This window comes from Pleurodeles waltl, chromosome 3_1 (genome assembly GCF_031143425.1).
Source record: "Pleurodeles waltl isolate 20211129_DDA chromosome 3_1, aPleWal1.hap1.20221129, whole genome shotgun sequence".
In the NCBI taxonomy this organism is placed as follows: Eukaryota; Metazoa; Chordata; class Amphibia; order Caudata; family Salamandridae; genus Pleurodeles; species Pleurodeles waltl.
The window spans coordinates 1,923,215,984-1,924,369,416 of record NC_090440.1 but is presented as its reverse complement, the minus strand read 5'-3'; the positions used below and the strand labels follow the sequence as shown (position 1 = coordinate 1,924,369,416).

General features: G+C 46.6%; 5 protein-coding genes across 5 annotated transcripts; 2 read left to right on the top strand and 3 right to left on the bottom strand.

Annotated features, from left to right (window-relative positions):
* The first annotated feature begins 80,391 nt into the window (after nucleotides 1-80,391).
* SLC46A1 (solute carrier family 46 member 1) lies at nucleotides 80,392-105,761 on the top strand. Its single transcript, XM_069226165.1, has 5 exons — nucleotides 80,392-81,084; nucleotides 90,864-91,716; nucleotides 93,960-94,043; nucleotides 103,626-103,782; nucleotides 105,279-105,761. Exons 1-5 carry the CDS (start codon nucleotides 80,833-80,835, stop codon nucleotides 105,334-105,336), a joined length of 1,404 nt encoding a protein of 467 aa, XP_069082266.1. The 5' UTR covers nucleotides 80,392-80,832; the 3' UTR covers nucleotides 105,337-105,761.
* A 70,411-nt stretch (nucleotides 105,762-176,172) lies between these two features.
* On the bottom strand, nucleotides 176,173-330,979 carry SARM1 (sterile alpha and TIR motif containing 1). Its single transcript, XM_069226164.1, has 9 exons — nucleotides 329,723-330,979; nucleotides 258,200-258,818; nucleotides 247,921-248,133; nucleotides 227,927-228,018; nucleotides 225,509-225,744; nucleotides 223,361-223,463; nucleotides 195,125-195,314; nucleotides 186,471-186,592; nucleotides 176,173-179,927 (listed from the first exon to the last, which is right to left on the bottom strand). The coding sequence occupies exons 1-9, from the start codon at nucleotides 330,175-330,177 to the stop codon at nucleotides 179,798-179,800; spliced, it is 2,160 nt and encodes a 719-aa protein (XP_069082265.1). The 5' UTR covers nucleotides 330,178-330,979; the 3' UTR covers nucleotides 176,173-179,797.
* A 240,386-nt stretch (nucleotides 330,980-571,365) lies between these two features.
* Nucleotides 571,366-627,163, top strand: VTN (vitronectin). The gene is made up of 8 exons (XM_069226163.1): nucleotides 571,366-571,550; nucleotides 583,932-584,051; nucleotides 592,239-592,703; nucleotides 593,801-593,940; nucleotides 604,762-604,918; nucleotides 611,715-611,870; nucleotides 619,722-620,021; nucleotides 625,753-627,163. The coding sequence occupies exons 1-8, from the start codon at nucleotides 571,487-571,489 to the stop codon at nucleotides 625,866-625,868; spliced, it is 1,518 nt and encodes a 505-aa protein (XP_069082264.1). The 5' UTR covers nucleotides 571,366-571,486; the 3' UTR covers nucleotides 625,869-627,163.
* A 20,749-nt stretch (nucleotides 627,164-647,912) lies between these two features.
* LOC138283645 (kinesin-like protein KIF12) lies at nucleotides 647,913-716,141 on the bottom strand. The gene is made up of 8 exons (XM_069221582.1): nucleotides 716,090-716,141; nucleotides 711,935-712,064; nucleotides 701,601-701,708; nucleotides 701,111-701,210; nucleotides 683,096-683,176; nucleotides 675,476-675,624; nucleotides 649,331-649,436; nucleotides 647,913-647,966 (listed from the first exon to the last, which is right to left on the bottom strand). The coding sequence occupies exons 1-8, from the start codon at nucleotides 716,139-716,141 to the stop codon at nucleotides 647,913-647,915; spliced, it is 780 nt and encodes a 259-aa protein (XP_069077683.1).
* Nucleotides 716,142-716,665: 524 nt separating this feature from the next.
* LOC138283644 (kinesin-like protein KIF12) lies at nucleotides 716,666-1,086,042 on the bottom strand. Its single transcript, XM_069221580.1, has 12 exons — nucleotides 1,085,905-1,086,042; nucleotides 1,021,191-1,021,256; nucleotides 976,243-976,321; nucleotides 903,281-903,402; nucleotides 820,488-820,563; nucleotides 819,362-819,496; nucleotides 818,663-818,798; nucleotides 771,277-771,368; nucleotides 769,209-769,359; nucleotides 768,026-768,144; nucleotides 720,115-720,219; nucleotides 716,666-716,863 (listed from the first exon to the last, which is right to left on the bottom strand). The coding sequence occupies exons 1-12, from the start codon at nucleotides 1,085,922-1,085,924 to the stop codon at nucleotides 716,666-716,668; spliced, it is 1,299 nt and encodes a 432-aa protein (XP_069077681.1). The 5' UTR covers nucleotides 1,085,925-1,086,042.
* Between the last annotated feature and the right edge of the window lie 67,391 nt (nucleotides 1,086,043-1,153,433).

The window sequence follows — 1,153,433 nt, the reverse complement described above, 5'->3', positions numbered from 1 at the left end:
ATGTGTTTCCGGTGTGTGTATTTCGATTTGTCCAATGTGGTTGTGTTTTGTAAGTGTGTGTGTATTTTGTGCGCGCCGGTGTGTACCGCCAATGGAATACCGCGGTTGAAAAACCACTGCATGGATTTGTGGGTCGTGATAGTGTGGGCGTATTCCTGTTGGCGTGACAGTGGAGGTTTTATTATCGGCAGTTTATCACTGACCTTTGGTGTGGCGGACTTGTGTGGGTGTCTGGATTTTGGCGGATTCCGAGTTGTGGGTTGTAATAGCTGTTGCAGAATTTTGCCGCCGCAGCGTTGTAATGAGGCCCCAAGACTGTTTATTCTATGGTGATAAAGGTCCAGTTTTTGCATGACTGCCCCAAGAATCCAAAAAAGAAAAATGAGGTGGGAAACTAAAATATCCGCCCTCTGAAGAAGCAAGTGTTTGGAGTGTACAGACTAGTTTAGCTTTTAAGTTTTTAGCACAAATGTCCTGTATCCAAAACTACCATCATTATTATGTCACAGCTCAGTTGTCATGGAATGGGGTATCTATTACCTTTCAGTTATTAGTAGATTCAGGAGCCACTGAAAATTTCATGGATCACACTCTTGCTTCATTATATGGTATTCCTTGTGAACCAAAGGAACAAGCCGATGAGGTGAGGATTAATGATGGCAGTGCCCTACAATCCGGTCCTATAACTCATGCCACTATTGACTTGGGGCTTAGTATTCAGGGAATCCCCTCAGAGAAGATACAATTTGATTTAATACAAGTGCCATGATGCCAAGCTATCCTAGGTATACCATGGTTGGAGACCAATAATCCTGCTTTAGATTGGAAAAGGCATGAAATTACATTTTGGTCCTCCTATTGTGAAGAACGCTGTTTACATCCTCCCTCGAAGCCAGATAGGAGGACAGCATTATTTATTAATACAGAGAATTCTCAGTTTCCTTCATTCTATCATGATCTAGCAGATGTATTTGACTAAAAAAGCCACCACCCTTCCTCCACATCGCCCTTATAATTGTCAAATTGATCTGATCCCTGGGCCATGCATACCATGTAGCAGAATATATGCGGTCATAGAAAAAGAAAACATCTATTTGAGGGAATATCTAGGTGAAATGTTAAAAATAGGGTTCATCAAGCCACCCCGTTCTCCAGCCTCTTACATTTTATTTTTCATCCCCGAGAAGGGAGGGGGGAGGTGACTTGTGCACCTGCATCAACTACAGAGCACTTAATGATGTTACTATTTAAAAAATCACTATCCTTTGTCTCTCATTTCCAGTCTCCTAGAACAAGAACGCCCAGGTGTTTACCAAATTAGACCTGAGAGGAGCTTATCATCTGGTGAGAGCGAGAGAAGGAAATGAGAGGAAAATTGCATTTTGTACTAAACTGGGACTATATTAGTATCATGTGATGCTTTTTGGGTAATGCACAGCCACTGCTGACTTCCAGTTCTTTATAAATGAGGTTTTGAAAGATTTTTTGGATGTGTGCTTGGTGGTCTATTTGAATGATATCTTGGTATATTCACCTACTATTGTCATGTTGGGTCATTATAATAATGAGACTGCTGGATTCGGGCAGCAGCCCTACAGTATTTTGGGGAACAATCCCACACTGTGCAACATCTGTCAGCCTAACCCTTCCGGCCAGCTAGCAGTACCTCACCAGTACCCAAGAGTAGAGGTGATTTGTGGCAGCCATGCACATAACATTCTGATTTCTCAGGGGAATTGTGGTGGAACAGATCTTACATTTGTCTCACACATGCAAAGAGAAAAAGAAGCAGGACTTGGCTCAATTAATTTTATTGAATTAACTGTATCCTAGTTAAAAAGGCATGTACTGCAATAATAAGGATATTGAAACATAATAATAGAGCAGTGACAAAGAAAGTGAAACATAAGAAAAGCCCACCATAGTGTCACAATGCTAAGTGTCAGAATTCCTAACTACTCAACTAAGGTTCTATACTAGAGCACAGCAGTGCCCCATACTTGAATATGGTAGTAGCGAAGAGGGGTGTTGGTCTACCAAAAGTCTTCTCCCATGTAGGCGGAAAAATATTTAGTCTCAGCAGACAGCTGCAATGAAACAACAGCATGTTGTGGAAACTTGTGGAAACTTCTGGCTGGAATTTCCCTATAACCTACTGGGGGCAGAGAGATGTTTTATATTAAAACAACTGATGTTCTAAGAAATCTGCAGTAAAGTAAAAACATGTATGTTTCCCTGAAATGACAGGGAATGTGATATTCTACTTTGTACCGACAACATTATTGTGTACAGCTTTGAGCAAGCACAGAGTGAAGATGTCATGCTAAGAAATAAAAACAGTTTCTAGGCTCAAAGTGTACTAGATAAGAGAATAAAAAACATCACCGCAAAATGAAGCTTCTGCTAAAATAATGAAATTAATTTTTCTAGGCTAAAGGGCAGAGAAGCAGGCCTATGGCTAAAGTAACGCACCCAGAAAATGATGCTAAACTAATGTCCAAGTTGACAGGCAAAACACACTGAAGCAGGCCAAATTAAAATGGTCAATTTAGCAATCTGGTCAATATAAGCAGAATGTCAGCATTACCTCAAAAGTCATTGTCATTATCAAAATCGCCAATTGTATCCATGACAATTGAATCAAGGAAAGATCACGCTTTGGCCGCATTCCATGTAGTGCCAGGTGTTAAAGTACCAAAAGCCACTTGATCCACAATCCATTTAGGAGGCTTCCCGTAGCAAATCCACCCTCAACGCGAATGTCTGGAAATGAGCCATCAGCAACAGATCAGCATCCAATGAAAGTAAGAGCTACATAGAAAGACACAATGTCAGTGCACATTCAAAAAGGCACCAAAGGCAAGGAAACACAGGCGGCACACAGTCCAGGGCTGGTCTAAACAACATAGACCAGTTGCACTCCAGTTCTACTAGAAGTGGTGCTCCGAAATACTGCCTCATGCATTCATAACACAGTTGTGCTGGTGGAAGCGCCATCAGTCCTGCTTGCAGAGAGGGGGCAGCTATTGAGAATAAAAAATAAAACAGCAAAATGCCACCAATTATGGCTAAAGTAATTGGAAATCCCCCCAAAAAGCCAAAAAATATAGTACGGCTGAGGGTATTGTACCAAATATAGATGAAAAGGTGCTGACGAACCCAGAACCAACAGCCTTAAAGAAATGTACAATCTTGGCAGTATTGGACGCATTAAAAATCCATCCCACAAGTTCACCAAAGTTTCTTGGAAAGCTTGTATTTAAAAGGGACTGTAGCTCTGCCCATGACCTTGCTACTTGGAGCACATAGGTCTCAGGGACAAATGTCAGCGCTACATGTTTCTGAAACAATAGAGCTTTTAGTTAGGGGTGTGCGGTGAGCTCTGCTCCACTGGTGGAGCTAACAGAGTTTTTGGAAATCCACGCTCCGCTTGGAGTGCAGAGTCGTCCAAAAACTTTGCTAGCCCTGCCAGCGGAGTGCAGCTCACCCGGTGCACACTTCAGCCGAGTTATGGGCTACACAGTGTAAGCGCGGACAGTCTGCGCTTGTGCTGTGTAACCCATAACTTGGCTGCAGTGCGCACTGGAGCACAGGACAGGGGCTAGAGGCCAGAGGGAGGCAGAGAGCCAGGCGGCTGCGAACTCGGAGCAGACAACAAGGAGAGGAGGACCACCCGGAAGACCCCTCGGGTAATTCCTCATCTCTTCTTTTTCATTCTTTGTGCACACTGGTGTAAAAACGGACTGAAACAGCAGCTTCACTGCCTAGGGCCCTGGCCTGAATTCAGGCCAGGGCTGTAGGCAGTGAAAGCTGCTGTTTCAGGCCTCTTGTGCACTGTCCTGTCCTGTGTGCACTGCACACAGGGGCAGGCCAGTGCACAAGAGGCCTCGCAGCTTTTGCTGCCTATTGTTGAATTCAGGCCAGGGCCATCGCAGCAAAAGAAAGCTGCTGTTTCAGGACAGGCCGGTGCACAAGAGGGCTGAAATGGCACTGCGTACAGCCCTCTCCTGAATACGCCCAATCTCAGAAGCGCTAAGCAGGGTCAGACTACCCTGCTTAGCGCTTCTGAGATTGGGCGCATTCAGGACTCCGTGGGTCACGGAACTCTGCCTCTGCGGAATTCCACTGAGTTTTTAATCAACTCCACAGAATTGTGCAGAGTGGAACTCCATGAACATTGCCCAGGCCTACTTTTAGTCTGCTTAATTTGTCAAAATTTACATTAAAAGTAGCAATATGAGGCCCAATGTCTGTTACTTTAGCCTGTTGTGTGTGGGGAGAGCACACTACCGCAACAAGTAACAATCTTGGAGACAAAACTACATAGTCAATTCTGGCTTGCATTCCACAACAGCTCTCACTGTTTAGAAGCACAAAACTTCCATTTGAGGGCACTTGGAGCGCCGGTCGAATCAAGGGGGGCAGCAAATTCCTTCAGATAACAAGCTAAATTAGCTGCAGAAGCATTACATGCTCCGTGCAAGGACAGCTGTTTCCAAACCATTGAATTGTTCATAGAGGTCTGACATTTGCAGCAGCAAAGAAAGACCTCTTTCATGCCATTGACACATTTGTACGAGAAGGGTAGCTCCCACACCTCATGAATGTAACTGTCTCCTAGTCTTTCATATCTGCCTACACAAATGTATTTCAAGCAAGATGTGAATTGGAGTGTTGAAATAGGCAAATTGATAACCCCTATAAATTAACCAGACTGCAGATAGAATTTCTACCACAGTAAAAGGCAACTTTTCTAAGTTTTCAATGTTCAACATAACATAAGTTGCTTCTAACTTAGCCATTATTTGTTGCTGTTGCGTCACATTTAATCCAGCAAACAGGTCTTTTGCGCTAATGTATTGCCATGAAACATAACCACTTTTCAATGTCTGTAGTGTTCAACCCAAATGCAAAATGGACCTAAATTGACTTTGCCCATGTTGTAAAGATGACATGTCAATTGCAGAAGAAATGATGCTGTTAAGAATATATATACAGTCAGACAAGGTGTTAATCCCATTATCTACAACGGCTAATGCTTTCTGTAAGTTTTCCTGGTCTATTATCCTTAACCAGGCTGCAGCTTCTTGTTGTGAAAGTTTCCAAATTTAATTGTAAATTACATATAAGAAGCGCTTTTTATGTTGTCTTTTGAGGGCTAACAGGAAATCTTTTAAATCTGTGTTACTTGACAGGTGACTGAGGAATTATTTTACTGTCTAGTGAGGAACTTTTTAACCATTGCTGACATAATTTTCCTACATTGTATGTTGTTACAATATCCAAATGTTCTGATAACACATAACAAGGGTCTGGTCTGCTCACTCTAAAACCCTCGTGGAGTTTACAAAACACGTATGACAACTATTTGTGTGTATTGGCCACAATAACCATCCGCCAGGACTTGAAAGTGTTGTGTTAAATGTTAAATTCTGGGCCCACCCATTGAGTTGTTCTTCAGTTGCATTAGTGTATTTTTGCCATTGTAAAATGTTGCTGGAGTAGGGATACTGGGCACATTCAATTCCTTAATTTTTGCCAAGCTTAGACAAATTGTCTGCTGACTGTATCATTAAAAAATATCATTTGCAAAGGATTCAGGCATACTCTAAATAAAGCTTCCTTTCCCTGCATTTACCAATGTTTAGTTCCCCAAACACTCTTTAAGTAAATCAACTTCATCCAATATTCATAGCCTTCTCTAGCCAACCGGGAAACAAAGGAATCAGAATAAATCAATTTTGTGTCTGCTAACAGTACATTGTGCATTTCCCTTAGAAGCAATTTAAAATATTAGGACGCAGCATTTTTAACATTATGCCCAGAAAAATATCTAAACCTTTCCAGATATGTTTTAGAAATCCCCACTTGTGCTGCATGCATGATTTACGGGCCTCTCGGTGACCCTGGTGATTTGTCAGGCGCTGGAGGTGTTGTGGTGTGTGCAGTCGCCGCGTAAACTCATTACTAAGCTGTGTGGGTGTTTGCAGGGACAGCAGAGTGACATTGCCATGTCTGCTAAAGCTAAATGGGAAACGGATGTCGGAGAGGCAATTTCTGAAGAAGTATGGAAGAAATGTTGTGCGCATATGAGAGTACTGTCACCGAATTATCGGCTGCGGCTTATTCATTTTAAATGCTTATATCGCTTATATTACACCCCTAGAGGTCTCTACACCATGGGGCTGTGCGCGGATGCTACTTGTGAGAGGTGCTGGGTCCCTGATGTTGATTTTTTGCACTTGGCGTGGTATTGCGGGGAGGTGCGCGACTTTTGGCTGGAAGTGATGCCTGGAGGAGATGACTGGCTTGGATCTGCCCCTTTCTCCTACGCTGGTGCTGGTTGGAATGGTGGACACAGTGCCGTCAGCTTTGTGGGGACTGGTGGGCCTGCTGCTGCTTTTGGCCAACCGCAGGGTGGCGATGTGCTGGGGGCGAGGATGGGCCCCTCATGGGTCTGACTGGCTGCGAGATGCTGCGTTCTGTCAGGAGCAATTAACAACCTTTTGGGAACTGGTCCCTGAGGGCTCTCGCCCGAGAGACATTTGGGCACCTCTGCGCTCCTTTTTGGAGTCTCGTTAATTCAATGCTGTGTGTTTATTCCAATTGGCCACGCGCATGGAGGATCAGTTTTGAGTTGCCGCTCGTCTGTGCCATGAATGATTGCTGTGATGGATGACTGTGCTGCCCGTGTTCCTCTCTGCCGCCCCCTTTTTCTCTTCTTCTGGTTGCAGATATGTTCTTTTCAGCCCTGTGAGCACGGTAGCAATATACCTCTATCTCTGAGGCGTGTTTCTAATGTTAATCCCAATGGCTAGTACATGTTGTTTCTTATGGAACCTGAAGCATTGAGAACTAGGGGGGATTTTCCCCTACTATATTTCTTCGTTGGCTGGCTGAGAGACATTTGATGATTGGGCACAGTTGGGATTATTTGTGTACGTATTTGCACTGCTCACGGGGCTCTGTTGTTGTATGTTTATCTAAAATTGAATAAACAAATAAAAAAGAATAAAAAATCCCCACTGGTGGGGTGGGATATTGTTCCCATTGTGTATGATTAAAAGCAGTTTTTTGGGTGCTTGCTCTATGAATGAAATGATGTCCATAATAAATATGACAAAACATATCTCCATAATTTTCTTTTGTTTGGTAAATATCTTCACTTTCAAATACAGTAAAATACTCTAGCTCTGAGAGCATAGAATTACCATTCATCAGAAACAACCCCAGGTGTTATCACATCATTCAATCAAAATGTAAAAACGTGTGAAATTTGAAGAAACTCCATCGGGCCAAATATATCAAAACATACTTCATCGGGGACAAGTCTTGACAGGCCTTATTTGGGGAAAGATGCGGTTTTAGGAGCTCATCCACCAGTTCAACTGCGGAGCATTCAGGAAGGTAAATACCATGTATCAGTAAGAAAAAGATGATGACAAACCCAAAGGAGAAAGGCAAGTACAGCTAGTAAGAGCCATAAATAGTTCCATGGAAAAATAAAATAGTTAACTTTGAGCCAATTTATCAGCTTATGTGGTCTTGACAGTTGTGTCGCAGAAGAAGTAGAAGAGTCTGTGAAAGACTCATTGATGTCAGCAAGACATCCAGAAGCAGTTTGTGCAAAGGTTGGAGCTGTGTAAGGAAGTGGGGAACTGTCAGAAGTCTCCCTTGGTGGTTCGTAGTAAACAATCTCATCACATTGAGGTGAATTTAAGTAGTATTGCCCGTTGTTTTGGACATTTCTTGTCGCAGATGAAGATAGTGGTACTAAAGAAAGAAAATTTTCCACCCTCCCCAAGCTCAGGAAAGTGTCAGCATCGCTGCTCAAAACCTGTAACTTCCTGGTCTGCTGGTCTGTAGTGAGAGGGATTTGGGACTACCCCGGAGCCCTCTCGGTCTGATGTGTACAATAAGCCACATGGTGTAACTTGACATTATCAATGGAGACAAAGCGTTTTTCTTTTGAACCAGGCAACAGTGGTAGAATAACAGTTTTCGTACCTTGTATTCCCAGGACTGGAACTGATGCATGATATGAAGGACCAAACTCCTTTTTCATAGCAATCTTTTCTCACATAGGTCCCTAACTTTCAGAATCCAGCTGGTAGATGTTATTGGTGCATCCCTTATTTCCAAGGAGGGAGCCCAGACAGATGTTCTTTCATCATGGAACTGTTATAATTCTCGCAAGACAGCGACACGCTCATTTATGTCAAAAGGTGTGTCTGCCCCATCAGCACCAGAGCCATCAAGTTCTGGAACATAGATTTGTGACCTGATCAGCACCTCATTGGGGGTGCGCCCTCCGAGTGACCTTCTGAGCAGATTATTAAGTGCTCTCTGGACTCCATACAGGTGCTTAAGCCAACCTCGACCCCTGCCTAATACTCTAGCTGTTAAAGATTGTTTTGAGTCTCTGTTAGACCTGGCATCGTTGGTGTGGTTTCCCCTGTCTTTTTGCCTCTGCTTCCTGTATTTTTGACTGTGTGCTGGACTTCATTTTTACAGGTTTTTGGTACTCTGGGCACTTTACCATGGCTGACCAGTGCTAAAGTGCAAGTGCTCCCTGTATAAATTGTGATTATGATTGGTTATCCCTGACTGGCATATTTGATGTAATAGTAAGTCCCTAGTAAAGTGCACTAGAGGTGCCCAGGGCCTGTAAATCAAATGCTACCAGTGGGCCTCCAGCATTTACTGTGCCACTTACATGAGTAGCCCTGTAAACATGTCTCAGACCTCCCACTGCAGTGTCTGTGTGTGCAGTTTTGCACTGCCAATTCAACCTGGCAAGTGTACCTACTTGCCAGGCCCAACCCTTCCCTTTTACTATATCTAGGTCACTACTAAGGTAAGCCCTAGGTAGCCCCATGGGGAGGGTACAGTGTATTTAAGACGTAGGACATGTAATTTATATGTCCTGATAGTGAAATACTGCCAAATTCATTTTTCACTATTGCAAGGCCTATTTCTCCCATAGGTTAACACAGGAACTGCCTTTAAATATCTGTAGGTGCAGTTTCCCATTGGGAGCAGATCGAGATGTGGAGTTTGGGGTCTCTAAACTCACAATTTAAAAATACATCTTTTGGTAGAGTTGTTTTTTAGATTGTCTGTTTGAAAATGCCACTTTTAGAACGGGGGCATTTTCTTGCTTAACCATTCTGTGCCTCTGCCTGCCTGTGGAATCCACATCTATGTTAGACTGACAGTTGGGCTGCTTGTGAATTCCCTCTAGACAGTCACACAAAGGGAGCTGAGGTGTGTCTTGCATATTCTGATGAGTCTCCTGAGCTAGAGTGGGGAGGGAGGAGCTGACACTTGCACATGAAAGGGATGTGCCTGTCCTCACAGAATGCAGGCTCCAACCCCCTGGTGTGTGTCTGGGGCCAGGCCTGTGGAAGGCAGGATCTTGTAAACAACAGAGACTTTCCTTTGAGGTTTGCCTACTTCAAAGGCAGAAATTAGTATAAGTAATGGACCCATAACCCCTGACTTTTAGAATACTTCTGGATCAAGAGGAACCTCTGCCAAGGAGAAGAGCTGGAAGAGGAGTACTGACCCTTTGCTGTGTGTTCTTTGCTGGGCTGGCCTGCAGTTGCTGTGTCTGCATTAAAGAGGACAAAGACTGGACTTTGCTGTGTATCCTGCTTGTGAAGATTCTTCAAGGGCTTGGACTTAGCTTGCCCCCTGTTCTGAAGTCTCAGGGCCATCAAAGACTTCATTAGCAGGCTCCTGGGCTCTCTTGCTGAAACTCCTACCTTGCCAATGGTGCCACATCCAGTCCCTGGGCCCCTGAAAGGAGAAGCTGGTGAACCCAAGGTGAAAATCCACGCACTGGAGCTGAGAGGCAGAAAAATCCACGCATAGCCCCACTTGCAAGTAAGGTATCAACGGATCGCTTGCTTTTCCGAAGCACACTTGCCTGTGCAGCTTTATTTTTGATGCATACCAGGTACTTTGTGCTAAAACAAAACATCCATTAATTTCTATGGATTAAGACTCTTTTTACTTTAGAAATTCATATCTTTGTTTGTGTATGTTGGATGTTTGTCGTTTTGGTCTTGTTTGATTTAGATAAATATTAGCAATTTTTTTAAACTGGTGTGAAGTCCGTCTGTGGTGTTTTCACTGTGTTACTACTGAGTGTGTTGGTACAAATACTTTACACATTGCCTCTGAGATAAGCTTGACTGCTTTTACCAAGCTACCAAGGGGGTGAGCAGTGGTTATTATAGGCGTGTATCTCCCTTGCCCTGTCTAGAGTGAGGGTCCCTGCTTGTACAGAGTGCAAACTGACTGTCAACCAGAGACCCTATTTCTAACAGTCTCAATTCTTCCTCTTCCACTACACTGTTACCCTCGGGATGGTAGGGGGAGGAGAAATGTAGTTGAACCCCTAATGTGAGCTGCTTAAAATTATTACGGAAACCTATTCAAGTATAGTGTGGGATAGTTTGGGAGCCAGAACTAGTAAACCACAATTACAAGGTAAATCCAATAAGGATTCTACCAAGCAAGCAGCTGAGGATTTAAAAAATGCTAGGTTAAACAAAAACAAACATCTAATAAAGACAGGGGAGAATCTCTACATTTAGAGACCCCTGAGAAACACTTAAGAAATAGGGATCATATCAAAACTCCTGATATCAATATATTTTTGATACATGCCAATCTTGTTCCTTTCAGAGTTCACCGGAAAAGCTTTTGAGAAGTGGCGTCATTATTTGATGGGCACTTTGCACACCATCACAGACATTACTGATCACAGAAATCTTACATTTCTCAAATCAGTTAAAGCTTTATCTATAACACAGTTGCATTGGACCCACATTTTTACAGCTAATGATTTTGTTATTCAGTTCCAAGCAGGCTGACAGCATGGGAAAGCGGATGCTTTATCAAGTTTGGGTCATGAAATCATGGAACAGGAATCTGAAGGTCCTTTCATTATTCCTAAATCACAAATGAGAGTACGGGGGTTCTTGTAACGTAAGTAGGTCAATAGTGTATCAATTGTGACACTAGACCACTCGTATACCTCGACTAGAGGTGAAAAGTGGGTGAGCTGCGAAGTGGTGTATGGTCTTAGGGGGGGGATTTCCTTTACGGACTAGGTGGTCTCACACACTATATAGTGTCATGCTTCATCATATGACCACCTAGCCCCACCCGGGTAGGACAGGAACAGGAGGGAGTGCGTAAATTAGTTTAATTTCTGGAAAATGGGATCCAGCTATGCTAGGGAAATAAAAACACCTACTCAGATACCCGGGTAAGTTTAATAGAGGGTTCTGTGTGGTGTGATTAAAAAGGAATGGGGAACCGGTGTGAGAGCAATGACTCACATGGTCACCTATCTAAAAGGAGTAGCCGACATGTCTCTGCCCTTGTAATTGAGCTATGGAGGGTCTCTGGGCGTTCATCAGGGCGTTGGATCCCTGTTGCATATGCTTCTTAAGCGCTGCAGAAATAATCACATTTGAAAAGGGGAAGGGCCTACCTTAACCAAGGGATTACCTGGGGAGGACCCTAACACTTGAGGCTAGTAGCCTCTGGTATCCTGGAGAGGGAGCGTCCCCTTATAGTCAGACTTGCATCAAAGGTAGGCGCTCTCTGTGCGCCTATACCGACTTCTCCTTCAGGACCGCTTTCATTATTCCCTCTGATCGTATTTTAGGGTTGGTGATCTGTGAGAAATCATTTTTGGCAGATGTAGCTGCTACCCAGTACAGTAAAGTAGCACAAGAAATTTTACAACAACAAAAGAATAAGATTGTGAACAATTTGCATCATGTACAGGATAGATTATTTATTCCTAATTCAGTTTTACAGCAACAAGCTTTGTACAGGTGTCATAATCACATAATGGCAGGTCATCCAGGAGAAAAGAAGATCTTACAGTTGGTTAGGTGGTATTGTTGGTGGTCTACCTTGGTAAATGACACAAAAAAGTTTATACAAAGGTGTGCTATTTGCGCTCAGAATACAAATCTCCATCAGGCTCCTTTTGGGTTGTTACATCCTTCACCCACTTCTCCACACCATGGCATACACATTCTTTGGATTATATAGTAGAACTACCCAAAACTGATCAAGGATATAGTACAGTTATGGCTGTAGTAGACATGTTTTTTTTTAAATGGCTCATTTTGTACCTTTATCAGGTTTGCCCACACCTAAAATATTTGCAGATATATTTTTACAGTTCATTGTATGTTTACATGGCTTGCCCTCTATTGTTGTGTCCTGTCGAGGACCTCAGTTGGTCTCTAATTTTTGGAGGGCCTGGTGTAAAATGTTACAAGTAGAAATCCATTTGTCACCCGGCTATCACCCACAGTCAGATGGTAAGACAGAAAGAGTAAATCAGGTTCGGAGCCTTATATCAGGTGCCTAGTTTTGAGTGACTCTGCGGAATGGGGTTCCTATATTTGGGCTCTGGAGTTTGCTTACAATAATGTGCAACACAGCTGTAATAAAGTAACTCCGTTCAAATGTAAATATGGTCTGCATCCTTGTTTTTTGTCAATGCCTTTTACATCCAGTACTGATGTTCCAGCTGTTCAAGAGTATATGAATCATATACGAAGTATTCAACTAACAGCATAGGACAATTTGAATCAGGCCAAGTGGATATATAAAGGGAATGCGGAAGCACATCGCAGAGCAAATCCTGAATATTGGGTAGGAGATCAAGTATGATTATCCACAAAACATCTCAGGTTCAAGGGGCGATACATAGGCCCTTATCCGATTCGCAAACATAATAATGATGTTGCTATGATGGTGGAATTACTATCACAGTTGCGTTTACATCGGCCTTTTCATGTGTCCCTTTCGAAACCTGTTTCCCCTTGAACTCCCGGCAGTGTTGATTGATGACAAACCAGAATTGGAGGTAGAGGCGATTCTGGATTCCAAGCGAGTACGACACAGACTGTATTATTTGATTCATTGGAAGGGATAGGGGCCTGAGGATCACACCTGGGAGCCCACATGTCAAGTACACGCCCTAGTCTTCTGCCCCTTTTTCATCAAAGATACCCTGGCAAACACAAACCAGTGGATGGTGGCTTGGGGGGCGAATTGTCAGGTGGTGCATGCCTAGTGCGCTTCACCTTTAAGATGGAGCGTGTGACGACTGCTCATCACCAGTTCCCCTTACTGTACCCACCTGTTCCTGACTCAGTGTCCCGTGTCGCGTCTTCCAACCGCTCAGCAGAATTCAGCACACATAGAAATGAGGAGAAATAAAGTTATTTCTCCTTCTTATGCCTCCCCTGGAGAGGCATAGGCTTTTGTTAATGTTGGATTAATTGATGTTAATGTACACAGCACTACGTTCATATACACGAACAAAGTAGTATCAGCATTATTAGATTTTCCCACAGTGAACTCTCCGTCAACCCTGTCACAAAGGTACATGGTCATCCCTGTGATCTAGGCCAGAGGTTAATGACTGACAGTTCACAGGTGGGGTAACACTTAGCCCGCAGCCAAACGCACAAACATGAAACTTGGATCAGATCCCACAGATAGGCAGTGATACCACAATGTTCCCCAGAGATTGGCCCTAACAAAACACACATGGCTAGAGGGAGGCGTGCGTTCCCAAGAACACTGTAAAGGTAGATTAGCACATAGCCAATCAGGACACAGCACACACAGCACATGAAGCAACCAATCACCCTTCATGCCGGACATTTGGACACATACTCGCTGACCCATATTGTGTCCACGCCAGGTTGAGGACCACTTGTGTTTACTATCTGGATGCATATTTATGAATACATGACAACTGTTCAAATTTTGTGCCAAGAAAACAATGTCTTTTATGGTCTTATGGCACCCAGAGAAATGTATAAAAACCTGCTTCAATCCATTGTACAATGAGAGACAGTCCTCAGACTCCAGTTCTGTAACTGATCATCCCGCTGTAATGTTTAATTAAATGAACCTGTTGGAGGGTGGGCCATTAGTTGGGTGGTCTGCACAAGTAATGGTTCTGCACTAAACCACCACTGGGAACCAAACACCCCATTCTAGCGCTTGACTCACATAAGGTAGCGTTGTCGAGCAGTCCAAGGCTTAGTCAAGGGAGGTGGTATGGGCTAGTAATCACCATTTACAAGCACACAAGAATAACTCTCAATAAAAGATTGTGTTGTGCCACTGCCCGCCGCAAGCTGAGCGTTCGGCTCCGGAAGCGGCCGCGGTTCATGTTTCTGGCGGCCGGGCGTGCTGCACCCCTTCTGTTTTGTATTTCCTCGCACGAGGCCCCAAAATGGGAATGGGGCCTTGGTGAGTTCTGGGCACGGCGCGCCCTCGATATTAGGCATGGGCATCCCCTCCCCCTCACTTACCTGGTGTAGCCTGTTCCTTTCTTCTTTTCTTCTTTTTCTCTTCTTTCTCCTTTTCTTCTTTCCTTATTTTACACTTATCAGCCATGTTCTTCTTTATCCCAGCATGCTTTTCTTTTTCCCTGCATGCCTTAGGACCCTTTTTCCAAAATGGCGCCTTTCTCTATATTCTCCTATGATTCTTTCCCAATCCAATGTGGTGTCTTTCTTCTTCCTGTTGGTCATTTCCTGTTTTAGGAATATAAGGAGTGTGATTCTCCTTGCACTACAACACTTCCTTTGGTGGTGATCTTCGCTCCTATTGTTTTTGCTCCAGTATTTTCCCTCGGTTGTTCCAGTTTCTTCCAGTATTGTTTTCTTGTTCCAAGACTGACCTTTTTGCTTATTTTTGTTCAAGGGACTTCCTGCTATAGAGGTTTTTCCCTTTGGTGCTTTTTCCTCTGGGACTCCTTCTGGAGGGCACGGGCTGCCTTTTGGAAATCCATTGTCAGCAGCACCGTGGCTACCAGAAAGGGCCGCCCTTACGTTGGTCAAGGCAGAACCTACAAGGATCAAGACCACTCTGCAGTTCCAGTTGGCCAGAGTCATAAATGACGAGTAGTCCGAGACAGATTGCTGCGCCAAACAAACCAGACTTCATCGAGCAGTATGGAGAATACCTCAATGGCTGCTGCAGAGCCCAACCAGTTGTTACTCTTAACCATTCAACAGCAAGCCCAGGAACTGCAACAATTATGAAATAAAAATGCTGCTTTACGACAAGCCTTGGTGTCCCGAACCACAGATGTTCCCATTGTCTCTGATACTACGCCACGTTTTTCAGGAGATCCAAATAAGCTATGAGAATTCCTTGATGCTCTGATAGTCTATTTTTCCTTCCAACCAATGCAATTTGCGCAAGATAAAATGAAAGTGGGTTATCTAATCAGTGCCTTTTCTGGTCCTGCATTGGCCTGGGCGTCTCCGTTAGTAGCTTCCAGTGACCCTGTGCTGTCTGACTATTCAGCTTTTGTCACTGCGTTTAAACAAATGTTTAAACGCCTGGGATTGGAGTCGTCAGCGGAGGAAGCTTTATGTGATATTCATCAAGGTACCCAAGATGTTCTCCAATATATAACACGCTTTAGACAACTGGCAGCAGAGACGACATAGGTAGAACGTACTCTTGTGACTCTGTTTGTTAGAGGTCTTCGAGATGAAATAAAAGACAAACTAATACATTCAGCTAGAGTGGAAGATTTATGAGGACTGATGGATTTAGTGCTCTCCATAGAGTATCGTCTACAGGAACGCCATCTAGAAAAGAGGAAAAGTTGTGGACCTTCTCATGCAGGAAACCCACGTACAATCGTCCATTGTTCCGAAGAGTCTCGACCTGAATTAAGAGAAGCAACAGAAGGGGAACCAATGCAAGTAGACACAGCTCCTGGCACTCTCACTTCAAGTGAGCGTGAAAATAGACAAAGAAAAGGATTATGTCTATATTGTGGAGCTGCTGGCCACTTGCTTCGTACTTGCCCAGTCCGTCCTGTGAAGTCCTTGGGAAACACCAATTCCCGTCCTCTTTGAGAAGGGAGGGGACGGGATTCTCTGAGATACCTTCAATCTGTTCTTCTAAAGAAGATGCAACTGCCCTGTTTTTGTTACTTGTTACCCTGCAGTTGCCAGAAGGTCGGGAAGAAAGAGCATTGACATTATTAGACTATGGAGCCAGTGGAATTTATCTGGAGGAGACCTGGGCCAAGAAACAAAATATTCCACGACTACCGAAGGACTTTCCAGAACAGGTTCATACTGTAGATGGATCCTTATTAGCGTCCGGTCCTGTCATCAGTACTACTCCTACCCTATGTCTACACTTTGGAAAGCATCAGGAACATGTCTCCTTTGATTTGATCCCCTCTCCTAATCATACAATAATCTTAGGAATACCCTAGTTTGCACAGCACAATCCTTATATCAATTGGGAAACCAGAACTATTTCTCTGTCTTCCAAATTCTGTCAAGACCATTGTTATGCCTCCAAAACCTATTGGTCCCCAAAGAAGATGTTATCCACAGAACCCGAATTAGGGTGTTCAATAAACTCTATTCAAGGGGTACCTAGCCACTATCTGGATTATATAGACGTGTTCCAAAAACCCACGAAACCAGTACTACCTCCACATAGAGACTACAATTGTACCATTCTCCTGGAACTTGGAGTGGTTGTCGCCTTTAATAGAATGTATTCTCTTAAGGAACCTGAAAAGAAGATACTCAAGGAATACCTGCAAGAAAATCTACAGAGTGGTCTCATTGTACCATCTTCTTCTCCCGTGGCGGCTCCCCTCTTCTTCGTGCCCAAAAAGACGATGGATCTATGTCCCTGTATAGACTTTCGTGGATTAAATAAAATCACTAGAAAAGACCAATATACACTATCTCTCATCAAAGACATATTGGAAGCAGTTAGAGGGGCACAGATCATTTCAAAGTTAGACCTTCGGGGAGCATACCATATTTTAAGAATTAAGGAAGGTGATGAGTGGAAGACCGCTTTTTGTACGCCTTTTGGTCATTACGAATATAGGGTAATGCCCTTTGGTTCAACCAATGCCCCCTCTATTTTTCGAAGATTCATGGATTCAGTATTTTCTGATCTGTTAAATCACACCGTCGTGATCTATTTAGATGATATCGTAATATATTCCAGACACCAGGAACTACACCCCATACACGTAAAGCAAGTACTAGACAGACTTAGACAACATCAACCCTAATGTAAACCAGAGAAATGTGAATTTGACAAGACAGAGGTAAAATATTTAGAATATCACATTAGTCAGGTCGGTATCTCCATGATTCCAGAGAAAGTTCAGGCCATCTTAGATTAGCCATCCCCCTCGTCCATCAAAGAAACCCAGTGTTTTTTAGGAATGGCCAACTTTTATCGCCAATTCATTTCGGACTTTGCTCAACAAACTAGCCAAATCACACAGATTCTTCAAAAAGAGAGTTTACGAAATGCTTTCATCTGGATGGATGGATGTGGCTGAAAACGCTTTCCAAAACCTAAAATGAGCTTTCACCTAAGCGCCTATACTACAGCATCCGGACACCAGCAAACAATTTATTGTAGTCACTGATGCTTCAGAAAGAGCTATTGGGGCAGCATTATTACAAAGACAGGACGACGGCGAATTAGAACATCCGATATTTTATCTGTCCCATGTGCTCTCTGATTCTGAGCAAAATTATTCAGTGTTGGAAAGAGAACTTCTAGCTCTAAAAAAAGCTTGTCAAGAGTGAAGACAATTCCTTATGGGTTCTAAGGAACCATTTGAAGTGAGAGCAGACCATCGCAATTTACAATGCCTACAAAACTTTCAGTGCCGGAACAGTTGCCAAGCCCGTTGGGCTTTCTTCTTTAGCCAATTCGATTTTTATGTTACCTATATTCCAGGTTCTCAAACTATCTTAGTGGACAGTCTGTCTCAATGCTACCCTGAAAGTACTAACACCCCTTCACAACAGCTCATTGAACCAGACAAAAAATATTGATCTAGTCCAGTCTTTCCTCGATAAAGTACGGTCTGAGTACTCAACCCTCTCAGAACAAGAGCTGAAGGAGCTGCGTCCAAAATTACACAAGAGTAAAGGGTACTACTACCATAAAGACGCATTATTCCTACCTTCTAAGATAGTGCAAAGAAAAGCACTACAAATGTGTCACGACACCCCTGCGACTGGTAATCGTGGTATCAAAGCCACGCAGGAATTACTCCTTCGTTCTTTTTGGTGGCCTACACTTAAGCAAGATACTGAGAGTTACGTGGTATCTTGTCCCATCTGCGCCCAAGCAAAATTACCCCATACAAGGCCTGCAGGACTACTTCAACCTTTACCGGTTCCACCAGTCCCTTGGCATACTATATCAACGGATTTTATGTGTTTAGTACCACTCTCAGCAGGAAACCAAGTTATAATGGTGACTGTAGACTCATTTACAAAGATGGCTCATTTTACTGCCTTGAAGAAGCTACCCACATCTAAAGAATTAAGCCACGTTTTCATACAAGAGATCTTTCGTCTCCATGGTCTCCCTCAAGTTATTGTTTCAGATCGTGGCCCTCAATACATATCACATTTTTGGAAGCATTTCTGTAAAACCCTAAATATCAAGGTAGCCTTATCTTCTGGATTCCATCCTCAAACGAATGGGCAGACGGAACGCCTGAATCAAGGACTCGAGCAATATCTCCGCTGTTTTTGCAATACCACCCAGAGTAACTGGTCCATGTATTTACCTATTCCTGAATTTTCCTATAATAATACCGTACATAGTGCTTTAAAAGCAACTCCTTTTTCTGCTCATATGGATTTTATCCCAGATCTTTTCCTGCTAATCCTAAAACCTCTTCTACACTTCCTGCAATCACCTCCTTTTCCCACAAAATTACATAGAATTCAAAGCCTTAAAAGGTCTAATCTTTTGTTTACTAAAAGACACATGAAAAGAATGGCTGGTAAGAAATGATTTGAGGCTCCATCTTATCAAATCCAAGACAAAGGGGCTCATTCCGACCCTGGTGGTCGGTGTTAAAGCGGCGGCCAACCCGCCAACAGGCAGGCGGTCAAAAAAATGGAATTCTGACCCTGGCGGGAACCGCCAGCACAGCCCGCCACTTTAACACTCCGACCGCCACGGCGGGCCAAACAAACAGCGCGGCGGTCACCGCCAACAGACATGCGGCAGACAATGTACCGCCCACCCTATCACGACCCACCAATCCGCCACCCTTTCCGGGGCGGGAGCCCCGCCGATAAAAACACGGCGGAAACAGATCACGAACGGGAAAACGCTCATCTCTATACACTCCACGAGGAATCTGGACAGCATGGAACCCGAATTAAACATCCTACCAGCGATTGTCTACCTGCTCCTCTACCAGGAGCACGTACGCCGCCGCAGGAGACAACGGTGAGTACTGCACCTACGACACAGGGGAGGGGGGAGGAGAAAAGATTACGGGCACACACATACGCGACACCCCCCCCCCCAAATCCCCACCCACCAATGCAGAGCAACAAGTCAGATTTACACCCCCCAAACCCCCCGGAATAATTTAAAGACAAAATAAAATGATCATTAAAATAGAAGTATATTAAAGCATATTTGAACTTAAGTGAAATATTAGATTATTTAAACAAATAAATCACAACATGAAGAATATGAACATAGTCCAAAAGTCCGGCACATATTGGCTACATGCCATTGTCCGTGGGCCAATGTGCATAAACACATGGGCAGAGCCCACACACGAATCCCGATTCCATTGGAGAGAACACTGCTGGGGCATCAGATAATAAAACCACAGGCACCTCAGGGGGAAGGGAAGGGGGGCCACCTCAGCCACATGAGTCCACGACGCCAGATCCACGAGGGGCCTCCATGCCCACTGTACCATCCTGGGGAGTGCAAAGCCACAGTCTCACAAGTCTCTAAAGTGGGTGGATTGCCCACTGTACCATCCTGGGGAGTGCAAAGCCACAGTCTATCTGGTGGATTACAGACTCCACTGGTTATGGAGGAGGCATGGTGCCCAGAGTGCTTCGTGAAGCCCTGCCCGACACAGATCCGGCCCTGCCAATGGGCCAGCGGTGCTTGAGATGAAGGCCCCAGCGGAGCGGTGCTTGAGAGGAAGGGCCCAGCGGAGCGGTGCTTGACAGGAAGGGCCCAGCGGAGCGGTGCTTGAGATGAAGGGCCCAGCGGAGCGGTGCTTGACAGGAAGGGCCCAGCGGAGCGGTGCTTGAGAGGAAGGGCCCAGCGGAGCGGTGCTAGACAGGAAGGGCCCAGCGGAGCGGTGCAGAGACGGCGGGGCCCAGCGGAGCGGTGCTTGAGATGAAGGGCCCAGTGGAGCGGTGCTTGAGAGGAAGGGCCCAGCGGAGCGGTGCAGAGACGGCGGGGCCCAGCGGAGCGGTGCTTGAGATGAAGGGCCCAGTGGAGCGGTGCTTGAGAGGAAGGGCCCAGCGGAGCGGTGCTTGAGATGAAGGGCCCAGCGGAGCGGTGCTTGACAGGAAGGGCCCAGCGGAGCGGTGCTTGAGAGGAAGGGCCCAGCGGAGCGGTGCTAGACAGGAAGGGCCCAGCAGAGCGGTGCAGAGACGGCGGGGCCCAGCGGAGCGGTGCTTGAGATGAAGGGCCCAGCGGAGCGGTGCTTCACAGGAAGGGCCCAGCGGAGCGGTGCTTGAGATGAAGGGCCCAGCGGAGCGGTGCTTCACAGGAAGGGCCCAGCGGAGCGGTGCTTGAGATGAAGGGCCCAGCAGAGCGGTGCTTGACAGGAAGGGCCCAGCGGAGCAGTGCTTGAGAGGAAGGGCCCAGCGGAGCGGTGCTTGACAGGAAGGGCCCAGCGGAGCGGTGCAGAGACGGCGGGGCCCAGCAGAGCGGTGCTTGAGATGAAGGGCCCAGCGGAGCGGTGCTTGAGAGGAAGGGCCCAGCGGAGCGGTGCTTGAGAGGAAGGGCCCAGCGGAGCGGTACAGAGACGGCGGGGCCCAGCGGAGCGGTGCTTGAGATGAAGGGCACAGCGGAGCGGTGCAGAGACGGCGGGGCCCAGCGGAGCGGTGCTTGATATGAAGGGCCCAGTGGAGCGGTGCTTGAGATGAAGGGCCCAGCAGAGCGGTGCTTGAGATGAAGGGCCCAGTTCAGCGGTTCTTGAGACGGCGGTGCCCAGCGGAGCGGTGCTTGAGATGAAGGGCCCAGTTCAGCGGTGCTTGAGATGAAGGGCCCAGCGGAGCGGTGCTTGAGAGGAAGGGCCCAGCGGAGCGGTGCAGAGACAGCGGGGCCCAGCGGAGCGGTGCTTGAGATGAAGGGCCCAGCGGAGCGGTGCAGAGACGGGGGGGCCCAGCGGAGCGGTGCTTGAGATGAAGGGCCCAGCGGAGCGGTGCTTGAGATGAAGGGCCCAGCGGAGCGGTGCTTGACAGGAAGGGCCCAGCGGAGCGGTGCAGAGACGGCGGGGCCCAGCGGAGCGGTGCTTGAGATGAAGGGCCCAGCGGAGCGGTGCAGAGACGGGGGGCCCAGCGGAGCGGTGCTTGACAGGAAGGGCCCAGCGGAGCGGTGCTTGAGATGAAGGGCCCAGCGGAGCGGTGCTTGACAGGAAGGGCCCAGCGGAGCGGTGCAGAGACGGCGGGGCCCAGCGGAGCGGTGCTTGAGATGAAGGGCCCAGCGGAGCGGTGCAGAGACGGCGGGGCCCAGCGGAGCGGTGCTTGACAGGAAGGGCCCAGCGGAGCGGTGCAGAGACGGCGGGGCCCAGCGGAGCGGTGCTTAAGATGAAGGGCCCAGCGGAGCGGTGCTTGACAGGAAGGGCCCAGCGGAGCGGTGCAGAGACGGCGGGGCCCAGCGGAGCGGTGCTTCTCACGGCAGAGCCCTGTTCAGCGGTTCTTCTCAGGGCGGGGCCCTGTTCAGCAGTTCTTCTCACACCGGGGCCCTGTTCAGCGGTTCTTCTCACGGCGGGGCCCTGTTCAGCGGTTCTTCTCACGGCGGGGCCCTGTTCAGCGGTTCTTCTCACGGCGGGGCCCTGTTCAGCGGTTCTTCTCACGGCGGGGCCCTGTTCAGCGGTTCTACTCACGGCGGGGCCCTGTTCAGCGGTTCTTCTCACGGCGGGGCCCAGCGGAGCGGTGCTTCTGACAGCGGGGCCCTGTTCAGCGGTTCTTCTCACGGCGGGGCCCAGCGGAGCGGTGCTTCTCACGGCGGGGCCCAGCGGAGCGGTGCTTCTCACGGCGGGGCCCTGTTCAGCGGTGCTTGTCTTGTGTTCCTAGGGAACCAGATCTGGGCAATCATTCCTGCTCAGTCGCCATCCGACCTATCGCTTGCGGGGCCCTCCTGTGTTGGACTCCTGGGCCCGTGGGTGTCCTCCGTCACACCCCAAATGGGGCTGGTGTGGCCCTCCTGGGCAGCTCGCCTGCTGCCGGACTTCTTCGCCCTGCTGTCCTTGCCCTCCTTGGACGAATCTCTGGGGCCCTTGCCTCCCTTGGAAGTATCTCTGGGGCCCTTGCCCTCCTTGGACGAATCTCTGGGGCCCTTGCCCTCCTTGGACGAATCTCTGGGGCCCTTGCCTCCCTTGGAAGTATCTCTGGGGCCCTTGCCCTCCTTGGAAGAAACTCTGGGGCCCTTGCCTCCCTTGGTGGATGGGCCAGGTGACGGTGCAAGGCTGGTGTCCTTGGGGGCAGCCGTCTCAGGCCTGTGGCGCCGGCCCTTCACTTTTTTGCTTCTTTTCCCAGGGGGTGGGCTGGCTGTCCCCTTGCTGCTGGCCGATGTTCCTGCCCTAGGAGCTGGTGGACTCCAATAGCCCTGAACGATGGTCCTAGTAGGTGCAGGGCTTGTGGTGGCTGAGGTGCTGGTTGGACTCTTACGAGATGGAGGGGGTGGGTCAGTTGTTGGAAAGAGGTCAAGGTTGGAAAGGAAAATCAATTTCGAAAGACAGGGACGGGTAGTTGTAGTGGGTATGGGAGTGGAGGAAGAGGATGTGGTTGTAGGAGAGTCAAGTGTGCTGTCTTTGGGTGCAGGTGCTTGTGACGGAGGCTGTCGTGAGGTGGATGGCTGTTGGGTGGGTGGCTGCCTGCGTTTGTGTGGTTTGGAAGAGGGGGTGACAGACACACTGGAAGAGGACACAGGGGACGTGTAAATGGTAGTGGGGGTGGTGACTGTTCTGGTGGGTGTGGTGGTGATGGACGTACTGGCTGATGGTGGTGTGCATGCAGGTGTGAGTGGAGACGTCACAGGGAGGGAGGAGGGCGACGAGGAGGAGGGGGACACAGTGGAGGCAGTGGGTGTTGCTGTGTCTGCATGTGGATGTTGCTTGGGTGAATGCTTGTGTGATCTGTGGTGCTTATGTCTGGATGAGCTGTTCTTGGGTGTTGATGTGTGTGCAGGCTGGTCTGTAGGTGTGTCTGGGATAGGCAGAGGAACAGGGGAGTGGGACTGGGTTGAGGAAGTTGGAGGGGGGAGGCTGGACACAGGGACAATTGCTGCCGTCAGTGCTGAGGCCAGAGCGTTGAACGATCGCTGATGGGCAGCCTGACCCGAATGAATGCCCTCCAGGTATGCATTGCTCCGATGCACCTCCCTTTCCACCCCCTGGATGGCATTCAAAAGGGTGGACTGCCCAACAATGAGCGTCCGGAGGAGGTCAATGACCTCCTCACTGAGGGCAGCAGGGGTAACTGGGGCAGGACCTGAGGTGCCGAAAGCTGAGGGGCTGCTGGGAGGGCGGAGCTGGTGCGCTGGGTGGCGGCTGTACCTGTTTTTGCGGTGGGCACGGATGGTGCCGCCACCACAAGGGAGCTCCCTTCCGAGGACGTGTCGATGTCGCTGATGTCTCCACGGGTCCCCGTTGTGGAGCCCCCCTCACCCTCCGTCTCACTGGTTAAGTCCGAGTCGGTTGCAGGGCCCTCCGGGCCCATGTGAGATGCAGCTCCCTCGTGCGCCGATGCCACTTCTCCTCCGCCTGATGATGCTAATGCACACATGAGCAGGAAAACCAAAAAATAAGGGGGGGAGTGAAGAAAGAAAGACATGTTGAGTGCATGCATTGGCGGCACCGTTGGCGGAGAGGACAGACACAGAAGCCCCCTGCACTACGCCACGCACTCGGGGTACACTACTCAATTATTGTGACTTGGCCTACATGTCTATGGACGACAAATGCACACATAGGTGAGCCCGGCCCATGGATAGCTGTACTTAGCACCCTACAGAGGTGGGGGCACAGGGCCATGTCTAACGGAGGGGCCTAGCCTACAGAAACCGCCCTGGCCTAGAGATAGCCACAGCCCTCCTACCCCACCCAGGCGCCTCCACTGTGCGCGAATATAGCAGAATGTGCTGATACTCACCCCCTTGTGTCTGCTGTGATGTCCTCACGTGCCCATCCAAATCGGGGTAGGCCACCGCCAGGATCCGGGACATCAGGGGGGTCAATTGACGACTGGCACCCCTCCTACGTTGGGAGGCCATCCCCAGCAGAGCCTCGGCGGTCTTTCTGCTCCCGCGGCGGATGTCCTCCCACCTCTTGCAGCAGTGGGTGCCCCGTCTGTTGTGGACCCCCAGGGCCCGGACGTCCTTGGCGATGGCACGCCAAATGTCGATCTGATGGGCGCTGACCTATGTGACATGGACAGGGTGGAAAAAGAAATATCATCACTTTTCTGCATGGTCGATGTGAGTGGCCCCCCCTCCCCAACCTTGCCATGTGGCACATGCTCTCATCTGTCGTGCGTTGCTATCCTCATACGCTCCCCTCCCCACCATCTTACATCCACCCCACTCAACACAGGCATAGCCCATACTACGTGCTCCCAGGGTACTTACCTGTTGGTCTGGAGGACCGTAGAGTAGCGCATACTGGGGGAGGACCCCATCAACGAGTTTATCCAATTCCTCAGATGGGAAGGCAGGGGCCCTTTCCCCAGTCGCAGCAGCCATTGTCTCTTCCAGACCAGTTCACAGCAGCACTTGCAGTATAGGTCCTCTCCTGTGGATGATCAGGTCTCGAGTGATTAAGCAGTTAGAAAATGGCGGTCACGCCCGCGGCGGTGCGTCCCGCGACCACAGGCGCACATCGTCATTGGCTCCTGAGACCCATAGGGTTCTATGTTAACCAATGCTGCTTTGCGCCGCGGTCTTCGACCGCCTACCGCCACGGTGTGCCACGCCAGCGCATTGACCTCACATCCCATTGTCACACTTCACTGGTCAGGCAGCCGCCATTTCAAGGGCCCACATGGCTGAATTTGTATGGCGTCACACAGGCCTAGGCCTTGCCACTCATACAAGCCATTCACTGCATAGCGAATCGTGTACTGTGTAAGCTGTGGTTACGTACCTGTGGGTTGCTTGACTCTGTGCTCCATGTTGTCCTTCCTAGGCACCGTCCGCTGGGACTTGCGAGGAGATGGAGGAATCCTCCCATGTACAGACCGCTGGTGGACCTGTCGACAATGGAAGAACGACATGTCATACTGACATACAGACTTGACCGAGCCACTATACATGAACTGTGTGCCCAGCTGGAGCCAGACCTGATGTCCCCCATTCGCCAACCCACAGGGATTCCCCCTCTGGTGCAGGTTCTGTCAGTACTCCATTTTTTGGCAAGTGGATCATTCCAAACAACAGTGGCCATATCATCAGGGATGTCTCAGCCTATGTTTTCAAAGATTTTGTCCAGAGTGTTGTCTGCCCTGATGAAACACATGCGGAGCTACATTGTTTTCCCTGAGGTGGGCGATTTGGCTACAGTGAAGGGTGATTTCTATGCCCTTGGACATATCCCCAACATCATTGGGGCCATTGATGGGACACATGTGGCCTTGGTTCCCCCCAGCGGCAGTGAGCAGGTGTACAGGAACAGAAAAAGTTATCATTCTATGAATGTCCAGGTGGTCTGTTTGGCTGACCAGTACATCTCCCATGTAAATGCCAAGTTCCCTGGGTCAGTGCATGACACGTACATCATGCGAAATAGCAGCATCCCTTATGTGATGGAACAGCTACAGAGACACCGTGTGTGGCTAATAGGTGACTCTGGTTACCCCAACCTGTCGTGGCTACTTACCCCAGTGAGGAATCCCAGGACAAGGGCAGAGGAACGCTACAATGAGGCCATGGGCTAACTAGGAGGATTATAGAAAGAACCTTCGGCCTCCTGAAGGCCAGGTTTAGGTGCCTGCATATGACAGGGGGATCCCTAATGTACTCACCAAAGAAGGTGTGCCATATCATCGCGGCCTGCTGTATGCTTCACAACCTGGCTTTGCGACGCCAGGTGCCTTAACTGCAGGAGGATGGTCCAGATGGTGGTGTTGTAGCAGCTGTGGAGCCTGTGGAGAGTGAAGAGGAGGAGGACGACGGGGACGACACAGACAACAGGGACACAGTGATACAACAGTATTTTCAGTAGCACACAGGTACGAATCAACCACGCCATTTTACATTTACTTAAAGTCTCCTGCCTCTCTACTGTCTGAGTTCCCCCCCAGGTCCTGTTAACTGAGTTGTGACTTTCCCTTCCGTTTTCAGAGCTGTGGGCCCAACTGCGTGACCTCTGCTCTGTTTGCCCATGTACTACAGCTGTGTGACAGTGGTATGTTGTCATCACAATGTAACTGAACATTTTGGCACCGTTATGTCTAATACATTTGTTCAAATTACAAGCAGACTCAAGATTTTTTTAGTGCAAAGAGTGATTTAATTCAAGTGCTACATTTTTGGAACATGATTGTAAAACGGTGATGGGTGATGGTGGAGTAATGTCCATGGCAGAGTCCAGTTCTCAGTCGCACAGGTGCATTGTCCATATTCCTGTGGAAGGATGGAACAGGGGCAGTTCAAGGTTGAACAGGGTGACAATGTGGGACAGTGGGATGACATCAGGGGATATCGTTTGCTGGCGGGGGTCTTGCAATCCTACTCTGTCTTCTTGTGAGATCTCAGGTTCCGCTTGCGGGGTGGTTCTTCTTCTGCAGGAGGTGGGGTTCTGGTGGCCCGTCGTTGTGTGGGGGCCTCCTGTCCACTAGCGCCGGCGGAGGTGGTAGGCTGTTCCTGGTCCAGGCTAGTGACAGGGGCCCTTTGTGGTGCCACATGGTCCCACAATGTGGTGACTATCTGGGTTAGGGCCACGACGATGGTCCCCAGTGTGGAACTTATGTTCCTCAGTTCCTCTCTGAACCCCATGTACTGTTCCTCCTGCATGACCTGGATCTCCTGGAACCTGGCCAGTACCGTAGCCATCGTCTCCTGGGAGCGGTGGTATGCTCCCATGATGGAGGAGAGGGCCTCTTGGAGAGTCGGTTCCCTGGGCCTGTCCCCCCCTGTCGCACAGCAGCCCTCCCAGTTCCCCTGTTTCCCTGGGCCTCTGTCCCCTGGACGGTGTGCCCACTACCACTTCCCGCAGGTCCCTGTTGTTGTTGGGGTGGTGGTTCAACCTGGGTGCCCTGTAGTGGTGGACACACCGCTGATTGACGTGTCCTGGAGACAGAGGCATGGGCCCGCTGGGTGGGAGCTGTGCTGGTGTTCCCAGAGGGGGTTAGGTCTGGTGTAGCCTGTGGCTGTCTGTGGGGAACCGACTGTCCCGAGGTCCCCGATGGGCCGGGCTGGTCATCAGGGTCCAGGGAGACAGAGCTGCTGTCGTCACTGGGGGCCTCTTATGGGGGTGGGATGGACATCTCTGGACCCTCCGTGGCGGTGTGGTGGCGTTCGGGTCCTGCAGGGGTATAAGATTATGGTTATTGCTTCTGTGTGTGGCATTTCGTGTAATGGGTGGGTGGCCGTGTCCCCCAGTGCTGGCATTCCCTTGTGGGGGCTTTTGTGACGGTGGCTTGTGGGGGTGATGGGTGTGTGCAGTGGGCATGCTTTGGGGATGGGTGTCCATGCTTTGGGGAGGCATGCAGGGCTGGGTTTTGGGATGGGTGGGTTGTGATGGTGAGCCATTAGCAAGGAGTTGGTGTGATGGGGGTTGGGGTGAGGGTGGGGGTATGATTTGGCATGCAGGTGGGGTGGGGAGAATGAAGTAGTGAAGATTTGCCTTACCAGAGTCCATTCCTCCGCCTACTCCTGCGAGGCCCTCAGGATGCAGGATGTGCAAGACTTCCTCCTCCCATGCTGTGAGTTCTGGGGGAGTAGGTGGGGGTCCTCCGCCAGTCCGCTGTACCGCGATGTTGTGCCTTGATACCATGGAACGCACCTTCCCCAGTAGGTCGTTCCACCGCTTCCTGATGTCGTCCCGATTGCGTGGATGCTGTCCCACAGCGTTGACCCTGTCCACTATTCTGCTCCATAGCTCCATCTTCCTGGCAATGGTGGTGTGCTGCACCTGTGCCCTGAAGAGCTGGGGCTCTACACGTACTATTTCCTCCACCATGACCCTGAGTTCTGCGTCAGAGAACCTGGGGTGTCTTTGGGGTGCCATGGGGTGGTGTGCATGAGGTGAGGGGCGGTGTATGTGTTGTAGAGTATGGTGAGTGTGGTGGTGTATGGTGTTTTGTGCGTGGAAAGTGTGTGGGTGATGTTGTGATTTGCCTCTGTGTGATGGTGTAGTCTATGCTGTGCTCTCTCTCTCTGTCCTTCACTCGCAATTGTGGTCGTAGGGGTTTGTGGGTGATGTGGGTGTGTGTTTTATACTGGATTGGGTGTGTGGGAGTGGTGTGTGTATGTGTCTCAGGTGTGTGTATTTTGAATTAGCCAATGTGGCTGTGTTTTGTAAAGGTGTGTGTATTTTGAGCGTGGCGGTGTGTACCGCCAATGGAATACCGCAGTTGAAAGACCGCTGCGGGAATTTGTGGGTCGGAATTGTATGGGCGTATTTCTGTTGGCGTGACGGTGGAGGTTTGGTCATCGCCAGTTTCCCACTGACCTTTGGTGTGGCGGAATGTTGAGGATGTCGGGTTTTTGGCAGTTTGCCAGTTGCGGGTCAGAATGACCGTGGCGGTTTGCCGCGGCCGCAGCGGTGTTATGGCAGCCTTCTGGCCGGCGGTAAGCAACTTTTACCGCCGAGGTCAGAATGACCCCCAAAGTCTGGCTTTCTTCCAGATTTTTGCCCCTCTGTCTATCACAAAATAAGTTTAAACCCAGCTATTATGGACCCTTTTCAATTCTTCAGAAGATTAATCCAGTGTCCTTCCGTCTTCGTTTGCATCGAACATGGAAAATCCATCCAGTATTTCACGTCTCTCAACTGAAGCCCTATATGCCTGACCCTTTTCATAGGCGATTCACCTGTCCTCCCCCTTTGTTAGTGAATGTCGAACCCGAATATGAAGTCCAAGAAATATGTGATTCTCGCATAGTCCAAAACCATCTCCAATATTTTATCTATTGGAAGGGCAATCCTCTTAGTGATTGTTCTTGGGACGATACTTCTTCTGTTTATGCCCCACTTTTGATCCATTGGTTTTTTCGCTTGTATCCACACAAACCCGGGCTCTGGGAGGGACCTACTGTTGCGCCGTTGCCCACCGCAGCGCAAGCTGTGCGTTCGGCTCAGGGTGCGGTTCATGTTTCTGGTGGCCGGGCGTGCCGCACCCCTTCTGTTTTGTATTTCCTCACACGAGGCCTCAAAATGGGCATGGGGCCTCGGCGAGCTCTGGGTGCGGCGCGCCCTCGATATTAGGCATGGGCACCCCCTTCCCCTGAACCCTCACTTACGTGGTGCAGCCTGTTCCTTTCTTCTTTTCTTCTGTTTCTCTTCTTTCTCCTTTTCTTCTTTCCTTATTTTTACACTTAGCAGCCATGTTCTTCTTTATCCCAGCATGCCTTTCTTTTTCCCTGCATGCCTTAGGACCTTTTTTCAAAATGGCGAAAATGGCTCCTTGGGATTCTTTCCCAATACAGTATGGTGTCTTTCTTCTTCCTGTTGGTCATTTCCTGTTTTAGGGTCTATAAAGAGTGTGATTCTTGTTCTCCTTGCGCTGCAACACTTCCTTTGGTGGTGATCTTCGCTCCTGTTGTTTTTTCTCAATTTTTTTCCCTCACTTCCAGTATTGTTTTCTTGTTCCAAGACTTACCTTTTTAATTATTTTTGTTCCAGGGAGTTCCTTCTATAGAGGTTTTTCCCTTTGGGGTTTTTTCCTCTGAGACTCCTTCTGGAGGGCACCGGCTGCCATTTGGCGTTCCATCGTCAGCAGCACTGTGTCTACCAGAAAGGACCGCGCTTACCCTGGTCAAGGCAGAACCTACAAGGATCAAGACCACTCTCCAGTTCCAGTTGGCCAGAGTAAATGACGAGTAGCCTGTGACAGATTGTCCAGACTGTGCTTTTTCTTTTGAAAAAGTAAAAGTACATTTATTACACACACACTACTCAATACTACACAACAATTTACAAATATACACAAGTTGACGGAATTACTTTTGGATGACGTTGCATAATGATTCTTGTCTCTTCCAAGGAGAGATATAAACCAACAACCTACATGGCAGAACATTCACTTGTGGTCAAATGCAATATTTGACTGGAATTTGGGAGTGAGAGCACCTGATACTGGCAATAGAATACATCTATTATGATTACTGGTGGTTGTCAGACTCATTACTCAAATAAGCATCAACAAGGAACAAGTCTAAACAGGCTGGAGTGGTTGGCGTTGCTAGGATCACTCTCAACATGATCTACACAATCTACCCAAAGGGTGTGGACCAAGGTCCATCCTAACCGACAATATTCAACATAAAATTGATGCACAGTTGACACAGTCCCTAGAGGACATCTTTTGTTTGTTAATTAGAATGTAATACCATATTTCACACCTAGAGGGTGTCTTTACATTTTAAAACACATTTAACATAACATGCTACCTTTTAAGCTATAATCCCTAACGGACTTCAGTACTGTAAAAACACCTGTAATTACAGTGTTTTATCCCTGGAGTGTGTTCACCATTATAACAATCCTGTTGTTATTCACCATTCAAGCCACATGGACTGAAGCCATGATCTTCACCCCTAGAGGGCGCAGTTCCATCTCCCTGAAACTAAAGTTCCAGCTGGGACTTGTTGATAAACACATTAGAACTCTGGAGGGTTATCATTTTCAAGTCCCAACCAGTCTACGATGGGGACACAAAACTGCCTGTTGGGAGGTGGCTGAGCTGCTCCCAAAGCTCCCCCTATGCATTTGCTTTCCATTGGTGGTGACTCCATCTTCCTGGGGCCACCACAAGCTGAAAACAAGCACTTTTTGGTTGGCAAACACATGGTGCTCACAAGGCATTATGGAGTGCTCCTCGCTAGAGAATGCATACTGATGAGCGGCTCTCCCGCTGTGCTGAGGAGAGCCGCTTTGCCTTTTTCTGTGTGGTTCCACTTGCGACCTTGCACTGCCTTGTCAATGTAACTCATGCCCTAAGGTAACTATATTGCCCAGTTTTTTCATCAAAAATGTTCCTGCAAATATTACATTGATATTATCAATGATGTTATCAAAGATGTCATGTGTACCGTAATTTGTGGGGTAATTAGTGGTGCATGATGAGGGTGCAAGTTATAGTTACCTTAGGGGATGAGATATAGTCCCTCATTACGAGTCTAGCGGACACAGGCCCAGTAGGCCGGCAGTGGCGATCCGACCACCAACAGGCGGGCCGTGCAGACCGCCATAATACGACTGTGGCGGTAAATAGGCCTGAACACACCCAGTACGCTGCCTGTACCGCCAGGGCGGGCCGACCGCCGCCGACAGCAGATGCCATCTACAGGGTGGCAGGAAGGACCTTACCGCCCACCGTATTAGGGATCAGCACACCGCCACAGTTTCCGGGGCGAGCCAACCTCCACTCAAAGCCTGGCAGAAAGGAACAGTATATAAGGAAACACTCACCGTAGGGACACAGAGGAGGCCAACGACAACATGGAGCATGAACTGGAGATCTTCCTGATGCTGGTACTTGCAATCCACCTCCAGGACATACAGCGTCGACGAAGACAACAACGATGAGTACCCCACCTGCCACGCAAGGGAGGGAAGGGACAATTACACACCCACATGCCACACATACCTGACACCAACTGCCACACCCACACACAAACACACCCACAGCAATGCCCCTACCCAGCTACATACACACATGCACACACCCATGCACACCCACAATACACTCACGCACAACCAGAACACACACCATGCCCTACACACATGACACTCACACACCAAACAACACCAACCATAAACACGTCACAACACTCATACCCAGCCACACACAAACTGATCCCAAAATCACGGCCGACACAGACACCAGGCAGAAGACGGCATACCAGACACACATACGGCACACGACCATACACATACACTGGTACCATACCATGATGCCATCGTCCATACCACTCACTCCATTCACAACAACTGAACATACATCACAATCACTTACCCACACACATACCCTCCACACCAACTTCCAAAACCATCACGACATAAACACCATTGCACACACAAATACAGACAGGGGCAAAAGTGAAAAATAGAAGTGATGGACCCACACAAGCACAGTACACATGCACAGATGGGTACAACGATGCACATACCTGTGCACACGGGGCAGCCATAGTGAAACACAGGACAACTTGATCAAAGTGCACCAACTGTGCAGGTTGGCCAGATATATTAAATGTAAAATATGAAAGGGGAATCCTGAACTATTTTCAAATGGGCCTATTGGCCAATTCTGAAGTCCATGACCAAGCATCCAAACAGTCATGACAAGGCCCCATATTGACTCCTGACACGACCATGGTCTCCACATGGCAGGGGCATCAATGGGGCAGGCACCTCAGGGAGCAGGGGGAGGAGTTGGTGGTGGGGACTCAGGTCACAAAGGGGGGGACTTAGGGCTTCGGCTTTGGAGGGGGTGGCTTTGGGTTCAGCTTGGGAGAGGGGGCTTAAACTTAGATCTTGATGGAGAACGGTGGGTGGTAGTGGGATCAGGCCTCTTGACAGGTGTTTTCTTGGAGGGGGAAGGGACATGGGAACTGGATGGAAGGTCCACAGAGGAACCTGAAGCGGGGGTATGGGTTTAGGGAGACCACGAGAACGTGCAGGGACAAGACGGGGTGGGCCAGGAGGTTTAAACAGGCCAACACAGGAAAGGAAATGTTTTTTAGGAGCACGGGTAGGGGCTGTGGAAACAGGCGTGGGAGTATAGGTAGAGGTAGTGGTCGTACGACGTGTAGATGTACTGGATGTGGATGCAGGTGGGTGCTCAGTCTGTGTGTAGTGGATGAATGTGGGGTGCCTGAGTGGGTGCGTTTACATGTGTTTGGAAGAGGTGGGTGAAAAAAGGTGGGAGAGGACAAACCGGTCATGTGAATGTCAGTTGTAGTGGTGTCTGCATGTCTGGTGTGTGTGCTGCAGGTGTCTGTTATGGCTGTTGTGGTGAGTGCGGGTGTAGTGTCTGGGGTGTATGTCTGGGTGACTGCAGTTGTGGTGACTGTGTAAATGGGGGCAGGATCTGGAAGTGAGGATGCAGTGCTTGCAAGTGTGTGTGGCAAGGTTACTATGAGGAAGGACGGGGTGGGGAGACAGTGAAGGACGTGGCTGTTGTTGTGTTTGCATCTGTATCTTGAGTGTGTGCATGGCTCTGGTGTGACTTATGGTGCCTGTGTGTGTCCTTGTGTGGTGTGTGTGTTGTTCTGTGTGCATGCTGTTTGGCTTGTGTGCTTCGGATGGATGAGGGAAGAGGGGTGCTGGATGGGGCACAGGTGGTTGGAGGGGGGGCAGAGGTACAAGGGACACTGGCTGCCGTCAAATAGGAGGCAGAGCCCACATTGAGGGCAGCAAGGCTGATTGAGGCAGCGGCTGAGGTGCCTGTGGCGAAGGAGACACCCACCCTCCTGGGTGAGCAGGCATAGGCAACTTGACTCTGTGAGGAGCTAAGGGAGGGCGGTGCCAGTAGGGGGGGTGGCGGACGAAGATGTCTTTGGGGTGGTCCCAGAGGGGTCCGCCACCACCAGGGTGCTGCCATTGGAGGCGGAATCAGAGTCTGATGTTCCAGTGGTAGTAGGCTCCCCTGTGGTGCGCCGATCACCCTCCAACCCACTGGTTTCCTCGGCATCGGTGAGCTGTGCCTCCTGGGTCCCATAGACTGTAGCATCGCCACTCGCTGGTGCTTCTGCTCCTTCGCCTGATGATGCTGATACACGCAAGGACGCGAGAAAACAGAGAGGGAGGGGAGTAGACAGAGAAAAGGATGCAGGCTGTGAGCAACTCAACTATGATGCAGGTAGGCACACATGCAGTACACTTCAGTCTCAGAGCTCACCTTACCATAGCCTTTGCACTACAGGAATGTACCACTGATAGGGATTACACCTGCCTCTTTGGAGTACACTACACTGACAGTGGTGCCCTACAGATTCAATGCACATGTCCTGCAACTCCAACTGAGGTATCCATTTAATGCTCAGATGTATTGAGGACCACTACGTCACTTAGCAAGACAACAGGAACACTACCTGACTGACTGTAGTACCCAATTTCCACCTTACCTGAGTACACATGCCCCCTACACAACAAAGTAACGTAACCCGGTCAAGAAGCTGAACACCTGCATACCCTGACAACAATGAGTCACTGTAACAGCAACCTTTCCCCACATTGCCTACTATCCCTTCAAATCAGTTGGCATGCAGGACAGTGTTAGAACTCACCCCCTTGTGGCTGCTATGATGCCTTTAAGTGCCCATCCAAGGCTGGGTAGGCCACCACCAGTATGAGGGCCATATTGGGGGTCAAGGTCTGACAAGCACCCCTCCCTCGTTGGGAGGCCATCCCCAGCTGGGCCTTCGCGGTGTTCCAGGACCAGCGTCTCATGTCCTCCCACCGTTTCCTGCAGTGGGTGCTCCGCCGGCTATAGACCCCCAGGGTCCGCATGCCCTTGGCACTGACTCACCATAACCCCTTCTTCTGATGGGCGCTGACCTGCATGGGAGAAATATAGGAATACACATTAATGTAGGCTGACCACATGCATGCTGACATAGGGTACAATCACACTGACAGTAGACAACCATACATTCTATCATCTTCCTACAGGTACACATTGATGGCCTACTCCACTACTCCTACATGCTTGGTAAGCCTACATTCACACACACACATGCACCCAAGCAATCACACTCACTGCTAGGACACTGTTAATCCACTCACCTGCTCCTCTGGTCGCCAATACAACTTGGCATACAGGGGTAGGACCCCATCCACAACCCTCGTCAGCTCCTCCTGAATGAAGGCTGGTGCCCTCTCCCCTGTAGCATGTGCCATCTTCACGAACAGATTCGTGGTCGTGGTGAGTGCAGGAGTCAAGTAGCTAAGGGAAATCAAAATGGCGGTGAAGACGGCAACGGTCTTCATCATGCAGCATACAGCAGGCCACGATAATCCTGTTCCCCAATGTTATCCTGTTACCCCAATGTTCCCCAATGTGATCCTGTTCCCCAATGTTAACCAATGGGGAAATGCACAGCTGTACAGACCGCCTAACGCAATGACAACTTACAACAGCGGAGTCATGTCACTTCCATCTGTCCTCAGCATTTAGGACAGACAACCACCATTTGAAGTGTAAAATGTAATGGAATGCAATCTCTACGCACCCTCCATGCTGTCATATCTTCCTGTGCATGTCAGGCACACCAGTCATACACAACAATACATGCCATATGTGATGTGTGGCATGAGTTAGCTGCATTTGTAGGTTGCATAACACCATGTTCACACTTCGATTGTCACAATGTTAGCTGCATACAACCCTTCCATAATGTGTTGGTGGGGTGAAATATGTTTGTTGTCTCTCCCTAGGGACCGACCCCTGCAGAGACTGAGGAATGCACCCATGTATCGGCCCCTAGTTCACCTGGCAACCATGGAGGAACGACACATCATACTGATCTTCTGTCTGAACCTGATGACCATATGTGAACTGTGTGCCCAATTGGAGCCAGATCTACTGCCAACTCTATGTAATCCCTATGCTATTCCTCCTACTGTGCAGGTACTATCTGTGCTACATTTTTTGGCCACTGGGTCATTTCAGGCAACAGTCACCTTGGCAGCAGGTGTGTCACAGCCAATGTTCAGTAACATCTTGAGGGATGCCCTGACTGCCTTGTTGAAACATCCACAGCAACATAAAATTTTCCCAAACTGCTGACTTGTCCACTGTGAAATCTGATTTCTATACCATTGCACATATTCCACATGTGATTGGGGCCATAGATATCACCCATATTCCCTTGATTCCTCCCAGGGTAAATGAACATGAGAAATGAGGAATAGGAAAAGTTATCACTCCATTAATGTACAGGTGGTGTCTTGCAGACCAGTACATCTCCCAAGTGATTGCCAAATTCCCTGGATCTGTGCATGACTCTTACATTTTTAGGAACAGCAGTGTCCCACACCTGATGGCACAGCTACAAAGAGAGAGAGCCTGACTTGTGGCTGAGTGAGATGTGACAGTGCAGTAGCTAACAACTTGCCTTTCTTACTCTTTACCCTCTGCACAATGCTGACATGTGCTATGTATTCCCACCCCACAGGTGATTCTGGCTACCGAAACCTGTCCTGGCTGTTGACAACAGGGAGGTATCCAAGGTCAGGGGGTGACATTCGCTACAATGAGGCACATGGCAGGACAAGAAGAGTTATTGAAAGGACCTTTGGCCTACTGAATTCAAGATTCCGGTGCCTGCATTTGTCAGGCAGGTCCCTGTGCTACTACCCAAACAAGGTTTAGCAGATCACTGTGGCCTGCTGTATGCTGCACAACTTGGCACTAAGGAGACATGTACCCCTACTGGAAGAGGAGAAATAACCTGATCTACCGGTGGCAGCTGAGGGGACAGAGGACAGTGATGAAGCAGGGGAGGATGATATGGAATCCAGAATTCAGCTCATTCAGAGTTGAAAGTACATTTTGACAAATTTTTCCCACAACATTTCCTACGTAGAGCTGTGTACAATTGTAAGAATGTACAACCAGTGCTGGAGACAGAATAGTGTGTGTGCGGTGCAATGTGTGTACTGTCACATACTCCTTACTGCTTCATGTGTTTGATGACTCCCAAAAGTAGTTCACAAACAGAAGTTTTATTTTCCTAGACTTGTTCCCTGCCTTCACATGTATGGACTGTTTGGACATGCTGCGTGGATAGAGGGTGTGGACCAGTTTTGCTGATAGTACTTATGACACCACATCTTCTCAGTACTTGCACACCAACTTAGTATCCCTCACAATGTGGGTGAGGTCACCTCAGCTGAAGATGTCCCTACAGTTGTACTAATCTACAAAGCTGCATATATGAGTGCATAACTGGTGTGTAGTGCAACTGAGAAGAGGTAATTCTGGTCAGTCAAGAAGTGACAGTACTCTGGCAACGATGTCCAACTTTGGACACAAAGCAGGTACATGTGTCATTGAACAAACTGTACCTAAATGTATGCTACATATCTGTTCCTCACAGGTCTTACTATGGTGGGATACCCTTTGCCATGCTGTGTACAAGGAGGAATAGGGCATTCCTGGTGCAAGTGTCAGAAAGCCATTTCTCAGATTTTGAATGTTACATGCCAGCAGACATTTGTCCTGGCCGATTTCTGCTACTATTTTAAAATTTGACATTGAGAAAGTAATACATCACATGCATGCATTATGAATAAAGCACAGATACATTGGTTGTGAATGTAAATTGTTCATTAAGTGCAGCAAAATAAGGGATGGGGAAGTAAAAGGGAGTGGGCAGATGGTGGACGAAATAATCAGTTTGGTGTTCACAGCTGTTGGTAGCACAGGTCCTGAGTCCATGGGGCCATTGGGAAATGGAGCACGGACAGTAGATGGTCAACAAGGTTTGTCAGTGGCACACACGGGAGACAGTTCAAGAAGGGAACAATTCCTGGGTTTGGTCATGGCTGCAGTGCATGTGTTATGTCTGGTTGGACGGCCACGTTTGCAAGGGGGTTCTTGGGCAGCAGAGGAATGGGTGCTGGTGTCCTGTGAGTCCCCTGACAAGGCCACCAGTCCACTACAAGGAGCAGATGTGGAGGGCTGGAGTGTCTCCTGTCTTGTGGATGGGGCCTGCATGTGGGTGGAGATCTCACGCAGGACTCCAGTCATGTCCTGCAGCAACCTTTGGTGGAGGCCATGGTGGCATTGTAGGCCTCCTGAAGGTGTTCACTCTGCAGCCTCTGAATCTCCTGCAAAGTGGAAAGGATCTGGCCATCCTGTCCTGGGTGTGCTGGTATGGGAAATGGCCTCCTGGACAGTCACTACCTTGGTTTGGCTCCCCCCTTGTCTCACAGATGGCCTCCCACTGGCCCGGGACCCCTGTATCTGTGACCCTTTTATAGTCACCTAACTCCCACTCCCACTTGCACCAGGATCTTCATCGTCTTGCCTGGTGACAGGTGGTGACTCCGGTCCCTGTATAGATGGGCACACAGTGGCTGAGCCAGGGACACTGGTTTGGGGGCATTGGGCCATAGCTGTTGGTGGTAGCTGTGTAGTGGTGGTCTGTCTGGTGGGATGGGTGATTGACCAGAGGTTCCCAATGGGCCAGGCTGCTCATCCGGATCCAGACATCCTGCTGTACTTTCATCACTGGGGCCTTCTTCTGCTGTGCGACTGGCACTTCCTGACACCTCCTGGTGGCTGCCATGAGCAGTGTCACCTGTGGAGTAAAACAAATCAAATTGATTGTGTGTCCTGCAGAGTGTTTGACTGTGCATTAGCTGGGTGGCAGTAGTGTTCAACAGCTTCAGGGATATGGCATTGACAGTCAGTTAGTTGTCGATGGTGGACATTGCACATGGGCATTGCTTGCAGCCATTAGCAGTGGCATGTGTTTCCTTCTGTTTCTGTCCTCTGTCCTGTCATTGCCATTTTCCTGACAGCATCTGCCCCCATTTGCTTGTGCTTACATCCCCATACATCTACATGCAGGACTCCCATTGGGATGGGTGCAGTGCATGGAATTAGTGGGATGGGTGATGCATTGTGGGACTTGTGTTTCAAGCATTACATGCACGGACTGGTGGTTGGGTAGGTGTTAGTGGGCATGCAGGGGATGGGTGTGGGTGGTTGGTGGGGTAGGATGGATATGGGATAGTGTGTCTTAGGTTCAGTACAGGGGGGGTGACATGCCTTTGAGGTGCAGGTGGTGGGAGGGGTGTGTCCTTGACTTACCAGAGTCCAGTCCTCCAGTGAGTCCAGTGAGGCCCTCAGGGTGCAAGATAGCCATGACCTTCTCCTCCCACTCGGTCAACTCTGTGAGAGGTGGTGGGGGACCACCGACGGTCCTCTGGATGCAATCTGGTGTTGTGATGCCATTGCCTGGACCTTCCCACGCAGGTCGTTCTACCTCTTCCTGATGTCATCCCTTGTGCGTGGATGGTTTCCCACTGCATTCACCATGTTGACGATCCTCTACCATAGCTCCATCTTCCTGGCTATAGATGTCTGCTGGATGTGTACACCAAACAGTTGTGGCTCTACCAGGATTATTTTGTCCACCATGGTCATCAACTCCCTGTCAGTGCAACAGGGCTTCTTAGGGGATGCCATAGTGGGTTGTGTGGGGAGATGTGTGCTGTGATGTGGTGGTGTTGTTTGTGGTAGTGGAGTGTGTGAGTGAGTTGGTGGCAGGTGTGGTGATATTTGAAGGTGCAGTTGTGGGATGTGTGGTTGTGTGTTTGTGAGTTATATGTGACGTGGGGTGTGCAAAAACATGACTTGAGTTTGTGGTGTCCCTTTCCAGTTGGCCGGTAGTTGTGTGGCAGCAGGTAGGAATAGCTAGGGATTGTGGGTATTGTGGGTGGGTGTTTTATAGTGGGGTGTGTGAAGTGTATGTATGTGTCTCAGGTGTGGAGTTTTCAAATTGACGAAGGCGAGGGAGCAAATTATAGTTACCTTAAGGCACGAGTTATAGTTACTTGAGTTGAGAAAACTCTAACTATAACTGGCAAATTTCTAAGGTTTTGTATGTTTAAAATGTGAGCCTGTCTATAACGTCCCTGTAACCTTTGTTTTTTTCAGTGACTTTCTGTGGTTGTTTAAAATTCTATTTCCTAACTATTACTTCCCTGTAATCTTAGTTTTTTTACAGTGAATTTCTGTTTTTTTTTACGTATAATAATTTTCAATACTATGGGCCTCATTACGAGGCTGCCAGTCTTAAGACTGCCAGCCTCGCAATGGCGGTAGGACCGCCGCAGACAGGGCAGTCTGACCACCCCATTATGATGTGGCAGAGCTGCCACAGTCAAACCGCCGACATCGCCAGGCTGCAGCCAGTCTGCAGCCTGGCAGTCCCAGCGGTTGTAATCCTCCAGGGCAGTGCTGCAATCAGCGCTGCCCTGGGGATTACGAGTCCCCATCCGCCAGCCTTTCCATGGTGGTAAACACCGCCATGGAAAGGCTGGCAGAATGGGTGTGTTGGGGGACCCCCATGCACAGCCCCATCGTGCATTTCACTGCCCGGATTACAGGCAGTGAAATGCGCGACAGGTGCTGTCACACCTGACGCACCACAACATTGCCGCCGGCTCAATTACGAGCCGGCGTCAATGTTGTGGTGAGTGTTCCGCTTGCCCGCTGGCCCAGCAGAACACTCCTAATATGGCAGGCACCGGACCTCCAGAAATGGCAGTCTTTTTCCTGCTGCGGCTTAGCGGTCCTGTGAAAGGGCCACTGAAGTCGTAATGAGGCCCTATATGTTAATCCAACCACCGCCGCGCATGTATGCAGACCTGTGGTCAACCCCCTATAACCACCCAACCTTACACCATGCACGGCTTTCATCCATGTGCAGAGGAGGTTACCCACAAGACCTGGCCTGCAGCCAGACCCTGCGCCCAACCTCGCTAACCACCCAACCCCATGCTGCACATTGACTTTTGGCAGTACGCAACAGGAGTTGTCCGCGGCTTCTCTGGGTGCGAGAATAGGTGTGAGAGGGTGTATCTGGGGTGAGAATGGTTGTCAGATTGTCTGTGTGTGAGAGTGCTCATATCAGTGTTTTAGTGAGTGCATCAGTGTGTGAGCAGGTCTGTGAGTGGGTGCATGAGGGTGTCACTGGTCTGTGAGTGGGTGTGTGAGTAGGTGCGTAACTGTCTGAGTGTGTCTGTGGGTGGGTAACTGAGGGTCTAACTGGGGCTGTGAGTGAGTGCATGATGGTCTGAGTGGGTCTGTGAGTGTCTGAGTGGGTCTGTGAGTGGGTGCATAAGTGTCTGAGTGGGTGCGTGAGTGGGAGAAACTGATTGAAATAGAGACCAAAAGAAAGAAAGTGAGGGAGAGAGACAGAATCTTTTTAGGGTTTGATGTCTGATATACTTAGAATGAGACATTTGTGTAAAATTAAAACTAAAAAATATGGTTTTTTTTTTTTTTTTTTTTTTTTTTAAATAAAAGAGTCCAGCTGGACTCAAACCCTTAATGCTCAGTGTGAACGTCTGCGACCTTCACACTGAGTTATGGGTTTTGTAAATTTTTCTAATTTCTTTTAGCCCTTTATGGGCTATCTGTGGCCGCAAGTGAGCCTGGAAGGTCTCCCCTGCGGTCCCTATTTATTTATTATTATTTTTTATTTATTTATTTTCTTGAAAAAAACTGAAAAGCCCTTTAAAGACTATCTGGGAACAAGAGGGAGCCCTCAAGGGTTCCCCCACAGTACTTATATATTGATTTTTTTTTTTTTTTTAATAAAAAAGTCCTTATGGGCTTTCTGGCTGCTCAGGGGAAGCATCAAGGCTTCCCTTGCGCTGCCAATGCTTCAGCAAGCAGGGAGCTCCTTTGATAGCAGCTCCCTTCTTGCTGAACCATTTAGGTCCATATTTATACTTTTTTAGTGCCACATTTGCCCCGCTTTTTTACACAAAAGCTGAGCAAACTTACAAAATACGATTGTATTTTGTAAGTTTGTGCCGCTTTTGTGTAAAAAAATGACACAAATGCGGCACTCAAAAAGTATAAATATGGGCCTTAATCTCTGTCCCCTGCATGCATTCAGGGGACAGAATTGAAACTTAGGATTTTGACAGCGGGACCCGTTTTAAAGGTCCCATGGTCAAAACCCGAAGTGTTTGCTGTGGCTTGGCTGCAGCTACAAAACTGCAGCCAAGCTACAACAAACAGCTATGTCCTGGGGGTGGGCACCCTGGGATATAGCAGGAGCCGGCCCTTGGGGTGGCGGTCCCAGGGCCATCAGTGGCTCCAAAAGGGGGGGCTAAACAGGGGGTGGGCCACAGGCCGCCCGCATTAATTAAATGAATAGCGCTGGGGAGGTTGTGGTCCCCGGGGCCGTGGTGAGGCCACCGTGCTTCCCCCACTTAAAAATATTTTTGCCCTGGGGGTGGTGGTCCCTGGGGCATGGGGGAAGGCGCTGTGGACCCCCACTCTTATTTGCAAATTCGGCCTTGGGGAGGTGGTGGTCACCTGGACTTATTAAAGCCCAAGGAGGCAGGCCCATGCAGCCCTCTCCTCCATCATGCCTCGGAGACCTGGCCCACTTGGGGGCAAACAAACAAAAAAAGCGTGGGAGACTGCGTTTTTTAAAAACAAAGCTCAGAAAAATCTGCGAATCCATTAGCAGATTTTTCAGATTTATTTTTTTTAATGCTTTTTAGCCCTGGCCGGGTCCCTCAGGGACCCCAGCACCAGGGCTAAGAGATCAGGGTGACTCTATCCTGGCCCCTTTTCTTTTTTATTGTCTTTTTTTTCTGGGACTCGGCTGAAGCCCAAGATGGCTGACAACACTTCCTTGCTGAAGTGTCGGCAGCCAATCAGTTATCAGCACGGGGACAGTTGGATCTGCGGAGGATCCACGTCCCTATATATCTATATTTTTTGGCCTTCAATTTCTCCAAAACTACTGAACGGATTTGCACCACATCACAAAAAGTGTGATCTGTGGAATAGAAACTAGCTTTGTGTCAATTTTGGTGTAAATCCATTCAGTGGTTCGGGCTGTAGGTGTGTCTAAAGGTCCTTTGGAAAAAAGAATGGGGAAAATGCATTTGGGACCCCCCTTTATTCTCGTCCCCCACTTGACAGATCATCCCAAACCTTTCAAGACAGAAGCTGAACTTAGCAAAGTACAAGTGTAGAAATTTCAGGAAGATTCCTCAAATGGCGCCAAACTTATTAGCAAAACAAAATATGCTCTTTCTATAGAAATTAGGTCCTAACTATACCTACCTAGTCGCGACTGCCACTAGGTAATATAAATATATATATATATATATATATATACATTCATATATATATATATATATATATATATATATATATATATGCGAACACTCGAACGGCGTTGCAGGTCAATTGCCAGATCGTGTGCGGTGCCCTTCGTGACACCATGCCACCTGTCTCCAAATCCAAACATTCCCGCCACAGTTAAAGGAAGGCAGGCACTTTGTGGTACAGTGCGTGGATATGTTTTATTCAATTCCAAACAGGACGAGAATGCTTTTCGGCACGATCCTTTGCCGTTATCAACTTGTGCCGCAATTTTGTTTAAACTTTTATACAAACATTTGTGCATACATCATCCCAAGTGCAATTAAGTGAAAACTAAAAACTATTTTTGAACACAAACACCTTTGCTAATCACATTATGACTGTGATTATCAGAAAAGGCCAGTATAAACAAAAGTTATAATTCATTAAAACTTTTCAGCAATACGCTCACCGGCTATACAACAACATTGTTGGACTAAACACTTCTCACCATCCAATCATAATATGATTATACTCATAATACAACATACGCTATTAATGACAACATGTCAAAATATAATCTTTCTAGGTCTGCTTCTTAGTATCATTAACAAGCATCATTGGAATGAAATGCTTATACATACCAAGAAACAGTGGACTTGGAAAGATTATATTTTGACATGTTGTCATTAATAGTGTATGTTGTATTATGAGTATAATCAGATGGATGCTTAAGCTTTTTACTTTGTGTGACAATGTAGGAATATATTACGACAATAGTGCTCTTTTTCGGTTAGCTCTTTCGTGGAAAGTTTTGGGGTGATCCGTAAAGCAGGGACTGAGAAAAGTTGCGGGGGGGGGGTGGGGGGTCCTGAAAAACAAATCTCCATGCATCTTCTGTAGACTTTTTTGGAACCTGATAGTGCAAAAACTGCTGAACTGAATTACAACAAATTTAGCAGGAAGCTAGATCTTGGTCTCAAAAGTGTGATGTTTTGTGATTTTTGGGGGAGTTCAGTATTTTTTGTGAAATGAAGGTAAAAAATGTGTTGTAGATCTGGACAGTTCGGTTTCAGGGACTCTTGTGAGAGTCCTCCAAACTCATCTTCAAAAAATAAAGTGCTCCAAAAGGCTTGCCACATTATAAACAAAAATGTTAGGGCGATCATTACATTTCTCTGGGGACTTACTTCCATGTACTGAAAACATTTAAAAAAATATATATATACATATCAGGGGCAGAGTAGGATTTGTTGGTGGGGGGGCTCCCACAGGGACCCCTGCAGGGCCAAAAAAAATGTTTTTCTTTCAGCAATCCTGCGGTACTCCTGCGTCTTCGCAAAACAAACAAATAAAACCAATAAACTATAAATTTCTATGAGCCCAGGGTAGGCAATGGGGTAAAGATATAAAATGATTTGGAGAGAGAGGCATGCATCGGGCCCCTTTCCCTGTGCTAATTTCAGCCCCATGGACCCATCCCCTGGGGCACACCATGTAAAGCAAAAAGGTGGGGCACACTTGGCCCCCCCTTCCTGAGCCTCACAGGGCTCTTGGGACCCCAACCCACCAGGGCAGATCTTTCAAATAAGGGAAAGGGAATGTGTATCTCCCCTCTTAGAGCCTTTATTGGCCCCAGACCCCCAAAGACCCCCTCTATTAAAAGGGGAGGGGTGCGCACACAGTCCTCTCCCTTTGCTGATCACAGCCTCGGGGACCACATCCCCATGGTACATTATTCAAAATTAAAGGGGAGTGGGAATTGTGCCCCCCATCCACAAGCCAATCACAGTTCCAGGGACCTCATCCTCTGGGGTCTGGCATTAAAATTAAAGAAGAGGGGATGCCAACCACCCCAAGCCTTTTATGGCCCTGGATCCTATCCCCCAACGCCAGTTTAATGACTGTGTCCTAGGATGCCTACGAGTCACTGTTTACCTGCCTGCAAGAGCACCAGCAGGGAAAACATGTCTTATCCCACCTGCAGGAGCTTTAAAAATTCTCCTGCCAGGTGGTGGCAGACATCTGTTTCCCTTCATGTGCTCTTGTGGGCAGGGAAACTCAGACTGATCCTGCCCCGTGGTAGCAGTGAAAAATATCTGCTCCCGCCAGACTGGAGCAATGCTGGCTCCTGATGCACCCAGGATGGGTGCATGTGGGGAGCCGGAAGGGGCGCAGGGGCCCTGAGCCTCCCCTCATACCCCCAGCATAGTGTTTTGTGAGTTCCCAAGGTGGGCACTGGGGCACCCACCAAAGGCCCTCGCAGATGAGGTCCCCGGGGCCACTGTTGGCTCTGGAAGGGGGGCCACCGGCTCATCTACCCTATAAAAAAAGAAATCCCAAGGGGATGGGACCCCTGGGCTCTGAAGGCTCAGGGAGGGGGGCTTTGCAACCCCTCCCTTTAATAGTAGCAAACAGCCCCAGGCAATCGGGCCCATGGGGGCCTGTAAAGGCTGTGGGAGGGGGGCCGGCACCCACTCCCCTTTAAAAATAAAACAGCCCTGGGGGGTGGAATTCCTGTGACCTGTAAATGTGTGTGGAATGTGCATGGATGAGTACCATATGCCCCCTCCATTATAATCATAAAAAAGGGTGTACCAGGTGGGCACCAGGATACAAAAATGAATACAAATGAGCACAGGAGCTGCTCATTTATTATTTATTGCTCCTTGAAGGAGCGCCCCATAATGCCCTGCAAGGTCTTTTTTGTTTACATTTTTTTTAGCTTGATGGACCCCTAGAATGGAAAGGGGCATCATCAAGCCTCTTTTTATGTTTTGGGAGGCCAAAGGGAGTGCAGCATCCCCCCCAGAAACATTAAAAAACACAATACGTCTCCTTGGTCATCAAATCCATAACTCAAGGATAGTTTACTATATTTTTAAAGCACTTCAAGCTGGAGCTTGTGTGGTTTTCATCTCGAGTGCAAGGCTCTCTTGTGGTTGTTTTTATGATTGGAAATTGTGGGTTGGAAAATGTTAAAAGAAAGCCCCAGAGACATGTTGGTTTCATTTTTTTTTAAACAGTATGTCTAAGTCTTTCTTTCAACATTTTTGAGAACACAGAATGCAATAACAAAATGTATGTTGAAGGAAATACTCATAGACGTTTTTGTTATTAAAACTTGATTAAATATTCTTATAATAATAACTTTTATTAAACATTATATTTATTTCAAGTAACTATAACTCGTTACCTAAGGTAACTATAACTGGTGCCCTCACCATGCACTGCTAATTGCCTCACATATTACATCACTCATGACATGATCTATGATCTTATTGATAGCATGACTGCAACATCTGAAATTACATCATTGATGACAACACTGTGCATGGCAAGAATGCGAGTTATAGTTCCTTGGTGAACAAGTTATAGTTTCTTGAGATAACTATAACTGGTGATTTTCAGTGTTTCTTTACGTTGTCACTGAATTTCTCACCTAACTATAACATTACTTTAACGTTTGTTTTTTCTGTGAATATATATATTAATACATATTTCTCTCTCTCTCTCTCTCTCTATGTATATATATATATATATATACATATATATATATATATAAATATTTATATATTTTTTATTTTTCACTGATAAAAAAAAAAGGTTGTGAAGACGTTATAATTAGGAAATAGAATTAAAAAAACCTTAGAAATTCACTAAAAACCCAAAGGTTAAAGGGACGTTATAGTTACAAGCAGAAAACCATAGACATTCAACAGTTATAGTTATAGTTATCTCAAGAAACTATAACTCATGCCCTAAGGTAACTATAACTCGCATCCTGCCTTGCACAGTTTTCTCATCAATAATTTTATTGCAAATGTTGCAGTTATATTATAAATGAAGATGTCATTATTGATATAATATGTGGGGTAAGTAGCAGTGCATGGCAAGCGCACAAGTTATAGTTACCTTATAACGTCCTTGTAACCTTTGTTTTTGACAGTGAATTTCTAGTTTTTTTTTTTCACATTAAGTAATATTTAATTACCTCACATAAATCCAACCAGGCCTTGCGGCCAACCTCCCATAAGCACCCAGTGCCACGCATGGCCTTCAGGCATGTGAGGCAACGGTTGAAACAGACCTGGCCCTATACCCAGGCCCTGCGGCCACCCCCCCCCACAGGCACCTAATCCCGTTCCACACACAGCCTTGACCATGCACGGAGGTAGGTCAGCTGCAGGGCCTGGCCAACTCCATAGTAGGCACCCACCTCCATGCCTCACATGGCCTTCACCCATACTCTGAGAGGGTCAACCGCAGGGCCTGGCCATGGCCCACCCCTCATATGTAGGCCACCCAGGAAGGGGGCATGCAGCCCCCTCCCCACGCCAATTATGGCCCCGGTGACCCCATTCCCCAGGTCCCACCCAATTACTAAAAGGGGAGGAGGTGCTGTGTGGCTCCTTCCCCAATTTTGGTCCTCAGGACCCCATCCCCCGGTGTCCGGCTAATTATTACAAGTGAAGGGGGCCGTGTGGCTCCCCTCCTCAGGCTGATTTTTGCCCCAGGGACGCTTTACCCCATGACCCAGGCAATTACTAAAAGGGGAGGGTGCTGTGTGGCCCCCCTTCCATGATGAATTTTGGCCCTGCGGACCCATACACTGGAGCTTGGCCACTGCATGCTGGCTGCCTTGGTGCCACCCAGGGAACTCAGTTGTGCACTGGTGGGGGGCCGTTGGGGGAGCCTCAGTGGCACCACAGCCCCTTCAGGCTCTCTGCCTTCAGTGGCAGCCGCCATTCATCCTACACGCAGGGAGCAGCAAAAAATGCTGATCCCTGTGCGGGAGAATGTTTTTCATCTGTTTTCCTGCCATCCTGACAGGGGTGCAGGAAAACAGATGAAAAGTCTGCTCCCAGTGGATAGGAGCAGTTTCCCTGCAAACTTACTATTTGCTCTTGCTTAGTGGGAGCTGTCAAAGATCACGCCAAGCGAAAGCAAACATCTATGTCCCGAGGTGGGCAACCTGTGACATAGGGTGGGGGGAGGGGAAGTCCCCAGGCCATTAACGGCACCAGGAGGGGGGGTCACGGAGCCCCCTCCATTTGAGTTACACAGGCTGCCTGGGGAGGTGGTGGTACCTGGGCCATTTAGCCCACCCTCACCATTTTAAAATTAGCCTGGTCCCAGGAAAGTGGTGGTCCCTGGAGCGAAAAGGGCCTGGGAGGGGTCAGTGTGGCCCCTCTTGCCTTTGGAAATATAAGCCTTGCCCCAGGGAAGTGGTGGTCCCCGAGCCAAAATCGGCCATGGGGAGGTGCGCATGCACCCCTCTCCCCAATATACTAATTTAAATTTACCATCGGAGTGCTGGGCCACACGAAGGCTGAAGTAAAAACAAGCACACAGGCCTCAGTGGTCACGGCATTCCTACCCTGCGCCCTTCTATTTTTTTTAACTTTTCTTTTGGGACTCGGCTGAATCCAAGTCCCAAAATGGCTGACAACCCTTTCTAGTTGAAGTGTTGGCACCCAATAAGATCTCAGCATGAGGTCTGTTGAATGATCTGCGGAGGATCCGCATCCCTAGACATATAAATTTGTTTTTTTTTTACTAACTTGAAAACTACTGAACGGATTCAAATCAAATAACAAAATGGGCTCTTTCTGAACCAAGACATAGGCCCTCATTACGACCCTGGCGGTGGGTGATAAAGTGGCGGTAATACCGCCAACAGGCTGGCAGTAAGTACCGCCAAATTATGAACATGGCGGTGATATCTCCGATAGACAGCCAATGTACCAAACCGGCCGGCAGGGTGGAAACAACAGCCACCACGGCTGTAGCCGCCTACAGCTAGGCAGAAGTCAAAGTTCCGCCCACCATATTAAGACCCTGCAAACCGCCACCTTTTCCAGGGAGGTACCAACACCATCAAAAGCCTGGTGGAAACAGAGCACAAAAGTCAAAGGACTTACCATTGGAGACACAGGGAAGAACCACGCCGCCATGGAACCCGAACTGCAAGTATTCCCGATGATCTTCTACGTTATGCTCCACCTGGAACACCAACACCGACGAAGACGACGATGGTGAGTACAGCCGGCTAGCACACAAAGGAGGGTGGGAGGAAAACGAGAGTGACACACACACGCACAACAAACACCCGACACACACACACCACACACACAACCAGCTGCAATACAAAAACAATTTGACCCCGAAAATCTGCAAAATAATGCAAGGACAACAGGAATTGACGAAAGTGATTGTAATCAGTTCAACATCAAAATTAATAATCCGATTTGGCCATGAAACAGATATGTACAATTGTATAGAAAAGGGACACTGTCCAGTCAAAAGTTCAAAGGGCCCACATGGACGCAGTCACAGTCCAAGGGCTAACTCAAAACCTGCCACTAGCCTGGCTGATGAAGGGTGATACCCTGAAACCCGTCCCAGGATGCTTGTTTCCGGTCCAGGGAGGACCTGGCTTGGCAGTTCGGGCTGGACTGTTCCCATGAGGAACAGGGTCAAGACTGATTTGCATATGGCTGGGTCCAAACTGGGGAGGCATGGTGAGCAAAAGAACGATGGATTAAACCCAGATCTGTGACTGGGGGTGAGTGTCTGCATTGTTCAGCACTCCGTCCATCATCTTTTTGTGTTGCAACTTGAAACCTGAGCACATCCAGATAGAACACTGCAGGGGCATCATTTTGCAAATAGGCAGGCACCTTGGGGGAGGAAGGGCACCTCAGCCGGATGCGGGAACATGCCCTTTGCTCTTTGTCCTGGGGAGTGCAAGGCCACAGTCTCTCAAGTGGGTGACTTGCTCACTGGTTCTGGAGGGGGCAACATGCCCATTGCTTTGTCCTGGGGAGTGCAAGGCCACAGTCTCTCAAGTGGGTGACTTGCCCGCTGGTTCTGGAGGGGGCAACATGCCAATTGCTCTGTCCTGGGGAGTGCAAGGCCACTGTCTCTCAAGTGGGTGACTTGCCCACTGGTTCTGGAGGGAGCAACATGCCCGTTGCTCTTTGTCCTGGGGAGTGCAAGGCCACAGTCTCTCAAGTGGGTGACTTGCCCACTGGTTCTGGAGGGGGCAACATGCCAATGTTTTGCCCTGGGGAGTGCAAGGTCACAGTCTCTCAAGTGGGTGACTTGCCCACTTGTTCTGGAGGGGGCAACATGCCCATTGCTCTGTCCTGGGGAGTGCAAGGCCACAGTTTCTCATGTGGGTGACTACCCCACTCGTTCTGGAGGGGGCAGCCCACACAGTAGCTCCAGAAGGGTGGACTACATGGAGTCCACTGGTGGTGATAGATACATGCTGGTGGTGGTTAGGGGAGGCTCCTGGGCAGCCCATGCAGTCTGTGATGGCTGCATGCTGGTGGTGGATGGGGGAGGCTCCTGGGCAGCCCCTGCACTCTGTGATGGCTGTATGCTGGTGGTGGTTGGGGCAGGCTCCTGGACAGCCCCTGCACTCTGTGATGACAGCACATCCACCGCTGGTGGTGGGGGCCCTGTGACAGCTGCTGCTGGTGGTGGTGTTTGCCTTACAGCTTCCTCTGGTGTAGAGTGCCTCTTCTCCTCCTGGTCATGGGTTGGAGATGCCTTACCCTTCCTGGCAGGGGTGGATGGGCTTTTCCCCTCTCTGCCTGGTGGTGCAGCTCCTTCCCCTTCTTCCCAGCTGGTGCCGGACTCTTCCTTTTCATCCCAGGTTGTGCTTCCTCCTTCCCCTTCAGTGTTGTTGTTCTGGTATTCCTACCACCACGAGTAGGTGGTGCTGCCACTGTCCCCGTGGAGTGTTTGGCTGAGGTGCTGGGCTCTGCCTTTGCTACCCTACTCATACGTGCAGGACAGGGGAGGTGTAGCGAAGAGGTCAATCTGGGAAAGGAAAAGCTTTTTAGGGAGGTTGGGGCAGGAGGAGGGAGGAGTAATGGGAGTGGAGGATGAGGGAGTGTTAGTTGGAGGTGTATGTCTGCTGGATTTGGGTGCAGTTGCATGGGCTGTATGCTGTTGTGAGGTGGATGGCTGTTGGGTGTCTGAGTGCTTGCGTTTGTGTCCTTTAGGCGGGGGGACAGACACGGTGGGAGAGGACACAGGGGACACGTGCATGGATGTTGTGGAGGTGTCTGCCAGTGAGGTGTGTGTTCTGCTGGGTGATGATGCTGGTAGTGGAAATTGATGTAGTGCATGCAGGTGTGAGTGTGGACGTAACTGGGAAGGAGGTGGAGGAGGAGGAGGAGGAGGGGGAGACAGTGGAGGCAGTGGATGTTGTTGTGTCTGCAACTGTATGGTGTTTGTGTGAGTGCCTGTGGGATAAAGTGTGGTGCTTGTGTTTGCCTGTGCCACTCTTGTGTGTTGTCTTGTGTGCATGCTCGTATGTGTGCTTGGGATGGGTTGGGATTGGGGAGAATGGGACTGGTAAGTGGAAGTTGGAGGGGGGACAGTAGAAACAGGGACAATGGCTCCCATCAGAGAGGAGGCCATAGCCTGAATCGATCTCTGTTGGGCCACCGTAAATGCCCTCCAGGAATGCATTGCATTGCTGCATCTGGGATGCCAGCTCCTGGAAAGCAACCACAATGGTTGATTGCCCTACAGAGATGGATCTCAGGAGGTCAATAGCCTCCTCACTCAGGGCAGCAGGGCTCACTGGGGCAGGGCCTGAGGTGCCTGGGGAGAAGGAGATGCCCACCCTTCTGGGTGAGCGGGCATGGGCAACTCGCTGAGGGTCTACTGGGAGGGCGCTGCTGGTACGGGGGTGTCCACTGTACCTCCAGCTGGTGTGGTCACAGAGGTGTTCGCCACCACCAGGGAGCTCACATCGGAGGAGGTATCTGAGTCTGTGTTGTCCCCTCCAGTATCTGCTGTGGTGCTCCCCTCGCCCTCCATCCCACTGGTTCCCTCTGCGTCGTTGGACTATGCCTCCAGGGTCCTGTGGGATGCAGCTTCCTCTGTCACCGGTGCCTCTGCTCTTCCGGCAGATGATGCTAATGCACATAATGACAGGATGACAAAACAAGAAATGGGGGGAGACAAAGGATACACTGGGTCAGTAACCTCACCAACACCACCGTTGGCATACACATCTCCCTCACACACAGGGAACAGGCCTACGCACTATGCATTGCACTACCAGTGAAATGGCTAGTCACCAAGGCATGACGAGGGGCACACAACGCCAACTGCAGCATACCTGGGACCCACTCAGCCCTGCCCAGAAGTGAATACTAACAAGCTATGTAAGCAGTATTTTCCATTCAAAACCTTAGCCTCCAGAGGACATACTTTGCAATGTCTGGACTGGCCTAGGGGCACCCACTGACACACAACCACCACCCGGATGCTACCCGACCAGCCGTAAGTTGTAATGATAGCCACTGTACTCACCCCCTTGTGACTGCTGTGATGCCTTTAAGTGCCAATTCAGAGCTCAGGGTAAGCCACCGCCAGAATGCGGCCCATCAGGTGGAGTCAGGGTCCGACGGGCACCCGTTCCTCATTGGGAGGCCATCCCCAGCTGGGCCTCCGCTGTCTTTCGGGCCCAGCGTCTCAGGTCCTCCCACCATTTCCGACAATGGGTGCTCCACCTTCCATAGACCCCCAGGGTCCGCACGTCCTTGACGATGATACGCCATAATCCCTTCTTTTGATGGGCGCTGACCTGCAGAGGTAATACAAACAGGAGAACTCCATTAAACAAACAGTCCAGCCTGTCACACACATGGCCCACCATACCCGATCCCATCACCGTTGGCACACACATAGGCCAGCTCACAACATGTACACCACCAACAGACAATCCCCCACTCCCCACCCACCCTTACACAATGCCTTCACACACATCTCCATGCCTTCATGCCACATGCATCCTGCCCACACTGTACTCACCTGTTGGTCTGGAGCCCCATAGAGCAGTCCGTACTGGGGTAGGACCCCATCCACCAGTCGCTCCAACTCCTCAGAAGTGAAAGCTAAGGCCCTTTCCCCGGTCACACGGGTCATGGTAGGTTCCAGACACAGGTCACAGCAGCACATGCAGTGTAGGTCCTCTCCTGTGGAAGGTCAGGAAACAAGTGAGTATTGTGAAATAAGATGGTGGTCACGTCCGCGGTGGTGCATACCGTCACTGCCGGCATAGATCCCCATTGGCCACTGTACACCATAGGGCCCAATATTATCCAATGAGGAATGGCACGGCGGTTCACGACCTCCTACCACCACAGCGCCCAACATCAGGGGCATTACCTCACTTCCACCTGTCCCTCCACACAGGACAGGCAGTCACCATTTCAGGGGGGGGGTGAACAGGCCTACCGATAATTGCTGCGTCACAGGATAAATGGGCACATACTTTGAGATTACACTGTCCCAAAACATGATTGCTCGATGTGGACTGCTGTTGTGGTATAGTTGTTCAAATTGTGACAGCCTACCCTCTCTTGTGTCCCTTAGATATCTACTGCTGTGGATAAATAGGAGATAGAGACATACCCCGTGTACAGACCCCTGGTGGACTTGGCTATCCTGGAGGACAGGCTCATTATCCTCACCTATAGACTGGTCAGGGCCACAATCAAAGAGCTGTGTGCCCAATTGGAACCTGACCTGATCTCAGCTATCCGTCATGCAACTGGGATCCCCCCTCTTGTGCAGGTACTATCAGTGCTCCATTTCCTGGCAACTGGTTCTTTCCAAGTGGTTTGGCAGCAGGAATGTCACAGTCAATGTTCTCAATCGTACTGGCAAGAGTCTTGTCTGCCCTGATAAAACACATGTGCAGCTACATTGCTTTCCCCCAGGTGGAGGATTTGGCCACTGTGAAGGCCAGGTTTTATGCAATGGGACATATCCCCAATATAATTGGGGCAATTGACGGAACATACATTGCGTTCCCCCTGCAGCAAAATGAACAGGTGTTCAGGAATCATAAGAGTTTCCACTTCATGAATGTGCAAATGGTGTGCCTGGTGGACCAGTACATCTCCCACGTCAATGCTAAATATCCTGGGTCGGTGCATGATGCCTTCGTCCTGAGGAATAGCAGCATCCTAAATGTGATGTCCCAACTACAGGGGCACAGGGTGTGGCCAATGGGTGAGCCTTGGTTCCCACCCAGTATATGTTGGTGTATGCCTATGCTGGTGGCCACATAGGAGAGTGTGTGGCTAAATGTTGTCCCTCAATATTTGCAGGTGACTCTGGTTACCCAAACCTATGTTATAATGAGGCACATGGGCAAACCAGAAGGATCATTGAGAGGACCTTTGGCCTTCTGAAGGCCAGGTTCAGCTGCCTCGATTTAATAGGTGGATCCCTGCGCTACTCACCCAAGAAGGGCTGCCAGATAGTAGTGGCATGCTGCATGTTTCACAATCTGGCCCTCATACGCCATGTATCTTCTCTGCAGGAGGAGGAGACTGGAGATGCCCCTGTGGCAGCAGTAGATCCTGAGGACAGTGAGGATGAGGAGGCAGAGGATGGGGATGTGGACAACAGAACATTGGTGATATGTCACTACTTTCAATGATACACAGGTGAGACAGTGCAACATCACATTTCTATGACTATTGGTGTATTCTGTGTGGCATTGGCATTCTAGCATTAAACACTTCTCTCCCCTACTTACTGTTACCTCTGGATATTCATTTTACAGATGTTAGTGATATGACAACATTGTCACAACAGCCAGCAACAGGTCATTAATTCTATCTATGCTCATACTATTTACAGTTCATTTGAAATGGTTGTAGCTGTTTCCAACAATACAAATTTGCAAAACATGAAATGCAAGTAATTGAGTTTTATCCAAGGGTGTTTATTGTTGTGCTAAAATATAGAGGGGAAAGTGCAATGGAATGGGGTGATGATGGAGGAAAGTCCAAGGTATTGTTCCAGTCTGTTCGTAGGACAGGTGCATTGTCCATGGGGATATAGGAAGGGGAGCAATGGCAGTTCAAGGTGGACAAGGTGACAGAGTGGGACACAAAGTGGACAGCAAGGAGAGTCTCATTTCCTGGTGGTGGTCTTGGCAAGTGTCTCTGGCTTCTGTCTGGTTCGCAGGGATCGTTTGTGGGGCAGTTCACCTTCTGCAGGGGAGGGGTGCTGGTGGCCTGTTGGTCCTGTGGCAGGGCCTCCTGGCCACTACTGGCAGCAGAAGTGGAGGGCTGTTGAGATGACTGGCTAGTGGCAGGGTGTGCTGTTACCTCCCTCATGATGTGGCCATGTCTGCCAGCACCCCTGCTATGGAGATCAGGGTGGTGTTGATGGCCTGAAAGTCCTCCCTGATCCCCTGACACTGTCCCTCCTGCAGCCGCCTGTTCTCCTGCACGTTATCTAGGATCTGGCCCATTGTGTCCTGGGAATGTTGGTAGGCTCCCAGGATCTCGGAGAGTGCCTCCTGGAGAGTCGGTTCCCTGCTCCTGTCCTCCCCCTGGTGCACGGCAGTCCTCCCAGTTTCCCTGTTGGCCTGTGCCTCTGTCCCCTGAGCAGTGTGCCCACTGCCACTGACCCCAGGTCCCTGATTGTCTTGTGGGTGAGATGAGGCCTGTGGTCCCTGTACAGGTGGGCACACTGCTGATTGACGTGTCCTGGGGACAGAGGAGTGGGTACGCTGGGTGGGTGCTGTGGTGTTGGTTCCTGATGGGGGAGGCTCTGTAGAGGTCTGTGAGTGGCCCATCAGGGCTGTCCAGTGGTCCCTGATGGGCCAGGTAGGTCGTCCAGATCCTGATGTCCAGAGTTACTGTCATCACTGTGGGCCTCTTCTGTTGAGGGACTGGATATTGGTGGCACCTCCTCTCCAGTGACATTGACTAAGGTACCTGTGGGGATGTAAATGATGTATTATGCTTCAAGTGTATGACATTTGTACTTCTGTAGATTCCCCTCTATGGTTGTTGTTACCCTGCCAGCGTTTGCTTGTGTGTGTTGGTGTATTGTGGGATTGTTAGTTTCCCTATGCTGTGCATGCTTTAGTGATGAGTGCCCATGCAGGACTGGGAGGGGTGTCTATGCATTGGTACAGCATGCAGGGCCTGGCATTGGGATTAGTGAGATGTGTTGGTGGAGTGTGTGGGATGTGGTGAAGTGATGGGAGTGAGGGTGAGGGTGTGTGATGGCATGCTGGTATGGGGGTGATAGTTGTTAAAAGTTGACTTACCAGTGTCCAGTCCTCTGCCAACTCCGGAGAGTCCCTCAGGATGCAGTATTGCCAGTACCTGCTCCTCCCGTGCTGTGAGTTGTGGGGGAGGAGGTGGGGGTCCACCACCAGTCCTCTATATGGCGAGCTGGTGTCTTGCCGCTATGGAACGTACCTTCCCCATAGGTCTTTCCACCTCTTCCTGATGTCGTCACTTTGTCTTGGGTGCTGTCCCACGGCGTTGACCCTGTCCACAATTCTCCACCTTAGCTCCATCTTCCTTGCTATTGACATCTGCTGCACCTGTGCTCCAAAGAACTGCGGCTCTACCCTGACGATTTCCTCCACCATGACCCTCAACTCCTCCTAAGTAAAACGCGGGTGCCTTTGTGGTGCCATGGTTGTTGTGGGATGTGTGTTGGTGAGGGCGCGTGGGGTAATGTGGTGGGGTATGTGATGTGGAGTGAGTGAGGGATGTATGGGTGTATGTGGTGTGTGTGTCTAGTTGTCTCTGTGCTCTTCTTCTCAGTCTCCTGGTGGCAATTACTGTTGGTAAAGGGTTGTGGGTAAAGAGGGTGTGTGTTTTATACTGGTGTGGGTGTAGTGTGTCTATGGTTGTCAGGTGTGAGTTTTTGGTATAGGCCAATGTGGTGTTGTTTTGTATGTGGGTGTCCATTCTGAGCGCGGTGGTATGTACCGCCAATGGTTTACCGCTATTGAATGTCTGCTGTGGTGATTCGTGGGTCACAATGTGATGGGCGTTGTTCTGTTGGCATAACGGTGTGGGTTTTGGGACTGCCACTTTATTACTGACCTTGGGGCTGGCGGATTTGTGTATGTGGCTGTAATCAGTCGGATTGGTGTGTGTGTGTCATTATATGGTGAAAGGATATTCGTCAGTGCAGCAGTAAGTTGGCGGCTGTCAGCGCGGTGGTAAGCAGGATTTACCGCCAATGTCATAATGAGGGCCATAGTTTTCTGCCACATTTGGTATAATTCTGTAAAGCGCTTCAGGCTGTAGTCATGAAGATTCATCAAATGGTGCCAAGGGTATTGGCAAAACAAAAAACGCTTTTCCTATGGACACTAGGTCCTTACTATAACTACACTGCTTGACGTATCTTCACAAAATTTTCAAAACTTATACTTTAGTCAGTTCAGCTGCTGTCTTGAAAGGTTTCTGGTGATCTGTCAAGCAGGGGCTGAGACAAAGGGGGGGTGTTCTCAAAATACATTTTTCCCATGCATTTTTGCGGTGGTCCCTGGGGCAGTGGGGTGGCCCGGGCAGCCCCCGCACTTAATGTTAGTAAAGCCCTGGGGAAATAGTGGTTATTATTGCCCCAGGGAGGTGGTGGTCCACGAAAGAAATGGTTAATGAAAGAAATAGGATGGGGTGTCCGCCCCCCCAGCCTTAGAAACCACCACCTCTCGAAGGGCTGTGCTAATATTAAGTGCAGGGGCCGCCAGGGCTCCCCCGCTGCCCCGGAGAACACCACCTCCCCAGGGAAAAGAGTTAAAAACGTAAAGGGGGTTGATTTCAGACCACCTGTTGCCCCAGAGACCACCACCTCCCTGGGGCCATAGTTGTTGGAGGCACTGATGGCCCTGGGGACCGCCACCCCGCAGAGCTGGCTCCTCCTACGTCACGGAGTGTTCACCCCTGGGACATAGCTGTTTGCTGTAGCTTGGTTGCAGCATTAAAGCTGCAGCCAAGCCACAGCAAACACTCCTGTTTCCGACAGCAGGACCTGTCAAGCAGAGATGAAAGGTTTGCTTCAGCAACCACAGAGCTGCTACTTAAAGCAGCTCCTTGGTTGCTGAAGCAATGGAATCATAGGGAGGCCTTGAGACTTTCCCCGTGGTCCAAGATAGCCCGTAAAAGGCTTTTTCTAAAAGAAAAAAAAATCATGTAGAGACCGCAGGGGAACCCTTGAGGGAGCCCCCGTGCTCCCATGTTGCCCATAAAGGGCTAAGAAAAAAAAAGAACCAAAAAAATAAAGAAAATCTCAGTGTGAAGGTCACAGACCTTCACACTGAACGTTGGGGGCTCGAGTCCAGACAGACTCGTTTCCCTCCTTTTGTTTTCTAACTACAAAAGATGAAGCCTCATACAGAAAGGTGATCTTACACTTTTAAAATGACAAATATATTTTTCATTTCAATTTGTCTGGAAATATCTCATTCTCAGTATATCATACTTCAAAGACGAAAAACTCTCTATCTCTCTCACTCTCTTTATCTCTCTCTCTCTCTCTCTTTCTGTATCTCTTTTAATCTTTCTCCCACTCACACACCCACATTTATGCACCCACTCACAGACCAACTTAGACCTTTGAGCACCCAATCACAGCCCCAGTCAGACCCTCATGCACACACTCACAGACCACTTAGATAGTTATGCACCCACTCAGACTCTCACACACCCACTCACAGACCCACGCACATACTGATGCACCCACTAAAACACTGATGTACGCACTCTCACACTCAAACAGACACTCTCACGGCCACTCTCACCCCCAGTTACGTCCTCTCACACTTATTCTCACACCCATAGAGGCGCCGCCAACTCCTGTTGTGCACGGACAAACGTCTGTGCGCAGCATGGGGTTGGGTGGTTAGGTGGGTTGACCACAGGGTCTGGCTGCAGACCAGGTCTTGCGGGCAAACACCGTTGTGCAAAAGTGAATGCCGTGCAAGGTGCATGTTGGGTGCTTACAGAGAGTTGGCCTAAAGGCCTGGCTCTGTTGCCAACCACCGCTGCACACAGCCAAAAGCAGTACTCGGCGGTGGTTCGATTAACGTATAGTAATGAAAATTACTATACGTAAAAAGAAAACATAGAAATTCACTGAAAAAAAACAAAGGTTACAGGGACGGTATAGTTAGAAAATAGAATTTAAGAAAAACATAGAAATTCACTTAAAAATACAAAGGTTACAAGCATGTTATAGTTAGGCTCACATTTTAAATGTACAAAGCCATAGGAATTCACCAGTTATAGTTGGAGTTACTTGCAGTAACTATAACTCGTGCCCTAAGGTAACTATAATTTGCGCCCTCACCATGCACTGCTAATTACCCCACTAATTACAGCACACATGGCATCTTTGATAACATCATTGGTAATATCACTGTAATATTTGCAGTAACATTTATGACAAGAAATCTGTGCATGGTGGGAGTGTGAGTAATAGTTGCCTTAGGACACGAGTTAAAGTTACATGAGGTAACTCTAACTATAACTGGTGACTTTCAATGCTTTTTTACGTTTAAATTGTGAGCCTACCTATAACGACCCTGTAACATTCATTTTGAATGTTTTTTAAAAATACTGTTTCCTAACAGTAACGCCCCTATAACCTTTTTATTTTTTTTAGTGAACATGCATATATATATGTATATATATATATATATATGTGTGTATATATATATATAATTATATATATATGTATATATATATGTATATATATATATATTTGTATTTTATTTTATTTTTTTATTTTTTGTTTTCACTGAAAAGGTCACAGGGAAGTTATTGTTAGGTTCTGAATTTACTTGCAAAACACCATACAAATTCAGCAGTTCTAGGTATGGTTATCTCAAGTAACTATAACTTGCGTCATCGCCATGCACTGCTAATTACTCCAAATATTACATCAGTCATGACATCTTTTATGACATCATTGATAATATTACTACAACATTTAACAAAAATGTTAATGATGAGAAAACTGTGCATGTTGGGGGCGTGAGTTATAGCTACCTTAGGGCAAGAGTTATAGTTACTTGAGTTAACCATAACTATAACTGCTGAATTTCTATGATTTTGTGTGAGTAAATTCAGAACCTAACTATAACATCCCTGTAACCTTAGTTTTTCAGTGAATGTCTGTTTTTTTAACATGCGCATTAATATAACCAGCACTGTTCATGGTCGAAGGCCTTGCGTGTAGGCCAGGCTCTGTGGCCAACCCCCAACCCCTCCCCACATACACCCAAATCCAAGTTGCACATGACCTTCAGCCATGCGCAGAATGAGATTGCATGCAGTGGGTGTTTTTTCCCTTCTATCTCTGGATCTGCGTATCCACTGCAAATCTTAACAAGTGGCTATGCTCAGCCCCACACTGGATCTGCAGATCAAACAAAAGAAATTGGCAATTTTTTGCCCTTCAGGGGGTATGTGCATCCTCCATCCTGTCTGTAGGAAAGTACCATCTTGCCTGGCATGTTACCCCCATATTTCACTGTATATATGTTGTTTTAGTCTATGTGTCACTGGGACCCTGCCAGGCAGGGCCCCAGTGCTCATAAGTATGTGCCCTGTATGTGTTCCCTGTGTGATGCCTAACTGTCTCACTGAGGCTCTGCTAACCAGAACCTCAGTGGTTATGCTCTCTCTGCTTTCCAAATTTGTCACTAACAGGCTAGTGACTAAATTTACCAATTCACATTGCCATACTGGTACACCCATATAATTCCCTAGGATATGGTACTGAGGTACCCAGGGTATTGGGGTTCCAAGAGATCCCTATGGGCTGCAGCATTTATTTTGCCACCCATAGGGAGCTCTGACAATTCTTACACAGGCCTGCCAGTGCGGCCTGCGTGAAATAACGTCCACGTTATTTCACAGCCATTTACCACTGCACTTAAGTAACTTATAAGTCACCTATATGTCTAACCTTCACCTGGTGAAGGTTGGGTGCAAAGTTACTTAGTGTGTGGGCACCCTGGCACTAGCCAAGGTGCCCCCACATTGTTCAGGGCAAATTCCCCGGACTTTGTGAGTGCGGGGACACCATTACACGTGTGCACTATACATAGGTCACTACCTATGTATAGGGTCAAAATGGTAACTCCGAACATGGCCATGTAACATGTCTAAGATCATGGAATTGTCACCCCAATGCCGACAATTCCATGATCCCCCGGGTCTCTAGCACAGAACCCGGGTACTGCCAAACTGCCTTTCCGGGGTCTCCACTGCAGCTGCTGCTGCCAACCCCTCAGACAGGTTTCTGCCCTCCTGGGGTCCAGGCAGCCCTGGCCCAGGAAGGCAGAACAAAGGACTTCCTCTGAGAGAGGGTGTAACACCCTCTCCCTTTGGAAATAGGTGTGAAGGCTAGGGAGGAGTAGCCTCCCCCAGCCTCTGGAAATGCTTTGATGGGCACAGATGGTGCCCATCTCTGCATAAGCCAGTCTACACCGGTTCAGGGATCCCCCAGCCCTGCTCTGGTGCGAAACTGGACAAAGGAAAGGGGAGTGACCACTCCCCAGACCTGCACCTCCCAGGGGAGGTGCCCAGAGCTCCTCCAGTGTGTCCCAGACCTCTGCCATCTTGGAAACAGAGGTGTTTGTGGCACACTGGACTGCTCTGAGTGGCCAGTGCCAGCAGGTGACGTCAGAGGCTCCTTCTGATAGGCTCTTACCGCTCTTGGTAGCCAATCCTCCTTCCTCGGTAGCCAACACTCCTTTTCTGGCTATTTAGGGTCTCAGCTTTGGGAATCTCACCAGATAACGAATGCAAGAGCTCACCAGAGTTCCTCTGCATCTCCCTCTTCACTTTCTACCAAAGGATCGACCGCTGACTGCTCAGGACGCCTGCAAAACCGCAACAAAGTAGCAAGACGACTACTAGCAACCTTGTATCGCCTCATCCTGCCGGCTTTCTCGACTGTTTCCAGGTGGTGCATGCTCTGGGGGTAGCCTGCCTCCTCCCTGCACCAGGTGCTTTGAAGAAATCTCCCGTGGGTCGACGGAATCTTCCCCCTGCAACCGCAGGCACCAAAAGACTGCATCACTGGTCCTCTGGGTCCCCTCTCAGCATGACGAGCGTGGTCCCTGGAACTCAGCATATCTGTCCAAGTGACTCCCACAGTCCAGTGACTCTTCAGTCCAAGTTTGGTGGAAGTAAGTCCTTGCTTCCCCACGCTAGACTGCATTGCTGGATACCGCGTGATTTGCAGCTGCTCCGGCTCCTGTGCACTCCCCAACACTCCTTCCTGCAGTAAACAACCTTCTGAGTTGTCCTCTGGCGTCGTGGGACTCCCTTTTGTGACTTCGGGTGGACTCTGGTTCACTTTCCTTCCAAGTGCCTGTTCAGGTACTTCTGCGGGTGCTGCCTGCTTCTGTGAGGGCTCCCTGACTTGCTGGGCGCCCCCTCTGTCTCCTCCTCCAAGTGGTGATATCCTGGTCCCTCCTGGGCCACAGCAGCACCCAAAAACCTCTACTGCAACCCTTGCAGCTAGCAAGGCTTGTTTGCAGTCTTTCTGCGTGGGAACACCTCTGCAAGCTTCATCGCGACGTGGGGCATCCGTCTCCCAAAGGAGAAGTCCCTAGCTCTCTTCTTTCTTGCAGAACTCCAAGCTTCTTCCAACTGGTGGCAGCTTCCTTGCACCCTCAGCTGGCATTTCCTGGGCTCCTGCCCACTCTCAACACTGTCGCGACTATTGGACTTGGTCCCCTTGTCTTACAGGTACTCAGGTCCAGAAATCCACTATTGTTGCATTGCTGGTGTCTGTTCTTCCTGCAGAATCCCCTTATCACGACTTCTGTGCTCTCTGGGGGTAGTAGGTGCACTTTACACCTACCTTCCAGGGTCTTGGGGTAGGCTATTTTTCTAACCCTCACTGTTTTCTTACAGTCCCAGCGACCCTCTACAAGCTCACATAGGTTTGGGGTCCATTCGTGGTTCGCATTCATCTTTTGGAGTATAAGGTTTGTGTTGCCCCTATACCTATCTGCTCCTATTGCAATCTACTGTACTTTTACACTGCTTGCATTACTTTTCTTGCTATTACTTACCTAATTTTGGTTTGTGTACATATATCTTGTGTATATATCTTATCCTCCTACTGAGGGTACTCACTGAGATACTTTTGGCATATTGTCATAAAAATAAAGTACCTTTATTTTTAGTACTTCTGTGTATTGTGTTTTCTTATGATATTGTGCATATGACACCAGTGGTATAGTAGGAGCTTTACATGTCTCCTAGTTCAGCCTAAGCTGATTTGCCATAGCTACCTTCTATCAGCCTAAGCTGCTAGAAACACCTCTTCTACACTAATAACGGATAACTGGACCTGGCACAAGGTGTAAGTACCTCTGGTACCCACTACAAGCCAGGCCAGCCTCCTACATTGGTTGTGCAGCGGTGGGATAAGTGCATGTAACTACTTACCACTTTGTCATTGTGTACTTTTCATAAGAGAATAATATACAAAACAAGTTCAGTGTATGTACACCTAACCAAAAACTTTTGCTTTTCTCCTCTTAAACTTTTTACAAAGTACTGAAAAGTATTCTAAGACTTCTAAAAGTTTCTAAAAAGTTTTTTCTCTGTTCTTTAAAAAGTTCTGAAACTTTTTCTTCCTTCTCACTATTTCTAAACCTTTTACTATCATGTCTGTAGAAGACTCTACTCTTGAAATGGTCAATACTACTTATGAAAATTTAAATTACAAGAGCCTAAGGAGTCTCTGCTTAGATAGAGGTTTAGTGATAGGAAAGAACCCTACAAAATAGTTTCTATATAACATGCTTATTGTGAATGATGAGTCCCAAGCAGACACATCAAATGACAGGTTAATAGAAGGTTCCCATTCTGACTCAGGGGATCTCCTTGAGGGAGGTGGGGAGGGTTCTGAACCAGATCTGCCCCCTAGCAGGACACCCAGTAATGTTGGTAGTAATGGAGGTTCCCATCATAGTAGAGGAGTCTTTATTCCTGGAGGCCAAGTTGCTAGGGTTCAGTCAGTTAGGGACAGATCCCCCTCTGTTGTTTCCAATTACTCTTCTGTGTCCAAGCATTCCCAACCCACCCACCCTGAGGATAACTTGTTAGAAAGGGAACTCAAAAAGTTGAGGGTTGAAGAGACCAGACTGAAGCTTAAACAGCAACAGCTGGCCTTAGATATGGAATCCCTAGACCTGGAGAAGGAGAGACAGAGATTGGGGTTTGGACCCCATGGTGGCAGCAGCAGTATTCCTGATAGTAATCCTGTTAGAGAGCATGATTCCAGGAATCTGCACAAGATAGTCCTCCCTTACAAGGAGGGGGATGACATCAACAAGTGGTTTGCTGCACTTGAGAGGGCCTGTATGGTACAGGGGGTCCCTCAAAGGCAGTGGGCTGCTATATTGTGGCTATCTTTCAATGGAAAGGATAGGGATAAGCTCCTTACTGTTAGAGAAAGTGATGCTAACAATTTTGCAGTTTTGAAGGATGCACTCTTGGATGGATTTGGCTTAACCACTGAACAATACAGGATTAAGTTCAGAGACACCAGAAAAGAGTCCTCACAAGACTGGATAGGCTTTGTTGACTGTTCAGTGAAGGCCTTGGAAGGGAGGTTACATGGCAGTAAAGTTTCTGACTATGAAAGCCTGTATAATCTTATTCTGAGAGAGCATATTCTGAATAACTGCGTGTCTGACTTGTTACACCAATATCTAGTGGACTCAGATCTGACCTCTCCCCAAGAATTGGGAAAAGCAGACAAATGGGTCAGAACAAGAGTGAACAGAAAAGTTAATACAGGGGGTGACAAGGATGGCAAGAAGAAGAATGGTAAGTCTTCTGACAAGGGTGGGGACAAAAGTAAAACTGAGTCTTCATCAGGCCCACAAAAATCCTCTGGTGGGGGTGGTGGGTCCAAATCCTCTTCCAATAATCAACCTAAAAAGCCTTGGTGTTATTTGTGTAAAGTCAAAGGCCATTGGACAACTGATGCCAGTTGTCCAAAGAAAAACACCAACACCACTACCACAACCCCTACTGCAAATTCTAGTGCCCCTAGTATTAGCAGTGGTGGTGGGAGCAAACCTACTAATAGCCAATCCAAGGGAGTAGCTGGGCTCATTTTTGGTAATTTAGTTGGGGTGTTCTTGTTAGGGAGACCACAGAGGCTGTGTTAGTCTTTGAAGGTGCCATTGATTTGGCCACCTTGGTTGCTTGTCCCCTTAATATGGATAAGTACAAGCAACTTCCAAATGCCTACAGGGACACAGGTGCCAGTGTTACCATGGTGATAGAGAAACTGGTGCACCCTGAACAACACCTACTTGGTCAGCAGTACCAAGTGACAGACGCTCATACCAACACTCTTAGCCACCCCATGGCTGTTGTGAATCTCAACTGGGGGGGGGGGAGACTACTGGTCCAAAGAAAGTTGTGGTTGCCTCAGATTTACCTGTAGACTGTCTACTAGGGAACGTTTTAGAGACATCAGCTTGGGCAGAAGTGGAGTTGGAGGCTCATGCAGCAATGCTGGGGATTCCTGTTCATATTTTTGCTTTGACAAGGGCTCAGGCCATAAAGCAAAAAGGACAGGGTAACTTGGATCCTGGAACAATGGACCAAGTGCTCCATAAAGCTAGGGGTAGCAAGGGTAAATCCCTACTCACTATCCCTCCCTCTACAGATGATTCTCCTTCTGAAAAAGAAGAATTTCCTCCCTGTGCAAAACCTTCACCAGATGAGCTGGCAGCAGCACTGCTGAGCTTTTGGGTGGAGGGGGGCCTACCAGGGAAGAGCTGAGTGTGGCACAGCAATCCTGTCCCACATTAGAGGGTCTCAGACAGCAAGCTGTCAAACAGCAAAATGGGGATGTCAGTGACTCACATAGAGTTTACTGGGAGGACAACCTCTTGTACACCGAGGCAAGGGACCCAAAACCTGGAGCAGCCAGGAGATTGGTCATTCCACTGCAGTACAGAGAGTTCCTCCTAACTCTGGCACATGACATTCCTTTGGCTGGGCATTCGGGCCAGATCAAAACATGGGAAAGGCTTGTCCCCCTGTTTCACTGGCTTAGGATGTCAGAGGACACTAAAGATTTTTGCAAGTCTTGTGTGACCTGCCAAGCCACTGGCAAGACTGGTGGCACACCAAAGGCTCCCCTTCTTCCACTACCTGTGGTTGGGGTCCCCTTTGAAAGGGTAGGGGTTGACATAGTTGGCCCCCTTGACCCTCCTACTGCTTCAGGCAATAGGTTTATCTTGGTGGTTGTGGACCATGCCACAAGATATCCTGAAGCAATTCCTCTAAGGACCACTACAGCACCTGCTGGGGCAAAAGCCCTCCTGGGAATCTTTTCCAGGGTGGGTTTCTCTAAAGAGGTTGTATCAGACAGGGGTAGCAACTGTATGTCTGCATACTTGAAAGCAATGTGGAAGGAATGTGGTGTAACCTACAAATTCACCACTCCTTATCATCCACAGACCAATGGACTGGTAGAGAGGTTTAATAAAACTCTCAAAGGTATGATAATGGGACTCCCTGAAAAACTCAGGAGGAGATAGGATGTCCTGTTACCTTGCCTCCTTTTTGCTTACAGGGAGGTACCCCAGAAAGGAGTGGGCTTCAGCCCCTTTGAACTCCTCTTTGGGCACCCTGTAAGAGGTCCACTAACACTTGTGAAGGAGGGTTAGGAACAACCTTTAAAAGCTCCCAAACAGGACATAGTGGACTATGTACTTGGCCTAAGATCCAGAATGGCCGAGTACATGAAAAAGGCCAGTAAAAACCTTCAGGCCAGCCAAGAGCTCCAGAAGCAATGGCATGACCAGAAGGCTGTTCTGATCTAGTACCAACCAGGACCGAAGGTGTGGGTATTGGAGCCTGTGGCCCCAAGAGCACTCCAGGACAAATCAAGTGGACCCCATCTCATTGTTGAAAAGAAGGGTGAGGTTACCTATCTGGTAGACCTGGGCACTGCCAGAAGTCCCCTTAGGGTGATTCATGTCAACCACCTAAAACCCTACTATGACAGCGCTGATCTCACCCTGCTCATAGCAACAGATGAGGGACAGGAAGAAGAGAGTGACCCTCTCCCTGATCTCTTTTCCACCACTGAAAATGATGCTTTAGTAGAGGGAGTGGTTTTGGCAGATTGTTTGATTGCAGAACAGAAAGACAACTGCATAAATCTCCTTGAACAATTTTCTGAACTCTTTTCAACTGTGCCAGGCACCACATCTTGGTATGAACACACAGTTGATACTGGAGACAGCATGCCTGTCAAAAGTAAAATCTATAGGCAGCCTGACCATGTCAGGGACTGCATAAAACAAGAGGTTCAGAAAATGCTTGATCTAGGAGTGGTTGAACCTTCTGAAAGCCCATGGGCGAGTCCTGTGGTGCTTGTACCAAAGCCTCACTCAAAAGATGGAAAAAGGGAGATGAGGTTTTGTGTAGACTACAGAGTTCTCAATCAGGTAACTAAAACTGATGCACACCCTACACCCAGGGCAGATGAGCTCATAGATACACTGGCATCTGCCAAGTATCTAAGCACCTTTGATTTGACTGCAGGGTATTGGCAGATCAAATTGGCTGAGGATGCTAAACCTAAAACTGCATTTTCAACTATTGGAGGGCACTACCAATTTATAGTGATGCCCTTTGGTTTGAAAAATGCACCTGCCACTTTTCAGAGGTTGGTGAACACAGTCCTGCAAGGGTTGGAGGCTTTTAGTGCAGCATATCTAGATGATATAGCTGTCTTTAGCTCCACCTGGGATGAGCACCTGGTCCACCTTTGGAAAGTTTTGGAGGCCCTACAAAAGGAAGGCCTCACTATCAAGGCCTCAAAGTGCCAGATAGGGCAGGGAAAGGTGGTTTATCTGGGACACCTGGTAGGTGGAGAACAGATTGCACCACTTCAGGGGAAAATCCAGACAATCATGGATTGGGTTCCCCCACACCTCAGACCCAGGTGAGAGCCTTCTTAGGTCTCACTGAGTATTACAGGAGATTCATTAAAAACTATGGCTCCATAGCAGCCCCTCTTAATGATCTCACTAGTAAGAAGATGCCTAAAAAGGTATTGTGGACAGCTAGCTGTCAGAAAGCTTTTGAGGAGCTCATACAGTCCATGTGCTCTGCACCTGTCCTAAAAAGCCCATGTTACTACAAGAAATTCATTGTTCAAACTTATGCATCTGAATTAGGGGTAGGGGCAGTCTTATCACAACTGAATTCTGAGGGCCAGGATCAACCAGTTGCTTTTATCAGCAGAAGGTTGACCCCTAGAGAAAAGCGTTGGTCTGCCATTGAGAGGGAAGCCTTTGCTGTGGTGTGGGCACTGAAAAAGTTGAGCCCATACCTGTTTGGCACTCACTTTATTGTTCAGACTGACCACAAACCTCTACTTTGGCTAAAACAAATGAAATGTGAAAATCCTAAATTGTTGAGGTGGTCCATATCTCTGCAGGGAATGGATTATACAGTGGAACATAGACCTGGGAGTACCCACTCCAATGCAGATGGACTCTCCAGATATTTCCACTTAGACAATGAAGACTCGTCAGGTCATGGCTAGTCTTATTGTCCTTCGTTTGGGGGGGGGGGGGTTGTGTAGGAAAGTACCATCTTGCCTGGCATGTTACCCCCATATTTCACTGTATATATGATGTTTTAGTCTATGTGTCACTGGGACCCTGCCAGGCAGGGCCCCAGTGTTCATAAGTATGTGCCCTGTATGTGTTCCCTGTGTGATGCCTAACTGTCTCACTGAGGCTTGCTAACCAGAAACTCAGTGGTTATGCTCTCTCTGCTTTCCAAATTTGTCACTAACAGGCTAGTGACTAAATTTACCAATTCACATTGGCATACTGGTACACCCATATAATTCCCTAGTATATGGTACTGAGGTACCCAGGGTATTGGGGTTCCAGGAGATCCCTATGGGCTGCAGCATTTCTTTTGCCACCCATAGGGAGCTCTGACAATTCTTACACAGGCCTGCCAGTGCAGCCTGCGTGAAATAACGTCCACGTTATTTCACAGCCATTTACCACTGCACTTAAGTAACTTATAAGTCACCTATATGTCTAACCTTCACCTGGTGAAGGTTGGGTGCAAAGTTACTTAGTGTGTGGGCACCCTGGCACTAGCCAAGGTGCCCCCACATCGTTCAGGTCAAATTCCCCGGACTTTGTGAGTGCAGGGACACCATTACACGCGTGCACTATACATAGGTCACTACCTATGTATAGCGTCACAATGGAAACTCCGAACATGGCCATGTAACATGTCTAAGATCATGGAATTGTTACCCCAATGCCATTCTGGCACTGGGGTGACAATTCCATGATCCTCCGGGGTCTCTAGCACAGAACCCGGGTACTGCCAAACTGCCTTTCCAGGGTCTCCACTGCAGCTGCTGCTGCTGCCAACCCCTCAGACAGGTTTCTGCCCTCCTGGGGTCCAGGCAGCCCTGGCCCAGGAAGGCAGAACAAAGGACTTCCTCTGAGAGAGGGTGTAACACCCTCTCCCTTTGGAAATAGGAGTGAAGGCTAGGGAGGAGTAGCCTCCCCCAGCCTCTGGAAATGCTTTGATGGGCATAGATGGTGTCCATCTCTGCATAAGCCAGTCTACACCGGTTCAGGGATCCCCCAGTCCTGCTCTGGCGCGAAACTGGACAAAGGAAAGGGGAGTGACCACTCCCCAGACCTGCACCTCCAGGGGAGGTGCCCCGAGCTCCTCCAGTGTGTCCCAGACCTCTGCCACCTTGGAAACAGAGGTGTTTGTGGCACACTGGACTGCTCTGAGTGGCCAGTGCCAGCAGGTGACGTCAGAGGCTCCTTCTGATAGGCTCTTACCTCTCTTTGTAGCCACTCCTCCTTCCTAGGTAGCCAAACCTCCTTTTCTGGCTATTTAGGGTCTCAGCTTTGGGAATCTCACCAGATAACGAATGCAAGAGTTCACCAGAGTTCCTCTGCATCTCCCTCTTCACCTTCTACCAAAGGATCGACCGCTGACTGCTCAGGACGCCTGCAAAACCGCAACAAAGTAGCAAGACGACTACTAGCAACCTTGTATCGCCTCATCCTGCCGGCTTTCTCGACTGTTTCCAGGTGGTGCATGCTCTGGGGGTAGCCTGCCTCCTCCCTGCACCAGGAGCTCTGAAGAAATCTCCTGTGGGTCGACGGAATCTTCCCCCTGCAACCGCAGGCACCAAAAGACTGCATCACTGGTCCTCTGGGTCCCCTCTCAGCATGACGAGGGTGGTCCCTGGAACTCAGCAACTCTGTCCAAGTGACTCCCACAGTCCAGTGACTCTTCAGTCCAAGTTTGGTGGAGGTAAGTCCTTGCCTCCCCACGCTAGACTGCATTGCTGGATACCGCGTGATTTGCAGCTGCTCCGGCTCCTGTGCACTCTTCCAGGATTTCCTTCATGCACTGCCAAGCCTGGGTCCCTGACACTCCTTCCTGCAGTGAACAACCTTCTGAGTTGTCCTCGTGGGACTCCCTTTTGTGACTTCGGGTGGACTCCGGTTCACTTTCCTTCCAAGTGCCTGTTCAGGTACTTCTGCGGGTGCTGCCTGCTTCTGTGAGGGCTCCCTGACTTGCAGGGCGCCTACTCTGTCTCCTCCTCCAAGTGGCGACATCCTGGTCCCTCCTGGGCCACAGCAGCACCCAAAAACCTCTACGTCGACCCTTGCAGCTAGCAAGGCTTGTTTGTGGTTTTTCTGCGTAGGAACACCTCTGCAAGCTTCATCGCAACGTGGGACATCCGTCTTCCAAAGGAGAAGTCCCTAGCTCTCTTCTTTCTTGCAGAACTCCAAGCTTCTTCCAACCGGTGGCAGCTTCCTTGCACCCTCAGCTGGCATTTCCTGGGCTCCTGCCCACTCTCGACACTGTCGCGACTATTGGACTTGGTCGCCTTGTCTTACAGGTACTCGGTCCGGAAATCCACTGTTGTTGCATTGCTGGTGTCTGTTCTTCCAGCAGAATCCCCCTATCACGACTTTTGTGCTCTCTGGGGGTAGTAGGTGCACTTTACACCTACCTTTCAGGGTCTTGGGGTGGGCTATTTTTCTAAACCTCACTGTTTTCTTACAGTCCCAGTGACCCTCTACAAGCTCACATAGGTTTGGGGTCCATTCGTGGTTCGCATTCCACTTTTGGAGTGTATGGTTTGTGTTGCCCCTATACCTATGTGCTCCTATTGCAATCTACTGTAATTTTACACTGCTTGCATTACTTTTCTTGCTATTACTTACCTAATTTTGGTTTGTGTACATATATCTTGTGTATATATCTTATCCTCCTACTGAGGGTACTCACTGAGATACTTTTGGCATATTGTCATAAAAATAAAGTACCTTTATTTTTAGTACTTCTGTGTATTGTGTTTTCTTATGATATTGTGCATATGACACCAGTGTTATAGTAGGAGCTTTACATGTCTCCTAGTTCAGCCTAAGCTGCTTTGCAAAAGCTACCTTCTATCAGCCTAAGCTGCTAGAAACACCTCTTCTACACTAATAAGGGATAACTGGACCTGGCACAAGGTGTAAGTACCTCTGGTACCCACTACAAGCCAGGCCAGCCTCCTACACTGACCCCTTATGTGTTTTTGCCCTGTTCCCCCCACCTCAGCTGATGCGGCAAACTAAACTGCAGCTGCAACTTTTCTGTCAGGGTGCGGCCAGCCAATCAGGGCCTTGCTTTTTCCCCAAATCCGTGGATCCACGCGCGTGGATCCACATGTGGTTCCTCATCCCTACATATCTATATTTTTTAACCTTGAATAACTCCAAATCTACTGAATGGATTTACACCAAATTACAAACAGCACAATCTGCAAACCAAGATCTAGCTTCCGGACAAATTTAATGTAATTCCGTTCAGCGCTTCGGGCTGTAGCTGTGTCTACAAATGCAAAATCCGCAGAGAGGCAGAATGGGAAAAAGTGTTTTAAGACCCTCCTTTTTCTCGGTCCCCGCTTGATGGATCACTTTGAAACTTTCAAGGCACCAGCTAAAGTGAGTGTCATATTAGTTTTGAAACTTTTGTGAAGATTCGTCAAACAGCGTCAAAGTTCTTAGCACAACAAAAAATGCTCTGTCTATGGAAAAAGTTGTATGTTTATATGTATTTATGGCTTGCAATGCAGTTCATTCAGCAGTTATGGTGCACTCAGAAGCAGGTGCTAGTGTTGGAGTCAAACTGAATCTTTCACCAATCTCCAACAACAAAAAAACAGTTGCTCTACTCCAAGAACTTCACTATAGACTATGTCAACAACAATATTAATGCATTTTGACCCTACCCAAAAAATTACAGAAAATGTAATACACATAAAAAACTAAACCTACATACATAACATACCTGTTAAACAATAAACAATTTGCAAATTACGTATAATCAAAACATAATTTTACATTATGAAATTAATTAACTAAAATTAAATTAATTATAATTTACTTCCCACCCTATCCCCTTACAAACTAAACAACTCGCTACAACATTATAAAACACTAATTTAATTAAAAAAAAAAAATAAACATTATTACATTTTAAACTTTAATTTTAAAAAATAGTAACAATCATACTAACAATATGAACAATCTAACATATATTAAAATAATGTAAAAAATATTTTTTTACCTGCTATATTTAGGTAAACTATATTAAAGAAAATGGTATTATTTAAAATGATACTAAATACCTAAAAAACAATGGCCCTCATTTCGACCTCGGCACAAGGTACTGCCTGCTGAAGACCGCCAGTGCAGGTGGTTTTCCGCGCAGCGTATTATGACTGCTGGCAGCCCTTCGTCCTTTTTCGGACAGAGAGCCGCCAGCAGCCATACTGGCAGTCGGCGGGGAAGTGGAGGTTGCTCCACCGCCCATCATCAGAACACCACCCACCGAATCACGTCGGTGTGGCAGTGTTCTGGTGACGGGGTGCTGGCGGCAGAACAGCCCCCATGGATCCCGTCCCCTCCCGGAGGATCAGCGGACAAGGTAAGTTGATCGTCCGTTAGGGGAGGGGGTGATGGGGTGTTGTGTGCGTGCATGAAGGTGTGCGTGTGAGTATGAAGAGGAGGTGTGTGAGTGCGTGTATGCATGCAGGGGGTGTGTTGTGTGTATGGGAAATGTGTGCGGGTCGGTCTGTGTGCATGTCTGTTTGTACGTGTGCAGGTATGTGTTGTTGTAGTGTATGTGTGCGTGTGGGGGTGTGTGTATGTGCATTTTGGGGGTGGGGGTGGGGAGGGGGTCCTGCCACCTTTGGGGGATGGCAGGGGGGTGAGGGGTGTGGGGGAGGACTCGGGTGGGGGAGGGTGTTGGGGGAGACCCCTATCAGTGCCAGGGAAGGAATTCCCTGGCACTGATAGTGCCTACCGCCATGGACTTCGTGGCGGTTCCAAACCACCCGAAATCCATGGCGGTATGCAGGGTCCTGATACCGGCGGCGGTCTGGTGACGGCCGCCGGGCTGGATACCGAAGTCTCCAGCCCAGCGGTCGTCACTGCCCTGGCGGTCGGAGTGAAGAAGTGGCGGATGACCATGGGAGTAACCGCCATGGTCATAATTCCATTTTATGTTCCACCGGCCTGTTGGTGGTATTACCGCCACTTCTCCCCCGTCCGCCAGGGTTTTAATGAGGGCCAATATTCTTAGCAGTGATATTCTGTTATGCAATATTTGTGGTTTCATTATAGTCTTGACACAATATTACGGCGTTACCATATTTGCAACTCAATATTTTATCCAATCACTGCACAGCCTAACTCGCTGTGGTACCACAATTTGAATTCACATTTTTGCTCATCCAATGTTTCTGATTCTGTCTGAGTGAATAATTTGACAACTAAAACCCTATTTTTAGGTCTTGGCTAGACAGGGCATGCACTTTCTCTTTGAGATATCTTGTTTGCAGTTCGCAGACTACAGCCTTCCTACAAGCTTACCATTTGTTTGCTGCAGTGTCGCTCCCATATCCTTCATTGCAGTTTGCCATGGCATGCATGTGTCATACCTCTTGTGTTTGGTCCTCCCTTACAGCATAGACCAAGTACTTGTGTCCATCCACTGGGCAACTGTCTGGTTTGCTAAAGACATCTTGGAGACTTTCAAAAAGTTGACCTAGGAATGCATTCCCCACCTTGATTACCATTGGCGCTGTGGCTTGCAATTCACAATTTCTGTCTTTCCATTTGATGGCTGTATTTGCTGTGGGCTGTCCAGGTTGAGTTTGTCCCTTCTGTTGCCTAAACTGTGTTTCCTGTATCCTTCCACAAACTTGCATCCATAGGCCTTTAAATCTTGTTCTTATTTCGTCACATTTGTTGTGCATTCAAAGACCGAGGTCAAATGTCAGGCTCTGTCTTTCAAGAGCGCTTGTTTACTTTTCTTTCTCTGACTTCAAAGTAAAAGGATTTATGTGACAATCTTGCTATGAATGAAAAGGTTTTTTTTTGGCACACAACAACATTTAAATATATGTAAATGAACTATGCAGATATTTCATAATAATTCAGAATTAGGAAATCACAGAAGAAGCACATTTTTACACTTCTGAACTGGGTTAGAAACAAATATTTTAATATGAGCGAAAAAATCAATACAGTAGGTAATTACATTTCCACATGTTATGACTTGTGTGCTGTATATGTTTATCATTAAAACTTTTTGTCTGTGCAATGTAATTCTCATTTTCAGAGGAAAATGTTTTGTCTGTAATGGTAGTGAGCTACCACACCATGAGTGAGAGGATTTATGTGACAATCTTGCTGGATACTGGGGGTAGGAAAGAGGTTTTTTCCTAGCACACAACAACGTTTAAATGAACTGCTTCAGAATATATCAGAATAGTGAATGCACAAATGAAGCACGCTTTTTGTTATTTCTGAAATGTGTTGAAAACAAGTGCATTAATATGTCCAAAACAAATCATTTAACTAGGTGATGCAATTTTCACACATTTTTGTCTGCGCACTGTATTGTTTTATTAGTAAAACTATATGTCTATGCAAAAGTAACGGTTTCTTCAGTTGAAAATGTGTTGTCTGTAATGGCAGTGTGCCACCACACCACTCCACTCTACTCTGCACCACACCACACCACTGCACTATGCACCACTGAACTCTATGCCACTGCACTCCACGCCACTTCAAGCTACACCTCTCTACTCAACCATGTAACACTCTACTGTATGTCAATGCACTCTTCGCCACTCTACTCTACACCACTTCATTCTTCACCACTGCACTCTACACCACTCCAATCTAGGTCACACCAATCTACTCTGCACAACTCCACTCTATTCCATTGTACTCTACCCAACTCTGCAAAAGTGCACTTTATACCACTGTACTCTATGCCAATACACTCTGCGCCAATACACTTTAATTTGTAGCACTCAATTCTATGCCCCTGCACTCTACAACAATCCACTGTATGCCACTCTAATCTAATCTGCACCACTGCACTCTATGCCATTGCCCTCTACACCATTTCATGCCATTATTCTATGCCACTCTACACAACTGCATTCTACCCTCCACCACTCACCTCTACACCACTTCATTCTACTCTGTGCCACTCTATTCCTCTCTGTGACACTTCACTCTATGCCACTGCACTCTACTCCATTCTACAGTTAACCATTGCATTCTACACGAGTGCTCTCTACAGAACTGAAATTCTTTGTCACTGCACTCTACGCCACTGCACTCTACTCTGGATCACGGTACTGTATGCCACTGCTCTCTATACCACTCTACACCACTGCACTCTACTCTGCTTCACTCTATGCTACTCTGCTCTCTTGGATGAGTCAAAGGTGAGATAAATAAGGGAGAATTTAGTAGGGTTGTTTGGGAGATCATGGTATTAAACTGAGGTTTGGGTGAGTTACATGTGGAAGAGGAGGAAAGAGCTTAGGCAGGGTTATTTAGGAGATGGAAGTAGTAGAATAGGTTTGGGATGAGTCAGAGCGGGGATGGAGGATAGAGTGATAGAGACATAACATATAGTGATGGGTAGACAAAGTAAAGCTTACAATAGAGTAAAAATATAATATTTTTTTATTTATAATTTTATATATATATATATATATATATATATATATATATATATATATATATATATACATGTTTGATCATTATTTTTGTTTAATTCATTTATTCATTATTATTATTAATAAAAAATTAATTTACTTATTTATACTTTGAATTTTATTTATAGATTTTATTTTATTCTTATTTAATTTTCTCTAGTACAGTAGGACTAGAGTAATAAATAAATAGATATGTAAATACATAGTAAGGGAATATATGTTCAAGGAATATAATAATGGGTATAATATGAGAAGAAAAGTAGTATTGTATATACACAGACTTTCAAGATTTGTAATATTTGAAGTTAATTAATAAGTGTACTTTTCTAACATGTCTTTACTCAATTTCTGAATAGCCAAATGCTTATGATAATAAAACATTTGATCAATGTGATAATAAAACATTTGATCAGTGTGATATAAAATGAGAGCAGGGATTTATAAGTATCTAACAACTTATCTAGGAGCTTATCTAGGAGCTAATCAATGACCTATGAACATGTTAAGCACAGAATAACATATGTATGTATATATATATATATATTTATACACACACACACACACATACATACACAGATATACATATTCATATATATATATATATATATATATATATATATATATTTATATATATATACATACACATATTTAAACCGTGAGAAAATATACATTAGTTAAACAGGTTTAAAGAGTTTGTGTGTGACTTATTGTTATGACATAGTAGCGATACATATTTCCTAAAGAACTATACATAACTAGAATATACACATAATCAGATTAAAAATATTTATCAACACAGGCATATGCAATCCATAGCTGTTTGAATATGGTGGTTATGAAGGAAAGAGTCAACTCTTGAGTAGTCTTCTAAAGACAAGATAGTTATCTGTGGATCTTACATTTGGGGGTAATCAGGTCCATATTTTGGCTGCTTGAACGGAGAAGGATGTACCACCTATAGTCTTTTTTTTGTACGGTGGTGTTCTAAGGCGGGTGCCAATCTTGAGCGGAGATTTCTTTGTTGAATGTATTTGGTTATTTTGTTTCTGATAAAGAGCGGTCCTGTTCCATGTATAGCTTTGTGGGTGATACAAATCAGCTTGAAGGTGCATCTTCTGGCAACGGGTAACCAGTGTAGTGCTCTCAAGGCAGGTGAGATGTGTGCTTGTGGCTTTACATGTAATAGTAGCCTGGCAGCGGAGTTCTGAATACATTGTAGCTTTTTCATATTAGATAGAGATGATCCATGGTAAAGGCCATTGGCATAATCCAGTTTGGATAATACAAGAGAGATAGTAGCCTGCACCTTGTGAGGAAATCCGAGGTGGGGGAAGATGCGTCGTAGAGTCTTCAAGGTGATGAAGCTTATTCGTGCTAATTTGTCCACTTGGGCATTAATTGTTAACTTGGAGTCTATGGTAATTCCAAGGTTTTTAACTTGCTCAGATAATTCAAGAAGTGGTCCCAGGTCGTCAGGCCAGGCGCAGAGTGGGTCATAATTTTTCCAGTCACCACATATGAGTATTTCTGTCTTGAAGGCATTTCGTTTGAGATGGCTCCAACTCACCCACTGATCAACGACTCTGAGGCAACTGAAGATTTGTGAGTTTTCAATGTTTTTGGGACATTCTTATTTAAGTAGTATTTGTGTGTCATCTGCATAGTTGTAGCATGTGAGTTGAAAATTATTGATCAGTTCTGGTAATGATATCATGTAGATGTTGAAAAGCAAAGGTGAGATGATTGATCCTTGGGTGACCCCTGCTTTTGAGAGTTAGGGTTTGGACGAGAAGGGGAGAGAATAGATTATATTAGTTGTATTTTGAAGGCAGGATATAATCCAGTCGAGAGCAGTCCCTTCTATGCCGGCTTCGTGGAGTCTTTGAATTAGGGTGTCATGTTCAACCGTATCAAAGGCAATCGAGAGGTCCAAGAGAAGTAGTGCAGCAACTCCATTGCGGTCGACTGTGTTTTTAAGATCATCCCAGATTGCTATGAGTGCTGATTTAGTGCCTCTTCCAGGGCGGAATCCAGTTTGGTAGTCTGAAAGTATGGAATTGTCTTCAATGAATTGTGACATCTGGGTGAATGCTGCTCTTTCTATCAGTTTGCCCAGGAAAGGTCCATTTGTGATTGGTCTGTAGTTGTTGGGGTCCTGCAGGTCTAGGTTTGTTTTCTATAATAACGGTCGTATGTATGCTTTTTTCATGTCTACAGGAAAAGTTCCTGTAGTTAAAGAGTTGTTGATGATTCTTCTTATAGGTGTGCCATCAGAAGTAGATAAAATAATGTTTTTTAAGATGTGTGGTGGGCAAGGGTCTGAAGGGCAACCAGAAGGTCTGCTTGCTTTGACCAAATCCATAAATTCACCTTGTGATATTTGTTTGAAGGACTGTAGAGGCTGGGTTGTTTTATTCTTAGAGGGTATTTTAGGAAAGGGATTGATGCAGATGGTTTTCTTCCTTTTTAAATAGGAGTCCAATGTGTCTGCCTTGGTTGTGTAATGAGTTGCCAGTTTGTTTGTGAAATCTTAAGTAGTGGGATGACTTCCTTCCGTGCATTTAGGTTTTCGAAATTCATTGAGAATTTTATAAAATTCTTTGATTGCAGATTTTGCATTTTGAATTCTGTCAGAGTAGTACCCTTTTTAGCTTTTTTGATTGATTTGTATGTTCTGTTAAGTTTGTGTAGCTGCAGTTTGTCTTGACTGTTGTTTGTTTTGAGCCAGGTCTGCTGCAACTTTCCGATTTGTTGCTTTATCTTTTTAAGTTCTGTGTTTCTCCAAGGTGTTGGTTTTCTTTTGTCCTGTTTAGTTTCTCTGAGTGGTATTAGGATATCAAAAGCCTCCTGTAGCCACTCAAAGTTTTGGAACAGAATTAATTGTATCTAGATCTGTGTTGGCTGTTAGTTGTGTTTCTAAGTCATCCAAATTGAGTTTGCTCCAAGGTCGATAGGTGCATGTATGTAAGTAGTTGTGGGGTGTGTTGATTTGTGGAGTTTTATATCAGAAAGTTATCAAATGGTGGTCTGACCATGTGATTGGTATGATGCTATGAACGTTAACTAGTTCAGGCTTAGCAAAACTGACATCTAGGATGTGTCCATCGATGTGTGTGGGATTGTGTACAATGTGATGTAGGTTCAATGCGACTAGGCCAGTGGTGAGAGCTTTTGGATGGGGCATATTGGGTTTGTCAAACTAAATGTTTAGGTCCCCAAGAATGCATAGGTTTGAGTATAATGTAATAAGGTTTGAGACTGTATCTAGAAAAGCATCTAGGAATGTTGAGTTGTTAGGTGGAGGTCTGTAAAGGGGGAGAGAGTTACAGGAGGAAGTTGGAGTAGGGTGGCATCTGGTGAGGAGGGATTCACAACATTGAATGGAAATGTTATCTGTTTTACTGAGATTTATTGCTTGTTTGAATATAATAGCTAGTCCACCTCCTCTCTTGCCTATACTGTTTTGTGTGATGGTTTGATAGTCTGGAGGAAGTGCTTCATGCAACACTGGGGCTATGTCGTCTCCCAACCATGATTCTGTTATGAATAGTAAGTCAGGATATATGTCTGTGAGCAGGTCATAGATGTGGTGCTTGTTTTTTAAGAGGGACCGAGCATTTATGAGTGTGATAATGAAATAAAAGGAGGGAAAGTGAGATTAAGCAATTGCCTAGGACCACGCAATTTGGAAAAGTGGGGAAGCCAGAAATAAAGCCAGGTTTTCTGGTTTCCTATTGTTCAATTCAATCACTAGGGGTATACTCACCTACCCCTACCTTAATGCTAATCTCCCCTACTCTCTCGCTTGACAAAAACCCTGCTGGCTTCAGTGCGGCCTTTGGGCACATCACCGACCAAACTTTTTGTTATTTCAACAAACAAGCAACTGCCACTATCTCGGTATTCTATGTTGCTTCCCACAACCCCTCCTTCTCAATAGCTACCGTTGCTTCCCCTTCGCACTTGGAAGCGGGAGAAGCGCAATGTTTTGAGGGCAGAATCGTACATAACAGTATATATGATGGGCCAGGAGCAGTCTGAAAAGCCATTCTATATAGCCCTCTCTTACGTACCCCATCCCCATGTATTCCCAGTTTGGCAATACTTTTCCATATCGCAATGCCAAAAACATAATCGTGTAGTTTTGAATTGTACTGTATTTCCAGTTTGGCCATTTCTGTCTGACTCGCGGAGCCATAAAAGTATCACTGCCTCGTTTTTTTAGCAGCATTGCCGGGCGACCTCGTCTTAGTAAGATGGGCGCCACTGATCTAAATTTAGCGCTCTAGCTTTCCTGGTTCCCACGGCATCACATGACCCGATGGTGTCAGCCACTTCTGCAGATATTGGTTTTCCTTTCGCCCGCAAGAGATGCCGGCGCTGCTCTTTTGCCTCTTTCTCTTACTTCCTCTTCTGCAGTACAATGCCAGTCACTTGCAGCACCGCTGTGACCCTTATTCATCCAGAATTGGCCCCTTGAGCCCAGTGGCTGCTCCCCACTGCAGTAGGGTAATGTCCATTATTTAGAGCCGCCTGCCCCTCCCGATCTTAGTGTTGCTGTGGGCGACCCTGGCTACTGCTGCAGTGCCGTGCCCGCACCCTACAGCAGCCCCACTTGTCTGTCCATCAGAGTATCCCAGTAAAGCGATCCCGCCTCTCACGATCCCCTCCTCTCACGATCCCCTCTGCTGTCAGGTCTGTCCCTGCAAAACCTTATCATTAGCCCGGTGTCTGCCCGATCTTTCTTTACCTTTCCCTGCGATCTTTCTCCGGTATGGCAGACTCTCCCACCCTGGATCCGGGTCTGGACTCTCCTACCCTCCCGGACTCCCCAGAGGTGGTGGTCCGCCGGTGTCCCCGGCTCCGGGTGTCTGTGGAGCCGGTGCTCTTCCTGGCTATGTTCTCCGTGGCCCTGCAGGGTCCTCTCTACACACAGTACCTCTGGGAGAGGCTGAGCGAGGACGTGGGCTACAATGGAACCAGGGAAAGGGGCTGCGGGAACCAGAGCCGAGACTCTCTGGAGGAGGTGAGAACCTGTTGAAAGGGGTTTCTTTCGCCCCCTCATGCAGAATGTTATGGGAGCCCATCACGGGATTGTGCCACGGGGAGGATAAGGAACGCAAGGTTAACGGGTACCAAGCCCGTTTCAGGCTGTAAGCACTTAGAGATGATGGGACCGTGCCAAAAGAGAGGGGAGGGGAACCCACCGAAGCATGTGTTACCTGGGAGAGTGTATAGCAGGGGAGAACACTTTGGCCCTCATTCTGACCCTGGCGGTCTTTGACCGCCAGGGCGGAGGACCGCGGGAGCACCGCCGACAAGCCGGCGGTGCTTCAATGGGGATTCCGACCGCGGCGGTAAAGCCGCGGTCGGACCGGCACCACTGGCGGGGTCCCGCCAGTGTACCGCGGCCCCATTGAATCCTCCGCGGCGGCGCAGCTTGCTGCACCGCCGCGGGGATTCTGACCCCCCCTACCGCCATCCAGATCCCGGCGGTCGGACCGCCGAGATCCGGATGGCGGTAGGGGGGGTCGCGGGGCCCCTGGGGGCCCCTGCAGTGCCCATGCCACTGGCATGGGCATTGCAGGGGCCCCCGTAAGAGGGCCCCTACATGTATTTCACTGTCTGCTGCGCAGACAGTGAAATACGCGACGGGTGCAACTGCACCCGTCGCACAGCTTCCACTCCGCCGGCTCGATTCCGAGCCGGCTTCATCGTGGAAGCGTCTTTCCCGCTGGGCTGGCTGGCGGTCTGAACGAGACCGCCCGCCAGCCCAGCGGGAAAGTCAGAATTACCGCCGCGGTCTTTCGACCGCGGAACGGTAACCTGACGGCGGGACTTTGGCGGGCGGCCTCCGCCGCCCGCCAAGGTCAGAATGAGGGCCTTTATGTTCTAACATTTGTGACATGAAAAACAACACATGATGGTGGAGCAGCGAGAATACCACACACCAGCCTCAACTGCGTCCACGGCTCTCTCTGCAGATGTGACTGGTGTGGACGGAGTGGAGGAGAGCTAGAACAGCCATGGGGCATGCCAGCAGAGTGTAGAAGCTGGGGAGTTTTCAGTCAGAAATAGAGGCAGTTGTGTCTATTGGGCTTTATTCCTGCTGCTGTATTCTAATGGCTAAGAAACCCTTAATGTTTACTTTAGATCTGTTTGAGCTCCATCATTGTCCTCACTAATGAGGTGGAGCACAAATGAGTATGTGAGATTATGGTGCATATGGCACATGTGAAAGATACAAGAGCGACTGTGGGTGACAGGAAATTCAACCTAGCAGTGTTATTGCGACTGTTGGCAGCACGGAGCAGTCTGTGCAAGGGGGTGGCCAAAGAAAAGTTGAGCTTGTGGTGTAGTAGTGAGTGGGGGTGTGTAGTGTAAAAGGTGTTAGAAGGCTGTGTTGGCCAGATATTTAAACCTCAATGACAACCCACATCCTTTGTAAGGTATTGAAAAAGGTTATAATTTAAGGAAATTAATGTAAGAACAAGAGTGTGTCTAGCAGAGAATGGAGTGTCAATAATAGGGTGAATAGATAAAGGGAGCCTAAAAGTTGTTTGATCCTCTGGCCTGCAGGAGGATGTGAGTTTAAGAGAGTCAGATGAGATGGATGTAATTGGACGCTGTGCTGATGTTTTCATTAAAAAGTTGCATTAGGTGTCTGTAGCTCCTAGTGAACTTTTTTTTTCTTTTTTTGAGCTACTTGTGTTGTGAATGAGCATCTTGCCTTTTGGGCTTTTTTATTATGTTGTGATTGGGTGTTGCGAGAAATGGGGATGTTACCCTGCTGGTTGAAGGGTAGCAAGCTGGAGTGCAAAAGTAGTTGTCTTGAGTATTATCTAACACATACACCCCCTCAATCTGTGGGGCTGGAGGAAGGAGAGAGATATATAGGGCAGACGTCCATTCTCTCCGAATATAATAACCATAATAATCGCCCTAAACGATCCTCCAGTCTTTGATGATGAGCTTTCTCATCATTAGAGTATGCTTTGGCGAGCGTGGGATGGTCGATGATGAAGCATGACACGCAGGGTGTGTGTGATGCCATCCTCTTTTTTTTTTTTCTTCGGAAAAAGTCCTTTTGGACCTCTTCGGTGGTGAGCCAGGACACATGATCTACCTAGAATAGAGGAATGCCTCACTGGGTAAGCTGGTATAGCCGTAAATTAGGGCTTTTTGTGTTTGGTTCTTGAGTATTACGCATAAATTGGCAACTGCACACCGGCCTTCCCTTCAATGCTCAGGTAAGACAGGATCTTTCTCAGCCTATCACACCACTTCACATCTTACTTTATCAAGGTGACAGTCGGCTATCTTTTCTTTCTGACTTGTCAACTGAGTTGATTAAGGATCAGCTGGAGTGTATATGAAAATAAACCAGATTAAAAGCATACCTCCCCTATGAAGAAAGCCAGATAGACAACACTGGTCTACTGCAGACCACTGGACAAATACATGTGCGCATGGAATCAGCCATTTTTTCCCTTCAATATGCCTTTATAAATGAGAATAGGAGGAAAGAGTAGACACAAACAACCTATCGGACAGGAAGGCAGAATTAACCAGACCAGTTAGAAAGTAAAAGGTCGCTTTTTTAGGACAGGTAAGCAGACAATCAACCAAATTTACATAACTAATCAAAACCCCATCTCACTAATACAGATATCAAAACCTAACACCCACCCAAACAATGAAAATTGTTGCCTCATCCACCACTCAAACATTCATTCCTCGCCATCCCCTTTCTTTCCATTCACTGTCATTTTCACTCAACCCAACCGTCTTTCGCCTGCCTTCCCTCTGCCATACCTATCCTGCAAGGCCACTAACCCTTCCAGTCTGGCAGTCTGTCTTCTCTTTCTGCCACCTCTCACCTGCCCTAAGCGATGAACTAACTGTCTGCCTACCTTACCCAAAAACTTTCCCACAACATGCCAGAAAAAAACTAATTTTATATGTTAGGGGAGGGACAAAAAACCTCTAGCCTAACTACCAGGACCACATCAATCGAATTGGGACATCACGAAGGTGACAGGGACCTAACTGCCACTAAAACCCCCACCCCTGCCCTAAACTAACCAATCGGGGATCTCCCTGATCTGGAACACAGCACCTTCCCATAGTACCCCGAGGTGGACACCTTTGGGTGCCACCACCGGGACCCCCCTTGGGCAGGAAGGTGCAATCAACCAGACCTGTTAGAGAGTAAAAGGCTGCTTTATTAGGACAGGTAAGCAGATCATCAAACAATTTACATAACATCATTCAGAACCCCACCTCACTAATACATATACCGGAACCTAACACCATAGCCCATAAACATTACCCCAGACAATGAAAACCGTTGCCCCATCCACCATTCAAACATTCATTCTTCGCCATCCCCTATCTTTCCATTCACTGTCATTCTCACTCAACCCAGCCATCTTTCCCCCGCTTTCCACTGCTTTCCCTCTGCCATGCCTGCCATGCCAGGCCCCCAGCTCTTCTGGCCTGTCTGTCTCTCCTCCCTTTCTGCCACCAGGAAAAACCCTGCCTGGGTGTTTTTCTTGTCCCCCAAATTCTTCACCAGCAGTCTGGCGCTTAAAACAAATGTAAGAAACAAGGCTGTCGCCACAACAGCCGCACAGCAGTAACCAAAGAAAACCCAAAGAACAAATAGGGCTATTGCTCCAATGGCCACTAACACCAACCTCTATAGGCTAAAATCCTAGATAGACTTTCCCTGCACTCCAATAAAAAGAGCTCATTCCCCAGATTTGAAAGATTAACCCCGCCCTGCCTAAAAAAAACTCAAAAACATCTTTCTTGATATGAGTGTGTTCAATCCACCCAAAACCCCTGGCCTTTCAAAAACGCATCATGTCTCTGTTAAGTTTCCTCCTGGCCTTTTCTATTGCTTAATATCTAAAGGCGCCCTTCCAAACTTTACAAGGAACCAAAGCAGTCCAGACCACCCTTGTACACGCCCTAGATTTACCGATCACATGTAGATCATGCTTAATCACTTTCAACAAACCTAACCCTGACTCCTCAACCAGATCATGTTCCCCTAAATGTAGTACCAAAACATCCAGACACTGTCTCACCAAAATCAGATCAGACATCAAGGAAGCAACTGACCCCATTTCATTCCACCCTTCTCCCACCAAGAAACATTAAAGTCCTCGAAACGAAAACCCGAATTCTTCCCATATGGTCTCTGGTCTGCATCTTTTGCTGCCCATGTTATTAAAAAATGGCCCACGATCCATCTGGAAAACTCCACGACAAGGGGCCCTGCCACACAACATGAAATGAGAAAAGGATATTAAGCACCATGATCATGAGTGCCCAACTCCTTCCCAACTTTTGCACTTCTTGTAGTGAAAAACCCAACGTGGCTGCCTGAGATGCTGCCTCAATTCCAAAGGAATGTGGTCAAAAACACCTGGGGTCCTCTCCTTTTTCTGCCAGCACCTTCTTAATAATTACCAGTACCTGTCCTGCAGTCAACCGTGACCCATCTTAATGCCTGAAAACAAAAATTCCTTCAACTCCCCCCACAACTTAAAATTGAGCCAAGTGCCTACCAGACATATTGCGCCCCTGATCCTGTGAAACAGAATCCTGGTACCTTTACCCACCAGATCTGTCTTTGACCTTGCAAGAAAGGTATTCACCATAGAGCCTTTGTCCACCACATGCTCGACCCACAACTCCCCAATAACTGCACTGCCCAGGAACTCAGAGATCCTGAAAGCCCCCAAAAAATGCCCACAAACTACACAGTTAGAACAATAAAACCTCAAGGTAGAATAACCAAAATCATCCAAACCCCTGACTAACAACATCAAACGCTTCATTGTTATTGGCTCCTTGATGAAATGCTTCCTCCTACATTCCTCTGACCAACCCGCTAAAAGTTTCCTAGCAATTTCACTTGCCGATGGCTCATATCCCCAGAAGCACTTACCGTAGAAACTAATCCCTGCCAGCTTTCCTGCAATGGTTGGAGGCAAAACATTCTTATCTGTGTTAGCCATAATGAAATGCACCACATCCTCCTGCCTTGCTGCAATACCTACATCATCCTGGCCCCTCCATCAGGCCCCACTTCATAAAAACTCTTCCCATGTTCTTCTATATGCAGTCTTTATGATCAATGCAATGACATTTTCAACCAACTCCATACCTCTCACTTTGCTAATTCCCACACTTCTGGTGGAACTTGAGTCTTCAACAAATCTGCCCTGGGCGGCAAACCACGGAATCTCTGCCACTGCGAATGAGACGAAGTATCCGCAATGTTATCGTCCACGCATATGTTTGGCCCTAAAGATGATGTTAAAAATAAAAAAAACTTAAGATGAATCATTGTAACAATTTTAACAATCTACTATCCTTTGCTTTCTGACCATTCACCAAATCCACAGCATCCTGTTATCAATGTGAAATGCAACAGTTTTGTTCTCCAGCAACTTATCCTAGACAGATAAAGCTACCAGCAGTGGAAAAAACCTCAAAAAAGGAATGCGTCTCAACTCTTGCTTCCAGTGCAGTGGCCATTTTTCTGTGCACTGCCTGCCATCCCAGAAAAGGCCAAATCCTTCAAAGCCCACTGCATCCGAGTAAATTTGCACCATCCAATGAAAATCCTCATTCAGGGACCACAACAAGACTCCATTAAAACCATAGAGAAACATCAACCTTACCGCCAAATCTGAACTCAAAACTGCTGTGATTCTAATACTGTGGTGTGCCAAATGTGCACCTGCCTTCTCAAAACCCAGCCGCTGACAAGATGGGCGACCAGCTCTTACCACTCAACATGTGAAATTAAGATGACCCATCAATTGTTTTATTTGCCTCAACTGCAACTTGTTAGCCAGCACTACCCTCTCCAGCAATTGCACCAATTCATGCACTTTCTGCTGGGGTAAATGGGCTTTCCCATCTCATGCACCAAGTATGAACATTTGAGTAATGTGGCCTGACATATATCTACACCCCTACACCAATGAGCAAGATATCATCTACATAATGCATAACTAGTTCATGTCCTGTCCTGAAAATGAAACACCATTGCAAAACAGAACTGTAAGTCTGGAATCACCAACATAAAATAGAAAATCCCATGGAGAGCAGTTTGTCCACGTACAAACTGTTTTGGAATTGAATACCCAACAGAGAAAAGTCAGCAGGATGAACAGGAAGAAGTCAAAAAGCAGATTTGACATCACATTTTGCCAGTCCAGCAGCCACACCTACCTTCCTTACCAAACGAATTGCTATGTCCAGTGATGCAAATTGAATTGCTGAATCCTCTAGAGCAATGAAATCATAAACAGATGGCCCCTCTGGCAAGGAAAGATGATGAATCAACCTAATTTCAGCTGCATTCTTTTTGGGCACCACCTCTAGTGGGGAAGCATCAAGTCTGGCAGTGGCCCCACTCGAAGGGCCCACCATCCTACCTTCTTTCACCTCTTTATTCAACTTCTCCCCTACTCCCTATGGATATTCTTTGGCGGAATTTAGGTTGTCAGCAAATTTCCTGACCCTTGGTCCCTAATAGCCCAATCAAAAACATGTCTCAAGTCCCCATTTTAAAACCAGTTCCTCTTCCCTTCTAAGGTAAAATTCCAACTAAAAATTAAAAACTTCCAATTTAATTGGCGTAGAAGCCCTTTTGTCCTGGTATAGGTGTTCCCCTTCCTCTACACCAGTGGTCTTCAAACTTTTTTATGCCGCGCCCCCCCCAGTTGAAAAATAAAAATCATTGGGCCCCCCCTCAGAAATTTTCACAATTATTTTGGAAAGATGGCAATGTTTAAATAGGTCTAAACCTATTTAAACATTGCACTTAAGTACTGTTACCTTTTTAAAACTGCAATAACATGCTTCTGCTTAAAACAAAGGCATGTTATCTGCATAATATTTCTTTTGGCCAGAGTTTGGCGCCCCCCCTGGGATCACTTGAGGCCCCCCAGTTTGAAGACCTCTGCTCTACACTGACCACTGCCACTGAAGTAAGCCTGTTCCCTGAAACGTTGCAATACTACATGCCTTCGGACGCATTTGGAGCACTCATGTTTGTATTTGGTAGGGTTTCTGGGGCAGAAACCCATGTTGAAACCCCCATCTCGCTCCATGATTGGACGTACACCCTCTGCCCCAGCTTTCCGCCCCCCCGACCCCACCTGGGTGGGTTGCGCCTGAAAAGGCTGATATGATACTGCCACCCAAATAGCTGGATGCATAGAAAGTGGGGTCTCCGGGGTACATCCACTGTACCCATAGCTCATTGTCCACCTCACCTGAAAGCTTGTCAGACCTCAACACGATTCTTGCTCTTAACTCCACAAAATAGCGAAGCCACCCAAAACCTCCAAACTCTGCACCTGCTTTCCGTATGGTATCCATGTATTTGAATATAGATACTGATCTGTCAGGTAAATTGTTACAGTAAACACTGGCATATATAAAGAATGCTTATGTCCATGTATCAGTGTTAGTGGGCACACAAGGTCTCTTTTCCAGTTTCCACGCTGCTTCCCTCAAATCTTCTTTTGACTGCAATTCCCTATGTAATAACTTAAAAACATCCATAAAATCCCCTTTCCACATCTTCTTAGTCGAATTAGAAAGATGCGCCCCAATGGCTTTGGTAATCCTATATACAGTAACCTCTTAAAAACCTTAATTCGTATTTTGACAGTATCCTCTCCGTTACTCTCTACCTTTTTCAGATTTCTCCTTATTTTCAGATTTGTTTTCAGTGTTTGTCTCCCCCTTGTTCCCCTTTGTCCCCAAGACCTCACTATCAGAGTCACTTATCTCAGAGCAACTGGAATCCATCCCGACTCCTTTTTCAACCTGAGATGTCTATGTCCCTATATCCATGTGACAGTATCCCTAGCACTCTTCAAATCCCAACTATGCCACCAGTGTTTTTCACCTTGCTGCAACCTCTGGCTCTTTAAGTCCGACTGCCTCCTTCCTCCTCTCACCTCAGGGTGCTTCCATTGCCTCCTGGACTCTGCAAAGACTGCTGTTCCCCAATATTTCCTGTTATACAGCACTAGTACGAACAACATTATCATGCCTCCTCTTCCCCTACTTGTCAGTGACCACACCACATTGCTCACACCAGTGAGGCATCTCCCGCTCTTCCAATTATTCTTCATCCTCTTCATAGTCCAACTCAAGCTCAATATCCATACCAACATCAAGGCCACTTACACTCGGACGTTCCCCATCCCCCCAACCACATCAAACGTTTTCCAGTCAATGCCTGATGTTCCAGGATCATTCATGCCACCCAGAGCAACTTCCTCCAAAGAGTCTGTGACCTTCTGGAGAGCGTGGGCTGTCAAGGAGGACCCCAGGATGAAAATCCACCAGGAAAAGATTACAGGAATATGGGATACATAAAAAAACTTTGCACAACGGTAAGCAGTGTTGTGCAGTGAGCAAAGTTTTGAATTGGTGCAGGGGCCCAAAGGTTCTGGCCATCACATAAAATGTGGGTCCCCCCAGATACATGAGACCCGGGTAACAAATGGGCACTGATGGGGCGAATGCAAAAGAAAATGCAGTGCTTACAGATGAGTATGTGCGTTGTGTGTTTGGGTGGTGGTGAAGTGAAAGAGGTATGAGGAAGTGCATTCAGAAGAGAGTGGAAAGATGGTGCTGAAGAGGAAGCAGATATAGTTAGTGTAAGATATGCAGATGGAGGAAATGTGTAGAGAAAAAGAGCCTACTTGTCTAACAGAGTGAACATAACGGGAGCGATTAAGACACTCTGAAGACGACTTCTCGTTCCACAGACCTCTATAATGTTTTATTCACAGTCTCACGGTTTCAGGATCGAAACGTTTCCAATATTTCAATATTGTTTATAATAACATCAATTATGTAACTCATTTATCTTAAACAGCTAACAACCATTGACAAAGCCCATAGTCCTGGTTGGTTTTAGGTGTATGTCTGTTATTGTGTTATACATCTGGGCCTGTATTACATATAAGATGCACTTTCCTTGTTTGTGTCACAGCGCACCTCTAAGCAGGCGCACCAGGTACCAACAGGAAACGTGCACCACCCTATCACAATGAGTGCAGCCGTGAACTCGCACTGCCCTGGGGCCAGTGCATTTAGTGAAACAGCAACAGTTGCTTCAAATTCTCTTCGTGTTTCTCTGTGCATGCACTTTGAAGAGGGTTAGAGATCCCCTCCAGGCAGGTGTAGTGAGACACTGTACCCTCCTACAGGGGGATAACTGGAGGGGTCATTGGGACTTCCTTTGCCCCCCTCCAGAGATGCTGCCCGGGGGCACACTAACAGTGTACCACTTTTTTCCACTGCGGTTCTTTAGTTTGAAAGGGAGTTTCTGCACTTCTCAGCACTGTTGCAATACATTTAATGGGAGAGTACTGCCACTTCTCAGGTGCAAGCAAGTACTCTAAAAAGTGAGCACCTACACTTCTATATTTCTGTTTAGTACACTGATTTTAAGAGTATGCCACAAAATTCTAGCCTACCTATAATCGTCATGCAAAGTACTTCACAAATGACTTCAAAAATCATTTAATCTTCCTTTATGTTCATTCCTTCATGATAAGCCAATAAACAATAAAGCTAAGTAGAAAGATCTGTGCTTACCACATGACAGTTTGTTTTGTATTCTGTGACAGCAAGTTTATTATGGACAATTTAGCTTGAATCTGGACAGATGCAAGCAGTAGTAAAAGTATTCTGCACATGTTGTTAATATCTCTGGCTCTCATTCTTACTCTGCTTTTCTTCTTTCTTCAGGAGGTGCAAACGCTGACCTCTCACTGGAGCCTCTACATCAACCTGGGTGGGTTCCTGGTTGGCCTTTTCTCTGTGATGCTGCTGGGGCCATGGAGTGACAGCGTGGGGCGACGGCCAGTGCTTATCCTCCCAGCTTTTGGCATGGCTGTTCAGGCCGCAGTCTACCTAACGGTCATGTACCAGAAACTGCATGTGGGCTACTTCCTGCTTGGGCGACTGCTAAGTGGACTGACTGGAGACTTCAATATGATCCTGGCTGGTTGTTTCTCCTACATTGCAGACATCAGTGACAGACGCTCACGCACCTTCCGCGTCGCCATCTTGGAGGCCTGCCTGGGTATATCTGGGATGTTTGCCAGCATCATCGGAGGGCAATGGTCCAAGGCACAGGGCTACATCAATCCCTTCTGGTTGGTTTTTACTGTAAATCTTGCAACAGTGGCCTATATTACCATCTGTGTCCCAGAATCTGTGAAAGAGAAGAAACCAGCCAAGCTCTTCACCCTCTGCCATTACAAGTCAGTGTATCAGTTATTCACTGTGCCTGCTGTCAATAGGCGCCGCTGCAAACTTTTCCTTTATTTACTCACTTTGTTCTTGGTGGTGTCTGTGCACATGGGTGCCAAAGACCTCTTCGTCATATATGAGCTGGGCTCTCCCCTGTGCTGGGGCTCAGAACTCATTGGCTACGGTTCAGCAGCAGAACACTTAACCTACCTGAGCAGCCTCGTTGGACTGCGCCTGTTGCAAATATGCCTGCAAGACACCTGGGTGGCTGAACTTGGACTTCTCTCGAACATCTCTGGGTTGATTGTGATTTCATTTGCCGTAACAACTCCCATAATGTTTTCAGGTGACCATGGGAATTCAGAGTTTTATATACGGAATGCTTTTACTAGAAAAAGTCTAGCAGAAAATGCTTTTGTCATTTGATTGTCAGATTCTCAGTGGCCAGTACAAATCACACAAACATGGTTAATTCTGATAATCAGGGAAGGATTGCATCATGTGTGCATGGTGCATATCTTGTTTAGACCCTTGAGTCTGCAAGACTTGATACATTTTGGGTTGGGTTTTTTTTGGGGGGGGGGAAATCAGAGATTGGTCAAAAAAGTGACTGCTTCACCTTAACACAAAAGGTAATCAATATTCATACTTAATAATCTCGAAATATTTGCCTAAAGTATTGTCATTTGTTGTTCTGTTAGGTTAAAGTCGATTAGCTGAACAATACTGTGGCATCCGCTGTGCAGAGACATAAATTGTATCACTTGAGATGTCATATGAATATGATATTGGGTGATTGATGGTTCAAAGTTGCAACAGTGTAGAAATATCAGGTGTCCACATTTTGACTATGGTTCATCAAATTGTATTAATTGATACTGTGTCTTATTTATGGCAGCAGTGCTTGACTCTCCTTCGTTTCCTGGAAAAGGGATGGAGACTCTACCACCCCCTTACTCACAATATGAAGCAGGCTGAGAGATAGCACGAGCATTGAACTTGTGCTTGGGTTACTATCGAATCATCCTGCCAGGTATATCAGTAGATCTTCAAGTAATTTGAGGAGCAGCAGGACCGCTTGGCAGAGCTTGCTTACTGTTTTGGGAAAGTGCTCTTAAAATGAATGTGGGATTGAACTGCTCAGATCAATTAATCAGCATTTGTAAAGCTCAGCACTGTCACCTCTAGGGGTATCTGGGCGCTGAGGGTGCCAAGTCTTGTCTAACAGCCAGATCTTGAGTTTCTTTCTGATGTCTGCCAAGGAGGGAGCTGTTTGGAGGTGGGGGTAGGTCGTTCCAGGTCTTAGCAGCGATGTAGGAGAAGGAGTGGTCTACGCTGCAGCTACGACGACAAGGGGGGTGTGCATGAGGGCAAGAGAGGAGTAGGGCAGGTGTTTTGCTGGTAGATGAAAGTTTAGTCGATGTAGGACGGTCCTTGCATAAGAAAAGGGCCAATCATAGAATTATCACTGTTGGAAAAGCAAATTAGGCTAAGTACACCTACGGAACTGTTTTCTCTGTCTTATTTCTCCTCTGCAGAATGTTAACAAAGCTACATCTAACTAAATAACTTTCTGGGAAGATTTATATACAGGAAATTAGTTGTTCATTACTACGCATGCTTTTTCAACTAATGCAATACAACGCATTGACTTTTACAACACGTTATATCATATTATTGTACTTGTACTTTACCACACATTGTTTGTGGTAACAACTGAGATATATATATTAATATAGGTATAGGTAATCCACTTTTTTAAGTCTCTCCTGAGACAGTGCATGCACTGTTGATTGCGCTCGTTACTTAAAGAAAAACCTGCTAGTTACCTGCTATTGGCTGGGTTCACTGTCACTCTTATTTTCTCTCTTCTCTTTGGTGAGCGCATGTCTGCTTCACTTTGTCTTTGTATGTCTGTTCTCTGGAACATGGACAAACTATTGATTATCTTCACCCATTCTTGAACCCTAAACTCACCATTACCTCCTTTTACCTCTTTGATAACTCCAGGGCAGTTAAAGTAGATTGCAGCCTTCACAGCCATTTATGTATGGCACTTATCTCACATTACCTGCTCCCCCATTAAAAAGGAGTGATGCATGCATGTGTACTTTAATTTCTTGCCTGTTTAAGCTTGCTGACAAGGTGTTAGTGTTTTTTCCTGAAAAAATATTTTTTTTGTAAAGGCGGACAATAATCTCATTCTAAGAAATGTGATCACTGCCCCTCGCGATCAGCAGTGGCTTTTTTCCTAACGTTCAGTCATGCTGCTGTACACCAAGGGCAAAAGACGCCAGTAGCTCTTGTATAGGCGTAACATAGTAAAGTAGTAAACGTTACATACCAGATATAAATGCTCTTTCTGGAACTGGAGTTTCTCTCAATCTGAAGCGTAAGTACCTGGGCTAAAAGTAGAATTCATAATGTGAGGGAATAAGCAAAAGTAATCATCTTTTTACTTTTTCCCCCCTAACTGATAACGGAAAACACTTAACGGGGATGCTTGTGTTTTATAATGATTTATATAAATTCTTCTGAGATGGCTTTTTCTTCTCCTTGATTAGGACACATGATTATTTTGTATCCTAGGGTACGGATTCCGTTTCTTTGCGATGGCGACCACTCCTGTAGTGCGGTCCAAGCTGTCCAAGCTGGTGGATGAGACCGAGCAAGGTAAGAAGGCCCTTTGTTCAGGGAATGTTGATGAGTGGTCGGTCTGAGGTAGTGGTTGTGCGTCATGACGTAGTGTGGATCAACCTTAACTTTTTTCTGCATGCTCACGGGACAAGGAATCAAAATCTTATTCTAGTCTGTTTCATTTTGAACTTGCCAGCCGCAGATAAAATACCTCTCTGATCATAGTGAATACATTGCAAGTAGCAAGAATGATTGCCTTTTCTTGAACAGTGTGAAATAAAACTGTAGTTTGTCCATTAACCTTTTTCAATTCCATAAGTGCAAATTGCTAGCTTAGGAGGCTGCAATGTGAAAATTGCTTTTTATGTAGAGTTAGAAAAAAGTGGTTCTGGGGATTTTTCTCGTAAAACTCGTTTTGACAGATTTTTCTTCAGGAATGCCTTCCATCGGGTTGACGAAAACAACCTGGTTAAAGTCTTTCTTAAAGAAAAATGTATTTCTTCTCTTGTTTTTCATGTAGATTTTTTTAAAGGGGGCCTCCCTTAGCTTTCCCAAAGAACTCTCTGTTTGTTTTTTTTCCTTTAAGGGGCTCTACCCGACCTTCTCCCTTCCTGCCCTCAACATGGTTTTTCCATGGATCCCCTTCCATTGAAGCTCCTTGCACTGCTCCTTTTCATTTTTTCTCACCTCTTATGTTTTTTAAACCCTATAAGTATTCACCTTACCCCTCTATTCTATCCCCCATCCTGTCTTCCCACTCCCTTTTCTGTTCATAACTGAGTGACATTCTCCTTATATTATGTAAAAAATGTTTAAAAAAAAATACTGGTTTACCCCGTCAGCGGGGCATTTTTGTATTTTGGCATTCGTTTTGGAAAATTATCGTAATGACGGAATACGAGAAGGTTTATCTCACTTTAATGAATCAGCAAAAACCATCATCATGCCAGTATGCCCAATGTAGGTGGGAGACTCACAGTATTCGTAGCTGATTATATTTTATATTCTCCCCCCCTACCAACGTGTGTTAAAAGGAAAGGAACATTCTTTTAATCTGTGTACCTAATCTTCCTTCTTATGTTCCTAAATGTTGACATGTACGAAGAGATGTCCCCAGTAATGACTAAGGTTGGGTCACAGATTCTTGGTCGGAGGAGCAGCATCTTCTAATGCTACAAGTGCATTTCTCTCTTCCCACTTTAACAGTTTCTGGTCTTGAGACCCTTTTCATATCCCTGCAGTGTAAGATATTGTATAAAATAATTTGACACTTTGAGATGAATAGTAAAAGAAAATATTTTTCTTAATCCTACATTAATAACAGTTCCAATTTCTGAATGGCCAAATTTTTGACATCTGGCTCAGTGTTGAGACCTCGGCACATTTCTGATATGTCATTATCTGCTCTTATTGGACTTCTAACAACACATTCCACCCATCAATACTCTATATACAATACCTTTAAAATTGCAGGTATAATTTGCCTTGCTGAAACAACATATTAGACAGACACTCGTACATAGATACACACAACACAGCCTTATTGTTGGAAATCACTGCTAACTCAAGAGCACTCCACGCACATCATATATCTTAGAACCATTTGGAAAAGTTTGGTCAAATAAAGCACACCCGCATTCATATATTGCCTCATAGCTATTTAGCCAGTAAGAGATGTCTCCCTAGAAAACAAACTTCAGAGACCATCCAATGGACAACCTATCAATCAGTTGAATGAGAAATAGCACAGTAATTCAGTATACCCATAAACACGCAGATCCAGGTCAATGCACCTTCATTAGTGAAACGTGGTCAAAGTCTCGGACTTAATTACTCAATACAATTTAAATGTGTTTTTTATCACAGAGGCTTGGACATTAGATTCTGATTACGTGTTAGCTTGTTCACCTGGTTTTAAAATCAAGAACCCGCCTCAGCCAAATACGAAAGGCAGTGGCTTGGCAATTATTTTAAACAGCAGTTTAAACTTTCTAACCTCAAGTTAAGTTCTTTTACTAATGCTGAGGTAATGGGAATCCATATCTGTGCCACCTTAAACGATTAAGGGTGTTTCATGTTACTGCTCCCTCAGGTCCTTGCCCTATATTTTGTGATCTTTTAGTTGATCTGTTCACACATTAATCTTTAGTCATTTAAAGGTTCCTTATAGTGGGAGATTTCATTATTTGGGCTGATTTTCAAAGAGCCCTCACATAAAGATAGGCACTGCTTAGACCTCATTTTTACAAACTCTGATTTACTAAATCTTGTCTTTAGTCTGGTCAGATCGCTTTTAATTGGATTTCATATTTTTGTGCCCTACACCTGCAAACAACTGGGTGGTAGTGGCTCTTAAGCGTCAGTGGACAACGTTTTCTGCTATTATTGTCGCTGCTACAGATGCAGCACAGGCTTTTCCAACAATGGTTTCTATGGTCTATTCAGATTATGACTTAATGGTCACATGAATATAAGCAGTTATAGAACAGACTCTTCCAATCACATTCGTTCATTTGCAGAGAAGTCAACCTACAGGGCCCTGGTACCATTCTTAACTCAAAGAGGCTAGGCTCCGCTACGGTGTTCCAACTATAATCTGGAGACACAGCTAGCCGTGAAAGACGCACTCAAATCCTACAAAAAAAGTCCTGATGGAACAGGCTGACTACTACACACAACAGAATTCTTAGTGAGTGGAATGCTTCAAAAGAAGTTTTTAACACAGTCAACTCCTTATCATCTTCCTCTTCTCTTGTCCTTGTCAGTCGATTGACCATTCTGTCTGCCTAATCTTTTCCGGTATAAGTCTCTAGAATTTGTGGTGCTTTTGTACAACTTAGAAGCAACATGATACGACAGGATGCAACTGGTATGTGCTCTAACAATTTTGACCATCTTTCCCTGGAAGGGTTGGCTTAACTTCTTTCATTAATCAAATTAGGCTCGCCACTTGATTGTATCCTGCCTAGAATCTGGAGATTAGCAGGTACTACGGTTACCTATATATTTCTATATATCTATAATATAATTAATAATGATGGCAGGGGTACCAGAGATATTGAAAACATATTTGATCACTCCTCTCCTATTTATCTGTCATCCAATATTATCCTTACATTTTCTAGTGAAAATATTAGAAAAGTTTATCAGTAAACAGTGCGTTCATTATTTGCAGGAGCTCGCATTTTTGGACATTGCCGAGTCTGTTTTCAGGCCCTCTTTTAGGACTGATCTCTATCTTTGACCTGTCTGTTCAGATAGACCGGGGCTGGTCTTCAATCCTGATGCTACTGGAATGGTCGTCCACTTTTTGTACTATCTCACATTAAAACCCAATCCTCAGGTTATCAAGACAGGAGTTGGACCTTGGCGTTTAGAGTGGCTGACTACATAGCTGCCAAATTCTGCCCAGGTACTTCATCTGGCCCCTTTGTGGTCTGAATGTAAGCCTCTAAATCGGTGATTCTCTCAGGGCCCATCCTTAAGCCCAACTCATTTTAATTTGTATGTTTACCTGCTGGCCATGCTGATCCATTCCTTTGGATTCAGATTCATGTGCTACGTGGATGATGTGTATTTTAATGATGATTCTTTCCCTCAAACAGACCATCTTTCATGACTGTTGCTAATTGGTTGGAGGTTAATTCACTACAGTTCAACTCAGACGAGGCAAAGGTGCTTCATGTATATGGACAGCAGGCTATACATATTTTACCCAATAATTTGTGGGCAAAACAACTTGGCAACTCTCCTTCTCCAGTGGCCATAGTTCACAGTCTGGTGTTCCAGATTGAGGCTGACCTCTTTAAACAGTTGAGTGGGTTTGTTTAAAACATTTTGCGTAAACTTCTGCTAACTTTCCCACTCCAAGTACACTCACTGGTTGCACAGTCCCTAATTTAGAATTGACTGAATGACTGTAACTTCCTCTTGCTGGGAGCAAGATCTGATTGGTTGGTTGTCCCCAGTGGATCTAGAAGGCGACAGCAGCAAGGCTTGCTCTTCCATGGCCACACAATTATTCTTTGACATCCGCTCCTCATGCTTTGCATTGGCTGCAGGTATCTAAAAGGGCCAGGTTCAAATCAATATGCATGTGTTTTGAGTTTGCCAACAAATCAGCTTACCATGTTTGAAACAGGATTTTGTTGAATATGTTAGTCACCTTCTGTCAATTTCTTGATAGTATCCCAATTCTGCTGTTCTAGAATTGGCAGCCCCGCCTTTTCAGTCAGCACAGTAGCATTGATCCTGACTTCCCCAATTGACCAAAATTTGTGATTACTGAAAATCACTTTTTCTTCTTATTGAACAGTTCCTTTATCAAAGAAATTTGGGAGCACTTAGAATTAGATTGTGTAGTCCTGGTTTTCCAGCAGGTGCAACCCTCCTCGAATGGCACCCATTGGGTCTGTTTGGACTGACCTGCATAACCTGTACAGGTGTCGCAACACTTCCTAGTTCATGTGTTACGTATACTTTAGGGGCATTTTATTCACCCCACATAGTGCCTGCCATCTGGTTGTTCAGCTGTCAAACAAATAACTCAAAAATGTGCTGGGTGCCATATTCCGTAGGTATATTTATAGCATGTGATGTTGCAAGGCCAAATATGTGACAACCATGGCTGTCTGAAAAACCAATAATTTATTGCCATTATAGCACTAAATCTGTCCTTCAATCTGTTGGGTCTAGTGTCTCACATACACTGATCAATCCAGTTCGTTGTGAGCATAGGTGTTTCAACCCTCCTTAAGGTACTTCTTCCCAGGAGGGTTCTTCAACTTATCCGCTCAGTGGATTAGTAAACCGTGACGCACAATTTATCTTGTGAGCTGTTGTGGGGATGATTCTCCTTACTGTCCCTCTAAATATCAGACATGCCTATGCCTACTAACCAAGATATACAAGACGTCTGGCAATGGCTTAGTGCCAATGTCAGGAACTTCTTCAAGAACTCAAGCTCTATCCCATGCCCAGTAACTCACCCTTTGTGTTGGTAGCTCTTAGTGGCACGTCTTCGGACATTGCTACCTAACTGCCCACCATGGAGCTGTAGGTCAAGGCCAGCAGTTCTGCCGATTTTCTGCGTCTCATAAAGGTGGGTTGCTTACTTAGAGCCGCTGGGATCCGAACTGCTAGCAACTCGATGAAGTCTATTTTACATGGGCATCTAGCCCTTGGGTCTTCAAAATTCTGGTTCTTCCTGGCAGACTTGGAGGCCGTGGATTTACAAAGGCTCCAGATAATATAAGAATTCCATGCCGGTCCTGGCCAGGTAAAGGACTCATGAGCAGCATTTACAAGTACCACCTCGCTGTAAGTCCAGCTCTCCACCTTACTGAGCCCAAACTGAATTAACTACTCACATTTTTAACTCTTCATACAAGGTCAGCTTATCGGATGACTCATTGATCTCCAGCAATACAAGAAATCTTTAGCTCCTTAGCTTGCATCCTCCTTCTGCACTCAAGAAGATACATATTAGGTTCCTCCAAGAACTCCAAACACATGACCTGCCTGGATTCTGCTAACAATACTGCTGCCGCTGACCTCGAGCTCCCATATCCCCATGCACACATTCTTGTACTGAAAGTAGCCCTACAGCTGAACTCATGGTTTAAGACTATATTAGAAAAGTATGGTCTGGGAGTAGTGAAAGTTGGTGAAGGCTCATTTTAGTTATAGAAAAATCCTTACTTTCAATTGGATCATCTTCATGAATGGCTTTCTGAGTACATAGGTGGAGGCAGTTTATGCAGTTGGTTTTAGGATTTCAAGTCATACAGGTAGGAGAACAGGGAAGTCTCTTGTTATTAGTTCAGCTTAACTTCTTCGGTATGTTGTACAAATCACCACGTGATCTCTGACACCTAGGTAGCTCCAACTATTTAGATAACCTGATGTCTTATGCACCATCTTCTGTTGCTTTGGAAGTCAATCGAGTGCCGATATGTGCACCTGAAGTCTTGATGCCCCTTCAAGTGGACCAATGTAGTGCGACCACAGGCATTATAACCATCTCACCCCATCCACTCGCCCCCCCTTCAGCAGCTTGAGCCAGGAGGCATGGCACTGAGCAGTTCTATGTAACATAAAGCATTTAAATATGCATTTACAGTTTTTATGACTTTAATTGCAGATGCTCATAAATGTGGATGCAAGAGAATAGTATGATGGAGCTATGAGATGGGATTGCAGGAACAAATGGAACTAGAGAGCACAAAAGGAAGGGAGATAGTGGATGGATGGAAGCAGAGAAAGGTGGATGGACAGAAGGATGAGGTATAGGTGCGTGGAATGAGAGAAGGATGGATGTAGAGATGGATAAATAGATATGCTTGATTAGATTGAATGGATGAATGCAGAGATGGGTGAGTAGATGAGAGGACGGTGGTTGGAAGGAAGGTAAAACCATAGAGAAATAAATGGAGCAAAGGATGGAGAGAATGATGGATAATGAAAATAAGGATGGATATGATGATGGATGGGAGAGTAAGTTGGATAGATGGAGGGAAGAATGGAGAGATGGATAGAGGTAGAAAGAGAATGATGGATCACGGTTGGATGGACAGGCAAAATGAAGGTGGAAAAATAGGAAAAAATGGGTGGATGGATTGAAAAAGAAATAACGTTGGAGAGAATAAAATAATGATGCAATAGAATATGTCTCTCTTACATTGCACAGTTGGTTGCTGGATTTATCGTTTCACCTCCTATGTTTGGCTTGTATTGCAGTGCATGAAGGGCTATTTTATACTCTAAACATACACTGAGTCATTATACATTACTTTTTTTAATCTCCTATATGCATTGTACTCATTCTGCCTACAACAGAATGCTTGCATTGCAGTGCATGAAGAACTATTCAAAAGTACATTGAATCATCACGCACTAAATTATTTATATCATACATTCATTGTAGAAAGCAATACTTTTTTTCACTGCAGAGGGTCCATTTTAATATTGTAGTTTGGAATCACGCCGTCACACATTTACACATGCATGTTTACACTCATGTTTCCATGAAGATGCATGATTCAGCTATTTAATACAAAACCCACATTGGCAAATACAGTAGGTCTGGCTTTGTGTTTTTTGGAAAATATGTTTCCTAGCTTTTAAAGGAATAAACATAAAGCAAACCGTCAGTCATTCACCATTTGGCAGCCCTGCACCCTATCCCTCCACAAGCAAGTCCATGTGAGTACAAATGCAATCTGCAGTATACAGAAAGATCCAATGCCCGCCTCATGATAATCACCTGCCTCCCTCCCCTCTTGTCATGGCCCACCATTCCCTCCCACCCCATTCCTTGCCCGTAGAGGCTTCCTGGCTACCCTCGGGGTGTCATCAAGTGTTTCAGTGATTTTGCCAAGAATAGTACCCTCCACCAGTAGGTCCTCCAGCACCCTCTCAACCCCACTGCGTGTTTTGTATATATGCTGGTCATCTGCGACAGCTCACTCCAAGAGAACCAAGACCCACTGTTTAATCCCCGGGGCCGTTGTCGACAACCAGTGAATTATGATGTGCCCTCGTGCCATAAGCAAGCCCAGTCCCATCATTCGGGTCTGCATTGTAGAATGTCTGCGGCACGGCCGCACCCCAAGTAGGCAAACCAGTGTCTTGTGTTGGGAGACATCATCTTTACTTGCTCGCAAGGTCTCTTCCAGTCAGAATCCGACAAGCCTGTCTCAAGATCCACTCACTATCTGTCCCCAGCTTGTTCCACTGTGCCCCCCGTCCCACCCCATCTGACAACCGAGCTACGTGTAAATGGGTGATCAGAGTTGCAGGCAGCCAGCCAGGTCCAGAAGCTGGCGCACACTAATGTGCCCCAGTGACTTGTCCGGAAAGGTCGGCCGTATCGCACGGGTGGTGTGTGCAATGCAGGCATAGTGCAGGCACTGCCCAGCACCCAGGGCAAAGTGCTCTTATGCCTGTTCGAAGGAGATACATTTCCTATTTAAGTAAAATGCGCCCACCGTCAGGCAGCTGCCTGCCAGCCATGCCATGCAGCACATGTCCCGCCGCAAGATGTTGAGAGCCTAACAGATTGGTTTATCAATTGAACCAAGCATAGGGAGTCCATGGTGACTCATCTCCCCCATCAAGAAGAGTTCCTACAGAGTGTGATCCCCTGGGATCCAGCCAGCAGGGCCTTCTCCAAGTTGGGACCCTCTTCAAACCAGCTCACTGCGTGCTGGAACTGTGCTGCAGCGTAATGAAGGAACAAATCTGTCAATCCCAGTCTTCCCTCCAGCCACGGGAGCTTCAAAGTGTCAAGTTTGACTTCATTTTCCAGCCCACACCAGCACTCTCAAAGCATATCTAGGTGCGCAAAAGTGACCTTCAGGACTGGGCACAATTTCTCCAGTGCAAAGCTGCCCATCATGGACAGTGGGAGGGCAGTCCAAAATCCACTGACAGGACAGGGGACAGGACTTTCCCCACCTTTAAGTCATAATGAACTTTGGGATCAAGCGTCGCCAAAACTCCCAGGTAGCGGAACCTGTGTGCCTCCCACGGCAACCCCAACTTTTGTGGTGGGGCCACCCCAGAGTGTCCAAGGCAAGCCAGCCCAATGGAAACAGCTTAGATTTTGCTCTGTTCGTATGCAATCCTGACATTTGGGCAAAGACACCCATTCCCTTCTAAAGGGGGAGGGCTGTTGAGTGCTTAGTTTCAACTTAAATACACTAGGGTGTCATACCACATGTGTTGTAAGGTCAGGCTTTTAAAATGATAATGCTTGGGGCCACGACATGCACAAATGCAGCTTGCTTGAGTTTGCATATTAAAGCCAGACCATTGGGCTTTGTTGATGCTCGAGTCTTCAGGTGCAACTTGTGCAATCTAAAATAATGTTATAATCAATCTTTAACGCCTTTCGGTTTGCATCAATGAGAGACCAATTCCGAATCCTCTTTTGCTGTTCCTTAGATTGCGTCATTCATTTGACCCAAACCAGAGTCTATTAACCTGTCTTCACGCTTGTGTATGGTCTCCGAGTCAACAGCACAATCCCCATTCTCTACCTGAACTGGAACAGCCTCCCTGTGTCGGGCGGTAAAATAAATGTTTTCACCTAAATGTTTCTAAATTTGACTTCCGATTCCACATCTTCACTCTTAACAGTCCCTACCTCCACCAAGTTTCCCTTTTTGGAATGGTTCTACTCAGCACTCACTGCTACAGTGGTACATTTTCACTGTGCTGAACAGCTTCTTTCATACTCCTATACAGTTGCCCTTTTGGATTACCCACCAATGGTTTAGCAGCTGGTTTCCACCGGTTACTGCAATCCACCCTCTATTTTGGGCTCTCTATCTTGTGTCATAGTCGAGAAATTCTGTGATCCACAGATTAGTCTTGCTCATTTGGGTATTCTTAAGAACTACTGTGAAACCGCAGTGGCTGAATTACGCTGCGGCACCAGTTTACGTTTATATCCAGCTTCCCCATCACTGTGGGAATTCAGTATGGCACAAATCGGCCCCTGCTCTAGGCTTAGTTGCGGAGCAATTGCAGGTAAGTAATGTCTTTCTTCTAGCCTGCTTGTCACCAAGTATGCAGCAAGAATGTAATCCACTGTTTGACCTCTTTTACCCCAAGGATCTCTCTTTGCCTCTGTGGCCTGCGTAGAAGGTCTATCGTCACTGGTGGCTACAGGCCTGTTCAACGCCCTCTATCCGGCAACCTTAAGCTTTATGAGAGGATTCCCCTTTCTCTTTGGGGCAATGGTGCTGCTCATTCCGGCTGCAATTATTGGGTACGTACACTCTCTCTTTCTCTCGCTTTGTGTCTTTGTGTGTGTCTCGTTTGTATTTTAAGGCTCTATATAAAGTTTTGCACTTATATCTACATAGATATTGAGTCTCTGTAGCTGCCAAATGTGTGTGTTAGTGGTGTACTTGCAGGGGCAAGTATGGGGAACATTTTCCAACTGTACTTGTACAAACTATTCTCCAAGTATTTAATAATAAAAAGGTGTCGCCATTGATTCCAGCCTCATCTTCTATAATTTTCTTCAAAGCCCATCTGAGCTACACTCACCGACTAGATGCTGATAGTTTAAGTTGCCCCAAGTTGTTTATTTTTGGAGATGTGATCACATTTTCACGTACATATCAGGGAACTGCTGTGATTGCATTTCCCTTGCATGTGCGACTTCCACTGCACCAAAGCTAGTCTAGGGTGAGGGCAGCTACATTCCCCTCTCACGAACACCTTGTACTCCTTCCATCCTAAACTGTGGAATTCTTTGTGTGCAAGCAATGGTTAATGTGACATCTGCTCTCTGGGGATTTATTTCCACACTTGAGGAATTTCCAGTGCCTGAGAATGGCTACTTCCTGATGTTGTATGTATATGCTATTCATTGGGTGAGGTATTTAATGCACACGCTAAATAACATATTCAGTATTTACCCTATACCGTAAACAACACATTTTTTATTTAACACGTGCACACCAGATAACGATTCCATGTTACACTGTAAAAACTCATAATCAGTGCTACTTAGCACGTGCTGTTTACCGAACCCCATTAGTATCGCTATTTACCCTACCTGCAGCTCTGGTGGTATTTACTGCCAAACGTGTAATCAAGGCCCTAGTGTAGTTTTTGATCAAAGCAAATAAGAGGTCTTTAGAACAGGTGTCATATGATCAAACCTCTGTATGCCAAGCATGAGCCAGGCAACATGGCTTTAGATTTTCTGAAGCTTTGTAGTGTTCCTTTTGGCAGACTAGTGTTTTGAATGTAACAGTAGTCCAGTTGTGATATATTACTGGTAGCATCAGTCATAAACCATGCTTTACTGTGAACAGTTGCACACCACCCCTCACAGCTAGTGCTCACTGACGGTCCTATATATTTCCTATAAAAAGTGCTCTTAAATGGTGTCATATAGCCTTTGCCTCTCTGGGGGTATCCACAGTGAGATATTCTACACAACTGGCAGACAGTGTTTTGGACTGTTCCATGCACCATCCCTCGGAGCTTATACCCCACCCAACATTTACCTTTGTAATGCGTTTTTCTGCCTCTGTCATGTTTGGTAAGAAGCGCAGAGGGCCTGGCTGTAGGCTGTTGGTGTTTGCTCAAATCCTCCTCTTGTGCTAGCTGAAGTAGTGTTCACTGTTCTTTCTTTGTGCAAATCGTCCTGTGCCCTCCATCCCCCCATCGGGACTCTCCTTTGCAGCACACAACAGCTGCAGAGGAAATTCAGCCTTTACTGAAGTGCCTCATGTTTTTGTCTCTCAGGTTGATAGAGCTGTGTGAAACTCACCGTCAATACAGCAACTTTGCTGAGGATTCCTGACAGCTGTCAAAACATCAAACTGAAACTAGAAGAAGGGAACCCTGGTGACCCAGAAGCACCCGGTACACCCTGCCTATCGCCTCCTCCTGTCTCAGTTCAAGGAGGTAGTGGATTGTTCAGACTGCAGGAATGAGGGGCTGTTGAAAGTTATGTGAATCAGAATCATAAGCACTTCGATTTGCGATTTTTACATATGAGAACAATAGTGACTGACTCCGTGATTTGAAGCGCAGACCTCTATCAGTGTTTGCATTTTTATTTGATTTTTTTATGATTGACATGACAGAAATGAGAATGATGCAATTGCTTTTAATCAGCTTAGAATGCAGCTGATCAGTGAACTTGAAGCGGACTCTGCTGTGCAGAGCAGCCCTCCTCTGGTCATGAAGTGTATCGTGTCAATAAACATGCAAAACATATCTCCACTTCACTTCTCAGGTAAATGGTGTTCCCCACCAATGTGACTCACTTTGGGGCTTGTTTGGTGTGCAATGTGTTTTGTATGAAGTGCGATTGCTTCGTTCTCTGTAAAAGAATTTGGGCCCGCAGAGGTTGCTTTCTCTTTCTCCTTCTCACGTTTGTGACTGTGTCTGAAGTGTGTCAGAATAGGCCACCCCTCCTTAGCCTAATAAGGTCTCCATGCTGTGACTTGCATCCATATCCGAGGGTGCAGTGTCAATGTGAGGAGAGTTCAAAAGCTCCTTTAGAATCTCCGGGTTTGATGATCCTATGGTGGGGCAAAGTGACAGAAGAGACTAATCTCTAGATGATGATCCCGTCTATCTGCAGGTGATAGGGTGCCATGGATTTGTCGATCTTTGAATGTGCTGTTTTGTCATAAGTGAGGACAGCCAGCACCTGTGTCTGCCACGTGCAGTCCCCTGCTTCTAGCCCATCTAGATGATGGGTGACTGTATCAAGTGCATGTCTGTAGGTCTCTCCCCTCTGGACTCCTGTTAAGTCCCTTCTATATCCCTCTTGGGTGGCCCCTTGAATGCATTTATCTTGGCTGTCTGTAAGGAGTCCATGCATAGGATACTCCTCTTTTTCCCCTGGCATGCCCCTAAGAGCATTACTATGACTGTGTTCTTCTGCCCGTAGTTGTTGGTTGCTCCTCGGCATTAGATTTATTCAGTGCTTACCTGCAAGCCTCTAACCTGTTGGTCTGGGGGAATATATATAGCATCTGCTATAACTGCATTTATTCAGTGTATACCATTGGCTGGTACTTTGTCACCCAGTGATGGATTCTATATGTACTTGCTCAAGCACCACCACAGTTCATTGATGTAAGCTCCATTCTCTCCCTCATGCCTCTCCCCATCATCACAATCTAGGCGCTGCAGTCTAGGACAAGACAAGAGAACCTCTTTGGTCACCTATGCTTGACACCAAAGTCCATCCCACACAGTCCACACTGCTATTCAACACTATTCCAAGAAAACACTCCTCATGGTGTAGTGTGCAGTCCATTCAGTAATGTGCTATGGTGCCTCGTCGTTGATAGAAGTGTTATGAACACAACTACAATACAATGGAATTACCAGTGGCTTAACAGTGTCTCCTGTGGGGGATTCCTCTGTTGCTTCTGAAACAGCACTTCCTTAGGGTTTAGCAGTGCCTCCCACTAGTTGCCCTAATGTAGTTTATGGATGAAAGGTGTACAGGACTCCTTCTTATTTTTAGTAATGCATGCCTGTAATGGTTTGCCTGTTTGTCTCTTTAGAATGACTACCACACTGTAACAATGGAATTGATTGTGTCATCATGCAGTAGGTTAGTATGCATGTATGCATGTGATAATAAGTATGACCAACAGTACCAAATGCATGGCGGATGTCATGTCAGAACTGGACTCCACTTTCACTGTGTATTGGTGCGAGTCCATGATAGTCTTTCATTACCTGTTCCAAGGTAATGCATTGTGAACTATATGCAGATGCTACTCATAATTGGCATTTTAAAAAAAAAGTAAACATCTACAACCAAGTTTATCTTTGAGTATCATGAACACCGACAATGAGCGGGGGGATTATTTTTTCCAGTTATTTGCTATCTAAAGTACATTGATTGGCATTGTGTGGCTGGCCCATGAGTGACAGTAGCCCTCCTTGACCAGAATTTAGTAGGGTTAATTTACCATGTTTGTATCTTCAATGCAAGCGTTAGATCCGGGATCCTGTTTCAAGAAGGTGTGCTGAATAAATCTAAACATTTCCGGTAATTAATAATAATAACATGTGTCTGTTGTTGCTCATTATTTGGATCCCCGCAGATTGTAGTCCCATTATTGATGAACTCGTCCCTGCAGGCTTCAGAATGTTATGACAACATTGCCCACATAAGTGTGAAGGTGGGGTAGCTGCTAAATATAAGGATTCCGTAAAAAAAAAAAAAAAAGTCTTCCATGCTCCCATTATCCAGGAGGAGACACCTTATACTTAGAACTAAAACAAAAAAAAAACTATTGGGTTCCTCTCAGTTTATCATTCAGCCACTTTCACTCCTGATTATTTTGCTTGGCTACATTAATTAATTTTACAGTCCCTGACCTTCCATGTTCATCTAATGATTTTAGAAGATTTTTTAATGTTTGAGGGGTCTTCTGACTCCAGCTCCAAATCCTTGATTCAAGGACTAATTCAAATGTGGCCCAATAGGTTTCAGGCCATACACATAAAGCTGATCATTGGTCGGAATGTAAATCTGCATGGAAACTCCTTGGTCAGACCACCTTTATATTACCCTCTCCACTCTGGTTATAAAAGCCAATAATTCTTTAAATTTGGGATGAATAATAACATCTCTAAAATAGCACATCAATTAGCAGATTCCCGTGGCTCCCTTTCCCAAATTAAAACCTTCCAACATGGCTAACCTCTTTTACAACCATGTTTACCACATCCGTGGGCGCTGTTGCTCAAAGCTGACAAAAAATACATTGGAATCAAGTAACCTGAAACTGGTATACCCCTAGCCTTAACAAAGAAATAATATTTTGAGGAAACTGGAAAAACAAAGGCAAAAAACCTACAGTCTCATGGATGGAGGTAACTCTTGCCCCAAATTATGTTTTTTAAACAAGGGCAGCTAAAAGATGTTACTATTCCCACAAGAATATTTCCTTAAAAAACTGTGCTATTGAATTAGTCCAAACTATTAAGTCCCTGGCGTTTCCCGGTGCTGCAAGTAGCACTAGCCCCTTTTAACAATTAGACATGTTACCAGATTTTTTTCTCTGATAAAATCCAAAAGCTGGATCCGGTATTGGCACCCAATTTGTGGTCATCACCTCAATTTTAGATGACGTAAGAACGAGCGTAGATTGGGGCGAGGGAGGTGTCCTGATACGTTGGGATCTCTCCACTGCCTTGGCCACCATCAATCAATCAACCCTGCTATAATGCTTATCCACAATCAGTGGCATTGTTTTAGTGTGGCAGTCCTCTTATCTTGCTAGAATAATTCAACTTGGCCCTTTTTGTTGTATGCCAAAAACTATTTTATGGGGCATCCCACAGAGTGACATAATTTCACCACTGCTGTTCAACTGGACTTACCCGTTTGGTTTCTCTGTTACAAAGATTCAAGGTAAAATCGTATTGTTATGCAGACGATACACAGGTCATCTACCGACTCCCCAACAATTCTTCAGATGACGCTTGATATCTCTCATTTTTGTTAGAAACCACTCAGAAATGGATGAAGATTAACTTCTTAAAATTAAATCTCAGCAAATTGGAAATATTATCGAAAAAGCAATAGAGGGGATCAATATCTTTTGCCTATCTCATTAGCCATGTGTCAAGAACCAGTGTCCTCAGCAAATAAACTAGTCGCCATCTTAGATACAACACTCTCTTTAGAACTATATTTATCTGCTTTCATTAAATCCTGCCTCTTTCACCTGAAACTGTTGTGAAGAATGTTTATTTTTCTGTTATTCCACCACAGAGGTAAAGGAGATTATGCCTTCATCCAGTCTCAATTGGATTTTGGCAGTTCTGCATATCCAGCACTTTCCAAGAAGAGCCTTGACCACTTGTAGAGGCCCCAGAATGTGACCTTGTGACATCACTGGCTTAATATCAATAATTAAATTCAATTTAAATATGCTTAATGCACAAGCGGCTGTATGGATCTCCTCCTTTTCTATCTAAAGAAGTTAGCAAATCTATTCCTTCCCGCCATCTGAGATCATCTTGTAACTTTCCCATTACACTGAAGAAGTGTAAACCTGAAGCTGTGGAGGGTGCGTCCTTCAGATGTTATGGCCCACTGTTTAGAACCCCATTGCCTTTATCTTTGGCTCCGGATCCGTTCTTCTTAAATTTCCTAAACGTCTTAAAACCTGATTGTTATCCTCTTAATGTTTATGTCGATTCAGAGTTCTTCCTCCTCTGCTAACCATATACAGCTCGACGCCAAGAGAAATAATAAGTGTAAGAACGTTTTGCAAGAACACTCTGTTAATGATAACCACCCATCACTCATGCTTTCTAATGTTTGAACTGCAGACAGTGACGGAGTGGGGGTGGGGTCCTACTTGTCTTCCAGAATGAGCAGTAACAGACCTTGAAAGTGGTCTTTTGCCTTTGTTGTGGCAGAAGTTTGTGCATGACAAAATCCATCTTGCAACCTCCTATGTAAGCAGTGCTTGACATTTATTGGCATGAAAAAGTTGGTTGATTATTTGAATTATCTTGCCTTTTTTTAATTAGAATTTGAGGCAACATTTAATGTTGACAGAATATAGAGATTTACCTGTGGGTTTGGCAGCCTTTGGGGAAAGGTATAAGCCCCACTGGGTTGATTGTTATATTCCGCTGGTTCCTGTTGGAACCTGAAGAAAGCAAGCATTAGGATGGAAAGGACAAAGTTAAGGTCTCAAGCTGGAGGAGGATTTGGCACTGGAGGGAGAGTGCAACATCCTCCACCTGGACTAATTTACTACTCAGTGACAAAACAACTTAGAACACCTTTTGAATTTGGGAATAGCCATGGGGTTGACGTTTATCAGGGACTGTGAGGTATCAGCTGCAGACAAGAAGAAAGAGGGTCTACAACAACCAACTCGGAGAGTTAGCATAGTTCTGTCTGCCTCAATGATACACCTGGAATTGCACTTTGTTGGGCCGCATGGAGTCAACTGCATGATTGCCAAGCTCCAGTTAGCTACTGAGGCCCATTAAAACATAATCCTGCTTCCCCTGTGTGACAGTGAGAGGAGGAGCAGGCTGTGAGGGAAATGAGTGGATGACCACAGACTACGAGGCGCCTACAGACTGTAGAATTATGGCGTACCAGAGTCAAGGCAGTGCAGCTTCTACCATATTGTGGCAGGCGTGAGGAGTGTGGAGTTCAGTGGAGAGCACGGCAGGATGGCTGAGCTGGCTTGAGGTAACACTGACAGGTGAATCCGGGACCCACATTACCACGACAACAGGAGAGGTGGCCCACAGGTTGAGCGGCCTGAGTGACACGGGCTGCCAGCTGAGGTCTAAGTGGCTTGTTCAGATCCGAGGGTCCTTCCGCAAACCTGGAGGCCTTAGTGGCAGCCATCCTGGGCAGAATAGGCCCAGAGAGGCGATAACACTGAAGGAGATTGGCAGGTGACCGAGATTGGCACAAAATAAACATAAGAGCAAGGAGTAGGGAATCACGCAGCCTAACAGACAAGCCCTGAAATATACTTTGGCAATCCAGAAGCTGGTGCCATGGTGGATTGATCCCTTGAAACCCTTTAAATTTTTTGACCTGCAGCTTGTAGGTGGAATGATATAGATTAGTGAGGGTATCAACGGCCCTACCAGACAATAAATGGGCAGGGGAGATCTATACCACCTTTCAGGGGCACCCGGTTACCGGCACGCTGTTTCCCCTGGGGCCCCACCCCTTTTTGCTTGAACATAAGAGCCATAGGCTGAGAGCCACCACGGGGAGGCAGGAGTAACACAATTTCCAGACTTTGGAACTATGGAGGAGCCTGTAAATCATACAACTGACATTGTACCACAAAGAATCTTCGGGGGGCCCACCTGTGGAGGTGTAAACAAATCGTGGGGGTGCTCGTGTCTGGGGTGCTATGATTGGGAAGCGAGGGGGGAGGGCCTGAGGACCCACATAGTGGCCAGCCTCACCCTGTCTACTGAGGCTAGAAGGAGGACAGGTGAAGGAGAACCCAGTTATGGGTGGAGCATGGTACCCATCTTGTGGTGGCCCGAATGATCAGTGTGCCCATTATTTGTCCCTCCAGTGAAACAGGCACACAGTGAAGCCCCTTGCCCCCCACAGATGAATGGTGGGGCGGTGAGGGTGTGGGAAACATACTACATATTGGAAAGCTGGGTCCATCCCAAGCCTGTCAAACCTCCCCAGGCGGGGGGTGTTGCCAGAATGGAGAGCGATGGAAATGAGTGGAAGGCTGCAACGGTAGAGGCACACACTATGACCATATTAACAGCTATTAAAGAGACTAAGGTGCCCCTGGAGCTAAAATCAACACAGTGGCCAAGAGGTGAATCTACTACGAATTGCCCAAAGGAAGCAAATGGACAGAGTCTCGGAAGTGGAGTCTACTCTTGCACAGGTTTGACCCACAGTGTCTGAGGGTGCAACCCGAATTAGAGCATTTGGAGAAGGTGGTGGCCAGCCCAACTGAAAAATGGATTATGCTGAGCATCGATCCTGCTGCAATAACATCTGAATAGTAGGCATCCCAGAGAAACCAAAAGGCCACAGCATGGAATTGTTACTAGTTGACTGGCTATCAGCAACAATGATAAGGGACAAAATCTCAAAGTTGTTCACAGTGGAACGGGTGCACAGAGTCCCTGTGAGACCGCCGCCCCCTGGTGGCCCTTCCAAGGGCTATAATGGATAGACTGCTGATCTTCAGAGACAGGTATGCTATCCTGCAAGCTGCGCAAACATGGGGACAATGGAGAATGGAAGGGATAACTTTAAATATCTACCCAGATTATTCTACCATAGTGCAGTGCCAAAGGGGAGCCTTCTTGGGAGTAAAAAGACACGTGAGAAAATTAGACCTCGCTATGCACTGCTCCCCCCTGCCAAGCTTAACATAGTAGCCCAGTGGTAGGCACACTTCCCCCTAACAGTGGAGGCTGGCTGGAAAGACATGGCTAACCAACCCGAGGTCAAGAACTTGATACAGACAGATGGCTGGCAAAAGCTTAGGAACCACCACAAGCCAAGACAATGGTTTTGACTGGATCCAACAAAGGATCAGATGGAGACAGAAAGCGCCAAACTGGTGGCAGACATCCAACAACAATGAGCCCTGGAAATCACCAACAAATGGGACATACTGACAGAGGACACAGAGGGATCCGGCAAAGATAACATGGACCAGGAGGAAGATGAGGATGACATAACTGCCCAGGTGGTCACTCCAGTGACAGCTGAGGTGATTATTTGATATTGGCCTTGAGAACTATAGGAGAATGGGGTAGTGGGAGGACCTCAATGCATACTGCAGAGGGAGTAGATAACAAATGCTAATTATTACTTGTGGGCAGCACCTCCCACGAGATACTGATTTCAATGTGGAACACATGGAACTCTCAATATTGTTGATATTACATAAAAATAGACAATTAGGGCAACAGACATACCATGCACTGGGGTAGTGCCAGTTTGAAGACTGCAGCATGTTAAAGTGGGTGGGGAAGGAGTTGGGATAGAGTTAAACAGGCAGCAGTGGCACAGGTGTTCAGGGAACAGGTAAGGGAAATGCACGTCCCATGAGGGAAGGATACAAAATGGGAGTGTCAGAAATGGCAAATGCAAAGATACAGGCTCCTAAGAACCTAACGTGGAATGTTAATGGCTTGGGGAGCCAAATTAGCGAAGCCTAGTGACCAAATCCCTAATGAGATATGCAGCGGATGTGGTGTTTCTGCAGCAGATGTACCTGAAAGGCTCTAACTGTGGATTCTTTGGCAGCGGGGAAGTACACAGTGGCCAGTCACTGTCTATACCTCTGGTTCAAGAAGAGAATGCAATCCTAATAAAACAGTAGTGTTTCACGTAACATAATGATGTCCTGGGACAATACAGCAGTTCTGGGAAGCTGGGAGGGGGAAACCCTAGCACTAGTAAATGTCTATGCCTCACCAGGGTTACAAGTTAATACCTTGCAGCAGCTGGGACTCTTCTCCTAGAACTGCCACAAGCCACAACCAATCTGGATGGAAACTTCAACATGACACTACACTCACAAATGGACAGATCCCACACATCATAGACATGTAGCCCGCTAGCAGGTAAACTAAATAGCTTTGCATGAGCCCCAGGACTGAGTGACATTTGGAGACACCTGCACAAGCCTCGTAAGGAGTACTCATATTATTTGGGAGCCCACAACACCTCCTCCAGGATAAATTATTTCTTTACACCACAGGCATTTTTACATAGACTCCCAGATACTGAATATAAAGCAATGAGTATCTCAACCCATTCACCTTTAAGCATTTCCTTAGCAACGTCACACAAAAAGGGGAAAGTGGATTGTAGAATGGCAGTGTGGAGACTCATTAATAGATCAGTGGTGAAGCACCTTAGAAAGGTCGTGGAACACTTTTTCAAAGGGAACGCCCTCACAGATACCAACGCTATAATACACTCGGAAGCCTATAGGGCCACATTAAGAGGGGTGCTATATCAGATGAAATAGGGGAAAAAAGACAGAAAACTAAAGATTTCTAACACTGGAAAAAGAGGTAACCAACTTTGAAAGTGCTTCACAACACTCAGCCTCAAACAACTTGTCAACGTCCCCACCCACACCACCGGACACACACTCTACCCCGTCTTCTCAACAGTGAACAGCATCACCATTTCTCACATTGCCGAGCACCATTAGACTGACCACAAGTGCTTACACTTCACCTTCACGAAGAACACTGCATGTCACTTTGCCCCCCACCCCTTTGGCAGATGCTGGGGTAAAGTCACAGAAGCACAACTCGCCTATGCACTCAGCCACTCCTCACCACCAGACACAGCAAAAGCAAATTAATCTGCATGTAATCTACACCTATGGATATCGGAATGCACTAACAGTGTAGCCCCCCCTCAGAAAATCCGCAGGAAACCAACAAAGCAAAACACCTAGATGGTCCACAACAGACCTTCAGGAGTCCAAACGCTCCTGCAGGCGATGGGACCGAAATGGAGGAGCAGCAAATCAGCTGAAGATCACATAGCCTACAAGAACGCAGTCTCCACGCACCATCAGAACATCGGAGACTCCAAAAAAGCTACCATTCAAGAATGCCTCAACACTAGGGCTCACAACAGCAAGGAGCTCTTCTCCATCATCAAAAAGTTCACGAACCTGGGGACAGACACCTCATCCATCCCTCCCTCAAGACCACTGCGACAACCTCACCACCTTCTTCCACCAGAAAATCCAGGACATATACAAAGGCTTCAAGAACCAAAACCTGCCCGCACTGCCCACAAACACCACCATGGACCTCACAGCACACCAGATCCTGAACCCTGTGGACCCCCATCACCACAGAGGTTCCCCAAAAACTCATGAACTCCATCCACTCGGGAGCACTCTCGGATCTGTGCCATCATCACATCTTCAGCCTGGCCAGCGCCACCATACCACCTGAGCTCTGCCGGACTATCAACCTATCCTTTCAAACCACCACATTACCATCAGACTGGAAGCACTCCGAGGTCAACCCACTACTCAAGAAACCCACCAACGACCCAAGGGAGCTGAAAAATTACAGACCCATCTCTCTGCTACCTTTCCTGGCCAAAGTAACAGAGAAGGCTGTCAACCAGCAACTCCCTGAATTCCTCCAGGCACACCAGATCCTAGGCCCATCCCAATCCGGATTCAGGAGCAACCACAGCACCGAAACAGCACTCCTAGAAGCCATCGATGGCAAATGCGCCATACTAGACCATGGAGACACAGCCGCACTCATCCTGCTCGACCTCTCCGCTGAACTCAACACCATCTCCCACTCCACCCTTTGCATCAGACTCCACGACGCCAGCATCTGCAATGAAACACTGGAATGGATCAGATCCTTCCTCACCAGAAAAACACAAGTGTCACACTACTGCCATTCACATCAGGACCCAAAGAAACATGCTTCGGAGTGCCCCAAGGATCATCTCTCAGCCTGATGCTCTTCAACATCTACATGGCCCCGCTCGCCAAGATCATCAAACAACATGGGCTAAACAGCATCTCCTACGTCGACGATACCCAACTGATCCTCTCCCTGTCCAATGACCCTGTAAAAGCCAAGAGTATTTTCAACAATGGGATGAGAGCAGTCGCTGCCTGAATGGCAGCCAGCTGCCTCAAACTCAACCCAGACAAGATGGAAATCCTCGTAATAGTCTCCACCCTCTCTCCCTGGAACAACTCCTGGTGGCCTACCACACAGGGAAACTCTCCCGCTCCCACTAACCATGCTCTTAATTTGGGCATCACCCTGGACTCCTCTCGGTCCATGACCCACCAAGTCAATGCTGTCTCGTCATGCTTCAACTCCCTCGAAAGATCTTCAAGTGGGTCTCCACCAACACAAGGACAGTCACCCATGCACTCATCAGTAGCAAACTGGACTACCGCAACACACTCTATGGCATCATCACCAAGAAACTGCAATCAAGACTACAAATAATCCAGAATGCAGATGCCAGGCTCATCCTGGACATCCCCCTACACAGCTACATCTCCTCCGACCTCAGAGACCTACCCTGGCTCCTAGTCAACAAGCGCATCACATACAAACTTCTGATTCACACCTACAAGGCAAATCAAATCATTAACATTTATAAAGCGCGCTACTCACCCATGCGGGTCTCAAGGCGCTAGGGGGAAGGGTGGGTTACTGCTGCTCGAAAAGCCAGGTCTTGAGGAGTCTCCGGAATGCGGAGTGGTCCTGGGTGGTCCTGAGGCTGGTGGGGAGGGTGTTCCAGGTCTTGGCTGCCAGGAAGGAGAAGGACCTCCCACCCGCCGTGGAGCGGCGGATGCGCGGGACGGCAGCGAGCGCGAGGCCAGAGGAACGGAGGAGACGGGCGGGGGCGTAGAAGCTGAGGCGACGGTTGAGGTATTCCGGTCCCTTGTTGTGGAGGGCTTTGTGTGCGTGGGTGAGAAGTCGGAAGGTGATCCTTTTGCTGACTGGGAGCCAAAGCAGGTGTCTCAGGTGTGCGGAGATGTGGTTGTTGCGGGGTACGTCGAGGATGAGGCGGGCTGAGGCGTTTTGAATACATTGCAGGCGTTTTTGGAGTTTAGCGGTGGTCCCAGCAGAGAGGGTGTTGCCGTAGTCCAGGCGGCTCGTGACGAGGGCGTGGGTCACGGTTTTTCTAGTGTCGGCGGGGATCCAGCGGAAGATCTTGCGGAGCATGCAGAGGGTGAGGAAGCAGGCGGAGGACACGGCGTTGACTTGCTTGGTCATGGTGAGAAGAGGGTCCAAGATGAAGCCGAGGTTGCGGGCGTGGTCTGAGGGGGTTGGTGCGGTGCCGAGGGCCGTGGGCCACCAGGAGTCATCCCAAGCGGACGGGGTGTTGCCAAGGATGAGGACTTCCGTTTTGTCAGAGTTCAGCTTCCGTCTGAGCCTCATCCAATCTGCGACGTCCTTCATGCTCTCTTGTAGGTTGGTCTTGGCGCTGGCGGGGTCCTTAGTGAGGGAGAGTATAAGTTGTGTGTCGTTGGCGTAGGAGGTGATGATGATGTTGTGCTTGCGTACGATGTCGGCGAGGGGGCTCATGTAGACATTGAAGAGTGTCGGGCTGAACGATGAGCCTTGAGGTACGCCGCAGATGATCTCGGTGGGGTCTGAGCGAAACGGTGGGAGGTAAACTCTTTGAGAGCGGTTTGAGAGGAAGGAGGCAATCCAGTCCAGGGCCTGGCCTTGGATCCCGGTGGAGGGGAGGCGGGTTATTAGGGTGCGGTGACAGACGGTGTCGAAGGCAGCCGAGAGGTCGAGGAGGATGAGGGCGACTGTTTCACCGTTGTCCATCAGGGTTCTGATGTCGTCTGTGACTAAGATGAGGGCGGTTTCAGTGCTGTGTTTGGTTCGGAATCCGGTTTGTGAAGGGTCGAGCAGGTTGTTGTCTTCCAGGAAGGTGGTAAGCTGTTTGTTGACGGTCTTCTCTATTACCTTGGCAGGGAAGGGGAGGAGCGAGATGGGGCGGAAGTTTTTCAGGTCGCTAGGGTCAGCCGTAGGTTTCTTTAGTAGGGCGTTGACTTCGGCGTGTTTCCAGCTTTCGGGGAAGGTAGCAGAAGAAAATGAAGAGTTGATGACGGCCTGGAGGTGCGGGGCGATGATGTCGTCGGCTTTATTGAAGATGAAGTGAGGGCAGGGGTCCAATGGGGCGTCGGAGTGGATAGAGTTCATGGTGGTTTTGGTTTCTTCAGGCGTTGAGGGTGATGGCCGGGGGTGTGGGTTCGGTGATGCTTGGTAGGGTCTGGTGTCCGAAGCTGTCGTGGAGGTCGCTGATCTTGCGATGGAAGAAGGTGGCGAGGGAGTTGCACAAGTCTTGTCAGGGCGTGACGGCGTTGGCGTTGGGGTTGGAGAACTCTTTGACGATGCTGAAAAGTTCTCTGCTGTTGTGGCTGTTTTTGTCCAGTCTGTCGGTGAAAAAGTTCCTTTTGGCTGCGCGGATCAGGTGGTGGTGTTCGCGGGTTGCGTTTTTGAGGGCGGTCATGTTGTCGGCGGTGTGGTCCTTGCGCCAGGCCTTCTCGAGGGCGCTACATGTTTTCTTCGATTCTTTGAGGGTGTCAGAGAGGTTTTTTGGTGATGGCCTGTTGATGCGTGCGTCTGAGGGGAGCAAGGTTGTCTGCGCAGTTGGAGATCCAGTTCGAGAGGCTGAGGGCTGCGTCGTTGGGGTCGGTGGTGAGGGTAGGTTGGTTGACGGCGAGTGTAGAGAAGAGTTGCTCTTCAGGGATTTTGTTCCACTGTCGACGAGGGATGGGTTGAGTGCGGAGGTGGCGGGTCTCGCGTCTGAATGTGAAATGGACACAGCTGTGGTCGGTCCAGTGTAGAGCAGAGGTGTGGCTGAAGGAGACGTGTTTGCTGGCGGAGAAGATAGGGTCAAGCGTGTGTCCGTCGATGTGGGTGGCGGTGTTCACCAGTTGCTTGAGGCCGAGGTTGGCGAGGTTGTTGAGCAGGGCGGTGGTGTTGGGGTCGTTGTTTTGTTCCAGATGGAAGTTGAGGTCGCCTAGGAGGATGTAGTCCGGCGAGGCGAGGGCGTGCGGGGAGACGAAGTCGGCGATGGAGTCGCTGAAAGGGGCGCGCAGTCCGGGGGGACGGTAGACGAGGAATCCTCTGAGGGTGGTCCTGGGGTCGGTGCGAATCTGAAAATGCAGATGTTCAGCGGCGAGAGGGGTGTCTTCGTTGGAGGTGGTGACGCTGATGGAGTCTTTGAAGACGATGGCGATACCTCCTCCTACTTGGTTGGTGCGGTCTTTTCTGGAAATCTTGTAGCCTTTGGGGATGGCAGTGGCGATGTCTAGGCCGAGGAGGCGTTCAACCAGGTCTCCGTGATGAAGGCGATGTCCGGTGCTGTGGAGTCCAGGAGGTCCCAGAGTTCAACGGCGTGCTTGTGGACAGATCGAGCGTTGACCAGGATGCACTTGAGGTGGTTGATGGCGCGTGGGCTGGTGGTCGTGGTAGTTGCGAGGTGGAAGATGCGTTTGCAGGAGTTGCAGGCGAATGGTCCATGGGTGCGTTTGGGGTGAGCTTGGAAGCAGGTGTTGGAGCGCCCTGGGTTGAGGGCGTGGAGGGTGGTGGGGTCGTAGCGGAGCAGCGGGGTTTGGGAGAGCTGGGGACCAGGGGTCGTGGCGCTGGGCACCGGCCAGGCGCGGACGGGCGCAGCGGCCGCCATAAGAGGGAGGAGGGGGGGGAGGGGTCAGCTGGGGGCGAATGGGAGCTGGGGGGCGGGGGCGTTCAGGAGGTCGCGGCGGGAAAGCAGGAGGGAGGGGGGACAGGTAGAGTGAGAAGAGCTGGGGGAGGGAGGTTTAAGGGTGGAGGGAGGTGAGTGTTAGGAAGTTTAGGAGATTAGGGAGAGAGATAGGAGTAGGGTTGGGAAGATAGGGGAGGGGGGGTTGTAGAGGTGGGTGAGGGTGAGGGTGAGAGGTAGAGTGAGAGGATAGGAAGATAGGTAACAGAGGGGGTGGCGGGAGGGGGGAGAGGTAGAGAAATAGGTGGAGAGATAGAGAAATAGGTAGATAGGTGGTGAGTGAGGGAGATAGATAGTGAGATAGAGAGATAGGTAGATTGGTAGATAGGAGGAGTGAGGGAGGCAGATAGCAAACGGGGTAGATAGGGGTGATAGAGAGGGGGAGGCGAGTGAGGGAGAGAGATGAGACAGGAGCAGGAGGGCAGGCGCGGGAAGAACAGAAGACGGAGGACGAAGAAAACAGAAGAACAGAAGACAGAAGAACAGAGCAGGAGACAGAAGAGCAGAAGAACAGAAGACAGAAGATGAAGAACAGAAGAGAGAAGACAGAGGACGAAGAAGCAGAAGACAGAAGATCACAGAAGAAGATACAGAAGACGAAGAACAGAAGGCAGAAGACCACAGAAGAAGATGAAGAAGAAGAGAGGCGACAGGAGAGGCTGAGAAGCACACAGATGAAGAGAGAAAACGGGGGAAAGAAGAGTACAGAAGGAGATTACAGAAGAGGAGCGAGGAGGAAGAACAGAGAGGAAGAAAAGAAGCAGGAGAGAGGGTGAGTAGCGCGGGGCAGGGCGAGGGGCTGGGAGGTGGGGGGTACTTACTGCGAGGTAGCTGGGCGGTCTCAGGAACCTGGAGGAGCTGGAGGAGCTGCAGGGGGAGCGACCTACCCTTGGGTCAAGGGTCGCTACCACTGTCGCACAGCGGCCGCCATAAGAGGGAGGAGGGGGGAAGGGGTCAGCTGGGGGTGAATGGGAGCTGGGGGGCGGGGGCGTGCAGGAGGTCGCGGCGGGAAAGCGGGAGGGAGGGGGGACAGGTAGAGTGAGAAGAGCTGGGGGAGGGGGGTTTAAGGGTGGAGGGGCGTGAGTGTTAGGAAGTTTAGGAGATTAGCGAGAGAGATAGGAGTAGGGTTGGGAAGATAGGGGAGGGGGGGTTGTAGAGGTGGGTGAGTGTGAGAGGTAGAGTGAGAGGATAGGAAGATAGGTAACAGAGGGGGTGGCGGGAGGGGGGAGTGGTAGAGAAATAGGTGGAGAGATAGAGAAATAGGTAGATAGGTGGTGAGTGAGGGAGATAGATAGTGAGATAGAGAGATAGGTAGATTGGTAGCTAGGAGGAGTGAGGGAGGCAGATAGCGAACGGGGTAGATAGGGGTGATAGAGAGGGGGAGGCGAGTGAGGGAGAGAGATGAGACAGGAGCAGGAGGGCAGGCGCGGGAAGAACAGAAGACGGAGGACGAAGAAAACAAGACAGAAGAACAGAAGAGCAGGAGACAGAAGAGCAGAAGAACAGAAGACAGAAGATGAAGAACAGAAGACAGAAGACAGAGGACGAAGAAGCAGAAGACAGAAGATCACAGAAGAAGATACAGAAGACGAAGAACAGAAGGCAGAAGACCACAGAAGAAGATGAAGAAGAAGAGAGGCGACAGGAGAGGCCGAGAAGTACACAGATGAAGAGAGAAGACGGGGGAAAGAAGAGTACAGAAGGAGATTACAGAAGAGGAGCAAGGAGGAAGAACAGAGAGGAAGAAAAGAAGCAGGAGAGAGGGTGAGTAGCGCGGGGCAGGGCGAGGGGCTGGGAGGTGGGGGGTACTTACTGCGAGGTAGCTGGGCGGTCTCAGGAACCTGGAGGAGCTGGAGGAGCGGCAGGGGGAGCGACCTACCCTTGGGTCAAGGGTCGCTACCACTGTCGCACAGCGGCCGCCATAAGAGGGAGGAGGGGGGGAGGGGTCAGCTGGGGGTGAATGGGAGCTGGGGGGCGGGGGCGTGCAGGAGGTCGCGGCGGGAAAGCGGGAGGGAGGGGGGGACAGGTAGAGTGAGAAGAGCTGGGGGAGCGGGGTTTAAGGGTGGAGGGGGGTGAGTGTTAGGAAGTTTAGGAGATTAGGGAGAGAGATAGGAGTAGGGTTGGGAAGATAGGGGGGGGTTGTAGAGGTGGGTGAGGTTGAGAGGTAGAGTGAGAGGATAGGAATATAGGTAACAGAGGGGGTGGCGGGAGGGGGGAGAGGTAGAGAAATAGGTGGAGGGATAGAGAAATAGGTAGATAGGTGGTGAGTGAGGGAGATAGATAGTGAGATAGAGAGATAGGTAGATTGGTAGCTAGGAGGAGTGAGGGAGGCAGATAGCGAACGGGGTAGATAGGGGTGATAGAGAGGGGGAGGCGAGTGAGGGAGAGAGATGAGACAGGAGCAGGAGGGCAGGCGCGGGAAGAACAGAAGACGGAGGACGAAGAAAACAAGACAGAAGAACAGAAGAGCAGGAGACAGAAGAGCAGAAGAACAGAAGACAGAAGATGAAGAACAGAAGACAGAAGACAGAGGACGAAGAAGCAGAAGACAGAAGATCACAGAAGACGAAGAACAGAAGGCAGAAGACCACAGAAGAAGATGAAGAAGAAGAGAGGCGACAGGAGAGGCTGAGAAGCACACAGATGAAGAGAGAAGACGGGGGAAAGAAGAGTACAGAAGGAGATTACAGAAGAGGAGCGAGGAGGAAGAACAGAGAGGAAGAAAAGAAGCAGGAGCAGGAGAGAGGGTGAGTAGCGCGGGGCAGGGCGAGGGGCTGGGCGGTGGGGGGTACTTACTGCGAGGTAGCTGGGTGGTCTCAGGAACCTGGAGGAGCTGCAGCGGCAGGGGGAGCGACCTACCCTTGGGCACTACAAGGCACTACATAACATAGGACCAGTCTACCTTAATCACCGCCTCACCTTTTACGTACCCAACAGACAACTCCGTTCTTCCCAGCTCGCCCTCGCGGCCATTCCCAGGATCTGAAAAAGCACAGCAGGAGGAAGATCCTTCTCCAACCTCGCAGCCTGGGCATGGAACACACTACCTCTCAAACTCAAGACAGACCGCATCAGTAAAGCAATTCATGAAGGACCACAAGACCTGGCTTTTTGATTGAGCAGCATGCCTGCAAACAGCGCCTTGAGACCCTTTGGGTGATTAGTTCCACTCTAGAAGTACTGACAGATTGGTTGGGCCCAGTAACCATCACAGGAAATGCGGGCCTGCTTCTTCCTTAAAACAAAAGAGTACTGCACAGTGGCCACGAATGAAATCAAAACAACATACCTGTCCAAACAGAAGTGACTATACAAGGTGGGAGACAAGGCCGGGAAAATCCTGGTATGGCTTCACACCAGAGAATTTGACAGGAGCCTTGTCAGGGACATTATAGCCCTAGATTGCTCAAGAATCGTGGGTAGTGAAGAGATAGCATCAATTGTGGCCAAATATATGCAGAGTTTCTCTGACACCTCCACAGGCAGGCTGTACAGCCCTTCATATAAGACTGCCCATTTAGATGACTAGATAGAGACAAAACCGAGGAATTAGCGGAGTATGTGGCGAAAGAGGAAATACTCCTGGCCCTTTGACAGATCCACTCTGGGAAACCTCCAAGTCCAAATGGGCCACCAGTGGAATTGCCAAGCAAGGTAGCAAACCTTCTGCCTGAGATGTATCTGGAGGTATACCGATAGGGGAGAACTCCTGAGGAACTTAACGCACACTGACAATTGTTCTTATCCCAGGGGAGGGAAGGCCCAGAGAAAGATGAGGCTCAGATCAGCCAATATCGCTCCTAAAAGTGGACACCAAAATACTGGCTAAAGCATTAGCATGCAGACTTCGTGGGGTAATCCCCGATCTGGTCCATCCCGACCATACCCCAACGATTGAGTAGACTAAATCTTTGACTCCTGTACAATAAATCACAACGGCAGAGGAGCTCAGGATCCCATCGGTGGTGTCTTTGGATGCCCAAAAAGCATTTTACTCATTAGATTGCCCCTTAATGTTTGCTATCATGCTGAAAATGGCATTTGGACCCAAATTTGTGAAATGAGCAAAGCTCCTCTACACAAATACTAGCGCTAGCATTAAAGAATTAGAATTAAAGTGAATGGGATCCTTGCCAAGGAGTTTACTATCCAGAGTGGCACAAGACAAGGTTACCCCCAGTCACCAATGCTTTTTACCCTGACAATAGAAGCCCTGGCTCAATGGATCCAGACAGACACACAGGTGCGGGGCTGGCAATAAGGAGAACCCTTGTAGGAACGGAAATCATTATACGCTGATGATATCCTGTTATGCCTGGCAGAACCAGAAACCTCCTTATACGGCTTAAAAATATTTTCACTATAGACAGAAAATACAGCGGCGTAGGTATAAACTGGGAAAAATCAATTTTCCCAATAGGCAGTTGGGAACCTACGGATACGCTGCCCTTACCACTAAAAGTAGAAACACAGCATTTCAAATACTTGGCATTATGAATCTCCAGAGATGACCACACACACTACAATTAATGTTTCTTTAAATATTTCTTTATTGGGTTTTAACAACACGAAAGAAACAATCAGATGTCATACAACGTTACAGTAATTTTGTCCAAGTACAATATATCCAATTGCATGCAAAGTGCCAAGCATATTGAGTCAGTTATCCTCGTAATGGTAGGTTTAATTAGCCTCTCACTAACCCTTCATGGAATTTGGCTATTTATGATGGTTTAATACTATTAAAACAACAACAAGAAAACCTACTCTTAGCAATAGATATGTAAAGACCAATAGTGCAGAACATTGCACCTTGATGTCATAGGTGCGTAGAGTGTGTCATTTGGGAGGGGACTCCTCCAGTGCGATAGGAGAGGAAAGGTACAGAACGGGGAAGTGGACATATAACTGAGATGGGTAGGATCTACACGAGTGCAACTTTGGTGTTACATGTATGCCACAAGTCTTAGTGAGGAAGTGACGTGTACAGGGGGTGATTACACCTGAGGTACGGGGGTGCGTGCTGGGTGTATATATCCTTGCCATAGAAAGATATTCCCAGAAGTTCACATCATACCTGACTAGTGTTCAAGGGAACTACCGTCTGATTTGGCCTCCACATTTTCTAAGTCGTTTTTACAGTCCGGGGGGCTAGCACAGGTCGTGCGACCCAGGCCCTGTAGACACAAAGCCTGCTGCTCCGCTAGGATGCCAGCAACCAAGTCCCTGAGCCACTTATCGATGGGTGGAGACATTGTGGATTTCCAGCACATGGAAATCCTCTGTTGGCCAGATCAATAAATGTGTTATTTCACTTGCTAGCAGCTGAGCAAGAGGTAATTACCAATAGACAGTGTATCCCATCCCTGTAGATGGAGGTGCCCACGTGTTCGAGATAAATTGTGTCACCTCCTCCAGATAGCCCGTCAGGTTGGGGCAAAAACAAACCATGTGCATAAAATATGCAACAGTTGTCAGCGTATCCAAGATACATTCTCGTCAGGTGTTCTGGTGTGAGATAGGTATGATGTAGGTAATTAAATTGCGCTGCAAAAACAAACCATGTGCATAAAATATGCAACAGTTGTCAGCATATCCAAGATACATTCTCGCCAGGTGTTCCGGTGTGAGATAGGTATGATGTAGGTAATTAAATTGCATGTATTAGAGTTTAGTGTTTATGGAGATCCGTTTTGGTACCTCTATACATTGTACCCATTGTTTGTCTTTCAGCGAAATAGCCAGGGTCTCATCCCAGTAGGCATGCAGTGGAAGTAATGGGGTCTCCCTGTCTGCACGTATGGCTCCGTAAAAGTGTGTGATCACCGTTGATGTTGTACTTCCAAGGTATAACAAGAGAAAATGTTAACCTGAGCGTTCTCCACTGTACGTGGGTCCCGTGCTAGGGAGACCTGGAGGATATGGTCTCTATCTCTGAAATTTAACAGGTTGCCTAAGATGGTCTCCCTCCTCTTGTAAAGCCTTGCTACGTGCTGTCATATCAGGCACTGTTGGCCGGAGTGAAGCAAGTGTGGATTCTGTCGACTTTACGCGTTCTTTCAGTTTTTTGTGGTCTTCTCTTATATAAACCATGTCTATTTGCAGGGCGTCTGTCTTGGGCTTGAGTGTGGTCTTGATGTCAAGAACTGCTGCCAGAATCTCGTCAAATCTGTGTGAATGTATAGCCAGCATTGCCTCAAGTATGCCTCCATAACTGCGCTGGGGGTCTTCACTAGATGACCTTCCCATGGGACCTGTGGCCTGGGTGCTCTCCTTTTTGTTGCAGACCATGGGGACAATTATACGTGCCAACTAGGGGTGGTAAGTTTGAGGAGCAACTCATGGATGCTGGGCAACTGATTCACAATGCTTAGTGTCTAGTGAGCCGGATAGCAGTGTGTAAGCAAGGTTATGAGTATAACTTGATGTGCCTCCACTCCAATATTATCCTTAAGAAGCGGTCTCCCACTTATACTGTTAGTCTTCTCTCTGCTGTCCATCCAGTAACGAAGAAGGAAAATGGCAGTGGGGCCCATCAGCAATGTCCCCTCGGTAGTTCAATTGTATTGTGTGAGTGGCCCCAGCCTTAACCGGTTCTGTGCCGAGGACGTAGTGGTTACGTCCTGCGGCAAACAGCCCAGAGGGAGCGCTCTCGCTCCCTCTGTGTGCTTCCCCCCACCCCCCCAAAGGCAGGGATGGAAGGGGAAGCCCTTCCCCTTCCACCCCCGATCCCCCCCACACCCCCCTGTGACGTCAGTGCGCAATTTGTCACAGGGCCTCCCCCATTGGGCTGGAAGCTCAGCTTCCAGCACGATCGACGTGGGGGAGGCCCGGAGAGGCTTCAAAGGGAAGGAAATGTATTTCCTTCCCTTTGAAGTCTCTCCAAGCGTTTCAAAAGCCGGATTGCTTGCAATCCGGCTTTTGAAACGCCCACTAGACACCAGGGATGTTTTTTTTTAAAAAATTGTCATAAAGGGAGCAACCCCTTGGGCAAGGGTCGCTCCCAGGGGGGGCATTTTTTGGAAGGCCTTTGGGGCAGAAACCTCTAGGCACCAGGGATCATTTATTATTATTTTTTTGTTTTTTTTTTGTTTACTTTTTTGTTTTAGGTGTAGGGAGCGACCCCTTAGGCAAGGGTCGCTCCCCTAGGGGGCAAATTATATTTAGGCCATTTCTGCCCCCCTTGGGGGCAGATTGGCCTATTTTGATGAGGCCAATCTGCCCCTAAAGGGGACAGAAACCACTAGACACCAGGGAGTTTTCTTTTTTTATGTGAATTTCACGCAAGGGGAGCGACCCCTTAGGCAAGGGTCGTTCCCCTTGGGGGAGAAATTATTTTAGGCCATTTCTGCCCCCCCTGGGGGGTAGATCAGCCTGAAACCACTAGGCACCAGGGATTTTTTGTTTTTTTTTGTTTTACAGATGGGGAGCGACCCCTTGGACAAGGGTCGCTCCCCTGGAGGGGAAAATTGTATTCAGGCCATTCTGCCCCCAAGGGGGGCAGAAACCACTAGGCACCAGGATTTTTTTTTTGGGGCGCCAATGTCACGCAGGATGAGCGACCCCGTAGGCAAGGGTCGCTCCCAGTGGGGGGGGGACAAATTTATTTTAGGCCATTTCTGCCCCCCCTGGGGCCAGCTGAGCTGGAGGCCAAAATCCACAGGTAGGCACTGTTTTCTATAAAAAAATGTGATGTGTCCACGTTGTGTTTTGGGCCATATCCTGTTGCCGGTGCTCAGCCTACCCACACAACTGAGGTATCATTTTTATCGGGAGACTTGGGGGAACGCTGGGTGGAAGGAAGTTTGTGGCTCCTCTCAGATTCCAGAACTTTCTGTCACCGAAATGTGAGGAAAACTTGTTTTTTTAGCCAAATTTTGAGGTTTGCAAAGGATTCTGGGTAACAGAACCTGGTCAGAGCCCCACAAGTCACCCCATCTTGGATTCCCCTGGGTTTCTAGTTTTCAAAAATGCACTGGTTTGCTATGTTTCCCCAGGTGCCGGCTGAGCTAGAGGCCAAAATCCACAGGTAGGCACTGTTTTATATGAAAAAATGTGATGTGTCCACGTTGTGTTTTGGGCCATTTCCTGTCGCGGGCGCTAGGCCTACCAACACAAGTGAGGTATCATTTTTATCAGGAGACTTGGGGGAACGCTGGGTGGAAGGACATTTTTGGCTCCTCTCAGATTCCAGAACTTTCTGTCACCGAAATGTGAGGACAATGTGTTTTTTTAGCCAAAGTTTGAGGTTTGCAAAGGATTCTGGGTAACAGAACCTGGCCAGAGCCCCACAAGTCACCCCATCTTGGATTGCCCTTGCTCTCTAGTTTTCACAAATGCACAGGTTTGGTAGGTTTCCATAGGTGCCGGCTGAGCTAGAGGCCAAAATCTACAGGTAGGCACTTTGCAAAAAACACCTCTGTTTTCTTTCAAAAAATGTGATGTGTCCACGTTGTGTTTTGGGGCATTTCCTGTCGCGGGCGCTAGGCCTACCCACACAAGTGAGGTATCATTTTTATCGGGAGACTAGGTGGAACGTTGGGTGGAAGGAAGTTTGTGGCTCCTCTCAGATTCCAGAACTTTCTGTCACCGAAATGTGAGGAAAACGTGTTTTTTTAGCCACATTTTGAGGTTTGCAAAGGATTCTGGGTAACAGAACCTGGTCAGAGCCCCACAAGTCACCCCATCTTGGATTCCCCTAGGTCTCTAGCTTTCAAAAAAGCACAGGTTTGGTAGGTTTCCCTAGGTGCCGGCTGAGCTAGAGGCCAAAATCTACAGGTAGGCACTTTGCAAAAAACACCTCTGTTTTCTTTCAAAAAATGTGATGTGTCCACGTTGTGTTTTGGGGCATTTCCTGTCGCGGGCGCTAGGCCTACCCACACAAGTGAGGTATCATTTTTATCGGGAGACTAGGGGGAACATAGATTAGCAAAACAAGCTTTATTGCCTTTCTCTACATTTTTTCCTTCCAAATATCAGAGAGTGTGTAAAAAAAGACATCTATTTGAGAAATGCCCTGTAATTCACATGCTAGTATGGTCACCCAGTAATTCAGAGATGTGCAAATAACCACTGCTCCTCAACACCTTATCTTGTGCCCATTTTGGAAATACAAAGGTTTTCTTGATAACTATTTTTCACTCTTTATATTTCAGCAAATGAATTGCCGTATGCCCGATATAGAATGAAAACGCACTGCAGGGTGCAGCTCATTTATTGGCTCTGGGTACCTAGGGTTCTTAATGAACCTACAAGCCCTATATATCCCCGCAACCAGAGGAGTCCAGCAGATGTGACGGCATATTGCTTTCGAAAATCTGTCATTGCAGGAAAAAGTTCCAGAGTAAAACGTAGAGAAAAATTTATGTTTTTTTCACCTCAATTTCAATATATTTCTTTTTCAGTTGTTATTATCTGTAGGAAACCCTTGTAGGATCTACACAATGACCCCTTGCTGAATTCAGAATTTTGTCTACTTTTCAGAAATGTTTAGGGTTCTGGGATCCAGCATCGGTTTCACACCCATTTCTGTCACTGACTGGAAGGAGGCTGAAAGCACAAAAAATTGTAAAAATGGGGTATGTCCCAGTAAAATGCCAAATTTGTGTTGAAAAATTGGGTTTTCTGATCCAAGTCTGCCTGTTCCTGAAAGCTGGGAAGCTTGTGATTTTAGCCCTGCAAACCCTTTGTTGATGCCATTTTCAGGGAAAAAACCACAAGCCTTCTTCTGCAGCCACTCTTTCCCATTTTTTGGAAAAAAAACTAAATTTTCACTGTATTTTGGCTAATTTCTTGGCCTCCTTCAGGGGAACCCACAAAGTCTGGGTACCTCTAGAATCCATAGGATGTTGGAAAAAAAGGACGCAAATTTGGCTTGGCTAGCTTATGTGGACAAAAAGTTATGAGGGCCTAAACATGAACTGCCCCAAATAGCCAAAAAAAGGCTCTGCACAGGAGGGGGAAAAGGCCTGGCAGCGAAGGGGTTAAGTATCCCTGCTGTTTACTCACAGTGGAGGTTTTGATTCCCATGGGGAGGGGGACTAGTGGTGACCAGTAGGCTCCTTAGGTATTTGTGGATTCTGATGTCTGAATTCAGTTCCATGCAAGAAGCCCAAGTTAAGTGCAGGATTTCAGCTTATTTACCAGCCAGGGTCTTCCAGATAGCGGTAATCTCCTACCTGTTGGTAGTTGAGGGCAGAAGAGGGGTGATATATCGTGAGTGCAGTGCGGGGCACCTATCTACTCTTGGCTCCGCTGCACGGCCAGTTAGGTGTCCAGCCGTTACATGTGACTCACTGTAGGTGTCTGCCAAGCCGCTGGCATCATTCAGTGCCAGTGCTATCCTGCTTTGGAGCCCTGGTTGTTTCAATAAGGGTGGGGATGGAGCACCACAAGCAGCCCCAGCGCGACCACATCCGTGGTGTGTAGACCATACTGAGAGGCAGGTGGCCCCACACGTTGAGTAACATCCAGTAGCCAGTGCTGCTGCACAATCAGGTTTCCCTGCCCAGCACGAGTGTCCACAAGGGCTATTATGCGGCCAACGTGGCAGAGATCAGTCAGCAAGAGTGGGGTGAGGGGACCATGAAGTTCAAGGGCACAGCACTCCCCAGTAAATCGTGAGCTAGCTAAAGAATTACACTACCCTGATTTACTTAGGCTGACACAATCCAAGCTATGGCAGAGCAGCCCACCACAAATCCCCTTAATCATCCTTCAAAGATCGGTGTTTGAGGTGTTTCATAGCATTGCCAGACGTACAGAAATATAATGAGGTGGTCCTGGTTGGCATAGTTAATGAATGGGCATATGCCTCACTAGACAAGCCCACATTTAGGATGGACCGGGATGTGCTAGAAAAGAGGGGCTATATGCAACAATTGTACAGGGAAAATGGCAAAAGATACTCCACTGGTGACTGTAATGGTCGTAGACATCTGCCATAAAATGAATAGAGAAATGGGCTGGCAAAATGACTAACAACATAAAACCCTCTCTGACTGGGCACAATACTCAGCCCTCGGACAGAGCTATCAGACTTTAAAAATGGGACATCATTGGACTATCAGCACTACATGATCTTGGGATACAAATGGCGTGGGATCATTGGCACCCCACTGAACAGAATACAGCATGGCTGTGGTGCAGGTGTTTAAATATTTACAACTGCATCACGCACTCCAAACAAGGATCCCTAGCTGGGGGAGACAATGGAAGAATCCACACTGGAAAGGAGACTGTTATATGGGCACATGCCCAAAAGAGCTATCTCCCTCACATATGCCACACTGATGAGGAACACACAGGGAACCTTGAACAGTTAAAGACCCACTGGCAGAGAGACATGAGGAGCTAGGGGATGAGGATTGAACCAAAGCACTACAATTTCCAAGGATGGTAGCAATAAAGGCGAGTTTCCACCTAATCTTGTTGAAAGTCCTACACACAATATAGTACACCTAATCATTATTATACTAAATGGGTAGACAATGTGGCCAAAAGGGCACCTTCCTTCATACGGTATTGGAATGTCCCAAACTATAACCAGGGGTTATTCATGTCACCCTCTTGCTGCGAGCGCAGCAGACAAACACAAATAAATAAAATAGTATAATAACGCCATCTTATTTTGCCACCAGCTCACACTGTGTACAGCACACGTGTGAGGGCAGGTGGTAGGCTGAACCCTGCAATTGCAGGATGACTTCTGACCCTTTCAGTGCACGTCAGGTTGGCTGGCTGTCTAGCTACAGCCAGCCCACATGTACACTGTAGACCCAGCAATCCCAGGGCTATCAAACAGCTGGGAGATTGCTGGCACAGGCCCCCAGCCTCAAAATGACCGCTGGGTTAGCCTGCTTCCACCAATCCTGTAGCTGCTCTCTTGCTGAAAACAGCATGGCAGCAGCACCAGGATTTGTGTTACCACAGAGGAGGAATGAATTCCTTCCATTTCCGCTCGTGGACGCCAGGGAAGAAGTGCAGCACCTGGGGGAGCCACAAATTTGGTGAGTTTGGCTCATTGCGCCTCACCATATATTTGACCTGCAGGTCGCCACTGACTATAACCTGTGTCGAGGAGTGTAACCCACAGACTAGCAGAGGCCACAGGACTAACATTTAATGCGACTACCATCCTGGCATTACTGAGCATATGGAATAACTCCAAAGTGTAATCTTACAACAGACTATTGATTAGCTTGGGGTGCATAGTGATGAAGGAGAAATGGGGCCGCAAAATAGGCCCAAAACTACATGAAGGGGAACTAGGAATGAAGCTGGGTAGGGTATGGAGAAATCTGGTGTATGAAGGCAGAGGATTCTCCTACAAATATGAAAAGATGTGGGGTGGATGGGATAAGGGAATAGTAAAACGATATAGAGACCAGGAGGTGGACTGTCGGCCACGGACTGAGGGGGGCCGGTTTGTAAGGCAGTCAAGAAATAGGAACAACAGAGGATATAGGAAATAAAACCCAATTCCTGAACAGTTAAACTTCGAAGGGAATTCAGTGATAATCTGATTGTCATATTGTAGGCTGTATGGGAGGGTGATGGTGGGTGGAATATGCATCACTGCTGCATTTGTTTTATACTGTTGCTCACTTTTGGGTACATAGCAGTCAGGCTTATCACAGAGGCAATGTGTAAAGCAAAAGCATAGCACTTCCCCGCCACAACCACGCTGTGCGGCTCAAAAGAGACTTCACACGCAGTGTGTATAAAAATGTTTTCAACACACACCTTGTCAACACAGTACAGGTATAATGTAACTCTGGGCCTATGACCCAATTTGCAGTGGAAGTCATGATATGAGGCCCAGCTGTGTTAAACACTAGTACTGCATGTACAAATGAAGGAAATGGTACATTCCCTCCCTGCACTCACAAAAGGTGCCAAAAGTTGTCAGCACAATACCCACCTTAAAATTCCCCACAATCAGTGTAACACATAATTTCAGGGGACTACCCAGATCTCAACGTTAGCATTAAAATGTACACACAAGGTTTACAACACTTTCGCGTAGCACTGTGGCCAAAGCCACACTAGAAAGATGTAAAGCTAACCGTAGAACTCCCTGACAGGATAAACGTGGCTAGAAGCACCACAGTACTGCCTTCACATTCACCCGCACCCACTGCCAAACATCCACTCTGCATCGCCTTGCAGTGCACGGGTATCAGCCGGAATGTACACACATTCACTCGTATGCACTCACTCCAGGCACCCTCATGCGGTGCCCTGACATACTGAAAGTTGACGCCACTGTTTTTTGCAAGCACCCTGGATCCCGAACCGCCCCGCCCCTCACCCACCAACCAACTTCAGCTATCCCACCTTTCCACAAATTAAAGATTGCATCAACCTTTCCCTGGTTACTGGGCCGCTCGCAGCTAAGTCACAAGTCACAGGGTTCTGGGGTCAAAATGGGGGAAAGGAAAGACAACAGCCAGTAAACAATTAAGGAGGAGATGTCCAGGATCCCTGCAGGAGGTTCACTCAGAGGTCTACAAAACACAAGTGGAGTGTTACTGGGGCCACTGTTAGACACCGGGGTGCCCAGCCAAGCCAGACAGTTCAATGTTACCAAATAGTTACAAATTTCAGCACCTTTGGAATGGAGAAGCTCCATGGGGGCTTGTTGACATGAGTTATCCTTAATACTTCCAGTTGCACACGTTACTAGGCCCGCACATCCTGTACCAGGTGATGCTGCGTCTGGGGCACAAATGCTCATGTGACCCCAGACGGTAACAATTCCATGTGACAAGTGTTCAGTGCTGTACCTCCACAAAAGGGGTCCACTAATCAGAGTCGCACTGGCCATACATTCATTCACAAACCAATTCCCAAGATGATACTTCCTCGGACAGAGGCACCAGTCTGGTACATGATTACTTGAACTGCACTAGACCCTCCCATACTCTCCCACTAAATATGTAAATCATGCACCCCTCTGGGATGCACAATGTCTAGCACATGATGACTTATAGTCACACCAGACTCCCCGGTCACACACTTCAACGCAAGTTCAGTCGTGCCATACAAGGCCAAGTACAGCACAACTCAGATTGCACCCCCACCTCCGAGGGTTGCAACCAATGAACAGAGCACCACACACAATGAGCATTCAGCCGAGGCTCACACAAGAGAAATGTGGCACACTCGACAATACCAAGCCCTCAGGGTCCCACACCTGAAGTGTGGGCAGTCCTTGGCAAGCTCCACACCAGGCAATTCTGGTCTCCAAACACAATACATAGGCCGCTGTTGCCTGGTGAAATCCAGCATACAATGTAGATGCAGGAGAGGGCACAGCTCTCCAGATAATACCGGTCGTCAATGTAAGTCCCTTTGATCATGAGTGTTCTAGGAATCAGAAGTCCTGACTGGGACCAAGAAAGGATTTAGTTAGTGAGAACCTAAATTGTTGTAATAAATGTAGTGTCGCCAATGCGATTTCAGTAGTACAAGTACTGGAAGATTTGTCTGCTCAGGCATATGAGGTGCAATGCTAAGGTAGCAGTACCAGACTTGACAAGTTTGAGATAATTTTCCTGATTGTTCAGAGAAATGAGTGTGGCCTTGGCAAGGGAGCAGGGGCATGGTGAGTGGGACTTTGGATGCCTGATTCTTCCTAAACACCCTGCGGATGGAGAACGCGGAGGAATGTGGGGGGTTAATAATAAAAAGAATAAAACTTAGCTGGTGCTGCCGGCCGCCTTGTGCTCCTCTTCCTGATCCAAGCAGTCCCAGCAGCTTTGGAGACTTCCTGTGCAATCCCTGTGCTACTCTCATGCTAATATCAAGCATGAGAGCAGTGCAAGGATTTGCCTGAGCAGGCTGGTTTACCGCTCGCTCAGGAACAGGGAGTCTGTGCTGTTTCTCCAACCAGGCTGTCAGATACAGCTGGGTTGGTGAAACCTAAGTGTGCATGTCTGTTTGGCTGGCCGTAGATGGCCAGCCAAACTCACATGCACACTTAAGTGCACTCCACTCCACTCTTCCTTCCACCTCCCATGGCCCAGCCTAGCCCCTCCCTGTACATGCTGGCTCATCCAGCAGCTGAAAAATAAAACAATAGTAAAATATTGTTTTATGTTTCAGCTGCTGGTTCTGAGCCTGTGGGGCGACGCATCTGCTCTTCTGTCTTGTGGAGGCAGAAAATGGAGCCACGTTGTGCAAAGCAGTCACACCTCAGCTGAAAATGTAGTCCATGAAATTGTTTCTAGCATGTGTATGAGAGTGCCTCTTCACTTGGTCGCTGTGAGAATGACGCGTGAAACCGTGTGTCACACGGAAGCACCGTGTGAGACTTGGCAGCCTTGTAGTATGTTTGGTAAAATTCCTTGGTGGTGACTAGAGGTCGCAATGCAGCATTTTTAAATGATAATGCAGTTTGTTTATAACAATTTCTAATGAGATGGGTGGATGGAAAATGGGCATATTGAAGTTTAATAAAGACAAAGTATTATTGAAGGAGTGCAATAATATCCAGAAGAATTATTTCTGAGATACTTTTGAGCTCTACAGTGGGTTTCATACCGCCCTACTTCTTTTTGAACAGGAAGTATCTCAAACCTATTTGTTATCCTTTGTCTATTGCACACCTTCTTCATCTTTCCTTTTAGCAACATGAAAAGGATCCTATCTTCTTGTTCCTTGTATTGCGGACTTCCTTCTTGGGTAAGTTTGGATGGTGCTTTTCAATAAATGCTAGTCATCAGTCAGATGTTACCTTCCTCCATGCTTTGAAATAATGGGTTATCCTTCCCTCTACTTTGATACCAAAGCATTACTGAAGAGAAAGTCTTACCCTCTAAGGCATGTTTTGTGGCCTCTTCATCGACCATCTTGGCAATGTGCACACACAGTATTGGTTGCAGGAGCCCTGATGATTGGAAAGAGGATTATACTGCTGCTATTAGTAGTTTCCCCTGAAAATGAGACCAGACAAAGTTTAAAACAACCAACATATGATCACAATTTCAACAGATGCAGCACTTTAAAAAAAAATCACACCTCAGATGCCAGTGCTCTACTTTTCGGGTCAAAGACTGGATCTTCCAGTTAAAAGGTTTTAGAATTATCAAGAAATTGTCATGAAATATGGATGTTATAGCTTACAATAGACAAGCACAATACAAGTCAATTTACATCGAATTCACAGATGGACATCTGAAACCTTTTACAGCAGCTGAAACAGGAATAACTTCTCCCCGCTTCAGGGGATGCTAATGCTCTGATGGTCTCTGTCTGCTTTTATTGCTTGCTAGTCATTATCGATGTCTGTCAAAAGGGCTAGTTTTTTTTATGGTGTGTTGAGTATCATAATCCACAGAGCTGGTCTAAAAGAGATATGTCACAGCCATCCTTACATGTGCAGGACTATAGCATTAACCATCTGCCTCAAACCTAAGCTGAAGACACCCATTTCCACACACATGATTGCTATGAGAGGAGGTTGGAGCGTGGCTGTGTCCAGCATCCTATTGTCCTGTGGTTTTGTGGCCCTGTTATCGAAGGCAGGAGACAAGCAGGGCATAGCCAGCGTTTGGTGCATGAAGCCAGGTTCCGCGAACGTCTAGGATGCAGTAAGGAGGCGCTGGCACTGGTGCTGCCGGTGCTGGAGGTGATGGTGCTGGTGTTGCCCAGTCCAGTCTCCAGGGATCCAGGAGCTTAAAAGGAAAATACAGCAAGAAAGGCAAGCAAAGCAAGTAAGCATTAACTCCTATTCTGACCAGTATCACTGACCTAACTGAGAGTTGCATGGAGGTACAAGTTAGCAGGAAGTAACTGCAGGATACCAACCACCACAAGCTACGAGATAGCAAGTGGGTACCTGGTGCTTGAGGCTTGAGGGTGCGAGTTCTTCCAGGGTAGTAGGCCGCAGCCTACCCTATTTGCATGGAAGCGGCCAGTATTAGACCGGTGTGGCTTGTGCCTAAAGGGAAGCTGCCACAGCACCACAAGTACTGGTATAAGCAGCCCAGCACTGGTTGATCAATCCTGATACCTCCAGTAAGAGGAGTAAGGATGACACTAACTCAGGGGAGGAAAAAGGCAGTGAAGAGGCAAAGGCAGTGCTCCCCGGGATCTACGGGGAAAGTTCCGTTCGAGCGACAGACTGAACCTACCGGGAGGAAATCCCCATTAAAATCACCAGTCTCTAAGAAAACCACTAAAATCATTCATATTTTAGTTGGCCACGATAAGAAAGAGGGGTACAAAATCACGGACTTTTCGATAACTAAGATAGCAGATAATCCCTTTGCTGCTCCCGGACACCGACATTGAGAAAACTCCAGCAGCGGCTGTGAAGTCCCCCCAGGCCAAGGACAGCTCACGAGTTGACCCGGTGGTAAATAGCTTACTGAATCCGCACCTCAGTAACCCAAGCATGTTGATTATGGCGGAAGTGCACAACTGCAATCAATTTTATTCTTTCTTCACTTTAAATCTTAGTCACTGGGATAATTGGAGTCAGAACTCTCCCTTACAAACTTCACAAGCACTGCAGGGGGCAAGTGACAGCGGCTGTATAATGATGCAGGACCCACCCTTAATGGATCTTTCAGATACTTGTTCAGATGCATTTATAGATAAGCACGTCATCCGTGAGGGTCTGATAAAAATGGGTCAGCGATTGAAGACCCACGCCATGCAAGGAGAGGAGGGGTGTTTGGAATCCCTAAAAGACATTTTGACCCAGCACACAGCCTGCAGGATAATGCAAAGGACACTACATTGGTCCGCCCAGAGGTAACTAACGTTCAAGCAGCCCCACCATTGGAAGTCAAGTATAAGGCGGAATTACCAACATCGGGAGAGTCACAGGCATCGGGGTGGGCCCTTTTTTCGAACATGGATGCAATGTCTGCGGCTATTCATTATCAAGCCGATAAACAGGAAACTCAGGGAGATCTACTCAATATCTTGGCAGTGCACATAGTGAATGTTGATAAGAAGCTCCAGGCATTGAATGAGTTGATAAGAAAGGCCCAAAATCATTCTTATACTCAGCAAGTGTCATGTCAATGTGCCTCCATAGGCGATAACTCAAACAAAGCTACAGAAATTTTAAATAACATCTTGATTGAATTAAGGGCCCAGGCCCTTAGAACCAAGGACAGGCCCTGTAGCCGGGAAGAAATGGTGTATGAAAACTCGGCAGACAAGAAAGGGGTCGACTGTGAAGTGATCCAACCTCAAGAAAGTAATAACTCAGAGTCTATTTATTTCCCCCGACAGGAGAAGAGCTTCAGCACACAAGGAACAAGTCTTGCCGGGGGGTCTGTAAGAGAAGTTTCTAATGAGCCCGTCGTGAACAAGCCCTTGCTTACCCCGCTTACTAAAAGGGAAAAGAAACGACAAAGGAAAGCATGGAAGAAGGTTAAGGTGGGCCAGAAAAACAGCATATGAAAGTTACTTGCTAAAACCTTTGGCATGAAGGGCAAGGACATAGAGAGGATAGCCAAGGGAGATAAGGTGGAAAGTAGCACAAATAATGGAAATACAGCAAGATAGCCAAGATAACTTCAAGCTAGCAGCTTCTAGTGTAGAAATCAAACAAAACAGCAAAACCAGTTGCTCAAGAAAAAAAGTCCGATAGCTAATGGCTGTTGGGAAGAAAGCACTGTACAGTGGGAGGGTGCGGTAAACAAGCCCATAGAGGAGGAACCTAACAAATGCCAGAGTACAGACCAAGGGAATAAATGGGACAATGCCGGGTTGGAAGCAGGTAAATATTGGGAAAACAACTACAATCCTGCAGTAACTCAAAAATGCCCGAAATCACAATATCACCTTGAGTAAAACAACATGCTGACCATTGGTAAGGATCAACACCAAAGGTTAGCCAACTATTTAAAATCACCGGCAATAATAAGACCGCCAGGATGCCAGATATTCCAAGAGGATTTGGGTGATAACAAACTTCTTCTAATCCCTTGCTATCATTCGAAGGGGCCTTTTGACATTTTAAATAGAGGAACAATCATGAAACTTATAAAAGAAATTCTGTCTCTGGCCCATATCACTACGACAGAGCTTCGATCAGTGGAGTTTATCCCCCATCCGAATAACAGGGATAAGGAGGCTACATTAACTTGCTGGTCTTCTCCAGCCATTGTTGCTCAAATCCTCGAACAGCAAGACACCTTTAGTTCATGGGGCATTGTGTTACAAAGACTTGAACCTCTTCAATACCCCAGGCCCCTTGCTCATGGGAAAAGAGAAGGGGGGCTCAGTGTTAAAAGGAGCTGTTGGAGTTGAAATCATCCCAAGTAGTCGAGAAAATCTAGCAATAGTAAAGCACCAAAATATGCTCCATCAGGGCATGAGCCAACAAGTATATATTGGCAGGCCTCGGATCCACAAACAGATAGAATGTCAATCTTCAAGCGATTGTAGTATCAAGTGGACCTGATGGAAAAACTAGATGGCAAACAGCAGCAGACGATAGTATTTATATATGCTCCTGGAACTTCCATGGTCTGAAACATATGACAATAGATGTGGAGGCATTGAAGTTCCTTCTGCAGTTTTACATTATTATGTTCCAGGAAACCTGGTGTATGGAATCATTTCAAATCTCAGGCTATGTGAGGACGCACGACTCTGCAATAAAGTTTCAAAAATGTGGACATTCTAAAGACAGCCTTACAATGTTTTGTTCAACCAAAGTTAATTGGGTTTTCAAACATATCGACCTTGGAATCGACTGGCTGCTGCCAATTAAGTTAGAACTTCAGGCTCAATCTGGTGCTTACACAGTATTGTTGTTGATTAATGTATACATCCACTCGAACAAGGATCAAAACGGAAAACATGGAAGGAGGTCATCCTCATTGTGTCTGGTGACTTCAAAACTGACTTGAGTAAAGCAGAATTGAGCCCATGAGAAAAGGTGAAGGCATGGAAGCAACTGTGACTCATTATTGAATACATTTCCCATAAAAAACATCTCACAATTACAGCATTTGAGGCAAACAATAAAGTTAAGGGTGGTATTGAAGGCACCCATGGTACAACAGAACGCTGTGCAAACTAAAGAACCAAGTCTCACGAGAAACAAAAAAAGTGGCAAAAGATAAACGATGGGGTAAGAAACCTGACATATCAAGGCTCCTTAAACTAAGATTACAATAGAAGAAAGACTGCTTGGTGGAAAAACAGTGGTATTATGAAGACCTGTGGTCCAAGCTACTGATGTACAATAAGCAGAATAATAATAAAAAGTTTTGGCGATTGGTAAATGGGTTAGTCCAGGAAAACAAATGACATTCAAATGCAGGTATAGATGCTGCTACTTGGGAAGCCCATGTTTTAGCAATGTATTCATCCCCAGACCAAAAGATGATGGGTGAGGACTCTCTAGCTATGAATCACAGTACATCAGGTTTGGCCAACTTTGCATTAGAGTGAAGCTGAAACAGACGCCTCCCCACCCGAGCTTGATAAAGACTATGTTCTCATGGATATTGAACAGCTGATAGGCATTATAAAGAAGTTCAAATTGGAAGGAGCCGCTGGACAGAGTGGAATTCCAAACGTCCTTTTTAGAGGAGATGCAACATATTAGGCTTACTGTTTGGCACTTCTTTTTAACGATTTTCACTGTATAAAGTGGATACCAGATGCATGGAAAGGCAATATCTTTCATCCAATTTATAAGACGGGTGATCCCGCTTATCCATTAAACTACAGGATAATAGCCTTGATTGATGTTGAAGCAAAGCTTTATGCATCTTGTCTGTTGCAACAACTATCGGTATGGATACATGAGAAACAGCTTATACCACAAAGTCAGACAGGCTTTAGTGTAGAGATGGGAACTTCAACCAATTCGGCAGTGCTGGCTCTGCTTGGTACAAAAGCCAGAATGAAGAAAAGTCGATTTTATGCATGTTTTATCGATCTTAAGTCGGCCTTTGATCGTGTTCAAAGGACCCGCCTATAGGAAAATTGAAAGGTTGGGATCTCCCTAGCCGCTTATTGAGTGCAATGATGGAATTATACTTGGGCACTTGGGCGCAAGTCAAAATTGGAGAAGGTTGGCAAGTCACCAATAGAATACAAACTGCTGATGGTCTAAAGCATGGATGTGTCCCGGCCCCTTCTGTTTAACTTATATCTTGCAGACTTGGCCAGTGCTCTTGACCCTGTAAATAGTCATCCGCCCATTCTGGCCCTGGAAGCAATAGCATGGTTACATTACGCAGATAACATAGTATTACTCAGTCAAACTCAGATTGGTTTACTGCGCAGCATTGATGCATTCATTGGTTATATAGTCAAGCAAGGTCTGGAATTTAATTTGAGCAAAACTAAAGTAGTCCGATTGGTGGACCCAAAATTTAAAACGTTTGCATGGTTTATTAACGGAACTCAGGTGGAGGTTGTGCCTTCATATAAATACTTGGGGTTCATAGTGGATCAACATCTGACCTTTAAATCTCAGATTGCTGGTGCTCATGCAGAGGCACAATCCTTGATCTATGGATTGAAGATCTCAAACAAAAACGGAGTTGCCTTTCATATAATCATCTGCTCTCTGATATGTCAGCACGGCTAATGCCAACAGTCACATATGGGGCTGAGATAATGCTGGGCAAGGAAACAGTCTATTTTAACCGAATTCATACGAAGGCCTACAAAACAGTGTTCCATATTCCAAATTCAGTATCATTAGCTCAGGTATGCTATGAATTTGGGCTGAAAAACCATAAATATCAGAACAAATGCTTGTATATAAAATTTTGTTGGAGGCTATGAGCAGCAGAGATTGGTATCATCAGCAATCTATGCTGGATTGAAATTGAGGAACAACAGTGCTGTAATACCAAAGGCTTATGGTGTCATTACCTTAATAATACTATAAAGGAATTAGGTTTGCAAGACGTATGGAGCATGAGCTTGTGTAAAGCAGAGTTTTACCGGATGGCAAATGTTGCGACTCGGTCACAGTCCCTAATTACAGATAAAACATGCTTGTTTCAAGACGACACACCTGGACCGTATTATCATCTTACAAAACATTATAGGTTCAGGAATATCTATCAGTGTCCTGTACCCAAGCTCTGAAACATCAATTTATGCTAATGCGTTTTTGTATGATGGAAACCAGAGACATGGTCTCTTCTTGGAAACAGCAGTTCCAGGCTCAATTTTGTCGCCTCTGTGGTAATAAACAAGAGTCACTTGTTCATGTTTTCTGTGTGTGTCCATTGCTGGCAGCACAAAGGAAAATGTATCTGAAACATATGTTTAGGACTGTGGGCTTATGCTCATGCAGGCCAGTTGTAATTAGTTGGTTAAGTAACACCTCAGTTTCTTTTGCTTGCCGGGGGACCAAATTCATGGTGCAGTCCTTTAAAAAAATGTTGAAATTATTGATTTAGTTTTCACCCTGCCACTCTGATGCCGAACCCACTTTATATTTAGCATACTAGGTTGCACCAACACTATCTATTCATGGTCACTAGTGAGTGCTTGGTTTTAACATCCCGCTTTTAGTTTAGCATTTTAGGAACGTTTTTAGCACCTTGAAACTTAAGTGGGGGCAGCATTTATATATATAGTCTTAATCAAATGGTAATTCAATTAATACAAATAACCAAGGACTGTATTTATTGTAATTGTGTGCTTTTAAATCCAATTTGAGAGCACGTGTGAGTGCTCATCCAGTGCGATTTTGTGAAGAGTTTCTAATTTGGCATTGGTTTTAATTAACTATGCTAATAAAATGTACTTACTTACTTACAATGCTTCTGGAGGGCCCTGTGTGCCTGGACGGTGTTAGCGTAATGCAACGGTTGCACATTATTCCATTTGAATTCAAGTATCACATGTGCGGGGTTCATACATCATTCACAAGTCAGTCATTGCTTTGTTGAGAAGCACAATATGTGCCTACATCAGTACAGGGACACATGCCATGTGTCAAGCAAGAGCCCCAATGAGGGCATGAGGCCTAATCATATTTGAGGAGGACAGTGCACAGTCTGTAAGAGCATTCCACATATTTTATGGTGCCCAGTGTGGTGTGACCAAAGGCAATGGCATGGCTTATGATAGCACTGCAGATAGCGTGATGGACAGAGATCACCTGGTAAATGAAGACTACTTTCTGGTGTGAGTCAGTTGGTGCTGGAAGATGATTATGTGGTCTTTGGGGGCATAGCAGTGCAACATGCTTGTGAGAGAGCCTCACCAATGTTTTGGATTCCAGACCTCAGTGCCAGCGTTTCTGGATGGCTATGTACACTTTGGGATCACAAAGGAGAGTTTTAAGTTAATGTGTGTTTGGGACAGGTCTATGGAAGTTAAAGAAAGGCTACCTATTTTCCCCTGGTTAGTAAATGAAATAGCACTATCTACAAGGACATTGAAGATGCAAATGAGACTCTTTTGCTTGATCTTAACATCACCTACCTGGCCTGACATTTGTCCATTTGTGAATATGACATTTGTTAATTAATCTCTGGGGTAGTATGGCATTCATTGGGTTCATATTATCTATTTGCTCTTGTTAAAAATGTGTCTTCTCTTCCACTAACTGTGAGGTTTATTAGGTTGAGGAAGAGTTTAGTTGGTGATTCTTTCCTTGTAAATTTAGTTCTGTTGTTTCGGAGTTGCAGTTTTATGTTCATGGTTGTGGTGTGCTGAATGCTGAGTACTGCAAAAGAGGTTCGGAAGTTTAAATTATCGAGCTGCAGGTTGTTTTAGGAGTACTGTGTGAGCATTTTCTTTCAACTCTTATGGAGTCTAGTCATCAGTTTGGAGAAGAGGGTAAATTCCCCACCAGTGTGTTGTTGTATAGCTATGTGCTGGTGTGTGTGTCCAAATGTCATGCAACTGTGGAAGAGTAGAACCTTGTTGAGAGAGGTCTAAGTGTAGTACACTGGCGTGTATTGATTTGAAATTGGGAAGAGCAGTACCTTATTGCTAATGGTTCTATAGGGGAACACCCCAAGGTTTGCAAAGTTGGTGTAGTGCTGCACCCTGTTGTTTGAAGTTGCAATGGATACAATGGGAAAAGAGAAGTACTATGTCACGTGAGACTGCAAAGGTAAGTCTCCTGTGGAGTGAAAATATGGGAGAAGGGTAGTATTCTGAGATGTTGTGGGTGATAGCCACCCATTTCGTCTCAGTGCGGTCTGGAACCAATCGTCTTTCTGTGCAAATGGGAACATTTCTTAAGAGTGTGATACAGGAGGCAGAGTATGTTTGTGATTATGTTGTGGTGCATTTTGTTTGTATATAGTGGAGATAGTGACAATGTTGTGTTTGATGTAGCTCCAGTGTGTTGTAGGTGAGGTACTTTACCTTCTGATGTGATCTGGTTTTATTGGTTGTATTGCTGGACTCCTCTACTCTTTGATTGTTGTGTTATGTCAATAATTTTTCAAGATATTTGTACTAGAGACTGTTAATTGTGTTTGGAAGATGTCTCAACATCTTCTGGTACAGTTTCCAAAAGGTGCGATACTAGATGCTGATTAATCGCTTTCATTGGCCTGGCACTTGCTCATGTTGGTTTGGCCAACTAGAGTCACTGAGTGCAGGGCATGCTGGTGTAATGGACTGCACTTTCATGTATAAGTGTGTGGTGCAGTGTGTTGTCCACGTGGGTATGTATGTGGTGCTTGTGGGAGATAGAGAAGGTGTGAGAGCTTGTTATTCTATGTAGTTTAGTAAAGTGTGGTGGATGTGGAGAATGTGTATGAGTGTAGTTTTGATGACAGATTTTGTGTTGGAGTCTGGTCAAGGGAAGATCCAGTTGAGGTGATATATGGTTAAACATTGTGTTTTGCTCTTTGCTTTGAATGTGTAGATTTAGGGATGAAGAGAAACCCTTTGTCAAAGGAAGCCTGTGGGTTCCGTACCCTAGCTATTGCATGACTCGGCAGCCATGACTACATGCCCTGCATGCATAAATGTATGGTGTTATTGTGAGTGTGTAGACACACAGTGGTAGGGCATCATGACTGAGGAGGTCGAAAGACTTGCACGTCTTAAATGTTTTCACCTGTTGTAGTTTGACTCTTGCTCTAGGCAAGACTGCTGGTTTAAGGATGACAGTACTTATGTTTGTAGGTGACTAGGCCAATCCTACAAGTCACAACTGTCATCCCAACCCTCCCAGATAACAAGCAGTACCTCACCAAAAACTCAAACAGTAAAAGGTGATTTGTGGCAGCCTTTACGCATGGGCTCAAGAGTGTGACATCTCAGGGAGGTCGTGGTTAAACGGAGATTACCCCTTTCTCACATGAACAACATGTCTCAGTCAACCACTGGCAATGAAAGGAGATGCAGTAAAGTTTCAATAGGCTTTATTGACAGGACTGCAATCTACGATAAATTGGATGGGATGCAATTATTAGGATAATGAATAATGCAAGGAACAGAATGGTAAAAACAAGAGTCATGAATACAAAGACCTCTGCCATTTTGCTATAACATGAATGTGAAATTATGTAAAATAGGCCCTACTACCCTTGCATGATGAACCTGATCTCTAACCTAAAGAGAGCTAGGTGTGTTAAACCTAATCTGCCAGTACCATGTCCATGAGATGAGCCCCCGTCCCTTGTTATCTTGGAATGAGGTCTCGAGATCAGACTCCATGGGGACACGAAGACTGGGTCAGCATCAAGGGGATGTGTAGCATAGATAGCGTCAATGGCATCTAGTAGGAATCCCTCTGATTATCTTGTCTGTGTGAGATGCATTTATACAGATCTGGTAGGACCCCTGATGCAGGTATGTTCCCAGACAATAGATAAGAAAGAATGCTTGGGGCGGCAATTACATAAACAATTCCCTGAAAAGGTACATATTGTTACTGGCACACGAAAGTGGGAAAGTGCATAATGGGACAACCTATGTAGCTCATTTATCCAGTGACACCTTTACGGAATGGCACGGATAACGTGAAACTAAAGCAACTTCCTAACTATAAACATGGCAGCCATCTTGGAAGAGTTAATTAAATAAATGTGCTAAAACAGAGCAAGCTAAGTACGTTAAAAGTCACTGGGTGACAGGGGCATAGGCATGTAAATCAGAAGGCTAAGCTAACTCCTGATTCCCATTAAAACTAAATAGGATCCACTGCACACCATCTGTCCCTAGGATGTCAACTTTAGCACATGTCCTGCTTTTCACAGAGGATCTTATGACTACAGAGAGAGGCGCATTTTCATGTGTAGAAGTGCAGAATTAGTTGTTAGTCCCTAGCAGAAAGCAATTTCATGAACACAGCATGTTGCATTTAATTCCCCTTGGAACAATGATTTCTGTGTTTTTTATGTTTAGTGAGTGCTGGTATGAAAGTCACACTGTGCCGCTGAGTAGAATTTAGTCGTGGTTCTATGTTTGTGGAATGTCCTAGTTTTGGTATCAAAAACTGACCATATGGCTCATTTACACCATTGTGCAGGAGGTAAATGCATAGCAAAGACTAGCATACATATTTATACTCCAGTTATCACTGGCTTTCCCTGGGAGTGATGTAGGGTACCTGTCGCATGATATTTAGGCAAGCCTTGACATATCACATCTCCCCCTGCAGTTGCAAAAAATATTCATTGAGATCTAGGCTAGTCATTGCAAATCACAATGTCCCTTTGAAATTGTAGAACTTCTCAAGGTCTGAAGCTGTTTTGAGTCAGTTGTCAGTGAGCACGTTTTTACCTCTTCAATGTGTGTTTGTTTTTCATGTGCGAAGAAAGAATCAAATCACTTTAATGGATGTAAGCAAAGTAATGACATGAGCAAAGTTGCATTTGCATATCATTTTAGTAACCCTTGTTTTAACTTTTGCAATACTTGTCTGACTTTCTTTGCAAATACCATATCCTGTATTGTATCATGTGTGTATCTCTCCCTCGCCAACCTTTCAACACCTGGTAGGGCTGGGAAGCAATCAGTCGCATGTGTACTTAGTGGCTTTATTTCAAGAATTTAAGCCAGCGGGTATTGTGGCTAATTAGTAAACAGAATTTCAATGCCTACATATGGGAGCCCTTACTCATAAAGACAAAAAACAAAAGTACAAGCTGCTGGCTAAAATGCCGGGATTGACTGTAGGTATCACATGATTTGGGGCAGTGTAGAATATCTGCAGTCATCTGTTAGGACGCTCTTTAAAAGGCGAGCGGAGTCTTTCACATCAAAGCATTACCATTGGCGACTGGCAAAACCGAGGAATCATAAGTCATATGCCAGGAACGTGTGTAAAAGGCCACTAATAAAAGGTAAGCGTCAGGCACGTGACAGATTTGCTTCTGAAAGGTTTGTAGTGCAGAGTCAAATTCACATGTGAATGAAAGATTGGTAGAACTGGACCCACGGCCAAGTCAGTCACATGTCAGGATTATCTCTGAAAGGCCAGCTGGGCTGCAGCAAAATCCGTGATGTATAAGTCTTACACCAGAAGGAACGATCGAACTGGGGCAGTGTCAGTCACACCCCAGCACCCCCACACATCGGACTGACTCCAGTACAATTGCATCACACAAAGAAAATGAAGTAAACACAGAAACATACAATATTTATGGGTAGAGCATTTACCTCAGAGGGTCTTTTGGAGCTAGTAACAGATAACCAATGTTTGCTACCCAGCACCTTGGCACTCATTTAATCTACCTCGCAAAGATGAAAAACTGAGTGGTCCAACCGGTGTTTGAAACTATAACTGTGGGGTCAAAAACGGATCTCCGCAGTGGCTAATTTAGTAGACTCAGCCAACACCCCATGCTTAAAGCAATAATTTTGACAAATTAAGAAACCAGTAATGCACATATGCATTTTGACCCTTATCAAAAGAAGGTGAATTGGACACCTGTTGTGTCTAATACCAGTACTGGTAATCTAGGGTGAGGGTTCACCAGCCCTTTTTTAGCGGGCCGCTTGCAACGAGGCCCTTAATATTTTAGTTGAAACCGTCGATCACTCTATTGGCCGCAGGTATTAAGGCCAAGGGCATACAGAGACGCAGTTTTTCTCAAAAGTATCACTAATTGTTATTTTGGGCTGTTTACATCAAAGAAATGCAGTACCAGCAGATCAAGGTGCACAGGAACTCTTGAGAAAACTGCTGGGGTGTGAAGTACAATAGCATCAAGTGGGGGGGGGGGGGGTCCTCTCACGCATGTTGAACCTCAAAACAATGCAGTACAGTAGAGTGCAAGTGAACCATACACTCTGACGAGACGTGTGTGTGGGGGGCGGATTCACTACAAGTTGTACAGTATTTGAGAGCCACAAAGTGCAGGATCGTGTACTCACAGATAAAGTCCTGGATATGTTAAACCAGGGGGTCACGGTCCTAGTTCTTTGTACACCTGGCCTCTCAGCAGAATGCCTTGTGCCAAGTAGCACTTATCTGCTGCCAGTGCTTAATCTGAGCCGGTGGTTGCCAGTGGGGGTCACCCTGAGCTCATTTTTGGGGACGGCACTTATTTTTCCTTAAGGGCCATTTCCCCCGAGGAAGAAAGGAAAAAACATACAAAGGTGAAAGACAGAGGAAGACAAAGATGGAAAAATCGTCACTAAGGCACAAGCAGGAACATTCAAGAGTGAGATAAACGGACTGAGTGTAGATTAAAGAGCCCTGAGTTGGATTTCAGACTACGCAGCCTTGGAATTCGGGGCGCCGGCACTCAGTCGCACCAGCACCAGGCTTCTGAGCAGTGCTCTCTGGCACTCTTTCTTTTACAAATTACTTCCTGCCTTCTGTGTTTTTACTTCCAAGGAGCCAGTGTCAGGTTTTAGCGGGAGCTGGCCTTGTACTATGTGGGAAAAAGACCAAATATGGTGTTCACCCCTTTATTATAGCAGGATATTGCACTAGAACTTTAATTATTACCTTCAAGGGGAAGGATTTCACTTTCAGGAACAAGTTCTTCCGGATACTAGGTTGTTTGCAGAAACTTTGGTTCACTTCTATGACCAACACTGCCTGGTTTCTAGGCCTACTCCCCCGTGGTTAAAGGCTCTTCAACTGTCACTATTGTGCTCGCTCCCTCCATGTGGTACCAGGTATTGAACCACAGCTACCTATCGATTACTTAAATAGTAGTTGCCCCTAATCCTGTTAAACTCATCCTACAACTACAATAATCCTTACAGGCGGCTCTTTGCTGCCTTCCAAATGCAAAGTCAACTGTACCCTTGCTGGTTCCATGCTCACACTTACTATCTATGGAGTTATACAAACCACTTTCATTGCAACTCATGCCAGCTGACTCAGGGAATGACGCCACACTACGCTGTCCAGTGTGTTGAGCGGTTACTTCTGTTTACAAAAGCATGTCACTTGTAAACCCCTATAGAGGGCTGTTTAGGTCATCTTATCAAACCTAATAGTGAGAAGATCCCTCCTGTGTTCAGCAACAAGACAAACATAACTGTTGAACTGTGTAGCCTTCTACCACTCAAAGCAGTTGGTAGTTTGCACACCATGGTAGGGGAAACACAATTACTCTTCTCTGACCTCCATAATATCGCACAGTGGGTGTCACAAACTCCTTACAGCAAGTATTAAAACAAGTATTAAATAACGTCCATCTCAATAGCATGTTTGTACTAATAATGTTACAATGCTTAAACAACAAGATATGTTGTATTACTGCAATGTCTTTATTTTTTTGTGTGCTTTACTAGTCACACTAGTAATGGGCTTCACTATGTAAATCATTTGTTTGTGCTAACTCTTATGACTCATTAATTGTTTCCCTATGGTAGCAGGTTTCAGTTCTGGAACATGTTCAAATGACCTGCTGACCTTAATGACTCTGATGACTTCATTGCTGTTTCCCTTTGGCTGTGTAATTAAATTCTGGAATATGCGTGCAGGCACCACCTTCAGAGACTGCATCTCTATTTAAATAGGTTGTGCTCTTTCACCTGCACTTATATTCGTGTTTAGTTTTGAAAGGCACTGCCACATCAAGGCGCCAAACACCCAAGAAGGTTTCTCGTTTTCAGAGAGCTGTTCTCGTCTTCTTGCCGATCGGTTCTGCACTTGTTTCCTGACACAACACTCTCTAGCTGTGTGCTTTCAGCCCGACTCACCTTCTTCATGTGTTTGGAGGAGGCTCCGCCTTCTGGCTCTCAAGCAGAAATTATTTTGATAAATTGGGAAAAGACAGAACTCCAGTAAGGTGGCGATTTGGGGGACACCTTTAGGTCTGCACTAGTAGTTGGTGAAGATAGATCAACCAAACAGCATGAGAGACACATTGGGAACTAACTCCTAGTTCCCTCTCCGTAGGGAGTTGTCTGTGAATAGACTTGTTTTGTGAACTCTCAATGAACCTTGAAAAGAACTGTTACAGCTTTTGATTCAGGAATATCAAGAACTTTGTGTTACTTAACGTAAGGAACGGTAATTCTAGACTTTGCTCTCTTAGTGGAAATAACTAGCGTTTTCTTGTGTGAAATGTTATAACAATTCTTTGTGAAAGTAGAACTAAGAATTGTTCATACCCTTTTTCCTTCCAGGACTCCTTCGCTGCAGTACCCACCCTAACTTCCCTTCCCGATGTTTGGCTACTTCAATACTCTGGGTGAAATATAAAACTCAGTCAATGCTGCCATAAGGAGGGCATCTTTAGAGCATTGCTTCGGAGGAACTGGGCCTGACAGAATAGCAAACCCAACAATATTTGTTCCTCCTCAGCGGGCTTTTCTAGACGTCATCCATGGAGCATTTGTGTAGAATGTTTGCAAACATGCAGAAAGATCTGGCGGTGCCCCGCACAGAAACTTAAGCTCTTTCAACACAAGTGGCTGGAGCCTCCTGGGAACTCCTGTATCAATAGCTGTGGCATCAACTCCCCAGACTGTCTAAGTTACCGTTCCCGCTGCAGTACTTTTGGTTTCACCAGAGAGGTTTTCAGGTGACCCAATTTAAACCAAGACCTTCCTTACCCAGGTACAACTAAATTTTATGGTTCAACCAACAGCCTTTCCAGATGCACAGTCATATATAGACTTCATGATCTCTTACCTGAGTTGGGTTGCTGCTCCTTGGGCTGTACCTTGGTGAATTCAGACGTCCCTCTTCTTTACAACTGGAGTGATTTTAAAAGGCAATTTGAGGATATGGTTGATCAACGTATTGCCACAGGATCAGCAGAGATAAAGGCCCATATTTATACTTTTTTAGCGCCGCATTTGCGCCACTTTTTGACGCAAAAGCGGCGCAAACTTACAAAATACATATGTATTTTGTAAGTTTGCGCCGTTTTTCGTCAAAAAACGGCGCAAATGCGGCGCTAAAAAAGTATAAATATGGGCCAAAGTTGTTAGATTTAAGACAAGGAGATAAGGAACTGATGACATATATTGCACAGTTTAACCACCTGATTGCTGAAACCAACTGGCCGGAAGCTAAAAGATTTGCAATGTTCCATTGTGGACTTAGAGACGAGCTAAAGGACACCATAGCTCAGAAAAATCCTCAACCACAGAATTGTAGTGATATGGTTATCTTTGCCCTACGCTTAGACAGTAGGCTATACATTCAGAAACGTGAGAGGAGGCAGCCTTAAACTTGAGTCTTTCTTCGCTCCAGGGACAGGCTAGACTGATTCTTCCAATAATGAAAATACCGAACCCATGGAAGCCGGGGTTGCCTGTGGCACTCCTACTGTGGAAGAAAAAGATTTATGACGTAAGAGCAGCGAGTGTCTGTATTGTGGAAAGAAAGGTCACTTTGATCAGGAGTATTCAGCCAAACTAAAGGCTTGAGCAATCTCGAAGCAGAATGTTTGCATCACTGAGTCCAAAGAGGTGGAAAACTCACCAGATTGAAGGATAAGCAGTAGGACCCTTCAAGCTTGATTGAAACACCTCCCGATCAATCTGCAGCTAACACTCTACAGAGCTCAGTACCACATCTCATCTTGAACGCCACTCTAAAGTTCAAACACGAAGAAGTTGCTGTAGTGGTCATTCTAGACTCTGGGGCCACAGACATTTTCATAGATACTGCCTATGGCTCAAAATTGGGGATTCCTTCCCGCATTTCTTGTATGCACTCCATAACACCCCCAATCTGGTCCCAGATTCCTATTTCACGCAAATAGAGCACGAGGTACAACTGCTACTCTGGGTCAGTGCCGTGCCCAACATTGCTTACCAGACATTGACACGCTCTTGTTACAATGGAGGCATTACCCTTCCCGAAATCTGGAAATATTATTGGGCTGTGCAACTGACTGTGGTACATTATTGGATGCATCTCCCGCTTAACAAGCCTGCTTACCAGATGAACATTGCTGTGACACTTAAATGTTGGCACACAATGCTTAAGGCATTAGGTTGGACCAATAAGATCACATGGGCTACATGTCTCTGGGATACAGCCAGCTTAGGAACTCTTGGTGCCCAGTGGGTTTTTGCCAAGTGTGATTTGATTGGTCTGTTGAAAGTGGGTGACCTCTGGGGACGGGGCGGGGTGGGGAGTCAGTTTGTTTCACAACCTGCAAAAATACTACAAACTAGCACCAACAGAACACTATCGATACTTGCAAATCTGTCATGCATTGTTGACTGCTCTCCCAAAAGGTGAAGTGCTCTTGGAGGCTTCCTCACTGGAAGACAGACTCCTTGACACATATATGCCCTCAGGGTGATCTCCCTCACTTATCAAAAAATTCTTAACTCCCCCAATGTTCTGACTCATTTGAGGATGCCATAGGAGCGCAGCATAGTTACGATGAATGGCAGGAAGTGCAAGCATCCCACAGGAAGGTGGCCATATGGGCCAGCTTCTGATTGGAACAGCTGAAGGTCCTACACAGGGCATATCTCTCATGTACCACATTGGCAAAAATAGGCGGAGCTGTAGATGACCAGTGTCAGAGGAGGCGAGGCCAGTCGGGCTCTTTCCTCCATATTGTGTGGAGTTCTCCAGTGTTACAGGAGTATTGGGAAGTAGTACTTGATTGTATGAATGTTGTGTGTGGGCAAACTATGATATTTGGCCCTAAATGGTGCCTCCTTAGTAATTGAGATGAATCTGATCTGGGTCACATGGACCGTAATTGGGTCACTCTGGGTCTGATGGTGGCTAAGCGTAATATTGTTAGGCTCTGGGGGGCTGAGTCACCACCACACCTTAATGACTGGAAATCCGATCTAGACTGGCATATGTTGGCAGAAAAAGTGGTGTATGAAGGAAGGGGATGCTCTTGTAAATGGATGAAGATCTGGGGCAACTGGAACAATTATATGTATGATGGGGCTACCGCCAGGCCTTGATCCTACCTTGGGGGAGGGTGTGACCTTGTGGAGGGGGGAGTGGGCAACCACGGGGAGGAGGACCTGGAAATGTTTAGGGGGTTATGGAGTGTACAATCCTTTATTGGAATATTTCCACCATGGTATTGCACTATGAAATGCTAAATTCTGCTTTCTGGGTTACTGCTGTACTGACAACTTACTTAATGAAAATAATTGTTAAAAAAAAGAGGGGATCCCTACCATAAAGAAAAAGAGATCCGGAACAGTCAGAGCTGGAGACGGTTCTTTGTTGACTTCCGATCCAATCACCTGCCGACTCAACTGGTTCATATGAAGTGTGACCACAAATCTCAAAATCGTGAGGCAGTTTGGGAGTGAAGGGAGTGGGTTTGGTTGTGAGGTGTGTATGTGTAGGTGCCTTGGGTGCAGGTGTGTGAATGGATTAAATGTGTGTGCTGAGGGACTGTTGGGTGGGTGAGTGCGGGCATTTAGATGTACTAGGAGGAGGTGGGGAAGAGATGCAGGGAGATGGCAGGGGGGACGTGTGAGTGTATGTTGGGGTGGTGTCTGCACGTAGGGTGGATGTGCTGCATGTGGGTGTGTTGACAGTCGTGGTGTCTGCGCCAGTGGTGTATCGGGTGCATGAATGGGGGTCGGAGAAGTGATGGCGGTGGCAGTGAGGGCACATGTGGCAGGATCAGTGACTGATGTGGTGCTGACTGCAGGTGTGAGTAGTGTACTGACTTTGAGGGGGGAGGTGGCGGGGGAGTCGGTGCAGGGTGTGGATGTTGTAATGTCTGCATGTGTCTGTTCTGTGTGTGCATGGCAGTGGTGGCGTTTGTGGTGGTTATGTCTGTCCTTGTGTACTGTGTCTGTTGATGTGGGTGCATGTAGGTCAGTAGGTGTGCCTTGGATGGGTGAGGGGAGATGGATGTGGGTATGGTAACAGGTAGCTGGAGGGAGGACGGAAGTAGAAGGGACAGTGGCTGCCGTCATGGAGGAGGCCAGAGCCTGAAACGATCTCTGTAGGCTAGACAAGGCACAGTGAATGCCTTCCAGGAATGCATTGCACTGTTGCATCTGAAATGCCAGTCCCTGGATGGCATTCACAATAGTTGTCTGCCCCACAGAGATGGACCTCAGAAGGTCAATAGCCTCTTCATTTAGGGCAGCAGGGCTGACTGGGGCAGGGGCAGAAGTGCCTGCCGCAAAGGAGATGCCCACCCTTTTGGGTGAGGGGCACGGGCAACTGGGTGGAGAGCTACAGGGAGGGCGGTGCTGGTAAGGGTAGTGGCGGATGGCAGATGATGCTGGGATGGTCCCAGATGGGTCCACCACAACCAGGTAGCGCCCATCGGAGGAGGAATCAGAATATGTAGTGGTCGATCCGGTCTCCCCTGTGGTACTCCCCTCACCCTCCATCCCACTGGTTCCCTCTGGTCCGCTGGTGTCAGCCTCTTGGGTCCCATGGGCAGCAGCTTCCCCACTCGCTGGTGCCCCTTCTCCTTTGCCAGATGATGCTGATGTACTCAAAGACAGAGGAGGACAGGAAGGGACGGAGAGAGAGAGAAACAGGGTGCAATTGGTCAATGCCAGCACAACAGTGACACAGGATAGAACATCAGAATTTGATGCCATGGCACAATACGCTATGTCCACCCCTGGACATCCTACAACTTGGGAACACATGGGGGAAACCACAACAATGCACTTGTCAACCACTGATGGTCTGACGGATGCAAACATGTATATGAGAAGTGACATACCCGCCACACCTGTCCAGTACCTGTCGACTACCCATGGCCGTTGAGACAGGCATGTAAAGGACTGCACACCCAACAGAATCATGCACGGCTAGTTGGCAGGCCTACTTATCTATTGTCAAGCAGCATTGTGATCACTTGGCGCATTCCGCCCCACTACACTTGCAGTGCCTGCCAGCTGATTGAGGTCCCTAGATACACCCTTGGCACAGTGGTTGGCAAGGACCAATCACAATGGCCTGACACCCCAGGTCCAATCATCCTGTTGCCATGAGCTGGCAAGCACCTCTAGCTAGTAGGTGGCCACACAGTTTCAACATTGGAGGAGTCTGCCCTGCTAACACTGACTGCATGGCATTACCCACACCTGTGATGCCAATCCTGCCCAGATGGACACTACCCATAATGGACATCATTGTCCCAAGCACCCATGCCACAACTACCCAGTGGTGCCCACCCAGAGCCACCACGGCAACACATGTTGCAAGTGAGAATGAGTACTTATTCCCATGTGGCTGCTGTGCTGCCCTCAAGCGCCCATCCACCGCAGGGAAGGCCACTTCCAATGTGCAGGCCATTAGAGAGGTCAGGGTCCGACAGGCACCTCTCCCTCATTGGGAGGACGTCCCCAGCTAAGCCTCCGTGGTCTTCCGGGCCAGGTCCTCCCACCGCTTTCTTCAGTGGGCGCTCCGCTGGGCATGGACCCCCAGGGTCCGAACTTGCTTGGCAATGGCATGCCGAATCCCCTTCTTCTGATGGGCGCTGACTTGCATGGGTGACACATACAGAAGGACACAGTCATGTAGAGTGGCATCCCTGGGACAGCAGTGGACAGCACACATCACACTTCCACACCCACACGACGACACCCAACGTAGCCTTAGGCCCCTCACCCATGTCCATGCTCCATACACACTGCCACCTACCAAGGCCCACATCCCCATGCGCCCAAATCACATACAGGACAATGAAATTGGGCTCGCCTGCTGCTCAGGTGCCCCATACAACTGTCCATACAGGGGCAGGACCCTGTCCACGAGCCGCTCCAACTCTTCTTAGGTGAAGGCTGTGGCCCTATCTCCTGCAGGACGTGGCATCTTGGCTACCAGAGCCAGAACACAGCACCAGACGCAGTGGAGGTCTTCCGTGCATAAGGTTTAGGAGTCAACTGAGCAATGACACATGAAATGGCGGTCACGGCCACCGTGGACATCACCGTTACCACTGGCACGATCACCATTGGCTCCAGCCTCCCATTGGCTATAGTGTTAACCAATGGTGAGTTGCACAGCGGTCATGACCGCCTACTGCCATGATGTGTGTTATGCTGGTGGGATGATCTCATTTCCACCTGTCCCATGCATGCAAACAGGCGGCTGCCATTGTACATGCCCAATGTATAATGTGTGTAAAAGTTAGTGCGTCATGGGTGACATTTGCTGACCTGTGGCCACATCAACACCGTCGACACAGTCTATGGTGCACAACGTAATTCCAACTCTCTCCTGTTACCAGGAACGATGTAAGGTTGAGGGTGAGGAATGCTCCAGTGTACAGACCCCTAGTCATCCTTACCACCCTGGAGAAGCGTCACGTCATTCAGACCTGTCGTCTGAACATGTGACCATCATGGAACTGTCGGCCCAGTTGGAGCCAGATCTGTTGCCTGCCATTCGCCATCCCAATGCCATCCCTCCCACAGTGCAGGTGTTGTCAGTCCTCCACTACCTTGCCTCATGCACCTTCCAGGTCACAGTGGGCATGTCAGCAGGGATGTTGCAGCCCATGTTTAGCAACGTCCTGAGGGACGTACTATGTGCCTTGCTCAAACATCTGGGCAGCTACATCCGGTTCCCCCAACGTGCAGAATTGCCCACTGTCAAGGCTGAGCTCTTCAGAGTGGCACACGTCCCTCATGTGATTTGGGCAATTGATAGCACCCAAATTGCCCTGGTGCCACCCAGGAAGAGTGACCAGGTCTATAGGAACCACAAAAACTTTCATTCGGTTAATGTGTAGGTGGTGTGTCTCGCAGACCAGTATATCTCCAAGGTGATGGCCAGGTACCCAGGCTCTATACATGATTCCTTCATCCTGTGGAACAGCAGCGTCCCACACATGATGGCACCACTCCAGAGGGTCCGGGCCTGGCTCATCGGTATGCACCCCTGCATATGTGTGCCCCTCAGCTCTCTGCACTCTTGTGTCCCTGTCCTATCACCCTCCCAGTCTTGACATGCCTCTTACCTCTGTGCACACAGGTGACTCTGGCTTTCCCAATCTGCTGTGGCTCCTGACACCTGTGAGGCATCCAACTTCAGCTGCAGAGGACCATTCCAATTAGGCCCACGGTCATACCAGACGGGTCATTAAGAGGTGCTTCGGCCTGCTGAACGCCAGGTTCTGGTGTCTGCATGTCTCCCGGGGTGCCCTGCTCTACAAACCACAGAATGTGTGCCATATCATTGTGGCCTCCTGCATGCAGAACAATCTGGCCCTTGGGCATCACATCCCATTGCTGGATGCAGAGGAGGGGGTAGTTGTACCAGTGGCTGATGAAGGGGTCATGGGGAGTGATGAAGAGGATGATGATGAGGATGCAGCTGACTCCAGGGCAGAGCTGGTTCAACATTACTTTGGCTGAGATGCAGGTCTGTGTAAACTGTCTGGTATGTGTCCTCTACAACTGTCTGCCGTGTCCCTTCTACCACCTGTTGTCTGTGACCACTGATGGTATTGGTTGCAGCTCTGCTTGTGGGTGGGTTGGAGGGGTCATGACTCAGGTAGTCATAGTGTACAGGTCAGGCCTATAGAAGGCAGCTGTTTTGTGTACTAATGCTATAAACATGTATGAACAATGTTCCCTGAGCTATCAGTTTCAAGTCCTATGTGTGTGCCACACAGGGTTGTTGTATCTGTGCAGTATCTATTCTGGGAGTCGACATTGGGTGGCAGTGCTACATTGTTATTGGTGGCAGTGGGTATGGGGTCAGGTCTGGTGCTGTGTGCTAGGCGGGTGGGACCATTTGATTGGTATGTGTTGTTTTTGTGTGTTGGTACTGGACATATGGTTGTGGACTTGACTGGCATATCTACCTTGGATATGTGTTCCTACAGTGCATTTGTGTTAGTTGACATTGGCTGACTCTTACAGTGATTGTAGTCCCTGTCTTGCTCTACTTTCAGGACATAGTAGTTGTGTACTCTGGTCCCTGCCTGGCCTGTTGCCTCCATTGACACATATATCCAGCCACTGGCTGCTCTATGATCAACCTCCCTGTATTTTGCTCCCCCCTCTGTCACCCTCCCATGCATTTTATTGGGCGATGGATTGCCAGTTGCACATGTATTGTCAGTTCCATTCGTACTCATGACAAATAAAGATGTAGGCATTAACTGTGCTCAATTGGTGTTTATTTGGGATGGACAAGTGCAAGGGATGATGAGTGGGGTAATGGCGGCTGAGATCATCAGAGTGGTGAGGCCAGCTGTGGGTAGTCAAGGTCCAGTCTGCTGGAAATGGGGAAACAGAGATATAAGAGTGGACAGTCAACAGGGTGTCTCAGCCACATACAAGGGAGAATGTTCAGGGGAGGGTCACTTCCTGGCTGTGATCATGGTCTGGGCAGCATGCCCGGCTATACGTCCTCACTTGCGTGGGGGTTCCTCAGCTACAGGGGTAGGGGCGCTGGCGTCCTGCGAGTCCTGTGGTGGGGCCTCCATGCTATCGGCTGTCGCTGACATGGAGGGCTCTAATGGGATGTGGACAGTGGTAGGGGCCTGCTGGTGGGTATTGGACTCTCGCATGATGGTGGTCAGGTTTTTGAGCACCCCTGCTATAGAGGCCATGGTGGTATTGTGGGCCTGCCACTGTTGCATGGCATCCTGATGGTATCCCCCGTGCAGCCACTGGGTCTCCTGCACGGTAGCAAGGATCTGGGCTACTGTGTCCTTGGTCTGCTGGTATACACCCAGGACTTGGTTGAGGGCCTCCTGGGCAGTCAGTTGGTGTGGCTGCCCCGAGCCTTGGACCACAGTTCCCCTCCCACAGCATGCCTACTCCCAGTAGCAGCAGGGCCGTCCCTGTCTGGGGTGTGCGCCCTTGACACTGGCCCCTGTACAGTGGGGCACACCTCTGATTGTGAGGTCCCTGGGGTACAGGTTTGAGGATCATGGGCTGGCTGTGGTGTTGTTGCCACATGGGTGTGGGCGTCTGGTGTGTCCAGGGTGGGTCTGCTGTTTGTGGACTGTCCAGTGGCCCCAAACTGCCCAGGCAAGTCTTCCCCATCCAGACATCCAGTGGGCCTCCATCATGGGGAGGGCTGTCTGAGCCTGGCATCCACTGCAGGGTGTCAGTGACCAGGGTATCTGTGGACGGAAACAGTAGATATTAGTTGTGTAACTGTAGTTGTTATGTCCCTGTTGTGATGCATGCAGTGGCTCAACTTGCTTCCCATTGATGGGAATGACAGCTGCTGCAATGCAGACATTGATTTGGTGTAGGGGTTTGTGGCATGGTTTCCATGTGGCATGGGGGGTTGTGGATGGTGGTTTGCATTGCTGTGGTTGCCATGTGTTGGGACAAAGTCGTGGCAGCCAGTAGATGTGGGCCGTGGTATGGTTGTCCATGCAGATGTTCCACTGTGTAGTGGGTCTGTGGTGTGTTGCTGTGTGGGTTGTGCTGGATTGTGGGAGCTGTGGTTCTTCACATTGTGGTTGTCATCCGTGCATTAGGAGTGTTTGAGTAGGGATGGTGGGGTGGTGTGGCATGCAGAGGAGGGGTATGGGGTGTTTGAGACAGGTGCAGTGGGCCAGGTTGTAGTAGGTTGGAGAGTGGTGGGGAGGCAGGCTGGGCAGAGGTGGTTGGTGCTTGGGGGTATTGATGACTTACCAGAGTCGAGCCCTCCGCTGATGCCAGTCAGGCCCTCGGGTTGTATGATGTCCTGGACCTTCTCCTCCCAGGATGTCAACTGAAGGGGAGGAGGTGGGGGCCCACCGCCGGTCTTCTTGATGACTATCTGATGCCTGGATGCCGTGGAACAGACCTTCCCCCTGAAGTCTTTTCACCTCTTCCTAATGTCATTCCTTGTGCGTGGGTAGTTGCCGACTGTGTTGACCCTGTCGACAATCCTCTGCCATAACTCCATCTTTTTGGCTATCGATGTTTGCTGTAATGGGACTCCCATGAGCTGTGGCTCTGCTCTGATGATCTCATCCACCATGACCCACAACTCATTGTCAGTGAATCGTGCTTCTGGCGTGACGTGGGGTGAGTATGTGGTGTGCGTGTTGGGTGCAATGCGGGGTGTGTGGTGATGTGGGGGTGTTTGGCTGTGGGTGCTGGTGGGCTGAAGTGTTGATTTGTGCAGTGTGTGCGGTGTGATATTTTTTTGTTGTGTTTGGGGTGTGCTTTGTGTCGAGTCTGTCTGTGGCTGCTCGTAGTTGTCGCAAGGGATTGTGGGTGTGTTATATGGTGGCGTGTGCAGGTGTGCATGGTGTGTGTATGAGTTTCAGGTGTGGGATATTTGAACTGGCCAATGTGGTGTTGACTACTTCAGGCGGTGCCTTTTTGGTCCACCGCAGTGCGAACCACCAACGGTTCCCGCAGTGCATGCTCCCTGTGTTGGAGGTTGCCTCTAAATATGATGGTCAGAATGGTCGCAGCGGGGCCGCCGGTTGAACAGTCACTCTTTCGCCATGGTTTGGCCTGGCGGTGTTGGTTTTGTGTCTGTTTTTGGTCAGTTTGTGTTTTGTGACTCGTAATCCTGCGGTCGCTGTACCACCACCACTGGCAGTATAGTGGCACCATTTCACAGGGCGGTCTTGCCTGAAGACCGCTGAACTCGTTATGAGGCCCAAAGTGTGTCTGTCTACAAAAAACTTCAAACACCGTCATCGTTTTCACACACGTTTCATTGGGTCATTTGAAATGCACTCTCCGATTAATCCAGTTACCGCTAAGCTTAAACTGTCCCAGTCTATGAAGATTAATCCTGTTTTTCATGCTTCCTTGTTAAAACCAGCTATGTACAAATCTCACTCCTGATCACCCTGAGTATGAGGTTAGTGTTATAAAGGGCATGAAAATGCCACATGGTAACCAATGCTATCTTGTTGCCTGGAAAGGGTATGGTCCAGCAGGAGACTCCTGGGAGCCAGTGACTGCCATTCATGCTCCCTTGCTGTTATGCCTCTTCCATGCTCTCCACTGCCAGTGAGATGGACTTTCGGGGGGGAGTGATGTCACAAACTACTTGCTGCAAGTATTAAGAAGTCCATTTCATCAGCATGTTTGTACCAATAATGTTCCAATGCTTAACAAGATATGTTGTAATACTGTAATATCTTTATTGTTATTGTTTTGTGAGCTTTAGTACTCATACCAGTAATGGGCTTCACTCTGTGAGTCATTTGTTTGTGGTGACTCTGATGACTCCTGTTGTTTCCCTTTGGCAGCAGGTGTCAGTTCTGTAACCTGCTCAAATGACCTGCTAACCATTATGACTCATCTGTTTGTGCTGCTGACTCTGATGACTTTATTGCTGTTTCCATTTGGCAGCAGATGTAAGTTCTGGAGCACGCTTGAGGGCACCACCTTTTGAGATTGCACCTCTGTTTAAGGAGGTTGTGTCCTTTCAGTCGTCCTTGCTATTTGTGTCTGGTTTTGAAGGGAGCTGCCACATCGAGGAGCCAAAAACCCTCAAGCTTTTCTCAATTTCAAAGAGCTGTTCCGGTCTTCCTGCAGATCAAGGGTGCACGTTTTTCCTGATACCGTGCTCTCAAACTGCATGTTTTTAGTCCCCACTCACTTTCTTCAGATGATTGGACGAGGTACTTCAGAAATGCTCCTGGTGAATTGGGAAAAAGAGCACTTCAGTAAGGTGGTGCCCCCAGCAGGTTTAGGTCTGCACTAGTTGTTTGTGAAGGGAGTTCAACCAACCATAGCACAAGAGACACATTGCGAACAAACTCTTAGTTCCTCCACAGTAGAGATTTTTCTTTGCATATATAGATTTGTTTTGGAAACTCTCAATTAACCTTGAAAAGAACTGTTACATCTTTTGATTCAGGAATATCAAGAAATTTGAGTAAATTCAACATAAGGAACTGTAATTCTGGGCTTTGTTCTCATTGTGGAAACAACCAGCATTTTCTTGTGTGAAATGTAAAAATTGTTTGTGAGAGTAGAACTAAGAATTGTTGACTAACCTTTGTCCTTAAAGGTCTTCTTCCCTGCAGTAACCACCCTAACTTCCCTTCCCCCCGTTTGGCCACATCAATACGCTGATGAAATATATAACTCAGGCCCATATTTATATTTTTTGACGCAAACCTGCGTTAGCGCAGGTTTCCATCAAAAAGTATAGCGCTGGCTAGCGCCATTCCAAAACGTCAGCCGGGCACCATACTTAAGAAATGGCGCAAGCCGGTGATAAGGCCCGGATAACGTAAAAATACATGACACTAACTGTGTAGGGGAGGCGTAGGGAAAACTGGAGGTTGTACGGGAAAGAATGGCACTAGTCAGTAAAACAAATGACTCTAACCTGACTAGCGTCATTTTTTTGATGCACAACCCCATGGACATGACTCCTGTCTTAATAAAGACAGGAGTCATGCCCCCCCAGCCCAATGTCCATGCCCAGAGGACCTTTGTCCCCTGGGCATGGCCATTGGGCACAGTGCCATGTAGGGGGGGCCAAGTTAGGCCTCCAATGGCACTTTAAAAAAAACTAAAAATATTTACCTGGATTTACCTGGGATGGTTCCCCCCATCCTTAAGTGTCCTCCAGGTGTGGGTGGGGGGGGGGGTGTCCCTGGGGGCAGGGAAGGGCACCTGTGGGGTGTTTCCATGGTCTCTTATCATGGAAAAAGGCTCACAGGTCCCCTCAAGCCTGCCCATACCCAGGCATTAAATAATGGCGCTAAGCAGGCTTAGAGCCATTATTTAAGGCCCTCCTCCTCCCGTGCGTGATTTTTGCACATGAGGATAAATAAGGCGCTAGGGCCTTTGAGTCATTTTTTCCCCGGGAATGCCTACCTTGCATCTAATTGACACAAGGTCGTTTTCCGCAGGCAAAAAATGACATTAACTCCAATATTTTGGCACATGTCTAGCGCAAAAATATATATATGGAGTTAAGTTTGCGCCGGATTTGCGTAACAAAAATGATGCAAATCCAGTGCAAACAGAGTATAACTATGCCCCTCAGATTCAGTGCTGCCAGAAGGAAGGTATCTTGAGAGCAACGCTTTCGAGGAAGAGGGCCTGAAAGTGAGATGTAACTGGCAGAAGACAGAAGTTAGGGCCAGATGTAGGAAGAGAGCAATTTGCGACTTGCAAATTGCGAGTCCCTGCGACTCGCAATTTGCAAGTCGCAAATTGCTATGCAGTACGGTGTCTCAGACACCGTCTGCAACTTGCAATGGGGTCGCAATGACCCACCTCATGAATATTCATGAGGTGGGTCGCAAATTGCGGCCCCATTGCGAGTATAGGCACTCGCTAACATGGAGGCCTGCTGACGTCAGCAGGCCTCCATGTTAGCGACCTGCCTTTTCAATAAAGCATTTTTTTTTTTTTTAAATGTAGCCCATTTTTCCTAAGGGAAAACGAGCTGCATTTAAAAAAAATCCGAAACCTTTTGTTTCGGTTTTTTCAGGGCAGGGAGTGGTCCCTTGGACCACTCCCTGCCCTGAAAAAATGTTTTGGGGTCCAGTCTCAAACTGGAAGGGGTCCCATGGGGACCCCTTCCAATTTGCGAGTGGGTTACCATCCATTTGAAGTGGATGGTAACTGCGACTCCATTTGCGACCGCGTACGCGGTCGCAAATGGAGTTGCATACCACTGCGACTCGCAAATAGGAAGGGAACACCCCTTCCTATTTGCGATTCGGAAATGCATTTTGCGAGTCGGTAACGACTCGCAAAATGCATTTCTGCATAGGAAACACGCATTTGCGAGTCGCAAACGGCAGATTTTGCCGTTTGCGACTCGCAAAGTGTTTCCTACATCTGGCCCTTAGTTCTTACTGGCATTCCATTCCGGCCGAACTATAGGCTTAATGGCATGTCTGGCGAGCCCCATTGCAACCTATTTTACTAATTTTGCAAATAGCTGCATTTGAAGACTGGCGTACTATGTGATGAAAAAGAAAGGGGCATGACGTGGCGATTTAGGTTGGCATACTCCTTTCTGAGCCATTTAACATATTCTAAACCCCATTTATCACATGGAATGATCTATCTCAAGATCGAAAGAAATGCCTGCTGGTGTGACAGTGGTTGGCCTTTCTGTCTAGAAGTCTGCCATTTTGTACATTGTTTGCATATTTCTAGGAGTCATAATGACTGAAATGTAAGAAAAGCAGCATCCTATAATAACCAAATCTTTAATTATGACCACCTGTGCAAGGGGATAATATGGGCAGCCCTAGAGGGGATTAGCCAGTGGTCTACAAAAACTTTATGTAACATTGGCAGAATACACTAATGCTGCCCTGCAATCACAGAACAGAAACACAAGTATCAAAAGAGCAGCCTTCAAACAGAAGTCAGTGTCTTCTACTAACCACATTTTGTTCAGGCGTGAAATCACCCACAGCCAAGTATGCCTACATGATATGGCAGCACAGAAATTCCTATTAAACTACTGCATACCAAACCGTGGAAAAATCGAGAATCACAGCTACCCGCGTGCCAAAGGCACGTACTGAAACTACTGACCATGTGTGAGACAGGTGAAGCCTTTATTTTGAGAAAATGAAGGCTGCAGCCATAGGAACTTTCCAATTAATATGTAGCCGGTAGATTGATGCACTCTGTACAATCCTGGTACTGACTTCCAGTTTTGGTAATTTAACGCTATCCTACCTTCTAAAATAATCAAACATCAAAGCTGCATGATGTCTCATTAAGTGGCCATGGAATAATGTAAAATTCACTTAGACAATAAGGCACACGTTTATCAATATATAATGCAACGCAGCAAGCCACCTTGCCGCACTGAGCTGCGTGAAAGGGAGATGGCAGGAATGCGCTGTATTTAAAATTCTGATGCATTCCCATGTCGACCAGTGTTGTTAAATCTGGGAATGTGTCAGAATGCATGGAACACCCACGCGCTACCTATGACACGCTTCCCTTCTGCAGAGTAATGCAAGGCAGCAATTTGCACTTGCCTTGAGTTACTCTAAATTTCTCAAACCACACAAAGCTACGTAAGGTGGCCTTGCGTGGCTTGGTAAATCTCATTTTGGTTTTGTGTCATCCTTGCATTCCCTTGTGTGGCGTAAGGGTGAGCAAAACCTTGATAAATATGGGGCCAAATCTGTGAGGTCCATGGCTTCCCCAGCGCTGTCTAAATTGCTAGCCATAGAGGTCCTGTAACAGATGGATAACATGTTACATGGCCAGATATTCACGAAGTGGCATGAGTACCAAGAGCTTAGGGGCATATTTATAATGCCCTAGTGCCACCTGGTGCCACATTAACGTCCTTATTTTTTACGTTAATGTGGCCCAACGAGGCCGAAATCCCTGCGCCGTATTTACAGGGTAGCGCAATGCATGCGTTACGCCACTCTGTAACCCTTTGCGCTGCATTATGCCTGCGCCAAGCATAATGTATGCAAAGGGGGCGTTCCCCAGTTAGGGGAGCCGGATAAATGGCGTGAGGAAATCTATGAGATTTCCTTGCAGCATTTTTTACAGCACTTTTAACACCTGCTCAAGAGCAGGCGTTAAAAGGGGGCTTCCATTCTTTAGAATGGGGCCCTATGTACTCTGCAGGAGTAGTGCCAATATTTTGTTGCTACTCCGGCAGAGTACATCAATAGCGTCATAAGAAATTATGCTATTGTCCCCTACCCTGCACCATGGTGCACCGTATTTTAAATACGACGCACACATGGTGGAGGCAGGGGGGGTGCTAAGGGGCGCAGGTAAAGTGCTGCTGCACTCAGTGCAGCGCCACTTTCCATAAATCTGCCCCTTACTTTTTTCTTCACTGTTTGGCTTCAAACCCATTTGATTCAAGCTAATCAATGGTATGATGTCAAGTGATATTTGCTGTGGACTTTCTACATATTGTCGATCATGAGCATATAATTATTGATGGGTGTAATGCCAAAGTTACCACCCAAAAAGAGAATTAGTTTTGGGTATGGGTCCAGTTATAAGGTAACTGGAACCATCCCCTTTCAATGTATCACAGGCCTCAGAGAAGAAATTGAGTCAGCCTCCTACTGGGCCTGGCAGCGGAAACCAAGAAATGACCATCTGCTGAAATCATCAACTAAAGTGGTTCGCCTGCCAATCAGTCAGGAAAGGGTGCCCTCTGCATTAATGCAACAACAATCTCAAGCGTTTACCACTGGCCCCAAGACCGGTCCTCTGCAACTTTATTTACGCCTACGAAACACAAAGTTTTCTGCTGCAGGGCAGAAGCGTTGCTCAGCAGTGAAGAACAATTAGCTTACACAAAAACTGCCTCACAATAAGCTGTGAAAGCGTTGACTGTGCCACTGAAGGAATAGCTAAGGACTTTGCTCAGATAAGATCACTCAGCTCAGGTGCACTTCACCCTCTCAAGCTGCAGTCCCTGGATGTAGGAGCCAGAAAGTGCTGACTCTTGCTGGGTTTTCTCACGCCCTGCTAATCACAGGAATGATGGGGTATTGCTTCCTGGAAGACTTTTACCCTCATCTGAGAAAGTCCTTACAAAGTATACTTACAGCAAGACATGTTATCAGAAACTCATTCACCTTCATAAAACGTATGGACACGAGAGGTCAGGACCCAATTATGTCACCTAGCAGACACACCTTAGCGCTGTCATGTATGCTTACATACATGTAGGAGGAATAGAGAAAGGAAGGAGGCTAGAGTTTTTGGGAGGAGATAAAGGGGAATTGGTGTAATTAACTGCTCAATTTAATGCTATCTGGTTAGTTCCTCTGCTGAAATGGGGGCAGTGGTTTAGGAGAATTAGAGGGGATAATACGGGCCGAACAGCACTCGTTCACAATGATCCCTGTCTGGCTGCCTGAGTAGTCTTGACCAAATCCCCTTCTGCAATTGTCATAATTTCATCAAATGTTTCCTTACAGATTTGGGGCCAGATATACTATGATTTTGCATTGGGGTTGCATCATTTTTTTTGGCGCTGTCGTGATACAAAATGATTTTTGGAATTTACTAAGGGACAGATGTACGACCCTGAGTTTTGCGACTCGCAATTTGCAACTCATTTGTGAGACGCAAATTGCAGGTTGCAAAACCATATGCACAACAGTGTACTTCACACTGTTTGGGATTGCCAATGGGGTCGCAAATGACCTACCTCATTAATATTCATGAGGTTGGTCGCAATTTGCGACCCCATTGTGAATGGCTGCATTCACAAGAATGGTGGTCTGCTGTGACTGCTTTTAATGAAAGCATTTTTTTTTAAATGCAGCCCGTTTTACTTAAAGGAAACGAGATGCATCTAAAAAACAAACATGAAAAGATTTCTTTTCATTTAAAAAAATCTTTTTGCTACCATTCGCAAAGGGGAAGAGTCCATTGGGAACTCCTTCCCGTTTGCAAATGGGTTTGCACCAATTTGAAATTGGTGCTAACTGCAATTGTTTTGTGACCGCATTCACGGTCACAAAACAATCTTACATCGCACTGCGACTCGCAATTAGGAAGGGAACGCCCCTTCCTAATTGCGACTCGCAAACCTATTTTGTGATTTGATAAACGGATTACTGATTCACAAAATAGGGTCTGTACATACCAAAAAGCTTTTTTCTTCTGGCAAACGGCCCAATTCTGCAAATTGGGCCATTTGCGACAAGAAAAAAGCTATGTACATGTGGCCCCTAAGTCATGCAAAGCTACTTTGTGTCGGGTAGGTGTTGCAAGATGGAGCATGGGCATTCTCATGCATCCACCCATGTATTTACATGCAAAACCAGATTTACAAAGACTTGTAAACCTGGGCTTGCACCAAAATGGTGCTCCTATCCTTCAGCGGTGTAATAAAGAGAAATATCATTATTTCTCCTTGTTATTTCCTCTTTCCATGTGTGCTGCAGTATGTAATGTGGGCAGCCCCGCCAACTTACCGCCGTCTCCGCCAGGATCTTCGATCCCGATGGGATGACTGTGGCGGAGGTCAGAATCAGCCAGGGTGGCGCTGAACTCACTACCATGAAAAGGCTGGTGGCGAACAGGTGCAGAGGGCCACAGGGGGGACACTGCACTGCCTGTGCACTACCATTGGACCACAGAGGTCCCCATGCCCAGCACCCTCGCAATGCTCACTGTTTGCTTTGCAGACAGTGAGCATTGCGAGGGTGCTGGTGCAACCTTTGGGTGGCAGCATTGCTGCTGGCTCAGTTACAAGCCAGCGACAATGTTGCTGACAGTTTCCTGCTTGGCTGACACACGGAAACCTTGGTTTCCATCCATCAGCGCGAAAGTTGCAATGGGCCCGACGGGGAGGTAGCAAGTATGGTGGCAGCCACCCCGTCTGAAGTTCTGAGGACGGGTCAATCTGTCTGCCGAACTCAAAATCAGGCCCATAGTGTGGGGTCAGTACGATGGATCCAGTGGCGGACACTGCATTGTTTACATAAAAGGTGTAATTGGGATTTGTAAAGAAAATGTCGAGTGGGCTGGTAGTAACCCTCAGGTCAGGAAATAGTTTCACATTATTAATTTTACATTGTATAGACGGCACAAAACTAGACCCCTTTTGTTCAATTTAAAACAAATAAATGATGTCTGAAGACCACACAAATGAGTAACGAACAAGCAAGCGTAGGCAGCACCTATATCTTTGGGCATGCCAAAAAGACTTATTGTATCTTACTAATTCAACCAGCACTGCCCTTCTATGGAGAACGTTCCGAACCCATCTGATTGTGGTCAGCTTTTTTTTTTAAGAGAAGCTGAGATGTCTAGTTCAGGGTGGGCTGGCTATTTTACCACAGTTTCACGGTAGACTGCAGAAAAGGTGTGCTTTCTGAGATGGATGGCTGCCATGACCATACCAAGAATGACTCAATAGCCACAGTTTAATTGTTGCCTCATTCAGCGGAGGCTGGTTTGAACCATTTTTATTCGCCCTGTTTTTGGTTTCCAGTCCAGCTCTAATATAGTTACTTATGGTGAGGAATATGAATTAAATTTTTAAATGAACAATGATCACATTTATTACTATTGAGTTCCATTTAAGGCATCAAAGCCTCTTATTCAGACTTGGTCAATAGTAATAAATGCTTGCCAAAGGAAAATGTATTTGCAGTGTTTCCATCGTTCAAAATACTCACTCAACTGTATCTGTGTACTGAGGACGTTTGATGAGTGATGAGTCAAATCCTCAGGTAAAGAAGGTTCAGGTAAAGCTACCGAGAGCCCAGCCTCCAATGCCCTCCAAATGTAGACAGAACCATGGGGTATAAATCCCAGCAGCCCTATGTGTAACACCTTGTGATCTTGGAAGAGGGGTAGGTAGTGAGACTCAGTAACCAAAGAGCACAAGTACCTTAAGCAACTAGTTGATGCTATGGAGACTATGGATAATATTTTACAGGTTAGGAGATGAAAAGAGATTTGTCAGAGGCTCAAAGTGAGCCCTTTGAAGGGCAGCCACAAACTGTCAAATCTTAAACCAGAAAAAGTGGCAGCAAGGCCAAACATTAGATGGGAAACTGCAGAAGGTGGGTACAGGCAAATAAAGCGTCAAAGCTCCGCCTCCACATGCAAGGTAGATACATCTATAATAAAGCCATACTCAGTGAACTGCATTACAGTTACCATTGATCACTAGGAGGCTTAGACGTAAATGGTAGAGAATGCCACCCATGCATCATGCTCTATTATATGGGAACTTAGAGCAAAACCCAGCAAGTAGAGCATCCACCAGAGAAACATAAAGACCCAAGAACCCTTATAACAGCCAGAAGAACTGGGGGATTACGAAAACTCAGCATAGTCTGTCTACCTTCATATTGTCCACTCTTCTGATGTGGAAAGCAGACAATAAGTATAGGTGTTGCTCAGCACAATGTCCATTCTCAAAGGCTAACTTTGACAACCAGTCAGACCTTGGTAGGAACTATGAATCCCTAGAAGGCGGAAATGGCCATCAGCATTTCTTTTCAATTTGATAACTGCATCCTGACTGGTATGGACCCTGACACTGAATTAACAAGTCCCCATGGACCCACGCCCCAGCCATAATATGGTGCATCAATCACCAATATCACAAGAGCAGGAACACCCTACACAACATGTGCTGTAAGCAACCACTTCCACATTGCTTTTGTGATTTTCTGCAGAAACTAAAATCCGCACCTCATGTCTTTGTGATGTTTAAATACTGCTGCTGCCTGTTGTGACCGAGAAGATCATCCTCTGATACAGGCTGCCAATCTACTTATGGAATCCTTGCCTCGATAGGCCGCTCCACCACAGCCTTAAATGGATATGCCTTACAGGTGTTCTCATAACCACCCTCAAACCCTATATACCCTGCTGATTCCTGGCACCTCTGTACTAAGTAAATTGTTATATCGAGAATATAAATCAGACACAATGCATACCGAATTAAAAGTATGTTTCAGCAATTATTTGTGAAACCCAGATTTGTTCAATGTGGACGGGCAAAAGCCATGCAGGGCACCAAAGACAATACATAACTAGTGTGGAAGTGCAATGCTTTAAGTATTGTGGGATAATCAGTCACAGTTACATTGGTACAAATTTAATGGATCTCAAGGGGGATGTGGTTAAACCTGTGAATTATCTAGATTCAAGGTTCTGGACTGGTATGTATGTAGGACTGAATAAAGTACAGGGCAATCAGGGAGCCTTTGGGAGCAATGGTATGGATTGGGTCTAGGAATTGTTCAAAAATTGCGGGTGCTTTTTTGGGTCTTTGTCAGGAGTGATCCAGAGTTCTGCAGAGTAGAGAGGTAAGTGAATGCGAAGTGGTGTTGAGCATCACTACTATGAGTAGCTTCTTAAGTACTCATTTACACTGCTTTGGTACAAATATCTGGGGTTTCGAGTTTTCTGTGGGCAGGAGGGAAAGTGGATACGTCAGGTGGCACGGTGGGCACGCCACTTCAGTATGGGGAAGCTTGTGGTTCTCACTTGTATATGAGCCTGAGAAACTGGGTTACTGAGCGAAAACAGACTTGGTTAACAGCCTGACGAGATCTTGATGGTATTAAGATACATCGTGGATGGACGCGTACTTTACATTACTTTATACTACTTCTGATATCACTGCCAGCCGATATCTTCAAAGTAAGTAAAGAATGTATTTTAAACATTGATCTGACCTCGCACGCTAAGGGTTCTTAAATCACTCAATGGCTGCGTAGAACAACTATATACCAAGAAATCTAGCATCAAAGTTAAGGCTCATCACCATTCATTTTTTAATGGTTGTTACACTGTCTAAGTAGAAGCAATATATAACACAAAATGCATCAGAGAAGGGTGCAGTGGCAGCCAAGAGAAGTTTGAGTCCGTAAATTGGGTTATTATTTTAGGGCAATGAAACAGGCAGCTCTGTTTCGGAAGCGTAACAGAATAAATTAATCGACACAAATCGAGCAGTCAACTTTAATTTGTTACAGTCTCGTGGACACTAGCACTTGTGTGTCAGACAGTGGGCCATGCAGGGTGGTTGTTCATTGACTGATTCATAATCTAAACTTTAAAAAAAGTATTAAAGAGTATATACCATATGTTACACATTTAAACCTATGGTTTCAAGTATTCCCAAAAGAACAGAATTTATCCACAAAATCAGTCTTTTCCTGGCTATAGAACAACAGTATGCTTCCACCTCCACTCTGCTTTAGAAAAACTAACTCTTGAAACACCATTTTAACGAAAGTGGAATAAATAATTAGGGAATTGTGGAGTACCTCTGTTCAGATGATGATACTTGCTTGATCACTCCTATGCCCTTTCGGTTGAGGATTACCTCTTACAAAAATGTTTAATAAATACAATTGTGAGATTTCAAATAGTTATTCAAAGCATACACAGAAATGAAATGTATATGGCTTTCACTGGCGCCCACTCTCAACAATACCAGGTTTGAAACCCAGTTGTTTATTTACTGCTTGAAAGCAGCAGTAGAGAGAGAGCCGAGGGCAGAGCTTGGGTGGGCGCTGATCTGTTATCTTCCCCGGGTACTCTAGGAATCCGAGGAGGTGGTGAACGAACATGACTGTATGCCATTTCCACATCTCCCCGCACCCGCCAGGTCTCTGCAAACCCGGCGGGGGCAGTGGGAGGCCTGTGACGCTCTGGTCTGTGGAAAGTTGCAGCTGATTGGTAGTAAGTGCTATTTAACTATAATTACTATTTCTCCCCATACTTTGAGCATCTCCAAAAGAGCTGTTGTCTGAACGGCGACTGAGCGCTCCGAGTGATGATGAGAGTCCCTCGGTGGTGCAGGGGTGACGGACGGCAGTGCTACATTTGAAAAGTAGGGCCCAATGCTTTTTCCAGATGGCAGCAGCCGGCACTGACGAATGCTGGGATGAGTGATCTGGAATGCACCCCATGCCTCTTTCCTCAACCACCATACGCTCCCTGCAGTTTTATCATCCTTGTCACTCTTCTTCTGTGTTTTTCATCCCGCTCCTTTCCTTCCTTTGTGTTTTTCTTTCTTGCTCTGTTCCCATGTCTGTTGAGATCAAATAAGTGCCGGTGGACCCCACCTTCAACCACTGGTTCAGATGATGCACTGACTGAGGATACGGTGGTGGAAGATGGCAGAAAACTAATTGCCATTGTCCATTTTTGTGGGAGGGTGGCAGGTTGCCAGGCAATCACTTTGGTTGAGGTAAGGGTCATTGGGAGGTGGAAGAAGTTCGCAGGATGGCAGGTAATTGTTTAGTCACTTGTGGAAGAAAGACAAGCACCTCAGAGGAGCGTAAGGTGCTAAACTCCATGTGTATTCTCTTAGCACATAGGATGGGGCGGAGGAGAAGAGGAGGGTAAGGACTGGCAGGTTGATCTCGGCTCTCCATCATTCCTCCTCCCTGCACCACTGATCACCCATTCAATTCAGAGGGGCCTGTTCACATTGGAGCATACACAACATAGAGCGGCTGACAGCAGGACGTCTGGGTTGCAACTGACATCATAGACAACACTCTTTATTCTTCTCTAGGATGTTATTTGGAACGTCTTATTGGAAAACAGCTGCATTACTGACAGCTAAGGTTCTATAACTCTAACTATGATTTTGATCCGGCTAATGACTGCTCTTGGGTACAAACATTCCCCTAAACTATGAAGTCCAGCATGCCCAGAATCCTACCCCATGCCTCCTAAACCCTCACAAGTAAACACAGGACACACACATTTTGTACAGTTTACAGTTAGGCTTTTACGTTCATAAGGCAGTCTTGGACATCAGTTTGTCAGGTTATTAAAAGTGACACAAACGTTCTCTACCATTTATAATATAATATATCATATACTTTAAAGGCAACTAGGAAGGTTTTGTCCACCTGCTACATAATGAGTCTGTAGAGCAGTACCAAGCGAGAAAGGTAGAAGACGACATGATAAGAGCACTGACTGATTCAGTAGGAGAAGAGCACTATCTGGTGCAGGATTAGCAAGTTAAGAGCACAGCTTGGTGTACTTGCAGAACAGTGGGATAGGAACCCAGTCTGATTACAGGCAGGATAAGGGCACCGTCTGGTAATGTACAGAGTAGGCTTTAAAAAAGCTTAATTGATTTGCACTAACACAGACAGTTTATTATTACAAGATAAAAAAGACTCTGCATGCAGATTCTTTAGCATTTAATACTTTTCTGGACCTGAAAACAGGTAGAGCGCAACATTGCTTCTCCCTCACCTGAGCATTGCCCAAGGTCACTGGGAGTGGAGTAGTTAGCAGCTCTGTAAATTCCTTACATGGGAGTGTGACTTTCTCAGCGATATCTGAACAAGATACATTTCAATTACCTAGTTTACATAACGCATAGTCCCAAAACAGTGGCCAAGTTCATATCAAGCAGTAAACAAGGATATATATATATATATATATATATATATATATATATATATAGATATATATATTAGGTTCCAAAATCTTCCAGAAGTTTTCGGTACCTTAATTCTGTGGTGCTATAATTTTTTTCCATTGTTCCTAACATTATTTTGCCCTGAAACTCATTTTGTGAATAGTCTTGTCTGACTAAAAGGCAGAGGTTAGGTTAAATAAACTTCACTTATTGATGCTGATCTCTATTTACACCCTGAAGTTATTGTCAGGCAGGACCTTTTTAAGCTTTGCATTTTATATGCCAATGAAATATAAAAATTATCCCTGCATGCTTATGCACCGAACCATGGCAAGTGAACTCTAGTTACTCCCATTGTAATGAGTATTTCTGGAAACAACACTCTTTTCCAGAGCCCAGCCGTTCCGATTAAAGTAGAGGGTGGAAATGGAGAGAGATCTTCTGTTAATTTTGGAGAGGTTTATGTAATTGGAGGCAAACTGTCCCAGGAAATGCATGAAGATGCAGACTTCCAAGTCATCAGTATTGTGACAGAGAACAGTAATACTGACTACCAAAAGACACATAAAGAAACAAGCCAGTCAATGTATATATCTGTCATTTCTTAGGACCTACTTGACCTCAACTAGAATGAAGACTTCTAGACTCAGATCTTGTTTAGTAAGACAAAGGTTGAAACTATAAATAAATCACTGAGGACCTTGCACACATTGGGCCTGATTCACAAAGGTAACATACACTTTTCAGTAAGGTATTCTTTTGATTAAGATTACGTTTATTGCTTTTTAAAAGTCACAAAATCTGAGTTTATATTGCTACTAACAAAATTAGTAAGACTAGAACCACACATGGACAACCAAAGGACAACCAAAGGCACTACAACACTCTCTGATTCTAAATAATGGAGATAGGGAATTAAAATAAAAACCTGTATGAAATAATGTTAAATTAAACTATTTCAAATTGTCAAACATAAATATGAGTTAATATAAAAATATATAAAAACAGTATTTATTTATACAATATGTTAATATCCTATTTTGGGCTTAAAAATTAGAAATTATTGGAAAAAAATACTCAAAAGTGTAAATTGTTCAAAAGTGTAAGTTATATTTGTGAACCAGGCTTGATTCAAAAAGGTAACTTATTCTTTTGAGTAATTTACATTTTTGAGTAAATTTACTACTTTTTGCTTATTCACAAAATCCGAGTGTAAGTTACTTCTAAAAGCCAAACACCAGTATTTCAACAACCTCTTAAAGAATATACTGGAGGTCAGAAATGTTAAATTAAATTAAATTATTTTAGATTGTTACAAATATAAATACATATTTTTTCAATATTTAAAAGAAATACATAATTAATATTTAATTCTAAAATATTTTAATACGTTCTTAAATGTAAATATTGATAATACAAAAATGTTTTTAAAAATATACCTTAATTAATTTTAATTGATTCTAATAATCAGCCCCTCATAATTATTAATGCATAGTAAAAATATTTTTTTATCAAGTGCAAATTTATTTTTTAATTTAAACTTTAAAAAAAATAATGTAATTTATTTCCATTTATTAAAGATTTAACAATCCAGAGATTTCCTCCCTGACTCTGCAGTCTCATTATCATAAAGTATATAGAAAAATAAAAAGTTTATTTAACTGGAAACTAAATATTAAGCATGTTTTAATGATACATATTATTTCCAATTAATTTTATATATATTTATTTTAAATATAGAACAAAATACAAAAATGATACAGCACTATTAACTTAATTTTGAAATGAATCTTCAACTCATGGAAATATATTAAATTAAATTAAAATTATTTTTCTGAGTTTAAAATAAAAAAATGCATTTCCACCTGAAGAAAAACAAATAATTTGTATAGTGCATTAATAATTACTATAAGTGATGTATCGGATTGGTAGAAATAATTACAATTAATTCAGGTATATTGTAATAAAAATATTGTCACATTCATTTTAAAAGTGAAAAATGGTATAGAATATTGTAGATTTCAATAAATATGTAATGTTTTTATATAGTTAACAGTGAATTATATTTATATTTAATTATTTTAAATAATTTAATTAATTTAACGTTATTTCCTATTGAAGTTTATTTTAGTTCCCTACTTCTGTTTTTTCGATAAGAGGGTGTTGCAGTAACAGTGGCTGGTCAAGGTGTTGTGCTAGATGTACTACTGTTTTTTCTTTTAAAATAACTTACACTCGGATCTTGTTAATACCCAAAAAGTGATAAACTTACTCAAAAATGTAAATTACCTTTGTGAATCAGGCCCTTAATTCTGATATGTCAGTTCTACCAATGTGGGTTCATATCTACAAAAAATAATCAATGCACAGCTAAATACAGAGTAAGCCACCACGATTCTATGCATTTCGGCACCTGATTCCCTAAGCTATAAATATCTCACTTTATTTCAATGAACAGACTATTTGGACAAAAAAAAACCTTAAACACATTTGCCCATTGTTATCCCATCTTCATTTACTATGCTGGGATATATCTCTGAATCATGGACACCAGATGTGGTGTAACAGTGATGTCTGTTTCTATTACTCTTACCTACACTTCTCTGTTACTGGTTTTCCTTGGTTTAGTTGAGAAATTTCTTTATGAATATTGTATGTTATGTGTGACCATGTTGTTAATTATATGTGCACAACTACCTCAGATCTGAAAATCAGAAATATTTTGTTGTTCAATGATTTCTTGTTTTGCTGCCTATACTTGCATATTAAAAGCATACCACAATACACAATGTTTATTTTTATTTCATCTGTATGGTTTATATTTGGTTTGCCTAAACTTCAATAAAGCCACTTCATTACAAAAAGGATAACTTTAGTGCTCAGCATTGGAATGCAGTTTTAGTGACTCCCTAGTGTAGATAAACATTGTTGCCACATTATTTAATCATAATTTTGATCTGGCTACTAGACATTTCACAGACACGCTCAAAGATAAATGTGGCTTCCATTTCGATGAAATATGTATCTGAGGAACTTCCTGTGTTTGCCTGTGTTGGGTAGGTACAGACTGTCCCTGAGGTTAGAACTGTGTCTCTGAGGATTCCTCAGGCACCAAGGTAAGTTGTGAAACATGGGACATGTATAAGGACAGTTTCTTAACTGGAGTGCTTAGCTTGTCTTCAAACATAAGTGCTGAGGCCCAAACTTTTGCTCAGAAGCACACAACCGGTGCTACAGAATGTCAGCGTTACTAATTCTGAGGCTGCAGAGTCTTAATGCCTCTTTAATCCAGCATCAGACTATCCTTGCTCCATTATCTCACTCTTCGATATTTCTGCTTTCTGTCTTTGACACATTTTTCCCATCTTTCTCTTCCTCCTATTTTCCCCTTTGTGTGTTTTTCACTCTGTTCCCCTTGGTCAAAGTCTGGTTAGGAAAAATAAGTGCTGGTTCGCAAAATTGAGTTCCCCTGGACCCCATCTGCAGCTACTGTTTGAGACCAAGTGGCAGATGTAGAAGTGTTTCTGTGAATTCTCTGTGAATTGAGTAGATGAGTATAAATTAAAGTGTGAATCTAGATAGTTTTTGATCCTTGATATGTCTGAGGTTTTTCCTAGCACCAAGGTGAGTTGCGGAAAAGGATCACTATCTCTGTTTTTTTTTTGTTCTGTGGCAAGGTAAGTTGAGTGTGTCTGAAGATTGTCTGAAAACCGAGTAAATGCATAGAAAAGGAAAGGGTAATATTGGGAGTTTCTGGACTAAATGGCAGAAGTGGGTGAAGTTGTGTCTGGGCATTCTCCAAGTATTTATGTGAGCCAGGTAAGAGGATAAGTTTATCTAGTGAGAGTCTGAACAGATGGTATAGTGGTAGTCATGGATATATAAGTGGATTCACCAAGTATTTAGGTGAGTTGTGATACGGCATGAGTATCATGGGGGAGTGTTTGAACTAAGGACAGGTGGTAGAGAGTGTATAGAAATTCCCTGAAGGCTAAGTAGAAATGTACAATAGGAGAGGAGAATCTGTGGAGCTTGTGAATTGAGTAGTAGACCTGGAGGATTGTTTGGGCACCTCTAAGTATTCAGGTGAGTGGTGGAAAAAGAAGCGTATGTCAGGAGTTTTTAAACAGAGGGTAAAGTGGTAGACCTGGATGTGTGTCTGAACATTTGCTACATGTTTAGGTAAGCTGTTACACATGTTGAGTCTATCTGAGGAGTTACTGGAGTGAAGCTAGAGCAATAGACGTGGGGGAGTGTCCATGGATTCTCCGAACATTGAGTTGAGTTGTGGAAAAGGATGGGTATATCTAATGAGCTTATGGACTGTGGATTGAGTGGTAGATGTGGAGGTGAGCAAAGGGATTCTCCATGTGCTAAGGCAATAATTAACTGGGGAGACTGTACAGATGACAGAGATGCAAGGAGGTGAGTTGTGAAAGCAAAGGAGTGTATCTAGGAAGTGTCTAAACTGAGTGCCTATCATCGATTAACATTTGCCAGATAATCTAGGGTCTCAGGACCGCCAGCCTCGCTGTGGCAGTCAGGACCGCTGCTGCTGTGGCGGTCCAACCGCCACATTATGACGGTACCGCCTTCTCCATGGGATCTGACAGTGGCGTAGGTCAGAATCAGCCAGGGCGGCAGTGAATGCAGCGCTGCCCTGCTGATCATGACCTGGTTCTTTGCCAGCCTTTTCATGGCGGTATCACCGCCATGAAAAAGCTAGAGGAGAACAGGTGCACGGTATCGACACCATGAAAAGGCTAGAGGAGAACAGGTGCAGGGAGCCACAGGGGGGCCCCTACACTGCACATGCACTTGGCATGTGCATTGCAGGGGTCCCCCTGCCCAGCACCCTCACATGCTCACTGTCTGATGTGCAAACAGTGAGCATTGCAAGGATGCTGGTGCTCCTTACGAGCCAGCAACAATGCTGCTGCCACTTTCCCACTTGGCTGACAGGTGGAAACCTTGGTTTCCGCCCGTCAGCCCAGCGAGAAAGTTATAATGGGCCCAGAGGCAAGGTAGTTAGCATGGCGGCAACCTCCCAATTGGAAGTTTTGTGGACAGGTTATCCAGTCTGCCTAACTCGTAATGAGGCCCCTAATGGCACTTGATTCCCACTTCAAATGACAGGCGGTGCTTACACTCTCAACAACTAAAAGAGAACAGGTAACTCCTACCTAAGTAAGGACAGTGAGCAATGCCGAGGGCACCTAATATAGAGGTGAAGTTTTGCCTTCGTGGCTTAGATGGTTGTCTCTGTCCTTACTCATAACGTTGCTTTTTAGAATGAGTCCTACTCCAGTCATGTACTGGTAGGAGCACAGGAATTAAATACTTTTTAGCTGAAGCACGAACAAAGGGTCAATAATACAGTTTTTTTTAAATCAAGGTAACCCTGTAAAGCAGGAAAGGAACTAGTGTACGCCAGAGACCTCTTACTGAGGGCAGTACGAAGGTCTTCAACCACTACAAATCCAGTTTGAGTAGTGCCTAATCCTGCTCCCTAAACCTAGAACTTTGACAAATACAGTCATACTACAGAAGCAAATTACAAACACTTTCAAGGCATAATGCTCTTAAAACTGCTGCTTCTTCTACATGTGTTTCACGTCTCCTGCAATTAGAAGCCACATCCACAGCCTGGCATAACGTATCACTAAATGGGATGAGGGTGCATTTTTCAAACCGTCTGCACATAATCAGAGTAGCTCTGCAAGGTTAGGATTACAACAAGGCCCTTCTTTTATTTCCCTTAAACCAGTTTTTCATCTGAGTCAATGCCAGGTGCCTTGAGGGAAAATTGGAGTACACAGACTGCTTGATAACAGCAGATCTTCCCTTTCTGTGAACACTATAGCCAAAATGCTCAGACCAATGGAAAATCAAGAAAATGTCCCTTTGCCACAGACCAGTGCCACAAAGGCCAGCCTGGATTATCACAGGGCTACGGGGTTCTTTGGGCCTCCTTGGAACATCTGCAGCATCCTAGGAACAACTGTAATGTCATTGAAACATCATGAAGTGAAGAAGGAATGCAATCCACTTATGTCAATCATTACATTAACCACATACAGAGTTATTACACTGGCAGACAAGGTGGCATGGAAGTAGAAGGGTTCTACTGATCATGTTAACCGGTTGCCATCTTTCCTGTAGATTAATTGCTAGGTCCTATTTCTCATGCCTTGCATTACATGTTGACCTCATCCTTAATTACTGCAGGGCCAAAATCGGATGAAAAGATGCAAAAGGTCTGAGAGGTAGGAAATGTGGCCCATTTCAGGAGCGAGGAAGGTGGCATAGTTCTGAGGGCCTGGAGTAGCAAGAAGGTTAAGGTTCCTTTAGGGACGAGCTATATGTAAAGGACATGTCAGATCAGGGACCGCAGAGGTGACTCTAGATTTGCCCAAGTGTGGGAGTCCCATCCATGCTGTTTTCAGAGCCTGCTGAGGAATCACGGGAGGAACGCCCCTGCAAGAAGCGGATGATCTTCTCAATAGTGGCATCTTGGTATTCGTGGGACCATCTAGAGTACAAAACAAACGAAAAGAAGCAAAAGATGAGAATAAATGGTTGTGACAAATAGTGAGGAAGCACATGCTCAAAATGCATTCTACCCTTGAATCATCAGAAGGAGTCATGCAAATCACTGCAGCTTCTATAACAAGAAACAGAGGAATGACTCCTAAGCAGGCATACACACTATTTATTCACAGACTAAGGGGCGTATTATGAGTTTATCGGACCAAAACAACTGTTCGCCAAACTCCCAACGGGGAAATCACCACTGTGCTGGCGACCTCCCTGCTATCCCCATTACAACTTTACCAGTTGGGCTGACCAGTGGAAACCAAGCCTTGAGGTGGTGGTCGACCGCCGTGGCTGTGGCGGTACGACTGGCACAATATGAAGTTGGCAGGCAGACTGGCCAACCTACCACGTCCCCACCAGGATCAGTGATCCTGACAGCAGTCCTAGTTGTAATCAGCCAGGGTGGCGCTGAACTCAGCACCGCCCTGTTAATTACAACTTTTTTCTCTGCAAGCCTTTTCATGACGATCTGACTACCATGAAATGACTGGCGGAGAACAAGTGCAGGGGTCCACAGTCCTAGTTTATTGGAGGAAAACCAGGCCGCCATTAATGGAGTGGCAATATTCAGAAATCTTCCTACGCTTTACTGGGTGATTGAGACCTTTACTATTGAGGGGAAGGACTTTCAGAATTGAAACATGCCTATCACTCATTATTTTAGGGGATCAGTATTTGGTATGAGGTGTAGAAGCGAGCAACCCCACTTGAAGGCGAAAATGTAATGAAAGAAGTATCACATGGACTAATAGGAATTATTAGTTGGCAGCTCCATTGAAAACAATGGAGTGCTGCGGGCTTTTACTGGCCGGTAAAAGCCCGCAGCGCCAACATTCCAATGGGCTTTGTTCACAGCAGCAGCTGTGAACAAAGCCTCACGGAGCCCGAGGGGATTCTAATCCCCTCGGGCTCCGTGAGCAATTTGTTTTTTTTAAGAGAACATTCTGCCCTGAGTGTCAGAATGTTCTAATAGCCTTAGAACCCGCCGTAGCGGGCTCTACCGGCTATTAAAGGCCCTTTCCCTTGTTAAATGCCCTCGCCTTCGGCTCGGGCATTTAACTCGGAAGCGGGCCTTTAATAGCCGGTAGAGCCCACTACGGCGGGTTCTAAGGCTATAGTAAAGGGGGCAGCGCAAACAGAGCAAAAAGTAAAAAATGACATAACAACCAACTCTAGACAATTCCCTAAGGAAGGGGAAAAAGCCACTAAGATGCGAGGTACAAGGTACCGGGATGTGGGAGTCATGCACATCAAGGGGGAAAGCAAGGGTCCCCTGCTTCGGATTGTATATCGGTTGTGAAACCAGCTGAATGTAGGATTCTAAAGGGGGAATTGGCCTATTACAGGCAATCACAAAAAATATACCCATCAATCAAAGGGAGCAACATGGAAATACTGGAACATCGCACGTACCTAGCTACACCAGAATCAGATGCTAGTTAGCGGGCCCTGTGAATCACTGCAGGAGCATATGTATGCAAACAAAAGGGACCCTCTACTGTAATGAGACATACTAAACATGGAAAACATGCTGCTAGCAATAGGAGGCAGCCCGCTATTCAAACAACCATCTATCTTTAGGCAGAGAACGAAGACATGGAACAGTTCTTACCCTCAGAATACAGCTTAGACATATTTATGTAAAATCTTGTTGTGAGAAGTCTATTGGCTGCAAAGCAAAACAGTTAAAGCGCAATGCGGACTACAACAGCACAGGCAGTCAGTACACCAGAACTTTGAGCTTACGAGGTAAGTGAGTCAAGTGAACTCTGTCCATCTAGCCTCGGTGTAGATGCAGTTTTCATAGTATATCCATCCTTACTAGGACCCATCAACACATGATGACTCCACAGCCATGTATATTTATAAGGATTCAAGAACAGCATGGGAAGTGAAAGGCTGTATAGTGCTGTGAGGAGTTCGGAGCTACATAGAACCAACTCAAGTGTAGTAAAGCTACATGACTGGCTAGAGATATGATCAACAGAGAAAACAGTAAAGAAACAAACATGTTTATTTCTAGTGACCTGACCAGCAATATTACCACAGTCTGAGCTGAACCACCATGATCTGGATTTGCTGTATGACAAGAGGCAACAACTGAAGCCCTGAGGTTACCTCTTGAGTACCAGGGCCCCAGAGGGATGCTGATAGTAATCCTAGGATGGCAAATAAATATGCCTCGCGACTAAGGGACTGTGCTGCTGAGTAAGTCGTCCATACGAGATTCAAAGGTATTGTTCAAGAAAGTCTAATGGCCTTTGTAGGTGTCCTAGGTGTCAGAAAGCCCTTTCTCCTGGCTACAGTGTCCCTGGCAAGGTCTTGTGATATGGAACTTTTGGAGTCATGCCATGACAGTGATTTGACCACTGGGACGGCATCTTCTGATCTTTCCAGTAGGTAGAAGATTTTGAGATTGCTATGCCGATAATGATTCTTCAGCTCGGTGACTACACATTTGAGGGAAGCAAATAGTGTGTTGTTGTTAAGCATGTGTTTACATTGCACTGAATACGATGTTCTTCCAGGCTAATTCAACTTTGGTATTCTAAGATTAAGCTCTTTGAGATCCCTTCTGATATTAGCCGCTTCCACTTGTAGCAGATCTGTATTTTTCTTTGTGTCTTGCACAATATCATGAACATCATTTAGCTTTTTGAGGATCGTTTCACCAGTTAGAACTATCTTGTCAAAGAACAGTGGTTCATGTTTTGTTCTTTTAAGATTGTATTTCCCATCTTTCTCCTTGTGCTCTTTGGATGTTGCCTTCGTCAGCAGCCACAGAGACCTCTAATAGTGACAATGTCACTGATACTTTAGTCACGTGGGTACTTAACTTAAACAATTTAGAGGGCCCCGTGTCAGGAATCCAAAGTGATCGTACTTATGCCCTTATGAGGCAGAGCCACCCACAATATACAATGTCAGGCTCTGGTTCTGGGGAGTCCAACAACCAGGATGCCCAGAAACTGCAAGAGAGAGGATAGATCTCCTAGAGCCAAGTGTCCAATGTAGATATAAGGTGCCCAGTAATAAGCGGACATGAGATGGTCCATTTGTGCAGAATGATGGATGGTCTCCCTGTTTTGATATATTAGAGACTCTCCCACTAGGGGTAGTGGTAGGACCTCGTATTACAATTATGAGGGTGTGGGCAATTACTTCTTTGCAACGGTGTCTGCAAAAAAAAATGGTGTTCTCAGCAGGGCAGGAGATGAGTGCAGCATTGGTTAAGATAGAGTTATGAAATTAAATGGCGAGATACCGAAGTAAGGGTGCAATTTAATGTTACCCCACCAACAAGCCGGCTGTGCTGTTAATGGATGAAATATCTTTAAGGAGCCGACATTTCACAAATTGCACAGTAAGCCTTCAAATAAGTAACCACTTAGCAGTGGGGGCAAAATGAGAGAAAGCACTTGACAATGGCTGTGGCTGCACCAGGATCCTTGACCTCTGTTGGCTGCAGAACGGGACAGGAATGCCCTAGATCCGCGGTGGGCTCCCAGCTTAGCCCGAGGCACCGCCAAGTTGCCAAAGTATGAAGCTCCATAGAGGCGGGCAAGGCCATGATCAGGGGAAGAGGACCAGAACAGAGCTCTAGGTCCCGGAGGGCATTATCATCTTAGCCCACCGTCTGCAGGGGCATGATAGTCCCACACAGCTGTTTTTAGCACAACACGATTTGCCAGGCTCACAGAGCTCAGCAGCAATTCACCATCTCGAGAAAGCGCAAGCCATATCCCCTCCCACCTGTATTTCTAAAGTGGTCTGCCAGTCCCCTGCAACCAGGTCCTTCAGCCATCCATGTGGGACATAGATGTTGCATGTGTATATATATATATATATATATATATATATATATATGCATTCAATACAATCATCACATAGCACCAGAAAGAGGAAGCAGTTGTGCACTCAAGCTGATAGCTGTGTAAACACATGCAAGGTTCGGCACAACTGCAGCAAGTGCAGTGAATCTTTTTTCTGTATGTGACCAGTTTTTACAGAGTCATAAGTTGTGAACTTGTGACTCAAGGCTCAAGATGTTAGGTCACATTTTTATTTATTTATTTGTTTCAATGTTTATATAGTGAAAACTTGGTGCCTGTGAAAAGTGTCTTGGTGCCTGACCTTTGCTCAAGAGGTCAGAGAGAAGGCACTGTGTTGCCATTACTGTATTTTCAATTTTAATATCCGCATGATGCAGGAAATGGGAGGAGTGAAGCCCCAATGCCTTAAGTAATCTGCTGCCCCTGTATACTTATCTTGGTGTTCAGAGGATGTGTGTGGTGCGTGTTAACACGTGACGACAGCCACACTGGAATCATATTTACTTTTGCTGTATATCCATGTACATACCTAGAATAAAGGTTTGGCGAGAGGGCAGACCGTAGATGTGAATTGCATGATTATTCCAGGGCATTCCAGGCATCGTTTGCAGTGGATCTGACTTTTGGGTGAGGAGGCGAGAAGAAAGAGGAACAATGTGAAGCTTAATCAGTGTTCCTTGCCATTTCCTGGCCCATTTTCAATGGGAAGACTAACCCTGACAAGTTAACAGGTAGTTAACCGGGGCAGCCTCTCATTCATTTGCACCCTGGTTTTGGGTCCCTCCTAACAGGAGACTCTAAGCTACACACCACCTTCCTGCTAGCACTTAAGCAACAATGACTTTGGCTGGACCAGTCTCAGTGGAATAAGTAGAACTGCCAAGAATCAGTCTCTGAAGTATACACAACTGCTGTTTGAAACTTTGTTATAATGATGGGGGCAGAAACGTTCAGCTAGTGTGCCAAGACTTCTATACCAGAAACCTGGGATCCCGCACCAGTGGCAACTGCGGGACTCTTTAGTGCTCCAGGGTTGGAGTATCCACCAACATCTCCGACCTACCAGACTGCCAGGAGAAGCTGCCTTGGAGCAAGCACTGAAGGAAGGACTTTCCTGATAGCCGACACAGGGCATTGGATGTGCCCTTGCACGAAGAAGATGCTGCCTAGTAAAGACAGTGAAAGAGCCAAGGAGGTAGCAAACTGTGATGGCTGCTGCAGCCTGGGGAGATCCTGCATCACTCCTAACAAGGAATGAGGTCTGGATGACATGAGTGTGCCTGATGCATGTGCTATACAGTAAAAGTACACAAGACTAAGGGGCCTTCCTGATGATTTTCTAGCTTCTACTGGCAAATCCCACAAAAAAGATGCTAGTGTCTAGAAGCAAGACTTTCCCAACAACGTAGGACCGCTGTCAGCAGTTGCACTGGACAGAAGTGTTCCAGAGTGGGAGTCTACTGTTCAAGGATGAGGACATCAGATGTCGTCTCACTCACCATTGCAATTGGAGTGGGATTCTAGACTTGCCTGGACCTGACGAAGATCCAGAGGAGCAACATTGCCACCTATACTGGCACTGGCTATGCCCACAGTCCCCTGACCAAGTATATACCAGCACATCTACCTCACACCACAGTCGACATCAGTTTGGATTGGGAAGAATATGCAAGTTGAGTCCTGTAGTGGGTCTTGCAAAGCTCACAAGTCCTCAAGCTGTGAGGTTGACAACAAACTACAGGTTTTGCATGTGTAAACTACAACCAAAGACAGAAAGGTACTGAAACTATGACCCAAAAGGGGAAGGGGGAAAGAGAGGAACGCTCATATATTTTTGCGTACTGGAAACAATAACTCTTGAGTCAGAAGTGTGAGCTGAGCAACAGGATCAACCCCAAGGACAACTCCCTGAAATTCCCCTCAAAGTGCCAAGGGCCATGGTATTACCTCAGAATACCTAGCCATTAGGACTCGTGCATTAGTACCACTGATTCTGACCATCATAAAATGTGCAGTGGTGAGGTTTACATCAGCCAATGTATCCTCCATGCTACAGTGAATTTTATCGAAGAAATTTTAAAGATATGGGGGTTATTCTAACTTTGGAGGAGGTGTTAATCCGTCCCAAAAGTGACGGAAAAGTGACGGATTTACCACCAGCCGTATTACGAGTCCATTATATCCTATGGAACTCGTAATACGGCTGGTGGTATATCCGTCACTTTACCGTCACTTTTGGGATGGATTAACACTCCTCCAAAGTTAGAATAACCCCCATGGTCTCTTCTCAACCTTCAAAAAATTCCCTTCTATGTTTCACTCTCTAGTGAGACATAACAAATATGTAATGCAGTAAATCCATTTTTATTGGTCAAAACTTGAAGACAATTTCCTGCTACACCTGCAAGGCATTGACCCTTTCTGCTCCACACACCCTTTATTTCGTATCTACTGCCCCACCTGCAGTGAAAAACTCTCCCGTTATTTACCTTCTACAACATATCCCACTTCATTTCCTCAGTGAATCCTCCAACCATTATTATATCCCTGCCCGTCCCCATATGTGAATAATTCCCAATCCTGGCCCATCAGAGGTCAATAATGTACACAAAGCATGCACTTTACAAATTTCCCTGCATACACACTTGATGCCATTGAACTTGAGAACAGCCCTCATGTCTTCTGGGAGACTCAGTGGATCCGGCCACTCAAAATGGTCCGTCACAGGAACAATATTCTTCCCACATTCCAAGGCGGTGGCAATTTCCTGAAAAAGATCAACCAATCATTGTACCATTATTTGTTATGCTATGAATTATAGCGCACAGCTCACTCAAGAGGGCATTCTAGCGCTGAAGCAGGAGCTGATTGACTGAGCTATGGCAAGGGCTAGGTGTGGAGCCAGGTCCTCAGTTACTTGCTGAATTCAAGAATTGAGGAGGTGGCTTTGAGGGGGTGGACCTGAGTAGGAGTTTAGGTTTCCTTTCCATGATCACTAATGTCTCTCTCCATTGTAACCCCACCTCCCATACCTGCGGCCAACCCCCCTCTCAACCCAACCCTATGCTCGCACATCCCTCTGGCCGTGTGCAGCAGGAATTGTCTGTGGTCTGTTTTTCTCTGGGTGTAAGAATAGCTGTGAGAGTGGCTGTGGGAGTGTCTGTCTGGGTGGGAGAGTGGGTGCATCAGTGTCTAAGTGGGTGCGTCAGTGTCTGTGCGGGTCTGTGAGTGGGTGTGTGAGGATTTCAGTGGGTCTGTGAGTGGCTGTGTGAGAGTGTGAGTGGGTCTGCAAATGGGTGCATGAGTGTCTGAGTGGGTCTGAGTGGGTCTCAGAGTGGGTGCATGACAGTCTGATTGGGTCTGCGAGTGGCTACATGAGGGTGTGAGTGGATCTGTGAGAGTGTACGTAAGGGTCTGAATGGATCTCTGAGTGGATGTATGAGGGTGTGAATGGGTCTGTGCTGTGACTGTTCGTGAGGGTGTGAGTGGGTCTGTAAGTGGGTGTATGGGTGTAGGAGTGGGTCTCTGAGTTCGTACATGAGGGTCTGAATGGGTTTCAGTGGCAGTATGATGGTCAGAGTGAGTCTGTGAGTGGGTGCATGAGTGTATGACTGATTGTGTTTTTGTTTTAGATTTTGTGGCAGGGTTTGTGTCTCTGTTGCGACGTTACATGGGGGGCCGCACTGAGAGCCACAACAGAGTCACAACTCCACAATTGTGTAAAAATACAATGTTTTAAACCAGTTTACAATCATAAACGGTCCCTCAGTCACTCATTATTGTATATCACGTGGTCAGAGTACCTCTACCCAGCCTCTTTTTATTGTTATCAGGCAAAATGTCCATCCCCCAGAGCTGTGCATTGATTCATAAAATGGCGGCTGCAACTTTTCCCACAGCTTGCGACCAGCCAAAAACTATATATACATAATTGTTTTCCACCTAATAAATAAAAAGCTACTGAACGGATTTACACCAAATAACACAAATGACACTTCCTGGACAAAGAACTACCTTTCTGCCAAATCTGTCATAATTCCGTCAACTGGTTTTGGCACTGTCGCTGTTCAAAATCCCTATGGAAAAACGAATGGGGAAAATGCATTTTTGGACCCCTCTTTTTTTTCGGCCCCCGGTTGACGGATCACCCTGAAACTTTCCAGACAGCAGCTGACGTGCACCTGAAAGATTATGAAAAACGTTTGGGAAGATTTATCAAACGACGCCAAAGTGATCAGCAAAACAAAAAACGCTTTTTCTATAGAAACTAGGTCCTAACTATAACTACCTAGAGGCAACCACCATTAGGTTATATATATATATATACATAATATATATATATATATATATATATATATATATATATATATATATATATATATATATACACTTGCCTCTAGCTTACTGCACAACCCAGTTTAGCTTGTATTTAAATATTCAAAACAACTGACAAGATATACAATCCCTCAACCTCTAAGAGGGGTGTGTTGCCTGGCCGTCCCACAAGATGGCCGCCACACCGTGAGGCTCTGCCCGGTGGGGGGCCAAATAGTCAAGATTCTCCTCTAGTGCAGCCGCCCGCCTCCTTAGACTGCCTGGGGCTGCGCCGGAGGACTTGAGGAGGCTGCTGGTTGCTTCTGAGTTCCGGTCGGGCACTGGGGGACGCGCCAGCCTGGTCGGACTCGCTGTGTGGGCTTGGGCGGGCGCGTGGCACGCACAGGCCTCGGCGGTGCCTGCCGGCCTCTCTGCTTGGGGCCTAGAGGGTGAGTGCCGCAGGGGCAGCCCTTTGCTATCTGGGGTGAGGATTCTTCCCCTCCTTTTTATTCCTTTTTTCATCCCCTGATGGAGGCCTGCCAGCGATCCTGGTTCGAGCCTTTCTGGAGCAGCCGGGACCCCACTATTGATGACCTGCGGGGCCTGTTCGGCGGTGAAACTCGAGCCGCATGGCCCCGTGGATGGAAGTGCTGCTGCTGTGGGCTGCTGCAGTTGGCTTTTGTGACTGCGACCGTCTGTGCGGTGACGAACGCAGACCTGGCTCTGAGCCTGGCACCCCCTCTCCCTCCTCCTGCCTTGTTGTGAGGTGAGCGCCCGGCGGGAGTGAGTGCCCACACAGAGCTCCTGTCTCCGAGTGGCCCCATTACTCAGCTGACTTCTACTGGTGTGGTGCGGTGGTGCCCTGTTGGACGCCAGGCTGGTCGGTTTCGAAGAGGATGGGGAAAGCTGACCAGAAGCACCCTAAGCTCACTTTTGATGGTGGGAAAAAGAAAAGCGTCTCGGCCCTGCCGCCTAAGGAGGAGACATCTGCGTCCTTTGTGAAGGCTATGTTTTTAGACCTTAAGCATAGCCTGGCTAGCATTGACGCCAAGCTTGACCATTTAACTGAGCAAATGGATCATTTAAAGGAACGGGTAGATGGTCATGATGCCCGCTTTGAGCAGCTGGAATCAGGCACTTTGGACTTGGAGGATGGTCGCTGTGGAGAAGAAGAACAGTTGCTGCGCATGGAGCGCGTGCTGGAGGTGATCTGGGATCAAAATGAGGACCTTGAGGCCAGGTCCCTCCGTAATAACATCCGCATTCTGGCCCTCCCGGGGGCGACGGCCATGGGGCGCATGTAGAACTATGTCGAAACCATGCTTTCTGCGATATTCCTTGGCGAGCTCTCCTGGGTGTTGGTGGTGGAGAGGGCCCACAGATCTCTGGGGCTGCGACCTCAGCCTGGGGCCCCCGTGCGCCCTATTATTGTACGATTACTGAACTATAGAGATAGGGACACTATACTTCGACTGGCCAGAGAGAGCAGGCCTGTGGTGTATAATAACACTGACCTGAGCATCTTCCCCGACTACACTTCTGGGGTGCAGGCGGCACATAAGGCCTTCTTGCCGATCAAACGCACTCTGAGCCAGACCGGTGCTAAATACTCCCTCATTTACCCAGCTAAGCTGCGAATACGACATAGGGGCAAGCTGCACTTCTTTACGGACCCGAAACTGGCCGCTAAATATGCTAAATCTGTCCCTAAGAAAGCACCGTTGGAGAGCCCGCTGGCAGAGGGAGATTCTTTAAGTGACAATGACTAAATACATTCTACTGTTTCGGACCCCTGTTACCTTGCCCGGTGCCACACGGCCTGCAAATTTGTTGTTGGTTTAAATGATAGTGCGTGCTGTTCTCCTATATATCCTACATTGATGGTCCCCTTGCCCTTCCATCCCGTCTGGGGTGTTTCTTGAATGGCCTCACAGACTCCCATTGGATGAGTCCATTCAAACTGTTCACTATTATGTTGGGGGCTATGCATTTGGGGATGGGTGGGACTGTAGTACTGACCCATTTGGGGGGGGTCAGCGTGGATGGGGGTTGGTAATGTTCTGTGCTTGGTTCACTCCTCATGTCTTTTTTCGTTCACTCCTGTTCCTTCCCTTGCATGCCGCTGATGCCTCTCTTGTGATGGTATGGGGAGATGTATGTTTAGATAAGGTGATTGGATGGCGCAAAAAAGTGTGACGCCTGTGTGCTGCCTCACTTGGAATGTTCGTGGGCTGAATTATGGGCACAAGATACGATTGATATATGCCTATATGCAGAGACATGCGATTGATATTTGTATGCTGCAGGCGACTCACCTGGTGGAAGCCACAAAACACCGGCTAAAAGCTGGTTGGATTGGTGAATGTCACGCTGCAATGTATTCGCGATATGCACGAGGCGTTACAATTCTGATTTGGAAGGGGCTTCAGTGGTGCACTGAGAAGGTACTTACGGTCGCTATGTTATGCTGCGTGGCACACTGCTTGATAGACCATGCAGATTGATGTTGATTTACGGCCCAAATACTGATGACCCTGAATTTGTTTGGGGAAGTAGGGCGGCTGATTGGTTCACTGGGTACCTGCTGTGTGGGGGAGACTTCAATGTGGTGCTGGACTTCGTGGTGGATCGTGAAAGCCAGGCTAGACTACAGCATGTAGCGGCGGCCAGGGCCCTGTCTCTTTTAATGGCTGAGGATGCTTTGGTGGAGGACAAAGCATGGAACTGACAGGGAAGGTACTTGTGTCAATTATGTGCATGGTAGTTGGTCCCGTATAGACAGATGGCTCGGTACCAGGGATGTTGAGCTCTGGACGCAGTCAATTGAGCATAAGACCCGTACTTTGTCAGATCATTCGCCGGTCATGTTGGAGTTGGTTGTTCCTGGAGGTCTGGGTTGTGCCTTTATGTGGAGGCTTCCTCATGGTGCGCTTAAGGATCAGGTATTCAGGGATGAGATCTGTGACGCCATTGTCCACTACTTTGCTGAGAATCAGGGGTCGGTGACCACTGCTGGCACTGTGTGGGAGGCTTTCAAGGTGGTGTTCCATGGGGTCTGCCTCTCTAAACAGCACGGGGTGCTGAAGGTGGTAAGGCAGGATTTGGCAGATCTGGAGGCCCTGATTGCCGATCTTGAAAAACGCTTGGCTTCTAACTGGTCGGAGGACCTTCTAGCTGCCCTGAGAGGAAAGATGACACAGTTTGAGGAGGCTGCCCTTCGCGAAGTTTGCTTTCTAAGGAAGAATGCTACAGTGAGGAGATATGGCGAGGGTGAGAGGGCTGGCCGCTCACTGGCCACAATGTTCTGTAAGCTGTGGGCAAGTAATTATATTGTAGAGCTGACTGATTCGCACGGTGCACGACATACCGGCATTGAGCAGATCAAGCATGTCCTCACTGATTTTTATTTGGACCTGTATGCTGAACCCTTGGGGCTGAACTCAGCAGCCACCGCTGTCTACTTTGCAGATATCAGCCTTTTGTGGTTTGAGAATGCGCATAAGCTATATCTAGATGCTCCCTTTTCGGTGGACGATGTGATCCAGACTATACTCAATTTACATGGGGATAAGGCGCCAGGGCTGGATGCTCTGACGCCGTCCTTCTATAAGGAATATGCTGATATATTAGCACTGCACCTCTTGGAGGTCTATGCGGAGGCTCTTGAGACCTGGGTTCTTCCGACCTCGTTGCGGGAGGCTCTCATTGTGATCATCTTAAAGCCCGGGAAAGACCCGGGCTGTTGCTATTCTTATAGGCCCCTCTCGTTAATCGATATTGACAATAAGATCCTGGCGAAGCTCATTGTGGCCCGATTGGAGCCTCTGCTCTCTTCCCTGGTGCTACCAAATCAGTCCGACTTTGTGCCGGGAGACTCCATCTTATATAACATCCGCTCCTATTTTGCGATATCTAGCCTGATTGATCCTGATGACCGTGTGGCGGCGGTGTTCCTTGATACCACCAAGGCCTTTGACTCTCTGGCGTGGCTATATATGTTTGCTTTGCTAGCTCAGGTGGGGTTGAGCTCTAGGTTTATTCAGCTGATCCGCCTGCTGTACTCGCAGCCGTCCGCCCGGCTGAGAGTCAATGAAACTATTTCTGACCCTTTCCAGATTGCCAGGGGCACTCGCCTAGGATGGCCACTCTCTCTGCTGCTTTTTGCCGTCGCGATGGAGCTGCTTGCGGCTCGCTTATGACAGCATCACATTCGTAGGGGCTTGGCATTTCGTCAGCACCCAATATTAATATTTAATATCTATGTATGCGGACGATGCTGTCTTATACGTTCCCGACCTGCAGCTGCACCTCGACATTCTGTTCAATGAAATAGGTTGCTTTGGGCAGATTTCCGGGATCACCATCAACTAGTCCAAGTTGGTTGCTTCTATCAGAGGCTACGGTGCAGTTTTCCTCTAGATAGCCCCTCCGCTGGGCTGACGGACCGGTGCGGTATTTGGGTATCTGGCTGAGTAGGGACGTTAACATGCTTTGGACAGCTAATTATAGGAAAGCTATTATGTGGTTGGAAGATAAGGTGGAGGTGTGGCGTTCATTGCCACTCTCGCTGACGGGCCGCATAGCTATGGCAAAGATGGTTATTCTGACCAAATTTCTGTAACTATTTAGTAATCTACATCTTGTCCTTACAGCGAGTTTTCTGAAGCGGCTTGGATCCACACTTGTGACTCTGGCTTGCGCTGGTCGGTGGCCCAGAATTTCATGGGAAAAATTGACACTGCCGTTCGAACTGGGCAGTCTGGCGTCCCCCGATCTAGCACTGTATCATCACTGTGCACAGGCAAATTGTGCGCATTTTTGGCTACGCCCTATCCGATACTTGCCACATTTGGCACCTGAAAGCGACATTGTGTGGCCTGACAGACTACCGCGGGTGCTAGTTAGCCCGATCAGACCCAGACCATGAGGAGTCGACATGGTGGCATGCACGGCGAGAGCCTGGACTGCACTGATGCGGTGTGCTGATGTGAGGGAGACTTTTGCGTCTTTGATACTGGTGCTTGATGTTGCTGACATGCATTTGTCGGAGGATGCCCGTGTCTGTGAGTTTCTTTGTGAGTACAGCTTAACTACCTGGAGGTCCTGGTTCCTTGATGAGAGGTTCATCTCCTCTGAGGCCGCACCTGGTGATGTGCCCGACACTGCACTACACTGACTATTCTTTCTCAGAATTTGTGCCATGCTCCGTGTGCGTTACCCCTTCTTTCCTGCAATACCCACAGCGTGTCGAGCGCTGGAGCTTCTGAATCAAATGCAATCCCCGCGCAGGCTTATTACGAGGTTATATGTTTGCATGCAAAACGCTGTGGCTGAGACTGAACTTAAAGCCAAAGCCCACTGGGAGGTGGACATGGGCGAAACCATTCCTGATGACAAGTGGCGAAGATGCTATGCGCATATGAGAGAGCTGTCCCCCAACTACAGACTGCACCTTATTTACTTCAATTTTTACATTGTTTGTATCACACGCCCCTAGGATGAAGGGTATGGGTCTCTGGGTTGAGGCGCGTTGCGAGAGATGTCTAGCCCCCGATGCAGACTTTTTGCAGCTAGCGTGGAGCTGTTCGGCGCTGCGTGAATATTGCACAGAGGTGCTGCGGGCGATTGAGGAGATGACTAAGCTCCAACTGCCGCATACCCCTAAACTTGCCCTTTTGGGAAATGTTAAGGTGTTGCCTGCCGCGCACAGGAGATTGGTGGGACTGCTGCTGCTGCTGGCTAAGCGTAGGGTTGCACTGTGCTGGGGGAGATGTCAAACCCCCCGTTATTCTGAATGGTTCCAAGATGCTTTGTACTGTCAGGAACAACTAATGATATACTGGGACCTTATGCGTGAGGGATCCCGACTGAGAGACATATGGCCCCCCCACAATCCTTTTTGGAGCTCCATGCACCGAACAACATACCTTTGCCCAGCGTTCCCCATTGCCTATGCAATAGTTATACTCCCCTACCATTTTATCTAATCACTACTTGCATCTATATTGGTGATCTGACGGCTGCAATGTCCTTGTTCCCCCCCTTTTTCTTTCAGCTACATATTCTTACTTTCTCTTTTCCTTTTTTCTGCTTCTTCATTCTGCTCCTTGCTCTCCCTCCGTTGATGTCTCTTCCATTCCCTTTGTTATATACATCGGGAGGTCTCACTGATGCGGTTTTGTTAATACTGAGGTTAGTGGCGGTAGCCGCCTTCTTATTGATTTATAAGTATGATGGATATACGACTCTGGTGCTCCTTACTTTCTACTGTGACTATAATGTGTACTTAATGACCTCACTGATGTGTATGTTTGCTGTTCATAACAATAAATGCAAAAAGAATTTAAAAAAAGAAAACCTCTAAGAGATGCTTCATGAGCTCTGAAGAGGCTTTACACTCCATAATGCACAGGCCCTCCAACAAAACAAAATAAATGCTTCAACCCAATTTCAACCTAGTGGTAGAACACTTGCCTGGCACATTACAAAGTTTACACCCTCTTCCATGCATGTAGACACCTCACATGTCTACAGCTCCTTACACACAGCACAAACTAGGCACCCCTTGAGTGCTGGTAGGCCCCTAAAAGCCCTACCACTTGGCATACTACTTCTACTGCACCAGTGGCAACCACAGAGCCTCAGCTACAGCTATAGGCCCACTTATGAACTATCAGATACAGGACATAATACCCACCCCAAAAGCGTTGACACAGAGTATGGACCCCATTAGTCACTGGAAGAACCCACAAGCTTAGACAGCATACACAGCCATCAGGCACTGGAAGGCTTCAACAAGCATCTAACCTTCAACCTCTGGTAGACTGCCACAAACAAAGCATAAAAAGCTCCCAAAAGCTAGCTGACTCCACAAGCCGGTATATAGATCCTTAAAGCACCCCACATAGTTCTCCCTAGGTTTAAGGTGATCTGCATCATGATCCATGTGTTCTAGTGTGGAATATGCACAGTCTGTGTTTCTCACCTTATGAACCCAGTCCTTGCAGTCCGTGTCCCCCATGCACTTGTCCAGAGCAGCAGCTGAGAGGATTAGGATGAAATTCCTGGCACTGATCACACTCTGGATTAATTTATCCTCAAACTTCCCAGCTTCCAGCTTCTCCACGTCAATGAAGGCAGTGAAGCCGTGGAGCTGCAGGTGCACCTTCAGGAGGCTTCAGTAAGAAGAGAAAGGAAGAGGGCAAATAAGGATTAAAGAAAGAGGAAGTGAAAACGGGACAGGAAGAAGAAGACAGGTCAGAGAAGGGGGTCAGGTATAGAGACCGTGGCACAGGAGAGATGGAGGGGAGATAGAGGAAAGAGAATAGTCAATTGAAAAATTACTGCACGTTTTATTTAAATACATGAAAGATTTTAGCATGGAGCAGTGACAAAAAATGGGCATTTTTAATTGTTTCCTTTCTGAACAATTTTGGGATACTTCAGAAAAAAGAATGGATAGTATTGACTTATGGAGAAAAAGACAGAAGAAGAGATAATGAGAGTGAAAGTGTGAAAAAGAAAGCGAAAGAAAGGGAGAGAAAGTGAGAAAACTGTCTGGGGTATCAGCAGTATTACAGGCCAGAGAGCAGAGTGCCATCATCCGGGTGCCTGGCGGGTCGCTTTTTTTATGTTTGAGATGGTGTTTCTACCAATAATGAACCCTTGTTCCACGGGGTCTGCCAAATGGGTAAAGACTATGGATAACTGGTTGCATAGCATTCTGTAATATGTTTTGGAGTGTGAAATAATTAATGAAATGGTGTGATAAGAGCCACGGCTCACAAGGTCCTTATCCTTTTTTTTTATTTTAAGAAATATGGCTATGTACGTTTCAGCCCATGACAATGGTACCCCATACAAAATGTTAAAGAGTTGAAGAATTTATTAAAAAGTAATTTCAGTATACTACAAAAAATATTTCATGGGGCGGAAGCTTTGCAAACTCGATCTGTCTGATTCCCTTTTCTATTCCATTCTCCATTTTTTGTGCGTCGACGTCGAGCATTTTTCGCTGAGTTGAGGAAAACATTCAGACTTTAAACATTTCAAATATTTATTATTCAGCTCTTGAGGAGCCATGAAGTCTTTATTATCTAAGTTTCAGTGAAATTGGCAAAAACTCTCTTTATCTCAGCGTGAACAATAACAAAGTCCCCTGACTTATTCTTTATTTTACAGATGAGTTTTCTGCCTTTATTGTCTTAGCTTCTATACGTCAATAGGCGCCCCATCTCCTCACTATTTTGGAACCAAGCGGACTGATAAGCATGAATATTTCTGTTGACCGTGTCCCATATTTTCTTTTTAATAACCAATCGCAAAGCGACCAGTCATTCATCAAATCAAATCAAATCAAATCATTAACATTTATAAAGCGCGCTACTCACCCGTGCGGGTCTCAAGGCGCTAGGGGAAAGGGGGGGTTACTGCTGCTCGAATAGCCAGGTTTTTAGGAGTCTCCGGAAAGCGGGGTGGTCCTGGGTGGTCCTGAGGCTGGTGGGAAGGGAGTTCCAGGTCTTGGCCGCCAGGAAGGAAAAAGATCTCCCACCCGCTGTGGAGCGGCGGATGCGAGGGACGGCAGCGAGTGAGAGACCAGAGGAACGGAGGAGGCGGGTGGGGACGTAGAAGCTGAGGCGTCGGTTGAGGTATTCCGGTCCCTTGTTGTGGAGGGCTTTGTGTGCGTGGGTGAGAAGTCGAAAGGTGATCCTTTTGCTGACTGGGAGCCAATGCAGGTGTCTCAGGTGTGCGGAGATGTGGCTGTTGCGGGGTACGTCGAGGATGAGGCGTGCCGATGCGTTTTGAATGCGTTGCAGGCGATTTTGGAGTTTGGCTGTGGTCCCGCCGTAGAGGGTGTTGCCGTAGTCCAGGCGGCTCGTGACGAGGGCGTGGGTCACGGTTTTTCTAGTGTCGGCGGGGATCCAGCGGAAGATCTTGCGGAGCATGCGGAGGGTGAGGAAGCAGGCGGAGGACAAGGCATTGACTTGCTTGGTCATAGTGAGAAGGGGGTCCAAGATGAAGCCGAGGTTGCGGGCGTGGTCTGTGGGGGTCAGTGCGGTGCCGAGGGCCACCAGGAGTCGTCCCAGGCGGACGGGGTGTTGCCGAGGATGAGGACTTCCGTTTTTTCAGAGTTCAGCTTTAGGCGGCTGAGCCTCATCCAATCTGCGACGTCCTTCATACCCTCTTGTAGGTTGGTCTTGGCGCTGGCGGGGTCCTTGGTGAGGGAGAGTATAAGTTGGGTGTCGTCGGTGTAGGAGGTGATGATGATGTCGTGCTTGCGAACGATGTTGGCGAGGGGGCTCATGTAGACATTGAAGAGTGTCGGGCTGAGCGATGAGCCTTGAGGTACGCCGCAGATGATCCCGGTGGGTTCTGAGCGAAACGGAGGGAGGTAAACTCTTTGGGAACGGTTTGAGAGGAAGGAGGCGATCCAGTCCAGGGCCTGGCCTTGGATCCCGGTGGAGCGGAGGCGGGTGATTAGGGTGCGGTGACAGACGGTGTCGAAGGCAGCCGAGAGGTCGAGGAGAATGAGGGCGACTGTTTCACCGTTGTCCATCAGGGTTCTGATGTCGTCAGTGACTGAGATGAGGGCGGTTTCCGTGCTGTGGTTGGTTCAGAATCCGGTTTGTGAAGGGTCGAGCAGGTTGTTGTTTTCCAGGAAGGTGGTCAGTTGTTTGTTGACGGTCTTCTCTATTACCTTGGCTGGGAAAGGCAGAAGAGAGATGGGGCGGAAGTTTTTCAGGTCGCTCGGGTCAGCCGTAGGTTTCTTTAGTAGGGCGTTGACTTCGGCGTGTTTCCAGCATTCGGGGAAGGTAGCAGAAGAAAAAGAAGAGTTGATGACGGTCTGGCGGTGCGGGGCGATGATGTCGTTGGCTTTGTTAAAGATGAAGTGAGGCCAGGGGTCCGAAGGGGCGCCGGAGTGGATAGAGTTCATGATGGATTTGGTTTCTTCAGTGTTGATGTGGGTCCAGTTGTTGAGGGTAATGGCCGGGGGTGCGGGTTCGGTGGTGTTATGTTGGGTCTGGTGTCCGAAGCTGTCATGGAGGTCGCTGATCTTGCGATGGAAGAAAGTGGCGAGGGATTCGCACAAATCCTGTGAGGGCGTGACGGCGTTGGGGTTGGAGAACTCCTTGACGATGCTGAAGAGTTCTCTGCTGTTGTGGCTGTTTTTGTCCAGTCTGTCGGTGAAAAAGTTCTTTTTAGCAGCGCGGATCAGGCGGTGGTGTTCGCGGGTAGTGTTCTTGAGGGCGGTCATGTTGTCAGCGGTGTGGTCCTTGCGCCAGGCCTTCTCGAGGGCGCGACAAGTTTTCTTTGATTCTTTGAGGGTGTCAGAGAACCAGAGAGGTTTTTTGGTGTTGGTCTGTCGATGCGTGCGTTTGAGGGGAGCAAGGTTGTCTGCGCAGTTGGAGATCCAGTTTGTGAGGCTGAGGGCTGCGTCGTTGGGGTCGGTGGTGAGGGTGGGTTGGTTGGCGGCGAGTGCTGAGAAGAGTTGCTCTTCGGGGATCTTGTTCCACTGTCGACGAGGGACGGGTTGAGTGCGGAGGTGGCGGGTCTCGCGTCGGAATGTGAAGTGGACACAGCTGTGGTCGGTCCAGTGTAGAGCGGAGGTGTGGCTGAAGAAGACATGTTTGCTGGCGGAGAAGATAGGGTCAAGCGTGTGTCCGGCGATGTGGGTGGCGGTGTTCACCAGTTGTTTGAGGCCGAGGTTGGCGAGGTTGTCGAGCAGGGTGGTGGTGTTGGGGTCGTTGTTTTGTTCCAGATGGAAGTTGAGGTCGCCTAGGAGGATGAAGTTGGCTATGGCGTCGCTGAAGGGGGCGCGCGGTCTGGGAGGACGGTAGACGAGGGATCCTCTGAGGGTGGTCCTCGGGTCGGTGCGAATCTGAAAATGCAGGTGTTCAGCGGCAAGAGGGGTGTCTTCGGTGGAGGTGGTGACGCTGATGGAGTCTTTGAAGACGATGGCGATACCTCCTCCTACTTGGTTGGTGCGGTCTTTTCTGGAGATCTTGTAGCCTTCGGGGATGGCGGTGGCGATGTCTGGAGAAGAGGAGGCGTTCATCCAGGTCTCTGTGATGAAGGCGACGTCCGGTGCTGTGGAGTCCAGGAGGTCCCAGAGTTCAACGGCGTGCTTGTGGACGGATCGAGCGTTGACCAGGATGCACTTGAGGTGGTTGATGGTGCGTGGGCTTGTGGTCGTGGTAGTTGCGTGGTGGAAGATGCGTTTGCAGGAGTTGCAGGCGAAGGGTCCATGGGTGCGTTTGGGGTGAGCTTGGAAGCAGGTGTTGGAGCGTCCTGGGTTGAGGGCGAGGAGGGTGGTGGGGTCGTAGCGGATCAGTGGGGTTTGGGAGAACTGGGGACCAGGGGTCGTGGCGCTGGGCGCGGGCCAGGCACGGACGGGCGCAGACAGGCTTGCCTCTGGCGCGCCCGCTGCCAGCGCCCACTGCACAGTCGCGCAGCGGCCGCCATATGAGGTAGGAGGGGGGAGGGGTCAGCTGGGGGCGAATGGAAGCTGGGGGGGTGGGGGCGTGCAGGAGGTCGCGGCGGGAAAGCGCGAGGGAGGGGGGGGACAGGTAGAGTGAGAAGAGCTGGGGGAGGGGAGTTTAAGGGTGGAGGGGGGAGAGTGTTAGGAGGTTTGGGAGATTAGGAAGAGAGATAGGAGTAGGGTTGTGAAGATAGGGGAGGGGGGGTTGTAGAGTTGGGTGAGGGTGAGAGGTAGAGTGAGAGGATAGGAAGAATAGGTAATAGAGGGGGTGGCGGGAAGGGGGGGAGAGATAGAGAAATAGATAGAGAAAATGGATAGATAGAGAAATAGATAGATAGATAGAGAGATAGGTAGATGGGAGGAGGAGGAGAGGGAGGGAGTTAGATAGTGAGATAGAGAGATAGAGAGATAGGTGGATAGGAGGAGAGAGGGAGGTAGATAGCGAATGGGTTAGATAGGGGTGATAGAGAGGGGGAGGCGTGTGAGGGAGGGGGATGAGGCAGGAGCAGGAGGGCAGGCGCGGGGAGAAGAAGACGGAGGGGGCAGAGGAGCCGAAGACAGAAGATAGAAGACAGAAGAACAGAAGACAGAAGAACAGAAGACCGGAAGAACAGAAGAACAGAAGACCGGAAGAACAGAAGACCGGAAGAACAGAAGAACAGGAGAACAGAAGACCGGAAGAGCAGAAGAACAGGAGAACAGAAGAATAGGAGTCCAGAAGAACTCAGAAGAGCAGAAGTTCACAGAAGAGCAGAAGATCACAGATGAAGATACGAAGAACAGAAGGCAGAAGACCTCAGAAGAAGATGAAGAAGAAGAGAGGCGACGGGAGAGGCAGAGAAGCACACAGAAGAAGAGAGAAGACGGGGAGAAGAAGAGTACAGAAGAAGATTACAGGCGAGGAGCGAGGAGGAAGAGCAGAGAAGAAGAAAAGAAGAAAAGAAGCAGGAGCAGGAGAGAGGGTGAGTAGCGCGGGCAGGGCGAGGGGCTGGGAGGTGGCGGGTACTTACTGTGAGGTGGGTCTCAGGAACTCAGGAACCTGGAGGAGCTGCAGCTGTAACTTCTTACTGACTCACAAACTAGGGATTGTGAGTTGCTATTAGGAAGGGGTGTGCCAAAGGCTTCCCTTCCTAATAGCGAGTCGCAGAGCCATGTATGAATGTTTTGCGACCGTGCATGCAGTCTCAAAACATTCTCGGTTACCACCAAATTCATGTTGATGGTAACCCATTCACAAACGGGAAGGGGTCCCACAAACGGGAAGGGGTCCTATGGGACCCCTTCCCCTTTGAGAATGCTAGCGAAAATGTTTTCTAAGAGTAGGCTATTGTCCCACGGACCACTGCCTCCTCTTAAAAAATGAAAAGAAAACTTTTAATTTTTCTTTTTTAATCACATCCCGTTCTCCTTTAAGGAAAATGAGCTTCTTTTTAAAAACACAAGATTGCGTTATTTCAAAGTAATCACAAACATGGGGGTCTGCTGCCCCAGGCAGGCCACCATTCATGTGATTGTGGCCATTCGCAATGGGGTCGCAAATTGCAACCTACCTCATGAATATTAATCAGGTAAGTCATTTGCGACCCCATTGGGAATCGCTACATGTGTCTGAGATACATCTGTACATTTCCATTGATAAGTCTCTAATTGTGACTTACAAAAAGTCTCAATTAGAGACTCATAAATAGAAATGGAATTCAAATAGAATACTGTATGGACGATGGGTGAGCTCTATTGAATTTAGAAAAGCTACAACTTTCCCATTAAAATTAAACATTTTTTTTTTTTATTAAATAAAATACTTCAGCATTTGTATAATTATTTGAAGAATGCTTGTTTCTGTACTTTTTTGTTTGTTTTACAGTTGAAAACATTGAAAATGCTTAGGCCATGGTCCTTGGCTTTTGGTAATGACTCATTGAGAATCCCTGGATTCCAATAATGATTCAGTGGTGTTAACCTGTTCTAGAAATGATTAGGTGGGGGGTTCACAGAAGTCAAAAGGTGAAGAATCACTGTAATAGGCATTAGATTCACTAATATGTTTAATGATTCCTTGACATTTTCATACGGCCTCTTCCAATGGCTGGAGGACTTGGTTTAATTTCCCACTTAAAATGATAAGAACAGTCCATTGGTTCAATTCTTCCAACAAGAAGCTATAAATAGTGGGATCATCTCACAAGATTAAAGGTAAAAGTTGAAGATTCAAAGATGTATTTGGCAGCTGCGCACAAGAAAAAATGTCTTGACAAGAAAGACGTTTTGCATCTTGTCCAAGTGTCAGTCTGGAAGTCCCTCTGCTGAGGTAAGGTGATACTTTAACATTCTCACGAGTCTGGGCCATTAAAGGATTATACCTATACAGAGGCGTCGTTTGCTGTTTACACTGCTTTGCAGGTCGCTGATACCCTATTGTATTACTTATTTCGTTCCATTGTGATGGTTTCTTTATGTTTTGGAGCATTTGTAAGGCATCCATTTGGCAGAAACGCTTCAACGCACATAGCTGGAATATTTAGCAAAATGGGTTGGACTTTTCCTAAAGAATTGTTGAGATAGCTAGCTCTGTAGGTTTTTTTGAGAAGGAAACGGACATTTTGTGTGTGTGCTGCAGTACAAAGTTCCATAATATTGCAAATCTTTGACCGCCAAATGAGAATTTCTAAAACATGTAGCGTTGATTATGTCCGTGTATGAGTTTTGCTGTGCAGTAGAGGTCGATCACGTTAGTTAAATATTAATACGTCTTTTAATGTAGGGTTTTGTGGATAAGTAACATTTCTTCAAACCGACATCGCTCTTTGGTAGGAAGCTAGTGAAGGATTTTGGTTGGAATAATGTGGTTCTATCCGTGACACTTAGAAATCCTTCTTGCAGCTGAAGTTTGCAGAACTTGAAGTTTGTTGATAATGTTCTGCTGCAACCTACAAGCTACGGTAGTAAGGGTAAACATAGACTGGATCACGTTGTCTATTTGAATTGGGAACCACCCGATTTCTAGGTCAGAAACCTTAGCTACTGGCTAAAAGTGAAAAGTGCTGACCAGGGCAACACGTTTTGACAATAATTCATTGAGGGTCAGAAGTGCAGGACTGCTGGAAACCCGAGACATATATGGTACAGTGGCCACTCCTCCGCTATGGCGGAGGAGCGTCGCGCCCCCCCGCAAGCAGCAGCAGCTGCAAACCTTTTACTACAAAACGATAATAAACTAAGGGCCAGATGTACTAAGCAGTTTGTGAATTTCGCTGTTTGCGACGTGCAAAATGCACTTTGCAATGCACAGACCTCGTTTTGCGATTCGGTAACCTGGTTAACGAATCGCAAAATGGGTTTGCGAGTCACAATTAGGAAGGGGTGTTCCCTTCCTAATTGCGAGTCGCCGTGCAATGCAGGATTGCTTTGTGACCACGAACACGGTCGCAAACCAATCGCAGTTTGCACCCTTTTGTAATGGGTGGTAACTCATTCGCAAAAGGGAAGGGGTCCTCATGAGACCCCTTCCCCGTTGAGAATGGCACTACAAACATTTTTTCAGAGCAGGCAGTGGTCCTATGGACCACTGCCTGCTCTGAAAAAATGAAACGAAAACGTTTCATTTTTCGTTTTTGTAATGCATCTCCTTTTCCTTTAAGGAAAGCAGGCTGCATTACAAAAAAAAAAACTGCTTTATTAAAAAGCAGTCACAGACATGGTGATGTCCGCAGCAGGCCACCATCCCTGTGAGGGCCCCCAATCGCAAGGGGGTCGCAAATTGCGACCCACCTCATGAATAATCATGAGGTGGGCCTTTGCGACCCCTTGCGATTCAGGGACACCATCCAACATTCCGAAGTGTGACTCGCAAATTGCGAGTCGCTCTGACTCGCAATTTGCGGGTTGCAATTCGGATTGTACCTACATGTGGCCCCAAGTTTCTTATTGTTTTGTAGTGAAAGGGGTGGGGCATTGAGGGGAGTGCACAGAGACGCTCCCCTCAGTGCGAATGTATGTTTGGCCGGCCATCTCGCGGCAGCCTAACACACATGCACACTGTACTCTCTCTAGCCCGGCACTGTGTAGCCAGGCTGGAGAGAGCAGGCACAGGCTCTCAGTCTGCATGGGAGCGCCCTGGCTGGGCACTCCCAGACAATCCTAACGCAAGGCTGGCTGGGAGCCTCTGACTGCCTGCTTAGGAGATGGAGGAGCGGTGGCACGGAGCACAGGTAAGTTTAAATGAAAATTGTTTTAAGATTATTAAATCCCCCCCGCGTGCGCCGTGCCGCCCCACCCCCTGTAACACTGGCGAGCCGCGACTGATATGGTTGTCAACCATTGCTACTATAGCTGTTGTGGTTTCAATGAGGGGTGAAAACATGACAGCATGCGCTCTTAGATGAGGATAATGTAACATTTTGGTGAATCCAGGAACTCTGATATAAATGGGATGGGAATTGTTAGCACCTGCTTCAAGTAAAAGTTAGTTTTGACAGAAAGCCTGGTCTGGCTATCTTAGTACAAAGCACTTTGGCCCATATTTATACTCATTTTGCTCCGAATTTCTTTTACGCAAATTCGGTGAAAAGTTAGCTCCATATTTATATTTTGATGTTAGACACATTAAACTTAAAATTATAGGAGTTTGCACCATTTTTTGGATAAGTGAACCTACCTTGCGTCAATAAAATGAAAGGTAGGCGATCCCATCCAAAAAATGGTGCTATCCCCATAGCCCCCATATTTAATCCCATGTGCTAAAATGACGCACGAATGGGAGGAGGGGTTAAATAATGGTGCTAAGCCTGCTTAGCACCATTATTTAACGCCTATGTCAGACCAGGTGTTAGGGGACCTATGGATCCATTTCTATGTTAAACACCATGGAATGGGTCCACAGGTGCCCTTCCCAAGCCCCAGGAACACCCCCACCAGAGGGGCACCAGAGGATGGGGACACCATCCCAGATAAGTATTTTTTTTTGCCATTGAGGTCCTAACTTGGGGGCCCCTGCATGGCACAGGGTGCAATGGCCGTGCCCAGGGGACACATGTCCCCCTTTTGGTGGTTGTGCACCAGGAAATGGCACTAGTCTGGTTAGAGGGGTTTTGATGCAGAACCCCCTCCTTCCCTAACGCCACCCCCACCCGACTAGTGTCTTTTTTAAAGATGCTAGCCCAAGTTTAGTGCCGGCTTGCGATATTCTATTAATATGGCGCCTCGCTGGCGTGATGTAATGACACAAGCCGGCGTGATACTTTTTGGTGCCCGCAGTTTCGCACCAAAAAGTATAAATTTGGACCTTTGTGTCAAAACCTACAGGTGTTTGCATTGGTCTGCCCTAGTAATGGGACTTTGATACGAAGCAAAACAGTGCACATTGTTTTTTTTGCACTGGGAAAAAAAGTGCAATTGAAGCAGAAGACACCTTTTGCACTAGATCGTAAATGCCCTCCTGGTCTCCTAAAGGAGCTGAGTCTGAAATTTTGGCTGCGCAGATCTGACTACAGGCGCAGTGTAGGCAAGCTGCTGGTACAGAACTTTCTGTCTAGTTAATGGTTATGTCTGCATGGAGGTGGCAGTAAAAGATATGCACAATGCTAGCTGCAGTCTTAACATGAAATCAAAATACCACTAAACAACACTATTGTGGTCTTGTTGGGCCAGGAGGGGTACCCACAGCTCTATCCTCATGGTGGTGGAACTCTGCTGCCTTCACCAGGAGTTAAGCAGCATGCATTGGGTGGTGGCAGCATACCATGTAGTGATCAGTAGGAGTGAACAGGTCCTTTTTAGGTTGGCGTAAGAGTAGGAAATCTTGTCTAATTTTAAGTATACTTATTAGGTCAAGCGTAAGCGTAGGACCTCTTGTATACTTTTAAGTATACTTATTTAGGTCAAGCGTAAGCGCAGGACCTCTTGTAAACTTTTAAGTATACTTATACTGCGGGCTTTAAGCGATTTCATTTGTTGGTTGTTGTGTCTTTTAAAAATCCTTGCCTCCTAGTGGCCCGTCATACCTCTTTGTTCCACCTTTTTGTCTTTGAGAGCAGGGACTAACTACTGTTTAATTACGCCATGGTTCATTATCTGTTGGTTTCAGGGACTACTTTTTTTCCCTTTTTTGCTGGTGTCAGAATGTGGATGCTTCAAGCTGAGCTGCTGGAAGTTTATTGCACCATTCATCCCTCCCACCTGCTCCTCCCAAGCCATAAAAGACCAGCTGTTGTGCTCTGATCGGAGCTGCTCTCTTGTTTGAAACATGTCTGCACCAGGATCACAAACATAGAAGATGAACAGTGCAGGGTGCACTCTCTCCCCAAATGCTACTGTAAACCTGTAGGCTAATTCCGTGGCCATCTTAACCTGACATAATTTGAGATTCCAAGGTGGGGCGGTACAAATTCGGTAAAGTGAGTACGAGTGTAATAACATACCAAAGAATACCCACAGATAGCAAAGCAACAAGATTGATTCTGATACATTCCTTTAAATAACGTCTGCAACATGTATTATATTTTGGGAGTATTTCACAATTGCTTGTCTCTGGCAAAAATCTTTCTATGTCTGATGCCACGTGATGCTAATGCATGAAGGCCGTGGTTTCCTGTACGGTTTCATAAGACTCCCCTGATAATATATCCATGGTCTCGTCCTCGTTGGACTCCCGACTCTGGGCTGCTATCTGAGGTTGTACGCCTGTCTATGCTTGCTGCCTTAGAGAGAGCTTCTGGGGCAGCGTTTCCTCCTTTTGGTTGTTGACCATTTGTTGCAGGCAGAGGTGAGTAAGTGCATGGATGCGAAAAGTACCAACCCCTGGTGGCTGTGGCGGGACTGGGGAGGAGACTGTTCTATTATGATCATGGCACTTAGCAGTACGGTAACTGGGTGAATTAATAAAGCCAGGGTCACCACTGAAGAACATTTACAGTTAATTATCCATGTGCATTAATTCAGTACTATCTACTGAAGTATGTGAAGGGCGACATCCTGCTGTTCAATCAATATTTAAGGCAGCATAAGTGTCATCACTGCAACATAGTATGCTCCACCTCTGGTGCTGCAGCAGAATTATCAGACTTGGACACATTGGGCTTATGGCCCGGTGCCACATAATTACATTCCACATAATTACACTTTTATCAACACAGCATAAAAACACCCCACATAAATGCATTTGTGCCACATACCAGCAATCCACATACATGCACTACACACCACAGCACATACTTCCACTAAGCAAATTACACTCAATGCCATACAGTTCCAGGACACACAATTCAACTCCACACTACATAATTCCAGACCAAACTACATATTTCAGCTACACAACACGATTCCACAACAAACCACATACCTCCAGTACACACCACAAAGTTCAACACTGTGCCACAAAACCTAACAGCACACCACACAATTCACCTCCACAACATGCCACTCTACAAGACCATTCCACATAATTAAGTCCATAACACACAATCTCAATCTACATAACTCCACAACTGTTAATACCATTTAATTACTATCCACATAATTCCAAAGCACACCATGCTATATTTTTCCACTACATGTCTCCACACCACACAATCCCACACCACAGAATTCCTGTGCTGTATCTGCTGTGTGTGATGGAAGCTTGCACTGTTACTGCCTAAGTTGTATCTCCTCTATGTGTGAGAGAAGCTTGCATTGCCACTGTGCTATCTCTGCTGTGTGTGAGGTAAGCTTGCACTACTGCTGCCTGTGCTGTATCTGCTGTGTGTGAGTAAGCGTGCACTGCTGCTGCTGTACTGCATCTGCTGTGTGTGAGGGAAGCTTGCACTGTTCCCTGTGCTGCATCCGCTGTGTGTGAGGAAAGCGTACATTTTACCTTCTCTGTGGGGGAGAATGCACTGCTGCCTGTGTTGAATCTGGTGTGTGTGGTTGTGAGGGAAGCATGCACTGCTGCTGCCTGTACTGTATCTGCTGTGTGTGAGGGAAGCTTGCATGGTACATTCTCTGTGAGGGAAGCTTGCATTGTATCTTCTCAGTGAGGGATGCTTGCATTGTACCTTCTGTGTGAGGGAAACTTACATTGTACCTTCTGTATGAGGGGCACTTGCATTGTACTGTCTGTGTGAGGGGTGCTTGCATTGTACCTTCTGTGTGAGAGAAGCTTGCAGTGTACCTTCTCTGTGAGGGAAGCTTGCATTGTACCTTCTCTGTGAGGGAAGCTTGTTTATTGAGCATTGGGTTGCTTTTGAAAAGTTTAGAATAAACAGTTTTCCAACTTTCCACACATTTGATACTATTCCTAGATTTAGAAATAACCTACTTTAAAAAAACAAATATGCAGAAACTCCCTCTTTATGCATCTACGGCCTGCTTTCCCCTTCATCCTCTCTTTCACACACTCTTCATTCACCACTTTGTGCACAAACTTCCTACTCCCCTCTATCTTCCTTTGAATATATTCTGTGCAGCACTCACCCCTATCTATTCATCATTCCAGTACACAATGACATTGCACACCACACAATTCCACCCCACACAATTCCACAACTAACAATTCCAATTTAACCCACATAATTCCACTCTACACCACGTACATCCACTACACTCCAAACCAAAACACATAGGTAAAAAGATTGTAATTTACAATGCCAATAGCTCTAACTCTCGCAATTGCGAGACCTACTGCATTGCAAATGCTTGTTTATTAACCTTTGTCACTGGAGTGAGGCCTGCAGGTTCACTCACTTTTAAAGTTCTGTGCTGTGCGCTTAACTTACCCTTAGCCTACATCAGCTTGGCGTGAAGTGTTGTGCAATTCAGAGGTGGTGTGTCTCGCTCAGTGTACGTGTGCTTGGGAAGGGTACAATACAGGGATAATGCCATACTGAGCAATGTGAGCATGGTGAACATGTGTGCTGGATATAAACATATATATGTGCCTAAGAGTCGTACAGTGCCTGAACGATGTAGCACTGCGTGCATGATAAGTGCATGTGTACCTGTGAATGCTACAATACATGAGGGATGCAGTGCATGCATGATAAGTGCATGTGCCGAGTGCAGACCTGCGAACTCACACGGTGCCACAGTGTGACACACGATACTGGCTCCCCTCACATGGTCTCCCGGTGAAGATCCAATATCACACAGTGGCAGAGAAAACAAGCTGAAAACTACTGTAAGCAGTGGTTTTCAGCTCGTGTTTGGAGGCTTTTAACTGCTGATATCTATTAATGGATGGGAAAACACCCAAGGACATCAGCAGCAGCCTCAGCAGGCAGGTCGGTGAGTGTATGTGTACCTGTGAGTGGTATAGTACATGAAGGATGCAGTGTATGCATGATAAGTGCATGTGCTGACTGTATATGTACCGCTGAGCGGTACAATACATGGAGGGTGCAGTATGTTGAATACATGCGCTAGATGTATGTGTATGTGTGGTATAGTTTATGAAGGATGTTTATTCATATACACAGATCTATCCATCTACCAATCATCCATGCATCCAGCCCATTAAACCACTCATATCTGTACATCTTTTCATCCATCCATCTTCTATCCATCTTCCCTATATCCATCCATCCACTTACTCATATTCATCTATACATCAACCTGCCTATATCTATAAATCACTCCGTCACATATGCAACTAACCATCTATTCTTCCATCCATCCATCTAATCCATCCACCACTCACTCATAACCATCCAATCAGCCATCTGCACATCCATCTAGTCTATCCACTCACTCATACCCAGGAGACTGAGAAATCTCTTGTTTTTGCATATGCATGAATGCATGATTCTGTGTGCATTTATGAGGGTCAAACTGTACTTGTGTATTAGTGTGCCTCTCTCTCTCTCTCTCTATTTATTTATATATATATATATATATAATTTTTTTTTTCAACAACTGGCTTTCACATACCACAAGAGCACTTCCTGCCAGAACCACCGCGATGTGTGGAGTTCCTTTTGCTTGCCAACTATTGGAACGTGACAACACGGAGAGGTGCAAATCACTATGAGGAGTGCCTCCTGGTAATTGTGGCTCCTGCAGTTTGTGGAGACTAATGGGGAACAACAAATGGATTATAATCATGACACTCCCTACTATGGCGGTACTCAAATGAAGCAAAAGATATTGGATATTTCAGTTCACTTTCCATGTAAACTGCTCTACTAATGAGGATAATTGATTTAAAATGTGATTAGCAAGTGTGCATCCGTATCCAGCATTTGAAAAAGGCAGCGGACGAAATGCGTCATGCTTTAGGATATTAAAATGAGGTAACCCGTGAGGAAGCTGGTGTGTGTAGACCCCTAGCTTACCTACACTTAAGAAACTAACTCCTTGGCACTAGGTACAGTGAGCGCCACTAGCCAGTAAGTGGTCTTTCCTGTGGAAAGCATCAAGAAACAGAGTGGTAATCCCACCGCTGCCACAAATGTAGGAAGCTGGCCTGGTGCGTGGTGGGTACCTAAGGCACTTACACCTTATAACAGGTCCAGATATCCCCTATTAGTGTACTGTAGACAGTGTCTAGAGGCCAGGTTCTCTAGAGGGAGCTGTGGATGAGCAGCCAAGGCTTATCTAGCAGACATGCAAAACTCATGCAGTACCACTGTAGTTACAAAGTACTTACACACATGAAAGAAAACACTACGTGTTACAAAAAATAAAGGTACTTTATTTTAGTGGCACAATTACCAAACAGTACTAAAGAGGCAACCTTCAAATACAAGGCAAGTAAAACACTAGGTATGTACACTAGTAATCAGAAATAGGCATAGAAAGCAATAGAAAACAGTGCAAATGCAAATAGACAATAGTGACCCTAGGGGGAACCAAAACCAAATACTAAAAAAGTGGAATGCAAATGCAGGACCCCCATCTAGGTAAGTGGAATGTGGAGAGGGGAGCTGGGGGTACTAGGAAACCCCAAAGGTAAGTACCACAGTGCCTCCCAGCGACCAGGAAGAAATGAGTAAGTTACTGGATTTTTCCCAAACCGCCCACAAGGAAAGAAAAGAAGAAAATGCAACACCCAGACAAGACTGTAAGAAACCAGTGGTGAACCTGTGGAAGAAGAGGACCAAGTCCAGAAGTCACAGAAGTGTCCAGGGGGAGCAGGAGCTACTACCCACCCAGCTGTGGTTGCAGGAGATGGTCGACGGTAGGACGAAGATGGTCAGGAATGCAGCCCTCGAGCAGGTGAAGAGTTACTGAAAGAGGCAGTCGACATCCCACGCTGGATGGATGATTGCAGTCACTTGGTGGTATGGAAAAGCCACCAACAAGCCTTGGCAAAGGCAGAATTCACGGTGTAGTGGAGCTGCCGGGGACCAGCAAGGTCCAGGAGGACTCAACCCATGGGAAGAGTCCTAGGGGGACCCTTCGCAAGGCAGAGAGTCCACAGAAGAAGAGGCAGCCCCCACAGAAGACCCATTGAAAGAGGAACCAGTAGTTGCAGAGGAGCCCACACAGCACAACTGGAGAAGGGTCTCACATCGCAGAAGCATGCAGAGGGTTGTGCATCACAGGAAGGAGCGATGGGGGCTGGAGCTACACAGAGCCTGAAGCCAACAAGCCTTGGTAACTGCAAGAGACGCAGTGGATGGGGGGTATTGTCCTCCTGCATGGGAAGGCAAAGGCTTACCTCCACCAAAGTGAGACAGCTGGCAGAGAGGAGCAAGAGGACTACTCCGGATCACCACCTGTGATGCAAGATCCATACAGCTCAGGATAAGAGGAGATCCACACAGCGGGTCGTAATTGCAGTTGGTACCTGCGGATTCAGAGGAGTGATTCCTTCACTCCAAGCGAGATTCCTTCTTCCTTCTCATGCAGACTGAAGACTTGCTGTCCTCAGAGGATGCATAGCTGGGGAAATACTGCAGAAGCTGGAAGGAGCAGTGGAAACAATGCTGCAAGCAGAGACTTCATCGTGGATGCAGATTGTCAGTGCCTGGAGGGTCCAGTCACAGTTCCAGTGGCCAGAAGTCAAAGTAGAGGTTCTGCTGGAATCTTGCAAGCCGAATCTGAGGACCTACCCAAGAGAGAGACCCTAAATAGCCCTGAAAGGGGGATTGGTCACCTAGCCAGGTGACCACCTATCAGGAGGGGGCTCTGATGTCACCTGCCTGACCTGGCCACTCAGATCCTCCCAGAGGTCCCTGCCAACCTTGGAATCAAGATGGCAGAACCCGGGACCCTCTGGAGGAGCTCTACGTACCACCCCTGGGGTGGTGATGGACAGGGAAGTGGTCACTCCCCTTTCCATTGTCCAGTTTTGCGCCACAGCAGGGACTTGAGGTCCCTGAACTGGTGTAGACTGGTATATGCACAGAGGACACCAAATGTGTCCTTTAAAGCATACCAGTGGCTTGGGGAGGCTACCCATCCCACACCATGTAACAACTGTTTCCAAAGGGAGAGGGTGTTACCTCCTTGCTCAAAGGAAATCCTTTGTTCTGCCTTCCTGAGCTTGAGCCGTTCAAGCAGCAGGAGGGCAGAAACCTGTCTGAGGGGTGGGAGCAGCTTGGTCTGCCTGGAAAATCCCAGAAGGCTGGTCGGAGGAATGCTCAGGGTCTTCTAAGGAGCCCCCAGAGTGCATGGAATCATACTTCCAATACTGGCAACAGTATTGGGGTATGATTCCGACATGTTTGATACCAAACATGGCTAGGGTCGGAATTACCATTATGTAGCTGGACCTAGGTAGTGACCTATGTCCAGTACACACGTAAAATGGTGTCCCCGCATTCACGAAGACCATGAAAATGGAGATGGCGCTCGTCTGGGCACCTCTGCTCATGCAGGGGTGCCACCCACACAGGTTCTTGTACCCTGCCCTCTGGGCTAGGAGGGCCTACCATAAGGGTAACTTACAGTGACCTAGTGCAGTGACCTGTAATGAAAAGCGTGCATGCAACCTTTCACGCAGGCTGCAATGGTAGGCCTGCAGATACACTTTGCCTGGGCTCCCCATAGGTGGCATAATACATGCTGAAACCTACAGGGATCCCCTCGTACCACAATGCCCTGGGTGCCTGGGTACCATATACTAGGGACTTACATGGGGCAACCAGTATGCCAAATGTGGGGTGTATTCAAGATTGAAGGGAGAGAGTATAATCACTGGGGTCCTGGTTAGCAGGATCCCAGTGAACACTGTCAAACACACTGATAACAGGAAGAAAATGCAGATAACCATGCCAAGAAAAGGGTACTTTCCCATATATATATATGGGCGATTATATATATAAAAACTTTGCTAGATAAGCAGACATTCGAGGTGAGAAATCTAGAGTGTCGCTGGTGTTGCAGAGTGCTCCTTACTAGAGCAGCTCTCCACCTAAATTGGGAACTTCCCAGAGTTCTCCTTTGTTTTTTGCATATATATATATATATATATATATATATATATATATATATATATATATATATATATATTACCTACCTGGCGGTCACCAATAGGTAGTTATAGTTAGAACCATGTTTCCATATAAAAATCATTTTTTGACTTGCCTACATCTTTGGCACCGTGTGACAAATCTTCACAACATTTTCCCCTAAAAAAGTGTGCCAGTAATTCTTGTTGCGCATGGGAAGTTTTGGGGTGATCCGTCAAGTGGGTGATGAGAAAAAAAGGGTGGTAAAAAAATGCATGTTTCCCATGTTAATTTCCATATGAGTTTTGAACCTTACTACAGCCCAAAGTGCTGGACTGAATTACACCAAATTTGGCAGAAAGCTAGCTTTTGTTCTGCAGACTGTGCTTTAGGTGTAAATCCATTCACTAGTTTCTGAGATATTAAAGGGAAAATACGTTTGTATATCTAGGGCTGTGAATCCATCACAACGTTTTGGGGATCATCATGGTGAATTTGCGAATGGGTGTGCCACCAGGAAGGTTGTGATTGGCTGGCCGCAACCTGACCAGAAGGTTGTGGCCACTATTTTAAGTTAAGGGACACAGGGCCAGATGTAGCAAAAATCCAAATTGCGACTTGCAATTTGCGAGTCCCTGCGACTCGCAAATAGCAAGTCGCAATTTGGTATGCAGAAAGGTGTCTCAGACACCTTCTGCAACTCGCAATGGGGTCGCAAAGACCCACCTCATTAATATTAATATTAATGAGGTGAGTCGCATTAATATTAATATTAATGAGGTGGGTCGCAGTTTGCGACCCCATTGCGAGTATGGGCACTCACGGGGATGGTGGCCTGCTGGAGACAGCAGACCACCGTGACTGCTTTTTAATAAAGCCGTTATTTTTTTTTCTAAGTGCACCCAGATATCCTTAAAGGAAAACAAGCTGCACTTTGAAAAAAAAAACGAAACCTTTAGTTTCGGATTTTTTCAGGGCAGGTAGTGGTCCATTGGACCACTGCCTGCTCTGAAAAAATATATTTTTTTCCAGTCACAAAGGGGAAGGGTTCCCATGGGGACCCCTTCCCGTTTGCGACTGGGTTACCATCCACTTCAAGTGGATGGTAACTGCGATTCCGTTTGCGACCGCTTTTGTGGTCGCAAATGGAATTGAACCGCATTGCGAGTCGCAAATAGGAAGGGAACACCCCTTCCTATTTGCGAGTCGGAAATGCATTTTACGAGTCAGATTCGACTCGCAAAATGCATTTCTGCATACCGGAGAGGCTTTTGCGCCTCGCAAATGGCGTTTTTTGCTGTTTGCGAGGCGCAAAACCCTTTCTACATCCGGCCCACAGTCACTGGGGCTGAAAATGAATTTAATAAGTGATATAGTGGGTCAGGTTGGAATTATTCTGACGCCAGTGCTGTTAGAGGGGTGTTTGAGGGTCCAAATATGCCCTTAAAAACAATTTTTTACACCGTGTGATTTTCACGAATACGTCATGATGTTCACGCGATCCCCTGCGTAACATTGATACAAATGTGCAAATATCAGTGAAAAAACATTCACAGACTCATTCATACACTAATTAATTCACTCACAGTAGAACGCCAACACCCATGCAGCTACTGATAAAGCCACTTAGACACTCACACACCCACTAACAGGCACACAAAGGCACTCATGAACCCACTCTCACACCCACTCAGACCACTCAGACCCTTATACACCCACTCACAGACACTCTCAAACAGTAACGCACCCACTCACAGACCCACTCAGACTCTGATGCACCCACTCACAAACCCAATTAGACACTGATGCACCCACTCACAGACCCATTCAAACCCTCACACATCAACTCACGACCCACTCAAACCTCACGTACCCTCTCACAGACCCACTTATGCACCCACTCAGACACTCACACACCCACTCACAGACCCACTCAGGCCTTCATGGACCCACTCAGAGATCCACTCAGACACTCATGCACCCAGTCACAGACCCACTCAGACACTGACGCACCCAGTCACAGACCCACTCAGACACTGACACACCCACTTTCACATACAGACAGACACTTTCACACCCAGGGACACCCTCTCACACCTATTCACCCTCCTAGAGAGATAGACCCTTCGGCCATGCATAGTGAGGGTAGGGTGGTTATAGGGGGTTGGCCGCAGGGCTTGGTCACAGGCCTGGCCCTGTGGCTAACCCCACTGCACATGGCCAAAGGCCGCCTACGGTAGAGGGGTTGGGTGGTTATAGAGGGTTGGCTGCAGGGCCTGGCTGCGCTGCAGTGTTTGATTAATGTATAGTAATTAAAATTACTTTACGTAAAAACAAAAACTGAAATTCACTGAGAAAACCAAAGGTTACAGGGATGACATAGTTAGATTCTGAATTTATTCATGAAAAACCTTAGAAATTCAGCAGCTATAGAGTATTTCAAGTAACTATAACTTGCGCCCTAAGGTAACTATAACTCGCTCCCTCACCATGCACTGCTGATTACCCCAGATATTAAATCAATCCTTACAACTTTTATAACGTCATTAAAAATATAAATGAAACATTAGCAGTCAAATAATTAAGAAAAAAGTGTATATGGTCGGGGCGCGAGTTATAGTTAACTTAGGGCACGAGTTGTAATTACTTGAAATAACCCCAATTATAACTGCTGAATTTCCAATGTTTTGTACGAGTAAATTCAGAACCCAACTATAACGCCCCTGTAACATTTATTTTTTTTATTTTATGATGCTCCCTCTTTGCCATGGGGTCTCAGCTGTGTCAGCAGACTGCTTTTTAAAATTTATTTCCAAATTGGGTGGATGTCCTTGTGCAGAAGTGCCCACAGCGGTTACCAAAGAGCACCAACTGTACACCGCCCCTACTCAACATTTCACCAAAGCATAGCCTGCCAAATCTGTGAAAGTAACAGTATTTCTTAAGTTTGGCAGGCAAATGCAGAGAGTTTCACTGAGGCTGGAAAGGCCATTACCCGAGTCCAAGGTAGCACATGCTGAAGAAGATAGAGAAAAAATGAAATCACTGCATGTCACCAGTGTCATATGTTCAATGCAAAGAGCACACACCCCATGACTATATGAGGTAGGCATTGAAAAGACAGACAGCTTGAGATTAAGCTGGAAACTTTTTTGACAGGCTCCTTGCCACAGAAGAGACCAGAAGGTGAGTGCTGATGGGCCCCCTACAACCAATATAAATGAACCACTGCGGCTGAGACACACCTTAGCTAAGCCAATAGCTAGATAGGAAGAAAGCCAGGGAGGTCTAATAAATAAGATATTAGGAATTGCAGTCAGGACAGAGCTTTACAGTGGCCTTGCTAGCTAGTGGAAGGGAAGAATAAATAGTCCAGCAATGGACTCTGGCCATTGTAGTGTCTTGTAAGTTTTATGATGGAATCCTTTTGGCTCTGAACAGACTTTGTAGTCATGTGAAGTGTGGAATGTAATGAAAGCTTTGTTTAGAATGTTAGAGTTCACAGTACATGCAGAAGGATAAAGATGTGTAATTTGCAGCTCCATGTATGGCATAATCTTTGTCTGGTACCTAGGCTAGGGAGGATGCTACAGACATACATTGTGAATACATACCAGGTCTCCAGAGTACAAAATCCAGCAGCAGGCAAGATGATGAATATTCAGTTAAATCAAGATCAAGGATTACTCCCAGGGCAACCGATCGAGTTTCAATTTTCAGCAGCTGCAGTTGACTGCTACTCAAACAGCATACAAACATGCTCACAATTGTCAACCTGCTTCCAAGGGTCTGCTATGTGCAATTGGTTCAGCTTCAGATGAGGAAATCTGAACTCTGTACTCTGCCTTACCTATTGGAAACCCGATGTCAGTGCACTGCATGGAACAACATCAAGGGACTGAATATGCTCTCTGTGCCCCAATATATCTGACAGGTCTGAAAACATTAGGTTTGTGGCCCTTTAACCCTCAGTAAGATTCCTGTTCAGAAGATACAGATTGGAGAGGGATCAGAATAAGAACTCATGCACTTGGTTGTGCTCAGCTATGATACACCTGGCAGCTCCAGAGATGAGGCTTTGGCTATTTCAGTTATGAATGTAAATTTACCTCATATGGTAAAGACACACCGGTTTATTTGTTTAGAAGGAATTTTAGAAGTAAGCAGACCAAGAGGAAGTTCAGAGTGATTAGAATTTGTTTAGACTCTGTGAATGTTAGTTCTATGAAGTGGTATTGATAGATGGATGGTCTCCACTGTGGTCAAGGTAAAAATGTGGATTACACCTTTCGCAAGGATGACAAAAAAGGTAGGAAAGTGTAAGGGGCTGTGTTGAAGTTGAGGAGGATGCTCACATTTTGACCAGGAGCACATATCCATTTGCCACTCCCTTTTCTGTGCTGTGCCGAGGCCTGGTTGGAGACATCACCAGCATCATGACACAATCAGTGTGAGGAGCAAAATGTCAGCTTCTTGGCTCACTGGTCCTTTGAGTATTTCCACCTATCTGCCGGTTTGTCTAGTAATGTTCGGGACACTGAGGTTTTCTTTCATTCTACAGAGCCACTATGCCACACAGCTCAAAGTCAGGCTGAGCAGAAAAACACTGTACCCCTCACTCAAACCAATGCAAGTAGCTTCGCGGCAGGTCAGGAATAACTATGTACAGGCAGAGACATAACACTGAACTGAATCCCAAAGGAGAGGGCACTGAGGAAGCAAGCCTAGCCCAAAAAGCACTGTGCGTCCACAGTCACTGCATCTGACTGATCAGGATAGCCCAATCAGGGAAGTAGAACAGGGCAGCCTGGGAACCCCAGTCACTGAGCGTACCTGGGGTGTATAACTAGGGTGACACATTCTTCTATGTCACCAGGTCCAGTCTATAGCTTTTACACCACTTGATCACTAGCCACCAGTAGAAATTTGGTTTTATCATGGATTAATCTCAGCCCTTTTTACGTTGGACATTTTGGGTTGGATTTTTTAGTGCAGCTATGTGGTTTGTTTAGAACTTCTTGTGGGCTTTCCGAAAGCTTCCCTGGCAATGCTTTTCGCCCATTGCTGACTATTGGCTTAGTGGTTTGTAACTCACATTTGCTTGCTTTCTCTTTTTTCGCATTATTTGTTTTCGGCGGTCCATCTTGAGTTTGTTCCTCCTGTGAGCATCTCTTATTTACTGTATCATTCTGAGTACTCACTTTCTATAGTCAGGCCTTTAAATCGTGTTCTCATCTTGCCACATTTGCTGTGCATTCCAAGACAGGGGTCAAATGTCAGGCTCTGTATTCCCAGAGAGCTTTGAGTTTACTTTTCTTTTGCTGACTTAAAAGTGAGACTTTATGTAACAATCCATCCTGCTGAGAACCCAGGATGTAATTTTTTCTGAAATGTGGTGGAAACAAATATTTTAATACGATAAAACACATCAATTCACTTGGTAATAACACTTCTACACATTATCGTTTGTGTGCAGTAAAACTGTATTGCTGTACAAATGAAATGATCATTTCCATTGGAAATTTGTTGTCTGTAATGACAGTGTGCAACCGCATCATGCATACTGCACACTATGCCACTCAACTGTACAGGATTTAACTCTACAGCACTCTGCTCTACAGCACACCACACCACACCACTCTACAACACTTTACTCCACTCTATGCCCTTCCACTCTACCCCACGCCACTACATGATATAATATGCTACTCAATTCTATGCCACTGTATTCTAAAACACTCTACAACATGTCACACCACTCCACGCCACTCTACCCCCCTCCATGCTGACACTAATCTAACCTACTCCACTTCAATATACCCCAATCTACCCACTCCACTTTACTCCAATCTACTCCACAGCACCCAATATACCCGACTCCACTCCAGTCAATCTGTCCCACTGCACTCCAATCTACCCCACCCCACTCAATCAACCCTACTCAACCCCATTCCACTCCAATCTACCCCCACACCACTCTACCCTAATCTATCCCACTCCACTTAAGCTTACACAACTCCACTCCACTCTACCCATCCCAATCTACCTCACTCTAACCCACTCCACTCTACCCCAGACCAATCTTCCTCACACTACCCCACTCCACTCCAACCTACCCCGCTCTACTCCAGTCTAACCCACTTCATTCCAATCTACACTACTCTAATCCACCCAAACTAAACTATTCCAGTGGACACCACTCCACTCAGAACTACCCCACTCCACTCTTCCACAGTCTACCCCACTCCACTCCAATCTACCCACTGCACTCCAATCTACCCCAATTCAATCTACCCTACTTCACTCCAATCTATCCAACACCACCCTAATCCACCCCATTCCAATATACCATAGCCCACCCACCCCAATCTACCCTACTCCAGTCTACCCCATCCCATCTACATACTACAGTCTACCCCACTCCAGTCTACCCTAGTCTGATCCTCTCAAATCTACTCCACTCCAATCTACTCCACTCTAACCCACTCCACTCCAGCCTACACCACCCCATCCCAATCTACCCCACGCCACTCTACCCTACTTCACTCTAATTCACACCACTCCAATCTACCTCCAAACTATTCCACTCAAATGTATCCCACTTCAATCTACCCCACTCCAATATACCCCCATGTGCCCCACAGCCAAACTGGTGTACAATGTGGCTAAAACACTTGCCAAAGCTAGTATTTCCCACATAGGTGAGATCTATTGGCTTTGCCAATGATTGTTCTAGCAGCTATTGCAGTATGCTGATGAAGGCTGTGTTGATCTTGGTCTGACCTTCCACTAGGTCTCCCGTTCATGGATCTTGTCTGCACATCTGTCGAACAATCTCCTACTGAATAACAGGAAAATGATTGATCCGTATAGGACCCTGTTCCGAAATGGGTAAGCATGCCTAAATTGCCTTGTGGATCTTCACCTGGACACATCTATCAGTAACGAATAAGGAGAACCACCTGCCCATTAACTTCAATACCTCTCACCTCTTGCAATCTCACTATTAATATTTTTGTCATCCATAGATTAAAAGATCATGATGGGTCCAGCAGTAATGTCAGTGTTGAGTCCGCTGCCCCATTATCCTATGAATGGTGGTTTGCTGTCCAGCAGTGTCTTTTCAGTTCTTCTACCTGGTCTAAAGCCGAACTGCCACAGCCACAGCCTGTGAGCGTGTCCCAAATACCTCTGTGCTTGTATCGTTGTGGTCTTCCCTAAAGCTTTTTGAGGAAAGGGGATGTTGAAAAAACTGGCCTGTCATTTTTTAATTGTGATGGGTCTAGAGTGTATTTTTAAAACTAACAGCTCTATCATCTCTTGTCAGCTCAAGATCTGTAGCTACTCTTAAACGAATCATTTGTGAACTGAGCTACCAGGGGTACTAGCTTAGAGTTACATGACTTAATGACTATGGATCGTTAAGTTGGGGTCATGAGGGTTAGGTTTTTTTAAGGTCTTCCTAACTTATTATGAAGTAACATGCCTAAATGAGAAGCAATCAGTACTCTCTACTATGTTCTGATTTATCTGGTTCCTTATGTTACCTTCTTCCTTTGTTGAACACCTCAAGTTGGTTTCCACAAAGATGTTTTATATTATGTGGCACCATTTTTCGGTGAGGAGGCAGGGTCTTTAGCAGGAGCGGCTCCTCCGTTATGGCAGAGGAGCGTCACCCCACTGCTGATAGCCAGCAGAGGCAAATGTGAAAAATAAAATGATAATAAAGCAATTTTATTATCATTTTATTTTTCACTGTGCCCGCTGAGTCTTATGGCACGGCAGGGCCATCCTTAGCTTCAGGGAAGAGGAGTGGTGGTCACTCTAAGTGCACATGATGGTTTGACCAGCTGTCTTAGGACTGCCAAACGGACATGCGCACTTAGCATTTCTCCAACCTAAGCTGTGTTGCACAGCCGGGTGTAGAACAGACACAGGCTCCCAGGCACTATATGAGCACCAATCGAATCTACTCCGACCAATCCCAGCGCTTCTCTCATGCTCGGAAGTGGTATTCCCAGCATGAGAGCAGCCTCTGGATAGGCATCTGGGAGCCTGCGCAGTGTGCACCAGCCCGTGGACTGCCGGGAGTCGGGGATCAGGACAGGAGCAGAGGAGCAAGGCAGCAGCCAGTAAGTACCATTTTATATTTATTTTAATTATTTCATCTGTGTTTTTTGTATTTCTCCCTGCCCTGCCCCACCACTTGTGGCATTGAGAGCAGCCACTACTGGTCTTTACATCTAGGAATTGAGTTGGCTAATGCCTTTTCTCTCACATGGAGAGTTACTCACATAACTCGCCTGGAGAGTTACTTGACCACTTATTGTTATTAGTGAATGCCTCCTACTTTGCATCTTGAATAGCAATTGTGTGTTATGTCCAAACTGGTCTTCAATTATAAAAGGGTCTTTTCATCTGCTTTTTTTGTTGGCCACGCTTGCTTCACCCTTTGGGTGTTAGCTTTTTAATTTCTTAAATATTGAATGGATTAGTCATTTAGGTTCTGTTGATTGTTTTTTTCACTCATCCTTGCAACTGAGGGGCACAAATATTACAAAAGGAGGTTAAAACCCAATAAAAGTGGTCCATCAGGTGGGACGATTGAGGCCTAGCATCAGAAATGTATTAAGTATGGCAAAATCTGAAATTCTCTCTTAGCCTTACTGCAGTCACATTTTTTATTTTTAAAAGCTAACTGTTTTCTGAGGCGTAAAAGTCATTACTGACAAAGGGCATCATTACGCATTCGGAGACATGCTGGCTACCTCCCCACCGGGCCATTACAACTTTCCCACTGGGCTGACGGGCAGAAACTAAGGTTTCTGCCCGTCAGCCCAGAGAGCAAGTAGTGGCAGCATTGTCACTGGCTCGAAATTGAGCCGGTGGCAATCCTGCCACCGCAGATGGCACAAGCACCCTCGCAATGCTCACGGTCTGCACAGCAGACAGTGAGCATTACGAGGGTGCTGGGCAGGGGGACCCTTGTACTGTCCATACCAAGTGCATGGGCAGTGCACGGCCCCCCCCTGTGGCAGAGAGCCAGTTTGTAATCAGCAGCGCCGCCCTGGCTGATTCCGACCTCCACCACCGTCAGCCCATCGGGGTCACTGATCCCGGCAGTGACGGTGGGCCAGGGTCGTAATGTGGCAGTCCAACCGCCATAGCAGCGGTGGTGGTGGTCCAGACGACCATTGTGAGGCTGGCGGTCTCAAGACTGCCAGCCTCGTAATCAGGCCCAAATAGAGCTACATTTTCAGAACCATGGCACTGTGAACAGACCAGTCCAGTTCTTACATTGGCACTTTTGAGGCCTTGGTTTGACACATTAATAAACAGTCTCCTTTAGCGTCGAGCTTATCGACTGAGTGCTCAAATTCAAGCTCCTCTAAGCTGCCTGTGAATCGACTGTCTTGACACCATAAGTCTAAATGTCCCAGAATTGCCATTTAAGTAGGTGGAAACTTGCTGGGCAGAAGTGCCTCTAGTAGTTCGGACCCACAGTCCTCGTCCCTTTAAGTCGGACAATATAGTAGCATTTTGTTATCTTTTTGGCTATTTCAAACATTTACTACCAGATACTCAAAAGAGGCTGTGGCATTTTTCCAATTTAATTAATGGGTAGCGTTATTCAGTGCACTTTTTCCTCTTTTGCTAGCTTTAAACCTTTGCCAGTTCTATTTATCGTAACTATCCCATATTCATCTTCGATTTCTAAAGTAAGGTCAGACCCTGATGCAGCATCAACAGTTACACAGGCTTGCATTTTAGGTACCATATCTAGGTCCTCATCAATTACTGGACTGCTTCATCAATTATTGGAATGCTTATCACCAGAATAAGGGCCGTATTTACAATTTGGCGAATGGGGATACTCTCTCAAAACGTGCTGAATATACCGTCTTCCGCTTTACAAGTGCCATAGGCTAAACTGAACTTATAATACTGTGGACGGGACAACCACCACATTGGTCACATATTACCCCATCTACCAAACTGCACATGCGGGCCAATGTGCACTAATTGAGCAAGAATATCTTAAGGAGGATTTCAATATGTCGAGCGGTTATGCTACAGATGGCTATTCATTTTGGTGTTTAAAGTTCTCACACATAGAAAATGAGTGGATTCCCAACCTTCTGCCTTCTAGGCCACTCACAGTATGTCAACATGCCCCCACATGTCTGATTTACTATAGGATGTATGTGACGCTCTTCTATAAAGTAAAAGGCCACAGTATGTACGTACACATGTAGATTGATACCATTGTTTACATCATTAATTCGAGATATACACCATATGGTGAGATGGGTTTTTAAGTCCACTGGTCTACTTCCGACATAACCTTGACTTTTCAACCATTTAATAGGCTCACCTTGCCAGCTGGGATCCTGTGTTTCGTCTGTAACTAATGAATACATCAGGACCCTCAGCACTAGACTTCCCGATGCTCATTGGTAAGGGAGAGTGCAGCATCTCTGTGAGGACATAAACAGAAATAGGAGTATCAGATCATATACAATGCTAGATTACTTCAGAGCCAGACTGCTTGTGACTATGTGTTATGCACCTATGCTTTTGTACAATAATATAACTACCATAATCGTTTGCTCTGGCTAGAACCTTTGTCTGCCATCAAAGGAGAAGCCTACGTCTGAAAGGTATGGATGTGGAGATGTGGGTTCTAAAGACCAGACCTTGTAGGGTCAGATGGCACCACAGGGAAAGTGACATAATTTCAACATAAAAATGGTTCAAGCAGGAGGGGGTAAAATAATAAAAGGAAGAGAGGACTAATCATAGTGTAAAAGCAAAGGCACTGTAATGATCACACGTACACAGTTAGGAAAGACTATGCTTAAAAACAGTCAACAATACTAACAAAGTTGTGAACCAAATTCAGCGCTTTGCATGGAGCCAGGAAACAACTACTGCACAGCTGTACACAGACTACTACTAATGCACAAATGACCAAGACCTTAGATCTATGCTGCCAAACTCACCTAGACTACAGTTCACCAATACATAAAGACCTAATGCCAACACTGCACAGCTGACCACAGATTATAATGCTGTACAACTCAACACAATTGGAGATGAGTGCTACAAAACTCAACAGAACTGAAAATCCCGGAAAAACAACTCAGCGAGAGCAGGACACAATGCTGCCAAACTACCAAAGACTAACAAAGTGCACCACAGCAAGGCCAGAGCTCTATGCTGCACAGCTTACTAAGACTACAGACTGTGATGGTGCAAAACTGAAAAAGGGGCAAGTCCACTGCTACATCTCTCAGAAATACCCGAGACTAAAGCTACACAAATGATCAAGTCTATAGACCAGCCGAGCACAACACATGTCAACAGAACAAGGGGTCATTTAAAGTTTGGCAGAGCGGAAGACCTTTCCTAAATTGACAGAGCTCCCACTCCACCAAACTCATGATTTCCTCACCTGATTACAAGGGAGGATGGGGTAACTGCTAGTTTTCTGTCAATGGAAACTTTTGACCCGGTGTCTCATGCACCGCATGGCCAATGGGTCTGTGCATCAAAGGGCCCCTTCCAAAGTTGTGATACGTATTTTTCCTGTTCAGGATTGCCATGCGAGGGCTTCAAATGCAGAATGAAAACTCACTATGCGTGAGGGCCATTGATGAGCTCTGAAGACTAATATTTTTATTATATCAATATATTGATGAATGTAAAGGGTGAGCAGTGTGGGGAAGGGATACACCCCAATTCCAACAATTGTAAATGCCCCTCCCAAGTGATTGTTCAGTATTGGCCCCACAGGAAAAACACACAATACTAAGATTGGAAACCAATGTTACATACCCCACCAAGATGTGAACTTGATATATGTAGCTCAAAGCAGTTGAATTTCAATGTTACGCTGCCCACAAAGATCAGATACCAGTGCTACACAAGCACCAAATGGAGATAAAAGCTACCTATCTCATGAAATCCCACAATGCAAAGCTCATAAAAAATCAAGACCTATGTTGCAAGATTATTGAAGGTTTGAAGGTCAACTCTCCTTAAGATAAAAAGATTGGAACTTAAAACAACTGAAGACAAATGCTGACCCACTCATGAAGACTGGCAACCAATCCTACCAAGTTAGCTAACAGCAAGAGCAATGCTTCACGACCCATGCAGACTTGAGAGCAATACTGTTTAATTAACTAAACCTGAGGATACACATTTTTTACTGCAGCCAAATGACAGTCATTTACCTCCCTCCTGCGCTGCCAAATAAGGAAAGGATTTCCTTGTGTAAGGATGCAGATACAGTCTGTATCCACCTCTTCAAGACACCTTGGAGGGCTCCTAATGGTCTAGATGGATCATCCCACTGGTAGCACCCAGAAGAGTCAGGAGCCTGTGAGATGTGTACAAGCTTAATCCACGAACCTCTGGGTAGATGTTTGACTGAACTATATGTGAAAATTATTGGCCATGTATTTTTTTGGAAGAGTCTAGAGAGAGAGTCATTTTTTAGCAATGCCTTTCCACCTACCTCTTGCTGCAGACAGTATGCGCACCCGGTGGAATCCGACCTCCACTCGGCAATCCTCCTCTAATTGCTGTTCAGTGACACGATGCAGGAAGTTCCGGTCAATGCCACAGTTCACGAGGTTGTAGGTGTACTGGCGAAACTTAGGGTCAATACTGCCCAGCCAGTCTGCAAGGTTACTTCTGTCACAGGTCGAGTAGTTAGCAAAGGACTTCAACTCTGTGAGATCCCGGAGAAACCTGGGACATAAACCAGGATAAGCTGGAACATTGATAAATTACAATGACAGATGCAAAAAATGACTCTCATGTACAGGACTGAGAATCAATCCGTTAATAGATTCAGACTTATTGATGGATATGTAGACATATAAACAGTAATTAACCAACATGATGAGAGATAATACTATTGAGAACACTGTCAGCATAGCTTTGTCCTTGAATACACTGTCGGCTACATGCCCATTGACTAATATGTTGACAGACACAGGTTAACTGAAATACACTTTGAGAGGTAAAGACTTTTTGAAAAACATGTTTTCAAACAAATGCTGAACCAGCGATCAACACAAATACTAACTCTGTCATCAACCAATGGCAGACAAATAAAAAACAATTAACACATAAACAGACTTAGGCATATCAGTCAAAATATGGTCAGATAGAGGGCTACGTATACATGTGGAGTCATAGATGACATATGAATCAACATTCTGACTGACATAGATCTAACAAGTAATGTATTTTCTGGTTTTGACCTAGGATCAATATGCTGAAAGATACAGAACTTTCAGTTAGTATTCTGAGACAGGGATCTCATTGATAAAAATACTGACAGATGCATTTATTTACCGGTTAATTAACAGAAAGCTATTGATCAGTATACTGTGAGATACAGGCCAGTCAATTGACACAACAACATATAAAATATTAACTGACATTCTGACACACCAGCAGAAATCTATCCATCAATACATTGACTGATACTGACCAAGGCAAAATACCAATCAAAACCTTGCCCAAAACATGCCTATTGATAAACAAAGTGGCAGATGCAGGCCTACTGATCAATAAATGCACTTCCTAATAACGGTCTATGTAAATGTATGCTAAAATAGTCAGTCCGTTTAATAAAACGTCACTAGATGTATTCCTGAAAGGGGTCAAGAAATGCACTAACCACATATGTTATGACTGCTAAATACCACAGGTGTCATATGACATAAGAGACTACGGGCTGATGAAACACCAGCATTATAGAGGATCTAACAACAGAGAAATCAAGACTGATGAGTACTGATAAACAAAGAGCCCTCAAAACTCCCCAAAGGAGCACTACAGACACAATGACACTTCCAATACACCCGAGGTTGACAGACGGGAGGACAGCTACTGAACTGTATAAGCTGCATGTATTTTACATTCAAAAGTACACTCTCAGCTCAGTAACTGCAGGGCAGTTGATACACTGACACTGCAAATACACTCAACTCCGGGATTAGAATACGGGGACAGATGCAAATACACTCCAGGACAAGAAGCCATCAGTGGTCTAAGATCAGAAACAGATGATATATGGTACAGTGACACCACAAATACACAATCAGACACAGGAAAACTAATGACACAACTCAATACAAATCCACTCTAGGGTTAGAGACAGGCGCGCCGGTGATACACTGATGCTACAAACACCCTCTAGAGTCACAGACATGAGGCAAGATGATACATTGACAATGCAAACACACCCGTGGAGTTGATTATACACTGACAATACAAACCCACTCAAGGATCAGATACAGGAGGGCCGATGAAACATTCACACTACAAATGCCCGCTACAATCAAACAAACACACGAAGGAAGATGATATACTGACCATACAGATATATCTTAGGATCAGAGACAGGTAGGCTAAAACATGAATACACTGTAGGATCCGAAATAGAAGCACGGATGGCACATTGACAATACACTCTAGGGTCAGAGGTAGGAGGACCAGTTGCACAATAAGAATACACTCTTGGATCATAAGCATTAGGACTGGTGAGACACTGATAATTCGGGAACCGAGGTAGGAGTCAAAGGGATACACTTAAACTACAGGACCATTATAAGGTCAAATAAGAAGGGTGCCGGCATAGTGACACTATCGGAAGTCTAAGCTCAAAAACGAGAACTGAAGCTATGCTGACATTATAAAGGCCCCTGGGATCAGAGGCATGATGGTTGATGGTACACTAACACCACAAGAACTATTCGGAATCAAGGACAGGAGGGCTGATGATGCACTAGCAATGTACATACACTGCAGAATCATAGGCAGGGTGGCTGACAAAGTAGCGGGACAATCAGATCAGACACTGGAGGACTGATACGCCAACACTCCCACACTACTATGTTGATTTGGGAAACATGCACACCTTTTCCGAGTGATGCTTGATGTCATGCCTAGGTCTTCTCTTAGATCTGTGTCTGTCAGCTTCAGCAGAAGATCTCCGTCCACCTGGTGCTCCTGAACAAGGGAGTGCAAAGTTAACATTAAATAGTTTAATTCTGAACGTAACACACTTGGTTTTACATTTATCTTGAAACACAAATGCAGGTAGTCATGGATTCCCATATGCATAAGCATGGAGCTGTACTTACAGACAACTGAGCATTAGCCTGCACACATACATATAACTCTAAATATGCCCTTTTGTACATGACATGTCAATCATACATTAACACAAGCTTAAACACACTATTACACACTACTTAAACACACCACCACTCTCTTGTGGCACTATAGGGAAATGCAATTGAAACACATACAAGGGTATGCTGATGTATGCTGCATAATTAAACCAAAATCACATAGCCGACGCCGGAGGAGCCCTGGTTCCTAGACTCACACTGTTGCCTGTGTGGTGCATTTATCTACACTGACGTTCTGCGTTTCATGACGTGGATACCACAGGTACGAAGAACGTTTGTTAATCTGAGAATGAATGCTCGTATGCGCCGGCATTATAAAGTACTCTCTTAATTGAAGTGAACTATGGTGTTTTTGTAAGGAGCACTCAACTAGCAGGCATATATTCTAATGGAGCCTAAAATACATGCAGCTTATTGCACGCCAGGGGCAGGGCTGTCTTCCTGGTCTAATCTCCCTGCACAACATCAGCTCCTAACTAACTGGTCCTTTCTAATAGCAAACTGAGATTGGAGTAATTCTCAACTGCCCTCTCTTTTCAAATCCTGAATGAAGAATTATCGTTAAGTGACCTGAGAGAATCTCAGCTTCTCTATCACTTCACATCAGGGACAACTGACTTGAAATCTAACTCTGAGTAACTCAACTGCAAATGTATTCGCATCTGGGAAGACACTAATAACCATAAGAAGCCTGAGTAATTACCAGTTGTCCTCTCATTTATATGTGTCCAAAAATTGAGGCTGAGGCCTGTGTGATGACCTGCAAAAGTGAGGACTGAGTAATTTCCATCTGGCCTTTACTCATACAGGGAGTGCAGAATTATTAGGCAAGTTGTACTTTTGAGGATTAATTTTATTATTGAACAACAACCATGTTCTCAATGAACCCAAAAAACTCATTAATATCAAAGCTGAATATTTTTGGAAGTAGTTTTTAGTTTGTTTTTAGTTTTAGCTATGTTAGGGGGATATCTGTGTGTGCAGGTGACTATTACTGTGCATAATTATTAGGCAACTTAACAAAAAAAAATATATACCCATTTCAATTATTTATTATTACCAGTGAAACCAATATCACATCTCAACATTCACAAATATACATTTCTGACATTCAAAAACAAAACAAAAACAAATCAGTGACCAATATAGGCACCTTTCTTAGCAAGGACACTCAAAAGCCTGCCATCCGTGGATTCTGTCAGTGTTTTGATCTGTTCACCATCAACATTGCGTGCAGCAGCAACCACAGCCTCCCAGACACTGTTCAGAGAGGTGTACTGTTTTCCCTCCTTGTAAATCTCACATTTGATGATGGACCACAGGTTCTCAATGGGGTTCAGATCAGGTGAACAAGGAGGCCATGTCATTAGATTTCCTTCTTTTGTACCCTTTATTGCCAGCCACGCTGTGGAGTACTTGGACGCGTGTGATGGAGCATTGTCCTGCATGAAAATCATGTTTTTCTTGAAGGATGCAGACTTCTTCCTGTACCACTGCTTGAAGAAGGTGTCTTCCAGGAACTGGCAGTAGGACTGGGAGTTGAGCTTGACTCCATCCTCAACCCGAAAAGGCCCCACAAGCTCATCTTTGATGATACCAGCCCAAACCAGTACTCCACCTCCACCTTGCTGGCGTCTGAGTCGGACTGGAGCTCTCTGCCCTTTACCAATCCAGCCACGGGCCCATCCATCTGGCCCATCAAGACTCACTCTCATTTCATCAGTCCATAAAACCTTAGAAAAATCAGTCTTGAGATATTTCTTGGCCCAGTCTTGACGTTTCAGCTTGTGTGTCTTGTTCAGTGGTGGTCGTCTTTCAGCCTTTCTTACCTTGGCCATGTCTCTGAGTATTGCACACCTTGTGCTTTTGGGCACTCCAGTGATGTTGCAGCTCTGAAATATGGCCAAACTGGTGGCAAGTGGCATCGTGGCAGCTGCACGCTTGACTTTTCTCAGTTCATGGGCAGTTATTTTGCGCCTTGGTTTTTCCACACGCTTCTTGCGACCCTGTTGACTATTTTGAATGAAACGCTTGATTGTTCGATGATCACGCTTCAGAAGCTTTGCAATTTTAAGAGTGCTGCATCCCTCTGCATGATATCTCACTATTTTTGACTTTTCTGAGCCTGTCAAGTCCTTCTTTTGACCCATTTTGCCAAAGGAAAGGAAGTTGCCTAATAATTATGCACACCTGATATAGGGTGTTGATGTCAATAGACCACACCCCTTCTCATTACAGAGATGCACATCACCTAATATGCTTAATTGGTAGTAGGCTTTCGAGCCTATACAGCTTGGAGTAAGACAACATGCATAAAGAGGATGATGTGGTCAAAATACTCATTTGCCTAATAATTCTGCACTCCCTGTATTTGGGTAGACCCGAGTAGGGATCAGTGGCCTCAGTAATTCCAATCTGGTGTTTCACTGTCTTGGTGAAACTGTCAACCGATCAGTGGCTTGAATAATTCTCATCCTCGCCTTCACTTACATTTCAGTGGACCTGACAAGTAAACTCAAGCCTCAGAGAGTCTCAGCGGGGGCATGGCTTAGTATTGGCCAAGATGGCCACATACTAAGGGAGCTCAAATTGACAAACCCCGCTATCCGCTAATAAATCCGGCCACATCTATGTGTAAGTGAGTCCCCAGTTGGACCAGCTTTCTGCAGAGCTCAGAGGTCCTCGAATCGCATCACATGCTGCACACTACAGACCACCGAGCTAGCCGCAAGAGAACTGGAGCTCCAGCAATGGAGAGGTGGCTCGGCTGGAGCGGGTGCAGAACCCTGGCGCCCCTCATGCTCTCGGCACTGCCTTGATTGCTGATGGTGGGGGCCGATGTCAATCGCCTGATCCTGCATGGGCCTGTCATCTTGGAGGTCGGCCGCAGCCTATGGATACCTGCTGTGGCTGGCCATCAGTCTCCCAAGGGAGGGAGAGCTGCGGAAGAAGCATGGCCCCCTTGACTGGGAAACACGGTGGTCGAGACTGGCTCCTGCTCGAGGTATCCGAATAAGGGGAGGCCCTTTGAGCCCCGCGCTGAGGCTCAGGAGAAGAAGTACAGAGAGAGGAGGCCTAAGGAAGGGGAGTGGGGTGACCTCAAATGGAGGGAGAGACCAAAATATTGACCTTGCGATTGGAGGGCATTCAACAGCTACCCTTGTGTAGTCCACAAGGGATTTGTGGGCCCTACCTGGGCAGATAGTACAAGAGAAACCAGCAGCCTATGTCTCAGCACCCCTGGGCACTGCAGACCTGCCGCCCACCACCCACTCCACGAATTTGGGAGAGCTGCTCTGTCATTGGGGGGGCTGCCTTTGGTGGGCCCTTGTGCATCCCACTTGCACCTGAATCAGAGCCGGAGATAAACTATTTGAGACAAATCCTTGTCCAACACAGGATCGTCTGGCTGTTCCTCGATTGACATCTGGGATGCGGGGGTGGTGCAAAACAACACAGTCCTGAAGCGTGAATACTTTGCCCATCTGCACAGGAACACTTGATTGACTCGGGTGGAGGTCCTGCTGTAGAATATTGGTCAATCGAGTGGTGACTTGTGGGGTGACTAGGCCTTCCACCCCATCATCTTGGCTGCAGGGCCCACAGAGAATGGTGAAACCTAAGGGACAAATGCAAACGCAGTACAACAAGATTGACAAATACGCCGTGACCAAGAAAACTGTGGTGACAGATGGGCATGAGGCAGAGACACTAGGGGAAGCTGACCTGGCCTCACCTGGTAGCCTCTGGGAGGCTTTTAAAATGGTATTATGAGGGCTGATTGAAGGGTCAAGAAAAGAACGAACTCTCCAGTGCAAGGATATATAAAAATAAATTGTCACTCTGGAATAGGAAGTACTACAGAGGAGGCAGCTGAGTCATGTCCAGAGTTACAAACTCCGGCTCCAGCAATAGGAGCTCAGAGATTTAGCGGAAAACAAGGCCAGAACATACGCATTAGCTAAGCAACGTTGCCTGTACAACTTTGGCGACAAACCCAACAAACTCATAGCCTGGCTTGAAAGAAGGGATAGGAGGAGGAACTGGGGAGTGGTACTTTGAGACAACGAAGGGGTAACACACACCACCAGGGAAGCCATATCACTTTCACCAAGTATTAAGAACAATTATACACATCCACCACTATATATTCAGGTGACAACTGTATCGATCTTTTGAGGGATATTTCCCTCTGGGTCCTCTCTAGTGACGATTGGGATAAACTGGAGCAAGATTTGACAGAGGAAGATGTGGGAGAGAGTTGCAATCCGGGAAGGCAGCCGGGACAAATGGATTACCTGTAGAGTTATATAAGTGTGTGGCAAAAGACACCACAAAACACATGCTAAACATGTTCCAAGAGACTAGAAAAGAAGGAACCATCAATCAGATCAAAGACTGGCCACCACTATAGTAATTCCCAAAAAGGGTAAGAAACCGGAGTCTTGTAGTTCCTACTGGCCCATATTTCTCTTGAATGTAGAATTCAAGGTTTTGGCGAAGGCATTGGCCAACAGAATAAAAAGAGTAATAGCAACCATGGTCCACCTGGATCAATCTGGCTTCATGCCACACAGAGGCACTAGACTCAATCTGAGATGTCTACACGGGGTCAAGCATATGACCAGATCTCCCGGACATGAAGATGCTGTTTTGCTCTCCCAGGATGCATTGATGGGCTTTGATAGTATTGACTGGCTGTACCTCTTGCAGCCCTTGCCAAGCTAGACTTTGGCCCCAAATTTTACAACTGGATTAGACTCCTCTATCAGGACTCTATGGCGAGGGTGAGTGTAAACAGTGCACTGTCCCGCTCTTTCACTCTTCATAAGGGAACAAGACAGGGATGCCCTCTGTCTCCAATGATTTTCTCCCTGGGGCTGGAGCCTCTAGCCGCTTGGATTTGCCAGGACCCTCTTGTATGGGGGTTTGTAAGAGGTGGAAGGTGGGAAGAGCATATCTCACTTTACACAGATGATATTTTATTACATGCTACACAACCCTGTGCCACAGTGAACAAACTACTCCATATTTTCAAGATTTTTGGAAGCTACTCTGGATACCAAAATAACTGTGACAAGTCCCTCATCTTCCCCCTTGCTGGGTAGCCCCAACGCTGTCATCAGATGCATTGCCCCAGTGGTGACGAATGGGTTCTGATATTTGGGCACGCACATAACGCTGAGTGTGGACGGATTTATTGGGGAAAACTTGCTTCTCCAGTTGGGGCGCCTCCGCAGTGATATGACACACGGGCGGAAACTCCCAGTATCCCTGATGGGACTGCCTATAGAGACACTGATGGATAACTGGGGGTATGGTTTGAAGGCTCCACAGGTTTAGGGAGGGTTGGATGGTCATTGCTTTGGTTTTAATGGAAAAATGCAATTATATGTTTCATATTGTAGCTCAATACTGTCTATACTAATGATGTTGTTGTGCACCTTGCCAGTGATGTCCCATAATTTGTCAATGTCTGTGTTAAACATTGTAAGCTGAGCAACTGGTGAAATAAAAAGATATTTAAAAAAACAGAAAAAGAAAGTCTCAGCTCTCCTCACCCCATATGGACGGATCATACTAGGTACCCATAGCCTAAATAATTCTTAACTGCTTCTTCATTATAGCTGGGAGATCTGACGACCAAACTGGTGTTTGCTCATTTTTCAGCTCTTTTTTCACTCACAACTTGGTGGAGGTGACTAGAAATAGGAGGTCTGAATACCCCTGAGATGAACTTGACAAGTAAACTAAGGCCTGGGTAATTCCCAGATGCCTTCACCTTCAAATCTGTGTAGCTCTGACAAGAGAACTTTGACTTGAGTGACCCTCAACTGTTGTCTAATTTCTCAATATGTGGACCAGATTAGCAAACTGCACCCCCAAATCATTGTGAGCTAGCTCTTGACTCACATGTGAGTAGTACTCATGAGGAATCAGTTCCCTTTTTAATTCTCATATTTGGGAACCTGTAAGGTAGAAGCACACCTCCGGATGGGCTTTATAAGGTACTAGATAAAGTAGCCCAGCCATCTCATTGGCATTTTAGCTAGGACATAGCTCAATCTGCTTCTGCCCTGTGGCAACAAAACTCCATCAGCAGTGGTGTCCCTCCCAGGCTGGGGGAGGGAGGTATTTTTATTTTGGAGGGGGGAGTGGTATAATCACTGAAAAAAGGCAAAGGTTATAGGGACGGCATAGTGAGGAAATAGAATTTAAAAAAATAGAAATTCACTTAAAAAAACAAAGGTTTCAGGGACGTTATAATTAGGCTCACATTTTAAACGTACAAAACCATACAAAATTCACCTGTTGTAGTTATCTCAGGTAACTATAACTCGTGCCCTAAGGTAACTTTAACTCGCAGCCCGCTGTGCGCAGTTTTTTCATCAAAACCTTTACTGCAAATATTACATTATTAATAGTATCAATGATGTTATCAAAGACGACATGAGAGCTGTAATTTGGAGGGTAATTAGCAGTGCATGGCTAGGGTGCAAGTTAAATAAAACCACCAATGCACAAGTTAATTCAACCACTGACACACACAGCTTCGGTTGTGGACAGCAAAAGTTGGTTGTATGGACTGGTCTGCAGCCAGGCCCTGTGGCCAACACCCTATAATCACTCAATCCTGCGCCATGCAAAGCCTTTGGGCCTGGCCTGGGGTTCTGTGGTTATGGGGGGATGGCTGCAACCCAAAAGGTTTTGCTGGGAAAAAGACTTCAATGTTCCATTATGATACATGTTTAACATTGAAAACACTAGTAAATAAACAGACACTGCACTCTGAGTTAGGACTAATAAAAGCCCGCAACCTACTGAGTGTCAGCCCAAGAGCTTTAGCAGTAGGCCACAAGGACTCTGCTGTATTGTGCATCAAAACATAGCTATAACATTGAAACCAAACATCTTGCTAGTGTGATACTTTGAAGTCATTGTATATAGACAACATTGCAATACCAATCTCTCACTCTCTTTTCTATCCCGGTATGGGATGGAGGAGAGAGCGAGAGAAAGTGGGAGTCTGAGAGAGAGACATTTAGAGGAAAGCCTTGAGAGAGAGAGAATTATATACTTAGAATGAGATATTTTGGGACAAATTGAAAAGAAAAATTTATTTGTCAAGTAAAAAGAGTGAAATCACATTTCGGTATATACCTTAAATATTTCAGTTTGTAAAGTAATTAAAGCAGGAATGTGAATACTCACACACCTAGCCTAGAACCTCAACTGTCAGGGTGAGGGCCTGAGACCTTAACCTCTAGCACAAAGGTGACTGTTTGCTATGCTTTCCAGATATAGATATTACAGTCAACCCAAGGATTTTGATGGCAAAAAGACGTAAATATTCCATCACGACAGGTTTTTTAACTGTCAAAACACTGGCAAATAAACAGATGCATTGCCATGAGATACCAGGATTTGAACCTTAAACCTAGTGAGTAACAGTCCAAAGTAGGCCACGAGTGACTCTACTGTGCTGTGCATTAAAATATAGCTATAACATTGGAACCAAACATCCTGCTTGTGTGCAGATTTAAAGTCTATGGAGAGGCTATTGTTATAGCAATGGTATGTCCATAGAATGACTTCAAAGCGGCAGACAAGCAAAATGCTCCTCATCAGGACAACACTGTAGGGCAGGCCTGAAGGTCCCCACAGTCCCAGCCAGCTCCCATCTCCTGCAGGAGCAAGCATTGCTCTGGCAAGCAGAGAGCTGCTTTAAATAGACATTCCCTGCTTGCGGGAGCAATGTATTCATCTTCCCTGCAAGCATATTTTCATGCAGGGAAAGAGATGAAAACTCTGCTTTCAGCAAGCAGGAACTGTGTGACAGCTCCTGTTTGCTGAAAGCTGAGTTATGCTTGCTTTTGCTTGGTGGGAGCTGTCAGCGCCAACCAAGCAAAATGAAACAGCCACCTCCCGAGGGTGGCCATCTAGGGAGGTAGCAGGAGCCAGCCCCGGGGGTGGCAGTCCCTATGGCAATCTATGGCCCCACCGGGGGCGCATGGCCCCCTTTCATCTTGGAATTCAGCCCTGGGGAGGTGGTGGTCCCCAGGGCTGGGGGTCTGCAACAGACCACCTACTTTAAGGTATTAGAGCCCTCAGGATCTTCAGGCCTTCAGCACTTGTTTAAGCTCCTTTGCCCAAGGGAGGTGGCAGTCACCAGGCCTGCAGGGGGCCACCTGGGCCCCGCATTTATTTAAGTTCATTTGTCCCAGGGAGGTGTCAGTCCCTGAGGCTGCGGAGGGGCCATGCAGGCCCTCTGCATTAATTTACCAACTTTTGCCCTGGGGAGGTGGTGATCCTCAGGGCATGGGTGGGCCAAGCAGGCCTGCCCACATACATAGTGGCAGTCCCGGGGCTTTGACAAGCCTTAGAAGGGGGCCCCTGCTATATTTTGGTAATGCCCACGGAACCTGGCCCACCCAGGTGCAAAATAAAAAGCGCTGGAGACCACACTTGCTTTTTTTTTTAAATCACAGTTGAATTTGTGGATTTGTTGTGATTTCTGCTGTGATTAAAAAATATACTTTTAAGCCTTGGGGAGAACCTAGGGGACCCCTGCACCAAGAGATAATGGGGGGTAGGATAACATTACCCTGCCCAATTTTTACAATTTTTTTTTTCATTTTGTTTTTAAACTTGGTTGAAGCCGAGTCTTAAAATGGCTTCCAACAGTTCCTTGTTGAAGTGTTGGCAGCCAATCAGATCTCTGCATGAGATCGGGAGTATTTATGAAGCCTTCATGCCTCCAGATATACAAGTTCAGTATTCTTTTAATATTTCAAAAGCTGCTAAATGAATTTATAACAAATAACAAAAAGGCTTCTTTCAGGACCAAAAGCTACATCTCTGCCAAATTTGGTGTAATTCTGTTCAGTAGTTCGGGCTGTAGTCATGTCCAAAATCCCTATGGAAATTAAAATGGGAAATGCATTTTTTTTTACCCGCCTTTTTCTTGGCCATCGCTTGACAGATCACACCGAATGGAAGCTAGGTCCTAACTGTAACTACCTACAGTGAAATTTAACAGTTATAGTTACCTCAGCTAACTATAACTTGTGCCCCCCGTAATGTGGTGCTTCTGACCTCCCATATTACATCACTCATGACATGGTCAGTGACATCACTGATGACTTCACTGATGGCCGTGTGTGACGGGAGTTTGACGTGGCCTGTGTCTCTGGATGTGAGAATATGTGTGAGAGGGTGTATCTGGGTGTAAGAGGGGTTGTGAGAGTGTCTGGGTGTGAGAATGGGAGCATTAGTGTCTGACTGGGTCTGTGAGTGGGTGCATCAGTGTCTGTGTGGGTCTATGAGTGGGTGTGTGAGGGTTTCAGTGGGTCTGTGAGTGGGTGTGTGAGAGTCTGAGTGGGTCTCTGAGTGGGTGCGTAAGGGCCTAAGAGGAGCTCTGAGTGAGTGCACGAGGGTCTGAGTGGGTCTGTGAGGGGGTGCATGAGTGTGTGAGTGGGTCTGTCAGTGGGTGCGTAAGGGTCTGAGTGGGTGTGTGAGTGGGAGAAAGATTGAAAGAGAGAAATTGAGAGAGAGAGAGAGAGAGAGAGAGAGAGAGAGAGAGAAAGTGAGAGGAAGAGAGATAGGAAGATTTTTAGGCTTTGATGAATGATATACTTTGAATGAGAAATTCCAGAAGAAACTGAAAAGAAATTAAAGAAGGAAAATGACCATGAACACACCTGGGGTAGAATACTCAACATTCAGTGCAAGGGTCTGGGACCTTAACCTTAGACCATAGGCAACTCCTTACTGTGATTCTTCCAGACATACCTATGACAGTTAACCCACACATGTGACTGGAAAGAAACATGAATGTTCCATCACTAGGAAGGTTTAACAGTAAAAACACTAGTAAATAAACAAACACACTGCCAAGCCATAATAGGATCTGAACTTTCAGCCAACTGAGTGACAGCACAAGACCTTGACCATTAGCCCAAAAGTGGATCTGTTCCACTCTGCATTTAAACGTAACTATAACATTCATACCAAACATGTTGCCAGTCTTACTCACTGAAATCACTGAATGGAGAGCCCATTTCAATGACAATCTCTCTGTGTGGGATGGAAGAGAAAGAGAGAGTGACAGGACCACGGGGGAAACCTGAAGACCCCTGTGGTGCTAGCCGGCTCCCTGTGCCCTGCAGGAGCTGGCATTGCTCTCACAAGCTTTAAATACCAGCTCCCTGTTTGCGGGAGAAATATGCGTGCAGGGAAACAGATGAAAACTCTGCTTTCTGCCAGCAGAGCTGTTTGACATCTCAAGCTGTCAGAAAGCAGACTTTGTTTGCCTTTGCTTGGTGGAAACTGGCACCCTCCACCAAGCAAAAGCAAACAGCTATGTCCCTGGGGTAGGCACACCAGGACACATCAGGAGCCGGCCCAAGGGTGTGGCGGTCACCAAGGCCAACACTGGTTCCTCGAGGGGGGTTGCGTGGCCCCCCTCCAAAGACTATTGCACCAGGGAGGTGGTGGTCCCCGGGTCTGTGTGTGTGGGGGGGCCTGCACACATTAGCATTTTTGACCTGGGGAGTTGTTAGTTCCTGGGGCTTTGAGGGGGCCTGCATACCATATTTAATTCGCCTCAGGGAGTTGGTGGTCCCCACGACTTTTGGAGGGGAGGGGGCTACATGCCCCCCAGTACATAACTAAATCTTTGCCCTAGGGAGGTGCTGGTCCCTGGGGCTGAGGGAGGGACACTCCCCCATATTCACAGCTATCTTTGCCCCGGGGAGGTGGAAGTCAATGGGGCTGCGAGAGGGGGGCACATGGCCCCCCCACATACCATATTATATTGGCTCCGGAGAGGTAATGGTTCCTAAAGCTGTAGGGGGGGAGTGCGGCCCCCACTTACAAAACTAAATCTTCACCCAAGGGAGGTGCCCCTCCCCGGGGTCGTGGGGGGCCACGCGCCCCTCTGCATAACTTATTACATTGGCCCCGGGAAGGTGGTGGTACCCAGAGATGTGGGGGAGGGCTGCGCGGCCCCCCACAAACTTATTACATTGGCCCTGGGAAGGTGGTGGTCCCTGGGGCTGCATGATGGATGCGCCCCCCCGTATTCACAGCTATCTTTGCCCGGGGAGGTGGCGGTCCCCGGGGCTGCAGGAGAGGCCTGCAGCCCCAACATTCTATATTACATTGGCCCCAGGGAGGTAGTGGTCCCCGGAGCTGGTGTGGGGCCGCACAGCCCCCACATAACTTATTACATTAGCCCCAGTGAGGTGGTGATCCCCGGGGCTGCAGAGGGGTTGCACGGCCCGTCCATAACTTATTACATTGGCCCCCGGGCGTGGTGGAGTCCAGGGCTGTTGGGGGCTGCATGGCCCCCCCGCCCACATCTAAATCTTCACAAGGGGAAGGTGGCGGTCCTCGAGGCTGCAGAGGGGCTGAGCAGCATCCCCACATACCTCAGCTAGTTTAGCTCAGGGAGGTGGCTGTCCCTGGGCCTTTGACAATACCAGGAGGGAGGCCCCATGCACCCCCTCCTTTTTTTTTGCATGCCCCCAGGACTTGGCCCGCCTGGGGGCTTTATGAAGAGGGTGGGAAACTGCCCGTTTTTTTTTTTAAGTAAAAAAAACAGTGAATCCCGATCCGGGAATTTTTGCAATGTTTAAAAAAAAAAAAAAATGCTTTAAGCCCTGGCGGGGTCACCAGAGATAAGGGGTCAGGGTGTCCCTACCCTGGCCCCTTTTCATTTTTTTAAACTTTTTTTTCTGGGACTTTGCTGAAGCGGAGTCCCAAGATGGCTGCCAAAACATCCTGCTTGGAGTGCTGGCAGCCAATCAGATGTCAGCACGGGTGCAGTTCGTTCCGCGTCCCTAATTATTTATATTTTTAAAATCTAATATCTCAAAAACTACTGAACGGATTTACCCCAAATCACAAAAAGCATGCTTTCTGCTGAATTTGGTGTAATTCCGTCCAGCGGTTCAGGCTGTAGTCAAGTTCAAAATTTTGAAAAATCCCATTGACTTAAAATAGGGAAAGTGTTTTGAGACCCCCAATTTTTCTCAGCCCCCGCTTGACAGATCAACCCGAAACTTTCAACACAGCAGCCAAACTGACCAAAGTATAAGTTTTTGAAATTTCGTGAAGGTTCATCAAACATTGATAAAAATCATTCCATCTATGGAAACAAGTCTTAATTATAACTACCTATTGGTGACCACCACTAGGTACTAAATATATATACATATACATTACATTCTATATATATATATATATATATATATATATATTTATTTATTTATTTTTCTGAAAAAAACAAGGTTCCAGGGACATTATAGTTAGGCTGACATTTTACTGATACAAAACCATAGAAATTCAGGAGTTATGGGGCAGATTTACAAAACTGTCACCCAGTGCAGCAATGAAAAGTGCTGTGCAGCCCTGCGTGACAGGGAGGGAGCAGGAGAGAGCTATATCTACATAGGTATGGCACTCTCCTCCCATCTCTCTACTGCCAGCGCTGATTTCAGTTGCCATGCACCACAGGCACACCTTTGTGCCATAGTACAAGGGTGTGAGTGTGAGTCTAGCTTAGGCTTTGACCTGGAATGGTACCATTCCAGCAGAAACTACTATACTTAGACACACCTTAAAACTTTTCCTACTTTGTATGCGTGCTGCACAGGGCAGCACACATGCAAAGTTGGAAAAAAAGGGAGAAATGAAAACATTTCTCCTTTTATTGCCTGCTTTCAAATTGAGGCTCCACCTGCAGTCCCCATAACTGTTTACTGGGTGCCCTAGGTTTGGGACAGGGCACCCATTAAAACATGGCTGAGGAATGGGGTCCCTGGGGCTGAAAACTGCCTGGGAGGGGGCATGTGCCCCCTTTCTTTAAAAAAAAAAAAGTATTGGGTCCCAGGGAGCTGGCAGTCCCTATGGTCCAGAGGGTCCATGACCACCCCCCTTTAAAAAATGTTAAAATACCCCAGGGAGTTGGTGGTCCCCAGAAGGTATGCACAAACCCCCCCTAATTGTTTTAAAATGTAGCCCTGGGGAGTTGGTGGTCCCTGAGCTCAGGATGTCCGTGTGCCCCCCCCATAAAGAATTTGCAAATAGCCCTGGGGAGATGGTGGTCTTTGGGGCTAGGGGGGTCCTTGCAAACCCCCTAAAAATAATTGAAAAATTGCCCCAGGAAGGTGGTGGACCCCGGGACCCAGGAGGGGTCCTTGCGCCCCACCCCTAAATAATTTAAAAAGAGCACCAGGGAGGTGATGGTCCCTGGGATCCGGGGTGCATAGGCCTCTTCTATAAAAAATGTTTAAAATAGTCCTGTGGAGGTGGTGGTGCCCGAGGCCCGGAAGGGTCTGCATGGCCCTCCATATATATGTATTTCATGTTGCCCCATGGAGGGGGTAGACCCTGGCGCAAGAGAGGGTTCATGTGGTCCCTCAACAACTTTTGTTAGGTAGCTCTGGGGAGGTGGTGGTCCCTATGGCCCGGGAGGGGGCCCATGCAGCTCCCCCAAATATATTTTTTAATGTTCCCCCATTTAAGCTCCAAACCCCTTCCGCCGTGCATGGGGTTTGGTGCTTAAAGGGGGTTGACTGCAGGGCTTGGCCACATGCCAGCCCCTGAATCAATCTCCACCGCACATGGCCATAGGCGCGCCTGGTATGGGGTTTTGGGTGGTTATAAGGGGTTTGGCAGCCAACCCCGGTTGGGCACAGCCAAAGGTCTGCATGGGATTGGGTAGTTTTATGCGGTTGACCGTAGACCCTGCATCCCATGGCCAAAGGGCGTGCATGGCATGAGATTGGGTGGTTATAGGGAGTTGGACACGGGGACGAAGGCCATTCATGGTGCGGGGTTGGGTGGTTATAGGAGGTTAACCACAGGTCCTGGTCACAGGCCAGGCCCTGCGGTCAACCACTGCTGCGCACTGACAACAGATGTGCATGGCGGTGGTTGGATTAACATATCGTAATTAAAAATTTAAATTACTTTTACAAAAACATAGAAATTCACTTAAAATCAAAGGTTACAGGGACATTACAGTTAGGCTCATATTTAACCTTACAAAACCATAGAAATTCAGCTGTTATAGTTAGAGTTATTTCAAGTAACTATAACTTGTGCCCTAAGGTAACTATAATTCTTCCCCTCGCAATGTACTGCTAATTATCCCAGATATTACAGCACTTATGACATCTTTAACATCATTGATAATATCACTGTAACATTTTTTGTAAAAGTGTTCATAAAAAACTGTGTATGGTGGTGGCTTAAGGTATGGTTACCTTAGGGCATGGTGAAAAAGACAGCAAAGTTGAAAGATGTCTGTGCAGTTGCATTTTCTAAATCTCAATAAAAAATTATTATGAAGTTCATGGAGTGCGGTGCCTTCCATGTTTGGGAAAAAATATATATATATATATAAAACTATGTGTGTGTGTGTGTGTGTGTGTGTGTATATATATATATATATATATACATATATATATATATATATATATTTGTATATATATATATATATGTATATGTGTAAGGGACTTTATAGTCAGAAACATACCGTGTAAACAAACCAATGAAATTCACCAGTTAAAGTTTTCTCTAGTAAATGTAACTTGTACCCTATAGTAACTATAACTTGCGCCCCCACCATGCAGTGTTATCAATGATGTAATTTCAGATGTTGCAGAGATGTTATCAATGATGTCATAGAATGTCATGAGTGATGTAACATGGGAGGTAATCAGTAGTGCATGGGGAAGGTGAGAATTATAGTTACTTCAGAGCACAAGTTATAGTTACTTGAGATAACTATAACGTTTGAATTTCAGTGGGTTTGGCCATTTAAAATATAATGGTTTAACTGACATTTTCACTTAAATATAATGTCCCTTTAACATTTGTTTTTTAGTGATTTTAAGATTTTTTTTTAATGTAAAGTAACATACTATTACAATTCCCAACTTTAATGGCACTTTAACCTTTGGTACTTTCAGTGAATTTTTTTAATGTAAAGTAAGATGTCCATTTTCATTTGCGGCATGGAGCATGAGCATGGCCTTTGGGCAAGCATGTCTTGCAGTCGTGAGGATGCAGCCAGGCCCTGCACCCAACACTATCTCCGCACGGGAGCACCACCCTCCACCATCTATGGTCGACACCCCACGGGTCATGAACAGTGTCAATTTAAGTGAGGGAGACCAAATGGCTTTGTCAAAGGGCCAAAACACTGAACTATACAAAGCGGGAGACCTATTGGCTTTTTCAGGAGGTCAACTGATCAACATATATAAAGCGGACTCATTGGCTTTGTCAAAATGTCACTACTAACTATAATCAAATGCATATTTATAAATTCACACATTGCAATGTTTAAGAATAGTGACAGCCACAAAGTGTTTTCAATAAAGCATTTTTAATTAAAAACATTAAACATGTCTTTGAGTCGTTTTTTCGGGCCGCAAAGTAGGCCATAGAACCAATCACAAGGATGCCCTGCAGTCCAGCGGAAGAGTCTACAGCTCCAGCTCAAAGTGATTTAAAAAAATATTGTAAGCTTTCCTGGGGTCATGATTCAACGACCCAGTAGAATAACTATTTTTAATGTTACTGAGAGGATATTGTGCTCCCTTCAGCACTCCAGAAAATTAAAAATAAATACTTAGTGGTGCCTCTGACCCTTCTAAGGGCAGCACAAGGATCATAAAAAATATGACTGAAAAGCCCTCACAGGCCATTATGGGGTGCTGCTTGCTTGAGTAGTGAATAATAAAAGAGCCAGGCACCTACAGTTTCTTTTCATATTTTTTTTATCAGTTGAGGGCTGTGGGGGTAGCCCCATGGCCCATGGGATCGATGTTGGCTCCCCAGCCAGCATTCATACTGGGTGCTGGCAGGAGTGGGCAATTTTATTTTTAAAGTGCCCCGATGCCCACCGGGGCAAGCACAATTGGCAGAATTGTTGGGGGCCTGTGGAGGAGCCAAAGGCCCCTGCAGCCCCTCCCTGCTCCTGAGCCTGCAATTTATTTTTTGAAGATGGTGCCCCCGTATCTACTCGGGTCATCCACAACTGGCAGAATTGTTTAAGGTGTGGGATGAGTTCCAAGTCCCCTGAGGCCCCTTTCAGCTCTGCAACCAGAACCCATTGTGGTGCTAGTAGGAGCAGGCTGTTACTTTGCTCCTGCCTGGGAGGGAGCAGCATCTTTCTATGCTCCCATACAGACGGGACCAAAGTTCTGCTCCCTGTCCTGGGGGAGTGCAGAAAGGGAATGCCCACCTTCTCATGGAAGGAAAAGGCAGTGTGCTGGGACGTGGGGTCCCCGGGACACTGCTCACATCAGGGCCCAGTGCTTGGCTTAGGGAGGGTGACCGCATGCTCTCTCCCCAATAAAAAATAAAATAGGCTATCCAAGAGGCCCTGGCCCACCTGGTGGGGGGGGGACTATAATTAAAAAAACATGGGAGGCCATGTTGTTTTGCTGGGTGCCATGGATACTCCAGGGATCCGTGGCACCAATAAAAAAAAGTACATTTTTGGCTCTGGGATCCCTCTGGGGGCCCCTCCACCAAGTATCTATACCCTGCCCCGTATATGTTTTTGAACATTTTTGCAGGACAGGGACTGAGTCCCTGAATCCTAAAATGGCTGCTGCCACATCTCTGTTGATGTGGTACCAGCCAGTAGAATCATATCTTTTGATCTGTTAGATTCGTGGACCCCCCCCCACTTGGCATGAAATATACATGAATTTCTAACCTCATTTTATCAAATGGACAGCTTTCCACCAATTCACAAACAGTACACTTTCTGGACCAAGATCTAGCTTTCTGCTAAATCTAGTTCAATTCGGTGTCTAATTTTCCTATGAAATTTGCATGGGAAAAATTTGTTTTGGGGCCAGCCCTTTTTTCTTGGCCCCTTCTTGACAGATTACCCCGAAACTTTCCAGGAAGGAGCTGATGTGGATGAACTTCATTTTTTGGAATCTTTCCTGGAGATTCGTCAAATAGTGCCATAGTTTTTAGTAAACCAAAAATGCTTTTCCTATGGGAACATGATGCTAACTATTACTACCCAGAGGCAACTGCCACTGGAATAATTGTAAATATCCCAGTGGCTGCAGATACTAGGTACCTAAATACAAGATAATACTAACAACATTCTTTGTGCCCGGGCAGGCCCTGCATATGTGTTCCTGTTCTAAAGTTGACTGCTTGTCTTTCCTTTGTCCTGGGTGCAGAATTAAAAATAATGAAAATACTCAGGATTTAAGCATGTGGTAAGTGTGATCACTTCCTTTCCGTAAGCTGCACTGCAGCAACTCCCTGAAGCAGAAAAGATGGTTACAGGATTCTGATGTGATTGACACAAGTGAACATTGTCAACCAGCTAGCAGTATTAAGATATCAGCAAAGGAACCATATATCACTGTTATAACCAACTCATTGAACTTTTGAGTTCTCAGGCAATGGCCCTCATTACAACATTGCCGCCCGCCAAGTTGTAACTGCTGTGCGGCCGCAAATGCAGCTGCACTCCCGTGGTGACCATTATAACATCCCTGCCGCCCAGCGGGGATGTGGGCCGCAACATGGGAGCCGGCTCCAAATGGAGCCGGCGGTGTTGCGGCCGTGCGACGGGTGCAGTTGCACCCGTTGCACTTTTCACTGTCTGCTGTGCCCCACGAATCCCCTTTCCGCCATCCTTTCCATGGCAGTTCCTACCGCCATGGAAAGGCTGGCGGGAAGGGGACTCGTAATCGCCTGGGCAGCACTGCAAGCAGCGCTGCCCTGGCGGATTACAACCGCCGGGACCAACGTGGCGGGAAACGCCAGTCCCGGTGGTACGACCGCGGCGCTTCCGCCGCGGTCGTAATCCGCAAGTTTGCACCGCCAGCCTGTTGCCGGTGCAACCTCCAAAACAGCCCTGGCAGTCTTTGACCGCCAGGGTTGTAATGAGGGCCTATATCACAATTTTGAAGGCCTGGAATGTTTCCTAAGAAGAATAGAGTCAGTCTACACATTGCACCCTGGTGGTATTTTAGCTGCATCGTAAAAGTATTCCACCAGAAAAAGTGATTTCCAGAGTATGGATTCATTATGCCTCCGTGGAGCTGTGTACACATTTGCACAGTTATGCTTGTGGCTCTGGTTTGGGGGCTCTGAGAGTAATCAAATATGGCTCTGGGTGCCTTAGGGTATACCCAGAGAGGGCACTTTGCCAGAAGGTCAGCTCCCACTAGTACCCGGAAATCTCTGCTCATCCACGTCCATTTTGTCCACACAATACAGTAAGGGCCTAATTACAACATTGGCGGTCTGAGAACCGCCAATCCTGCGGTGCCGGTCAGACCTCCACACTCAAAGCGGTCCGACTACCACATTACAACCCCAGCAGTTGGAATGCCAGGTGACCACCACCCCCACCAGGAACATGGTTCCCAATGGGCTGACGGCGGTCAGAGTCACGGTCAGCCACTGCGACGCTGAGTTCAACACCAACGTGTTGATGACGAGTCCAGTTTCCTCCAGCCTTTTCATGGCGGGGACTCCACCATGAAAAGGCTGGTAGGAAAACAGTGCAGGGGGCCGCAAGGGGGCTCCTGCACTGCCCAAACCATGTCGTGGGCAGTGCAGGGCCCCCCCTGCTCAGCACCCTCGGAACACGCACTGTCTGCTACATTTCGAGGGTGATGGGGGCATCCTCTGTGTGACATTGACCTTGGCTCCATGAGGAGCCAAGGCCAATGCAACCACATGGTTTCCACTTGCCTGACTAGCGGAGACCTCCGATTTCAGAGATTTCTGCTGGTCAACCCAGTGGAACCCTCGTAATGGACCCATGGGGAAACTGCCAGCTCCTTCAGCCTGCAAAGAGTGCCCAGTTTTCCCAGCTATGTCTGATTCTTTCCTACAAAGCTTTGGAGTACTGCCTGGGGTACCCTTCAGCCTCCCACACACTGTATAAATCATAATAATCAACACGATATAGACAACTCACAGTTAAAGAGATATATCTGGGGGTGCAGAACAAACCTGAACTGAGATTTCCCAATGCAGGACTGACACAACACAAACAAGCCATATAATTTGTAACTGGTGGGCCTGGAAACATGTATTAACTAAAGTCTGGGTGGTTGACTCTTCTTTCTTATTCAAAAGTAACAATCCATACTCAAAGATGTTGGAAACCTAAAAGGATGACAACCCTCAGTCTGGTGGTTGTTTTTTCTCAGCAGGAATCAGAGTTTAGGGCTAAACTGAGGTTTATCATAAGGAAAGTGAGATCTCGAGGTATCCACTTTTGTGGTGGTCCCAGACTATCACATGTAAGGCAAGATTATTTAGCAGTTGCTGTCTGCATAGTAGGAACACACAGAAGCTTACAATTAGCCCACAATCTGATGCAATATAGAACACCTGGTAAATGCCTTAAAGATCAACCAGGATATAAAATGGCAAAAGGCTACACAAGCACATTCAGTTAGTACAATCATTATTTCTCATTACTGCTTCCAGTCGGTGTGCCACTATTAAACAGGGCTCAGAAATGCATAGGTGCTCTTCCATGGGAGGATAGGGGTACGACTCACGATACACACAAGTACATCTGTGAAGTGAACGGGTAATGGATATATTACATGTACTAGATAGATGGCATGTTGTGACCAGATGTCTAAATAAATGCACATTTATTTGTGTTTCGGGCTCGTGATTTCACCCAGATACGTACAAGGAATGATTCGCAGTATTGGCTGAACCCAATCTGCTGGAGCCAGATCTGCACTTCCAGTGGCTTCCAGTTGGGAACTGTTCGCACAATCTGGCGGGGGACCTCCTCGCCCATCAGCTGCAGCGCTTTCTTTGCCAGGGCAGAGACTGTGCCATCGGTGGAGTAACATACTATCCTCTTCAGGCTTTGAGTGGCACCAATATCATTAAACATCTGAAAAACACAAAAGAAGATATTAGGCCAGTGGCCATCTCTCATGAGAAGCAGATCTAAGCAGGTGAGATCCTTTATTGAAGGGCATGAGGCTGCATGATGCATATTGAAATTAAGCAGGTGCGATCCTCTACTGAAGGCACAAGGCTTCGTGATGCAGAATGAAACAGTCATGGAGATGGAAAGAGAAGCTGCTGCTGTGTTTGAACAAAATATGGAGTTAAAAATATCAGGAGACAGAAATATTGGAAATTAAATATCGGAGCACACAAATATCATGATGCACTGATATCGCTGACAACAACATAAATTTTTGAGGTAATATCGTTTTAAATGCTATTAACTTTTTAATATAGTTTTCCCTAATACAGTGGTTAAAAATATTGTTTGTTAATCGTTTTATTGTGTTTCACTTAGTATATTAATGTTATGTGTTGCTATTGTTTATTTAAATGTTAATAATTGTTTTTAAAACATAGCTTACAATTTTGAGCAGTTTAGAATTTTTCATTAAATTTTTTAATAGTAATTGATAGTGTTGTAGCGGGTTGTTCGTTTGTAGGGGGCATGGTGGGAAGTTAACTGAATAATAATTAATTAAGAATCAGTTAATAAATTGTATTTAATTTTATGATTGATATTTATTATGAAAACTATGTAATATTTATTGTTGTTATATGTTATTAACTGGCTGTTAGGTTTGTAGGTGTATGGAGGAAGGTAATTAAGTAATAATTAATTAACAATCAATTTTTAGGCTGCTAGGTTTGTAGGGTGTAGGGTAGGAAGTTAAATAAATTAATAATTAATTATTTATTGGTAGTTAATTATTTGATTGATTGTTAATTATGTAAAATATGAACTACTATTTTACGTATATTTTAATTGTGGGATGCTAGTTTTACAGGGGAATAGGGTGGCAAGTTAATTAAGTAATAATTAGCTATTATTCATTATTTGTAAAATCATTATTTAATTGAACTTTAAATATGTAAATTGTGCAATATTTATTTTAATTTTATTTTAGTTGCAGAGTACTAGGCTTGTAGGGGTCTAGGGTAGGAAGTTAATTAATTAATAATTAACAATTAAATATTTATTTTGAAAATGTAAGTTATGCAATAGTTTATTTTTAGTTATCTTTAGGTGCAGGCAGCTATGTTTGCAGGGATACAGTTAATTCATTAACAACTGAATAACAATTATTTATTAATTGATCATTTTCTATTGAATAATAATTAAGTACATTGATTGTTTTCAGTTTTTTAAATACATAAATATATATTTTATATATATATATATACAGTATATGTGAATATTTTATTTTAATTTAAGTGTTTATATTTAGATTTTGATATTTGTTTTTACATTCACGGGGTACTCAGTGATGTACATTCCCTACTCTTGTTTAGACTGCAATCAGGATATGAAAATTAACCTCTTCACAGTTCAACACCCCCTACTGTTGCCTTGTTTGGGGAGAGAATAGTAAGGTTTACTACTCAGAAGTACAATGCTTTCCCGACTGTTGCACAGACTGGAGTGGGACTAGTATATTGGGCTTCTCCAAAGTCCAACACTTTCCCTACTGTTGCACTGTTTGGAGTTGGAATAATAAATTTGGTCGACTCCGTGGGTGTCTGTCAACTCCGCGGGCGTCAGTGGCATTGTGTTCGACATGATGATGTTGTATATAGGTGCCGCCATGGTGGGCTGACGTCAGTTCTTTTCTTTCCGTGCCAGCCTATGCGCAGATCCGGAGAGGGGCTACCTCAGTCACTTTTTGACTACAACAAAGTTTTTGTTGAATGATTTTGACGACGTCGTGGATGTGTCGAGGGATGTTCTGCAAGACCGGTTTTAAGCTCTGCGACTCCAGTCACAGAATGATGTTGGTGATCCGCACCTCGTGTGTCTTTGGTGCCTGGAGAGCGATCACGACCTGAAGTCGTGCTCCGAGTGTCAGGCCATGAACCTGAAAGCTTTGAGGGAGCGGTCCCTACAGCTAATGGCGGCCCGACACTTGACTCCACTGCGCCCATGGTCTCGTTCGAGAGAAAGGTCTCGAGACCGGCTGTGGAGTCACAACCACTCTTCGTCCTCGAAGTCATCAGTACATTGGGGTCATAACAAAAAGATATCAAAGAAGGACAAACGTTCTTTGACTTCACCCCGTCGCTTGGAAGATGCGGCGAGGGAAGAGCATTGACGCTCTAGGCCTCCGTCCACAGAGCCTCCATCTGGGTCCACCCTGAGTTTCCCTGACTTCCCGTGAGCCGAAGCCACCCCTGCCCAGCTAAAAGAGTTTTATGAGGCAATGGCCTCATTTTTGGGCACACCAACCCACCTTTGGTGAAGATCCACTCGGGTTCAAAGTTGTTGGCTTCAGCCACGGCTCCGGAGGGCTCCTCCAGATCCAATCTCGGATCCGCCTCAATGCCGGTCGTGCCCACAATCAACGTCGGGTCAGACGTCAATGCTCCTGACGTCGGATGGGCCCACAATCGACGTCGATCCTATCCTCGTACCTGATGACCAAGAGCTGGAAGGACGTCACTCGGCGCCGATTCCATTCTCTATGGGCTCTCCTGGGCCCATGGTTGATCCAGACCCTTATACTTATGGGCATGGATACGGGGAGAGTTTAGAGGGACCGCTGGACCTTTTAGAATACCAGCTTGGCACCCAAATGGACTTGGTGCAGGATTTGGGTGATGCCAGTGGTCTAGACACCTCCCCTGATACTGGTATGCTCTCTCCCCCCACCGTGGCTATGGAGGAGGGCACCACATGGTGGTGAGAAGGGCAGCTGAGATGTTGAACCTTGAGCCAACTTCTGGGGAGGGTAGGCCTAATATCCTAACCGACGTGCTTCAGCCGGGGTCTTCCACATCAGAACCCTTTCTACCCTTTAATGATGCACTGACGGACGTCCTTTTGGGTACTTGGTCCAGACCCAGCACAGGGGCTCCTTTGAATAGGACGATTGCCCGCCGCCATCGGCCTTCACCGACAGACCCGAAGTTCCTCAACCAACACCCCATCAATCACCTTGCCTACTTTTTACCCACCCTTACATCCCTCACATGAGGAGGAAAGACTCCACCGCCTGGTCCCAAAAAGAGCGTTGGCGTTCTACCTTGATCGTACTAAAGACTTCCAGGAGGACGATCAATTCTTTGTGGGATATGTGGGGGTGAAGAAAGGGAAGGCAGTGCAAAAGAAAATTATTTCACAATGGGTCCTTCTATGCATCAAAATGTGCTACGCTATGGCGAAGAAGCAACCCCCTGAGGGTTTGCGAGCTCCCTCAACTAGAGCGACTGCAGCTACCACAGTGTTAGCACAATGCATTCCAGTCCTGGATATCTGTGAGGCAGCCACGTGGGCATCTCTGCACACGTTCACCAAGCACCACTGCCTGGACAGTTTGGTTTGTAGGGACGGCTACTTTGGTCATTCGGTCCTACAGGACTTCCTGGTGTTATCTTGGTTTGCAGCCCACCTCCGGGGATGGTTTTGCTGGGGTATCTATTCAAAAGATAAGGAATCTGCAACTAGAAGCCTGTATCAAATGTACAAGTTGCTTATCTTCGGTAACAATATAGCTGGTAGAAACATATTCTAGTTGCAGATTCTTTACAGACCCAACCATCCTTCCCGCTCTGCAAACTGATTTCTAGGGGCAGGAACTTTCCTTAAAGGGCCCTACCTTTGGTGCACCACTATCAGTGTTCTTCATTGCTCCACGCTTCTGGCGTGGAAAGTCGTGAAAAGAAACTGACATCAGCGCGCCGGGGTGGCGTCTATATATGACCGCGACGTCATCACGGCAAACATGACGCCACTGATACCCACGGAGTCGACCGATGCCACCTGACGGCGTGCAGCGGTACTGCTTGAAGAAAAAGTCTCCAGATCCAGTCTGACGCCTGTGGGAATTCAAAAGGTAAGGAATCTGCAACTAGATATGTCTCTACCAGATATATCGTTACCAAACGTAAGTAAATTGTACTTTAACCCTTCTGAAGTCCAACATTTTCCATGCTGTTGTTTACACTGGAGTGAGAATGGTAAATCTAACTCTGATGAAGTCCAGCACTTTCCCTAATGTAGCAGTGATGGAGTAGAAATAGTACATCTAACACCTCCTAAACTCAACATAATCCCTACTATTGTATAAACGAGAGTGGGAATAGTATATTTAATATTTTTAGGCTCTAATAGTTTTGATACTGTTGTTTAAATAGATATTATATTATTAATTGCTTTATTTTTATAATGTATAATATTTGTTTTTATTTTTACATTTATTTTAATATTTATCCTATTTCTAGTGAATGTGTTTTGGGGATTTTTCAATTTTTAATACTTTCTCTCTTGTTTACATTAATTAATATATTGTTCTTAGTAAATATCTTAGTTTTAATGGTTTTATTGTGTATGTATTATATATGTGTGTATATATATATATATATATATATATACAAATATATATATATATATATATAGTGTAAAATAATTAATTTAAAAATCATTTTACATTAGAATATATTTATTATATGAATATATATCGTTTTTCATATTAGTTAAAAAAATATGTTACACTATATATATATTTATATAAATACAAACACATTCTTATGGATTTGTTAGTTTAAAGAAGTCGATATTTATATGTAGTATTAAATGCTAGTGGAATATATTTGATTTACATTAGATTAAATGTGTATAGTAAAATATTTAACATTTACTATTTGTAACTTTATTTATATTTTTTCAAAAGATCGATTTTATTGTATTTATTTTTACGATATTAGTGTCAGCATTTTTTTTCCTGACATTTTTTTCCTGAGTACAGGAGCGCGATATTGGGGTACGCAATATTTTTGACACAATATTTGTATCAACCATATTTTGTACAAACAATATTGTGACAGTAGTCGCTGCAGTAGCTTCAAGTACGTCTGGCAGGGCAGGAACCAACTAAATGCTAAAGTGCAAAGATCGAGAACCAATAACAATGCTTGATCAAGCATTCAAACGGAAAAGTGGCAGCAAATAACAAAATTATGCAATACTAAACACGTTTATAAATAAATAAATACACCAATACAATGTTGTGCACAGAAAAACTATGAGCTATACGTGAGTGGCAGCTCTACCCCTATATATAGTGTCAGAAGTGAAACTAACAGACACACTGGAGAAAAAGGGTCAGTGCTGATACATGGGAAATGAACTGGCAACTGGTGAGACGAAGAAATAGTAACAATGCCATAGTCAATGGCTGCACTAGGAGCAGAGGCAGAGATCCCAGTGGATAGAAATGTACGTGATTAATGACAGCACCTGAGAGCTTGGGTCATAGGCTGCACCAGGGGCATAAGCTTGTGTGGCGTGCAACAGACATATTTTAGTGCCAGCATGTGTCATGTTGACATGTGATATGAATGCACTTGTGATATGCAAAGGGAGGAGTCCTCGCAAAGTTGATTGTTAGAGGTGGAAGTAGCAGGAGTATGTAAGTAGATGACTTAAATAGTAAACTTTAGCTGCAAAGCGGTGGAACAATATAGGAAGGTAGGTGTTCACAACAGAGGATTAGGGCACAAAAGCGGGGGTCCAGAAGACAACAGGTTAAAGGGTATTCAAAGTAGAAGTTGGAGGAGTTTACAAAGAGGAACCTCTTCAGGAGATGTCCAGTAATCAGACTTAATGCAATGAACATTGTTCGAAGAGATAGGTCTTCTGCTGCTTTTAAAGAGAAGGGATGGGGGCCTGACGGATCTGAACTGGACTAGAACACCAGACCACTGGCACATAGCAGGAGAAAGCCTGAGATTTCCTCTTCCCTGACTTGCACTTTCCCAGCACCTTGTCAGCCTACAGAATCTGGAACTCATTTCCACCCTATATTCGCACTAACAAATCTGCTGTTGCAATCAAAAGGAAGGATAAAGCAGTTGTGATGCACAGGTTCTTCCCACAATGACCCTCTGTTAGCTACGAGGTCATCCTTAGCTGCCGGTGGCCCTGGTATCTCTGTACTCCTTAGGAAACTACAGTGAGTTACTATTCATTCTTATACATACTTCCGTCTGGTAGTCAGTACGACAGGAGTATGCTTGGCGAGCTACTTGAGTCTACTATTGATGGTCAGTTTGTCAATTTCTTGATGGTCTGCCTTTGCTCCTGCACCGACTTTTCCTGTGTTAAACTCACCGTTCTATCAGTAGCTACAGTTTCTGCCACATTTTATGTTGTTATTAGCTTTAATTTATCTTACAATTGCATTGTTCTTATTATTTTTATACTGTCTAATGTGTTGCCTTGTACAGCGCTGTGATAGCCTTGTGCCATGTTAGTGCTTTACAAAACTCTTTAAATAAAAAAATAAAAAATAAAAAATGTCAAGCCTGGTGATGGTGCGGCTTTGTGTTGCCAGAACCTCCAAAGATCTTATACATAGCTGCCAGGTACAGTGGGGTGCTGGAATAGGTCACACTGCAGACAATGAAGCTGGTCTTCAGTGTGATGCAGCTGGGCACAGGGAGCCAGTGGAGTTCTCTGTACATTAGGTGTGGCTCTGTCATATTTCTGAAGCACTTTGTTAAAATAAGCGGCAGCATGATAGTCCTTCACCAAAGGAGTCAAGTGTGTTTCAGGATCATTGAAATTGACATGCTTTCTACATCAAGATGGACAGAACCTTGCTTGGACAGCAGTTTGAAGTCTGATGCCACTAGAAAGGTCTTCCCTGTATGGAGATAAGATGGTTGGTTCAAGGTGTTTTTCTTCTTTTGAAACCTGAATCTGAGGTTGGTGCCTATGTATGAACCCAAGGATGTAACACCACTGGCAAGTTGTGGAGTGAAACTGTATTCGGTGCTGAGAGCCAATATCAGCTTGCTGTTGCTTGATGGTACTGGTATTAACCACAAATGCCAATAAGTGGAGTTAGTGTCTTATACACTCTAACATCCATGCTTGAGTTGAAGTAAGGCAGTTTGTTCGGTAGGAGACCTGTGTGTCACCTGCATACTGAAGGAATATTAATTTCACTCGTCGGCCAGAAGATTCCAAGAGGCCCCGAAATATAGGTTGAAGATCACCAAATAGAGGATGGAGTCTCAGGGAATATAACAGCATGTGGAGGGGGTTTGATCTGTAGGAATTAATCTAAACAAGCTTGCGTCTCTGCTTCAGGGAGGACACAAGCCACTGCAGGTAAGTGACGCCAGGGCCCACTGTTAGAGTTCTGTTCAAGGCATTGTGAACAACTGACACAAGGATTCAGACCATGCCAGTCCCATGGTGATGGCATTGCAGATAAGCACCAAGTAGAAGACAGCTGTAGAAAACAAAGAAACTGCTGCCAGCATTGTCGTTCTATGCAGGATCCCTGTTAAAGCATTTGTCTGTTTACATTTTTTGTAAATTCAAACTGCTGTAATGAATGCAAGCAACTTCACAAATAGGAAAAACATGTGTAGGTGCAACACCAAACGAGACTGACAAGTTCAAAGCTTGAGGAGAGGATGTTATAGCTCAATAAAGAGGGTATGGTGCAAAGCTGAAGTAAGTGTAACAATGAGCACTGGCTGATTGTGATTTAACAATCAAAACAGTCAAGTGGCAGCACATTTAGAAATTGGTTCAAACAAGCTGTGAGTTCTCCTTGAACCTACATTTATGATCCAGTTTCAGCTCTTTCATTTTTTTTTTTACGTTTGTTTATTAATTTTTCACAAATTTTGATTTAGAGTAATACAGTACAACATATTTTTCCGTTGTTCCAACTAACATTGCTGCGGGTGATGATAAATTACAAATTTTCCGGAAAATATTATAGTGGAGTTTTCCTTATTTGTTTAAAGAGCATATCAATGTACAAATGTATAGTTTATATAACATTAAGGTTGTCAACCACGAGAAAAAGCAAAAACAACAAAAGCAACAAAAGCCATGCGTACGCATAATTGTATACAATACTATGGGATAAAATGGTTGCAGTAGGTTTCGGACTATGGAGTATCGAAGGGGTGAGGGGATTGGCAGCGTAAGCGGTCACCTTTAGCTTCTGACCAGTTTCAGCTCTTTCATGCCCTCTTTGGCCACCCCACTGACAGTACACAGGCACACTCTCCAAGTTCTACATGCGTTTCCACTTCATATTCAGGGATACTGACGTGTTTTCAATATTGTAACACAGCAGCATCTCACTAATATTACTTCAAATATTCTCTGTGACACCCTCCCTTTTCTCACTTGTGAGGTCCTAGTTTGATCTAAAAGAAAAGTTTTATGGAAGTTGCATGAAACATAAACACAACATTTCTCTGCAAAATGTCTACACTACACTCACACATAACCCACATTAAGAACAACTTAAAAGAAACGGTATTTAAAACAATCCGTTTAAGAATTAATCAGGGTCATTTGGGCAAGACTCTCTGCAGAACAAAGCTGGCTCAATCATAGGGCCCCCTGAAAGGCTGGGGCCCTGGGCCATAGCCCACTTTGTCTACGCCTTAAAAAGTATCTGATTGCAGCAGCAAGGTTAAACTAAGAATGTAAACACAAATGTGTCTAAATAAGTGCAACAGGGCTGTGAACAAACTGTATGTCAATAATTGGTGACAAAGCATGTGAAACTGTAGGTCTACCTTTCCTACGTTGTGTTTGCAGGTGTGACTACAGAGTGCTGAGTGATTGCATGAGGTGGAGGGGACCCATAGTTTGGGAAGACCAGAAGGAAGCAGAACAATATATCTGCTTCAAAAAACAAGCCAGAGACAAACTCCAAGATGATTGACAGGGACAGATGTGATCTGACTGGTGAGTTCCGAAGACTTGTTCCTGTATGTTAGGTGTGGTGTTTTCCAGAAAGTTCATTGCACATCCAAATATTGAGTAAAAAACAAGATGCTCCCAGGAAGCTGTTTGCGGGTCACCAATGTAAAACCTTCACCCTGCCCAGACCAGCATGTTAGGTGAGGGGGAGAGACCACCCCCATCGATAGGCCTCTAAATGGAGTAGCCACCCTCCAAGAGGATGAACCAAACTCTGGTGGACCTAAGGGTTGAAGGGGCTGACACCAGGCCTGGTCAAGACACTATGCAACACATGCCCATTGGCTCAGTGTATCAGCACCGGGTTCTTTAGAGGCACAGGGAGGATGAAAGCGAGGAGTGGCCAGACCTTGCACACTGATTCCTCAACAGTCAGTAAGCAGGTGGCATGCAAGTCACATTTGTAAGGGTACTAATCCAGGTTCAGGGCACTGCATGGAATTTTATTTTCCTGTTTATGGGGAGTCACGTACTAATACATTTTGGCTCTTAGTCACTGACGCGTCTTATGCTTTCCAGCAAGGGATTTAAGGCACTGACTGTTATTAGGTGGACGCTAAGGGCCTTAGGTAAGACTGGTATCACATCTGCGTGTATGTTTACTTATTGAAGCTCACCATTTACTGTGTTACAGCACCAGGGTTGATGTAGGACATTTTTGAGTAATCCGCACTATGAACAGAGAAGGTGCCCTTGCATGTGAAGGAGGAGAGATGGAAAATTGTTGTATGTGTATGTTTGAAAGTGAGGGGCATCACTTGTCATTGCTTATCCGAATGACAGAGCAATGTGGCATTCCGGAGAGCTGAGGTCCATGCATACTCTTGTTTGCCTTGCTGCAACAGGTGCACCTATAAAGTATGGCAGCCAGTCATATGTATCCTTGTGATATTACCACCACTGTGAGACTCACAGGAACAGTTTCCTGTACGCCACTGATTAGAGGGAGACATCATGAATATTCTTAAGTAAAAGTGATTTATTTCCCTTAAGTACATATTACATACCCAATAAGGAAATGAGACCACTGCTATGAAGGTTATCGCCACATACCCAGATATGTCAATTGAGATGTTAATTATCACAAATATAGGGAAAGTAGGACTACAAAAACAACATTACCATATTTTAAACGCTTTACACTTTCAATATCTACATCGATGGAATCCAGGGATGCCAAGTTCACCGAGATGCTGTTGCATGGTCTTACCTTGGTTTTCTTTTGCATGGATTTAATGGTGGCTTCTACACACAGATAGAAAACAGCGATGCACTGGGCTTCCAGGCGTGAACTGTCCAGAAGGGGCACAAGGCGCTGTAGATCACCAGCCGCCCGGCCCTGCATATTATCACTGCTGTCTAACAACTTATGGGCAAACTCCTGAGGGTCCAGTGAAGCAATGAAAGGTTCCACTAACTCCAGGGTGCCTGCCCGCTCCACCTCTTTCTCGATCTCCTTATTAGTGGACAACACAGTTATGGCCAGGCAAGCGTGGAAGCGGATCTGCTCATCCTCTTTGGAGAACACTAGGGGAAAGAGCCACTCAGCTGTCTTTTTCTCAATCATAAGCCGTTGGTTGGCAGGTCCACTATACATGGCACAGTTTGCCAGGGCCATGGCACAATGTCGCAACACCACAGCATCAGTTAAGCGACACCAATAAAGGATAGCGTCTAGACCTCCATCGGAGATGAGCTGGTGGCAGGTTTCCTCAGTGTGTTTGAACATGTGTTCCAGGATACCGGATACACTACGTGCCAGCTTCAAGTCCTCCCGTTCTTTGGAGATATTCAGGATCACTCCCAGGCCAATGCGAGCGATTCGATCTCTGGAGGATTGAATGATGATAGCGGATAGCATATGGAATAGAGAAAAAAACAAAAAAAATAGTTTTACTTTGTGCAATAAGATGAGGTGCATCAAGTATGACTCAACTCTACTGAGCAGAATGACTGCTAAAAAGAGATCTCATGAAAGAGCCTGCTTCAACCAGATGTGGTCTATGTATGTATATATATATATATATATATATATATATATATATATATATATATATATATATATATAATTCACATAAAACACTCGGACTGCAGGAACACCACACAGCGGTCCTGGGTGGGCTCCGAGAGGCCCTAATAAATCCTCCAACACTCCTCCAAATCACAGGAGACCCAGGACACCTCCAAGGTGCAAATCAATTTATTTCAGCACACAAATCCAACGCGTTTCGGCAACAGCCTTACTCATGGATCATGAGTAAGGCTGTTGCCGAAACGCGTTGGATTTGTGTGCTGAAATAAATTGATTTGCACCTTGGAGGTGTCCTGGGTCTCCTGTGATTTGGAGGAGTGTTGGAGGATATATATATATATATATATATATATATATATATATATTATAATATTAACATTTGCTGGTATTTCCCGGCTGCTTCCACACTATCGGGTCGGTGCATGGAGCGGAAGCTGGCCACTGCTCTATAAATAAATAAGAGAAATCCAGGTACCACCATCTCCGGTACCTGGAAAAAACGCACTCCATATAGGCTTGCAGTTTGTGAGAAGAAAGTTTAATAGCTATCAAACTTTCTTATCACGAACTGCAAGCCTATGGCTTGCGTTTTTCCAGGTACCAGAGACGGTGGTACCTGGATTTCTCATATATATATATATATATATATATATATATATATATATATATATATATATATATATATATATATACACACATACATGTGTATATATGTATATATATATATATATATACACACACACACACACACACACACTGGTTTATCTGAGAAAAACTGATAACAGTCCTTATGCTTTAGTCCATATGTCAATGCCAGTTTTCTTTATTGTTGTATATTCCTTGAAGTTTGGTTGAACATCCAATCCCGCATATATGCAGCAAAGAACATCTGAAAATTGTATACCATCAGAGCTCACATATATATGTAGAAAACCAACATCCAACAAGTGTTTTGAAACACAGTCTCTTCTTCAGGGCTGCACAACACATATAGAAACTGAATAAGATATTGAAAATAAACATGTATTTCTCCTAAATATATACATACATTTCTTGTTACCTATCCATCTCTATTCAGTCACACTTAAACATATTCTACCTATTGTAAGGGGTAGTATCTTACGACCTAAAACAACATCAGAAGATGCATGAACAAATAATCTTAAATGTATACGCACACATTATATCATTGTCAATGATTGCAGAAATCCTCACGCCCGCTCTCATACAAATATTGCCCCATGGTTACCATTTGAACATAGGATACCCGAGCTGATTGTGCCACCTCAGAATACCCTGATTTGGGAACTGGATATTTCTAAAAAATATCTACACATTATGACAAAAGAGAAGCTCTGGGCAGTAAACTATTTTCAGATGGAACAACAAGTGGTCAGAGCTCAACAAATAAACCCAAAAGTTTAAGAGGTCTGTTTATTAGATTGGAACGTGTTTCTAAAAAGGAACTTGCTAAATGGTGGTACTCCATGGCAATAAGGAAATAATTAGAGGTGGATAAGAAACCAAGGGGGCTCAGGTTAAATATTTTCCAGTGGAGCAGTTGAAGATCTTGACAAGGTAAAGGCTGAGAGGTGGGAGAATAAGCTTAATCAGACTTCCCAGGAGCTAATGAATATGGTCATAGAATTTTCAGATGACGAAAGAAGTGTTTTGCTAAAGGAAATTGAGGAGATTAAGAAGGACATTGAGGGGATGAATTGTGTCTAGAACACAATAAAAAACTATGAGATTCTAGACAAAGTTATGGACAAATTTTAAGAAGAGCAACAGGATAAGAGTGTATATGTATGCGAAGACGTTTGGTGATACTACACGTGGATATTTCCCAAGAAGTAAGGACATTAGAGAAGAAGGCTCCAGTATCAGTGGCGTTTCAAGCACCAATATAAGTGATAGTGCTTCAGACTTGGACAAACCTTGAGTTTGAATTTATAAAGCACGTGAATGCCCTAGGGTGTCTGAGCGTTACCAGCTTACTACATTTACCACAGCCCGAAAATTATTACAGAGCACGTATATTATAAAGATTCTGCGAATAGCTAAGTTTTCAACTGCTTATGAAGAGACTAGGATGGTCATTACAACATTGGTGGTAAAAGCCGCTTACCGCCGTGCAGAAGACCGCTAATACACCGCGGCGGCGGCGGGAGACCGCCACAGCTATTATGACCCACAGCACGGAATCCGCTGAAATTCAGACTCCCACATAATACCGCCACACCAAAGGTCAGCGAGAAACTGGCGGAAACACATCCTCCACCTCCACGCCAACAGAAACACGCCCATGCTATTACGACCCACGAATCCACGTGGCGGTCTTTCAACCGCGGTATTCCATTGGCGGTACACACCGCCGCGCTCAAAATACACACACATCTCCAAAACACCGCCACATTGGACAATTCAAAATGCACACACCTGATACACATACAAACAACACTCCCACACACCCAATACAATATAAAACACACACCCACTTCACACACAAACCCCTACGACCAAAAATTAGAGACGAAGGCCACAGAGAGACAGCACAGAATAGAGAATACCATCACACAGAGGCACACTACACCATCACGCACAAAACACCACACACCACTACACTCACCACACTCATCAACACATACACCACCTCACACATCACACACACCACCCCATGTCATGCCAAAGACACCCCCGCTTTGCTGAGGAGGAGCTCAGGGTCATGGTGGAGGAAATCATCAGGGTAGAGCCACAGCTCACAGGTACAGTACACATCCATAGCCAGGAAGATGGAGCTATGGCAAAGAATAGTCGACAGGGTCAACGCTGTGGGACAGCACCCAAGAAATAGGGAGGACATCAGAAAGAGATGGAACTACCTACGGGGGAAGGTGCGTTCCACGGTATCCAGGCACCACATCGCGGTATAGCGGACTGGCGGCGGACCACCACCTCCTCCCCCACAACTAACAACATGGGAGGAGCAAGTCTTGTCCATCTTGCATCCTGAGGGCCTCGCAGGAGTCGTTGGAGGGACGGACACTGGTAAGTCAAATTTCAACTATCATATCCCCCACCATACCTGCATGCTATCACACCCCCCCACCCTCACACCCTCCCCTATCACTCCAAATCCTCACCTATCTACCCACGACACCAACCACCCATCCCAACCCCAAAACCTGCATGACCTAACTAAGCATGGATACCCATCACTAAAGCATGCCCACTGCACAGACCCACAACACCCCCCAACCATCAGCACACAAGCTCCCACACAGGAATGCTTGCACTGGGGTACACGCACACCCAAACATTGCACACCATGAAACACACACATGCAAAAATCATGTACTTATACCCCTGCAGGAACCCGAAGGAACGTCACCACACCATCGGGTCCAGACAACACCACTCCACCCCCAGAAGAGGTTCACAGTGACGACAGCAGCTCTGCCCTACTGGATCCTGATGACCAGCCCGGACCATCGTGGGCCTCAGCACAGTCGGTTCCACTTGCCCAGCCACAGCCCAACACCTAAATTCCACCCTCTGGTAACACCAGCACAGCACCCACCCAGCGGGCCCATACCTCCCTACCCAGGATAGGTCAATCAGCGGTGTGTCCACCACTACAGGGCACCCAGGCTAACCCACCACCCCAACAACAACAGGGACCTGGGGGCAGTGGTAGTGGGCACACGGTCCAGGGGACGGAGGCACAGGAACACAGGGGAACTGGGAGGGCTGCTGTGCGACAGGGGGCGGACAGGCCAAGGGAACCAACTCTCAACGAGGCCCTCTCCTCCATCATGGGAGCATACCACCACTCCCAGGAGACGATGGCCACGGTCCTGGACAAGTTGCAGGAGACCCTGCGTCTGCAGGAGGAACAATATTTGGGGTTCAGGGAGGAGCTCAGAACCATAGGCTCCGCCCTGGGCACCATCGTAGGGGTGCTGACGAACATTCAAAAGACCTTGAGGGACACCGTGGCACTCCAAGGGGCCCCTGACACTAGCATGGACGACGAACTGCCCACTACCTCCGCCGGCGCTAGTGGACAGGAAGCCCCGCCACAGGACCAACACACCAGCACCCCACCCCTTGCAGATGGAGAACCACCATGAAAGTGGTCCCTGAGATCCAGGAACAGGACAGAGCAAGATTGCAAGACCCCCGCCAGGAAATAAGACTACCCTGATTGTCCCCCCACTGTCCCACTTTGTTACCCTGTTCACATTGGAACAGCCCCAGCTCCACTTTCAATGCCCAGATGTGCAATGTACCAGTGAGACTAATAGACTGGACTCTGCCATGGACATTCTTCCACCATGACCTATCCCCATTTCACAACCCCCCTACATTTCTATGCACTTCAATAAACACCCTTGAAACCTCAATAATATTGGAGTCAGTCAATGATTGTGAACTTTGTATTGTCAATTACAGTGTTAAAAAAGGTTACCCATTGGAAGGCCAACATACCAATGTCACACATCACAAGCCTTTCAAGGGTGCAAGCTGTTGACACGTAGGTTACCACAATAGTGAAACTGAAATGGAAGGGGACAACTCAGTTAACAAATAGGGAGTGAAATGTAGGTAGAGGATAGAGGTAGACGTGTGAAAGTTAATATTATGTGATACATGAAATTGTACTCACCTGTGTCTCACTGAAAATATTGCTGTATGACTGACTCCCTGTTGTCGTTTTCTTCTTCATCAGCTTCATCCTCATCACTGTCCACAGGCTCCACAGGCTCACCCGCTGCAACAACACCGTCATCTGGATCATCCTCCTGCAGAAAAGGCACCTGGCGTCGCAATGCCAAGTTATGGAGCATGGAGCAGGCGATGATGATGTTGCACACCTTCTTCGGTGAGTAGAATAGGGACCCACCTATCATATGGAGGCACCTGAACCTGGCCTTCAGGAGGCCGAAGGTGCGTTCGATCACCCTCCTAGTCCGCCCATGGGCCTCATTGTAGCGTTCCTCTGCCCTGGTCCTGGGATTCCTCACTGGGTTCAGTAGCCAGGACAGGTTGGGGTAACCATAGTCCCCCAATAGCCATACACAGTGCCTCTGGAGTTCACCCATCATATCAGGGATGCTGCTATTCCGCAGGATGTAGGCGTCATGCACTGAGCCAGGGAACATAGCATTAACCTGGGAGATGTACTGGTCTGCCAAACAGACCATCTGGACATTCATCGAATGATGATTCTTCCTGTTCCTGTACACCTGTTCATTCCTGCGGGGGGACCAGAGCTACATGGGTCCCATCAATGGCACCTATGACGTTGGGGATATGTCCAAGGGCATAGAAGTCACCTTTAACTGTAGGCAAATCCGCTACCTCAGGGAAAATGATGTATCTCCTTACGTGTTTCAGCAGGGCAAACAACACTCTGGACAACACGTTGGAAAACATAGGCTGGGACATCCCTGATGCCATGGCCACTGTTGTCTGAAATGACCCACTTGCAAGGAAATGGAGTACTGACAGCACCTGCACTAGAGGGGGGATTCCAGTCGGATGGCGGATTGGTGACATCAGGTCTGGCTCCAACTGGGTACATAGTTCCTGGATTGTGGCACGGTCAAACCGGTAGGTCACAATGACATGTCGCTCTTCCATTGTCAACAGGTCCACCAGCGGTCGGTACACCGGATGATTCCGCCATCTTCCAATATGTCCCAACTGACGGTGCCTAAGAAGGACAACAGCGAAGAAACTGTCACCATTCCTCCAGGTATGTACCCACAGTTACACACAAGACTACAACAGACAATTAACCCATCCGGGAAATGTTTTGAGTGTAGGCCTCGATATGTGTGACGCAGTAGTAATTGAAGCCATGTGGGCCCCTGAAATGGCGGCTGCCTGACCTCTAAAGTGGGACAATGGAATTGTGGGGTAACTGCGCTGGCGTTGGACACCGTCGCAGTAGGCGGTCGTAGAGCGCGGCGCAATGCTGCATTGGTTAACATTGGACCCTATGGGTCCCAGGAGCCAATGAACAGGTGCGCTGGCGGTGATGATGCGCACCGCCGCGGACGTCACCGTCGCGGACGTCACCTCCATTTTCTATCTGTTCAATCACTAGATATCTGACCTTCGACAGGAGAGGACCTACACTGCTAGTGCTGCTGTGACCTCGGTCTGGAAGCAACGATGGCTGCTGCGTCTGGGGAAAGGGCCCCTGCCTTCACTGCACAGGAGTTGGAGAAACTTGTGGATGGGGTCCTCCCCCAGTACACGCTACTCTACGGTCCTTCAGACCAACAGGTTAGTACACAGGGAGCACGTTGGATGGGCTAGGCCTGGGTGGAGAGGGCTGGGTGGATGAGGGAAGGGGGCAGAGTACATAGAACAGTCATGCATGGGGATGAATGGGCCACAGGGATATAGTTGGGAGGGGGCCAATTACAACGATGGTGCCGTAGGTAATGACTGTTCCTCTTCCCTTGTGCATGTCATGTAGGTCAGCGCCCACCAGAAGAGGGACATTTGGCGTGCCATCACCAAGGAGGTCCGGACCCTGGGGGGCCACCAGAGACGGGGCACCCACTGCCGGAAGAGATGGGAGGACATTCGCCGCTGCAGCAAGAAGACGGCGGAGGCTCAGCTGGGGATGGCCTCCCAACGTGGGAGGGGTGCCCGTCGCACCATGACCCACCTGATGTTCCGGATCCTGGCGGTGGCCTACCCGGAGTTGGATGGGCACTTAAGGACGTCACAGCAGACACAAGGGGGTGAGTACAACCTCATCCTATGGACTTTGCGTGCAGTGGAGCTGTCTGGGTGGGGGTGGTGGGCTGTGGGTGTCCCTAGGCCAGGGCGAGTTAGGTAGGCAAGGCCCCTACGTTATGTAGGCCATGTGGCACTCTACACCAGCTCTAAAATAAGCCTAATTGATGTATAGTTGCCCCTTTGCCATCCATGTGGGCAGATTTCTACCATTGCCATGCAGGCCATATCCCAGAAATTGCATGTGCAGAGGGCAGGAGCACGGCGTAATGCAGGGGGCTGCTGCGTTTGTCTTGTCCGCCAACGGTAGCAGTATGCCATGCACTAAAACTCTCTTTCTTCTGTCTCCCCCCTTTTCCTGCTCTCCCTGTCCTTCTGTACATCAGCATCAACAGGCGGAGGTACAGTGGCACCGGAGCACGAGGGAGCTGCATCCCACATGGCCATGGAGGGCCACACCACAGACTCGGAATTCACCAGTGGGACGGAGGGCGAGGGGAGCTTCACGTCGGCCACAGGATCACCAAACAGCGACACAGACTCGTCCGCCGATGGGAGCTCCCCTGTGGTGGCGGCACCATCTGTGCGCCCCACTTCTACAGGTACAGCAGCCACCTCCCCTATCAGCACCGCCCTCCCAGCAGCCCCTCAGCGTTCGCCCCGTGCCGCTCACCCAGGAGGGTGGCCATCACCTTCGCCCCAAGCACCTCAGGCCCTGTCCCTGTCACCCCTGCTGCCCTCAGTGAGGAGGCCATTGACCTCCTCAGGTCACTCACTGTTGGGCAGTCTACCATTGTGAATGCCATCCAGGGTGTAGAACGAGAGTTGCAACACGGTAATAGCATTCCTGGAAGGCATTCATTCTGGTCAGGCTGTCCTTCAGCGAACCCTGCAATCTCTGGCCTCAGCACTGATGGCAGCCATTGTCCCTGTGTCCAGCCTCCCCCCTCCAACTTCCTCCACCCAGACCCAATCCCCTGTACCCCAGCCCATCCCAAGCACACCTACAGACCAGCATGCACACAAGTCAACACACACAATTAGCTCAAGCAAACATAGGCACCACACACACCACAGGCACTCACACAAGCATCACACCCATACAGACACAGCAACATCCACTGTCTCCACTGTGTCCCCCTCCTCCTCTTCTCCCTCCTCCCTCCCAGTCTCGTCTACACACACACCTGCATGCACCACATCTACAGGCACTAGGACTCGCACCAGGACACCCAGCACCACAAGCCGCTCACCTGCACTCACCACCTCCACTGCCATATGCACGTCCCCTGTGTCCTCTCCAAGTGTGTCTGTGACGCCCCCCTCCCAAAGTACCCAAACGCCGGCAATCACTCACCCAACATCCATCCACCTCACGACAGCCTCCAGTACCTGCACATGCACCCAAAACAGCTAAAGTGACACCTCCTATAACCACCTCCTCTTCTTCCACTCCCAGACCCCCTCCAGCTACCCATCCCAGTGTCCGTCAGAAACTATCCCTCTGTCAAATTGACCTTTTTGCCCCCACCCCCCTCCTCCAGTTCATCAGTCCCGTCGTAGCGCCTCAGCCAAAAAGCCTCCAGTACCAGTGGTGCGTGTCCCAGGTTTTTGGAGTGCCCCGTCCACCAGGGCAGGCAGTAGGACCCGGAGCCAAGGCACTGTCAGCCCACCCCCTGTAAAAGCTCTGAAATTGGAGAGTGGACGACGGGACCGTGTCAAGACTCCTGGTGGGACAAAAAGTGAAATGGGATCGAAGGCGATTGGTGAGTCATCTGTAACTCCAAAGAAGGTGGGGAAGGTCCAGAGGAAGTCTCCCCAACCTGTTGTGAGTGTCACGGCGGAGAAGTGCGCCATCATTTCCGGCGGTCCAGACACAACCGCCAGCACCGTCGTTACTGGTCCAGAAACCACTGCCAGAGTCATAGCCCAGGAGGGCCCAAGTATCGTTACTGGTCAGGAGACCACCGCCAGAGTCACAGCCCAGGAGGGCCCAAGTATCATTACTGGTCAGGAGACCACCGCCGGAGTCACAGCCCAGGAGGGCCCAAGTATCGTTACTGGTCAGGAGACCACCGCCACCGCCGGAGTCACAGCCCAGGAAGGCCCAAGTATCATTACTGGTCAGGAGACCACCGCCGGAGTCACAGCCCAGGAGGGCCCAAGTATCGTTACTGGTCAGGAGACCACCGCCAGAGTCACAGCCCAGGAGGGTCCAAGTATCGTTACTGGTCAGGAGACCACCGCCGGAGTCATAGCCCAGGAGGGCCCAAGTATTGTTACTGGTCAGGAGACCACCGCCGGAGTCACAGCCCAGGAGGGCCCAAGTATCGTTACTGGTCAGGAGACCACCGCCAGAGTCACAGCCCAGGAGGGCCCAAGTATCGTCACTGGTCAGGAGACCACCGCCAGAGTCATAGCCCAGGAGGGCCCAAGTATCGTCACTGGTCAGGAGACCACCACCACTGCCGGAGTCAGTGTCCAGGAGGGTCCAGAATCCCACAGCCCCGCTGGGCAATGATGGAACGTCAAGCCACACACCAACGTCCAGTATGGAGTTTGTCATGCCACACACCAATGTCCAGTGTGGAGTTCGTCATGCCACACACCAATGTCCAGTGTGGAGTTCGTCATGCCACACACCAACGTCCAGTATGGAGTTCGTCATGCCACACACCAATGTCCAGTGTGGAGTTCGTCATGCCACAAACCAATGTCCAGTATGGAGTTCGTCATGCCACACACCAACGTCCAGTATGGAGTTCGTCATGCCACACACCAATATCCGTACCAGAACCGCCATGTCAAAGCACCGCTGAACAGGGCAAAGACTGCCATGGTGAAGACCGCTGAACAAGGCCAAGACCGCCATGGCAAAGCACCGCTGAACAGGGCAAAGACCGCCATGGTGAAGACCGCTGAACAAGGCCAAGACCGCCATGGTAAAGCACTGCTGAACAGGGCACAGACCGCCATGGTGAAGACCGCTGAACTAGGCCAAGACCGCCATGTCAAAGCAACGCTAAACAGGCCAAAGACTGCCATGGTGAAGACCGCTGAACAAGGCCAAGACCGCCATGGCAAAGCACCGCTGAACAGGGCAAAGACCGTGTGGGTATGAATAGTCCGGCACATCAGGCATCGTTCTCCCATGTGCAGCTGGGACTGTGACAGGACATGTACTTTCACGGGGAGACTCATCCAGTCTGGGCACCAGTCCCACCCAGTACCAGTAGAGAACTGCATCTACTTGTGAAGATGTGGCTTTGCACTCCCCAGGATAATGCAGTGGGCAAACCACCCACTGTAGAGACTTGAGACACTGTGGCTTTGCACTCCCCAGGATGGCACAGTGGGCAACCCACCCACTGAAAAGACTTGAGAGACTGTGGCTTTGCACTCCCCAGGATGGCACAGTGGGCAACCCACCAACTGTAGAGACTTGAGAGACTGTGGCTTTGCACTCCCCAGGATGGCACAGTGGGCAACCCACCCACTGTAGAGACTTGAGAGACTGTGGCTTTGCACTCCCCAGGATACATAAATGGGCATGGAGCCCCGTCGTGGATCTGGCTTCGCATTCATGTGGCTGAGGTGACCCCCTTCCCTTCCCCCTGAGGTGCCTGTATTTTTTCTATCTGATGCCCCGGCAGTGTCCTCTCGGATTTTGGTCAGGTATCTATTGTGGGCCTCGCCCATGCATTTTTGGACTGTTTGTGCACGGACATTGTTGTGTACATATCTGCACTACTTCTTGTATTGTACATTTATTTTTGACAGATTTCGTGATATATATATCAGTATATTTTTTTATGAGTACTATATTGGCAAAATACAAAGTTTGACCGCAATTCGCTTTGTGTTTTCATTCTTCTGGGGGGATTGTGGGTTGTTACTGTGATTTTTGTGAATGCACTGGTGTGTATGTTGTGATATGCGAGGGTGGGGGTGGGGGTGTTTGGTGGGTGTCCCCCTAACTTTTGCCTCCCCCGTGTCGTAGGTGCAGTACTCACCGGTATGTTCTGCGCCTACGTCGCTGTTGGTCGTAGATGAGCAGGAATGCAAGGGCTGGGAGTATTTGTAGTTCCGGCTCCATGGTGTCCTCGTTCCTCGTGGGATGTGTTGAGGTGAGCGTTTTCCCATAGCAAAAGCTGTTTCGCCGTGTTTTTATCCACGGTGAATCCGCCCCGGAAAAGGTGGCGGATTTGTGTGTTGTGATAGTGTGGGCGGTACATTGTCTTCCGCCTGTCTGTTGGCGGTGTCCGCCGCGCTGTTTGTCTGTACCGCCGTGGCGGGCGGTGTGTTAAAGTGGCTGTCTTAGTTGGCGGTTTCCGCCAGGGTCGTAATTCCCTTTTTTTGTCCGCCGGCCTGTTTGCGGTATTACCGCAGCTTTAACACTGTCCGCCAGAGTTGTAATGACCCCCCCTAGATCTTCTTGACATTTAAGTGTCAGAGGCAATCTATACTAGATGTGACCAGTAGTGTAAACAATACTAGGACCTCCCCATTTGGTTTCTTGATTCTAGGAATCTGAACTGTTTTAGCTGTGGCAGATCGAAGCTGTCTTAGTGGCACATACCAGGTGAACTTCTTTTTAAGATATTCTGGACCTTTTCTGTAAAGTGCTTTATGTGATAAACATAATGCTTTGAACACAATTCTCTTTTTAACCAGAAGCCAATGAAGATCTGCCAATGCTGCCCCTGGCAGATTGGTACTTTGGTAGTTTCTTAATGAGGCGATAGGCAGAGTTTTGCAGCTGTTGGAGTTTTTTTGTGGCCTCTGATTAATGCCCACATATAAGGCATTACAATAATCTGATCTATCTTGAATTAGGGATATAACCACCAATTTTTCTAACTCCAAAGGAATAAAAAGAACATTTTTCCTCAGCATTTTCAGAACAGAAAAACAGGAATGTGATAATTTATTGATCTGATCTACAAATGATAGTTCCGTATCAAGGATAATTCCTAGGTTCCTGACTTTTGGGGCTGGCACAGGAAGACAACCCAAAGATTGGGGCCGCCAGAATGTATTCCAAAAAGAACAATCTTTACTGAACAGAAGAACTTCTGTTTTTTGTGAAGTTAGTTTTAAACAGTTTCTTTTCATCCAAGTTTCAATCGCCTTCATGCAGTTGTTGATCCGATCTGCTACATCTTCAGTGTTCCCAGAGATTGAAACCACAAGCTGAGTATCATCGGCATATGCTATAGTTGTGAAATCAAACGAGTGGATGAGTTTAGCTAAAGTAGCCACGGATTAAACAGCATGGGGCTAAGGGATGAACCCTGGTGGCTCACACAAGGCATAGTGAAAAATCTGGAGTTAATGTCCCCGAGAGTCAATCTGCTCGCGATCTTCTAAGAAGGAAGAAAGCACATCATAAACAGAGCCAGTGATCCCAATCTCCATAAACTGCTCACGTAGTCTCAAAGGCAGCGGAAAGGTCTAATAAGACCACCGCAGCTTTCCAGTCATTGTTCATGATCAGTTTGATTTCTTCTACCACAGCATCTAAAGCAGTTCCCGTACTATGACCAGATCCAAAACCACATTGTGATTCACTCAAAAATGTATCCTTATTCAGAAAATCTGACAGAATTTTATTTATATTCTTTTCAATAACCTTAGCAGGAAATGGAAGGTGGGAAATTGGATGGTAATTTTGCTCCACAACTGGAAAAAGGGAAGGATTTCTTTAACAATGATAAAACTGAAGCATTTTTCCACTCCAAAGGAAAACATCCTTTTTCCAGCACGTTATTAAATAAATTTGTAATAACTGGTACTATCTTTTAAACCATCTTGTACATCACTTTAGGTGGTAATGGATCTGAAGGGGCTAGGAACAAATGCCCTCATTTTGAGTTTGGCATATGGGAAAGCCTGTCAGCCAAACTCCCGACAGGGTGGCCGCCGCTGTAGTGGTGACCACCCCGCCAAACCTATTAGGAGTTTCCTGCTAAGCCAGCGCCGGAAACCTTGGTTTCTGCCCGCCGGCCTAGCGGGAAACAGCTTACAACATTGTCTCTGGATCGTAATTGAGCTGGCAGCAATGCTGGAGCCCGCAGGGTGCACCTGCACCCTCGCAGTCTTCACTGTCTGCACAGCAGTCAACATTGCGACGGTGTTGGGAAGGGGGACCCCTTCACTGCTCATTCCAAGTGCAGGGGTCCTCCTGTGGACCTCTGCACCTGTTCTTCACCAGCCTTTTCATAGCAGTGAAACCGCCATAAAAAGGTTGTCAGAGAATGAGGTCGTAATCTGCAGGGCAGTGCTACATGCAGCGCTGCCCTGGTGGATTACGATCATTGCCACCCCTGGAGCATCGGGATCTTGGATCCCTGCGGTGCTGGTGGAACACTGGTGGTCTAACCAACAGGGTCTTTATGTGGTGGTTGGACCACCACAGAAGCAGCGGTCCTGACCACCACTGCGGGGCTGGCAGTCTGAAGCCCGCCAACCTCGTAATGATGCCCTTAGTCTGCAAAATTAGTTTAGCCACCTGATTATCCATCAAAAAAGGAAACCTGAGAAATTCAGCAGACCTAGCTGGAGGGGAACCAGCTTCCTTTGTCTGATCATAAAAGATCTAATAAGGGTGAATTCTTCATAGACTGATACAGCTTTGTCCTTAAAGTAGGTTGCAAGTTTGTCACAAAAAACTGACCAGGGGGAGGACCCAACCAAGAGTTAGGCTTAGCCAGAAACTGAACAGTTCTCAAAAGTACTTTAGTTGAATTAGCAGCCTAATTAATTCTCACTTTCAAGATCTAGACAGTCTACAGAAAGTAGATCTTCAACTTTTTTATGGAAACTCAAAAGGATGAGATTTCAGGCTCAGATGAGTGGAAGGGATCAAGACAGAAACACACAAAGAAAGGAGTCAGAGGCTGGAGGTAGGGATGAACAGGACAGCATAGACAGCAAGGACAGACTAGGTGTTAGGTCAAGACTACAGAGAATGAGGCTTAGCAAATAATAGATAATTTGGTAGTCAATTTGTCAGACAGACAATTGACATCTGTTGAAGTTTCAGTTTTGAACTGAGGTCTCAGTTTTCCCCCCACAAATTAATTTTACGATTTACAGGTGAAAATAGATCTGGTTAGATGTTTTAGGAAACTGATGTTTCCATTAGTGAATTGCAACATTTAGCCTTGGTGATGAGTCTTGACGAGGAGCAGGATCTGGATATAGAGGACTTAGTGCTACAACTGGACACATATCATAGTATATCCAGTGGATTGAAAGGCCAATCGAAATCCATTCCACCAGCTAGAGCTGATGATGTTTTGGATGTCTTTCCTGAATCTTGTTATCAATGATTTAGAGAAAAATAATGTTTCTTATAGACTGTCTAATTTAAATAAAGACAAATGCAAAGCATTGTATGATTTGAGAAATGGCAAGTCCATTATTATAAAGGAAGTAGACAAAGGAGAGAATGTGGTAGTTATGAACATTAGGGACTATTATCTAGAGGCATGTAGACAGTTGGGGGACCATCTGCTAGAGTGGATACTGTCACATATGAGAAATCAAAAGTTCTCATGAAAACCATGCTACACAGTTATGTTGGCAAACAACTTTTAGACATGGAAGAGTTAAACTATTTGTGGGTGGAAAATGCTATTGCTCCCGTCATTTATTTCCTACCTAAAACACATAAAGGAGCATCTTGACGGAACATATCTCTGAATTTGTGGATATGTTTCTGAGTCCTTTTGCTACTAGTCTGCCAATATATATGAAAGATACTAAAGATTTGTGGAGACAGATGGATGACATCACATGGGAGACTGACTACTACATGGTTACCATGGACGTGAGAAGTTTATACAAAAGTATTGAACACAGTCATAGCATTGAAGCCTTTAAGTATTTTTATACACTTGATCTGTCAGTTTTTTCATCATTTCCAAATGCTTATCAAGCTAGTTGAAATGGTGTCAACTAACAACGTTTTTCTCTATAACAATGATTTGTATCATCAATTAAGAGGAACTGCAATGGGTTCCAGGTTTGCTCCTGTAGGAAAGTACCATCTTGCCTGGCATGTTACCCCCATTTTAACTGTATGTATGTTTGTTTTTGCCCATGTGTCACTGGGATCCTGCTAGGCAGGACCCCAGTGCTCATCATGTATGCCCTGTATGTATTCCCTGTGTGGTGCCTAACTGTATCACTGAGGCTCTGCTAACCAGAACCTCAGTGTTTATGCTCTCTCTGCTTTCTAAAATTGTCACTGCAGGCTAGTGACTAATTTTACCAATTCTCATTGGCACACTGGAACACCCATATAATTCCCTTGTATATGGTACCTAGGTACCCAGGGTATTGGGGTTCCAGGAGATCCCTATGGGCTGCAGCATTTATTTTGCCACCCATAGGGAGCTCTGACAATTCATACACAGAACTGCCACTGCAGCCTGAGTGAAATAACATCCACGTTATTTCACAGCCAATTTTCACTGCACATAAGTAACTTCTAAGCGACCTATATGTCTAACCATCACTTGGTGAAGGTTAGGTGCCAAGTTACTTGCACTAGCCAAGGTGCCCCCACATCGTTCAGGGCAAATTCCCCGAACTTTGTGAGTGCGGGGACACCATTACACGTGTGCACTACACATAGGTCAATACCTATGTGTAGCTTCACAATGGTAACTCCGAATATGGCCATGTAACAGGTCTATGATCATGGAATTGCCCCCTCTATGCCATCCTGGCATTGTTGGCACAATCCCATGATCCCACGGGTCTGTAGCACAGACCCGGGTACTGCCAAACTGCCTTTTCAGGGGTTTCACTGCAGCTGCTGCTGCTGTCAACCTCTCAGACAGGTTTCTGCCCCCCTTGGGTCTGGGCATCCCAGGCCCAGGAAGGCAGAACAAAGGATTTCCTCTGAGAGAGGGTGTTACACCCTCTCCATTTGGAAATAGGTGTGAAGGGCGGGGGAGGAGTAGCCTCCCCCAGCCTCTGGAAATGCTTTGATGGGCACAGATGGTGCCCATCTCTGCATAAGCCAGTCTACACCGGTTCAGGGATCCCCCAGCCCTGCTCGGGCGCGAAACTGGACAAAGGAAAGGGGAGTGACCACTCCCCTTACCAGTACCTCCCAGGGGAGGTGCCCAGAGCTCCTCCAGTGTGTCCCAGACCTCTGCCATCTTGGATGCAGAGGTGTTGGGGCACAATGGACTGCTCTGCGTGGCCAGTGCCAGCAGGTGACGTCAGAGACCCCTCCTGATAGGTGCTTACCTCTTTCAGCAGTCAAGCCTCCTTTCTTAGTACCCAAACCTCCTTTTCTGGCTATTTAGGGTCTCTCCTCTGGGCTATTCCTCAGATAACGAATGCAAGAGCTCACCAGAGTTCCTCTGCACTTCCCTCTTCGACTTCTGCCAAGGATCGACCGCTGACTGCTCCAGGATGCCTGCAAAACCGCAACAAAGTAGCAAGACGACTACCAGCAACATTGTAGTGCCTCATTCTGCCGGCTTTCTCAACTGTTTCCTGGTGGTGCATGCTCTGAGGGCTGTCTGCCTTCACCCTGCACTGAAAGCCAAGAACAAATCTCCAGTGGGTTCGACGGAATCTTCCCCCTGCCAACTCAGGTACCAAACTTCTGCATCACCAGTCCTCTGGGTCCCCTCTCATCCTGACGAGTGTGGTCCCTGGAACACAGGAGCTGGGTCCAAGTCTCTCTCACAGTCCCATGGCCCTTCTGTCCAAATTTGGTGGAGGTAAGTCCTTGCCTCCCCACGCCAGACAACAAACCTGTGTACTATGTGATTTGCAGCTGCTCCGGTTTCTGTGCACTTCTCCAAGGATTCCTTTGTGCACAGCCTAGCCTGGGTCCCGAGCACTCCGTCCTGCAGTGCTCAACCCGCTGAGTTGGACTCCGACGTCGTGGGACCCTCCTTTTGTCACTTTGAGTTCACAGATCTTCTAAGTGCCTATTCGGGTACTTCTGTGGGTGCTGCCTGCTTCTGCGGGGGCTCTCTGAGTTGCTGAGCGCCACCCCTGTCTCCTCCTCCAAGGGGCGACATCCTGGTCCTTCCTGTTCCCCAGCAGCACCCAAAAACCTCAACTGTGACTCTTGCAGCTAGCAAGATTTGTTTGTGGTATTTCTGCCTGGAAACACTTCTGCAACATCCAGCACGCCGTGGGACATCTTCCATCCAAAGGAGAAGTTCCTAGCCCTTTTCGTTAATGCAGAATCTTCGGCTTCTTCCACCAAGAGGCAGCCCTTTTGCACCTTCAGCCAGGGTTTAGTGGGCATCTGCCCCCCTCTGGACACTTTCGTGACTCTTGGACTTGGTCCCCTTCCTTTACAGATCCTCAGGTCCAGGAATCTGTCTTCAGTGTTTTGCTGGTGCTTGTGATTCTTGCAGAATCCCCTATCACGACTATTGTGTATTTCTGGGGTAGTAGGGTAACTTTACTCCTACTTTTCAGGATCTTGGGGAGGGGTATTTTGGACACCCTTACTGTTTTCTCACAGTCCCAGCAACCCTCTACAATCTCCCATAGGTCTGGGGTCCATTCGTGATTCGCATTCCACTTTTGGAGTATATGGTTTGTGTTGCCCCTAGACCTATGTTTACCTGTTGCATCCTATTGTGTTTCTACATTGTTTGCACTACTTTTCTTACTGTTACTTACCTGTTTTGTGTTTGTATACATATAATTTGTGTATATTACTTACCTCCTAAGTGAGCGTATCCTCTGAGATACTTTTGGCATATTGTCACTAAAATAAAGTACCTTTATTTTTAGTAACTGTGAGTATTGTGTTTTCTTATGATATTGTGCTATATGATATAAGTGGTATAGTAGGAGCTTTGCATGTCTCCTAGTTCAGCCTAAGATGCTTTGCCATAGCTACCTTCTATCATCCTAAGCTGCTAGAAACACCTCTATTCTACTAATAAGGGATCACTGGACCTGGCACAGGGTGTAAGTACCACAAGGTACCCACTATAAGCCAGGCCAGCCTCCTACAGCTCTCTCTTATGCCAACCTTTTTATGGGTTGATATGAGAGGAAGCATGCCTGGTCCAGTTCATGGTATGAGAACGATCAGCTGGTATACTAGAGTAGGTACATAGACAACATATTTGTAATTTGGAGAGGTGAAGTAGAACCACTTAATCATGAGAATCATGAGTATATCAATAATAATTGCTTTAATATCACTTTGAGTTTGGAATACAGCAATTCATCTATTTGTTTTTTAGATTTTGAAATGTATGTGCATAATGATAAGTTAGCCTCTAGACTGTTTCATAAACCGACTTCCACAGATGCGATTCTGCATGCGGGTTCAGGACATCTCAAAAGGCACATCAGCAACATCCCTTTTGGAGAATTTCTGAGAGCAAAAAGAAACTGTACTTTACAAAGTGAATATGATAAACAAGTGATTGATATTACCGATAGGTTTCTCAGAAGGGGTTTGCTCCGTGAGGCTACCTATGAGCCTTCCATTTTGAGATCTACCATGGGCGAGGACACTGCAACGGATAACGTTACACCAGAAAATACTGCTCACTACTGCTCTGTGGATCCGTTTGTCTGCCCAGCACTCGATTTGACATCAGATGATGTTGACTAATTTTTGAGGTCCTTGGTTGGTGACTTCGATGACACTCTTCATGATCATGCGTACAGCAAATAATTTGATGAATTGACTTGCCATTCCCGATTCAAAATTATGTATTTACATTAACTTGCTTTGGCACGCTGTGCTTGTCATGGTTGACATTAACATTTCTTTATGTGGTTTAGCAGATTTGTTTTTAATATCTTTTTAACACATTTTAAAGATTATTTAGCTTGTTTTTATGCTTTTAGCTGTTAGTTCAGAGCAATTTTAGAGTTGGGGTTCCTGTACCTTTGTCATACCTGTTACGGCAATGGGGAGGGTGTAGTGAATCCTAGTTCGTTTTAATGGGATAACAGGAGTTAGCTTAGCCTCCGGCTTGCAGACTCGTGCCCTCGTCACCTAGTGACTTCTAACCTACGTAGTTTGCTCTGTCTTAGCCCATTTAATTATTTAATTCTTCTAAGATGGCTGCTTTGTTTATAGTTAGGCCACTTGTTTTGAGTTACATTATCAGTGTCACTGCGCTAAGGTGTTAGGATCAAGCAATAAAGACAAACAAACAGTAGGTGTTCACACTTAGGGATTTTCCCTCTCTATACTTTCGAGGGATTGTTTATATTAATTGCCATCCCAAGCATGACTGTTATCTATTGTTTGGGAACACATCTATGTCAGGGGTCCTTGTAGATCTGTATAAATATATCACATTTTAGACAGATAATCAGAGGGATTCCGACCAGAGGGCAGCGCCACCATCGCTGATATCGATGCTGCAGTCTTCTTGGCGCTGACCCAGTCTTCGTCTCCCTGCGGAGTCTGAGATAGAGACCTCATTCCAAGGTAACGAGGGTTGGGGGCTCCTCTCATGGACATGGCATTGGTAGATTAGGTTTAACAAACCCAGCTCTCCTTTAGGTAGGAGGTTAGGCCTTTCACATTAGGGTATTAGGGCATGTTACATCTCGTATGTCTCTTCTATGCATTGGAAGATGGTGGGGGTCTTTGTAATAATGACTCTCGTCTTCACAATTCTGTTTCTTGCATTATTTATTATCCTTATCATTGCAGCCCATGCAACTTCTCGCAAATTGCAGTTATGTGAAATAAAAACTATTGAAACTTTACTGCATCTTTGTCATTGCCTGTGTTTGTATGAGACATGATATATCTGTGAGAAAGGGGTTATCTCCGTTTAACCATGACACTCCCTGAGATGTCTTATTCTCGAGTCCATGCGTAAAGGCTGCCACAAATCACCTTTTTACTATTGTGTTTCTGGTGAGGTGCTGCTAGTGAGCCAGTAAGGTTGGGACAAAAGTTACGACTTGTTGTAGGAAAGGCGTAGTCGCCTACAAGCAAAAGTACTGTCATCCTTTAACCACCAGTCTTGCCCAGAGCAAGAGTCCAAACTTCAACAAAGTATTTTGGACTAACGTTCGTTCATAAGGTAATTAGAGTTTATATTGGCAGGTTTATGTAACGCTCTCTGTAGATATGGTCATTTGACTCATGTGTCGTTATTTGTGATCAAGCTAGGAGGGTCTCAAAATAGAGCATGGAGCGATTCTGATGTGAAATTAAGGAGTGTGTAGTGTCTGGGAGTTTTATGTTATCGAAGATGCTCTAAGGCATTTATTTTATTTTTAACTTACCCTCATTTAGACAAATAGTGGGATTATTAACTTGAGTATAGAGGGTGGTGTTTGCAGGATTTGACAATTTGCCAAGGTGATTTGTATATGAGATTTCTAATGCTGTTTCAATCAGGGTATTCTACGGTGGAACAATTGTGTCTGATATCCTATGTTCAAATCGTAACCATAGGGGAATATATGTATGTGAGCGCGGTTTGAGGATTTATGTCATCATTGACAATGATGTAATGTGTAAGTATGCATTTAAGAAATTGTATTTATGCTTCTTCTGAGGAGAAGTCATCCATTGGTGTCATTTTAGATCATAAAATACTTTATATGCTAATGTAATACTAATATGTTTAGGTGTGATGATAGGTAACGAGAAATATATGTACATATTTAGGAGAAATAAATGTTTATTTCCATTATCTTATTCAGTTTCTATATGTGTCATGCAGCCCTGAAGAAGAGACTGTGTCTCGAAACACGTGTTGGCTATTGGTTTTCTACATATATGCGAGATCTGATGCTCTACAATTTGTGGATGTTCTTTGCTTTGTATATGCAGGATTGGATATTCAACGAAAGTTCAAGGAATATATAACAATAAAGAAAATTGGGATTGATTTATGGACTAAAGCATAAGGACTGTTATTAGTTTTTCTCTGATAAACCAGAGTGTGCATATACTTATATAACCTATGCTGGTAGGGTACCAGAAAATCTGGGACAGCGCTGGGCCTTTTTACCCAATACCCATCTTTTTCATAACCACACCAATCAATAAGTAAACAGACAAGAAGCAACAAGATCTTTAAGAGACACACATGCAAACTCAGCTACATACATAGTTATACAATGAGTAATTCATGGACATCAATTACAGCTGGCTAGGGTTGTCACCTGACAAATTTGTCACAGCTGATGGTTGCTACCCCCGGTCTATGGGATCATGAAGGCAGCGACTAGAACAGAAGCTGAACATGGACAAAATCCCTATTTAACCAATAATTCTCCTTCCCTGCTCTTCCCCTAACTACTTGGCACTGAGGAGGAGTTGGTAGTCTCACTTGAGGAACCCCTAGAATTATTGTGAATGGGCGTGAAATATGTTACAAAACACCCTAAAATCGGTATATACAGGGTTACTTTTCTCACTTACTACTGGCCACTCAGCCTAGACGTCCTCAGTACTGTCTTGGGGTCCTTAAGTTCAAGGTGTCAATGTACTAACCATAATTCGGATGTATTTCAGTACAACTGAGAAGGGGTCATGTTTTGAAAGGTGACAATGAGCACAATGTTCTGGAGTCAAGAATTATTTCCACTGCTTCAGTTAGGTCTCCAGGTAGTGTAAGTTCTCATGTCAGGTGATGCCTTCCAGTGGTAGATACGTTTGAGCGAAACCTACACGCTCAATCTATTCTTTGGAAACAGTGATTATTCAAAGTGAAGCATATTAGGACTTAACACAACAATAATATACCTGCGCCATCAGACATATATATAAATTCACATGGACAGCTTTAAAGCCCACGCGGGGAAAAACAATGATATGTGGCAGATCTAGTTAGATTTGTCCAGCATTGAAGTGTAAAGATTTCCAAACTTGTTCCCTCTTGCTCTTTGGAATGCTCTTTTTTGCACAGGAAGGGCATGTCCCCACCCCTTCGTCTTTTCCATTTATTCCATTACAAAGCCTGCAGATCAGCTATAGTAAACGTGAGCTGTGTTGAAGAAAAGTAATACAGTTTTATCTTGCGCATTAATCCCCCTTCTCTGCATATTTGTAATCACACCAATGTTGAAAAGTCCCTCCTTTTCTTGTACCTTGCGTGCTCCTTGGCAGAATCTCTGCAGCAGTATGACAAACTTCCAAATATTCACGGGCAATACATGAATCAATTTCCACCTTAACAGCAGTCTAGATAAACTGCTGACATCACTTTCTGCTTGGTCAGCTTCCTGCACTGGTTGAAAGAGAGATTCCTCAATATGAACAAAACCAAGGCTCATTTCATCGCAATGGGTGGGGGGAGGGAGGTTTGCGGGGGAGGGAGGTTAGTAAGTCTGTTTCACTACACTTGAACTTTCAGGTCTTAGCACCTCCATAACCCCTCAAAGTAGAAACCTGAGACTTTACAGGGATCAATTTTCAGCTAGCCACACTCTACAAAACACTCTGCTTACTCCAAACTAACCTTTTGCAGAGCTAACCAGACCCCTGGTCATGTCCCACCTCGACTCCGCCCAACTTTGCCAAATGTGACTGAATGTGCTTACCTCTCTACACCAGGCTTTGATGCGATTTGGTAGATTTTAAAACCCATATTTTGCTCTAACATGACGAAAACGTTACATGTTGTGCACTATCAAACTATGCAGTATATGTATCGAAGGGTCACAACTCACTAGTTAGCAACTCTTCCAAATTCAACCACTTTTTTTTCTTTGGCAGCGTGACTACCAGCTGGTTGCCAAGTCAAATAAACTAGCCTATTCCTTGAAGCACCAACTCTGGCTGTTCCAGGAAATATTGCATGTTTGATTTTTCAAATTACCTTGAGTAATTCTGATTTTGTTTTAAGTCACTGATAAAAGCAATTGAATGTGAATTAATCTGGAAAGTGTTTAACAAGGGGACAGTTAATAAGTAAGCCCTCTTCCACATTACACTGCAGGAAAGGCACAGAGGCATTGTTAAGAGAAGAGGCAAACAAGCTCAAGGTGTGTTATGTCACAAGTTCTTTTTTATAATGCACATTCTACCAAAAGGTTGGGAAATAGCTTTAACAATGAGACTGCTTTGGGGACTTGAACCAGTGCTTAATTTGTTCCTGTGTTTTCCGGTGCTCAGCACCAGAACGTAATTCTTAACTCTGCCACTTTTTAATGGCAGTCTATCACATGGTGGTGCTGTCCGCGTATTTTCAACAGAAATTATAGAAGCATGTCTTGAATTTCTGTAGTGCCATTGTGCAGCACTGGGAGGAGCAGTGGATGTGTGCAATGGTATTCAAACTGGTACCTTGTGTCTTGGCACTTATTTTTGTAGAAATTAAGCACCAATTTGAACTGATTACCACAAACATCAATTCTGCATATGTAATATGTGAGTGTACAGGCTTTCCAGGGACCCGTTTCAACAACAAAAACATTTGCTTTTAAATTTGTACAACTTAAAATTAAATGCAGGCTAAAAAAAACACTAAGGAAGTGGATACATCTGGCTTTAGTATGGGGGCACACAAACAGAAAACATATTGAGAACCGACAAGCACACATGCCACCAATACAGGCAGGGTCCACTTTAGGGCGGTGCACCCAGCGCAGTCTCACATGGCGCTAACCTTTCGAGTGCTTTGTTTAGAAGTAACTTATGGGTTCAAAAGCGCCTGCTGCAGAACTCCTTGTTTGTCCATCAGTTTTCAGGCAACAATAATAAAAAAGGCAAAACGCTGATGACTAATGTTCCTGCTGGTAAGAGATCAGACTTTTGTCCAATAACAGTTTTGACTCATCATAAAGTAGTGAAGGGAGTTAATATGCCTGCTGCAAAGAACTTGTACCATGCAGATCATAGATAGCTCCATGGGTTAATGCTTTTGTAGCAGATATCTTTTTGTTACTTGCAGTTCATAAGTTACAATCCTACTACACCACAGCTACTTATGAACTGTTATCAAAGAGCTGCATACAAACTGCATGGAATAAGGTAGAACGTTATGTTTTTCCCCAGTCTTTCTCTATCAAAATGTTGCTGAAAGAGGTTGGCTTGGGTAGAAATACATTCTTAGTAAAGCCAAACCCAACCACTGTGGTACGTTTTAAATCCTCAGTTTGTGCTTCTCCAGGCCAAACATTAAAAAAAAATATTGCCTACTAATATGGATGACGTGAATCCTACAACTTGGAATCCTCTTTGTGTTGCATAACATAGACTGATTTACACACGTATGAGTCATTGTCTCCGTAAAATGTGTGTGTGATGTGAAGTGCTCTGACAACCTACACTGGTATGAGTAGCACAATAAAACAAATGAAACGCCTGTGTGAGAGGGGCTATGGAGAGATAAGGGGCACTGTTCGGGGGTGGTAGTGAGGAAGTCCATTGGGAAGGGGGATAGCTGGGAGGTGCAAAATACGATTTTCGCCCCTGACGACACCAGCACTAAAGCCAGCCCAGATTACAGGTACAAACGCTCAGACAGAAATATACAGAGGGGCACACATGCCCCCCCAAACATACCCTCAGACATTCGCACACTGACATCACCAAATAATTCATTCCGTAATGTGTACTTTGCAAGTAGATTAAGGGGATTGAATCAAACAAAATTGTATATGACACAAAGCAAGCATTAGTACTTTATATAACCTTGAAACACCCTAGAAATGTTAATGTTTTGTAATAAATGCTTAAGGATCTTTAATCTTATTCACACGTGGTTTTAAAGCCGTGTGAGTTTTATTAGCTTTCTGTAAAAGCTTATATAGAAACCTGAACTAAATATTTGCAACAACTGAAAAACCGGGCCATTTGTTAATGGCCATGAATAAAACACACCCTTAATTTACTAATTTACCTAAGAATATCTGTTTTTTACAGAACTGCTGTATTACACATCATAAAACCCCTCTCCTAACTTCAATCCCCGAATATTTTTTGACTTCTGAGGATTGTAAAATAAATCACTGTTTTAATGAAGCTGCTGCTAATATATCTGTGAAACATGACATTTCACGTTTGAATCCCATAATGATAAAATGATTCTCAAGTAGGATAACACTGACTTCTGCTATGTTCAGTGTTTAGAAGTGACAATACTGTGTTGGCATGAATGGAAAATTAAAAAAGATTGCTTTACTGCCAAAACAGTTGTCACAAGATTGATATTAGGAGAACAGTTATATGAAAATCACAAAGGATCTGTCATTCTGCGACCTCTCCTTTACTGGAGAGATCTCTTGGAGCATGAAGAAGGTCACAGGTTCCAACCTCTTATTCCAATTTCCAAATATTGAGCATGATTTGGTTGGATAACTGGAACTCCTGTTGCTACCGCAGAGGAAATCAAGTTGTCTTGGAACTGATTGGAAATACATAATTGTTTACCACTTACCCGTGCTAAGCAAATACATGTGCTTTTTTGATCAAGCATCGTCTTTCTTAAACTCATTGATACAACATGCAAGTACGGAACAAACGGATACAATAGCCAATGGCTTCCGGAGATGGCGGGACACCTCCTCCTCCTGCTTTAAGCACTGTCAAATACCAGAAAGTCTCGCCATCTTCTGCAGTGGTGTAGCAAGCAGGCACTTAGTTAAGCATGACGTGGCTGATTTATTCATATGGACGTCAGTAAATTATCAAATTTCATTCAAATCCTGACCTTTCCAATACATATTTATCTGAAATTTTACTTACATTCATCAATGGGCATCGAAATTTAATCTCTGGCCCTCACCCACCGTCCAAGAGTTAGATATGCTTTTTATAGAAAAATAAGATGTTCCCTCTTTTGTTATTAAACTTATTTACCCATCATGGTACGTGCGCTGTTCCATTTTACAGATTATTTCATGTTTTTCTCTATTCTAAAAGAATATGGGCATAAGCATCAGTTGTTATGTGCTGCTCTACTGAAGACAAATGGGATTGGAGCTCACGTTTGAAACGTCCTACTTAGACAAAAAGAAGCAGATATGTTTTGAAGGGTATAGAATCTCGAACCGGAGTTATTGCTTTACACAGCCAGGCCCACCTTTTTAAGGATTTCAGGACATAATAATGAGTTGTTTCAGCCGTATATAAAGACAAAAAAATCTATTATCATAGTCCTACAAAAAAGGAAATGGCAGCACATATTATGCAGACTGCAAGATTGTCAAAGTTAATAATCTTCAACGTCAAATGCAGTAAAAGGCTAAACAGTAAATGTCTCAAAATAGAAACATGAAGGAGCCTGTCCCTTGTTTAATCTGCAAGAAAATAAAACTGTATTAGAGAGAGAGGGAGAGACAGAGTGTGTGTGTGTGCGTGTATGCAACTACCTTACAATAATTCCGATCCTACCAGGGGCGGCTCCTCCCTAAGGGTGGAGGAGCGACAGATACAAACCTTTTCGACCAAAACGATAATAAACTTTGTTTATTATCGTTTTGGTGGAAAAGGAGCAGGGCCACGGGGGTGACGAGCAATGAGGGGGAGTGCTCAGCACTCCCCCTCACTGCGCATGTATGTTTTGGCTGGCCGTCTCGAGCCGGACAAACATACATGCGCAGTAGTCTCTATCAAGCCCAGCAACACAGTTGCCGGGTTTAAGAGAGCCTGCACAGGCTCCCAGTCTCCCAGCCTATCCTGACGCTGCTCTGAGCAGCGTCAGGATTGGCGCAGGGCAGGCTGGGAGCCTGTGCCTGCAGGCAGAGGAGCAGCATGGTTCGGAAGGTGGAGGCGGCTGATAAGGTACGTTTTTTAAACGTTTTTATTTAATTACCCCTGCCTTCCTCCTTCCCCTGTTAATCCCCCCTCCTCCGTGCGTTGCCCCGCCCCTTCACCGTCATGAAGCCGCGACTGGATCCTACGTATACCCTACACAGCATTTTTGCTGTCTCTGCTTGTGAATCCAGTTGTTTTCAGGTTGATGAATAGATTTACATTGTAAATTCAGTAAAAATAATAATGCCTCTTACAATGTTTTTATCTGGAGACTTTGGCTGCCTTCAATGTCCGAAATCATAATCTCTGAGTGAAACACTGAGGGTAGGCAATGTTCCTGTTGATCTCTGTCATTCCAGGAGTACAAAAAGAAAGCTTGCATAAGGACTGATAAAGGCATTTCCTTTTGCACTTGACTGTGGATTTGTTTGACTTGCAACAACATAATGTTTATCCAGAGTGTGCTTGTCATTGTAGAAAAAACATGACATTGGTGAACCTATGGATGTTTACTGAACAAGTGTACAATACGTATTCAGTGCTTGAAACTCTTTCTTTAACTGCTGGATATTCGTAATCACCAAAAAAATCCCTTGCACCACTGGGATTCTCGCTGCAAAAGTGTAAAATCAAAGCATTGCAATGAGGATTTTCACCATTCCATCAGGTGAAATCTGATGATTTTCTCCTGAATTCTCTTCCTTTACCTTGTGCCTCACTTCCTCTGTCAGTGCATATGCTTCTTGCTTTATAGTTACCCCAACACTGTTGAGTAAGAGACCTGGAAGGGGCAGGAGACAAGAGAAGGGCAGCGAGGTAATGGTACAGAGATAGTGGTGGCCCACAGCGCTTGGAGCCCCCCCACACCGGCCTACCACTCATGTAACCTCAGCATCATCCTTGACTCCTCGCTTTGTATGAACCACCAAGTCAATGCTGTTACTTCTTCCTGCATCCACACACTCTGCCTTCACTGACAGGTCATCAAGTGGATCCCCATTGAATCCAGAAGAACAGTCACCCAGGTGCTTGTTAGCAGTAAGCTCGACTACGGCAACACACTATACCCAGGCACCACCCAGAAGCTCCAAAGAAAGAGGCAAAGAATCCAGAACACAAACACAGGACATCCCATCTCAGGGCACCTGAGGGACCTCCACTGACTCCCAATCAACAAAAGAATCACCTTCAATCTCCTCACAAGTGTCTACAAGGCCCTCCACAACATCAGACCTGCATACCTCAACCACCGCCTCGCCTTCCATACACCCACCAGACAACTCTGTTCTGCTCATCTGGCCCTGGCCACCATCCCACAGATCCTCAAGACCACAGCTGGAGGAAGATCCTTCTCTTATGTTGCGGCGAAGACGTGGAACTCTCTTCCTCTTCATCTCAGGCAATCTCCCTCTCTGCCTCAATTCAGGAAGGACCTCAAGCCCTGGCTCTTTGACTGAACTGGCCATCCAGCAATTCGACTGAGCCGCAGAACGCCCCAACCTCCAACCCTGAAGCACCATGAGACCCAAATGGGTGATTAACCACACTCTAAAAGAACCCTGATTGATTGATTGATTGATTGATTGATTGACTGATGAAAGTATGGCTAAGAGACAAAGGTGACGTAACCAGAGAGAAAGACACAGATAAGTAGAAAGAGTGCTAGGGAGGTACAGAAGGGGATAAGTAAATTGTTAGATTGAGGTAGAGAGGTGGAGAGAGCTTGGTATAAGGAGAAAAAATGTACAGAGCGCAAAAGGCAGGGCACGCTGAGTAGTAGTGTGGAGAATAAAATAACATTGGAAGAGAGATGAAATATAGAGCGTTCTGCTGTAGGGAGAGTGCAACATGAAAACAGATACAGAAAATCAAATGAGGAAAAGAGAATGGGTAGAAAGAAGGGTAGAAAGTGAAATAAAGCATAGAGAGACAAAATGTAAAGAAAAGCAACAGATGTGAGATAAAGAAATGTGAGGTTGATTCGGAGATTGAGAGAGAGGGAGAGGTAGAGAGAGACATGAGACAGAAAGAGAGGTGTAGAGATAGGTGAGGTAGAGAGAATGAGCTACAATACAGCAGGATGTGCAAATTCAGTGAGAATTGATATAATGACAGAAAGAGAATCAGAAGTGGAGTATGAGAGTTATCAAGAACGGAGTATAGTAGTGAGAAAGGGGAGGTGGACAGAACAGATATTGGAAGTGAGAGAGCGGAGGGGTGAGGTAAATTTAGAGGTTGGCTAGCAGGAGAGTGAGAGATGTGGATTGATATAAATGAGGTGCTGAGAGTTATGTGAGGTAGAGAGAGATGTGGCCGAGAGAGTGATGTGGTAGGGAGTGGTGGACTAGAGACGAGGCTTAGGACAAGCAGAAAAAGGGGAGGTGGAGAGAGACAAAGAGTGAAATAGAAAGGTGAGGTAAAGAGAGAGATGATTTAAGAGAGAAGTAAAGCAGACCAAGAAGCTCAGATGGAAACAGAGCACTGAAGCGCAGATAGAGGTGTTAGTTGGAGAGAGTTGAGAAGAACGCTGGGTAGACAGGTAGGGAAGCAGAGGTAGGCACAGAGAGAGGTAGAGAGAGATGAGAGGTCATGAGAGAGCGACAAGTCTTGGGTTAGAGAGAGGTGTATTGAGGGAGATGGGGTAGACATAGGTGAGATGAAGCCACGCAACAGAGGTAGAAAGGGGCTGAGATGTACATATAGGTGGAGAGAGAACTAAAGAGAGAGGGGTGAAGTGAAACAGGGAACAATAGAAAGGTTGTGAGCGTGATGATTAAGCCAAGGAAGGGACGGCTGTCAAATACAAAAGAATCATTCTTTTTATGTACACCGTCATTATGGTAGAACCTACTGTCTGATCACTGTACCAAGGGGACCCTTGGAAGGCCAGACGCCTGGCAATTGCCCTCTTTGGCCATGCCTTGAAATAGATCTGCATAATCCGGATGGGGCTACTACAGGCTCTATCAAAGTTTTAGTGGGACTTGGAATGAGACCCTTGGTGATGTGAAATGCATGTAAAGCACTAGAGGAAGACACTTTGTAGCTCTGGCAGATGTCTTTAGAATGCATTCCACAATCATAGAGAATGTTGACTGGTTTAAGTGCAATGTGCCCATTTCACAAAATAAAGTGGAAATGTGTCATTTGCAGGTATGCACCTATGATTTGTGGATGTTCGTCTTTCTGAGAATTCTTAAAAGTCTCCAGGACTATGTATAGAGAGCTACCTAATAAGACTTCCACGCTTACTGCTCCCCTGAACTTACTTGTCTAACTTGTCTGCCTGGTTGACCTTCTGCATGGATGTGTGCTTTGCACAACAAACTTTTTTAGTTCATTTATTTCTCTCCATATGAACTTATTTTTCGCTGTGGAGCACCTCCTCCCTGCACTATCCAGTAAAACTTGGGTATGTTCTCTTCTGTTTCTCACCCGTGAACACACTTCTGTCTTTCATAAGAATAATTCGATGTGTGCGTTGTTTGGGAAAAGTAATGCATAATGTCTGTACATACCCTATATGCGTTATTCATGGAGCATGGACACGCCCCAAACGGCTGTCACAACCATTTTCAATTTCCTGACCCTAATCCTACATTTAGGCCCTGTGACTGAGATCAGGGCTGAACTGGCCGCAGCGGGCATCGGGCGTTTGCTCTGGAGGCTGAAAGGGTGGGGGACGATTTTCTAGTGGTGGGGACCAGTTTTGCCGCAATGCTGCAATATCGGTCCCCAGTAGCAAAAGCAGCAGTGCTTGGCAATTGCACCCCACCCCGGGGCTGGTCCGACAAAAGTGATAGGGTTACTTTGGGTTCCTAGTCCTTCCCTGTCTGAGATACTCGAAATTACTGATTTTGGCAGTAATGGAGCCAAAATCTCTGTGTCAAAGTAATCAAATCCACAGTGACCTCATAACTCCAGTGGAGCCAGTAATTGCTGTTACCAGCTCCATCAGAATTAAAAGGAACCTTGTTATCAGGCCCTGAGCCTAAAATGTGAAAAAAAAAAACTTCACAAAGTAATGAAGTCACATCATCCCTTTCAACCGAACATCCTGCAGTTATTACCATATGGCAGACAGTTCATAGAAGCCCTACGAAAAAATAGCAGAACTCAACCTCACATGTGATGGCGCTGGCTTCCGTCAACATATCAATGTTCCTTCTGCAACATAAAGATGGTCTACACGTGACCTGCCAAGAACTTAAAAATGTAAGATTTTCGTCAATGTCAACCAACGATGTGCTCTGACTTTGATCAGTTTCAGGTGATTGAGAGAATGAACAAAGAAGAGAAAAAAATCTACTGTGGACTCCTGATATAGTGACTTGTTACACAAACACCCTCTGGTGATTACCCCATGATGTTTTTAAAGAAGATCTGGGTCAACTTTGCACTCTGACATACAAGTCCACCTCCCCTAGAGTAAGTAATTAATAGCTGTTCCTGAGTCAAAGTGATAAGGTGTTGTTTGATTCTGGACCACTAAAAGAAGTTCTCCCTTCAGAGAGCCTGAAATAAGTGCGTCTTGAGAGTGTAACAAACGTTCTGGGTTCTACAGGGTGTTAAATGTCGGGCAGTGAGTTAAGGTAAAACAATGAGGGTCTCTTGCAGAAAGTGTAGAGGGGTCCCTGAGTCTCCCACACATCACAGGTATTCACTGACCTTAGGGCGGAATGGGACGACCCTGAAGCATTGGGGCCAGAAGGGCCTACGTTATGGCACTGGTCAGTCCAGTGCCCTCTTAACCTTTCAGATGAGCAGCGCTCTATAAAAGCCACGCTCTCTGAAGGGGTCCCAAGCCACTCTCGAAATGGGCCGTGAAGACTCCCCCTGAAAGGGAAACAAATGAACTACTTTGTTTCAATTCAGTCCTGGGGCCTGCATGTGTTTAGAGAGACACAGGATCACATCACAGACAAACTGAGGGTGGGGGGCACCATAATGTACTGTAGTCTGGGATCCCACAGCAGTGCAGGGGCTGTGGGGTGTCCACTACGCCGCTGATGTCGGGCCCAAAACTAATTTATGAGTCCACCCCTGAAGGCGTGTTCATCTGTACTCTTCTGTAATGGCATAAACAACTAGCAAAACCAAGCATTGGCAAAGGCAGTACTTCTGGCTTGCATTTTGAGCCCTGGCTGACATTTTCAAAAGTCTACTGCAATGAAAAAAAGAAACAAAATCTATTGCTTTCAGCATAAAATGCATTGCATTTGTTTGAAAATTGGGAAAACTGAGCTCTACATTTTGGTAACTAAGTCAAATTCTGTTATTGGGACACGGAAGCAGAAATGTCAATTGTGACTAGTGGTGTATTAACGTTTATTATTGAGAGCACAGTTTTGAGACATTTCGGATATAACACGTTTTTCGGAGTTTGAAAGATTTCCTATTTTTCCTTCACCTGTGCACTGATGTGTTTTTTTACATGCAGAGATAATTTTCCACTAATAGAACTGAGACATTCTGAACACGATCCAATGACTGTGATTCACACATCACAGTTTTTTGCTGGAAAATGCCTGCAGACCTTTACTCTGCAAATTAACATTTTGATGAGTGCTTTTTAATGTACATTGACACTGTGGAGGAAAATATCAATGTCTTTGAATAAGTATATCTTATTAGAGCCATATTTTAGTATTAACCATGGATATATGCGACAAACTACTGGAAAAGTCTCAATATTAATAACCGTGTCCCAAAGTGAAAAGCTTTGCAAACTACACGAAGTTGCAAAGTTCTCATCAGCCTCTGAGAATGATGCAAACAAATCACTAATTCATACATTACCTGTCTTCTACTAAGGATGCAAACAAATCAATAATTAATATGTTACCTGTCATGTGAACCCCAACAGGCCTTTCCTAAAAGTGGTGCATAGGGTTGTCCTCTAAGTAGAACTGCACAGATCTCAATCATATTTTTTTTCCCAAAACAACTCTTCCAAGTTCATTTCCAGTAGGAAACCTGACCTAATGATTTTGTATGACATTGAACAGTATGGGTTCTTCCACCCTTCAGAAATTAACCATTTAGTTAAAAAAAAAATCATAGCCGACAGCTGACCAACTTTGCAGGAAGCTTGAAACAGAAAATGGCTACTATAAAAGAGATGTGGTTTCTAGATTTCATCCTCACAATCCTTCCACAGTCTGCTAGTCCAGGCACAGACAGCTAATAGAGCCCAAAGCATGGTGATTCTCAAGGGTTTCTCAGTAATAGCTTCTAATTAGCTGCCAGCCCTGGGCAGCTTCAAGCACTACTGCTAAGTTGGAGCCAAGTGCAAGACGTCATCAACACTCAACAGACCAGGTACATTTTTAACTACACTATGTGATCTGAGCGGATGCTGCAAAAAGGTATAATAGGTATGGTTCGAACAACATCTGCATCACATACCCTAAATATAAACTGCAGTCACAATGCGGTCAGTGTGCTGAACTGCTGCTGCTCTGGACTCATTCCAAGACGCAGTGCATAAAACAGCCACAACACCGATGCTGTCTTCTGATCACCACTGAGTCCCTGCTGCCTTGTTTGCTCACTTAGAAATGAAAACGTTAACATTTAGGGATATCAGATTAATTCCAATAAATAGTATAGAGCTGAAAATAAAATTAAACAATTCTCGAGAGAGATGGTGCACGGTTTCAAAACTTGCAACGTAGATAAGTGCTGAATATGATGTGGCCGAGTCATTAACCCAACATCTGCATATGTGATATTTCCTCACCACAGGTCAAAGCAACAAAAAGTGAGTCAGCGGAGTGATTTGTTGGATTTCAATCCAGTAGAAGCACAGAATGCAAGCTGTAAGGCATGGGGCAACTACATTTAGAATCCAGATGATTACCCGGCAACAGAATGTCAAGCTCATCAAAATAAAAACCTTATACTAAAGTTCAAACAGATGGGGAAGTAGTCAGTGCTTAGTTTGTAAATAAAAATGCGCAGGTGCACAAAGCCCTCCTCTTAAATACGCGGCTGCTGCATTTAATGTGCAAACCCGGAATACTGAGGCACCGTAATCCTGAAGCCATGTCTGGCCTCTTTAATCCATTTACAGCCACCCTGCCCCTTCAGCTCACTCTTGCAGCTTTCTGCTTTCTACCTTTGTGACGCCTTTTCGTTTTTCTCTTCCTCCGTCCTTCCCATATGTGTATTTTGCTCTCAGCAAATGCTTGAGGCAGAAGAATAAGCCACTGCCCTCAAAAATAAGTGCTGGTGCTCAGCACCGGAAACAACAAGCACAAATTAAGCACTGGAAATAGTACCTAAAACGTGGCTGGTTTCCCCTCAGGCTCAGTGATTATAGTATCAAAGAGTGGGTGGTGCCTACGAGTCACTGTACCTTTGGAAGAATCTTACTCACCTGGTGATTCTTGCTCTGTTCTCCAACTGGCAGGAATTAAAAACAGCGAGCCCGCCCTGAAGAGTATGGGAAGGATGCTGAAGCAGACAAAGTACTCAGGCTAAAACACCAAAAGGGAATAAAGAAGCCATGTTCATAAACACTATTTTAAGACAAAATAAAATGTTAGCTAACGTAACTAACATATAAAAAAAAACAGGGAGCAGAGTTCCGGTCTGTCTAGTAAAACCAGAAATCAAGTAAAGGAGCGGTTAACAAGTTAGATGTTGTAGAGTTACAGGGAGACTATTACAGCAGTCGACTCATAAACATTAGAAACAAGAAGCTAGAGTAATGAAAGTTTTTCTGTACAGTATAAAATGGAGTTTCTGTACAGACTGCTACAGAATAAAAAGAGGCTTTGTGTAAGGTTCTTCTAAGCCTGGTTCAGGTTTGGGGTTCTAAATTGGCTCCACTCCCACAAGATTAGTATGCTGCGAATTACGAAATGTGTGGGCATTGCCTGGCACCAAACTTTGGCTGTGGTTTTTAAGGCACCAATCGTCTTCCTCTAATGTTTGCAAGATTTCCTCCTTTTCTTCCTCCTGCTGCTCCCTCCGCACCTCCGCCTGGAAGTACATCTTCTATTTCATGGCTCAGAGATGTTTCATTGTGTTATTTCGAATCATTACAGGATGCCCTTGTGGTAGGAACTGGTAGCATAAACTACATGTGATCTTACAAGCATTAAATTTCTTCTGCCCTGCAGGGTGTATAAAATGTTTCTTGGCTTTCTCCAATGTGTGGGGATGCCATTATGCCAACACCTGAATTTTCTTTCTCTTACTGTATTAGAGCAAAGAGAAAATGGTGTACTCCAAAGGGTGTGTTCCTTATTTCTAGATGCTGTGGGCTTGCTTTTTAAGTAGCATGGAGTCTTTTTTGTTGTTTTGAGGATTTGCCAAGGAGATCAATGCTATAGTGCACTGACTCTCTCACAAGATCAGGAGGGTAGGACTTCCTTTTTGAGTGTCGCACATCCAAACCAGGACTTGCGAATTCTCCTCTTTTTAATAGCAGAGTTCGATAGGAAAACACTTATTTTTATAGTTAGAAACTAGTGGGTCCCTAATTGCAGCTTCAAACTCACAGCTGTAGTGATTTAGTTTAAAGTTTCCACATTTTATGCCTTTTTGGGGTCGCAGTACCAGGAAATAGAACCGCTGCTCCAGGAGCACCTTTAGAGCTGTGGAGGATCTGTAAACCCTTGGAGATCATGAAAGAGATTTTGTTGGTTTGTTGGTCAAATTTTGCACATATCATTATACTCCTTGCCATGGGAGAGTTCTGCAGCAAAGGAAGCTACCTATTTATTTTGCCCTGTTTTTATTTTTGGGAATTGAAAAACGTTTTGTGGTTCTGCAATGATTTCTGGACGGGATCAGCAGCAGAGGTTACCTCCAGAGAAACATGTTCAGGAGAGCAATGAAGACCAGGAAGAAGTCAACAATGAGATTTCTGGATCACCATCTGAAACCATTGTGTGGTAGTTCTTCACAATGCCTTCAGGAGAAAAAACATATCTGGCATGCACATTATGCCTGAGGAAGCTGAGTTGGGGAAGCCCTGGTAAGTACAGCTTTGGTATATCTTTGATGCTATTAATGTGCAGCATGAACACTCGGTTAATGCAATAAACAGGAAGAGGGATTCAGAAGAGGCATCTACAACGGTCTCTGCATTACAGCACGCTATTGTTCATAGTGAGAAATTGCCACAAAATGTTGTTCAGCAGGAGCAGAATGAAAGTACTATCTCTGCTTTGCCACTATTCATTTGCACTTCTTTCATTGCAGAATTTTGATCTCAATAGGATCACGCATTAAAAAATGAAGTCTTTCTACATCAGCAGATCTACAATATTAAGAAAAACTGAGTTAGAGAATCAGTGATAAATTGTGTGAAATTAAGGAAGTGAGAGAGAAGGATTGTACTACAGGGGATACCTGCAGTACCTGGTCTCCAACCCTCTGCAGCCGGACAATCCTCAATATGGGCAGCCTTGGTCATGTGCAGCAATGTTGCCAGTAGAGTCTGGCCTCTGGGCCGTTCTTGCAGGCAACCCCTGCTGCACATGGCTTTCAGTTATGCATATCAGGGTCCCCCACAGGGTATGAACTCCAACCAGGCCCTCTGTTCCACCTGCTGTGGGCAGCAAAACCACCACAATGTATGGTCTTCTGCCATTAGCAGTGTGGTTGGCCGCAGAAGTGTGCCACCCTCGAAGGACAGCACACTGCCTCTGGCCAGGCCATGCACTCCACCCTTCACTGGTGGCGAATTCCCCATCAGAATGGACAGCTGTGTGCTGCAGAGGTGATTTTCTCTCCACAAATGGCCAATCCTCCATGCTTACCCTTTGCGGGCAGCCAATGCTTTGCCAAAGGTGTGCTGTAGAATTGACCCATACTTCACCAGGGGGGTATGGCCTAAAGTCATGTGCAGTGATTGGTGCCACAAGGACTGGCCTCTGGCCAGTACAGAACCCCAACCTTCATAAGCAGCCAACCTCCATAATAAATGGTATTTATGCAGTATCAAAACAATATAAAGGTCAAAACACAATAAAAATCCCAAACCAAATTAGAAAAATAAAGTCGAATTTTATAAATAAATGCCACAACATGAGAAAAATCCAATAAAGGGAACTAAAGATATGATTTATAGGTTTAAGTAGAAAAAGCTCCAAAAAGTACAAAAAGCCACTGATATTCACTGGTCATGGAAGGCCAGGACCTATGCGCAATTTGAGGTTGATCGCAATGGATCGCTGATCAGATATACCAGCCAGATTTGTCCTAGTTAAAGAATTTACCTTTTGACTTAGAGCCTGTCTAAATTTTGGTGGTATATATACTCCATCATAATGGGGACAGAGTAACTATACCACCGTGACTGTGGTCCACCCGCCAAATTTATTTGCAGGCAGACCTTAGGTTTCATTACAATGGAGACTACTCTGTCTCCGCCATGATTAAACCCCTAAGATGGCCCTACAGAGTTAAGGCCATTTGGGGCAGACCTCTAATGCCAACCACCTAATTTAGATGGAGAGAATTAAAGGTTGGTTTTCACTACTCATCATCACCAGAAAAACCCTGGCGGTAAGGGGCAGTGAAAACTGGAAAATGCTCCCCTCAACATGGGAGAGGACTCCTATGGTGAGGTAGCATTGTCTATTTTATTTTCAAAAAGATAATCAACTCTAAACAGTATTGAAAGGAACTGCCGTGATGGAAGTTCCTGCCTGTGCTCTAGAAGCGACTGTCAGCTTAGTGGTAATTTCTAAATTTGGTGGACACCATGTTCATTAGAGCGACGGAGTAATTTACTCTGTCTCCCTAACAGAGAAACGGGCCATCCACCCAAAAATAAATCAGTCCTTTAGTCTTTTAAATTGCAATACACCACAGGAGTACACTTATACAGCCCCCTGGAAGCTTAGGGGTGGGCACTTAGAGACACACAGGGTGTTAGGCAGGGGCCAAGAGCAGGGTCCTGATCTGGTCTGCTTGCCACTAGGCAGCTGGGTACTTTCAGGAAAAAGGCACCTTGTAGCTTGTTTTATCCCTATTCATTGAACTGGGTACAAGAGGTAGCAGTTCCAGCCTTTCATGGCTCCTCTCTAGTCAAAGACAGCAGGTCCAGTCCTCTTCTGATCTTTTACAGGTCCAAGAAGTGAAGTGTTCTGAGGAGGGCACTGGGGATGCCACATTTAAGCGTGTCACCAGCTTGTGGGTGGGGGTGGCTCCTGACTCCTTTCTAACCCATGATGTAAAAGTTCAAAGGAATAACCCTACCTACTTTTGAATCATTTCCTATGTTCACTCCTACAAGCAACCCCACAGTACCCTCTGCCTAAATCCAAGATGGTTAAACCCTTCTCCCCTTGTGCAGAGCCTGTGTGCTCACCCCAAAGGTGTGGCCAGGGAAAAGACACCTTGCCCCTCAATGGTCGTTACAAACCGGTTCTGGGATCAGCTCCCTCCGCTCTGGGAGTGGTGCCTGTCTGACCAGAGGAACAAAAGGAAAACCCTGTCCAGGTGTAATCTGACATCTACCTGTGACAGAGGAGGTCCCTTTGAAGCACATTAAGTTCCTGGGCAATGCCAAATAGTCATCCTTCCAGAGTAACAAACCATCTCTCCACGACCAGGCCTTTGTCTCTGCTCTGGGGACAGTTTTCGCATCTCATTCAGGGCTTTTGTACTCAGAGCTGCAACTAGAGCATCCCAGGACCTTATGCAGGGAAAACGTAACTTTCTAAAAGTACCTTTTACTTAATAAAATGCTGACTTTGCTACTGAATTGGGCCTGTGATACATATTAAAGAGCCCAAGAATTAAATTTCTAGGTGTTTCCTAGCCAGTAATATAATTATTGAATTTAATAGTGCATCCCAGTGTTTCTCTTTGGGACAGACAGCCTTGCTACAGTGAAAATAGCCTTTAGGTGCTAGTCCTTCTGAGGATATGTTGAACATTATATTTCTACATGTCCTACTTATAAGTACCAAGCAGCCTGCCTTATTACAGTTTTTCACTGCTACAGTCAGGGTACAGTAGTAGGCCGAGAGCCAAATTTACACTGCCACTATAGTGGGTGGCACAATGGGTGCTGCAGTCTACTACTGGCACTTAACTTACAGGACCTGGCACATTTTGGACCATAGATTAGGGACTTATAGCTAAGTTAAATAGGCAAACTGGGAGTATAAAAATTCAACCATGTTAAAAAGGGAAGCACAGAGCCTTATTACTGGTTAGCAGGGATAAAGTGCATAGATCTCTACAGCCAGAAAAATAGAGTTTAGGAAAAAAGGTAAGAAATGTAAGGTTACCATGCAGAAAAGGCAGGTTTTCTTTATCTGAGTCTCGGAAAATGATACCTGATTTTTGCGGCCAATAATTCCGGCCTGAAAAATCACATGAGGCTTTGCCTGAAGCAGTAGCAAAGCCTCAGTCCCCATTTTTTTGCAGGCAAGACATGCCAGAAAAACTTTCTTCTTCCTTTACTACTCCATTCACCCTCCTTTCTTTACTCTCACCCCACCCATATACATTTACCACCTGCTTTTTTATAACACATTTTATTGAGATTTGCGGACCTAGAACATGTAGAGTAGTTGTCTCTACAATTATCATAACTAAAGACAACAGAAAAAGAGCATGCAAATGAAGGTGCATCTCGACATGTCTCCATCCCATCCCAGTGCGTTCCCACCCCCTGTATTTCCAATGCATGATTCATAGTTTACTTCTTGCATCAAATTAGTCTGACTGGGCTAGATGTGTGTGCCCTTTATAGGTGCGTATCTCCATGACCAGGGATTCGGCTCGGTCTATTCCAGGAATGATCGTGATTGCTCGATAAGCTGCACACGTTCTCCATCATTTACAACGTGCTTAGCGCTCCTTGCTTCTTTCTCTGTTTTTAGTATCTTGATACAGAGAGCTTTAGCTGTCAGTTGTCAAATGCTAAAGCAATAGAATGCACTGGCATATTGCAGATGGTTAGAAGTTTACAAAGTATGTCACCAAATTTGCATTTTGTCCTCGATCTCCCTAGACAAACCCACATCACCACCTACCTCAGGGAACTCTACTGACTCTCTTAAAGAAAATATGCCAGCTCAAGCTTCTGACCCACGAATAAAAGGCTCTACACAACTGTGGACCTGCCTACTTGACCCACAACCTGAACTTCCATCGGCCCACCAGACACCTCCACTCCACTTCCCTTTCTCTAACCCCTATCCCCGGCGTCCAATGTGGCAGATGTGGAAGGCGCTTTTTCTCCAATCTAGCAGCATAGACATTGGAACAAGCTACCCTTTATCTCATGACCTCCCCATATCTCCCAGAGTTCCGAAAGTCCCTGAAGACCTGGATATTCGGCTAATCAACTGGACCTAGCCAAAGCCTGGATACCCTCATGTTGACAAGAAGCGCTCTACAAATCTACTAATTGATTGATTGGCTTTTTACTGTGACACCAAGAAGTTCTTATAACTTAAGATGCATGGATTGATGGTGCCTTCATCTGGCATAATGTGTGTATTACAGTTATCCAGTAGGAACAAAAGGCAGACGAGGTGTATTTGCCAATGCGTATTGCACCCGGTCCTAACATCTTTACAAAGTCTGTTGCTTCCCTGTTTGTGTTGCCTTGTCCACCCTTTCACACTTTCTCTGTGCTACTCATTCCTTTCTTCGTGTCTTTTACTTCAACATTGTCCTCTCTTCCAGATTTGTTCTTTAACCTAAACGGTAACAAACCCTGGAACTAATTTCCCTTGCTATTAGTTAGCATCTTCTATACCATTATTTAAAACGAATGCCTTTGCTCTGTAGCTTATCAAGTGTGGTCACTCTCCGAATCTTAATAATTTGCTAAATTAATTACTAATACACAATTGCTACTCGGGCAGTGTGAATTTTGTTTCCAATTGTTTAGGGCTACCACAAAAGTTATTAATAAAGACAGCAAATAAACATATGTAGAAATATGCACTTGCCTGCTTGCACAGGAATGCACCTTCATGTGTACACCGAGTCACACAAAGACACACCAATACTTGCATACACCTCCTCCATACATACGTTCACGCACATGGATCTCTTTAGTGACAATAGCAGGTTTGGAATATATGTTGCTCAATTGGTCAGGTTTATCGCTTCATTTTACCACGAGCCACAAGCTAAAATTGATAAGCATGGGGGAATGTTTGGAAAGCAACCACAAAAGTTGAATGTATCCTGTCTGTACATTTTTATTGAAATGTTAAAGGCCTCATTTATTATCGGGTGTAAAAAAATAGTCGCAAAAAACGATCCCGTGCATGTAACATCATTTGAGCTTTTAAGCTCAGTTCTGATATTCACACGAAAATCGAATGCAACGCGGGGACAAACAGTTATATCGCCAGTTTTGCGAGTATTATTTCTGCATTTATCTGGAGTGTTTGCTTTTACTGTGGTGTAGGAACTGGTGGTAGAAGTGAGTGCAAACCATAAGCGTGCACTTTGTTGCTAACAGGTCTAAATTGGCGCTGCCTAAAAACGACAACAACCTCCATTTTCGTTCAAGTTTGGTCCTGCGCGGATATCTAAATATGTAATATTCCAAAAATCAGGCGCAAAAACTCGGCGGTGACAAGGAATAAATATTCTTCGTGTCCGGTATTCTGCGCCCTATTCCGCCCCAACATCTATACCGTTCCTGAGTGTCCCGTGACATAATACTCTGCTGAATTACAACCACGCAAATCTGGTGGGCGCATCAGAATTCTCTCTTCGCTAATGGACACGCCTATAAGACGGAACCGACTAGAAAGGAAAAGCACTTTCTGACGGTTAAAAATAGTTTCTCTACAAAAGGCTGGCAGCGCGGCCCCAGCGTAATCGAATCCATCCTGAAAGTGCTTTTCCGCGCTCTGAGCGGCGCGTGGCAGATGCGGCCATTCCTCCCCACAGAACTGGACAGTGTGTACTTTTGTCAGGGCCGCAGTGCCTGATCAATAGGAGGATGTCATCAGAACGAAAGGCCAGCGTGCGCTCAGTTCATCCTGTAACCCAACTCTTGGACTTCCCGGCACAAGACGCTGCTCTGTGTCCAAGGCCGGTACTGTTTACCCAACTGAATGATAACCCTTTGACCCGCATGTCACCACAGGCTTGCAGGCGCTTATGTGCCACAGCTCAAAACACACACACGTCACCAGCCACGCCATGCGCCACACACAGAAAAGGTGCCACCCATAGACGCCACACAAAGGAGAGGCCACTGAAATATAGCCACGCACAGATACACTGCACAATAAGCACATGTATTTTGTTCTTATATTTATACCACATATTGCTGCCAAAGCGCATTTTCACGTGGGTAGTAATCCAAAGCATGGTTGAGGGTGAGGTTGGCCTAGAGTTATATTCTTATATGTGGTAAGCATTTTGGTGTCATGCATAAGTAATGCATATCACAACATACGTAAGGTAGATATGATGTCAATGAGAACAAGCATTTACAATGCAATGGGTCTCGCGTTTGCTCGAGGTAGAGCTATTAGCGTTGAAAATTCTTAACTGGACTTTTCTTGCCACATAAACTGAAAATAAAAAGTAAAACTGTTGACATAAGCCAGCCGATTCAAAGTGCCGCCCTGAGCGCGAAGGAGCGAGACAAAATGAAAAAGAAGTACGCTCGTAGTCAAAGTTATCGGCAAAAGTGCAATTATCCATGTTACAGGGTCGATGGCCAAGGCTGTAACAAAACAAAGCAGTTACCAACAAAAAACAAAGGATTTTTGAAAGGTAAGCCCATGAATGATAGTGACAGGCATGCGGTGGACGTGGTTAAAAGCCCAGATACACACCAACACGTCAGAAAAGCAGCTCTTGCGCACTGTTATGCTCAACCTAAACATTATGGAAAATGGACAACAATAGAAGTTGGTGACATGGGCTGTAGCCATGCAGCTTTTTAAAGACAGGGATACTGTCTCCTGCTGTACAAATACACCTCATGAGCGAGGAAAGAAGTGGAAGAACAAAATTGGCCGCATGAGCAGAGACTACACTATCTTTGAAAGGCCCACATTCCACCTACTCCTGCTAGCCACCTACTCCTGTTAGCCACAGGAAGACAACATTTTGAGCAAGTATTTGTTTTGCCAAACATAATGACAGTGTAAATAACATGCTACAGTATGTTATTAATCAGGGACAGCAGCCAGGGGTGGCTCCTTTGCAATGGCGAAGGAGCCCTGCACCCCTGGCTAAGCCAGCAGCTGAAAAATAAAACAATAGTACACTATACAAGTGTAGGGAGGGGCGGGATGGGCCATGGAAGAGGGGAAAGGGGTGGGGAGAGGAGTGCACTTAAGTGGGCATGTGTGTTTGACCGGCCATCCTAGGCCAGCCAAACACACATGCACACTTAGGTTTCTCCAACCCAGCTGTGTTACACAGCTGGGTTAGAGAAACTGCACAGACTCTTATGCAGTGTCTGAGCGGCAGACCAAGCCGTTCAGACCAATCTTACTGCTGCTCTCAAACTAGGCATAGTATGGGAGCAGCACCAGGATTGCATGGGGAGCCTGTGCTTGTATCCCAGGGAATGCTGGGACACCAGAAGAGCAGAGGAGCAAGGTGGCAGGCGGCAGCGACGGGACAGGTACGTTTTTTTTAAATATCTTTTTTTTATTTCACCCAACCCCTCCTGACACCCCCCAACCTGCCCCGCCCCTTGAAATTTGCAGCAGACCAAGCTGACAGCTGCTGACTAGGTGGTTAATCATCTGTCAATGGTAAGAGTTCCCTTCCAGAATTCACTTATTCTAATATTCCCTTTGGGGAGCTTGTCAACTTGTTCTGTAAAACTTCACTGCAATTTCTAAGGGTAAATGTGCTTATAAAATAAAACTACCATCTGTGCTGAAGCTCCTCTCTCTCTCATCTACCGTCTAATAAAAACACTGGACCTTCACAGAAGTACCTCCGTAGGCCACTCAAGGCTCCCCAGTGTGAAAAGTTTAAACACAATTCTACATTTTAATGCAACTGTAGTGATGCAGCCACGTTTTGTTGCACATGCTAACTTTGCCTACCAATGTGCATATTTCTTAGACTTAGATGTGTTGGACCCGTGCACTTGAGATGAGAAATTTGCAAACCAGCTTGCTCAGCCAAAAACAGTTTTCACCTTTGTTACCTGCTAGGGCAATTTACTAGTTTGCACGAGCTCAGCATCAAGCCACCTGTATGTATTCTTGGTGAAAATGTAGTTACATGATTGATGCTAGAAAGTGTCATTGATAACAACACTGTGTATGGCTGGGGTATGAGTTCTAGTTATATTAGGGCACAAGTTATAGTTACTTGAGATAACTATAACTGGTGGTTGTCAGTGGTTTTCTTTGTTCAAAACAATTTTAAATGAAAATTTCACCTAACTATAAAGTACCTTTAACTGCCCTGCACCCCCAACACACACGCAACCCCCCTTACGGGTGATAAACAGTGACACTCTGAGTATGGTGGTCCTACTGGCTTTTTCAAAGGGTCAAAACACCAAAATATTAAGAGCGGGGGCCTACTGACTATATGAAGGGGTCAGCATATCAACATATGTAGAGCAGTCCTATTAGCTTTGTCAAAAACTCACCCCTAACTATGATCAAATTTATATTTTATAAATCCACACATTGCAAGGTTTAATAATAGTGATTGTCAAAACACATTTGCAATAAAGCATTTGTTAAAATAAAAATATTAAACATTTCTTTGAGTATTTTTAAAACATTTTTCAGGCCATAATTTACAGCCATAGAACCAACCACAACAAGACCCTGCACTCCAGCTGAAAAGCATACAGCTACAGCTTGGAGTGCTTTAACAAAATATGGTAAGCTCTCCTGGAGTCATGGACTCAATTACCCAAGTGAAGTACCTTTTGATGTTTCTGGGGCTGCTCCCTGCAGCCAACTAGAACTTTGAAAAAATTCTTGGTGGTGCCCCTGCACCTTCTAGCAGCACTACCAGGATTGTAAAAAAAGCCCTCACAAGGTATTATGGGGATCTCCTAGCAGGAGCAGTGAATTATAAACTAGCAGCTCTTGCTGCTCATCTAGTACTCCTTTTTTTCTATTTATTTAACAGTTTTTGGGTTCCTCGGTGCCCACATGGGGCACCCACACATTTTTTAAAGTATTTGTTTTATAAGTTACTGTCCATGAAGGGAGCTCTAGTAGCCCCTGACTGCTCCCCAGCCAGCATCCATACTGATATATGCAAATCAGATTTGACCCTGCTTCAATGGGAAGAGTCCAGTGCAAACTGCCAAGTCAGGTCTTCACTGAACTGGAACACAAGCAACCCAGGACTGCTTTCGCCCTTGTTATGGGGTCATCAGCTGGGTATAGCTTGGTTCCAGTGACACACTGCGCACAGGACCCACGTCTGGACATACCTGTCCCACTTAGGGTGACATACTGAAGTATACAAAAGGTGATGAGTGGAGTGCTTGAATTAATCTCAGCCATGGCCATGGGCCATCAAGTGCCTTGTGCACAATGCACAGGGTCTTACACAAGATCAATTTATTCACTGGTAAGCTATGTAGGAGCTACGCCTGCAATTTAACAGAAGTGTACTGAAGTACATTATGGAACAGACATGGCAGCTGCATTTTGCACAATTTGAAGATGACAGACAAAGCTATTCAATAAGCCAAGCAAGTCTGCATTCCTTTAATCCATATGGGTTGAGATAGCTGCTTAGATCACCATCTTCCTCCCTTCACCCCATATGAAAGGAAGAATTTTCCTTAAGCTCTTCAAAAGGGAGTAATATACAAGCAATCATGTTAACATGTGGGCAGAAGCAAAAGATAGGATCAGCCACAACAGTAACACCAACATTTTGGTCATAGTAGCAGGGGCTGAAGCTGGGCCAAGAGCCTCCATCTACCAAACAGTGGTTTGGGTCTTAGGGTGATTCCCTATACCAAATATCTCCATTTTATTTACACTTAGCTTTAAAATGTTGATGGTCATCTGGCAACTGAAGCAAGGAAGTCCAGAGGGTTATGGGGAAATCAGAGTTACTATCACTTTTTTTTGTCAGAAATTGAGTATCAACAGCATCATTAAAAGGTAAACTCAAATAGTGAATAAGGTGTAAGAAACCTGCCTTTTCTGTGTGTTCACCCTTTATTTGTCACCCTTTGCTGGACCCTATCTTTTTGATGGCATTAGACCTCAGTGCACATTAATCCTGCTAACCAGTCTATTACCCCTTTAAACATGGTCAAATTGACATATTCCTAATTGGTATATTTAACTTACGTATAAGTCCCTAGTATATGGTACAAAATGTACCCAGGGCATGTAAGTTAAATGTTATTGGTCGAGTGCAACTCCTATTTTGCGATCCACTACAGTAACAGTGCATAACATGGCTTCAGGGCTACCATTGTAATATGACTGTGGAAGTTTACACATTGCAATTCAACCTGTCAAAATAAACCCCTTTGCCAGGCCAAACCTCTGTTTTAAATATAAATAAGCCACCTGTGTGAGACCTTGTCACCCACAAGGCCTGATGCATGGCATTTAAAAGTAGGACATATAGAGGGCATGGTCAGGGAGGAGACCAAGCATGATGTGGCTCCCCTAAGCTCTGAATGGTGATCCTTCTTTCCCCCCTTCAGCCTGGTGAATCCCTTTAATAATGCCTCTTGGAGGGGGGTTGCTTGGGTGCCAGCAATGTAGGGCCCTGCAGGAGCTCTAATACTGCTGCTGTTTCCCCACTGCGGTGCCGTGGCGCTATCATGCAACTGGGTTTTTGGAGGATTTTTCTATGGCTGCGGCTCCTGGGGGATGGAGGCATTATTGGAACCCTTCCAGTTGTGGAGGGTGAGCGTCACAGTAGCCGCCTGCAAGAGGCGAGTGAGTCGGCTGTGGGAGACACGTCCCCCCTACCCCGAACCCTTTCTCAGCAGTGAACTCTTTGCAGGCAAACAAAGCAGCCTAGAAGATGGTGCCTGGTCTGGTGCCAGCCAACAAGATGGGGCACACGTGCGAGTCAGCCCGGAGAAGCCCTTTTACCTATGCCAGACCAACTCTGCTGCCTTTTTGCCTTGTTCTTCCCATCTGGCCCTGAACTTGCAGCGTTGGTGGCCTGCTTTCCCATGCATGCCTGGGGGGCACATCCTCCTCCTATGGCCCCGAATCCTCCTATGCTAATGGCCTGACTTCCTGGGCAACACCTGAGGGCCACTGCACAGTTATTTGAAAGATAAACAGCTGGGGGCCCCTCTTTACTTGAAGCTGGATGGGGAGGTGGCTTGAAGCCAGATGGCAGGAAGACAGCAGTTGAATCGCTAGGGGACCTACACCTTGGTCATTTGTAACCAGGGTGCCTTGAATCACATACTGTACATAAAATATATAACTCTGATACATTGGTGGAGAGAGGTCTCTCCAGGCGAGACAGGGTTATGCTAACGCTTTTCCCATGAGGAGTGCAGGTCCTGCATCAGCGATTTACACCTGTGTGGGGACCTTTGCATATTGTAGGATCAGAGTGGCAATCGGAGTGGTGACCTGCAAGCACAGTGATATCTAAAGGGGTTCTGGGCTGTACTAATCTGCTTCCTGATGGGGGCCAGTTTTGGTTTCTCGGGTAGCGTTTTCCCGGATCAGCAATGGCGGTGAACCAAACCAAGACCCGTGCCCCACCTCCATCAAGGGCATGCTCAAGAAACTCAAACTTCTCCATCCCTCATCACAGGGGGACAATCCCTTGGCACTGACCCAGACTGTGTGGGAAGACCCTAATGCTGAGGCACTAGCAACAAAAGAAGATATTCAACTGCTAATGGTAGAGTTCTGCAAGGACATTGCATCGCTTTGCCAAGATTCCACCAGAACATTCTCTGACTTGAATCTATGATCCAAATGGACTCTCACCTGACTGTAGTAGGAAGCACGGCCACGGGACACACATTGGAAAATGTAGATCGAACAACATGCATTAAGTAGTTGGAAAGGAGCCATGGTCTACTTTAAGATAAGCTTGACGACCTAGAAAATCTGCCTCGCAATCGCAACTTGAAGCACAAGTTCAGGCCCTCTTTGCCCATCTACTATACCTTCCGTATGACGAACCAATACCCCTCGATCGCAATCACAAAGTGTTCTCGGCGGTCCAATAGCAGAAGAATTTCCCACCGGACACTCTCACCAGAGTCTACTACTTTCATGTGAAAGAAATATTAAGGCAGGCAGCCCAACAGCTGGAATTAATAACTTTTAGAGGAGACGATATCTCCATATACCAGGACATTTCAGCCCACACGTTGGCCCACCATAAGGAATTCAAAGACATCACCCACCCTCTTCAGGTGCACAAGATCTCCTGCTTGTGGGGATTTACACTGCAGCTCCACTTTAGCTTTTAGGACACGAGAATCGCTGCCCACACACCAATGGAAGTGAGGGAGGTAGGAGAAACCACGGCCACGGAACACAATTTGGAAAATGTAGATCGAACAACATGCATTAAACTGTTGGAAAGGAGCCATGGCCTACTTTAAGATAAGCTTGACGACCCAGAAAATCGCTCATGGTGAAGCAATTGTTTGCATCAGGGATATAGCCACATCTATCTCGCAATCACAACTTGAAGCACATGTTCAGGCCCTCTTTGCCCATCTACTACACCTTCCGTATGACGAACCAATACCCCTCGATCTCAATCACAAAGTGTTCTCGGCGGTCCAATAGCAGAAGAATTTCCCACCTGACACTCCCACCAGAGACTACTACTTTCATGTGAAAGAAATATTAAGGCAGGCGGCCCAACAGCTGGAACGAATAACTTTTAGAGGAGACGCCATCTCCATATACCAGGACATTTCAGCCCAAACGTTGGCCCAACATAAGGAATTCAAAGACATCTGCCACCATCTTCAGGTACACAAGATCTCCTGCTTGTGGGTCTTTACACTGCGGCTCCACTTTAGCTTTTAGGTCAAGAGAATCGTTGCGCACACACCCAAGGAAGTGAGGGAGGCCCTGGGGATTCTTCCACTGCCTGATGCTGAGGCTTCCCAGGACTCAAATAAACTGTCGCTGATAGACTGGGGAGGAGGCTGGCAATTCTAGACAACTCGAGCAACAAAAAAAGACAGGCAAACAGAAACATCTGGCTGGAAAGGAGCACAGGCAATCCTTCCCTAGCAATGACACTCCAGCATGATTTCCCTTAGTGGCATTTGGGCCAATTAGTTTAAGGCTACCCAGCAGCACTGTACAGAGGCCTTCTTGTTTCCAGGAACTTTGATTCACCTTTCACTAACTTAGACTGTATGCAAGTGTATGGGGGGGAGCGTGTTTTTTTTTGGTCTCACCTCTCACCTCTTGGATTTGTGCAATAAAAAACATTTAACAGTAATATTATACTTTTTTTGGGGGGGGTTGCTTGCTTGGTCCCTTGTTACGTTGGGGCCGCGAAGGGGGGGCACCCTACTTGTTTTTTCTTGTTCTCTTGTTTAGTTATACTTATACCGAAACATCTGATATAGGCCCCCTTTATGAGCTGGGTGGGCGGAGGAGGCCGCCCGCCAAACTCATCCCGCCATCAGGCCTCCTGTGCGGCCTGACCCCGGCAGCCCTAATTTGAGTTCCCCGCTGAGCCAGCGGGCCAAAACAGTGTTTCCACCCACTGGCCCTGACGGGAAGAGGGACTTAACATTGCAGCCAGCTCCTAATGGAGCCGGCAGCAACGTGGCAGTGCAGCGGGTGCTGCAGCACCCGTTGCTCATTCCACTGCCCCTAATTTCGGGCAGTGGAATGCAAGATGGGGCTTTGCATGGGGGCCCCTGCACTGCCCAAGCCAAGTGCATGGGCAGTGCAGGGGCCCCAGGGGCCTCTAGAGTCCCCCATTCCGCCAGCCTTTCCATGGCGGTGTGAACCGCCATGGACAGTCTGGTGAATGAAGACTCGTAATCCCCAGGGCAGGGCGGATTACAACCGCCAGGACCGCAAGGACCGTCAGGCTGCAGGCTGGCGGTAGCCTGGAGGTGTCGGCGGTGGGACCGTGGACATTGGGGGAAATTAGAGCATCTACTGATGAAAGAAGCAGCTAGGAAACTCCTCTATGTGGGTCAAACATACTATGAACTGGGGGATAAAGCTGACCATCTACTGACCCATAAAATAGGCATTCACTCCACACACGACCACATCCACAAAATTCGGGATGGGGCGGGGAGGAATTATACACAAACATCTGACATAGACCCCCATTATGAGTTCGCCTGCCAAACTCATCCCGCCATCAGGCTGCCTGTGTGGCCTGAACCCCGCTGGCCCTAATTTGAGTTGCCCACTGGGCCGGCGGGCGGAAACAGTGTTCCCGCCCGTCAGCCCAGCAGGGAACAGGGCCTTAAAATTTCACCCAGCTCCTAATGGAGCTGGCAGCAACGTGGCGGTGCAGCGGGTGCTGCAGCACCCGTCACGCATTCCACTGCCCGTAATTCAGGCAGTGGAATGCGCAACGGGGCTGTGCATGGGGGCCCCTGCACTGCCCAATCCAAGTGCATGGGCAGTGCAGGGGCCCCCAGGTGCCTCCTGAGTCCCTCATTCTGCCAGCCTGTCTATGGTGGTGTAAACTGCCGTGGACAGGCTGGTGGATGGGCTGCCCTGGCGGATTACAACTGCCAGGACCACCAGGACCGACAGGCTGCAGGCTGGCAGCAGCCTGGTGGTGTCAGCAGTGGGACCGGGGCAGCTCCGCCACGGTCATAATGTGGCAATCGGACCGCCACCACTGCAGTGGTCCAACTGCCACCATGAGTCTGGCGGTCTGGTGACCGCCAGGGTCATAATCAGCCCGTAGTGTCTGTCTCCTGTGATTATTATTCAGCACTTTATTGAGCACAAACCCTTGATGACCACCTCAGGGACTATACGCCTCCTGACAGAATGGAAGATATGGGTCTGCTAGAGGAAGACATTGGCCCCGAGGAGGCCAGAGTAGCAATTGGCAATCTCCCTACACATAAAGCCCCTGGGCCAGATGGATTCCTGGCTATTTTTCACAAGACTTTGACATCTCTCCTGGCTGTACCCCTGGCATGGGTGTTTAATTACTCCTCCCTAGACACAGTAACTGACATGATGTTGGAATCCCACGCTACTTCTGAAACCACACAAGCCCCCAATAATATTGTTCTCCATCTCACTTAATTGTGCTTTTAAACTGTGACGCTAATGTTTTCACATTCATTCTTGTAGTGCATCTTCATCACACTTGGCTGACAATCATCTCATCCCAGCAATAAGGCTTTCTCAGTAATAGGCAGGCTATTGATAACACCGGCCTGGCTGTTGCCCTTATGAAAGTAGCGAGGTGTAGCCACCAACCTTTAGCCCTCTTCTCCTTAGGTGCTGGGAAAGCGCTTGACAGGGTGAATTGGCTATACCTGTCAAAGATCTTGGCTAAACACATATGGGCCCAAAGATGAAAGCTTACATACAAGCCAACTTTAATAAGACAGCGGTCAAGCTGAAGATTAACTCTTCTTTGTCACCAACTATCACTCTCTCGAGAGGGATCCGCCAGGGGTGCCCCCTGTCCCTTTCGTTTTTCACTGTATCCATGGAGCCCCTAGTAGCAAAAATCCAGTGTATTCCTAAAATCCATGGGATGTGTATCGGTGACAGAGAGCATAAACTGGCTTTCTTCCTGAATTACATATTGTGCTTTATTACCAACTGGAATCTTCCATCCTGGCTTTACTGAAGGCACTAGACCTGTTGGCAAGGGCTTCTGGTTTTAAGGTTAATTTCTCTAAACCCTGGGGTATGGGAGTGACTGATCCCCAGGGAAGCCTTAGTGGACCCACTGAAAGGGCGGGATTCCAAGGGCAACTTCACCTATTACATATCTAAGGATTCAACTCCCATTGCATCCTAGGGATCTATACAATAGCACAATACCTCCCCTGCTCATCGCCCTGTTCAAAGACCTCTACCAAAGGGTCAAGGTAGCAATCTCCTGGCTGGGTCAATTTAACTGTCTTAAAATGCACGTTATGCCTCACTAGCTTTATGTCCTCCAGACTCTTCCGCTGGTTATACCTAAAATGATGCAAAAATAAATATGCAATGATATGCTTATTTTTGTTTGGGGAGCAAGTCATCATGAGTGGCTAGATTGACTCTGTACCGACCCACAATTGAGGGAGGCCTTGGGTTCCCCAACTTTTCCACTTATATCCAGGAGGCACAACTTCAGCCCTAATTAAATTGGAATCATGACCCCATCAATAAACCATGGGTGCAGGTCAAACAGGCCTTTTCTTCAACTACCTCTGGATGGCCTTTTATAGTTTCCTCTATTGAAGGGTGCCATAGGTCCCCCACTTCTCCTGTTGACTTCCAAACCACAAGAATAGTGGCATGAGGTCTGACATAAACAACAATTTCCCTCTGATCCTTTGCCTCTCACTCCCCTGGCACCCAACCGGGATTTCCCAACAGGAGCCCTTCAGCAAGATTCCTTCTGCTGGGATTGTGAACCTATCCTCCAAACTGAAGGATTTCTATGAAGAAGGTGAGTTGAGAATTGACAAAACTTGAGGGAGAAATTTGCCATGACTAGAAGAGATACATATCAGGTAGGGCAACCTTTACACTGGGCTGGACAGCCCGCTGCTTGCCTGGCAACGGAAAGAGAGGAAACACCCGTAGAATACTTATATCTTTCAAATGTTAGATGCAAAGGCATATTGTGGCTCTATTGCTACAGAAAGAAACAAGCATACATGAAACAATAAGAATGAGAATTAGAGATCAACATTACAGAAGACACATGGGGAGCGATTTGGCAAAGGGCATCTAAGCCCTCAATTTGCCTCCACTATAAAGAAATCTCCTTCAAAAGTCTTACACACTGGTATTTGACACCAGTACAGCTGCACAAAATGTTTGGGAGTGCAAATTCTTGCTGCAAGTGATGCTGGGAATGAGGTATGTTTCTACACACATGTTGGATGTGCCCGAGAGTGCAAACATTCTGGGACAAGGTCCTCCTTACCATATGCGGTATTACTAACATCACACTATCCCATAATCCACTGCTGGTCCTCTTAGGTGACACTGGTGCAGAGAAAGCTCTTCCCTTGTCGACTCCACAGAGGGTGATTTATTTTCCACCTACTTTTAGCCACAAGATTATGCCTAGTGCAAATGATGAAAACATCAAGCAGCCACATTAAATCTATGGTAGGGACAGCTGTGGAATCTTTACCCAATGGAAAAGCAATATGGCGTTCCTTCCTCACGCACATTCACTTACAAAACAAAACACCATGTCCAAGACACTGACACTGAGAGCGTCCAACATATGGGTATTTTCCTCCTCAGACAATGACTCGCCCCTCACACCAACCCTCAATGCAGTATAACGCTACTTTATGGGGGGAATGTTTTCTATTGCCGTGAATGATTACTGTGGACTCCCTTTTTTTAAATGGGGGATGTGGGGCTGGGTAGCTGAGTATCCCAGTGTATTGTTGGACTTTTCTTGGATGCCAAACATATGTAAACTTGGAGGGTGGTGGGGCTGAGTCTTCTTCTCTCCTTCGATTTTCATGATGATGCTGAATTGTGTGTCATGTTCTCTTTTTCTGCCAAAATGCTCAACAGAGCTGTTAAAACAGTAGGACATGTAGAAATGTCACTGAAATTCTGTTTTTCACATTGGCAGGCCTAGCTGTCCATGTAGAAACCATAGTACAAGTTAAAATCCTAATGGAGTATCTTGAGAGTGGGACTAGACTGAAAAATAATAAACAACAATTTTAATAGCTTCTAAAAAATCCAATTTAATGGTGAAGTCAGATTTTAAATGCATATTCAAGAAAAATAACTTTTAGAAGTCACCCTTTCCCTGCTTATAGAAATAATCAGGCCGGGATCAGTTTGACCTGAATGGGCATAGACAACTCCTCTGAATCTAGCAAAATCTGTAGGGTGGGGCTTTGAGTATTGTTTTTGACACAGCAGTGTCAAATTCCATTTGAATGTCAAATCTTGCCTGATAAGTCTACTGGGTTTGCATGTAATTCTGGGGGCACACTTAGAAGGAAGCCAAACAGGATGCCAAAACACTTCTTGTGTATATACTGTCTGGTTTCTGAAAAGCCTGTTTTTTTCTTCAATAATCTGTCTCTGCTTTTATTGAGGGTATAGTGGCTTCCCCAAACTGGATTTTAGTATAAGATGTGGAAGGGCACTGGGCTTATGAAAGTACACGCCTCACACACAGCCAGCTCTCAGTGCCCATGTTTAGTGTGGCTGAAGACATTCACCATCTTGATTATGCTCAAAGTGGGTAGAGTGGCCCTATGAACTTTTACCCTATAGATTTCGGCATGCCCAGGAGCCATTTCCAACTGCTAGCTCATGCCAGGCACCCATTTCATAACACTCCTGGAACTGAGGAAAATAAGGAGAGGACTAAATCTGTTGTCTACAACCTGAGAAGAGCCCTGAAGGAATGGACCGTCTCTCTCTTGTATCCAGAACAAAGAAGTTGACTCCAAGGTTCATCAGGCTGGCCTCCAGTTAAAGCTACAGGGACACAACAATCTATAAAGGCCTTTTCTTGCAAAACCCAGCTAACAGAATGGCAACTGGACCTGGACTGAACCCTGGTTTTGGCCTCTGCCAAACACCCTATGAGTGTCTAAGTGCCTGCCCTGCCACCCTAGGGTGTGGTGTGTAAGGGCAGCCAGGGAGCTTGAAGTATATTCCTGCAGTCGATTAGGAGTTAAAGGGCTAAAGTCATAAGGAAAAATCTTTGATCTGGATGAACCTGGTTGGTGTATCTGAACGGTGCTCCATCGTGATCAGCGTCAAAGTTCACCTAGGTCCCAGTCTACCACAACCATTGACTATCATTAACATTTAATGCTTCTTGGTGCTATTACTACTTAAAACCTTAAAAATTCATATCTCAGGTTCTTGGATTTTTGTCGCATTGGTGTCATTTTGTTTATTAAATTTTACTCCGTTTTTTTAATTCACTATGGGATTTTTATTGTTTTTTGCATTTAGACTTTATTACTGTTTTAAGTACTGCATAAATACTTTACACTTTGCCCAAAGTTAAGACTGTCTGGTCTGTGCCATAGTTACCAGCGCATTGAGCTAAGATTGGGTGACTTTGAGGGTTCACACAGACAAGGGTTGTGATTATTCATTGACGTGGGAAGTCACCTAACTCAAATAATAATTCCAACTTCCTCCATAAGGCAACTATGGGAGTTAAATAGGCAATAAAGAATTTACATATAAAGGTATATACTGATTATACCATTTGTATATGATCTGTGCAATACAAGCATTTTTCAACTGGAAGCAATTGCTCAATCGGTTCTTTCTGCTAACTCAAATCCTGTAGTGAGGAGGATCAACATGTGGGCAAATTCAGAGCCCTTACTGAGCTCAGTAGCCCTTCTCAAAACAACTTAGAAGAATCACACATGGGTAACTCTATCTGGGAGATTAGTTTGGCATGATTTTAAAAGTTACTTGCACTTTTGTATTGCGTCTGTTAGAGCGCATTATTGCACGAGTCACTTTACCCATGCAGCATTTACAATCTAAGTAGGGTTTGGGGGGGCAACAAGCACACTGAGAGACACCTTCTTGGGTTAGCACTCCTGCTGCTTAAACCTCTTTATATTATGAAGATCAGGTGCGCAGCGGGCACACCGCTGACATGCCCATGTGCCCCCTTCCACACCTGAACAGGACCAGGAAACCTGGCTCCCCAGGTTGGATCTCTTATTATGCTCACAAACTTGTTGCCTTAAGGGAGGCTCCCATCAATAAATGTCCCCATTCAATTGACCTCACTGAGAGATACTTAGCCTGTAAAGAATGTGCCTTCTCCCCTCCCCACTTTTGCACTTTCAGTGGTATATCTCTCATCCTCCGGTCCCCATAGGCCAATTTTCCCAGAGCCTCCCTGAGGCTCCTGCTAATTTAGCTGTCATAAAATCACACTTGGTGGTTTTGGGAGTTTCTAATTTACACTTCGATGTTCCCACTGACATGCAAGTAATGGGATTCCTGCAAGACTTAGCAGCCATCCAAATCATTCAAAGACCTCACTAACGCAAAGGGACATTTGCTCAATCCCATTTTGTCGAACTATCCACATTTACAGGTTTCATAGCTTTTCCCATTAATTGGTCTGATCATTTCTTGATTCCCGTGCACCTTTAAACACCTGGTCTATCCAAACCCCCTGAACCTTCTGCTCGGATAGACCGCAGTTGGTCAAAACTTAGGGCCTGATTTAGGGAGTGGCAGAGGGGTTACTCCACCACAGCAGTGACAGATATCCCATTTGCCAAAATATAAATCCCCTTATATCCTGTGGGATTTATATTTTGGCAGACAGGATATCCATCACCATGTGATGGAGTATCCCCTCTGCAAAACTCTAGATCAGGCCCAGAATCTTGCCGACTGGAAGCATATATTCAAAGCGTATATTGAGTGAGACTGTACCACTTTTGGGCCCTGATCCGCATGCTGCTTACAGCATGATTTCAGAATGGCTGACTTACTCTCTTGACCAAAACAGCCCTTTGAAAACGTATGTTTCAAATAATAATTATAAGTCTGTCCCTTGGCATACCTCCCATCTACGAACACTTAACAAAATTTGTAAAACTGCAGAAAGGACATGGAGGAAGGACTATGGTGAACTCAACAAAGCCAAGTATCGTGGAATGGTCGAGACCTACCATGCAGAGATTAAACGTGCTCAAGCCACCTACTATGAAACCAGAATTAATGGGATGGCAAACTCCTCAGAGAGATGTTTAAAATCACAAAAGCACCACTAGAACCTAGGTCAAATGGCTTGGACATTGAAACTTCGAACGCTAGGTGTAATGACCTGGTGACTTTTTTTCAAAATAAAATAACTGACATCTATCGCTCCTTCCAAGACACAGGAGGAGCTTTGGACCCTGATGACCACTACAGATTCAACGAAGGTAGACTCACTGTTTTTTCAGAATTCCCTCCCATATCCTATGAAAATTTCTCTATTCTTTTCAGTCAAGTTAAATCGGGCTCCTCTTGTAATACCAAACGCCCCCACACCCAAGATTCTGTCCTTAGGTGCGGAAAATATTTGCCCTATTCATGCTCAAAATGGTTAATTTGTCCTTGAAGAGGGGAGTGGTTCCTTCGGTGTGGAAACATGCTATGGCGAAAGCTATTCTATAAAACCCAAGCTAGATCCAGCTTGTATGGCAAATTTTCAATCTATATCACTTCTCCCAGGATTAAGTAAAGTGTTAGAAAAACACATCAATAGGCACCCTACTGATTTTATTGAAACTAACATTTTTCTTCAACCCCCTCAAATCGGTTTTTGGCCCAAACATAGGCCCTCATAATGAGTTTGGACGAATTACAGGCAGTGGAAAGCACAGCGGGTGCTGATGCGCCGCCGCACCGCCACATTGCCGCAGGCTCGATTACAAGCCAGCATCAATGTTAAGGCCCTGTTCCCCCTGTGCTAGCAGGAAGAAACTCTGTTTCCACCCGCCGGCCCAGTGGGAAACTTGTAATAGGGCCAGCGGTGTTCTCGCCGCAATGGCGGTCAGGTGAAGGTACGAGTTTGGCGGGTGGGCTCTGCCACCCGCCAAACTCATTATGAGAGCCAAAAGTATTAAAGTTACTCTAAGATGTAAATTACCCAAAAGTGTGTTACATTTGTGAATCAGGCCTGCCGAATTTGGCGACACATTGTAATTTTCTGTGTTAGTTGTTTAAGAAGGAACAGGCCAGGCTTTAGACAGGTTACCCTTCCCTTGTGACAATGGTGCTGTACGTTGCCTCCTTATGTACGCTTGCAGGATGGTGCAGCTTCAGCCCAGCTGGGCTGCCAGTGACAGAAACATGCAGAAAGGGCAGTACCGCTCGGCCCAGCCTAGAAAGATGGGGGCCCAGAGGCAATGAAGCTCCAGCTAAGGTGATCACATTTTCAAAACCAGAAACCGGGACAGCAAGGTATTGTATTAATTGCCAGATGACTAGACACCTATCAAATAAATTAGAGAAAATGTATATTTAGAATGTGCTTAACCTAATACTTACTTAGTGTAATAATATATTTGTGGGATTTAAATAGCCAGGAACATTGCAGAACTGCCTACGGCAGTGTTTCTTCAGCTTTTGGCTTCCGTGGACACCCACTTAATCATTACTGTAACCCGGGGACCCCGACTGAATCCTTATTGAATTAGAGGATTCCCACTGAGCTATTAGTGGAAACCAGGAACACCAGCTTGTGCAGTTTGGATGATTTGAACAGCAAAACAATACACAAAAATACTGAAACAACCATTCATCAGGCAAAAAAATTATAAGGGATTAAACATTTTCTTTAAGTCAGAAACAAATATAAAGAAACAGAATCTTATTTTAATGGGAAGGTTGGAGCTTTTCTAAATTCAATTGTGGCCACCCATCGTCTGTATTGTAATCTGTTTGATGCGCTTTCACTGCTCTCACCAATCAATCTGAGTACACCAACTTAATTTTTACCCTCCAGCTTCAAATTCCTTTACATTTACAGAATGTTTTATTTTTTTCAATTTATATTTTGCCTCTTTATATTCACTTTATTCGTCAGTTAATATTATTTCATTTATTAAGCAGCTGCAGACCACCTGATTAGGTTTGGCAGACTCCCACGTGTCCTCGAACCACAGGCCAAGAACCGCTGGTCTCAGGAGACGAGGTCTTCTGAGAATTTGCAGCCATGGTCAACCCTACCATGAAACACCTAATGTTTTCCCTCGCCTGCCCACTCCTCATTTGAAAGGGCAGAGTGCATACTATTTACTTACTCAATAGGTTGGCAACATTTGGATCCTAGTTAAATAACTGTTATAGGGTTTACATATCTGCAGTTATAAGGTTTGCATAAATTGTTTTCTTTCTATGATTACTTTCCATAGGACTGTTGTGTAGCCATTTTAGTTATAGTTCCATACACATTATTTTAGTAAACTAGGCCGCCCGCTGTGCACTTTAACCTAGATATATTTTATTCAGCTTCATTTATTATTATAACAATAGCCACATTTGTGGTCTTGTTTTATTTCTCTCTATCTAGCTGTTCTTTGCCTAGGCCAGAACTGCATTCTTAAACAAGACATTTCTTTCACTCTGTGCTTTTCTCAAGGCTGCAGTAAAATAGGTTACCAGTAAACATGGTAGCGCTTTGTCTCTGGTATTCATAGAAACATACACATACTTATGTAGGGACATTTTCTCAGATCATCAGCTGTTTTATTATAAAAACACTTCTCTGTCCCATACACGTTAGAGGGAGATTCCAGCCAGATTACCATGACTGTATGCTGATTGCTGAATGCTTCGCTAACGCTGCTTCTGTAGGCTACAGGCCTCTTGCTCAGGTATGAGGGATGATGTCTTCCCAGGGGAACCTGAAGGGCAGAACTACAGCTTAACATGCTGTGCTCTAACATAGCCTAGGTAAGAATTATTTTAATGACTCTAGTGACAACATTGTAGCGTTATTTTTATGCTTCTCTCTCCTTGTCACAATTTTAATCCTGTCATGCTTCATCGTCCTGGTTATTGCAGTACATGCTTTATTATCTAAGATGCAGTTGCTTCACTAAAACCTTATTGAAACATATACTGCCTCTGATTGTCCATGTATATGTGAGACTAATGTAAATGAGAGAAACTCATGCGACCTGAGTGACCACGATTTCCCTGAGGAGTCATATGTGTCATGCGCTCGGCTGCCAAATCATCCCTGCTCCTGGGTGAAGATGAGGCACTGCTAGTTAGCCAGACCAAAAACCCAGATTAAGCCAACAGGTGTCACCTGTAGTGGGTTAGACTCAGTCCCCCACACCGCAGGTGATTCTTCCGCTCAAATGCAGTAGTCTCAATAGAATAATGAGCACCTACGCGACAGGACAAATCATTGACCAAAACGTTATTTTCGTTAGAGCATATCACATGGAGCGAGCACAGATCAGACAAGCCTAAACAAAAACACTGATATTAGTCCATCTTCGCTCCTGTTAATTATGAACTCCCAGAACATATACTTCAAAACAAGATATATTTTCTCTTGGTCTTAAATCAACAGTACACATTAGACACACCCAAGGAACCAGCATCTGCCAACAAGGCAACAAAGCCATATAAGCCGCAAAGCATTACCACCTCAACAACACAGAAAAATAGGGTGTATTCATACCTCGCATTTCACCAATCAAACACATTAGACTCACCTCCTGGCACACTAGCAACCTCAGCAAGGATGCACCCTACAGCACTCTATATAAACTGACAAACCTATATAGCAACCATAAGGAGAAAGTTAATTTAAATAAACAACACCCAAAGATGGCTGAAGTGGGAACTAAGAGCAGCCCTGGTAAAAGTATTATACCCAGCTTTAGCTAACATTTTAAAAGAACCCCCTCTCCCTTCACCTTTCTTTATTTCCTATGTTTGTCTCTCTGTTTCGGTCTCTCTTTCTCTATTTCCCTTTTACTCCTGTTGTGCCTGTTACCGTAAATCCCAGGGAGCTGGAGACAGAGGCAACATCCCTCGACCTTCAAAAACCAGCCTTCAATGGCTTCAGCCCCATGGAGGAATGCCTTATGGAATAAATGGCCAATCTGCCTCTGCACCCAATGATGACAAAGTTGTGTTAAAGCCAAATAATCAACTGAAGATACATCTTAACTGAAGATGCACCTCAACTAGAACACTGGGCAACTGTATACACCAGCAGAATGAAAAGTAGTTTGGTACTCACATCCATATACATGACATACTACTTAGGTTCATAACGTGATTGAGCTGGCCATCTGTTAATGAAGAGTATATTAGTCAGTTCTACCCTAACTAAAAACCATATAATATGATTGTTAGCAGGGAAATGTCATCTTCACTGTAACAGACCTGCACCCTTACCCTGAGTTTTCAACTTTACTGACATCTGGATCACTAATGCTAAGTTTGATTGCTATAGGGAAACACAAATCATGCATGGGAAACACAAACACAATCTTGCGGATTGAGATCTTATTGGGCCAGGAGGGACACCCGAAGAACTACCCCCATAGTGGTAGGAGGTTACCGCTTTCACTGGGAGTTAAGAGTTAAGCAGCACAAGAGCTGTGGTGGCAGCATACCATGTAGTGATCAGTAGGAGTGAACGAGTCCTTTTTAATCTGTGTCACTGCACTAAGGCCTACAGGCTCACTTATTTTTTAAATTTCCAGTGCTTGACTCCACATTGGTTGTATGTGAAGTGCTGCACAGCGCAGGAGTAGTGAGTCTGCGCTGAATGTATGTTTGCCTGGGAAGAGTACAGTACAAGAATAGAGCAGTGCTGTGCAGTGCAAGCATGGTGAGTGCATGTACTGGGTGTATGCATGCCTACAATGGGGTACAGTACATGAATGATGTAGTGCTGTTGAGTGTGTGCAAAGGTGTAGGGTTGTGCAGCATGCCCATGGAGAACATGTGTGCTGGGTATATAAGTGCCTGCAAGTGGCACTATGCAGAAAGGCTACAGTGCTGTGCAGTGCTCACAAATGGGATGTGTATGCTGAGTGTATGTGTGCCTGTATTGGCACAATACATGGAGGTAACAGTGCTGGACAGTCTGTGTGCTGTGTACATGCACTTGGTGTATGTGTGCCTGTGGATGTACAATACATGGAGGGCTCTGGGTCCCATTTGGGAGACCCATGGCTGCATGGGGAAGACATGAGAAGGTAGAGAATACCCCTAGACAGATTTGTGTATGTTTGCATTCCTGTGAGCTGGTGGGGGATAGAGTTCCCCCTGTACAATTCAAATTGTGCTCTTTGATTCAGTGAGAGATCACAAGTAAGGAGCCTGCACACATTTCGGGAAGGATATGGGACCAAAAAGGGGAATCATAAAGAGTAGGACTGGGAGACCAACATTAAAATTTTGATGAACATATCACTGTTGCTGACATCCAGGTATGAACTCTAGCCACTTCCATGGCATATGCTGTGGGACTATCATTTTTTTCTCTCCTGTTGTGACAAATAATTTTTCAAGAGGAAGAGAAGTATGTACTTCAAAAGAAGCAGAACCCCAATATAAAACTTCAAAGACCCAGATCCTAAATCACATTTGGTGTCTGGAAATGGACAATAAGAAGGAAAGTTTAAGACTCCAAAAATTGTCATCTGCCAAACAGCTAGACGGACTGTGTAAGGAGGGGACACTCTGTAAGACCTCTGCCTGTGACCAGGACTGGGGACAAGCCTGCAAGTCTCCCTACTAGGTGAGGGGACATCACCCAGGGAAACCAAGACCACCTGCCCTGTAGCCTAGAGCACCAGTGCTTGCCTAAGATCGTTGTGCCCTGTGAGGAAGAGGCAGATGAAGAGGATAGCGCTGGATGAAGCAGGGTCCTGTGGGAAGCCCTGTTGAGTGGACTCCCGGTTCGAGGTGTGAGAGAACACCTGCTGCACTGATCAGGCTTCTGCCCATGTGCAGAACTGAGTCTGCAACACTCTGGTATTGCTAAGAGAGGGCTGCTGAGAAGATAGCTATGGAAAGATTGCCTCACTGTAAATGCCTAAGCCTGCGCAGCAACATTGAGGTGACCCCATGTTCCAGGAGTGACCACCAGGGAAAAGAAAGCCTTGCAGAAAAAGGCCAAAGCCTTTGCAACACCATTGCAGCTACTCCGTATACCAGGAGAGGCCACTGTAGTAAAGACTGCTGTGTGGTAAGGGCCGAAGCCTTGTGTTGTAGCTGTGTGGCAACCCAGTATGCTAGGAGGGGCTGCAGGGAGTACTTTTGATGTGTTGTTCAGAGAGGAGCCTGTAAAGTTTGAGAAGTGAAGACCCGTAAGTCACCGGGAGCAACAAGGACTGTAACTGACCCATCCTTGTAGATCAAGTGAGAACGCCATGGGACCATTGCCACTCTGTTTTAGGATTAAAGACAGGCACACAGGAATCGCCCCTCCCCTTTCAGGAGCATGGAATCTTACCCTGTAGAAAGAGGGAAGGAAAACCTCTTATCGCTGCCAGACCATGACCAGAAGGGAGAGAGAGAGCCTGCGTCTACCGAGTGCAGCAGTTGAGGATGCATACAGCCAAGTTACCTGAATGGGAGTAGAAGTGCTGGTATCGCCCATGGATGGGAGGCACTCCAAGACTGCATGGGTCACGCTTGCCAGGGTACGTAAGACTTGTTTCAGGACTACCAGCCCCAAAGGGACTCACTACTGAAAACACTACGGTTCTATGACACTTTTGACATGACTTTAAGAATCAGAGTGAGATATGGCCTGGCAGTTGAGCATTCCCTGGATGTGGCCAACAGTGAATGGGAAATAAGTCCTATCGAAAAGTGAGGAAAGAGTGGGACAGAGAAATGCCATTTAAACATTAGAGCCCCAACTTCAAGGGCAAATGAGCTGTTGTTTGTGAAAGTCACATTCTTCCTTTGAATGAATAGTTAGAAACAAAATGCTTCTCAGTTCTATAGAAGTGAGTATTTGGCTGGACATTGATTTATTGGTGCTGCTGCGCTCTCTTTGAGTTGTGAGCCCATGTCCACTAATATGTATCCACACCTCAACCCTCCCACACAAATGTTTGTGTAACATAACATTTTTCGTGACAAAAACATAAGAAACAAAGATGCCAGTATCCGGAAGTTAATTTACTAGAATGTTGCTGTAAGAAAAATAGAGTCTTGTATTCCGGATAACATTCAGGGGTTTTGGATGGTAACTCTGTGGATGCGAGGGGGTAGAGACGTTAAACACATTGCCAGATATAAAGAAAGTCATAGAATAAATGTAATGTAGAAGGGAAGTAGAAAGATGCATTCGCTCTCCATTATAAAGAAAGAAAAGCCTGGAACTGCAGAGGGGAGTACTGCTGCTCTAGCACTATGACTACTGGCTATCTAGCAGGGCCTGGAAATCTAAGCGCTTGTCTGTTTAATATAATGTTTGAAGGGGTGGTGGGGTTGGTGCGTGATTGGTCGAGATAAGGATAGTGACAAGGCTTATGTCAGTTTTTACTGACTACCACTACATGCACTTAGTCTATGTGTGTTGCATGTACTTTGTGTAAAACAAACTTAGCTGGACAGCTTCACCCTAAATTTAAGGGGATCCTTGGAACTTGATTTTAGAAACATTCAAGGTGGTGGATCTCACGATGAATCAATGTAATGCTTTCGGAAGAGATGAGGTTTAATGTTATTTCTGAACTGCAGGACTTCTTCACTGAATGGACTCGTTTCACTGGCAGACCTGTGCATGAAACTCCCCTATTTTACATTTTAGAACATTGTGCGTTTTAAGGCATAGGTGATTTAGGGCCATATTTATTGAATACATTTTCCCATAGACATAGAATGGGCGTGTGAGATCGGCCGACAGCGCCCTCGCCGAGGGGTTGACAAGGCGAGTGCGATTGCAGGTTCTTCTTGACACTTGATCAGATAGGCTCCAAGGCATGTCCATCTCAGCACAATCGATGCAGGGGGGTCGTATCCTCACGCTCCTTCACAGCATCATTTGCACCTTTTTTGCAGATAACATGTACAGTTGCCCATATGATCTCATACGCATATATTCTTTATGAAAGGTGCATGGTTAAAGAGCAGCCTAACATTTTTAAATAGATATGACATTGATTGGAAATTAGGTAATTTCTATTACTTTGATTTTTTAACGTCCATCAATGTATAGCCTAAAAGGTACCTCTAATCAATTACTTTGAAACCTTTCCTACTGAATATTGTAAATTACAACCTTGTATTGCCAGACTTTGCTTCCATCGAAACGGTTACTGCTGTGAGAGACATCTCTCCTCTGCTAAGTGCCAAATGAGGGGAGGGATACAAAAACCAGGCAAATAATAAATTGATTGTATTTCTTTAGAGCTTTTGTAAGTGCGCACTGTATAGAGACTAACAGCCAGAGGGGCTCAACCCCCCGCTTTAGCAGCTACAGCGGGGGTGGGGTTCTACTCCTGCCTGCAACTCGTCAGATAAAGGCTCATAATTAACGTGAAACGCAGGGACGGTCAGTGAGTGGATGGGTGGAACTGGAATTGTGGGGTGGATGGGTGAGTGAAAGGTTGGATGGATAGATGCATGAATGAATGTGTGAAAGGATGGAAGTCAGGATGGATGAGAGAAAGGGAGGAAGGATGAATGAGTGAAATGGTGGATGGAAGAGTGAAAGGGCAAACAGATGATGGGAGGGTGGATGAATGACTGAGAGGAAGGATGGATGATGAAAGGGTAAACGGATGGAGTGAAAGGCTGGGTGGATGGACAGGTTGAAAGGATTGATGGATTAGTGAAAGGATGGATGGATAAGTACAAGGATAGATGTAAAGATGGATGCGCGAAAGAATGGCTGGATGAGTGATAGGTAGTGTAGATGGATGGCTGGATGAAAGGGTGGAAGAATGGATGATTAAAAAGGGAAATTGATGGATGGAAAAGTGAAAGGGTGGATGGATGAATAAGTGAGTGAAAGGATGGATGAGTGAAAGGGTAGATAGATTAGTGAATGGATAGATGGATGTGTGAATGGAATGATGGAAGTGTAAGTGGAAGGGTGGATGTACAGATGCATTGATGAATGTGTGAAAGGATGAGTTAAGGATGGATGAGTGGATGAATGGATGAGTAAAAGCGTAAATGGATGGATGAGTGAAAGTGTGGATGGACGATGAGAGAAAGGATGGATGGATGCATGAGTGAAAGGGTAAATGGATGGTTGGAGTGAAAGGGTAAATGAATGGATGAATGGAGTGAAAGGTTGGATGAATGGATGGAGTCAAAGGGTGGATGTGTTGGCAGAGTGAAAGGATGGATGAGTGAAAAGGAGGATGTATGGACAGAGTGAAAGGATGGATGGATGAGTGAAAGGATGGATGGATGTGCGAATGAAAGGGTAGATGGATGAATGAATGAAAGGATGGATGGATGTAAGAATGGATGAGTGAAAGGAATGATAGATGGGTGGCTGGTTGAAAGATGGATGGATGAGGGAAATGGTGGATACAAGGATGAGTGAGTGAAAGGGAGGATGGATCGATGGAAGGATGGATGGATGAATGAAAGGGTGAATGGATCAGTGAAAGCATGGATGGATGGAGGATCAGTGAGAGGATGGAGGAAGGATGAGAAAAAGGATGGCTGGATGAGTGAGTTAAAGGATTGATTGATGGGTGAAAGGATGGATGGGTGGAATGCTGGATGAATGGATGAATGTGAAAGGATGGATAATTGACTGAAAGGATTATGTAAGGATCTATGAGTGAAAGAATGGATGGGTGAGGGAAAGAGAGGGTAGATGGGTGACTGGATGAATGGGTGGACAGATGGATGAGTGAAAGGGTGAATGGATGGATGGATGAGAGAAAGGGTGAATGGATGGATGGGTGGATGGATAGGTTAAAGAGTGGATGGCTGAGTGAAAGGATAGATGGCTGAGCGAAAGGATGAATGGATGAGTGAAAGAATGGATAGTGAACGGGAGGATGGATGCATGGTTGGTTGGATGGAGTGAAAAGGTGGATGGATGAGTGAAAGGGGGAAGGATGAGCAAAAGGATGGATAATTGAAAGGATTGATGGATTAATGGATGGATGAAAGGGGGATGGATAAGTGAAAGGATGGATAACCAGTGGATGGATGGATGGATGGATATGTTTGATGGATAGGCTTGAAGAAGTATAGGTTTGGATATGGGTGGGTGAATGGATGGCCAGAATGGTGACAGAATGAATGTTGACTGTAAGACTGAATAGATGACAGAATGAACAGGTGAAAGGGTGGATATCAGTGACTGGATTGAAGAATAAAGAATTAATAGATAGATTCTTGGCAGGAAGAGACAAGCAACCTCTTCTAGCGAGGGTTGCAATTACTTGATTCGCTTGCTTGGTGCCATTAGAGCGTTGCTTCACAGTGGGGAGTATATTATTTTTCTGTCTACTCCCTTGCTAACAGGTCCCAGAGTAGAGACATTGGACATCTCTGAAGGCAAGAAAGTAAAACATCCAGTAACCAGGCCATGAAGCATAAGCATTAAAAAGGCAGGTTTACCCCTTCTTTCTGAACAGTTGGGCCTTCATTTACTAGAGTTTTGCACGAACACTCACATGATACAAGATACAAAAGATAGCCTCAATTTACTTTCCAGTTTATTGGCCAACACGTATAGAGCTAGACTATATTGCGTTGAGTGAATACCCGCGCAATCTTTGGTTAGTGCTGGTTTGGATTAGATCAAATAGCGAGGTGAAGGAAACTCTACACATGGACACAATTTCTAATTTGTAAAACAGTAACTGCCAGGACCCAGTTTTTTCTCAGAAGTCTGTGGCTGACACTGCTGACTGTCAGGGTTGCCGAATACCAAGACTGTCTAGTTCTTATTCTGTCTCACTGCTTCCTCGTTCACTTATGTACACCCCCTAACCCTTTTTTATCTATCTTGCAGTTTCTTTTGACCCCTGCTTTCTACTCCAGCACTGTTTTCCCATCTTTCTCTTACTCCTTCTTTCCCTTGTTTCTGCTTTTCTATCTCTAGCTCTTGTTCAAATTTTTGTGATGAAAACGAATCCCCAGAACTCAAAAATAGCTGCAGAAGGGCAACACTGGCTTAAATAAAGCGCTTCGTGGACCATGCTACTGGCAGTGCATATGCACAAAAGCTGCACTTCATTCACAAATCCCAACATAGCAGAAACAGTGAGGGGGTTGTTGTGTTGTTTGTAGAGTACATGTTTGCCATTAGTTTGGTTAATTATGTTTAATTTGCTGGTTGTTCGCCACAACATACATGCCAACAGACCCACTTCAGGCATGAGACTGACTTTTTTTTTAGGCATCTCCTGCCTAAAATCTCCCTCACTTCCATATGTCAGTTTGAAAAATCAGTTCCCGAGATTTTTTTATTCAAAATATCCCTCTTACCTAGTTCAAAATGTTAGCATGTGTACCACAATGTTGAAAGGATGTGCACAGTAGTTCAAGCCGCACTACTTTTGGACTTGGCTCAGACTGCTAGCATGGCTAGTTCAGAAGAAGAGATGGGATAATGTCTATAGCGCCTATGCCCAGTAACTTAAAAGACAAGGTACAAGCAACTCAACTTGGCTAACCTGGTACATTCTACTTTTTATTTAGTCTGGAGGAGTGGTGCACAATACTCCTTTGGGCGGATGGCACAGGGAGGTTACAATAGCAACTATAGTTCCTGTCCTGTTGGTTTCAAGTCTGTTCCCAGACACAAGCAAGTAGTCCAGGTCACTGGTAATTATCTTACATGCAGCAACTAGGCGGAGAAGGCAGCGCAAAAGCAGTGTTTCATTTGTGCAGAAAATGAACAAGTGCCAGTCCTCAAAGACTTTCTAAGGATAGTGACACTGGTGTTGCCCACTGTCAGCACTTCTTACTGCCAACACTAGTGACACGACCTTAATTCCATTCATGTATCTCACCTACTTACTATGCAAGCCAGATTTCTTTGTATAGTGCCACATTACTCCCTAACTAGATAGGTAGTGTACCAATACATACAATGCGTTTTGACATGTTTTCCAACATGTAGCATTCCATATTTATGAAGAGATGCACTGATCTAGATTCGCTCCATGCTAGGCATGAGTAGGTTCGTTTTTCTTTGCAGTCTGATATTTGAATATCTACATTTATAATGGAAACAAACTACAAGTATCATAGTTTACTGAAAAACACAAAAAGACTACATAGGTTACTAGTCAGCCATTAGACACACTAATAGTCCCAATTCATTTTGATGGGATTTTAAATATAAATCCAGATAATGTCAATACCAGACCTACCAGCCAATGCAATATCACAGAATAGCTCAACAGGAGGCACGCAATAATTAGAGCGCTGCTCAATTTCAATAGGAGATGGGCATGTGAAGCTTTCTGCTTGGGTCAGTGTCAAGGCCTGGGAGGCGCTTTGTGTGCCATTCTTCAAACAATCATTGGCAATGCCAAAAGATCTGACTTATAACTGAAAGTGCCTCTTCAACCAGTGGTAAGTTTAGACACTCAATAACCCATTATACATTCATTCTGTCACTCATCCTTGTAGCCATCCATCCATCCACCCACTGTCTCATTCTTGCATTCATGCACTTATCCATTCATAATAAAACATACAAACTCAACTAACATATGGAACATAAATTAAAAGAATACAAGTGAACAAAAGAAAACTTACTACCACCTGAACATATGCTTGCAACACAAACAAAATCGAACATAGCAGTTGTGGTAATCTTGCAATGGTATTTTACCATTTCAAAAGTCTGACGCTCAAACATAGTAGTCACGTTTAGAAGCAACTTGTTGGCCGTCTTGGAGCAGTAAAAACAACGATACACTATGTACAGAATCATTCCAAGATGGCTTCTCTGTAAACATTGCACTGGGCTGCCATCTTTGAATGCTAAAAGAGTTTAGTGTATACCTGCTCCGCTCCGGCAAGAGCCCTGCATTAACCCCTAAGGAAGGAGTTGACACCAGACCCCAAAATAAAGAGAAAAGACTCAGCAACAAACTCCAGAGTAAAAGACTGGGTCCAGAGGCATCATCTCCAGAGCAAGGAGACACAGCCCTGATCCAACCAAAGAATAAAGAGGCAGAGCCTAGATACTTCAACCCAGAGCAAGGAAACAGAGGCCTCATTGAATAAACCCCAGAAAAAAGAAACGGAGCCCAGACATATCAACCTTGGAGCAAGAACCCCTAGTTTTGACCAAATCCGAGAACAAATGGCTAGTGTAGAGACGCTGGCTCTGTATTGTTCTGGGGTTTGTGTTTCGGAAACACATCAACCCCAGACCAAGAAGACAGAGCTTTGATCTAAATGCAGAACAAGGAGGCAGAGCCCAGACACATCAAACTTACAGCAAGGAATCTTAGCCCTGATCCAACCTCAGAACATATAACAAGAGCAGTCAAGGACCTGATACAGTATCCCCACACAAAGGGATCCCTAAACCAATCAAGACCAATGAGCCGGATAACTGATGCATCAACCCTAGAACAAAGAGTCAGAGCTCCCATCCAAATTCAGAATATTCAGCCAAAGCCCAGATACATCAACTCCATAGCGAGGAGTCAGTAGCAATGAGCAGGAGCCCTGCATCAACCCTAAAGTAAAGGGGTGAAGCCCGATCGAAGCCCAAAACAAAAATACCTGATCCTGTATTATCCCCAGAGTACAACCATTGGGTCTAGAGGCATCAACCCCAGAGTAAGGAGATGGAGCCTTGACCCAACGCCAGCACAGACAAAGCCCAGGCACATCAATATTGGAGTAAGAAGAACTAGCCCTGATCCAACCCCAAAACATAGGGCGAGAGCAGAGACATATTAATCCGAGAGCAAGAAGACAGAGCCCTTATCCAACCAACCCCAGAACAAAGAGACAAAACATTGACACAGTACCCTGCGACATGAGGCCAGATCCAACCAAGAACAATCAGCCAAATACCGAATACATCAACTCCAGAACAAGGAAACAGAGCTTTGACACATCAGCCTTGGAGTAACGAGCTCTAGCTCTGAGCCAACCGCACAAGACCAGAGACACATCAATTTCAGAGAACAGAGCCCTCTTTCAACCAATCCAAGAACAAACAGCCAAAGCACTGACACAGGAACCCCACTGCACGGAATCAGAAGCAAGAAGCCCTGACCAACCCCGGAACAATGAGCCAGATACAGGCAAAACAAAGCTCTTGTCCAAGAAATATCTAACTAAAGCCCGGAATCATCTACCCCAACACAAGAAACAAGGGCCCGAATCCAGAACCAGAACAAAAAGGCGGGCCTCGGTATCAGTTCCATGGTGGAGAGACTGCCCCTTTCTATATGACCAGAGAACAGTCAAAGCCCACTTTCACAAGTATACAGAAAATAATTGGTGCTCGAGGCCCTGAACAAAGAACAAGCCATAAAGAAGCAATCCTCAGCAGATCATAACTAAAAACTGTTCGCTGATGGCAAAAGAAACCATGCCTTGACTGCTTTGACCACAAATACTGTGCTATTTTAAGCAAGCGCACTGTGTCTGTCAGCATTTCCTGTATGCCTGAGCAGGCGCTGGTGCGCAGAGCACACAAGGTCTTGGAGCGGCGCTGGGCCGCCTCACCTGTTTTCTGCCACCAGAATCTGCTCCACAAGTTGAGATGCCTTGTACTTGATCTCCAGCTCGTCCGACTGAAGCAACTTCAAGAGGAGGTCCAGGGCTCCCTCTAGGCGGATGGCATCGCAGAGCTCCTGTGCCACCTCTCTGCCCAGCCGTGGCATGACCCACGCCTCTTCCACCAGCTGGAAGATCTCCGAGATTCCCTTTTGAATATTCTTCGAATCCACTGCCTGCTTCAGGGTGGAGATGACCATGTGCAGCTCGGGCAGGATGCGGTTCAAGGCCATCTGAACATCAGCGTTTGAACCAGGGGACACGTCTCGGCCAAGTGTCCCCGAGCCATTATCCTGCCACCAGCACATGTGGGCCATGTACCCCGGCACTGACAGCCGATCCCCTTCCGACATCGTGAAATACCTGCAGAGTTTGTAAGCCGACACGAGGAGGGTGAGCACCATGTGCCCAGCTACAGGAGCATCTCAGGCTCAGCAGCTCCGGAAGACACCGGGCCCTCGGCGGCAGCTGCTCTCGCGCAGCACTACTCCGAAGGGGAAGCGGTGAGTAAACCGCAGAGCAGAGGGTGGGACCAGCACACCGGAGGCCCCTGACTGTTCCTCTACTTCCTATAAGCCAGCAGTGTGGTTCAGGGTAGGTGGGGCACGATAAGGAGCAGTGGGTCTGGTAACAGGAGTAATATAAGCAAATATGGGGTTGGAGGAAGCAGAGGTTGATGCTGCAAAGGGGTCATATAAAGGTCACAATAGCGAGTGATTGGGGGTAAGGAAGGATGGGAAAATTATAGGTAACTATGAGACAAGATAAGTGTGAGCACGACTTTGACTGGGCAATAGGATTAGGACATCTACCAATAACTTTAAACAATGTCCAAATTTAGATATTAAAGGGGTGATTGGCTCAAATAGAATTATAAATAGGGCAAGGGGTGGAGATAACCGGCTACTGCGAGAGGGTAAGATGGTGATATAGTGAAGAGGCAATGTGAAAGCATGGGCGCTCTCTTCCTTAGTATATGTTCACATCCAACGTTTTCGGTGCCTCTCCTCTTGTAACTGGTCCGGATCCTCTTTGTGTGCTTCCCTGAGTCCCGTACGTGATGTACTGCCCACGTCCACTCCTGTCGCAGATGCTAGTCCCGGTCCAACTGTGCCCAGCTTCCGGGCAATCAATGTGTTTTGTTCCGCTCTCACTTGCTTCCTTTCTTTCTCTAGTCCTGTCTCGCTCCACCTGTCACTGGCGCCTGCGCTAACCATCCTCCTCGCATCCTAAGCCGCAGGGTGACGACACCTCCCACGGGTCGAGCTGTCTCCACAGCAACAGCATCAGCCAGTGATGGCGAAGCAGTGATGTCACGCGAGAGGACCGAGACCTACCAAGTCTGTATAGAAAAAGGTGGAGCGGGCCATACCAAAACGAGCACATAGATATATCAATCCAAGTGGAGCGCAAGCGTGCTCGTGTGGAAAGAGAGAATACCCATATAAGAGCACCCCACATCGTAGCTCTTAAGCTATACACCGTTCTTTACTGGAATTACCATATGGCCCCTGGAACTCAACTTCTCCAGTATTTGGTTATCATTTTACAAAACATTTTCAGGCGGTAATGCAATTGGTAGACCAGGTTTAGATATTGGCGAACGGGTTACTCTGTCACAACGGTAACGCATGTCCCGTCAGCCAAAATATAAATCCTATAAGGACGTAATGGGATATATATTTCGACGGACTGAATATCCGTCACTGTTGTGATGGAATAACTCGTTCGCCAACATTTACATCAGGCCCTTAGTCTGAACAGGACTTACTATAACTTCAGTAATGCTCTGATTTGGTATTTGAAAACCCTGGTCTTAAACAAAAAGTCCTGCTCATGATCAAACTGCTAAAATGTGGTGCAAATTGCACACCCACAAATTTATCAATGCGCAGAGTTCGCAATGGTGCATCATTTGGGCGCAGTTACTACTCATGCATTGGAATGGGGAATAACACTCTGGTAGAGCACGCATTTCTTCATTTCAGCATTTTCAAACAGTACATACGCGCTATCTGCTCCTGGATTTTGTTCAATGCTTTGCTTGCCATATAGTACGAAGGCAAACACCTGCGATTTATAATTCTGGTTTAGACGCCAACAACAGATTGCCTACAACACTGAGCTGTAGTCTGATCGTGTTAACGTCTCACGATGACGTGGAAAATGGGTCTCTAGCTCTTCACTGTCTCCAGAGTCGGCCTTTGCCAGGATAGCTCCCTGGAGGGAAATTGATTTGGCGCCTTAGCTGCTGCAGGGGCAGAGGGGCCTTCTTAAATGTCCACACCCAGTCCGTGGCTCATTACACCAGAGCAGAGTCTAGCCTCTGAACACAGACATCTCAGCTTCTGCCCCTTCTCACCTGTATCATTAGAGCTTAGCTCCGTCAGGTGATGCCAAGTTGTATGTTGGGGGTTGTTTGTGTGAGGTAGCAGGGAGGGAGATGGGACAACAAGAAAGGGCATTGTTGGCCAGCGGCATGTTAATGATTAAAATCACTGAATCACTGATGCCAAGTGACTGAGATGCTGCTCTTTGTTGGACCTTAGTGCAGACAGCTTCGTTCGCCGCTCTAATGACTGACTCTTCAGGCCTAGAACCCCAGGCCAAAGGCCAGCCTTCGCTGCCTCATCACTTCCTCTTCACTGTACCTCAGTGGCAGCACCCTAATGACTGTCCCACCAATAGCCCCATGACCGGGGAATGCCAATCAGTACCAACATTCTTGTACCATTTCTTCCCCAATCAATAATGGATCACTGACCTTCTTCGCCTTCTTTCACAATTCCTGCACCCCGGTCTTTATTCATTTACTGTCTTAGTGTTACCATATCACTGAAATTCTGTCAATGTCACATCATGGCACATCACTCCCACACCAGCATTGCTGCCTTCACTTCTCAATCAGTCCCCTCATCATTGCCCCCTGCATGGTCCTTGTCACTGACCTTCCATCTCTGTCCTTATTCTACTGCCCCAAATTTATCACTTACCATCATTGTCTTCAGCAGCCCCATCACTGCCCTTCTCATTGCCTTTATCGTTACTCTCCCCTCACTTTTCCATATGCTGCCTTTATCTTTATGTTGAGGCGTTCTCTTAGCCAGCCTCACTTTTCCATGTGCTGCCTTTATGTTTTTGGCCAGTTGTCCCCTTAGCCAACCTCCCCCAAGATAATGTATCCAAGACTGACTCTAACTGCACTACTCCTGACTCACCTTACCTAACCCTGCTGCTGCTAGCTTCAACACCTATCTCCTCACTTTGAGCCTCATTATGAGCCACTGCTGTGGCGGTCCAACCTCCACATAAAGACCCTGGCAGTGAGACCACCAGGGTTCTGCCAGCACCCCCGGGATCCATGATCTCCATGGCCTGGTGGTGAAGGAGATCGTAATCCACCAGGGCAGCGCTGCATGTGGCGCTGCCCTGTGGATTACGACCGCGTTCTCCGCCAGCCTTTTCATGGCAGTTTCACCACCATGAAAACACTGGCAGAGAACAGAAGAAGGGGGCCGCAGTGGGGGCCCTGCACTGTCCATGCATCTGGTATGGACAGTGTAGGGGTCCCCGCTGCCCAGCACCGTCACATTGTTTACTATCTGCTGTGCAGACAGTGAACATTGCGAGGGTGCTGGTGCACCATGGGGGCTACAGCAATTACAAGTCGGAGACAATGCTGTAGCCTGTTTCCCGCTAGGCCTGCCGGCCTAACGGGAAACTCCTAATAGGTTCGGTGTGAAAATGAGGGCCATAATCTGTATTTAATATGTGTCTTTTATAACAACAGAAACAAGCAAATATCCTTTTCTTTTGACACGCCTCCTTGTGAACTTGAACACCGTTTGGCAATGTCTGCTATATAAAATTGCAAAAATAAATATCTTTGCATCCATTAACCACCTCATAAATGGTACTCTTCACTGGCCCCAAGTCAGATACCTTACTGACGTTCCCAACCACTGCCCCTGCATCTGCCATGCTAACTGAGTCCTACTTACAAAACTTAAGCAATAAACCATTGTCCCAAGGATGCGATCTAATTGCTTCCCCGTCACTGCACCCCTTCACTTATCTACATAACACCCCAATCAATGAACTGCAGCAACCTCTGTCTCCCCACTGCCCATTTTGGGATGTAGAGTCAGTCCTGCCAGAGACCTTTGTGTGCTCTCCCAGACCCACCCACCATCCTTTGCAATACAAATAAACACATAGATCTTATGCTATCGGTATTTATTATACTCTAAACTGGTACAGAATATATGTAGAAAATCAGTAGCAAAGATCACAGTTATCTTTGCAGTAGCAAATGCCTTTGATCCCCCTTCTCTCCAAATGTACAGATGTATGAGGAGGTTCCCTTCATCATAATGACGTTGTGGGATCAGTACCCTATGGATTTGAAATAGGAATGCCCTCATGTAACAGGCTGGTAGCCTAATATTCAGTGTCTGGACAAAATATTAATGTAAAAATGTCTGGAGGAAGAAATATCAGAAAATAAATTCTGTGACACACAAATATCACGAGGCATGAATATCATTGACAAGAATATCATTTTTTGAGGTAAGTAATATCGTTTTCAATAATATCAATGTTTTTAATATTGTTTTTATATGGTGGTTAAAATCTTTTTTCAAAATATTTCGATGTATTTTAGATGATGTACTATTTTTATGCGTTACTACTGTTTATATAAGGGTTGTTTTTTAAAATATAGCTTGCAATTTTAAGAGATTTGTATTTTTATATTTAATTTCTTATAGTAATTTATAGTGTTGTAGCAGGTTGTTGGGTTTATAGGGAGATAGGGTGAAAAGTTAGTTAATTCATAATAATTATGAATTATTTAATACATTTTTATGACTGGTATTATGTGAAGTATGCAAGATTAATTTTAGTGATGTGTTATTTACGGGTTGTGAGGTTTGTAGGGGCATAGGGTGGGAAGCTAACTAAGTCATTTTTTCCCCTCCAAAATCCAACACTTTTTGTCCTGTTGCAGAGACTGGAGTGGGATTAGTATATTAGACCCTCCAAAGTCCAACACTTTCCCTACTGTTGCGCTGGCTGGAGTGGGAACAGTAAATATTACCCCTCCAAAGTCCAACACTTTCCCTACTGTTGCACTGACTGGAGTGGGAATAGTAAATTTCACCTCTCCGAAATCCAATGCTTTCTCTACTGTTGCACAAACTGGAATGGGAATAGTATATTTTACTCATCCAAAGACCACTACTTTCTCCCCTGATATGCTGTTTGGAATGGGAATAGTAAACTATACCCCTCTGAAATCCAATGCTTCCTGTACCTTTACGCTGTTGGAGTACGAATAGTATTTTACTCCACTGAAGTCCAATGCTTTCCCTATCGTTGCCCTGTTTGAAGTGAGAATAGTAAATTTAACCACTCTGAAGTTCAGCACTTTCACCACAGTTGTGCTGTTTGGAGTGGGAATAGTGATTCTCACCCACTTCAAAATCCAGTGCTTTCTCTATAGTTTCACATACTGGAGTGTGAATTGTACATTTAACCCCTCCAAAGTCAAACAATTTCCCCATTGTTGCCCTGTTTGGAGTGGAAATAGTACATTTCCCCCCCTCCAAAATCCAACACTTTCTGTCCTATTGCCGAGACTGGAGTGGGAATAGTACACTAGACCCCTCCCCCCCAAAGTCCAACACTTTCCTTACTGTAGCACTGATAGGCGTGGGAACAGTAAATACTACCCCTCCAACGTCCAACACTTTCCCTACTGTTGCACTGACTGAAGTGAGAATAATACATTTCACCCCCTCCCCCAAAATCCAATGCTTTTTCTGTTGCACAGGATGGAGTGGGAATAATACATTTCACTCATCCAAAGACCAATACCTTCTCTTCTGATGTGCTGTTTGGAATGGGAGCAGTAAATTATACCCCCTCTGAAATCCAATGTTTCCTGTACCCTTACCTTGTTGAAGTACTAATAGTATTTTACTCCTCTAAAGTCCAATGCTTTCCTTACCGTTGCCCTGTTTGAAGTGAGAATAGTAAATTTATCCACTCTGAAGTTCAGCACTTTTCCTACTGTTTTATTGTTTGAAGTGGTAAAATGGACATCAACTGGGGGATGCGAGGGGTCGCAGTTGTGTCTCCTGGCTTACCCCTTGCGACCCTTGGCACTGCATTTTCAACCCTTAGACTCCGAGGTGGCAAAATCAGTGCCAGAAACACAGGAGCAGCTCGTCCTAATGAACTTCAGTTGGGGGGCTGCAATCTCCTTGTATTTTGCCAATTTTCTTTACACTAAAAGTGAATAAAATCATAATATTCACTATTAGTAAAAATGGAGCACAATTAGCTGGAATATTACCCTCCCTAGCAGTTGAGGTGAGTAAGAAAAGCTTTTAAATGTATGTTGCATGCATGCGTGCAGGTCAGAGTTTGTTTATGTGAGAGAATGTGTGTATACATGACTGTGTGAGTATGTGTAAGCAGGTGCGTGTGAGTGAATGTAAAGGTTAAATGGCATGTGATGGCCCTTCGGCTACCCCTGGTGTTTTGATGAATTGATGTTCATGAGTCATAGTAGTAAATTTTACACCTCTGAATCCCAACACTTTCCCTACTGTTGCATAAACTAGAGTGGGAATAGTATATTTAATATTTTTAGTCTTTTAGGCGCTTATGTACAAGCCCAATGCACCTCCGGAGCATCACTTTTTGTGATGCACTGGTGGCGCATAGTGCAGGCCTATATCTGCCAGGACATGCAAAGCCACATTGTGTGGCTTTTCATGGCCTTGTAGGTATGGTGTAAGGCAACTTAGCCCAAGTCACATTGTTGCCTTGCACTACATCAGAGAGGCGTTCCATGGGCATTGCGGTGGGTTTCCCCACACAATACCCATGAGTCTTGATCCATTCCAAGATTTACAAGAATTTGTAAACCTGGGAATACGTCAAAATCTTTCATCTCCCTGAGGGAGGTGCAGCAAAGAAAAATGTATTTGTTTCTACTCGTATTTTTCTCTTCCTGTGTGCTGCTTTTTGCAGCACAAATAGAAAGAGGCAAAAGCCTCCATGGATTTTTTCTGCACAGAGTGCACATGGTGCAAGAGTGCCTGTGTCGGCGCAAGTTAGCCCATTGTGCACCAGTGCAGGGGGAGAGGACAGATATGCACTGTCTCTTGTAGATACAGCAAATTTCTGCCATTTCCCTGAGGCGCAGTGCAGTGCAGCCAAGTCACTTGCTGCGCTTCCCTGCACCACAGAGCTTGTAAATGAGCCCTTTAGTTTATAGCAGGTGTCTCCAACGAGGCAAGCTACTAGTAGCTCCCCACCAAAGTAACTCACAGCCTTGAGTTCATTTTTAAATAAGCACAGGGTCATATTTTCCTTTTAAAGTTAAGGGAATGCTGTGCTTATTTTACATTATTTTCAGGCTGCAGGCAGCAGGCCCTGATAATGAGCAGTGCTGGAGTCAGACTTATGACTAAGGGCACAGAGGTGGGGAACTGAAGCACTGAGTCATTTAACTCTTAAAAAAGTCCTTGTCAACTCATTATTGGAGAACAAAATCATGTTCCTGAATGGTTTTAAATGGGACAAAATTTAAATGAAAAGTTACCTTAACTTCTTCCATGCGGAGGATGGCTGGGAGCCGTCCCCTGCTGCAGTGCTGGTGTGCACTGGACAGCTCCCACCTGTCCTTGCACACAAGCCAGGAAATCTCTCTGGTGTGGGCACCAGAGGGTTTCCCTGCTGCAAAAAAAAGAGCCTCAGGAGGTGGGGAACAATTTCCCCACCTCCCAATTCTGTTTTTTTGTTTTCAGGTAAATAATGATCAGTATGAGCATGTTGACATCATTTCTCTGAATGCGAAAGTGAAATGAGCCGACAGGAGAGGTATCACTGGAAAAGGGAGAATCTCCCTTTTCCAATGGTACCCCTCCCAAGTGATCTCTCCGGGGGGGTCTCCCAAGGAAGGTGATCCCCAAGCAGGGATCCACTCCACTAGACACCAGGGAGAGGCCCCTTGGGCAAAGGCTTTTGCTCCCCCTATATTTTTTTGGCACAATTAATCTGCCCCTCCTGGGGGACATATGGGGACAATAGCCCCCAATCCGCCCCCTGGGTGGGGGGGGGGCAAAAGGCCTATTAGGCACAAGGGATAATTATTTTTTGGTTTAAGAAAGAAGAAAGTGTGTGGGCTTCCCAGAATAGGCACGGCAATGCCCCCACCCCCCAAAATAATAGGCACAGTCTTTCTGCTCCCCCTGGGGGGCAGATGGGGTTTTTACCCTCAATCTTCCTCCCCCCAGAGGGGCGGCAGAAAGCCCTCTAGATTCCAGGGTTTTTCTTTTAATAAAAGTGGGGTGGGGATGTTAGAAATGGGGTCTCTGGTTAGCAGTCAGTTTTCACTCTGTCCAAGCAGGGACCCTCACTCTAGTCAGGGCAATGGAGATACACACTTAAGATAACCCCTGCTGACCTCCTTGGTAGCTTGGCACAAGCAGTCAGGCTTATCCCAAAGGCAATGTGTAAAGTATTTGTATCAACACACAGTAATACAGTGAAAACACTACAAAATGGACACCACACCTGTTTAGAAAAATAGGCAATATTTATCTAAATCAAACAAGACAATGTAAATGTTGTTTTTACACAAAGTACCTGGCTTTCATAAAAAATAAAGCTGCACGGGTAAGTGTGGGTCAGAAAAGTCAGAGATACGTCGATTCCTTACTCGCAAGTTAGGCCCTGCATTGTTTCTTCTCCGGTCGGGTAGGCAATGCTTCGTTTTTCTCTCCCTAAGAGAGTGATGCACTGATTTCCAGACAGGGCAGCTTGGATCCACGCAGGTTCATGATGACATTCAACTACTTATACCCCATACTGCTATTGAGGTAGGCAAACTTCAAAGGAAAGTCTCTGTTCACAATATCCTGCCTTGCCCAGGCCTGGCTCCAGCCTCACACCAGGGGATTGCATGCTGCATTGTGTGAGGGCAGGCACAGCCCATTCAGGTGCAAGTGACCACTCCTCCCTCCACTCTTGCCCAGATGGCCCATCAGGAAATGCAGGCTTCACCGCAGCTCCCTTTGTGTCACAGTCTAGAGGGGATTCACAAACAGCCCAACTTTCAGTCTGACCCAGACAGGGAATACACCAGCAGGCGGTGTCACAGAATGGTTAAACAAGAAAATGCCTACTTTCTAAAAGTGGCATTTTCAAACTGACAATTTAAAGCTAACTTTACCAAAAGTTGTATTTTTAAATTGTGAGTTCAGAGACCCCAAACTCCAAATCTCTATCTGCTCGCAAAGGGAAACTGCACTTTAAATGTATTTAAAGGCAGCCCCCAGGTTAACCTGTGAGAGGGATAGTCCTTGCAACAGTGAAAACCGAACTTGCCAGTAAATCACTGTTAGGACATGTAAAACACATTAGTACATATCCTACCTTTAACATACATGCACCCTGCACATGTAGCTACTTAGGGCCTACCTTAGGGGTGCCCTACATGTATAAAAAGAGAATGTTTGAGATTGGCAAGTGGGTACACTTGCCAGGTCGAATTGGCAGTTGAAAACTGCACACACAGACAGTGCAGTGCCAGGTCTGACCAAAGTTTATAGGGCTAATTATGTGGGTGGCACAATGAGTGCTGCAAACCCACTAGTATCATTGGATTTTCAGGCCATGGGCACCTCTAGTGCACTTTACTAAGGACATATTAGTAAATCAAATGTGACAATCATGGAAAAGTCAATTACACATACATTCTACACAGGGGACACTTGCACTTTAGCATTGGTCAGCAGTGGTAAAGTGCCCAGAGTAACAAAAACAGCAAAAACAGAGTCCAGCACACAGTCAAAACATAGGAAGCAGAGGCAAAAAGACAGGGGATACCATGCCAAGGATGCCAGGTCTAACACAAGACGCCTCCAGCTGAAAGTGGGGAGAACTACCCAATCTCATGGCAGTTCTCTTCACTAAGGTGGAAGAATCTGGACAGACCATTAGCACTGGTGTGCTCTGTTCCAGGGTGGTGTGCCACTGTAAATTCATTCCATGTAGGGAGATAAACCACCTCAACCGGTTTGGGTTTTCACCTTTCATCTGCATTAACCATCTCAGGAGCCTGTGGTCTGTCTGAACCTAGAAGTGAGTCCCAAACAAGTAGGATCTTAGCTTCAGTGCTCAGACCACAGCAAAAGCTTCACGCTCAATTGCACTCCACCTACGTTCCCGGGGAAGTAACCTCCTACTGATGAAGGCTTCAGGTTGATCTAGGCCCTCTTCGTTTAGCTGTGACAACACTGCTCCCACACCATGCTCCAAAGCATCAGTCTGCAGGACAAATTCTTTAGAGAAACCAGGTGCCTTCAACACGGGTGCCGTTCACTTGGCTGCCTTGAAGGCATCAAAAGCTGTCTGGCAAGACTCAGTCCAGATCACTTTCTTTGATTGTTTCTTGGAAGTTAACTCTGTCAAGGGAGCAACAATGGTGCCATACCCCTTATCAAACCTCCTATAGTAACCTGTGAGACCTAAAAAGGCTCTCACCTCAGTCTAAGTCTTGAGAGGCTCCCAAGCCAGAATGGTGTCAATCTTCGGCTATAGGGGTGCCACCTGGCCACTCCCCACCTGGTGTCCCAAGTACACCACAGAACCCTGCCCTATTTGGCACTTACTTGCCTTAATAGTGAGGCCTGCATTCTGCAGGACCTCTAACACTTAACAGAGGTGCTGCAAGTGCTCCTCCCAAGTAGAGCTGAACACAGCAATGTCATCCAGGTAGGCTGCACTGAAGTCCTCCAACCCAGCGAAAACTTGGTTGACCAACCATTGAAAGGTGGCAGAGACATTTTGCATCCCAAAGGGCATTACCCTAAACTGGTAGTGCCCATCCAGGGTAGAAAATACAGACCTCTCATTGTCCCTCTGAGTTAGGGGAATCTGACAATATCCAGAAGTTAAATCAAATATGCTTAGATACTTGACAGCCCCTAACGATCAATGAGCTCATCAGTTCGGGGGATGGGGTGTGTGTGAGTCCCTGGTAATCCACACAGAACCTGAGTTCTGGAGTGACACCAGGAACAGCAGCTTTTGTGACCAAGATCACAGGACTGGCCCAAGGGCTACTTGAGAACTCAATAACCTCAAGAGCTAACATTTTGGATACCTCATCCTCAATGCTGGCTCTAACCTTGTCAGTCAGCCTGTAAACATTATGTTACACAGGTGGACTGTCCCCAGTGTCCACATCATGTGTGCACAAGTGCGTGACCCCTGGGATCAAGGAAAAGAGAGAGGTAAACTGTCCCTACACTTGGCGATAGTCCCTCTGTTGTTAAGTGACGGGGAGAAGTTCACACCCTCCACTGAACCATCTTTCTCTTTGGCAGAAAGGAGATCAGGAAGAGGTTCACTCTCTTCCCCCAACCCCTAACCTGTTGCTAGGAGCATAGTCACTTCTGTCCTCTCAAAGTGAGGCTTGAGGCGGTTCACATGCAGGACCCTCAAAGGGCTCCTAGGAGTCTGCAAGTTCACCAGATAGGTGACATCACTCTTGTGCTCCACCACCTCAAAAGGTCATGGGGAGCACGAGGCTCCACTGGGGCCATCACCCACACTTTTTGTCCAGGATGAAACTCAACCAGAGTGGCATTCTGGTCATATCACCGTTTCATATCACCACTGCTTTATCCCGGGAGTGCAAAGCCACAGTCTCTCAAGTCTTTCCAGTGGGTGGGTTGCCCACTGCTTTATCCCTGGGAGTGCAAAGCCACAGTCTCTCAAGTCTTTCCAGTGGGTGGGTTGCCCACTGCTTTATCCTGGGGAGTGCAAAGCCACAGTCTCTCAAGTCTCTCCAGTGGCTGGTTTGCCTACTGCTTTATCCTGGGGAGTGCAAAGCCACAGTCTCTCAAGTCTTTCCAGTGGGTGGGTTGCCCACTGCTTTATCCTCGGGAGTGCAAAGCCATAGTCTCTCAAGTGGATAACAGTCTCCACTGGTTCTGGAGTGGGTTTTGTGCCCAGAGTGCTTCATCCTGCCAAGGACTGAGGTAGTGGATGTATCTCTCCACTGGTTCTGGAGGGGGCTTTGTGCCCAGAGTGCTTCATCCTGCCAAGGACTGAGGTAGTGGATGTCATTCTCCACTGGTTTTGGAGGGGGCTATGTGCCCAGAGTGCTACATCCTGCCAAGGACTGAGGTAGTGGATGTCGTTCTCCACTGGTTCTGGAGGGGGCTTTGTGCCCAGAGTGCTTCATCCTGCCAAGGACTGAGGTAGTGGATGCCTTTCTCCACTGGTTCTGGAGGGGTCTTTGTGCCCAGAGTGCTTCATCCTGCCAAGGACTGAGGTAGTGGATGTCATTCTCCACTGGTTCTGGAGGGGGCTTTGTGCCCAGAGTGCTCCACGTGCAGTGTGGCCGCTACAATTCCCTCACCTGGGTGTGAGTGCCACGAGATTGTCGTGGTGCAGGTAGCATGATATGCCATGGAGGCAGAGACATACCCCACACTGCTGCGGCTTCGCATTCCATATGCAGGTGACATCTATGATGACAGTAATGCTTCATGGAAGCTGCCCAGGGTCCTGGAACTCACCATCAGCCTCGGACAACTGACCACTGGGGATGGTAGGCATGTCTGCGGTGGTGCCACTGTCTGAGGACGTCGGGTGGCCGCTGGCGGTGCTTGCGGCGGTGTCAATCGTGGCGGTGCTGGCTGCGGGGTCTGTGGCGGCGGTGCTGGCTGCGGGGTCTGTGGCGGCAATGCTGGCTGCGGGGTCTGTGGCGGCGGTGCTGTTGGTGGGGTCTGTGGCGGCGGTGCTGGCTGCGGGGTCTGTGGCGGCGGTGCTGGTGGTGGGGTCTGTGGCGGCGGTGCTGGCGGCGGGGTCTGTGGCGGCGGGGCATGTGTCAGCACCTGCTGAGGGAGAAAGCAGGATGTCTCCTGCAGCCTCGGACGGCTGGCCACGGGGGTAGAGGATGGGGACTGTCACAGCGGCTGTGAACGTGCCGGAGACGGTGCAGGTGGCGGTGCAGGTGGCGGTGTTCGCCGTCGTACAGGTTGGCGTGGACGTGGACAGAAGGTGTGACACTGGTCCCTCAGTAGGTGCCACAATGCTGACCTGCCCTTCAGTTTTGTGCCCTTCCCCACCTTTGATGGTGGCGCAGTTGTCTTGCCACTATCCCCTTTCGTTTTCGCTGACCCCTTGGTGGCTGGTGTTTTTGGCTTCTCCCTCCGGAATGTGGGCACCTTTTTCACCTTGGCAGGTGGCAGAATGTCCTTGCCCTCGCTCCGTGGCACACTGGCAGCCCAGATGGTTGGCGCACTCCATGACCCCGCAGTTGCTGGCACCACTGTGTCTGGGGATGTGGTGGCTGAGGTGCTGGGCTGGGACCTGGAAAGCCTAGCCCTAGGGGATGGACGGGGGGGAGGTGAAGGGAAGAGGTCAAGGTTTGACAGGAAAAGTTTTTTAGACACACTGGGACGGGTAGATGGAGGGGGTTTGGGAGTGGAGGAAGAGGTAGTGGTTGCAGGAGGTGTACGTCTGCTGAATGTGGGTGAAGATGCATGGGCTGGAGGCTGTTGTGAGGTGGATGGCTGTTGGGTGGGTGTGTGCCTGCGTTTGTGTACTTTGGGAGGAGGGCTCACTGGCACACTGGGAGAGGACACAGGGGATGTGTGAATGGTAGTGGGGGTGGTGATTGGACGTGAGCGGTGTGTGGTGATGGGCGTGCTGGTGATGGAGGTAGTGGATGAGGATGTAATGCATGCAGGTGTGAGTGGAGACGAGACTGGGAGGGAAGAGGGAGACGTGGAGGAGGGGGACACAGTGGAGGAAGTGGATGTTAGTATGTGTGCATGGGTATGATGCTTGTGTGAGTGCCTGTGGGATGTGTGGTGCTTATGTTTGCCTGAGCCACTCTTGTGTGTTGATGTGTGTGCATGCTGGTCTGATGGTGTGCTTGGGATAGGCTGAGGTACAGGGGATTGGGTCTGGGTGGAGGAGGTTGGAGGAGGGAGGCTGGACACAGGGACAATGGCTGCCATCAGTGCTGAGGCCAGAGCCTGAAATGCTCTCTGTTGGGCTGCCTGGCCAGAAGGAATGCCCTCCAGGTATGCATTTGTTTATTGCAAATGCCTCTCAACACCCTGGATGGCATTCAGAATGGTAGACTGCCCAACAGTGAGGGATCTCAGGAGGTCAATATCCTCCTCACTGAGGGCAGCAGGGCTGACTGCGGCAGGGCCTGAGGTGCCTGGGGCGAAGGAGATGCCCACCCTCCTGGGTGAGTGGGCACGGGACACACGCTGAGGGGCTGCTGGGAGGGCGGTGCTGGTAGGGGGGTGGCGGCTGTACCTGTTGATGCGGTGGGCACAGAGGGGCCCGCCACCGCATGGGAGCTCCCATCAGAGGAGGAGTCACTGTTGCTGGTCTCTGTTCCTGTCCCCGCAATGGAGCTCCCCTCTCCCTCCGTCCCACTGGTGGCTACACCCTCCAGGGCCAAGTGGGATGCAGCTCCCTCCTGCTCCGGTGCCAATGCTCCTCCGCCTGATGATGCTTTTGCACACAAGAACAGGGAGACCACAAAAAGGGGGGGGGAGAGACAGAAGAAAGACATGTTCAGTGCATGCAACACCACTTCTGTTGGTGGACACAGCAGACACAGCAGCCCTCTGCACTACGCCATGCACTTATAGTTCCTAGATTAATCACATGCCCATGGGGTACGAGGCCTAAGCCCAATTGCTGCACACCTGGAAGTCACAGGAGCCTGACTAGGTGTAGATGGCTCTAACCACTAGTGGGGTTGGGGTGCCACATGGCCTGCCTCACAAGGGACCTTGCCTACCAAGATCGCCCTGGTCTAGGGGAACCCACTGCCCACCTCCCCCACCCAGACACATCGTAATGCATGCAAAGTCAGCTGAATGAGAGTGTACTCACGCCCTTGTGGCTGCTGTGATGCCCTCAAGCGCCCATCCAACTCCAGATAGGCCACCGCCAGGATCCGGAACATCCGGGGGCTCAGGGTGCGATGGGCACCCCTCCCACGTTGGGAGGCCATCCCCAGCTGGGCCTCCGCCGTCTTCTTGCCCCAGCGGCGCAGGTCCTCCCATCTTTTACGGCAGTGGGTGCTCCGTCTGTGGTGGACCCCCAGTGTCCAGACGTCCATGGCGATGGCACGCCAAATAGCCTTCTTCTGGTGGGCGCTGACCTAGGGGAATGGTACAGGGAGAAATACCCATCCGGACCGTCATACTCATTGCCCCCCGTTCCCACCCTTGCCCTGATGCACATACACTCACCGTACGCACATGCAGGCCTCAGCCCCCCCCCCATTTATCTTCCATCCACACCACTCAAAACAGGCATTGCCCATGCAACATGCTCACAGTGTACTCACCTGTTTGTCTGGAGGACCGTACAGTTGCGTGTACTGGGGGAGGACCCTATCCACTAGTTTCACCAACTCCTCTGAAGTGAAGGCAGGGGCCCCTTCCCCGGACACATGAGCCATTGTCGCTTCCAGACACAGGTCACAGCAGCACTTGCACTGCAGGTCCTCTCCTGTTGAAGGTCAGGTATCAAGTGAGTGAACAGACAGAAAATGGCGGTCACATCTGCGGCGGTGCTTACCGTTACCGCCGGCCTACATCGTCATTGGCTCCTCGGACCCATAGGGCCCAATGTTAACCAATGCAGAATTGCGCTGCGGTCTTTGACCGCCCACTGCGACGGTGTACAATGCCAGCGCAGTTACCTCATATCCCCTTGTCCCACCTTACAGGTCAGGCAGCCGCCATTTCAGGGGGCCACATGGCATTAATAATAACTGCATCACACCTATGTAGGCCTGGAATACACACAGTTACAGGCACATTGCAGATTAATAAATGTGTGCAAATGACCTTTTGTGATACCTCAGTGTTGGCTGACTCTCTGCTCACTGCTCTCCTCCATAGGGCATGTCTGCTGGGGCAGGTGATGAGATGGCAGCATCCTCCGGTGTACAGACCCCTGGTGCACCTGTCGACAATGGAAGAGAGACACATAATACTCCCATACAGACTTGATCGTGCAACAAACCAGGAACTGTGTGCCCAATTGGAGCCCGACCTGATGTCAGCTATCCGCCATCCCACAGGGATACCCCCTCTAGTGCAGGTCCTGTCAGTACTCCATTTCCTGGAAAGTGGTTCCTTTCAAACAACAGTGGCCATTGCATCAGGGATGTCCCAGCCAATGTTCTCTAACATGTTGTCCAGAGTGTTGTCTGCCCTGCTGAAACACATGCGCAGCTACATCATGTTCCCTCAGGTGGAAAAATTTCCCACAGTGAAAGGTGACTTCTATGCCCTGGGACATATCCCCAACATCATTGGTGCCATTGATGGGACACATGTGGCATTGGTACCCCCTCGCAGGAGTGAACAGGTGTACAGAAACCGGAAGAGCTACCATTCGATGAATGTGCAGATGTTGTGTTTGGCAGACCAGTACATCTACCATGTGAATGCCAAGTTTCCTGGCGCAGTGCATGACGCTTACATTTTGAGGAATAGCAGCATCCCTTATGTGATGGGGCAACTCCAGAGGCACTGTTTGTGGCTAATAGGTGAGGCCAAGGACCCTATACAGTGTGAATAGGTGTCTGGGTATGGGGTTGTCCCTAAGGGTTAGTGTGCGTCTAACAGTTGTCCCTCGATATTTGCAGGTGACTCTGGATACCCCAACCTGTCATGGCTACTGACCCCAGTGAGGAATCCCAGGACAAGGGCAGAGGAACGCTACAATGAGGCACATGGGCGAACTAGGAGGGTGATCGAACGAACATTCGGCCTCCTGAAGGCCAGATTCCGTGCCTCGATATGACAGGTGGTTCCCTCTACTACTCACCAAAGAAGGTGTGCCAGATAATCGTGGCCTGCTGTATGCTGCACTACCTGGCTTTGCAACGGCAGGTGCCTTTTCTGCAGGAGGATGGTCCAGCTGGTGGTCTTGTGGCAGCTGTGGAGCCTGTGGACAGTGAAGAAGAGGAGGCAGAAGAAGAGGATATCGACAGCCGAAACAACATAATCATGCAATACTTCCAGTGAGACACAGGTAAGACTATGTCACTGCCTCCCACATCTCATACAATTTCTGGAGCTAGCATAAGTCTTTCATTTTCACTCAGTGTATGGACCCTGACTTGTCACTTTGCCTTTCCATTTCACAGATGTGGGTCCCACTTTGTGCCCTCTGTTATATTTCCTCCAGGCCTACAGCTGTGTTACATCGGTATGTGCACAAGTAAATTGACATTGCTATATTCCATGGTTATTGCAATTACACGTTTGGGAAAGCACAGACTGACTCCAGATTGTTTTGTGATTGAAGTGTGTTTATTTCTGTGCAAATACGTGGAGGGGGGTGTAAAATGGGCTGGGGATGGTGGAGGAATGTCCATGGCAGAGTTCAGTCTATTTGTTTCACAGGTGCATTGTCCAAAGGGGCATAGGAAGTGGAGCAATGGCAGTTGAAGGCTGGACAGGGTGACAAAGTGGGACAAAACGGTGACATTCAGGGGGGTCTCATTTCCTGGCGGGGGTCTTGGCAATGTTCTCTGTCTTGTTCCTGGATCTCAGGGACCGTTTGCTGGGTGGCTCTCCATCTGCAGGGGGTGGGGTGCTGGTGTCGGGGTCCTGTGGCGGTGCCTTCTGTCCACTAGCGCTGGCAGAGGTGGAGGGCTGTTCATCGTCCAGGCTAGTGTCAGGGGCCCCTTGTTGTGCTACTGTGTCCCTCCTGGTGTTGATAAGGTCTTGCAGCACCCCTGCAATGGTGACCAGGGTGTTGTTAATGGACTTCAGGTCCTCCCTGATCCCCAGATAGTGTTCCTCCTGCAGCCGCTGGGTCTCCTGAAACTTGGCCAGTACCGTTGCCATTGTCTCCTGGGAATGATGGTAAGCTCCCATGATGTTGGAGAGGGCCTCGTGGAGAATGGGTTCCCTGGGCCTGTCCTCCCCCTGTCACACAGCAGTCCTCCCAGCGTCCCTGTTTTCTTGTGCCTCTGTCCCCTGAACCGTGTGCCCACTGCCCCCAGGTCCCTGATCGTCCTGTGTTAGTGGGGTTGTCTGGGTTCCCTGTAGTGGTGGACACACTGCTGATTGACATGTCCTGGGGACAGAGGGATGGGCCTGCTGGGTGGGTGCTGTGGTGGTGTTTCCTGAGGGGGGAGGCTCTGTGGTGGCTTGTGCCAGTGTCAAGGGAACAGATTGTCCTGAGGTCCCTGATGGGCCGGGCTGGTCATCTTGATCCAGTTGTGCAGAGCTGCTGTCCTCACTGTGGGTCTCTTCTGTGGGGGACTGGATATGTCTGGAACCTCCTGTCCGGTGACGTTGGGTAGGGGTCCTGCAGGGGTGTAAAGGCATGATTATTGCATCTGTGTGTGCCATCATGTGCAATGGGTGAGTGACCCTGTACTCCAGTGCTTGCATTCTTGGCTTGGTCCTTGTGTGATAGTTGGTTTGGGGGCTGTGAGGGTATCTGTAGTGGACATGCTTTGGTGATCGGTGTCCATTCTCTGGTGTTGCATGCAGGGCTTGGTATTGGGATGGCTGGGTTGTGATAGTGGGGCATATGTGAGGTGTTGGAGTGATGGGGTGAAGGTGTGGGTATGTGATGGCATGCAGGTGGGGTGGGGGATATGGTAATAAAGATTTGCCTTACCAGAGTCCAGTCCTCCTGCTATCCCAGCGAGGCGCTCAGGACGCAGTATTGCAAAGACTTGCTACTCCCATGTTGTTAGTTGTGGGGGAGGAGGTGGGGGTCCACCGCCAGTCCTCTGTACAGCAATCTGGTGTCTGAAGACCACGGAACGCACCTTCCACCGCAGGTCGTTCCACCTCTTCCTGATGTCATCCCTGGTTCTTGGATGCTGTCCCACTGCGCTAACCCTGTCGACAATTCTGCGCCATAGCTCCATCTTCCTTGCAATGGAAGTCTGCTGCACCTGTGATCCAAATAGCTGTGGCTCTACCCGGATGATTTCCTCCACCATGACCCTGAGCTCCTCCTCAGAGAACCTGGGGTGTCGTTGAGGTGCCATGATGTGGTGTGGGTGATGTGTGAGGTGCTGTCTGTTGTGATGTGTGAGGGGATGTGTTGGTGTGTGTTGTTTGAGGTGCATGGATGTTGTGTAAGTGATGGTGTTGTGTGTCTGTGGATGCTGGTGTTGTTTTAGGTAGTGTCTCTCTCTGGCGTGGTTTCAAATATCTGGTAGTAAGGGTTTGTGGGTGATGTGGGTGGGTGCTTTTTATTGGATTGTGTGTGTGGGTGTGGTGTGTGTATGTGTATCAGGTGTGTGTATTTCGATTTGTCCAATGTGGTTGTGTTTTGTAAATGTTTGTGTATTTTGAGCACGGCGGTGTGTACCGCCAATGGATTACCGCTGTTGAAAGACCGCCGCGTTGATTCGTGGGTCATGATACTGTGGGCGTATTCCTGTTGGCGTGACGGTGTCGGTTTTGTTATCGCCAGTTTATCACTGACCTTTGGTGTGGCGGACTTTTGTGGGTGTCTGTATTATGGCGGATTCCGAGCTGTGGGTCGTAATACCAGTGGCGGAATTCCGCGGCCGCAGCGGTATGTTGGCGGTCTTTTGCACGGCGGTAAGAGGCATTTACCGCCAGGGTTGTAATTAGGGCCATAATACTTGGACACGGGAGAGCATTTAAATGGTGAGCTTTATGGAATCCATACAACTAAAAAGTTAACTTTTAGTTTAATTTTCTCCCACTTTCAAGTGTCGCCTTTACACACAGCAGGCATCTTCTTCCCAGTGGCTGGAAGGCACAGTGCCATATTTATAACTAAAAAATACAGCCATTGTGATAAGTGGGAGAAATTTAAAGTGCAGAGAAATGTCCGATATTATGAATATTTTTGCGGAAAATGTATGCGCTCTTTAAGGTTCTCCCATATATACAGTGATTGTATGTTTGTGTTAAACATGTAACATTGCCACATATGGTAAAAGGTATGTTCTGGGCCACAAGTACATATGTCACAGGCTCTCAGTCACCAATACACATATATCCCGTTTATACACAGACACGTGTTCATAACTCCCCAAAAAACATGCTTTCACTGACACACATGGCAGTGCCCCTAGTCAAAGTATTGTACTAAAACTACAGTATTTGGTTGAATGAACATTAAATTTAAAGTCTTTTTTTTTAGAATCTTAGACTCTTTTTATTTTATTTTCATCATAAAAGCCAATGCAATTATAAAACTTTTCAACTAGATAAAAATCACTGCCGTTTCTTTGTATTTAACATGCAGTTTAAGCATCATGTCTCAAAACATGGCTCAATAGTTGTTACCTATATATCTCCACAGGTATGATCCCCAAGAGCTCTTGTACAGGCAAGCAGGGCCCGACCCTACCATCCCATGTATTCACCCATCCTCATCCATCATTCTCTCTCCATCCATTCCCTCAAACCTCCTCAATAGTGACTCCCACACCTGCAGATCGTCTTCCACCTTTTCATTTATCTGCGTCATCTCAGACTGACTTGCTCAGCCACCATCCATTCTGACACATCTCTTTTCCACCCATACAGACTTGAGCCCATTTGGCTCATCCATGTAACGGCTACCCTCAGTTTCCCTAATAGTAGTGCCAATTGGCAGAATTTGTGTGTCATCCTTCTACCCTTTTGTGGTTTTGTGTCCCCTAGTCTTGTTGAATAGTAATACCGCAGTCACCTGTCAGATGCCGCATCAATGCATCCCAGAGTGTCGCAACCAATGGACATTACCATGCCAAGTGAAGGAATGAAACGTTTGTCTTGAGATAGCGCTGACATCCGCTATTTCTAGCAGGATCTATTCTATGCAAGAGTATCAGAGTGGCATATGTACGGTGTAGATAGTTAAAGTGCACTAATTTAAATCTTGCAATGAAGGACACAGTACAAACACACAAACATATCCGCTGCCAACTTGTGTCTTCTATTGGTGTCCCCAATTCCTTCTCCCATACTGCCCTGGCCGGAAATTGCATCCTGGGGTTGTCTGTTTTCATAGCTGTGTACAGCTGGGAAACCAGGTGTCATGTTTCTCCCTGTTCCAATAGTGCCCTGAACATAAGTTAGCAATACTAGCATTAGTCAAGAAATGACCTTCTTCCACTGCAAAGTCTTCCTGTGCTGCTGCAAAAGTGATGAACATCTCGTTGTAGGCTAGGTCGCCCAAAGTCTCAGATCCCTCTTCTCTCCAAATCACAATATTCACAGAGTTACCCAGGTTTCCAAAGGCAGGTAGGTCCAAAAAGTGAAATTCCCGGGTGAAGGGTGCCCTCCCTATTACCACCTTCGCTGCCCGTTCCCATAGTGATGCTGTATGTTTTATGAAGCAGGAGACTCTATCAGAGTCTCGCCCACCAGAGTGTAACAGCTGTGGGAGTGAAGTGGTCCATGTACCATCTGCCAGGAGGGTCTTCTCCCTGTTTTCTCCTTCCATGAGCCAGTGTGCTGCATGCTGTAGCTGAGGTGTGAGATAATACAGCTCCATATTTGAAACTGTGAGTCTGCCCTCCGTTGCAAGTGCTCTCTATCCAGTCTACTCCTTAAGTCCACCCAAACAAGTGTTGTAAGCAAAGAGTGCAAGTGCCTGAAGGTTGCCTGTGGGTGAGTATCAGAAGCGTGTTGCAAAGTATCTGTGCAGAGCGGAAGGATGGTCACAGCCTTGTTTGTGGGTGGGGTTTTCAGGTGTTATTTCTATTTTGTCAAGATGTACCACAATAAAACAAAATGAGAAAAACAAAAAAATATGAAAAGCCACATCCAACTCTGGTTCTTTCCACAGTCTTAAATCATGATTTCCTTGGGCCCCATTCTGGACTACTTCCTATATAGTGCAGGCTTTGTCTTGGCCCAGTTTCTTTAACTTCTGGAGTTCCGGAGCTCACAACTGGTAAGCCTTGGATACCAGGAAAAAAACAGAAAGGCACACTTATACCCCATTCTTAAATAAGCGTCCACACCATCACAACACCCAGGTGAGCTGTGCACTACACGCCAGAAGTGACCAGGTGTCCCAGTTTGTTTATGCTACTGTCCTCCTCCTCGTATTTAATCATCCCCTGCACTCCTGTCTTCCCACCAACAATACAGAAACCCCAGCGTGGGACCTTGCTGTGGCCACGACTTGCTGACAGAGTCGTGGCAGTCTGGGGAATGCAGCTTTCAATCTTTGGGTGGCCCATCCATTCCTCCACGACTGCTGCCTCTTCTTTCTGAGTTTCTACAGGCCTGCCCTCCTCGCCGCCGTTGTATGAGCATCCTGTCTCCGCACCTCTATCTCTCTCTCTCTCTCTCCTTGGTTTGTGCCTTCTCTCTGGTTCTCTTGTCACAGCTCCACCATACTTCCTTTTCTGCCCAAGTCCTCAATGGTGATAGGAAGGGAGGGGATGGTGGCTAGAAGGTTCTCTCCCGGCCGAGGCTGACTATCATTGGCGGCCATGCTGGAACTCCATGTGTCGACCCCATCACAACATCGTGGCAGGAAGACCATTTTTGCTACAGCAACATGCCACACAAAGATAATGGGAGAGAGGTCCAGAATTGCATCAACTCCTGAAGGCTCATTATTATTCTATCTCTGTTGTATTGTTCCTGTTTTTGTGGAGTAGAAGCCACCATGATTCCCAAATACCTCAACCTGCCGTCTCCCATTGTAATGGTAGAAATGGCAGTGCAGAGGGATCCACTGCTTTCAGCCCCCCCAGTGGAAACACCAGAGATTTATGCTGAGTTATCCTCAAACCAGTGAGGTCTCCAAAGGTATCAAGGTGTCCCAGGAGCAAGGGCAGTGAGACCTCTGGAGTCGTTAGGTAAAACAATGTGTCATTGGCATAAAGTGACACTACATGTGCCACCTTGCCTACTTGAATACCTGACTCTGCAATTTCTTGCCTGATTTGTATCTCCAGGGGTTTCAGAGGTATTGCAAAGAGCAGGGGGGACAGCGGACATCTCTCCTTGGAGCAGAGCATAAGCGATGAAGTTGGACCCTAGCATTAGGATCAGTACCTGTTCCATGACCTGAATTGCAGTCCAAATCCCAGCGCTTGCAACACAGCCATTAGATATTGCCAATCCACTGTGTCAAAGGCCTTGGCTATATCGACCGAAACACCTCCATTTCCTCCTCTTTTTCCTCCACCTTGTGTATAACATGCATGAGTCCCCTTAGGTTCTTAGTTGTTTCCCCCCACTCAATTTAGGGAGGTAGCGGACATCTGGCCTCATATTGCTACTTCCAAGGTTGATTTCGACAAGTTGAGTCGGCTAAAAGCTTTATTGTTTCAAAAGCATGTGGCCCTTACATCTGCTAGCGAGACCTACGCACTTCAGGTGGCAAGGTCATCGGCGGAGATACAGTCCCTTTTGAATACTAACTTTCCAAGTCACTTCGGTGAACTTGTGGGACGTATATTTAATGCATCCAGCACTGCTGGTATTGCACATTTTTTCAAAGCCGTTGGTGTTGGTTTTGCTCATACCTTCTCTTCCATATTCGGTTTGATACCTTCGGCTATACATTCTATTTTCGGAAGCATTTTTGGGGGTTTCCCGATTACTTTGGCTTTATTGGCTGGAGTCTTGCTGTTGTTGCTATTTTTTCGCAATGGCTGTCCCGTCACGACGAGATCCTGTATTGCTGCTCCCGTCAGCGCAGCTGTGTCGTGAACGCATGATGCAGCATTTTGGAGTAACACTCCTGGGGCATTTGGAGTGTGACTGGTCTCTGTCATTCAGACCGGTTTTGGATTGTGTGCAACCCGTGTTTCGATGCCTTTGGTGCTCGTTTGAACATGCACTGGCTCTCTGTCTCTCACTGCAGCGCCCTCCAATGGTCGATACTGATCTGTTGATGTTCCCGATTAGGGCTCATTCCCAGACTTGTGCACTACGGATGCGCTTGCTTCGTGAGGCGGTTTATGAGATTCCCTTCCTGGAGGAAGATGGTATTGTCTCTTTCATAGGCCCTGCACGGGGTGCCGCCCTGAATGGTTTTGGGGCTTTGGATCACACCTGCTCCATGGTACTTTGTGGCGTGGATCTTCCGATATTGACATATATCGAAGTGGAGGAACTCCTGCGTTCTGTTGCTTCTGTCTGACGATTGGATTTTTACGAAATTGGCACTATATTGAATTTGGCTTTATGATCACATGTTACCTAAATTTATGACTTTGTTGTCTTCTCACCTTGTCGAAATAATTGTTTTAGATATTGTTTATATTTGGGGCATCCTTTTATATTATTGGAACCACTTGCTACCGACAAGGGGAGGGTGTAGTGTGGTTAGTTTTACGTATTCATTGCGCTTTAGCTTCAGGCTTTAGGCCTTTGTGCATTTTGCCCTGAATATATTTTATTCATTTGCTAACAGCTTAGAGCCTCTGTGCACTTTGCTCTACATGCTTTTTATTAGGCTTCGTACTGTTATTTTTCAAGTAGCCAGTTCTACGGTGTTGTTTTTTATTTCATATCACACTGTTTTGCCTACTTCAGCACTGGAGTTCTCCATAACATATTTACTCTGTGCTTCAGTCAAGGATACAGTCTGGTACATTGCCGATAGACGTGGTAGGAGTTTAGACTTGGCATTCCTGCGTAGGGACATTTTGTGAGCACGATGACATGTTAGTTATAAAATCACTTCCTTGTCCCAATACACGCAAGAGGGAGATTCCGACCAGGGAACCACAACTAGACGCTGACTGCCTTGTTGCAGATGCTGAACCAAGATCACAGGTCTTTGCTCAGGTATGAGGGCTGATGTCTCCACAGTGATTCTAATAGGCAAGCTAGAAGCTTAACATGCTGTGCTCTAAATAGAACAAGCAGAGGGAGAGTAGGATCTGTTAGACAATATGATAGCTTTGTTCTTATGTTTTACTCTCCTGGTGACTATTTCAATCCTACTGTGTTGTATCGTTCTGGTTATTGCGGCTCACGCCTTAATATCTAAAATACAGTTGTTTTATTAAAACATTATATAAAACTTATACTGTCTTTTTCATTTGTATATGAGATCATATTGGAAATAAGAGAGTTGGTTTGGATCTGAGTAACGACGACTTCCCTGAGAAGTTCCAAAGATGTCATGCGCTCGGCTGCCAAATCATTCCTTCCACATGGGAGAAATGAGGCACTGCTAGTTAGCCGGAGCAAAAAACGGATTTAGGGTGACAGAGTTCTTTACACATGGGTCAGACTCAGTCCCCCACACCGTTATAGATCCTGCTGCCTAGAAATCCAGTAGTCTCATTTAGAATAATGAGAGCCCACGCGACATGGTATGAACCTGCACTGGCCAGGATGTATCAGTTGGAAAATCTCTGCAGTTGGATGCCAAGTGTCTTGCAAAGGATTTTAGTGTCCTTGTTTATCATTGTGAGCAGACAATAAGATGAAGGGTCAGATGATGTAGAGCCCGGTTTTGGAATCATAGTGATACATCCCTCTCTCATGGATGGATGCAGCATTCCTCTATCCTTCGCTTCCAGATACACCTCTAGTATTCTCTGTGCTAAGTCCAATGTACATTCCCCCAAGAAGGCACTCCAGTGCCTGTTGTACGTCTTTCAAAGTGAGGTCCGCCTCTAGCTCCTGTGATGCTGATTACCCCACCCGCAGAAGCGCTAAACCTGCCAGGAAGACTGAAATTCATTCCCCATCCAGGATGCGAGGGCTGGTACACACCAACTCCAGGTCGTCCCTTAGAGTGTGCATGATATCTTCCTGGGTATATACATCAGGCCCTGTTGGGGTCTTAAGATGCAATATAGGGGATTGCGGTGTTTCGAGCTGAAGGATCCAGGCTAGGAGGCACCCAAAGCTATCCCCCTCTCTATGTAACAGTTGACGGTAAGACTTCAAGGTGTACTGTTTCAGCTTGTCTCTTATTGACATAGCAAGATAGCCTCCTCGTCCTGTTCCCACCCACCTTCAGGCGGAGATTTGGGCAAGTCAGCCAGAGCATCCTCTTTACATAAGAGCTCAGCTTGGAGGGTTCTACACACATCACACGTCAGGCTTACAGATCTGCCTCTCAGTACGGACTTCATCACCTCCTGTTTCATGGCACAACTCTGCGTGGTCGACCAGTTAGCTGCAAGATAGTCTTTCAGTGCCTCCGCTAGTGTTTTCCCACTCCTAGTGTCCTGTAGCACTTCAAGCATAAAATCACCATGTGCGTGGTGATCGGTGACTTTATGCCCATTCTAATGTACATGTGAGTGGTGCATGATCAGACAAATACAGTGATAGTTGGGTCATTCCAAGGAGCCTAGGAGCCCATGATCTAGGCATCAGTATACGATGTAGTCTATTAAACGTGTCGTGTGTTGACAAGTAACATGTGTACTCCCGCTTCATTGGGTGAGTCTCTCTCCTTATGTCACATAGCCCTAGGTGTGTCAGAGCCCCCCCTGTTACTGCAATGTCATTCTTGGTTTAGTATTCTGGCGTGGAGGGTAACGATCTAATGCGCCGTCAGTTATGCAATTAAAATCTCCCATTCAAAACAGGCCAGGATCAGTCACTGTTGGCACAGCACCTCTGATCACACCATGGAGGGAGTCATCATCCATACTCAGCCCATACCAATTTACAAAGGTCACATCCGCTCTGTCTAATCTACCCTGTAATACTAGCTATCAGCCCTCCACATCTGCCTCCATATACGTAAGTGCGAATGGGATGCCTAGGGTGAACCACACCAATCCTTGAGAGTAAGAGGAATGAGTAGCAAAATACACATGTCCCCTCCATATTTTAGCCACCTTTCTTTCTTCTTCTTCTTCTGTAAGATGTGCTTCCTTTAAGCAGGCTACACTCACACGTTGGCGCTTAAGCATAGATAACATTCTGTATCGTTTACATGATGTATCCAGTCCCCACACATTCTAAGACAGGAATTTAAACTTACTCATCTTTGTCATTGATATACCCCAACAACTGCTCTCCCCATCCCATTTCACGCATGCCGATAAGGCAGTGACCATAACACAATAGCCATTCAAACAACTCAACAAAACGTCCCTCCCCACGCCCGGGATATGAAATAGCAAACAAATACTGCATGCATGCTTGTCCACCCCATTTGATGTGCCAGGATGTGCACAATTGTCATTCTTTAACTCGCTCTAACCCTTCCCTTCTTAAGCAACCTTCCAATGAGTTCCCCCACATCAACCATCAGCATAAAACATATATAAGCACAGTTCTCACTAGTACCTGTGACACACATATAGTATTATGGTCATTGCTATGGAAGCCTGTGCCCCCTGCTTAATTCCTGATAAACAAACACTCCTAAGGATCAAGCCTACGTCAGAATAAAATTTTTTATGGTGCCACCCTTTGCACATCCCCACTCCTATCCCTGTCAGTCATGGCTGGCAACTGGGCAAAGAGGCGGGTCGGGGCAGGGGGAATAAAACAAAAATAAAAACAATGTTAAAAAAAAAATACTCTGCCGCTCTCCAGGCACAGGATCCCAGCCTGCCCTGCAGCCAATTATGACGCTGCTCAGAGCAGCGTTATGATTGGCTGGAGCGCACTGGCTGGGCGCTCCGAAGCAGACTGGGAGCCTGGCCTGCTGTCTACAACCCAGCAACACAGTGCAGGGTTGGAGAGAGCCCTGTTCGCATGTGTGTTTTTCCGGTCCTAGACGGCCGGCCAAACATACATGCGCACTGAGGGGAGTACTCTGTGCATTCCCCTCCACGGCTGTCATCTCCCCATGGCCCCTTTAAAAATAAAATGATAATCATTATAGATTATTATCATTTTATTTTTATAGGTTTGCAGCTGCTGCTGCTTGTGGGGGTGGGAGGAGGCGACGCTCCTCAGCAATAGCGGGGGAGCCGCCCCTGGTCTCTGTTACCGTAACACTCCTCCCTCACACTTGAGGGCAATTATCTCTGTGACGTTTGGAGCAAGCCTATTTTATAACATATTAGTCGTCTGCTTAGGTTTTACTCCTGCAGCAAGCAGGCATCCCCAGAGGGACCTCTGTATAAGAATATTAGCCCCCATAATGGGATCAAAGCATGTAAAGGAAGACAGGAGAGGCTATCTAGTCCTCGATTCCCAATATCCAGGACCATGTACTCAGAGCACCCTAGTGAGGCCAAGTCCAACCATGACCAAATGTCCTCTGAGGTTTCAAAGGAGTGTGTCTTTACTGCATCTATACCTTTCAGTTTGGCAGGGTATAAGAGCATGTAGCAAACGCCCATAGATCCTAGTCGCTTTTTTGCCTCCATAAACGATTTACGACGTTCCTGCACCTTTTGTGTGTTGCCATGGTATATAACAATGTTACACCCCTCAAACTGTGGCTTCATGATCTCTCTGGCCACCTTCAGTATCTCATCCTTGTCTCTATAATTCAACAGGCGCACTATTATAGCCCTCGGAGGGCCGCCCGGGGGCAACATGGGTGCCAGTGCTCTATGTGCACGTTCAGTGACAAAGTGTTTGGACAGTCATTTCCGCTTCAATTCTTCACTCACCCATTGTTCTAGGAATTGTTCCATTGACTGACCTTCCACACGCTCTGGGAATTCCAACAAACGTATGTTATTTCTTCTTGAGCGGCCCTCCATGTCAGACACGACACCTGTTGTTGAAGTTGCCACACTTCTCCTTGTAGTATTGTAATAATGGACTCTGCAGCACCCACTTTATCAGCTATTTTGCACAGATCCACACGCAGTAGATTAACTTCTGTCGACACCCCAGCAATCTACCCCTCCAGTGCCATCCTCGAACCCTGTTTGGCCTCCAGCAGTGCGACCCTCAAGGGCTCTGTCGACCCCTCTGACAATCTTTCAGGTGTTCCTCTGCCTGGTCTAGTTATACTTTGGACAGCATGTCAAGGTGTCATGTATTGTGTAATGGTGTTGCTCCGTCTGTTTTTGGGGTCTTTCCTTGCCCATGGTGGTCAGTCAGTAGTGTCCCTCCTTCAGATATTACAGGTTGTGTGAGTTTCCATTAGGTGCGCAGCCCAAGACTGCGAGAGGGAGAACAACCGCAGTGCAGCCTCCAAGTGGTCATCCACAGTACACAAGTTACAGGCAGGATGAATGCCCCCAGCAGGAGGTTGGTGTTGGATGGATATCAGTCGGTGTCCACTCCAGCTTTCCAGTTAACATCAATAACACCCCTAAGCTCCCAAATGCCAGAGTGCTGGCTCTTAACCACTGGGGACAATGCATGAGGCTCGTGATCAATAAAGGATACAATTTTGTGGTGTTATTTGTGTCTGCAAGGCAACCGCTATGGTGCTCAGCTTCTCATTCCTAATTTCACTTTTGTCCCTCAATAAAGGGTTCCCCTAGTCAAGCATCCTCAGCGCTATATGTTCTGGTTGGCACCAGCTCAGCAATATGGTAATTCCTCATTTCACTTTGGGGGCTTAGCACCCATTCACCAAAAGGCCGTGTGTTGTGTGGGGTTGGGTTGTTATAAAGAGTAGTCCTTAGGGCTTGGCCATTGGCCAGGTCCTGCAGTCAATCACAGCTCTGCACAGAAGAAGAAGGATATAGGCCGCATGTCTGGCAATAGGCCAGACCATGCGGCCATTCCCTGTCGCACACTGCTGAAGGCCATGTGTGGCACGGGGATGGACTGTGATAGGGGGTTGGCCACAGGCCAGGCCCTGTGCCCAACACCCGCCACACACAGCCGAAGGTCATGCGTGGAGGTGGTTTGAATAACGTAAAGTAATTAAAATTACTTAGGGTTAAAAAAGCCATAGAAATTCACTGAAAAAAAAGGTTACAGGGACTTTATAGTTAGGAAGTAGACTTTAAAAAACATAGGAATTCACTGAAAAAACACAAAGGTTACATGGACGTTACAGTTAGTTTCTGAATTAACTCGCACAAAACCTTAGAAGTTCAACAGTTATAGTTATGGTTAGCTGAAGTAACTATAACTCATGGCCTAAGGTAACTATAACTCACACCTTCGCCATGCACTGCTAATTACCCCACATATTACATCACTTCTGACATCTTTGATAACATCGTTCATAATATCAATGTAACATTTTCAGTAAAATTATTGAAGACAAAACAATGCAAGGCGAGGGTGCAAGTTAGAGGGCACGAGTTATAGTTACTTGAACTAATCATAACTATAACTACTGAAAATGTATGGTTTTGTGCGAGCACATTCAGAACCTAACTATAACATCCCTGTAACCTTTAATTTTTAAGTGTATATACACATATATATATATATATATATATACATATATACATTAAATAGTACAAATATTTATTTTACACAACATTAATTTTAATGGTATTTTACATTTATGAGTAGTAACATACAGTGATATATATTTTACTATTAATAAATGTAAAATATAAAAAATAATGGCCCTCATTATGACATTGGCGGTAAAAGCCGCTTACCGCTGTGCAGAAGACCGCCACCACACCGCCGCGGCCGCGGAATTCCGCCACAGCTATTATGACCCACAGTTCGGAATCCGCCAAAATTTAGACACCCACACAAGTCCGCCACACCAAAGGTCAGTGATAAACTGGCGAAAACAAAACCTCCACCGTCACGCCAACAGAAATACGCCCACACTATCAGGGCACCCGAATCCACACGGCGGTCTTTCAACCGCGGTATTCCATTGGCGGTACACACCACTGCCCTCAAAATACACACACTCTTACAAAACACAGCCACATTGGACAATTCCAAATACACACACCTGATACACATACACACACCACTCCCACACACTCAATACACTATAAAACACACATCCACATCACCCACAAACCCTTACTACAACAAATCACGAACGAAAGCCAGAGAGAGACACCACCATCAACAACACTAGCATCCACAGGCACACAACACCATCACCCACATAACTTCCACGCACCTCACACAACACCCCACTACATATCAGCACACTTATCACCCCACACACCACCCCACACATCACCTACCCCACCCCATGGCACGGCAAAGACACCCCAGGTTCTCGGAGGAGGAGCTCAGGGTCATGGTGGAGGAAATCGTCCGGGTAGAGCCACAGCTATTCGGAGCACAGGTACAGCACACCCCCATAGCTAGGCAGATGGAGCTTTGGCGAAGAATAGTGGACAGGGTCAACAAAGTGGGACAACACCCAAGAAATCGGGAGGACATCAGGAAGAGGTGGAACGACCTACGGGGGAAGGTGCGTTCCGTGGGCTCCAGACACCACCTGGCGGTTCAGCGGACTGGCAGTGGGCTCCCACCTCCTCCCCCACAACTAACGACATGGGAGGAGCAGGTCTTGGCGATTCTGCATCCTGAGGGCCTCGCAGGAGTAGGTGGAAGAATGGACTCTGGTAAGTCAAACCTTTAACTACTTCATCCCCCAGCCACCTGCATGCTATCACCTACCCCCACCCTCGCCCTCACCCCCATCATTCCTACTCCTCACAAATGTCCCACTATCACAAACCACACATCCCAACCCCAGGCCCTGCATGCAACACCAAAGCATGGACACCCATCACTAAAGCATGCCCACTGCACATACCCATACACCCCCCCTAAACCACCATCACGCAAGGTCACACACAGGAATGCTAGCACTGGGGTACACGGTCCCCCACCCATTGCACACCTTGACACACACAGATGCAATAATCATGCCTTTATAACCCTGCAGGACCCCTACCCAGCATCACCGGACAGGAGGGTCCACACATGTCCACAACACCAACAGAAGAGGCCCACAATGATGACAGCGCCTCTGTCCAACTGGATCTAGATGACCAGCCCGGCCCATCGGGGACCTCGGGACAGTCGGTTCCCCTCACACAGTCACAGGCCACTACAGAGCTTCCCCCCTCTGGAAACACCAGCACAGCACCCACCCAGCGGGCCCATGCCTCCGTCCCCAGGACACGTCAATCAGCAGTGTGTCCACCACTACAGGGAACCCAGGCTAACCCACCACCCCAACAACAACAGGAACCTGGGGGCAGTGGTAGTGGGCACACGGTCCAGGGGACAGAGGCCCAGGAACACAGGGGAACTGGGAGGGCTGCTGTGTGACAGGGGGCAGACAGGCCCAGGGAACCCACTCTCCACGAGGCCCTCTCCTCCATCATGGGAGCATACCACCACTCCCAGGAGACGATGGCAACGGTACTGGCCAAGTTTCAGGAGACCCAGCGCCTGCAGGAGGAACAGTATATGGGCTTCAGGGAGAAACTCAGAACCATCAATTCCACCCTGGGCACCATCGTAGGGGTGCTGAAGGAAGTACTCAACACCAGGAGGGACACTGTGGCACTACAAGGGGCCCCTGACACTAGCCTGGACGATGAACTGCCCACAACCTCCGCCGGCGCTAGTGGACAGGAGGCACCGCCACAGGACCACCACACCAGCACCCTATCCCCTGCAGAGGGAAAACCACCTCGCAAACAGTCCCTGAGATCCAAGAACAAGACAAAGAACGATGCCAAGACCCCCGCCAAGAAATGAGACCACCCTGATTGTCATCCTACTGTCCCACTTTGTCACCCTGTCCATCCTTAAGCTGCCCCAGCTCCACTTCCTATGCCCATTTGGGCAATGCACCTGTGAGACTAATAGACTGGACTCTGCCATGGACATTCCTCCGCCATCACCCCTCACCATTTTCTCCCCCCCTCCAATTTTGAGTACTAAAATAAACACCCTTAAAGCACAAAACAATCTGGAGTCTGTCTGTGATTTCGGAATACTGTATTAGCAATAACTGTGGCAAAAAGCTCTTTCATTCGTAATGTCAACATACCTATGTCACACAGCTCTAGTCCATGAGGAATCAAAGCAGATGTCACACTGTGGGACCCAGATCTGTGAAATCGTAAGGGAAAGTGACAACTCAGTGACCATACACTGGGTGAAAAAGACAGACAGTAGAGAGGTAGTAGTTTATAAGTACATGTAGTAGGCAGGTTTGTATTCTTACCTGTGTCTCACTGGAAATATTGCTGGATCACTGAGTCCCTGTTGTCCATGTCTTCTTCCTCTGCTTCCTCGTCTTCACTGTCCACAGGCTCCACAGCTGCAACAACACTGCCATCTGGACCATCCTCCTGCAGAAAGGGCACCTGTTGTCGCAAAGCCAAGTTGTGAAGCATACAGCAGGCCACGATGATCTGGCACACCTTCTTTGGTGAGTAGAATAGGGATTCACCTGACATATGGAGGCACCTGAACCTGGCATTCAGGAGGCCGAAGGTCCGCTCTATAATCCGCCGAGTTCGCCCATGGGCCTCATTGTAGCATTCCTCTCTCCTTGTCCTGGGATTCCTCACTGGGGTCAGTAGCCGTGACAGGATGGGGTAACCAGAGTCACCTGCAAATGGCGAGGGACAACTGTTAGACACACACTAACCTGGAGAGATATCCCCAGACCCAGACAACCATTCCCACTGACTTGCTTCCAAGTGCTCACCTAATAGCCACACACGGTGCCTCTGGAGTTGACCCATCACATAAGGGATGCTGCTATTCCGCAGGATTTAAGCATCATGCACTGAGCCAGGGAACAGGGCATTCACATGGGAGATGTACTGGTCTGTCAAGCATACCATCTGTACATTCATTGAATGATAACTCTTACGGTTTCTGTACACCTGTTCACTCCTGTGGGGGGGTACCAAAGCCACATGTGTCCCATCAATGGCACCTATGATGTTGGGGATATGTCCCAAGGCATAGAAGTTACCTTTTACTGTAGGCAAATCCTCAACCTGAGGGAAAACGATGTAGCTCCGCATGTGTTTCAGCAGGGCAGACAACACTCTTGACAACACGTTGGAAAACATAGGCTGGGACATCCCTGATGCTATGGCCACTGTTGTTTGAAATGACCCACTCGCAAGGAAATGGAGCACTGACAGCACCTGCACTTGAGGGGGGGTTCCTGTGGGATGACGGATAGCTGACATCAGGTCTGGCTCCAGCTGGGTACACAGTTCCTGGATTGTGGCACGGTCAAGCCTGTATGTGATTATCACGTGTCTTTCCTCCATTGTCGACAGGTCCACCAACGGACGGTACACCGGAGGATGCCGCCATCTCCTCACATGTCCCAGCGGACGGTGCCTATGAAGGACAACAGTGAGCACAAAGTCAAACAACTCAGAGGTACGTCCCCACAGCTTACACAGAACACCATTCATACACAAAAAGTGGCCTGTATGTGTGTTGAGTCTAGGCCTAGGTATATGTGACGCAGTTGAAAATGAAGCCATGTGGGCCCCTGAAATGGCGGCTGTCTGACCTCTAAAGTGGGACAATGGGATGTGAGGTAACTGCGCTGGCGTTGTACACTGTCGCGGTAGGCGGTCGAAGACCGCGGCGCAATGCTGCATTGGTTAGCATTGGACCCTATGGGTCCCAGGAGCCAATGACGATGTACGCCGGCAGTGACGGTACGCACCGCCGCAGACGTGGCCGCCATTTTCTATCTGTTCAATCACTCGATACCTGATCTTCGACAGGAGAGGACCTACACTGCAAGTGCTGCTGTGACCTCGGTCTGGAAGAGACAATGGCTCAAGTGTCTAGGGAAAGGGCCCCTGCCTTCACATTGGAGGAGTTGGAGAAACTCGTGGATGGGCTCCTCCCCAAGTACACGCTACTCTACGGTCCTCCAGACAAACAGGTAAGTACACTGGGAGCATGCTGTATGGGCTATGCCTGTGTGGCGAGGGGTGGATGTAAGAAGGAAGGGGGGGAGAGTGCGGCATGCATGAAACGATGGGGAGTGCATGTGCCACATGGCAAGGGTAGGGATGGGGGCCAATCACTTTGACGGTGCAGTTGGTAATAACTTTCTCTTCCCCCTGTACAAATCATGTAGGTCAGCGCCCACCAGAAGAAACATATTTGGCATGCCATCGCCAAGGACGTCTGGACCCTGGGGTCTACCACAGACAGAGCACCCACTGCCGGCAAAGATGGAAGGACATTCGCCGCTGGAGCAAGAAGACGGTGGAGGCTCAGCTGGGGATGGCCTCCCAACGTGGGAGGGGTGCCCGTCGCACCATGACCACCCTGATGTTCAGGATCCTGGCGGTGGCGTACCAGGAGTTGGATGGGTGCTTGAGGGTTTCACAGCAGCCACAAGGGGGTGAGTACACTCGCATTCTGCTGACTTTGCCCACAGTGGAGGGGTCTGGGTGGGGGAGGTGGGCTGTGGGTTTCCCTAGGCCAGGGCGAGTTCCGTAGGCAAGGTCCCTCCGTAAGGCAGCCCACCTCTGTAGAGTGCCAAGTACACCTAGTCATGCCCCTGTGTCATCTATGTGTGCAGATGTCGTCCATAGCCTTGTAGGCCATTTCCCAGGAATTGAACAGTGGAGCCCAAGAGCGCGGCGTAGTGCAGGGGGCTTCTGTGTCTGTCGTGTCCGCCACAGTAGCGGTAATGCATGCACTCAACATGTCTTTCTTCTGTCATCCCCCCCCTTTTTGTGGTCTCCATGTTCTTGTGTGCATTAGCATCATCAGGCAGAGGAGCAGTGGCACCGGAGCACGAGGGACCTGCATCCCACATGGCCATGGAGGGCCACACTACAGACTCGGAGTTCACCAGTGGGACGGAGGGTGAGGGGAGCTCCACGGCGGGGACAGGAGCTGAGACCAGTGACACAGACTCGTCCTCTGATGGGAGCTCCCTTGTGGTGGTGGCAACATCTGTGCCCCCCCCATCTACAGGTACAGCCACCACCCCCCTTCCAGCACCGCCCTCCCAGCAGCCCCTCAGCCTTCGCCCCGTGCCCGCTCACCCGGGAGGGTGGGCAGCACCTTCGCCCCAGGCACCTCAGGCCCTGCCCCAGTCAGCCCTGCTGCCCTCAGTGAGGAGGCCATTGACCTCCTCAGGTCCCTCACTGATGGGCAGTCTACCATTTTGAATGCCATCCAGGGTGTAGAAAGGCAGTTGCAACAAACCAATGCTTTCCTGGAGGGCATTCATTCTGGTCAGGCGGCCCTTCGGCGAGCTTTTCAGACTCTGGCCTCAGCACTGATGGCAGCCATTGTCCCTGTGTCTAGCCTCCCCCCTCCAACTTCCTCCACCCCGACCCAATCCCCTGTACCTCAGCCTATCCCAAGCACACCTACAGACCAGCATGCACACACGTCAACACACAAGGGAAGCTCAGGCAAACATATGCACCACACATCCCACAGGCACTCACGCAAGCATCACACACATGCAGACACACCAACATCCACTGCCTTCACTGTGTCCCCCTCTTCCTCGTCTCCCTCCTCCCTGCCTGTCTCGTCTACACTCACACCTGCATGCACTACCTCTACAGCCACTACGTCCCTCTCCACCACACCCACCACCACACCCCGCTCACGTGCAGTCACCACCCCCACTACCATTCACACATCCCCTGTGTCCTCTCCCAGTGTGTCTGTGACGCCCCTTCCCAAGATACACAAACGCAGGCACACACCCACCCAACAGCCATCCACCTCACGACAGCCTCCAGCGCATGCACCTTCACCCAAAGTCACCAAACAAACACCTCCTACAACCACAACCTCTTCCTCCACTCCCAAACCCCCTCCAGCTACCCGTCCCAGGGTGTCAAAAAGCTTTTCCTATCCAACCTTGACCTCTTTCCCACACCTCCCCCACCCCGTCCGTCTCATAGGTCCCGAACTAGCACCTCAGCCACAAGATCTCCGGGACCAGTGGTGCCTGCAGTCACCGGAATCTGGAGTGCACCGGCCACCAGGGCAGCCAGTGTGGCACGGAGCCACAGCACAGACAGTCCCCCACCTGTGAAGCATCATAAGTTGGCCAGTGCCCGGCTGGAGAGGGGGAAGACTCCAGCCACCAAAGCCACTCGCAGGAGACGGTGGGAGTGTGGAGTCAGCTGTGACACCTTCCAAGGTGGGGAAGGGCCACAAGAAACCCGGCAAGTTTGGGAAGAGCAGCACGGCGGAGAAGACCGCCATCATCCCCGCTGCCCAGGAGGCCACCGCCATCATCCCCGCTGCCCAGGAGGCCACCGCCATCACCAGCCCAGCTGCCCTGGAGGCCACCGCCAGCACAATCCCAGTTGCCCAGGATGCCACCGCCAGCATTAGCCCAGCTGCCCAGGAGGCCACCGCCAGCACAAGCCCAGCTGCCCAAGGGGCCAGCACCAGCTCAGCTGCCCAGGAGGCCACCGCCAGCACCAGCCCAGCTGCCCAGGAGGCCACCACCAGCATAAGCCCAGCTGGGCCATGAAGGACCGCCAGCAAAGGCCCCGCTGGGCGATGAAGGACCGCCAGCACAAGCCCCGCTGGGCCATGAAGGACCGGCAGCCAAAGCCCCGCTGGGCCATGAAGGACCGCCAGCAAAAGCCCTGCTGGGCCATGAAGGACCGCCAGAACAAGCCCTGCTGGGCCATGAAGGACCGCCAGGACAAATCCCGCTGGGCCATGAGAGACCGCCAGCACAAGCCCGCTGGGCCATGAAGGACCGCCAGCAGCTGTGTCCCTGCAGTGGAGACCGCTGTCTCAACTCCTCTACCTCTGTCCTTAGCAGGATGAAGCACTCTGGGCACAAGGCCCCCTCCAGAACCAGCGGAGAGATACATCCACTACCTCTGTCCTTAGCAGGATGAAGCACTCTGGGCACAAGGCCCCCTCCAGAACCAGTGGAGAGATACATCCACTGCCTCTGTCCTTAGCAGGATGAAGCACTCTGGGCACAGTGGGCATGTGGCCCTCTCGTGGATTTGGCATCGTGCACTCAAGCGGCTGAGGTGCCCCCCTTTCCCTCCCCCTGAGGTGCCTGTTTAGTTGCTGTCTGATGCCCCTGCAGTGTTCTCTCCGTCATGGTCGGGGATCTTGTGTGGGCCTCGCCCATACCGTGTGGGTCCAGTGTTCCACGGACTTAATTGGAGCACTACCTGGACTACTATGCTTGGTATATATTTTGTAAATGGTGTATATATATTTTTTTGCCTACTTGATTTTAATATATTACAATGGTTACACTCATTTTCTATTGTCTTTGCATTTTTCCGAGGGGGTTGGGGGGTGTAACTGTGATGTATTAATATGCATTAGTGTGTGTGTTGTAGTGGGTGAGGGTGGGGGTGGGGATGTTGCGTGTGTATGTCCCTGTTTTTTCCCTCCCCCCTCCCCTGTGTCATAGGTGCAGTACTCACTGTGGGCTTCGCCTCTGGCATTCGTGCTTCTGGCAGGAAGACTATCGCAGGTAGAATTTGGAGTTCCGGGTCCATGGTGTCCTCGTGGGGTGTGTAGAGGTGAGCGTTTTCCCTTTGAAATTCCTGTTTCCGCTGTGTTTTTATCCGCGGTGAATCTGCCCCGGAAAAGGTGGCGGATTGGCCTGTCATAATAGTGTGGGCGGTACATTGTCCTCCGCCTGTCTGTTGGTGGTGACCGCCGCGCTGTTTGTTTGTACCACCGTGGCGGTCTGAGTGTTAAAGTGACTGTCTTTGTTGGCGGTTTCCGCCTCGCTCGAAATTGCAAACATTTTACCACCGGCCTGTTGGCGGTCTTACCGCCGCTTTAACACCGTCCGCCAGGGTTGTAATGACCACCAATATATGTGAAATAAAACAATATTAAACATATATGTAAATTTTCATAGTAATACATATAAAAACTAATGTAATGCAAAATAAATATTTTTATTATGTTACACTATAGGTATATATATTTATATAAGTATAAACACATTTGTTTGTGTATTTGTTTGGGTGTTTTATGTAAGTGAATATTTATATGTAGAATTAAACAGTATTGGAAGTATTGGAATATAATTTTATATAAATTTACATTATATTAAATGTATATAACTCTATATTTAAAAATGATATATTTGTCTATGTTTGGACAAATTTAGTGTCAACTGTTTTTTTCCCAATATTTTTGTTCTTACCGTTTTAAGTATAGGATCACAATATTGTGGTAAACAATATTTTGGACACAATATTTTCGTCAGTGATACTGTTTATCACAATACTGAGTCACTGACTCTACTATTGTTATTGTAATTGTATTTATATAGCGCTCACTTTATAGTTAGGAAATAGAATTTTTTTAAAACATAGAAATTCACTTAAAAAACAAAGGTTACAGGTTAATTTCTGAATTTACTCACACAAAACATTAGAAATTCAACAGTTATAGTTATGATTAGCTGAAGTAACTATAACTCATGGCCCAAGGTAACTAACTCACACTCTCACCATGCACTGCTAATTACCCCACATATTACATCACTTATGACATCTTTGATAACATCATTCATAATATCGATGTAACATTTGCAGTAAAAGTATTAAAGACAAACCTATGCCAGGCGAGGGCGCAAGGTGGTGCTTCTGAAATCAGTCTCTCCTTGGATACAGACTCAATACAAACTTTCTAGTTCCTGTTGAAGCCTGCAGGTAAGGCCCAATCCTAAAACCACTGAAATACTTATTTTTGTGCACTTCAAAAAACATTTTGTGTAGTTAAAGACACATGCTAAATATACTTTCCAAACACAATTTAAACCACAAAACAGATTAGCACTCTCTTAAAAGCACTCTGGTTAGGCATTGGAGTGTATTTGGCCTTTTTAGCTTGTAAAGGGGAGGGATTGCCCTTAAGCAGCCTTAGCACAGTTTAAGGGTAAACAAGGAAAGAAATGTAAACTGTCACGAGTGGAAGAAAACAGCAGTTTTCAAAGTACAAATTGCACAAAAACTAGGAGCTAAATTTAAATAATCATGGGTAGAGGAAGAGAGCTGTTTTATAGTTTCAAACAACACAATTTAGATCTTGGCAGTTGCACTGCCAAGTCGCATCGACTGCAGACCCAAAAAGACTGTCATGTTGACGGTCTTTAGCCTGCCATATTTAGATGTATTGTGACTGAGCCGAAGATATCCACGACGCAGACCACTCCATCGTGCAAGCTGCATCCTGCAGGCAATCCGGGGAAGTGCTGACAATTAGGCTTGCCGTCACCGTCTTGACGATCCCGCAGAGCCTATTTAAATCACACAGTAGTGCTGACGGTGTATCAGCAGCGGGCCCTGGATGGCAGAAGTCTGTTGCAGGACCCGTTCAGTATAGTACTATGCCTGTGGCCATTGGTTGGATGCTAGCAGCCCACACATGTTGGACAATTGTGAACACCTGCAAAACACACTATAAAACACACTCTATTCCAGACCATGATTCATTGCCATCACAATGCAGCAGGCCATTTGGAGACAGGAATTGACACACAAGAGCCAGATTTTTTCTCTGTGTTTCTCTCACTCTGCGTCTTTTGTTAATATTATCTTTGTGGATCATCCTTCATCTTTTTGGGATCTAGTTTGTTTTCACAATTATACACTAGGGCAGGAAACAATATCCACATTTCACAAAGGGGCAGGTGTCTGTCATGGTGGATGAAATCATTAGAGTAGAGCCATAACTGTTTGTAGGACAAGTACAAAATGCTATCATATCTCAGAAAAGGCATTTGTGGTCTGGAATAGTTTTCAGAGTGAATGTTGTATTTAACCCCTTCGCTGCCAGGCCTTTCCCCCCTCCTGTGCCGAGCCTTTTTTTGGCTATTTGGGGCAGTTCGCGCTTAGGCCCTCATAACTTTTTGTTCACATAAGCTACCCACCCCAAATATGCGTCCTTTTTTTCCAACATCCTAGGGATTCTAGAGGTACCCAGACTTTGTGGGTTCCACAGAAGGAGGCCAAGAAATTAGCCAAAACACAGTGAAAATTTCATTTTTTTCAAAAACAATTGGAAAAAGGGGCTTCAGAAGAAGCCTTGTGGTTTTTTCCCTGAACATGGCATCAACAAAGGGTTTGCGGTGCTAGAATCACCAGCTTCCCAGCTTTCAGGAACAGGCAGACTTGAATCAGAAAGCCCAATTCTTCAACACAATTTTGCCCTTTTACTGGGACATACCCCATTTTTACAAAAAAAATTCGTGCTTTCAGCCTCCTTCCAGTCAGTGACAGAAATGGGCATGAAACCAATGCTGGATCCCAGAAACCGAAACATTTCTGAAAAGTAGACAACATTCTGAATCCAGCAAGGGGTAATTTGTGTAGATCCCACAAGGGTTTCCTACAGAAAATAACAACTGAAAAAAAAACATATTGAAATTGAGGTGATAAAATCTGAAATTTTTCTCTACGTTTTACTCTGTAACTTTTTCCTGCAATGTCAGATTTTTTTAAAGCAATATACCGTTACGTCTGCTGGACTCTTCTGGTTGCGGGGATATATAGGGCTTGTAGGTTCATCAAGAACTCTAGGTACCCAGAGCCAATAAATGACATGCACCCTGCCTTGGGTTTTCATTCTATACCGGGTATACAGCAATTCATTTGCTGAAATATAAAGAGTAAAAAATAGCTATCAAGAAAACCTTTGTATTTCCAAAATGGGCACAAGATAAGGTGTTGAGGAGCAGTGGGTATTTGCACATCTCTGAATTCCGGGGTGCCCATACTAGCATGTGAATTACAGGGCATTTCTCAAATGGGCATTTCTCTTTTTTACACACTCTCTTATATTTGGAAGGAAAAAAGACAAGGGGCAATAACACTTGTTTTGCTATTCTATGTTCCCCCAAGTCTCCCAATAAAAATGATACCTCACTTGTGTGGGTAGGCCTAGCGCCCGCGACAGGAAATGCCCCAAAACACAACGTGGACACATCCCATTTTTTGACAGAAAACAGAGGTGTTTTTTGCAAAGTGCCTACCTGTAGATTTTGGCCTCTAGCTCAGCCGGCACCTAGGGAAACCTACCAAACCTGTGCATTTTTGAAAACTAGAGACCTAGGGGAATCCAAGATGGGGTGACTTGTGGGGCTCTGACCAGGTTCTGTTACCCAGAATCCTTTGCAAACCTCAAAATTTGGCTAAAAAAACACATTTTCCTCACATTTCGGTGACAGAAAGTTCTGGAATCTGAGAGGAGCCACAAATTTCCTTCCACCCAGCGTTCCCCCAAGTCTCCCGATAAAAATGGTACCTCACTTCTGTGGGTAGGCCTAGCGCCCATGAAAGGAAATGGCCCAAAACACAACGTGGACACATCAAATTTTTTCACCGAAAACAGAGGTGTTTTTTGCAAAGTGACTATCCTAAGGGGTCGCTCCCCATCTCTAAAAAACACACAAAAAAAACTAAAAAAAAATTCCCTGGCGCCTAGAGGTTTCTGCCCCCCCTGGGAGCAGATCGGCCTAATACCAATAGGCCGATCTGCCCCCAGGGGGGCAGAAATGGCCTAAAATATATGTGCCCCCCACCCACCTTCAGGGAGCAACTCTTGCCTACGGGGTCGCTCCCATTGCCTGACGGCGCAAAAAAAAAAGATCCCTGGTGCCTACTGGTTTCTGCCCCCCTTGGGGGCAGATTGACCTAAAATCGGCCGATCGGCCCCCAAAGCGGGCAGAAATGGCTTAAATACAATTTGCCCCTCCAGGGGAGCGACCCTTGCCTAAGGGATCGCTCCCCATCTGTAAAACAACAACAACAAAAAATCCCCGTTGCCTAGTGGTTTCTGCCCCCCTTGGGGGCAGATCGGCCTAATTAATATAGGCTGATCTGCCCACCTGGGGGGCAGAAATGGCCTAAAATAAATTTGTCCCCCAGGGGAACGACCCTTGCCTAAGGGGTCGCTCCCCTTACGTGAAATTCACGAACAAAAAAAAACCTCCCTGGTGTCTAGTGCAGATTGCCCTCATAAAAATAGGCCAATCTGCCCCCAAGGGGGGCAGAAATGGCCTAAATATAATTTGCCCACTATGGGAGCGACCCTTGCCTAAGGGGTCGCTCCCCACACCTAAAACATAAAATGAAACAAAATTTAAAAAAAACTATTTTTTTTTGCCCTGGTGCGTAGAGGATTCTGCCCCCAGGGGGGGCAGAAAAGGCCTTAAAAAAAATGCCCACTGGGAGCGACCCTTGCCCATGGGGTCGCTCCCTTATGCCAATTTCCTTTTTAGAAAAGACATCCCTGGTGTCTAGTGGGCATTTTGACAGCCGGATTGCTTTCAATCTGGCTGCCAAAACGCAGAGAGAGACTTCAAAGGGAAGGAACTACATTTCCTTCCCTTTGAAGCCTCTCTCGGCCTCCCCCACGTGATCGGAAGAGAAATGCAATGCATTTCTCTTCCAATCGCGCTGGAAGCTGAGCTTCCAGCGAGATGGGGGAGGCTCTGTGACAATCAGCGTGCGCTTGCGCGCTGATGTCACAGGGGGGGTGGAGGGGTCGGGGGTGGAAGGGGAAGGAATTCCCCTTCCATCCCTGACTTGGGGTGGTGGGGGGTACCCCACAGAGGAAGCGCTAGCGCTCCCTCTGGGCTGTGTGCCCAGGACGTAATGGTTACGTCCTGGGCACAGCAGCACTGTGCCGCAGGATGTAACCATTACGTCCGCGGCACAGAAGGGGTTAACAATCTGCGCACACGAGAGGAGATTAGGACGAGGTGAAATGACCTATGGGGGAGAGTGCGTTCACTGGCCTCCAAGTGTCAAGTGGAGGCCCAGAGGACTGGTGGTGGCTCTCCCACCCCCCCATTAAAACTATTTCTGTGGGAGAAGTTCTTGTAGATCCTACATCATGAAGGCTTGACTGTAATCCCTGGTGGAGGAGAGTCTGGTAAGTTGCACTTAGCAATGTCACAACAATCACAAATGGAGTCCTGCCCTTATGTTAGATATTTAGAATGTTTCAACACCCTTAGAAAAATAGATATAACTAAATTGGACCCCACAAAATATCTTGTTTCATACTGATTACTAGCATCATGGTTGTATCTCTCTCTTTAACAATGTGCAATATGTGTAGTCAGGTTGTGTAGTGTTCCCCATGAATCATGCTTTGCACCTGTTCAGTCCCTTGCTTTCTATCAAAGTATATTGTTCTCCCAAAAACAGGTCCAGAACTCTATCTAGTTGCACATGAAGGTATAGTCTATGTAAGTGGCATGTACACCTATTTATTTCATACACATATGTGTGTGCATGTTGTGAATGTGTTTTTATCTTCACTACAGTCATGTGTAGCTCATTTTTTAAACAAAGTGTTGTCTTTCTGTTAAGAAGAGGTAATCAGGAAGGGTTAAAAGTGAAGTTTTATTATAGTAACCAACCCAAAGCAGGAGACGGGCTGCGCACCATCTCAACCTACACCGAAAACAACCCACGTCAATGCCTGGAACATCAGTGTCCACCAGGCCCCAGAATGTGAATCCTGGAACACTAATATCACCGAGGTTCCAGGCCTACAGCATGCCAGGTATATTACAACACATCCCCTTCCCTTACATTAAAATCCATAATCAAGAAAATGATTACAAACATTGTAACAAGAATGTACCGGTATTGAAACAGAATAGTAGATCACAAAAGGCAAGAAATAACAAACATTGTAACAATAATGTACCGGTATTAAAACAGAAAAACAGAACACAACATGTCAAGATGTATAGTCTTTCATCCAGAGAGGTTTGGAGCGTAGCCTGGATGAAACTTTATAGCGTGGAAACCCCTTAGGTGTATTTGTAAAATGATTCTTTCCTTGATCTTCCAAAGTAGGAGAGTCTTCTGCTACATCTCTCCATCTCGCAATTCTGGACATGCTCCACGCATCCCCATTGTCAAGAATCACAATGTTCTTCTTTACTTCTCTGATGCGAAAAGGGCCCTTGAAGGATGATTTACCCTTGGTTTTGAAACAAGGATTTCTCACCAGCACCAAGTCACCAACCTTCCATTTGGCACTGGAGACACAATGCTTGGTATCAAAATGCAATTTGTAATTACGTTGATACCGCTCCCTGAGACCTCGTGCCTTGTCAAATTTCCCCTGATCCAGATCAACCTGCGCCAAACTATTCCTGAACCATGCCGGAAACAGCTTAGTGCAACCCAACCTTCCCCTCATATATTCAAAAGGAGCTATGTTGGTGATGCTGTTAGGAGTGTTGCGAATTGCCCACCACAAGTCCCTCAGGAGATTAGCCAATGGAGCTCTGGTTTCAATAGCTTCTTGCACACAAGCCTTCACCATTCTATTCATACTCTCAGCGAGACCATTTGCCTGAGGCAAATAAAGAGCTCTCCTCAAATGCACAATAGCTAGGGAGTCTAAAAAGAGCTTAATGTCTTGCGAAGTCAATTGTACACCATTGTCTGTGACCAAATGACTAGGTATACCCTCCTTAGAAAATTCTTCTTCCAAAAACTCAATTACTGTTCTGGTATCGACTGAATTCACACATTTAGTCACTACCCATTTGGACACATAGGCCCTCATTCTGACCTTGGCGGTCGGCGGAGAGGCGGCGGTCGGACCGCGAACAGACCGGCGGTATTAAAAATGGCATTCTGACCGCGGCGGTCACCGCCGCGACCGACCGCCACTTCCCCACTCCGACAGCCACGGCGGTCATGACCGACGGGCTGGAGTCTGCGCACTCCGGTCCGGCGGTCGACCCAAGACCGCCAACGGTATCATGACCCTGCTTACCGCCGCGGTTTCTGGCGGTCGGGAACCGCCATGCGAACCATGGCGGTAGGCACTATCGGGGCCAGGGAATTCCTTCCCTGGCACTGATAGGGGTCTCCCCCACCCCCCACTGCCCCCGAGTCCTCCCCCCACACCCTCCACCCCCCTGCCACCCCCCAGAGGTGGTACGAACCCCCTCCCCACCCCCACCCCGACATGCACATACACGCACCCCGACATGCACACACCCCCAACATGCACATATACACACCCCCTACACACACACATACACAACGGGGACACATACCCGCACACATACATGCCGACATGCGCACCCGCCGAACTACACACATTGCCCATAGGCACAGCAGCACTCCCCGCCCGCATGCACGCACTCACACACCCCCTCTACACACTCACACGCACACCCCCATGCACGCACACATCACACAACACCCCCCCACCCCCTCCCCTCACGGACGATCAACTTACCTTGTGCGTTGGTCCTCCGGGAGGCGACGGGAGCCATAGGGACGTGACCGCCAACAGAAGACCGCCAACAGAAGACCGCCACACAGAAATGTGGATCGTAATTCTGGGGGCGGTGTTCTGCTGGCGTGGCGGTGGAGGTTGACCAGTCTCCACTTTCCCGCCGACCGCCAGTGTGGCTGCTGGCGGTATTCCGGCGGAACGCTCCCAGCGGTCGGAATACGCGCAGCGGCATACCGCCGCGGTCGGCGGTCTTTACCGCGGCGGTAACTCGGCGGTCTTGCGAAAAGACCGCCAAGGTCAGAATGAGGGCCATAATCTACCATAAGTATGACGTATTGTTCGTTTGCAGGTAAGAGGTGAATGGGACCCATAAAGTCAAGACCTAGTTTTGCCCAGGGTTTTTCCGGAATCTCAATAGGAGACAGTGGTGCTTTTGCTACAACCTTACTTTTGTCATTGTGTGCACAACTCATACAGTCTTTCACAACTGCCTCAGCATCACGGTCTAACCCTGGCCACCAGTATATTGTCCTAAGTCTAGATTTAGTTAAACTTCTACCTAGGTGCCCTTCATGAGCTAGATTCAGAATCTTGCTTCTCACACCTTTAGGAGGAATGGATTTGCTACCCCTAAATAGCTCATTTCCATTTAAGGAGAGCTCATCTCTCACATTCCAATAACCCTTCAAGGAGTCAGGAATGTCCTTGCGCTCCGGCCATCCCTTTACAATGAATTCTCTGAGATTACGTCTGTCCGAATCTTTCTCCACAGCCAAATTCCACTCCTCTTCATTGATGGCTGTCTCTCTCGCCCAATTGATAATAACCTCATCATCAGGCTCCTCGCTACTATCAACCAAAGAACGGGACAGGAAATCTGCCACCACATTCTTCGGTCCTGGTACATATTCCACGACAAAGTTGAACTCTAATAACCCTTCTGCCCACCTTCGTATTCTTGGGGTCAACTCTTCATTCTTCCTGGAGGACAAAATTTGGACGAGAGGCCTGTGATCAGTCCTCACCACGAAAGGTAAACCCCACAAGTAAAATTTAAAATGCTTGATTACCCACATACATGCAAGTGCCTCCCTTTCTATGACAGAATAATGTTGTTCAGCCTCCTTGAGGGAACGAGAAGCAAAAGCAATTACTTTCTCCTCTTGTTCCACCCTTTGGGTAAGAACAGCCCCCAAACCCTTGACACTGGCATCAGTGTACAAATAAGTTTTGGCACAAACATCAAAATGCCCTAAGGTGGGCATCATCCCAATACAGTTCTTTACAAAAGAGAAAGCAGTCACGCATTCTTTTACCCAGTCAAACTCACAACCCTTCTTCAACGAGGCTCTCAAAGGTTGTGTCACAATAGAAAAGTTGGGAATGAATTTGGAGTAATACTCCTCCAATCCTAGGAATTACCTCACACTATCTTTATCTTTGGGTTCAGGTGCATGAATTATAGAATCAACTAACTCTAACTTGGGTCTCATTCCCTCCCCAGAAATAGTATGTCCCAGGTATGTCACAGAGGTGACCCTAAATTTACACTTATCTTTCTTAACAGTAAGACTGGCCTTCGCTAACTTACTCAAAACCTCTCTTAAAATCCTGTCGTGTTCACCCACTGTTTTACCATGAACCAATATGTCATCTTGGAAACATAATATGCCAGAAATTCCTCCTAAGACTTTTTTCATAATGCGTTGAAAACACGCAGCCGCAGAGGCCAGACAAAAGGGCATCCGAAAAAACTGGTAAGCCCCCGAAGGTGTTACAAAAGAGGTGAGATGTCTGGACTCAGGGTGCAGAACAATTTGATGATAAGCAGAGGATAAGTCCAGAAAGCTAAACACCTTTGAACCACCTAAGCATGACAACTCTTCAGTAATATTAGGTAGGGGTTGTCGATCTACCCAAATATACTTATTAGGATCCATGAGATCTACACACATGCGGATCCGCCTCCCATTATCCTTCGGTGCCAAAACAACAGGGGCCAACCATTCCGAAGATTCTATCTCCTCAATTACCCCTGCCTCTAACAACCTGTTCAGTTCTGCTTTGAGAGGTTCTAACATCATCTTAGGTACTCTTCTGACTTTATGTACAACTGGGATTGCATTTTCCTTCAGTATAATCCTGTGTTGAAAATTTGCCAAACAGCCTAAATCCTCACTAAACACTCCTGGGAACTCCTTACACACCTCTATTGGGTCATTCACGTTACTCACCACCATAACTTGATTATCTGAATTGGGATCTAATTTAATACCCATGTCCCGTTGGTGCCGCCAACCTAACAAATTATTGCCACGTTTGGCTACATAGACTTTTCCTATAGTAACTTTGTCTTGGAATTAGATTTTCATGACCTTGTACCCAACAACTTTTAGCACCCCCATAACTTACATGGTTGATATCAGGTTTAGTTAAAGAATATGGAGTCTTCCCGAAAATTGCCTGCCAGTTCTTATCGCCAACCATTGTGTAGGGAGAACCTGAGTCTGTCAGAACTGTAACTGTTCTATCATCAAGTTTAATGGTACACTCCGGCATGATCACAGGTCCCTGATCTACCATACTAGTGTTGAACTTAACTTGACTAACCTCTTGTTCTACATATAATACCATCTTGTTAGCATTTTTGTTGACTGAATCTATGTTACTTTTGTCATTGTTGAAGACTCTAGCATAATGACCTCTCTTACCGCACTTCCTACATAATGAGTTACGTGCAAAACAATTAGGACTATTAGCTGCATGACCCATGTTGCCGCAGCGGTAACAACGTAATGATGTAATGTCCCTCTTCTTCTCTTGGGTTGATATTTGTGTCTTATTATCATTGCTAACTCTTAAAACTTCTTCTTGAATCCTTGGTACTTATACAGTGGAGAGGCTATCTCCTTCAATATGGTTCATCTCTTTGATCCAGTTGCTAGTACTTTCCATTCCTTCGACAATTGCAATCCCCTCCCTTAAGTCGGGGTTCTTTGTCAACAATTTCCCCTGAACTTTCTTGTTATTGGTGCAACGCACAAGTTGATCACGAGTGAGAGAGTTTGTGATTTCACCGAAGTCACAAGCGTGTGCTAATGCAGCAATGAAATTTCCAACACTCTCAGTATTGCCCTGAGATCTGGCGAAAAACTTATGCCTCTCTAAAACAACATTGAGCTTAGACTCGAAATGTGTCGCCAAAATCACTACCGGCATCTCATAGACATCTCTGGGTTCACCCTCAGCCCCACCAATGGTCAAAGGTTCCAGGCTGTCATAAATATTTCTGCCTTCTATTCCCAGATTGTGAAGGAGAACCACTTGTTTCCTAGCTGGGGTGAACTTTTCTCCACCTATGGCTATTAAATATGAATCAAAAAGATGTTTCCATCGTTTCCATGGAAGGATGGGGTCACCTTTATCGGATAAGAAAGGTGGTGGTTGGGACATAGTAGGTGTAGCCATGGTGAATTACACAAATGTATATCCTGAGCTTGCAACTGGGTGAAGGATAATTCAAGTTAATAGATTATATGAGGTCAATGTTTTCCACTATTGTTCCAGTTGAGTAGGAAAGACAATGAACAGTCTAAATTTTCATACAATAAGCAAGGTGGTGTAAACAGTTAAAAATCACAAAAATGCAAAGAACGTAAAGAACGTGGTAGTCTTATATAGTGTGACCGGAACATCATGAGGAACAGAGGCGTAGAGAAATAGCAGCGGTCTAGTCTTTTTTGTAGAAGCTGCGACGTCACGCGGTGGGCGAGGAGAGATAGTAGCAGTCTAGTCTTTTTGTTGAAAACGCGGCGTCATTTGAAAACGCAGCGTCATGAAATGCGCGTGGCGTAAACTCCTTAAGTCTCAAAAAAAGAAAGCGCGCGAGGCAGGACGCGCGCTGGAAAGGAGAATATCTCGCGCAATATGAGATTCCTCTACCTGGAAAACGCTGTTTCCTGCTGTATCTTGGAGTCGACAAACAGAAGACGTTCTCCAAACAGCACAGTTTTAAAGCGAGCAAATGTCGTTCTCCAAACAGCGCACAGCGGGTTTCCCAACGCACAGGACTCTGGAGCCAGCCACTCCCAACACCTTTGGGGGCTTACCAGTTTTTGCGGATGCCCTTTGGTCTGGCCGCTGCGGCTGCGTGTTTTCAACGCATTATGAAAAAAAGTCTTAGGAGGAATTTCTGGCATATTATGTTTCCAAGATGACATATTGGTTCATGGTAAAACAGTGGGTGAACACAACAGGATTTTAAGAGAGGTTTTGAGTAAGTTAGCGAAGGCCGGTCTTACTGTTAAGAAAGATAAGTGTAAATTTAGGGTCACCTCTGTGACATACCTGGGACATACTATTTCTGGGGAGGGCATCAGACCCAAGTTAGAGTTAGTTGATTCTATAATTCATGCACCTGAACCCAAAGATAAAGATGGTGTGAGGTCATTCCTAGGATTGGCGGAGTATTACTCCAAATTCATTCCCAACTTTTCTAGCTTGACACAACCTTTGAGAGCCTTGTGGAAGAAGGGTTGTGAGTTTGACTGGGGAAAAGAATGCGTGACTGCTTTCTCTTTTATAAAGAACTGTATTGGGATGATGCCCACCTTAGGGCATTTTGATGTTTGTGCCAAAACTTATTTGTACACTGATGCCAGTGTCAAGGGTTTGGGGGCTGTTCTTATCCAAAGGGTGGAACAAGAGGAGAAAGTAATTGCTTTTGCTTCTCGTTCCCTCAAGGAGTCTGAACAACATTATTCTGTCATAGAAAGGGAGGCACTTGCATGTATGTGGCAGTCAAGCATTTTAAATTTTACTTGTGGGGTTTACCTTTCGTGGTGAGGACTGATCACAGGCCCCTCATCCACATTTTTTCCTCCAGGAAGAATGAAGAGTTGACCCCAAGAATACGAAGGTGGGCAGAAGGGTCATTAGAGTTCAACTTTGTCGTGGAATATGTGCCAGGACCGAAGAATGTGGTGGCAGATTTCCTGTCCCGTTCTTTGGCTGATAGTAGCGAGGAGCCTGATGATGAGGTTATTATCAATTGGGTGAGAGAGACAGCCATCAATGAAGAGGACTGGAATTTGGCTGTGGAGAAAGATTCGGACAGACGTAATCTCAGAGAATTCATTGTAAAGGGATGGCCGGAGCACAAGGACATTCCTGACTCCTTGAAGGGTTATTGGAATGTGAGAGATGAGTTCTCCCTAAATGGAAATGAGTTATTTACGGGTAGCAAATCCATTCCTCCTAAAGGTGTGAGAAGCAAGATTCTGAATCTAGCTCATGAAGGGCACCTGGGTAGAAGTTTAACTAAATCTAGACTTAGGACAATATACTGGTGGCCAGGGTTAGACCGTGATGCTGAGACAGTTGTGAAAGACTGTATGAGTTGTGCACACAATGACAAAAGTAAGGTTGTAGCAAAAGCACCACTGTCTCCTATTGAGATTCCGGAAAAACCCTGGGCAAAACTAGGTCTTGACTTTATGGGTCCCTTCCACCTCTTACCTGCGAACGAACGATACGTCATACTTATGGTGGATTATGCGTCCAAATGGGTAGTGACTAAATGTGTGAGTTTTTGGAAGAAGAATTTTCTAAGGAGGGCATACCTAGTCATTTGGTCACAGACAATGGTGTACAAATGACTTTGCATGACATGAAGCTCTTTTTAGACTCCCTAGCTATTGTGCATTTGAGGACAGCTCTGTATTTGCCTCAGGCAAATGGTCTCGCTGAGCGTATGAATAGAATGGTGAAGGCTTGTGTGCAAGAAGCTATTGAAACCAGAGCTCCATTGGCTAATCTCCTGAGGGACTTGTGGTGGGCACATCACAACACTCCTAACAGCATCACCAACATAGCTCATTTTGAATATATGAGGGGAAGGTTGGGTTGCACTAAGTTGTTTCCGGCATGATTCAGGAATAGTTTGGTGCATGTTGATCTGGATCAGGGGACATTTGACAAGGCACCAGGTCTCAGGGAGAGGTATCAACGTAATTACAAATTGCGTTTTTTATACCAAGCATTGTGTCTCTAGTGCCAAATGGAAGGTTGGTGACTTGGTGCTGGTGAGAAATCCTTGTTTCAAAACCAAGGGTAAATCATCCTTCAAGGGCCCTTTTCGCATCAGAGAAGTAAAGAAGAAGATTGTGATTCTTGACAATGGGGATCCCAATTCAGATAATCAAGTTATGGTGGTGAGTAACGTGAATGACCCAATAGAGGTGTGTAAGGAGTTCCCAGGAGTGTTTAGTGAGGATTTAGGCTGTTTGGCAAATTTTCAACACAGGATTATACTGAAGGAAAATGCAGTCCAAGTTGTACATAAAGTCAGAAGAGTTCCTAAGTTGATGTTAGAACCTCTCAAAGCAGAACTGAACAGGTTGTTAGAGGCAGGGGTAATTGAGGAGATAGAATCTTCGGAATGGTTGGCCCCTGTTGTTTTGGCACCGAAGGATAACGGGAGGCGGATCTGCATGTGTGTAGATCTCAGGGATCTTAATAAGTGTATTTGGGTAGATCGACAACCCCTACCTAATATTACGGAAGAGTTGTCATGCTCAGGTGGTTCAAAGGTATTTAGCGTGCTGGACTTATCCTCTGCTTATAATCAAATTGTTCTGCACCCTGAGTCCAGACATCTCACCTCTTTTGTAACACCTTTGGGGGCTTACTATAGTAACCAACTCAAAGCAAGAGATGGGCTGCGCACCGTCTCAACCGACACCGAAAACAACCCACGTCAATGCCTGGAACATCAGTGTTCACCAGGCTCCAGAATGTGAATCCTGGAACACTAATGTCACCGAGGTTCCAGGCCTACAGCATGCCAGGTATATTACAACACTATCATGTCAACAGATGACTATAACTACCATGATGCCCAGTTTTTGGAACTGCAAAACAATAGTGCAATGTAATGTTGCTCCAATTTCCTTTACATCCATAAGTGCGCCCACCCCAAAAACGTGTGCATTTGACAGTCACCATGTTATGCTATGGGTTAAAAGGTCATTTGCTGTATATTTCAACCATGTTGACACTTTCTCCTACTTACAGTGAAGTGAAGTAAATGCTCATATTAATCCAAGATTTCCAACAATGTGATGCGGCCTGCTGAATAGAAGTATTAGCCACACACTATTTACTTTGCACTGTCCATATGATGACCAATGACAGTTACAATTTTAAGTTGAACTACATTGATTCTAATGTTTTGGCCTGTTAGGCCTTGGAATGGTCCAGTACTCTCATCTACTCACCACTATGTTGGGTTGAATGTCTGCTACATGTAATGTACAATTACTGAAATAACATTTTGTATTTCAGGACATCTCTACAACATCATCAGTGAATTTTGCATCTGTATAAATTAGCCTGCATGTGTAAAACAATGAAAATCACACAAAGGCCTAATCATTTTATCAGTCTGCTTTTACTTTTTTAGGTTGCACCATTTGTAGCTAAAGGCACATATGAGTTACAAACCAGATTATAATTTCATATTGTATGCTTTCTTGTTAGGTCCAACTCCTTCACAGGCCAGTGTACCACCCTATGCAACTCACCTCCACTACAAACCAGGAGCAATCCTTCAGTGAGGACTCCACTGCTGCAAGTCCGGATGATCTGAAGCCAGCTAGTCCATTTGGTCTGTCTGGCCAGAAAGCTCCAGTGAGTCTCACTCGCCCCACACCTACTCCTCCCACCCCAGCTGCAACATCTCAGCATCAGGACACCTCCACTTCTTGTGTACCAAGGAGCTACACACCAAGCCTGTGCCCCGCCAGTCCTGGCTGCTGTTGTGCCAACAATAACACTATCCCCAGTTATATCAGGACCCCGGGGGGGTAGGGCACATTGCTTCAAGGGCACAGGGTAGAGGGGGAGGGGTCTTTGGAGGGAAGCTGTGGGCCAGCAAAGTGAGGCAGTTGGTGTCTTAGTCAGCCAGACCACCATTGACCAAGTCTTGGAAGCAGTATAATAGTCCCAAAACATGATGGGCGATGGTTGTAGCTGAGCTTCGGAAGATCAAGGAGGTGCAGAGGGGAACTCTTGTTGGAAATACACAATCACAATGAAAATATGACCTCCATGACTTAGTTACTTTATGACATCTACCACCACATAAGACAGGCATTCCCCATTCCATCTGCCCCTGTTTGTGTTTCCTCTATATCTGGCCCAAGTACACCACTGCCAGTCGCAGACCAGGAGGCCCTAGCACATTAGGAGCCTGCTCCTCCAACCCAGTACCTGCACCTGTGCACCTCCCTCCTCCCTGTCAGAAATACCCAAGTTGCCTCATGCATTATATGTCAACATCTACAGGGATTAGGGTTAAATCGTATCTCTGTTCTTGGTTAAAGCTTCATGTTTCTAAGTAAACAAAATGTGCTGTGTTACACAATTGGTTTTATCAATGCTTGTTTTACCAATGCTTGTTTGCTAATGTGAGCAGTTGTAGACATGTGCTTCTAATTGGGTGTGGTGTAGACATGTGCTTCTAATTGGGTTTGGTGACTCATCTACCCGTGGAAACTGAATTGCTTTCCTGATTGGCTATAAATAGCAGAGTGAAGCATGCCTCCCTGCTTGGCTTTGTTTTGCTTCCTGATCTCAGCATCTGATTTGGCAGTCCAGCCCCTACTGTCATCCTCGTATTCAGGACTTTTGAGGCAATTATTTTCTTCGTTCCTGTACCGGTTGACACCAGGCATTCCTCCAGCACTCAGGAAAAGACTGGAAGTGACTAGTATTACCCAGGGAGTTTGTTCTTTGAGCGCCGCACTTTCCTAAAACAGCAGGTGTATTTCAGACCTCGTATTTTGGCAGAGTGCTTATCTTGAAGAGACAAATGCATTTCTGAACATTCTACATTATTATTGTAGTTACTTGCCTAAATGTGCTTTAGGGAATCTGCTTGAGCTCAAGTACTACAAAAAGTGACAGTGAAATTTTAAAAGAGCATTTACATGACTTTTCTTTCTCTAATAGCATAACTCTTGGATTTAAATTGTGTCATTCATGCCTGTGTTTCATGTTTGAACAATTTGCTTTTGAAGGGTTTTTCACACACAGAGTTAAACCAAATCAAACTGTGCCACCCTAACTGTTTAAACCCATTTGTATTTCTTGGATTGTTTTTGTTCCTTTTAGTTTAACCCTATGCATGCAGGAAAGTTATACGTGATATAATTAATGCCCTTGTTTATCTTTCTTGTGCATGATAAGTGCAACCACAGTTCTAATTGTAGTGTGCAACAGTGAATCTCTGTGAAGCCAGCCCTAGTGTTGCAGTACTTATTGTTATGGTACTCACTTTGGGTTTTTGGTAATGCAGTGTTAGTAATTGTGCCAACAGTTATTATTATCCAAGAAAAGTGCTGGAGCATCCCGTTGTTCTTCTACTGCTCCCGTGCCATTATCAGAAAGAGAGATTTAGTTTCAAGGAAGTTGAATGCACTAACTCTACTATCACTCTGTCAACAACGACCTGCCCCCCGAAGATACAGGGTGCCTGGCTGGACCGGCAAGACGTGGCAGTGTTTTGTCTCTTTCTCTTTCTCTTCCACTCCCCCTTTCCTTTTAGGACAGCTGCCGGGGTTTCTGAGCCCACCAGGAAGTGCCGAGAGGTGTTCCAGGAGGTCGGGGGCATACCATCACCCCTGCTGACATCCTGCTTTTCAGGTGAGTGGCCACGTCTCAACACTCCTCTGGGGGACAGTCATCCATATTGCCAGGTAAGGATGACAAGACCCCCAACACCACCTCTGTGATGCACAGAGTCACAGACACAGATTACAAAACTCTTGTTGGATTTATTTTGGCCTTTCATTTGTATTGAAAAAAAGCTCACTTGCCTCCTAACACTGCAGCCAACCAGACCTCCTCATTTTTTGCTGCTGTTACCAATCTCTGGGAGCCAGGATGCCAGGCAAAGCAGGTGACATGGCCCCTGCCTTCATCACAGAGGATCTGGAACTCCTTGCAAGAGAGGTTGTGTCTCTGTACAGACAGCTGTATGGGACCCCATAGCAACAGGTACATGTGTGACTGGGAAATGTTTGACTAATGTGTTTAATTTTTTATACACAGCCTAATTTCTCACTTTTTGTACATGCATGAAGTGTTGTGATTGGAGTGGAGTGGACAGAATGATTTTGCTGGGGACAGAATGTTGTTTGCCACTGTTAGAAATGTTTGTGCATGGAAATGTAAAGTCACCTAAAACGAGAAGCTGTAATATCAATCAATCAATCAGGAATTTGCAAAGTCACTACTCACCCGTGAGGGTTTGAAGGCGCTGAGGAGCGGGGTGGAGAAGGGAGGAGGGGAGGTGCTGCTACTGCTTGAACAGCCAGGTCTTGAGAAGTTTTCTGAAGGTAAAGGGGTCTTTGGTCTGGTGCAGGTGGGTAGGAAGAGTGTTCCACATTTTGGCGGCGAGGTGCGAGAATGATCTACCATCGGTTGTAGATCTGTGGACGCGTGGGATGGTTGCGAGGGCGAGGTCAGCGGAGCGGAGATGTCAGGTTGGGGTGCAGAGGGAGAGCCGTCTGTTAAGGTATTCTGGTCCGGTGTTGTGCAGTGCTTTGTGAGCGTGGGTGAGGAGTTTGAATGTGATTCTCTTGTTGACTGGAACCAGTGCAGGTTTCTCAGATGGTCTGTGATGTGGCAGTGGCGGGGATTTCCAGGATGAGGCATGCAGAGGCGTTCTGGATGCATTGCAGCCTCTTCTGGAGTTTGGCCGTGGTTCCTGAGTTGAGGGCATTGCCGTTGTCCAGTTTGCTGCTTACAAGGGCTTGTCTGACTGTTCTTCTGGTTTCGGTGGGTATCCACTTGTAGATCTTTCGGAGCATGCGGAGGGTGTTGAAGCGGGAGGAGGAGCTGGCGCTGACTTGCTGGGTCACGGATAATGAGGAGTCCAAGATGAATCCTAGGTTGCGTGCGAACATGTTTTAAAGTTGTGGAGTTTTCTGATGCTGGCCTATCAAATGAGATTACAGCCCGCATTGTGCAATAGGATGTGCTGTGTGGTTTTATACATGTCATGGTGCCACATATAGGGTAACTTATTTCCTGTGCTGCAAGTTCAAATGCCACAGGCTTTCAATCATCCACACAAGTATGTCCCATTCCTACACACACTTGTCCATACATCCCCCAAATCCCTGCTCTCACTTACTCATAGCTATCCTTCCATACTGTCCTTAGTCAGTGTATGTGATGTAAACTATGGGCACAGACTCTTAGGAGTTTAGGCCTGAAGACAATGTAGCTGTGTGTGGGCTTATGTGCAAGGAATGTACAGGTTACTAAGCCTGTAGTAGCTCACAATGATTGTGAGAAATCAGGTGTGGGTCTCACAACAGGAACTGATCGTAGCCCTGGTCTAGATGGAGTTTTGGGCCTGCACTGGTAGCATGAGGAGATAGGCAGTGTTGACGGCACTCAAATGAACACTGTAAATCAGTATTTCCTAGAAACCTCTAAATGCTCTAATAAAAAAATTGAGTTACTGTTCGGTGAATGCATGTGAGTGAAGGTACAAAATGTTGTCACAGCGCTACAGACAAAACAATTCACTCAAAACTTCTCTTCTTGTTCTTTTTTATCATCCATACAGGTCATCCCCCATCAAAAGTGGAAATTTGGAAGGCCATTGCCTAGAAGGTGTGGACCCTGGGGGTTCATAAGCAGTGCAGACTGCATTGTCAGAAAACGTGGGAAGACCTGAGCTGTTCGGCAAGCAAGTCTGCTGAAGGCCAGCTCAGGCAGTCCTCCCAACGATCTAAGTGGGTGTAGCGCTGCATCCTGCCCCCCCCCCCTTAATGGTCCACAACCTAGCGGTGGCCTACGCACAACTTGATGGGCAGTTGAGGTGCAACAGCAGCATCAAGGGGGTAAGTTATTGTCTGTAGATATTTTTGTTATTTAACCTTTTTAATTTCTAGCAATGTTGTATGGCATCAGTATGACTGACACATATCCAAAGCACATGAGGATTTCTGGAGGTGTACGTTAATCAGACAGTGTCTGATGCTGTGTCTGGTATACTGCTGTGTGTTGAAGGTTGCTACTAGATTCCTCATCACAAGCCAAGTACTGTTTTGAGCAGACACATGGCTGCATGCGAACAAAGGGGTACCTGCATTTTCTCTATGTCATTAGGAACAGTTGAAGCAAATATGCCCCATTTAATTACTGGGTCACGTGGGATGCTCCATCACCAAATTGAGTAGTTCATGTAGGCCCTGTTACTGGGGACATGCCAAACTGCACACTTATGATGCAGTTGATGTATCAGACTTGACAATGATAATGAACATCGGCTCCATAAGGACTGGGAATATGTGTACAGAGGCATCATTCCTAATCTGGAACCTGTTTGAAACCTGTTTGTGCATCCAATTTCTATTCAGTTCATGCAGACAGTAGCAGGTTGGCATCACACCTCAGTCCTTCACAAATGTGCATGTAAGGCAGTGTGTGTAAAACAAAGTGAAATTGTATGCCAACTGTTTTAATTGCAACAAACAGGAATGTGTCCACATTGGTGAAAGAGTTGCACATCCCCCAAACAACATTTTGGTGTCCTGAGTTCTGTCCAATGGAGAAATCAATGATAGTGAGGTGATACTTAAAGGGGCATTTACAGATGGAAGGTTGCATTACATAGATATTGTAGGATCCTATCTTGAGAGGTCAATTTCAAGGCCATGCATGGCTTTTCTTTAGAAATGTGAATATATTTTAGCTTTGTACTGCAGTGGATTAGAAATGTCTCATGGCCTATTTCTTTACTCATGCTGCCAAAGCCCTTTGTCATGGAAGGGACTAGAAGTATATAAGAGGCAAAGACATACATGATATTTGAGCTGGCATGGGGAATTTCTAGACTTTGAGCAAATGTTGTGTGATCAAAGTTCATGTCCAATTGTATTTGCACAGATACCCTCAAACTGTTATGGGTCCATTTTAGCTTGCCTGGGCACAGTATTTGGCATAGCTTAGGTTATGCTCTTTCACCCAGACAATATGCTCTGTTTTCATTTATTCAATTTTATTCATTTTAGCACAGCTTATTTCAGTGGTGATATTTTTATCTTTCATAATCAGTTGTAATTCTGCGAGAGCGTCATTATCAGTGCTAAGCATGACATATTTTCATCGCGTTCTTCTGCTCCGGGTTCACAAGAAGAAAGTGCGAATAACACAGGATAATATTTTGGCATTGCTACCACAAGACTGCACAAACAGTCTAACATTTAGGTACATACCCATGTCAGGCTTATTTTGTAAGAACAAAACATGTCCCTTATATAAACACCTTCAAAGGCAAAGGGCGTTAAAGGGGTTCCAGCCTGGATTTTTCATCTACACTGCATGTCAGTTTGCAGCCGACCTCAGCCATTGTCTCTCTATGGAGCCTGATCTGGAGACTGGGGGCATGATCTTGTACTAAGGTAACGGGGGTGGGGTGTGCTTCTCATGGACACTACACGGACAGATTGGGCTTACACTGCCATGCTCTCAATAGAGGCTAGAGAATATGCTTAGGTAGGAACTATACATTAATGTTTATTGTGATATGTTGGGGTTGTTCATCATTACATATCTGATATTTACAAACATGATTTTGTTATTCCTCATTGTCCTAATCATTACAGCTCATGTATTTTATCATAGATTGTAGTATTTTCAATAAATGCATTGAAAACTATCCTGCATCTCCTTTCTTGCCTGTGTGTGTAAGAGACTTGCATTTAGAGAGAAAAGAGTAAGGCTTGTTCACCAAGATTTCCCTGAGGGGTCTTCAGAGTTCCATGTGCTAGACTGCCACAAATCATTTTTACTTTCTGGGGTTTGGATGAGGTGCTGCTAGAGAGCAAGGAAGGCTGGGCCGACAGCTGCCAACTGATGTGGGAGTGACTCAGTCACCTACAAGCAGAAGTGCTGCCACCCCAAGTCTAACAATCTTGTTGAGATATGAGTCCATACGACAAACTGTTGTATCTGTCTTTTCAGTATCATCTGGCCAAGGCGAAGGTGACAGCAGCCCTGTGGGCAGTAAGGAAGCTTGCCACTTTGGCTCCGATGTGGACACCATAGACACTAACGGAGCCAGTGGCACGGAGAGTAAAGGGACTGGCGTGTAGGCCACCAGTGACTCAACTCCTTCTTCGGAGGCCTTCTATGAAGACCATTCCCTAGTGGTGGCAGACCCTTGAGCATCTGTTACGCCTATTTTGTCATCCACCACCCACGTTTCTATCTTCACTCTCCCTTTTGCCCCCCCCCCCAGTTGGCCACCACTAAAAGAGGTGGCATCACCTTCGTTGCAGGCACCACCCTTTTACCCCAGTGTCCCACGCTGTGCTCAATCAGGAGGCTGTTAATCTTTTAACGACGATCACTGTAGGCCAGACCGTATTACTGAATGCCATCCAGGGGCTAGTCGGACAGAATCCCGAGATACCGGCCTACCTGGATGGCATTCACGGTTCTCTGTCTGGCCTACAGCAGTCATTCTGAGTCTGGCCTGCTCTTTGAGCGTGGCCTCCACCCACCCCAACCTTGTTCCCAAACTTCCACCCCTTCCCAATCCCAAATCCCTCCACCCAGCCCCATACCAAGTACCCTCAAACACTCAAACATCTGCATGCACCCACTACAACAATCACAAGCAGCACATCCTCACACTGACATGGCCAAAAAAACAGACACACACATGCAGATACCACACACCCCACCACCACCCCAACCACAAGCATACCCACAATCAGCACGCCCCCCATGATACGCCCACCATCAGCACACCTGCAGGCCCCACACCCACCACCACACTCACCACCAGCACACCCACAGACACTACACCTGCCACTATACCAACACCCACACACCCACCAGCACGTTCACAATTAGCACACCCACCACTACACCAACACCTACATACACGACAACAACACTCACTCCCTCCACACACACACATGCTGAACACAAATGCTCACACTCATGCACCAAATAGACAATCAGTAAGAAACACAAATCAAACATATAGCACACACACAGACCCTCAGGCACCCACAGCTTCCAAAAACACATGCACAACAGACACAGCCACTCCCTCTACCTACCAATCCGAACTCCCTGAATCCCACCCTGCCCATTTCCCAAAGGAAGGCCTACTTTTTGCCATGGCCCTGAGCCCTTCCAAACTCCAAACCACCCATTCCAAACATCTTTCCAGCTGTTCCACATCCCACCCCACCACTCCCAAACATAAATCCGCCTCTCCCAAACGTCTTTCCACCCCTTCGAAAATCCCAACCCACCCCTTCGAAATTCCAATCCACCCCTACCAAACCCACCTTTCACCCCTCCCAAACTTCATGCCCTTCTTTCCCCCAATGAAATAATTGAGGTGCCTGCTCTCTGCCCCATAGATGCCCCTTCCAGAGGAGGTTTATTTTGGCAGTGACATTAGAAGGCAAGTTGTGGGCATGGACCCACACGGTGGACTACAGGTCTATTGCCTTTTCTTTCTACTGCACATTATTTATCAGTTAGTAATGAGAGAATTATCTCATGTTTATACAACATGTTTCGTTTGAAAATGCCTTTGTCTTGGCCTTATTTAATGAATTTTACTAACTGTTTGCTGATAATGTAATTTCTGCTAATGTATGTGCCATGCACTTACTCTCAGTTGTGACAGTGACTAGCACAGTTTGTGGATTGTAGTTTATTTTTGAAAATTGCATATATTTGTCTTGTACATTTGTATTGGACGTGTTAATTTTGGTGCAAGCTTTCATGTTGTTACGGGACACTTGCACCAAAATTAAATATGTTTCTGTTTTTGTGACTGGAGAATGCCTGTGTGTTTATTTTTACATGATGTTTCAATAATATGCACATATGCATTACATAGGGAACCTGGCACTTTACATTTAAGTGGCATCTAATGTTTGTGATATTTTGCACACACCAAGGGAACATGTGACCTTCATACATGTCTGCTATGTTTGCAGTTTAGCGGTAAGCTTGGTAGTACATTCTGTGTACACCCAATTGTAGCATGTTGCAGTGGAATTGCTATATTATCATCGGATTGTTTGGTTCCCATTGGGTATACTGTTTCAGTTAGTGCTTTAAATTTTTTGGAGGAATTATTGCACACACCTGCGGGACATATTCTTTTCTGTGATTGCTGTGACTTTTTGTGTAGGTATCCATTGCCATGAAGGCAGTTCACACCAGATTGGTGGGTGCTACTTATATCTCGAGGTCTGTTCTGATACATTTTCTAACAACATTACACACATAAGCATTGCACATCATTATGGTGTTGTTTGCCAAAAATATTTACACATGCACGTGTCTAGTAGTGCTGTGAAGCAATAACTCCAAGGATAACAGGCTTGGCCATGACTTACCTTCTGTTCCTGTAATGACAGAGTTGTATTCCATCTTGGACCTGCCCAGGAGCAACAGCAGGACTGCTACGAGTAGGTTCATGTGGCAGGAAATGTGGAAAGAATAAAAAAGGTAAGTTTCATCTTTTTATCCCTCCGAATCTTCCAACTCAGATGTGAAGGTTTAGCCTCGACAGTTGCATCGGCGGGAATGCACATCGTGATTGGTTCAGTGAGAGAAGGGGCTGGCATTGCGCCTTCAGCAGATTTATCCTATGGCGCGGTCGATGCGGGTGGTGACTCTTGGCAGTGACGGTGGACCTGTTGGCAGTTTTTTGCCTATGCTTCCACTAACATCTAAATAGGGCGGGCAGACCGTAACGGTGGTGAACGGGTTTTCAGACAGAAAAGCGATGGTGAGACCAGTACCGCTAAGATCTAAATCAGGCCCTAAGGCTGTGTTCTTACCAACTTCCTTTGTCCTTACTTACTAGCTGTTTAAGGCTCAGAGAAGCTAGGGCTACAAAATGTAATTGATCATGCAGTGGTCTTGGATTACTTTGATTGAAGGAGCTCTGTAAAAATTTGAACTGTGGCAGAGAGCTGATTGTATAAGAAAGCCAAGGAAATAACTGAGTTCCAGGGACATACTTTGCATAACTGCTGTCCTCATGACAGGCTAGGTTCTAAGAGTCATTTGGTCTCAGGAGGGCAGTCCACTAGCTCACAGTATCAACAGAGACTTCCCTCCTCCCGCCAACCCGACGGTGGACTGCCTTCTATATATTAAAACCCAAGTTGCCTGTTGGGGATCTGTTTGCTAAAAGTGCTTACGTTGAAGCAACAGATGCACTTTCAGCACTGCTGAGTGGCTAACCATGATTTCTTGTAACTGCTCGATGTCGTTTTTTAGTTTTTTTTTCATACACACTTACAAAGTGTGACTATGAGGAAAAAAACACAACAGCCGCTGCCATTCAGCAAGTTGTTTCCCTTCACACTACAGCTTTGTTTTGTTTCTCTGCCAGCGTTAATCATGCATGGCAGACCCTAGGCAGGGAAAATTGATGGCAGGAGCCCTGACTGGGTGACTCGGAGGCAGCAAAACGCTGAAGCCGGCCACGCTCTAGGACAGCGTGGCCTAACCAGGTACGGGGAGGGGGGCGTTCGAGGGAAGGAATGGGTTGGTTGTTGTTCCGTTTTGGTGTTTTTGTTTTTATTTGGGGAATCCTCGGTAACCCCTGATCTGGCCCAGATAAAACAGACCGGAACATGGTCTGAAGTGGTTTCTTTTGGTCCTTTGTTTATTTATTTTCTTTCTTCCTCTCAGGAAGCTTTTTTTTAGTTGTAAGGGGGGGCACTGCTGAGCTATAGAGCCACCCAAAAATAAAATAAAAATATACAATTTAAATAAAGGAAACAGTAGAACCAGGCTCTTATATTTTTATTTATTTGAAATACGGTAGTCATTTGTTTTGAGGATAAGAGGAGACAAAACAATAACGAGCAGAACAGGGAAAGTCCAGTAAAGACAGGAAAACATAAGGAAGCCAGAAAAACGGAAGCGAAAGAGAAAGAAGTACAGCAGGAAGGAAAGGAAAGTACAAGAATAGAAAGGGGAACAGAAATAAATACCAAGAGAGACCAGCACCAGAAAAGAAAGGTAGAGAGAAAAGAAGAGGCAACAAGGAAAGAGAAGGAATATAAAACTAATGAGGACATACTTACCATCCTCTGTCTTGTTTTGCTCTGAATGCTCCTCCTGAGTTGACCCTGAAGAAGAGAAGAATGACAAGAAAAAAAAAAGGGAAGATTAAAAGAGAAGGCAAAGACAAAGAAAGAGTACAGAGACAGCAAGAAGATTAATAGACTGTCAAGCAAACCTCTTCATTTACTTTAATAAATCCATATAACAAAGATAAGTGTGTTCCTCCATTTCTGACTTTCTCATACAACCTCTTACAAAGAAGACGGCTGCCCTTTGAAAATGTTTCCATGGTATTACCGCCATTCATTTTAATTTCTGTTCCAGGCATCAGGGAAATTTAGCCAGTAACAAGGATTCTGTTCCCATCGTTTCAAGCAACAGTCATGTAATTAACACGCATATACTTCTTTTCAAGTTCATGAGCAACTCACCAAGAATGTGAAATCTTCTTGGTTAGATATTGCTGTTCTCGGAATGGACATAAGCATGGAGGGAGAGGGTTTTTCAGTAGTGGTGACAGAGACCTAAAGTTATCAGTTCCCTAGTTTTTCATGATAAGTACCCCTCCCATTAAAACAAAATATAAATGTAGGTGAAAAAATGATACTGGTAAAGGTAATTCATCTCTTATTCACAAAGCTTCACGTGTTACTATTTTGCTAAGCAACCAGACTTAGCCAAAGCCTGCATACACTCACGATGGAATCTAATGGATCTAAAGTATCATGCTATCTCTCCAGTGTAAACTTATTCCTTATATTATCAATTTCAATATGCGTAAATGCCCATTAAAACACACCTCGACATGAGAGGCATGACACAAGACTAGACAATATACCACAGTAACAAAAAATGAAATTCAGAGTTTACATCACTCACATCTTGGTTATTTGTTCTGGGAAGTTGCAGACCATGCACCTTTTACCTTTCTCAGGTTACATCTTTCTCTGACCAGAAATATTCCTTCTCCAATACTTATTCAATTACCTAGGGTCAGTTTACCAGACAGAAAATGTTTTCAAGGTGCCAGACATTGTTAAAGATTCAAGGCAGTTTGAGTATTTGGAGCTGAAGAGGAATCATTTTCCCCCACGAAGTAGGCGCTCTTTGTAAAACGTGTGAGTTTATCCATCATATGGACCTCATCAAACTTTAAGCAATTATAACTTCTTTATTCCTTTTCTTTCATGCTGTCAAAGCTGGCCAGAACTAGGTTGCCTGCCATACAATATGCTTTGTACATTCTAGACACCATTTACCCTTTTTCATATTCATGGCTAGAATTCTGAAAAGGATCGTAAGGTGGTTTGCTGCAAAGGGTTCTCCCAAAAACCCCTTCATTCAGCTTAGCATCTATGACTGCTAAGACTGTGTTGTTTGACATGTCTACCACATGTAATAAGAGTGTCCTCATGGTGCCCAGTTCTTTGGGCAAAATCCTGGTTGTGCCATTTGCATCCTCGGGAATCTATGAGTACGTAACTGCCAGCCAGTAAGACACTTAGGGGGTGATTCTAACCCTGGCGGTCGGTGATAAAGCGGCGGCCAACCCACCAACAGGCGGAAAAATGGAATTCTGACCCTGGCGGGAACCGCCAACACAGCCCGCCACTTTAACACTCCGACCGCCACGGCGGGACAAACAAACAGCGCGGCGGTCACCGCCAACAGACAGGCGGCAGACAATGTACCGCCCACACTATCACAACTCACATCTGCCACCTTTTCCGGGGCGGGAGCACCGCCGATAAAAACACGGCGGAAACAGACTAGGAACGGGAAAACGCTCACCGAAACACACTCCACGAGGAAGGAGGACAGCATGGAACCCGAATTGAACATCCTACCTGCTCTCGTCTACCTGCTCATCTACCACGAGTACGAACGCCGGCGCAGACGACAATGGTGAGTACTGCACCTACGACACAGGGGAGGGCGGAGGAGGAAAGGTTACGGCACACACATATGCGACCCCCACTCCCCCCAAACTATGTACACACCAATGCAGAGCAACAAGTCACAGTGACGCCACCCAAACCCCCCGGAAAAATTCAAAGACATAATTAAATAGAGAAACAAAATTTATGTAAAAAATAGCCTCTGGTAAGTCATGGTCAAATAGCAATAAAAATAATACCAAAGAAAATAAATATTTTGTGCACTCGATAAACCAAGGCAATTAGTCCTGCACATGTAAGGAAATGCCAAGTGTCCGTGGGCCAAAGTGTATCAACACAAGGGCAAAGCCCACACAGGAGACCTGAGTCCGTTGGAGAGAACACTGCTGGGGCATCTGATGATAAAAATACAGGCACCTCAGGGGGAAGGGAAGGGGGGGCACCACAGCCACATGAGTCCACGACGCCAGATCCACGAAGGGGCCACCATGCCCACTGTGCCATCCTGGGGAGTGCAAAGCCACAGTCTCTCAATGTCTCTACAGTGGCTGGTTTGCCCACTGTGCCATCCTGGGGAGTGCAAAGCCACAGTCTCTCAATGTCTCTACAGTGGCTGGTTTGCCCACTGTGCCATCCTGGGGAGTGCAAAGCCACAGTCTCTCAATGTCTCTACAGTGGCTGGTTTGCCCACTGTTACATCCTGGGAAGTGCAAAGCCACATTCCATCAGGTGGATTTCAGAGATCACTGGTCATGGAGGAGGCATGGTGGGCAGAGTGAACCGTGACCAGTAGCTCGACACAGAACCGGCACTGTCACTGTGCCAGCGGTGCTTGAGACGGCGGGGCCCAGCGGAGCGGTGCTTGACAGGAAGGGCCCAGCAGTGCGGTGCTTGAGACGGCGGGGCCCAGCGGAGCGGTGCTTGACAGGAAGGGCCCAGCGGAGCGGTGCTTGAGACGGCGGGGCCCAGCGGAGCGGTGCTTGAGACGGCGGGGCCCTGTTCAGCGGTGCTCTTCTGCACGGCGGGCCCTGTTCAGCGGTGCTCTTCTGCACGGCGGGGCCCTGTTCAGCGGTGCTCTTCTGCACGGCGGGGCCCTTTTTCAGCGGTGCTCTTCTGCACGGTGGGGCCCTGTTCAGCAGTGCTCTTCTGCACGGCGGGGCCCTGTTCAGCGGTGCTCTTCTGCACGGCGGGGCCCTGTTCAGCGGTGCTCTTCGCCACGGCGGGGCCCTGTTCAGCGGTGCTCTTCTGCACGGCGGGGCCCTGTTCAGCGGTGCTCTTCTGCACGGCGGGGCCCTGTTCAGCGGTGCTCTTCGCCACGGCGGGGCCCTGTTCAGCGGTGCTCTTCTGCACGGCGGGGCCCTGTTCAGCGGTGCTCTTTGCCACGGTGGGGCCCTGTTCAGCGGTGCTCTTCTGCACGGCGGGGCCCTGTTCAGCGGTGCTCTTCTGCACGGCGGGCCCTGTTCAGCGGTGCTCTTCGCCACGGCGGGGCCCTGTTCAGCGGTGCTCTTCTGCACGGCGGGCCCTGTTCAGCGGTGCTCTTCGCCACGGTGGGGCCCTGTTCAGCGGTGCTCTTCGCCACGGTGGGGCCCTGTTCAGCGGTGCTCTTCGCCATGGCGGGGCCCTGTTCAGCGGTGCTCGTCCAGTAATTCAAGGGAGCCAGACCTGGCCTGGACTCCCTGCTCACTCGCCCTCCGACCGTCCAGTTGCTGGACCCTTCGGTGACGGAGTCCTGGGCCCTTGGGTGTCCTCCCTTACACCCGGGATTGGGCTTGTGGGGCCCTCCTGCTCCGCGCTCCTGCTGGCTGCCTTCTCCGCCCTGCTGCCCTTTCGCTCCTTAGATGAGGCTCTCTGGGCCTTGCCTCCCCTGGATGTTGTGGCAGGTGAAGTGGGCGAACTTTGATCCTTGGGGGCAGCTGTGTCAGTCTTTTCACGGCGGCCCTTGAGTTTCCGGGTCCTCTTGCCAGGGGGGGGGCTGTCTGTCCCCTTGCTGCTGACAGATGTGTCACTGCTGCCAAAGGGTGGACTCCAGAACCCATGCACTACAGTGACACTTGTAGCTGGGCTGGTGGTGGCTGAGGTGCTCTTGGGACTCTTAGCAGATGGAGGGGGTGGGTCAGGGGAGGGAAAGAGGTTAAGATTGGAGAGGTAAACTTTTTTAGGACCAAGGTAAAGGGTGGGAGTAGTGGTGATGGGAGTGGAGGAAGAGGATGTGGTTGTAGGAGAGTCAGGTGTGCTGTGTTTGGGTGCAGATGATTGTGACGTAGGCTGTCGTGAGGTGGATGGCTGTTGGGTGGGTGGCTGCCTGCGTTTGTGTGTCTTGGAAGAGGGGGTGACAGACACAGTGGGAGAGGACACAGGGGACGTGTAAATGGCAGTGGGGGTGGTGACTGCACGTGTGCGGACTGGTGGGAGGGTGTGCTGGGGATGGAAGCACTGGCTGATGGTGGTGTGCATGCAGGTGTGAGTGTAAACGTCACAGGGAGGGAGGAGGGAGACGAGGAGGAGGGGGACACAGAGGTGGTAGTGACTGCTGGCATGTCTGCATCTGGGTGTTGCTTGGGTGACGGCTTGTGTGATCTGTGGTGCTTGTGTCTGGATGAGCTGCCCTTGGGTGTTGAGGTGTGTGCAGGTTGGTCTGATGGTGTGGATGGGATAGGCTGAGGAACAGGAGACAGAGACAGGGTGGAGGCAGTCAGAAGAGGGAGGCTGGAAACAGGGACAATGGCTGCCGTCAGTGCTGAGGCCAGAGCATTGAAGGATCGTTGATGGGCAGCCTGACCCGAATGAATGCCCTCCAGGTAGGCATTGCTCCGATGCACCTCCCTTTCTACCCCCTGGATGGCATTCAAAAGGGTAGTCTGCCCAACAATGATGGTCTGAAGGAGGTCAATGACCTCCGCACTGAGGGCAGCAGGGGTAACAGGGGCAGGGGCTGAGGTGCCTGGGGCGAAGGAGACGCCCGCCTTCTTGGGCGAGCGGGCACGGAGCGTAGGCTGAGGGGCTGCTGGGAGGGCGGGGCTGGTGCGCTGGGTGGCGGCTGTACCTGTAGAGGCGGGGGGCCCGGATGTTTCCGCCACCGCTAGGGAGCTTCCATCCGAGGACGTGTCGGTGTCGCTGGTGTCACCACCGGTCCCCGTTGTGGTGCTCCCCTCGCCCTCCGGATCACTGGTGCTCTCGGTGTCTGTACCACGGCCCAACGGGGCCTTGTGAGTTGCAGCTCCTTCGTGCTCCGATGCCAATTCTCCTCCGCCTGATGATGCTAATGCACACATGCACAAGAAGAGTAAGAAAAAGGGTGGGGGGAGAAAAAAAGAAACAGGTTGAGTGCATGCAATGTCAACACCGTTGGCGGAGAGGACAGACACAGGAGCCTCATGCACTACGCTGCGCAATCGGGGTATACTACTCAGTACTTGTGACCAGGCCTACAGGTCTATGCACAACAAATGCACACATGGATGATGCAGGACCATGGATAGCTGTACTTGGCACCCTACAGAGGTGGGGGGCGGGGGCACAGGGCCATGCCTAAAGGAGAGGACTACACTACAGAAAGCGCCCTGGCCTAATGTCACCCACAAGCCTCCTCCCCCACCCAGACGCCTCCACTGCGCATATAGATAGCAGAATGTGCTGATACTCACCCCCTTGTGTCTGCTGTGATGTCCTCAAGCGCCCATCCAAATCAGGGTAGGCCACTGCCAGGATCCGGGACATCAGGGGGGTCAGGGTACGACTGGCACCCCTCCTAGGTTGGGATGCCATCCCCAGCAGTGACTCGGCGGTCTTCCTGGTCCCGCGGCGGATGTCCTCCCACCTCTTGCGGCAGTGGGTGCCCCGTCTGATGTGGACCCCCAGGGCCCGGACGTCCTTGGCGATGGCACGCCAAATGTCGACTTTCTGATGGGCGCTGACCTATTTGACATGTACAGGGTGGGAAAAAAAATATCATCATTTATCTGCATGTTAGATGTGATTACCCCCCCCCTCCCCAACTTTGCCATGTGGCACATGCTCTCATCTGTCGTGCGTTGCACTCCTCATTCGCTCCCCACCCCACCATCTTACATCCACCCCACTCAACACAGGCATAGCCCATTCAATGTGCACCCAGTGTACTTACCTGTTGGTCTGGAGGACCGTAGAGTAACGCATACTGGGGGAGGACCCCATCCACAAGTTTCTCCAACTCTTCTGTAGTGAAGGCAGGGGCCCTTTCCCCAGTCGCAGCAGCCATTGTCTCTTCCAGACCGAGGTCACAGCAGCACTTGCAGTATAGGTCCTCTCCTGTGGATGATCAGGTCTCGAGTGATTAAGCAGATAGAAAATGGCGGTAATGCCCGCGGCGGTGCGTACCGCGGCGGTGCGTACCGCGACCGCCGGCGCACATCGTCATTGGCTCCTGAAACCCATAGGCTTCAATGTTAACCAATGCGTCTTCGTACAGCGGTCTTCAACCACCTACCGCCACAGTGTGCCACGCCAGCGCATTGACCTCACATCCCATTGTCCCACTTCACAGGTCAGGCAGCTGCCATTTCAAGGGCCCACATGGCTTAATTTCAACTGCGTCACACAGGCCTAGGCCTTGCATTGCCACACATACACGCCTTTCAATACATAGATAACCGTGTGCTATGCAAGCTGTGGTGAACGTACCTGTGATTTGCTTGATCCCATACTCCATGTTGTCCTTCCTAGGCACCGTCCGCTGGGACTTGCGAGGAGAAGGATGAATCCTCGCGTGTACCGACCGCTGGTGGACCTGTCGACAATGGAAGAACGCCATATCATACTACGTTACCGACTTGACCGTGCCACTATACATGAACTGTGTGCCCAGCTGGAGCCAGCCCTGATGTCCCCCATCCGCCAACCCACAGGAATTCCCCCTCTAGTGCAGGTTCTGTCAGTCCTCCATTTTTTGGCAAGTGGCTCATTCCAGACAACAGTGGCCATGTCATCAGGGATGTCTCAGCCTATGTTTTCAAAGATTTTGTGCAGAGTGTTGTCTGCCCTGATGAAACACATGCGGAGCTACATTGTTTTCCCTGAGGAGGCTGATTTGCCCACTGTGAAGGGTGATTTCTATGCCCTTGGACATATCCCCAACATCATTGGTGCCATTGATGGGACCCATGTGGCTTTGGTACCCCCAAAAGACGATGAGCAGGTGTACAGAAACAGGAAAAATTACCATTCGATGAATGTCCAGGTGGTGTGTTTGGCTGACCAGTACATCTCCCATGTAAATGCCAAGTTCCCTGGGTCAGTGCATGACGCGTATGCTATGCGTAATAGCAGCATCCCCTATGTGATGGAACTGCTACAGAGACAACGTGTGTGGCTAATTGGTGACTCTGGTTACCCCAACCTGCCTTGGCTATTGACCCCAGTGAGGAATCCCCGGACCAGGGCAGAGGAACGGTACAATGAGGCCTATGGGCGAACTAGGAGGGTTATAGAAAGAACCTTCGGCCTTCTGAAGGCCAGGTTTAGGTGCCTGCATATGACAGGTGGATCCCTGATGTACTCAACAAAGAAGGTGTGCCAGATCATCGTGGCCTGCTGTATGCTGCACAATCTAGCATTGTGACGGCAGGTGCCTTTCCTGCAGGAGGATGGTCCAGATGGTGGTGTTGTAGCAGCTGTGGAGCCTGTGGAGAGTGAAGAGGAGGAAGACGACGGGGACGACACAGACAACAGGGACACAGTTATCCAACAGTATTTTCAGTAGCACACAGGTAAGAATCACCCACGCCATTTAACATTTACTTAAGGCCTCCTGCATCTCTACTTTGTGTATTTCCCCACAGTTCATTTTAACTGATTTTGATGTTCCCTTCCCTTTTCAGTGCTGTATGACCCACTGCGTGACTTCTGCTTGGTTAGCCCATGGACTAAAGCTTATTGACATCGGTATGTTGCCATCACAAATTGACTGAACATTATTGAACAGTAATGTGTAATACATTTGTATAAAATACAGGCTGACTCCTGAATGATTTAAGTGCAATGAGTGATTTATTTATAGTGCTAGATATTGGTACATGATATTAAAACGGTGATGGGTGGGGGTGGAGTAATGTCCATGGCAGAGTCCAGTTCTCAGTCGCACAAGTGCATTGTCCATATGCCTGTGGAAGGTGGAGCAGGGGCAGTTCAAGGTTGGACAGGGTGACAATGTGGGACAGTGGGATGACATCAGGGGGGATCTTATGCTGGCGGCGGTCTTGGCATCCTACTCTGTCTTCCTTTGAGATCTCAGGTTCCGCTTGCGGGGTGGTTGTTCTTCAGCAGGAGGTGGGGTTCTGGTGGCCTGTCGTTGTGGTGGGGCCTCCTGTCCACTAGCGCCGGCGGAGGTGGTAGGCTGTTCCTGGTCCTGGTTAGTGACAGGGGCCCTTTGGGGTGCCACATGGTCCTGCAATGTGTTTTCTATCCGGTTGAGGGCCTGGACTATGGTCCCCATAGCGGTGGCGATGTTCCTGAGTTCATTGCTGAACCCCATGTACCGTTTCTCCTGCTGTGCCTGGAACTCCGTGAACCTGGCCAGTACCGTCGCCATCGTCTCCTGGGAGTGGTGGTATGCTCCCATGATGGTGGTGAGGGCCTCTTGGAGAGTCGGTTCCCTGGGCCTGTCTTCCCCCCCCTGTCGCACTGCAGCCCTCCCAGTTGCCCTGTTTCCCCGGCCTATGTCCCCTGGACGGTGTGCCCACTACCACTGCCCCCAGGTCCCTGTTGTTTTTGGGGTGTTGGGTCAGCCTGGGTGCCCTGTAGTGGCGGACACACCGCTGATTGACGCATCCTAGAGACAGAGGCATGGGCCCGCTGGGTGGGGGCTGTGCTGATATTCCCAGAGGGGGTTGGGTCTGCTGTGGCCTGTATCTGTGTGTGGGGAACCGACTGTCCAGAGGTCCCCGATCGTCCAGGCTGGTCATCAGGTTCTAGGTCGACAGAGCTGCTGTCCTCACTGGGGGCCTGTTCTGGGGGTGGGATGGACAAATCTGGACCCTCTGTGGCGGTGTGTTGGCGTTCGGCCCCTGCAGGGGTAAAAGAGTATGGTTATTGCTTATGTGTGTGCCATGGTGTGCATTTTGTGAGTGCCCTTGTCCCCCAGTGCTGGCATTCCCTTGTGGGAGGTGTTGTGAGGGTGGTTGGGGGGGGTGGATGGGTATGTGCAGTGGTCATGCATAGGTGATGGGTGTCTATGGGTTGTGTTGGCATTCAGGGGTTGGTGTTGTTTAGGGTGGGTTGTGCTGGTGAGACATTGGCAGGGAGGATGTGTGCTGGGGGGTTGAGATTGGGGGTGAGGGTGGGGGTGTGGTTTGGCATGCTGGGGGGGGGGTGAAGTAGTTGAGAATCGACTTACCAGAGTCCATTCCTCCGGCTACTCCAGCGAGGCCATCAGGATGCAGGATGTTTACTACCTCTTGCTCCCAGGCTGTGAATTGGGGTGGAGTGGGTGGGGGTCCGCCGCCAGTCTTCTGCACTGCGATGTTGTGCCTTGACACCATCGAGCGCACCTTCCCCCGTAGGTCGTTCCATCGCTTTCTGATGTCTTCCCGGTTTCTGGGATGCTGTCCCACAGCGTTGACCCTATCTACGATCCTTTGCCATAGCTCTGCCTTCCTGGCTATTGTGGTGTGTTGCACCTGTGTGCCGAAGAGCTGGGGCTCTACCCTAATTATTTCCTCCACCATGACCCTGAGTTCTTGGTCCGAGAACCTGGGGTGTCTTTGGGGTGCCATGGGGTGTTGTGGATGAGGTGTGGGGTGGTGTTTGTGGTTATGTGCGTGGTGATGTGTGCGTAGATGTGGTGTGGGTGATGATGTTGGGTTCCTGTGTGTGTTGTGCTTTGCGTTCCCTGTGCTCTCTCTCAGTGTATTGCGCCTTCTCTCAGATATTTGTGGTCGTAGGGGTTTGTGGGTGATTTGGGTGTGTGTTTTATATTTAATTGGGTGTGTGGGAGTGTTGTTTGTATGTGTCTCAGGTGTGTGTATTTCAAATTATCCAATGTGGTAGTGTTTTGTAAGGGTGTGTGTATTTTGAGCGCAGCGGTGTGTACCGCCAATAGAATACCGCGGTTGAAAGACCGCCGCGTGGATTCGTGGGTCAGAATGGCATGGGCGTGTTTGTGTTGGCGTGACGGTGGAGGTTTGGTCATCTCCAGTTTATCGCTGCCCGCTGATGAGGCGGCCTTCCGTGGATGTCGGGTTTTTGGCGGTTTGCCAGTTGGAGGTCAGAATGACCGTGGCGGTTTACCGCGGCCGCGGCGGTAGGATGGCGAAATTCTGACCGGCGGTAAGGGCCTTTTACTGCCGAGGTCAGAATGACCCCCTTAATATGGATACATAGAATCTAGCACATTCTGGCTATGGAGGAGATGACGCTTGCACAACTTTACAGCGTACCTTACAACCTTACAGTGTACCGTGATCTGTGGGCGCTGCAAATTGCACCTCTCTCCACGGAGTTCAATGAGTTGCCATGTCCTAGCTATCTACGTTTACTGAATTGGACAGCCCAGGGCATGTGGGGGGAGGGTGCCACACCCTAGATCGAACGAGGAAGGCCTGGGGAACGAGTAGACCTGAGCTTTCATCGCAGATGAGGAAGTGGTGGTGGGGTATCTGTGGTGCGGTGGGGAGACTGGGTTACATGATACCATTATGCTTTCTGATATACTATGCCACGGCGACATAGTGGGAGAGGGGCCATCGGTTTTAGATGTTTGTTCCATGTTTTATGCTGAAAGCAATAAAACAGACTTAAATCATAAATGCCAGTAATGTATACTCCTAAATTTTATTGTGTCTTTGAAAACTAAACCATGAAAAACACTGTTCCCACTCTTTATTGAGAAATTATTTCCACAAACCTCAAATGCAATCAAAATTCCTCAATCCCCTCAGATTTCAAGCTGCTTGTTATTAAGGATATTGAACCTCAAAGGGTGGGCATTCCATAACACTCTATCAAACATAAAGGCGCTGGCAAGAGTAAGATTTATCTGATATTACCTGTGCCCCTTGAAATGCCCCTAAATATGCAGAACATTTGGTGATCAAGAAGTCATTTGGTATTTCTCTTGATGGGACCCAAGATAAATCGTAAATCATGGAAGGGCTGTGGCTCAGACCTTCAGAAATCTCAAGTGCTTTCCAGTATTATCTTTTAGGTGATCAGCGATCAGCTGATAGGCTTTAAAATCTAGGAAAGCAAAGCTTTAATTTTCTCTCTAAGGCTTCAGTACATGGGAGCATTCCTTCCTCTTTCCATCATATATGTCAAGCTGAAACCATATTGAGATTCTTGAAGAAACTTATTTGGTAAGCTGACTGCCAGAACTGGAAACAAAAATACTTTTTGAGGCAGCAGGTTAAATATGATGAATGAACTCAACTACAATATAAAAATGTGAACACAATGCATATTCCTATTCAGGATCACTAAGCCTGCAAAACGTTCTGCAGTATCCATATGCCTGTATGCTACTTTGGCACAGTGTTATTCAGCTCCCAGCTTATTGCAAGGGCAAAACTTGACCAGGTTTCCTTACTATTCTCTATCAGTGTTCTGTATTTTCTTATTTCTCTGTTATTACCGCTTCAATGGTTTCAGTGGGTTAAAAAATTAAGTAGATTGTGATAAAAAGAGGGCTAGTTTCCATTGCATCACAGTGGTGTGTCATTTTATTTAGCGCAAGCTAACGCCATTCGATAATGCCAGCCGTGCACCATATTTAAGTAATGATGCACATTGGTGCTAAGGAATGGCTAGCGTAAAAAAATATATGATAGCCGGGTGGGGGTGGCATTAGGCGGAATGATGCTAGTGGCTCAGAAATTCTGCCGCTAATTAGCCTAGCGTCATTTTCTGATGCACTAGCAGCCAAAAAATTACCTCTGTCTATGTTTAGACAGGAGTAATGCCCACCACCCCAATGGCCACCACGGGGGACCAGTGTCACCAGGGAAAGTCCGAAATACCCAGTGCCAGACAGAGGGCCCCAAATGGCACAACACACACATACACAAATACTTACCTACAAGTTACCTGGGATGGGCTCCCTCCACCTGTATTGTCCCTGTGGTGTGGGTGGTGGTGTTGCTGGGGATTAGGGTGGGCATCTTTGTACCCATTCAATGGTGTTTATCAATGGAAATGTACCTACCTGCACCCTAACACCCGGTCTGACCCAGGCGTTAAATAATGCGCTAAGCGGGCTTTGCACCATTATTTAGGTATGCCTCCTCCTTGCGTGTCGTTTCTGCGCCCAGAGGTAAATAGGGCGCTAGGGGGTTAGCGTCATGTTTAGGGCGGCAATGCCTACTTTGCACCTCATTAACGCAAGGTGGGTTCCCGCATCCTAAACATGGTGCCAACTCCAATATTTTGACGCTAGATGGGTCTAGCGTCAAAATATAAATATGGATTTAGGTTAGTGCCGTTTTAGTGCAAACATAATTGGAGGTAAGTCAACGCTAACCATCCATATATATGCTCCTAAATTCTATAAAAGTAGTTTCCCCATTAGATCTCAACACCATCACTCAGGGCTCAATCATCAACACACAGTAGAGAGCTGGAGGAAGCAGCCATGGCTCACACCCAGCCCACAAAACAAAGCCCATCTAATTGCACAGACATTTTCACTATGGAGTGTCTGCTTCATCATCTTGGTGATATGCATGATGGTCTTTAAAGTGGCCATAAATTGTTCAACCTGCCGCTCGCTTGAGGTGACAATGTTGTAATCATTTAACAGTAAGGCCTCGTGTATTCTGTAAAATCACTAAAGTCTACTGTCTGACTTAACAGCCTGTGGAATGCCTTTTGTGGAGAACATTTGTTTGAGAGCAGTATTCATCACATCAGCAACCATGCTAGGCACTGTCATGTCTCCTGGAAATCGGAAACTCATCTATTACTACTATGAAATACTGGCTTGCAGCACCAAGTCACTAGGAATTGACAGCTTCAATGGCCTTTAGGTAAAGACGACATTTCAAGGTGCTAAGGGGCCTGCATTTTTCAAGACTTTGATAGGCATGTCAGTCACCTCCATCCCTAGATCTGGAAGAATAAACCACATTTCTTCTCAGAGATCGCCTCTGAAAGCCAGTGTGCCCAGAATATGGGGCTTTGTGGAATAGGTGGGAGTTTGGATGCATTGGACCAGTGCAATTAACGTCTCAGACTTTTTGGCCCAACACTTTGCATTTATTTTGAGCTTCCAATATAACCAGGTTACTAATGCATCACGCACAAGAGGCAGAAAGCATCTAACCTCTGGTGTAATAACAGAACCCTTGTACAGAGGCCATGTTTCGCAGCTTCTTTATTGTGGAGGCCGTGCTGCCAGCTTCCAGGATACCAACTCCTCCTCAGTACATAAAAGCTGTGGGGATGAAGACCAAGTGAATAGATATTCATGGTGGGCACACCTGTGCCAACTTTGACTGCCGCTTCCACGCTCCTCGCCAGAATAGAGTTCTGGAGTGAGTTGTTTTTTATTGCTACGGCATACGGAAGCAGCTCTCCAGTTTTCAGAGCGAAGTTTTAAAGTGGAGTTGACAGCGATTCCGCAAAATCCTGAAGAGGCAAAATATGCCCAAGGTCGAAACGCGTCCGCATCGACTCTCATTATCTAGGAATGACGCCTAAGGAAAGAAGAAACAAGAGCAACTAGGCAAACCATTACTAGACCTCGTATTTAACAAGAGTGCTATATTATCGTATTAGCGACTATATTACAGGTCTATTTTATTAGGTGTCTTTACCTCGAGATGGTTATTATTTTTAGGGGCATATTATCCGTCACTGCAAATTCTTTGTATTCCGATGTATCTGGTGATTTTACTATAACTTGCTTTTTGACCTTTCTGGATGATTTCCAAACAATAAATGTATTGTTTGTTGGAATGCTGATAATGGCAATCATGTGAACGATGTTTATTGAAGTAAAACATATGTGGTAAATCATTTACGGCTGCCAGCTCTTATTTTTACATTACAACAGTGTCTCTATATAAATACTTTTTTTAATATATATTTTTCACTAATATAGACGAATCATATTGGGATGCCTTGTTGGCACCATTGAGGCTTCAAATTATAAGCTGCTCTCTGTTCAAATGATTTGTTGATCTATCCTGCTAGAAGCCATATTTGTTTTGTTGTTTTCACTAAATCTCTTGTCACAGCATCTTTTTTTGTGGTCACAATCCCTCAATGTCCTTTATTTGACAATTCGTTCATGCCCTTTTAAAGAGTGCTGGGGATGATAGAAAATTACAGCTCTAAACTGTGTGTTTTTGCGACAGTGTGCCATTTCACAATACAGGTTGTGAAAATGCTTCAGTTCCTTGGATTAGCTGTAATAGTGTGTTTTCTTAATTCATTCCAGATCTCACCAATACACAGAGTTCAGTAACTGTGGTGACTGTGATGTGAATGGGCTTACGTCTAGAGACCAGTAGAATATTATGTCTGATTATAACATCAAGCCTTGCCTGACAGGAACTGTATTGTATGTATTATTTGGCGATAGGTGGTTTCAACAACATTTTCTCCAGTCAAAACCAAAAGTAGCAGTCAACTGGTTTGTGCTCTCTCTTCGATTGTGAATTGTCCTGAAGTGATCATTTTGTAGCCATAGACTAATTTCTCAATTCTGGTTGGCATCTTTGCTTTGGAGTTTACAAATGTCTTAAAGAGTATCCAGTAGTTAGCCATGATTGTATATTTCTTTCTAAAGGTGAACCAATAGAAATGTTCCAAGGCCCATGCAACAGCTACAATTTTATTTTCTGCTTACGAGAGGCTAGAGTCTGGCTTGGCAAGACTGTGTCTGGCATTCATAATGACTTTGGCTAGATGTTTGAGAGCATGATCCAGTTCAGTGAGGATGGCACCCAACCCCAGTGGACTGGTATCCAACGCAATCTCACTGCACTGGGGCAGGTCAAACTAAACCATGTTTCTGGTGTCTGGAATTGTGGCACAAACGGCTTAAAAGCTGGCTTGGTATTGTGAAGACCATCTGATTTTTCCCCATCCTTGATCAATCCCCAGAGTAGTGAATGGACATATGCAAAACCCTGAATCTATCTCACGTAGTAATGGGCATAGTACTGGCCATGCCAAGGAATAACCAAAGAGTTGACAAATTTCCTGTTGCTGGCCTGGGGGCGAAGACAGTTACTCTATTGAGATTTGGTCTCATATTCTCTCTCATAAGGATGGAGTCTTAGAACTTCATTTTTTTTTTTCAGAAATCGCTTTCCTCCTTGTTGTGGGTTATGTTGGCATTAATCAAGGTCTGGCATATTTTTGCAAGTACGTTGCCATGTTCTAGCAGAGATTTAGCAAAAACAGCAGTATCATTGCTGTAATTTAGGCAGATGGGAACTGGGAACACACCAAATCACTTTCCTGATTTCTTATTGGAAAATTTCGATCGCTGAAGATACTCCAAAACCCAGTACCTTGTAGCAAAACAAACTCATGTCAGCTGCAAATGTGGTGATATATCAGGAGAACTGTGACAGCTCCAGCTGGTGACAGCCTTTGATCAAATACGATCTTAAAAAAACGTAAGCACCATTTAATTGGCGAATCATGCCCTTAGCGCTAGGTGTTAGGTATCTTCCCCTTTGTGTTGTGGCATGTCCACACAGATACAGATATGGCCACCAGACTCTCTCTTGGGGACTGAATTAATTGATATGACCCACGGCGTGTGCTCTGTCACTGGTTCAATGATGTCTTTTTGCAGTAGATCTTAAGTTCAGGCTCGACTTCCCTTTATATATTGAATAGGATATACCTAAAAGTTTGAGCAATTGACCTTACCTCTTCATTAATGTACAAGCGTAATGACTGTTGAGCTTCCCCACCCCTGGGAAAAGCAGTACAAAAAAATCCACTGCATCACCGGTGTCTACTATTGAGCAATATAACTGCAGATCACCATCAGTAGCCAGAGTTTCATTGCCGCTTGAAAGCTTAAGAAACATCCTGTATCCCTGGATGCTTTTACAGCATAAATGTCATAATCACCACCGATCTCTTATCGGAGATAGACATGAGCCTGTGAAAAATGCCCCATACAATTCCTCAGCCAGGAAGTGCATTCAAATGATAATTTGACGAAGGTGCAGCGCTTTGTTTATCACAAAAAGCATAAGCATCCTTTGTTGATTAAACATACCACTGATCCTGAAACTGATCACAGAAATCACTGAAATTAACAAAAATATGTAGTATATTTTCCTTTTCTAATGCATGTGCCATCAGTACCACATATGACGTATACATTATTGAAATTAGCCAGTGCCTTTTTTCTGCCATCAGTATCCCGGCCTAGACTTTTGTGACAATTGCCAAAGAGAACCTTCATAAAAATACATTCTTCACAATAGAGAGGTAAGAAACCAACGCAGAATTTTCCACTTGAATGCACTGTTTGACCACAGGCGAGCCATTTAGGGGCAGATTTAAGAGCCCCTTGCACCACATATCACCACATTAGCTTAATTTTTTTGACACTAAGTGGCGATATGGCAAAAACGCCGTGGCATATTTACAAAGTTGTGCAATGCATGCATTGCACCACTTTGTAACCCCTTGCGTCACCTTATGCCTGCACCAGGCATAATTTATGCAAGGGGGTGCTCCCCGTGAGGGGCCCCACAAAAATGGTGCAAAGAAATCTAAAACATTTCTTTGCACCACTATTTCTGGCATATTTAATACCTGCTCATTGCTATTGCCCCCTGCCCTGTGCCATGGTGTGCCGTATTTTAAATACAATGCACACATGGTGGCGGTAGGGTGGGCGCTAAGGGGCACATTAATAGTGACGCTGCACTGGGTTTAGTGCCACTTTTCTTAAATCTGCCCCCTAATGTCTTTGCACTTCCTTTGACTTTATCGGTTTAACCTAAGAATGTTTGTGAACAGACTTTACACTGATATGAAAATAAGAGAGGTAAATAAGGGACGCTGTGTTCTTTCCTATTGAAGAAAGTTTTCAGAAAGTTTTAAAGTGACAATAAACATAGGTTTTCAACAATATTTGTGCTTCTTAATATGGCTTTAATGGTAACAATATTTAATTCCTTAAATCTATTTCTGATTCAGGGCTCAACCTTCAATTAGAGTGTAGTTTCTGACAAGGCTTTTCTTGTAAAACATGGATATTACATTCAAATTAAGCCTACTTGTATGTCAACATGAAGGGCACTAACTGTAGTGCGTAGGTATGAGGCTTAAAACCTAGACAACTGTGAGTGAAGGAGGGGCAGGAGCCCATTAACTTTGAAATCGCGCTCCCACCGTCGCGGGAAGCGCTGTGAGCGAAGGAGGGGCAGGAGCCCTTTATATTTCTGTCGCGCTCCCGCCGTCGCGGGAAGCGCTGTGAGTGAAGGAGGGGCAGGAGCCCTTTAACTTTGAAATCGCGCTACCGCCGTCGCGGGAAGCGCCGTGAGCGGAGGAGGGGCAGGAGCCCTTTATATTTCTGTCGCGCTCCCGCCGTCGCGGGAAGCGCTGTGAGTGAAGGAGGGGCAGGAGCCCTTTAACTTTGAAATCGCGCTCCCGCCGTCGCGGGAAGCGCCGTGAGCGGAGGAGGGGCAGGAGCCCTTTATATTTCTGTCGCGCTCCCGCCGTCGCGGGAAGCGCTGTGAGTGAAGGAGGGGCAGGAGCCCTTTAACTTTGAAATCGCGCTCCCGTCGTCGCGGGAAGCGCCGTGAGCGGAGGAGGGGCAGGAGCCCTTTATATTTCTGTCGCGCTCCCGCCGTCGCGGGAAGCGCTGTGAGTGAAGGAGGGGCAGGAGCCCTTTAACTTTGAAATCGCGCTCCCGCCGTCGCGGGAAGCGCTGTGAGTGAAGGAGGGGCAGGAGCCCTTTAACTTTGAAATCGCGCTCCCGCCGTCGCGGGAAGCGCCGTGAGCGGAGGAGGGGCAGGAGCCCTTTATATTTCTGTCGCGCTCCCGCCGTCGCGGGAAGCGCTGTGAGTGAAGGAGGGGCAGGAGCCCTTTAACTTTGAAATCGCGCTCCCGCCGTCGCGGGAAGCGCCATGAGCGGAGGAGGGGCAGGAGCCCTTTATATTTCTGTCGCGCTCCCGCCGTCGCGGGAAGCGCTGTGAGTGAAGGAGGGGCAGGAGCCCTTTAACTTTGAAATCGCGCTCCCGCCGTCGCGGGAAGCGCTGTGAGTGAAGGAGGGGCAGGAGCCCTTTAACTTTGAAATCGCGCTCCCGCCGTCGCGGGAAGCGCCGTGAGCGGAGGAGGGGCAGGAGCCCTTTATATTTCTGTCGCGCTCCCGCCGTCGCGGGAAGCGCTGTGAGTGAAGGAGGGGCAGGAGCCCTTTAACTTTGAAATCGCGCTCCCGCCGTCGCGGGAAGCGCTGTGAGTGAAGGAGGGGCAGGAGCCCTTTAACTTTGAAATCGCACTCCGCCGTTGCGGGAAGCGCCGTGAGCGGAGGAGGGGCAGGAGCCCTTTATATTTCTGTCGCGCTCCCGCCGTCGCGGGAAGCGCTGTGAGTGAAGGAGGGGCAGGAGCCCTTTAACTTTGAAATCGCGCTCCCGCCGTCGCGGGAAGCGCCGTGAGCGGAGGAGGGGCAGGAGCCCTTTATATTTCTGTCGCGCTCCCGCTGCGCGGGACGCGCGCGGGCGGCGCCCGGGCAAAGCCCGGGCCAAGGGCGGGCCCGTCCTTCGCCCGTCATCAACCGGAAGAGGCCGGGCTGGGCCCCCCCCCTAACGTCTACTTCTTCTGCCTGTGGAATCTCCATCGGGGTGCTGTTTCAGATACTGTGTGAGTTTGTTACCAAATATGGGGAAAAGAAAGTCTAATGTTCAGAAGGGGGAAGCCGGGTCCAGCTCCCTTCAGTCCTCCATTACTAGTTATTTATCTTCTGTGATGGGGGCCATTGAATCCGAACTTGAACATGTAGAAGAAAGGATTGGGGCTGTCCAAAGTACTGTTCAACACCCCCCCTTGGAACCTACCATCCATATTTCCACTTTTCCAAGGACTGGTCCTTCATCACTGATCTCGCCTCTGAATACCAGCCAGTTGGGCGCCGATATACTCCCCACTACCGACCAAATTAATTCTTCTCTCCTTTTAGCTATTCCTCCTCCTGAAAGCTCTTGCTCTCAGGCCGATTCTCCCCCTTTGAAGAAGAGGAGAGCCGGGAAAAAGCTCAAAAATACAAAAAAGGCCCTGGGCTCCAATAAGAATCTACCTACCTCCCTGGCCCATAGTGACCAACCCCCAATCCCCCTGGTCTCCTTCCCCGAATGCCCTCCGAGTAAGGATGCTCCTGAAGATCTTTCTAGTTTTATTGACTTGACACTCAAATCCTTTTGCGCAACTCTTGAGGCAAAAATTTCCACCTTGATCGCTAGGAAGCTCGATTGCTTTTGTAACGATGTGACCAGGTTTTTATCTAGTTTTTTAAAACCAGGTCCTTTATGCACGGGAATACTTCATAGCCCCGAACCAGCACATCAGTCTACTCCTCCCCCTACTTTGGTACCCCAAGGAGTAAGTAATTTTTTGCCTGATCCACGAACCGTCTCTGGTCAAGGACCTTTCGCTGACAACCCTGCATCAGGGCCGATAAGGGAAGTTTATTCCTCTAGAACGCATGACAAAGATCCTACTAAACTTACTAACCATGCAGACTTTTTACATTTACCACCTGCCTGCAACCCGTACGTTCTGGTTCTCTCAAATGTTCCTCCTCTGGAGTGCTCCAAACAAGAAGATACCCACTCCCTAATTAGAAAAGCTGGTCACTGGTTGAACTTCAATTTCAAATCCAATTGTTTCCACAATGATAAGATTCTCATGGCCCGAAGAGTGAGGAGGGTAGGACACTCCAAAGTATTGGAGGAGGGAGACTATGTTGTTTTAAATTTTGCTAATCCTCGTTCAGTAGACAATTTTTTGACCAATTTGGACTACTGTAAAATGTCAACTAACAGGATTCAAATACATCCCCTGTATCATTTTTACGACCCTGTGCTCCTACCAAACCGCATTGTCACTAATTCTAGTATTCGCAGACCAGATTTTGAAAGGCTTCATTTACAGGTAAATGTACCCTCTAGCAACCGGTTCTCGACTCTCAGTCACCTTGACGTGAACGATTGACTATCGGTGACCCACCCCTGTTCTTCTAAAAAGGAGAGACCAAAGGCTGGGAATGTCCACGCTGAATGTATCTGGGACACAGGAAAGCCTGATTTGGACCTGAAAGCTCCTATAAATACTAAAGTTCTAATGTCATGTCCTGTGTCTAGACCATTAACTCTGCTTAGCTGGAACATAGCAGGGCTGCGATCTAAATCTGACAATTCGGACTGGAAGAGCTTCATTTCCTCCTACGATATAATCTGTCTACAGGAGACCTGGTCCAAAGATACGTTCCTCCTGAACGGTTTCACCTCTTTGTGTCAGCCGGCATTAACCTCCCAGATGGGGAGAGCTAGTGGCGGCCTCTTAGTTCTCGTTTCCGTACATCTCCCGCTTTTAAAAGTGTCTTTAATCTGGTCTTCCCTTTATTTTATGGTTGTCCTAGTCTCTATTTGTGGCCAAAAGGATATCCTTATTTTAAACTTTTATAACAATATCCCTCGGGCCTCCTTATGGGTCATTTGGAAGAGGTAACGGATTTTATAGATTCTTCACATGCTTTGCAGAATAGTGACCTAATTATTATATGGGTGGGCGATTTCAACACTCCTCTGTGCAGCAAAGAACACATGGACCTGTGTGCCTTTCCTGCTGAGGGCAGAGAGTCAGTATTTCATTTTAACCATACATCTGAAGGAGATGCCTTAAACCTTTTTACTTGTAAATTTGACTTGGTCCATGTTACCGAGAAATTGGCCCCTGACGCCTGCAATATACCAACCTTTACAGGGAATTTGAGGGGGAGTATTATCGATTTCATACTTATCAGCTCCTCTGATTTTTACGTAATTCAAGAATTCAAGATTACGCCCCACTGTGCGAGTGATCATAACCCCCTTAGTATTATATTGGACCTAAAAATTATTCAGGCACCCAATAATAAAAGCTTGAGCGCTGCTACTGTTTATAATCCAAACTGTGGCATACGTTTAAAATGGGACAAAATAGATCCAAAACTTTTTAACCAGGAAATTGTAAGAAGTAGGTCGGACTCGATTCAGATGTGTCTCTCCCAGCAGTTAGATTCTGACCGCATAGTGCGTGAATTTGAATTTTTAAGCACTGACATTTCACGCGCCTTGGCGGTGGACAGGCCTGCGAAGGGGCCGGCGGCCCACAGATGGTTCGACTCCGCGTGTTCATCTGCCCACAAAAAACTCAAAGATGCACTTAAAGCAGTTCCTCTCTCCCGTCAATTAGTTAAAATAGCCAGAGTTGATTATAAGGCTGCCATTGACAAACGGAAATCAGAAATTAGGTCCAGGGCCTGGGGCGATCTTTTGGCTGCATCTGAGCAGAAGGACACTTCTAAATTTTGGAAAGTGATTAATCACTCATACTTTTCTGGTCACCACTCTTTGGCCGATGACTGTCTTATTACTGAGGATGTCTGGTTAACTCATTTTAGGAAAGTCTTCTGTTCAGGAACCTATGAGAATTCGCATGTAAATCCTTCTGCACTTTTCAATTTAGATTCCAAAACTAAGGCCCCAAACATTATTTTTGACCTCCACGAGGTCAAAAATGCTATTAATAGATCAAGGCAGGGAAAAGCTCCCGGCCCCGATGGGGTTCCCGCTGATCTTTTTAAATCAGAAATTGATCTTTGGGGTCCGCTAGTTACAAATGTTTTGAATAGTGTGGTAAACAGTAACGTGCCCCTTTCATGGAAATCGGCCATTATTGTTCCTATCTTTAAAAAAGGTAATAGACAAGATCCTTCCTGTTACAGACCAATCTCTCTTATTGATTCGACGGCAAAGATTTTAGGTAGTGTGATCTTGTCCCGGTTAGAAGACTGGGTGTCCGAGGCCCAGATTTTATCCCCTATTCAATTTGGTTTTAGACCTGGTGTAGGCACAGTTGAGCAAGTTTTAAACTTGCAGCTGATACTCAGCAAATATGTGACAGTCAAAAAAGAGTCTATTCACATGGCTTTCATTGATCTAACCAGTGCCTTTGATATGGTTATTAGGTCAAAGTTATGGCAAATTTTGGAAGCCTTAGGCTGTGATCCGCCTCTATTGGAGCTTATTAAACGCCTACACACAGACCTAACAATTTCTGTTCAGGTCGGCTCACATGGGCAGAGAACCTCCCCCATCCCGTCAACTAGGGGCCTAAGGCAGGGATGTATCTGAGCCCCTTTTCTCTTTCTGATTTATATAAATGGGCTCTATGATTCACTTTTAAAACATGCAAAGGACATACCGAAGATGGGTCAGAGACACCTTCCAGTTTTATTATACGCTGACGATGCAGTTTTAATTGCCCGTACTGCAAACGGTTTACAGGGACTACTGGATGTATTTTACGATTTTATGCTGAATCTGGATCTGAAAGTAAATTACCCAAAGACTTTTGTTATGACTTGTGGCCCACGCAATACAAAGTCTAAACTATTTTCTATTGGAGGGCACACTCTTAATAAGGTCAAAGAATTTTGTTATCTAGGCATGTACATGAGTTCTTCTTTGTCCTGGAAGACACACATTAATTTTAAGCTCCAACAGTTGATAAGGAACAATGAAGCAATTTTTCGCTTTTCAAATAAACTAGGTCACAGACCCCCTGCTCAGTTGAAAACTCTTTATAATTCCAAATGCACTGCATCAGTCCTTTATGGGGCAGGCGTCTGGGGCTATAATAAAATACCGTCTCTTCAGAGTGTAGAAAATAAATTCCTGCGCAGATTATTGTTGGTTCCAAAATGCACCGCAAACATAATCTGCCATGAAGAACTGGGTCAGTGCTTTTTGGAGGACAGGGTCTTTATGGCTCCCCTACTGCTGTGGATCAAATGTTGGTCAAACCCTATGGCAAGTTTGGTCCAAGACTGTATCACTGATTGTCTTCAATTGGAATACTCAAATAGGATTCCCTGGCTTATGTTTCTGCAAAACTCCTTTGAGAACCTAGGGCTTAGATATATGTTTGATGATCCCCATCTATTAACCACAAACTCTAGGTCTGTTTTGAAGTCTACTTATTCCAAGCACATATCAGAGCTGAGATTTTATAGTTCCCTGAAATTGAAATCTTTCGATTCTTATTCTCGGATTGTGACTGTTCCATGCCTTGAACCCTATTTGTCTTGGTTTTCAAGTTTTAAAATAATTTCCTTTTTAACACTTTTTAGACTTAATCTAATTCATTTTAAGGTAGCTTTTCCTGAACCATGTTTCTGGAAAAAGGATTTACCGCTTTGTCCCTGTGACTCCAAATCAACCCAGAGCACTTTGCATTTTTTTCTTTTTTGCCCTTTATATGCTGCACCTAGAGGGGCCTTTATTTTACCCACGTTACGTCTTTTTAGACCTATTCATTATAAGGAAGCCCTGCTATACCTTCAGAGATTGCCTAATATCCAAATTTGTCACCATGTATTAGACTTTGTCACAGCTTCTTTACGTATTAGGAAAAGGCCTACTCCTTTTTAAATATTTTATGTACGTATAGTATATCTTTTTAACGCTAACATTTGTACTTTTCTGACTTTGTGATTTTTAATCATGTCTAGTATATTTATCTATGTATGTCAAGGGGTTTCAGATTGGATGTTCATCTGGTGCTTCCAGTAATGGTTTTAAAGTTTTATTTTACTATTTATAGATTGGGAAATGTGTCTTGGTTTGTACTTTTATGGCAATTGCCGAATAAAGTTATTTGACTGACTGATAGACAACTAATATTTTGAATGGTGATGTTAGCTAACAGCTTAGCTAACAAGTGTGTGCGAGATCGCCATACTATTTTAGCATTAGGTTGACAGTTTCAGTAGCAAAAATAACAAAAACAAAGCATAGAGGAATCTTCCATTCTGCCGTTGCTTCTAGTGATTAGCTCTGCAAGGCCATATGACCTCGAATGGAACCACATTTTAAAATCTTTTTTTAATTGCATTTTTACGGAAATATAGAGAAGAACCCTCAAGGATGGCTCCTGCTGGTCGAAAACAGCCCAGCCATTGACAATTACTAGCTGTGTCAAAAGGGCAATGCCCCCTCCACACAGACGGTGGATCAAAAGTGGCAGGGCAATCCTGGCAACCCACTATCCCATAGCAGCAACCTTGTGGTTCTGTCCACTGTCTGGAAGAATGTATCCAGGACCGGTAAGGGGATATTCTGTAGTATATATGAAAATTTGGGTAAATAGATCATTTTATAAAGGGCCGTCTGACCCTGCAGAGATAATGGGAGCTTTCTCCACGTCGCCACATCTTGACAGTAAGCCTCAAGGATCTTATGCAGGTTTTCCTTAAGGAACATGTCTCGATCTGGGGTCACAAAAATACCTAGGTAACGGAAAGGGGTTATCCCAGTTCAGGACCAGGTCGCCTCCCAGATGGGGAACAACTGCATAGGCTCCAAAGATAAATGAAGCACTCCAAGGTCCGACACTCCCCTTCTGTCACACAATGCCTATGTTCACCAAGCAGTGGATCACCAAGTGAAGTTTGGACCACATGTTCCTCAGATTTATTACTTGCATTGAAAGAGATTAGATTAACATACCCAAGATTGAGCGTTAAGGTACCTCTTGGACAATAGGTTCGGGAGCAATTTATCCAATCGAAATGTTCAAAACATGGTCAAAGTCATACTGGTAAGCCAGATATTCTTTATTGCAAGGTTAGAGAGACAGCCAACACGTTTCACCCCATACATGGTTGAAAACATAGGGCTTTCTCAAGACTTAGTAATGAAATTGTAGGACGAAATATGTCACTTCCAAGATTCCAATGGTGCATTAAACCAGGGCAAACATTTGTTGCAATTATTTCATCCAAATGATGTGGAATCCCAGTATGACTTCGACCATGTTTTGAACATTTTAATTGGATAAATTGCTCCTCAACCTATTGTCCAAGAGCTACCTTCACGCTTAATCTTGGGTGGGTTCACCTACTATTTTTTAATAGAGTCCAAAGATGTCGAAAATGCACAGGATTCTTGGTACAGAATGCAGAGGATCCACCAAATACAAAAGGATATCATTGGTGTATAGTGAGATTACATCTTCCCCTGTCAGTTCCCACAGGAGGCCACATATCTGTGCAGCTATAAAGATCCAGGCCACTCGTGGTTCCAATACCACCCTAAACAACAATGGAGACAATGGGCAACCCTGTCTGGTGCCCCTAGGTAGCCTGGATCTGTCTGAGAGTATACCCTGTTGACCTGGGCCTTTGCCAGCAAGTCCCTGTAGAGCAGCCGCATCCAAGACATAAAAAATGGCTAAAAGCCCATCTTGCCTACAGAGTTACATTGAGATTGCCCCCAGTGATTGTTAGCGCATCTGGGACGGCCGTTATTCAGGACCTCAGTCCTTCTAATCCAGCAGACTGTAGACCCGGGGGAAAGTACCACAAGCCCAGCACCAGCACCAGCTCTTCACCATAACAGTGTCTATGGATAGCCCGCTGAAAGCCATTCTCACTAACCCATGTTTTTGTGATCTCCAGCGGTAGGGATCTATGGGCCAGGATTCCCACCCCTTGGGAGTCCTTAGAAAATCCTGCATGTTCCAACAATACATATGAGCCACAGCCCGAAACTTACAGTTATTATCCAGTAAATGAGTCACTTGCAACAAGACTATAGATGGATCATGTTGAAGCAGGTACTTCCTTCCCACCCCTCTCTTGAGTTTCTCCCCAGGCCATTGAGGTTCCAGGAGAGGATCTTCAGGGTCAGGCCTGGGCCTGCTCATGTTGTACATCCCTTGTTTCCTCTGATCAATCGCATCCAGGTCCAATTTCACTCTTCCGGGGCCCACTTTGCAGCCCACGTGCCTTCACACAACCTTGCCCTCCTTGAACTCCCCCCTTCCAATCACCTTGTGCTGCAGGCTCAAAACTACCCACCACCCCAATGCCTGTGATGCCTTTCACCCCTTCATCATAACTATAACTAAAGTAAAAAGTCGTCCCAGAAGGTGGGTTGTAGTCAATTTATATGCAAGGGGTGTGGCCCCCGAGCTACCACTTAACCCTCATCATGTGCCACTGTGGAATTCGCCCAACTGTTCTACACGGTCAGACAAATCAAGTCCCTAGTCCTGTCTGGGCATCAACATTATCAACAGAGCATGTCTGCAGTCATAGAGGTCACTACCAGCAGTTTCTCGTCTTCTTCATTTTCCAGGGAACCCTTAGAGTCCTCCCGAGCCTTTTGAAGGCTGCGGCACTTCCTCCGACCAGCTGCTTGTGGTGAAAGAAGAGTTCTGTTGTAGTTCCACCACCACTTTCGGCCAGGCCTTTCTTCTGACCAATGGCACGGACTCCACTTGGTCCTAGTTTTTTTTTCAGGGTTCTCACACAGGAGGCTCCTGTTTGTCTGGTAAGGTGTAACCCTTGCCTTCTAGCACTGGCCAGGCCTCAGTTGCTGTAGTGAAAAAATAACAATGGTCCTGATCCAGCACTCACAATTTGGCTGGGAAAAGGAGCGTGTATTTTAGATTTAGCGACCTTAAGTGCCATTTCATAGCCACAAATGTTTCCCTCTGACCCTGGACCGCTTGAGTATACTGTGTGTAAATGTTCACTGTCCACCCCATCCACCTGCCAAGGACCATGCATCCAGGCATGTTGTAGGATGTCACCTCTGTCCCGGAAATTAAGGAATCGGACTACCATTGCTCTTAAGGGGGGCCCCTGTCTCAGGGGGCCCCTGGACACTCTATAGCCCCTTTCCACTGTGAAGAGCTTAGAGGCCCTATCTTCCATGACCGCTTCCAGACGTCAATCTTCTACGTAGAACTCCACACTGGGACTCTCTACCCATTTTGGGAGGCCCACCACCCAAATGTTATTGAGTCGTAAGCAGCCCTATGCATCTTCTACTCCCTTCTGCAGACGTGTCACTGTCTGCCTCAGGGATCAGATGTATTTCATGTTCTGTGACATTAGGCTGCAGATGTGCCACAGCATTCTCTGTCTCTCCCACTATATCTACCAGTTTTCTGTGGGCTTCCCGAAGATGTCCCAGATCCAGGGCCACCGCATCAATCTTACCTTTCAACGCACATTTAGTTTCCCCATTGGCCACCGGTATTACAACTGCATGTCCCTACAGGGCTGTGCTCCAAAAGGGCTGGTCGGTGTCCCCTATGGCCGCCTGCCCACATCTCATCTCAGGTGGTGGATTTGGTCTTGTAAGTTTGATGCTCACCATAATGCAGTCTTCCACATAGGCAGGCCCCTCTTGGTCTGTGTCTCCTCACCCCTGGAGCCTGCGGGCTGCCAGACACTCGGGTCTGCCGCCATCCCCCAAGGTACTCAGCCATGTGCTGCTCCTCTCCCTTCCCCTAGAGGGCAGACTTCTCAGTCGCCCAGAGGGGAGCACTCAGGCCACCATTATGGCCAGCCCTGCTAGACAACCACCTCCCCCTAGTCATCTCCTCCTCAGGGCAGTAGGCCTGCGGTGATATGAATGCCCGCTACGGATGACAGGAGGTTGTGCAGGAGGGTGCAGTCTCCCATGTAGTTTAATTCACCTCTGCCACTGGGTAGCCTCACCGCATCCCCAGGCCATTCCACCAGGCTAGGTGGGGACCCTGCTGGAGCTGCGCGTGGTCTGCTCAGCAGGCCTGTGCCATTTAGGGTCACACCTGACATTTAATACAATCCATTATTTACTTGCTTTTTTTTGCATGTACTATGATTAGCAGATATTCTTACTGCTACTTTGAAAACAAAGCTTTGTAGGAAACATTTTTCCTTCAGGGGATTCTTGTGTGTGTTTATGCCATGTTTAGACCGCAGCATGTTTCTTTTTTCTACTTGTACTCTTTTGATTTATTTGCGTATGTGTTTTTCTGTTGTAGGGTGAATGCAAGAATAAATCAGCGGATCACTGAATGAATGCATGAGTGCAAATATTAGTGACAAAGTGCATGTTTGATGACATATTGAGTGTCTAAATCCATCAATGACACAAAAGGCACTTTTGTTAATAAACCGGACCTATTGACATTGCCAATGCTTGTTATTTTATGTTTTCAATTAGATTTCCTATGCTGGTGGGAAAGAGGCCCACTGTGCACCCTCTATGAGTGTTAGCCACCTGATGGATCATTGGGGGACTGCTGGGGCACATTTGTATTACGTCAAATAGCACCCATGGCACCTGTACTATGCAGTCTGTGGGCTTTCATCCATGGGTCAGTGCTCAATTTGTAAACAGGTAAGTGCCATGGCCATCATTAGGAAGCCACGGCAGCTTTCACCACCTACTGCTCCTGCCAGCGCAGCCAATGACAGTACAAACGTAACTACTAACCATTACACGCCAACAATTGTGATAATTCAGATTATTTCAGGCCTCCAAAGCTATAATAATTGTGTGGGTGGTGGGAATTAGTAATTTGTAATGTATATTGAATAATTAAACAACCATTGTTTTGTTCATCTCTAAATTAGACAAGCAGCGCCACAATGATGCAGACTGTCATAAGTGCCGGTCTTGACAATTAAGTGCCTGTGCCGAGCACCGGAAACCACAGACTCAAATTAAGCAGTGGGTATAGTGCAGAGTCTGTCCTCCATGGGGTATAGTGCAGGATATTTCCTCTATGGCATGGCACCTTATATAATGGAGGTTCTCCATCAATGATGCGTGCCATCCACATTACCTGGTCTTCCATTGTGATTTGAATAGTGAGGGGCCTTCCCCAGTGACTGAACACCATCTCACACTATAGAGCTTTTCTCCACATGACCTAGCATTCTTACACTGCAGGACTTGCATTCTGAAGAAAAAGGGTTTCTCTGTAGGAGTAAGAATCTCTAAATTGTGTTCCCCTTCTTGATTCTCTGCCACACAGTGAGGTGTTCTTGCATGGCAGTAAAAGGCCTATGATGTCAGGGCTCCCAAGTCCCCTCACATGAGAGACAACAGACTGCCATGGATCTCTGCACTCATTGATCCAGTCATGTGGCAGAGAAACTGGCCATTGATACACACTTGATCAGTCAACACTATGGTGGTCATTACAACCCTGGCGGACGGTATTAAAGTGGCGGTAAGACCGCCAACAGGCCGGCGGTAAAAAAATAGCAATTACGACCGCGGCGGAAACCACCAACAAAGACAGCCACTTTAACACTCAGACCGCCACGGCGGTACAAACAAACAGCGCAGCAGTCACCGCCAACAGACAGGCGGGAGACAATGTACCGCCCACACTATTATGACAGGCCAATCCGCCACCTTTTCCGGGGCGGATTCACCACGGATAAAAACACGGCGGAAACAGGAATTTCAAAGGGAAAACGCTCATCTCTACACACTCCACGAGGAACGAGGACACCATGGAACCGGAACTCCAAATTCTCCCTGCGATAGTCTTCCTGCTCCTCTACCAGGAGTACGAACGCCGGCGGCAAAGACCACAGTGAGTACAGCACCTACGACACAGGGGAGGGGGGAGGCAAAAAACAGGGACACACACACGCAACACCCCCACCCTCACCCACCACAACACACACACTAATGCATATCAGCACATCACAGTTACACCCCCCCAAGCCCCCTGGAAGAATGCAAAGACCAAAGAAAATTAGTGTAACCATCAGAATATATTAAAAACAAGTAGGCAGAAATATATATATACACAATGTACAAAAGAAATACCAGGCATAGTAGTCCAGGTACTGCACAAAGAAAGTCAGTGGAACACTGGGACCACACGGTATGGGCGAGGCCCACACAAGATCCCCGACCATGACGGAGAGAACACTGCAGGGGCATCAGAGAGCAAGAAAACAGGCACCTCAGGGGGAGGGAAAGGGGGGGCACCTCAGCCGCTTGAGTGCACAACGCCAAATCCACGAGGGGGCCGCATGCCCACTGTTACATCCTGGGGAGTGCAAAGCCACAGTCTCTCAAGTCTCTACAGTGGGTGGTTTGCCCACTGTTCAATCCTGGGGAGTGCAAAGTCACAGTCTCTCAAGTCTCTACAGTGGGTGGCTTGCCAACTGCCATATCCTGGGGAGTGCAAAGCCACAGTCTCACAAGTCTCTACAGTGGGTGGCTTGCCCACAGCCATATCCTGGGGAGTGCAAAGCCAAAGTTTCTCAAGTCTTTACAGTGGGTGGCTTGCCCACTGTTCAATCCTGGGGAGTGCAGAGCCACAGTCTCTCAAGTGGATGACAGTCTCCACTGGTTCTGGAGGGGGACTTGTGCCCAGAGTGCTTCATCCTGTGAAGGACAGAGGTAGTGGATGGATCTCTCCACTGGTTCTGGAGGGGGACTGGTGCCCAGAGTGCTTCATCCTGTTAAGGACTGAGGTAGTGGATGGATCTCTCCACTGGTTCTGGAGGGGGACTGGTGCCCAGAGTGCTTCATCCTGTTAAGGACAGAGGTAGTGGATGGATCTCTCAGCTTCATCCTGTTAAGGACTGAGGAATTGGATGGATCGCTCCACTCGTTCTGGAGGGGGACTGGTGCCCAGAGTGCTTCGTCCTGTTAAGGACTGAGGTAGTGGATAGATCTCTCCACTGGTTCTGGAGGGGGACTGGTGCCCAGAGTGCATCACTCACCCCGTGACGGATCCAGTTGCGTCAGTGCCCCTGCCGCTCATGGGCTAGCGGTGCTTGAGATGGCGGTGCCCTGTGCAGCAGTGCTTGAGATGGCGGTGCCCTGTGCAGCGGTGCTTGAGATGGCGGTGCCCTGTTCAGCGGTTCTTGAGCTGGCGGTGCCCTGTTCAGCGGTGCTTCAGATGGCAGTGCCCTGTTCAGCGGTGCTTCAGATGGCGGTCTACATTGCAGGGTCTCAGCTGCTGGCGGTCCTTCATGGCCCAGTGGGCTTGTGCTGGCGGTCCTTCATGGCCCAGCGGGGCTTGTGCTGGCGGTCCTTCATGGCCCAGCGGGACTTGTGCTGGCAGTCCTTCATGGCCCAGCGGGGCTTGTGCTGGCGGTCCTTTATGGCCCAGCGGGCCTTTTGCTGGCGGTCCTTCATGGCCCAGCGGGGCTGGCGCTGGCCGTGGCCTCCTGGGCAGCTGGGCTGGGGCTGGCGGTGGCCTCCTGGGCAGCTGGGCTGGGGATGGCAGTGGCCTCCTGGGCAGCTGGGCTGGGGCTGACAGTGGCCTCCTGAGCAGCTGGGCTGGGGCTGGCGGTGGCCTCCCGGGCAGCGGGGATGATGGCGGTCTTCTCCACCATGCTGCTCTTCCCAGACTTGCCGGGTTTCTTGTGGCCCTTCCCCACCTTGGAAGGTGTCACAGCTGACTCCACACTCCCAACGGGACCCCTGGGAGCGGCTTTGGTGGCTGTAGTCTTCCCCCTCTCCCGCCGGGCACTGGCCAACTACTGAAGCTTCACAGGTGGGGGACTGTCTATGCTGTGGCTCCGTGCCACACTGGCTGTCCTGGTGGCCGGTGCACTCCACATACCGGTGACCACAGGCACCACTGGTGCCAGAGATGTTGTAGCTGAGGTGCTACTTCGGGACCTATGAGATAGACGGGGTGGGGGAGGTGTGGGAAAAAGGTCAAGGGTGGACAGCAAAAGTTTTTTGGACTCTCTGGGATGGGTAGCTGGAGGGGGTTTGGGAGTGGAGGAAGAGGTGGTGGTAGTAGGAGGTGTACGTTTGGTGACTTTGGGTGAAGGTGCATGCGCTGGAGGCTGTCGTGATGTGGATGGCTGTTGGGTGGGTGCGTGCCTGCGTTTGTGTATCTTGAGAGGGGGAGTCACAGACACACTGGGAGAGGACACAGGGGACGTGTGAATGGTAGTGGGGGTGGTGAGTGCACGTGAGCGGGGTGTGCTGGTGAGGGACGTAGTGGCTGTAGAGGTAGTGCATGCAGGTGTGAGTGTAGACGAGACTGGGAGGGAGGAGGGAGACGACGAGGAGGGGGACACAGTGGAGGCAGTGGATGTTGGTGTGTCTGCATGTGTGTGTTGCTTGCGTGAGTGCCTGTGGGATGTGTGGTGCTTATGTTTGCCTGAGCTTCCCTTGTGTGTTGAGGTGTGTGCAGGCTGGTCTGATGGTGTGCTTGGGATAGGCAGAGGTACAGGGGATTGGGTCGGGGTGGAGGAAGTTGGAGGGGGAGGCTAGAGACGGGGACAATGGCTGCCATCAGTGCTGAGGCCAGAGTCTGAAAAGCTCACTGAAGGGCCGCCTGACCAGAATGAATGCCCTCCAGGAATGCATTTGTTTGTTGCAACTGCCTTTCTACACCCTGGATGGCATTCAAAATGATAGACTGCCCAACAGTGAGGGACCTGAGGAGGTCAATGGCCTCCTCACTGAGGGCAGCAGGCGTGACTGGGGCAGGGCCTGAGTTGCCTGGGGCGAAGGTGATGCCCACCCTCCTGGGTGAGCGGGCACGGGGCAAAGCCTGAGGGGCTGCTGGGAGGGCGGTGCTGGTAGGGGCGGTGGCGGCAGTACCTGTAGATGGGGGGGCACAGATGTTGCCGCCACCACAAGGGAGCTCCCATCAGAGGACGAGTCCGTGTCACTGGTCTCAGCTTATGTCCCCGCTGTGGAGCTCCACTCGCCCTCCGTCCCACTGGTGAATTCAGACTCCGTAGTGTCGCCCTCCAGGGCCATGTGGGATGCAGCTCCCTCGTGCTCCGGTGCCACTGCTCCTCCACCTGATGATGCTAATGCACACAAGAACAGGGAGACCACAAAAGGGGGGGGGGACAGAAGAAAGACATGTTGAGTGCATGCATTACCGCTACTGTTGGTGGGAACGACAGACACAGAAGCCCCCTGCACTACGCCGCGCTCTTGGGCTCCACTGTTCAATTCCTGGGAAATGGCCTACAAGGCTATGGACGACATCTGCACACATAGATGACACAGGGGCATGAATAGCTGTACTTGGCACTCTACAGAGGTGGGGTGGGGTGCCACATGGCCTGCCTTATGGAGGGGCCTCGCCTACGGAACTCGCCCTGGCCTAGGGAAACCCACAGCCCTCCTCCCCCACCCAGACACCTCCACTGCGCGGAAAGTCAGCAGAATGAGAGTGTACTCACCCCCTTGTGTCTGCTGTGATGCTCTCAAGCACCCATCCAACTCCGGGTAGGCCACCGCCGGGATCCTGAGCATCAGCGGGTCATGGTGCGACGGGCACCCCTCCCACGTTTGGAGGCCATCCCCAGCTGAGTCTCCGCCGTCTTCTTGCTCCAGCGGCGAATGTCCTCCCATCTTTTCCGGCAGTGGGTGCTCTGTCTGTGGTACACCCCCATGGTCCGGACGTCCTTGGCGATGGCACGCCAAATACCTTTCTTCTGGTGGGCGCTGACCCACATGAAATGTACAGGGGAAAAAGAGAAGTCATTACCAACTGCACTGTCAAAGTGATTGGCCCCCATCCCTACCCTTGCCATGTGGCACATGCATTCACTATCTTTCATGCACGCAGCACTCTGCCCCCTTCCTTCTTACATCCAGCCCTCTCCACACAGGCATAGCCCATACAACATGCTCCCTGTGTACTTACCTGTTTGTCTGGAGGACCGTAGAGTAGCTGGTACTGGGGGAGGACCCCGTCCACGAGTTTCTCCAACTCCTCCGATGTGAAGGCAGGGGCCCTTTTCCTAGACGCACAAGCCATTGTCTCTTCCAGACCAAGGTCACAGCAGCACTTGCAGTGTAGGTCCTCTCCTGTCGAAGATCAGGTATCGAGTGATTGAACAGATAGGAAATGGCGGTCACGTCTGCGGCGGTGTGTACCGTCACCGCCAACGTACATCGTCATTGGCTCCTGGGACCCATAGGGTCCAATGTTAACCAATGCAGCATTGCGCCGCGGTCTTCGACCGCCTACCGCGACGGTGTACAACGCCAGCGCAGTTACCTCACATCCCATTGTCCCACTTTAGAGGTCAGGCAGCCGCCATTTCAAGGAGCCCACATGGCTTCATTTTCAACTGCATCACACAGACCTAGGCCTACACTCAACACACATACAGGCCACCTTTTGTGTATGGATGGTGTTCTGTGTAAACTGTGGGTACGTACCTCTGAGTTGGTTGACTCTGTGCTCGCTGTTGTCCTTCATAGGCACCGTGCGCTGGAACATGTGAGGAGATGGCGGCATCCTCCGGTGTACCGACCGTTGGTGGACCCATCGACAATGGAGGAGCGACATTTGATTATCACCTACAGGCTTGACCATGCCACAATCCAGGAACTGTGTACCCAGTTGGAGCCAGACCTGATGTCAGCAATCTGCCATCCCACAGGAATCCCCCCTCAAGTGCAGGTGCTGTCAGTGCTCCATTTCCTTGCAAGTGGCTCATTTCAAACAACTGTGGCCATGGCATCAGGGATGTCCCAGCCTGTTTTCCAACGTATTGTCCAGAGTGTTGTCTGCCCTTCTGAAACACATGCGGAGCTACATCGTTTTCCCTCAGGTGGAGGATTTGCCTACAATGAAAGGTGATTTCTATGCCCTGGGACATATCCCCAACATCATAGGTGCCATTGATGGGACCCATGTGGCTTTGGTCCCCCCCACAGGAGTGAACAGGTGTACAGAAACCGGAACAGTTATCATTCTATGAATGTACAGATGGTATGTTTGGCAGACCAGTACATCTCCCATGTGAATGCCATATTCCCTGGCTCAGTGCATGACGCCTACATCCTGCGGAATAGCAGCATCCCTTATGTGATCGGTCAACTCCAGAGGCACTGTGTGTAGCTATTAGGTGAGCACCTGGAAGCAAGTCATTGGGAATGGTTGTCTGGGTCTGGGGTTATCCCTACAAGTTAGTGTGTGTCTAACAGCTGTCCCTCGCCATTTGCAGGTGACTCTGGTTACCCCAACCTGTCTTGGCTACTGACCCCAGTGAGGAATCCCAGGACAAGGGCAGAGGAACGCTACAATGAGGCCCATGGGTGAACTAGGAGTGTGATCGAGTGGACCTTCGGCCTCCTGAAGGCCAGGTTCAGGTGCCTCCATATGACAGGTGGATCCCTATTCTACTCACCAAAGAAGGTGTGCCAGATCATCGTGGCCTGCTGTATGCTTCACAACTTGGCTTTGCAACGACAGGTGCCTTTTCTGCAGGAGGATGGTCCAGATGGCGGTGTAGTGGCAGCTGTGGAGCCTGTGGACAGTGATGAGGAGGAAGCAGAGGAAGAAGACATGCACAACAGGGACTCAGTGATCCTGCAATATTTCCAGTGAGACACAGGTAGGAATACAAACCTGCCTACTACATGTACTTTAACACTACTACCTCTCTCCTGTCTGTCGTTTTCACCCAGTGTATGGTCACTGAGTTGTCACTTTCCCTTACGATTTCACAGATGTGGGTCCCACTGTGTGACATCTGATTAGATTCCTCATGGACTAGAGCTGTGTGACATAGGTATGTTGACATTACTATTTTAAAAACATTTTAGCACTGTAATTGCTAATACACTATTTCAAAATCAAAGAGAGACTCCAGATCGTTTTGTGCTTTAGGTGTGTTTATTTAAATGCTCAATATTGGAGGGGGTAGTGAAATGGTGAGGGGTGATGGCGGAGGAGTGTCCATGGCAGAGTCCAGTCTATTAGTCTCACAGGTGCATTGCCCATATGGGCATAGGGAGTGGAGCTGGGGCAGTTTAATTATGAACAGGGTGACAAAGTGGGACGGTAGGATGACAATCAGGGTGGTCTCATTTCTTGGCGGGGGTCTTGGCATTGTGCTCTGTCTTTGTCCTTGATCTCAGGGACCGTTTGCGGGGTGGTTCTCCCTCTGCAGGGGGTGGGGTGCTGGTGTGGTGGTCCTGTGGCGGGGCGTCTTGTCCACTAGTGCCGGCGGAGGTGGTGGGCAGTTCATCGTCCATGCTAGTGTCAGGGGCCCCTTGTAGTGCCACAGTGTCCCTCCTGGTGTTGAGTAGTTCCTACAGCACCCCTACGATGGTGCCCAGGGTGTTTCTGAGTTCCTCCCTGAAGCCCAAATACTGTTCCTCCTGCATGCGCTGGGTCTCCTGAAACTTGTCCAGTACCAATGCCATCGTCTCCTGGGAGTGGTGGTAGGCTCTCATGATGGAGGAGAGGGCCTCGTGGACAGTGCGCCCCCGTCGCACAGCAGCCCTCCCAGTTCCCCTGTGTTCATGGTCCTCCGTCCCCTGAGTGGTGTGCCCACTACCACTGCCCCCAGGTCCCTGTTGTTGGGGTGGTGGGTTATCCTGGGTTCCCTGTAGTGGTGAACACACTGCTGATTGACGTGTCCTGGGGACGGAGGTAGGGCCCACTGGGTGGGTGCTGTGCTGGTGTTTCCAGAGGGGGGAAGGTCTGTGGTGGCCTGTGCCTGTGTGAGGGGAACCGACTGTCCAGAGGTCCCCGATGGTCCGGGCTGGTCATCTAGATCCAGTTTGACAGAGTTGCTGTCATCACTGTGGGCCTCTTCTGTTGGTGGTGTGGACATGTGTAGACCCTCCTGTCCGGTGACGTTGGGTAGGGGTCCTGCAGGGGTATAAAAGGATGTTTATTAAATCTGTGTGTGTAATGGTGTGCAATGGGTGGGTGACTGCGTACCCCAGTGTGATGATGGTTTAGGGGGGTGTATGGGTATGTGCAGTGGGCATGCTTTGGTGATGGGTGTCCATGCTTTGTTGTTACATGCAGGGCTTGGTGTTGGGATGGGTGGTTTGTGATGTTGGGACATATGTGAGGAGTTGGGGTGCTGGGGGTGAGGCTGGGGGTATGTGATAGCATGCAGGTAGGTTGGGGGATGTAATAGTAAAGCTTTGACTTACCCGAGTCCATTCCTCCACCTACTCCTGCGAGGCCCTCAGGATGCAGAATCGGCAAGACCTGCTCCTCCCATGTTGTTAGTTGTGGGGGAGGAGGTGGGGGTCCGCCACCAGTCCGCTGAACCGCCAGGTGGTGTCTTGAGACCACGGAATGCACCTTTCCCCGTAGGTTGTTCCACCTCTTCCTAATGTCCTCCCGATTTCTTGGGTGCTGTCCCACTGTGTTGACCCTGTCCACTATTCTTCGCCATAGCTCCATCTTCCTTGCAATGGAGGTGTGCTGCACCTGTGATCAGAATAGCTCTGGCTCTACCCGGACAATTTCCTCCACCATCACCCTGAGCTCCTCCTCCGAGAACCTGGGGTGTCTTTGCTGTGCCATGGGGTGGTGTAGTTGATGTGTGGGGTGGAGTGTGTGGTGATAAATGTGGTGATATGTAGTGTGTTGTGTGAGGTGCGTGGAAGTTGAGTGGGTGATGGTGTTGTGTGCCTGTGGATGCTGTTGTTCTTGCTGGTGGTGTCTCTCTCTGGCCTTCTTTCGGAATTGTTTGTCGTGGGGGTTTGTGGGTAATGTGGGTGTGTGTTTTATATTGTATTGGGTGTGTGGGAGTGGTGTGTGTATGTGTATCAGGTGTGTGTATTTTGAATTGTCCAATGTTGTTGTGTTTTGTAAGAGTGCTTGTATTTTGAGCGCGGCGGTGTGTACCGCAAATGGAATACCGTGGTTGAAAGACCGCCGCGTGGATTTGTGTGTCGTGATTGTGTGGGCATATTTCAGTTGGCGAGATGGTGGAGGTTTTGTTTTCGCCAGTTTATCACTGACCTTTGTTGTGGTGGACTTGTGTGGGTGTCTGACTTTTGGCGGATGCCGAAATGTGGGTCATAATAGCTGTGGCGGATTTCCATGGCCGCGGTGTTGGCAGTCTTCTACACGGCAGTGAGCGGCTTTTACCGCCAATGTTGTAATGACCACCTAACTCTTAAACATGGTGGTATGTCAGGCCAGGCCATCCTTGCTAAGCAAAAATCTGCCCTTGGGTGCAATGAGAGGCCCTCAACAGACCTACTAACCTTAAGATAATTTTCATTGTGTAAGTGTTCAGAAAAGCAATCATGGCATTGGCAAGAGTGTGAGTACATGGCGAATGAGTCTTTGGAATGGAGGGGATCTGCAGAAACAGCCCCTTAATTCCACCCAGCAAGAATGTTTCACCTAGAACCACCTATCATGTCTTAATGGAGGTTAGCTGAGCTACATGTGGGCAAGCAAAAAAATTACAAGGGAGAGCCAAGCCAGGGGTCTGGCTCACATCTTACAGCCATGCGCAAGCTGAGCTCTGAAAGTGTTTGCTATGTAAATTATACAACGAACATCATGTAAAATTAGGCCTGGGTGGTGAGCACAACCATAAACTCTGTTAGCCCAGCCAGCAGAGTGGAGCTCACCACATGCGCACTGCAGCCCAATTATGGGCCACACAGAGCAAGTGCAGACAGTCTGTGTTTGCGCTGTGTGGCACATAACTGGGCTGCAATATGCACTCTCGGTCGGCATGGACCTGCTGCCCGTGCCAGTTCCAGATCCAGGCCTCCCTCTGCCACCAGCCTGGGAGCAGGGGGAAGAGTGAGGCAGAGAGCCAAGCTGCTGGGAACAAGGACCTCATGGAGGACCAAGGTAAGTCCTCATTTTTTTTTCTTTTGTGCACACTGGTGCACAAGAGGCCTGAAACAGCAGCTTTCAATGTATACTGCCCTCTCCTGAATGTGCCTGATCTCGGAATCATTAAGCGCGGCCGGGCCTGATAAACCAGGCACCACCCTGCTTACCGCTTCAGAGATCAGGCGCATTCAGGACAGGGTGCCACTAGGGCAGGTGGCAGTGGCACTCCACCACTCACGAAACTCCACCTCCCCAGAATTCCACAGAGTTGTACATCAACTCCGTGGAATTCCGCTGAGTGAAACTCTGTGAATTCCACCCATACCTATGTGAAATATCATAAAGCCTCTTCAAAATGTAAAAACTTTATTTCTTTAGCATGTGGAAGCTTTGAAACTAATATGTCACATTATAGCACTGAACTGAGAAGTACTTTATTAAAAGTGATAACTTTTAAATATGAATCTTTAGTGAACTAAGAGGCAAGACAATTGTCATGTAATCCCAGTACTAGCCCAGATTATTAGAGTAACATTCTTTGTATTGACCTTTTGGCTGTTTTTGTAGTGTGAACTTGCCTCAAAGGTGATGGAGCAAATTACATGAGCATGTGTTACTTTACACAAGGTCACCATTCATTGTTTACAGCTATGGGAAAATGGAGTGATTTGACCAGAATCGCAGGATATTAACGCTGAAACTCGACACTTGTACCCCAGCTCCAAAGTCGACAGCTCCGGTCCTAATGCCATGTCCAGCGTAAGGGGACGGAGGCAAGATGAAGCCACATGAAAGCTCGGCTCATTGTGGACTTGAGGTTCCAAAGGAGCCTCGAGCTGAGCCAGACCCAGTCTTCAGGCTCGAGTCTGGCTCAAGCTTTTAGTGGCTTGCCCAACTCTGTTCATACCTGAGTTGGGCATCTATTTTATGATAGGGCTTCAAGATCACCATTGTTTGATGGTACTCTTTATCAGGTTGTTGTGTGATAAAAATGTAGCACTGACAAGTTTCACAGGTTCGTACGTGACTAGCTGCGCCACTCCATTTCTAGGACTTGTAGTCTTGTTTATTCCATTGTAAAACTAGGACAACAAGTCCTGAAATTAAAAGAAAAAACCTGGACTGGAACAACTCATCAAGCATGGACCTGGGAAACGTAGCAGCTATTTCCTTGGGTGAGTTGGCAGGACTACTACCATGCCATGAACCTCAACACCCAGGGAAGCCAAGGGCCACATTGACCCTCTCTGGCATGTGTAAAAACACTAGACAGTACTACCCTCATTTCCACTGGGCTTTCTAAAACCATTTCTGTAGTAATGGATTTTAAGCTGTCCAACTTGGAAAATTACACTGTGACTGAGTTTAAACAGTTCTAGAAGGAAGGAGGACTGCAAATGAAGAAGGGCAGAAGTTGGAGCTACAGAAATCTCTGAGGGCCTGAATGGAGGTCCACCAGTTGAGGACAGCTGCAGAGGAGCAGGATAATGAGGATGATATGGATGAGCAGGATCAAGATCTGGAAACCAGCCCTGAAATGCAGCTTTCAAGGGAGTTGGGACTACCTGCCAGAGCAGAAAGCAGAGTTTCCTCACATGGCCTGTTCCCAGAGGAGCTGGTGAACAGGAAGGCAGAGAGGCAGTTCAAGGTAACGACGACCAGACTTAAAATGGCGGAGAAGCTGACCTTGGAGGACAAAAGATTGGCTCACTAAAGGAGCCTCAGAGAACTGAACCTTAAAGCTAGACAATCAGAGTCCAAAAGCATTGGTGGCAGCCTACTCTCAGCATCAGATGGAGACAAGAAGATCCATATACCCAACGACTTGGTACCCAGTAATGTGGTGGGAGATGACATTGATAAACGTTTTCCAGCTTACGAGGTTACCCTGAGAGTACACAAGATTACAAAGGAGCAATGGGTGGGCAGTCTGTGGAAGCATATACCTCTGGTGGGGAAGGGCTTTTCTAACCCTTGAAGAAGAGGACCAAACCAGGTATCCCCCATTAAAGACATTCTTCTAGCTAAATTTGGGAAGACCCCGGAAAAGTATCGCCAGAGGTTCAGGGACAGCCACAAACTCCCCAATCAGTCTTAGATTGATTTATTGGGCTACTCTAACAACGCACTAACTGACTGGGTGAGGTACAGCATGGTTAATGACTACAAAGGGTTGTACAACTTGATTCTCAGGGACAACATGCTCAATATTTCTTTTGTAGAGCTGCACCAGCACCTAGTGGACAGTAAGCTGACTGATCCCAGGATGCTTGCTGAGGAGGGGGACCTCTGGGTCAGCACCAGTGTGTCCAAAAAGGCAAAATAGTGGTCTGGGGTCCCACCAGAAGAAAGAGGGGTGAGAAAGTAAGGATTTCTCTAAGGCCCCCAAAATTATTCCCAAGGGAACAGTAGCAACCAGTCCCAATCTGAACCAAAGAAGAAGGGATGACAGACAGGAAGGTTTGCCTCCCAATATACTGAAAGCTACAAATATGGGCACACCAACTGTTCCAAGAGGCACAGCCCCCACCGGTGGGCAGATACCTGGGTTGGTGAGGATAGCATTTGAGAAGGAGGTGCTCCCAGTTAACTTTGGGGAGCAGACAGAGGTGACCCTAGTTGCCCTACTGTTCCTGGGGAACAAGGAGATGGTGCCAAAAGCCCACATGCCTTCAAATACTTCTGAGCATAGGTAGTGGGTCACCTTTAATGGGTAGCTGCTGGTGCTTCTATGAGACACAGGTGTCAGAATGCCACCTGTAAGGTATCAAGTGTGTCATTAGCCCTAGTGCAAAGAAGGAAATACTCCCTGGCTGCTGCTTGAATTATAAATTGAGCACTAATCAGGGGTCAGTGTACCCTCCCGAGTTCTGGGCCCTGGTGCACTCCACCTGCTGCACCAATGGAAGCTGTGCTCCTGTACTTACCCTCTGCTGCATGCACAATTCCGCTTCAGCACCCGAGCTGCAATCAGTGACCATGGATCAACCGGACAGGCACACAACGGACGCAGGTACCCAGTTGAACTTCTAACGTTGCATGGCTTGAGATAGTCTACCAGTGTTATGAAGAGTTGAGGGGTTGATTTGACCCTGTAATTTCAATCACAGCCTGAGTGTGACTCTAGGGCTCTCGGTCTTGCAATTGGTTGGAGCAGCACTCCATTTAGAGAACTGTGAGGCCTGCCTGAAGGAGCACCTATTCTCAGCAAATCACAGCCTGCCTGTGATCTGATTAAATAAACTGCAGCTGGCCACATCCCCCATAGGGTGACATAGAGTGGACAGCATCTTAGGGCTGCAAGGTAGGAATGATGCTTTGTGCAGTAATGGCCACCATAGCTTCTGAAGACTGCACTGCCTCTGTTTATTGCCCTGTGATGTCATGAGGGGAGGAGAAAGATAGAAGGTGGTATATAAGGGATCAGCAGACTGGGCTGGGCCTCTTTGTGGTTGGCGTGTGGGCATGACAGTTTGTGCGTGTTCCTGTTGCATTAGCTTCCTTTCTTTTTTCCTCATCCCTGCTTTACTTGCCCCTTCTTTCCCATTGGTTCATTCCTTTTAGAACGTTTATGTTGTGATGTTTTATTGGGACTGGTTGGGATGGCAGTTGGGGATGAGGCTCTCAGTGTGAAGACTTAGGGGCAGATTTATGAGAAGTGGTGCTGCACTACTTTTCTTGCGCCACTTAGCGCCCCCCTAATGTCACTAGGGTAGCACCGCATTTAAAATACAATGCACCATTGTGGTAGTTACGGTGACTAGCATCATAATTTTTTATGCTAGTCCGGCGTTTTGCAGGATTAGCATAAAAAATGATGATGTTAATCCTGAAAAGCACCCAGAGGCCCATTGTAATCAATGGAAGCCTCTGTTTAACGCCTGCACTTAGCAGGCGTTAAAAATGCCGATAAAAATGGTGCAAAGGAAACTCATAGATTCTTTTGCGCCATTTTTATGGCACCCCTAGCGCCAAAATGCCCCCTTGCATACACTATGCCTATTGCAGACATAATGTGGCGCAAGGGGTTACAAAGTGGCGCAATGCTTATGGTGCAGCGTTTTTTCCCCTTCTAACTACACATTAGCGTAAAAAAATTACGCTAATGTGGCGTTGGAACCGTTCAAGGCCAGCATAAATCTGGCCCTTAGTTTGGCAGGAAGACGGGCCAGTTATATTACTGCTCTTGAAGTACATGCTTGATCACAGAATGGAGCTTCAAGACTCGTTTTTGTGCAGTTGCCATGTGTTTACCTATTGACTTCCATTATTTGCTATGTGTTTCATTGTGGATCTACAGATTCACACAGATTTCTATGAAGGATAGGCTTTCCTAAGATGGGGCACTACACCAGTGTTTCTTCATCTTCCTCCTTCTGTTTTTATGGAGTCCTATTTTTAGGTTGAAGCCTATCAGACAGTGCAGCTGTCTGGTTACTTAAAGACTTATTGTGGACATTCTGAAAGCTTCCCTGAGAATGCACTCCGCCCATTGCTTACCAGTAGCTTTGTAACTCCCCTTTTCTTGCTTTCTATTTGCTTTATTTCTTTTCGTCTCTTCAGCTTGAGTTAGTCCATGCCATAGAGCATAGCCTGTCTACTGTATTCTTTAACGGGTGCTCACTTTCTGTAAACAGACCTACAAATGTTGTTATTTCTTGTCACATTTTCTGTGCATTCAAAGAAAGAGGTCAAATGTCAGTCTCTGTCTTCTGAGGGAGGTTGGTGTTTTCTTTTCTTTCTCTGACTTCAAAGTGAAAGGATTTATGTGACATTGTTACTTGGTAAGGGAAGTGAAAGACTTTTTCTAGCAAACAACATAATTGGAATGTCTGCAAATAAACTGTGAAAATATTTCAAATTATAGTAGAATTATGGAACCACAAATCAAGCACCTTTTTGTAATTCTGAAGTGTGCTGGAAACACATATTTTAATGCAATCAAAACAAATCAATACACAAGGTGATGCCATTTTCAAACATTATCGTTTGTGTGCTGTATACCTTTATCAGTAAAACTGTATGATCAAATGTAATGGTCATTCCAAATGAAAATGTGTTGTCTGCAATGGCAGTGCATTACTAAACCATGCATACTCCATTTTATGCCACTCCCCTCTATGACATTCTACTCCACTCTACGACACTCCACTCTACAACACTGCACTCTATGCCACATCACCCTAAGCTTCCTCACTGTAGGCCACAACAGTCCACACTACAACACTCCACTCTGCAACGCCCCACTATACAACACTCCATGACAGTCCACTCCACGCCACTTTACTCCACTCTACATTACTCCACACTACGGCACTCCACTCTATGACACTTTACTCCACTCTATGCTACTCCACTCTAGTCCACACCACTCCACTTTGCAATAATTCACTCCACTCTATGCTACGCCTCTCTACGACACTCCATTCTACGCTGCTCCACAGTACGCCACTCCACTCTCTGACACTACACTCTACTCCACACTGTGACACTCTACTTCATTACACTGTGACACTCTACTCCACTGTATGGCACGCTACTTCACTCTACTATTCAGCACTCCATGCCTCTCCACTCTAGGCCATTCAACGCCACTATGCACCACTCCACTCTATGCCACTCTATATCACTCCACTTTAAACCACTCCATTTTACTCCACTCCACTCTATGCCACTCCAACCTATATCACTTTACTCCACTCAAAGACCCTCCACCCTATGACACTACACTCTATGACACTCTACAACACTCCACAACACTCTACGACACTCCCCACTCTAAGCCACACTATGCCACTCCACTTTATGCCACTCTATGCAATTCTTTCTATGCCACTCCATACCATTTACTCCACTCTATGATAGTCCATTCTAAAACACTCCACTCCACTCTATGCCACTCCACTGTACAGTGCTGTACTCCATTCCAATTTACAACACTCTTCTCCATTCTACTCTACTATTCCACTCCACACCGCTACACTGTACGCCACTGCACGTCACTCCACTTTACTCCACTCTTCTCTCCTCCACTCTAGGCCCCCACTCTATTTTATGACACTTTACTCCACTCTGTGCCACTCCACTCTACGTGACTCCACTCTAAGACACTTTACTCCATGCTAAGCTATGCCACTTCAATGTACACTCCACTCTACAACACTCCAGTCTATGCTACTCCACTCTACTCTATGACACACTACTCCACTCCTCTACTCTACACCACTCAACTGTATGCCACTCTTTGCTACTTCACTCATGCGCTTTGCATGGCTGCCAGTTACTTCTCATTGTTTATTTTGTTTCTCATTTGTGCTCATGGCGCCCATGGTGCTTTCAAGTTTTACACAACGCTATGGGCACTATTGGAGCACTTTGCATGACTACCAGTTACTTTACATTGTTTATTTTGTTTTTCCTATGCGCTCATGGCTGCCATGGTACTTTCAAGTTTTACACAGCGTAATGGGCAGTATTGGAGCGCTTTGCATGACTACCAGTTATTTCTTATTGTTTGTTTTGTTTTTTCTTCATGCTCATGGTGCCCATGGCACTTTCAAGTTTTACTGAGCATAATGGTCAGTATTGGACCGATGTGCATAACTACCAGTTGCTTGTCACTGGTGGTTTTGTTTTTCCTTTGCGCTCTTGGCCCTTTCAAGTTTTACACAGTGCAATGGGCAGTATTTGAGCATTTTGCATGACTATTAGTTGCTTCACATTGTTTCTTAGTTACCTCATGTCACAGTTACAGAGAGGACAGTGCACCCTGTTCGCGCACAGCTTACAAAATGTCAGTGCAAAGCTTCTTTGACTATAGCTAAGCACTTAAATTATGTTCAGAATTGTATTGAGCTGTGATACTCAATCCCTCACAATTCTTTTCACTGTTTATCAGTATTATAGTATTATGTGTCAGGAAAGGACCAAAATTATGAGGCAGAGTTGACCAATTTATGTGGCAAAAAAGTCCACTTCTCCATTTACAATGCCAATAGCTCTAACTCTTGCAAATGCAAGACCTATTGCATTGTAAATGCTTGTTCATATTTGCAAGGATAGACTTTCTTCAATTCTCCATAACGCAGTTTGACCCACCTCAAAAATTTCTGCAAAGTGAAGGTGAACAACCCATGCCGTGGATAGAATGGAAGGAAGGGTTTTTGACTTACTTCATTGTCACAGATCCAAATAAGATGTCCGTTTAACACAGGAAGGACATAACCCTCCATCTCTTAGGGGCAGAGGGCCAAGCAATATTCAGAACACTTCCTGAAACTGAACTATCGTTGGAATGGAGGGTAGCAGGGAGGCAAAGCATGAGGCTTTCTCATATGGATGATAGGTTCACAGATGATTTGGTAGCTGAGGGTAATGTTGGATTCCTGGAATTGGACACAAACTAGGGCAAATACAGATATGAGAACTGATACAGCATATGCATAAATAAGTGAACTGACCTGTCAGATAGGATAAAAAATGGTTGTTGTTGGTTGTAATCTTCATGTAGACCTGACACATGTGATGTGGCCTGCACTGAAACACTTCTGCTTAATTCCATGGTGAAGGGAAGTGGATAGTTGGACAATAGGTAAAAGGCATTTATAAAAATTAACTTTCTGAAGGGAAGGATGGCTATGATGAATATGAGGAGGCCTCAATCAGATTAGAAAATTATTTTAAGCCCGCCATCAGTATTACGCTAGAAATATATCATTTTCGTACCCATAGAAAAAGAGATGGTAAGTTATTCAATGAATTCCAGCCACCTGACAGCTTTGAGAAGCCTTTCAGTAACCTGTGACTTTGGTGCAGTCTTGTGTATCTAAATCTAAATCTAAATCTAATCGGATTTAGATTTAGGCAGATGGGAAATCCGTCACTGTTGTGATGGAGTAACCCCTCTGTCAATATACAAATCAGGACCTATACAGTCCTGTCTTGTCAATAAAAGTTTCTACCTACCTCATGAGCACTGCCTTCATTACTACAGTTCGCCGGTCAGTGTGAGATCCGGAAGCTTTCCGATTCTCGCATGGGAGGGGGCGGAGCTTGCCTCCGAGGCCGAGATGTTCTCCAGTTTATTTATGCAGGTGGTGGTCGACAAATGCGGGATATGCTGATCGAAAACTGACCGGCACACGTGTCGAACTAAATTTTCATTGGAACTACGATGATCATGCCGCACAACTAACTTAATCTCTGCCACATGCCCCGAGGGAACATAGCGCGCACTCTCTAGAGGTTCGTCACCTAAGTGTCCCTCGAAGGGAGGTGTCGGAATCTCCCTTTTGAAACTTGTGGAATGTCTTTAACAGGTATTCCCGGTGATCTGCTGATGCACTCACATTCAGTATATTAGAGCGGGCTCATCGGAGTTCTGCACCATCGTTCTTGTTTGATTTGGGAAACATGCTCCTCCCTGCTTCTACTGCACACACGGCACGTACACGAAGCAATGCATGTCTTTCCTAACTGTATCCCCGCGGTGCAAGGAATCCTTTGGGCATAATTTTGGGATCCATGGGGATGGATTGTTAGGAGTCCTCCTTTCACTTACACAAGTCTTCACAGAGGAGTCCCACACTTATGGAACTTGTGATATATTTGCTTAATTGACCCTCATGCCACCATATAGACTATCGTTGCCATTTGGTATAAAGAAGTTTACTAGAAGTGTTTGGTGTCATGAATTGAGGGTGTGGTAGAGGGATATTATGAGAGGAGAAAGATTTGACTGGAGTTCATCTTGATCCTTATCTCAATATGATAGTGACAATAATTACTGTTCCATTAGGTGTTATTAATGTAACATATGTACTCCACCTTTCTGAATGACTTTACCCTGGTATGGGCTCAGCATAAGTGAGGAACTTCGACATCTTATTTGTGGTCAGTTACATTTATATGTCGAAATTTAAGTATATTAGACAACTGACATATAGCAAGTCTTTAACGGCTGCCCCACCCAAGGGGAACTCCCTTCCACTATGGCAGAATTGCAAGATATTCCTGCTACAGCAATGGATATTTTACTCCAAAAACTTTTAGACATTAAGAATTCAATAACATTAGTAAATAATGCAGTGTCAGTGAATACTAAGGAAGTTCAATCTCTAAGGGGTGAGGTAGCTCAGTTTAATTCCAGTATGCAGCTAGAAGAAGGTTGCCTTGCTGAGGTTGAATCACAAATTGATAAATTACCTGAGCATGGACATGAAATATGGTACCACCAGCAGAAGATGGTTGACTTGGAAGATCTCTGTAGGAGGGACAATATTAGGATTACTGGTCTTCCATAACAGTTGGAGTAGGATGACATGCTACAATTTCTCACAACCCTGATATCCAAAATGGAGAAGCTTACTTTCTCCCCACAACTTGAATTCCAATATGCTCATCAAGTATGTTCAAAAACTCCACTCGTACCTCCAAATCCCATCATAATCTGATTTGCTGCCTTTATCATCAACAGGCTTGTCAATTCATTTCGACAGAAAGGGAACATGGCCCAGACAACTACGATCGTTACTGTTGACTTTTCTCCAAAATTCACTCCAAATTAAAATATTTAGGGATTTTCCTTAATAGCGGCCATAAAGTAGGGTTGCAGATAATTTAAATCCTCTAATTAAACATACCAAAAGAGATTTCAACATTGGACACGTTTGAATTTATCATTGCAGTGTAGGGTGCAGATTATAAAAATAAATACAACTCAAAAATTCTATTACTTTTTGGAATTATTCCACCTTTCATCCCAAGATCTTTCTTTAAAATATTAACAACCATTACTTCATGGTTTGCGTGGGGTGGCAAAAGACATTGTTTAAATCGTTCCAAATTACATTTCTCATTAGTAAAAGGGGGGGGGCTATGTCTTCCCTGTTTAGAATCTTATTAAATTGCACAACAACTGGCCCATTCCTTCTCTATTTTACCACACATAGGACAACATCATTATGTGTTATACTGGAACATCCATACTTCAATCTGACATGGAATTTTCAATCTATTACACCAAATGACTGAAGTTTACAAATTCATTTGATCCTATCATTTATTTCTCGCAATTAGGATGGCAGAAGGCACATAAAGTTATCAATACTCATATTCTTCTTCATTCTGAAGCCCCACTATGGAACAATGCAGAAATCATATATAAAGGGGCTGAGCTCAATTGGCCTTTTTGGACTAGATATAAAATACATTGCATATCAGATGTATTTATGCATCCTCAATCTTTGAAATCATTCTCCAGTTTACAACAATTTGATCTGCCTTCATCACAATTGAATAGAAATACTCAACCCTCATCCTCCCTTGCTTTAAGTAGAGTAAAAACTCATGACATAACATCTCACTTCTCAATTGCTCACTATATTCATATATAGGAACATTTCACAGGTACAGTTTCTAGTCTTTCTGCCATTCTAATTGATTCCTCATTCTCTATAGAAAATTCCCACAATTTAAGATTGTGGTGGTCCTTACGTTTGAATATAAAATTTACAAATAATAGGATGCTGTATTAGAAAACTGTAATAAAGGACTTGTGTACTTGTGCTAAGCTTAGTCTTGATTCCCTTATTGGTGCTGTGGGACTCCGGATTGTGATATTGTTCATATGCTGTGGAAGTGTCCCAATATTCATAAATTTTGGCTTCAGATGTAAGCTTATTTGAAGACACATTCCTCTATTATTATCTCCCTCACAAACCGTGTATCACTTTTACATGATACTTCAGAATCTCCACCTATGTCAGCCCATAACTTTAAATTGCTTTCTACTGCTATTAACTTAGACAAAGTTAATATCTTATATTTTTGGAGGACCAATGACATTCCAACGCTTCACTAATGGCTTAAAGATGTTCGATGAGGCTAACTTTCAGAAAATGGTTTATCAATTAAATGACAATTTAGTTCATTTTAACCACATATGGGGTCCTTCCCTAGGTTCACAATGACTTAGATTATATATTGTACATTTGCTGGTAATGGGTTTACACATTTTTTTCATATTTTGAACACATATAATTTCTTTTTTTATGTAATAATACACATATTTTGTTGCATTCATCAATTGTCTGAGTATGAAACTGTGATACTGGTACTAACCTTTTTTTGTTTTTGTTTTATTTTCCTCATATCTCCTCGTGTAGCCTTGACAATCTTTTGTTTATATGAAGATATTTGAATGCTAATCACTTTTTATGTAATTTTGAAAAAAATAAATAAAGAAATGAGATACAGACTCTGGCACGGGCAGGGAAAAGTGAGGGATGGGTCAGATACCGGACAATACCCAAACACATCAATGGGCAACCCACTTGCTGGGGGTGAAACTTTCCTTCTGTCCGGTATGGCCTCTTATCCTTACATCAGTGTTGCCCAAGAATGGACTAACACATTGCTGGGAGGGGATAGATTGTGCAGACGCTATGTGTCTGGTGTCAAAAAAGTATAGAGACTGGAAACCAAGACAATCAAATGATCATATATGACGTGTTTCAATATCTCAATATTTTGTGTTCATTTTGCTGTGTAAAGTTTGTCCATTTGAGATTTAAGTGGTGTCATTTGTCAGGGCATGGATGTGTATCCATGTAAATGTGAAAACGGTTTTCAGTGAACTGAGCATCGCATTGCATTTGAAAGTTAGACAAAAATATTTCTTGCCGTTGTCTAGGGCAAAGTGTCCTACTGTATGGACTATTCCTAGTGGCAGAAAGCACAGAAGGTCATTCATTTGATTCGTACGTTTTTAAGCAGAGGACAGCTAATGGCCACCTCAGTAGTAACTGAACTCCCCCTTACAGGCATCATTTTCATGCAATACTCATCCTTGAGTTTGTCATGTAAGATGCACTGTTCAATGTTTGACATGAGCACAGAGCGTACAGCAGGTGAATTAGTGCAATCTGGGCTGCCTCAGCTAATGTGGTCGGGTGAGTACTGTTCACATGTGGTAAAGTGCTTTCAACTTATGAATTGTGCACACACTGTATCAGGGCATTACTATTCTGCTTTATCGAACATGGAGATGAGTGTCGCACTGTCTTTCTGCTCTCTCCATGTACGGTGGCACCCAGGAGCTGAGGGCCATCTCACATTCACAGGCTTTCAGGCTTGAAGAGGGGCATACGTCTGTGGGCAGCCTTCCAGGAGAGCTTTTAATATCCCTCGGGACCAATGAAAGGTGATGCGTTTCAAGACCATTCAGCATCAGTGAGTCAGACGTGATGGGCCCAGGGGCTTGGCAGTGAGGTCATTGCCGCAGTGGAGCCCCGGGACTGCGGGTGGGGCTGGAGTACAGAGCAGCCATAGTCCTAGCACAGCTGAGCACCACCACTTTGAAACAGTCAGCTAATCCTGGTGACGCAGAACGGTCACAGCTAGTTACCAATACCCTCCAGAACAGCCATATACATAAGCTAGCTCAGTCCAAACGCCGCTAGCTAGTTCCAGAAACACAGCTCCGACGAAGCTTGTCCTCCTCAGCAGAGAACACACACCTGACAAAGGTAGGCAGAGGCATAGCAGCAGCTCGTCCCTGTCACCAGCTAGGCCCAGCAGCAATCTCCTCTAAACAACTAGTAAACCTCAGCAACTCCAGCCCTGGAACAGGTAGCCATCCTCAGCAGCTCCAGACCTGGAACAGGTAGCCATCCTCAGCAGCTCCAGACCTGGAACAGCAACACGCCTTAATGTTCTACTGAGACCACAATGTCTTCATAATTTTACGTTGCTTTGACCCTTTCTCTTTCAGGGATAAATTTGTTTGCCCTACGACCACTTCAGTATAATTGAACGGCATGCTTTCACCCTTGTTGCGATTTTTTCGAACAGGCTACTGTAGGAACACTAATTCCACCAGCAGAGTATTTCCTTGCTTGTTTTTCATTTGTCCTGAGGAGGCCAACATCTCAGACGGCTGAAAGGGATCGACCTTTCATTATGGAGCAGATTTCCAAAATTGACTTTTGTTTTGATGGATGGATTTGATAAGGAGCTCTAGGAAATAATGGGAGATGCCTCCTATGACTCCTTATGTCTACGACTGTCTCCGAAGGTTTGTTCAATGCAATTAAGTTACCACATAAACGTCTTCTATGTTGAATGCCTTTGGGACAAGAAGCATATCAACACTGTGTTTATGTATCACTACATTTATTGTTTGTATTACATTGCTCGATATATTCATTGTGTGTCTATTCGTCATATATGTATGTATATGTAGTCTGAGATTCTGACAAACTAGATAAATGCAGGGGTTGGCATTGTTAAAGAATTATATTAATGTGTGAATCCTGTTTGATTAAATCCGTCTCACAATAATAACTGAGGTGGTCATTCTGAGTTTGGCGGTCTTAACCAAAGACTGCTGTGCAAGCGCTACCGAAAGACCACCAGTGATGGCAGTGTGAAGACCTCCGCATTACGAGTCAGGCACACAACACCACCCAAAATATATCCCAAAAACGACACAGTCGGCCAAAACGATGGCCTGAAGGAAGTGGCTGCACTACCAGCACGGCCACGGCAAGAACATCCTGCCTGCCCGCCAAATAACGATTCACAAATCAGCACTGCGGTCCCAACACAGCGGCAATCTATTGATGGTCCGAACCTCCGCAGGAAAAAAGGCACCACCACCAGAACACTGCACCACATTGGACAATACCAATACCCAACACCTGAGACACATACACACACCTGTCCAGAGCACTACAATACACCCCTCCACACATACCCAGAACCCTTTGCAACCAGAAACCTTGACAGAGTGAGGCAAGAGCACAGTGAAAGGAGGCACTGCTCCTAGATATCACAGGCACCATCACACTGCACATGCATCACACAACACACCACTGCACACAAAACCACAGAGCTCACGCACATACCACTACCCAAACTCACGCCAACAAGCAGAACACTCAGCATTCCTGCACAACATACACCTCCACCCACAACCCAACCACCATGGTACCACAAAAAAAACACGATTCACAGATGAGGAGCTGAGGGTAATGGTTGACAAAATCGTCAGAGTGAAGCTGTGACTGTTTGGAGCACAGGTCCAGCAGACATCCATAGCCCGGAAGAACGACTTATGGCAGAGGATAGTCATCAGGGTCAATGCAGTGGGGAACCATCCACACACAAAGGAGGACATGAGAAAGAGGTAGAACGACCTATGGGGGAAGGTACAGGAGAAGGCTTCCAGGCACCAAATTGCCATCATGAGGAACGGTGGTGGGCCCCCACCGCCTCCCCCAAAATTGTCATTGTGGAGGAGAAGGTCCTGGCCATTCTACATCCAGAAGGGCTGACGGGAATACCTAGTAGACTGGACACTTGTAAGCCCACCATGGACCCAATACCCACCCTTGCATGCCACAGCTGCCTACTGACACCATTTCCTCACAGGCCCACCTAGTGCATGGAAACCCCACACTGCAGCAAGTACCACAAATACCACAATGCAACACTACCTACCCTTGCATGACTGCTACATCCACTTCACAGCTCTGCAATTGCACATTAAACCATGTCACTCCCCATCACCTATAAGTATAAGGAATGCACATCAATACATGGCAATGACAGTAGCAAGAAAAACATTAAATATTCTCCAAAATAGGCCCATTGCAACATTCCACTGATGGTAACACAAGCAGTGGACTAGTAACTGTCAATGCCATTACTGCCCTGCAAATCCAGTCAATGATGGCATACAACCATGTGTGTCACTGCTACAATACCATCATCTGACACAATACCTCTCATTCCACAGGTCTCCCAAGTACTGCCACACAGCAGAGGAAGCCAGTGACAAAAAGCCCAGGCCGGGAAGCAGGTCCAATAGGGGAGGACTACCCTGGAAGTCTATATATGGACAACAAACCTGGCCCACCAGGCATGAGTGGTCAGTCCACCACCACCAGCCTCACCCTGCCCACAACTGAAACCACCTCTCCTGTGTCAGCCAATGCACAGCAGAGCCCACCTTCCCATACCAGTGTCCCAAGGTTACATCAAACATCAGTGTGCCCCACAGGACAGGGGCAGGAGTCAATGGTGCAAACTGAAGACAATGACGGGCCTGGTGTCAGTGGGAGGAGGCACACTGCACAAGGAGCACAGGCACAGGGGGCAAGGACTAGTGGGAGGGCAATCGTGGGCCAATGGACGAGGCAGGTACAGTACATGACTGGCCAGGAAGCCGTCTCCAGAGTCTTGGGAGCCTACCAGAAAACCCAGGGCAAGATGGGACAGATATTCACCACCTTCCAGGACACCCAAAGGCTGCAGGGGGAATATCACCAGAAGGCCATGCAGCAGTGGCAGGCACTCAATGCCACCATGGTCTCCATATTAGGGGAGTACAAGGAATTGAACAATATCCTGCAGACATCCTCCACCTAACAGCAGGCCCCATCCAGTAGTCAGGCAACACCACTGCATTCAACATAAGCACCTGCTACTGGAATGGAGGCCCAGCAGGAGGACCCACAGACCACTAGCGCCCCTACCCTTGCAGCTGAGGGACCCCCCGTAAAAGAGGTCGCCCATCCAGACATCCTGCAGGACCTGAGGCCAAGACCAATCCCCCCACAAGGAAGTGATCCCTCTTCTGAACTGTCACCCTTGTGTGCCACTGTTACACCCTGTTGGCTGTCCAAAACCAAGTTCACATCATACCGGGCAAATGGATACAGGACCTGTCAGACAAACAACTGTACCACCCACTCTGATCAGCACCTAGACCATTATCCCATTCCTCTTAACTTGATGTCGTACACTTAATAAACACAAATTAACACGTCATGGTGCACGTCTCTTCATTGTATGTAGTGGCAATCTTGTTTCCAAGCAGCAAATATATACACATGTCGGCACCACAATAATGTTGAAGTGACAGATGTAGTTGGACACTCCAGCAGGTGTGAAAGTACATCCAAACTGTAACAATATCCAGTATCAACGATCGTAACAGACAATACTGTAATCAGTTTTCAGACAAAGATGTGACCTGAAGACGGAAAATGAAATGGAATCAGGCACAATGTTGTAAGGCATGTGAACTACAGTCATATACCCACAGCATTTGAACACATACACAGGATGACTGGCCCGGCAGCTATGATACCACATATGTAAGGGCCTGCAAAGGCTCTCACACATGTGTGGGACAGGAAAGGTAACATCCTCTATTGTTCACCTCCCTGAGTAGTCAGGAGCAGGTACTTGCCACACAGCAGCTGACAATGCAGCATGACATGCCTACGAAGCAGGACAGGACTGATAAGACCCCCTTACATTTACCCAGACAGGTAGACTGAGGACTCTAAACCTTTGGTAGAGCTATAAGGCTGTACCACAATGGCACAAGCATTCCACACATGTCCTTAGCAGCAGTGCATTTCCACTACTCCTCATGTAAGTCAGCTACCTTTCAAGGTTCGGAAACCAAGATGGAATGCTGTAGTCCCCACACACACCTTGATGCATGCAAATACTGACTACAGACTGGCTTCAACAATACATCTTCCATGTGCAGATGACATACAAATCACACATACCTGTACATCATTGAAAGTAGTGACAAATCAGGTCAGTCCTGTTGTCATGTGCCTCATCCTCGTCTGCTGCTCCCTCAGCATTAGTATCACCAGCCACAAACACTGCTCGAGCATCAATGTCCCCCTCCTCCAAAAGTGGGATGTGCCTTCTGAGTGCCAGATTATGGAGTATGCAGCATACAACAATGATCTTGCAGACTTTCTCTGCTCGGCCCTGTAGGGCACTAACGGACAAATGGAGGCAACAAAATCTAGCTTTCAAGAGACCGAATGTCCGCTCAATCACTCGCCTAGTCTAGCCATGTGCCTCATTGTACCTGTTCTCTCTTCCTGTAGTTGGATGTTTCACAGGTGTCAGAAGCCAGGGCAGGTTGGGATATCCGGAGTCACATGTGTGGAAAAGGGAACATGACTATAGGTAACAATGCTAGGCAGAGTACTGACTGTGTTTGGAGAGGTACAAACGTCTGACATGGAGAGCAGTACACATACCTGTGAGCCAGCCCCTTTCTCCCTGTAGCTGTGACATCATTTCAGGGACACTGCTGTTCCTCAGGACGTAGGAATCATGTACTAATCCTGGGAATTATTCATTTACATGTGTTATGTACTTATGTGCAAGACACACTACTTGTACATTGAGTAAATATGTACTCTTCCGGTTTCTGTACATCTGTTCATTGGTCCTCAGTGGTACCAAGGCGATGTGAGTCCCATCAATGGCCCCAATTATATGTGGTACATTTGATATGTTGTAGAAGGCAGCTTTTACAGTGGGCAATTCAGGACATTGTGGGACCCTAATGTACCTGTGTACATGCTTGAGTAGGGCATCCAGCACATTCTGCAACACCTTACTGAACTGGGGCTGTGACAACCTTGCAGCCAGTCCCACTGTAACCTGAAAAGAGCCACTCGCCTAAAAATGCAGGACTGACAACACCTGGACTGTTGGAGGAATGGCATGGGAATTTCTCAAACCCGGCAGGAGGTCTGGTTTCAACTGGACGACCAGTTCCCGGATGCACAAACGGTTCAGTCGATAGGTCAGGATGATGTGGTGCTCTTCCATGGTATCAAGATCTCTGAGTGGCCAGTAAACTGGTGCATTCCTCATTACTCCATTGTGGCGATATCTGGGCAGGGAGACAAACAACAATCTAGGAACCTCTCAAAATGTAGTGCACTAAGTATGACATACGACAGTCACAAAGTTTTGTTCATGCAAGTTGGCTGTCATAATGTGGGAAGACACATTACTCCACACTCCGTTCCTAACCAGACGATGGCACATAATCCCTGTGACAATTGATGTATACAGGACATGTAAACATACACCTTCCATGTGTTCCACTATATGGATCATATATACTGAAAACTGTAGTGACAAGTGTGGTGATGTCACCAGACACTCACTACATATGTCGTTATCCACAATATGTGACCTAATGTATCAATTTGTGACAACATGCAGGTAATTACGCAGTGTGAACCCAGGACAGTCATGTTACAGACTAATATGGCACCCGCCTGTCCGGCATGCATTGGACAGCTGGAAGTGACCTTGTCCCGCTGGCAGAAGTCGTCATGGCAGAAGGTGGTCTGAACCGCCGTGCAACTCCTCAGTGGTTAAAATTGATGTCTATGGGAGACTGGGACCAATGAAGATCACCGCCGGCAGTGACGGTCATGACCGATGCGGTCGAAACCGTCATTTTGTATGGGCCAGCTCACTTGACTCCTAGCATTCGGGCAAGGCAGACCTCCAATTTATGTACTGTATTTTGGAGCAATGATGGCAAGCACTGCAGGTGTTAGGGCCCCAGCCTTCACTACAGAGGAACTGGAGAAACTGGTGGAAGGGGTCCTACCCCTGTATGAGCAGTTGTAGAGTGCTCCCGGGTAACAGGTCAGTACAACGTCCTTTGTCCCACATGTCGGGTGGTGTTTGATGATATATGTGTGTGCACATTGACATGTCATGACTGATCAGGTGTTTTGCATGCACATGATATGTGTGGTATATTGGCAGTGTGCATGCTCCATGTTTGTTGTGTGTCGGTGAAGGTTTCAGCTGTATTTGTGTTAATTACATCATGTCCCCCATTTTCAGAATGTTTCTCATGTAGGTCAGCACCCAGCAGAAGAAAGGGTTATGGAGAGCCATCGCCAAGGAAGTGCGGACCCTTGGGATCCATAGCCGGCAGAGCACCCACTGCTGGAAGCAGTGGGAGGACCTGAGACACTGGGCCCGGAAGACCGCAGAGGCCCAGCTGGGGACAGGCTCCCAATGTGGGAGGCGTGCCTATTGGACCCTGGCCCCCCTAATGGCCCGCCTACTGGCGGTGGCCTACCCAGAGTTGAATGGGCTCTTGAGGGCAGCACAGCAGCCACAAGGGGGTAAGTGTTTACTGTTACGTGACTTCTGCATGGTTGTGTACTGTGACCCTCACTAGACTTGGGATTTACGTGGTCAGATGAGATTTAGGGAATGTACAGTCCTGGTTGTCACACAAATCATGTAGGAGTGTGACACGTTAGCTATGTTGAGCCATGCAGGAAAAGAAGTGGTGGTGCTGTGACACACGTTCACCTGTACGTATGGGTCACACAAGTATGCTATCATGTCATTGGCTGCATCCTTCATCTCTACGTGTACTGTAGTAGTACAAGGTGATCATATTGGCACTTTATTTGGGTAATGACAGGCATGTTTCGTGAACATTGCAATTGCTTCACATGCTACATCAATGGATCTCTGTACCACATGTACTCCACATATTCCTGTCAGTTAGTTTGTGTGCTCAGTTCCTCTGAGAACAGATTTGTCTCATTCCGTAATGGATGATATATGGTTGGGAATGTTCCTGGGCTGGATTGTTGAATCTGTCATTTAGCCAATTGATAGGCATGTGTGGTTTTCATTCAGGTGTATAGGCTGCAGGGTTGAGGTGATCACTGATGAGTTTGCGTATCGCTTGCATGACTCAATTGTAATTGATTGCAAAATGGTGTCTTGTTTACCCAGCAGGGGATGAATTATGTATTGTTTGTATGTGAAGTGGATGTGTGTTTTATCACCATTTCTTCCCTTTCTGTTTCTCCCACCCTCCTTCTCTCTCCACCTCTGTCTATGTGTGCATTAGCATCATCTGACAAAGGAGGAAGGGCACCGGCGAGTGGGAAAGCAGCAGCCCACGGGACCCAGGAGGCTGGCACCAGTGAAGCCGAGGGCACCAGTGGGACAGAAGGCTAGTGGAGCACCACGGGGGAGACTGGAGCAACCACCACATCTGATACAGATTCCTCCTCCGACGGTGGCTCCCTGGCGGTGGCGGACCCATCTGGGACGTACCCAGCACCATCCCTGTACACCATCCCCCTTTCCAGCACCACCCTCCCAGTAGCACCCCACCCAGTTGCCCATGTCTACTCACCCAGGAGGGTGGGCGTCTCCTTCTCCGCAGGAACCTCTGTCCCTGCCCCAGTCTGCCCTGCTGCCCTTAATAAGGAGGCCATTGACCTCTGGAGGTCCATCTCCTTGAAGCAGACAACCATCATGAATGTCATCCAGGGACTGGCATCCTAGATGCAGCAGTCCAATACATTCCTGGAAGGCATTCAAAGTGTCTTGTCTGGCCTACAGAGATCGTTTCAGGCTCTGGCCTCCTCGTTGATGGCAGCCAGTCCCTTCATCGTCTGTCTCCCCTCCATCTACCTGTTCCCAATCCACAACTCCTCTCCCCACACCCATCCAAAGCACACCTACAGACCAGCATATACCCACTACAACAGATAAGGTGTGCAAAGTCAGACATAGGCATCACACATATTCCCACAGGCATGAACACACACAACACACATCTGCATACACAACAGACACTTCCCCCTCTACCTCCTCCCTTACAGTCATATCTCCACTCACACCTGCCATCACTGCATCATCACACACTGGTCTTGCTAGCATTCCTGTCATACCCTCAATCACCATAACAGCAGACTCACAGACACACACCCCACACACCACATCCTCACTCACCACGACTATTGTTTTTGCCACCTGCAGTACATCCACCTCACTTGCACACACCACCGCAACATTCACTCACACATCTCCCATTCCCTCTCCCTGCATCTCTACCCCCCTCCAAATGAATGCACACATACACACTCACCCTCCCAACATTCACCCACCACACACATGCACACATTGGACACACCAGCATCTACGTACAGCACACCAACACGTCAGACATGCACTCCCTCTACCTCCACTCCCAACCCTCAATCATCTGACTTCCCCTGTGTACCTAAGAAAGTTTTCCTTGCCTCTTTCCTACTCCTTTCCCACCCAGTGTTCCCCGTAAACGTCGTGTCCCCTTGCACCTTCCACCTCCCATTCCTCTGGTGCCCCATCTGGTGTTTTCCCTGCTCCTCCACCCAGCAAAAAATCCACCCCTCCCACTGCCAAAGTCACCCCTCCCAAGCCCAAACCGAAACATGCCCCTTCCAAATCTAGGACACCCCCACCACCCCACACCCCTGAGGTGCCTGCCTGTCCCATTGATGCCCTTATGACATGGAGGCCTATTTTCTGTCAGGAGTCAAGTTGGAGCCTTGATAAATGGACAATTTGTTCTGCATTTCTGGACATTGGACTTGCCATTTGACACATATTGTATATAGTTATTTTTATGTTTTGTTGTACCATACAACTGCCCACATTGCTGTGGTTGGCAAGTTGAGATGCTTGTCCTCGTTTCCTTCTACATGGTGGTGTGACATCTGAGTGCAACGGTGTGTGAGGTCTATGTAAGGGTTGTGTCTGTGTTGTTGCATGTGCTGGGTAGATGGGTTGTGCCATGGGCATGTTGTAATGTGTCTGACTGCTTGCTTGTGGAATCATATGGGGTTTAGTGTTCATCTGTGTGTATGGTGCTGCATGTGTGGATTTCCTTGATTGCTGGTTGTATGTGATGTGTCACTTGTGTCATTGTTTGGATGTGTGTTCACTGCTATTGATTGTGTGTCACTGCTACATACAGTTCATGGTGTGTGTATGTGTGGTGTTGCACAACGCTCCTGTCTATGCCTGCATTGAGGTGTTTGTGGTCTAGTTGTGTGGTGATGGGGTGTGTTGCTGGTGTTGCTGTGCATTGTGCTGTATGTTTGGCACGTATCTGCTTGGCTTTGTGTGTGTATTGGGTACTGGGCATTGATGTATTTTGTGTGTGCCTGTGTGTGGCCTTGTCACGATTTACCTTTTTTTTTTTTTTTGTTTTTTTTAAATTTATTTTTGTTATTATACGATGATAACATTATAGTCAATGACCCACATCTGAGAGGCCAGCATTAACATCACATGAAATGAGTAAAGCATATTTATCAGCAACAACATTCAACCTTCTTGCAGTGTCTTCCAAGCAGGGTTCAGGCTTCACTACGCATGATATTATACAATCAAATTCCTGGCACTCTCAATGAGCATATTGAAAATCAAGAGAACTAGACAACAACAGACAGGTACAACCCAGGAAACCAAGAAGAGAGAAAGAATTAAAGAGTAAAGTGAGAAATAGAGAAGGGTGAAAGAAAAAAGGATCAGGACAGTTCTGTCGCCGACATTGCGTCAATATTCCTGCAGACCTTATGGGATAGCACAGAGGGAAGGAACCTTCCACCGCAAGCTATAGGAAACGCTGAGTTTCTAGTCACTGCCAAAAACTCACTTCACCAAAAAGGCTTGCGGTGGGCCCCATATATCTTTTGGACGTGAGCCCTCAGGCATGAGTTCCCGGTATATCATCAGCTGCTCCTGGCAGTACGAAGCATCCCGCAGCCACTCACGACTCTGAGGCACTCCACCACGTCCCCAGCACGTCGCAATCCTGTGCTTGGCTAGCAGCAACAGCAGCCCTATCAGCCTTCTGTGAGCAACGGGGACCCCTCCACATATCCTCAGAGGGCAAGCTTAGGAGTGCGCAGCAGCTCAGTATCAGTCATCTCCTCAATAATTCGCAGCACCTCTGTCCAGTATTCACTCACCCCGGCACAGCTCCATGCGAGGTGCAGAAAGTCTGCATCAGGGGCCCCGCATCTCTCACAACAAGCGTCAGCACGCAGCACCATGCATGTCAAACCACTGGGCGTATGATGCAGCTGATGTAAAAACTTAAAATGGATAAGACGTAGTCGATAATTAGGGGACAACTCTCTCATATGTGCGCAGCATCTGTGCCACATCTCATTCGAGATGGCCTCGCCGGTGTCTGCTTCCCAGTGCACACTCGCCCCCGTCTCAGTCTCAGGCTGCGCACTCTGCATACAAGCATAAAGCTTGGCGATAAGTCGATGCAGGGACCGCGTCTGGTACAGGAGCCCCAGTGCACGACACACCAGAGGCGTCGCGGGGAAGCAGGGGTAACACGAGCGGAGCATGGCACCAATTCTAAGCACATACAGCCGATTCATCGCGTTGTCACGTCCATCACTTAGCGCCACCTCAGGCGAGATGACCAGCCCATCAGGAAACCAGGAGCCCAAGGTGGTCTGGCCGGACTCATGAAGAAACTCATGCACATGGGCATCTCCTGACAGCTGCGCGTCCGCAACATCCAAAACTAGCATCGCCAGTGCAAACGGCTTGCGCACTTTAACACGCCTCAACAGCGCAGACCAGGCCCTCGCCGTGCAAGCCACAGAATTGATCTCTAGGAACCTGGGCCCAACCGGGCTCCCCAACAGATGCGGCAGCCTATCAGGCCATATAGCATCCGCTTCAGGTGCCAGATGTGGCAAATACCGCACAGGGTACAGCCAAAAATGCGCGAAATGTGCTTGCGCACAGTAATAATAAAGCTCTAAATCTGGGGCCACCAAACCACCCATCTCAAACGGAAGTGTCAGTCTCTCCCACAAAATTCTAGGCTGTCTACCGGCCCAGACTAACCTCACCAGAACAGACCTAAGCCTTTTAAAAAACTCACAGTGAGAACAAGTGGTAGGTTTATAAACAGATAAAGAAACGTTGGCAGAATTACCATCTTCGCTATGGCAATTCGACCCGTCAGCAACAGCGGCAGCGAGCACCCCATCTCCACCTTTTCTTCCAACCACGTAAGAGCTCTGCCGTAATTCGCTGACCAAAGCATAGTGACATCCCGGCTCAGCCAGATGCCTAAGTACCGCACCGGGCCATCAGCCCAGCCAATTGGATATCCAGAGGGAAACTGTGTTGTAACCACGGTGAGAGGTACCACCACCGACTTGGACCAGTTGATGGTAATCCCAGAGAGCTGTCCAAAGCACACTATTTCATCTAGCAGAACATCAAGATGTCGCTGTGGATCTCGGACATACAGAGCAATACCATCCGCATACTTAGAGATTAGTATTGGCCACTGTCTGAATGCCAATCCTCTATGTTTATGATGTTGCCGCAGCCGGGCAGCCAACGGCTCCATCGCTATCATAAAAAGCAGCGGGGACAATGGGCAGCCCTGACGAGTACCTCTAGCTATCAGAAAAGGGTCAGAAATGGTCCCATTCACTCTCAGCCGGGCAGAAGGCCTCGATTACAGCAATCGAATCAGTTGGATAAACCTAGAGCTCAGCCCCATCCGAGCCAGCAGGGTAAATATGTACGGCCACAGAAAAGAGTCAAAAGCCTTGGTAGCATCTAAGAACACCGCCGCCGCGCGTACATCAAGGTCGAGCGCACCACAAACTGCAAAGTAGGTACGGAGATTGTGTAATGTGGAACAGCCCGGTATAAAACCAGATTGGTCCGTCAATATCCGGAATGGGAGCAAAGGCTGTAGTTGTGCAGCAATTAGCTTCGCCAGGATCTTACTATCTATATTGATGAATGAAAGAGGGCGTTAGGAGTCGCAGCTGCAAGGAACTTTTCCTGGCTTCAAAATAGTCACAATGAGGGCCTCACGCAGCGAGGCAGGGAGAATCCCAGCATCGAGCGCTTCCGCATGAACCTCCAGGAAGTGCGGCGCAAGGATATCAGCATATTCCTTACAATAGGACGACGTTAAGCCGTCCAGCCCAGGAGCTTTATCATCTGGCAAGCTGCGGATCGCCTGGACCACATCATCCACCGAAAAGGGAGCATCTAGATATGCCCGGTGCGAATTTTCAAGCCACAACAAAGTGATACCCTCAAAATAATCAGCTGACCCAGCCGAGTCCAATCCAGGAGGCTCTGCATACAAATCGGCATAGAATTTAGTGAAAACGTGCTTAATCTTGTCAGTTCCAGTGTGACGATTGCCGGCTGAATCCAACAATTCTTCAGCATAATTACTTGCCCACGGCTTGCAGAGCATGCCTGCTAGCGTACGACCAGCTCTCTCCCACTCACCATATCTTCTCGCCACAGCATGTTTCCCCAAGAAACAAACCTCTCGCAACGCAGCCTCTTCGTACTGTGTCATCGTACTTCTCAAGCTGGCCAGAGTATCGCCCGACCAATCCTCCGCTAAGCGTTTTTCCAGATCAACAAGCTGGACCTCCAGCTCCGTCAGTTCCTTCCTCAGCACCTTCAGCATTCCACGCCGCTTAGCGATACAAATGCCACGAATCACTGCCTTAAAAACCTTCCACATCGTCCCAACAGAAGCCACCGACCCTCGATTTTCAGCAACGTAATGTAGAATGGGGTCACAGATCTCATTTCGGAATACCTGATCTCTAAGAGCACCATGAGGAAGTCACCACATGAAGGCCCATGAGGGGCCTCCCGGCATAGTCAACTCCAGCAGAACTGGAGAATGGTCTGACAAAGTGCGCGCCATGTGCTTAACCAACCGCTTCTAAAGCTCAACATCCCTGGTACCAAGCCACCTGTCTTTGCGGGACCAGCTATTGTGAGCACAATTGACATAGGTGCCCTCCCTATCAGTACCATGCTTTGCCCTCCACATATCTACCATAGCACCCTCAGTCATCACATGCTGTGGCCTAGCTGAGCTCTCGCGAACCGCCACAGGATCCAATATCACATTGAAATCCCCCCCCCACAGCAAGGCCCCAGATCCTAACGAGTCAATCAGCCAGCCCACCTCTCGGAACAAATCAGGGTCGTCAGTATTTGGACCATAAAGGGACACCAATCTACAGGGCCTATCTAACAGCGTGCCGCACAGCATATTGTAGCGACCGTCTGGATTACAGGAGCATTCACTCAGAGGATAGCTCTTCCAATGGATGAGAAACTGGAGACGTCCACGGAAAAACCGAGAGTCACAGATCTCCTGGACCTCATATTCAGGCACATCATCAACCAATTGAGGAGGCGGACAGGAGAATTGTCTGTGAAAAGGATCAGGTACATAGGGCTTTAGCTGAGACACATGAAACACAGGATGTATTTTCCAAGTCCGAGGCAAACAAAGACAAACTGAAATGGGATTGATCTTTTGAAGGATCAGAAATGGTCCATAATACCGGGGTTTAAATTTATATTGGAACAATCGGAGAGGTAAGAATTTAGAAGAAAACCAGACTTTATCATTGATTTGATAAGACGGGGCATCACAATGTCTTTTATCAGCCATCCTTTTCATGCGTATCTTAGTGGCTTGAAGATTAGAATGTATAACACATTGGATACCGCCTAGTCAGAGAACAAATGTTGTGATGGCAGGGAGTGTAGATGATTCTCTGAGAGTAACAGGAAAGGCCTTAGGATGGAACCCATAAGAGCAATAAAATGGAGAGACCTTTGAGGCACTATGCACTGCATTATTATATGAGAATTCAGCGAGTGGTAAGTACATAGACTAATTACTTTGCGTAGCATTGCAGAAACTACGTAGATATTGTTCAAGACCTTGGTTTAGGCGCTCTGTCTGTCCATTTGCTTAGGGATGGAAACCAGATGACAGAGCCACGTCTATTTTGAGTGTTTTATAGAATTGTTTCCAAAAGCGTGAGATGTATTGGGAGCCACGGTCCGAGACGATGACTTGAGGGAGGCCATGAAACCGAAAGATCTCCTGAATAAAGATTTGACTTAATTCTTTTGCAGCGGGTAGTTTCTTTAATGCAGTGAAATGTGCCAATTTAGTGATTGAGTCAATTGTCACCATTATTACTAGATTCCCAGGTGAGGGAGGCAGAGAACACATGAAGTCAGTGGATACAGGATGCCACGGAGCCGGTGGAACAGGTAAAGGACGGAGCAACCCTGTTGGTCTATTACGAGGTGTCTTTGCTTGTGCACAGATGGGCCAAGAAGTTACATAGCTTTCAGTGTCTGTTTTAAGTGTGAGCCACCAAAAAGAACGAAGTAGGAGTTCTTTGGTGGCTTTAATACCACGATGACCTGCGACTGGGGAATCGTGGCATATTTGTAGGCCCTCTGTTTGGACTGTTTTAGTAGGCAGGAACAATGCTTTCTTTTGATAATAGTATTCCTTATCTTTACGTAAATGTGGACGTAAATTATTCATTTCAGTTTTAACAAGATTTGAATACTCAGATTTGACTTTATCAAGAAAGGATTGTACTAATCCGATGATTCTATCAGGTTCAATTAAGTTTTGCAGAGTAGATCACTACATTCAGGATAGGGTTGTGACAGGGCATCTGCCAAAATATTTTGGGAACCAGGGATGTAAGTTATGTAGAAGTCGTACTGACTGAAAAAGAAAGCCCAATTCGGCTTGACAACTATTTTGGCATTGGAAGCTTCTTAAACACTGCAAATTCAAGTGATTTGTTCTCACCTCAAATGGTTCTTTAGATTCCATTAGAAATTGTCTCCATTGAGTACCGGCTGTCTTCAAGGTGAGCAGTTCTCGTTCTAAGACTGAGTAATTCGTTCCGAGTCAGACACTATGTGGGAAAGGTAAAATATGGGGTGTTCTAACCCATCATCACTTTGTTTATGCAGTAAAGTGGCCCCCATCACCTTTTCGAGGCATCTGTGACAACAATGAACTGTTTGGTGGTATGCGGATGGTATCCGGATGCTGTAAAATGTGAGTTTGAGTGAAGGCATTAATGCTTGAAATGCGGTTTCCGCATCTTTGGTCCAACAGCAACCTTTCCGTAGATTTTCTTTCTTAAGAGTTTGTGTGATATGGCTGGTTTGCTGGGCAAAGTCAGCTATGAATTGACAATAGAAATTGGCCAATCCTAGAAAACACTGGGTTTCTTTGATGGAGGAGGGGGACCAGAATGGCTTGCACCTTGTCTGAGTCCATAGCAATACCTACTTGGTTGATATGATACCCCAAGTATTTCACTTCAGTCTGATCAGATTCACATTTTTCTGGTTTGCAGAATAGATGATGTTGCCTAAGCCTTTCTAGTACTTGGAGTACATGTTTAGTGTGATGTTCTGGGTGAGTAGAGAATATTAGAATATCATCCAAATAGACAACCACTGTTTGGTGTAAAAGGTCAGAAAAGACAGCACCCATAAATCTCTGAAAGATGGAGGGAGCGTTGGTTAGCCCAAAGGACATTACCCGATACTCCTAATGGCCAAAAGGAGTTCTGAAGGCAGTCTTCCATTCGTCACCCTCTTTTATCCTTAAAAGATGGTAGGCTCCCCTAAGATCTAATTTGGTGAATTTCTTTGCTCCTCTGACAGCTTCTAAAATATCTTTAATGAGCGGCAGAGGATAGCGGTCTTTAGTAGTGATCTTATTTAATCTGCGAAAGTCTATACAAGGACGTAAATCCTTTGTCTTCTTTGGTACGAAAAAGAGGGGAGCCCCTGCGGGTGAAGAAGAAGTGGCAATTAGACCACTCTAAATGTTCTCCTCTAGATATTCTTTGAGGATCTTTTTCTCAGGCTCAGTAAGAGAATACATTCTCCCAAAGGGGAGTACGGCATCAACTTCCAAAGGGATGGCACAATCATATTCTCTGTGAGGTGGTAGTACTGGTTTTTCAGGTTTCTGAAATACATCTGCATATTCCAGATAATGACTGGGTACTCCATGGAGGAGGTTAATGGAACAACCTACTTTAGGTGGTGTTAATAACATATTCTTCGGGGACCAATACTTTTCTGATAAATAACAGTGCTGTTGACAGAATTGGGAAGAAAGTGAAATGGTTCTGGTTTCCCAATTAATATAGGGATTGTGCTGGGTTAACCATGGAATACCCAGAATCATTACGTGATTTGGTGAAGATATCAGATCAAAAGAGACATATTCCTGATGTTTACCGAAATGTAAACACAAGGTAGGAGTGGTATTAATGATAGGTCCAGAAGCTAGGAGGGAACCATCCACCATATGGACGTGCTCTGGTATGTCCTTGGGTATCCGGGGGATTTTCCTTTCCAGAGCTCATGTTTCATCTAAGTAGATACCACTGGCCCCACAATCCAACAAGGCTAATGCTCTTTCTTTTCCGTCATCAGCTAATTGTAGGGTAATGGGTAAAAGGGAAAGAGCTGTTATTTCTTCTCTGGAGGAACAAATGGAAGGTATTTCAGAACATCCCATCCTCTCCCTTCTCACACAGGACAGGAGTTGGCATTTCCCAAGGGCTTTGACGAACGAATGGGGCAGGTACGGATTAGATGACCAGAAGCACCACAATAAAGACATAGGCCCTCATTATGAACACAACGGTTTTCACTGCCGTTTTCAGGCCGGCGGTCATTCTACTGACCGCCAGCCTCCCTGGGATCCCGCCGGCCGCATAACAAACATTTTGCTGGGCCGGCGGGCAGAAACATTGTTTCCACCCGCTGGCCCAGCAGAATGCTTGGCCGGAACATTGCCGGCGGCTCCACATGGAGCCGCCGTCAATGCCTCTGTGCGCGGGTGCAGCTGCACCTGTTGCGCAGATCACTGCCTGTAAATCGGGCAGTGACCTGCGCGATGGGGCACTGCACAGGGGCCCCTGCACTGCACATACCAAGTGCATGGGCAGTGCAGGGGCCTCCAGGGGGCCCCGGAGCACCCCTTCTGTCAGCCTTTTCCTGGAGGGGTAACCCGCCAGGGAAAGGCTGGGGGCAGTAGGGATCATTACCCGAAGGCCAGCAACGCTGCCCTGTCGGATAATGATGCCTTCCACAGTCAGGCTGCCTGTCGGAGGTAGCCTGGTGGTGGGTGAGGGCCACCTATGGCAGCCCTCATGCTGTTGATTATATGGCGGTTCAGCCCGCCATGCTGGTGGCAAGCTTTTCGTAATGATTCCCATAGTCCTTTCCGTCGTCAAGTTTCATGCTCACAAGTCGTTAATGGTCCACGGGCCATATCAATTTGCATAGGTTCCTCATTGGTAGATCGTTTAAATCCAGAACGATGAGGGATGGCACGTGAGGTTCCTGAATGTGATGGTATACAGCTCTTTTTCTTCTCCATCCTACGTTCATTATGACGATATTGTATGGAGAGAGTCAAGTCCATCAAACCCTTGAGGTCCTCCGTTCTAGCGGAATTCACTAATTCGTCTTTGATTTCATCCCGAAGACCTCTTCAAAAAAGGGTAACAAGGATGCGTTCTACCCAAGAGGTTTTAGCTGCCAGTTGTCTAAACTGTGTGATATATTATAAGACGTCCTGACTTCCTTGTTGGATGTCGCATAGGGCTTCTTCTGCCGAGGATTCAAGTCCAGGATGCTCAAACATCTGCTTAAAGGAAGCAACAAAGGCTAGAAAATTAGACAGACGGGAATCATTGGAGGTTACCAGAGGAGTTGCCAAGGCTAAAGCCGGACCAGACAGGGCACTGATCAAATATCCAACCTTAGTCTTGTCTTGCACGAATTGTGAAGGTCGAAATGCAAAGTAAACTGTCAGGGCATCTAGGAATTCTCGCAACTTGTAGGATCCCCAGAGAAACGAGGTGTAATGGCAGAGATGGTGGGAACATCAGTGGTCCTAGAGACTAAGGCCCTCATTCTGACCCTGGCGGTCGGCGGAGAGACGGCGGTCGGATCGCGAACAGACCGGCGGTATTAAAAATGGCATTCTGACCGCGGCGGTCCCCGCCGCGACCGACCGCTACTTCTCCACTCCGACCGCCACGGCGGTCATGACCGCGGGGCTGGAGTTTGCGCACTCCGGCCCGGCGGTCGTCCCAAGACCGCCAAGGGTATTATGACCCTGCCTACCGCCGCGGTTTCTTGCGGGCGGGAACCGCCGTGCGAACCATGGCGGGAGGCACTATCGGGGCCAGGGAATTCCTTCCCTGGCACTGATAGGGGTCTCCCCCACCCCCCACTACCCACCCGAGTCCTCCCCCCACACCCTCCACCCCCCTGCCACCCCCCAGAGGTGGTACGAACCCCCTCCCCACCCCCACCCCGACATGCACACACCCCCAACATGCACATATACACACCCCCTACACACACATACAATACACACCCCCTACACACACATACACAACGGGGACACATACCCGCACACATACATGCCGACATGCGCACCTGCCGAACAGCACACATTACCCATAGACACAGCAGCACCCCCCGCCCGCATACACGCACTCACACACCCCCTCTACACACTCACACGCACACCCCCATGCACGCCCACATCACACAACACCCCCCCACCCCCTCCCCTCACGGACGATCAACTTACCTTGTGCGTTGGTCCTCCGGGAGGCGACGGGAGCCATAGGGACGTGACCGCCAACAGAAGACCGCCAACAGAAGACCGCCACACGGAAATGTGGGTCGTAATTCTGTGGGCGGTGTTCTGCTGGCGTGGCGGTGGAGGTTGACCAGTCTCCACTTTCCCGCCGACCGCCAGTGTGGCTGCTGGCGGTTTTCCGGCGGAACGCTCCCAGCGGTCAGAATGCGCACAGCGGCACACCGCCGCGGTCGGCGGTCTTCACCGCGGCGGTAACTCAGCGGTCTTGCGAAAAGACCGCCAAGGTCAGAATGAGGGCCTAAGGCTTGTCATAAAGCCGCTTTTTCGGTTCGTAACTGTTGTAGTTCCTGGGCTTGTTGTTGGATAGTCAGAAGCAACGTTTGGCTTGTTGGTTCCGTATTTGTCGAGGGATTCTCCATGATCCCGGACCACGACTGGAGTTTTGGGTGTTGCAATCTGTCATGATTTACCTTTGGCTTACCGTCAAGATCAGATGGGGATGGAGTGCGGCCTTGGTTCTTGCAAGTCCTACTCTGGCCAAGGTAGGGGTGACCCCTTCCTGTAGCCACAGTGCTGCTGACAGTAGTACGCCACCACAGTCTGTGCCCTCGAGAAGGAGTCAAACAGGAAAAACCCCAAAGGGAAAAAACCTCTTAAACAGGAACTCCCTAGAACAGAAAAGAGGACACAAGAGAATCAGAACTTCAATGCCTGGAAAATCACTGGAAAGACCCAGGAAAAACAGGAGAAAAAACTGGAGTCCAATAGAAGACCAGCCAGAGCGTGACCACCACAGGAGAAGTGTTGCAACGCAAAGAGAAGAAGAATATATCCCCTTATATACCCCTTGACAGGACGTGACATGCAGGAAAAGGTAGGACTGCTATCTGGGATTGGGAAAGGGGCTATAGAACAAGATAGGAAAAGACACCATTGTAGTAAGGGGAACAGATGCATGTAGGGAAGGTGAAGGAGATTGGTATGCTGGGAAAGGGAAATCATGGCTACTCCAGAAAGAAGAAGGAAAAAGGAGAAGGCCCTAGAATGGGCACCAGGTAAGTGAAAGGACTGAGGGGCTGCACGGGCACCCCGCGTCAACACCCACACCGCGCATTATACGTGGCGAGGACCGATGCCCAATCCTGGGCCTCCGGCCTTGCCGCAGTAAAGGAACCAGAGCGCAGCCGGAAAAAAGGGCCGAGGCGGGCCCCGCGATCTGGAAAACGGACCGTGACCCCCACCGCAGCACGAGCGGGAGATGCTGCGGAGGCCCGCGGCATGTCAGGCCTTCCCTGTTTCTGCGACAAATGTGTGTTATGTGTGGGAGTTTATCACTGCCATTTCCCCCACTCTGTGCCAGGCATACTTAAGGTTGTTGTCTTCGTCGTTGTCGGTGGCCATAAAGGTGTATGGTGAGATACAATGAGATTAGCAGTTTGTTTGCCATGGCGGCGGCGGGCGCGTCTCTGTGCCTAGAGGTGGGTGTCTCCTTTTGTACTTCCTGTTTCTGCCAGATTTTTCATCGCGGCCAGCTCACCCCGGATATCCTGGTGGTGTGGTGACTTGGAATATGGTGGGTGGGACATTGGCTTGAAGTTGGCTTCCGCCTCCGGATGCTGCTCGTCAGCGGTGGCAGTGCTGGCGGTGAGTTGTCTGTGTTGCGTTTGGTTCACTACCTTACTCGTTACATGGTAGTCTCCACCGCCACCCTGGCGGCGGTCAAAATGCCACCGCCGGCGTGACGGTCAGGTTACTGCCAAACTCTGAATGAGGGCCTGAGTATCTCATTCTGGATAACTAATTTAGGCTATACTTGGTCCCCAGTATATACCATTTTCTTAGTTTGGCATAGAACAGCTTGTAGTCAGAAATAGTATGTATTTAATACACTTCATTTGGGCTTGCATTTAAATAAAGATAGCCCGTAGAATTAAGGGGACTTATATAGTGCATTTGTATTTGTCGGAAGTGTCTGTGTGAATGTGGTGGAAAGGTTTTTTGCTTGTGTGCTGTCAGGTACAAAGAATGTTCATGGTATGTGTGTTACACAGGTGTGTACAATTACCTCACTTTGTATATTATATGTACATTTATATATTTGCATGTATCATTTCTAAAGAAATCACACGTGCCATATGCATCTCGTCTGGTGTTAGTATAGAAGATAGAAAGCTTTACTTGCAAAACAGATTTAGGATAAAATGTGTCTCATTATCAGAAGTCTCAAATGCACTTGTATAGTTTAAGTAAAAAGTCCAAACTGCATTATATTGCTGTCACCCTAAAAAAACGAACTCTTGGGCAATGGGTTGACGGCTAAAAGGATTAGGATCAGCCCCCTGGATCAGGAGCACTACAAACAAAGTGAACTTGGAATTCCATGGATGAAATTTAACCATTTAAAGTTAACTTAGCAACATGGCTAACCCAAGACAAAGGGAAGCAAGTATCCCGGATGTTTGACTTTCGAATGAACATATTTTGACCTGAAGTCGTAAGTCTAGAAACAAAAAACCCTTGGAGCTCTAAAATCAGGCAGGCCTCCACCTCCTTACCTTTTGTACAAGCCCACAGAAAGAAAAGTAATGAAAGGAGAAACCACAGATATATTCATCACTAAAAGACGTCATGCATAGAGACAGACATTGTCATGAGCACCAGGGGCGGCTCCTCCATAAGGTCGGAGGAGCGTCGCCCCTCTACCCTGCCAGCAGCGGCAGCTGCAATCTTTTCCCCCAAAAACAATAATAAACTATGTTTATTATAGTTTTGGGGGGAAAGGGTTGGGGCCACAGGGTAACGAGCAAGGGCTGCGCATGAATGTTTGACCAGCCATCTCGGGCCAGCCAAACACACATGCACAGAAGAGTCTCTCCAGAGCCTGCACAGGCTTCCAGTCTGCCTGGGAGCACCCATCCAGGGCGCTCCCAGCCAATCCTGACACTGCTCTGAGCAGCATCAGGATTGCCCGCAGGGCAGACTGGGAGCATGTGCTGGAGCGAGACGGAAGAGCAGAGGAATGGAACGGCGCGTGGCTGGAGCAGAGGTAAGTTTCTTTTAATATTTTTGTTTAATGTTATGTGTCGTCATCCCCAGCGCGCCGTGCTGCCCCACCCCCTCAGCGAGCCGGCCCGGATAAGAACCCTGCCTTGTGTCAATGGTCATATGGTTGCAATGTCACACAGCATCCTACAAGAGACCTTTGGGCAGAGTCAGCCACGAACACGATAAACAGAGCAGCGGAAGGAAGTAAAAGAGCAAAAACGTGCTAATGTTTGGAAACACAATAATGCACAAAGGCACACTTACTGGCTGTGCTGTTTCTCTTTGCCACCTACGTCTGTGCTCTAGTGTTTATTGTTCAAGCTCCTGGTGCTGCATGGCTTCAGCACCTAAAGCATTGGAAAGTAAAAATTACAACACCACACAGTTGGATAATAAAAAAGCATGGCAGTCAGAGAAGGCACAAAAGGAACAACCTGCACAAAAATGCAATACACATGCTCTGTACACTTGTGGGTGCTTGCATTTACATGTGGTAACATCAAAGCTAGACCTGTCAATGCTTGTGTTAATCTGCTTAAAGTTGACTATGTTCCATTTCTAATACTGGTTTGCTGTGGGGAGAGTGTGTTAAGGTCAGGAATTTGAACAGAATAAAAGAGTGGTCTAATCAATCTAATTGTACAGCCGTTCACGCCCCCAGTTGGTCACTCATACAGCCACTAACACAGTCACTCACTTATTCAGCCACTCACACACCCAGTCACTCACCCATACAGCCACTCATACTCCCAGTCACTGACTCATATAGCCACTCACCCACCCAATCACTCATTTATACAGCCATTCCACACCCAGATTCTCACTCATATAGCCACTCAGTCACCCACATAGCCACTCACACACCCAGAATCTCAATCATACAGCTGCACACTCCCTCAAGTCACTCACTCATACACCTACTTACACCGGACACTCAATCATACAGCAACTCACACAGCCAATCAATCACTGATAGAGCCACTCACATACCCACTCACTCACCCATACAGCTACTCACACGCCTAGTCAATCACTCATACACCACTGTTTCTTATACATACATACACATACAGTTTATCTTTTTTTAAACCATGAAAAGTGGTGCTAACAAGAACCTTTTTTTCTTTTTTTCCAGAACCTTTTATTTAGTTTTTGTATACCTTTTGTATTTTTTTATCTTTTCATAACTAAAATGGCAATTGAAAAACATTAACTAAAGAAACTCAAAAACATGGTAACAAGCTTCACGTACCCGCCCTCATTTTTTTTAAAAAAAAGAACATTTATGGTTCTTTGCTGCCTCTAAAACTGCAGCAACCGACTATTTTCCTACTGAGAGGACATCTGTGCAGCCCAAACCAAATGTCCCAATTCTCCTTTGTTCTAAGGACTTCTCTGGGAGACGTTGCACCACTTCAGTGGGAATTGGCTCTCCCGGTGTACTTGGTATTGCAGTAGGAGTAGATGGTTCGTCCACTGCGCTCTTTCCAAGTGCTTCATGTGGTATGACTTCAGGTGGGTCAACATACTTGTAGTCCCACATGAGTATTTCTTAGATGTCCCCCTGGAAAGAGTCTTTTTGCACACCGAGCACTTCACATGCTTAGCCACTGTTTTTTTCTCCTCAGAAGGAATAGTAAGCAAATCTGATGCGATGGATTGCCACTTTGAGGGGGGTTCCTCATCAGATAAATTCTCCTGTTCAGCACGTGACTCCTGCTACTCACTTCTAACAGATGCCATTTTATTTGTGACATTAAAACAAAAAAAACTCAAAATGCACTACTAGTATTTCAAAATAGAAGACAGTTTCAAAGATGCCTCCCTTTATTTCCACTGGAAATGTGAAAAGGAGAAAACTTGGTGGGGACATCCTTTGTAGACTAATAAAAATAAATCCCTTTGTTACGCAGTCATGTGATATTCGCGAATGCCAACGTCGGTGCACATGCCAGAGTCATTGTCAATACGGGAAATATAATAAAAAAGTGTTCAACAATAAAATTACTTACACAATCATCCGTTGATACATTATATTAGTAAACTACTGACCACAAACATTAATTACAATATGTGTATATATGAGTTTTATACTTTTTGAAAAACAGGCCAAATTTGCGGATATTCGCAACACAGGAATATACATAATGCAACTTTTCGCAGCAAATTCACAAATAATTTTAAAAAAATATGAAAAAATACAGTACGCAAAACACAAAATAAACTCTTCCATGGAACAGTTTGTATTCCTGCACTTTTGAGCACAATATGTTATACACTGCTACCATAAGATTGCAAAATGGCCTAGAAGCTCCACCTGATACACATTAGTGGTATGAACAATCTTCCCCCATATTTCCCAGGGTGATGAACTGCTTACTAAAACGCATTCTGAAGCTAATTTCCCACCTATTGTAGAGACACATCTTGATGCATGGAAATATGATCACATCTCCAGAAAAGAAAGAAGCACTGAGGGCTGTATTTATAGGCCCCTAGCGCCACAGGAGTGTCACATTTTGTGATGCTCCTGTGGCGCTAAGCATAGCGCTATATTTACAAGGTGGCGTTAAGCCACTTTCTGTGGCTTAACGCCACCTTGTAAATACGGCCCCTTTCCACGCAGCACTGGGTGTACAAGGGGCGTGCAATGGGTGTTGCTGTAGGCGTGCCACAGCAACACCCATTGCATTTTGACGCTGCCTCAGATTTATGAAATTTCATAAACCTGAGGCAGTGCCAAATCTAACGCCACCCCCAAGGGTGACATTAGCAGGGCGCACGAGGAGGAATACTTTTATTCATCCTCGTTTTTTGCTTTTTCTATGCGTGCTGCATTCTGCCGAACGCATTGAAAAAGCAAAATGCCAGAATTTACTGTTTATGATCGGGAAGGTGTCCCTTCCTACACATAAACAATCATTTCAAAATGATGCTTTGGCACCTCTGTGTGTGCTGCATTGTGAAGGACACACAAAGTACCAAAACGTGATTAATGATTGTTTATGCACACATAAACAATCACACCCCTCAACACACACATCCTTGCACGATGGTTCAAGGATGCCTGCGTTGCTGCTGGAAGCTAAATTTAGCACCAGTGTAGGGAGAAATGCAGGGGTGCGCCATATTCCCTTAAATACGGCGCATCCCTGCGTTTCTAAAGTGACACAGCGCGGCGCTGGCAATTTTGGCGCAGCACCGCGCTGTGCCACTTTTCTTTAAATCTGGCCCTTGCGTAAAGAATTAAGCAAACTAATGTGCTGCACATGGATAAGGCAAAGCAAGTGTGTCACTATTCTCCATTGCTCCAACCAGGATTCAATTCTGTGACTTTCTGAATATAGATACAAACCTCTGCACTGCATCAACTAAAAGACGAATGTTACAGTTAGGATATAGAATTTAAGGGGGCGTGTCCAAGATGGCGACCGGGTCGGACGCATAATTCGCAGCTCCGACCCGGCCTATAATAAGGATCCTGTTAAAAGACGCTTTGACCCGCTGCGGGGGTGAGAATCATCCCCCACCGGCAGCAGAACCAACGTGAAGGAGGCGGCGGCGGGCGGAGAACCGAGAGGGCTGCTTGGGGCGCCCGGCTGGTGCCCGATCCGAGGGACGCTCGGGGCGCCATCTTAAGCTGCGCGATCGCGCTGGGAGACGCCCGAGCGCTACGAGCGCGGTGGAACTGAGGCGGCCGGAGCCGCGATCGTGCAGAACGACGGAGCTCCCTATGGGCGGTGAGTGGAGGATTATCCTTGGGGACATTGAGCCTAGAGGACCCCACCCCAACGAGGCTACGATCGTAGGACGCCTGGCGCGCCGAGCTGGGCACTCCGAGGGACTCCTGTGCCCCTTCGGAGTTCACGTGGACCCTTAGTTAGCCAAGTCCATACCTGAAGGGCCACCAGATAAAAGGGAACACAGGTTTTGGTGGGCTAAAATAACGTGATACAGACATAGGGGATTGCGCCCACGCGGGAATACGTCGGATCATCATGGCGGGGGCAAACAAGGAGTAGAAGTGCCTAGTCTAAGGGTACATGAAAAGCTGATGCCACATTAACACAAAAATCAACAGGAACGCAGGAGTAAATAAACCACAGAAGCAACTGACCTAGGTGGCGCCTACTGGCGGGTGTGCAGCGGGAAAACGGGAGGCCGCCTGACATCCTCAGGCACTGCGTCGCAGTTGGACCTTTGTACACCATATGGGATGTGCTGCTGGCGCCGTAGTACTTTGCCAATGAGATAAAATTAGACAGCATAACACTGAATTTAGAGAGCAGCAATAAAACTGAGCGGGAACTACCTGATGGGAAAACCAAAGATCCCACGTGTGCCCCCAGAAACCATGGACCCTACTAAACTGCCTCTAACATCCGGGGCTACAGACACATGCCCAACCCTGCAGAAAATGGAAGCGACACTACAAGTGCACTCAACACAGTTCGAAAAAGTGTTGCAAGCCATACTTGATACTAAAACAACGCTAGAAGCGAAGATCGGCTCAATCACAGAAGATGTTAACCTGCTTCGCGCGGACCAACAGGCACTAGCAGAAAAGGTCTCTGAGCTTGAAAAAGACACGTTGCACCTCACACCATCTATGCTTGAGGTTAAATTCCGACTAAATGCTATAACAGCTGAAGTTGAGACACTTAAACGCAGAGCCGAAGAATCCGAAGGTAGATCGCGCCGAAATAACATCCAGTTTGTGGGATTTCCGGAACGAGCCGAAGGCCCAAATACAGAACTCTTTATCGAACAATGGCTGATTGAATCGGTGCTGAAAAACAATGTTCCAAAGTTTTTCTCAATAGAACGCGCCCACAGGGTCCCGGGTAGACCCCCTCCACCGGGTGCTCATTCACGTCCCCTCATAGCAAAACTACTGAACTACCGTGACAGGGACCTTATACTACAATTATTTCGAAAAATAGGCCCAATACACTTTGAGAGCACGCAAATAACCGCCTATCCGGATTTCACAGTAGAGGTACAAAAAAAACGAAACTCATTCTACCGGATCAAAGAGCATCTAAGAGAACACAATATTAAATACTCCCTGCTGTTCCCCGCTAAACTCCGTATACAAGACAACAATCGCACTCTATTTTTCACTACTCCTGAAGAAGCATGGACATGGCTCCATGCAAAAGGCCTAGCTGACCCACTACCCTCTAAGGACAAAAGCCTTCCCCCGAGGAATAAACGTAAGCCTCGCAGTAAACAAGACAACAAACCATCCCCTGAACAGTCGCGAGCTGAACGATCGCTACTGCTACAGTCTACGATGCGCTTTGCCAATGCGTCACCGACCTCTCTATCTGGGCAATCAGAAGTAGACCCTGACCAAGAGTTAAACTCCGACTCAACGGACATTACCCGTGGCCCCAACCTCACTCCAAGAACAGCAGATGACATTTGATAAACCCTGAACCCTGAATAATGGAGGCCACCCCATCCGCAGTTCCTAGCTGGATGGTTCCGTCGTTCGAACTCGAATAAATACTTTCCTTATTTTGTGGGCTCGGCTCGTTGCCGCTCCTGTCTAGCATGGACACCAATACACGTAAAATAGGCCGGGTCTAAGACATTCAACCACCCGCAGCCATGGAACACCCTCCGCTCCGTACGGACAGTTACCCCAAGATGACAAGTTTTGTTACCCCCTTGTTTTTACCACAACTGCCATTGTTGCTAAACATAGCAGATTTTATAGTTGTAGGTAATTGGAACGTTTTATTGTTATATGTATTGACATGTATTATATGTAAAGCGCCACACTACTATGTACACTTTAAAGGCAGGTCTCACACCTCAGTAGTCAAGAGGCTAGAGGATATGTATGGGTATCAAATAACAAAGAAAATCGGGCTTGTGCAACCACAGGTGGTACCCCCCCACTTTATCTCACTTAGATCCCATGGCACTCCAAAATAAACGATATACCGCAAATTATAAAATTCTCACATGGAATGTAAAGGGCATGGCATCTGTGGGCAAAAGACATCGGATTTATACATACCTCAGGAGGCACCAGATTCAAATAGCCATGCTGCAAGAGACACATTTAGATGAACCCTCGTTGGCAAATACCAAAACAAAAAGGAAAGGCCAATTATATGGGACCACCTTCTCGACATACGCAAGGGGAGCGGTAATCTGGATAGCCCCCGGGGTCCCATACACTATGTCCCGCAAACAATGTGACCCAAACGGGCGGTATGTAGTGCTGGAGGGTACCTTAGACGGAAGCCCCTTAGCCCTGATAACATTATACACTCCCAATACAAACCAACGGGACTTCCTAGAGACATTAGGCAGTAGCATGCTCAGTGACCCAGCAACAGATGCTATATGGGGAGGCGACTTTAACTGCGTTCTAGATATTCTGAAAGATCGCCCAACCCCCGCTAGATCGCACCCCTAAACGAGCATCGCTTGACCTCATGGACTGGGCTTTTAATAACGGGCTGAGCGAAATCTGGAGAACTTCCCATCCCACACTACGTGAGTACTCGTATTACTCACCTGTACATAAACTCTACACTAGGCTGGATATGTTCTTCGCTACACCTAGCATAATCCCAAAGGTAACTTCGTCTGGCTACCTAGCCCGTACTATATCAGATCATAACCCACACTACTCCATATTGCTATGGGGATACATACATGCCAGCATTCCAACATGGCGCCTGCAACCAGACGCCCTGACTGACCCTCCCTTTAACACTGAATTGGCAACATGCCTGTCGACCTATTTCTCTCTAAATAAAAATACAACATCAACCCGAGCCACCGAGTGGGATGCACATAAAGTGGTAATTAGAGGACACTGTCTGGCAGCGTCGGTGGGCATAAAAAAAATGCTGACCTTAGAGCTACTAAAATTGGAAGCCAAAATACAAAGGGCGGAGACTGAAGTCACAACAAATAAAACCCCAACAGAAACGCTAATATCACTGAAAGCAAAATACAGAGAAACAGATGATAGTCTTAGCAGGCACAATTATAGACATTTTAAAATGAGACAACATGCCGAGGGGGACAGATCGGGCAAACTGTTGGCGTGGTTAGTGCGGCAATCCCCGCAATCATCGCCGATAGGAGCTATCAAATTGCAAACAGGGATGGTGGTTAATACTCAAATGGACATTAACAAAGCCTTCTATACGTACTACTACATGTTGTACCAAGCCTCTATCCCCCCTACAGAACAACAACTGTCCGAATTTCTAGTCCAGATTCCCCAAAATTTGAGCGTCGTCAGCAACGCTGATATCCTAGACGGCCCCATTACCATCGAGGAGCTTCGCTTGGCCCTCTCTCAGATGGCACGCGGCAAGTCCCCTGGCACTGACGGTCTACCGCCAGAATATTACAATTCGCACAGCAATCATTTGTTACAGCCTCTATTGGAGGTGTTTAACGAAGCACGCAATAGAAAACAATTGCCAGATTCTATGAGGGAAGCACTAATAGTGGTCCTTCCCAAGCCGGGGCGGGACCCACTGGACGTCAGATCATATAGACCACTCTCGCTACTGAACACTGACTGCAAACTTATAGGGAAAATCCTAGCAAACAGATTGCTTCCCCACTTGCCACACTTAGTACACCCGGACCAGTCGGGATTTATCCCGGGAAGAAACACCTTTCTCAATATAAGGCGCCTAATCCGTATCATGCATAATACCACTGATCCAGATAGTGTGACTGTGTCACTAGACATAGAGAAGGCGTTCGATACACTGGGATGGGAATATCTATTTAGTGCCCTCAAGGCGTTCGGATTCCGGAGTGGCTTCATTAACTGGATTGCTACACTATATTCTAAACCAACAGCCCGAGTTAAAACTGGTCAGGTAGTGTCGGAGGCCTTTCCTGTGAACAGAGGAACCAGGCAGGGCTGCCCGCTCTCACCACTGCTGTTTGCAATAGCTATGGAACCACTTGCAATTAAGCTCAGAAGCGGCGCGCACAAATGGGGCATAAGGGAGTTCGACACATATCACATAATATCCTTGTACGCGGACGATGCCCTGGTATATTTGCGTAACCACTCTGTCTCCCTGACTAAAATAATGCATATACAGAATAGGTTTGCTCTTGTATCTGGATTACATGTGAATTGGTCTAAATCCTGTATCTTCCCTCTTACTTGCTTACCCCCTGAACGCCGAGCATCCCTACCCAGGCATCAATTACCATGGTCACACCAAACCTTCAAATATTTGGGTGTTCAAGTATATCATTCTATGTCAGACCTAAAAGAAGGTAACCTAGACAGGCTGCTTCGCTCCACTCGTGGCTCCTTGACATTTTGGAGCTCCTTGCCCTTATCGCCTATGGGCCGGATAGCAATAGTTAAAATGCTAATATTACCAAGATTCTTATATTATTTCTCTGCACTCCCGCTGTCTTTACCACGCTCGTTTTTCCACAAAGTGCATTCCCTATTAACTGACCTGCTATGGGGCAGAGACAGACGCAGAGTAGCCCTAACCACCACACAATATCCACAAGCGGAGGGTGGATTAGGCATGACGAACTTGGAGCTATATTATGCAGCAGCCCAACTTCAATGGGTCACTAAATGGCTCAATGAGCCGTCCAATGCAGAGTCCACAGCAATAGTGGCTTATATAACTCCAACAACGATACTGACATGGTTATTAACAGGGCTCCCTCACCTACTACATAATGCTTCCCTGCTAGATTCGGCTAGACACTGCTGGAAGAGATACATTCAGGGCAAAAGGCAGCCGCTCCCCTACTATCCCCTAATTCCAGTACTACAGTTGCCGGGCATCTACGCACTATCCTTTCACCATGATGTACGAGCAGTTAATACTCTGAACACAGGAGACCTATATAAGGACTCCAAAGTAATCAAGTTTTCAGAACTGGTGGCTGCGGAGATGATGCAACCACGTGCCTTTCTGACATTCAATGCCATAACTAATCTCCTACGTAACATTTGGGGCTGCGGACATAATGAACCAAACGAATCCCTCCTAATTACTACAATACTCTCTATGGGGGAAGCAAAACGCGTTGTTACCAAATTATACAAAATACTCTTAACAAATAGCTGCAAAGCCCTAACCCAGGTCAAGCATCGATGGGATTCCGCCCTTCCTGTACCAATTGCACAAAAATCCTGGGACACCGCCCTCACCTCGATTAAGTCCGTATCTCGCAACTTCAGACTAAGATATACGCAATTTAATTATGTGCATCATGCATATCTTTCCCCTGCCAGTATTCATAAAATATATCCAGGAGCTAACTCCATATGTCCAAGATGCGCTACCCCTGCAGCAACTTTTTACCATATGGTTTAGGAATGTCATACGATCAACACTGGTTGGAACCAAATAGTTGCTACAACCGCAGACCTGATAGGCCAGTCGCTAACCCCTACTCCGGAATCCTGCCTGCTCAATATACGACACCGCACAAAAAACGATAAACACACTCACAAGTTTGTAGATTTAGCATTCGTGACATACAAGCGCCTGATAGCTACACATTGGAAGGCCCCAAATGCCCCTCGCCACTCCCTCTGGCTCCGAGACCTGCACGATTACACACTAGCGGAATCTCAAACCCTGAGGCAATTACAACACAAAGGCCAGATACAAAGCGGGACTGAAAGCTGGGACCTCTTTGTAGTCAGAATTGAATCCAGAGATGACAAATACCCACCATGAGTCAGCCCCTTCAAAACTCATAGGATACGCTATAACTAATATTATTCATAATAATTGAGTTTGCCCTAAACAACCCCAAGATATTGTACTGCCGCGCCTTGCCCATATTATACTCATCAACCGCTCCATAATACTGCTATACCCCTAAACCAAAGCGCACATACGGAAATGTAGCCCTTTAGAGCCTGCACAGTTATATACCTCCACTATAATAATTGACGCCAATACATATATTTTAGAATAACATATCTCCATGTCAAGTGTTATTAGTTAGATAATGTTTAAGGAAAGCCAGTACACTAAAATACAGCAATGTTGTGCAAAGTATTGTACAAACGCTCAGAAAAGCATTCGGAGAGTGGATGGGCGTTCTCCCACCAAATCATATGTAAAGTACTGATACTTTTGTGCCTTGTTTTGTATCAAGTTTAATAAACAGATAAAAAAAATAAAAAAAAAGGATATAGAATTTAAAAAACGTAGAAATTCACTGAAAAAAACAAAGATTACAGGCGTGTTACAGTTAGGAAATAAATTATAAAAGAACCATAGAAACTCACTGAGAAAAATATAGATTACAGTGACCTTATAGTTATGCAATATAGTAAAAACCTTAGAAATTAATTTAAAAAACAAAGGTTTCAGGGATGTTATAGTTAGGTTCTAAATTTACTCACACAATAACATAGAAATGTAGCAGTCATAGTCACTAGACCAAACTTTAACTTAGCCCCCCACAAGGCACTGCTTATGACCTAACATATTACATCACTCATGACGTGGTCAGTGACATCATTGATGACATCACTGATGACATCTCAAATGACATCACTGATTACATCATCCACCTAAAGACTCACAGCCTCCCACTCACACCAACATACAAACCTTTCATACACCCACTCACACAACTACTCACATACCCATTCTCACACCCATATGAATACTCACAACACCAATTACTCATTGTTGCAAGCACTCATACAACCATTCGCTTACTCTTACAGCCAGTCACACTAACACTCACTCACCCATACAATTACTAACACACCTACGTATGTATCCATAGAGCCATTCAGACAGCCACCCAGTCACCTACACAGTTATTATTACCTTCACTTATTCTCCTATTCAACTACTGACAGAGTCATTTACACACCCATACACCCACTGATACACCCACTTACTCACCAATATAGCCACTCAGATACCCAGTCACACAGACGTGCAGCCACCTAGACACTGACTCACTCACCCATACAACTACTTACACACCCACTGACTCACTTGTACAACAACTTATACAACCACTCACTCACCCACACAGATACTCACACACCCACTCACTGAGTGATACAGATATTAACACATGTACTCAATCACCTATACAGTCACTGACACAAGTACACACTCACTCATACATTCAATGACACACTCACTCACTCACCCATATGGTCACTGACACAGGCACACACTTGTCCATACAGAGACTCGCACAGCCTCTCACTTACCCATACATCTTCTCACACATCCACTCACTCAGTCATACAATCACTCAGATACTCACTTACCAGTACAGCTACTCATGCAACTACTCACTCATAGATAAAACTACTCACACATCCACTTGTTCGCCCATACAGCCACACACAAACACACTCACTCAGCAAAATAGCTCCTGATACAGCCACTCACCAGCTATGAAGCACACACACAGACACTCACATACAAATCCAGATACTCACACATCCACTCAGATGACATATGTTACAAATAGTATCACTGACCAGTAGCTTAGTGTTAGAAATGGGGTCTTTGGTTGACAGTCAGGTTACCCCCTGTTCAATCAAGGACCCTCACTCTAGTCAGGGTAAAAGAGAATCACCCTCAGCCAACCCCTGCTTACCCCCTTGGTAGCTTGGCAGAGCAGTAGGCTTAACTTCAGAGTGCTAGGTGTAAAGTATTTGTACCAACACACACAGTAACTTAATGAAAACACTACAAAATGACACAACACCAGTTTAGAACATAGGAAATATTTATCTAAACAAAACAAGACCAACACAACAAAAATCCGACATACACAAGTCAAGTTATGAATTTTTAAAGATGAAACTCAAAAATAGCGCTTAGAAACAAAAATGCTTCGATGAGATGTTAACACGGTGTCCTGACGGAGTCGTTCCCAACAAGCCAACACCAGCGGCGCCGGACTCACCCATATGGTCACTGACACAGGCACACACTTGTCCATACAGAGACTCGCACAGCCTCTCAAGTACAGTACCTTTGGTGAAGAGTGAAAACAAGCCGATGCACGAAGTTGGGGATCGCGGCGTCTGTGCAAAATGTTGAATCTGCGCACTTCGAGCGGCGCCGGTCATGACGTGCTGCGGCGACTTCCACGGAGTCGCGGACTTCAGCGGGGCTGCAGCGGCGTCGGGCCTACGAAGAGCGTCGCGTTCCAGCAAAGGTCACGGCGTCGGGTGCAGACGGCATCACCGGATTCAGCAGCAGCGTTGGTCCGAAGTCGTCCGAAGTCGATTTCCTTGGATTTCCACCGGCTTTCCTTTCAAGGGCCCAGGGACTGGATAGGGCACCACTTGTCAGAGCAGGAGTCTCTACAGAGACTCCAGGTGAGAGCAGAGAGAAGTCTTTGTTGTCCCTGAGACTTCAAACAACAGGAGGCAAGCTCTAAATCAAGCCCTTGGAGATTTCTTCACAAGATGGAAGGCACACAAAGTCCAGTCTTTGCCCTCTTACTCTGGCAGAAGCAGCAACTGCAGGATAGCTCCAAAAAGCACAGGCAGGGCAGCACTTCTCCTCAGCTCTTCAGCTCTTCTCCAGGCAGAGGTTCCTTCTTGTTTCCAGAAGTATTCTAAAGTCTGTGGTTTTGGGTGCCCTTCTTATAATCAGTTTCTCCTTTGAAGTAGGCCTACTTCAAAGTAAAGTCTCTTTGGAATGTGAAATCCTGCCTTGCCCAGGCCAGGCCCCAGACACTCACCAGGGGGTTGGAGATTGCATTGTGTGAGGGCAGGCACAGCCCTTTCAGGTGCGAGTGACCACTCCTCCCCTCCCTCCTAGCACAGATGGCTCATCAGGATATGCAGGCTACACTCCAGCTCCCTTTGTGTCACTGTCCAGTGTGAGGTGCAACCAGCCCAACTGTCAAACTGACCCAGACAGGGAATCCACAAACAGGCAGAGTCACAGAAATGGTATAAGCAAGAAAATGCTCACTTTCTAAAAGTGGCATTTTCAAGCGCACAATCTTAAAATCAACTTTACTAAAATATGTATTTTTTAATTGTGAGCTCAGAGACCCCAAACTCCACATGTCCATCCGCTCCCAAAGGGAATCTACACTTTAATCAGATTTAAAGGTAGCCCCCATGTTAACCTATGAGAGGGACAGGCCTTGCAACAGTGAAAAACGAATTTAACAATATTTCACTGTCAGGACATATAAAACACATTACTATATGTCCTACCTTAACCATACACTGCACCCTGCCCTTGGGGCTTCCTAGGGCCGACCTTAGGGGTGTCTGACATGTAAGAAAGGGGAAGGTTTAGGCCTGGCAAGTGGGTACACTTGCCAAGTCGAATTTACAGGTAACACTGCACACACAGACACTGCAATGGCAGGTCTGAGTCATGATTACAGAGCTACTTATGTGGGTGGCACAACCAGTGCTGCAGGCCCACGAGTAGCATTTGATTTACAGGCCCTGGCACCTCTAGTGCACTTTACTAGGGACTTACTAGTAAATCAAATATGCCAATCATGGATAAACCAATCACATACACATTTTGTAAAGGAGCACTTGCACTTTAGCACTGGTTAGCAGTGGTAAAGTGCCCAGAGTAAAACAAATAGCAAAATCAGAGTCCAGCACACATCAACAACCTGGGGAACAGAGACAAAAAGTTAAGGGAGACCACGCCAAGGATGAAAAGTCTAACACTTATTATCTATCTTTAACTCTCATAAATGTTGTTTACACACTTACACTGACTGGATGATGTAATCAGTGATGTCATTTGAGATGTCATCAGTAATGTCACTGACCATGTCATGAGTGATGTAATATGTGAGGTCTTAAGCAGTGCATTCCAGGGGTGTAAGTTACAGTTAGGTCTGGTAACTATAGCTGCTGAATTTCTATGGTTTTGTTTGAGTAAATTCAGCACCTAACTATAATATCCCTGTAATCTTTGTTTTTTTCAGTGAATATATATAGATATGTATATTATTCAATATTATACATTGCTTTGGGCCCTTTGCTAGGTCTATTTAAGGTGCATTTGAGGTGCAACCAGCCCTTTATTGGGTTATGCTGCCAGCCACACAAACAGCGGTTTAGTAGCAATGGATCGACTTAGAGGGTCAATTTAAGCCATAGATATATATGTTGTGCTAATTATTTTAATGGCTAGGTCTAAAACGTCTAGCTGGATTTTTTTGTATTTCTCCTGGAGACTGATCAACATGTGATTTCGCATGCAGAGCATAATGGGTTCACTTGTTGGAATTGCTGGTACTGACTGTCTTGGCACAAGGAAGGGGCTTGTCAGAAGCTGTTCTGGAGAATCCAGAAAGCATATCAAACCTTCATGAATTATATGACTTTTAGGAAGACTGAACCTATAGAATGAGCAGTTGATAGAATTACATCTAGACATCCTTTCAGAAAATCAGAAAATCTGTCATGATATGAGGATCAGGGAGGACTTTAAAAGACACTCAGGAGTGATCTGGGAAACAGTGAAGATGTTTAAAAATGGTTAATGCTGACCTGAACCTTGGTACTTGAACTGCTATACTGACTACATAGTTTTAGAGGATGTGAAAGTAATGCAGAAGAAACCTAGCAATCCTTATGTATAGTACATTGCATGTGTCTGATCTTAAACCAGTCAGAGCGGTGACAGCGATCACTGTCCTTCTAATTAAAGATATAGTAATCTTAAAAAAGGTTCCATCTTTTGGTAGTTGCAAGATAAGATAGCTACAGTGACGAGAATCTGTATGCAATCCTGCATTTAACTGCAGGACTAATGTTTTGGCAGTAATGGAGGGTTTGGGTAGGGCTGAATTCCTGTGGCTAGTGTCTGTTGCCATAGATTTGTTCTAACACTAGCAACCAAAACTTTTGTTTTTGGAATATTTCGTTTCAACTAATGCCCTTACATTCACTCCTTGATACTAACCATATACTGGTGGAGCTTACTGTCCCAAGTTTTGTGACCACACAGATGAAAAAGCAGCTGAGTATCTTCAGCGTCAGTTTACGATTGAAACTTGTTGGAGCAGATATTGAAAGAGAAATGAGTGACCTAAAGGTTGAAGAAGAATGGTGAGATTGTGGAACCCTGCTGCTGACCACACATAATGATGGAGGTAGATGACATGTACAGTCCTAGGGCTACCTTTCAGTGTATTTTGTCAAGAAAGATTAAACCAGCTCAGCATGACTCTGCCTGCCCTGAACTCAACTCGTCTGTTTAGTAAGAAGCTGTGATGAGTAGCATCATAAGCATCTAAAAAGTCTACCTAAATCTGGGTGTTGACAATGCCTTTGTCTACTGCAAGACAGACTTGAGCCTGGACATCAAAAAGCACGTCGTTGGTTTAGGACCATAGTCACTTGGGACCATTTTGTTTAATTAACTTGACTAATGCTGGTAATAGGACACTAGAGCGGTAATTTGCTGGGGAGGCAGGCTCAAATCCTGGTTTATTTGCAAGTGAAACTACCACATGCTTCCTTGAAGGGCTGAGTTAAAGTGCCTTATGTGAGGCATATTATGTTGACAATGCTATGGCCAATTGGAACCAACCTGGGTGGGGGACAAGAGGAGAGTCCCATTTAGAAGGATTTATGGCATCATAAATGCCTCCTAGGATAAAAGGAGTGAAGTAATTGAAGGACAAGGACAGTTGGACACGGAGTAGTCGTAATTAGGTTTTCCTGGGCTTGAAGTTTAAAATTAAAAATAATGCAAGCTTTTCTTACAAAGTCAACGTAGGCAGAATAGATGGGATGAGAATAGAGGGCTCAGTATGTTTACCAATAACTTTAAACATTACCTTTTGGAAATTGTCTGACAAAACGTTTGTGGTGTACTTTATTCCTTAATTCAGATTTACTGCATGATACTCCAGACAGCCAACAGCTTTCAGATTGCCTTGCAGCTCACTTAAGGTTGAGCAGGTCCTTGGAAAACCAGGCCACATGTTTTTGTCTTATGGAAATGAACTACTGTCAATACAAGGGCCTCGTTCTATAGTCACAATAGGTCACATAATGAAGGGACTGATCATTAGAATCTAGGTGCTTTGGAAAACAGGCGATTCTTTTCTAGTTTCTTGCGCTATTGTAAGGTTTCTGGATGGTTGAGAGTGGGGTCCTGAAGAATTAATGAGCCTTTGATCGAAAAATGTTCTGGGCAGTAAGGCACTCACTAGAGAATATAAGGTCCAACGTGTGGCCTGCTGTGTGAGTGGGGTCATTAAGACACTGGAATCATAAGGCTTGATGGAAGATGATTGGTAAATGCTTCGGTACATTTCTCATGTTCAGCATTGAGGTGTAGACAATAGGGCCCTCATTCTGACCTTGGCGGGCGGCGGAGGCCGCCCGCCAAAGTCCCGCCGTCAGGTTACCGTTCCGCGGTCGAAAGACCGCGGCGGTAATTCTGACTTTCCCGCTGGGCTGGCGGGCGGTCTCGTTCAGACCGCCAGCCAGCCCAGCGGGAAAGACGCTTCCACGATGAAGCCGGCTCGGAATCGAGCCGGCGGAGTGGAAGCTGTGCGACGGGTGCAGTTGCACCCGTCGCGTATTTCACTGTCTGCGCAGCAGACAGTGAAATACATGTAGGGGCCCTCTTACGGGGGCCCCTGCAATGCCCATGCCAGTGGCATGGGCACTGCAGGGGCCCCCAGGGGCCCCGCGACCCCCCCTACCGCCATCCGGATCTCGGCGGTCCGACCGCCGGGATCTGGATGGCGGTAGGGGGGGTCAGAATCCCCGCGGCGGTGCAGCAAGCTGCGCCGCCGCGGAGGATTCAATGGGGCCGCGGTACACTGGCGGGACCCCGCCAGTGGTGCCGGTCCGACCGCGGCTTTACCGCCGCGGTCGGAATCCCCATTGAAGCACCGCCGGCTTGTCGGCGGTGCTCCCGCGGTCCTCCGCCCTGGCGGTCAAAGACCGCCAGGGTCAGAATGAGGGCCTAGGTCTCTTACACTCAATGATGGAACTCATCACATTTTCTCGAAATGAAGTCACTAAGGCCAGAGGCTGAAGGCGAATAAGAGGCCATGTGAGAAACTGAAGGCAGGTGGTAGCATAGTAGTTAGATGTTCTGCACCAATAACTTAAGGGGAGAGATTTTTAGTAACTGCAATATATGGTTTAGAGATAACCACATATCTTTATCCAGCTGGACTCACTATATGACTGATAGTCTAGCCAGGAGGATCTGTTGTAAGTACTGAGTTTACAAAAACAAAGAGGGAGAAGGAGGTTGTGGGGCTGTGTCTGTCCTCCTTATAGCCTATATAACATTACAAAAGAGGCCCAACTAAAAGACCTACCACAGGATGGATAGGAAAAAGGATTTTCCTTTAGAAAAGCCCTCACCAACCAGGGTTACCCCTTGGTGGCATGCTTCATCATTGGGTTTCTTCCCGTTCTGCTATGGAGCGGGCATGCTACGACCTACGGGATACGTGGGAGCGCTGATGTAGTCTTGTGATGTGAATCACAGGAGGGATAGGAGTGGTGGGGTCTTGGGTGAGTTAAAAATACCTGTCTCCTAGTAATTCCAATGGTTTAATAGATCTCTTGGAGGCGGTATGATTAAAAAGGGGCTGCAGAAGTGGGGAATGGAATGTACCTGACTTCCTATTCTACATGTTTCGGAGCCTTACCCCCAGGCTCCTCTTCAGGACCAAGGTGGAGTCCCTGACACTACTGATTATCAACAAACACCATAAACAATAGGTATCATCTTATGACACCACATTAGTAAGGTGAATTGCACCATATCACAGAGCATGTATCATTTACGCTTTCATTAGAGGTAGTCAAACAAGGAGTGGTACCAGGGAGTCCACCTTAGTCCTGAAGAGGATCGAAGGGGTAAGGCTCGAAACATGTAGACTAGGAAGTCAGGTACATTACATCCCCCACTTCCGCAGCCCCTTTTTAATTATACCGCCTCCAAGAGATCTATTAAATCTTTGGAATTACTAGGAGACAGGTATTTTTAACTCACCCAAGACCCCACCACTCCTATCCCTCTGTGATTCACATTGACGAGACTACATCAGCGCTCCCACGTATCCCTTGGGTCGTAGCACACCCAGCTCCGTAGCGGAACGGGAAGAAACCCAATGATGAAGCATGCCACCAAGGCGTAACCCTGGTGGGTGACGGTTTTTCTAAAAGGAAAATCCTTTTTCCTGTCCATCCTGTGGTAGTTCTTTTAGCTGCACCTCTTTTGTAATGTAAGTGCTGAGCAGCCAAACCATTCCTTAAGTTACTGTTCTGCTAGGAAGGGAAGTTTCAATTCATTCTCAGGAATGAGGACATGGACATCCCTCATGCTTATTGATGGAGTGAGAATTCAAAAAGGTGGCGACAAGTCGGAATCTGAGACAGGTCGGCGGAAGTCAACTGTTTCTGAACACAGGGGTGTGGTATGTTTTGTATTGTGAGTGAGCTTGATAGAATGAATGCAACTCTCCTCAGATTGAAGGGCCAAAGGTTGCTGTTCAGAGTAGATAAAGGAACTTACCTAGTCATCTAGGACTGATGCTTGTCCAAATGAATGATGACAGTATTTACGCCTCCCTCCCTGTTGGACCCAGACGGGTGCAGATGTGCTTGCCTTAGGTGCACCTCTGACACCTGTTGCAATACATGATCCCTTAGTGCGTAGATGTAGGCCATCAATCATCTCCTGTCCATCAGTATCTGTCCTCACCGACAACCTTCACACTGTAGAGCATTGAACTTGTCGGCTTACATTCCACAGTCCAAGAGAATGCAGGGAGTGGAGCACAGGTGAATATACATAAATATAGATTCAGGATGTAGTTTAGCCAGTGAGATTCTGGGATGTGGACCTGACATGTCCAAACCATCTCCATGATATACCCAACTACAACGCTGCCTGTCGAGCAGAGGTGGTGAGGCTGACTTCACTGAGGGTAGAAGCTTTGGCTGCTGAGGGTGTGTGGAAGCCAGGGACGGCAATAGTCTGAAAAGTGACTAGCGCTCTTGAAGCCCTTCAAGTTTATTTGATGATTCTGTGTGTAGTGTACATAGACCTTGATAATAGCTGGAAAAAGATGTGTTAGTTGGGCACATCCCATGGAAACTGTCATCTAAAGGAAACGGTAATGAGCAGTTTATAGAGTCCCAGCACAGTGAGATAACTCACAAGGTTGAGTCTGCTGCAGTAACCTGCTTGCAGGTCATAGATTTCAATAACAGAAAGCTAACTTGAAAGGCTAAAGCACCTGCTACACAATGTTCTGTGCGAGGCGTGCGTGTGTGAGTCCCTGAGTGTGTTTGTGTAGTCCAAAATCAGAAGGACACGAGGGGGTGTGTGTGGCAGTGCCAGCTACCAGAATGGAACACTTTTTTTCCCCAAATTCTCTTTATTTAGTTTATCAACAGAAGAACCACTGAGGTACTCAGCAGTGCAGTGTACACATCGTGATTTCAAGTACGCATATAAACCTGAAGCATGAGGATATGAAAGGCGTTATGATAGAGACAGTAATACAGCTGTGGTGCGTATCACATCAACATATGCGTGAACGGGGAGGTGTGTTAAATCGAAGATAATCCACAGACCAGGAAGATATTTAACGAGCTTTATTCCATAAAAAGATTCCTCTTCAGATAACGTCCCAGCCTCCCCTTTCATCTCCACAACGTCCTCTGCTCGCGCTCACAGCTCGCGCTCACAGCTCGCGCTCACAGCTCTGCCCCACCATTCTAAGAACCTCTCCAGGTTCTAACTCACGGCTATTAGGATATAACAAGGTGCCAGTGAGATGGTATGGCGCGTAGATAGTGGCGGCTGGGTAGAGGGCCGCTATGCCGCTGCCAGAGATGACTTTGAGGAGCTGTGTGGCGCCACTCGAACGAATACACCGAACCCCGGATATATTATATGGAAAGGCAGGGCTTTAAGTGGGGTGAAAAAACGGGGGGTTCTCTCAAAGGAGCGTGACTGCTAAATTAAAGGCGTGACTTAAAACACGTAAATTGGAAATCTCTGCTTAGCACAGTGTTGCGCCCGACTTGTATTTTGCTGCGTCTTTCTGTCATTGCATCCAGATATATTATACAAGTAACTACACCTACAGCAATCCAGAATGGTTGTTAGTTGCATGTAATAAATAAGCAACAACGGCTTCTTTGTATAAAATAGTTGAAATGTTTCAGTTCTTAAATGATGAGGCTTGGAAAGAACTTTAACGAGTCTCTTTGAAGTTACATCAAGGGCAGTGATGGGTGGTACTGCTGCCGAGTTAAGATTTTTTTTCACTCAGATAGTGAGGTCAATAATATAGAGCCATATAGGGACCAGCCTCGGCGCATGCGTTATAGAACTGCCGGCCCACTTAAGGACCTGTGGACAGGGAATGCTAGCGTGGTCTGGTTAATGTCCCTGTGCCAAGAGTGGAATCATGGGTCGGTGGAGGGAGAGAGCAACGTCTCACGGGCCATAGGGCGACAGTGCAGACCTCTGGCCTCTGCCCTGTGCAAAGCCACTGCCCCGGCCTTAGCCCAGCGGGAGAATGTGCCTAGCCAGAGTTCAGGGGGTGGTGGGAGTGGGAGTGGGAGTTTCCATAGCATCGTAAGGTTTCTTTTGGGTAGAGCGAGACTCAGGAAGCATGCTTGGGTTATATACTTGCAGGACCTCTTGTATATGTTCAGTGTCCCTTCCTTCCCAGACGTAATTCCTGCTATTCTTGTGATTCGCTCGAGCCGTGACATAACAGTGCTCTAATAGGTCCACATTTGGAGGCACTCATACAAAAAATGCTTCAGGGTTGCCCACGGACGTCGTCCACATTTGGAGGCACTCATACAAAAATGCTTCAGGGTTGCCCACAGATATCAATTCACCAAAATGCCAGGGGTAGCGGAATTGACATCACGCGCCCTTTGACCTCCACTTTCACTCACAGACACATACTCACACATACACAAACACACACTTACACGAACACTCTCTCACATTAACACACTCTCACCCACAAACACGCATACAACTTACATTTAAAAGCATTTTTACTTACCTCAGCTGCCAGGGAAGGGAATATTCACGTTTTTATTATACTAATAGTGAATAACTTATTATTTACTAAAGTGTAATTAAAAAAATGACAGAAAAACAAAGAGAGCGCAGTCCCAACTGACGTCCACTGTGTTCCTGGCACTGAGTTTGTCACCTCTGAAGCGAGGGGTCGCAAAGGCAGTGCCAGGGGTCACAGAGGGCAAGCCATGGGTCGCAGCTGCGCTCCCTGGCGACCCCTAGAAGATGTCTATGGGGTTTCCCCTGGGACCCCGCAACTAGCGCACGTGTCTGTGTTTTCTGGTAAGATACAGACGAGTCCTATGGGGGAGAGGTATGCATATAGAACTGGGTCAATTTCAGATGCGCATTCCGCTGCACTCTCCTCAGGTATACCAGCAACTTTCCCCAATTTTGTCATGAAGCGGTCTGCCAAATTCTGTCTTCTAGATATCTCTCAAGGGCAGGAATGTAGTTCGTTTATGAGCGAATAGGGCCTTAGTGAGCCAGCTGATCTGTTTGCAGCTACCACCCATTGTATGCAATGATTGCATGAGTTAGTGGTGCATGGTGTTTCCGTCTCTTGGGCTGTCCAGGCATCCCCAAGGGCCCCTTGCAGGGAGGCGTATAAGAGGAGTTGACCCGGGCGGGAGGGGGGTCCCGTATTGATCAGTCAATATCTGGATAGTTATGAGTCCATTCTGGAAGCGGTCTTCCATGGTGTAAATCCCTACTTGTTCACAGGGTCGTAGCTGGCATCTGGAGATGTGGTATGTACGAGTTTGAAGGGCAAGCAGTGGGATAGCAGGTGCACAAGGGGGTAAATGCTTGGTGAGTCTGATTGCCTTCGCAAGACTGGAAAAAGTCACTACGAGAACAATGGGTGACTCGCAAATGGGTCGAACCATATGGTTTAGTACCTGGAGAAGTTCTCCTTTCAGAGTGGGGTGTTGGTTGAGCCCGAGTCCTCCAGAAAAATATCCACTAGCCAGTGTGAATGTCCTTGTAGTTGGGCTGCTAAGTAATAATATTCAAATTTAGATGCCCGAGGCCTTCCTGCTCTGAGGGAAGCTGGAGTGTATGGAGCACAACCTGCCTGTGGGAATTATGCCAAATCAGGTCTGCCATGTGTTTATGGAGCTCCCGGAAGTACTTCCATTTAAGGGCAAAGAGAGGTTTGCAAGATAGTTGCCCCAAACATTAACAGGAAGATGCACCATTTGTTCCAACTGACATGTTGCCCCAAAACCAAGCCAAACACCACCAGGATGGAGATGATGGGGGTTAGATCAGAAGTGACGCCCCCAAGGTGAAGCAATACATCATCTGCGTAGAGTGAGATTGCATAAGGGTCAGCAGAGAGGGATTCGCACCACTCCGCCCCACCCAGGTGTGTCCTGGCAGCCAGCGTTTCCATTGCAAGGGAAAACAGGAGCAAGGAGAGGAGGCAACCCTGTCTAGTGCCCCATCCTACCTATATGCACTCAAAGAGTTGTCCCTCCCCACCAAAGTGAATACTAATTGAAGGCTCAGTGTACAGGAGACAGATTAACTTGCGGATACAGAAACCAATGCCAAATTTGGACAGTACTGCAGATAAGTACTCCCAACGGAGGGTGTCAAAGGACGTTTTTGCATTTCCAGTCCCAAGGTGGTCCTATTAGCCCATGTACCCTGGATGCAGAACAGCAAATGGATGTTTAGAGAGGTCTTCCTGCCCGGTATTAACCCTTATTTTGATCCTTATGGACTAGGCGTGGAAGCAGCTGCTGGATGTGATTAGCTCTTTTCTTGCTAAGGATTTTATAATCTATGTCCAGTATGGCTATAGGTAGTATGAGGTGAAGTCAAGAGGTTCTATCCGGGCTTTACAGAGTCACCAGGGAAGCCTTCTGAAGAGTGGCCAGTAGACATCCAGTCTCCAGCACCATCTCATATGATGTAAGCAATTTGTGGGCTAACGATCCCATGTACATCTTACAGAATTTGGCCAGGAGGCCATATGTCTTAGAGGATTTACTAGTGGTCAGTTCAGTTATTAACACCTTCTTCTTCTGGATCATGAACGGGGTGTCGAGGTCCCTCTGTGGCACAGGGAAGATTCTGGGGAGGGGGTCAGGATCTTGAAATGATATGATGTTGTTAGGCAAGGCCCTTGATGGGGGCTGTAGAAGGCCATTTAGTAAGTGAGAAAGGGTGTATTCAGGACCACAGACCAAGACCATGGTTGGTTGCTTAGAGTCCTCGTTGGCCAGCCAAGCCAGAAGGCAGCTGGATTTGTCAACCTCAGAGTGTACTCGGGCAGTGTAGGAGGCATGGGCGAGGCAACAAAGCCTCTCCAAAATACAAGCCACAGCCTCACAGAGAGGAACCAAACAGGGGAGAAGCTGAGAGTCTATAATTGCTCGTCACTCTGCAATGATTCACTCTTGCTCCCCAGCATCCAGTTTGTAAGGAATTGTGGATACACCCTGGACACCATAGATACAAGCCCCTGGTAAATAATCTTGAATGCTTCCCATTGCACCATGGGCACGGACACTGATCCCTCTTTATGTTTAAGTATGTTATCAGACAAGGCATCCTGAAAGGGAGGGTCCTCGAGTGTGGAGGGCTGTAGCCGCCAGTGGGTATTGGGGACGGGGATCTACTCCTGCCCAGGCCCAGGAATAAAGGACTGTGCCCATTCTAGGCACTATATAGCGCAACTACCTTCATCGCTGCGCGGGATGCACATTGTAAGGACTACATCACTCAACATCGCCTAGGGTCCCAGGAGGCAGCCCTTGTTCATTGTCTGCAGCTGTGTCCATCCTAGGTGCTATATAGCACGAATGCCTTTACCCTCTGCGCGGGAAATGCATTGTAAGGACTACATCACCCAACATCGCCCAAGGCCCCAGGAGGGGGTCCTCATTCAGTGTGTGCAACTGTGCCCACCCTAGGCACTATATAGCGTGACTGCCTTCACTGCTGCGCACGTTGAGCATTGTAAAGACTACATTACCCAACATCACCCAGGGTCCCAGGCGGCGATCCTTGTTCATTGTCTGCAGTTGTGCTCATGGTAGGAGCTACATAGCGTGACTGCCTTCAACCCATGTGGGATGTGCACAGGCAAAGCCCCGGCCAAGTGCGGGCCAATCCTGTGCCTGTCAATGTCAGGAAGAAGCAGGGCCTCCCCCCTTGGCCCTGTGTTGCAGGGAACTGTGGGCCAGATTTAGAAGAAGTGGTGCAGCACAGCTGCTGCGCCAAAATTGGTAGTGCCATGCTGTGCCACTTCTAAAATGCTGGGATGCACTGTATTTACAATAAGACAGCGCATCCCTGTGTTTCCCCCTGTGCTAAAGTTGCTGCTGAGCACCAATGCAACCACCATTGCGCCATAGTGCACGGATGGCTGCGATGAGGGGGAGATTGTTTAAGTGCAAGAAGGGACACCTTCCTGCACAAAAGCAATCTTCTATGGTGATTTGCTTTGTCTCTGTGTGCAGCATAATGCAGCATACATAGGGCCAGATTTACAAGGCCCTAGCGCCTCCTTGTGCCAGAGTAGCGTAATTTTTTTGAGCTAATGTGGCTTAAGGAGGCAATTTTCGCCGCACCATATTTATAAAGTGGCACTATGCATGCATTGTGCCACTTTGCAACCCCTTGCGCCACATTATGCATTCCGGCTCAGAGCAGACATTAATATGACGCACTCATATTAACCTACGGGCCTCCTTACACTTTGCTCCCTGCTTCCCTTGGTGATCGCCAGCCTGGGGTTGCAAAGGCCTGCTGGATTTCTTCCTAAATAGGGGGTAACAGGTGGCTTTTTTGGTTTGGCCCCAGAATTACTTGGGGCAGCTGTATGGAGGATATGCTTAACTTCTTTTATGAGTGTGTCAACATCTTGCAGGGTATTATGGTGTGAGGAGGATTCAAGTGCCTTTTTCCCCGTTGGTTCTCCTGTAAATTTCTTGGAGCATTTCCTTTTCCCCATCTCCTATTACAATAGAACTCTTACAGTGACTGGCTAGATGCGCAAGCTACAGGGGTGATTGTTATTAAAAAATAAGCAAACCAACTCCCCCGGGCCACGGGCCTAACCAGGAGGCAATAAGATTAGTCAGTTCATGGTAACAAAATAACAGGTTAGCAGTCAGGGCTCATGGGTGGGGAAACGGGCGGGGCAGCACGTGGCTGGGGTGGATGAATTTTTTTTTTTTTTTTAAACGTATCTTCCTCCCCGCGCCGCACCCCTCTGCTCTTCTGGCTCCAGTACTTGCAGACACAGGCCCCCAGCCAGTCCTGCAACCAATCCTAGTGCTGCTTTCATGCTGCTGACAGCATGAAAGCAGCATTAGGATTGGACAGAGCGCCCTGGCTTGGTGCTCCGAGACAGAGTGGGAGCCAGCCCTGTGCGCATGTGTGTTTGGCCGGCCCGAGATGGCCGGCCAAACATACATGTGCACTGAGGTGGAGGGCTGTGCACTCCCCCTCTGCCCCTGTCATCGCCCGTGGCCCGCTCCTTTTACAGTAAAACCATAATATACATAGGAAGGTTAAATGGGAAACTGTAGTGAAAGATAGAGATGTACATGTTAAATTATACCAAGGGTTGTGCTCCATCTTTCCACAAATCGCTGGTCTCGGGAGAGATCCCAAACCAATCATGAATATACTTACTAAGTGGCTTCATGAAATAAAAATAAAATTTTTCATTAAACCACTAGTCTTAAAGAGTCCTCTTTTGAAATCAGATCCCACGTGGTTCAACAGGAACTGCAGGTTAGCAAAGAAAGATCTTATTGATGGCCTCCAGGGCGGCCATCGATCTGAAATACAATCTGCCACAGCCTGTTTTAAACAGACACAAAGGCATGCAAAAATGACCTGGGACACTGATGTTTGGTGTGATATCCTGTCAGCAGTGCACTCCAGAAACCAGTCAGCCTTCTGCCATGTGAGCTCCAGTAGCGCTACAATGTTAAAGACAAAGCCTGAACTTCTTATGACAAAACCGGAAAGGGCTCATCACCCTCTACGGAAGCTCTTACCAAGTATGCCCCTCAGACGTTTGTTACACCTGTGTCAAAATTATTAAAACCCATTATCCCTCAAGTTTAGTTTTTTTTTTTTACTGTAGCAGAGCTCAAGCATGCCATTAAGTCACAGAACACCGGCAAAGCCCCCAGGCTGGATCGTATTCCGGCAGACCTTTTTATTTCCGAACCTGATATTTAAGCTCCATGCCTTACTTGGGTGGCAGGTGCATTAATGGCAGGAGCTGACATACCTTGATCTTGGAAAGGCGCAGAAGTAATTCCCATCCATAAAAAAGGTTCCAAAACTGACCGTGCTAACTATCATCCAATTTGTTTAATAGACTCTAGCCAAAAAATATTTTGCAAATTGAGACTTGACTGTCTTTTGGTTTGGGTTAGTGAAAATGAGATCTTGACCCAATTCCAAGCATGTTTTTGCATAAAAACTAGTGCAGTGGACCAGGTATTCAGGTTTCAATTAATGAGATAGAAGGAAATAGATCTCAAGAAGGGAAGCCTTTACACCACCTTTGTGGACCTTAAATCGGCTTTCGACATGGTTCTAAGAAATAAACTCTGGAGTACTCTTAGAGAGTTAGGGCTTCCTGGCCCCCTACTTGATATTGTTGTCAGGCTCCATGCTGATACCTCTGCTCAGGTCCATTGGGGTCAGAGTCGACAAGGGTGTTAGGCAAAGCTGTGTACTTTCCCCAGCTTGGTTCTTGTTGTTCATGAACAAATGTATAGATTACTTAACTGACTGTCATAATGACTCGCCAGTTCTTGGGGGTTGTAAGGTTCCAGCCTTATTGTTTGCTGACGATACCTTGCTACTTTCTAAGACCCCAAAAGGCCTTAAAACTCTTTTGGAGAAAGTTAACAAATTTTGTTAAGACCCTGGCTTGAAAATTAATGCAAGTAAAACAAAGTGTATGGCCATCCACCCCTTAGAGATTTCAGAGGGGTAAATGCCCTGGATGGGGAGACACTAGAGAGAGTGCCCAGCTTCGACTATCTTGGCATCCATTTATCTTTCTCCAACTCTTGGACAAACCAGGTCACTAAAAGCTCTATTACAGTGAATCACAGGGTTGCCACTATTCTAAACTTTGCCAACAAGACCTTTTTCCATCATATCTCACTTGCATGAAGTCTAGAGGGCAAAAGCCGTTGCTGCTGCTTCATATGGCACAGAATTGGGGTGTCACACTAACATTAATGCCCTAGAAGTTGTGGAAAACAAATTTCTTACAGTAACACTTAATCTTCCGAAAGCTTGTATTGGTCTTCATGCAAAATCTGAGTTTACGACTGATAGCCTCCTCCATTTGTATCAAACCAAATTTATATTGGCTTCGACTCTGGCACACTCTTGAATTAGTCCACTGCAGGGAAGGTCTAAAAAATGTCCTAGCCAGGCAGCAAGTAAGGGAGGCATAAATGTGGCTGAAGCATGTGAAACAAATGCTCTATTCCCTAGGCTATCAAGAAAACTGACTTGACTCAACACTATTACATATACTGCAGCAAAAAAAAACAAACGGGCCTGTTGAAAACAGGAGCAGGAAAGAATACTCAAACGGCCAGACTTGGGGCATATGACAGAACACTTTTTAGAGTTCAATCCATTTCCCTCCTTTGACCCACACATGGATGAAATAGAGCCATACAAAGTCCCTCTACATAAAATTAAGGTTGGATAGCCCCCCACTCACCGTTTATACCTCCAAATAGAATGTGAAGGGCAGGAGGCAGCAAGATCTGTCTAGCCAGTGGTGGGGGTGAAGAATCTGATGGTCATACACTGTTCTTTTGTCCTACTTACCTGAAGCAGCGCAAACAATGGATTATCCCCTTGAGCTGTTTGTTGGGTGTCTGTCAATACAAAGTAGCCCTAAGGATGTGCAGATCTGACACGCCAACCACAACAGGTTTTTCTGTTGCAAAGTTCCTTGAAAGTATCTGGTCTATACGGTTCAAAATGATGTCTTCCCTGACTATCAAAAACGCAACCGTTGCCTCGCCCTAGGGTTTTGAATGTTTTATTGCTATAGTCGTGTTTGTTTTGAATGGTTTTATGTTTTAAATTAAGAACTAATTGCGACGCTGTCATTCGAGATTGAAAAATGTGTTTTTAAACTTAAAAAAACGTTTTTTTTCTTTTATGATGCTTTTAAAGGATATTTCTATTGATTTGTATGGATTGTTGTTCTGTGTGTAACTTTAATGGTCATTGGCCGAAATAATGTAAATGAAACGAAAGTCCTTAACAAGATGGCATAGGGGAGGATTGGGGGAACAGATGGAGAACGAAGAGACTACCTGGGCGAGGTGTGTGTATATATATTGGGCCACAGGGAGGAAAAAGGTTACAGTTTACCCCACCATGGTTGTAGTGATGCCAGCCATCACTCAAGGCCCACTGTTGGAGTCATAGCATCAGACCGGACTCTTAGCGTTAGTTACTTTGGAGTTGTTGGGGAGTTGTTGATGAGAGCGATCAAGGGAAGGATCCAAGACACAGTTAAATTCCCCCCAGTAGCCATTGGATGTTGGGCCATTTGGCGAGGTGGGAGGAGAGTTGATGGAGAAACTTGGGTTGATCTGTGTTGGTAGCAAAGAGGCTGCCATTGAGAAGAGGTTTGCCATACAGTATGGCCTCAAGAAGTACACATCTGTCTTCAGCGTCTTTCTCCTCCAAGGAGGTCCTGGCCTTCTCCCAGATTAAAGTGTCTCTGACATAAGCAGAGTAATTGATTGCATAGAAATGGCCTCTCCACCGCTTTTGTAGCCTAGTCCCTTCAATGTGTGCAATATGCAATACTTGAAGCAGTGCGATGTGTACCCCTTTCTGTTTAAGGTATGTGTTTATGCAGTATCATTTGGTCAGGGTCTGTATTGCCCAGATATTACAGGATATTTTGTTGTATGGTCAGGCGTTCATCTGCTTGAGAGGGCATCTCATCCCCTGGATTCCCAAACGGAGGTGAGCATGTTGGGAGCCTAGGAGTCTAACTGGATGTTTACCATGCCCTGGCAGGGAAAAGGATGGGGAACCAGCTCATAAGACTGATGTAACTGGGAAGGACACATTAGACCAGTAAGCAATGAAAAAATCAATGCTGCGGGCAGAAGGCCAATGGCCATCTGTTCAAACTGGTTAAAACAATGATCCAATGAGGGGCTATTACAAGTGGAGAGGCACTGTGGTGAGTCATGAGGCCAAGCTCATGAGATGAAACTGTTAGGGGAGGTGACCCTTGTCGGTTGGCAAGGTAGCTCTATGGCCTCTGCCAAAAGGCATGAGGGACAGGGGATATCATAACTATCGAGAATCGACTGGGAGCATAGCCCAAAGAAACCATAAACCAGGTCCCTGGAATAATGAAGCAAAGCCATGGTATGTATGGGGTGTGTCCCCTAAAAAGGACAATCATAAGAACGTTGGAACTGCCACAGGTCCCGGGAGCAGCCATGTCCATTAGCAGTGTTTGATCCATGCAAGGGCCAGGGTGGACAGTGAGCCCAATTGGGTTAAATAAGATTAACGGCCATCGGAAGAATCACACACAGTGGTGTATGGTGGCCCAAGTGGGAGGATGCAAATTAATTTCCAACCTTCAATGCATCAGAGGAAGAATCCAGATGGTTCCCTGGTGGGTCCCCGAATGTTGCAACAGCATCCAATGCATACCAGCAGCCATCTCAGACCTGTTCTAGCAATGGAATCCCCAGACTCCAGAGGGAGCTGTCCAACAATCTTCTGGAGTGCCGACGGCGGCAGGTTCATCGCCGATCCAATCCTTGCAGGTAGCTGCCACATGAGCGGGGTATTCAGTGCTTTCTACTCTTTGTTCGAGGTTGAAGTTCAGCAAGGGCCTTCTCTGAATGTGTGACCCGCATTGATAGTTTCCTATGGTCTTGAGGGAGGGGCTTGATGTATTTGGCTACATTGTTGACTTTCGCCTCTGGACGCACCAGAAAGGCTTCAATTGCTGTTAGGATGGCATCTAACTTGTCTGAGTGCAGGGGGTGGATATCTGGTGCAAGGTCTCAGCAGGGGGACTGTGAGAGGGACTGCCTTCTTCATGGTTTTTGTTCATCCTATCCTGTGTGTCTCCTCCTGGATGGGGCCTTCAAAGGTTGTGTGCTGCAATCTGGGACCGCTTGCCCCACCACCAACACTGTCCTGTGGGGTGAGGCAGCACATACAGCCCAGCTGCACCTGATCTTCATTTCCCACCCAAGTAGGGCCTAAGGGGGTTCTAGATTTGATGTTCGCCATGCAAGGCCCAGGGGGTTGCCGGGTGGGACCTAAGCAGGTCCAAGTCCCAAAGAGATAGGCCAAGCTGGGCCCAGAAGATGGGGGGTCAAGCATATTCACCTGTGGGGTTCAGGGCTCCCACAGTGGCAAAGGATTAATCCGGACCCCCGTTTTAGGGACAGGTGTATATAGGGTCCAAAGTTCACTGGGGCTTTTGCACCCAAAAACCCAGTGCCTCAAGTTCTCAGGCTGGCACACCTGCACCCTTGCAGCCAATGTCTGATGCAGTGGTATGGGGTCTCCTGCTTCCCCCCCCATTCACCATTGGGGCCCATGCTCCCACTCCTGTATGTTCAAATCTCCTGAGGCCCAGCCACAAATGGTCCTGCAGGTTGCAGGCCTCCTCGGGCCTAATGGTATGTTCTTGCACTCCACATCCCTCTCATCCCATAAACAAGCGGTGGCAAAGCCAATTGCTCTCGCTTTTGCGAGAGCTATATTGCAATGTGTTTTAGCCATGAGGTACACCTGTGCAGCTCTTGTTCAGCATGGCTAAGTGTTAGTGGTGTGGAGTGGGGTGGGATGGACTAGAGGGGAGTGGGGAAGATTGACATAGAATGGAGTGAGCGTAGATTGAGGTAGAATGGAGTGGGGTTGATAGGGGTAGATTGGAGTGGGGGAGTTGGATAGATTGGAGTGGGGTAGATTGAATTGGGGTAGATTGGGGTGGAGTGAGATCGATAAGGGTGGATTGGGTTTCGAATGGAGTAGATAATGGTAGATTAAAGTGAAGTAGATTGGAGTGGGGTAGATAGAAGTAGTAGGGTAGATTGAGGTAGATGGAGATGGAGATATTGGGGTAGATTGAATTGGAGTGAGGTAGACCTGGGAAGAGTGGGGTGGATTGGAGTAGACTGGGCTGGAGTAGGGTAGACTGGAGTGGAGTTTGGAAGATTAGAGTGGAGTGGGGTAGATTGGAATGGCGTAAATTGGGTGGATTATAGTGGGGTAGAATGGAATGGAGTGGCTGTAGATTGGGATGGTTTGGAGTGAGCAAGACTGTGGTAGATTAGAGTGGTGTGGGGTAGATTGGGGAGTGGGGTAGAATAGATTGGTGTGTGGTATATTGGAATGAGGTAGGTTATATTGAAGTGGCATAGAGTGGGGTAGATTGGAGTGGAGTAGACTGGAGTGGACTAGATTGGAGTGGGGTGGGAGTGGGGTGGCGTTAGGTAGATGTGGGTAGAGTGGAGTGGAGTGGGTAGATTGGGAAGGGGTAGATTGGAGTATGGTAGATTGGGGTGGAGTGGTTTAGATTGGAGTGGTGTAGATTTGAGTGGAGTGTGGCAGATTGGAGTGGCGTAGATTGGAGTGAACTGAAGTGGGGGAGATTTGAGTAGAGTGGAGTGGGGTAGATTGGTATTGGGTGGGGTAGAATGGCGTGGGGAGTAGTGGGATAGAGTTGGGTAGCTTGAGGTAGGGGGGGTAGATTGGTGTGGAGTGGAGCAGACTGGAGTGGAGTAGATTGGGGTAGATTGAAGTGAGGTAGATTGTAGTAGGTTGGAGTGGGGCAGATTGGAGTGGAGTAGGGAAGACTGGAGTCAGGAGGTGTAGATTGGAGTGGAATGGGATAGATTAGTGTGGATGGGGTAGAGTGGAGTGAGGTAGAGTGGACTGAGATGGATTGGCTGAATTATGGAAGGGTAGATTGGAGAGAAGTGGGGTAGATTGGAGTGAGATAGATAGCAGTGGGGTAATTTGGAATGGGGTAGATTGGATTGGAGTAGTTTGCAGTGGCAAACATAGGGGCAAATTGGAGTGGGGTAGATTGGAGTGGGTTAGATTGGGGAGAGGTATATTGGAGTAGGGTAGATTAGATTAGAGTGAGGTGGGGCGGAGTGGGTTAGATTGGAGTGGATGAGGTAGATTTGAGTGTAGAAGATTGGAGTGGGGTAGATTGGAGTGAAGTGGAGTTGGGTAGATGTGGGTAGAGTGAAATGGAGTATGGTAGAGTGAAGTAGAGTAGAGAAGAGTAGACTGGGGTATAATGGGAAGAGTGGAATGGAATGTGGTAGATTGGGGTAGAGTGGAGTGGAGTAGATTAGCTGGATTGGAGTGGGGTGGGTAAAGTGAGGTAGAGTGGAGTGGGGTAGATTGGAGTGTGACGGTGTGCAGTTGGATAGATTAGAGTGGAATAGAGATTGGAGTGGAGTGAGGTAGATTGGGGAAGGATGAAGTAGAGTTAGGTAGATTAGATTAGGGTACATTGGACTGGGGTTGATTGAAGAGGGATGATTGGAGTTGGTTAGTTTGGAGTGGGGTAGATTGGATTGGGGGCAAATGAAGTGGGGCTGATTGGTGTGGGGTTGATTGAAGGAGAATGACTGGAGTCAGTTAGTTTGGAGTGGGGTAGATTAGAGTGGGGCAGAGTGGGATGGGGTAGATTGTAGAGTGATGGGGTGGAGTTGGGTGACGGGGTAGATTGGGATAGAATGGAGTAGAGTGGGGTTGACTGGAGGGAAGTGGGGTAGATTAGGATGGAGTGGAGTGGAGTAGATTGGGTAGATTGGAGTGGGGTAGATGGGAGTGGGGCAGATTTGAGTGGGATAGATGAAGAGGGATGGTTGGAGTCGGGTAGATTGGAGTGGAGGGGGTAGGTTGGAGTAGGGTAGAGTGGGGTAGAATGCAGTTGGGTGGGGTGGAGTGGGGTGAAGTGGGATGGATTGGGGTAAAGTGGGTGGGTTGGAGTGGAGTGGATTGAAGTGGAGAAGATAAGGGTAGAATAGTGTGAGGTAGATTGGAGTGAGGTGAGATGGGGTGGATTTGGGTGGATTGGAGATTCTCGAGTGTGGTAGAGTGAAGTGAGGTATATTGGAGTGGTGTGGGGTAGATTGGGTGGATTGGAGTGTGGCAGATTGGAGTAGACAGTGGTAGATTTGAGTTGAGGCAATTATGATAGATTGGTGTGAGGTAGATTGTTGGTGGGGTGGATAGATGGGAGTGAGTTGGGTAAAATTGAATGGAGGGAAGTTGAATAGATTGTAATGGAGCTTGGAATGGTGTGGGGTGAAATGGACTGGGGTAGATTGGAGTGGAGTAGAGTGGATTGGAGTATATTGAAGCAGAGTCGGATAAATTTAAGTTGAGTCGGTTGCTTTGGGGTACATCGGAGTGGAGTGGGTTGGGGATGACCTGAGTGGAGTGGAGTAGACTGGGGAAAATTGGATCAAAATGGGATAGATTTGAATGAAATGCATTAGATTGGGGTGGAGTGGGGTAGATTGGAGTGGAGTGTGGTGGAATGGGTTAGATTAAGTGGAGTGGAGTGGAGCAGGTAGATTGGAGTGGAGTGGGGTAGATTGGGGTGAAGTGAAGTGGGGTAGATTGAAGTGGGGTAGATTGGACAGTTGTGGGGTAGATTGGGATGGGATGGATGGAGGGGAGTGGGTAAAGTGGGGTGGAGTTGATTGGCGTGTGGTAGATTGGAGTGGAGTGGGGTACAGTGGAGAGGAGAGGGGTAGATTGGGTGGAGTAGAGTGGGGTAGATAGGAGTGGAGTATATTGGGGTAGACAGTAGCAAAGTGGAGTGGGGTGGCGTAGACTGGGGTATATTGGAGTGGAGTGGGATAAATTGGAGTGGAGTTTGGTAGATTGGAGTGGGATAGAGTAGAGTCGGGTAAGTAGTGTGGAGGGGAGGGGCAGAGAGTGGAGAGGTGTTTTGTGTCATGGAGCGAGTGGATTAGATTGGAGTGGCGTGGAGTCGAGCGGCGTGGCATGTCACAGGGTGTCTTAGGGCCATATATATTATTATTAGAAGTAGCGATTACCACATTGCGATTTTCTGCAAATTGCAATTAGGTAGTTGCTATTCCTAATGTAAAGCTTCCTAATGGGTTGCAGGTCAACCTACCTCATTAATAATAATGCGGTAGTTCGCAATTTGCGACCCATTAGGAAACGCAAAAATCACAGGGATGGTGGCCTGCTGGGGTCAGCAGACCACAATGTCTGTGATTACTTTTAAATAAAGCAATCTTTTTTTTTAAAATGCAGCCTGTTTTCCTTAAAGGAAAATGGGATGCCTTTAAAGAAAGAAAAATGAAAAATTTTCTTTTCATTTTTTAAGAGTAAGCAGTGGTCCGTGCCTGCTCTTAAAAAACGTATTCGCTACCGTTCACAAAGGGGAAGGGGTCTCTTGAGGATCCCTTCCCCTTTGCGAATGGTTTACCACCTACTTGAGACAGCATTTCGGTCACAAAACATTCCTACATACCGCTGCGATTACGTATTAGGAAGGGATGCAATGAACACACCCCTTGCGAATACTAAATCGGTATGTAGTCCCAAACTATGATTCGGTAACATTTTACTGAATTACAAATTGGAATTCATACATTCCAAAATGCATTTTACTGGTCTCAAACTTCCCGATTCTGCGAATCGGTCCGTTTGCGACCAGTAAAATGCATGCTATATATGGCCCTTAGAGCGGAGGGACATTAAGTGGAGTGGCATGTCGTAGAGTGGAGGGTGAGTGTTGAAGAATGGAGTGACGTGGCATAGAGTGGAGTGGAGTGACGTAGTGCATAGGATGTATTGTGTGGTAGTGCACTGCCATTACAGACAACACATTTTCAATTGAAATTACATTTGCACTGAAATACAGTTTTACTGCACACAAACAATAATGTGTGCAAATGTCATAACCTAGTTTATTGATGTGCCTTGATTGTATTCAAATTTTTGTTTTCAAACACTTCAGAATTACAAAAAAAATTACTAATTCTGATATATTATGAAACATCAGCACATCTCATTTTTTTGCTGTGTGCTAGATTTAAAAAAAACATCCTATAGTCTCTCCTCTTACTTGAGTACTGGATTGTCACATAAATTCTCTCACTTTGGAGTCAGAGATAGAAAAATAAACACCAAGCTTCCTGGAAGAGAGAGCCTGACATTTGACCTCTGTCTTTGAATGCCCGGTAAATGTGACAAGAGAAGGAAAAGATTCAAAGGCCTATTTAAAGAAACTGAGTTCATGGACAAATACACTAAACAAGGTTTGGGCAACGGGAGGGAGGAACTCAAGCTGGACAGCCTAAAACAAATAAAGCCAGCAAATAGAAAGCCAGAAAATGAGAGTTAAAAACCACAGAGCCAATGGTATTCAACAGGCGGAATGCATTCCTAGGTCAGCTTTCTGAAAAAACACGCTGCTCTCCCCTTCTCATCATGACATAGATATTTTGACTATGAGCCTCCAAGTAGCTTATCAGAAAAATAAACCTGGAAAAGTTAGGGCCACAGGCTGTGAGAGTGAGGCTCAGCTTTACCCCTGCAAAGATTCTCTGTAGCAGATCATTTTAGAGTAATTGGATCGCACTGCAGCCTAATAATTGCCCTTAGTGTTTTTTGCTTTGTAGTGTGTGGGAAGGAGGGTGGGTCTGAATGAGGCATTCACTGGTTAAGAGGGACTTGGGCCTGTACTGTGAGTGTTTATTAGCCCAGAAGACACCCAGTAACGAACAAAGTCAAAGTCCCTAATAGCAACTGGATAATGGGGCTTTGATGGGCTGTGATTCCTGAGCAGCCTTCCCCCAGCCCACAAGAAGCTACGACCCTGCTTGGGATACTTATTGTTGGTGATGCAGAATAAGGAAGCCACGAGAAATTGATCTTTTTCTTTGCAATATGTGGTCACTTTATCACTATATCCATGCAACTCTACCGTTTTCCACAACTTTAAGGTACACCAATGTGATATGATTATGTTGTTTGCCCAGCTACACGAACATGGTTAGCTGAGAGGAGCTCAGAACGGTCTCACCTTTATGTGGGACTTTTTGTGAGGACTCTGTTGCGCACGTGACTCTGCCTCAGCTCTGATGATTCTCTCTGGGTCCCTAAAGCCTGGCCCGACTCTGTAAGCCGCCTGCATGTAGGTAGTGCTTTAGTACACGACTCTTGAAGTTGTGTGTGAAAGGGCCCCACCCAGTGTCCTTGAGTGTCAGTGACCCCTGAACCTGGGCAGTGATATGTACCAGCCACGAGGGAATGGCGCGGCATTAATCAGTAACGTGGCCGGTTCAAAGTCACAAGCTGAGGAAAAGTACACAGATCTGTTTGTGAATGGGCGCTGAAGATAAGGGGAAAGAGCTGACAAGCCCCCAGCGCAGACACACTTCGATTCTCGTCATACCCGTTTTTTGAGGTCTTCATAGCACTTATAAGCAGCTGGCTAAGTGAGACGGTCTAATATACAGAGAACTAGGTGTAAGTTACTTATCCATTTTTGGTTGTTCCTGGCATTAGGAGCTTTGTGCCTCCCATTATCAGAATGTTTAGAAAAGCCAAGGACTGAATTAATTGCTGGTGCCTGATGAAAGACAACTTGAGATCTGTGGGGTTGGTGAGCTGCTCATATGCGGGCAGATTTACTAAGAAGTCATGCAACGCAGCACAACAACGTGCTGCGCTGAACTGCATGAAAGAGAGAGAACAGAAATGCACAATTTTTTCTAAGATATGATGCATTTCTGCTCTCTTTTCTGCGCTGGTGCACCGTGTGCTGCAGAGCACTAACACAGGCATCCTTGCGTCATGGTGCAAGGATCCCTGCAGAATTGTGTTTTTTGCACGAAGGGATACCATCACGCACAAAACAATCCTTTGAGCCATTTTTCTCCTTGTCATGCCTCACTTCGTAAGGCATACCATTTTGATGTAGTGACTTTAGTAAATCGGGGATTGCATTATTATCCATGGGTGGAAGTATAGGAATGCCAATTCTCCACCCACTGAACACCTTCTGAACGCAGAGTAACGCAAGACAGACATTTGTGCTGCCTTGTGTTACTCTGCGTTTACTAAACCATGCAGAGCCACACAAGGTGGCTTTGCGTGGCATAGTAAACCCCATTTACTCGTGACTTGAGAGCAACACAAGCACTAAATCAAGCAAGTAAATATGCCCTGGATCTATAACAGCTTAAAATCTCATTAGGGAAATTAGGTACTTGCACCTGAACGTGAATAATGAGTGGCTGACTGAACTGGCCACATCTGACGTGGCGATCTGCTCCTGGGGTGAGCTGCTCACAACTGACCAGGACAACTTGAGTACCTGGACTGGGTGAGTTAGTCACTTACAAAATATGGAAATGTTAGATCTCACTCTTGACATGTGTCCTCTTGTGTTCCCTAGAATGCATGTACTACTGAGACCCGGCTTAACCCAACGTGATTTCTGTAAAATGAGGGCCATATTTATACTTTTTGACGCAAAACTGCGCGGATGCAGTTTTGCATAAAAAATATTACCGCCGGCTAACGCCATTACTGTGCGCCGTGCGGGGGTCAAATTTATACTTTGACGCACGGCGGCGCAAACCACAGGTGTAAGTCTTTTTTTTACGCACACCGCAGCGTCACGTCGTAAAGGAAAACAACCTTAATGCGGCGGAAATGACTGTGAGCCGATTTACGACACCGCAAACCGGATATGCAGCGGTTTTTGACGCAATAGTGTCAAAATTCCTCGCAAACACATCCATTTCAGCAGAGGAGAGCCAAAATGGATCCCAGATGCCTGTACAGACCCCAGGAAGATGACAACAGACCAGGAACCAGCCAGGAGGACCCACACAAGTCCCAGGACAGGGAGAAGAAGAAAAGAAAGTGTTGCTTCAGTGCGGAGGAGCAGGAAATCCTGGTAAAAGAGGTGACGGAACACCAGCACCAACTGTTTGTCACCTCAAAGTTGCCAATCAGTAGGAGAGAGGCAATATGGCAACAAATTGTTGACAAGATTAACAGTGTGGCAGAAGTACGCAGAACAGTCATCGAGTGCAAGAAACGCTGCATGACTGCAAGCGCAGGACCAAGGAAAAGATGGCCAGGAACAGGAAGGCAGCACTGCAAACTGGAAGTGGGGAGTCCAGCACACAAGGAGGCCCTGGACCACATGGAGGAGATGGTGGCAGCCGTCATCCCTGAGGAGATCGTCACAGGGATTCAAGGACAGGACAGCGCAGACTACCATGGGGAAATAAAATGCACTAATGTCATCTACAACCGGGGGGGGGATACCGACTACAAAATGCACGGAAGTCATCATATACATGGAGTGGCATGGGTAAAGGGGTACGGCACGGGGGCATGGCCTGTACAGAGAAAAGCTGGGGCACACCGTAACACAACACCAACAACAGTTCCATGGGGGTATGCTGCCATGCCAACAATGTAGAAAGGTAAAGCCACGCCAGGAGGGAAGAGTACAACGTCAAACTGACATCCTGTCACACGTCAGCCTCTATATCCCCTACATTAACTAGGGCCCAATTAACAACCTCTAGCCATACCAACGACTGGAATGTAACAGTGACATCATTTGCCACTACCACCTCCGCTGTGTGTGCAGCTCAAGTAGCCAATGGCAGTAACGTTCCCATGGATCATACACACCTAAATTAGAGGGTTTAGGATGACAACGTTACCAATCCCCTGAAACAAGACAAATGTTCCAGTCCTGTCAAATGCCCATAGTTGTCGCAAACATCAGCCAATGTCATCAACATTAGGAGCTACACAGCACTAAGGTCACATCCATGCTGCATATGTCAGGGTCCATCCTGTGCCTAGGTCACAATGCAACATCCCAAATGTCATACTGCTCAGACAACAGCATTGAGGAGGAGGACACATGTAACTGGTCACTGAAATACACCTGCACAGTCAGAGGAGGAAATAGGACACTGCTACGACTATTAGGGCAATCCAATGTACCACACATTCCCCTACATCAGCTGTACACATTACCAATGCTGACATCCATATCGTGCAGTAACAATGCTATGCATAGTATACGCTACATTTCAACTGGGGCAGGTCCAGATTGTTAAGTGTGCTGCTTGTGACATCAGAGCACCCACAGCGAATGAAAGGTCTTACCATGAGAATGGATGTAGACGGAGGGTTGAGTAGGACAAGAAGGTGGCAAATCACTATTTGGCCAAAACCAACACCTGGAGGAGATGATGCCGACAAGTCTAATAACTTACCACAATACATGTGACATGCAGGTGGGGCATAGGCTTGGGAGAATGCCCATCTGAAAGACTGGATCAATGAACAGAAACCAAGATCACAATGTGAAATCATCACAAGGCAGGCATGTCACATCACTAATGCCACAACACAGACATACTAATTGTACCCTATTTCATTGCAGAGGACGATGGATCTCCTGCGGATATGCCTGTCCAGGACTACCCTGATGACATGGATGATGAGCTGACAAATATCAGCCACCAGGCCCTCCAAGATGTCCTTGGAACCCTCTAGACCCCACCTTCAGTCACAAGGAGGAGCACAGAACAAGCAGCCATCACAGAGGACCCACCCACCACCCCAATTGTAAGACCTGCCAGCTCCAATACAGCTGAGGACTCAGATGACACAGGCACCAGCTTTGAGAGAACTGTAGTCGGAGTACAATGGGAGCTGGCCAAGGAGGTGCGGGTGGGGATGCAAAATATGGCAGCCAGCCTTGAGGGGATGTGTTCGTGCATGATGTCATCTGCAGATCAGGCAGCAGCCATGCAAGCGCTAACATCCATCCTGCAAGGACTACAACAAACTGTAAAGAAATTCACCACTGCAGTAAGGGAGTTGCCACAACACCTCGTACCCCAAACCTTCCACTGCATGCACAAATGCAACCATGACCCCCTTAGGGCTGACCTATCTGTCTACCATCGTGATGTGGCTGCTATTCTTAAGAACCAGCAGATCCTCCTTGCAGCAGTACTGCCCTTAAGACCCCCACAGGTAGTAGCTACCGGGATGTCTGACTCCACGTCTTCAAACACTGAGGTGTGTGTTGCCCCTGCGCAACCACCACCACCAAGGACAGAGGAGGCAATACACACATCAGAAGATGAAGACATGGAACAGATCACCTTCACACATAAAAGTACCCGGAAGCACTAGTCCCTGCCACATGGCCACCTACTACCAAGGTCCTGCGCTTCGTAACATGCCAGTCTTGCAACAACTGTACTCAAGCACTGTTCTGCAAACCACTGTATATCTTGTCAGCCTACCTTGTGTTTGTCTCTCACTTACTCATTGGCAAATCCTGTCCCTCTGCACTGTCTGACACATCACCCCAGCATGTCCAATTAATTGTCCTTTAGAACTTGTGTAGGATCACAATGGAAGATGTCACTATAATGGACTCACAATCATGGACAATGTACATAGAGCACTAAAGCACTTTTCAATAAATAGCACTTACACAACCACTTTGTCTCTGTGTAATGTGACACATCAACCGTGCAGTAGACCACTGAATTTTGCCTCCTGTCAAATTACATAGCTTGTTAATACAACTGTCCTGAAATAATGTAGGTGGTCATTACAACCCTGGCGGTCGGTGTTAAAGCGACAACAGGCCAGCGGTAAAAAAAATTGGAATCACGACCGTGGTGGAAACCGCCATCATAGACAGCCACTTTAACACTCCAACCGCCAAGCCGGTAAAAACAAACCCCGCGGCGGTAACCGCCAACAGACAGACGGAAGACAAGGTTCTGCCCACTGTATTACAACAGGCCAATCTGCCACCTTTTCCGGGGCGGATTCACCGCAAACAAAAACACGGCGGAAACAGGACTTTGAAGGGAAAACGCTCACCTCTACACACCCCACGAGGGATCAGAACGCCATGGAACCCGAGCTCCTGATACTCCCAGACTTTATCTTCCTGCTTCTCTACCAGGAACTGCAAAGACGGCGGCGAAGACCATGATGAGTACTGCACCTACGACACAGGGGAGGGGGGAGCTAAAAAAGAGTGACACACACACGCAACACGAAACACTCCCACCCCCACCTTCACCCACTACAACACACACACAAGTACATGTTGATACATTACATTAACAACCCCCAACCCCCCCTGGAAGATGGCAAGGACAAAAGGAAATGAGTCGAACGTTTGTAATCTATTCAAATACAGTAATCAAAAATATATACATATATACATATTTACACTAAAAACATATATACACCAAGAATACAAGTCCAAGGTATTCCACCATCATAGTCCGTGGACTACTGGGCCCAAGATGCATGGGCGAGGCCCACACTCAATACCCGATCAAAACGGAGAGAACACTGCTGGGGCATCAGATAGAAATACAACAGGCACCTCAGGGGGAAGAGAAGGGGGGGCACCTCAGCCGGATGAGTGCACAACGCCAAATCCACGAGGGGGCTCCATGCCCACTGCTGCATCCTGGGGAGTGCAAAGCCACAGTCCCTCAAGTCTCTCCATTGGGTGGTTTGCCCACTGCTGCATCCTGGGGAGTGCAAAGCCACAGTCTCTCAAGTCTCTCCAGTGGGTGGTTTGCCCACTGCTTTATCCTGGGGAGTGCAAAGCCACAATCTCTCAAGTGGATGTCAATCTCCACTGGTTCTGGAGGGGGCATTGTGCCCAGAGTGCTTCATCCTGCCAAGGACAGAGGTAGTGGATGTAATTCTCCACTGGTTCTGGAGGGGGCTTTGTGCCCAGAGTGCTTCATCCTGCCAAGGACAGAGGTAGTGGATGTCATTCTCCACTGGTTCTGGTAGGGGCTTTTTGCCCAAAGTGCTTCATCCTGCCAAGGACAGAGGTAGTGGATGTGATACTCCACTGGTTCTGGAGGGGGCTTTGTGCCCAGAGTGCTTCATCCTGCCAAGGATAGAGGTAGTGGATGTGATACTCCACTGGTTCTGGAGGGGGCTTTGTGCCCAGAGTGCCGGTGGCAGCGGTATCCTTGGCAGCGGTGCTTGTTGCGGCGGTGTCCTGTTCCGCGGTGCTGTTGGCGGCGGTGTCATGTTCAGCGGTGCTGGTGGCGGTCTTGTCCGCCGTGCAGGTTTTTGCAGACTTGCCTGATTTACTGTGCCCCTTCCCCACCTTGGATGGTGGCGCAGCTGTCTTCACACTCCCAACTGTACCCCTGGGAGAGGCATTGGTGGAAGATGTTTTGCCTCTCTCCCGCCAGGCACTGGCCAACTTTTTGTGCTTTTGAGGTGGGGGACTGTCCGTGGTATGGCTCCTTGCAACACTGGCTGCCCTGCTGCCTGACGCACTCCAGAAGCCGGTTACTACTGGCACCACTGTTCCCGCAGATGTTGTGGCTGAGGCGCTGGGTTGGGACCTGGGAAGGCGGGCCATAGGAGACTGAATGGGTGGGGGAGGTGAGGGGAAGAGGTCAAGGTTGGACAGGAAACGTTTTTTGGACACACTGGGACGGGTAGATGGAGGGGGTTTGGGAGTGGAGGAAGAGGTAGTGGTTGTCGGAGGTGTACATTTGGTGACTTTGGGTGAAGGTGCATGGGCTGGAGGCTGTCGTGAGGTGGATGGCTGTTGGGTGGGTGTGTGGCTGCGTTTGTGTACCTTGGGAGGTGGGCTCACAGACACACTGGGAGAGGACACAGGGGATGTGTGAATGGTAGTGGGGGTGGTGATTGCACGTGAGCGGGGTGTGGTGGTGGGTGTGCTGGTGATGGAGGTAGTGGCTGACGATGTAGTGCATGCAGGTGTGAGTGGAGACGAGACTGGGAGCGAGGAGGGAGACGAGGAGGAGGGGGACACAGTGGAGGCAGTGGCTGTTGGTATGTCTGCATGGGTATGATGCTTGTGTGAGTGCCTTTGGGATGTGTGGTACTTATGTTTGCCTGAGCTTCCATTGTGTGTTGACGTGTGTGCATGCTGGTCTGATGGTGTGCTTGGGATAGGCTGAGGTACAGGGGTTTGGGTCTGGGTGGAGGGGGGAGGCTAGAGACAGGGACAATGGCTGCCATCAGTGCTGAGGCCAGAGTCTGAAAAGCTAGCTGTTGGGCTGCCTGACCAGAATAAATACCCTTCCAGTCTGCATTGGTCTGTTGCAACTGCCTCGCTACACCCTGGATGGCATTCACAATGGTAGACTACCCAACAGTGAGGGACCTGAGGAGGTCAATGGCCTCCTCACTGAGGGCAGCAGGGCTGACTGGGGTAAGGGCTGAGATGCCTGGGGCGAAAGAGATGCCCACCCTCCTGGTTGAGAGGCCACGGGGCACACGCTGAGGGGCTGCTGGGAGGGCGGTGCTGGTAGGGGGGGTGGCGGCTGTACCTGTAGATGTGGGGGGCACAGAGGGACCCACCACCGCAAGGGAGCTCCTATCAGAGGAGTCGCTGTCGCTGGTCTCAGCTCCTGTCCCCGCCGTGGAGCTCCCCTCGCCTTCCGTCCCACTGGAGGCTTCTGACTCCGTTGTGTTGCACTCCAGGGCCATGTGGGATGCAGCTCCCTCCTGCTCCGGCGACACTGCTCCTCCGCCTGATGATGCTAATGCACACAAGAACAGGGAGACCACAAAAAGGGGGGGAAAGACAGAAGAAAGACATGTTGAGTGCATCCAAAACCGCTACTGTTGGCGGACACTACAGACACAGAAGCCCCCTGCACTACGCCGTGCACTTAGAGTTCCCTAATTTATCACAGGGACATGGGTTACAAGGCCTATGCCCGATTGCTGCACACATGGAAGTCACAGGAGCCTTACTAGGTGTAGTTGGCTCTGAACACAGGTGAGGTGGGGTGCCACAGGGCCTGCCTTAAGAAGGGACCTAGCCTACTAAACTCACCCTGGCCTAGTGGAACCCACAGCCCACCTCCCCCACCCAGACACCTACAATGCACGCTGAATCAGCAGAATGAGAGTGTACTCACCCGCTTGTGGCTGCTGTGATGCCCTCAAGCGCCCATCCAACTCCGGATACGCCACCACCTGGATCCGGAACATCAGGGGGGTCATGGTGCGACGGGCATCCCTCCCACATTGGGAGGCCCTCCCCAGCTGGGCCTCCACCGTCTTCTTGCTCCAGCGGCGAATGTCCTCCCATCTTTTCCGGCAGTGGGTGCTCCGTCTGTGGTGGACCCCCAGGGTCCAGACTTCCTTGGCGATGGTACGCCAAATATCCTTCTTCTGGTGGGTGCTGACCTACAGGAATAGTACAGGGGAAAACGAGAAGATATAACCGTCCGCACCGTCACAGTCATTGGCCCGCATCCCTACCCTTGCCATGACGCACATGCACTCACCGTCGTATCATGCACGCCTCATTCTCCCCCCCTATCTTTCATCAACACCACTCCAAACAGGCATTGCCCATACAGCATGCTCACAGTGTACTAACCTGTTTGTCTAGAGGACGGTAGAGTAGCGCGTACTGAGGGAGGACCCCATCCACTAGTTTCTCCAACTCCTCCGTGCTGAAGGCAGGGGCCCTTTCCCCAGACACATGAGCCATTGTCTCTTCCAAACTGAGGTCACAGCAGCACTTGCAGTGTAGGTTCTCTCCTGTCGAAGATCAGGTATCAAGTGATTGAACAGAGAGAAAATGGCAGTGACGTCCGCGGTGGTGCGTACTGTCACCGCCGGGGTACATCGTCATTGGCTCCTGGGACCCATAGGGTCCAATGTTAACCAATGCAGGATTGCGCCGCGGTCTTCGACCGCCTACCGCAACGGTGTACAACACCAGCGCAGTTACCTCATGTCCCCTTGTCCCACCTTACAGGTCAGGCAGCCGCCATTTCAGGGGGCCACATGGCATTAAGTTTTACTGCGTCACACACATCTAGGCCTTGCTTAAACACTAATACAGCCATATGTCGATTTTCAAACATTTTTCGATAAAGTTGTGTTTACCTACCTCAGTGTTGGTCGACTCTCTGCTCGCTGTTCTCCTCCATAGAGCACGTCCGCTGGGGCAGATGAGGAGATGGCGGCATCCTCCGGTGTACAGACCGCTGGTGGATCTGTCGACAATGGAGGAGCGACATGTAATTATCACCTACAGACTTGATCGTACCACAATCCTGGAACTGTGTGCCCAGTTGGAGCCAGACCTGATGTCAGCTATCCGCCATCCCACAGGAATCCCCCCTCTAGTGCAGGTGCTGTCAGTACTCCATTTCCTAGCAAGTGGGTCTTTTCAAACAACAGTGGCCATAGCATCAGGGATGTCCCAGCCTATGTTCTCCAACGTGTTGTCCAGAGTGTTGTCTGCCCTGCTGAAACACATGCACAGCTACATCGTTTTCCCTCAGGTGGAGGATTTGCCTACAGTGAAAGGTGACTTATATGCCCTGGGACATATCCCCAACATCATTGGTGCCATTGATGGGACACATGTGGCCTTGGTACCCCCACGCAGGAGTGAACAGGTGTTCAGAAACCGGAAGAGTTACCATTCTATGAATGTGCAGATGGTGTGTTTGGCCGACCAGTACATCTCCCATGTAAATGCCAAATTTCCTGGCTCAGTGCATGTCGCTTACATTTTGCGGAATAGCAGCATCCCTTCTGTGATGGGGCAACTCCAGAGGCACCATGTGTGGCTATTAGGTGAGGACATGGACCCAATACAGTGTGACTAGGTGTCTGGGTATGGGGATGTCCCTAAGAGTTCGTATATGTCTAAAAGTTGTCCCTCGCCATTTGCAGGTGACTCTGTTTACCCCAACCTGTCATGGCTACTGACCCCAGTGAGGAATCCCAGGACAAGGGCAGAGGAACGCTACAATGAGGCCCATGGGCGGACTAGGAGGATTATAGAGAGGACCTTCGGCCTCCTGAAGGCCAAGTTCCGGTGCCTTCATATGACAGGTGGTTCCCTATTCTACTCACCAAAGAAGGTGTGCCAGATCATCGTGGCCTGCTATATGCTTCACAGCTTGGCTTTGCGACGACAGGTGCCTTTTCTGCAGGAGGATGGTCCAGATGGAGGTGTTGTGGCAGCTGTGGAGCCTGTGGAAAGTGAAGATGAGGAAGCAGAAGAAGAGGACATAGACAACAGGAACACAGTGATCCAGCAATACTTCCAGTGAGACACAGGTAAGAAGACAACACTGCCTGCTACATCTGATTTAATTCTTCTACCTCTCATCTGTCTGTCATTTTCACCCAGTGTATGGACACTCAGTTGTCACTTTCCCTTTCAAATTCACAGATGTGGGTCCCACTGTGTGACCTCTGCTTTATTTCCGCATGGACTAGAGCTGTGTGACATAGGTATGTTGACATTACATTGGATATAGCATTTTGCCACAGTTATTGCTAATACACATTTTCGAAAGCACAGACTGACTCCAGATTGTTTTGTGATTTAACGGTGTTTATTTAAGTGCTAAATGGAGGAGGTGGTTGTAAAATGGTCAGGGGTGATGGTGGAGGAATGTCCATGGCAGAGTCCAGTCTATTAGTCTCACAGGTGCATTGTCCAAAGGGGCATAGGAAGTGGAGCTAGGGCAATTTAAGTATGGACAGGGTGACAAAGTGGGACAGAAGGATGACAATCAGGGTGGTCTAATTTCTTGGCGGGGGTCTTGGCATTTTTCACTGTCTTTGTCCTGGATCTCAGGGACCGCTTGCGGGGTGGTTCTCCATCTGCAGGGGGTGGGGTGCTGGTGTCGTGGTCCTGTGGCGGTGCCTCCTGTCCACTAGTGCCGGCGGAGGTGGTGGGCAGTTCTTCGTCCAGGCTAGTGTCAGGGGCCCCTTGTTGTGCCACAGTGTCCCTCCTGGTGTTGACAAGTTCCTTCAGCACCCCTACAATGGTGCCCAGGGTGGAATTGATGGATTTGAGTTCCTTCCTGAACCCCAAATACTGTTCCTCCTGCAGCCGCTGGGTCTCCTGAAACTTGGCCAGTACCGTTGCCATCGTCTCCTGGGAATGGTGGTAGGCTCCCATGATGTTGGAGAGGGCCTCGTGGAGAGTGGGTTCCCTGGGCCTGTCCTCCCCCTGTCGCACAGCAGCCCTCCCAGTTCCCCTGTGTTCCTGGGCCTCTGTCCCCTGAACCGTGTGCCCACTACCACTGCCCCAGGTCCTTGGTGTTGTTGGGGTGGTGGGTTAGCCTGGGTTCCCTGTAGTGGGGACACACTGCTGCTTGACGTGTCCTGGGGACAGAGGTATGGGCCCACTGGGGGGGGTGCTGTGCTGGTGTTTCCAGAGGGGGGAAGCTCTGTAGTGGCATGTGCCAGTGTGAGGGAAACCAACTGTCCCGAGGTCCCAGATGGGCCGGGCTGGTCATCTAGATTCACTTGGACAGAGCTGCTGTCATCACTGTGGGCCTCTTCTGTGGGTGGTGTGGACATGTCTGGACCCTCCTGTCCGGTGACGTTGGGTAGGGGTCCTGCAGGGGTGTAAAGGCATGATTATTGCATCTCTGTGTGCCATGGTGTGCAATGGGTGGGTGACCCTGTACCCCAGTGCTTCCATTCTTGTGTGGGACCTTCTGTGATAATGGTTTAGGTGGGTGTATGGGTATGTGCAGTGGACATGCTTTGGTGAAGGGTGTCCATGCTTTGGTGTTACATGCAGGGCTTGGGTTTTGGATGTGTGGTTTGTGATAGTGGGACATGTGTGAGGAGTTGGAGTGATGGGGGTGAGGGCGAGGGTGGGGGCATGTGATAGCATGCAGGTGGGTGGGGGATGAAGTAGTTAAAGGTTTGACTTACCAGAGTCCATTCCTCCAGGTACTCCTGTGAGGCCCTCAGGATGCAGTATAGCCAAGACCTTCTCCTCCCACGTTGTGAGTTCTTGGGGAGTAGGTCGGGGTCCACCACCAGTCCTCTGAACCGCAATCTGGTGTCTTGAGACCACGGAACACACCTTCCCCTGTAGATCGTTCCACCTCTTCCTGATGTCATCCCTAGTTCTTGGGTGCTGTCCGACTGCGTTGACCCTGTCGACGATTCTGCGCAGTCTTCCTAGCTATGGTGGTGTGCTGCACCTGTGATCCGAATAGCTGTGGCTCTACCAGGATGATTTCCTCCACCATGACCCTGAGCTCCTCCTCAGAAAACCTGGGGTGTCTTTGCGGTGCCATGGGGTGGTGTGGGTGATGTGTGGGGTGGTGTGTGTTGTGATGTGTCGGGTGATATTTAGAGGTGTGTTGTGTGAGGTGCGTGGATGTTGTGTGAGTGATGGTGTTGAGTGCCTGTGGATTCTATTGTTCTTTCTGGTGGTGTCTCTCTCTGGCCTTCTGTCGCAATTGTTGTCGTAGGGGTTTGTGGGTGATGTGGGTATGTGTTTTATAGTGTATTGGGTGTGTGGGAGTGGTGTGTGTATGTGTATCAGGTGTGTGTATTTTGAATTGTCCAATGTGGTAGTGTTTTGTAAATGTGTGTGTACCGCCAATGGAATACCACGGTTGTAAGACCGCCGCGTGCATTTGTGGGCTGTGATGGCGTGGGCGTATTCCTGTTGGTGTGACGGTGTTGGTTTTGTTATCGCCAGTTTATCACTGACCTTTGGTGTGGCGGACTTGTGTGGGTGTGTAGATTTTGGCGGATTCCGAGCTGTGAGTCATAATGGCTGTTGCGGAATTCTGCGGCCGCGGCCGTGTGTTTGCGGACTTCTGCACGGCGGTAAGCGTCTTTTACCGCCAATGTTGTAATGAGGGCCGTAGTCTGCTAACTATGCACAGTGGCCTGCATTCTACCATACTCTGACCTTCCTGAGGGTAATATCTGATGAATCGAAAAACTATACACCATAATGCTGTGTTGGACAGAATAATGCTTCCTCAAGGGAAATCTAAGCCATTAAATAGTGCCAGCAAAATGTTGCCTACATGCAAAACTAACACATATAACATTGCCCACAAATCTAAGCGAACAGTCACCAAACTGCGTGAATGGAGGTGTCTGAGTTTACATCCAAATAAGTAATCATGCTGAACAGTGTAACAAATGATCTATGTGAGTCATGAACACTATACTACAAGAGTGCTTACTACCACTCTCCTTATAAGGGTTTCCTTGAACATCAGACTGCAGTCATACATAACACAGTGTCCCCAATACCAAATCTGGAAGCACTGTATGTGACATTGAAAACATACTTATTGAAAAAAACACGCTGGGGTCCATAGTAACTGTGATTGGTGGTTGCAATGAATGGTCTAATCTTTGAAAGGTTGCTTTGGGGTAGCTGCCAATGTTACAGCTCATTTGGGATTTGTTTCTAGCATATCACACAAATTGTAATACAAAAGAAATCATGTACACTCATGCCAAGGCCCTGATCTACAAGCATGTCACACATACTGTAAAGGGTTTACTACATATTTATTAAACTGTAAAAACAGAAGAGAAAAACTTGGGGAAAAGCCTTACCTACCATAATCTACCCTAACTACTCATTACCCACAACTGTCCCTAACTAACCTAAGCTAAACTTACTGATCACATTTAACGAAATGTTCTACACATCAACCCCCTACCCCCCTTATGAGACGGGACACATGGAGGACAACAGATTCTAACCTAAACACATACTATCCTATACTAAACAAATATATATTTTTTTGTATTTGTTTTATTTTTATTTTTTTTAATATTTTTTCGTTTTTTTTTTTTAAATACACAAGAACCCCAACATTGCCTCCCAAATACACTAAAAAAGAAACAGTATAAATAATCAGGACCCCCCCACCCACTAACACTAACTAAACTAACAGCCTATACTAACCTAACACTAAGCCCCCTAAACCCACAAAGTATAAGAATAAGGAAAGAGGAGGGAGGGGAGGGAATCATGTCCGTCAACATGTCTATAGGTTGGCCCTCGGAGGGTCCGCTTGATTGACCGCACCCGCCGGTTTACATGTCGCACCTCCTGCCGCAGTCGACTCATTTTACGCAGGACACGGTCCAATTTACGCTGCATCTCACCAAAAGCAGCAGGGTCAATAGCTACAGCTGGGGTGGTCTGGGTGCCAGCTGAGGAAGTGTGGGGCCGTGTAGTGTCCATGGCTGTGGGCTGCCCTGCAGGTGGTGCTGTGCTAGGGCCTGGAGCACTTGCTGAGGTGGTTGCCTCTACGGTCCCAGCTGTTGGTGGTGCCACCTGGGTGGTAGTGGTGGTGGTGCTGGTGGTGGCTGTGGTGAGCAAAGAAGGGCCGCCTTGTGGGAATGCCTTCCAGGCTCTGGAGGCCAGTTTGTGTCAGTATCTGCGGGCCATTCTTCGGTACCCAGACTCTACCTGAAGTATGTGCTGATACCTCATTGCCTGCCTTTGAAATTCCTGCACCTGGATGGGTGTCATATTTGCAGCTGTGAAGACAAATAGAAAAACTAACATTAGGAACTGCATTGTGTGAAATCAGACAATACATCTACTGTACTTGTAACAGCTTATATCATCATACAGATCATTGATTGTCCCTGAGGAAGTACATGGTAGGCCAGCCTACAAAGCTTCTATCACACATAGCACATCCAAACCCTACAAGATGGGTAACAACTGGCATGTTTTGGCATCATAGTTCTGCCAGTTGTCAGCTAACAATCATGCAGCACATCCTCTGCCAATGCCAGGGCTACAAATGTCATTGTACGGGATGGAAATCTAGGGCCACATGAACTGCAAGTTGTAAATGGACTTGCTACTATAGTACTCATGTGGGAAAAATGAGTGTGTACACTAGGTTCAGACAAAAGATCCACTGATTTTCATGTCTGTGTACCAAAACTTGTATCATCAGTCCTAGGTACACTATTCACAAACCCATGCCTGTGTTTGAGGGTGGGGGGTGGACTAACAACTAACAATTGCAAACAACATGGACACCCAGGAAGCTTAGGAAAGCTGGACATGTGTTTGGCTCTACACACACACCACAGGTAATGTGTATCTACAAATAGGAGACAGCAAACCCTTGGCCAATCACAGCACCACACATGTCTGGAAATGCAGATCTTTGTCCGCATCATATACTTCCAGTAAGCCATGACTTACAACAAACACAGAGATGCAAGAACACCCCTGGCCATGAGTTGCATGCACGCCTAGGCCATTGCACTCTAGTGCCACATACTCGTAGCACTACATGTGGAGCTACATGCTGCTAGGAAATTCAACCTACAGTTTAATAAGTACATTAGTGAATTGGGGAGCAGAAGTCTGAGGGTAAGCATTTAGCAGCCCCATTCTGGGAGAATGTGGGTCTGACAGGCTGATTAAATCACAGGTTAGGTCCAGTGCGACTCTTGCTGATACAAGTGTTATCCACATGACTCATCCCCATTCACATTGCGGGGCCTACAGGACTGACCTAGAATCCCTAAATAAGACACAAGGATAAGGATTGGCCAACTCAAAGATGGTGATAAAATGAAAACCCACTTGTGGAACAAAACAAATGGTTGGCCAGCGCATCACACCTTGCTATGTGTTAAACACACAGGAGTCCATCACACATCACCAGCAAACACAACACATAACAGACATATCAACACGTACTGGAGTTGTCTGGGTCCTCAAATGTAGCCCCCTCGCCAACAGTGTAGGGTGCGGGTCCACCTGTAAGGCATGGAAGGGAGAAATGTGCTCAAATTCTGTGCACTGTCCATCAATTCCAAAGACAAATACAATGTGTAAGATTACATAAGTAAGTAAAGGCACTCAGACATGATGATACTGCATCCAATATAGCACGGCTAACACGTACATACCATGGGTCTCCTGTGAGTTTTACACACATATCTGCACACATGCAGTGGCCCTAACTATCATGTGGTGGCAAACATGCTCCTTCATTAGTGAGCAGACATAATAATGGAGTGTATTCGTCTCATCATGTGTATCCAAGAGAGACATCCAAAGCCACTTTCATTGAGGAGTGCATTACTAGTCAAACAGCCATTGTGCCCATGACAAATTTATGACACACAGGTACAATGTACAGAGGGGCAGGGACAGTAGTAAGCCCTCATGTTGTTACAGTTTCTTCATTTGATGTGGCCCAGCTACGATGAGTTTAAACCAACCATAGAGATATGAACCCATGTGCATACCTTTGCCCAGCCATCCGTAAACGAAAGGTGGAACAACAAACACCAAATACCAGTCTAAGATGTTAGCTGAGGGCAGCTTGAACTTGTTCCCTATGTCTCCAAATCCAGATCTGACATGTATCCGAAATGACGAAGGGCCACAATAATCCCTAAGATTATTAGAATTTCCGTGATCGCTTTCCTTACACACTCACCAGACACACATGAGACATATGTTTGGGCCACATTGCTGTCATCAATTGACGTGAAGCCTGCACTCATTTTCAGCCTCATGTAGTATTTCAAAAGTCAGTCTAGCTGTTGCGTCAACAAATGTTGGTAATGATTTGGAAAATCTATACCTCACAGGCAAATGTGACCTATATCTATACATAATTGGCTCCTGATTTGTGTTGCTGTTTGACACAAAGGCGGCACCAACTTACATTAAGCAAAAGTATTCAGGAAGTTTTCAGAGCACTTGCTTCCTAACAGCTAGCAAATGTGGTCCTTAACATAGTACATAAACGACCCTGTATGTTTCCAAAGCATTCCACACACTCAACAACATTGCCTGGAGATATTGTACAAATCACCTGATGTCACTACAGAGCATTTAATCGTGCACATGTATATGATTTGTACTCACCAACAGGGCCACCAATCACAATGCGCTGGTGGTCCAGCAGATCTTGCTCCCTGGAGATGAGGTCAGCCCAGCGGTGCTTCAGCTGGTGGTCATTCCTTGGTGTCCGATAAATGTGTTGCAGGTGATGCAAGACCTTTCCCCACCGGAGCCTCCGTGCCTCAGTGTGATACCCCTGTATCACCCGCCCACCTGCCTCAATCATAAGGGGGAGGAAATGGCACACCAGCCATATGAAACCACTAAGCTCCTCCTCACCCATCTTGCCAAGACGAGGCCTACCCAACATCTTAGCAGAAAAAGGGAAATAGGGGATAAAGGGGAACAAAGGAGAATAGACGGAAAGTAGAATATGAAAAACTTAAACTAAACAACTAAAACAGCCCAACTAGACCCAAACTATCACTACCCACAACAGACTCCCAAAAACAACAAAGACAATACAATACAATACAATTGTACACAATAAACACTCAGACAAGATACAAGAACAATATTTTATTCACAAAATGACAAGAAATGGACCACACAGGAGACAAAAGCACAATTTAACCAGACAAAACCCTCAACACAGCCACACAGTCTAGAAGAATCACAGACTGCAAAGTGAAAGTGAAAGTCATCCCACTGTACATAATCTGTAAACAGGATAACCTATTACATCACTTCCTGCCTAAAATGGCAGTCATTTTTATCATTATGCGTCACAAAATGTTGACGCATAGAGTCTGGGCGTCATATTTTTCGACGCACAGGAGTAGAAATGAGCCAGCATCCATATGTTTGGAAATAGTCTAACACTTAACCAATTTTCTGATGTACAGTGTGGAAGAGTCAATGATGTTTTCAGGGCATTATGCGTCGTTTTTCGGGCATAAGCGTCATTTTTTTATGCTTGTGCGTCATTTTTTTACGCATATGCGTCAAAATTTCAGAGCATTAACTAGGTTTGGGTCATTTTAATGTTATGTAACATTTGTGACACAACTAAGATAGGCTGATTGCACCCACTTTGGTCTTGACGATGTATGGGCACATGTGAAACATCATACTACTGCGGACCATGATCCGCTACTTCATTAACAGGATTTTCACTCTTGGCTGACGCACTAGATGGCCACATGTGTGGCCTACATATAAGTATTGCACAAATTGGGCACGTTTGGCATCAGGAGAGGATGGCAATGTGACGCACATAAGTACAATACCTCAATGCCTATGGCTCAATGTGTATGCATTGGCTACTAATGTAGTTGTTGACCCAGTGTGTGTGCATCACAAGATGCATTATTGCACAGATGCTTGTATGAATGTGAAGTCAATGTGTCCAACCCTCAGATGCAAGTCAGTGTGGAAATGAGAGAGGATATGTGTTAGTCATACATGTAGCAACATCAGTTGTGTGCACTTCCAAGATTCTGGGTAACGTAGACACCACAAATGACAAAGCATGCACCGGATAGATGGCAGACGCTTGTTCATGTCAATGGTCCAAAATTTGCCCATCACATGTCCTGAAAATCTGGATACTGCTTCCTAGGCACTTGTTGGTGAACCCACTGTGAGTCAGGCACATGTACAGACTAAGTGGGTACCATGTTATTGACACGGAAAGCCAAAGGTGAACCACAAATGTAATATGACGCCACAGTTGTGGTCATATGACTGAGCCACAACTCTCCTGTGGCAGTGGTGGACGAGCAGACGAGGCAGCACGTGGCCACATATTTCCAGTGATCAATTGCCCAGAGGTGTCTCGTTCATGTGTGTGGTCCAATGTTGATCCTGAATATTTTTAGAGGTCTATGTTGTCACAGTTACGTCCATGTCTCATCATGAGTCAGTGGTGGCTATTCCTGTATCTACTGAGTATCCTTCGGAGATCAATGGAAGTAAAGCCAATGAGGACATGAGAACCTACATGGGGATGGTCCCACCCTGTCACTGCAGACGTGTTATGAGACTGTCAACAGGGGGCAACCTTGGTGTGCTGAGTGAGATCATATCTCAGGAGTCATGTTCCGGCAGGTGTCATTACAACATTTGTACAAAGGTTGGCCTGTAAAGTTCCCATTGCATCTGGGAACATCATAGCCTCTGTGTTGATTAATCTTGCAGCTATTCAGCACGCACAGGCCATCAATATGTTGTGAGCAATCTGATTCAGCGTGTGAACTGTCAGGGTCCTAACATGTGTGGAATTTTCATGCACATTATCAGAGGTTGCTGGTTCTGCTGGAGGCACCATACCCAATCCGTGCATACGGCCCTGGTACACTGTCACACTTTGTCGCTCATGCATACATGAGACCCAGACAAGGGATATGCCATGATTTGGGTATTTGGAGACAAGTTCACAATTATGGTACAATAAAAAAGCAGATTATGCTATACAATGTATTTGAGTATGCATTGAGGAGACAACTGACAAAATACCCCCAGAGGAACGTGAGGGTTGGGAAAGCAAGTATGCTACATATGTAGCCACAAGGAACCTTTAGGGTAACGCACAGGCAGGTTCCAGTCAGGCTGACCGGATCCAGGGTCAATCAGGATCCAGCAATTTCACAAGGTACATACTCAGTGGTCTGACTAAGACTGGTCGGATGAAGAACAAGACAGTTGACATGGAAAACTGTGTTTGTCCTGTGTTTTGGAAGGTGACACATAAACCCAAGGGCTGTGTTACACGGCTTATTTTTCTAGCAATGCATAACAGTGTAATCGGCAAAATGGCAGCTTCTTTGCTGTTCCAAGCATCTGCAAGGGCAGTGCATGTTCAAATGGGTAGTCTGCATGGAGGTGCTCACAGGTGTATGCTGCATCAGTTTCTCACAAGTCCTGTAGGTGAGATTTGAGTTCAAATGGCCAAAAGTACCTTTCACATGGGAAGCAATCTACAGCTGATAACAGAGCTTAGAAACTACAAGCCAGTGCATTATTTGACCTGACGTCCATGCAGTCAGAGGTACTAGGACTATGGCATACCATACGAAAGGGTGAAGCACACTGGATTACAATTGTTAGTCTGTGTGTGTGTAGAGGAGGGAATATCTGGGTACACATATTACCATTCCAGGGACCTCTTAAGACAGGTGGGGTGAGACCAGGAGTATGGGTGTGTCAGGAGTTAGGGCATGGGCTGACATGTACATGGCATGTCATGTGCGCAATGCTTGTCATAGTTGTGGCAACTTTTTCTGTCTATGTTCTGCTTATATGGAACTCTAGTCACAGACAGTCCTTGCAAAGATAGGTGCAGTACAACTTACTGCTTTCAAGGGTCTGGTCATACATTCCTGTTACCAATGCTATAGCACATCCACTGCCTCATGTATGCAGCATTTTTTTCCCATATTGACTGATAGTGTCTTAGTTGTGTGCCATATGCTGCGATGAACCATGTTGCCAACATGTATGTGTGAAATAGGTGTGGTCCTCTGCTATTGCCCTTCAAAGGTGAAATGAACAGGATATGTGTCATTTACAGTGTGTGTGTATGTGACTGTTTTATAATACGCATCACAATTGCTTTGGAATTTTCTGTGTCCTGATCGGTATGTCAGCAATGCTCCATTAGGCTACACTCTTATTCTGATAGTTAGAGATAAAGGTGAGCAAAAATGATTAGCCAGACCATGATATGGTGATTATTATCGGTGTTTATTTACACATGTTGCTACAGTGGTGATGGTGAGTTGTTTCAAAATAAATTGTTTCCAACATGTTGGCGCCTACGCAATCCAGCAGCTGTGTTTTGTTGTTCCCCCTCATGTTGCAGGCCAGCATCCTCCTCGTCCTCCTCTTCAGGCATTTGTGGCTCTGGTTCTAATAGAGGAATGTTCCTTCATATACAAATGTTGTGCAGGATGGCACTTGTTAAAATGATCTTACAGACCATTTCTGGTGAATATAGGAGGCTGCCAACAGTGGTGTCAAGGCACCTGAATCTCGACTTGAGGATGCCAAAGGTCCTCTCGACTAAGGTGCATGTCCTCCTATGTGCCTCATTGTAGGCACACTCTGCTGCAGTGCTTGGGTTGCCAAATGGTGTCATAAACCATGGCTGGATCCCATACCCCTGATCAGCTGAAAGTGAAAATGATTGAGATCATGTTGACGTAGCTTGCCCCATTCATATCACCTTGCATGGCAGTAGTTGTCTTGTGTTGTCTGTGGCTCTTTTGTGTTATTGTGTTGATTCCTAGGCTTCTAGGGTTGTTTCCTTGGCTGAACAAGTGTTTGCCTGCTGACCGGTTGTCAGCTCTATGTTTTAGGCGGTACAGTGTGCAGTCCCTAGCATTGTGACTTGTGATACAGATGTCCTTGTGTCTACACTGGGGATGAGATGATAGTTCCATACACAGATTCAATTTGACAGTGGCGGTAACACATTAGCATCTATGTACCCTGGACATCCCATACCTTCAGACATGCAATGGATTAATTTAAACATCAGTGAGACGCTTACATTTTGCAAGGTGACAATTAGCCAAACCTTTCCATACGTTGTGAACATTCACTTATTGACATTAGACTGTACACTGCTTTCAGATGTGTGACAGGTTCACTGCAGACCTATCAAACATGGCTAGCGGTGTCACAACCTCATTGTGTTCCTGTCCACAGATTGCTGTCGTGGTGTATGTGTTCTGTGTCCTAGAGAGTTGCTGTGCTGTGTGTGTATATAAGTAGGTTTCTGTACTTACCAAGAAGTAGTCTATTGCCATATCGTCCATCCTGGAAGTGTTGATTGATGGTACAGTGACGGAAGATGAATGAGCCATGGACACTCCCAGGATACTTTGCCACAATATTGGTGATCAATCCTTGGTGATCCACAATGGCTTGCACATTGATGGAGTGTGTGTGCTTCCTGTTGCGGTATAGGTGTTCAGTTTCAGCAGGTGGCACAAGGCGTACATGTGTGCAGTCAATGGCTCCAAGGACGTGTGGGAATCCATTAATGAGGTAAAACCCCTGTTTGGTCTCCTGCTGCTTCTGCTGTGTGTTTGGGAAGCAGATGTGGCGGGGTGTGAGTCCAATGATGGAATCCAGTACTTTGGGCAAGAAGGCGGAGAATGATGGCTGTGATATCCCGGCAACCAGGCCACCACTGGTTTGAAAGGAGCCACTTGCCAACATGTGAAGTACAGCTAGCAGCTTGGTTTCTGTTGGGATGGTGCGGGGTGTCAGCAAGCTGGGTGCCAACTGTGGCTCAATGTTGCGCAGCAGCTGCTGAATGGCTTGCCAGTTCAACCTGTACCTCTGGATGATGTCATGTTCCTTAAGGCCATAAAGAGTTGTCCTGGTGCGGAATATCCTCTCCTGCCTTCTGCATTGCCTTTGGGGTCCCTGCTGGTGTTGTGGTAGCTGCTGTTGTTGTTGCTGTGCTCTGCGTCTGCGTGCACGCTGGATGAGAAGCACCTCCATGTCTCCCTTTTGCTGCTCTGCTGTTGCTTCTGTGTGTTCTGATTAAATACAGGTGTGTTTGCCCCATTTTAATGCCTGCCCTGGCCCAGGCGTTAATTTTTTACGCAAATCGGGCTGTGTGTCATTTTCCGCCTCCCGGCCGCGCAGGATTTTTGCCCGGAAGCATAAATACGACGCACGAGTGTTTAAGTCACTGTTTGGATGGGAATGCCTACCTTGCATATAATTAACACAAGGCGGTTTCCCACATCCATAAAATGACGCACACGGCGGGATTTTGACATCCGTCGGCTCGGGCGTCAAAGTTTAAATATGGGGCAAGGTTTGCGCCGAATGTGCGTCAACATTTTTGACGCACATTCGGCGCAGAGAGAGTATAAATATACCCCTGAGTTACAGAGCTCACACCTGACGGAAGTACATGAGCCTTCTGGATTGGGTGAGATACCCATGCCTGATACACAATGGCTTGACATCTCTGGTACTCAAACCTGATCAGAAGCAAGGCACGATCTTTGGATCATATGTGACCTGTGGCTACTTAAGATCTCTGTGACGGGAGGACAAGTCACTGTTGATCAGAGACTACTTGAGAAATCTGGACTGAATGGACAGTAGCCATGTGTGTACTCTAGACCGTTCCAGAAATACAGAGTACTGACTAACACCAATGTGAGCTCTCTAAAGTGGATGAGTTTCTGTAGGTTGCATATATAGCCACCAGTAAAAAGATTGTGACAAAAAATATCAACCACCAAAATATAGTTAAAGTAAGTATACACAGGTAACTTATGATTTGCTATTCTTGACACCAAATCCACATACTTTGAAGACATTTATATACACATATATATATACCAGTGGCATAACAAAGCTAGAGGGGGCCCCCTGTAGAGTAAATGTAGGGCTCCCCTCTCTGGACTCTTTCAGGAGGTCTCAGGCCACTGTTCTGTGCTGTACTGAGGGGGGTCCCTGGAGCTTGCCCCCCCCACACCGCAGGGGCAGTGGGGGCCTTTGTAACACAACTGATTTATACGTTATCTACTGGTGGTTGCCAGTAGGTAGTTATAGTTAGGTCTGCTTTTCCACAGACGGAGCATTTTTTGGTTTGCTAATAACTTTAGATCCATTTGATAAATCTTCCACAAACTTTCCAAAAGAAAAGGTCATTCACCTCAGCTCCTTCCTGGTAAGTTTTGGGGTCATCTATCAAGGGAGGGGGGGTTCAAGAAAAAAGGGAGGGTTCCAAAACATAAAATCCCCATGCATTTTTCATAGTCTTCTTTAGACACAGCTACAGCAAAAACTGCTGAACAGAATTACACCAAATTCCGCAGGAAGGTAGATTTTGGTCCGCAGATTGTGCTTTTTTGTGATTTGGTGTAAATCAGTTCATTAGCTTTTGAGAAATTAAGGGTAACAAATAATTGGATATTTGGATGGTTGGGCTTGTGAAAGTCCAGTGATTTTCACCTGAGAGTATGAATTAAAAAATGTAGCACTGTGATTGGTCGAGAGGCCGGTTTATCCCACGATTCCTCACACACTTGTGAGAGGGTACCGCAAGTCTCACGAGAGTGAGCGCTCTGATTGGCTGGCTGTTGGAATGTTAGACATGAAATGGCAGCCATTACTGTTTACTGTGAAAAATTGAAGGTGTTGTGAAAATGAAATTAAAAAAGGCAAATAAGAGGGCAATAGAAAAGCATGCTGTCCCCCTAGGTTTAGAGAGGAGGTGCTTAAGGGATAAGTACTGTGAATTATTTTTTATGACATTGAGGAGCGCTCGCAAGATCGTGAATAGTAAAAACGGTTAGATGAGTTCTGAATGCACTCCATTAGAAGAAATGCATATTGTGGTTATTGTTTTTGAGAGGAAGTGTGTAAGAGGTAAGTACTGTGATGAGTAGATTGTTAATTTCTATTTTCCCAAAAAGAGACTCTCCCGGGATCATGAACAGTAGAAAGGAGAAGATGATCTTTGAATAGACTGTAGAATGCACACATGCTACTGCACGAAAGAGTATTACTGGAGATGGTGTTTGTGGGAATGTACTATTTACGTCCATTGGCTTTGTAAGAGTTGTGAGTAGAGAATAGTCTCTTCTCACACCCTACTGTACACATCAATTATCAGAGAGAGCGATGTTCGCAGTGAGGACAGTCCCTGGACAGCCCATACTATGCACACCTGTCATCCAATAGAGAGGTGCCAACTGAGAGTCCAGTCTTTCCCCACACACACTACTACTCACACCCGTCATCTGAGACAGTGTTGTGAAAGAATAGACCAGGCCATGTACACAGCCTAACATGCACATCTGTCATCTGAGAGAGAGGTCTAACAGGAAAGGCTAGTCCATGTACTCGCCCTACTATGCACAGCCATCATCTGAGAGAGAGGTCTGGAAGGAGAGGCCAGTCCATGTACAAACCCTAATAGGTAGATCCGTCATCTGAGAAGTCCATGTACACATCTTAATACGTACATCCGTCATCTGAGAGAGAGAACTTAGTGGGAGAGACAGTCTCTCTCCATACACCCTACTACACAAACCTGTCATCTGAGAGAGAGGTCTGGAAGGAGAGGGCAGTCCATGTACACACCTTATTATGCACTCCCTTTATCTGAGAAAGAGGTGTGGAAGGAGAGGGCTGTCCATGCAGATACCCTGCTACACACGCCTTTCAAAGTCAGTCAAACAAGTCTTTATTCAACATGTATAGGTCATAAACAAAAACACAATATAAATAAAAATACTAAATGAATAAAGTAACAATTCATAGCAGTATTCAGATATCATTATACACACTTGTAAAAAAAGAATTACATCACTCATAAAAAACTTTAAAACAGCTAATTTACAACTAGCATAATAAAACAATTCCTATATCATGTCACAACGATCCTCCATAAATACACGTGAACGTATGCTAATGAAGATTACACATCCATTGACTCTCTTGTTCTGATTGCGGATTTATAAAAGGAACTCACACTAGGACATATTTCAGGAGAGCTCAACAATTGCAGTTGACACAAAGCTTCTCTGCACCGACAATGCCCTAACATTTTTTTTAAATGCTTCAAAAACTGCTTAAGTGGAAAACTGTAAAAGCTGCAAAAAACAATAAAGTGCAATAGTGACTGTTCAGTTGCATTGTTACAAGGGCATGGCGATGTTACATTCCACTCAAAATCAATCTCTCTTTTAAAACACAAAAGCCACTACATTGTACCCGCTCTAAAATGGAAGAGAAGCAATATCTCCCAATGTGTGAGGTCTAATGTTAAATAAAAAGCTGGTTCGACAGACTCTAAAAATCTATAGTAGGTCAAAACTGTGTGCTTAGATAATTCCGCTTTCAGACCTGCTTCCTCACAATGCTCCAAAAAGAAGCTTTAATCTTTAATTAGTCCATTTTTTAAATGTTTCCGGGGTCTGTAAACAAAGAGGGCCACCCCAGGGCAGCCAGGGGTTTTGCGGATGTAGCTCAGCCATGGAATAGAAGAACCCTTCTCCAAGCTGAGACAATCCATGATTATGTCCCTGCAAAGTAATGCCTCCGGGTTGGTCCATACACTGATCCTCAGCAACAAAGAAGCCAAATGCACCTTAAATGCAACAAGGCCGGACTAGGAAACCAAAGCAGCCCTGGAAATTTTGTCAGACCAGCCCCCGGAACAAAGGGGGGGAATGAAACACTGCTGCTTTTGTTACTGGGTACCAATTTTGCAGCACTGCTGCAGAACCGGCCCCCATTACCAAAACTGGGCCCCACCGCTGAAAAAACTGACCCCACCCTTCCAGTCTACTTATACAAGAGGTTTTTGTACAGAGGCGAATGCATTCTCACAGTATACAACACACTGCTGTGTGCTGGTGGAGAGGGCAGTTCTTTTGCACATCTTAGTATTTATGCTTGTCACTTTGGAGAAAGGTTTCAGTGCAGATCTCTGGGCCTGATTTAAATATTAGAGGATGGGCTACTCCATCACAGCGGTAACAGATATCCCGTCCACTGAACTCTAAAACTCTTAGGATGTAATGGGATGTAGATTACGGCCAACAGAATATCCATCACTGTTGTGGCAGAGTAACCCACCCATCAATATCTAAATCAGGCCTTCTGCCTTTGTATACACAGTACTACACATGCCTGTCCCCATAAGGAGATGTCTGAGAGAGAGATGTACTTACATTCAAATGTGCACACTGTATGTGCAAGACACAATTGTCAACAGACAAGATACTCCATTTTAGACTCTACCAATGACATTCATTATTGTGAAGAGAGGTATGAACAGAGACAGCAGACTCTACCCACTGCATAATTTGCACATGTGTTACTCTGGGGAGATGTCTCAGCTGAGGGGGCAGTGTGTTTTCATGTCATAGTCTCTATAGTTGCTATGCGAGATATAATTATGAGCAGAAAGATAATTTCAACTCCATACTTTACTTGTATTTCCTTCTTAATGGGGAGAGTTGTGGCCACAAAGGTTAGCCACTTTTCACACCCTAATTTGCACCAGCATCCTCCAAGAGACCCATCACACAGGAGAGGCCAGTCTCTCTACACACTATACTATGCAGAGTTATCATGCAAGAAACTTGTCTCAGGAAACAGGGCAGTTTCTCCCCACAGCCTACTATGCATACCTGTCACCATGAGACGGGGTATCTGTAGAGAGACACATTTCTCTCAAACCCTACTAGAGACACCTCTGGCAAAATGTGTTAGCAGAGGGATGACTTCTTTCACAGACAGCACTACATATCGCTGATGTTCTAAGGAGAGGTAGAAAGACAGATGTCATTGGTTCCTTAAACCGTTTTATCCCAGTTGTCGTGGAGATACGTGTTAGTGCAGAAGACAAAGTTATCCTACATACTACTGTATATGTCAGTCAGGCTGGGGAGAACTATGAGTGGACAGGGAAATCCATTGCCACACACTAATAAATATGTTTATTTCCCTATGGAGAGGTGTCAGAGGGAAGGCTAGTACTTGTTATACTTTGTATGGAATAATGAAATCTTACATGTGGGGTGAGTACCATTCTGTAAGAACATATCATGTTCCGATCCGTGAGTAAGTTTCAAAAGATGTATTTAATATCACGAAACCACCCAGAAGAAATACAAACTGGGCGCTCCTAAACTGCAGCTTCCTTCCCTAGCGCCCGTTTCCACAACCGTCTTTCGCCCTCCTTGAACGTTCTGAAAACGCGTCTCGCATTGCCCCGGTTCGCGAGAGCGGCGCGTGTCTAAATACAAGTGCCGCGCGCCGAACTCGCGAGCCGGTCAACACTAAGGACACTACATGGGTTTTCCTCTTACAGAAAATCACAAGAAGAGAACAGATACATACAATACATTTGAATACTATATAAACTTACAACTTAAAACCTTGCAATAGTACAAACAATAGTTTCACTTTTCCATACTGTTAGGAAATAAGTACAGGATTATAAACATTGAGAAAAAAAAACATACAAGCAATGAGAAGCAGAGTACAATTAAATCCGGAACAACAATATCCTATACAAAAAACAGGAATACTAAAACAAAAAAAAACTGTAAAGTTCCCGTCTAACATAAGCACTTCAGCGTACAATGGAGAAAATAGATAAGGTTCACGTTTAACATGTGTACAATCAATACAATGATGAAAACATCACCGCTCCTTTTCATCTAAATCTGTAAGGCTTACGTCTTACACGAGTACTTCTGCGTACCATGGAGAAATCATCACACACCTTGCCAGCACTCTCTCGTTCTTTGCACACATCAAAATGAATGTCACAGTTTTTACGACTATCAACTTCGCTGCCTAAAATGCTTGTATTTGCTGGTGAATGAACCTTCACAACGGTAGACTTATTCCACCAATGACCACCCTCAACCCTGACGGCATTACCACATACTTTATTGACTAACACAGGAGAAAAAAACTTAGAATCACCTTTCTTGATGAAACTCCCAAGCTTGATTTTCACAAAATCTCCGGCATTCACAGATACATCAGACACTTTCCTCCTTTCATCATAGTGGACTTTCTGTGAAATTTGAGCTCTGGCTACATTTTCCTTACAAAATGATCTAAACTCTGAACACACACCTCTTGTTTCAGCAACTTGAACATCCACGCAGGCTTAAACTCTGTGGCTGGTTTCCTTCCACGTAATAATTCGAAAGGATGAAACCAACGTGGAAGATTGGAGTGTAGTCCTATAGAACCATAACATTGATTGAGTAGCTGAGTAAATATCAACTTTGTTCCGTATGGCCCATTTTATACAATCACCCAGGACCCGGTTAAAATGTTCCACAAGACCATTAGTTTGTGGATGAAATAAAGAACTTCTTAGATGTTTAATGCCACTACTCCTGAAAAACTGTTCCACTTCATTTGAGACAAATTGAACCTCATTATCAGAGACAATGTACTCGGGGAAACCCTCCCTCGTGCATACATCTCTGATGAATTTCACTACGGCTTTTGAGTTGGGTTCGTTGATCAATCTAACTTCAGGCCATTTTGAATAATAATCTAACAAAACCAAAGCATACTTAGAATTTAAAGGCAAGGTGTAAAAGGGACCAATCAAATCAATGCCTAATTTCACCCAGGGTCTCTCTGGCAGTTCAATAGGCATTAAGGGTGGTACACATGTTTTCAGGACTTTATCACTTGTTGCGCATATAACACATCCCTTGATTACATCGTCCACTTCTCTATCCATCTGGGGCCACCAGAAAAAGGAACGTACTCTACGTTTAGTGAAAGTGGAACCTAAGTGTCCCTCATGGGCTTTCGTAATGATTTGATGTTTGAAAATGTGAGGGGGTATCAATTTGTCCGATCTCATAACTAATCCACCCTCCAACGATAATTCCTCATTAATTTTGTAAAAAGGTTGAATGCTTGGTTCCAGTGATCTCTCTTTAGGCCAACCTTCGCAGATAAACTTAGAAACGGTTTTTAAAACAGGATCACTGTCTGTAGCAGAAATCCATTCCGCTTCAGAAAATGGACCTGCATCACCTAGTTCTACAGATGCAATTATGCAACTTTCATCGTCACACTCATCTTTTAAAACATACTCAGAGGAAACAGCAGGAAACCTAGACAAATAATCAGCTCGCGCATTTTTACCACCAGAAATGTGTTGAATATCAAATTGAAATTGAAGAAGACGAGCTGAAAACCTTGCAATTCTGGGTGAACAATTCTTCACATTTCTCCCACTAAGTATAAAAATGAGAGGTTTATGATCTGTCTGGAGTATAAACTTTGTGCCCCAGAGATAAGTTCGGAATTTCTCTATCGCCCACCAGCAAGCCAAGGGTTCTTTTTCAATTACAGAATAAAGGCATTCAGATTCTCTTAAGACTCTGGAAGCAAATCCAACAGTGTTTTCACCCTCAGGGGTTTGTTGCATAAGGACAGCACCTAAACCAACATTGCTGGCATCAACGGTGAGTACAGACTTCAGCTCAGGATTAAACGGCTTCAGCGCCATGCATTTGTAAAGGTGAATTTTAATCCACTCAAACGCTTCAACACACTCACTATTCCAGACAAAATCCACTTTAGCTTTAAGTAGGTTTGAGATCGGCCTGACTCTGGAAGCAAAATCCCTTATAAACCGTGAATAGAATTCACAAAGACCTAAGAAGCTTTTGACACCGCTTTTATCAGCGGGAGGAGGCGCTTCGAGAATGTTCTGAACCAAACCAGGTTTGGGACTGACACCCGAAAAAGAAATCACATGCCCCAAATACTCAACCTTTTCTTTGAGAAATTCACACTTTTCCCTTTTTAACACAACACCACGTTGTTGAAAAATATACAGAACTTGTCTAAGTGTGGCATCATGAGATCGACGATCTGGCCCAAAAATCAGAACGTCGTCTTGGAAAATGGCTATTCTATCAATGCCTTTAAGTAGATTTTCCATTACTCTCTGGAAAATTGACGCAGCTGATGCTAAACCGAAGGGTAGTCGGCAATACTGATAGGTACCCCACGGTGAAACAAAAGCTGTAAAGTGCCGGGATTCAGGTTCCAATTCAATCTGGTGATAGGCAGAAGCTAGATCTAATTTAGTAAAAATTTTGGCACCGGAAACTAGAGCTAACAAATCATTCATTTTCAGCAACGGATGAGAATCAATCCAAATCTCTTTGTTCAGAGCACGTAAGTCTATGCATACTCTCAGGTCACCATTTTTTTTTCTAGCGACAACTAAAGGAGAAAGCCACAGTGAAGACTCTATTTGTTCAATGATACCTGACTTAGTTAAAGAAATTAATTCCTTTTCCAAATCTTCACGTACGCTAAATGGCACACCCCTCATTTTGTGTTTAATGGCAAGAGCACCTTCTTTTACTTTTATTCTATGCTTAACACCTTTAATTTTCCCAAGTTCCCCGGAAAAGACTTTGGGAAAATCGTTTAATAAATTTTCAACAACATCTGACTCTCTCAAGGCAAGCACTTGCTCGTGTGCACCTGGTTTTAATATCATACCGAACAGTCCTTGGTGAAACCAACCAAGGATATTTAGACCCTTGACAGATACGTAAATTTTGCCAGTGATAACTCTTCCTTTGAATTTCAACACATCTTCAAAATAACCTAACAACTCAATTTTCCGTCCTTCATACGACACAGGAGCTCTGTCTGGAGGTTGAAGAACTCTATTGTTCCACGTAGCTTGAAAAAGTTATTTTGTGATCATTGTGATACGTGCACCAGAATCAACTAAAAGACTAATAATTTTGTCTCCAACACCCAATTCCACATATGGATCAACGCAATCGGAAGGATCTCGCCACTTGACCACACTATCATCAACGACCAAAACCATATCTTGTATATCTGAGACAAGATTATTCTCTTGAACATCCTGAGCTTCTTCTCTGACATCTCCAACATTATTTTTCATAATATTGGAGCTTTGGCAAACTTTAGCAAAATGGCCCACTTTGTTGCACAATCTGCAAGAAACGAACTTGGCTGGGAAAGGTTTACTTCCTTTTTTATGGAAACTGTTTCCACATTTGAAACAAATTTTGGACTGGGAAAAAAATGTTTTTGCGTTGTTGTTTCTCAAGGAGGATTCCCCTTTTTTTTGAATGACAGAAGACTCCTTATTGAACACAGGACAGACATGATCTTGAGGACTGTCTTCAAGTTCCTTCACTGATCGAACAGATGTTTCAATACTTTTAGCAATCCTGATACATTTGTTAAGGCTTGGGTTCCCCAAAGTCAAAAGTTTCTGACGAATGTTTTTGTCCAAACAGTGGCAAATAAATTGGTCTCTAATTAGCTGATCACAGAAATTTTGAAATTCGCATTCTGCTATCAATGATCTTAAAGCTGATATGTACGTTTCAATGTCTTCATTAGATTTCTGTGTTCGTTTGAAGAATTTGTGTCTTAAAACAACTAAACTTGGATGCTCATTGAATCTCATCTCTAGTTTTTTAACTGCCTCTTGGAATTCATCAAGTTCTTCATCTTACTGTATTTGTAAGTCTGGTAAATGTTTAAATGTAGATCTCCCCTCAAAGCCAAGTGAGTGTAGCAAGAGACATTTCTTTCTTTCAGGTCTAAATCTTGTAGCACCTATCGCTCCCAAATATGTTTCAAATGCATCAAACCAACGTTTCCATTGAATTGGCGGTTCACCAGGAGTCTCCAGGAAAGGTGGTGGTGGTGTAACGGCCTGCATACTGATTCCAGAGAAATTGCTGAATATGATAAACAGTCAATTTGACTGAACTAATTTTTTTTTTATAAAAACCATACAAAAGGTATGATAAATTAAACAGTATTCTGTTAGTGAATCAAAATGGCGTAAGGTTTGATCCACAATAATTCCAGTAATGTGGTTAGCATTCTAGTTGTTGCTGCAGAGAAAACAACAAACTATTGGATTGGAACAAAAAAAAACAAGAACCAGTGTCTAAGGTTAGCTTCCTAGATTTAGAGGCGTGGTTTTCCCTCACTCATCAGTATAAATTCCGTCCGACGTGTGAAAAGCCTTTGTATCCTCTTTACCAGTGGGTTCGTTGCATGGGTGGTTTCCCTCATCGCCACAATGTAAGAACATTGCGTGTTCCGATCCGTGAGTAAGTTTGAAAAGATTTATTTAATATCACGAAACCACACAGAAGAAATACAAACTGGGTGCTCCTAAACTGCAGCTTCCTTCCCTAGCGCCCGTTTCCACAACCGTCTCTCGCCCTCCTTGAACGTTCCGAAAACGCGTCTCGCATTGCCCCGGTTCGCGAGAGTGGCGCGTGTCTAAATACAAGTGCCGCGCGCCGAACTCGCGAGCCAGTCAACGCGAAGGACACTACACATTCCCACTCTACTATGCATACTACTGAGCCTCAGGAAAGGTCTGAATGGAGAGGCAGTGTCTCTTTTCACCTTACTCTATAGACTAGTTATCTTTATGCAAGTTCTCAGTGGAGAGGCCAGTCTCTCCCTATAGTGTAGTAGTAGTGATTATAAGAGATAACTATTGCAGTGAAAGAACATGTAAAGTTTTACTCTCAAGTGTTTTTACGATCTCACAAGGGTGTACTATAGTTAGGAAGCAGAATTAAAAAACCCTTAGAAATTCACTAAAAAACAAAGGTTACAGTAACGTTATAGTTAGTGTCAGATTTTACACACACAAAACTATAGAAATTTAGCAGTTATAGATATACTTATCTCAAGAAACGATAACTCGTGCTCTAAGGTGACTATAACTCGCACCCCTGCAGTGCACAGTTTTCTCATCATTAATTTTATTGCAAATGTTGCACTGATATTATCAATGATGTCATAGAAGAGGTCATGACTGATGTAATATGTGGGGCAATTAGCAGTGCATGTCAAGGGTGCAAGTTATAGATAAGTGTAACTATAACTGCTGACTCCCCTATTAGTTAATGGCTCGGCCCCGTGAGGTGATGGCCCCCGGGTCGAAATTGGCATAAAGGGGGAGGGGGTACATGTATACCCCTACCCCATTATAATTAATAATCCACTCCGGGACCTGGCACACCCGGGGAGGGCATATAAAAAACACAAGAGCAGAAGCCCGCAATTGTCTTTTTTTTTACATTATCGTGGATTCGTGGATCCTCCAGGAACTCATGGTTAAATTTAAAAAACTGTTTTTGCCCTTCAGCGAGGTCCCTGTGGGGCCCCCTACCAAGCCTAGGGGGCCAGGGTATTACTATCCTGCCTCCTTTTTGCATTTGTTTGGCATTGTTTGGGACTCGACCTCAGTGTTGAGTCTCAAGATGTTTGCCAACACTTACTGGATGAAGTGTTGGCAGTCAAATCACTTCTTATTTTGAAATCTGTTGAAACCGGGGACCCTTGATGTCCTTAACTATACAATTTTCCTTTTGCTTTAATAACTCCAAAACTACTGAATGGATTTACATCAAATTACAAAAAGCACTCTTTCTGGACCAAGATCTAGCTTTCTGCCAAATTGTGCTTCAGGCTGTAGTGGTGTCTAAAATCCATGTGGGAAATTGCATAGGGAGAATGTGTTTTGGGACCCCCTTTTTCTCAGTCCCAACTTGATGAATCACCCTGAAACTTTCCACACAGCAGCTGAAGTGAGATGCGTACTGGTTTTGAAACGTGCGTGAAGATTCGGCACACAGCGCCAAAGTTATTGGCAAAACCAAAAGTGCTTTGGACAGGGCGTAAATTCAGGTGCCTGCAATCATTTGCTCAATCCAAGCATTTGGCCTGTGACCAAGGACGAGATGTCTGAAACGCATAAGGCCTGGATACTGTGTAAAGAATTCTTTGAATGTTACTGGCTTTGCTGCTTTCCAAAATATACGGCAACCTGTTGAGAGTGCGCTTTCTGTTTTGCATATATATATCTATATATATATCTATACATATATATATATATATATGTATATATATATACATATATCTCCACTAAAAAAACAAAGGTTACAGGGACCTTATAGTTACTCGTATAAAACCTTAGAAATTCAGCAGTTATAGATAGAGTTATTTCAAGTAACAATAACTCATGCTTTAAGGTAACTATAACTCCCACCCCCACCATCCACAGTTTTTTCATCATTAATTTGACTGCTAATGCTTCATTTATATTTTTAATAATGTTATAGAAGTTCTCATGAGTGCTGTAATATCAGGGGCCATTAGCAGTGCATGGCAAGGGTGCGAGTTATAGTTACTTTAGGTCACGAGTTATAGTTACTTGAAATAACTCTAAACTTGTCTAACTATAACTGCTGAATTTCTAAGGTTTTACATGAGAAAATTCAGAACCTAACTATAATGTCCCTGTAACCTTTGATTTTTCAGTGAATGTCTATGTTTTTTTAAATTCTACTTCCTAACTATAACATCCCTGTAACCTTTGATTGATTTCTATGTTTTTTTTAATGTAAAGTAATTGTAATTACTATGCATTAATCCAACCACCGCCGCCCATAGCGAATCCCTTATAACCACCCAACCCCGCATCGCACATGGCCTTCGACTGTGTGTGACAGGTGTTGGCCGCAGGGCCTGTCTCTCTGGGTCTGAGAATAGGTGTAAGAGCGTGTGTCTGGGTGTGAGAGTGGGTGTGACAGTGTCTGCCTGGGTCTGAGAGAGGGTCTATGTGGATGTGAGAGTGTCTGTCTGGGTGTGAGAGTAGGTGTAAGAGGGAGTCTCTTGGTGTGAGAGTGGGTGTGCTAGTGTCTCTGTGAGTGGGTGGGTGACTGTGTGGGTCTATGAGTGGGTGTCTGAGATTCTTAGTGGGTATGTGAGTGGGTGCGTGAATTTATAAGTGGGTCTGTGAATGGGTGCATGAGTGTCTAAGTAGCTCTGTGAGTGACTGCATGAGTCTCTGAGTGGGTCTGTGAGTGGGTGCATGAGTGTCTGAGTGGGTCTGTGAGTGGGTGTGTGAGTCTCTGAGTGAGTGTGTGAGTCTCTGAGCGGGTCTGTGAGGCGGTGTGTGAATCTTTGAGTGGGTTTATGAGTTGGGTGCATGAGGCTCTTAGTGGGTGTGGTAGTGGGTGCGTGAGTGTCTAAGTGGGTCTGTGAGTGGGTGCGTGAGTATCTGAGTGGGTGGGCACGTCTCTGAGTGCGTCTGTGAGTGAGTGCATGAGTTTCTGAGTGGGTCTGTGAGTGAGTGCATGCTTTTCTGAGTGTGTCTGTGAGTGCATGAGTTTCTGAGTAGGTCTGTGAGTGAGTGCATGAGTCTCTGAGTGTGGCTGTGAGTGGCTGCATGAGCCTGAGTGGGTCTGTGAGTATCTGTGTGGGTGTGTCAGTAGGTGCGTAAGTGACTTGGCCACAAAGGAACCGCACCTGCCTGTTTATCCAACGAGTCCACAGTTTTGCACAAAATGTCTACCCAACTGAAGTACTTTCTAATGGTGAGTTAGTAAGTGCTACCTCGTTGGGTAAATGTTCAGTGTGTATTCTACACTACAGCTGCATAATGAACCAGAGGAAATGTCTCCAGGCGACCTTGTGTGAATTTAGTAATGTGATTGTTACTTGGGCATCTTTCTCCAGAATTCTGTTATAACATGAATCCTGCTGTAGAGAGGCCAGCGAGACTACAAAGACATGAATCTCCACCAAACCCAGTGATCCTCTGATCTATTTGATGTAAGTGCTTCTTTGTTTGGAGGGAATGCTCTCATATGCCTCGGCATCAAGAACAGATGTAAGCTGTACATCACCATGGTAAAAGGCAGAAGGACCTTTGTATACTACTAAGGTGGACAGTGCAGGGCCAAGCAGGAGGAGCTTTCAGGTGATTTGCACTTTTGTCCATGGACTCTAGGGTGGGGGGCTGCGCATTCCCCCTCCCTGGCCAATTTTGGCCCTGGGGATCCCATCCCCCAAGGCCCAGCCTTCATTTAATAGGGGAGGGGGACCCCGCTGCTGCCATCCCCAGGCCAATCTCAGCCCCAGGAACCCATGCCCTGGGGTCCAGCCATCTGTCCTGAGTGCCCCCAGGGCACCCGGTGAACAATGGGACTGTGTTGGGGACCTCAAGGCCCCCCCGGCCCCAGCCGACTCCTCACTGCCTGCAGAAGCTGGCATTGTTCTTGCACACAGGGAGCTGCCAAACATGCAGCACCCTGTCTGCAAAAGCAATTGTTTCATCTCCGTCCCTGCCCGCATGTCTACTTCCAGTGGGCGGGAGCACATTGACAGCTCTCATCCACTTGAACCAGACTGTTTGCTCTGACTTGGCGAGAGATGTCAAAGCTCCCGCCAAGTCAGAGCAAACAGCTATGTCCTGGGGGTGGCACCCCAGGACATAGCAGCAGCCGGCCCTAGGGGGTTCCCTGGGCTGGGGGTCCGCAATTGACCCCCTTCATCATGTTATATCAGCCCTGGGGAGGTGGCAGCCCCGGAGGAAGCAGGAAGTGGTGTAGCCCCCCCTTAATTGTAACAAATTGCCTCAGGGAGCTGGCAGTACCGGGTCTGCGGGGGGGCCGCGCAGCCCCCCACATACCGGATTTTTATAACCCCAGAGAGATGGTGGTCCCTGAAGCTAAGACAAGCGCTAGTAGGGGGCCCAGTGCACCCCCCTCTTTTTTGAAGTCCCCAATGCCCCTGGGACCTGGCCAGCCCGGGGCAAAATTTAAGAAAAGGGCGGGAGACTTCCCTTTTTTTAAAAAATGTCTCAGAACAATCTGTGGATCCTGATCCGTGGATTTTTCTGAGATTTAGAAAAAAAAAGAAAATGCTTTATAGCCCTCGAGGGGTCCGTGAGAGACCCGTAGACCAAGGTAAGGATCTTAGGGTGACACTACTCTGGCCTCTTTTCTTTTTTTTCAAGTTTTTTTGTGGGACCCAGCTAAAGCTGAGTCCCAAAATTTCTTCCTTGTTGAAGTGTTGGCAGCCAATCGGATAGTTGGATCCATGGATGATCCACATCCCTATATATCTATTTTTTTTTATATCTCCAAAACGTCTGAACAGATTTACAGCATATTACTAAAAGCACAATCACCTTCCTGCCAAATTTGGTGTAATTCCGTTCAGCAATTTGGGCTGTAGGAGTGTCTAAAGACCCTATGGAAAAATTAACGGGGAAAACTAATTTTGGGACCCCTCCCTTTTCTCTGCCCATGGTTGATGGATCATCCCAAACCTTTGAAGACAGCAGCTGAACCCACTGAAGTATAAGTTTTGAAAATTTTGCGAAGATTTGTCAAGCGGTGCCAAAGTTATTGGCAAAACAAAAACGTTCTTCCTATGGAAACTGGGTCCTAACTCTAACTACCTAATGTGCAAAAAAAGAAGAGAGAACTATGGGTAGTTCCCAAGTTTGGGTGGAGAGTACCTCCAGTATAGAGCACCCTGCAACACCAACAACACTCTAAATTTGCTCAACTCAAATGTCTGTTTTTTTAGCAAAACGTTTAAATTCGGATTAGCACAGTGCCACCACGCTGAGCTACAAAGGGACAAAGGGCTTACTTACAAGCCTCTGTTCACCACTGGAACGTCACTTTTAATGATGGTTTGGCAGTGCACATTGCAGAGCCATATCTACACGGCCCCTTAAAGCCACCCTGTATGGCTTTTCTTGGCCCTGTAGATATGGAGTGAGGCAATGCAGTGCAAGTCGCTGCATTGCCTCTCACTGTGATGGGGAGGTTTGCCATGGGCATTAAGGTGGGTGTTCGCACATAACACCCATGGCATTTGACACATTCCTGGAATTACACCATGCTGTAAACCAGGGAATGCGTCAAAAGCCTACAGCTCCCCAAGGGAGGCGTAAGGGATGCGCAACAAAGGGGAAATAACATTATTTCTCCTCTTTTTTTCCTCTGTGTGCTACATCCTTCAGCACACATAGTAAGAGGAAATCACCTCCATTGATTCTTTTTGAGCGGGAAGGTTTCCCTTCCTACCTAAAAACTATCATACCTACAATGCAGACACCCTTGCACCATGGTGCAAGGGTGCATGTTTTGGCGCATGGCAGCCATTGTGCGCTATCGCTGTTGAAGAGGACAGTAATGCGCTGTATCTTACAGATCCAGCCCATTCCAGCCCTTTTCTTTTGATGCAGGGCAGCGCAGAAAGAAGGCTTGCAGTGCTGCCCTGCGCAAAAAATTGTAAATATGCCCCAAAGTCTTTTGCCATTTATACAGCAAAGTCTTTAAGCACGAGATTAGCACAATGCCATCCTCACCGAGCTGCAAAATGACAAAAGCCTTTCACCACTCCACACATAGCATTACACCTTTGGATTAGCAGAATATCATCTACCCATTCCAACCTGGAATGAGCAAAGTAACCCCTGAGATGTGTTTCACTATCATTATAGGTCTTCAGAGAGGTTTAGCTTTGTCCATACACAAAGGAGCACCCAGTATAAATTAAAACAATACCCTTTCAGGCTTTTAGTGATGCATAAATAATGCTAAAAAGAAGAGAGAACTTTGGATAGTTTAGGTAGAGAGCAGCTCAAGTATAGAGCACCCTACTCCACCAGCTACACGCAGGTGCTCTATACTGGAGCTGTTCTCCACCTAAACTTGAGACCTGCACCGAGTTCTCTCTCCTTTTTTGCATAATGTATATGTCACTCTAAGCTGGTATCTGAAAAGGCCTAGCTGCTCCTGGACAACATCTCACTACCTACAATACCCTGAAATCTACGGGAAGAGCTGGACCTACCGATTACACTTGCGGAGATAGTTTCAGCGTTCTCAGATTTACCCGCTAGGAAAATACTCAGCCCAGACGGTACCCCACAGAGTCTTATGGCACATATAGAGATATCCTCTCTCTAAACTTACTAGCTCTTTATAATGAATCAGTTAAGTTAGGCTGTTTCCCACTGGAACATGACACAGCCACCATTGTGGTCATCCCCAAACCAAACCCTGCACCCAATACCTTCACTGCATTTCGACCCATCTCTTTGATAAATGGGGAAATTAAACTGTTTGTCAAGATACTGGCCGCCAGGTTAAAGGCTGCCATGGCCACACATCCACCCTGAGCAGTGTGGCATTATGCCGGCTAAAAATACAAGTCAGTGCCTTAGGAGAGTGCCTGTCACCTTAGTGCACCAACAGCTACTGAAACCTCTTAATGCCTTGCTGCCGGTCAACTTCAAAAAAGCCTTTGATATGGTGGACTGGTCCTTCCTGTTCCAGGTCCTCTGTAAATAGGGCCTGGGTCCCCTCTTCTGTGGGTATGTCATATGCACAAGCACAAATTAAAGGCACGGTCTCCAAACCAATTCCTATCTGTAGAGGAATGAGACAAGGTTGCCCTCTCTCTCCCCCTTCTTTTCGCCATCATCAAGCCATTGGTGAGACCCATTCACTGCGATGCACAGCTTCAGGGCTGGAAGTGGGAAACAGGTCATAAAGATCACATTGCCCTGTATGCCGATGACATCCTATTGTACTTGTCGGACCTGTCAGTAACGGGCACTTGCTGCCTCCATATTTTCGGGATTTATGAAGAGGCTTCTGGCCTACGGGTTAACCACACTAAATAGGTACTATTGCCGCTTCATCCTTCTCTGGAATGTATTGAGTAGCAGACATCCATTCCTATGCAACACCTGAGCTTTTGCTACTTAAGAACCTGTATTGCTCTTCATCCCAACCTGGAATGGAAACTTAACTTTACGCCACTGCTCCAGAAGGCAAAAGCTCTACCACTTAATGTAATGGGTAGGGTCTCACTATACAAAATTTTGATTTTAATGTGATTCCTAAACCTTTTTCAAAATTTTCTTTGAGAGGTATCCCATTGATGGTTCAAGGCAATAGACTCCTTGGTGACAACATTCCTCTGGCACATGCCTAGACCAAGAATTGCCCTAGCCAAGAGTCAACATGCAATGTACAAGAGAGGTCTAGACCTGCCCAGCCTTTACTTGTCATCATTGATTGGTTTAACAGCGGCTGTTCAGACCCAGCGCACAAGGTTGAGATGGATAAAATGGGCTTTGAGACCACGCTTAGGTGCTACATGGCACCCCTGTTCCCGCACACTCCCAGAAGTAATCAGAGTGACCCTCCACAGTAGGCGCACAGCTGTCAGATACATGGGTTGGGACTCTAGACTGACTATGTAAACCCCCTTATGGTCAGGACCTGGCTGTGTGTGTTGGCCGGCCTGAAAGGTTTTAACCATTGGGACTTGGTATGAATTTCTCTGCTAGGGGACCTGTGGTCGGGTGACCATATGTATTCCTTTAAAGAGCTGCAGTCGACCTATGCTTTATTGCCTACACAGTTTGATAAATACTTTCAAATGTGGCATGCTCTGTGATTTCACATCTCTCTGGACTCACCAGTCCCGGAGCATGGTCCCTTGGAAGCTAAAGTCTTGATGGAAATGCTGTCCGAGGCATGGATCCCCCAAATCTCCTGCTCCTTTGTCATTAATACGCCTGACACATTTGAGGCACTGCAAACCCAATGGGAGGGGTGGGTTGGACCCTTGGAAGACAAAGACCGGTGGAACACCAGGATGGCCCCTCATGTCTAAACCGTCTCATCTAAGCTAAGATTAGTACAGGTGTACTACCTACATTGTGCCTATCTCATCCCTACTCACTTGCACCATTCTCGTCTACTCTCTACCCCCTCATGCTTCAGATATCCCCATGCTCCTGCAGACTTCTATCACATGGTGTGTACGTGCCCCTTGATTGCCAACTACTGGGGTGAAGTAGCTCAGACACTCTTGAGAGTGCTGGGCTGGGTAATTGAACTATCCCAACGTATTGCCCTACTGGGGATTTTTGAGGGGATGTGAGGCACGAGAGCTGACCAGGCACGAATAGGAGTGGCAATGATGGTTGTAAAACAAGTAATTGCTTGGCAATTGAGATCACCCACACCGCCTTCACTGACTCAATGGTGCCCAGGTGTGGACTGGTGTGCGCAACAGGAGATGCTAGTGGACGAGGCCCGGTATGCCCAAAGAAACATACCAAGATATGGAGCAAGTGGTGGGACCACTTTGAGCTGGGCACCCCATTGTCATGTTTTTTACATTCCTCCACAGGAGGACTCTGGTATTGTTCAGTCATGGTGTAAAATCTAATCTGAAATTGTATAATTACTCTTTCTACAATGGCGCTATATGGCTTCATGTGGCTTTTGTTTTCTTGTGCAAAAATCAATAACATTAGTTATAAAAAAGGGAAAGCACAGTGCTTGGCAAAAGGGTTATTTTATACAAGTGGTGGTATTGTGCACTCAATTAAGTAGTTTCAAACATATTTGCTAATTTACAACCACTTTGAAACAAATGTAGTGTGCAGTGCTGGAGCTGAGACTTCCCATGTCCATATAAATGTTTGTATGAAAGTTAGTGCACCAGTGTGGTGCACTAGTCCCAGGATGCACTACTAAATGCCAAAGGGTTATTCTGCCAGGTCAACTGGTCAACATGGCAACGTAAAACTGCACACACAGGCTTTGCAATGATAGGCCCGAAACGTGGTTAAAGTGCTTCTTAAGTGAATGGCACAATCAGAGCAGCAGGCCCACAAGTAGCATTAAATTTACAGGCCTCGGGCACATCTAGTACACTTTACTAGGGACTTGTAAGCACATTAAATATACGAGTTGGGGATAAGCCAATGTTACCATGTTTTAGGGAGAGAGCACAAGCACTTTACCACTGGTTAGCAGTGGTAAAGTGCACAGAGTCCTAATGCCAGCAAAAATGAGGTTAGAAAAATGGAGGAGGTAGGCAAAAAGTTGGGGGGAAGTCCACCTCAAGGTTGTCAGAGCTAACAAAGTAGAATAGGGTAGAGTTGGGTGGCATGGAGTGGAGTGGCGTAAAGTTAAGCAGCATAAATTTGAGTGGCGTACAGTGGAGTTGTGTAGAGTGCAATGGCGTACAGTGGAGTGGTGTACAGTGGATTGGCATAGAGTGGAGTAGATTAATGTTGAATGGAGTGGCTTGGAGTGGAATGGCATGGTGTACAGTGAAGTGGTGTAGAGTTGAATACTGTATATCAGAGTGGGGTACACTGTTGTAGAGTTGAGTGGCGTAGATTGGAGTAGCATACAGTGAAGTGGCATAGAGTGGAAGTGGGTAGAGTTGAGTGGCGTACAGTATAGTGGTATAAAGTGGAGTGGCATAGAATACAATAGCTTAGAGTGGAGTTTTGTAGGGTGAAGTGGTGAGGAGTGGAGTGGCGTACAGTGAATAGGCATAGAGTAGAATAGCATAAGGTGGAGTGGCCTAAAGCGAAATAACAGACACCGGAGTGCTGTAGAGTGATGTATAGTCAAGTGGGGTAAAGTGGAATAGCATAGAGTGGATGGGCTTAGAGTGTTCGATTTTATTCGATTCTGTAGTTCTTGTATAGTGCATGGCCTCCCAGCACTAAAACTAACACCGAACCGTCAGATCGTCACAAGCAGGGGGGGGGGGAGATAATTCTTTAATAGCCAAGTCTTTAAGGCCTTATGGAAAGGAATTTCAAGTGCCAGTCGGTGTAACTCTAACAGTAGGATGTTCCACAGTTTGGGAGCCAAGTAGGCCATTAAGCGGCCTCCACATCTAATGCTGAAAATCTCGGGGACATTCAGCAAGTGTGCCAAAGATGATCTGAGTGGCCTAACAGGAGTGTAAGAGGAGGGTAGAGGTTGTAACAGTGAATGGACTTTGTTGTGAACTGTTCTGTGCAAGATGCAAAGGGCCTTAAACTGCACCCGTTGTTCTACCGGGAGCCAAAGTCGTTCCCCCAAGGCCTTCTTAGCAGACTGGTGCCTCAGGATGTTCAAGAGGAGGCAAGCAGTGTATTTTGGACATCCTATAACCTCTTTATCACATAACAGGAAGAGCCAAAATGCAAGGCGTTGCCGTGGTTGAATCATGAGATTACCAGGGCCTGAACAATCAGCCTTCTGGATGAGGGGTGGAAGAGGTCGAGGACCTTTCTCACAGTCTAAGAACATGGAAGAGATCGAGGACCTTTCTCACAGTCTAAGAACACCATAGCAGCTAGCTGTGAGCTTCTTTACTTGGTGGCCCATGGTGAGCTTGCCACCTAGCCATATCCCCAAACTCTTTATTGGGCTTGTGTTTGGCCGGTTCCCCAGACAGTCAAGCCAGGAAGTGGGTGCCTTGCTTCTGATGTTGTTGCCAATTATATGACCTCAGTCTTGTCTTTGTTCATCTTCAGCTGACAGGTAGCCATCCGGCAGGCCTCTTCCTGAAGACAGGGGGCCATTTGGAGGTGATTCAAGCTGTGGTCAGGGAAGATCGACATGACTGTATATCATCAGCATCGGAGACCAACAACAACCCATCAGAGTGTACAATTTCAGCCAAAGAATGCATATATAAGTTAAAGAGGCAGGGGCTCAGAGCTGAGCCCTTCAGCACCCCGCAACTCAGACGCAGACTGTCAGAATAGCAGAACTAGTCTAGTACCTGGAGGGTTCTATTCTCTAGGAAAGAGGTGAGCCATTTAAGTGCCCTGCCTCTGATACCAGCATTATATATTCTCTGAATGAGTATGGGAGGGTGTGATCAACAGTGTCAAAGGCTGCACTGAGATCTAACAGGATGATATCTGCAGAGCCACCTTAGTCCAGTAACCTTCTCAGTGCCTCCACCACAGCCAGCAGAGATGTTTCTCTGCTGTGTTCTTGTCTGGGGTGGAGGCGTTCTTTAGATTCGAGGAAGGTGGAGAGTTGTTTATTTATGTGCTTCTCCAGGAATTTGGATACTCCGGGCAGCAGGGAGGTTGTCCCAAACTGAGGGAGTCAAGGCTGGGACTTTTTAGAAGTGGTTTTACCACTGCATGCTTCCATTGATACGAGACATGTTAAGCAGATCCAGCAAGATGGGGAAAATGCTTTCTGATCCATAACCAAGAAAGTGGAGAGGGGCTGGGTCAAAGAGGGAGCCTGATTTCACCAAGCTGAATTAACCTGAGACGAGGATCAGAGTGAGGTCAGGGAAGGTCTAGAGGCTGCCTTCCGGTCACTCGGGGGAGTCTTACTAGGCAAAGGATCAGCCAAGTTTGGCTCATCAGAGAAGGCAGAGTAAGGCCTTCATTACAACCCTGGCGGTTGGTGTTAAAGTGGTGGTAATACTGCCAACAGGCCGTCGGTAAAAAAAATGGGATCACGACCATGGTGGAAACCGCCAACATAGACAGCCACTTTAACACTCCATCTGCCACGGCGGTAGAAACAAACACCGCGGCAGTAACCTCCAACACACAGGCGGAACACAATGTACTGCCCACTGTATTACAACAGGCCTATCCGCCACCTTTTCCGGGGCAGTACCAACGCCATCAAAAGCACGGCGGAAACAGTCTGTGGAACGGAAACCACTCACCTTTCAACACCCAACGATGAACCAGGGCGCCATGGAGCCCGAGTTAAAGGTCCTGCCCATGTTGGTTTACCTCCTCCTGTATCATGAGCAGCAAAGACGCTGGCGATGACCACGGTGAGTACTGCACCTAGCACACATGGGAGGGGAGGAGGGAAAAGAGAGTGACACACACACGCAACATGCAACACCCACACCCTCACCCACAAGACCATACGCACAAATACATGCACCAACATTACATATACACCCGTCACCCCGTGGAAGAACGCAAGGACAAAATGAAATGATTGTAACGAGTGTAATCATCGAAAAATCAGATAGGCCAAAATTAAAATATCAGTATATACAAATATGTACACCAACCACACAAGTCCGGGTAGTAATTAAATCATTGTCTGTGGACCAGTGGTCCCAAAATGCATGGGCGAAGCCCACACATGATACCTGACTCGAAACGGAGAAAACACTGCTGGGGCATCAGTTTGAAAATAAACAGGCACCTCAGGGGGAGCGGGAGGGTGGCACCTCAGCCGGATGAGCGGACGATGCCACTGCTCCACGAGGGGGCTCCATGCCCACTGCTTTATCCTGGGGAGTGCAAAGCCACAGTCTCTCAAGTCTCTCCAGTGGGTGGTTTGCCCACTGCTTTATCCTGGGGAGTGAAAAGCCACAGTCTCTCAAGTGGATAACAGTCTCCACTGGTTCTGGAGGGGGCATTGTGCCCAGAGTGCTTCATCCTGCTAAGGACTGGGGTAGTGGATGCTTTTCTCCACTGGTTCTGGAGGGGGCTTTGTGGCCAGAGTGCTTAATCCTGCCAAGGACTGGGGTAGTGGATGCTTTTCTCCACTGGTTCTGGAGTGGGCATTGTGCCCAGAGTGCTTCACATGCAGTGTGGCAGGACCCATTCCCTCACCTGGGTGTGTGTGCCACGAGATTGCCTGGGAACAGGTAGCATGATACTCCATGGAGGCAGAGACACACTCCACCCTGCTGCGACTTGGCCTGCCACCTGCAGGTACAAACGGTTCTGGATGTACGCTGTGCAGGGTCCAGGACGTCTACTGCAGCCTCGGACGGATGATAGCCATGTCAGCTGTGGTGGCACTGTCTGAGCACGTCGCGGGGCTGGTGGCGGTGGTTGCGGCAGTGTCTGTGGTGGAGATGCTGGCGGTGGTGAATGTGTCAGCACCTGTGGAGGGACACAGCAGGATGTCTCCTGCAGCCTCGGACGGCTGCCCACTGGGGATGATCCTGGGGACTGTTGCTGAGGCAGCAGACGTGCAGGTGGCGGTGCAGGTGGCGGTGTCCACCGCCGTACACGTTGCTGTTCTGGTTGCCAGAAGGGTTGACTCTGGTCCCTCAGCCGGAGGCTCCATGCCCTGTCCTGACTGCCCTTCACCTTCTGTCCCTTCCCCACCTTTGATGTCGCTGCTGGTCCTTTGGCACTGTCCCCTTTTGGCTTGGAGGAGCCCTTGCTGGGTGGTTGGTGCGGCTTCTCCCTCCGGCATGTGGGCACCTTCTTCACCTTGGCAGGTGGTGGAATGGGCTGATCCTTGGCTTCGCTAGGTGGTACACTGGCAACCCTGATGGGTGCCGCCCACGATGTGACAGGACTTGCTGAGACCACAGTGCTGGAGGATTTGGTGGCTGAGGTGCTGGGCTGGGACCTGGACAGCCTGACCCTAGGGGAAGGATGGGAGGGATGTGTAGGGAAGAGGTCAATGTTAGCCAGGAAGAGTTTCATAGACACACTGGGATGGGAAGATGGAGGGGGTTTGGGAGTGGAGGAAGAGGTAGTGGTTGTAGGAGGTGTACGTCTGCTGAATTTGGGTGAAGGTGCATGGGCCGGAGGCTGTTGTTAGGTGGATGGCTGTTGGGTGGGTGTGTGCCTGCGTTTGTGTACTTTGGGAGGAGGGCTCACAGACACACTGGGAGAGGACACAGGGGATGTGTGCATGGTAGTGGGGGTGGTGATTGCACGTGAGTGGTGTGTGTGTGATGGGCGTGCTGGTGATGGAGATAGTGGATGAAGATGTAGTGCATGCAGGTGTGAGTGGAGACGAGACAGGGAGGGAGGAGGAGGACGTAGAGGAGGGGGACAGAGTGGAGGCAGTGGATGTTGGCGTGTCTGCATGGGGATGGTGCTTGTGTGAGTGCCTGTGGGATGTGTGGTGCTTATGTTTGCCATGTCCACTCTTGTGTGTTGATGAGTGTGCATGCTGGGCTGATGGTGTGCTTGGGATAGGCTGAGGTACAGCGGATTGGGTCTGGGTAGAGGAAGTTGGAGGGGGGAGGCTGGACACAGGGACAATGGCTGCCATCAGTGCTGAGGCCAGAGCCTGAAATGCTCTCTGTTGGGACACCACGCCAGAATGAATGCCCTCCAGGTATGCATTTGTTTGCTGCAAATGCCTCTCAACACCCTGGATGGTATTCAAAATGGTTGATTGCCCAACAGTGAGGGATCTCAGGAGGTCAATAGCCTCCTCAGCAGGGCTGACTGGGGCAGGGCCTGAGGTGCCTGGGGCGAAGGAGCTGCCCACCCTCCTGGGTGAGTGGGCACGGGAAACTGGATGAGGGGCTGCTGGGAGGGCAGTGCTGGTAGGGGGGTGGCGGCTGTACCTGTTGTTGCGGTGTACACAGAGGTGCTCGCCACCGCAAGGGAGCTCCCATCAGAGGAGGAGTCGCTATCGCTGGTGTCTGCTCCTGTCCCCGTCGTGGATCTCCCCTCACCCTCCATCCCACTGGTGCCTTCTGACTCCGTTAATTCACCCTCCAGGGCCATGTGGGTTGTAGCTCCCTCCTGCTCCGGCGTCAATGCTCCTCCGCCAGATGATGCTAATGCACACAAGGACAGGGTGACAAAACAAAAAAGGGGGGAAGACAGAGGAGAGACATGGTCAATGCCTGCAACACCACTACCGTTGGTGGACACAACACACAGGGAGCAGCCCTATGCACTAAGCCATGCACTAACAGTGCAGGGGAAAAACACATGCCCATGGGGGACTCTGTCTAGACCCATTTGATGCACAGCTGGAACCCATGGGAGCCTGACTAGGTGGTGAGGGCAAATACCACCTTTGGGGTTGGAATGGGACTGAGCCTGCAAATCAATGGACCTACCTTTGCGCGTCTGCCATGGCCTAGGGGAACCCACAGCCCACCTCCCCCAACCAGACACCTCGTCAAGCGCGCAGAGTCAGCTGAATGAGAGTGTACTCACCCCCTTGTGGCTGCTGTGATGCCCTCAAGCGCCCATCCAACTCAGGATATGCCACCGCCAGGATCCGGTACATCAGGGGGGTCATGGTGCGACGGGCACCCCTTCCACGTTGGGAGGCCATCCCCAGCTGGGCCGCCGCCATCTTCTTGCTCCAGCTGTGCAGGTCCTCCCATCTTTTCCGGCAGTGGGTGCTCCATCTATGGTAGACCCCCAGGGTCCGCACTCCCTTGGTGATGGCACGTCAAATACCCTTCTTCTGGTGGGCGCTAACCTAGAGGAATATTGAAGTAAAAAAGGATGTTACTCTCCCGTACAGTTCTTCTCACACATTGACCACAATCCTACCACCCTGTCCCAGAAAAACATACACTCACCATCCTCACATGCTGGCCTGTCCTCCCCCTGTCTCTTCCATCCACGACACTCCATACAATCAGGTCCCATCCACCATGCACACGGTTCACTCACCTGTTTTTCTGGAGGACCATAGATTAGCGTGTACTGGGGAGGACCCCATGCACCAGTTTCTCCAACTCCTCCGCAGTGAAGGCAGGGGCCCTTTCCCCAGACATTGTAGCCATAGTCGCTTCCAGACGCAGGTCACAGCAGCACTTGCAGTGTAGGTCCTCTCCTGTTGAAGGTCAGGTATCAAGTGAGGGAACAGATAGAAAATGTCGGTCACGTCTGCAGCAGTGCGTACCATCACTGCCGGCGTACATCGTCATTGGCTCCTGGAACCCATAGGGCCCAATGATAACCAATGCTGAATTGCGCAGCAGTCTTCAACCGCCCACCGCGACGCTGCCCAACGCCACGCAGTTACCTCATTTCCCCTAGTCCCTCCTTACAGGTCAGGCATCCGCCATTTCAGGGGGCCACATGGCAGGCCAACTAACTGCGTCACACCTATTTAGGCCAGGAATACAGACAGACAAAGGCACACAGAGATAATTTCATGATTGTGCTAAACAGCCTTGTGAAACCTATGTGGTGTATGACCCTCTGCTCACCCTTCTCCTCCATAGGGCACGTCCGCTGGGGCAGGTGATGAGATGGCGGCATCCTCCGGTGTACAGACCTCTGGTGGACCTGTCGACAATGGAAGACAGACACATCATTATCACTTACAGACTTGATCGTGCAACAATCCTGGAACTGTGTGCCCAGTTGGACCCAGACCTGATGTCAGCTATCCGCCATCCCACAGGAATCCCCCCTCTAGTGCAGGTCCTGTCAGTACTCCATTTCCTGGCAAGTGGGTCCTTTCAAACAACAGTGGCCAAGGCATGGAATGGATCAGGGATGTCACAGCCAATGTTCTCTAACGTGTTGTCCAGAGTGTTATCTGCCCTGCTGAAACACATGCGCAGCTACATCGTTTTCCCTCAGGTGGAGGATCTGCCCACAGTGAAAGGTGACTTTTATGCCCTGGGACATATCCCCAATATCATTGGTGACATTGATGGTACACATGTGGCATTTGTCCCCCCCCCCCCCTTGCAGGAATGAACAGGTGTGCAGAAACTGAAAAAACTACCATTCTATGAATGTGCAGATGGTGTGTTTGGCAGACCAGTACATCTCCCATGTGAATGCCAAGTATCCTGGCTCAGTGCATGATGCCTACATTTTGAGGAATAGCAGCATCCTTTATGTGATGGGGCAACTCCAGAGGCACTGTGTGTGGCTAATAGGTGAGCCCAAGGTCCCCACACAGTTTAAATAGGTGTCTGGGTATGGGAGATTCCCTAATGTTTGGAGGATGTCTAACAGTTGTCCCTCAATATCTGCAGGTGAATCCGGTTACCCCAACCTGTCATGGCTACTGACCCCAGTGAGGAATCCCAGGACAAGGGCAGAGGAATGCTACAATGAGGCACATGGGCGAACTAGGAGGATATTAGAGCCGGTGCCTCCATCTGACAGGTGGCTCCCTATACTACTCACTGAAGAAGGTGTGCCAGATCATCGTGGCATGCTGTATGTTGCACAACCTGGCTTTGCAACGCAAGGTGCCTTTTCTGCAGGAGGATGGGCCTGATGCTGGTCTTGTGGCAGCTGTGGAGCCTGTGGACAGTGAAGAAGTGGAGGCAGAAGAAGAAGACATAGACAACCGAAACAACATCATCATGCAATACTTCCAGTGAGACACAGGTAAGAGGATGGCACTGCTTGACACATCTCATACTACTGTAGGACATAGCATCAATCTGCCTTTTTACCTTTGTGTATGGACCCTGACATGTCACTTTGGCTTTCCATTTCACAGATCTGGGTCCCACTTTGTGCCCTCTGCTATGTTTACTGCTGCCCAAAAACTGTGTACCATTGGTATGTGAACATGAACATTGACATTGCTATATTTCTGAGAGGTTGCAATTACACATTTGTGAAAGTAAAGACTGACTCCAGATTGATTTGTGATTCAAGGGTGTTCATTTCTGTGCTAATAAGTGGAGGGGTGTGTGCAATGGGCTGGGGTGATGGTGGAGGAATGTTCATGGTAGAGTTCAGTCTCTTGGTCTCACAGGTGCATTGTCAATGGGGGCATAGGAAGGGGGGCAATGGCAGTTTAAGGTGGACAGGATGACAAAGTGGGACAGAAGGGTGACAATCAGGAGGGTCTTAGTCTCTGGCAGGGGTCTTGGCAATGTTCTCTGTCTTGTTCCTGGATCTCAGGGACCGTTTGCGGGGTGGTTCTCCTTCTGCAGGGGGTGGGGTGCTGGTGGCCTGTTGGTCCTGTGGCGGTGCCTCCTGTCCACTAGCGCCGGCGGAGGTGGAGGGCTGTTCATCGTACAGGCTAGTGTTAGGGGCCCGTTTGTGTGCCACTGTGTCCCTCATGGTGTTGGCCAGGTCTACCAGCACCCCTGCAATGGTGACCAGGGTGGTGTTAATGGACTTCAAGTCCTCCCTGATCCCAAGGTAGTGTTCCTCCTGCAGCCGCTGGGTCTCCTGAAACTTGGCCAGTACAGTGCCCATGGTCTCCTCGGAATGGTGGTATGCTCCCATGATGTTGGAGAGTGCCTCGTGAAGAGTGGGTTCCCTGGGCCTGTCCTCCCCGTGTCGCACAGCAGTCCTCCCAGCTTCCCTGTTGTCCTGTGCCTCTGTCCCCTGAACCGTGTGCCCACTGCCACTGACTCCAGGTCCCTGATTGTCTTGGGTTGGTGGGTTTGCCTGGGGTCCCTGTAGAGGTGGACACACTGCTGATTGACGTGTCCTGGGGAGAGAGGGATGGGCCCGCTGGGTGGGTGCTGTGGTGGTGTTTCCTGAGGGGGGAGGGTCCGTGGTGGTTTGTGACTGTGGCAGGAGAACCGACTGTCCAGAGGTCCCTGATGGGCCAGGCTGGTCATCCAGATCCAGGCGTGCAGAGCTGCTGTCATCACTGTTGGTCTCTTCTGTGGGGGGACTGGATATGTCTGGCACCTACTATCCAGTGACATTGGGTATGGGTCCTGTTGGGGTGTAAATGCAGAGTTTTAGTATCCGTGTGTGCCATCTTGTGCATTGGGTGAGTTACCCTCTACTCCTGTGCTTGCATTATTGTGTTTGCCCTTGTGTGATTAGTGTTTTGGGGTCTGGGTGGGTATCTGTACTGGACATGCTTTGGTGATGGGGGTCCATGCATATGTGTTGCATGCAGGGCTTGGTATTGGGATGGCTGGGTTGTGATAGTGGGGCATATGTGAGGTGTTGGAGTGATTGGGGTGAGGGTGGGGGTATGTGATGGAATGAAGGTGGGGTGGGGGTATATGGTAGTTAAGATATGACTTACCAGAGTCCAGTCCTCCTGCTACTCCTGCAAGGCCCTCAGGATGCAGTATTGCCAAGACTTGCTCCTCTCAGTATGTTAGTTGTGGGGGAGGAGTTGGGGGTCCACCGCCAGTCCTCTGTACAACAATCTGGTGTCTGGATACCACTGAACGCACCTTCTCCCGTAGGTCGTTCCACCTCTTCCTGATGTCATCCTGTGTGCTTGGATGCTGTCCCACTGCGTTGACCCTGTCGACGATTCTCCGCCATAGCTCCATCTTCTTAGCAATGGAGGTGTGCTGCACCTGTGATCCGAATAGCTGTGGCTCCTCCACCATGACCCTGAGCTCCTCCTCAGAAAACCCGGGGTGTCTTTGAGGTGCCATAATGTGGTGTGGGTGATGTGTGAGGTGATGTTTGTTGTGCTGTGTGATGTGTTGTGTTGGGGTGTGTTGTTTGAGGTGCATGGATGTTGTATGAGTGATGGTGTTATGTGCCTGTGGATGCTGGTGTTGTGTTTGCTATTCTCTCTCTCTCAGCTTTTTCAAAAATAAATCACTGTAAGGGTTTGTGGGTAATGTGGGTGTGTGTTTTACAGAGGTGTGAGTGTGTTGTGTGTGTATGTGTATCAGGTGTGTGTATTTGGAATTGTCCAATGTAGTTGTGTTTTGTAAGTGTGTGTGTATTTTGAGCGCGGCGGTGTGTACCGCTAATGGATTACCGTGGTTGAAAGATGGCCGCGTAGATTCGTGGGTCGTGATAGTGTGGGCATATTCTTGTTGGCGTGATGGTGTGGGTTTTGGTATCACCACGTTATCACTGACCTTTGGTGTGGCGGACTTGTGTGGGTGTCTGTATTGTGGCGGAGTCCGAGATGTGGGTCGTAATACCTGTATCAGATTTCCGCCACCGCCACGGTATGTTGGCGGCCTTCATCACGGCGGTAAGTGGGATTTACCGCCAGGGTTGTAATGAGAGCCTAAATGTCCTTTATCTTTTTTTGGAAGAAGTTTGTTAAGTTGTTACTGTGCTCCACAGAGGCTGATGGAGCTGGCTAGTTTAGGCTCGGTGATGGCTCTGAGGGTCTGAAAAATATCTTTGGGGGAAACTGAGGAATTTTAGACCTTTGCAGAGTAGTAGGAGCCTTTGCAGTTTTTGATTTCTGAGCAGTATATCCTAATATCTTTCCTGTATTCTAATTTGTTAGCCTCTTCGTAGGACTTCCTCCAAATACTCTCTAGACACTTGCACTCTTTTTTTAAAGCCCTTAGGCGGGGATTGAACCAAAGAGATTTGTTACCTTGCCAGGCAGGCTTGTACCACCTAGCCAGTAAGCCCATATCTAAAGAGCTGTTGATCCACTCACTGAAACTGTGAGAAGACAAGGTTATGTGGTCAGAAAGGATTGGTTTGGTGGCACCCAGTACAGCTGACCACTCCTTGACGTTTAGCTCCAATCAACGTCGTCCTTTATGCCTGGTTGGTGCAAATGGGATAGGGGAGGGAGGGGCAAACAGGGTGATGGGGAGAAGAAAATGGTCTGAACAGGTAAGTGGTAGGGGGCTTTTCACCTGAAGGTTTGTGATTTACTAAATGCTAGGTCAACAGTATGACCTTTATCATGGGTGGAGCCCTCAAATAGTTGTGAAAATTGTAGGGAGGCAAGGTCTAGTAAAAGACTCTTTGAGGCACCATTATTGCTGTCGTCAACATGTATATTGAGGGCAGCAAGCAAGGTAAAATTGGCCCTATTCATAGCCAGACTAACAACCAATTGAGGAAGAGCCTGTAAGAAGTGGGCATAAGGACCAGTAGGTCTATACAATAAGAATCCTTAAAGGGCGAACGAGCCCTCATGGAGCCAAGTTTTAGTTAAGAATAACACATCCAGTGCTGACTCAACTAAGAGGCAGTAAATATTCTGTCTGTAGGCCACCAAGAAATGGCAGTTGATCAAGAGCATATGCCCAATTGTTTGCTTAGGGTCCAGGTAAAACTGACTCAGACTGAGTTGTGGGTGCAGAGTGTACATTTGCAGGATATTGACGATCAACTAAGGTCAATGGAATGAAGACAGGAGTCAGTAGGCCTGACCTGTAACACTAGCAATTGGCTATATGTGTAAGTTACGCTGTTTAGGTTGCAAGGGGCATAGTGCCTGGCCCCTGGTCCTGGATGGGAGGCAGATGGGCGGAGACGGGCTTGCCTTTGACATGCTTTTAATATGCCGGCTATGCATCTGCGCTGCGGCCTTCATTTAACCTGCATTGAGCCTTCATTTCACTAACCCTGAATACAGGCAAACTATGCTGAAAACAACATGGCTTCCTTTTGCTTTTGTAAAGGCAGCCATTAGCCAATCATATGCTGAGCTGTCACCGGCAAGTACTGCAAAATTACAGCAAAACAATGAGGTCTGATATAGAGTCATATAATGTTACAAAATACTTACTCTACAAACCTCTGCTACCAAAAAGGATCATCTACACTCCATAAACTACAGGGAGTGCAGAATTATTAGGCAAGTTGTATTTTTGAGGATTAATTTTATTATTGAACAACAACCATGTTCTCAATGAACCCAAAAAACTCATTAATATCAAAACTGAATATTTTTGGAAGTAGTTTTTAGTTTGTTTTTAGTTTTAGCTATGTTAGGGGGATATCTGTGTGTGCTGGTGACTATCACTGTGCATAATTATTAGGCAACTTAACAAAAAAAAATATATACCCATTTCAATTATTTATCATTACCAGTGAAACCAATATAACATCTCAACATTCACAAATATACATTTCTGACATTCAAAAACAAAACAAAAACAAATCAGTGACCAATATAGCCACCTTTCTTTGCAAGGACACTCAAAAGCCTGCCATCCATGGATTCTGTCAGTGTTTTGATCTGTTCACCATCAACATTGCGTGCAGCAGCAACCACAGCCTCCCAGACACTGTTCAGAGAGGTGTACTGTTTTCCCTCCTTGTAAATCTCACATTTGATGATGGACCACAGGTTCTCAATGGGGTTCAGATCAGGTGAACAAGGAGGCCATGTCATTAGATTTCCTTCTTTTATACCCTTTCTTGCCAGCCACGCTGTGGAGTACTTGGACGCGTGTGATGGAGCATTGTCCTGCATGAAAATCATGTTTTTCTTGAAGGATGCAGACTTCTTCCTGTACCACTGCTTGAAGAAGGTGTCTTCCAGGAACTGGCAGTAGGACTGGGAGTTGAGCTTGACTCCATCCTCAACCCGAAAAGGCCCCACAAGCTCATCTTTGATGATACCAGCCCAAACCAGTACTCCACCTCCACCTTGCTGGCGTCTGAGTAGGACTGGAGCTCTCTGCCCTTTACCAATCCAGCCACGGGCCCATCCATCTGGCCCATCAAGACTCACTCTCATTTCATCAGTCCATAAAACCTTAGAAAAATCAGTCTTGAGATATTTCTTGGCCCAGTCTTGACGTTTCAGCTTGTGTGTCTTGTTCAGTGGTGGTCGTCTTTCAGCCTTTCTTCCCTTGGCCATGTCTCTGAGTATTGCACACCTTGTGCTTTTGGGCACTCCAGTGATGTTGCAGCTCTGAAATATGGCCAAACTGGTGGCAAGTGGCATCGTGGCAGCTGCACGCTTGACTTTTCTCAGTTCATGGGCAGTTATATTGCGCCTTGGTTTTTCCACACGCTTCTTGCGACCCTGTTGACTATTTTGAATGAAACGCTTGATTGTTCGATGATCACGCTTCAGAAGCTTTGCAATTTTAAGAGTGCTGCATCCCTCTGCAAGATATCTCACTATTTTTGACTTTTCTGAGCCTGTCAAGTCCTTCTTTTGACCCATTTTGCCAAAGGAAAGGAAGTTGCCTAATAATTATGCACACCTGATATAGGGTGTTGATGTCATTAGACCACACCCCTTCTCATTACAGAGATGCACATCACCTAATATGCTTAATTGGTAGTAGGCTTTCGAGCCTATACAGCTTGGAGTAAGACAACATGCATAAAGAGGATGATGTGGTCAAAATACTCATTTGCCTAATAATTCTGCACTCCCTGTATATACCTGCCAAATTTCATTAAAATCCAACTGCTCTTTTTCACAGTACAACTGATTACGAAGTCCATGGAAAATGCATTGGTGGAAAAACACTGTTTGGGACCCCCCTTTATTGTTTGCAACCCATTGATGAATCTCTGCAAAACTTTGCAACATCCGCCAATGTAGAAAAGGCTATAGGTCTGCAAAGTGTTGTGGACATTTGTCAAGTGGTGGCAAAGTTATTAGCAAGTGGGTACGCTAGAGTGCCCGGCTACATGCTGTCTGCACAGATGTAAGGCGCCTCGCGCCGGGCACAACAATCCTGAATTATCTCTGCTCTTCAGGCAGCATCACACATCAACCTGCAGGATTATGTGCTGCTGTTAATGTCTAGAAGCCAATTTCAAGCCAGAGCTTCCTGCGGGCTCCTTGGGTAGCAGCGTGGCCTCCTGCTGTTGCTCCTTGGTGGCCTCTCTCAGCTGGATGCGGCGGTGGGCCTGCCAGGGCCTTCCATGCAGTGGCAGCGTGCTGGGCGCCCTTCAGTGGTGAGGCGAATGTGGTGGCACAGGAGGTGAGTGGAGGTCGGGCTGGACTGTGAAGCGACTCGCAAGACCAGCCACTGATACTTGCTGGGCTGGTTGTGGGCTGCGAGACCCAGTTAGATCCTTGGCAGAAAGAGAGGCCTTCCTTCTGGCTGCATCATCTTGGGCTGCAGAGCGGCACTATGGAGGGTGTGGCATCCTGAGGAGTGCACAGAGGTTGTGCTGGGCTGTGGTGCAGCTTGTGGGAGTGGCCACTAGTGCCTCCTGGACCGTGGTGGGGCTGCAGGGCTTGGTGGGCTCCCCGATGGACGATGAAGCCCATGGGAGCAACACTTGGCCTGCTCACCCAGGCACATGAGGCATTTGGGCTATATGGGCAAGGTCCGCATTGGTGCTGTACCGGGGCCAATGGCTGTGGCTGGAATCTCAAGGGGAGAGGAGCAGCGAAGTACCTGGATGCTGTGAGGGAGGGTGGGCAGGCAGGCCCAGTAAGTGACTTATCATGGAAGTTGTGGCCTGCTCGTGCTGCCTACCATGATATCCTCGCTGGAAGCGCAGGACCGCAACAACAAGCAATACACTACATGTCCATGAGACCCCCTTGACCGGCATGGCTGTCCTCCCCCAGTTGTGCGTGCTGCAAGGATTTTAACCTGACCAGATTGATCCCTTCTTGCTGCTGATCAAATTTGACCCTATTACTGTGGATGCTGGCTCCGTTTGTGACTGATGCTGATGAGGTGTGGAGCGTAGAAGGTGCTTGTGGCTGTGCGGGGGACAAGATTCGCTGGCAATGCCAAAAGCTTCCAATTAGATGGCTGACTATTGCATGAGACCACTGTGTAATGCAGCTTCATCGATCTCAGTCCCACTGGGGCCTCGAGCGCACCTTGAAGTCAGCATAACAACGAGAGAGCCCAGAATGCCTCTGGCAGTGGCTCTGGTGGCAACTCATGAGAAAGGTTGCATTGGCATGCTGGCCTGGCATCCAATAAAGGGAGAGCTGATTATAAACAGACAAAGTTAAGCTTTGATGACAGGAAAATAGCAAGGGCGATGTTGGCTGATTGAGCTCAAACATGCAAAAAGTCTTTAATGTCATCCAAGCAAAAAACAAGGATCTTGAGGCCCTTTCTTAATGTAACAACTTGTGGCTGGTGGGTCTTCCTGAAGCCACAAACACAGGCAATATGGCTGACTTTGTCAAAAACCTCCTCAAAAAACCCTTCAGTGCAGATGTTTTCTCTCCTCTATTCGCGGTGGAGCAAGCTCATCGTTCGCTGGGGCTACGACTGCCTCCTGCTGCATCCCCTTGACCTGTTATAGCACGTCTCTTCAATTGCCGAGATTGTTATACGGTCTTGCACTTGGTCTGGGAGAGATAGCCCATTATCTATGAAAATACCATAGTCTCCATTTATATGGATTTTACTCAAAAAGTAAAAGAGGCCAGACAAGTCTATGCCCCGATCAAACAAAAACTGTGACAGGCAGGCATTCACTACACAATGCCCCATGTACTCATGTACTTATTTAATAACATACTTAACCATCTGATTAGACAGTTATTTAATACTCTTAGCACCCTAATGAATAAGCTTGCATGAGCTGTTAAACAGTGCTGGGTCACATGGGAAATTCTTACTTTGCATATGAACAGGGCGGTCTGGCAGCACCATACTCCGAGTTGTACTATCTCTGATCACCAGCGCAATATACATATTATTGGCTACACCCTCCACCCTTCATGGCGAATATAGCTATCGAGTATGATGTGGCATTCCAGGCCCCACTCATTACACTTGTAGGACAGCTACCGAGGCTTAAACATGATGAAATTCACACAATGGCGAACACGCAGCTGGTATAGAAAGAAGAGGCTATACTCACCCTATCAGGCTCTCATAGATATTCCCCTATTGATAAACGCACTCTGTTCAAACACATTAACCAGATTAGCCTCCTGGGGTGTGAAAACTATGGGAGAATTGTTCCCAAATGGTGAGTTTCTACCAGCCTTGGATGTGCCAGACTGAGTGGGTGCCACTGCCCTGGATTTGTTTCTTTATCTCCAGATTCAAGCAAAATGTAAAGAACAGTACACCGACTTTCCATGCGCACCCTGAATGTCAAGCTTTGACAGTCCTGCGAACTATGGGATCATGCCGAAACCTTGTTATTTGCTTACATACAACAATACAGGCTACAGCCCCGCTTATCACACTGGAGATAAGGGAAGCCTGGGAGGGGGACTTGGGAGACACATGCCCCCATGGAATGGAACTTCTGTGCACAAACTGGGACTCTGGCCCCGAATGGCCATTTGCATCTAATTTATTTTAGGTTTCTACCCTGATTATACTATAACCAACTCTAATTACATGCATGGAGGTTGCCCTCAGAATCCAGATGTGCCCGTTGTGGCATCTCTGAGGCGGATATTATCGACTGTGCTTGCCTATGCCTCCATATAGCTAGGTATTTGTCTCAAATATTTCAAGCTATTTCTGAAATAATTGACCTGAAACTATTGTCTTCACCTAAACTGACTCTACTGGGTTGCACTTGTTGGCAAAAGGCAGGTGGCTTGCCGTTGGGGGAGGGCCAATCTGCCTGTGATGGCAGACTGGTTGCACTACTTACCATATTGTCAAGAACAGCTGGATATGTATTATAATTGATTCCATCTATGAGCAGACCAAAATACATTTGCAATCCGCTGTGTGACTATCTCCTCAAGAAAAGCACACTTGCTCCTGCTGGACATCCAGGCTGACAATCTGATAAGACTGTTCTGCTCACTAACAGCTGTACCTGGGCACACAATGGTGGCTAGTCTCTCTAGGGTGGCCGGATCATAGGTGAACATTAATGTGGGATATGTGACCAACATGTGTAGGATGGTATCTACCCTCCCTATTTGAGGTGTTTGGTGTACAGTGATGTAGCCCTCTTTTATTGTCAGCATCTATTTCTATTTAGCCTGGTTCATTGTTGATGTCAACACTGCATTCTGTGCTGTGCTCTAATGCAAGACATTGCCCTCGGGATTGTTTATGGCAATGGTGTTTCCATTGCTTTGTTCTTCTAAGCTGGTGTATCTACCCATTGAAAATTAATACATTTTAAAAAATGTATTAGCTAGCAAATATCCGAGGATTTCCTATCTGTTGGAGTGCTAACTATAACTAAAGGGTGTCTTCCTCCACTCTGTAAGATATATATAGATATAGATAGATAGATTAGGATATAGAGATATTTAGATAGATAGATAGATAGATAGATAGATAGATAGATAGATAGATAGATAGATAGATAGATAGATAGATAGATAGATAGATAGATAGATAGATATCTGTGTGTATGTATATATATTTTCACTGAAAAAAACAAGGGTTACAGGGACGTTACAGTTAAGAAATAGAATGTTAAAACCTTAGAAATTCACTTAAAAAGCAAAGGTTACAGGGACGTTATAGTTAGGTTCTGAATTAACTCACACAAAACCAGAGAAATTCAGCAGTTATAGTTACAGTCATTTCAAGTAACTATAACTTGTGGCCTACGGTAATTGTAATCCGCACCCCAGCCATGCGCTGCTTTTCTTCAATAATTTTACTTCTAATATTTCATTGATATTTTTATTGAGGTTATAAAAGTTGTCACGAGTGCTATAATATCTGGGGTAATTAGCAGTGCATGGCGAGGCCTCCTTGTACCAATTTTGGCCCTGGGGACCCCATTCCCTGGGGCCCAGCGCTATTAAATGGGGGAGGGTGGTTGCGTGGCCTGCCTCCCCTGCCAATTTTGGCCCCAGGAAACCCAGCCTTTTCTCCTTGGTGCCCTCAGGGCACCCAGTGTGCAGTGGGACAGTGGGGGGAGTCTCAAGGCCCCCGGGGTCCCACTCACCTCCCCACATCTTGCGGGAGCCAGCATTGATGTCACAGAGAGAGGGTTGCTAAAGGCGCAGCTCCTGTGATAGTAATCGTTTCCTCTGTTTCCCTGCCTGGAAACTTCCACTTGCAGCAAGTGAGGCATCTGTCATTAAATTATTTATGGACTTCATTTTGCTGTCCGAGCATTCTTCTAAATGAAATTCGGAGGAACTGTTTGAATATATATGTGGAAAGCTGGATCCACGCTCGGACCGCCACCATTAAAGGAGCCTCGGTCTTCTGGCATTTGGGAGTGGTTAATATATGTAGATATTTTTTAACGTAAATTAATTGTAATTACTATACATTATTGCAGCCAAGCCCTTATAACCACCCAACCTCGTGCCATGCATGTCCTTTGGCCGTGCACAGTGCAGGTTGGCCACAGGGCCTGTCTTTGTCAGTGGGTCTGTTAGTGGGTGCGTGAGTGTTTGAGAGGGTATGAAGGTGGGTGTGTGAGTCTGAGTGAGTCTGAGTGGGTGCATGAGTGTCTGAGTGTGTGTGTGAGTGTGTGCATGAGTCTCTGTGAGCACGTATGAGTGTATGAATTAGTTTATGAGTCTGGTTTTTCTTTCAGAGTTTTTCACATTCGTGAATATTTTGTGAATAATTTGCAAAAATTAGTGAATTTTCATGAATATCACACATGGTGATGCAAAATTATTTTACACCCATAATTTGCCCCTAGCACATTCCTATATCACACCTCCGAGGTCAGGGTGCCTTTACTCTGATCCCTTATGCCCCTTTCAATTAGGATTTTCACTCCGGGGGACCGTGTCCTGTGAAGCAAAATGTCGGCCCCAACGTTCTAGTCCGTTGCAGTCAGCCAATTACAGTGCTTCTATTTGCATGCCTAGTCACAAAAATTTGCGAATGTTAGCGAAATATTCACAAAACAATTGCGAAGGCCCCATGGCCAGAGATATCCAAATTTGTTTTCCCTTTCATTTTTCAAAAAATACTGAATGGATTTACACCAAATAAGTGAAAGAGCACAAGCTGCATACCAAAAGCTACCTTTCTGCCAAATTTGGTGTAATTCCATCCAGCGGTTTGGGCTTCAGATGAGTCTAAAGGTCCTGTGGGAATTAACAATGGGAAATGAAACTTATTTCGACCCCCCCCCCTTTTTCTTGGCCCCTGCTTGATGGATCACCCCAGAACTTTCTGTGCGCAACAAGAATCACGGGGGCACTTTTTTAGGAAAATTTTGGGAAGATTTGTCGAATGGAGGCAAAGATATACGCAAGTCAAAAAATGCTTTTTCTATGGAAACATGGTCCTAACTATAACTACCTAGACGCTACTGTCACTAGGTTACATATAGTTTGCTTTTTTTAATTTCTTTTTTTCGCTGAAATAAACGGATGTTAAACTGATGCTATAGTTATGTGAAAATGTCAGTATAAATAAAAAACGGAATAGTTATAGTCATTTCAAGTAACTATAACTCATGCCCCTGCCATGCACAGTGCAGTCAGTTTTGTCAAGTCAGTTGTGAATCAGTAATTTTATAAATGATGTCACAGAACATGTAATGAGTGTTGTAATTTGTAAGGTCATAAGCAGTGTATGGCGAGGGCGTGAGTTATAGTTGCTTGAAATAACTATACTGTTAAATTTCAGTGTTTTTTTAGTTCAAAATATTTTCCCCTAACTATAATGTCACTTTAATCTTTGCTTTTTTTCATTGAATTACTAGAATTTCTAGGGTTTTTTAACATAAGTAATATTTTATTACCATATGAAAAGCTAACCCCCTGCCGCTCATGGTCTGCAGCCAGGCCCTTCATCCAACCCCTCCACGGGAGCCAACCTCCTACCATGTGTGCAGCAGGGAGTTAAAAGCAGAGACTGGCCTGCAGCCCAGCCCTGCGTCTAACCTCCAATAGGCAGTCAACTACCCGCCACGCACGGACTTTGCCTGTTTGCAGCAACCCACCACAGACACTCAAGGCCTGCCCCCTTTCTTTAACAAATGTTTGGAATCCCGCAAGATTCTCTTGGGGGCCAGTGCTGCCTCTGCTCTCCTGTGGGACTCCCTCTGGAGTCTAGGGGGCCATGCTTGCTCCAGCAGGATACCAGTGGAATTGTACAAAATCCAAATAAAAATATATTTTAAAATTTTTGGCCCTGGGTGGTTCCCTCTGGGACCCCGCGACAAGATTCAGGGGAACAGGGTGCCCCTACCCCGCTCACTTATACTTTATTATTTCTATTTTTCAGGACACTGGTGCCCACAACATTTCCTTTCATGCTACTTCCAGGCAATCAGAGTGCAGGGATGATGGGAACGAGACAGCTGTTAGGAAAATAAGCCCCCTGAACCAATCTGATTGCTCTGTTATTTGAAGTTGTGTGATAGCCGGACTCTCGCAAACCTCCTGTGACCACAACCATCCAGATATACAACGTTATTTAACCTTATTTCTCAAAAACTACTGAACAGATGTATACCAAAGCACAAACTCCACACTTTCTGGAACAATATTTAGCTTTCTGTCAAATTTGGAGTAATTTCTTTCAGTTATTTTCGCAATATTGCTGTTCGCTTTCTTATGGAAAATTGTATAAGGAAATTGTGTTTTGGGACCCCCATTTTTTCTCGACCACCACTTCACACATCACCACAAAACCTTCCAGGAAGTAGCTGGGGTGGATGAACTTTTTTTTTTTACGTTTTGCGAAAAGTCGCCAAAGGGCACCACAGTTATTAGCAAACCAAAAAACACTCTTCCTATCATAACTAGGTCCCAGATGTGTAATATATATTTACAGTAACCTAAAATAATTATAACTCAGGTCCTAGAATAAATATAACTAACACCCTTGCCTTGCACAGCGTCATGTCATTTCAGATGTTGCAGTGATGGCATCAGTAATGTCATAGAACATATCATGAGCAATTTAATATGTGAGGCAATTAGCAGTGCATGGCGCGGCTGTGATTTATGTTACTTGAGATCACTATAACTGGTGAATTTCAGTGGTTTTGTTAGTTTTAACTGACATTTTCACCTAACTATAAAGTCCCTTTAACCTTTGTATTTTTCAGTGAATTTCTAAGGTTTTTTAATGTAAAGTAAGATATTAGTTCAATTCCTAGCTATAATGTCACTTTAACCTTTGTTTTTCTCAGTGAACTTCTATGTTTTCTTTTAACATAAAGTCAGATGTTCATCACGTGCAACCCCTCGCCACGGCCAGTCCCTGTGCTGAACCACTAATTGGCTCTGAACCCCCTTTTTTAGGTTTCGCCTGCACAGCGCTTGCGCTGTGCTTGTGAAATGCATTGTTAATATACATCTTAAAAGGGGCTTACATCCCACCCCTGGCTTTCCATTGTTTCCTGTACTTGCCACTTACTTTTCCTCTGTTTTTATTGGCTGCAGCACTATTTCCTGCATTTACTAATGCTTGTTCCTCAGGTATTATCATGCTCTTATCAGTGTCCTGAGGCCCAAGCACTGTTTATATCTGTTTTGGAGAGTACTATTCTCATGCCCTTTGCTTGAACATCTTTAAATGATTTGCTATTTTACACATAGTGCGAAACCAATGATATTGAGAGATTAAGGTCCATTTTTATGGATGGTTTGCGTCGCTTTAGCGCCATTCATTTTGCTGCTAAAACGGTGCTAACCTAACTCCATATTTATATTTTGAAGCTAGACCCGTCTAACATCAAAATATTGTGGTTAGCGCCATGTTTAGGATGCGAGAACCCACCTTGCATCAATGAGATGCAAGGTAGGCGTTCCCATCCTAAATACGACACCATATTTATCTCCAGGCGCAGAAATGACACACAAGGAGGTGGTTGACCTTAATAATGGTGCTAAGCCCACTTTGCACCATTATTTAAGGCTTGGCTCAGACCAGGTGTTAGGCTGCAGGTAGGCCCATTTCCATGGTGGAACACCATGGAATTGGCACAAAGATGCCCAACCTAAGCCCCAGGAACACCACCCCCACACCACAGGGACACTACAGGTGGGGGACCCCATCCCAGGTAAGATGAGGTAGGTAAAATATTTTTATTTAGTACCATTGGGGCCCCTTACATGGGACCGTCTGCCTGGCACGGGGTATTTTGGGCTTGCCCAGGGGACACCAGTACCCTGTGGTAGGCACTGGGGTGGTCTTAATGACTCCTGTTTACACTTAAACAGGAGTCATTTTTGGGCTGCTTGGACATCATAAAATTACTCTAGGCTGGTTAGCGGCATATTTTTTGCCCCTAACCAGCCTAACCTCATTTCAGACCCACTTGCGCCGTTTTACCTAACGCCATCCCTGACCGGTTAGCATCTTTCTTTTAGACGCTAGCAATTCGCGCCATCTTGCGTCATTTAATAAATCTGGCGCTAAGATGGCTATAAAGAATGGCGTTAGCCAGCATTAAGAAAAATGACGCAAAACTGGGTCATTTTTCATAAATATGGGCCTAGATATTGTGACTCCCACAGATTACCATCCAGGTAAGTTGCTCTAACCATTTGGCTAGTTTCTTTTCTGTCTTGCTATACTTGCTTTTCTGGCCATTTATATTGGAGTTTCTTTTAAGCGTGTCGGCTTCTTTGCATACTTTTTGGAAAGCCAAGACTCCAATCAGAATGCACACTCACCAGCTCCCTCCCTTCCCAAGTGTATGTTACTCTGCAGTAAATGACAAAGCCTTGATGCTCGCACGATATACAGTTATTGTTTTTAGTAACGCTAAAGTTGATAATTTGCACAATCATTTCAAATTCTGGTATCAGAATAAAGCAAATTCAAATACTGGTGATAAAATTTAAAATACAGCTGAGAAATGGAAATATCATGACTCACCCCTCCCTGCTCAATACAGCCGCACATCATGGAGTGCAGTCTGTAGAGAACCCGTGAAGCATCCTCAAGGACCGAGGACCAGGGTAACTCCTAATATAGGAACAAGCCCAGCTAGCATGTGCCGCACCTTGGGAAATAAACCACTTCTAGGCCCATGTTTATACTGGGTTTGCGCCGAATTAGGGTCTTTTTTTTTACGCTAATTCAGCGCAAACCTCACTCCATATTTAGACACATCTAGTGCCAAAGTTATGGAGTTAACGTCACTTTCTGGACGTGGAAACCTACCTTGTGTCAATGAGATGCAACATAGGTGTTCCCGTGCAGAAAACAATGGTATGGCCCCTGCTCCATATTTATCCCCCAGTGCTAAAATCTAGCACAGGGGGATGGGGGCCTTAAATAATGGCGGATTTGAAGATCCATGGATCGGCCGAAAATAAAACAGGCAATTTTTTGCCCATGAGGTGTCCCTAAAGGACCCCTCTATGTGTCCTGTGGGGTCAGGATACCTGTATCCTGATCCTTTATATGTTTTACAGTGTTTTTTTCCACCCCCCAGCCAATACGAGAAACAAAATGGAGGTGGCAACCTTTCTGTCAGATTGCAGCAAGCCAATCAGGGCCTTGCTTTTCCTTCAGATACGAGGCAGAAGAAGGAGCCGCACCGCTAGACATACCAATTTATTTTTCCCTTATTAACTCCAAACTACTGAATGGATGTACACCAAATAACAAAAAGTGTCATCTCCTGACAAAAAGCTATCTTTCTGCCAAATTTTGTGTAATCCTGTCCAGAGGTTCAGGATGTAATTATGTTCAAAATCCCTATGGGAATTAAAATGTGAAACTGCTTGAATAGAGAAAGATGTAACACCTGTGTTTTTTTTCTAGTAGGGTGGGATTTTGAGGCGAGGTGCCAATCTGGAGCTGAGGTTCCTTTTATTTGGTAATGTTATTCCTAATGAAAAGTGGTCCTGTTCAATGTATTGCTTTGTGGGTGATGCAAAGCAGCTTGAAGGTGGATCTTCTGGTAACCAGTGCTTAATTTGTAAATAAAAACGTGCTGGTGCCCAAAGCCCTCCTCTGAAGCATGTTGCTGCTGCAATTCCATGTGCGATCACAGAATACTGAGACAGCGTAATCCTGAAGCCATCTCGGGCCTCATTAATCCATTTAAAGCCACTCCCTGCCCCTTAGAGCTCACTCTTGCAGTTTTCTGCTTTCTCCCTTTATGATGCTTTTTCGTTTTCCTCTTCCTCTGTCTTTCCCATATGTGTCTTCTGCGTGCAGGAAATGCTTGATGCAGATAAAAAAGTAAATGGCCCTCAAAAATAAGTGGCGGTGCTCCGCACCGAAAACAACAAGCACAAATTAAGCACTGCCGGTAACCAACATAGGGCCCTCAAGGTATGGGAGATGTGGGCTTTACATGTAGGAGTAGTCTTTCAGCAGAGCTAATTTGTCTACTTGGGCATTCATTGACAACTTGGAGTCCACAGTAATTCTAAGGTTTCTTACTTCCTCAGACACTTTTGGGGTGGTCCAGATCGTCAGCACAGCCACAGAATTGGTCGTAATTTTTCTAATTGCCAAGTGTGAGTTTTTCAGTTTTGGAAACATTCAATTTGAGATGGCTCCATGTCATCCACTGATCAATGGCTCTGAGGCAACTGAAGATTTTTGAGTTTCCAGTGTCTTTGGGATTTACAGTTTAAGGAGTATTTGTGTGTCATCTGCAAAAGGCAGGCCTATTGGCTTTAAAGGGAGGGGAGCACATCAACCCATATCAGTGGTTCCCAAACTGGGCGCCGCAGCTCCCTGGTGCGCCATCCCAAACTGTGTGCGGTGCCCCTGGCTAGTTTTGATGGCGCAGCAGGGAGCCGCAGCGCCCAGTTTGGGAACCACTGACCTATATAAAGCAGACCTATTTACTTTGGCAAAAAAGTCACCAATAATTATGATAAAATGTATATTTTATAATTGCACACATTGCAGTGTTGGGGCTCCCACACATTGTTTGAACGTTGAGATTCATGAGAGGAGACCCAAAATGTTAAGTTCAATATGGTAAACCTATATGTACATACTTTCCCTCGTGATAACTTGGAACTCGATATTAGGTCAATATTTTTGGAGGTCGATATTACTCCCAGGATATTCTGGTATCATACCTTTCCTGACACGTGACCTGGGACATCTTGCGATCCCGGTATGCGAGTAGACACCTTCGTCCACTTCCATTTCCATTTGCCCCTGAGCAGAGTTCTAACAATGAGAATTCTAGGTCTCTATTGACACTGTCCCTGGACCCTACATCAACTATTTGTCAGATTACACGTAAATAACAGCCCACGTCTTGAAAAGTGGTTTCAAGAAGGGGAACAGGGAAAGAAGACCTATCATTTATCCAGAACACTTTTCAGGGTTGCTTTGTACCATCTCTCCTCTGAATACTTCTTCCCTCACTGAGACTCCACCCTCTCCGCGCTGCGAACATATAGACGTTTTCAGCTTTCTGCGCGCAATAAACGTTCGGCCTTGTTTCCTAGCTTTATCACAGATGCAATAGTTAGACCGGTTTATCGGAATGCTGGGTTTATTTGGTAAATGGCAATGCACTGGAGGGTAGGGTTAAACAAACACGGGCTCCAGGTAGAGAGGATCTGTGTGTGGGAGGAGATGCGATAGGGAGGGTCTATCCGACGCGAGAGGTGGGGGGTCCCATACCCTTCAGAGAGCCACAAGTCAGCCCAAGGCCAATACACAAATGTGAGGTAGGGGAGAGCCGAGGCTCCCTCTTCACATTCTGCAGAGGTTGGTCATCATTGTGTTTCATACCAGTGGGTGTTGAACCATTGTCAATAAGTCCAGCCAACGCGAGATTGCATGGCGAATGGGTGGCATGGCAGGAGGAGGTGGGGGGTGTAGATTTCGGAAGTGTGGGTAGTTGTCACATTTCGACGTGGTGTGAAACTTAAGTGAAACTCGCGCTAAAGGCGTGTTAGGTTCAAATTTCGAAGCGGGTGGGAGGTGACGGTAACTCCAGGCAGAGGGGAGCCATCGGTGAAGGACGGCTGTGGCACAGATATATGTGCATGTGAGCAAGATGTCGTGGCATGGAACCAACACCAGGTGGTACGAGTCGGTTCGCATTCGCTTTGATTAGCGATGCTTTGATTAGCGACTTGAGCCCCTGAGTGGCACATTAAATCCTGATAATTACTCGCTCCCTTGCTACTACGTCAGCAGCAGTCAATGGGGGCGTTTTCCTTGATTGCTTGGGGTCCTATGATCCTATGCCATCCTTCCTACAATACTGGGTAAGAATCTCTGATATGCCTATGGTTTTGAACCAACTGTTATCTGACGGCCGGGGAGTTTATTGGGCCTGGAAAGAGTGGGTGGGTTCAAGCAGGAGGTCGAGACAAGAAGGGAGAGGTGCTGGAGATGGACAGTCTGTGCAGATAGGATGGGTTCATGCTCTGGGCGTCCCAAGGCAGGAGGGCTGAAAGGCAAATAATGGGTGCAGACAGGAAAGGGGGAGGTGGGGTAAGGGCAGTCGGTGCAATGGTCCAGTGTATGACGACAGTGTGTGTAAACAGGAAAGGATTGGGGGGCGGAGGCGGCGGGACCTGGCAGGAGACCCTTCGAAAGTGGGCGGTGGGAGCAGAGAGGGAAGGTGTGGGTGGACGGCAGCCTCATTGATGAGGATTGAGCCACCGACCAGGGGAAGGGTCAGTTGTTCAGTGGCACAGAGGAGCTTCTGGCTGCAACCATGAAGGCGCTGCTTCTGCTGGCCACAGTGCTGGGCACCATCTGCTCGTCTGTGGCCGATGAAGGTAAGGCTGGTGTGATTCGAGGTCGGAGATACTACGGGGTATGGATCAACGTGGACAATAATATGGGGTGCTGAAAGGCTAGAGGATTCCAAACTAATCTTTTGCTAAACGAGCCAATAACTCTTAAACCAAGCACAACTAGATTGTATGGATTGCCTCACTATTCAACCCTTCCTTCCAGCACGTCCCTTTGCCCCCTTTCTCCGACTTGCTGCTTATTGACTCTCCCCATCCTGTTTTTCACTGCATCCTATTTCTTGCCCCAAACCAAACATTCTCACCTCATCATCCACGTTAAATTACTAGCCACACTCTTTCAACCCTATTCGTGCTCTTTCATCTATTTACGCTGTCTCACTTCTGTCCACACACAATGAATTACCATCAACAAATTCCCTGTTCCACCAAAGTAACCCCTCTCCACACACTCATCCCCACTGTGTCCCATCCAGATGGTCTCTTTAATCCCCATCCACACTCCTACTCCTAGATACACACCCATGGTTGGACTGGGACACAAAATCAACCTGGCCACCAAAATAAAAGTGCTCCCCCCCATTAGTGAGTTAGATAGTTAAAAAAGTTGCCCTATGTTTACAAATTGGGGTAGTTTTGAACTTGTAAATATACGCTGTATAAGTGTTCACAGTTACCTAATCATAGTCATTTCTTGTGGCTCTCCTCTTAAACACATGAAATTAGTAAATGCTTTACATAAAACAGAAATCTTCAAAGTGAAAGTGTCTCTCCCAGCACAGCGGGAGAGCCAATACTACAATAGTCACTGCACTCTGGAAACTTGCTGCATAATGCTTTGCAGGGCATTACTTTTACAAAATTTTTTGCTCATAACTCAGCCTGTTGTTGCCCAAGGACAACGGGTCCACCACCAAAACCTTCAGCACGACACACTCTTTCTGTCTAGGTCATCTCTGGTTCCCCGCACTAGGTTAGTGGGGACCCCAAAATAATAATCCCTACCACCATTCAGTGCCTTTATAGGCACTCTCATGGGTAAAACTTGTTTTGACAGCTAGAAAGAGCTTGTGCTCTAAGGGCCTTGTTTGTAATATCATTGCTATAGGCTTGCTACCCCAGAAAATGTGCAATGAACTATGACCTTTAGGGGCTAGATATATGGTTACATTGCATTATTTATTGCCATTCTCTTTTTTGTGTGGTTATGCCCATTGGGGCTAACTATATGGTTACATGACTATGTTTCTTATAAGTGCTATTTTCATTGTGGTGTTCTCTAGGGGTTGTTCTAAGCATTACAGCCATAGCAACATACTCAAATATTTGTGGCATGGAAACGTGCCCCATAATGCTTTGCAGGGGACCCAAAAATAATAACCTCTCCCACCATTCAGAGTGTTTTAAGCTTTCTCACGGCTGGAAGTTTTGTTTTGCCGCTAGGAGAAGATTTGTTTTGAAAGGCCTTGTTTGTAATATTATTGCAGTAGGCCTGCTAGCTCTAAAAACATCCTCTAGGTGCTAAGAATATAGTTACACTGCATTACTTTCTCCTATTTTTTTCATAGAGTTATGCCCTCTAGGGGCTAACAATATGGTTACATGACTAAGGGGGTCATTCCAACCCTGGCGGTCATCGACCGTCAGGGTGGATGACCACGGAAGCACCGCCAACAGGCTGGCGGTGCTTCCCTGCCCATTCTGACCACGGCGGTAAAGCCGCGGTCAGAAAAGGGGATCCGGCGGTTTCCCGCCGGATTTCCCCTGTCTGGGCTGAATCTCCATGGCGGCGCTGTATGGAGATTCCGACCCCCTTCCCGCCACCCTGTTTCTGGCGGTTTTTACCGCCAGGAACAGGATGGCGGGAACGGGTGTCGTGGGACCCCTGGGGGCCCCTGCACTGCCCATGCCAAAGGCATGGGCAGTGCAGGGGCCCCCTAACAGGGCCCCAGCATGATTTTCACTGTCTGCTTAGCAGACAGTGAAAATCGCGACGGGTGCAACTGCACCCGTCGCACCGCTGCAACACCGCCGGCTCCATTCGGAGCTGGCTTCTGGGTTGCAGGGCCTTTCCCGCTGGGCCGGCGGGCGGTCCCTTGGCGGGCGCCCGCCGGCCCAGCAGGAAAGCCAGAATGGCCTCCGCGGTCTTTTGACCGCAGAGCGGCCAATTGGCGGCACCCACTGCCTGCCAATCTCGGAATGACCCCCTATGTTTCTTACAACTGATAGTTTTGTTATGGTGCCCTCTAAGGGCTGTTTTGAGTATTATTTTCTAATGCCTAAAGTTTATTTCTGATAAATGTTTATATGATAATTGTATATGTTTTAATAATCTGTCTTTATTACAGTTATGACCATGATTCAAGCCAACTTAACATCCTTATTACACTATAACTGTTTGAACACTCTTGTTGTTTGGGTGACCCTTCTAGTTTATTTCTCCTCTGTGGCTGTCTGGAGTCTTTTTTGGGGGAATTCTATCAGCCAGGGGGAATCCTAAATCAAGGTCTTGGGGCACAAGAAAGAAGGAGGATCTGACACAATATCTGAATGCAGGGAGCAACTCAGATGGTGGGGTGGTGAAAGTGTTATTCTATTGGAATTAGCATGGCAGATTTGAATTAGGACGCTAAATGGCAACATTTTAATTTTTTGCTGCAGCTAGACGAAGAAGGTAAATGGAAATGCTTTAGTTTTCTTCAGGGCCACTGGAATTATATGGCAGGAAAAGATGAAATTATGAGGCAGGGTTGACAAATTTATGTGGCAAGAAAAGTCCAGTTAGGAATTTACAATGCCAATAGCTCTAACTCAAGCAAATGCGAGACCTACTGCATTGCAAATGCTTGTTTCATTCTATTTTTGTTTACTTTTGGTATATTTATATAGTGTCTTACAGCACACTGGTGTCGGCTTGATAGCTCTGCAAGATGAAAATACTTGATTTCAGAATCAGATCCCACGTGATATAGGGGTGACTTGCTCAGTCTATGTCATCAAGACTACCTTTTGAAGATTATTTCACTGTTACTTTAATGAGCAACCTGTTCACATTTCCTCCTTTTATTACAGCATGATAGCACAGGCACATAAAATAAACATGATTGCAAGAACGTACCTCATATTTTAGTAGTGACCTAAAACTCTTAGGCCCAGATTTAGGAAGGCCTTGTGCCTCCTTGCTTCACTCAGAGGCATAAGCTCCCAAAAAAGTAGTAACCTGGAGCCCTGGTTAGAGATAATGTGATCCATGATCTGAGGAACAAGGAGGTATGAAATGAATGTGACCCATGATCTCAGTTACCTGGGGATATGAATCTGAATGCAGGGAGCAGGGATGAGAAACTGTGTGAAAGAAAGAGTGATGTGAGAGAGGGAGGAGGAGCGGGGTATTATCTGTCTGTCCTCATGAGCTTTGTACTCCTTTGAGAGATCTATTTTAAGACATCCAGATCCTACGCCCACTTTAATTCCACTTATCCATTAGAGGTCCATGCCGTCTAATGTCCAATCGAGAACTATGAAATGGCCTTTAAATGTTTATAGTTATGCTTAACCCCTCAAAACGCTTTCCTTCATAAATGGTTCTATTAATTTTCTTACTTTGAGGCAATGCAAGTCGCCTCTCAGTCCTTCCTTTTAAGGTGGCACTACATCACCCTTTCTCCAGCACCACCAAACCCTTAGCATACCTTGGAAATGGCTGAACAAAACTGTTAATGATCCATCACAGCCGCCAATTACCACCAGTGGCCCTCGTCTACATAGGCCCACTCTTGGTAGCCATTTTCTTTTCAGAGAGACATTGGCCAATTTCGTGTCATCAGATGCTCATAATCAGACCAAAGCTATGGACGATACCTCCTATAGAATCACATGCATCAAGGCTAACAATCTTCCTTAAAGAAAGCAACTCAAAACTCATCCTTATCTTTTCTGCGCCAACCCCATCTAACCAGGAGGAACTTTCAGGAGATTTCGTTATAGCTGTTGCATTACATAATCATTCATAAAGTGTACACTCTAAAACTGGATGACCGCAGTCTTAGCAGTCAGAGATTCCCAGTACTGGTTTCTAATGCTAGAAAACCCCTTAGGGCCAGGTTCACACTGTTTTCCCCCACAACTAAGCATGACACACTCCTGTAAATTGAAGAGCAATTCACAGCTAAGTCATTAGCAAGTCACGCCTACACCACAAGATATATTACAGTCTGTACATCAACAATGTGATTAAAGAAATTCAGTACCAAAACTAGATACTGAGAGACATAGGAAATATTAATTCATAATTCGATCTTTGCTCATTGGTGCTCAAACTGGAAAAACTGGAAGAACGAACCCCTCAATGCCAATACCACATGCTATTGAAAGGCACATGCTACTAATATTCAGTGCCTTATTTTTTCAGCCACCATCAGTCATCTTGTGACTTTTAGCCTTTTCCTTTTTTAACAATATTCACCTTGAGAATCAAGGACCACCCATATATTAATTCTGAGTTGTGACGAGGTAGAGATAGACTCTGCCTAGTAAAGCAAACCCCATTTGGCTCATGCTTTATCTTCCCATGTATGTAATCGATGACCTACATGCGGGTGGCAGTATCTAATAGAGGTATGTGGGGCAATGCCAGTGGATTTTCCCTATGTCGAATTTTTTTATTGTGTGCATGGGCTACTATGCTATTCCTATCTGCAGGGACACCTCGCTCCTGTAAGTCACTCTGTTGTGACTCAGAGTGCATGATTCAGCTCTGGCTCAACAGGTGCCCTTCTTTACTGTGGCCGCTGCCCTCCTTCTGTATCCTGTAACAAGGAGATGTGGTTGCACAACATATCAGGCTTGCATTTGAATCAACATTCACATCTTGCTGAGACTGGTTCTCCTGTTCCAGTCAAGAGAAAAACATGTGATTCCAGTTTTATTTCCTGATATGGCGCTGCCAGAATTTTGAAACCAGGGATTGGTGCTGGACTCCTGACAAGTTGCCATCCTTGTTTGGTCCAGTATATGACTTCATATTACCAAACCCTCTTTGGTTGGTCAAAGTTCTGCGATTCATGAAGACTTTAAATGCTGCTGGAAAAGGAGGCCCATGCTTACAGTGGCCCTCTGACAAAATATTTTTCAACGGCGAGAAGGAGGTGCTGAAGTCCAGGATTTGAACTTTCACTGGCAGAGATTGCTGTCTCTACAGACCTACTTGGATTCCAAAGTGCTTAGGGCAGCAGAATAACTTGACCACCCGTGGTTCTCTTACAGGACTCGGTACCTGAATATTGTGTCCTAAATATAGTTTACAAAAATATTGCCTCATTTGAGATAATAATGGATAAGCTGCCCCAGTGAAACAATAATGTGCAAACAACCTTTAGGACACAGTATTTCTGTTAAGTGGTATTTTTGCGAATGATATTCTGACATACAACCTCTTAGACATATAATATCATTAAGATCTAGTTCCCTCATGGCATTATCAAATGCAGTCACTGCCTTTGTGTTTTGTGTTACTGACCCTCGTAATATAACCAGTAGTTTAAATTTTCAGTCAACCAAGAGAGGCTGCAGTGGGTGTGCAGTGACTGAATGCAAACACCCTAGTCGTACCACCCATTCTGGCTTTCACAACTGAAGATACAAAATGTAGCTTTGTCCGTGCTTAGTAGCAGGAGTCTTAGCAGAGAATCTACTTTGATGTAAAGACCACCCAGACCCTCGTATGAGGTGGGCTGGCACCTTTCAGTGGTTTGTGTAGTTTCATTGAGTGAATTGAAAACTTTTAGCCCAGGAATATCCCAAAAACAAGTCAATTTTAGAGGAATTTGGAAGATCAGCCCAGTACTCTTACAGTATGTCTGTTTTGGTCCTATAGAAAAACATTAAGCACATTTGAGGTATGTCTCCTAAACACATCAGTTTCGCATTTGTAATTCAATTCTCTGCTGTTATATCGATACATATTCATTCTAATAGAAATATGATTACTTTATCCACTGTCTAGAGAAAGGCTTTACTACTCAACAACAGATACCTTTAGGGAATCCAGGAAACTAACACTATTTTGCACTATACCGACTACAGGCGAAATGATGGTACCAAACCCTAATAGTAATTAGTGCTCCCCAAATACCGAATTTATGTATAAAAGTCTAACACCCTATTACTAATGTAGCTAAACTGGCTTCCCTCAGTGCAAGAACAAAATGCAAATTTAGCTTCCAGGGACTTCAGCCAGGGCCAACGATTTTTTTTTAAAGTAATCTTTCCAAAACTATGTATTAATATGGAACGATCAAACCTGCTACAGTGAAAACATCACAGTATTCTTAACAAACTCCTGCCAATGCTTGTGGAATTTCAAAAAGTAATACAACTGCATCTGTTTGCGGGATTACTTTAAAGAGTTGTTTCACAACATGTTTTGTGAATTGGGCCCTTGTGACCCGTGTTCCTGGTAGCAAAGACTTTGTTTGTAGAGGGGGTGCATCCTTAGCCCCAAGAAGGAATTCATTTCCTAATAAAAACGTGTCCATCCTATGCCAATGGCAGCAGTGACTTTGTCTGGAGGAAGCGCCAGCCCGGTGATTTTTCCTGGTTCATTTATAATTTGGGATTATAAATATCTATCATCTCTGAATCTCGAGAGTCGTAACTGGGTTTCTGATGAACTAAGGTGCCTGAGCGTCTGATGCCTCACTCCTCAGCCGTCGTATACATCTGTTTTTAAGAGACTCGGGTTAGTAATGGCTTCGGTCGATTCCTCATAAACGTGTGAGATGTAATTAGGCGCAGCAGCTGTGCACCGATTCAGCCAAATATGGCATTACTGGCTGGGCCAAGTGTCCAGAGCGCCAACTGGCAGTGCTTGCTGCTCGAAGCAGGGGATCCGCCCAGATTCCCTAGGGCCGGAAGCTGTCAGCCTCTCCTCTGCTTAAGAGCTCTCCAGGGAATTTCTCTCTCTTACCCTGTATCTCTCTGTATCTCCCACTCTTTCTCTCTGTCTCTCATTTTCTCCTCATCTGTCCCTGCTTGCCTTGTGACTGTGTGTGCTTAATTTGTGCTTGTTGTTTCCCGTCACTTATTTATGAGGGCAGGCGCTTAGTTTTCTGTCTCAAGCATTTACTACGAGCAAAAGACACGTGGGAAAGACGGAAAAAGAGAAAAACGAAAAAGCGTTAGAGATGGGAAAAGCAGGAAACTGACAGAGTGAGGTAAAGGGGCAGGGAGTGGCTATAAATGGTCTGAATAGGCCCGAGGTGGCTTCAGGATCTACCTCAGTATTATGTGCTCGCACTTTTAATTGCAGCAGCTGCGTGTTTAAAAGGAGAGCTTTGGGCACCGGCACCTTTTTCTTTACAAATTAAGCACTGCATGTGCACCACACCCACACTATAAATAAATGCCTTTCTGTCTCTGTTCGTACTCCTCTTCTTTCGTTTGTCTCTCTCTGTAACCTTCCAGTAACCTCTTTCCCTCTTCCAACCAGGTAGTCTTGTTGTCTCTCGCTCTCTCTCCCTCTCTCTCTCTAAACCGATAGCATCAAGTTGTTGTCACTCATTTTTTCCACATCCTTCCTGCTGACTGTTTATTATGTTCTGCCTCTGCCTTTAGTTATAGATTGCATTCTCTCCTTCTTTCTATATTAACAAGCACGCATCCTAACTGTCCAATATCCTCTTGGTGACAGTCCACTTAAGGGCCCCCGGGGGTCTCTGTGGCTAATGCTGGGGACCACAAATAACAAAGTGCAAGGGTGACTTAATGGTCAGTTGCCTCCATTTTGAAATCTACCAGTTACAGTCCATGGTTTCCATTCACGGGACAGTGACACTGATCAGTGCTTAATTTGTAAAAGAAAGATTGCCGGTGTACAAAACTCTGCTTAGAAGTCCATCATGGTGCAATTAAAAGTTGACACCCTGAATACTAAGGCTCTGTAGTCTTGAATTTACCTCATGCCTTCTTAATGCACTACCAGACCCTCCCTTCCCTTTTAGCTCATGCAATAGTTCCTGCTTTCTCTGTTTATGATGGGTTTCCTTCTTTCTCTACTTCTGATTTTCTGATTTCTTCATTTCTACCTCTTTTCCTCTCTGTGAATGTCTGATGCAGAAAAATAATTGCTGTTACTTAAAAATGTGTGATGGTGGCCCCCACCAACAATCACCGGCTCAAATTAAGCACTGCAATGAATAGGTCAGGGGTGAAGCCTGCTCGTAGTTTCCAATTCTTGTAGGTGATAGAGGAGCTTTTCGACCTTGACATCCTTTTTTCTTCTCCTAGGGAGCGGGGCTGGGGCAGTTTTAAGCCTCTTGGAGAGGTTTGGTCTGTTGCACTGAACTTCCAGTCAGGTGGGCCTTGTGTCAATTGTCCCAGGATTTAGTTCATTCCTTCAGGCAGGCAGGCACAATCCATCTTCTCGAGAGACAGGTAAGCCTTCCTTCTCTTTCAAGATGACAACAACAAGGTGATTGTACATGATTTACCAGAATTAGACAAAGACTGATAGAAAGAAGGCAATCTAGCAGATAGTATCCATGTGGTCCTGCAGCCATCTGTCCTGCATAAGTGTACATATTTCCTCCGTGATGAGTCGATGATGGTGAACAAGTGTTAGCTATGGGGTCTAGTGCATACACTCTTCTGAGGTTTTAGGCAGCTTTCCAGGTCCAGCCTCAGAGTCAGTCACATTAAGGGGGTTATTACAACTTTGGAGGAGGTGTTAATCCATCCCAAATGTGACGGATATACCACCAGCCATATTACGAGTTCCATAGGATATAATGGACTCGTATATCCGTCACTTTACAGTCACTTTTGGGATGGATTAACACCTCCTCCAAAGTTGTAATAACCCCCTTAATCTTTTGTGGGCTTCTTCAATTGTGGAGTAGCATTCTTTTGCTGGCCAGATTTCAAAGGCTTCTTGCCTCGTGTCCTTATTGAGATCACTTCTGACTGGATCATTTGTGATGCATAGTAGTCTCTGTCAGGAGGCTTGTTCTATTTTTATTGTTAAGGGAGGTTTAAAAACACAGGAAAAGAAGAATTTGTTAGTTTCACCCAGGCAGGAAAAACCTACATTGTGACAAAGATGATGGGATGGAGACCTCGTCCACCCCCAGTTAAGGGGAATTTACGAACCTTCTACATGGAACAGACAAAAGAGAGTCTCCTCACGGGAAGACAGGTAAAACAGTCTTAGGCCCTTCCATCAACATTAGTCATCAGATGGCCTGAGTTTTAGCCGCTGACTCAATATGTGGGAACAATTTGGAGCCTCTAAACAGCAGAACACAAGACTGCTATAGACAAACACAGAACATTAAGTCAGCATGCATGATTGTTGAGATCGGGGGGGGGAACAAAGTGTTATCCAAAAAACGCAATAACATGGTGGCACAGCTTCTCATAGCCTTACAAAGGTTATTAATTGAAAACAAAGTCATACTTTGTAATTGAAAGATAGAATACAAACTTTATGAAAGTTGCATTGCTACCTTGAACAAAGGACTCTTAGGGCCTTATTTAGAGTTGGGCAGAGGGGTTACTCTGTCACAAACATGACAGATATCCCGTCCTCCGTATTACGATCTCCTTTGGCTATTATGGGATTGTCATACGGCGGACGGGATATCAATCATGTTTGTGACGGAGTAAACCAATCCGCCAAAATCTATATCAGGCTCTCAGTCTCATGTTATGTTACACATTTATTTTGTTCAGAAATTACCAAATATTAGAACATTGGAATGTTGATAGCACCATTGAAAAGAATGGAGTGCTCTGGGCCTCTAATGGCTGGCAGAAGCCCTGAGCTCCAGCATTCCAATGTTGGTCACAGCTGTTGCTGTGAACAAAGGTCTCACGGAGCCCCAGGGGATTTTAATCGGGCTCTATGAGGCCTTTGTTTTATTAGAACATTCTGCCCTCTAGTGGCAGAATGTTTTGATAGCCTTATATTCCTCCGTAGCTGAGCTATGTCGGCATTAAAGTCCAGCTCCCTTGTTTAACGCCGGAGCGAGCCTTCAATGGCTCGTATAGCCCGCTACAGTGGGCTATACGGCTATAGTGGACTCTTGACGCTGTTGTATTGTTGGTTGCAGCTGCTAGCTTCAGTTGGTGATTCTAAGGTGTATCCCCAGAATATCTAGGTCGGAATCTCAGTGGCACAAAATATTTTGGATGCAATATCGAAGGACAGAATATCAAAAGGTAAGCCAGTATAGATTTTTTATATCTAACTCCACATATATATACACCTACAACATATATATGATTCATATTGTGTCCCTCGATATTTTGTCCACGATATTACAGTATCATGATATTCCTCGCCTTGATATTCCATAGTCCAATTGATTCTGGGCATAGAACAACAACTTAGGTACTTCTTGTCTCGCATCTGAATGCATAACTTTTTTGTATTAGTGATGATTCGTCAAATTGTGTCTTGCAGGTGTTCTGAGTGAAGAGTGTGAGGTATTTTCTCAGTCAAATGTTACTCGTCGCTAACCTGTGTAGGTCACTTAATTACTCTTGTACCAGGACAACCAATATTGTTTCCCTCACAGTGGATAACCAAATCATTTTATTCATGACTCTCCTGAGGTAGTGACGTCGAACAGTGAATGCCTATTTTAGGACTCGCTAGGGTGCTTGAAACTCAGAAACATCATGACAAAATAGGTAATACAAAAAACTCAATGACCAGCCAGTGCTAAATCTTGAAAGAAGGGACAGTCATACATATGATAGACAAAGAAGACCAGAATGCGCTATCACATTCAAAGGCCGCGATATGACCTGACGCACCTTTATGCACTGTAAAGGTGAGTTGTATCCTATGTGTTATTTTCTTCAACAATGCATCTATTGACAATGTTAACCTAAGTGGCTGCGTTCAGGACATATTAGAGATCTTTGACACTATTGGGGTCAGGGTGCCAAGTCAAAATGATACACTGTAGTAGCATTGCTATGGCATGTGTGGCACTCTCTTTCATTAGCTGTGGCTCTGGCTGCAAGACTGGACAACTCAGCCAACTGAAGTTTGATCTGCTGAGTCACCAGTCAAACAGCAAAAAAAAAACATGAAAAATCATGAAACCAAAAACCCACCAACCAAAATAATAAGGTCCCTCCCAATGTGGTATTGGTGTAGTTGAGGGTTCTTTCAGTCTCAGTGAACAAGTAATTGGCGACCAAGGTACTGGTTTTATGGGTCCTGTCAGGACTCCGATCAAGAATTTCCAAAACCAGTTATGACCCCAACTGTTTTTCAGACACTAGCAAAAGTGAAGATGGTATAGTGTATCAGCACCCACCAAGAAGTCCCATTAGTCTATCTATAATGGCCCATATCTACGAAACCACCTAATTTTGTCAGCGTTTTCCAGTGACAGGCATACTGCAACCAGAGCCCTCACAGTTTCCCACATCAATGAGGGCTAGGGATCAAAAGCAATTACAACAACCTCTAAGAATGCCTTCAAGAAAGGGATGAAAGATCACTCACTACACAGTTGACAATAATAGGGTACTTCACACAACTTGATCACACTCTTTTCTAGCTATCGTAGGTCATCTGTGTTGTTAAAAAAACTTTACAAAAAACTTAAGGTGCCAGTCCCCGTCTTATCATCTGTTACCAACACATTATAACATTACAGCTAGGTTGTGTGGTAAGATGTTCACTGCATTTATTTCTTCTTTGTGTTCATCGACCTGCTTGTTGGTGTTGTATGTTGGCACCCACATATTGTTTGTTAACATCATTCTCTGTATGCTTGTTTGCCTTATCCATGTTAAGCCCTCTGTCCTTGACACTGTAAAAACGTAAAAAATAAATGAATAATAACATAAGTACTCAAGAGAAGTGAATTTCTACAAGAGAGAAGATATGACATTTTCCCATGCCATCCTGGGCACAGTGGACACACCAAGGTTTTGTAACTCTCCTTTACCCTGGCTTGGGCCCGCATGAAGGAGCTAGGAAACGGGTATAAACTACAGAAGTCGGAGAGTGGTTCCTTTGTGCAGGTGGTAGCAGCTGGTGGGCAGAGGCACTCATTTTTGGGGACTGAGATGTATTTTTCATCTTCATACTTTGAACCAGAGTAAGAAAGATCAAGCAAAAGGAGGAAGAGGCAGATAAGAAAACGGCGGCAATGGAAGAAAGCAGTATTGGAAAATTACCCACAAGAGTGTGATAAAAGATGTGTAGAGTAGTGGAAAAGGAAGCATGAAGGAAGTGGAATTCAGACTTGGTAGGCTTGGCTTTCGGCAACCCTAGATTCACAACACTTTTTTATAGTTATTTATTTACGAAAAGTAACTGAAAGCAAGAATATACATCCCACATGCGTGCTTCTTAAACTTGTGCGTGTGTTTTTATTCTAGAGCTTTGTGTTGGTCGCTGTACAGAAGGATTCAATATCACCCGCAAATGCCAGTGCGACCCTTTGTGTGTCTACTACCAAAGCTGCTGCTCCGACTACGCGACTGCCTGCAAGCAAATAGGTAACTGCTCCCTGTGCACCCCTGGCCTCTCATGGTCCTGCTGTGCGCCTCATACACACTGCACCAGCACCAAGTGGACTTGTGCCACACACAAAGCCTACACTCACTGCTGTAGGGGGCTGTCATGGGCCCACTGTGCAGTTCACACACAGCACCCGGGAGGCTGGCAGCTTTAGGAGGGAGGGGGGCGGTCGGGAAGCACACACACACTCTTTCACACAGAGACACGCACATCCATTAACAACACTCATAACATTCAAACATCCAGGCATGCACCAAACATTCATTTTAAAACATCACACACACACACGCATTCTTTCACACATGCACACCCATCCATTAACACTCATAACATTCAAGCATGCACGCATGCACCAAACATTCATTTTAAAAGCTCACACACACTCATTCTTTCACACACACACACGCATGCACGCACATCCATTAACAACACTCATAACATTCAAACATGCACACACGCACCAAACATTAATTTTAAAACATCACACACACACTTACCTTCAGCCACGAGGTCCCAGGAGGGTTGGGACTGCTGCCTTCCCTCATTGGCTGACCTTAGGTCAACCAATGAGGCAGTGGCGGCTGGTGACATTTCAACGTGGTGGGGCTAAAACATTGTAGATGTGTGTTATGCTGTGAGCGAGCTAGCTCGACAACTAAAAACGTCTGTGGGGTGGGTGGGGTTCTCACCTAAGATTTTAAAGAAAAAAAAGAGTGGCAGATGGTTAATTTGTAAGCAAATTTGAGAAAGCAAGAAGGTTGTAAGGCAGTTGTGAACATGTAATCTTGAAATATTTAAACATTTAAATCCTAATTTTTTTTTATTTTTTTTATTTTGATTGTAACCCTAACTCAGGTGTACAATACAACATTAAGTATAGACAATCTGATAAAGAGAAGCAATTGATTTACATTGCATTCTGCAGTTACAGACAGTGTTACTTTATATTCACACAGGAGACAACACATCATCACGTTGCAAATTACAGTGACGTAGGCCACTTCAATGGGAGGTGGGAACAGGTCTTTAAAGCTAATTAGTGATTCTGCTAGAGACCTGCCAGGTAGTGCAAATTGGTCGCTATACATTTCTGGGACTGGATGTACACGATAACAGAGATCCAATACTTCTTGTAGAGGGAGGAGCATGTGGTCAGGGCGCTTAACCGGTGGGCATACCTTGGGCCATAATCCTTCCACCATGCCATGGCTACTCTTCTCTTCCCCAACATAACTGCCAAGGTAACAAACTTATAATACAAGTTATCAATGTCTTTAACATATCCCAGGACAGCCATCACAGACGTGAACTTTCTGTGGTTCTTCTGAGCGAGTGAACAGCATATGCTGCATCATTCGCATTTGCACTAACACGTCATTGTGAATTTTATTCACAATCACGTGTTAGTGCAAATGGACGCAGACAACTTGTCTGTGAGAAATTGTGCTCTCTGCAACGGATGCATTAACCCATTATACAGAGGTCCAACACTTTGACAATAATCAATAATTAGTCAATTAAATATGACACAGGCCCAATGGAAAAAGAATGCTCATAAATGAGTTAAAGCAACTGCAAACAAAAAGCTGTACAGTAAATTACATTTTTGTGTGCACAACGACAATGTGACAAGTTGTGAATTGTCCTTAGGCCATGCCAGGCCATGGTGTGAGTGGATGCTCACTTTCTAGCCTTGCATGATTTACATCCCGATCCTGTTACTTGACTCTGTACTTTAAGGGGTGGTGCAGAGCTGAACACCATGGTCTGGAAGCTGTCTCAGTTAGTGTCCTTTCTGTGCAGGTCAGTAATGCCTTCTGTTGGAGCCGTATTGTGGGGCGAAGAAGACTACCCATATAGTGTGTAAAGTTAAGACGGGGGCTATTTAAGAGTGGAGGAAGTGGGGGAGGGTTTGTCTGTCTGCTTGTGTGCCTGGTGGCCCTGTTTTACTGTCTTTGGCTGCGGGATTGAACTAATCTGTACAGCTCAGGCGTGTGTGTGGAGGGGGAGTCTTTAGTTTATTTAGTGAATGAACCCCACAGATGGTTTTCACCATGTGCAGTGTGCGCCCTGTGAAGGTTGTGTCTTTGAAAGAGAGTGTGTTTAAGTGTAGTACGGGGGTGCAGATGGGGGTAATCTGTGAAGTGAGTTTGCAAAGGCAGGCAAGGGCCAGAAGCTGAACTTTTACCACCTGTACTGAGCCTCCGTCTATTTATTAGTCAGTGCTACATGTTACACTGAAAGGGCGCTCTTTATTCAGTGAGTGAATGAATCTGTATTGAGCATCAGTTTGATTGGATGGACTTTCATTGGTTGCGTGACACTGTACGATCCTGTGTCGTGCACAGTGAGGGACGGGGTGATTGGAAAAATGCCTCGGTCTGGGGGAATTGATGAACTGCGAACAAAGAAGGGTCAAATACATGGATGGATAAAACGAATGGATAAAGGCAGCAGCCTTACACTGGTGGGAAGGGGATGAACCTGAGCAGTCACCAGTGATGAGGGTGGTGGATAAGAGCCTGGGTAGCGTTGTGTGGCCACAACACAATGCAAGCCTCATGCAAAGTGATGGGCCTCAGTGCAGCACTGTGCAGTCAAAGAAGGACACTCATACACAGGCTTTCTTCTGGTGCGGAAATGCCCTTCCAGGGATCAAGCAATCACAGCCGGCCACCAGCTTCGGTTTGACCTATGTTTACGCCAGGTTTGTGCATTTAAGTAATATTTCTTCTCTGTGCTGCTAGATGCAATTAAATATGCACACGACTTGTAACTTCCATAGGAAACAAAACAGATGCACACTCTTGCATCCAAGGATGCCCAGAAAGACACATGCTTACCATCCGCAAATGTGCATCAGCAACTCCTCAGGAGGACGAAGCACTTTATAGTTACAAACATAACTCATTTGTGTTCTAAGCAACTATCCCCCAAGCAGCAGACTGCCTCTGAAAGGAATTGATATCTTGGGAAATTGTGATCCTCCTTTTCTTCCTCCCGGCACTTGGAAGTTCAAACACAGACTCTCAGAGCCTCATCTGACTCCCCTCTAGCTATCTTGATTTTGCTCTCATACTGTTCAGGCAGCATGAGAGCAGTGCCAGGATTGGCTAGAATGGGCTGCCTTGACACTCCAGCAGGCATGGGGTTCCTGTGCATTCTCTCCACCCAGCTGTCAGACAGCTGGGGTTGAAGTGTTTAAAGTGCGCATGTCAGGATGGCTGTGGCAAGACAGCCGGCCAAAGTGACATGCACACTTTATACAGAAGTGCACTGTTCCCCCTTGCTCTGGCCCCGCCCAAAGACTCGGCTGCTGCCAGCATGGAAAGTAAAATGGTAATACATTTCTTTTATTGCCATTATATTTTTCATTTTTTCTGCACTGACAGCGGAGGGGCAACGCTCCTCCGCCCTTGTGGAGGCAGCACCTCTATTGTATAGGGCTGCCATGGTCCCACTGTGCACCTCACACACAGCACCAAAACCCACAGGAGCCCTGTCTGCCATGGCCCTGCTGTGTGCCTCAAACACCCTGCATTTGCACCAAGTGGGACGTACGCCACACACATCATTAGCACTCACTTCTGTAGTAGGCTACCATGTTCCTCGTGTGCCCCACACGCACAGCTTCAGCATCAAGTGGGCCCAATGTAAAGCGTCCACCATGACACAACAAACTCAACATCAGCACCAAGCCAGCCACGATTCTGCTGCACACCACACACAATACCAACTCCATTCATTTAATGGTACATATGCCAGTCTCCAGATACGACATCACACTTAGCATCAATACTCACTTTCCTGGGTTCTGTAATGCACTTGCTCTCACATTGCCTCCAACAATGCAGCAGAAAGTCGCATACTGAAGCTTAGCTGGCAATGTGTCTGCTGTTACACTTTACACAGCCCACTTATGGTGAGCTATGCACATCATTCTTCTGCTGTGAAATTTTGCACACAGCTTTCAATAGTTGTATGTTTTCATGGCTCCTCATTATAGAGTTCACACGCTACCAAACTACACAGCCAGGATTCTTCTGCAGCACTTCAAACACAGCGTGAACAGCCATAGCAGCCTAGACCCGTGGACACAAACACAAACGCAGGCACGCACGCTGTGGCCTACTAGGCTCCTGTTGTAAACTCCTCAAGCAAGGTCACAGTCTATATTTTCTTAGGTGTTACTGTGATATTTCAAACAGCACCACTACCTTCTGTGGGCTAAACGCATAGGCCCCATGCATGTCTCTTGCTGTCCCCTAGAATTCAAACAACTATACATGACCCAGCGCATTGCTCTTGGACCTCTGCATCCAACTGCTTTTACCTCTTGCCATCTAGCACCCATGCATGTAACTCATCATACCAACAACCCATACGTCTAGTGCCCTGACACCAAACTCTTGACAATGTCAAAATTCCACTGTCCCAAAACATCATCACTTCAATATGCCTATATTACTAACATATTTCACGTATGATTAGCATCTGATGTTCCCAACAACATCCTTCCAACACACATTCCATAATCTCAGCTACAGACTGCAACATGTTTTGCACCCAAGATCACACAGATTACTTTATTGGCACTCTATTTGCTGCCCTTCGCATCCATTCTTCACTCGCAACAACCCCCACCACACTCACTCCACACTGTTTCATACTTTCTTCCTATTTCACTTTTGAACTAATCCGTATTTTGAAATCTTATGCATCATCAAACTCTTTCAACCCTCAGACTATTAAACCATTACCTTCTCCACCCAAAGTATTTATCTTTCTAACTTCTTTTTTTACTTTGCCCCCTATTAACTGGCATGTACCTTGAGTGTTTCAAATTAGCTTTTTATCTTGATTAAAAATCTAATTTCTGACACGTCCTCCCCTTTTAACTATCATCCAGTTTCACAACTTCCTTTGCCTTTCTAAGACGTTGGAGCACCTCTCTGGTCCAACAACCTTCTCAAGCCTTTCCAATCTGGTTTCTGTCCCCTTCATTAAAATGAAACAGCACTCTCCCACATCACAGATTTAATCTCTTCTGCTCACCAAAGCCACCTATCTTCTGTCCTTTTTCTGCACCAATGTTCAGCATGTGACACTGTAGATCACTCCAGACTACCCTTTACCCACCAAGCCATTGTCTCCAAAGACACAGCTCTTCAGTGTTTTTCTGTCTACCTAGCTAATTTCTCAGAGGAGTGAGACTTCAGCAGTTCCAAATTGACATCTCTTCCTGCGGGTGAGCAAAGGACCTGCCTTAGGTCTTCTCATATTTTCTCTGTAGATCACATAGCTTGATGACATCCTCTCCTGTTTTAGTTTTTCATGCCATCTCTGTGCCGATAGACTCAACCGTGCTATCAGCACCCAATGTAATCGTATCAGTCTCCACTGTAAATTCTCTAACGGGCACCATGTGTAAGTGGTGTCAAGCAACACGCGGTGAGTATGGTGGAGACTGATACGCTTACATTGGGTGCTGATAGCACCAGACGGTTTTGACTTACTCTTGGATGGGAACGTGATACCCGTAGTAAAACAAGCAAGATATTCGGAGTTTTGAGCCCTGAGGAAGTCGTGGGCCAAGACGCCGAACAACAAAATATGAGTTGGCAGTGGGCAGCAGAGCAATAAAGAAAGGATATGTGACATTATTGGAACTAAGGACTCTGATTTCATTTGGATTTTGAACAATAACGTGTGCTCGAGGATTGCTGTTGTCATCTCTGTGCCGATAACACGCAAATCTTCTTTCTCACCAACTTCACTTTCTGCATTCAATCACTCACTGATAACTGCCTCACATAACTGGACATCAGATGGCCCTCCTCCCACTTATGCCCAAGTCGTGCAAGATGCTAGAACTCTGTGTTCCCTTCTCCTCTACTACATCACACCTCCGATTGCTATCCACATGCCTGCAGACAGCCTGGCCTTTGATTCCTCGGCTAGGAATGTAAGTGTAACCTGTTCAACCAAAGGAAGAGTTAATTACTACCATCTCACCAGCACAATACCAGACGATGTACATACGACCATCCCTTCCATACAATACTGCTCAGGCACTAATTAACTCCCTATTATGTAACAAACCTGAATAGTACAACATTGTGCATGCTTTACCTCCCTTAGACACGACACTTATTTTTGCAACCAGAGCTTTTCCAACTTGTCCAGACACGCACTCAGCACTCCCTTCACTTATAAGGCATAGTGACCGCTGAAAACGGGGCCCTCCACAAGCGGTGTACGATAGTGTTCAGAGATGTTCATGGTACTTCCACAAACTACAGTACTGAAATCATCACCCGCTAGACTCATTCCAGAAATCTGTGTTCCTCCCGCACCTTACTGATCACGTCTAAACCACAGAATGTGATCTCTAGTCTCAGGTCCCTACATCTCCTCGGGCCATGGTACTAGACGTCCCTGACTTCAGACTTCCATGGCTCCACACAATTAATGAGTTTAAAAGCACTTTAAAGAGCTGTGTCATGAAATTAGAGAGAAAGAACACACAAAGGTGCATGTGATGTCCAAAATGTAATGAGCCCATTGAGGCCATGTACCATATTTGTTGCTTCACTTAGCTGATCATCTTTCTGAAATCAGCATCTCTGTAAAAATGTTTCCTTCAATCTTTCGGCTGTATGTATTTCATGCAAAGTACGGTTTCTGACCTTATGAAACGCATTTCTGTTTGAAATATCAACGAGGTCGTATCAAAAGCAAACTAAAATACCTGAACTCCACGTCACTCCCTGATAAAGCTGCATCTAACTTCCTTCCACACTAACCTCTAAGACTCAACTCTGAGGTCCGCATCCCATCTCCTGACATCCAGTATCCATACATTTAACACCCCAACATCCCTCACCCATGCCTCTGAACCCATCAAGCCCTTTCTGCAACAAAGCCAACAAACGTTTTGGAGATGTTACAAATGCTCTAATTCACCCCTAGGGCACAAAAGGAGTTATAGCAGTGGGTACAAAGAATTAGCCTTAGCTTTGTGATTACATGTTTTGGTTCTCTGTTGTGTTGCCCTCCGGAGTATGTGTAGGTCAGGAAGGAAGCATTTAGTCACTGGCCTGCAGGCGCAGGCGCTACCTCACTGATAAGTCCAATAGGCACCCGAGTCTGCCACCACTTGCAGAGGGCCAGGCCTCTTCCCTTTGACTTACAAGAGAGCATAGTCATTATTAGTGCATCAGTTGAGTAGCGCCAGGGACTTGGAGGGGCGCATTGACCATGTTTGCATTGGGGCAAAAGGCCCCCTTTCTATGCTACATAGTGAACTCAAGCAAAAACAGCAACCATGCCCCCCTCAACTCCCTCCTATCTACCTCATGTTTAACTGCTTCATGCTAGGCACCAGCTTGAACACAGATCCAGCAACTCACCCTTTACCGTTCCCCATACCTGTTTGTTGACACATCCACACTGCTGCTGCCCCACATTTAGGGACATATTTAAAAGCCCGTAGTGCCACCGGAGTGTCACTTCCAAAATCTAACGCCACCCTAGGAATGCCGTTAGAGTGGTACAACACGGAGAAATGCTTTCATTTCTCCTCGTTTTTTGCTCTTTCTATGTGTGCTGTATTTTGCAGCACATATAGAAGGAGAAAATCACCATTGAATATTGCTTTTGTGGAGGAAGGTGTCCCTTCCTGCACAAAAAACAATCTCCCTCTCAACACAGCCATCCTTGCACTATGGTGCAAGGGTGGTTGCGTTGGTGCGCAGCAGCAAATTGTGAGCCGGCACAGGGGGAAACACAGGGGTGTGCGGTATTATTGTAAATTCAGTGCATCCCTGCGTTTTGAAAATTACAGTGAGCTACGCTGCCAAATTTGGCGCAGCGATGCGCACTGTGATTTACACTTAAATCTGGCCCTTAATGTCAATTAACTATCATATACTAAGGTCTATCATTCAGGACTATCCCTTTGAACATGCAGTTGTACATGAGTTGTGTAGAGCTAACAGTGACAAGCATTCCAAAGACTAAAAGGCACGCACCTGGCAAAAGCAGTTTGTTCACTCATACTCCTGTGCTGCCTACAACACCGGGAAGTATTTATCAGACTTAGGCAAACTTTTGTAATATGTAATCAATGCAAATTGCTAACTTCACTTTCTTTGTGTTTGCAGTCACACGTGGGGATGTCTTTGCCCTGCCAGACGATGAGTATGGGTACGAAACCTATGACGAAGCCACAGGGTCTCCACTATTTGCCACAGAACCTGCAGGTTCAGAACACACAGTGGCAGACCTTTTGGAGAAAGACCCTGTGGAAATAGACCCTACGGAGATAGACCCTGTTGAGACAGAGACCGTGACAACATACCTCGAGGAGGCGGGCACAGTGATGATTGATCCTGTGCAGATAGACCTTGTGGAGGCAGAAGTCCCACTACAGGAGGCCACAGAGACAACAGTTGTGATCACAAAGCCTCCCCCTACCGTGGGACCCACAGAGTCTGGTGTTTCGGAGTCTGAGTCACCTGCACCTGAGATAGAACTCAGCCCTGAACAGGAAGAGGAAGACTTGTGCAGTGGGAAGCCCTTTGACGCATTCACTGACCTCAAGAATGGCTCCATCTACGCCTTTAGAGGTATAGACTTTAGCATTATAAATTTCCGGTAGCCCCATCGGATCAAAGGAAACAGGTTTTCCCAAAATGTGTGATTAGAAATCCAGAAAAAAATCATAACATTTCTGGATTCTTGCCCACATTGATAACTACTGGTGCTGGGTGTTAAATATTACAAAAACACTTATACGTTTCACTCTTAATGGATGACTAAGGTAGCACCACATGTCTATGGTTTGTCTCCAGCAATGTTGAATCTGTCATAGGTGAAGTAATAATGATGACACTTAGATGGATCTCCCATCATCCAAGGAGCACCTCTAATGGGTCCCTTGAAGGAAGATGGGGCTCACCAGATGCCCAATAAATATTGTACATTGTCTACAGGAAATGGAAAATACAACAAGGTGCACTCCCATATCCTGCTGTCCTGCCAGTTCCGGTTGCCTGAAGTTCATTACCTAGAGACATTCTAGCTTCTGCTCTAATGCAGCTCATATCCCCTTGTCCTTCATATTCCTGAACATGTACAGCCCATGTCCTGCTGCTGCTTCTGGCCACATGTAAACCATATACTTCTGTTCTTCTTGCACCTCGTCACTGTGCACCAGTGTCCCTCTGTTCTTCCTGCTTTTAGCCCCATGCCCTACTCAATTTCATGTGCCTGGTAACATACCTGCTTTACTCCCTGCTCTAGGTCACACAGAGCCCATGTTTTGCTGCTCCCCCGGTTTTCAAAATAAAATGGAGTTCCTTTTCTACTCTTCCTCCTGCCCAGGTCACAGAAAGAATGGTTCTTGCTGTCCTTCCAACTTTGGAACACACAAAGACCATGTCCTGCTGCCTTTCTGGTGTTAGATTACCAGGGTCCCATGTTCTGCTGCCCCTCTCGCTTCTGACATATAATGGTCCCTCCAGTCTTTTCTGCTTTTAGTCACCTGATGCCTTGTACTGAATAGCCTTTATGTTTCTGGTCTGCTTCAGAGTTTGGATTCCATATCCCTCTGTTCATGGTCCCTTTGGGCCAAGCCCTTCTGTCTTTCCTGATGCTAGTCGCAAGACCTCAGTGTTGTGCAGTTCTTTCTGTTCCCTGACGTATCCTTGTTTTTGCTTCGTAGGGAAGTACTTCTATGAGCTCGATGAAAAGAAGGCGAGAGATGGGTACCCTAAGCTGATCCAGGATGTTTGGGGAATCCCAGGCCCCATTGATGCAGCCTTCACTCGGATCAACTGCGAGGGGAAAACCTACATCTTTAAGGTAGGGTCCAATGTAAATATTATGGGGCGATTATTTTCTCAACTCATTTTCCCACTTTCAGTGTCCTGCAGGTATCTCTGAGTGCACAGACCACCATACTGTTACATTTGGGTAGCCCTACAGGCAACATGTGTGTATGGGATTTCCCAAATAGCCCATACCTGTGTACATGCATGCGACTAACATGGTTGTTCTAGGAATAGAATTTATGTTAATTCTAACTTAATGAATGTTTCCTCATTATCACTAGAAAGAACGGAGACTGACCGCCCTATCTATTGAGGATGTTCCGATATACCATTTCCTCTCTTCTGGACTGCCAGCAAAAGCCCAGCAGTTGAAAAGCAAAAAAAAACTATTATGACCCCCACAGTTTTTATTTTACAGAAACAAACTATCAATTCAGAGTTTGTTTGTAAAACAAAAAAGCTTACTAGGTGGGCGCATGAAACATGGAGGCCACTCTGCAAACATTCAGTGCTTTCAGAGAAGCTGCCTCAGTGGCATTTCCTCTGAAGGTACAGAGATCTCTGTCAGGTAGGTACTTCTAAATATGGCAGGAGGTAGCTTTAGTGTCTTCCCCAGCCTGGGTACCCGCCAATGACTACGCACCATACAGAGCAATGCTTTACACGTCTTTATTCATCTGCGGGTAACTGAAAACTCAACATTCTAAACCCTCTTTAACTTCATTACGCTCTAACACTTACATCACAGATCTACAGAGTTCATCAGAAGACAAAAGGGTTCCATCATTCATAACTCACACAACCCTACATCTTCCCTTCTGTTAAATAAAAAAAAATTAAAAAAATTCAAACATGTTTATAATTATAGTTCTTCAATGAGCCTTCTTGGTGCTCAGATTACACATCCCGATCTTGTCTTTAGAAACTGTGACCCAGCAATCAACGTATCCATGATCCGCGCTGTTGAGGTGATGCAAGAGCAACAGCAGTCAGGGGTTATTCACTTGTCATTTCAGAACCAGTCTCTACCTTGAGATCAACATCTGATGAGTGGTGAGCTAAACATCAGAAATGGGAGAAATCTCGCGTAATGGATTTGCCAGTACATTTGGCAGTCGCCATGTGCCCCTTGCTGGTGAAGACACGGAATGGCTCAGCATTGAATGGAGCATCTGGCAAACAAGCACTTGATCTTCACTAGTGAAAGCAATGTCTTTTGCATGTTCAATCAATCAATCAATCAATCAATAATTTATAAAGCGCGCTATGTACCCGTTAGGGTTTCGAGGCGCTGGGGGGATGGGGGGGGTGCTATCGTTCGAAGAGTCATGTCTTGAGGAGTGTCCTGAAGGTGAGGAGGTCCTGGGTCTGGCGCAGTGAAGTCGGGAGTGAGTTCCAGGTTTTGGCGGCGAGGTAGGAGAAGGATCTGCCGCCAGAGGTCTTGCGCTGGATTCGGGGGACGATGGCGAGGGCGAGGTTGGCAGAGCGTAGTTGACGTGAGGGAACGTAGAAGTTGAGTTTGGTGTTCAGGTAGGCGGGTCCGGTGTCGTGTAGAGCCTTGTGTGCGTGGGTGAGGAGTTTAAAGGTGATCCTCTTGTCCACGGGGAGCCAGTGGAGGTCCTTCAGGTGAGTGGAGATGTGACATCGGCGGGGTATGTCGAGGATCAGGCGGGCGGATGCGTTCTGGATGCGTTGGAGTCGTTTGATGTCTTTTGTTGGGATGCCTGTGTAGAGAGCGTTGCCGTAGTCGAGTCTGCTACTGACGAGGGCTTGGGTCACTGTCTTTCTGGTTCCTGTTGGAATCCACTTGAAGATCCTGCGGAGCATTCGGAGGGTGTTAAAACAGGAGGATGAGACTGCGTTGACCTGTTTGGACATGGTGAGGGTGGAGTCGAGGATGAAGCCGAGATTTCGTGCGTGGCTGGCTGGGGTGGGTGGGGGGCCCAGGGCGATGGGCCACCACGAGTCGTTCCAGGCCGAGGGGGTGCGCCCGAGGATGAGGACTTCCGTCTTGTCGGAGTTGAGTTTCAGGCGGCTGTTGTTCATCCACTCGGCGATGGATTTCAGTCCCTCGTGGAGGTTGGCTTTGGCGGTGAGAGGATCTTTGGTCAGGGAGAGGACGAGTTGGGTGTCGTCGGCGTAGGTGAGGATGCTGAGGTTGTGCTGGCGGGCCAGTTGTGCGAGGGGGGCCATGTAGACGTTGAACAGCGTTGGGCTTAGTGAGGAGCCTTGGGGTACGCCGCAGATGAGGTTGGTGGCATTGGAGCGGAAAGGTGAGAGTCGGACCCTCTGGGTTCTGCCAGAGAGAAAGGAGGAGATCCATTTGAGGGCCTTTTCTTGGAATGCCGGCTTCGTGTAAGCGGGTTAGTAGGGTGCGGTGGCAGACTGTATCGAAGGCGGCTGATAGGTCTAGGAGGATCAGGGCTAAGGTTTCGCCGTTGTCCATTTGTAGTCTGATGTCATCTGTGGCGGCGAGGAGTGCAGTATCTGTGCTGTGGTTTCGTCTGAAGCCAGATTGGGAGGGGTCAAGGATGGAGTTGTCTTCTAGGTAGTGGGCGAGCTGTGCGTTGACGATCTTCTCGATGACTTTCGCTGGGAAAGGGAGGAGGGAGATCGGTCGGAAGTTTTTGAGATCGTTGAGGTCAGCCTTAGGTTTCTTGAGGAGGGGTTGGATTTCTGCGTGCTTCCAGCTGTCCGGGAAGGTAGCGGTGTTGAAGGAGAGGTTGATGATCTTTCGGAGTGCGGGGGCGATGGTGACGTCGGCTTTGTTGAACACGTGATGTGGGCAGGGGTCAGAGGGAGATCCTGAGTGGATGGAGTTCATGGTCTTTAGGGTTTCGGCGTCGTCTACTTGGGTCCATGTGGTGATGTGGTCGGCGTGGGAGGAGTTGTTGGGGGTGGGGTCTGGCGGAGGTGAGGTGTTGAAGCTGTCGTGGATGGCTGCAATTTTCTGGTAGAAGAAGGTGGAGAGATCGTCGCAGAGTTTCTGGGATGGAGGGATGTCGTTGACAATGGCGTTGGGGTTGGCGAGTTCCTTCACGATGCCGAAGAGTTCCTTGCAGTCGTGAGCGTTGTTGTTGAGGCGTTCTGTGAAGTGGGAGCGCTTCGCGAGTCGGATCCGTTGGTGGTGTTCACGGTTGGCTTCCTTGAGGGTAGCGAGGTTCTCGGGTGTGCGCTCGAGGATAAATTTTTTCTTGAGTTTCTGGCAGGTGCGTTTGGAGGTGGTTAGTTCGTCTGTGAACCAGGCTGGTTTTTTCTTTTCTTGGTTGGCGGTGGGTTTCTTGAGCGGGGCTAGGATGTTGGCGCAGTCGAGGATCCATTGTTGGAGGTTGATGGCGGCGGAGTCCGGGTCGGTGGGGTCGGGTGGTGGGTTTTTGGCGAGGATGTTGGTAAGTTGATCTTCGGTGACTTTTCCCCAGCGGTGGTGCGGCGGTAGAGGAGTGCGGTGGTGTTCGGTGTTTTTCTTGAAGGAGAAATGGACGCAGTGATGGTCGGTCCAGTGGAGTTCGGAGGTGTGGCTGAACGAGATGTGGTTGCTTGAAGTGAAGAGTGGGTCAAGGGTGTGGCCGGCGATGTGGGTGGGAGTGTTGACCAGCTGACGGAGTCCGAGGTTGGTGGTCAGCGATGTTGTATTGACGTCATTCTTGTTCTCCAGGTGGAAGTTTAGGTCTCCCAGGAGGATGTAGTCTGATGAGGCGAGGGCGTGGGTGCTTGCGAGGTCGGAGACAGCGTCGCTGAAGAGGGCTCTAAGTCCTGGAGGGCGGTATATGAGGGTTCCTCTGAGGGTAGTGTTGGGGTCTGTGTGAATCTGGAAGTGGAGGTGTTCGGCTGTCTTGAGGGTGCGAAGGCTACGTCTGGGGCGGAGGTGTCGAGCAGGTCCCAGAGTTCGATGGCGTGCTTTCGTGCGGAGCGTGTGTTGAGGTGGATGCAGTGCAGGTGGTTTGTGTTGGTTGTTGCTGGTTTCGTTGTTTTGTTGCAGGTGAAGTTGCAGGTGCGGCAGGAAAAAGGTCCTTTGGTGTGCTTCGGGGTGGCCAGGAAGCACTCTGAGGAGGGGCCAGGGTTGAGGGCGAGGAGTTCGCTGGCCGAGTAGCGAAGGCATGGGGCGCGGGGGCGTGAGTGACAGGGGGTGTGGGGCTGGGCGCGTCGCTGAAGAGGGCTCTAAGTCCTGGAGGGCGGTATATGAGGGTTCCTCTGAGGGTAGTGTTGGGGTCTGTGTGAATCTGGAAGTGGAGGTGTTCGGCTGTCTTGAGGGTGTCGTCCGTTTGGGTGTGGATCTTAAGGGTAGATTTGTGGGCGATGGCTATTCCTCCGCCGATTCCGTTGGTGCGATCTCTTCTGGTGATCTTGTAGCCGTCAGGGATGGCGATGGCGATGTCAGGGGCCGAGGAGTCGTTCCACCAGGTTTCGGTCAGGAAGGCTACGTCTGGGGCGGAGGTGTCGAGCAGGTCCCAGAGTTCGATGGCGTGCTTTCGTGCGGAGCGTGTGTTGAGGTGGATGCAGTGCAGGTGGTTTGTGTTGGTTGTTGCTGGTTTCGTTGTTTTGTTGCAGGTGAAGTTGCAGGTGCGGCAGGAAAAAGGTCCTTTGGTGTGCTTCGGGGTGGCCAGGAAGCACTCTGAGGAGGGGCCAGGGTTGAGGGCGAGGAGTTCGCTGGCCGAGTAGCGAAGGCATGGGGCGCGGGGGCGTGAGTGACAGGGGGTGTGGGGCTGGGCGCGGTCCAGGCGCGGACGGGCGCAGACGGGCTTGCCTCTGGCGCGCCAGCAGCGCGGACGCGCAGCACCAGCCATTAAGAAGGAAGGGGGGAGGGAGGAGCAGCTGGGAGGCGGGAGCGGGAGGGAGTGGCGAATGGGGGCGCAAGGGGGGCGGGGCCGCAGGGAGGCAGCGGCAGGGAGAGGACTGCAAGGGGGAGCGCACAAGGGGCGAAAACAAGAAAAACAAGGCAGAAACAAGTCGGGCACAAATTGAAAAAACAGTCACAAAAATACACTAATGGCACAAAATACAGTCGGGGTACAGCAATCAGAGGGGCATAACGGGGGCAGATGCGCAGGAAGCAAGGCGCTTGAAAAAAACAATAGAAAGCACTTACAAGACGGCGAAAAGTGGCACAATCAGAAGGGGCACGACGGGGGCAGAAGCGCAAGGAGGCAAGGCGCTGAAAAAAAAGAAAAACACTTACTGGACGGCGGAAAGCAGCACACGGGTCAAGTGAAGCTTACTAGAGCCCACTAGACACCAGGGATGAGGCGCAGGAGGATGCCTGCGGGTGGAGGAGGGCCTCGAACACGCTAGCAGCAGCGTGGGCGGGGGTCAGAGGCAGGAGACAGCAGGTTGGTGCTGCGGACGTGGGGGGCGAGCTCTGGACAAAAAACAGGTCAGAGGTCGCTCACTCGCGACGCGCAGCGCCAGCCATTAAGAAGGGAGGGGGGAGGGAGGAGCAGCTGGGAGGCGGGAGGGAGCGGCGAATGGGGGCGCGAGGGGGGCGGGGCCGCAGGGAGGCAGCAGCAGGGAGAGGACTGCAAGGGGGAGCGCACAAGGGGCGAAAACAAGAAAAACAAGGCAGAAACAAGTCGGGCACAAATTGAAAAAACAGTCACAAAAATACACTAATGGCACAAAATACAGTCGGGGTACAGCAATCAGAGGGGCACAACGGGGGCAGATGCGCAGGAAGCAAGGCGCTTGAAAAAAACAATAGAAAGCACTTACAAGACGGCGAAAAGTGGCACAATCAGAAGGGGCACGACGGGGGCAGAAGCGCAAGGAGGCAAGGCGCTGAAAAAATAGAAAAACACTTACTGGACGGCGGAAAGCGGCACACGGGTCAAGTGAAGCTTACTAGAGCCCACTAGACACCAGGGATGAGGCGCAGGAGGATGCCTGCGGGTGGAGGAGGGCCTCGAACACGCTAGCAGCAGCGTGGGCGGGGGTCAGAGGCAGGAGACAGCAGGTTGGTGCTGCGGACGTGGGGGGCGAGCTCTGGACCAAAAACAGGTCAGAGGTCGCTCACTCGCGACGCGCAGCGCCAGCCATTAAGAAGGGAGGGGGGAGGGAGGAGCAGCTGGGAGGCGGGAGGCGGGAGGGAGCGGCGAATGGGGGCGCGAGGGGGGCGGGGCCCCAGGGAGGCAGCGGCAGGGAGAGGACTGCAAGTGGGAGCGCACAAGGGGCGAAAACAAGAAAAACAAGGCAGAAACAAGTCGGGCACAAATTGAAAAAACAGTCACAAAAATACACTAATGGCACAAAATACAGTCGGGGTACAGCAATCAGAGGGGCACAACGGGGGCAGATGCGCAGGAAGCAAGGCGCTTGAAAAAAACAATAGAAAGCACTTACAAGACGGTGAAAAGTGGCACAATCAGAAGGGGCACGACGGGGGCAGAAGCGCAAGGAGGCAAGGCGCTGAAAAAATAGAAAAACACTTACTGGACGGCGGAAAGCGGCACACGGGTCAAGTGAAGCTTACTAGAGCCCACTAGACACCAGGGATGAGGCGCAGGAGGATGCCTGCGGGTGGAGGAGGGCCTCGAACACGCTAGCAGCAGCGTGGGCGGGGTCAGAGGCAGGAGACAGCAGGTTGGTGCTGCGGATGTGGGGGGCGAGCTCTGGACCCCAGCACAAGCCTTCATCTTACTCTTACAATCCAAGTCATTAATACATGTTTCTTCTTCAGTATGTGATCTTTTGTTTGTCCACTGAGATAACATGGTCATCATAGCTCTCCTGAACATCAAGTTGCAGGGATTTCACCTGTGTCCAAGTGAGGGGTTGAACGGTAAGCTCATAGGGTAGATTTAAGGACAGTTTTAAGGTCGAGCTTTTAACTATAGCAAGCTGAACAGCATTCTTCAAAGTACTCATTAAACGTTCTACAAGGCCATTGGCTTGGGACCAAAGATTTGTGCTTTTCTGATGCTTTACATTAAGATGACTGAGAACATCTTTGAATTCTCAACTGTTGAAAGGTAGACCACTGCCATATTTTAAGATTGCAGGAACACCCCATGTCGCAAAGATGACAGCTAATCTCTCAATGGCTCTCTCTTGAATGATAGACCAGAGAGCTTCTATCAAGGGAAAATTAGAGTTTTCTTCAACAGTCACCATCAAAATATGTCCATTATCAAGAGGACCGAAAAAGCCAACAGCAATTCTTTCCCATCTATGCTTTGGCAACTCTGACATACTTAAGGTGTGTTGAGTGGGTTTTGATTATAGGCAGTTGCATAGATGACAGGACTTCAACTCTTTCTTTGAGATGAGGAAACCAGACTCTATCTTGAAGAGCTTTTTTTGTGGCAATATTCCCACAATATCCTTCATGGATCGCTTTGATTATTTGTTGATGCAGACCTTCTGCAATAGCAATTCTTGACCTCTCAGGATAATGCCTTCTAGTGTTATTGACATTTCATCTTTGACATTTGTAAACTTCTGGTATTCACTGTCATTGGCAAGGGGTTGATTGTGCTGGTTCCAAAACTGATGTGTAATAATGTCTTTCTGTCTTAACATGTCACTATCTTGACTCTTGACAGGGACAATTTCCTCTAAGGAAATGGCTGCTGGTGTGTTTGATTTCACAATGAAATTTATGTAGTCTTCAGCCGTCTTGGAAGGGGTACCATAACACTGTATAGGACCACTGGAGAAGTAGTTAGCAGGGATTTGATCCTTCCCTGGACAGTGCATGATTGCGTAATGTACTTGCAATTCTCCTTGAGTTCAAACTGATGATATCCTTTATAAAAACAAGGGAAAAGAAGACCTTTTCACCATTCAATTGTGTTGTCATGTCATCAATGTGTGGACCTGGATGTTGTTCTCTTTCAATTGCCTTGTTCACTTGTTGCATATGCACACAGATATGTACAGCTCCTTTCCTGTCCTTTTTGAGAACTACCACTATGGGAGAAACCCATGGCGCGGGACCAGTAAAACACTCAGCTATATCATGCTTAAGTAATGAATCAAGTTCCTTTTCAAAATTTCTTGTAAAAGAAATGCAATTCACCTCAGTGTTTGAGCAACAGGATGGACGTCCTCATTTATATGCAATCATACTTTAAAAGTCTTAAGTTTTCCCAGCCCATGAAATAACCAAAGGAACTGACTTACTATTTCATGATCAGCATTCATATTAGTTCACTGAGATCAGTCCCATATCAACAGATGTGCTGAAACTGAGTAAATAGTCACTTGATGCTGTACCTCGAAGCACATGAATGCACTTTTGTCTTCTTGTGTTTCATTGTCGCTACAAATGAACCTTGACTTTTAAATGGCACAGATGCAGCCCATATATAAACTTTAGTTTTTTGATGGCGTCAGTTGTGGAACTAAAGAAAGTTCCTTGTATTTATCCTCAGAGATAATGTTTAATGAAGCACCACTGTCGATAATGAAAGGCATTGAACAACTGTTTATTTTCAGTGTAATCTTCTGACAATTTTTGAATGACTTTGGTGCTTTTTCATGTCAACTTTTCTTTTATTGGTATTTTTTTCACATGCTGCCCGTCTAACATGAGTATATTTTTCTGAGGTAAACATCAACATTGCACAATCATCTTCTTCACTTTCACTTGATATTGATACTGAAGAACTCTTTAATGATGATTTAAACGATGATAGACTTCATTTGGTGTCTATTTGTTTTAACTGATGCAGTTGCTTGGCCTTGTGGATGTGCATTGAGCATGGCTTTCCGGAACGTTCAGGTGGCCATTTTATCTTCTCGCTGTGACACACTTACTTTTTTCTTTGACTTGCAAACCATTACATAATGGTTCTTCTTTCCACAGCCTTCACATATCTGTCCAATAGCGGGACATTTACCTTCATGTGGAAACAGAAATCCACACCTGAAACACAACTTCTTTTTATGTGGTGACATCACTTTGTATCCTTCAGCCTTGTGCTTTTACTTACTTTTCATGTTCATGACTTTGGGCACCTCCGGTCTCCATGTCAGCAGCTCGTCGATCGGCATTCCCTTCAGCTCGGACTGCCATGAGAACTCGCCATGAGAACTCGCTCCGGGCTTAGAGTTTCTCTCAGGATTGGTCATCTGAATGAATCTGACAGGCATCCATCAATAACTCTGAGATGTATAGCTTCATCATAATTAAATTCATTGAACTTTCAGTGTTTAATGAGTGTATCCAGTCTCTCAACAAATTCTTCTGTGGTTTCACCAACTCTCTGTCGTTCTTGACTGAAGATGTACTTTTTGTAATCTATATTTGACGTTTGATTGAATTTTAGATTTAAGGCTTCCTTTATTTGATGGTATGTAACTTTGTCAGATCGCTGCATTTTCTTTATGATTTCTTTTACACCATCACCAGCAAGATTCTTAAGGTATTTGCTAATCTTCTTGTTATTGGTTTCTTCTAGCGCATCAATGAAATCATCAAATGTCTCTATCCAAGCAGTCCATCTATCACCAATATTTAGTTCTTTGGCGGTAATTAATGGTGGTGGTGGTTTCAGGAAGGCAGTAGCATTATAACTGTTAACAGGATTGTCTGACACTGAGAATGGAGTACTCTCCGATACTATCTGCTGTTGACAAGGATCTGTTTAATCTCTACCATCTCTATGGCCGTGCAATGTGCTGGCCTCTGGGTCATCTTTGATGATTGCAGGAACCATTACTTCCTTCTTGGTCTCCATTGTAAAAACAGGCTTTCACTGTTCCAATCGCTGTTTTCAGCCTTGTAGTCTATGAAGACCTGTGGAGTTTTTCTGATACCCACTCAGTAGCTTTGGTGATGTGCTGCTTCAGGTATTGGCAGCTCTGTAAGCACAACCCTGGGCACTTCTCCTTGGTCTCCTTTCCCAGTGCTGTAGTATGATGACTCTCTTCAATCCGGTCTGGTAAGCAGATGACGGTTTCTTGTATCTGAACTGCTTTTTTTTAAGCTTCCTTTTGTGCTTTTGGCACCTGGTTGATCTCTGCCCTGCAGCGCTTCTCATCACAGTGTTAGCTTGCAATTTACTGCCACCATTTGCTGCCCTTCCAAACCTGGTTATATCCACCTCCAGCGTTATTACTCCGGTTAATGTATAGTTTTATGTTGCATAGTAGCGCAGTACCTCTGTCTGTGACCTTGCCAGCAGATTATTGGCCAACGATCATCTAAACTTCTCAGTGAAGCTTTAATTATCTACGACAAACGTCGGTTCTGCACTTCAACAAACCCATACGTGGCACACAAAAGCAGTTCTCTTGGACCACAGCAAGCACTGCCAATCTTCGAGTTACTTAGCCCCTATCTCATCGCCAGTTGTAGCATCTTCCCCAGCCTTGGTACTTGCCAATGACTACCCCACACAAAGATCTATGCTTTAGAGGTTTTTATTCATCTGCGTATAAACAGCAAAATCAACTTTCTGAAACTGCATTCATTTCATTATGCTCCAACATTTACATAACACTTCTACTGAATCCATCAGGAGCCAAAAGGGATCCGTCATTCATAACTCACATGACACTAAAATAGTTGACCAGGGTATTGGAGTTTATAACCTATGCTCCCTTGGTGAATGGTGGGCCTCCCACTATTATCTAAATCGGTCCCATAATCATGAATGAATAGAAGAATGCAGAATAGTGCAAGATACTTTTGGAAAGGATTGTAAGAAAAGAGCAGAGGCAAGGAGGTGCCTGGGGTTGTGATAACTTGCGTAGGTAGGGATGTTAAAAGCTAGCTAGCAGGGTATTGGAGCAAGAGTTGTCTTTGTGTGTATATGGGAAAAGTGTGGTTCTGTTGGATTGGGGCAGGGCATGTGGGTTGAAAACCTGTTGGATAAGTTGTGTACTCAGAAATGTCCTTACTTTTCACTCTCAGGGTGGTGAATACTGGCGCTTTGACAATGGCGTACTGGATCCTGGCTTTCCCAGAAACATCTCAAGAGGATTTGACAAAATTCCGAATGACATTGACGCAGCATTTGCTGTTCCAGCAAAAGACTACGGAAGCAGCGAGAGGGTTTATTTCTTTAAAGGTAAAGGGTCAGGTGTGGTTGAGTTTCTATGGAAAGTGCTGGGGGTTCTGGTCTTGCCATGGCCTCAGATGGTCAGTATTTGAACCGACTGGCATTATGTGTGAGGCTTTTACACCAAGTCCTCAGTAAGTCAGTGGTTACTTGGAAGCATTTGTGGGGGGGAGTTCTGTCCTGTACCCTACTGGCATAATGAAGAGCCCCTAGCATCACCTTAGCACTGCCATTGCATAATGTTTTTAATGCTAAGGCAGCACTAAAGTGGCTTTTTCCATGCTCCATATTTACAAAGTAGCGCAATGCATGCATTGTGCCAATTTGTAAACCCTTGTGCTACATTTTCCCTGCACCAGACATTATCCTTTGAATATTCCAGGTACTCTATGGAGCCCTCAGTTTCTTGCTCATGAAGAACTTGGAACTGGATCAAGATTTTTTACACATTGTTGTGACGGGATGTGGATCCACTGCATCAAACTTCAGAACTAGTTTGGGGTGGTTCTATTTCAAGTCTCCTTCTCATGCTGCTATCCAGATGCAGAGTGTGGTTTGCATGGCATACGATTTTGAGCCTTGCATAAAAGCTGGGGGGTGCCTCATTTGTAATATATAATATTTTAGTTGCAGATAGGTAGGTCATACAAGTAAGAAGAGTAAGAGATACACTCACATATTTTTAATATGGTTGGAATGAAAAAGGTCCCGTCATGGCTTAGTAGGGTGTGCACTTCTACCCTAATTTCTTTCATAGCAAAACTGTTTATTTTTTGTTTTTATGCTTCTGTGCAGTTGACTCCACAATAGAGAGGGCACTATGTAAACAAGACTGTGACCGAGAGCTAGGCTTTGCGGTTTGGAGGGGCACAGCATGAGGCCCCTCCTTTATGGATGTGGCTATTGTTAGCTCGCCTAGTTGTGGTGGCAGCAGAATGATTCTGATGGTAGGAGAGTTTTTTTTTATATTTGTGTCTTTTATTTGTGCCGAAGTGGGCAGATTTGGACCTTTCCTGGTTTAAGAGGTCTCCCATGACCCTGCAACTGGGTTCTTCTCCTCTTCCTCAGTTGGTGGTGGGTTTTTGCCTGGGCCCGAGGAACATTGCTGCACTGAAAATGTATTTGACTGCAGCCAGATCCAGAAGATTGTTGCCTCCTTATGCTGCAGTGGTCATGTTGTTCTGTCCTTCTTCATTGGAGGAACGCATTTGCATGCTGGAGGTGGTGAGGGTTGACTGGGTCAGGGCAGACTAAGTACAGTTCTGCTTAGTGGGCTCTGCAGACTACATGCCACATAGAGCAGATGCAGCTTCTGCCTTCGCTGCAAGCACTAGACATGTCCTACAAACATTGAGACTTATCAAGTAAGGGATAGTACTTAGAATGAGACACTGATTGGAGAACTCTTTTTGAGAGACTTATTATGCTCCAGAAAGTATTATCCTTTTCTCCTGCTGTGGTACTGTTCGAAATTGGGTATCTAGTTGGCAGGGGTATGCACCCTGTCCAAGTATGGACCACAATCCTAAGCAGGGTAAGTCAAATACATGGCCTAAATTAACCTGTGCTCACCTTCTGGTAGCTTGGTGCAAAGCAGGTAGGCTTAACTTAGAAGGCAATGTGTAAAGTATTTGTGCAACACACACACTGTAACCACAATGAAACACTGCAAAAAGGACTCCATACAGGTGTATTAAAAAATAGAGATTATTTATCTGAATATATCAAGATCAAAATGACAAAAAAACTATGAGTATTCACTTTTAAGCGGTAACACATTCAGCGTACTTTGTATGGGGCATGTTTTAGAGTCCTTCTGGTATTTTATGAGAGTACGGGTGTCCTCTGAGAGGAGCGCAGTGCAGATTAATCAGGACCATTCGGTAAAGGCCTGTGTAAAGAGTACAAGGTGTTTTACCTTCGGAATGCAGACAGCACAGTGGAAGCTTTAAGGCGAGCGGCAGGAGGCAATAAACCTGCTCCGAAGTCATGAAATATGAGTGGCGGGCTGCAACAAAGCTGTGCTGAAGTCTTGATGCAATGAGCGGCAGGCTGCAACGAAGCCACACTAAAGTCTTGATGAAATAAGCGGCAGGCCGCAATGAAGCTGTGATGAAGTTTTGATGAAATGAGTGTCAGGCTGCAACAAAGCCGCACTTAAGGTCTTTGATGTGCTGGAGATCTTTTGTAGAACCAAGGGTAAGTCGGCAAGCCCTTGGAGTCACTCTGGGGGTGATTGTTGATTTTTGGGTTGCAGGGCAGAGATGAGTAGGCAGCAGGGCAGCTCAGCAAGGCAGGGCAGCAGTTCCTTGAAACTGTCAGGCACAGCAAAGTGGCAATCCTCCAGCACAGCAGTCTTTACTCCACTCGAAATTCCTTGAGTCCAGAAGTGTACTGATTTTAGTGGGTACTGATTTTAGTGGGTCAGAGCCCCAATACATATATTAAAAAGTGCCTTCAAAAGATGACTTCAAAAGGTTTCCGTGAAGTGCACAGGTCTCTCTTTTAGCTCAGCCCCGGCTCCAGACTATCAGTGGGGAGGGGTAATCAGTCCCTTTGCAAGGGCTCTGGCCACCACCCTTTGAGATATAAGTGGGAGCTCTTCCCAACCTCCTCCCCAGGAAGACCCATCAGTATGCAGATGCAGTTGAGTATGCTGTGTTGTGGGTGTCTGAAGGGAATGCACAAGTGGAGCTGTCACCTAGCCCAGGCCAAACATGTATTGGAGAAAAGATGTAGGCACACGACAGTGAGGGAAAAGAAATGCGCACTTTCTAAAATTGTCATTTCTAAAACTGTAATAATAAATCTGACTTTACTAGTAGAGTGGATTTATTGTTACCATTCTAATGATACTAAACAGGACGCAGCTACTCCTCTCTGAGCAGGAATCACAGCTTAAATGGTTTATAAGGAATTTCCAATGCTAGTCTATGAGAGGGGCAGACCTCAAACTAATGAAAAACGACTTTGGAAGTTTTTCATTACCAGTACATGAAATACTTAAAAGTATGTGTCCTGCCTTTTACTTACATGGCACCCTACCCTATGGGCTACCTAGGGCCTACCTTAGGGGTGACTTACATGCACGAATAGTGGAGTTTAAGGCTTGGCAAGAGGTTCTGAATGCTAAGTCGAGGTGGCAGCGAGACTGCATACACAGGCTGTGCTGTGACAGGCCTGAAACATGTTTACATGGCTACTTAAGTGGGTGGCACAATCAGTGATGCAGACCTAGTAGAGGCATTTAATTTACAGGCACTGGGTTTATGGCATCCAACTTTATAAGAGACTTTTTTTGTAAATTAAATATTCCACACCAGTGCTATCGTGTTAAAGGGGAAAAGTACATGCACATTAGCACTGGTCAGCAGTGGTAAAGTGCTCAGAGTCCTAAGGCCAACAAAAAGTTGCAGCAACAAAACAGGAGGTAAAGGCAAAATGTCTGGGGTAAGACCACCCTAAGGATGACAGGTCTAACAGGGATGTTTGGAATTTGCTCTGTAGAAAGTAATGCATGTCTCACTGGGCTGTTTAACTTAGCATTGGTTACTCCACCCAGTCATAGAAGTTACTTTACCCACTGTTTAACATAAAATTGCCCTCTGATTTTCTGTGTACAGTATTGTACTGTGAAGAAGTACTTAAAGCGCAGGATGGAAAATTATTTACACACTACTTGTTGAGACAGAAATGTCCTCTGCATGGTTAGTTTTGTTTGTTCTGCATTCATGCAGCTGGAGCCAGGATGCTTCTTCGGAAGCAGCTGCATGCTTTACAAATTGTATTGTATTGTATTGTACTGTATATGGTATGTCCTGCCATGAGTGCTCATAGGTAATCTAGTATCCAGAATTTTCTTTTGGTGCTGTTGTCATGTTAATCCAGTATGTGTGCAGAGACCAAGGTCTGTCTCCTGACAATGTGTGGTCCCGGACCTGTTCTATGACTTGGAGGGGCGCAGCAAACTTGCCCTCCATGTGGACAGAGGAATACTGTCCCTATCCATGGTTTAGCACACAAAGTTGTTGTGGCAGCGTATCATGTTTTGTGATCCCTTAGTGTGACCAGACAGATTTATCTGTGTAAGTGGGAGTATAGCCTACTTACTCTGCTAGTGTACTAGTATAGTGTTATTTGAGACCAAGAATCTTGCACTGACATCTTGTGTGTATGTCAAGTGTGCATTTCTACTGTGTGTGTGTGTGTAATAATGTGTGGCTGGATTTTGAACGTGTGTAACTCGTAATAATAAAGCTAGTGAGATCTACTTTGGATGCCCCTGGTTTGGCAAGGCAGAAGAATGAGGATGAAAAGCTTCCCCAGGCAGTGGAAGTGTTTTGCATACATTCCTGTGACTGGGGAAGGGAGATACAGGCGCTGAAGTGAGGAGCATTGAGGCAATGCTACCTTTAGAAATTCCATGAACACTTTGTTAGCAAGGAGCTGCTGATTATTTCTCATGCCATTTGGGTTAGGTGGGGACGTTTCTAGGTCAGGCTTGCTCTGTTGTTTGCACCTAATCACTCCTCAGGATGGCTGATGACAGCCAGGTGCAAATGCGTCACACTTCATTGTGCCTAAATTGCATATGTGGCAGTGAAGATTGGAGGCAGCCCAGCTGCCACCTGCTGTAAGACGCATCACTTTATACAACCGCTGCATCTGGATAGCAGCATGAGAAGGAGACTTGAAATAGAACCACCCCAAACTAGTTCTGAGTACAAAGTACTCAGAATATTCAAAGGATTGCTTTTTGACCAGAGTTCTTGTCTACCTAACAGCTAGTCTCACAGAGCCGAGGAAACATCACTTAAAGTCTGTACTTTCTGTTGGAGGTGACATGGGTCTGTTAGAAACCTGCCTGCTGAGAGAGGGAAGGAGTCTGCCTGGATCTGCTGGGGGAGACTGACCTTGGGAAGAAACCCAGTGAGTACATACTGCGAGATACACCCGAAGAAAGAGGACTGCCTGAGAAAGTGCCCAGGGGTGACTCGTGCTGCAAGTGCGCCCACGTTACTGTCTCTGCAGTTCCTTTTGAGAATATTCAAAGACTGCCTGAGATCAACCACCTGTGTGCCCGCTGGTGACTGTTGTGGGCTGCAATCCAGTGTTGCCACATCTGATCGGCCCACATTGGCTGCAACTGCCCGGACCACACATTGACCCAGAAGGGGGTTGCAACTGCCTTGCTGTATTCATCAGCCTGGATGAGGCAGCTGGTATGGCATTAGGATTGCTACACCAACAGCCACTGAACCACGCTTGATCTGTCCTGCCAGGAGGCCCCACACCTAAGGCATGAGTGAGTTCAAACTCTCTCCTCCACATAGAAGGAAGCAATGGACCAGTACTGCAATATCCTGACTCGGGCACTAAAGGCTTGAGATTGATTTTGTCCACAACTACTGCAGAGTACATTAAAAGTGACTAAGAATTAAACCTGTGGGAATGTTATCTGCACCTTAGCCTAATTCATGTCTTTACTAGAAACTACTTGGAAACTATAATCCATAGGGTCACTATGGTGGAAACACAGCATTGGGTAAGGGAAGTGGGGTAACATCCACAAGGGATGTCAAATCGTGATCAGAAGCAACACCCTGCATCCCTAAACTGGATTGTCTACTATTTGGATCTGCTGTGTTGTTAAAAGTACTCTCTTTTACCAAACAAACAAGCACTTGGCTGGACATTGTGTTATTCCGTCTGTTTGCTGACTGTTGAGCTCTAAGCTCTTGCCCCACCCCTCCCACACTACATTAGTGAGAAGACAGTGACTACTTGTCCTTGCTACCCTAACTCAAGTGCGGAAAGAGTTGTACTTGACTGAGTTTGCACAGCCATAGTAGGACAGGCCACGGGACATCAGTAGAAAACAACATTAACCACTACAGCTGGGGCCCAGTAACACATCCACCTTCTGGTCCCCTGAACGAGGTCTAACACTACTAATAAATGATTAATTGAGTACTAAAGATCTGATTTAGATTTGGCAGATGGGCTACTCCATCACAAATTTGGCAGATGTCCCGTCAGTCGTATTACGATCTCCAAAGGCTATAATGGGATCGTAAGACGGCGGACGGAATAGCTGTCACATTTGTGAAAGAATAGCCCCCTCCGCCAAACTCTAAATCAAGCCAAAAGTCTGGTACTCTTCACCACCTTCATCAGTAAGCTGCAGACATTCAACTTCGCTACTCTGAAGATCAAGTACTGAAGGGATATTTTGATGCTTCAGTTTTGGGTCCAACAGTAGAGTAAAAGGCTCTCATTGAGAGAAGTTGAGGCAATAAACTTTGATTGCCTCGGGACACCTGAAATAGTCTCCACACATATACATACCCAATCTGTGTGTGCGACTAGTTCCTCCATTGTGGGCAGACACAGACTACCGTTGATTTGGCAGTGTTAACAGTAAAAGAGTCCTTTGTTCTATTCTGTGTTATTTTTTATGTACATATTAGGTGCAGCAAAAGTCTTTTGCCCACTTTCTCCCTTATTTACTAAAGGCTGTGTGGGCACTTGAGTGAAGCAATACAATTTTGTGCTCCGGCTGTGGGCCTTTAAAATGGTTAGTATACTGACACAGTGTTTTGTATTGCGTTGCACATGCGCTCAACTTTAGTTGATAAAAGGCCTTAGTACCACATTGAGGCAGCGTTTGGCACCCTGACTCCTTGATGAGCCACAAGTTAGTCATGTGGTCATTAGAGCGTCATGGTTGCTTTGGTAAAGACCCCTTCCTTCCTGGTTCATATAATCATGCTAGGTGTTCACCATGTGTGTTCTCTGTTCTCAGGTTCCCGGTACTGGGAGTATGACTTCAAGCACCAGCCCAGCCTGAAGGACTGCCGCGACAGCTCTCCCTCACTGGCCTTTACCCAATACGCGTTAATGCAGATGGAGGACGACTGGAGCCAGTTTTTCCAGCGCCTCTTTGGAGGCTCAAAAAACAGTAAGTGTGTAAACCACACTTTTACCAAGTGCAAGCACACCCATGTACAGGTGGGGCTCTTGCATGCCTCGTACACAGTCCTAAACTTAACAAGCCTGCAGACACAAATTTGCCAACACATACAAACCTTTCATACAAATGTTGTAAGCACACATCTCACATACAAAGGCCACTCTATGGAAAGGCAAATGCTATTTACACAGACAGGCACACATCTCATACACAAGCAATCACCTTTTACTTGGGACTTCAGGGGTTTCAGTACCTCTACTCAAAAGCTAGGTGCAGATAACCAGGTTTCCTGCAGTGTGCATGACAGTATGTTTTTTTTTAATGAAGGGCCTACAAATATGCATAATGAGCCAAACTGCCCAGACGTTGTGTGTATGGCTGGACACAGTGAAGCATAACAGATCATGCTGAAAAACCCGCCAAGCAGGCTAAGTCACCTGCAGTAACATACTAAAAAGATAGCATTAATGCTTTAACACACTCAAGTGTGCAATGTCTCTAGAATGTGGGGATTTTTTAACCAAACAACAAAGTTCAGAGCATGTGAATCTAATAACCCCACACCTCCGCATTATCACATATAGGACACATTATATAATTAAATTAGATAACACCAATCTCCCATTCAATCAGTATAATGCTATAGCCAGACAGATGACTTTGACACCAATTCTTACTCAGTAAGCAAAGAGCCAAGGACCATGGATGTGGCTCTGTCACCAACAGCCAATGCCCATGCAATCAGCAGTGCCCGTGATCTTACAGATGGCTATGCCACCAACACTAAACTCACATGCAATCAATGGACCCCCAAGGGTCACACAGGTGGCTATGCCACCAACACTAAACTCACAGCCAATCAGTGGACCCCCCAAGGGTCACACAGGTGGCTATGCCATCAAGTCCCATGTATTCAACACAGCAGATGCATATCTCATTAGCAGTATTGATGCTTCAAGGCTTCTATGGAAAGTTCCCAGCCATGAAGTTATCCATTGAACCTCCTCCCATTAACTGTCCACAGTTCATATCACAGCCCCTGAACATTCTGTAGGCTGTAGTGTAAGCAGCTGTTTGGAGTATGGTGACACAGACGCATCAGCATACAACATACACAAACACCTAACTCCCATTCAGTCAGCAAAGCTTCAAAGACCATTTTTCCAATTCACACAGCAAAGCCTCTAGGACTACACACATGGCTAAGTTACAAACTCCGTGCAATCAGTACAGAACACGAGCACAATACATATAGAGCTAAGAAAAAAACAGAACTTGAAACCAGCGATCATGTAGCACCACTCTCTCATTGAAGCTAAACAGTGTCAAAAATATTACAGTTGGCAAACTGTTGTAGCCCCACAGCAAATAACAGATTTCATTGAAACCACTAGATGCACAATAACTACACGCTCATGGAAGCAGTACTATTCCAAGGACCACATAGGTGGTAATGTGTCACACTTCAACAGCACCAAACACATCCAGAACACATCAGGACCTATAATATAACTGAAAGCCATGTAATGCACTACTGTCATCTTATTTCAGCACACAATGCAGCAGGCGCCAAATACAACTAGAACATGAACCCATCAGACCTAAATCACAACACCCAATAACAGCAATACCAGAACTTGAAAACATATACCCTAAATCTCCACATCCAACGCCACCAATACATGAAAAGTAAAACCCAGGAGGTGATCGAACACAGTAGACTGCAATGCGTTTCTCTCCAACAGCAAACACCAACCTCAATAGATCACACTAGATGCAACGTTCTCAATCAATGCACAATGCACCACGGTCCATGCAGATGGCAAGCAGTTGTGCTCCAACAGCACAGATGCAGCAAAAATCGCTCTTAGATATCTCCAAGCATCCCAATACCATGCAGCAACAAATACTTAAACAGTCCAGAAAAACATGCAATCATGCACTGCCAGTCAGCCCACAAGAGCTGACAGACAACACCAGAAGTAGAAATGCAGTACAGAAATACGGGTGACGCCCCAGGCTCAATGACAAATGTCTCATAATATCACATATATGCCTTTCACCTTCTCAGACACACACCTAAGTAGATGCATACATTTCACACCATGCAAGCACACATACAGCAGCATTGCACATGCAGGGCGCAAGTACAAACACAGACACTCAAACACACGCCTCCTTCCTGTGACTTTGGCATCACATGGTGAGAGTGAGAAAAGAGTCAGGGGAAAGAAAGGCAAGTAAATGCAGGTAGCATAATAAAACAACGCCGACTTGAAATATGAATGCTCAGCGGTCTGGCCACTGCAGGACGCCTTCCATTGTGTCCTGGGGTAACTGCAAGTCCTGTTATTCAAAATGATGCAGAAAAAAGTGAAAGCTTCTTAGAACAATGACTGCTGGTGGATGATTCATAACTCAAAAAACACATCGGCTTCAATACATATGCCTGTCACTGACGACAGAAACATACCCTGGCAGTAAAAAATAGGCCGCTATCAGAATTAATGAATCACCTAATCACCTACTATAGGAGAGCTCCCAATTTTTGAAGGCTCTTCCTTCAAGAAGCACCACAGAATAATCTCCTGTGACGCTGCTGGTTGCTGATACTCTAACGGAGTTTTAGGCAGAAATACACAAAAGCCAAAAGGCTACAAAATGTGTGCTGGACAAAGTTTAATATGCCCTAATGTCCCCCTTTCCGTAGTGTGGAATGTTTTCCGACATGTCTTGGCATAGGAGTGAGATCATTCTTGTTACTTCATGGAGTTATAAAAACCTGGAGACACCCTGCAGCCAGGGCTCGCTTTAGCCCTGGTGCCGCCGGTGCAGCAGTCTTTTGTGGCGCCCCCATGACCTCCTTCTCCACAAATTCCCTCACAACCACTCTCCAACAGTGCCTTTCATCTCTCCATAGGCCCTTTCTCACATACATATCATTTTTTAAAAGTGCTACTTACAGTTCACCCACAGTTAGCTCTGTGATCTGCATGGTACACGTTCTTTGCAGCAGGTACATTAACCCTCTGCGCTACTTTATCTGAGTCAAAACTCCCACTAGACAAAATTCCAATCTCTCAACAGAGCTATCTGACATTTTTATTGCTGCCTGAAACTGCTGGATGCCTGAGGAAGTTCACCACTTTTAAACCCCAAAGTTATTTTTAAACGCAACAGCCCTCACCAAAGTCAGTACCAGGTGGAGCTGCTAGTTAAACTGCCCTAAAGCCGGCCTTGTCTGCAGCCCAACCAAGTTTCATACATTAGGGGTTAGACTAACACAATCTGAGATTCATTCCTGCATTACTCCGGGGTTCCAGAATGCTCACGCAAAAAACGAACTCTGTTTATAGTGTGTACTTTTAATTTACTGTCACGGCTGCAGACTAAAAGTTTGTATGTGTGGCAACCTGGTACCACATATGGTCCCTTCTGCACATTCTATTAGCCAACTGAGTGTTAGTGTGGCCACAGCATGGCCCATCTCCTGAGTCGCTGCCTCAGATCCTTATTGGATCATAGGCAGAGTGGTCTCCTACGACTGCACTCTGAATGGTACCACCTTCTCAGTCAATATCTTCGTCCAAGGCCCCCCTTGCAGTGGAGCTGAACACACTGAAACTAGAAGCCCTGCGAAGTGTCCCACATTAGGGGTTAGACTAAAGCATTCTGGGATTATATCCGGCATTACATTGAGGTTATCTGCACTCTGATTGGTGTAATCTTAGGAACGAAAACCTGCAGCACAGGTAAGGTCACCAGCCACTCTAACTGTTCCGAGGGCTAATATTTTTGCAGGTTGGTAAGCAAACTCCTAGGCCAATGTCACAGTAGAGTGAATGACTTGCAGGGTGCTTGACAACCCGGCCAGTCTTTCCTCTTTTTGTGTTTTCTTTCACATTAAGTCTGTAGAGAATCAGCACAAAGGTAGTTTGATTTAGTGTTGATCAAGTTATTTCCACTTTAAAATGTACAGACAGCATTTTCAAGAGGCAGCGGTAGTACAGCACATCTCATCTATGAAAGACACCAGTTTGCAAAGTGTGAAAAGGAAAACCATTTAATTTGTTCTTACAGCAATCGTTATCTGCATTCAAACCACAGAAACAACCTTCCATAGTCACGTCTGGCTGGGGTGTAATAATGTAAAGATTCCCCTAAAATAAAAAGACAGATCCATGCAGAGTTGTGTGTCGAGCAGTGCTTAATTTGAGCTGGTGGTTTCCAGTGCTTGGCACCGGCACTTTATTGTCAACATTGGCTCCTATGACAGCCTGCCACATGGTGGTGCTGTTTGTCTAATTATGTAAGGAGCACAACAACAGGATTTTATTAATTAAATATAGATTCAAATCACTAATACCTGCCACCCAAAGCTATCAGAATAGTAACTTTTAATGTATATTTAACATCTGAATTGTCACACTTCTTTGAGTACAATGGTTAGATGTGATGGCACTGTCATTGGCACCGCTACTGGGGGAATTGGTGGTGCAAGCGGCATTGGCCTTCTGAAAAGGGTTCTTGCACTTACTTTTTTTACAAAATAAGTACTGGTGTGGAGCCCAGAAATAACCAGCTTTTCTCCTGTATGAAGCCTTGATAATAGTGCTGTCAATAGGAGCTCTCAAAAGCCTACATTTATCACTAAGAAGAGGTGCTGTCCTGCAGAGAAGAGATCTCTCATATGAGCTCCTGTTCTCCTGCATGGACCTCAGGCACTGTCTGGATGGAGACCTGAGAGCAGCTTCCCTCCTTCTCCAGGCTTTAAGGAGAGTGGCCGACAGTGCTTAGTTTGTAAAAAGATGCCAGGGCCCTTCTCAGGAGGCTACCTCAGCTTGCCCCACCCACTGACCCTGTCAGTGCTGCCAGTGACAGCACCAAGACAACTACTAACCTTCGCACTCCTACTAGTGTGACAACTCAGACTTTTCCAGGTCACCTAAAGCTATACAAATGTGTGGGTGGCAGGTATTGCTAATTTTGACTGTATGTCGACCACATTAAACACTGCTGTGCTCATCTCAAAATTAGAGAAACAGTGCCACCATGTGGTGGACTGCAAAAACAATGTGGTGGACTGTCATTTGTGCTAGTGTTGAGAATAGAGTGCTGGCGCTGAGCACTGAAAAACACCTGCTCAAATTAGGCACTGGAGGCCAAGCTCCTGCAGAAGAGCTCCCTGAGAACAGACACTGTTCTTTTGTAGTGAACCCAAAGAAGAACCCTTGCTCTCTTGTGTGGATCCCTGAAAAAAGCTGGTGTCTTCCAAAGAAAAGCCACCGCACCTCTAAAGGGAGCCCTAAGAAGAGTATGGGGTCTTCCTGCAGTGAGCCATCAGAAGTGCTGCTGTCCTCCTGCAGGAAAGATCCCACAATATCTCCTTTGTGAAGCGGGAAGCAATAGCTGCTGCCCTGAGCTGAGGCCCCAGAAGAGTCCCTGTTCAATTGTGTGGATCCCTGGAAAATCAAGTGTCTTTCTCAGAACAGCCACTTTACCCCTAAAAGGAGCCATAAGAAGAGCCATGTTCCTCCTTCAGTGAGCCATTAGAAAGCTGTTGTTTTCTTACAAAGATCCCCAAGAACAGGACTCTACAGATTATGAAAATTCAGATCAGGTTTAGAGTGCAAGGGTCAAAGAAGACATTGCGTGTGTAGGAGGTGGTCTTAGTTGACAGCAACACACTCACTTCCTGGAATAGTGAACCATGATGTGCCATGAAAGTACTCTTTAATATGAAGGTATTCCCACATTAGACAAACAGAGGAGGCGTTTGCTGATGGAGGCAGGGCATATGCATGCAAGGCCTCTCTGCAGAGAGGTATGGAGGGCAAATAAAGTACATGAAAGCACATAGGTGAAATAGATAGGAGCATGACGCGCACAGGAGTAGAGAAGCATACGAGGAAGACAGTGGGGAAACATATGAACTCTTTTAGATTGCCTAAGTAAAAAGAAGAACGTAACACCTGAAAAAGCAAGCAGTGGAAGGACACAGCATTCATGCTCTGGGGCGGGAAAATACATATATAATATATATATATATATATATATATATATATATATATATATACTCACTGAAAAAAACAAAGGTTACAGGGACATTATAGTTAGGTTCTGAATTGACTCATATAAAAACAATAGAAATTCAGCAGTTATAGTTAGAGTTCTTTCAAGTAACTATAACTCGTGCCCTAATGTAATTATGACTCACGCCCTTGCCATACACAGTTTTCTTATCAATAATTTTATTGCAAATGTTGCAGTGATAATATCAAAGATGCCATACAAGATCTCATCAATGATATAATATGTAGAGTAATTAGCTGTGCATGTTGAAGGCGCGAGTTATAGTTACCTTAGGGCGCAAGTTATAGAACTCTAACTATAACTGCTGAATTTCAATTACAGCGCTTCTTTCTGCAAAATATTTGTTAAATAATTCTGAAGTCACCACATTCAGAGATATACACATTTGGATTTCTCTAAATTTCTCAAAAACTACTGAACAGATTTACACAAGTTAAGCAAAAGCACAATCTGCGTACCGAAAGCTACTTTCTGCCACATTTGGTGTAATTCCATCCAGCGGTTTGGGCTGTAGACGTGTCTAGAGGTCCTATGGAAATTAAACTTTTTTCACCCCCGTTTTTCTCATCTTCCGCATGACGGATCACCCCAAACTTTCCATGCACAACAAGAATCACCGCAATACTCTTTTTGGAAACGTTCGTAAAGATTCGTCAAACGACCCCAAAGATATAGGCGTGTCAAAAAATGCTTTTTCTATGGAAACATGATCCTAACTATAACTACCTAGTGGCGACTGCCACTAGGTAGTGTATATATATATATATATATATATATATATATATATATATATATATATATATATATAAAAGGCTATAGTAAGGCAGCAGCGGCTTCTCGGCTATGGTGGAGGAGCGTCACCCCACCCCCCAGCAGCAGCAGCTGCAATCCTTTAAAAATTAAACGATGATAAACAATGTTTATTATTATTTTATTTTTAAAGAGGCATGGCCATGGGGCTGACAGGGAGTGTGCATGTGTGTTTAGCCGGCCGTCTCGGGTCAGTCAAACACACATGCGCACCGAGCTCTCTCCAACCCAGCAGTGTGTTGATGGGTTGGAGACAGCAGGCCCAGGCTCCCAGTCTGCCTGGGAGTGCAAAGCCAGGGCGCTCCCACCAATACTAACGCTGCTTTTATGCTGCCAGCAGCATGAGAGCAGCGTTAGGATTGGCCACAGGGGAGGCTGTGAGCCTGCGATTTTCAAGTGGGGCCAGAAGAGCAGCATGGTGGTGGGGAGTCAGGTAAGTTTTTTTTATTTTTTATTTGTTTTGCTTTGTTCTGACCCCACTCCTCCCCGCCCCTTTTACTGGGGCGCGAGCCACAACTGTAGTAAGCAGATGGAAAGATGTATTATCTGATGTAGAAAGGCATTGAAGTAAGGCAGACGTCTGAGTGAGGCTTGCAGGAACTAATTTGGAAATGCCTAGGGATCATGTTAAAAAGGTTTATCACTGTTCAGGAGTGTTGCAGTTGTATTAAAGCCCCTTCTAAAGCATAACATTGTATGACATTAACCTCTTTACATGACTATAACTGCTTTGATCAGCTGACCTAAAAGTGTCAGTCAGAGTGCCACACATACGGCAATAAAATGTCACACATAAGCACATCGCAGAAATAAAAGTGTTACACACCTAAAACTTGACAGCTATAACCCGGGACTCTGAAACCAGAGAGTGGAGCCATGATGAAGCACCATTAGCATTACTGATCCTCACAGTGCCCCATTTTCCATTTTTCCTAGAAGGGTCCAGCAACCCCATCTCCATTAGCAGAGCATGGCGAGGTCTACCCAGTAACCTGGATGCAGCCGTAGCTGGAAAGTTATACCTACCTCAACCAAGCAAGCAAACCCGCAGGAACCGAAGGAGAAAATCCCGCAGGAACCGCCGAAAATATCAGCTCAGGAAAAGAAAGTCATATTTCAAATTCTTTGACTGGATGTCGGAGGAGGACGAAGATGATGTTTATTTCGACCCAGACTGGGTGATGCCTGTCGCCCCTCGCTGCCAACCCATCCAGAGCGTCTACTTCTTCAAGAAAGGTATTATACACGAGGCGTATTTTATGGGTGCAGAGTGTTCCCACAACTGTGTGTGCAGAGCATGCCTGATAGCCACTGTATAGAGCAGGAGTCTCCAACCTTTTCTGTAGCAAGAGCTACGTCTGATCAGTGAAAATCATCATGAGCTGCCGAAGGTTAAACAACTTGCGCATTATTACCAGACACCCCCATTCCTATCTTCCTTGACTTTAAGCCTAATGCCTATAGAGCCAGATACTATGGTTTCAACAAAATACTTTGATGAGGGGCACTATGACAGGGCTGTCATGTATGTCATTGAGAGTGTGGTGTTTGGGTATGTGTGAACATGTGTGCATATGAATGGATATATCTGTATGGGTAACTGAGAGCCTGAGCCGTATATACGCGTGGCACAGGACATACCTTTCGTCATATGTGGCACCGTTACATGTATAACACAAACATACAACTATTTTTTAAATGGGACAAGTTTAAAGTGCAAAAATTTTCAGAATGTGGAACCTTTTTCTGCACTTTAAATTTCTTCCATTTAAAAAACAACTGTTTTTCAGTTATAAATATGGAACAGTGTTCTACTGGCCACCGGCAGCAAGAGGTCTGCTGTTTGTAAATGCAACACTTAGAATTTTTTTTTTTTAAATTAGAATGAAAAGTTAACATCATTTTGTTCTTACCTCCAATACTGAGTTGGCAAGAACTTTTATTTAAGTGTTAAATACATTATTGGTTCAATTCTTCACCTCTGTGCCCTGGGTCATAAATCTGACTCCAGCACTGCTCCTTATCAGGCCCTGCTATCTGCAGCCTCATGATAAGAATATAAAATAAGTACAGCCTTCCCTTAACCTTAGAAGTAAAAGTGTGACCATGTGCTTATTTAAAATGAACTCCAGGCTGTGATCTACTCTGAAGAGGTCTGGGAGCTACTGGTACCTCGCGATCGACTGGTTGGAGAAACCTAGTATAGAGCGTGTAGCCTATCCGCTGTTAGTGGCGTAATGCAAGATGATGCCCCCCTTCAAAATATGAAGAGGGGCCCCTTAGTGTCAATCTCCCAAATATCACAGATACTCATTGGCCTTGTGCTGATGTGGGGCCCCCTTAAGGGTTGGGAGCACCTGAAGGGTGTCCCCTCATGCTCCAGTGACTTTCATTGCACCTGTGTACACTGTGTGCAAATGATCCCTGTACTGTCCTTGCTTTTACAAACTATGAACAGGCAGTGTTTCCTTCTGAGTGTGTATGTAGAGTGGCTACCTTTAATGGTACAATGCCTGTGTAGAAACAGTGTGCTTCCACCATTATCTACTCTCTTCTCCATAAGTATGCCCAGTATTCTCTACACTTCGTATACACAGAACCCTGTTGTGTTGCACACCTCACCTAAACAGGAGCAAGACAGCAGTTGTGGTCAGCCACGTCGGCCCACACGAGCAACAGGAGAGACCCTTTTTTGGTTACCATCTGGGACAAACCATGTGCAGCTACCTCGAAGGGGCAAACTCAAACCATTCCCCCATAACAGGTACTGCGATTAATCAATACAACATTCCTCCCCAAAATGCAAAAGATGGAACACAAGTAACTATTTTTAAACAGCATACCAAGTCTCTGAGCCCCTGAACTTTGACTGTAAATTTGCAAAATCATAGTACCTTTACAGAAGGGCAAGATCTGCACAGGAGATGTATCATGGATGACCCCGTCTCTGACTTGTGGGACTCAGGACTGGACTCTTCTTGACCGACCTCCCCCTAGGTTGACACCTTTGGATGTGGGGAAATCAGCTCTGTTTTAACACTTTTAGGGGGCAGAGCAGCTGGATACTCACACCCTCAGGCAGTCTCCAAGGATATCTCTCCCTAAGGAAGCCCTTCAGTTCCTACAGGGTTATTGCCCTGAAGGATTGGTGCTTTTAGCCCACCACATTAAAAAAGAAGAGTTCCATTGATGTCCTCGGCCCCTCTCCAGGTGATCACCATGATGCACCAGATCCAGGTGACTCTTCAAGGGATGCATTCAAATGGGATCTGGAACTTGCTTCCCAGGAACCAGTCTTTGGCAAGCACCAGATCTCCAACTTGCTGTACTCTTCCACTTCCTCATCGACACCTGCTGGCATGAGCATTCTACTTCTCACTGAGTTAGTGGGCCTAGTTACCAGGTGGTTGTTCAGGGCACCACTCCACATGGTGTGGGATTGTGGCTTCTGACTGATGACCCATGCAGGCCAGGCTTGGACCATGGTATGTGGCCATATGGTGAGTATGTGTGTACTCTCTTAAAAAGGAGTGAGTGGCCCACTCCAGATTATGGTTACATGCTTGGGCTATGCAACAGGGTACGAATGAACTCTTTAGCTTCACCATTAGTTTGGGGTCACTAGAGTGTGATCTTCTGATGTCTCACCATAGCAATCTGAAATAGTCTGCTACAGCTTGCTCCTGGAATGAGGGACCATTGTCTGTCTGGATCTCACAGATTGCCTCATGAATGGCCATGATCTTTTCAAACTTCTGAATCATTTCACAGGCAGAAGTAGTGGAGACAGTCGATCACCACGGGCATATAGTGACCATCTGGCATGCTCCCAAATTTGGTGGTGGCCTGGGCCCAAGAAGACTAGGGGGCTTCTTCTGTAATGATGGGTGCTTGCGGCTCAGGGCTCCCTGTGGCCTGGCACATCTCACAGATTCATACAGTCTCTTTTTCCATTTCTTCCAATCTGGGAAACCAAACTTTGCTCTTATTCTGACTCTTGGTCTTCTCGGCCATGCCTTGGTGGTCACCCTGCATGAAATGAACTACCCACATGGCCTGGCTTTGAGGTATCTTCAACCAGACCCCTCTCAGGAGGCAGCCTTCTGCTGAGGAAGCCTGCGTATTCCAGACGTTCTACAGGGAGGACAAGATCTGTTCAGCTTCTACTGTTTGCTGTGATGCATTTGTTTCTTCCAGTCTCCCTTTCTGACTTCTTCCAATGTCAATCGCAGGCAGTCATCCACATCCTGGTCTTTGAGGATCTTGTCTGGGGACACTAACAGTGGCCTGGACCTTTCTGCTATAAGCTTAACCTATTCTTCCATCTTCTGAGTCTTTGCCTCATTTTCTCTGGTGAAGGGCTATGAATGTTGTGATAAATAGTCCACGGATTCTCAGTTCCTGTCTTGTACTCACCTGAACAGGAGTACTTCTGTTACTTAAGTATCCATTTTTTGATTTAGGGAGGTACTTTGGCCACCAACCTTTGAAACAAAGGGATAAAGGGTTTGTGGCCCGTGTGGACAACAAATGGATGCTCATAGAGATACCAGTGGAAGTGTCTGCCCTACGGTGTACAGCTATGACCTGCTTCTCGATCTGATAGTACTGCTATTCAGTGGGGATGAGGGCTCAGCTGGCTTACACTTTTGGGGCCCAATCCCCAAATGATTGTTTTTGTGAGCTTTTTTCGGCGTTGAAGTAGGATGCTGACGGAGCCTTCTTGGTGTTTTGGAAGGACATCTTGTGTTCATCTTCTCAGAGCCAAGGGACTGATGATTTTGTTAGCTCCCAGAGAGGAGGGCTCCATGAGGGTTGTCAGGTTCTGGGGAGGGTTCTGACTGGATGTCCTTCACTTTAGATGGGCCAAGGATACTTCAAGAGCTGGTACCTGAAGAAACTAAGGCTGCCCTTCAGGAAATCACATTTCTCTCTGTGGAGAGTCAGACCACAGTCTTTGATTCACTGGAACTATCACTGGAGGCATAAAAATGTTCTTTGAGGGTTGAGGCATGAACTAAGATGACATTGCTCAGAATAGGGGCCCCTTTCAGTCCAGTCAGCAATTTCCAGATGGTGTCCAGGAAAACCTCTGCTGTTCTGGAGGTCTCAAATGTTAGTCTTTTATTTAGGCAGAGGCCCAGGTGCATCATAAAAGAGGTGGTGTAGCGGGACTCTAGTTACAAGAAGATTTGTTGGTTTCCTGACTGGAGGTCCATCTTTGAGAAAAAACACTCCCAGTGAATTCACTCATCAGATCGTCCACTGTCAGGCTTATGTGCCTCTCCCATTTGATTGCCATATTTGGGAGGTGCATATCAAAGCTCAGTCTCACCTCCCCTGGTCGTTTGGTTTGTGGGTTACTATGATGGGAGAAACCCAAGGGTTGGGTCCTACCACCCATTCAAAAATGTTCACCTCTTCTATCTTGGCTCTGTAATGTCATCTTTGGTGAGTCATATCAAGTGATGCCATTAACAGAGAGATTGTGTGCTCTATGTTGTGTTCAGGGTAGAGAATGTGCGCATTTGCCACACCACCTCTTTTATCTTGAGAAGCCCTTCTTCTACCTCGGGCCTGTAGTGGAAGGCCACCCAGCAGATTTGCTGCCATACTGTACTCTGAGGGCCGCACCTGACATTCTCAGTGATGAGATGTCACTATTGAAGTGGATGAATGTGTGAGTAAGTCCCTCGTAGGAGGTGTGTGATGGCGTGTTACAGCAGTATTTTTGTGAAGAAGTTAGTATGTCCTCTGTATGTCACACTGCTGTCAAAGAAAACACCTAGTTACCTGGACCTGTTCTGCAGGATCCATTGGATGTAGTGCACCTGGAAAGGATTTCTTTCAAATAGTGGATTCCACAGAGATACCTTAGTGCTTTGCCTGATGAGGTGCGAACTGATAAAGGTCAAGTGTTGCTTTGTCTTTTGCCTCAGCAGTGATGGAGATCTGTCAGGTTCCCTGACTAGGGGGTAAGGCCCCTTCCCCTACCCCCACAATCACACACTGTAATCTCAACACTTAGGTGCTTTATTGTTAGAACTCTCCTCTGGTTTAGAGTACACATGAACCTTTCTAGGTTTGTTCATCGCAAGAAGAGAAAGACCACTTCCTTGTCACACATGAGAGACAGAGATATCAAGGACTATGTAATTAGTGTGACGAGTGGTGACTCACTATTTCCTGTGTGTACGTCCAATGCTTCCTAGTCACTATGCATATAAAGAAGAGCGTTTGTTCACAAGTGTGCAGCGAGTGCTCCCGCCACTTATTGGTGTTGGTTAGGCACTTTATTTGTACACACTGTACAAGTCAGGTTTAAATTAATTAATCCTTTAATGTATGCATTTATTTTTAATCACAACGACAAATTTTCTGATCTATTTTCCGGCCTGCTTCCACCACTTTGTTTACAAAAACGTATGCTCCACCAATTGATACAGAGGGCTCCATCTTGACTGCACCCATTGATTGCTCTTCCTCCTGCGCTAATAGTGTTGTTTTCCATATCCACTTCTAATCGAATCCTCCTTTCTATTAGGTAAAGCGTATGTATAACCTACTCTGTACATAATGCATTGTTTGTGCTAAGTTGCTTTATGTCGCTCACACACAGAAGTCTCTACCCTCTTTGTGCAGCGCTTTCCACTTCCGGTGTCCATAGTTCTACGTCTGCATTGTCTACAAAGTGATTCTTACCCGCATTCTACATTGAGTGTTCCACAGGCAGACATGGTGCATGTCCCCTGTGTACACAGAGTACATAGAGTTCTATTCTAACAGACAGTATGTAGAGGGAGTATTCTCACTGTGTTCCCCTGCAATATGTGTACTACTTTGCTCCCTTGCACTACTGTGTATACGAGACCTCCCTATAGTGGCATACATATATGCAGACTTTAGGTGCACTGTATTGCCCGCAGGCCTTTTATATTCTCTCTTGTGCCTTTTCCTTCTCTTTCAGATAAATATTACCGGGTGAACCTGGACACGAAGCGAGTGGACTATGTGTACCCCAAATACCCCCGACCCATTGCGCAGTACTGGCTGGGTTGCGTGGACAGCAAAAAGCTGGCCTAGGAAGAACACTTCGGTTGAGCGGGGTCCAGAGCATTGTCATCCCATGAATACCTGAAGCTAACTACGGATTTCCGCTTGTCAACGGGAGAAGTCCCCTTAGACATCATGCTCACTGCCATTATGCAAGCTGCCTTATGCCGTCGCCCCTCTCTGTTTGCGCTAAGAGAATGATGTTCAAGATGTCCTCAACTCTGTCATCGTGGGGAAACAGTCCCCCTCTAGCCCTCTGTCCTAAATCTGAGCATCCCAGGTACCCACGGCTCTACCACTCAGGGGAACTGTCACCCTATAACCATCTGCTTGTCCTGAGTGGGTGTCATCCACAGAGACCCAAAGGGATATGAGGTCCCCAGAGTAGTCCCCTACCTCTGTCTACCCAAAAGAATATCTACAAGAGGCGTTACAATTTCCTGACTTTTCAAGTGACAAGACTGGAGCGTCCTTAGCTCTCTGACAATTCTGATCACATACTATTCCCCCTGTGGGGTACTCTGGTTTTGGGAATGTCTATAGTGTCCACCAGGCTCTTTCCTCATTGCCTCCACACTGCCTCGTCATTTGCTCTCTCCTGGTCTCTCATTACATTTCTTTTGTCCTTCATAAGTGCTATACCGACCTTAGAGTGGCATGGAGCACAATACAAATAATTGATATAATTAGTGGCGAGTTAGTGGTCTGAATGGAGAAATAGTTCTTAGGTGTTCAGCAGCTTTGTAACCATCAATGCCTGCTACAGTAGCTGGCTTCAATATGACCATCGTGTGGAGGCCGGGTAAGAGGTCCTGTGGCTCTCTGACCTTTAATGTGCCTCGAAGTGCCCCAGAACCCTTTTTCATTTTTTTTACGATGCCCTTACCATCCAGGCACCTTACAGTGTGTCTTTGCTCTCTGCCAACTAAAGGATTCCTGTCCTCCCCCAGCATGCTCTTCAGCTCTAACACCCAGTGGACCTTGAAGCTATGGATCTAGACCTGTAATGTCAAACTCCATGTCCTCGACACTAATCATGCAGAGGAAGTGCTGTAAAGGGGGTGGTGGGTGTACTGTGTCTTGCAGATCTTCCATCCTAAGACGACCTTTTGGTCTCTGCTTTTCCCAAGGTGATGGTGTGAGATGTCCCTCAACTCTTAGCCGTTGATAACTCCTAAGCCATCCTGCAGGTCTCTCTCCTTCCTAAGAACATTCTTCGACTGCTGTAAAGTATCAGTGATTTAGCCTAACACAAGCAGTGACACGAGTACCTAACAACGGCCTAATTTTTTCAATGTAAGCATAATAAAAGCAACACAATCTTTTCACTGGCTGTGAGAGTGTGATGTATGGGGGAAACGTGGAGGGTGAAAGGGGTAGGTGCTGAATACCGCACAGGAGAATCGGAGGCTTTTAATATGCATTAAGACAGACTGCCTCTGTTGTAACATACAAAGCCGTCTGATGCTCTCAGGTGTTGTCTTCTCTATAGAAAAAAAAATAATAATGATAAATTGCAGGTAAATCCCCAGCCCTTGGTATAGCTGTACCAGGGCATGGGTAACTCATGGAGAGGATGGGGGATTACACGTGGGATCACAAGCTGGTCCCTGAGAAATGAGGACTTACTATGAGAACTGGGGGCCAGATGTAGGAAAGGAAAATTTTGCGACTTGCAAATTGCGAGTCTGACCGACTCGCAAATTGCAACTCGCAAAATGGGATGCAGAAAGGTGTCTCAGACACCTTCTGCGAGTCGCTATGGGGTCGCAAAGACCCACCTCATTAATAATAATGAGCTGGGTCGCAGTTTGCGACCCCATAGCGAGTCCCTGCACTCACAGGGATGGTGGCCTGCTGTAGTCAGCAGACCTCCATGTCTGTGACTGCTTTTTCAATAAAGCAGTTTTTTTTTTCTTTTTGCAGCCCGTTTTCCTTAAAGGAAAACGAATTGCAAAAAGAAAAAAATTCCGAAACCATTTGGTTTCGTTTTTTTCGGCATTCACAAAGGGGAAGGGGACCCATTGGGACCCCTTCCCTTTTGCGAATGAGTTACCACCAGTGTGACACTGGTGGTAACTGCGAGTTGGTTTGCGACCGCATTCGCGGTCACAAAGCAACTCAGCATGGCGATGCGGTCGCAAATAGGAAGGGAACACCCCTTCCTATTTGCGAGTCGCATCCTCAAATTGCGAGTCGGTACCGACTCGCAATTTGAGGATGAGCATCGCGTTCGGCCTTTTGCATGCCGCAAACTGCGTTTTTCGCAGTTTGCGACATGCAAAAGGCTTCCTACATCTGGCCCTGGGTGTGGTAATCCTGATGCAGAATGGGGAAGCCGGAATACCACACATTATTATCCCGATAATTGCTCATTCTTCCACAGACCTTCACATGGACATTTCAGATGCTTTTGAGAGCCAAAAGGCTGGGAAAATGAACCAGATTCACTGAGTTACATAGCATCTTGTAATTTTAAGGTACTGGTATGTCCTTTAGTATCTTTACTTTTGTAGTGTGGTTGCGATTTCTGAAAGATGCTTCATGAAGCTTTGGTGCAGATTGGTGTCAGAAGACCAACATCACAATTGTCTGGCAGAACTAGAAGACTCCGGACACTACAATTAAACTTTAAGCTGTATCACTTCGGCATCCCTCAAACCAACAAATCAAATATGCTCTTTGATAAATGCTCTAAAACAGAAATTTTAACTGATTTGGACTTATTCTGGCTCCCGACAATAAAGGTTCCATTGAAAAGTTACTAGTTACTCGATTTGTATTAATTCCATTTCTTTACACTCCTCAGTATTTTATAATGGACTAATTCTAGGTTTTAAAATAAACTCTACATTGTTTTACATAATAAATTCAGATTATTAAAATCTAAAACTTTTTTATAACGTGCTAAACAAACTTGAAAACTACGCAAATTCACAATATTGCATTTATTTCAGTGATATAGAACTCATTGAAAGATCGGCACATTGATTATGCTTTGTGCTTTGCACGGTCTCGCCCTTGTGTCCTGGTGTTGCTGCAGTAGCTCCTTGAGGTGCGCTGTTGAGGAGCTGTCCGGGTTCTTTGCAGTCGGTGGTAATTCTGCATCTGGTCTTTCCGGGGATCCTGTTGTTCTTCCTGTCGGACACCGTGTCCTTGTCCTGGTAGCCAACATGAGAAAAATTTGAAGTCACTGAACTGCTTCAACTACCGTCGGCATTTACGTGTTAATGTTAAACATTAACAAGCAGCAAAGTCTGCAAGCATCTTCCGGCTCAATGAAAGGGAAAGGGAAAAGTCTGCAGACAATGTGCCCCTGTCATTATTTGTCATCAAATGCTATTTCCAGTATCTTTCTGATTCCTCTTTCAAAACCACCTCCTGGCTCCCCAGTACACAGACTGTCCTCTTTAAATACTTCCATGTAACAAAGTGGGATACTTGTGTGTCCACACCAAGGCCCTCATTATGAACACGGCGGTGTTTACCGCCATGTTCAGGCTGGCGGTCATTTAAATTACCGCCAGCCCCCTTGTTACCCCGCCGGCCGCATAAAGAACATTTTGCTGGGCCGGTGGGCGGAAAATTGTTTCCGCCTGCTGGCCCAGCAGAATGCCTGGCCGGGACATCAATGCCTCTGTGCGGCGGGTGCAGCTGCACCTGTCGCGCAGATCACTGCCTGTAAATCGGGCAGTGGCCTGCGCGATGGGGCACTGCATAGGGGCCCCTGCACTGCCCATGCCAAGTGCATGGGCTGTGCAGGGGCCCCCAGGGGGGCCCCGGAGCACCACTTTCGCTAGCCTTTCCCTGGCGGTCGAACGCACCAGGGAAAGGCTGGTGGCTGTAGTGATCAATATCTGATGATTCCTTCAACCGTCAGGCTGCCTGTCGGTGGAGCCTCCATGTGTACATTATATGGCGGTTCAGCCCGCCATGCTGGTGGCGTTCCTTTTACCCGCCGCCGGCATGGCGGGCTGAACCGCCGGGGACCATAATGACCCCCCAAGTCTTTGGAACCTTATAAGACCATTCTTTACCCCACACGCCCAGACCAAATATAGAGAAGCAGCATCACTGTGAACCCAAGGCACCCCTCCACGTGGAGTGGAGCTCTCCATGAGACGCCAGGTCAATGCCATCTCCTCAGCCTGCTTCCACACACTCCGCATGCTCGGCAAAGTCTTCAAATGGCTCCCCGTATGCACCAGAAAGACAGTGACCCAGGCCCTCATCACTAGCCGACTACACCACTGCAACACACTCTAAGCAAGCACCACCACCAAACTCAAGCAAGGACTCCAGGCGATTCAGAACACAGCCGCGAGCTTGATCCTCAACCTACGCAAGAGAACCCACATCACCCAGCACCTGAGAGACATCCACTGGCTCCTGATCCTGGAAAGATGTCATTTCAAATACCTAATCCACGCCTACAAGACCCTCCACGACCAAGGTCCCGCCTACCTCAACCACTGCCTACATTTTCATCAACTTCCCAGGAACCTTCGCTCCGCACAGCGTGCCCTCGTCCGAATCCCACACATTCGACGGGAGGACGCTCCTTCTCCCACCTCACCACTAAAGCCTGGAACACCCTCCTTTTCCATCTATGCACAGCACCATCACTTTTATAAGCTTTAAGAAGGGACTCAAGACCTGACTTTTTGACTATCAATGTCAGCAAGCACTTGGATACCCACTCGGGCGATAAGCAGCACTCTACAAATACCTCTTGATTGATTTAATCTAATCAGCATGTACCATTTTGCAAGCCTCGCATGTTGTATACCTCTGATGTGAAGGTCAAGTAACAGGAAGCTGGTATAAATAGCTGGGACAGGGGAGCACAGACCTGTACCCAAACACAAAGGCTTCCTAAATGTATCAGATCTTCCGGTCCTCTGTGCCCCAAACCTAAGACTATCCCTGGACTTGCGCACTTTAACTTTGTGGAGTTGAGTAAAGTGGTGCAGAGTGTCATATATTGGAGTGGGGTAGATTGATATAGAGTGTTGTAAAATGAAGTGGTGTAGAGTGTTGTGGAGTGTCGTAGAGCTGTCACACTGTGTCGTGGAGGGTCATAGAGTGGAGTCACGCAGAGTGGAGTAGACTATCGTGAAGTGGTGTAGAGTGAAGTAGAATGTCAGAGTAGAGTTGCATAGACTAGAGTGTTGTAGAATGGAGAGTCATAAAATGGTCAAGAGTAAAGCGTCTTAGAATGTCATAGAGTGGCGTTGAGTGTTGTGTTGTAGAGTGGTCTAGAGTGGAGTGGCTTAGAGTGTCATAAAAGGACATACAGTGGATTGTCACAAAGTGGAGTATCATGGTGTGGAGTGGCATGGAATGGCACAGAGTGAAGAGGAGTAGAGTTGTGTGGAGTGGAGTGTTGTGTCGTAGAGGTGAGGGGAGTAGAGGAACGAAGTGTGTCATGGTGTAGAGTTAAGTGTTGTAGAGCAGAATTGAGTAGAGCGTCATGGCGTAGAGTGATGTGGACTGGAGAGGTGCAACATGCTATCGTATAGAGTGGAGTGTAGAGCCGTCGAGTGGAATAGAGTGGAGTGGCATAGAGTGTCATAAAGTGTTATGGAGTAGAGTATCGTACAGTGGGATACAGTGTTGTGGAGAGTCAGAGTTGAGTGTCGTAGAGTGGAGTGGCATAAGGTGGAGTGGCCTAGAGTAGAGTGGCCTAGATTGTCATAGGGTAGAGTGGAGTATATGGCTGTATTTGTAGTGTGGAGTGGTGTAGAGTGTTGTGAAGCAGAGTTTAGGGGCCTTGAGTGGAGGGGCATAGAGTGTCGTGGATTAGAGTGGAGTAGAGTTGAGCATCATAGAGTGGAGTGACATAGAGTGGCACTGAGTGAAGTATAGTGCCACAGAGTGGAGTAGAGTGTCATGGAGTGGAGTGACATTGAGTGGAGGGTCGTAGAGTGCCATAGTATGGAGTGGAGTAAAGTGCCATAGAAGTGGAGTAGAGTAGAGTACCGTGAAGCAGAGTCGAGTGCCAGAAAGTGCCATATTATAGGGTGGAGCGGCGTAGCCTGGAGTGGCATAGAGTGGAGTAAAGTGGCATCAAGTGTCATAGAGTGGAGTGGCATAGTGTGGAATGGAGGGTCAGAGAGTGTCGTAGAGTGAGTAACGTGCAGCAGAATGTTGTAGAGTGGAATGGAGTGTCAGAGTGGAATGGTGTAGAGTGGAGTGGCTTAGAGTCAAGTGGCATGGAGTGTCATATAGTGGAGTGGAGTGGAGTAGATAGTTGTATAGAAGAGTATCATAAGTGGAGTGGCAAAGAGGGGAATGACACAGAATGGAGTGGCTTAGAGTGAAATGGCATGCAGTGGTGTAGTGTGGAGTAGAGAGGCGTAGAGTTGAGTGGTGTAAAGTGGAATGGCATAGAGTGTCATGGCATAGAGTGGAGTGTTGTGAAGTGTCGTAGAGAGGAGAAGAGGGTCATAAAGTGTTGTGGAGGGTCGTAGAGTGTCTTGGAGGGTTGTACTGTCAAGGATCATAGAGTGGAGGGTCAGAGTGTTGTTTAGTGGCATAGAATGGAGTAGGGTGGCGTAGAATGGAGTGGTGTAGCATGGAGTAGTGTGCTAAAGTGGAGTGGCATAGAGTGGTCTAGAGTGGAGTAAATAGGATGGGCATAGAGTGGTGGGACCTGGAGTGGAGGGGCGTAGAGTTGAGGGACATAGAGTGGAGGGGCTTAGGATGGAGTCACATAGAGTGGAGGACGTTAGAGTGTCATAGAGTGGAGTGTTGTAGAGTGGAGTGGTGTGAAATGGCATAGAGTGGAGTAGAGTGGCATAGAGTGGAGTGTCAGAGCGATGTGATATGAGTGGAGGGGCATCGAGTGTCATAGCATAGATCAAAGTAAAGTGTCATAGAGTGAAGCAAAGTGTCACAGTGGAATAGAGTGGAGTGGAGTGTCTCACAGTAGAGTAGAGTGGAGTGGCATAGCATACAGTGGAGTAAAGTGTCAGAGTGGCTTAGAGTGAATTGGTGCTGAGTGGAGTAAAGTGGCGTAGAGTTTCATAGATTGGAGTGGCGCAGACTGGCATACAGTGGAGTGTCGTAGAGTGCATAGGAGGGTCATAGAGTGTCATAGAGTGGAGTGTCGTAGAGTGGAGTGGCGCAGAGTGGAGTGCCGCAGAATGCCATACAGTGTCCTAGAGTTAAGTGTCATAGGATGGAGTGACGTAGAGTATCACAGAGTAGAGTAGAGTGGAATGTAATAGAGTGTCAGAGTGGAATTTCGTGGCGTGGAGTGTCAGAGAGTGAAGTGTCATAGAGTGGTGTAAAGTAGCTCAGAGTGAGGCGGTACAGAGTGATATAGAGTGTCGCAGAGTGGAATGGAATAGAGTGGAGAAGAGTAGCCTAGAGTGGAGAGGCCAGAGGGGCGTAGAGTGGAGTGGTATAGAGTAAAGTGTACAGTGTGTGGTAGCGCACTGTCATTACAGACAACACATTTTCAGTTTTAATGACCATTTGCACATATATACAGTTTTACTGATAAAAGTATACAGAACACAAACAATAATTTGTGGAAATGGCATCACCAAGTGTACTGTTTTGATCATATTAAAATATCTGTTTCCTCCACACTCCAGAATTATGAAAAATGTGCTTCATTTGTTCTTTCCTAATTTTGATGTATTCTGAAATATTTGCACAGTTCATTTAGAAACATTTAAATTGTGTTGTGTGCTAGAAAAAGTAACATAATGTCCTATCACAGGAGTACCTGGTAGGATTGCCACATAAATGCTCTTGCTTTGAAGGCAGAGAAAGAAAAGTAAGCACCAACCCCCCTAGAAGACAGAGCCTGACATTTCACCCTGTCTCTGAATGTACAGCAAATGTGACAAGGTAAGGACAACATTTAAAGGCCTGTTTACAGAAAGCGGGCATTTGTGGAAGAATACCAAGAGTGACGATGAAAAGGCTACGCTCTAAGGAATGGACAAAAACATGCTGGGCGGACGAAAACAAATAAAGCCAGCAAATAGAAGGCAAGCAAATGTGAGCTATGAACGGCAAAGTCAATGTTAAGCAATGAGTGGAATGCATTCCCATGGAAGCTTTCAGAATGTCCCCAAGATGTCTTTCCAAACCAGACAGCTGTGCTATCTGGTAGGCTGCGGCCTAAAGGTTGCTGTCTTGTGCAAGAGGATGAATGACCAGGGTAACATATCTTGATATGACCTGGATTAATTAATTTCCATATCCAAAGGCAGCATGAGTTTATGTAGTGTTTGCACATAGAACGTGCAAACAAGAGGTGGTGAACAAGACCCCTGTGGGACAACACTTGTCATATGTGAAGATTATTAAAAAAAGTCTCTTCATTGGCTTGGAAGGAAGCAAACTATTTTTATGTGTCCTGACAACCCAACTACTCTCCAAGCTTAGTCAGTAAGCTGCAGTGATCGAGAATGTCAAAGAATGAGTCCAGATTGAGTGAAACCAAGACTGCAGTAGTACTCTGATCATTGGCTCCCAATGTATTACTTTATCCGGTATCAGAGCAATCTCGGTGCAAGTACCAGGCCGGAAACAGACTGTAGATCTCACAGTTATACTGTTCCATGAAAGCCTGAGGGTGTAATTGAATGGTCTTCTCAAGCCTGAGGGTGTAATGCAATGGCTAGCAAGTACATTCTCAAGGATGCTGAGATCGATTTTATGAGGAAAGTGATTCTCACTTGCTTCAAGAAATTTGGAATAATCACACTTCTGAAGGAAGCCTTGATCGTGGCAAAGATCGCTGAGATAAACATTTTTACCAAACCCTTGCATATTGTGCTATGACGGGAGCCACAGCAGGACGTACCACATCTTTTAGATATGTAATCAATCTAAGTGCCACTTCAGACACAGAGATAAAGCTCAAGTCAAGCCTTTGGCCTCTGCCCTGCATTTCCGTAGACCCAGACGCAGCTAGGCAGGGTGCTGCATCTGTAAATTCACATGAAGTTGAGTGTCTCTTTGCTTCATCTATGACACTATTCTATCCTCTTTTTTTGTGATACGATGCGTGACGTTGTTACATGTGAAGTGTTCCGCTGCTCATGTAGTTAGGTTCACGCCATATGAGTAACAAATATGGAGTCTATTGATTCTTTCATCCACTTTTGCAAATTATCAACCAGTAAGGGTTACTAACAGTACATAGGTCCATAGGTCGAGGCTCCACCAAAAAATGTTGACACAGCCTAGTAGCCAGTTTCACGTAGTCTTGAAACCTCCCACCGCATGACCATGGAGGATAGCTGTGTTTAACCAATGAAGCCATTACTAACATCCTGTGCAGTGACCACAGAGACCACACTAGTTGACAACCCACCTTTCTTCACTGGGCTCTCAGGTGTAGCAGTCTGGGTCACTATGTCTATCGGCCACTGTGCAGGCTCTTATTCCATTTTGGGTATCCCCCAAAAACAGTATTACAAGTCTTGTAGTATTAACTCATGCAGCAATACTGCATTCATTTCTGGAGGCAGAGCCTCGTGGTCAAATCTGGTGTTCTTTGTCAGTACCACCCATTATCTCATTTTATGGCTAATTCAATGGAGCCTTATAGGGGAGACATTTATAATCACACGCTGTAATTCCACTAGACTTTGGCCTCTCATAATCAAATCCTTCAATGATATATCTTCATCAGTGGCGAGTACCTGTGGCCACCAGCTATACACACCAACAGACCAGGACCTCATAGCTCATGGGTGACCCTCTGGTTGAAGGTAAGTAAGGGCAATGCATTTCTCCTCATACTTAGGTCACTGGGGTTTGTATGAAGGTGTTTATAGTTGCCTAGATTGTGTTTAACCAATATATCATACAGATGCTGGAAAAGCATTATGCTTCAATATTACCCCCCTTTTTATCCTCCCCCCGCAGAATTGTTTTGTTCGCATTCATTTACTTCTTAGCTGTTGAGTGAAAAGTTGTCAAGAATGTATCCTGCATGGTCCCTGTCCTAGTTGTCCACCTACCAACTCACCAGGATAGCAGTGAAAATCCTGCTTAACATCACATTCCTTTATTTTAAGTCAGACTCAGACCACTAACCCTCTGCATCCATCACCATTGTGGAGGGAACAAAATAGGGTGGCCAAGCAAAAAAGAATCGCCTGGATGCTCTTGGTTTTCACAGGTCTATCCTGGAATGCCTAAGGTTTTCATTAAAGTAAATACATATCCTGGTTTTTAAAACAGAGTTGTTTGTGTACGGGGACATTAGTCAATAATGTCATTCATACCTTTGTCTCCACCAGACTTTTCTTGCACAGCAAGTCATTGCTTTCATGCTTTCCCTGATGCGCTACATCTTTCACAAAGCACAGCAGGATTTAAAGTGGATCAATCAGCACAGAAGCATAGGTAATGGAAGTAGGGGTGCAGGGTGCTGCAGCACCTCTAAAATAACCAGCTAGAGTTCAGAAGGTGAATGAGCAATAAAGATGTCATTAAATAGTATTTTTATCTTGTCATATTTGCTTCATGTTCAAAGAAAGAGGTCACATGTCAAGCTAAGGGGCTGATTTATAGTTTGTCGGAAGGGTTACTTCATCACAATGGTGACAGATATCCTGTCCGCCAAAATATAAATCCCATTATATCCTAAGGGATTTATATTTCAGCAGATGGGATATCTGTCACCGTTGCTGCTTATTCCTTTAACATGAAGACTGGCGTTAGTAGTACTACATATGTTTATTGGGACAAATGTCCATAAAAGATAAACAAACAATACAGCATAATAAAAAAAAGGAAAACAAATAAAACATTTAGATTTGGTGTTTTCTTTTTTTGTAGTCACAGGATTTTGTAAAGTGAACTATCTGACAATCTTGGTTGAGTACTGGAAGTAGACTGTCATTTCTTTAATATACAATACATTAAAAGTAAGTGTAGAAATATGTTTAAAATATCAGAAGTTAGGAAAGCACAAATGAAGCACATTTTTTGTAATGCTGAAGTGTGATGTAAATAAAAATTTTAAAGGGACCAAAACGAACCAAGACGCTTTACTTGGTGATATGCAAATAGTAAATATTCGCTGAAAACCCATTTCCACACATTCTTGTTTGTGCACTATATAGTTTTATAGTTTTATTAGTATAACCGAATGTCAGTACAATTTTTATGCCAATTTGAATGGAAAAGTGCAGTATCCCACCATGATTTAGTAATATATTTGTGACAGTGTGCTCCAAAATGCACCACAAGCTACATACCACACCCATACCACTCTCCTACTGAATGGGTGTGACTCATTTCATATATTTGTTCCTTGTATACCCAAAGCCGAACAGGGGAAACAAAAGCAACACTGGCATAAATGCTCAAACCAGCACAGCTCTTTCGTCCCTATGACTTCAGTGACATAACAATGATGCCAACATCCCCATTTTGAAAATTGTCCCAACACCAGTGAATATTGTAGGGCAAGGTCCAGGTTTCCTGACCTTCCTCTAAACTTTATCAGAGTCTGAGGAGGGACAATGACAGTTTTAACAGCATTTGCACAATACAAAGTTTCAAAAATGTACCCTGGATGGTTTCTATGTTGTTCTGTTTAGATGGATACAAATATTTCCTTTTGTGAACCCAACCCTAGTTGCTGCTAAATGTTCGTCCTACTTCTATATCTGTATCCTGCACTGGTGGTAAGTTTATACATCTGGTTAACCTATAACAAAAGTCCATACCGGACTTACTGGGGGGGTCAACCACCTACTGCAATGATAAGGCTTTACATTTTGGGTTATGATGTCACATCAGTGGTGAGATGGTGTTGTGCTAAATGATGTGGTCTGTTTTATAAGAGTGGGGAGACTGTGTGCCCAGTGACATCATTAGAGGTGACAATGGAACCCTCAAAGCTTGTGAGTGATGTCTCCTGGTTCAGTGAACTGGACTTTGGGTCATTTTATCAATGTTTTTCAGATGATTATATAATTTCTAAAACAAGTGTGATGATAAGGGGGTGTTTAAAAGTTTTCATGAGGAATGGGGCTGGATAACTGTGTGCTTACCTTTGAGATTGGCATGAGCGCCACCCCCAGAGGGAGAGCTGTCGATGGCGGGGAGGGGCGGGGCAGAGGGAACAACCCTCTCTTCAGAGTGGGCTTGGACGCCGGGGTCTGCTGGCTTCACTTTGGCCTCTGTTAGGAGCTGGCTCTGGTCTGTGCAACTCTTGCTTTTTCCAAAACCTCTGAAATATAAAGGAAAATCAGGTCCGGAGGTCAGCATAAAACAGTGGCGTAGCAAGAGAGCCATGGGCCCTAGTGTAAGCAAGGAAAATGTTCCCCTGACAACTGATTGGATTGTAAAATAGAGGAATAAACAAAATACAGGGGCCCATTCTGGCCATTGGGCCCTGATGCCACTGCACCTTCTGCAACATTGATAGCTAGGCCTGTGGCCTCTGACTGTCATTCCTAGCGTTCGCGAAGGATTAAAGCTGTGACTGCATAGGTAAGGCTAATACGAAAATAAAATTACCAGCTAATTACAATCATATTTAAAGCATCTATCTATTACACATCCTCCTCCATTACACCAATTAGTGCTGCCACCTAACCCAAGAGCAGATAGGAGCACCTCTCTGTGTGACCCTTGCATAACAGTTTTTATAATGTCCATGAATGATAAAATTATTATGAATGTGTTTTCCTAAATCACAATAATTTGCTATTCCAATCAAACAAATTCACTAGACTTAATGTCATTTTGTTTTTCTTTACAGCAGAATCCCTCTCCACAAATAATGGAGTGGGATACAGTGCACAAATTGCATGACTAGACGAAATATCTCATGACAACCATACTGCAAGATGATATTATTAATAGTTTGAAATCATCCCATGAGCTCCACTACATGAAACTACATCACAAATGGAATCTGTAAAATATTTCAACAATGAGCATCAGAATAATATCCTAAATTGCATGGCACTAAGTGGGCAAACTATAACTCTCACACATTACAATGGGCTCCATGGAGTAGCTTTCTACTCGGCCAAAACCGCTTCAGTGCCCACCAAAGGCAGTAAGCACTATATAAATACCCATATCATACTCACCTATGGTAACTCGAAGCCCATAGGCTATTCCACATGATAGGTTGCAAGAGCACTGCACTACCTTGTGATGAGATCTGAAACTCATCATTAGGTGTTTAAAAGGGTCCATGTCAGAGGGTGCTAGGGCTTTGGATATTTAGGATTCTAAAAAAGTAAACCTAATGTTTGAAAACCAGTGAAGCAACTGAATTCTGTACTGTGCATGAGCGATGTACAGAGCTCTCAAACTAATAACTTACAACTGAAGTAGTTAGTTCCCAGAGTCCAGTGCTTAGTGCACAGATTTGGAGGTTTGGCGGAATCGCAGAGACCTCGAAGAGAGTCGTGTTGGCAGCAGAGGTGTGAGTATTCATAGGATTGTGGATTGCAGCAGTTTGTATTTAGTTTGCAGAAGTTGTGAGACTGGATGGTGTCTTCCGGAGATGTTTTGTATGTTGTGAGTGTAGTGATTTAAAAATACGTTGAAGTGGTTACCCAGTCTGACGTGACCTAAAATCCTGGGATAGTATTAAAAGGTACAGCAGACACCTTATTTAATTGTCTACTAAGCAGTTGTGTCCGTTGTGAGATGTTGTGAACAGCACAGTTAAGATAGGGACTTACTTTCTGTGAATGTCTGGTGATTGGTATTGTGGATCTTAATGTGCAGAGTGAAGCTGTACTGATCTGGATGACACCCCGCAGGTCGAGGTTTTATCCAAAGTGTTTGGAAACCTTCTTGTGTGTTTGGAAACTATTTGTTCTTTAGTGGAGCAGACAAACATTATTGTATTGTATTTTTATATGTATGTGATACTGTGGAGCGAGTGTGCATGCAGATTGTTAAGGAGGGGGAAATGTTGCGAGGAATGAGATCAACGTCATTGTGTGCCGCACTGGTATATGTCGGTAGGTGTGGTGCTACGCTGTTATTGGTTGACAATGTCATAAGAAGTCACGCTGCGATTGGTTGTAGCTTCGGAATAATGGATCGCGGATACAGCATTGTTTTGAACTGAACCAAAGCTTTGTGATAATTGTTGGCATTGACTAAGACAAATGAAATGCTTTAAAGTTATACAAGGCTTGTTTAGAGATGATGTTCATATCCTCAGTAGGGTTGGCGAAGTGGCACTTCCCAAAGGTACACCAGGTCATTATATGGTGATTAACGTAGGACTTCATACATGTTTTTGGCTTGGTCAATGGCACAAGATCACAGACAAGGAAAGTCCATTGAGATTCCCACGATATGGCACATTTAATTTGCAGATTATTGAGAATGTGAGGAGGGTGCTGTACAAAATGAAGCCACCTCCTAGACCTGCACAATATGAACCACTTAATGCTTGGCAATGTGCTGATCATGCTAGAGAATGAGAGAAATACCAAGGTAGGGCAAGGAAAAATATATGTACCTATGCAGATGCTTGGTGGATGCTGAACAGAAAAGATGGATATCTGACATGATAGAGGGAGTTAAGCTGAATGGCTGAGGGAGAAGAGTCCAAATTGAACAAATCGAGAGAAATCAACAATACAGCAGAGACTAGTGGTAGTGAGTTGGGGATAGTTTCCTGAATGGATTGTTATGACAACGTCCACCCCACATAATGAAGCCAGAAATAAGAGTGGAAACAATGGTACTGGTGGCAATGGCCCAATCACTTTTGCCACTGCCCCAGCCAAGGTGACTCCTAGTCCTGTGGGAGCAATCCCAGTTAGTGTACCTTGTGAATTGAGAAGTGAGGGTTTAAGAGAGTGCGTACCAGTAGTTCCTGACTATAAATCAGAAGGTTCTGGGAAAAATACTTACAATCTGACTGTACCCAATAATGTTGGAGGACAGACTTGAGTTCCAAACAGTCCAGATATTAGGGATTTTGCCCCTTTGATTCCATCACATGCTAGCACTCCATGTGGAGCAAGTGTAGATATGGCTTTGAATATGTCGGGATGCACATCAATGGTGCAACTCCTGTATGGGAACTGCCTTAAAGGAAATGATACCATATGATTCCTGCAGTGACTTGATCCATTAGTGCAAAGAAGATAAATGATTGGGTGATTATTTTAATGAAGGTACTCAATCTAGAGAGAGTGCGAGTACAGAGTTGAGTCAGGGAACCATTCCATCAACCCCGAAAGAAAGAACTTTGGATATGGCAAAGTTTACGGTAAACTTGGATGCAATGATTATTGGAAATCTTGGGCTATATAATTAGAGACTTGTCAGGAAGATGAGCTCGCATTTATGTGTAGGGATATCACTAAGCGAGCAGGCCAAGTTCATGATAATTTAGCTGAATTGGCTCAAAAATATGAAGTAGACCTAAATAAAAATAAGGCTTTACCGAAGATCTATCAAGTGTGTTTCAGTGAAAAAGGCATCGCTGACATGAGGACTCCAGGACTGAAAACTCAGATTAAGGAATTAATCTATAATATCAGAAATCAAATGAATTAGATAAGTGGGAGACTAAATGGGCGAAAAAGAAAGAGATAAAGAAACCTTCAGGTGAACCGCCTCCAGGTGGAGCGGAGTAGGGTGTTACAACCTTCCTCTTGAGAGAAGTGCCTGGTGGAGGCAACATACATGTGTCATGGATTAGAAGTGATCTTGCATCATTTACCAAAGATTTTCCAAAGTTAAGAGAGAAGCCAGTAGAATGGTACAGACAGGTCGAAAGATTTGTAAACATTTCACAGGTGTTGGTTGGTTTGAATACGTTGTTTGACATCATTGCTTAGAGTGATTTGTGGAAGCAGTGTACAATAGCTGTCTAGTGGCCTGAGACAGAACCAAATAGAAATCTAATAAGAAAGGGTCCTTCCTCAATAGTGATGAAAAGTATCAGAAGGTCATGACGTTCCTAAAAGGTAAGGTGCCTACTCAATGAATGGGTCCAAACTGACAGAACAACTCAGGAATCAAAGAAGTCAATCCATGCTTACTATGAAAGGTTGTTACATGCATTCAAACCGTACAGTGGTATGGAGATGTTGGAGGCTACGGATATGGGGCATTTTTGTGTCAAGGTTTGTGACAGGATTGCGGCTAGAAATTAACAGGATGATACAACAATATTTGATTTGTTGACAGAATAAGTCAATTGATGAGATTGTGCAGTATACTAAGTACTGCCATGATGAGCTTGAGATAAAACAGAAAAAGTTAAAAGAAAAGGTGATGGTTGTTCAGATGAAAGCAGCTCAAAGAACTAGCCAGATGCACACAGTTGTAAATAATGTAAGTACAATGCCGATTGGATATCAGCAACACCAAATCCGAAGCAGGGAAGAGGTCGAGGAGTCCCTATAGATCCTGGTACAGGAATGGATGTAAATAGTCTAAAAAGGTCAACTCCTTGGCACATGTGCAATAAGCTGGGGCACTGGAAGCAGGAATGTTGTTTAAATCCAGCTAATCAGATTCAGAATGCAGGATTTATGCCCTCTTAGAATAATAATCCTAATCAGATGCAGGGTTTACAAAGTCCCAGGAGTCAAAATTTCAATGTACCCCAAAATGCGACCCACCTCATTAATAGTCGCAATCTCGGAGTTTGCTACATGTGGCCCATAATGCTTTACTGACTTTGCTAACACTTGATGACTGACCTCCAGATTTGAGAGAGACAGTCAAACATGAAGTGTGGGATTTTTCAGACTGATAAAAGGTGCTAATTACTGTCAAACCAAATGTTGAATTTCCAAGAACACCACAATACAATCTGACCCCTGAAAATATTGCTGGGATAACTACTGTAATCAAGTCAATGATACAGCAAGGAACTTTGTAAGAAATAATGGGAAGTCCTTGTAACTGTGGGTCTTCAGAAACTGAGTCGTAAATACAGGATTGTACAGGATCTTCGAAAAATAAACAACACTGTTGTTTCTTGTTGCCCCCAGGTACCAAATCCAGCTGTGATATTGTTTCAGATTCCATGTGAGGCTGAGTGGTTCGCTGTCATTGATTTGTGTCAAGCCTTCTTTTCAATGCTGTTGCATGAGGACAGTCAATTCCTCTTTGCATTTTGGTTCCGAAATAGGGGTTTGCATGGTGCCAAGTCCCACAAGAGTATACTGAAAGTCCTTCTATTTTCAACCAGATCCTAAAGAAAAATGTGGAATCTTTGGTTATGCCCTGTAACTCAGTCCTCATCCAGTACATCAATGACCTAATGGTGGTATTGAATCAATCAATCAATACATTTGTAGAGCGCACTACCCACCCGTGAGGGTCTCAAGGCGCTGAGGGGAGGGGGTGTGCTGCTACTGCTCGAATAGCCAGGTTTTGAGGCGCTTTCTGAAAGTCAGCAGGACTTTGGTCTGTCGTAGGAGCAATGGAAGGGTGTTCCAGGTCTTGGCGGCGAGATTGAAGAAGGATCTGCCTCCGGTGGTCGCTCTTCGGATGCGAGGGAAGGTGGCGAGGGCAAGGTCGGCTGAGCGGAGTTGGCGGAACGGGTTGTAGAAGGTGAGTCGTCTGTTGAGGTAGGCTGGACCGGTGTTGGGGAGTGCCTTGTGTGCATGGGTGAGGAGCTTGATGGTTATCCTTTTGTTGACGGGGAGCCAGTGTAGGTCTCTCAGGTGGGGAGTGATGATGGCTGTGGCGGGGTGCGTCGAGGATCAGGCATGCGGAGGCGTTTTGTATGCGTTGCAGTCGTTTGAGGAGTTTGGGCAGGGCTCCTGCGTAGAGGGCGCTTCCATAGTCAAGTTTGCTGCAGACGAGGGCCTGGGTGACTGTTCTTCTTATATCTGTGGGGATCCATCTGTAGATCTTGCGGAGAATGCGGAGGGTGTTGAAGCAGGATGAGGAGTCAGTGCTGACTTGCTTGGTCATGGAGAGTGTTGAGTCGAGGATGACGCCCAGGTTGTGTGCGTGGTCGGTGGGTGTCGGGGCTGCTCCCAGTGCGGTCGGCCACCAGGAGTCGTCCCAGGCTGAGGGGTTGGCGCCGAGGATGAGGACCTCCGTCTTATCTGAGTTCATCTTCAGTTTGCTGTTCCTCATCCATTCGACGACGGCCTTCATTCCTTCGTGGAAGCTGGATTTGGCGGTGAGGGGGTCCTTGGTGAGGGAGAGGATCAGTTGTGTGTCGTCGGAGTAGGAGATGATGTTGTGGTTGTGTAGCCGGGCGACGTGGGCGAGCGGGGCCATGTAGACGTTGAATAGTGTATGGCTGAGGGACGATCCTTGGGGGACGCCGCAGATGATCTTGGAGGCTTTGGATCAAAAAGGGGGAGGGGGACGATCTGGGTTCTGCCGGAGAGGAAGGAGGTGGTCCACTCCAGAGCTTTGTCCCGGATCCCTGCGTTGTGGAGGCGTGTGCGTAGGGTGTGGTGGCAGACGGTGTCGAAGGTGGCAGAGAGGTCCAGGAGGATGAGGGCCGCGGTTTTGCAGTTGTCAAGCAGGGCCCTGATGTCATCGGTGGCGGCGATGAGGGCAGTTTCGGGTCCAAGATGTTCATTTCTTCGAGGTAGTGGGTCAGCTATCTGTTGACGATCTTCTCGATGACCCTGCCCGGGAATGGGAGCAGGGAGATGGGACGGAAATACTTGAGGTCTCTCGGGTGCGCCATGGGTTTCTTGAGTAGGGGATTGATCTCAGCATGCTTCCAGCTCTCGGGGTAGGTCGCGGTCTCGAAGGAGATGTTGATGACTTGGCGGAGGTGGGGTGCGATGGTGGCGCTGGCTTTGTTAAAGATGTGGTGCGGGAATGGGTCTGACGGCGAGCCATAGTGGATAGTGCTCTTGGTTTTGATTGTGTTGTCTATGTTCACGTTGGCCCAGACGAGCAGGGGGTTGTAGTTGATGGTGGGTGGAGAGTCTGAGGAGTCGGTGGTTGATGGGGTGGTCTGATTGTTGAAGCTGTCATTGATGTCTGTGATCTTGTGGTGGAAGAAGATGGCGAGGGAGTTGCACAGGTCTTGCGATGGTGGGATGTCATTGGTGCTGGGGTTGGAGAGTTCCTTCACGATGTTGAAGAGCTCCTTGCTGTTCTATGCATTGTTGTCAAGGCGGTCTTTGAAGGAGGTTCTCTTGGCAGATCTGATGAGGTGATGGTGTTTGCGGATGGCGTTCTTGAAGGCAGCATGGTTGTCCGGTGTCTGTTCGTGGAGCCATTTCCTCTCCAGTTTCTGGCAGGTTTGCTTGGAGTCTCGGAGGTCCGAGGTGAACCAGCTGGCTCTCTTGCTGGTGCCTCTGTTGCAGGGTTTATTGAGCGGGGCAAGAGTGTTGGCACAGTAGTCAATCCAGCACCAGAGGTTGCAGGCTGCGAGGTCGGGGTTGGTGGGTTCGGTGGGTGGTTTTCGGGCGAGGCTGGTGGTCAACTGGTCTCCGCTGACTTTGCTCCAGTTGCGGCGGGGGATCTGTTGGGTGCGGTGGTGCGTGGTGGGTTTCCGGAAGGTGAAGTGGATGCTGCGGTGGTCGGTCCAGGGGAGTTCAGTGGTGTGGCGGAAGGTGACGTGGGGGCTTGCGGAGAAGATGGGGTCCAGCGTGTGGCTGGCGGAGTGTGTTGGTATTGTGATGAGCTGTCTGAGTCCGAGGGTGGCAAGGTTGCCGATTAGGGTGGTGGAGTTGGTGTTGTTGTTGTTCTCTAGGTGAAAAATCAGGTCACCGAGGAGGATGTAGTCGGCGGAGGCTAGGGCGTGCCTGCTGACGAGGTCGCCGATGGAGGCGTGTGATTGTCCTGTGTTGAGTGCGAGGAGGGTGCTGGCGGTGTAGTGGCGTTGGTTGCCGTGGCGGTCTTGGGGACCAGAGGTCCTGGCAATGGGCGCGCTCCAGACGCGAAAGGGCGCAGACAGGCTTGCCTAAGGTGCGCCAGAGGCGGGGCCGCCATATAAGTGGAGGTGGGAGGGAGGGGCAGCTGGGAGGTGGGAGCGGGGCAGTGAATGTGCGACCATGGGGGCAAGGCCGCAGGGACGTAGCAGTGGGAAAGCCAAAAATTAGAGCAGAGACAGGGGGACGGGGTCGCAGGGATGCAACGGTGGGAAAGCCAAAAATTAGAGTAGAGGTGGGGTGTGGGGCCGCAGGGACGCAGTGGCGGGGAAACCAAAGACACAGCAGAAGGCAGACCGGCACAAGGTGCAGTGGCAGCGGTGAGGGGAGCGACCTGTCTGAGAGAAGGGTCAAGGGTCGCTCCCCTACTCAAGAAGCTTCTTAACAGGAGACTATTGCATTACTGAACCACCTGGCTGAGAATGGACATAACATATCCCCAGGAAAGTTACAATATTGTCAGAAAGAGGTCCAATAACCTTGGACATCATATTGAGAAAGGAGAGAGAAAAGTGTCACAAGAGAGAATTTCAGCTATACCAAGAATGAGTCTGCCAACCACACAGAGAGAAGTCAGGATGTTTTGGGGAATGGTTGGCTACTGTAGACAGTGGATACCTAACTTTTTCCCGGCGGCCAAGCATTTACACAGGCTGACACAGAAAGATGTGTGTGATCCGGTACCATGGGATAACGATTGCCTTGTCACCTTTCCGAGAGAATGTCTCTGTTGTGCCTCAGGTCCAGGGATGCCTCATTATAACACATCTTTTGCACTTTTCCGCAGTGAGAGGGAGGGCTGTGCTCTGTCAGTGCTATCAAAAATGCATGGAAATGCAAAGGGACCTGTGGCTTATTTTTCTGCCATGTTAGATCCTGTAGCTTCAGTGCTGCCTGGTTACCTTAAAGCAGTGGCAGCAGTCAGCACTAATACTGAGAGATGTGAAAATATTGTTATGGGTCACCCATTAACTGTGTACATTGCTCACTCTGTTGAGCTCTTGTTGACTAGGACTAGCACTCACAAGCAGCCGGCTCACTAAGTATGACCAGGTCATTTTGGCTGCGGAAAATGTATTCTATTGCCAATTTTGGGTCAAAACTGTAATGATGATTGTGAAGGGGACCATGATTGTCTCAATGTGACTGAACTGTGCACCAAGCCGAGACCAGCTATACGAGATGAACCACTACCTGAATTTGATTTTGTCCTTTATGTTGATGGTTCACTTTGAGAGAAAGTCTGAGAGCAGCCTATGCTGTTTGTACTCTTTCTAGAGTTGTTGAAGCTTCCTGGCTTCGAGGAATATTTTCTGCCCAAGTGGCTGAATTGATTGCCATTACTAGAGCATGCTGTGTCTCTGATCAACTGAAGGTTACAACCTTTACTGATAATCAGTATAGCTTTGGTGTTGTTCATGACTTCGGACAACTGTGTTCCCGGAGGGAGTTTATGACATTCTCTGGATCTCCGATCCAAAAGGTGAGAAATTAGAAACCTTCTTGATGCATTTCAATTGCCTGAGCAAGTCGCAGCAGTCAAGTGCCCTGCACATCGTTCTGGAGATGATCATGTGACTCTGGGCAATAGATACGCCAATGAGGTTGTGAAATACTGTGCTCATAATTTTTTTAAGTTTAATGGTGAATTTACTAATGAAGGATGGCTGAGACTAACTTTAACCTTTTGCTGACAACAGCTGATACCTGAGATGAGGTAAAAAGGCTTCAAGAGCAGGTGTCTGAGGAGGAGCAACAGAGTTGGGTCAGAGCAGGTTGTGTCAAAAGAGACGGTTACATTTGGGTTTCAATGGATGGAAGACCAGTGTTGCCAAATAGCCTGTTGACTAGACAGTTCCATGGTCCAGCTCATGTTGGCAGTGACGCTATAGTGAAGTTGTTCAGACTGACTTGGTTCAATCCTAAATTCAGGATGATGGCTGAAGCATTGTGTCACAGGTGCATTGTGTGTCAACAAAACAATGTTGGGAAGAGAACTGTAGATACCTTGAGTCCTATAGGAAGATCAGGAGGGCCTTTTAACAGGAAACAGGTGGACTTTATTGAAATGCGTGGGTGCAATGGGTTGAGGTACGTTTTGGTTGTGCTATGCATCTTTTTCCGTTGGGTGGAGGTGTATCCAACTAGAATGAATGGCAGTCTCACTGTAGCCAAACTGCTGTTAAGAGAACTCATTCCTAGATTTAGCTTCCAGACTTCTTTGGAATCAGATCGAGGAACTCATTTCAATAATGAGTTCCTGGGATTGTTGTGCGCAGTACTGCAAATGGAACAGAGATTACATTGCAACTATAGACCCAAGGCTTCGGGTCTTGTGGAGCAGGTGAATGGCATGCTAAAATTCAGACTGGCAAAAGTGTGTGTTTCTACATCTTTGAAATGGCCTGATGCTCTGCCTCTTGTGTTGATGAGTCTTCGGAGTGTACTTGATTGAAAGACTAGACTGTCCCCACAAAAAATCATTATGCAGAGGGCAATAAGACTGCCAGTGATTCCTGCAAATGCACTTGTGAATATTACAGCTGACATTGTCCTAGATTATTGCAAAGGACTAGCTGACGTAGCACATTCTGGGCCATATTTATACTTTTTGACGCAAAACTGCGCTAACGCAGTTTTGCGCCAAAAAAATTAGCGCCGGCTAACGCCATTCTGAAGCGCCATGCGGGCGCCGTATTTATTGAATGGCGTTAGCCGGCGTTAGCCGACCGGCGCTGCCTGGTGTGCGTGAAAAAAAACGACATACACCAGGCAGCGCCGGCGTAGGGAAAAATGGCGTTTGGGCGTCCAAAAATGGGGCAAGTCAGGCTGAGGCAAAAAAATCGTCTTAACCCGATTTGCGTAATTTTTTTTGGGCGCTCAGACGCCATTAACATGACTCCTGTCTTAGCAAAGACAGGAGTCATGCCCCCTTGCCCAATGGCCATGCCCAGGGGACTTATGTCCCCTGGGCATGGTCATTGGGCATAGTGGCATGTAGGGGGGCACAAATCAGGCCCCCCATGCCACAATTTTTTTTTAAAAAAATACTTACCACAACTTATCTTTTCTTCCCTGGGATGGGTCCCTCCATCCTTGGGTGTCCTCCTGGGGTGGGCAAGGGTGGCAGGGGGTGTCCCTGGGGGCAGGGGAGGGCACCTCTGGGCTCATTCTGAGCCCACAGGTCCCTTAACGCCTGCCCTGACCCAGGCGTTAAAAAGAGGCGCAAATGCGGGTTTTTTTGCCCCGCCCACTCCCGGGCGTCATTTTTGCCCGGGAGTATAAATACCACGCACATGTCTGGGAGTCATTTTTTAAGACGGGAACGCCTACCTTGCATATCATTAACGCAAGGAAGGTGTTCACGCCAAAAAATGATGCTAACTCCATGAACTTTGGCGCTAGACGCGTCTAACGCCAAAGTATAAATATGGAGTTAGTTTTGCGTCGAATTTGCATCGAAAAAAACGACGCAAATTCGGCGCAAACGGAGTATAAATATGCCCCTCTGTGTCTCATCAGTTTGGAGCAATCACAGCCCCACCGCAACAAGAATAGTGCCATGACCTCAGCCCCAGTGAGTGGATCTTGGTGAAGAAACATGTCAGCAAGACGAGCCTAGAACCCTGTTGCCATGGATCTTACCAGGTAATCCTGGTTAAGACAACTGCTGTGAAGTGTGGAGGTCTCCCCAAATGGATCCACGCTTTCCATACTTGTAGAGTTGAATGTCCCCTTGATACGACAGCACCTGTTCCAAAAGAACCAGTGGTGAGAGAAAGGCGACAAGAGTAGGTTAGTGAAGGTGTTGGGGACCAAACTTAGCCTGAAGCAGCACCTGATAAGTCTGAAGGGGGTCTCAAGCAAGCTACAATCGAAATGGACGCAAAAACAACTGAGTCTTGTCATGTGGTGACCAAGTCAAATTTAGAATTAAACTCTGACAAAGGACCTAGTGCTGGAAGAAAGTGAATGGAAGCAGGAGACCGACGGACTAGAGAGAAAGAGAGCAAAAGTGAGTTTGCCTAAAGAACGTGTGCCATTGATGATTGTTGAAGAAACTGAGAACTCTGACTTGAGTGAAAGCAAAGAAGAAGGTGTGACAGTGAGAAGGTCAAAAAGAACAAGAGTGCCTAGTTGTAGATATTTTTCACCTGAGCGGACTGACTTTTCAAATGACGCAGATAAAGAGTTCTGGAAATATTAGGAAAAACATGCAGGTTAAGCTGAACCTCCATGAAATGAACATTTTAGTCGAGTTGCATCTTGAATTTTCATTGCCATTGATTAACGTAGTCTGTGTAAACATTAGAGACTTTTACATTGATTGGGATAGGGAACTGAGAAGAATACCTAGGCCCAAGTATAAGAAGAGTGAGGGTTGTCATTTAGAAGAACATGGATTAGGCCTAGGGAAGTCTCACAAAGATTTGTACCTTTATTGTTAACTGAACTTTTGAACTCTCATTACTGTTCGCATTTATGAAATTAACAAAGAAATATCCTGCTCCTGCTACGTCACTTACTTGATATGAGATCGGATTTTCAAGACTTAATAGAGCCAAATCAGAGAAATAGATGTAGATACATATTAGGTGCTTTATGGCCTATTTCCTTGTGATATTAGTGGTGTTGTTATTATGAGCATATTCCCCTACACCTAAGTTATCTTCTAGTGTTTCCCCGCAAACTCTTAGTCCTAAAGACAATAATCTTTCTATATTAGACGGGAAGGTATTACACTTAAATGAGTCTAGAGCACATTATTCAGCAACTGTATATTTTAGGTTACTGTATGAATATATTAATACGATGGCTTCAAGGGACTGCTACGTTTGTACACAGTTAACTGCTTCTGCATCAGAAGGTATCACATATCATCACATTCTGTTCACTTATGGCATTTCTTGTAGCCTTTTAATGAGCATATTTTACAATAAGGGACGTTTTCAATATCATTTTTCAAATTTTTACCTAGTGTTCCTTTGTTGAAACATATGAGCAAGAATCTTTATTTTAAATTGCAGGGAAATATTTTGTATAATTGAAACCTTTAGACACTGCATTTGCACACAGACACAGTTTGACCTTGTCGATGACTGGGATAGAAATGACATTTTTTAATTTAGTAGAAGATCAAACAAGGGAATTAGAATCCAGATCCAAAACAGATACAGATCTTAGAGGACAACACAGATGGAATAAGGAAGAAATAGAACATCAAGTCCAAGGGAATTTGCCAGCATTAATTTTAGATTGGCAACACAGGGGGGGAAACTGTGCATACACATTGATCAGAGCTCTATAGATCCGTTGTTCATAGGGAAGAGTGACTGTGAACATGTTTTTGATGTTAGAGGAAAGAGTGATTTTTTTGGGATGGAAAGGATCCTATGATTCCTGGAGTCTATTTTATCTGTGGACAGTATGCATATTTTAGGTTACTAAAATGATGGCATGGTATGTGTTACCTAGCAGTAGTGTTTCTAAATATCTATCATTTTGAGCATCTTGAAGTTCTGGTGTAGAAAATAAAATCTAGAACTAAACGAGGAGCTACTTCTGCAGAACGTAAACGTGGTGCACTGATGTGCATACTAGTAAAGTGCACACATGAGTAAAATCTTGGCAACATTTTATGTAACCTGCATTTGTTAATAATTTTGCCTGTATGTTTATGTTATGGTATTTTAGAAATTTTATTTCCATAATAATTTTATATTCATCACGAGAAACGTGTGAAAAGTCATTTAAATCAAATGTGCTTTTATGTCTACGTTAGCTTGGCCAAAGTGAAGGCCCGAGCTTCTTTCTGTGTTTTTAATATTCAGCTTGAAGCATGCTTTCTGCATATTTCCCCAAGCTGCAGCTGCAATAATACAAGACTTGGGTTAATGAGGAGGCCTATTGTCGACAGGAGATAAGGGGGCCTGAGAAGACGTGTTACTAAGGTCAGAAGGAGTAACGTGGAGACTGTAGCTGAACTCCCCTCCACATTCCTGAACACGGGAGTGATCCAAGGACAAACAGATTAAACTTGAAAGGATGAAAATGTCAATTCGACGTGCAATTTATAACACTGTTGTTTCAGTGGATCAGTCCCTGGAAGAATCAAGACTTAAGTGTTGATTAGTCCCCTGCAGATTCAGATCCTCTTGGCCCCTTGATCAAAGTGGACCTCTGAGAGGTACTGACCTCTTTTCTCTTACTAGATTAAGTGGCTTCACGCTGCTCACATCTCTCTTGGCAGAAACCTTTACAAAGGTTTCTGTAGAGCAGGCATTTTTCTCTGAAATTCGTATAGGCATTAGAATAGTTAGGAACTTAGATTAAATGGTGAGGCAGAAGAACTTAAGCCTAAATACAAAGCATCATACACTTTTTCTTATTTCCTGTATTGTCGCTTTTGAAATATTGGTCTTCTATATGTGATAAAATGTAATGTGGTTCGCCGCTTTAATTCTCATTTGGTGATTCTTTACATTTATGCCATGTTTTTGAGACTCATTAATGTAAGTCTGACTTTGAGTCCATATTAAACCACTTTTGAACTTTAAGTTGGTCTCTGAGATTGAATGTGTGACCAAAAAGGTTGCACTGTAATCAAATGTAAATAATTTGAGGTATCTCTCCTCAACCCTCGGAACTCAAAAAAAGATTAATTGGTCCCAAGAATTTAGGATTAGTGTCAACCGCCGGATCACACCGAATGCCGTGTAAAGGGATAAGGCTTAGCCAGCTAAAGTGCATTCGGAGTAGATTCTCCGGACATTGAAATCGTCTGACACTGTAGTGTATGCAGCTCTTGCTGGCTTGATGCAACTGGAGAGGGTTTCTCCTCCAGGAACACATATTTTCAACAGCACTCTACACTATCACTATGTATACCACTAAATAAAGCGATATATTCCACTTTCAAGTTAGAAACAGTTTAAGTCAGATCACTTCCACAGATCAGTCACTACAAAGGAGTTTATGGTACAAAGCTGCTTCTATCAAAGTACATCTTTCTATCTTGGACTCAGGCATGATTCCTGCATATTAGGGTAGTTATAATATATGTTTCTAATGTAACACAACAATGTCAACATGTGTTAAAATCATGCGTCAGTGAAATTCCTGTTAGATTGCATTTACAGGAAGAAGCCTGTACTAATCAGAAATCCAATATTGCATCTAAAAGTACGATACATTTATTTCATTTATAAGTAGACACAATTGGGAGACTTTTGAAGTTCTGGTCCATATAGTATCAAGAGATTCTGGGCTGATGTGCTTACAAAGGTTCATAAGAATTTCGATGATGTCTTCCTTGTTTCAAGAGCTGCCCAATTATGATATCAACATCTGCCTGCTTCCTTGTTGAAGTTCTGACCCCAGTCTGCTGAAGCCACCTAGAGCCAGCACTTGAGGAGAAATGGATGGCATGCCCTTGGTTCCAGAAAACTCTCAAGTTCCAGGGTTTTCAATTTTGAACAAACATGAAAACTGCATTGCCTTTACAAGATCATTCTAAAAAATCTTTGGCATCCTTATGCGATCAGTTTGCAATGTTGACCAGGAAATAGAGAAGGGAACTTGCTTGTGTCAACCACCATTGGTATTAGAATTCCAGTTCAGAACTTTGTTGTCTCAACAACCAAGACTGGCTTATGGTGGATAGGCCAGTGCTGATCTCATACTCTGGAATCAAATATATTGAGGTAGACAAAGACAGATGTCTTGTCCTCGTGTCTTACACAAACTGAACCAGAATGACTTTAAGAAAAAGACTCTGGGCCTGATTGTGAGTATGTCGGTCAGAAAACTCGACCGCCAGACCTGTGGTGAGGAGACTGCCGTCAATGTGGAGATCTCCCCACCGCCCTATTACAATTTTCCCACTCGACTGACGGCAGGAACCAAAGTTCTTGCTTGTCAGCCCAGTGGGAAAGGGGCAGCAGCATTGTTCCCACCTCATAATTGATCCTGGCAGCGATGCTGCTGCACCCAGGGTGAACCAACACCCTTGAAATCTGGCACGGTGCAGGAGACCCCCTGTAGCCCCTGCACTTGTTCTCGGCCAGCCTCTTCATGGCAGGCCAACCGCCATGAAAAGGCTGATGGAGAACAAGGTTGTAATCAGCAGGGTGGTGCTGAGTTCAGCGCCGCCCTGGCTGATTACAACCCGGACCGCCGTCGGCCCTTCGGGATCACTGATCGTGGTGGGGATAGCGGTAGGTTGGCGGGTCTGCCCCCCAACCTCGCAATGTGTCGGTCAGACTGCCACAGCCACAGTGGTTCGACCGCCACCGCAAGCCTGGTAATTGGGCCCTAAGTATAAGCCACTTGAAACAGCTAGTTTAGGCTCAGAAGAAATTCATGCATCCCACAAAAAGTTTAGGAACTGTTGAGTGCACCATATAAAGCAATGGAGGGGGTGTCTTTATCAGGTGGCGTGTTAGACCTGGCATCCCTGGCATGGTTTCCCTTGTCTTTTTGCCTCTGCTTCCTGTGTTTTTAACTGTGTGCTGGACTTTGTTTTTGCTGGTTTTGGTACTCTGGGCACTTTACCACTGCTTACAAGTGCTAAAGTGCAAGTGCTCTCTGTGTAAACTGTATGTGTAATTGGCTTTTCCATGATTGGCATATTTGATTTACTAGTAGGTCCCTAGTGAAGTGCACTAGCGGTGCCCAGAGCCTGTAAATCAAATGCTGCAGCACTGATTGTGCCACCCACACGAGTAGCCCTGTAAATATGGTTCAGACCTGCCACTGCAGTGTCTGTGTGTGCAGTTGTAAACTGCCAATTCGACCTGGCAAGTGTACCCACTTGCCAGGCCCAATTCTTCCCTTTACTGCACATAATGCACTCCTAAGGTAGGCCCTAGGAACCTCCATCGGCAGGGTGCAGTATATTTAAAAGGTAGGACATGTACTGGTGTGTTCTACATGTCCTGATAGTGAAAGACTGCCAAATTTGTTTTCACTATTCCAAGACCTAACTCTCCCATAGCTTAACATGGGGGCTGCTTTTAAATATCTTTTAAGTGCAGTTTCTCATTGGGAGAAGATTGAGATGTAGAGTTTGGGGTCTCTGAACTCACAATTTTAAAATACATCTTTTGGTAAAGTTGGCTTTTAGATTATCAGTTTGAAAAATGCCACTTTTAGAAAGTGGGTATTTTCTTGCTTAACCATTCTGTGCTTCTGCCTGCTTGTGGAATCCACATCTGGGTCAGACTGACAGCTGGGATGTCTGTGAATTCCCTCTAGGTAGTGACATAAAGGGAGCTGGGATGTAGCCTGCATATCCTGATGAGTCTCCTGGGCTAGAGTAGAGAGGGAGGAGTTGACACTTACATCTGAAAAGGCTGTGCCTGTCCTCACACAATGCAGTCTCCAACCCCCTGGTGTGTGTCTGGGGCCAGGCCTGGGCAAGTCAGGATGTTGTGACCAACGGAGACTTTCCTTTGAAGTTTGCCTACTTCAAAGGCTGAAATGGGTATAAGTAGTGGACCCAAAACCTCAGAGGAACCTCTGCCAAGGAGAAGAGCTGGAGGAGGAGTACTGCCCTTTTGGCTGTGAGTGTGCTTTGATGAGTTGGCCTGAAGTTGCTGCTTCTGCTTGTGAGAGGGCAAAGACTGGTCTTTGCTGTGTTATCCTCCTTGTCAAGTGTCTCCAAGGCCTTGGACTGAGCTTACCCCCTGTTCTGAAATCTCAGGGCCATCAAAGACTTCCTCTGCCAGCACCTGGACTCTCTTGCTGAGACTCCTACCCTGCCAAGTGGTGCCCAATCTAGTCCCTGGGCCCTTGAAAGGAGAAGCTGGTGGAACCAAGACTGAAGCCCACACATAGGAGCTGAGCAGGAGAAAAATTGATGCAGCACCTGTTTCGCGGCTGAAAGATCGACGAGACCTGCACTGCGGCTGGGAAATCGACGCAACACCTGCTTGTGGCTGCCAAAATCGACGCATCACCCCAGCCCCCCACACCTCCAGTGCGGCTCTTCACCACCGTGCACCATGATTTTGCACGCATCATTGCTGGGTGTTAAAACCACAGTGAACCTGTGCGGACCCGAGGCTGTCCATCCGGAAATCGACGCATCGCTTTTCTACAGGGGAGAAAAATGACGCATCACCTACCCGACCAGAGAAGAAACAACGCACAGCCTCACTTGCGAGTCAGGAATTGACGCATCACTTACTTTCCCGATACACGCTCAACAGTGCGGCTTTATTTTTTACACAAACCAGGTACTGTGTGTAAAAACAAAGCATCCATTGATTTCTATGGATTAAGACTCTTTTTACTTTAAAAATTCATAACTTTGCTTGTCGATGTTGGATTTTTGTTGCTTTGGTCTTGTTTGATTTAGATAAATATTGGCTCTTTCTCTAAACTGGTGTTGTGTCACTTTTGTGGTGTATTCACTGTGTTACTGTGTGTTTGGTACAAATACTTTACACATTGCCTTTGAGAGAAGACTGACTGCTTTTGCCAAGCTACCAAGGGGGTGAGCAGGGGTTGCCTTAGGAGTGTAATTCCCTTTCCCTGACTAGATTGAGGGTCTCTGCTTGGACAGAGTGCAGACTAACTGCCCACCAGAGACCCCATTTCTAACTGTCTTTATCAGGTGGCCGTTGCACCAGTGGTGGCTAAAATTCATTTTTGCACTCACAAAAAGAACCAACAGTGAGAAACATCCGAGCTGATCTAATAACATCACTTTTTTTACCTTCATCTACCAACCTGAGCTCATTTTCTACATTCACGCGTAGCAAGTAGGTGCACCTACTAAGCTGATCTCTGTCAGACTTCAGGGGACTCCTTGTGTGCCTACCTCTCATTTGATGGCACAGTACTCTACAGATTTTACGAAGTCCCAAAATAGCTTTGCATGGTAGGTACAACCTCTGCAGCATGAAGGCTACCTCTAAAGACTTCCGAAATGTTGCACTCCTTCAGAAAATGTTTCAGCCATCCTAAAATGTATTGGGCCCTCAAAATATGTTTTGTTCTAAACATTTAATCCTAAATTTCTATTAGATTCTTAGTTCTACATTGTCACAATTACGATATGTTTGCCTTATTGTGATCAGAAATATATTTAGCAACTAAAACTTCTTAACTTTGCAGATGCCTTTGTTCAGTCCTTGCATTCTTTAGCTCTAAGATGTTTCAACTAGTTTTTTACATCTCTTTTTGCATCCTGCAGGATTTAAGCAATGACCTTCATCAAACTTCCAAAGTATGATACGAGCCAGAGGTATGTTGGGGAGATGTTGTTCGTCTCTCTTCGTGAATAGCTGGATCTATTGGTCATGGAAGCTTCAGTACAATGTGTTTTGCCTTTACTCTGTCTGGGCATACCCTTGACTATTACTTCAGGATACACTGGAGTCAACTAGAAGAAGTCCCGTCTTCAGATGAAGAAAAATATATTTTTTAAATGAGTCTGTCTCCATTCTATCAATAAGGGTTGAGATTTACTTTGATGTCCTGGGAAACTGCTTAGGGGCTAATTTAGAGCTACATGCTTTCCGCACTGATATGCAACTTCATACCGAGACCCTTGGAAGATCTTACAAGCAGTGTATACGAATATACAAAATAGCACGGGGGAGAAGCAAATCTTAGGGGACTGGAACCTTGTTATTCAACTGATTCCACTAGAGCAGTTTGGCGTCTAGTGCCTAGATACCATCGCAGGTGAAAAGCAGCACTTTACAAATCCAGATTGATTCAGTGATTAACTAAACCAGCCAAATGTTCTTTATGTGGGTATAACCCATAAAACATTTTCAATACAGAAATTAACTGAATGAGGTAAAGAAATCTTGAAATGCCCACAATGTAAATACCTCAAAAAGAGTACAGCGAACCTTCCTCTGTTCATGTGGTAAAAGAGGTAATTCATAATGGCCTAATAAATTGGGTGGCATAATAAGGAGTGTTTCTGATCTGTGAGCTGGACAGAAACGTGATTGTGCAGGGTATTTTTTGAACCAGTAAGTGATGAGAAGGGGCAATCTTTTCTGAAAACCTAGCAAAGAACGGTAAATTGTAAGTGTATCTAAAAATTGCAGCGATCAGAGGATCTGGATTTTGGTTTTACTTGCTGAATGCAGCTTGTGGTATTCTTGCCAAATATTTGGGAGATATATATTGAAAAAAGAGATCAAGGCGCACCATGTGGACTGTTTTTTTAAAATGGTTGAGAGAAAGAAAGGAGCATGCAACTGTCCTCTTTTCAGAAATGTAGTTCACTTCTCGCCCATATTGATATGACATTTGACGTTTTCATTGGCACACTGTTCGAAATAAATACAGTCTTCAAAAATGAGTTGAGTCAGACAGTGCACTTCTTTGTGGTAACGGATTTCAAGAGATCTCCTATCTTTTGCACATACCTTTACAATTTTTTATTGCAAGGGACCATTCGTGACTTAACAGAACTGCAAACAATGAGTATGAAAAAGTGTGAGATGTGCACAGACAGTAAATAAACTGAGTAGCTAACAATCACGTTTTGGATCTGAATGCAGGACAGTGATAACATAGATACCTTTTCAAAAGAGTAAATAAAAGCAAGTGATATTTTTAAATATAATGCAGAAGAAATGTATTTTTTTGTTTTCCATCCCTCCATCTGTATTCATAGCTGTCAAGTAGCTATATCATGTGTGACTTATTAAACTAGCTCTGACTTTTTTTCTATGTACCCTCGTCTTGAGGTTTTGTATTTGTAATAGGAAAAGTCCTACAAATTCAAAATGACAAGAATAAAGGAACTACTCATGTCTGACTTGGAAGAGTTTGAGAATCTTTCTGACTTCACCAAGTAAACATTAGCTCCACACTCTTTTGCGGATCAGCCTGTGTCTCCTCCATTAAACCACACTGGGCTTCCATAATGTCCAACCTTTATGCCGTGAGCTTCCCTGAGGTGCATCACTAGCGCTCTCGTGTGCGCCCTCGGTGTGCACTGCCATCCCTCTACCCTCCGACTGCACATCATTATTTTCCCCCGAAAGTATCCGGCCTTGTACCCCAGGCACGAGGCACATCACCTTGTGCCTCGTGCTGTACAAGGTCACGGATAACGGTTGCTACATCTGCATTAAGGAATGCATGTGCATCCGTCTGAGTGCATGGGTGGCAGAGTGAATATGAAAATGGTTGTCGGTAGGTCTCGGGCTACGTGTGCGTCCGGGCCAGTAGTTCTACGCCTCGGTTCGCATGCATTACTCAAAAGAAAACCGACTGATTACGTTGTGTTTGATACAGATAAATGTTATCCAAGTGTCTTTAAAAACGGCCGCTATTGGCTGCGAGTATTGATCGGTAGGCATGAGCAGCATTTTAAGACTCTATTACACAAACGCAAACCCTCTTCACTTCTCACTTGAAGAAAGCAGAGGAGGCAGGGTGAATGGGAAAGCTTAAGACAGTTATTAGGTGAACAGTTAATGAGGGTTGTCTGAGCAAAGTGACCACCGGCTAGAGTTGCTTGTGCCGTGCACATTAGACACTAAGGGGGTGATTCTAAGTCTGGCGGGCGGCGGAGGCCGCCCGCCAGACTTCCCCCTCCAAAATACCGCTCCGCGGTCGAAAGACTGCTGAGGGTATTTTGGGTTTTGCACTGGGCTGGCGGGCGACCGCCAAAAGGCCGCCCGCCAGCCCAGTGCAAAACACCCTTCCCACGAGGACGCCGGCTCAGAATTGAGCCGGCGGAGTGGGAAGGTGCGACGGGTGCAGTTGCACCCGTCGCAAATTTCAGTGTCTGCAAAGCAGACACTGAAATTCTTTTTGTGGCCCTCTTACGGGGGCCCCTGCAGTGCCCATGCCATTGGCATGGGCACTGCAGGGGCCCCCAGGGGCCCGCGACACCCCATACCGCCATCCTGTTCCTGGCGGGAGAACCGGCAGGAACAGGATGGCGGTATGGGGTGTCAGAATCCTCCATGGCGGCGCAGCTTGCTGCGCCGCCATGGAGGATTCATTTGGGCAGCGGAAAACCGGTGGGAGACCGCCGGTTTTCCACTTCTGACCGCGGCCGAACCGCCGCGGTCAGAATGCCCAGCAGGGCACCGCCAGCCTGTTGGCGGTGCCCCCGTCATTTTAGCCCTGGCGGTCTTGGACCGCCAGGGTTAGAATGACCCCCTAAGGGCCATATTTATGGCCAAGTCATGCAGTGCAGCGCAGCAAACCACCTTCCTGTGCTGCGTGACAGGCAAAGGGCAGGAATGCACTGTATTTAACTTAATATGGTGCATTCCTGCCTTTCCCCCTGCGCTGGTGCCTTTTTAGATGGCTAGCGCCAACGCAGGCACCCCTGCAGATTGTACGACGGAACACCGACTTTAAAAACAACTACTGCCTTAACAACGAGGTCAGAACACCGACCTCGTTCTTACTACTAATGATTTTACCACGAATGCCTTAATAACGATATTTCGTTGTAAAGGCATTCCTGATAAAAGCATTAGTAATAGGCACCATTCACCCTACATCCCTCACCCCACCCCCCCAACCCCACCCCAAAACCTAAAACCCCCTGACCCTCCTACCCCCACCCCCTCCCCAAAACCAAAAACGCCCCACCCCCGAACCCCACCCCAAAACCTAAAACCCCCTGACCCCCCACCCCCTCCCCAAAAACAAAAACGCCCCACCCCCCCAACCCCACCCCAAAACCTAAAACCCCCTAACCCCCACCCCCTCCCCAAAACCAAAAACGCCCCACTCCCCCAACCCCACCCCAAAACCTAAAACCCTCCACCCCCCCACCCCCTCCCCAAAACCTAAACCCAGCACTTACCTTAGTCGACCCCTTCTCACCTGCGTCGTCCTCCTTCGCCAACTCCCTTCTTTGTACCTTAACCACGCATGTTCGTTGTTAAGGCACAAAATAACGGAGTTGTGGTTAAAAAAAGCGTTGTTGCGCTTTCGTTAACCACGACTTTCGTAAAAAGAAAGTCGTAAAAAAGGATGTTTCCCACCCCTGCACCATGGTGCAAGGGTGCCTCCATTGCATGCAGGATTGTTTTAGCGCAGGAAGGTGCACCTTCCTGCACAAAAACAATCTCCTGAGGCATATTTCTCTTTCTGTGTGTGCTGTGGAATGCAGCACACAGGCACGGCATGTCCTTTAGAGAGGAGGGGCCACGCCCCCCACCTTTAGCCCCTCATGAAGAGTGTCTGTCGGGCTGAAAAAAAGGCAGCCTGACAGGCACTCTTTATGTTCAGGTCAGGCAGCCAGGAGCAGACATGCGCGATTTGCGCAGACTCCTGGCTGCCTGAGCTGAACTTTGCTGGGCTGAGGAGGTCACAGCTCCTATGGGCGTGACCTACTCGGCTCAGCAAAGGTGCCTCGAGGCCCTCCCCTGGGTGACGAGGAAAGCGTCACCCATTGACTTCGACCTGGGCGCTTCAGGTTTAAGCCCTAAAGCGCCCAGGGCGAGTGTCAATCAATGACACTTCGTCACAGAGTGGGGTGGGGTCAGCAGTCTCACTGACCCCATCCCACTCTGTGACGAGGCTGGGACTGCTGCCTTCCCCTGAGGGAAGGCAGCAGACCAACCCTCCTGGGACCTCCAAGGCTGAAGGTACGTGTGTGTGTGCGTGTGTGTGAGATCTTTTAAAATGAATGTTTGGTGCATGCGTGCATGTTTGAATGTCATGAGTGTTGTTAATGGATGTGCGTGCGTGCATGTGTGAAAGAATGAGTGTGTGGGTGTGACCTTTTAAAATGAATGTTTGGTGCATGCATGCATGTTTGTATGTTATGAGTGTTGTTAACGGATGTGGTGCGTGTGTGAAAGAATGAGTGTGTGTGATCTTTTAAAATGAATGTTTGGTGCATGCGTGCAAGTTTGAATGTTATGAGTGTTGTTAACGGATGTGCCTGCGTGCGTGTGTGTGTGAAAGAATGAGTGTGTGTGTGTGATCTTTTAAAATGAATGTTTGGTGCGTGCGTGCATGTTTGAATGTTGTTAATGGATGTGCGTGCGTGTAAGAATGAGTGTGTGTGTGCTTCCCGCCTGCTCCCTCCCTCCTAAAGCTGCCGGCTGTCACTGGCAGCACACACAGAAAGGGGAAATAACAAGGAGAAATGAAGATATTTCTCCTCGCGACACTTCCCCTGTGAAGGCCTCGCATTTTGGCATATTCCCAGGTTTATCAGTTCTGGTAAATCAGGGAATGCATCAAAATCCATTGGAGTTGCGAGGAATGCGTTATTCCAGATCAGTGGTATTCAAAGCACGCCGCACCGGCTGCTGGCAGCCCAACAGACCTCTCCTTGCTGCCTGTAGACATTCATATGGGAAACATCAGCACAGAAGTAAAAGCAGCACGAGTTCTGTGTTTTTTCTGTCATTTTTACTAACCAAGCAACTTCGTATTTTGGTTCTGAGCTCTTCTTCTACAGACCCGATTCGACGGGAAACTCGAGATTTTTGAAGTAAAAACTGGCTTTATGTTAGGTGTCTCCCACCTAAAATTGCCTCAGTTTCAACATAAGCCAATGGGGAATATACATTCTCCCATTGTTTTCCTGAGCCTCCTATTTTTTTTTGTAAAAAGTTGTTGTTTTGTAATTGCCCTGATAATCTCCCATTCCTCCTTGTCTCCCTGGGGATGGCCCAGCATTGATGCAGCCCTCAAGCACATCCCAGACTGTACTCTGTGGCCCCTGAAAAAATATTTATGAGTACCCATGCTCCAGATTTCTGAAACCAGGCAAGGACACCTTAAGGTGGCCTTGTGTGACTTCATAAACCTGCCTTTAGTGATGCGTCACACATGCACCACGTTGCACGGTGCAAGCACAATGCAACTGGGGCCATAAATTTGCCCCTAAATAGTTTCTAGGCTTGACCCTTTCTGGGAGGCAGTGAGAGCAGAGGGTGAGGCTGAACGAGAAATCGGGGAATTACAGAAAGAGGAATCAATACTTACCAAAAACCAATGTTGATAGAAAGCAGACAGATGGCTTCTCTGCAGATCTCAGACACAGATATACGATTCAAGAAAAGAACAGAAACTGCATACGGTCTTATAGAGTGGATTACCCCTTCCTGGAGCACTGGGCCTGATTTAGATTTTGGCTGATGGGAACTCTGTCACAAAGCTGATGGGTAGCCTGTACATCTTAATGCAAGTTGCATAGGATATAATGCACTTGAAATTAGACAAACAAGATATCCATCACATATGTGATAGAGTAACACATCCACAAAACTTTAAATCAGCCCCACAAAAGCAATCACTCATACATGACCAAATCCAAATCAAAATGGAAGTCATTAAAAATGTTCATACTGGGAGGATGTCCTCAGGAATTCACAGAACGAGGACCACTGCTGAAGTGCTTGTTACGGGCAATGTAAAATCTCACAGAGCACATCACTTCCTTACTGATATACTAAACACCAAATAAACATATATACTCTGATGATAAGTGAGGTGCCTTTCACCAGTCGAAAAACATGTGGTGCCTGATTTACAAACTGCTCCTTGTAGTGCACTTTGTATTGAAACAAAGTGTACTACAAATTGCAAATCACAAACTAGGTGCAGAGTTTTATCCCTCTGCATTACCTATACTTATGTGTGCAGAGTTCTCACCACTGTCTGTGGAGTCTTAACACAGGTAAGTATAGGTTTTAGTAGTAAATGTGGTAGGGACACAGGGGAGCGGCAAAGAATGAGAGGACTTAGGGGGTTATTTACAAGGAGCTTGCACTTCCACTGCGTCATTTTTTGACACAGAAGCGGAGCTCTGTTAGCTCCATACTTACAATGCAATGCATTTGGCCAAATGTGTTAGTTTTTCAAGGCCTCAATTAGGCTGCATCACGAAGAAATTCATGTATGCAACGTGGGCGTTCCGTCAGAAAAAGTCACTTGCAACTGACGGAGGGACATTTTCAAGATTTTCCTCATTTGACGCCTCTGTCAGATGCATCTTGCAAAGCCTGCAATGTATCAGAATTCCTATGCCTCCTAAACTCAGGCATAGGGACTGACGCAGTGGCTTTTAAACAGGAATCTGACCATTTGGGGTCACTTCACACCTTGGACGATGTCTGTTATTTACATCCCCACTAGTTGCAGTTGGCCTACACATGTGCCAATCATGTTGTAGGACCCTAGGACCATGGCACCAATGATTTCATCATCCTCTGCATCAAGGCTATGTGACGTTGTGTATTGTTTGCAGTGTACAGGCCAGAATTGTCACTTCTCCATGGATGAAGGGGTTACCAAGTCCAGGTCTGCGTACCCCAAAGGACAACAGGTAAATACACACATAAGGTAGGTAATACATGTATTTCCACATTTCATCACACTATATACTTGTAGTCACTCACATAACACTGTCACTCACTATGTCACACATACTCAGGTCTCCACATACACATAGGTAGACTATGCATACTGCTTACACTACATTCAGGACCAATGTGAGGTTGTAAAAGGTGCTATTCCACCATTTTACAGAATTTCACATTAGTCTTAACACATTAGTCTACTTGCATCAGTCAGAAGTGATGCAGCGCCTCTGAATTTTGACGCACCGCTGAAGTTGTGAGACCAGCTTCAGTGATGCACCACTTTTGGGACTGATTTGTTACGACAAAGTTCCCACAGTGCGTCAAAATTTCTGACAGACCTTTGGTCCTTGCGCCATGATGCCCTGCATTGTAAATACTGTGCATCCATAGCATCATAGCAGATTTCTGTGCATCGTAACTATGTTTAACGCATCACTGCTGCATCACAGTGAAGCATAATTTTTTGTAAATATGCCTCTTAGTATAAACAGAGATGGGATTAAGGAGGAATAGGAGGTATTTAGTGAAAGTCAGAGAGGGGCTTGGGGAGAGAAGTCACCCGCCCACCCAAGAAAAAGCCAATTGCAATACTCAAAGGTTAGAGACACATAAGGTACACTTCTGTAGTAGGTTTACACTCTGAGTTTTTGAATACAGAAAGTGGTAAACTCATTCCAAAGTTCAAACTTACTCAAAAGTATAAATTACTTTTGTGAATCCGGCTAAGTCCCCTATGAAGGCAAAGAGTTACCCTTTATGTACTAGCAAAATATCCACTCCGAGATCTTGTGGTATCTCTTATTGAGTATAGAAGCATATACACACTGACAATAAGATATAGGGGGTGATTCTGACCTCGGCGGTAAAATGCCCTTACCGCCGGTCAGAAGACCGCCATAACACCGCCGCGGTCAACCGCCACGGTCATTCTGACCCATAACGGCCAAACCTCCAAAAATCCGTCCTCCACTGCAGCCCGCCACATCGGCGGGCAGCGATAAACTGGAGATGACCAAACCTCCACCGTCACGCCAACAGAAATACGCCCATGCCATTACGACCCACGAATCCACACGGCGGTCATTCAAACGCGGTATTCCATTGGCGCTACACACCGCCGCGGTCAGAATACACACACAGCACCAAAACACAGCCACATTGGACAATTTGAAAAACACACACCTGATACACATACACACACCACTCCCACACAATCAACCAACTATAAAACACACACCCACATCACCCACAAACCCCTGCGACCCCAAATACTGAGAGAAGGAGAGAGAGACACAGCAGACAATCCAAAGGAAGACACACTGAGGCACACTACACCATCACACACACCACATAGTAGCACAAAGCACCACTCACCAACACACTCCTCATCACATACACCACCCCACACCTCACCCACACCACCCCATGGCACCCCAAAGGCATCCACGATTTTCGGACCAAGAACTCCGGGTCATGGTGGAGGAAATCCTAAGAGTGGAACCCCAGCTCTTCGGCTCGCAGGTGCAGCACACCAGTATAGCCAGGAAGGCGGAGCTATGGCAGCGGATCGTGGACAGGGTCAACGCGGTGGGACAGCATCCCAGGAATAGGGAGGACATCCGCAAAAGATGGAACGACCTACGGGGGAAGGTCCGGTCGATGGTCTCTAGGCACAACATCGCGGTCCAGAAGACTGGCGGCGGACCCCCACCCACCCCTCCCGAATTTACATCGTGGGAACAAGACGTCTTGACCATCCTGCATCCTCAGGGCCTCGCAGGAGTAGCCGGAGGAATGGACTCTGGTAAGTCCCATCTCAACTACTATATCCCCCACACCCCACCAGCATGCCAACCCACACCCCCACCCTCACCCCAACCCCCCAGCACACATCCTTCCTGACAATGTCTCACCAGCACAACCCACCCATCCCAACACCAACTCCTGCATGCCAACACAAACCATGGGCACCCATCACCTAAGCATGACCACTGCACTAACCCCTCCCCCCCACTAAATACCCTAAATACCCTCACAACACCGGCCTCCAGGGAATGCCTGCACTGGGGGACAAGGGCACCCACAACACGCCTGCTATTGCACACACAGAAACAATAACCAAACTCTCTTACCCCATGCAGGACCCGAACGACAACACACCAGCCAGGAGGGTCCAGAAGTGTCCATCCCACCACCGGAACAGGCCCACACTGAGGATAGCAGCTCTGTCGACAGTGAACCTGATGACCAGCCCGGACCATCGGGGACCTCTGGGCAGTCGGTTCCCCTCACCCAGACACAGGCCACACCAGACCCGACCCCCTCTGCCGACACCAGCACAGCTCCCACCCAGCGGGCCCATGCCTCTGTCTCTAGGACAGCTCAATCAGCGGTGTGTCTGCCACTACAGGGCACCCAGGCTAACCCGACACCCCAACAACAACAGGGACCTGGGGGCAGTGGGAGCGGGCACACCGGCCAGGGGACAGAGGCCGGGGGAAACCGGGCAGCTCGGAGGGCTGCTGTGCGACAGGGGGGGGAGGAGAGGCCCAGGGAACCCACTCTCCAGGAGGCCCTCACCACCCTCATGGGGGCCTACCACCACTCCCAAGAAACGATGGCGACGGTACTGGCCAGGTTCACTGAGATCCAGGCACAGCAGGAGGAACGCTACATGGGGTTCAGGGAGGAGCTGAGAATCATCGGGACCGCAATGGGGACCATCGTCCTGGCCCTCCACAGGATAGAGGACGCGTTGCGGGACCATGGTGCACCACACAGGGCCCCTGTCACTAGGCCGGACCAGGAACAGCCTACCACCTCCGCCGGCGCTAGTGGACAGGAGGTCCCAACACCTCGACAGCCCCCCAGAACCCCACCTCCTGCTGAAGAACAACCACCCCGTAAGAGGAGCCTGAGACCAAAGAAAAAGACAGAGTAGGATGTCAAGACCCCCGCCAGCAGGACATACCCCCTCAAGTCTTCCCACTGTCCCACATTGCCACCCTGTCCAACCATGAACTGCCTATGCTCCATCCTTCCACAGGCAAAAGAACAAAGCACCTGTGAGACTGAGAACTGGACTCTGCCATGGATATTCCTCCACCCCCACCCATCACCCTTAGAATCACATGTACCGGTATCTAGCACTGTAAATAAATCACTTTTTGCACACAAACCTGTTTTGAGTCATGCTGTATTATTAACAAAGGGATAACATATTACTGTTCAATTTCTGTCCTGTCAATTAGTCATGACAACATACCAATGTCAATACGCTGTATTTCATGGGCGAACCAAGCAGAAGTCAGGTACTGAGTCAGACAGCACTGAGAAGGGAAGGGAAAGGCATAAATTAATAAAAAACATCTGTGGGGAACTACAGAAAGTATAGATGCAGGAGGCTAGAAGCAATTGTGAAATGGCGTGGGTGATTCTTACCTGGGTGTTACTGGAAATACTGTTGTATCACTCTGTCCCTATTGTCTGTGTCGTCCTCAGAGTCTTCCTCCTCTTCACTCTCCACAGGCTCCACGGCTTCTACAACACCACCATCTGGACCATCCTCCTGCAGGAAAGGCACCTGGCGTCGCAAAGCCAGGTTGTGAAGCATACAGCACGCCACGATGATATGGCACACCTTCTTTGGTGAGTACATTAGGGATCCACCAGTCATATGCAGGCACCTAAACCTGGCCTTCAGGAGGCCAAAGGTTCGCTCAATCACCCTCCTTGTACGCCCATGGGCCTCATTGTAGCGTTCCTCTGCCCTTGTCCGGGGATTCCTTACTGGGGTCAGTAGCCACGGCAGGTTGGGGTAACCAGAGTCACCTATTAGCCACACACGTTGTCTCTGTAGCTGCTCCATCACATAGGGGATGCTGCTATTTCGCATCACATACTCGTCATGCACTGACCCTGGGAACTTGGCATTTACATGGGAGATGTACTGGTCAGCCAAACAGACCACCTGGACATTCATCGAATGATAATTCTTTCTGTTTCGGTACACCTGCTCATCGTCTTTTGGGGGTACCAAAGCCACATGGGTCCCATCAATGGCACCAATGATGTTGGGGATATGTCCAAGGGCATAGAAATCACCCTTCACTGTGGGCAAGTCACCCTCCTCGGGGAAAATGATGTAGCTCCGCATGAGTTTCATCAGGGCAGACAACACTCTGCTCAAAATCTTTGAAAACATAGGCTGAGACATTCCAGATGACATGGCCACTGTGGTCTGGAATGACCCACTGGCCAAAAAATGGAGGACTGACAAAACCTGCACCAGAGGGGGAATCCCTGTGGGTTGGCGGATGGGGGACATCAGGGCTGGCTCCAGCTGGGCACACAGTTCATGGATAGTGGCACGGTCAAGTCGGTATCGAAGGATTATATGGCGTTCTTCCATTGTCGACAGGTCCACCAGCGGTCGGTACACGCGAGGATTCCTCCTTCTCATCCCAAGTCCCAGCGGACGGTGCCTAGGAAGGACAACATGGAGCACAGAGTCAGCCAAACCACAGGTACGTACAGACAGCTTGCACAGTTAAAGAATGGCAATGGGTTGAAAGGCGTGTATGTGTGGCAATGCAAGGCCTAGGCCTGTGTGTCGCAATCAAAATTAAGCCATGTGGGCCCTTGAAATGGCGGCTGCCTGACCTGTGAAGTGGGACAATGGGATGTGAGGTCACTGCGCTGGCGGGGCACACCGTGGCGGTAGGCGGTCGAAGACCGCGGCGCAAAGCCGCATTGGTTAACATTGAAGCCTATGGGTTTCAGGAGCCAATGAAGATATGTGCGCCGGCGGTCGCGGTACGCACCGCCGCGGTACGCACCGCCGCGGGCGTGACCGCCATTTTCTATCTGCTTAATCACTCGAGACCTGATCATCCACAGGAGAGGACCTATACTGCAAGTGCTGCTGTGACCTCGGTCTGGAAGATACAATGGCTGCTGTGACTGGGGAAAGGGCCCCTGCCTTCACGTCTGAAGAATTGGACAAGCTCGTGGATGGGGTCCTCCCCCAGTATGCGCTACTCTACGGTCCTCCAGACCAACAAGTGAGTACCCCGGGTGCTAATGGAATGGGCTATGCCTGTGTGGATTGGGGTGGATGTAAGTTGGTGGGGTGGGGTGGGGGGCGAATGAGGAGTGCAACGCCCGACAGATGAAAGCATGTGCCATATGGCAAAGTGGGTGGGGGGGGGGCAATTACATCTAACATGCAGGCCATTGATGATTTCCTCCTTTCCACCCTGTACATGTCTAATAGGTCAGCGCCCATCAGAAGATCGATATTTGGCGTGCCATCGCCAAGGAAGTCCGGACCTTGGGGGTCCACAACAGACGGGGCACCCACTGCCGCAAGAGGTGGGAGGACATCCGCCGCGGAACAAGGAAGACCGCAGAAACACTGCTGGGGATGGCCTCCCAACCTAGGAGGGGTGCCAGTCGCACCATGACCCCCCTGATGTCCCGGATCCTGGCGGTGGCCTACCCTGAATTGGATGGGCGCTTTAAGACATCACAGCAGACACAAGGGGGTGAGTATCAGCACATTCTCCTATCTTTCTGCGCAGTGGAGGCGTCTGGGTGGGGGAGGAGGGCTGTGGGTGACATTAGGCCAGGGCGCTTTCTGTAGTGTAGTCCTCTCCCTTAGGCATGGCCCTGTGCCCCCGGCCCCCACCTCTGTAGGGTGACAAGTACAGCCATTGAAGGTCCAGCATCTCCCATGTGCGCGTTTGACGTCTCTTGGCCTGTTGTCTTAGTCAGTAGTACTGAGTAGTGTACCCCGAATGCGCGGCTTAGTGCATTAGGCACCTGTGTCTGTCCTCTCCGCCAACGGTGTTGACATTGCATGCACTCAACCTGGTCTTCTTTTTTCTCCCCCCTCCCTTTCTCTTCATCTTCTTGTGCATGTGTGCATTAGCATCATCAGGCGGAGGAGATATGGCATCGGAGCACGAGGGAGCTGCAGGACACAAGGCCCCGGTGGGCCCAGGAACAGACACCGAGGGCACCAGTGATCCGGAGGGCGAGGGGAGCACCACGACGGGGACCGCTGGTGAGAGCAGCGAAAGCGACACGTCCTCGGATGGGAGCTCCCTAGGGGTGGCGGCAACATCCGTGCCCCCCGCCTCTACAGGTACAGCCGCCACCCAGCGCACCAGCCCCGCCCTCCCAGCAGCCCCTCAGTCTTCGCTCCGTGCCGCTTCGCCCAGGAAGGCGCGCGTCTCCTTCGCCCCAGGCACCTCAGCCCCTGCCCCTGTTGCCCCTGCTGCCCTCAGTGCGGAGCTCATTGACCTGGTAAGGACGCTCATTGTTGGGCAGACGACCCTTCTGAATGCCATCCAGGGTGTGCAAAGGGAGGTGCAACAGAGCAATGCGTACCTGGAGGGCATTCATTCGGGTCAGGCTGCCCATCAACGAGCGTTCACTGTTCTGGCCTCAGCACTGACGGCAGCCATTGTCCCTGTTTCCAGCCTCCCTCTTCTGACTGCCTCCAGCCTGTCTCTGTCTCCTGTTCCTCAGCCTATCCCATCCACACCATCAGACCAGCCTGCACACACCTCAACACCCAAGAGCAGCTCATCCAAACACAAGAACCACAGATCCCGCAAACACTCACCCGAGCAACACCCAGATGCAGACATGCCAACAGCCACTGCCACCCCTGTGTCCCCCTCCTCCTCGTCTCCCTCCTCCCTCCCTGTGACGTCTACACTCACACCTGCATGCACCCCCACATCAGCCAGTGCTTCCATCACCACCTCACCCTCCAGTACAGTCCACACTCGTGCAGTCACCACCCCCACTGCCATGTACACGTCCCCTGTGTCCTCTCCCACTGTGTCTGTCACCCCCTCTTCCAAGACACACAAACGCAGGCAGCCACCCACCCAACAGCCATCCACCTCACGACAGCCTACAGCACCAGCACCTTCACCCAATGACAGCACACCTGACTCTCCTACAACCACCTCCTCTACCTCCACTTCCATCTCCACTACTCCTACCCTTTACCTTGGCCCTAAAAAACTTTTCCTGGCTAACCTTAACCTCTTTCCCCCCGATGACCCCCCCCATCCATCTCCAAAGAGTCCCAAGAGCACCGCAGCCACCACCAGCCCAGCTTCGGGTGTCACTGTTGTGCCTGGGTTCTGGAGCCCACCCTTTGCCAGCAGTGACACATCGAGCTGCAGCAAGGACACGTCCAGCCCCCCCCCCGGCAAGAGGACCCGCAAAACCAAGGACCGCCGTGCGAGGACTGACAGGGCTGCCCCCAAGGAGCAATGTGCGGCCACTTCACCACCCACACCATCTGGGGGAGGCAAGGGCCCGAGAGCCCGATCAAAGGAGCGGAAGGGCAGCAGGAGCGCGGAGAAGGTGGACCCCACATGCCACATCCCAGCTGGGAAGGAGGACACTAAGGAGGCCAGGAGTCCGTCCCCGAAGGGTCCAGATACGTCACGGTCCGAGGGCGACTGAACAGGGAGTCCAGGCCAGGTCTGGCTCCCTTGACCTGCTGGATGGGCACCGCTGAACAGGGCCCGCGGTGCAGACGAGCACCGCTGAACAGGGCCCCGCCGTGGAGATAGGCACCGCTGAACAGGGCCCGCGGTGCAGAAGAGCACCGCTGAACAGGGCCCGCGGTGCAGAAGAGCACCGCTGAACTGGGCCCCGCCGTGGAGATAGGCACCGCTGAACAGGGCCCGCGGTGCAGAAGAGCACCGCTCAACAGGGCCCCGCCGTGGAGATAGGCACCGCTGAACAGGGCCCGCGGTGCAGAAGAGCACCGCTGAACAGGGCCCGCGGTGCAGAAGAGCACCGCTGAACTGGGCCCCGCCGTGGAGATAGGCACCGCTGAACAGGGCCCGCGGTGCAGAAGAGCACCGCTCAACAGGGCCCCGCCGTCTCAAGCACCGCTCCGCTGGGCCCCGCCGTCTCAAGCACCGCTCCGCTGGGCCCCGCCGTCTCAAGCACCGCTCCGCTGGGCCCTTCCTCTCAAGCACCGCTCCGCTGGGCCCTTCCTCTCAAGCACCGCTCCGCTGGGCCCTTCCTCTCAAGCACCGCTCCGCTGGGCCCTTCCTCTCAAGCACCGCTCCGCTGGGCCCTTCCTCTCAAGCACCGCTCCGCTGGGCCCCGCCGTCTCAAGCACCGCTCCGCTGGGCCCCGCCGTCTCAAGCACCGCTCCGCTGGGCCCCGCCGTCTCAAGCACCGCTCCGCTGGGCCCTTCCTCTCAAGCACCGCTCCGCAGGGCCCTTCCTCTCAAGCACCGCTCCGCTGGGCCCTTCCTCTCAAGCACTGCTCCGCTGGGCCCTTCCTCTCAAGCACCGCTCCGCTGGGCCCCGCCGTCTCAAGCACCGCTCCGCTGGGCCCCGCCGTCTCAAGCACCGCTCCGCTGGGCCCCGCCGTCTCAAGCACCGCTCCGCTGGGCCCTTCCTCTCAAGCACCGCTCCGCTGGGCCCTTCCTCTCAAGCACCGCTCCGCTGGGCCCTTCCTCTCAAGCACCACTCCGCTGGGCCCTTCCTCTCAAGCACCGCTCCGCTGGGCCCTTCCTCTCAAGCACCGCTCCGCTGGGCCCCGCCGTCTCAAGCACCGCTCCGCTGGGCCCCGCCGTCTCAAGCACCGTTGATGGTTCATTGTGCCCACCATGCCTCCTCCTTGACCAGTGGAGACTGTCATCCACATGATGGACTGTGGCTTTGCACTCCCCAGGATGGTCCAGTGGGCAATCCACCCACTGCAGAGACTTGAGAGACTGTGGCTTTGCACTCCCCAGGATGGCACAGTGGGCAGCCCACCAACTGTAGAGACATTGAGAGACTGTGGCTTTGCACTCCCCGGGATGGCACAGTGGACAGCCCACCCACTGTAGAGACATTGAGAGACTGTGGCTTTGCACTCCCCAGGATGGCACAGTGGGCAGCCCACCAACTGTAGAGACATTGAGAGACTGTGGCTTTGCACTCCCCAGGATGGCACAGTGGGCAGCCCACCCACTGTAGAGACATTGAGAGACTGTGCCTTTGCACTCCCCAGGTTGGTCCAGTGGGCAGGCCACACACTGTAGAGACATTGAGAGACTGTGGCTTTGCACTCCCCAGGTTGGTCCAGTGGGCAGGCCACACACTGTAGAGACATTGAGAGACTGTGGCTTTGCACTCCCAGGATTGAACAGTGGGCAGGCCACCCACTGTAGAGACATTGAGAGACTGTGGCTTTGCACTCCCCAGGATTGAACAGTGGGCAGCCCACCCACTGTAGAGACATTGAGAGACTGTGGCTTTGCACTCCCCAGGATTGAAAGGTGGGCATGGTGGCTCCTCGTGGATCTGGCGTCGTGGACTCATGTGGCTGTGGTGCCCCCCCCCTTCCCTTCCCCCTGAGGTGCCTGTAGTTTTTACATCTGATGCCCCTGCAGTGTTCTCTCCAAAGGACTCAGGTCTCCTGTGTGGGCTTTGCCCTTGTTTCTCAAGACTTTGGCCCACGGACATGCTGAATTGGTAGGATGTGCAGGACTTGGTACTTCAGTCATACACTGATGTGTATGTCATTAGTTTTGTTGTGGATATCTTTCATGGTTGTACGCTAATTTTCTGGAGCTTTTTGGTACATAAATATTTATTCCAAATATGATTATGTCCTAGCATTTTTCAGGGGTGTTTGGGTGGTGTCACTGTGACTTGGTGCTCTGCATTGGTGAGTACATGATTGGGGGGGGGGGGGGTCGCATATGTGTGTGCCCGTAACCTTTCGTCCTCCCCCTCCCGTGTGTCGTAGGTGCAGTACTCACCGTTGTCGTCTGCGCCGGACTTCGTACTCGTGGTAGATGAGAAGGTAGACGAGAGCAGGTATGATGTTCAATTCGGGTTCCATGCTGTCCTCCGTCCTCGTGGAGTGCGTAGAGGTGAGCGTTTTCCCGTTCGTAGTCTGTTTCCGCCGTGTTTTTATCGGAAAAGGTGGCGGATTGGTGAGTTATGATAGTGTGGGCGGTACATTGTCTGCCGCCTGCCTGTTGGCGGTGACCGCCGCGCTGTTTGTCTGTACCGCCGCGGCGGTCGGAGTGTTAAGTTGGCGGGCTGTGTTGGCGGTTCCCGCCAGGGTCAGAATTCCATTTTTTGGACCGCCAGCCTGTTGGCGGGTTGGCCGCCGCTTTAACACCGACCGCCAGGGTTAGAATGACCCCCATAATCTTCTAGCTAATCATAGAAACAGACATAGGGATAGCAAGAATTGAATCGTACTGATCATAAACACTCAGAAACATACTGTCTATGATGAGAGATGTGCTTCACACCACTGACCATGATACGTTGATTTTCTAGGCATATAGGCCCTCATTATGACATTGGCGGTAAATGCTGCCTACCGACACGGCGACGGCCGCCGACATACCGTCGCCGTGGCTACCAGTCGACAACTGCATTATGACCGTAGATGGAATTCAGCCAGAAGGCTGGCAGAATTCCGTTGAAGGTCATGGCGGCGGACGGCGGTAAGGTGGCGCTGCTGACAGCAGCAGCGCCACACCAGCAAAACACCATCTACTATATCATGTTCTATGATACGGCCTGGTGGTGTTTTGCTGGCAGATGCTGCTGGCAGCAGCGCCGCGTCCCTTCTCCTGCCGGAAGACCCCGTGCAAGCAGGTAAGTTGGGTTCTCCGACAGGAGAGGGGGGTGGTGTGTGCGTGTGTGGGGGTGTTGTGTGTGTGGGGTGTGTCTCTATTTCTGTATGCGTGCATGCGGGTGTGACTCGCATGGATTGCGTGCGTGAATGACTGAATGTGAGTGTACGTGTATGTTGTGTGTTGTGAATGAGTGTGTGCGACGTATGTTAGTGTGTGTTGTGGTGTGTGGGTATGTATGTGTGCATGCGTGGGTGGATGTGGGTATGCGTGTGAGTATGAGTGTGTATGTGTGCGCGTGTGGGTTTGGAGGGCTCTGGGGAGGGGGGCGGGCTAGACCCCTATCAGTGCCAGGGAAAGGAATTCCCTGGCACTGATAGTCCCTACTGCTATAGGTTTCGTGGTGGTACGATTGCCACGAAAACCATGGCGGTCATTATCCCGAGGGTGGGATTGTGACGGCCACCTGGCTGGAGACCGAAGTCTCCAGCCCAGCGGCCGTTGCTACCCTGGCGGACGGAGTGGTACATTGGCGGTTTGGCTTAAGCCAAACCGCCAATGTCATAATTTCGGAAAAAGGTACCGCCAGCCTGTTGGCAGTACCTTTCCCCAAATTACTGCCGTCCGCCAGGGTCGTTATGACCCCCATAGTGGCACCAGCATATACAGTGCCTCTCACAAACTAAATGGAGCAGCCGACACTTGATATTACTTCTAACTAGACAACCTGCAGACTGCAGATTCTGAAATGACAGTGTTGCACTATTGTCTACCTATAGGACAGCGAGAGTATGAGCGTTCATAGTGAATCCTCTGAGCACCCACACTTACTTTGTCTTTAAGGCTGGCTGCTGTTGCTGACTGCGATGAGGAGCAGAGCGGTGCGTCCGAAGGCCCTGTGTGGGGTCCAGGTCATTATGCTGGGGCTGACCACTGTTGGCACCAGTAAACATCTCTATTGGGGGCAGGTCAGGCAAAAGCTGGGGAAGAACGAAAGGCATGTCAGACTTAAGAGACATATGCTCAGATATTAGACGTCATAACTAAATTAAAACCGAAGATCAGTTCAGCAAAGTCTAAAAACGAGGCTCTACATTCTGAATGAATTGCAGTGAACGAAGAGCTAGGTAGTGTGTGTAAATCAGAGATGAAAGATGATAGTCAAATGCCTTTACTCACAGAGTAGAAGAATGATGAGTCATTGTGAGACCCAAGGGCCATATGTACTACGGGCTTCTGCTGTCAGGAACCCTGGGATTTTCAAAATTCCAGGGGTTGTGGTTTCTGACACATATAGAACTGCAATTTGAAACGGGGAAAATAAGGGATAGCCCTTCCAAATTGTGAGTCTGTAAGGGATGTATCAATAATGTATGACAGCAATTCAGGATGATCAGTTACCAACTCCCAAGTTGCATTGGTAACTGATTTGCCAAGAGACAGGGGGCTCCTTTGGACTTCTTCTCCTTTGGCATTCGTGGTGGCAGCTTCGTGGGTCCTGCTCTCACTGAAGTTTTCCAAACTTTTTTTTTTTTTTTTAAGCAGCCCTGGTTCCTTTAAGCAACCTGGGCTGCTTTTAAAAAATAAGTTTCCCTTTTGAAAATACAGTCACAGAGATGGTCGTCTGCTGTCCCTTGCAAGACACCATCCAGTGATTGTAGACAATGGTTGTGAGTCGCACATTGTAATGTCGCTAATAAATATATTATTAATTGGGTAGGGCATTAATGCGACCTATTTCGAGAACTGACTTTTCAGTACATAAGTCGGTCGCAAAATATAATACTGGTTGCAAAATGTCAATACAAAATTTATTTGCAACTGCTTTTCAAAACCAGTATGTGAGTACATTCGGACCCAAGTTTTTACTCATTTCTGTTCTGTGGTGATCACCTCCTAAAAGGTTTTCTGTGGACCCAAGACGTTTCTATTATTTCTTAATCATTGTCAGATACACCTGTAGACCTGTGAACTTCTTTGATAATTAAAATGATTAAACTAGAGTTGTTTTCTTGTCATATGTAAGTGGGAATGTGACAAATTGTACAGTTTCATTGGTAGAGAGAAATTATCTCCTGCTTTATAATTTTTCTGCCATCTATGATCAAGTGTGGAAGATGTTTGATAAAACATTGCACTCGATTTAGGTAATGAGCTTTCAATCTTTGAAACAGAGCTGTCCAGATCACTTAAGTTGTAATACCACATGTAATCTCTTATTAATTGAGACTGGTTGGCCAGAGGAGAAATGGGCATCCTTAGTCTAGCAAGGGTTGCAAAGTGTATTGAAGTATCTCTTGGCACAAGTGGTTAATCCTTCTACTATGTGTGCTGAGACCATAGCTCATAGATTTAGTTGTTCAGTTGGATCATCGTTTATCTGCATGTCAGTCAGAAAAGTCAAAAGTATTAATAGTCTGGTCTAAGTTAAAAGACAATAGGCATAGAAGGTTCAGGGACTGTGCACTTAGACAGTGTAAGAGGCCCCATAGCTAAAGAAAAGAGAGAAAGAAGATATGTACATAGTTTATGTTTGTAAGTATATATCCACATGTGTATGCGGAAGGTAAGGTCATTTTTTGGTAGCAAGCCTAGGACTTTTAAAAGTCAAGCATTGTTTTACGTTGTACATTGAGAGGTCACGGTTGACAGGGTTCCTTGACAACGTTGGTTCCAAAGAAGGTTAGTGGTTTATGACAGAATGCCTAGCTCACATTATCATCCACCCTCAGTAATTGATTCTGACACCACACTGTCTCAGATGTTAGCATATATGTATATATGTATAAATTACAACAGGAGATCGGTTCAAGGAAGTCTGAGAATAATGGGCTACTCTGCCGTGTCGTTTTTCACATCTAAGTACTACGACCAACCAAAAAGAGAAAAACAGACCTAAAGCTCCTTTGAAGATTTTCCCATGGAATATCTGCAAAAGGAGGTATCAACATCGCATCACATCATATCCTTGACCAGATTTATTGTAAAGCAATACTTGTTCTTCATGCCACTTTACACAGATGATCTGTTTCAACATGAAATAGCTGTAGAAGCATACAACAACAAAAATCATAATTTAGTTCAAATGGGGTAGAACGGTTAATGAAAAAATACAACTACTTGAAAACCAGGTAGTGTAAATGAACCATTAAGAATGAACATTTCAACGAGCACAAATTTTAATAAAGAAGTCGCTGGTGTGTTTCAGCCGGTTGGACGATATATATGTATAAATTACAACAGGAGGTCGGTTCAAGGAAGTCTGAGAATAATGGGCTACTCTGCCGTGTCGTTTTTCACATCTAAGTACTACGACCAACCAAAAAGAGAAAAACAGACCTAAAGCTCCTTTGAAGATTTTCCCATGGAATATCTGCAAAAGGAGGTATCAACATCGCATCACATCATATCCTTGACCAGATTTATTGTAAAGCAATACTTGTTCTTCATGCCACTTTACACAGATGATCTGTTTCAACATGAAATAGCTGTAGAAGCATACAACAACAAAAATCATAATTTAGTTCAAATGGGGTAGAACGGTTAATGAAAAAATACAACTACTTGAAAACCAGGTAGTGTAAATGAACCATTAAGAATGAACATTTCAACGAGCACAAATTTTAATAAAGAAGTCGCTGGTGTGTTTCAGCCGGTTGGACGACCTACACCCACAGTTTTCTTCACAACAAAGATGATGCAATATGAAAGGACTAACAGTCAAACTAAACACAAATCTTCGGTGACTATTACACGTTCCATACTTCTGAACAGCACGGATTTAGGACAACCATAATTATTGTTAAATAATCCCATGCGTACTACTTAAAGTAATACTTTTTTAAGATAATGGCGGTCATTCTGACCGCGGCAGGCGGCAGTCGCCGCCCGCCATGCGGTTACCGCCGAATGACCGCTCCGCGGTCAGGAGACCGCGGCGGCCATTCTGGCTTTCCCACTGGGCCGGCGGGCGACCGCCAAAAGGCCGCCCAGCGGGAAAGCCCCTGCAACGAGGATGCCGGCTCCGAATGGAGCCGGCGGAGTTGCAGGGGTGCGACGGGTGCAGTGGCACCCGTCGCCAAGCAGACAGTGAAAATCTGTATGGGGCCCCCAGGGGACCCACGACACCCGTTCCCGCCACACTGGTTCTGGCGGTGAAAAACGCCAGAAACAGGCTGGCGGGAAGGGGGTCGGAATCCCCATGGCGGCGCTGCAAGCAGCGCCGCCATGGAGGATTCCCTGGGCCAGGGGAAAACCGGCGAGAAACCGCCGGTTCCCCTTTTCTGACCGCGGCTTTACTGCCGCGGTCAGAATAGCCCTGGAAGCACCGCCAGCCTGTTGGCGGTGCTTCCGCTGCCCTCCGCCCTGGCGGTCAGAGACCGCCAGGGTTGGAATGAGGGCCAATGTGTCTGAAAATTGTAGCCTAAATATTATTTACAAACATGTTGCCCCAATGGGTGTAGATTTTTGATTAACTCAAATGTGGTGATGTTTGTTGTAAAAGGGGCACACCATTTTTGTCAGACCATATTTAATTTGAGCTCACATTTTGTAGTGTGAATACCCTCGTTTACGTATAATAAAGGAACACTTTAGATGCTTAGACCGTAGAGAATCATAGTTATTGGTTCCATAGCTGGGAGTAAACATGGATAGCGTGAAAAGATCTACATTTTTTATCTATAGCAGTACGATAATTGGAGCCTTAGAGCTACAATTAGTCATATCTCAAATGAGAAGTCACTAATTTGTGAATGTCTATATATATGTTCAATGTTAAAACAACTCATCAATGTAATATCACATTTTTACATGCCACTAACAAATTAAACGTAGGAATGGGGAATTATCTATTCTGTGGGAAGTGGACAATGCAAATGGTGTCAACATAGGCATTTTTGCAACACTATGGGTATTAAAAATATTTGTAATGACTTTCCTACATGATTTCCATACGTATCTGTTCTAACATGAAAAGGAACTGTTTATTGAGTTTTTAGGAAAACATAAAACAGGTACATGAGTATCTTTCACCAATGTTGCTAAAATTGCTGCCACAGATCCTTAATATTACTCAAGAATGCCAATGTTAGGCACTAGCATGAACCACGTAAGGCATGGGTACTCGCAAACATTTCCCAGGGGCCGCAAAGTTCTGTCTGTGGCATGCCCGAGGGCCGCACAGATGCCTGTACTGAGAGAGTTGGGGGTGATGAAAGGCTAGCATAGGGGGACGCGAAATAGTTCCATGGTATGGACAACAAAATGAGCCTACCCATGGTTCCTGTCTGCCATCAATGCTCTATTCTCATGCCCCTAGAATTAAAGTCAAAGCATTAACATCTAATGTTAAACATGAGAGGGAAAGAGACACTCATTTGGTGGGTGAATTACAAAATGTGAAACCAGAAAACCTGGTTATCAGTCCTTGCATCCCCACTTAATCAAATTGTGTGATCCTAGGCAATTGGTTAATTCCACTTTGCCTCCCTTTTCTTCACTACCACATAAAAGAGACCCTTGTCACATATGAATTCAGGATGTGTGCTGTACAAAACTAGAATGTTGTTCCAATTATACAACAAGACTACGCACAAGGTGCACCTGACAATAATGGCATTGTTTTCCAAATGAGGGTGGCATGAATGTTTCCAAGATCATGTTTGAAAACTGTCACTGCTAATGTCTCTAATGCAGTGATATAATCTGGTCTTCTAAGGTAAAATGCTCATGCATGTTGATAAAATACACTTTTTTAAAGTCTGCAGAGTTGATCAAGTTTCGGCATGTTAGGTGCAAGATGTCTTTAAAACTAAAGGTGTTTCTAAAGAGAGGTTTCTAGGACACCTTTTCTTCTATACTGTTACTTTAATTAACATGTAAATAAAGTATAGCGGTTTGTGTCGCAGCTTTCTGTTTTTTCCTGCTCTGTCAAGTGAACAGCAGCGGAGTGCTACTGTTCACTAGGGGGCCGCAATTAAACATCAGGAGGGCCGCATGCGGCCCCCGGGCCGTACTTTGAGTATCCCTGACGTAAGGTATAGAAACTCTCTGGAAAAAGGGACCATCTTGAATTCACTAAAGAGCTAAAGACTTATGTCTCAAGTTAGTAGTTGGCACGGCCGGCCAATGGCCCACAACAGCCCACACCTTACTGTATATTGAAGGTTCCCTGCAGTGCTAGTGGGTAATTTTTCACTACAAGTGCTCCAGCGAATATATCAGGTGGAGCATATCTGGCAAAGAATCTTTGTCCCCAAGGCCACCTTGAAGGGATGCTTCTTAACAATATTTCTGTTTATTCTATAAAAAGTGACTTTTGGTCAATTTCCACATAGTTTTGCTACATCAATTTACCATGTGGAAAGCAAAAGGTGTTAGAAAATTTGGTAAGTGTTCTATATCTGAGGATCGTGAGCTTATCAATGTTGACACCATAGGCTAATCTACAGGAGACCGTTGAGGTTCCATCTCAAACAGTATAACCTGCTCAACCGATAGAGTATAACAGTAAACAATGCCTTCCAGCTTCCAAGTAATGATCAGAGGGTTAACAGTACAGAAAGGCAGTCTTTAAAAAAAGATACAATTTAAGATCTAATCTTATTGGCTTTGAGCTGACAAATTATAGCACGTGTCAATCTACGATAGGCATGGGTGTGCAATCCATGGTGTGGCAACGTGCTAAGTTGCAGGTGCAATGCAAACAAAGGAATCATAGTCATAAATGTTTAAATAGTCAATTTCTTTAGAAAGAGGTGTTGAAACTATAGTTGAGATTGTTTGGAAGGGTAGTACTTTGTTGTTCCAAGATTGACAGTAACATCTTCAAACAGGAAGGCAGTCAATTAGTCATCTTACATGCACTGTGTATGTTGCATCTTTCAAAGGTGGCAATATAGGTAGGGTTTGAGAATGTGATCTGCACCCTGTCCAAACATGATTTTGTTTATTTTACTATTCAATTGCTCTTGAATGGTGTTAAACATGCAGGTAAAAAAGTGTCTTAAAGGGCGTGATTCCTATGTATTTGATGGAATTTTGAAACCAAGGGGATCTATTTGAACTTGTGGTGTTGTTTGTGTATCACCATGATACTGATAAGAAAGATTCAATACAACAGGGCTATCGAGGCACTGTGCTTTAATTAGCAAGATCACTACCACCACAAAAATACAACGAACTGTTGTAATTACAGCAATAAGGGGCCTCAGAAACTCATCAAAGGCTTTATGCAGGCGAAGGAGGAGGAAGAACTGGTTGCGTTCATCTGCAGTATGCATGTGAGGACCACGCACAGCAAGCTGCTGAGAGCCCAGCTACCTGACCCTCTGTGGTGCACCCATATCCCATGTTCCTGGCCACCAGAGGTAATCCATTAGCAAGTAGGAGCACAGGGTTTGTAGGGCAACAGCAGATTCATGGAACACCACATAGGCTGAAGGATGTCAATCTTGGGCTTTTTCATCAACTCCTTGGTGAATGCCATGGATTCCAGGAAGGGAGTCTGGTTAAACCTTATATACTAGTCAGACCCAAGATGCCAGGTTGTCTATTGATTGTCATTGTAAGTTCCCAATCCTATATGTGTCTGAGTTCTTCCTGCAATGTCCTTTTCCTTTTAGCATTATCTATCTATGAAGCCATTTCGAAATACTGGATGCATCACAATGCACTTGTTCACTATTTTACAGCACTTGCTTCCAGTTTTGTCCAATATTTTTTGCTCCTAGTTTTCTGCCATTCTTCTGCATGTTTTGCATTGAGAGGGTGCTTAACTCCTCTCCCCTGCCTGATGTCAGGAGGAGTTTGGTGCCTTACCGATATTCTTAAATTAAATTTCCATCTTTACTCAAGAGCTACACAATTGTCAAGATGTATTTTTTCCCTAGATCATTTTTAACTCATAATTGTGATCCTCTTAAGGAGACACTTGAAACCTTTTGCGTATACTATTCTGTGCAGCGGGGCAGCATCGCAACCGGTAGGAGTCACCCTTTTCTCAAGAAGGGCACTCAACAGACGTTCTAAGATTCCAGTTCTTGAGACCTATATACTCTAAATAGAGCTGATGGGACCTTTGCCTGTTTTTGATGACTGTTGTGAATTTGTCATACTATAAACTATGAATCAGGCACTTTGTTTTTAGTTGCCACACAACATGTTCTGTTTTGTCTTCCCTTATTCCGGCCCAGACCCTCTGCATAGTTTTCCACCCATCCTCACTGTGCTCTTAACCTCCTCATAACTTTGCTGGCCCTTCAGAATTCTTACTCTCTCTCTCTCTCTCTTTCTTTCTCTCTCTCTCTCTCTCTCTCTCTCTCTCTCTCTCTCTCTCTCTCTCTCTCTCTCTCTATCTCTATCTCTCTCTCTCTCTCTCTATGTATCTCTTTGTCTCTGTCTCCTCTCACTTTGCTTTCTCCCTTGGAGTACATGGAGTATGATACATACCTGGGGAACTGGAGGTGCTGCGGATGGACAGTACTGGTGACAAAGGTGACAGCAGTGGCAGGAACAGATAGAAGGCAACTTCTGGAGAGAAAGAGAGCAAGTGATAAAATTATACACCTGTTGTTAGGCCTTACAAACAAACAATGAGTAGATTTGAATGTATACATGAGAAAGGTAAGAAATTCACTACAGAGAAAAAAGTAAGCATTCAAATAACCAGATTATGCCTATTAGGAGTCAAATGAGATATCTCATCACAACCAGTGAGGAATCCTCACAGCTTCTGCTTTCTTTGAATCAGTAGTTATTAAAGACTTCAAATCATCAAAGGGCGAGCACACTCATTACAACGTACCAATTCAAATAATGTACAAATAATCTGCCTAAAAAAAAAACTTGGAATACCTCTTGGATTATGACAGTTTATCTTATATTCAGCCACAGAGAAAAAAATCATGGCAAACACAACAACAGCAGAAAACCCTACACAATGCTTGTAAAACCATCCACGAACATTCAGTATAATGTTTATTTAGTAAGAGTTGTTTAAAATAAAATGATGATGCTCTTCAGAAAATCCCTTTCATAGGGCATAGAAATGTCAGTTTTCAACTTACGACGATGTGTGCAATGTCCTTAGATACTCAACTTATTTTCCCTCACATTGAAAGAGCTCACTAGTTGACTGACAGTAAGATCTCACAAATAGTGGTCCAGCTCCCAGTGCATGTTTCTCTTTCCCTCTCACCCCACACCGGTGTCTCACCATTGCTCAGTACCTTCCTACCCTGGGTTGTTTTTATGCACAGGCCAGGCCTCTGCATGGTGGCAGGAGGCGAGAGGCAGGCACTGCTGCTCTGGGAAGCATGTGTCCTCACATGCCCACAGAGCAGGATCACACAGGTGATCTTCCTCAAGCCAAACATAAACCCACCATGCAAACAAAGCAAAGAGGCCGCCTTCACCTACTGTAAGGTACATATTCAGTTTCAGTGGCTGCGCCCTAGGAATGGGTGCTTGGACTTCAGAGCACACTGCAGGGATACTCTTGTCTCAGGCCTTCAACATCTGGCCCAGTTATGCTGATCATTCTCCTAAGTCACAGCATGCAACTCCAGTTCATCCTGCATCTGCTTCTGCCAGTCCCTACCCTTTTTTCTAACCAGTATCTTCTTCATGAAATGGCATGAACAATGCCCCCACTAAGCATTTGGTCAACTCCTTCCCTTCATGTTAGTCCCAAGTCAGCTCCTCCTGGCAGGCTGTCAAACTTCCTCAGATTTGTTCCTGAAACTGGCAAGCGTTGGCTGATGGTCAATAACCCACCTATGGAGCACAAAAGAATTTTCAGGTTGCCACTGCTGTGGGACACTGGATCTTGACAGAGAAAACTTGGCACAATGACTGGTAGTTTCTGCCCCATACTTATACTGAATTTACAAGAAGATTCTGTATTGCACAAGTCCACTGTGGGGCCACTTTCAGGCAGTTCTTAACGTTTGTGTATTTCTCCAAGATTAGTCCAGCTACAGTCTTTGTTCTACCGTTGTCATCAGAATGGCGGGGTGGAGTTGGAAGTCTCCTCTCAGGATAGACCCAAACCAAAGACACAAAAGAGGGAGAGGTTTCCTCACTTAACTACCATTGAGGCTACTTGGAGGAACACTTCTAGGGAACAATGGAGGAGGAAAGGGCAGAGGAATTCTCCTCCATCTCAAATGGACCCTCTCCTCTTCTCCACAGCCTAGAGTCAGGTCTTCTACAAAGGAAATTAGGAATACTTTGGAGGAGCCCTCAACTTCACTCTGCTGCGAGAGGCTCTCTGCAGTCTCCATCTTATGTATCACTTTGGTTCATGAAATTAAAATAGATTCCTAGGTTACCACAGTCACATTCAGCATGCTTGCTTAATTTTCAGGTGACAAATAGCAGGTCCTTTTCATGCAACTTAACTCTGTTGCTGTCATCACTTTCAGTCTTCTATAGCCCAGGTAGCTCACAGGAGTCACAGAGAGGAAAAAGAGAGAGCACACATGGTGTGCTTCTCCAGACCACAGAGCCATGCTTGCATGAGTATTGAGCTAAAAGATATGAAGAAAACAGGAGAAGTTTGCTATGAGGAACCCAAGGTGGCGGCCCTACTTTCAAAAGCCATGCAAGGGACCCCTGTCAGTCCCAACAGAGGAACTCCACTTGTGCTTGGGACCTGAGGGCTATTACAAGAGGATTCATGAGGTGAGGAATCTACAAGTAGAAATTCCCATCCACAAGGCGTTTTCCATTTTTAAATGTACATTTCGAAATATTTTGTAAAAAAACACTCAAGCAGTCTTAAAATTGTACAGTTCCATATAAATGTGCAAACAGTGGATTCTTTATGAAAAATATTTGGAACATAATCAATTACTGACACAGTAACAGCATATTTGACAATATCGTCCTTTTTATGAAATGTACCCCTCCTAGGATTGAAATAGTTATATTATGATTCTCGTCTACAAGTAAATTATTTCCTCCAAGATCATTAGGGAATGAATCTTAGTTATCCCATTAATATCCTGTAGAGTAGCCTCACCAGCCTAATACAAATACATTCATATCAGCTGTACACATCCACACCAACTGCTGCGTAGCTCTGCAGAATCCCAACAACACTAGCTGAAAACTTATCATCAGCCTGCGATACCTCCTTGTGGGTCTCTGATAACTGCTTCTAAAAACTCTTGAAATGGAATCTCATGACCTTCACAAGACCTCCACACTTTCTCCATTTACATCCAACCCAGTATTACAGCCCTTCATCAATGCAATTTCTCAAGAGCAGTCCAGCCCTAGTACCTCCACATCAGTTTGATACCCCTGAACCAGCACAATATCTTCTCAAAATATTCCCTGATACCTCCTCACTAATGCTTCAATTCATCACCAACTCCTGATACCGTGTGACCAGGCCATGATTCTCATCACTAGTACAATATATCCACACCAACACAATACTATTTGACACCAGTGTAAAGTCTTTGCATCAGTTCCTGACATCATCATCAGCCTTCTAACCCTCCTCGCAACTTGATACCTAAAACTTGGTCTGATATCTTCCTCACCAACTTGATACTACATCATCAGATCCTGTTGTCTCCTTACGAGACCCTCTTGCTTCCTAAATAGATCTTGATGTGTCCCCACTAGCCACTGACAAGCCTTCACTACTCTTTGCTATTTTGTCATCATCTTCTGCATCACTTTCCACAATGACACCGGAACATCAAATGTGTCTTTCCAGCAAAAGTCTTTACAACTAGTTTTTTTTTACCATGAAAATGCCTTTACCACACATGGCTTCACCATGAAAATGTTAGGATTTTACAGGTACGCATAAACCCTTTTTTTTATATATGTATATTTGGTTTATACTTACTTGTAAAATATTTAGGGGCATATTTACAAGAAAGGGGCGCATCGGTCCCAGTGCGCCAGTTTCCTTGCGTCACCCCTGCTCCACCTAACGACACCATGGTTGCGCCATATTTACAATACGGCACACCATGGCGGTCGTTGAGACAATAGCATCAAGACAAGGAGGACCATTGATTACAATGGGTGCATTTTAACACCTGCTCTGAGCAAGCATTAAAAATGCTGGAAACAATGGCGCAGTGAAATGTTGTAAATTTTACTGCACCATTTTTTCAGGCCTCACTGTGTTGGAACACCCCCCTTGCATACATTATGCTTGGCGCCGGCATAATGTGGCACAAGGGTTTACAAAGTGGTGCAATGCAAGCACTGCCCACTTAGCAATTTTGGCCGGGGAGAATGACCTCCTTAACGCCACCTTAGCGTAAAAACAAATGACTCTAGGGCGGCGCAAGGTGGTGCTAGGGGCTAGTAAATATGCCCCTTACATTTTCACGTAAAGGCATGCATGGTAAAGACATATTAGTGATAAAAAAATTATAGGAAGTGTTAACCATATATATATATATATATATATATATATATATATATATATCATTAACACATAAACTCAAAAACCCATACCCACCCTAAACACCCATTGCCACTCAAAAACCAATACCCACCATAAACCCTATAAGTACCCTTGCCATCCAAAAACGTACACCCATCCTAAACCCTTAAAATACCCTTGCCACCCAAATACCCACACCCACCCTAAACCCTCAGAAATACCCTTGCCACCCAAAAACCCATACCCAACCTAGACCCTAAAAATCCTCCTGCCACCTAAAAACCCATACCCGCCCTAAACCCTAAAAATACCCTCCCTTCCCACCCAAAAACCTATACCCTTACCAACGCTAAACCATAAAAATAGCCTTGCCATCCAAATTCCCATACCTACCATTAACCCTATAAATACCCTTCCCACCTAAAAACCCATACCCAACCAAACCCTAAAAATATCCTTGCCACCCAAAACCCCATTTCCGCCATAAACCCTAAAATTGCCTTCCCACCCAACAACCCATACCAGCCTAAACCCTAAAACAAATCTCTTGCCACCCAAAAACCCATACCCACCCTAAACCCTAAAAATACCCTTCCATCCAAAAAATACCATTGCCCTAACATACATTTATACAAACAGTACGGGTTTACCATATGCTATGATTGTGTCCCTCAGTAAGAGCATTCTGCGCTGAGGTGACAGGACTGTTAATGGCAGTGGTGGCTGGTGTTCAAGGGCTAAGGGGCTGCTCCCCTAGCCTTTTCTGGCCTCTCTAGGGAAGCATAAATTTAATGAAAGTAAAATATTTTCTGCACCACATTTTCGGAGTGAAAGTTGTGCACTTTGAAAAGCCCCACTGCGCCTGCGTCAGTATGTGGCTGAAAGCTGCACAGTAGGGCTGACAGGGCTCAAAGCCCTTTCATTTTCTCAGAACGCAGTGACGTCCCTGGCTTATCTCCTCCTCCACCAGAAGCCCTGATTGTAAACAGCCTGGAGCGGATTTTTTTCAGCCCGGGTTTCTGAAAACTTCATGTCACTCCAATATTATTCTCCACCCTTTCCTATTTACTCAAATGGTGGGGTGTGATCAGAAGGGTCTAGTACCAGAGGTCACATTTTATTAAAAGAATGTGGCATTGCGCAAAGAAAATCCCCAGTCTGTGGCAGAGAAATTGAATAAATACAATAAATAACTCCATCCAGGGTTCTCTGGGAGACAGGAGTGTGACCTGAAGACCTCAAGTCATAAATATGCCAAAGACAACCCTGCACACAAGTAAGTTGGAGCTCTATCTTTTTTACAGACAACAAGAAAAGAATCTGTTCTCTCAGCTCTCCTCTCCTTTCACTGCCTCTGTAGGTGATTTCGTCTCTCAAAGGCAGTAATGGTTACAGTAATTTATCATGGCTAGTTGTTTTATTTCTTCTACAGACTAATGACATGATATGTCATATTAAGCATGTAATCTGCAGCTCAAATAAACGTGTACCTTTTATCACTGAAACTGCTGGATACTGGATGGGTGAATGTGTGTTTGTTTGAATGTGTTTGCAGGGCTTGACAGAGTGGCTGAGAAAATGTGGGTGTCTGTGTATAAGAGTTGTGTGAATGGCAGTGGATGACAATGTGGATGAGTAAATGGGTAGGTGACCAAAGGCAGTGGGTGAGTAGGTAAATGGAAATACGTGGGTAGTGAGGCTCTCTCACAAGGTGCAATTCCGTCTTGTATTTGTGCCCCACCACTGCTTTCAGTCACCAGCCACCACTGGTTAATGGGTTGGACTGGCCAGCAGCATTTATTTGAGTCCAAAAGGTTGCTTGTTGGGGTTAATGCGGAGATCCAAAGCAGATAAGATGACGTGCTGATTCATTGACCTAGCTATAATGATAGCCATGGAAGCGATTCACTGGAAGTGGGCTCATGCTCCCAAAATAGCTCTAATCCCGAGCTGAACTCTGTCAAAGGGCGCAAACTGAAGAAACTGTGACCAGACTCCAGAAATACAGGGCGAGGAAACCTGCAGAGATGTCTCAAAGGGACACTATTAAGTTGAAGATCAACCTGAAATCGGATAATAAGCTGCTGTAAACACAGGCACAAAAGAGAGAACCCCTCCCACTACTACACAACACGTTCTGCACTAACACCTCAGAAGGAATAACAACTTACAATTGGAATCTATCTCCCTCTTTCCTTACACAGGAGCCTGGTCTGCTTCTTAGGAACTCAGTAATACTGTTAAATGATTCTCCCTGTCTGACAGGATCTCTCCAGCCTCCATTTTCTCAACCATGCACACACAGGCGATCCAAGTCCATGCATACCATAGTCCACACAGGCAACATGCACAGTGTACACACTCTCCATTCATGTTCCCTGCAACCTACTCAGAGCTCCTTACCATAGCTGCTGACAGGCAGATGGCTTTTCATTAACAGTCTTACTACATGTTTCAGCTCATAAACCAATTTAAACCAATCAATCAATCAGGATTTAAAAAGTGTGGCAAATCACTTGTGAGGGTCTCAAAGAGCTGGAGTTGCTAGCTGGTTCGTGGTGCTCTGTTCATTCAAATACCCGTGTCTTGAGCCCTTTTCTGAATTCCCAGAGCAATGCGACATTCCTGAGACGCAGAGGAAGGTCCAACCAAAACCAAGTTTACAGATTGTGACACTCCAATAAAGAGACATACCATAGAGCAGACGTCCAAATGCATGAACAGCTGGGAGTTTTTGTCAGGTTACATATGTTCCTAACATAGCTGAATAGCTGCTTACGAGCCTATGATACTTTCTCTCCAACACAGTTCCTTCATACCAGGCAATACCCTCACATCAGGGTTTGAGAAATCATTACCTGTCCCTGATATACCCTCATCCTTTTATTTGCTTCACATAATGCCAAAATGACCTCAGCAGTCTAATACTATTTAACCAGTCCTCGATAGCTCTTCACTGGCCCCTAATACCTCCTCATTAGCAGTCGCGGCTCGCTTCACTTAAAAGGAGCGGGCGGGGGTGGCACGCAGAGGTTTGGGGGGCAGCTAAAATTTTATAAAATTAAATAAAAAATAAATTAATAAACACTTACCTAGTCCTGCGCCGCCCTCCTCTTCCCTGCTGGCTGCACACATGCACAGGCTCCCAGCCTGCCCTGCAGCCAGTCCTGACGCTGCTCCAAGCAGTGTCAGGATTGGCTGGGGGCACCCTGGCTGGGCACTCCCAGGCAGACTGGGAGCGTGTGCAGGCTTGCCAGGCTGGAGAGAGCCTGCTGCGCATGTGTGTTTGGCCGGCCCGAGAAGGCCTGCTGCTGGCGGGGGCGACGCTCCTCCGCCCTAACGGAGGAGCCGCCCCTGCTCAATAGTCCTGGATGCAGTTTCACCAGCCGGATCCCTACTCAGCACCAAGATGCTTCATCTGCAGCATGATACCTGCTCACCAACATATTATCTCAACCTCTATGTGGCACTGAACCTGCATAGAGATTCCCATTACAACACCTAATGAACCTCATATCTGGCTCACATCTTTTTATGGAATAAGTAATTGTTGAGCGTACATTTGCAGGCTCTCCTGATAGACAGTTAGCATTGACTTCATATTGACTTGTTTCCCAAGTTTTAAGAAATAGCTCAGTAAAGATTCCCCTCTATTTCCCATTTCAAATGGAGCTGTGCTCCTACCATAGAGGTTGGGTAACTGGGCACAGTCAATACTGATCAGAGTGTGACATGCTGTTTTCTATAGACACTATCAGACACTTATTCAGACAGACAGACAAAATCTTTATTCAGTGTACTTTGCCATAAAATCATAAACATAACAGTAAAACAATGTCATTAATTATTTTTGAAAAGCCTGATAAAACATAAAACAAGTTACCTAAAAATAATAATTAAAATTAACGTATAAAATCCTACGAGGCCGCAACCAACGATGCAAAGTAGGTCATCTGTTCATATTGGTTCCTCAGTTGTTCCATGCTCCTAGTGAAGTTCAGGACTGCGCAACATATATCTATTGTAGAAAGCGTTTGTGAAAACTTTATAGTGGGCAAAAACTGTTTAAAACCTGCCTGGCACAGGAAAGGTATTAAGAAGAACAAAATAAAATAAAGTGGCTAATGCTTTGCTTAGAAGGAAAATGTTACTTTCCAGTAGACATCTGTTTGTGGCATGTAGTGAGGTAGATTCACATGCTGTGCATTATCCTGCCATCTAGTGTTGGGCTCGGAGTGCTGTAACTTTTTTTTTTTTTCGATTATTGTTTCCAAGTCAAGGGATCGAGTGGCTTCTACTTCTAGGTGATACTGCGCACAGGCATTGAGTTATTTGTTAAATTTGTTAAATTGTTTTCCGGCAAGCAGGTGAGAGAGTATAAAATAAGTATAGAAAAGAGTATGTCCATGTGATATAAGTAACAATGTACAACTATATACAAATATAAAATAGCAGGAACATCCACAGGCTTCCGGGGAGGAGGGTAAGCGCATGTGAATCTACAGCACTACATGCCACAAAAAGATGTCTACTGGTATATACATATGCTGTGCATAGACTGTAAAGCAGTCCCGCCAAAAAGTGTGGTGGTTAGCCTGTGGGAGTTTCAGTTTTCTGAAAACATGTTGTTAGGATAGCTTGTCCTACATTAGCTTGCTGACAAGCTTGTACATCTACACAACAATGTTTTGTAAATGTTTGTGGCGTAGACCAAGTAGCTGCTTTGCAAATGTCTTCTAAGGGAATATTCACTAAAAATTCCATAGTGGCACCTTTTTTTCCTTGTGAAATGTGCTTTAGGAGTAATTGTTAATTCTCTTTTAGCTTTAGCATAACATATCTGTATACATTTTAGAATCCATCTAGCTATGCTATTTTTTTGTAATAGGATTTCCTTTATGAGATACTTGAAAAGCCACAAAATTCTGTTTGGTTTTCCTGCGTTCTTTAGTTCTTTCAAAGTAATACATAAGCGCTCTTTTAACATCTAATGTGTGGAGTGCTCTTTCTGGCACAGAGTTCGTTTGTGGAAAGAAAGCAGGTAACTCAATGGTTTGATAAATGTGGAATTGTGAGGCAACTTTTGGTAGAAAATGTGGGTTTGTACGAAGGACTAATATGTCCTTATGTATCTGGAAGATATGCTCTTCTAATGTTAAGGCCTGTAGCTCACTAACACACCTAAGTGATGTAATAGCAACTAAAAAAGCTACTTTGTAAGAAAGGAATTGTATTGTATTAGAGTGAAGAGGCTCAAATGGAGGGCCCATGAGCCAGGTAAATTCAATATTAAGATTCCAGGATGGCACTGGGGGTACTCTGGGTGGGATTACTCTTTTAATTCCTTCCATGAAAGCTTTAATGACGGGTATTTTGAATAATGAAGTATGTTGTCTGTTTTGTAAATATGCTGCAATGGTAGCTAGGTGTAACTGAATTGATGTGTAAGCAAGGTTTGCTTTTTGTAGGTGAAGCAAATAACAAAGAATATCTTGTACTGATGGTGTTAATCAATGTGTTCGGATTGTGAATAACAGATAAAACCTTTCCATTTTGCCGCATAACAGGCTCTAGTTGTTGGGCTAGGTGCCTGTTTTAGAATGTCTATACACTCTGTGGGTAACTGACAATAACCAAACTCTGACTTCAGGAGCCATAATGCAAGATTGAGTGATATGGGATCTGGGTGTCTTATATGTCGGCGATTCTGTGTAAGAAGATCCGACCTTTTGGGGAGTCTCTCGTGAGGTACAAGGGAGAGATCTAGTAGTGTTGTAAACCAATGTTGGCGAGCCCATGTGGGGGCTACAAGGATCATTTTGAGAGAAGTTTGTTTGAGTTGTGCACCAGAAATGGAATGAGGAGGAGAGGTGGGAAAGCGTTAGCAAATATCCCTGACCAGTTGATCCATAGGGCATTGCCTTTAGACTGAGGGTGTGGGTAGCTGGATGCCAAGTTTTGGCATTTTGAATTTTCTGCTGTGGCAAACAGGTCTATGAGAGGTGTTCCCCACTTTTGAAAGTAGTTTTGAAGGACTTTTGGGTGGAATTCCCACTCGTGGACTTGTTGATGCGTCCTGCTTAGCAGGTCTGCAAAGTTGTCTGTTCCAGGGAGATCCTCTGCCAGGAGATGAATGTGGTGATGATGGGCCCACTTCCAGATCGCTTGTGCCAGGTGAGACAAGTGGAGAGATTGTGTCCCCCCTGTTTTTTAAAATAATACATTGCTGCCATGTTGTCTGTATGAATTAAGACAGATTTGTGCATTAGATGAGGTAGAAAAGCCTTCAAGGATAGAAAGACTGCCTGCAGCTCTAGAACACTGATGTGCATGGTCTGGTGACTGGGGTCCCATGATCCCTGCACTGAGAGGTTGTTGAGATGAGCACCCCATCCTGTGAGGGAGGCATCCGAAGTCAGAACTATTTTGGGAACCAGGACTTGAAAAGACCGTCCTTTTAGTAGGTTGGTGGAATTCCACAATAGTAGAGAGATGTACGCTGGATGGTCTACCAACACTGGATCCTGAAGATGACGATGAGCGTGCAACCACTGACGAGAGAGACATTGCTGTTGAGGACACATATGAAGTCTAGCATGAGGGATGATGGCAATGCAGGATGCCATCATGCCTAGACGGCGCATCAATGTCTTGACTGTGTAAGTTTGATTGACCTGTATCTGAGAGATTGCTGAAAATTGTGAACATGTGCTGGATTGGGGTAAGCTAACCCCAATTGTGTATTGAGAATAGCACCTAGATAAGGTTGAATATGAAGAGGCTGTAAGTGTGATTTTAGGGTGTTGATTGTAATCCTTAACTGGAGAAGAAGGTTTACTGTGAGTTGAGTGTGAGAATGACTTTGACTTAAAGTGGTGGCTTCTGAGATGTGCTGCAACTACTACTAGACATTTGCTGAAAACCCTGGAAACGGTTGTGACCCCAAAAGGCAAAATCTTGAACTGATAATGTTGTCACGCCACTACAAACCTTAGATATTTGTGGTGTGCAGGATGGATGGGAATGGGAAAGTAAGTGTCTTTCAGGTCTAGAATGGTCATGAAGTCGCCTTTTTGTAGTAATCGAATTATGCCTTGAAGGGTGACCATGTGAAAATGCTCTGAGAGAATATATTGATTTAGTGGTCTGAGATCCAAAATAGGTCTGAGAATGCCGACCTTTTTGGGAATGAGGAAGTAGATAGAGTATACTTCTGTTCCTTGGTATTGTATGGGAACAGTTTCTATAGCTCCTTTTAATAGTAGAGATTGAACCTCTCCCTTTGAAGACTGGAGACTGAAGACTGGAGTGGAATGAGGAGGGGGAATGTGGAGGTAGTCAATGTTTGGCTGAGAAGGGTGAGCCACGAGTGTTAGTGGTCTTTCCTCTGACTCTTGAATTGTTTCCTCTATATGTTCATTTAAGGTATGAGGAAGAGGCCTGAGGTTGCTATGAAGTGGAATGTTCAGAGGATGTGGTTGATTTGTAGCCACCCTTATACATTAGGTAGTGAAATAAAACCCTGCTAGCTTGAGTTTGTACAGCACCCATTGCTTTAGCACTGTCTGTGTCTTTTTTTAATTGGCCAAGGGTGGAGTCAACCTGTGGACCAAATAGGTGCTCCCCATCAATAGGCATATTAAGGACAGCTTGTTGCACTTCACCACTTAACCAAGCATGTCTTCTAAGGAGGATACTGGTGTTAAGCCCTTATGCAGCTGTGTCTGCTGTATCTAATGCACATCTAATTGAATTGTTTGCAACTGTTAGACCTTCAGAAACTATTTGCTTTGCACGCTTACGGTGTTCTTATGGGAGGTGTTGAAGAAGGTCTTCCATTTCATCCCAGCATGCCCTATCGTATCTTGCAAGCAGTGCCTGGAAATTGGCAATATGCCAATGGTTGGCCGCTTGCGCGGCTACGCTTTTTCCCACGGCGTCAAAGTTTTTGCTTTCCTTTTCTCGAGGAGGCAAATCCCCAGTGGCCTAACTATGTGCTCTTTTCCTGGCTGTGGTAGTGACAATGAAATCTGGCAGGTCTTGTGGTTGTATGTAAAGTAGGTGAGATGTAGGTGCTTTATATTTCTTATCAACCCGTGGTGTAATTATACTGGAGTGCACGGGCTCTTTGAAAATGTCTCCGACATGTCAAAGCATTCCTGGCAACATAGGGAGAAATTGTGTGTTGAGGTAAGGGTATCAAATAGAAAGTCTTGTTCTGCAGGCTCCTTATGTAATTGTACATTGTGATAGGCAGCAGCCCTAGCTATAACTTGCTGATACCCTGTGGTATCCTCTAGAGGGGAGGGGCGGGAGGGGAAAGATCTGGGTCTGTATCAATAATAGGATCAGTGTAGTAGGGATCCCAGGGGTCTGGGTCTTGTGGAGCACTCCCTAATTCCCCCATCATATACAGGTGCACCCTGTGGTGTGTAATCCCCTTCAATGTTAGATTTAGGTGAATGAGGAGCAGAGTGAGGTAGAGGAGAGAGAGGAGGTGGAGATGGAGGAGGTGACAGCAGAGCTAGAAAGGAGCTGCTGCTGCAGAAGTAGAAACCTTATCTTTATGTAGCTTCTTAGGTGGAGGTGAGGTATTGAGAACCTCCTCAAATGAGTGCTTCTTCTCATTTGAATGAGAAGAATGCTCGAAGAAGTCACAATTCTGCCTGTATCTTTCCATCCATAGTCTCTAGAATATGTTCAACAGAATAGAGAAGCAAATGAACGAGCAGTGTCTGTATGTTCAGTTGTTTTCGGCACCAAAATGTTGTGGCGCTGTAACATTTTAAATTACGAAGGGATGGATGTGGTACTCCCACTCAGTGCCGAAGTTGTTGATGCCAAAGTTGTTGGCTCTGAAGCTTTTGATGTTTTCATTCAGACAGAAACAATAGAGGTCGATAGACAAGACCCAGTCACAGTCTTTCCAGAGTTTGACGCCGAGCCTGAGGGCAGGGCAGCTGAATCATGCTTTCGTGACCGGCCATGGCCCAAAAGCAGTAGTGGTCCTGTGACCTCTTTCAGGGTTTTTTTTTCGGTCTTTGTGGAAGGAGGAGGGGCAGCTTTTTTACTCATGGGTTGCATCAAGGTGATGTCCTGACTCTCAACATCGGATTGCTGATCTGAGTTCAAGTCTTCAATCAAGAATGCCCTCTCTGGCTCCTCCTGTGCATGTTGGTCCCCGAAAATTTCCGGGGTGTGCTCTTGCGTTGAGTGCACCATTTTCAGCCTGTGAGTTCTTCGGTCCCGGAGTGTTTTCTTTGATGAAAATATCAGCATGCATTGCAGGTGGTCTCGTTGTGGTCTGGGGAAAGGCAGAGGTAACAAACGTGATGGTGATTTGTGTGTGGAAATTTGGTGTGGCACCGATGGCAGAATCTGAACGCCGTCCGTTCCATCAGGGTCCCATATTCTTCCGTGCCACATGAAGATAGGCCTGGGGCCGGGCGAGGCCCACCCAGAAGGGTACGCAGTTGAAGTTCAACCCAACTTGATCGAGATTATGTTAAAGAAACATGATCAAAGTACAATAACGTTGCTAGAACGCAAAGACGGAAAGAGAGTCTCGAACCGGGGTGAGTGAATACAGAGCTGGAGGAAACACGTCTAACAAAGAACTCAGGGGGTCATTCTGACCTCCGCGGGCGGCGAAAGCCGCCCGCCTGGCGGGAACCGCCAGAAGACCGTACCGCGGTCGAAAGACCGCAGCGGTCATTCTGAGTTTCCCGCTGGGCTGGCGGGCGACCGCCAGAAGGCCGCCCGCCAGCCCAACGGGAAACCCCCTTCCATGAGGATGCCGGCTCCGAATGGAGCCGGCGGAGTGGAAGGGGTGCGACGGGTGCAGTTGCACCCGTCGCGATTTTCAGTGTCTGCTTGGCAGACACTGAAAATCTTGGTGGGGCCCTGTTAGGGGGCCCCTGCAGTGCCCATGCCATTGGCATGGGCACTGCAGGGGCCCCCAGGGGCCCCACGACACCCTTTACCGCCAGCCAGGTTCTGGCAGTCAAAACCGCCAGAGCCAGGCTGGCGGTAAGGGGGTCGGAATCCCCATGGCGGCGCTGCTTGCAGCGCCGCCATGGAGGATTCCCCAGGGCAGCGGGAAACCGGCGGGGCACCGCCGGTTTCCCGTTTCTGACCACGGCTGTACCGCCACGGTCAGAATGCCCATGGGAGCACCGCCAGCCTGTTGGCGGTGCTCCCGCGGTCGTTGGCCCTGGCGGTCCATGACCGCCAGGGTCAGAATGACCCCCTCAATGCCCATGTGCAATATCACCGCAAAGGAGGAGCCACTCAATCTCATGACTCGAAGACACTTATCGAAAAAAAACAAGTTGCAGCACTCTGAGCCCAACACTAGATGGCAGGATAATGCACACCATGTGTATCTACAGCCACACATGCCATCAAACACATAATAATAATGGTATGGCGGTAGATCATAATGGGGAAAGCGCCTTTAAAATTTGGAAGATTTAATCTAAAAGAGTTAGATAATAACAATTGGATGGATCATTAAACAAAGTAAAAAAAGGTTCAAACTTTTTCACTGTGACAATGGAAACATATACCTCCACTGTCTTCAAATTCAGCACACTACATAATCTTTTATTTGTGCAACACTCAGCATATCAGGATTTCACAATATCCTTTGTGTCATCCTTAATCAATGTAGGTGGTGTAAACATTTCAGGATGGCCTACTTTGCAAAAACCTGTATTAATATAAGCCAGCCAGGATATCTTATTCGCATTTTGTAAAGATAAACATTCCAGGATGCACTCTCTCACAAATTCTGCCACTGGCTTCAGCCAACATTTGATCCAACCAAAGAAGTGGGGTCATTTTTACCTGGTCCTCTTCGAAGGACAAACCCAGCTCTTCATGGCAGATAGTATTTGCAGTGGTTTTAGGGACTGCCAATAACCTGTGTGCAAAACCATTCTCAATACCCTGCAATGTGTAAACATTCTGGTTGCCCCAAATGCCAGCCCCAAGGACAGCAGCCGAGATACATTTTGTCTTGAACAAAGTAATCATCTCTGACAAAGTTTTATGATTTAAAATCCTTGCGAAACGAAACATTGCTTCTATATTTCTTCCTATTTGCTGCGATTTCATTAAGATGTGAGCTTTCCAACTTAAATTGGAACTAAAAGTAACACCCAGAAAGTTAAAATCTTTTGCCCTTTTAAGAATAGATCCCCCATTCCAAGGGGATTAGTTTTGTGTTTGTTGGTCCACAAGTCATGATGTAAGATTTAGACTGATTTACTTTTAAGTCCAGCCCCTTCATATACTCTGTAAAGTGCTCCAATAATATCTGTAAACTATTAGGTGTGCAGGCGAGCAAGACCACATCATCTGCACACAGAAGTATAGGAAATAACTTCGCACCCATCTTTGGTACAACCGTCCCTGCTTTTAAAATGTGTTCAGTTATGCCATAAATATATACCAGAAACAAATAAGTGGCTAAGATACTGCCCTGTCTTACTCCTCGATGGGATTCCATCTGTGAGGTTAGTTCTCCCTGGAGACCATAGTGCAGAGAATTTAACAGGGAAAGGAGATCTGATTCAAACCCCATCTTCTGCATTATTACCCAAAGTTCTTTGCTGTAAACTAGATCAAACGCACTGGAATGATCTATAAAAGCTATGCAGATGCCCTCCCTTTTGCCTTTACATATTTGCTAATGATCAAATCCAAATTTAGGGATTGCTCTATGGTTTCAATGCCTGACCTAAACCCAAACAGCACAGGGGTCAAAATCTTATTCTCCTCAGCCCAGGTTTCTAACCCAGCCAGGATTACCCTCCCAGGACCTTAGTGGTAGCATCAATTGAGGAAATTGGCCTATAAGAGGTTGGTGATAATTTATCTAGTTTTTGGAAAATGGGGACCAGGATAGCAGATCTCCATGATTTCAGTATTTTACCCTCTACCACACTTCTCAGGACGTTGGTTAGGATCGGTCCTCACCGATGGATATCTGATTTGAAGAGGTCAACTGGCAACCCATGGGGACCAGGAGCTTTCTTTCCCAGAAGCTGAGAGGTTCAATGCCTTAACTACTTCATCCAGTGCATAGGCGATGATAGAGGCATTGCAGGAAAGTCTACAAGCAAAGGCCCAAAATGGTCAATCCAGGGGCACTGATCTACCCCAGGCTGCAGGCAAATGCCTGAGAAATAAATTACCCACTCCATCTCAGGGATCAGGAATTCCACCTTGGAAGTGTCAGGCTGTGAGAAGCAAGGGTGATTTATGGCCTCCCATAACTTTGCACTGTTCCTTGAGGCAACTGCGACTGACAAATCTTCCCAGGCTTTTCTCCTTATCTCACTTTTTCTTGCCTCCACTGAATCCTTATATTCACATCTTACTTTACTTACTTACTTTACGCACTTCCAGGAGACAGCGTGGCGCAGATTTTAATGAAAGCTTTAAACGCTTATGGGCTGTTGAACATGCAGCATTGAACCAGTGATGTAAAGGGCCACTCAGTGATGATTTACCGGCCATCAGGCCTTCTCTGATTGCTCCACATACCTGGTTAAATCCCCTTAATACTGAAGAAAGGAAGGAATCCTCTGCCAGGCAGGCTTCTATGGATTCCATATTCTCCCTTACTATTTTATAAGTAAAGGTGACAGGCTCTACATGTTCCCATCTCACCCTTATGCCTTTATTCTTATTAACAACTGATTGCACCCAATATCAGAGGAGCTGATCTTGGTGTTTAAATCAAGGGTGATGCAAATACAGTTATGGTCACTAAGGCAATTGGAAATAGTTGTATGCTCTAGGACCAGAGGTACAGCAGTTGCTGAGATAATCATAAAATCTATAGTGCTCCGAATGGCCCTCCAGAGAACATAGGGATATATTCACAATGGTTGCCCCTTGTTTCACAAAAGATTTGTAGGCCTAGTTTAAAAATAAGTGTGTTCAAAGCTTCACCCAGTACGTTATGTTTAAAATGGGCCCTACTGAAGCACTCACCATCTCGAGGCATGCCACATAGCTGGCTACCATCCCGGGAACACGGTCTGATGTTAAAATCCCCAACCCATACCACAACAACTTTCGTATTCATGTTCAAAAAGAAAGTGTCTAAATATTCTTCTAGCTCGTCTATTGCTTTGGGCACCTGAGGACTGAAAATGTTATTATAAAAATGAATCAACAACATTTCCCATTCTCCCCTTAAAGATATTTGTGATACAAAAAACACGCAGGGAAGACCGCTTACAAACAACGCTAACCTTATCAATTTTTACTGAGACAAAAGCAGCCAGCCCACCTCGTGATCTACCGGCGGGAGAAGGGAGAGCTGGTTGGAACAAAGCATAAAAACCATTCATGTGAAGGGGATTTGACAACCAAGTTTCTTGCACACAAATAAGGTCGAGCAAAGACATTAAGTTTAACCAATCACTGTTATCAAGCTTACGGTGAGCACCTGCAATATTCCATGTGACCAGGTGCAGACCTTTATGTTGATCTTTGGTAGCTGTAGCTAAGCACAAAGGAGGATTTTTGGATCCAATACCTTGGGAACCAATATCCAGGACAGGTAGCTCTGATATAGAAGGGCCTCCCAAAAGGCTTGAATGAGGCACTTGATTACCGACCTCTAATTCCACTCTAACCAAGGAACCCTTCTTTGGGAGGGTTTTCACACAAAACAATGGGCCACTCTCAAGCTCCGGCTCATCTCCGGCACAGAGTCAATCATTTTGATCCAAAGAGGCGAGGACCCTGAATCTATTTCCTGCCAACACCTGGTGATTCGGGTGACCCATATTTCCCTCATTTGAACAGGTTTGGGTGAGCTTTTCCATCCTATAGGGTGGGCTCAGAGGTCTGTAGAAGAAAACCAGAGACAGGATTTCTATGGGGCTTGAGATCGTCATTCCTGCTATGGCCATTGCCATGATTTGCCCCACTGTCCTGGGATTTTTAAAGGTTATAATTACACAATCCCCTGAAACGTATTCACTTGCCGGCACATGGTGACATAAAAGAATATGGGCACTTACAGGCAAGTAGTGTCCAGACGTGTCTGGTGAGGAGATGCGCAAGGACTGGCTGTTTCCAGAGAAGCTGCGGCTACTGACTGTTGGTGAGGAGGAGAGAACCCTACAAGAGACATAACAACTCATTAAGCGACTACGAGTCCACATCACAAGAGGCATCACAAAAAAGAGTCATTCATGCTACTATGAAAATGATAAAACTTTTGGTGCCCTCATGCACACTGACACACACACAAGGCATGGTGTATCCTTTTTTGCTTAAAGCAGTATTCTGGTGTCCCAAGTGGTGGTGCCCTTTGCCATTGTCATACCTTATTTTACCCAAAAACCAACACCGTTCTCCCTCCCTGGAGTAAACATTCAACCAATGCCTCAAACACTGCAATGGAGAAATATCATGGACACATCTTTCATTCATCATTATGAGCAGTAAGAAGCCACCTCACGTCATGCTCCTTTCTTTTCACCGCTCCACGTGGTCCTTTAGTCTCACCTCTCCAATTCCTCCAATTTCCGCACCAGCTGATCATTTTCGTGGCTTAGGGCCCTAGTGGTATTTTTTGCGCTGTTGTTACTGTTCATCAACACTAGGTTTTCTCTCCTGAGACAAAAGAAACAAAGACGCTTAAGGTAAGAGTGGGACCCAATAATGTATTGTCTTAGCTCAACAGTCTATAGTCTGATCCTAGACTGCATGCAACAGAGCAGTGCGAAGTAAGATCCCAGGGATGCGACTACAAAAAATAAAGCAAGTCACCAAACAGATATATTAGATCTTTCTGGAGGGTAGCATAAAGATGGGGGAAGATTCTTCTTTCATTCCAGGCTGCTATCCATCATTTTGAGGTGACACACAGTTAATGGGAATACCGAGCCTAAGCGAATATCAGCTTTTGATCTATCCTTCATCTGAAAGTATTACATACTACAAGATCCAAAGAACAGTAGCCAACAAATGCTCAGTCACCTTGAACTGCAGTAATGCTTGTGTCTCACTCACTATGAGTCTCACATATTTATTTTCATCTTTCTTTTATCCTGTGGTTCTTCTCCTGATTTTCAAGATATATGTTAACCCTCGTGCTCCTTAAGTAATCTATTTTGAACCCCTTCCTCCATGACAATGTACATCCTTTCTCCATTTTTTTCTCTTTTCTTCTCATTTATAGCAACGTCCTCTCCTGTACCTCCTCAGTCTATTAAAGTAGGTCTACTCCTCAACATTTGTCTAATTCTCTCACCCCTGCCTGTCACAACTCCTTTTATTTCTAACGTACTCGTCACTGTCTATCACCATAAACCACACTTGTTTTGAGCTTTTTCATCACCTGTCATTCTAAACCATCCTTGTATCTAAACTTCTTAGCACCATAGGTCACTCTAATATACCCTTGTTTCCAACCTTTTTACTACACGTCGCTCTAAACTACCCTTGTTCCTAACCTTCTCACCACTATCCGTTACTCTGAACCAATCTTCTTTCTATCAGCCTCACCATCTGTCACTCTAAACTAACCTTGTGTGTAACATTCTCATCACTGCCTGTCACTGTAAAGTACTCATTTGTAACCTTCTCGCCTCTGCCTGTCATTCTAAACTAAACTATCTCTAACCTTCTTGTCACCGGCTGTCAATGCAAGCTATCATTGTCTGTATCATTCTCACCACTGCCTGTTACTCTAAACTGCCCTTGTATGCAACATTCTCATAAACCACCCTTGATTCCAGCCTCCCTTCTCACTCACTCCTATCACTCTAAACTACACTTATCTCTAACATTCTCACCACCGTCTGTCACTCTAAAGTACCCTAGCCTGTAAAATTTTCACCACCCACTCTTTCTCTAAACTGCCTTTGTTTCTAACCTTCTCATCACCGCCTGTCATTTTAAAACATCATTGTTTATCTTCATATTAATGTGTAATCTTCTTTCAGACGTGTGGGCCCCTATCTTGCACTTCTTCCTTGGCCCCCTCAAACAGGCCATTAATAACCCACAGACTTGTATATGCCGCTTCTGACATAGTTAGCTACATTTGTAATGTAACCACCACAACTTGGTCACTGTGAAAAAAACTCATATTAACTAATTAACAGATACATATTGTAACATAGAATCCTAACTTGGGGTGTTAGAGTGATCTGCGTTTTGTGCTTCTCAACTTTCACACTCAGTTCACTGTTAGAAGAGCAAGCATCAACTAGTCTAGCATATGAACTGTGTCACTGTATAGCTTCCATATTGGTAGTACCCATTCAACTGTATATGTAACAAGCACTGGCAAAGCCAATAGGTCTCACCTTACAGACCTATTGACTCTGCCACTGCCTTTTTGACATGCAGTACACCATCAAAGCCAAAGCCGCACAGCATAAATGAAAAAATAAAAAAAAATATATAAGCACAATGATGCAGCAGCTGGGCCATGTAATTTTGTAGGCTGCTGCAACATAGCCTGCCATATTGTTGTAGTGTTTGTGAAGATTCATTCAATTGTTCCAGGGAAAAACAAGTGATTTGGGACTCTCAACAGTGATCAGCATAGAGTCAGGAATATTTGGTGAATCAAACCAGTGCTTAATTTTAACCTGTGGTTTCCAGTGCCCAGCTCTGGCACTTAGGCCCTCATTATGATCTAGGCGGTAAAAACCGCCGAGATCAGCGCTGGCGGCCAACAGAAGACCGCAAGTGCGACGACCCCCCCACCGGCCGTATAATGTTTTCCCTGCTGGGCCGGCGGGCAGAAACAGTGTTTCCGCCTGCCGGACCAGCGGCGAAAAGAGTCGTAACATTGACAGCGGCTCCAAATGGAGTCGTCGCCAATGTTGGTGTGCGGCGGGTGCAGCAGCACCTGTCGCACAGACCACTGCCCGTAAATCGGGCAGTGACCTGAGCGACGGGGCACTGCATGGGGGCCCCAGAGCACCCCTTCTGCCAGCCTTTCTCTGGCGGGGGACCCGCAAGGGAGAGGCTGGAGGAAAAGGGATTATTATCCGAAGGGCAGCGCTGCTTGCTGTGCTGCCCTTCGGATAATGATTTCCTCTATCGTCAGGCTGCCTGTCAGCGGTAGCCTGGCGGTGGAGGCGGCCCTCCCTGTGATCATTATATGGCGGTTCAGACCGCCATGCCGGTGGCGCTCTTTGCTGCCGCCGCCGGCATGGTGGTCTGAACCGCCAGGGTTCATAATGAGCCCCTTAATTCTCAACACCGGCACTAATGACAGACCACCACATGGTGGTGATGTCTTGCTAATTTTGAGAGGATCACAACAACAATGTTTAATAACAGAACATATGTATTAATGATGATTAATATCTGCTCCCCAGGTCATTCTTACAGCTTTGGGTGGCCTGGAATAGTCTGAACTGCCACACTTGTAGTGACTTGTGTGATGGTCAGTAGTTGAGTTGTTACCAAAACAAGACAAATTCACCTGTTATAGTTAGAGTTATCACAAGTAAACACAATAACTCATGCCCTAAAATAACTATAACTTGCACCCGCTCCATACGCAGTTTTTTTGGAAAAGTTTTTACTGTAAATAAAATAGTACATTGATATTATCAATGATGTTATCAAAGATGTCATAAATGCTGTAATTTGTGGAGTAATTAACAGTGCATGGTGATGGTGTGAGTTATAGTTACTGCTACCCTGTTAAGAAGTGTTAAGAATACAGTGTTGCCCCAGGGGTTGGAGGTCCCCGGGGCAGCAGGTAGGGTGGGAGGGGGACACGTGGCCCCCTGCAAATAAAATAGATTTTGCCCCAGTGGTGGTGGTCCCCGGGGCGCGGGAGCATGCAGCCCCCTCCAAAAATATACATTGCATTTTGCCCTCAGGGTGGTGGTCCCAAGGGTGCGGGGAGCAACAGCCCCCTGCATAATATTAGCTCAACTTCCCAGGGAGGTGGTGTTCCCCGGGGCAGCTGGTGCGGGCCAGATGCCCCCCACATATTACATGAAAGCCCTGGGGAGATGGCGGTCCCCAGGGCAATAGGGGGCCACAGACCCCCACATACAAAAATATAAGCCCCAGGGAAGTGGCAGTACCTCGGGCATCGGGAGGGGGCCAGGAGGTCCCCCTGCTTTTTATTTTTTTAAAAGCTCCCAGGACTTGGCCCACCTGGGGGCATTAGACTAACGAAGCACTGGAGACCACGCTTCATTTTATTTTTGTATTTTTATGAACGCATTCGCGAATCCACTGGGAATCTGCTCCTAAAATTAAAAAAAAATGCTTTTTAGCTTTAATTTTTTTTTTTTTTGGGACTCGGCTTCAGCCAAGATGGCTGACAACACTTCAATGACTTCTATTGTTGAAGTGTTATCAGCCAATCAGATCTCTGCGCAAGATCAGCAGGGGTTGAGAATTCTTCGCGTCCCTAGATATACAAATTTGGATTTTCTTTCATTTCTCTGAAACTACTGAACAGAATTACACCAAAACATAAAAGCACTCTTTCTGGACTAGGACCTACCTTCCTGCCCAATTTGATGTAATTCCATCCAATAGTTTTTGCGCTATTGTTGTTCAAAATCCCTATGAAAAAATGAATGGGGAAAACGTGTTTTGGGACCCCCTTTTTTCTCGCACCCCCTCACACCCCCTGGATGGATCACCCTGAAACTTTCCAGGCAGTAGCTGACGGGAGTGGCACTTTTGGGAAAGTTTGGAATTTTTTGGGAAAGTTTGGAAGATTCGTCAAGCGGTGCCAAAAATATAGGCATGTAAAAAAACGCTTTTTATATAGAAACTAGGTCTTAACTCTAACTACCTAGTGGCGACCGCCACTAGGCAGCACATTGGTGATATAGTATCCCAACCTCTTTGATGATGGTACCTTTTGGCTCCAGACATAGCTTGAGTGTGGGAGATAGAACCTATTCTTGAGGAACTTCTTGAAGTAGGAGTTGAGAAGAAGATGTCTATTTTAATCTGTTGCGCGTAATTATGAATTGAGCAATTCCAACACTTTGTCCTCAAATCCTTTATGACTCTAGAAAGTGTGAATATACATAACATGGTCAACTGTTTCGAAGGTTGCCGATAAATCTAGCTGTAGCATAAGGCAGAGTTGCTGTTGTCGAGAATGTGTAATACAGCATCAATAACTTCTGCAAAGAAAAGCAACTTGAGACTAGTTGGAAGTTATTAGTATCGATGGGCCTGTTGCTGATGATTTTTGTTTTGAGGGAGACACCTGAACAACCTTAAAGGTTTCTAAAAATACTCTTGTGCAGTTGAAAGATTGATAAGGTTTGACCTCTGCGGCAGAACATATCTGTCCATATGTCTGGATAGATGAGCTGGTATCAGATCCACAAAATGTTTAGAGGGTGTGAATGTGGCAAGGAGTTCAATTTAGGATAACTCTTTAAAAAGACACCAGGTTGAGACGTGCACATGACTCTTGGTAATACCTTTTATTGTAATTCGGTGTCATCTGAGTAGCACAATTGAGTGCAGATTAGGTGGCCTGGTGGCTGAGACAATAGGGCATATCTTATTTGATTGTATTGTGCTTTATAAGGATGGGACAGTTATAATTGTAAGGATCAGTTTATCTGTAGTAATAATACTAATAAAACATCTTCATATATGATACAAATTTAGTTGTATAATATGTACTATTTCTCCTTTATTGAAGAATGTATGCTCGGTTTGTGTTGTAAACTTTAAAGTATTAACAAAAATGCAACATCCACCAACTTCTTCCCATAGAAACAACATGTTAGACAGCAAACAAATTCAGCTTTAAAACTGTGTAAGAACCCCCTCCCCCACAACACAGAGTAAGACTGGTGAGAAAATAATAGTCATGTACTTTCAAAACGTATGCTACATCATATGGATCAAAAGCTACTTTTGAAATTCACCGTTGGAGTGTTGGAGTGTCAATGGGGATGATTTTTATGGCATATTACATTGCACATGCATGATGGAAGTTCCAGCCCAATGTCCATGAAATTGAGAGATTTAAAAAAATGTACCTCAAAAGAAGGTAACTTGTAAAGGAAGATGAAAGATGAGATGAAGTCTCCTTTTAAATCATTTTCCGTCAGAAGTATAAGGTTTCTAGCGAGGTTGAACCTGCCTAGCTTCCATTTGCTATGAAGCCCAGGGGTACGGTAAGGGAGGCAGCAACTTGAAAGAACCTGTGATGCTAAGACTGGAGAGGTAGAAATGCACATTATCTCAACTAAAATACATGTTTTGCTCAAAGCATCAAAGTGCATTTTCAGAATATTATTTTTAAGTATTGACACACCTAACCATCTCCGAAATGCAATGTCACCATCAGGAAGGTTGTAATACAAATATTCGGAATTCTTAACAAACAGGCCTCAAACACAGAATTCACCATACACTGTGGTGTAATGTGTGTGTTTAAAGAGCACACAAATATGTAGCGCTCACATGTGTTCTGAACACATGTAAATGGCGTACATTCGTTACAGGTTTGCAGTGCCCTGATCTTGATGCAGTCTCACCAAAGTAAAGGGGTTCAGACACACACAAAGGGAGTAGGAAGTGAAGGAACTTCATGCAGAGGCACGGACATCATCAATTCTGTTATCTCGACAGACCAATCTTTCCCACCCATACATGCGCCTAGCCCATGTTGACACATTACACTCACAGAAACTCTAAAGAGGTGATCTTGGTGACTCGGTGAACTGGGCCTTAATGCTTAGTACTATTATTCCACAGATTAGATAAAAAGGGTTTGTAAATGTTGTTCTGCAAACCGATGGCCACTTCCATCAGTGCACAAGGCAAAAAAGAAAAGCAAGCACTGGCAAAGCCAGTAGGCCTCAACCTTATTGACTTTGCCAATGCCTTGTTTTCACCCAGATGAACATTGTGAGTGTGCATGCAAGCATGATGGTCATGCTGGAATGATTTTTCTGCATGCAAAAGAAAAACCATTCCAAGATGGTGGCTGTGCGTACAGACTCACTAGCCATTTTGGAATGTTTTTTCTTATGCTTCTGAAAATCATTTAACGATGGCCCTTGTGCATGTCCAATCATGCACAGCAGCCTTGAAAATGATTCTCTTCAAGCAAAATAAATACCCACTGCACAGTGAAACAAGCTTTGGCAAACCCAATCGCCACATGAATGGCCATTTTGGAACTTTTTTTTTCAGATCTGACCTCCTAGACACTGTAAGCTGTCTCGTTGTGAAAGACGTATTATGGGCTTCCAAGAACTTACAGGGGGCTTAAAATTCACACACTGTTTATCACTGGTTGGCTTTATTGTCATTCATATTTACTTATTTCTTATTCAATGGCTTTCCCTATTCCATCTTGACCATCATGTGTTTCTCTTTCCCTAGAGGATAGCCTCTTTCCCATTTTTTCGATTGGCTAATTTCTATTCTTCCACTGCTCACTTTTTGTGAACTACTTCTTTTCTTTTTGCTTGTGCGGTCCATAATAGGGAAGATGTTTTCATGTTCTCCCTCATGTGCTTCTCCTCTCCCAAATACCCTCCCACCACACTCGGTGCTACTCTCTCCCTTATGTGGTACTGCTCACTCTCTCTCATGTGTTTTTCCTCCAACCCCATGCTTTGTGTTCCTCTCTCCCTTGTGGGCTTCTCCCCACTCCCTGTGTTGCTCTCTCTCTTATGTGCTGCTTTTCCCTACACTCCATACACGGTTTTATTATGTTTTTATATTCCCCCACTCACTCCCATTGCTTTCCCCCAATGGGTATGCCACGCCCTCCTCCATACAGTCGATCTATGTTTTTTTAAGTGATTTTGGACGGCGCACCAGTAAATTGTTTCCAGCCCTTTTGCCATACAAAAAAGCGCTTTCGTCCACCCCAATTTAAACAAGCATTTGCAATGCAATAGGTCTCGCATCTGCAAGAGTTAGAGCTACTGGCGTTGTAAATGACAATGTCTTTTACCCTTGTGTTTTGGTTTGGAGTAAAAGCCAGTGACTAACCAAACCGCTAGCACCTCACTGTTCCAACAGCACACTCCAGTGTAAGCGTTAGGACCCCTTGAAGCGATATAAGCTATAAGCGCTAGATTACTCATAGCTGTTGAAATGTCAATTATAATTACACTGACATTATGAAAATGTCACACATAGCAATCTGAAACCTTGGCAGCTACGCTTATTGAGGCAATAAAATTCATCCTGAAAGCCATTCCAGGGCAATATACACGAGAGGCAAACTGACAAAAAGCATCCTTTTACTCTAAATGTGCATGCACGCATTTGATTTTACTATCTGCGAGCATGTGCTCCAATCTATTTATGTGAAGACTTACTTATACACACACACATATTTATATATCTGTATATACATGTTTGTGCTTGGGTGTGTTTAAGTATGAAGTTAAACTTCTGTGTTATCGGTGCTCACCTGCCTTTCATAACTCCTAATCTGACATTGCTCCTAGGCACTGCTCTGAAACTTTGTGCAACATGGTAATTTTTGCTTGTGAAACATCTTAATAAGTCTTTGTGGAAACCAGTGCTCGAACTTGCGCGCACACACAAGTATATATACAATAAGGTAAGCCCGCATAAATAGCTTTAATTTATAATGAAGATTGAAAAGACAGTCGTATTTGGATAGCTCTACAATGGCTTAAGTAAGACACTGGCCCTCGCAACTGTGACCATCAACCATACACAATCACCGCAGAATTACTGCTTCGTTCCATCCGCCATTTCTGTGCAGACAGAAACCAGACATGTTTTTGGCTTTAATCATGTACCGGAGACCTTTGTGCTCTTACATTGTTATTTTTTTTTCTAATCATCTAATCCTCAAACGAAGTAAGTGTTGCTGTTTCTGAGGATACTGCACCATGCTTGCTGTATGCTGTTCAGTTCACCTTTGCCTCTATTTGCTGGGCTGTGATTTATGCCTTTGAAATAGGCAGTATGCCCTGATTGATCCTGTTGGGTGATAGCAGTTGCCTAGCATCAGGTTTGTAAAGAGGCCTGGAATGCAGTTGGCACCTCAGAAAATAGCGTCCTGTTGTTTTGTTTCCAGTCTGGGACACGGTTGCAGAGCCCTTCCAGCCTCACATGTTTTGCAAGTCACCATTTTACACTTAACCACATGGAGAATTTTAAGGAAGAAATAATATAACATGCCACCAGAATAAAACAAGCATTTGAACTGCAATAGCTCTCGTGTTCGATTGAGTTTCAGCTATTAGCGTTTTCTTGCCACAAACTGAAAATAAAATGTAAAACATTTGACATAAGCAGCCGGTTCAAAACGCTGCTGAGAGCTCGCAGAGACAGACAAAAGGAACAAGCATTTGTAATGCAAGAACAGAAAATGTGCGAGGGAGAGTAATGAATGGAATAAACAAAATCACACATCACTGCAGATGAAAAGTAAGTAATATACTAGAGCCCTGTTAACAGAAACAGACTGGGGCCACTGAAGCATCCAACGCTCTGGTCAAATGCTATTAGCCTTTGAACAAAGTAATCCCTAAGCACATGCTTCATAGGCACAAGTGGAAGGGTACAAGTACTAGTGCCATGCTCCAGGGGAGTGTACAACTGCGGAAAAGGTGAGACAAAGAGCAAGGATTGACCACTAGCAAGCAAGGATTTTTTTAAAGACACTGAAACAAACCAGTGAAAAAGCAGAGACCCCACAAAGAAGTATAGAAGTATATACTAAAGTATATACAAGAGGCCTCGAATGCTCGACCTATAAAAATGGCACCTGTGTCTTGTCGTAGGTACACACATGCATAGTCATGAATGCACAGGCATACCTCATCGTGCATGTGTGCACCTAAGAAATGCCAAGGCTGCCGGTAGCAACTGCATCACTGCACCTTTTTTTCTATTTGCCAATTATTTCTTCTGATGATATGGAAAATCGCCAAAAGACATTGGCAAAGCCAATAGGTCCCAAAGGAGAGGCCGATTGGCTTTGCCAAAAACTGTCCTTTTCTTTATAAGAAAAAACATTGCAAATAACTGCTGGAGCTCCATCACACAGGCACAACCATGGGCAGTCATCTTGGATTGTTTTAAAATAAAAAAATAGCATTAAATGATGACCAACGATGTAGGCACATGCACACCCATTAGTTGGCACCAGCAGTCAGTTTGGGGTATTTTTCCTAAACTTTCAGTTTGCCATGCCAAGGCAGCCAAAGGCCATTTTAGAATGGTGAATTAAAAAAAAACTTTGGGTGTGCTGCTGTGCAAAGAAAAAGAAGAGAGGGGTTCGGCAACAATGTGAAGCTCATGGGCACTTTTCCATAGCAATTTAAAGTTAAAAAAGCATGAAATGGTAGAAGGGACCAGGAGCAACAGATGAGCAGCAGGGATAGGTGTCAAGACACAGGAAAGCACAAAGGGATTTGTAGGAAAAAGAATGGTTGGAAGACAGCAAAGAATAAGCTCCAATGGAGTGCTAAAAAAAATAGATTCCTCGTGCCAGCAGTGGAAGGATATACCTCATCTACTCAAAAGGATGCAAAAGAAGCTGAGCTCCATGGGTGGGATAGGAAGGAAAATTATTGAAATAAGAGCAGGGAACTGCAATAGCCCAGAAAGTTATCCAATCATGAGCAAGGGACTCACCCAAAGTTTGCTCTATGTATTGTATTGTTCACAATATCACAAAATGTAATCGACAACAGGCAGCTAAAGCTGTCTGTAGGTGAGCCCTAAAAAGACTCACCAAGTTGAGATTCTGAGGCAGAAATAGAGGACATTCACAGTATTGAAGACTAAGAAACATTGGTAAGAGAGCTCCGGAGTTGGTAGCCCCAAGACAAATTTAGAAGAGGCCCGATAGATGAGGGATCACATACCTGAGCTTCTCATTTTCAGACAGGAACTCCTGCAGCATTCCATAAAGGCCCTGCTCCAGGCCGGGGGGACCACCGCTAGTGAGCTCCCCAGACCCACCCTCTCTGCTCTCGCTGTGCCTCTGGAGGAGCTCTGCGGTAAAAAGGACAGAGGACACAAAGGCATTTCATAAACATATGGATATTGTCACTTTACTATCAGACGTGTCCGTGGTAGGGAGTGAGTGTCCCTTAAACGGAAACCCATGACCCTCTGGTCACTGGACGGACTGCATCTACGTAAAGAAGATTATAGTAAATGGTTGCGTGTGTATTACTGTTACGGCTTTCTTGGTTGCTTCCCACAATTCAGCGAGCGCTGAGAAGACTACAACTAACCCCTTATCTTCAACCCCCCACGACCTGGAACCTACATGAGGAAAAGGTAATCGTACATCAAGCCAGCCCTTACATAGAAACGCTTGGTAAAATAATGCCATCTGGAAGTATGCTGCCAATTTTTCCAAGAGAAAAATATCGGCCATTTGTTCAACATTTAAGATTCCATAAGGGTAGAGACTTAAATAGCGACCTTAGGTGCTTTTTCTCATTTTTGTAGTGGCCGGAACATAAAAATAGTGGTCATACCGGTAAATTAAGAGCAAGGTGGCAACCCAAATTGGGAGCTGCCTTTTGACATGCACAGACTTTGGGGCATATTTATACTCCGTTTGCACCAGAATTGCGTCGTTTTTTTTGACGCAATTTCGACGCAAAACTAACTCTATATTTATACTTTGGCGTTAGACGCGTCTAGCGCCAAAGTCCATGGAGTTTGCGTCATTTTTTTGCGTGGACACCTACTTTGCGTTAATTATATGCAAGGTAGGCGTTCCCGTCTAAAAAATCGACTCCGAGGCATGTGCGTCGGATTTATACTCCCAGGCAAAATTCACACCCGGGAGTGGGCGGGTCAAAAAAAATGACGTACGGCCGCTTTTGCGCCGTTTTTTTTGCGCCTGCAAAAGGCAGGCGTTAAGGGACCTGTGGGCTCTGAAGGAGCCCAGAGGTGCCCTCCCATGCCCCCAGGGACACCCCCTGTCACCCTTACCCACCCCAGGAGGACACCCAAGGCTGGAGGGACCCATCCCAGGGACATTAAGGTAAGTTCAGGTAAATGTTTTTTTTAAAAACAAATTGTGGCATAGGGGGGCCTGATTTGTGCCCCCCTACATGCCACTATGCCCAATGACCATGCCCAGGGGACTTAAGTCCCCTGGGCATGGCCATTGGGCAAGGGGGCATGACTTCTGTCTTTGCTAAGACAGGAGTCATTTCTATGGGGGTTGGGAGTGAAAAAAAATGGCGCAAATCGGGTTGAGGCGAAAAAATTGCCTCAACCTGACTTGCCCCATTTCTTGACGCCCAAGCCCCATATCCCCCTATGCCGGCGCTGCCTGGTGTACGTTGTTTTTTTTAACGCACACCAGACGGCGCCGGCGGCTAACGCCGGCTAACGTCATTCAATAAATACGGCGCCCGCATGGCGCTTCAGAATGGCGTTAGCCGGCGCTAATTTTTTTGACGCAAAACTGCGTTAGCGCAGTTTTGCGTCAAAAAGTATAAATATGGGCCTTTATTTTTTAGGTTGTCTGCTGCAATTTGGGAAGTATGTGTGCCTTTTGGGTTGCTGCTTAGCATGACCCTCATTATGAGTCACCCAGTAAATGTAATATGTGCAATAACTCCTCTTACCACACATTTCGCAGTTAGGAGTTTGGCAGATAACACTGCACCCCCCAGTTTTCCACTGATAAATTCAGGAAGTGCAAACCTGCCGAAATTTTTCAGGAGTAAATGTGTCAAGCACCAAAATCCGTACGCTATTGCCCTTTTTGGGGGGACTACTCCTAATTTGGAGGTATTTATCAGCCCTGATAAATTCTGACCCAAGCAGTCGAGATGATAACTATCGGAACAATCACAGGGTCACTCTCAGTTCCAAAGGTTTTAATATGGCATCGGCCCTGGCTTTTTCATTATATTCAATACCAGACCTGCCAAGTATAACGCATTGAGGGTTAAACTAATGCAAATTAGGTCATTTCCCCGCATCACAGCATGCGCCCAAATTGTCACTCATGTTTCTGCAGCTTTCCTCGTGCTCCGAAGACTGCTGACAGCACTACTAAAGTTCAGCGCTGGGCCCTATGGAGTTAAATTATTCATGAAGCTAACAGAGACCACAGGAGAGATGTTGTCATGGTCACAGGCTACCGGGCTCTAACTTTCTCTTAAAGGCATTTTAAGGATTTGCCCCCTGGGCAAGCATCATTCGGGTCCCCTACTCGGAATAAGTCTGAATTTTTTTATACATATACATGTTCCCAACTATGGTGGGATCATTGGCAATCCTCTTCCTTTGCCAAAAAAGCATCTGGGCCCAAACCTGCAACAAATAGTTTCTCTCTGGCTGGCCAGCACCGGAGAACCAAAAACACTAGTTGCATAAAAATGCCCGCTGTTTGTAACGCAAAGGACTGGCGTCTCACCTTTTAGGACTGTGCATACGGAGGGTGACGGTTTTGTTTAATGCACTCCAGCCCTTGCTCTGTGAGGAACAAGGCCTGAGTCAATTGGCACTTGGCTGTGATCGCACCAGTCAGGCAGCAGTTGCATATAGACGCTGCAGTCAAGAAGGGAACATAAAATGCTGCTCTGTACTACACACTGGCATATGGCCTACACTCAGGACTGCCCTGGGACCCTTCCTTAGCACACGCAGGGTCTAGCTGGACTGTGCCACAAAAGCAGAACTTTGTGGTGTAGGTTGAAGGCACCATTCAGGTATACAGTGCTAATATGGTGCTAATGGGTGCCATTGTTTACTGCACTCTGCCTCTGCTGCGTGGGACTTGTATTCAGAGTCAGATGTCGCCAGCCTGCAATCACACTGGTCTAGCAGCAGCCCTGTACGAATGATGCAGTCACAGAAGCAGCACACAGTGCCAATCTTTACTACAGAGAAGTGGCACGCTGTATAAAGGCAAAGGCTTGTGCAGTGGGTCGGCCCTGAGCACTTTAAATTGTTAAACGCTTGCTGAATCTACCCAGCATCTAATAGGCGTTTTTCTTTAATCCTCACTGTGTTTTAAGTAGGGGCCGGAATAGCCAGAATAGCCGGATAGCCTGCGCTGGGGAAAAATAAAAACCACAAAAAGTATGTTAACAAAACTGGTCATTTAAAAAATCTAGGCCATTTATGACTGTTAAGAAAGCATAATTTGGGCGCCCTGGGCCAGGGCCCACCTTGCCCATGCCTTAAAACGTCTCTGGTTTCTCTGTTTCAGCAAGGCGTGTGTCCGATGGAAGAGACCAGAGACGTTTTAAGGCATGGGCAAAGTGGGCTCTGGCCCAGGACCCCAGCCTTTTGGGGGAAGGGGGGCTGATACAGCCAGGTCTGTTCCACAGAGAGACGTGACCTGATGACTTGTATAATTCTTAAACGGATTGTTTTAAATAAAGTTTTGCTTTAATTTACTTGTAATGTGGGTGATGTGAAAGTCTATAACAGACGTTTTGCAGTCAAATGATTTTCTTTATGTTTCATGCAACATCCATGGAAAATGTTTCTTTTAGATCAAAACAGGACCTCCCATATGAGAACTGGAGGGTGTCACAGAGCCTATTTGCAGAAATATTAGTAAGCTGCTGCTGTGTTAGAATAATAAAAACACATCTCACTATCCATGAATATCAGATGTAAACATACTTAGAATTTGCACCAGTGTGTCTGTGCACCCCCAGTGACCTGGCCAAAGGGGACATGAAAGAGCTTGAACTGGATCATAAATTCAAAGCAGTTCTGAACAGGGGCCCCAAAATACGCTTGTCCCAGGGACCCCAAAATCCTTAAAATGACCCTGGAAGAGACACTTAAAGCCCACGGACTGTCCTGCTGAACATAGTCTGTCAGAACCTCATGGGACCCAGCCCGACCGTGACCACGTCTGTGCCATGCACTAAAAACAGGAGAGAGAGAGGCTTCTAATCAAGCTATTTTTTCTTACTGCAATCTGTTTTGGGGGTCGAATTAACATTTTCTGTCTGCAAAAGGTAATTAAATATTAAAATTGTTCCTATTAGATCTAGCACATGTTGTCATAAATGGGGTTTTACCCGTGGGGGTTGTAGCCCTGCCTCGCGGAGACTTGGTTTCACTGAGTTTCATAGCTGCATGGTATGATCCTTGCCTTTGGCCCATGAATGCAGACCAAATAAACATGTAGAATTCCTGGTTGAAAACATTATCGGATAGATTTTAGCTTATTGATGTAGTTAGCTCTCGACATGGACACAGGTGCACTGACTCGGCACAATGTTTTCTAGATATCTGTACCATTGAAACACATTAATATTTGCAATTTATTAAATGGTGAGTGTTACTGCTCTTCACTGATGAGATCATTTACTGTTCCATTTGCAGCCAAAAAATGAAAACGACTGAGTCTACATACATTTGAAAAGTAACCAAATGGCTTGATTATTGTTAATTACAGCCCGCGTATGTTTCTAGCACTACTGAGACCCAGCTTAAGAATTCGGGGATCTGCAGCATTGTGCTGGCCATGTACGAAATGTATCTCATTATATGTGCATATCTGCTTCGTTCTGCTTTCAATTAAGTGTCACTGACATTGTCACACATTTTAAAGAGTTGAAATGTCACACATAAGCAATATGAAAAGTTGGCAGCTATGCAATATCAGCTTTGTGGGTTACAGTTAGTAACATGTGCAGGATCATACTATGGTGGGATGTGAGCGGCTTCTGGTCAATGGAGTCAAGCCTACGGATGGCCACCAGAGGAAGCTGCTGCCGGAGGAAGACGTTCTCTGCTTTCAGGCACTGGATTTCTTCCTCCAAGTTGCGCAGTAGTTTTTCCTTTGGGTCCTGGGAAATTAAAACATGCATTACAAAGTGGCAGACTAAAAGAGACCCTGCAATCTGCTGCTCCGCATAGAATCTCCTGGCCTCAGTTGCTTAACGTGGAACTGTTTTTCACACACTCCTAGTACCAGGGGCTGCTCCTCAGTTAGGGCGGATGAGCGTCGCCATTAACCCACCCTGCCCACCCCCTCCCCGGGCTAGCAGCAGCCAGAGCCACAACCTTTAGAAACAAAACGCTGTTTATTGTCATTTTGTTTCTAAAGGGGCGGGGCCATGGAGGGGGTGAAGAGCATGGAGGGGAGTGCACACAGCACTCCCCTCAGTGCGCATGTATGTTTGGCCGGCCATCTCGGGCCGGCCAAACATACATGCGCACAAGGGCTCTCCGAATTGGAGAAAGCCTGTGCCTGGAGTGCGACAGCAGCGACGAGGGAGCATCGCGGCGATGAGGTAAGTAATCTTTTTTTTTTTTATATATATACATTTGTTTGGCGTCCCCTCCCGCCCCGCCACCAGGCCGAGTCACCAGCCACGACTGCCTAGCCAGTCCTTCCACCACATAATGATACATGTTGTTCTCATCACTGCTAGGATACATGGCAACATTTGGAATGAAGAAAGAGGGAGATTTAAAAAAAGAAATTGGGGGATTTATTGAGGGGAGCGCATAGTTTGTATTGAAGTGGGGACAGGCAGGAGAAAGTTAAATTATAGCCTTTTTTGGCTTTGAAAATCGTGAGTCTCCCGGCCTGATTTAGAATTTGGCAGAGGGGTTTACTCCGTCACAAACGTGACGGATATCCCGTCCGCCGTATTACGTTTCCATTATAGCCTATGGAACTTGTAATAGGGTGGATGGGTTATCTGTCACCTTTCTGACTGAGTAACCATGGATGTCATTTAGGGGTCACCAGCGGTCACAGCTGCGACCCCTGACTTGCCCTTTGCTACCTCTGGCACTGCCTGTGCAACCCCTGGCCTCAGAGTTGGCAAATTCATTGCCAGGAACACATGGGCTGCTCTTCCTTATGGAAATCAGCTGGGGCTCCACTCTCTTTCTTTTCTGCCATTTTTTTTATTACACTAATAGTAAATACTAATACATTATTCACTATTAGTGTAATAAAAATGGAGTAAAATTATCTGGAATATGCCATTCCAGGGCAGCTGAGGTAAGTAAAACATGCTTTTGAATGTATGTTGTGTGCGTGCTTGTGGGTAATAGTGTGTTTATGTGAGAGAGTGTATGTAAGTATTAATTTGTGTGTATGTGTAAGTATGTGTGAGAGTTAAAGTGAAGGTCAAAAGGTGTGTGTTGTCACTTCCGCTAACCGTGACATTTTGGTGAAATGATGTTCATGATAGTAACCCATCTGCCAAACTCCAAATCAGGCCCCAAGTCGGATTTATTACCATGAATGAACCTGCCGTCTCCATAAGTCTTTTTCAATCCTATTTCTTCTGTTTTCAACAACCAATACAAGGCAGCGAGTAGAAGATATCCCTTTGTCTGCCATGCTCTTCGGAGATCCTCACATCCAAACTTTCATACTACCCCAATGTCAGATCTAGGAATATGGTGATCTTGGCTCTTTTTAGAGAGAATGTTATCGCCAGGACGCTTAAGGGTATTTGCCACACTTTACAATAACCCTAACATAACAACATAACCTGGTGTAAGCGTTAAGAAATGTCTCCCTGGGGTCTTCATTTGAAATTGATCACTAGCCTGGTGTGAACTTTTGTTGATGTCCTGATCTTAGAACCTTTTAGAAGAAACTGAATTGATGTACTGGGTTGTGTACCCCTAGTGCATTTAATTTCTGGGCCAAGCAGTGCTCACGGTCACTTCTACAGAGGCCACTTCCACAGTATGGCACCCGTATAGTCTGGAAAAAATGTATGGTAAAGAGTTGCGCCAGGGCTCAAGTGCCAAAAAAAGGAACAGGCAGCATAAATAAGGAGGCCAACAAAGACTAAAAAAATAACCTGGTAGGAGTGTAGCAGTCTGCAAATCCAAATTAGAAACAGGAGAAGGAGACACAGACCACATCACATGGGCAGAAAATGTACAGGAGAGAGGGCTGAGGAGAACGAAACTGCATCAGGCAGCTTTTGGGGAAGTTACCAGCCAAGCCAGAGGAACTCCTAGTGCAACACCAGAGGAATTCCTAGTGTAAAAAAAGCAGAGGATTCAGGGCAAAGAAGTCACCAACATAGTTTTTAACAGTGAATTCCCCATGCTGAATTTGCCTACAACTTTTATTACTAACTGTTCTTGAACTTTTGAGAATTTGTTCCTCTGGGGCTTGATTAGAAGGACGTCTTATGGCTAACCCTGATATGTCCTGATCAGTGGTCCTTTAGTGGGACTCTTTAATTGCTAACAAGCAGTTCGCCTATCACAATGCCCTCATGAGGTCTATCTTATCAAGGGAACTGTGGGCCAGATGTACGTAGATGCAATTTAGCATTTCCTAAAAAGTGACATGATAGAATTTGCTATTTAGGAAATGCAAAATGCTATGTACCAAGATACTGATTTCCTAATAGCGATTCCTACAAAGTAGAAATCGCTATTAGAAAATCGTAAATAAGAAATCTCATGCCATTTGTGGCAATGGGCCGGTTTTGCATTTCCCAATGAGGAAATCGCTGTTTGGGAAATGCAAAACCAAGGGGGGCTATAGGTAAAAGGCCCCCCAAAATGCACCCAAAAATAGTGGTGGACATGTAGATCACACAGATGCCCAAGGGGCATGTGAGGGCTCTATTGCACTTGAAAAAATAATTTTGGGGTGCTTTTTTATGCTGCACATGGTTACTATAGACTTGAAGTTGATGGTAATTACAGTTCCTAAATGCCCAATTCACATCTAGGGAATGCTTTGTACATCTGACTAGGAATCGCAAATAGGTAATCTCGGTTTGCCATTTCCTTTCAGAGGATCGCAAATTGCGATTTCTAATGGGTAGAAATTGCAACTTGTGATTCCCTAAAGGGCTCTGTACATCTGAAATGCCCATTTTGCATTTCTTAATGGCCTGAAATAGCGATTTGGACCGTTTAGAAATGCAAAATGGCTTTGTATATGTCAGGCCCCTTTGTCACAAACATGGTTTGAGCTGCAGCTAAATTGTCCAGATTCTGGCCTCTTTAGAAGATGGAGTATAGTAATAGTTAATAATTATAAATATTATAATAACTTTGTTCGAATAAGTATCTGAAAGATTAACTTGAAGATGGTGCTTACCATATGAGCCATGGGCCTGTTCTTGATCCGCTTGGCCCTGTTCGCATACCGCAGAGTATACATCGTCTCGGGCAGACAGCGAGATGAAGGGGACACACAGGCCACCTGCGGCAAAAGTATAAAATATATTTAGAAGTCCTCTACTTTCCTACTCTTCCTGTGATACCAAAAAACTAACGCCACCACCTAAGTTCAGAGAAGGCTCATTATGGTGGAGCGCTTTGAAGGAACAGAGTGTTACCAAAGCATTGGCACTGCTGCAAGGAACCGAGATTCGCATGGAAAGGAGTCCATTAATAACTGAGAAGGAAGGAGCCCAGACGCAGCTTGAGAGGAGTGGGCGCAGCTTAGGAGGAGTGACCCTTCATAGAGGAATAATCTGAAGACATTACCCAGAACGAGCTCACACACCACCTCAGAAGTAGTACAGAGGCTATCTGGAAGGAGCCCAAACACTGCCTGGAAAGGGCAAGTCTCCTGCTGATATGGAAGGAAACATAGCACAGTCAGGAACAACCTCAGACACTGTGGTAAATGGATACCAGGCACTGCTGGGAAGAACATGTACAAATTAAAACAAGTCAGCACACAAACAGGAGGGTGCTGAGTCATCATAGACAGGAAAGAAACATTAATGAGAGATAAATGCACAGACGTAGTAAAACAGACACTGCCGGAGGAGAGCACAGACACAGCTATGAAGGTTACCAGACATAGCTTGGGGTATTCCCACATGGAATTTATGGGGTTCCTCCAGAAGTTCAGTGCCCCTACTTATTAGGTTAAAAATATATCTGTCCTATTGTCAATTGCATCAGGTCACATCAAGTCCCACCCCTCTGCTATAGACATTGATTAACCTACCACTGTCACACAAACTCTGTCATTTCATTGACTGGGCTTAGACAAATAGAAACCACAAGAAGCTGTCCGCCTGCTGCAATATTGAAGACATATGTCTCCTTGATCAACTCCCTAGGGATGTGGGGTCATTCTGGGCTGTTGCCAATACCTAGCTTAAGGTGGATTCAATCTACAGATTAAATTTACAACTAAGGAAATAAAATACGTATATATAGGCATATTCTAGTTCACTGAAGACTTACTGTTAAATCATCACTGATGCTCTCAGCTGAAATATATGCTTTTTCTGTGTAATTGTGCCCCGCAGGAATGAATGGGAAAAACTTTAAAAATGTATATAAAATCAGGCAAGATGTCCTGTAGGCCAGCCAGAGAAGTTCGGCCAGTTCCCGGTTTAAGCAGGAGCAGTGGCTGAAAGTCTTGGAGCTGATGCTCTATGGAGAAGGGGACCACTTGGAAACACACTGCACAGGTGAACGTAAAGGTAACGCCGGTGGGTTCCCTTGGAGTGTAGAGGTCACAGGGGGTTAGGGACCCTTAAAGCACAGCAGGTTTGTCTTTGCAGGGGCTAGGGAGGCTGGGTGCAGTGCAGATTGGTCAGCCAAGAGTCATGCATCACAGAGTTCTTGGAGCCCATTGCAGGTCACTTAAAGGGTAGTTTGTGTTGCGCCGCCGCGGCCGCGAGCACGGGCCACCGCGGCGCAGCACTCAGGGGCTGCAGCGGGCCGCGGTCAGACCGCGGGGGAAGCCGCGGCTCGGGTCAGGGGTCGCGGCACTCGCCGCGCTCCTTTTCTCCAGCTGCGGATTCCTGGATACACGCGGCAGGGCCAGAGGACCCAAATTGGGTCACGGTCCTTGCCGCGAGGGCAGCGTTTGCGGCGCTTAGGCGCACACATTAATTAAACATGGGAATTCTGGGTATCACTCTTTCCACCACTTACCGGTCACAACAGGCAAAAGCCGGATGCCTGCACATGGTGGTGTTTTTATGCATGCCTTTTTCCTTTCCCAGCATGCTGCTCACTTCCCCTCTTCCCAGCATGCACTGTTTCTCTTTGTTTGGACGCATGTTCTTTAGTCACTGTTATACTCTTTTCCCCAATCCAAGATGGTGGTGTTTCTACTTCCTGTTTCCTACTTCCTGTCTAGGGGTATATAAGGGGAATTCAGTTTCTTGCTCATTGCGTTGCAACACTCCTTTGGTGGTAGTCAAGCTCCGGCTGGTTTCCTCTTGTGGAGTCAGTATTTCCTGACCTATCTTCGTCTCCAGTCTTCCTGTACCCTCGGATCTTCATCTCTAACGCCTTGGTGTCCCTATTGGGGTTTTTCCTCTGGGACTCCTTCTGGAGGGCACGGACTGTAGTGGCTTACTATTGTCAAACAGCACCGTGGCTACCGGAAGGGGTCGCCCCTACCTCGGCCAGAGCAGAACCTGCCGGAACCGGGGTCGTTCCCCAACCCTCGTCAACTTCGACGGTAAGCCCATTGAAAACCGTGACAGTTTGTAGGTCAGCCGGGCCACTCTGGGGGGTAGTTCTTCGGTGTCCTGAAGTCCCTCGACTCGTGCTTACTTCTGGTCCTTGGAGAGTCCGGAGTAGACTTTCTTTCTGGGTGTTCAATGCTGGGGGTACAGTACCCCAGTTAATGGTATTCTCAGGCTCTGAAGGTTATAGTGCCACTAAACTTGGCATACTGGCAAGCTTTGTCCTTTGGGTCTGTCATGTGGATTATGGTCAGGCTCCTGGGTGCAGCTCGTTAGTCAGTGGCTGGTCAGTGAACTTGATTTCACAGGTTTCTTGCTTGCAGGTTGAAGGAGAGTGAAACCTTCACTCGGAGGGAGGTTCTTGGCAATTTGCCGAAGGCTGGAGGTGCTATGGGGGCTTTTAGAGTCCTTCAGGTTTCTAGGCCACAGCTCAGCTGAGATTGTCAAGTCCTTGAAGCAGCAGGCAGGGTTTGATGCATTCTTGCAGCAGGACTTCTGTTCTTGTGCCTCAGGTCTTCTTTGCTCCAGGTCTTCTTGTGTGCATTAAATCTGATCTGCAGGTATAGGTATGCCCACTAAATACTGCATTTAGTGGGCATTGGGTGGAGTACCTGGTAGGGGCCAATGGCCACCTACCTTAGCATGGCTACACCCACTATGTGACCACTTCCAGTGGGAAGGGGTCACATCCCTAACCCTTCTTGGCTATTTTCCTGCCATCCAAGATGGAGGAAAATTAAATGGAGTGGTCCCCTCGCCTGCCACACCTGAGGGGTGGTGCAGGCATAGGGTGGACACTCCCCCTACTCTGGCAAAATGTTCCCACCAGTTCCAGCAAAGTGGGGGAAAAACCATTGAGTGACCATCTGCTGCTAGCAGCACAAGGATGGGTCAGATTTCAAAAGCTGCAAGGCCTTTGAAATTGACTGCTAGTGCAGGGTGCCTGACTGGGGAGGAGGTGTAACACCTCTACCCAGGAAAGGCTTTGTGTTCTGGCTCCTGAGAGCAAAAGACTCTCACCCCAGGAGTCCAGAATCATGTCTGTGGTGGCAGACTTGTTAAGACCAGTCAGCAACCATGCCAGGGCTGTTAGAGTTTGCAAGGGGCACTTCTAAGGTGCTCTCTGGGTACATCTCATAATAAATCTAACACTGGCATCAGTGTGGGTTTATTATACTGAGTTGTTTGAAACCAAACAACCCAGTATTCAGGGAGGCCATCGTGTAGATGGGTAACTCGTAATGACTGTGTCCAGCACATGTATTTGCTATGGCTTCCCTGTACACTTACTATGTCTTAAGGCTTTGTAAAGACACAGTAGGGGCATATTTGCTCATACACACAAATAACCTCACATGCATTATAGTGCACCCTGTATTAGGGCTGTAAGGCCTGCCAGAAGGGTGACTCACCTATAGTACATGCAGTGTTAGTGGACATGGCCCTCTTGGTGAGTGCCATGTCGAGTTTGCAACCTTTAAATACACCTTGTCATGCACTTGCAATGGCATTCTGCATGAGGCTGGTTTGGGGCCTCTCAGAGTGACCCAATTGGTGCTGCAGCATTGGGGGGCCCTCTTCAGTACCCATGCCCTAGTTACCAGGGGTACCATTTACTAGGGACTTATAAGGGTGGCTACAAAGTATAGTTTTGGGAAAAAGATCTGGCCCTGGGAACCTGTTTAGCAGGGGCCCAAGGCACTTACAGTTCAAAACCACATCAGGTTTCAGGCAAAAAGTGGGGGGTTACTACAACCAAAACCAACCCAGCTTCCTACACATGGAACTTGAATATTGCTCTTGTCCTTAACCATATTGACAACTTGGAACAGTACACTGAGGACAGCATGCCTTATCGAGGCCTGAAGAATATAAGATAGCCCCCACCCTGATGGAATGCCACTCGCTACCCTTGGAGGCTCACACTATCTTCAAAATTAGTTTCATCATCTACAAAGCCATCATAACCAGCACCCCACATAGGTGTCTGAAAGCTCATTATCTGGTGGATCTCTTCATCCAGGACATCATCAGACTAGAGGCAAAGAAGTGCCAAACAGAAGAAAACGAAGCGAAATACAATCTCTAACAATGCACCCATGTTCTGGAAAGACATCCCCATATCCATCAAGGCTTTCACTCTTAGAAGCCAGCTACCCCTCTAATCCTAATTTGAATCTGCGTTTTACTTGGACTCTGTGCAACATTCTTCTGCCTTTTGGCTAGCATTGCACTGCATAAACAATATATATACATACATACATACATACATGGCTCTCGTGGAAGGTAAAACTGAGTTGGGTCTGTTAATTACATCTGTCCTAGAAAAATTATAATACAAATAACAGAGGCAGTTGTCCAATGCTTATGTCTTCCGTTTAGAATTACGTCCCTCAGCCAATTTCCAATTTGACATTCCTGTACAAATTGCAGGAAAGCACTTTCACTTGACAACTTCAGGGCTTCCTTCTATTTAACCCCTTTTAACCAAGATTCAGTAGCAGCAGGTATAAAGTTCCATTATGCACCTCAAAGTGGTGAAAATAACAAAGCTTTTCATTATAAAATACACATACCACCATCAGTGCCAGAAGTATAGGATTGTTGCAGGGTCTGTGATTTGAGACCAATTACATTAATGCAATGGCCTCTTACTCTAGGATTCCCACAATACATGCTGACTTAGTTGCAACGCTAGCAGTGTGGCTAGCTATGAAAGATATGCAATGCCTTCTGCCATGCTTTCACTGGCACCAAGATTGACAGAATATCAAGTTCATGCCGTTGCATACAATTCATACCTTTGCTTGCGTTGATCCACCCTTTCAACTATACATCCCTGATAATACCTTTGGTTATCAAATTTACTTCTGGCAAAATATTGGTGTTTCATGGAAACTCGCACAGGTGGCCTATTTCCTTTGAGTCCCCGAAGCCTTGTTGTGGAATTCTTAGACCAAGCACATATGCCACCAGGGCTGCTATTTTCTCTTCCTTAGGACCTCCTGGTCGTTTACTGGTCACAGCTTTCTTTTCCTGTTTATTGACAGGCAGGGGAAAAAAGCTGTCAAGAACTAAAGCCCAATAAAAACCAAACAGACGTAGCCAGTAAGTAGATATGGCACAGCTGGGCGTGACAGCAGGGTGGTTCCAAAAGTAATTTTTGGAAAGTGATCCCCTTTTGAGTGTTCACCCCTAGTGTTTCATTTTTTGGGGACTCGCTTGCTTGTAATCTTGAACTCTAACAAAGGGACACTGTAATCCGGTGCCCAATATATGAGCACAAACCCCCAAAACAAGTTGAAATTGCCTTTGAATCTGATTGTTACATTTCTGATAAGGCCAGAGTATATTGTTCAGAAATACATGCCTGACATAGAACGTTAAATGCCCCTTAACTGCAGCACCTATTGTGCGATCGACTGTAGTGGCAGTCGGCTCCAGGTCTACCCTGTGTAGACAAACAGCAGCAGTTTGAACCCTGATACCCAGGTGGCAGTCGGCTCCAGATCTACCCTGTGTAGACCAACAGCAGCAGTTTGAACCCTGATACCCAGGCCTGTCAAAATTATCCTTTTGACAAGTAGGAGAACCTGATTTTAAATATTAAATAAGTCACCCCCTAGTGCACACCTTTCTGCCCACAAGGTAAAGTGCATAATATTTGAGAGAGGAGCCTGTGTGACAATAGAAATTACATATTACCCCAGTGATTCAGTCCAAAATTGCATTGACTGTGGTCAGGCACATTGAAAAAGCCAAAGTATAGATTATATACTTTAACCTACAAATGTTGACCTGCACCAGCCACAGACTATTCAAAGACGTATTTTTACATTTAATAACAATCTGATCCAATGGTAAAGGTGGATATTTTTTAAATATATCGGAAATTTAACTTTTAGAAAATTACTTTTACCGTACCTGAAGGTGTCATGCCGCGGGCCTCTGTGGCGTCCTTTGTTCGGGCCGTGGTGGGAGCCGCAGTTTGTTTTTCCCGACCGCGGGACTCGTCGCAGCCCTTTTTCTCGGCTGCAGCTCTCATTGTTGCCCGCAGCAAGGTCGGAGGCCCAGGGTTGGGCGTCGGGCCTCACCCCATTCAACGCATGGCGTGGGTGTTTGTTGCGGGGTGTCTGTGCCCCCCCAGCCCTTCACTTACTTGGTGCCCTGTTCTAGGGCTCTTTCTTTCTTCCCTTTTTCTTCTTTTTGTTCTTCTTTCCTTGTTCCTAGTGGGGCCATATTCTCTTCTTCCCAGCATGCCCTTTCTTCTTGTCTTTTCCTTGCATGCATCTGTTTCCCTTTCTAATATGGTGCCTTCTTCGGCCTTGTTCTATAGCCTCCTTCCCAATCCAGAATGGCGTTCTTGCTTCTTCTTGCATATTGCTTCTTGTTAAGGGGTATATAAGGGGTTAGATTCTTGTTCTCCTTGCGTTGCAACACTTCCTTTGGTGGTGATCATGCTCCTGCTGTGTTTTTTCTGATTCCAGTTTTTGTTCCTGTTTTTTCCATCTTTTCCAGTTATTCTTTTCTTGGCTTTGGAATTTTGATTTTACACGTGTCCTTTTTTCTTCTGTTCCAGGGAGTTTGTGTCAAAGAGGTATTTTCCCTTTGGGATTTTTCCTCTGGTACTCCTTCTGGTGGGCACGGACTGTTGTGACATACGATTGTAAGCAGCACCGTGGTTACTGGAAAGGACCACCCCTACCTCAGCCAGAGCAGGACCTGCAAGACTCGAGGTCGCACTTCATCTCCAGCTGACAAAGGCAGTAAGCAAAGAGTAGACCGTGACAGAAGTAGGCTAACTTGCATTAGCTCTCTAGCAACTGCCTTAGTATCACCAGACATGGCTGAGATGGAGTTCAGATGCAGCTAGAAAAGAGCGATGGTACTGAAAAAGAGCCCTATAGGCAGTCGTGAAGGGCCTTAGATGCTGCCATGAAGACAGTCAAATATTGCATAGACGGAACCCAGGTGTAGCTTGGAAGTAGGATTCTAGACATCTAAATCGAGTGGATAGGCCCAGAGAGAAGAGTTTTTGAGGGATTTACTGAGGATGGAGTTACTGAATACAGGAAGGACCCTTTTGATGAAAGGCATGATGTCAGGTACATATGCATTTACACGAACAGCACTTCTCAATTGGAAGTCAATGATTACATTTCAGATGGTGAGAAATACAAGAGCAGCCAAGGACTAGTTGAGTAGTTGAAGTCTAAAAAATGTAAAAACCAGATGTGAGTTAGACAGGAAGGACTATGTATAAAAATAATTACAGTCCAGTTGTAAAACTATGATGGGCCATGTGGTATCCTTGATGTGTACCCCATGGTAAGTGTTGCATGATGAATTCACATGTGTTCATGTGGAGTGTATGTCCAGGGGAACATTGGAACGAAGGAGAAGATGGATAATGTTGACAGTGGTGAGCCGAAGCTATTTGTTGTGCTCCTGGTATATTCATTGTATTAAAACTGCTACTTGCACTTAAACCACTTCAGGATCATTCTACACAACACAACGTTGAATGTCAGGACTAGTAGAGATCCTTATGGAGCCAATTTGCTAGATTGTTCTGGAGTTTCGTAATGATGCCTAGCCTGCAAAAGCATGGTTGACCAAAGGAACCCTTCTGGTGTATTTTGAAGATCAGTGATTTTTTCCAGCCACCAACCACAGTTTAAGGCTGCAGTGAGATAATCTTTACCTAGTACGCCTCTTTCCTGGAAACATGTAGGAACGCAGTGCACTCCGACATTACAAGTTGGCATGGCAATCAGGCAACACACAGAAGCGGAGTGTATGTTGAAGTCATACACTTGTACAAAGTCCATTTTCCCAGCACTCTATCTTCTCCTCACATCCTTAGGAATTACACTGGTCTCATTAGATATCGTAGATGTGTCACATTCGACTACAAATGTTGACACATCTGTTAACATGTGTCCAGATGGAGGCTGGAGTGCACAAAGTGTTTCCTATGGATGGGTATAGTTGTTGTTTCTTTATTTCTGCATCAAACTTTCACATGATGATTGCTACCTACTACCAACTACACACTAATACTTTGGTCGGAGATACTGGAAGCCTGGGAACAACTGGGAGATGACTGAGAGACCGGAGCCAGAGCTGAGACCCTACCCACCCTCCCCCCCCGAAACTCAGAAGAAGCTTCACAATCAGCACAGTATTGGGGACACAGGCAATGGGTCCCTGTTAGTTGCTTTATAACAGCTATTGGAAATTGAAAATTCCTGATACCTGCAGACGCAGCAGCAAAACCCTCAGTTCCCTCCTCGACACTTGCATGGACTCACCCATCATAAACTTATTACAAAACACATACATGCTGTGTAAATGACCACCTTTACTCTTTTGAAGATATATACAGAAATCCCTACACCCCAGAATGGACTGTAGTTAGATTGTCGTTGTTAATTGTTCATAGAAAGAATTATATCTAATGGCTACTACAAACTCTAAGATATTTTCCCTAAGATGATGTAACGTACGAAATATAGATAACAATGTGCTTCCAGTGGATACCTCAAGTGATACTACAAGAACTGAATTATTGTAACTTGCCCTTTTCTTCTTCCTGTGACAGCACAACATCTATTTTTTGTGTACAGTGAGGGCCACGTGTAAAGCTATATTGAAATTAGTTTATTATGTCTAAGTAAAGGCCAACAAAAATATATCTTTAAAAAACTACATACTAATTGCAATTAAGAAGTTCATCTTTATCTCTGCTAAATCCGATGTGCATTTCCTTTTGCACTTTAATAATATTTCAGTCATTGTTCATTATCACCACATTGAACATAGATGTACTATCAACTTTCCTGCAAGTAGCAGGGATACCCCTGATTGAACAATGAACTTGGTATAAGATGTTTCTAGGTTGTCAGTGTGCTAGAGGGACAACGACGCACACTCTAAAGAAAACGTGGTATAACATTGCAAGGGTCTCATAGAATTTCAGGTACACCTGCTAAGCGATTGAATGTCTTTATTATTCCATTAAACAAATGTGAACATGTAATGGTAGATATGTCAACGCTGTGATGGAACGCTTTCAGTTATATTCCAAGCAACAAGGTATGAATAAACCTATTGAGGAATATATCACTGCCTTGTGACCACTAGCTTGTGATTTTGAAAATATTACACACAACAAAGTCTTGAGAGCTTCGATTCTCATTAATGCCAAGAGTAAAAATGAAAAAAAAGAAAGACTCTGGGCTTGGTCAGATTTTAAGAAGGCTACTAGTAATTTCTAGAAGCACAGAACAGTCAGATAAATTTGTGGGTGAAATTAGAGGTCAATCTTGCCTTCAACTCCTGGAGGTTTGTGCAACTAATAAGACAACTGTTCGTAACGGTGATAAACTGAAGAATGGAAAAATAAAGGTATTTGCTACGGGTGCCGCAGAACCAATCAGTTTGGTAACTCCAAAGACTGCCCTGCGTGAGATAAAGTTTGAAATAAGTTAAAGGAAAAAGAAGGTGTGATGTTACTCTGATAGGTACCCGCGGAGTCCCCGTTTCGCTGTATGCCGGCGGCACTGTGCTTATGGTCAGATCAGGAAATGGTTTGACAAAAAATGTGGATGCCTTTGTCACATTTATGTATAATTTACATTTAAACACAAACATAGCTAAGAAATTTGTCATGGTTCGCAGCCCTATGAACACAAAAACTAGGACTTACATTATTAATAATTCTAAGGCAGACAAAGCCCAGACTTTTAAATACTTATGAGTCCCGATGAACACGGGATATAACTAGAAACATATTATGAACATCAGGAAGATGCAATTCAGGAGTCCAACTGAAGCAGTTTTTTAAATTTGCATGCAAATTAGTTATGACGCCGCTAAAACAAATGCCTGACATTTATAAAAGTAACTGTTTACTGATAGACACACAGCGGGTGAATATCTGGGGTATGCAAACATTTCTGATACAGTGGAGGTTTCTCTTGAGGGTGGGGGAGCATCAACCATTTCATTGCCATTTAAATAGCACGCTGCAGCCTGCCCTGGAGCAATAAGGAATGTGTCCTCTTTTTAGGGATGTGTCCTCTTTTTACTGAGGACTACAGCAGTGCCGGCCAGACACTGCAAAGTGCACATGTGAGTTTGGCCGGCAGAATTGCGCTTTGAAGCTCTCCACCTAACTGCCTTAACCTTGGGCCTGAAAGAGCATCCAGCCAGGACGCTCCATCCAATCCTGGTGCTGCTCCCATGCTGGCTAACAACATGAGAGCAGTGCCGGGGAGGGGCGCGGCCAGCGAGCCAAGATGGCGGGCGCGGTTTGAACGAGCTCCGCAATCGACCCCGGTTTATCCGTCTACACAACGGCACGGTGGGGGGCTGATGGCCGCCACCCACCCTGTGCATTGCTGAGCAGAGCCTCCGGTGGGTCGACAGTTCCGACTGTGGAGGCGAAGGAGCCCGGGAACCCTATCGGAGCTGACGCTCCGCATGTCGGGCTGTTGGAGGCAGCCTCCCTGGTGAGTGCTGGAGGGCGGACCTGGCTGGAAAGGAGAGCTGTGGACGCGCGCAGCCTCTGGAGACAGCTGTGCGTGGGCGAGTGCTGGCGTTACCGCTTGGGTTGCTGGATTGGACTGGAGGTGCTGGTGCGCCTCTGCTGCTCGCCTACCTCTGGTGTTTTACGATAGGCCTGGAGCTTATTGTAACTACATGCTCAGTCTGAGGGAGCGCGGCGCTGCACCCACGTACGCTGGACTCACTGCAGTCGCCGGAGAGTGGTGGAGCGATCGCACGCCGCGGCTGCCTGGCCCTGTACCACCCTGCTTGGACACCCATTGGGACAGCGCCGTTTTGAGCGGAGAGGCTGCTCGTGCTGCTGCGCCCCATTGACTCTGGTGCGCATGGAAGCGGGCCCTGTGGCAGAATATACATTTTCCTTGATGCAGATATGGTGGGCAGTAGCCGCCTCCGCTCTGGGTCTGGCGTTAGGCCCTCATCAGTAGCGCTACATCCAGAGAGTCACAAATTGGACGCTGTGTAGCGCATAGGCGCTTCCTGGAACAGGGACGCACATCTCTTGAGGGCAAACTAGATAAGGTGACCAGCGACCTTACCTTGGTTCATGCGGACCACTGTAAATTGGTGGACAAACATGCACACTTGAGGACCGGCTTGGTGAACTGACACCTACGACGTCTCGGCTAGAGTCTTCGCTGCATGACGCTCTAACCCGAATAGGCGAGCTGGAGTATCGTGTTGAAGATGCTGAAGGTCGCACCAGGAGAAATAATTTCTGGGTCATAGGCCTTCCGGAAGGTGTGGAGGGCTTGGATGCGGTCGCCTACTCTGAGTCCTTGCTTCGGGGACTAGTGGCGGAAGGGTCCTTGACACCTTTCTTCTCGGTGGAGTGTGCGCATAGGGTCCCTACAAGGGCGCGGCCACCGGGGAACGGTCCACGTCCCTTTCTGCTCTGTCTACTTTATTATGCAGACATTATCCTCCGAGTGGTCAGGTCGTTGCCCCCGATTTGAGTGGACAATGCCCAAGTCATGCTGTTTCCCGATTACGCGCTTGCTGTACAAAGGGAACTCGCCTCATATCTGCCTTTAAAACGCAAGCTCCGGGCCCTTAACCTCACGTACTCCCTTCTATTTCCAGCAAAGCTTCGTATAACAGCCGAGAACCAATCCCACTTTTTTACCACACCTAAATCAGCATGGGAATGGTTGGAATCTACTGGTCGCGTAAGCGGGACATACGCGGTAATGGTTCCACCGCCAGCGCTCCCACAAGAGGCAAAACCGCAGAAATAGAGCAGCCACCCTGAGTAAGGCGAAGCATGTTCCCGAGTTAGAGCAGATCATACAGGAGCGTTGCTGTGTGTTGCAGTCGGCGGCCGGTATTAACGTACTCCCAATTGTTTCGGAAGTGGAGACAGAACTCTCACAATCCAATGGGGGCGAACCTTCCTCTCTCAAGAACTAACCCGAGTTGGGATTCCCGGCTCACCTGGAGGTCTCTATATTGACCTTTTGCCTGCTGATATCGCTCCCGGACGGCGTCACTGGGAGACTACTCCCCCGCCCAACTGCTGCAGATTCTGTAGATGGGGGTTGTGCCCATGCTACCTACTCCACGAACCGTTGGAGATTCTGCCTGCCATGGAACAGCCTTTGACGTTTTTGGGTGCTAGTAATGGCTTCTTTTGGGGTGCTTTGCACTCCTGTTCCCATCACACACTTCTCCGCTTCGTCTCCATTGCCCCCCTACATTTATATTACACGTGGAATCTGCTCTACCTTACGACCACCCACAACTCACCTTGCCTACCCCACTCTCCTGATAGTGGAGACTTGTTGTTCACACCTATTTTGTTAACTATACGAGTTGCTCGGTTTGGGCAGATACTAGTTGTCCTTCTTCTTTAATGGTATGTTTTTTTGTTAGTTTTGGAATGGAGTCTGGAACCTCTCGGCCTACCGACCTGCCGGAGCCCTGCTGTTGTCAATACATTCTCACATACGTGGCGGCTGGACGATTAGCTGCTATCATTACAATGATCCACCATGAATCCCTATTCCGTTCTTACGTGGAATGTGCGCGGCATTCACACGCCTGCGTGCAGATATTCCACATACTCATATCTTAAGAGACACTCAATACTCATAGATTTTTTGGCAGGAAACGCACCTGGCACAGCCTAAGGTGCCTCGCTTGCTGAAACGATGGAGAGGACAACTCTACACCACAGGTTATTCTACCTACGCCAGAGGTACCTTAGTTTTGTATTAGGCCTGGCAACCCCTTTGTGGCAGAAGATCATATTATTGACAAACAGGGACGCTATGCCTTAGTGCGGGGAAGACTTGCGGGCTGGGCCCTGGTGTTGGGCTCCATATACACACCTAACACAGATCAAGCCTCCTTCCTCCATTTACTGTCCAGTCAGCTTTCAAGATGGAGTGGCTGTCCTTGGTTATTGGGGGGAGACTTTAATAGTGTACTGGATTCTGACTTGGACCGATCCTTCCCTCCATTGTCCACCGCGCCTACTGTGGTTGCTGCACGTGTGTTGAATGCCTGGCTCCAGAATTGGTGTCTACTAGATATTTGGCACCACCGTAATGCTACCACCAGAGTCTACTCATACTACTCCGCCCACATCACTTGCATGTTCGTCTTGATAGACTTCTATTCACAACTAACATATCCTGCATTGCTAGATAAGTCTATCTAGGACGTACTCATTCGGATCACAACCCGCAACTCTTGCGTCTGGGATGGGATATCTCTCCCTCACATATTCCTACCTGGAAGCTACGGCCTGAGCTCCTGGAGGATGCAGCATTCAGAGCATCATTGGATGGAGCGAGTCCCGAATACTTTGAACATAACATGGGCACGGCATCCTCTGGTTTGGTTGAGTGGGATGCATTTAAGGTCTTCATTCGGGGCCACTGCATAGGTACGCAATGGAATCTGAGTCGCTCTATTGAGAGTGCTTTCACAAAGGTGGAAAGAACTTTGTTGCAACTCGAACAGGATGCCACTCAAAATTCTTCAGGAATGGCACGGCTATCATCATCCCGGGTCGAGCATGTGTCCCTTCTGGAGGTGCTCCGCTGTTTAAACTATGCAGCCCACTAAGCGCACAGGCATGCTTCTGCTGACACGTCGGGGAGGCTCTTAGCCTGGCTGTCCCGGAGGGAGCAAGGCCATAGCTCTCCTGTGCCACTGAACCAGCAGGTCTGTGAAGAATTCTTCTCATCAATTACTCTGCCCTGCTTGACGGACGCCCAACGAGAGGAGCTGGAGGAGCCGCTAACGCTTTTGTGAGATCCAAGGCAGTATTCATGCCCTATCTGCAGACAGAATGCCAGGTCCGGATGGCCTACTGGCTGACATCTGGAATGGCCGTATCTCTTTGAATCTTTACAGCGGTTTGGTATTGGCCCACAATTCTTGCGAATGGTGCAACTCTTATACACCTGCCCTAAGATCCGGATCAAGATGGATGGGAACATTTCGGACCCAGTTGGAGTGCACAGGGGCACAAGACAGGGCTGCCCCCTCTCCCCGCTGCTCTTCTCCCTGGCGATGGAGCCGTTGGCCGCAGAGCTTCGCAGCCGGGGTGTACATTGGAGTGTGGTGCTGGGTGATGGTCTCCACACCATATCACTGTATGCGGATGACCTCCTGTTGTATTTCAGAGACATCAATAACATCCCTTTGATGCTTGGGATCATCCTGCAGCACTTTGCAGCTCTCTCAGGCCTGCGGGTCAACTGGGCGAAATCATGTATTTTCCACTTCAACCCAGAGCTTCCCAATCCGAAGCTGTGTCTTTCTGGTGTTGATATTCCTTGGCAGCCAACGATGTTCCAATATTTAGGCATCCAAATATACAATCGGAAGGAGGATCTATATGACGGAAATCTTAGAAGGGCAGTGACGTCCATCCGCTCTCAAATGACCGTTTGGTAATCGCTGTGACTTTCATTTGCAGGCTGAGTCGCCCTCCTGAAGATCATAGTGCTATCGTGATTGTTATACTATTTCTCTAATCTGCCATAATATATCCTAGTTGGCTTTTTCAGGGAACTGGAACCCAGAATACTTGAATTTATCTGGAATAAGGGTTGTTGCAGAGTAGCTTTGAAAAAAATACTTACCATTGGTGCACAGAGGCCTTTTCGGTGCCGAACCTGGAGCACTACTACCTGGCGGACCTTCATTTTTCTGACAAGGCACCCACCTCCAAGCCCTGGACACTTGCACAACTAGCACACCTTCTCCACCCACTTACACACTTGGCACCATCTGAGGAGCTCTTGCTTAATGTAGCCTATCGCTGTTACCGCAGGTGCCTACATCTTACAAAGTGGACTATCCCATTTGCCCTGGCCCTGATGCTGCTGGGTACACCTTGTGGCCCGGGAGTCACATTGGTCACTGAACTCAGGCCGTGGCATGCTGTGGACTTATACACGTGGGCGATCTCTATAACGATAACAATCTGACTCAATTTCCTGCACTGGTGACTGAAACAGGCCTCCCGGTGGGCCAGTTCCTGTTATATAACTTGCTGTTGAGATAATTATCGAACGGGTGGGGGGACCTGACAATCACACCTCCAACTCACTTACTAATACAATATGTGCAGGTTATGGGACAGGGTAGGCATCTAATTAGATGGGTCACAGACGCACTTCAAACTCACACGCAACACGATCACAGTACGCTGCGCGCTGCATGGGAGGTGGACGGCGGCAGTACCTTTACAGACGCGCAGTGGAGATCAGCTCTGTCCAGCCAGACAAATATACCCCGCAACTCCAGATTCTGACTCATCCAATTTTATATTATTCATAGAGCATACATTACCCCGGCCTGCATTAATAGGTATTTCCACCGTACTGACGCAGCCTGCCCCCGTTGCAAACATACAATTGTGGATGTCCTCCACATGTTGTGGTCCTGCCCCTCGTTACAAATCTATTGGGACACTATCCTGGCGTGTTTGTCGGCATGCATGTCGCGTTCGCTGCCACACAATTGGGAAACCTATGTGCTAGGCCTATTTCCTAGAGGCACGAACTGCAAGGCCACCACCAGATTTCTCAACCTCAGGCTATTAACAGCCAAATGGTTAATAACCCGGAGATGGAAAACCAGAGAAGCACCATCTTTGCTGGCCTGGAAGCACTCCTTTCTGACATGGGCGGAGGCTGAAGGGGTAGTCCTGAGACAAGAGGATACACTTGGCCTATGTAAATTCCCCCTATCTGATAGCTGGGGGGCGATGTTGACATCTTTGCGTGATCCGGAGGCGAACGCTGACTTTACTGTGACAACTCAATCACCGACAGCAGCTCTGCAGCCATAGAATTTTTTTTTGTTTTTTAGTATGTTGAGAGTGTCATTAGCCATTTCCTCATTCATTACACTTCAATACGAGGATCCGGAATGATCTATTGGTGACAAGTTATATTTAGGCACGAGCCAATTACTCCATGTATGGGCATCCTTGTACCCATGCCAGGGACTTCCCTGCACGCTGGGTTTTGAGTTGATTGTTTCGGGCTCCGTATTCCATTTAATTTTCTTGTTATTGTATTTTACTGTTTTGCTTAACACTGCTTAGAATTCGTACTTATACACAAATCCATAGTCACACTAACTGCCATTCTGCAGAGCAATAGAGTTGCTAGACACTTCAATATATATATTTGAACACATGTAGTTAACCACTCAATGCATAAGTTGTTTTTACTAAAGCCTCCATGGACGCTACTGGTTATAATTTGCAGTTTGCACGCATTGGTAGCCACCATAACAGTTCTTTAATCTAGTCGCTGTTTATTGTACCACCTATTGAGAATCTTATGTGATTCATTAGATATGTAACTAATGCGCTGTCATGTTATGAGGAAAGACATTAATGTAATGTCAGGCCAAGAAAATTGCTGCTGCTTGTTTTGGATCATTAAGACTATTGAGAAAGGTACTGGGAATACTACCCCCCTTGGTGAGGCGACTTACGGTACAAGCAATCATTCTGTCTCGACTTGACTATGGTAATAGTCTATTTCTCGTCTCTCCTTGATATGTGGTCAACAAATTCCAGGTGGTTCAGAATGCAGCAGCTCGTCTCCTGCTCGACATTCCAAGGTATAGCTCAGTTAAACGGGGTCTGTCTGCACTCCACTGGCTTCCAGTAGAACAGCGTGTGAATTTTAAGACTCTTTGCATTATCCACAGATCACTACATAATAGAGGACCTCATCTGTTAAAGACTTTGGCAACTTTCTACAAACCAACTAGAGCCCTCAGACAGCTTTAGCCGTACTCCCCAAGATTAAGAAAGCTAGATGGGGTGGTGCCACTATGGAATATTGGGGAGCTAAATTATGGAACTCCCTTCCCCTCAACATCCGACTAGTCACAAACTAAACTTTCGGAAAGAAATTCAAACCTGGCTTTTTAAACTCTAGTTCCTGTCTCTGGTTTTGTTGTGGTCCAACAGCGCTGCGAGGCCTCCGGGTAGTTTCAGCGCTCTACAAATTCAAACATAACATAACATAACATAATGTTCTGTTAATGTAGAAAAACTAACAATAAAAAGATTCATGCAAAAAAGAGAGCAGTGCCAGGATTGCTTAGGGAAGCTTTTGCTTCCACTCATGCCGGTCAGAAATTAGGAAGGACACAGAGGACGATGTAGTCCGGTAAGTACAATTATTTTATTCTTAATTGTCTTATAATGCATGCTTGTGTTTTTATTGTGCATGCTTGTTTACTGTTTTAACTTTTTTGATGCGGTGGGGCACTTAGCTCGTCCCACCACTTTGATATATTAGCAGCCGCTGCTGTTCTGATATTCAGGGGCATATTTATACTCTGTTTGCGCCAAATGGGCGTCAAAATTTTTGACGCACATTCGGCACAAACCATGCACCATATTTAAACTTTGACACCCGAGCCCGCGGACGTCAAAATCCCGCTGTGTGCGGCATTTTCTGGATGCGGGAAACCGCCTTGCGTTAATGACATGTAAGGTAGGTGTTCCCGTCTAAAAAATGTCTCAAACACCTGTGTGCCTTATTTATACTACCCCACAAAAATCCTGCACGGCCTAGAGGCGGAGTCGGAAAATGACGCACATCCCGATTTGCGTCAAAAATTAACGCCTGGGTCAGAGCAGGCATTAAAATGGGGCAAACACACCTGTATTTAATGTAAAAAACAGAAGCAACAGCAGAGCTCCAAAAGGAAGACATGGAGGTGCTTCTCATCCAGCATGCACGCAGACGCAGAGCACAGGACCAGCAACAGCAGCTTCCACAACACCAGCAGGGACCCCAAAGGCAACGCAGAAGGCAGGAGAAGATATTCCTTACCAGGACAACCCTTCATGGCCTCAGGGAACATGACATCATCCAGAGGTACAGGTTGAATTTGCAAGCCATTCAGCAGCTGCTGCGCAACATTGAGCCACAGTTGGCACCCAGCTTACAGACACCCTGCACCATCCCACCAGAAACCAAGTTGCTAACTGTACTACACATGTTGGCAAGTGGCTCCTTTCAAACCGCTGGCGCCCTGGTTGCTGGGATCTCACAGCCCTCATTCTCTGCCTTCCTGCCCAAGGTACTGGATGCCACCATCTCACTCAAACCCCGCCACATCTGCGTGCCCAACACAGAGCAGAAGCAGCAGGAGACAAAACAGGGGTTTTACCTCATTAATGGATTCCCACACGTCCTTGGTGCCGTTGACTGCACACATGTACGCATTGTGCCACCTGCTGCAGCTGAACATCTATACCGCAACAGGAAGCACACACACTCCATCAATGTGCAGTCCATTGTCGATCACCAGGGATTGATCACCAACATCGTGGCAAAGTACCCTGGGAGTGTACATGATTCATTCATCTTCCGTTACTGCACCATCAATCAACACTTCCAGGATGGAAGATATGGAAATGGACTACTTGTTGGTAAGTACAGAAACCTACTTATGTACACACTGCACAGCAACCCTCTAGGACACACAACACATACACCACGTCATCGACATGTGGACAATAACACACTGAGGTTGTGACACCGCTAGGCATGTTTGATATCCTCACCCAATGGGAGACACACCTAGGGACAAATTACCGTTCCAAATAACAACTGATGCGACTCCACAGACACAAGGGGAAAATGTGAAACAACACAATGACAAACACGTGGCGCCAACTGGCATTACATCTGCGAAGATAAAACTTCAATAATACATCAATAACACTGAATCAAACACCCTTCAAATCAATACGTACTGTGTAAGGGTTGTGGAATGTTTTTTGCTGCAGGTCAAACACCATGACACACATAGCATTATGATGGCTACAATAAAGGTCACGTGCAATCATTGAGGCCGTTCCAATATCTCACATCACTCCTGCTCTCACATTGCCCACTACCAAGAGGCAAGTAGACTGTGCAAAGAACACATCTTGATTGGGCAATATGGAAAGTGCACATTCCTACACATACGCATTGTGACAAATTAACACACACACAAAAGATGTACTGCCGTATGGACCTCCTGAAACTCAAAATGACAACCTCACAGCCAAGTTAGCCAGCTGAACTAGACCATGTGCAGGAGTCTAGGTAGACGTTACAACCTGAGTCAACTTGACAAGGGCAGAGAAATAGGTCTGCAGTGAACTTGTCACACATGTGAATTTAGTGTACAGTCAAATGTTAACACGTCAGTGATCAGAACGTACTGAGAAGTTAGGCTAATTGTCACCTTGCACAATCTAAGCGTCTCACTGATGGTTAAATTAATCTATCGCATATGTCAAAATGTATGGACTGTCCAGGGTACATAGATGCAAACGTGTTACCACTACTGTTGATTTGATTCTGTGTATGGAACTATCATCTCACCCCCAGTGAAGACACAGGGACACCCGTATCACAAGTCACAATGCAAGGGAGTACACACTGTACTGCAACTCTCAAAATATACTGCTGACATCCGGTCAGCAGCCAAACACTCGTTCAGCTAAGGAAACAACCCAATGCTGATGGTACATCCTAGAAGCCTAGGAATCAACACAATAACACAAACACAAATGAGTCACAGACAACACAAGAGAACTACTGCCATGCAAGGTGATATTAATGGGGCAAGTTACATCAACATGATCTTAATCATTTTCTCTTTCAGCTGATCAGGGGTATGGTATCCAGCCATGGATTATGACTCCATTTGCCAACCCAAGCACTGCAGCAGAGCATGCCTATAATGAGGCACATAGGAGGACACGCACCATAGTCGATAGGACCTTTGGCATCCTGAAGTCAAGATTCAGGTGCCTCGAGATCACTGGAGGCAGCCTCCTATACTCACCAGAAATGGTCTGCAAGATCATTTTGACCTGTGCCATCCTCCACAACATTTGTGTACGAAGGAACATTCCCCTATTAGAACCAGAGCCACAAATGTCTGAAGAGGAGGAAGAGGAGGATGCTGGCCATCAACATGAGGGGGACCAACCAAACACAGCTGCAGGATTGCGTAGGCGCCAACATATTGTCAACAATTTCTTCTGACTCAACTCACCATCACCACTGTTTTAACATATGTAAAAAACCACATATAATAATCACCATATCATGGTCTGGGTTATCAGTTTTGCATAACATTATCTCTAACTATCAGAATAAGAGTGTAGCCTCATGGAGCATTGCTGATATACCGGGACACATAAATTTCCAAAGCAATTGTGATGCGTATGAATCAACAGTCACATTCACACACACTGTAAATGACATATATCCTGTACATTTCACATTTGAAGGGCAATAGCAGAGGACCACACCTATTTCACACATACATGTTGGCAACATGGTTTATTGCAGCATATGGCACACAACTAAGACACCATCAGTCAATAATGGAACAAAAAGCATCATACACGAGGCAGTAGATGTGCTATTGCATTAGTAACAGGAATGTATGACCAGACCCTTGACAGTAGTAACTGTTACATCACCTATCTTTGCAAGGACTATGGGGGTCATTCTAACCCTGGCGGTAAAAACCGCCAGGGCGAATGACCGCGGTAGCACCGCCAACAGGCTGGCGGTGCACCGCTGGGCATTCTGACCTCGGCGGTTCAGCCGCGGCCAGAAACGGAAAGTCGGCGGTGTACCGCCGACTTGCCGCTGCCCTGCAGAATCCTCCATGGCGGCGGAGCGCGCTCCGCCGCCATGGGGATTCTGACACCCCCTACCGCCATCCTGTTCCTGGCGGGTCTCCCGCCAGGCACAGGATGGCGGTAGGGGGTGCCGCGAGGCCCCCGTAAGAGGGCCCCAAAAAGAATTTCAGTGTCTGCCTAGCAGACACTGAAATTCGCGACGGGTGCTACTGCACCCGTCGCACTCCAGCAACTCCGCCGGCTCCATTCGGAGCCGGCTTCATCGTTGCTGGGTCTTTCCCGCTGTGCTGGCGGGCGGCCTTTTGGCGGTCGCCCGCCAGCACAGCGGGAAAGCCAGAATGGCCGCCGCGGTCTCGTGACCGCGGTGCGGTCATTTGGCGGTAACCGCATGGCGGGCGGCGACCACCGCCCGCCGCGGTTAGAATCACCGCCTATGTGTGACTAGAATTCCATATAAGCAGAAAATAGATAGCACAAGTGCCACAGCTATGACAAGCATTGCGCACGTGATATTCCATGTACATGTCAACCCATATCCTAAGTCCTGACACACCCATGTTCCCAGTCTCACCCCGCCCGTCTTAAGAGGTCCCTGGAATGGTAATATGTGTACCCAGATAATCCCTCCTCTACACACACCCAGACTCACAATGTTAATCCAGTGTGCTTCACCCTTTAGTATGGAATGCCATAGTCATTGTACTTCTGTCTGAATGGACATCAGGTTAAATAATGCACTGGCTTGTAGACTCTAAGCCCTGTTATCACCTGCAGATTGCTTCCCATGTGCAAGGTACTGTTGGCCATTTGAACTTGAATCTCACCTACAGGACTTGTGAGAGACCGGTGCAGCACACACCTGTGAGCACCTCCATGCAGACCAGCCATTTGAACATGCACTGCCCTTGCAGATGCTTGGAACAGCATAGAAGCTGCCATTTTATCAATAACACTGTTATGCAATGCTGTGTAACTCAGCTGTGTAACACAGCCCTTGGGTTAACGTGTCACCTTCCAAAACACAGGACAAACACAGTTTTCCATTTCAACTGTCTTGTTCCTCCTCTGACCAGTCTCAGTCAGACCACTGAGTATTTACCTTGTGAAATGTCTGGATCATGATTGACCCTGCATCCTGTTAGCCTGACTGGCTCCTGTCTGTGCGTTACCCTAAAGGTTCCTTGTGGCTACATTTGTATCATAGTTGCTTTCCCAACCCTCACATGCCTCCTGGGGTTTTTTGTCAGGTGGGTCTACAATGCATACTCAAATACATTGTATAGCATAATCTGTTTATTTATCGTACCATTGTTGGGAACTTGTCTCCAAATATCCAAATCATGGCCTATCCCTTGTCTGGGTCTCATGTATGCATGAGTGACAAATTGTGACAGTGTACAACGGCCGTATGCAGGGATTGGGTATGGTGCCTCCAGCAGAACCAGCAACGTCAGATAATGTGCATGAAATGTCCACACATGTTAGGACCCTGACAGTCCACACGCTGATTCACATTACTCACAACATATTGATGGGCCGTGCGTGGTGAATAGCTGCGAGAATAATCAGCACGAGGCTATGATGTTCCCAGATGCAGTGGGAATTTTAGAGGCCAACCTGTATACAAATGTTGTGATGACACCTGCCGGTACAAGAATCCTGAGATATCATCTTACTCAGCACACCAAGGTTGCCCTGTTGACAGTCTCATAACACGTCTGCAGTGACAGGGTAGGACCATCCCCATGTGGGTTCTCAAATCCTCATTGGCTTTACTTCCATTGATCTCCGAAGGATACTTAGTAGATACAGGAATAGCCGCCACAGACCCATGACTAGACCTGGATGTAACTGTGACAACATAGACCCCTAAAAATATACAGGCTAAACATTGGCCTACACACATGAACCAGACACCTCTGTGCATTTGATCACTGGAAATATGTGGCCACGTGCTGCTCGGTCTGCTGGTCCTCCACTGCCACAGGAGAATTGTGGCTCAGTTATATGACCTCAACTGTGGTGTGACATTACAAATGTGGTTTATCTTTGGATCTCTGTGTCACAAACACAGTACCCACTTAGTATGTACATGTGCATGACTCGTGGTGGGTTCACCAACAAGTGCCTAGGAAGCAGTTTCCAACATTCCAGGACATGTGATGGCCAAGTTTTGGACCATTGACATGAACAACCGTCTGCTATCTATCCAGTGCATGCTTTGTCATTTGTGGTGTTTATGTTACCCAAAAACTAGAAAGTGCACACAGCAGTTGTTGCTACATGTATGACTAACACATGTCCTCTCACATTTCCACACTGACTTGCATCTGAGGGATGGACACATTGACTCCACATGCATACAAGCATATTTGCTATAATGCATCTTGTGATGGTCACACAGTGGGTCTACAACAATATTAGTAGCCAAAGCACACACATTGACCCATAGGCATTGAGTAATTGTACTTATGTGCGTCACCTTGCTATCCTCTCCTGACGCCAAACATGCCCAATTTGCGTAATACATATATATAGGCCACACGTTTGGCCATCTATTGCGTCAGCCAAGAGTGAAAATCCTGTACATGAAGTAGCGGATCATAGTCCACAGTAGTATGATGTGTCACATGTGCCAATACACCTTCATGCCCAAAGTGGGTGCAATCAGCCTATCTCATTATTGTCACAACTGTAATGTACCATTAAAATGGTAAAATGACCCAAACCCAGTTAATGCCAGAAATGTTGCCGCATACGCGCCAAAAAATGACCCACATGCTTCTAAAAATGACGCTTATGCCCGAAATATGACGCATAATGCCATGAAACAACCACTGGCCCTGAGCAGTATTTTCCACACGGTACCCCCGAAGTTTGAAACAATTTTGAAACATATGGATGCAAGGTTAAATCTACTCCTGTGCGTCAATAAAAAATGACACGCAGACTGTAAGCGTCATAATATTTTGACGCATGACAATAAAAACGCACTGCATTTTAGGCAGGAAGTGATGTAATAGGATATCCTGTTTACAGAATAGGTACAGTGGGTGTACTTTCACTTTGCAGTCTGTGATATTTCCTGACTGTGTGGCTGTGTCTCGATTTGTCTCTGTGCATTTAGTGATTTTGTTTCCAGTGTGGTCTTTTAATTGTCTTTTTGTGTTTAAAAACTGTCTGTGGTATCCTGTCTGAGTGTTTTTGTGGTCATTTGTGTTGTCAACAATTGTCTTTGTTGTGTTGGGAGTCTGTTGTGGGTAGTGGTAGTTTGGGTATAGTTGGGCTGTGTTTGTAGTGTTTTTTGAATTTTTCCTGTCCTACTTTCCCCCTATTCTCCTTTGTTCCCCTTCATCCCCTATTTCTTTTTTGTACAATTATGTTGGGTAGGCCTCATCTTGGCAGGATGGGAGAGAAGGAGCTGAGTGGGTTCATTTGGCTGGTGTGCCATTTCCTACCCCTGATGATTGAGGCAGGTGGTCGTGTAATCCAAGGGTATCACACTGAGGCACGGAGGCTCCGGTGGGCAAAGGTGTTGCATCATCTGCAGAGAATATACAACACACCACGAAATGACCACCAGCTGAAGCACCGCTGGGCTGACCTTGTATCTAGGGAGCAAGATCTGATGGACAACCTGGGGATTGTGATTGGTGGCCCTGTTGGGAGGTACAAATCATGTTAATGTGCACGTTTAAATGCTCTGTAGTGACATTAGCTGATTTTTACAATATCTGCCGGCAATGTTGTTGAGCATGTGGAATGCTAGTGAAACATACAGGGCCATATTTCTACTTTGTTAGGACTGCAATTGCGAGCTGTTTGGAAGCAAGAGCTCCGCAAACTTACTGAATACATTTGTATTGAGTAAGTTTGCGCCGCCTTTGTGTCAAACAGCAACACAAATCAGGTGCAAAATATGTATAGATATAGGCCACAGTTGCCTGTGAGGTATAGAAATGTCCGACACATTACCGTCATTTATTGACGCAACAGCTAGACTAACTTTATAAACACAACAGGAGCCTGAAAATGAGTGCAGGCTTCACGTCAATTGATGATAGCAATGTGGCGTTAACATATGTTTCATGTGTGTTCGGTGAGTGTGTCAGGAAACCGATCATGGAAATCCTGAAAATATTTGGAATTATTGTGCCCCTCGATTCTTTTCAGATACATGTCTGAACTGGATTTGGACACATACGTTACAAGTTCTAGCTGCGCTCAGCTAACATCTTAGACTGATATTTGGAGTTTGTAGTGCCAGATTTAAATTAGGGATGGCAGGCAAAAGGTATGCACATGGGTTCATATCTCTATGGTTGGTGCAACTCATCATAGCTGTGCCACATCAAATGAAGAAACTGATACAAATTGAGGGCTAACAACTGTCCCTGGCCCTCTATACATTGTACCTGTGTGTCATAAATTGGTCATAGTCACAATGGCTGGTTGACTGGTAATGCAGTCCTCATGGAAAGTGGCTTTGGATGTCTCTCATGGATACACATGATGAGACGAATACACTCCATGATTTTGTCTGCTCACTAATGAAGGAGCATGTTTGCCACCACATGATAGTTAGGGCCACTGCATGTGTGCAGATATGTTTGTATCACTCACTGGAGTCCCTGGGTCTGTACATGTTTGCCGTGGTATGTAGGATGCAATATCATCATGTTTGAGAGGCTTTACTTTCTGATTTAATCTTACACATAGTATTTGTCTTTTGAATTGTTGTACAGTGCACAGACATTGAGCACATTTCTCCCTTCCATGCCTTACAGGTGGACCGGCACCCTACACTGTTGGCGAGGTGGCTCGATTTGAGGACTCAGACATCTCCAGTAAGTGTTGATATTTCTGTTATGTGTTGTGTTTGCTGGTGATGTGTGATGGACTCCTGTGTGTTGGACACAAAGCAAGGTGTGATGCACTGGCCAATCATTTGTTTGGTTCCATGAGTGAAATATCATTTTATCACCATCTTTGAGTTGGCCAATCCTTATCGTATTGTCATATTTTGGTATTCTAGGTCAGTCCTGTAGGCATGGCAATGTGAATAGGGATGAGTCATGTGGATAAAACTTGATTCAGAAAAAGTAGCAGTGGACCATATTAGTGAATTAGTCAGCCAGTCAGACCCTGATTCTCCCAGAATAGGGATGCCAAAGTCTTACCCACAGACTTCTGCTTCCCTATTCACTAATGAACATGTTGAACTGTATGTTAAACTTCCTAGCAGCATGTAGCTCCACATGTAGTGCTACGAGTATGTGGCACCTGAGTACAATGTCCTAGGTGTGCATGCAACTCATGGCCAGTGGTGTTCTTGCATCTCTCTGTTTGTTGTAAGTCATTGCTCACTGGTAGTAATTGATGTGGACAAAGGTCTGCATTTCCAAACATAAGTGCTGATGGGATTGTCCAATGGTTAGCTGTCTCCTATTTGGAGATCCTCCTTACCTGTGGTGTGTGTGCTGGGCAAACCCATGTCCAGCTTTCCTAAGCTTTCTGGGTGTCCTTGTTGTTAGACATTATTAGTTGATTGTCCACCCCCCCCTCAGACACAAGCGTAGGGTGGTGAATAGTGTACCTAGGACTGATGATACAAGTTTGGTACACAGACATGTAAATCAGTAAATCACTTGTCTGAACCTAGTATACCCACTCATGATTAGCACATGCTTTCTATATTGGCAAGTCCATTTACCACTCGCAGATCTTGTGGCTCTAAATTGCCATCCAGTACAATGACATTTGTTGCCCTGGCAGTGGTGGAGGATATGCAGCATGATTTTTAGCTGACAACTGGCAGAACTATGATGCCAAAATCATGCCCGTTTTTACCCATCTTGTAGGGTTTGGATGTGCTATGTGTGATAGGACCTTTGTAGGCTGGCTTTCCATGTACTTCCTCAGGGACAATCAATGATCTGTATGATGATATGTGATGTTACAAGTACATTAGATGTATTGTCTGATTTACTTCTGGTGCCATTTCACACAATGCAGTACCTAATGTTTGATTTTCTATTTGTCTTAACAGCTGCAAATATGACTCCCATCCAGGTTAGGGAGTTTCAACAGCGATGTGATACCGCCACATACTTGATGTTGAGTCTGGGTACCGCACGAGCCTCCGGATTTGCACAAGTAGGCCTTTCTGTGTCCACCACAGCCACCACCAGCAGCACCACTACTCCACCCAGGTGGCACCAACAGCAGCTGGGACCTTTGCGGGACCATCAACTGCAACTGCTCCAGGACCAGTCACAGCACCACCCGCAGGGCAGCCTACAGCCATTGCTACAACACAGGCCCATACTTCCTCTGCTGGCACCCAGACCACCCCTGCTGCAGCCATTGACCCTGCTGCTTTTGCTCAGATGCAAAGGAACTTGGACTGTGTCCTACGTAAGATGACCAGACTGCAGCAGGAGGTGGCACAGGTCAACCGGCGGGTGCGTTCCATAAAGAAGACCCTGAGGAGGGCCAACCTGTAGACATCTAGACGGACATGATTCCCTCCCCTCCCTCCTCTTTCCTGGTTCTTACACTTTGTGGGTTTTAAGGGGCTTAGTGTTAGGTTAGTATAGGCTGTTAGTTTAGTTATTGGTAGTGGGTGGGGGGTGGGGGTTTCTGAATATTTCTACTGTTTATTATTATGTGTGTGTGTGGGCAATGTTGGGGTTGTCGTGTTTAAAAAAAAAAAAAAAAAAACATTACATAATAATACAAATACAAAAAAATATATATTTGTTTAGTATAGGATAGTATTTGTTTAGGTTAGTATCTGTTGTCCTCCATGTGTCCCGTCTTATAAGGGGGGTGGTGGGGTTGATGTTTAGATCGTTTCGTTAAATGTAATAAGTAAGTTTAGCTTAGGTTAGTTAGGGACAGTTGTGGGTAATGAGTAGTTAGAGTAGATTAGGTTAGGTAAGGTCTTTCCCCTAGTTTTCACTTCTGTTTTTACTGTCTAATAAATATCTAGGTAACCCTTTACAGTATGTGTCAAATGCTTGTAGATCAGGGCCTTGGCATGAGTGAACAGTGTCTCTTTTGTATTAGAATTTGTGTCCTATGCTGCAACCATATCCCAACTGAGCTGTTACATTGGCAGCTACCCCAAAGCTACTTAGCTAAGATTCGGCCATTCATTGCAACCACCAATCTAGGTTACTATGGATCCCAAAGTGTGGTTATTTCATGATGTATGTTTTCAATGTCACATACTGGGCTTCCAAATTTAGTATTGGGGACACTGTGTTAAGTCTGACTGCAGTCTGATGTCCAAGGAAATCCTTATACGGTGAGTGGTAGTATGCTCTCTTGTAGTACAGTGTACATAACTCACATAGATCATTTGTTACACTGTTCAGCATGGTTACTTATTTGGATGTAAACTCATACACCTCCAATCATGCAGTTTGGTGTGTGTTAGCTTAAATGTGTGGCAAATGTCACATACGTTAGTTTTGCATTGAAGCAACAATTTGAAGGCACTATTTTCTGGCTTTGACATCCCTTGAGGAAGCGTTATTCTGTCCAACACAGCATTATGGTGTATAGTTTCTATTTTCCTCACAAATAACCCTCAGTAAGGGCAGAGTATGGTACAATCCAGGCCACTGTGCATAGTTAGCAGCCCACATTATTTCATGACAGTTGTATTGACAATCTATAATAAATGACAGGAGGCAAACTTCACTGATCTACCGCACGGTAGATGTGTCACATTACAGAGACAAAGTGGTTGTGTAAGTGCTATTTATTAAAAAGTGCTGTAGTGCTATAGGTACATTGTTCATGATTGTGAGTCCATTATAGCGACATCTTCCATTGTGATCCTACACAAGTGCAAAAGGACATGTCATTGGACATGCTGGGGTGAAGTGTCAGGCAGTGCAGACGGACAGGATTTGCCAATGAGTTATTGAGAGACAATCACAGGGCAGGCTGACAAGATAAACAGTGGGTTGCAGAACAGTGCTTGAGTACAGTTGTTGCAAGACTGGCATGTTACAAAGCACAGGACCTTGGTAAAAGGTGGCCATGTGGCAGGGACTAGTGCTACTGGGTACTCTTACATGTGAAGGTGATCTGTTCCTGGTCTTCAACTTCTGATGTGTGTGTTGCCTCCTCTGCCCTTGGTGGTGGTTGTGAAGGGGCAACACACACCTCTGTGTGTGTAGACGTGGAGTCAGACATCCCGGTAGCTGCTAACTAGGGGTGGGGGGGGGGGTCTTAAGGGCAGTACTGCAGCAAGGAGGATCTGCTGGTTCTTAAGAATAGCAGCCACATCACGGTGGTAGGCAGCCAGGTCGTCCATGAGGGGTTCAATGTTGCATTTGTGCACGCGTTGATAGGATTGCTGTTGTAGGTGTTGGGTCAACTGTATTAGGGCTGTGCTGATTTCCTTCAGCCTTTTTTCAAGTTCCTGCAAGATTGTTGTTCGCCCTTGCATAGCTGCTGCCTGTTCTTCAGTTGACATCATGCACGAACGCACCCCCTCTAGGCTGGCTGCCATAGTTTGCATCCCCACCTGCACCTCCTTGGCCAGCTCCCGCTGTACTCCGACTACAGTTCTCTCAAAGCTGGTGCCAGTGTCGTCAGAGTCCTCAGCTGTGTTGGAGCTGGCAGGTCGTACAATAGGGGTTGTGGGTGGGTCCTCTGCGATGGCTGCTAGTTCTGTGCTCCTCCTTGTGACTGAAGGTGTGGTTTGGAGGGTTTCAAGGACCTCTTGGAGGGTCTGCTGGCTGAAGTTTGTCAGCTCGTCATCCATGTCATCAGGGTAGTCCTGGACAGGCATATCCGCAGGAGATCCATCGTCCTCTGCAATTAAATATGGTACAATTAGTGTGTCTGTGTTGTGGCATTTGTAAGGTGACATGCCTGCCTTGTGATTATTTTCACATTGTGATCTTGGTTCCTATTAATTGTTCCTGTCTTTCATATTGGCATTCTCCCAGGCCTATGCTCCACCTGCATGTCACATGTATTGTGGTCAGTTTGTGGACTTGTCAGCATCATATCCTCCAGGTGTTGGTTCTGGCCAAATAGTGAATTGCCACCTTCTTGTCATACTCAACCCTATGTCTACTTTTCTCATGGTGAGGCCTTTCACTGGCTGTGGGTGCTCTGATGGCACTAGCAGCACACTTAACAATCTGGACCTGCCCCAGTCTCTGATCTTTCACATCCACCTATATGTATTTGAAATGTAGCATATACTATGTATAGCATTGTTATGGCACAATATGGATGTCAGCATTGGTAATGTGTACTGCTGATGTTGGGGAATGTGTGGTACATTGGATTGCCCTGATAGTCCTAGCAGTGTCTTATTTCCTCCTCTGACTGTGCAGGTGTATTTTGGTGACCAGTTACATGTGTCCTCCACCTCAATGCTGTTGTCTGAGCAGTATGACTTTTGGGATGTTGCATTGTGACCCAGGCACAGGCTGGGCCCTGACATATGCAGCATGGGTATGACATTAGTGCTGTGTACCTCCTAATGTTGATGACATTGGCTGATGTTTGCGGCAACTATGGACATTCACATTTGGCAGGACTGGAACATTTGTCTTGTTTCAGGGGATTGTTAACGTTGTCATCCTAAACCCTCTAATTTGGGTGTTTTAGATCCATGGGGACGTTCCTGCCATTAGCTACTTGACCAGCACACACAGCGTAGGTGGTAGTGGCAACTGTTGTCAATGTTACATTCCACTTGTAGGTAGGGCCAGAGGTGGTTAATTGGGCCCTAGTTAATGTAGGGAGTATAGTGGCTAACGTGTGACGGGATCCCAGTTTGACGTTGTGCCCTTCCCTCCTGGCCTGTCTTTAACTTTGCAACATCCTTGGCATGGCAGCATACCCCCATGCAAAGGTTGTTGGTGTTGTGAAGTGGTGTGCCCAAGGCTTCCTCTGAATGGGCCATGCCCCCGTGCCGTGCCCCTTTACCCATGCCACTCCCTGAATATCATGACTTACATGCATTGTGTAGTAGGTATTCCCCCCCTCGCTGGTAGTTAACATTAGTGCATTTTAATTCCCCATGCGACTTACCCTGCATGTGTGTTGTCTCCTGGTAGTCTGCGCTGTCCTATCCTTGAATCCCTGTGACAGTCTCCTCAGGGATGACGGCTACGACCATCTCCTCCATGTGGTCCAGGGCCTCCGGGTGTGCTGGACTCCCACCTCCAGTCTGCACTGCTGCCTTCCTGTTCCTGTCCATCTTTTCCTTGGTCCTGCGCTTGTAGACATGCCAGTGTTTCTTGCACTCGATGACTGTTCTGCATACTTCTGCCACACTGTTAATCTTGACAACAATTTGTTGCCATATTGCCTTTCTGTTTGAGGTGACAAACAGTTGGTGCTGGTGTTCCGTCACCTCTTTCACCAGAATTTCCTGCTCCTCTGGACTGAAGCGACACTTTCTTTTCTTCTTCTCCCTGTCCTGAGTTTTGTGTTGGTCCTCCTGGCTGGTTCCTGATCTGTTGTCATCTTCCTGGGGTCTGTGCAAGCATCTGGGATCCATTGTGGCACTCCTATGCACATTTTGCAGTGTTTGCAGCGCTTTTTGATGCAATTGCGTAAAAAAAGCTGCATATCCAGGTTGCGGTGTCGTAAAACGGCTCACAGTCATTTCCGCCGCGTTAATGTCGTTTTCCTTTACGACGTGACGCTGTGGTGTGCATCAGAGAAAATGACTCACACCTGTGGTTTGCACCGCCGTGCGTCAAACTATAAATTTGATGCCCGCACAGCGCAAATAAATGGCATTAGCCATCGGTAATATTTTTGACGCAAAACTGCATTGGCGTAGTTTTGCGTCAAAAAAGTATAAATATGGGCCTCAGATTGTAGAGTTTGATTTTATTAAAATGTTATTTTCTGTGCCTCCAAGTAGATCCACATATGCTTCTCATGCAGGACTACAGGTGAGCTTCTTCGATGATTACATAAAACTTTGACCCTTGTTGCTATGGATCTCTTTTCGGGCTAAGATGGAAACAACTTTTAATCGGATAGTGATCCTAGACTTCATGAGACTGGTTAATGCTTGTAATATACCTTCCTTTAGTTATGTTGCATACATATGTATCTAAATTGGTAGATATTAATTATTTTATGATCCTCAAATAATTATCAACGTATATATAAATGCAATAAAGTCACTTTTATGTATATTGTGCAAAGAAGAAAGAGATAACACAGAATGTATGAAGCCGTTCTTCAGAGAACATCTGTCATAAATAGCTTCAAACAACATTAATCTTATGTCAAAAATCCATACCACAGATATTTGTTAACATGTTTTAGGTTAGGCACAGTTCACTTTCTGGTAGGATTTCCAATCCCAGGACATTCCTGGACATTGCCTCACATTGCCCTTTTGACCACCATTCAGTTCAATCATTAATCCATTTTAAATTATTTTGTAAATGTTATAAAAATTCTACGAAAGGTTATTTGATTCCCCTTCTTACAATCATGAATGTTAAACAATGCACACCAGGCTTTTTATATCTTCAATTGTTGTCATCACCCTATGGGCCATATTTATACTTTTTGACGCAAAACTGCGCTAATGCAGTTTTGCGTCAAAAAAATTAGCGCCGGCTAACGCCATTCTGAAGCGCCATGCGGGCGCCGTATTTAAACAATGACGTTAGCCGGCGTTAGCCGCCGGCGCTGTCTGGTGTGCGTTAAAAAAAATGACGTACACCAGGCAGCGCCGGCGTAGGGGAAAATGGAGCTTGGGCGCCAAAAAATGGGGCAAGTCAGGCTGAGGCAAAATTTGCGCCGCAACCCGATTTGCGCCATTTTATTTTTACTCCCAACCCCCATTGACATGACTCCTGTCTTAGCAAAGACAGGAGTCATGCCCCCTTGCCCAATGGCCATGCCCAGGGGACTTCTGTCCCCTGGGCATGGTCATTGGGCATAGTGGCATGTAGGGGGGCACAAATCAGGCCCCCCTATGACCCCGCCAGGGTCAGAATGAGGCCCATAGTCTGACTGCCAGAATAACATCCACTACCTCGGGAGGAAGGTCAAAAGCACTCAAATCTTTGGATGCAGGACATTTACTTACTACTGCAACACAAGACCCCACAGAAGGGGCAGCCTGATAGGACAGATGCTCATGCCCAGGAGTTCAGGTACCACACTCTCTGTGCCCAATCTGGAACCACTAGTCTTGGACTGTTCATAACTGATCTTGAGAATGCATGGAAGGAGCGGTATTGGTCGAAAGGCATACAGGAGCCCATAGACCCACTCTATGCGGGATGCGTCTCTGAGTGAGAGCTTCATTTGAAACTTCAGTGCCATTTGCGGAAGACACCTTGCCCTACCTCTGGGTGTAACCACCATTTGTGATCCTCAGCGCACCAGCAGCTGAGTTTATCCTCCCTGGTGTTCAAAGAACCCACCAGGTGCTGCACCATCAGGAAAATTCCCTGGCGCACTAGGGTCCACAACTCCCCCTGCTCTGCTTGTTGCAGATCCACATGGAAGTTGTCTTGTATGTGAACACCAGAACCAGTCTCCTTCTGACAGTAGGAAGTCTTTCAATGCCAAATGAATGGCTTGCAGCTCCAACAGGCCTCTGAAATCTACCTCTCCCAATTGGCCGCCCCAACCAAAGTGATGCATTGGTGGGTGAGGTAGGGAGAGTGGCCTGTCACTGACCATCACTGCAGATCTTTTGCAGTTTTCTTCAAAATCTAGACCATATCAGAGAGAACCCTTTGATGCTGTGCTCATGGGAACTTCAGATCCCAGTGCAGAGCCCAAATATTCCACCTGGTGTTCTTGGCCAGCTGGATACAGGAGGCGGTCAGTGGCAGCAGCCTCAGAGTCATCATCACTGAGATACAGGATAGAGACTGAAGCATCTGGATCATAGCCTGAGTGAATATCCTGGACTCTCCGCTCCAGGGAACAGGCACACAACTGTAGTGGCTCAGATAAAAATGAGCATCTGTGAAGGAGTCAGGTGCGACCTCAGCATGTTTATAGTGAACCCCAACAATGTCAGAAGGTTGACCGTAGTCTGTAGGTGGGTGATGACTGCCTGAGTTGAGGCCACTTTCAGCAGTCAGTTGTCAAGGTAGGAAAAGACTGGAACCCCTGACCTCCAAAGATGAGCTATGACCACATGCAATTCCGACGAGCACTGGTGAGGCAAAAGGGGAGCACAGTGAACAGAAATGCTCCTGGCCTACCGTGAACCACAGGTAGTGACCCCTGACCTGACTTAAGGCCAGGAACCACTCTGCGTGCCGAGCAGCTCCACCAGACTGCCCTCGTGCTCCTAACCCCGCCCTCGCTGCTGCCGCAAGTTTAAAGCACTCCACCACCCGCAGACACCCATCTGCGTCTCATCCCTGGTGTCTAGTGGTAGACATAAGTATAGCGTGTTGGTCTTGTTATCTTGTGTGTTTGTCTTGCTTCTGTTTTCTGTGCCTGTGTGCCGTTTTTCTGCTTTTGCCTTTTTTGCTGACTCTGCCTTTTTCTGCCCGTTTCTGCTTTGCTTGTTCTGACTGGTTTCCCCATTCCCGCCGCTGCGTCCCCTGCGGGCCCGCCCCCCTCATGCCCCCATCCGCCACCCCCTCCAGCTTCCCAGCTGTTCCTCCCTCCCACCTCCATTTCTTAATGGCGGCCGCTGCGCAATGCCCAGAGTGACCCCTGACCTGAATTAAGGCTAGGAACCACTCTGCGCGCCGAGCAGCTCCACCAGTGCTCCTAACCCCGCCATCGCTGCTGCTGCGAGTTCGAAGCCCTCCACCACCCGCAGGCACCCGCCTGCACCTCATCCCTAGTGTCTAGTGGTAGACGTAAGTATTGTGTGTTGGTCTTGTTATCTTGTGTGTTTGTCTTGCTTCTGTTTTCTGTGCCTGTGTGCCGTTTTTCTGCTTTTGCCTTTTTTGCTGTCTCTGCCTTTTTCTGCCTGTTTCTGCTTTGCTTGTTCTGCCTGGTTTCCCCGTTCCCGCCGCTGTCTCCCCTGCGGCCCGCCCCCCTTGCACCCTTATTCGCCACCCCCTCCCACCTCCCCTTCTTAATGGTGGCCTCGCGCAGGGGGTGCACCGCTGGCGCGCCGGAGGCATGCCAGAGGCAAGCCCATCTGCACCCGTCCGTGCCTGGACAGCACCCAGCTCCTGTCCCCCTGCCCCTCGCACCTCCCAGAACCTCCAGACACCCCACCACCGCAGAGCTCCAGACACTCTCGGCCGCCCCTAGGCACACCCACGGACCCTTTGCCTGCCGCTCATGCCATTTCACTTGCAATCAAGCCACCAAGCACCACAACAACGCCGGACACCCCAACCATCTCAGCTGCATCCTCCTCAACAACCAAACCGTTTACAAGCACGCCATCGAGCTCTGGGACCTACTCATGTAAGCCTCCCCTGACATCGCCTTTCTCACCGAAACATGGATGAACCTCTCATCAGAACCAGACATCACCATAGCCATCCCTGAGGGATACAAGATCACCTGGAGAGACCGTATCAACAAACCAGGAGGAGGAATCGCTTAAGTCCACAGAAGCTCCATCAGGATCTCCACCGACTCCAACGACGCCCTTAATGCCGCAGAACACCTGCACTTTCAGATACACATCTACGCCAACACCACCCTGCGAGGAACCCCCGTCTACAGACCACCAGGCCCCTGCCCCCAATTCTGCGACGCCATCGCCGACACAATCAGATCCCATGTCCTCGCCTCCTTGGGCTACCTGCTCCTCAGTGACCTAAATTTCCAGCTGGAGAACACCAGCGACTGCAACTGCGCTGCCCTACTGGACAACCTCGCAAACCTCGGCCTCAAGCAACTGGTCACCTCACCCACCCACTCAGCCGGGCACACGCTCAACGCCATCTTCTCCTCCAGCAGCCACTTCACCTTCACTCACACCACCGAACTCCATTGGACCGACCACCATTGCGTTCATTTTTCCTTCCTGAAGCCCACCACCCACCACCAACAGCATCCGATCCCTCACCGCAAGTGGAACAAGATCTCCAAGGAACAACTGATTTCTAACCTCGCCCAATCCCTTCCACCCAAAACTAACGACCCCAACCCCGCTGCCTTCAACTTCAAACAATGACTCGACGACTGCGCCAACACCCTTGCTCCACTCAAGAAAACCAGCAACACCTGCGTCAACAAGATAGTTCCCTGGTTCACCGCAGACCTTCAGGCCTCCAAACGAGAATGCCGGAAAGCTGAGAAAACCTGGCGCCAAGAACAATCAGAGAGCAACTTCACTGCCCTCAAATCAGCCATGCGCAAACACCACCAGCTCATCCGGACCACCAAAAGATCTTTCTACAAAGAACAGATTGACAAAAACGCACACAACAGCAAGGAGCTATTCAACATCATCAATGAACTTACCAACCCCAAGTCCTGCTCCACCGACCCTCCCCACTCACAAGACCTCTGCGACTCCCTCTCCATCTTCTTCCACCGCAAGATCACAGACATACATGGAAGCTTCGCAACGCCGTCCCCCACCACCACCACCACTGACATGGTCGACCCCATTGCATCCTGCTGCATCAATGGACTGAGCGCCTGGACCCCCACCAACGATGAGGAAACCACCAAAACCATGAGCACCATCCACTCCGGCTCCCCCGCAGACCCCTGTCCTCACCACGTCTTCAATAAGGCCAGCCAAATCATCGCTCCCCAGTTCCGGACCATCATCAACAGCTCCTTCGAGACCGCCATTTTCCCGGAAAGTTGAAAGCACGCCAAAGTCAAAGCCTTGCTCAAAAAGCCCAAAGCCGACCCGAAGACCTAAAAAACTACCGACCTATCTCCCTACTCCCCTTCCCCGCGAAGGTCATGGAGAAGATAGTCAACAACAAACTTTCCCGCTTCCTGGAAGACAACAGCCTACTCGACGTCTCCCAGTCTGGATTTCGCAAAAACCACAGCACCGAGACTGCCCTCATCGCCTGAACCGACGACATCAGGACCAGGCTCGACAAAGGTGAAACCGTTGTCCTCATCCTCCTCGACCTCTCCGCAGCCTTCAACACCGTATGTCACCAAACCCTTTGCACCCGCCTCTTCGACACCGGAATTCACCACAGAGCCCTGGACTAGCTCACCTCCTTCCTCTCCAAGAGAACACAAAGATTTTGCCTCCCCGTTCCAGTCAAAGGACACCAAGACTATCTGCGGAGTCCCCCAGGGATCCTCACTCACCCCCACCCTCTTCATTCTCTACATGGCTCCGCTCGCCAACATCATCCGATCCCACGGCCTCAACATCATATCCTACGCAGAGGATACTCAGCTCATCCTCTCCCTCATGAGGAACCCCACATCTGCCAAGAACAACCTCCACACCGGACTCCTCGCTATCGCCAACTGGATGACAGCAAGCCACCTCAAGCTGAACTCAGAAAAAAATGAAATCATCATCTTTGGCCCCAACAAGTCAGCATGGGACGACTCTTGGTGGCTGTCCACCCTGGAGTCCGCCCCAACACCCACCACTCACGCATGCAACCTCGGCTTCATATTAGACTCTTCACTCTCCATGACCCAGCAAGTCAACACCATCTCATCCTCATGCTTCAACACCCTTTGAATGCTCCGCAAGACCTTCAGGTGGATTCCTGTGGAAACTAGAAGAACGGTCACACACGCCCTCGTTAGCAGCAGACTGGACTACGGCAACGCCCTCTACGAGGGAACACCGGCCAAGCTCCAGAAAAAACTCCAGCACATCCAGAACACCTCAGCACGTCTCATCCTCAATGTCCCTAACCACAAACACATCTCTGCCCACCTCAGGGTCCTCCACTGGCTACCCATCAACAAAAGGATCGTCTTCAAACTTATAATCCACGCTCACAAAGCTCTCCACGACACCAGACCGGCCTACCTCAACAATCGACTCAACTTCCACAACCCGACATGCCAGCTCCGCTCCGCCAACCTGGCCCTCACAACAGTCCCTCGCATTCACTGTACCACAACCGTCAAAACCTGGAACTCCCTCCCCGCCAACCTACGTAAGACCCAGGACCGCCTGACCTTCAGGAAGCACCTCAAGACCTGGCTCTTCGAGCAGTAGCACCTACCCCGTACCCCCCAGCGCCTTGAGACCCTTCCGGGTGAGTAGCACGCTCAACAAATTGATTGATTGATTGATTGATTGATTGAGGTAGCATCTGTGAGTTGGCAGGACAGGGATGTAGAAATAAGCTAAGACTCCTGCAGGTCCAATGATACCATCCAGTCTCCAGGATTGGGGGCAGACAAAATCTGGGCCAGGGTGAGCATCCTGAATTTGACCTTCCACAGGAAGGCATTGAGAGGCAGAAGATCAAGAATTGGGCAAAGGCCTCCATTCTTCTTCATCACCAGAAAGTAGCAGAAATAGCAACCAAGACCTACTTCTGGCACTTGCACCCTCTCTATGGCTCCTTTGGCCAAAACAGCCTCCACTTCCTGTAGTAACAGGGACAGCTGTTTCTCCGTCAGCCATTCTGGAGATGGTGGTAAAGGTGGCGAGGCCTCCAGAAATGGTAGTGCGTAACCCTGCTGGATGATCTGCAACACTCACTTGTCCATGGCGATGGCACGCCACCCTGGCAGAAAGTGCCAAATCCTGCTGCCGACAGGGGGCTGTATGGTCACTGAGGGCAACCTAAAGAGGTTCAGAGGCTGTGGCATCTGGAGGAGTGGTAGACTGGGCTGGATGCTGCCCATGTTGTTCTCGTGGCTTGCGGGAACCACAGCCACAAAAAAACAGAGGAGGTCGCTGAGCTGGTGATGTTTAAAACTCTTACTATTGAGAAGAAGCTAAAACTGTGAGGGCTGATATGAGCAGCAGTGAGGCCCAGGGAGCACATTATAGCCCTTCTGTCACGTTTAAGGTCTTAATCTGCCTTTTCCCCCAAAAAGGACCCGGCAGATAATATCAAACTGGACTGGACATCTGCCGAAAAACCAGTGGTCCACATCCAAGAGTGTCTAGGGATGGACAAATTGGTGGCAATCGCTCTGCGTAGGGAATGTGTAAAGATTACAACAACTCTGCTGCTAAAAGTGTCAATTAGTTTTGACTTCCTGTTAGGAAAAGCGTTTGGGAATGCATTTGGGTTGACTTTAGTGGCGGAGGACTGCAACACCAGACATTCAGAAGTAGGATGCTAAGTGAAATAATCCAGGTCTCCAGGGGCAGGGCGGTAACGACGGGCAATCTGGAGGTTGACCAGAGGCCCCATACAGAGCTTTGTCCAGGTCCCTAAAAGGTTATCAGGACCTCAATAACAGACGTATAGGCTCCAAACAAGTTTGACCAGATTGAAGGGCTTCAGTTAATACATCAGTCTTAACCTCTTGACATGGAAACTGGAGGTCAAGGGTCTCTGCAGCCCTCTTCAGCATGATAGCAAATTATAAACTCTCCTCAGTAGTAGGGACTAAAGGAGAGAACAAGATAGTGTCCAGTGAATTGTCCAGACCACTAGAATTCTGGAGATCATCATACCAGTTGCCATCCTCGTATTGTTGGGTAATTTTATCACTGTTAATTACTCAGTGCCAAAGGTATTTTTTATAAACTGGTCCCTAGAATGAGGCAGAGGGACAGTCTCAGTATCAGATGGATTGCCTGAATTGGAAGGAATAAGTAGCATTGAATGCAACCTCAGTCAAGAGTGGTGTAGTGCCATCCCAGAGACAGACAGCACTATGAGATGGCCAACATCGTCTTGTGTGAGTGAAGTTGGCATCAAAGTTGGTGGATAACACTCTGACAGTGCCGGGCCGGCCGTCCTGAGACAGCCGACCAAACACACATGGGCACTGAGAGAAGTGCACACCACTCCTCCTCCGTGCTCGTCAACCCCCATTGCCCCTCCCTTTGAAAAATAAAAACAATAATAAACATTGTTGCTGCTGCTGCTGGGAGGGCAATGCTCCTCCACCATAGCAGAGGAGCCTTTGCTGTTCTCCCACTGGCTGACTTTATGTCAGCCAATGAGAGAAGGCAGCAGTCTTTCATAGTGGTGTAGCAAAACGTGAGGGGTCCCCACTGCAAGATATGCTGAAGGGAGCCCCCAAACTCACACCAGTAGGGGCTGAGGAGGCCCCCTGCAGTATGGGTAAGCCTTGGGCCTGCTGCACAGCGAGTGCTGCAGGGGCCTCTGTTACGCCCCTGGTCCCTCACTTGTCACAGAGTAGGATAGGGTCAGCAAGACTGCTGACCCCACCCCACTCTGTGACAAAGTGTCACTGTTTGACACTCAGCTCTGGGTACTTTACGACTTGAAATTAAAGTGCCCAGGTCCGAGACAATCAGTGACACGCCCTCCTGTTATAGAGGGGAGGGCCTCAAGGCACTTTTGCCAGTCCAAGGAGGCCACGCCCACAGGGCTGTCAAATCCTCAGCCTGGCAAAATTCAGCTGAGGCTGCCAGGAGCCTGCACATTTAGCACAAGTGTAGATCCTGGCTGCCTGACCTGAACAAGAAGGGTGTCTGTCAGGTTCACCTTTGCGGTTGTCCATATGTAGTTTTAGGGAGGTCGGCAGTATGAGAAGGTCAAGGCACAAAGTAGGGTTTTCTTTGTCATGGTACATTGTTGTGCCTGTGACTGTGTAGGGTTAAGATGATCACAGTGTAGAGATGGAGCTATCTTTATCTAGTATCAGGGAGGTCACTGCACAGGAACTCAGATGTCATGGCGCAGGTTTAGGTTTAGGTTTTGGCTGTCATGGGCCAGTATTGTGTCAGTCAATGTGCAGGTGTGAAGCTCTCACAGTGCAAGGCTGGTGCTGTCTTAGTGTAGGGCTCGATATGTCAGTGTAGCTGCACGGTGCAGTGTTAGTGAGGCCACAGTGTAGGTTCAGGATTGGGTTGTCATGGTGCAATGCTGCAGCATTCACAGTGTGACATTGGAACAGTCAGTGCAGCCGTCTTGTACACGCACAGCCTCCTTTGTGTCCCATTAGTCATCTTTGCGAGGGTCCTAATGTGTATCATCTGGGCACGAGACATGTCTGATGCCGACTGAGACTTGTTCCACACAAAAGAGATGAATTATTGATCCAGATAAGTGTGTGGCTCCTCGAGGGACAAGCCAGGATGTACCAGGGTGGGACAGTGAACAGCCTCTGAGAGGTCCTGAGGGGCTTCCTCTCATTATTGGTCCTGCCTCCTCATGGCATTCCCCCCTTCCACGCTGTCTCCTCACCAGTCTACACTTACTGTTCCTGCTCCTCCTCGAGGGAAGAGCCAAACTCCTGTATCATTCCTCACTTGCTTTTCTCCTCACTTTCTCATCAATGCTTTTGGATGTTTTAAACCAAGATCTCTTCACTTCTCATAAGTGTTGTGATGTTGAACACACCCAAGGAAATGGGGTCTCTACAGGTTGGGGTGACTGGAGATGGGGAGTCAGCTCGAGAGGAAATAGCACAAGAGACCCTGCAAGAGATACATTACAGATGCTTCTGTGTGATGACAGGCCTAGATTCTTGTCACGGCCCACAGTGGCAAGATATCAGGGGTATGGAAATTTAGGGCCTGATTTAGATCATGACGGTAAAACCGCCATACCTCTGCAGCAGCGTTCCCTAGTACATCATCAAGCTGATGGTATTCTGCCTCCTGTATTTAGATGTATTGTATTTGAACTGCCACAACGGAGTGCTCTTCACAGCCATCAGGCTGACGGGCTCCTGCAGACCATATTCAGATGTTACAGTTCTGCAGGCGATGTTTAAGCAGCGGATTGCTGAGGGCGAGAGACCGTCATGGTTGCCATTGTACATTGTACATTGTATTGAATCGAGGTAAGTGACACACATACTGTACCTTAGACATATTTGTCCACCTGCACAACACACTACCATTCCACCACAACACAACATGTACAGGCAGAAACCACACTTTGCCATACATCCATGATACAACATACACACACAATTAATACTATGGCCAAATACAACACAACCACAACAACCAACACAATGACACACTCAGCTACACAAACGCATGCACACAACAGCACAATTGCACACATCAAGACAAAGACCAGCATACAACACACACCTCAATGTTGCACACAGCAACACAACACACAACCCAACATAAACAGCAGACATCAGTCACACAGGGACGTGGCACACATACTGACACAACCACATCACCCACTCCAGCTCCCTCAACCTCAACCAGCCAATCCATTCACACACACATACACGTACTGCCTCACATACACTGCTGGAAGAACAACATCACAGGTACTTGTCCCCATGCAATGTGCACACAGGACCATAGTTGCCAAGTGTGATGTCATAGTTATTGTGGCGCCAGCATTTATTTAGCATTTAATACTAACACCAAAATAACAACTGTGTATGTGATCAATATGTGTCTTCTACCAGTGTGTCCCCACCAATATCTGACACAGATGTTTGTTCGACATATGCAAGTCACAGGCATTTTTAAAAAAATACTGTGACATGTATATGACTGCAGTGGTCCCGAGCCCATGTGCAGTGACCACACAATGTACACTAGTAATGCAGAATCGCTACCTTCAAGTCCGGTGATGGCGGGGTCGTATGTCCGCCGTGGTCCAGTGGCAGCAGCAACAGCAAGTGATGTCCAGTTGTGTCCAGTTCAAAAACGGAAGAGGAAATGTTGAAAAAGGTACGTTTTGGGGTCCTTTCCCGCCAACTCAGGTGTGGTGGTAACACTGCTACAGTTGGCTTGATGGGAAGTCACATCGTAATCTGCTCAGCAGGAAGAGTGGCTGGAGTCCCACTGCCAGCCCCTATTTCCAATGTCACTGTTGACGAGGCTGGAGATTCCTGGCGGAGTCAGCGGGACTTGGGCTGTCTTTCGCCTATGGTCCCGCCAACATCAAAATTGGGTGGGCAATTTGACAAAAAACCAGCGGCGGACCATTACCGCCAACATCTTAATCAGATCCTAATGTCTTTCAAATTGGTCCAGCTTCATAGCAAACAATAAAAGAGGAAATTAGTGAGATAGGGTGGGGAGGGCAAGCAGCTGCAGGCTTAGTGAACCATTTCCAAAGTGGTAAGTGGAATCCTGACGCAGGTGTCAAGTCAACAACAGGCCAGAGTCACAAAAACCCTGCAAATCAGCAGTAACAAACCAGTTACAATAATTTTTTTTATCCTTAACGCAGCCATAAACCAACTGTAAGCCCATAAGGAATCAGTACATGCCACCAAAATAAAGAAAATATGAGACTGGCTTTAAATTCAGTGAATTCGTGTACAACCCTAAAATGATAAACCTGTTGCAAAAAAAACAGTAGAGGAACTCTTGAATGCACTACAAGTCTACAACAAGTCCCACATGTACACTTCAGCTTGTACATTACAAGAATTCATCAAGTCCACAAGCACACTGCAACAAAATCACTACATGCATAAAGTAGTGCCACAAGTATACTGCAACAGATCCTCAATTTCACTGCCATAAACAAACCATTTAAACTCACAGCAGTTTATGTACTACAGCAAAATACCTACAAATATAAAGGGGCATATTTAAGGAAAATGGTGCTGCACATACTGCAGCGCCACTTTTTTTGCACCTCTTAGCACGCCCCTAACGCCACCATGTGTGTGCCGTATTTAAAATACAGCACACCATGGCGGTAGTTAGGGAACTAGCGTCATATTTTTTGTACGCTAGTCCGGTGCTTTGCGGGATAAGTGTAAAACATTCTGACGCTAATCCTGCAAAGCACCTAGAGGCCCACTGTAACCAATGGAAGCATCCTTTTAACGCCAGCTCTGAGAAGGCGTTAAAAGTGCCAAAAAAATGGCGCAAGGAAATCTCGTAGAAGTCCTTGCGCCATTTTTTGTCCCCCCCTCCTAATGGGGAAGCAGCCCCTTTGCATACATTATGCCTAGAACAGGCATAATGTAGCACAAAAGGTTACAAAGTGGCGCAATGCATTCATTGAGCCACTTTGTAAATATGGCAATTCGTTTTTGGCCTTCTAATGCCACATTAGCATTAAAAAAATTACACTAATGTAGCGTGGGAATGGCGCCAGGGGCTCCTAAATATGCCCGAAGGCCTTTCCACAAGTTTACTAATCTCAAGCCCGATGACAAACCCCCTACAATAAACCCACTGAGCCGGTGAAGCACTATAAATGGGCCGAAGGTGGTGTGCCAGTGGCAGACTTTGCAATATAAATGAACACCCATGTCCGTTTGTTAAATCTTTGAAATGTGACCTATGATTAGAAGAGGCCATCACTGAATTGTTAGACAGTGCTGAAGATGAGAAGTCACCTGTAAACTGGATTTTATAGCGTCCTGTCAGGCAGTAGGGAGGCGGCATGTCCCCATCTTGAGGCTGTCACTCTGTGAGTGAGAAGGGATCAGTTGGGACTCCTGCTCCTTTCTTTTCTAAGGGGGCGCACACTTCCAATTATGCCACAATTCAATTTTTTCGATTTGCCCTCATAGAATGGTCAGCCTTTGATTCTACTGCACAGGATTCTGTCACTAGCCTCACCTCTGACCTTTCTCACCATTAGAGCTAGGTGATCGAGTCCCCAACTACTGCTTCCACCCCCACCCGCTTTGGAAGTCTTTTTGGGTAGCAGAGGCAGTAAGTAAAGGATATAATGGTGATGTGCTGTCTCAATTCAAAACAGGAATGAGGGGTCGTACTAAGCCCGGGTGAAATTTCGTTGCGTGATTTCTGGCATTTCATGTTACGATTGTTACAGGTAATTACGCCATGCCACACGAGCAAGATTTTAGTTGGGTTAGAGCCCCCTCGTGGGTGCACAGGAACAAAAAGCACAAACCGAACACAAGCAGAAGCTGTTTGCATCACATGCGATTTTGTTTGCCTCCTTAATTCCATTCTGGGTTCGAGGTGTTGGACCAGCATTTCGCATAATAACACACAATTTGATGTAATTTGCTGGCATTTCACATAATTTCCCCACAGGAAATTACACAATTTTCTCCTCCGCTTACATCATAGAGCCAGTTGTGCAAGTAAGAATTAATGTTTACCTGAATGCGTGTGATCTATTTCTGTGACTAACCATCCTGATGCTCATGGCGTTACTTATTGAGAGCTGTTTGCACTGTTTTTCTCACTGAAGCCAGCAAAATGTTTTCCGCAAATTGTATCGAAGTATGACAGGCTATAAGAATCTCCAATTTTAGGTAACACAGGGTGCACGGATCAGGTAAACCAGGCATTTATGAGTTCTATTCATGTATAGGGATGATAAATGTGTAACTCTCTAAAGACACTTAGGCCCTCATGTGGAACATGGTGGTTCGGCCCGCCATGCCGGCAGTGGCGGCTGAAGCCGCCAGTCAGCATGGCGGGCCAAACCACCATATAATGGAGATGGTGACGGCCGCCAGCGCCAGCCGTCACCCACTGTCAGGCTCCCGCTGTCAGACAACCTGGCGGTGGTATGAAACACCATCCGCCAGGGTAGCGGCGCTACCCTGGGGATAATGTTTCATTTTCCGCCAGCTTTTCCAGGGTGGGATATCCCACCAGGAAAAGGCTGCCGAGGGGGTGCCCCTGCACTGCCCATGCACTTTGCATGCACTTTGCATAGGCAGTGCAGGGACCCCGATGCAGAGCCCCGTCGCGCAGGAAATCAGGCAGTGATCTGCGTAACGGGTGCAACTGCACCTGCCGCACAGCGGCATTGACGGCGGCTCCATGTGGAGCCGCCGTCAATGTCCCGGCCGAGCCTTTCTGTCAGCCGGCGGGCGGAAACCTTGTTTCTGCCCGCAGGCTCAAAGAAAAGTTCATAATGTGGCCGGCGGTGTTCCGCGGTCGCTGGCGGTCAGTGTTCCGCCGTGTTCATAATGACCCCCTTAGATCCTACACATGCACTGTGCACTCAGGCACATCTTTGCCCTCTCCAGTACAGGTTAGCACCAGACACGCACGCCATTCAGCACTGGGTTTCGCAAAGGGCTTTTCAGGATATTTTATGCAGATTCCTTGAGGGGATTTTGATACAAATGGGTCCAGTCTACAGAGGAACAGGCCATTGACGAACCACACAGGATCTGCCAGAGTGGATTCATACAGGTTCCTTGCTTGACCTAAGCCACAATAAATGCATGACCGCCATTGCATCTACCAGATCAGACTACCACTGATCCAGCAAGGAAAAGGTTACAAGAATCTCACACAGCACCACACCACCAGTGACCAATGCTAAAAATATGCTACCTCAACCATACAAATTTCAGACCACTAGACGCTTACACCAGATAAGGGTTAATGTGATATCCTCCTTTCTCAACATACAGATTTATATTTCATTGTGTCTGTGTTGTGTGTTAATTATAGGGGAGATATTTTGCAACCGAGAAGGTGTGTTTATGTAGAGAGTAGACGGAGCTGGAAGTCAAGTGTGAAATTTTGGGTAGTTACCGAATAAACAATGGAATTGATAGTGAGGCTGACTTGTTGAGTCCGTTCCCAGTTGAGCTCCTCTCTGCCAAACCACTTCATCCACCTATTAACATTAGAGTAGCTTTGTCAATCAGCTAACCACTTGCTCAGATTAAGCAATGCTAATGGTACCCTTTAAGCAGTACCACTGGATTTACGTGTCAGGAGAGGGCCAAATTATGCGGTAGGGTTGAGTGCATAAAGCGGCAAGAAAAGCCAAATTATGCAGTCAATGCATCACATTTCAATAATAATTTGACTTCATTATTTCGTCGGGGTAAAATTGGTAACACTGTATGGGCATTGTTTGCACCTCATTACCAGTTTAACACTCAAATATAGCAATAAGAAACAGAAAGGTGACCGCTTTAGCTGTGCAAAGGGCCTTCCACTGCACAGCGACACGTGTTGCTGCATTGTTAGTAACGTTTGAACCTTTTGAGCTAGAAACAAATATTTTATTTTTAAAATCTTCGGATTATGCAGCAGACAATGGATTTTATGGCAAATGCGGCCAATCTATAACTATACGAAAATTGCTGCAGCCGTACAATCACATAATTCCAGTGACCCTGCCTTGGAGGGACAAGAGCTGGTCCATGCAGGACCAAGCCAGCAGTTCCCCACGCAGGATGAAGCCACAAGCAAGCCACACAGAACCACGCTACCACTACCCCACACAAGGTCCAGGCCACTAATAGTGCACAAAGGACCAGCTACCTACATAAAACAAAGCAAACACCACAACAGACAAGATTAAACCATTAACAGGACAACTCTGCTAATGCTTTCTACAAGGACTATATTTCTACAGGATCATGTCACTACCAGTTCCCAGAAGGCTGGGCCACCATTAATAACCCCCTTAAGCGAGGAAAAGAAGTCCAAGAATGGCAATTCCAGCATTTTATTCAAGCAAAGAGGTAAACAGAGTTGTGTATTTTGGGAAAATGTTAGGGTTAGGGGACAAGTATACCAAGTATAACATGGTTTCGTCCCATAAAGCATCTGTGGAACGCTTGAACCCCATAACAGAGACAAACCTAACTTCTGTTTTTCTCAATATTTGCAGCTCCTTCAAGAATAAATGTAAGTATTAGACTCCGAGATTGGGTTCAACCAAGGATACCTCCATGAGGCAGAGTAGACTGTACCCAAGGCTGTATGTACTCATCCTTTCATTCAGAGATGACTGCAGTAAAACGAATGCTTTAGTAATAAAAATTTCCCCTTTCGTATTCCAAGATTCATCACATAGCACATATTTACTGTCAAGGCCTCTAGTGTGGATAATGCTACGAGAAGCCTATTCCAGTGTTGGCTAAAGAATGCAATTGGCTATTACCATTAAGGTGACTCCAGATCCCCCCAAGGAATCGGCCAAGAGCCGGGTGAGGTTGCTGTCCCTGTAGGGAATGTGGTTGGATTTCTTCTTTGAGTCAACCAGTAGAGAGATGCAGTGACCTGTGGGAAGAAACACAACATGGAACACTGAGTTACACTGGAAGTGAGCTGAGCTGAAGGTGATGCAGACTTGCTATGAGCGCAGGTCGTCACCATCAACATAAAAGAGGATAACAGATACGTAGAGTCTAACGGATGGAGGAGAAGTAAAGTGTTCACAAGTGAGAAGGGCAAAGGAATGTCACTGGTTGGGTTAGACATAATTTAGAGAGAATAGAAGGTTGTCAGGGTGGACTGGAAGGCAACAATGAGCTATGGATGGCCTGAAAGAGTGATGGCAGTGCTGGGATGGAGGTCATTGGGAGTGCATAAAGACCTATGGAAACAAACAGGTACCAATTACATGTGTGCATGTGTGCGAGGTGAAAGAGGCCCTGGTGGCAACTTTCTAATGCAAAATGCCCATTGAGCTGTGTCAGCATGTATGGTTCATGAACAAGTGTTGAAGTGGGTAAACAGCTTAACAGCGACACATTTAGCCTACTTCCTGCCCTGCTTGTGCATTGCACCAGTACCCAATACACCAACCTTTAAGAGGCCAGAGTTGGTGGTGGGCACTGGGGGAAGGACATGCAGAACCTACATATAATGTATGTCCAAGGTTTAATAACTGAAAAAGAAAGTACCCCAAAATGAGCAACGAATACGGGGGTCGCCTCAGCTGTGTCTATATGGATCTGCCAGTAGGCTCTCTTGGAAACAGTGAGTGCCCAGGATGGCAGAGTAACGCTCAAGGCATACCAACCGGTGGGCATGTCTGGATTTCTTGGTCTCCTTTTTGTACTATCTGTCAGGAAAGAGGGTTTGTGCCTGGGCCTTGCAGGGTGCTTTAGCACTACCTGTGCAGATATGCACACAGGCTCGTTTTGGTAGCAATGAGCAGCCAGAAGGGCAGACGGAACTAATGACGCCTGGCTGTTGTTGATGAAATTAATGAGGAGCAACCAGTACTTATCTCATGTCTGTACAAAATGTACCTATCTAATAGCTGGGGCTGTGCTATGTGCTGTTGGCCAAAGTCCCCTAGACTTCTGTCTAATTCCAGGAGGCCATCAGATGCCTACCTAATGCCAGCAGGCTGCGGTTGATGCTGTTGGCTTCCACCATGAGTTCTCCGGTGGAACCAGTGTGCTTCACCTTCTCACTGCCGGCCAAGTCCACGAAGCACAGCTTGCCATGTTTGGTAATGAAGCAGGAGCTGTTCAGGGGGTCTTGCTGCACCAGGGTGAGAAGCACATACAGGAAGAGAATGAAGCTTGCACACATAGAAGTAATGCAATGCTTATATATACATATGTGATTCTCCTTGATTCTTATTTTGAGTGTTTTGTTATGCAATAACAGAATCCTGTACTTTGTATCTCTCTTTCTTCCCTAGGCAACATGTGACTATGTTTGCCTTACACCTCTGTGCTTCGCTCCATATATGTGCAGCTACAAGTTGGCTTTGAAAATCCTTTCTGTCTCCACCCCTTCAAATGAGTGTCTGGAGAGCCCTGCGATCAAATTTATGACCAACCAGTTATTATTAGTAATTTTTCAAATGTTTGTGGAACTCTCCACTACTGGAGAAGAACTCACCCTAAAGAAAGTAATAAGGAATTTTAAGAAAAGTAATTTTAAATTACTAAAAAATATCAAATATTTATCTTCAACTAAAAATATTAAAACACATTTCCCCAACTCGTATTCACCAAGGACTAACAAAGCAATAGTGGTGAACGAGTCTGAACAAAATCATAACATAATATTACATTTTAATTTCTATTTTGTATTTTTATTTGAATTATATTCTTATTTAAATTAAATTAGATTTAAATTTTCTCTCCAACACCCCTAGTATTTTTGTGCTGAATATGTCACAATCTGGGAGCTAAGTTATATAATATTTTATTAAAAACATAAATTATAGTTGACACACATATACTAAAATACTGACATATATTTTTAATTTAAAATAGTATTAAAAAATAACTTAAATGAAGGAGTTTATTCATGAAACCATTTTGGAGCACATAAATTAGTAATCCAAAATGCAACACACCCTCATCTGAGGAAGTGAAGAATCGTAAGTCAACAGCTAGGTGGAAACCTCTGCATGGAAATGGCGAATTTCATCCAGGAGGAGATTTACACTTAGGTGTAGGTATAGATCTACATCTGCGGAGATCTACAAATGTACACTTATCTTTGTGAAAAGACCCATTAGAGTTTTTTTATAACTGTTTTTTTTTAATCTTTTGTTTTTTCCCCAACCAGACACGTGTATTGAGATCCCTCGCTATAAGAGGTCAGACTCCTGACTAGATTAGATGGGGATGTCCGAGTAGATTCCTAGTAGCTGAGAAAATTATTTACAATGTTTATTAATCTCCATTATTCACAGCATGTGTATGTTTTACTACATGAAAAAAAATACAATAAACATGGTTTAAAAGAAAAGGGCGTCACACCAAAAACCTAACAGGGCAGCTTCAAGTCTTTGCTATGTTTCAAAACTGGATGAATAGGGAACACAATGGAACTAGGCTATTTATACATCTGAAATACTCTGTAACCTATTGCAGAACTTTATCCCCAAGGATATAGAAAGCATCAATACAAACAGTCCAACAAATGGAACCCTCTTGCCCTTAACAAAGATATTCCAATGGCTGGAATTCTAATCGCCTCAATGCAGACATGCATGCAGCAGATATGCTTGCAGCCTTGCAGACATCCTTAATCCTGAGATACTCAGAGCCTATTGCTCACATTCCTACTTCTTCGATACTCATGGCCACACTGGAGACACCCAGGAGCTTGGTGAAGTCACAGCCCCTTAGTGTACACATTTCAACATCTGGGATGCAGACAGTCTACACTGCAGAAATTCATGCAACTGATTCACTCGCAGCCTTACTACACACATTCCTCCACCAAGGATGGTCACAACCTCTGCAGACACTTCTGTGTCTGGAGTAGGGTATGGGATACACCATGTCCCACTCACATCTAGTATTGGAGCTGGTGTGGTCCCAAACTCACTCAATACATTCTTAGACCTGGGATACTCACAGTCTTAGAGCAGACACCCCTACAGCAGGAATACAGCCAGCCATAGTCAAGAAAGCCTACACGTGGGATACTCACAGCCTCACTACGGATGCAAACGGTCAGCAGGGCATGGCTGCGGCTAGACGACTCATTCAACATATGGGCCGAATTCTGGCGGTTACTCATTCCTTAAACAAGCCAAAAGAATGTGTAAATGCAAGTAAGGAGAGATACACACACAGAAAGGCATAGGAAAGGATGAGAAAATAATAATGTAGGGGACAAATATACATTGTTGTGGGAAAGATAAAAGGGAAACACATTTATGCAATGGATGCTGGAATCGGGGAGGTGAAAACACAGTAGGTGGGAACGTGAAAAATAAGAGAGTAGAAAGATGGAAAGGTGAGCTAAGTGACACTGGAAGAGAGGAACTGGAGAAGGATGCAGAGGAGAAGGCATGAGTAGACAGAGAATAAGGACAAAGGGGAGATAGGTACTCGGAGGGGAGTGAGAGATGAAATCAAAAAGGAGTCCTAAGGGACTGGAAGAAGCTGAGAAAGTAGATCGAAGAGGAAAGAAAGCAAAGGAAAGAACATTATCAACAAATGCGTGAGCGATCTACTAGAAAATAAAACGATTATATACTTTAGGTTTCTTCAACAATAAAGTGGATACATTGCAACCAGAAAATATTTATTAAATGATGTCTGCTGAGAAAAATGCTTATTCGTTATGTATATGTGACATGAATACTCAGCTCCTCCCCATAATACCAGCTTCGCCTCAGTGAATCTGACAGGATCGCTACCCTTCCATTATATATGTGTAAGTCAGCCATCCTCAGACATCTCTGCTCCTCCTTGGTGGATATGTGTCTATAGCATTTTCTTAAAGTTCATAGCCTGTGATTATTGGTGAGCATCTTGTGTGGATGTTGTTGTTTACCACTGTTTGAAAAAATGCAATGCTCCTAACCGGGAGCAGTGTCTCCTCGCTGCATTACAGTGTCTCCCCCAGAGGGGATTCGTCCATAAGGTAGGCTTGTTATGAAATCATATACTGGTTAACCTTGAAGTTTCTCCTGGCGTCATTAATTTCTTAAAGGAACAGTGACATCAATCCAATGAAAATCATAAATCTCCAGTAAGTTTCAAACTTTTTTTTATTTTACATGATTAAAAGTATAGTAAATGAACTCCATTAAAGATCAATTGCAATGCATTTTGGGCCACCACATACCCTTCCTCTGGGATGGATTAGCTAAAAAATAAAAAGCAAACAAATCTTTAAACCATCACTAGTACAAGCAAAAGGTCAATAGAAAGCAAATATTACCATCATGTATTACAGTAAACAACAACTTTTCTTCATGATGTAGTACATGCCCATAAAACTGTTGGTGTAACACCTGTCATACGTGGATCAAGGAAGGACTACCCGAACACTCTATCTCATTCTAATTCTTACACATGAAGAGTACAAGCATACCTGAATCATATAATAAATCATGAATTTGATTGTGCTACTTATTCTCTAAACAGAAGTGACTCAGATGTCTAAAAGCCAGGAGGGGTTCCACAGCGGTATGCAGCGCCTTGAGACCCTAACGGGTGAGTAGTGCGCTATACAAGTACGAAGTTTTTTTTTTGTTTTTTTTTAATATATACTAGTAGACATCGATCGATCACTCGTGGCTAACGTGAAATGCAGTAATGAGCGTTTTCTCAAACAATCAAAGAACCACTTCAAATGTGTCAAAACCAAGTGGTTATGCAGATGGTTGCGCCAAAAGAATGTCTAATGTGTCCTGAGGGACCAAAAACCCAGAGCTACAAACAGAAGTCCAAACTGTCAAATGCCCGAATTTCGTATGCGTCACTCTTTCGACTTGTATAAATTCCAGTTTCATAGACGACGTGCAGTAAATTTCTATAAACAAATGTCTGAACTATAAAGAAACATGTTAAAAAAATGTAAAAAAATTATTTTCCTGATGCTTCTCTATGGAAACTAAATGAGAAGCCAGAAATGTTGGTGTGTTATGTTTAACCGTATCGTAACATGCAATGCTGCGCATATCGCTCACCCTACTAACTTTGAAATCATATGTCTGCTTGGAAATCAGACAAATACAAATTACAGTACTGAGTGCACAAAGTGTAATATAACAAAGCAATACACTTGCATCAAACTCATAAAGCAAACTTACCCTCTCGGTGAACCAAGACTCATTTGTGTCAAAGGTTCTGCTTCTCATTTTTGGGCCACTTCAAACTACAAATTCGAAAGAGTCCATACTTTGTGGCTCACTAGATCAATGAATGTACTCTTTGGTCTGAGGTTTTTTAGAGTACCCTTCTCACTCTTGGGTTGTTCTCCTACAATGTTGGTGAAACAATGTTGAAATCTTAAATGTTCGCATGAATTTGTAAATGTTTACTTCCACTTCCATCTCCTTTGACGGATAGGTTGGTACAAAGGAAGTGCATTTTTGTAGAGTATCAATTTGTACAGCAGTTAGTTGTTGTTTAGAGATGTTGATTACTAGATTAATCTTCTTCAAATTTTCTTCTGGCTACTGGTCTGTATGCCAAGATCTTTTTGTCCACAGCCTCTTATGGTCTTTCATTTGCAGCCAGGCTGGCCTCTAAACAAGACACTTCAGGTGTATCTTGTGGTGTTGTGCTAGGAATCGAAACCTTCTAATTGTAACCTGTATTACTCCATGTATAGCTACTTTGTTTAGTTGTATACACATCATCTCCCTCGAAGAATTAAGTTTCCACTTCAGAATGTCGTGGTGTAGGTCTATTCTGTCCTTTTCTGGTGTATACCTCTGCCCAGCTGTACACGTCTCCCACTGTGTAATCAATTGTGTCTCGTTTAAATTTCGGAATTTTTCGATCATTAATTTCATGGGTGTGAATTTCAAGATGAAGGTTGATGTCTCAAAACTTTGGCCCAGTCCTCCTTCTAAATCTTGTTGGTGATTTTATGTTTCAACTGGGCAATTTCTCCAGTAAGCTGGTCAAGCATTTCAGATAATTCCTCGATTATCTTTGTGTGGACAAACTATATATTGATTAATTCGTTTTTTTTTTTCAAACATAACAATGCACCGTCAGTCCTATCTCAGTTTGGTTTCTTCAACAATAAAGCGGATTGCAACAAGAAAATATTGGTATATAAATACTACCACCAAATGGCCGAAAAATGAGAAGCCGAACCTTTGACACGTGAGTCCCGCCTCGGTTCACCGAGAGCTTAAATTTGCTTTATGAGTTCAATACAAGTGTACTGCTATGTTATACAGCTCAGATTTTGTGCAATAGGTACTGTTATTTGTATTTGTCTCATAATTTCGATCAGACATAGGATTTCAACGTTAGTAGGGTGATCGCACGGTGAACAATATAAACGGCATAGGGTTTTCATTTAGTTTACATAGAGAAGCTCCAGGAAAACAACTTTTTTTTCTCATTTTTTCATACTTCAGACATGTATTTGTTTACGTCATCTATGCAACTGGATTTCTATCGACCTTTGGTTTGTACTAGCTACTGTTTAAAAGAATTGCTTGTTTGTTTTATCCATCCCCATGAAGGGCATGTGGTGACCCAAAAGGCATTGGAATTGATCTTTGAGGGAGTTTCTTTACTATACTTGAAATCATGAATATGAATAATGTACAAAATTCATTGGAGATGTATGATGTCACTGTTGCCATGTAGAAAGAAATTGATGACGCCAGGAGAAACTTCAAGGTTAACCAGCATATGATTTCATAACCATCTCACCTTATGTGCGAATCCCCTCTGGGGGAGACACAGTAGTGCAGCGAGGAGACACTGATCCCGGTTAGAAACAGTGCATTTGTTCATATGTTTAATTACTCCTATGATCAGGAGATGATAGCTGTCTGCATAGACAACTTTAACTTTGATTTGGATTAATTGCAATAATCAAGGAGTGCACTGTCATTTATATATTTTCTTATTTACTACTTGTATCCCAGGGCCACAAAACAACTGCACACCAATTGAATAACCATTTTGTGCTGTTTTGGGCATGTGAGGAAACAATGCAACAGCCAAATGTCTTGTGCTGCTGAATAAAGTTTATTTGTAGCAGAGTCAAAAGTTATCACTCGCAGTTTTCACTAAGACCAAACAGCAATAGCAAATATCCACAATTATTTATTCCATCACAAAATAAAGTTTACTGATTGGCTTTGAGTCCATCATAGGTAGATCCTATTTCTTTCATTCTTTTATTACTAGGTATATACTCTAGTAGGTTCACTCCTGGAATTTTTTCATTTAGCTACTAACAAAAGTTTCAAACTATTAGTTTTCAAAGGACTTGAGGCTTTGATGTGCTACTGGGGAGTGTACAGGGATAGGGTGGGTGCACCAGGATAGGGTTTAGGGCCCTTTGATGCTCTCTTCCGGCCGTAAAGGTTAGGTGAAGTGTTGTAGCACCCACAAAATAATTATGCTGTAGTGCAGAAGGTGAGAGTGAGCAATAAATGTGACCGATATCTTGCCCACCGTATTACAAGCTCCATTATTACCTACGTTTGTGGAGGAGTATCACATCCGCCAAGGTCGTAATCAGGCCCTATGTCTTCTGACAATGTGCTGCTTATTCTTTTAAAATGCAGATGGTGTTTACCTTTATTTCTCACAAAAAAAAGTGAGAGGATTTTGTAAAGTGAACTGTTCTACTGTCTTGTTGGGGTACACAGGAGTGTGAAAGTAAAAGCTTGAGAATGTGAATTTGTTTTTAACGCTCAACAAAATATAAATACTTGTAAATGAACTGTACAAATATTTTAAAAAAACATCAGCAGTTCATAAATCATAACTGAAGCACATTTTTTGTAATTCTGAAGTGTGATGGAAACATATTTTTAGAAATGTAAACAAATAGAGACACTTTTCTTGGTGATGTGCAAATGATAAATAGTCACTGAAAACATTTCTTTCTGCACATTAAAATTTGTGCGCTGCATAGCTTTATCAGCAAAACTGCACATCTGTGCAAATTTAGTGGTCAATGAGCTGTCTGTAAATGACAGTGTACTACCACACCATGCCTCGGTAATATATTTGCAACGGTGTGCTCCAAATTCACCACCAGCTCACATGGGCGGCTCCTCTGCTATGGCAGAGCATCACCCCCCAATAGCAGCTGCAAACCTTTTACAATAAAACCATAATAAACTATGTTTTATTGTAAACGGGGCGCAACCATGGGCGTCTCAGGCCGGACAAACAAACATGCGCACAGGGCACTTTTCAACCGGGCACTGTATTGCTGGGTTGGAGAGAGCAGGCAGAGGCTCCCACTCTGTCTCGGAGCACCCAGCTGCGAGCAGCATGAAAGCAGTGTTAGGATTGGCCACAGGGCACATTGGGAGCCTGTGCCTGCAAGTATTGGAGCCAGATGAGCAGCGAGGAAGGAACATTAAAAAAAAAGTATTGTTTTTTGTTGTTGTCCCCTCCTCCACGCACCGCCCTGCTGACCTCATCCACCCCCAACCTCCCCCCCACCCCGAGCTGCGACTACCGGCTCACACCACAAGCTTACCACACTCCTGCTGAATGGGCATGGTTCATTTGTTGACTTTGTGTGATACTTGGGTTTTCACAATTCCCATGACTTCTTTGATGTAACATTGATGGCACCACTCCCACTCTAAAAATTGTTCCAGCAGCACTCCTTCCATTACTCTTTTCAAGCCACCCTTCTTCCATTTTTCCAGGGTCCTACCTGCCTGCAGAATAGGAGAAGGTGGATGCATCTGTATAGGATCCATATTTCCCTTGCGTTCTGTTCAGGGCAGAGATTTGAGTGTCATATAGTAAAAAGGAGGATTTGTTTTACTTTCTACACAGCCCTGAACAGTCATTTCTCACTTTCCTAGCCATTGCAGAGGTCTTCCAAGCCTTTTAAACATCAGCTTTTCTCCTACGGTAGTCCACTTCACTTTATTCCACGCTTGACATCAGCAGTGAGATTCAGAGAATCTCGGCTGGGCCCAAGCCTAAAGAAAGACAACCACAGGAAAGGTTCTGTCCCTGCCAACCTTTGCCCTAGCATTGAAGTGAAGAGTCTTCTCTAAGTCCAGATGATGTACTAGTTATTTGCTTCAGGTGAATAGTATTTATCCTGTTTTGAAAGCATAGATGGGAAGAGTGGGCCAACCCAAGTTGAGCTTTACTTAAAGATTAAACACTTTCTTAATTGCAATCCATCACTATGGGTGTTTGATATTGTGAATCCCAAGAGTTCTATGTTTCCGCTGCCACAGGTACAGGATGATTTTGACAAGCAGCTCATTGCGGGAATTGCTAAACCAGGAGCACTAAACTCCTCACCCATAGTTGTGAGGAAAGATATGTCAGGTTTGTGGGTATGTGGTTTAAATAGCAGGACTGGGGAATCGTTTCCATGTGAAACTGTAGTGGAAAGGTGACTCCTCCCCTCAACCAGAAAAGGTCACCCTGCCATCTGTGGATGTCATTTTAGATGAAACGTACTGCACAATACCAAATGGCGTGGATGACCTAGAATAATATATTGTGGCCTCCTATTGGTATGCAAGTAAACATTTGGGTCATCCTAGATCACTTGATTCTGCCTAGGCAGTTAGAATAGTCAAGGTGCCTCCAAGAAAGTGGTAATGTGTAGAAACTCAGAATACAGCATGGAACAGAGAATAACATTAAATAACCTCCATTTTCAGTCAGAGCTGCATCTTCAACAAAGAATATTTACAGAGAAGTAAAAAGGGCAGCTACAATTAGCACATAAACACTGAAAACGAGAAGTTACTGACATCTTTGAGGCTAAGCTATTTTATATCTCCAATACAAACTATATTATATCTCCTATACTCAATGTGCTACACTTTCTATAACAATTTAATGTTATCCCATGAGGTTGCACTCAGGTCTGTTGTTACTTGTGAGAGCTTTCTCCTGCAAGGGATTCCGTTTTGTACAATGGAGATAATCCACTTTTACACATGCTACTCTTCCTTTTTCTGTGCCAATCACTGCTGGTATTTTGACTTTGCATATTGAGAAACCACTATCTGCTTTATGCTGTGCGTGTTTTTCCTTTGTGATGTATAAGTTGGCTGCCATCAGAACCTGCCTGTTCTCTGCAGGAGAGAGCTGCAGAAGGACTGATTCCCTTTGGACAATCTCACAGGAGAGAGAGGTAAGAGAGGAATGTGAGAGGCAGGCTTGGACCATTCCTTCAGTGACCATCAAAGAACTAGAAAACCTGAGAAGTGAGAATGGGGAGATATATGTTTTCAGCCTGTTCTTGACTGCAGCCTAAGCTCAGATGACTGTAAACTAGCCTTGGTTTGCATAGGGTGGAATCTATGTAGATAGCCTATGCGAAGGCGGCCATTTGGGTAACATTAATATAATCGTTCGAAAGCTTTGAACTGATGACTCCTGTAGCAGGGTGTTTGCTGTAAAGGATTGTCTGTGGTAAATTTTGGATAGGGAAGAATCAGAATAAGGGTGTTCCCCCATCTCCTCTGTGTGCTATATTTAATTGCATTTCACATACTTCTGTTGCATGTTCGCTGTGAACAGATGCCCTGAAGTGCTGGGAGTTAGTATGGGTGACCTGTGACTTGTAAGGTGCCATAGGACAGAGAACAGCTGGATGTTTGACCATGGAGGAAAGACAACCTGATCCACAAACTTGCATGGTGCAGGATTTAAAAGCAGACAAGAGACTGCTGAGTGTGACCCACAGACCAAGCCTGGTGTGTTTTGATCTACAAAAGGGGCAGTTTTGGCTAATTTTTGGTTAACTCACCAGGCCATATCAGAGCATCCAGAGGACTCTTCTTGTGAAGCATACAAGGTGAACAATTTGTAACGTTTCTGACACCAGAATGAGTTAAAATTGTTTGTTGTAATTGGAAAGTGAGTGGAAAAACTAGCGTACACTCAGTGTGAACTGCCATCTGGAAAGAGGAGGCTCCAGAGGAAGGTAAGTACTTTGGTGTCAACACCAAGGACTGAACTGGTAGCTGAGAAGGAAGGGTGCAGTCTACTGGCTACTGTAGGCTTAGGAAGACCAGAATGGTTTTGACAGCCATAAAGAGACTGTTGTATGTTATAAGTCTGTATGCATGGGCATGGTAATTATGGGAGCATGCTGCCATGACAATTAGAATGTGGGGATGGAATGCAAAGGGACAACAGCAGTTGGTGATGGCCTGATCCTTGGTCTGGCTGTATATTCATTCAACTCAAATAAATAGATTCATAATTAATCAAGAAAGCGTCTATTTATTCTGAAGAAGAGGACGTTTTAGTGGCGACGAGAATGGAATCCTTTTGTTTTTTTTTTCAAGACAGCCAGCCCGAGAAACCATGGAAAATTTTATTCTGATTTGCCTGTGACATCCATTGCTGTCCGATTGCCTGACAGCTACCGGCTCACTGTTTTCGTCGACAGCGCCCAACAGCCACCAATTTACTTCGTCAGTTTTTAAATCTAAGAAGGAATTAAGTATTATTACAAATTTGTGTTATGTATAACAAAAATGCAGTCGGTTTTGCCGACACCTAAATTTTTAGAGAGTCCTGGGGATTCGTTAATGCAATGGGAGGATTGGCTTGAAGCATTTGAAACGTATTTGGAAGCAATTGATGGTTGTGCATTCACAGCAAAAAGAAAGTTAGAAATGGTAAAACATAGTTTGAGGGTTGAAGGTATAAAGGTTTTAAAGACTTTACCGGGTCTTAAAAATGCAGAGCAATTTGGGGATGCTAATTCAGATATGGAAGAGGAATTAGATGATGAATATGCAATGAAAGCTTTAGAGCAACATTTCGGTTGGAAAGTAAGTGTAGTGGTGGAGAGACATACATGTTTTTCTCGTGCACAAGGTGTGAATGAATCTGTTGATCAATATGTGGCGGTGTAACAACTTTGCTGTTACATGTACGTTTAAAGGTTTACAAGATGAAGTTATCCGAGACCAGTTGATTATTCAAACAAGTAATGTAAAAATTCAAGAGAAAATATTAGGCATGAAGGAACCAATATTGGAAAAAGCTATTGGTGGGGCTAAAAGAGTGGAGAGTGCATCTAAGTATATGGAAGAATTGAAAAATCGTCTCAGTGTTTGCAAAATAAAAGATATAAGATATATAAATAAATTCAAAGAAGGAAAAACATGTAGTAAATGAAAATCATAACAAATCGTTTTATCAGTGCTGTAGTATAAAGCATTTAGAATCAGCCAGTAATTGCCCGGCAATGAAAGTAAAATGCCACAAGTGTAAAAGAATAGGTCAGTTTTCCAGGGTTTGTAAGAGAAAAGGAAGTATGAGTAAGTTGAACTGTGTGACTGCATGTGATCGAGAAAGAGTTAAAAAATTCAGAGGAAGATGTGGAGATGCTAAATGTACAGTAAGTGGAGGATATATTAAAGTTGGAATAATCTAATGCAGAATATCGTCCTCCACAGTGCCATGTAAATATGTGTGGGAAGGAGATATGTACGTGGGCAGATATTTGTTCTCCTTACACATTAATCAACAAAGAAAGATGGCATGAATTGGGAGACATGAAACTATAGGAAATACATATATAACCAGAATGGTATGGTGGTAGTAGAATACCAATTATTGGATGTTTTGAGACCAAAATATTGTTTAAAGATAGAAGTGCCGTATGTGTGACTTATGCAGTGGACAAAGGAAAGTTATTGTTAGGGTGTAGGGATCAACATGCCCTAGGCATACAACTAGATTCAAATGAGGAAGATCAAGTATTGGTAACTGCTACTGATGACATGGCTATGTGGGCACAGAAATTACCCAAATTGTTTAGTAGAGATTTAGGTTGTTTAAAAAAATGTGTGCATAAAATTATATTAAAGGGAAATGTTTCACAAGGTGAGAAGTGTGCCCTTGATGGTGAGGAGTTCCTTGAAAGAGGAGTTAGAAAGATTATGTAAACACAACATAATTGAACCTATTGAGTCGTCAAATTGGTTAGGTCTAATTGTTATAGTACGAAAAGCTAATGGAAAAATAAGGGTGTGTGTAGACTTGATGGACTTAAATAATTGTATATGGATTCATCGCCATCCTTTGCCCATGATGGCAGAATTGTTGTTAGGTGTGACTGAAGGATGATATTTCTCAACTATTGATTTGTCAAATGCATATCATCAAATTATGTTGTATAAAAGTTCTCATCATTTAACGTCATTCGTCACACCAGAAGGGGCATTTTGTTTTAAAAGAATGTAGTTCCGCTTGGCATTTGCTTCAGCTGTTTTCCAGCAAGTAATGCAAAAGTTGTTGGGAGATTTTAAACAAGTAAAGTTCTTCTAAAATGATGTTTTAGTATGGGGTAAAGAAAAACAACATCATGATGGAACTTTACATAACGTATTATCTGTTCTAGATAATGCTGGTTTAACAGTTGAGTTTAGCAAATGTAAATTTGCAGTTCAAGAGGTGGAATATTTGGGTTACACATTACCAAAACAGTGTATAAAACCTAAGTATAAATTTGTAGATGCTATCGAAATGGCTCCAAGTCCTGTGAATAAAGATCAATTACGATCATATTTAGGAATAGCTGAATTTTATGCTAAGTTTGTTGATCATTTTGCAGATAAAGCCAAACCTTTGAGGGAATTAATGACAAAAGGGTGTAAATTTGAATAAGTAGAATGTGAAAATGCTTTCAATGTTATTAAAAATTGTATTATTAATGCGGTAGCACTGGAGCTATATAAACCAAGTGATAAGTGAATCATTGAAACTGATGCGAGTATTCATGGTTTAGGTGCCGTTCTCATGCAAATAAATGGAAATAGTCATGAAAGAGTAGTTGCATTTGTAGCAAAAACATTGAAAAGTGCAGAATTGAATTATTCTACAATTGAAAAATAAACTATGGCATGTTGGTGGGGCATTCAACATTTTGTATTGGGCACTGATTTTGAATTATGGACTGACCACAAACCATTAATTGATGTATGCACAACCAAGGGTGCGGGAAAGGCTACTCCACACATTGCAAAATGGTTATTAAGATTGCAAGAGTACACGTTCACAGTGAAATGCATACCTGGCATGAAGAATGTCAATGCTGATTTTTTATCAAGTTGTCCATTAGAAAGAACATTTCATGAACAAGAGGAAGAAATTTTAGTAGCGGATGTAGAGAATGCAAGTTTTAAGGCAATTTCCGAACAAGAATGGAAGTCTGAGGTAGAAAAAGATGAAGTATGTCAGAAAATAATGGGTATGTTGCAAAGTCATTGGAAATTGGAATGGAACAAAATGGGTGAAATTGATAATTACATATTTTTATGGTCAGAATGATCGTGTATTAATGGGATATTAAGACGTAGTGACAGATTTTTGGTGGCCAGGATTAGATCATGATTTGGAAAGGTTTGTAAGAGGCTGCATGGCCTGTGCATGCAGTGACAAGTCACACAATACGATAAGTACATCAGTTATACCTATGGAATATCCTGAGCATCCTTGGCAAAAACTGGGAATTGATGTGTGTGGTCCATTTGATGTATTAGGACCAGATAAAAGATATGCTGTTGTATTAATGGATTATTATTCCAAGTGGCCAGAAAGTACTTTTGTAAGGGAAGTGAATGCTAAAGTAATCATAGAGTCTTGTAAGGAAGTGTTTAGAAGAGAAGAATATCCTGAGGTATTAGTTCCCGACAATGGCCCTTAATTTGTGGCAAAAGAATTTGAGAATTTTTAATGCACAGTGGAATTATTCATAAACAACTGCTGTATATCATCCTTGTGAAAACGGTTTAGTTGAGAGATTCAATAGGGTATTAGGAGAAAACATACAACTATCAATGATAAGCAATTTAGATTGGAAGGAAGAAATAAAGAAAATTGTTTGGAATTATCGTACAACACCACATTCATTATCTGGTGAAACTCCATTTGTACTGTTGAGAGGTAGAACATCTTGTACTGGAGCTGTATTAGCTTGGATGAACAAGGATAAAATGGTATGGATTGATAAGGAAAGTATGAAGGAGTGTGTTTTTTAGGAAACAGCGCTAATATTGTTCGAAGGAGAGGGTTGGTATAGACAGTGAAAATGTAACTTTTAAAGTTGGTGATGTGGTAAAGGTAAGGAGGTTTTTAGGATTATAGGAAAGATGAATCGAAATGGTCAGATCCCAAGAAAATTCAAGCAGTAATGAAATATTCTGTTGTGTTGGATGATGGCAAGAGGTGGAATTTAAGGAATGTTGTGAAGTGTAGCAGCACAGAGGTAGCTCAATGTTTAAAAGGGAAACAATAAACAACAGGAATGCATGAGATGGCGATAGAACAAACAAGAGTAAACAGAAATCCTACAAAATGTAGAAAAGTGCGTTATGATGATGGAACTATTCGTAGAAGTAAATGGCAAAGGAAAATTCCAACAAGATTTATGGTTTGTATTTAAAATAAACCATGCATAAAATGCATTGTGATAATCTAATATTATTATAATGTGTGTTATGTACATAGTTACTCGTAGAATATGTTTTATTGAATGACAGTTATATATATTTGTTTGTTTGTTTTGCTAATATTGATAAGGGAGATATGTTGTATATTGTAAGTTTATATGTCTGGGCTTGGTAGTCATGGTACCATGCTGCCATGAGAATTAGAATGTGGGGATGGAATGTAAAGGGAAAACAACAGTTGGTGATTGCCTGATTCTTGGGCTGGCTGTATATTCATTTAACTCAAATAAACTGATTTATAATTTATCATGAAGACATCTATTTATTCAGAAGAAGAGGACGTCTAAAGGCATGAGTTATCTTACAGCTGGGAGTTGTGCTGTATGACTGCAGGGGGGAAGCCTACAGTGGCCATGTGTGAGTCCTGTGCAGGAACTTTCATCAACTGTCAATGCAGCATGGGGAGGCCACATGGACTGGTCAATTGAAAGTGCTATACTTTTGCAGAGACCGATACACTTTCTGCCATTTTGGGCCTTATTTTCATGCTTTATGATTTTACTAAAGTGTTCTAGGAGCTTTCACTGAGTAGTTTCTTGATCTAAGTGATGTGTAAGAACTGTCAACATTCAACATTCAATTTCTGAAGCAGCCTACAGTCCTAGCTCTACTCAACTAAGGGTTGAATAAGCCTCTCTTAGAGAAACTGTATTTGCCTGACTTTGAGTTGGTTTTGCATTTTAGCTCAAAACTTTGCCCTTCTGACTTACTACATACAAGGAAAACAGTATTCTAGTTCAAGACCTCGTATTTGTCCAAACCTAGGTTCTAGGCCATCCAATGGCACCTCATCTGCTGTGTTTCCAGCATGCAAAAATAAAGTGTACCACAAAAAATCCCTACGCTCAAACATATCAAACAAAAGTCAATGACTCTGACCTGCTACGACCCCAATGAAGCCACTGCACAGTCTCAAAAACGTTCTTTTAGTAAATGATGATAGGTATATCATGGTTGATAAATAATGGTGTCTAGTTAAAACGCAGATCAAGTTACTGGGGTCCAGTAACCAACTGATACTATACAATCATTTGGAGATTATGTCATAGTTGGCCATCACACACTATTGGGTACACGAGACACATAAAATCCTAAGACTTGGTGCATTAGAAAATGCTGGCTATCTTTTTGTAGTGAGATTTTGTAGTGGTGGGGACACTTGAAAAGACCCACAGGATGAGGGCCACTCACTGAGGTGATTGGCTTAACCAATTCTCACCGGGTAATGGATTTATGGTTAGATTTGAGCAGCAACTTGAAAAGTCAATCTCTGCTAAAAAACATGGTTGGAAATATTTCAGAATAGGTGTAAACTCCTTCAGCCCACAGAACCAAACCACAGGTCAGGTAGAACTTCTTGCATTTGTGATAAGTTGCTTTATGAAGCAGATGATGCTAAACTTAGATGTTTCTTCTCCTATTCAGCTGGGATGTGGAAAACTCTTTGCTCCTTTGTGACAATGGTATATATCGAAATGTGTTCAGAGATTTTGCAGACATCTAGGGGTTTGTACAGGTGCTTCTGGAGCCATCCCAGCTCTTACTGGCAGGCACAATTCAGCTCCACTTGCAGGCAAATAGTTTGTCTGTCCTCTGAGGTTCCTCTCATATAGGCTTCATTACGCTTCCCAGACCTAGGGCTGGTCTAAAGTGAGAGTAACAACCCAGCAGAAGTCCCACTAACGGTAAAACGACTTTTCAAGCACTGGTGTGGAGGGCTCCTTTAATATACCACCACTACAGGATCAAGAAGGGCGGTGTCCCAGTTAAAGGGTGTGTTCTCCATGCAGTCACAGTTCCACTCGTCATGGAATATTAAAAGTGAAAGGTCTCTTCTTTAGATGGTAACATCAAAAAACACACAGACAAGGCAAATTGTATGCCAATTAAGAATTAAATCCGATTTCAATTACTGTTACTTTCTTAGCTATCTTTTGTGTCTAATTACGACGAGCAAGGCCAGAGTTTGTGGTACCTACAATTTCACAACCAATAAAATTGCATGAATAGTGTGATGAGCTGGGATTGGCAGTGGGCGCTATAGAACCATAGACACTACATAGATACAAATGGTGTATCAGCTTCAGGAATGTGTATCCTTTAAAGAAAAAGCTCAAAGAAATAGATTACCCACCAAGACTGTTAAAGAGATTCCGAAAACAACCCTGTTTTACCCCTAGAGAGGCATTATGTGAACTAAGATTGAGGTCTGATGAAGGTAAATTAACCTGTGTTAAAACGTTCTGTCAAGAAACCATTAATATAAGAAAGATTATTAATAAAGAATGACATCTAGAGCGCTCCATACCGCATTTGCAATCTAAAACCATATCAACCTGCTGTAATGCAGATAACATCAAGGAAGGCTAAGTTCACTCAGGTTTCAAAGCCTAAAAGAAGTTGCATCTCTGAAAAGCATGCTTAAGTTACTACCGATAAAGGGGCACTCGAGATGCGGCCAAGGCACAGTATGTAACCAAGCAGAAACAGGCAAAGAATTTATACATAGTCGCATCAAAATAATCAATTAAGCTTTCACAAATTGTGATATAAAAATTGATTTTAGCCACTTTGAGTTAGTTATGCTGGCAAGACCATCTAAGAATAAAAGCATACATTACACAATCTAAATCAAGGATTAAATGCAAGAGCAAGACAAATTCTTCTACTTGCCCACTTTTTGGAAAAATACATACAGAGACATGTTTGAAGTCAATTATAGTAGAAATATTAGAACAAACATTATGACAACACGAAGCCTTCGTTATTACACAGGGAGGCCATTGTGATTTTCATGTTACACACAGTAGAAAGAAGTGTAAACTAGATCTTTGCAGTCCAAAATGTTTGATGAAACTCTACAACGATTTACAATTTATCTGCAAACATATATATCATGGTGTAGGGCTGACAAAGCCCATCAGATATAAAGAATAGAGATCTGTTTATACCGCAGATAGATAGAATGATGTCCTTGAACCGTTAGCAAAATCAAGGACCCCTTTCGACAAACACTAACAGCTCCTAAAAGTCCCTGCCATCTTTTAGTGTGGACACACCATTGGGCTGAAAAGAGTGAACTGAAGATGCTCTGGCTCCACAGCCTAGTGACCTCAATCACTCAGGAGAATCATGAAATCCGCTGATTGGCCACCATTACTGTAACACTTAACACATTATTATACATACCGAAGACGCTAATATCAGTAATGGATTTGGACTGCCATTAAAAGTGCTTCACTGTGAAATCATGCCGCGACCTGCAGTTGTGCAATCTGTCATGGACATGGACGCTTGGATTGTAACAAGGACCTAAGAAAAACGGGGCCTGACAAAAAAATCTGCGCCATGTCTCCTTCATAAGGAGACGTTATTTTGTGAGGATGCCAGTATAAAAAAAAAATCTATTGATATGCACCGTTGTCATGACAGTGGTACATGGATTATAATGCGGCCTGAGGAAGTAAGGAGCATGCCATATACCATGGCTAAATATTTCCCCACATAAGGACATATGTCTGAATAAAACCAAATGATGAATGGGTTCCACTAACCCGCTGCCATGAGGCCTCCCAACTCAATGAAACATACAGCGGAGGAGCCTGAAAGCAGTGAAAGCTTGCGCTTACCTGCAGGGTAAGAGGGTATACTCCAAACATGACTGAGCGAGAAATGTTTGCCGCTGTCCAAGGAACACCAAGGGACACATCAAAGTAATTCCCATTCTAATAACAAGATGAGCTCTGATTCCTCTGACCCAGCAGCCTCTTGAATCATAAGTAGGCACAATGTTAAAATTTGATTCCCATCCTTCTTCAGCCAAGCAAACATGCCTGAGTGCTATGACTGAAAAACAGTAAATTCAGAGACCATTCATCAGACCATGAGGGAGGTGAACGCTTATGAACATAAACTGGACATACATTAAGTTCTTCACAAATATTATATACCTGTAGTAATATGCAGGTAAACTTTATACAGGACTCATTGTCATGTGTTTTATGACTCCATAACTTTTGTGGTGAGGGGATCGGCGGTGGAGCGGCACTGTGCCTAGAGGCATTATAGTGCAGACAATGAGTGGTTGGTTCTCTCTTCCCCTCTAGCTTTGCCAACAGTGTACAGAGAAGCCTGGAGCTGGGGGTGAGGTGGGAGGGATGACCAGCAGTGGCATGCCTGTTCTGACATTGGAAGAGGGGGCAAATAAGGATCCTGACACTAACAGTATTTGGAAGAAAGAGAGGTTGAATCACTAGAGACACTTCTGGCACCATTGGGAATAGGAAGCGACAGCACAATAGAGGTGGCAGAGATTGGTGGCCCTAAACACTGAGGGGCCAATGTTAGTTGATTGGTCTAGCTCATGGAGTGAGCAGGTGGCCGGAAGAAACCATCTAGGCAATGAAGCAAGGGAAGCAGAGACCAGAGTAACACAACATAAGCAAACCTGATACTGCTGAGAAGTAAAGGCATCCTGGCGCACTCTACATGCAATAAGAATTAGAAGATGGTCTGGCCAACATGGTGCAAAAAAGTAGCACACTCTCCTTGGCACATAGAAACACAAGCTGAACCCGCACCTTCTAATACAGATCTGAAACAATTAACCCTAAAGGCAACTACAGAGAAAATAGAGAGCCTGACGATAAACTTAACACTACTGCACAGGATATGGACAAAATTGCAGATCATATCACAGAGGCAGAACGCAGAATATCAGCAATCAAATATGATGTAGGTAGTCACCTCGAACAGCTTGCTGACCTGAAAACCATGGTGAAAAGGCAAGAAGAGACTTGCAGGTGTAGAGGACAGGTCTAGATTCAATAATGTAGATACCTTGGGCATGCCAGAAGAAACAGAAACAAATCCCATCAAGCTGTACTTACAGAAAATTCGACCTAACCTGTTGCAGAATCTAAGCAGCATGAATGAGATACAACCTTAGTCTCAGGGACTTGCTACTAATTACAAATACCCCAGCGTCCTTCAAAATTTAACAATCACCAATAGTTGGGAAGCAAAAGGTAACATGGACTGGCCTATGATTGCGCCAGTAGGTCGAAGAGATTAGTGATTTATGTTTTCAGTAGGGTAATCTTTGTAGCATCTCAGTTACACAATCAAGAACAACAAAGGGCTAACATAAAACTTACATTTAACACCAGGTCTTGTGCTTGCTGTTAACCTCAAGGGTTTCATACAATTTTTAATTTTTTAAACGTGCATTCATAAAATTAACACTTTGGACCTGATTTCGAGTTGAGTGGTCGGGATGACCCGTCCTCCCAACCCCTGATGGGGAGGCTGCCGCCATGCTGGCTACCTCCCCGCCGGGCCCATTACAATTTTCCCACTGGGCTGACGGAAGGAAACCAAGGTTCCGCCTGTCAGCCCAGCTGGAAAGTGCTGGCAGCATTGTCACTGGCTCATAATAGAGCCGGCAGGAATGCTGCCACCTGCAGGATGCACAGGCACCCTGGCAATGCTGACTGTCTGCACAGCATATAGTGTGCATTGCGAGGGTGATGGGCAGGGTGACCCCTACACTGCCCATGCCAAATGCATGGGCAGTGCAGGGCCCCCCTATCGCCCCTCCACCTGTTCTCTGCTAGTCTTTTCATGGCGGTGAAACCACCATGAAAAGGGTTGCGGAGAACCAGGTTATAATCAGCAGGGCGGCGCTGACTTCAGCACCACCCAGGCTGGTTCCAACCTCCACTACCATCAGCCCGTCTGGATGGAAGATTCCAGCAGAGACAGCAGTAGGTTGGCGGAGCTGCCAGCCAACCTTGTAATGTGGCGGTTGAACCACCAAAACCATGGCGGTCCGACAGCCACTGTGAGTGTGCCAGTCCGAGGACCGCCACACTCGTAATCAGACCCTTTCTCTGAGATGGGTGACCTTAAAAACGTCCACTTGTCCTGATTTTTTTTAATCACTGCCTAGAATTATACTGACTGACTGGTGGTCACCCTGTCACACAGACCCCAATCTGAGTCTAACAGCTTTCTGTGGAAGCGTCCTCTGTGCCTGCTTGGTGCAAGTCAAGAAGAAAGTCTGCAAAGGAAATTTCTTCTTTGATTAGACTGTGTTATGATTTTGGACCTGCTATCATTAAGCTTAGGATAATGGAGGACTAAGCTATGCACCAGGGTGAGCTAAGTCCTGGAGTAAAGCAAGAAGACGCCAATTATTTGAATAATGTGGCAAATTCTGTGACCCTATTATTTAATCATTTCATCATTTTAACACACATTCATGCTATCTATTCAACTGTTTAGTTTAGCCTTCTCAGTACTAGTTTGACACCTGAATGAAACAATCAGTAATTGAAGGGGGACCAATTACTGCTTAGTGGTACCATGTGTGGCGCAGTGATCCATTAGAGCTGCAAACTGTTTTTTTGTTACAATCTGCAAATTCTTATAGGCATATTGGATTATATGATATGTGCAGACATTGACAATTTTATTGACCTGATCATAGCATTTTCAAAATTATGTCTCATAACATTGTGTCTGGATTGTAAGCTAAGATTTAGGACATGATTTAGATTTCAGCAGAGGAGTTACTCTGTCACAATGGTGATGGATATTCTGTCCGCTGAAATGTTAATCCCATAGGAAGCAATGGGATTTAGATTTCAGTGGATGGAATATCTATCACCATTGTGACGGAGTAACCCCTCAGCCAAAATCTAGATTAGGCCCTTAGTAAGTGAACTGATACTGATGCCCTTGCTTAATGCTTGGTGATCAGCCTGTCTGGTCATCAGAGGCCCTGGCCTATAGTCCCTTAATGAAGGATTTCTTGGCATATTTAGAAATCCTCACCTGCCTAGTGGGAATATTCGTGCCATAATTGCCTCTGCTGGTGTAATAGATGCATTGAAGGCACAGATGAACAGTGAGAGTATGCCATGCTCGACTATACTACACTGCACAATTTAACAAAAATAAGAGCAAAGTCCCAAGCAGTAGAGTGTTTCAGAAAAAACAAAAGAACAATGTTCCTGTTAAGCAGGGAGCTTTCTACTTGTGCATGTGAGCCATTGCTTGCTCTCTGCCTAGTCTGTCTTGCATAGCAGACCCAGGAAGGTAAACTCAGTGCCTTAAATATGGCAGCAGCGATCACCACTGTGACACTAGCAGCCCTTTGACAAACAGTTTTCCAGATCAGTGGCTTCTGACTGCAGAGCTAGCTGAGGCTCCAGAGTCAGAAATGCAGCCACACTTCCTACTCTAAATGAGATGGGAGACCTTGAGTTTGGCAGGACCTAAACCTCACTAATTGCTAAATGAGGCCTTCAGTGTTTCATAAGGCAGATATTGCGTAACACACTGCTATTCTGGGTATAGCGTCTTGCTTTGTAAGTGCTATTAAGCTGTTCAGAGTCGTACCTTACCCCAAGAAAATGCTAGAACCTTCATGTTTGTTTTGTAGCCCTAATTTTAACAGTCTTATAGTCCCCACATATATATACAAACACGTTTTTCATTTTAAAAAGCTACAGCTTTGACTAGGCAAGGACTGCAATATTTTCTGGTATAGTGTCATGAGGACCTCTTGGACCCATGTGTTCAACCCTGTTTTAGTTTGTTTTACAATTTTACATTTTATTAATTTCAGCTAATCTGCTTTTAGCGAAGACACTTACACATGTCTTGCTTGATAGGTTTCTATGAATCTATGGTACAAGTTGCTTGTAATCACTACTTTCTCTCCAAGGCTAAGAACACTTTACACAAAATGCTGGTTTGTGTTGCCCATTCATGAGACAGCTTCTAATACCTCAGACCTGTACATCAGAACTGTACTTTCAACACAGTATGGATTGTTATATAAACGGTGCACTGACCTGGAAGTGGCAGAGGGCATTCCAGCCATCACTATCCTGGGATGCATGTAATGTGATATGCAGCTCGGCTGGCGCTGATCTACCAGCCTCCTGAGAGGACTGCCATCTACACCATAGGCCAACTCCAGACACTGTCTCTAGGTATGGGGTTGAGGCTAATCCCTTATATTGGGCCAGTCAGAAGGGTGCACTTGCTATGCTCTCAGTGTAGTCTAGGGTTAGGTAGGAACCTCTAGAACATCTAGAACCATATTCACTATGGTGGGATTGTTTCTCTTCTTTACTATGTTTGTAATGCTGACTACCTTGCTTTGTTTCATCTGCCTAATTATCGAAGCTCAATCTCTATATGCCAGATTGTGATTGTTTCAATAACTGTATTGAAAACATATCTCACTTTTTTGTGTCTTGCTTTGCATGCATGAGGAATATCATGAAAGGGGAAAGGTCTTTTTTCACCACTTCCCTGGGGAGTCAGAGTGTCATGTTCTGGTTGCCATAATCACCTTTACCTCGGTGAGTTTGGGTGTACCACTATGAGCTAGCCAGGAGTTAGACCGACAGCTACTACTGGTGTGGATATTCTCTGCCCTAAACAAGCAGTCTATTATCTGAGTAGCAACCGCATAACAATAGTCTCTTTCAGATCCAAACCCATTGCCACTTCATGGAGTATATTTTGACTCCACAACCTAGCCAGCCTTGGCGGGCAATATTTTAATGAGTATCTTTCATCTAACTAGAGTACAATGGAACTGGCGACACAGACAAACCAGTGGTTATCGCAAATGCCTACCCCACTATGAGGCATGGTGGGCTGGAGAAGCAACCCAGGCATGGAACTGGTTTCTTGAGGATGGTACACTGGGGTGCACTGTATGGGGGAACAACTTCCCCCTTCTTTCCACAAGGGACAGCAAAGGAGAGTGGTCAGAGTCCAGAAGGAGGAAGGCCGAGAAGCACACCAAAGTTGGTGTCATGGTCCTGAAGGAAAAAAGGGACAAGAAAGCCAACTGCAGTTTGATTGGCTAGAGGCATCTAAAAGGCCAACTGGAGCCCCACAAAAGCTACTAATTTAAGGGCCTACAGTGTCTCTGGAATGTCACTGGCATCATAAAGTTTGACCCAGCCACCCATGCCTATAAAAAGTGATATATAAGCAGGGCCAGTGGAATTATGCGGCAAGGGAGGACCAAATTATCTGGCAGTTGTTTACTAAATTATGCAGCAACAAAAAATGCCATATTTTCTGTTATTATCAGTTCAATATTTTGTATTTTGACACATTTTAATACTAACTGGAAAAATGATTTAACATATTAGTACTAGTTTAATGTCCAAATACAGCAATATGCAACCGAAAGGTGAGCAGTCAACCTTTGCAAAGTGCCTTCCGCTGTACAGCAACACATGTTGCTGCATTTTTAGTAACTTTTGATCCATGTGAATTAGAAACCATTTTTTTTGTCTTAATCTGCAAAGTTTGCATCAGATGATGGATTATATGGCAAATCTATAACTAGGCAAAAATAATGTGGCTACAGAACTGCATAATTCCAGTGGCCCTGAGTGTAAGCAGAAAGAGTAGAAGTTGCACTAACCTAATCATCTGACTCATGCAGAATGGCCACAATGAGTTGGTCTTTCAACCTAATAAGTCATGTGATGCCAAACCACAGCCCCAGCTATAAAAGGGAATTGGACAGGTTTGCCCCAAGACAGACACAGTACTCAAATCCCAAGCTTGCCTGAACGTCGCTAGCATCGTCAATCAGACCAGTTAGCGAGTTAAGCCTAGAATTTGTAAAAGAATGGAGTAATGCCAGTCGAGATTGTATACATCACCTGATCATGTTATGAATGATAATTGAAAGCTTATAGTTATTAATGAATTATCATATATAACATGTTTAAAGACCCACCTATCTACTATAAATAATTCAAATAAAACTGCGCCCACTGAACTCCTGCAACATAAGAGCATGTTAGTGGTTAAGGGAGGCCTAAAGCTGAGCAGCCAGTGTGCTTGGGTTTAGGACCGTACCCACCACAAACGCTGTCCGTGTCGTATTGGGACAGTAAATAGGCCCAGGCACCAAAATAAAAGTGGCCCCATTAGTGAATTAGATACCTAAAAATGGCTTATGTTTTCAAACTAAGACAGTTTCATCTTGTAAAGAGACACTTTATAGGTTTTTTGAGAGGCATGTAAAACTGCTTGGGTTTGAGTATGCTGCAGAAATGTTTGTTTTAATATCAGAGAAATCAACAGTAAAAACTGGCCCAGCAGACCATACAACAGGCCCACAACAGCCAATAAACAGTCCACACACTGACCTGTAGGACCAGCCTAACAGGCACTAGCCAATCGCCCTACAGACCAGTTTGACCCAGACAGTGTCCACTAGTCATTGACCCAGAGAAAATGCCCCACAATATTCTAATGAGGCTTGATAAACTATGTCAATAACAAACTCTGCCCCAGCATCACTGCATCATTATAATGAAACTGTTGTTTCCTATTTCATGGTGACCTACAGCTATGCTATTACATTGTGATAATTGTGACATGACAGTGGGCTTAGCTGGCGCAGCACTTACCTTGTCTCCGTCCCAGCAAAGTGAGTGCTTTTTCTTTTTACCTCGTCTCCATCCTGACACTGCCACCCCCCTCCATCCGCTCCCTTCCCTTGACTTATACAGTGGCCACTGGTTAACATGATATACCATATGACAGAAACTGGCAGGTGACAGCTACACAAAATAGCAACCATTCAACACATACAACCCATGATAATCTCAGGTTGCATATGGTCCCCACAGGACACAGCCAGGCTACATAAGGGCCCATATTGCCAGGACAACATACAAGGGAGTCACATGTTGTGCACACAAACATGCAAGCCTCTACATGTGTACACCAATGCACATACACATGCACCCACATGCTACTTCAGGAAGTGGGGGTCTTTGTGTAATTTCATATAATTTGCACTATACTTCCAAAACATGTGAGCACATAAACAATATGTCTAAGACAGATACACCTAGCCCTGCATTTGACATGCCCTATGTAGGAGGCTGGACTGGCTTGTAGTGAGTACCAAGGGGTACTTACACCTTGCACCAGGCCCAGGTATCCCTTATTAGTGTAGAGGGGTGTCTAGCAGCTTTGGCTGATAGAAAAGGTAGCTTAGCAGAGCAGCTTAGGCTGAACTAGGAGACGAGCAAAGCGCCTACAGTACCACTAGTGTCATATGCACAATATCATAAGAAAACACAATACACAGATATATTAAAAATAAAGGTACTTTATTTTTATGACAATATGCCAAAAGTATCTCAGTGAGTACCCTCAGTATGAGGATAGCAAATATACACAAGATATATGTACACAATACCAAAATATGCAGTAATAGCAATAGAAAACAGTGCAAACAATGTATAGTCACAATAGAATGCAATGGGGGCACATAGGGATAGGGGCAACACCAACCATATACTCTAGAATTGGAATGCGAACCACGAATGGACCCCAAACCTATGTGACCTTGTAGAGGGTCGCTGGTACTGTAATAAAACAGTGAGGGTTAGAAAAATAGCCCACCCCAAGACCCTGAAAAGTGGGTGCAAAGTGCACCTAATTTCCCCAGAGAGCACAGAAGTCGTGATAGGGGAATTCTGCAAGGAAGACCAACACCAGCAATGCAACAACGATGGATTTCCAGACGAGAGTACCTGTGGAATAAGGGGACCAAGTCCAAGAGTCACGATCAAGTCGGGAGTGGGCAGATGCCCAGGAAATGCCAGCTGTGGGTGCAAAGAAGCTGCCACTGGATGGTAGAAGCTGTGGATTCTGCAAGAACGACAAGGGCTAGAAACTTCCCCTTTGGAGGATGGATGTCCCACGTCGTGAAGAGTTGTGCAGAGGTGTTTCTGTGCAGAAAGACCACAAACAAGCCTTGCTAGCTGCAAGGGTCGCGGTTAGGGTTTTTGGATGCTGCTGTGGCCCACGAGGGACCAGGATGTCGCCAATTGCGTGAGGGGACAGAGGGGGCGCCCAGCAAGACAAGGAGCCCTCTCAGAAGCAAGCAGCACCCGCAGAAGTGCCGGAACAGGCACTACAAAGTGGAGTGAACCAGAGCTCACCCGAAGTCACAAAAGAGGGTCCCACGACGCCGGAGGACAACTCAGGAGGTCGTGCACTGCAGGTTAGAGTGCCGGGGACCCAGGCTTGGCTGTGCGCAAAGGAAATCCTGGAAGAGGGCACAGGAGCCGGAGTAGCTGCAAAACACGCGGTTCCCAGCAATGCAGTCTAGCATGGGGAGGCAAGGACTTACCTCCACCAAACTTGGACTGAAGAGTCACTGGACTGTGGGAGTCACTTGGACAGAGTTGCTGAGTTCAAGGGACCTCGCTCGTCATGCTGAGAGGAGACCCAGAGGACCGGTGATGCAGTTCTTTGGTGCCTGCAGTTGCAGGGGGAAGATTCCGTCGACCCACGGGAGATTTCTTCGGAGCTTCTAGTGCAGAGAGGAGGCAGACTACCCCCACAGCATGCACCACCAGGAAAACAGTCGAGAAGGCGGCAGGATCAGCGTTACAAGGTCGCAGTAGTCGTCTTTGCTACTTTGTTGCAGTTTTGCAGGCTTCCAGCGCGGTCAGCAGTCGATTCCTTGGCAGAAGGTGAAGAGAGAGATGCAGAGGAACTCTGATGAGCTCTTGCATTCGTTATCTAAGAAATTCCCCAAAGCAGAGACCCTAAATAGCCAGAAAAGGAGGTTTGGCTACTTAGGAGAGAGGATAGGCTAGCAACACCTGAAGGAGCCTATCAGAAGGAGTCTCTGATGTCACCTGCTGGCACTGGCCACTCAGAGCAGTCCAGTGTGCCAGCAGCACCTCTGTTTCCAAGATGGCAGAGGTCTGGAGCACACTGGAGGAGCTCTGGGCACCTCCCAGGGGAGGTGCAGGTCAGGGGAGTGGTCACTCCCCTTTCCTTTGTCCAGTTTCGCGCCAGAGCAGGGCTGAGGGATCCCTGAACCGGTGCAGACTGGCTTATGCAGAGATGGGCACCATCTGTGCCCATCAAAGCATTTCCAGAGGCTGGGGGAGGCTACTCCTCCCCAGCCCTGACACCTTTTTCCAAAGGGAGAGGGTGTAACACTCTCTCTCTGAGGAAGTCCTTTGTTTTGCCTTCCTGGGCCAAGCCTGGCTGGACCCCAGGAGGGCAGAAACCTGTCTGAGGGGTTGGCAGCAGCAGCAGCTGCAGTGAAACCCCGGGAAAGGTAGTTTGGCAGTACCCGGGTCTGAGCTAGAGACTCAGGGGATCATGGAATTGTCTCCCCAATGCCAGAATGGCATTGGGGTGACAATTCCATGATCTTAGACATGTTACATGGCCATGTTCGGAGTTACCATTGTGACGCTATACATATGTTGTGACATATGTATAGTGCACGCGTGTAATGGTATCCCCGCACTCACAAAGTCCGGGGAATTTGCCCTGAAGAATGTGGGAGCACCTTGGCTAGTGCCAGGGTGCCCACACACTAAGGGGGTCATTCTGAGTTTGGCGGGCCGCCAAATTTCCCCTGTCGAAAGACCGCTCCGCGGTCAAAAGACAGCGGGGGCCATTTCGACTTTCCCGCTGGGCCGGCGGGCGACCGCCAAAAGAGCGCCCGCCGGCCCAGCGGGAAAGGCCCTGCAACAATGAAGCCGGCTCCGAATGGAGCCGGCGGTGTTGCAGGGGTGCGACGGGTGCAGTTGCACCCGTCGCAATTTTCACTGTCTGCAAAGCAGACAGTGAAAATCCTGCTGGGACCCTGTTAGGGGGCCCCTGCACTGCCCATGCCAGTGGCATGGGCAGTGCAGGGGCCCCCAGGGGCCCCACGACACCCGTTCCCGCCATCCTGTTTCTGGCAGTGAAAACCGACAGAAACAGGCTGGTGGGAAGGAGGTCGGAATCCCCATGGCGGCGCTGCAAGCAGCGCCGCCATGGAGGATTCTCCCAGCCGGGGGAAATCCGGCGGGAAACCGCCGGACCCGGCTGGGTGACCGCGGCTGTAGCAAAGGAAGCACCGCCAGCCTGTTGGCGGTGTTCCGTGGTCATCGACCCTGGCGGTCGATGACCGCCAGGGTCAGAGTGACCCCCTAAGTAACTTAGCACCCAACCGTTACCAGGTAAAGCTTAGACATATAGGTGACTTATAAGTTACTTAAGTGCAGTGGTAAATGGCTGTGAAATAACGTGGACGTTATTTCACTCAGGCTGCAATGGCAGGCCTGTGTAAGAATTGTCAGAGCTCCCTATGGGTGGCAAAAGAAATGCTGCAGCCCATAGGGATCTCCTGGAACCCCAATATCCTGGGTACCTCAGTACCATATACTAGGGAATTATAAGGGTGTTCCAGTATGCCAATGTAAATTGGTGAAATTGGTCACTAGCCTGTTAGTGACAATTTGTACAGAGAGAGCATAACCACTGAGGTTCTGGTTAGCAGGGCCTCAGTGAGACAGTTAGGCATCACACAGGGAACACATACATATAGGTCACAAACTTATGAGCACTGGGGTCCTGGCTAGCAGGGTCCCAGTGACACATAACAAACATACTGAAAACATAGGGTTTTCACTATGAGCACTGGGCCCTGGCTAGCAGGATCCCAGTGAGACAGTGAAAACACCCTGAAATACACTCACAAAAAGGCCAAAAGTGGGGGTAACAAGGCTAGAAAGAGGCACTTTCTCACACCCTATATAATGTCCAAAACAAAGGGACAAATGTCATAGAATATCAGTACACAACACACTGTTTGCAGGAGTTCAATGACCAATAAACTAGGAGCATGCACAGTACACATCTGAGCTAGATTCAGGAGCCAACAGGCCAAAGTGATCATGGGACCTGTCACATCTCTCCACCATGCCCCCAATGCCATAACAATGGTAAACACTGGGCATAGGCTGAAGGTGAGGAACCTCAGTATTGAGGAATGATTTTAACCATCACAGGCTGTATATGGATACAGGGTGTGGCTACAGGCTCAAACTGGCAGTGCTGAAGTTATACAATAGCAGTCCAGATGGCAATATTTCCAGAAAATGGCAATTGAAAGTGAACTTCCTCTGCAGGCCGAGCACACAAATCAACACAAACTACCACGTCCCAAGAAGTTAGATGCATCAGAATACTTCATGTATCCCATAGCCAATTGGCAAGGGCTGTCAGTGTGCAGAACGTAGGACCATAGAGTGTCATCAATTGGCTTCAGTACAACACTACAACAATGCCAGATGTGGTCACAGATGTATGTGCAGATACAGTGAGGGCACACGTAGGGTGAGAAACCAGCAACCAACATGCATTGACACCTCCTGCTGTCAATTTAGCACACATGTCCAAACATTAAGCAGATCAGATGATGGGATTTACCTGGTGATGGCTGGCATTACACCTCAGATACCCATTTGCAACAGTTACAAAGTGGGTCAGGGAATACTCATTGCACACTCTCCACAATGTCTCAGAACTCTACACCTGTCTTGTCACATAAGGACAAGCCCAGGAACTCAATCATTTAAGCCAATGATAGTACCTACAGGGCTTTAAGGACACATTCTCTCATATCGCCCATAAGCATAGGTTAAACAAATCCAAGCTTAGTCGAGCTACAGAAACATGTGTACATGATACTCTTATCTGCTCTTCTGGTGCACCATAGAACTGTCCATACAGGAGTAGGACTTCCTCCACAAGCCTCTTCAACTCTTCTGCTGAAAAGGCAGGGCCCTTTCCATCTGTAGGATGTGGCATGATTGCTCCCAGAGGCAGTACACAGCAGCACAAGTTGTGGAGGTCTTGCTGGCAGCAGTGTCAGGCGTCAAGTGAGAGATTCATCAGGAGGTCACGTCCGCCACGTATACGACCGTAACCACCAGTGGACACTGACATTAGGCGAAGACCGACACAGGCAGCAATGTGTTCCAATGGCAATGTCTGCCGCTGTAGCATCCGCCCACGGCCATGACAACTTCTGCCAGCGGTCACGGTAATTTCCTATTGTTCAGTATGGAGGGTCAGACAGTCGCCATTTTAAAGCCCTTAAGTAGTTGGGATAGTTTATTTCATGATGCGTCACGAGTTGGAAAACATATCTACCGCATTATATCTAGTGCTAGCATTGACCAAACATGTATGATTGATTGTCCAGAATGAAGAGACATGTTGTTATGTTGTCTTGCTAAAATTCAGCAATCTTTGGTGGCACATTCAGCACCCTCTTGGCAATGGGCAAGATCGTTTTTGTGACTTTTTACTGAAATGCCTAGTTGGATGTCAGTATCACAGAGACTCACTCAGGCATCTGTTTACATTTCCATGTCATAATTGAGGCTAGGGGATGACATTTCACTGACATGCAATTATTACCAATGGTATGTGCTGTGTACCATGTTTCATCTGTATCATATGCGTGGCACATCATTATATGAGACATATGTATTGACACTTAAAAGTCACACAATGAGTGATAGACATACCTCCTTATTTTCTCTCACATAGTTACCCTGGAATGAGAAGGGACAGACAACCTCCACCGTACCGTCCACTAGCAGACCTGCTGACCATGGATCGACATGTGATTCAGATCTACCACCTGGATAGGCAATCATGGATCTCTGTTATCAGTTGGAGCCAGATCTAATGCTTGCCATTCTTCATCCTAATGACATACCACCCATTGTACAAGTCATGTCAGTGCTGTACTTCCTGGCCACAGGCTCCTTCCAAAATACAATGCCCATAACTGGAGGGATGCCCCAGCCTTTGTTCAGTCTGGTCTTGAAGGCTGTACTGTCTGCATTGTTAAAACACCTGGACAGGGGGGCGTGTCCAAGATGGCAGAGCGCTAGGACGGGTTCGTTAGCGCTCCGCCGCCTCGAACCACAGAAGTGCCTTGCGGCCCATCTGGGGGAAGCCTGGAGGCTCCCCCCGAGCTGTGCAGCACACTCGAGGGATTCTTCCCGCTCGGCGGTGGCTTGGAGCGGGGTTTTGCGGCTACCACAGGAGAGCGGAGCTCGGCCCTGGAGCTGGGGCGTGGTCGCGGTGCGACCTGATAGGCGGCCTGGGCTGCGAGATGGGCTCTCCCCCGGCAGCCCTCCGGAGTTTGGCGCTGGGAGAGCAGGGGGCCCGGGGGCTCTCCTTGGGCCCCTGAACGGCTGGATTGCGCCGCGGGCATTGGCCCCCAAACGCCTGGGCGCCCTGGAGGAGCGGGGCGCCCCAACCTGTGCCTCTGGTCTGAGGGCTCCGAGCCGGTGTTCTTCACTGTGGAGTAGCTGATTGGGGCCTAGCAGAGCGCGGGGCCCCGATGGAGGCTGGGGGCCCGGTTGCTGGCCCTATATTACTGCATGGTATCAGTTGACTTTTAAACAAGTGCGGGCCCGCACCCACGGTGGAAGCGGCATCAGTGGCGGATTTACGGGAGTGGTGGCTCCTAGCTGCTGGACCCAGGTGCGGTCCCTGACGGGGAGGCAGTTGCTGAGTGGCATCGGACGGACACTCTGGTGGCCCTGCGGGACTGAGCTGGCGAGTCTTGACCAGGTCTGTGTGATATGGCAACGGCAAAATCAAAACGTGAGCGCTCAGTGAGGGACATGCTTGCGGGAACGCGCCTGACATCGGGGACTGCGTCGGAGGATGTGCTTGGGACAAGGGCCCTGGAGGGCAGGGCGGAGACGGACTCAGAGGAGAGCTCTCCTGTTACGAAGGGCTTTTTGACCTCCTTGTTTGACTCGCTCCGGGGCAATATTCAAGAGCTGAGTAGGGACATCTCACAGGAGGTGAGGGAGCTGCGAGGAGAGGTTTCCTCCTTGGGTGAATGTGTATCGCAGTTAGAAGATACTGAGATCCCTCGTGGGGAAGAGGTGGCTGGACTGCAGCAGGAGGTAGTCCACCTCCGAGAGCAACCACTCGAGGTGACAAAATATTCGTATTAGAGGGGCCCCGGTTGGTGCGGAAAAGGAGGACATTTGAGGCTACGTGGTGGACTTGTTCCGTTCCTTGCTGGGCCCGGAAGAGACACAGGAGGTGGTCCTGGATCGGGTCCATCGGGTTGGGCGTGCTGGGGGCCCCGGAGACCGCCCCCCAGACATCCTAGCTTGTCTCCATAACTTTGTTCTTAAAGAAAAGATTCTACAGCGGGCCCGCAATCTTCAGCACGTAGCCTTTCGAGGGCATGATCTACAGCTATTCCACGATCTATCTGTGCGGACCCTGCAGAGGCGGAAAGAATTCAGACCGATCACGGATTATTTGAGAGCGCATAATGTGTCGTATTCCTAGGGCCATCCGTTCTGCTTGGTCTTCCGCTGGGAGGAGCGGCTTCGGCAGGTGAAATACGTCCTGGAGGCCAGCCGTGTCCTGGGACTGGAGGATATAGGCCGGGAGGCTTGTGAGGGGGCGACCCTACCGTCGGGGGGTTCTCCTCATTGGCGGAGAAAAGAGAAGAGAAGGAAGCTGCAGCGCCCGACGGCCTCGGAGCTGAGATCGGAGAGAGAATCCGCTTTGAACAATGTGGCCGCCGGAACTTCAGCCTAGGAGGATGCTCGGGGGTGTCCGGGTTTGCTTTTGGCCGCGCTGCTAACAGCATGCTGATCGTCGAAGAGGGTCGCGGCGGCGGGGGCGATGGACCTGGTTACTTGGCATGGTTGGATATATTGCCCCGTGGAGACCTTACCTCGTGAAGTTCGATGACCGAGGACTACTGAGTTCTAGGCACCTGTTGTGCTTATTAGTTGTTTGTTGTTGGGTTTCCCTGTGATATTGGCTCTCTGTAGAGGCATTCCTGGACCTGGGTGTTTTAAGTGGTCTAGATCTTTATGCGGGGGGAGGTCCCCTGGTGTGATTCTGCTCTTTTGCTTGCTCCCCTCCACATAGGTTATGGCCATTAAATGTATAAGCTTAAATGTTAGGGGGCTCAATAACCCCACCAAGAGGCTAGCCATCCTGTCTGCCTTAGAGAGATCCGGGAGTCATATATGGCTCCTGCAGGAGACGCATCTTGTCCTCAAAGACACCTACCGTATGTGCTCTAAGTGGTTTTGGTCTTCGCTACCATCAAAGCATGCTGGGGTGGCGATACTTCTCTCATGCTCATTCCCTGGGGAAGTGATATCACAATTGCATGAGGTTCCGGGGAGGCTTTTAGCCATGAGGCTTAGATTGGGCGGTTTTTCTTTCACGGTCGCTTCCCTATATGCGCCTAACTCCTAACAGGAAACCTTCCTACGACAGGCTTTGACTGCGCTGCTCCAATCCCCGTATGGAGCCATACTCCTGGGGGGCGACTTTAATCTGGAGATGGACGGGGATCTGGACCATTCAGGCCATCGGTATGGGCAGACGGGGTCTTTGTCGGATGATGGTCGGCAGTGGCTGAGCGAGTGTGGCCTGGTGGATGTGTGGGGACTATTCCTTTTACTCATCAGCAACTAAAACATATGCTAGGTTGGACCTTTTTCTTGCAACTCAGGAGCTTCTACCCTGGGTTAGAGACTCAGCGATTGAGCCACCGGCCCTGTCGGATCATGCCCCAGTTTCAGTTGAGATTCACATGGATATGGAGCGGGTAGGCACACCGGGGTGGCGATTTAGGGACTCGATGCTCCAGAACGGTGCAACATTAGAGGCGATCCGAAGGGCAATAAAAGATTACCTTAGCTTTAATGATGATGGGACCATAAGCATTGCAACATTGTGGGAGGCACTGAAGGCTGTCTTGAGGGGCGAGGTGATGTCGCTTTCTTCTAGGGACAATAAGGCAAGGAGACGACTCAGGGAGAATCTAGAGCAATGAGTGAGGGTTTTGGAGCGTTCACATAAGCATACTGGCGCTCTTAGAATATGGCGAGAGCTCGAGAAAATGAGGAAGCAGCTGAGGAGGCTGGACTGGGACAGGGCAGAGTATGCGGTAGTCCGCCTTAAACAAAAGTATTATTTAGGAAGTAACAAGTGCGGGAGGCTACTGGCGCATAGGTTGAGAGCGCAAAGGGCAGTGTCAATGATAAAAATGGTCCACTCCCCCTCGGGAGCAGAAACGCATACGAGCGACCAAATAGCGGAGGCTTTTGCAGAATTTTATCGAGGCCTATATATGGCTGAGGAGCCTGGTGCCTCAACTCCAGAATCCTTCTTACAGGGTATAGCTATTACCCCCTTGACTGTAAAAGAGGCAACCTCGTTAGACCAACCTATAAGGGCAGAGGAGGTTATATCTGCAATCGCAAGGCTGCAGACTGGGAAGTCGCCCGCCCCGATGGTTTTTCTGCGCTTTTTTATAAAACCTTCTGTGTGGAACTAGTACAGGTGCTAATACGACTCTTTATATCCTTTCGTCAAACAGGCACCCTCACGCCTAACATGTTGGATGCCACTATTGTGGTTATCCCGAAACCGGGGAAGGACCCCAAGGAGTGCGCCTCGTACAGGCCGATCTCCCTCCTGAATATTGATGCCAAACTATTTACTGGCCTCTTGGCACACTGTCTCAATTATTATATGTCGGGGCTAGTGGATCCTGACCAGGCAGGGTTTATACCGCACAGGCAGTGTAGCGACAATACCAAGAGACTGCTCCATCTATTGGATAAAACAGAACGCTCTCGTAGGGAAGCGCTCTTCCTATCTATCGATGCTGAAAAGGCGTTCAATAGGGTTTACTGGCCATACCTGTTCAAGGTGCTTGAGCGCTTCGGACTGGGTCCGGGCTTTATAGCATGGATTCGCTGCATTTATCAGGCACCCCGGGCGGCGGTGCGAGTTAATGGGACGCTCTCTTTACCCTTTGCGGTCCAAAGGGGGACTAGGCAGGGGTGTCCGCTTTCGCCCCTCTTGTTCGCGCTTTATATGGAGCCTATGGCGAAGAGGCTCCGGGACGACCCTCAGATTATGGGTGTGAGGTTTGGGGGGGACGAGCATCTAATATCGTTATATGCGGACGACATCATCCTTACCTTGGCAGAGCCTATTACCTCTTTGCCGGCGCTAATGGATGTCTTAGAGGAATTTGGATGGGTCTCGGGGTTCCGAATGAACATGCTAAAATCGCAGGCTATGGGCAAGTTTATCAGTGCTGAGCATGAATGGGACCTGAGGGCCCGATTCCATTTCATATGGTCTTCCTCGGGGCTTCTGTACCTGGGGATCGAGCTGGGCTCCACAGTTGCCCGCACAGCGTTGTTGAACTACACAAAACTAACCCGGGAGGTGCAGCGCGACTTAGAGACATGGGGAGGCTTAAATTGTCCTGGCTGGGCAGGGTGTCGGCAGTCAAGATGGCCATCTTACCACGTATATTGTATTTGTTTCAAGCGCTTCCGCTGGAGCCTCCGTCGCGAACGATAGCGACCCTCCAAACGGCAGTTCTAAGATTCATATGGGAGGGGAAGGCGGCGTGATTACCGCAACAGGTGCTGTATCGTCCTAAGCAGCAGGGTGGGTTGGCAGTCCCTTGCCTCCTTCGGTACTTCCAAGCTTCACAATTGCGTTTCCTCCTGGAATGGAGCCGTCCGTCTTCTGAAAAGCATTTGTGTTTCATGGATCAGGCAGTGGCTGGCTCTCACATATGGAAGGAACCCTGGCTTAGGCGTTGTCACAGAGCGCGGGGGCTGTATATATCCCCGGTCACGGAGGTTTCGATGAGGGTATGGGACCGGGTGGCCGTCAGAGGGGGCTTGACGACCTTTCCGTCCCCAATGACCCCCTTGGGTGCGAATCCTGATTTTGGCCCGGGACTACAGCCTGAAGCATTGCGTCTATGGTATGAGGGAGGCTGTAAAAGGGTGGGATACTTATTCGACGAGCAGGGGGTTATCCCCTTTGACCAGCTTAGGGAGACATATGGTCTAACCGAGGCAGATAGGATGATGTACTATCAAATTCAACATTGGGCCCTGCTCCCAGCCAATAGAGCATTAATTGACAGGCCGCTAACACCGTTTGAAAAATGGATTCTCACGAAAAAGGGCGATAAGCGAGTGGTTTCTGAACTCTATGCCCTCTTGCGAGGGGAGGCCCGCATGCCCAAGACTAAGGGTCAATTGAGATGGGAGAAGGAGCTGGGGAGAGAGTTATCGGATGATGAGTGGGAGAGTGTTTGTTATAGGGCGCACCACACAGCTTATAACGCAGCAGGTACAGAGACAGCCTATAAAATGGCCACCTCCTGGTATTACACCCCAACAAGGATCCATGCTTGGGATCACGGTAAATCTAGTCTTTGTTGGAGGGGGTGTGGGTGAGGGGGGTCGCTTGTGCATTTATTATGGCACTGTCCCAAACTACACCGGTACTGGAAGTACATAATAGACACTGTTGACATGGCTTTTGACACTCAGATCCCCAGATTCCCTGCATACATCTTGCTGGGCTTTCCCAACCCTCTCACTTTTCCCCTGAGATCATTGAAGGGACGGCAGATGGCTTTAGCTTTAAATGCCGCAATACAATTGTTGCTATCCGTGTGGGGGTTTGAACAGATTCCGACAATGATTTCATGGCTACACAAGCTCTGGTTTATCCTCGCTATGGAAAAGCTCACCCTGACTTCACAGCATCGGAGCGGGGATTTTAAAGAACTCTGGCAACCATACTTGCGTATTCTATCCGGGGAGTTTTCTGAACTGACATGCCCAACCTATTTGAGGGTTCTGAATTTGACTTGAGTGCAGGGAGCAAACTTTTAAGGGGAGGTTCATGTAGGACCAGGACTATATTGTAAAGGAGCCTGAGATTGTTTGATTTTTGCACTAATATTTTTTGTTTTTCTTTCTTATTGTTTCGCATGAAGTAAGCTAACTATGAGCCTATTAGCACACTGAGATGTGGTTTATATGCAATGTTTTATAATTGAAAATCAATAAACAGATTTGGTCCATAAAACACCTGGACAGCTACATCCAATTTCTACAATGTGAGGATTTGACCCATGTGAAGGCTTATTTTTATGGTTTGGTGCACATCCCACATGTAGTGGGAGCCATTGATGGTACCTATGTAGCCTCGGTTCCCCCACAAGACAATGAACAGGTCTATGAGAACAGTAAGAACTTCCATGCCAAGTAATCTGTTTGGCCGATCTCTACATTTCTCAAGTATGTGTACGGAAGCCAGGTTCAGTCCATGATGCCTTCATCATGCGGAAACATGCTAGCCAACAACTGATGACACAACTCTACCCAGAGAGGTCCTGGCTGCTTGGTACGTCACATATGTAATTTGTGTTAATATGCTATGTCTGCTGCCAAATGTAATGATGCCCTAGACTAATGTTTGCAAACTTGTAACTATTACTTACAAGGGGACTCTTGCTACCGAAACCATCCCTGGCTTTTGACACCAGTGAGGTACCCAATCTTGCCAGGGGAAGGCCGCTTCAACGAGACCCATGGAAGGACACTGCGTGTCATAGAGCGGACTTTTGGGCTCCTGAAGGCGAGATTCTGTAGCATCAATAAGTCTGCTGTAGCCCTCCTCTACTCACCCGTCAAAATGCGTCAGATCATTGTGGCCTGCTGCATGCTCCATAACCTCGCCCTGGGGTGTCAGAACCCATACATCCCAGTTGAGGGGGAGCCAGCAGTTCTAGTGGTTGAGAATGCAAAAATGCCAAGTGAAAATGACAATCATGAGGCTGAAGGTGGAGACATGCGGGCAGGTCTCATCAATCAGTACTTCACCTGAGTGTAAGTATGTGATGGTCTGTGATGTGACTGTCTCAGTGGGGTAGTTGCTCACCGAACTGCAGAGATTGGGGCTCGGAACAACTCCATAGGTTTTCAGAGAGCAGAGAGCTGAAGGCAACTGCTGGATTCATTAAATTTGAGGATGGTAGATACAAAAGAAACACTGTTTCAATTAATGCTAAAGACAATCCTGAGGCCCACACATCAAAGGACTCTAGAGAAAGTTTTCATAAGCATGATCATCAAACAGCATCAGAGAGCACGCTACTCTCAACATCCGTAAGTTCCACACTATTTTATAGTGCTGCCACCTTCCTGAAATCACCACCACCTTTCGATGCTGCCAAGAAGCAAAATATTGGTTATAGGTGGACTGCTTGGACAGAGACATTTGATTGATGCACTTGAAGAGACTGATAACATAAATATTATCAAGTATCTCAAATATCTTGCTGGTGATGGTGTGAAAGAAGTCATAAAGAAAATGCAGAGAACTGATGAAGAAGTCATGTACTGTCAGATTAAAAATGCTTTGAATCTCAAGTTCAATCCAGTACCCAATGTTGATTACCAACGATTTGTTTTCAGTCGAGAACATCAAAGAGTTGGTGAACCTATCAATGAATTCATCACTCACTCATCAAACACTGCAAGTTCAATGAATTTAATGCTGAAGAAGCAATGCATCTTAAGAGTTATTGATGGATGGTCATCAAATTCATTCAGATGAAGAATGTTTAGAGAAACTTTTAGTCTAGAGTGAGTGTCGATGGCTACCAGAGCTGAGGAACGTGCTGAGAGACAAACTGCTGCCATGAAGGCCAGAGGTGCACAGAGCCAGTCAGTCATGAGTGTGAAAAGTCATTCTAAACAAAATACTTAAGGACACAAAGTGATGTTGACACGTTAAAATGTGTTGTGTTTCAGATGTGGATTTTTGTTTCCACTTGAAGGAAAATGTCCTGCTATTGGACAGATATGTAAAGGATGTCGGAAAGAGAACCATTTTGTGACAGTGTGTAAAGTGAAGGAAAAGGTAAGTGCTTCACGGCACGAAGACAAAACGGCCACCAGAACGTTCCAGAAGCAACAATCGACACACTCCCACAAGGCCAAGAGGCGACATCAGTTGAGACAAACTGATACTAAACAAAATCGATTGTCATCTAAATCATCATCAAACAGTTCATCTGGCTCAATGATGAGTGAAAGTGAAGAAAGTGAGTGTGCCATGTCGATGTTTGCCTCAGAAAAACATGAGCATGTTGGACTGGTCGCATGTAAAGAAAAATATCAGTCAAAAAAAGTCAACATGCCAAAGAAACAAAATCATAGAAACACTGTCTAAAGATTACATTGAAAATAAATGAATGTTTAATACCTTTTATAATCGACAGTGGTGCAATGATTAACGTAATGCCAGAAGAGAAATACAAAGAACTATCTCAGTTACCGTGGCTTACGCCATCAAAGATGAAAGTGTATACCTGGGCTGCATCAATGCTCATCATTTGTAGCAACAGTGAAACATAAGAAAACAAAGTTACAAGCACCAATTTATGTGCTTCAAGGTACAGTGTGAAGTGTTTTTTTTTTACTCAGTTTCAACATGGCTGCTGATATGGGACTCATTTCTGTGAATTACAATATGAATGCTCATCACAAAATAGTAAGTCAGTCTCCTATGTTGTTTCATGGTTTAGGAAAGCTTAAGACTATGGAAGTGAAACAGCACTTTAATGAGGATGTCAGTCCTGGTGCTCAAAGACACAGATGAATTGCTTTTCATTTACAAGAAGCTCTTGAATCGATACTTAAGCATGATATTATTGAGCGTGCCACTGGTCCAACACCATGGGTTTCTTCCATAGTAGTAGTGCTTGAAAAGGACAGTGAATAAGCTGCATGCATTTGCAATGACATGCATCAGGCAAACAAAACATTTGAACGAGAATGCCATCTAGATCCACACATTCTGATATAATAACGCAATTAAATAGCGCAAAGGTCTTTTCTTGTCTTGATTTAAATGAAGGTTATCATCAGTTGGGTTATGAAACACTTTGCAGGTACATTACAACCTTCTCTACACTTGTTGGTTTATTTAGATACAAGAAACTTAGGGGCTGATTTGGATACTGGTGGACGGGTTACTCCATCACAACGGTGACGGATATCCCATCCACCAAAATTTAAATCCCATTATATTCTATGGGATTTAGATTTTGGCATAGCTGTCATAGTTGTGACGGGAGTAACCCGTCCGCCAATATCTAAATCAGGCCCTTAGTTTTGATGTGTCATTGGCTGCAGAACTTTTTTAAGACATTAAACGTATCATATAGCCTGTTGTAAATGCATTCAACTATAGCGATGACATATTAGTTTTTGGAGTTACACAGAATGTGCACAATAGAGCTCTCACACAAGTATGGTGTTTACACGGTGGTGCAGAATTGACTTTGAATGCAGACAAGAGTGAGTGTTAACAAGACAAAAATAAAATTCTTTGGCCCCATCTTTTCTGATGGGGATATGACACCTGATCCTGCAAAAGCACAAACTCTGTCAAATGCTGATCCACCACAAGATGTTCCAATGGTACGTTCTTTTCTTGCCATGGCCAGTTACTGTTCAAGGTGCATACAAGACTCTGTTACTGTTAGTGCTCCATTACGAGAGTTGACAAAGAATTTATTTTTCTTTCAGTGGTCATGGGACTGTGAGAGAAGTTTCAAGAGAATCAAACATGCCAGTCGAAATGCTACAGAAATAGTGTACAGAGGCTGTAGTCAACGCTAGCTCGGTTAAGTAAGCCGTTATCCTTGTATAGCATAGGGGACACCCAAAAGCCCAACGGCATGTTGTGGCCTATGCTAGTTGACGTTTGTCCCAAACAGAACATGCCTACTCACAACCTGAGAAAGAAAGCTTGGCTGTGGTGTGTGCTTGTGAACATTTATATGTATTCCTGTATGGAAAGCCTTATACACTAGTAACTTATCATCAAGCTTTGCCGACCATCTTTATTAGTCCAAAACCCAAGATAACTCCATGCACTGAATGATGGGGACTTCTATTGCAAGAATATGATAATACAATTGTGCATCATCCAGAAAAGTATGGTGTTATCACAAAAAGAGAGCTCTCCGAGGCAGAGTTGGGTTTCCATACTTAGATGAAAGAGCTGAAAAGGAACTCAAGACCTGTCATATATGCAACTGCCTTTTTACCAATGTTACTCAACATACTCTGAACACGTCAGAACTCCCTAAACATGCTTGGAGAGAATAGCCATTTACTTCATTGGTCCACCCTTTAACAATGGCCCACTCTTTAACAATAAATATATTAAAGAATTCCTGGAGCACCTGTACATAAAGCATCAAAAGAGTAAGCGTTTGTGGCTGCAGGCCAATGGACTTGTTGAGCGGTTTAAAAGTATGTTAAAGAAAGCAGTGCAGAGTGCCACTCTTGAGAAGCTCAATTTGAAAACAGTACTAAATATAACTCCACAAGCTTATTGTTCAACACCCCACTCAACCACAGGCAACAGACCTGTGACTGATGTTCCAGAGAGCAATGGCAACCAAGTTACCCTGGGACCAAAGTGAGAACATGATTCATATAAGTGAGTTGACTAACCAACAGAAAAAGAAAGCACATACCGACAAGAGGCAACATGCACAGGACATCTCATTTAGAAAAGGAGATTGGGTGTTCACCAGATAGATGCACAAAAAAAACAGATGCTCTCTATGATGCTGAATCTTTCCAAGTAGTGTCTACCAACGGACACATGGTGACTGCCCAGCACCCTGGGAAGTCTATTACTAGACTCTTTTCACTTTAGTTCCGTGAATCATTAGTCTATAACTCAAAATGGTGAAAGAAAAACTGACCCTGAAAACTCACTGACTTCTACTGCCTCTTTACCATCTTTAGCAATTTCTGACACTGAAGATGACAGCTTACAGTAACCAGATTGGGTTGAAACATCAAAGCACCAAGAAGATTGATTAAAGATATATAACTGTTGTTAGACTTTTCATCCTTGGCATGGTCTCCCTTAACTTTTTGCCTCTGTTCCCCAGGTTGTTGATGTGTGCTGGGCTATGATTTTGCTGTTTTTGTTACTCTGGGCACTTTACCACTGCTAACCAGTGCTTACGTGCAAGTGCTCCTTTACAAAATGTGTATGTAATTGGTTTATCCATGCTTGGGATATTTGGTTTACTAGTAAGCCCCCAGTAAAGTGCACTAGAGGTGCCAGGGCCTGTAAATCAAATGCTATTAGTGGGCCTGCAGCACTGGTTGTGCCACCTACATAAGCAGCTCTGTAATCATGTTCTCAGACCTGCCACTGCAGTGCGTGTGTGTGCAGTTTTAACTGTAAATTCGACTTGGCAAGTGTACCCACTTTCCAGGCCTAAACATTCCCTTTTCTTACATGTAAGGCACCCCTAAGGTAGGCCCTAGGTAGCCCCAAGGGCAGGGTGCAGCGTATGGTTAAGGTAGAACATACAGTAATGTGTTTTATATGTCCTAACAATTAAATATTGCTAAATTCGTTTTTCACTGTTGCAAGGCCTGTCCCTCTCATAGGTTAGCATGGGGGCTACCTTTAAATCTGATTAAAGTGTAGATTCCCTTTGGGAGCGGATGGACATGTGGAGTTTAGGGTCTCTGAGCTCACAATTTAAAAATACATCTTTTAGTAAAGTTGATTTTAAGATTGTGTGTTTGAAAATGCCACGTTTAGAAAGTGGGCATTTTCTTTCTTATACCATTTCTGTGACCCTGCCTGTTTGTGGATTCCCTGTCGGCGTCAGTTTGACAGTTGGGCTGGTTGCACCTCACACTAGACAGTGACACAAAGGGAGTTGGGGTGTAGCCTGCATATCCTGATGAGCCATCTGTGCTAGGAGGGTGGGGAGGAGTGGCCACTTACACCTGAAAGGGATGTGCCTGCCCTCATACAATGCAGTCTCCAACCCCCTGGTGAGTGTCTGGGGCCTGGCCTGGGAAAGTCAGGATTTCACATTTAAAAGAGATTTTACTTTGAATTAGGCCTACTTCAAAGGAGAAATTGGGTATAAGAAGGGCACCCAAAACCACAGACTTTAGAACACTTCTGGAAACAAGATGAACCTCTGCCTGGAGAAGAGCTGAAGAGCTGGGAAAGAAGAGCTCCCCTGCCTGTGTCTGTGCTTTGTGGAGCTATCCTGCAGTTGCTGCTTCTGCCAGAGTAAGAGAGCAAAGACTGGACTTTGTGTGCCTTCCATCTTGAGAAGAAATCTCCAAGGGCTTGATTTAGAGCTTGCCTCCTGTTGTTTGAAGTCTCAGGGACAGCAAAGACTTCTCTCTGCCAGCACCTGGAGTCTCTGGAGAGACTTCTGCTCTGACAAGTGGTGCCTTATCCACTCCCTGGGCCCTTGAAAGGAAGAGCTGGTGAAAATTCAAGGAAATCAACTTCGGACGACTCCGGACCGATGCCGCTGCTGAATCCGGTGCCGCCGCCTGCAACCGACTCCGTGGTATTTGCTGGAATGCGACAACCTTCACAGGCCCGACACCCCTGCAGCCCAGCCGAAGTCTGTGACTCCGTGGAAGTTGCCGCACCACGCTGAGACTGACGCCGCTCACAGTGCACGGATTCAACGTTTCACACAGATGCCGCAATCCCCGGCTTCGCGCATCAGCTTGTTTTCACTCTTCACCAAAGGTACTGTACCTGGGGGTCCGCGAAACTCCGTGGCCAGCGCCACTGGTGTTGGATTGTTGGGAACGACTGTGTCACGATGCCGTGTTAACACCTCATCTAAGCATTTTGTGTTTCTAAGCGCTATTTTTTAATTTAATCTTTAAAAATTCATAACTTGACTTGTGTATGTCGGATTTTTGTCGTTTTGGTCTTGTTTTGTTTAGATAAATATTTCCTATTTTTCTAAACTGGTGTTGTGTCATTTTGTAGTGTTTTCATTAAGTTACTGTGTGTGTTGGTACAAATACTTTACACCTAACACTCTGAAGTTAAGCCTACTGCTCTGCCAAGCTACCAAGGGGGTAAGCAGGGGTAAGCAGGGGTTAGCTGAGGGTGATTCTCTTTTACCCTGACTAGAGTGAGGGTCCTTGCTTGAACAGGGGGTAATCTGACTGTCAACCAAAGACCCCATTTCTAACAATTGTACATATATATATATATATATATATATATATATATATATATATATATATATATATATTGCAAAAACACAAAAATAATAATTTGTCATTTAACAGAGGGGGGAATGTAGTGCCTTGCATGTTTTATACCTGAACTTTTTGGGCTCCAAGCAGTGTGACGGAATCGCTAGAATGGAATGCAATGAAAGCTTGATTTAGAATCCGGGGGTTAACAGGTACACGCAAAGGAATAAAGACGTGTCATTTACAGCTCCAAGTGTGGTGTAGTTTTTGGCGGGTACCCAGCCTGGGAAGGATGCTACATCTTATTCAGCAGAATAAGCTATGAAACTAGTGACACAATTTTACAACAAATTATGCTACAGAAAATGCATGATTCAGGAACACAACTGAATGTGTCAACAGAACATTTAGCCAACAAACAAAACTTGACTTCTTGTTGTAATGAAAAATAACATAAGATTGCTTATTGTCTCCATATGGTTCAAAATAATTGATATTTCATTTTTTAAACATTATTATTATTATTTTTTCCAATTGAAAATGACTCCCTTTTGATATCACCCACTGGCACTGCCTGGGAGTTTTTGTCATGATTAGGCATAACATAGACTGTCAGAAATCTGTGATATTCTGTGGCACGTAGAAGGGTACAAGTTTTGTTGTGAAAGAAACACCTTAATATGATGGAATGAGTTATAATGTAGGAGTCTGGGAAAACTATAGAAGAGTGGAGCAAGTCCTGCAGTGAAAGAGAGGACAGGCCAGTTGCTGTTAAGGCATAAAAAACTGTGGTACATTTGTGGCATGTAAAATAAATTTGGCATGATAACAGAAGGATAAATGCATTAAGAGAACATTTAGCCAACCAATAATTCTACCAGAATCTTTGGTGTAGGGGAAAATAACATAGGTTGCATACTGGTTGACTATGAATAAGGTTCCCGGTTTTATGGTATTTAATTTTTTTAACATTTCCGTCTGCATTTAGCCATATTTATTTTTTGGCCATCTCATTAGTATTTATCCATATTTATTTTATGGTTTACGAATAAGTGGAGTCAAAAATTGTAAATTTCCACATTTACTTAATGGATAAACATGCACTCATACTTTCATGCCTGTTGTGTTTTAGCAAATTCTGTGTTAGGACAAAATATTGTTTTAAAAATATTGAGTTGCAGAAATATTGAGTTTTGAATATTGTGACACAGAAATATTGTGAGCAAAAAAATTGTTGACATAAATATTGATGTTTTAAAGTAAGAAATATCATGTTTTATATTGTTCTTACCATTGTTGTAATGTTTTTAAAAATAGTTCATCATTTTAAGTTATTTATATTTTTAATTTAATTGCAAAATAGTAATTTATAGTGCTGTAGCACGTTGTGAGGTTTGTAAGGGTACAGGGTGGGAAGTTAATTAAGTATAATTAATTTATATATTATTTTAACTAATAATAATGATTTCTTTGATTAAGTATGTAAATTGTGCAAATAATATGTTTTAAGTTATATTTTAGTTGCAGGTTGTTTGGTTTGTAGGGGTGTGGGGTGGGAAGTTAATTAAATAATAAATTATTAATTATTTATAAATTATTAATGAATTAATTGTTAATTATTATTTAAATTGTGTATTTATTATATGTTTTCAATTTACATTTTAGGTGTGGGTTGTTTGGTTTGTAGAGGTATAGGATGTGAAGTTAATTAAATAATAATTGATTAATTATACATATAAACAATTGATTGCTAATTAATTATGTAAATTGTGTAATTGTTATAATTTTTAAAATGTAGATGTATGTTTAATGAGTAAAATAGTAAATTTTACCTCTCCTGTGTCCAATGCTTTCCCTATTGTTGCACAGATTGGAGTGGGAATAATAAATTTTACTTCTCAAGTTCAGCGCTTTCCCTACTGTTGCACTGACTGTAGTGGAAATAGTACATTTTACCCTTTCTGAGTCCAATGCTTTCCCTACTGTTGCACTGACTGGATTGGAAATATTAAATTTTACCCCTCCTGAGTCCAATGCTTTCCCTACTTTTGCACAGACTGGAGTGGGAATAGTAAATTTTACTCCTCCTGAGTCCAACGCTTTCCCTACAGTTGCACAGGCTGGCGTGGGAATAGTATATGTATTATTTATAGAATTAAAAAATATATTATTATTATGTTTTGGGGTATTTTCAATTATATTTGTTTTAATTAGTAATGTTTGTAGTAAATAATATATTTTCAATAAAGTGTATTTTTTATATTGTTTATTTGTTTATGTGTAAAGAAATTGGTATGTGTTTTACATTTTTTCCAGTTTATTTGCTATGGTTTTTAATGCATTGTGTGTGTGTGTGTGTGTGTATGTGTGTGTGTGTGTATATATATATATATATATATATATATATATACAGTATATATGAATACATATGCACATATATATATATTTGTAACATTAAATTGAAGGAATGTAAAATATAAAATAATTCAACAATTATTTTAATAGTAGTTTAAAATTATATATATGTAAATAAACATACACATATACATATGTGTGTGTGTGTTTTGTTTAAATATATATTTATATATATATTTTATTATTCAAGTATATTTTATTTACATTAATTACTGTTAGATGGTAATATATTTAATGTTAACTATTTTTAGCTATATATATTTTAAATACAATATGTTTGTTGTTTCCAATATTAGTATTAAACAATAGTTTTTTCAATATTTTTGTCATTTCAGTCATAGGTATAGGATGATGATATTTTTGGGTTCTATATTTTTGTCTCAAACTTTTTGTGTCACAATATTTCAGATTTCAATATTCTGTCAGTGAACCAGCAAATTCAGCAAACAAATACAGCAAATAACTACACCCACAGGTAAAAATTCGCAATTTACTAAAAATGTATTTTAACATATGACTGTATTTAACAATATCTTATCTTGTTTTTAACTCCCCATGCAGTCCATCTGCTCATCTGTTGTCTTGGAATTCACAACAGAAAGCATGGAAAATTACTCAATTAGAAGCACAATTTTCAAAACAATTCTGTTTTTTAAAATAAATTCAAACAGGAAACACATTGTTTTCTGTCTGTATTTATCTGTAAAAATCAGTGAAAATGGAAAACTGGGAGCCATAACTATGATAAAAACCTCACTTCCAGATATTTGTGTTATTTTATTATTATTATTATTATTATTATTATTATTATTATTTTAACCATTTGAAAGTGGATCTCTTTTGAAAAAACCACAGTCATGGTCTGCAAGTTATGTGACATGATTAGACATAAAAAACCATGTCAGAAATCTGTGACATACTCTGGCATACAGAAGGCAGGGTATGGTTTGTTGTGAAAGCGAACCCTTAATTTCAACATGATAAAATAAGAAGAAATACAGCAAATCAAGCGATTACAATCCACAGGACCTCCGTACCTGCTGTGGCGGTCTGACCACCGCATCCATGGTGGTCCAACTGCCAGATTACGATCCTGGCAGTCAGGCTTCCAGGAAACCGCCACCACCACCAGGATCAGAGATCCCAATGGGTTGGCGGAGGTGAAAGTCTTGATGACTTTCCTTTCGGCTGGCGGAGAGGCAGAGTTGAGCACATAGAGAGACCCCTGCACTGCCCACGACAATGTTGTGGGCAGTGCAGGGGACCCCCTGTCAGCACCCTTGGCCTGCACACTGTCTGCTATGGCAGACAGTGCACATTCCAAGGGTGCTGGGTGCAATGGCATGAGCCTCAGCTCCCTGAGGGAGCAGAGGCCAATGCAGCTGAACTGTTTCCGCCAGTCAGCCTGGGGGAAACATCGTAATAAGACAGCATTGAGGCCGCCAGATTGATAGCCACCTCCCCACCATATTGGAGTTCGGGCAGTTCAACTGCCCAACTCATAGGCCTAGAATCTAGCAGAATAGTCAAAATCACAAGAAAACTGTACACCTCTTGACCATGGTTCAAGACCCAAATCTGGATATTTCTTTTTATATTATTATTATTATTATTGTTTAAACCAGTAAAAAAAAGATTCCTCTTCAACTACCCAGGCATAAAAGTGCATGTCAGACATTTTCAAGGCGTGAACATTTTTTGTGAGTTTGTGTCATGTAGTAGAGTAAATTAAATAGAACTACTGCAAAAGCAATATGGTAAAATAAGTTTTGGCAAAAATTGGCTATAGAAACGTAGCTGGTGTCATGGTAATTCAAGTGGACGTGAAAGAATTCTGGCTCTCATTATGAGTTTGGTGAACTCTTTGGGCCGGAAAATCACCACTCCAGTTTTCTGCCCACTGGCCCTATTACGAGTTTCCCATTTGGCCAGCGAGAAATGGCAATGTTGCGCTGCGTCAGTTGTGACAGCACCCATCGCGCTTTTCACTGCCTGTAATTTAAGCAGTCAAAAGCGTGACAGGGCTGTCTAGGGGGGCCCCTGCACTACCCATGCCAAGTGCGTGGGCAGTTTAGGGGCCCCCATGGGGCTCCCGGCACCCCGTCTCCGCCAGCCTTTGCATGGCAGTGGAACCGTCATGCAAAAGCCGGCGAAAGGGGGCTCATAATCACTAGGGCAGCGCTGAAAGCAGCGCTGCCCTGGCAGATTAAGTCTGCCAGCACCACCAGACTGTCGACCGGCGGCAACCTGGCGCTGCTGACGGTCAAACCGTAACGGCTCCGCCACGGTCATAATGTGGAGGCCGGACCACTGCTTTGGCGGAGGTCTGACCGCCAGCACAAGTCTGGCAGTTCCATGATCGCCAGACTCGTAATAAGGGCCTCTGTCTATGGATCGAGCCCCACCCCTAGTCTTGTCTATATATTTTTAAATATAATTATTTTAACCAACTGAAAGTAGATGTCTCTGGAAATTACTGGCATGGTATGGGAAACGCTGGCATGGTTAGGCATGAAACATGTCATTCCTCTCTGAGTTATGGTCAGATGCCAAATTGTTGTGTCACATACCACAGTTGATTCCTACCCATACTGTAAACATCTATGCAAGCACCTGTGATGCAAAGACCCTTTTCAAAATGAAAGAAGACAGACCAGATGAGGGTATTATATTCTTGTAAATCCATCCAGTTTCTGAACCTTACCATCATGCAGAAGGGCCATGACAGTGTCCAGGCTTTCAAACTCCACAGTGAAGAGGTTCTCCACATAAAAACCACGTGATTTGCTCCAGCGGACAGGCAGCGAGTCGGACAGTCGTGGGTTCAGGAGGTCTCTGACCTGGAATCAGATGCAATAAGTTCAGAATGAAGCTCAACTATACAATGTTGCATGAGTGCTGTGTGTGAGTAGGGTCACAATCTTGCTCCTGATCATTACAGACACTGTTTTCTGTTCTGTACCTTTGTGTGATAGCCTAAAGAATGGATTGAGAGAAACAGGTTGAGGGCTTGACTATCAGTAGTGCATGAGTTTAGGCAGTCTCCCTATTTGCTAGTTTGAGAGACTGAGATAAAGAGTCTGGACTCCAGTAATGGCCAGCGAGTGTTGTGGGGTGAAATAGGATGATCCTCAACCCAGCAAATTACCCATGGTAGGAGACCAGGAGTCATAAAAGGGTGGACAATACATTCTCTGTATTATAAAAAACATTCTGGGGATGTTAAAGCGTCATGTGGACCTCTATGTACTCCTCCAAGAAAATGACAATTGTTAGCCTGCAGCCTTGAATTTATGTCAACCAATTGCTTTGGGGAATTACTAATACTTACAATTAATTTGTGTGAGTGGAGAACACTCACTCTAGTTTTCCAGGATTCCAACCACACCCCCTGCTCAATTACCTGCTCATTGTAGATCTCAATGTACGATGCGCTGAGTGTGAAATCTGCGGAACGAGATTGACTCTGCTCTAACAGGTACAGAAAGGACCTCTGTATCAGGCCTGCCAGGCTGCGGGGCATCAAATGATCCTCATACTGTGGAGAGTAGAGAGAGAGAAAAGTGAAAAGGGAGAATGGTAAAATGGGGTTGAGTGAGTAAAGGCAGAGGTGTGGGGTGCAGGCAAGTCACATTAAAAGGGGCAAGGAGGTGGCTGCTGTAAAAAAAAAGTATAAAAAAGATAAAAGTTAAAACTGAGTGCAGGAGAGGCAATTAAAACAGAGGACAAAGGACTGATTGAAGGACAGATGAACTTGAAATTATGTAAAAGGAGCATCAATAGCTTACAGCTTTCCACAGCTGCGGGTGCTCCTACATTCCCCCAACCCATCCATTTCCTATAGCTCTCCCATCCCAGGCCCACCCATAGTTCTCCTAACCCACAGCCATCTATTTCCTGCAGCTCCCCACTGTCATTCAATCCCCAAAGCATCCCACATTCATCCATATCATACAGATATTCCAGCCCACAGCTACCAATTCCAAACAGTTCCCCAAAGTAATCCTTATCCTACAGCTCTATAGCTTCCAAACAGACATCCAGTCCCTACTGCTTTCAAAGAGCCATCCAATCCCTTCATCATGCCCACACTTTCCTAGCGTTACCTTACTACCAGCCATTCACTGCAGTTCCACCCAGCTACCACTCATACACCATTCACTATTAACTACACCTCCGACGATGCCAGCACTTCATACCATTTACTACAACTCCTCCACACAGTCAGCACATCAATGGCCAACTACATTCACTACAGACTACATCTCCTTGAGAGACAGTACTCTATTCAAAATAAGTTTTCCAAAGCCAGTGCTCCTCTTCCACCCACTATAAACTAGAACCCCACTGGCACACAGTACTCCCTTTAAGCTACTCTCAGCATGCACTTCTGTTCCATTCTGCAGCTCTTCTGAACCAGCACTCTTACACCATTAATTTCAGCTCCAGTACTCCATTCACAGCTCCACGCTGCAACCATGTGCAATCAGCAGGCGTACTATGTATCCCGCACTTTGAGATGTTCTCACCCTCGTCGGGGGACCCATTAAACTGTACGTTTTTCCTGATCCTGTTTGTCCAAAAGCGAAGACGGTGCACGAATATCTGGAAAATAATGCAAGTTGGAGAGAGATTGGTAATGGAAGTCAAGAGGTGTTAATGACAGAGAGGAAAAAAATGAAAAAGGAAAATGAAGGCCAGAAGAGAACAGGTGAGCAGGATATTACAATCACCAATCCTGGGAACCAGTGGAGTCATTGTCCCGGCTCATAGTCAGAAAGTTGAAAGTGTGAGGAAAAGGTCAATATGAAATTAATATCTTATGAAGGTGAGATCCAGCTGCACATGACATGGGCAAGGTTGTTTTGTACTTGGATAGCACAGCCACATCCCAAATAGGGAAGATGGTTCAGCCTTAAAGGTGGCTGGATTGCTACCTCCCATGTAAACAAGTCAATCAACTCGTTTATGACCAAGATTGCTTGCTAAAATAACAAGATGTAAGACTAATATGATGGAGTAGGCAGGCACCTCAGACATGTGAACGATAGGCACCATTGTACAGTCTTTGTACATATTGGTCACATAGTCACTACAGATTCTGGCAAGGGGAAGTAACACTATTGCATAAGAACGTTAACCACAAGGGCATGCTAATAAGGATCTGTGAGGATTTCACGGCAATGCAGATGGACAGCGTCCATGAGAAAAACGTTCCCCCCAGGGGTGCATCCGTCAAACCCATGAAGTTCATAGACGATGCACACTACCTCACAAAGATGAGCAAAGCTGTGGTTTACACAACAGGGGTGGCGTAGCGGCTCTGTACAACATAGAATAATGAGATGGGGATTAGTGCACTAGCGTTTTAGAGACATTAGCTTAAACAACTTCCAGGTTGGCTGGAACTACTTCGGCTTTATAGCTAGCAGAGTCAGTAATGTCAGGAATTATTTTTTGGAGGCAGAAAGCTCACAAATATTTACTAAAAGGTTCTCAAGCTATTTAATATGCATACAATAAATTTAAATACATATTGATCGAAAAACCTGTATCTAATTATGGAAACAGCCACCTAACAGACACCTAACAGGATGAGACTACAAATACCTCAGTTAAAGAGGTCTTTACTAGGTAGGTTCATTGTTGACCTCAAGTTCCGAATGCCCATGCCTCTCAGCAACTGGTGGGCCATTTTGCCTTCATGAATGCATATGTAGAACAAAGGAGCAAGTATGACCTGTTTTCGACCAACTACCTTTTACACACCTTGCACTTTTTGATTAGGTGGTCCATTCTGCATGTATTCAATTAATGTATTTGTATGAGCATTTCCTATTTAGAAATCCAGGCTTTGTTAGAAATACACCCTTGAACAAGTGGTGACCACAATCCTAGTCAGGTAAAGTCACAACACAATCCAAATTATCCTCAGCCCACCCTCTTTTAGCTTGGCACTGAGCAGTCAGGATTCACTTAGAAGGCAATGTGTAAGGTATTTGTGCAGAACTCTATACAAGAACACAGTGAAAACACCACAAATAGATACCATACAGGTTTAGATAAATAGAGGATATTTATCTGAATAAAATACTGTTGAAACAATTAAAATCCAATGTATACAAACAAAGTTATGAATTGTTAAAGATTAAATCCAACTAAAGCACATAGAAAGCACAATAGCTCCAACTGGGGCTATCACAATGTCGTTGACGGAGTCGTTCTCAACAATCTGACACAGCTGGTGCCAGTCACAAAGTCACACCGACCTCCAGGTACAGTACCTTTTAAAAACGAAGAATGTCGCACGGAGTTGGAAAGAATCATCGATTGAGTCAGTGCGGCGTCAGCCCCTTACGGCTTCTGAGGAAAGAGGCATTGGTTCCATGCTGCGAAGCAGGTGGATGTGAGGCTTCGGTTCAATCCAGATGCAGGGGGAGATGATGCATCATCGTCTGGGATGCGTCGATTCTTTGTGACCCAGTGGGGTCACTGGTTCCGGTCCGTCAGGACGTGATGTGTCAACTTCGCAGTATTGCAATTACTCTGAGTGATGTCAGCAGAGTTGCGGCAATGTCGTACTTGAGTTGCAGGCAGCGGTCATTTCGGGCAGCAAGGTCCACGGAGCGGGAGCAGGCTGCAGAGTTGCTGGAGTCGCTGAAGTTGCTCTGGAGTCAGGTACAAGCAAGAAGCTAGTAGTTGAAGTCTTTGCTGTACCTGAAACTTTAGAACAGGAGGCAAGCTCAATCCAAGCCCTTAGAGAGCACTTTGGGGGAAGGCAGAGTCCTTCGAGCACAGGCAAGCAAGGCAGCAGGGCAACAGCAGGGGAGCAGTACTTTGCAGCAAAGCAGTCCAGAGAGTCCTTTGGGTAGCCAGGCAGGTCTTCTGACAGAGTCCAGGAGCAGGTCCAGAGTTGTCTGAGTTGGCGGGGTCAGAGACCCTGTTTATATACCCCAAAATGCCTTTGAAGTGGAGGAGACTTCAAAGAGTGGTTTTGAAGTGCACAAGTTCCCCTTTCAGCCCAGTACTGTCTGCCAGGGTCCCAGTGGGGGGTTATCAGTACATTATGTGAGGACAGGCCACTGGCCTTTGAAATGTAAGTGTCAGGCCCTCTACCCTTCCAGCCCAGGAAGACCCATTCAGTATGCAGATGAATGCAGGAGTGACTGAGTGTCCTGTGTTTGTGGTTGTCTGGGTGAAATGCACAAGGGAGCTGTCAACAAGCACAGACCAGACGTTGATTAGAGACAGGCTGTAAGGCACAAATGGTTTTAAGTGCAGAGAAATGCTCACTTTCTAAAAGTGGTATTTCTAAAATAGTAATATTAACTCCAACCTCACTAATAAGTAATCTGCACTAGATTAGGGCATGAATTATTAATTAAGCCGTTTTTAAATACATTGGCCCAAATTCACAAACTGTATGTTTAGTACTACTAAATTAGTACTAAGAAAATACTACCACACACAATTCACAAATCTACTTGTGGAGACTGCCGCAATTCCTATTTTTTCTGTGCCACCAGTGTGGAGAACGTAGTACATCTACACCTACACTTTGTTAGTAAATGTGGGAGAAACCAGGGGAATGGCTGGAAAAAGGGGAATATGTACCGCTAAATGCGTGGTGTTGAGGGATGGACATGCAAATACAAACATTCACCCACAAAAGAGTAAGCCATTGCTATACACAAACTACAATTTCAAAGTTAGTACAGCCAAAAACAGTAAATGTAGATCAGCTTAGCCTTGTAGTACATCTAGCACCACATATGGACACTCACAGGTACTGCGACTCACTCCCATATAAAATAATGAAGGCAGATGCATGGCTGAGGCGCTAAGATGGCGGATGCACCTTAGGAGTGCTCCCAACCCCTCCGTCATTCGCCTCCATCTGCACCTTGATGATGGGATATCCCAAGATATCTTTGTCCCACTGGGAAGCAGAGACTGCTGCTGGCCCATATTGGAGCGGTAGAGGTGCTGAGGGCGATCGCAGATGGCTGCTCTCAAGCTCACAGCATGCACCACGACAAAATGGCAGCCGGAGTCTGAGCGGTCTGGAGGGCCTGAGTCGGTGCCATGGCCACCGCTGGAGAGTTGAACAGGGGACTGAAGTGCCGTGCGATGCACAGAAGGTGGCCCGGAGGTGCGGTGGTAAATCTCTCCTGGTGGCCCTGTCCCTCGCTGCCTGGCCTGCATCTGGAGGTGCGGGCCTCTGCGAGTAGGTGAGGCCATGTGCTGGGGAGGCAGTGGCGATCAGAGCATGCAGCACTGGGCGGGTGGCCGCGCTTCGGGGCTCTTGGATGGCAGGATGCCTGGGCACAGACGGTGATAGGGTGATGGTCTAAGGCCCGGCTCTCCTGGTGGACATCGGGAGATAGGGGGAGCGGGCCCCGGACTATAGTGAAACCAGCCCAGCCTGGAGGACATAATGGCAGACACCGCGGTGAGGCAAGGAGTGATGGCAATCCTTCCCACATCAGAAGATCCCAGTGAGTGCAGCGATGAAACTCTTACTGAGCTTGATTGCGGCCGGGCTTGGCCCTACGGTGTGGGGCCCTGCAGGGAGGGAAGATTCGAAGTTGGGTGGCAGCACTGGGCGGAGTGTGCAGTGCCCCTGTGGGGAGAGCCTCAAGCTAAATCATAGGCAATGGCACGGTGCTTGGCCCGCCTATCGCCCCAGATTTTGTCCCTGAGCCTGGGCCCCCACCTGATGGGGACTTGAGGAAGGGGGCGACCCCTGGATGTGACACAACTGGCCTGCCCTGGGCAAAGTGAGGGCGGACCGCAGCAGACGAGAAGGGGCAAAGGAGCAATCTGAGGTGAGTCTAGCCAGAGGCTTGGATCCACTGAGACTGACTGGAGGGGAGCGCTTGGACCAGGGCCCCTTCGCCTGCTCAGAGAAGGACTGACTGGGCCAGCTGCGGGGGAGCCCCAAAGAACTACAATTGGTCGGAGAGCAGCTCATCCTCTCGGGTTAGGGGCTGGCCGGGGCCTCAGTGATGACCTGTCCATGGCGGCGGAGAGGGGGTGCAGGGGATGAGAACTGGAGCATTAGTAAAGGAAGGCTCCTGGCACTCTGGCAACGACCCCCAAGGGGACCCCTCGACTGCGCTAGGAATCATCTCCTCCTGTGCATATCTACTGGAATAACCATGTTCAGAATCCTACACTCAACTGCTCGTGCTACTGCGCTTGCAGTAAGCAGGTTGAGATACAGAGGTGAGCCTGGGGCAGCCATGGAGTGATGTGAGTGGAAGAGACTGAGGCCGTGAATAGTTATACTGCTTTTGACACTACAAACAGTGGCAAACCTATAATCACCAGCTTAGACAGAGCTACACTGGGAGTACTTAATCAGACCTCCCGGAACTTGGCGAACTGAGGTGCCTCTGGCCTTCGATTGCCACTGTCTCCTGGGACAAGAGCACCAGCCTTCTGGGCTTAACTGCTCATGCAATCATGAGAGGGTGACAAGCGGGTTGAGAAGCTGCCCTACATCTTTGCGGTGACCTCACTATGGGCAAAGATAGAGCATATCGCTCCTCAGCCACCCACACACCCATTGACCAATTTACTACTGGCCCACCGACGGCCTCCAAAGGGAGAAATAAATCCGGTGTGACAAACCACCCATCCTAGGAGCTTGCTATGATCCTTCAGGTGATCCAGTCATCATGCGAGGCTGTTGAAACAAAGATCGGGCAGGTCAGGGTTGACGTCGCGTTGGTGCGCCAAGATCTCCATAATGCCACAACCAGGCTCACTCAGGCCGAAACAAGACTATCCGATGTCGAAGATGAGGTGAAAATCTTCAAATCTCAGGTATCAACTCTTCTGACACGCACATCGGAGCTACACCGTCGTGTTGAAGATGCTGAAAACCGTTTATGACGTAACAATGTACGCATAATTGCATCCCCGAAGGCATGGAGATCCAACCCATGAATGACTATCTAGAAAGCTAGTATAAAACTTGGAAGCCTTCGACCCGCCTATCGCCCTGGTTTGTGATCGGGAGGGCCCATCAGCTGTTGACTTTGCGGTCTCCACCTGGCGCTGCATCATGGCCAGTGATGGTCCGTTTTTTCAATTTTTGAGATAGGGATGCATTCTTACAAGAGGACCGCACCCGAGAAGATCTTCGATGAGGGAATACTAAAGTCCTTCTTTTCCCGGACTATACTAAAGAGGTCAAACAACAGCGCAGGTCATCTCTTGAAGTTAAACAGAAACTCAGGGCGATGGGACTTACCTACGGACTCCTGTTTCTGGCCTGGCTCAGAGTGGTTGATTAGGTCAAGTCATGGTTTTCTGAGACACTGGCATCCGCATGGGAATGGCTTGCAGAAGAGCGTCTGCTGACACGCCCTTGACAGAACCCCCTCCTCCCACTGCTGGGGCGGACTTGTGTTGCACTGAGACAAGGCTCAAGAATCAAAAGAAACGCACCCGCTCTCGAAGGCGCAGGTCGGCCCGGCGGTTGGTGTACAGATCCCTCTGAGGCCCCGTGAGGGCTCCCCGTTGCCGGCAGCGGAGGGAGGAACTACCATTGCAACGGCTTGAGAAACCACACCGGACACGCCACTGGAGAGCCTCTCCCCTGATAAGATGAACTCTAGTAGTGACACCAATCTATCCTGGAGTCCCACACTTTAATACATTTCCTATGTCCAGATACTGGGCACTGTGGATTGTGTTGTATGAATATCCCTGCTGTTGGGCTGATCTATTGTGCAATGAATCCTAGGTTAGGGAGGGGTCAGCCACTGTCCGTTAATTTGATGTTATGATTTTTACAGAGGGTTTCTTATATATGGGTGACAGATGCTTCTGGGGGGAAGTATGAGGAGGGGAGGAATTTGGGGGACTGAAAGCATGTTTGAGAGAATGTTAATATCCCAGTTGGTTTTGGATATTGGTTCAATACCTCTTTGTTGCATCATTCACAGAGGGCAGACACCAAATATTGGCACCTTGAAACTCCAGAAGGTTACATGGACCTGACACATATCGACGGGGCAGTGCTGAGGGGTGCATCCCTCCCCTGAGATGGAACATTAATCTACAAGATTAAATGGTAGGCCCCCTCAAGTGTTATCATGGAACGTTAATGGTCTCCTAGGCAAAGTGCTCCTAGGCAAAGTGAAACGCACGGCTGTGCTCACCTTGGCCCACCACCATCAGCCAGATGTCCTTCTACTCCAAGAAACTCATCTTTTGGAAGAGCGATGCCCCTTTTTGGCGCAATGAGGCTATGACAGGGTCTACTATGCAGGGTTCACCCAGGGATCTAGGATGGTGGCGATTCTCCTGAAGAACACCTTTTCCATCGCGGTTGATCACGTGGTGAGGGATGGGCAGGGGCAGTTTGTGGCACTGACGGGTACGCTGGAGGGGAGTACATTCAGTCTAGTGAGTGCATATTCTCCCCAGGGCCTTACAGTTTTTTAAGGGAGCTATCCAGGTTCATATTGGACTTACCTCATGGGCTGACACTGATAGGAGGCGATTTCAGTGCTGTCCATGACCCTGTAAGGGACACGTCGGTCCCCACCTCTGTATCCAGAAGTGGGGCTGCACGTCAACTTTCAGACTGGTTGTCATCCTTTGGACTTTGTGATGTGTGGAGGGTCTGGCATCTGAGTAGTTGGCAATTTACTCACACATTAACTGCACATCATATACAATCTAGAATAAATCTTATCCTGATGCCTGCCACAGACTGTGGCATCCTCTAACCACATGCAAGTTCTCCCTAGGGGCATATCTGACCATGCCCCAATTCTTCTAAATCTTGGATCTGCTAGATGGGAGATTCGCCCTATGTGGCGGCTCAATGCCTGGCATCTGCAAAACAAACTTTGCATCCAACACTTGCAGACCGAACTTCAGGCATACTTCGACACGAATGATGGCTCAGTTTCACCTCTGGGAGTCCTCTGGGCTGCCGGTAAGACAGTCAAAGGGGGGCTTGTCAAAAGATTTATACGCTCTCAGGAGCGGACACGTATGGCGCAAATCACACAATTGCAGGCCCAATCTCTCCAGCTTGAACAGACCTTGACAACACAACCCTTTGAAACGGCATTTTGTCAACAGTTTAGCAGTTACCCCGAATTGTGCCCAAAATTGTAGATTTGGAAGGTAGATGGGTGACCACACTCCCTGAGATGTCCGGAACATTTGCTAGGTACTACCAGCCACTTTATACTGCGTCCCCTGCTGTTGACCCCAAATACTCAACTCAATTTCTCAAGGAGAAATTCCCCCGACTTCCCCTACCAGAGAAAGATTTCCTGGACGAGCCTATTACAAGTGCTGAAGTAGCAACGGCGATCTCCTTTCTTGCTTCTGGGAAGACGGCTTCCCAGCCGAATATTATGTGGCGTGTCGAGAGATTTTAACACCTGGGCTGCTCACCCTAAACAGCGAAGTGGACCGCACTGGTACCTTCCCACTTAGCCTAGACACAGCAACCATAGTGGTTATTCTAAAGACACAGCCCCCTTCTCGGGCCTGTGCAAACTATCGTCCCATCTCGCTTATTAATGGCGATGTTCAAATTTATGCTACAATTTTGGCTACCCGACTTAAGTGAGTGCTGCCCCTTCTAATTCACCCAGACCAATGTGGGTTTATGGCCAACTGAGGAACGCAACACTTTATACGCCGGCTTCAGGTGACCTTGGCCCACCGGATTCGATTGCTTTTGGATCTAGCATTACTATTTGTGGATTTTGAGAAGGCATTGGACTTGGTGGATTGGAAGTACCTGCAGCTGGTTATGAGCCGGTATGGGTCCTGGGTTTCGTAGGTTAGTCCAAGCATTATATGTTAACGCCACAACCAGAGTCCAGATTAATGGTATCCTTTCTGGGTCCCTCCCATTCGTCAAGGAACCAATCATGGCTGCCCCCTGTCCCCTCTCTTTTTTGCCTGACTAATGAGCCATAGGCGCAACTTATCAGGAGCGACTGTCTCTTTAAGGGATGGAAATGGGGCACTGATCACAAAGACTGCGTAGCATTATATGAAGACGAATGAACCCCTCCAAGTCCATTTTGGTACTCCTGGCACCATCACAAGACTGTTTTGCATGGCAAGAGGTAGTACCAATCCGGAGTCTTCTTTTTAAATACTTGGGCATTTGGGTGGTGCTCCTCCCTGAGATGACCTGGTCCCTAAATCTCCAACCGCTGACTCAGTGAGCAAATATAGATCTGCTGAGATGGCGGTCCCTCCCACTAAATATTCTGGCTCACATAGCACTCTTTAACATGATGATCCTCCCAAGATTCCTATAAATCTTTCAGAGTATATCGATTCTACTGACACGTCCATGGTTCTCCACCTTGGACAGGGCCATAACATCCTTCTTTTGGCGGGGCACTAGACATAGATTGGCGATACATCACTGTCAGAGAGGCCAATACGACATTGGGTTGGGGCTACCTAATCTACATCTTTACTACCTGGCGACCCAGCTCCTTGTTCTACATGACTGGTTCAATGGAGGGTGGTCGGACACGACATATCGTCTTGAAAAAAACAAGTTACTTACCTGTAACTACAGTTATCCAGTATTGGTATCTTTCATAAATTCACATACTTGAATCATCCCCGTCGTCGAAGTGGGAGTCCCACGGTACATAAAATAGCATTAATTAACAAATAATATTTTTTTCCTATAGGCTATAATGGAAACACCAGCCACTCATATAGCCTATCCAAGTCCTTTTGTGAAAAGGACCCAAACCTGCCTGCTGGCCAATCAGGCACCAGCACCCTCTAGAACACTCTCCAGAGAAGCTCCTTCCCTCAGATTTTCTAGCACAAGAGTGAAAACATTATAACCTGAGAGGAAATGTGAGCGTCTAAGGAGAGGAGGGTGGGTCGCATGTGAATTTATGAAAGATACCAATACTGGATAACTGTAGTTAGAGGTAAGTAACTTGTTTTCTTATCCAGTATTGGATCTTTCATAAATTCACATGCTTGAATCTGAATAGCCAGCAGTACTGTTGATAAAACGTTATACTCACAGTGGATGGAGGATGCGAGCATAGAAATCCTCTAAAACATGTGATCAAATAGCCAGCTCATAAATCTTGTATTATGAACTTCAAACAAATATACATGAATATATATATATATATATATATATATATACATATATCTTAAATATCCATAGATATACATAGATATAAAAGCATGTCAAAACTATAATGCATAGCAATTATAGACTATTTGAATATAAAACAGTTTCTACACAATCAAGGAAAGGTCTCACCTTAATGAAAAGGATGACGTAGAACAGCTTGTCCAACTAGAGACTCAGTTCTGTGCAAAGACTCCAAACAATAGTGCTGCATAAAGGAGTGCGTAGTCTTCCATGTTGCAGCTTGCCATATTTTATCCAGGGCAATACCCTGAAACAAAGCAGCCGATGCGGAGACTGCTCTTGTGGAGTGGGTTCTCAGGCGCCTGGTCAACGGTTTTCCTGCTTTGTTGTGACAAAACTGAATTGTAGAGGCAATCCACAGGGCTATAGTGGCCTTGGTGACCCTTGTTCCTTGTCGTCCAAGAGAATAAGATACCAAGAGCTGATCTGATTTTCTGATTTGTTTGGTACTTTGAAGGTAAAATTTGAGGCATCTTTTGATGTCCAAAGAATGCAGAGTTTTTTCTGCGATTGTAGTTGGATTTGGGAAAAAGGTTTGTAGTATCACGGGCTCATTGAGATATAGTTATGATGGCACTTTAGGAATGTATCTGGGGTTGGTCCTGAGGAGAACAAAGTCATCCGAAAAAAACAGAAAAGGTTCTTTAGTAGTAAAAGCCTGTATATCACTGACTCTCCTGGTGGAAGTGAGAGCAAGCAGGGTTGCCACCTTCCATGTGATGTACTTGAGTTCCGCCCTGTGAATAGGTTCGAGAGGAGCTTTCATGAGCTGGGACAGGACTATATTCAGATGCCACTCTGGCGGAGGTGGACGTACCGGAGGGAAAGTGCGGAAGAGGCCTTTCATGAACTGCTTAATGATTCTGGATGAGCCGATTGAAGGCATATCAGCAGAGCGCCTTTAAGAGGCTATAGCTGCCAGATGAATCTTGACGGATGCTTGGCAAAGACCAACCTTTGAGAGTGTGAGAGCTTGTACGTCTTATTAGTACTCTCCGCTCGTGCCCTAGATAAAATCCGTCTGCATTTCTGATCAATGTTCATACCCTGAAACTCTCTGAACTCAGGAGCCAAGCGTGCAATTGAAGAGATGTTGGATCAGGATGAAGAATTTGACACTGATTCTTCATGAGAAGGTCATGGTTGCAGGGAAGGTGCATCGGATTGGACACAGACCGGAGTAGAAGCTCTATGTACCAGTACTGTCTGGGCCATCTGGGCGATATGAGAATGATCCTGCAGCATTAGGACTTCATCTTCCTGAGGAGTCTGGGGATCAACAGGATGGGGGGAAAAGCGTAGGCAAAGATCCTGGACCATTTCATCAAAAGAGCATTTCCCCACGACCCCGGGAGTGGGTATCGACTGGCGTAGAACTGGCATTTGGCGTTCAGATTGGTGGCAAACAAGTCTAGGATCGGTTGACCCCAGCATTGGAAGATGCCGTTGAGTATCTTCTGGTTGAGTTCCCACTCGTGGCAGTTGTCGTCCGTCCTGCTGAGAGAATCCGCTAGGGCGTTGTTGACCCATGGCAGGTGCCCCACCCTGAGGTGAATATTGTGCTGTGTGAGCCAGTCCCAAAGAGATTGAGCTTCCCTTGAGAGGGTGAGGGATCTTGTTCCTCCCTGCTTGTTGATATAAAACATACTTGTTGTGTTGTCTGTCCTGACCAACACTGAGGACCCTGCGATGCGTGGAAGAAAAGCCTTGAGCGTGAGGTGGATCGCCTTTAATTCTAACAGATTATGTGCATCCATCTTCCCTGAATGCGCATGTCTTGTAAATGGCCTCCCCAGCCTTCCAAGGAAGCGTCTGTGGTGATGATAAAATCTGTTATTGGCGTTAGAAAAGTAAGACCTTTGGGAGAGATGGTTGGTCTGGGAACACAACTTCAACGCCTGGTGAATTTTTGGCGTAACAGTTATTAAGTCGTCGAAGGACCCTTGCGACTGGGTCCATTGGAGCTGTAATTCTTCTTGTAACGGTCTTATTCTCAATCTTGCCAGTCGAACTAGGACGATGGCTGAGAAAATCATGCCCAGAAGCGACTTGAACAGTCACACTGAAACAAACTTTTTTCTGGAAATACTGACAGGTAAGTTGGTTAGTTTTTGCTGCCGTGCCGGAGTGAGGTATGCTTTGTTTTTGATGGTGTCTAATTCTGCACCCAGGAAGACTCTCCTGCATGAGGGAAGAATGACAGACTTCTGTAGATTTACTGTTAGCCCCAAACTGCGGAATAACTTCAGGCAAGCGTTTGTAGCCCTGGAGGCTAGTAGTGAAGAAGGAGCTTTTATGAGCCACTCGTCCAGGTATGGAAACACCTGGACACCCCTGTTGCAGAGAAAACCTGCGACTTGGGCAAGGCATTTCGTGAAGATTCGTGGAGCTGACTTCAGACCGAATGGGAGAACTTTGAACTGATAATGGGCACCGGCTACAGTAAAGCGGAGATATTTGCGATGTTTCTGATGTATGGGTATGTGGAACTAAGCATCCTGGAGATCCATTGTTGTCATAAAATCTCCAGGATTGAGGAGGTGCAGGATATCCGACAGCGTGATCATCCGAAAAGATTGTTTCCGAAGGAACTTGTTGAGTTTCCTGAGATCTAGTATCAGTGATCATTCCCCTGACTTCTTCTTTATCAGGAAGAAACAGGAATAGAACCCAAGACCTTTTTGCTGAACTGGAACCTTTTCTATAGCTCCCTTGGCAAGCATAAGGAATACTTCCTGCTGAAGTAGTCGAAGGTGGAACGGTCTGGATGTTGTTGGTGAATGATGCAGTGGTTTTTGTATGAACTCCAGGGTATGACCTCTCGTCACTATATCCAGCACCCATTTGTCTGATGTTATGTTTTTCCACTCCTGGATGTAATTGGAGATGTTTGCTCCTACTTGTTAATTGTGTAAACACTAGGGAAGCATAGCCGGTGCCTGGTGATGATTATTGCTTTCTGGGTTGATCTCTGTTTTGTGAATCCTGCCTTCTCTTTCCTCCCTGTCTGGCGTATGAGGCCGTGGATGGTTGCCTATACTGCTGCTGATAGGACGGCCTATATTGGGTTGCTGATGCTGCCTGTGAAAGGAACCTCGAAATGAGGTAAATCCTCTTCCTCTTGCACCCCGAAAGGGCTGTTTCCGGTACTGGAGGGTACCTAGGGACTTGGCAGTGACTGTGTCATTCTTGATGGCCTGCAGAGCTTCATCTACGTGCTTGCCGAAGAGAGATTCTCCATCGTAAGGCATGTCGAGAATTCTGGACTGCACTGCCTGAAAGATGTGGCCTTGAGCCAACCTTGGCGGCGTAACACCGCAGCACCAGCCAGCTGACGAAAGCCGGTGGAGGCTATATCTAGAGCGCAGTCGGTTATTTCCTCCGACGTACGCTCACCTTCTTGGAGGATCTTCCGTGCCTCTGCTTGCTTGTTTTCAGGGATGAGATCAATGAAAGGCTGCATATCCGACCACATTTGTCAGTCATAACGACCCAGGATTGCCAAGGAATTTGCTGCTCTAACAGTAATTGCTGACATGGAGGAGAATCTTTTGCCCACATTATCTAACCTCCTTCCTTCTCTATTTGGAGTAGAGATAGGCGTCGACGGGTTCTTAGAACGCCTTTGAGCCGCTTGAGAAATAACAGAATCCAGCTTTGGGTGACCAGTGAGACATGCCAGAGAGTCCTGAGTTGCCTTGTATTTTTTGTCCAGCTTTTGTGGCACTGGTGGGACTGTTGCCGGTTTACGCATGATCTTGGTACCCTCGCTCCATTTAAAGTCAATAATGAAAATGGCCCTTACAGACTTCCTTGACGTTCCTTAAAATCAGGGAGGAAGCATTCTGACTGTGAAACAGATGTTGGAAGGTGGAAGCGTACAGCAGCCCTGTCCATTAGATTATGGAAACCACCTATATCCTCGGGTGGAGAATCTGAAGGGCGAGGAGGTGGTGGAGAAGGAGTGGGGGCTAAGTAGTCATCCCATTCCTCAGTGGGATGCTGCGGCATAGATATCTCTCCTTCTTCCTCTTCTTCCCCTGAAGTGGAACCTTCATCCCGGAGGGGGGGCAGCTAAAACGTAATGAGGTATCATCCTGGGAGTAGCTGGATGTGGAGGGACGTTTCTTGGTGTCACAGGAGAAGCTGGCGGTGGTGGTTGATCTTTGCTGTAACTGGGAACCTCCTCCTATAATCCTGCAACACTGATTGTAAGTCCTGGATTAAGGAGGCAGGCATCTGTATACAGTCTCTTGGCTGAGGCGGTTGGTAATAGCGTTCTTGACGTGAGTAATATGGTTGGTACTGATCATACTCATCATCGTCATCCTCTTCCTGGTATTTAACATGTAACTGGGATGGGCTGTGCGCATCTCCAAATGGACCCTCATCCGATTCCTCCCAATCCAGTAAATGACTGGGTAGTAAAGTTGACACCTTGCTTGGTGAAGTGTCTGTAGGATAAATGTCAGATCTGGGCAGAGATGTGATCTTGACCATGGCCCGAAGATCAGGAGACCTGGAAGAGGTAGGAATAGCCTCTATCTGTCTCACAGGCACCAATGGCATCGTAGATGGTGTCAATGATGATGGTGCTGTCGACGGTAGTGTTATCAGGGATGATCCTTCCATCGACGACAGTCTCGTCGACGATGGTGTCGATGACAGTGGTCTCGTCGAAGGTGGTCTCGTCGACGATGGCTTCGTCAACGACAGCGTCGTCGACGGTGTCCTCGTCGAAGGTGAGACAGCCGACGACGCTGTCGTTGGTGGTGTTGCAGTCGACGGGGCTTTCGTTATCGATGTTATCAACGACGATGTTGTCGTCGACGAAGGCGTTGATGTTGTCAGCGACGCACTCTTTTCTGGAATCCTCGTCGACGGAGGTTTAATAGAGGAAATAGGAGCCTTTACCGTCGATGTCAAGGTAGTCGTCGCGACGATGGTCTCGTCGACGAGGTGCTGTAGACGGTAGATGTAAACACCGTCATCATCGTCACGGTTGTCGACGGTGGTGTCGTCGACTTAATTTTAATGGTTACCTTTCTAGAGGTAGAAGGCTCAGAGGAAGGAGAACGACGGGATGACTCCTTCTTTTAACGAGGAGAGGATGGCTCAGAAGAGATTGAAGCCTGTAAGCCTTTTCCATGATGTAATTTCTGCCTCTTTCTAGATATTTCTGCCTCGCCCAGGTCCTCAGATTTGGAACTTTTGTGTGGCCTTTCTGACCCACTCTCCTCAACTGAAGTACAGGATTTTGCCTGTAACCATGTCAGAAGTCTACCCTGACGGTCTCTGAAGGTTTTTGTGGAGAAAGTATGGCATATCTTGCAGTCCTTCACCTAGTGTTGTGGGTAGAGGCAATACAAGCAGTCTTTATGTGGATCATCCACATGGAGCCTTTTCTTTCCACAGGTCTTGCAAGGGCGGAAAAGGCCTTTTTTTAGAAGAATCCGGCATTTTTAGAATTCTCTTGAGAGAAAATAATTCTGAAGTAGAAAACTGAGCAGAGCTCACGGGGAATCCCTTCACACGACGTGCGGTAGAAAATCTGAGGGAAGGAGCTTCTCTGGAGAGTGTTCTAGAGGGTGCTGGTGCCTGATTGGCCAGCAGGCAGGTTTGTGTCCTTTTCACAAAAGGACTTGGATAGGCTGTATGAGTGGCTGGCGTTTCTATTATAGCCTCTAGGAAAAAAAAAAATATTTGTTAATTATTGCTATTTTATGTACCGTGGGACTCCCACTTCGACGACGGGGATGATTCAAGCATGTGAATTTATGACAGATCCAATACTGGATAACTCACGATTCTTAGCTTCCCCCAAATACTGGACATACTTTGTGGCTCCCCGATTCCCAATACCATGGCACCGGGGGCCAAGATGGTTTTCACAGCGTGGAGGCCGACCATACGTCACTCTCGGGGGACGAATATCCTGACTCAGCAGACTCCTCTTTCGAGGGACGGCAGGCTTCAGGAATCAGTAGCGCTGAAAGGCTTTGACAAATGGGATCTGCTGGGCATCTCTCACCTCGGGGACGTGTTGGAGGGAACGCATATGTGTTCATTTCAAGACCTACAAGTGACCTACCAACTCTCCCTCACCCAAACCTCCAACTCCGCCATGCACTGCATACACACAGCACTGATCCCCTTCTGGAATACAGCCCACTGGAAGCCAAACTACTTATGGGGTACTTATGGGGGTGCTGGGAAAAGCGGGAATATCCCAAATATATAAAATGTTGATCAACAATGCCCCAGGCGACCTGAGCCATATCAGACACAGGTGGGGATGGTGGCTGGGTCAGCTGGAAGATGTGGCTGGCGCGTCGCCCTAATGACGTCCAGAGTTAATAACTATGTCCTCCTGCCTCAGGATAATACAAACATATTACTGGTATGTGGCCTCCCTCTCCCCTAATAAGACTGCACCGGGCTGTGTTCCTTCCCAAACCTGCATGCCCCAGAAGTGGGACTACTCCTGCTGACTTTTATTATATAAAATGGACATGTCCTCCCATCCACTGATACTGGGAATAGATTCCTGATGAGCTCACTGAGACAATGGGTTGGAAGGTCCCGATATCCCCCAAAATGGTGCTGTTGAGTGTGATGGAGGACATAGGAGGTACAAGAGATGACTGCTCTTTTGTAGGAACTACATTGTTAGTGGCCAAAAGAGACATTGTGGCAGGCTGGAACAAGTCTGCACTGTCGACCCTATCAAAATGGAGGCGAGGAGTGGATTGGTGTGCACAGCAGGAGAAACCGGTTTATGAGGCGGGAGGATGCCCCCGCAAACATACTAAAATATGGGGGAATATAGGAGGAATGGTTAGGCCAAATGGCTTGATAGTTTGTTGGGGTCATGTCCCATTGCTGATGTTGATCTATGCATACATGGTCTGTGTCTGGAAGCAAACTAATGTGACTTCCTGTAAACTGACAATAATGTGCTGGCTCTGTTGATTGCTGTGCCTTACCTTTTTTGCTTTTAAAATGAATAACAATTGTTTATAAAAAATAATAATAATAAAGGCAGAGGCTTAACCCCTTCCCCGCCATGGACGTAATGGTTACGTCCAGTGGCGCAGCGCCTATTTCTATTAGGCCGATCTGTCCCCGGGGGACAGAAACCACTTAGGCACCAGGGATTGGTGTGTGTGTTTTGTTTGGGGGGGCAGCCCTTGGGCAAGGGTCACTTCCCAGGGGGGCACATTACTGTTGGCCATAAGATCGGCCTATTTTTGGAAAGCCCATCAGAGACCAGAGAAGATTTTTTTTTTTTAAATGAGAGGGTGGGGGCATGGCCATACCCCCACCCCAAATAAATGGGGCCAAAGTTGTTCTGCCCACCAGTGGGCAGATGGGGCAATTACCTCCTATCCACACCTGGGAGGGGGGGGCAGAAAGTCTACTAGATGCCAGGGAATAAAAAAAAAAATAGTGTGGTGGCAGTGGTGGCAGCTACCAACCGTATGGGCATGGTTATGCCCCCACCCCAACTGAAGGGGGTAACAGTCTTTCAGCTCTTCCCCCACACACAAGAGGATATTTGATTATTTGGGGTTTTGGTTTCATATTTGGGCCATAAGTGCTTGGCTAACTCTCAAAATCGTCCCACTTGGAATGGTGAGGGCTGCACTTTTTGGACTTTGGGACACTGCCATGTAGAAAAATCCACCAGACCTAGACACATCTGAAAACTAAACATCTGGGTGAGTCCAGGGTGGTGTGCTTCACATGCACCCCACACCATTTTCTTACCCACAATGCCCTGCAAACCTCCAACTTTGCTGGAAATCATACATTTATTCCACATTTTTGTGATGGAATCTTCTGGAATCTGCAGGAGTCCTCGAAATTCCTACCACCCAGCATTGTCTCATCTATACCGATGAAAATTCGCCCCCACTTGTCAGCCTAAAAATATTTTTTTTCAAACTGCCCTTTTGGACCCGCTTTGGATCCCCCTCAATTTCAACATGTTTTTGGCTCTTCCCTGTCACAGGCACTTGACCCACCTACACAAGTGAGGTATCATTTTTAACGGGAGACTGAGGGGAACATTGGGTGGTAGGAAATATGTCCCGGTGCAGTGGTCCCACTCAGAAATGTGGTAAAATTAGATTTTTTAGCTAAATTTGAGGTTTGATGAGGATTCTGGGTAAGAATGGGGGATCCAAGCAAGTCACACCTCCCTGGATGTCTAGTTTTCATAAGTGTTTGGGTTTGGTAGGTTTCCCTATGTGGCTGCTGAGCCCAGGACCAAAAACGCAGGCCCCCACCACAAAATGGTAGTTTAGTATTTGATCATTTTGATGTGTCCACATAGTGTTTTGGGAAATTTCTTTTCGCGGGCATTAGGCCTACCCACAAAAGTGAGGTACCATTCTTATTGGGAGACTTGGGTGGAAGGAAATCTGTGGCTCCTCTCAGATTCCAGAACTTCCTGTCACTGAAATGTGAAGAAAAAGTGCTTTTATGGCCAAATTTTGAGGTTTGCAAAGGATTCTGGGTATTACAACCTGGTGAGAGCCCCACAAATCACCCCACCTTGGATTCCCCTAGGTGTCTAGTTTTAAAAAACACAAGTGAGGTACCATTTTTATCAGAGACTTGGAGGAACGCTGGGTGGAAGGAAATTTGTGGATCCTCTCAGATTCCAGAACTTTCTGTCACCAAAATCTGAGGAAAAAGTGTTTTTTTGCCAGATTTTGAGGCTTGCAAAGGATTCTGGGTGCCAGACCCTGGTGCGAGCCCCACAAGTCACCCCAACCTGGATTCCCCTAGGTGTCTAGTTTTCAAAAATACACAGGTTTGGTTGGTTTCCCTAAGTGCCAGCTGAGCTAGAGACCAAAATGTACAGCTAAGCACTTCGCAAAAAACACGTCAGATTTCAATGTAAAAATGTGATGTGTCCATGTTGCGTTTCCTGTTGTGAGCATTAGGCCTACCCACGCAAGTGAGGTACCATTTTCATCGGGAGACTTGGGGGAACACAGAATAGCAAAACAAGTGTTATCGCCCCTTGTCTTTCTCTACATTTTTCCTTCAAATGTAAGACAGCGTGTATAAAAGACGCCTATTTGAGAAATGTCCTGTAATTCACATGCTAGTATGGGAACCCCAGAATTCAGAGATGTGCAAATAACCACTGCTTCTCAACACCTTGGGGGTGATTCTAACCCTGGCGGTCGGTGATAAAGCGGCGGCCAACCCGCCAACAGGCCGGCGGTCCAAAAAATGGAATTCTGACCCTGGCGGGAACCGCCAACACAGCCCGCCACATTAACACTCCGACCGCCACGGCGGTTCAAACAAACAGCGCGGCGGTCACCGCCAACAGACAGGCGGCAGACAATGTACCGCCCACACTATTATGACAGGCCAATCCGCCACCTTTTCCGGGGCGGGAGCACCGCCGATAAAAACACGGCGGAAACAGACTACGAACGGGAAAACGCTCACCTCTACGCACTCCACGAGGAAGGAGGACAGCATGGAACCCGAATTAAACATCCTACCTGCTCTCGTCTACCTGCTCATCTACCACGAGTACGAACGCCGGCGCAGACGACAACGGTGAGTACTGCACCTACGACACACGGGAGGGGGGAGGAGGAAAGGTTACGGCACACACATATGCGACCCCCACCCCACCAAACTATGTACACAACAATGCAGAGCAACAAGTCACAGTGACACCACCCAAACCCCCCAGAAAAATGCAAAGACATAATTAAATTGTGAATAAAAATGTATGTACAAAATAGGCTCTGAAAAGTAATGGTCAACTAGCCAAATAATCAATATCAAAAGAATTCCATATACAGTGCAATGGATAACCGAGGCAATTAGTCCTGCACATCAAAAGAAAATCGAAGTGTCCGTGGGCCAAAGTGTAACAACACAAGGGCAAAGCCCACACAGGAGACCTGAGTCCTCTGGAGAGAACACTGCAGGGGCATCTGATGAAAAAACTACAGGCACCTCAGGGGGAAGGGAAAGGGGGGGGCACCACAGCCACATGAGTCCACGACGCCAGATCCACGAAGGGGCCACCATGCCTACTGTGCCATCCTGGGGAGTGCAAAGCCACAGTCTCTCAAGTCTCTACAGTTGGTGGGTTGCCCACTGTTCCATCCTGGGGAGTGCAAAGCCACAGTCCATCAGGTGGATTACAGTCTCCACTGGTCAAGGATGAGGCATGGTGGGCACAGTGAACCGTTAACAGTGCATGCAGGAAGGGCCCAGCGGAGCGGTGCTTGAGACGGCGGGGCCCAGCGGAGCGGTGCTTGACAGGAAGGGCCCAGCGGAGCGGTGCTTGACAGGAAGGGCCCAGCGGAGCGGTGCTTGAGACGGCGGGGCCCAGCGGAGCGGTGCTTGACAGGAAGGGCCCAGCGGAGCGGTGCTTGACAGGAAGGGCCCAGCGGAGCGGTGCTTGACAGGAAGGGCCCAGCGGAGCGATGCTTGAGACGGCGGGGCCCAGCGGAGCGGTGCTTGAGACGGCGGGGCCCAGCGGAGTGGTGCTTAAGACGGCGGGGCCCAGCGAAGCGGTGCTTGAGACGGCGGGGCCCAGCGGAGCGGTGCTTGAGACGGCGGGGCCCAGCGGAGCGGTGCTTGACAGGAAGGGACCAGCGGAGCGGTGCTTGAGACGGCGGGGCCCAGCGGAGCGGTGCTCGAGACGGCGGGCCCAGCGGAGCGGTGCTTGAGATGGCGGGGCCCAGCGGAGCGGTGCTTGACAGGAAGGGCCCAGCGGAGCGGTGCTTGAGACGGCGGGGCCCAGCAGAGCGGTGCTCCTCTGCACGGCGGGGCCCTCTTCAGCGGTGCTCTTCTGCACGGCGGGGCCCTGTTCAGCGGTGCTCTTCTGCACCGCGGGGCCCTGTTCAGCGGTGCTCTTCTGCACGGCGGGGCCCTGTTCAGCGGTGCTCTTCTGCACGGCGGGCCCTGTTCAGCGGTGCTCTTCTGCACGGCGGGGCCCTCTTCAGCGGTGCTCTTCTGCACGGCGGGGCCCTGTTCAGCGGTGCTCTTCTGCACGGCATGGCCCTGTTCAGCGGTGCTCTTCTGCACGGCGGGGCCCTGTTCAGCGGTGCTCTTCTGCACGGCGGGGCCCTGTTCAGCGGTGCTCTTCTGCACGGCGGGGCCCTGTTCAGCGGTGCTCTTCTGCACGGCGGGGCCCTCTTCAGCGGTGCTCTTCTGCACGGCGGGTGTGAGAAGGTAGCCTCTTTCTAGCCTTGTTACCCCCACTTTTGGCCTGTTTGTGAGTGTATGTCAGGGTGTTTGTCACTGTTTTCACTGTCTCACTGGGATCCTGATAGCCAGGCCTCAGTGCTCATAGTGAAAACACTATGTTTTCAGTATGTTTGTTATGTGTCACTGGGATCCTGCTTGTCAGGATCCCAGTGCTCATAGGTTTGTGGCCTATATGTATGTGTCACTGGGACCCTGTCACACAAGGCCCCAGTGCTCATAGGCGTGCATGTATATGTTCCCTGTGTGGTGCCTAACTGTCTCACTGAGGCTCTGCTAACCAGAACCTCAGTGGTTATGCTCTCTCATTACTTTCAAATTGTCACTAACAGGCTAGTGACCAATTTTACCAATTTACATTGGCTTACTGGAACACCCTTATAATTCCCTAGTATATGGTACTGAGGTACCCAGGGTATTGGGGTTCCAGGAGATCCCTATGGGCTGCAGCATTTCTTTTGCCACCCATAGGGAGCTCTGACAATTCTTACACAGGCCTGCCACTGCAGCCTGAGTGAAATAACGTCCACGTTATTTCACAGCCATTTTACACTGCACTTAAGTAACTTATAAGTCACCTATATGTCTAACCTTTACCTGGTAAAGGTTAGGTGCAAAGTTACTTAGTGTGTGGGCACCCTGGCACTAGCCAAGGTGCCCCCACATTGTTCAGAGCCAATTCACTGAACTTTGTGAGTGCGGGGACACCATTACACGCGTGCACTACATATAGGTCACTACCTATATGTAGCTTCACCATGGTAACTCCGAATATGGCCATGTAACATGTCTATGATCATGGAATTGCCCCCTCTATGCCATCCTGGCATTGTTGGTACAATTCCATGATCCCAGTGGTCTGTAGCACAGACCCTGGTACTGCCAAACTGCCCTTCCTGGGGTTTCACTGCAGCTGCTGCTGCTGCCAACCCCTCAGACAGGCATCTGCCCTCCTGGGGTCCAGCCAGGCCTGGCCCAGGATGGCAGAACAAAGAACTTCCTCTGAGAGAGGGTGTGACACCCTCTCCCTTTGGAAAATGGTGTGAAGGCAGGGGAGGAGTAGCCTCCCCCAGCCTCTGGAAATGCTTTGTTGGGCACAGAGGTGCCCAATTCTGCATAAGCCAGTCTACACCGGTTCAGGGACCCCTTAGCCCCTGCTCTGGCGCGAAACTGGACAAAGGAAAGGGGAGTGACCACTCCCCTGACCTGCACCTCCCCTGGGAGGTGTCCAGAGCTCCTCCAGTGTGCTCCAGACCTCTGCCATCTTGGAAACAGAGGTGCTGCTGGCACACTGGACTGCTCTGAGTGGCCAGTGCCACCAGGTGACGTCAGAGACTCCTTGTGATAGGCTCCTTCAGGTGTTAGTAGCCTTTCCTCTCTCCTAGGTAGCCAAACCCTCTTTTCTGGCTATTTAGGGTCTCTGTCTCTGGGGAAACTTTAGATAACGAATGCATGAGCTCAGCCGAGTTCCTCTGCATCTCCCTCTTCACCTTCTGATAAGGAATCGACCGCTGACCGCGCTGGAAGCCTGCAAACCTGCAACATAGTAGCAAAGACGACTACTGCAACTCTGTAACGCTGATCCTGCCGCCTTCTCGACTGTTTTCCTGCTTGTGCATGCTGTGGGGGTAGTCTGCCTCCTCTCTGCACCAGAAGCTCCGAAGAAATCTCCCGTGGGTCGACGGAATCTTCCCCCTGCAACCGCAGGCACCAAAAAGCTGCATCTCCGGTCCCTTGGGTCTCCTCTCAGCACGACGAGCGAGGTCCCTCGAATCCAGCGACACCGTCCAAGTGACTCCCACAGTCCAGTGACTCTTCAGCCCGAGTTTGGTGGAGGTAAGTCCTTGCCTCACCTCGCTGGGCTGCATTGCTGGGAACCGCGACTTTGCAAGCTTCTCCGGCCCCTGTGCACTTCCGGCGGAAATCCTGTGTGCACAGCCAAGCCTGGGTCCACGGCACTCTAACCTGCATTGCACGACTTTCTAAGTTGGTCTCCGGCGACGTGGGACTCCTTTGTGCAACTTCGGCGAGCACCGTTTCACGCATCCTCGTAGTGCCTGTTTCTGGCACTTCTCCGGGTGCTACCTGCTTCAGTGAGGGCTCCTTGTCTTGCTCGACGTCCCCTCTCTCTGCAGGTCCAATTTGAGACCTCCTGGTCCCTCCTGGGCCCCAGCAGCGTCCAAAAACGCCAAACGCACGATTTGCGTGTAGCAAGGCTTGTTGGCGTCCATCCGGCGGGAAAACACTTCTGCACGACTCTCCAAGGCGTGGGGGATCCATCCTCCAAAGGGGAAGTCTCTAGCCCTTGTCGTTCCTGCAGTATTCACAGTTCTTCAGCCTTGTAAGAGCTTCTTTGCACCAACCGCTGGCATTTCTTGGGCATCTGACCACCTCCGAGCTGCTTGTGACTTTTGGACTTGGTCCCCTTGTTCCACAGGTACCCTCAGTCAGGAATCCATCGTTGTTGCATTGCTGATTTGTGTTTTCCTTGCATTTTCCCTCTAACACGACTATTTTGTCCTTAGGGGAACTTTAGTGCACTTTGCACTCACTTTTCAGGGTCTTGGGGAGGGTTATTTTTCTAACTCTCACTATTTTCTAATAGTCCCAGCGACCCTCTACAAGGTCACATAGGTTTGGGGTCCATTCGTGGTTCGCATTCCACTTCTGGAGTATATGGTTTGTGTTGCCCCTATCCCTATGTTTCCCCATTGCATCCTATTGTAACTATACATTGTTTGCACTGTTTTCTAAGACTATACTGCATATTTTTGCTATTGTGTATATATATCTTGTGTATATTTCCTATCCTCTCACTGAGGGTACACTCTAAGATACTTTGGCATATTGTCATAAAAATAAAGTACCTTTATTTTTAGTATAACTGTGTATTGTGTTTTCTTATGATATTGTGCATATGACACTAAGTGGTACTGTAGTAGCTTCACACGTCTCCTAGTTCAGCCTAAGCTGCTCTGCTAAGCTACCATTATCTATCAGCCTAAGCTGCTAGACACCCTATACACTAATAAGGGATAACTGGGCCTGGTGCAAGGTGCAAGTACCCCTTGGTACTCACTACAAGCCAGTCCAGCCTCCTACATTGGTTGTGCAGTGGTGGGATAAGTGCTTTGAGACTACTTACCACTCTTTTCATTGTACTTTTCATAAGAGAAAAATATACAAAACAAGGTCAGTGTATATACACATAGCCAAAAAGTTTTGCATTTCCTCTTTTCACTCTTTTCTAAGTGCTGAAAAGTACTTCTAAACTTTCTAAAAAGTTCTAAAAAGTTGAAAAAGTTTTTTTTCTCTGTCTTTCTAAAAGCTCTGACAAACTTTTTATCTTTTACTATCACTTTAACTCTCTCTAAAAATGTCTGGCACAGGAAAAAATGTTGAACTGTCCAAACTTGCATATGATCACCTTAGCTGGAAAGGAGCAAGGAGTCTCTGCATAGAGAGAGGTTTGAGTGTAGGGAAGAATCCTTCTTTAGAACTGTTAATTAATATGCTTAGAGTACAGGATAAGGTCATAAGTGCCCAATCTGTAGAAAAAGTAGCTAATGGTTCTCAATCTGATCCAGGGACTCCCCCAGGAAAAGGTTCAGGAAAGAAACTTCTCAGCCTGCCCATTACTAGACAGTCTAGCATAGTTGGTACAGAGGTTGAATCACATCATACTGATGATGTGCTCTCACATTATGCTGGTAGCCAAGCTGTTAGGGTGCCCTCTGTAAGGGACAGGTCTCCTTCTGTTCATTCCCATCATACCTCTGTATCTAGAAATGTCCCTCCCACCCACCCTGATGACAGATTGTTAGAAAGGGAGCTCAATAGATTGAGAGTGGAGCAAACCAGACTGAAGCTCAAGAAGCAACAGCTGGATTTGGATAGACAGTCTTTAGAAATAGAGAGGGAAAGACAGAAGATGGGTTTAGATACCCATGGTGGCAGCAGCAGTATTCCCCATAGTCATCCTGCAAAAGAGCATGATTCCAGGAATCTGCACAAGATAGTTCCCCCTTATAAGGAGGGGGATGACATTAACAAGTGGTTTGCTGCACTTGAGAGGGCCTGTGCTGTACAGGATGTCCCTCAAAAGCAGTGGGCTGCTATCCTATGGCTATCATTTAGTGGAAAAGGTAGGGATAGGCTCCTTACAGTGAAAGAAAATGATGCCAATAATTTTACAGTTCTTAAGAATGCACTCCTGGATGGTTATGGCTTAACCACTGAACAGTACAGGATAAAGTTCAGAGAGACCAAAAAGGAGTCTTCACAAGACTGGGTTGATTTCATTGACCATTCAGTGAAGGCCTTGGAGGGGTGGTTACATGGCAGTAAAGTTACTGATTATGAAAGCCTGTATAACACAATCCTGAGAGAGCATATACTTAATAATTGTGTGTCTGATTTGTTGCACCAGTACCTGGTAGACTCTGATCTGACCTCTCCCCAAGAATTGGGAAAGAAGGCAGACAAATGGGTCAGAACAAGGGTGAACAGAAAAGTTCATACAGGGGGTGACAAAGATGGCAATAAGAAGAAAGATGGTGAAAAATCTCAAGATAAGCATGGGGATAAGGGTAAAACCAAAGATCCCACTTCAAATCTTAAACACTCTTCAGAGGGTGGGGATAAAACAAATTCTTCCTCTTCTTCCCAACCTGCACACATTAAAAAGCCTTGGTGCTTTGTGTGTAAAAATAGAGGCCATAGGCCAGGGGATAAGTCCTGTCCAGGTAAACCCCCTGAGCCTACCACCACTAATACATCAAGCTCTAGTGCCCCTAGCAGTAGTGGTACTAGTGGTGGGACTGCTGGCAACAGTCAATCAAAGGGTGTAGTTGGGTTCACTTATGGGTCCATAGTGGAAACTGATGTAATCAGTCCCAAGACAGTTTCTGTCACACCTAGTGGCACTGGCCTTGCCACACTGGCTGCTTGTCCCCTTACAATGGATAAGTACAGGCAGACAGTTTCAATAAATGGTGTTGAGGCCTTGGCCTACAGGGACACAGGTGCCAGTTTCACTTTGGTGACTGAAAACCTAGTGCCTCCTGAACAACACATCATTGGACAACAGTATAAGATTATTGATGTCCATAACTCCACTAAGTTTCTTCCCTTAGCTATAATTCAGTTTAGTTGGGGTGGAGTTACTGGCCCTAAGCAGGTGGTGGTATCACCTAGCTTACCTGTAGACTGTCTCTTAGGTAATGACCTAGAGGCCTCAGGTTGGGCTGATGTAGAGTTTTATGCCCATGCAGCCATGCTGGGCATCCCTGAGGAATTGTTCCCTCTCATTTCTACTGAAATGAAAAAGCAAAGGAGAGAAGGCCTGAAAACTCAGGATCCCTCTCCATCAACAGGTAAAAAGGGTATCACAGTATCCCCTAACCACCCTACCATTCAGGATACCATTCCTGTGGTGGGAGAAACCTCTCCTGGGGTGGCACCTGTTCCAAGGGAATCATCAGCTGGCATAGCTGGACTCCCTGAGGTAGAAGTACCTCTCTGTGGGATAACTAACATTGGTGACAAAAAGAGCACCATTTTAGTTAACATGGAGCATCCCTCCAACCCTCCCAGAGAAACTTTAGTGCAGAAACCCTGTACTGCCTCACAACACTTAGGACAGCATCCCTGCCCTAGTGTGGAGCTCATAGGACAGCATCCCTGCCCTGCTCCAACTCAAGAGAAACAGCATCCCTGTTCCCTCTTCCAGCCAAATGGACAAAGTTTTTGCCCAGCTATGGCTTTACTGAGACAGCATCCCTGTCTGGCATTTCCATCATTACAAATAGGTTCAGTGGATAATTCCCACTGCTCTAAACTAAAACTTACTGATAGAAACTCTGAAAATACATCTTCACATTGTTGGTTAGCTAAAAAACTTCAAACAGGGTGGTTTACATCCCCACAGGGAAGTAACCATATAGTGGATGATAAAGGGAGTAACCAGTCTATTGCAGAGCTACTCTCTACTTATCACCACTTAGACAATAAAGTCTCAACTGGCCAAGGTTAGCCTTATTGTCCTTCGTTTGGGGGGGGGTTGTGTGAGAAGGTAGCCTCTTTCTAGCCTTGTTACCCCCACTTTTGGCCTGTTTGTGAGTGTATGTCAGGGTGTTTGTCACTGTTTTCACTGTCTCACTGGGATCCTGATAGCCAGGCCTCAGTGCTCATAGTGAAAACACTATGGGGGTCATTCTGACCCTGGCGGTCTTTGACCGCCAGGGCGGAGGACCGCGGGAGCACCGCCGACAGGCCGGCGGTGCTCCAATGGGGATTCCGACCGCGGCGGTAAAGCCGCGGTCGGACCGGCACCACTGGCGGGGTCCCGCCAGTGTACCGCGGCCCCATTGAATCCTCCGCGGCGGCGCAGCTTGCTGCACCGCCGCGGGGATTCCGACCCCCCCTACCGCCATCCAGATCCCGGCGGTCGGACCGCCGAGATCCGGATGGCGGTAGGGGGGGTCGCGGGGCCCCTGGGGGCCCCTGCAGTGCCCATGCCACTGGCATGGGCATTGCAGGGGCCCCCGTAAGAGGGCCCCTACATGTATTTCACTGTCTGCTGCGCAGACAGTGAAATACGCGACGGGTGCAACTGCACCCGTCGCACAGCTTCCACTCCGCCGGCTCGATTCCGAGCCGGCTTCATCGTGGAAGCCTCTTTCCCGCTGGGCTGGCGGGCGGTCTGAAGGCGACCGCCCGCCAGCCCAGCGGGAAAGTCAGAATTACCGCCGCGGTCTTTCGACCGCGGAATGGTAATCTGACGGCGGGACTTTGGCGGGCGGCCTCCGCCGCCCGCCAAGGTCAGAATGAGGGCCTATGTTTTCAGTATGTTTGTTATGTGTCACTGGGATCCTGCTTGTCAGGATCCCAGTGCTCATAGGTTTGTGGCCTATATGTATGTGTCACTGGGACCCTGTCACACAGGGCCCCAGTGCTCATAGGCGTGCATGTATATGTTCCCTGTGTGGTGCCTAACTGTCTCACTGAGGCTCTGCTAACCAGAACCTCAGTGGTTATGCTCTCTCATTACTTTCAAATTGTCACTAACAGGCTAGTGACCAATTTTACCAATTTACATTGGCTTACTGGAACACCCTTATAATTCCCTAGTATATGGTACTGAGGTACCCAGGGTATTGGGGTTCCAGGAGATCCCTATGGGCTGCAGCATTTCTTTTGCCACCCATAGGGAGCTCTGACAATTCTTACACAGGCCTGCCACTGCAGCCTGAGTGAAATAACGTCCACGTTATTTCACAGCCATTTTACACTGCACTTAAGTAACTTATAAGTCACCTATATGTCTAACCTTTACCTGGTAAAGGTTAGGTGCAAAGTTACTTAGTGTGTGGGCACCCTGGCACTAGCCAAGGTGCCCCCACATTGTTCAGAGCCAATTCACTGAACTTTGTGAGTGCGGGGACACCATTACACGCGTGCACTACATATAGGTCACTACCTATATGTAGCTTCACCATGGTAACTCCGAATATGGCCATGTAACATGTCTATGATCATGGAATTGCCCCCTCTATGCCATCCTGGCATTGTTGGTACAATTCCATGATCCCAGTGGTCTGTAGCACAGACCCTGGTACTGCCAAACTGCCCTTCCTGGGGTTTCACTGCAGCTGCTGCTGCTGCCAACCCCTCAGACAGGCATCTGCCCTCCTGGGGTCCAGCCAGGCCTGGCCCAGGATGGCAGAACAAAGAACTTCCTCTGAGAGAGGGTGTGACACCCTCTCCCTTTGGAAAATGGTGTGAAGGCAGGGGAGGAGTAGCCTCCCCCAGCCTCTGGAAATGCTTTGTTGGGCACAGAGGTGCCCAATTCTGCATAAGCCAGTCTACACCGGTTCAGGGACCCCTTAGCCCCTGCTCTGGCGCGAAACTGGACAAAGGAAAGGGGAGTGACCACTCCCCTGACCTGCACCTCCCCTGGGAGGTGTCCAGAGCTCCTCCAGTGTGCTCCAGACCTCTGCCATCTTGGAAACAGAGGTGCTGCTGGCACACTGGACTGCTCTGAGTGGCCAGTGCCACCAGGTGACGTCAGAGACTCCTTGTGATAGGCTCCTTCAGGTGTTAGTAGCCTTTCCTCTCTCCTAGGTAGCCAAACCCTCTTTTCTGGCTATTTAGGGTCTCTGTCTCTGGGGAAACTTTAGATAACGAATGCATGAGCTCAGCCGAGTTCCTCTGCATCTCCCTCTTCACCTTCTGATAAGGAATCGACCGCTGACCGCGCTGGAAGCCTGCAAACCTGCAACATAGTAGCAAAGACGACTACTGCAACTCTGTAACGCTGATCCTGCCGCCTTCTCGACTGTTTTCCTGCTTGTGCATGCTGTGGGGGTAGTCTGCCTCCTCTCTGCACCAGAAGCTCCGAAGAAATCTCCCGTGGGTCGACGGAATCTTCCCCCTGCAACCGCAGGCACCAAAAAGCTGCATCTCCGGTCCCTTGGGTCTCCTCTCAGCACGACGAGCGAGGTCCCTCGAATCCAGCGACACCGTCCAAGTGACTCCCACAGTCCAGTGACTCTTCAGCCCGAGTTTGGTGGAGGTAAGTCCTTGCCTCACCTCGCTGGGCTGCATTGCTGGGAACCGCGACTTTGCAAGCTTCTCCGGCCCCTGTGCACTTCCGGCGGAAATCCTGTGTGCACAGCCAAGCCTGGGTCCACGGCACTCTAACCTGCATTGCACGACTTTCTAAGTTGGTCTCCGGCGACGTGGGACTCCTTTGTGCAACTTCGGCGAGCACCGTTTCACGCATCCTTGTAGTGCCTGTTTCTGGCACTTCTCCGGGTGCTACCTGCTTCAGTGAGGGCTCCTTGTCTTGCTCGACGTCCCTTCTCTCTGCAGGTCCAATTTGAGACCTCCTGGTCCCTCCTGGGCCCCAGCAGCGTCCAAAAACGCCAAACGCACGATTTGCGTGTAGCAAGGCTTGTTGGCGTCCATCCGGCGGGAAAACACTTCTGCACGACTCTCCAAGGCGTGGGGGATCCATCCTCCAAAGGGGAAGTCTCTAGCCCTTGTCGTTCCTGCAGTATTCACAGTTCTTCAGCCTTGTAAGAGCTTCTTTGCACCAACCGCTGGCATTTCTTGGGCATCTGCCCACCTCCGAGCTGCTTGTGACTTTTGGACTTGGTCCCCTTGTTCCACAGGTACCCTCAGTCAGGAATCCATCGTTGTTGCATTGCTGATTTGTGTTTTCCTTGCATTTTCCCTCTAACACGACTATTTTGTCCTTAGGGGAACTTTAGTGCACTTTGCACTCACTTTTCAGGGTCTTGGGGAGGGTTATTTTTCTAACTCTCACTATTTTCTAATAGTCCCAGCGACCCTCTACAAGGTCACATAGGTTTGGGGTCCATTCGTGGTTCGCATTCCACTTCTGGAGTATATGGTTTGTGTTGCCCCTATCCCTATGTTTCCCCATTGCATCCTATTGTAACTATACATTGTTTGCACTGTTTTCTAAGACTATACTGCATATTTTTGCTATTGTGTATATATATCTTGTGTATATTTCCTATCCTCTCACTGAGGGTACACTCTAAGATACTTTGGCATATTGTCATAAAAATAAAGTACCTTTATTTTTAGTATAACTGTGTATTGTGTTTTCTTATGATATTGTGCATATGACACTAAGTGGTACTGTAGTAGCTTCACACGTCTCCTAGTTCAGCCTAAGCTGCTCTGCTAAGCTACCATTATCTATCAGCCTAAGCTGCTAGACACCCTATACACTAATAAGGGATAACTGGGCCTGGTGCAAGGTGCAAGTACCCCTTGGTACTCACTACAAGCCAGTCCAGCCTCCTACAGCGGGGCCCTGTTCAGCGGTGCTCTTCTGCACGGCGGGGCCCTGTTCAGCAGTGCTCTCCTGCACGGCGGGGCCCTGTTCAGCGGTGCTCGTCCAGTAAGTCAAGGGAGCCAGACCTGGCCTGGACTCCCTGCTCAGTCGCCCTCTGACCGTGCTGTTGCTGGACCCTTCGGTGACGGAGTCCTGGGCCCTTTGGTGTCCTCCCTAACACCCGGGATGGGGCTTGTGGGCCCCTCCTGCTCCGCGCTCCTGCTGGCTGACTTCTCCGCCCTGCTGCCCTTTCGCTCCTTAGATGGGGCTCTCGGGCCCTTGCCTCCCCTAGATGTTGTGGCTTGTGAAGTGGGCGAACTTTGCTCCTTGGGGGCAGCCGTGTCAGTCCTCTCACGGCGGCCCTTTAGTTTCCTGGTCCTCTTGTCTGGGCGGGGGCTGGCTGTCCCCTTGCTGCTGATTGAAGTGTCACTGCTGGCAAAGGGTGGACTCCAGAACCCATGCACCACAGTGACACTCGAAGCTGGGCTGGTGGTGGCTGAGGTGCTCTTGGGACTCTTTGCAGATGGAGGGGGTGGGTCAGTGGAGGGAAAGAGGTCAAGATTAGCCAGGAAAACTTTTTTAGGACCAAGGTAAAAGGTAGGAGAAGTGGTGATGGGAGTGGAGGAAGAGGATGTGGTTGTAGGAGAGTCAGGTGTGCTGTCTTTGGGTGCAGGTGCTTGTGCTGGAGGCTGTCGTGAGGTGGATGGCTGTTGGGTGGGTGTCTGCCTGCGTTTGTGTGTCTTGGAAGAGGGGGTGACAGACACAGTGGGAGAGGACACAGGGGACATGTAAATGGTAGTGGGGGTGGTGACTGCACGTGTGCGGGCTGTACTGGAGGGTGTGCTGGTGATGGAAGCACTGGCTGATGGTGGTGTGCATACAGGTGTGAATGTAGACGTCACAGGGAGGGAGGAGGGAGACGAGGAGGAGGGGGACACAGAGGTGGTAGTGACTGTTGGAATGTCTGCATCTGGGTGTTGCTTGCATGAATGCTTGTGGGTTCTGTGGTGCTTGTGTCTGGATGAGCTGCCCTTGGGTGTTGAGGTGTGTGCAGGCTGGTCTGATGGTGTGGATGGGATAGGCTGAGGAACAGGAGACAGAGACAGGGTGGAGGCAGTCAGAAGAGGGAGGCTGGAAACAGGGACAATGGCTGCCGTCAGTGCTGAGGCCAGAGCATTGAACGATCGTTGATGGGCAGCCTGACCCGAATGAATGCCCTCCAGGTAGGCATTGCTCCGATGCACCTCCCTTTCTACCCCCTGGATGGCATTCAAAAGGGTAGTCTGCCCAACAATGATGGTCTGAAGGAGGTCAATGACCTCCTCACTGAGGGCAGCAGGGGTAACAGGGGCAGGGGCTGAGGTGCCTGGGGCGAAGGAGACGCCTGCCTTCCTGGGCGAGCGGGCACGGAGCGTAGGCTGAGGGGCTGCTGGGAGGGCGGGGCTGGTGCGCTGGGTGGCGGCTGTACCTGTAGAGGCGGGGGGCCCGGATGTTGCCGCCACCGCTAGGGAGCTCCCATCCGAGGACGTGTCGGTGTCGCTGGTGTCACCACCGGTCCCCGTTGTGGTGCTCCCCTCGCCCTCCGGATCACTGGTGCCCTCGGTGTCTGTTCCTGGTCCCACCGGGGCCTTGTGACTTGCAGCTCCCTCGTGCTCCGATGCCAATTCTCCTCCGCCTGATGATGCTAATGCACACATGCACAAGAAGATGAAGAAGAAGGGTGGGGGAGAAAAACGAAGACCAGGTTGAGTGCATGCAATGTCAACACCGTTGGCGGAGAGGACAGACACAGGAGCCTCATGCACTAAGCCGCGCATTCGGGGTACACTACTCAGTACTTCTGACTAGGACAACAGGTCTAGAGACGACAAACGCGCACATGTGTGATGCTGGACCATCGATAGCTGTACTTGTCACCCTACAGAGGTGGGGGCCGGGAGCACAGGGCCATGCCTAAAGGAGAGGACTACACTACAGAAAGCGCCCTGGCCTAATGTCACCCACAACCCTCCTAACCCACCCAGACGCCTCCACTGCGCAGAGAGATAGCAGAATGTGCTGATACTCACCCCCTTGTGTCTGCTGTGATGTCCTCAAGCGCCCATCCAAATCAGGGTAGGCCACCGCCAGGATCCGGGACATCAGGGGGGTCAGGGTACGACTGGCACCCCTCCTAGGTAGGGAGGCCATCCCCAGCAGTGACTCGGCGGTCTTCCTGGTCCCGCGGCGGATGTCCTCCCACCTCTTGCGGCAGTGGGTGCCCCGTCTGGCGTGGACCCCCAGGGCCCGGACTTCCTTGGCGATGGCACGCCAAATGTCCACTTTCTGATGGGCGCTGACCTATTTGACATGTACAGGGTGGGAAGGAAAAATTCATCAATTTTCTGCATGTTAGATGCGATTGGCCCCCCCTCCCCAACCTTGCCATATGGCACATGCTCTCATCTGTCGTGTGTTGCACTCCTCATTCGCCCCCCACCCCACCAACTTACATCCACCCCACTCCACACAGGCATAGCCCATTCAATGTGCACCCAGTGTACTTACCTGTTGGTCTGGAGGACCGTAGAGTAACGCATACTGGGGGAGGACCCCATCCACAAGTTTCTCCAACTCCTCAGACGTGAAGGCAGGGGCCCTTTCCCCAGTCGCAGCAGCCATTGTCACTTCCAGACCGAGGTCACAGCAGCACTTGCAGTATAGGTCCTCTCCTGTGGATGATCAGGTCTCGAGTGATTAAGCAGGTAGAAAATGGCGGTCACGCCCGCGGCGGTGCGTACCGCGGCGGTGCGTCCCGCGACCGCCGGCGCACCTCGTCATTGGCTCCTGAAACCCATAGGCTTCAATGTTAGCCAATGCGGCTTCGTATAGCGGTCTTCGACCGCCTACCGCCACGGTGGGCCACGCCAGCGCATTGACCTCACATCCCATTGTGCCACTTCACAGGTCAGGCAGCCGCCATTTCAAGGGCCCACATGGCATAATTTGTACTGCGTCACACAGGCCTAGGCCTTGCCACACATACACGCCTTTCAATACATACTGTAGATAATCGTGTGCTATGCATGCTGTGGTGAACGTACCTGTGAATTGCTTGACTCTGTGCTCCATGTTGTCCTTCCTAGGCACCGTCCGCTGGGACTTGCGAGGAGAAGGATGAATCCTCGCGTGTACCGACCGCTGGTGGACCTGTCGACAATGGAAGAACGCCATATCATACTACGATACCGACTTGACCGAGCCACTATACATGAACTGTGTGCCCAGCTGGAGCCAGCCCTGATGTCCCCCATCCGCCAACCCACAGGAATTCCCCCTCTAGTGCAGGTTCTGTCAGTCCTCCATTTTTTGGCAAGTGGCTCATTCCAGACAACAGTGGCCATGTCATCTGGAATGTCTCAGCCTATGTTTTCAAAAATATTGTCTAGAGTGTTGTCTGCCCTGACGAAACACATGCGGAGCTACATTGTATTCCCTGAGGAGGTTGGCCACTGTGAAGGGTGATTTTTATGCCCTTGGACATATCCCCAACATAATTGGTGCCATTGATGGGACCCATGTGGCTTTAGTACCCCCAAAAGACGATGAGCAGGTGTACAGAAACAGGAAAAGTTACCATTCTATGAACGTCCAGGTGGTCTGTTTGGCTGACCAGTACATCTCCCATGTGAATGCCAAGTTCCCTGGGTCAGTGCATGACGCGTATGTGATGCGAAATAGCAGCATCCCTTATGTGATGGAACAGCTACAGAGACACCGTGTGTGGCTAATTGGTGACTCTGGTTACCCCAACCTGCCTTGGCTATTGACCCCAGTGAGGAATCCCCGGACCAGGGCAGAGGAACGCTACAATGAGGCCCATGGGCGAACTAGGAGGATCATAGAAAGAACCTTTGGCCTCCTGAAGGCCAGGTTTAGGTGCCTGCATATGACAGGGGGATCCCTGATGTACTCACCAAAGAAGGTGTGCCAGATCATCGTGGCCTGCTGTATGCTTCACAATCTGGCATTGCGACGTCAGGTGCCTTTCCTGCAGGAGGATGGTCCAGATGGTGGTGTTGAAGCAGCTGTGGAGCCTGCGGAGAGTGAAGAGGAGGAAGACGAAGAGGACGACCCAGACAACAGGGACAGAGTTATCCAACAGTATTTTCAGTAGCACACAGGTAAGAATCACCCACGCCATTTAACATTTACTGAAAGCACCCTGCATCTTTACTTTGTGTATTTCCCCCCAGTTCTTTTAAACTGATGTTTGATTTTCCCTTCCCTTTTCAGTGCTGTATGACCCACTGCGTGACTTCTGCTTGGTTAGCCCATGGACTAATGCTTATTGACATCGGTATGTTGTCATCACAAAAATAACAGAACATTATTGATCTGTAATGTGTTATACATTTGTAAATAATACAGGCTGACTCCTGAATGATTTCAGTGCAATGAGTGATTTATTTTTAGTGCTAGATATTGGTACATGATATTAAAACGGTGATGGGTGAGAGTGGAGTTATGTCCATGGCAGAGTCCAGTTCTCGGTCGCACAGGTGCATTGTCCATATGCCTGTGGAAGGATGGAGCAGGGGCAGTTCAAGGTTGGACAGGGTGACACTGTGGGACAGTGGAATGACATCCGGGGGGATATTAGGCTGGCGGGGGTCTTGGCATCCTACTCTGTCTTCCTTTGAGATCTCAGGTTCCTCTTGCGGGGTGGTTGTTCTTCAGCAGGAGGTGGGGTTCTAGTGGGCCGTCGTTCTGTGGGGGCCTCCTGACCACTAGCGCCGGCGGAGGTGGTAGGCTGTTCCTGGCTAGTGACAGGGGCCCTTTGTGGTGTCACATGGTCCCGCAATGTGGTTTCTATCCGGTTGAGGGCCTGGACTATGGTCCCCATAGCGGTAGCGATGTTCCTGAGTTCATTGCTGAACCCCATGTACCGTTCCTCCTGCTGTGCCTGGATCTCGGTGAACCTGGCCAGTACCGTCGCCATCGTCTCCTGGGAGTGATGGTATGCTCCCATGATGGTGGTGAGGGCCTCTTGGAGAGTGGGTTCCCTGGGCCGGTCAACCCCCTCTGGCACAGCAGCCCTCCCAGTTGCCCTGTTTCCCCGGGCCTCTGTCCCCTGGACGGTGTGCCCACTACCACTGCCCCCAGGTCCCTGTTGTTGTTGGGGTGTTGGGTCAGCCTGGGTGCCCTGTAGTGGCGGACACACCACTGATTGACGCGTCCGCGAGACAGAGGCATGGGCCCGCTGGGTGGGAGCTGTGCTGGTGTTCCCAGAGGGGGTTGGGTCTGCTGTGGCCTGTGTCTGTGTGTGGGGAACCGACTGTCCAGAGGTCCCCGATGGTCCGGGCTGGTCATCAGGTTCTAGGTCGACAGAGCTGCTGTCCTCGCTGGGGGCCTGTTCTTGGGGTGGGATGGACAAATCTGGACCCTCCGTGGCGGTGTGTTGGCATTCGGGCCCTGCAGGGGTAAAGGAGTATGGTTATTGTTTCTGTGTGTGCCATGGCGTGCATTTTGAGTGCCCTTGTCCCCCAGTGCTGGCATTCCCTTGTGGGAGGTGTTGTGAGGGTGGTGGGGGGGGGGTGTATGGGTATGTGCAATGGTCATGCTTTGGTGGTGGCTGTCTATGGTTTGTGTTGGCATTCAGGGGTTGGTGTTGTTTAGGGTGGGTTGTGCTGGTGAGACATTGGCAGGGAGGTTGTGTGCTGGGGGGTTGAGATTGGGGGTGAGGGGGGGGGGTGGCATGCTGGTGGTTGAGGGGGGTGAAGTAGTTGAGATTCGACTTACCAGAGTCCATTCCTCCGTGTACTCCAGCGAGGCCATCAGGATGCAGGATGTTTACGACCTCTTGCTCCCATGCTGTGAATTGGGGTGGAGTGGGTGGGGGTCCGCCGCCAGTCTTCTGCACAGCGATGTTGTGCCTTGAGATCATCGAGCGCACCTTCCCCCGTAGGTCGTTCCATCGCTTTCTGATATCGTCCCGATTTCTGGGATGCTGTCCCACAGCGTTGACCCTGTCTACGATCCTTTGCCATAGCTCAGCCTTCCTTGCTATAGTGGTGTGCTGCACCTGTGTGCCGAAGAGCTGGGGCTCAACCCTTATAATTTCCTCCACCATGACCCTGAGTTCTTGGTCCGAGAACCTGGGGTGTCTTTGGGGTGCCATGGGGTGGTGTGGATGAGGTGTGGGGGGGTGTTTGTGGTGATGTGCGTGGTGATATGTGGTGATGTGTGCGTAGATGTGGTGTGGGTGATGAAGTTGGGTTCCTGTGTGTGTTGGGGTTTTCGATTGCTGTGCTCGCTCTCTCTATCTCTATCTCTATCGCCTTCTCTCCGATTTCCAACTAGTGGGGGTTTGTGGGTGATGTGGGTGTGTGTTTTATAGTTGATTGGATGTGTGGGAGTGTTGTTTGTATGTGTGTCAGGTGTGTGTATTTCAAATTGTCCAATGTGGCTGTGTTTTGGAGCTGTGTGTGTATTTTGACCGCGGCGGTGTGTACCGCCAATGGAATACCGCGGTTGAAAGACCGCCGCGTGGATTCGTGGGTCAGAATGGCATGGGCGTGTTTGTGTTGGCGTGACGGTGGAGGTTTGGTCATCTCCAGTTTTCCGCGGCCCGCTGATGAGGCGGCCTTCCTTGGATGTCGGATTGTTGGCGGTTTCACAGTTGGTGCTCAGAATGACCGTGGCGGTTTACCGCGGCCGCGGCGGTAGAATGGCGGACTTCTGACCGGCGGTAAGGGCCTTTTACCGCCGAGGTCAGAATGACCCCCCTTATCTTGTGCCCATTTTGGAAATACAAAAGTTTTCTTGATACCTATTTTTCACTCTTTACATTTCATCAAATTAATTGGTGCATACCCGGTATAGAAGATAAACCCATTGAAACGTGCAGCTCATTTATTGGCTGTGGGTACCTAGGGTTCTTGATGAATCTACAAGGCCTATATATCCCCACAATCAGATGAGTCCAGCAGACGTAACGGTATATTGCTTTAAAAAATCTGACATTGCAGGAAAAAGTTACAGAGTAAACTGTTGAGGAAAATTGCTGTTTTTTTCACCTCAATTTCAATATTTTTTATTTCAGCTGTTATTTCCTGTACGAAAACCTTGTAGGATCTACACATATTACCCCTTGCTGAATTCAGAGTTTTGTCTACTTTTCAGAAATAATTAGCTTTCTGGGATCCAGCATTGGTTTCACACCCATTTCTGTCACTAACTGGAAGGAGACTGAAAGCACACAAAATAGTAAAAATGGGGTATGTAAAATGCCAAAATTGTGTTGAAAAATTGGATTTTCTGATTCAGGTCTGTCTGTTCAAGAAAGCTGGGAAGCTGCTGAGTATTGCACCACAAACCCTTTGTGGATGCAATTTTCAGGGGAAAAAACAAAAGCCTTCTTCTGGAGCCCGTTTTTCCTATTTTTAAAAAAGATTTTTTTTCTGTATTTTGGCTAATTTCTTGGTCTCCTTTGGGGGAAGCCACAAAGTCTGAGGGGAACATTGGGTGGTAGGAAATTTGTCCCGGTGCAGTGGTCCCACACAGAAATGTGGGAAAATGTGTTTTTTTAGCTAAATTTGAGGTTTGCTGAGGATTCTGGGTAAGAATGGGGGATCCAAGCAAGTCACACCTCCCTGGATGTCTAGTTTTCATAAATGTTTGGGTTTGGTAGGTTTCCCTATGTGGCTGCTGAGCCCAGGACCAAAAACGCAGGCCCCCACCACAAAATGGTAGTTTAGTATTTGATAATTTTGATGTGTCCACATAGTGTTTTGGGAAATATATTCCTTCTTCTGGATTTTCCTTTTTTTTTTTTTTTAAATGATTTTTTTTCTGTATTTTGGCTAATTTCTTGGTCTCCTTTGGGGGAAGCCACAAAGTCTGGGTACCTCTAGAATTCCTAGGATGTTGAAAAAAAACAATGCAAATTTGGCTTGGGTAGCTTATGTGGACAAAAGGTTATGAGGGCCTAATCGCAAACTTCCCCAAATAGCCAAAAAAAGGCTTGGCACCTGAAGGGCAAAAGGCCTGGCAGAGAAGGGGTTAATATACAATTCCATAATAAATAGTATTAATTAAATTAAACTGATGTGTTTTCAGAGTACAGACACACATATAATACACACGCACACATACAGATATATATGTATATATATTCACTTTAAAAACCAAAGGTTACAGGGACATTATAACAAGGCTCACATGTTAAATGTACCAAACCAAAGAAATTCACCTGTTATCGTTAGAGTTATGTCAAGTAACTATAACTCATGCCCAAAGGTAACTATAACTCATGCCGCAGCAATGCACAGTTTTCTGCTAAATAATTTTACTGCAAATGTTACATTGATATTATCAATGATGTTATCAATTATGTAATATGTGGGGTAATTAGCAGTGCCTGGCAAGGGCATAAGTTATAGTTACCTTAGGGCACAAGCTATAGTTACTTGAGATAACTCTAACTATAACAGGTGAATTTCTGCTGTTTAGTACGTATAAAATGCGAGCCTACCTGTAACGTCCCTTATTAGACATAAGCCCTGGGGAGGTGGTGGTCAAAATTGTAATGCCCCGGGACTTGGCCCACCTGGGTGCTGAATTTAAACAAGCACGGGATTCGCAGCATCTCCCATCTAATTTTTTTTTTAATGCTTTTTTGCTCGGGGATGGGGGTACATCAGGGCTAAGGGGTCAAGGTTTCCCTACCCAGGCCCTTTTTCTTTATCTTTTTTTCTGAGACTCGGCAGAAGCCGTGTTCCAACATGGCTGCCAACACTTCCTTGTTGAAGTGTTGCCAGCCAATCCGGTCTCAGAGATTGGAAGGGTTTGTGGAGCTTTTGCATCCCTATATGTATATATATATAGATACACACAAATTTGTTTTTTCTTTAATTACACAAAAACTACTGAACAGATTTACATCAAATAACAAAAAGATTACTTTCTGCACCAACAGCTACCTTTCTGCCAAATTTGGTGTAATTCCGTCCATTGGTTCCGGCGCTATTCCTGTTCAAAATCCAAATGGAAAAATGCATGTAGAAAAAGTGTTTTGGGACCACTCCTTTTTTTCTTAGCCCCCGCTTCATGGATCGCCCCGAAACTTTCCAGACAGAGGCTAAAGTGGACATTGTATTTGTCCAGAAAATTTTGTGAAGATTCATCCAACGGCACCAAAGTTATTAGCAAACCTAAAAACACTTTTAAACTAGGACCTAATTATAACTACCTAGTGTATATTAAAAAAGACACACGGTTGTGAACAAGGCTACCACCGAAACACGTTGAAGCGAAACCTTTTCCTGAGTAAAGTGTATTTTGCAGTACTTCAGAGGAATCTGGGTCTTTTCTTCTACAGAGGACCGTGTGTTATATATTTGGGTTACCGTGACCCTACCCGGACCGCCACGCTACAGCCTCTGCACCCCGAGCTGTTGGAATGCATATATATATATATATATATATATATATATATATATATATATGCAAAATATATTGGTTTGACTTATACTGGGTGCTCCCTTGTGTCTGGACAAAGCTATACTCCTCTGAAGAGCTCTAATGAGAGCGAAACACGTGTCAGGGGTTGCTTTACTCATTCCAGGTTGGCTTGGATGGTATTTGACCAGTCCAAAGCTGTAATACTGTGCCTGGAGTGGTAAATGGCTTTTGTCATTTTACAGCTCGGCAAGGATGACACTATGTCAATCCTATGCTTAAAGATTTTGCTGTACAAATGGCAAAAGACTTTGTCACTATCTAGCTCGGCGAGGATAGCACTGTGCTAATCCTATGCTTAAAGACTTTGCTAGATAAGCAGACATTTGAGGTGAGCAAATCTAGAGTGTCGCTGGTGTTGCAGGGTGCTCCTTACTAGAGCAGCTCTCCACCTAAAATTGGGAACTTCCCAGAGTTCTCCTTTGTTTTTTGCATAATTTATGCGTCGCTCTATCCCTGAAAGGGTTTTGGTTTGACTTATACTGGGTGCTCCCTTGTGTCTGGACAAAGCTATACTCCTCTGAAGAGCTCTAATGAGAGCGAAACACGTGTCAGGGGTTGCTTTACTCATTCCAGGTTGGCTTGGATGGTATTTGACCAGTCCAAAGCTGTAATACTGTGCCTGGAGTGGTAAATGGCTTTTGTCATTTTACAGCTCGGCAAGGATGACACTATGTCAATCCTATGCTTAAAGATTTTGCTGTACAAATGGCAAAAGACTTTGTCACTATCTAGCTCGGCGAGGATAGCACTGTGCTAATCCTATGCTTAAAGACTTTGCTAGATAAGCAGACATTTGAGGTGAGCAAATCTAGAGTGTCGCTGGTGTTGCAGGGTGCTCCTTACTAGAGCAGCTCTCCACCTAAAATTGGGAACTTCCCAGAGTTCTCCTTTGTTTTTTGCATAATTTATGCGTCGCTCTATCCCTGAAAGGGTTTTGGTTTGACTTATACTGGGTGCTCCCTTGTGTCTGGACAAAGCTATACTCCTCTGAAGAGCTCTAATGAGAGCGAAACACGTGTCAGGGGTTGCTTTACTCATTCCAGGTTGGCTTGGATGGTATTTGACCAGTCCAAAGCTGTAATACTGTGCCTGGAGTGGTAAATGGCTTTTGTCATTTTACAGCTCGGCAAGGATGACACTATGTCAATCCTATGCTTAAAGATTTTGCTGTACAAATGGCAAAAGACTTTGTCACTATCTAGCTCGGCGAGGATAGCACTGTGCTAATCCTATGCTTAAAGACTTTGCTAGATAAGCAGACATTTGAGGTGAGCAAATCTAGAGTGTCGCTGGTGTTGCAGGGTGCTCCTTACTAGAGCAGCTCTCCACCTAAAATTGGGAACTTCCCAGAGTTCTCCTTTGTTTTTTGCATAATTTATGCGTCGCTCTATCCCTGAAAGGGTTTTGGTTTGACTTATACTGGGTGCTCCCTTGTGTCTGGACAAAGCTATACTCCTCTGAAGAGCTCTAATGAGAGCGAAACACGTGTCAGGGGTTGCTTTACTCATTCCAGGTTGGCTTGGATGGTATTTGACCAGTCCAAAGCTGTAATACTGTGCCTGGAGTGGTAAATGGCTTTTGTCATTTTACAGCTCGGCAAGGATGACACTATGTCAATCCTATGCTTAAAGATTTTGCTGTACAAATGGCAAAAGACTTTGTCACTATCTAGCTCGGCGAGGATAGCACTGTGCTAATCCTATGCTTAAAGACTTTGCTAGATAAGCAGACATTTGAGGTGAGCAAATCTAGAGTGTCGCTGGTGTTGCAGGGTGCTCCTTACTAGAGCAGCTCTCCACCTAAAATTGGGAACTTCCCAGAGTTCTCCTTTGTTTTTTGCATAATTTATGCGTCGCTCTATCCCTGAAAGGGTTTTGGTTTGACTTATACTGGGTGCTCCCTTGTGTCTGGACAAAGCTATACTCCTCTGAAGAGCTCTAATGAGAGCGAAACACGTGTCAGGGGTTGCTTTACTCATTCCAGGTTGGCTTGGATGGTATTTGACCAGTCCAAAGCTGTAATACTGTGCCTGGAGTGGTAAATGGCTTTTGTCATTTTACAGCTCGGCAAGGATGACACTATGTCAATCCTATGCTTAAAGATTTTGCTGTACAAATGGCAAAAGACTTTGTCACTATCTAGCTCGGCGAGGATAGCACTGTGCTAATCCTATGCTTAAAGACTTTGCTAGATAAGCAGACATTTGAGGTGAGCAAATCTAGAGTGTCGCTGGTGTTGCAGGGTGCTCCTTACTAGAGCAGCTCTCCACCTAAAATTGGGAACTTCCCAGAGTTCTCCTTTGTTTTTTGCATAATTTATGCGTCGCTCTATCCCTGAAAGGGTTTTGGTTTGACTTATACTGGGTGCTCCCTTGTGTCTGGACAAAGCTATACTCCTCTGAAGAGCTCTAATGAGAGCGAAACACGTGTCAGGGGTTGCTTTACTCATTCCAGGTTGGCTTGGATGGTATTTGACCAGTCCAAAGCTGTAATACTGTGCCTGGAGTGGTAAATGGCTTTTGTCATTTTACAGCTCGGCAAGGATGACACTATGTCAATCCTATGCTTAAAGATTTTGCTGTACAAATGGCAAAAGACTTTGTCACTATCTAGCTCGGCGAGGATAGCACTGTGCTAATCCTATGCTTAAAGACTTTGCTAGATAAGCAGACATTTGAGGTGAGCAAATCTAGAGTGTCGCTGGTGTTGCAGGGTGCTCCTTACTAGAGCAGCTCTCCACCTAAAATTGGGAACTTCCCAGAGTTCTCCTTTGTTTTTTGCATAATTTATGCGTCGCTCTATCCCTGAAAGGGTTTTGGTTTGACTTATACTGGGTGCTCCCTTGTGTCTGGACAAAGCTATACTCCTCTGAAGAGCTCTAATGAGAGCGAAACACGTGTCAGGGGTTGCTTTACTCATTCCAGGTTGGCTTGGATGGTATTTGACCAGTCCAAAGCTGTAATACTGTGCCTGGAGTGGTAAATGGCTTTTGTCATTTTACAGCTCGGCAAGGATGACACTATGTCAATCCTATGCTTAAAGATTTTGCTGTACAAATGGCAAAAGACTTTGTCACTATCTAGCTCGGCGAGGATAGCACTGTGCTAATCCTATGCTTAAAGACTTTGCTAGATAAGCAGACATTTGAGGTGAGCAAATCTAGAGTGTCGCTGGTGTTGCAGGGTGCTCCTTACTAGAGCAGCTCTCCACCTAAAATTGGGAACTTCCCAGAGTTCTCCTTTGTTTTTTGCATAATTTATGCGTCGCTCTATCCCTGAAAGGGTTTTGGTTTGATATATATATATATATATATATATAATTATATAATATTATATTAAACATTATATTTTTTATAATTTGAAATATAAATAATAAACTTTTTAAATAATGAAATTGCACTTTTAAAATTGAAAAAATAACAATAATTTAAAATTAATACAAAAACACATTACTGTTAATTACACTGAATAAATAATATTTTAAATATTAAAATGATACTGAGGGTATGTTTAACAATTTTGATTAAAAATAATATCTAGATAATACACTAATATATTTCAATTGTTTATGTTTTTAGTAAACATCTACTTAGATGAGTTAATGTTCTGTAACACTTTATTTTATTAGTTCCAAGTTAATAATATTTATTTTCTATTAATTTACAATTGTATTTTACATAAAACTATTTTTAATATTTTTTAAGAATTATTCAACTGTATTATATTTCCCTATATTTTACCATCTGAGGATCTCTGTTCTAGTGGTAGAGGTCTCTGCCAATATGTAAAAAAGTTAGTGAAAGTAACTTTAAACTTGTAAATTAAAATGTGGATGTCCCCACCCCTTGAAGTGGGGAGATGGAGACATGTAAGTCTGCATCTAGGTGTAAACCTACACTCAGAAAAGGTGACGAGCAAAAACGCGTAGTCTTACACCTAAGCACATGAATACATATCCAGGAAAGCAAATAGGCAAGTATTTATTTACCTTTGCAAGTCCAGCCCAGAGAGTGGGTTTCTTGTGTGTGTTCATCCTTGGGGCTCTGGAACTGTCTAACAACTAGGAAATAAGCCTGTAGTCTCACTGGACTGATCATTACCCTACATACAATATCCCTAAGACGCTTTTAAGAGGTACATGGGTTAGAATCCACCTGACTTCCTGGCTCAAGTAGATAAGTTGGCTCAGCCTGCACTTTCTAAAGGGTTCTTGATGTCTAAAACGGGGTGCATTTGTTGATGCACCTCCAAAACGCATCTAAACAAAAGTAGCACTGTTTACTATTACTAGAAGGAGTTCTGCAATTCAAAATAAAACATTTCAACTGTAGAAAGCCAATTCTAAACTTCCAGTACAAAACCTAGCCAACACTGCTCCATCTCACGCAGATAAGGCTCAAATTTGAGTTCACATTTGCAGTTTACAAAAGCTTTAGCCAATCTCCCTTGGGTTGTATCTGAGTACAGCACCACCTGCAGGCAGGTTTTGTAAGCAAATTTGACCTCAGACACTGCATCCGTAGTAAAATACCAAAGTTGTGGTAAATCAATCTGTCACAGCAGGGTAGGGGCATTTCCATGAGGCCTAAAACATTGTACAAGACTTCCATGCAGTGGCTTAAATCAGGTGTCCCCTGTACTTTGGCCTTATGCAGGAGTGGCCTTGATTTAGCAATTGGGGAGCAATCTATCATTCTAAGGTCCAGAAACAAAAGTACTGTAGGGCTACTGGGTTGTAATCTCAGCATGAACTTTTATAAACTTTTCACACATGCACTCATGTTGATAATGCATGCACTGGAATAGCCCCATATTTCTGCTCTATAAAGGGCAGTGTTCTGACACCATACTTTATAGAAATTAGGGGCTTTCAAACATCCATCATTCTCACTTGCAAAACACATGGACCAACCCACCCACTTTGTAAGGAGATTAATCAACCTTAATATGTTTTAAGTGAATTTGTGTAACTTTTTGAGCAGAGAATTGTCCAAACTGATGTTATTTTTAAATACTAAGGCCCTCATTACAACCCTGGCGGTCGGTGGAGAAGTGGCGGTAATACTGCAAACAGGCCGGCAGTTAAAAAAATGAAATTACAAGCATGGCGGTGACCGCCATGCCAAACCGCCACTTCTCCACTCCGACCGCCAGGGTGGTAGCGACTGCTGGGCTGGAGACTTCGGTCTCCAGTCTGGCGGCAGTCACTACACCGTTGACGGTATCACGACCCCGCATACCGCCATGGATTTCGTGGGGTTCTGTACCGCCATGAAATCCATGGCGGAAGGCACTATTAGGGGTCTCCCCCACCCCCCTCCCCAGAGCCCTCCCCCCAAACCCTCAACCCCACTACTACCCTTCAAAGGTGGTAGGACCCACCTCCCCACCAACCCAAACATTGACAAACACACACACACACACACCCTACACGCACACTCACACAACTACTACACATACACATACACGCACACATACACACAGACATACAGACAGACATACACACAGACATACACGCACACATTTCCCATACACACACCACACCCCTGCATGCATACACACACTCACACACCCCCTCTACACACTCACATTCACACCCCCATGCACGCACACAACACACAACGCCCCCTACCCCCTCCCCTAAAGGACGATCCCCTTACCTGGTCCGGTGATCCTCTGGGAGGGAACGGGTTCCATGGGGGCTGCTCCGCCGCCAGCACCCCGTCACCAGAACACTGCCACGCCGAATTCTGGGTTGTGATTCGGTGGGCGGTGTTCTGATGATGTGGAGGTGGAGCAGCCTCCACTTCACCACCGACTGCCAGTACGGCTCTCCTTCCGGAGAAGGGCAGAGGGCTGCCAGCAGTCATAATATGCTGTGCAGGAAAACCGCCTGCACTGGAGGTTTTCAGCACGGTGGTACCTCGGCGGTCTTGAGAAAAGACCGCTGAGGTCCAAATTAGGGCCTAAATGTGTAGTCTAAACATCACTAGCTTAGTTTTAGCGCTGTTCATAACCAAATCTATAGCCTGTTGCATCTATATCACAGGCAACCATTCTCCTACAAACATGTATCCCAAGGACTGTCTCATTCATTGTGTGCCCCACAGTACAGGTACCAGAGTCTCTTCTTGTCACCTCTGACATTGATGGTCCTGCCACCACTAGGAGTGGACACGCTGTGCCAGGGGCACAGGCACATGGGGGTAGGGTACGAGGGAGGGATGCTGTGGGCCAGAGGATAAGAGCTCAAAGGGACAATACTGACTCGGAAACCATCTCCAAAGTCTTGGAAGCCTACCAAACTTCCCAAGGCATGATGGGCCAGGTAAACACCATGATGGGGGAAATCCAAAAGCTGCACAACCACCAGGAAGTTATGCAGCAGTGGCAGGCACAAAATGTCATCCTGGCTTTCATTGCTGGGGTGCTGAGGGACATCAACTCTACCCTGAGTAGGTCTGTCACACAACATAAGGCCTCTTTCACTTGTAATGAGTCATCAGACCCTTCAACATCTGTGGCTGCTAGTGGAATTGAGGCCCTGCCAGGGGAAGGAGATGCCTTAGACACCCCACCCTCTGTAGCAGAGGACCACCCCCCACACACACACACACAAACGTTGACATCCAAGAGGAGCAGATGCCAAGACCAAACCCACTACCAGGAAGTGAACCTCTCCTGACTGGTTCCCCTTGTGTGCCACAGATACACCCTGTTGACTGTTCTGAAACCTACCTCCATTTTCCTCTGGTGCAAGGACACTGGACTTTGTTTCGTAATGGTGTAACAGCTACCCTGATGATTTCAGCCACCATGGTTGAACCTTGCACTGTTTACTTTGTGTTTGTTTTTAGTTACTAATCATACATATTGTTTTACTGTCCACAATAAATTAAACTTAAACACAGGTCCTGTGTAAGTGTCATTTAGCAACCATGTACAACTGTTATGCATGGCAACAATAAAATCAATGTGTCCCTCTGTATTGTACAACCTTCATAGTGGACATCACATGTGGACTCTATCAGCAGGAGACTCATTACATTGGGATTGTAACATGGACAGATTCCAAAACAGGTGTATACTACATCTACACACATTATTGCTAGATATGCAAACAGCACATACAGTATAACTGATAGTAACATCAGGATGCTTGCTAAGGTCTCATACACTACTAAGCCACAGGATACAGAAGTTAGGTACATGTCAGTCTTCCTACAAGCCATGAGGTATACAGATTGGTCCTTTGGATCACCTGGTTAAGCCTTATCACATACTCATACCTTAGCTTCCTAATAATCATATCCCATGGTACAGAGAGAGATCCGAACTGATGTCCCAAGTCCAGGGATTTTTCACTTACATTGGTCACATACCTGTAGGCTTGCCACTCACCTATGTCAGTCCACAGAGACATGCACATTGGTCTGCAAAGTAGTAACACAAAGCTATGTGCAAGGTAGATTACATACAACCGAAACCATTGTGATGGTAGAGGCTATGGTTCTACATTTTTACATGTGTCAGACACATATGGACACACAAATGATATCATTTGACCACCTCCAGTATCCTACTGGTCATCTTGATGGGAAAACACAATTCCAACCCAGTGTCCTGTCAGTCTGGCCATGTTAGTTACACTCCCCATACTCATGGCAATTAGTACCTGGTTTCACCCATGTCCACTTCTCATGTCTGCCTGCAATTCCCATCTGCTTCTGACACTGTCTGTGACTTGCAAAGGATGAAGAGACAAACTGGAACTTGGCAAATCTGTGATTGACCGAGATAAAGGATAGGACATAGCAGAAAACATTCATCAATTCAGACAAGTCATGTTCTCAAGTGTGGCTTTGCATGTGCATTAACAGATAATGGCACTGTAGACCACTCCACTCTGTACACAATACCAAATTACAAGCTGCATGCACAACTCGCTCATTGGCATTGGAGCTACCTAAAACTTAAAAGATGATGGTAAAAGAGGAGGTAACATGCTACCCATTAACTCTAGGTTACAAAATGCAATCTCAGCACTAAGAAGACATCACATACCTTCAGTCAGTTGAAGTACTGATTGATGAGATCTGCCCTGAAGTCTCCAGCTTCATCTTCATTAAGCTCATCATCAATTTGTAAATCTGCATTTTGACCCACATGTTCTGCTGCCTCTCCCTCATCTTGTATGAATGGTATCTGACGTCTCAGGGCAAGGTTGTGGAGCATGCAGCAGGCAACAATTATTTGACATACCTTGTTGGGTGAGTAGAGGAGGGCTTCTCCTGACATGTCCAGGCAGCGAAATATTGCCTTCAGGAGCACAAATGTCCACGCCATGACACGCCTTGTCCTTCTGTGGGCCTCATGGTAGCAGACTTTCCCTGGCGTAGTTGGGTACCTCATTGGTGTCAACAACCAAGGATGGTTTGGATAGCCAGAGTCCCCTTTAAGGACATAGGTACAACAACACAAACATATATCAAGGACATGCATAATTGTGATGGCAGGAGATAAACTTTGCAAACACACGTCAAATCTGACTTACCAACCAGCCAGGCCCTCTCTGTCTAGATTTGTGTCATCAGCAGTGGGATATTGTTGCTCCGCATGATGAAGGAATCATGGACTGACCCTGGATCCTTTACAATGACTTGTGAAATGTCCTGGTCTGCCAAACACACCACCTGAACGCTGATGGAGTGGTAGTATTTCCTGTTCCTATATACCTGTTCATTGGCACTAGTGGGACCCAAGGCTACATGAGTGCCATCTATGGCTCCAACCACATGTGGAATGTGTCCCATAGCATAAAATTCTGCCTTCACATAGGCCAAATCCACACGTTTGGGAAACCTGATGTATCTGTCCAGGTTTTTCAACAATGCACACAGTACATCCTTCCAAATCAGACTGAACATGGGCTGAGGCATTCCTGCAGTTAGGGCCGCTGAAATTCTGATATGACCCAGTGGCCAAGAAGTGTATCACTGACATGACTTGAACGATGGGAGGAATGCTATAGGGATTGCGAATAGCAAGCATCAGATCTGGCTCCAACTGATCACAAAGATACATGATTGTATGCCTATTCAGACAATATAACTGTATAGTATGTCTCTTCTCCATGGTGTGCAGGTCTACTAGTGGGCAGTACACTGGAGGTTGTCTTCCTCTCCTCATGCCAGGGTAACTATGCGGAAACATAACAATATTGTATGAACAATGCGGCACATAATGAATATATCCATACACAAGTCACACATATCTGCAGTCGAGGTCTGTTACAACATCTGACATCTACAGTACAACATATTGCTATGCATCCTATGACACTCCTCTTGGTGCACATTCCCTGAATAATATAATGTATTATACATGCATATTTAACTGTGACGGTCAATGTTTGATAGTCCACCCATGTTTACATGTGAAACACATTTTGTAGCACCTATTCTACCTTACCCATGCACATAGGATGTTGAGAATAGGTGTACATTTCTGTCACCACAAACCCCTCTGTTACACATCTTTAGTACGTACTGATATATAGCACAATATAGGGAATCATTAATGACGCAGATTCCAAAACTTTTCCATACATTAAATCTGCTCTAAATGGCAGCTGCCTGACCTACTTTACTGGACATATGGATGTGACCTATCTACGCCGGCAGATGTCGTCATGGTGGTAGCCAGTCACAACCTCAGTGGAACTTGCCATTGGAACACATTGCTGCCTTTGGCGGACTTGGGCCAATGGTGATGTCTACTGGTGGTGACGGTCCTGTACGTGGTGGGCGGGACCGCCATCTTCAGCAGTATTGCTCACTTGACTCCTGACACTGCTGCCAAGAAGACCTCCACTACCTGAGCTCCTGTGTTCTGCCTCTGGGAGCTATCATGCCACATCCTGCAGGTGATAGGGCCCCAGCCTTCACCCCAGAAGAGATGGACAAACTCGTGGAGGAGGTCCTAGCTTGTACAGACAGCTATATGGTGCACCAGAGAGGGGCAGGTTGGTCCAATGGTATACCAATGTGTAATAGGTGTGGGTGTATGATGGTGTACCTGAAATGTAAAGTAGTGAAGGTTTTGCTGCCTGCAGATGCTAAATTGTGCATGAGTGTGAACTGAGAGGATAAGAATGTTAGCCTACTTTCTGTAATTGTAGTGTTCTGTCCACTTGTGTTGGTATTGTGCATGTGGACATAACATTTTCCTTTTATCTGTGTCATACATGCAAGTGAATCCCCATAAAAAAAAGGGAATCTGGCGTGCCATCGCCAAGCAAGTGCGGACCCCGGGGGTCCAGAGCCAGCGGAGAACCCACTGTAGGAAGTGGGGGGGGACCTGAGATGCTAGGCCCGGAAGACCGCAGAGGCCCAGCTGGGGATGTCCTCCCAGCGAGGGAGGGGTGCCCGTCCGACCTTGACCCCCCCCCAATGGCCCACATTTTGCCAATGGCCTACCCTGAGTTGGATGGGCGTTTGAGGGCAGCACAGCAGCCACAAGGGGGTAAGTACTGACTAAACACATGTGCATGTCTTTGCCAGTTAAGTATCTCAACTGTGACAATGTGGTAAGTCCTACTGGTAAAGCGTCTCCTCGGAAGACATAGTACTACAGTTGCCAACATTGATACACAGATGTGGACATTGTATTGTGTATAAGGACATATTACTCACCTATATCAACCAAATTGTATAAAAGCATGTGGTGATGTATATGTGACAGTAATATGTGTACCTCTACACTGCTATACATATGTGTAACCTGCTGTGTCATCCTTCCCACCTACTGATTCAGAGTCCATATACCCAATTGGTAAGTTGTTCAGCTCTTTGGTCTCTGACTATTCTTATTCCACTGGATCTAGCTCTATGTGCAACATAGGGTCTGACAGATGAGTAACAGGGCCAAATATTCCTGTGTTCTGAAATAGATGGAAACTTCATGTGAGGGTGTTATCCCAATCAGGAATTTGACATGGCATACTTACTACATTCACTCTGAGGTGTGAGGAGGTGTCCCCTTTGTTATGTCTAAGCTATACATTGGCAATGTGATGTTTGATCATGGTGGACATCCTACATGATGGTAATGATACAATAACATAACCGGGCATATCATTGACGTGTATTCAGACAATTCGTACCATCTACATGGTATTGAGAAGGTAAGCAGGCTAGCTGATCCCTTAGGCCCTGTATTTTGTCCATGCTACATAGGGAAGGACCGTACCCATGTGGGTGGATTACACACTGTTTTTTGACCACATCATATGTTGGTTGGTACTTCGTGCCTTTTTTATGTTGAGGGCTCTATGTTGCCATACTTACTTGCTCATCTGAGGCTGTTTTGACACATTTTGTAATGGATCAGCCCATTTCAGCCTGACTAATAGTGTAACAGGTGTTCTAGTTGACATTCACATGTTGTTGGAGTGGGCTATGTTGTCAGTCAATTTGCTGGACCCTAGGTGTATGTATTAAACAAGTTCATATTAGAAGTGGCTTTTGTCAGTGCTACTTTAGTCCTAAAATGTTAGATTACACATGTCTTGACAGTTGGTAGTGATGTAGGTATTTTGATGTTGTCATGTAGAGGTTTCTACTCAGCATGAACTGTAGGTAGGCCCCTATTGCTGGACAGAACTTTGTTGTCTCTGTGGCAATGAGTAAGATAAGCTGGTCCAGAAACTCTGTCTAGACCTTTGCTAAACACTTGATAGATGTTTTGCTGACATGGTATGTAATTTAATGAGCCTTACTATTTATATATGCCATATGTAGTGATTTTATCTGAGGTATTTGACATTGTAGGTATGTGATTGCAAAGCAACATGCTGTGTTGTATTTGAATTGAGATGCGTTTACTTTCATGAAACATGACTACTGGCGATGGACTGGGCAAGTGTTAATTAGGGGTAGGCATGATATTGTGATGTCAGTTAACAGCATTTGCTAAGGATGATTTGTTGATACACAGTGATGAGAGATTTTGATGTTGCCAAATCATCTTGTGCATGAATAGTTTGTGTTACAGCTGAATTGATGGGATGGTGAGGTAGTGGTCAGATGGTTGGCTTAAGTTGTGGGTGACACTGTTGTCATAAAGGATTGTCGGAAGTATGTAGTTGTGACATGATGGAGGCTCAAAATGGTTCTTACGTGAGGCTTTCTTAGACATAGATGTGATGTTACTGTTGAGTATGGTGTATGTGTATGTTAAGAATGTGATGACCTTACCTCTCTCTCTGTTTCTCTGCATCGGCAGGTGAAGGAGACGGGATACAGACGAGTGGGCAAGCTGCTGGCCACCGGACCCGGAGTGCTGGTACCACTGACACCAAAGGACCCAGTGGCCTGGAGGGTGAGGGGAGTGCCACAGGGGAGGCGGGATCCACGTCTGCTTCTTCGGAATCCTCCTCCAGTGGACACTCCCTGATGGTGGCAGACCCATATTGGACCACCGCAGCACCACCTCTGTCTGCCACCCCCTATCTATCACAGCCCTCCCTATAGCTCCCCACCCAGTTGGCCGTGCCCCTCACCCAAGAGAGTGGACATCTCCTTTGCTGCAGGCACCTCTGCTCCTGCCCCTGTCAGCCCTGCTGCCCGCAGAGAGGAGGCTATTGCCATCCTGATGGTCCATCTCTGTGGGTCAGCCGACCATTGTGACCACTGTGAATGCAATCTAGGGACTTGCAACTCAGATCCAACAGAATAATGTGTTCCTGGAGTGCACTGGCTGGCCTATAGAGATCCTTTCAGGCTCTGGCCTCCAAATTAACGGCAGCCAGTCAACCTTTGTCTCCTGCCCCCTCTCCACCTTCCTCTTCCCAATCCCAAACCCCTCTTCCCCGATCATGCATCCACCTCAGCATCCTAGGGTAGCTCAGACAAACATAAGCAACACAAGACGCCCCACCGGCATGCACACAAGAAACATTCACCTGCACACACAGCAAGTCACAACCTGCCCTGACACCCCTACCACCCTCAGCATCACTGACAGCACACCTGACACACCTGCAGACACCAAAGCAACATTCACAGATCCAGCCACTACACCAATCCTACCCACAGACAGCACCACAGCAGACCCTCATAAATCCACCCCAGTCACCACAGACACGCCTACATGCAGCACATCCACCATACCTGCAGTCACTACCCCAGAAGACATGCATCCACCCACCACGGCATCCCCCAGCACCTCTACCCCACTTCCTCCCATGACACATAAATGCCCTCACTCACCCACCCAACAGATACCCATCACCCACAAACATTCCTCTCACAAACATGCAACCAAGACATCCACACCAGCACCTCAGACAACCACTCCCTCTCCCTCCACACCCAAAACCTTTTGCTATGACCGCCCTGTGTGTCTGAAAAAGCTTTCCTTTTGGAGTTTGCCCTTTTCCATGCTCCTCTCCCACCCTGTGATACCCCTAAACAGTCTGCGTCCCTCCCCAAGTCCAGCCCCTCCTCCTCAAGACCTGCCCTGCTCCCCTGCAAATTCCCATGCCCCTCTTCCTGCCAAGAAGTCAACCATTCCACCAAAAAGCCAACCCTCCCCTAAACCTAGGACCAAAAAGCCAGATCCCAAGGTCCCCCTCCAAAATGTAAACCCCCCCCCCCCACAAGATAACCCCTGAGGTGCCTGCCTACCCTACGGATCCCCCTACCTGTGGAAGTTACATGGCAGTCTGGAGTCAAGTTTGGGGCACACATCTGTGCACTGTGTGCATATGGACTTTTTATTTACGGACTGGCCTATGGCCTTTGTTGTTGATAATTTTTCGGAAAATAATGATTTCAACCAACATGTAGTTGGTTTCCTGGTTACATTTTTGTCAAGCATTTCTTTCCCTAGTATGGAGTTGTTCCTGGCTGACATTAGTTGTGTGTCTGTATGTGTGTGTTCTGCTTGGGCTACGTGGGTTTTTAGGCAGTATGTGAGGTTGTGTGCAGTTTTGTCTGAAAGTGGTAAGGGTGTGTGTTGTGTGATGGACATTTGCATGTTCAAGAGTTTTTATTGTGTTGGTATTGTGTGTTGTTTGTGTTGAGATATGTTTGTTGGTGTGTTGTGTGGTTGTATGTGCTTTGTGTGTGTGTCATGTGCATGAAATGTTAGATACAATGTTATGTGTAAGGTGATCTGTAAGTAGTATGATTGTGTATTTCCATGTATTTTTTGTCTGTTGGTGTTACGTTGTGATGTATGTATGATGTGTATCTGGGTAGTGTCCCCTGTGGGTCCCTGTCAAGAGATTGGAGATGGTGCAGTTGTGTTGAGGTTGTGACGTGTTGTGGTGTTGTGTGGTACCGTGTGAGTGTGGGCCTGTGCAGTGTTTCCATGCGCACCTGTGTATGTTTATGTATGTGTGTGTGTGTGTGTGTGGTGGCCGTGGCATGTTTGCTGTGTATATGTGAGTGTGTGTCTTAGTGTGCTGTTATGTGTGTGTTGCACTCGCACCACCTTCCCGAATGTATGTTGTGTGAGTGTGCACAATTTGACAATATACAACAGTACCAGGTAAGAGTGTGTAAGAGTGTGTACTTATGGTTGCTGTCGTCGTCGCAGTTTCCGAAGTCTTTGGGCGAGCAAGAGCAGCAGGAAGACTTCTAGTTCTGGTTCCATGGCAGCTCCAGACGAGTATGACTTCCTGAAGGTGTCTCCTTTTATGCAGTTGGTTTCCGCCTGACTTTCCGTGGTGGTGGGACCGCAGCAGAAACCTTGGCGGTGAGCAACCTTGTAAACTGTTCGGTGGAAACATGGTCTTCGCTGGCCTGCATGTGGCTACCCTTGTCTGTAGAGGCCGGACTGTTCTGGCAGTGCTGGCGGTGCTTTGGCTGCATTCTATTGGGAATATCACCATGGTCATAATTTGGCAGTCTTTTCCGCCAGCCTGTTGGTGGTACGACCGCCACCGCCAACATGGCGGTCCTGAGACTGTCAAAGTCATAATGGGGCCCAATATCTTTGAAACCATTAAAGTCTCATCGCCAAACAAAAGGGCTGTCATCTTCCTTCAACCTAACACAGGAAATTTGTTTATGTGATGTAATGTAATTTATTTAAAATGGAATTTGTTGACTGCACTGTTACCTGAAAGGCAATCTGGCACTAAGGAAATGACAGTAAGCAGAGAGAAAAAAAGAAGACAGCCAGGCACAAGGGTAAACAAAGCCAGTATTTCACAGCCTTCCATTAATAGCTCTCTTTACTGGATTTTAACATTTCAAAACAAACAAAAATATAACAATGCATCTCGCTTACGACACATGTGCAGCTATTTTAACAATTCCTCATAAAAATATCTCCACAGTTCTGGCAATTTACTCAGGTTTTAGGCTGCATTAAGTGAAAGTAAACCCACCATGTCTCCTGTATCTCTGCGTATTTCAGGGTCCCCTCCCAGCCATGTAAACTGCATCATTCACCACAGTACAGATGTCCATGCCTCTAATCCATTCATTCACAGATGGAGTCCTCAATCTCCAGTGACTAGCAACATCCTTTGTGTCTTCAACCATACCTAAAAACAACAATCTTTTCAACCACCATCCATTATCCCGGTCTGAAATTATACCAAGATGTGCTACTTTGGGGTCTCTCATCAGGGTTATGCCTATTACCTGTTCTACTATCTTATGGATCTTGGTCCAGTAGGGATGGATAATTGGGCACTCCCATATACCATTGAAAAAGGTACATGCTTCTGAACTCAACCTAAGACACATTGTGCCAGGCCTCATTCCCAGCTTGTGTAGCATTGCAGGTGTTATATTCTGCAGAAACTCTTAAATTGAATGAAGTTTGGTCAAAGTAATATTGGGATCTGTCTAGCCACCATTTTGGCTTCCATCCACTCCTTATCCTCCTTAGTGCCCAGATTGTGCTCTCATTTTTCTTTTAGTGATTTGTGGAGGCAAGGCAGTACTCCTTTCTGGAGGGCTTCTTTCAACATGTCTATCATGTAAGGGATCAAGCTACAGTCGTTGCGTTTAAAGAGTCCCAGTGTCTTACCCAGTGGCATGTCTTTCATTGCTGCTAAAATCTCCTCTTCTGCAATGAGACAGTGTAGGGAATTCATATCTTCCTCCCGTAGTATAGGCCTCACTAGCTCTCGGTTATGCGGTACTTATCTCATATAAAGTTTGGTAGTAGTTGGCAAAGGCGTTTGCAATGACTTGGGAGTTCAAAAGCCACCCAAGCAGTGGGTCATGGATGTTCAAAATTAATCTGGTCTCTGTGTCTCTACTGGTGAGCCAATAGATGAATTTGCTGATGTTGTCTCGTTTCATATATATTATGTTGCAAAGCCACCAAGGCTAGTTTGGCAGAGTCTAACTTAGCTTTCAGCAATTCTCTCTCTGTCGGTAACAGGCAAATGGCTTCTTCCCCAGGGGATTGAGTATGTTCCTCCCTCTAGCATAGTAGTATTCTAACATGTCAATCTCCCTCTCACGCTTTATCACAACCTTAAGAGATTGCCACGATACCATCACAAGGAGACTACTCCGCCTTTTGAAAAACAGTTCTATTTCTTCCTTTATGAATTCTACGAATTTCTGATCAGACAGCCACCAGGTATTTAGCTGTCACTGGCAACAATTGCCTGTGTATGGGAAGGTCATTGTTATCTGCATTGAGAAGTGGTCAGAAAGGTACCTGGTAAGATTACAAATTATGTAAAATGCATATCTTTCATTTTGTAGTATATTTTTGGTGCGAAGATGCATTTAAACAGAGCACTGTGAACAACAACCACTTTCCTTCTTTTGTTCGCGTGCATTCGCGAATGGCGATTTTGCAATACATTTTTTCAGCAAATGATGAATAAGTACACAAACTGACATAATGTCGTAGTTTTATTTAACAAGTGTAACGCAGATTTTCCCCAATAACACAAATGTGATTTAAATGTTGCCCAGGCTTATGTAAGATGTGTGAAACACTAAGTGAAGGTCTGCTGTCAGGTCAAGACCATTAATCCCAAACAACTACAGTCTTAAAATATAAGTATTATAAAAATTCTCAGAAAATTCAGAAAAGCATGTCACAAAAAAAACCGTGATCAGTTCCAAAACAGTTGTTTAGAAAAATATATATTTTAATTAATTCCAGATAAAATACGCTTTTAAATGTCGAAGTGACAAAGTTACGGGCCTGCTTAGAGTTTTGAAGATGAGCTATCAAAAGACATGTCTTTAACTGTTCGTCACAATGGAGGTTTGTGGATCCTATTTGGACTATGGCGGGTTAAAGGACGAAAGTCCGTCTTCCATCCAAAACTTTTTCTTAATCTGTTGAAGGTTGTACACCCTAAACAAATCAGAGCGTGTGAAGAAAAGTCTATACTCTGTCCCTCGTCTTTAGAGTACAATTAATTTCGACAGAAACGTGGCGATTCATCACCACACTTGTTTTGGAGAAAAAGAGGCATAAATAGCCAAACTCTGCCCATAACAACACAAAACCTAAGCAATCAACATGTTCCTTCCTCCAACTCCAAACCCTGGGATTCTGGGGGAGAAACAACAACATACTGCACAGCAAAATGTAAGAGAAGTGCAATTGTTTATCCCACTGCTGATACACAAAGTGTGGGAGGCTGGCCCTCTATGTAGTGTGCAAAACTAGGCACACTGTGCAGTTGGTCCAGGCAACCATAAGTTGGTTTCCAGGTGTAAAAAGTAGACCACTTAATGCTCTAATTTTAAGGTAGTTTGGTCGAGCAGTTAGGCTAATCTTGGAGAAGTGTAATCCATTTGATGTACTCACAGTATCAATCATGCAACTCACACACTCAAAGGAATAACTCAAGACCAATTTACAAAAATACTTCAGATTTGTATATAATATTAAGACCAAGACTATTAAAATTGGTTAAGTACTTTTGAAGATATGGATTTTTGAAGTTTTATTAAATGCAATCTTTCTGTGCGTAATTATGCACCATAGGAATCAACAGGCAGTCACTTTTAAAAATACATATAAAATTGCACTGTTATGTTACCAGGTTCTGCTTTTGCAGGTTGGTTGAGGCTGTCGGTGGGCACACTGTGCCAGCTGGAAAAAGCTCGGACGGCTTCTGGTTCCGGCAGGAGCAGCGCTGAAAAGTCTCTTGGAGCAGGTGCAAGGCCACTCAGAGGAACCACTTGGAAAAGGGTGGTTCTTGCAGATTTAAAGGTGGTGCCTTGGGGTCCCCTTGGGGTGTTGAGGTTGCAAGGGGTGTAGGACCCTGTGGGCACAGCTGGTTTCTCGTTGCAGGGCGCAGAGCGAGTTGCTGATCCAGGAGGTGTTCACAACAGAGTCCTTTGGAGCCGGAGGAGAGTCTCTTGGAGTGTGGCTTCCAGGACAATGGGGGCACCCTGGCGGGAAGTCCGGGGTGTTCCTGAAGTCCCTCGACTGGGGTTTTCTCCTGATCCTTTTTCAGCTCTGGGGGCAGCTGGTTTTCTGGTTCTCCGATGTCAGCTAACCAGTACTCAGTATATTGGCATGACTCGGCCACTGGAGGGCGCAGTGCCACCAAACTTGCAACACTAGCGGGGTTTGCCCTGGTGGTCATCAGTGTGTTGACGGGTCTGGCTGCGTTTTCCGGTTTAGGAGATAACAGCTGGTCAGTGAAGTGACCCTCGCTGGCTTCTAGGTTCTTGCTTGGTTGTAGAGTGGTACCTCCACTTTGAAGGGAGATCTCAGTCTCCTGGTGAAACCTGGAGGTCCTCAGGGTTTGTCAAAGTCAGTCGAGTGGTCAGCTCCTCCGCAGCGGTGATTGACTGGTGCAGCAGGCAGGGTTTGGTGCCTTTTCTTGTGCAGCAGGTCCACAGTCCTTGGGCTTTGGTTCTTCTTGGTGCTGTCTTCTCTTCTTCCTTTTGACTCTGATTTCTTGGTCCATGGATGCCCACTAAATACTGAACTTAGTGGGCATTTTAGGGGGAACCTGGTAGTGTCCAATGGGACATTTACCTTTGGGTGGCTACACTATAATGACCACTTCCTTTTTTTTTTTTTTTTTTTTATTTATTTAGAACACACAGCGGGTTACATGTTTGCAACATAAAAGAAGAGAAACAAAAATTAAAAAAAGTCGTAAGTACATCAATGTTGTCATACAGGGGAAACATGCATTCTATTCTAAATCAATAGTCATAGTTTCTGCTTTTAAAGATCTCATATAAGATTACTTATTTAATTAACATATTCTCGAGGCCCCGAGAGCCATGCAGAAAGGGGTGCCCAAACTCTAGTGAGTCTTTTACCGGCCGCTGCTCCTTTTAGTTCATACAGGCTATTCTCCAAGTGATACATAGATAAAAGTTGTGAAAACCATTGATTAAATCGTGGGGGGTCTACATCACGCCACAGAGATGCTATGCAGCTGCGAAATACCGACATTGCTATGAACAGAAAATATCTATCTCGACTATTACAGACTGCATGATCAACTCCCAGCAAAACCATTTGAGGTGTCAGATAGATAGTCTGTTTCAAGATTTTCTTCAATATATCGGATATCCTGGTAATCAGACTTTCCAGTTTTACACATTGAAAAAACATATGACAGAGATCTGCATTCGGGCAACCACATCGTGGACACATGATTCCCATCGTTTTACCCCAGCTCACAATCTTAGCAGGTGTATAATATAAATTATACAATACCATAAAATGTTGAGCTTGCGGGCTCGCAGACAATAAAACAGTCCGTGCCATTTCCATAGATTCACAAACCTCTATCTCTTTAGCTCCAACCCGTCCTTCCCATTTTTTAACAAGTAAAACCCGGTCGTCCAATATAGCATTTAAAAGCAGCGGATACAGGTTTTTAATGCCGCAGCTAGTGGGGTGTCGTGAAACTTCCATTAGTTTAATCTTGTCTATGTGCCAACCTTGGGTCATACTAGTTAGTAGAAAAGCTCTGATCTGTAAAAAATTTTAAAAAGTCTGTTTTTTCCAGCGCAAATTCCACACTCAGTTCCTCAAATGATTTGAAGTGGCTGCCAGAATGAAAAAGGTCCCCGACTTTATGAATACCCCGGTTACTCCACCTCAAACAATAGTGGTCTTTAAATATCGCCGGAAACTTGGGTGTATTCCACAAGGGAGTATAGTAGCAGATTCGTCCTATACCTATCTTGCGCGTAACCTGGGTCCATGCCTTAAATGCAGCATAGATTACCTTAAATTTTACCTTTTTGTAGTAGCTGGGTTCCAGAATCCACAGAAAGACTGCATCTGCTTCTTTGCCCAAAATCAGGGTATATATCGAAGGGAGAGCATCTTGCCCGGATCTATCTGTGACATAAAGTATCTGTGCATACTGAAGCACTGCTGCCAGATAATAAAGTTTAAAGTTGGGAAGTGCCCACCCCCCTTTCTCTCTAGGAAGAGTCATATAGTGGAAAGCCCGGCGCGGCTTTGTATAGGACCAAATGAAGCTATTAACCAATCCCTCTATTAGTTTGAACCAGTCTTGCCCAATCTCTAGGGGGATTGTTCTAAAGAGATAGAGTATTTTGGGTAAAAAGACCATTTTTATCACGTTGCAACGTCCCATAAGTGACAAATGTAGATTATTAATGCGAGTGAGATCTTTCCTAGTCTTTGTTAAAATCGGGCCCATGTTTATTTTCACAACTTCGTCAAGGTTTACTGTGAGTTTAACACCTAAATATTGTACCTGTGTCAGCACCCGCTCATCCTTAAAATCTATTGAGTCGTTCACCAACATTTGGCATTTACTTTTGTTCAGCAAGTAGCCAGATCTTTTCCCAAACTGCAGGGCTTCCTGCTCTATTTCCAATATAGCAGTCCAGGGGTCCGTGGTCACCACCGCAATATCATCTGCATATGCTAAAATCTTAGTACACCCTCCTTTCAATGAGACTGGAATGATCCGATCATTCCTGATCATTCTCCTGATCAAGGGGTCAATATATAGCGCAAAAAGCAGTGGTGAACACGGGCACCCTTGTCGCGTACCTCTCTGGATACTGATTGAGGTCGACTTTAGCCCGGCAACTTGTATCGTAGCCGTTGGTTTGTGGTAAAGTTGTTGAATTGCTTTAACAAACCCGGGATCGATGTTGTTTTTACGCAAGACAGACCATAAAAAGGGCCAGTGAACCCGATTGAAAGCTTTTTCCGCATCTAGCAAGATTACTGCCATGGGAAGCTTGGCTGTTGCACTAACATCAAGTAGCGTGATGACTCGTCTTATATGGTCTGCCGTGCTCTTCCCCGGGATGAAGCCATGCTGCCATGGAGATACTAAACCTGAGATTACCAAACTCAGGCAACTGGCAAGTATTTTAGCATAAATTTTGGCATCACTGTTAATTAGAGAAATTGGGCGATATGAACCAGGCTGCGTGGGTTCCTTATCCTTTTTCAAAAAGACTACTATCTTAGCCTCCCCCCAGGAGGCCGGTTGAGGAGCCCCTGCTTGTACTTCAATAAATAAATTAAGCAACTGTTTACATATCTCCACAAAAAAAAACTTTGTAGAATTCCAATGGAATTAAATCCCCCCCTGCCGCCTTCCCGCTTGCCAAGGCGCGAGTTGCTATCTCCAATTCTTCCAATGTCATAGGTACTTCTAAAGCTGCCTTATCTTCCTCTCTTAACTGATCTGATATCTCATTGCCCATAGCATTGATCCCTTCCTCTTCTTGGGGCTGTTCTTCCTAGGTATATAATTTTTGATAGAATCGTCTAAAAACTTCCATAATCTCTGGACCGTTGTGTACCATCCGCCCCTCTTCATTCACTAAACTTTTAATGTTCCCAAATACCTGCTTTTGTCTTATTCTTAAGGCCAGCTGTTGGCCCACTTTCCCGCTATACTCATAGCATTTTTGGCAATATACTAAAAATTTAGCAGCAGCCTTATCCATAAAAATCTTAGTGGCTTCTGCCTTAATGATATTCCCCTCACACAGACTGTCTGCGATCTCTACTCCGCTGCGGATCGCTTCCCCTAGTCGCTGCTCTGCTTTAACCAGCTTTGTCTGAACTAATTTTAACTGATCCATGCGTATTTTCTACTTTCTTAACCCATAGCTCAGGGTTTCTCCTCTGACAGCAGCTTTGAATGTATCCCAAACTGTCTGTCAAGAAGCGGAGTCCTGATTTATCTTAAAGAATTCCGGGATCCATTCCTTCATTTTTTGGATATACCCTGGATCGGCTAATAGTGCCCTATCAAATGTCCAAGATCTAGGCTGCGGGCCCTTTCTCCCAATCTCTAAAGCCAAAACCAATGGGTTGTGGTCTGATATGATTCTAGGAAGTCTGTTGATCCTTATTTGGTTTTGTAGAAAGGCTGTCACAAAAAAGTAGTCTAACCTGACTAATTTCTTATGCGGGGCAGAGAAAAAGGTGAACCCTGAGTCCTGCGGGCAACACAGCTGCCAGACGTCGATCAAGCCATGATTAATGGCCAATGATTGAAGTGCCCTAAAAACTTTATTCTTTCTACCCAGGTAGAGTGTTTGTTCCTGAATGGGTTCTTTATTATCTAAATGTATATTGAAATCTCCACACATTATGATAGGTGTTGCCCAGGTCGCAAGTTCAAAATTAAGCCAATCCAGTATCTCTGGATCATCTGTGTTGGATCCATATATAGAACATAGAGTGAACCTTAGCCCCTTAGCCGAACATTCCAACAGAACCAGCCTGCCGAGTTGATCAGCGAATTGTCTATGTATAATCAAAGTACTGATCCGAGTTAATATCGCGACCCCTCTAGTGGTTGTGTGTTGTCGTGTAAAAACCACTAGCTTCCAGCCATAAAACTCCATTAGTTGCTTTTGTGTAACTGGGATATGTGTTTCCTGCATACAAATAATATCGACATTCCATGACTTGAAAACCTCTCCTACAAGCTGCCGTTTTTTGTTATTATTGAGCCCACAAACATTCACTGTGGCAATACGTATTTCACTTAACTGTCCTATTTTCATGGATGTTGGTCCTTCTGGCTCCCCTGTATGCCCCATTCAAATTTGCTGCTTTCACACCCTGTCCCTTTTTCCACTGATGAGAGCTATTCCCACTCCCCCTGCTGTGTGTCCCATTATCCTTTTTGTCCCTGTGACCCCCCCCACCCTCCTTTAACCCACCCCCCAACCCTTACCCCTACAAATGGAATCGCCAGGCTCCTGAGCCTGTAAGATGGTATTTGCCAGTCCCGCTCCCGTTAGCCCACCCATACGTAAAAAAAACCTTCACACATCTATTACCAATCCTTACCCGCGGCCCCTCTTCTTCACCCTCCCGATCGAAACCCTTGACCAATAAACAATTCAAAGAGAAAAAGAAAAGAAAAGGCCAAAAAAAGATACATGAAAATAAAAAAATAAAAAAAATAATAATATGGGAGAGTAGAGAGCGGAGTGCGGGGGGAGTTTACCTACCCCCAATCAGTATCACATACATTTACATACATTTATATATAAACTGCTATTTACGGCAAACCCTCCCCCCCCTTCTCCCATACCCCCTGCCCTTGACCAGTTTTCAGTTGCTGTACATATTCTCCTGCTTTAATTTCTGAGAGAAAAAATCTTATAGTTGTTTTATAGACAACTTTTAGATGTGCAGGGCTTAACAAGTAGGCTTTCGCCCCCAACTCTTGGAATTGAGCAATCATCTGTCTGAGTCGCCACCGTCTCTCTACAGTGGCATGTGCAAAGTCTGGCCTACTAAAGAATGATACACCCTCCACCATCACCTTTGAATTGGGGCGAGCTTTTTCAAACACAGCCTGTCTCAGTAAAAAATTACCAAAATACACTATAATAGCCCGTGGATAGCTCTGGTCTCTACCGGCAGAGGTCAAGGCTTGTTTTTTCCTCATTAGCGGAAAACGGTGTGCTCTCTGAATCTCCTTTTCCCAATCCCACCCAATCAGGTCTGGGAATGCTTTCTTAAAAAGTAAAGCTATGTAGGCCCTAGTATCCTGCCCCTCAAGGTCCTCTGCTATACCCAAAATCCTCAAGTTATTCCGCCGCTGGCAGTTTTCCGCATCTTCCAGTTTCCATTGAATATCCGAGATCTGCTGTCCTTGTGTCGTCGTCTGTGCTGTTGCTGCTTTCACTTCGATTTCCAGCTCCTCAGTTCGAGTCTCCATGGTGGTGATGCGTGCACCAATGTCCTGGCAAGATTTGCCTACTTTTTTAATGGATAATTGTAACTGTCTGTTTGCTGCTTTCATTTTCCTGCTCTCCCTCTGTGCCTGTTCATGATTCTGGACCATTGTCCTATAGATAAGATCCAACGAGGGAGGCTCTGCAGGGCCACCCATGGAATGGGGCACTAGAGTACTGCAGGCCGAATCACTTTTCGAAAAAGCCTGTCGGGTGGCCGTATAGTCCCACTGCATTTCACCATCCTCCTCTTGAGGCTTAAGCGGGTCTCTCCTAAGCTTGGCCCCTGAACTACTCCTAACATCAGTTTGCTCGACTGATTTTCTTCTACATGTTGAGTAATTGGATACCCAGATACTTGCTGCAGAGCTACTCTCAATATCTGAGTCTGTTAAAGGGATTTCTTCGTCTAAGTCTGAGTCTCTAGACTGATCGGAGAGAGAGAAAACGTTTTCTGCTGTATCTAATGGCCCCTGATCAATGTTTGCTGGTTTTGCCTCTTTCCCCCTCTGGACTGGAGCTGGGGGGGTAGTCTCATATGTCGTTGAGGACTTGACCATACCCTCAGCTTGTTACGAGTTTAACTTGCAGCTTAACGTACAAGGTTGTTTTTCACATTTCTCTGGATTAGATTCCTGAGGCCCCTGATTTGAATCTTTCAGTTCCTGCTCAGATAATTTCTCACACCCCATTGGGGGGGGGGCCACCACCTCCCCGCTCTTTCCTGGACTTGTACTATCAGTCTCTCGACTGGGTGGCTCCCTCCCCCCTGCATTGCATATAGGAGTGAGTACTTCAAGAGACGTAGATGCAACAGGTACCTGCTCATCATTGACTCCTGGCACGTTGGATTGCGAATCACATACAGCCTTTCCCGTGGACATTTGCTTAAGCCGCATCACGCTAGTAAACATTGTTGGAACAGAGTACCTGGTGTCTTTTTCCATGTCGGTTGTTTTATGCAGGCCCCCTTTCACTTGAGGATTGCTGTGCTCCTTCAATCCGGGGACCGGTAGCTTTTTGTCCTTTCTGGTTCCTCCTGGATCTTGGTTCTGCCGTGCCCGTAAGGAGCGAGGGGTCCTGCTTGACTTCGGCGCCATCAGGGCATCCCACACACCCCACAAGCCAGCCAATGTTGCCAAGAAACGTCGGGGTCGCACTCGGTCGAGAGGAACAGGAGCGCAGGTCTAGGGCGAGCGCCGTGCTCGCATCTTCTTGCGGGGCACTCCGGTGCTTGCCGACGCGGCCCCGATCCTAGCAGGGGCCGCCAAAAAGCCGTGAAGCGCCCGCAGCGGTCCGTGCTGCAGGCGCACAGCGTCTGCGGCATCCGTGGCTTTCGCGGGTGAATGGAAGCCGCGTGTGATCTGGAGGTGGGCTAGAGCGGTAGTGGCGATCAGCCGGGAAATCCGGCCGCCATCTTGGATTCCATGACCACTTCCTATTGGGAGGGTCACTGCCCTAAAACTTATTGGCTATTTTCCTTCCGTCCAAGATGGAAGAAAATGAAAGAGAGGGTCCCCCTCCCAGGCAACACCTTTGGGGTGGTGCATACCAGGTGAGGCCACTCCTCCTACCTTTTGTTAGGTTTCCCGCCTTTGCTCCTGCCAAAAGTAGGGGTTCACAAAGGGGGAGGCCATCTGCTGCTAGCAGCAGGCCTGGAGGATCACGTTTCAAGGGTGGTAGCCCTTTGAAGCTTACTGGGATGCGGGAAGTGCACAATCCCGAGGGATGGGGTGTTAGCTCCTACACCCAGAAAGGGCATTGTTTTTCAAACCAGAGAGACAGGGCTCTCCCCCAAGGTTTGCATATTGGATGTCTGGAGGTGGCAGGCTGGCTGGAACCAGTCAGCAACCATGCCATGTTAGTTAGTATCTGAAGGGGGCACCACTAAGATGGCCGCTGGGTACATTTTATAATAAATCTAGCACTGGTACCAGTTTGGATTTATCATTCTGAGTTTGATACCAAACAACCCAGGGTTCAGAGTAGCTATCATGTAGCTGGGAAATGCGTGTTGACGAGGGTCCAGCACATATATTAAAATGGCCAATCTGTTCACTCACTATGTCCTAGGTTTGGCAAGGACACAGTGGGGGCATATTGCTCATGGAGCTATGCCAGCACATACAACATAGGCCCTCATTCTGACCCTGGCGGTCGGCGGAGAGGCGGCGGTCGGACCGCGAACAGACCGGCGGTATTAAAAATGGCATTCTGACCCTGGCGGGAACCGCCAACACAGCCCGCCAACTTAACACTCCGACCGCCACAGCGGTACAAACAAACAGCGCGGCGGTTCCCGCCAACAGCCCGGCGGCAGACAAAGTACCGCCCACCCTATTACGACCCACCAATCTGCCACCTTTTCCGGGGCGGGAGCACCGCCGATAAGAACACGGCGGAAACAGACTACGAACGGGAAAACGCTCACCTCTACGCACTCCACGGGAGATTCCGGCAGTATGGAGCCAGAGTTGCAGGTCATCCCCGCACTCCTATTCCTCCTCATATACCAGGAGCACGCCCGGCGGCGCGGAAGACATCGGTGAGTACTGCACCTACGACACAGGGGAGGGAAAAGATTACCGGCACACACCCACCCACCCACACCCACTACAACACACACATCAATGCATTCCCACAGATCACTGTCACAACCCACAAACCACCCCCCTCCGAAATAATGCAAAGACCAAAAGAAGAGATCATAAACGGCCAGATATATTGAAATAAACTATGTACAAAATATATACAGCTACTAAATGTAGTCCAACCACTGTCCGTGGATCACAGGGGTCCTGTGCAAAGGGGCAAGGCCCAGTCCCACGACAAGAACTCCACGGAGAGAACACTGCAGGGGCATCAGAAAGAAAATAGGACAGGCACCTCAGGGGGAAGGGAAGGGGGGGCACCTCAGCCACTTGAGTACACGACGCCAGATCCACGAGGGGACTCCATGACCACTGGGCCATCCTGGGGAGAGCAAAGCCACAGTCCATACAGTCCATACAGTGGGTGGCCTGCCCACTGGGCCATCCTGGGGAGAGCAAAGCCACAGTCCATACAGTCCATACAGTGGGTGGCCTGCCCACTGGGCCATCCTGGGGAGAGCAAAGCCACAGTCCATACAGTCCATACAGTGGGTGGCCTGCCCACTGGGCCATCCTGGGGAGAGCAAAGCCACAGTCCATACAGTCCATACAGTGGGTGGCCTGCCCACTGGGCCATCCTGGGGAGAGCAAAGCCACAGTCCATACAGTCCATACAGTGGGTGGCCTGCCCACTGGGCCATCCTGGGGAGAGCAAAGCCACAGTCCAAACAGTCCATAACAGACCCCACTGCCACTGGAGGAGGCAAGTTGGCCAGAGGACATCCTGCAGCCCTGCGCGAGATAGATCCTGCCCTGCCACGTCTGCCAAAGGGCCAGCGGTTCTTGCCTTGAAGGGCCCAGTCCAGCGGTTCTTGAGACGGCGGGGCCCAGTTCAGCGGTTCTTGCCTTGAAGGGCCCAGTTCAGCGGTTCTTGAGACGGCGGGGCCCAGTTCAGCGGTTCTTGAGACGGCGGGGCCCAGTTCAGCGGTTCTTGAGACGGCGGGGCCCAGTTCAGCGGTTCTTGCCTTGAAGGGCCCAGTCCAGCGGTTCTTTAGACGGCGGGGCCCAGTTCAGCGGTTCTTGCCTTGAAGGGCCCAGTTCAGCGGTTCTTGAGACGGCGGGGCCCAGTTCAGCGGTTCTTGAGACGGCGGGGCCCAGTTCAGCGGTTCTTGAGACGGCGGGGCCCAGTTCAGCGGTTCTTGCCTTGAAGGGCCCAGGTCAGCGGTTCTTGAGACGGCGGGGCCCAGTCCAGCGGTTCTTGAGACGGCGGGGCCCAGTTCAGCGGTTCTTGCCTTGAAGGGCCCAGGTCAGCGGTTCTTGAGACGGCGGGGCCCAGTTCAGCGGTTCTTGCCTTGAAGGGCCCAGTCCAGCGGTTCTTTAGACGGCGGGGCCCAGTTCAGCGGTTCTTGCCTTGAAGGGCCCAGTTCAGCGGTTCTTGAGACGGCGGGGCCCAGTTCAGCGGTTCTTGCCTTGAAGGGCCCAGTTCAGCGGTTCTTGAGACGGCGGGGCCCAGTTCAGCGGTTCTTGAGACGGCGGGGCCCAGTTCAGCGGTTCTTGAGACGGCGGGGCCCCGTTCAGCGGTTCTTGCCTTGAAGGGCCCAGGTCAGCGGTTCTTGAGATGGCGGGGCCCAGTTCAGCGGTTCTTGCCTCGAAGGGCCCAGTCCAGCGGTTCTTTAGACGGTGGGGCCCAGTTCAGCGGTTCTTGCCTCGAAGGGCCCAGTTCAGCGGTTCTTGAGACGGCGGGGCCCAGTTCAGCGCTTCTTGCCTTGAAGGGCCCAGTTCAGCGGTTCTTGAGACGGCGGGGCCCAGTTCAGCGGTTCTTGAGACGGCGGGGCCCAGTTCAGCGGTTCTTGAGACGGCGGGGCCCAGTTCAGCGGTTCTTGCCTTGAAGGGCCCAGGTCAGCGGTTCTTGAGACGGCGGGGCCCAGTTCAGCGGTTCTTGCCTTGAAGGGCCCAGGTCAGCGGTTCTTGAGACGGCGGGGCCCAGTTCAGCGGTTCTTGCCTTGAAGGGCCCAGGTCAGCGGTTCTTGAGACGGCGGGGCCCAGTTCAGCGGTTCTTGAGACGGCGGGGCCCAGTTCAGCGGTTCTTGCCTTGAAGGGCCCAGGTCAGCGGTTCTTGAGACGGCGGGGCCCAGTTCAGCGGTTCTTGCCTTGAAGGGCCCAGTTCAGCGGTTCTTGAGACGGCGGGGCCCAGTTCAGCGGTTCTTGAGACGGCGGGGCCCAGTTCAGCGGTTCTTGAGACGGTGGGGCCCAGTTCAGCGGTTCTTGCCTTGAAGGGCCCAGGTCAGCGGTTCTTGAGACGGCGGGGCCCAGTTCAGCGGTTCTTGCCTTGAAGGGCCCAGGTCAGCGGTTCTTGAGACGGCGGGGCCCAGTTCAGCGGTTCTTGCCTTGAAGGGCCCAGGTCAGCGGTTCTTGAGACGGCGGGGCCCAGTTCAGCGGTTCTTGAGACGGCGGGCCCAGTTCAGCGGTTCTTGCCTTGAAGGGCCCAGTCCAGCGGTTCTTTAGACGGCGGGGCCCAGTTCAGCGGTTCTTGCCTTGAAGGGCCCAGTTCAGCGGTTCTTGAGACGGCGGGGCCCAGTTCAGCGGTTCTTGAGACGGCGGGGCCCAGTTCAGCGGTTCTTGCCTTGAAGGGCCCAGTTCAGCGGTTCTTGAGACGGCGGGGCCCAGTTCAGCGGTTCTTGAGACGGCGGACGGTCTATGGCCAACTGCTAATTGCATGGTGGTGCCCTCCTGGGCAGCGGGGATGGTGCTCCTTCACTGCCCACCTGGGCTGTGGGTGGTGGGGCCCTCCTGGCCAGCTGGGCTGGGTCCTCCCTGGGCAGCGGCTATGGGGGTGGTGGGCTCTCCCGGGGCAGCGGCTATGGGGGTTGTGGGCTCCTCCTGGGCAGCAGGCCTGCTGCCTGACCTCTCCAACTTGCTGCCCTTGCCCTCCTTAGTCGTCGGCCTGTGGCCCTTGCCTCCCTTTGGAGCTGTGGCTGGTGACTGTCTCTGGGTGGTGTCCGGGGGGGATGTAGAAGGCGGGCTCCTGCGGCGCCCCTTCCGCCTTCTGCTCCTCTTCCCAGGGGGTGGGCTGGCTGTCCCCTTGCTGCTGGGTGAAGATCCAGACATGCGGGCTGGCGGGCTCCAATACCCCTGCACCCTTGTCAAGGGGGCTGCAGGGCTGGTGGTGGCTGAGGTGCTCTTCTTACCCCGACGAGAAGGAGGGGGGGGCTCAGGGTCAGGAAAGAAGTTAGTAGTGGCGAGGAAGAGCTTCTTGGGACAATGGAGAGTGGTAGGTACAGTGGGAATGGGAGTGGAGGGAGAGGATGTGGTTGTAGGTGAGTCACGTTTGCTGTCTTTGGGTGCAGGTGCAGGAGGGATAGGCTGTCGTGAGGTGGATGGCTGTTGGGTGGGTGGGTGGCTGCGTTTGTGTGGTGTGGAAGAGGGGGTGACAGACACAGTGGGAGAGGACACAGGGGACGTGTAAATGGCAGTGGGGGTGGTGACTGCACGTGTGCGGACTGGAGTGGAGGGTGTGCTGGTGATGGAAACACTGGCTGATGGTGAGGTGAATGGAGGTGTGAGTGTAGACGTCACAGGGAGGGAGGAGGGAGACGAGGAGGTGGGGGTCACAGAGGTGGTAGTGACTGTTGGCATGTCTGCATCGGAATGTTGCGTGTGTGAATGTCTGGGTGATCTGTGGTGCTTATGTTTGGATGAGCTTCTCTTGGGTGTTGAGGTGTGTGCAGGCTGGTCTGATGGTGTGGGTGGGACAGGCAGAGGAACAGGAGACTGGGAGGAGGGAGTTAGTAGAGGCAGGCAGGAGACAGGGACAATGGCTGCCGTCAGTGCTGAGGCCAGAGCCTGGAACGATCGCTGATGGGCAGCCTGACCCGAATGAATGCCCTCCAGGTACGCATTGCTGCGATGAACCTCCCTCTCCACCCCCTGGATGGCATTCAAAAGGGTAGTCTGCCCAACAATGAGCGTTCGGAGGAGGTCAATGACCTCCTCACTGAGGGCAGCGGGGGTAACAGGGGCAGGGCCTGAGGTGCCTGGGGCGAAGGAGATGCCCGGCTTCCTGGCAGAGCGGGCACGGGGCGAACGCGGAGGGGCTGCTGGGAGGGCGGAGATGGTGCGCTGGGTGGCGGCTGTACCTGTAATGGCGGGGGGCACGGATGGTGCCACCCCCGCAAGGGAGCCCCCTTCCGAGGACGTGTCCGTGTCGCTGCAGGCTCCAGTCGTCCCCGTCGTGGAGCTCCCCTCGCCCTCCGTCTCACTGGTCCAGTCTGACTCTGTGGCATGGCCCTCCTGGGCCATGTGAGATGCAGCTCCCTCCTGCCCCGATGCCACTTCTCCTCCGCCTGATGATGCTGATGCACACAAGCACAGAAAGACAAACAAAAAGGGGGGGGGAGAGAGAAATAAAGGGATATTGAGTACATGGATCTCCGGTACAGTTAGCGGACATGACAGACACAGATGCCCCCTGCACTAAGTTGCGCACTTGGGGTCCGCTACGCATTCCGTGGAACATGCCCTACACGCCTAGAGTTGTCAACTGCACCCATGGATGACACGGCCCAGGGATGGCTGTACTGACACACTACTGAGGGTGGTGGCTGGGGACACAGGGGCTTACGGGGGTGCCCAGCCTACAGATATCGCCCTGGCCTAGGGGGACCCCCAGCCCTCCTCCCCCACCCAGACACCTCCACTGCACGACAACAGAGTAGATGATGCTTCTACTCACCCCCTTGTGTCTGCTGTGCTGCCCTCACGCGCCCATCCAAATCAGGGTAGGCCACCGCCAGGATCCGGAACATCAGGGGGCTCAGTTGACGGCAGGCACCCCGCCTACGTTGGGAGGCCATCCCCAGCAGAGACTCGGCGGTCTTCTTGGTCCCGCGGCGGATGTCCTCCCACCTCTTGCGGCAGTGGGTGCCCCGTCGATGGTGGACCCCCAGGCCCCGGACTTCCTTGGCGATGCACGCCAAATCCCAATCTTCTCATGGGCGCGGACCTATGTGACACGTACAGGGAGGGAGAAATACCACGTTCAAGTTACTCAGCATTTTCCTTTCCAGTGGCCCAACGCCCCCCATCCCCGCCAGGCCCCCCGCCAGGCCCCCCGCCATGCCCAACATGCACCCCATCCCCGCCAGGCCCCCCGCCAGGCCCCCCGCCATGCCCAACATGCCCCCCATCCCCGCCAGGCCCCCGCCAGGCCCCCCGCCAGCCCCAACATGCCCCCCATCCCCGCCAGGCCCCCGCCAGGCCCCCCGCCATGCCCAACATGCACCCCATCCCCGCCAGGCCCCCCGCCAGGCCCCCCGCCATGCCCAACATGCCCCCCATCCCCGCCAGGCCCCCGCCAGGCCCCCCGCCATGCCCAACATGCCCCCCATCCCCGCCAGGCCCCCGCCAGGCCCCCCGCCAGCCCCAACATGCACCCCATCCCCGCCAGGCCCCCCGCCAGCCCCAACATGCCCCCCATCCCCGCCAGGCCCCCGCCAGGCCCCCCGCCATGCCCAACATGCACCCCATCCCCGCCAGGCCCCCCGCCAGCCCCAACATGCCCCCCATCCCCGCCAGGCCCCCCTCCAGCCCCAACATGCACCCCATCCCCGCCAGGCCCCCAAGCCAGCCAGTGGCCCCAAATCCAGATAGAATTAAACTCACTTGTTGGTCTGGAGGACCGTAGAGTTGCGCATACTGGGGGAGGACCCCATCCACAAGTTTCTCCAACTCCTCTCCAGTGAAGGCAGGGGCCCTTTCCCCAGTCGCAGCAGCCATTGTCCCTTCCAGACCGAGGTCACAGCAACACTTGCAGTATAGGTCCTCTCCTGTGAAAGTTCAAGTCGCAAGTGGATAAGTAGATAGGAAATGGCGGTCACGTCCGCGGCGGTGCGTACCGCGGCGGTGCGTCCCGCCACCGCCGGCGCCCTTCGCCATTGGCTCCTGAAACCCATAGGCTTCAATGTTAACCAATGCGGCTTCGCGCCGCGGTCTTGGCCCGCCGCCCGCCGCGGTGTGCCACGCCAGCGCATTGACCTCACATCCCATTGTCACACTTCACAGGTCAGGCAGCCGCCATTTCCAGGGCCCACATGGCTCAATTTCAACTGCGTCACACAGGCCTAGGCCTTGCATAGCCACTCATACACGCCATTCACTGCATAGAGAATCGTATACTGTGCTAGCTGTGAGTACGTACCTGTGGGTTGCCTGACTGTGTGCTCCATGTTGTCCTTCCTAGGCACCGTCCGCTGGGTTGGGCGAGGAGACGGATGAATCCTCCCGTGTACCGACCGCTGGTGGACCTGTCGACAATGGAAGAACGCCACATTATCCTGACCTACCGTCTTAACCGTGCCACTATCCATGAACTGTGTGCCCGGCTGGAGCCCGACCTGATGTCCCCCATCCGCCAACCCACAGGGATTCCCCCTCTGGTGCAGGTCATGTCAGTACTCCATTTCTTGGCAAGTGGGTCATTTCAGACAACAGTGGGAATTGCTTCTGGGATGTCTCAGCCCATGTTTTCAAAGGTGTTATCCAGAGTGTTGTCTGCCCTGATGAAATCCGTGAGGAACTACATCATTTTCCCTGAGGTGGGCGAACTGGCTACAGTGAAGGGTGATTTCTACGCCCTTGGACATATTCCCAACGTAATTGGTGCCATTGATGGGACCCATGTGGCTTTGGTTCCCCCAAGAGACAGGGAGCAGGTGTACAGGAACAGAAAAAGTTACCATTCAATGAACATCCAGGTGGTGTGTTTGGCTGACCAGTACATCTCGCATGTAAATGCCAAATTCCCAGGGTCAGTGCATGACGCCTACATCATGCGGAATAGCAGCATCCCTTACGTGATGGAACAGCTACAGAGACACCGTGTATGGCTAGTGGGGGACTCTGGGTACCCCAACCTGTCGTGGCTACTGACCCCAGTAAGGAATCCCCGGACCAGGGCAGAGGAACGGTACAATGAGGCCCATGGGCGTACTAGGAGGGTGATCGAACGCACCTTTGGCCTCCTAAAGGCCAGGTTTCGCTGCCTGCATATGACCGGGGGATCCCTAATGTACTCACCTAAGAAGGTGTGTCACATCATCGTGGCCTGCTGCATGCTTCACAACCTGGCTTTGCGCCGCCAGGTGCCTTTCCTGCAGGAGGATGGTCGAGACGGTGGTGTTGTGGCAGCGGTGGAACCTGAGGAGAGTGACGAGGAGGAAGACGACGGGGCTGAAACAGACAACAGGGACAGAATCATTGAACAGTACTTCCAATAGGACACAGGTAACATTTCAAAGATAATTTAGTAAAAGTTAACTACTCTGCAGCATCTCTGCTGCCTGTCTATTTGCCCCAGTGTATGATGACTGAGTTTTGGCTTTTCCCTCCCTATTTCAGATCTGGGGTCCCCACTACGAGTCCTGTGCTTCGTTTCCCCATGGACTACAGCTTTGTGGCAGCTGTTTGTTGACTTCACCATGTACAAGGACATATTTGCACTGTCATGTCAATTACAATCTATTGAAATCACAGCCAGACTCCTGATATTTTGGTGCAAAATAGGTGTTTATTGAAGTGCTCAAAATGGGATGGGTGGTTTCAAGTGGGTGGGGGCTATGGTGAAGGAATGTCCATGGCAGAGTCCAGAGTAACAGTCACACAGGTGCATTGTCCAGAGGCCTGTGGAGAGATGGAGCATGGGCAGTTCGAGGATGGACAGGGTGACAATGTGGGACAGTGGGATGACATCAGGTGGTATCCATTGCTGGCGGGGGTCTTGACATCCTACTCTGTCTTGCGAGATCTCAGGGCCCTCTTGCGGGGTGGTTCTTCTCCTGCAGGAGGTGGGGGTCTGGTGGGCTGCTGCTGTGCGGGGGCCTCCTGTCCACTAGCGCCGGCGGAGGTGGATGGCTGTTCTTGGTCCCGGCTAGTGGCAGGGGCCCTTGGGTGTTGTTCAGTGTCCGCCCTGCTGTTTACGAGGTCCTGCAGCAGCCCTACCATGGTAACCAGGGTGGTGTTGATGGCTCGGATGTCCTCCCTGTACCCCCGATAGTGTTCCTCCTGCAGCACCTGGATCTCCTGGAACCGGGCCAGTACCGTCGCCATCGTCTCCTGGGAGCGGTTGTATGCTCCCATGATGGTGGTGAGGACCTCGTGGAGAGTGGGTTCCCTGGGCCTCTCCTCCCCCCCCTGTCGCACAGCTGCCCGCCGAGTTGCCCTGTTTCCCTGGGCCTCTGCCCCCTGGCCGGTGTGCCCACTACCACTGCCCCCAGGTCCCTGTTGTTGTTGGGGTGGTGGGTTATCCTGGGTGCCCTGTAGTGGTAGACACACCGCAGATTGACGCGCCCTGGAGACAGAGGCATGGGCCCGCTGGGTGGGAGCTGTGCTGGTGTTCCCAGAGGGGTTAGGGTCTATAGTGGCCTGTGCCTGTGTGAGGGGAACCGACTGTCCAGAGGTCCCTGATGGTCCGGGCTGGTCATCGGTGTCCAGATCGACAGAGCTGCTGTCATCGCTGACGGCCTCTTGGGTGGGGGGTGTGGATAATTCTGGCCCCTCCGCCGCGGTGTGTTGACGGTCGGGTCCTGCAGGGGTATAGAGGTATGGTTATAGTTTCAATGTGTGGCATATGGGTGTATCTGTGGGTTCCCGTGTCCCCAAGTGCTGGCATTCGTGTGTGGGGGCTTTGGTGAGGGTGGCTTGTGGGGGGGATGTGTATATGCATTGGGCATGCTTTGGTGATGGGTGTCCATGCTTAGTGGACGCATGCAGGCCTAGGTTTTGGGATGTGTGGGTTGTGATGGTGAGACATTGGCGGGGAATAGGTGTGCTGGGGGTGGGGGTGAGGATGGTGGTGGGGGTGAGGATGGTGGTGGGGGTGAGGGTGGGGGTGAGGATGGTGGTGGGGGTGAGGGTGGGGGTGAGGATGGGGGTGGGGGTGAGGGTGGGGTTCGAGGATGGGGGTGAGGGTTGGGGTCTGATTTGGCATGCAGGTGGGGGGGAAGCAGTATTGAAGCTTCAACTTACCAGTATCCATTCCTCCGCCGACTCCTGCGAGGCCGTCAGGATGCAGGATGTTCAAGACTTCCTCCTCCCATGATGTGAATTGTGGGGGTTGAGGTGGGGGTCCTCCGCCAGTCTTCTGCACGGCGATGTTGTGCCTGGATACCATGGAACGCACCTTCCCCCGTAGGTCGTTCCATCGCTTCCTGATGTCTTCCCGATTTCTGGGGTGCTGTCCCACTGCGTTCACCCTGTCGACAATCCTCTGCCATAGCTCCGTCCTCCGGGCAATGCTGGTGTATTGGACCTGTGTGCCGAACAGCTGGGGCTCTACACGAACGATTTCCTCCACCATAACCCTGAGTTCTTCGTCTGTGAAGCGGGGTTGTCTTTGGGGTGCCATGGGGTGGTGTGTATGATGTGTGGGGTGGAGTATGTGTATTTAAGTGAGTTGAGTGTGGTGGTGTGTGTTGTTTTGTGTGTGGATAGTGTGTGGGTGATGGTGTTGAGTGGCTGTGGCTGTTATGTTTTGGATGCTGGTGTCTCTCTCTTGCCTTCTTTACGATTTTGTAAGCGTAGGGGTTTGTGGGTGATGTGGGTGGGTGTTTTATATTGTATTGTGTGTGTGGGAGTGGTGTGTGTATGTGTATCAGGTGTGTGGGATTCAAATCGTCCAATGTGGGTGAGTTTTGTTCGTTGGTGGGTATTCTGACCGCGCCGGTGTGTCCCGCCAATGGAATACCGCGTTTGAATGACCGCCGCGTGGATTCGTGGGTCGTAATGGGATGGGCGTATTTCTGTTGGCGTGGCGGTGGAGGTTTGGTCACCTCCACCTTTCCGCCGACCGCTGGTCTGGCGGTCTGTTGTGGCGGTCGGATTTTCGGAGGTTTGCCTTCTGCGGGTCAGAATGACCGTGGCGGGTTTCCGCGACCGCGGCGGGATTATGGAGGATTTCTGACCGGCGGTAGGCGCCTTTTACCGCCGAGGTCAGAATGACCCCCATAGTGTATGCTGCCTTAAGGCTGAAAGGCCTGCCAGAGGGGTGAATTACCTATAGGGTAAGCAGTGTATAGTGGATACGGCATATAGGCAGTGTGCCATGTCGAGTTTGTATTTTAGGTTTGCACTAGAACACTCAGCCTGCTATAGCAGTGCTGGGTGCATCTGGATGCATGGCCCTAGAGGGTGACACAATCAGTGCTGCTGCCCTCAGGGCCCTACCCTTAGTACCCCATGTTCTGGGTACCTAAGTACCATTTACCAGGGACCTATAGTGGTATCTAAAGGTGTTTCCAACTACCTTTGCAATTTTAGGGAAAGAATACTGGCACTGGGAACCTGGTTAGCAGGATCCCAGTGCACTCCAGTCCAAGTTGCATTCCGAAACCAGGCAAAAAGTGTGTTGGGAGGGGGTAGTGCAACAAGGTGCCAGTTTCCCAGAGTACCTATATAATTCACACAGTGTACTCATAATTTGCAGCTATGTCCATCATCCACCGTCTCCATCTAGACAGAGAAGGATACATAAATGTAATGAAGGTGTGTGTAAACCACGTCTGGAGATCATGCCAGAAAGACACATCATTAAGATGTACAGGCTAAACCATAACACCATACAGGCTTTGGCACAACAATTTCAATCTGTACTATTGAAGAACACCAGAATTGAGACTGCCATCCCACGTATTTTGAAGATTTTAGCAGTGTTACATTTCTGTGCTACTGACTCCTTCCAGTACATAGTTAGTGATTTCAATTGCATGTCTCAACCAACATTTTCAACTGTCCTCAACCAAGTCCTGGATGTTATGCTCAGACACATGCAGTTTCCACTAGATCACTCTAAACTGAACAATATCTAGGCCAAGTTCTATGGATTGGAAAGTATACTACATGTTGAAGGTACCAATGACGGTTGCACTGTTACCATCTCATGACCGGGAGCAAACATGCCGCATTAGGAAGCATTTCAATTCCATCAATGTGCAGGCGGTTTTCATTGCAGACCTCTTCATCACCAGTGTCTGTTCAAGATTTAGAGGTTTCACCCACAAAAAGGGCATGCAAGGGGGCCTACCTTGTTGGTAAGTTTCAACCATTTTGTTTATGCATAATTCAACATCAGTTCTCTTACATTTGATTTTGTGATCATATATTTTAGGGGATTTGTGGTATCCAAGTTGCACCTGGCTTTTAAAATCTCTGATGAAAACCAATAGCACGAGGAAGTACACTTCAATTAGGCCCATGTCCGAAGGAGGGTGCAGGCTTTTAGGCTCATGACGGCCTAGTTCAGGTGTGTGGACAAAAGCAGAGGCGCCCTCTTCTACTCTACTGGCAAGGTCCGCAAGATAGATGTGTTATGCTGTACGACTCAAAACATTGCTCTACCATTCACCCTTCTTCACAATTGCCATTATGAACGCCAGGGTGACAACTGCAACACGTGTTAGCAAGTTAACAGTGATGAGGGCGAAGGCACTGACCTCAGGCATGAACTTGTTGAGAAAAACATTTGCCTGATGGTAAGCAACAGTAAAGAAAGAGTAATTTGTTTGTCTTCTCTACAGATATATCCTCTACTAGAATTTAACCTAGTAATCAACAAATTTTCTTTCCCAATGTTGTTTGTTCATCATTTTAAAAGTGCTGTTGGGTTTAATAATGTGTTTAAATGTAGACTTTGGTGGTCATTCTGACCCTGGCGGTCTTTGACCGCCAGGGCGGAGGACCGCGGGAGCACCGCCGACAGGCCGGCGGTGCTCCAATGGGGATTCCGACCGCGGCGGTAAAGCCGCGGTCGGACCGGCACCACTGGCGGGGTCCCGCCAGTGTACCGCGGCCCCATTGAATCCTCCGCGGCGGCGCAGCTTGCTGCACCGCCGCGGGGATTCCGACCCCCCCCTACCGCCATCCAGATCCCGGCGGTCGGACCGCCGAGATCCGGATGGCGGTAGGGGGGGTCGCGGGGCCCCTGGGGGCCCCTGCAGTGCCCATGCCACTGGCATGGGCATTGCAGGGGCCCCCGTAAGAGGGCCCCTACATGTATTTCACTGTCTGCTGCGCAGACAGTGAAATACGCGACGGGTGCAACTGCACCCGTCGCACAGCTTCCACTCCGCCGGCTCGATTCCGAGCCGGCTTCATCGTGGAAGCCTCTTTCCCGCTGGGCTGGCTGGCAGTCTGAAGGCGACCGCCCGCCAGCCCAGCGGGAAAGTCAGAATTACCGCCGCGGTCTTTCGACCGCGGAACGGTAAGCTGACGGCGGGACTTTGGCGGGCGGCCTCCGCCGCCCGCCAAGGTCAGAATGAGGGCCTTTATGTTTTCATAAATACATATATATATTGTTGACCATGCATGATGAAAAGTAAAGTTTAGCAGCAATTGATCTCAGCTTATAAACATATTTTTTAAAGACCAAATTACAATGGAATGTTACCCATGAACTGAATAATATATATTTTTAATCCTTTCTAGGTTGTGTTATCCCGTCATGTGCAGGGACACTAGCAAATTATGGGTGGATACTTTGAAACGTTGCACAGATACTGGTTTTAGAGGATCTGCAGTGCAAGTTACCTGACCATGGGTGAAACGGTTGTGAAACAATTAGCGGTACACTTCCTCTCGATCACAGAGTGATGCCAAAGTATGAGTTTCATCAAAGCTACCTGGCAAATGTGGTCGTCTGTCAAAGCCTAGAACTCAGACGATGTTATCAACTTTAGGTAATCTTTTGCAACTTGGTGTAGTTTATGACTGCATCTGGGCGCCAAACTACCATTCAAATTGGTACTGTATTTATAGGGCCTTTTGTTACCAATATGAAACAGTAAGTTTATACTGTCACAATAGGTGGATTCATTGTATACCTTGCATTAGAACAGTCATATTTCTTTTTTCATCATGCGTCAAACAACTTTCTTTACTTAGGTTTGTACCTCCAGATGGTGTGTCTTCTCTGCATGTTCTGAATGTAGAAAAGGGTCTGTACACATTGTTGACATTTCCTTCTCCCTTGTCGGGCTTTTGTAAGTCTAAAAGGTTTATGCTGAATATCTATTTTGTAAAACCACAGCTGATGGTGTTTTACATACCGATCTTTGTTTAAATATTGTTTTTTATCATGAAATGTGTTTTGTGTGTGTTGAATTAATGAATACCAAATATGGTAACGTCAATATGAATTATGTACGATTTGTGAACAAATCAGTTTAGAAAAAATAATATACAATAAAGATCATGAAACACATTATTTTTGATTAATATATTTATATTGCTCAAATAATTTTAGAAATAATGTTTCACCCATTAGGAGTCTTAGAAAATAAGTTACTTTTTATGTTGGATGAGCCAACAGTTGATTAGAATCATATTCCACAAAACAGCCCATGAGCAGAGGGGAACCGCACAATCATCTGATTTATAAGGAGAATTGTCCAGACGCTCACATTAGGAAATTACTTTTTGCATCTCTTAGTGGTGAATTTTTTTTGTTTTCCTCAACCAGGTATGATGAAGGACCCCTCGTAAAGGCCTATTACGCAGGCCAAGTGTCAATGGAAGGGGTTTCGAAAAGGTGGTCCCTTGGGCATCAGTGTTCTGCTTTCTTGGTGGAGCTGCCAGCTGCAGATGTTTTTGGGACTGAGCTGGCAGCAGGTAGTACTTGACCACCCAAAACAACAGCTAAATCAGACATTGCTGCAGTCAATGTTCTGAAGCCATCCTGCACCACTCCAAGATGTAGAGTTAGGACACTCAGGTGACGTTCCAGGGGATAATTCTAGGCCGCCAAGGTATCATTCTTGGCCCTCACAAGATTGTTTGGGGCCCTTAGGAGGGCCACAATCTGGCCTAGAAAATTCTCCTGACACGTAGCAACACCCATTGAGGCTCTTATTACGAGTTGGGTGGTCCTGGGGCCGCCAGACTCGTGGTCTGATTGCCACTAAAGTGGCGGTCAGACCGCCACATTATGACCGTGGCAGATCAGCCACGGTCGGACTGCCAGCCCTGCATTTTCGCCCACTCGATGGCCTGGCGGTGCTGACGGTCCTTCGGATTACTACCCTTCTCTCCACCTGTGTTTACATGGCGGCTTCACTGCCATGTAAATGTTGGGCGGAGACGGGGGCCTCCCTAGCCAGACCTGTCGCACAAATCACTGTCTGCTTTGCAGACAGTGATTTGCACAATGGGCGCTGATGCACCGGACGCACAACAGCGTAATAGGGCCAACGGGAAGGAAACCGCACTGACGGTCTCCTGAATGTGGGAGTTTGGCTGGTGGCCTTTTCCGCCCGCCAAACTCGTAATGAGGCCCTAAGTCTCTACTCATGAAGTTCACATCTGTGACAGAACCCTGGACTTCCCTCCCCACAGTAGGCCCTGCATCAGCCCCTGTGTGCTTCACTGATAAGCCACAGGTATAGTGTGTCCTAGCTGCACCACAGATGTTATGGCTGTGATTGCCAGAAGAACCTGGACAGGAGTGGCCACAGCTGTTGGTGAGGGGTGTGGCCACAGGAGAATGTGGGGACACTAATGTATGTAATGGGAACAGGATTCTGCTGGATGTTATTGATCTTGTTTTCTCAGGGAAAAGAAGAAGATTCAGACGCTGGCCATCCAAACCTGACGGGCCAGACTGGTCTTGAAGATCTTCCCTGCTGGTGGGAGTACTGCTCCCAATAAAGGTTTGTGATCTGGTATCCTCAGGCAATGGAGGCAAGACAGATGAGACTGGTCATTCTACTTTTATAGCGCCATCTTGAAGAAATAAATATTGTGACTTTTTGTAAATGATAGCTATTACTGTATAAATTGCAAGGTATGCTATTTTCCATTTACTGCTGTTTATAATGTCATATAGTTCATCAATGATTTATCCTGCCCTCTGGATGGTATTGTGGAACCTGATTTAAATTGTAAGCCGTATACCGAAAACATATTGTGTGAACCACTGATTCAGAGTGAATTGAAGTGATCGGGGGTCCACAGAGTAGGGTTCTTCTGCCCTAGGGTCCATTCTACAATGCAGTAGCAACACTGTCCCAAGTAGAACCCCTCCAGCACTTGACTGTCAGTATTAATGATGCTGATCAATCCTAACCTTCGCACAAAGGTTAGTGTGGGCATACGGAGCATAGATTGAATACAGGCTAGAAAGCATTAAAACATGAGCTTCACAATGATTCATCTTGCCCTACAAACAACAAATTCTCAAATTGTAATGTTTTAAAACCATAAAAATCACATATTTTTTATAAGCAATACGTAAGGGTGAGCCAAAGACGTCTAGGGTTGTTGATTACCTGTTACTTATCCAAATCCCTTTTGTAGAGTTGGGTCTATTGGCAGGCTACACAGTGGCAGTGCAGCACTACCCCTCACTCCTTACATACTATTGATGACAGTATTTTTCCTAAAGAGTGTCAAACAATCTATGGGCATCAGCAAGTAACCTTGTCCCACACATTTACAATCTGTTGTTACCAGAGGCATGTTGTGCTGCAGTTGAATAAGACAAATAAACTACTCTGGTTAGTAGACAGGTCAATTTGCAGTACTCTTGTGTGACATATATATGCATCTCTGTATTTGCATTTCATTGCAGATGAGACAATGATTGTATTTGTTTTGAAATAAAATGAGTAGTCCTTTAACTTTTCAAAGACAAACCTACTGAATGTTATTGGTAATGCCATTTTCATCTGCTTCCAGCATAGAACTTACCCAGACAGTGCCAGATCGATCAGTCGCTTTACACCACTCTCTTCAAACAGCTCTTCCTGAGAAGTGGTGGAGTCAAAGACTGCATCAAATCTGAAGACTTTCTCCTGACTGGTATGATTCACCTAGGAAAAGGGGGTACATTGAATAATGCAAATGTGTGACTCTGAGCAGTAAACAATTTGCCATACCCACCAAGCATCAAACCCAACAGTCCCACACAAACCTTCACTGTAGTGTGGCCATGTATGAGAAGCAGATTTAGTAAGAGGAAAAAGTACGGAGTTCAGTAAAATTAAACTCTGTTATCCCCTGTGAAATACCATCAGGAATTTTTCACCAAGTACTGATTGATCAGTGCCAGTCCCCTTGCACATTAATTTTGGAGTCCACTGAGATCTAAGATGATCTAATCAACATCAACAGATCTGATCATGTTGAGGCTGTTTGTGTGGGAACTGCAGGTCCCAGGGGGCATCTGTGCTGACAGGAGTGGCTGAGGGGGAGGAGCTATCATTCCCCCAGCACTATAAAGTGCCAAAGAGACTCAGGCTGCTAAAGTTTATTTGTGTGGGGACTGCAGGTCCCAGGAGGCATCTTTGCTGACAGGAGCGGCTGAGGGGGAGGAGCTATAATTCCCCCACCGCTATAAAATGCCAATGAGACTCCTGCTGTGTACGGGCCACGGACAGGCCCAGTTTATGCCCGGCGCCGATAAGAAGAGGCAGGGCAGGGCCAATCCCCTTGGCCCTGCAAGTAAACAGCATCGGGCCTCCAGGCTGATCAAGGTACTGGGTTTATTCCCCATGCCCTCCCTTTGAATTGCCTGGCTTGTGCCTGGTCCGTTAGGCAGGACATTTGCACATGTTCTGTGGAAGGTGTTCTTTTGGGAGGACTGTGGGGGCAGTGTCCAGCTAGTTTCTCTCTTTTGAAGGGGACTATTGAACTACATCAAAGTGCTGACTGCTGCATGACTGATATTACCTACAAGCTTGACCTTGTTTTTTTTTCTCAACAGATGTAAAGAATCTATTTACAGTGGCGGCTCCTCCGCTTGGGTGGAGGAGTGTCGCACCCCCACCCCGCCAACTGCAGAAGCTGCAAACCTTTCACAAGGAAGGGACAATACACTATGTTTATTGTCCCTTCCTTGTGAAAGGGGCGGGTAACGAGCAGTGAGGGGAGTGCACTATGCACTCCCCTCAATGTGCATGTATGTTTGGCCAGCTGGCCAAACATACATTCGCAGTAGGCTGTCTCCAGCCCAGCAATACTGTTGCCGGGCTGGAGAGAGCCTGCACAGGCTCCTAGTCTGCCTGTAAACACCCTGGCTGGGCCCTCTCAGCCAATCTTGACACTGCCCTGTAATTATAGGCATGCAACCACAATTTTTTGTGTGGGGAAAGATACGCTGGGGATTTATTCCCAAGGACAAAGATGGGGAAGAGGAAAGTGCTGTATGGCAAGGTAGTTGCTTCACCTCCTGCTAAGGCTACCTCCATAGACAGAATGTTTCACAGAGCCATTGTTGTCATCATCACAGAGATAGCACACACTGAACACCGATTATCTCTGCAGTATTTGGATTCCAATGGGCCCAGGGCTGATTCTGGTGCCCTGTCCATACCTCTAAGGGATCCAGCATTTCTATCATCTTTATCTCCTTCACCTATGCGAGCTACTGAATTTGAGCTCACTTGTACAAATAACTTGGGCATAGCTGCTGCAGTCCAACCTAATAAAAGAGCCAATAAGTTCAACCAGCCTGCTTAGGGCAAGGGAAATTCTGTGTGTCCGTCCCCATTTGGACCCTGTGGAGGTGTCCCTTAAGGATTACCCCTGTGTGCCCCAGTTATCTGCAAATGGGGGGGCAATGCCCGTTTGATATGAGCAGCTTGTGGATGACCTTGAATGTAAGGTCATCAAGCTTTTAAGAGAACATTTATCGCCCATCTGTGCTCGTATAGCAGCTATAGCGAGGGAGCTGACTATTAGTAGGGAGGGCTGGGCCTCTGGCGGCATTACTACCCCTAAGGAGTCCATGGACCATGGACCACAGAGCACCCTCCTGCCATAGGGCTGAGAGGGATACACTAATGAGACCTTGGGGCGGGGGCCACAGCCATTCTGGCATGAATAATAATAATGACAATGGTGTTCCGAGTTATGAGCCTAGTCAAAATAAGAGGAGACATGGTCCAGTTCGTTCTAACCCACCCCCGTCAGTGCATCCTGAAGGCATTGGCTGCAATAAGAGCCTTATTGCTGAAGATACTGATCTCAGTCCTCCTAATTCTAATTCACCTAGAGGGTCCTCTAAATTGCCTATAATAAATCTGCCACCAGCTGCATAGCCTTATGTTGGTGTCCTTACTGGAGTACCACAGCTGAGGGATAAACAAAGTGAATCTTATGATGCCCTCTAACAAAACTTTGGGCTGGCTAGTATGGCATAGAGCTTTTCCACTCGCACATACCAACAATTTGTTACAAGTAAGAGGAGTGGCATGGATTGGTCCAGAGAGGGCGAATCTCGACAGGAAATGCGATATAACCAATTTTAGATACCCTTCGCTGGTCCAGCATATCCTAACAGGTAAATCTCTAGTGGAGAGTAGTATTGTGCCCCAGCCTCTGGACATTTTTTACAGCCTGCAAGCTGGCTGGAAGTCTGGCCCTCCTCTCTGTATGTGCAGGGAGCGTTTAGAGCCCGTCCAATTAGTGCAGTGCCCAATTCAGTGAAGACCTGATGCCTATCATTCTATTACTATCCACAAACGCTTTAATTATTTGTTTGAGGTTGATTGACTGGTTCAAGCTGGGCAGCGCATTTCAGTAGGCACCAAGGGATAGGGGAGTGTCAAGGGTGCCTGTGCTCCGACTTATGTTGAGGGTGGAGCTCCTAGAATGCACACATTTTTAATTATTAATGGGGACGCAATGGTTGCGATTGCACAGGCATGCACAGGATAGCTGCGCTCCGGGAAGAGTTTGCTAATGTTGAACAGTGTAACAGTAGAGGGAAGGCGGGTATTCCATCTTACTCTATTTATGGATGAGCAGTTGATTGGCACAGAATTGAGCTATATTTCGCCCATTCAGGGTGTTGTTGCTACCCAAGCCAGTAACACTACTGAGGGTGACACGACTACCGGGGACAAAATAGAATTAATGCCACTGGTCTTATTGACTATATCTTGCTGGACATTAGATTATTGCCGCTTATTGAGGACATGACTGTCTTGCAATGTTGAGACAGTGATCATAACACTTTGGCCCTTAAGCTTAATTTTAACATGAGAGGCCCCTCAAATACCCGTGAACAGTTGCTGGCCAGTAGGCTGAGAGTAACAAGTAACAAGTATAAGGTTAAGTGGAGCAGTATGGTAAACTCCCAGGAGACAATTAGACAGATTTATGGGCTGGTGGCTGAAAGTATGGGGGGGAGGATGTTCTCCTCTATGGTAGGTAGTGTCAAAGTGTATCCGGGTTCTGCCACAGAGATTCACGATGAATTATTTGGCAAAATGAGGAATCTCTTTTGGATTGAGGGAGAAGCCAAGTAGGATTCCTACTGTGACTTGGTTTAATAAAAGCTGTAGTAAAGCCAAAACTTGCTTGATTGAGGCCATAAAGTCTAATGATATGGCAAAGACTCGCTATGCAAGGAACAATTATAAAGCAGCCTTTAACACAGATAAAAGGACTGGCAGAGGGCAAGGTGGGAGGACCTGTTGACAGCCGCCAATCAGAAAGATCATCAAGCCTTTTGGAATTTGATTTCCCTTGGGGCTAGAGAAGGGTTTAGGCCCTCTAACTTTTTTGTTCCCGCAAGTGATTGGGCTATACATTTTTCCTCCCTTTATGCTCTTTTGAGTATATCCAGAGATGTGATGAGTGATATTACCGGGCAGAGGGTTCTGGGCCAACTAGCATGAATCATCTCTCCTGGGAAGGGGGGTAGAATGTTAAATTTTAGAACAGGAGGTCCGAGGTGCCATTATGGCTATTTTTCTTACTAAAGCATCACAGTTAGATAAAATTCCTGGGGACTTATTTTTGAGTGAGATTAGTGTTCGGAATTCTTATTTCTTGATTCTGTTCTCCTCTATCCTGAAAGGGGTGCCCATTCCCCCAACATAGGCTAGGGCAGAAATTATTCCCATTCATAAAAAGGGCCCTTGCAAAAACTCTTCCAACTATAGACCTATCAGTTTGCTTGATAGTTCGCAAAAGCTTTTCTGTAGAGTACTACTCAGTAGATTGCAGGAATGGATGGCAGATAAGGCTAGTCTTTTCCATCAGCAGGCTGGATACCGTGAGGCCACAAGCACGATTGATCAGGTGTTCAGGCCTATGATGGTTTTTTGGAAGGTAGTCACCTTGGGGTGGACGCCTGTACTCCGTGTTTGTGGATCTCCGTTCCGCATTTGATCTAGTAGCAAGGCCATCCCAATGGCAAGTCCTATGTGCAATGGGGGGCCCAGTTATCTCTTAGACGTCTTTGAGAGGCTTCATAATAACAACTATGCACAGGTTAGATGTGGTCAGGTTGGCGAGCTGACCACCCTGTTCCCTGTTGGTAGAGGGGACAGGCAGGGGTGTGTTTTGGCCCCTACGCTCTTCTTGCTATATATTTATGGCCTCATTGCTTACCTGGAGGAGAGTGATAGCGATGCTCCAAAGTTGGCGAACATGAGGATTTAAGCCCCCATATTTGCCAATGACACTCTCCTCCTTTCGAAGTCCCCTATGGGCCTACAAAGACTTCTGAATAGCTTTGAGAAATTCTTCGAAGATCAGGGTTTGGAATCAATGTTGGGAAGACCAAGTATATGATATTCAACCTGGGCCATATGACCAAGGCCTATCCAAAACTTGCAGGGATCCGGCTTGAAAGAGTTTGCACCTTTACTTACTTGGGCATTACTATTTCTGAACACCTAGGGTGGCAGGTCCACATTACCCAACGTAGACTAAAACCTGAGCAGGCGGTGGAAGGTATGATTAGGATGACCTACAATTCTTCTTTTTGTCCTTTCTATCTGCCACTGCAGGTATATTATCATCTGCTATGGCAGCTGCCACCTATGGAGCTGAGTTATGGGGCTACCTTCAGTTGCGCACTCTTGATATAGTGGAGAATCGCTTTATGCATTCATTGGTTAATGTTACTATTGGCACACTTTTGTAGGCTGGACCTAGGTGAGAGACCCATATCGGATAAAGTGGGGCTTTGGCTGATTTTATATTGGAGAAGGATCTGGGTTACGCCTGAGCTCATTGCTTATCGACAAGGTAGGCAAGAAATCCTTAGCTTTTTAGGCTCATGTAATATATCTTGGATTAATTCTATCAAAGCAAAGTTAAAGGAAATAGGGCTGGTCAATCTGTGGAACACTCAGGAAGAGGCTAAACAGGTAACTAAGGCTGGTGTCAAATTGATTTACTGACACCATAAAGCTACCCTCTTGCTGTCTCTGGCCAGCCGTGGTGCATTGACAGATACTTTTCTCTTAAGTAAGGACACCTTCTATAGGGAGGAGTTCATGGACGAAATCGAGCCCCTGCAGGCACGTCGCCTTTTCCTGCTTTTCCGTTATGGGACGCTTCCCCTTCAGTCGTTTACTGTAAAATGAGTCAACAATTTGATGTAGATGGGCAGTGCCCGGCCTGTGGTGGCCCCCTAGAGTCTGTTGAACATGTTATGTTCTTCTGTCCAGCTTACAAGGCCTGCAGATGTCGCTGGATGCTCCCGCTTTGTTGGACGTGGGGAATTAGAGAACACAAAGTGACCCCGTCCCCTTTTTGATGTTCTGGAACTGGCCTGTATGCATTTTTCTGCACTACCTTTGCAATTTCCTGCGCAAGTGCTGAACTTCTGGATATATCCCCTGGGAATAAAGAGTGGGCTGGACCTGACCGAGGAAGTATACTCTCGAAATCCAGCACATATCCTCTCTCTATGATACATAAGACCCAAGCATCTGAAGCATCTTTTTGCCATTTCTGAAGAAAAAAATAGAGGTGTCCTCCCACTGGGAGTCTAGGAAATCTGCCTGTTTGGAAAGGATTGAGTCTGCCTGTTTCTCCCCTGAAGCTGGAAGGGAAGTCCCCCCTGATGTTTCCTCCTAGGAGTCTTCTGAGACAGGTCTGGTTTTGGCTGAAAGCTGAAGAACTGAGCATGCTTTGGTTTTTGAAGTCTTTATGAAGCATATCTTCTAATTTGTCACCAAATAATTTACCAGCAGCACATGGCATAGGAAGCAATCCATATTTCTGAGCACCATCAACCTACCAGTCTCTCAAGTGTATATGGTGTTAAGCAGCATGGAGGAAGCAATAGAAGAGGCAGATGCCTTCAAGATATGCAAGAGACACCTGCAAGAACTGTAGCCTGCTTCTCCATATTTCCAAATAATTCTGAAAATTCTAACCTATCCTCAGTGGCAGAGATTAATGATTTGAAGTCTTTGACATAGGACTGTGAGGCATAAACAGCATACATTGCAGCGTGTAAAGTGTACTTCAAACCTGAGAAGCTTCTCTTTAAAGAAGCCTCCACCTTACAATCCACAAAATCTGAAATGGTAACTTCCTCGGTCATAAGGGTAGGACGGCCCACTAAATTAGCTAGAATAGGGTCCATTTTAATAGATAGCCAAATCTTCACACATCACCTTTCGCCAAAAGATAAAAACGTGATATGAATTTCGGAAGGTCTGCTCTTTCCAAATTCTTACACTCTCATTAGAAGTTGCAAAATGTCCTTGCTCACAGCCAGACATGTAGTGGAACGAAAATATGGTTAGTGAAAAAGACCCGGGCTAGTGCTGGGTAACTCATCCTCCTTAGGAATATTAAGATTATCTCTGAGATACCTAAAGAGGGCCAAAAGGTCAGGTTTTTAAATAAACTCAGATCTGGGAGCAGTCTGAAGGACCCGAATCTCATCGTTCTCATACTCGGGAGACGGTCATGAAGAGGCGGAGGAAGGAAATGACACATTTAACAATGATGAAGACGACGTGGGAGAAGTAGGGGAATAACTTGAAATAGCATTATCCTTTGATTTATGAAGAGCACCTGACAAGGAGGCAATTAGGAGCTGAATCTGATCTTCGTGAAGTCCAAAAACCTTAGGAATAGTCAATGAAGTATCCTCATCTTGCTTAGACCTCTTCCCATCACCCTGGTCATTGTAGGAACAATGATGCCTCTATGCATTCTACAGACAGCCTCAGGGGAGCCGACTAGTCTATGCATAGTTTGGTTCCCATAGCTTAGAAAGGGCTGTGTGTTAAAAAGAAAGCTAGCTTTATGCCTTATTGTTACTGGTGCTAGTCAAGCTACACTGAAAACCTCATAACTTCGTACTCTTTCTCTCTCGGGAAAAACAATTGATGTACCATATTCATTGCACCCCGATGTGGAAGCGGGAGTCCAGCCAGTTATTGCTGCTACGATAAAACAAAAGGTTTTGGTACTTAATGTAAGCATCTGTAACACCCTGCCTATCAAAAAACCTGCATTAATATACCTATTTTTTCTGCAAGATCTAAATAATATAAATACTATTAGATTGCCTACTTTTCCTATTGTGCCGACACAATTTATTATGAACACCAGTGAAAGCTGCATTAATGACTATTGTTGATTTGTTTTCTGCCTTTTGTATTCCTATACATCCTAACAGCCAACCAGTTCCTTTTCACTTTTACATTTTCTGGATATCAACCTTACATAGACATGGTTACTGCAGGGATATCCAGAGTCACACTCCATCTTTTCACAAGCACCTAAGAATTATCTAGATTCCCTCAGCTTTTTGGGAATGTTCCAAATAGTTCAATATATTGATGACTTGCTTTGCTTCTAGCTCTTTGGGTCAATGCAAGGTAGCTTCCCTGTACCTGCTCACAGATTTAACAAAGAAGGGTCATAAAGTGTCTTAAAATAAGCTGCAGTTATGTTTACCCTGTGTTCAATCTTTAGGTCGCAACATCTTGGCTGGAGAAAGACACTAGTATTCTAACCACATCAAATGATCACTCACTTATGCACTCTATTTGTGATGTTTTGCTACTGTAGACAGTGGATTCTGAGAAAAGCCGATATTCTCAAACCATTACAGGATTTCATTAAGAAGGACACCCCAAGGCATTGCCTTAGTCCAAACAGGCAGAACAAGTCATTGGATCCCTAAAAAAAGCTTTGTTATCTACACCTGTATTATGACTACCCAATTAGAGTAAACCATTCTCACTCTACTGCTATAAAAGGGGGGGCTTTGTTTCAGTAATGTTGGGGCAAGACCATGGTCACAAAAAAGATCAATTGCTTATTAATCCTCTGCTCCTGATGCATAGGAGCGGGGCTGTGTCTGTGCTTGTCCAAAGTTTCAGCTGCTGTCCACCTGCTTGAAGTGTCTGAAAACATTGTATTAGGGTCATGTCCGACTGTTGCTCCACCTCATACTGTGCTTTTCTTTTCTCAGCTGATTTCCATGTCCAGGTTATCCAGGTATGAAATTGTGATGTTCTCTCCTTACCGCATTACACTAGTATGATTCCCTGTGTTGAATTCCGCCTCACTGTTACCTACTGATCTAGAAGGAGAAATGTGACTGCCCACCAAACCAAATGTAATATTGATCTCACTGATGTACCCTCACTGAATTGCTATAGTTTCTGTTATGTCTATTGTTCCAGCCCCAGAAACGACAAAGGAGCCCTGTTTGCTGAATATGTTTGTGTACAGTTTATGAAGTTGTTAAGAATAGATGTTTACCCAGTTGCACTCTGCTCAAGTGTATGAACTAGTAGCATTTATATGTGCTTAGATCGTGGGCAAATAGAAAACTGGAACAATCTTTTCTACCTCAAAGTACACGTTTAGAGTGGCCATGATTTCAGTTTCTCTGGACACAGCAAGAGATTCTCCCGTCAACAGAGTCCGCAATCAATAATGGGTTCCAAGTCAAAGATTTTCTCAAGGCTTTTCAACTGCCTTCAAAGGCTGCTGTTGGTAAATGTGCTGTTCACCAAAATACTCAGGGTGGCTTATCAAAATGCAATGCTTTTACTGCCAGAAATGCTTCTCTATACCTGGCTTCTGAGGTAACTCTATAGGTGTACCAGATCGCAAAGCCCCTCTTGCCCATCCTGAAAGATATGCTGACTTACTAGAGTGTGCCCCAGACAGCTAACAGGGTACATGTAAATATAATTGTAAAAAAGACCCTCACTGGAAGATAAACAGGAAAAAGTAATTGTTCCCAAAGTGTTATTCCCAAATTTCTACAACAGCATTTCTCATAATAGCTGAGATGGAATGATACGGGCTACAGGTAGTCATTAGTCTGCACTACACTTCCTTTCCATTGCCCAGAAGTACTGCCATACATGTGATGTGCTATGTGCCTGTCAAGCCTACTGGTAACAATTTCAGTTTTACTCAGCCTTCCCATTCCCCTATGGGGCCCTGTCGTGCATATACAAATTGACTTTATCCTGATGCCTGATGTTGTTACTATGTTCTCTGGACTGAGAAACTTAATCATTTGACTATGACTGTCCACCTTTTTTAGAGCAGACAGTCTGTTCAGAGCCACCAAAAAACTCTCATTGTCCCAAACAGAAACAAAGGAAAATGACCCCTACATCCTGGAAAAAAACTCAGAAGCCCCGATTCACAAAAGTAAATTTTGACCAGAAGTCTAACTTTAGACCTGAAGCCTAACTTTAGACATGAAATCTAACTTTAGACATGAAGTGTAAGTTTAGATTTCAGGTCTAAAGTTAGACTTCAGGTCCAGACTTAAACTTCGAATCTAAATTTACACTCCAGCTCTAAGTTTACCTTTGTGAATCGAGCCCAGAGTGTTGAGGTCTTTGTTATTTGGCTTTACAAAAACCAACTCCCATTTTGCACACAACAGGTTGCTGAGTGGCCACATGAAAAATGGCAACTGCTCAGCAAACTTTAATGGATTCAGAATAGCTGCCATGATTTCAGCGCCTTGGATAATCAGGAATCAACACTGGTGCAGATCTCTAAATATGATGGACTATGGATCACCTGTGAAACTCCAAATGAAGGCCTAGGTTAAGTATTTATGAGATTTTGAGGATCAAGCCCATGAGGTTTACAGCTCTCCTGCCTGCGTTTCCAGCTTCACTAGATTTGCACCTAAATAATGATGTCACTTTAAAGTATTGCAAATATTTGATTAGGTGTCACAATAGCTTTTGTTCTGAACTACCCAATAGGCAGATGGAAGCCAGCTCTGATCTATAGCCCAGAGACTGGGTCTAGGTCAAGATCCATCAATGACAGTCAGCTACCTAGTACAGTGACAAGGCCCATACCAAATTCTGCTCATTGTGAACAATGTTTTAAATTGCCATGGGCAGACTGCCTGGACTACTGATGCAAAATTCGTCAGACATACTGACCAAAGCACTCCTCTCAGTGTAGTCTATGTCATCACTAGGATGCAGCCCCTCCTCCTTTACCCAGCTACATCCATGCACCTGCAATTATCTTAAAGCAGCCCTGATGAATGTCCGCTCACTTCCTAAACATGCTCTTGATATCTATCATCTTCTTGAGGTGGAACAGTTAGATGTTCTCTTCATGACAGAGACCTGGCTCACCGAGGCCTCTGGCCCCAATCTACATCTGGCACTCCCCCTCATGTTGCCTGCCTTCATCTAGATTGTAAGGCCAAAAGAGGTGGTGGGGTTGCCATTGCATTCTAAAAAACACTAAAATGTATTGCTGTCAATGTGAAAGGTTTAGAGGATGCTGAAGCTTTGAGATTTGTTCTGTCCCCCTCAGAGCAACATTTCTTTGCAGGAGTGCTGTTATATAGACCCCCTAAGATATGCTGGTGAGTTTCTTAAGTCTGTCTCCGTTGTCTTAGGTCAGAGAGTTTTTAATTATACACATTTTACGTTTTTAGGGGATTTTAATATACAGTTAGACAGTTCTACGGATAATTTGACGTTAAAACTATGTCATGCTTTTACTGATTTGGATCTCTTCACATCAATGTTGGGCCCCACACATAAGGGAAGCCATTGTGTTGATGCCATTTTCTCTAACACAAAGCTGGAGACAACTACACCAACAGAATTTGTATGGTTTTTATTTTCATGGCTTTGGTCAGCCCCCAAAAATCCTGAAAGGTCTAGTCACTCTCAGTCATACCGTGCCTGGAATAAGGTCGATACATCTCTATTGAAGAATAGTCCTGATTCCACCAAGCCAATAGCTTGAGACAAAGACAAATTTACTAACGGGCTAACAAAGGCTGCGGGTACAGTCGCACCGGCGGCCCATACAGGGACCACTAGATAATCACAATCTGCCTGCCGGTTTACCTGTGACCTGGCAGCTGGGAGAAATTCTCGCAAAAGATTGGAGCACCTCTGGAGAAAATAAATATGACAATGCTGATAAGAACCGATATAAAGCAGCTTTGAGGGTCTACCACACAAATTTGAAATCAGGTCATGTCATCTTTTATTGTAACTTAATTAATTAAGCCAAAAATAATGCCAAGGAATTTTTTTTAATTGTATCAAATTTTACGGACCCAAATGTAATTCACCCCCTTTAGAGACCAGTGCGCTCTTGTGTTCTCAATTTTCTTGAAAACAAAATTAAAAAAATACAGGACCATTTGTCAGAGACTTTAAATTTGTCTCCTGCCCCTCCCTCCATTTTAAGAGAGATATTTAGCTCCTAGCAAAAAGGTTACAATTTATTCCCCCTACTATAAACGAGTTGGAGGGCCTCTTTTGCGCAAGTAAATCCGACTCTCCATTGGATCATTTTCCTCCATTTAAGATGCGACTGGTAGGCAACAACAATGCCTCTATGTATCAGGAGCTCTTTGCAACCTCTTTACATTCTGGGATAGTCCCTCCTGCCTGGAAAAGGACAAGTATTATTCCTCTATTAAAGAAACCCAACGCGGACCCAAATATACTGTCTAACTTCAGACCTATTTCTCTGCTTCCTGGGGTTTCTAAGATCATTGAAAAAACTGTTAATACCCAGCTGATGTCCTTTCTGGAATTCTCAAAACTCCTTGATTCCTCTCAGCCTGGCTTTAGGGCCCGATACAGTACAGAAACAGCACTTATGGAAATTACAGACTCCATTACGTTTGCTTCAATGCAGGTCAGAATGTCACCTTAATGTTACTTGATCTTTTATCAGCTTTTGACACAATCTTGCATGAAATTATTTTACATTGTTTAGCCCATATCCAAATTGAGGGGAAGGCCTTGGACTGGTTAGGGTCCTTTCTGGAGCAGGCGGTTTGGCTTAAGTCATTTGTGTCTGAAACTAAACCTATCAAGTATGGTGTGCCTCAAGGATCCACCTTGAGTCCTACTCTCTTTAATATCTATTTGACTCCATTGGCGTACCTCATAGTCTCCTAAGACATCCAGGTTGTTTCCTATGTGGATGACACCAAATTACTGCTTACTTATAACAACAACGAGCTGGAAACTAAATATAAATTTACAGCCTGTTTGTCAGCATTTATGGGTTGGCTCAGGAACAACACTTTACAATGAAATCCAGGTAAAATAGAGATCTTTTTTTGGAGCTGACCCCATACCTGGGTCTCCACTGCAGCACAGCAAGACAGAGACCACACTACTCAGTGCAATTTTTGTTACATAAGGCAGCCCTTTTTTAATATCCCATTGTGCACCTTTCACTCACTTCTTCAAATTTTTCATTTTTTGTCCCAAATATCACTTTTTACTTTGTCACCCACTTTAATTTCAGTCATGTCACGCCCCAAAAGTCCACGTTGAGAGTCATGATAGTTGAAATCATAAGAGTAGAGCCACAATTGTTTGGAACCCAAGTCAATCATACTCCTCTCAGTATGAAAATGGAAATGAGGCAAAGGATAGTCAAGAGAGTGAATGCTGTAGGCACCACCTTGAGCGCAATTAGGAAGAGGTGGAACGACTTGAGAGGGAAGGTGCTTTCCCTGGCCTCCAGGCAACACATGGCGTCCCGGAAGACCAGTAATGGTCCTCCCAGTGCCCCATTACAACTCTTTGGTGGTCTTGGCCATCCTGCATCCTGAGGGCTTTAAAGGAATAGCTGAAGGAGTGGAGTCTGGGAAGTCACACCATAAAAACAGTCACAAAACTTAAATGTCCTGTAGGCTCACATCTCAGATTTTGTCATTGTGTTGTTCGTCTGCTTTCATAACCTGCAATACTCAAAGTATCAGAGATGGTAGATTGTCAATGTGCATTGTCATACATAACATCACATGTATCAATCTCCATCACATGCCATATGTTGCAATGGGGCCAGTAAGTGTTTAATATCAAAAGTTCTCCCAGGACCCATGACATGTGTCAAGATGTAAATGTATGGTTCAACCTAGCTGCACTGTGGCTACAGGTATGTCAGACTAAACAACTGTCAAGTGTTGGAAAGTAGAGATAGTGACATGACTTCAACTACCATAAGGCCCTCTTTCTGTAAGTCAAAACAAGAGGCCATTGCGCACTAGCCAAATACTCTTGTTGATTCAAAAGAGTCAGCTGATGTTCACTCATCATGGAGTTCAACATTTGTCTAGGGATGACTAAAACTACCAAGAGGCTCTCTTTCTGTAACTTAAAACAAAAGGCCATTGTGCACTAGCACGAAGACACCTGTTATCCATGTCACAGCTGGTGTTCATTCATCACGGAGTTCACGATTTGTCTAGGATTGGGATTCTGAAAGTGACATGACTAGAACTACCAGGTGGCCCTCTTTCTGTAATTCAAAACAGCAATCTACATATCATGCTTAACTCTGAGACGTGTATGCCTACCTTGCTTGATGTTGCCCTGATAACCCCAAATGACACTATTGATGCCATGAATGGCACCTTACCAATTGTATATCAAGTAGTTGTAAGGCATTAAGCTGCTTCAGCCGATCGAAAGTGGCAGGTAACCCATTGACTCAGCACAGCTCACATGGGGCCAGATGTAGCAAGTCGGCAATTTGCGACTTGCAAATTGCGAGTCCCTGCGACTCGCAATTTGCAAGTCGCAAATTGCTATGCAGTACGGTGTCTCAGACACCGACTGCGACTCGCAATGGGGTCGCAATGACCCACCTCATGAATATTCATGAGGTGGGTCGCAAATTGCGGCCCCATTGCGAGTATAGGCACTCGCTAACATGGAGGCCTGCTGTCGTCAGCAGACCTCCATGTTCGCGACCTGCTTTTCAATAAAGCAGTTTTTTTTTTTTTGAAGTGTAGCCCGTTTTCCTAACAGGAAAACGAGCTGCACTTCAAAAAAAACTAAACCTTTAGTTTCGGTTTTTTTTCAGGGCAGGGAGTGGTCCCTTGGACCACTCCCTGCCCTGAAAAAATAATTTGGGGTCCAGTCAGAAACTGGAAGGGGTCCCATGGGGACCCCTTCCAATTTGCGAGTGGGTTACCATCCACTTGAAGAGGATGGTAACTGCGACTCCATTTGTGACCGCGTACGCGGTCGCAAATGGAATTGCATCCCACTGCTAGTCGCAAATAGGAAGGGAACACCCCTTCCTATTTGCGTGTCGGAAATGCATTTTGCGAGTCGGAGCCGACTCGCAAAATGCATTTCTGAATGGCAAAGTGGCTTTTGCGCCTCGCAAACGGCGATTTTCGCCGTTTGCGAGGCGCAAACACTTTGCTACATCTGGCCCATGATGTCTACTGCCACATATACAACCAAGTTGTCTGTTTGCTTGTATCTTAAACAACTAGGCCTTGGAATGGTCAAATATACATGTTACTGCTCCACTGTGTTGCTTTAACTTTTTGTTCGATATCATATTCATTCCTTAATCCAAAATGCAAGTTATCAGCACATCCAATGAACTGCTCAATCCTAAGAATTTCTGCAACCTCTACAAATGTCTTGTCAACAACTTTAATACTATGGAACTATGGGCCAGATGTATCAAGCTTTTTTGCATTCGCAAACCGTGCAAATTGCAAAATTTGTCTGTTTGCGAATGCAAAAGTGCCTTTCACAATGTATGAAAGGCATTCGCAGTGCAATTTTATGGAATTGCTAAAATAGTGATTCCTTAAAATTGCGACCCCCATTTAGAGAATCGCAAATTGCAATTCTTTAAATTGGAAATCGCAAATAGAGAATTCCTATTTTTGATTTCCAAAGCATATGTATCAAGTATTTCCTAAAAGAGAATTGGTTATTTAGGAAATGCAATTACCACAAATTAAAAAAAATCATTATAAATGCATTTTTAAAATTGACATGTAGCGCACACATGCCCCTAAGGCATGTGTGCGCTTCACATGTCCGTAAAATATTTTTGGGGTGCAGTAGAGGGGGCCTCAGGCCCCCAGCACCCTGGGATTTACATTTCCTAATTTGCAAATTCCTAACTGGAATTCGCAATTTGGGAAATGCAAAAACATTCGCAACAGGCCCATGGTGCGAATGGGGTCGGATTCTCTATTTGCGATTCGGTAATAGTATTTTGCGAATTTGTAGAAATCGCTATTACCGAATCACAAAAATCATACATACCATTCTGCATTTCTTAATTAGCGATTTCTTAAAATTCGCTATTTAAGAAACGCAAATCGGTTCATTTGATACATCTGGCCTATATAAAACTATAGTAAACCCTACCTATTAACATTTTCCTTGGTCTCTACTTACTGTGGCAGTAAACATTTAGATACAGATTCCATATTGTCATCAATAACAATGTACTCTATTTCTAAACAGGTCAAACTGGCACTGCACCTGGACAGATTCCCAACCCTTCCCTGGATGAAGTCTTCAGGGATGATAACAGTCCTGGACATGTGAACGTGGACGACAGACCTAACACATCTTGTCAGCTTGTTCAGATGGCAGTATTGAGTCTCATTGTGTCCACATCAACACCTCCCAACCCCAGCTGCTACAACAACTCAGCCAGCAACATACACCCCAAAATGTGTACCTAGCACAGTCAGTACAATCTTGTGCCCCCCCAGTCCTGGATCCTGAAGTGCAAATCACCACCCCTAAAACAGGGGGACCAGGACCCAGTTGGAGAGGGCACCCTGGGCCAAGGGTACAGGCTCGTGGGGGGAGGGGCCATGGAAGGGATGCTGTGGGCCTGCAGAGAGAGGCCAATGGGGCCACTCATGACCAGGACACCATCAGCCAAGTCTTGGGGGTCTATCAGGAGTCCCAAGGCATGATGGGCCACGTAGTAACCAAAACTCCAGGAATTCAAGCAGCTACAGAGGGATATGTACCAACAGATCGAGGTCCATAATTTCAACATGGGCACCCTAACAGGGGTGCTGATGGACATCCATACCGTCCTGAGCAGGACTTTCCACCACCATCTACTCCTTCCTGTGGTGCAAGTACATTAAGGCTTTCCACATCTGCAGAAGGCACAGGAAGGGAGGCCCTGCCAGAGAAGGAAACACTGTCAGACACCCCTACCTATGCAGCAGCAACAAACCACAACCCCCGCAACCGGGAACGTCCATGCAAATAACCAGGAGGTGCAGATGGCAAGACAGCCACCACTGCTAGCACGAAACATCAACCTTAATGTCCTCCTTTGTGGGTCACACATTCACTCTCTGGACTAATTCTGGACACTTTTCCATTCCTGATGGGAGGAGTAATTTATACTTTGGAATTCAGATGATTTGGCATCTACATCTATGGTTCCATTCACCATGACTGACTCCTTCACTTTTTGTTTATGTTTGTTTTTGCAACAAGTATGTCTTCACCTTCAATACTTTAATACATTCACAAGTCACAAACTCATTGTCTGCTATAGTAAATTTCACATTTAGCAATGTAGATATGTAAGACCACGTAAATTATACAATAACAAAACAAGCTACTTGTGTAAGCAGTGATATGTTGCATGTATACAATGTTTAGCTCAGGATCAGAACCATGCCACACCAACACATATATACTAGTATCTTGTCTAAGAAGATTTTTATTACAGTGTTCAAATCATAGGCTGGGAAAGATGTCAGATACATAGAAAATCAAACATGATTGAATCGTACTGAATAAGTGATCAAGTTACAGGTACTGACCTCGAGAACATGGAAGGAAGGGATGTATCAGATATTGTCCTGTAGAATAGGCAAAAATAAATTTGGTTGATGTCATCAACTGATACCATATCACCTACCTCACAAAACAGAATCCAATATCACATAATGCAACATTCAGACAGATGGCAGTACAACAGTTCCTGATCACAGGGTTATTACAATCCAGTGCTTCTGCATTTGGTGGTATGACACAAACAAATGTCAGAGATGTGCCACAGGCATTTTGGCCTACAATGATGAAACACATCAACAGATACATATAGGTAGAACAAAAAGAGTGTTTAGCCAGTGTGAAGTAAAACTAAAATGGATATGGCCCACAACTACATAGGTACTGACCACTTCATGACACACATAATGTATCATAACCACCATACAACAAGGAACAAGTCCAATGGAGTCTCCTTAATTTCCATCCTATCACTGTGCAAGCTGTCATGGCACAGGTCTTGTAGGTCTTGTACACCCAAAGTCTGTGACATACATTTTCAGGAACAATCCATGCCTACTTTGTATGTCCCAGCAGCATCAAATGCCTGCCAGTGTCACAACTCTGAAATGTCCAGGTGAAGATGCTATGGTGAAATTACCTAAACAAATACAAAAACAAAGAGTTATGTTCACATAGCAAACATCTGGAGAATGCAGTCCATGACAAAAATCTGACATAAAGCAACATTTACTAAATGGGAATGTGTCAAAAGCTTCATCACCAAACACCCTTTGCCAGATTTTTCCAGAGCTTAAGCCTCATAACACTTTTAAAAAAATATAGTCCTCACATCATCACAACAAGAGTTCATTGTACAGTCAAAGTCATGACATCTCATGACATACACTCATGAGAAGAAGCTGTTGATAAGGTCTTGTTGCAAGTCATCTCCTTCCTTTTCACCACTACCATCATCATTTGGCATTTTAGGATCCTCACCCGGTGGCACCGTAGGCTCTCCCTCTTCTGTGATGTAAGGTATGTTGTGGCCAGAAAGTGTAATACTGCCATGAGTCTCACAATACGTGGTATACATGTTGGATTATTGTTTTGAGGCAAGAGATCTGGCTCTAACTGATGACATAGAACTTGGCTAGTTTGCCTATTCAGAAGAAACTGTTTAATTACATCCTTTTCTTCCGTGGTCTGAAGGTCTGGAAATGGACGGTGCACTGGAGGTTGTCATCTCTTCCTCCTCCCAGGGTACCAATGTGTGGAATCAAATAAATAGATGCATCAGTCACAGTGTCAAGAGTTGCATATATGATGAGTAAGACTAAAGTGATGTGACAAAACAGTACTGGCTGAAAAAACATTACACACATCTAACATTTCAATTGTCTGCTCCCCAAGATCCAGCTATAATTTCCATTGCTGTCTACATATGTGTCTACAACATATCTGTGCATATCATACACCAATATGGTCTTCCTGTGCACCTTGCTACAGAAACCTATGTTTTCTCCTCCCAAAACACAGTCACAGGTGGTGTACAGTGCACTGCAGTTATATGGCATGTATGACCGGTAACAAACTACACTGATTGGGTACTAGAAATTACACATCAATGGAGTATTACATATGTGTACATGTTATGACACATTGTAGTGGTAGTGACGCATTTACCAGTTAGCAATACTGTAGTTTCAACCGCTAAAATGGCAGATGCCTAACCTTGTATATTGGTCTTTTGGAAGCTGCCACCACCAGCGGAAATCAACCACATGGTGGGTGGTTTCATCCATGGCGGTCCCAGCCATAGGCTAATGTTGTTGACCGTGACGGTCACGGACCAATGGCTGTGCCCGTCTACGGTGATGACCGCGTACATGTAAGCAGTGGTTTGAAAAATAACTCACTTGCGTCCGGACACTGCTGCCATCAACACCTCTGCCACTTCAGCTGCTGTGTGCTGCCTCTGAGTAATCATGCTAGGCCAAGCAGATGAAAGGGTCCCTCCCTTTTCTCCAGAGGAGCTAGAGAAACTTGTTGAATAGGCCCTTCCCCTGTATGGTCAGCTCGATTGCTCACCAGAGGATCAGGTAACTATCTCACATACATATTTGACTATGTTCAAAATCATCCTTTCCTTTCCCACAGGCTACAAAGTGCCTCTGAGTTCCAGATATTTTTTGGATGACTGTAGTTACATTTTGTGGTCCATATATAGGATGTACATGTCATGCATCGTGGAGCCCTGTACTTTGTGTATTTCAAATGCCCTTTGTGTTGTGTGATGTGTGATAAGCCCTAGATCCTCCTTCTGTTGCATTCACGTCTATGAAAGTAATAATTTCAGGGTAACAGTGTTATACATGATCATCAGATGATGGTAAATGAGAAAATAAATGTGTTTGCATTACAGCATCAGCTGTGTATGTATACTGTTAGAAGCATTTGAGTAGGATGTAAGCAATGTGTACAGTCCTACATATCACCCAGCCCAGATCAGGCCTTGGCAAACAGTTGTCTCGGAGCTAGCTAAACCTCACTAACCCCTTCAGAGTGACACAAAACCTTGAGTTTGCATGTATGATGACCACAAGATGCACTGTTATGCACTGAAGTTATGGAAATGTGATGTTCATGTTTGTTCAGTTTGCTCAGACTGCAGAGAGCAAGGCCTGTCAGAGGTTTTACCATTAGGGGCCATAGCCCAGCCTGGGGCAGAGTTAATGTGGCAATGCAACTGATGTAAGCACCCTGTAGACCTGCAGATCCTTGGATGTTCCCAAAATGAGTCTTCAGAATTAACAGTAGTCCGGAATGCTTTTGCATTGCCATTATTTGGAATGATGACTGAGGTAAGCCCTAACCTGCTATATCTTTCAATTGAGACACATTGTCAATGTGCGACATTTACTACTTAAAGGCCCCTACTCCCACAGGTCTGCTGTCACATTTCCCTAAGTCATGTTTGCACTGTACCGGCCTCTTGCATAAGTGACAAACATACAGTGCAGATAATTTTTTGTTCTGGTGAGATCATTACATGTGAATCACCAGCTTTGTTAGATTGAACTAATCAGACCAAACATACCTTGGTATGTTGAATGTCATCTTTGTAAGAGCACCACATATAGTAAAATGTCTGTCCTGTGATAAAAGTACATACTGCACAAACCGAATCTCATGTAGCATTAAATTCCATGATATAGTCCACATGCCCACACATCTACAGAGAGGAAGCTCTCGATGACACCAATGCTGCCCTTTCATTGTGACCTAAGTCTTAGGTTGAAGTCTTGACTATGGTAGTAGCTTGTATGGATCATATGCAACAGGTCAATGTGACTGGATGTAAAGTAGTCTTTACAGTCAATGCCAAGTAGTTTACCCCTCACAAGGTCACAATGGTGTGTTATGTTTCATAGTGGCTCACATCACAGTACATGTTGGTTGGCCCTGGGCTACATGATGTTAGTGGGTTGGTTAGTCTGTGTATACCTATACCCACTTTAAAATGTTTAGTTGGATGAACTAAAAAAAACACCAGTGATACTCCTCCTGCCCCTAGAAAAAACCAAGACATGAAAATACTTGAACATGTAAAAATGACACATAATGAGGAATCTTTCCTTTTATATGATAACCTAAACAATGTTAAACAAATTATAATACTCTATACATCAGATAACTTACTAAAACTAAGCCATTGTCAAACCTGTATTATGAATTTGTCCCAAAGCATTCACTCAGATGTACACCATGCATGGTAAATATCAAAACACAAATATCCCTTTTATACATCCCCTACTACCAAACAAATAAAGCAACATTGACTACGAACTCTTAAACTACATTAAACATACAAAACTAACTACTACCCAAAAGAAATAATCATAGACTTTGAACGAGCCATGATTCACACTATTTTAAAAATGTACTCCATTACTACCATTTCAGTCAAAGCATATGGAGACACTTCCAACAGTCTGCACTGAGGTCCCGATTTGGAGTTTGGCAGTCGGACTGCCAGACCGCCAATACGACAGTCGGGATGATGTCCCCAAGCCGGTGGCCTCCCGACCGCCGCTTCACAACACTACCGCTGCCGGGCTGGTGGTAGTGTCTGCGGCAGTGTCACTGCAGCGGCATGGTTTGGCTGAAAAAGTAAGCCGGAAGCACATGCCCCTGCAGTGCAGTGCCAGATGCACCTCGGGCTCACTGTTGCCATGGCAACAGTGTGCACCTACCGTGCATGCATAGGGGGGCACAACATGTGACCACAGCCACATGGCCCTATGGACAAAATTGCACTGGAACCCTGTTTGGGGCCCCTTCCCTACCTTTCTGCCGAGCTTTTCATAGCGGGGTCCCTGGCATGAATAGCTCAGTGAAAAGGCAGGTCGTGATCAGTACGGCTGTGCCAGCATTGGCACCGTCATGATTTACCATGGCTTTTGCCACCGCCATGGGATCCAAGGGTGAAGTGGTCTTGTGTAAGTCCAACCTCCATCCTCATAATCTGGTAGTCAGACCACCGAGAAAGCAGCGGTTGGACCACCACCACAGGTACGGAGGTCCCAGGACCGCCATTCTCGCAATCAGGCTCTAGTGTAGAACATGCTACAAACTGCCAATTAGCCTTTGAAATAAAAGAAATGATAGCACTAGTCAATTTCCCTGTCACAGAGGTAGCTAACCACTACAACTTACTGACAGGAAGCCCTTTTTCACAACAAAACAAAGTCAAACTAAGCCCCTTAATGGATTATTTCAAAGACACTTGGGTTGGCAGACTGCATCTTTCTGGACACAGACGCCAACCCAAATTCCAAACACCATGGAGGAATGTCTATGACAGCACCTTGGCACATGAAGCAAAAACAAACAAAGCTGTGCAAGGTTGGTACAGTGTCTTCCAATCCACACTAGCCAGAACCAAATCTATACTCTTTATAGAAGCCTTACAAAAAGAGTAAAGCTACCAACAACTACAAATGGAGCAATCTGTAACCCATATTGCACCTACACTTAGCAAACAAACTAAATTTATACAAACCAAAAGAATGGACAACATTCTATATTTTAAAGTCAAACTTTTCATAAACCTCAAAGGAGTAACTTACTTAGAAATAATAACCAAAAGCATATTATAAAATAAATAGTAACCTACAAAAGTCCTACAAAGCTGTCACAAAACACAAAAAAGTGTTTAAAAATAGAAATACTCCTGGAAACCCAAAAAACAGGAAACCAAAGTTAAAAATATTGGTTCATTATAAACTAAAAGTGATTCCCTTAAAAAAAAAAAAGTAACTCCCAATGCCCATAAGACACATTCATAGACAAAAACCTATAAAGTATACAAGAAACCCACTCACAAAACACCTTACAAACCCAAAAATGCATATACCTTACATTTAATCATTATAAAATAAGTAAGATAATACAAAATAACATACTGATATGTTAATGATACATTACTAAAACAGTGGATGAAAACCCAAAACTGCACACTAGTGAAAAACATCACTATTGATACAACAAAATATATAAATTGCCCACTAGCAATACTATAATTAACCTCTAGACCTCCCCCTAGATCTCCCTACTCTCAAAACCCTTTAAAAAACTTTTAAAAGGGCTTACCTGTTCTGACGAAGAGCAGCACCTTACTGCAGCATGAATCCAGAAAATAGGCTAAAAATGACAGAAATAGACTACAAAATAGAAGGTACCGGTAAAATAATTGCAGCTAAATTAAACTAAAAGAAAAGACTATCTCCTCATAGAAATAAATGGGAAGTAATTTAAAAATTTTGAATAAATGTATTAAAAATGTAATTGATTACTAAACATGTAAAACATGTCAAAATGATGTAAATACATGTTTAAAAACGTAATGTAGAAATTAAATAGTAGTATAAAATATATACAATTATTTAATATCTACTGAAAAAACATATGCTAAAATGATGTTGGAAATATGTGTATAAAACAATTTAAGAAATGTTCAAGAATGTCAAATAATGGAAAAAAGTAGAAAATGTACAACATACTATATAAATAAACAACATACTATATACATATGATTTTTATATAATAATAAAAATTTATAAAACATGTTTTACTTATCTGTATATATAATAGATTATTGTTAAGCTGAAATATACGTTTAAAAATATAAAAATGTACATTAAAAAAACTTTGAAAACATAAATAAAATTTGAATAATGTGTTGCATGTCTTTATTCTATAAAATGTGTTATTATAGATATTATTTACTACAAACATACAACTATTCGTTCATTATATTTCTAAACACCAAAAGTTAAATAGCATAAACTACTTCTGCTACATAAAAATACAACTTAAAGGACTTCCCACTAAAGTTATAAATTTAAACAATCACACTCCAACATAAATCATTTTTAAGAATGTGTTGGACAATAAATGGGTGACATTTTCTATTCCCTCTCTAATCTAAACCAATCTGGGAAAGTTGTTGGACACTAAAAGGGTGACACTATTCCCACTCCAGCCTCACCAGTTTGAGAAAGGTGTTTGACACTAAAGGGGTGACATTAACTATTCTCACTCCAATCTAAACCCCTTTGGGGAACTGTTGGCCACTAAAGGGGTGACATTTACTATTTCCATTGCAATCTAAAACATTTTATGCAAGGTGATAAACACAAAAAATGTATATACATACTCAGTACTCAATACTCACACAGAATGTTTAATCTATAAAATAAACTGAAATTTAATTAAAAACACAAAACACACTCACAAAACGGCAAACTGATATATTCATAGTTAAACATTAATATATAAAAGAATGTTTTATCACTATTAATAATAATTAATATATTTGTTTAAATAGTTGCTACCATTCAAAAACTTTGAACCATAAAAAAAATTAAAATCATAATCCAAAATACACCATCATAAAATACATAAACATATAAAACCAATGTTTTAAATATTTAAAAATATATATTTTTGCAATGACATTATAATTTTCAACATCAATAACTTTAACTTACTTTAATGTTGTTTTTACAAAAAATATGAAATTCATTTCTTTACAATGAATATATTTTAATTCAATATAATTAATGAATATTCTAATTAATTATAAATTAGTATTCATAAAACAATTAATGTAACAAAAGAAACTTAAAAATTGCACGTTTTTCATTAAAATGCATAACATTACATTTACATTAAAAATCCAATTCTTAAAGATCTCCCACCCTTATATCATAAACCCCAATTTCCCACTGCTAAAAAATATTTATTAATAAAACTAAAAAGATGCATTTCGAACAATTAATACATTATTTTACTAATACACAAATAAAAAATTATTAAACATATAGAATCAAACACTACAATAAATTACATACAAAATACCCTTACGAATGAAATACATGCACAAATATTTTCTAAATGGATATTTTTTACAACAATTTAATCAATACTTTTATCTTCAATATTCCTGTCGATGATATTTTGACATTTCAATATTTTGGACACAGTAGTTTTTTTTAAATATTTTGTCCAAGTACCATTCACTTAGAGTGGTATGGCTAATATGACTTGGATCTTTTATGTTTGATGAAGCTGGAACCTTTTATGTTAGCGAAACAACTGTGCTTGTCTGGTTGTCCTGCTTGCACTGCACCTGGAAACTGGATTTCAGGGACTGCCTGATTTTTTGCCATCTTCATCCCAAACTACTAAATGGGACTGTTTACCTATGAGATACGTTGAGTTGCTTAAGTGTTAGAGGGGGTAGCAAACTCAACTGCCACACGCCTAGAGTTAATAGACTGCCTCTTGATTTTGTCTTGGCTACCTGGGAAAGCATTTGTGCAAACATAACCTATCAATGGGCATGCATAAACAAAAAGATAAATGCAAGAGCGTCAACGACTGACATGTGATTGATGATCAAATGAGTAGAAGGGTTCAACATTGGGTCATGGTTGAAAAGCATTTTTGGAAGTTGAGGAATGGAGATTCTGTAGACTGTTATGATCATTTTCAATGCTCTTTTACTGATTTACATCTTTGTCTGAGTCTGTAGAGTCTTAATTTCAAATCCTAATAGAGGTGGAGTATTTCCTTATCTTATTACCAACACTAAATGATAATGATGATTGGCTGTTTGATTATAGAGCTATAGAATGTAGCAAAAATAATGTAAAACAGGAAATAAACAGGCTAATCAATGTTGGAGTGGCCTACACCTCACAAATAAAAACCTGAGGGAGAAATTGTGAAAGCATAAACTATTTACTGGCGATAGTGCACCTGTAATCTGCTTCAACCATGGTTTCTTGTTCACACTAATGTTTCCTACTGGAAGTGCTCATCTCTGATGTGTGGCAACCTTTCCATCTTGGCTCCTCCATATGGAAAGTGAAGATAAGCTCACTCAAGCAAAAATGTTTACTTAGTTGTTATTATCCAAAGGTCATTTCTGTTGTCCTCAAGGGCTCAGCTTAGATACCTGCTTGTCATCATTGTAAGAATAAGCCATGTGACCGCTGTTAAAAATTTGTGTACAGAAAGGTATAAATTTGAGTCCTGTGTTCTTTACAGGAGTGCTCCACAACTGGGTGCAGGGGAAGCCCCTAGCTGATTTGCTTTGTGTTTTACAAACTAATATATTTTCTTTTGGCAATAAATCTTAAAAATTTTGATCTGTGTTTAAGGAGATTTATTTGACAATGTGCGCACAATAGAAACATGTCTATATACGTACAAATGCACATGCCACAGTCTTAGTTTGCATATTGGTGTGTGTGAAGAGTAGGTCTACCCTGGCACAACTTACAAGCCTCTGAGATTGGCTACAAACACATAGGTGGTGGCCACCTGCAAAGCACAGCGGACCACCATTCCTGTATTTGCATTACCAAATGGTCATTTTTTAAAGTGGCAAGTGTTCATTAAAGAAAAACTGTGATGCTTTAAAAAAAAAAAGATAAAAGTTTTTCATTTGGAAAAGCATTACTTCCCTAGGGACTGCCAACACAATTCCTTTTGCCAACCACTTCATTTAAGGTGTCATAACAGATCAAACAGAAATTACAGTCACAAACCATTGATACACTGCATATCAAATCATTATTTTGTATCCATTTTACAAATTGCAATTCTGTATGGGTCACAAAACCAGTTTTGCTAGTCAAAAAACGTACAACTCGTAAAATGGGTTTTGTACATAAAAAAGGTATTTAGCTGTATCAAACTCAGTGATATTGCAAATCACAGTGTTCGGGGGCCTTTTGTACGTCTAGCCCTTAGTGAGAAAGGAGTCTTTTTCCAAGTATTCAAATTCAAATACTCTTTATTTGGTTTCTGTTTCATAACCATAAAAGAACACAAAAAAGACACAGGGCCTCATTACAAGGCTGGCGGTCTCGCGGTGGCAGCCAGACCGCCGCACTCCAGGCAGTCTGACTGCCACATTATGATCTTGGCGGTCAGACCGCCAGGGGCCAGCTGCCAACACCAGGAACATGGTTCCCGGTGGCATGGTGGCGGTCAGAGTCGTGGTCAGCCACAACAGCGCTGAGTTCAGCACTGTTGTGCTGATCGCGAGTCCAGTTTCCACCAGCCTTTTCAGGGCAGGATCCCGCCATGAAAAGAGTTGCGGAAAACCCAGTGCTGGGGGCCACAGGTGGGCCCTGAACTGCGTACAACCATGCCCTGGGCAGTGCAGGGCCCCCCTGCCCAGCACCCTTGGAATGCGCACTGTCTGCTATGACAGACAGTGTGCATTCAGAGGGTGGTCGGGCCACCCTCTGTGCGACGGCATTGGCCTCAGCTCCATGAGGAGTCGAGGCCCATGCCGCCGCACAGTTTCCACTGGGCTGACCAGTGAAAAACTCTGATTTCAGAGGTTTCCACTGGTCAGTCCAGTTGAAACCTTGTAATCGGGCTCCGGGGGAGACCGCCAGCTCTGGCCCACCAGTAATCGTAATGAGGTACATAACCATTTAAAATGTGACCAGCATTGCAAAGAGTCTGTCATTGTTTTAAAGAATTATAAAATGAAATGAATCACCCTGTTAGCTTCTTATACAATTCATGGCTCTTAAAAAACACACAACATTAGTTAAAACAAACTCATCTGGCAAGGTTTGTAGATATAGGAGGACAGGGTGAACTTGTGAAAAATCTCTCCTTTTAAGGGAACTAAAAAGGAGTTTCTAGGTGCATCATACAATGTACAAATCATTACGAACTCCAAGCTGTCCTGTGGAGACCTTTTGTAGCAGCCACAGGGACCCAGAGAATAAATATCATAACAGCCTCTAGAGGAGGCTAAGGCCAGGTGCAGGAGGGCAAGCCTAAATCTGACTAGCAGGCTCCATACCCATTGTGATAGTAACCAGAACATAACTCCTGACCTGGGGTTTCAACAACTTTGTTCCTTCCCTGGGCATGTCAGTATAATGCTCCTTCACCCATTTAAAGTCCCTTCTATTGATGACTTCTGTATTGGAGAATAATTCAACTCGCCCTCGTTTGCTAAAAATATCCCTTATGTATCAGAGCCATGGTATTTTAAGAGCACCATCCAATGACAGGCAATCCCTCATAATTGAGCAATTAAAGCTGCGTTCCTCCCTAGACCAGATCCTAAACCACCACAGTAAAGGACGAAGAGCTATCTGGTCACTGAGGTATTTAACCCTTAGTTCCTCATGAACACTAAAAGAAGGTGTACTTTGTGGGCCACAGAGAATAAGCCTAAGAAACTGGTGTGCTTCAATCTGTAAATCATTGGTGGCCCTATAACCCCAAATATCACACCCATACAGCACTTTTGAAAGACACGTACCCTGATAAATGTTCCCTAGGCCCATTAGTGGTCTACTACCCAGCCTAGAGACAAAACTAAAAACTGCCCCAGTAGACTTCCTGAGTTCCTGCCTTTTATCCACAAGCAGGGGTTTCCAGCTAAGGTTATTATCAAACAGCACCCCCAGGTAAAGAAAACCCTGGACTTTTCCCAACGTATGATGATTCAATGTGAAAGTCATGGTTCTAGTTGATTTGGAGCCCACTACCATTATATATGATTTTGTAAGATTCACAGGCAGATCCGGTTCTCCCTTAAAAGTTTCAAAGGAATTCAACTGAGTTTTCAATCCATTGGCTGTTCTTGCCATCAGGACTGAGTCATCTGCATAAAGGAGAATGGGTATGGAGCGCAAGCCTATTAGAGGGCAATCAGAATTAGTAACAGTTAAAGCCTGCTCTAACTCATTTATATAAGGGGAGAACAGGAATGGGGCAAGGATACACCCTTGGCAGACCCCCCGATTTTTACTACAACTCTTAGTACATGCCACGTCATTCTAATATTTTTGCAGATGCCATAGTGTTTGCATGCATGTCTCGTAAAAAGTAAACAATATTTACATCTACCCCTATCCCCGCCACAGCTTGTCACAGTTGACGCAATCGAACATGGCTATGAGGCCCATGAAGGCCAGGTGGAATGATTCTCAATGGGCAGCGGCGTATTTACTAATCACCACATGTAAGTTCATGTACCGGTCAATAGTAAATTTGGCAGACTGGAAACCATATTGAGAGAATGAAACAATTTCATTGTCCTCCACCCAGCCTTTGAGCCTATTTAATATTACTCGGACCAGAACCTTGACAATTGAATATATAAGCAAGATGGGCCTATAGCACTGGGGTTCTCTTTATTGCCCTTTTTTAGAGATGGGCACGATAACAGCCGATGACCCGGATAGGGGAGAGCCTTCTCTCACCGCGGCATTCAGAGCCAGCAAAGGAGTCCAAAACTCAATATTACTAACATATAGATCAGGGGGAATACCATCCAGTCTAAGAGCTTTTTGCTTTGTAAGGCCCTTAATGCCCTGTATAGTCTTTTCTAGGGTAAAGTCAAAGATAACACAACCCTTCTTGCTGGTTGGTGTGGACCCAGTATCATTATAAATGCCCTCAAAGTGGGTAACCCAGTCGCATGCTATGTAATGACACAGAAAGGGTACCTGTTCCTGGGTGAAACAAGGCTGATTAACAATGCGCCAGAAGGTCGTGCAATTTATCCATGTGCATGCTTAAACCAGGTCTTCCCAAGCTATTCCTCTCAAAATTCCCTTCCCTCTCTTCAATTCTGATTTATATTCATGCCAATGGGTTGCTATTCTTTGGGGAAGTTTTAAGGGCACTTTTTAGGTTGTGCAAATCCTTAGAACATCCTGAGCGAGTAACAATTCAGCCACCTTATCCGCAATACAGCCAAATGCTGACAAAAATAAGTGGTCACGGGAAGTAAGGTCTAAGCAAATTGTTATTTCCCCTGAGCAACTATGAAATAGAGTGGATAAAGTGCAGCCCACCTTAAACGTCTCCCCTGGCAGTGTGGTTGTAGTTTGTTGTGCAGTCTCAAAATGCTCAAGAGTCTTACGTAACCCTTTGAGAGCTAAAATCAATGGCTTATGATCACTAAATACCTGTGTTGAGATACTAAATTTGAAAATCATACTATGTAACTTGACCAAAAACAAATATAAACTCTATAATAGAGACATTCCTACTTCCCGTATATGTCAGAGCCAACCTCCCCTCGACTCCCTCCCTTGATAATGTCTCTAAGGTATGAACAAGATTGAAATCATTTCATAGGGTAGTCAAATTAGTCCCCTCCTTTGTGTGTTCCAAATGCCACCCTTTAGACAACAGACGACTCTGCATATCATTTGGATCTTGCTTAGTGTTTTTGCACAAATTTATTTTAATGTTCCCTGCTATGGTTAAATTTACCTGCCCTTTTCTGCTGGTGACCACCTGTTGAATATGTGATGCCAAGATGTGGGTGTCAGGTGTGGTCTGAAACCAAGTTTTTGCACTGCAGTTATTGAGCAGGACAATGGAGAGTGACCCGCAGTGTTAACTTAAGGGCTTGTATAGTTGGGGCCCTGAATGTAAGGCAGAGACTCGCACCACAATATTCAATGATAAGAAAATTATCATGCTCCCCTTTGTCCTGCCAGATGTGGAGCGAAAGTTTTGTAACCCTTGAGAAAGAAAATATTAATAGTCTCCCAGGTTTCCTGCAAACAGATGAGTTGGGATCCCTTAATATACTTCAACCAAAAGGGGTCCGTAAACCTAGAAGTGAGTCCTGCAATATTCCAGCTTATCATCTGCAGTTCCCCACATTAAATGAATATTAGGCTGGTGGTCCCTAGTGATATCAGGGCTAGCAGGCGCTGAAGCTAGGATGGGTACAGACGCAGATGCCTCCAGTCAGTTGCAGGAGTCCAAGCGACTGAAAGAGGCAAATCTTTTAGAAGTCACCACTCGGCAGAGAATAGTTGCATAATGGGGCCTACAGGTCTATGAATGCCAGCTGGGGATAGGGGCCTGGAGCAGACTGATTCTGGTTTATAAAAATATCCCAGAGGGAGGATCTGAAAAGAAGATGATATCCTTGGTCTATCAGAATGGGGTGCCGCAAGTATGTGACCTATGTTGGACTGATTAGAATTAACTATGACACAGTCTCCCCCCCCACATCTTTATGGCCAGTCCCATCCAGCTCCCCCTCATCACTATGTTTATGTGATCATAGCCTTGAGCCAGTTTCAGGTTAGTGCCAATCCAGTGAGTCACTTTATTTTTCAACTGGGTAAATGATTCCTGTGAGTGGCCCCTTAAGGGCGGTGCATTACCTAGAACCACCACATGCAGATTCAGGAGGGTAGGTTAACTGATGAACCGAGAGAGGGTCTTAAGTGCTCTCTCCGCTCAACCATTGTGTGATTAACCCGCAAAGCCTTGGGTTCTGCCGGTGGTGACACACCTAGAGGGTCTCTACCACTAGGGAGGCCCCTTCAGGGCTGTTTTCACTCCTGCCTAACAAATTGTCTGACGGCGGCAATGAGATTAACTTTAGGATCAGATTACACTGAGCAGGACCCACCGCCGCTTATCCCACCTGAAGGGTAAGCCTTAACCAATTGTATCCAGCAGTAGGGGGATGACACCCTGCTCAGGACCCTTCTTTGGGCTCCCAATAGCTTGTTCAATATTATCACATCACTTATTCAAAGGAAGAAGCAATCCCTTAATTAAAAGCTCCAATTTTACATACAGGGATTCTAAGCAGTTCTGCAATTTGATATTAACAAAGTCCTCCACCACTGGGCTCAGAGGTGTGTCTTTAATTTGGGGTGGCATGCCACGATGGCCTTTCAGTCCTATGCCACCCTTCTTCTTTCACTTGCGGTACAGTGGAAGGGAATCAGCCACCAACTCTGGGTCACTGTCAATTAGGTTGGATGGACCTGCACAAGATGGAGGATCCAGGTGATGAACTGGCACTTGCGTGGTCAAAATATTCTCAGTAGGGAAAACAAAACTAGATGCAAGGCCCCCTGTAGCCCTATCCAGTACTTGCAAGCTCATCCTCCACTGTTGTGATCTCCTTTTCCAAAACTCGTACTGCTGATGACAAATACATCCGAATGCTGGATTTCTCAGCCTGCGTTTTAGGAGCAGCCATCTCCTTTTCGAGGAGAGGGCGCTTGTTTGCTCTGTGCTTTCCCATTAATAGAGGGTAGTGTCACAAATGCATTGGTAGACTCATGGGGCCACGCTCATCTAAATATTTATGCCCACTAGGTTGATATGTTAACCCAGAGCCCCTATGCAGCTTGAACAGTCCATACAGTGGGGACAGATAAGGACTGTGACGTCCCTTTATCGAGAACGATTCAGTACACAAACTCTAATGTTCACAGCTAGTAATAATGGTAGCTAAACACCTGTACACTCAAAGAAAGGTCCAACATAGATCCTTACCGTTAAAGTGAGAGGGGCGATTGTAGGGCCCCATGGAGAGCTGGACACAGTCCAGTCTTTCCACGGGAGCATTCGGGCTGGATGTAGACGGCCGGGGTTGGGATAGGCTGGGGGGTTTCTAAGAGAGGGTTTAGGGGGAGGGCCTATAGGGAGGGGCTGGAGATGGAACTCGGCCTCTTCTATGCCAGCTTGTAGCGCTGCACTGAGGTTGGGCGATCCCCAGGGGGTGTCAGGTGCATGCAGGGTTACTTAAGCATGGCCGCGGGCCATGATGCCGCAGCAGTCCGCGCTGTGCTTCGCATTTTGGGCGAAGCCGGCCGTGGTGACCTGCTCAGGCCTGCCATCTTAGACCAGTTCTGGGTAGGTTTGTCACATGAGATGCACGCGGTGGCTCAAGGAGTGGCAGCAGCGGTTGCCGATTGCCGCTTCCAATTGAAAAGAGGGGGAAAAAAGCCAGGAAGGGGGTGGGGTGCAGCGCGTACAACCCCCTTTTCACAGGGTGGCAGAGGAGCAGCAAGGGGAGCCCCCTATAGATGATGGACAGAGGGGGGCAGAGCCTGGTGGTAGTGGGCTGTTTGGGAGCACAGGAGGCACCTCTGGGCAGGGCCTGCAGTAAGGGAGGGTTACACTGCAAGCAGGGCAGGAGCCCAGTGGGCCAGGTGGACCTCTCTGTGGCTGGTTTTCCAGCCAGAGCCCACAAGAAAGGCAAGGGGTAGGGGCTGGGTGGCAGCAAAGGGAAGGGGAAGAAGGTCAGTGCAGCTGCGAGGGGGCACTGGGGGGCCCAAAGGTTGGCAGTGGGGGGAGGCTGATCTAAGGTGTGCAGGAGAACAGTTGGAGGGTTGTGTACACAGACAGGAGGGGTGGAGTCCCAGCAGCACTCATCCACTGACTGGTCGGCAGTGGACATTGAGGCCCGGATTCAAGAACAGAGGAATCTGGTCGCAGAGACAGAGGACAGGTGGGCCAAGTTATGCAAGGAGAGGGGGGAGGCAGAGGGGAGGTCACGTCAGGCGAAGAGGAAGTCAGTGGGGGTTAGTGGGGGCCACATAGAAGAGAACTTTTTGGGGCAGGGCAGCTGGGTGTGGGTCCCTCATGAGTGGGGGATGGATCAGGAGGCTGGTGCCGCCAGTGGGGCTTGCAGCATGACGGCAACACAGGGCGCACACAGCCCAGTGCGGCGTGGGGAGTCAATGCCAGCATCAGAGGTTGGCGGAAAGGTGGCGAAGCCAACGGGGTGCAACACAGCCCCAGGACGTTGGTCGGTAGCCATAGAGGGGTCTTTGGCAGCCTTCTCTACACCGCGGGAAAGCACGAAGCACACACCATGAAGGAATTGTGCTGGATGACACGGACGAGGCTGCACGTGCTGATGAAGTATGGGGCGAGGAAGACGTGTTTGAGTTGGATTATGAGGAGGACCTGAATGACTGGGAGGATGGGGAGATTCGTGACAAAGAGGTGAGCGAGGTACAAGGGAAGGGGAAAGGGCGCAGGAGCGGCGCAACATCCTTTTCTTTTACTGTTTTGCAGGCTTCAACGTCTTGCACACAAGGGCGCGAGGTGTCCTGAAAAGAAGGTGGTGGGCACAAGTCGGCATTGGATGCTGGTACTCCTGGCCACGGTGTCCGAGGTAAGGGGGACTGGTGGGCCCCATGGAGGGATCAGAGGGCCAGGGCTAGCACAGCTCAATACAAGTCCATTGGTGTGGGGGAGGACTCGATATACATATCTGTAGGTATGTATTTGTAGGCAGTAAGGCCCAAGTGGCTGAAACAGTGCTGCCACCACAGGGTGGGGATGGGGCAGCAGCGGTAAGTGGGGATAAGGAGGATGACATCAAGGGGGGCTGGTCACAAGAAAAGACTCCCATATATGGGTCTCACCATGCCTTTGGGGTCGCATGTAGCGGATAAGACTAAAGCAAGGGTTTGGAAACATGAGTATTTTGACCTGTTCAAACTCCTTCATAGGCATATGCAGGTGAAGGAAGGATCTAAAGAAGAGAAGTGAGAGCTGGCATGTACGCCTAGGGTCCCCATAACTATGGACAATTGGACCTCTGCATTTTTTATTAACGCCAGAATTTACTGTGAAAAATACCCTGACAGGGCCATTGCCACGTTTAAATACATGGACATAATTCGTAAGGCATAAATGCATTTTTGGGGGTTTGCGTGACTGAGCTATGATGAGGAGTTCTGGGCAAGAGTGAGCATTAATCCTGAAAAGCCATGGGGTGACGTGGATTCGGAGTTATGGATGCAATGGATTGCGTCTTCTCATTCAGTGGCATACACCCACAAGGCTAGTGGTCTCCCAGTGGTCTACAAGCCTTTTCAGCAATGTCCCACTCAGAGAAGGGCGGGTATGGCACAGAGGGACCCAGTGCCTAGCTCAGGAGCATGTTGGAACTTCAACAAGAGGTTTTGCTCCCAGCACCCCTGTACATTTAAGCATGAGTGTCCCAAATGTGGAGGGAGACACCCAGTTATTCAATGTTTTCCCTTTCTAGTCTGGCGGAGCAGTGGAAATCTACAAGGGGCAGATTGGGAGCAAGGCGCTCCTGGGCAGAAGGGCACCCACTTCAATTAAGTTGGAGAGGTTACTGCCCTGGTTGCCCATGTACCTGAATACAGACATAGCGCTCAAATTGGATGGGGTTTCAGAGAAGGTTTCTGGGTGGGATACCAAGGACCACGGTTGAGGAGATGGGCGGACAATTTGCAGTCAGCTAAGGCCATGCCTGAATTAGTGGTGACTAAACTGAGTAAGCAAGTGGCAGAGGGGAGAATTGCAGGCCCCTTTTACGAGTGGCCCATGGATGATTTGATGATTTCACGTTTGGGGGTGGTACCAAAAAAGAGCAAAGGGGATTTCTGGCTGATACATCATTTGTCATGGCCTGAAGGGGCATCAGTGAGTGATTTCATCACACAGGAGGATATGCGAGTGGTGTACGCCTCGGTAGATGATGTCATTCAGCTCATAAGGGGGTGTGGCAAGGGTGCTGAGCTGGCTAAATGCGACATCAAGGCAGATTTCCGGTTGCTTCCCATTCACCCCAATGATTTCTCTCTGCTGGGGTTGCAGTTGGGTGGGGCCATTTACGTGGACAGAGTGCTGCCCATGGGGTGCGCGATTTCCTGTGCTTTGTTTGAGACATTCAGCACCTTTTTGCAATGGGTTTTTATTCAGGTGGATGGACATCACACAGTGTCGCACTATTTGGATGATTTCCTTTTTGTAGGGCCGCCTCAGTCTGACTTGTGTGGTAGGGCATTGTAATGTTTTGAGCAATTGGCATGGGATTTTGGGGTGCCCTTGACTCCTGAGAAGACAGAGGGCCCTAGCTGTGTTTTGACTTTTTTGGGCATCGCACTTGACACAATGGCTTTCATGGCACAGCTGCCTGCAGTGAAGGTTGTGGAGATTCTCCTGTTTTTGCAGCAGATCAGGTCGAGACAGGAGATTGAACTGAACGTGGCCCAACATCTCCTGGGTTTCCTTAACTTTGCATGTTGGGTGGTCTGGGGTGGTAGGACTTTCTGCAGGCGCATGGGGCTGGTGATGTCAGGTGCATCCCTCCCTCATCACAGGATTCCGTTGACCATGGGATTACGAGAAGACATCAGGGTATGGGACCTGTTCTTGACACAGTTCAATGGGGTCTCCATATCCTTTCGGGAGGAAGACACTTTCCGGCGGGTACAGATTTTACCAGACGCGGCGGGTGCCTCTGGTTTTGGCCTTTTCTGGGATGGGCGGTGGTGTGCGGAGTCATGACTGGCGCAGTGGTTGCGACAGGGTAGGAGCATTGCCTTTTTGGAGTTCTTTCTTCTGCTTGTGGCTTTGTCGGTGTGGGGTGGCGAACTGGCCAACAGGACAGTGATGTTTCATGTGAACAATCTGACAGTGGTTGAATTGGTGAACAGACAGAGGGCCAGGGATCTCAGGGTGCTGCGTCTGCTGAGGAGGTTTATGTTGCATTGCTTGACTTTGAATATCATATTTGAGGCTGAGCTGAGCGTTTCTGCCAATTGGCACCTGGCGCAGAGGAACACAAGACAGCGGTCCCGGCAGACATTTGGGAGTGGAGGCCATGATGGTCATGAGACTGGTGGAGATGTCGCTAGCTGAATCAACCCTCAGGAGTTATCGCCTTGCATGGTTGGAATTTCAGGATTTTTAAGTTATTGAAGGGCATTTTTGGAGGCAGGACCAGGGAATGGTTGAGGCTCGGGTGCTGCGTTTTGTTATATTTTTGATTCAGAGGAGTTTAACGCCGGCCACGATTGGGGGCAAGTTGGCAGGAGTGTCTTTTTATGGGAAGTTGTTTTTTGGCTGGGACCCGGCGAAGGGTGATATTTTGCGAAATATGCTGAAAGGATGGGGGAGAATGTGAACGGGGTCTGGTGCGGTGCGTGAGGCTATTAAATTTGAGTTGCTCTCGGACATTTTGCATGTCCTGCCTGTTTGTTGTGTGAATGCCCATGAGGTGGCTCTTTTTCGTTTCTGTATGACCTGGATATTTTTGGGGACATTTAGTGTGTCTGAATTATTGGGTGTGGGGAAAGCTTGTGGTGTAAGGGTGGGTGATGCACAAAGGCAAGGTGAGCACGTAGGGATTTGGCTGAGACGATCAAAGACGGATCAACTAGGAAAGGGAAAATGGATATGGTTGGAAACGGGTGTGTGTTCTGGAGGCATGCCCAGTACGGGAATGGGAAAATTTCAGGGTGCACAGGGTGGGTCGACAGGAGAGCGTATTTTATCATGAGAATGGTAAGAAGCTTACAGCTTTCCAGTTGTCTGTTTTGAGAATGGTTTTGAGATGCTTGGGGAGGCAGACGGGTAACTTTGGTACTCATTCCTTCAGGATTGGTGCGGCGACTGAAGTGGCCCGGTTGGGTTGGGATTGGGATTAAATCAGGAGTGTTGGGCGGTGGCGTTCCAAATATTGTGAAAGATATGTAAGTGCCTAATTTGATGCTTTTTTAGGGACGTTGTAGGTGTGTTAGGTTTGGGAATGGGTGTTGTTTTCAGGGGTGGGGATTTCTGAGGTGGGGGGATCTATTGTTGCACTCTGACATTTGTTTCTCCTTCCAGGTTGTGTGCTGGGCCCGGAGAAAGATAAGGCAGTCACGTGGTTGGTCGGCCACTCTTTCATTCATTGGGCAGTAAATATGCAGAGAAGCAGGTTTATGGACGGTCCCTGGGACTTCCGAGTAGCAGAAGAGCAGAATGAGGTGGGGCAATTTGCTTCGTTTTATCACATTAATTATGCCGACATGGGGATGTCCTGATGTAATGGTGGTACACCTTGGGGAGAATGATCTGGTCCGGCTCTCTGGGCTCACCCTACTACAACACATGCAATGGGATCTGGCACTGCTACAGCACAACATTCATGGGACTTGTTTGGTTTGGACTGAATTTGTGCCCAGGACAAAATGGAAAGGAGCCCTGAATCATGGGGCTATTGAAAGGGCTCGGAGGAAGCTCAATAGGGCTATGCGGGTTTTCTGCTGGGCGCATGATATTAAAGTGCTGATGCACGAGGGGATAATAGAGGATGAACAGGTGCTTTTCAGGGATGACAGTGTGCATCTCTCAGAGATGGGAAATGCCCATTACATGTTGGAATTGCGTTTTTCTGCTGACCAATGTGTGGGGGGAGAAATTTTGGCAGAGCTAGCCTGTTGGAAGGGCAAAAGGTGTTGCAGTGGGTTCGCTGGTGGGGCAGCAAAATGCCAAAAGGGTTTGTGCTAGGTGGCAGTAGGTAGGGGAGGGTGGAGAGTCAGATGCGGGCCTGTCCACCCTTCCTGGGGGGAAAAGAAGCAGGTGAAGGATGACAGATTGAGAGATGCCCGATTCAGACAGGGGACGAAAGGAATAGGGGGATGTGTCGGAGAATGGAAGTGGAGGATAGGTGAACAAAGTATAAGTGGGGGAATGAAGTGAGAATGGAAGACGGGGGATTTCCAAAGGTTAAAGATGAAAAGTTGTTCACTTAAAGTTCCGGTTATGTTAATGTATTATTACAATGAGCAAGCCTGTCCTAATAAATGGCCTTTTACACCAGTAAAGGGGTATCAGAGTCTATGTCCTGAGATCTCAAAGCAGTTCAAAAGCATCCAAATGCAGGGCTAAGGAGGGTGGCCCTGCACTGCCTCTTCTTGGCACTGACGGGTGGAGGATGGGCCCGTCGTTGGCTTCGCCCAGGCACGGGCTGCATGCGGCCCGCAGCGTGTAAAAGCAAATTAAAGAGTTTACAGGTGTGGTCAGTTTGCCAGGGGCCCCCTCCTGGGGTTCTAGGGATTCTGGATATCATGGTTCTGGGCAGCAAAGCATCAAGATAAGTGCCAGTACTTTCCACTTTTTACAAGTAAAAATGTGAGCAAGACGAGGTCATACCCTAAATGGTGTCAACGGCGTAATGCTAAATTATGGGCCCCATGCCCTAAATGGTGTCCATGACATAATGCTGAAATTATGAGGCCCCACCGGCAGAATGTGATGACCGTCCCCTGAGTCTCCCTCCATATCTCACAGATATACATTGGCCTTGGGCTGTATGGAGGGGCGCACTGAATGGTTGGGGGCCCCTCGAAAGACTGCAGGGGCCTTTGTCACGTCCCTGATGGTGTCATCTGAGAGCTATGAATGAAATGAGTGTTAGAACTGCAGCTGAGCAGCATGTGCTGTCAGGCACAGGAACAAGAGATGTAGCCAGGTGCAGAAGGCTGTCTCTCTCTCGCCTAATTTCTTGTTCTGGAAGCTTCTCTTACTGCTAACAGTGGCACAGTTATGCTCTTCGCTGTTGAGAAGTGATCATAGGAGGAATCTGAAAACAGAAAATCACTACTGAGAGAGGATTAGAGGATTGAGGCTTAAGATTGAAGAGCATGAGGCATGGGTTAATGGAAAGAGGGTGGAGACTGTGGCCATGACGGCTGGAGTGAGTCAGAGCAATGACTGAAATGGAATACTACGGTAAAAGATTTGACAAGAAGGAGGGGTCCAGATAATGTTATAGAGCGAGAGAGGAGGAGAGTTGGAAAAAGGGTGGGGTGTGAGAAAGTGTTATAAAAAGTAGAGAGGGAAAAGAGCAAGCGGCCGAATACAGAGAGGTACTTAACCAAAAAGACTGCAAGGGGAACAGGAACTAGAACTCTCTCTCTCTTAGTTGGTATAATCTATGTCAATAACCCTGTTTACTGACTAAGCTTTTCTAATATGTACCTAGGTTAGTAAGCAGTTGGTGAAGGAAAGTCTTTCTACTTAACAGGGAGAAAGCAGTTTCTAATATCATTACACAGATCTTAGCTTTCGGCTGTGTGTGATGACATAGCTATTGTTTTGTTCTGAGGAGACAACTCACAGGAGTGGATAGTAGGTACATTGATTTATCTTTGATGTGTCCCAGTCTTCTCATTATTGGTGCATGTCTTCTTTTATAGCTGGGTCTTACCTGAGCTATGATCAGAAACAATATATTGGAATTCCAACCATGTGTGTCCCTAAGATGTGAGGTCTGTAGACTACTCATTGTTACTGAGAGTGTGTGCTTGCTGAACCAACTCGTTATAACTTACAGTTTACCTTAAAAAAATATCCCATGCTTTTTGGCAGTGAAACAAATTCACTTGCTGTAAACACAGGTCGCAACATGTATGTTGTTTTTAATATGTGCTAGCCAATATACATATTAAAGTAGTAAATTGTTTCTAAGAAACTTTTTTATGAACCTTTTCAGAGGACCTACTCAGTATTAACAAGTTAGCAAGAATACATTCTCAGAATCAAGAATCAATATGAGTACAAATAAGACTTGGTGCCCCTTCAAAGCACCAAGTACACCCCATTGGTTAGGCATCCAGCAGTACAGACATTGTTATTTTCTTCAAAGAAGGTGTGGCAGTGAGGTATCTCTGCAGTGGTGGCTGGCTGGTGATCTTTGAAAGTGGCAGGGAGTAATACCGGCCAGGAGTTTACCCCATTTTTTGTCAAAATTTGTCTCACTCATAGCCACTACCTCTCACATTTACTCTTTCCTCCCTCACTCATTCTAACTCACATTCTCTCACTTTCTCTCACTCATACTCAAACTCACTCCCAATCACTGTTACTCATACACAGATGTACTCATACTCCCTGGTTCTCATTCTCAATTACATACACACACATTCACTGACTCTGGGCCTAGTGCAACTGCACAAGCTGCAGCACTGATAGCTACACCACTGACTCACTTTCTCTCACACCCTCCAATCATTCACCCATTCTGACATAATGACACTCTTTAGCTCACTCCCTTGTGGGGGGAGCCATGCTGCCAATCAACATGGCCATGTGGTGTTGGAGCTCCGGAGGGCGTTCTCTTACAAAAACAAATTCCGAGCCATGCAACAAGATAATGCACCGGCAGTTCACTTGCCAAGCGCCCGTGAAGACATAGGGGACTGGGGCCGACCGGAGGCCGCCTTGCTGCAACATACTAGGCACAACAATTTCATGTAAATTGAGCTCTCCATCCACACGCATCTGGGAAACATGCCAATACACTCAAGAGGAGCGGTTCTATCAGCGATACAAAACTGCTCATAGGAGTCACCACCCTGTTGCCATCCACACACCTGGGAAACTGGGCTCCCAATTCATTGGACAGCGCACACCCGCCATTGTTAAGTAGCACTCTTAAGGCACATTTTGCACTGAACAGCGACCCATAGATCGCCGTCCACACCGCCATCAATATGGGCTCTGGCTGCCGTCAGGCCCCGTCCTACGTGACGCCAAATAGGTCAGTGGCCTACACCTCTGGGTGGCAATCATGGTCCGTGGCTTCTCGAAGTTCCCCTTTGAGAAGCCAAAACAAATCCCCCCTCTGGGTTTCAAGCGATTGATGTCCAATTTGACACAATTGTGTCCCGCCTGGACACAATGAGAGACCGCATGGACAGTCAAGATACCCCTTTGAGAAGCCAAAACAGATCCCTCCAATAGAAAAAAACATGGGGGAAGAGGGTGGTGCAGCGGGGGACCCGCGCCAACACAATTCAACGACCTGAACACCATTATGGCAGAGTTACGCCTCGGGTTTTGAGCAATTAATGTCAAATTAACACAATCGTGTCCAGCCTGAACATAATGAGAGACCGTATGGCCAGTCAAAATACCCAAATTCAGGGAACGGAAGAACGAATTTCACAACTTCAAGAAGGTGTCAACAAAACCGAAAAGTGTCTGGAATGCCCCACAACCAGATTGCGCAAGTAACAATAAAAAATGAGGACCTGGAGGCCTGCAGCTGACAGAACAATATTCGCATCCTGGGAATTGCGGAATCTACTAACACAGGTCGCATGGACACTTTTGTCGAAACTCTTTTGATGAAAATGCTGGGCCTAGACAACTTCACTACCACATTTGTTGTGGAATGTGCTCACAGATCCTTGGGGCTGCGTCCAATCCTGGGCGCGCTGCCTAGACCGATATTAGTCTGTTTTGCTCAACTTCAAGGACCGCGACACTGCACTACGCTTGGCAAGAGAAAAAGTCCCTTTGCAGTATCAAGGAATGTCAGTTTCAATATTCCCAGACTTTACAGTTGCAGTTCAAGAAGCATGGCACAAGATCATGGACACTAAAGTAATGCTACGTAAAATGGGAGTGCACTATGGAATGCTATACCCGACATGACTACGGATTGATGTCAATGACAAGCCACACATAATTGAAAAAACTTTGGATGCCCTGGAGTTCTGCAAACAATTTGCCAAAGACTGCAGATTGGACCCACGGGCCACACTCGGCCGATCCCCGCCAGACTCTCAGGCTTCAACTATCATGGTTTTATTCCCAGTAGTGATTGACCTAGCTATGCCACACACACTTAATGATAGCAGATACTCTGGAACCCACATATACCAACCTGTGTGGGAGCTATGATTGGTGACACTGTAAGCTGAAACATTGCTACTGGACGGCTTGTATATAATTCTATTATAACTACATCCCTACCTCATGAGGAGACTCCTTCCATGGCATTGCTAGCCACCATGGTTGACACCACACACTTCTTATGTTTTTTTTTGTTTGACTTGTTTTGTAATAGGGGTATCGCTGGGCAACTTATTCCTGGGTGTGGGAGAGGGGGATAGGGTGTTGACACGTATGGTCATATTTTGTCAGTTGCATAGTTTTGTTTTTCAAGCACAGACTGATTCAACAGGTAATGCATCGCACATTCCAGTACACCTAAGCAGATGGTTAACCCTAAAACCACAGGGCAGACTGCCCTAGAAACCGTCTTTATCGCCTGGAATATCCGGGGGCTCGACAATCCCTGCAAAGGCAAGCAAGTGCTGCAATACCTAAACAGTCTTGGGGCTCAAATAGCCTTTTACAAGGAAGACACCTCCCGCCACACCATACATATAGTTTTGCAGCCACTTGGGGTCCAGACAGATATTTTTCCAGCTATAGCTCATGCTCCCAAGGGGTATGAACATTAGTGCATAAAAACCTGCAGTTTCACCTACACTCGACCTCAGCAGACAAACAAGGTAGATATGTACTGGTAGTTGGGTCACTGTCTGGCCACAGAGTGCTGTTGGTAAACATCTACGCCCTAAATACAGACGATCCGGAATTCTTCCATGCCCAACTGGCCCATATTTATCAAATGGCAGAGGATCACATTATTTTAGGTGGTGACTTTCACATGATTATAGATGCACGGCAAGACACAACAGCTGTAAACCATGCCACAAAACCCTGCTCACTGCAAGTTCTGAGACATATCTGTAATGCTTATGGGTTGCGGTATCCATGGTGGGTGCAGAATCCACACTCCTCCGCCTATACATTTATTCTGCCCCAAACAACACATGGACATGTATAGACTACTAGCTGGTCTCCACTGCCACGTCCTTTTGGGTTGGCCCTGTTGCACATCTACTGCACACATTATTGGACCACTCCCCAGTAAGGCATACTTGTAGAATACCACAGTCACTGCCTCATGAGCACAGATAGGGATGTCCCACACTAGCGCTACAGAATATGTTCTTTCACACCGAACTCCACACAGCAATTACAGAATACTTTGATCTCAATAAGGTCTTGGTCACTTCAAACACAACTTTATGGGAAACCTTCAAGGCTTACGCCAGGGGGATCTGCATAGCAAAACATGCAGGGGTGTTGAGAGACATACGCAATAGCTTATCAAGAGTGGAAGGCGCACTATCGGAGATTGACCGAACCGATATGCAGCAGCGCACACAATCTGATTTGAGTGGGAGGGCCGCCCTGCTGGGGGAGTTTAAACACCTCGCTCAATGCAAAACATACTATTTAGGCAAATATGCTCAAGCCCTACAATATGGAGAGGGGGATCGCCCGGGTCACATCCTGGTGGACTTGCTAAGACCTTCTTAGACCTCCTTCCACATACCAGAACTGCGCGCAGCTGATGGCTCACGCATAGCTAACACCGCAGAGATCCAATCCAACTTCCTCAACTACTACACACGACTTTACACCACCTGACAGAAAGGCGAAATAACCAACATAACACACTATCTTGAAGAGGTGGCAATGGTGTGGCTCACCAATGTGCAACAATTATTTTTGAACGAATCCTTCACATGTGAAGAAAGTTGTCCATTCAGTAGAGATGCTGGATGGCTCCAGGGCCCCGGGTTTGGACAGCTTCACTGGTGTCTTACTACCGACAATGAGAGAAGCAGTAATCACTCTCTTGCCCAAGCTGGATAAGGACCACACTCTGTGCGGATCCTACCGTCCACTATTGTAGTTGAAATTACAAGTGATGCAACTATCCTTATTGATGGATAGTGTTATATCCCCGGCCCCAGCTGGGCTTTGTTCCACACCGTTCTACAACCATCAATCTCCATGCATTATTTGCCGCACTTAATAGAATTTCCCTCCCCCCCCACTCCTGCAGCCATGGCCCTCCTAGACACAGAAAAGGTGTTTAACTGTTTGGAGTGGCCATTTCTGTTTGCAACTCTTCGCAAGTTGGGCATCCCCCATGGATTCCTCTCCCTGATCAGACTCCTATAATCTGAGCCATCTGCCAGGATCAGAGTTAATGATCCCCCACCTTCGCGATCTCAAGGGGTTCTAATCGGGGTGCCCCTTTTACCCTTTACTTTTCATCATCGCCATGGACCCCTTAGTGCAGCATCTCCAAGAAACCCATATGCATAGGGTGTTATGGTACAAGCCCGGCCTGTTCCTCATATCGCTAAATGCAGATGATATACTGCTGTTCTTAAGGCACCTGGTGGAAAACATTGATCCAGTATCACAGGAGGTGGTCCGTTTTGAAATCTACTCTGGGCTACAAATTACCTGGTCAAAGTCTGAACCTTTTCCACTTACAAATGAAACTACTCCGGGTCAATCACTTTTTCCATTCAATTGGTGTACTGATCATGTAAAATACCTGGAAGTATATACACCGGTATAGAGAACAGATAATTCGGCTGAACTACGTCACTGCCCTCAGTAAATTATCTACGCAACTGGACCGCTAGATTCGTCTCCCCCTATCTATGACGGGCCATATAGCCATCACAAAATTACTGTTGTTCCCCAATTCCTATATTTGTTTATTAGCATCCCTTTGCGACTATATAACTCATTCTTCCTCATGCTTAGGGGTTTACTCATGTTATTGATTTGAGCAAACAAACACCCGAGAATTCACTGGGACATATTAACACTAGAAGAAAAGGAAAGGAATCCAACTTATTGACTTCCTTAAAATGCCGGATTAATAAGAAGGTTGTGAGAACTTCAAACCGGGGGGCCTGGACCCTAAGCCTCCCAATATTTAAAATAATAGATAAGGTGGAGGTGAGTTCTCACTTGAAAAATCATAAGTAATAGGCCCAATGCCGCAATAATGGTTTATTTATATCAAGAAAAAGAGGTCAGTTCCATGAAAATATGGCTCTTGTTATTTAATAAAAGTCTTTAAGCAGAGAAAAAATTCCAAAGGTCTGCAATTCTGTAGTCCAGTCAACCAATACCCAGGTTGAAAAAATATTACATGATAGTTTTCAATGGCGATGCAACCAGGTTTGAAAAGGTCAAGTGGCACCATTCAACGAGGGAACAGCCAACACGTGTTTCGCCCCTTATGCGTGTAAGCGGGGGCTTTTTCAAGGCTGTGAAAGATATATATATACAAAGTGTAAGTCATAACGCAAGCAATAACCTTATAAACTTACGGGCTTGCTATCCATGCATGTCATGCAGAGCCAAGTATGCTCCCTCCCGGTGAAAAGTGTGGCTAAAAACAATGTGGTCCATGTCAAACTTCCAAAATAGACCAAACATAAAAATTAAAAGTGAAGAATTGGTGAGATAGGACCATAAGTGAAATTCGCAAAGAATCTTTAGACCACTCATGGGTAAAATCAAAAAACTGACAAAGTAATAATATTGTTATAAGCCAATCAACCGTGATGAATAAGAAAAGACGCATGCTGGCACACACGTGATATTAGTTATAACTTAAACTCATGAGTAATGCATGCTAACAAATGTTAATAAGTACACCCTGTGAGAAGAGATTTACAAGACAGAGGTATTAAACTGAAAGGGATTGGTAACATACCCAAATCAAAGCATTATGAGGAAGCTTCTGACATCTATTGTCATAAATGCGAATAGTAATCTAAGCAAGAGAGCAAGTTTTAAGAAATTCTCATTTGTAAACCATTATTCATAACTAGTACGAAGACCTTTAAATACTCAGATATTTTAGAATAACGGACTCCCTCCCATGAACCAAGGCACAAAGATTTATAAAACAATAATATAGGCATAAATGCATATCAAGACGAGAAGCAATCTTAATAAGATTAATAGATAACGGCGATAAGCTCGTAATTCTTAGAGAACCATTAAATCCCTTAAAATAATATCACACGAGTTCGAAAGCCATCAATTTACCTTTAGGTGAAGAGCAGTAGAAAGGTAAGATGGTGTCTTAATATGACCAAAGAACCAAATGAGTTCGGGCAATGGGCTCATAATCACTTGAAACTTATTTCACAACAAAGTGTGCTGCTCCCCAAAGAGAATGACCTTTCAGGGGATGAGTAACTAGGCTAAGCCAAACAGTTACGAATTCACAAATAGGCAAAGAATCAATTAAGTGCATTAAGATATGATTACCTAGAATACCGGTAAGTAAGCAGAGAATCCGCCGAGATCTCCCGCGTGTCCTGCGTTAAATCGCACTGGCGCCGTATGGCTGGAGCGCGGTGTGATTGTCGAAAGCGTCTTTTCTCCGTTTCGAGAGCGGCGAAACAGAGAAAGGACACGGCATGTAGAGTGCCGAAACAGAGGAAGGACACGGCATGTAGAGTGCCGATCTACAAAAAGCGGCCATATTGGAGGTGAACGGCAGGCAGTATGGCAGATATTAGCTTGACCAGTAGATTCAAAGCAAATTAGAAAAAGAGAGAATAAAAAACATATTAACACTACCTTAGGAATGAGGTGGGATGGGCATCCCACATTTTCAATTATACTACTTGGTTGCACAGAGCCACTTTGCATTTCACTGGTACTATCCTGATGCACAATTGTTGTATAGCATGCCTGAGAGAGATCTAGTATACCCGACCCCCCTGGTTACTCTTCTTCCCAAAGGGTCTCCATTGGATCCAAATGACATACAAACACTATCAACCACAAGCTGGACATGGCACAGATTGACTGGATTACTTCGCGTTGGCACCCTTTACTCCCAGTGCTGCTACTGCCTCATAACTCATGGCTTCCCATTCATTACAAAGGAAAAACTGGTCTAGCTTACATTAGCCAACCTATCCCTGCACACTTTTGGAGACCTGCTGCTAGAGGGCCATGTCCTTTCCAGGACGGAAGACACTCGATTTGCCTCAGCTACCCACATGGACCACTTTATACTTAGGCATCTTCAAAACGCTCTGAGAGCCCAGGGAACCACCTACCCTCTGGCACCACACGAACTTCAGCCCCTTAGTCTACTCATTATTGATTCCGAGGGAGGCAGACTGGTGTCTCGCCTTTACCACACATGTCTAAATTTACTCCCCACCCAGGATACCAAATTGTGTGCCGCCTGAGAGGCAGATACAGGATGCTCAATCACCAACAAAATCTGGGAGACCTGTTGTACACAGACTCGATTGGTCTCTATGAACCACTGCCACAAACTCATGCACTACATATTTTTGAGGCGTGTATACATTACACAGGCAGCCACGGCCAAAATAGATCCCTCACGCTCATCGAAATGCCTTAAGTGTCTAAGGCCTCACACCGATTTCGCACACATGACATGGACGTGTCCCAAACTAGCACAGTACTGGCTAGACAGTTCCATCCGGCTATCATTGATGATCGACATCACATTAGATCCCGATCCACTACTGGCAATTCTAGGTTATGTAGCTGACGTCCCCAAATCTGTTAGAAGATATACAGTGATCGCCCTGCTTCCAGCACAGAGCAAACTTGCAGTACACTGATGCAGTAGACTCCCGCCAATGACAGGAGCTTGTAGTCTTCTGTATTGTAACACTAATAATGAATTATATGCAGATCTTCAACCTCCCACGTCCTACCCCAAAAACATTTGGCAGCCTCTCTGAGACTAACTGGCCTCCAGTGACCCTGCCTCACTGTAACATATTTGCTGAGCAAATATTCCAGAACGGCTGTGGAGTCTGGCTAATACTGTGACAATCAGTGCTTCATTTCCAGATGTGCCATCAAAGGTGTATATGCCCACTTTATTTCATTATGGTTGTAATACTGTAATGCATGTAACTGCTCGGGATGAAGTAATGCTTGCTTTTAAAATGGTCTACATCACACTCCAGTTGACTGGAGACAATCTTTGTGTTTATTCTTTAATCCTATCAATAAAATTATAAATAAAGTTAAAAGAAAAACCTCACTCCCTCGGACTCACTTTCACTTATTCATACACACTCTCAAGCTCAGATTTTTGCTCACTTTTTACTCTCATTGACCCTTAAACACGCTCACACACACACACACACTTTCACTCAATCCTATTCACTGTCAATCACTCAGAAACACATACACACATGCATTGAGAAATAACTATTTTTTTTACTTACCTTGCTTACTTAGCTGGCAACTCAAAGGCTCCATGGCAGTAGCAGAGCAGAAATCTGGAACAAGGAAGCCATGATTCCCAACGAGGAGCCAGATGGAACAGCCAGGTCAGGATTGAAAAGACTAAGGCCCTCATTCTGACCTTGGCGGGCGGCGGAGGCCGCCCGCCAAAGTCCCGCCGTCAGGTTACCGTTCCGCGGTCGAAAGACCGCGGCGGTAATTCTGACTTTCCCGCTGGGCTGGCGGGCGGTCGCCTTCAGGCCGCCCGCCAGCCCAGCGGGAAAGAGGCTTCCACGATGAAGCCGGCTCGGAATCGAGCCGGCGGAGTGGAAGCTGTGCGACGGGTGCAGTTGCACCCGTCGCGTATTTCACTGTCTGCGCAGCAGACAGTGAAATACATTTAGGGGCCCTCTTACGGGGGCCCCTGCAATGCCCATGCCAGTGGCATGGGCACTGCAGGGGCCCCCAGGGGCCCCGTGACCCCCCCTACCGCCATCCGGATCCCGGCGGTCCTGATGGCGGTAGGGGGGGTCGGAATCCCCTCGGCGGCGCAGCAAGCTGCGCCGCCTTGGAGGATTCAATGGGGCGGCGGTACACTGGCGGGAGCCCGCCAGTGTTGCCGGTCCGACCGCGGCTTTACCGCCGCGGTCGGAATCCCCATTGGAGCACCGCCGGCCTGTCGGCGGTGCTCCCGCGGTCCTCCGCCCTGGCCGCCTAACTTCAGTCTACCACCCAGCTTTTTTATAGGACTGGACGCAAAGCTGTAGATGAAGAAGCTGGGAGAATGCTGGGGGTGCTGCCCATGCTGCTCTGAGAGGCTTTTCATTGGCTTCAGGGATGTTCTGATGTGTGCCCTGACAGCCACATTTTAGCAGATATAGGCCCTCATTACAACCCTGGTAGTAAATCCTGCTTTCCGCCGTGCCGACGACCACCAACAGACCGTGACCGTGGCAGAAATCCGCTACGGGTATTATGACCCACACTGCAAAATCCGCCACTATACAGACACCCACACAAATCCACCACACCAAAGGTCAGTGATAAACTAGCAATAGCAAAACCCACACCGTCATGCCAACAGGAATACGCCCACAGTATCACGACCCATGAATCAACGCTGTGGTCTTTTAACCGCGGTAAACCATTGGCGGTACACACCGCCACGCTCAAAATACACACACACTTACAATACACAACCACATTGGACAGTTCAAAATACACCCACCACACACATATACACACACCACACCCTCACACCAATATAAAACTCACACCCACAATACCCACAACCCCTTACGTGCAACAAGTTTGAAGAAGCAGAGAGAGAGAAAAGCAAAGACCACACCATCATCCAGAGGCACAGAACACCATCACACATACACCATCCACGCACCTCACACCACACACCCCAACACATCACCCCACACGTCACATCACACACCACCTCACACATCACTCACACCACATCATGGCACCTCAAAGACACCCCAGGTTTTCTGAGGAGGAGCTCAGGGTCATGGTGGAGGAAATCATCCGGGTAGAGCCACAGCTATTCGGATCACAGGTGCATCAGACCTCCATTGCCAGGAAGATGGAACTATGGCGGAGAATTGTGGACAGGGTCAACGCAGTGGGACAGCATCCAAGAACAAGGGATGACATCAGGAAGAGGTGGAACGACCTACAGGGGAAGGTACGTTCCATGGTATCAAGACACCAGGTAGCCGTACAGAGGACTGGCGGTGGACCCTCACCTCCTCCCCGACAACTAACAACATGGGAGGAGCAAGTCTTGGCGATCATGCATCCTGAGGGCCTCGCAGGAGTAGCAGGAGGACTGGATTCTGGTAAGTCAAATAATAACTAATATATCCCCCCCACCCTACCTGCATGCCATCACATACTCCCACCCTCACCCTCACTCCCCTCCCATGACTCCACCACTTCCCAGACACCCCACCATCACAGCCCACCACTCCCACAACCAAGCCATGCATGCTACAACTATGCATGAACACCCATCACAGACATGGATGGACACCCATCACCAAAGCATGTCCAATAGAGAGAGACTCACCAATGCCACAAAATCACCACTCACACAATGGCCAAGGCGATAGTGCAAGTACATTCATACAGAGAAACACACCCATTGCACAAGATGGCACACACAGATACAATAACAATGAATTTACATCCCAACAGGACCCCTACCCAACGTCACCGGACAGGAGGTGCCAGCCATATTCAGAAGAGGCCCACAGTGATGACAGCAGCTCTGCACACCTGGATGACGGTGACCAGCCTGGCCCATCAGGGACCTCTGGACAGTCGGATCCCCTGCCACAGTCCCAAACCACCACAGAACCTCCCCCCTCAGGAAACACCACCACAGCACCCACCCAGCGGGCCCATGCCACTGTCCCTAGGACACGTCAGTCAGCAGTGTGTCCACCACTACAGGGACCTCAGGCAACCCCACCAAACCAGGATGATCAGGGACCTGGGGTCAGTGGACACATGGTTCAAGGGACAGAGGCCAGGACAACAGGGAAGCTGGGAGGACTGCTGTGCGACATGGGGAGGACAGGCCCAGGGAACCGACCCTCCACGAGGCGCTCTCCAACATCATGGGAGCATACCACCATTCCCAGGAGACCATGGGCGCGGTACTGGCCAAGTTTCAGGAGACCCAGCGGCTGCAGGAGGGACAATACATGGGGATCAGGGAGGACCTCACCAACATATACACCATCCTGGTCACCATAGCAGGGGTGCTGGTGACATAGGCAAGACCATGAGGGAGACAGTGGCACAACAAAGGGCCCCTGACACTAGCTAAATCGAGGAACAGCCTTCCACCTCCGCCGGTGCTAGTGGACAGGAGGCCCTGCCACAGCACCAACAGGCCACCAGCACCCCACCCCCTGCAGAAGGAGAACCACCCCGCAAACGGTCCCTGCGATCCAGGCAGAAGACAGAGAACATTGCCAAGACCCCTGCCAGGAAATAAGACTCTCCTGATTGTCACCCTTCTGTCCCACTATGTCATCCTGTCCAAACTGAACTGCCATTACTCCCCTTCCTATGCCCCATTGGACAATGCACCTGTGATACCAAGAGACTGGACTCTATCCTGGACATTTCTCCACCATCACCCCAGTCCCATGCACATACCCCAATACTCATTAGCCCCTAAAAAAACACTGTTTAAGTACAAACCAATCTAGAGTCAGTCTGATCTTTCACAAATGTAATATCACAACATTAGTAACAAATAGCAATGTAAATGTTCATTTACTCATACCAATGTTTGACAGTTGTTGGGCAGCAGTACATATAGCAGAAGGCAGAATGGGGTACCCAGATCTGAAAAATGGAAATCCAAAGTGAACTGTCAGTGTCCATAGACAGAGGTTAAGAGGCTGACTTATACAATGTCCTACAGTATTCTGAAATGTGAGGAGGAGTTACAGTCTCTTACCTGTGTGTCACTGGAAGTACTGCATGATGATGTTCGTTCGGTTGTCAATATCTTCTTCCTCTGCCTCCTCTTCCTCACTGTCCACAGGCTCCACCGCTGCCACAAGACCGTCGCAATGCCAGGTTGTGCAACATGTAGCATGCCACGATTATCTGGCACACCTTCTTTGGTGAGTAGTATAGGGAGCCACCTCTTAGATGGAGGCACCGGAATCTGGCCTTCAGGAGGCTGAACGTCTTCTCAATAATACGCCTAGTTCGCCCATGTGCCTCATTGTAGCGGTCCTCTGCCCTTGTCCTGGCATTCCTCACTTGGGTCGGTAGCCATGAGAGGTTGGGGTAACCAGAGTCACCTGCAAATGTCGAGGGATACCTGTTAGACACACACTAACTGTTAGGGACAACCCCATACCCAGACAACTACTCATACTGTGTGGGGACCATGGCCGCACCTATTAGCCACACCCGGTGCCTCTGAAGTTAGCCCATCTTATAAGGGATACTGCTATTCCTCAAAACGTAGGCGTCATGCACAGAGCCAGGATACTTGCATTCACATGAGAGATGTACTGGTCCGCCAAACACACCATCTGCACATTCATCAAATGGTAGCTTTTTCTATTCATGTACACTTGTTCATTTCTGCAGGGGTACAAATGCCACATATGTACCATCAATGGCACCAATGATGTTGGGGATATGTCCCAGGGCATAAAAGTCAGCCTTCACTGTGGGCAAATCCTCCACCTGGGGAAACACAATGCAGCTGCGCATGTGTTTCAGCAGGGCAGACAATACTCTGGTGAACAGGTTAGAAAACATTGGCTGAGACATCCCTGATGCCATGGACACGGCTGTTTGAAAGGAGCCACTTGCCAGGAAATGGAGCACTGACAGTACTGCACTAGAGGGGGGATTCCTGTGGGACGGCAGATAGATGACATCAGGTCTGTCTCCAATTGGGCACACAGGTCTTGGATTGTGGCACGATCAAGTCTGTAGGTGATTATGATGTGTCTGTCTTCCATTGTCGACAGGTCCACCAGGGGTCTGTACACCGGAGGATGCCGCCATCTCATCATCTGCCCCAGCGTTTGTGGCCTATGGAGGAGAACGGTGAGCAGAGGGTCATGTACCACATAAGTTGCACAAGTGTGTCTGCAGTAATGTTAGTAAATCCGTGTGTGACGTAGTTAGTCCGTATATGTGCCAAAATGTGCTGTGACGCAGTTAGGTGCCATGGCATGCCCCCCCTGAAATGGCGGATGCCTGACTTGTGAGGAGGGACAAGGGGAAACGAGGTAACTGCAGTGGTGTTGTGCTGCGTCGTGGTAGGCGGTCGAAGACCGCTGTGTAATTCAGCATTGGTTATCATTGTGCCCTATGGGTTCCAGGAGCCAATGGCGATGTGCGCCGGCGGTTACTGTACGCACCGCCACGGACGTGACCGCCATTTTCTATCTGTTCACTCACTTGATACCTGACCTTCAACAGGAGAGGACCTACACTGCAAGTGCTGATGTGACCGGTGTCTGGAAGCGACAATGGCTCGAGTGTCTGGGGAAAGGGCCCCTGCCTTCACCGTGCAGGAGTTGGACAAACTGTTGGATGGGGTCCTCCTCAGTACATGCTACTTTACGGTCTTCCAGACAAACAGGTGAGTTCACTGTGAGCATGATGTGTGTGCAATGCCTGTTTGGAGTGGTGTGGATGGAAGATACATGTTGGGGGTTGCTGAGGGATGCATGTGAGGATGGTCAGTGTATGTGCGTCAGGGCATGGTTGGGAACTGGTGGGCAATGAGTCTGACGGTCCGGACGAGTGAGTAAAGTCCTTTCCTCCTGTACCTTTCCTATAGGTCAGTGCCCACCAGAAGAGGGGTATTTGGTGTGCCATTGCCAAGGAAGTGCGGACCCTGGTGGTCTATCATAGACAGAGCACCCACTGCCGCAAGAGATGGGAGGACCTGCGCCGCTGGAGCAAGAAGACAGCAGAGGCCCAGCTGGGGCTGGCCTCCCAACGTGGAAGGGGTGCCCATCGCAACATGACCCCCCTGATGTTCCGCATCCTGGCGGTGGCCTATCCCGAGTTGGATGGGCGCTTGAGGGCATCACAGCAGCCACAAAGGGGTGAGTACAGTGTCATAAAGCTGACTCTGTGCGGTGTAGGAAGTATCTGGGTGGGGGATGTGGGCTGTGGGTGCCCCTATGCCAGGGCGAACATGGCAGTTAAGGTCCCTTGTTGGGCAGGCTCTGAGGCACTCCAGCCCCTGTAAGTTTCAGGTGTGCAGCTAATGGCGTTAGGAGTTGTACCCCATGGGCTGGTGACTTTCCTACTAACTGATAGTGCATGGCCTAGTGCAAAGGACTGCTCCCTGTGTGTTGTGTCCGCCAACGGTAGTGGTGTTGCTGGCATTGACCATGTGTGTTCTCTGTCTTCCCCCCCTTCTTGTTTTGTCACCCTGTATTAGCATCATCTGGCGGAGGAGCAGAGGCACCGGCGATGGAGGGAGCTGCATCCCACATGGCACAGGAGGGTGAATCCACGTAGGGTGAAGGCACCAGTGGGACGGAGGACGAGGGGACCACTGCTTGGTCCTGGGGAGTGCAAAGCCACAATCTCTCAAGTCTCTCAAGTGGGTGGGTTGCCCACTGCTTGCTCTTGGGGAGTGCAACGCCACAGTCTCTCAAGTCTCTCAAGTGGGTGGTTTGCCCACTGCTTGCTTCTGGGGAGTGCAAAGCCACAGTCTCTCAAGTGGGTGGTTTGCCCACTGCTTGCTCCTGGGGAGTGCAAAGCCACAGTCTCTCAAGTGGGTGGTTTGCCCAATGCTTGGTCCTGGGGAGTGCAAAGCCACAGACTCAAAAGTCTCTCAAGTGGGTGGTTTGCCCACAGCTTGGTCCTGGGGAGTGCAAAGCCACAGTCTCTCTAATGGGTGCCTTTCTCCACTGGTTCAGGAGGGGGCTTTGTGCCCAGTGTGCTTCATCCTGCCAAGGACTGGGTGAGTGGATGCATATCTCCACTGGGTCTGGAGGGGGCTTTGTGCCCAGTGTGCTACATCCTGCCAAGGATAGGGTGAGTGGATGCCTTTCTCCACTGGTTCTAGAGGGGGGCTTGTGCCCAATGTGCTTCATCCTGCCAAGGATAGGGTAAGTGGATGCATTTCTCCACTGGTTCTGGAGGAGGCTTTGTGCCCAGTGTGCTTCATCCTGCCAAGGATAGGGTGAGTGGATGCCTTTCTCCACTGGTTCTGGAGGGGGCCTTGTGCCCAGTGTGCTTCCTCCTGCCAAGGATAGGGTAAGTGGATGCATATCTCCACTTGTTCTGGAGGGGGCTTTGTGCCCAGTGTGCTTCATCCTGCCAAAGATTGGGTGAGTGGAGGCATATCTCCACTGGTTCTGGAGGGGGCCTTGTGCCCAGTGATGCAACACTTGGAGTGTGGCAGTTCACAGTCCCTCACCTGGGTGTCTGAGACACGTGATTTGCAGGGACCAGGTTGCATGATAGTCCATGGAGGCAGGGCTAGACTCCATCCTGCGGCGGCTAAGGCTACAAGCTGATGGTAGTGCCGGTGCTGGTGGGGGTGCTTCCAGTGGTGGTGGGAGGTTCCAGCCCTTCTCCTGCAGCCTCGGATGGCTGCCCACTGGGGCTGCTGCTGCTGATCGTGGTGCTACTGTCAGCGGTGCAGGTGGCGGTGCCTGCGGCAGTGCAGGTGGCCGTGCTGGCCATGGTGCAGGTGCTGGTGCTTCCAGTGGTGGTGGGAGGCCCCAGCCCTTCTCCTGCAGCCCCAGACAGCTGCCCATTGGGGCTGCTGACAGTAGTGGTGCTTGCGGCAGTGCTAGAGGTGGGGCCGCTGGCAGTGCTGGCTGCGATGCCGGTGGTGGGGCTGGCGGTTGTGCTGGTAGCCACCAGGCCTTCACCTGCAGCCTCCGATGGCTGAAGTGCCTTGCCTAGTGTTTTGTGCCCCTTCCTCACCTGGGCAGATGGTGGTGTCACCTTGGGTCTGGCATCTGGAATCTTTGAGGTGGCCTTGCTGGGTGGTTGGTGCTCCTTCCCCTTGCTGCATGCTGTCCCCCTCTTCACCTTGGCGAGTGGCGGAATGGTTTTGTCCTTGGCAGGTGTTGGTGGCACACTGGCTTGGCTGACGGGTGCCCCCTTTGAGCCTCTGTTAGCTGCAGGAACCACAGCGGATGTCGACTTGGTGGGTGAGGTGCTGGGCTGGGTTCTGGACACCCTGGCCTGAGGGGAAGGACGGGGTGGGGAGTGATAGGGAAGAGGTCAATGTTTGCCAGGAAAAGCTTCTTAGAGACACTGGGGCGGGAAGAGCATTTGGGAGTGGAGGAAGAGGGAGTGGCTGTAGGAGGTGTCTGTCTGCTGTGTTTGAGTGCAGGTGCATGGGCTGGATGCTGTTGTGAGGTGGATGGCTGTTGGGTGGGTGGGTGCTTGCGTTTGTGTACTTTGGTAAGAGGGGTCACGGACACACTGGGAGAGGACACAGGGGACGTGTGCATGGATGTGGGGGTAGTGACTGCCAGTGAAGGGTGTGTTCTGATGGGCGTCCTGGTGATGGAGGTAGTGGATGAGGATGTAGTGCATGCAGGTGTGAGTGGTGATGCTACTGGGAGGGAGGTGGATGAGGAGGAGGAGGGGGACACAGTGGAGGCAGTGGATGTTAGTGTGTCTGCATGGGGATGGCGCTTGTGTGAGTGCCTGTGAGATGAAGTGTGGTGCTTGTGTTTGCCTGAGCCACTTTTGTTTGTTGATTTGGGTAAATGCTGGTCTGAAGGTGTGCTTGGGATAGGCTGGGGTTGAGGGGATTGGGACTGACTGGGTAGAGGAAGTTGGATGAGGGAGCCTAGAGACAGGGACAAGGGCTGCCATCAGGGAGGAGGCCAGAGCCTGAAATGCTCTATGTTGGGCCGCCATGCCAGAGTGAATGCCCTCCAGGTATGCATTTGTTTGTTGCAAATGCCTCTCGACACCCAGGAAGGCATTCAGAATGGTTGACTTCCCAACAGTGAGGGATCTCAGGAGGTCAATAGCCTCCTCACTGAGGGCAGCAGGGCTGACTGGGGCAGGGCCTGAGGTGCCTGGGGTGAAGGAGATGCCCACCCTCCTGGATGAGCGGGCACAGGAAACACTCTGAGGGGCTGCTGGGAGGGTGGTGCTGGTAGGGGGGTGGCGGCTGTACCTGTTGTTGGGGTGGGCACAGAGGTGTCCGCCACTGCCAGGGAGCTGCCATCAGAGGAGGAGTCGCTGTATGTGGTCTTCCCTCCTGTCACCGTCGTGGTGCTCCCCTCGCCCTCCGTCCCACTGGTGCTCTCACCATCGGTGGATTCAGCCTCCAGGCCCATGTGGGATGCAGCTCCCTCCGTCGCCGGTACCTTTGCTCCCCCGCCAGATGATGCTAATGCACACAAGGACAGGGTGACAAAACAAAAAGGGGGGGAGAGCCAGAGGATACACTTGGTCAATGCCAGTAACACCACCGCCATTGGCGTACACAACACATAGGGAGCAGCGCTATGCACTAGGCCATGTACTACCAGTTACTAAGATAGTCACCAGCCCATTGGGTACAATGCCTACCACCATTAGCTGCACACCTGAAACCCACAGGACCCTGCCCAGTAGTGGATGCCCACTAACACCATTGGGGTAGGAGTGCTTCAGAGCCTGCTCAACAAGGGACCTACCCTGACATCTTCGCCCTGGCCTAAGGGCACCCACAGCCCACATACCCCACCCAGGTAACCCTTAACACGCGCAAAGTCAGGATTCAGAATCTGTACTCACCCCATTGTGGGCACTGACCTATAAGAAAGGTACAAGAGGAAAGGATTTTACTCACTCGTCCGGACCATCAGACTCATTGCCCACTTGTTCCCAACCATGCCCTGACGCACATACACTGACCATCCTCACATGCATCACTCAGCCACCACCAACATGTATCTTCCATCCACACCACTCCAAACAGGCATTGCACACGCATCATGCTCACAGTGAACTCACCTGTTTGTCTGGAAGACCGTAAAGTAGCGTGTACTGAAGGAGGACCCCATCCAACAGTTTGTCCAACTCCTGCGCGGTGAAGGCAGAGGCCCTTTCCCCAGACCCATGAGCCATTGTCGCTTCCAGACACAGGTCACAGCAGCACTTGCAGTGTAGGTCCTCTCCAGTTGAAGGTCAGGTAGCAAGTGAGCGAACAGATAGAAAATGGCGGTCACGTCTGCGGCGGTGCGTACCGTCACCGCCGACGTACATCACCATTGGCTCCTGGAACCCATAGGGCCCAATGATAACCAATGCGAAGTTGTGCGGCGGTCTTCGACCGCCTACTGTGACGGCGCACAACACCAGCTGACTTACCTCATTTCCACTTGTCCCTCCTCACAGGTCAGGCAGCTGCCATGTCAGGGGGGCACAAGGCATTGCACCTAACTGCCTCACAGCAGACATTGGCACAGCAACTGATTTTCGGATTCACATACTGGTTCTGTAAAGGAAAATGCATTATTAGTGCAATAGATGTGTGAATATGACCCTCTGATCACCGCCACCGTTTTCTTCCATAGGCTTCTACTGCTGAGGCTGAATAGGAGATGGCGACATCCTCCGGTGTACAGACCCCTGGTGGACCTTGCGACAATGGAGGACAGACACATTATCATAACATACAGACTTGATCGGGCCACAATCCAAGAACTGTGTGCCCAATTGGAGCCAGACCTGATGTCACCTATCTGCCAGCCCACAGGTATCCACCCTCTAGTGCAGGTCCTGTCAGTGCTCCATTTCCTGGCAAGTGGTTCCTTCCAAACTACAGTGGCCATGGCATCAGTGATGTCTCAGCCTATGTTCTCCAACGTGTTTACCAGAGTGTTGTCAGCCCTGCTGAAACACATGCGCAGCTACATCGTATTCCCCCAGGTGGAGGATTTGGCCACAGTGAAAGCTGACTTTTATGCCCTGGGACATATCCCCAACATCATTGGTGCCATTGATGGTACACATGTGGCATTTGCTCCTCCCACCCCCGGAGAAATTAACAAGTGTTCCAGAATAGAAAAGGCTATCACTCTATGAATGTGCAGATGGTGTGTTTGGCCAACCAGTACATCTCCCATGTGAATGCCAAGTATCCTGGCTCTGTGCATGACGCATTTATCTTGAGGAATAGCAGCATCTCATATGTGATGGGCCAACTCCAGAGGCACCAGGTGTGGCTAATAGGTGAGCCCAAGGTCCCCACCCAGTATAAGTAGGTGTCTGGGAATGGGGTTGTCCCTAAGGGTTAGTGTGTGTCTAACAGTTGTCCCTCGATATTTGCAAGTGACTCTGGTTACCCCAACCTCTCATGGCTACTGACCCCAGTGAGGAATGCCAGGACAAGGGCAGAGGAGTGCTACAGTGAGGCACATGGGCGTACAAGGAGGATTACTGAAAGAACCTTCGGCCTCCTGAAGGCCAGGTTCTGGTGCCTCCATCTGACAGGTGGATCCCTGTACTACTCACCCAAGAAGGTGTGCCAGATCATCGTTGCATGTTGCATGTTGCACAACCTGGCCTTGAGACGCTAGGTTCCTTTTCTACAGGAGGATGTGCCTGGAGATGGTCTTGTGGCAGCAGTGGAGCCTGTGGACAGTGAGGAAGAGGAGGCAGAGGAAGAAGATGTTGACAACAGAAGTAATATAATACAGCAGTACTTCCAGTGACACACAGGTAAGACACTGTAACTTCACTTTACTTTTCAGTTTTGTGTTGGACATTGTACATGCAGCCTGATTTCCCTATGTCTATGGCCACTTACTTTACCCTTTGGCATCTCTATTTTCAGATCTCTGTGTCCCACTCTGGCTCCTGGTATGTGTACTGCTGCCCACTAAAGGTCATTCCAATGTATATTTCACTGTACATATGACTTGCAATGATTTGATAATGTTGTACTAGTACATATTTGAATCATTTGACAGACTCCAGATTTGTATTTGTTCCAAGGGTGTTTATTCAGGTGCTCATAAGTAGAGGGGGGTGTGCAATGGGCTGGGGTGATGGTGGAGGAATGCCCAGTTAGAGTCCAGTCTCTTGGTATAACAGGTGCATTGTCCAATGGAGCATAGGAAGGGGAGTAATGGCAGTTCAAGGTGGACAGGGTGACAGAGTAGGACAGAAGGGTGACAATCAGGAGAGTCTTATTTCCTGGTGGGAGTCTTGGCAATGTTCTCTGGCTTCTGCCTGGATTGCAGGGACCATTTGCGGGGTGGTTCTCCTTCTGAAGGGGGTGGGGTGCTGGTGGCCTGTTGTTCCTGTGGCGGGGCCTCCTGTCCACTAGCGCTGGCAGAGGTGGAGGGCTGTTCTTCAGTGTGGCTAATGTCAGAGGCCCGTTGTTGTGCCACTGCCTCCCTCATGGTGTTGGCCATGTCAGCCAGCCCCCCTGCAATGGTGGCCAGGATGGTGTAGATGTGTTTGAGGTCCTCCCTGATCCCCAGGTACTGTCCCTCCTGCAGCCGTTGGGTCTCCTGCAACTTGGCCAGTATCTGGCCCATGGTCTCCTGGGAATGGTGGTATGCTCCCAGGATGTTGGTGAGTGCCTCCTGGAGAATGGGTTCCCTGGGCCTGTCCTCCCCCTGTCACACAGCAGTCCTCGCAGCTTCCCTGTTGTCCTGTGCCTCTGTCCCCTGAATCGTGTGCCCACTGCCATTGACCCCAGGTCCGTGATTGTCCTGGGTTTGTAGGGTTACTTGGGGTCCCTGTAGTGGTGGACAGACTGCTGATTGACGTGTCCTGGGGACAGTGGCATGGGCCCGCTGGGTGGGTGCTGTGGTGGTGTTTCCTGAGGGGAGATGCTCTGTGGTGGGTTGGGGCTGTGGCAGAGTAACCAACTGTCCAGAGGTCCCTGATGGGCCAGGTTGGTCATCGTGATCCAGGCGTGCAGAGCTGCTGTCGTCAATGAGGTCCTCTTCTGGGGGGGGACTGGATGTAGCTGGCACTTTCTCTCCGGTTATGTTTTTTAGGGGTCCTGTGGGGATGCAAATGCAGTGTTATTGTATCTGCGTGTGCCATTTTGTGCATGGGTTTGTTTCCCTGTATGATTGTCATTTCCCTGTCAACTTTGCCTTGTATGCGTGGGGATTTTGGGGGCTCTGTGATTCTCTCTACTGTTCATGCTGTGGCGATGGGTGTCCATGCAGGTCTGTGATGGGGTCCATGGATTGTTGTGGCATGCAGGGCTTGGTATTGGGATGGGGGGGTTGTGATAGTAGGGTATGTGTGAGGTGGTGGAGTGATGGGGGTGAGGGTGAAGGTGGGGGTATGTGCTGGCATGCAGGTTGGGGGGTGGTAGTGGTAAAGATTTGACTTACCAGAGTCCAGTCCTCCTGCTACTCTGCGAGGCCCTCAGGATGCATTATTGCCAAGACTTGCTCCTCCCATGTTGTTAGTTGTGGGGGAGGAGGTGGGAGTCCACCGCCAGTTCTCTGTACGGCTACCTGCTGTCTTGCAACCATGGAATGTACCTTCCCCCGTAGGTCGTCCACCTCTTCCTGATGTCATCCCTTGTTCTGGGGTGCTGTCCACGGCGTTGACTCTGTCCACGATTCTCCGCCATAGCTCCATCATCCTAGCAATGGACGTCTGCTGCACCTGTGATCCGAATAGCTGTGGCTCTACCCGGATGATTTCCTCCACCGTGACCCCTAGCTCCTCTTCTGAGAACCTGGGGTGTCTTTGGGGTACCATGGATGTGGTGTGAGTGATATGTGTGAGGATGTGTGGGGTGATGTTTAGGTTGCTGTGTTGTGAGATGCGTGGATGGTGCATGGGTGATGATGTTTTGTGCCTCTGATTCAGTGGGTGCTCCTGGCTTGTCTCTCTCTGCTTGCTCTTTTATTCACTGTAAGGGGTTGTGGGTAATGTGGGTGTGTGTTTTATATTGGATAGGGTGTGTGGGTGTGGCATGTGTATGTGTGTCAGTGAGTGAGGGAGCTGCAGCCCACGGGACCCAGGAGGCAGAGTCCACCGACACCAAGGGGACCAGTGGGACGGAAGGCGAGGGGAGCACCAAGGGAGGGACAGGAGCTGATACAACTGACTCTGATTCCTCCTCCGATGGGAGCTCCCTGGTGGTGGCGGACCCCTCTGGGACCAGCCCAGCACTGCCCTCCCAGTAGCCCCCCAATGAGTTGCCTGTGCCCGCTCACCTGGGGGGGCGGGCGTCTCCTTTGCCCCAGGCCCTGCCCCAGTCAGCCCTGCTGCCCTCAGTGAGGAGGCTATTGACCTCCTGAGATCCATCTCTGTAGGGCAGTCAACCATAGTGAATGCCATCCAGGGGCTGGCATCCCAGATGCAGCAATGCAATGCCTTCCTGGAGGGCATTCGCTGTGGCTTGGTTGCCCTACAGAGATCGTTTCAGGCTCTGGCCTCCTCTCTTATGGCAGAAAGTGTTCCTGTTTCTTCTATCCCCCTCCAACTACCTCTTCCCAATCACAGTCTCCTCTCCCCAAACCCATCCAACACACACATTCTGACAAGCATGCACCAAAAACAAGACAAGATTCGCACAGATAAACACAGGCACCACACTTCAGTCCACAAGCACACACACAGCCATCACACAGATGCACTGCCTCCACTGTCTCCCTCTCCTCCTCCTCCCTCACAGTCACATCAACACTCACACCTGTATGCACTGCATCATCAGTCCCAGATCCTGCCACCTGTACAGTCTTGCCCACAGTCACCACAACAGCAGACACGCAGACATGCAGCCCACACACCACATGCACAGTCACCACCACCACCATCATACCCTCATGCAGCTCACCCACCTCACATGCAGACACCACAACAACATACATACACACATCCTGTTCGTCCTCTCCCACCCTGTCTGCCCCCCTCCAATAACACATAAATGCCCCCACTCGGACACTCAACAGCCATCTTCCTCATACACGCACACTGTCCATGCACCTGAACCCAAGTCCAGCACACTTACTCCTCCTACAACCACTCCCTCTACCTCCACTCCCAATCCTCCTCCCAAAATCCACCCCATTGGTCCTAAGAAGCTTTTTCTTTCCTGCATTGACCTCTTCCCTCCCCCCGTCCTGCCCATAAGAGAAAGATCCACCCCGCCAGCCCAGTCAGTCCAGCGCCCAGTCGACTCCTGTTCTTCCCCCTAAAACTACACCTCCCACTAAGGGGCACAAGAGTGACACTCCAGCCCCCCGCCCGAAGCCCACTCCTCCGCCCCTAAACAGAAGGGTAAAGACCCCCCCCTCCCAGTGGGCATACAAATCTGCTGTAAATACCTTCACCTCGCTGTTTGGATTAGCTACTCGGCTGAAAACATCATCTTGGAAGAAACTAGCTGCAGATAAAAACATGTTTGCCCTTTGAGACTCACATGCTTGGTACTTTATTCTTTCGTCAATGCCTTTGGCCCTTTTTCTGGCTAAAGCACAATTAACACATTGAAGAGCCTCTGCTTTCTAATCAGTTGTTGGAGGTGGGCGAGAGGTAGCCATCAATCTTTTAAATGGATGGACATTGGGTTTGGTTATCGTCGCTTTCTCAGAAGACTCAGAAGACTCTTATGATTCACTGGTTTCTGCTATATTTTTTCCAGGCTTTTTTCTATTTTTATAGCATTTATTTGTTACAGTGATAAAATATTTGATTCTCTTTACCCATCAGTTTCAATCTTTTGTGAACTTTGTCTTGGTGTATTTCTGCAGCATCTCAAACTCTCTTCTTTCCAGTCACAGTTGATGTTAGCTTTTCATTCGGATTAGTTTGGCATATGACCCATTATTCTTTGTTAGAGGAGTCCTCAGAGTTTGTAGTTAGCAACACTCTGTCAGGAGGTAAAGATCCTCTGCTATACCTGCTTTTGCTCATGTTTACGAATTTGATTCAACAGAAAACCTGAAATAAAAGTGATATTAAAATGAATTACCAATGTGATGGCACATCATTAAAGAGCCGCCATTTTGGAAAATGGCAGAAGCCTTGCTCTGAGGAGTTATTTTCTGACTCTATAAGACGACTTGACCCCCAAAACCTGTGTTATGACACCGAAATGAAGTATATATGCCTCATGGTTCCTGAAATATTACATCATAACTGCAACATATCCGAAATTTTTTAAAATGTCGTCCAGAAAAAATCAGCCCGAATTAGCAATATCTACTCAAGCTAAATATCTTTTCTAATGATACAAAAACACAAATCAAAAATTAAAATCTCTGCTATGCATGTATGGAAAACCATAATTACAGCCTTTTTTCTACTCCAATAATAAAAGAAACCTCTTGTAGCCATGCCCATGCACTGATAATTTAAACAGCAGCAAAAGCAGGTTGAGGTGTCTATGAGACAAGAGCTTCCATTCTGGCACTCTTGTACCTGCTGAACCCAGGCATCCACTGTGACCGAAAGCCACTATGGAAGAGGTGCAGCTTGTGCTGCCTTTCGAGGGCTACCAGTGCTGCTATGGCCGTACCTAACAGGTAGAAGACCTAAAAGCCCTGCATTGCTTCTCCTGTGTCTCTAAGTGGCTGTGCTGGACGCTGCAGAGTAAGGTGACACACCAGTGCTGAAAGGTTTTTGCATTTTGATCATTCACATGGGCAAAATGCAAAACGTCTGCACAGCTTGTCAGCCTTCTTCTACTGCAATGAGGGGTATTGAAAAATATGTGAACAAATAAGAGGCAGAGGAGACAAAAGTCTACACCAAAGCTGGGCTCAGCTCATTTTTACCCTTAGGGTCTGAGATGACTTTTGGCTTAGCCAGAGCCAGCCTCTAGTGTGTCACACACTGCAATGCAGAAGTACCTGGGCCATGAACAGGTTCCCTGATATCGTACATATGATGGTGATTGTGGATTGTTTTACAGCACATTCTTGTCCCAACTGAAAGGAGTTAGGAAAGGGAGTATTTGCTTGATGCTAGTGCTCAATTTGTGAAAGGATATGTGCAGGGGGCAAAAGATTTGCTCAGAAATCCAGGGCTTCCTCCCTGATGTGTTTTTTCATATTTTTCTTTCTTTCCCCATTGCATGTTTTTTCTCTTATGTTCTTGATCAAAGTTTGATGAGGAAAATTAGGTGCCGGTCTCCAGAAATTAATGCTAGGGGGTTTAAATTAAGCACTGTATGACACAGCTGTGATAGGTAGTGGCCATGGAGACTGCTGGCAATAGAACTGGAGAAACATGCAACAAAGGCTTCAGAGATATGAAGCTAAAGGGTCCCCATCAAACCTTTCACTAACAATTTCCATACAAAGGGAAATATGATCACCTGGATGTGGAAGCTGAGAAGTCTGCATGTGAAAAACATTGAAAGGCTTGGTGAAAAATCTGAAAATCAAAGGGGTCTATTCAGAAACTTCAATTTATATGTGTACATTTACTCATTTGCAAATCTAGTACTGAACCTAGGTGTACATCTAAGCTTTCTTCCTAGTCACCTCTGTGCCCACCACAACAACAGGTACAGCCGCCACCCCCCCCACCAGCACCGCCCTCCCAGCAGCCCCTCAGCGTGTTTCCCGTGCCCGCTCACCCAGGAGGGTGGACATCTCCTTCGCCCCAGGCACCTCCGGCCCTGCCCCAGTCAGCCCTGCTGCCCTCAGTGAGGAGGCTATTGACCTCCTGAGATCCCTCACTGTTGGGCAGTCAACCATTTTGAATGCCATCCAGGGTGTCGAGAAGCATTTGCAGCAAACAAATGCATACCTGGAGGGCATTCATTCTGGCGTGGCGGCCCAATAGAGAGCATTTCAGGCTCCGGCCTCAACACTGATGGCAGCCATTGTCCCCGTGTCCAGCCTCCCCCCTCCAACTTCCACTACCCAGACCCAATCCCCTCTACCTCAGCCTATCCCAAGCACACCATCAGACCAGCATGCACACACATCAACACACAAAAGTGTCTCAGGCAAACATAAACACCACACATCCCACAGGCACTCACACAAGCACCATACCCATGCAGACACACCAACATCCACTGCCTCCACTGTGTCCCCCTCCTCCACATCCTCCACCTCCCTCCCAGTCTTGTCTCCACTCACACCTGCATGCACTACATCCTCAGCCACTACCTCCATCACCAGCATGCCCATCACTACACACAGCTCACTTGCAATCACCACCCCCACTACCATTCACACGTCCCCTGTGTCCTCTCCCAGTGTGTCTGTGAGCCCTCCTCCCAAAGTACACAAACACCGGCACACACCCACTCAACAGCCATCCACCTCACAACAGCCTCCAACCCATGCACCTTCACCCAAACTCAGCAGACGTACACCTCCTACAACCACTACCTCTTCCTCCACTCCGAAACCCCCTTCACACGTCCCCTGTGTCCTCTCCCAGTGTGTCTGTGAGCCCTCCTCCCAAAGTACACAAACAACGGCACACACCCACTCAACAGCCATCCACCTCACAACAGCCTCCAACCCATGCACCTTCACCCAAACTCAGCAGACGTACACCTCCTACAACCACTACCTCTTCCTCCACTCCGAAACCCCCTCCATCTTCCCGTCCCAGTGTGTCTAAAAAACTTTTACTAGCTATCATTAACCTACTCCCTACACCTCCCCCCCCCCCGGTCCTTCTCCTAGGGCCAGGATGTCTAGATACCAGCCCAGCACCTCAGCCACCAAATCTGCATCCGCTGTGGTCCCTGCTACTCCAGTACAGTCAAAGGGGGCACCCGTCAGAGCTGCCAGTATGCTACCGACGGAAAAGAAGGACCACCCTATTCCACCATCTGCAAAGCTCAAAAACGGACCGGCTTCAAGCAGGGGACAGTCACACCACCCACCCAGCAAGGCCTCGCACAAACACAGAGTGGACAGTGCCAAGGTCCCTGCAGCGGCTGTCAAGATGGGGAAGGGCCACAAGCCAAAGAGCACATCACCTCTGGGCACAATGTCACCTGGGGAGGGGCTGGTGACCACCAAATCATCAGGGATGGCAGCCACATGCACCCCAGTCACCACCGCCGCTCCGACAGCCACCTGCACCACCGCTGCCACAATGTCAGTCTGCAGCATCCTCCCCAAGGATCAGCCATCCGAGGCTGCCGGAGACGGTATGGTGCCTCCTTCCACCTCAACAGTCACTTGCACCACGGTCAGCACTGGCAGCATCTCCACCGCAGCCACCGCTGCCTGCACCACCATCAGCACCGCCACCTGCACAGCCGATGCCACTCTGTCGGACGTCAGGCCCATTCCCAGTGTGCAGCTGTCAGAGTATGCAGGTGACGTCCTGGACACCACCTCCAGCACTGACACGAAGCAGCAATTGGCAGCCTAAGTCGCTGCAAGATGGAGTGTGGGTCCGCCTCCATGGAGTATCATGCTACCTGTTCCGGGTACATCGCGTGGCTGTGACACACAGGTGAGACGAAGTCAACATGCCACACGACAGGAGCAGCATCACTGGGCACAAAGCCCCTTCCAGAACCAGTGGAGAAAAGCATCCACTAATACAACCCTTGGCAGGATGAAGCACTCTGGGCACAAAGCCCCCTCCAGAACCAGTGGAAGACGCCACCCAATTGTAATACTGTGGCCTTGTACTCCCCAGGACCAAGCAGTGGGCAAACCACCCACTTGAGGGACTTGAGAGACTGTGGTTTTGCACTCCCCAGGACCAGGCAGTGGGCATGAAGCCCCCTCGAGGAGCAGTGGCATCGTACCATCATCCGGCTGAGGTGCCCCCCCCCCCCTTCCCCCTGAGGTTTTTTTTTTCTACCTGATGCCTCCGCAGTGTTCTCTGCGTTTTGAGGCAGGTGTCATGTGTGGGCTTCGCCCATGCTTTTTGGGACCACCGGTCCACAGACATTTAATGGGGCAGTGTACGGACTTGTGTACTTGCTGTAAATATTTGTGTATACTGATTATTTACTGTTCTCTAGGGCTATCTGATTGTTCGAATATTACACTAGTTAAACTCATTTTGTTTGGTCCTTGCGTTCTTCCAGGGGGTGACGGGGTGTATCTGTAATGTTATTGGATATGTGTGTGTGTTGTTGTGGGTAGGGGTGGGGGTGTTGTGTTTTGCGTGTGTGTGTCACACTCTTTTCCCTCCTCCCCTCCCCTGTGTGCTAGGTGCAGTACTCACCGTGGTCGTCGGCGCCGCCGTTCGTACTCCTGGTAGATGAGAAGATACAGCAACATTGGTAACACCTGTAGTTCGGGCTCCATGGCATCCTGGTTCCTCGTTGAGTGTCGAGCGGTGAGTGGTTTCCCTTCCAAAGACTGTTTCCACCGTGCTTTTGATGGCGTTGGTACCGCCCCGGAAAAGCTGGCGTATTGGTGCCTTGTAATACTGTGGGCGGTACATTGTCTTCCGCCTGTCTGTCGGCGGTTACCGCTGTGGTGTTTGTTGCTACCGCCGTGGTCAGGATGCGGACAAGCCCAGACAGGCTTGCTTTTGGTGTGCTTTTGGTGCGCCCTTTTGGTGTGCTTTTGGCACTCCTTCTGTGAGAGTATGCACTGTGGCTATCTTTTTATGGGAAGCGCTCATAAAGCTCCTTGTACAACTACAGCACAGCCGCACCCAATATGATGCCTCTAGACAGCCCAAAGAAGGACAAATGGCTGTCCTAATTGAGTGCTCTCACTGTAAACTGCAGAAGCAGACCAGAGAGCTGCTGCAAACTGAAAAACAACCCTTAGCTGAATCACCGCAAACCCGCTTCGTACAAATGCAAAGACGAATAAGTAACAATGTTATCAGGAATTTTCCTAAAATTTGCTAAAAATTAATTTTCATGTGCCAGTAAGTAAAAAATCACAATGAGCAGATATGAAAACATTAAAACACACATTAACAACGGTAAAAACCAAAATAAGAGGTCGGGAAATACCATAATCCTAGGCATGTTCACGCCGCAGCCCTCTTTTTAAGGAGAGTGTTCATAAAACTCTTTGGATGACTACAGCACAGCACAGACAGACCCAAAACGGTGCCTCTAGTCGGCCTAAAGGAGAAAACATGGCAACCTAATTCAGTCTTCTCTCTGCAAACCGCAGAAGCGACCGAAGAGCTGCTGAAACTGAAAACAATCCCCCGAAGCAGAGTCACCACAACCCACTTCTCACAGGTGCAAAGATGCATCAGTAACAATTAAAATGTTTAGGAATTTTTCAAAAATTGCTAAAAATTAAGATGCATGTGCCAGTAGGTAAAAAAAAATCACAATGACCAGAAGTCAAAACATTCAAACACAGATTAATTGTAAAAATAGTAAAATCGTTTTGGTGTGTTTCTTTTTCCAACCTCGGGACTGTTTTGCTCATATACATTTCACCAGGTATTACCGGTTGAAATGTGTCTGTAGAAAGCCAACCCTGAGGGTGTGGTATTGCTACACAGATGGGAATCCCAATTCGGCCAGTAAATCTAATGACTGCCCAAACTGTGATTTCCAGGATTCTCGGAATAAAGGCCTTAGTGTTCATTAACTTATATTGTTGCTTATTTTGTCTATTGACCAATGCGAAATGCAAGATTTTTTGTAATGCTAAAAATGGTTCCATTATTTTATTGAATATTCTATGAGTGCCTTATCTCAAGTAAAAAGCTGATAAAAAACAGTGAGGTTGTGGTACAACTGTTTCTGCCCACGTTTTAACTAGTGTAATCCTTGTTAACTTTATTGCAAATACTGACAAACGGAGCAGAAGTGGGTTTTATATCATGAAGACTACCCCCAAATACATTAGTGAAGGAAAATCAGATTTCAGTATTCTACTCCCACTCCCACTCACCACTCCAGTGCTGCACAATGCTATGAGCACAATATGCATGGGAAAAGTACTAGATTAGAAATGCGCTTCCTACATTTCCAGTGCATAGACCTTTGGAGCTCAGTGCAATGAGGCCACTAAGGAAGCTTCAGTTCTATATTAAGGCCCTCTGGTTAATGGCAAGCTTACTGTCCACTACACTTTGCCTGCGCTGAAAATGAAGAGCTGATACACATTACAAAGAAATGAGGGGCATGTTTATGGCCCCAGTTGCTCATGCTTGCACCACGCAACGTGGTGCATCCGCGAAGCAAAACTTAAGGCAAATTCATGAAGGTATGCGAAGCCACCGTGGAGTGGCCCTGAGAAGCTTTATAAATCTAGAGTAAAGCACGCAGCACAAATCACTGCATTACATTACTCTGCCCGGTGAAAGTGTTCCATTAGAGTTGCGTGGATGTCCCCTTGCAACTCCCATGGATTTTGATGCACTTCCAGATTTACTAGAACTGGTAAACCTAGGAATTGTACAAAATGATACGCCTTCGAAGAGAAGCCATAACAAGGAGAAATATTTTTATTTCTCCTTGTTATTTCCTCTTTCTATGTGTGCTGCATTCTTCAGCACACCATGATAGAGGAATATGCCTCAGGGGATAGTTTTTGTGCAGGAAAGCAATCCTGCATGCAATGGAGGCATCCTTGCGCCATGGTGCAAGGGTGCCTGTGTTGGCGCTAGGCAGCCAAAAAGGTGCCAGTGCAGGGGTAAAGGTAGCAATGTGCCGTATTGCCTTAGATATGGAGCATTCCTGTCCTTTCCCTGTCACGCAGCACAGCAAGGTGACTTGCTGCACAGAATGACCTGGCCATATATATGGCCCCAAATTTATATAGCAACATGGTTCATCTTACAACTTCAGAAATCTTTCCAAAATATTTTGTAAAAATTACCAGATTTATTATTTTCAGCAGGATTATCTGGAATGACCTAGTGAACGTATCAAACTGCATCGAAGAGATAAGCAGTAGGCTTCAAGCAATCATGAGTAATGAAGAAACAAAGAAAGAACGGAAACATTAAGGGCCTGATTAAGAGTTTGCTGAATGGTTTACTCCATTACAAATGTGATGGATATCCTGTCTGTCGTATTACGATCTCCATAGGCTATAAAGGGATCTTAATACAGCAGACAAGATATCCGTCACGTTTGTGGCAGAGTAACCCTGACCGCCAAATTCTAAATCAAGCCCTAAGTCAAATAAAATGTAAATCTGACATTATCTAGGAGACCAGGGGCTTATAAAATAGAATATTAGTGCACTAGATGACAACTAGCCTTATGGAATGAACTTCAACTGGAAACACATTTTCAAAAGCCCAAAGGTTACTGCACATCCATAACTACACTATGATATTTCTGGTTGCTGTTACACAAGAGGTTGCTATGCATTCAAGGATAAGGAACATGCTTTCTTGTGTTAGAAGTATGTCAAAGATTATTCCACCGCTTTTAGCACTCTGTATTTCTTTTTACCCTGATTTACAACAAGAGCTTGTTTTACAGACTCATAGCACAGCTCCTGGAGCCGCGCTTAAGACACTACACACGTTATGTAGTATTTGAGAACAGACGCAGGAAAGAGAAACCTGCTTTAGTTCAGATTCTTGAAGATTTGAAAACTGAACTTGCAACTAATATTCTCATGTTGACTACTATGTTTGGCCTTCAATGATCTAGTTACTGTCGATTCAGGGAAAATGATGCAGGCAGTGTTAGTGGCGTAACGAAATCTTAGCCCCCCCTACAAAGTGCAACCAACTAATCTCGACTCCTGTAGACCACCTTTGCAAAGCTTCACAGAGACTGGTTTAAGGAGGGAAAAGAGACAGAGATAAAGCAACTTTGGTCTATATTTATTCCCCATCACTGGGGAAAAATCTGAATAGGTACTATTGCACTTGGTAAATTCCAATCCCAGGTGTGTTGGACTTAATCGGGTGCCATAAATACCGAATATGTGTCTGGGGCACTTGTGAGTCTTAAACCGGGCCTAAGTGCTGTGTTTCCCCTTCACATTCTCCTCTATCACTTCCTCTCTCTGCTCTTTTTCTCACCTGTCTCTTTATAACCTCGCTATCCCTCATTTTTTTCTGTCTGTCTCACTGTTAGGTGTCAGTTCTTTAGATGTGTTTTATAGCCTGCACGGGTGTCTATCTGGCTCTCTCTTTTCTCTCTGGTGTCTCTCGAGTTTTACTCGTGTCTCTCTCCTCTGCTCACATTCGGCTCTTTTGCTCACTTGTCTCCTTATAACCTTGCTTTCACTCTCACTCAGCCATCTCATACTAACATCACTCTTTATAGTCTGTATCTCCCTCAGTCTCTCTGGACTCCTCATAGGGCCTGAATCTAAATCGGTCGATGTATTGGACCCGTGCATAAACCCTTGTTTACCCACAGGTCGGAATTACGAGTTTGGTTTTATTTAACGCATCCTGTAAACAATGGATATGTTGAATAACTTAAACTTTGCAACATTTCGGCAGGTCAAACCTGACAAAAGTTAACAGGGGAAAGAATATGGTATTTACAGTATCACGCAGATTTTGGTGCGTTAAACACCAACATTCGCATGTTATTCCCCACAAACTCATAACAGGTGCTATTCATCGCACCTAATAAACATTCCCCATATTTTTCCGATGGACTAAATAACACCTATGCTTGTAATCAGGGCCAAAGAGTCCTCACTCCTTGTCGTGTCTCTTTACCTGGTGGTTCGTTCCCTCTGTTTTGCTCAGTTCTTATTCTCCCTCATATGTGAAGCCACTCAGTCACATGGGCTCATTTCCCTGGGATTTTCTACATTGGAACAATAAATCAATAAGCGTTGAAACCGTGTTTCTTTCAGCAAACTATCAAGCACATCTCACGGGGCAGGCTGTCAACAGGCAGCATCGGTTGCTGTACTTTATTTTACGGATGGTACTGCAGGGAGGGGTGATTGAGGGATTTAGGGCCCCGCTCCAGTTACCCTCGCACCGCAGGGGAGGAGTGCTCCTGCATTACACCCTATGCAGAGTCTAAAATCCATCAGACTCAGATTCACAAAAATAAACTCTGGATCATTAAAAGGCGCGGTGACCGCAGCAAACAGCCTTTCCTAGGAGTACTTCGCTGGCACGGCAGAATGCCGAGGGTGCAAAGTACTAAGGCCGGAAAACGTTTTGCCCACCTCGTTCCTCTTTTATCTTTTGCCTTCACCTTTCTCTTGCAGGTCCTTTTTAATCCTGCTTTCTCCCCGTGTCACACTGTTGCCTGTAAATCAAAGCCTGATAATGAAAAACAAGTCCTGCTTCCCAAGAATGATGCAGGTGCGCACCGTCTGCACGGGTCGACACAAATTAAGCACCGTAACTAAGCTTTTCATCTTTCTGAGGTTGATAAAAAGAGAAACATCGGGTGGGGTAATAGTAACTTGTGGTGAATTCTTGCTAAATACAAGGGCAGTTATTAATGTTGTCGTACAGGAGCTCCGGGTTGGTACTCACATACAAGGTACTCTCTCCAGGACAGTACACCACTGTCTTCTCCCCTCGCTGGACCTCAGTGTTGGTTAATGGCCGAACTCTGCCCAAAAAATAAAACAGATAGCGTGGCATTCATTGGAGAGTAACAACACGAGCGTCAGTTTTCCTAGATGGACAGTGAAGGAGAGGACTAATTGTATTAAGCGACCAGAAGCAAGTATGAGGTTCACTTACCTTGCATTATAAGTAAACAGTAGCAGATTCTAAAGAAATTTCTCTTCTACAAAATACACCCCAGAAACCCTGGCCAATCAGTATGAATCTGTTAGTACTAAGTATCCAGATAGCAGCATTTCCTCATTTCTGGAATTTGAGAGGATCTATTTACAGAATTTACATTGCAGGAATTACAACAACGGGATAAGGCTTCCAATTGATTATGCTCGGTTCAGCATTTCCAGAGCTTCATGACTAATGTTTGGGAAGGCTGGATGTGAAACAGGGACTTAAACAAGGTGCATACAAACGAGGAAGGGAACTGGAAGCTGAAAGGAGAACAGAATCATAATACGTATTTCTGTGCTTTTAAAACAATCATTACTTTTCTTTGGGAACTAGGACAATCTGCATTTTTGATAAGACCAAAAGCACCGTGTATGCATTTCATAAGGCATTATTGCAGCAGAAACATGAACCACCAATTTGCAATAAGAAGTTTGAGATAAATTTACACCTCTAAGAATGTCCTCCAGTTCTCCACCCACCTAGATGCCATCACAACCTAAATGCGCAGCAGCAACATAAGAAAAAGGTTTCTTGACAACATGTTGTTCACAAATTGATTTGCCATCAAACCGAACATGTTTTTTTGAAATGACAAGTTGATGACAGTTCACTGTATGATTTGGTATTCCCTGAATAACAAGAGAACCTAAAAATGAAGGGCCTCTGTGATAACCCCTGTTACCAAATCGGTTTTCTTTCTCAAACAGAAGGAGCCCAGATTGGCTATACTGAGCTTGGTGGTACCTGCAATCCAGGTGTCCTTGATAAAGATAGCAGTTCTACTATAAACTATAACTAAAAAGGCCAATCCAACATTACCCATTAGCTGAGGCATGCTTTGAAGTACTAGGCATTTACTCTGAGCCTGAATTTTCAGTGACACTGTGGGGCAAGAAAGAAGGACTGGGAACTCTATTGACATTGTACAATGAATGGCAAGCAAAGTTGTGATCACCTGGAGACGGAGTCACCAGATCTACTCATACTCTCTTTTTGGTAGTTTATGCTATAAGCCTGTAAAAGACCTTGGAATGAAGGAAGGCATTAATGGGCCCAGTCTTGGAGGGAAATGTCCTAGGCCAGAACCTATAGGTCAGACCTCCAACTATCAACAGAGGATGTGAAGAGTTTAGGAGAGACAGGTCTGTTGTCTACCCTGAAAACAGATCAGTCAGTTGAGAAAAGGATGCTCTCTGAAAGGTGGGGGATAGTTCCTCTGTCTGTGGCAGATGAGAGCAAATTGTGCTATCTGCACGGAGTACGCCTGATTAACGGATAGATCTGCTGTCAGCTGCAAGAGAACATTGGGCCAGTTGCTCTTATTTCTGGACTGGTGACGGTTTGTTACCAGTCCTGCCACCGGTGTGTTTTCTGTACTCAGTTATGGAGAACTGGCTGGAACATGCAGGATTCTTCTGCAAATAACCAATACATTTACCTTCAGGCATAGGAATTCCAAGCTTCACCGTTATGCATGGCCTCTCAATCAAAGTTCCTGTACAATACACACAAGTGGCCACTGGACGTTTTCTTGCACCCCAGGAGCACAGCACGACTCCCAGCTCCAGACTGCCTGTTGTCTTCAGTGGGGTTAAAGGCACTGTATGAAAGCTAGGCCCCTAGTGCAGGCAGACACAGCTCAGCGCTTCCACACTTATTAGTGCTTGATCCAGAATACCAGCTCACAGTGAGTGGAAGTTAGCTTTGTCATTCAGTTGCAAGTTCTAACAACAAATCTTCACTCAGACCAGGGTGTAACTTGCCTACTTAACAAGAGATTACCTCTTTGGTGCCTGCTGCATCCCAAGGGGCCACCAAGAAACAGCTCATCTGATCCTCCTTTAGGAAAAGGCAGTTTTTGGTGTGGACGGTCACACCTCTTCCCTAATGTTCTAACTTTCTCTCCTCTGAAAGTTCTGCACTATGAGCGTTGGTAGTGTGGCTGTCCTTACGTATTCAGGCTTCCAGTTCTGTTCTGTCCTGGGGGAGCACACACAAGGCTTGCTGGTGTACTTCTAAAGTCTCAAGCACAAAACAACTGTATATAGTAGAGACTAGTCGAAGTGCAGGATGAACATACTCTGATCCATCACTTCCTAGTTTAGTGTTGGTTTCTCACTTATGGAAAAAAATCTACAAAATGAGTCATCCGTTTGAACCTTTCAAAATAGCCAACTTGTAAAATGGGATGCTACTTGAAAGGCCGTTTTCATTCATTCCCTTTTATGGCAAACTAAGCATCAAGTTTGAAAGTAAGTTTAAATCGTGCGGCCTGTGGTGCAGAATGTGGGAGCTGCCTTAGTCTGCAAAGGCAATATCGGGGCATCAAGACAAATCTTGAAATACACACATTGAAAACAGAATTGGTGGGATATACTGCAATATGCATAAACTACAGGTAATAGAAAACCACTTCTTGAGGAAACTTGTTCATATTCATGTTACTTTAAAATCCTTAAAACTGAAATTAGGATTACACTCCGTAGCTGAGGTTACTCAACTGCGCCCAGGCTTGAGCGGGCTAAATTGTATACTAATCAGGACCTCATGTGTAAATAAAATCTTACCTTGACACACTGAAAATAGCTGGTTTGTGAATAACCCACGGTCCAAATGTGTGCAAACCATGAAAAAAATTGGCTGCGGTAACTACTAGGATAACCCCAATGAACTGAATACAACAAGATCATTATGATTAAGGGGCAGATTTACTAAGCTTTGATACAAAATAGCACTAAGTCAAAAGTTGCTGCACTGAGCTGTGTAAAATAGAGAGACGGAGTATATCTACAAAGATATGGTGCTGATTTTCTCTGCTTCTGCACTGATGCACTTTAGGCTGCCTTGCATGAATGCGCACACATTTGCACCATAAAGCACGGTTGTGATGGTGATGTCAAGCACTAGAACGGTACTTTTTCAGGGCAAACTACAGAGAAAACGTTTCTCAAACTTTATGCCTGTCTCGAGGAGTAATTAATTTATTGGTGGAAAATCCTGTCTACCTTGTTTTAATAGGGCTTTGCATTAAAATTCATGGGAATGCCCATGTAACACACACAGAACACCCCCACGGCACCAAGTAGCACAAAGTTGTACTTTACATTACTTTAGATCTATTTTCCAACGCAAATTACTTTAGATCTATTTTCCAACGCACATCAGGATTTGTGCTGTAAAATAAAAGCCCAAAGCTACACTTTGTGATGGTTGACGCAAACCATTACAAAGTGTTAGTAAATCTGTCTCTCAGTCCTGGGAAACAAAAAGCATTGAGGCAATGGTCCTGTACAACTCCAGGGACATTCAGCTGTAAACAGATATAAGGACTCCTGTATCTGCTTTATATGGTATTTTGTATTGCATTTTAAGTATTTATGTCCTTATTTAGCATCTTAAACTTTTAATCTTTAGAATGGGTTAACTGAGTTAATAAATAAATATTCATGAATCATTGATGCAGATTAAAGGGGTAGCTGACTGCTCGTGAGACACAGAGGCAATTAAAGGAGGGTGCATGAAGAAGGTGTACATAGGACAGGGTCATAGAGGGACTGGGAATTTGGGGTACTGTTTTAGGTGAATAAGGGATAAACGAAGATGTTTATCATGTGGAATATGTCTAGTAGCTAGTACAGGGTGCTGTTGATGCAGAGGTACGAATATTATGTAATTGGGACACACATTTGTCTTCTCTAAATTCCCAGGTTGGTCTCTTCCTCTCTGTCCTCACTTAAGATCGCCTGTGTAATTGCCACAAGGTACCCTTTTCGTTGCATCAGATGTCCACCACCCTGATTGCCCTCTTTAAGTGATCCAAAATGTGCCCTCTCTCCGAACCCCTAAGGCCCCTGTTGCATGTCCCCTTACCAATTGCCCTCCTGAGTTCTGTCAAGATGTAATGCCACCCAACATCATTTGCCTCTGAGTGCTTCCAGATTCTGATTCCCTCTGCCCCAGATGTAACCTTTCAATATCCCTACTCGCAATAGCCCCCTCCAGCCACAAGATGAAGCCTTACAGCCAGACTTGTAGGACCTAGAGAAGACATTTGCAGATGTGACCTCATGCTCTCCATCTTTGCCAGAGATGCCCCTTTATGTGCTCTGAAAGAGTGTGGCTTCTCTTTGTATGCCCCCAACTTCACTCACCTTTCTGAGCCCAAACCACTATTTACCCTTGGGCTCTCCTATTCATGTCCCCACCACCAACTGTTTTTTTTAAGAGCTCCAAAAACAACTTAGAAATAAAAAGTGACCACTGCATGCAACATGCTCTGTGCATTACATGCCCTTCTATTTGGACCACTTATAGATGTATGCAAAATGTAGACTATAATTAAATTGATATAAAATATGATTAATTCTGTGCACCACCTTTGATAACTATTAATGCATAATAGAAGTGGTAATTTTTTTCTTCAATTGAAACTTCAGAAATATATATTTTTTATTTCATTTAATATATTTAAATCCATTAAAGATGTAATTCAAAATTAAATTATTAGTGATGTATCATTTAGTTTTATTTTATTCGACAATTAAAATATATATATATATATACATACAGGTAGTTTACATTAATATGTAACATAAAATGTTTTAATAATTTATTATACATTGTAATAAACTTTTTAAAAGTTACCTATACTATAACATAGGGAAATCTCCTCCCTTGAGTCTTCCTGAGGTAAAGTATAGAGAAAAGTAAAGCCTTTATTTAACTTAAACAAAGTGTAAACATATTTTATGTAAAATTGTAATGCAAAATAATTTTACAAATGTATTTTCAAATATAGATCACAATAATTAAAATGGCATACAACGCTATTGACTTCATTTTGAATTGAATCTTGTATTAATTTAAATATATTACATTACATGAAAAATGTTATTATGAAGTTTAAATTAAAAATACATTTCCACCTCAAGTAAATAAAATACTATGCATTAATAATTATTAAATGTGAGGTATGGAATTATTTAAAGTAGCTTAGCTATAATTCAATAGAAATGAATGTAACACCAATTTTTTAATTCAGAAAAGGTTGTTAAATTATGTTATAAAAATAGTTTAAAAAAATTATTTTTAGATTTTTTAACATTGAATTATATTTATTGATATTATTATATTTATAAATGTGTACCTTTTTTAAATAAGTTAATTTTATGTAACAATGTTATAAGTCCCTACCTCCAGAGACCAATAGTTGGGCATGTGTGATGCTGGGCTTACTACTGTTTCTTTTTTGGCAGCAGTAACTTACATTTGTAAATTTGGCTCCACCCCCATGTTTCTGGGTATGGACACATGCAAATGTCCATTTTTGAGTAACTTTATACTTGGATTTTGTGAATACCCAAAAGTAGTACATTTACTCAAAAGTGTACGAAGAATTAAACATTTAAATTACTCATAAGTGTAAATTACCTTTATGAATAGCCCCTAGTGCCTCGGGATATCATGCCTGAAATGCAAAGGTGCAAGGAGAAGAAGGGTGTCTGCAGCTTGAGGCTTTAGACACCCACTCTGACAGCCTGAGAAGCTGAAAGACAGCATCTTAGCCTGTAGATTAGGTGATCCATTTCCACCTATGCTTGGGTGGTTTGTTTTACAAAAGGGTCAGTATTGGTTGAGCCCCAGTTGATCCTGGCCATCTAAAAGCACTATTTATGTGAAGCTGCAAGTTGACCAGATGTAACTGGTCTGCTCCTGAACTTGGTGAAGATTCAATTTGGTAAGTGGAAAGTAACTGACAAAGCTAACACGGTGTAAACCAATACCTGGAAAGAGGACTCTCCAGAGGAAGGTGAAGACTACTGAGTCAATACCAATGCCTGGACTGTTCACAGAAGAGGAGAGAAGGGGTGCCATCTACTGGCCTAGGAAGGCTTGGAAAAGCTAGACAGTATATGGGTAACCTACCTTGGAGATGTATTAGACACCCCCACATGATGGCTGTGAAGTTTGGAAGCTGTGAATTTTGACTGCATCCATCAGCCCCTGACTCTCATCTAACCCCTCCAGCTGACTGAAGGCTAGAGGCAGTCTGGAGCTGTGAACTGTTCTGGATGACTAGAGGGAGAAGAAGTCTCCAATGGCCACCTGTGAGCACTTTGCAGGAACTTTCTTTAACTGTCCACACTTATGACACTTAAAGATGTAAATGGGAAAACTAGTCCTTAGAAGACATCTGGTGCAGTGAAAGGGTACCTGATAGTAGCTAGGGAGGGTGGTCTCAGGTGTGGACAAAGACATGGGGCATCTGAGACACGGAGAGAGAGGTAACCCAGGGAACTCTGACAATGCATCTGACAACGTTAAGCACTCTAAGTGCACACTCTTCAAGCCTCTCTGTGTGCCACTATCCACAGTGCATTAAATACCTGCCTCCATTCCCCAAAACTAATTCCATATTAGCTCTCCAAATTCCGTGTCGTGGTGCCCTAGATACTTCCTATGAATATCAACCTTCAATTACACCTGCTCCTTAGCTGCACCCAGAGGCTAATTCGATCTGTGTCCAATAAGGTGGCACGCTGTGCCTGCTATCACTACACGCTTTCATAGGGCACCATCTCTGCACCCTCATCTGTTACCATGACCTGATGTCATGCTAACTCATCCCATTTGCACTATTCCTCTGGATCACAGATGCCTCTTCTCCTTACCCACTCCACAATGACCATCTCTACGTGCCTTCAGATGTCCAAACATATCACTAGTGGCCACACCTCAATGTTTTGCTCTCAATTTACTTCTCTGAGTGCCCAGGGCTGCCTCATTCTGCTGTGCCCCACGTACTCCCTCTTTGTGCCAGGACACCATCTGCTGTATCTAATTTTTCTTAGGGGTCCTCTCTCTTTATGCTCCAGACACCATCTCTCTTGAAACACACATTGGGCTCAAGAGGCATGCCCAACTACCACCAGAACGTTTACCCCAGATACATCTTTTGCTTGCATTAACTCACCCTCTCTAAGATAGGGACATAAAAAGGTATCCCCTGATGGTATTTCAGTAAGGTGAATAGGGGCATAGAGAGCTTGCATCTAGGAAACAAGGAAAATGGTCACCTTCGTGAACTGTGGGGGGAAACAGGTGCACGTATGCAGAAAGTGGAATCACTTTTGCACATAAACACCTGTGGGCCTACTTTCCCACCTTCCTCCATCACCTTCTACTAACTTTCCTTGCCACTTAGATGCCTCTGATTATGCATTTCATCTCAGGTCTTACCCTCTACTAACACTGCTTTTACTTCTGCTGTCTCTATCTTCTGAAACCTCTGCCTCATCCACTCCTATCCCTTGCCCTCTCTCTTCTATCTCTTCCTTTGCAGATGATTTATCAAGCTGTTCTCTATATTACACAAAGTGTTACCTCCTGTCATAACTGGTATCCTCTATTTTCCCTTCACACATCTCTCACTACCCTGATCCCTTTCTCTTTCTTTTCTACTCTTCCCTTTTCTCCCTCTCTACACTTCTCCGATCACTTTGAAACATATCCCACTACCTTACTCCACTCTTACACTGTCTTTATTTCTCTTCTTTCCCTCATACATATAGTCCACAATTCACCCCCAAGAACAGTGTGTAGTGTCGTACTGAATAGAATCTGCTACCAGGAGAGAGGCGGGGAGACTTCTAGTTCTACTGCTCCCTTTCCATCTTGCCGGCCAAGAAATATGTTCCCTTCAATGGAACACTGGAAAAGGCTTGCATGTCCAACTGTTGCACTCTCTGTACAGGAGGATGTGCCACTTCGGGTATCAGGAGTGGCTTAATTGCTAAGAACTTGAAGAGGACAGCCATGTGCAAGATCACACCTTGCCAGAGCTGGTAAAGTTAAGTTGGTACTGGGGCATAAGGTGTGTAACAATCTCTGTGTTATTCTTGGGGTGAAGTGGTGCTAACTTTCCCAAGTGTGCCTAAATACATGGCAAGGTAACTCAGTTTCTAATTCATATTCCATAATGTGTCACCTCCCCTAGAACAAATCTGGATGCGCTCACAAGCGTGTTAACCTGCTCAGCTGTTAATCCCGTGTATCAGTATTTCAGTTTTCAATTACTTAAAATGTGAGTAAGTAATTTCTGTTTTGACAAATTTACTACCCAGTGAAAATTTAGCTTTGCTAATCTGCCACTATTACGATCTCACTTACTGAAGAGGAAGATACTTGGACACTCTGCCCCTGGAAATGAAGTACACACTGAATATTAGAAAAGTGCAACATTTGTTGTGAAATCTCAGCACATAGTGGAAGAATTGTACTGAAATTGCAGAGTTAATTTGGCTTCTCACCAACCTACAACTCCAAATGTCAAAGCTGCAACCGAAAGGTAGTGAATAATAGTATACAATGTTCTGAAAGATAAGCATGTCTTGAAATGATGTATGCAATATATAAATGTTCTATGTTTTAAGAAACGAGCAACAAGAAGACCTAAAAGGAACGACATTTATTTTTACAAACTGATGATATATTATTGCTACATTTGAAAGTGGCTTAAAAAATAAATGCATGAGATCTTACTTCCATTATCCATAAAAATACATATAGGTTTACACGCAGCCTTCATCAACGTTTATGCTATTACACGAGTGTGGTATATACCCTTTGTCTTAACTCCATGATCTCCTTAGCAGCCTTGGAGTTTCGGAGGAAGGGGAAACAGAATTGCGCCAAAGCGAGTTTAACCCTCTAGAATGCAGGGTCATTCTCTCGTAGAGGGTGATCAATTGTGTCACTGGTGTTGGTAGGTCTTTAAAATTTACATCAGGATTAGTTGCTAAAACTTCATTGTCAAGCTTAATCACGGATATTGAACCAAGTAATTTGATACCATAAGTATCACTGGTCTGTGACTGTAAACCCAGTTGCAAACCATTGACAAGTTACCAACTGCCAAGTTGGGGTGGTAACTGATTCACAAGCGTGAATGTATCAATTATTGTAATGCTGAGTAGTTGGACGTACCCCATTATACATTACAAAAACTCCAATTGGTTCAGAATCCTGCAGTCAGACTTCAAAGGGGAATCGGGGTGACAACGTCAGGAGGAGCAGACAGTGTTTTTTTTAAAGCAGCACAGTTTCGGTCAAAGAAATTGGGCTACTCAAAAAAACATGTTTTCGGTTTTGAAATGCAGTCACAGTGAAGGGGGTCTGATGACCCTTTCAGGCCATCATCCCTGTGATTGTAGCCAATCATAGTGAGTCACAATTTGCAACCTGTCTAATTAATATTGATTAGGTGGGTAATTCTGCAACCCACTCTGATTATGTGTTTCGCCATCCAACCTATTAATAAGTAGGTCAGTCTGCAAAATAAGATACTGGTTGCAAAAAGCAGAATCCAAATTTGTAACCACTTTTTGAGACCACATCTTCATACATTTGGTCCTTAGTCTTGATGCCAACATTTAGGAGTGGTAGGACTTTTTATTGATCTATTGTATTTTTTGTTTTATAAAGTGCAAAGTTTGCCCTACTAGTAACTTGAAGCTTGTACGACTATTCTACAACAAAATCTAAACAAATATGTTACCACGAGTTTATCTTAATACAAAATGCCAAGTTTTCAGAAACTTTCTAAATTTCAGCAAATGTGATTCTGAACAGAGAAAGATAGTAAAAGAAAGTTAAAGAATTCCATTTGGTGGCAGTGGCTTCAATGGAAGCACAACATCCTTTCTTGGCCTGTTTCACCCATGGAATTTGTAGGAGAACCTTCCCTTCTACCCCATCTGCCTCCAGCCCAACCTGAGACCAGATTTCTGCCATTTTAAAGTGATGATTCAGGGGGAAGTCCTTAATTTGTGAAAGGCTTTATGCTTTATGAGCCAGGTACATAGATTTAAACAAGATTTACTCCCAGCCAGTACAGGGTGGACAGTGACAGAGAAATCTAATCACTTCTTTTCAGATCCATCAAGAGTCTGACTGCAGAATTCTGACCCAAATAAAGTTTTTGTAATGCATATTGGGGTAAGGGAAATACAACACATTACAATAATTGATACTTTCAGATATGAACGTGTTCAATACTTTAACTTTATGAACGAAAGAGAAAATAGATAACATAGGTTTTGGAGTGTGAATTTGATAAAAAAAAACAAGACGAGATTACTGAGTTAACCTGGTTGCACAGATTGATTCTTATATTTGAAATGTTATATTGCTGTTTACTTTATTTTTATTTATTTTCCACATGATGGCTTTGAGGGATCACTAATAACTATGCTTGATTGCCGTATTATGTCTTACAGCACTGTTATGCCTGATGTGGCCGGTTATTGTATGTGGTATTTACTTTATGTCTGTGATCCATAATTATAGACAATTCTTTTGCGGGTGGATGTTCAGCAATAAAATGTAATTTGGGTTATGGATTTTCAATAGCATATGTTTAATTTGGATAGGTACAGGTTTGTGCTAATGAGATTATGAACACCACACAAGCATGGAAATATGCATTTACGTTTGAACTGTTCATGTCAAATCAAATATTGTTAAGAAGATTAATTTCAACAATTATCATGATTAGTATACCCCCACTAGTCAGGAATTTGAGGTGACGTTGGCTTGAATGAATTAAGTGAATTAAGTATATTTTCTATTTCCATTAACTGCAGTTTATATTTCAATGGCTAATCAAGCATTGTACCCGAACTTGACAAAGGCTAGTAAGTCGAAACTTGTTGTTTCTTGCACAAATAAAGGGGTGTGCGATAAGTTGGTGTGCTGCTGTCCTCTTGTCCTAGGCGGATTGAAGCACTGCTACTAATTTTTGCTGGGTTGCTCACAGCGCTGGCACCAGCACTGCAAGGCAGCGCACACAGTGTTTGATATTATATATATATATATATATATATATTTATTTATTTTTATATATAAGATTTTTTTTACCTGAGCATATTAAACAGCTAAAGTTGCTTCTAGGCCGACCTACAAACAGCGAGCATCCCGTTCAGAACCAGATAATAATGCAGTTATTGCTGTGTTCTCTGAGAGGATAAAACGAGGAATACCTGTTCAGCAATGAGCATAAAGTAGGGACCATCTTCATCAACACCGAGAATAAAGCAGCACTGGTTCAGTTCGAATAATGAGACAATTAGTACTGTGTTTACTACGGAAAATAAAACAGAAATCGTCTGCTCCAAACAGAAAGATCAGTGAAAGTCGTGTTTAGCACCGAGAATAAAATAATCAACTCATTAAGTACATAGAATCCAACCCTGTTCAATTGAGAGTGTGCATTGCAGATGTTAAGTAGTCCCTTATCCAATGAAAGCACTTCCGGGAAAGCGAAAAGACATCCCAAACAGCCAATCGCATGAGCTGCTCCTTTGTTTGGAGCCAATCAAACTATATATATTTAAAAATTGTAATAATAGGTCCTGCAGACAAGGGTACTACAAAGCCTGACACAAAAAGGATGTTCAAAGAAGAATATAATGAAAGCTGTGTTCAGTATAGAAAATAATGCGGGGCCATCAATCTAGTCCAGAGAATGACGCTGCAGGTGTGTTTGCATCGGATATAAGTACAGATAATAAAATAATGCGTTTCTTTTCACTGCAGGGTGACCTCTGAGGGGGAGAAAAGTTCTAGTTGGTACACTAAATGAGAAACTGGGGCAGGTAAATCACGTGGACCTAACGTCAATGATGCTGTTTATCGATTAGGCCTAAGAGGACAGAGGTGGGTATTTGTTGCTTGATGAGTCAGTTATAAATGATTATATTTGTAAGAAAACTTGTTTATTTAATCCTTAACGGTATTAATTAACGTAGCTGTCAAATCGTCCCACTCATGTTTAATACCCCCTGTCAGTTTAGGTCTATTAGCTAACATTGCATTTTGGGATTTGTAGTTTTTCATTTTTAAGGGCTCAAAAACAGGACTTGCTGACTATATTGCGCAGTTCTTGGTAGCTACACACCAGTGCTCTGCAAGACTAGACACTTAATAGAAATGTACGAGCGATAAAAAAAAATAATCCACCTAAATAGTTAAAACAATATTGTTGAATGTGTAACCATTGGCAAGTTCGCTATCTATCCAACATGTCCATATATTGAATTAGGTGTTTTTACAAACAATAAACCATCTCTGTAATGGTTGTAAATCGATCCCAATAACAGTGGCATCAAATGTGCTGCTGTTGCAGAGGAGCCATTAATGAGCATATTAGGCATGCGAATATTTTAAAAATATTGAGCCAATCTCTTAAACCTTATTTATAAAATATTAAGAACAAGATTAAAACGGGTTTGTTAATCATGTGTTATTTCGCGCTCCTGGCACATGTACACTCGAGGAATTACCGGGCTAAGGTCACCATGGAGATATTCCATAAAGGAGCGCGCTAACGTGCTTCTTAGCTCAAATCTCTCTTCCTGACAGTACTCAGGATCCGACTGGCCTACAGGGCAATCAGGCAGTGCCCAATGGACTGGCCTCACAGATCTGCGTGTGGGTCGGTTTTTTAGCGATTTGTGGGCCTGTATTGTGGCCAATTGAGCCGGCTTGCCTGCAACAAGCACAGATATATGCAGTCTCCCATACTTTGCAAAGTACCCATACAGTGTATCTTTACACTTTCATAACTACCCTAATTTTTCCAGCTATCTGGTTTGCTAATTGGGGCCACTTTTGTTTTGGTGCCAGGGCCTATTTTGTGTCCCAGTCCGACACTGACAGTACTTGCTGCACCTCACCATGTATAAATGCCATATTCCAGGGTCACACGTAATACTCCATGGCAGAGTTTATCCCAGTTCTATGTACCCCACGTTTGGCCATCTAATGGAATTAAGGAACAGAGTCTTCAAAGTTTTGGCACTGGACAGTGCTTAAATAGAGCTGGTGGTTGCACGTTGGGCCACCCGGCGCTCATTTTTGGGGACCAGCATTTCTTTTTCATCAACAGACTTCGATCCAGAGCAAGGGAGAGAAAACACAAAGGAGTGAAAGAAGGAGGAAGAGAAAAAGGGGATCACAGAGGCAAAAGGAGAAAGCAGAGGTGAAAAAGAAACTGCAAAAGTGAGATAAAGAGACTGAGAGTGTCTAGTGGTGGATGAAAGAGGCATGAGGTGGAATCAAGATTGAGCAGCCTTGGTTTTCGGCACCACCAGTGGTCGAAGTGGGTGACATCTATTGCGAGCGACACTCCCAAGTTTCCTTACATTTATTAGAAAACTTGCCCTACTTTTTGGTAAACACTAACCATTCCTGCACTGCTATATGACAACCTTTAGTTGCTTGGGGTTAACAGGAAAGAAGGGTGTCTCCCACAAATTTAAGGTGTGTGTACTATTATATACCTGCAGTTACTTCTAGGTTAAAGCCCAACAATATAGTTGGAGAATATTCTTTTCTTTTTAGTTATGCATCTTACTCCTCCCCCACACTCACTGACCCCCGTGTGTGCTCAGGTTCACATTTTACATATGTTTTGTACGCATTTCTACCACTGGGCACCGCAACCTTCAAAAGTGTCAGCTACAGGCTTTTGAGCAAAACTTGGACCCAGCACTTATTCTTTTACAAATTAAGAGCTAGCCCAAGAGCCCCTTTTGTGGGTGAGTAGGGGAAACCAGGATATAAATGCAGTTGGTCATGTTTTAACATCGATAACTTAGTCACCAATTCATATTTACTCAGCTGTCCTTCTCTACACCGCATCTCACTGCACCACGTTTCCTCCATTAAAAAACGTTTATTCCTATACACTGCAAGACACATCCACTACACACCATTTCTTCTGGTATTCTACAGCCATCCTGATACAGCTAGTCCAAAACCCATCCATCACTATACCACATTGTTGCTAGACCATATCTCTCCCACTCCACCACTTCTCCTGCACTACTAATCATTTTTTGTACTAAACACCATCTTCACTGGATCATACCTCCTCCACCATGGTCGGGATTGGGAAGGCGGGCAGTTGTATATTGGGGGATGGGCCGGTGCCTAAGGGTCACCTTTGGGACATGTTTTTTAGGGCCACTGTCAACCGGCTCACAGAGCCTTACTGTCTTCCCCTTCCCCTACCAGGCCATTTTAATGTGAGGCCAGCATCATGGGCAGGTGGGCTCCCAGGCGACGGGGCCCATAGCAGCATCGCCAGGCCACTATTGTTCTGATCATGGCAAACTTCTGCTTGGTCCCTTTAATGCCAGCACAAAACCCCAAAAGCAGTGTCCCCTCCCCTGCTATGTTTTAAAACTGAGGCTTAGGACGGCGGAGAGTGCTGCAGTCTCCTGGGGGATGTGGAGTGAGGGGTAGATGATGTAGCTGTTGGGCCATCATCACCTCAGCCATATCCTTCCCCCACCCAGGCCAAGCTGGGGGCCAGGTGTTTCTCTGACCATTAGGCCATTCTCAAGAAAGCCCCCACCCCAGTGTGGCCAGCCCCACCCAAAAGCAGTGTCTTTCCCCTCAACACTGCCCTGCCAGGGCATGACATTAAGGCCAAGGTGGGCAGGGGATAGCGGAAGTCTGAAGGGGCCTCGTGGGGGGGTAGGTGACTTTGTGACCACTGGGCCATCTTCATCTCCTGAAGCAGCAGTGTGCTTTTTGGACCCCCTCCCAGGCCATCACTTTGAGGCTATGGTGGGCTGGGATGGGGTGAGTAAGAGAAGTGGCATTGCTAGGGGCCAGGTGTTGTCACCTCTGCCCCAGTGTCTATTGGGCCTTTTTGGAGGTGTTATCATAGGCATCACTGTGTGGCCACCTTTCCCAGAGGAAAAAAAGGTAGAGAAGATATGGGGTTAAGGTCACAGCTGCTGACTTTGGTAATGGGGAACTAGGTTCAAGTCCCAGCGTCGGCTCAACATCCTGTGATTCTGCGCAAATCACTTAGGCCCCTATTTATACTTTTTTTGCGCCGCATTAGCGTCATTTTTTGATGCAAAAGCAGCGCAAAATTACAAAATATAATTGTATTTTGTAAGTTTGCGCCACTTTTGCGTAAAAAAATGACGGAAATGCGGCGCTAAAAAAGTATAAATATGGACCTTAATATCCTAAGGCCTAAAATAAAACTGAATTTAATCTTGTGCGGTGCTCATCTAAAATCTCCAATGCCTTTGTGCCGATTTCATGCTATATAAAACTACAAAAAAAACCTTAATCGGCAATTTGTTCATGTTTTAAGATTCTGCAAAGGCTGGAGCATGATAATTAATGAGGACTCTTTATATTAAAACATCCCTATCTCTTTTTAACACTGCTTTTCTGCCTTTGTTTAGTTTCATTATCAGTCATGGATCATAAAAGTGGCTTTCAAACATATTTTAAAGTGCTTTTGTCTTACGTTTACTGTTTAAAGTACATACTGACCAGAGGAAAAAATAGCAGCTTTTGTTAATTTTCTTCATTTTTAAACCTGCTAAGGACATTAAAATACCGGTCATGGCAATAAAAAAATGGCCAGGTGGCAGCCCTAGATAGTATAGGTGTTATGGCCCTTAGGCCATTTTATTTCAACTTGTCCGTCAGGCCAAAATGCAGTGCTTCTATCTTTCACCAATGTTGCTGTCTCTATACATTTTAAAATACACAATGTACCAAAGCTTTAAAAAAATGAGTCCAATGAGACTAACCATATAGTGATTCTTGAAAGGGATGGTCCAGAAATATAGGCCACATTTTTGAGGGGCATGCCTCGGTCTAAATGTGATCCCAATACAACCCTGTCCTCTACTAGACACTGCCTCTTTCATTCGACCACTTCTCCACCTGACAACACGCTCCCCTTTTGTGTTTTGGAACAGGGAGGCCTAAAGTTGGCCAGATGGTGAATTAAAAGTATATAAAAAGTCAAGTATTTGCAGTTGGCTCCCATGGCCTGGGCATGTGCGGTCCATTTATTTATATGAGTCCTGGCATCACCCGGACTGTCACATCTTTACTAGAATCTGAAGAATCTTGAGGAGGTTCATGTCTTACTCCCGACACACACTTAATCAAACCATGGATATAATATTCCTCCCAAAATTAAAATAAAATCCTCAAACTCAAAACAGGTACAAACAAAACAATTCCGTGAGTGCTTGCAGAGTATCATTGTGAATAATACAAGAAAAACAAAAGCATTTCTGCGACAGTGCAGGATGTGGTCTTTGAATATACTAGCACTTGTTATTTCGGTAACCACATCACTGGTGCTGCTAGTTGTCTCATCCTGGCTTTCAGTTTCAGCATGTCCTACCATTTGTTCATTTGTCCATTAGCAGGCTGTGACAACGTGGTCAAAATTAACTAAGACCTGACCTGACAAACTGGTATGCTTCTCATTGCTCAGATAAGCATGTTTATCACATTGCTTGTTATAGTAGTATCATTGCTTGCTGTAGTAACCATGGTCCCATTTTGTGAAACAATAATCCACAATTGAGGTTCACACCGAGTCCTGAGCTTATTTCGGAGGGTCTGCCTCACAACAATACCTGCTTTCTTGGTTTGATTTTGCTCTCTTTTGGCCACTTTTTATTACTAGCACACTAATTTGCAATTCTATGTCAGGACCGGGGGCGAGGATTATGCCATACTTTCTTCACTTTATTTAAACAGCAGCCAAGAAATATACACAATGAGACTACCAATCCAAAGAACACTAGGGATCAGAAAGTAAAAACGAAAGTATCCAATAACAGGAACAGCACCGTAACAACCAATTGGCACACGTTAGTCCTAATCTTAGTCTGTCTTCAGTGTTAGCAAATCCTCTTTCTTTGCTGCTCGTGGCCGAGATAAGTACTGTTTTATCTCTCTCTCTCTCCCTCCCTCGCATTTTTTTGGCTATATAAACAGTTATTTGTGTACTGACATGTTTTTTTTTCGTTCCACTTTCATTTTAAAAATAGAGTTTCTCTCTTCAATCGCGGGATCGTTTTTCCTCGCTCCTTCGCAACTGTAATTGTTTGGTGCGACTCGCTATTGCGCGTCGGCTCCGCTGGCAGTGTTTTGACAGCTGACGTGCTCGAGCTTAAGCACTCAGCTTTGAATGTTTTCCTCAGGTGGGAGTCGTCGCGCACAGGTTTTAGTGTGTGCTCTTTCCTGCAGTTACGCCCTTTTCTGGGGACTGTAATATTCCTACTTATTGAAAACCATGACGCCCTGTATTTCTGGGTCTGTATTGCATTCCTTTCACGCCCTCTGTATGGCATTCCTTTCACGCCCTTCTTTTTTTCGGGGCCTGTATTTAAAACTGCTCATTTGTTTGGGACATTCCTCTCAGGCAGGTTTATCCCCAGTTACATTTCTGGCACCAGGGGTGTTTTGTCCCACTTGCAAAAAAAAAAAACTTACAGCTTTGCTGTTTAATTCATTCTGACTGACACCCAGTCTTGTTTGAAGGCCTCCTTTTTAATTTATCTATAAATAAAATGGAATTAAAAGAGGAATAATTTTTTGATGCGGTTGATGCCTCGAAGTTTCTGAGGCTATTGCTTCTTTAGAAGAACGCTTGTCTCTACAAATTTCAAGAGTGTGCAATGATCTCTACATCCTCACCTCTCCCTTCAGCCCCTGTTTTGCAAAACATTCCTGAGGGCTCTTCTCCTGCGAAGCATTGTCGTGCTACAGGAGTCAATCAAGATTTGTTTCATAAAATCAAACAGGCGTTCATTTCTGATGACAATAATCCGATTATAGATTCTTCCTCATCCATTCCTTATGATCAATATTCTGATTAGTATGTAGATCCTGATGAAGAACACGGCCCTTCCAGACCTTGGCTTCCTTCTTTTCAGTTTTCTCCTGATCCTTTCCCTGAGCCTTCAGACATGCTTGATTCTGATGATATTCTCCATCCTCGGTCTTCCGATTGGGCCCCATCTGACAAGGTTGCCACATATGTAGCAGGCGCATTCGTAAGACGTTGGAAAAAGAGTCACGCAATTGCCTTAGAGCGGTGTCCTCGTCCTTCCCTGTGAAACACAGTTGCCTAGACTCCTGATGTAGACCTCAGAATGTCAGCCTTTTTGCAGAAATTTATCAAGGACTCTAAAAAAGGTATTGACAGGTCCTGGCGGGCATGTCAGGACAAGCTTTTGGATATCTTTGGGCCTTCAGCAAAGATCTTAGATATGGCAGAGGACGAAAAAGCTTCTGGCGCTGTGATTTCCCCAGAAGTCCTCTCTGGTTGGGCACAATGTGCTGTGATTTTCCTGGGAAACGCAAATTGTGCTCTTTCTAAAAAGCATCATTGCTCTCTTTTATTTAAGGTGGACCCAAAGTTAGGAGACCTGGCAGATTCTGAAGAAGGCCAGTGGCTCAGGGTGGTCTTTTTGGAGAGCCATTCATCAAAGAACGTGGGAAATTTGTGAACACTTTAAAATCCCTAGACAAGGCTCAGTCTTCAATTAAAAAAGTTTTTCCCTCTCTTGTTTTTTATGGGGCAGGTCGAGGCAGGGGCTGCTCGTCCGGTCGCCCGTACTCTCAAAACTCCTTCAGAGGACAAGGGCCCAGGTCAGGACAACCTCAAGATCACACCCAATTCGCCAATTTCTACCCAACCAGAGGATGGCATTTCAGGAACAGAGGGAACAGAGGTGTCTCCACTCCTGCTTATTCTGGTAAGAGTTCTCCCTTCTTCTCTGGTAAAAGTAGGGGGCCGTCTGGTGAGTTTTATCCAGGCTTGGGAATCACTCACAGCAGATGAATCGGTTTTGCAACCAGTGAGAGGTTTTCACATAGAGTTCCATGGAAGTCCCATTCAGATTGCTCCGCCTCAACCAATTCAATTTTCTTCTCAAGATCTCGCTTTGGTGGATGCAGAGGTCCAAGCTTTGTTGGAAACTGAAGCTATCTGTCCAATATGTCCTCATCCTTGTGGCTTCATAAGCAACATTTTCTTGGTCGACAAAGCAAACGGCGGTTAACGGCCTATCATAAACCTTGATGACTTCAATGATTGGCTTGTCTATCGTCATTTCAAAATGGAAAGAATTCACTTCCTTCACGACGTTATATGCCCTCTGGATTGGTTAGCTCATTTAGATTTAAAAGACGCCTACCTTACCATTCCAATTTTTCCTCCTCACGGGCATTTTAAGCAGTTTGTTAGGTGTCAACAAACTTACAAATTCACCACACTTCCATTTGGTCTTTCCTCAGCCCGTTGGTGTTTCACCAAGATTCTCAAACCAGTGGTGGAACATCTCAGAGCTCAGGGTATTTGTCTAATCGTCTACTTAGATGACATTCTTCTCCTGGCCAAATGCCCTCGGAAGTTGACTCTTAATTTGAAAATCACTATCAATCTTTTGCCACATTTAGGTTTCGTTGTAAACAAATCCCAAATCTCTTCTAGTCCCTTCTCAAAAAGCCGTGTTTCTAGGGTTTGTGATAGACTCAGTCTCAGCCACCTTGAGCCATCCATCTCGGAAGATTACAAAAATTTGCCACGAGCTTCGACGATCCTTGACCAGGCACCGGATTTCTCTTCGTCAAATTGCCTGTTTGATACGCCTTCTTTCTTCTTCCATCCAGGCGATTTTTCCTGGCCCCCTCCATTATCGCGCCCTCCAGCGTCTGAAAGCATCTCATCTACGCAAGGGTTATTCTTACACTCACATGATTTCTCTTTCGGAGGAAGCTCGGGAGGAAATTCATTGGTGGCTCTCCCAAATGGAGGCCTGGAACGGCAGAGCAATTTTCGAGTCAGCAACAGATCTCATCATAGAGTCAGATGCCAGCAGATCATGCTGGGGCGCTCATTGTGGAGATTTTTCCACAGGCGGATTCTGGTCCACGGAAGAACAGAATTTCACATCAATTGTCTGGAACTCTTAGCTGGCTCGTTTGCAGTCAAGTGCTGGACCAAGGACGCTATACAGTTTTGTATCCTCCTCAAGATGGACAATATTTCCGCTGTCCACTATATCAATCATCTGGGCTGGACCCGTTCCAAGACTTTGTCAGACCTTGCAACCAGTTTCTGCCAATATTGCCTAGATCGTCAGATCTCTGTCACAGCAGAGTATCTCCCAGGCCGTTTCAATCAGACGGCAGATTTTCAATCCAGAAATTTATGGGACTCCAGTCTCTGGAAACTCCATTCCGATGTTTTTTCCAACCTCATCGACCATTGGGGTCCGTTTTCAGTAGATCTTTTTGCTTCCCGATTGGACCATCAACTTCCCAAATTTGACAGCTGGTGGCCGGACCCATTAGCGGCTGCCACAGACGCTTTCCTCCAGAATTGGACTCCGGAGAACGGTTACGCCTTTCCTCCTTCTGCGATGACCACTCGCACATCCGCTCAAATTCGTCCCCAGCAGGCCAAGGTAGTCCTGATCACTCCTATATGGAGGTCTCAAGTTTGGTTTCCAGTTCTTCTGGAACTTTCCTGGGATTTTCCAATCCAACTCCCCCTGTTTCCCTCGCTCCTCACCAATCCAGATCATATGCTTCACCAATAATTTCTGCAGGGTTCTCTCTCTGTAATGGCGTGGCGTCTTTCAGGGGATGATGGTCAATCAGGCCAAGCTCAGGACCTCTTGTTTAAGGCCTGAACTACCAGCACTTCCAAACGATACAAATCGGGTTGGTCTCACTGGTGTTTGCGACAGAATCTTGATCCCGTTGATGGTAATGTAGTATATATAATACAATTTCTAGCCAGTCTGGCTTCAGAGGGCTTAGCCTATCGCTCTATTAATACTTTCAGATCCGCCTTCCAAGCTGGCACTTTCTCCTTTGAATGGGTCTCCATCGGGAGAACACCCTTTGGTGTGTGGCCTCCTTCGGGGCATTAGGCTTTCTCTTCCTCCTGAACCTCGTTATTCTTCCCTTTAGGATGTCAATCATGTTTTGAACCTATTTTTGTCTTGGAGCCATAACCGTTACTTATCCAGGAAAGAGGTCTCAGTGAAACTGGCGATGCTCCTCTATTTAATTTCCTGTAGGCGGGTTTCCGATGTCTGTGCTTTGGATATATCTGCTAGAACGTTTTCTCAGTTGGGTGTTACTTTCACAGTAAGCAGAAGAACTAAATCTAATATAAGAGTGATTTCCTATCCTGCTTTCCCAGATTCTCCTAAGCTTTGTGTTGTTCAATGTCTCAAAGCATATGAAGACGTGCTTTCTGAACTTCGCCCTCCTGGTAAACGTCAGCTTCTCATTGCCCTTAGGAAGCCTCATAAGGCTGTCTCTTCTCCTACCATTGCATGTTGGGTTCATTGGGTTATGCAGGAAGCCGGAATTGATCTCTCTAGGTTTGGAGCACATTCCACTCAATGAGCCATGGCCTCCAAAGCATTTGCTTTAGGTGCTCGCCTGGAGGATATAATGAATGCTGCAGATTGGTCTTTGGATTCTACTTTTAAAAGGTTTTATTTTAAACCAGTTGTTGGCATGGCTCACCTCGTAGTGGACAAGCTTTGAACTAGCATAATCCTCCACTCCAGTCCTGACACAGAATGAAGAATTTCCTAGCTATCGTAACGGAAAGTTTCAATTCTATTAAGGACACGGAAGCAAGGATTATCCCTCCCGGTTTTTCTCTTTTCACACATTCCCTTCCCCGTTGCTAGTAAGTAATATCATACTGTTTTTATTTTTCACTTTATATTATGTTTGAATATCTTGTACCTGTTACATTATCTACAATCTCATGTTTTCCTTTCAGGTTATTGGTCTTTTCTACTCACTCACTTCTAACATGCGCTATTCTGCCATTCTCTTAGGATCAGACACAGTTAAACAAGATGTTTGAACATCCTTCTCAGCCTATCTCACGCTACGAAAGAGGATTTGCTAACACTGAAGACGGACTAAGCTTGGGATTCACGTGTGCCGATTGGTTGTTGCGGTGCTGTTCCTCGTTATTGGATACTTTAGTTTTTACTTCCTGATCCCTAGTGTTCTTGGGATTGGGAGTCTCGTTGTGTATATTTCTTGGCTGCTGTTTAAATAAAGTGAAGAATGTATGGCATAATGCTCGCCTCTGTGTCCTTAATAGAATTGAAACGTTCCTTTACGATAGCTAGGAAATTTTTCATTCTCAATTTATTTTTGGTTCACCTAATGTTGAGTGATTACTGGTTCCCACATGAAAGAGTAAGTAGCACATCAACCACATGGCAACTGAACATCATCATCACTTGGTAGATATGGGAGTGTTATATGTTCTTTAAAAAATCTTTATATGGCACATTCTGTATATTCACACAATTTGAGATATTCACAGTACTTCGATGAGAGTCCTCGTGAATCTCTTCACCTCATCAATTGGCTGTGGTCCACGAGGTGCTATTTTCCTATATTTGATGTTTAGTGAGCTGAGGTATTCTGTGAATTCATGATTCTGGACTATTGTTCATATGAATTTCTTGTACAAAACCGTACGTTGACGCAATTGTTTTCAAATCAGGGAAATTACCTCTAACAACAACATTGATTGAACAATCTCGACCTCTGGAAATCGACTGTCATTGTCAGTAACCACTAAGAGATGACAGCCATATGCTAGACTTGCAAAATCGACAATTAGATGTGACCAAGGGGTAGAGAATTTTCAGAAATTATTGGTACTGGTGGGTCAGGAGATCCAGCCTATTGGCAAGTTAAACAGTTTTTTATATAATAATACTCTACCTATTCATCTAGGTTTGGGAGCCAAACCTTCTGTCTCAGCTTCATTTCAGTTTTGACTATCCTTTGATGCTCCACATGGGCCAAATCCATGACTCAAATTACCACGGTGGGAGGGACTACTATGCAGTTTCCTCTAACTACTATTCCTTCTTCTGTAACAGATAAAGGGGGTCATTACAACATTGGCGGTAAAAGCCGCTTACCGCCGTGCAGAAGACCGCCAATGCACCGCCGCGGCTGCGGAATTCCGCCGCAGCTATTATGACCCGCATCTCGGAATCCGCCGAAATTCAGACACCCACACAAGTCCGCCACACCAAAGGTCAGTGATAAACTGGCAAAAACAAATCCTCGAATCCACGTGGCGGTCTTTCAACCGCGGTATTCCATTGGCGGTACACACCGCCGCGCTCAAAATACACACACATCTCCAAAACACCGCCACATTGGACATTTCAAAATACACACACCTGATACACATACAAACACCACTCCCACACACCCAACACAATATAAAACACACACCCACATCACCCACAAACCCCTATGACCAAAAATTCGAGACAAAGGCGACAGAGAGAGAGCACAGCAATAGACAACCCCACCACACAGAGGCACACTACACCATCACCCACACAACATCCACGCACAAAACACCCCACACCACTACACATCACCACACTCCTCACCACATACACCACCCCACACATCACCTACACCACCCCATGGCACGCCAAACACACCCCAGGTTTTCGGAGGAGGAGCTCAGGGTTATGGTGGAGGAAATCATACGGGTAGAGCCACAGCTATTTGGATCACAGGTGCAGCACACCTCCATAGCTAGGAAGATGGAGCTATGGCGAAGAATCGTGGACAGGGTCAACGCAGTGGGACAGCACCCAAGAAATCGGGAGGACATCAGGAAGAGGTGGAACGACTTATGGGGGAAGGTGCGTTCCGTGATCTCCAGGCACAACATTGCGTTTCAGCGGACTGGCGGCGGACCCCCCAACTCCTCCCCCACAACTAACAACATGGGAGGAGCAGGTCTTGACCATTATGCATCCTGAGGGCCTCGGAGGAGTCGGTGGAGGAATGGACACTGGTAAGTCAAATCTTAACTATCATATCCCCCACCCTACCTGCATGCTATCACACACCTCGACCCTCACCCCACCCCTATCACTCCAACTCCTCACTAATGTACTAATAACACAAACCAAACATCCCAACACCAAGCCCTGCATGACACAACAAAGCATGGACACCCATCACTAAAGCATGCCCACTGCACATACCCATAACACCCCCTAACCATCATCACACAAGCCCCCACACAGGAATGCTAGCACTGGGGTACACACTCATCCACCCATTGCACACCATGACACATACAGATGCAATAATCATGCTTTTATACCCCTGCAGGACCACTACCTAACGTCACCAGACAGGAGGGTCCAGACATCTCTACCCCACCCACAGAAGAGGCCCACAGTGATGACAGCAGCTCTGGCCAACTGGATCCAGACGACCAGCCCGGACCATAGTGGGCCTCGGGGCAGTCGGTTCCCCTCGCACAGGCACAGCCCAACACTGACCTTCCACCCTCTGGTAACACCAGCACAGCACCCACCCAGTGGGCCCATACCTCCGTACCCAGGACACGTCAATCAGCTGTGTGTCCACCACTACAGGGAACCCAGGATAACCCACCACCCCAACAACAACAGGGACCTGGGGGCAGTGGTAGTGGGCACACGGTCCAGGGGACGGAGGCCCAGGAACACAGGGGAACTGGGAGGGCTGCTGTGCAACAGGGGGCGGACAGGCCAAGGGAACCCACTCTCCACGAGGCCCTCTCCTCCATCATGGGAGCATATGACCACTCCCAGGAGACGATGGCTACGGTCCTGGCCAAGTTTCAGGAGACCCAGCGCATGCAGGAGGAACAGTATTTGGGGTTCAGGGAGGAGCTCAGAACCATCAGCTCCGCCCTGGGCACCATCGTAGGGGTGCTGAAGGACATACAGAACACCATGAGGGACACCGTGGCACTCCAAGGGGCCCCTGACACTAGCCTGGACGATGAACTGCCCACCACCTCCGCCGGCGCTAGTGGACAGGACGCCCCGCCACAGGACCACCACACCAGCACCCCACCCCCTGCAGACAGAGAACCACCCCGCCAGTGGTCCCTGAGATCCAGGAACAGGACAGAGCACGATGGCAAGACCCCTGCCAAGAAATGAGACCACCCTGATTGTCATCCCACTGTCCCACTTTGTTACCCTGTCCATATTCGAACTGCCCCAGCTCCACTTCCTACGCCCATATGGGCAGTGCACCTGTGAGACTAATAGACTGGACTCTGCCATGGACATTCCTCCACCATCACCCATCACCATTTTGCCACCCCCTCCAATAATTAGCACTTCAATAAACACCCTTGAACCACAAAACAATCTGGAGTCAGTCAGTGATTTTTAAAATGTGTATTATCTATGACAATGACAAAATCCTTTCAAAAATGTAATGTCAATATATCTATGTCACACATCACAAGTCCATGAAGGATGCAAGCAGATGACACACGTTGGTAACCACACCTGTGAAACCGTAATGGAAATGTACAACTCAGTTACCAAATACTGCTTCAAATTAACAGACAAGATAGAGGTAGAAGTGTGAAAGTAAATGTACTAGTAAAGAAATTGTTCTCACCTGTGTGTCACTGGAAATATTGCTGTTGTCAATGTCTTCTTCCTCAGCTTCATCCTCATCACTGTCCACAGGCTCCACAACTGCCACAACACCGTCATCTGGACCATCCTCCTGCAGAAAAGGCACCTGTCGTCGCAAAGCAAGATTGTGAAGCATAGAGCGGGCGATGATGATCTGACACACCTTCCTTGGTGAGTAGAATAGGGAACCACCTGTCATATGCAGGCACATGAACCTGGCCTTCAGGAGGCCGAAGGTGCGTTCGATCACCCTCCTAGTCCGCCTATGGGCCTCATTGTAGCGTTCCTCTGCCCTGGTCCTGGGATTCCTCACTGGGGTCGGTAGGCCTTGATAGGTTGGGGTAACCAGAGTCCCCTAATAGCCACACCCGGTGCCTCTGGAGTTGACCCATCACATAAGGGATGCTGCTATTCCGCAGGATGTAGGCGTCATGCACTGAGCCAGGGAACATAGCATTTACCTGCGAGATGTACTGGTCTGCCAAACATACCATCTGTACATTCATCGAATGATAACTCTTCCGGTTTCTGTACACCTGTTCACTCCTGTGGGGGGGGACCAGAGCTACATGGGTCCTATCAATGGCACCTATGATGTTAGGGATATGTCCCAGGGCATAGAAATCACCTTTAACTGTAGCCAAATCCTCCACCTGAGGGAAAACGATGTAGCTCCTCATGTGTTTCAGCACGGCAGACAACACTCTGGACAACACGTTGGAAAACATAGGCTGGGACATCCCTGATGCCATGGCCACTGTTGTTTGAAATGACCCACTTGCTAGGAAATGGAGCACTGATAGCACCTGCACTTGAGGGGGGATTCCTGTGGGATGGCGGATTGTTGACATAAGGTCTGGCTCCAACTGGGTACACAGTTCCTGGATTGTGGCACGGTCAAACCTGTAGGTGATGATTAAATGTCGCTCCTCCATTGTCAACAGGTCCACCAGCGGTCGGTACACCAGAGGATTCCGCCATCTCCTCACATGTCCCAGCTGACGGTGCCTAGGAAGGACAACAGCGACCACAGAGTCAAGCAGCTCAGAGGTATGTACCCACAGCTACACAGAACACGAAACAAAATCCAAAAAGTTGTCTGTATGTGTGTTGAGTCCAGGCCTAGGTATGTGTGACGCAGTAGAAAATGAAGCCATGTGGGCCCCTGAAATGGCGGCTGCCTGACCTCTAAACTGGGACAATGGGATGTGAGGTAACTGCGCTGGCGTTGTACACTGTCGCGGTAGGCGGTCGAAGACCGCGGCGCAATGCTGCATTGGTTAACATTGGACCCTATGGGTCCCAGGAGCCAATGACGAAGTGCGCCGGCGGTGATGATACGCACCGCCACAGCCATTTTCTATCTGTTCAATCACTCAATACCTTATATTCGACAGGAGAGGACCTACACTGCAAGTGCTGCTGTGACCTCGGTCTGGAAGAGACAATGGCACGTGCGTCTGGGGAAAGGGCCCCTGCCTTCACTGCACAGGAGTTGGAGAAGCTCGTGGACGGGGTACACGCTACTCTAGGGTCCTCCAGACCAACAGGTGAGTACATAGGGTGCAAGTTGTATGGGCTATGCCTGGGTGGAGAGGGCTGGATGTAAGAATGAAGGGGGCAGAGTTTTGCGAGCATGAAGGACTGTGAATGCATGTGCCACATGGCAAGGGTAGGGATGTGGGCCACTCACTTCGACGGTGCAGTTGGTAATGACTTCTCTTCTTCCCCTGTACATGTCATGTAGGTTAGCGCCCACTAGAAGAAGGATATTTGGCGTGCCATCGCCAAGGATATCCGGACCCTGGGGGTCCACCAGAGACGGAGCACCCACTGCCGTAAAAGATGGGAGGACATTCGCCGCTGGAGCAAGAAGATGGCAGAGGCTCAGCTGGGGATGGCCTCCCAACGTGAGAGGGGTGCCTGTCGCACCATGACCCCCCTGATATTCAGGATCCTGGCGGTGGCCTACCCTGAGTTGGATGGGCGCATGAGGGCATCACAGCAGACACAAGGGGGTGAGTACACTCTCATTCTGCTGACTTTGCGCGCAGTGGAGGGGTCTGGGTGGGGGAGGAGGGCTGTGGGTTTCCCTAGGCCAGGGCGAGTTCCATAGGCTAGGCCCCTCCGTAATGCAGGCCATGAGGCACTCCACCCCACCTCTGTAGAGTGCCAAGTACAGGTATACATGCCCCTGTGTCATCTATGTGTGCAGATGTCCACCATAGCCATGTAGGCCATATCCCAGGAACTGCATCTGTAGAGCCCAAGAGCGCGGCATAGTGCAGGGGACTGCTGTGTCTGTATTATCCGCCAACGGTGGCGGTAAGCCATGCACTCAACCTGTCTTTCTTCTGTTTCCCCACCCCTTTTTGTGCTCTCCCTGTTCTTTTGTGCATCAGCATCATCAGGCGGAGGTACAGGGGAACCGGAGCACGAGGGGGCTGCATCCCACATGGCCATGGAGGGCCACACCACGGACTCTGAATACACCAGTGGGACGGAGGGCGAGGGGAGCTTCACGGCGGTCACCGGATCAGCAACCAGCGACACAGACTCGTCCTCCGATGGGAGCTCCCTTGTGGTGGCGGCACCATCTGTGCCCCCCACTTCTACAGGTACAGCCGCCACCCCCCCTACCAGCACCGCCCTCCCAGCAGCCCCTCAGCCTTCGCCCCGTGCCCGCTCATCCAGGAGGGTGGGCATCACCTTCGCCCCAGTCACCTCAGCCCCTGCCCCTGTCACCCCTGCTGCCCTCAGTGAGGAGGCCATTGACCTCCTCAGGTCACTCACTGTTGGGCAGTCTACCATTGTGAATGCCATCCAGGGTGTAGAAAGGGAGTTGCAACACACTAATGCATTCCTGGAGGGCATTCATTCTGGTCAGGCTGCCCATCATCGAACCCTGCAATCTCTGGCCTCAGCACTGATGGCAGCCATTGTCCCTGTGTCTAGCCTCCACCCTCCAACTTCCTCCACCCAGACCCAATCCCCTGTACCTCAGCCTATCCCAAGCACACCACCAGACCAGCCTGCACACACGTCAACACACAAGGACAGCTCAGGCAAACATAGGCACCACACATCCCACAGGCACTCACACAAGCATCACCCACATACAGACACAGCAACATCCACTGCCTCCACTGTGTCCCCCTCCTCGTCGTCTCCCTCCTCCCTCCCAGTCTCGTCTACACTCTCACCTGCATGCACTACCACTACAGCCACTGGGACTCGCACCAGAACACCCAGCACCACACCCCGCTCACCTGCACTCACCACCCCCACTACCATTTACACGTCCCCTGTGTCCTCTCCCAGTGTGTCTGTGACTCCCCCTCCCAAAGCACACAAACACGGGCACACACACACCCAACATCCATCCACCTCACGACAGCCTCCAGAACATGCACCTGCACCCAAAGCATCAAAAGTTACACCTCCTACAACCAATTCCTCTTCCTCCACTCCCAGACCCCCTCCAGCTACCCGTCCCAGTGTTCGTCAGAAACTTTTCCTGAGCAACCTTGACCTCTGTCCCACCACCCCCCCTCCAATTCATAGGTCCCGTACTAGCACCTCAGCCATAAAAAGTCCGGTACCAGTGGTGCCTGTTAGAGGTATGTGGAGTGCACCGGGTACCAGGGCAGCCAGTGTGACACAGAGCCAAAGCACTGCCAGTCCACCCCCTGTGAAGCACCAGAAGTTGGACAGTGCCCGACGAGAGAGGGTGAAGACTCCTGCCGGCAAAGCCGCTCACAAGGGTCCCGGGGGGAGTGTCGAGTCAGCTGTGACTCCTCCCAAAGTGGGGAAGGGGCAGAAGAAGTCGCCAAAGTCTGGGAAGAGCAGCACGGCGGAGAAGGCCGCCATCCTCCCAGCTGCCCAGGACGCCACCGCCAGCCCCATCGTCACTGGTCCGGAGACCACCGCCAGAGTCAGTGCCCAGGAGGGCAGCACAGTTGTCACTGGTCCGGAGACCACCGCCAGAGTCAGTGCCCAGGAGGGCAGCACAGTCGTCACTGGTCCGGAGACCACCGCCAGAGTCAGTGCCCAGGAGGGCAGCACAATCGTCACTGGTCCGGAGACCACCGCCAGAGTCAGTGCCCAGGAGGGCCCCGGCAGCCACAGCCCCGCTGGGCAATGAGGGACCGCCATGGCACACACCGCTGCACAGGTCAGAGACAGCAAAGTCAAGCCTCGCTGAACAGGGCAAGCACCGCTGAACAGGGCAAAGACCGCCATGGCAAGCACCGCTGAACAGGGCAAGCACCGCTGAACAGGGCAAAGACCGCCATGGCAAGCACTGCTGAACAGGGCAAGCCCCGCTGAACAGGGCAAGCACCGCTGAACAGGGCAAAGACCGCCATGGCAAGCACCGCTGAACAGGGCAAGCACCACTGAACAGGGCAAGCACCGCTGAACAGGGCAAAGACCGCCATGGCAAGCACCGCTGAACAGGGCATGCACTGCTGAACAGGGCAAAGACCGCCATGGCAAGCACCGCTGAACAGGGCAAGCACCGCCAACTCAAGCATCGTTAGCCCATGTGCGGCAGTGACGGAACTGGGACCGTCACAGGGAGCGTGATGCACTCTGGGCACCAGTCCCCCTCCAGAACCAGTGGAGAACAGCATCCACTACCTGAGTCCTTAACAGGATGAAGCACTCTGGGCACCAGTCCCCCTCCAGAACCAATGGAGACTGTTATCCACTTGAGAGTCTGTGGCTTTGCACTCCCCAGGATGATACAGTGGGCAAACCACCCACTGCAAAGACTTGTGAGACTGTGGCTTTGCACTCCCCAGGATGGTACAGTGGGCAAACCACCCACTGCAAAGACTTGTGAGACTGTGGCTTTGCACTCCCCAGGATACATCAATGGGCATGGAGCCCCGTCGTGGATCTGGCGTGGTGCTGTCATCCAGCTGAGGTGCCCCCCCTTCCCTTCCCCCTGAGGTGCCTGTTGTATTTCTATCTGATGCCCCTGCAGTGTTCTTCCGTTTCTGGACAGGTATCGTGTGTGGGCCTCACCCATGCATTTTGGGCCCAGTGTTCCACGGACATTGAAATGTGCATACCTGCACTACTAATCGTGATGTATATATTTGGAATGTGTATATATTTATGTATATATGAGCTTACTGTATTTTGATACATTACAATGGTTGTACTGAATTCTCTTTTGTCTTTGCATTCTTCCGGGGGGGTTGGGGGTTGTTCCTGTGATGTTTGGAAATGCATTGGTGTGTGTGTTGTAGTGTGCAAGGGTCGGGTGGGGGTGTTGCGTGTGTGTGTCCCTGACTTTTGCCTCCCCTATGTCGTAGGTGTAGTACTCACCGTTGTCTTCGGCGCCGCCATTGCTGATGTTCGTAGAGGAGCAGGAACACTATTGCAGGGAGTATTTGGAGTTCCGGCTCCATGGTGCCCTCCTTCCTCGTGGAGTGTGTTAAGGGGAGCGTTTTCCCATTGCAAAAGCTGTTTCTGCCGTGTTTTTATCCACGGTGAATCCGCCCCGGAAAAGGTGGCGGATTGGCCTGTTGTAATATTGTGGGCGGTACTTTGTCTTCCGCCTGTCTGTTGGCAGTGACCGCCGCGCTGCTTGTCTGTACCGCCGTGGCAGTCGGAGTGTTAAAGTGACTGTCTATGTTGGCGGTTTCCGCCACGGTCATAATTCCCTTTTTTGTTCCGCCGGCCTGTTTGCGGTATTACCGCCACTTTAACACCGTCCGCCAGAGTTGTAATTATCCCCAATATCTGTTGTACATTATAGACAGCCTACAGTTTCGGTTTTGAAAGGGTGGTCTGCCTGGTAGTGAATGCAACATACATCACCAAATCTTACTTTTCCAGGCTTCCCAGATCATTTCTAGAGATTCTATAAAGATGCTAACCGCAACTCTTCATGAGGAATGAATTTTGGCCTGGAATCACAATCGATGATGAGAAGATAGTCTTTTTTCTCTTTTGTTTGGTCCATCTCTTCCTTGGTTGCCTGATGAGAGTGACTTGACAGGTGCTCCATAGGGTTCCCTTGGCTGGTAAATGAGTTCAAAGCTGTATTGCTGCATTTGAAGTATCCACGTTTCGATTCATGGCGGTCTCTTAGCTGAAGAGCCTTCAAAAGTGAGTAAGAGCGTTTTGTGATTGTACTAACATGAAATCTGTTTCCATACAGATAAATTTGGAAATGGCATCAACCTCATAAGATAGTTAATGGCTCTTTTTCAATATGTAAGTAATGGTCTCTCAGCATGGGTGCTCTGCTGGCATGCCCTACAGGCACCAGTTGGGCTGTAGCTGTAGCTGTAGCAAAAAGGCTGCAAACCATGATGAGCTGGCATCTGCTGGTAGCTCGGTTGGCTTACGGGATCATAAAACTTCATGGTTGTCTTAGTTGACAACACCTTTTTCGTGTTTTGGAACATCCTTTCTAGCTTCTTCAGACCATATCAGCTCAGTTTCAGTGTTTAAGATGTCCCTCACTGGTTTCATAGGAAAGATTCTGTATGAAACGGCAACAACACATCCCAAGAAAACTGAAAGTTTCTGAGATGTTCTGTGGTGACAATGCTGTGTGAATGTCTACTTTTTCAGGTTGGGTGCTACACCTTCAGCTGTGAACCTGTACCCGAAGAACTCAGCACCTCTGTTGTGGAATCACACTTTGGTCTATTCAGCATGAGCCTGGTTTCTCGAATTCTTTCCAACAGAGTTCTTAGGTAGGCATACTATTGTACTGTGGGTGTGGCATGACAAGAAAGCCACTGCTGACATTAATCAACTCTTGTAGTCCGGACAATATTTCTCTAAGGCAGTTCTGAAGCCCTTTGGCTGTGTTGGAGATGCCAAAACCCAGACACATACTTCTGGAGGGCAGCATCGATGAATGCTGCCTTGAAGCCAGTTTTTGAGAACCACTTAACACTGTTAACTTCGTCAATGAAATCATCCTCAGCTAGTGTGAATTGTCACTCTCTTGTGACGGCTCTGTTTAACATTCTCACATCTACACAGATGCATAATTCTCTACACTGCATGGACTTGTGCATTTTCAGTTATTCCAGATTTTTCATGTTTGTTCCGTTTTTCACTTGATCTCTCGCGTGAAAGATAATTTTACCATAACTTAAGTCTACTGGTTGAATGGATTTATCAATATGTAGCATTACTCTCTCGCTATAAGCATCCAGTTTGTTTAAGCAGGCTCTCATACTCATCTGGCTCAGTACAAACTCCCTGAAATTTAACAGGGAAAAAAGTTTTGTGCTGCTTCACTGGAAAACCCATGCACCCACTGCAGACGGACTTATAATCTCCTGAGGACAACTTGGTCCTGGTTGGTGCTACTTCACTCCAGAACTTGGGGATACGTATGGAAAGCAACCTTTTGCTCATGAGTCACATCACAAACGGTCGTCCATTAGATTTTCCTTACTGTAGACGTTACATAATATTTTACCTCTGTTACCCAGCAGGCACTCCCACCCTCTAGTAGTGCAGAGTGCTATAATGAGTACAATGGACTATGGTAACACGCTGTTTCTGGGGGCCCAAGGTTACCTTATCAAACAGCTTCATTGTACACAGTCAGCCGCAGCAAAGTTAGCTCTTTCTCGTCCATGCGACTCGTCAACCTCAGCCGCCTTGGTTTCTCTGCATTGGCTTGCCCTGCCAAAGAAAGTTCAGTTTAAGTCTCTCTACATTGCCCACCAAGTCAGAGAGCGCTCTCTCCAGAGCAAACTGAAATGTTACTTTCCTCAGAGAAATCTGTGCTCAGCCATCGCCAGCCTCTTAAAAGTTCTTAATATTATGAAGTTCCAAGCAGGCGACCAAGAATTTTAGGTGCAAATCATCGCTCATTAGTGGAACAGTTTGCCACCCACTCTTCATGCCATCAGTGATCCTCATGCTTTGAGAAAAGCACTAGGGACTTGGCTCTATACAGCTTAGTAATTTATACTTCTGCCTTTTTATTCTGCCACTTAGAATAGCCAGCACCAGGATGCATTTCCAGGTAACAGTTCGTCCTCTACAAATATAAATAATAATAATTATTTAACATTCTTTCAAGATTGCATTCCTTGCCACGGAATAAAAATGCTATCAATTGTAAAGAACCAGCTGCATGGCAAATGATCACTGGGTTCCCCGCTGTGTGGGTGACAAAACATTTTCGAATGATTGTTTTGTGGATGTACAAATGTCATGAAAATGCAAACATCAACTGCATGGTGCTAAAATAAGCATACACTTTGGTGTGCATGGTCGTGAGCGATAGCTTTGGTTTGAGCTTACAAAAGTCCCACTGTGACATCACACACGGCAACACCTACCGACATCTTGGTTGTGATCCTGAGTGACTCGGTTTCTTGACTGCAGATATTAGGGGCCATATTTATACTCCGTTTGCGCCGAATTAGCGTCGTTTTTTTCGACGCAAATTCGGCGCAAAACTAACGCCATATTTATACTTTGGCGCTAGACGCGTCTAGCGCCAAAGTATGAGGAAAGAGCGTCATTTTTTAGCGTGAACGCCTTCCTTGCGTTAATGAGATGCAAGGTAGGTGTTCCCGTCCAAAAAAATGACTGCGCCGCAAATGCGTTGTATTTATACTCCCGGGCAAAAATCACGCCCGGGAGTTGGCGGGGCACAAAACCCCGCATTTGCGCCGCTTTTTAACGCCTGGGTCAGGGCAGGCGTTAAGGGACCTGTGGGCTCAAAATGAGCCCACAGCTGCCCTCCCATGCCCCCAGGGACCCCCCCTGCCACCCTTGCCCACCCCAGGAGGACACCCAAGGATGGAGGGACCCACCCCAGGGACATTCAGGTAAGTTCAGGTAAGTATATTTTTTTTTTTTTTTTTTTTTTTTTTTTTGGCATAGGGGGGCCTGATTTGTGCCCCCCTACATGCCACAATGCCCAATGACCATGCCCAGGGGACAGAAGTCCCCTGGGCATGGTCATTGGGCAAGGGGGCATGACTCCTGTCTTTACTAAGACAGGAGTCATGTAAATGGCGTCTGGGCGTCGTTTCAAATGGCGCAAATCGGGTTAAGACGATTTTTTAGCGTCAACCTGACTTGCGCCATTTTAAGACGCCCTAACGCCATTTTTCCCAACGCCGGCGCTGCCTGGTGTACGTGTTTTTTTTCCACGCACACCAGGCAGCGCCGGTCTGCTTGCGCCGGCTAACACCATTCAATAAATACGGCGCCCGCATGGCGCTTCAGAATGGCGTTAGCCGGCGCAAAACTTTTTGACGCTAAACTGCGTTAGCGCAGTTTAGCGTCAAAAAGTATAAATACGGGCCTAGATGTACAAATTCAGCCTTGACAGCCTCCTCTTTGTCATCGGTTTACGAAGGATCTTCCAAGATGTTTTAAAGATATTTCAAGTCGACATTGTCATGCACCTTTTGGAAGCTTGCGGACTATTCAGCTCTGACCCGCACACTTCGGCAAAGTGGTTCACCTTGCCACATGCGGAGGTATGGGTTGTGGCACAACCACGTTTCCTGGCAGTTTTTTATTGACTTTTTTGCACAGTACCCTCTAACTCATTCAACTGCCTTTATTGCTTCTGTCTTAAGGAGGTGATCTGCTAAGGATACTTCCACAGGTGGATCACTGACCTCAGACGGCTCATGTGATCTCCAGAGGGTGAACGTTGCTGGGAGTGATATTTGTCCTTTCTTAGGCTGAGTCTTTCTAGCCTAGGTGAGTATCACCCTTGTGTGATCCGAGTCCTTGTGTAATCAGTGTTTTCGAATTCAGAAATGGTAGCCAGCATGCGGAGACAGGCATACAACGCCCTCATGGTCTCTTTCTGGCCCTGTTTCCACTGCCTTGATGTAAACCATTCATAGTCGGAGTTTGACTGCGCCCCCAACTGTCTGATGAAGGCTACCATACTCACCTGCAAGCCCTACATTAGGTAGTGTAAGAAAAAGCGTGTGAACCTCTGTTCCCATCAAATGCAGCAGAATTAAGTTCTTTGTTTCGTTCATAGCCACCAAGGCGTTCTCAAACCACACCACCCACATCTTCCATCTCAGGCAACAGCTGAGGATGCAGAAATCATGTGAAACTGCAGAATGATACTTGCGGGATTAAGCAGCATGACATAATGTGAAGGCAGAAAAAGAAAATTGGTTAGTGATGCAATGCTTTCAAAACAGTCATTCTCCCCGTTTTCTCTTTGTAGATTTCACCAGATATTGAAAGTGGCCAGTTATACACATAAGGAATCATGCATCCAGCAAAAGGTTCAATTATTGGGCCCCACGAAGCAGCTCAGTCGGGCACCACTGACATGGCTGTCTTTTTTGGTGGGCCAGTTCTGCCCCACAGATTGAGAAATAGGTAAAGAATTTAACCTTTTGGTCATTCCACACATTCGCTACCCTGGGCACAGGTACTGCAAGCTCCAGAGAAGGCATTGCATGGCCCTCTCTGCACAGCTTCAGCGATGCTCCATGGTGGGTGAGGGGCACCAGTAAAAGGAAACTCCACCTTTGGGCTCAGAACCAGCACAGAAGCAGGAGGGCATCTAGATGCTGCCAGCACTAGTGGTATGCAGGGGTTCAACCACATGATTGCCAATGATCAGTGGGGTATGCTGGAGATAGGATGGTTGCGATCGGCCAGACAGCGTACAATCGGGACACACTGAGCCAGATATCTGCCTTTGGCTTGCACTGAAAGGGCATGTGCAGACCGTGTATTTATGTGAGTCCTGATGTCACCAGGACTGTTCCATCACTATTAGAATATCAGGGGGGGGGGGTTCATTTCTTACTCCCTCATTCAGACTACAGACTTAACACCAGCTTCAAAGCCTCTCTTCAGATAGACCTCACCTCGTCTAAACTGCATCTCTCCTACTAATCCACACGTTCTCCTCTACACACCATTCTTCACCAAGATCGCATCGCTACTATATCACACCTTCTCAACTACATGCCAGTTCGTCATCAAGAACATAGCTCCACTACTTTACACCTTCTCGACGGCATGACTTTTTTCAAGATCATTTCTCCACTACATGCCATTTCTTCATTAAGATCACATCTCCACTAGACTGTGCTGTCTCGGTTATACACCATTTTGTCATCAAAATCGATTCTGCCTGGGGCTTTAAGTGGGCAGGGTCCCGCCAGGTCTCAGACTCGGTAGTATTTCAGATCAGTCAGTGAAATGGGTCCCTATCCGGCTCTATATTAATTTACTTAATTTCAATGGGAAAACACTGATGATTTCTAAACAGTTAATGTAATACATTTTCAGTGAATCCATTTCAGTGATTAAGTTCCCGTATACATTTCACGTCTTTTACTGAATGAATCTTACACTCCATTAGAGTGTTAGCAATTTCCCAGGTTATCTTTTTTTCGTGCCCTAATTACTCTTCTGCACTGCATGCTTTGAACTCAGTCGCTTCCAGGTGTTTATAATGACCACAATTGAGAGTTCTTGAGTTGAGGCTGAAGGCACTGGGAGCGTCCCACAGTGCCTGTCAGTGGGTCAAAAAGGTGTTCAGTATACATTATCATCCAATCCTTGGCGTCTTTCCAGAGCCGACAAAGATAATCATTGACAAAGCCAATAGTCCAGGCTGTTTTAGGTGTATGTCAGTTGTTGTATTATTATATCTGGATGCAATAACAGAAACATCGTTAAAACACCAAAATACCGGTCGGGTGGCAGACCATTAGAATCACTGAAATGTAGCTTGTATGTTTAACCTACGCCTATTACATATGCCACGCCCCTTTTAGAGACCTCATTTTTTCCATCACATTTAAAGCCTGATTAGACCACCCCTCCTCCACGACAGAGCATTTTCTCTGTTGCACTAAAATCCCACTAGTCATGCCTCTAACACATACCATTTCTTCAATTTGGATCACATACTTAGTAGTCACATCTACTTCATTAAACACAATTCCTTCCACATCGCCACTTGGTTACTTTCCCAACCAGCAGCACCTCTTGTGTCAGACCACAACTCCTGTAAAACGTATCACACCAACTAGGCAGTATCTCTCGAACTACAGTGCACCCCCACAAAAGCATGTCTCTTCCACATGGTGTCTTCACCAGACACCAGGAATACTGGTTATCCACAGGACACAAGTCAGGGGTACACATGGGTAAATGACGTCCACCCACTATTTTCACAAGGTAGACGCCGTCCACCCAGCCAAGTAGTTGTGCCGCACTGTAATATGCTGAACTCATCCCGGTGTAATGTTTAAACACTGTGACACAGTCAGCAGCTTTTTTGTGTATTTTAAATTCAAGCTGGGACCAGAACAAAGACTGAAGTTAAGTGGCCACAAGGCCTCCTTTTGTTCTCACTGGAGATACCTGGAGACTCCCACATACCTGCAAATGCAATGGAGGGGAAACAAAGGCACACAGCTTGTTATCACTTCACGGGTACTTAAGAGAGACATGATTTTGACTTTGGTCAGTTCCTGGATAAAAGAAATATGCATGCACAATGAGAATGTCAGATAAACTGGTCTGTACTTGTATTTACACAAGTAGCATAACTATTTTGTTTTATTTCTTTCATAGCGCTACTTATCCCAATGCAGGGTGTCAGAGTGGTTTACATCAGTGTTCCCCAACCCCCGGGCCGGTGCCGGTCCGTGGATCAATCGGCACCGGGCCACCCCACTGTGGCGGGCGGTAAATGTTTGATAATTTTTCCGTGGCCCGCTAGTCACACAATGGGACAAGCGGGCCACGGAAAAATTATCAAACATTTACCGGTCCGCGGCGATAAAAAGGTTGGACAACACTGGTTTACATCACATGGACACATTATACATTGACAATCCAAGTGGTAAATCTATGTACAGAATGTGTTACATAGAATCGTGAGAGTTAGAAGGTGGAGGAGCCATATGTCCTTCGTAGCTCACTGTGCTACATTATAAAGATTACAATTTATGAACTGCAAGTAACAAAAGGATGTCTGTGTTTAAAGCAGTAGCCCACTTACCTATCTACATAAAATACAAATCTGTCATGATGTGCTTTGCAGGAGACACGTTAACCCTCTATGCTACTTTAATTCAAAACTGGGACTAGACACAACAGACATCTCTCCAGAAAATGTGTTAACCACCAGAGTTATCTTGCCATTGTTATTCCCTGAGGTTTATGGGGCCTAAGAAGCTCTCTGCAGCAGGTGACATAACCCCACAATTAAGCAAAATAGATTTTATTACAAGAACGGAGGCTCCTATTATGCTTCCTTTTCTTGCTTTATTTTAAAAAGCAGCCAAGATAGAAAAACAAAACTACATATCCCAAGAGGCATAGCAAACACAATAAACGATGAGGTCATAGATAATAACCAATGAAAACCATTCAACCACAATAATTATCTTAACTGCGAGCAACAAGCCCTCTTTTCTTGCTGCTCGCAGTCAAGATAAGTTCTTTCCTCATTTCGTTTTCTTACTTGGGTATTGTTGAGTGTTTTTACATGTGTTATGGAAATGTCGTGAGAGTATGTTATTTTATTCTGTAGAGATTTTCTGATTGTTTTTCTTGATTCGTTTCTGCCGTTTTCCCTCAGCAGCGCTTCCCTCGCGCTTCACAGGCAGAGCCGAGCGTTCTTTCGAACGTTCGGCTCTCCCGCCGCTCTCTCTGAGGAGCGTGTCTCGCTTCAACGCGTTTCCTCAGAGGAGCTCGGCCGGCACAGACGCGTCGCTACGGAAACCTCTCCCTGCTTCGAGAGGCTCCGTTTTTCAACTCAGCTGTTTACGGAGAGGCTTGGCTTGTTCGCGGAAGGCGCGACACGCCCCTCTTCTGTATTTCTTTTTTTATATCCTTGGATTTGGGTCACTCTTTGTTTACGCCCATATAAAATTTTAACCCTTTGGTTACTGTTTAATTTTAAACAGTTTCCTTTTCAATTTGGGGTTTTTCTGCCTGGCATCCTTGTTCTTCATTACTATTATTACTATTATTATTATCATTATTATTATTTTTTCCTATTGTGATTACGTTATTATGTCAAAACAAGTGGCTGATCATTCCAATGATATTGATATGGACAATTTACGGGCTGATCTGAATTCTTTTATTCAGGACACTGTACAACAGGCGGTTTCTTCGTCTATGCTTCAAATGTCAAAAAAGCTGGAGTTGTCTTTTAAGAAAATGTCCTCTCAGGGTTCCAATATTGCGGAACCAGGTAGAGGAAAAAAGCGCACTTTTTCTAAAGCCCAAGTACTTTCGAATTCTGACGAATCTCCCCAAATGGCTGGTCCTTCCCCCCGTAAGGAACCCAAAACGGTGGAAAAGGATCCCTCTCCTTTGAATATTATTCAGTTGAGGGATACTGATGATGACATTGATTATGATGATGGGGACGACGATGATTTACAGGGTCCTGACGACCTCTGGAAAGGGCCTTTAGAGAAGAGGCAAAAATTTTCTCTGTCTGATACAAATCCTTTACAGAATAATGATTCCACAGTACTGGATGCTTTGGGGGAACCAATGTTTGATCCGAAGTTAATACACCACCCAAATTCTACGGAATGGTTCCCGTCTGATCACGTGGCGGAATATGTTTCGTGTCATTTAAGACACGCGTTAGATAAAGCCACGAGAAGTAAACTACGATCTGAATGTCCTCGTCCCTCCCTTCCTTATAATATTACCTCGACACCGGTAATTGATCCTAACATGGTGTTATTTTTCTCTAAGTATGGTAAGGATCCTAAGAAAGGGGTCGACCGTGCGTGGTCGGTTTGCCAGGACCGATTATTGGACTTGGTTGGTCCTTTGACTAGAATCCTGGATTTAGCTGAGGATGCCAGGCTGGAAGGCTCACAAATTGACCCTGAAGCTCTATCCAATTGGGCCCAACGGGCAATTTGTCTGCTGGGAAATGCTAACACCGCAATTTCTCAAGAGAGACGTAAAAGTCTTCTACTCAAGATAGAGCCTAAATTGGGCAGTTTCGCCGCCAGAGAAGAAGGTCAACAGGCGGACGGTCTTCTTTTTGGAGATTCGTTTATTAAAGAACTGGGTAGATATGTTTCTACCTTTGCAACTTTGGATAAGGCGCAATTTTCAATGAAGAAAATTTTAAACTCTAGAGTTTTTGCCAGGGCCGGTAAAGGAAGGAGCCGCTTTACCGGCCGTTTCGCCACCCGCGGCGGCAGTTTCCGAGGCTCTTCCATCTACTCCACGGACTTCAGACCTCAGTTCTACCCCCAAAGGGGGAGAGGCTTCAGGAGCAGAAGCTTCCGTCAAAGGGGAGGACAGGTCTCAGGTAAGAAATTTGTGTTTTGGCCCTCTTCCCGTAGGTGGTCGTTTAGCCCATTTTCTTACAAACTGGTGCCAAATTACCGCGGACCCTTGGGTCCTTCAAACTATTCAGGGGTATTGTATAGATCTCTATCAAGTTCCCGGCCAAATTTCTCCACCTCTTCCTCTAAAGTTCTCTCAAGAACAATCGCGTTTGATGAATCTGGAGATTTTATCCTTAATCTCAAAAAATGTAATAGAAAAGACTTGTTTCCATCCCTCGGGGTTTCTCAGCACCATATTTTTGGTACAGAAGAAAAACAAGAAATTTCGTCCAGTGATAAACTTAAAACCATTCAACAACTACGTTGTTTACAATCATTTCAAAATGGAAACGATCCTACATCTCAGGGACATTCTGTTGGAGGGCGATTGGTTTGTTCGCCTGGATCTTCAGGACGCTTATTTTACGATTCCTATCCATTCCTTTTACAGGAAGTTCCAGCAGTTTCAATGGAAAGACTCGATTTTTCAGTTCAAAGCCCTTCCTTTCGGTCTAGCTTCGGCTCCTTGGTGCTTCACAAAAGTGATGAAACCAGTGGTAGCTTCTTTAAGAGCTCAGGGAATAAGATTGATCGTCTATCTGGACGATTTTCTCATAATGGCTCAGAACAGGGATACCCTGTTACAACACTTGCACATCTCCCTTCGTCTACTTCAGTCTCTGGGTTTTCTAGTAAACATGGAGAAATCTTCTCTGGTTCCCTCTACTCAAGTGGAGTTTCTAGGTTTCTTCATCGATTCCAAAACCACATCTCTATCTCTTCCCCATCAGAAGGTATGTCGTATAAAACACGAATTACAGCAGGTCCTCAGTCTCTCTCGTCTATCCCTACGTTCCTTGGCAAGGATTGTGGGCCTTTTGGCCTCATCCATTCAGGCCATATTCCCAGGGCCATTACATTACAGAGCACTTCAAAGACTAAAGATTCGTCATCTCCGCAAAGGCCTTCAGTATTCGGACATCGTTTGCTTAGATCAGGATTCTCGCGCAGAGATTCAATGGTGGCTCGATCATTTGAAGCCTGGAACGGAAGAGCTATTTTCTCCTCGGCCCCAGATCTAGTATTAGAATCCGATGCAAGTCGGACAGGTTGGGGCGCAAGGTGTGGCAACGTCTCGACTGGGGGCGTATGGTCAGAGAAGGTGTCTGCCTTGCACATCAACTGTTTAGAGATGCTTGCAGGCTCCTTTGCTCTGAAGACCTTCGCAAAGGACAAGGTGAGCTGTTCTATTCTCCTAAAAATGGACAACATTTCCGCCGTAAGATATATCAACCATCTAGGGGGAACAAAATCCAAACCCCTTGCAGATCTAGCCAAAAGTTTTTGGGAGTTTTGCCTTCTCCGAAATTTGTCGGTCACGGCACAATATCTTCCTGGGAAAATGAATACCATAGCAGATTGGTGCTCACGCTACCTAAAAGACTCCAGCGATTGGCGTCTTCACCCTTTAGTATTCAACAAACTTTCTTCGAAATTCGGCCTCATGTCAATAGACTTGTTTGCTTCTCGGCTGAATTCTCACCTCCCAAGGTTTTACAGTTGGAGACCGGATCCCCAAGCTCTCGATACAGATGCTTTTCTCCAAGACTGGTCTCCCCATCTCAATTACGCCTTTCCTCCCTTTTTGATGATTGCCAGAGTCATGGCCCAGGTTCGTCGTCAACGAGCCTCCCTAGTATTGGTTACACCCTTTTGGCAAACCCAGCCTTGGTTCCCCTCGGTTCTAGAATTATCGGTAGACTTTCCTGTCCTAATTCCTTCCTTCCCGGACCTCCTGCTCGATCCAGAAGGGCGCCCCCACGACATGATTCTCGACCATTCCTTAACTCTCGTAGCATGGAAGATTTCGGGTCAGCCTGGAGAACCCCAGGAATTTCGGAAGAAGCTGCTCAATATATCCGCCACTCTTGGGCCCCAGGAACATCCAAGGCCTACAAGTCGGCCTGGTTGGTCTGGAGTGGCTGGTGTTTGGACAGGAATTCAGATCCCTTTTCAGCCGATGTGACTCTAATCGTTAACTTTTTAGCATCTCTTGCCTCCCAAGGAAGGGCATATCGAACGGTGAATACTTACAGATCCGCCATTTCTGCTGAACATGTTCGTATCGATGGTAAACCGGTTGGGGAACATCCTCTGGTGTGTCGTCTTTTGAAGGGAGTAAGATTTTCTAATCCCCCTACACCTAGATATACGCAATTATGGGATGTGAATTTGGTTTTAAATTTGTTCAATTCTTGGTTCGATAATGATGTACTTTCTTTAAAATGTCTTTCTGCGAAGTTAACTATGTTACTATGCTTAGTTTCATTGAAGCGTGTTTCTGATGTAAGAGCTTTGGATATTTCTTCTGTTCAATTTTCTCCTTCGGATGTATCTTTTAGAGTTCATAGGAGAACCAAGACTAACATTTCTATTGTCCATTATCCGTATTTTCCTTTGCATCCCAAACTATGTGTTGGTAAATGTTTAAAAGTTTATATTGCCAGAACTGCAGATTTAAGAACGTCCTCCTCTCACCAGTTACTGATTTCTTTTTCTAAACCTCATAAACCCGTATCTTCTCCTACTCTGGCTCGCTGGGTAAAATGGGTTATGAAACTTGCGGGTATCGACACTACCTCTTTTGGAGCGCATTCCACTAGAGGTGCTATGGCTTCTAAAGCTCTTTGGGCTGGAGCTCGCTTGGAGGACATTCTTAGATCGGCGGATTGGTCTAATGTTACTACCTTTAGAACCTTTTATTGTAAACCTATTTCTTCAATGGCTGATTCTGTTGTTAATATGCTTTAAACAAGCATAATAGGAGCCTCCGTTCTTGTAATAAAATTCAGATTTTCCTAGCTTTAGTAAAGGAAAGTCTAGATTTTATTAAAGAAGCGGAGGCGAGTATTATCCCACCTCTTTTATTAACCCACCCTTTTCTTTTTCAGTGCCGGTTTCTCCTGCACCAACCGCTTCGACTTGAACAGGCTGGTTTTGTGTCAGAGGCCCTTTCTTTGAAAGAACGTTCTTCTGCCTGCTCCTACGATCAGCGGATAGTGCCTTCCGGATGTGGTGATATCCACCTGAAGTCGGCTTCTCCTTCTTCCTTGGACTTTGCCAAAGACTTTTTCACGTTACTTATGGCTTTCTCTATTATTTTGGTTATTATTCCATTGTTCCGTCCACTTTGATCTGCTCCCGCAAGAAAAGAGGGCTTGTTGGTCGCAGTTAAGATAATTATTGTGGTTGAATGGTTTTCATTGGTTATTATCTATGACCTCATCGTTTATTGTATTTGCTATGCCTCTTGGGATATGTAGTTTTGTTTTTCTATCTTGGCTGCTATTTAAAATAAAGCAAGAAAAGGAAGCATAATACTCGCCTCCGCTTCTTTAATAAAATCTAGACTTTCCTTTACTAAAGCTAGGAAAATCTGAATTCATTGCCAAGGTTCTCCTTGTGTCAGTCTCTTTGTGGCAGAGATTTTAAAAAATAAATGTTGAAATTGAGGCCAAGATTTTGCCTCGGGGTTGAGTCACTTTTTTGTCACAACCCTAATGCAAAATCTAATTGAATGAATCTGGTAATTTGCTCAAAAGTACTCCTTATAAACCTGCTAAACAGGTGTGAGATCTTGTCACTTCTTGTGATGTCACTTAATATGAGGTTATGGGTTGCAATGCCACTTCTTGTGATGTCACTTCCTGTGATGCCACATGCGATGGCACACAATATGATGTCACATGCTATGATATCACACACCATGATGTCACTTGTATACTGCCTAACTTGGGTAATCCCCCCACTTATGTTTTAGGTCTTGTGCCCTGGTTATCCAGATCACTTCCACAGAAAGTAGAGTGAAGCGAGGAGAGGTACAAAAAAGGCCCGGATGGGCAGCCCAACCCTGTGCACCTCGTCACTGAGATTGTGTTGCCCTTGGCTAGCATTTCTTGACTGATGGGACAGCAAAATGTCATCCACTCACCTCACAGCCACAGAAAAGTTGTTTTGTTTAAGGTCTTCATGATCTGCAAACTGCTCTCCTGCGCTCCTGAAAAGAGAAGTGAGAAGTGAGAATGAGTGAGCAAAAGTTTGAAAAATTAACACATCTTCAAAGAGAAAGCATGTTCTGCTGAACATCTTCAACCTGCAGTTTGCACGCTAGGACTTGTAGCGAATGCTCAAATAGAGTAAACACCACTGAAGGTGTCACGCATGACTAGGGTAACAACAATTAACAGCTTTGCATTACATGCACATTACATGCACATTGTATTCACCCCCACCCTGCACAGAACTGTCACCACCGGGAGCTCAAAGGCACACAATGGCAGTCCAGGACAGTGGCTGTCCACTTCACAGCAGAGGTTTGCTGCCCTACATCAGGTGTGAGTAGCTCACTCTGTCCTGACAGTCTTGATTATTAACTTTTACTTGGATATCTGTAGTCCTGCATTTATGAAGGGACAATACAAAAGAGCAAGTATCAGAAAAAATGAGACAGGTTGAGCTATTTAAGCATGGCCTGGGCCAATTCTATGACTTAACCTGCTATTTAGTGAGCCGTCTCAAATGACGTATGCTTTTCAAAGGTCTCCAGCTTGCGTCAGTTCTGGTGCAAGTATTTTCGGAGTGCCAGGGGTGCCAAACATGTGATGGCTAGCCGTGGCCCAACTCGGGGGTGTGCCGCTGCAGCACTTGGGGAAGGCACGGCAGGCTTACTTCACGTGGGCACGACCTTTGAAGTACTAGAGTGCTTCAGGGATCAATGTGGCATGTAGCGGCCCCAAAGGTGGGAGGGGTCTGTTTTCCCACTCGCTGTCCCGCACGATGGTTGCCTCTATGGTCCCGCGCCGCCCCCACAAACCCATCTGGAATTTGTTTCTCTGTCTCTCTTTGCGTTTCTTTTCAGGTTCCTGCACGGCACACTACGCTACAACTCTGCAGCCGCAGATCACAGCTAGTGCTGTTGGGAGCTGCATGGGCTCAAGAGTATCTCACCTGACCTGAGGTGCTTTGCACACTGTTGTGGCTCTGGCGGCGTACTAGGGCTGTGGAAGCGAGGGGGCTCAAAGCGGGCCAGAGCATATTGTTCTAGTTGAAAGAAGATCTTTTTTAGGCAGTGACTGTTGTGCCTCAAGTGCTAAGGGACTGGGCATCTTGCTTTTGGTGCCAGCAGTTTAGTGTAGGGTCAAGGTAGCACAGTGCCTCTTCTTCTGAGGGGAAGTAGTTTTTTGAGGGACCTGTTGGACATAGGGGCATTTCAGGTTGGGATGAGGTGTATTTTGGGTACAGTGTTTTGTTGTTGTGTTCATGAGGCAGCAGCATCTCTGCCTATCTGCACTAAGGGGCCCATTTGGTTGATGATAGTCCGACATGTTTTTTTCGAGGATTGGCTCAGTGGTTGCGATTTTTTGTGCTTTAACTTTTTGCACAGTTGTCCTACCATCAGAGGTGATTTGAGTGGCCAGGTTGCTGCTTATTGCTGGGTGCATTCTTTCACACAGGCTTGGGTTTGCCTCAGTGTTTTTCGTGCCATGGTATAATTTGGCGCCACAACCCATGACAGAGGCTTGGTTGGGCAGTGGTCTCACTTGGTCCGTGTTTAGGCCCAGGGACAGGATGTGGGGCTGCTCAAGAAAGGGTTCGAAGCACGCAAGAGATGAGGTTGATTTGGAGGCACTGGTGCACAGGATGGATGCCATGGATGAGATTTTGGCCCTTTTTTGCCCACAGGCACCTCAGGGACAGACTAGTGAACCGGTGGCTCTAGAGGAGAGGGCTAGGCGAATGGGGGTTGCACCCAGGGCAGCATTTCCCGTTCTTAAGAAGCAGGGTAGAAGTCAGGGACCTTCTGGGGGCAGGGGCTGGGGGGAGAAGTAAGGGACCGGCTAGGGAGAAAAGTGTGACTTCTGGGAGCCCCTAATAGGCCTCTGCTAGTGGCCAGCAGCCACAATGTTGTTGCACAAGAGGGGGTGTCAGCAGCGAGGGTGCCAACAGCGAGTGGTAGCATTGTCCAGAATGGGAATAATTGCATGAGGATTGGGGTTACACCCACGGGTAACGTGACTCTACCTGATCTGTTGTCCAGTATAGCAAGTGCCCTGCACTGGCTATCTAAGGCGGGATGTTGTCTTTTTCTATGATAGGTGGTGCTTTGGCTGGTGTGGCCGAGGGTGATAACGTTGAGAGGGCAGGAGGTTGGTGGCACACCTTGATGGTTTGGGGGGGCTTGGTGCGCAGGCGGGCATTTCTCCTGTGATAGGGGTGGGCAGGCCATCGCATGTTGGTCATGCAGCACAGGTGGTGCAGGAGACAACTACTAGTGGTACCTCAGTGGCCAACTGCGTGCCCTCCATGGTTCCAGGTGGTGTGGGCTGCATCCCCGGCTCAAGAGACAGTGGTTACAGGTACGCAAGCATCATTTCCAAGCACTGTGCTGGGGAATGTTTGTTCTTAGCATGACCAGTTGGGCAGACATGTTCCATTGGAGAAAAAAAGATTTGGATGGAGAGATATGTTGACGTGTGAACTGATTGTGCATGGGCCTAAAAGAGAAGAAGGCAAGTGGTGCAAGGAGTGCTGTCATTCTAGGGATTGCGGTCATTTGCATTACAAAAAGAGGGTAGATGAGACACTAATGTGTTAGGTGAAGGGGTTCATGATTTTCCAAGCTATCATAGTGGAACATTTCCCAAACATGGGTGCGCAATTGGCCTGCTACCAGAACAGCGTGGTCGCATGATGAGTTTGGGGACACAGATTGGAAGGACTATAATTAGGAGTTTCGTAGAATAAGGTCACTAGGTCCACAATAGCATGAGATCAGATAGATGTAAACACCTTGTTATGCTTTATGACGCTGGAGCACCTTGAAACCACCCCTAGTCATCCCTTTTGTGTGGGGGGGAGCAGCACCCCGGGAGGAGGGGGAAGAAGTGCTCTTGTTGGGATTTCAACAAAAGATCCTGCACCAGAAGCCCTGGGACTTGCAAGTTTAAGCACTGATGTTTCTTCTGTGGCTTGCATTCCCACACCGAGACAAAATGTTTAAAAAATCTAAGGACAGAGGTACTAAAAAGCTCCCTCCCCGGTTAATTGGCAGGCAATGATGTCATGGCTGAGTGTCTATACAAACCCCTGCATCAACGCAGTTGCTGTATGAGGGTTTGAAGGAGAGCTTTAGGATCCCACGGGAGGGGTGTGTAGGTGTTGCATACTGAAAGATTTAAATGTCTCCCAGGTCCAATAATAGCATCGCCAGGGCTAAGATTCTCAAGGAAAACAACTTGGGGAGGTTGGCAGGTCCCTTCACAGCTGTCCTGTTCGAAAACTTTGTATGCTCCCCCCAGGGGTAGTCCCTAACAAACAGCCGGGGGAGTACAGATTGACACACAACCTTTGTGCACCCAAGGGACAGTCGGTGAATGAAGGAATTGATGGGACCTGATGCTCCGTCAAGAACACCTCTCTTGATCAAGCAATCGGGATGCTGCAGAAGCTGGGGCCGGGGATGCTGCTAGAAAAATCAGATATCGAATCTGCTTTCCAGCTGTTTCCTGTGTACCCGAAAGACTTCCACCTGCTGGGTTTTCAGTTTGAGGGTTCTTTATACTTTAACAAATGCATGCCCATGAGCCACTCGGTCTCTTGTGCATATTTCAAAAAGTTCAGCACTTTCCGGGAGAGGATCTTTAGACACATGTCTGGGCATCAGTGGGTGTTGCATTACTTGGATGACTTCTTGTTTTTGGGCCCTCCCAGTGTGAGGACGTTGCAGTCCTTTCAGGAGCTGATAGAGATCTTTGGAGTGCCCCTGGCACAGGATAACACTTGTGGGCCAGCCACAACTATCTAATTCCTTGGGATTAAGTTAGACTCAGCAGCAGGTGAATTTAGGCTCCACAGGGAAAAAGTTACTGCTTTTTCCTAGGCCCTGAACGAATGCCTGGAAACAAAGAAAGTGACCCTGCATCAGTTACAGGTAGTGGTTGGGCAGCTGAATTTCACTCTTCATCCACCCATTGTCCTGGTCAATTGAGCAAGCCATGTCTGTCTTGAAAGCTAAACACTATCATACTAGGTTATTGTCAGAGGTTCGCCAGGATGTGGGAGGTATTTTTGCAGGACTTCAATGGGGACAGTAATGTGGCCTAGCCCTGCCAGGACTAATGAGGAGACAGGTCTGTTTACAGATGCAGCAGTCACTGAAAGTTTCGGTGCCATTCTGGGTCCCAAGTAGTGTGCTTAGTGGTGGGCGAAGGAGTGGATAGAGTTCAGTTTGATGTCCAATGTTGGCTTTCTTGAACTCTTCCCCATTCTAGTGGCCCTTACGGTCTGGCAGGAACAATTCCGCAACCAGTCTGTGGTGTTCTGGTCCGACAAGATTTCTGTAGTCAAATGCATCAATCAACAGACAGTCAGGTGCAAAATGGTCCTTCGCTCATTGAAAAAGATTGTGTAGCTGTGCTTAAAATTGAATGTCATTTTTAAAGCTAAGCATATACCTGTTGTACTGAACAATGCAGCAGCTTTGTCTCATTTTAAGGTGCAGGCCTTCGGGTGCTATCACCCAGAAGCAGCAGCATTCCCCACACCATTTCCGGAGCAACTGTGGTGGCTTGGTGCCCCAGTTTACCAGACCTCGTGGCAGCCAGATTAGCACCCAGGATGAGTTGTGCCTATGAAAGGGCATTCAGCATGTACTGCAAGTACGTAGGGAGCATGGGAGGGAAGAATTGGTTCACTCCTGAGGCAGTCGTAACATTTCCTGGGTCCCTGAGTGGGGAGGTGCAAACCGTCTTATATGCCAGGCGGCACATTGCTGCAATATCCTTCTTCACGAGGATGCTGGGGCACACAGATGGGACAAAGGCCTTTATGGTTCAGAGAGCATTGAAGGGCTGGCAAAGTTTGAAGGGGGCTAAGCCAGATGCTAGGCGCCCTATTGACGCAGTCCAGCTGGCAGCTATCCTATCTACTCTTGGAAGCATTTGCAGTCGCAAGATGGGGTCCGTCTCTTTAGAGCGGCCTTTGCCTTGGCATTTTATGGGACTATGAGGGTAGGTGAGCTGGTGGCCAAAAAAAGAGGGATGTGACCAGGGGTCTGCAGTATGTGGATGTTCACTGGCCAAATGGTTACCTGACAATAAACAATCATCCGTTCAAAGATCAACCAGATGGGAAGGGGCAAGCACATTCTGCTCGCAGGGCCCCAGTTACGAATGCTGTCCCCCAGGAGAATTAGGAAGCTTTGTCGGCTCACCTTACTCAGGGGTCCAAGGGTCCTCTGTTTGTACATGCGTATGGTACACCACTCACTTGGTTTCAGTTCTGTAGGGTGTTGGACAATACCCTGCGGGTGCTGTATCCTACTGAGTATGGCTTGTACTCCTTTAGAATTGGGGGCACCACTGCTGCAGCAGTGATGGGGCTGGCTTGGCTTGCAGTGCTAAGGATCAGCAGATGGAGTTCGGACAGTTACAAGTGCTATGTAAGTTTGAACTTGGAGCTACTTTTCCCTAATACCTTTCTCCCACCCACTTTATACTCTCCTGTTGACACAGGTAGACAGCATGAGGAGTCGGGGCCAGCGCAGGATACTTTGGTGCCTCCTGTCCATGCAGGAGGGGAGGGGGTTACAGACCTGCTGATTTTGTGCCACTCATGAGGTGTGCAATGCTTTTTATTCTGCAGGTGACTATGCACCCACTGCCAAGGCAGTGGGATATTGTGTGAATTTCTGTGGTCAAGGGGGTTTGCTCCTGGCTCACCTGAGGACTGCATTTGTCGAACTCTTACCCCAGGGGTTTACGCACACAGGGATTATTATTGTGCATCTTGGTGGCAAGGATTTGGCTGAGATTAAATGGAAAGACTTGTTTGAGCTGGTTACCTCAAAGATGGACTGGCTCATGAAGAAGTTCCCCAACACTGCACTAGGATTGCTCCCAGGCTGGACTGGAGAGTTGATAAGTCTGTCAAGGGCTTCAATGACCTAAGCTAGTATTTCTTCGATTTCATTGAATGTATCAGGCATCAAACATCAATTAGTTGATTCTGATTGGCTAACCTATATTGACAACTATGATGTTTGCCTGTTTCAGGAAACTTGGGCCATCAGTAGGGTGGGTGTAAATGACTTCACAGCTTATAGTGTGGAAGCCAAGCCGCCAGGGAAATTTGGTAGAGCCAGTAGAGGACTGCTAATTTTAGTTAAAAATGTCATCTGCTGCTTACATACTGTCTTAAAGGTGGACTACCCTGATATTGTTGGGATTACACTTGGTTTTCCATCAGGCTCGAAAATAGTGATAATGAATGTATATATAAGGTCTGTTCCACCTACCAGTGAGTCCCCTACACAACTGTTCTAGATGGGTTAATTGAGAAGTACCAGCAGGATGCTAAGGTTTTAGTCGCTGGGGATTTTAATACCTCTTTTGAGCCCTCGCCCCTTATAAGAGAGATAACGGAGCAAGAGGATGGACTTTGGAATATTCCTCAGGTTATAGAGAAGCAGCTCCATACTTTAACAAACTCTGCCCTTCAGTTGATCGCTATATCTATGGGTCGGGGCTTGAGAGCGTGCAACGGTCGTACTTATTCTGACTGTGAGAGATTACCAACCTTCAAACGAGGCACATATAAAGTGTCTTTGACCATGTTCTTTTAGATGTTAGGGTTTGGCCTCTTTTGAAGGATCTGAAAGTGGAATTTCAGTCAGACAGCAATCACAATTCTTTGGTGACACTACTTTCAGGTAAAGATCTACTTAGAACCCATAATGTTAATTATACAGAGGTACGGGGCCTTGCTGATCAACAACCGCCGGCAGGTAGCTTGGCCGAAGGTTGCTTCTAATCCTAAAGCTTTGTATGAGATTTATAGTTTATTCAGTGCCTCACTGCCTGACTACGAAGATGTTCCTAGCGAGTCTATCCCTATCCTAGATATAAATATCAATGAGGTAGGTCATTTGCGACCCCATTGGCAATCGCAAACAGTGTGAGTTACACTGTTGTGCATTTGGTTTTGTGACTTGCAATCTGTGACTCGCAAATTGTTAGTCGCAAAACTCAAGGTCGCATATCTGGCAGAAAATCCCAGGAGATCTTTTCAAGTCAGAACCCTAATGCTATTGTGACAGGGGATGTGGGATGCAATCCCAGATTCTTAGAAAGGGGAAGAGATCATTCCAGTTTACAAAAAAATGTGATCCTGGTATTCCCTCCAAGTGTAGGCCTTTCAGCCCTATAGAAAATTTACAGAATTTCTTTTGCAGGGCAAGCGCTGGGGAAATTGTTAAATAGGGCTGAAACAGATCTTATAATCACCACTTGAAGCGGGCTTTCGCCCTAGGACAAGCACTTCTGATCAGGTCTTTAGGTTTTTCTTATTATACCGGAAATATGCACTTTTACTAAAACAAAAACGTTATGTAGCCTTTGTAGACCTTAGGGATACATTTGATCTCATCCCCAGTGAGCATATATGGAGAGTTTTGATAGATATGGGTGCCCCTAGGAACCTGGTAAATCTCATTGCTAGACTGCATGATAAAACCTATGCACAGGTTTGTTGGGGCAGTAGACGGGAGATAACAGATCGCATTCCAATTTCAAAGGCTGTTCGTCAGGGTTGCGTCCTAGTTCCAGCTCTAGCCTGTATATAAATGACGTGGTAAGTGAAAAAATGGATTGCAGAACTGATTCTCCTTAATCAATTAATGCAGATCATCAATACCATGCAGGTTCCGTGGTTAAAATTTAGATTTAATTGGCTTGGAAAGCTAGGCTTGCAGAATTGGTTGCTTTACCCTAGGAGTATCTGTAAAGCAGCAATTGATGGTCTTAAGAATCAGTATTGGCCACATGTTCAGGAATAGTATGTCAGGATTAGTTCCAATGGGCACTTGACCAATAAGTTTCTCGATTTGAAGATCTCACTGTGCTTTGAACTGTACCTCTCTACCATTGTACCACAACAGACCAAGAGCCTATATGTGCGATTCCGGTTTGATACATTACCACTGGAATCTATCATGAGCCGGTGGCATAGTGATCTGGATGGCACACTCTGCCCTGCATGTGGCCAGGCCATTGAAACTGTAGAACACATGCTGGTTTTTTTGCCCCGAGTATTAGGGACTTCACCGGAAATGGATCTGGCCAATATGCCTAAACATGGGATCACTCACCATCTAATTGCCCTACGAATATTAAAAAGTGATACTTCAACCCCCATTGTATTTGCTATGAGCTGATACCTGAATGATATATGGCACAAGTGTGCAAAGCTTGTACGTCCCCCTCCATCACCTAGTATACTGCTCTATATTTAATTAATCAAAATACTGTTTATAGAATAGGTACGCCACATTATTATATTCTCTGGCACAGCACTTGGTATTATTCACTTGCACTCTATCAATCTGCACTTTAACCCTTTTTTAATAATAAGCCAACCTTCATGCATTGTTCCTTATGAATTCACTGTTTATTGTTGCATTTTGCAAACAATTCTAGAGACTGTTGGCTCTAAATAGGGATTTTTGTAACTGTGTAATGTGAATCCAGAAGGAAATGCTTTTTAATTGATTGTTCTTAAATCATGTGCTAGTTTTATAGTCATTTTATTAACATGTGTTGTATATGTTTATAATGATGAACTTTGATAACCGAGTAGAGTATTTGAAATTTGAAAGCAGGTGAACAATAAAATTGGTAATTAGTTCAAATCGGCTAGGCTGTCATTGATAGCTCATGGTTGAACGTTTTCTTCTTGCAGGATTGTGTCCATTTTCTAAGGTGGGTAAAGAACTGTTTCTTGAGGATTTGTTGGCCTGATTAGTACATCGCCCACACCATGTTTGGGGGTGGGGGGGGCAGATGGGAGGTGAGCTATGCTGGCCTGTGATGGATGATGTCATGATTGGTGGGACAGTTCGGGCACATGTGAGGCAACCTTTTAGACCAAAGTGGCAGCGGGGGTCACAGGATCCTCCAGGGTGTTGTCCTGGCACCAAGTCAAGAGGTTCCAGGGGCACGGAGGATTGGGGACAGTCACTGACACACGGTCCTTCCCTGGCAATCACTCACACAGGCGCAGTGGGCACAAGCTTCTACAGGCCCCTGGGGAGGAAGTTGGGTGTAGGGGGTGCCTGATGAAGGTATCATAATGGGCAGACGGGCCCCTTGCACAGGAAGACCCCGGTAGGGGAGGCCAGTGGGTGGGGTCCACCCATAAGAAGGGAACCCAGTTCCAGATCTACTAGATAAAGGGTTCTAGGAGGAGGGGTCCCTGCTACCAGTCATGATCTCACTCGTCAAGATATGATTTTGAAGGATGCCCAGGAACACTTTTAGCTATGGATAGGAAACTCCTGTGTATTAGCGTCTTTGTTAATTCTAGGAATTGAATTCTGTAAACAACGATGTGAAACTGAGGATTACTGAGCATAAAAAGAATTAAAAGTTATGTTTCTGTATATGTGTAAAAAAATTAGGCCGGGGTTCTTTCGACCCCTAACCCAACCTCTCTTGTTCTAATGTTTTTTTACAATAACATAAGTGGTATTATGGGTAGTAGAGTTGTCTGAGGGTAGTGTTTCCAAGGAACATAGGCGACTGTCTGGCCATATGATGGTGTTTAAAAGCTTCTATTACACAACGTATGTTTAAAAGCTTCTATTACACAACGTATTATGCCATTTTAGGGTATTTGGTGCAAACTGGCACCCTTTTGTGGCTATTTGGGGTCGTAACACTATCCTGCTCCTAACAATGACCTCAAAGTAGCACCCGCATTGGTTTCCAGTGTAAACTAAATGAACAGTTATTTGTTGACATGTTGTCATCTTAAACATTTTTGGGGCCCAATGCAAAACATATGTTGGGGACACCTATTTAGAACAACATCGATTTCAAGTACCCATTTCCAGCTAATTCAAGTTCGCATGATGCCAAACAACACTGAATTGTGGGTTAAAATGTCAGAAACAAGGTCACACAAAAACATTTGAAATACGTCTTGTCTAGTGACCCAAAATACTTACGAAGACACTGAGTAGAGAGAGGCATCGTCAGGGGTGAAGGTAGACAGAGGGAGGAAGAGAGGTTGTGAAACAGACATAGAACTGATGATGTTAAATACAGAGAAATGTCAGCATCTAAGGGGCCCCTTAGCAGGTGGGGTGCCTGTGGCAATTGCCAGCTTTACCTATGCCTTAAAACGTCTCTGCGGGCAAACCGTTTGCATGTACCAGTTACAGAGATCTGACTTTTTTCTGCCAAAAAAAGAATCTTTTCTGTACTTAAAACTCTGTAATTTACAATTACTAACGGCCTAAAACATGTATTTTCCAAAGGTTGAAAATTAGGAAATGATTCTTTTTATAAAGGTAAAATAAATTACCCAGGCACCATTCTGGCTTTCACCAGCAGATGGCAATGACATACCACCAATCATTAATTTATTTATGCTTTTTTATTTCACGCGGACATTACCCAGAGGTGTCAGAGCACTTTACAATAAAGTGAAAGAACGTTACCAGGCGCAGCCCGTCCTTCAGAGCAGAGGGGCCACGCCCCCCCACCTTTTGCCCCTCATGAAGAGTGCCGGTCAGGCTGAACAAAGGTCAGCCTGACAGACACTTTTCATGTTCAGGTCAGGCAGCCAGGTGCAGACATGCGCGGTTTGCGCAGACTCCTGGCTGCCTGAGCTGAACTTTCCTGGGCTCAAGAGGTCACAGCTCCTATGGGCGTGAACCTCCTCAGCTCAGCAAAGGTGCCTCGAGGTCCTCCTCTCCCATGACAAGGGGAAGCGTCACCCATTGACTTCGACATAGGCACTTCAGGTTTAAGCCCTGAAGCGCCCAGGTCGAGTGTCAATCAGAGACACCTCATCATAGAGTGGGGTGGGGTCAGCAGTCTCACTGACCCCATCCCACTCTGTGAGGATCGTGGGACTGTTGCCTTCCCTCATTTGCTGACCTTGGGTCAGCAAATGAGGGAAGGCAACAGTCCCAACCCTCCTGGGACCTCCAAGGCTGAAGGTATATGTGTTTGTGTGTGTGAGATCTTTTCAAATGAATGTTTGGTGCATGCATGCATGTTTGAATGTTATGAGTGTTGTTAATGGATGTGCGTGCATGTGTGAAAGAATGAGTGTGTGGTCTTTTAAAATGAATGTTTGGTGCATGTGTGCATGTTTGAATGTTATGAGTGTTGTTAATGGATGTGCGTGCGTGCGTGCATGTGTGTGTGAAAGAGTGTGTGTGTGTGATCTTTTAAAATGAATGTTTGGTTCGTTTGTGCATGTTTGAATGTTGATGAGTGTTGTTAATGGATGTGCATGCGTGTGTGTGTGCGTGAAAGAATGAGTGTGCTTCTCGCTCGCCCCCCTCCCTCCTAAACCTGCCGGCCACCACTGAATATCACTTGAGAAATTTTGAGTAACATGGCAGTAGGTGACAATACCTATAGCAACTACGGTTACTCATGGTGAGAGTTACATATTTACAAATTACACAATCATTACAAGTTACATATGTAGAAAAACAGTATTGTATGTGGTCCTAGCTTCAATAGGAAGCCAGCAAAGAGCTATGAGCAAAGGTGTGATATTGTAATTTCTTTTCCCCCCATAGACGAAACATGCAACCGAGTGGATTATGGATTCTAAAGGAGATCAGTGGGTCTTGGGGAGGCCCGCAAGGAGGGAATTACAGTAGTCCAATCTGGAGAGTACCAAAAATTGGACAAGAGTTTTCAGGTCATTCTAAGGAATGCAGCATTAGATCCCCTAGAAAAGACACATTTGGAAGCCTGCATGGTTTTGATTTTATGTTTGGAAATTAACAACCTGGTTTAGATCTCGGGAGAGGATTCACTCTGTCACAACAGTGAACAATATCCAGTCTGCTGAAGTCTAAATCCCGTAGGAAACAATTGGATTTAGAATTCAGCGGATGGGATATCCGTCACCGTTAAGACGGAGTAACCACTCCGCAGAGGTCTAAATCAGGCGCTAAGTCTTTTATCCAGGATGACACCTAGAGATTTGGCAGTGTCAACGACAGTTGGTTTACAGTTAAGAATGTTTAGATTATCCATCCTTGATTAAACTTTAAACATGAGGTGAAGTGTTTGAGGTAGAGAAAAGAAGAAATTCAGAACTAGAGGGATTCAGATTTAGGTGATGAGACATCATCTATTCTTGGATGGAGTTGAGGATGGTGGCGAGAAGTGAAATTTTGTGTGTGGAGGACACCTTGAGGCAGGGTTGGGTGCCGTCAGCATAGAGGTGAATAAGGATCCCAGCCTCTTTCAGTAGGGCTCATAGTGGTTCAATGTAAAGATTAGAGTCGAAGCAAGTATAGAACTTTGAGGGACACCTTGATCCACAGCCTTTGAAGTTGGTCAATCAGTCAGAGTTTAGAGAGCACAGCTACTCACCCGTTAGGGTTTCAAGGTGCTGGGGGGAAATGCAGGGGGGGGGTGTAGCGTATACCGGAGGTGGATTAGAAAAGCCATGTCTTTAGTTTTTTCGTGAAGCTGGGGAGGGAGGTGGTTTGTCTGATGTGGATGGGTAAGGTGTTCCAGGTAGTGGCAGCGAGGTAGGAGAGCGTCCTCCTGTTCTGGTTTTCCTGTTGCGGGGTACTTCTGCAAGGGAGAGCTAGGCTGAGCGTAGGGTCCTGTGGGGTACGTGGAAGTTGAGTCGTTGGTTAAGGAAGACAGGTCCGGTGTTGTGGAGGGCTTTGTGTGCATAGGTGAGAATTTTGAAAGTGATTCTTTTTTTGATAGGGAGCCAGTGCAGTGTGCGTAGGTGTTGTGAGATGTGGCTGTGTCGGGGTAGGTCGAGGATCAATCTGGCGGAGGCGTTCTGGATGTTTTGCAATTTGCAGGTGAGTTTTTTGTTGATTCCGGCGTAGTGTGTGTTGCCGTAGTCCAGTCTGCTGGTGAAGAGGGAGTGTGTGACAGTCTTTCTATCCTCGAGGGGGATCCATTTGAAGGTCTTGCATAGGAGGCGGATGGTGTGGAAGCAGGTGGAGGTGAGTGCGTTGATCTGATGGTTCATGCTGAGGTCGGGGTCCAGGATGATTCTGAGGTTGCTGGCGTGGCTGGGGGGAGTGGGTGGGTTTCTGGGGGTGGGCGGCCACCAGGAGTCACTCCGTGTGTTGGGTTGGGGGCTCAGGATGAGTACCTCGGTCTTGTTTGTGTTGAGTTGAAGGCAGCTATCTCACATCCAGTTGGCGACTGCGTTCATGCCCTCGTGGAAGTTGTGTCTGGCTTTGTCTGGTTCGTTGGAGAGGGAACGGATGAGTTGGGTGTCGTCGGCGTAGGAGATGATGTTTATTCGGTAAGTTATGACAATAGTGGCTAGCGGGCCATGTAGATGCTGAACAGCGTGGGGCTGAGGGAGGATTCTTGGGGCACACAGCAGGTGGTGGGTGTGGGTTCTACGAGGTATGGGGCGAGTCTCACTTGTTACGTTCTGCCGGAAAGGAAGGATTGGATCCAGTCAAGGGTCTTATCTCTAATGCCGGCTTCAAGAAGTCTTCTTATCAGGGTGTGATGGGAGACTGTGTTGAACGCTGCAGAGAGGTCAAGTAAGATGAGTGCCGCATTCTCTCCCTTGTCCAGTAGGGAGCGGATGTTGTCTGTTGCGGACAGGAGGGCTGTTTCGGTGTTGTGGTTTGACCAGAATCCAGATTGGGAGATGTTGAGGATGTTGTGGCTTTCTAGAAACGTGGTGAGTTGGCTGTTGACTGCTTTTTTCTATGACTTTCGCAGGAGATGGAAGTAGGGAGATGAGCCTGACGTTTTTGAGGTCGGTGGGGTCAGCCGATGGTTTCTTGAGGAGAGGGTTGATCTTGGTGTGTTTGCAGTCATCGGGGAAGGTGGCGGCAGCTAGTGAGCAGTTGATGGTGAGGCAGAGCTTAGGGACAATGGTGTCTGCAGTTCTGTTGAAGACGTGATGGGGGCATGGGTCTGTGGGAGCCCCGGAGTGGATGTACTTCATGGTTTTCAATGTATCTTCGGTGGAGAGGGGTGTCAAGGTGGAGATAGTGGGTTTGTTGGTGTCGGTTGTTGGACGGGGGGGTTCGGCGCGTGGGTTGTCCATGTTGAGACTGTCGTAGATGGTCTTGATTTTGTCATGGGTGGAAGCAGGTGTTGAGTCTGTTGCATAGGTCCTGCGAGGGTGGGATGTCCGTTGTCTCGCTGTTGGGTTGGGCAAACTCCTTGAAGATGTTGAAGAGTTCCTTGCTGTTGGGTGGTTGTGAGGGGATCCTGTCTTGGGTGGCCTTCTTTCTGGTGTTTCTGATGAGCTGGTGGTGTGCAGTGGTGGTGGCTTTGAAGTTGCAGTGGGCTTCTGGGGATTTAGGCCCTCATTACGACCCTGGCGGTCATAGACCGCCAGGGTGGAGGCCGGAGGTAGCACCGCCAACAGGCTGGCGGTGCTACATCAGCTATTCCGACCGCGGCTGTGAAGCCGCGGTCGCCCAGCCGGGTCCGGCGGTTTCCCGCCAGATTTCCCCGGCTGGGGAATCCTCCATGGCGGCGCTGCATGCAGCGCCGCCATGGGGATTCCGACCCCCTTCCCGCCAGCCTGTTCCTGGCGGTTTACACCGCCAGGAAGAGGCTGGCGGGAACGGGTGTCGTGGGGCCCCTGGGGACCCCTGCACTGCCCATGCTGACCCCACCATCGGCTGACCCCATCGACCTCAAAAACGTCAGGCTCATCTCCCTACTTCCATCTCCTGCGAAAGTCATAGAAAAAAGCAGTCAACAGCCAACTCACCACGTTTCTAGAAAGCCACAACATCCTCATCATCTCCCAATCTGGATTCTGGTCAAACCACAACACCGAAACAGCCCTCCTGTCCGCAACAGACAACATCCGCTCCCTACTGGACAAGGGAGAGAAGGCGGCACTCATCTTACTTGACCTCTCTGCAGCGTTCAACACAGTCTCCCATCACACCCTTATAAGAAGACTTCTTGAAGCCGGCATTAGAGATAAGACCCTTGACTGGATCCAATCCTTCCTTTCCGGCAGAACGTAACAAGTGAGACTCGCCCCATACCTCATAGAACCCACACCCACCACCTGCTGTGTGCCCCAAGAATCCTCCCTCAGCCCCACGCTGTTCAGCGTCTACATGGCCCGCTAGCCACCATTGTCATAACTTACCGAATAAACATCATCTCCTACGCCGATGACACCCAACTCATCCGTTCCCTCTCCACGAACCAGACAAAGCCAGACACAACTTCCACGAGGGCATGAACGCAGTCGCCAACTGGATGAGAGATAGCTGCCTTCAACTCAACACAAACAAGACCGAGGTACTCATCCTGAGCCCCCAACCCAACACATGGAGTGACTCCTGGTGGCCGCCCACCCCCAGAAACCCACCCACTCCCCCCAGCCACGCCAGCAACCTCAGAATCATCCTGGACCCCGACCTCAGCATGAACCATCAGATCAACGCACTCACCTCCACCTGCTTCCACACCATCCGCCTCCTACGCAAGACCTTCAAATGGATCCCCCTCGAGCATAGAAAGACTGTCACACACTCCCTCTTCACCAGCAGACTGGACTACGGCAACACACACTACGCCGGAATCAACAAAAAACTCACCTGCAAATTGCAAAACATCCAGAACGCCTCCGCCAGATTGATCCTCGACCTACCCCGACACAGCCACATCTCACAACACCTACGCACACTGCACTGGCTCCCTATCAAAAAAAGAATCACTTTCAAAATTCTCACCTATGCACACATAGCCCTCCACAACACTGGCATGGGCAGTGCAGGGGCCCCCTAACAGGGCCCCATTAAGATTTTCAGTGTCTGCTTGGCAGACACTGAAAATCGCGACGGGTGCAACTGCACCCGTCGCACCCCAGCAAATCCGCCGGCTCCATTCGGAGCCGGCTTCATCTTTGCTGGGGCTTTCCCGCTGGACCGGCGGGCGATCTTTTGAAGATCGCCCGCCGGCCCAGCGGGAAAGTTAGAATGGTCCCCGCGGTCATTTGACCGCGGGGCGGTGTTTGGGCGGTTTCCGCCCGGCGGGCAGCGCCCGCCGCCCGCCGGGGTCGGAATGACCCCCTTAGTGTTTATCCAGATTTTCCCAAGGCGGCGACAGGTGCGTCTTGATTCCTGGAGTTCGAGGGTGAACCAGCTGGCTCTCTTTGCATGGGTGTTGTTCTTCTTTTTGAGGGGGGCTATGGTGTTGGCGCAGTTGGTGATCCACTTGTGGAAGGTGCTTGCTGCAGTGTTTGGGTCCTCAATGCGTGCGATGGTGGGTGCAGCGATGGAGAGGGCGACAGTGAGCTGATTGTCGATTATTCTTGTACAATTTCTATGCGATGGCTGGGGTCTGGTGATGGTGGGTAAGTTAAAGTGGGTGAGTTAAAGGTGAAGTGGATGCATCGGTGATCTGTCCATGCGAGTTCTGTGGTGTGGCTGAATGTAGCCGCGGTTCCTGTGGTGAAGATGGGATCAAGGGTGTATCCTGCTGAGCGTGTTGGCTCTGTCACGATCTGTTGAAGTCCTATGTTGTGGAGGTTGTCTAGGATGGAAGCGGTGTTGGGGTCTTGTGGTTTTTTGAGGTGGAAGTTGAGGTCTCCCAGCAAGGTGTAGTTGGTGGCTGCAATGGCTTGTGTGGAGATGAAGTCTGTGATGGAGTCGGCGAAAGGTGTGCGCGGTCCGGGAGGGTGTTAGATGATGGTTCCCCTGATGGTGGATGTCGGGCTGGTGTGTACCTTGGAGTGGAGGTGTTCCATCAGGTTAGTGGCTTCTTTGGAGTCTTCGGAGTGTGTGTTCAGGAGGAGGTTGGCCCTGTGGATGATGCGATCCCCCCCACAGGGCGGCTGGGGTGATCTTTCCGGGCGATCTTGTACCTCTGGGGGATTGCGATGTCAGGGCCTGAGGTGCTGTTGGTCCAGGTCTCGGTGAGGAAGGTGACGTCCGGGGTGATGCTGTCGAGGAGGTCCCTTCGGTGGCATGTTTATGGAGGGAACAGGCGTTGAGGAGGATGCAATTCAGGGGTTTAGGGTTCAATGAGTTGTTGCAGGTGGGTTGTGGTGGGATCCGTGTCTTGGTGGTGGTGCAGGTTTGACGGCAGCGGAGGCAGCTAAATGTGTTGCCTGGGGCTGCTTTCTTGCAGTTTTTGAGAGACAGTTTTCAATTTTAATCATCTGAGATCTCCCCGTGAGGTAAGATTATAACCATTTAATCGAAGGCTGCAGAAAGTTCAAGAAGGATCACGAGACAGGAGCTGCCCAAGGTTAGAACTCAAAGACCATTGTTGATAACTTGTAGCAGTGCTGTTTCACTGCAGCAGCCTTGACTGAAGCCAGATTGCCACTGGGGCTGCTGCTGCTGGCAGTGGTGCTGGTGGCGGTGCTGGTGGCGGTGCTGTTGGCGGTGCTGGTGACAGTGCTAGCAGTGGTGGGGTGAAGATCCAGCACTTCCCCTGCAGCCTCGGAAGGTTGCCCACTGGGGCTGCTGCTGCTGGCAGTGGTGCTGGTGGTGGTCCTAGCAGTGGTGGAGGGAGGCTCCAGCCCATCCCCTGCAGCCTCGGACAGCTGCACCACCATGGTTGGTGGTGGGGGCTCTGACTGAGTCTCAGCACCAGGTCTCCAGTCCTTTTTTGCCTTCTGGTGCAGGCCCCTTGCCCTTCCTGCCAGCAGCTGGGGATGGCTCCTTGCTCCTTTTTGCAACAGCCTGGGATTGCTCTTTTCCCTTCCTTTTACCAGCTGGGGGTGCCTCCTTGCCCTTCTTTGCAGCAGGTGCGAGTGCCTCCTTGCCCCTCTTTGCAGCAGCTGGAGGTGCCTCCTTGCCCTTCCTTACAGCACTTGGTGCAGACACCCTATCAGTGTCGCTGCCTGGTGCCCAGGATCCTCTCCCACCTGGTGTAGCTGTGGACACTACTGTGCCCCTGGACTGGGTGGGTGAGGTGCTTGGCTGGGTTCTGACCACCCTGGCCTGATGGGAGGGATGGGGGGGAGCGCTAGGGAAGAGGTCAAAGGTGGAGAGGAAAAGCTTCATAGGGACATTGGGGTGGGAAGAGGGAGATGGTTTGGGAGTGGAGGTAGAGGGAGTGGTTGTAGGAAGTGTCTGTCTGCTGTATTTGGGTGCAAGTGCATGGGTTGGATGCTATTGTGAGGTGGATGGCTGTTGGGTGTCTGAGTGCTTACGTTTGTGTACTTTGGGAGGAGGGGGCACAGACACAGTGGGTGAGGAAACAGGTGACGTGTGCATGGAAGTGGGGGTGGTGACTGCCAGTGAGGGGCGTGTGCTGATAGGTGTGCTGGTGATGGGGGTAGTGGATGAGGATGTAGTGCATGCAGGTGTGAGTGTAGACGCAACTGGGAGGGAGGTGGTGGATGAGGAGGAGAGGGCCACAGTGGAGGCAGTGGATGTGCATATGTCTGCATCTGGATGGTGTTTGTGTGAGTGCCTACTAAGTTGGTTGGAGGTATTTTACATCAGAACTCTGCCCAACATGGGACCTACTCTGCAATGTCAGGCCTGGCCTAGGGGCACCAACAGGCCCACATCCCCCACCCAAATACCACACCAGTTGTATATTGGGGCATTGTACTTACCCCCTTGTTGCTGCTGTGATGCCCCCAAGCGCCCATCTAGCCCCGGATAGGCCACCGCCAGTATGCGGGCCATCGGGGGGGTCAGGGTTCGATGGGCAACCCTTCCTCGCTGGGAGGCTATCCCCAGCTGGGCCTCTGCCACCTTCGGTGCCCAGCGTCTCAGGTTCTACCCCAGTTTGCGACAGTGGGTGCTCCGCCTGCCGTAGACCCCCAGGGTCCACACGTCCTTGGCGATGGCACGCCATATTCCCTTTTTCTGATGGGCCCTGACGTGCAGGGAAATGGACACAGGGACAGGTATTAGTCCGACCGTTCTGCCTGTTACACTCATGGCCCACCATTCTCCTTCTCATCCCCATTAGAACAGACATGGCCCACCATACATGCAGCACGCTGCCCAGGGCCCATCCACCATCCCCCCTCCTACATGAGGCCTTCCCACACTCCATGCATTCACGCCCCATGCATCGTACTCACGGTGTACCCACCTGCTGGTCTGGAGGTCCATACAGCATTCGGTACTGGAATAGGACCCCATCCACCAGTCGCTCCAACTCCGCTGAGGTGAAGGCAGGGGCCCTTTCCCCAGTGACACGAGCCATGGTCAGTTCCAGACACAGGTCACAGCAGCACTTGCAGTGTAGGTCTTCTCCTGTTGAAGGTCAGGTAGCAAGTGAGTGAACAGATAGAAAATGGCAGTGATATGCGCGGCGGTGCATACAGTCACCGCCGGCGTACATCACCATTGGCCATTGTACCCCTTAGGGCCCAATGTTAACCAATGAGGAGTTGCACTGCGGTTTTCGACTGCCTCCCGCAACGGCGCACAACGTCAGTGGAATTACCTCATGACACCATTTCAGGGGGGGTGCAGGCCATGGCTCCTAACTGCGTTCCAGTACACATTTGGACCTCTCCAAAACAATACTGTTACAATCACGATATGCATTGAAGTGTAGTGGTTGGAAATAAAAGATACTGACCAGCTGCTCACCATTTTGCCCCACAGATTGCAACCGCTGCGGATGAATCGGAGATAGAGACATCCCACCATGTACAGACCCCTGGTGGACTTGGCAACACTGGAGGAGAGGCACATTATCCTCACCTATAGACTGGACCGGGCCACAATCACAGAGCTGTGTGTCCAAATGGAGCCTGACCGAATCTCTGCTATCCGTCACCCCACCGGGATCCCCCCTCTTGTGCAAGTGCTATCAGTGCTCCATTTCCTGGCAACTGGCTCCTTCCAAGTGACAGTGTGCTTGGCAGCAGGAATGTCTCAGCCAATGTTCTCAATAGTGCTGACCAGATTAAACACATGCGCAGCTACATCGTTTTCCCCCAGGTGGAGGATTTGGCCTCAGTGAAAGCTGATTTCTATGTAATGGGACATATCCCCAACATTATTGGGGCAATTGATGGTACACATATAGCATTTGTCCCCCCGGCGAAATAAACAGGTGTTCAGAAATCAAAAGAGCTTTCACTCCATGAATGTGCAGATGGTGTACCTGGCGGACCAGTACATCTCCCACGTCAATGCAAAATATCCTGAGTCTGTGCATGATGCCTTTATCCTGAGGAATAGCAGCATCCCATATGTGATGGCTCAACTCCAGAGGCACAGGATGTGGCTAATAGGTGAGCCCTGGTTCCCACCCAGTGGATGTTGGTGTATGGTGTGGGCCCTAACGGTTAGTGTGTGGCTAACAATTGTCCCTCGATATTTGAAAGTGACTCTGGTTACCCCAACCTCTCATGGCTACCAACCCCTGTGAGGAATCCCCGGACAAGGGCAGACGAATGTTACCATTCTGCACATGGGCGAACAAGAATTATAGAGATGACCTTTGGCCCCCTGAAGGCCAGGTTTCGTTGCCTCCATCTGACAGGTGGATCCCTGTACTACTCACCCAAGGTCTGCCAGGTCATCGTGGCATGCTGTATGTTGCACAACCTTGCCTTACGTCGCCAGGTGCCTTTTCTGCAGGAGGATGAGGCTGGAGATGGCCGCGTGGCAGCAGTGGACCCTGTGGACAGTGAAGATGAGGATGCAGAGGATGAGGATGAGGACAACAGAAGTGCAATAATTTGTCAATACTTCCAATAACCCACAGGTAAGACAGTGTAACTTCACATTTAATTGACAGTTTTGTGTTTGACATTGTCACTGGCAGGCTGATTTTCCCACTTCTATGGCCACTCACTGTAGTCTTTGGCATCTCTATTTACAGATATTTGTGCCCCACTATCGCTCCTGGTGTGTTGACTGCAGCCAACTACAGGTCATTACTATGTATACATTTCTGTACAGTTGATTTTCAATGTTTCAACCATGTTAAATGAATACATACTTAAATCATTTGACATATTCCATACTTGTATTTTTTCAAAGGGTGTTTATTTCAGTGCTAAGAGGTAGAGGGGGATGTGCAATGGGCTGGGGGGATGATGGAGGAAAGTCCAGGTTGGAGTCCAGTCTATTTGTATCACGGGTGCATTGTCCAAGGGGCCATAGAAAGGTGAGCAATGGCAGTTCAAGGTGGACAGGGTGACAGAGTGGGACACCAGGGGAGTCTTATTTGCTGGCAGGGGTCTTGGCAATAGTCTCTGGCTTCTGCGTGGATCACAGGGAATGTTTGCAGGGTGGTTCACCTTCTGCAGGGGGAGGGGTGCTGGCGGCCTGTTGGTCCTGTGGCGGGGCCTCCTGTCCAATAGCCGCAGAGGAGGTGGAGGGCTGTTCATCGGTTTGGCTAGTGGCAGAGTCCCGGTGGAGTGCCACTGCCTCCCTCATAGTGTTGGCCATGTCTGCCAGCACCCCTGCAATGGAGACCAGGGATGTGTTGATGTCCTTCAAGTACTCCCTGATCCCCAGATACTGTCCCTCTTGCAGCTGCATGTTCTCCTGCAACTTGTCCAGTATCTGGCCCATTGTCTCCTGGGAATGGTGGTATGCTCCCAGGATCACGGTGAGTGCCTCCTGGAGAGTCGGTTCCATGGGCCTGTCCTCCCCCTGTTGCACAGCAGTCCTCCCAGCTTCCCTGTTGTCCTTTGCCTCTGTCCCCTGAACTGTGTGCCCACTGCCACTGACCTCAGGTCCCTGATCGTCCGGCGTTTGTGGGGTAGCCTGGGGTCCCTGTAGTGGCGGACACACTGCTGATTGACGAGTCCTGTGGACAGAGGTATGTGCCTGCTGGGTGGGTGCTGTGGTGGTGTTTCCTGAGGGGGGAGGCTCTGTGGTGGTGTGAGAGTGTGCGTGGGTAACCAACTATCCGGAGATCCCTGATGGGCCAAGTTGGTCATCCAGATCCAGGCGACCAGTGCTGCTGTCATCACTGTGGACCTCTTCTGGGGGGGGCTGGATGTTGCTGGTACCTCTTCTCCGGTGACATTGGCTGGGGGACCTGTGGGGATGCAAATGCACTATTATTGTTTCTGCGTGTGACATCATGTGCATGGGTGTGTTGCCCTCTATGGTTGTTGTTGCCCTGGCAGATTTGCCTTGAGTGAGTAGCTATTTGGTGGGCTAGGTGATTCTCTCCAGTGTGCATGCAGTGGTAATAGGTGTCCATGCAGGTCTGTGAGGGGTGTACATGCATTGGTGTTACATGCAGGGCTTGGTATTGGGATGAGTGGGTTGTGATGGTGGGGTATGTGGGAGGTGGTAAAGTGATGGGAGTGAGGGTATGGGTGGGGGTTTGTGATGGCATGCAGGTAGGGGGTAATAGTAATAGAGATCTGACTTACCAGAGTCTAGTCCTCCTCTTACTCCTGCCAGGCCCTCAGGATGCATGATTGCCAAGACTTGCTCCTCCCATGTTGTTAGTAATGGGGAAGGAGTTGGGGGTCCACTGCCAGTCCTCTGTACAGCTAGTTGGTGTCTTGCTGCTGTGGAACGTACCTTCCCCCATAGGTCGTTCCACCTCTTCCTGATGTCGTCCCTTGTTCTGGGGTGCTGTCCCACGGCATTAACCCTGTCCATGATTCTCTACCATAGCTCCATCTTCCTAGCAATGGATGTCTGCTGCACCTGTGATCCAAATAGCTGTGGCTCTACCCGGATGATTTCCTCCACCATGACCCTCAGCTCCTCCTCAGAGAAACTGGGGTGTTGTTTGTGGTGCCATGGGTGTAGTGTGAGTGGTGTGGGTGAGGGTATGTGGGGTGATGTGTTGGTGTTGAGACGGGCCACTCACCTGAAAATCAGGATGTCTGCAGGGGCGATGGTATGCCCTGACCTCCTGGAACACCTCTTAGCACTTCCTGGTGGACACAGAAATCCTGGCAGGTGTCCCAAAAGGAAAGGGGGAGTGGAAGAGAAAGAGACAAAACACTGCCACGTCTTGCCGGTCCAGCCAGGCACCATGTATCTTCGGGGGACAGGTCGTTGTTGACAGAGTGATAGTAGAGTTAGTGCACTCATCTTCCTTGAAACTGAATCTCTCTTTCTGATATGGGCATGGGAGCAGTAGAAGAACTCCAGGATGCTCCAGCACTTTTCTTGGACACTAATAACTGTTAGCACAATTACTAACACTGCATTTCCAAAAACCCAAACTGAGTACCTTAACAATAAGTACTGCGACACTAGGGCTGGCTTCACAGAGATTCACTGTTGCATACTACAATTAGAACTATGTTTGCACTTATCATGCACAAGAAAGACAAACAAGGGCATTCATTATTTCATGTATAACTTTCCTGCATGCATAGGGTTAAACTAAAAGGAACAATAACAATCCAAGAAATACAAATGTCCACTCTGGGTTTAAACAGTTAGGGTGGCACAGTTTGGTTAGGTTTCACTATGTGTGTGAAAAATCCTTCAAAAGCAAATTCCTCAAACCTGAAACACAGGCATGAATGACACAATTTAAATCCAAGAGTTATGCTATTAGAAAATGAAAAGTCACGTAAATGCTCTTTTAAAATTGCACTGTCACTTTTTGTAGTACTTGAACTCAAGCAGATTTCCTGAAGCACATTTAGGCAAGTAACTACAATAAAAATGTAGAATGTTCAGAAATGCATTTGTCTCTTCAAGATAAGCACTCTTCCAAAATACGAGGTCTGAAATACACCAGCTGTTCTAGGAAAGCATGGCGCTCAAAGAACAAACTCCCTGGAGAATACTAGTCACTTAGCTGCAGTCTTTTCCGGAGTGCTGGAGGACTGCCTGGTGTCAGCTGGTACAGGAACAGAGAAAAGAATTGCCTCAAAAGTCCTGAATACGAGGATGACAGCAGGGGCTGGACTGCGAAATCAGATGCTGAGATCAGGAAGCAAAACAAAGCAAAGCAGGGAGGCATGCTTCACTCTGCTATTTATAGCCAATCAGGAAAGCAGTTGAGTTTCCACATGTGGACGAGCCACCACACCCAATTAGAAGCACATGTCTACACCACACACATTTAGAAGCACGTCTACATGTCTGGTAAAGCAAGCATTGATAAAACCAATTGTGTAACACAGCACATTATGTTTACTTAGAAACATGAAGGTTTAACCAAGAACAGAGATATGATTTAACCCTAATCCCGGGGGATGCTGACAGATAATGCAGGAGGCACCTTGGGGATTCCTGACACTTGGGGTGTGTGATGTAAGGTGCATGAATGTTGTATAGGTGATGTTGTTATGTGGCTTTTGTTGTGTGTGTGCTCTTGCTGTCTCTCTCTGGTGGCATTTCTTTTGAGTCCTAAAGAGTTGGGGGTAGTGTGTTTTATAGTGGTGTGTGTATGTGTGTCAGGTGTGTGTAGTTTGAATTGACCAATGTAGTGTTGTTTTGTTTGTGTGTGTGTATTTTGAGCGCAGCGGAATGTACCTCCAATGGTTTACTGCCATTGAATGTCCCCCGCGGTGATTCATGGGTCATAATGTTGTAGGCGTAGTTCTGTTGGCGTAACGGTATGGGTTTTGCTACCACCAGTTTGTCACTGACCTTTGGGCTGGCGGACATGTGTGTGTGGCTGTATAGTGACGGATTGGTATGTGTGTTTCATAATATGCTTGGCGGTTATCCGCCGTGGGGGCGTTATGTTGGCGGCAGTCGGCATGGCGGTAAGCGGGATTTACCGCCAATGTCATAATGAGGGCCATAGATTTGTGAAACACTTAGTAGTCAAGTCATTGACGTCAGAGTTGGGACTGATGTCTAGTAGTACCTTTTTAGCAGTATTGCTGAGAGTGTTGAGGTCGATGTTCTTTGTGTTGCAAAACCATGTAGTTGCCCTTTTAGGTTGGCCCAGGATTGCAACAAGCGAGAGGTGAAGAGAGAAATGAAGATGAGGAAGTGGTTTTACAAGTCTACTGGTATAGGATCATCTACTGTGACTGGTCATCTTTGGAAGTAATAAGGTCAAGCGTGGAGCCCCCTGGAGTGTATTGGTTTAGAGTTATGTTGTAAGAGATTATTTCCAGAGAGAAATGTGGCAAGTTGGTTGGCAGCCAAATTCCAAGTGCCCGGGGATGGCCAGCAAAACACACATGCGCACTTGGGTTTCTCCAACGGGTTGGAGAAACTGCACAAACTCCCATGCAGTGTCTGAGTGGCAGACCAAGCCTCTCAGGCCAATCCTGGTGCAGAGCAGTGCCAGGATTGCATGGGGAGCCTGTGCTGATGTCCCTGGGACTGCTGGAACACCAGAAAAGCAGAGGAGAACGGCTGAAGATGGCAGCGTCGGGACAGGTAAGTTGTTTGAAAAACAAAAAAAATTCACACGTCCCTGTCCCCTCCCGCGCATCCTTCCCCTTGAAATTTGCGGTGGCCGTCTCTAAGTGATATGTTGAAATCAATGCTTTTTAGCAAACTATCAGCCCCCTACCTTGCACTACAACCTATCTCTCATCCCTGCTGACAAACATCAACACCGTCCTCCCCTCCGCAACAAGCAACTTGGAGCCCATCTGAGGGAGCTAGTTTGTGGGTGATTAAGGTAAGCTGTGGGAGGTGTGGAATTGTGTGTTCTGAGGCAAGTCGCTGCTTTGGTGTAGCCAGCCAAGGACTGACCTGTGAAAAGGGCCTGCTATCTAATTTTATTCATGAGCAGTAGTGAGAGTGTCACATTTTTTTCCACCCAGGGCGCTACTGGAGCAAGGGCCGGCACAGCAGGATGGACCCGTGAAACAGCAGTAAAAGCTGACCGGGAGCAGGAAAAAAACAGAGCAGCAGGAAATTTAAATCACCCAGTGCGAAGAGAGGAAAGGACTTATTCCCGTCGCCATGCCCCTAGTGTACCTGTAGTAGTAGGGGAAACAAAGCCCACCTCTCCAAAAGGAGATCAGTGATTGGGTCTCCTTCAACACAAAGACCCTGGCCCAATCACGCATCTCAGGTACCAGTGAACAGGAACTGGAAAAACCCCACAACATTTGTCCGACAACACAGAGAATGTTAGAGGAATTTAACAGGTGCGTTTTGCCTTGGTGTAGGAAAGTAGAGTATTATGTTGTGTGGAGGTTAGTCCTCACCAAGAAATACTCTCACAATACCCCAGAGATGGTCGTTGGACTCACACTAGTAAATCCTTAGCTCAGTCCTGGTAGTGTGGCAAAGAGCAGTCAGTCTTTCCTTAGAGGAAAGTGTTAAGCCTTTTAGAGCACCAACATAGATGATAAGTAATTGCCACTACTCAAATGAAATCCAACACCAATGTATAAACATGGAGCTTATTTTTATCTTATTTTAGACACCATAATGAATGGAATTGCATCAGTACAACCGGAGTTATAGATTTTAGAAGTAAAATTAAATCACAGCAGTACTTAACGTTGCGGTAAATGATAAAAACCACTAGTGACAATCGGTCACTTCGAGATCGAGTTACATAGAACCCAGACAAGGATTTGGTGGTGCAGGCCCTAGGACTAAGTCACAACAGTCAGTTCAATTCTACCTGGCCGGTGGAGCCCGGGTGCTGTGTTTTCTTGGCTGTCAGTGGTGCTGAACGGAACTTGCTGTGTTGCTGATTTTACCACTTACATGACATTGCAAGAAACAAGATGCAAAAACACAGCTGGGACTGGGTTGTCGAAATCGGATGCAGGCTGCATGATGTCCCCTGTAAATGCAATGTTGAGTGTGGGGATCAGTTACTGGACTGACAACCAACATGCATTGACATTGGTAAGCACAACAAAAAGCTTTGGGAACTTCACGGGGTCCTGGAGAGGGAGGTAGCGGCCTGAAACTTCAGGGCAGGTGTGACTACAACTCCTAGAAAACACTGGACCACCTGGTTTTGGACGATTCCATGGAGGGCCGATGGCCGGTGAATCTTTGAATCCTGTGAGCAATTTTACCTGCAGTTTGCAGGGGGCTAGTGTCACTAGTCCAAAGGAGATTGTGGATGCTTCTGGCTTCCACAGGGATCACTCTGGTTGAGGGTGCCGAGTTTGAGTCAAGGACAAGGGTCATGCACAGTTCCAAGTCTGTTGCCACAGGGACAGAGTATTCCTCTTTTGCTTTGCTGCAATGAGCAAAGTCCTAACACAGTGCTCCTCTTAGTCCTTCTTTGAAGTTAGTTCTTCCCATCTGAGGTTCTGGTGTCAGGGGAGTCACTTAAATCTTGGATTTTGGGGAGTTAGGGGTGTGGAGGCTAGTGGCAGCTAGTTCCTGCACCTAATCCACCAGTGAGGAGTCAACATCAGGTGGAGTGGGCCACCTATTACTACCCAGAACACTCTATTCTGCCACTCCTAACTTGGCAGACATCACAATTCAGTGTACAGGTCAGGGTGCTAAACCTAGAGGTGTGGGCAGCCTTCTGGGGATGTGCACTACCATCCTTAGCTAATATCCCACCTGTCCACGAGCAGATGTGCCTGGGGCAGGTGAAGGGCTGTTGCCTCCTCTGGGGGACAGCAAAGATGGGACAGATAGCCACCAGGGGCAATGAAGCCTTGAAGCTCCTCACCCTGAAGTGCCAATTTACGAGCCCCACGGGAGGCAGGAGGTGTGACCTTTTTCCCTTTTTCCTGCCTCAGCCTTTATCTCTGACTCTTGGGAGTGTTCACAATACCTGGCAGCAGGTAGATTCCAGTCTTGGCTGCAGCAGGAGCGGGAAAGCATAGGCTTGACCTGCCAGAGCATAAAGATGTTGGGTAAACCTGGTGGGTACCCTGTAAGGTGCCACCTGGGTAAATGGTAGCAGTCTCTCTCGACACCAGATGCGTGTCAGGGAAGAAAAGGCACGCTGGTTCACACCAAACTCAACATATCTAGACGGTACCTTTGGACCAGGTCCTTTATACAAGGTCATCCCCAAACATTTTGTCTTCCTCCTGCTATTTTTTCTCACTGCTGATCAGTACTAAAGTGCATGTGCTCTCCCTTCTAAATTAGGTATGATTGGTTTACACCTAATTGGCACATTTAATTTACCTGTAGGTCCCTTGTACAGTGGTATCCATATACCCAGGGCCTGTAAATTAAATGCTACTAGTGGGCCTGCAGTGCAGCTTGCGCCACCCACAGAAGTAGCCTTTCAAACCTGTCTCAGGCTTGCTATCACAGGGCCTGCATGCACAGTTTACTGCCTCAGAGACCTGGAATCTAAATTTAATTGTCAGGCCTGGAACTCCCCTTTTACTATATGTAAGCCACCCCTGAGGTAGGCCCTAGCTAGCCCTATGGGCAGGGTGCTATGTATGTAAAAGGCAGGACATGTTCCTGGTTGTGTGGCCTGTCCTGGTAGTGACAAACAGCCTATTTGGTTGCTCACTGCTGTGAGTGCTACCTTTCTTATAAGATTACATTGGAAATGCTCTACCTTATGTCTAGGTGTATTGTCTAATCTATGAGGGGTAGCGTATGCTGCTTACTGGTGGAGTTTTTTTTATTACCATTATAGAAATGCCACTTTTAGAAAGTGGGTATTCTCTGTACTTATGACTCTGGTGTTTTGCAGCTTGACTCCAATCCATGTCTAGGGCAGAGTGACAGCTGGGCTTTGTGCATACTTTTCAGACAGCCTGTACATAGGGAGGGTGGAGGTGTCCAAGAGGTGCATCTGCATAATGAATGGTCTTCCTGGGCTGAGAGAGGGAGAGGTGGGGCATACCTGCATTTGTAAAGTCTGTGCCCTGGCCTCACACAAAGGGCTTGTTTGCCCCCCACTGATATCTGCAGCCTGTACTGGAGGAGAATGGGGACCCTCCTTAAACTGGTCAGTACTGGTTGGAACTCCTTCTCCCCCTTTTGTGGAGATTGCGCAAAATGAGTTTAAGTACAGGGGGTCTTCACGCACATTTTGAGACACTAATGGACTACTGAACTGGACACAGGATGCTGCTGGAAGCACTCGCCAGGAACTGCCTTTGGACTGCTGCTGTGGTGCTGATCTGTTAGCTGCTCGGTCACTAAGAGGAACTGCCACTGACTGCAAACCTTTGTGCTGGCCTGCTCGCTTGAGCCCTGCAGCCCGGTGCCCCATTTGTTGTTTCCAGGGGCTGGGTGGCATGCCCCCTGTTCCACTACATTTTTCCATCTTTCTCACAGCACATAGCAGTACTTTGCCCTTCCTTTTCTCCATAGCGTAAGGAGAGCACTCTAACCCCTGGTTGCTGACGCGCAAGGGAAGCGATGTGTTGGTCTGAGTGTTTACTAAGCCATGAGCATTTTTGGTGGTTTCATCTTATGTGCAGTCATGATGATGTTTTGGCAGTTATGATTATATGGTTACTATGGCATGTGCATTTTTGGTAACAGGTGTTTACTATGATGTGCATTTTTGGTAACAATGAAGGCCTGACTACTGCTTGTGTTGCAGAATAACCAGTAATCTATATGTTTACCTGACTGCTGCTTATTTTTGCAGAGTACTAGTAACGTGTGTGATGTTCTGACAACTGCTTATGTAGCAGGGTATTACTGATACGTGTCGTAATTGATTTAATGATGTTTTATGCAACACAGTTCATTTTATATAACTGGGAGTTGTGTTTCATTTGTGGTGTTTTTGTTGTGTCACATCCGCTGTGTGTGTTGTGCAATCGCTTTACACATTGCCTCTGGGATAAGCTTGACTGCTCGTGCCAAACTACCAAGCGGTTGAGCAGGGATTATCTTGGGTGTGTAATTCCCTCGCTCTGACTAAGTGGGTGGGTTCTGCCTGGCTGAGGTGCATGCCCTAACCAACCAGAAACCCCATTTCTAGCAGTACCATAATGGAGCTAGCAACCCTGCTCTGCCCGGGTGCAAGTCCCATGTTGTCCTATGGACCGGCTATCACTTATAGTGTACTTCACTGACAAAGGCACTATAAGAGATATAGGTGGTCATTACAACATTGGCGGTAAAAGCCGCTTACCGCCGTGCAGAAGACCGCCAACACACCGCCGCACCGCGGAATTCCGCCACAGCTATTATGACCCACATCTCGAAATCTGACAAAATCCAGACACCCACACAAGTCCGCCACACCAAAGGTCAGTGACAAAGTGGCGAAAATAAAACCTCCACCGTCACGCCAACAGAAATACGCCCATGCTATCACGACCCACAAATCCACGCAGCGGTCTTTCAACCGCGGTATTCCATTGGCGGTACACACCGCCGCGCTCAAAATACACACACACATACAAAACACCGCCACATTGGACAATTCGAAAGACACACACCTGATACATGTACACATACCACTCCCACACACCCATTACAATATAAAACACACACCCACATCACCCATAAACCCCAACTACTAAAAGATTTCTGAAAGAAGGCCAGAGAGAGACACCACCATCCACAAACTAGCAGCCACAGGCACTCAACACCATCACCCACACAACTTTCACGCACAAAACACCACACACCACTACATATCACCACACTTATCACCACACACACCACCCCACACATCACCTACACCACCCCATGGCACGGCAAAGACACCCCAGGTTCTCGTCGGAGGAGCTCAGGGTCATGGTGGAGGAAATCGTCCGGGTAGAGCCACAGCTATTTGGAGCTCAGGTGCAGCACACCTCCATAGCTAGGAAGATGGAGCTATGGCGAAGAATAGTCAACAGGGTCAACGCAGTGGGACAGCACCCAAGAAATAGGGACGACATCAGGAAGAGGTGGAACAACCTACGGGGAAAGGTGCGTTCCGTGGTCTCAAGAGACCACCTGGCGGTACAGCGGACTGGCGGCGGACCCCCACCTCCTCCCCCACAACTAACAACATGGGAGGAGCAGGTCTTTGTGATTCTGCATCCGGAGGGCCTCGCAGGAGTCGGTGGAGGAATGTACTCTGGTAAGTAAAACCTTTAACTATCATATCCCCTACCCTACCTGCATGCTATCACAGACCCCCACCCTCGCCCCCTCCCCTATCACTCCAACTCCTCACAAATGTACTAATAACACAAACCACACATCCCAACACCAAGCCCTGCATGACACAACAAAGCATTGATACCCATCACTAAAGCATGCCCACTGCACATACCCATAACACCCCCCTCAACCATCATCACACAAGCCCACACATAGGAATGCTAGCACTGGGGTACACGGTCACCCACCCATTGCACACCATGACATTCACATGCAATAATCATGCTTTTACACCCCTGCAGGACCACTACCCAACGTCACCAGACAGGAGGGTCCAGACATCTTCACCCCACCCACAGAAGAGGCCCACAGTGATGACAGCAGCTCTGTCCAACTGGATCCAGATGACCAGCCCGGACCATCGTGGGCCTCGGGACAGTCGGTTCCCCTCACACAGGCACAGCCCACCACAGACCTTCCACCCTCTGGTAACACCAGCACAGCACCCACCCAGCGGGCCCATACCTCCGTCCCCAGGACACGTCAATCAGCTGTGTGCCCACCACTACAGGGAACCCAGCATAACCCACCACCCCAACAACAACAGGGACCTGGGGGCAGTGGCAGTGGGCACACGGTCCAGGGGACGGAGGCACAGGAACACAGGGGAACTGGGAGGGCTGCCGTGCGACAGGGGTCGGACAGGCCAAGGGAACCCACTCTCCACGAGGCCCTCTCCTCCATTATGGGAGCATACCACCACTCCCAGGAGATAATGCCAACGGTCCTGGCCAAGTTTCAGGAGACCCAGCGCATGCAGGAGGAACAGTATTTGGGGTTCAGGGAAGAACTCAGAACCATCAGCTCCGCCCTGGGCACCATCGTAGGGGTGTTGAAGGAAATACTTAACACCAGGAGGGACACTGGGGCACTCTAAGGGGCCCCTGACACTAGCATGGACGATGAACTGCCCACCACCTCCGCCGGTGCTAGTGGACAGGAGGCACCGCCACAGGACCACCACACCAGCACCCCACCCCCTGCAGACGGAGAACCACCCCGCAAGTGGTCCCTGAGATCCAGGAACAAGACAGAGCACGATGCCAAGACCCCCGCCAAGAAATGAGACCACCCTGATTGTCAAACCACTGTCCCACTTTGTAACCCTGTCCATATTGGAACTGTCCCAGCTCCACTTCCTATGCCCATATGGGCAATGCACCTGTGAGACTAATATACTGGACTCTGCCATGGACATTCCTCCACCATCACCCCTCAACATTTTACAATCCCCTCCAATATTGAGCACTTCAATAAACACCCTTGAAGCACAAGACAATCTGGAGTCAGTCTGTGATTTCGATAATGTGTATTAGCAATGACAGTGACAAAATGCTTTTTCAAATGTAATGTCAACATACCTATGTCACACATCTCAAGTCCATGAGGAATCTAAGCAGATGACACACGTTGGAAACCACACCTGTGAAACCGTAAGGGAAATGTACTACTCAGTGACCATATACTGGTTGAAATCGACAGACAGGATAGAGGTAGAAGTGTTAAAGTACTTGTAGTAGGCAGGAATGTTTTTACACCTGTGTGTCACTGGAAATATTGCTGGATAACTGAGTCCCTGTTGTCAATGTCTTCTTCCTCTGCTTCCTCCTCATCACTGTCCACAGGCTCCACAGCTGCCACAAAACCGCCATCTGGACCATCCTCCTGCAGAAAGGGCACCTGTCGTCGCAAAGCCAAGTTGTGAAGCATACAGCAGGCCACGATGATCTGGCACACCTTCTTTGGTGAGTAGAATAGGGAACCACCTGTCATATGGAGGCACCTGAACCTGGCCTTCAGGAGGCCGAAGGTGCGTTCGATCACCGTCCTAGTCCGCCCATGTGCCTCATTGTAGCGTTCCTCTGCCCTGGTCCTGGGATTCCTCACTGGGGTCAGTAGCCATGACAGGTTGGGGTAACCAGAGTCCCCTAATAGCCACACCCGGTGCCTCTGGAGTTGACCCATCACATAAGGGATGCTGCTATTCTGCAGGATGTAGGTGTCATGCACTGAGCCAGGGAACATGGCATTTACCTGGGAGCACTGATAGCACCTGTACTTGAGGGGGGATTCCTGTGGGATGGCGGATTGCTGACATCAGGTCAGGCTCCAACTGGGTACACAGTTCCTGGGTTGTGGCACGGTCAAACCTGTAGGTGATGATCAAACTTCTTTCCTCCATTGTCGACAGGTCCACCAGCGGTCGGTACACCGGAGGATTCCGCCATCTCCTCACATGTCCCAGCGGATGGTGCCTAGGAAGGACAACAGCGACCACACAGTCAAACAACTCAGAGGTATGTACCCACAGTCTACACAGAACACCATTCATACACAAAATGTGGCCTATATTTGTGTTGTGAGACAAGGCCTAGGTATGTGTGACGCAGTTGGTAATTAGACCATGTGGGCCTCTGAAATGGCGGCTGCCTGACCTCTAAACTGGGACAATGGGATGTGAGGTAACTGCGCTGGCATTGTACACCGTCGCGGTAGGCGGTCGAAGACCGCGGCGCAATGCTGCATTTTTTAACATTGGACCCTATGGGTCCCAGGAGCCAATGACGATGTACGCCGGCGGTGATGGTACGCACCGCCATGGACGTGACCGCCGCAGACGTGACCGCCATTTTCTATTACTTCCATCACTCGATACCTGATCTTCGACAGGAGAGGACCTACACTGCAAGTGCTGCTGTGACCTCGGTCTGGAAGAGACAATGGCTCGTGTGTCTGGGGAAAGGGCCCCTGCCTTCACTGCAGAGGAGTTGGAGAAGCTCGTCGACGGGGTCCTCCCCCAGTACACGCTACTCTACGGTCCTCCAGACCAACAGGTAAGTACACAGGGAGCATGTTGTATGGGCTATGACTGTGTGGAGAGGGCTGGTTGTAAGAATGAAGGGGGCATAGTTCTGCGTGCATGAAGGACTGTGAATGCATGTGCCACATGGCAAGGGTAGGGATGTGGGCCACTCACTTAGACGGTGCAGTTGGTAATGACTTCTCTTCTTCCCCTGTACATGTCATGTAGGTCAGCGCCCACCAGAAGAAGGATATTTGGCGTGCCATCGCCAAGGACGTCCGGACCCTGGGGGTCCACCACAGACGGAGCACCCACTGCTGGAAAAGATGGGAGGACATTCGCCGCTGGAGCAAGAAGACGGCTGAGGCTCAGCTGGGGATGGCCTCCCAACGTGGGAGAGGTGCCCGTCGAACCATGACCCCCCTGATGTTCTGGATCCTGGCGGTGGCCTACCCTGAGTTGGATGGGCACTTGAGGGCATCACAGCAGACACAAGGGGGTGAGTACAACATCATTCAGCGGACTTTGCGTGCAGTGAAGGTGTCTGGGTGGGGGAGGAGGGCTGAGGGTTTCCCTAGGCCAGGGCGAGTTCCATAGGCTAGGCCCCTCCGTAATGCAGGCCATGTGGCACCCCACCCCACCTCTGTAGAGTGCCAAGTACAGGTATTAATGCCCCTGTGTCATCTATGTGTGCAGATGTCGTCCATAGCCATGTAGGCCATATCCCAGGAATTGCATCTGTAGAGCCCAACAGCGCGACGTAGTGCAGGGGGCTGCTGTGTCTGTATTGTCCGCCAACGGTAGCGGTAAGCCATGCACTCAACCTGTCTTTCTTCTGTCATCCCCCCTTTTTGTGGTCTCCCTGTTCTTGTGTGCATTAGCATCATCAGTCGGAGGTACAGTGGCACCGGAGCACGAGGGAGCTGCATCCCACATGGCCATGGAGGGCCACACCACGGACTCAGAATACACCAGTGGGACGTAGGGCGAGGGGAGCACCACGGCGGTCACAGGATCTGCAACCAGCGACACGGACTCATCCTCCGATGGGAGCTCCCTTGTGGTGGTGGCAAAATCTGTGCCCCCCACTTCTACAGGTACAGCCGCCACTCCCCCTACCAGCAGCCCCTCAGCCTTCGCCCCGTGCCCGCTCACCCAGGAGGGTGGGCATCACCTTCGCCCCAGGGACCTCAGCCCCTGCCACCTCTGCTGCCCTCAGTGAGGAGGCCATTGACCTCCTCAGGTCCCTCATTGTTGGGCAGTCTACCATTTTGAATGCCATCCAGGGTGTAGAAAGGGAATTGCAACACACAAATGCATTCCTGGAGGGCATTCATTCTGGTCAGGCTGCCCTTCATCGAACCCTGCAAACTCTGGCCTCAGCACTGGTGGCAGCCATTGTCCCTGTGTCTAGCCTCCCCCCTCCAACTTCCTCCACCCAGACCCAATCCCCTGTACCCCAGCCTATCCCAAGCACACCATCAGACCAGCCTGCACACACCTCACCACACAAGGGAATCTCAGGCAAACATAAGCACCACACATCCCACAGGCACTCACGCAAGCATCACACACATACAGACCAACATCCACTGCCTCAACTGTGTCCCCCTCCTCCTCGTCTCCCTCCTCCCTCCCAGTCTCATCTACACTCACACCTGCATGCACTGCCACTACAGCCACTACGTCCCGCACCAGCACATCCACCACCACACCCCACTCACGTGCAGTCACCACCCCACTACCATTTCCACGTCCCCTGTGTCCTCTCCCAGTGTGTCTGTGACACCCCCTCCGAAGATACACAAACGCAGGCACATACCCACCCAACAGCCATCCACCTCACGACAACCTCCAGCCCACGCACCTGCACCTAAATTCACAAAAGTTACACCTCCTACAACCACCACCTCTTCCTCCACTCCCAAATCCCCTCCAGGTACCCGTCCCAGTGTCTCCAAAAAATGTTTCCTGTCCAGCCTTAACCTATTTCCCCCCACTCCTCCCCTCCAACTCATAGGTCCCGTACTAGCACCTCAGCCAAAAAATCTCCGGGACCAGTGGTGCCTGTTGTTACAGGTATGTGGAGTGCACCGGCCACCAGGCCAGCCAGTGTGGCACGGAGCCACAGCACAGCCAGCCCCCCCGTGAAGCACCAGAAGTTGGACAGTGCCCGGCGGGAGAGGGGGAAGACTCCAGCCAGCAAAGCCGCTCACAGGGGTCCCGGGGGGGAGTGTCAACTCAGCTGTGACTTCTCCCAAGGTGGGGAAGGCTCAGAAGAAATCTCCAAAGTCTGGGAGGAGCAGCACGGCGGAGAAGACCGCTCATCATCCCCGCTGCCCAGGAGGCCACCGCCAGCCCCATCGTCACCGGCCAGGAGGCCACCGCCAGAGTCACTGCCCAGGAGGCCCCCGCCAGCCCCAGAGTCACTGCCCAGGAGGCCACCACCAGCCCCAGAGTCACTGGCCAGGAGGCCACCACCAGCCCCAGAGTCACTGGCCAGGAGGCCACCACCAGCCCCATCGTCTCTGGCCAGGAGGCCACCGCCAGAGTCATTGCCCAGGAGGTCCCCGCCAGCCCCAGAGTCACTGCCCAGGAGGCCACCACCAGCCCCAGAGTCACTGACCAGGAGGCCACCGCCAGAGACACTGCCCAGGAGGCCACTGCCAGCCACAGCCCAGCTGGCCAGGAGGGCCCCGCAAGCCACAGCCCAGCTGACCCATGAAGGACCGCCAGCCACAGCCCTGCTGGGCAATGAAGGACCGCTGAACAGGGCAAAGCCCGGCATGGAATGCACCGCTGAACAGGTCTGACACTAGCAACTCAAGCTCCGCTGAACAGGCCAAGGACCGCTGAACAGGGCAAAGACCGCCATGGAATGCACCGCTGAACAGGTCTGACACTGGCAACTCAAGCACCGCTGAACAGGCCAAGGACCGCTGAACAGGGCAAAGACCGCCATGGAATGCACCGCTGAACAGGTCTGACACTGGCAACTCAAGCACCGCTGAACAGGCCAAGGACTGCTGAACAGGGCAAAGACCGCCATGGAATCCACTGCTGAACAGGTCTGACACTGGCAACTCAAGCACCGCTGAACAGGCCAAGGACCGCTGAACAGGGCAAAGACCACCTTGGAATCCACCGCTGAACAGGTCTGACACTGGCAACTGAAGCACAGCTGAACAGGCCAAGGACCGCTGAACAGGGCAAAGACCGCCATGGAATGCACCGCTAGCCCATTTGCGGCAGGGGCAGTGACGCAACTTGGACCGTCACGGGGTGTGTGCTGCACTCTGGGCACCAGTACCCCTCCAGAACCAGTGGAGAACAGCATCCACTCTGTCTGCCCTTGGCAGGATGAAGCACTCTGGGCACCAGTCCACCTCTTGAACCAGTGGAGAACAGCATCCACTCCATCTGTCCTTGGCAGGATGAAGCACTCTGGGCACCAGTCCCCCTCCAGTACCAGTGGAGAAAGGCATCCACTTGAAAGACTGTGGCTTTGCACTCCCCAGGATTGAACAGTGGGCAAACCACCCACTGGAGAGACTTGAGAGACTGTGGCTTTGCACTCCCCAGGATTGAACAGTGGGCAAACCACCCACTGTAGAGACTTGAGAGACTGTGGCTTTGCACTCCCCAGGATATGTCAGTGGGCAACCCACCCACTGTAGAGACTTGAGAGACTGTGGCTTTGCACTCCCCAGGATAATGCAGTGGGCAAACCACCCACTGTAGAGACTTGAGAGACTGTGGCTTTGCACTCCCCAGGATATGGCAGTGGGCAACCCACCCACTGTAGAGACTTGAGAGACTGTGGCTTTGCACTCCCCAGGATTCATCAATGGGCATGGAGCGCCCTCGTGGATCTGGCGTGGTGCACTCATCCGGCTGAGGTGCCCCCCATTCCCTTCCCCCTGAGGTGCCTGTTGTATTTCGATCTGATGCCCCTGCAGTGTTCTCTCCGTTTTGATCGGGTATTGAGTGTGGGCCTCGCCCATGCATTTTGGGCCCAGTGGTCCACGGACTATGAATGGTGCAATACCTGCACTACTAATAGTGGTGTATATTTTGTTTATTGTGTATATATATATGTATATATTTGCTTCCTGTATTTTGATATATTACAATGGTTCAACTCATTTCCTTTTGTCTTTGCATTCTTCCGGGGGGGTTGGGGGTGTTACTGTAATGGATAGATATGCATTGGTGTGTGTGTTGTAGTGGGCAAGGGTCGGGGTGAGGGTTGGGATGTTGGTTGTGTGTGTCCCTGTGTTTTTGCCTCCCCTATGTCGTAGGTACAGTACTCACCGTGGTCTTCGCCGCCGGCGTTTATGATCCTCCTATAGAAGCAGGAAGACTAGCGCTGGCAGAATATGGAGTTCCGGCTCCATGGTGCCCTCCTTCCTCATGGAGTGTGTAGAGGTGAGCATTTTCCCTTTGAAATGGCTGTTTCCGCCGTGATTTTATTTGCGGTGAATCCGCCCTGGAAAAGGTGGCGGATTGGTAGGTTGTGATACTGTGTGCGGTACATTGTCTTCCGCCTGTCTGTTGGCGGGGACCGCCGCGCTGTTTGTCTGTACCACCGGCCTGTTGGCGGTCTTACCGCTGCTTTAACACCGTCCGCCAGGGTTGTAATGACCACCATAATGTTGTGCTGACATGGCTATACCTTAAATATACTGCACCCCGCCTCCTGGACTGAAGAGATGTTCCCTAGGGGTGTCTGACATATATGAAAGACCGTACATTAGACTGTGCCACACTCCAACACAAACTATCTGTGCCGAAGATCAAAATCTCCCAGTTCATTTTCAGCCAGTTATGGCTCATCCACTTGCTTACCTCGTTCATATATTTATGGAACCTATCTGCCACTTCTTCCCAGTTCATATCTAACGAGATAATAAGTTGGGTATCCTCTGCATAAGCAAGTGTTGCTTACCTTATGCCAGAAAACCCATCAAGTTGCACAAATACCCCCCACAGACATCCATCCATTCAAATAGCACGGACACATTCACTGGCAGACTCAAGCATGAAGCAGACGTGCAGACACACACACACCCAATTCCATAAACTATTGTGTCCCGGTAAATGTTAATTATTTTTATATATGTTGCACAGATGTTTACTTGAATGAAGATGTGACCCTCCTGTGAAAATGTCATTTCAAAATACATTTTAAAATGTTACTTCAGAAGGATACAACCTTTTACCTTGATGCTCATCAGAAATGGTGCACAATTATTTCACAAATAATTCTTGATATCTTCCACTTTGCGTATACATCAAATGATTACATCATTCAATGCATACAGGTTTGGGATCCCTTGTCCAGGTATATATTGAATGGCACCAGAGGACCATTTCCCAAAATATCTTGGGAGTCATTTGGTGGTCTCAGGGCCGCCATGTTGGTGGCGGCAGTTGTACCGCCGACTACCAAGCGGGTGAAGACCGCCAAGTTATGACAATGGCGGTGTTCCTAATAGAACACAGCCAAACTACCGCCAGTACCGCCAGGCCACAGAGGGCGTGGTAGGCACCTTCAGACTGGGGGGGACAGTGTTTCCGCCACACACATTATGAGTCTTCACACCACCAAGTTTCCTGGCGCGTTCGCACCGCCACCAAAACCCTGGCTGAAACCAACTGTATAAAAGGAAACACTCACCTTCAGGTACACATATCTGCCTGGAGCCTCCATGGAACCCAAACTGGAAGTCCTCCCACTGCTCCTGCTTGCACGACTCTAGAACCAGCGACAAAGACAACAACCGAACACTGGAGAGAAAGGCTTCAGTACCCATGCACACATAACATACACAGCCGTGACGGCTTGCAACGGCTACACACACACGGAACCTCATACACATACGCACGCACACACACACAACCTACATATACACACGCACACATACTACACACACGTACACCTGTACTACACACACCATGACCAACACACACTTGCCATACACACACCAACCCACAAACACACAGCACCAGCACTGTCTAACGCAATCATGCAAACACCACCAAGTCACACAATAACATCACAACTGCAACTACACAAACGCTAGGCCAAGCACTCTCACTACACACCTACACATGATAACACATACTTACAACACGTAACAACACCACAAAAGCAATCAACACAATCACATAGCCATACACCAAAGTATATGTCACACTACGACCACACCACACACAATGCATATGACATAGCCATCACCACACACATGGACACACACACAACAACCACACAAGTGCACACAACATCACCATAACACATGGCAATACAAACAATACACAATTCATATACATACATGCATGTAACTAACACAAACATATCCTACACACAATACACAGCAATGACAGCAGGACAGTTGGCAGAGCCACACACACACATGCAGGCCAGGCTCAACCGCTAGCACAACCCTCACCCACACACACGTCACACACACACACACACACACACAAACCAAAGCCCAGAAACACCAAACAGCCATGTAGAAAGAAAGGCAGGACAAGTATGTTACCATTGAGTCCAACACCAGGTTGGCCCAGATGTATTAATAAGGTGAAATGGCAAAATTAAAATAACTTTGTACAATGATAAGCTCATTGGCCAGTCCAAAGACCAAAGTGTCAAATGCACAATTGGCACTTCACTGTGCCCTTACTTGATTCCTGACTGTAAAATGGCCTCCACTGGGTACGGGCATCAAGGGGGCAGGCAGGCACCTCAGGGATGGGGGTCTGGGCTTGGGAGGGAGGGTCCTTGGGCTTGGGGCTTGGTTTGGAAGGGGTGTCCTTGGGCTTGGGAGGGGGTCCTTGGGCCTGGGCTTGGGAGGGTTTGACTTCTTGGCAGGGGGAGGGGCATGGGCACTACTGGGGGGCAGGGGAGGACTTGGAGGTGGAAGGGCTGGGCGTGGGGAGGTACACAGAGCACTTGGGGGTATATCAGGGTGGGAGAGGGGTGGGGAACAGGGAAAACTGAGAGGAAATGCTTCTTAGACACATGGGCCATTCATGGCAAAAGGTTTGGGGATGGAGGGAGAGGGAGTGGTTGTGAGTTGTGTCTAGGTGGATTTCTTTTGTGCAAGTGCATGCGTGGAATGCTTGTGGGTGCTGGATGTCTGTTGAGTGGGTGAGTGCAAGTCTTTAGGTGTCTTGGGAGGAGTGGGGGAGGAGGTGCTGGGAGGTGCTGTGGTGACTGTCTGTTGGGGTGGTGTCTGCAGGTAAGGTACATGTGCTGCATGAGAGGGTATCAGTGGTTGTGGTGGCTGCGGATGTGGTGACAAGGGTGGATGTCTGCAGGTCTGCTATTGTGCTGACTGTGGGTAAGATAGGACTGGTGGCTGGATCCCAGAATGATGGGATGGTGGCTGGAGGTGTGGCTGGTGTAGTGTCTATGAAGGAGGGAGTGGCGTGGGAGTCAGTGCGGGGAGTGGATGTTGATGTGTCTGCAGGTTGATGTTGCTTGTGTATGCCAGTGGTGGGTCTTGTGGTGCCTGTTTTTGTCTGAGCCACCCTTGTCTGTTGAGGTGGATGCATGCCTGTGTGTTCATGTGCTTTAGATGGGTATGGCGAGAGGGGTTTGGGAATGGGAAGAGGGAGGTGAAGGGGGGACCAGAGACAAAGGGAGAATGGCTGCCATCAGAGTGGAGGCCAGAGCCTGAAAGGATCTCTGTAGGCCAGCCATGGAACCATGAATGCCCTCCAGGAACGCATTGCTCTGTTGGACTTGAGCTGCCAGTCCCTGGATGGGATTCACAATGGTGGACTGACCCACAGAGTTGGACCACAGAAGGTCAATAGCCTTCTCGCTGCGGGCAGCAGGGCTGACTGGGGCAGGGGTGTCTGCAGCGAAGGAGATGCCCATTCTCCTGGGTGAGCGTGGACAGAAAACTGGGTGGGGAGCTACAAGGAGGGCAGTGCTAGTAAGGGGGTGGCAGACAAAGATGGTGCTGCGGGGTCCCAGACGGGTCCGCTATCCTAGGGAGTGTCCACCGGAGGAGGATTCCAAAGAAGAGGTGGTAGATCCGGTCTCCCCCATGACACTCCCCTCGCCCTCTATCCCACTGGGTCCCTCGCTCTCGCTGGTTGCAGCTTCTTAGTTCCTGTGGGCTGCTGCTTCCCCACTCGCCTGTGCCCCTTCTCCTTCACCAGATGATACTGATGCACACAAAGAGAAAAGAGAGGGAGGGAGAGAGAGAGAGACAGATAGGGGTGGAAAGGTCAACATATATCTCCCATTGACACAGCTAAACATGTTAATTTGTGACAATACATATCATGGCTAGGCAATTGCATTTGCAAATGCACATTATCTACATCATGTCATTACATGTCACACCTACCCACACCTGTATGCCAATCCTTATACCTACATCAATACCTAAGTAGGACAGCACTACTAGAGTCATCCCTATGATGCTAACCAAAGCTTTTAGCTGGCACAGCATGACCAGGATGCAGTATCAATAATATACCTGAATACACATCTTACCTCTCCATACCCCTTGCACCCATTGGATGCGCAGCTGACTGAACACAACACTTCATGCCTCTGCAGTAACAACACCTGATTAGTACATATCCCCTGTAATATGCCAATTACAGAGAAGACAACTCCACTCAGAGACCACATAGCACCTACCTGTCATATTACATGGCTGACGCTTCAGTACATTGATGCCATTATGGAGAACAACTCTGATTTAGCCAATATAAGTCAGACATCCAAACAGTTCACATCTGATGTGTATTATGTGAATCTGTGGTATAGCCATGTGATCCGTCAGACGCTATCACAGATCCAGAGCAGCTGACACCCAACACATATATCACTACTCAGCATACTGATAAGTGCATCTACAATGGGCCATGTACCACATATAACACTTCGAAACACATCCCCGAGTGTAGTCACAACAGATGTACCACTTGAACACACATATCACGTCATTGACCACTTCTAATGCCACCACACATGCAGGTACGCCAGTTATACTACGCACCATGACAACTCCACCCTCACACACATCATTCCACAAATGGCAAAACCTGTCACAGAGCCCACACAACACACATCTGCATTCATTATGCACAAATGGACAAACACCACTGCCTGTACACCAATTACACATCCCACTACCACATAAGACAGCCTGAGGAGACTGAATCCAAAATTTTAATCACATCAACAAGCCATGTGTCATACAAAACCCAAAACACTCCTAATCTGCTGCTACCTATTACCCAAGTCAAGCTGCAATGGTAACATGCCATCAAATGTGCCCTCAAATATCCATGATGACATGATGTAGGCAGTTACTCAGCACTGCAGCATAGGAATTGCTAGGGCTTTGTCATACATGCCATATACACACCATGGTGACAAATAAGGGATCTCCCAGGGCACTTTTCACCTCTAGTACCATCCCATAGGTTTAAAGGCCACATCCCCCCAAGTATAGCTCCTAGGAATGCATGATCTGCACAATCAGGCCACATCAATTCTACATGTTTCAGTATCCCATGTTGGCTACCTATACATACCCTACAGTCAGCAGATCACCAATATATGCTTTGTCAGCTATCAGGCCAATACTCCTGTCCCATGAAGGCCATTTCTATGGTGGAACTGTAATGCCAGCCCAAAAATCTGTCAATAACAGATACAGTATATGATGTATATAGTCCCAGTGATAAAAGGAGAGTCACACTTTTGCATATACAGGTAGGCTACACAGATGGGAGTGGACTGACACCTCAGAGCCACTAATGCAGATGAATGGAGCTGGTCATATATAATGCTGATCCAAACACTCACATCCATTGTATGGCCAGGATGGGGTCACACATGTGCCTATGTCATCAGTGCATCTCCACATTACAGACATGGAGAACTATGGAAATGTGAGATGCACATCCACTCAGAGTAAAGCATGGAAACACATCAATAAAAGATACAATACCATGGTGCCTAATACCCATTTCCATATGTTGATAAACATGTAGCAGAAACGACAATGTCACTTTGCCCGCAAATGAGGCACCCAGTCCCATTTAAGGCCAGTCAAGTCCCAGGATACAGTCAGTACTCACCTCCTTGTGGCTGCTGTGCTACCCTCAAGCACCCATCCACCCCAGGATAGGCCACTGCCAAAATGGGGTCCATTAGAGGGGTCATGGTCAGATGGGCAGCCTTCCCTTGTTAGGAGGACATCCCCATCTGGGCCTCCACAGTCTTCTGATCCCAGCGTCTCAGGTCCTCCCACCACCTGCGACAATGGGTGCTCAGCCAGCTATGGACCCCCAGGGTCCGCAATTGCTTGGCGATAGCACGCCGTATTCCCTTCTTCTAATCGGCATTTACCTGCATGGGTGACATACAGACAGAAGGAGAAAGTCATGTAGACTGGCACCATACCAACAGCAGTGGGCTATAAACATCAGACTCACCAAATGCCTACACATACCCATCATCACGGTTCACACGCCTTAACTCCATGCCCCCTGCATGCATGTACTCCCTGAAAGGTACACTTACCCTTATCACACATGACTGTGGCATTGGTCTCACCTGCTCCTCTGGTGCCCCATACAGCTGTCCATACAGGGGTAGGACCCCTTCCGCCAGCCTCTCCAGCTCTTCTTGGGTGAAGGCTGGGGCCCTATCACCTGCAGGATGTGGCATGATGGCTCCCAGGGACAGTACACAGCAGCTCACGTCTTGGAGGTCTTGCTTGCAAGAGTGTCAGAAGTCAAGTGAGCAGGGCTGTATAAAATGGTAGTCACAGCCGCCGCGTACAGGACCGTCACCGCCGGCAGTAATCCCCATTGGCCCCAGTCCCCCATAGGCAGCAATGTTAACCAATGAGAAGTTGCACGGCGGTTGCGACCACCTACCGCCATGACGACATACGCCGGCGGACTTAGGTCACTTCCATTTGTTGAGTGCTGCAGGACAGGCAACTACCATTTTATGCACATATCATGCCATGCTGCAGCAAAATAAATGTGCCGTACAGACCAGAATGCGGAACAGACCTATGTTGTGCCATCATAGTTAGGCTTATACATGTGACATGTATGACACAGTGACGTTATATGGCCGGTTGTCAGATAACATGCATGTCCAGATACTCTAAGCCTCATAGGTGGTGTAAGCATATAGGTATATTTAGCATGACTACATACAGTGCAGGACAGCTCAGTGTACCACATATGGAACATTACACATGTGATGTGTGTCACATACTATTGATCAGGGGCAACAATGTGCAGCAAGGATGGTGTCCATGCTGCTTCAACATGCCCAATATGGTATGTGTCAGCAGTGCGAGGCTTATCTACAGTGTTAGGTGTGTGCAATAAGGACATGTTCAGCTAACATGTGTGGAGTGTTTATCACTTTCTACATTCTCTCTCTATCCTAGATACCCTGTCAGGAGGAGATTGAGACATGCACCAGTGTATCGTCCGCTAGTCAACCTTGCAACCCTGGAGGACAGACCTATCATTCTGACCCATCATCTGAATCGTCAGAACATTATGGAGTTATGTACCCAGTTGGAGCCAGATCTTTTGCCTGCCATACGTAATCCCTATGCCATCCCTCACACAGGACAGGTCCTGTCAGTGCTACACTTTCTTGCCACTGGCTCCTTTCAGAATACAGTCTGCTTGGCAGCAGGGATGTCACAGCCCATGTTCAGTCTTGTGTTGAAGGATGTACTGTGTGCTTTCCTGAAAACTCCTTGACAGATACATGAGGTACCCCTAACGTGTGGATTAGCCCTATGTGAAGGCAGACTTCTATGATATGGGACACATCCCTCATTTGATAGGGGAAATAGATGGCACCCATATAGTTTTGGTCTCTCCCAGTGCCAATGAACAGGTTTATAGGAACAGGAAAAACTACCACTCCATCAATATTCAGGTGGTGTGTGTGGCAGACCAGTACATCTCCCAAGTGACAGCCATGTTTCCAGGATCTGTGCATGACTCCTACAACCTGAGGAACAGCAGTGTCCCCCACATGATGGCACGCCTACACAGAGAGAGGGCTTGGCTCATTGGTATGTATGCTTTTGGATGTGTGTTTCTGTTATGGCACCTGTCATCACATCCTTCCCTGTGTCTGTACCTGTATTGTAACAGGTCCCATCTCAGTGCACATAGGTGACTCTGGCTAACCTAACCTTCCCTGGCTGTTGACACCAGTGAGGTACTCTGCCACGGAAGGGAAAATCCATTCCCCTTGGCAGGATGAAGACGTGTATTGAAAGGACATTTGGCTTGCTGAAGGCAAGATTCAGGTGCCTGGACTTCTCTCGAGGTGCCCTCCTCTACACTCCCCAAAAGGTATGCCAGATCATAGTTGCATGCTTTATGCTCCACAATCTAGCCCTGAGACGTCAGCTACCATTACTAGCTGATGATGACAAGGCAGCTGAACCAGTGGCTGGTGATGCAGACATGGAAAGTGATGAGAAGGCATATGAAGAAGGTGCAGTTGACTCTAGAACTGGGCTCATCAATCAGTACTTCCAGTAACATACAGGTATGTTGTGTGTGTATTTGCAAGTGTTGTATTTCCACATTGATTGGTGTCAATGGTCCTCCTGATTTGGCTTATCAGTGGTGGTGCAATGTGTTCCTATCTCTATGTGTGTGTTGTGGCAGGTGACTGATTGCATGGATGGTGCAGAGTTAAAGTTTCTCATCTCTAACATGTGTTGCAAGAATCACATCTCCTATGGACAGGCCTCTATTGTGCTATGTGTCCTGCATTATCCTGTTCTCATGTCATTCAAACCAGTAACCTTGTACTGTGAATCTTTGCCTCTCCTACCTATTGCTTGAAGCATTCATGTTCATTAGCCTTTGGTAACTGTTTACAGAGTAGAGTTTTGCCCATGACAGATGCTAGCTACAGTGTTTGGTGATGTATTTCCTGAGGCTGGTGATGTAGAAGTGACATCTGTTGTGTCCTGTTTAGTTGGCAATCCACACTGGGAACGACAACAATGAAGTGCATTTGTGCTTTGTGTGCCACCATGCCTACTATCCTGCTGTAAGTCTCTGTCATGGTCTTTTTGCAGCTTGGATAAGTGGATATACTCTGGTGTGTGGCTGGACTAGTGATCTGCATCTGCCCTGGGACATGTCTGTGTACTGTGTCAGAGGATGGCTCCCTCTGCTGTGCATTACACTGCCTGCTGGTTTAGGGGACCATACTCACATAACATTTTGCTGACCAAACATTTGTATATATACAAATAAAGACACATACTGAGATCTACAGTGTTAATTGTGCAATAATTGTCCAACAGGTGTTGAGTGGAGTCATGGTGGATGAAATCATCAGTGTAGGTAGCACAGCTGTAGGTAGCACAGTTCCTGTGTCCAAGGGCCATGGGGAAATGGAGAAATGTAATTGAACTGTCAACAGTGTGTCTCAGTGGCACACAAGGGAGAGAAATCAGGAGAGGGTCACTTCCTGGCAGTGGGTTTGGTCTTGGCATCTGCTTCAGCCAGATGTCTGGATGGACGACCATGTTTGTGGGGGGTTCTTCAGCTACAGAGGGAGGGGTGCCAGAGGCCTTTTGTTCCCCTGGCAGGGCCTCCATCCACTAGCTGCCGCAGATTTTGAAGGCTCAGATGTGATGTGGATAGTGGAAGAGGCCTGATGGTGGGTGGAGGAAGCACGCGGGGTGGTGTTAATGTCCCTGACACCCCTGCAATGGCGGCCATGGTGGCACTGTGGGCCTGCCACTGCTGCATGACCTCCTGGTGGTACTCCCTCTGCAGCCTTTGGTTTTCCCCCAACATGTTAATGATCTGGCCCATTCTGTCCTGGGATAGTTGATATGCTCCCAGGACTTGGGAGATTGTTTGCTGGTCAGTTAACTCCCTTGGGTGCCCCGTCCTCTGGCTCCAGGTTCCCTCCCACGCCCTCTGCTCCCATGTGCCTGTGCCCCTGCACGGTGTAACCACTCCCAGTGTCAGCAGGACCTTCATTGTCTTGGGTGTGAGGGGTCGACTCAGGTCCCTGTACTGTGGGGCACAAAATAGTTTGAACAGTCCTTGGGACACAGGTTTGGGGACGAAAGGTTAGCAGTGATGTTTGTGCCATACGGTTGGGGGTGGGTTGATGTGAGCAGGGTGAGGCAGGGAGTGGTAGACTGATGAGGGATCCCAGGTGGGCCAGGTAGGTTGTCACTGTCCGGACATCCAGCGGCGTTGTCCTCACTGGGCCTTCATCCTGAGGAGGGCTGGCAGTCTCTGGTATTCTCTCAATGGTGGCACTGGTACCTGTGGATGGAGTGAGAGAGGGTTAAATGGCGGTTGTGTGAATGGTTGTCTCTTGCCTGATGCATACAGTGGGTTGACTTGATTCCCAGCAATGGCAATGACATGTGCAGCACTGCTAATACATTTTGTGGATAGTGGATTGTGACATTTGTACCATGCATGGTTGCTTGGTAACTTTAGCTCGGTGGGTGGGTTCTGTTCGTGTGTGATGGTTCACATGATAGGTGTGCCCTGTTAGCAGGTGTCAATTCAGGCTTGCTAGATGTGAGTGGATATGGCTGTACATTGTAGCGTGGTGTCCAAGTGGGAGGAGGGTATATGTGTATGCAAGATTGCTTGACCTGTCTGTCCATGCTATGCATGGAGTAGACCTTCTTACTTTCAAGCCCATGATCAGTCCATTTCAGGGTTGTTGATATGGATAAGTGGCCCTTACATTAGGTGACAGTGCTGTGTCTGTGTTTGGCATTGTGTTGTGCTATAGCATTGCTGTCATTGCCATGTAGTGGTCCTCAGTCGAAGCATCCAGTTGGTGTTGCTGGTGCAGTAGTCATCAATGCAAGAGATGTGATGTGCACATTACAGGTGTTGATGGAGATGGGCAGGTGCATTGTGGGAGTTGTAGTGATAGTGATTGGCATTGCTATCCGTGCACTTGGCAGGGACTGTGTGGGCATTGGGACTGGGTAGTGGTGTGGCATGTAGGAGAGGGGCAATAGGTAATTAGGTGGGAGGTGTAGTGGAAGATAGGGTAAACTGGGAAGTGATTGGGTGGTGAGGAAGCATGCTGGACCGGACGGATTTGTGCCATGGAAGTGTTAGTTACTTATCAGAGTCCAGTCCTCCGGGTATTCCAGTCAGGCCCTCTGGATGCAGGATGTACAAGACCTTCTCTTCCCACGATATGGGGGCCCACCACCAGTCTTCTGCACGGCAATTTGGTGTCTTGATGCCATGGAATGCACCTTCCCCGTAGGTTGTTCCACCTCTTTCTGATGTTCTCCTTTGTGGGTGGATTGTTGCCTACTGAGTTGACCCTGTTGACAATTGTCTACCATAACTCCATTTTTCTGGCAATGGAGGTTTGCTGTACCTGTGCTCCATTTGTGGCTCTTCCCTGATGATTTAATCACTCATGATCCTCAACTTATCGTCTATGAAGAATGGGTGCTTTTGACGGGACATGGTGGTTGTGTTGTGGGTGGGTGCTGTATGTGTAAGGGTGCAGTGTAGGGTGCTTGGTGGGGTGGAGGTTCTTGGTTGTGTATACTAGTTGGCTGTGGTGTTTGTGTGCAGTAGTGATGTTTGTATAGTGTTGATCGTGCAGTTGTGTGGTATGTGCTGAGTGTGAAGTGTACATGTGCCTATGGTGTATAAGTGCTAAATAATACGTTTGTGGGTCCTCACTGTCTCTGTGGATTTTGTCACAAAGCATTGTGGATTCTGTGGGGGTGTGTTATATAGTGCAGTGAGTAGGTGTGTCTGGTGTGTGTATGTGTGTCAGGTGTGAGGTATTAGAACTTTCCAATGTGGTGGTGTGTTCTGTCTGAGGTGAGTTGCTGAGCGCAGCGGTTTGGACCTCCAGTGGTTTTCCGCCATGGAAGAACCACTGTGGTGATTTGTGGGTTGTAATCTGGTGGGTGGAAAGTTGTTGGTCTGGCAGTGCTGGTAGTGGAACCACCTCTTTCACGCTCTCAAGTGTCCTGGCGGTGTCAGATTTGTGGCTATTTTTCAGGGGTCTTCAGTGTGTGACTCTTAATACTGCAGTCAGAATGCTGCAAACACGGCGGTCTTTTGGCAGCCGCCACTGCGGGGGTCTTGCCAAAAGACCGCCAAAGTTGTAATGAGGCCCTTTGTGTATATGTAGTTTTTAGTGCAGGAGGAAGAGTAAAGTTAGGCTCAGCCAAACTCAAAGCATTTTATGAATACTGCAAATGCTGTTTAATCACATTTTAAAAGTGGAAAAGCCTTTAACTAGTCTGAGGCATAGAGGTAGTTCATTCCATAGCTTGGCACCTGCCTCTTTCAGCATCTGCCACTAACTTGGACCAATGCCATTTAGAGAGTAACAGTTTCTCCTCCTTGTTAGAGTGTAGTAATCTGACAGGTATGACAGTGAGGAATAGGTCCGTAATATATTTATGAAGGCAGCTATTTATTGTTTTTTTATTTTATGCATCTGTAAACAAATATTTTTGAACCATCAGCCACTCTTCTTATTTTCTCAGAGACACATAATTGCCCTTTTTTAAATGCAAAAATGATCTGCACTGCCCTGTTTTGAACACTTTGTAGTTTGAGGGCTTCATTTATTTTTAATCAGCTCCAGAAATACAGCCTTGCAGCACTGGATGCAGATTAGAAATTTAATTTACAGTGGTCAGCAGAAATTAAGCACAGATTGTAGAAAGAACATGTAGATGGTATGTGACTGACTTGGCCACTACATGGACCTGAGGTACAAAAGAAAGATCAGAAAGATCAGAATAAAATAAGACATCCAGGTTACAGAATGTTGAATAGGTGATGGAACAGGGCACATATCTGGAAGCCAATTTAATTCAGAAACAGAATTTAAATCGTTAGTGTGGCCTTCATTACAAGTGACATCTTAAGTCTGATGAGATCAGTATCAGAGATTACAAACATTGTCATAATCACAGGTTTCCACTTTCACACAGAATTTTCAGTTGCTGAAAGCAAACAAAACCACCCTGTAGAAGTTCTTTTTTGCATGGTCCTTTCCTTTTTCTCCTTTAGACACTGATGGTATCTTAACTACGCACATTGAAAAACTACAAACTGGTTTCACAGTGCATGTGTTTCATTTATGCTATACAAGTTCATTGTATTCAGTTTCTCAGCACACAACCTGTCTGATTGCTTTAAGAGAGGGTTGCAGAATAACTCATTTCCTTGGCAGGATTTTGCAGTGGTTTTCAGTCTTAGGCTGAAGGAGTAGGTTACAGGCACCTTCCTAGTAAATGTAAGAGGAGATAAGAGAGAAATGTGTATGGGGGGTGCTATGCACTTCTATAGAGAACCGTCAAAGAACAGTGAAAACTAGATTGTGAGAATGGGGAGATGCATAGTTTTAACCTGCTCTTCACTGGAACCTAAGATCTGCGGTCAGCAACATCCATTCAAGTGAGACCAGACTTTGGACCTCATTAAGACACTGGCGGCCACCAGACTGCCAGGATCACGGTTGTGGTTGGACCACCGCCAAAACAGCGATCCAACCACCGGTGCAGGTGGTCCCAATCTACGCCCTCTCTCTCCACCAGCATTAACATGGCGATTTCACCACCATGTAAATGCTGGTGGAGACGGGGTGCCGGGGGCCACAACGGGGCCCATGCACTTGGCATGGGTAGTGCGGGTGCCCCCTGGCCAGCCCCATCACGCAAATCACTGTCTGCCTTGCACCCGGCGAACAACAGCATTGCCGCCGGCTCTATTATGAGCCAGCGTCAATGTTGTTATGTTTTTCCTGCTGGGCCACCGGGAGCTGTGTTTCTGCCTGATGGACCACCGGGAAACACATAATCGGTCCAGCACAAAGGCGGCCACCCTGGCGGCCCCAGTCCTGTAGGAAAAGGGTACCCGCCTAACTCCCAATGAGAGCCTTTGTATTTAACATGTGGAAATCTATGCAAATGGCCCAAGCAAAGTTTTCACTTAGCACAGTTTTTACTATAACTCAGAGACTGTAGTAAAATGGATGAGGAGGAATCAGAGTAGGGGTGTTCCGTCCCATTTGTGCTAGGCACTATACCTAATGGTGTTTCAGATCAAGGTATTAGATTTGATACTGTCATACTTTTGCTGCCTATCACCTGCACTGGGACACAGATCTCATGAAGTGGTGTGAGGTCATGTGGGTAGTCTATTAGCTTCTGGAGCTCATACTTTGTAAGGGTCTCAAGAGACAGAGCATACCTGGATGTGTGACCCTGGAAGAATGACAACCAGACCTACAAACTTGCATTGTGCAGGACTTGGAAGCAGACAACAGCTTGCTCAACTTTGGGTAGGACTGTGACCTGCCTCGTCCAAGGCTTGTGTGATTTGACTTATGAAAGAATCAAGGTTGGGTGATCTCCAGTTAGCTCCCCAAGTCATAACAGAGCACCTACAACAATCATCTGGTGAAGCAGACTATTCAAACAGTTGTAACAGGTCTGGCACTGGATTTATTGAAGATTCTAGTTCCATGCAGAATATTGTAGAAAACAGTATATATTCACCAAAAACTATTATCACAATTATATTAATTACACAAGTATTATAATGTTATAAGTAACCAAAAACACCCACACATTTAGATGACAAAAATAGTACCAGAAAAATATCTACATTTAACAATATCAAACACACAAATGTCAAAACACCAAAAATCGTATACTATTTAAATATATCCGCATAAAAAATATCAAAACACACAATATTAACTACAATAATATCACAGCATCTAATCAAAAGCTCATATAAAAAAATCATAAACTCCTATTTTAAATAAGATAAATATAAAAATCAATAAACAAAGAATACCAAAAAATAAATAACACAGTTAGGCCACAAACATAAGATTATTCAAATATGAAACTATACCCAGTCATAATACATAATACATTACAAAGAAACACATTTAAACAAATGAAACAGTATTACAAGAAACTAAATATTACAGAACACAGAAGATTTAAAATATATTAATAATACAACAAATACACATTTGTAAAAGTAAAACCGAAACACTAATTGACGTTCACCAAAAAAAGAGATAACTGAAAAAAAATTGAATGACACAATATAGTCAATACTATTTTCTATAAAAGAAACTAACCAATAGTATTATAAACCTAATTCAGTGAATAGTATAAAAGCACAAAACTTGATTAATTTCACAGGAAAGAATCATTGTTTAACTACAAGAAAGGGACACTCTGCATGACTGCACGAAGAATAGCCCGAAGGAAGACTGCAACAAAATAACAAACCACTTTCACAAGTAAGTTTAAAAAATAACTAAACTGCAATGTAATCTAATAGAAATGTAAAACTAAACCACTATAACACTTCTTCAAAGACAAAGTATTGGACACTAAAACCTCCAACTCCACCTCAGAAACCAACACAAAGACTCCTTGCATGTAATTAACATAAATACAGTTATAAAAATATAACTACCCCAATGCGTTAAACTTAAATGTAAAACCCCACCACCCTCCAGAACTAACAATACCTGTATTATAACATAAAACTAAAACAAACATTTTGTCAACACACACAAGGAAGACCTACCTGAAGCAAATCTCAACTAAATTAAAGACAAACTGAAGAAAACTAAGGGCCTCATTACGAGGCTGGCAGTCTTAAGACTACCAGCCTTGCAGTGGTGGTCAGGACTGCCACTGCTGTGGCGGTCAGACCTCCACATTAAGACCCTGGCAGTGAGACTGGCAGTGTCTCCGCCGGGATTGATAATCCTGATGGGTTGACGGTGGGTGGAAGTCACAATCTGCCAGGTCAATGCTGCATGCAGCGATGCCCTGCAGATTATGACCGCGTTCTCCGCCAGGCTTTTCATGGCAGTTTCACCTCCATGAAAAGCTTGGCGAAGAACAGGTGCAGGGGACTACGTGGGGCCTGCAATGCCCATGAACTTGGCATGGGCAGTGTAGGGGTCTCCCTGCCCAGCACCCTTGCAATCAACACTATCTGCTGTGCGGACTTTGAACATTGAGAGGGTGCTGGTGCACCCTGAAGGTGAAAGCATTGCCGCTGGCTCCATTTCGAGAAACGTGGATTGGAAATGTCTGAAATATTATGCAAATGTAACAGAGATAGAAGTAAGGTGTGTACTTCAAGATTTAAAAGAAGTAAGCACTAGTTTCCTGGAGTCCACTACTAAAAATGGAAAAGTAAGGGCTTGATTACGAGTATGCCAGTCCTAAGACCGCTGTACCCGTGGTGATGGTCCGACATCCGCATTCTTGGAGGTCCAACCTCTAGATTTGGAAGCTGGTGGTCGAACTACCATAAGAGCTCCGCCACTGCCAGGACCATGGATCACCCATGCCCATGTAATGGGGAGTACAGAGGACCCCTTGTCAGCACAGTCGGAATGCGCACTGTCTGCAATGGCAACAGTGCGCAATCCGAATATGCTGACGGCGCCAACAGTGCAGCGGCATTGACCTTGGCTCTCGCTTCGAGCCAATGCTGCCGCACTGTTTCCGCCGTCCAGCCCGGCGGGAACATCGTCAGACCTCCAAACTCATAATCAGGCCATAAATTTGTACTTTAAAAAGACTATTATCACATACCAAGAAAGCCACAAGTCAAACATGTGCTGCCCCTGGATGATACCAAGACATACAGATTCTGAAACACCTACACATAAAGATGAACCCTTCCTCCTACACAACAGTCATAATAACAGGAGAAGAATAATCATACTTGTAACTGAAAGCAATCTCCAAATACTAAGTCAAAGTGAAATATGTTGATGGATGGAACTTTTAAAATGAATGCTCCAATATTCACACATGTAAAAACCATACACAGTGACTATGATAACACTAACATACCCCTAATATATGCACTTCTGCCTAACGAATTGAGACATAGGCCCTCATTACGAGGCTGGTGGTTTTGAGACCACCAACCTCGCAGTGACAGTCAGTCTGCTACACTCCAGATGGTATAACTGCCATATTACGGACCGCAGCCACCGATGAGAACAAGGTTCCCGATAACTGACGGCAGGCGGACTTGTGATGAACCACAGCGCACCTGAACTCAGCACCGCAGTGCTGACCAAAACTCCTGTTTCTGCCAGCCTATCCATGGCAGGCACCCCTCTATGGAAAGGCTGGCAGAAAAACAGTGCAGGGGGCCACAGGGAAGCCCTTGCACTGCCCATGCCCATGGGTCCCCCTGCTCAGCACCCTCGAAATGTGCACTGTCGGCTTTGCAGAAAACTTGTAATGGGGCCAGTGGGAAGCCCGCCAGAACCATGGGGGTCTCCTCATCTGGAGTTTGGTGGTCGAATTTTTCCAACCACCAAACTTGTAACCACCCTCTAAATGGTTGGGATTTAGGCCCTGATTCTGACCTTGGCGGACCGCCGACAAATGACCGCACCGCGGTCAAAAGACCGCGGCGGCCATTCTTACATTTCCGCTGGGCCGGCGGGTGCTCTCCAAAAGAGCGCCCGCCGGCCCAGTGGAAATGCCCCTGCAACGAGGACGCCGGCTCAGAATTGAGCCGGCGTAGTTGCAGGGGTGCGACGGGTGCAGTTGCACCCGTCGCGTATTTCAGTGTCTGCAAAGCAGACACTGAAATACTTTGTGGGGCCCCCAGGGGCCCCGTGGCACCCCCTACCGCCATCCTGTTCATGGCGGGTTTCCCGCCATGAACAGGATGGCGGTAGGGGGTGTCTGAATCCCCATGGTGGCGGAGCGCGCTCCGCCGCCATGGAGGATTCAATGGGGCAGCGGTAAACCGGCGGGAGACCGCCGGTTTACCCTTTCTGACCGCGGCTGAACCGCCGCGGTCAGAATGCCCTTGGGAGCACCGCCAGCCTGTTGGCGGTGCTCCCGTGGTCGGTGACCCTGGCGGTCACCGGCCGCCAGGGTCAGAATGACCCCCTTAGGGTCTTATTACGAGTTTGACAGTCATGGCTTTGGCAGTCCGACCCCCAAATTAAGACTCTGGTCACCAAAGAACCACAGTCCCCACTGGGAACATGGCTCCCGACGGCATGAAAGTGGTCAGACTTGCAACCAGTCATGGTAGTGCTAAACTCAGTGCTGCCTTGCTCATTACAACCCCTCTTTCCACCAGCCTTTTCATGGCGGGGAGGCCGCCATGAAAAGGCTGGCGGAAAGGAAGGGCAGGGGGCAACAGAGGGGCCAGTGCACTGCCCACAACCATATTGTGGGCTTTGCAGGGCCCCCCTTCCCAGTACTGTCAGAATGCCCACTGTCTGCTTTGCAGATAGTGCACATTCCGAGGTGGTGGAGTGTTAGGATACTGGCCTTGGCTCCCAAAAGAGAGCCAAAGCCAATATCCTAACACTGCTCCCACTGGTCAGCTCAGCAGGAACAGGTATTACAGTGTCCCCCCCGGTCAGCCCGGTAGGAACATTGTAATACACTCTAGGGGAACGTCACTGCTATGGCGGTGGTGTCCTCCCGATGAGTTTGGAAGTCCTGTGGTGGGACTGCCAAACTCATAATGAGGCCCTTACTATTCCCACTCCGATCTTAACCATATTTGGGAAAGTGCTGGGTACTAAATAAGTCACATTAACTACTTCCACTTCAATTATAACTATTTTGGAGAAGTTGTTGAACACTAAAGGGCTCACATTTACTATTCCCACTCCAGCCTAAGCCACTTTGGGGAAGGCCTTGGACACTAAAGGAGTCAGATTTACTATTCCAACTTCAATCTAAATCATGAGTGAAGTTGCTGAACGCTAAAGGGGTTGCATTTACTATTCTCAATCCAATATGAACCATATTGGGGACGGTGTTGGACACTAAAGGGGCCAAATCTACTATTACCAATCCAATCTAAACCATCTTGGTTAAGATGTTGGCTAATTAAGAGGTCAGATTACCATCACTATTCCCACTCAATTCTCAACCATTTTGGGGACGGTGGGCAAAGGGATCACATTTACTATTCCCAATCCAATGTAAACCGTTATGGGGAATGTGGTGGACACCAAAAGGGATAAATTTACTAGTCCCATTCTAATCTAAATCATATTAAAGAGACTGTTAGATACTAAAGAAATTAAATTTAATATTTCTTCTCCAATCATAACTATTTTGGAGAAGTTGTTGACACTAAAGAAGTCACATTTAGTATTCCCACACCAATCTAAACCACTATGGGGAAGAAGGTGGACACTAAAGGGGTCAGATTCATTATTCTCACTCCAATCTAAACCAAACTGCCAAAGTTGTTGGACACTAAAGGGGGCACATTAACTATTCCCAGTCCAACCCACAAAATGTGGAGGAAGTTACGGGATACTACATGGGGCGAATGTATTATTCCCACTCCAATATAAACCATTTTGGGAAAGGTGTCGGACACTAAAGAGGTCACATTTACTGTTCCGACAACCAATCTAAACCATTTAAAGGAAGGTGTTGGACAGTAAAGGAATCAGACTTTCAACTCCCACAATAATATACAACATTTTAGAAAATATTTAAAAATGATTAAAAAACAGTAAATATTGGCAATTTACAAAACGACTTTATAAATTAAACATAACCCAATAATAAATAAAACATAAACACATACATACTCAAAATTTAAAAAGAAGGAAATCAAGCATTAAAAAAACTAAATATGATTAAATCAAACACAATAATAATATAGTTTGATATTCTTAAACTACACATCACATTTCTAACACAACTTTACAATTTGTTTAAATATTATGAAAATTGCAAATGAATAACAAACTTCTCAATTATCTTTTTTAAAACATGAATTATTTTTAAATACATAAATAACTGTACACTACAATTGACTATAATTACAAATTATCATTTTATATATGTGTGTGTATATATGATATATATTTTAACTACAAAGGCTTAAAACATAACTACTTTTACCAACGTAAAGTTAATTTTCATTTTAATAATTTTATCGTATGTTAATTTAAATTATTTTAAACAATTAAAAAATTATCACATACAAAAATAACTATTTTAATATTAAAGTTTGTATTTTAAAATGAAACACTTTCAACTTAAAATGTACAATTTAAATATGTACAATTGCAATCTAAAAATGAAATTAGATATAAAAATATATACTTCACAAACATCTCCACTCTATTCGCTTATAACCCCAATATCCCACTATTACAAATCTTATTAAAACTTTTATTAAAACTAATAAAAAATTTAATCAGATAATATAAAATGTAGTTTAAAATATTTTTTAAATACACATTTCAAAAATTCTCAAAACAACTTTGAATGTAAAATGACAAAGTAATAACTAAAACCTTTTAGCTTAATTTTGTGTTTGAAATTAAACTTAAATACATTTAAAAAAAATACCTAATTACATTTATAAAATATTAGAATTTTATGTAACATTAACACAAAACATATATAAAATAACTCAACATAACACGAAACAAATTAACTCCAAAAATATTTTAAAATTTTAAGATTATATAAAATTGTATTCATTCATTTGTATCTTAAATTATATTATTAAAAGCAATTGAAAAAATTGAAACATAGAGCCTGATTACCAGTTTGGTGGTTGGCTTGCCTGACCGCCAGACTGTAGTGAGCAGACCACAGCCGAGGTGGCAGTCTCCCCACCCGCCCTATTATGACTTTTCCAATGGGCTGACAATACTGCTGCAAGTAGGGAGCACTAGCACCCTCGAAAAGTGTACTGTCTGCTGTGCAGACACTGCAGATTTTGAGGGTGCTGGGCAGGGGGCCCCTGCACTTTTTTTCCACCAGCCTTTTCATGTCGGTTGAACCGCCATGAAAAGGCTAGCGGAGAACAAGGTTGTAATCAGCAGGGTGGCGCTGACTTCAACCCAGCCCTGGATGATTAGAACTTGCACAGCCATTATCCTATCGGAGATCCTGGCAGAGACAGCGGTAGGTTGGCAGGTCTGCCTGCCAACCTCGTAATGTGGCAGTAGGACCGCCACAACCACGGTGGTCCAACTGCCACCGCGAGTCTGGCGGTCTGTTGACTGCCAGACTCGTATTAAGGCCCACTATCAAAAACAACAAAACCCATTTCAAAGCTTAAATATTTTTTTTAATGTAAAATGTGTAAAATTGCCAATAAACAATTGCAATTTAAATGTAAAAAATAAAAATTTCAACAGATATACTTTAAAAATGTCCCCATCCTTTTCCCCTCTAAAGCCAGCATCCTGCTACTAAAAGTTTTATTAAACATATATTTTAATTTCAAAACTGTTAAAAAAATTAATTTAAAAATTAAATATAATAAACATTACAATTACTTTTAAAAACAAATTTACATAAAATCTATCTATTTTTAAATTAACACCATAAAATAAATGTAAAAAGTTACAACAATTTAATATAAATAATGTATAAAATGACATTCTATCCAATGATATTCTAGTAAACCATATATTTAACAATGATATTAAAACCAACACTAAAAACAATATTCTCATATTTGATATTTATATCCACATATTTTTGACATCAAAATGTTTCACTAACTATATTTTCGTATAGTGATAATTAACATACAATATTCTTTCCCAACACTGAAGATAATACCCAAATCTATGTTTAAAACTGTCAAGGTAGGTTAAGAATACTGGGCCCGATTTTGAGTCTCTGCCAAACTCCCGAGAGGGTGGCCACCGCCTACGTGGCGACCTCCCCGCTAGAGTTAATAAGAGTTTCAAGCTCATAACTGAGCCTGCAGCAATGCTGTAGCCTGCAGGGCGCACCAGCACCCTTGCAATGTTTACTCTCTGCAAATCAGAGAGTGAACATTGCAATGATGCTGGCCGGGGGGGGGGGTTGGCTGCACTGCTAGGTGCATGGGCAGTGCAGGGGCCTCCCTGGAGCCGTCTGCACCCGTTCTCTGCCAGCATTTTCGTGGTACCGCCATAAAATCGTTGGTGGAGAAGGGTGTCGTAATCTCCAGGGCAGCACTGCCCTGGCGGATTAGGACCACCACTTTTTCCAGACCACCAGGATCTCCGATCCTGGAAGAGCTGACAGTTCCCTGGCGGCCCGACTGCCAGGGTTGTAACGTGGCGCTCAGATAACTTGCACGGGCAGCGGTCTGACCGCAATACATGAGTCTGGTGGTCTAGTGACTGCCAGGCTCGTAATGATCCCCACTGTGTCTGCAAGATTGTCAGTATGTAATAGTTTTTGTTCAAATTGACAATCATTTTTGTAATAGATTTTATCCTTTGGGAGCATTACTGTCATGGAGTGATCCTAGCAAATCTTGAGGAGTATTCAGGATCTGGCAGCACCTTCATTGGATGTTGCTAATTGTATTTTTTTTTTATCTGCTAGCCTGCTCAGGAAGGATTTTGGTACATGAGGTATCCAATGTTCTCATTCTAATACGGTTGAAGTCGTAGAGGCTATCGATGATATATAGACAGTCAGGGCCTGATTAAGAGTTTGGCCGACGGGAAAGCCCGACCGCCAAAATCCCAACAGGGTGGTCGCCACCTTCGTAGTGACCACCCTGCGGGAGTTAATAAGAGTATACCACTAGGTCGGTGGGCGGAAACCTCAGTTTCCCCCCGCCGGCCTAGAGGAAAACAGGCTACAGCATTCTCTCCGGCTCGTAATTGAGCCGGCGGCAATGCTGTAGTCCCAAGTGCACCAGCACCCTCGCAATGTTCACTGTCTGCAAAGCAGAGTGAACACTGCAATGGTGCTGGGCAGGGGGACCCATGCACTTCCTATGTCACTGCCAGTGTTATTGCCATGAAAAGGCTGGCGAAGAACAAGGTCATAATCCACAGGGCAGACCTGCATGCAGCGCTATCCATGCGGATTATGATCTCCACCACCACCAGGCCGCCGGGATATAGATCCTGGGGGTGCTGGCGGTCTGACCCCCGGAGTTTTAATGTGGTGGTCGGACTGTCAGTACAGCGGCAGTTCCGACCGCCACCGCGAGTGTGGGAAGACCACCACACCCATAATGAGGCCCTCAGTGTGAAATCTTCTAGACAATTTCATTTAATTGTAGTGGCCAAGTACCACTTAGTATGTGCGGGAAATGTTCTTATGCACATTTCATGTTTTTTGATAAGCATCAGATAAGAGTATACATACTTTTTAAAATTGAGGGTACTTTTGTTAAGCACCAGGCAGGAAAAAAGTACACATCCATAGGCTTTGGAGTTTGGTGCAACATTCTGTAACATGACGGTATTCAGGGGAAATCACAGTATTGCTTGATCAATGTCTGTTCAAAAGCAGCAAATCAGTTTAAGAACACTTTGCTAATTACATGCCCTTAATCGGTGAAACAGGTCCTTCCTTTCTAGCATTCATTTTATCTGAGGCCCAGTTTCTTATAGTGTGGAGGGATGCTTAGATCACTACATGGAAAAGCATTGGTTACCCTGTGAGAAGTGTAGGTGGCACTTCATGTCAGGCAGTTTATCACTACCGCAAATCCTGTGGTGGACCTCATGGTGTCTAATAGTCTGGTTACTTTCTCTTTGACTTCTAAACTGTTTGGGATCATATCTAGTGTTTAGTTTATTTTTACTGGGTTATCCTTGTTAGAGACATTAGAGGGGTGTTTATTCTTAATATCATATTCAAGAAGGACAACCCTTGAAGTACGTGATCTTGTACTACTGTGGTACTTTGCACCCCACGCGATCCAGGCCACATCAGTTTCAGCTAAAGCACTGCTGTTTAAATCCTTCTACAATAGGTAAACTAAAGAGATTAGGAAGACTGGTGTGCCTTGTCAGACATTGCTGCTAGATTTCAAGGGAGCTTGGATAAATCTACATATAGAATATTCAAGCTCTACCTATTACCAACAGACCAGTGACAACAGGCCAGAGATGCACCGGGGCATTTGCTTTTTACCTCAATTCATCTGCTTAGGCAAGTTTGATTCTCAGTTGTAGCTCTGTAGATCCTGCAGAACTATGGACCATATTTAGAATTTGACTAACAGGGAGTACCTCAAACACACGGCAGATGTCTCCCATTTGTTATAGTCAACAACACTCTAAATACAGCAGACGGGATATCTGCCACGTTTTGACAGAGAATCCTGAATTCTAAATAAGGGCCTATAGCCCTAATAAGACCACAAAAAGAGAGAGGTAGGCGAAATAAACCCGCCCCACTGCATCCTAATGTGATACTTAAGCCACACACAAAAGCAGGGCAAGTTTCTGATTCAATCTCTTAAATTCCAAAAAATAAATTGTGATATCTTATTTCCAAATTCTCTACTCTTCCCCCTAAATGGACATGTGTTGTTCGTGGACGGAGAGGCCTCACCCACGTGATTGTGACATGCTTCATCCTTGACCAGTCAACCCCATTGGGTTAACATGATAATAACCTGCCTGCCTGCACCTTAACCCGAAAATGTTTTTGCTGGGAAAGGGAGCTCAGAATAAGGCATGTCCTAGTAAACATATGGAACCTGCTCTTAAAAGAATAAAACTTCCTCTGTGCATATCCTGGATATCTCCTTTGTTAGTTGGATTGGACAGGGTAGTATTAAAACTAGTTGCTCCAATCCCAGGAGCAAGCTAAGAGGGATGTCAGGGACTTTTTAGGATTTACCACACCTCCACAGCTGTCGATGCCAACATGTTTCGGCCCATCCAAAAAGAATACCTGCTGGAAGTAAGAAAAAATATTTTAACTTCCAGGAGCATGGTCCTGGGCCTTCGTCAGGGCATGTTCGTGATAAAGCACTATGGAGGTATCATCTTAGGTGCAAGACAATGAGGGCCTCATTTTGAGTCTGGCAGACGGGAAAGCCCATCAGCCAAACTCCCAACAGGATGGCCACCAGCGTAGTGGCGACCACTCCACCGGACCTATTAAATGTTTTCCACCAGGCTAACAGGCGTAAACCTCGGTTTCCTCCCAGGCTAACAGGCGGAAACATCGGTTTCCTCCTTTCCAGCACCTTTCAGCCTAGCCGGAAACAGTTGGTACAGCAAACAGTAAACATTGCGAGGGTGCTGGAAAGGAGGACCCCTGCACTGCCCATGCCGAGGCATTGGGCAGTGCAGCCCCCCCCGAGGTTGCTTGCACCTGGTCTCCGCCAACCTTTTCATGGCGGTGAAACTGCCATAAACAGGCTGGTAGAGAACGAGGTTGTAATCCGTAGGGCAGCGCTGCATGCAGTGCTTCCCTGGCGGATTACGATTTCCACCCGCCATCAAGCTGACATTACGCCCTGGCGGTAGCACCGCAAGGAGACCACCGTCTCTACCAGGATCTCTGATCTCAATGGGCTGACGGCATTCTTGGTTTTGATCAACCAGGGCGTCGCTGAAGTCAGCGCCGCCCTACTGATTACAACCATGTTCACTGCCAGCCTTTTCATGGCAGCTCAACTGCCATGAAAAGGATGGCGGGGGCATCTGCACTGCCTACAACATTGCCATAGGCAGTGCAGGGGCCCCCTTCCCCAGCACCCTCAGAATGCTCACTGTCTGCTCAGCAGTGCACATTCCGAGAGTGCTGGTCGGTCCACCAATGCAATGGCATTGGACTCGGATCCATGTGGAGCTGAGTCCAATGTCACTGCACGTTTTCCACTGGGCTGACTGGCAGAAACCGCAGCGTACTCCTCACCACAGGTCTGGCGGTCGGGTTTTCCGACCACCTAACTCGTAAGCAGGCTCTCTGTCTGAGACACCGGGAGAACTGTGCCTGTGAGCAAGACATCCAGAGGGAAGTTTTGCCTGAAAAAACATGATATTTGTGTCTGAGACACCCAGAGGACTGAGACTGACACACCAATAGACCCTATGTTTGAGGTAGCCAGAGGACTGTGTCTCAGTCATCCTGTGTCTGGGAGTGAACACACCCAGAGGAAGTTTATTTATGAAACACGCAGGACTGTTTCCAAGGCACCTTATAAGTGTCTGACACACTAAGGACTGTTTCTGACAACTCCCAGGAGATTGTATCTGAGATGTACCCCGATGACTCAGACTGAGACAGCCAGAGACTGAGTCACCTGGAGGACTATGTCTGAAATAGGCTGGCGGTAAGGGGGTCAGAATCCCCATGGCGGCGCTGCTTGCAGCGCCGCCATGGTGGATTCGCCCAGCCGGGGGAAATCCGGCAGGAAACCGCCAGACCCGGTTTTCTGACCGCTGCTTTACCGCCGCGGTCAGAATGGGCAAGGAAGCACCGCCAGCCTGTTGGCGGTGCTTCCGTCACCCGCGGCCCTGGTGGTCTATGAGCGCCAGGGTCGGAATGAGGGCCTGAGTCTGAAACACAAGGATAGGGCCTGAGAGGGAGACACCCAGAGGACTCAGTCAGTGAATGTGACATCCAGAGGACCACTGTGTCTGAAGCACCCATCACTATTTCCAATACATACTGATGAGTGTTTCTGAGACAACCCAAGGACTCAGATAGAGACGCCTAAAGAGACAGTGTCTGAGAACGCTGCCTAGTCCAAGACGTCCAGAGAGTGAACACAGCAGAAAAGCAGACACATTTTTACTTCACGAAAATGTTAATAATGTAACCTTATATAGGTCGCATCAGTGTGGAAACGCCAAAAAGATTAACAAACGCAGGTTTATGTCAGACTTGCAAGAAAAAACTGAAGGAACTTTACAGTGACTGCGTGGGACGTCTCGACTGACTCCGTGCAAGGACTTGCCTCTCGACCACTGGGTTTCTCAGGGACCGCCTCTGCCTTGATCGCCCTTCGGTGCTATCAGTCCCCAAGGGGAGGGTGCCCCAAACACCATGTGAATATCTCTCACAGACAGAAGACAACATCTATTTCAAATCCCCATGAGAAACCCCAGATACTTACAGGTGACTGAAGAGAGACATTGTGCTTATTCTGCCCGGTGAGAAGTGTGGAGAAGGTTAATATTAAACTGCGGTGCTCGGGAAAACTACCCCCACACCCACAGATGGTTAACCCTTGCCTTGCTTTAAAGAATGCAGCGGAGGTAGACCTGAAAAATACCTGCCCATCACCCTCGCCTTCCGCCCCCTTCCGTTTTCCTGTGAAGTCGTCGCCTGCCCCACATCAGAAATCATGTGAAGTTCCCTCAACTTCAGATCCACCCATCCAACCCCTGGCTGTACAGCACTAGGGCCGCTATAATCCGTGCACCCCAGGAGTCACCACTTTCACGTCACCCCTAGACCAACAGCATGCACGCACCCAATATACGCTCCACCCCCGACCGAAAAACTACTCAGCTACTACCCAAACGCAGAGTCACTCCTGAGAGATGCCCCATGCCCCAGGGGATCCTTCCTTGGGATCTGTCCCCGAAGCCAATCTCTAGCCTGTCCCTCTTACACCATCGACTCCCTTTCACAGCCACGACCCCTTGTCCAGAGGACATCCACTGCCCCCTGGCACAATGCGTGAGACTGGGGTGGGGACAGACTACAGTGAATGCGTCGTCGAGATTTACGTGATGCGTAATAACACAGAGAAGTCAAGAAGAGGGATTAAGGTGGAGCGAATGGGGGCTGGGCGTTATGGGCTGAACACTGACAGGAGGGGCCCTGTAGTCATTGTAAACCGTGTCAAACGTCCCGAATTAACACCAGAAGCGGTCTTGGTGGCTGCAATACACACAGGGCTTCAGTGGCGAGAGGAGCGACATTTGGAACACAAGTCTGTTGAAAGGCAAGGTGTGCGAAGAGGCAATCCACAAACACTTCCTCTCGGCAGCAGCCTTCCACCCCCCATCCTGAACACACACACACTTACAATACCTGAGCTGCGTTCTGGGTCTACAGCAGCTCAAGCGGAACACGAAATATTTAATCCGAGTTAAACATTCTCTTGAGATGAGAAATTAACTTTCCCTCCCTAATCTGTCGCACCCGCCTATCAGCAGTCACAGCATCATTGCCCTATCAGAAATCACCCCATTCTTGCTCCCACCGCACATTCCAAGGCATCATGTTAGTTGTTGAGCATCATTTCCGGATAGGGCACAAGATTACCGTTCGTTGCGTTGTGACCAGTACTGAGATTCTCGATTTGAAAATACATCGGACCAAACTGGGCTTTGATCCCTGAGAGAGTTGTCGATCACACTTTATGATTCATAAAAGGTGGATAGCATGTGACGTTCTCGTGACAGAATTAGTGCACAGTGCTTAATTTGTGCAAGTTGTTTCCGGTGCAGACCACTCGCACTTGTTTTTGAGGGCCGGCACTTATTTCTCTGCCTCAAGCATTTACTGCAAGCAAAAGAGACATGTGGGAATGACGGAGGAAGAGAAAAACGAAAAAGCGTCACAAAGGGGAAAAGCAGAAAGCTGTAAGAGTGAGTTGGAGGGGCCGGGAGTGGCTTTAAATGGATTGAAGAGGCCCGAGATGGCTTCAGGGTTACGCTGCCTCAGTATTCCATGTTGGCACATTTAATTGTAGCAGCTGCGTGTTTAAGAGGAGGGCCTTGGGCACAGCACGTTTTTATTTACAAATTAAGCACTGGCATGGACTCATTTGCAGGGACTCAGCAAAATAGACCCCCACAATGTTTCTAGATGTATTTCAGCCTCAAGATGCAATGCAGTTCATTATTGAAGGGATTTTACATAATGATGTATTTAAAAAAAAAAAAATCTTTTTATTGAACAACAAAACAGCCATTGCACATTATAGCATGTCGCAATACCATTTGTGGCAATCATCCAAGGAGTAATGTTCTCATCAGAAATAACCCAAATAAGACAATCAAATACAGTTCACACGCTGACCCTCCACCCAAACCATGGAACCTCACCTAGAGAATCACTCCCTATTCCTGTAGGCTTCCCACCCTTACCAAATTTCCTCTCACTTTTTCGGGCAACTCCTGCTCTGGTAAATTACTCTGTGCGCACCCCTGCACCAGTCCACTCCAGAACGCCTGGCGGAGGTTCAGCACCCCAGGTTCACTCTATATTGCGCTTAGCCACCGCTGCCGCTAGAGCCAAGCACACACCCTGATATTTCGGCAGGGAATCTTCCCCTTCTATGGTGAGTAGTAACAGCTTGGGATCCAATGAAACCTCCTTCCCAAGCGTCCGGGCCACCGATTCCCTGCCAATAAGCATGTATCACAGGGCATGCCCATAGAATGTGATAGAAGGTGCCTTCCTGTCCACAGCCTCTCATACATTGAGGGGTCTGCGCCCTGCCCATCTTGCATAACACAACCCTGGAATAGTATGCCCTGTGTAGAATCCGCAGTTGGATCAACCTGAACCAGGCCATTACCCCCACCACCCTGGGGCTCTGCCTTGCCCACACCCAGTCCTCGTCATCCAGTGCTCCCAGGTCCACCTCCCATTTGGCGCACAAAGGTATCATTGTGTCTTGAGAGCTGTACAGTAATTTCTTATATGTCAGCAATATGGCCTTTTCTTCCAATGGTTCCGTTAGTAGGCGGTCCTCAAGAGGGGCTGATTCCGGCAGTTGCTCATCACCCAGGATATGTCAGCCCAGTGCGTGTCGGAGCTGCAGGTATCTATATCGCTCAGTTTCTGCCAGAGCATATTCTTGCTGAAGGACTTCGAATGTCACCAACTCTCGGCCCCTCCAGACATCCCCCAGGTGTTCGATTCCCAGAAGAGACCATTTGTGAAACCCACTATGGGTCCTGAGGCCATCCAATAAATTGCTACACCACAATGGGGTTCGGGCCGTCAACATGGATCCATACCCCATACAACAGATGGCGTTGTGCCATGCTCTCACCACTGTTGCGATGTGCGTCTGCAGCAATCGCAAGCTCTCACGATCATACAGAGCAGACTCATAGCTCTTCCTACCCATCGTCTCCCTGTCCACCCAAAATGCTGGGTCTCCCTGGTCAGCAAAGGCCCAGTCATTGACTGTGATCAATTGTGTCACCCAGTAGGAACGCTGGGGGTCTGGGATGGCCATTCCACCCTCATATACCCCCTGTTTCAACTTCTGCAATGCTACGCAAGAGCAGCTGCCGTCCCATGGCAGCAGTTGGATCTCCCAGTCCAGTTGTTGAAACACCTCTGCAGGTATTCTATAGTAAGTATTCTGAAAGACATATATGTTGTGGCAATGTCATCATTTTGCATATGGCGGCTCTGCCCATCAGGGAGAGTGGTATCGTCCTCCAATGGGCCACATCTCTGTGGAATCTATCAAGTTGTGGCTGCTGGTTCTTTTGGCGGATGCCCTCCCAGCTCCTGGTAACATATATCCCCAAATATTTAAAGCTGTCCTGGCAAATCGGTACCCTGCAGTCAGGGGGCAGGACAGGAGGGGCTCTAGCCAGGGGGAAGACCAGTGATTTCCCCCCAATTAATCTGATAGCCAGAGTGTTCCCCAAATATTCGGAGAACCTGCATTATCCTGTCTCCGGACCATCGGGGTTGGTGACATATAGTAAAATATCATCTGCGTACAAAGAAATACGGTCCTCCCATGTTGCACTGGAATCTACACCCCGTATCAAGGGGTCTTGCCGGATCCATTCTGCTAGGGGCTCAATCACCAGCACAAACAGGATAGGTGAGAGCAGGCACCTCTGTCAGGTGCCTCTATGTGGGTTAAAGTGCCAGTAGAGCTCAGCATTAACTCGAACCTAGGCCACCAGATCCCAATATAACAGTCTTATCCGGTCTAAGAACCGCGGCCCCACACCAAACCTTTTGAGAGTGGCAAAAATGTAGGGCCATTCCACGCTCTCGAAAGCCATCTTGGTGTCTAGCGACAGAGGTGCTGCTTGCTCACTGGTCCGGCTTTGTGCCATATGTAGGACCCCATATTGTCTCTGCAGATTTTGGCATGTGCATCGGGACGGCATAAAGCCGGACTGATCCGGGTGGACAAACTTTACAATAACTGCACGCAATCTAGTTGCTAGGACCTTCACCAAGATCTTAACCTCCGTATTAAGAGGGGAGATGGGCCTATAAGAGGAACACTCCTCTGGGGGCCTACCTACTGTTGTCTTTTAAGATGACCAGTTCAACTGTATGACCAACCCCTTTTACATTATTTATTTTCGGGCATCCCTGTTCCTCATCCCTCTATCTTTACTTCTTATACCCCATCACTCATTTTCAACCATCACTCATTTATCCTGCACTCCTCATTTGTGATTCCTCACAGCTCATCCCTCATTTGTCATTTCCCAGTCTTCGCCCCTCTCTCCTCATCCCCCGCTTCATGCCCCTCTATGATCAGCCCTTTTCCACACTGGAAGAGAGAGAGGTCATTTTCTTGATACATTGTGGCAATTCTTTACAATACTTCACTTATTCTTGGCATAATATTTTCCCTACACTTCACAACAATCTACAGGATAATAGCTGTGTTATCATTGACCAGTTGTGAACCTTCCTGACAACATTTTGACAATCCTGTTCCCTGTTCTTAACGTGTATTGTTTGTTTCAAGACCACTTTCAGCAACCTTGTCTTTAATGGATAGGGTGATAAATTATGCAAAGGGCAATACGTTTAGGTCTGTGGCAGATCTGTGGTGCAGGTCTGTAACAGGTGGTATTATGCTGTAAGAGTATTTTGTAGCTTTTTTGTTTTGGATTAATTGACTGAGTGATAGTGACAGTTGGAGCGTCACAGTGTGGGGCAGCTATATACTTAAGCACACTATATAACCTTAAGTTGAGTGGAGATCTCCATTAGATAATGATGCTATCACTACCTATCATTCACTCCAATACACACACATACAAGAAGGCACTGATAATATTCTTTCCTGTCGCACAGTAGGTGCATCATAGGCATTCTTGTTCAATCAAGCATGTTCCAGATAAATAAATTAGTTGATATGGATTATTTGATCTGCTGTAAATTGTTTGGAGGTACTCTGAGCAATTCTGAGAGATTGCATCACACTCAATGTGGTGAGTAACTGAGTAAATTTGGACATGGCTATTATGAAATGAGTATTTAGTGTGGAGACTGAGGATGTTTTCTGCAGATGTAGTAGTCGGGTGTCCACATCTTGGGGAGATCCCACAAATCAATAGGGATCGAAAGTCCACATACCCTCCCATTTGGTTGCAAACATTAACAGTAGGATGGGACACAACCAGTGGGTGTTGTATAGTGGTCTATAATGTACATTTTGTAGAAATACTCACCATTTGTGCACTGTGTTGTTTGCACTACACTTAAAGTTGTCACTTCTCTCTGCATATGTAATGTATTTTTTACAATTAACTATGGTTGTCCCCATGCTTATTTCTAAATTTAATTTATTTCCAAATGAATTTATCTTTGTTTGTAATTAATTATGTGGAATATGTTGAGGATTCATCTAACACATGAATGATGTTTTCAGGTTTGAATGAGTCTCACATGACAACTTTTTATGACTGGCATAAATGTAGTCATCCAGAGCTCCACATTTGGAGGTCCAGATCATTTGGTGGTAGCTCGGAGGTCCACATTTGGAGGTCCAGATCATCTGGTGGTAGCATCTCAGGGCAGGTTCAAATGTGCTCCTGTAGAGCACAAAGTACCTTCTGTGGGAAAGTGCCATTTTTGTATGGTTATCCCCACACTTTCTTCTTGAATGCTAATGGTTATCACTCTGAAAGTGCACTGCACCCTGCTACCCAGGCCTCAGTGCAGTGATCTCTCCCTAAATATGATGCATGTAATTTGGTATCCACAATTGGCAAGGACTTTAAACCCTTATAAGTCCCTGGTAAATGGTACCGGTGGTACCCAGGGCATGGGAGTTAAAAGGGCCGAGGCCTGCAGCACTGTTTGTGTTATTCTGAAGGACCCATGTAAAATTATGTCAGCAGTCGTGCCATTGTAGACTGGATGAGCAATGCAAACTACCCAAACTCAATCTTTCCCTCACCTTGAGTGGCAAGATCACAACACTATTTTTAATAGGTTGCAAATATTTCAAATATCAAATTTGAAGGTCCAATTCTCCCATCCTTATAAATGCTCAGTTCTTAACTATTGAGTGGGTTATCAACGGGGGTATGGACCAGTTTACCCCAAAATGCAAATCAAACTACAAAGAAAAGGTAGATAGCCCCCTTATGTAAAAGGTCAAATATTGAGAAGATCCCTCAATTTAAAATCAATAATAATGCTTCAAGTCCTTGTGTTCAATTTGCAAGCATTTATTAAGGGTGATGAAACTTAAATATCTTTGGAAATCATATTCCATATAGAAAACAGCGGACACATGTTTCTCCCCTCATGGTTAATTCGCCCAGGGCTTTCTCAAGGCTAAAGATGTGTTCATAATAGAGCTTCCATTTTTATGCAAATCGAATACAAGGATTTGAAGCATTATTATTGACTTTAAATTGAGGGATCTTCTCAATATTTGACATTTTACATAAGTGGGCTATCTACCTCTTCTTTGGAGTACTATTTTTAATATGTCTGTCACCCTGAAGGTAGGCCTCCTGATACTCAGGAGGCAGGGTGTATTATTTTAAGGGTGTGAACATATAAGTGAAAGGTTATTTGTCCCTATAGTAGCCTCTTCCCATTAAGGGTTACTATAAGTGTCAGGGGACCATAGGATAACATTGGTGGGCACCTGGGCATCCCAAGGTTGCCAGCTCAGTTATGTTCCATCTGAAAGGTTTCATGTTTGGTATCAATTAGTCTCATCAAACCCAAGTCAGATTTCATGTGACATGCACCCGGTGGTTACCTTAGAGGTCACCCACCAGGTTGCCCCAGTTTTCCTCCGCCCTGGCTGACAGCTTGCAAGCTGCTGCCATCAAGAAACAAATCTGACTCCCTGGCAGGAGGTGTGAACACTCCCAGGAGTCAGAAACAAAGACCTGCCTTGGTGGGAGGCGTCACCTCTCTCCCGTGCAGGATGGTTACTGAACTGGCACATCAAGGTGTTGAGCTTCAAAGGCCACTCTACCTCTGATTAACAATTGGGCTACCTCCCAGACGAGGACAAAACCACCCTCCTGCCCCAGGCACATTTGCACCTGGGCAGGTGGGAAAATGAGGTAGTAGGGAGGCATACACCCTCATAAGGCTAACCACACCCCTAAGGTGGGTTACCTGATCAGTACAGTCAAAGAAGTGTTCTGGCAGAACAGAGGCTTTTGGGTGGAAAGTGTCCCACACTCCATAGGAAACGGTCACCTCAGGGGTAGATTAGCCACTGGGGCTAGTAGCTCATTGGCTACCAGAACCCACACCTCTAATTTCCCTAAATCTATATTTTAGGGGGTTCCCCTGGCACCAGAACCTCAGATCTGATGAAACTGTAACAAAGGACAAAGAAGAGACCCAGGACTGAGACTTCAGGACCTGCACAAAGCAAAAGCTTAATAATCTGCACCTGTGGCAACCATCTTGCACCTGCAGAACCAGAACTTGGCCTGGACCAGAAACCAGCTCCAAATAAAAGAGGAACCACTCTGCAAACCAAAGGCAGCTCCACAACTAGCTTGAAATAGAGATATTAGTCCCCTATAGCGTGCAGGCAACTCACACTCCCAGAACCAAAGAATCACTGGCCATCGGGCCTACCGAGAGATCACCCAGAAGTAAATGGTCCAGTGCATTGTTGGAAATGCAGTCCTGGCCTTCAGAAAGTTTAATGTGGCTACCATTCTCCCTCGGACTCCAGGACGTCAAACTAACTGAAAGCTGAATTTGCTCCTACAAAGGCTTTTTAGTGACCAGTCGGCTACCACTAATTTTGTTTGACGCTGCACCTCGAGGGAACCCTAAACATCCTCAACCCATCACCCTAGAGTGCCTGTTGTGAGATTTTGCAAACCAATTCCTTGCCAGTACCGTCCAGGCAACAAAACCAGCACCTGAGGCTCCTGCGTTCAGCACCAAAGACAGCCAGGACAACTCTGCACCTAGGCCCTATGAGCAAGATAAAATTGCACTGAATTTTGTATTTTGGTACACAAACCCGCACCACCTTTACCCTCAGTGGGTTCCACAGAACTCGACCTGCAAGTGACCGATTGTCACTAGTGCGTTTCCCTATTGACTGCAAAGTTAAAAGTTTGCAAGAGTTAAATGCACTGATTTATGTTTCCTGTAAAAATCCATAACGCCAGTTATACTCATCCAGTTGTCTTCATTTTGGTGTCTATAATTATATAAAAATCTGCTTTATTTTATAAATCCATGTTGGTGCTCTAAAATGCTTAACATAAGAACCAGTGAAGGACATTGCCAGTGAATCCCATTCAAGACTCCGTGGTACATATACTGTAGGGTGGGTGGGTAGAGTGTGTCAAAGGCAACTAAGAGGTCCAGCAATATCAGGAAGCTGGGTCATCTTCATCTGTGGTCAGGAGGGTACCATCTATGAAGTGTAAGGTAGCAGCTCCATGCTGCAGTGTAATTTTAAACTAAACAGATTGTTGTACCGGTAATGTTTAGTATTATTGTGATCTTGGAGTTGAGCACTGACTACTTTTTAAATGGACTTGCAGATGATTGGTAGGTGAATGATATGCCTTTAGTTGGCTAGATCATCAAAGTGTACAGTGTTTTTTTTTTAAGGAGTGGTAGGATCTGTCCTGTCTTGAGAGGTTGTGGGAAGATGCTTTGAGTGAGGGAGGCAATGAGTAGGGGGAGAGAGCATTCCCATAGACGGCTTCGATGAATGATGAGGGTATGACAGCATCTTAATAACAAGTGGCTTTGAAGGAATGGAGTATGTCGGACAGATCGGCAAGACATAGAGTTCTGAAGGATAACTATTGAAGGATTCAAAGAGAAAGGATGGACATAACAGATGCAACAGACTTGGTGTTGGCGAAGTGCTGTTGGATTTTCTGTAAATTTTAGGTTTATGGCATTGCACCTTTCTGCAGTGTGAGGAGAAGGTGTGTCCAGCAGGTTAATGCAGTGCGTGATGCTCTTGAAAATAATTCTGCTTCTGTTTGTGGCTTCTTTGATGCCTTCTTTTTTCTTCCTCTGGCTACCTCTTTCAATCCTACCGTCCCACAACCCTCTTGCTTCTCCCTATATTAAATATAACTACCATCTGCTACTTCTGTTTGTGGACTAACTCATCAAATCCTATCTCTCCTTTTCCTCTTTCTGTTCCTCCTTTCTTCCTTTCATAATATTTTAGACCAGCTCTTTTTCAAGCCATTCACCGCTCTCTTGACCTTCTGATGTACCCTCTCTGTTTTTTTGTGCTTCTTTTAACTCCATCATTTTGCACCAAATCATTTTCACCTGCTTTGTTCTCGCAACTTTCTTTCAAAACTTGCAAGTCCATCTCCACTGCTCATTCATCCTTTCAATACACCCAGTCTTTCCCACTTCCTATTTTCCCTGTTCTGCCGTCCCCCTTGGCATATTTTCACCCAAGGATAATTAGCTTACTATCTTTATTCGTTTCCATAATATCTAGTTCTCTTTAAGTAGATTTCTTGATCTCCATTATTGTTTAACTTTAAAGCACACTGACAGCTTGCTGGGTAGAGTTATACTATATAAAAGGACAGGCTAAACTGCTGTGGAGAAAAGGTACTCTCTGTGTGCCCTGCAGGAGGGCACTTTCTCCAGAAGGAGAGCCCAACTGAGCAAGAAGGACCAAGAATAAAAAACAGCCAAATTCTGTGTGTCAGGAGGCCCATGGAAGGTTGTGGCCTGGTGGTTAGAGTGCAACACCACAGTTTTATTTAATTCTGATGGTTGCAGTCAGTGCTTAATTTGTAAATAAAAACGTGCCGGTGCCCAAAGCCCTCCTCATAAACACGCGGCTGCTGCAATTAGATTTTGGAACATGGAATACTGAGGCGCCGCAATCCTCAAGCCATCTTGGGCCTCTTCAATCCATATAAAGCGACTCCCTGCCCCTTTGGCTCACTCTTGCAGCTTTCTACTTCCTCCCTTTGTGACACTTCTTCGTTTTTCCCTTCCTCCATCTTTTCAATATGAGTCTTTTGCTCGCAGCAAATGCTTGAGGCAGAAGAATAAGCCCAGGCCCTCAAAAATAAGTACCGGTGCTCAGCACCGGAAACAACAAGCACAAATTAAGCACTGGTTGCAGTGCTCTGTGCAGCCCTCCAGCCCAATAAATCCCTGCATAGAAAGGGAAGTTCTGCTGCCCTAAGGCTCCAACAGTGAGATTTAGTCACCCTGGGAAATCTGGAGCCGGTTTTCAAAAGCTCACAGGGCCTTGTCTGTGTAAAAGCCTGCGGAGGGGTAAGAGCCAATTGCTGAAGGGATGTGCCTGGTTTTCAGTTTGGGGTGACAATATGTTATGTTATATTGGCAGAAACCAGCTCAAGGCAGAGGAACACTTATTCATTCAAAGCCATTCTGAGTAAAAAGCCAAGTTTTCAGTCGTTTTTTGAAGATTGAGAAGATTTCCACATCTGCAATGTCAGGTGGCAGGATATTCCATAATTTGGCTGCTCCCACTGAAAAAGACATCCGGCTCTGCGAAATCTAGGGTCAGTTGCCAGACTGCGAGAGGAAGATCTGAGAGGTCTTGCAGGTACATACCAATGGAACATGGCATTAAGCTGTTCAGTGTTTTTAAGATGAAGGGCTTTATGAACCATACACAAAACCTTGAAGGCAATTCTCTTTCTGATGGGAATCCAGTGAAGAGCCTGCAGACCTTCCTGACCCGAAACCTGCCTGGGAAAACTCAGAACGAGCTGAGCTGCAAAGTTTTGGGTCACCTGCAGCTTGTTAATACATCTCTTACTCCTATTGAGATAGTGGGAATTACAGTAATCTAATTTAGAGGTGAAAAGAGCAATGACAGCTGTCTGTCGTAGTTCATCAGGATTAAAAGGGAAAATCTTCTGCAATACTCTGATAATATAAAAACAGGTATTTGACGTGTGACTAGCTTGGGTGTTAAAGTTCAAAGAATTATCTACTAAGATACTCAGGTTTCTGGCAGAATCTACAGGGGTGAAACAAGATCCACACTCCAAGGGCCACCAGATATCAGACCATATTGAGTTCTGGGAACCAAAAACCAGCACCTCTGTCTTTCCAGCATTGAGTTTGAGCGCATTGCTGCTCATCCATTTCTCAATACTGGACATACACTGCCTAAAGGACTTGGCAACAAAGGTCACATCATTGGAGATCGCCACAGTTATCTGTGTGTCATCAGCATAAGATGGAACCTCAAAGCCAAAGGACTGGACCAGGGCTGCCAGAGGCGCCACATAGATGTTTATTAGAGTAGGACTCAACGCAGAGCCCTAGGACACGCCACAAGTAAAACTGAAGGTGTCAGCCTTGAAGTCCCCGCAATTGACCACCTGGACTCTGTCGGTGAGGAAGGAAGATAGTAGACTGACAGCGTGGCCACCAACTCCAATCTCCTCCAGCTTTTGAATCATCCAAGCAGGCCAAACCGTGTCAAATGAAACAGACAAATCAAGTAAGAGCTGAATGGCCACGCCCCCCCGATCAACGTAGCGCCGAATATTATCAGTTAGTGCCACAAGAGCGGTTTCTGTATTATGACCGAATCTAAAACCATTTTGTGAGGGATCCAAGGAGCTCTGTGTTTCAATAAATTCAACAAGTTGCTGATTTAAAAACGATTCTAAGACTTTAACAGGAAAAAGGAGCAAAGAGATAGGGTGATAATTCTTAAAATCGGCTGGATCAACATTGTTTTTTTCCAGAAGAGGTGTAACAGAGGCATGTTTCCAAGAAATAGGAAACATGCCTGTTTGTAGAATATACCTAAAAGTGTTTTGAAAGAAGTCTGCAATAGGCTCAGAGGCCAGATGGAAAAGTTTAGCGGCACAAGGATCTAGTGGAGACCCAGTAGAAAAGGGCCCTTGGGACAATAGCGGTATATAACCTACATTGTCACAATTGAAGCTTATTAACCCTTGGATGTCATTGTGATCCTCAAAAAAGTATTCACAGGACGTCTACCCTGTACACACTGATCTTCAAGGAAAACAATGGTTCCCCTGGAGACAGCCATTAGCCTATGTTCTTTAGGATCACTAATCAACATGCACACGTTGGGATTCTATTGAGATTGCTAGTTCTTGTCGTAGTAAAAGAAATCCAGGACATCAATATCTCAGTGACTATATGGCAGGTGATCCAATGATTGGCCCAGTAAGTTTGACAATAGTGAATATTGGTGCACTAAGTGTCAGAATACAAAAAGAATGGCAACAACTCGACTCAAAATTGAGTACAATTTCATTGATGGTAATGAATGACAGTCTTCATTGGGACAGAATGGTAGCACCTATGGAAACAGAGAAGGACTCTCAAAACCAGTTGCATATCTAAGGCATTCTGCCCTCTCTAAGACAGAATGTGCATGTAGCTCTTATGAGATATCAAAAGGTTGAGTTAATTATGTAAAGTATTCTGGGACCACTGGTGTTGGAAACATCTGGGGAATAAAACAAATATTCAATCCACCAAACCTTTAAAAAAATTATTGGGCTAACACTTCAGTCTAGCCCTAAGCCCACATCGCAAGGCAGACCATATAATAGAGTGGCCTAGGTCAAGATGCATCACAGATAAAATACTGGGCTCATAAATGATAGATCAAGGGGTCAAAGGGTCCACCCAGACTTAACAGGAGAGGAAAATATTATTCTGGTTAACCACAATGTGTACTATTCAACTGGCTGCATTATCCCTCACAAGTATATTACTAGGAGGACGACCTATCAATCAGATTTGTGCAAAAAAGGTTGTGAAAATTGTTTTTCACCTGCGATGAAAACATAAAATTGTACCAAATGGTTGGACCAGGTTGTGCCTATAATAATGCCCTGTTTGTACACAGATTATTGCTATGGCCCTCATTATGACTGCAGCGGTCTTTTCCCAAGACCGCTGCGGCCGCCAGAATACCACCAGTGCTGGCAGTCTTCCAACTGCCGTATTATGACTGCCACCGGATATCCACATCGCTGGCGGTCAGATATCTGGCAACATTCACTACGGCGGTCGGCGGCGCTTAGGCGGTTCCACTGCCGACACCACCACACCAGAAAAAGACCGCCCACAGAATTACGACCAGTAATTACAAGGCTGCAGACTGGCAGTCTTTCCGTGGCAGGGTGAAAACCCTGGCAGTAACGTACCCGGCGACAGGAATCCTCATTCCTGTCGCCGGCACACAGGCAGACATGTCCCCACACCTCCATGCACCCCCCATTCCCACACCTCCATGCACCCGTCCACACACTTCCAAACAACCCCCCAACTGTACACATCCATCCAAACACCCCCCCCCGTTTTCACGCTGACATACATACACCCCCACTCACAGATACGCACCCCCCTCCGAAAACATTCACACCATCATGCCCCTCCCCTCTACACCGCATGCATACACTCACCCACTCTCCCCGTTCACTCATTCAAACATGCACCCCCTCCCCGTACACTTCCACAAACACATGCACACACACCCCCACAAACACCCCCACCTCCCCATGCACACTCACCCACCACTCCCATCCACAGTCATTTACACATGCACCCCCATCCACAACGAATCACACCCTCAACCCCTCCTCATTCATGCACACTCCTACCCCCTCCACGCACACATACATTAACACACTCCCCCTCCGCATACGCACACTTGTACACACACACACCCTCATCCGCACACATGCACCCCCACTCACTTGCAGACTTGCACAGAGACACCCCCACTCACTCGCACACAAATACGCACTCATACACCCCCATTCCCACACATACACGCACGCACCACACACATGCACCCAACACTTCTCCCTCCCTTCGAACGATCACCTTAACCTTTCCGGTGAGCTGGTCATCCGGGAGGGGATGGGTCCTGGCAGTTTTGCACTGCCAGCACCACCACGCCAGCAAGACTCCGCCAAGCTGTCTTACGGCTCGTAATACGTCAGGCTGAGTCTTACTGGCGTGGCAGTGCTGGCGATGCACCCACCTCTTCAACTCCGTCGGCTAGGCCGACTGAGTCGTCCAACGACTCCTAATATGGCGGTCTGTTGGCTGCAGCGGCTTCAGCGATCTGAGGGCCTCAATCTGTCATACCTGTCAATGTCATAAATTCTCAGAGATGCCACTCTATTAGTCTACAAAGGGTATTTATAGAGAGGTTTAATGTCCATACTCTTGCCAAGCATCAGTCAGGATATCACTGCCGTGACAGGGCTCTGCCATGCACAGTTCGATGTGGCAGAAAGTTCTTGCCAATCTTCCTTCCTCTTCACAGGCTGGGTTGTGTTGGAGTATTCTCCAATATAGGCCTCACTCGTCTCTGCCTACTACGTAGTGGCAGTCCTGTTCCTTTCGGTGCTCACTTTGCTGACGTGCGGGGAGGAGGTTCATCCAGGGTCTACGGAGTTGCTCCCAGATCCTCCGATTGCTGTGCAAGGTAGTACCTGAACAGGCTCCATATGTCTCTTGGTCAAGAGGCCTGGGAGAGGAGGTCTGCGTATATCTCCTGCTGCTCACTGCAGTAGGTCATAAGCTGAATCCATTGTTTGAGCTTGGGCACCAACCTCGTCCCCACGACGCTTGGCCAGGAGCAATGCTAGTGCTAGATTTTTCTTCTGGGTTGTTTTAATTTTTTCAGTCCATCAATAGACCCTCTCTAGATTCGAGTGGGATGTTGCATATTAGCATTTGCTTTGAGGAGTTTATTATATCATTCCAGTAGGCCATCACCTGCAGACAAGCCCATGTCAAGTGTAGGAAACAGCCTCTGCCGCTCCGCAGTGCATGCACTCTGAGTTTGCCCACAGCCAAAAGCAGTGAATAGCTTTTAATGTGTAACTTATCTATGTTGGTAGTGACATTGGCTCAGAGGGGGCCCAGGGGTTCAGCAGTCTGCACGTATGTTAGACTAACTATCCAAAATGCTTACCATAGGGGTTATTGAGCACTCCAGCAGTCTTTGGGCCAGCCCAGTGGTATTGGTCCCAAAGGCTGCTGCACCTGGTGCCACTGCAGAACTAGGGTTCTGTGTGGACTACCGGGGACTCAATGCATGCACACCCCATCCCCCGAGCTGATGAGCGCATTGACCGGTTAGGAGCTGCCAAGTACCTCAGTAAGTTTGACTTAACATCTAGGTACTGACAGATTGCCTGAACTGAGGGGGCAAGGAGAGGTCAGCCTTCTCTACCCCAGATGGACACTTTCAATTTAAAGTCATGCCATTTGGGATGAAGAATGCCCCTGCCACCTTTCAGAGGTTGGTCAACCAGGTGCTGGCTGGGCTGGATGAGTTCAGTGCCGCCTACCTGGATGACATTGCTGTGTTTAGTTCCACAGGGGAGGAACATCTGCAACACCTCTGGAGAGTGTTAGAGGCCCTGCAGAAGGGAGACTTCACTATTAAGGTGAGCAAGTGCCAAATAGGGCAGGGTTCTGTGGTGTACTTGGGACACCAGGTGGGAAGTGGCGAGGTGGCACCCCTACAGTCAAAGACTGATACTATTATGGCTCCGGAGCCTCCCAAGACCCAGACTGAAGTGAGAGCCTTCTTAGGTCTCACAGGATACTACAGGATGTTTGTCAAGGGTAATGGTACCATTGTTACCCCCTTGACTTAGTTGACTTCTACGAAGCAACCCAGGAAGGTGATCTGGACAGAGGCTTGCCAGACAGCTTTTGATGCCCCGAAGGCTGCCATGTGCACAGCACCTGTGCTGAAGACACCTGACTACTCCAAGGAGTTTGTTGTGCAAACAGACACCTCAGAGCATGGTATTGGAGCAGTACTCTCACAGCTAAATGAAGAGGGCCTAGATCAACCCGTAGCCTTCATTAGCAGGAGGTTACTTCCCAGGGAATGTAGGTGGAGTGCCATAGAACGTGAAGCGTTTGCTGTGGTCTGGGCGCTGAAGAAGCTAAGACCCTACTTGTTTGGGACTCAATTCCGAGTTCAGACCGACCACAGGCCCCTCAGATGGTTAATGCAAATGAGGGATGAGAATCCAAAACTGTTGAGGTGGTCCATTTCCCTACAGGGGATGGACTTTACAGTGGAACACCATCCTGGTACAGAGCACGCCAATGCTGATGGTCTGTCCAGGTTCTTCTGCCTTAGTGATGAGAACTCCCATGAGGTTGGGTAGTTGCTCCCCACTTTCAGCTGGGGGGGACACGTGTTAGACTGTTCATCCTTGGCGTGGTCTCCCTTAACTTTTTGCCTCTGTTTCCCAGGTTGTTGATGTGTGCTGTACTCTGATTTTGCTGTTTTTGTTACTCTGGGCACTTTACCAGTGCTAACCAGTGCTACATGCAAGTGCTCCTTTACAAAATGTGTATGTAATTGGTTTATCCATGATTGGCATATTTGATTTATTAGTAGGTCCCTAGTACAGTGCATTAGAGGTGCCCAGGGCCTGTAAATCAAATGCTACTAGGGGCCTGCAGCACTGGTTGTGTCACTCACATAAGTAGTTTTGTAATCATGTCTCAGACCTGCCATCGCAGTGTCTGTGGGTGCAGTTGTAGCTGTAAATTCGACTTGGCATGTGTGCCCACTTGCCAGGCCTAAACCTTCTCTTTTCTTACATGTCAGACACCCCTAAGGTAGGCCCTAGGTAGCCCCAAGGGCAGGGTGCAGTGTATGGTTAACGTAGGACATATAGTAATGTGTTTTATATGTCCTGACAGTGAAATATTGCTAAATTAGTTTTTCACTGTTGCAAGGCCTGTCCCTCTCATAGGTTAACATGGGGGCTACCTTTAAATTTGATTAAAGTGTAGATTCCCTTTGGGACCGGATGGACATGGGGAGTTTGGGGTCTCTGAGCTCACAATTTAAAAATACATCTTTTAGTGAAGTTGATTTTAAGATTGTGTGTTTGAAAATGCCACTTTTAGAAAGTGAGCATTTTCTTGATTATACCATTTCTGTGACTCGGCCTGTTTGTGGATTCCCTGTCCTGGTCAGTTTGACACTTGGGCTGGTTGCACCTCAAACTAGACAGTGACACAAAGGGAGCTGGGGTGTAGCCTGCATATCCTGATGAGCCATTTGTGGTGGAGGGTGGGGAGGAGGGGTCACTCACACCTGAAAGGGCTGTGCCTGCCCTCACACAATGAAGTCTCCAACCCCCTGGTGAGTGTCTGAGGCCTGGCCTGGGCAAGGCAGCATTTCACATTCAAGAGAGACTTTGCTTTGAAGTATGCCTACTTCAAAGAGGAAATTGGGTATAAGAAGGGCACCCAAAACCTCAGACTTTAGAACACTTCTGGAATCCAAGAGGAACCTTTGCCTGGAGAAGAGCTGAAGAGCGGAGGAAGAAGAGCTGCCCTGCCTGTGACTGTGCTTTGTGGAGCTGCAGTTGCTGCTTCTGCCAGAGTAACAGGCCAAAGACTGGACTTTGTGTGCCTTCCATCTTGTGGGGATCTCCAGTGGCTTGATTTAGAGCTTGCCTCCTGTTGTTTGAAGTCTCAGGGACAGCAAAGACTTCTCTCTGCCAACACCTGAAGTCTCTGGAGAGACTCCTACTCTGCCCTGTGGTGCCCATCCAGTTCCTGGGACCCTGAAAGGAGAAGCTGGCAGCCTAAGAGGAAGAAATCCATGCACAGAACGCCGTGCGGGGAAAAAAATCGACGCGACTCCGATCTGTGGCTGGGAAATCGACGAGCCGCAGGCTTTGCGGCTGAAAATCGACGCTCGCCTGTAACGCAATCGAAGAATCAATGCACAGAGCTGGAGAAATGACGCACAGCATCGCTGACGGAGGCTGGTGAGATCACATCCTGCGCTGCGTGGTTTTTGGATCATCGTGCGGCTGGATTTCCGACACAAGCACCGGTGGGCATGTAAAAACAACGCAAGGCCTGCCCGGACCGAAAGTGCTGACCGGATCGACGCATCGCTCTCCTGCGGAGAGAACAAACGACACGTCCTGACGAAAGGAGAAACAACGCAAGGTCTCACTCGTGAGTGAAATCGACCCATCGCAAGCCCTTTTTGACTAACACTCGTCCGTGCGGGGTTATATTTGACTAACAGTGTTAGTGTGTGTTTAAAACTACATGAAGACTCTTTTTGCTTTTTAATTGATAACTTGACTTGTGTATTGTGGATTTTTGTCGTTTTGGCCTTGTTTTGTTTAGATAAATATTGTCTATTTTTCTAAACTTGTGTTGTGCCATTTTGTAGTGATTTCATTAAGTTACTGTGTGTGTTGGTACAAATACTTTACACCTAGCACTCTGAAGTTAAGCCTACTGCTCGTGCCAAGCTACCAATGGGGTAAGCAGGGTAAGTAGGGGTTAGCTGAGGGTGATTCTCTTTTACCCTGACTAGAGTGAGGGTCCTTGCTTGGACAGACTGCCAACAAAAGACCCGATTTCTAACAAGGTACCTTTTAGTCTGTAATAAACAAATGTGTCCAGGGGCGTGGCAAGATGTCTCGCAGAAGTCTTCCAGCATACAAAATGTTCCATTTTGATAGACGTTCCCCCATCTCATGACACCTAATGAGTCTAATTGCGACTGGACTACTGGAGGTAATTCTTGATGTATTAGGGCACCCATTGCAAAATGATGTTTGTGGGTATGTTGGTGGTAATTGTTTGTATAAGAGAGGGCCCCCACATTATTGGGCAATATGGAAAAATGCTAGCAGTTGTTTTACCTGAGATAATTTATGACATAGCAGGACAACCTTGGTATGCAGCTGGCATCAATTGCAAAATAATGGCACTGGTATGTTATATGTAATTTTTAGCATAGAGCACCTATGACATATGGGTGGGACACCAAAGACAAAATGCTGAGCCTGGCACAGTGGAGGTAATGTTGACGTATTGGGAGCACCAATGGCAAAATCTGAAGAAAATGGTGAGTGCTGAGGAATCATGAACATGGTTTAGGCACTGAAATTAATAGCATTGTCAACTCTCAAAATTGTTAAAAATGTTGACATTTCATAAGTGGATACGCTCACCGAACTCCTGCTTTATTTGCAATTCCTTCCAGTATTCAAAATTGGTTCATGTGACCTGAGCAAACCCAATACCAGTGTAAGCCTGGCTTCCATGGCTACGGCGAAAATATTATTCTGAAACGTTACGGCTAGGGTGACCACCCGTCCGTAAATTTCACGGACTGTCCGTAATTTCACCCTGCCGTCCGTTGTCCGTGATGAAAGCTTTAACGGACGGCATTTGATCGTAATTTTAGCCTTTCACCTAAAGGGCAACAGAGGCAGGGCGAAATTACGGGCAGATCAGTTTCCCCAGCTGGACTGGAAGGCTGGGAGTCTCCTGTGCTCTGAGGGAGGGGCAGACAGATAAGAATCAGACCTTCATGCCAGGGGGTCTCCTTCATTAAAGACATGCAAATGTGCCCAACTGGTAAATCTGAAAATACAAAGGGGCTTGAAAACCTTCATTGACTTTACTAAAAGGAGTCACTTTTCTGGTGGCAAAGATATTTCTTTTAGAGAGGTATTGTAATGGTGTTCCAAGGTGAGCTGTGGAGTGTGTGGTTATAATGGAGTGTTATATTTTTTTTTTGTACTAAGTATAAACTGTATATTATTCAAATCTGTATTTGAGAAGCACTTTTTTTTTTATCTAACCGAAATGTATTTGCGCATTTTGTAGCAGCCTTTATTATGATGTAATTGTATTTTTCACAGTTCTTTCAGGTACCTCAGTACCTCATAGTACTAACAAACATTGGCAAAGCCAATAGGTCTCATCTACGAAAGAGTTATTGGCTTTGCTAATGTGTTTTAGCCATTAGCCATGTTATACACCAGAGTAGCCACTGTTCAGCATGGCTTAAAGTTAGTGGGATAATTGTGTGGAGTGGAGTAGAGTGGCATAGGAGCAGTGGCGTAGAGCCCAGTGGTGCAAAGTACAGTGCAGTGGGGTACAGTGCAGTTGTTTAGAGTGCGTTAGCGTAGAGTGCAGTCGTTTAGAGTGCAGTGGCATGGAGTGGCGTGGGACAGAGTAGAGTGGCATAGAGTGGAGTAGAGTGGCATACATTGGAGTAGCAGAGAGAGCAGTAGTGTAGAGTGGTGCAGTGGCATAGATTGCAGAGTAGACTCATGTTGCAGGGAGTGCAGTGGCGTAGTGTAGAGTGGTGCAGAGTAGAGCAAAGTGCTGTAGAGTGGAGTGATGCAGAGTAGAGTGGCATAGAGTGCAGTAGTACATAGTACATTGGTGTACAGTACAGTGGTGGAGAGTGCAACGCTGCAGAGTAGAGTGTCAGTGCAGTGATGTAGCATGGAGTAGAGTGGCACAGAGAGCAGTGGCGTAGAGTACAGTGGTACAGAGTAGAGTGCACTGGTGTAGAGTGCAGTTGCATAGAGTGTCATTGGGCAGAGTAGAGTGGCATAGAATGCAGTGGAATAGAGTATATTGGTGCAGAGTGCAGTAGTGCAGAGCAGAGTGTTGTAGAGTATATTGGTGGCCAGTGCAGTGTTGCAGAGTGTCAGCTTGCAGTGGTGTAGAGTGCATTGAACTAGAGTGCAGTGGTCCGAGTGGTATAGAGTACAGTGGCGTAGAATAGATTGTTTCACAGTAGAGTGCAGTGGCATAGAGTAGAGAGGTGCAGGGTAGAGTGCAGTGGCATAGAATGCAGTGGCACAGAGTGCAGTGGCATAAAGTAGATTATTTCACAGTAGAGTGAGGTGGCCTAGAGTGGAGAGGTACAGGGTAGAGTGGAGTTGCATAAAGTGGCATAGAGTGTGATGGCATAGAGTAAAGTAGTGTAGAGTGCTGTGGCATAGAGTGCAGAGGTGCAGAGTAGATTATAGTGATGTACAGTGTATTGATGTAGAGTGCAAGGGCATAGAGTTGAGTGTTACAGAGTAAAGTGCATCAGCATAGAGTGTATTAGCTTAGAGTGCAGTGGCGTACAGTGCAGTGTTGCAGAGTGGCAGAGAGTGGAGTTGTGCGGATTAGATTGGTGTTGCCTAGACTGGAGTGGTATGGCGTGCAGACGAGCAGAGCGCAGTGGTGTAGAGAGGCGTAAAGTGCAGTGGCATAGAGTAGAGTGGTACAGAGTGGAGAAGCATAGTGTGAAGTAGCATAGAGTGCAGTGGCATAATGTGGAGTGGTTCCGAATGGAGAAGAGTGCAGTGGCATGGAGTGGAGTAAAGTCGAGTGATACAGAGTAGGGTGCAGTGGCGTGTAGTGGTGCAGAGCAGAGTGGAGTGCAGTATGGATGGTATGCCAACACACTGCCTTTACAGACAACACATTTTTGATTGAAATGACCATTATATTTGCACAGATACACAGTTTTTCAAATCAAACTATACTGTGCACAGACGATGATGTGCGGAAATTGCATCACCTAATGCAATGATTTGTTTTAATCATGTAAAGGTATTTGTTTCCAGCACAGTTCAAAATTAACAAAAATGTGCTTGATTTGTACTTCTAATTCTGATATATTCTGAGGTTTATTTAAATGTTGTCATGTGATAGAAAAAACTCTTTCCTAACCCCAGTATCCAGCAAGATTGTCGCATAAATCCTTTCACTTTGAAGTCAGAGAAAGGAAAGTAAACACTAAGTTCCCACCGAAGACAGAGCCTGACATTTTACTTTGTTCTTTGAATGCACAGCAAATATGACAAGATAAGAACAAGATTTACAGGCCTGTTTACAGAAAGGGAGCACTCTGCAGGATACTGTAAATAAGGTTTTGGCAAGGGAAGGGACGAATTCAAGCTGCATAGCCTAAAACAAATAAAGCCAGCAAATTGAAAGCAACAAATTGTGAGTTACAAACCACAAGGCCAATGGCAAGCAACGGGCAGAATGCATTCACAAGGAAGCACTATGAATTTACTTAAAGTGACAGCTGTGGGATACTTTGTGGGGAAAGTCTGGTATTTTAGTCCATAGCTTGCACAGGTTTGGCCACATCAATCACCCAGGTAGTATGACGAGAAGACCTGGAGTGGTTTCCATGTTGCAGGATAGGTCTGTTTACCCATTCTATCAGTTTGCCACCATTTCCTATGATACAGAGCTTCTGGCACACCTCTTGTAGGGTTAGTGCTAGGTGGCAGACATGAAATAGGGCATTTAATGATTATTTAAGGTGGTTGTAAGTAAGGAGTTGACCGGGGTGAAGATGGTAGTCTGCCACAAGGGTTTGGAAATTTAGTGGCTCACTGTTCAGAAACAAAGTCCCCAATTTTAAGACACCTGCAACATGCCACTGGTGGAGTTGCTCTGAGCACAGCGATCCTGTGCGAGTGGGAAGGCTTAGCAAAGGTAGTGCAGGAGCATAGGGTTTCTTCGTGCCAGTGAGTTTACAGGTTCTGGCAAGGCAAGAGAAAGCCGTGCATGATAACCCTGCATGGTGATCCGTAGAATGGTCAGTAGGAAACAATGAGCAGTGCATTAAGCCTTTCTTAAAAGTCTTTATTGGTAAACCCCATCTCATGCAGGGAGGTGGGCAGAAAGCCAGCGAGCCACCCGTTGGACCTGTGCAGCTGAATAATAGCATTCTAAGTCCAGAAGACCTAATCCACCCACAGTCACAGTTAGCTTCAGAGTGGAAAGAGCTCCCGGTGGCGCCGCAGCGACAAATCAGATGTGTGGCCTGTCTGAAGAAGGATGACCAGGGGAAGGTTTGCAAAATAATACTATCATTGGGGTATCACACCATCTTCACTAGTGCCACATGGCCTCTACAGAAAGCAGAAGAGAAGACCAAAAAGCAAACTGGGCTTGGAGGGACCGTTCGCTCTGCCGAGATTTTCATCCTGGAAATCAGTGTAAGAATGGTAGATATTAATCATTAGGTATCAAAAGGTAACTGGTTCCCAGTTCAATCTGAGATCCAATTGTATATAAAGGCAAAAACAGTGCCATATGTTAAAGAAACACTAATAAAATTTTAACATTTGTAAATTTTGTTTGTGCAATTTACATACCAAATATTTTGAAGATTCTATGTGTACTTGACACTTAGGGATAACTCAGATCTCTAGTTTGGCTTTTGCTCAATTTCAAAACCATATAAAGCCATGGACAAAGCGGGCAATTGCCTTGCACAACCTTGCAAGGGGTCTGGCCCCTGCTCACCCTTCAAAAGCACTAACAGCGGACCATTGCACCAGAAGAGTTTGCCAAGGTGGATGGGTGTTGCTTGTTCAACCACTTGACAGTGCCCCTTCTGTTTCGCTCCTGTGTGCAGAGACAACTCCCCAGGTACCCAATCCCTTCCAATAGTCTTGGTGGACCCATCTTGTCTGATTTTAGGAATTGTCCCACCTTGTTCTTCTCTTCTTTATTTATCCAGTTTTTAGCAACAACCCTTTGAATTACTTGCCGTGGATCTCCCATTTGCTCTCGATTTCATTCTCCTCTTTCATTATCTTTGATTGGTAGTCAGGGCTCCCATTTCTGAGATAAATGTAGAGTCCCAGGCATACACTCTAGTGCAGTGAGACTACAGACAAGTTATGGGTACATCACATCCTGACATTAGGTGTGAGACTGTCTCCCACACCATCTGCCCTGCCTCTTTTAAAAAAATAAGGTTGAAAGTCCATGGGCGGTTGGGGTAAGCCAGATGTTTTTGTTCAATTTGTTTAAACTAGCATAAGGTTAATTACCTTAATGTTTCCCAAACTGTTTGCCAGGGGTTTTAAAATGTTCAGAAACATAATCAAAATGTTGCTGTTACTTTCTCTTCAGGAAAGATCGGGTAGATTTGGGTAGGGGTGATGGCCTTGCCGCAGTACAGAAGGGCATTAATTTACTACTGAACAAGGATGTAATGTGACACCTGAATGTAGCATACCAGGAGGTAATCGCAAAAAGACCACAGTGAATAAATAGTGCATTGTTAAAAAAGAGTGAATAAATGCACTGACAACATAGTGAGGCATGGACTCTCTTGCATGTGTCTGTAAAACTGACGTTTGTTCTTGAATTTTTGTCCCGAATTTTGACCCTTTGTCCTGAATTTTTTACAGTCCTGTCCAGAATTTGCCTCAATGCCAGGTGGTCACCCTAGTTACGGCCTCTTCTCCGGCCTGAGCCTGTTGCCGTGTTTGTCTGTGGCAGTGTTCGCAACAGCAGGCACCGTAAAGGGAAGACAAACGTAGGAGATCGGAAGTAAAAAACAAAAGTGTGAAATGGTGCTGCAGCTGTGGGAAGATGGGTGTAGGGTGCCGCTGTAGGGGAGGCAAGTCACTGTAGAAGAACCGAGCCAAGCGACCACCGGTGCAGGCTTCAGCTGTACAGAAAGTGAGAGCACGTGGTGCAACAGGAGCACTAGGGAGATCAATGAGTGTGTAGTTGGAGAGGGGCACTGCAGCAATTGGCAGAGAAATGAGAGAGGAGGAGCTAAAGCATGGTCGCACTATAGTCACTGGCTGAGGAAAGCAGGTGTAATGCTTAGGATCAGTGGAGGCAACGTCAAAGAGGCGAAAGAGAGGAGCGCCAAGAGCCAGACGTAGGTGACCAGCACAACTCACCGATCATTTTTTCACTAAACGAAGGCTACACCAATTGGCCTAAATGATGAACACATCTGGCTAAGCAACAGAAAAGTGTTACTGCAGATAATAAAGACACGAAGACTGGAATTGTGCAATTCAGTGGCTGCAACATGTACAAAAATATTAGTTACTGTTCTTGTCACAATCTGCCATTTACAGCATAATTTACAGATCTCAATAAAAAAAACTTTGTTTCGAGCTCATTCGGGTCAAATGTTACTACAAAGATTGCCACACGTGGTGTTACACAATAACATAACCTTTGTAAAGGTTTGCTGGCCACCTTTCAGTTGCTGATTCCTATTGTCGGGTGTGAAATTGGTGCTAATGAGCTGACATTTTTGACCAAACAGTACTATTGTGTATAAAATTAACAAAAGAGAGAAATAAGATTGCCAGAGAATGTGCAGCATAATTTCCCTTTTCTTGATGCATACCTGTTGCCTAATCTTGGCCTTCACTTGTGCACAATTCGACATCTGATTGCCCTCAACAACTGAAGCAAACTCCCAGCCTCCCAGCTGGGGTGAAGCCAGATCAGGAATATTGTGGACATTTTTTAGTTCGTTTCTAGAGCCCTGTGACTAGTTGTTCAGGCCTCATCTCCAATAATGTATCTAGCTTTTGAGGTCTCATCCACCAAACTTGGTGAACCATTGCTTATTGTTGTTTTTTGTTATTTGGTTCTGTGTGGTTGGTAGAGAGTATGCCAGTGGTATGTTTCCAAAGGGTGTGTTTTAGTGTCAACGTAAATTGAGTTTGAACTTCGAAGATCTTTGTTGTCTTTTAAGTTTATCAGTGGGTGTAGTAATTGGAATTTCTGTTTTTGCTCTCAGTTGGCGAGCTGACTGTCCATTGCTCAGCTGGCGCGTGGTATTTTCAATATCTGAACCACAATCCAGGTCAATGTCTTAAACAAGATGTTCGTGTAATGGTGTGTTAAGTTGCTGCTAGTGTTTCTGCAGGTTTCAAGATTGTATGTAGTGTGATACGTGACAGAACCACTGATTTTACTGCACTTTGCTTCCTATATGGCTTTGGTTCCATGTTGTAAGCACAATGGTAATACAGTCCTGTCTAATGTGCTGTATAAGCATGGCCATTGGTAAGTGAGATTAGAATGGTCGTGTGCATTGTTGTTAGTGTGTAAGGTGCTCTGCTGCATGTCTGATGAAGCCCAAATATAAGTGAATCAAGGATTGTCTACAATGCTCTGATTGACACGATATGTGGTGAGATTTGGATTGTGTGGTATTAGTTTTTCTCTACACCAGAGCTTTGGAATATGCAGCAGGGAAAGGAAGCAACACTGGGGAGAGAGTGAGAATTGTGAAGCACCACCGGGGAGGGTGGGGGTGAACTGTGAAAAAACATTTGGGATTGTCCACACCGCAGCAATATGGGAGGGGATGCAAAAGCAGTGGGGTGAGCGATGAAGTGGGTGCGAAAGCAACAGTGCGGGAAGGGAAGAAGAGAAAGCAACACAGTGTTTGGGGGAAGCAACATGTAAGGCACAGGGGAAAGCAATGGGGAGAAGCACACAGGCCAGCACACGAGTGAGGAGAGTGGGGGGAAGCAGTCAGGCACCAGAAAGCAACACAGAGTGCAGGGAAAGAAGTTTAACAGAGGAAGAGGGCTCAAAAACATGCTCTAGTGGAGTACTTCACAAGAAAGAAAAAAGTAGTGTTTGAAAAACAAGCAGTGGAAGCAGAGATCCCAGCCAATCAAAGGGATTGTAAAGAGGCAATGATCCCTCGGATGGACAAACACAAGGTGGGACATACATAAGAAGCAGGAAAATGAGAGTGACAAGGAAATTCAACCAATGGTAAGCAATGGGTAGGCTCCAAGACCATCTTTGTACTTGGTAAGCCCCAGTGTGTGTTGCAACTGACATACATGCGCTGTCCAGTAGGCTCGACCTAACAGCAATTACAGTAGCGTGGTGAGTGCATGGCACAGAATCCAACAGAAGTCAAGGGACAAAACAGTAGACACGTAAACATTGAAACGATTGTACTCACAAATATGTAATGCTGTAGACTGTAGGATCTGAGAGCAACCAGCCAACAAATATTAAAGTGCATATAATAGATATATCTAGTATCATTATTATTTGATCCGTGGTTTTATCTTTCTGTGACGCCCCAAGGCCTCACAGTAGTGAGGCGCAATTTCAAAGGCTACGGGCTCTTACCGAGCGCATCATTCTGAAGAGTAAATGAGCATGGATAAATGAAGCCTTTATAAAGTTATTCAACTCGCCGATAAGTAATACGTGTTTGTGTCCAGACCTGGAGGCTTCAGCAGATAGTGTGTCTGGTTCCTGAGGCCAGATTTCTGGTTGCTGACAAAGGACAGACTGCGCAGCAGAACTTGAGGGTTGGGTACATTGAACATACCGTGACTTCACAGCGCTCCGAAGACCTCAAAGACGAAGATCACAAGGCAGTGAGCATGAGCCCTTAGTGACGTTATGGAGCTCTGGTCCCCTCCCAGAAACAACAGACGAGGGCCGCTCTGCAGACCTCTGGTGACACGAGAGGACCTGATATGCTTTCAGTAGTGTCACAGAAGTAAACAGTGCCCGAAGACACACCGCCTCAGCAAGGGGCCTCTAATACACAGGAGGTGTGGCGAGGGACAGGGGCACAGACAATCGGCGCGGGCCTTTAATGAAGCGCCTTCTGTGATGTCTGGAGACCCTGCAGTGGGTGTGGAGTGGGGTGTTGAAAGGGAAATCCAGTGCTTAATGTGTGTTGTCAATAATTGCACGGGTTCCACGTTCTCTCCACCTTCGGCGCTGCAAAATGTATCGCGGAATCCCAAGGTGATTTCACCTTGCGCCTCATTCTTTCAGCACCCTACGCTATTTTCTCTTCATTTCACTCCTACTAGTTCCTTTCCATCAGTTTTCTTCATGTGTAACTTTCTTCTTTCTCCCTTTTCAGCTTCTCTCCAGTGGCGTTGCGAAACTTGAGGGGGTCCCCCTGCAAAGAACACCGAGGGCCCCCCCTGTGGACTCACGCAGGAGCTCTCCGGCCAGGGTGCTATGCTAAGGGGGGGGGAGGGGGAGGGCGAGAGGGGGGAGTCTGGAGCTCCTCCCCTCCCCCAGCACCGCCATGGCTTCTCTCAATTGCTCTGGGTCAACGTCTGATGATAAAAAATAACCTCCGGACCCCAAAAACAAGTGCCGGTGACCAGCGCCTGCAGAAATTAAGTACTGAGTAAAAACTCTCTCTGGGGGAGTAGGAGACACAGCCCGACACGAATCCAGACAATCACAGAAGCCCACAAGAGGACACCTGAAGACTGGGGTGCCAGTGACAACACACAGGCCCTCTAAGAAGCAGCAGTGTCGAAAATAGGACTAATCTCCACCGCCAGATGTGACGTTTAGGATATTTAATTATTGACTGATGACGCACTAAAGCATTTCTAGAATGTTCCATGGTATACATAATGTTGCGCGCACATTCCCTGCAATGGAATCTTGTGCAAAATGTGACTCCTGTGGTGGTTCTCGCACATGCAGGCATAAAATTGGTGGGGAAAAGAACAAGGAAACAGGCATCTATGAAACCTACTGAATACTGCGGAAATGTATTTATTCATTTATTTTTGCAACTTTATATAGCGCGGATATGGCTGAAGGCATCCGCGCGCTTTACAACACACAGAATACAAGGTTACAGCAGGTTACATTAATAATAAATAAACTTGGGCATTTATATCAGTGTGTGTATACAGAAGTTACCACAAGAGACAGTTACAACAATAGGGTAGAGGACATAAACAGTTAAACGAAGGCAGATCAGGGCGCATTGTAGAAAGTAAATAAGTCTGGTCGAGAATGAATTAACCAAGATGTCTGTCCTTGAGGTCCTTTTTGAAGGTTGGTAGGCAGGTGGTTAGACGGAGTGAGGGAGGCAGAGAGTTCCAGCTATTAATCAGAGAAGGACTGATTCATGTATCATTGTCACCTGAATGTGGGGGGTTCCAGGAGCAGGGATTGGGCATTTCTGGAACCCCTATTTGCTCCAGAGATTTTCAGTTTCTCATTTAGATAGGAGGGTGAGGAGGAGTGCAGCGCTCAGTGGTGATGCAAGTGATTTTGAATTGGGCCCGTGATTCAATGGGGAGCCATTGGAGGGTTATCATGGCATGGGAAATGTCATCAAATTTCTTGAGACCTAAGACTAAGCATGCTGCAGCATACAGTGTTGCTCTCAAGTGGCCTAGGTGAACGTTGGGAATGCCTGAGAGAAGGGCAATGCTATAGTCTAGTCTAGAGAGAACAAGAAACTGCACCACTGTTTTGAGTTCTGGAATCAATTGTCTACCTATGTCGATGTCGTGCTCTATTGGCCATGGCTGCTGTGTGGCTGTGAAGATTAAGATGATTGTCGAGGGTAATGCTGAGTAATCTGGCACTCATGACAATGCTGGAGCAGCCTACGAAGTCAGGAAAGTTGGCCATCCATTCTTGTACAGGTGTTTTTGCTTTCGGAGGTGAGATCAAAACAAATTCTGTTTTAGTTTGGTTGAGTTCTAAATGGTGGTTGTACATCCAGTTTGGAATCTTTAAGAGTGTATTTGAAAGCAGGGCAGCATCCCCCAGGAATGAGATTTTCAAGTATATTTGGGTATCATCGGCATAAAGGTGGAAGAGAGTCCCAAAGTTTCAGAGAATCACACGTAGTGGTTCTAGGTAGAGGTTGAAGAGGGTTGGGGAGATGATCAAACCTTGGGAGACACCTTGGTGAACGCTGACTGGTCTCAAGAATGAGTTGCCCATTTTCACAATTTGGGAACGGCTGGAAAGGTAAGAGGACCATTCCTCCGCATCCCATGCGTAGTTCAAGAATACGAAGGAGGTCATGATGGTTGACAGTGTTGACTAGGGCGGATAAAACCAGTAGGACCAGCAGACAGGAGTTGCTGGAGTCGAGGATTCTATTGGAGTCATCAACTATTTGGAGAATTGTAGTTTCTGTACTGTGAACCTGGTAGAAACCTGATTGGAGAGGGACTACGAGGTTGCTTGTTTGGATGTATGAGGCTAGTTGGGACACTACTCAGCTTTCGATGACTGTGCTTAAAAATGGGTGTGGAGACTGAGCAGTAGTTGTTTAGGTTCTCTTGATCAAGAGTTTTTTTTTTTTTTAAGATTGAGTGATTTGAACCAATTTTAGTCATTCAGGGAAGAGGCCCTGGTTGAGAGAAGAATTAACCAAGGTGGTCCATCTGGGGAGTCGATGTGTGGCAAGAGATTTGCTGTTAGATCCTCGAATAGCATCCTGATGATGGTGTGAGGGTTTTACTTTGGAGATAGTTCATAGTAGGTCCTGCTCGGAGATTGGAGAGAAAGAGGACCATGATTGTATTGCTTTGCACGGTAGAGACTCAACCATTTCAAGGGTGTCGTTGCTGGGAGGTGAAATATGGATGTCTCTAACTTTTTTATCAAAGAAATACACAATGTCATTGCAACGGGCCAGGGATGGCTTGGGAGCCGAAGTGATAGCGGGGTTAGTAGACTGCACAATAACCACAAACAGGAGCTTTGTCTATTCTTTGCGGAGTTCACAAGCGCTCTGATATGGGAGGATTTGGCTCTGAGGATTTGGTCCTTGTATTGTTTTCTCATTTTGCAATGCCTAGTTATACTCAGGAAGGATGGTGCTTTTCTCCATCCTTTCTCATATTTTCTAATAAGCTTTCGTTCTTCATAAAGCTCTTTTGAGAACCAGGGCCCAGTTGGTTTTGGTCTGCATAATTGGGTAATTTGCGCTTCAGTGTTGCACATTTCTCAATAAGGGAATCCATGCAGGAGTTTAAGTTGTCGGTGGCCTTGTTGATGTCAAGATGAGGTGTGATTGCAATTAGGGTGGGAAAGGCCTTGATGGCCATGATGAAATGATGAATCACTACATTTCCATTCAGTTAAAAGTCTCATCAGTATGTGCTCATCTCTAGGCATCACAAGTTAACAGTTATTATTTATTGTTTAATTGTCAAATTTTGGCAAAACTGTAAGTAATAACCTGAGAAAAGCTGTCCTCACCGGAGTGTCCCCCGCCAAAAAGTTGCAGTCAGAGAGTTGGCAAGTGCCCTGTGCTGTATGTGACATCTTCACTTCGAGAGTCTTTTTAGCCTATGGCACTTTACATGATGGGAATGTTTGGACCTACCATACTTCCAATGTTAAAAGCGAAACTAAAGACCCCGGATGCAACATGTTTTTGGCTAAAAGGTAAGTATAGGATTAGGGTGTCACACATGCCATTATGCGGCTATACGCACTGTCCTGGACCGAGACCTGGGGACACCTGCTACCCTCCCCATTTTCAAAAAGTATTTTGAAAACAGTGTTGTATAAAGGGGGCATTTTTTTAACGCTGCACCAACTCCCTCTGCCCAGCCGCCCCTCCTCCCCCCACAAAGAAGAGGTCCAGTCCTGGAGATTCTGTCTGTCCTCCTGGTGGCTAGATCATACCAAACGACATTGCAGCACTGCCAAGTGGCCACATCGCAACACGTGGGCATGCTTCAAAACAAAAAAAATAACTCACACTTCTGACCCCAAAGGTAGTGCTCTCCGTTTTTGGTTGATAAAGTTGTGCTTAAAGTAATAAGTGGAAAATGGAGAAATCACTGTGGTTATTAAAAACACCTAACGGGACAACAATGATCAATTACAAACAACAGATTTATTCAGCAATATCTTCATACTATTCTTCAATGACTAAATCATTGAAAAAAAAGCACCTGGCGAACTATTTTCAGTTATCAAAAGTAGTCGCCCCTCAATTGAAATCAACATGATAAGACTCTGTAGGAGGCTGGACTGGCATGTAGTGAGTACCAAGGGGTACTTACACCTTGCACCAGGCCCAGGTATACCTTATTAGTGTATAGGGTGTCTAGCAGCTTAGGCTGATAGATAATGGTAGCTTAGCAGAGCAGCTTAGGCTGAACTAGGAGACGAGTGAAGCTCCTACAGTACCACTAGTGTCATATGCACAATATCATAAGAAAACACAATACACAGACATACTAAAAATAAAGGTACTTTATTTTTATGACAATATGCCAAAAGTATCTCAGTGAGTACCCTCAGTATGAGGATAGCAAATGTACACAAGATATATGTACACAATACCAAAAATATGCAGTATAGTATTAGAAAACAGTGCAAACAATGTATAGTTACAATAGGATGCAATGGGGACACATAGGGATGGGGCAACACAAACCATATACTCTAAAAGTGGAATGCGAACCACGAATGGACCCCAAACCTATGTGACCTTGTAGAGGGTCGCTGGGACTGTAAGAAAACAGTGAGGGTTAGAAAAATAGCCCACCCCAAGACCCTGAAAAGTGAGTGCAAAGTGCACTAAAGTTCCACAAAGAGCACAGAAGTCGTGATAGGGGAATTCTGCAGGAAAGACCAAAACCAGCAATGCAACAACAATGGATTTCCAGACGAGGGTACCTGTGGAACAAGGGGACCAAGTCCAAAAGTCACGATCAAGTCGAGAGTGGGCAGATGCCCTGGAAATGCCAGCTGTGGGTGCAAAGAAGCTGCTACTGGACAGTAGAAGCTGAGGATTCTGCAAGAACGACAAGGGCTAGAAACTTCCCCTTTGGAGGATTGATGTCCCACGCCGTGGAGAGTTGTGAAGAAGTGTTTTCCTGAAGAAAGACAGCAAACAAGCCTTGCTAGCTGCAAGTAGTGCAGTTAGGGTTTTTGGATGCTGCTGTGGCCCAGGAGGGACCAGGATGTCGCCAATTGCATCAGGGGACAGAGGGGGGCGCCCAGCAAGATAAGGAGGCCTCTCAAAAGCAGGCAGCACCCGCAGAAGTGCCGGAACAGGCACTACAAAGTGGAGTGAAACAGTGCTCACCCGAAGTTGCACAAAGGAGTCCCACGCCGCCGGAAGACAACTCAGGAGGTTGTGTAATGCAGGTTAGAGTGCTGTGGACCCAGGCTTGGCTGTGCACAAAGGATTCCTTTGGAAAGTGCACAGGAGCCGGAGTAGCTGCAAAACACGCGGTTCCCAGCAATGCAGTCTGGCGTGGGGAGGCAAGGACTTACCTCCACCAAACTTGGACAGAAGAGTCACTGGACTGTGGGAGTCACTTGGACAGAGTTGCTGGATTCAAGGGACCTCGCTTGTCGTGCTGAGAGGAGACCCAGAGGACCGGTGATGCAGTTCTTTGGTGCCTGCGGTTGCAGGGGGAAGATTCGGTCAACCCACGGGAGATTTCTTCGGAGCTTCTAGTGCAGAGAGGAGGCAGACTACCCCCACAGCATGCACCACCAGGAAAACAGTCGAGAAGGCGGCAGGATCAGCGTTACAGAGTTGCAGTAGTCGTCTTCGCTACTTTGTTGCAGTTTTGCAGGCTTCCAGCGCGGTCAGCAGTCGATTCCTTTGCAGAAGGTGAAGAGAGAGATGCAGAGGAACTCGTATGAGCTCTTGCATTTGTTATCTAAGGAAATCCCCAAAGCAGAGACCCTAAATAGCCAGAAAAGAGGGTTTGGCTACTTAGGAGAGAAGATAGGCTATCAACACCTGAAGGAGCCTATCAGAAGGAGTCTCTGACGTCACCTGCTGGCCCTAGCCACTCAGAGCAGTCCAGTGTGCCAGCAGCACCTCTGTTTCCAAGATGGCAGAGGTCTGGAGCACACTGGAGGAGCTCTGGGCACCTCCCAGGGGAGGTGCAGGTCAGGGGAGTGGTCACTCCCCTTTCCTTTGTCCAGTTTCGTGCCAGAGCAGGGCTGAGGGGTCCCTGAACCGGTGTAGACTGGCTTATGCAGAAATGGGCACCATCTGTGCCCATTAAAGCATTTCCAGAGGCTGGGGGAGGCTACTCCTCCCCAGCCCTGACACCTTTTTCCAAAGGGAGAGGGTGTAACACCCTCTCTCTGAGGAAGTCCTTTGTTCTGCCATCCTGGGCCAAGCCTGGCTGGACCCCAGGAGGGCAGCAACCTGTCTGAGGGGTTGGCAGCAGCAGCTGCAGTGAAACCCCTGAAAAGGCAGTTTGGCAGTACCCGGGTCTATGCTACAGACCCGTGGGATCATGGGATTGTGCCAACAATGCCAGGATGGCATAGAGGGGGCAATTCCATGATCATAGACATGTTACATGGCCATATTCGGAGTTGCCATTGTGAAGCTACACATAGGTAGTGACCTATGTGTAGTGCACGCGTGTAATGGTGTCCCCGCACTCACAAAGTCCGGGGAATTTGCAATGAACAATGTGGGGGCACCTTGGCTAGTGCCAGGGTGCCCACACACTAAGTAACTTAGCACCCAACCTTTACCAGGTAAAGGTTAGACATATAGGTGACTTATAAGTTACTTAAGTGCAGTGGTAAATGGCTGTGAAATAACGTGGAAGTTATTTCACTCAGGCTGCAGTGGCAGGCCTGTGTAAGAATTGTCAGAGCTCCCTTTGGGTGGCAAAAGAAATGCTGCAGCCCATAGGGATCTCCTGGAACCCCAATACCCTGGGTACCTCAGTACCATATACTAGGGAATTATAAGGGTGTTCCAGTATGTCAATGTAAATTGGTGAAATTGGTCACTAGCCTGTTAGTGACAATTTGTAAAGAGAGAGCATAACCACTGAGGTTCTGGTTAGCAGAGCCTCAGTGAGACAGTTAGGCATCACACAGGGAACATATACCTATAGGTCACAAACTTATGAGCACTGGGGTCCTGGCTAGCAGGGTCCCAGTGACACATAACAAACATACTGAAAACATAGGGTTTTCACTATGAGCACTGGGCCCTGGCTAGCAGGATCCCAGTGAGACAGTGAAAACACCCTGACATACACTCACTAACAGGCCAAAAGTGGGGGTAACAAGGCTAGAAAGAGGCTACTTTCTCACAGACTCCACAGATCATATGCCATAATTTGGCTGAATTCTTTAAGGACAAAATAGAGAATATCTTCCAAAACTTCAACACACTGAATTCAATAGATTCTCCCTCAGTTAAAGAGGAACAAAAAGTCTGGCCCAGAGAAGACTTCTCAGTATTTTCACTCTTCCTAGTGAACAATCAGTTTTGGGCAGGATGATAACAGCCAAATCTGGATCACCTGAGGATCTTTGCTCTCTTGATCTCTTGACTTTACTGATTCATGTAATCTTTCTTTACTCTCCTTGTCAAGTCATCTTGGAAAATGCCATTATCACTCCTTTGCTGAAAAAATATACAGCTGGTGCTGGCTACGGGCCCATATCCTTACTCCTTCTTCCACCCAAATCCTGAGATTAAAAAAGAGGTTATCAGACAACTCTTTAATTGTTTGGAGGACTGCTCTCTTTCCTTGATGACATACAGTCTGGGTTTAGAGCAGGCTACAGTACAGATCAGACCTCCTGGCCATAACTGGCAATATCAGGTGGATTTTGGACCAGGGCGGATCGACTGCTCTAGTCCTTTTCGATCTCTTGGCAGCTTTTGACACTGTTTGCCACACCACCCACATCTCCAGGTTAGCGGAAGAGAGGATTTGTCAGCAAGCTCTGTGCTTGCTCTGTTCATTCCTAGTAAGTGAAACAAAAGATGTCAATCTTTCACATTTCAAACCAAGGCCCATATTCATACCTTTTTAGCGCTGCATTTGAGCCGCTTTTTGATGCAAAAGTGGCACAAATTTACAAAATACAATATGTAAGTTTGCGCTGCTTTTGCGTAAAACAAAAGACGTAAATGCAGCGCTAAAAAAGTATAAATATGGGCCAGTCTTTTTCCACAGGTTTTGGTGTCCTACCCTCAGCCCTATGTTGTTTAATGTCAACCCTATGTTGTTTTTTAATGTCCTGTATGGCTACCTGCGCTGCAGCTGTCAAGTCTTTTGGCTTTAAGATCCTGTCATATACAGACAATACTTGAATTATATACAACTTTATAGTGAAAGAACAGGAATCCTACTATCCCCAGTGGTTGCCGGTGGATCCCACCGACACTAATATTGAGGGACATACACTTATTTTTCCGCATTGTTAAAGAGAGCAAGAGAGTGAAAAACACATAAAGCGAAGAGACAGCTAAAGAGAAAGAGGGAAAACCGTCACAACGGGAGACAGCAGAAACCTGCAAGAATGAGAAAAAGGGACAGGAAGTGGCTTGTGGTGGATTAAAGAGGCAATTTTAGGATTAGTCAGCTTTGGTATTTATCACTCCAATATTTAATTGCACTGGCCGTGGGTTTCTGAGGAGAGCTTTGGGCACCAGCACCCATTGTTTCACTGCCCACTGGTGGCCTATGGAGCTAGGAGTGCCCCGCTCCCGTGTCCTCTGCCAAGAATCTTGGTATCTGGTTTTACCATCAGTTGTACTTTAAAACCAATGTCAATAAGATCTCTTCCACAAAACTCTTGCTTATGAGGATGCAATAAAATATCATTACTCTGCTTTCTTTAGATGACTGTAAAATGGTGCTGCAGGCCCTCATTAAGTCCCAAGTGTACTATATGAACTCCTTATTCCTAAAAGTATTCCAATATGTTAATCAACATCTGCAGATTATCCAGCAGTCTGTGCTTGTTCTCAAGGTACCTTGAATAGAGTCCCTCTCCAAACATTTACAGGACCCCTCTGACTTGCTCGTAGAAGAGTTTGACTGACAGGTACGATGTACATCAGAAAAAAAAAAAATCCCCTTCACACCAAGGTGCGCTTTGCATTCTTCTGTCTGTAAAACATGGCAGTTCCCAAAATCAAGGGCTGTAGATCCGGGGGCAAATCTTTCTCTAGTCTGGTCATTTGGTGGAATTACATGCTCTGCCCTTGCCATAAGAAGGGTTCAGGTGGGGGCCAGGGACCCAAGATGGGCAGATCTTGTAGTACAACCCTTAAGCGATTTTACCAACCAGATTTACCAACTGGCAAATTCAGTCCACTGTTCTCACACCCAGAAAATCTTGGTGCAGGAATACCCAGCCAGATGTAATTTATCAAAGAAGTAAGCTAACTGGGGCTATTGCTCTCCTTCTGTCACAATCGCCTCCTTGGTTACATCCCTCAATGCAAACAAAATTATATGTTTATAGCCAAGAATGTTTGATGTATCACATTAATAAATTGATGGCATATTCATTGAATCAGCCCAATGTGCGTCCATGTGTTCTCCAAAGTTTTCAGAGCCAGGCAGCCAGAAAGACCTTTAGCCTTTCCAAGCAGGAGCACAGCAAATCCACCCTCGGAGCATTCTATTGGATGCCAGGATTAAAGTAAAAGCCTTGTGCAGCACCGTGCAAAGGTCCTGCACACTTGCAGAGATTGACACCTCAGTGGGACCCATCCAGAGACATTTGTTCAATGACCAGCAATCTATTTGGTCAAATAACAACCAATCATTTAAGCGATTGAAAACAAAGGCAGATCACTGGGTGAAAGATGGCTCAAACTATGTTTACATTAATCAGTCCATGAAACCTGATCCCAACCTCTTGAGTTCAGGACCCAAAACTATTTTTATTTGACGTCAATTGAAGATCACACCGGACAGGATCACGATTAATGAGTATCAGACATGGTTAGTTGCTGTGCACTCACTGGACTTTATCATTCCCTTATAGCTACTTACATATATTTCACTTCCTGCTATCATCACCCTAAGGTAACAAGTAGGTGGCATGCACAGGTTTATGAAAATCCTTAATAAATACATTATTATACTGAGATTCTTCGCCTGTGCCAGCCCCAGGCCTTTTTGTATTACACGAGGTATAAATATGGAATGCATTTTTAATGATGAATGTTTACAGAATAAACGGAACTTGAATAATGAAGATGTCATCATTGTACTATCTTTAAATATTTCTGTGAGAACGCTGCAACTATACCTGAGATGCGAAAACTTCTTTATTTCAGGGTGCACAGTCAGGTTAGGAGCTTATGCATTTGCCACCTCTAATCTTTTCTTTACTGTATAGCTAATAAAAACCCTTGCAAAGCACAATCGTTTAGGTATGAAGTTAGACTAAAGCAGTTACAAGAATATTAATGAAATAATATTTATTTCTGGACAATGGGCCAGATGCATGAAGCAGTATTGCTGGTGGGCCGTTTGCGACAGGTAAAAGGCTTCTGGCCATGTAACATCCCTATTTTGCGAGTTGGTAACCTGTTACCGACTTGCAAAATAGGGATTGCAAGTCTCTGTTAGGAAGGGGCGTGCCAAGGGTGACCCTTCCTAATAGCAAATCGCAGGGCCATGTAAGAATGTCTTGTGACCGGGAATGCGGTTGCAAAACATTCTAAGTTACCACAAACTTTCGCAAAGGGAAAGGAGTCACCAAGGGACCACTTTCCCTTTGTGAAATGGGGTGCAAACATTTTTGAAGAGCAGGCAGTGGTCAGTTTTCTTTTTGTAATGCATCCTGGCCTCCTAGGGGCCGCGACGGTCTGGTGGTGGCTTCCGCGTGTGGCGGCAGCGGAGGGGTGCACGGGGAGCGGCACTCGGGTATCGTGCCACGCGAGACGCCGTAACGGGGAGGAAGTGACTCGCCCCTTCCAGCGTTCACCTGCACCTACAAACCCGGCCCCCGCTAGGAGAAGGTGGACCGCGGCGAGTGGATGAGGCGGTGCAGCGGCCCCTGGCAGAACGGGCACAGCCCTCCCCTCGGGGACAGGCGGAGAGCTGGTGCTGCCCTTCAGGCGCAGTTGCTGGAGGGGCACGCGAGCGAAATAGCAGCTGTTACTGCAAGCCGCGAACAGCATATCGAGATGAGCAGACAGGAGAGGGCCCCTCTGGCATTTTCCTCCGCGTTGAACCGGCTCCCACGGCTACATAAGGTGACGGAGAGAGGAGAGCCGGAGTGATATAGAGAAGGAAGGAAAGTGGGAGAAGTAAGAAGAAGGAAGGAAAGAGGAGAAAGGAAAGAGGAGATTAAACAGAAAAGCAGAGGAAGAAAGTGCAAAGGAGAAAGGGGGGGGGAAAAAGAAAAAAAAAAAAAAAACAGAAGAGCAGGACAGAGAAAACAAGAGGGCCTCAAGAGCAAAATCCGACAAATTCCCTCAGAAATCGTCCATTACTCGTGACTACACAACGTCCCTGGCTCTCCCTAAACACTCAGTAACACTACAGTTTAACACGTAAAAGACAACACCAGAGGACGGGTACGGAACGTGAGGAAGAAGAAGGAAAGAGGGTAAAAAAAAAAGGAGGAAGAGCAAAAGAGAAACAAGACAAAGCTGAAAAGAGAGGGGGAGTGAGGCACTGAAGCAAACTCAGTAGCTTGCCACGACACTCAAGCAAAACACAAAACACGGCAAGACCCGGACAACTGACACTCTACCCAATAAACAACGCTACCAAGACGTGTGTAAACATGGGCAAAACAAAACTTCCGAAAGCACATCCAAACGCAGAGGCCGAGACAACCCCCCTCGAAGGAGAAACAGGTATCCAAATTGACGCTCTACAACAGATGTCTCAAACCCTGGCTGCTCACTCAACACAATTTAACAAAGTGCTGCAAGCGGTATTAGACACGAAGACCATACTAGAAGGAAAAATAGATTCAGTGGTACCGGAAGTCAATCTCCTCCGCACCGACCAAAGGAAACTGGCAGAGAAAGTCACCACCACTGAGTCGGTACTCGAAACGGCCCAACCAGCAATAGCCAAGATGAAAGCTCAAATCCAACGTATGAAAAGCGACATAGCATCGCTACAACGCAGAGCTGAGGACGCTGAGAGCCGCTCACGCAGGAATAATGTAAGGTTCCTAGGGGTCCCGGAACGAATAGAACTTCCGAAAGCTGAACACTATTTGGAGCGATGGCTCAGAGACACAGTGCTACCTCAAACCACATCACAGACACTAGTAATAGAACACGCACACAGAGTCCCGGGTGGACCACCCCGGCCGGGTGCCCCACCCCGCCCGCTGATAGCAAGGTTCTTAAATTTTAGGGACCGGGATCAAGTGCTGCAAAGCTTCTGAAACAAATGCCCTGTCCGAATGGAGAACACCGAGATAACAGCATACCCTGACTATACGATGGAAGTCCAGCGCAAACATGCCACTTTCACTAGAGTGAAGCAGATTACTGTGACAAGAATATTGCTTACTCCCTCCTGTTTCCGGCTAGACTGAGAGTAATAGATAGCGACAGGACTCTCTTCTTTCCATCAGCAGAAGACACGTGGACATGGCTACACACCCAGGGTCTGGTAGACCCAGTGACGGAGCCGGATGGACGTGGCGAATGGCTGGAACAACACCCCAGAAGAAAGAAAAAAATCAACACCAGGGTCAAAACCAGACCATCAGAATCTCAGGCTGCAGATGCGCAGGCACAGGTCCTCAAAGTGGCAACTATATTCACATCTGCGCAATCCTTGACCAGAACTGAAAATAGAGACTCAGACTCAAATTCTTCACGAGATTGCCCAAGTCCCCCTTCTTCACCACTCACTCATGTTTGGTCCCGCTCTGACCCCACATGACATATGAAACCGCGCAGACATGCTAAGAAAAACTAAGACACTATATAAACAAGCGACATACCAGAATAACAGGAAGCACAATTGACCCAGGGTTGATCTGGGCTGATTTAAATCAATATACACAGGACAGGCTACATCCTCCCGGAAGCGAGAACAGTAGATGATCGCCCGGGAAGACCGGCACGAACGGATTAGCTTCAAAGCTCTGGAAGACAATATAAATCCGGACGACCGAGACGTGCAGGGATATGAGATCATCCATGTGGGCCACGGACAGTTGTAAACCCAGATCCCCATTGACCACGTCCCCACACCCAGTGGGATCACCGTATGGACCAGAAATTAAGTAACGTAGAGAATGGCACCAGTTGTGCCACACAGTTTGTTATGGTTTTGGTTTTTGTTAATGATAATACGCCAATACACATATCCCAACCGTGGTCACGGATGGTACGCTCAGGGGGGAGGGGACTCAGGGGGAGGATGCTGAATCGACGAGGATCTATAATCACTGCAGGGAAGCCACCGAGCGAAGCAAAACTAACACTATGGCTACATATAATATTTTAATTTGGAACGTTAGAGGGATGGCCAACAAAAATAAATGCTATAGAATCTATAATGACCTCAAACACCATAAAATACATATAGCAACATTGCAGGAGACACACCTCACAGCTGAAGATCTAAGTAAACTAGCTAGGAAGTGGTAAGGAAAGATATACGACACTAACATATCGACGTACACAAGAGGCATGCTGATATGGATAGCCCCTAATGTCCCCTACACAGTGGAACACACACAAATAGACTAAGACGGCAGATATGTCCATTTAAGAGGGGAACTGGACGGAAAACAATTGAGCATCACAGGCATATACGCACCTAATATTAAGCAGACAGATTTTCTGCTGTCCACTTATGCAGCACTAACATGGGACCCACTGATACCTAGAATATGGGGGGGAGATTTCAATTGCGTACCAGATACTAACATGGATAGATCACCCCCCCCCCGACTGGAAGGCGCCCCAAGTAGAAGACTATCCCAAATGCTGCGAAATTGGATGTCAGATAGAAGACTACATGACGTATGGCGGAACTTACACCCCACAGATAGAGAGTACTCCTTTTTCTCCCCTGTACACCAACTACATACCCGTATAGATCTACAATTATACACAAGTGAACTCTCTCAATTGCTAATCAAGGCAGCCTACCTGGCTAAAACAATATCAGACCACTGCCCCCTAGTATCTACAATGCGCTGGTGTCACGACTCACGTGCTGCTTGCGCCTGGAATTTGCAGATCTGGTGGCGTGAATCTTCAATGTTCGGCTTTGGCCCAAAAAGGGGCGACTCTTTCTGGTAGCCACGGTGCTGTAGGCAATGGAGACACCAAGAACAGACCGTGCCCTTCAGAAAGTAGCGCCAGAGGGAAAAACCCCTTCCAAAGGGGAAAAACCTCCAAACAGGAAAAGTCCTGGAGAAAAACAAGAACAAACAAACAGGAATCCAAAAGGAGCAAAATTCAGAAAACACAGAATGCTGAGTCCAAAACCAAAAGGCAAGGAAATCAGGAGCGAAGACACCAACTGAGCAGAAAGTGTTGCAGCGCAAGGAAAGAGGAAAAACACAGCCCTTATATACCAACAAACAGGAAGTGACCCACAGGAAGTAAAAGGACACCATCTTAGATAGGGAAACAATATATAGAACAGAATAGTAGAGGAACCATAGAGAATAGGGAACAAGGAATGCTGGGAAAGCACAGGAATCTGGGAAGGAGGAAAAGACATAAAGAAAGGCACACAACAGACTGCAAACAGAAGAAAGGACAAGGAAACGAAGAAAAACAGGTAAGAGGGTTCAGAGACCCCTGGGACAGTGAAAGGCAGAAGGAAGAACGAGGCCCCAAGCAAATCTGGGGCCTCGAAACGCGCAGGAGAGGCTGGGGGCGCGCCGCGTCTTAATAACGCGGTGCGCGGCCCGAGCCGAACGCCCGGCCGAAGTCGAGCTCTCGGCTCGCGCCGCACCGCGCGGCGCGACAGTAGGTCCCCCTCCCGAAGGCCCAGGTTTAAGAGGGAATAAACAGTGAAAGCGTTGAGTCAGGAGAGGAGCGTGAACGGAAGAGGCATCTTCCCATGAACATTCACTGAGAGGATAACCCTTCCAATGAATCAGATACTGAAGTCGTTTATGAAAAAGACGAGAGTCACAGATTTCCTGCACTTCATATTCAGGAGCATCATTCACAAGGACAGGAGGTGGACAAGGAAACTGACGTGAGTAAGGATCAGGCACATAAGGTTTAAGCTGAGAAACATGAAAAACCGGATGGATCTTCCATGTATGGGGTAAGTGAAGACGGACAGTGACAGGATTGACCAACTGGAGAATACGGAAAGGCCCATAGTAACGAGGTGTGAACTTGTTTTGAGAGAGACGTGAGGGCAAGAATTTGGAGGAGAGCCAGACTTTATCTTGCAGATGATAATTTGGATTGGTTGTACGTCTCTTGTCTGCAGCCTTCTTCATATACCTCTTGGTATGTAACAAATTAGATCGAATTAGTTTATGGAGTTGGAGAAGGCGTTTGGAGAAATAGTTAATAGCAGGTAGAGGAGAGTTGGATTGTGGAGAAGTAGGGAAAGAGGTAGGATGAAAACCATAGGAACAGAAAAAGGGAGTGACCTTGGAGGCACTATGGACTGAGTTATTGTAGGAAAATTCAGCTAAAGAGAGGTAAGTGCTCCAGTTACTTTGGGTAGAATTGCAAAAGCATCGAAGATATTGCTCTAGTCCTTGGTTCAGACGCTCAGTCTGTCCGTTGGTCTGAGGATGGAACCCTGAAGACAGGGCTCTATTCATATTCAGTGTTTTACAAAAATGCTTCCAAAATCGGGAGATGTACTGAGGATACTGTCGCGCCGCGCGGTGCGGCGCGAGCCGAGAGCTCGACTTCGGCCGGGCGTTCGGCTCGGGCCGCGCACCGCGTTATTAAGACGCGGCGCGCCCCCAGCCTCTCCTGCGCGTTTCGAGGCCCCAGATTTGCTTGGGGCCTCGTTCTTCCTTCTGCCTTTCACTGTCCCAGGGGTCTCTGAACCCTCTTACCTGTTTTTCTTCGTTTCCTTGTCCTTTCTTCTGTTTGCAGTCTGTTGTGTGCCTTTCTTTATGTCTTTTCCTCCTTCCCAGATTCCTGTGCTTTCCCAGCATTCCTTGTTCCCTATTCTCTATGGTTCCTCTACTATTCTGTTCTATATATTGTTTCCCTATCTAAGATGGTGTCCTTTTACTTCCTGTGGGTCACTTCCTGTTTGTTGGTATATAAGGGCTGTGTTTTTCCTCTTTCCTTGCGCTGCAACACTTTCTGCTCAGTTGGTGTCTTCGCTCCTGATTTCCTTGCCTTTTGGTTTTGGACTCAGCATTCTGTGTTTTCTGAATTTTGCTCCTTTTGGATTCCTGTTTGTTTGTTCTTGTTTTTCTCCAGGACTTTTCCTGTTTGGAGGTTTTTCCCCTTTGGAAGGGGTTTTTCCCTCTGGCGCTACTTTCTGAAGGGCACGGTCTGTTCTTGGTGTCTCCATTGCCTACAGCACCGTGGCTACCAGAAAGAGTCGCCCCTTTTTGGGCCAAAGCCGAACATTGAAGATTCACGCCACCAGATCTGCAAATTCCAGGCGCTGCAATCTGTCACGACTCACGTGCTGCTTGCGCCTGGAATTTGCAGATCTGGTGGCGTGAATCTTCAATGTTCGGCTTTGGCCCAAAAAGGGGCGACTCTTTCTGGTAGCCACGGTGCTGTAGGCAATGGAGACACCAAGAACAGACCGTGCCCTTCAGAAAGTAGCGCCAGAGGGAAAAACCCCTTCCAAAGGGGAAAAACCTCCAAACAGGAAAAGTCCTGGAGAAAAACAAGAACAAACAAACAGGAATCCAAAAGGAGCAAAATTCAGAAAACACAGAATGCTGAGTCCAAAACCAAAAGGCAAGGAAATCAGGAGCGAAGACACCAACTGAGCAGAAAGTGTTGCAGCGCAAGGAAAGAGGAAAAACACAGCCCTTATATACCAACAAACAGGAAGTGACCCACAGGAAGTAAAAGGACACCATCTTAGATAGGGAAACAATATATAGAACAGAATAGTAGAGGAACCATAGAGAATAGGGAACAAGGAATGCTGGGAAAGCACAGGAATCTGGGAAGGAGGAAAAGACATAAAGAAAGGCACACAACAGACTGCAAACAGAAGAAAGGACAAGGAAACGAAGAAAAACAGGTAAGAGGGTTCAGAGACCCCTGGGACAGTGAAAGGCAGAAGGAAGAACGAGGCCCCAAGCAAATCTGGGGCCTCGAAACGCGCAGGAGAGGCTGGGGGCGCGCCGCGTCTTAATAACGCGGTGCGCGGCCCGAGCCGAACGCCCGGCCGAAGTCGAGCTCTCGGCTCGCGCCGCACCGCGCGGCGCGACAGCTGGGGCAGAACACGCATGCGCACGCCCACCTGGCGCTTACAACCGTCCTTATTACGCGACCTCCCCTTTCGAGAGGAACTAGCAGAGGGCATAGACTCATATTTTAAAACAAACACAAACACAGCGTCGTCAAGAGCAATAGAGTGGGACAGCCACAAGGTGGTGATAAGAGGCTTGTGCATGACTACATCAGGAGGTGTCTGTAAGACACTACATAAAGAATTGGGTGACATTGAGAGGGGGCTGAGGGAGGCAGAGAGGATAGCGGGACAGAATGGGGAGGGTGAAGGAAATATGATTGAACTGAAAAAACAATGGGCTGAAACTGATGCGCGCTTTACGAAAATATGACTACCGTCACTACACAGCGCGAATACACGCTGAAGGCGACCGATCCAGTAGGCTGCTGTCCTGGCTATTAAAAGGCGAACAACAACACTCCACCATAAATGCCATCCGAACAGAGGAAGGCAATATAGTCAACACACAGACAGAAATCAATGAGACCTTTAAACAATATTATGAAACTCTATACAAGGCAAACCCCCCCGCCCGAACGACAAATAAGTGAATTCTTCCAGACACCCCAACTAACCAAGCTGAAAGAAGAACAACTGACAGAACTAGAAAAACCCATTGCACTGGATGAGATCCGGCAGGCGTTGAAACAAATGGCGCATAATAAAGCCCCAGGGGGAGATGGACTCCCAGCGGAGTACTACCAGGTTTTTGCAATGCAAATAATGACACCATATTTAGAAATGCTACAAGAAGCATTCGAAAAAGGACACCTCCCAGAATCGCAACGTGAGGCAATCATAGTGGTCCTCCACAAAAAAGGACGTGACCCACTGGATGTTCGGTCCTATAGACCATTGTCCCTATTAAACTCTGACTGTAAATTATTAGGGAAGGTACTAACAAACCGTCATCTCCCATTAATGCCAATGCTAATCCACGCGGACCAATCCAGTTTCATACCTGGCCGCAGTACACATACAAATATCAGTTGCCTCTTACGACTTATAACCATAACCCCAGATTTAGATTATACAAGGACGGCGGTATCACTGGATATAGAAAAGGCATTTGACACACTGGGCTGGCCATACCTGTTGAGATCCCTAAAAAATATGGGCTTCGGCAGTACATTTATAAGATGGATAAAAACACTATATGCAGACCCGAAAGCAAGAGTGAAGACAGGCAAAATTATATCGAAGAAATTTGAAATAGGCAGAGGTACCAGACAGGGATGCCCATTGTCACCGCTACTGTTCGCAATAGCAATTGAGCCACTAGCAGCACGCCTGCGACAAGAGGCTCCAAAGTGAGGCATTCCTGATGGAGAAGCACACAAGGTTATCTCTCTATATGCAGATGACGCGCTGATATATTTGCGCAATCGCTCGGAATCCCTGCCAGATCTGTTGCACCTGCTAAATACATTTGGAGACATATCGGGCCTACAGGTAAATTGGCCAAAATCATGCCTGTTCCTGATGCAATTAATCCCAGACCGCCACAGAGAAACAATCTCCACACACAACCTACAGTGGTGCTATACCACTTTCAAGTACTTAGGGGTACAAATATACCATGATGAGCATGACCTCAGAGAAAGTAATCTAGATAAAATGATAAGAAGCTCAATGCCCTTTTGGTGCTCACTCCCACTTTCACCCATGGGAAGAGTAGCAATAGCCAAAATGATCGTATTACCACGTATTTTATATTACTTCTCGGCATTACCACTTAAGCTCCCCAAGAGCTACTACGCACCCCTAGCTAGCCTGCTGACAGACTTGACGTGGCACACAGGTCGCCGCTGAGTAGCCCTAGCCAAGACTTACTTGCCACTAGAAAAAGGAGGGATGGGAGCACCCCAATTCGAATTATATTATGCAGCGGCACAAATACACTGGATCATGGACTGGGCATGTAACCCAAACGGCTCGGAAGGGCGAATGATAAACACCCTGCTGGGGCAATCGGACGCGATAAACTGGCTCATTAGCCGGGACAAACCAGCGCATAACAGCAATATCCTGCTGGAAGTGGCGGACTGGATATGGCGCCGATATGTAATGCCGACAGGGCGCAAACCACCATATTCACCCAGAATCCCACTACTAGCTACCCCAGGACTAAACAACGTAATACGGCAAGTTAAATTAGCAAACTGGGTAGATAAAGGCATTAACACAATTGGCGACATATTCGAAGAGGGACACTTCTTATCATATGAAGTACTAACGGACAGGTTCAACCTAGGTAAGGGCGAATTTCTCACATACAGGGTGGTACAACAAGTGGTGCGCAACACATGGGGTAATGGCAGCAATGAACCTAACACCGCACCAGTACTTCATGACTTACTGACAGGGGCAGGCACACAAACAGATATATCCTGGATATATCGCACACAGCAGAACCACCCAGAAGAGGTCCAAACACAAGCAAAAACCAGATGGGAGACGGCACTGCATGCACCTTTAACCGCAAATGGAACACAGCACTGACAAACACAAAAGAAGAATCACGCAATGCCCATTTTCGTTACACGCAATTCAATTATTTACACCAGACTTACCTTACCCCAGCCAAAATAAAACGCATGTTCCCACAATCTAACCCGGAATGCCTGAGATGCGGGACACCGGAAGTAGATTTTTTACACATGACGTGGAGTTGCCCACAGGTATATCGCATATGGCAGGAAGCAATGACACAAACAGCCACCTGGTCGAGACTACCCCTCCTCCCCTCTCCAGAGTCTTGCCTATTAGGAATACGCACACGAAAAGGGACAGACAAACAAAAACACAGAAGCGATGACCTTGCGTTCATCCTACTTAAATGCCTAATTGCTATACAATGGAAATCGCCCAGTGCACCAAACATACACCGTTGGACACAAGAGATGCTACACTGGTCTAAAGCAGAAACACAAGTGCTACATACATTACGCGACAGTGGGGTGGAAATCAAGGGGGGAGATATATGGGACTCTGTCATAGAACAACTGGAGCAAAAAGATGATACCCGACCCCCCTGAATCAGGTATACATCTAATCCAGGAGCAGACACACCTGAGCGTCGTTTACCCGTGAAACTTAGACAACATGTAAAAAGTAGACTCATCTCTACAACTGAACCTGGGCCGCACACACCCACCAACACTGGCACCCTTCCCCCCCCCCCTTGATATGCACCTCCTCCCTCAATGGGCTATTTCTCCACACAACACTGGACATAAACAGGCATCACATAAAAACAATAATAACTTATCCATGGCGTCATATGTTATTGTTATCTTTATTCGTTTTTTTCTTCATTGTTTTATTTTTCAATTGAATATACATTGAATGATCTGTCGACACATTATGTAAATCGCAGTGAGATAACAAATGTAACGATAAACTACTGCAATAATGTGGGGATATACTCAGCTAAATGTAAACAATGATAAAAACTAATAAACAGTGGTGGCTGGTGACTGAAAGCAGTGGTGGGGCACAAATACAAGACGGAATTGCACCTTGTGAGAGAGCCTTACTACCCACGTATTTCCATTCACCTACTCACCCACTGCCTTTGGTCACCTACCCATTTACTCATCCACATTGTCATCCACTGCCATTCACACAACTCTTATACACAGACACCCACATTTTCTCAGCCCCTCTGTCAAGCCCTGCAAACACATTCAAACAAACACACATTGCCTCACCCATACAGTATCCAGCAGTTTCAGTGATAAAAGGTACACGTTTATTTGAGCTGCAGATTACATGTTTAATATGACATATCACGTCATTAGTCTGCAGAAGAAATAAAACAATAACTAGCCATGATAAATTACTGGAACCATTACTGCCTTTGAGAGACGAAATCACCTACAGAGGCAGTGAAAGGAGAGGAGAGCTGAGAGAACAGATTATTTTCTTATTGTCTGTAAAAAAGATAGAGCTCCAACTTACTTGTGTGCAGGGTTGTCTTTGGCATATTTATGACTTGAGGTCTTCAGGTCACACTCCTGTCTCCCAGAGAGCCCTGGATGGAGTTATTTATTGTATTTATTCAATTTCTCTGTCACAGACTAGCGATTTTCTTTGTGCAATACCACATTCTTTTAATAAAATATGACCTCTGGTACGTAGACCCTTCTGATCACACCCCACCATTTGAGTAAATAGGAAAGGGTGGAGAATAATATCGGAGTGACATGAAGTTTTCAGAAACCCGGGCTGAAAAAAAAACGCACCAGGCTGTTTACAATCAGGGCTTCTGGTGGAGGAGGAGATATGCCAGGGACGTCACTGTGTTCTGAGAAAACGTAAGGGCTTTGAGCCCTGTCAGCCCTACTGTGCAGCTTTCAGCCACATACTGACGCAGGCGCAGTGGGGCTTTTCAAAGTGCACAACTTTCACTCCGAAAATGTCCTGCAGAAAATGTTCTACTTTCATCATGTAATTAAATTTATGCTTCCCTACAGAGGCCAGAAAAGGCTAGGGGCGCAGCCCCTTAGCCCTTGAACACCAGCCGCTACTGATAAAAAACAGATTTTAAAAAAAGTCTCCAAGACTTTACTGATCAGTTTTATCCACTATCAATATAAAGCCTAGAAGCAACTTTTAATTTTGCTGAGATAATAATTAAAAACTTTGCAAAGTCGCTTGGTAGCTGCATATCTGTACAAGAAGTCTAAATGATGGTATTAAAACTATTGCTCGCTCAAGTCCAATGCTCAATACAGCAACATATAATGGGCAGCAGAGATTTTGTTATATGGTTAAGAGCGTGCAATAAATATGTGGATCAAATACCTTTCAATTTTAGTTTTATATCATACAAGCCAACTATAAATCTAGCAATAGTCTTATTTAAGCTTAACGAAAAGTGCTTCAGTGAGGAAGGTTTGTAAGACACCTCAAGCATAAAGCTCTAATAAAATGTCATAGTTCTTCAGTGTAGTGCAATTTATATTATCGTGATTTACAAATTGTGAATGCAGGTACCTTTTAAAACTGACTTTAAAGCCCAATGAGAATGTTTTATTAAGTTAAACTCTAGGCAGGTGTGGGCTTATTAAGTAGCCAATGGGAGCACAAAGAGCTTCCTAAATAAATTGCACTGTGCAGAGTCTATTCACATTTTGATTAAAGCTGGAAAAACCTCACAGCCAAAAGAAAATGATGTCTTATATTTTGCTTTAATGACTTCCAGCAGGGGCATGGGAGATGGGCCAGACCTATTATTGCCTATTTTCAGCAGAGTAAACATTAGATTAGAAGGCTTTGCGTTAAGAACGGTTTGCTGCCTTATACAACTTTCTGTTCTGTGATACACTATCTGATCTTTATTGAACAGCCATTTGATTTTCTCAGGTGTTCTTCTGCCAAAGAAAAGCTCATTGTATTTTCCAAGAATCACTATTAGGACAATACAATAACTTTCCGTCCCTCTAAGGTTTGGTTGCAGACACATGCTAGTTGTATCAACCAGCACACCACCATCTGTATTTTTAAGTATAACCCACCAACTTTTAGGGGACATGTTCTTGAGTTACCTCGATCTTTGGTAATATGTGAAACATAGATTGAACAAAGTAGGTTCCAAAACGCAATCCTGCTTGAGACCTCTATTAGTGAAAAATGTCTTTGGGACATAGAAGTTATCACCAATCTTGGCCTGAATCCAGGTGTCTGTATATAGAACCCATATGACCTTTAGGAACGCATGATCAATACGCCACAAAGTACGTTTATTTCATAGTTTGTTCTGGTCAAAGCTATCAAAGATAGCTTTAAAGCCTATGTAGAAAGCATAAATACCTGATGTGGAAGACAGTCTGAACTTACTTACTAACGTGGAAAGAGTTATTATGTTTTCTGTTGTCCCATTATTGTCCCAGAATCCCTCCTTGCAATAAGGGATAAGATCTTTTTCACCTGCCCATACAATAGGATCATTCAAAAGCAAACTAGCAATGATTTTGAGTTTGGTTACAAGCAATGTAATAATTCTGTAGTTAGGCAGATCAGATTTGAATCTTTTTGTGTGTGACACATAGGGAACAGAGCCTTCCCAAGAGCATATAATGAATCCATAAAAATAACAAGCGTTAAATAGAGAGCGTAACTAGCAGGACAAATATTCGCTGTCTGATTTATAAATCAAAGCTGGGAGCTCATTTGGTTCAGGAGCACCATCTGATCTACCTTTCATTATATTGTTAGATGTTAATTTTGATAAACACCAAGATGCCGCGGACTCCATAGCCACGCTCAAAGTATGTTGGATCATTATGTGGGTGGCTGGTATATTGTTACCTGTGCTTTTAAAAGACTGGCTGTTAAATGATTTTACATAGGCCCAAAATTTCATGGCAACCATTGGATATACATATGGACAGCAATGTGAACCACTCTTTCTTTTGATCAGTGCTTTGCTTCCCAGACCATCTTTTTATAAGCCTTCTTAGATGCCTTATATTTTTCAAGATGCTGAGCAGCGACATTTGCATGCTTCTGCTTTTCACGCCAAAGTTTCATTAGTTCTTTCAGTTTTGCTTCCCTTGAGAACCAGGCTTTTCAAACCTTGCCTTCTATGGAACTCCGTTGACTCCTGGGTCCCCTGGCACTGTCACTGTTAGGTAAGTAGGCGGTAACATCGGTCAATGACTCTACAAGGTTAGCATTTAATAACTAAAAGGAACACCATTATTTGGACTCTTGTACATCTCCCTTCCAAGCTTGGAAGTCATGAATTTGATTGATTCGTCCACTTTGCCCAAACTGGCTGACAGAATTGCCAATTGAACAAAATCATAAATTTCAAATTGTTCAACTGTTTTAAAATCCTTTACACACGAAAACAAAGTGAGAATAACAAACGTGTAATCCAATACTGCTGCACTATGCTTAGAGAGTCTGCTGTTTCTGCTGGTTCGTCAAAGGGCAGCCTGGTGTTTATATTACACAAGCCAAAGCTGTGCAGGTATTAACAAAGTCGACTCCCTGAAGTGGTCTTTTCTAGAACTGTGAGAGAACATCAGGAATGCCCTACATTGAATCCTAGTCATCATATATATCATTACTCTGATTTCCGGGAAGGAAACTGCGAGCCATAATGATCTCTACATTAATATTTATCACTATGATCTTTCCAGTTATTTCTGAATATATCTTTTGAGCAGCCGTTTTCTCATTCATGTATGGGTTCATGCAGTGCTTAATTTGTGCTTGTTGTTTCCGGTGCTGAGCACCGGCACTTATTTGTGAGGGCCGGGGCTTATTCTTCTGCCTCAAGCATTTGCTGCGAGCAAAGGGCACATATGGGAAAGACGGAAGAAGGAAAAACTAAAAAGCGTCATAAAGGGAGAAAGTAAAACGTTGCAGGATGAGCTGGAGGGGCAGGAGGGGCCGTAAATGGATTGAAGAGGCCCGAGGTAGCTTCAGGATTAGGCTGCCTCAGTATTCGCCGACACACTCCTTTTTCTATCTGACCCTGTGGTGTCTGGCCCCCAGTGTCTTCAGATCCTCCAGATCTTTGGCAAGGTCTCTGGACTGCACGTCAATTTGGCTAAATCTGTCATAGTTACTTTGTCCCCATCCCAAGGCTGTGTGACATGGCAGACTGACATTTCTCCACGCAGGGTTTGTTTTCAATACCTAGGCATCTGGGTGGTGCTTCATCCTGAAACTCCCTCAATCTGAGACCACTGGTGCAGAGTGCAGAGGATAAAGTCTGATCTAAACAAGTGGCAATCCCTTCCGTTGAATATAATGGGCAGAATTGCCCTCTATAAAATGATGGTATTACGTCTTTCAGAACCTCCCAAATTTCCTTCAGCACAGCTGGCTCTGATAGTTGGACAACCTAGTGACAGCATTTATTTGGCACAGCTCTCTTCCTTGTTTAGCTCTTCAGATCTGCCAGCGTGGTCCCTACGAAAGGGCTCTGGAGAAAACCAACTTAGACCTCTACTACCACGTCTCTCACCTCATGGTGCTTAACAATTGGCTGGAAGGTGGGGAGTCTGATCCTGCATTCAGACTAGAGCTGACGTCGTTGGGGTTTTCCCAGAATATGGCCATGCTATACGGTGCCCCGATCCCCGTTACTGTACACAGTCACCCGCCTGGTATTTCTTGCTTGGCGGGTGGCCCTCCATCATAGTCACTGTGATGCCAAACTTACAATTCAGACACTCCTATGGCACGGTATGTGCCTGTGGGATGTGGTTGCCTTAGAGTGCTTTGGGAGGTGGGACCTCATTGGTATATCACTGATTGGGGAAGTCTGGGCTGGAACGCATGTGTTCCTTCCAAGAGCTTCAGGACACTTATGCACTACACTATTCCCAATTCTACTAATATCTGCAAATGAGGCATGCTTTATATACCCAGGTGCCCCGGAGTACTCCCTCCCAGAATTCAGCCCTTAGGAAGCTATACTTCTCATGGGAGCTTAGGGCAAAGATGGTGTTTCACAACTTTACCGTACATTGGTCATTAATGGCCCTACCACTTTGGACTGCCTCTGGGAACGATGGGAGGGCTGGTTAGGTCCCCTTGAAGGAGACAATTGGCATGACACTCGGATGGGTCCTCGTACCATTACTACCTCTGCAAGGCTCCGTCTGATCCAGACTTATTACCTCCACTGTGCCTACCTTACACCAACTTGAATGCATCAAGCAGGTCTCTTTACCTACCTGGTCTATCCCTGCTGCTCTGAAGCACCCACAGACTTCTACTACATGGTATGGTCCTGCTGTGTGATTCAATGATACTGGAGGACAATAACGGAGGAGCACCAGGAGGTGCTGGGACGGGAGGTGGACTTCTCCCCCCTGCTCTTATTGCTTGGGGTCCTGGAGGGCATTGGGGGCTCCAGGTCGGGCATTTCTAGGTCTGGCCACCCTAGTGGGAACATGCAACATCACAGCACGATGGTGGAACCTGACCCCACCAGGGATTACTTTGGCGCGAAATGGGGTAGACTGGTGTGCGTTACAAAAACAAGCAAGGGGTTGCCCAGCAAAACACGAGCAGATATTGGGAAAGTGGCAGGGTCGTTAGCGGTGATTGGTAAATTGTGTTATTTCATTATATCACACCATACTCACCCAACTTTGATGGCCCACGTGCAACTAAAGATGAAAAACGTCGGGCTCATTACAATGAAGGTATGCACATTTACTTCAGCTTGTTTGTGCTAAACGTTTTACAGACTCATCCCTTGTAGATGCCTGTTTTAATAAAAATGTCACATGAAAAGTGATGTACTTCTTGACAATAATGTAATGCATCTTATGGTGTTGAAAAGCGCTAACCCACTTAAATGCTAAGATCTAGCATTGCAAACAATGCTGTTACGGTGTTGTGGCTTAAAAACAGTTCTTGGTTGCCCTACTACCTCATATTTTTTGTTATTCACTATGTCCAGGCCTCGATACTTTCCTAATATTTTGAGAAAAAGTATACATTATTTCCACTTAACTGAATTTCCTTTGAGATACATAAACATTGCCATTCTTCTCCCAAAGTGTGCAGCCCCATTACACACTATTATAGATAAAGCATTTCATTGTTATACATTTTTATAAATGGAGCATACCTGCAAGAGGCCTAGTAAATATTGTTATTTTTATTACATTTTTTTCTGAAGGAAGAGATTTTCATTTACTTTGTTTAATTTCCTTCCCCTTATGTGTGCTCTGTTTCACAAATGTTATTCTATCTACGGAAAGACGTATTGGACAAACCTAGTTCTGGCATTTTTCTTTGGAGTCTGTCTTTGCGTGGGCATCTCACTCTATATCATCAAGTACAGTTTCTCATTCTCAGGTTTTAAGCTTCCGGCCATTTCTCTCCTTTTGTATCAATTTATTTACGTAAATGAAACAAACCAAGGGGAAACACACCCAAAAAGGTAAGCGTTACTTGAAAACCAAGGACTGGAAGTGTCCGTGATAACATAGAGTAAAGTGTCTGTGCTAGACTAACACCACTGAGAATTGTAAAATGTGTCTAGAAATGTCAAGCCTATGCTAAAAGATTAGGAGGGAGGTTGCCTCAGGACCTTGCTGGGCCTTTGGTGTAAGAAAAAAGATGTTGTGTTCTTCTTTTGGGTTCACAACAAAGTAGTAGTGTCTGTAGAGATGACTTGATGAGTCCCAGTCTGACATCAGAAGCAACTTCTATGAGAAATGTTACCTTTGTTATAATTTCTGGTCATATACCATTAACAGCCTTGCCAGGAACCTGTTCAACATCAAGACTTTCTTTGCTGTTCAGATCCTACTTGACGTTGAGACTTGGTCTTGGCTTACGTTCTTCACTGTCAAACCAACACCAGACCTTGAGATAAGCATGTTATCCACTGTCCTGTGAAGAAGAGGAGGGCAACATTGCCACTTATTGTGCCCGAGGAGCCACATGTCAGTACTTCTGCAGTGCAAGAGGGTAGTGAACCACCAGTACTACTAATGCAGCTCTGGTTTTGTGACACTTCACCTCCTCAAGCACAGACTTTGTGGTATCTCATCCACAAGATTCCAAGGGTCATTACAGTAAATGCACCATAATTCATTCACTGTAGAAAAACCCTTTTAAAATAGTTTTATTATCTTTTTACAGTTAGTTCCATGGGCTTCGGTGGTCATTATGACTGTACTCTGACACCTACTGCACAGATTTATCAATTTACCTTATGATTGTAGGGGCCAGAGATGCTGCCCAACTTTCCATTTTCAAGCAACCACCTTAATCCCTCCACATCCTCCAGCATCCAAACATAATATCAGCAAAGGCGTTCTACTCATGCACCACAAACAAACTTTATACGGATTCCAATGTTTCAAAAACCACTACAAAACCCCCACAAACCACAACTATACACAATTCTACACCAACTACAACACTATGGCACCTTCATTCTCACACAAAACATAACTCTGTCCTATACCACTAACACATCCAACCATCACCCACACAATTCAAAGCCACATTATACCTAACTTTAATGCATCCAGACACACACTCCCTGTTCATACAAAACACCAGCTCTATCCTCTACTTGTGCCTAACAGACCCCTTTTTATAATGACAAAACCTGTACTCAGCCATCCATCACACCATCCACCAACACCCTCCTCCTCTTTTTACCACTTACACACAGCCATACAAACCTTACACTCCGCTCAACCGCACATGTTACCTCTTCCAGTGATCAAACCCAACACACTCATAACTCTGGTACATCCCCTCATACTCACCATATACACTCTTTTCCAAAACACATCACCACCGCCTGTACTATTCAAATACCACTCACCAGCAGTAACTCACATACAAATTCTTTACAGAAAACCACGACATCAATATGCCCTCTCACTACTCCACAAAAACAAAGCAAAACATACACATAGCGCATCAAAATCACGCCAACTTTCATAATACTTTCCGTCACACCCATCCCCACTCTTACAACCACACAAACAATACAAATCCTGAACCAACTTTACTCCAAAATTCTCAATCTTCACCAACATTTACCACAAACCCCCCAAACACAGCAACATTGATTCACCTGCCTCTCATCCTTTGCACAATTTTCTTCTATGACCCACATGCTCTACCACCACCCGTATTCCATACTCCTTTATCCTAAACGGACAGAAACAAAATAAACAACATGCCACTCTTCACAATTTTGCATCTCCATGTCTATTACACAACAAGGCTACTCTACAAAAAGAACACAACTCACCATTATCAGTCTCAACTACCATCTCCACCACCAATACATACAGACCCAACAAAATGGAAGAGGCACTGAATCTGACCTCATCACCATCTGGGATGATCTTAAAACACAATAGACCGCAATAGAGTTGCTGCACTACTTATCCTGGACCTCTCAGCTGCCTTTGACACAGTTGACCATGACACCCTAATAGAAAGACGCTACGAGGTCAGCATAGAGGGGACTGCTCTTGACTGGATCACACTCTACCTTCAGAACAGAATAAATGTCATCCATTGCCCCCCCTTTGTCATCCAAACCCTATTTCACAAACAGGAGTTCCTCAAGTCTCGATCATCTCACCCATGCTTTTCAACATCTACATGATGTCATTGCCAGCAATGATCAATACATTTCAACTCACATGCTACAACCATGCAGGTGACACACAAATACTCCTTAAATTGAAAACTCACAAATCTTCAGCAGGCTCAGAGCCGTTGATCAGTGTATGACATGGAGCCATCTAAAACTGAATGCTTCCAAAACAGAAATACTTACATGTGCGATTGGAAAAATTATGACCCACCGAACACCTTGCCTGATGATCTGGGAATACCTCCTAAAGTATCTAAAGAAGTTAGAAACCTTTGCATTACCATGGTCTCGAAGTTAGCAATGAATGCCCAAGTGGAAAAATTAGCAAGATCAAGCTTCATCACCATGAAAACTCTGCGACGCATCTTCCCCCACCTTGGATTTCCACACAAGGGGCAGGCTACTATCTCTCTTATACTATCTAAAATGGATTACCTCAATGGCCTCTACCACGGATTATCTCTAGACACTGTGAAAAAACTACAATGCATTCAGAACTCGGCTGCCAGACTACTCCTACATGTAAAGCCACAAGCCCACATCTCCCCTGCCTTGAGGGCCCTACACTATTTACTGGTTGCCAGAAGATCCACCTTCAAGCTGCTTTGTATCACCCACAAAGCAATACATGGAACAGGACCCCTTTCATCAGGAATCAAATCACCAAATACATTCAACAAAGAAACCTCCACTCATAATTGGCACCCCACCTCAAAACACCACCATACAAGAAAAAGACAATAGGTGGTACATCTTTCTCTGTTCAAGCAGCCAAACTATGGATTTTTTTACCACAAATATAAGAACCACAGATAACTATCTTATCTTCAGAAGACTACTCAAGAGTTGCCTCATTCCTACATAACCACCATACTCAAACCACAATGGACTGCATATACCTGTGTATGTGAACATTTATAACTTGCTGATATTTATATATCCAAATATGTGTATTTCTTTGTACAAATATGTATAATAAATATATTATCTTAAAATCTAAACATACTTTTTAGGCCTGTTTAACAAATGTATATTTTACTTATGGTTAAATGTGTATATATATATATATATATATGTATATATATATATTTATATAGATATATGTATGTATATATATATATATTTAATGTATAAGTGTGTGTCTGTATGTATATATGTGTATATTATTCTACGCTTAACATATTCATAGGTCATTGCATAGTTTCTATATAAGTTGTTTGATTAGATACTTATAAGTCTGTTTTTATTTTATGTATCACAAAAGGTAAATATTATCTTAACTATCTACAAGCATTTCACTATTACAATATTGAGGAAAGATAAAATAAAGTTATAAAACTACATAAATAAATTAACTTCAAATATTGCAACACTTGAAATTCTGTGTTTATACGATTCAACTTTAAATCTCAATATATTATATTCCTTACACATTTATTCCCTTACTATGTAATCATGTGTCTATATATTTACTTCAGTCCTACTGCACAACAGAAAAAATACTCTCTTCGAAAGCTTTACTCTGTCCCACTATCACCCTATACCTCTATCAATCTATCCTCTATCTCCACTCTCTGACTCATCCCAAACCCATTCTACTACTATGACCTCCAAAATAACCCTTCCTAGACTATCCCCTCCTCTACCCCTCCTGGCTCACCCAAAACCTCAGTTTACTACTATGATCTCTGAAACAACTCTACAAAATTCTCCCTCATTTATCTCTCCTTTGACTCATCCCAAACCCAATTTACTACTATGATCTTCCTAATCCCTTTCTACAGACACTACACTCCTCCATCTGTTCTTTGCTCATCCCAAACCTCATCTTACTACTATGATCTTCCAATTAAAACTTCTGGATTCTTCCCTCCTATATCCCTCTTTTATTCTATTCAATCCAACTAACAGACTCACATGTCCTCCGCTCAAATTAATTCATACCTCCCTATACTAAAACTGTACTCATATTTCCCTATACCAATCTACCACTAATCCTTTTGGGTTCTGGAGTAGCGTGCTACATGCGGAAAAGCTCTTCGACGCTTTGTCAGTGGTAGTTAGTGCTATATAAAAACAATTACAAGTCTGTAAACATTGTTATTGACGGAGATACGTATTCCCTTCCTGACTGTATATGTCCTGTTTGAAGAATTGATGCTCTGTCTGGGAAAGATTTCCAACATCTTTTACTGCATAATTCATATAATTTGCATTTTTCTGAGTATTTGGTTTGTATAGTGCATTTACTAATTTCTTTTCTTAAAAATAACTGGCAGGAATTGCTGATTAGGCAGTGCAGCATCTGTAGGGTGTGGTAGAGTATATACAGCAAAATGATGAACTTGTTTGCTGGTAACTGTCGACATGTTTTTGCTTATAGTTGTTGCTGTCACTGGCAGAACGTCTGTATTGTCATCTGAGAGGACAGCACAGTTATACAAAATGTTCTATTTACATTTTTGTAAATATGCATTTTGATCATAATTTGATTATTTTAAACTGTATTACTCTCCGCTGCTGAAATTTCAAGGGGGGCTGCAAATCTTTCCAGCATGTGATTAGGGGGTCTTGGTGGTCTTCTGAGCTGGACTCTGAGAAAACTGATGCCATTGCTTGCAGAAGGTTCAGTTGGACCTCCATTTTATGCAAGTATTGAAAGAGGGCGGCAATGACTAATTCTAATGATTTATTCAAATTGTGCTAGCGAATGAACGAAGTTGATAAATCAAAAGAGGCTAGCTGTCATTTTTTTTAAAACACATTTTATTGGATTTGGCATAATATCATTCAAACAGTCAGCAATTCCCCATTGATCTTAATGTTACAATCTAGATTCGTAAACTTCCATTATAGCACAATATTTCAGTAGTATGCACGCATGTTTGCAAGATCTGCAGTTAGTATCAAAATCAGTGCTTTGCATCCATGTCTGCCTACTGCTTGGGGTTTAACGACTTATCCTGCCCCCATCCCTCCCTCCCTCACTCCTTCCCTTCCCCCGCTGGTGTGGTGTGGCAGTATGCCTAGTGTGTTTTTGGAGCCCATGTGGGTGAGCAGCGTAGCTGTTGTGTATCTGCTGTTTTTCGAGACCTTCTCATTATGTCCCTGTAGACCTTACTTCTCTTTCTTAAACCTCTTGGGGGGTTTTCAGGGCCATGATTAGTAGTCCCCAGGCTTGTGCTTTTTCCATTGTTCCTATCCCCGTGTGTGCCTCTCTACGCAGTATGGTCCCTTCACATTCTGCCTATTTCTCCAATTCCTTTATCCAGGATGGTACGGAAGGGCCTTTGGGGTTTTTCCATTTCCTCGTGATTTTCCTCGTGGCTAACAAGAGACCTAGATCCTGAAATCTGCTGGTGGTTTTGTTCTCATCAGTCTGTGGATACCAATGTAGTAAGCAATGGGCGGGTGTGGACGGGATTGGTTGTTCTATAATTGCGGCTAGTCGTTTTACAACCTGCATCCAGTATTGGATTAGAACCAAACATGTCCACAGTATGTGAATGAAGGACACCCCCACCTCTCTGCAGCAATAGCATGCCACTTCTTGTGTGTTAAAATATCTATTAATCCTTTCTGGGTAGAAATATGCTCTGTGTAGGATATAAAAATTGATGAGCCTAAATCTGGACTATCTGGAGGCTCTGGGTATTCTATCCAAAATGCCCTCCCAATCGGTCTCTGATATAGAGGCGCTCAAGTCTGTCTCCCACTCGATCCGTATTCCATCTATGGGCCTGAGAGTCTCCGTTTGTAAATGTCAATATAGGAGAGTAATTGCTTTCACTGTCCCTGTTGCTTGTAGAACATAAGAACAGCATGCGTGAGTATGTGGTTCTGCATCCTCCATTCCCAAGTGCCTATGTATGATTGTCAGTGCTGCCCCGTGGTTCAAAAATTGACCTCCCGGAAGATTAAATTCTGCGCTGAACGTCTAGGGGGTCAGGATCCCATCTCGTAATAAGTCACCCAGTTTAGTTATGCCTATTGCAGTCCATGTCGCCAAGCCGTGCCAATTCCGTCCCCCCTCAGTAGCGGCAGGACCGAGAGGGGGAGTTCTGGGGAATATGGCAATTGAATATCCGATTTCTTTCTTGACTGCTCTCCAGCATTTCCGCATGGTCTTAAAGGCCTGCAGGCTCACTCCAGCAGGGGCCTCAGCTCTCAGGATCAATCCAAGTAGCGCACAATGTGCTGCTGGTGTAAACCCATCTATGGGCCTATCCTTTTGCCACCTACTTGTCATCAATCTGGCAAGCCACTGCAACTGCGCCACCAGATAGTACAGTTCGAAGTCCAGAGCCGCAAGACCTCCCTGCCGTACCGGGCGCCGGAGCATAGCATATGCCACTCGCCGCCACCACCTGTCCCATAAAAATGCCGTACTAAGTGAGGTTAGTTCTTTGAAATAATATTGGGGCACCCACAGAGGGAGCATTCGGAATAGGTATAGCAATTGCCATAGTGCCACCATTTTCAAGAGAGCAATTCTTCCCGTCACTGAAATGGGCAGTGTCTACCAAAAGGCTATAAGTGTCCAAAAATAACATGTCGACAACACACCCACAGGTGGATGAATCTGAGACGGTGTTAAACCTCAATTTCATGAGGCAATGTGTCCCCAGGATAAGTCACCATACAGCTTATCAATAATACAGTCAATTAATTAAGGACAGACTTAGAAGATTCAACAATTTTAAAATATGTAATGCTAAAATTCTAAAGGTATGGTACAGGAATTGTAAATGCATATCAATAAAGTCAGTGCCATAAAGACTCTTAGAGAAAGGTCAATACAGAAATAGGAGCAAAATCAGGGCCATTTGAAATCAAGAAGAATTTGAACAGCATCCCTAGTAGCATCGGAAAATCTTCTGGTTCATACCCAAATTTTAGGGTTTATGGAAGAAATCTCATACAACAGAGCAAAAACTGCAGATTCATCATGGACTGAGCATAAGAATTACACTTTTAACAAATCAGAGAGCAGCTCTATTAAATGTCATATTGCCTTACCGTCAAAGCACTATCCCACTTCATGAATACTGATTCTGCTCAATCTGTATTCATGATGGCAGGACAAACTAGTTACAAAAACAACATCAAACTATTGTGAAAGAATGCAGTACAGTGGGCTAGCAGAAGGGCCTTAGGTAACTGCAACATTACTATGGCCATGTTGGAAAGTTTTTGTTGAAGAACAGCAAGAACACGATTAATGGAAATAAACAAACAGTGGACATGCAGGAGGAGACATCCATTTTGAACAAGATAGTGTTGAGGCCTAACTGAGGCCTCGTTAGCATAGGGCAGGAAAAGACACTTTAACACGTCACAGCAAATTTGTTTCAAATGCAATAGCACTATATCAGTATATCCATGTACATTTGAGAGTAAATCCATTTTCTTCATGTTGTTAATAATGCACAGGGTTATAAATGCACAAAATCTCCTACAATCTTTGGACTTGTTTCAATGCTCTAACTATCTCACCATCATTCACTCGCAAATGGCTCTGTAATATACTCAATGGTGAGATTGCTTACCTCCTTCCTGAGTGGTTGGGCTGACTTCTGAACTGGTGATTAACGGGATGCAGTGGTCTAAGCATTGCTCAAGGGACTGCGGGTTCAGAAACTTTCCTGCTACAGGTCTCACAGTGCATGGAGGCCAGGGCCCACGAACATAAAAAGTGAACTTGGCAGACAACTAGGGTCCTGAATGACTTGAGTCAGTCAAAAACGCCAAGCCTGCTTGCCTCGAACACTGTCTTTGCGCTGTTGTTCTGTCAGACTGCCTACATGTCTCCCTCCACCCCACCTCCAGCCCCTGCCCCTACCCTGGAGTGCTCCGGCAGCTAGTGATTTACAAAAAAGGGATGGGGCATTCCCAGACAAACATTTGCACATTAGGCCCTGAAAAATTACTATCCAAGGGTGATAGACAGACTACCTAAAGGGCGATATAACTAGCGGAGTGGAAGTCCTAAAAGACACAAAGAAAAACTAGATAGAACTCTACTGGCATTGTAACAACCACAAAGTATGCCTTCTGCACAAAACTCAGAGGAAGGTTAGTGGTGTAACATTAGCCCCCACTGTGCAGGGGGGCGAGATTAACGGGGACTCGGGGCCCCCCTCAGGGGAGGCTGGAAGGAGGGGGCGCGGGCCGGTATTGTAGCAGTGCAGCAGATTTAAAAGCTCCTCTGACTTCCTTATATTTCCAACAGTTTTCAGGCAACAATAAAAGTGCCAAGATAACTCTGGTGATTAATGTACCTGCTTTAGAGAGATCAAGTTTTGTCTATTGGCAGTTTTGACTCATCTAGTGTAGCGCAGAGGGTTACTATGCCTGCTGCAAAGGACTTGTACTATGCAGATCACAGAATAGCATGCTATGTGCAGAGCTCAGTGGGATACTGCATTTTGTTACTGTGCAGTTCATAGGTTACAGTCATAATCTAGCACAGTGAGCTATGAACATCCAACAAAGAGCTGCGTGCAAACTGCATGGTGCAGATTTGAAAGTTACGTGTTTTTTCTCAGTGTTTGATTATGTAATTTTGCTAAAAAGGGTTTGTATGGGTAGAAATAAATTGTTATTAGTAAAGTCAACCCTAAACACTGTGTTACATCCTGACTCCTGAGTTTATGTTTCCCCAGACCGAGCACCCTTAAAAAATGCCTAACAGTATGAATGACGTGAATCCTACACATTGTAACATTTTCTGTACACTGATTTACTCACGTATGATTCATTGCTTCTATATATATGTGTGTGAGGCGTAAAGTGCTCCAACACACTACGCTGGCAGGAGAGGCGCTATAAAACAAATGTAATAGATGTGAGACAGGGGTTATGGAGCAAAAAGAGGTACTTCTAGAGGGTGGTGAGGGAATCATCGAAGAACCCCAATAAAGATTGCCGTATCCTGGTGCACTGTAAGGACATCATTTACTATGGTTTAAAAGCAATTGAATATATAATGAAAAATATGTTGTAGAATGACCTGATTTTGTCATTTTCCCCTAATTTTCTTGTGGACAGGGGGAGAACTACCCCAAGACTCATGTTGTTGTCAGACTTGCTTGCCACGCAGCCTATGGGGCTGGCCTGAGAGCATTTGCCAGGGCTGCTTTAGGTTCCCAGTCTGGCCCTGCATCTGAGAGCTGCTGACTGTATCCATTGGGACTGGACTCAGTGGGTGGGGGGTTCCATGTACTTTGCAGCCCCCTCTCCCCCCCACCAACATGCTTTGTTACGCTAATGAGGAAGGTAGACGTATTGCACAAAACAGAAATTCAGATGAATACAAATAATATGAATGGATGCATTTAGTGATTTTGCAAGAACAATTTAAAAGTTGAGCCACAACTTGTCAATGCATGAATGGGCATTAAGCATCATTTTATAAACTCCAAGTGAGCGAGAAGTTCTTCGAAACTACCACTAAGAATACTGAGCTTCCAGTTGTATTATTATATTTGGAGTTAAAAATAAATGCTGAGGTTCTGTAGAGCACATAACAATGTTGTTTATGGCCATGCCCTCTTGATTGGATTCCAAAAGCCAGGCTTCTATTTCTAAAAGTAATGCGACACGTAGTTTCATGTCTTATGGCTGCCACCTGCCATGAAGACCACATCACCCAGCGCTGAGGACTGAAGCTCGAAGCAAGATGCTACTACAGCTTCATCTGCAAGCACAACTGCAAATACCAAAATATCTTGCAAAAAGATAAAATTTCTAGGAAAGGCTTACACTTCTATAAGTAATGGAGCCCTAGCTCTAGAACATTCCCAGAATTCTGAAACATAGTCCTTCTCTGGAACAGCTCCTTAAGCATGGAGGTCCCGGCTCTTCCCCACAAACAAATCTCACGCTCACAGCATTTTCAAACATGAATTTGAGATCTTTTTTATAACGACTCAGATAGTATCATCTAGTTTTGTTCATCCAGATATTTTGATTCTGACTCAGACCCTGTATTTCTTATATTTGGTGATCCCTGTAATCACAATCAGTAACATGTAAATAGTCATACGTTATTTAATTTTTTTAGCATAATTCTGACATTTATCATCTACAATAATACCTTAGACTCATCTGCCCATGTAAGAACATGCCAAGTATGCATGCCCATCTGTAAATATGTTACTGCACCGTACCTACTTCATATGCACTGTATGTGTTTTTTCTGTACAGCGCTCAAACGCCCTTGATGTGTTGGCAACGCTATAAAACCGTTTTAATAAATGCAAATAAATAACCTCACAAGAAAGGATTAGGCAAACACCAACAGAGGTTACATAAAATGGACCATATATGCCCTACCAAACATAGATAGCCTTTACAAGAGGAGGCAGGCACACCACAATGCCAAAACCTCTGTGGGATAGACATTCAGCTCCAGAGAAAGACGGCATCTCAGTGACAAGGAATGCATCCGCAGACAAAGACTACATCTAAGGGACTGGGTACTCACCAGACCTCCGACCTGTGTATAGGACATCCTAGAGGCCAGGAATGCACCACAAGATTAAAATAACAACCGAGGCACTGAGCATGCCGTCTAAAGAAAGATCCTGTTTGAGGGGGAAACAGACACCTCACACACAGAGAACCTCTTAGGGGTCAGACAGCCCCCAAAAAGAAAAGCAAGTTACCTACCTATCTGGTGGATACTCTAGCTAATTGCAGGTTCCTCACCCTTGGAATATCCCCAGGCCCCAAAATGGATCCAGAGAATTTCAACAGAAGTGCTCCCAGTGAACCAGCAGGTGCTATTATGCAGTTCAGCAGAAGATTCGCACCGCCCTGGCTGTGATGTAGCGGAGTCAGATATGAGTGCCACCCCTGTACCTGATACTGGGTTCTTGACTTGCTCACTTTCCACACCCTGAGACACAGCAAGAATAACAATTACTGGTGAAAGTGTGCTGATCTTCAATCTAGGGACCTTTTTTTTATGTTAAAAAGGTCACTGTCACTCCAGGGGTGTGACGCTTGGACACCACTGAAGATGGCTGCCTAGCCGAGAGCCCCGTGCTGCATATAGTTTGACTCCAGAAGCGCTACCTTAGTGTGAGAAGGTAGCCTCTTTCTAGCCTTGTTACCCCCACTTTTGGCCTGTTTGTGAGTGTATGTCAGGGTGTTTGTCACTGTTTTCACTGTCTCACTGGGATCCTGATAGCCAGGCCTCAGTGCTCATAGTGAAAACACTATGTTTTCAGTATGGTTGTTATGTGTCACTGGGATCCTGCTGGTCAGGACCCCAGTGCTCATAGGTTTGTGGCCTATATGTATGTGTCACTGGAACCCTGTCACACAGGGCCCCAGTGCTCATAGGTGTGCATGTATATGTTCCCTGTGTGGTGCCTAACTGTCTCACTGAGGCTCTGCTAACCAGAACCTCAGTGGTTATGCTCTCTCATTACTTTCAAATTGTCACTAACAGGCTAGTGACCAATTTTACCAATTTACATTGGCTTACTGGAACACCCTTATAATTCCCTAGTATATGGTACTGAGGTACCCAGGGTATTGGGGTTCCAGGAGATCCCTATGGGCTGCAGCATTTCTTTTGCCACCCATAGGGAGCTCTGACAATTCTTACACAGGCCTGCCACTGCAGCCTGAGTGAAATAACGTCCACGTTATTTCACAGCCATTTTACACTGCACTTAAGTAACTTATAAGTCACCTATATGTCTAACCTTTACCTGGTAAAGGTTAGGTGCAAAGTTACTTAGTGTGAGGGCACCCTGGCACTAGCCAAGGTGCCCCCACATTGTTCAGAGCCAATTCACTGAACTTTGTGAGTGCGGGGACACCATTACACGCGTGCACTACATATAGGTCACTACCTATATGTAGCTTCACCATGGTAACTCCGAATATGGCCATGTAACATGTCTATGATCATGGAATTGCCCCCTCTATGCCATCCTGGCATTGTTGGTACAATTCCATGATCCCAGTGGTCTGTAGCACAGACCCTGGTACTGCCAGACTGCCCTTCCTGAGGTTTCACTGCAGCTGCTGCTGCTGCCAACCCCTCAGACAGGCAGCTGCCCTCCTGGGGTCCAGCCAGGCCTGGCCCAGGATGGCAGAACAAAGAACTTCCTCTGAGAGAGGGTGTGACACCCTCTCCCTTTGGAAAATGGTGTGAAGGCAGGGGAGGAGTAGCCTCCCCCAGCCTCTGGAAATGCTTTGTTGGGCACAGATGTGCCCAATTCTGCATAAGCCAGTCTACACCGGTTCAGGGACCCCTTAGCCCCTGCTCTGGCGCGAAACTGGACAAAGGAAAGGGGAGTGACCACTCCCCTGACCTGCACCTCCCCTGGGAGGTGTCCAGAGCTCCTCCAGTGTGCTCCAGACCTCTGCCATCTTGGAAACAGAGGTGCTGCTGGCACACTGGACTGCTCTGAGTGGCCAGTGCCACCAGGTGACGTCAGAGACTCCTGCTGATAGGCTCCTTCAGGTGTTAGTAGCCTATCCTCTCTCCTAGGTAGCCAAACCCTCTTTTCTGGCTATTTAGGGTCTCTGTCTCTGGGGAAACTGTAGATAACGAATGCATGAGCTCAGCCGAGTTCCTCTGCATCTCCCTCTTCACCTTCTGATAAGGAATCGACCGCTGACCGCGCTGGAAGCCTGCAAACCTGCAACATAGTAGCAAAGACGACTACTGCAACTCTGTAACGCTGATCCTGCCGCCTTCTCGACTGTTTTCCTGCTTGTGCATGCTGTGGGGGTAGCCTGCCTCCTCTCTGCACCAGAAGCTCCGAAGAAATCTCCCGTGGGTCGACGGAATCTTCC

What these genes read in the sequence shown, in the direction of transcription:
- SLC46A1 (XM_069226165.1), top strand. Translation starts at nt 80,833, where the DNA reads ATGGCAGACTCTCCCACCCTGGATCCGGGTCTGGACTCTCCTACCCTC. An exon ending in AACTCCCATAATGTTTTCAG is followed by an intron (nt 91,717 to 93,959) that starts GTGACCATGGGA and finishes TTTGTATCCTAG; the next exon opens with GGTACGGATTCCGTTTCTTT. An exon ending in GGTGGATGAGACCGAGCAAG is followed by an intron (nt 94,044 to 103,625) that starts GTAAGAAGGCCC and finishes TTTTACCCCAAG; the next exon opens with GATCTCTCTTTGCCTCTGTG.
- SARM1 (XM_069226164.1), bottom strand. Translation starts at nt 330,177, where the DNA reads ATGGTGCTCACCCTCCTCGTGTCGGCTTACAAACTCTGCAGGTATTTC. An exon ending in ATTCTGGTGGCAGAAAACAG is followed by an intron (nt 258,819 to 329,722) that starts GTGAGGCGGCCC and finishes TCAATCCTCCAG; the next exon opens with AGATCGAATCGCTCGCATTG. An exon ending in TCAAGCATCACTCGGAAAAG is followed by an intron (nt 225,745 to 227,926) that starts GTGTGCATGTTT and finishes TTTATGTCCCAG; the next exon opens with GTTTCTCCGGGATCTCACAG.
- VTN (XM_069226163.1), top strand. Translation starts at nt 571,487, where the DNA reads ATGAAGGCGCTGCTTCTGCTGGCCACAGTGCTGGGCACCATCTGCTCG. An exon ending in CTCGTCTGTGGCCGATGAAG is followed by an intron (nt 571,551 to 583,931) that starts GTAAGGCTGGTG and finishes TTTTTATTCTAG; the next exon opens with AGCTTTGTGTTGGTCGCTGT. An exon ending in GACTGCCTGCAAGCAAATAG is followed by an intron (nt 584,052 to 592,238) that starts GTAACTGCTCCC and finishes TTGTGTTTGCAG; the next exon opens with TCACACGTGGGGATGTCTTT.
- LOC138283645 (XM_069221582.1), bottom strand. Translation starts at nt 716,141, where the DNA reads ATGAAACTCAGTGAAACCAAGTCTCCGCGAGGCAGGGCTACAACCCCC. An exon ending in CAGGGCTACAACCCCCACGG is followed by an intron (nt 712,065 to 716,089) that starts GTAAAACCCCAT and finishes TTTTTACCGCAG; the next exon opens with AGCTCCTCCAGAGGCACAGC. An exon ending in AAATTGGAGGAATTGGAGAG is followed by an intron (nt 701,211 to 701,600) that starts GTGAGACTAAAG and finishes TGTCTCTTGTAG; the next exon opens with GGTTCTCTCCTCCTCACCAA.
- LOC138283644 (XM_069221580.1), bottom strand. Translation starts at nt 1,085,924, where the DNA reads ATGTCTCTCTTCAGTCACCT. An exon ending in AACTTTTCTGTGGCTGTGAG is followed by an intron (nt 976,322 to 1,021,190) that starts GTGAGTGGATGA and finishes TTTTTTGGGCAG; the next exon opens with AGTTCGGCCATTAACCAACA. An exon ending in TTGAGATCTACAATGAGCAG is followed by an intron (nt 818,799 to 819,361) that starts GTAATTGAGCAG and finishes ATCTGATTCCAG; the next exon opens with GTCAGAGACCTCCTGAACCC.